Raw genomic sequence first — 1153433 nt, forward strand, 5'->3', positions numbered from 1 at the left:
TGCCACTCCCACTCCATACAACTGAGTGGCTCCCTCTTCTCAGCAGACTAGAGTCTTACTTGCAGAGAACTAGAACCTGAGGAAAAGAAGGTGATTAGAAGAAAGAGTATGTACGGATTGATGAGAACCGAAGTTCCCTTCCCCCACGTAACTTCAAGGTGTTTGCAGCCAAACTCATACCTCCCAGTGTCCTCCTTGGGGAACATAACCACAACAAGAGAACAGACCTAATGATGCTGGCAATTTTGGGCCCTCAAGTGCAGTGGTTAATTCCACTCAATGCATAGTGAAGCCTAAGAATCAATAATCACCCCTCCACAAACACACACACAACTTCTAGTGAAACTTTTTTAGTGTCTCACCCTTAAAGAAGGCAGCCAAGGATCACCAGACATTTGAGGAAACCCCTCCCTCCACATGAAAGACAGAAACTAAAACAAATAAAATAAGGAACTCGGAGGATAGAGTGACAACATAGAAAACAGAATAAAAGTTGTTTGAAAATTATAATTTAAATCTTCATAGTTCCATGATTCAAGGAGAGTGGGTTCATCCTTCATCAGGAGATGATAAAACTCTGATAGAGAAATGAAAAAACTAATAGCAGAGTTGCATAATAAAGTGATGATAAATCTCTCAGAATGAAGAAAAACAACAAAATATGTAATATAGGAGAAAAATAAGAAGAAAATGAAACGGTCATTCCAAGAGGTCCCACAAATAGACATTTCAGAAATGTAGATTAGAGAGAATGTAAGGGAGAAAAGGATCAGACAAATGATTTATCAGAACTGAAAGATAGGAGTATTAAGCTTAAAAGGTTTATTGAGTATTCAACACAGTGTATGAGGGACTTCCGGTCAAGGCGGAGGCATAGGTAGACACACTTTGCCTCCTTGCACAACCATAGAAAGAATTACAACTTGATCTCAAAACAAATAACACTGAGAACTGTCAGAAAATTGAGCAGTGTGGAAGGCTGACAACCAAGGATTTAAAGAAGCCACATTCCTCCAGAAGAGGTAAGGGGGTGGAGTCACGGAGACGGGCAGAGGGCAGTGGCAGCAGCAGAATGGATGGTCCCACATTCATGTACGGTAGATAAAAACTGGGAGGAATTCCTTGGGAATGAGTGATCCCAGCCCCAAGCCAGACCACACAGCCCAGGGTTCCAGTGCCAGAAAGATAAATCCCCATAACTTCCAGCTGTAAAAACCAGTGGGGGTTGGAGCAGCAGAAGAAACTGCTGGATTTTCAGGAGACTCCATTTAAATGACTTGCCTGGACTTAGAACATATGCAAACCCTCCTACTCTGGTGTCACACTGTGTGGCGGCTGTAGGGGCACATGACCGCGGGGGAGCGCAGTGCTCCCTGAAACCTGAGGGAAACTGGCTGGGGCCAGCTGAGGTGGGAGCAGGCTCTGAATTGCACAGAGCCCGTCCCGGGGTTGTGAAGGATGAGGGGGATAAACACAAAACATCGCAAACACTTCTCTGTTTGCCAGGAGAGCAGACGGGAGCACTTCCCTCTTACTGGAAAAGGCTGTGGCACATCCCTCGAGTGGGGAAGGCCCAGTTGTCCTTTGTTCCAAGGCTTTTATTGAAAATCTTATCAGTGGGGTATGTAACAGGAATGCATATGTTATCTCATTACATCAGTATGGTAAATTTCACAGTGAATATATGATGCTTTTAACAAGACAAGTGACAGGAGTACTCTGATTTACATGGGTCCCAGAGGAGACAAGAATCAACAATAGAGACTATAGATAAGGGGAAAGAAGACTTAAAGGCACCTTAAAGATATAGGGTAAAAAGTGTAAATAAAGTAAATGCCTTAACGATACCAGGTAAGGGGTGTAAATAAAGCAAATGTCTTCATAAGGTAAGGGTGTGTAAATAAAGGTCCTTTGCAGCATGAGCTGACCAGAAATCTGAGGGAGGAATAGAGCATACTCTAAAGAATTTACTTTTAGGCCTGATTACCCCAGTACCCGCCAGATCTGATTTAAGGCTGTTTTTCCTGCACTCTTTCAAGCCTGAGCCAGGTGGGGGAGGGAGCCACCAAGGGTTAAGGAGACTGCTTCTCTGCTGCAATGAGGACTCAGGCCATGTCCAAGCCAAGCTGAGAGGTGCAGGGGCCTTTTTGCCCCTTCTCCGTGTTCCCCCATTTCTGGTCTGCTGCCAAAATCGGCCAGTATCTGTCGTAGGTCATATACCTCAGCCCGAGGTAACTTACCCATCATTGGCCATTGACCATCCATGGCAAAGCAGAGAGGCAGAGGCTATGCCCCTGCCAGTGGGAGACAGGCCAAGTCTCCTCAGAAGCCTGTTTCTCCAAGGCCTCTTGATTATATCCAGCCTTGGGGTCCTCCAGCCTGTTGGCAGGGTTACAGCTCCTGAAACCAGGCCGGGCGTGTCCCAACACTCTAGGATTCACCATCAGGGCAACAGCTGTAAGGGTGCCAGTCATACATGGGACGTGGGTGAAGTGACTAGAGATGGGGTGAGTGCTGAGCAAACCTCCAGAAGCCAGGCAGCAGCTCTGTCCCTTATCTGAGCCCTCCCCAACACAGAGCCACAAGGTGGTGACAGAGGTTACCCGTCCCTGGTGATTACCTAAGTCTGTGCCTCACACAACTTACAGATGCTTTTTCCGCAATAGGCCACACTACTAAGACAGGAGATCAAAGCAGCTTTACTTAATATACAGAAACAAACACAGGGAGGCTGCCAGGTTGAGGAGACAAAGAAATATGGCTCAAATGAAAAAACAGAACAAAACTCCAGGAAAGAACTAAACAAAATGGAGATAACCAACCTATCAAATACAGAGTTCAAAACACTGGTGATCAGGATGCTCAAAGAACTGATTCAGCATGGCAACAACATAAAGGAAGAAGGGAAGATTATACCAAATCAAATAAAGAAAAATCTACAGGGAACTAACTGTGGAGGGGAGGAAGCTGGGATTCAAATCAACAATTTAGAACATAAGGAAGAAATAAGCATTCAAACAGAACAGCAAGAAGAAAAAAGAATTAAAACAAAAAAAAACTAAGATAGTATAAGGAACCTCTGGGGCATCTCCAAATATACCAACATCCAAATAATAGGGATGCCAGAAGGAGAAGAGGAAGAGCAAGAAATCGAAAGCTTACTTGAAAAAATAATAAAAGTAAACTTCCATAATTTGGTGAAGGAAATAGACAAACAAGTCCAGGAAGGACAGGGAGTCCCAAAGAAGATGGACTCAAAAAAACCACACTAAGACACATCATAATTAAAATGCCAAAGACTAAAGATGAAGAATCTTAAAAGCAAGAGAAAAGGAGACAGTTACCTATGAAAGAATTCCTGTAAGACTATTGCTGATTCCTCAAAAGAAACTTTGCAGACAAGAAGGGACTGGCAAGAAGTATTCAAAATGATGAAAAGCAAGGATCTATAACTTAAATTATTCGATCCAGAAAAGCTCTCATTTAGAATGGCAGGGCAGATAAAGTGCTTCCCAGACAAGGTAAAGCTAAAGGAGTTCATCATCACTAAGCCATTATTACATGAAATGTTAAAGGGACTTATCTAAGAAAAAGAAGATCAAAACTATGAATATTAAAAAGGCAACACATTCACAACTATCAACAACTCTATCTAAAAAAACAAACTAAGCAAACAATCAGAACAAGAACAGAATCATAGACATGGAGATCGTTTGGAGGGTTATCAGCTGGGAGGGGGAAGGGAGAGAATGGGGGAAAAGTTTCAGGGATTAAGACGAATAATTTGTAGGTACAAAATAGGGGAATGTTAAGAATAATATAGGAAATGGAGAAGCCAAAGAACTTATATGCACGACCCATGGACATGAACTAAGGGGAGGGATTGCTGGAGGGAAGGTGCTTACCAGGTGGAGAGGGGCAAAGTGGAAAAAATTGGGACAACTGAAATAGCTTTATCAATAAAATATATTTAAAATAAAACAGTGTATGGAAAAAGATTCATGTGAGGGCACTTAGCATTAAATTTCAGAACACTAGGAAAAAGAATAGATTCTTAAATCCCCTAAATAAAAAAACAAGCAATAGAGAAAAAAGGATCAGGAATCATAGATGGCAAGAGACTTCTCAACAGCAACACTGGATATTAGAAAAACAATGAAGAATGCCTATTAAATTCATAGGGAAAATAATTCTCAGCCCAGAATTCTATTATCTAGTCAAATTTTTGATAAAACAAATAATGGTAGGAAAAAGATTTTAGATGTGCAAGGTCTCAAATTTTACTCTGCTTGTATTCTCTTCCAGAGAGTTCCTGGAAGAGGTCCTTCATCAAATACGAGAGTGCGCCCAGAGGGGAAGGTGTGGGCTTGCAGGGAGCCCCGCACGGGTAGCACAGGGAAAGGCATGTGATAAGCAGGCACCCTGGTTAGAACAGGACAGGGGGCTCTAAGAGGGAGGTCCTATGAGAAAAGATGAAATTGGTAAGATTATCTGAGGTATTTCAACCTACTGAGAGAGTATATGCATGTGAATGGTAGAGAATTTGAGGGTAAAGGAAAAATAGATACAAAGAAAACTATGAGAGCCACAACAAAATCAAGTGATGAAAGAAGAAAAATTAACGAGGGTACATATATGGCTCAGCTGTGAATAATATTTAATTATCATAAGAATGTAAACCTTCGTGTGTGAGTGCATGTGCAGACATATACATTTATGGGGATTGGGGTGAAGAAGAGCTGTATCTTCATTTTCTGTAGCAGAAACTAATAAGCACTATCTAAAAGCTAAAAGAAAGATCCAGAAATCACAGCATCCACATCTTATTTATAATCATTATGGCAAAGAACGGAAGAAGCAGCTAAAAGAGAGGTTGCCTTCATAGGCATCAGAACTGGCAGTGGAGAAGGCTGGAGAAGGGGACTTTATTATTGTAGTTGTTGTTGTTATAAGCCTTATAAACCATTTGGCTTTTTAAAGTGTTTTATAAACTTTACTCAGAAGGGAGGAGAGGAAGAAAGAAAAGAGGGAGGAGGGAAAGATGTGTAAATTAGTTTATATTAAGATAATTATGCTCTGTAACAGTTTAACACATTACTGTTCCCAAGAGCACTTATATTTTAAAAGGTGACAAGAAAATCTTTTTACACTGTAACCCAAGAAAATGAATCAGGCCCCATAAGGGGTAAGTGGGAGATACATGTGGGAACTGAGTAAACTGAGGAGATTACCCAGCAACTTGTAAACCACACATGGAAGAACAGGCAGAACTTGGAGAGCTAGAGAAAAAGGAGAAGTGATTCCAGAAGTAAGAAAACAAAGGATGCTTTATTGATCTCCACACCTTTACAGCCTGGCATGTAGTGGGTGAATGCTGGGAAGATGGAGCTGTGCCCAAGAGTGGGAAGTTTAGGGAAGTACCTGGCCTGACTGGGGAAGAGGATTGGGGTGTAGACAGGAAAAAGCTGGAACTCTGTTCATTTGCTTGTGTGTGTGTGTGTGTGTGTGTGTGTGTGTGTGTGTGTGTGTGTGTTTGGGCTTGAGGGTAGGTACCTATTATGAAGGGCCTGGGAATTCAAACTCAGGAGCCAGAGATCTTGCTGACGCACCAAAATTAGGATGATGATCATCTGAGGGAAATTCTGAGTCTTTTTCTAATTCATGCGTCTTGTGAAGAAGATATGGGTATGATAAGTATCCTCAGGTATTATTGGTAAAATTGCCAATGGGTATATCATTTTGGAAAATAATACGGTAGTAGAGGTCTATGAAAATGTTAATACCCTTTGATGCAGTCATTTTATTCCTGGGTCTCTACCCTGAAGCAATAACTCTAAATCTAGACAGATTTTGGCACAAAGACCCACCCTGCAGGGTTATTTATAATGCAAGGAATAAGAAATAATCTTGGTTTACATATTTGCTTCTTTTTTTGTGCATTTTTAATAACAATGTAAATGTATGTCTGTGCCTAACTTTTTGTCTATGTTACAGTTGTTGAGCTGCTATTAAAATGATGTTTATAAAGAATTTGGTAACATGGAGATACTGTGTTAAATAACAGTAGGAAATGAAACTATATCTATAATTATCACCACCTATTTAAAAAAAACTCTATGACAAGACAAAAACTAAAAGCAATACAATGAAATATTAATAGCAATGGATATATGAGTAATTTATTTTATTTCTATTTTCATGCTCTTTTTCAAATTTATATAATAAACATGAATTGCTTTATAATTGAAAAAATATAATAAATGCTTGGAAGCAAAGGTCTTATATAGCATTGACAGATTTATACCATTAAAGTGAGGTAATATACCTCACTTATAATAATAAAGAACCTCTTCGAAAATATTCCAAGGTTTGAAGTCCTTTCTAACATATTTAGCTACTTTTGTTTCTGAGCAACTATATCAAATATTGAATTTAAAAATTAATCACAAAATCTATATAATATCTTTCTATCAACGGAATTATTGTGTATGTCAAATTACTCTGCATATTCTCTGCCAGCGAATAGTTTTTCCAAGTGGTTCTAGAAATTACTGTACTATTCCTTTTAAATCATTTGATAAAGATTTTTATCAGATTTTCTCCAGGCTACACAGTGGTCATAATTAGCAAACCCAGCTGTCATTCAAAGTGAAATACATCAGCTCCAAAGGCCACAGAGCATGTTCACAGGCAGTGCTGTGCGTATCTCCCTGAAAGCAAGGTAATGTCAGGCAAGAGGGAGGCCTATAGATAGTGCATTCTAGAGTACCGACATTGACCTACACTGTCTGACAGAAACATTAAAACAGGGAGAGATCTGACACATTCTACTGATATTTCTTCTGGCTTCCTAAAGGTAACCAGGCTCCAGGCCTTGAGAACTGTTGAAAATTCTGAAATGCCTCATATCTATTGTTACGGTTTTCTTGTCACTCAGAAAAGGCAAGATGGCTTTTTCTCCTGGCCTCACCAGTAAATTGGTTGTGTAGGATTGTGGTAGATAGATGAATATGTTATTCCTAAAGCTTTAGAGATTTCCTGGAGCTCAAAGTCTTATCAGCTTTAAACCTGCTGTCCTCTTTACCCGGTTTTACATATTATTCACATTTCCCTACTCAGAAAGGTGCTACAATACAAACACTTACCCAGTGCTATGTGAAGGAATGGTTTTCACTGATTACAAACAAGGATTTGTCCGAGGGTGCATTTTAGCAGTGCTTATACCCTGAGAAAAAGGCTGGGCACCGCGCATTTCTGTGTAACTAATACTGTACAGAACCACAAGGTGGCTCTATAGCTACAGCAAAGGCTTTGTTAAATCCCAGCAAGCTTCCCTGTTAAGAATCTTCAACTTGCGGCAGGCACTCACCAGGCCTCTATGTGGCGCTGTTGATGGTGGCAACTACTCCATCTTGGTCAAGTTCCGTGCTTTTTTCTTTTTATTTAGTGATTTCTTAATTTGTTACTTAGGTGACTTTAATGTTTTTACAAACAAAATACCGAAGCTATATAAAAGCGTATGGGTAAATAGGTATTTTGTACACAGCTATTTCAGTCACCTTTTCCTTGTAAACTTTGTTTAAATGGGGGAAAGATAAGCTGTGCTTAAAAATCACAGAACATTTGTTTGTCCTATAAATCCCCAAGAAGATATTTCTCATTGCAATTTTCAAAATGGGTTGGTTTCTGCTATCAGTAGTCAAGAAACACACTGTTCCTTATAGGCTGACTCAATTGAAAAGCACTTAATTCAAGGTCTCAAAGGCAAACACAATTTATGAGGGCTCAGGTAGCTCTCCACTTCCTCTTATGGAGAACAGAATGCTCCTGAACAAACTAGGTGCGGTGCCGTGGTAACATAAGCAGTCATGTTTGTATGGGTCGCTCTTGGCAAAGTTACCTTTTCTCCAAGACATGATAATGACAGCTAAGACATGTTCACTTGGTCCAGGAGAGTTGCAGGGCATGAAGTATGAACCTTGCAGAATTTCAGACTGAGGGCTAGGTGTTCATCTCTCCAACTAGATGTGACCTGAGAAGTCTTGAGGTGACCCGTCGTACTTCCTCCACCATCCTAGCCTGGCAATGACTCCAGCTAGGGATTCAGAGCCAACTGAGAGAGATGCAAGCTGGGAGCACTTTAGAATCACATCAAGGGATTCTGACATATAGATTTATAGTCTAGGTTAGAGACAGACAGTGATGTTTGACAACCACCACCATGGTGATTTTCAGGTGCAGACAGGTTAAAAAAACCAATGAGTTAGTGACCTAACTGGACAGAGGGTACTGGAGCAGGAGACACAACTGTCACCCCCTTCCCACTTTGCACCCTGCCAGTAATAGAGAGATTGCCCCACAGCACCTTAGACCTTCTGGAAGGCACAGAGAGACAGGATTTGTAATAGCAGCTTGGGGTTATTAGAGACAGGCAAAGTAAGTTCTAGGGGAAGTGTTGGACCCCATCTAGGCCTGAATGTGGGGCAAGGGAGTGACAGAAACAATGCCAACAGTCAGGCTCCTCAGTGTATCAGATGCCGGCATTTGTGTTACTATGTTTAATCTCTTCACTGCTCTGCAAGGTGAGTATCTCCCCATTGACCACAGATGAAGATAAGTGCCACTTGGTGCTTCTTTGTTTTGCCCAGAATCACATAGGAACTAAGTGAAAAGGTGAGGACATCACGGAAAACAAGCCCAGGATGAAAGGAAGAGGAAGCCTGGAGGATAAATATGCGGCGCAACAGAGGCCGGCAACAACCAGCAAAGGGACTTCACGCTCCAGCAACACAAACTTGGAAGCACTTGATCCCTGAGACCAGCGACCCCCACTGTGCCCTGAGCCATGGCCTAGGTCCTGGTATCCTGGTTCCCATTTTACAGATGGGGAGACTGAGCCTCAGAGAGGTTAAGCAACTCTCCCAGGGTGTCACTGGTGAGCAGTTGGGCAGGGTGTGGCCCCAGGCACTGCACTGAGCATCCTTACTCCCTCCCTGCAGGGCTCTCAGCTCCTCTCCCTCTGGAAGTCTTTCTCCTTCACCCTCTGAATCCTTTGTTTTGCAGGCACTCTTAGCACCCTCAGCCTTCACCACTCCACCTGCTGGCAGTCTGAAACTGCACTCTCCCCAGGGCCTCTAAGAGGAGCGCCTACCCACCCTGTACCCTCAGGACCACAGGGCTCAGAGGCGGGGTCAGCATTTGCCTGCTCCCCAAGCTGTTTCTGCAGAATTACCAACTGCCCTCCACTTCAAAAATCTCCGCTCACAGAATCTGCCATTTTTTTTTCACTTGCCTGTACACTTTGTGTGCTGATGCTCCTGCACTCTCTGCCTATCAAATGTCCCACATTCCCTGAGTGAGCTCATTGTCCCCAGTGTCCCTGTGCCCTGAACTCCAGTGACCTCAGTCTTGATTCCACATGAGCCACACACAATATCCTGGACTGTTCTACTACCTGGTTGGCTCCAACTCTGCAGATCTTAAACACCATTGGTCCCTCTCAGATTCTTTAAGCTGGTGGTTCTCAAACTTTAGGGTATATCAGAGTCTCCCAGAGGGCAGTTAAACACAGCTGGCAAGGCCTTACCCACAAAGATTTTTTTTCAGGAGGTCTGGGATGGAGTCTGTGAACTTGCATTTCTGATGCTGATGCTGCTGACACTTGGGAAGCTCTGCTTTGAGCCTTTCCCAGCCCTAATAGCATGTTCGAATCACGCGGGAGCTTCACAAACCAGCTATGCCCAGGCTCCACCCTAGGCTAATTACACCAGAATCTCTAGGGAAGGGGCATTTCTATGCCTTTAAAACTCCCAGGTGATTCCCAGGTACAGTCAGCATGGAGATATACTTCTCCAAGTGTCTCTAGCCACATCTGTTTTCTCAGTCCTTGCCTTGCTTAACAAAACTGTAATCCTAAATCAGTCCAACTTAGTGTTTCTAAACCTGGGATGCTGAACTTGCATGATCACATGGATTCGGACCATTACAAATGTAAAGCTTCTGGTCTCTGCTGGGTACTCAGTGCTGCTCAGCAGTCTTTTGACAGGTCCCTTGTCAGCTCTCTCCCAGTCCCCATGACAACTCTTTCTCCCACTGGATCCTCAGGTCATCTGCCTCAGTAGCAGGACCCCACCAGTAAGAGAACTTCCGAGTCTCAGTTGTACTATTTGTGAGAGGGTGTTCCAGAGGTTAAAGACGATGGTGTAGTGCCAGGCGTACAAGGAACTCTCCCACAGTCTCGTTAGTGCTGGATTATGGTGGTGGTGTTTATTCTCATAAGGGTCCCACCACCAAATGCATAGCTAGCTATGAACCCCTCAATGTCCTATTTGCCTGCCTCAGTATTTTTATGAAAGTGTCAGGGGAAATATAAACTCTTCCTGTCATTTCTGCCTAGGTCTATCAAATATGAAATGTTACCGTTTTGGAAAAATTCAGGAGTAGGGAAGAGGCTTTCTGTCCTTCTCTCCACCGCTTCACTCTCTCCCACAGTGGAGAGTTTGGGAGAAGGAATGAGTCCGGGGGTCCTTTCCATTCCTCTCTCCACAGAGTGGCTGTCCCCAGAAGCCAAATCTCGTCTCCCTGGCCACACCTGGTAAGTAGCTCTCTCTGACACAGGATGCTGTGATCTGCAGCTGGTCCTGTGCCTGGTGTGGGAAGACATAATGCTTATTTCAGTGCCAGAGTCAGGGCAGCGTGTGCAGGGTCAGGTGCAAGGCAGAGTGAGGGGGAAGGTCCAGGGTTCCATGTCTAAACAAAGCTCTCTTAGCACAAGAAATCAGGGTGCTAGGTGCCTGGATCCTGATTTCTCAGCTGGTTCCTTATAGGGAGGGAAGGGACACAGGGCCATAGTGAAGTATTTTCCCCACTCCCCATCAAAAGTTATATTTCCCAGGACCCCACCAATTTAATTTTTCCATCTGTGCCCTGGATCCTATCCCTTCTCCCTTCCTCAGGACAAAGCTCCATCAGTAGTCCCTTCCTCTAAATGCACTTTCATCCTCTCCCTTTCTGCAGGTTCTTTTTCTACAGCATTTATAGCTATATATGACATTCATTTAATGTCATTATATATAACACAAATTTATTAAATATATAAAATTTAATTGTCTATAATTTAACTTATATAATATGCAATTAAAATATTAACTTTAAGTCTTTTCCTCTTAGGAAAAGGAACCCCAGACCAATGTGTTTGCTAGATGTGCCTCTCCTCTGCTCACAGCCTGGCCAGGTGCACATGCCGTCTTTGCTCAGGGGGTTGACCCTGCCCAGCACGGCCTTTTTCATGTGGCTGAGCCTCAGCCTCCCACCATTTCCTCTGTGAAGGCCTTCCAGGGCCCCATCTTGCTGGGTTAGGTAACGCCTTACTGATCCCCCTAACACCAGGCACATGTGCTAGCATACCACTTAAAGCATTGCATTTTAAATTGCTTTTCCTCCTCCCCACCCCATCGCCCATGAAGGCTGTGAGCCCCTTGAGCTCCTTGGGGATTCTGCATCCCCAGGGCCTGACACAGAGCTTAGTACCAGGTAAGTGCTCAACAAACAGCTCTACTCAGGGGGATGGAAGGCTAGATGGGTGTATTGTATAACTGTGGCTCTGCAGCCTAGCAGGGGATTAGCTTTGGTCTTCATTTCTGTATCCATAAAATGGGATGACAATTTTAAATGAGTTAGTGCTTGATGAGTGGTGGTTGGTGGCAGGTACTCAGTAAGTGTTATAATTGATGTGTGTGCAACCTAGATTCTGTGGGGAAAGATCTGTTTACCAGACACCAAGGGAAGGGGGAAATGGTTGTTTTGCTCTATGGGGACAGAAAGAAAGGCAGAGGGAGAGAGCAATATAAGGTGAACTCTGGGAAACATGTGAATAACATATCTTTGTTTAACCAAGAAAAGCAGAAGCTTCTATTTCTTTATCCTAATGCCATATTGGTGTGTGTGTTGTGTGCCCTGGTTGTGTAAATGGTACAGTGTATACTCTGGCTTTTTTATATTGGGAGTTTGAACATGAGACTGTAAAACAATATGACTTGTTATTTAAGTACTTTAAATTTTAGATGCCTTATTTATAAATCAGAGATTATAATGCTTCCTTTATAGAGACACCACAAGAATTAAGTTATGGTTATAAGACTTTTCTTAACCTCTTTTTGAAAGGTGTAACATAAGGATAGAGCATCATAGTCATATTATCATGAGTCAGGCTTATAAACCTCAAACTATGCACCTTTTTGAACTGTTTTCTATTTTTTTAGTATTTTATTTTACTTTATTATTATTTTTTATTGTTTAAATACATTTGTCTCCATTTTCCCACTACCACTTTCCACTGCAACACCCACCCCCACCTCCCACCCTCAGTCCTTCTCCACTTCGGCTTTGTCCGTGGGTCCTTCATGCATGTTCCTTGACTTGACCCTTTGCCTTCTTTTCCCTGCTACCTCCCTCCCTCCTCCCCTCTAGTTACTCTCCATTTGTTTTTTTCTTTCAATGGTGCTGCTTGTATTTTTCTTGCTTGTTTGCTTTGTTGATTAAGTTCCACTTATAGGTGGGATCTTATGGTATTTGTCTTTCATTGTCTGGCTTATTTTGCTTAACATAATGTTCTCCAAATTCATCCGTGCTGTCTTGAATGGTAGGAGTTCCTTCTTTCTTTCTGCTGCATAGTATTCCATTGTGTAAATATATCAGATTTTTGATCCACTCATGTATTAATGGGCACTTAGGTTGCTTAACTTGGCTAGTGTAAATTGTGCTGCTATGAACACTGGGGTGTATAGGTTCTTTTGAATTGGTGTTTTGGGATTCTTAGAATATAATACCAGTGGAATCACTGGGCCAAAAGGCAGTTCCATTTTTAGCTTTTTGAGAAAATTCCAACTGATTTCCACAGTGACTGCACCAGTCTGCATTCCCACCAACAGTGTACTAGGGTTTCCTTTTCTCCACCACCTCTCCAGCACATGTTCTTTGTTGATTTGTTTATGATGACCATTTTGACCGGTGTGAAATGGTTATTCATTGTGGTTTTAAGTTGCATGTCTCTGATGGCTAGTGATGCTGAGCATCCTTTCATATGTCTCTGGGCCCTGTGTATGTCCTCCTTGGAGAAGTGTCTGTTCAGGTCCTTTGCCCATTTTTTAATTGGATTGTTTGTCTTCTCGGAGTGGAGTCATGTGAGTTCTTTATATATTTTGGAGATCAAACCCTTGTCCTAGGTATCATTGGCAAATATATTTTCCCATGCAGTTGGTTCCCTTTTCATTTTGCTGATGTTTTCTTTAGCCATGCAGAAGCTTCTTATTTTGATGAAGTCCCATTTGTTTATTCTTTCCTTTATGTGCCTTGCTTTAGGGGACATATACATGAAAATTTTGCCGCTTTGAATATCTGAGAGTTTGCCACCTGTGTTTTCCTCTAGGACTTTTATGGTTTCTCAACTTATATTTAAGTCGTTTATCCATCTTGAGTTTAATTTTGTGTGTGATTTAAGTTGGTGATCAAATTTCAATTTTTTGCATGTAGCTGTACAGCTCTCCCAACACCATTTGTTAAAGAGGCAATTTTTACTCCATTTTATACTTCTGCCTCCTTTGGCAAATGTTAGTTGACCATAGAGACATGGATTTATTTCTGGGCTCTCTATTCTGTTCCGTTGACCTATATGTCTATTCTTATGCCAGCACCAGACTGTTTTGATTACAGTGGCCTTGTAATATAGTTTGTATTCCTTCCTACTTTGTTCTTCTTTCTCAAAATTGCTGGAGCTATTTGGGGTTGTTTATCATTCTATATAAATTTTTGAAATGTTTGTTCTATATCTGTTAAATATATCATTGGCATTTGATAGGGATTGTGTTGAATCTGTAAATCGCTTTGGGTAGTATGGACATTTTGATGATGTTAATTCTTCCAATCCATGAACATGGTACATGCTTCCATTTGTTTGTGTTTTCCTTAATTTCTTTCTTCAGTGTTGTGTAGTTTTCTGAGTACAGGGATATTACTGTTTAGGTACTTTATTTTTCCTGTTGCTATAGCATATGGAATTTTTTCCCCTGATTTATGATTCTGATATTTCATTGTTGGTATACAAAAATGCTTTCAATTTCTGAATATTTACTTTGTATCCCACTGTTTTGCCAAATTCACTTATTCAGTTGAGTAGTTTTTTGGGGTAGTCTATACGGTTTTCTAGGTACACTATCATGTCATCTGCAAACAATGACAGTTTTACTTCCTCTGTTCCAATTTGGATGCCTTTTATTTCTTTTTCTTGTCTCATCACTGTGGCTAGGACTTCCAATCCTATGTTGAATAGAAACAGTGAAAACAGACAGCTTGTCTTGTTCCTAATCTTAGTGGGAAAGCTTTTGGTTTTTGCCCATTGAATATGATGTTGGCTGTACATTTTTCATATATGGCCTTTATTATGTTGAGGTATGCCCTTTTGTATCCCCATTTTGCTGAATGTTTTTTATCATAAATGGATGCTGTACCATATCAAATGCTTTTTTTTGCATCTATTGATATGATTATGTGATTTTTGTCTTTCCACTTGTTTATGTGATGTATTACATTTATTGATTTCCAAATGTTGAACCATCCTTGCATCCCTGAGATGACTCCCACTTGATCATGGTGGATGATCTTTTTAATGTATTGCTGGATGCAGTTTGCCAAGATTTTGTTGAGGATTTTAGCGTCTACGTTCATCAATGATATTGGCCTGTAGTTTTCTTTCTTTGCTGTGTCTTTTTCTGGTTTTGGGATTAGGATGCTGCTGGCCTCATAAAAAGAGTATGGGAGGCTTCCCTCTTCTTGGGTGTTTTGGAATAGTCTGAGAAGGACAGGGGTTAGTTTTTCTTTAAATGTTTTGTAAAATTCTGTGAAATCATCCAGTCCAGGGTTTTTGTGTGCCAGGAGTTTTTTGATTACTGCTTCAATTTCACCAGCTGTTATTGGTCTGTTCAGGCTTTCTGGTCTCTTTATTCAGTGTTGGAAGGTTATATTTTTCTAGAAATTTGTCCATTTCACCCAGGTTTTCAAATTTCTTGGCATATAATTGTTCATAATAATTTCTTACAATCCTTTGTATTTCTGCAGTTGTAATTTCTTCTCTTTCTTTTCTGATATTATTTATTTGGGTCCTCTCCCTTTTTTTCTTGATGAGTCTGCTTAAAGGCTTGTTGATTTTGTTTGTCTTTTCAAAGAACCAGCTCCTGGATTTGTAGATCCTATGTATTGTTCTTTTAGTCTCTATGTCATTCAATTCTGCTCTGATCTTGATTATTTTATTCCTTCTCCTCATTCTGGGCTTGTTTGTTGTTGTTTCTCTAGTTCTTGAAGATGCAGGGTTAGGTGGTTTATTTGAAATGTTTCTATCTCTTTTAGGTAGGCCTGTATTGCTATGAAATTCCCTCTCAGGACTGCCTTCGCTGTGTCCCATAGGTTTTGGACTATTGTGTGTTCATTTTCATTTGTTTTCAGGAACTTTTTCACTTCTTCTTTGAGCTCATTATCGACCCATTCATTGTTTAATAGCATGCTATTCAGTCTCCATGAGTTTGAATGTTTGTGAGTTTTATCCTTGAAGTAGGTTTCTAGTTGCAAGCCCTTGTGGTCTGAGAAAATACTTGTTATGATTTCAATTTTCTTGAATTTGTTGAGACTAGTTTTGTGTCCTATCATGTGGCCTATCTTTGAAAATTTTCCATGTGCATTGGAAAAGAATGTGTATTTTGCTTCTTTGGGATGAAAGTTTCTATATATGTGATTTAAGTCCATTGACATAATGCGTCATTCAGTTCCACAACATCCTTGTTGATGTTTTGTTTGGAAGATCTATCCATTGTTGACAGTGGGGTGATAAAATCTCCTATTATCAGTGTGTTGCTGTCTATATGTTTCTTGAAGTCCTCCAAGATTTTCCTGATATATTTGGGTAGTCCTATGTTGGGAGCACATAGGTTTACAATGTTTATGTCTTCTTGATGAATTCTTTCTTTGAGTATTATGAATTGTCCTTCTGGGTCTCTTTTAATGGCCTTTGTTTTGAAAATTATTATTTTTTTTCTCTGATATAAGTACTGTTACCCCAACATATTTTTTTCCTGCCCATTTGCTTGGAATATTTTTTTCCATCCCTTCACTTTCAGTCTGTATAGGTCCTTTGTTCTGAGGTGGGTCTTTTGTAGGCAGCATATGTATGGGTCATGTTTTCTTATCCATTCAGCTACCCTATGTCTTTTGATTGAAGCATTTAATCCATTTACTTTTAAAGTTATCATTGATAGGTACTTATTCATTTCTTTCCCTTTGTATCTGTGTTCCTGTCTTTGTCACTGTTTTTCTTCATCTCCTTAAAGCAGTCCTTTTAGTATATCTTGCAGTGCTGGTTTGATGGAGGTATATTCTTTTAGCCTTTTTTTTTGTCTGGGAAACTCCTTATTTCACCTTCCATTTTAATTGAGAGCTTTGCTGGGTGGAACAGTCTTAGTTGCAGGACTTTGTTTTTCGTTACTTGGAATATTTCTTGCCATTCCCCTCTAGCTTGTAGTGTCTCTGTTGCGAAGTCAGCTGCTACCTTTATTGGGACCCACTTTTATGTTATTACCTCTTTCTCCCTTGCTTCCTTTAGGATTCTCTGTTTGTCTTTGATATTTGCCATTTTAATGATGATGCGTCTTGGAGTGGGCCTCATTGGGTTCCTCTTGAATGGGACCCTCTGTGCTTCCTGAACTTGTGTGACTTCTTGACTCTTCAAACTAGGGAAGTTTTCAATCATTAATTTTACAAAACAGGTTCTCTATCCCTTGCTCCTCTTCTTCTCCTTCTGGTATCCCTATTATACGGATACTATTATGTTTCAAGTTGTCTTTCATTTTCCTAAATGCTTCTTCATTCCTTTTTGAGTCTTTTTTCATTTTCTTGATCTTTCTGGGAGGTTTTTGTCTGCCCTGTCTTCCAGCTCACCGATTTGATCCTCTGCTTCATCTAGCCTGCTTCTGATTCCTTCTACTGTGTTATTCTATTCAGAAATTCTATTCTTCATTTCCTCTTACTTCTTGTTGATAGTTTCTCTGTCCTTTTTAATGAGGATATAGTGTGCAGTAAGTTCCTCAGACTTCCCCTTTAGCTTTTGGCAATTATCCCTGAGCTCACTGAGCTCATTGAGCTTCCTTATAACTATTGTATGGAACTCAATATCTGGTAGTTCACTTGCTCTATTTCATTTATTTCTCTCTCTGGGCATTCCTCGTTTCCTTTCAATTGCCGGGAAATTCTTTGTCTTCTATTTGTTTGTGAGACTCTTATTTTCTGCTTCTGCTTCTTAAACTGACCTGTCTTTACTTCCTGACTTTGTGGTGTAAACTTCTGTGGCAGGAGACCTGTGAGATTCAGTGGTGCAGTCTCTTTGATCTCCCGAACTTGGTGCTCTTTGGGTGCTTTTTATGCCATTTATGTTGGCTCTCCGGAAGTAATTGGGTCTTGATTGTTTTGTCATTCTTCGCTATGTCCTTCTCTCCAGCTGGTTGACTGAGGGTCACTCTGTCTATCACGTCTTGTGTATTTTTTTTAGGTGCTTACATAACAGAACCAGAAAGCCCAGGAGACAAACCCACATCCACAAAAATAACTCCTTTCTGCAATTCCACTATCACCAGCAAATTAACCAAAAAATAAGGCTCTAAAAAGACTCATACATTATAAGATAGGAGGGAAAGAAACTATTAGTATAAAATCTAATTAGTTAATATGCACAAAGTTGATAGACCCAAAATGTCTGTTAAAAAGTAATGCAACGAAGAAAATATTGCAAATCATGGAGAAGACCACAGTGAATTTCATCTCGGTAGCCTCTAGTATTTACCGCTGTTTTTTCTTTCTGGATCTGCCTCTGGTGATGTCAGATGTGGACCCCATCTGATCTTAGGTAGTCTGTTTGAGACTTCCAGGAATCTGCTGTCGGAGGCTGTCTCCTTCAATTGTTAATCTAGTCACTCTGCACTCAACATTCAGGCTTAGGTACCACAGGCTAGGGCACAGCTCCTCCTATGGGCAGGGCTACTGTTTCCTCTCAGGCTGCTGCAGCTCAGGGGAGTGGTCTGCCTGAGCAAGATGGCTGCTGCCTCATAGGGGATGACTCAGCACTGGGATCCCACGATATATTCCCTCAGTTTTCTCCCCAAATACTATGTGCCTAGTCTCTCTTCAGGCATCTCTAGCCCACTCTGCCCCCACCATTGCTGGAGCCAAGGGTCTGTGGCCGCAAATAAAAAAATCTATATGTTGGCCCTTTAAATAGCTTTTTGCCACCCATTTAAATGGTCTCTAGCTGCCCATTTCAGGCAGAGAGCAACCCTGCTGCTTTTTTCAGTTGGCTGTTATCTGCATACATTTGGGCTCTGGTGCTGTAGGCTCAGGATCCCAATTTTGGCTTACACCCCAGTCTTCTCAGGGGGATCCAACTGGCTGCTTAATTATCCCTCTGGAACTGCTGCCTATTGGCTCCCAGCCTGCCTTCTCAAGTCTCCACCACACTCCTTGCCAGTCAGGTTGTGCTGAAGTTGATTCTTCTGTCTGTCTGAGGTTGTAAGGCTTCTCTCTCTCTCTCTCTATTGTTCAGTTGTTTGTTCCAGGTGATTTCTCCACAATTTAGTTGTAATTCCAGATTGGTCCTAGGAGGAAGTGAGTGTAACTTCCATTCACTCCTCCGCCATCTTGACTCTCTTTGTTTTCTATTTTTAAAGATTTTATTTATTTATTTTAGAGAGAGGAAAGGGAGAGAGAAAGAGAGGGAGAGAAGCATTGACGTGTGAGAGAAACATTGACTAGTTTCCTCTCGCACACACCCAAATGGGTATCTGGCCCAAAACCCAGACATCTGCCCCAACTGGGAATTGAACCATTGACCTTTTGGTTCACAGGCTTGCACTCATTCCACTGAACCACACCAGCTAGGGCACATCTTGTTGAATTTTTAAAATACATAATTAAATTATATTTTGTTTATTTATTAAAATAATTTTATTTATTTACTTTTAGAGAGAGGAAGGGAGGGATAAAGAGATGGAGATAAACATCAATGTATGGTTGGCTCTTGTACACCCCCAACTGGGAGCTTGGCCCACAACCCAGGCATGTGCCTGACAAGGAATTGAACCGGCAACATTTCAGTTTGTAGGCCTACACTCAATCCACTGAGCCACACCAGCCAGGGCTTTAATGTATTCATTTTAAACTGTGTTTTTCTCACTAGCTTTCATAGATGCCCAGAGAACTCTAAATATAATGAACAATGATAAGAATAAATGGAAACTGAGTCAAATCTCAAATCTTGCAATAAATGGTAAGACATCATTACATATGGTGCTGATATAAAAGTAAGTCAGAGATAACAAGTATATGAAAGTTATTTCATATAATAACCACTTCTTGGATTATATTTCAGATTAAGGACATTCCCAAAACAACAAAAGTTGATCTTTTTTTTTCCTTAGATTTACTAGACCACCTTTCAAAATATCTGATTAGAATTGAGGTGAGTAGTACTGAAATTACCAAAGATGCAATAGACTCTCTTCCTTTTGCTTAATGGGACAATTAGATCAAGACTTATGAAATTCTACTACCTTCTCCATGAGGTCAGACTACAGATTGGGTAATCCCCAGCATTCCCAAGGATGGCTTGTCTTTTCTCACCTAGAGAGGTAGGATTTAAGAAACCAGGTAGCCCATTACCCCCAGTAATCAATCCTGAAGGGTTCTTAAATATGATCAAGTCTTAAACTCTGTCAGCTTCTCTTTTCAATCGCAAATACTAAGAAAAAAAAAGAAAAAAATACTGTTTCTAAATCCTTTTCACTTATGTGTTCATCAGGGGAAACTGATGACTATCTTGCCTTCTTTCTCAGGTCCTCAGTGTCATACTTGCTAATAAGGAAATGGAGATGGCAAGTGAGAGTATATGGAAAAGAGTGACTTAAGCAAATGGCACAAGGATGTGAGGAAATGAGAGAGAAAGGGGCTGAATTACATCCCAGGCTGCTGGTGTGGTTGACTAAAGACAACTGCCCCAACCTGGTATTTGGCCCCCATTGGGCATGTGAGATGAGGAGAGGCTGGGACATCAGAGGGCTTTGCTCTCATTAACAATGGTCATTAACCATGAACTTCCTATCTAGATTTGAGGGTCAGTCCAGAGAGGCACTCACTATCTATTTACTCATTCATCCCATCAGCATTCTCGAGTAGCACATTACAGGAATTATTTAGCAAAGAAAAGTAAAATTCAAACTCACAGGCTGTTTTGGATGAATCTAGATAATCCTCTTTATTTTCCTTGGGCCTTTGGTTTATTGCCCTGCTGCTTTGGCTTTGCTCTCAAAACACTCAACCTGATTTTCTAAGATGATGACAGTGGGGTTGAAGATGCAAATAATCAGAACTAGGCTACCCTAGCTGACTAACTTGCATATTTGAAGATATAATATCACAGCCCTAGTCTCTGATTAGTTTAATGAACCTAGTCTTCTGATGACGGAAGGAAAATGTACCCCTGAGTGCAAAGGAGGGTCAGGTTTTCATTACCTCCTGGAAGCTTGGCATCTGTTGAGGGCTGCATCCAAGGGAAGATTTTACCAATGAAGGAAGGAGGTTTACATGGCTTGACACTGTATTTATTATCAAAGTCTCTAGAAAATAAATCTATGACATAGTCCCATCCTCAAAATAAGTGCCCCCAAACTTACCAGTTCATCCCTGCTCCCTCTTGTAAAGGCCTCAGAACAGTAGGTAACTGTACTAGCCTCTTTCTCTCCTACTTATTCAAGTGCTGACATAGACCTATATGGCCAGATTTGAACAAATTCAAAGTACAAATGTCATCAATTCTCAGATGAAGGCCAGTTTCCTAATTTTCTACAGAATACTATGTAGGTTTTATATCAAGAAAAAAGTAATTTTTAATGTAAAAAACACTGAACAGCGTTTCCTGATATAGCAAAACAGATCAGAACACACCACTGCAATAAACACAAGAGCCTCCTCAAAGAAACTGGAAATGAGCTCCCACCTTTAGTCAACTAGCAGCATCTGACAGAACCATGCTGGGAAGATTCTAAACCAGCATGTCTGGCTGAGTGCAAGACCACAGGGAGGAGGTTGTCAGCTGAGCAGAGACCAGCCCAAGGTTTTGTAAAAGAGCACATTATAGGTCTTTCCTGTTGATCAGTCAGAGCATCAGTAGTCTGAGTTGCCCGAGGTTTCAAAGCATGCAGTGACTCATTTGATCCTTCAGTCCTGCTGATGGGAACTCTCAGGCTGCCAGCCCCAGTCATGGGAATTACCCATGTGGTTTGTTTGGATATGGGAAGATTTCTCAAGCATGGCATATCCTAGAAGATGGCTTGGTTTCACTAAAATAGTGGTGTTTTCCTCTCTGGAGAGAATAGGGTTTTTGAAAATAATTGTGCTCTGAAGCAACTCTCTTTAGACTATGGGAAAAGATGGTCTCTTCATATAATAAATAGATCAGTGGGCTACCATTTATTGAGACCTGCCCATGTGCTGGCCACCATACTATGCACATGACACGCATTTTCCCATTTAAACCTCTCAACACACCTGTGAAACTGGTGTCATTATCTAGATTAACAGATAAGGAAACTAAGGCTTTGTGAAGTCATGTGGCCAAACCAGTAATATGCAGACACAGAAAAATATACAATAAAACAAGGCACCCTGATGTCTAGTCTTTGTGTGGATTTCTATGGAATAATATTCCTTTTTGGCCAGTTTTAAGGTACCAAAAGTTTACCACTGGCTCAAGAACTTGTTCATATTTAACCACCAGTTCCCCCAGGCAGATGGAGCCAGATCCAGCACAGCCCTGGTTGCAGCCCTGAAGGCACTTCTGCATAATCCTTCAGGCCCACCACTCCGTACAGCTCTTTACATAGACAGATGTGGGTTCAATGTAGGCAAGGCCAGTATTTAGAGCAGTTCCCCAGGATGTAGAAATGAAGATTTAGTGATTCACTAATTTATACAGCAAACACATTCTGTTTCTGTACATTCACCTGATATCCAAGGCCAACAGTATTCTCTTTCCTGTGAAAGGATTTTATGTCATATAAGAGAGATAGATTTTACTGCCTCATGGAGGGCACTCTGCAGCCAGTTACAAGGATGCAGGTGGTTGCCAAGCCCAAGGAAACAGAGGAGACCCATCCACAAGCCCTCTCTGTACCCTCTGCCTTTACCACCTTCTACCCTGCCTTCGACGCATGGAGGATTTTCTCCTTCACCCTTTTAGTGTCATCTCCTGGTGTTGAAGACTTATTCCTCCTGCTAATCCCAACTTCCTTGGCAGGATTCAGAGAATCATCCTCTGAGCACCCAGCTCAGCATCTTGCACAAAGCACAGGCTCAAAAATATGGTTTTGGACCCATCAAGATACATGCACTCATTTCAATAGCACACTTCCAATTTTGACAGTGCCCCAGACAGGTTTCATGATGTCCTCAATTTTCCAGCTAAAAAGCATTGTACACAGAAAAACCTCTCTTCATTGTAACTAGGGGCCGATCACAGCACATAGAGATCATCTTGGCCAGATGAGAACTTGGGTCGAGGTGATTTCAGTGTTTGCAAGTCCCGTGCCCAGGCTGGCCGCCCCCCACCCCAGGGCTCAGACGTCCTTCCCTAGGAACTACCCAGCAGGCAATAGTCAGTCCCCAGATTAGAGTCAAAGTGTTCCCTATCGCAAAGCAGGGAGCGGTGTTCTGGAACTTGGTGCAATGAGGACTGTAAAAGCTAGGAGAGAGCAGAGCTCTCTAGATCCTCTGCCAGCTGCTAGATCTAATGAGCTTGGTGTCAAGGTAAGAGACTGCTGTTAAAAAACAAGTGCCTGCAGCTGGTCTCCATAGAGATGATGGCAGGGATTCCACTCCTGGATCAGAAGAGAGGCTGGGAAAAGGGATGCAAACCTTGACATTGACTCAAGCCCCGGAACGCCTTGGTTTCCACAGCAGAGCCCAGGGTGTGTATTGTGGGGCCAATTTGTTTTGTATCTTGTCTTAGAATATCATACTCCTTCTTCTGCTCAGATGACAAGGCTGACCACATTTTGTTCGGGTGTCAGCACCCAGAATGGTAGCCAAAAGTGCGGAGCTGAGAGCACAGAAGTCAAAGGCTTGTTTGTTTACGAGACACTGTGTGATCTGGTGAAGGTCAGTTAAGCCCGCAAACCAAGTAGGCTCTATTGCTGGGTACAAGTGACAGCACTTCCAGGCAGAACCTGGCCTCAGGTCCGGTCATGGCTACTTTCTCCCCGTGTACTTTATTTGGTTCAAAGTAATGTGAGAAAGACAAATGTTGGGTTTGCCATTCACATTGAGTCTTGTGGGAATTCAGCAAATAGAATGGAGAAAGTGGCTTTGGTGGCTCTTCTTTAGGAAAGAGTCAGGGCAAAGCGATTGAGGGCAAAGCAATTTAGGGCAAAGCAGAGCATTTCTTTTCTCCTATTTTCTCTTTTTAATGTCGTCAACCCACCCTGATCCCAAGAGAGAACTAAACTGGGTAAGAAGACATGTCAAATCTAGTACAAAGGGAAACACAGCTGCAATTCCATCATTTATCGTGACCGGGGCCCACTGGCTAGGTTGGTGCCCTGCCTGCCTCTGCCGGGGGAGCTGACAGGGTGCACAGTCCAGCCAGGTGGGTGTTCTCCTCTGGAAGCTTCTAATCATTTCTGGAGAGCTTTCAGTCTGTCTATCAAAACTCTTGTTATTCCACGTTTTTTTTTGTCAGCGTTTGGATCTCACAGAGAAACAAATCATCAGGGATCTTATTTCCAGCTTATTTCATCCCCCCTGCTTTGAAATGAAAAGAGTAAGTTCTGTGAATAACTCATCAGCTCTTCCCACAATCTGGACTCACCTTAACAATGTCAAGAACAGTGCAGACCAGCTACTGTGAGGTGCGTCACTTCTAAGAATAAAATATAACTCTACTCCCTGACTCAGGTTTCTAGGCCTGAAGCTTTGCTGCTGATGCCTGTGAGGGGAAAGCTGGGCACCTCCCACCAGTGACTGTCACTTTCCCTCCCTAGTTCCATGGCACTGTGTTTCTAAACTGCCCTGTTATGGAGAAGAGGCTATTCCAGCGATAATGCTAATATCTAGTGTGCTGGGAGGAACCGTTTAGTCGTTTCCCTGCAGGGTCTCCTTTCACCTGCTGTTCTATTTTACAGTCCACTTACATCCTATTGCAATCGATAGACACATCAGCACGTTCTGCTGCAACCAGGCACATCGGCAATCCGGGAGGTGGGCTCCCACAGGTCCCTGGCAGGCGCATTAGGCAGTGGGCCAGCAGGTTCACATCCGAGAAAGCTCTCCATCTCATTAGTTTCTCCCTGTACAGCAAAAAGCATGGTCATCTAGGTTATAGCAATCAGGGCAGAATTGCTTGCGATTGTGATGGGAGATGCACTAGAATTTAGAGACTTTAGACAATGCTGTTCTGTGAACTGTAGAGTTTTAAAACAGAGCTAATGTGGGGTTGGGAAATGAATTTATCCAGCTCAGAGGTTTTGGTTCTTGCTTCCTTGTTCTGAAGGGGAAGCCGAGAAATGCTTCCAGGTGTCAGCATTCGATCATCAATAATTTCAAGGAAGCTCTTCTCTGGGCTTAACAGCAAAACATAACACATTCCACAGAAAATCAAAAAATGTATTTTGCTCTGCCAAGAATCCTAGCAGGAGCTTTAAAAGTCAAATAGGATCTGGAACTGAGAAATCTTTTTATCTGTGAAGTTAAGCTGGGCCTGAGACTAATGCTGAGATGTCCGTGGTGTCTGGACATATGTGGATGGACAAGGGATGCACTGTTTCACAGGGCTATTGTTGACCCTACCATTCGTCTAATTTTCAGTGGGTCATTCGTTTTTTTTTAACTGAGGAAAGCTAGGGAACTAAATGGGTAGATGGCAGTCAGACTTAACGTTCATGAACACAGTATTTGAGTTCAGTTCAGTTTAACACACTGAGAATCTGCTACATTTCAGTCACTATGCTGGGCCTGAGATTGTTCTTGAAACCTCCTTGTTTATAGGTGGATGATGGGGGCAGGGAGGAGGGTAAAAAAGACACTTAAAAACATAATTTCAATAAAATGAGAAATACGATCATGGTAGGCACAAAGGACTCCATCAGCCTTAATTTGGTCTGGGGCTAGAAAAATCCTCCTGGGTAAAATGAGTCCTAAGCTGAGTCTTGGTCTATATCCACAAAGATTCTGGGTCACGGGCCAGAAGGATGTTTTCTGGTTCGGTCTGGCCTGGCTGGTGTAGTCAGACCTCCTAATGGTAGCAGAGCCCCAGTGCCCTCAAGTGCTTAGCCCAGCTGGGTGGAGCCAGGTGTGTAGGTTTCTGGACCTGGCTGTGAGATCTAGGGTCTGGGGCTGGGTGAGAGAGTTCTGGAGAAATCTGCAGGGAGGAGAGAACTACTGCTAGTTATGGAAAAAATCAACACATCAAGATGAGACACTGTCATGCTACAATGAGTTTGTCTTCTTCCTGATAAGACCTTCCAACCTTGAGGATACAAGTGAAGAGCTTAGAACAGTTTAGCCCCACTCAGAACTTTAGAAGCAGTTTGCTTTTGAGCTTTTGGAAAATATGCAGGACTCTCCGGGCCTCCCTCTTCTGCCTTCCAGGCCCCTGGATGGGCTGAGTGTGGGCTGTGTGGTGGGGTCTGAGAGCCCTCTGTGTGAGGTGGTTGGATGGGGAGGGGGGCAAACTTCCTCTTCTAGGCTGGTCCAGGCTCGGCTTCCTTCTGCCTTCACTCGGGAAGGCTTTCCTGGAGAGACAGCTTCTGGGATGTGAACCTCACTCTAGGAAAACCTAAGGAAGGGGCCTGGGCCATCGAGTGGCAATGCCAAGGATCCAGATCTGACTCACTGCACGGAGCTGCAAAGCTCAGCTGAACTGCCAAGGAGCAGCCAGGACCCTGGAGGCCTGCTTTCTGCCTATTCCTCCCCATCAATCTCCAAACCTGAGTGATCACTGATATCCTACATCCTTCCCTGTACTACTTCTCTGGTCGACTGGGTGGTGGGCAAGCTGGAGCCCATGTGTTCCTTCCCAGAGCATGCCAAGCTCTGCTCAATATTTTGCCCCTCTACCTGGCAGGCCACATGATTCGGGGAAAGCTAGCCTAGTTGACCTAAGGGTCAGTGAATCCCCTTGTCTGACATGAGCCAGGAACTCCACCATGGTCCACGAATGGCCAAAAAGACTCAAGGGAAGTTTCCCGGGGCACTTGAGGGAAAGCATCGTACTTGCTCTTAAGAGGGAGCCTCAGGAAGAACGTTCATTCTCCCTGGAGACTTGGCTCAGGCGCGAGGCCTGAACCTACTGCAGCCTCCAGCTGCCCAGCAGCCCAGCTGAGTGCAGGTCCCAGTGAGGCCACAGGGAGGGTGCAGTCAGGGGAACCTACAGGGCGGGCGAAGCCAGAGTCTCCACAGGTTTCTCTTTCACTGATGTGCGCCAGTAAAATCCAGTCGTTGTTTAGGCTGATTCTAGTGGGTTTTTTGTTTCTTGTCCCCCAAGCATTCTGACAGAAGTCACCTTTTGCTCACTTAGCCTGCCAGAGCCTCATTTAGGTATTGCCGCCTGACTTACGTGAACCAGCCTGGCCTCTCAGGCACCCCTCACACATGGCTGGAGGGAGGCGCCAACATGCACAACTCCCCTGCCCCTCCCATCTCCGCAGTCATCCTTGCCCACCCACAAAAGTGCATGTTGTCCAAGCCTGTTCTCTACTTCCAGCACCACCTGCCAACACCTGGCTTCTCCCAGGAAGGCTGGGGATGAACGCAGGCTGCAGGGTCACCCACCGTCCTCCCTGGGATCCTGTCCACACCCCGCTGCTTGTGGGGTGACTAACGGTGCGGCTCTCCCTGGGCTGAGCACATTGTCTGGGCAAGTGCCTCTCAGTGTTATCAGCCAGGAAGCCCCCGGCTGAACAGGGTGATTTGGTTGCCCTACTCTCTGTCCCTCAGACTCCTAACACAAGGCCAACTCCTGTGTCACCTCTTCCATGTAGCATAGACAGTGGCTGACCAAACATTCAAACACATGTCGTCCTGCTTCCCAAAGCCCTGCTCTTTCTACTGTATCATGCAGCTTCCGAGTAAGTACCTGGCCCAGCTCTGAGGGCAGTAAGCATGAAGGGAGATGCTGGAAGTAAATACAGTGTGTAGAAAGTCTTACACATTGGGAGGTGTGGCTGCGTGTTAATGAAAAATGCTACATGTTACAACTAACAAGAGACCAGTGGAGAGGGTTCTGAAATTTATATAGACAACTCTGCGGTTGGTTGGAAACAGCGGTCTGTCTGTCCTGCAGTCCTCACACCCTCTATCCAGCAGAAAGGCCATGTCACATTAGCAAGTTCTGCTGGCATGCCCCAACGTGGTGCCAATGTGGTGACTGATGTCTGGGTGCAGCTCTATTAAAAAGTACCTAGGCTCTTGGCCAAGAAAATATAAGAACATAAATCACATGTTGCTTTACACAGAAATTGCATGTTAAAAATTTAATAACCACAGAACCCTCCTTACTTCTTTCATTACATTGTGAGAACTCTCCCTCCTCCTGGCGAGCGGCTGCCTGCCTGAAAGGGGACTGGAGATTTGTTTGTCCCATTCTCCCAAAGTGATGTAAAAATAGGAAAGGCCATCAATAGTGATTGATTAATTTCAATAACGTAAATAATGGTTGTAAGTGCAATTGAGAGAGAAATGCTTTCCTCTCTGATTAATCTGACCTGCTGGGCCACCATTAGCACAAGCACATTAAAATGCTAATCAGGAAATAAATAAATGCAGCCTAGCTCTGCTGGTCTTTCCCAACACTGCTCCCTGCTCTCTGTTCCAGTTCCAACCGTTTTGTCTCTTGCACTGTAACCTGGAACATCTCTCTTTCAAAGAGGAAACACACTTTATCTTTGAAGCTGACTCCTCTCTTTGAGCTGTTACCACCAGGGAAGCATCCTGGTTGTTTCGCCTTGAATGTTGCTCTTGATGATTTCAAAACTCTTGTGGCCATCAGCAGGTGGGTGAGTTGGCTAAGTGGCTAGATGGTTACCGCCATTTTATAAATTACTGGGTAGAGATACTGAGAGATAAACGGACACCCCCAAGCAGCCAGCAGGTAGGAGGCAAAGACAGAAGCAAATGTGTCCCTCCACATCCTGCATTCCAGCTGTGTTTCGCCGATAAACTACTGACAGACCTCCAGGGCCACCTCCCCTGCTGGCTGGCCCTGCTGTCCCTTCTGGATCATCCTCAGGGCTCCTGGGCCACTCTGCTTCCCCTCTTTATCTGTCACACAGCCAAGCCTGCAGAGCCGCTGCTTTTGACCAGCCATTTGGAGCTCTTCAAGTCCTTTTATTTTGTTACAATGGGCAGGTCTTAAGGCCTGGGGCAGAGTCCAGGGGACTGACTTAGAGAGCCAGCCCCTGTTCATGGATCCAGATCTGTTCTTCAGGTCTGTGTCACTGGGGAATATGCATTTGTTGCTCCCATCCCCATTAAGCGGGTTCCAGCTGGCAGTGTAGGGAGCTCTCTTTCACAAGAACTGACTCTACCTGGCAAAACTAGCCCCAAACTACCCTTTCCTAGATGCTCACACACAGACTCATGCATTCTGTAAAAGTTCTTGAAATCTAAAATGGACTTTGTGCCCTTTACGTTCATACCCCAAAAGTATAGAGACTATCTCCCATCTCTGCTCATCGTCATTCACTTCTGCTCTGAGTTCCGAGGCTGCAAGATCGACACCCTTTGTCACGCCACGCCACGTGGAGAACCATGGATTCTGCACTGAGCCGGAAAGAGCGCCATCTGATGGAAGGGTTTTCAAAGGCTGAAGTTATATCCAGAGATTTGTATCTAGTATTTGAATTGGTAAATGAAAACTTAAAAACATATATATGTGGTTATTCAAATGTGTTCAATATAACTTAGAGGACAGAGGGATTCTTCTCAAAAACAAAACCAGAAAAAGAGCACTAATTGGGTAATTCTATACTTTCATAAAATGCAGAATTTTCAGTATGTCAGAATGTGCAATTCATCTTAAATTGGAAGTCATTTGAAGTGACTTTCTGTCAAGAAGTGACCACCGTAACCCGTCTTGCCCCTGGGCAGCGTGGCCGCGCCCGTTGCTTCCAGCAGGTAGCCCCGTTTCCCCCTTATAACAGTGCAGACAAAGTGCCATGCGGTTTTCTGCTGCAGAGGCCAAATTCTCACTGAACCACGGGGAAATGAGTATAGCACTGACATTTTTTTGTTACCATCAAGCCAACAAAAGACAATTTTTCAAGATCACACTTATCTATGCCTTAGATTTCATGTGTCAAATTGCAGTAATTTCTTAGGAGAGTGAAAAATATTCACTGCTCAAAAAATAACTTTAGAATGCTTTTTCCTCCCTTTTCGGGCAATCACTAAACTTCAAATAGCCACTGATGAATAGCCTCCCTCCCCATCCTCCTGCCAGATTAAAAGAAAACCCAAAAAAACACCTTCAACTAGCAGGAAATATGACAACATACACTGCATTTAAATTCAAGTAAAGAGAAAATCTAGATTGTATATTTTACCCTGCCCAGGGCTAAGGGAAATAACTTGGCAAATACGTGTCTCCTATAAACAGAGCATTTTTTCTTTCTTTTCCAATAGTCTATCTTCTTGGGACAGTTGGACATTTTATTCAGGGTCTCCTCAGACCTCCCCCTCACACCCTTGGGCAGACTAAGCTAACCCCGGGCCAGTGACCCCCGGGGCCAGACTCACATCTAGACCTGGCCCTGGCCACAGGCAGTGCTTCCCCAACTCACCTCTTACTTGAGGATTTGAGTTCCAGGTGAGCATAAGCTGAGCGTGGATGTGGCCCCACAGCAGGTTGTGCAAGGCTTGGTGAGGGGACAGGCCTTGATTCCAGCCCCCACTTACCTGTTGGCCAGGTGTCCTCATACAGGGTCAATCTGCACAACTCTAAAAGGCAGCCTTGAGGATTAAGCATTCTGAAGATTCCTCACAAAACCTCCTCATTAGATTTGAGAAAGGAAAGGACCCCCTTTTTCCTTCAATGCCAGCAATGTCTCTTTATGCTTCCTTTTCTCTAATCTTTACATTACAACAACTCTCACCTGTGAAGTGGATAGTGCGCTAAGCACTGCAGAGTATAGATTTTCCGTCATCTGCTTTTGGAGGGAGGAAGTTACAGAGACAAACTTCCATTTTAAACACATGTTCATTATCTACCTGCTCTTTTGTCTGAAGCTAGATCTTCAGGCTGACACTGTCTTGGATACCTTTCTGCCCCTCCCTCCTCTCAGCTGTTGCTTGAGTCTTTGGAGCTGGACAAGCCCTTATCTCTCGAGCGAAAGAAGTGCTGTCACAGCATGATGTAAGCAAGTCTCTACTTTGAGCCCGAAAAGAAGGATGAGGATAATGGGATGGGTGTGCTGGCTTAGGGGGAAGAATAGTTGGTGAGGGGAATCTACCTGTCTTGAAGTAACAACTGGACTGTGGAGAAGTTGTGGTACATTAGATCTAATAAATAACAGTCACCTAGGAGAGGAATGCAGCAGCAGCTTTTTCCTGGTGTTAAGGATCATTAGAGATGAACAGAAGTGGCAGTCCATGTTCCAACCTTGCTATTTTCATACCTACATGTGAGAGGCATATTTCTGAGACCCCAAAAACGATCTAACAGTGGTGATGTCTACTTTACTGCTTCTGGTAGCTGAAAATGGTAGAGAAAGTTGTTAAGGTTATTCTTTGTTTTATAATTTAGTTTCTAGATGAATATCCACATTGTTTATCATCATCACCAAAAGTAATATCTTTCCCAGCAACCACATTGGTCTTTGGGACACATCTGAGGGGTGGGGTGGGTGAAGTCTGCAGGACTCCAGTGGGAGGGAAGTAGGGATGAGCGGCTTCCTAGGGGAGCAGACCATTCTCTTTCTCTGAGCCCCTTCCAGTGTGTGCTTTGTTCCAGCTTCCTCCCAAAATGACATCAGACTTCTATGCTGATGATGGTATCAGAAGGCCATGAGGGGCAGAGATCCCCATAAATTTCTTTAACAAGCCCAAATCCCCAAAAGATGCCCAGAGCCATTGCCACTGATGGACAGAATCTAAAAACACAAAATAGAACAAAAAGACACTCCTACTGGGAAGTAGGAGGTGACTGGGTTAATTGTTTTGGCTGCTGCATTGGCAAACTTCAAACAAATAAAAAATATTTGAATAAAATGATTAAAAGTGAACTTTAAGCTCTTTTAGTGGTTGAATCATACCACACCAGGATTTCTGTAGGTGTAGATTTCCTCCATAAACAGATATTCAGTGCAAAGAAAACATCTTGACTGGTAATTATTTTTGTCAAAATGAGTTTTCCTTGTAGTCATGGTGCCCTTTTTTTCAAAATTCTCAACCCAGTCTAGGAAGATGTATCTTGCTTATGTTTCATATATCATCAAGTTTGTGGTTGATAATGATAATTCTTTTGAATCATTATATAATCCTCCCTCCCCAAAGAGTTACATTGAGTATGACACAGAATTATATTAGAGCATAGTAACACAAGCAAGAATAAGAGATGTGTAGATCATCAAGTCATGGAAACTATTGCCATTGATGAGTGCTGATTAGGTTCTGCATGGAGCTATCCGGTGGCCTTATGTGGAAAGCAGAGAGCCATGGTTGGAAGGTCAAGGTGACTACTAGCTCCATCCTGAGAGGTGAGCCCAAATCCATCCATGTCATGGTAGGTCCAGAGACTTCTGGTCTGCAGAAACCCCACAGTGGATCGGCATAGACAAAGGAAAGTGAGAATCATCCCTAATAGGGAGCATTCTATGATGGCAGCAACTACATTATTGCTTTCAATGAGTGGGGGCGAGGGAAGAACTTACGAGGCTCTCCTTGATTCAGAGGACCAGAACTTCATCCCAAATGTGGCCAAATTTCACCTGTGCAATGTAGAAGTCTCAACTACAGAAACACCAAAGGAACTGAGTCATAAGACATCTCAGAGGCAAATAACCATATTAGATGTGACGTATATTTCTATTTTGGCCAAATATCATCCTAAGTCCCAGAAGTCTTATACACAATTACTTTGGATTTTTCAGATACCTAAAGAAGGTCTAGCCCCAGCAGGGTGGCTCAGCTGTTTGAGGCATCGTCCTGTATACCAGAGGATTGTGGGTTCTATTTCTGCTCAGAGCACATATCTAAGTTGCAGGTTCAATCCCTGGCCAGGGTGCATAGAGGAGGAGGCCATTTGATGTTTCTCTTGCACATTGATCTCTCTCTCTCAAGTCAATAAACATATCCTGAGGTGAAGACTGAAAAAAAAAAACCCAACAACCCAGAATTTCTGAAGCATCATGTCACTTTGGAACCCTGGATTAGGACCATTTTTGTCCCTAGGCCAACATCATCCCCTAAAGAAGGAGTCATTGCTCTGGGGTGTCTTTCAGCCTCTAATGGAATCCTTTGTGTGGCTGATACTCTATGCAAGGGTGTCCAATCTGCAGCTCATGGGCTGCATGCATCTCAGCATGGTCATGAATGCAGCCCAAAACAAATTGTAAATTTACTTAAAATATTATCAGGTTTTTTTTTGTGATTAAGTGTCACAATGTATTTAATGTGTAGCCCAAGATGACTCTTCTTCTTCCAATGTGGCCCAGAGACACCAAAAGGTTGGACACCCCTGCAAATCACTCTAGGTATTAACACATTCTTTCTCTTTTTGACTTAATTTGTGCTTCTTGAAAATTCTATTCCTTGTTCCTACTGAATAAACCTGAAATATAGGTCTATTTTGTCCTCTTTTCAACTGTTTTCAAAATCTTTGAGAACAGCAATAATGCTTAAATGTTTTCATTTTCAACCTTAGCACATGTAGTTTTCTCAACTTTTCTTTTCATGGCATGCCTTCTGTTTGTGTTTTTGCATCAAACAGTCTTGAGTTTGAAAACCTTGGGCACATTACCAATCTCTGTGAGCTCAAGTTTTCTGCTTTGTAAAATGGGCAGAGTAATATTGTACTGATTATGCGTTATTGCAAAATGTCATGGGTTAAAAAATATCTATTTAGGCCCATGATTCTTCTGGATGGTCCTTCCAGTTAAGGCTGGGTTAGCTAACGTCAGCTGGGTTTGCACATGTATGTGAGGTTAGCTCACAGGTTGGCTGCATGCTGGCTGGTCCAGGGAGGCAGCCAGAGCCCACAGTGAGATGGGGCCACATGTCTCTCAGGTTGGCCTTGTTCACATGGTGAGAATGTTCTAAGAAGATGCAATATATACATCCTTTTAAAGCATCTGCTTGCATCACATTTGTTACCATTCTGTTACAAATTAAGTGATGTGGTCAGCCAGGTTCAAGGAGTGGAGAAGTGGACTCGTCTTCTTTATAGGAAGGGTGGAGAATTGTGGGTGTCTTCTTTTAAAAAATTTTTTTTCAGTTACAGTTTAGATTCAATATTATATGGTATTAATTTCAGGTGTACAGCGTAGTGCTTAGACAATCATATACTTTACAAAGTGTTCTCCCTGATATTTCCAGTACCCACCTGGCACCATACATAGTTATTATAATATTATTGACTATTCCCTATGCTGTACTTTACATCCCCGTGACTATTTTGTAACTACCAATTTGTACTTCTTAATCTCTTCAGCTTTTTCACCCAGTTCCCCAATCCCCCTGCACTCTGGCAACCATCAAAATGCTCTTTATATCTGTAACTTTGAGCCTGTTTCTGTTTTGTTTGTTCATTTATATTGTTCCTTAGATTTGACTTATAAGTGAAATCATATGGAATTTGTCTTTCACTAACTGACTTATTTCATTTAGCATAGTACCCTGTAGGTCCATCCATGCTGTCAAAATGATAAGATTTTGTTCTTTTTCATGGCTTAGTAATACTTATTGTACATAGGTACTACCACTTGTCTATTGATGGGCACTTTGGTTGCTTCCATAACTTGTCTTTGTAGATAATGCTGCAATGAACACAGGGGTGCATATAATTTTTTAAATTAGTGTTTTGGATTTCTTTGGATATATACCCAAAAGTAGAATCACTGGGTAATAAGGCAGTTACATTTTGAATTTTTTGAGGAAACTCCATATTCTTTTCCATAGTGTTTACACCAATCTGCATTCTCACCAACAGTACTCAAGGGTTCCCTTTTCTCCACGTCCTCACACCAACACTTGTCTGTTGATTTATTAATGATAGCCATTCTGACAGGTGTGAGGTGATATCTCTGTGGTTTTTCCCTGACCAGCTATCTCAGTGGTTAAAGTGATTATGCCCAGGTTGCAGGTTCAATTTCCAGCCAGGACACATACAAGAAGCAATGAATGAATACATAAATCAGTGGAACAACAGATCGATGTTTCTCTCTCTCTAAAAATCAATAAAAAATTAAAAACATATTTTATCTCATTGTGGTTTTAATTTGCATTTTTCTGATGATTTGTGATGTTGAGCACATTTTCTTAGGTCTATTGGCCATCTGTATGTCTTCTTTGGAGAACTGTCTATTTAGGTCCTTTGCCCATTTTTTCAATTGGATTGTTTGGTTTTTCTTAGTATTGTGTTACATGAGTTCTTCTTTTCATGTTTTACTTGTTTAGTTTAATCATGTCAAGTCTTATAAAGATGCTTGAATTAATGTGAACACCTGTTTCTACTATACTTAAGCATAGAGTACAAAACTTGAGTAAAACAAAACAACAACAAAAAAAGAGAACCTATTCAAGAATATTAAGACCAAAAGCAAACTGTTAGGTATTTGGAAGACAGATGTCCAGCGTGTGTTCTGAAGGCATTCTAGCTAGGCAGAATGCCCATCCTAATAAACACCCCCATCACTCCGAATACTCTGCAGCTTACTCTTGTATGGCAATATAACAGCTGGTAAAGGAAGTATGGACAGACTCCCATTCTAGATAAAGTTTCTTGTACAGAAGATCCACAGAAGCAAATGCTGTCAGAAGTATAACAATCTCCCTGACTCCTCTCAATGAGGACCACCAAATTCCTTCACAGGAAGACTTCACAGAATATCAGGGGATTTCTAGGATATACTAAGATCGGGTTGAGAGACTCTGGTTTACCTACTCAATCTGAATGATTTAGGTAGGAAAGACAACTTTTCTCAAGGGTTTAATTGACTTTTGTCTTCAGATATTGACTGTACCTGGCCTACAATGCCATAAATTAACACCTAAGGACTTTTGAGGAGAAAATTCCATTAATTCTTTTCTTTCTTGAGAGCTGTGTTCCCTCCCTCCTTGTTTGGAAGGTTTGGAGTGCTTTGCTTCCATCTGAGCCAGAAGATTGTTCATTTCCTTTTGCCAATCCTTTGTCTGCTCTGAATGAATGACTGAATTTGATTATCAGTTCTAGTAGGGTTTTTTTTGTGTGTGGAATCTTTAGGGTTCTCTATGTACAGTATCATGTCATCTGCAAATAATGACAGTTTTACTTCTTCCTTTCCAATTTGGATGCCTTTCATTCCTTCTTCTTGTCTGATCACTGTGGCCAGGACTTCTACTACTATGTTGAATAAGAGAAGTAAAGTGAAATCTCTGTCTTGTCCTTAATCCTAAGGAAAATGCTTTTAGTTTTTCTCCATTGATAATGACTTTAGCTGTGGATTTGCCATTTATGGCCTTTATTATGCTGAGGTACATTTCCTCTATTCTAACTTTTCTCTTTGCTGAGGGATTTTATGATAAATAGGTGCTGGATTTTGTCAAATGTTTTTTCTGCATCTATTGATATGATCATATGATTTTTATCCTTTTTTTAAATGTGGCATATCACATTAATTGATTGGCAAATTGTACCAAACTTGCATCCCAGGAATAAATCCCACTTGATCATGATGTATGATCTTTTTAAATGTATTGTCAAATTCAATTTGTTAATATTTTGTGGAGGGTTTTTATATCTATGTTCATCAGGGATATTGGCCTATGACTTTCTTTCTTTGTAGTGTCTTTATCTGGTTTTGGAATTAGGATAATTCTGGCCTGTAAAATGAGCTTGGGAGTCTCCCCTTCTCTTGAATTTTTTGGAAAAGTTTGAGAAGGATAGTTGTTAATTCTTGTTGGAATGTTTGGTAAAATTTACCTGTGAAGTCATCCAATTCAAAACTTTTGTTTGCTGGGATTTTTTTGATTACTGCTTTAATTTCATTAGCTGTAATCAATCTGTTCATATTTTCTGTTCTTGATTCAATTCAGAGAGACTGTACGTTTCTAGGAATTTATTCATTAGTGGGTATCTTTACAATCTACCCAAATATCAACCATATAGTGATGGTGCAATGATTAAATGATGGGAAAAAATGCAAAGAGCTGAGCAGAAAGCTTGGCACCTAGTAGGTATGCAGTAAGTCTTGGCATTTTACCCATGGCATTTTATCACCTGGTAAGTGGAGGATACTGCTGACCTCAACTTCACAGTACCTGCCAGTCAGGAATGACGATGGGATTAGATTGAAAAATTGCCTGGTAAAACTCTGTTAGTTTTTTAGAGATATACAGGATATAAATTTAAGGTGTTGTGACATTATTATAGTTTCCCCATTCTGGCTGGGGCTGCAAAATTAAGGCTATCAAATATTATAGGCCTTTCATTGTATTTTTCCTATCAGATTACTGGATAATAAATTTAAATGGGAGAGTCTGAAACTAAGATGACTTGTAACGGTTAAGAATTCAGGTCTAAACCTTGGGAACTTTGTATCATTTTGACCAGGGAAAAATGACTTAGCAGTTTAGATTCATGCATGGGGATTTTTGCAAAGGTGGTAAAAATAGCTTGTGGAGCTGACCCGTTCTTGGGAAATTTTATTGAATGAAATTTAATGGCTACCAGTCTTGGCTGAGCTAGAGTTGTTTTTCCCATCTTTTTCCATTGTGTCTAAGTCTCTGTCTCTCTTTTCCTCATGTATTTTAAAACATGATTTTAAAATATTGAAGTAATATTTCCTTTTCCTTTTAAAGATGCTTGTTCCAAGTGGAGAACCTAAGGTTTTTTTCCACCCAGCATTTAATCTGTAATTTTGTAGGTTATACTCATTTGTAGATTTTAGAAAGTGCCTTTTATTCTTCTCTAAGTGTTAAAGCAATTTAGATTAATGGGCCTTGGACTCTTTGATATTCGTTTTTAAGGCATTTCAAAATGTGTGGAAGACAATACCCTTTCATATGTGAGAAGTAAAAATCTTGGCAGATGAAAGACTTTTTTCTTTTTGTTTTTGCACAAAAGAAATCTTTAGAGTTGCAGGAAAACTGCAAAACAGAAAAAAGACCTTCCTTATTATAATTTCCTCCCTCTGCCCCCTCTTAAGAGCTCAGCTGCTCACAGGAAAGGGAAAGGAGGCAGTGTGAGGCCTGCTAGCTCCCTCTGTGGGGAGCGCACAAGAGGAGGGCTAGGCTGGCATTCACTGCGGGCCATCCCCAAGCTCTGCACCTCGCGCTCATCACTTGTTCCTGAAAAAATATCTTTGCAGAGCCGAGTACTCCACGCATGCTCCTTGCCTCTGTGTGTGACAACTCTAGGAGGACCAATGTTCTTTAATAAAGACCATGGCCCAGGTCCCTGGAGGGTAAGTTGGTTGTTAGAAGGCCTGAGGGGTGCTGACAGATGGAGGTGCAGGGCCTTGACCGTCTGATCTGTGCAGAGCAGAAGAGGTGCCAGCGGTCGTCAGTCACTCCCTTTTGAGTAAGGACTGTCAGGTCCCAGGTGTCCACTGTACTTGAAGTGGGCTTAAGGGAGGCCTAACTGGACTGCTGGCACAGCGTGAGCTTGCTGTGCGTCTGTGTCCTTGCACATGCATTTCTGTCCATGTGTCTGTCTGGTGGAAAGGATAGTTAAGGGTGAAGAGAAAAAGGCAAAGAAATCCCACAGTTGTTTACTGCACTCGTTCAAAGACTCACCCTTTTTATTTTCTTTGATGGAGTAAAATGCCAGAATGTGGTGAGTTACAATTTGGTGACTGGGAGCAGAAACTCCCCAGCCACACCCCAAGGGAGGGCTGTAATCAGCAGAGGCTGGGGCTGCACATTGGGAGGAGAGGGCTTCTTAGGGGCCTCCCTTACTTCCCTTGACTTAGCCCCTGTGACATCCTTCACCAGCTTCACTGGGGTGTGATTAGAGTCTTGGGGTTTCAGGCTCAGAAAAAGCCACACCAGAGGTTCCTGATAGGAAAACCACCAGGGACACAGCTTATTGATTTTCCCTCCCAGAACATCACATTTTGAGAGATATTGTTTATCAGATTGTGCAGAATTAAATTAGAACTGAAGATACTCCCCAGAACCCCCCAATTTGAGATTTATTATAATACACCTCATTTTACTGGTAGATCTTTGAAATTTTAAAAATATTAAGTAAGTCTTTTTCCTTTTATGCTAATGAAAACATATCATTAACTCTCAGTAGCTGAAGCAATGACAGCTGTGTAAGTCTGGATCTCCCAACATATACTCCAAAACTCAATGAAAACAGCAGAAAAAGCCAGTGCAACCACGTGTAGCACCATCTCAGCTGCCCAGGGAGATGGAGAACACTGAACTGAACCCACCAGTGAGCAGAAAAATAAATGCCAAACCTCAGCAGGCTGTTTTTCATGTTCCCACATCAACACTGTGGAAGGAAGGGAAGCCTGGGAAAAACAGGATGAAAGAGAAGCGATAACCTAGTGGTAGGACTAAGATTAACCTAGGATCACTTTGATGAAGATATGCCAGTTGAGGGGGCAGAACTAGAGTGGGCAGTCTTCAGAAAACATCACTTTTGTGGGAGAAACTATAAAGGAAGGAAGAAGCACTCTTTGGAGAATGGGTATACAGAGGAAAGAAGCCAAAGAGAGAAGTTTTAGGGCTCTGCAGGGCAATAGAGAAGCAAAGAACATCACCCACGCTCCTCCCCCACCAAAAAAAAAGTTAGCCGTTAAAGAAACCACACTTCCCTACACTAATGGAAAAGGTGCCCTGCAGGAGGCATCTTTAAGCCTTTCAGTAAAATAAACAGGGAAACCACTAAAAATATACAAAACTACTGTAATGAAGAGAACTTTTAAGCTGATAAAAATCTACTTCCCCCAAACAATCACAAAGCAGAGCTAACTGCAACATAACATTCAAAACTGAATTAAATATTATCAAGCAAGCATTTTAGGTTATAAAATCCCACCTTGACTCAGAAATTCAAAAACTAAACCAGCAACAGACAGGAAGGAGCACGGAGAAAAGGTAGGAAAGTAGCTAAAAAATTTATATAAATTTTATGTATATTTTAATATATATAATATTTTATTTTAATATATAATATTTTATTTTAATATATAATATAAATATGTATATATTTATATTATATATATAAAATATATATAAAATTACTTACATAAAAATATAAGTAATATAAAGAATATAAAGAAAGTAATATAAAGAAGTAAAAATGGCTCAAAGAGAAAGCAATTGAAATGCATGACTGCCCTTTCTCCTCTTCACAGGATGCTTTAAAGGTTCTGCCTTAACAATGTATCACAAATTTATGCAAAACAAACAAACAAAAATGTGTGTTACCTTAAAAAAACTGAAGGGGAAATTTCTTCAATAAAAGGGCTTACATATAATTGTAAATTCATTACCACAATAAGTCAGAACAAGGGTGAAAAAATAATATTTTATATGCTATATGTCATATGTTATGTGTTATATATTCTCATAAAGGAGAAATCAACCAACAGTGGGAGGAGAAGAGAAAAGAAGCAGAATAATCACACTGATTGTTTTATGTGCAATTAATGAGAGACATGTTAAAAGATTAAAATAAAATAGGTGGAGACTAGTGGCAGTTACCGCTAAAAAGGTATGAATATAAAGTTAATCACTGAAATAAACTTTATTCACTTATTTTTATTTAATCTTTATTGTATTTTTTCTACTACCCGTTAGTCCCCTTTTCCCCTGCTTCCACCCAGCAGACACTACACTGTTGTCCATGTCCATGGGTCCCTTTTCCTTTTTGCTCAATCCCTCCTCCCCCTACCCTCCACCCCGCCCCCCCCGCCAGCTGTCAGCCTGCTCTCCATCTGAGTCTGTCCCCATTTCCTTTGTTAGTTCAGTGTGTTCATTAGATTCTACATACGAGTGAAATCATACGGTATTTGTCTTTCTCTGACTGGCTTGTTTCAACTAGCAAAATGTTCTCCAGGTCCATCCATACTGTCATGAAGGGTAAAATTTTCTTCTTTTTAATGGCCGAGTAACATTCCATTGTGTAAATGTCCTGTAGTTGTTTTATCCACTCATCTACTGATGGACACTTGAGCTGCTTCCTTATATTAGCAACTAGAAATAATACTGCAATGAACATAGGGGTGCTTATGTTCTTTGCAAATAGTGTTTTGGGTTCCATTGGATATATTCCCAGAAGTAGGATTGCTGGGTCAAAATGTTGACCCATTATTAATTTTTTGATTTAATTCTATACTGCTTTCCTTAGTCGCTGCACCAATCTGCATTCCCATCAACAGTGCAAAAGGTTCCCCTCTCTCCACATCCTCCTCAGACCTTGTTGATTTATTGTTGATAGCCATTCTGACAGGTGTGAGAGGTATCTCATTGTGGTTTTATTTTGCATTTCTCTGAAGATTAGTTATGTTGAGCATCTTTTCATATGTCTGTCGGCCACCTGTATGTCCTCTTTGGAGAAGTGTCTATAATTTTCATTATAGTTTCATTTATTTTTTAATTGGGCCATTTGTTTTTTGGAGTTCATTTTGTAAGTGCTTTATATAAATTTTGTATATTAACTCCTTATTAGATGTATCAATGAATATGTTCTCTTATTCTGTGGGTTGTCTTTATTTGGTTTCTGATTTCCTTTGCTGTTCAAACACTTTTAAGTTTAATGTAGTCCCATTTATTTATTTTTTTCTTTTTCCCTTGCTTAGGGAGATATATCCAAACAAAAATTGCTATGAGCAAGGTCTAAGATTTTGCTGCTTATGTTTCCTTCCAGGATTTTTATGGTTTTGGACTTAACAGTTAAGTCTTTGATCCTTTTGAACTTATTCTTGTGTGTAGTGTAAAAAGGTGGTCTAATTTCATTTTTCTGCGTGTATCTGTCCAACTTTCTCAACATCGTTTATTGAATAAAATGTCTTTAGCCCATTGAATATGCTTGCTCCCTCTGTCAATTATTAATTGACTATAAAGCTATGGGTTTGTTTCTGGGCTCTCTATTCTGTTCCATTAATCCATGTGTGTGTTTTTATGCCAGTACGATGCTGTTTTGATTACTATGGCCTTATAATATAGTTTCATATTAGGTAGCATGATTCCTTCAACTTTGTTCTTTCTCAGGATCACTGTTGCTATGTGGGGCCTTTTGTGGTTCCATATAAATTTTTGAAATATTTGTTCTAGTTCTGTGAAATATGTCATTGGAATCATGACAGGAATTGTGTGCAATCTATAGATTGCTTTGGGTAGCATAGACATTTTCATGATGTTAAGTGTTCCTATCCATGAACACAACATGCACTTCCATTTATTTATATCTCCTTCAGTTTCTTTCTCCAGTGTTTTATAATTTTCTGAGTACAGGTCTTTTACATCCTTGGTTAGGTTTATTCCTAGGTATTTTGTTGTCTTTGAAGCAATTGTGAATGGGATTGTGTTCTTAATTTCCCTTTCTGTTAGTTAATTTTTGGCATATAAAAATGCAACTGATTTCTGGATATTATTTTTTTCTTGTTTGCTGAATTCATTGATCAGTTCTAGGAGTTTCTTGGTAGAAACTTTGAGGTTCTCTATGTACAAAATCATGTCATCCACAAATAAAGACAGTTTTACTGCATCCTTTCTAATTTAGATGTCTTTTATTTCTTCTTCTTGTTGGATTGCTGTGGCTAGGAATTCCAGTACTATGTTGAATAAGAGAGGTGAAAGCAGACATCCCTGTCTTCTTCCCATTCTTAAGGGGAATGCCTGTAGTTTTTGCCCATTGAGTATGATGCTGGCAGTGGGTTTGTGAGATGTGGCCTTTATCACACTGAGGTATGTTTCCTCTACTCCCACTTTGCTGAGAGTTCTTATCATAAATTGGTGCTGGATTTTATCAAATGCTTCTTCTGCATCTCTTAATATGATCATGTGGTTTTTAGCCTTCCTTTTGTTTATGCAGTGAATCGCATTTACTGGCTTGCCAATGTTGTACCAACCTTGCATTCCCAGAATAAATCCCACTTGATCATGGTGTATGATCTTTTTGATGCATCGATGCATTTGGTTTGCTAACATTTTTTTTGAGGAATTTAGCATCTTTGTCCATCAGGAATATTGGCCTATAATTTTCTTTCTTTGTAGTATCTTTATCTGGTTTTGGAATTAGGATAATGCTGGCCCTATAAAATGAGTTCGGGAGCCTTCCCTCCTCTGGAATTTCATGAAATAGTTTGAGAAGGAGAGGTGTTAGTAATTCTCAGAATGTTTGGTAAAATTCACCTGTGAAGCCATCTGGTCCAGGGCTTTTGTTTCTTGGGAGTTTTTTGATTACAGCTTCAATTTCATTAGGTGCAATCTGTCTATTCAGATTCTCTGATTCTTCCTGATTTAGTTTTGAAAGATTGTGTATTTCCAGGAATTTATCAATTTTGTCCTGGTTTCCAGTTTGTTGGCATAGAGTTAGTTGTTCATAATATTTTCTTACAACATCTTGTATTTCTTTGGTGTCAGTTGTGATTTCTCCTCTTTCATTTATGATTTTTTTTAGTTGGATCCTTTATTTTTTTTTTTCTTGATGAGTCTGGTTAAAGATTTGTCAGTCTTATTTATCTTTTAAAAGAGCCAGCTTTTGGATTCATTGATCTTTTGTATCATTTTTTATGCTCTATTTCATCTATTTCTGCCCTGATCTTTATTATTTCCTTCCTTCTACTCACTTTGGGCTTTATTTGTTTTTCTTTTTCAAGTTCTTTTAAGTGTGAAGTTAGATTTATTTTTGGAGCTTTTTTCTTGTTTTTTCAGATAGGCCTGTAATGCTACGAAGTTCCCTCTTAAGATTGCTTTTCCTGTATCCCACATATTTTGGATTGTTGTGTCCTTATTTTTATTTCTTTCAAGGTATCTTTTGATTTCTTCCTTGGTCTCATTATTGACCCATTCATTATTTAATAACATGTTATTTAGCTTCTAAGACTTTGCATGTTTTTCAGTGTTCCTCCTGGGATTGATTTCTAGTATCAGAGCACTGGGGTCAGAGAAGATGCTTGATATGATTTCAATCTTCTTACATTTATTGGGACTTCTTTTGTGTCCTAACAGGTGGTCTAGCCTAGAAAACATTCCATGTGCCCTTGAAAAGTATGTCTATTCTGCTGCCTTGGGGTGAGATGCTCTGAAGATATCAATTAAATCCATTTAATCTAGTGTGTTATTTAAAGCAGCTATCTCTCTGTTGATTTTCTCCCTGGAAGATCCATCCATGAAGTTAATGGGGTGTTGAAATCCTGCCTATGACTGTAATTCTGTAGATAGCTTCCTTTATGTCCATCAAGATTTCCTTTACAAATTTAGGTGCTCCTATGTTGGGTGCATAAATGTTTATACAGTTATAACCTCTTGTTGTATTGTTCCCTTTATTATTATGTAGTGTCCTTCTTTGTCTCTTACTATAGGTTTGGTTTCAAAGTCAATTTTGTTTAATATAAAAGAAGCTACCCCAGCTTCTTTTTCTTTTCCATTTGCATGAATTATCTTTTTCCAACCCTTTGTTTTTAGTCTGGATATATCTTTTGATTTGAGATGAGCCTCTTGGAGGCAGCTTATATATGGGCCCTGTTTTCTTATCCATTCAGCTACCCTATGTCTTTTTGTTGGAGCATTTAATCCTTTACATTTAAGGTGATTATTGATAGATGCATATGTAGTGCCATTTTGTTGTTAGACTGTTTTCTTCTGTTTTTGTTGTTATTGTTCTTCTTCTTCTTTGAGCAAGCCCTTTAACATTTGTTGCAGTGCTGGTTTGGAGTAACAAACCTCCTTTAGCTTTTTCTTGTCTGGGAAGCTCCTTATTTCTCCTTCCACTTTTAATGATAGACTTGCTGGATAAAGTTGTAGGTCCTTGCTTTTCATCACCTTGAATATTTCAGGCCACTCCCTTCTGGCCTGAAATGTTTCTGTTGATTAGTCAGATGCCAGTCTAATTGGTGCTCTCTGGTAGGTTACTACCTGCTTTTCTCTTGTGGGTTTTAGGATTCTCTCCTTGTCTTTAAACCTTGTCATTTTAATTATGATGTATCTTGGTGTAGGCCTCATTGGATTGAACTTGTTTGGGACTCTCTGAGCTTCCCAGACTTGTGTGTTTTTTTCCTTCACCAGATTAGGGAAGTTTTTGGTGATTATTTTTTTCAAATAGGTTCTTGATCCCTTGCTCACTCTCTTCTCCTTCTGGTACTCCTTCTGGTATTCCCATGATGTGGATGTTGTTACATTTCATGTTGTCCAAAGTGTTTCTTAAGCTATCCTCATTTTTTAAAATTCTTTTCTTTTGGCTGCTTTGCTTGGGTGCTTTTTTCACCTTGACTTCCAAATCACTGCTGTGATCCTTTGCACCATCTAGCTTACTGTTTATTCCTTCCCATGTATTTTTTTATTTCAGTTATTGCATTCTTTATTTCTGACTAGTCCTTAGTTATGGTTTCTGTCTTTTTTTCAGGCTGTTGAGTACCTTTATAATCATTATTCTAAACTCTGTATCTGATAAATTACTTCCCTCTAGTTCATCTAGTTCTTCTTATGTAGAATTCTCTTGTTCTTCTATTTGGAATCTGTTTCTTTGCCTTCCTACTTTGGCTGCTTCTTTGTATGTTCCCCCTTAGCTGATAAAGAAATCTGCTGTTAAACACATCGATTGTTAAACTAATCAATCTGTAATCAGCAGCCTTTCTTAAACTCCACAGGGTGGGGCAGAGTAATTCCCGGGGACAGGACTTTTGCTTCCCCTCAAGCTGATGCCACTTGGAGAGGAGTGTTCTGTCTATGGGGATAGCTTCTGCAGTATGGGGAATGAGTCAGCACATGGATCCTGGTGGCTGTTTATTCAGTTCTCTTCCCAGAGCCACCAGCCCCAGACTCTCCTCAAGCACCTCTAGTCCACTCTGCCCTTTCTCTGCTGAAGCCCAAGGTAAGAGTCTACAAATGAAATTTTATGCCTTTCTCCTTTATGAGGCTCTCTGCATATCCAGCAGTCTCTCTGTAGCTGACAGAACCTGTTACTTTTCACAGCTAGATATTATCTGTGTTCCTTCCTGTATCTGGCTCTGTAGGCTGAGGAGCTCAGCTTGGGGTTTAGACACCACACTTCTCAGGAGAGCCCCACAGCCTTGGAAATATCCATCCACCACTTCAGTTACTCCTTGTGGGAGCCCAGCCCCCACACTCATGTCTCCACATTCCCTAACGGTCACGTTGTGGTGAAGTGATTTCTTCTGTCTCACCATGGTTATAAGGTCTATTTCCAGCTAGTGATCAGTTGATTATTCAGGATGATTTCTCTACAATTTAGTTGTAATTCCAGATTGGTCCTGGGAGGAGGTTAGTGTAGCTTCCACTTCTTCTTCCACCATTTTGGACCCTGATCTTGAATAATCTTTAAACTTTCCTAAATACCAAAGAAAATTAAAAACTAAAAAAACAAAGAAAACACTTTTTAAAAAGTATATTTTATTGATTATGTTATTACAGTTGTCCCATTTTTTCTCCCGTTTATCACCTTCCATCCTGTATCACCCCTCCATTCAGCCATCCCTCCCTCTGTCTATTTCCTTTGACAGATTGGGGAAGTTCTCCTTCATTATTTCTTCAAATAAGTTTTCAGTTCCTTGCTTTTCCTCTTTTCTTTCTTGCACTCCTATCATCTGGATGTTGGAATGTTTAAAGGTGCAAGTTAAGACTCTCCTCATTTTAATTTTGTTTCTATTTGGTCTGTTGAATGTTTACCTTATTGATTTGAGCCCCATTATTTCACTTCGTATAGCCTTCACTTCTTCCTGTATTTTGTGTCCATACTCAATCATTTCTGCGAGAATCCTGATTACAAGTATTTTGAACTCTGCATCTTATAGGGTGGCTATCTCTTCATCACTTAGTTCTTTTCTCTGGAGTTTTGATCTGTGCCTTCATTGGGGCCATATTTCTTTGTCTCAGCATACCTGTTACATTGTAAGAGGCAGAGCCTTAAGTATTCACCTGGGTGAGCAACCTGCTTTGCTGTGTTGTGGTGCTGTATGTGGGGAGGGGATCAGAGAGGGAATAATGCCACTTGCTCAGCTCTTACTCTACTTTCAGTCACTTCCTCCACTACCCACAAGCAAATTGTTCCCTTTTGGATGCTGATTTCCAGGTGAGTGCATTTGTGTACTTTCTAGGACCCTGTGGGTCCCTCCAAAAGACTCTTCTGTGAGACTGGTAATTTCTCCCGCTGCTGCATCCCCCACAGGTTTTTACAGCCAGAGTATTTGAGGCTTTATTTCCTTCTGCTAGAACCCTGGCTTGCGTGGTCTGCCTTGCTCCCCAGTTGTTCCTCACAGTGTATTTGCACTCGAATGTAGGACTACCTCGTCCACCTACCACCACCTCGCCTGTCCAGTCTACCAGCCGTCACCTTGTTGCACATACTCTCCACCCCAGCTGCCTGTCTCCACCTTATCAGTCTGGATAAATGTTTCTTCTTTAATTCCTTGGTTGTCGGACTTCCATGCAGTTCGATTTTCTGGCAGTTCTGTTTTTGTTTGTTTGGGTTTTTTTTAATTGGCTGTTGTCCTTCTTTCGGTTGTGTGAGGAAGCAAAGGATATCTCCCTATGCCTACACTCAGCTGGAAATCCAAAAACACATCTTAACAGACAAAGAAATATAGCACCTTCAACATAATGGGCTAATTTCAATATAAAAGACTCTGAAATGGTTGAGACCAAACATAGACTTCTAGCATCCAGAACAAATGTTATGACATCCCTTGTTTTTGGATAGGACTACTCAGTGAGACAAAGGTGTCAGTTCTTCCTATTTTAATTCACAAATTTAATGCAATCTTAATAAAAATACCAACAAACTTTTAAAACCCAGACAAGGTGATACTAAAATTTATATGGAAAAATAAGAAGGCAGATATTGCAAGGACTTTTTTTTTTTTAAATAAAGAGAACTAACCATCAGACATTAAGACATACTATAAAACCTCTCTAATGAGAGCATTTATACTCATGTATGAAGAGATGAGAAATGCTATGGAGTATGTGAGAAAGATCAGAAATAGACCCAACTACATATGAAATTTTAGTATATGATAAAGATAGCATTATAAATCTCTGGAGCAGAAATGGACTTCTTAGTAAGTAGTGGTTAACCATTTGGGAAAAGATAAAAATTACATCCACATCAATACCATGCAAAGAAAGACTCTGGGTTAGGGGTTCCAAATGTAAAAATATGAAACCACACAATAACAATAAGAAAGCACAGATGAGTTTCTCTATAAGCCATAGCTTGGTTATAGGGAAAAGCTGTATGTCACTCAAAATCTAAATGAAATAAAAGATTGATAAGTTTGACTACACAAAAAATAATTTTGCATATCAAAAGAAAATGAAGATCTGGGAGAAAATATTTCCCAAATGTATATGAGTAACACACACACATAAATATATAAATATATATATAAAAATAAAAAATATATATACACAATAACTTTCAAAAATGTTTCTTAAACATATAAAAAATTCAACATCACTGTTAATAAGAGTAAAGCAAAGTAAAACTAAAATATACTGTTTCTCACCTATCAGATTGGCAAGGTTAAAAAGTATATGATTTGATCTGAATGTGTTTCTCTAAAATCACATGTTGAAACTTAATGTTCAAGGTGATAATCTTGGAGGGGATAGGGGGTTGCTTTGGGATGTGATTAAGTCATGACATCAGAGAACTCTTGGATGGGATTAGTGCCTTTATAAAAAAGACCCAAGAGACCCAAATAAAGAACCTCAGAAATGAAATAAGAGAAGTAACAACTAACACCAAAAAAAAAATGCAAAGGATTGTAAGAAAATATTATGAACAACCATATGCCAAAAAATTGGACAATACTGATAAAATAGATAAGTTCCCAAAAACATACAATCTTCCAGAATTAAATCAGGAAAAATCAGGGAATTTGAATAGACAGATTATACCTAGTGAAACTGAAGCAGTAATAAAAAAAATTCCCAACAAACAAAAGACCTGGACCATATGGTTTCACAGGTGAATTTTACCAAATGTTCCAAGAACTAATGCCTGTCCTTCTCAAACTATTTCAAAAACTTCAAAAGGAAGGAGGACTCCCAAGTTCACTTTATGAGACTAGCACTATTTTAATTCCAAAACCAGATAAAGACACTATAAAGACATAAATTTATAGGTCAATATCTCTGATGGACAAAGATGCTAAAATCCTCAACAAAACATTAGCAAACTGAATCCATCATCACATTAAAGAAATCATATACCGTGATCAAATGGGATTTATTCCTGGGACACAAGGTGGGTACAATATTTGCAATTTAATAGTGTGATGCAACACATAAAAGTGAAAGATAAAAATCACATGATTATATCAATAAATGCAGAAAAAGCATTTGATAAAATCCAGCACTGATTTATGATAAAAATTGTCAACAAAGTGGGAATAGAGGGAACATACTTCAATGTAATAAAGGCTGAACATGACAAACCCATAGCCAACATCATTTTCTTTTCTTTTTTTCACTTTGAAAAATAGTTTAATAGTTTGTAAAAATATTAAACATGAAACTACCATATAACTCATCAATGTCACTTCTATGTTCCCACCCAAGAGAAATAAAAACATATTTCTACGCAAAGACTTGTACTTAGTTGTTTATATCAGCATCATTCATAATAGCCATAAACTGAAAATTACCTAAATTTCTATCAACATGTGAATGGATAGTCAAAATGTGATATTTCTGTACAACATGAAATAAAAATAAAAAGCAATTAAAAGGAAGACAACTGACACACGCTATGACATGGGTGCCCCTTGAAAGCGTATGCTAAGCAAAAGAAGCCAGATATAAAACAACACATATTGTGCAATTTTATTTATATAAAATATAAAGGAAAGGCAAATTAATAGACACATTGCTTGGGGCTGGAAGTGGAAAGCAGAGATTAACAGTAAATGGAATCTTATAAGGAGGATGAAAATGTTCTGAAACTGATTTAGCCAACATCATTTTCAATAGGCAAAAGCTACAAGTGTTCCTCTTAAGATGGTAACAAAACATGATGTCCACTTTACCACTCTTATTCAACATAGTACTGGAAGTCTTAGCCACAGAAATCAGATGAGAAGAAGAAATAAAGGCATCCAAATTAGAAAGAAAGAAGCAAAACTGTCAGTATTTACAGATGTCATGATACTCTATAGAGAACCCTAAAGATTCCACCAAAAAACCAGTAGCACTGATAAATAAATTCAGTAAAATAAGAGGATACAAAATAAATACCCAGAAATCAGTTGCATTTGTATACACCAATAATGGACTATCAGAAAAGGAAACTAAGAAGACAATCCCATTCATAATTGCTTCAAAAAGGATAAAGTACTTTGGGGAAATTTAACCAAGAATGTAAAAGGCCTGTACTCTGTCTTTTTTCTTTCTTTCTGAAGAAAGAAATTGAAAAAGATACAAATAAGAAGTGTATACCATGTTCATGGTATACGGAATAGGAAGAATTAACATCATTAAAATGTCCATACTATGCAAGGCAATCTACAGATTCAACACAATTCCTATCACAATACCAATGGCATATTTCACAGAAGTAGAACAAATATTCCAAAAATTTATATGGAACCACAAAAGACCCCATATAGTGCAATAACAATCTTGAGAAAGAAGAACAAAGTTGGAGGAATCATGCTACTTGATATCAAATTATATTACAAGGCCATAGTAATCAAAACAACAAGGTACTGGCATAAAAACAGACATATATACCAATGGAAGAGAATAGAGAGCCCAGAAATAAGCATATACCTTTATAATCAATTAATATTTGACAAAGGATGCAAAAACATAGTGGGAGAAAGACTATTTATTCAATATATAGTATTTGGAAAACTGGATAGATATGTGCAAAAAAATCAAACTCAACCATTTTCTTATACCACACACAAGAATAAATTCAAAATGGATTAAAAAATTAAATGTTAGAGTAAAAATCATAAAAATCCTAGAAGAAAACATAGACACTAAAATCTCAGATGTTTCTCTTAGCAGTATTTTTTTCTGATATATCTCTATGGGTAAGGAAAACAAAAGTAAAAATAAACAAACAGAACTACATCAAACTAAAAAGTTTTTGCACAGCAAAGGAAACCATCAACAAAATAAAAGACTACCCACTGAATGGCAGACCATATTTGCCAATGTATTTGACAAGGGGTTAATATCCAAAATTTATAAAGAACTTATAAAACAACACCACAAAAAATAAATCCCCAAACAACCCAATTAAAAAATGGGCAAATGATCTGAATAGACATTTTTCTAAAGAGGACATACAGATGACCAATAGACATATCAAAATGTGCTCAATTTCACTGATCATTAGAGACATACAAATCAAAACCACAATGAGATATCACCTCACACCAGTCAGAATGGCTACCATTACTAAATCAACAAACAACAAGCACTGGTGAGGATGTGGAGTAAGGGGAACTCTTGTGCACTGTCAGTGGGAATGCAAATTGGTGCAGCCACTGTGGAAAACAGTATGGAATTAAATAAAAAAATTAAAAGTGGAACTGCCTTATAACCCAGCAATTCTGTCTCTGGGAATTTATCTGAAGAAATGCAAAACGCTAATTTGAAAGAATATACATACCCCTACACTCATTGCAGCATTATTTATAATCTCCAAGATTTTGAAGCAGCCCAAGTGTCCATCAGGAGATGAGTCATGAAAAAGAAGAAAATTTCACCCTTTTTGACAACCTGGATGGACGTGGAAATAAGCCAGTCAGAGAAAGACAAATACCATATGATTGCACTCATATGTGGAATCTAATGAACACACTGAACTAATAAACAAAATAAAGACAGACTCTAGATAGAGAGCAGGATGGAGCCTCTTGGGCAATGCTAGGGGGTGGAGGGATGGAGCAAAAAAGAAAAAAAGAGAAAGAAATCATGAACAACAATATGGTGATTGTAGGGAAGAGTAAGGTGGGTAGAGTGGCATGATAGAGAAAGATTAAATAAATAAATAGATAAATAAATAAATAAATATTTTAAAAATGGCCTGAGAGAGCTCCCTCCCCTTCAACTCTGTAAGGATATGACAAGAAGTCTGTAACCTGAAAGAGGACTCTCACCTAACCAGGCTGGTTCCCTGCTCTCAGACATTCTGCAGAACAGTGAGAAGTAAATTTCTGTTTATAAGTCACCCAGTCCGTGATGTTTTGTTATACACTCTGAATGGACTAAGACAGTGTAACTGCATAGTCTGTTGGCAAGACCATGGGGCTGAAGGATTTGTTTCTTTCATTCACGTGGGTGCTGGCAGGCTTGTGTTTTGATAACCTACTAGACTGAGGTATATGAGATTTCTTTATTCTATTGTTGCAACCTTCCTGTAAGTCTGAAATTATGTCAAAACTGTTTTTTTTTTATTTTAAAAAAGAAACTATTCCAGAACTAAACAAAATCTACCAGAGTACCAGCGAAAGCCTTTGATCCCCATTGATAAGCAGAACTGCCACATGGGCTTGGTGTACACCAGCCCCCTGCCGGCTTACTGCTCCTAAGTCCATGGTTTTCTTACACCATGTTAGGATATTGAGCATTGGCTGATTTCAGGAGAGCCAGGGATCTCAGACTGTGAGCCGTGATTAGTCCCTCTGCTGCGCCGATGAAGACATGGAGGGGGTTTGCTGCTGTCCAAGAGTAAGCTCCCTGAGATGCGGACAGACTGGCTGGGCCCCCTGGGGTGGGAGGAGAGGTCGGCGCAGGGCTGGTGGGCACAGCTTTTATCATCTTCCCAGGAAGAAGGTCCCCCCCCTCCGCACGCCTTCCCCTGCCCAGACCTGTGCCCTCTGTTTTATTGAAATTTACATCTTGAGGGATTAAAATATAAGGTTTATCCTTTTCTGTCCCGTGCTGGTCTCACCTTTACTTGGCCTGATTCCAATATGTACCTTGAGGTCAAGGCTATCAGATACATAGTTTCCTGAATGAAAAAACCAATCGACTGCAGTTGTTCTGTGGAGCCACCTGACAACACTGACATGTCGTCAGGGGGCACACACACATTTCTAGTATCAGTAGTGATGGTCAGTGTTCATGCTCTCATTTGTCACTTCCTCTGAAGTTTCTCTCCTGCCCCCATGGTATTTCACTCATTATCTTCTTTACATTTCCTTCTTTCTCTCTGAACTTTCTGCACAGCAGAGGTGAAAAAAAGAGTTGTTTATATCCACTTACCAAGAAATGGCTCAAAGCTGAATGAATTTGTTTGGATTAATCTCTTGCAAACATAACAGGCATTTGTATATTCAGAATCTGGACATTTCCCAACCCCTGCCTCACCCTTCCACTGCTCCCCACCCCGCCCACCAGGCAGGGAACTTCACAGGTGCTGAAAAGGAGCTTAAAGCTGCCTGGCCTGGTGCCCCTGAGGGCCGCCTGAGATGGGAATGCTCCTGTACTAAGACAATCAATTCTGGAAAATAAGCCAGGGAAACCCAAAGCACCCTTGTCCCCATTTTTAGAGAGCTGGTTCAAATAGTGACATTTTTCCAGCTTGCAGAGATGACTGGGTGTTTGGAGAATGTTCTGGCAAAATGTTTATGAGGCATGTGGCCTCTGGAGCTGATTCCTGGGGCTCAAATCTCAGTTTGCTGGGGAACTTGAGAACTTATACAACTTCAGCTTGTTTATCTGTAAATGGGGCTAATACTCATGTTTGACTCAGAGTGGTGATGAGGATTAAATGAGGTAATAAATTCAGACAGCTCAGGCCGATAATGAAAAGCAAATAAGGTTGCCTCTCCTCTCTTGCAAGGTGTGTTTGGACCAGGCCCAGACAGCCACGTGGTGAGCTGGGCTCCAGGAACCTCCCTGCTGTGCTCTCTTTTTATATGGCCTTTGAGGTGTGAGAACACCAGACCAAGCCAGGACAGCGAGGGACTTTGTGGCAAGGAGGGTGCCCTTGCTGGAAGAGACGTCAGCTGCCTGAGGGAGCTGCCACCTGTGCTGATGGCCTCCAGACACCTTGTGCTTGTGGAAAGTAGAGACCTTGTGCAGCACCTCCCATCTTCTGTGTGGAGAGTGAGACCTCGCTTCCAGGTTAGTCTCCTGCCAGCTGAGGTCAGCAAAATTCTAAAGATGTCCTCCCCAAGATTTCCATCTGTGATTAACCAACTGAACACTAATCTAGATATGGCTCTAATGAGGCTTTGCAGTTGCAATTAAATCAGCTGACTTTAAAACAGAAGGTTATCCTGGATTTTTCAGATAGGTCCAATGTGATCACTTGGGCCCTTAAAAGCAGAGAAATTTCTCCGGCTGGAGTCCACAAGACATGGTGAAACAGGACAGGAGGGGAGATGAGGTTGTTGGGGAGACCAGTGAGATTCCAAGCTTGCGAGAGACTCATTTGCTGTTGCTGGCTTGAAAGGGGTCAGGAACCAGGGAATGCGATGGCCTCTGGAATCTGAGCATCACCCCTGGCTGCAAGGAAATGCCCCATGGCAGCAAGGAAACAGTTCTATGTTACAAGGAATTGAGTTCTGCCAACAGACTACATGACCTTGGAAGTGTGTCCTCTCTTGGCGCCTCTAGGAAAGGATCCCTGCTGGTAAACAACTTGATTTTGGCCTGGCGAGAGCATTGGGGCACCTGCACCATGCTTGGCACATGGTAGACACTCAACGGTCAACCTGAAATGGCCTCACAGCCAGTCCGACTCAGTTCATCTCTATTTTAGGTGGGGAGCCCAGTTCTGGAGCTGGAGATGGAGTTATACGCCCAGCTCAGCCAAGTGGGAGAGTGGGTTGCCCACATGAGGCTTTGCTCACTGAAATACCCAATGAGGCCCCTGCTCCAATCCCACATTCTGTGTTTTCCTTCCATTCCACCCATCACTCCACTATGAGTGAAAAAGCCAGACAAAGTTTGACCAGCCCCTTTGGAAGTAACAGCTCTGGGAGGAAGCATCCAGGTAAGGTCACCAGCAAAGACGAAACAAGTGGAAGGAAAGTCAGTGAGGAACAGCTGTCAATGTCAGAAACGGCAAGAAAAGAATGAGAACAGAATGAGAAGAGAGAAGGAGATGAGGAGATAAAGAAGGGAGAGATGGGAGACCTGACAGGCAGCAAAGACGACCAGTGCTATATGGGGGAAAGGAACAGGGAGAACAGGAGAAACCTGGCGCCCACACGTGGGACTGCGTGTTCTGTCTCTTTAGGAGCTTCCATGAGGCCCAGCCCTGTCCTGCGGGACAGGCCAAGTCTCTTCATTTCTCTTTGTTTCCTAGCTGGCAATGGTCACTTCAGGGAGAACTTGTTGTTGGTCCCAGGCTCTGTCACACCAAGGAGCAAGGATGTCTGTCTGTGCCTGCACTTGGGGAAGCTGAGGCTCTGCTTTCCCTACTGAGGCTGGAAACAGGTTCTGGCCTTATTCCTGGCACCTGGCACCGTGCCTGAAGAAGTATTTTCCTTGCTTCCTTCTTTCTTTTGTGCCATTTAGATTATAATAATGAGAGCAAACGTGTATTGCCAGCCATGGTTCTAAACTTGCTACACATATTAAAGCATTTAACCCTCAGCACAACCCTGTGAGGCAGCATGATGGTCATGTCTGTTCCGCAGAGGGGAATTGGAGGCCCAGCGATTTGAAGCAACTGGTTAAGGTCACTCAGAAAGAGGCAGAGCGAGACTTCAAGCCTGCCACTGCCTCTTGGGCCCAGCCTACTGGTCTCTCTATACTTGGAGACGTGGCACTTTTGGCTCAGTTATTGTTCTGTTTAAATTGTTTTAGCAGCTCATGTATTTCACACCACAATAAATTGTGGCTACTTGAGGAGGGAAGTGGAATTTCTGTGCCTCTGTAGTTTGGGATGTTTACTAGTTCGATTGAGATTTAATGAGTGGAAATAAAAAATGCTTTCAGTGTATGTACATTATCAGGTAATACATATTCAAAGCAGGATATTCAAAAATTAAACATCTGCTAAGACACATTAATTTGTGTGGGAATGTTATTGCCTCATTCTGATATAAATTTCCTGACAAAATCCATCAGTCTGTATTTACAAATTGGCTTTCAAGTTCTGAACAGGAGCCTTCCCCGTGGATGAATGAAGTGTGTTACGTGGCATCAGTAACCTAACATGCCATTAACAACAAGGAAGATAGGATATGCAGCTGAGCCCTCGGTACAATGATAAGTTACGGGCATGTTTTGTGCTTGTCGACGGAAGAATTTATATGCTGGCAACCCGGCCTTCATGGTTGCTCTAGTCAGTCAGGCTCTGGCTGTTGCTAGCTGAACCCCCTCCCCTGCACACTCCCCCTGACCCTGAGGAATTGGATTTCAAGTCACACCAGTGACGTGGTGACAACTGGGGAACAGAGGATACTTCTGTAATTAGTTCATCCAAGCAGGCAATTCCATGACTGTGAAGGGGGCCACCCGTACGTCACCCCAGTACAGCAGGCTGGGCCAGGAGGCGTTGGCTCCTGCCTTGGAATGCACCCTGTACTCTGGCTGGGGTCAGAGCACTGTGCTGCTGCAGCTTGGTTCAGCCTCCAAGCAGGGGCATCAGCAGCCTGTGGGGAGTGAAAAGAGGAAGGTGAGGGCTCTTCAATCCATCTGCCGGGCCAGACGGGGGCAGCTTGGGAAGTAGGCCCTGAACCTTCTGCTCTCTGGTGAGCATGCTTGCCCAGGAAGATGGACTTAAACCCTCCTGTTCTGGAACACCAATGCCAGGTGTCTGCTCAAACAGCAAGGGCACAGGGTGCCCAATTTAGAGTCCGTGAGGAGCCCTGGTGCCCTGGGCTTTTATGGAGGAGCAGAGGACTCCTTATTTCCTACATTTAATTCAGAGGAGAGACACGGTATGGAGTCAATTTTTTAGATTACTATCATATTAGAATTTTGTCTCATTTAATGAGACACAATCAATTATCAAAAAGACGCTGGGTGCTCATTATGTGCCTAGCATCCTGCTGGGCTGTATGGGAAATTAAAAATGAAGTCAATATGCCCCCAACTTTAAGGAGCCCCAAGACACATATGCACACTGAAGAAACAATGCCAGTGATGCACAGGCAACACACAGGGAAATGTGGAAATATCTGCCCAGAGGCAAGTGGTGTAACAGGAGAGGAGCAAGAGGTGATGGCCTGAGTGAGCTGGAGGGCCTGCTAGAAGGGCTGGAACATGCGTGTGTCTTGCCTCGAGAGGTGGTCAGGCTCTGTATTGAGGGGAGATCACCGCACAAGGCCTTTCCTTCCTTCACCCCAATCTCATAGGAAAAGAGTTTGCCTGAGATACTCACTTTGAATGTGGAGATTGGAAGTGTTCTGGCTGGCGGAGTGGAGGCTAAGGGCTATGGGCAAAATCCCAGAGCAGGGCTCAGAGCCTTCCCTGTTGCGACAGAAGATTCACTTTGAGTGACAGACATGTTGCTCCAAAAGAGTTAAGAGGGAGGGAAAAAGAGAGGGATGAGGGCAGGATTTACACAATCTATTTAATGTACAATTTTATATGATCTCATTCACATGATTTTTTAAAAACCCTTGAGTTTATAACAGTAGCTACCACTTATTAAATACTTGTTAGGTACTTTTAATACTAAATCATATACTAAAACATTTTATACTAAATGTTTTTGGTTGTAAATGACAGAAAACACACTTGACATTTTTAAGTAGAAGGAATTCTGTGGGTCACATAACTGAAATAGTACAGCTATCAGACATGGTTTATTTGGGTGCCAGCTCAGTGTCTCTCACCTCTTCCCCCTCTGTCCTATTCCACGGTCGGCCTGCTCTTCAGCCTGGCTTCCTTGGTGGCCAAGGGCTCACATGCCATCAGAACAAAATTTTCCTTCCTCAATTCTTCTAAGTCCCGAGTTTCACTCTGACTGGACCAACTCAGATTCCATGTCCTAGGTCACATGATTAAGATGAAGTCAATCAAGCCCTGACCTGGCCAGTCTCACTCAAACCCCAGGGTCGCCACATTCGGAAAGGATGCGAGGGAGGCAACTCTCACTGAGAGGGTCAACAACATACACAACATTTCATTTAATTCTCCTAACAACCCCATGACAAGGTCATTAGACTTTTATAGATGACGAGGCTAAGGCTGATGACAAAGTAATGTGCAAAACCAGTCCTCTTCTAGTGAGGAGCTTGACTTGAACTCACGTGTGCAACTCCCCAGCTCATGCTTTAATCATTGTATCTCATTGCCTCCCACTTTAGAGATGGTTAAGTGCATGGCTGATTGAAGACAGGCTGTAATTATGCAGAAAAAGGCACTTACAAAGGGAGAAGTGGTAAAAGCAAGAACAAGGGCTTGCGTCTGGACAGGGTCCCTGCAAGGCCCTGCTGAGGAGGGGTGGGGTGAGAAGGGCCTAAGAGCAGGGGCTGACCTTGGGGAATCTCTGTGAACAGAAAAACCCCAGGACAGGGTGCGTGTTGGAGTCCAGATAAGAACCAGGGTATTGAAATCCAGGTGGCTGTGCAATGGGCAAGTCAAACCTGAGAGTTAGGAATTTATCCCTGATAACGAAGTGTCCTATTTCAATGAAATGAAGAAACCATCGATTCTAAGATACACCCATTTTGTGGAACTGCTAATAAAACTGAGTATGCTTTTTTAGCACTACAAAACTCTATATTTTTGAAAGAGCACTTTTGGACTTTATAGACATGCATATTTATCATATGTCACTCTTGTGTTTACTTAAAAATTAAACAAATCAGTGAAATATATCAGGGCATTTAAAAAAACTTCTCCCCATTCAGCATCTACATGAAGCTATTTGGAACCTCTTTGGGCTCAGGGCATAGGCCTGTGTTTCCCATGGTGACTGGGCCATGAAAAGCTGTAGAGATATGACATTTCTTATAAAGGTGTTTCAGGGTTTGGGGGTTTTTTGTCCTCTGATGGCATTTGTAATGGGGACAGGCAGTTCTTCGTCATGTATCATACTTTGAGGGCATCTGCCTCTGTTATGTCACTTGGCTGTTGCTTTGCAAGAAAACATGAAATTACAGCAAGAAATATTTGCTTTGCTAACATCAAATTTATGCCCTGTGGCTTTGTGTCTACCCTCATCCCATAAACAATATTTTTTCATTTTTAAAGCTAAATCATAGTGTAAAATTTTTGAGGATATTTTTAAATAGCAGTTGCTCTGGCTCGGTGGCTCAGTTGGTTGGAGCATCATCCTCTACACTAAAACATTTCGGCTTCAATTCTCGGTTGGGGCATGTACAAGAGGCAACCAATCAAGGTTTCTCTCTCAAATTGATATTTATCTCTCTCTAAAATCCTCGGGTGAGAACTATAAATAAATTAATAAATAAATAAATAAATTACAATTAAACTTACTGGGTATAGCCAATAGTGCCCATAACTGGATCAAAGTGAGGACAATTATACAAAGTACTTTGATGGAGTAAACACATGCAGAGTTAATGACAATCACAGGAGATTGTCATACCTGTCACCTGCCTGGCAGTACTATAAGACATGTCCCTATCTGATTCCTAAAATGTGGGTCTTAGAACCTACTCAGTGTGACAGTTACTTAAGTACACAGTAGCCAAGGCAGGAGAGGGTTCCGTGGAGACGGGAGCGGAAGAGCTGGGCAGTGAGCTTAGCCTGCACACGCAAATCACTGGGGACTTTGAGAATGACCTGTGCTCAGATCACATTTCCAGAGATGTTTGTACATTCATAGGTCTGGAATGGGGGTTCATGTATCAAAATGTCTAGACACTCCCCAGGTGGTTTTAATGTGTCAGTTGGCCATGAGATTCCAAGGTTTCTAGGAGTGGAGGAGAGTGTCTCCTATCAGGGCTGTCCCTGCCGCCTGGGTCCCCAAGAGCTGACTGAGTCTGCGCTCCAGTGCAGCCAAAGCACAGACCCTCAAAGTGTGCACGTGGCTGTGGCCCCTCCAGATGGCCTGGCCTAGGGAGAAGGCCGATCATCCCTTTTTCTCACTCTGTGCCAGGACAAGATGACTTTAGGTTTTGTTTTGTAGCCTTGCCCTCCAGGGGGAACCAGACAGTAGATGTTTTGAGATTCTCATCTGTCCCTCTTCCCATTTCTGTGTTAAGTCCAGTCAGACCTCGTATTTCCTGCTCGGATGTGGCAGACCCTCCCCTCCTCGTTAGACGATGGCACTGGCCGAGCACAGTGCCCTACAGTGAAGCCATGCAAGACCAGCAGCCAGACCACGCACTCACACTGCCCAGCCCCGCTGAAACCCCTGCTGGGGCAGGGAGCACAAGTTTATGTGGAGTTACGTTGGAAACCAGGCTCTCCAGCTCCCTCAGTGATTCCTTGGCCTGAGCAATTGTTAATGCTTAACGTGGTGCACGGTCAACTTGAGGCCAGAGCTTCCTGTGGTCAGAAGGGAAGGAGCTGGTACAGGAAAGAGTGAAGAGCTTCTGCGTCTTGCCCTGGCAAGGTTTCCCCTCCAGCCCTTTCTCCTCTGTTCCTTCTGTCACAATCTCTTCTGCATCTGGGGCTCCTCTGCATCTCAGGTGGGAACTGTGTTCTGCTTCTGACCTCCCAGGTCCTTTGGAGATGCTTTGTTAATGCCCAAGGTCATCTTCCTGTTTCTGTGTTCCATGTTACAGAAGTTCCAATACTGACAGTCAGCGTTATATAATTGTCAAACCAGAGCTTTTACTTGCTTTACTCATGTATTTCAATCATGTTCTGTTTTGAAAACCTTTGATTTACTACTTTTGGGGAAGAAATTAATTATCTAGAGCAGAGATAGACTTAAGGACCAAAGATAGGCTTCAGGGCATCCATGGAAACATAAAGTGTAATGTTTGTGGGAGTGCATGCACTTTTTTAAATGGGAGAGGATTCAAAACTTTTTTAGATTCTCTAATGGATTGGTGGTCTGAAAATGGCTAAGACCCCTTTTGCATTTGGAATTTTATTTCTCACGTTGACGTTAGAACTCATGCTGCTTCAGAAGTTTACCAGAATTTACTGAGGAACCATAATGGAATCCAGTGTCAGTCACAGGGAGGCATAAATTAGAAGTGGAAGAGGAAGAAAAAGGAAAACACAGGGACCGGAACATAAAACGAAACTCCTGAGACCAATACCAGCACTGTTTACAATAGCTGAGAGGTGGAAACAATCCCAGTGTCCATCAATAAATAAGTGAATAAATAAAATGTGGTAAATACATCAATGGAATATTATTAAGCCTTAAAAAGGAAGGAAATTCTGACACATGCCACAGCATGAACCTCAAAGACACAATGCTAAGTGAGATAAGCTAGACACAGAAGGAGAAATACTACATGAGTCCACTTACATGAGGCATCTGAAGTAGTGAGAGTCATAGAGACAGAAAGTAGAATGTGCTCGTCATGAGTGGGGGTAGGGGGTCGGGCCTGGGAAGTTAGTGTTTAATGGATGCAGAGCTTCAGTTTGGGAAGCTGAAAAAGTTCTGCAGATGGATGGTGGTGATGGTTGCCTGACAATGTGAATGTGTTTAGTGCCACTGAAATGCATGCTTAAAATTATAAATTTCATGTTATGCATATTTTACCACAATTATAAAAAATGGAAAAACAATAAAAAGACTTTTGAGGCCAGTATCAAAAAACCAGCATCCTACGTACATGTTACCAGTGGATTACAAATTTGGCTCTAAGCTTTTCTGCAGCCAAGTCTCAAGCATTTTTCCTTGGAGAGTCAGGGGCTTACCTGACTTATGAAGCAAAACACTTTGTTATAATGGCCACTTAAGTACTGACAATTAAAACCAATACCTATTACACGGTCATTTAAACGTGTGACAATTTGCTAATGCTTTTATAAGCTAATGGGATAGGAGAAAGAAGGTAAATTATGTTTAAGCTGATCTATATAATTTAAAATGAGGGTAATATCCGATAAATTGGTGCTTTACAAAATAGATGAAGACACTGAGATAGTGGGAGAAAGAAGGGGAGACTTGGCTGGATGGACACAGACCCCTCACTAGATCAGCAGATTTGCTGGAAACCAAGCCGTGCTGCCCCAGGATGGGAGGGAGAGCCAGCCCTGGGGTCACATACACCCAAAATCCAATAGGTTTCCAGCACCAGGAAAATCTCTTTGACCCAGTGAGGATGTCACTAGCTTCCCACTTTTGTTAACCATCCAGGATCTCATTAGGCTGATATCCAGGATCTAATGATCCTAGGAGCACACAGAAGCCCCAAAGCACAGCCCCCGAATCACACGTTCTGTACCAGCCTGCGGCAGATCCCCAGGAACCCGCAGCTCCCCCTGCTGGCCTGAACTCTCTGTGGCCTGGCTCCAGCCCAGAAGCGTCTGGAGTGGGGTATCCCATGGGAGTTGCTAGTCTTGCTGTCCTGGTCCCTACTGGCATGACCTCTTAGGGGAGTTCTAGTCTGATTTCTCCTGTCACCAGCTCACAATCCTTGGAAGTGGCAAGTGGGCCCTCAAAGCCGTCCTGATGCAGCAGTCACCTGCTCTCCCAGCAGGGCCAGGGTGCTCCCTCATGCCAGCTGCACCCTGGGCCTGGATTGTCAGGAAAGGGCCCCTTGCATCTCCTTCAAGATACCCATCTCTGTGCTGGGCCCACTGGGGTTCACTGCATGCTTGGGGACTGCTCTGTCAAAAAACTCATCTTCAGGTGTTGTGACCGAGGCCAGGGCTGAGATTCCCTGACTCAGAGGCACTCCATTCTGCTGGCCTGTGGGTACTAGGGCCCTTCCCTGGCTTCCTCCTAGGGAGCAGGAGCGCACCCCAATGCATTCACTCAGCGGTGGGGTAGCCGAGGGAGGAGGCCTCGGCCCCAGCACTCCCCACAGGCCCCACTTCTCCATCCTTCCCCCAAGTTATTGGGGCAGAAGGATTTGGGGCTTGTAAGGTGGGAGCAGAGGGCAGTCCAGCCTATGGATACAGGAGCAGAAGTTGCCTCTCAACCTTTCAAGCGCAGGAGGCTGCCGTGTGCTGCAGTGCTGTGTCCTGAGAGGGCAGAGCTGGTGGCCTAGTGAAGCCTAGGGGTCCTGGTCAGAGGCTCAGGGGCATTTGGGGCGCAGTTTTGGGCTTGTCGTGTGTGTCAGGGACTGAGTTGGCCCTGAGAAGCCCACAGCAGACGTTGACTTAGTGTCTACTCCGGGTGCCTCCGAGCCTTTGCATCACAGGGGTGGGTTTCCCACCGGGGAACTCCAGTCCTCTCAGCAGTTTCCATCTGGTCTGTTTTCCAAGGCCACTCAGAGTGATGCTACAGCAAAGCGATTTTCTGGCCTTTCTCATGTGTTCACAGGCTCACTGACTGTCTGTATTTCTCTTCATCCTATGAATTAGCTACAAACCTTCTGTCTTCTGTGTGGAAGTGAGTGAAAGGAGGCTCCTCTGTGGAAGCACCTCGGAGTTAGATTGCCAAGTCCAGACTAGTCAGAAGACAGTCGTTCATTTTCAGATTTTATTCATTCATTCATTCATTCATTCATTCATTCATTCATTCATTCATTTTTTAGAGAAAGGAGAAGGAAGAGAGAAAGAGAGGGAGAGAAACATTGCAGTGCGAGAGGCATCAATCAGTTGCCTTTCACAAGGTCCCACCTGGGGACTTGCCTGCAACCCAGGCATGTGCTTTGACTAGGAATTGAATCAGTGACCTTTTGGTTTGCAGGATGATGCCCAATCCACTGAGCCACACACCAGTCAGGGTTTAAATAGTAGTTTATTTTCAATAATGGAGAAAAAAGAAAGGAAGAAAAGAACCCATGTATTTTCCAGAACTATGCCAGCTGCCAAATCGCACCTGACTGAGTTGTACAGATGCAGAAATTAAAACAGAGATTAGATAAATTGCCCATGATCCAACAGTTAAAGAGCCAGGTAGCTGTGGCTTGAACCCAGAAGGTTGGCTCCAGAGCCCAGACCCTCATACAAGGGCCTGAAGGGCTGTGGGTTCTGAGGTCAAGTTCTGCAGACGCCCCTCGGCACTTGTGCTACCTCAGGGGAGCCACATCCCCACCAACCCTACCCCTCAGTTTCTTTGCCTGAAAAATGGGGCTGATTAAACAGCCTCCTGGGATGTTGTTTTGGGAAAAAATGGAGCAGCTGGGGAAGACAAATGACTCCAAACCATCTTTTCTACACCAGGAAGAAGGGGCAACTGTCAGAATTGTTCTTAATTAAGTTAGCTGTGGTAATTGCATTTTCATTCTATTGTTTATATTAACGTAGAGGGAAAAAGGGGCATCTTAATGTCGCTTTAATGAACCGAGAGACAGCCTCCACGGGCTGCCAAGCTGAGCATCTGTGCCTGGTGGTGGCTTTTGCTTTGTGCAGGGCCCAGCGGGCTGCTCTCCCAGCTGGGAGCCTGGGGGCCCATCTCGTTGGTGAAAACAGCTGGAGGAGCCCAGAGGCCATGCTGGCATCACTGCCCAGACACAGCAGTGAAGAGCAGTTTCTTTCTTTGCTTGCCCATTATAGTTATATACTAATTAAAATATTATTTACCACAACTTTTACTTTATCTATGTCAATCTGTTTTGGTAGATAGGATTCCTTATAGCTGAAGCCCATAGTGGCTGTATTTTACATTTGTGTGGCTCTTTTAATATCCACCACGCCTTTCTATTTCTTTTTGTCTTACCACATCTTTGTGGGAAACAGAGGGGAAGCCAGGTGAGGGGAGGGAGGCAGGGGAGGGGCTGGCCAGGCAGGTCCCCACAGGGCCACAGCTAGTTCTATTTCATTTCTATTGGGCAGGGGCACCAGGGCTTGGGAATGGTCTCTGTTCTGTAATGGGAAGAGAAAGTGGAGCGAATATGTGTCCTGTCCTTTCTCCAAACACACTTGGTGAACATCCAGTGAGGACAGGTTTCTAAGATCACCTGTGACTTCAATGGTGCACTGAGAGTTTTATAACCAGAGAGGGCTGATGGGCTGGACCATCCCTCTTACAGGAAACAATGAGGGGTTAGATGGTTGCGCCCCCCACTCCCATCACTAGCACATGATTAAGCATCCATAATAAAGTAGCTCTGATAAGCTGCATCTTTCTTGAGTGGGTTCCAGCTCAGCACTAGCACAGTAAAAAGAATGGGAAGTTCAATGTTGGGTCAGAGACAGCAATCTGGTCCAGCCCCTTCCTTGCAGAAGCTCCCCCAACCTTCCTAAAGAGAGGAGGCGTAGGACAGACGGCCCCTCAGAGATGGGAAGGGTTTGTCATAAGACCTATTATCCGGTCTATTTTGGGCTGACGCTCACATATGCTGCCTGACGTGGATGTTTCCTGAAGGACGAGATGCCGTTGAGAGAGACACAGTGAGGGCCTGGGGGCTGCGTGTGCTGCAGCGAGTTAGACACATCCAGAGCTGGTCAACGCAGCTTAGGGGTCTGCACAAGTGAATGTTCCAGCATTGTTCTAGGAGTCATCTTCCTGTGTCACTTCATGTCGCCAAGAAAACAATAAACTCTCAGATTCCCACTTGAAATCTCATGAAGGCAAACCTGAAACCCAGAGGAGCTGCATGCAGGGAGAAAATCCAAGGCCAGGGTTTTCTTCCTTTCTTTGGTACTTCCCTCCCTTCCGCTCTCCCTTCCTCCCCCTTCCCTCCCCTCCCTCCCTCCCTTCCTGTCTTTCTCCCTCCCCACCACTCCCCCCACCCCACCCACAGTGTTTTCAAACTGTTTTCCCAGGCACTTAGGCCCCTGCAGAGGCAAAGGCTCAGCCTGGCTCTGGGCTGGAGGACAGTGCAGAGGGTGGGGCTGGGGCCTGTGTGAGAGGCCCCATGTGCAGGTGCAGGCTATGGTGGCTGGAAGGTGTCTTCTTTACGCTGAGATGTCTTCTTCACCTGACGGAGGGAGGAGAGTTTTTTGTTTTGTTTTGTATTATTGTGTTAAAATCTACATGACGGAATTTATCATCTTAACTATTTTTTGTTTGGCTGATTATTTTCTTGGACCTTTGTAAACTCAGATTAAAAAAAAATTTTTTTTAAATTTATTTTCTTTATTTTTTCGAATACATTTGTCTCTGTCTTTCCCCCACCTCCTTCCCCTGCTCCCCCTTCTCTCAATCCTTCCCCTTTGGTTTTGTCCATGAGACCTTGCTACGTGTTCCCCCTGACCCTCCCATTCCCTTCCTTTTCCCCCCGTACTCCCTCCCTCCATCCCTCTTGTCTCTGTTCGTTTCTTTTCTTTCAGTGTTGCTGGTCTTATTTTCCTTGCAACTTTGTATTGTTGGTTAGGTTCCACTTATAGGTGAGATCATATGGTATTTGTCTTTCAGCCCCTGGCTTATTTCACTTAGCATGATGCTCTCTAGTTCCACCCATGCTGTCATGAAGTGTAGTAGTTCTTTTTTTCTTTCTGCTGTATAGTATTCCATTGTGTAAATGTACCATACTTTTTGATCCAATCATCTACTGATGGGCATTTAGGTTGCTTCCAACACTTGGCTACTGTAAATTGTGCTGCTATGAACATTGGGGTGCATAGGTTCTTTCGTATTGGCATTTTGGTATTCTTAGGGTATAGTCCCAGCAGGGGAATCACTGGATCAAAAGGCAGTTCCATTTTCAGCTTTTTGAGGAAATGCCACACTGCTTTCCACAGTGGCTGCACCAGTCTGCATTCCCACCAACAGTGTACTAGGGTTCCCTTTTCTCCACAGCCTCGCCAGTACCTGATGTTTGTGGATCTGTTTATGATGGCCATTCTGACCGGTGTGAGGTGGTACCTCATTGTGGTTTTGATCTGCATTTCTCTGATGGCTAGTGATGCTGAGCATCCTTTCGAATGTCCCTGGGCCCTCTGTATCTCCTCCTTGGAAAATCATCTGCCCAGGTCCTTTGCCCATTTTTTGATTGGATTGTTTGTCTTCTTGGAGTGGAGTTGTGTGTATTCTTTATATATTTTGGAGATCAAACCTCTATCTCATGTGTCATTAGCAAATATATTTTCCCATAGGGTTGGCTCCCTTTTCATTTTGCTGATGTTTTCTTTAGCCGTGCAGAAGCTTCTTATTTTGATGAGGTCCCACTTGTTTATTCTTTCCTTTATGTCCCTTGCTTTAGGAGACATACTGGTAAAAAATTGCTGTGTGGGATATCTGAGAGTTTCCTGCCAATGTTCTCCTCTAGGACTTTTATGGTGTTGCGACTTATATTTAAGTCTTTTATCCATCTTGAGTTTATTTTTGTGTATGGTGTCAGCTGATGATCCAATTTCAATTTTTTGCATGTAGTCATCCAGCTCTCCCAACACCATTTGTTGAAGAGGCTATTATTGCTCCACTTTATGCTTCTGCCCCCTTTGTCTAATATTAGTTGCCATATAGACCTGGGCTTATTTCTGGGCTTTCTATTCTGTTCCACTGGTCTATGGGTCTGTTCTTGTGCCAGTACCAGGTTGTTTTGAGTATAGTGGCTTTGTAGTAGAGTTTGATGTCCGGTATTGTGATCCCTCCTACTTTGTTCTTCTTTCTCAAAATTGCTGCAGCTATTCGGGGTCGTTTATGGTTCCATATAAATTTTTGAAATGCCTGTTCTATTTCTGTGAAATACGCCATTGGTATCTTAATAGGGATTGCATTGAATCTATAAATTGCTTTGGGTAGTATGGACATTTTGATGATATTAATTTTTCCAATGCATGAGCACGGTATATACTTCCATTTATTTGTGTCTTGCTTAATTTCTTTCTTCAATATTGTGTTGTTTTCTGCATACAGGTCTTTTACCTCCTTGGTTAAGTTTATTCCTAGGTACTTGATTTTTCTTGTTGCTATATCGAATGGGATTTTTAAAATTTCTTCTTCTACTTCATTGCTGGTTTACAAAAATGCCTTTGATTTCTGAATATTGACTTTGTATCCTGCTGTTTTGCCAAATTCACTTATTACGTAAAGGAGTTTTTTGGTGGAGTCTACAGGGTTTTCTATGTACACTATCATGTCATCTGCAAACAATGATAACCTTACTTCCTCCTTTCCTATGTGGATGCCTTTTATCTCTTTCTCTTGTCAAACCGCTGTGGCTAGGACTTCCAATACGATGTTGAAAAGAAGCGGTGAAAGCGGACATCCTTGTTGTATTCCCGATCTTAGTGGGAAAGCTTTTAGTTTTTGCCCATTGAGTATGATGTTGGCTGTAGGTTTTTCATACATGGCCTTTATTACGTTGAGGAATGCCCCATTTATTCCCATTTTGCTGAGTGTTTTGATCATAAATGGGAGCTGTACCTTATCGAATGCTTTTTCTGCGTCTATCGAGATGATCATGTGGTTTTTGTTTTTTCTTTTATTTATGTGATGTATTATGTTTATTGACTTGCGTATATTGAATGCTCGCCAGCCCTCGCTGGGCACTCAGTGCGTGTGTGCGCACGCGTGCGCCTGCACTGGAAGGTTTTGGGCTGTCTATTGTGTGCTTTTCAGCTTTTGGCTCTTTGTGGGTGTGGCCTGTCCACGCACAATGGAGACTATGGAAAAGAGAAGGAGTTGGGATTCCCCCATTCCCCTTCTCATTGTTTCCCCAACCCCGCTGTCTCCAGTCTCTCCTCAAGGGTCTCTGGGCAGTTCTGTGACCCCTTTGGCCAGGGATCCTCTATTTCTTCCAGCTTGTTTGCACTTAGCCCCCCAGCTCACACGCGCACAAGCTGTGTGCAAAGCGCACAAAAGGCAGGTTAATTGATTCCCTTATGCCTGAGTGAGATGGTAGCTGCAGAGTGGGAGGTGAGTTATCACCGGGGCTCCGCTGGCCACTGTCTCAGTTCTCTTCACAAAGTTTTCCTAACCAATCTTTGCCCCACTCTGCTGCCGCCTCCACCCAGAGATCAAGGAGGGCGGCTGCCACTGCCAGTTTTTGCGTTGGCCCTTTAAATGTCTCTTTGCATCCCCAGCCACCTGTCTGTGACAGAGAGCACCCCTAAGCTTTTCGGGGTTGCGTTTTGTCTGTGTGTTTTCCTGGTTTTAGCTGCTGTAGTCTAGGGGTCCGTGTTTATGGTCAGACCCTGTTCTTCTCAGGGGGATCCAACTGGCTGTTTCAATGTCCCTCTGGTGCTGGTGCCTGTGGGCGCCCAGCCCACCCTCTCGAGCCTCCTCCACACTTCTCACCCGTTGGGATGTGTGAGAGTTGAATCCACTGTCTGTCCGCGGCTCCAAGGCTCCTCTTCCTCTATCATTCCATTGTTTTCCAGGTGACTTCTCCACTATTTAGTAGCAATTCCAGTTTTGTCTTGGGAGGAGGTCAGCATGACTCCCATTCACTCCTCTGCCATCTTCCTCTCCTCCCCCGCCAAAAATTTTAAATTGACATATAATTGACACATAACATTTTATTAGTCTCAGGTGTACAACATAATGATACGATTTATATATATACTGCTAAACGACTCCCGCAATGAGTCTAGTCAATATTTATCAACACATATAGTTACAAAAACTTTTTTCTTGTGTTAACTTTTATGATCTATTCTCTTAACAACTTTCAAATATGCAATACAGTATAAACTTTAATCACCAGGATGAATTATGTCCTAAGGACTTATTTATTTTATAACTGGAAGTTTGTACCTTTGACCCCCTTCACCCATTTAACCCCTCCCCCACCCATGGTGGTGATGGTTGTACAACAATGTGAATGTAGTTAACCCTACTGAATTACATTTAAAAATGATTAAAATGGTAAATTTTATGTTATGTATATCTTACCACCAAAAAGGAGAAGATTAGCTGATGGACAATATGCACAAGGAAGCGAATCTTGATTTGGGCACAGAGGAGGCAGTTGCAGAAATGGTGAAAGTAAATGAAAGCAGAGCTGTTGTGGAACATGGTCCTCACCTTATGCCTGGGATCCAAGGTAACTCTCTGGAACAATGGTGAGAAACTTCTGAATTAGTCCAACTTCCCCATTTTATAGTTGGTAATATAATTTTTAAGTTAGTAATAAGACTATTCTCATTTCTTCCAAATTCCACTGCCACTTTTAATTCTGATCAACACACTATCATTCTGATTGAGATTCTGCCCTGGTGGCCAAAAGCAGAAAGCAGGTTTGAGGTCTGTTTGGTGAGCCCAGGGCTCTGTGGGGCCAGGCGTCCTTTACACTTGGAGCATTGCTGCCTCCAGCTTCCCACAGCCTCTGCTCTTGGTCACCTTGAGTGAAAGGCCAGGCTACAATGTTCGTCAGGTCATGGCTGAGCTATGCTTCCTGACAGGCACATTGTTAGGGCTGTCCTCCAAAAGATTCACTCATTTGAGCTGTGGTTCTAGGACCTGTGAATGTGGCCTCATTTGGAAATAGGATCATTGCAGTTGTAATTAGTTAAGATGAAGTAATACTGGAGTAGGGTGGGCCTTTAATCTGAGCGGTGCCCTTATAAGAATAGAAGAGACACAAAGACACACAGGCACATTAGAGAAGACAGCCATGTAGTGACATGCACAGAAATTGAAGTCCCACAACAACAAGCCAAAGAGCCCAAAAGATGGCTAGCTACTGCCAGGAGCTGGAAGAGGCTGGATCCTCCCCTGTGGTTCCTGAGAGAGCATGGCCCTGCCAACAACTTTATGTTGTACTTCGAGCTTCCAGTACTGAGGTAATACATTTCTGTTGCTTATAAGCCCACCAATCTGTGGTGCGTTGTTTCAATGGGGCAAGGAACCTAATCTACCTGTGCTTGTTAGGGGGGCCCCACAGGTGGGCAGACCAGTGGGCAAGTTCAGAACTTCACTCATTCACAATCCACACTCAAGATGTTTGTCATATCCTAGTACTATTACATTTTTAAATTGCTTCATTTTTAAATGTTAAATATATTTTCAAAGGAAGCTATATGTCCCTATAGTATATCAAAACTGAAGAGAAAGTCTTGTTGGTCTCTAATACTCTTCTCTAATTAAAAGAAAAAGACAAAATTGAGGATTGAATGCATGTTTTGGAGCAAGGAAAAGAATGTCAGAAATGTGATATAAAGTATAAAATAATGGAGTTATTCAAAGAAAGGATGAATTTAATAGACTTTCCCTCATCCTTGTTATTTATAATAAGAGAAAAGTGTTATATCCATGCTGTCTGTGGACATAATGTCTCTTTGGTAAGCAGTTACAGATATGGACCAACGTAAGCAGGAAGGAGTGACTTGAAACTGGAGAGTCAGCTCAAATAATCTTAGTTAAAAAAAAGAATTGTGCCATGAGCAAGAGCGTAGATGGCAAGTGCAAAATGAAGTAGCCGTTGGTCAGCTTTAGTGATCTCACACAAAAACCAATTAAAGGCCATCAGAACATGTGTTCCTAGATAACAATTAGTCAAATATCCTGAAAAGAAGACAGAGTGAATCCCAGACATACTCCTTCTTTTCTAAAAATGAAACCTTTGAATGACCGCACCAATTATAACGAGATACTAATAAGACATATGTCCATGAGCTTCCAATTATGCTTATAGACTAGACTAACAAACTGTAAATATTGCCCAATAAGTAGAGGCCACATACAAAATTTAGAAACCATTTTATTCCTGGAAAAGTCTCTAAGTCTCAGTCAACGTAGCTAAAGAAGATAAGAACCTAAAAGTCCCATGATACAACAACTGCATCTTCCTTGTAATAAAAAGAAACTCACTCTGATGACCCGTGGCTCAGGTTTGAATCAACTCGGTCTGTCCAACTATGTCTTGACCAAGAATCAATAGATTCCCAAGACCTGTTATCTCCCAGTGGGATCAAGGCAATATTCTCTTACTTTGGAATCTAGTAAAATCTCTTAAATTTTAGGAAGGTGTAAAATGTCAGTTATTTTACACATCTGAAATCCTAGGACCATGTAAAACTTGTGACAAAGGAAACGTGCAAGAATAAGAGCGAAGATCAAAAACAAAAACATGTTAAAGCCATGGTATCATTATCATTGTTACTTCATTTGGTGTAAGGGCATTAATCAATTTTGTAGTTTTTATATTTTTGGTGTGAGCATTTTGAATTTAAAAAATCTTGAAACGTGGAAGGAAATTAATATCTTAGATTTGAAATTTTATTTATTTATTCCAGAGAAGCTCTGTTTTTTTTTAAAATTTATAAATCATGTTTATTCTATTAAAGTTGTCTCAATTTTTTCCCCTTTCCCCCCTCCACTCACTCCACCACCCCCCTCACTCCCACAGTCAATTCCCACTCTGTTGTCCATGTCCATGGGTTATTCATACATGTTCTAGTCCCTTCCCCTTCTTTCCACCATTGTCCTCTTTCCCTCTCCCCTCTGGTCACTTTCAGTCTGCTCCATGTTTCCGTGCCTGTGGTGTATTTTGTTCATTATTTCGTTGAATAGAGTCCACTTATAGGTGAGACATATGGTATTTGTCTTTCATCAACTGGCTTATTTCACTTAGCTTAATATTCTCCAGCTTCATCCATGCTGTCACAAAAGGTAGCAGTTCCATCTCTCTCTCTTTCTTTCTTAAGTGCAGATTGATTTTATTTATTTTTTTAATGTCAAAGTTAATTATATTAAAAAATTTAAAACCATTACAAAGTCTCAGAAATTAAATCAACATGACACCAGCACAGAAATAATCAAGTAGATCAATGAAATATAATGAACATTCTAGAGACAAATGTATATATCTGTCTAACAATATATAATTAAGTTGATATTTCAAGTTAATGGGTAAAATAAGGCTTATTCAACAAATAAGGTGCATAGACCACTATTACTTGAAATAAAACAAATATAGAGCCCAATTTCACACATTATACAAGAAATATTCAGATGAGTTAAAAATCAATATGTAAAATTGAAGGAGTTTTATGAGAAAATACAAAATATTTTTCTTACCCTGAAGTAAAATATTCAAACCTAGAAGCTATAAAGTAAAATATTTACAATATGACTATATTAAATATTTAAGACTGTACAGTAATATACATATAAAAAAGTTAAAGGACAAGTAATAGAATAGGAAACTATTTGCAACACATCTAAAAGAGGGTTAATGGTTTGTTTTGTTTTGTTTTGTTTTTTAGAGAAAAAATTCTACAAACATTTAATCAAAAAATGGATAAAGAATACCAAAAAGTTATGTAAAGCTTTTGAAAAATAATAGAAATAGACAAGAAATATACAAAAACAGGTTTAGAGTCAACAAATAATAAAGTAACAATTAAAATAACACATCATTGTTACAATCAGATTAATATGTATTAAAAAATATTGGTAATATCAAGTATTGGGAACTCTGAAAGGAACTGGGTATTCATTGACACTTTTTCTTCATCTTAAAGCAGTCCCTTTAGCATATTTTGCAGTGCTGGTTTGGTGGAGGTGTATTCTTTCAGCCTTCTCTGTCTGGGAAACTCCTTATTTCACCTTTCACTTTAATTTGAGAGCCTTGCTGGGTAGAGCAGCCTCAGTTACAGTCCTTTGCTTTTCATTCCTTGGAATATTTCTTGCCAGTCCCTTCTGGCTTGCAGTGTTTCTGTTGAGAAGTCACCTGCTAGCCCTACTTGGGCTCCCTTAAATGTTACTACCTCTTTCTCCCTTGCTTCCTTTAGGATTCTGTTTGTCTTTGATATTTGCCATTTTAATGATGATGTGCCTTGGAGTGGGCCTCATTGGGTTCATCTTGAATGGGGCCCTCTGTCCTTCTTGGACTTGCGTGACTTCTTGTCTCCTCAAATTAGGGAAGTTTTCCATCATTATTTTTTCAAATAGGTTCTCTATCCCTTCTTCATCCTCCTCTCCTTCTGGTATCCCTATTAGATGGATATTGTTACGTTTCATGTTGTCCTTCATTTCCCTCAATGCCTCTTCATTCTTTTTGAGTCTTTCTTCATTTGCTTGCTCATTCTGGAAGCTTTTTTCTACCTTGTCCTCCAGCTCGCTGATTCGATCCTCTGCTTCATCTAGCCTGTTTTTGATTACTTCTACTGTGTTCTTCAATTCAGAAATTGTTTTATTCATTTTCTCTTGTCTCTTATTGATAGTTTCTATGTCCCTTTTCATGCTGATACAGTTTGCAGCAAGTTCCTCGTAGTTTCCCTGTAGTTTTTGGTAATTCTCTCTGAGCTCACTGAGCTCATTGAGCTTCCTTAGAACTGTTGTTTGGAACTCAATATCTGATAGTTTATTTGCTTTTATTTCATTCATTTCTCTTTCTGGGGATTCCTCCTTTCCCTTCAAGTACGGGGTAATACTTTGTCTTCCCATTATTTCTGAGACTCTTCTTTTTTGCTTCTACTTCTTAAGTTGATCTGTCTTGACTTCCTGACTTTGTGATGTGAACTTCTATGGTAGGAGACCACTGTTTTTAGTTTCTGGATCTGCCTCTGATGATGTCAGATGTTGTCCCTGTCTGACCTTAGGCAGTTTGTTAGAAACTTCCAGGAATCTACTATTTGTGTCTGTCTCCTTCAGCTGTTAGCCTCAGATTTGAGATTTTAATTAAGTGCCTAAAAGTTGCTGGGACAAGTTTTTAATCTAGGTTTTTAAATTGATTAGTAACATGTTTTGTTAAATACATAATTTTTAATTTATTAGTCATAAGTAATTATAAATATTTAGGGTGACATTCATTGTTCAACATCTAAAAGAATGCTAATTGTCAAATAAACTCCTATTTAGGACACTGGTCAAATTACAATTAGTAGTGAGTATTCCTCTCCATGCACAAATGCCCCTCAGACACTGAAAAAAATCCATCAATATAAAAAGAGGAAAACTAGCACATTTATTTTTTAAAAATAATTTTTAATTTTTAAATTATAGTTGACATAATATTATATTATTTTCAGAAGAAAACCCGAGTGGTTAGACATTATATAATTTACTAAGCAATGATCCCTAAATCTGGTACATCTGACACTATATATATTTATAACAATATTATTGACTATATTCCCCATGCTGTACTTTACATGCCCATGGCTATTCTGTAATTACCAATCTGTACTTCTTATTCCCTTCACCTTTTTTATCCACCCCCCAGCCCTTCCCATCTGGAAATCATCAAAATGTTCTTGATATCTGTGAGTTTCTGTTCTGCTTGTTTATTTTTTTTAAGATTTGATCGTTGATAGATATGTATTTATTGCCATTTTATTACTTGTATTTTTAATCTGTTTTTCTTTTTCTTCTTAAAGGATATCCTTTAACATTTTATGTAATACTGGTTTGGTGGTGATGAACTGTTTCAGCTTTTCCTTGTCTGGGAACCTATTTATATAGCTTTTGATTCTAAATGGTAGCTTTGTTGGGTAGAGTACTCTTGGTTGGAGGTCCTTTTTTTCATCACTTTGGATATTTCTTGCCCACTCCTTCTGGGCTTCAAACTTTCTGTTGAGAAATCAGCTGACAGTCTTATGAAAACTCTCTTATAGGTAACCAAGTACTTTTTTCTTGCTGTTTTTAAGATTCTCTCTTTGCCTTTAACTTTTGGCAGTTTAATGATGACATGTCTTGGTGTGGGCCTCTTTACATTCATCTTGTTTGGGATTGTCTGTGCTTCCCGGACCTGTATGTCTCTTTCCTTCACCAGGTTAGGGAAGTATTTGTCATTATTTTTTCAAATAGGTTTTCAATTTCTTATTCTCACTTCTCTTTTTGGTACCCCCATGAAGCAAATGTTGGTACACTTGAAGTCGTCCCAGAGGCTCCTTATAATACTCTCATTTTTAAATTCTTTTTCTTTTTGCCTCTCTGATTAGGTGTGGTACCAGCTCATTCCATGTCTCCACCCCTCCTACCAGCTACCGTGTGGCTTCTTTATAGCCTTAGTTGTAAGAGTTCTGTTCAGCTAGATTTCAGGCAGTTCTGAATGATGAGTGTTCTGTAGTTTAGTTGTAATTTTGATGTGGTTGTGGATTCCAGTACCACATTTACCTATGCCGTCATTTTGACTGGAAGCCAGCACTTTTCTAATACACAATAAAATAAATTCAGAAATGTTATACAAAATGAATGCTCATCTTTGCACCAGTTACAATAATTATATGAACTGTTGTCTGTGTGTCACACATTGGGAAATTACTCCTGGACAGAAAATTCCAGAACTTGGGGCATAAAAAAGAATTGACCTATACCTTTATTTTATTATTATTATTATTATTTTTATCCTTACTTGAGGACACACATTGATTTTAGAAAGAGAAAAAGGGAGGGAGGAAGAGAAACATCAATTTGAGAGATAAATATTGATTGGTTGCCTCTCATATGTGGCCCATCAGGAATACAACAAGCAACCTAGGTACATGTCCTGGCCAGAAATTGAACCCATGACATTTCAGTTTCTAGGAAGATGCTCCAATCAACTGAAGCATAGTGGCAAGCATTGACTTGTATTTTTAAACTTTTAGGCTTGCCCTGGCCAGTGTGGCTTACTTGGTTGGAGCATTGTCCTGTAACAAAAAGGTTGTGGGTTCGATTCCCAGTCAGGGCACATACCTAGGTTGTGGGTTAGATCCTCCATATGAGTGCATGTGGGAAGCAAACTATTGATGTTTCACTCTCTCCCTTCTTCTCTTCTCCCTTCCTTGTTCTCTCTAAAAACAATGAAAAAATGCCCTTGGGTGAAGATAAAATAAAAATCTCTAGGCTAGAAGTGCCTCTTCCTGGAAGTTCCTATAAGGTACCATAAGTGGAACCTATGTCAGAAATACAGGATTATCTTTGAAACCTAGCAGCTCAAAATAAATGTTTATTATCTCACATTGTTTCCAGGGGTCATGAACCTGGGACCATATTAGGTGGGTAGTTCTAGCTCAGCTTCTGTCATGAAGTCATAGTCAAGGTATAGGCTGTGATTCTCTCACTTGAAGGCCTACTTGGGGCCAGAAAATCCTCTTTCCAGCTGAGCCTAGTGACTATTGGCTGAAGACTCAGTTCCTCACGGGCTGTTGGTTAGAGGTCTCAGATTTTCATCAGTTGGGCCTTTTCAAAGGGGTGTTCATCATGGCATCTGGCTTATTCCCAAATGAATGGTCCATGAGAGAGTGAGGCCCTCATTGTAACTTTTCATGACTTTATATCAGAAGTCAGACACTTTACTTCTCCTTCATCCCATTTGTAAGGGGCAAATCACGAACTCTAACCTCACTCAAGAAGAGAAGAATTGGCCTCCACCTCTTGAAGGGAGACATATCAGAGAATCTCTGGATCTATTTTTAAAACCACTATGGCTTCCTCTAAGCATGAGTGCCAGGGATGAAGGTAGGGTTATTATTGTGAACGTGGAACCCAAAGTTTCCTTTGAGACTTTAGAGTGTGTGTCATGCAGGGCTGAGACCCTCTGAATCAACGTTGCAGAGAGGAAAGAAATGGTGCTTGGGAGAGTGTTGTTTTGGTGGGAGTGGAGAGACAAGAAAGGATCAGAGACATTTTTAGGAGAGTGTCTGAAAATGCTCAGGTGTCCTGATTAAGCAACTGGGGAAATAGGATGTCAAAGGAAGAAGCAATGAGAAGGATATCCAAGGGGAGAGAGAAAGCAAATCCACCTGTTTATCCCCTGATGAGGTCCTGAACCCCAGGCCTCAAGATGGATCCTGCCCTCAGGACCTGTCTCTTGAAGTATAGTTTCTCTGAATTTTGAGAATACGAGGTGAGGATGGGTATGGAGATGAAGGTATGTGAAATGGGAAATAAAACCATTGTTGCAGCATTCATCTCTTGAATGTGGAAAGTCTTGAATTATTTACCAGAAAGAGTTGGAAAGGAAAGGTGCATATCATGAATTTAGTGCAGCAATAATATGCTCATTTGTGTAATTTTTTTTTTCTAGCAGCTCTCAGTAGCTTGGGTGCATAAACAAAAGCAGATAAATAGGTTTCTTTACTTGTTAATGTTCAAAGTAGGTTTCTTGTAAGCAACATATAGTTGGGTTTTACTTTTTTCCAGTCCAACAATTTCTGACTATTAATTGGGGCATTTAGCCCAATTACATTTTAATATGGTTATTGATATAGTTGAGTTTAACTCTACCATCTTGCTCTTTGTTTTCTATTTATCCAATCTGTTCTATTTTTTCTTTTCCTGCCTTCTTTTTAATTAATTGAGTCTTTTTTATTTTTCATTTTTACTTTGTTGGCTTAGTAGCCACAACTCTTTGTTGTGTCATTTTGTGGTAGCTATAGTGGTTTACAGTATACATCTTTAACTTATTACTGTTTACCTTCAAGATTCTACCACTTCATGTATACTAGAAGTCTCCTATAGCAGTATATTTGTGTTTTCCCCCTCTGCATTTGTTATTGTCATCATGTCTTTTCTTTCTACCCACATTATATGAACTTTAAACAGTCAATTGTCTCTTAAAGATATAGAAATATGGAGAGAAAGAGTCCTGTATTAATCCATATAGTTACGCTTTCCAGTATTCTTCATTTCTTTGCATAGATGCAGGTTGCCACCTGGTACATTTCCTTTATTTCTTGTATTCATGGGTCTTCTAGTGATGAATTTTTCCAACTTTTGCTTGCCAAAAAGTGTCTTTATTTTTATTTTGGTAAATATTCTTGGTAGGTATAGAATTCTAGGTTGGCTGTTTCAATTTCATTCAGTACTTTATTTTTATTATTTACTTTTTTTGTTATTTTTATTGGGAATATAATTGACATATAGTATTAGTTAATAATGATTTTATATGTATATATTGGGAAATAATTATCAAAATAAATTTAGTTAATATCCATCCCCACACATCATTAGAATTCTTTTCTTGTGATAAGAACTTTTAGGAACTATTTTCTTAGCATTCAAATATGGAGTACAGTATTGTTAAGTTACTTACCATGCTGTGTATTACATATCTAGGACTTATTAAACTTATAACTGGAAGTTTCTACATTTTGACCACATTTACCAATTTTGTTCATCCCTCCACCCCACCTCTGGCAACCACCAGTCTGTTCTTTGTATCCATGAGGTTTTTTTTTTCCTTTATTGATATAACACACAAATGAGATCATACAGTATTTGTATTTTTAAAAATTTATTTCACTTGGCATAAAACCCTCAAGTTCCATTCATGTTGTCATACATGGCAACATTTCCTTTGTTCATTTTATGGCTAAATAATATTTCATTGCATATGTGCATGTGACATTTTTTTTATCCATTCATCTGCTGATGGACAATTTGTTTATAGGTCTTGACCATTGTAAATATAGTTCTGCAGTGAACATGGGGATGCAGATACCTCTTTGAGATGCTGATTTCATCATTTTCAGGTAAATACTCAGAAGTAGAATTGCTGTATCATATGGTAGCTCTATTTTAAAACTTTTGAGGAATCTCCATACCGATTATGAGACTGAGGGGTTTACAGTATATTTTATTTATTTATTTATTAAAAAAATTTCAATTACAGTTTATTTTCAATATTATTTTGTATTGATTTCAGGTGTATGGCATAATAGTTAGACAATCACATACTTTACAAAGTGTTCCCCCCAATATATTCAATATCCACCTGGCACCATATATAGTTATCACAATATTATTGACTTTATATCCCTGTGACTATTCTGTAACTACCAATTTGTACTTCTTAAACCCTTCACCTCTTTCACACTGTCCCCAGCCTACATCTTTACTGGCAAACATGTTTGCTCTCTGTGCCTATGAGTCTGTTTCGATTTTTTTTGTTCATGTATTTTGTTCTTCAGATTCCATATATAAGTGAAAACATATGGTGTTTGTCTTTCTCTGACTGATTTTATTTCACTTAGTGTAATACCCTTTAGGTCCATCCATGATGTTGCAAATGGTAAGATTTAATTCTTTTTTTTATGGCTAAGTAATGCTCTTTGTATATATGTACCACAATTTTTCTATTAACTCATCTATTGATGGGAACTTGGGCTACTTCCATATCTTGGCTATTGTAAAAAATGCTGCAATGAAAATAAGGGTGCGTGTATTCTTCTGAATTAGTGTTATAGATTTCTTGAGATAAATACCCTGAAAATACTGGGCCATCAGGAAGTTCCATTTTAATTTTTTAGAGAAATCTCCACATTATTTTCCACAGTAGCTGCACCAGTCTGCATTCCCAACAACATAACATGAGGGTTTCCTTTTCTCCACATCCTTGAAAGCACTTCTTTTTTGTTGATTTATTAATAGTAGCCATTATGACAGGTGTGAGATGGTATCTCATTGTGGTTATAATTTACATTTTCTGATGATCAGTGATGTTAAGCATCTTTTCATAATGTTTATTGGCCATCTGTATGTCCTCTTTGGAGAAGTGTCTATTCAGGTCCTCTGCCCCTTTTTTAATTGAATTGTTTGTTGTTTTGTTGTTGAGTAGTATGAGTTCTTTATAAATTTTAGATATTAACACCTGATCAGATGTATCATTGGTGAATATTTTCTCTCATTCAGTAGGTTTTCTCTTCATTTTTTTAAAAATTGAATTTATCAAGATGACATTGTTTAATAAAATTACATAAGTTTTAGGTGTACAATTCTGTAATACATCATCTGTATATTGTATTGCGTGTTCACCACCAGAAGTTAAGTCTCCTTTTATCACCATTTATCTCCTCTTTACCTTTTTCTACCTTCCCCTACACCTCTTCCACTCTAGAAATCACCAAGCTGTTGTCTGAATCTACGAATTTTTCTTTTTTGCTCAATCCCTTTACCTTTTTCACCCAGCCCCACAACCGCTCTCCCCTGTGACAGCTTTCAGTCTGTTCTCTATGAGTCTGTTTTTATTTTGTTTGTTAGTTTATTTTGTTCATTAGATTCCACATATGAATTAAGTCATATGATATTTGTCTTTCTCTGACTAGCACTCTCCTGGGAGCTACACAACCCGGTCTGTCCTCACACTTCACTTAGTATAATACCCTCTAGGTCCATCCATGCTGTTGCGAAGGGTAATATTTCCTTCTTTTTTAAGTCCAGGTAGTACTCCATTGTGTAAATGTACCACTGTTTCTTTCTTTGTTATCCACTCATCTACAGATGGACACTTGGGCTACTTCCAAATCTTGGCCATTGTAAATAATGCTGCAATGAACATAAGGGTGGATATATTCTTCAGATTAGTGTTTTGGATTTCTTCAGATAAATTCCCAGAAGTAAAATTGCTGGGTTTTAAGGCAGTTCTATTTTTAATTTTTTAAGTTAACTCTACACTGCTGTCCACAGTGGCTGCACCAATCTGCATTCCCACCAAGAGTACATGAGGGTTCTTTTTCCTTCACATCCTCTCCAACACTTGTTTGTTGATTATAACCATTCTGACAGATGTGAGGTATTATTTCATTGTAGTTTTAATTTTCATTTCTCTGACAATAAGTGACATCAAGCATCTTTTCATATGTCTATTGGTCATCTGTATGTCCTCTTTGGAGAAGTGTCTACCCAGGTCCTCTGCTCATTTTTTTTTTAATTCAGTTGTTTAGTTGGTGTTGAGTAGTATGAGTTCTTTATAAATTTTGGATATTATTGCCTTACTGGATGTATCATTGGCTAACATGATCTCCCATTCAATAGGTTTTGTTTCTTCCTTTTGTTGATGGTTTTCTTTGCTGTGCCAAAACTTTTTAGTTTGATGTAGTCCATTTTATTTATTTTCTTTTTTGTTTCCCTTGGCCAACAAGATATAAGAGAAGTCAGATTTTACTACCTATATTTTATAAGAGTTTTATGGTTTTAGGTCTTACATTTTTGCTTTAAATTCATTTTGAGTTTATTTTTGTATATTGTGTAAGAAGGTGGTCTAGTTTATTTTTCTTTATGTATCTATCCAATTATCACAACACTGTTTATTGAATAGACTGTCCTTACACTATTGTATGTTCTTGCCATCTTTGTCATATATTATTGATGATATAGGCTTGGGTTTACTTCTGGGATCTCTACACTGTCCTATGTATCTTTTTTTATGCAAGTCCCATGCTGTTTTGATTACTATGGCCTTCTTGAATAGTTTGATATCAGGTAGCGTGATTCTTTCAACTTTGTCTTATTTCTGTGAGATCACCCTGAAGATCTTTTCAAGAAAGTTTAAACCACAGACTTAGGCAGCAGACTCCTCCACAGGGCATGAGCTCAATAATGTGGGTTGACAGGGGGTTGGGAGGGTGGGGCTAATGCAGTCCTACAGGCTGATGCCATTGGAGGAGAGTGCTTGATCTAGAAAAGATGGTGTCTGTGAGTGGTGTGGGAGAAGGACTCAGCACAGGGACCCTGGAGGCTTTCCCTTCTGCACTCTCCTTGGAGCTACACAACCCAGTCTGTCCTCACATGACTCCAGTCCACTCCATTGCATTCCCTCTGCTGTAGCCCAGAGTGAGTGGCTGTGAATGAGATTTTGTGTGCTGGCCTTTTAAAAGGGCACCTGAGTTTCTAGCAGACTTCTATCTCTCCATGGTACAGAGAATCCCACTGATACAGCCAGATGTCATGTGGTCACCTCTTCCCATCTCTGATTCTTTGGCCTGATGAGCCTGTCATGGAGTTGAGACCCCACGTTTCTTAGGGAAGATATTTGCAGCTGGGATATCCCTTTGATTCTTAGCCACCCTTTTTGTGTCTCTGCTCTTTCTACCAGTCTTGAAGTAGCTTCTTTTCCAAATCCGTGGTTATAAGACTTCTGTTCAGCTAGTCTTCAGTTGGTTATTCAGGTGGATTGTTCTATAATTTAGCTGTAATACCCATTTGGACAAGGGAGGAGGTGAGTGTAACTACCATCTACTGTGCTACCATCTTCTTTGAAAATCATTCAGTACTTTAATTTGTTGCTATACTATCTTTTCGCTTGCATTGTGTAAAAAAAGAAGTCGGCTGTAGTTCTTATATTTCTCTGCACATGTGTGCTTTTTCCTCTGGCTTCTTTTAAGATTTCCTATTTCTGGAGAATCAAGATGGCAGAGGAGTGAGTGGAAGTCACACTGACCTCCTCTCAGGACTAATCTGGAATTGCAGCAAAACTGTGGAGAATTCACTTGGAACAAACAACTGAATAATTGTGAGAGAGAAGCCTTATAACATCGGACAGACAGAAGAATCAGCTTTAACACAATCTAACTGGTAAGGACTGTTGTAGAGATTTGGGAAGGCAGGCGGGGTGCTCGGGGGAGGAAGCACCATGAGGATACCGAAACATTCAGTTGGATTCCCCCTGAGAAGAGTGAGGTCTAAACCAGAAGCGGGGGTCTCCAGCCTACAGCACCAGAGCCAAAAAGGACACAGATAACAGCCAGTTGCAAAAAGCCTCAGGGTTGCTCTCTGCCAGAGACAGGCAGCTAGAGATGCAAAGAACCTTTTAAAGGGCCAAAGCATAAATTTTTATTTGCAGCTACTTATCCTGGTCTCCAGAAGAATTGGGGGCAGAGTGGGCTAGAGATGCCTGAGGAGAGACTGGGAAGGAGGCTTTAGGGAGAGAACTCAGAGTGTAGCCCACAGGATCCCAGTGCTGACTTCTCCCCAATATGGCAGCAGCCATCTTGCTCAGGCAGACCACTCCCCTGAGTGGCAGCAGTGTGAGAGGACCCAATAACCCCACCCCGAGGAGGGACTCTGCCTCACCCTGAGGTGTCTAAGCCAGTCTGCTGAGTGCAGAGTGACTAGAATAACAGCTAAAGGAGACAGCCACAGACAGTAGATTCCTGGATGTCTTGAACAGACTTCCTAAGGTCAGAAAGGGTCAACATCTGACATCATCAGAGGCATAGCCAGAAAGAAAAAACAGCAGTCTCCTACCATAGAAGTTCACACCACAAAGTCAGGAAATCAAGACAGATCAATTTAAGAAGCAGAAGCAAAAAAGAAGAGTCTCAGAAATAATGGAAAGAAAAGAATCCCCCCCCCACCCCAAATCGAAGGAAAAGGAGGAATCCCCAGAAAGAGAAATGAATGAAATAGAGGCAAGTAAACTATCAGATATTGGGTTACAAACAACGGTTCTAAGGAAGCTCAATGAGCTCAGTGAGCTCAGAGAGAATTACAAAATCCATAGGGAAACTATGAGGAACCCACTGCAAACTGTATCATATCAGCGTGAAAAAGGACATAGAAACTATCAACAAGAGGCAAGAGGAAATGAAGAATACAATTTCTGAATTGAAGAACACAGTAGAAGGAATCAAAAGCAGGCTAGATGAAGCAGAGGATTGAATCAACAAGCTGGAGGATAAGGTAGAAAAAAACTCCCAGAAAGAGCAAGGAAATGAATAAAGACTCAAAAAGAAAGTAGAGACATTTAGGGAAATGCAGGACAACCTGAAACATAATATTATCTGTATAATAGGGATACCAGAAGGAGAAGAAGAGGAGGAAGGGATAGAGAACCTATTTGAAAAAGTAATGATCGAAAACTTCCTTAATTGGAGGAGAGAAAAAGTCACACAAGTCCAGGAAGCACAGAGGGTTCCATTTAAAAGGAACCCAATGAGGCCCACTCCAAGACACATCATCATTAAAATGGCAAATATCAAGGACAAACAGAGAATCCTAAAGGCATCAAGGGAGAAAGAGGTAATAACCTATAAGGGAACCCCAATAGGGCTAGCATCTGACTTCTCAACAGAAATACTACAAGCCAGAAGGGAATGGCAAGAAATATTCCAAGGAATGAAAAGCAAAAGCCTGAGACCAAGACTGCTCTACCCAGCAAGGCTCTCAAAATGAAAGGTGGAAAAAGGAGTTTCCCAGACAAAAGAAGGCTCAAGGAATACACCTCCACCAAACCAGCACTACAAGATATGCTAAAGGGACTGCTTTAAGAAGATGAAGAAAAAGTGTCTATGAATACCCAGTTCCTTTCACAGTCACCAATACTTGATGTTACCAATATTTTTAATATTTATTAATCTGATTGTGACAATGATGTGTTATTTTGTTACTTTATTACTTGTTGATTGTAAACCTGTTCCTATTTCTTGTCTCTTTCTATTATTTTTCAAAAGCTTTACATAACTTTTTGGTATTCTTTATCCATTTTTTGATTAAATGTTTGTAGAATTTTTTTTCCCTAAAAAAATCCCTATTAATCCTGGATTTGATGTGTTGCAAATACTTTCTTATTCTATTACTTGTCCTTTAAATTTTTTATATGTCTATTACTATATAGGCTTAAAAGTTTAATATAGTCATATAGTCAATATTTTACTTTATAGCTTTGGGTTTGAATATTTTACTTCGGGGTAAGAAAAATAATATTTTGTATTTTCTCCTAAAACTCCTTAGATTTTACATGTCGATTTTTAACTCACCTGAATATTTCTTGTATAATGTGTGGAATAGGGCCCTATATTTGTTTTATTTCAAGTAATAGTGGTCCATGCACCTTATTTGTAGAATAAGGCTTATTTTCCCCATTGATTTGAAATACCAAGTTAATCTTATATTACATCGTTAGACAGATACATGCATTTGTTTCTAGAATGCTCATTTTATTTCATTGATCTACTTGATTATTTTTGTGCTGGTGTCATGTTGTTTTAATTGCTGAGACTTTATAATGGCTTTAAATTTTTAAAATATTTTATAATGGATTTTGACATTTAAAAATATAAAATCAATCTGCATTTAAACTAAAAAAGAAAGAAGGAGCTCCTACCTTTTGTGACAACATGGATGGAACTGGAGAATATTATGCTAAGTTAAATAAGCTAGTTGGCTGAAAACAAATACCATATGATCTCACTTGTAAGTGGACTCTATTCAACCAAATAAACTAATGGACAAAATAAACCACAGACATGGAAACATGCAGCAGACTGAAAGTGACTAGAGTGGATGGGAAACAGGACAATGGTGTAAAAGAGAAGGGACTAGGCAAAAAACACATAAAAATGACCCATGGACATGGACAACAGAGTGGTTATTGACTGTGGGAGAGAGGGGCAGGGTGGGATGGGCAGAGGAGGATAAAGGGGGAAAAATTGAGACAACTGTAATAGAATAAACATGATTTAAAAATTAAAAAGAGATTTCCAATTTCTCATTGGTTTTTAAGCAATTCAGTTATGATGTATCCTGGCATAATTTTCTTCATGGTTTTGGAGGTTGAGGTTTATTTGGCTTCTTGAATCTGTAGATTTATAATTCTATCGGGTTTCAAATAATTTTTCTTTAGGAAGATTCCAACAGTTCATGGATGCTTTGTTCATTTTTATTAAATGTTTTCTCTGTTTTATTTTAAATGATTGCTATTAATGTCTTCAAGTTCACTAATATTTTTCTTCTGCAGTCTAAATCGTTGTTAACCCCCTCTAGTATGCGTGTGTGTGTGTGTGTGTGTGTGTGTGTGTGTGTATGTGTATCAAGCTTTATAGTTTTCATCTGTTGAAGTTCCCTTTGGGTATTTTAAAATATCTTCGATGTCTTTGCTTAAATATGCTAAATCTTTCCTCTAGCTTCTTTATCATTTGGCATACAGTTATAAAATAATTGTTCTAATGTGTTTGTGTTCTGATTCTACCATCCATGTTATTTCAGGGTCAAATTAAATTGATTTATTTTTCTCCTCATTATGTGTCATATTTTCCTGCTTCTTTGTGTGGATTGGATGCCAGACATTGTTAATTTTACTTTTTTTGGTGCTGGATATTTTTGTTATCCCATAAATGTTGAGTTTTGTTCTGTGATGCCCTCAAATTACTTGGAATTGGTTTGATTTTTCAGTTATTGCTTTTTAAGTCCAAACCACAGCTGTGTTTAGTTTAGAGATAATTTTGTCCCACTTACACAGGCAAAATCTTTCTGGTTTCTGAACCCATTGAGAACAGGAACATCTCTGGCCCTAGGTGAACTCCGAGTGTTGTTACCTCTAATCTTTTTAGGTGGTTCTTTGGCCTCAGGTAGTTTCCTTACATGCTTATCCTGATCAGCACTTTGGTGAGGACTTGAGAGGGATACTCTGCAGATCTTCAAAACTCCTCTATGCAGCTTTCTTGCGTCTGCTACTCAACTCTGCAAATTCTAACCATCTTGGCTTTTCAAATTCTCAGTTCAAATAAAGGAACAGTCATTTCAAATCAGGAAGACCACTGGGCTTCACCTGGATTTCCCCTCTCTGCACCCATGGTCTGGGAGTCTCCACAGGCTGTAAAGCTGGGGAAGTCCCAGGGTTTACCTAATTTGTTTCCTGTTTCCTTCATTACTTCGTGTTCAATTTCTTGAAAATTACTTTAAAAATATTTTCCCCAGTTTTTTTTAGTTGAATCAGTTAGGAGGATATATATGGTCTTTGTTAGTCTAGTTTCTCTGGGAGTGTAAGTCACCCAGAGAATGGGCTGGGTGTTTTCATAAATTCAAAGAACAGGGATGGTAGGAATAAGACAGAGAAAACTAGCCATTGAAGAAATTAAAGTCAGAATTTGGTGTCATTTTTAAAAATATTTCAGAGGTGAGGGAGTTCAAGGTGACAGCTATAGGGTGTGACCATCAGTTAGCTCAAGTGGAATAAGAAAGGCACTTGTAACTGAGGAAGTTTTTGGAATGTGAAGGAATGAGTTTTCTCTGCTAGAAAGAATTTCAGAGGCAGTCATTTCCTTGGGTGTGGAGAAAAAGAGCCTCATGTTAATCAAGGCTGTGGGGAAAGTTTATTTATAACTGATAAAGTTTCCTTAGGGCATAGTAAAAATGACTGGGGGTAATCAGCACAGGAAAGGAGTGAGCCTTGATTGACAGGCTGTTTCAGCTCACCCAGGTACCAGCTGGTGTGGGAGGGCTGAAGCAGGGTGGCGGGGGTAGCCAACCTCCCAAATGGCCTCCAGTGATCTTCCCATGTGGGGATTTGTGCCCTCGTGTATTCCCTCACACACTGAATAGGAAAGACTTTTGTAACCAATGAGACATTGTGGAAATGACGGAGTATGACCTCCATGGCTAGATCTTAAAAGAAATGATGGCTTCTGACTTGTTTCTTCTTGAGTCACTGGGAGAACTGGGTCATGATGCTGTGAGGGCACTTGAGCCCCCACGGGCAAGCCCCAGTCAAGCTTTCAGATGACTGTAGCCATGACCTAACATTTTGAGTCATTCTGAGTGACCTTCAAGCCAAAATCAGCTAGCTAAGCCACTCTTGAATTTCTGACCCATAGAAATGACATGAAATGATAAATGTTTATTGGTGCTTTTAGCATTTAAATGTTTGGGCAATTTGTTATTCATCAGTAAATAACAAATGCTGATTTGACACAAGGAACTGGATGTCTCAATAAAACCTAAAAATACGATCATAGATTTGGATCTAGACAGTGAGCAGAAGCTAAAAAGACTCTGAGGAGAGTGCTAGTGGGCAGCTCATGCACATTGTCACTTACCTGCTGGTTCGCCTTGTTGGCATGGGGCAGCTGGGACTGTATCTGCCCACCTTCTGAGTGAGAAAACAATACAGCTGCCGCTTCACTTTCACCCTCCATATTTTGCATAGATGACCTCTGGAGCTCAATTAACTAGAACTAAATATCTATAGAATGGAATTCCAGGGAATGTACCTCAGGGACCCTAAGTTGACATAATGCAAAGCCACCACCGCACCCAAATGGAATGCTGTTAAGAAGTTGTCCTTGAGCAGGGCCATGTCAGAAAGTTGGGGCATGATTATCTGGTTTTCACAGCAGCCACAGACATGGACGTGTCCGGGAAGTTGAGGATGCCACACTGGAGGGGGAACTCAAAATACTGAGAGAATATAGAGAAGGGGCACTTAGCTCAGAGGTTAGCTTCTTTTGTTTGCAAGGGGCAGAGACTTACTCTCTGTATTGAAAGTAATGAGAATCTCAATCATGCTGCAAGGACTCATGTAAAATCCCTAAAAGCCACAAAATGTCTCTTCTCTTCTATTACTCTTTCTTTTAAAAGGTGGAACCAAGTGAAAGAAAGAAAAGAACCCAAGCAATTTAAAAGGCTAGAGGAAACTATTGACTTCAGTGAGAGATGGGGTGGGGTGGGGTGGGGGGCATTGATAATGGAGAGATTGATTAGAAAATGGGTTGCATTGTCAGACTCAAGGCCGTTTCAACAGTGTCTTAAAATGGCTTCTCTTTCACCCCAGCTGAAGGAATGAAGACCAGAGCCATCTATGTGCATGCAGAGGAGAACTGAGGGCCACCACACTTCCCTCACGTCAAGGCCCAGCTGGCATACAATGGGTGTGGCTTTCCATCCTTATTATGAGGTTCACAATAGCAGTTTTTAATCTTTTAGGAGCTTATCAAAGAGAACAGGGTGAGGAGGGCGAGAGGCCATTGTCCTAGAGAAGCCTGAGAAGTGATGCATTTAGCGCAGATTCAGCTCACACCAGCCAACTCTTCCTGAGCATGTGCAGAGTTCCACCCACCTGGGGTTGGGGGTGGGGCAGGGCAGCTGGGAAACTGACATCAGTCAGGGCAGTATGGACTGCATACTGAGTGTAGTGAAGCTGGGCAGGCCTAAGATGCAGATGTCAATTTTAGTCTCTTTGGTGGACAATCTCTGCCCTTGGCATCTCTGCTCTCACCATGACCCCCAGAGCAGGCAGGAATACCACCCTCAGGCCTCCCCACTTTCCAGAGTGGGTGATGAGTCTTGTCTCTGTCACAGTAGGCGTGGGATTTCCTACATCAGGTGCTGTAACAAGGGTGCCTGTGCTCCTTCTACTGTCCCTCTGCCTGCTCGGGCGCTGGAGGCACCTGGCACCAACCAGCTGGGATGACTTTGGACAGGCTGTTTACTCACTACTAACCTGAGTTCCTGCAGCTATGAGATTGCTCCTTAACTGTACCCAGATCATACTGTCCCAGGGGGATCGGCTGCCACTTGGGAAAGCACTCTGCACAGTTTTGGGCACAGAACTGGTGTTTGATAAAGATTTGTCTCTATCATCTAATCTACTGGGCATTACTTAACACAACCTGGAACTCAGTTTCAACTCATGTTGTAAGTCCACAGCGGGGCTTCTTCCTTCTCTTGAGTCAGGGAGGGTGCTTGAGGAGAGCAGAGCGGTGGCCCTGCGGTGACTTCCCTTCCCAGGATCTGTTTAGCTTTGTGTCCTGCTTAAATGCATTCTGATCCTCGAACCCTTTAAAAAGTGCTCTCTCAGCAAGTTTCAGGTTTGAACGAGGCTTGTAGAACACAGATATTGCCCTAGTTAACTGAGCTGAAACAGAGAAAGAGAGGTGGCTCTTGGTCCCAAAGTCACAGCCGTGGTGTCTAGCCCGGTGCCCACCAGGTGAGACTTCACTGCGCAGGCAGACTCTGTGGCTCGTGTTTCCCCAGCACCAGGCGAGGCTCCCAGGATGGGCCTAGGCTTCTCACTGACAGAAGTTCTGTCTCAAAAATTTTAACTCTACCTGCTCCAGGCCAACAGTTCCCAGGTGGTGACCAGGAGAGGCTGGAGCTGCTCCCACTGCCTGGGTGCCAGGACACTAGGAACACACCACGACTGGTCACCTGTCTTTATTTATTGAGTTGAGAATTCATACAAGATAACATCATACAGTAAATCATATCCTGGGCTTAATAAAAATGATTGTCACTCATTGTGCTTCACAAAAATTTCTTTTAATGAATAAATAATTTGATGAAATCAAAAATATTTACAATATAAACAAATGGAAAAGCTTTCGATCCATGAATCTGATCGTTGAGCTTTGCATTTTTGAACTGAATTCCTCCAAGCTTTTCCCTTGGAAACAATACAAATCTGATAGAAACAACAACTCATACAACATATCTTTGTTCATTATATGTTTATCTGTTAGTTTTGGAAAGCTACATAAGCTTATATTATGCAACATGTTAAAATACAAATATTAACTAAAATAATATATTATCATAATGCCAGGTAGCATTCTCCACAGAACAAAAATGTACACTCAGTTGTAACAATAACAAAGGTTCACGGGCCACAAAATAAAACCCCAAAGGTACAAATTCCTTCATAAGAATATAATTGTGCTCTTGAATCGACCAGACGTCGACACTGCTCTAACAAGCCGAGGCCTGGGAGTACAGTATTGGACCACCGTATGCTGCGGTGTTTCTGTCAGGCAGCAGCATTACTGGGAATTGGGCAGTGCAAGCAGTTTTATACATACTTTCTTGGGCTCTTAAAAAGAGCCAATTATGCAAAGCAAAATAAGCATATTGAGAAGTCTTGATCTCATCTACACAAACCCATGGAACATCTTGGCTTTGTGGGATGTGAGGGCTTGTTTGCCGAGCTGTGGTGTTGTCAGCCGGAATTCAAGTATTCCAGGGCCACCTCGTAGCAGAACTTGTACTGATCCTGGAAAACAGAAGGATAAAATATCAGCTCTGTAATATTTAAAGGCTGTTTCTAGTAAAGCAATTACACGCAATTAGGGGTTTAATTGGAAGAAATCAAACAGAGAAGAATTTGAATCAGAGGTAAATGTGAAAGTCATGGTTCTGAACTATAAATGTTCATTGTTTGTAGATGTGCCCCACAAAGCCTGACGAAAGGTACTTTGATATCTAGTCTCACTAGAATTCCTGGGAAATTCCATGCCACTGAAACACACTTACATGTTTGCCCACACACACACGTTTACCTGCAAATCAACATGCTGAGCACAAAGCATGGGAAAACCGTGAGGCGGAAGGGAGGGTGATGAGAGCTGGAGGAAATGCCTTCCTGGCTTGCTCGTAGAAGGTGCTTAGTAAGTACATGTGGCTCCACTCCTGGCCCAGCTTTACCTTTGATGTTGGGTCAGCAGGATTTCCTCCTTTTTGTGAGAATTTTTTAAAGCACCTTTTAAGTACCAAGCTCCTTGACCTGGTCTCTGACTTTGAGAAGTCCATGGTCCAATGAGGAGGATGAAACAAGAGATCCAAGACAACCCATGAGGCAGAGCTAAGCAGGACCCACAAATGACCCTCCAACATGGGTGTGGCGGAGGAGAGAGTGGGGCCTCTTATGGAAGATCTGGAAAGAGGCAGGCAGGTAACAGGAGGGAGAGAAGGAGTGCATGGAGCTGGGGTAGGTGGCAATGTGCCTTGGTTGCCCAGGACAGTGCTGGTGTATGCTCGTCCCGGCATAAGCATTGGCAGCATCCTCTTTAACTCTCAAAGGCATCCCAGTTTGTATGATTGAGTATATGATCATCCTAACTGGCATTAGACAGGCATTCCAGGTAGAGGCAACAGGATAAAGAAAGACACAGGAAATGTTTGATACAAGCTCTTAATCAGGCAGTGACTTCGTTTTCTTTGAGCACAGCTTTCTCAGATCAAGGACTTTGGCCTGATCAAGCTCCATGTGAGGTCCTGGTCTACCCACGTGGGGTCTCAGGTGGCAGGGAGGGCATCCTGCACCTGTGCCCTGTGCTAAAGGATGCTCATGGGTGGGCCTCTGAACCAAGTAGAAGGACCCAGCATTGAGGATGCAGCAGCAGCCCAGGGTCTGGAGTGGAGGGGCTCCAGCTTAGTAAGGGACAAACTTCCAGGGATTGTGCGAGTCAGCACTGCTGTCTCCTCACCCAACACAATGGTCACAACCAAACAACTGGGTCTTTTATTTTTGGGTTTGCCAGATTAATTAAAAATAAATTTCTACTTTTTTTGTTTTTTGGATATGTGCCTCCTAATTAGTCACTGCAGCTTCCTCTTCTTCACCTGTTATCCAATCTCTATATGCTCCACTAGTCTAATCTATTTATTTGAAGACAAGGTCCATAGCTTATCTGTGTATAACACACCAGTCTTTGGCACAAAACCTGACCTAGAGTTGGGAGAGTCAAATGTTGGTTATATATGTAAATGATGACAAAAGGTTTAGCAGCATTTGATTCAGCCCAACCAACACTAAAGGCTAGAGACTGGGGTTTCAAGGTTCAGCCTCAGTCCTCAGGGAGACTACAATCTAGAGGTAAAGACAGAAGGTAAACAGTTCATTTCCATATACTGAAGGTGTCACAAGATCAGACACCAGTAATAGTAACACCTACCAGGATAGCTAAAATAAAAAGAGACAATAACAAGTGTTGATGTGGATGTGGCGAAACCAGAGACTTCATGCACTGCGAGTGGAAGGGTAAATGCTGCAGGCGTTTTGGAAAACAGTCTGGCAGTTCCCCGAGAGGTTAAACACAGATGTACTTTATAGTCCAGCAATTTCATTCCCAGGTATATGCCCAGAAGAACTGAAAATAATGTTTATACAAATACTTTGTAATTCACATTCCAGTATTTTTTTATTTCAGGACTTGATAATTCTGTTTTCAGAATATTTAAAAGAAATCACTTGGGTATCAAAATTCTGATGCTGTCAGATCACTAAGCTGACCTATTGGCTATGAAGTGTTCCAGTAATTTTCCGTTGTTTATTATTATTATTATTATTATTGTGAATCAGAGAGACAAGTTTTTTTTTTTTTAAATGGAAATCTAAGAGATCCAATTCCTTATTGGAGAAACATGATTTTGTACAAATCTAATTGTGCAACTAATTTAAGTGCCTACTATGAGCCCATCCTTTTAACATATGAAGATGTTAAAATTTCTTTTAGTGGAAAATGTGGCTGCTGGCCTCGGGCCATGGCACTGAGAGGAAAAGGGATTTTGGCTTCGCTGTGCTGGTCACTGAGGTTGCCCCGCCACAGGCATGACTGTAACTTTCAAAATGAGTTTTCTCTGAGTTTTCTCTCTCTCATCCTATCCTTCCTGAGCACGCTGTCAATCCTCACAGATTCTGTGATGACTGGATGTTTCTGAATCAGAAAAGGAAAAGGAATGAGAAGAATGATATAAATCGTTGTGTCACCTCCCCTAAGCACCTCAGGGAAATGCCCAAGATCTTCCTGCGTTGGAAACTGATTACACTGGATCACCTCACTCGTCTTTGCACTGAATAATTAAACCACATGAGTTATCCCTGCACTTCATGGAAAAAGCTGCTTTTGTTTTGGTCCTAAGCTCTCCCGACTTGGGCAGCATTAGCTGGCTTTGGGCAGGAGGAAGTGATGTGAGCAGCAGCTCATCCTTGTGCAGGACGATAACCAGGGTGACCGGCGAGTCCTCTCCAAGGCCCGACCCACTTTCACTCCAGGCCACACTTCCATGTTCCACAAAGAGGGAGACAGTGAAATCAGAAAGGGCACCTAAAAGCGAGGCTATGTTTCAGAAGTCCTCGCTCGCTCCGTGAGGGCGGCTTTGGGAGCCCCCAGAGGTCCCCAGCTGTGCTTGTCACCGCAGGCTGCCTGAGTCTGAGGCGCGGGGCCTCCAGGCAGCCTGGCACTTCAAACACCCTGTCTCTGCCTGAGAAGATTCAAAGAGAAGAGTCTGCTGGCTCACCTGCGGCAAAGCTCCCCTCCCTGGTGAACCTACTTTTTGAAGCGAAGACAAGTTTCACAGTTTCAGGTGGACCCTGTGCTGACAGGTCCTTCAGTGTGGGAAGAGTCCTGACCGATGCCCTGGAGAAGGGTGAAGTGGTCCCCATGTTGGGTTCATGGTTCCTGGCCAGGTCAACTGGGTGACCAGAGCTGTGCCAAGGAGACCCCTTGATAAGAGAGCTGTGTGTCTCTGACAAAGAACCCACTGGGTCATTACTCCCACCTATATGTTTAGAGATGCATGGAGAACTTTCTCCCCTCAAAGACCAGTGCAGTCTGTGCCTGGTTCCTGTTCATCCCTGTCAGCTGTAGCCACAGCCTCCCCCCGGTGCCAGAGGGCATCCAGGGGCAGCGCAGGATGGATGTGGGTCTGGGTGCAGAGAGGCAATATCCAGTCGCTGAGTAAATAATCTATCGGGCACCTCCTTGAAGCCAGGAGCCCACTGGTGCTGAGGGGCTTTGCCAACCCCGCCTCAAGGAGATCAGGGTCTGGGCCAGAGAGAGGGCACAGAGCAGTAACAGAGATCACCCCCAAGGCTGCCCTGATATGCAGGAGGAACACCTGCCAGGGGACTTAAGGAGAGTGCATGGCAGTGGCCTGCGAGCCTCAGGGGCCTTAAGGCAGTGGAGATCCCAGGAGAAGTGAGATTCCTCCTTCGACGGCCAGCCACAGCCGGTGGGGGCACAGCTCGGAGACCTGCGAGCACAGCCCTGACTCCCCACTTGAGTCCTATGCCCTCCACACCAACACACATACCCACAGCCACATACACCCACACATATGCCTATACACACCCCACAGCTACACCCACACATACACACCCACAACTACTTCCACCCACAGCTACACCTACATATACACACCCACGCCTACACATACCCACACATATGCCTATTCACACTCCACAGCTATACCGACATACATACCCACATACCCAAACACACCTATACCTACACACATACCCACACCTACACACACAGCCACAGACCCATATCCCCCCACACACATACCCCCACATACCCTCACACACACATCCTGCTGTCTGCACAAAGGGGAGAGCTGTAGCCCTGCAGCACCTGCTGTTTGCACAGCTCATTACGTGTTTAGCACTGAAGGGAAAGTGGGACTCAGTTGGGTTGGCCAGCTCTGCGTTACGCGTGGGGAGATACAGGCAGAGGTTGGCCGGGACAGGAGCCCAGGAGCTGGGACGGTGCGGGGTGGGCTTGGGCAGGCAGCCTGCTTCGTGGGAGAGGGTGACCTGTTGACCCTGCTGAGCCCTGCTTCTTGCCTGCAGCACTTCCGAACCACCAGGCCCAGATTGATGGATCAGAGTCCCTGGGGTGGGCCAAGGGATTGGAATTTTTTAAGGCTCCCATTAAAAAAGCAACAGACCACCAATGCTATAGAAACACAGACTAGAATGGTGGTTGCCAGAGGCTGAGGGCAGGGGGATATGCGGCGATGTTAGTAAAGCACATATATTTCCAGTTTTAAGAAGTTTGAGAATGTAATGTACAGCATGGTGACCACAGTTAATAATAAAGGATTTATACTAGAAAGTTGGTGAGACTAGGTGCATCTTAAGTATTCTCACCACATGTGCACACACACATTAGCTATGTGTTAATTGCTTTGATCTTGGTAACTTTGGCCCAAGTTCCCACCACATCCCAGGGGATAATATGTATCTCCAGGCAAGATCTGTCCCTGAAGGCCATTTCTCTGTTAGAACAGAGCCCTTGAAATGTCAGAAACCAAGTGAGGAGGATCGAGGTGAGAGGGGAGCTGTTTGTCCATGCAGGTGGTCCCCCCCTACCCCCTTGCCCCCAACTATCCCGGTTCCGAACGAGCTCAGGCTCTCAGACAGCGGGTCCCGCCTGCCCCTGGGACAAGGGCTGGAGGCCGGCCGAAGAGATGGGTGACCTGGGAGCTGGGCTAAAACAGGTAAGGAAAAAAATACCCTGCCCCGGCTGGATTAAAAAAATCTAGTTTTGTGTAATAAATTATTTTCCTTCCTAGCAATCAATTGGCTTTTCTCCAGAGCACCCCCCAAAACTAAAAATTTGAAGAAATAAATCTTTTAGGGCTTTTCAGATCTGTCTTGAAAGTGCCACGCTTCAAAGCCGATGGATGGATTTTCAAACTCAGAAGCAATTGAGAAAAATCACAGCCTCAAAGGGAGACAGAGAGGGACCCCTCTCTGCATGTTCATCCCACAGTAGCTGGGAGGGGGCGGGGGTGGACTTTTTGTGTTTTGAATGGAGGGGACCTTTGTGTGATTCAGCCTCTGCACGTAACATGTGGGCAGGCCCAGCGGGGCCCAGGCCAGGGCTCCCCGCTCCTCCCCACCCAGCTCCCTGTGGCCAGCACAGAAGCGCACTCCAGAGCTTTCTGGCACACACTTCACCATTCTGTGAAGATGCAGGAAAGAAGATTCAGCACTTCGCACTTTTCAGCTGCTGGCACATCATCTTGTGCTTAGGAGAAACTCAGGTCTCAGATGGCCTTTTATGCCCAATAGAATTGCACCAGATTTTATCACCCTGACTTGAATTAGTCCCCTTAGCCAATATACACGCAATTGTGTACATGAGTACCAAACTAAACAGAAACTGTACTTCAAGGCAAAAACCAAACAAGTGACAAGAATCCTTATTTAATTCGGGAAGCTTTGAGCCCACTGCAAAGAGCACTGTGACATTTTTTTTTCCTCTGGTCACCAGATATTATCTTGCTAGTATTCACTGTAACAAATTTATCAGATGAATTTATCATGTTTCTCAGGAAATTGCAAAGCTCTCCTACATTTCTCAGCCCCTGACCTTATCCTAAAACTGGGGCTGACTCTCTGAGTTCTGGGCATCCAAGGTCCTGTTTTCTTTAGTCGAATGACACAAAATGACAGAAACCTCTAAGTACTGACCTGCGATCAGAAGCTCCCCTCTGGTGCAACCACCAGGTCTCCACACATTTCACGAATTTCTTGTCCCATTGTTGGCACCACTGATTTGGGAGAAGCTATGTTTCCACCCACAAACGCTTGTGAGAGATGAAAGTTGCAACCAGAGCCACTAGAGGAAAGGTCTGCAAGGGTCTAGCCTAATGTTCCGCTTAATTTAGGCTGTGCTGAGAGGGAACTGACTTTATTTTTGTTTGTTAGTTTTTCTAAATAGCAAGGTCGGCTTTGCTCAGGTACCCACCAGAGTTTGGAAGCTACACACTTGTCTGTGAATCAGGGAAGTTAAACATCTAATGAGGTCACAGAATATTTTAATTTACACACATGCATTTGTTTTCATCCTTTGTCAGCCTTCTTATCAGTCTTAATCGCAGGGCCGCCTGACTGCCTGACCCACCCTTTTTGCAGTTGCTCCCAGCCCAGGAGATGGAGAACTCTTTAAGATTCGTGGTGGGCCCTGCCTCTGGGAGGGGCTGGTCTAGTGACCACAGACACTCTCATCGACCTTTCAGCCCACCCCTGTGAGACTGGTAACACGTGAAAGGCACTTGGAGGGGTGCTGGAATTTGGAGGGGTGCCTGGCCCATACGAAGCATCACGGAACTACTGGCTGCTCCCCGCCGCCGCTGCCGCCTTCTGCCACCCAGCGCTTGCATGTAACTACCTCAGACGAGCGCCCTGTGGACACCTGCACTATCCAGAACCACCTTTCTCACCTTTGCAGTTTCCAAAATACCTTCACATATATCATCACTTGGGGTCACTACAATAAGCCAATACTATCCCCGGTTTACACAACTCAGACCCCCAAGAGAGTGAAGCACCCAGCCCAAGGAGACTTAAGTTGACAAGTTAACTTGTCTGAAGGCACAACTTGAGGTAGCAGCAGAGCTGACACTAGAATTTGGGTTTTCACTGGCTTCCCCCAGGACAGGAGCGAGGGGGTCAGTCTGGAGGGCACCGCCCTTTTCCCACAGACGCTGACGTGGTAACTGCTGACGGCTGCGTGAGTCCGCACCTGGCCAAGCAGGCGCCCCTGTACCAAGCTCCCTGGCCAGCACCATGCTCCTTGGAATAGAACAGCTCATCAAACCCAGGACACACATCTGGGGAAAGCAGGCGCTCCTGAGGAGTGCTCTGAGTGTGGCCAGGAGTCACGTCATGGGTCACTGTCGTCATTCAGCCCCCAGTACTGCTGTAACAGTGACGGGGACCACGGCTGCTTCCTCAGCTTTATCTTATATCTCAACTCTCTCTTTAGGCTCCTTCTGATATTTTAAAGTTTAACCCCACTGCTGCAGTGCTGTGGCTCCCGGGACAGAGGCTCTCCAAACCACCAGCAGCGGACTCTTCCTCGCCCGCGGGCCATTGTCCCCACCTTCGAATTAGTCCCACTGTTTCCTTTCAGACACTTCCTCCTCCGACAGAGAACTACAAAAGCCTAATCCACAAGCTTCCTCCTTTAAGCCATTTGACTATTCTTGAGTCACAGTAGTTGGCATTTCAGCAGCTCCACACACACACAAAAGAGATTTCATGAAACACTAAGAAAATAATTGCACAGAGTCCTTTGTTTCTCAACTCCTCTAATCCTTTCTCAGCTATGGCCACCATAATTAAGTGCAATATTCTGGATGTCAAAGTAAATTCACAGCTTTTATAAATATTAGGTGATTAAGCTATTTATAAGATATGTAATTTGAAAATCTGGCATTTCACGTGCTATGATTATTTCTTCTCCATGAAGACTAAGTGCTTAGCCACGTGGAAAGGAAACTTGTAAGATGTTCACTTGTGAGTTTCACCTATTTCCACATTTCAGATGTGCGGAGACAAAGTCTCCTTGTGACAAAGAAAAGGGGGGAAGGGGGAGAAAAACCCTTGAAAGGGAAGTGATTACATTATGTTTTTGAAAATGAGCCTCCTCTGTGAATCAGTTCTCCTGCTCAACTGTGCCAGGTGGAGCTGCCTGCAACCTGGGACAAAGCCCCATTCACTGGTCAGGGTCGGGGTCGGGGTCAGGGTCGGGGTCGGGGTCAGGGTCGGGGTCGGGGTCGGGGTTGCCTACCAGCAGGTCCACCATGTTGGGCTTGTTGTTCCGCAGCGTCTTCACTGCATGGAAGACGTCCACTGTCCGCTGGTGCCGCAGCATCTCGCACACGATACTGAGAGCGCAGAAGGTACCGCTGCGCCCGCCCCCGTTCCTGCCAGAAGAGGAGTCAGATGGTTGGAGAATGTCTGTCCTTCCACTGCACACAACCTGCGGAGCCCGCCGCCTAAACCCGGACAGCTGTGTCTGGTGAGGCCTCCCAGGCCGGGAGCTTACCACCGGGGCCAGTCCTTCTCATGAAGCGGTTGAGTCCATGAGCCTCAGTGCTGGGCCCGCGGTTCACCTGGTTGGAGGTGTGAACTGGCACATCCTGTTCCCTCAGCTTCGCCCCAGCCCTAGATTATGTCAGTTCATTACAGCATCTTACCAACTTTTAGAGAGCCTGACTCGGAAAACTGTCAATGAACAAACGCCTCATTTAATATCTGCCAGGAAAACTGGTAATGGGCATGGGCTCTATGCAAAGATGGATGGACTTCGCCTCAGATATATCCAAGTTTCGACACAAAGAATTGTTGCAAAAATAGCACAGAGTTCCCTTGCCTACATACCCTCCTTCCCCTGACACGCACACCTTACATAACCATAGACCATCACCAAAACCAGGAAATTAACCCAGCTGCAAAACCGTTACCTACACTGCGGCCTTACTTGAATGCCACTGATGTCTTTTTTCTGGTCCAGGATCCATTCCAGGATCCCACCTTGAATTTAATTGTCATCATCTCCTTAGCCTCCTCCGATTGGTGACAGGTCCTCAGGCTTTCATTGTCTTTTTTGATGTTCGCACTTTTGAAAAGTACCGGTCAGTTATTTTTTTGAATACAAAGTAGAATATAGATGTGGAAAGTAGCCATGATACCTATATATAATTTGAGAAGTCATTACAAAATTCAAGTTGTAGAAGCTCCTTCATGTGGGTTTGTCTGATGGTTTCTCCTGATTGGAAATGGGGTTATACATTTTGGCACGGAAACCACTGAAGGGCTGTTGCATCCTTCAAGGGATTCATGAATTGCCTTATTGCTGGTGACGGTAACCTTGCTCACTAAAACTGAGGATGCCCAGCAGTTTTTTTCTTTGTGTAGATGTTACCTTTCTCTTTGTAGTTAGTAAATACCTTGGGAAAGATAGTTTGGGATTATACAAATACCTTGTTTTTCCTCAAAGTCTCACCTACTGATTCTAGCATACACTGGTGGGTCCCGTGTGCAAGAAGGATCACTGTGATGTTCGCCGAATTGATTTTCCACTTCCCTTTCTCCTTGAGCGTGCTACTTTGAGAGAGTTGTCTCTTCTCCCTCATTTAACATTTTTGCCTATTTATTTTTATATTATTTATATCAGTTTAGACTTATACATATTAATTTTATTTTATGAGCTAAAACCCAGGAGTAGAGATATTTATTTTGTTGCTGGAATTGTTCCAGCTTAGGCCATGAGGCGCTCCATCGGGCTGGTTCCTGTGTGCTTTGGACAAGCCTCCCTCTGCTTTTGACCATGTCCTTACTTTCTGGAAACACAAAATGAACCAGACTCATTCTGTGTTGTTCCTATACCAGCTCTAGAATCAGCCAAGCTAAGGATCTTCTTTTTTAAAACATAGTATCATTACCACACCTAAAATAAAGAAACATTACTGCTTTAGTATTTCTCTAGTCAGTGTTCAAATTTCCCAGGTTGTTTCTTACATTTTCCTATGGTTGTGTATTTTAAATCCATTTCCAAACAAAGCCCACACATGGTATTTAGTTGAAATGTCTTGCAAGTTTGTTTTAATCTGTAAATTCTTCTTTCTGCTCTCTTTTTCCCCCTTTGGCAATTTATTTCTTGAGGAAATGGGGTCATTTTTCCTGTAGAGAGCCCCATACCTGGGTTGTTCTCAATCATTGTATCTCTGAATAATTTAACATGTTGCTCTCTAATCCTGTATTTCCTGAAAATTGGGAGTTAGCTCCAGAGCTTCATTAGAATTTACACAGCAGGCATAGATACTGAATTGTTCCTTTTTTCTTTTTTGTGATTTTAAGATTAATCATTGTGTTCAAATGTCAACTTGATCAGTCCATTATTAAGTTCCAAATCAACTTTTTAAATAACGTATAATATACCTACAATAAAGACCACAATGATAAGTATATATCCCAGTTGTTACAAATGCATATGCCATGTAACTACCATTCAGAAAAGATACAGGTTGCTAGACCTCCTTCCTTGTCAATATCATCAGTACCCCAAAGATAATCTCTGTTCTCACATCTAGCATTGTAAATTTCTTTAGTCTATTTTTCTGTTTTGTATAAGTGGAACCATACTTACTCTTTTGAGTCTTGCTTATTTCACTTAACATTATATGTGTGAGAACTGTCCATGTTGTATCAATAGTTTATTCTTTTATCTTGCTGAAAATAATTCCACTGAATGGCTATACTACTGTATAATTTATTTTTCTAATAGCTGATGAATGTTTGGGCTGTTTCTAGTTTCTGATATTATGAGTAAATCTGCTATAAACATGTCTCATGGTGCATACATGATTCATGTCTGTAGTCATATGCCTAGGAGAAGAGCTCAGGAAATGGGTTTACTTTCAGCTTTAGTAGATGCTGTTAATAGTTCCACAATGGCTGTAGCATATTTACCACCTACCAGCAGTGGATGGGAGTTCCAGTCACTCCACAGCTTCACCAACACTGAATATTATTATCATTTCTTTGTCTTCTAAATTTCAGCCATTCTGGTGAGTATGTACTGGCATCGGATCCTGATTTTAATGTGTATTTTCCTAAAAATTAATGGTACTGAGGACCTTTTCTATGCTCATTAGCTACTTGGATGGATGGAGATATATATATATATATACACACACACACACACACACACACACACACACATATATATATATATATGTGTGTGTGTGTGTGGGTATATATATATATATTAAATGAAGTTCTTGTCAAGTGTTATGCCCAAACATTTGGGTTGTCTATCTTTTTCCAACTGACTTGCAATAGTTCTCAGGTATTCTGGCTACGAGTCCTCTGTCAGATGTATGCATCACAAAGCCCTTCACCAGCTCTGTGTTTTGCTTTTTCATTCTGGTGTCTTTTCATGAACTGAAATATACTTAACTTTAATTAAATTCAATTCATCAATGTTTCCTTCATGGCTAGTGTTCTTTGTCCTGCATAATACGTCTTTGGTTACCTCATGGCCATTAAGATTTTTTCCTAGAAACTTCCTTGTTTTCTTTTTCACATTTTGGTCTACAGTCCATCTGGAATGATTTCTCACGTAGTCTGAGGATGGACACCTGGTATGCAGGCAGTCTCTTCTCGCTGCCCTGCAGTAGGTGTGTGGCTGTGAGATCTTTGTTGTAAGCAGGTGGCCGAGGTGTGGCTGGGCTCCTGGATTTTCTCTTCTGCCCTATCAGTCTATTTTCTGTCTTTGCGCTGACACCACACTGCTTTTCTTCCATTAGCTCTTCACCTAATGCTTTCAGCAGCTGTTGGCAACCATTGTCTACATCCATCATTTTCATCAAGGATTGCAAAATGGTGCTATCTTACATTTATTCTGGTTTTATTGGCTGAAAGATATGCATAAAGAAAACAAATTCCCTATTTGTTTATTGTGAGTATATGTGGCTCAGGGATCCATTCAATTCACAGCACCTGGAGGCACCCTGGGCCAGGACACCCTGCCCACAGCCATTAGGCGGAGCTACGCTATGCTGAATAGATGTCCTTACCGTAGATGACCAGCGGGGAGCTGCTGTGTTCAGAGCATTCCTTGCTGGCCTGTACTGGAGGACACCAATTTAATCTAACTTTGTTTCTCACAATTAAAAATCTTAGATTTAGATTTATAAACCTAAACAACAATAAACATTCTCAGTAGGCCTGGGTCTCATTGCCACCTGGATATTGAGAGACCACGAGGCAGCCCCATAGGAACCACAAAGACTTTATAATGGGAGAGGATGATTCTCAGAGAACATCAATGTTTTCTCACTAGAAAGAGGGGAAGAAACAACAGATGCCCAGCACCATCCACTGCACTTAAATAACAGCTCTCCGAGGTGGCACATTTGGAAAGGTTATATGGTGGTTTAGTTCTAGGGCCGCAGCTGTGTTCTGGAAGATTGTGGTCGGTGGTTGTCTATGAGGTACAGTGATGTGAGGGATCCCTGTACCCTCCGCCGAGGCCTGTCCCGGCGCCTCAACCTTCCCACAGTGACTTAGTCCTTTGGGTTACAGCACTGGCCCTTATAAGGAACCTACTAATCAAATTGGGTACCATACATTAGGCTCCTAGTTCTAGACGCTGGCAGACTCCAGATGAAGAAATGGGTTATCTGAAAACCACTTTGAGTTTCAAAAAGACTTAATAGATATACTACAAACTCTAACTAAAATATCAATTTTCTTTGCCAGGATTTTATCAGCTCTCACCGGTGACCCTCTGATCTTATTCTGATCAGACTTTATACCTGGACTTAAAAGAAGTAAAAATGGGAATTTGAGTTTTTTGGCCTTTTCTTGGTAGAGATGTTTTTAATGAACTCGGTCTAAGAAAAGGTAGGGGAAAGTAGACAAGGGGGAGGGATTTATAAACCATCTTTTCAGGGGACAAAAACTAGGACCCCTGGGGGAGGGTTAAGTCTGAGTAGGTTCATAAGATTCTCCCCAAGGGAGTATAAGAGTCCTGCAGAATGATGCGCCACGCTCGGACTTGTTGAGAGGCAGGGCGGAGGCCGAGGCTGCCAGGAGGGTCTCCGAGGGCCCCAAGTGGGCGTGGCATGGCTGAGATACGGGCACCGAGTGGAGGGTACCCCAGGCCCTTACCCACCTTGTCATTTTAATTAGGGTTAGTGGGCTCAGACTAAAACTTTAATTTTTCCTTCAGTTTGGGAGGGATCTCATTGTATACTTCTAATCACACTCCACTGAAAAGAGCCATAAGCTTAATACTTTAAGTTTCCACAAATTCTCTAAACATCTTCCTTAATTGTCGTGACTTTCTAATTGCCTGCTCCATTAAGCCAATTCCAGCTGGCTGATTAGCTACATATCATCACCAATGAGAAAATGCAGGGGAAAGTGCTTTGAAAAGCACGGAAGTCTCTTTTCAGTGGCTCTTCATCTTGGCTGAACATTGAAACTATCTAAGTTTAAAAAAGCACTGATCAGTGGGCCCTGCCCCCAGCAATTTTGATTTAATGGGGCTTGGGTGTGGCTAGGGCATAGATTTTTTTTTTTTAAACTTTCCAAGTGACTCTCAATGAGCAGCTAAGGTTGGGAGTCACTGCTCTGTAGCAGAGGTTTTCCTGTTTTAGCAGCTGCTATAACGGCTGGTCGGGAGGACACACTTTGGCGACAATGACTCAGACTAAAGCTTCCCGATATATTCATTTCCAGGTCCAAAACAAAAACAAAAACCTTTCTTTAATACCACAAAGTAAAAAGAGATAGTTCCTTTGAAGCTTCAACACGACTCCCAACAGACTCACCCTCTGCGGTGATGGCCCGCTAGCTTTGCTGGCTGGCAGGGAGCCCTGATTTGCAGTGTTTGCTGATTTCTGTGATGTATATACTTTTACTATGGATGGTTTCTCAAGTTACTGACAGTTTAGAAAGTTTAAACAGCTCAGAAAATTGCCCACAAAGTTAATAATTGGCCCTCAAGAGCTGGTAGGAGCCCACTGAGCCCACCCAGGGTTTCCTTTGGGAGGGATGGGGGTCCTAATCACAAGGTCACGGCTTGTTTTTATAGCAGTGACAGTCCATCCAAATACAAAATGTGCCTGTTGTGTTTTCTGCAAAGCAAACCAAACCCTCATCAAGTAGACTGGCCATCTCCTTTCGTTCACACCTAGTTATTTCTTGCCCATTTACAGTGAAATGAGATAGTGAACTAGGAGGTAGTGAGGGTCGGCTGGTCATCTGCGATGCAGAGCTCCCTCACACTTACAAGCAGTGCACAACTGTGCGGCCTTCCCCGCCATTGTATTCCTCCTGCCACTTGTCCACCTGGCGAATGAGCTTCAAGAAGGAGCGCTTGGACACCGGTGTGTCCCTGTACATTGGCCAGCCCAGAAACTGGAACTGCTGCACCATCCGGTATCCATCTTGGGGCTGGAGAGAGTCAGGAGATAATCGGGGAGTGAAAAGAAAACAAGAATTATTTACTTTATTGAATTCCAGTGGGCTGATTCCACCCACTTGGTCCTCTCATCGGAGGAGGGCATTATTAAAGGGGAGGCTTGCCTATAAATAACACAGGGAGCTCCTACTGGCCTGAGAGTTATGAGTTTTAATATTGAGCTGTTATAAAAAACCAGGTGTTTTAAATGACAGATCACACAAATAAAAGTGAAGCTGAAGTCTTATACTTTTGCAAAAGCCAGGTGAAAACACACAGGATGAGCACTGACCACATTGTACAGTAACTAGTAAAATGTCTTTACTTTAATTACAGGTAAATTAAAGGCAAAGAATAAATTATAATCAGGAGATGTTTGTGAGTTTAGGGTGTTATAGATAGTACTGTTGCCTGTAAGGATAATATGGTTTTTCTTATTGGTGTGCATCTAGCTAAGATATCAGTAGTTAATTTATCTTCAGTCATAGTTAAATGGAATTGCAGTATTCAAGAAAGCATTTGAAAAGGCAACAGTTTTAATCCTGCTCTGACTGAATCATTTGCACTGTATCCTCCGAGGGCCTCAGTGGCCTTTGACACAGGTGGCCACCTTTTCTCGCTGACGCACTTTCTTCACCTGGCTGCTCCTTCTCCCTCACCACTCTCCCCGCTCTAGCCTGCCCTCCCCTTCTCCCAGACCGCCTGCTGATGGAAGACCCAGGTTCAGCCTGTGGGGCCCTCTGTCTTTTTATCTCTCACTTGATGATTTCATGGCTTTAAATATTCCAGTAAGTCACCAATTTCTATCTCCAGATCAGACCTCTGTCCTGGATTTCACCCTCACAGATTCAAATGCCAACTTGGTATTTCCACTTAGGTGTCTAATAGTCATCTCAAACCTAGTATGTTTCAAATTGAACTCCTGACCCTCCTTCCATGTGTGATTGCCTCCCACTCCCAACCATCCGTTTGCACCCACAGTCTTACCTAACTCGGTTCAATTCCATCATTCTAGCTCTCAGGACCAAAATCTAGAGAATCACCCTCAGCTCCCTGAGATCTGACCTGACAGCAAGTCCTATTGGTTTTGCTGTCAGAATATAAAAGAATCTTTCCACCTCTTACTACCTCAAACTGCTGCCACTCTTTTCCTGCCATTGTCATCTCTCATTTGGATTGTCATAACACCCTCCTGATGGGCCTCTCTTACAGTCTATTCTCAAAACAGAAGCCAGAGTGCTCCTTTCAAAAGATAAATTATAACGTGTGATTCTTCTACTCAAACATTGTACTGGCTCTGTATTTCCTCTGAGCGTGCAGTAGCCTGCAAGGCCCTGCCTGATCTCTGCCACTCCCCCACCCCAACTCCTCTTTCCCTCTAGGTGACTGTAGCTTACTGTGCTCCAATCCTATCAGCCTCTCTGCTGTTGCAGGGAGCCCACCCCAGGGCCTCTGCCCTGGCCACAACCTCTGCCCGGAGATCTGACTCCACAGAAGGCCGGATGGCTGCTCCCTCCCTTCCGTCAGGTGTTTGCTCACACTGCACACCTACTTAAGTAGAGCCTTGCTCTCCCTCCTGTTCATGCCCTAGCACTTTCTACCTCCCCACTGTTTTTCCTATATTATATATCAGTTTCTAACATATCTCATTACACCTGTCATATCGATTATTTATAGTCTGTCACCTCCCATTAGAATGCAAGTTCCATAAGATGAGGGAGCTTTGTTTTCTTCACTGCTATATTCCATACTCCCAGAGTAGTGACTGACACAGAGTGAGCACACTAACCATTAAATGAATGAGAAAATAATGAAACAACAATCTAAGTGCTATTGGCTGTGATTCTTACTCTGGATGCATTATAAATACGGAATATCCTGCTGATGATGTCTTCTTCCAAATCAGCAGAAACAAATTCCACTTGGATTGGGCCATGTCTGTGAACTCCATTCTCTGGCCAATACTGTGGACACAACTAAATGCAAAACAAAGAAACGCGAGGTTATTTATAAGAATAAATTTACTCTGAACAGTTTGGATACAGTCACTATTGACATTCAGTAATTTTTCATTCTTCCTTAATTCACTTAGTTTTCTTTCTCTCTTTTTCTTCAAGGAAGTATACCTGCGGACTTTCTTGTTGACTGATTCCTCGGCTCCACCTGTTCTCCTAGTATTTTTCCCTTCATTTTCTCAGAAAGCATCGTTAAGCCATGAGCAACTCTGATTTCTGAGGGGGTGACGTGGATGCTGTTTCACACACCTGTTGTAAGATCCCTTTTGCCACTCACAGGAACTCTTACCAGGACCTTGTGGAGATGTCACTAGCTGCCATTACAAGAGTTAAGATACTTAAGATGGCACACGTACTTGCTAACACCCAAGCCTCCATCCTTCCCTGGGCTGGCCTTGGAATCTGTAATCACTTTGGGGAACAGGGCAATTTTGTGACAAGATACTGGCAAGTGTTGCGTTGCATTTTCATGCTCTGGTCCAAATGTTCCCAGATCTGATCTAGAAAACCTGGTGTAATAAGAGTAAATGCTTTATGTGAAGGTGGCTTTAATAAAAAACGCAATTTCCTAGAGCCCCCCACTCCAGGTATTGGTGATACTAGGTAATCTGAACTTTTGCACAAATGTAATGTGAAGCACAACTCAAGTGTACAGCAGGGTATGGCGACCTAAGATACAGGCACTTTCATTTGCACCGCCCCACGGAAGTACTGAATTTGCAGACAGGTGTGACAACACCCAAGATCTTTTCTTCTCACCGATCTATCCTGAGCCCTAAGATACAAAAAGGCATTTAAAGTTGGAAATTAAACTTTTGTTTGGACTTAATATTTCAGTGACACCTTGGGGACTATTGTGCAACTTTTATCTTTCTGATTTACCTGAGGGACAAATAGCTGAGTTGAGGCAAACAGGAACTACTTCATTACTTTGTAACTAGTTTCTGTTTGGCCAGGAGCAGGTGGAAAACATATCACCTAGTTTGAAGCAGAATGAAGAAACACAACAGGAGAGTCCACTAGCTGAATTTCCTTTTTTTGATGACTTTTATTTTTCAAAGGATCTAAAATCTCATTGTCAAAGGTTGATTTATATGCAAGATAGTTTTCAGTTAACAGCATGTCAACCTAAAGAGCAATCTTCTTCTGTTATAAAGAAGTTAGAGATTTGGACTTTATGATCAAGAACCAAAGTATGCTAACTAAGGGTACTTTTTAAAAGTGGTATTTTGGAAATTACATTTATTTACTTATTTAAAAATTATATTAGTTTCAGGTGCATGCCCCAGTGATTAGACATTATATAACATACCAACTGATCATTCTGATAAATCTTGTACCCCTCTGACACCATACATAGTTACTAGGATATTTTTGACTGTATTCCCTATGCTATAATTTACATTCCTGTGACTCTTCTGTAACTACCAATTTGTACTTATTAATCCCTTCACCTTTTTTCAGCCAACCCCACAACCCTTCTTTCATCTGGCAACCATCAAAATATTCTCTGTATCTGTGAGTCTGTTTCTGTTTTGTTTTGTTTATTTTTTTTAGATTCAGTTATTAATATATATGTATTTATTGCCATTCTATTGTTCACATCCCTGATCCTTTTTTTTGTCTTTCTTCTCCTCCTTTTTCCTTTTCTTTGTTCTCTTCTTCAACTTTCTTCTTCTTTCTTAAAAAAGACCCTTAACATTTCATACAATACTGATTTGGTGGTCATAAACTTCTTTAACTTTCTTGTCTGGGGAGCTGTTTATCTCTCCTTTGATTCTAAATGATAGCTTTGCTGGGAAGAGTAATCTTGGTTGTAGGTCCTTGCTGTTCATCACTTTGAATATTTCTTGCCAGTCCCTTCTAGCCTGCAAAGTTTCTGTCGAGAAATCAGCTGACAGTCTTATTAGAGCTCCCTTGTAGGTAATCAACTGCCCTTCTCTTGCTGCTTTTAAGATTCTCTTTGTTTTTAACCTTTGGCATTTTAATTATGATGTATCTTGGAGTGGGCCTCTTTGAATCCATCTTATTTGAGATTCTCTGTGCTTCCTGGACTTGTACATCTATTTTCTTTACCAGGTCAGGGAAGCTTTCTGTCATTATTTTTAAAAATAGGTTTTTAATTTCTTACTGGCTCTCTCCTCCTTCTGGCACCCTCATGATGTGATTTTGGTATATTTAAGGTTGTTCCAAAGTCTCCTTACACTATCCTCATTTTTTGGATTCTTTTTTCTTTCTGCTGTTCTGATTGGGTGTTTTTTGCTTCCTTATATTTCCAAATCACTGTTTTGATTCTCGGCTTCATTTACTCTACTGTTGTCCCTGTAAATTATTCTTTCTTTCAGTTAGTGTATCCTTCATTTATGACTGGTTGTTTTTGTGGTTTCCGTGTTCTTTTCAATGTGGTTGCAGTTCTCTCTTAAGTTCATCTCTTCTTCCCTTAAGTTCCTTGAGCATTCTTATAACCAGTGTTTTGAACTCTGCATCTAGTAGATTGCTTGTTTCCATTTTGTTTAGGTTTTCTTTTCCTGGAGTTTTGTTCTGTTCTTTCACTTGAGACATGAATTTTGTTTTAAGCCTCACCAGAGGACATGCTTATTGATTTTACAGACAGGAGAAGAAAAGGAGAGACACAGGGAGGAAAACATTGATGACAGAGAGAAACATTGATTGGTTGCCTCTCAGAAATGCCTTGACCAGGGACTGAACCCACAACGCAGGCATGTGCACTGACTTGGAATCTAACCTGTGATCTTTTGGTTCACTGGACTACATTCTAACCAACAAAGCCACAACGGGCAGGGCAGGAGACATATTTCTTTGTCTCCTCACTTTAGCTGCCTTCCTGCATTTGTTTCTATGTACTAGGCAGAGCTGCTACGTCTCCTGGGTTTGGAAGAGGGGCCTAACATAATAGGTGTCCTGTAGGGTCCAGCGGCACAGCCTCCCCATGCACCCAAGCTGAACACTCCAGGTGTACATCCTCCTGTTGAGTTGAGCCTTGATTGTTGGCATGTTGATGGGAGGGATTTACCCCCAGGACCACCAGTTGCAAGGACATCTATGACCACTGTGGAGGATCAGCTGTGTAGAGGTCCACCCATGGAGCAGAACTTACTTCAGTGGGGCTCTGGTGCCTACTGAGTCTTCCCCTGAATATGTCTCTTATAGAGGCCATTGGGTGGTGCTTTGATATAGCCCGAAACTGTCCTGCCAGTTTCACTGGCTCAGGGGCTCCCAGGAGGTGCAGACCAAAGTTAGCAACCGCCTGTGTTCTCCCCAGGGCCACCCAGCATGAGCTACAAAGTGATCTGCAGATGGCTACTTGTGCTGGGCTTGGAGTTGCCCAGGAGAGGCGAAGCTGAGAACCAAGGCCAGCTGTAGCTAGTGCCGGGCCTGGGGACACTCAGTGAGAGGTGTGGGGGCATTCTGAGCCCAGATGCTACTTGTTTGAGAGATTTCAGGAAAGTCTGAAGCATGAGCCAAGACAGGCTGTTTTTATGGAAATGCCACTGCAAACAGCTTGGGTGGGCCCACAAGTTGGTGGGACGGGGCATCGTGGAATCACTAGGTCGGATCAAACCATGTGAGCCAGATTGATGGGGTCCCATATACATTGCTTGTCTGCCAATGCTGTTGGGGGAGGGCTCAGAAAAAGAACAATGGCCTCTGCCATGACTTCTGTCTGGGAGAAAGCTGCCTCTCTAGTGCTTGCCCTGATGCTAGACACTTCAGTTCCTCCCTGTATGTCTTTGGTGCTTTTCAAGCTGTTGCCCCAGTCAGTGCTGGAGCCCGCAGTGACTAAGTCTGAGTAAATCCATGCATGATCCTTTAAGAGAATCTGCCTGGGCTCTGGCTGGATTGATCAGTTGCTTAGGGTGTTGTCCTGTATACAAAAAGGTTGTGGATATCGTCCACTGTTGGGGCATATAGGGGCTGCAACTGATATGTGTCTCACTCACATCTATGTTTCTCTCTCTCTCTCTCTCCCCCTTCCTCTCTTGATAAAATCAATAAAAATATATCTTTGAGTGAGGATTAAAGATAAAAAAGAGGAACTTCCTGGGACTCTGCTGGCCTTTGGTCTCATTCAGCCACAAGTCCTGCTGGTATTTACAGCCAGAAGTTATGGGGACTTCTCTTCCCAGCACTGGAACTCTGGGTTGGGTGACCTTGTGTGGGGCCGGGACCACTTGTTCCTCAGAAGGGATTCCTGCAGCCAAGATACCCCTCCCAATTTTTATCTACAACAGGTGGATTTGGGATGAGCCACTTCTGGTGTCTCTGGCCTTCCTACTAGTCTCCATGTGGCTTCTTTATATCCTTAGTTGTTGGTCTTGCGTTAAGGTGGTTGTGAATGATGGTTGTTCTCTAGTTTAGTTGTACTTTTGATGTGGTTGTGGGAGGATTCAAGTACTGTGTTTATCTATGCCACCATCTTGATCAAACATTTATTTGTTTTTAAGTAATACTTTCATGAAATTTTTCCTTCCTCACCAGCACTCGCTAGTGACAAGTTATAAAACTGGCTTATCAAACTATAGCATGCTAATGTTTATTTTCTTTTTGATATCCAAGTGTCCCTACTGTTAAAATTAGTAGGCATTGTGATGGGAAGCTGAGATGATAATAAAAGCCCTAACATGAACATTTGAACTTTTATGCCCATTTTATTCCTGACTGAGCTAACTTTGCCTTTTGCTTCCTTTCTCAGTTCAAGCCCTGATCAAAAGCTTGTCACTTACACCAAAGAAATATGAATGGGCCTGGCTTGTGCTAGCTTTTGGCACAGTGCATTCTGCACTCTGCCCAAGTAAACCATGTAGAAAATGGCTTAAATGGTGCATAACACATCCATGAACTGGACCTATAAATACTTAAAATAGTGGAGTGCTATTCTTGTATAATTGCAAAACCTTTTAGTTCAAATGCTCAGTTTAGTGTTCTCTAAAGGACTCACTCCCAGGAGCCTCTTTTCTCTCACTCTGGAAATCACTCTCACTGCTGAATGGAATTGCAGTTTCTTTGTCTCTCCTACCACTGGCCAGGCAAGGCTTGGTTTGAGTCCAGACAGTTTGGTTTTAGAATGCAGCTTTTGAATTCATAGAGCAGTATTCAAAAACAGCACACAGAAATCACCAATGCCTGGCTCATTAATATGAACAAAAAGAGTATATCACTACATTTCAGATTCATATTAGGAGACAAAGAATGATTCTGAAGAGGGAACAAGTTCCTTATTTTGTAACTGTCTATGACTAGGGAATCTTCAGTTACTGAAATTTAACCCAGGACACTAGAAGTTAGAAAGCCAGGATCCTTGGTTCTATTTCAAGTGGTGTCTTTGAAGCTCACCAAGGTGTGGTATCTGCTTGTCTTTAGGAATGGCTGCAATGTACCCTCTGGAGAGGATCAATGGGGAATACTTCTAAAACATTTAAGCTTCTTAAGGAAAAAATGGGTAGATAAGGACAAGTGTTATCGTTAATATTTCATTAACTTTCAGGCAAAAGCCTTAATAACATAATGTAGTGTGTCAAACATAATTAAAAACATTACAGAATTGAAGTGAATGTCCATGCCATTTATGGTAGATTGATGGCAATAAAGTAGATTTTAGGAAGAAAAAAAATCTTATCCAGTTTGAAAGCTAAAATACTTCAAATTTTTTAAAAAAAGATTTTGTCTCTACTAGATAGGAAATGAATTCAGTTCCAGAACAAGTTTATTCTTAAAGTGTGCTAAGCTCAAACCTAGCATAATTGTTATGATAGCTAAGCCTGTGGCTGGTACAGCCACACCCTAAAGCAATAAACTGAGCTCTTGAAAGGCCACTGTGCTAATGCTTGCCTGTCAAGTCTCTTTAGGAAAATGTTTTTTAACCCCATTACCAATACTGAGTCATTACTGTCCCTTCTATCTCTTTTTATGTTTAAGAAGAGGAGCTATGAAAAAGCCCCATTTATCATTCTGAGCTTATTATCTTCAAGTCTCAGTTTTATTTCTTTTTAATATCTTTATCAAAGAGTTGACAAAACTAATTGCTGTCCCTTAAAATCACCTGTAGGGCTTCACCGACAATCTCCCTGACGGGATCAAGGGCTGGGTTAGATGCCCTTGTCCTTCATCTCTCTGGTTTGCTGGCTCTGACTCTGACTTTGCAATATTCATGTTTTCGTTCAGCTCTGACTCTGCCCACTACCTTGTATCTCCCTCTAATCAGTATTTTCATCCTTTCTGACCCTGTCTTGCACCCTAACTTCCAGAATGTCTTTTTGTTTCAGAAGACTGTTCTGCCTTAATCCCTAATTCCATCTAATTTTTTAAAAAATATTTTATTTATTCATTTTTAGAGAGAGGGGAAGGAAGGGAGAAAGAGAGGGAGAGAAACATAAATGTGTGGTTGCCTCTCATGAGTCCTCTACTGGGGGCCTGGCCTGCAACCCAGGCATGTGCCCTGACTGGGAATCAAACTAATAACCCTTGGTTTGCAGGCTGGCACTCAATCCACTGAGCCACACCAGCAGGGGCCCATCTGATTTTTAACATTCATGCTTCAGCATCCCCAGTTCTCAATCCTTACCTGGCTTTGGTGACCTGGTACGGAAGGCCACACTTCTCAATATGTACACAAACACAGATTTAACCTTGGGCAAGAGCTGTGGCTGTAATAACTCATGAGTCTCACCTGGGCCGGATCCACATCGTTCAGCATAACTACAGACGTGCAGTGGTAATCCAGGACCAGTCTCCAGAAGTCTTTCACTGTGTTTGGCAAAGGATGCTGGGTGACTATAAAAGCGGAAGGCTGTTTATAGCTCTGCAAACATACAAAAAAGATCCAAATATACCAAGAAATGTGAAGGAAAAAAAAGGTTATTCTGTATACATACAAATTTGAGACATAAAACACTGAACACATGTAACAGTTGTTGAATTCTACCACCATTGTCAATGCCAAAATAGACTAAATATAAACTTATCTGCAGAATAGTAATGATAAAATATTTTTACTCTGACACTAAGAAAACAATAGCATATCAATACCATTTTTGCTTTATCTGGTAGAAAAGCAGCACTGGCCTTATACATAATTAGTTTAATAAAGAAAATTTAACTTTAACTTAAAAATATGTATAATTAAAACAGTTCTGCTTTTCCTAACAATCTTCCCTAGTCATTTCTATGTGTGATGGTGTTACTTATTTTTGCTATAAAAGGATACACATGGTTTTTATAGCTCTGGAGAGCTTCAAACACATTTAAGTACCCCTTTACTGATACCCCACCAATAGAATAAAATTTCCATTTGGCACTAAAAATATCCATTCACTTTTCCCATCAGTTGAATAGCAAATGTTCATCCAGTTAGGAGTAAACAGACTGACAGGAAGTAATGAGTTGTGTACTATCTGTAGTGACAGGCAATTTTCCCCCATGTTAATTACTGCTTAAATTAAGAGGAAAGGGAACTAAAATAATGCTGCCAACCATATTACCCCACTTCACTGCCTGGGTGACCTAATAGCTCTCTCTTGCTCTCTGACCAGCAGGTTAAAAATTTAAGTGCTCAGACAGTAAATGGAACATGTTTCATTTATCAATACTTCAGGACTGGTGGTTTCCAAGAGACCAAGAATGTTGGTGCTGACACAAAAACACATGTGGAATATGAAATGCACTTTGTTGAAAAAATAGTTTCTGTCTTAAAAAAACCCCCCAAAACCAAGGGCAAATGAGTCAAAGAAGATCTAGGCCACACTTGGCCATCTTCCCAGTTGCTTCTCCCTTGACAAAAGTCTCCCCGTTTCCTTCTAAGGGAAGGTAAGCAGGCTTACGTCCATGAGGGCAGCATTGATGTAGTTGCTGCTCTCCCCGTCAATGGTGATGAGGAAAGGCAGGCAGCGGTCTGGGGGCAGGACGTCCATGCACCGGTTTTTCTCATGGTTCCGGGGCAGAAGTGCAATGCTGCAGTCTTCCACACGTAGCGTTGGCGTTACCATGTTCAGGGTCTACGTGACAAAACACAGACACACAGGGAAGAGAATGCCGGAGAGCATATTGTCTCAATTCAGGCTTCATATCCAAGTTTCTTGTAGCCTAAGTACAAGATGGTCCCCTCCGGCACCTTCCCCCCGTAGCCCCACTTACACTGTTACATTTTTATTTCTCTTTTGTCTTTAGATTTTGCCTACAGAGAGTGACTAGACACCTGGGCACTTGGGAGAAGGAGGTTGGGCAGAGTTTGGTCTAGAGCCAGGTACATGTAGACCAAATGTGAGTATGAGGAACTCTTGCCAAGCAGCACTCTGAATGTATCTTGCTTGTTTTGGCTGCACCCATGTGGCACTGTGGAACTGCCTGGTGTCTGCTTTTAAAGTGGGGAAATGACGTTGCTAGGGCAGTGGCTCTCAACCAGGTAGCTTTGACCTCATGGGGCACTGGCAATGTCTACACATGTTTTTGGTGGTTATAACTGAAGTGGTGGAGGTCTCCTGGCACACAGCTGGTAGAGGCCAGGGATGCTGCTAACCATCCAACAAGACAGCCCCCATAGCAAAGAATTATCAAGCCCCAAATATCAATATTGCTGATGTTGAGAAACCCCATATTGCATCAATGGTTTAAAATCTGACTTAGATATATTTCTTGAGGGGCAAAGTCACAGCCATTTGCCTCTCCCGTTAGCATGACTTACCCGGAATTCCTCTTTAATCTGGCTTGAATTTGTCTGTGGATCCAGTTTGTTCATGTCATAATACAGAGACCTAACTTGGGATGCAGGGATGGAGGTGTCTCCACAAAGACAGGCTTCTAGGATGGCATCATGAATAAACACGTATTGTTCCTGGGGAAGCAGATGGGATGAGTTAGTCATAGAGAAGCCAGGGTAACTGAGAGATCCAGAGGAGGGAAGACAGCTCCACATGGTCTAGGAGATGGAGCAGTGTTCGGACCCAGAGAAATCAGTTGCGAGGACCTGGCTGCTGGCGGCGGTGCTGCTCCCCACATGGCACAGCCAGTATGTTGCTGAATGGACATGTGTGACAGTTCAACGGAGGAAGAGACAAACGGGCGCAGTCCAAGTATTGTGTAGACTGACTAAAACCAATTGGTCACTGATAAATACCAGAGCAAGTACTGTAACGCTAGAGTAACTGTGGCTGCAATACTTCTGTAATTCTGGTCCCATGAGTTTGAAAGTTAGTATTTTAGATGAGGAAATGAGTTGAATCTTACCTATTTATAATAAAAGGAGAATTTGCCAACCAAATTAATAATGCAAAGCCGGCCCAGGCAAACTTGACATCACTGTGAAAAAACAGTTTTGAGCACTTTGAACTACTTATTTTGAAACATTAATTAATGTGATGATTACAAAAGTCCTTACACGTCCAGAGAAGAGCACTTGTTTGTACACACAGTAAGCCCACAGTTTAAAAATGGGTCCTCTGATTAGGAAATGGCACTGACTTTCCCTAAAATTAATTACTAAAGTTTTATCATAACTTTTAATTATGTGAGATGTAAAAGTCTCACTACTTTTTATTTTAATTTCTATAAATAACCAGGACTCTTCATTCTCAAAAACAGCCCACTGCTATTAAATGTCGCCTCAAAAAAGGGGTTCATGTAAGAAAGTGGATGAGGCAAAATTGGATTAACTGTAAAGTATATTAAAATACATTAATATCATTATTATACTTAAAACAAAGAATCCATATTCAAAAGGAAGAATATCTCATGAACGTAGCATTTATAGTTTCTGCTGTTTTTCTTCATGTTAACTAAAAAAAAAAAAAAAATAGATTTCCCAGTGGGTTGTGTGAACTTTATGCACAATCAAAAAGCAATGGTTCTTTCTGTTCCTCTTTTACTTCAGGAATCCTATTTAAAACAATAAAATATTTGTAAAAATATGAATTTTCTAGGAGCAGGATGTAACGCTTTTCCTCAAAAACTTAAATTCTTGATATACCTGGAATTCTAGTTGATAGAAGTATTATACTAATTGGCACAGAGCGCTCCTACAAAACTGGTAAATTCCCATGATGTCAGGCCACTGGTCAGAACCTTTAGGGACCAGAAGAACACAATGTACAGAGATTAACCTTGGGCCACTTGGCAAATGTATGGCTATTCTCAGGAGATGTCTTGCTCTGGTTACAAGCCAGTCTATAAGACAAAAAGAAATGGTATTGGACACCCGAAGCCTTAACGTAGAGAGTCTACTGGGCTCTTTGACACAGAAACACAGAAGATTTAGGCTCCTGGCTGCAGATTCTGGAGACTTGTGGCCTCTTTGTTTGTATAGGAAAGGAAAACAAAAGGAAGAAGGGAGAAAGGAAAGAGAGTCAGCCAGGAATATCACTTCTTCTTTTAGGTAGTTTCAGAGAGAGAACTGCCAGTGTTCCTTTCCCCCTTGGCTCTGCAGGGTGGGGATGCAGAAGCAGCCCGTGGACCAGCCCAAGAATGGATGGGGACTGATGGGGAGGGAGCACAGTACCTCTGTCTGCACCATGTTCACTCTCCGTGACCGCAGCTCCCTGACACAGTTGTAGATGTCCACCACCCCTTCCCGTTCCGCCATGTCCAACATGATGTCGATAACGATGAAACAGCCGGTCCTTCCGGCACCAGCACTGAATGGAGAGAGATGTCTTTTAGAGGAGGGATAAGGACCCTTGTGCCACAGCTTTTTTTTTTAAAAAAAAATCTTATGATGGTGAAATTCACATCACATAAAGCAAACCATTTCAAGTGTGCAATTCAGTGGTATTTCACACATTCACAGTAATGTGCAACCATCACCTCTATTGGGCTCCTAAGCATTTTTAGCACCCAAAGGAGACCCGCACCCATTGCCCACTGTGCTTCCTTCTAGAGGCTCAGGGTGCGCTACCTACCTGCAGTGCACCACCAATGGGCCTGCGTTGGGCGGGCTCTTGGATTTGACCTGCCGGACGAATCCCAGCAGCCCTGTGGCATGGTAAGGGACCCCATGATCCGGCCAGCCAGTGAAGTGAAACTGTCTGATCTCTCGGATTTCATGGACGCCCCTCTGCCATTATCAGTCAGCACAATGCAGGAAGAGAACAGAGGAAAACACATGATGAGCAACCAGGAAAGCATCAAGTACCCCTCAGCAGTCAGTAAGCCTAGGGTTAGAACCTATGAATTGTTGGGAACAAGGTCATTCTTAGATTTCACACATACTTTGAAAACCTCATTGCAGGCAGGAAGATATTTGCGGGGTGAAGGGGAGGTGATGTTTGGGGAAAATGCTAATTGACAGGTACAATTTCAGCAAATGGATGGATCTCTTTGACTCTTTGAAATTCCTTTCTAAAAAGTAGATTCAGTTAACAGTTTATGTATCCCTTAGATCCTGCTGAGTGAGGTGTGAGCTCAGAGAGAAAGAGGCACAGAACAGGGACCTGAGGAATTAAAGAGTATCTATGTGCTCAAGAGGTCAGCTACTAAAATGCAAGACCCTTGTTCTCTCCCTTCTGTATTCTGGTTCCTTTGTCCCAGGTCCTTGAGGAGGGCACACACTGTGGGTGCACAGAGAATGTCACTAGAAGAACGGATGAGGATTACTTTGCAACTACATACGTCAGAGAGCTAATTTTCATTTGCAACTCATTTTGTTAGATTTATCTTTTTATTTATTTTCATATTTTTACTAGTTCATTTTTATTGTATCTTTTCCATAACCATTTATGCTTGCTATATCCCCTTCCCCCACCCATGCTTTCCTCCCCACAAGCGCCACACTTTTCTGTGTCCATGAGTTCTTTCTCTGTTTCTTTTGTGCTTAATCCGTCTACCCCCCATATCCGCTTCCCCAGAGCTGTCATCCTGCTCTCTATGTATAAGTCTGTCTCTATTTTGCTTGTTAGTTCAGTTTGTTCACTAGATCCCACAAATGAGTGAAATCATATGGTTTTGTGTTTCTCTCACTTGCTTATTTCACTTAGCATAACGCTCTCCACATCCATCCATGTTGTCACAAAGGGTAAAATTTTCTTCTTTTTTTAGGGCCAAGTAGTATTCCATGTAATTGTACCAAAGCTGTTTCATCCACTCATCTACTGATGGACACTTGGGCTGCTTCCAGATCTTTGTTATTGTAAATAATGCTGCAATGAACATAGGGGTGCATACATTCTTTCAAATTAGTGTTTTGGATTTCTTCAGATAAATTCTCAGAATTGGAATTATTAAAATGTCCATACCACCCAAAGCAACCTACAGATTCAACACAATTTCTACCAGGATACCAATGGTGTATTTCACAGAACTAGAATATCTCCAAAATTTATATGGAACCACAAAAGACCCTGAAAAGCCATAGCCAATTTTGAGTAAGAAGAACAATATTGGGGGTATCATGTTACCTGATATCAAACTATACTAAGAGGCCAAAGGAATCAAAATAGCATGGCACTAGCATCAAAACAGACATATAGATCAATGGAACAGGAGAGAAAGCCCAGAAATAAACCAATGCTTTTATAGTCAATTAATATTTGACAGAGGAGTCAAAAATATACTATGGGATAAAGACAGTTTATTCAATAAATGGTGCTGGAAAAATTGGGGAGATACATGTGGAAAAATAGAACTAGACCACTTTCTTATCACACACAAGTATAAATTCAAAATGGATTAAAGATTGAAGTATTAGACTCAAAACCATAAAAATCCTAGAAGAAAACATAGGCGGTGAAATCTCAGACATTGCTTGTAGCAATGTTTTTTTCTGATATATCTCCTCAGGCAATGGAAACAAAAGAAAGAGGAAACAAATGCGGCTACATCAAAGTGAAAAGTTTACACAGCAAAGGAAGCTATCCACAAAACGAAAAAAGACCCACTGAATGGAAGAACATATTGGCCAATGATACATCTGATAAGGCAGCAGTCTCTAACCTTTTTGGCACCAGGGACTGGTTTCATGGAAGACAATTTTCCCACAAACTGGGGTTGAGGGGGTAGGGAGTACTGGAGACAGGAGCACGGAGCTCAGGCGGTAATGCGAGCGAACCTTCACCTGCGCACCCACCACTTACCTGCTACTGTAAAGCCTGGCTGCTAACAGGCCACAGACTGGCACCAGTCCTCAGACCCTGGGGTTGGGGACCCCTGTGATAAGGGGCTAATAACCAAAATTTATAAAGTAATTATAACTCAATACTAAAAAAATCCAGTTAAAAAATGGGCAAAGGGCCTGCACAGACACTTCCCCAGAGGGGAGATACAGATGGCCAGAAGACATAGGGAAAGATGCTCAATGTCACTGATCATCAGAGAAGGGCAAATTAAAACCACAATGTGATAGCACCTCACACTGGTCAGAACGGCTATCATAATAAATCAACAAACAAGTGCTAGCAAGGATGTGGAGTAAGGGGAACGCTTCTGCACTGTTGGTGGGAACACAGATTGGTGCAGCCAATGTGAAAAGCAGTATGGAGTTACCTAAAAAAATTAAAAATAGATTTCTCTTTTTAAATCAGGTAAGTATTTAATCCATTCACTGACCATCTCAGTGAATGTGACGCTTCCTTCAGGTATGATGCTAGGTGCTGGGGCCACAGAGATAGTCAGACAGTGTCTGCCGTCTTCAAGAGGTTGTCCCGGCTGGCTTGTGGGAAACAGGCATGTGAGCAAATACATACCATGGAAATCAGATTTTGCTGGAATTCTATATTGGATCAGTAAGTTGAAGTGGGAGAGATGTCTGCCACTAAAGTGAAGGTCGGGCAGAAGGAAAAAGACTTTAAGGTTTTGCTTTTAAAAAATTTACTGTGTTTGAGAATAATTAAGTTGATTTATAGCCATCATTTTTTTTTTTGGTAGTTATGAGCCTGTCTAATAAGACTGTGTCTTAAAGTCAAAGTCTGTATTGAAAACAAAAATTACTTCCAGAATCAAGGCTGGATATAAATTTGAGATCAAATTAAATTTTCTCCCGTCTCTCATTTGATGACTGTTTACTGAATACCATTTCTGCGCTAGGCCCTGGGTTTGGTTTTATTTATTTTAACATTAAATATCCACTAACCTTATCACATTAACCATCAGTCATTGTTCCCACATATTTAGTGAGCAAAGAAGAAATTCAGAGTTTTATGTGCTTTGAAAGACTGGAAGAAGTCAACAATTATAGATTTTAAGATAAGGCTTGATTGCTGTAAGTATATTAATATGTCTCAATTTAATTACCCACAAATGTTGAAGCTTCATAACTCTTTGAAAATCATGCACTTTTTTTTTTTTTAAATCCTCACCCAAGGACACACCCATTGATTTCAGAGAGAGGGGAAGGGAGGGAGAAAGAGAGGAAGAGAAATATCGTTGTGAGAGAGGAACATCAATCGGTTGCCTTTCGTATTCTGTATGTGGGATGATGCCCAACCAACTGAATCACACCTGCCAGGGCAAAAAAACATGCTATTCTTTAGTGGAGTTTAAGCATTAAGGAATTAAGCCATCAGGTACTCACAAATGAAAGTTAAACTGTTATCTGCTAAATATGCTCTATGACCCCGGATAACATTACAAGGTGGTTAGGAGACCATATTTCTTTTTTCTTTTTTTTTATTGACTATGCTATTAGAATTGTCCTATTTTTTTCTCCCCTATATCTCCCTCCACCCTGCACCCTCCTTCTTCCAGCATTCCCCCCACCCTTAGTTCTTGTTCATGGGTCATACACATAAGTTCTTCTGCTTCCCATTCCCTATGCTGTTCTTAACCTCCTCCTGTCTAGTTAGTATCTGCCGATTATGCTTCTTGTTTCCTGTACCTTCCCCCTTCCCCTTCCCCTTCCTGCTGATATCCTTCCAATGTGATCTCCATTTCTGTGATTCTGTTTCTGTTCTAGTTCTTTGCTTAGGTTGTTTTTGTTTTAGGTTCAGTGACCATGGCCACAACTGGAAAGTCCCAAAATCTCCATCAGAAGGCAAAGGGTTGAACTGGGTCACCCTCTTAACCCCTAGAGAGCTCCCCTGGCTTTATATCTGATGACTGGGCCAGTGGTTTTTCCACACAATGGGGAAGCCTATAATATGTCTTTATTTATTCTGAAGACCACCAGTGGGCATTTCCCTGCCTGCCCTCTGACCATATACCGTTCTTTTTTATTTATTTTTATTTTTTCAGAACCTTCCCTCCTAGCTTTGCTAGATTTCAACTCCAGCATCCTCAAATCCCAAATTCCATCCATCATGAGATGGGTCCCCAACCAATCTCTTTAAGACTCACTTTCCAAGCAAGTTAAATGCCAGATTCTGGGATGTAGAAAACCTTTTCCCAAAATAAACCTTCACCTTCTTATATGTTCAAGATTAGCAAAGAAAATTTCTTCCATGATTAATGATTATAGCACAAATACTTCCCAATTTGATATCATTATTTTTTGTTTATTTTTCATTATAACAAGTATTAATGCAATACAAAAAGTTATATTCACTTCATTTTCCCATGTAATTTAATGGGAAAGAAGAACTCAAGGCATACAATAGTGCCTTGCAAAAAGTGTGTACTTAATAAATATCTGAGGAAAGAATGAATGACTAAGTGCATGCTTTGTTTTTTGAGGCAGCAGGATCATATTCCCACAGCTTTCTCTGAGTCACAAACACCTCCTAGGTAGAGAGAACTCAGCAGCCATTGTCAACTTCCTTTCTGGAAGGATAGAAAGGGATAGATTCATCAGACAGCCTAGATCCATGGAGACTTTTGAGCTGTCTTCTTCCTGACACAATGGGCACTACTATACCTTATTTAATATCTGTTTAGCTTTGAGTCATCAGCTACGTGGGAAAGGAAAGATGAGAATCCTATGCAAAAACAGGACTCATCAGTTTCAAATTGCAACATGCCTTCTTGTTTTGCAGAGTGGAGCCCAAATACATTTTTCACCTTAGGTCCCTTGATACAACATACTCTCAAAACAGAATCAGAACTGCAGGACTCTCAAAGTTTATGCCTGACTGTTTTTTTCCCCTCCTCTAATGAGAAAGTTTTGAATTTACAAGAAGTGCTCCACGGAAGCGCTAATGATTTGTTTTCCTTAAAGATTCCAATTGCCCAGTTAGAAAATCACTAACTTGTCATTTTGATTTCCCCAAATGCCAGAATAAGTTCCTTGTACTTCCCCTTCACTACCTCTTAGCTAGCTGTCTGATGACTAAAATAACTGGATATTTCTAAAACATTTCTGTGCAACTGGGGATGTAGGAGAGTACAAGAAGTTAAAAAAAAAAAGCAAAGAACCAAATAAACCCTTTAGCATCAGAGATGCATTTTCAGCTTATTAGAGAGCTGACTACAATTCACAGAGCTCCTTGTTTAAGTGATGGCTTTGGATGATGTTTTTTTTTAAGAAAAAATATTAAGGGTCTTTTATTGCAATCTGTTTTAATGTAGTTATTCATGAGAGCTCTTGCCAAGAGCCATACAGAAATCTTCCATACTTCTCCCGCCCCAATCCTGCCTAAAAAGAAAAAACAAAAACAAAAACAAAACACAACAAAAAACCCCCCTGACATCAAAGGGTGAGGCTCAGAACTTGAAAAACTGAGGCAGCTAGAACTCCATATTCTTTGAAGTCCCTAAGCCTCCTGCCTGCTTATTAAGAAAGGACAGGCTAAGAAAAAAATTGTATGAGAAACAGATTAAAATAAAGTCTTTTCAGCCTTGTGATTCTATAACAAATATAGATTTGAAACCCAAGATAGGTAACTCAAAACATAAGGGTAAATTAGCCAATAAGAAGATGCATTTTCCTTGATTTCCTAAACTGGCTTTGCATATCGAAAAAGTGCACTTAGATGCAGTGCGAACACAGAGTAGAGAAGAAGGCCAAAAACCAACTGCCCAGCAGCCCACTGCAGCCCACGTCCACAAGGGGACCTGCTACTGTTAAGTGAGCGCAAGCTTTCATTGAACAAATTTGCAACAAAATTGCTATGTCAAGAGTAGTGGTGCAGACTCAGATCTGGAGAATCGGCCCTTAATTGAAGTCTGTAGACCTCAGACATGAAATCATGTGTTCCCTTTGCTGAAGACAAGATGAGGAGGATTGGAAGGCAGAGTTTCGCAGCCATATCATCTCCACTTTCCCCACAGCCTACCTATGACACTTCTCTGGATGGACTGCAGTTTGCTTCACTTCCGGCCCCTCCCTATGTCAGCAGAAAGAGGGGGAATAAGGAAATTCCCTGTTATGCCCTACAGTGCTTCCCAGAGAAGCCCCATCCATGCACATGGGATGAGGCAGAGGAGAGCCAAAGCAGAGCGTTCACGACCCAGCACCAGCAAGTACAAAAGGCTGAAACCAGCATGGGAGTGAGTATGAATGAAGGTGCTGGTTCATGCAAGAGTATCTTATGTTTCCAGGTAAGTCGCTGCTACCTGGAAAATCCACCAGTCTGTATGAAGCCAGAGGCCTGAAAAGCCTCGGAAGTAGAGGGATTCCAGGAGGAGTTAACCTCAGTCTCAATACTGATACTAACTCACTGCTGGGAAACCCATATGGACATACAACATGAAGGCATTTATCAAACTGTCTGTGAACAAAGAGAGAGAGATGGCTGAACAATATCAACCAGGTTAAAAAGAAAAAGGAAATAGACAGATAGGCATTACCTTTTGGTTTAGTTGCAAAATATACTCTTATGAAATGGGAATGATTTGCTTCAAAGATGAAACTGAGCTGTCATAGAATCAGAGAGCGAGATGAAGTCTTGAGAAATTACTAGATAGAGTGTACCTGCATTCAGGTGTGACCATGTATAAATTATCCTAGTAAGTTAATGAGGCTAGTGCCACTGTCTGACCATGGCTTTTCAAAGTACATAGTGTGAAAACTTACCTTTTCAACAGCAAATGTTCTTATCACATATTCTGCCAGTAGTTCTGTTTCTATAAGGGTAACTTTAATGTCTTTATATATCTCTGTGTCGTCTGGCCAGTATTTGCAGCATTTGACCTTTAGAAAACACAAAGGAAATAAAGGGTTTAGGATTTTTTTTCCAGTTTCCCAAATGATAGGTCACAGTATGGTTTATATAATAAAATTTGCACACAAAAATAGAATTTAAGCTGTACGCTACAGAGCAAGGTTTTTTTGTCTTTTTTTAAGATCATGTATGCTTTTCTTCTCTCCGCAGAAAAAAACAAAATTTGAGTTATAGGAGAAGTAAAGCTTAGGAAAATGGTCTAAAGTTAACAAGTTGTATTTATACTGCAAATATCCCAGTTACAGTAACCATTCATTTCCTGTTTATCTCTACTTAGGGAATGGCCTGGAAAAATAAACTATGAAAGGTAGTTTGCAATATTTTAGCTTCTTTGAATTTTAAATTCCTTCTCGTTTTAGGAATCGATTGAACATTTTTGAGGAATGAGCAGGAAATCAAAACCAACAGTAAGGTTAGATTTTTTTTCTGAAAAAGGAAAGAGCCCTGTGGTTTTCCCAAGCTGGAATTACAGATTTATTTTAATCTAAGTAAAGTCAATATACAAAACCTGGTAAAAGAGGAACACAGTCTTTCCATATTACTGGAAGCCTCTAATCTAAGGATTTTTCAGGTGGAAGAAATTTGTTAGACCTGGCCCCTCCAGGTAATTTATTTATTTATTTATTTTTAGAGCAGGAGGAGGCTGGGCGGGGCCATGGAGCTGTCCTCAGGTGCTGTCCTCAGGCTCTGTCCTTAGCCTCTGCTGCTCTGTCTTGAATTTCTGTCACCACTTCTCCATGGATAAACCTCTGGCTGCATTTCTCCAAGTGCTGAATTCGATTCTCACTTCTTTTGTGGGCATCGCCCTTGCAAGGCCTGCTAATTCTTAGTCCCACATCAACTGCTCTCCTTCTAATTCCCAGTGTTAATGACACTACAGTCCTCCCAGCTACCCAGGCACAATATCAGTGATTACATCTCCAAAATCCAACCAACTGCTAAGTGTAAGACATTTCTGAAATATCTCTAATGTGTTTTCCAACTTTTTATTCGCTTTGCCACAATCTTAGTTCAGGCTTTTCATGAATATTCTATGCATGTGAGTACCAGAAAAACCCTTCCAAAGGGTAATGCCAATGGCATTTACTTGCTCTGCTCAATAAGCCTCTATTTCCAACTACTGCTTATGAAATTAAATAGAAATTACATTTGGCCCAGCATCTAAGGATCTTTCTGACTTCACCACAACTACCGTTTTTACCTTGATCTTTTACTATCATTTCTATCCACTTACGTTCAGAAATAAGTGGTTTGCATGATCCCCAAACAGACCTCATGATCTAGGCTCCTAATCATGCCATTCCTTCTGTTTAGAATGTTCTCCTCATACCCATACATAACCTAGCTGAAAAATTTATCCTTTCTTCAAAGTATATCTCAAATGCCACACCCTTTCAAAGTCTTTCCTTAATAGATGTGAGCCCTCTCTTTCTGATCCTTGATGAAATGTGCATGTTCTGCTAGGATGCTTGATACCTGCTTATTACCTGCCAGCATGTACAGGGCATTGTATTGTTTATTTCTGCAAACCCTGCAACATCTACCATTGTGTCCCATACACACTAAATGTACAATAGTTACGTGTAGAACTGAATTTCACAGAGAAAATCATAGGGTCAGTGTAGGAAAGAAGATCGCAGATTGGGAAAGTTCACCAAAAGAAATATGGACTGAGGCCTTTTTCAGGATGCCAAGTACCTTGGTACACTAATGCTTCCAGTGTGGAACTGTCTGGCCATCATCTTGGCCGCGTCTTTATGAATGTTTCTAGCAGCCGATTCAGTGAGGTTTTAGATAAGACCTACAACCTCAACGTGGCAAGATAGATGTAAGTCAGACACACTAGGAGTTGCAGATGCAGTGTGGCATAAGACAAAGATGGTCCCTACCCTCACTAAATTTTTAGTTTCCATTGGGAATCATTTTTTTTTCTCATGAGAATGTTATCTGTAACTTTACAAAGTATAAATACTTACACATATTATAATTTATCCATAATATTTCAAAGATTTTCATCATGGATCTAAAATATTCTGGAATAAAAGAGAGCTATAATTTGTTCAGTTCCTTTCCTGGGTGCTAAGTGAATCTGAGCAGAGCATGCATATTTGTGGAGATGTCTAATTTGATAGCAACCCTGATTTCACTTACAGAATGTCTAATTACTTTCGCCATGCTAATTAACAAGATGCTTTTGTGGTCCTCTGTATTGGGGGACTTGTTTTTACCTTTTTTGTGACTTCAATTATGCAAGCAGAAAATAGTGGATAGGTATAAAAATTACAAATATATATGTGTACTTCTAAAATTAAGCAAATCTCAGTATAATGAATATAAAATTAAAAAACCCATATATTTCTCTGGAAAGTATGAGAACAAAACACACACACACCTGCAACCTATCTCATACTAGGTGTGTCTTATATAATAGAAGTACCTCATCAGGATGCAACTCATATAGGACACATATCACTTTCTATTTTATCTCCATTCCTCTCTGCCCCCAATTTTCAATAAATATATATGTGTTTGTGTGTGTAGGGGTGCTCCAAGTAGTGGAGTCAGGGAAAAGAAAAGCCCCTATAATGTATCTAAGGCTGAGTTCTCTTTGAGGCTGTTCTTCCAATTCCCTTGCGCTAGCGCGTGGGTTCCTTGGGAAACCTGCTCTTACTGTGCCCTCTCCAGCCAGATGCAGCCAGATGACCTCTTGCATCCACAGCTGGAAGCGTCTGTGAGATCCAGAGGTTGCCACAGGGATGGCCACGACCCTGTGGGACAGGCGCCACCGCTCTCTCAGAGAAGTGGATGAACCATGAAAAAAACAAAACAAAACACAACAACCCGGTGTGTTCTGAAACGCTAGGTAAGATGCTAACTCTGCGCCGCCCGGTTGCCTAGAATGAGTGGTAATTAGGAGAAAGGAAGCCTTGGGGTTGCTTCCTTCCAGCACGTAGTTACTGACAGAGCCTTCTCCTGTGCAGAGCACCTGTGTGGGCGGACCCAGAAGAGGCAGCTGAGCCATTTCCAATCCCGCCCTCCCCATCTCAACTCCCAGAACATCCTGAAATGGTCTGCCACATCTGTTTTCAGCCTACTAAAAACCTTTCTAAATTGGGTTCCTTTTAGTATCTTTTTAACTACTTGGATTTGTGTCAAGTTATTATTTTGCTTACAAAGAAAAAAAGGGAAATGAAAAGGAGGAAGAGGAGGAGGAGCGCATGCTTCTTTCTGGATGCAGACGTTTCGTGCCTGGGGAGTTTGGGGCTTGAGTTGCCTCTTGGCGTCTAAGGTCTATGTACAGAGATGTTAAGACCAGTGGTTTTGCGGCACCTTTGATGGCAGTCAGGCTTGGCTGTCCTCTGCAGCCCCGCACTACCTGCACAATGTCTAGGAGAGGCTGTGCCTCCCACACATCCTTATCCTAAGGCAACAGCCTTCAGCCCACAAAGGGAGGCCCTAGTCAAGGTCATTAGCAGGGCGCCCCGGCGCTGGTTCCATCAGGCCATCGCCCCGACACCTGCTACTGTGCCTGTGCGCTGTAACAGTGGAAGGCTGCAGGGTAGCCTGATGTGGCCCCTGCCTCCAAAGGGGGATAAATTCATAAACATGAAACAGTACAGAAAGCAGAATAACTCCAGCATTTCTAACTGCCTGAAAAAAATTCTTTGAGGTGGGTCATTCTGAACGGAGTCAGAGGAGCCCTGGTGGTCTGGGACGGCAGCTCCCAGGCTGGCAGCACGTTACTGTGACCTGCAGGGCATCCCCATATCCCTCGATCTGTGGCTGTCGAACTTCAGCAGGCAGCAGGGCCCCTGCAGGCTTGTTACTACACCCCAGGGCCCCAGAGTTGGCACTTCAACCCAGCTGCCAGGTGATGCTGCTGGTCTGCGGACCACTCTGCAGTAGCAAGGGTTCAGACAACACATGACTGCAGTCTCGGTCTCGTTAAGGCTGCTGTGAGCCTGGGTAAGTGCCTCAAGTTTATTGGAGGTTCTTCATTTGTAAAGAGGGAATGGTTTTAATTCCTATTTCAAAATGATCTAAAATTAAGTTAGGGGTTACCAAATTTGTCCCTTAGAATCATTTTTGGGGGGTGGGGTATTAAGTTCCAAAGCCCAGGACACATTCCAGGCCAATTAAATCATAGTTTCTGGGGTAAGATTGAGGTATTTGTAGTTTTTCGTAGCTGTTCAGGAGATTCCCAAGGACAGATGAGTTTGGGAACCACTGGATTAAGTGATATAATGCAATTAAAATGTCTGCCAGAGTGTGGGCTCATTGTAAGTGCGCACAAAATGGATATTTTTATTTCTACTAAGTGATAATTTTGTGATCTGGACTGGTGACCACAGAAATGTAGAGGACTAGGGGCCCATTCAGGGGGAGGAGAACTGAAGCAGAGATTTCTGGAGAAGGAAGAAGGTGACCTGAGCATTGCCAACTATTCCTTGTTTATGGTGGAGAAAAACATGGGTGAAGACAAAACAAAGGGAAACTCTAGCGCTTCCTTTAAACCTCTTTCCTGCAAACCTTATTCCAAGGACTGAGGAGACTTGAGAGAGTGGTCAGCAGGTCTGCTCTCCCATTAAGGTGGTTTGATGAACACCCAGCAGAAATGAGGAAATGGTGTCTGGGGATTCGGGGGTAGGAGATTCATAGCAAATGAAGCTGTGAGGCATCACAGAGACAGTCAGTTTCCAAACACTCATTTCCAAGATCATTACAACTGCCCTACAAAAGCCTTTCACGCTTGGGTTTTCAACTGTTTGGAATCACTGCCTTCTCACAACTGGGCCTCATTTGGTGGCTTAGGGAGGGCAAGTGACTGGCCTGAGAGAGGAGAGCCAGCTCTGGCAAGGGCTGCCCACCACCCTCTCCACTCCTTCCATTTCCCTGCATTGGCAAAAGAAAAAACAAGACAGGCCCAGGGAGGGCAAGTAACTTGCTTCAGGGAATAAGATAGATGGTGATGAAGGGGAGACTGCAGAGCTAGGTTTGGCTCTAAGCACAGGGCATTTTGAGAGGATGGAATTCAAAGCGTTACCATCCTTTCTTCAATCTTGCCAGGTCTGGCTTCAGGACCAGATGCCAAGTAGGAAGGCTTAAAATGATTTGAGCTTTTTTGCCTTTGTGTGGGTGAGAGACAGCACGTGGGATGGATGGTCAAGAAGAATAGAAGCTCACTTGGAAACCATCACTCATTTTTGCCACTGATCACAAATTGCTGTTTCTGCCGGTGCCTCCCACATCATCAACTCCGCCAGCTGCAGGGAGGAGCTTGGGGCAGAATGTGAAGGTCTGTTTATGTGCAGGGGTCTGAGGACTAAGAAACCCATGATTAAGAAGGACTAAGGAACTGAATCTTAGCTCTTCAGTCAGGGCCACCATGGTGTGATCTAACAAACAGTACTTTAAAGGGATAGAAGGGAGGAGGGGAAAAAGGCACTTTTAGGAGTTTTGATACCTCAAAGGGGTTTCAATAATCTCAATCTCTTTCTCTCTCCTAAGAAGAGACATATAGAAAGAGTGACTGCAGTTCTATTAATAGTTGTGTTCAGGGCCTGCTGAGTACAGCTTTGATGGTGATACTGGATAGCAAGAGCAAAAAGCTGCTTGCTAGGAACTGAAGTTACCAAAAGGAACCCCAGCCAAGAGCAGCTGCCAGAGAGGTTTCCAAGAGGACAGATTTATCGTTTCCATTTTTTTTTTTTTACAGAGGTTTCACAGCAATAAAAACATTCACTCATTTAAATGCCCTGAAAATACAGATTGCTTTAGTCTCTGTGTGATGAAGAAGAGGGAAGTGCATTTGCTATTTTATTTGCTAACTTGTAACTTGTAACATGAGCCTCAGTTTTGTCATGCATGGTGTGGGGTGATAACATTGATTTCTTAGGAAGGTTGAAGAGATTAAGTGAGGTAATATGTATAAAGACTTTGGGTAAGTACCTGGTTTACAATAGGTCTTCCAGCTTGTCCCTTCCAAACCTGTTTCATTTGGCCCTGCCATCTCCCTTGGGCATCATCCTTGAAGCCTATTTCAAAACTGGCACAAAATCAAGAGCTTCTCTTTGGGTTAAAGAACCAGAGTGACATGCAAAACAGTATTTCCAGGTAGTATACAAACACGCACACACACACACACAAGCTTCTGAAGGTCTGGATAGTATGAGTTTGGGAAAATCACTGTATAGCCTGAGTAAATCCAGCTTTCACACCATCAGGTTCCTGCCTGAAGTTCGGGTTTTCTATCCAGTCTTCCAAGTGCATCCATTAATTAATATTATGAATTGATGGACATATAATATTTACAGTATATACAAAGAAACATCCATATCTATAATATTTGTTTTATCAGCTGTAAAGAACCATGTGGCCTGATGCCTCTTGTGGATTTTTTTTAATTTTTAAAAATATGTTTATTGATTTGAGAGAGAGAGAGAGACAGACAGACATTGACTGGTTGCCTCCCATATGCACCCCAACTGGGAACTAGACCTGCAACCTAGGTATGTGCCCTCACTGAGGATCAAACCCACAACCTTTTGGTGTATGGGACAATGCTTCCACCAACTGAGCCAGATAATCCAGTGACATTCTTGGTAGTTAACTCATTTCATTACTATACTCATTATTGGCTATGTGACCAGTTCACTTCTGTAATCTGGCAGCATCATCACAATTTTCAAATCATGTTACCCAAATAACTATTCCTTGATCCTCTCTTTTATAGGATAAGGAATCCATTTACATGACATTTTCCTATCAGGTGTGAAGGAGTTCTTTAATTGGATTTTTCATCAAAGAAGTGTACGAAGCTGCCCCACATTCTCATTGTTAGAAACCTGGTCCCAGAGAAATGGGGCAGTGGCTTAAGCTATAAAATGTTGTCCTACTCTGGTCTTAAACATATGGCAGATGCTTTCAGAGAAGACATTCTGAGGCAGAGAATTCTGTTAGTCTGTTAGCCTACTGAATGAAATTCTTCTTTACTTAAATCCCTTAATTAGTTAAACTAAAGCAGAGATAGTGATGTCTTGCCACTTGGCTAATCAGGAAGGACTCATATGTGGACTACAAGACCACTCACTGGATTATTCTGTCTCTTTGATCCTCTTCTTCTGGGAAGCCCCTAGCATTTTCTCACATATTTGCTTAGCCAGATAATGTCAGGCCTTCAGGGAGAGGTAGTAGATGAAGGTAGCACATTTGGAAAGTAGAGAAGGGAAAACCGAATTCTGAACTCAAGATAGGACATGATTTACTCTTCCAACAAATTATTCAAGAATAGGATATACCTGTAGTGTGCAAAGTGAAGAACCAGCCCCTGCACCCTTTGTTCAAGAACTCATGTGAGCAGAACAAAGGAGAGGGCTACTGCAGCTTTGAGGCCATCCATGTTGCACTCAATTATGCTTGAAGCAACTACAGCTGAATGCTGCCCGAGCAGGCACGAGCGTGACTGGGGCTATGCTGTAAAAACTCTCAGGTTATTGTGCATTTGTCCCAGCTGTGCTTGTCCATCTGCTACACATTCAGGCCCCCTGCCCTCTTAAGTGCTCTAAAGACACTGGGGCAAGTGACTACCTCCATGCATTCCAAAGACAATGCAGTTAAAGTTAGAGGTGACAGAATGAGACAGCCAAGGATCCAAGCCCAGGACACTAAATGGTGAATACACAGAAAGCCCAGACACTGACAACATGAGAATTTTTCCAGGGCCAGACCACTGTGGCAAAGCAGCAAGAGTGTCTGCTGAGGGCAGGCACCGGGGCTTGACAGTAGTGACCACGAGAGTGGGTAACCCAACACAGCCACCTCCATGGGTTCACAAGGGGGATACGTTAAAGAGCTGAGCTGCACGCAGCTTGTGGTTACTGGGGAGCCAGGAGAGTGTGTTCCAAGGAACACCGGTCATTCAGACCTGCAAATTTGCTTTGATTCTGCACCATCCTGCCACTGTGGCAGTATTAAAGATGGCTGATATGAAAGCGTCAGATGACATGTAGCACACAAAGAATTGTCTCCAAAGCCTATTTTATAAGTCATAAATACCTGGTAAAAGTGACAGCTTTTTAAAAAAGGGACCTAATGAATTGCCAAGAATGTAATACAAAAGGGTTAATTAGGTAGGCTAACTATAGAGAGATTCCTGTCACATCAAACAAAGCTGCGGTGAACTTCACTCACATCCATAATAACCATGTTATATTTGCATGTGTGACTTTAGATCTCAGTCTGTTCACCCAGTGTATCAGAAATCAGGAGGAGAGCAGCAAACAGAGATGTCCCTTGTACGTAGTAAGTTATTTTCCATAGCTTATACATTCCTTTCTTATCATCCTCCAACTCTTCAAAGACATTCACTGAATATTCTCTAATACTTTCTATGTGTCCAGTTTTCTGGGACTCACTGATGAAATAACCTAGTCTGTACTCAGAGGTCTGTGGTATGGTCAGGGAGGGCAAAATGGTACCCAAAAATGTTTTGATCCTTCTTGTATACAATTGTATGTCATGCCTGTACATTTGGATTGTAAATATCTTGAAATTAGGGATCCTTGCTTCTGTTTTCTGGCCTTCACCGACAGGAGGCTGAGAGGCCAAATGATAGCTAGATAACTAGTTTCATGTACCAGAAGAGCCGTAAGAGAGAGGAACAGACTCCAAGGGGTTAAGGCTTCTGACACTGACAACAGCAGAGAATCAGGAGGTGTGAGAAAAAGATATGAGACTGACCCTGTCTTCCCCCAGAGGTAATTCATTAATTCCCCGTGACAACTCATGCAGAATTCAGAAAAAGAGAGACAATGGTCTGGACTCAGAAACAATAGCTGTTCCCAAAAAGGCAAAGAACATTTCTAAAACCATGTAAGGATGTGTGAGCAAGGGAGTGTGTGTGTGTCTGTGTGATGCATACATTTGGGAAAAACCTTTTTTTTCAGGTACAGGGAATGTGGAAGTTGAAAGAGATCTAGTCTGGCTACCCATGTAAGTAAGTGTGAGCAAGGAATAGCTGGCCTTAAAACAATGCATGTATGTACACACATGTGCGCACACACTTATCTGCAGGGACAGTGTCAGAATAAAATTTACAGCAGTTGGGATTAGCATTAAAGATATGAAATTTTATATAAGGAGCCTCATTAACTTACACTTTAAAGTGAAGTACATAGTTATAAATTTAAAATACTTAATAAGCCTTCAGTAAGATTGAAGAACAAATTTGTGTGCTTTTCTCCTTGCTTTATTCTGTATTTGTTTTCCTTTAGTCTCACATTTTTCAAAATCAGCACCCAATTCACTAGTCAATGAAGTGTTTCCTAGTTAAATGAATTTGTTTCACAATTGTATCTGTTTTTGCATGTCCTTTTTACCACAGTTTACCTTTCAATTAGATTTGCTATCTAAATTGAATGGATGGACATTAAGTGATGATGAAGACTCTCTATTGATTTTTTGGGAGGTGGTGGTAAAAGAACTATTTCTGTGCATAGCAGATCTTCTTCCAGAAGCAAAAGTCGTACTTGCAGTTACGCAGAACGTGATGGGTGTGTGTAGATGTCTTTATTAAACGAGTGCGAGAGCTCTCCAAGGAGCCACGTTCTCCCCAAGGACCCCGCCCCGCTGCAGCGGGGAAACAGCTGTGGTACTGTTGCTGATCATTGCTTTCAGAAACGGAATGTGCTTGGAAGGTAAGATTGCTTGATTGTGCTAGTTGCTAAACCAGTAAATTGTTATAAGCAATTTTGAGAAACTTTGAAGAGAAGATATTTTCTCAAAATCATAATTTACTGTAGTCAAATTAGCTCATTTTCAAAGGAAGTTCTGTAAATTACCGACTGAGCGTCTTTTACAGTCTGTATAAATTAAATATAGATAGAATGCTGAAAGAATTCATCCCATGGTAACTTACCACACACTGCAATATTCTGCTCTAGATTTTCTACAACATAGCATCAAAGAAATAAGAGTGGACGGCTCTCCGGTAAGGAAGGGGCAAGCATGTCCTTTTACTGACTCATTCCCTTTTAAAAATCCAGACTCCATACATACTCTTTTCCTATGGCTGGTGTTCAGAGCAGACCCAGTGAGAGCCGCGAGGGTATGGAGGCCACGTGCAGGAAGACATGCCTGAGCTGCAGATGCGTCTGTTATTTAAATGGGTCTCTGAGCCAAAATGGAAACAATGAAGAGAAAAATTCTTCATATGAACATGGAATTTGTGTTCATTCAGCCAATTTCGCTTCATTTTGGGAATGTATAACTAAGGCTGAGAGGTGAGAGTTCATTTAGAAATAGCATACTCAGCCCTAGTTGTGGTTACTTGTCCACATCAGAGTCAGTTCTGTGAGGACTATGGCTGCCAGTGGTCGCAGAATTCCCACGCACCTCGGTCCTGCTGCCATCAAATGGGTGTTGCTCAGATCTTTCCCTGTTCTTATCTTCCCTCGGAGAGAGGAGCAGGCCAGCCCCTGCTCCAGGCTAACCGCTTTAGCTGTGTCCCTGACACCTCCCAGACAGAGCCATTTCCTCAAGTCTCTCAGCTGGGACACTGCTTTTATCTTCCCCAGGAAAACAGGTTATCAGGAGAGGGTGCCATTCTACGTTTGTTGTATATGGTTTGGTTATATTTATTTAACTGCATCCTCTTCTGTCTCTGTTCTCCAGGCTCAGGAAAGATGTCCCTCACAAGACTGAGCTGCAGATCTGCAGTCTAGACCCCTTTCCTGCTGCCTCCCTGGGGAAACACACTCCTCAGTGGTCTGCTTTCTAATGTCTTAATCTCTCCCTTTCTCTTGATCCTTTTGATAACACAAAATTTTTGAAGGTCTTCCACCTTTGTAATAGCCCTTGACTGCAAGTACTTCTATGTTTATTTGTTTTTCTTACTTTCTGGGCTAAGCTTCTGACAAGTTTTAACTCAGTCTTTACATCCATATTTTTGACTCTTTCCTTGGCCCTACAGTAAGACTCATCCATATTTTTGACTCTTTCCTTGGCCTTCAGTTCTCACCATTTATAGAGAATACATGTTGTTTTTTGGTCACTCAACATCACTTCATCCATTCATCCTTCCTAACATATCCTTGAATTTTTTTGGGGGAATTACTTTTTCCCCACGGTGTGTGGCTTGTCAGCTGGGGGCCCTGGACAGCAAGGGACGAGCACATGAACCAGGCTGGGGGAGTCAGATGCTCTCTCCTTGTTCTCTGAATCCTAAGCACAGTGAAAAAGGCTTGGCAGTTGTTGGTACTCATCATCTCAGCACCAGCACCATGACCAGGTTGCCTGGCCGAGAGGCCCCTTCACTCACTGGCACTCTGGAGTTGCAGCCTTTTCCCCAGTCTGTTTTCAAGCCTTATTCTTCAGAATAAAGGCATTTCAGCATATTCTGAGCTCCTAATTCCTTTCTACTAAATTTCCCTTTGGCTTAAATTAGCCTGAGTTGATTTCTGTAGCATACAATCAAAGAACCTGGATAGGTCATACCTCTCAAGCTACTCAGGCAAAAGTTTATCAATGGCATTTTCTGTGTAAAATCCAAAGACTAGTAAGATTAGATTATATCTGCCTTTAGATTACGGACCCTCTTGCTGCAGCATCTCCACTCTGTCCCTTGTCCGCGTCACTCCCTCATTTGGTTCTTCAGGGTCTCTCTGCTACCAGACGAAGCCCAATTCCTCACGTGCCTGTCTCTCCCTCTGTGACAAGGCCTCAGTTCTTGCCAGTCTTCCTCCCTCTCCATGTCCATTCTGAATACACCTGTGATTTCCCTCCAGGTCCTGCGGTTGCCTCTGCCTGGAACAAACACCCTTCTCTCCCTTCTTTGCTGATTAACTCCTCTCTGTTACTCCACACTGAGCCCCATGCACCACTTTCTTTAGGATGCATTCATTGACAAACCCCTCCAACCTCAACTCTCTTCTTTTATGAACTCCATAGCACTCTATGAAATCTGATAAATTATATTTATCATACAATTTAATTACCTGATTTGACTCCCCAATCCTGTGGACAGAGATCCACGTATCTTTGTAGCCCCAGACCTTTGTACCTACACTCACTGACTTGTGTATTGACTTCTGCATAGCATATGTTCCTTTTTTTAAAGTTTTTTTGTTGTTCGATTACAGTTGTCCCCGTTTCTCCCCCATTACTCTCCCCTGCCCTACCCACCCCCACCTTCCACTTTCAATCTTCCTCCCCCCACTGTCTTTGTCCCTGGGTCCTTTATACCTGTTCCTTGACTTGCCCCTTCCCCTTCTTTCCCCTGTGATCCCCCTCCTCCCTCCCTTCTGGTCACTGTCAGTTTGTTCTTTATTTTCACGTCTCTGGATCTATTTTGCTTGCTTATTTTGTTGATTAGGTTCCACTTATAGGTGAGATCATATGGTATTTGACTTTCACCCCCTGGCTTATTTCACTTAGCATAATGCTCTCCAGTTCCATCCATGCTGTCCCAAAGGGTAGGAGCTCCTTCTTTCTTTCTGCTGCGTAGCATTCCACGTGGGGGGCATATATGTTCCTTAACTGAAGGAATCTCCTCCTGCCTTAGCTGTATTGCTCTTCTGTCCCCTTTCCCCTCTCTTTTCTGTACTTTCAATCCCTGCTTCCAATTGCATCTTCTTTCAGACTCCCAATTATGCTCATGTCTACCCTAACAACACACACATATATGCATATACGCCAACCTCTACAATCACATTTTTGACCCCGTTTCCTTTCTGCTTCTGCTCCATCTCTCTTCTTTGACTCACTTCTCCAGGGACAAGCTACCCTACTGTCTTTACCACTCACACAGCCACTACTCCATTGCCCTCAGGTCTGTGGTTCTATCGCACCACTGAAATCTAGTATGTACTGAAGTCCTCTTAGTTGTTAATAGGGAGGCATTGTGGAGTTGTGGAGAGAGTATGGGCTTTGGAACTAGAGAGACCCAAGATTTAAATTCTAGCTTTGTGCCCTTGGCTAAACTATTTAACCTCACTGACTGAGCCTTACTTTCTTAATTTTTGAAAATAGGAATCTTTGTATGTATCTTATCAGGTAGCTGTGATAAGAGAAATATGGTTTGCTCAACCATTTATCAAAATACCTGGCACAGAGTAGGTGTGTGGTATATTTTCCCTGCCTTTCTCTCCACAGGCCCATGTACGTAGCCTCCATGCAGCTTTTGTCACACAGCCTGTCTTCTCTTTCTTGTGGAAACTCTATCTCCTCTTCTCGTAATTCTGGTGTCCCACCCTATTTCTCACGCTCTTCTTTTTCAGATTCCATTCCTAGCTGTTCCCTTACCTGCCCATAGATATACTGGGTTGGCCAAAACGTCCATGTGTTTTTTTTTTTCCCCCATAAAATAAAAGACACGTTTCATTTTCACCAAGAAATTAATGATTGCATATTTTGAGCATGTCATCTCTCTCCCACTTGGTATAACAGTGACTGTTCTCAATTACTGTCTCAATTTGCCCATTATCAACTTATACTGGTCTACCCAACCATGGAGCATCATCCAGTGAGAAATCTGAAGCATGAAACTTCATAAAGCACTTTTGGCATATTCGATCAGTCACAGCACCTTCTCCATACACTGCACAAATCTTTTTTCCTTTGCATTTCAGTTGTGTTTTTACCTTTCTTGAAATAATAAAGCATAACATGCTGAAAATGTTGTGTATTTTCTTCCATCTTCAATATTAAAATGACTATACAAGAATTCACCAATTTTGACAAGTTTTTAAAATTCATGCTTATATGACAACTGTCACAATACAATCTAATAAAATTGTTTCAAATGAAGTTAAAGACAAGTAAGCGCTACTATAGCTATTGTACAGAAAAAACCAAATGAACTTTTGGGCTAACCCAGAAGAGATTCTCCAGTGCTCTGTCTCCAATCCTTCTCTCTGCCATGCTCCTACTATTGTAGTTATTACTCGTATTATGCATGTTTTTGTTTGCCTGTCTTTCTATGCCTCAGAATGTGCAGGGTCTTTTCATCTTGCTATCCCCAGTCTAGTCCACAGCCTAGGCGCAGCAGGTGCTCAGTAAACAAAGGGAGAATCTTACATTTCATAGCTTGTTTTTATGTCTTCAGTTCATGTACCCCTCCCAAGCTTTTTGGAAAGTCCAACATTATTGTTCATTCAGCATCTCGTACTCAGCATGTCCAACACGAATCATGTTGCCTTTTTCTGATGCCTGCTCTTCATTTTTGGGGGAGGTGGGGTGTGTGGGAAAGGATACTCATTCTTGGCTAATAGCCTTTACCTCAATCCAAGTCACAGTGGTAGAAACCTTGGTTCATGTTCAAGTTCTTTTCTCTTATCAGTATCTTGCAATAACACCCAAATTATGTAGCCCCATAAACCGCCAGAGTCGCTGTACAAGTCTAGCCCACATCATCTCTCACCTCAAGTCTTGCTTTAACCTAACTTGTTTCTATGCTCTCTGTAACTTTTATAAACCCTTCTTTAGTGTCCACTAGAACAATCTTTCAGCAACACTAATTAGAACATATGATTCACCAGGTCAATGCCTTCTATTAGAAGAAACAAACACACCATCCACTCCCTGCATCTATCTTTGCTTACTCCTAGAAAGGCATTTCAGACTCCCACTGATATGACCTCGACCATCATTCCAGACTCAGAATTCACTATATATCCCCATCAGCTTTCCAACACAGCCATGCCAGGCTGCTCCCTCTTTCCCCATCTTGCCATTTACTCTCCTTGCTCTGTTTTGTTTTTGTCCTAAAGTTATTACTGCCTCATTCTTGCCATTTAAAGCTCTTTCTCTTTTAAAGGCCCAGTTCCTCGCCACATTCTCCAAGAAGTCCTCTGAGAGTCCCTCAAGCAGAGCTGGTCCTTTCACTGTGGCTGTCATCATTCCGGCTGACAAGCATTATAGTTAGCTGTTTAAGTGGTTACCCATTTGCATAATCTGTGTTCTTGAGGGCAAGTGCATTATAAATCTCTACATTTCTTAATGCCAGGTATACAGTAAGTATATCATTAATTGTTGGATACATTGTGCTAAAAAAGGTATTAGAAAGCCTACTTTGAGTTAATTTGTAAACAAGACAAATCAGATTCTTTGGTTGATTGTCTAACTTTTTACAGAGGGAACTGAGATCTTTGGGCAGAGAGAACCTTAAAGGTTGTCTCTTCTGGAAGTGCCTGCTGCCATGGAGGGCGCTGTAGAGGGACCCTCTCCCACCCATGACAGCTCAGTGGGTGCCTTATTTCTTGGGCAAAACGCTGGGGGGAGGTGACCTGAAGTGTGGCTGGGCCTGGGTGGGAGTTATGGAGGGGGTTAAGGCTTGGATCAGCTCCATTAATATGCTTGTTGAAATGGTTGTCAGTAGATTGAAATGGAGAGGAAAGTTTGTTGAACAAGTATAAGTTAATCAAAGTTAGGACTATAATTATCCAGGTCATGAAATACACATCTTAAATATCCAGTTCATTAAAAAAAATCAGGAGAGAAAAATTTCAGCAATATCTATGAAAAGAATTTGTCTCTTCCCTTTCATAGATGGGTTTGATATCTTGGAACAACTTGAGAGATTTTGCAGAAAATATCATTATTATTTTGTACTATAAGGCATTGCCTACATTATTCTTACAATTAAGCAGTATTTCCACATTTTATAAAGGGGCAGCCTTGCTTCTTTCTTGCTTTTTCCATTCATCCTGCATCTGGTGGCTTCTGTAGAAAAGCAGACATTCTTCGGTGTATGTGAAAGGGGCACTTGGAATCTTAATATACTTCCCTTGCATGTGAATTAGAAGGTTAATTCTGATGTCTAGTGTTCAACTTAAACTTTTATTTCATCACTTTTAGTGACAAATGTTGTGAAAGGAATTATAGGTCAACCTCTCTGGGTGGGTAGTAATCTTTAAAGCATCCATTTAGGTGGCTCCCTCCCGTCCTCTGTATTGATAGAGGTTAACCTCTTGGTCCTTATTTCTTTTAGCTCCCAAACACTTTATTCCCTGTTATAAAGACTATTCAGAGCAACTCTACAATAATTTTCCTACATGACTATGAGGTCTCATTTGGATTTTTAATACACAGTGACATTTTAATGAGGTCTTCATAAAACTGAATAAATATGTTTAGATATCATTAGCTTAAATTACCGGTGCAAAATCTCCTTTGGGAGTCCCACTGATTTGGTTATAAGACTTTTGGCAGATGGATTAGTACAACAACAGAACAGAGTTTGCAAATCTCCACACAAACTGTGTAAATGGGAATGCCTGGGAAACAGGCAACTGATGAAAAGGTATATGTCCCTCAGGTGGGTTCATTAAAGAGGGAAAACAATCAACACATTCCAGTGCAATTTAAATGCCAGGTGTGCAGCTGTCGGGCAGGTGCCAGGAAGACTGACAAGGGTCCCTTCCCAGAACACTCAGGCTGAAAGGGGATGCTCGGTGGTGACAAGGAAGTCTTAGATAATGACAGGTCCTGGCAGATGTACCAGGGACCCTGCTGGAGGGAAGTGCAATGCCTGTGTCTTTTGCACCAGGTGCTGCGACAGGGAAGGGCTCCCAGTAGCTCCAGCACTGGCAATTACAGCCGCCCGATGCAGAGTGCTTCAGGGCAAAAATCAGGGGAAAGCAGTTCCCAGCACTGACTTAATGAATCGGCAGCAAGTCTGTGTAAACAAACTGGCATCCAGCTTGCTCATGCCTAATTCATGAAGGATACACCATGTGCAGTAAACATGTAAGTAGATAGTTGTTGCCCTTAAAAACCATGTCATTTTGATTTTTTTGGTGGTTTGTTGTTGCTGTTTTTCAGTATGGAAAATGGGGAAGTCATCTCTAGACAAATGTGCAGCATTAATAATGGGAAACAGCCTGGAATAAGGTCAGCATCTTGTCTTGGAGGGAATGTGACCTCTTGTCAAACCTCCCAAATCATGCCACACATTTCAAGGACAGATGCCATTAAATTCATTACTAATTGAAGACAGGCCATCCAAGGGGCTGATGGTAAGGAGGTGAGGACTCTTCAGAGCTTACTATCATCCCCACAAACCTGGTAAGGATTTAGAAGGATTTTTAAAAAATGCGCTTACCAGACCTAAAATTATTGAGTGACTTAAAGTCTATGGGCTTCCATTCATGGGTAAACCTGAGACCAAGTTCCCCTCTGCCCTTCACTGCATGCTTTTAGCTGGAGATTCCATGGTTATTGTCAGAAAAATAGTTTCCATCAAAAAATCAACGGTGACCACGTTGTATGGGACAGGGCCAAGCGCCTGATGGGAGAAGTACAGCCACCGCTGCATGGTCTTTGTATTTTTTACATTTCTAAAGCCAGGGAACTCAAAATGAAACCTGGCTCTCTGCAAAATGTGCCATGTCCAAGAGACAGTGGGGTTTAGTGTAGGAGGTTTTTATTTTTTATTTGTTTCATTGCACAGTCTTTTTACTTTTTAGCCTAATACTATGCTGTCCTCATCCTTCCTTAAAGAAAAATGATTTATCATATAAAAATAGCTTCCCTCCTAAGACACTGATTCTGGAGATGGTATACTTTGGAATTTCAATTAAGTAACAAATACATGTGTGTGCGTGCGTGCGTGCATGCGCGCGCGCATGTGTGTGTGTTTGAATCCAGTGGTAGTTATTTTAAGTGACTTTTTACTTTTCAAAATGATATATTTTGGGATTATTTTAAGTGAGCTCTTATGCAAATATGTAACATTTTGAGGTGGTGAATAACTTCCAAGGAATACAGTTACTGTGAAAGTACAGTACCAAAGGAGCAGTCTGCAGGCATCTTTTTCTCCTTATCGTTTGTGGGCAGTCAACAAATATTTGTGACACGAATGACAGATTAAGAATTAATCATACATATCAGGGGAAGAAAGCCAAGTACATGGAAACAGATAAAATATTGAGCTTAGCTATTTCATAGTAACCCTAGCTTATGCTCTCTGACACAGACGAATTCTCATTCACTCATTTCCTTGGGCATTTACTGAGTGCCAAGAGGAAGAGACCAAAAATTCATAAGCCTGTCTCTTTTTTAATGGAGCTTGCTATCTGATGGAGTTGATAATTTTTTACCACTTTCATAGCAAAAGAAGGTAGATTTGGAGTGGGGAAAAAAGAACTATAAACACCGGTATAGGGCTTAGGTTTGTTGGTGGGAAGATAAGGGTTACATTAATACCTATATTTATTAAGTTTTCAAAATGGGACAGGAATTTTTATAACCACCTGACATATAGAAACTCATCTAATTTTTGTGAGAACCTTATAAAGCAGGTGCCGAGTTGACAGGTCGATGGTGAAGAGGCTCAGCAACCTCTCTCAGGCTTGCCATGCAGGGAGCGCCTGCTGCCCCAGGCTCTAGGCCAGCCACCCCCTCACTGTCTCCCAGCAGAGAGGGAAGCGGAAGGCATGAGTGATTGTTACACTTTTAGTGCATAAAATATTGCTTTGTATGTTTTTATACTTTACATAATGGTCTCATAGAATCACCTCTCTTGTCACTTTATTTAAATCCTTTATTATAGAGAAAATTTCATATTTTAATCTGGTCAGATTCCTCCATCCTTTTTTTTTCCTTTTTATTAAATTTATTCAGGTGACATTGGTTAATAAGATGATACAGCTTTCAAGTGCATATTAATGTTTTGATATCTTTGATGCATTTTTAAAAAAAATCATAAATATTTTTCCCCCATATTTTTTCTAAAAGCTTTAAAGCTTGGTTATATTTGGTTTTTATCTAGTATTCATTTCTGGGTGTTCTATGGGGATGACTTTTTTTTTTTTCGGTCCACATGGATAACCAAATTGATTGAAAAGCTCATAGTTTACCACCAATTACATATTTTTCCACATATGCTAACAGTCAACATCTGGGCTCTCTATTTTCATCTGTTGTTCTATTTATCTCTCCCCAATTTGTGGTGCCTTTTTTTATGTCCTTGTCTGGTTTTGATATCAAGGTTATTCATGCCTCTTAAAATAAATGGGGGAACAGTCTTTCTTTCTCCTTTTAGAATAATTTTTATAAGATTTGAACTATTCATTCCTTGAATATTTAGTAGAACATACGTATAAATACATTTAGGACTGAATTTTCTATGGATTAATTTTGAACTATAATTCACTTTTAAAACAATTATTGTCTATTCAGAATTTCTGTTTCTTTTTGAGTTAGTTTTAGAAAATCATATTTGTCAAGAAAACTGCCTAATGTGTCTGAATTTTCAAACTTATTGTTAGTTAATCATATTACCCATTATGATAAAAAAAAAAAAACCCTTTACCCTATTCGTAATATTGGTTGTTTTTGGTTTTCTTTCTCTTCTGATTGCCAGATGTTTGTTTATCAGTGTTTCACAAAGCCTTTCTGATTTTGTTGAATTTTATTACTTTTTCTTTGCTTATTATTTAATAATTTATGCTCTTCTGTTTATTTCCTCTTTTCCTTCTTTAGTTGTACTCTGTTCTTCATATGTCTTCTTGAATTAGATGCTTAGTTGTCTAACAACAACATCTAAGAATATATATATATCCTTTTAGGTACCACTTCATTTGTATCTTACAAGTTTATTATATAGTACTTTATGATTCACAGTTCTAAATATTTCATGATTTATGTTAGGGTGTTTTACTTTGACCCATTAGTGGAAGTGCTTTCTCACTCAGATCCTAAGTGAAGACAGTTTGCTTCCTTATTATTTCCTTGTTCTGGTACCTGGCTGCCTTCCTTTTTCCAGACTTCCTCCCTGACCCTGTCTTGTCCTTTTCTCTGAATTTCTACCCTTTGCAGATTGGGGTTTTATGTGGCAGTCTCAGTTCAAATTCTTAGCACTCTACAAGTCCAAGACAGTATTTCCCATTAAACATCAACTCCCCAATCCCTCCTCTTCCCAGCCCTTGGCAACCACTATTGTGTTCTCTGCTTCTATGAATTTGACTACTCTGGTACCTCATAAAAGTGGAATCATGCAGTATTTGTCCTTCTGTGACTGGCTTTTTTCATTTGGTATACTGTCCTCCAGGTTCATCCATTATGTCATAAACAGCACGATTTTCTTCTTTTTTTAAGGCTGATCGAGAATCTTAAGAAACGATACCTTTATGGTTTCTGCCCCAATATGTCAATTCTAAGTTGATCTCTAGGCTGCCTTTGCTGAAGGTAAGTCTTGTAACATCAACTTCTCTAAGAAGTAATGGGTTTTGAGTTGGGCAGAACCATGGAATTGGCCCTACTATAAAACAAAGCAATTGCCCTCTGTGTGTTTTCTCATTGTTAAATTTTACTTCGGAAAAAATCCTACAGCATGCCAGTCCTAGGATAAGAACTACTTATGAGTTTCCTGGTTAAACAAAAATGGCACTCATCGATGGTTAATACCTTGGGGCAGATGTGACCTCCATTTTGCATGCTGGAAAGCGGAGGTACAGGGAAGCAAATTCTAAGCAAGGGGAGATGCTGGAATTCTAACCTAAGGATTGAATCCAGTGCTGCATGCCATTGGTTCTGGGGTCCATTTTCCTGAACTAGAGAATGTAGTTATGTGTAATGCAGCACCCACTGAGTTCTGACACCCAACAACCAGCATTCATGCTTAGACGTGTGTTTATGTGCTCGGTATAGCCAGTTGACAATTGCTTTTAAATCTTGAGTGCCTTTCCTGTCTGTTGCTATCGCAACAAATGAAAGCAATTCAGACTATGTTTACTGATAATTTATAAGCAAGTGCAGCAAGCAGTAGGAGGAGCTGTAGTAATTAATGTTTTCTGGAGTACACAAAATACTATGTCAAAAGCTTGCTCTTGCTTCATATTACCAACTAAGCAAAGAACAAATGGACATGTAGGTGTCTTACTTACCCTCCCCACTTCCACAAGGTTGGTCACCATCACTATGCTTGCCGTATTTTCATGCCATACCATCCTCCAAAAGTCATAGATGGTCTCTTGCATTGGTCCTAGAGCAAAACAGAACAGAGGCTTATTTTTTCCTTTGTAAGCATGCCACTGGAAAATCTCTGGGCTTGCAAATAAATCACATGCTGTTCTCTCCATTTTATAGATGGACTCAGCTCTCCTTTCTACTGTTGATGCAAAAGGGTACTCTTTCTGAAACAGTACCTACAGAAATACTGAATTTTTCACTTATATTTGAATTTCCTCATGTCATCAAACATATCTGCATTTGAGCTCTTTCTACTCCTTTTAAACTACTGCCGCTTAAGGAAGTTATTTTTTTAAAAAGATTTTATTTATTTATATTTAGAGGGGAAGGAAGGGACAAAGAGAGGGAGAGAAACATCGATGAGTGGTTGCCTCTCACATACCCTCAACTGGGGACCTGTCCAGCAACTCAGGCACGTGCCCTGACTGGGAATAGAACCAGCGACCTCTTTGCTTTGAGTGCTAGCTTGCTTTGCAGGCTAGCACTCAATCTACTGAGCCACATCAGCCAGGACAGAAAGGTATTTTTTCATTATTTAGCTATTTATCTCCATAATACTCAAGAGTGAAATTTTAAAACATGGATAACATTACTCTTTCTGCTAACAATTGGCAGATATCCCAGGGAAATGGTAGGAATATAGAATGAAATATGCTTCTATAAGAAAAATGTTCTTTTCTTTTTTCTTAATTTTTTTATTCTGTCAAATTAATCCACTTTTGGGGGGATCTGACTTCCTAAATTGAGGGAGAAGTTAGAGTTTTAAGCAGTTGTACTTCCTGTCACTGAACGTGATCAGCATCTCCTTTGTTAGCGGTTCGGAAATCTGAAAATTAAAAACTCTTTCCAATGGACTAGGATTAAAAAAAGGTGGGAAAATATGCATTATGAAATACCAGTGCTATAGATACTAGAAGGTGGAGAAAGTTGAAATGTAAAATTTCTTTTAATTCAGATTTTAGAAAACACCACAATTCTATTTGATGATCATACATATTTGGGGGCATAAATGTACGAGTATAAATCTTTATAGGACAAGCAGAAATGACAGGAAATGAGAGGAATACAACTTCGAAGGCATGGGGCATCACGTACTATATATGGAATCACACAAATGTTCCCATGCATGCTGGGACCAGGACCCAGTTGTGCTGTATGTAGTATCTTGACATTACAGACTACTGGATTTGGAGGTAAATATTTAAATTTGAGATTTGCCTCTGACTTTTAACTGGCTGTGTGATTTTGGGCAAGTCACTTAGCCACTGTGAACTTCAGTGTCTTCATCTTTACCTACATATTGATTTCAGTAACACTTGTCAGGGTTATTTTTAGAATTCATGGAGTTACTTTACACTCAGACATTTTATAAATAGCAAAGCACTAGAACAAAAACAAGGTGCATTGAAAGTATTTATTAATGGTTATTCCTTGGCTGTGGCTTGGATACTAAGCAATGGTGGCACAGCTGAGGGGCCCCTTCAGTCACCTCCCATTTCTCTTGATCAATTATCAATTGGTTCTTGTGTAATTTATTTCTTCTTCCTCACTGTCAAAGCCTCCTTTCTTTCTATAGTACAAACCTCTACATTCCTCCTTGTGCTTCTGACTATGCACTCTTACCCTCCCCATGAAAACTGATTCCACTCTCTGATAGTGCTGTGTCTAGTCCCTGTATGGAACCTTATTCAACACCTTCCAGGAAGCTGCAACTGCCATTTCTGCCTCTGTCCCTTGGCACGTGTGTGCCATTCTCCTGATGTATAGGCTGAAGATTTTAGTAACTTAAACCTAAGGTCACAGAGGAGACAAGTAAACATTGGATTCACCATCCACTACATTTCTAGTTTGCAGAGAGATACATCCATTGTTTACTTAACAGTTTGTTACTTATTCACAAGATATAAAATAACCTGAGTCCATCTTTGTGCAGATAGTCTTTCCAATGAGATCCATGAAATAAAGGAGCAGCTCAGACACTTTCTGCCTCCTTCATTAGACACACAGGCCTATGCCATCTACTCTGAAACTTCCAGGAATAATTTTATGACAATGACTACAGTGAGTGCATCAGATGTTCCGGCATCATGGACGATGGTGGTGTGCTGGCAGGAAGGAAAGCTATGTCTCCTGTCCATGCCCAACAGGAGTCTTCTCAGAGACATTCTAGGCTATAGGGCCAAGTTCTGAAGTACAGCTGCCTTGCTCTTTCTTAGATTTAGATGCCTTGTGATTACTTTCAAATTCCTCCTGGAGGGGAACATGGCTGTTGTGTTTACTGTAATTTCCTTATGGCATATCTGGCCCAGAGCAGGGGTTCAATGAACAAATAAATGAATAAGTCAGTGTTCATATACATAAACTGTATTATTTTTATTAAAATGTTACACTAAATATATATAAGTATTAAATGATAGAATTAGTATATAATTGCATGGTTCCTTTTCTTGACTTACATTTCAGAGACCACCTGTAGAAGCTTAAAAGCACATTGCCTTTATTCCTCTCCAGCTCATTAAAAGGGGGACGGCATCTTTTGCGAGATCTAAGTTTCCCTGCCCCAAGGCTTTGCCTCCCAACTTAACACAATCCATTCTCCTGGGTCACCAGAGTGCCATCTTAGCCTCCCAGTAACTGTTCTCCACTGGGGGCAGAGGTTCTCAACTCTGGTTGCATATGACAATGATTGTGGAGCTTTTAAGAAATTCTGATGTCCTAATCCAAGAGACTCTGTTTTAATTGGCCAGGGGTGGGGTTTGGGTCTGGGTATGTTTTCAAATCTCCCCTGGTGGAGAACTACAGATCTACAGCATTAGGGCACTTGACTTCACCTTCTGACTTAACTACCTGGTGGTCTCCTATGAGGTGTAATTGTGGAACACCAAGGATTTGTTTGTTTTGAATCTACTGAATAGCCAAACCCTAATACACGGTCTTTGAATCCAGGAATCCCATTTCCTTCTGAATTAGAAGGAACTTCACTCACAAAATGTCATCTAGGAACACAGCTGTACCCCCTTGCCATGGGCTGAGCATCAGGTAAGGTGATACAGGTTTTTTTTTTAATATTTACGAAACTAAATTTGGGTTGTCTTTAAAATAAAGAATGTTTATAAGCATTAGTGGCTCCCATAGGTGATGATGTATATCATAGTCTTGATGATTTTTACTCACTGACCTGGGCTAAAAAAAAAAAAGATTAGGCTAGAAAAATGAATGAATTAGGTAGGTTCTTTTCAATGCTAAAGGTAGGCACAGGTATCCAGAAAGACTGCAGCAGCTCGGGGTTAAAATCTGAAAATGAATTCAAACACAGAGGTTATTATTCTAAGGTGATCCCAGAAAGGCAAAATCAGTGCCAGGAAAGGGGCCCCATCTCCCCTGGAGCAGTTTGGCCTGTCTCTTCCTCGTCTCGCCTCTCCTTCACCTGTGGAGCATGGTGTGCAGCCTGTGAGAGGGCCCCCTTCTCCACACGCAGGGCCTTGCCCTGACTGGCCCCTGTGGCACTTCAACAATAAAACTTCTCAGGCCTGGACCTGATTTTTTTCTCTTGAGATCTGAATAAATTATGACTCAGAGATGCATGTCCTCTGACAACATCAGAAAGCACAATGCAGGTCGGGCAGGTGGATTTCACTGACATCAAGGCTACTCCATTTGATTTTAGCAACTCCCAGTAGGTCTGGGTGACTGGCTGTCATGAGCCAACACTGGGCCTACAGTCGCATGCCTGGCACATGAGGTGGTTCCTGCGTGCACCCATGCCCTCATGGGGCTGAGACTGGGGAGGAAGACCACGAGGGGGCCAGTTCTCCCCTGCCCCCACGCCCATGGCCCAGGGCTGGTGTGGCAGGTGCCCTCACCACTAGGAGAACAATCAATAGATTACCGGGACTGCTCACAGAAAACAGACAACTAAATTCCCAAAACAAGGACTACAAGACAGCAGGCAAAGGACTGAACGATCTCCCTCCCCCAGTGGCGTGAACAGCTGCCATCTGTAGCCCCAGTATTTGATTTCTGCAGTTTCTGGCTGGGTGGGAGCTGCCACAATTGCTATGCCTGTGCATTTACAGATGTTTGCACAGTAGGCAAGAAGGTTATTCTCAGCAGTCATCTCCCTATGGGACTGAAGCATTTGAAAGGTAAGGTCTTAAAATTTCAATAATATCAGGCCAGTAATACATTCCATTTCCCTCACAATAGCTGGCGCACACAGACCTCTGCTGAGAAGGAAATGTGTGCAAGGGCCGTTCTTACCACCACTAAGGCCTCAAAGAACAATAACAAAAAAAGGCAGAAAGAACTAGAGCACAATAAAAAAAAATTAAAAGCAATGAAAAGCATAAGTGAGAAATATTCAAGGACAGACTGTATTGCATAAGATGAATTCTCTAGTTCATGAGAAGTGAGATATATTAAAAATTATAATTTCAAACCTTGAATAGTTGACTTGTACTCCTTCTTTTCACATTCTAATTTCTATGCAGTATGTTTTGTGTGTTAACTAGAGCCTCGGGGAAGTCAAGGTCCTTTAAGCTCACAGTGGCATATTACAGGTTTTATTGAAGGCAAGAAAGATAGTACAAATATGAACCGGTATTCAATCATTAATAAAACAATCTCTAACTCCTTTTGTGCACTTATTATTTCTCAGATGCCATCTGAAGCATTTTACATGTATTAACTCTTTCGATTTAAACACCACAATCCTACGTAACAAGTGCTATTGTTTCCCCCCATTTTACGGAACGGTCAGGTAAGTTATCTGAGGTCACAGGGCTAGTGAGTGCAGAGCAGGGCCCTGAGGCCTGACCCCAGCGTGTCACACTGCCTCCATACTTGACAGGCCTGTGTGTACAGTCATTGTGTTCCCGGAGAGAACAGAAGAGAAGAAAACCCATGTTAATCACTGAAATCAACCTCCTTAAAGGTGTTTTTTTGTTTGTTTGTTTGTTTGTTTTTTAAATCAGGTCTGTTCCTTCCTTTAAACCTCTCAAGGTCCCACAGTTACTGAATAAAATCCATTCCCATGAGCACAGCTAGCTGCCCTGTCCCCCTCTCTGCCCCTCCAGCCCCTCTGCACATCCAGAGCACGGCATGCTGAACTGCCTCCACAGGCCTAGCCCAAGCCACAAAATCTCCTGAATACCAGACGAGCCTCACAACCTACCAGAGCTCATCTCTGAAAAACATCATTTTCCCACTTAGAGATCTTCCAAGGGGTCTCCATTGCATAGAATAAAACCTTTGTTCTTCACAAAGGCAAATGTGGCCCCACACACCCTGTGCCTGGATTGGGTCTCCAATGTCAGCTGTTACTGTCCCATGTGCCACTCCTCCCTGGCCACTTTCCTGAGACCTCCTCCTACTCATGCTTCAGTTCAAGCCCACATGTCCTGCTGGGCTCAGCTTGGCAGACTAAGTATCACTCCCTCAGGCAAGTTTTCCAAGACCCAAGTTGTGACCCCTATTTCTTCATAACATTTCATGTTGTGCTGCCTGTGTGTTTTTAGTGCATGTTATCCTCAGTGGTCTATGAATGTGGATTTGCCCATCCAGTCACAGTTTCTCTGTGACCTCTGGTCTAACCCCTACCTTGGTTTGCTCATTCAAATTCCTTTCCTGGTCCTAGTGGGAATTTGAGTGTGCAGCTGATATTTACAGGTAAGTACTTAGCCTATTTTGGGCCAGGATTCTGTGAAGTATGGGTAAGGGATACAAAAGTGAGTAATAGAAATATAGCCCCTACTTCCAAGAAGCTTGTAGTTTTGTGAATTAGAGATAGGCAAGAACATAATATACTCTCTCAGAAAGTGAAGTAAAGTAAGCCTCCTAGGACACTTGAACTTCAAATTGAGATATGCACACTTCTGGAGACACATGGAGGTTTTCCAAGGAGTATGAGTAGTTTTAAAAGTTTTAATTTCCAGATACGTCTATATAGATTCTGCCAAAATTGACCTCCCTTAGGAGCCCCCATGCACAACGATGTCTCTTGCACTTGACAAAACCCATCTCAAAAATTAAAATGGGGTACTACCCAGGTGAAAAAACCCTACAGTTTTGAAACTAAGACATGGATTGAAATATTGACTCCAGAAACTCGCAGAGCTTCCTGCATTTCCTGTTGAAATATCTTTCTGTTAAGGGTAAAACTTGGTGTTAGAAATGGGGAATTTTGTTTTAGGCTTGGATGCTCTGAACTCAGGAACACTCAAAGTGGTGTAGGCTGGTGATGCTTACGCTTTTAAATGGAGCTGGAATTTTTTGCAGGATGCCAAATTTTATTGGATGAAACCCATGGACATGGTTTCATGTGTTTTATTTCAGGTTTCATATGCTTTAATCTGTAGTTAAAATATATTTATCACACATTATAAAATATTTATTCTAATTATATCAATCCTCATTTTATCTCACAAATATTTCATATAGTCTATCTCCTTTTAACAAATAAACTTATATAAACCTGTGATGAAAATTTTAGATAGCAACTTAAAATGTTCAGTACATAATTTTTTCAAGCTTCTTTTGTGGGTACACAAGCAAAGCCTTTAGAAGACCACTGTCAGTAAGTGATGTTTGAGTTGGGGAGAGACCATGTTTCACTTGTGAGGAGGCAGAAGTAAGAGCATTGTTGAGAATGGGCACGTGCAATGAGCCTCAAAGAGTGCTTATGACTGGCAGGTAGGAACGAGGGTGGAAGGTGGGGTGGCAGGTCCTCCAGGTAGAACGTCCAGTAGGAGTGACTCAATGCCACCTGAGAGGAGAAGGAGACATATGTGGAGCCATCTTGTGAGAAAACCTGACATTTAAAACAAAATGTGGTTTCATATTTTATGAGTAGAAGAAGAAGGATATTAAAAACACAGCTAGGAAGAAATCTTTTAGATTGAAAGCTTGGGCGAGTCAGAGGAAGAAGGCAGAGGAAGAAGCATTTGGTTGTCTGGGCAGGCACTGGGTGGGGGGAGGGCACGCGACCTGCAGAGGACTCCCTCAGAGGGAGCCTGAGCTCTCCTGTAGGGTGCAGACTGATGTCAGCATGCACAGAGGAAGGATCTACTCTAGCCATTGAACAAAAACCCCCAAGAAATAGAAATATGTTGAAAATGACAGTAAAGAGATCATGCTCCATGTTGATTGAGAGGTAAAAATTTTAAATATTTTGCTCCAGATATATTTAAAAATGTTAAAATAGCCTATTCTGAGGATGGCTCCCCAGGCATCCAAATGGCCAGTGGAGGACAGCAGTGAAAATGTCCAGGGCGAGATGTTGGGAATCCCAAGGGCATTGGCCGTGAGGGTCTGGGTACTGGTTCGGTTTGAGAGGGACAGGTACCCTAGGGATTGGGTGCTGGGCAGGGTGACAGGCCCCAGCTGGCCTCCCACAGACGGCACGCCCAAGGCTCCCAGAGTGCAGGGACGAGGCTCAGGTGGGTCATGGACAGGTTTACATTTGAGTCCAACTAGGGAAGGAGCTGCCCTCGGAGGGCAGTTCTGAATGAAATGGAGGATTCTTGCCGTCTCTAGTGCAAGACCGCTGCTTTGTCAGCAAAGGTTCTGGGCTGCAAAGCAGGGGGAACTTCGGAGGGGGGCTGACAAGGATGGTGGACAAATAAGGCACAATGTCAGTCAGTCCCCCGGGCCAGGTGTGTTTTATGTGTACGTACCATTTTACTGTATCATTTATTCACCATTTTAACTGTGCAAGTTTCCATCTTCAGATGAGAAAGGCTTAGGAGACTAAGGAACTTTAATGTTGGGATTCCAACCCAGGTGTCTTTTTTAAATTTCAAAATGACCTGAACAGACTGGGGGCCTTACTTATGCACATTGGTCCTCTAACACCTCATGTGACTAGTATGGGGAGTGGGAGGTGTGGCTGTGTGGTGTGGGGTACACACTGAGTGCTGAAGTGCAGAGGGTAGGGGCCATAACTTTGCAGGCAAAGTAGCTGTGGAAAACCTAGAAGTCCTTGCTTTGGACACTGGCCTGCCTTGGGCTTGGTCAAGTCCTTTGGCATCTAGTTTACTCCATCAGCACTGAAGACGAATGAAGGTGGAATATGGATGTGGAAAAAGATGAGCCTGGGATTTATGCTTTTATTTTAAAGCTCTTGCTCATAAATAAAAATGACCCCATGTATCTGATCCATTATTGTTGCTGTTGCTGCTGGCAATAATCTAGAATGAGTGTTATGAAGTCAGTTACTCAGCATTCAGAGCATTAGATGTCCCTTCGGTGGTTTCTGAATAAGTTTTTATTAAAAAACTTTATGTGATTTATCAATATGATGCTTCCATAACACCTACGTCTATAATTTCACATTAAGTGGCTTTTCATTTTTTGCGGGAGTGAAATCTACAAGGTAAAATAATGCCACCTTGCTTTATGGACTGAATCTGCCTGTGTGTCACAAAAATGAAAATGGTGACACAGAAAACCGCTGGCTTCTGCCTTAATAATCCTTAACAACACTTACTTGATAGGTGCATTTGCTCTCCCCTGAGGCTACTTATGTTAAAATCATGGGATTTTTATGAATAATTTTTGGTTTCAGCTGCAGAAAAAGAAAACCCAAGTTGAGATGACGGGCTACAGAGGATGTGATTTGTTCATTTTCCTGAATTACTAACAATATCGCCCCCACCCTCCAGTTGCCCCATTAAAGAAGCAATAAAAATCAACAAATAAATTAGATGCAAACACTGATTGTTCTACGATGGAAAAAACTTGGGAATACTGTATTTAACCTAAATTCAAAAATATAACTGGCAGCATTTAAAATAGCATTTTCTAAGGATAGCTCTCATGTGAAGCATCCTCCATGTCCAGAATTACTGGGTTAGAAATGTTCACCAGTCCACTGGAATTTTAATTTAGTGACAGTAAAAGAGGAGAGACTAGGCATTGGAGCAGTAATAAAATATACCTTTTTAGAAGCAGTGTCAAAAGCGATGACTTACATAATAATGTTAAAGTGTTTTCAGCTAGTAAATTTCAGTGGTTCCCACTCTGAATGATAAATCTCTTCGTACTCTGGAGTTGGTTTTCCCACCGCATGAACCTTTTGCCTTCACCTGGCTCTCTCTGGTTAGCAGCTACTTGCTGATGACCCTATTTCGTCTAAATTGGCTACAGGTGTGTGCTCTTCCTATCACTTAAAACTAGGTGCACACTTTCTACCCTGTCCATGAATAATATTTCCTCTCAAACACATAATCTGCATGCTGATGTTTACATTTCACTCATATCATTTCCTAATATTTCTCTTTCAGACTGAAATAAAATAAGTATGTCAATGTTAACTGCAAATATTCATGGCTTTCTTGAGGTAATTAGTTTCATGGAATGTTGGTTTCCAGGTGCATTAAAGAATATATGAAATGCTGACTGGATACCAAAAGGGAATGTCAGATTTAGCTAAAAGAAAATTGGAATAAACCAAACACTAATGGATATGCTGCATATAAATTCTAAAATGGCTTGGTGAGGATTTAGAGAAAGCGAAGTCTAGTACACTATTGCTGGGAATGCAGACTGGTGCAGCAACTGTGGAAAACAATATGGAGTTACCTCGAAAAAATTAAAAAATGGAACTGCCTTATGACCCAGTGATTCCACTTCTGGGAATGTGTCAGAAGAAACCTGAAACACTAATTCACTGCAGTGTTATTTACAATAGCCAAGATTTGGAAGCAGTCCAAGTGTTCATTAGTAGATGAGTGGATAAAAAAGTGTGGTACATTTACACAATGGAATACTACTTGGTTGTAAAAAAAGAAGGAAATCTTACCCATTGCGACAACATGGATGGACCTGGAGAGCATTATGCTAAGGGAAATAAGGCAGTCAGACATGTACCATATGATTTCACTATATGTGAAACTGAATGAACAAAATAAAATAACAAACAAAATAGAAACAGGCTCATAGAAAGAGCAGGCTGACAGCTGTCAGAGGAGAGGTGGTTTCGCAGCTGGGTGAGGAAGGTAAAAGGGTTAAGCAAAAAAAAAAAAAACAAACAAACTCAAAACCAAAGAATAAAAAACTCCAAACTCATAGACACAGGCAATAGTATCATGATTACCTGAAGGAAAGAGGAGGCGGGGGAGGTAGAAGAGGGTATAGGGGAACAAATGGTGATGAAAAAACACTTAGGGTGGTGAACACCATATAACATACAGATGCTGTATTACAGAATTGTACACCTGAAACTTGTATAATTTTATTAAGGGATGTCACTCCAATAAATTCAATTAAAAAATAGCTTAGGAAACTGCCTTCTGTAGTATAAGTCATAACTCTTCATTCATTATCTCTTTTTTGGTTAATAATCTGATACTCATCTTATTCACATTAAAATAATTATGAAATGTTTAAAAACAAAAAGAATAAAGAATAATATAGTCGGTATTATTTAATATGTCTTAATAAAGATAAATGTAATCAGTAGCCATTTTCTTCCTAGGAAATACAAGAAACTTAGTATTTTTCAATTCTAATCTTCATTTTTCCAATTTTCATATTTTTAATGTCTAGTATCTTAGTTCCAATGTGAGTCTATCCTACCTTGATTAGTCACTATTATAATTCCTTTCTTTTCTAAGTTTTTATATACCTTCATAATTTTCATTGTGGTTTTTCTTTTTTTAACTATTAATAATTTTTTATTTTTCAGTTGCAGTTGACATACATTATTATGTTAGTTTCAGGTATATAACCCAGTGATTGGACATTACATAACTTACTAAGTGATCATGCTGATAAATCTCGCACCCATCTGATACCATACAGTTACTAGAATATTATTGACTATATTCCTATGCTGTACTTTACATCTCCACTACTATTCTGTAACTACCAATCTGTACTTCTTATCCCTTCACCTTTTTCATCCATCCCCCCCAACCCTTCTCACATCTGGCAAAGTATTCTCTGTATCTACAAGTCTGTTTCCCTCCTGCTTATTCATTTGATTTTTAGACTCAGTTGTTGATAGGTATATATTTATTGCCATTTTGTTATTCATATTTCTGATCTTATTTTCTTCTTCTTTTTTTAAAAAAGATTTTATTTATTTTTAGACAGAGGGGGAGGGAGAAAGAGAGGGAGAGACACATCAATGTGTGGTTGCCTCTCACATGCCCCTTACTGGGAACCTGGCCCGTAACCCAGGCATGTGCCCTGACTGGGAATTGGACCAGTGACCTTTTGGTTTGCAGGCGAGCACTCAGTCCACTGAGCCACACCAGCCAGGGCTCTTCTTCTTAAAGAAGACCCTTTAACATTTCTTATAATACCAGTTTGGTGGTACTGAACTCCTTCAGCTTCTTGCCTGGGAAGCTCTTCATCTGCCCTTTGATTCTAAATACTGGTAATTACACTTTCCTGGGTAGTGTAGTTCTGATTGTAGGTCCTTGCTTTTCATCACTTTTAATATTTGGTGCCAATCCCTTCTGGCCTGTAAAGTTTCTGTTGAGAAATCAGCTTACAGTCTTACCTGTAAGTCACTAAAAGAAAATTGGAATTTAAGATTCTCTCTTTGTCTTTAACCATTGGCATTTTAGTTATGATGTGTCTTGGTATGGGTCTTTCTGCGTTCACCTTGTTTGGGATTCTGTGCTTCCTAAACTTGCATGTTGATTTCCTTCACCAAGTCAGGGGAAGTTTTCTGTCATTTTTCACATAGGTCTTTAATACCTTTTTCTTCTTTCGGCAGCCCCATAGTGTAAATGTTGGTATGCTTGAAGCTGTCCCAGAGGCTCTTTGCACTATTCTCATTTTTTTGTATTATTCTTCCATTTGTTCTGCTTGGGTGTTTTCTGTTTCCTTATCTTCCAAATCTCTAATTTGATCCTTTGCTTCATATACTCTACTGTTGATTCCTTGTAATGTATCCTTCATTTCAGTTAGTGTCTTCTTCATTTCTGACTGGTGCTCTTTTGTTTTCTATCTCTGTTTTTATGTTTCCTATCTCTTTGTTGAAGTTCTAACTAAGTTCATCTACTTTTCCCCTAAGTTTTATAATCATCCTTAAAACCAGTGTTTTGGATTCTGAATTTAAGAAAATTGGTTGTCTCCATTTTGTTTAGCTCTTTTTCTGGAGTTATGTTGTTCTTTCATTTGGAACATATTTCTTTGTCTCCTCATTTTGGCAGCCTCCCTATGTTTGTTTCTATGTATTAGGTAGAGCTGCTACACATTTGGGCTTGGTAAAGTGGCCCTATGTACTAAGTGTCCTGCAGGGTCCAATGGCACAGTCTCCGCAATCACCCAAGCTGCACACTTGACATGCACCCCCATATGGGCTGTGTACATATTCCTCTTGTAGTTGAGCCTTGATTGTTGTTGGAATGTTAATGAGAGGCATTTACCCCCAGGCCAAATAGCTGCAAGGATTGGCTGCAACCACTGTGGAGGATCAGCTATGAAGGGCACAACCCTCCAGAGCAGAACTTACTTCAGCTGGGCTCTGGTGTGTTCTTAGTCTGCCCCTTGCGGGTGTCCCTTGTGGAGGTGATTGGATGTTCTAAGTTTCTTTGATGGGGTCTAAAGCTGTTCACCAAATGCATTGGCTCTGAGGCCTCACGGGAGGTGCAGGCCAAGGTCTGTTGCCATCTGTGCCTTCTCTGGGGACAGCTGGCATGAGCTACAAAGTGATCTGCAGATGGCTGCTACTTGTCCTGGCATTGGAAGTGCCCAGGAGGGGCCAAGCTATGAAGCAAGTCTGGCCGCCACTAGTGCTGGATCTCGGGCCACTTAGTGAGAATTATGCAGCACTCCAAAGTCAAATGTTGCTTGAGAGATTTTAGGAATTCTGAAGCATGATCTTAGACAGGCTGTCTCTATAGAGAAATCACCAGAAATGGTGTGAGTTTGGCCCACAAATTGGGAGGGCCTCAGGGAATCACCAGGGCTGGGAAAACAGTGTTATCCAGGTTGGCAGAGTCTCAAATATGGTGCACGCCTACTGGCTCTGTAGGGGGAGGCTTAGAAAAGAAACAATGGCCTCTGCCAGCACTTTCACCTGGGAGAAAGCTACCCTCCAGCTCTTGCCCTGATGCCAGACCACTCAGTTTCTCGCAGTATGTTGCTGGTTCCCCAGCACTGGAACTCAGGGCAAGTGAGTTATAGTGACTTCTTTTCCTGCCACTGGAACCCTAAGCTTGGGGGCTGGTGTGGGACTGGGACTCCTTGCTCCTCAGTGGGGATGTCTGAAGCCAAGATATTCCTCCTGATTTTTATCGTCCACATGTGGGTGTGGGAATAGCTCATTCCATCTCTACTCCCTCCTACCAGTCTCAATGTGGCTTCTTTATATCCTTGTGTAAGACTTCTGTTCAGCTAGACTTCAGGTGGTTCTGAATAATGGTTGTTCTGCAGTTTGTCATTTTGATGTGGTTGTGGGAGGGTTTACTTATGCTTTGACTGGAATCTTGTGGTTTTTCTTAATTTACCTTTTTTTAGAATTAAGTTCATGCATTTCCACACCACTCTTAACTATGTCTCAAATCACAGCAAAACTGGATAAAGAAGCATATTAAAAAAGTAAACTGAAAATAAAAGGATCCAAGTATTCTGAGTGCTTTCCTCCTTTCTCACACCTGGAATTTTCATCTTTTCCCATACCTGGAATTTTAAGATAGTTAAACAAGGCAATAAATGAAAATGAAAATGGCTTTGAGACATAAGGTTGTCAAAATATTTTTAGGACTTTTCTCTTTTCTTAAACAAAAGCTACATGTTTTAAAATTAATTCAATTAAGCATTTCAAAATAAAAATCTACCCTATCAAAATAAAAGATCATCCTTGAGAGACTTAAAATAAATTATTTATGATACACAAACACATACACACTCCTAACCATTTAGATACATTTGTGTGTTAATAAAATCCCAAATAGTTTTTAGGAAGATGGCGGAGGAGTGAATGGGAGTCACGCTGACCTCCTCCCAAGACCAAACTGGAATTGCGACTAAAGAGTGGAGAAATCACCTGGAAAACAATGGAACGATAGAGGGAGGGGAGCCTTGGAGCCGTGGACAGACAGTGGATTCAACCCTCATATATCCCAACGGGTGAGAAGTGTGGTGGAGGCTCGAGAGGGTGGGCTGGGCACCCACGGGCACCAGCACCAGAGGGACATTGAAACAGCCAGTTGGATCCCCCTGAGAAGAACAGGGTCTGACCATAAACAGGGACCCCTAGACTACAGCAGCTAAAACCAGGAAAACACACAGACAAAACGCAACCCCGAAAAGCTTAGGGGTGCTCTCCATCAGAGACGGGCAGCTGGGGATGCAAAGAGACATTTAAAGGACCAACGCAAAAATTTGCAGTGGCAGCCGCCCTCCTTGATCTCTGAGTAGAGGCGGCAGCAGAGTGCGCTGGTGCCTGGGGAAAGACTGGTAAGGAAGACTCTGTGAAGAGAACTGAGATGGTGGCCTGCGGAGCCCGGGTGACAACTCACCTCCCACTCTGCAGCTACCATCTCGCTCAGGCATAAGGGAATCAATTAACCTGCCTTTTGTGCGCTCCGCGCACAGCTTGTGCACGTGTGAGCTGGGGGGGCTAAGTGCAGACAAGCTGGAAGAAACAGAAGATCCCTGGCCAAAGGGGTCACACAGCTGCATAGAGAGCCTTGAGGAGAGACCGGAAACGGAGGCATTGGGGAAAGAACAGGAGGAGGAACTGGGGAGTCCCGACTCCCTCCCCATTCCGTAGTCTCCATTTTGCACAGGCATGGTGCGCCCCCAAAGAGGCAGAAGCAGGTGCGGGAGCCAGATGGCCTGTGAATACAACACGGTCCGCAGAAATAGTGAATCCCTGGCCGAAGGGCTCACAGAACTGCCCAGAGACCCCTGAGGAGAGAGTGGAAACGGAGGCATTGGGGAAAGCACAGGAGGAGGATCCAGGGAATCCCAACTCCTTCTCCCTTTCCATAGTCTCTGTTGTGCATGGGCAGGCCACACCCCCAAAGAGCCAAAAGCTGAGAAGAACAAGAGACAGCCCAAAACCACCAAGTGCAGGCGCGGGCACATACATGTGCCGAGTGGCCGGCGAGGGTTGGCAAGCATGTGTGTGGACCCATGACCGCCCGGGCTGGCGAGGGCTCCCTCACATTGGTGCCCACTGGACCTGCGAGGGAGTGCACCGATCAGCGAGGGCAGGCGAAAACCGGCACCCACACGGGCCCACAAGTGTAGAGCAGTCTGCAGAAATAGTGGATCCCGGGCCAAAGGGGTCACAGAGCTGCCCAGAGACCCTGGAGGAGAAACTGGAGACAGGATTAACTGGAGAGTCCTGGAACTGACTTCCTCCCAATTCCGTAGTCTCCATTAGGTGCGGGGCAGGCGACGCCCCCAAAGAGACAAAACCGGGGAAAGCACACAATAGAACACCCTAAACTGACCAGTGCCAGGGTGTCTGCCAGGCAGGGGGCCAGACAAGTGCGCAAGGTCGCAAATAAGCGCCTCTGGGCTGGGGCAAGAGTGTGCGAGCCCAGGCTGGTGGGGGATCCTGCCGGCTGGGGAGCGCGCTCAAGGAGCCGGCGTGAGAGTGCAGAGCGATCCACAGAAATAGTGGATCCCTGGCCGAAGGGGTCACAGAGCTGCCCAAAGCAGGAGTCAGACACAGACAGTAGACTCCCGGAAGGCTCAAACAAACAACTCAGGGTCATATAGAGTCAACAACTGACATCATCAGATGCAGGCCCAGAAAGAAAAGTAAAGATTAAATAAATAAATAAATAAATAAATAAATAAATAAATAAATAAAAGACCCGCCTACTACCATAGAAGTTTAATCCACAAAGTCAGGAAATCTAGACGGACCAATTGAAGCAGAAGCAAAAATAAATAAGCAAATTAATTAATTACTTAATAGACTCTCTCAAAAATGGGGAGGAAGAGAAGTTCCCCCAAAATGAGTGGAAAAGGCGACTCCCCACAGAGAGAGCTAAATGAAACAGAGGCACGGGAACTATCAGATATTGAAGTCAAAACGATGGTTCTAAGGAAGCTCAATGAGCTCAGCCAGCTCAAAGAGAACTGTGAGAAACTGCAGAGAAACCATCAGGATCTTACAGCAAACTATATTAACCTGGAAAAGGACATAGAAACTATCAAGAACACACAAGAGGATATGAAGAATACCATTTCTGAATTGAAGAACACAGTATAAAGAATCAAAGGCAGCCTGAATGAAGCCGAGGATTGAATCAGTGAGATGGAGGACAAGGTAGAAAAAAGCTCCCAGAGAACAAGAAATGGAAAAAATACTCAAAAAGAATGAAGAGGCATGTAGGGAAATGCAGAACAACCTGAAACGCAATAATATCCGTATAATAGGGATACCAGAAGGAGAAGAAGAGGAGCAAGGGATAGAGAACCTCCTCGAAAAAGTAATGATGGAAAATTTCCCTAATTTGAGGAGAGAAAAAGTCTCATGGATCCAGGAGGAACAGAGGGCCCCACTCTAGAGGGACCCAAGGAAGTCCACTCCAAGACACATCATCATTAAAATGGCAACTATCGAAGACAAAGAGAGGATCCTCAAGGCAGTGAGGGAGAAGGAGAACGTAATATACAAGGGGGCCCTGATACGCCTAGGAGCTGACTTCTCAACAGAAACATTACAAGCCAGAAGGGAATGGCAACAAATATTCCAAGTCATGAAAAGCAAGGGCCTACAACAAATGCTGCCCTACCCAGCAAGGCTCTCAATTAAAAAAGAAGGGGAAATAAGGAGTTTCCCAGATAAAAGAAGGCTAAAAGAATACATCTCTACCAAACCAGCACTACAAGATATGCTAAAGGGACTGGTTTAAGAAGATGAAGGAAAAGAGTGAGAAAGAGAAAAATACAGGTGTAAAGAGAAAAAATGAATAGGTTTCTATCAGTAATAACTCTCAATGTAAATGGACTAAATGCCCTAATCAAAAGACACAGGATAGCTGAATAGATAAGAAAACATGACCCACACATATGCTGCCTACAAGAGACCCACCTCAGAGCCAAAGACCTACACAGATTGAAAGTGAAGGGATGGAAAAAAATATTCCAAGCAAATGGGCAAGAGAAGAAAGCAGGGGTTGTAATACTTATATCAGACAAAATAGATTTCAAAACAAAGGCCATAAAAAGAGACCCAGAGGGGCACTTTATAATACTTAAAGGAAGAAGGAAGAATGTATCAAGAAGACATGAACATTGTAAACTTATATGCACCCAACATAGGAACACCCAAGTATATAAGGAAAATCGTGGATGACTTCAAAAAAGATATAGACAGCAACACATTGATAGTAGGGGATTTCAACACCCCACTGTCAAAAATGGACAGATCTTCCAAACAAAATATCAATAACGATATTGTGGAGCTGAATGACACACTGAATCAAATGGACTTAACTGACATATATAGAACCTTACATCCCAAAGAAGAAAAATACATATTCTTTTCAAAGGCTCATGGAAGTTTTTCAAAGATAGACCACATGACAGGACACAAAGGAAGCCACAGCAAATTCAGGAAAATTAAAATACCGAACTTTTTCTCAGGCCACAAGGGATTGAAACTGGAAATCAACCTCAAAGAGAAATTTCAAAAACTTGCAAACTCATGGAGACTGAACAGTAGACCATTAAACACTGAATAGGTCAATAATGAGATAAGAGAAGAAATCAAAAAATTTCTGGACACAAATGAAAATAAACATACAATAGTTCAAAACCTATGGGACACAGCAAAGGTGGTCCTGAGAGGGAAGTTCATAGCAATACAGGCTTAACTAAAAAAGACAGAAACATTTCAAATAAAAGACCTAACACTACAACTTCAAGAACTGGTGAAACAACATATAAATCCCAGAGCAAGCAGAAAGAGGGAAATAGTCAAGATTAGAGCAGAACTGAATGACATAGAGACGAAAAGAACAATTCAAAGGATCAACCAATCCAGGAGCTGGTTCTTTGAAAAGATAAATAAAATTGACAAGCCTTTAAGCAGACTCATCAAGAAAGAAAGGGAGAGGACCCAAATTAATAATATCAGAAATGAAAGAGGAGAAATAACAACTGATACCACAGAAATACAAAGGATTGTAAGAAACTACTATGAACAATTATATGCCAAGAAATTTGAAAACCTTGATGAAATGGAAAAATTTCTAGAAAAGTATAATCTTCCCTCACTGAAGGAGGAAGAAACAGAGTTTGAACAGACCGATAACAGCTGGGGATATTGAAGCAGTAATCAAGAAACTCCGGGCACACAACAGCCCAAGGCCAAATGGTTACACAAGAGAATTTAAAGAAGAGCTACCCTCTGTCCTTCTCAGACTATTCCAAAAAATCCAAGAGGAGGGAAGACTCCCAGACTCTTTTTATGAGGCCAGCATCATTCTAATCCCAATACCAGATAAAGACCCTACAAAGAAAGAAAACTACAGGCCAATTTCACTGATGAACATAGATGCTAAAATCCTCAGCAAAATCTTGGCAAATCACATCCAGCAATACATTAAAAAGATTATCCACCACGATCAAGTGGGATTCATCCCAGGCATGCAGGGATGGTTCAAATTATGCAAATCAATAAACATAATACATCACATAAACAAAGGACAAAAACCACATGATCATCTCGATAGATGCAGAAAAAGCATTCGATAAGGTACAGCACCCATTTATGATCAAAACACTCAGCAAATGGGAATAAATGGGGCATTCCTCAATGTAATAAAGGCCATATATGAAAAACCTACAGACAAGGTCATACTCAACGCGCAAAAACTAAAAGCTTTCCCACTAAGATCGGGAACACGACAAGGATGTCCGCTTTCACCGTTTCTTTTCAACATTGTATTGGAAGTCCTAGCCACAGCAGTCAGACAAGAAAAAGAGATAAAAGGCATCCAAATAGGAAAGGAGGAAGTAAAGGTATCATTGTTTGCAGATGACATGAGAGTGTACATAGAGAACCCTGTAGATTCCACCAAAAAACTCCTCAACGTAATAAGTGAATTTGGCAAAACAGTAGGATACAAAGTCAATATTCAGAAATCAAAGGCATTTTTGTATACCAACAGTGAAATAGAAGAAGAAATCAGAAAAAAAATACCATTCGATATAGCAACAAGAAAAATCAAGTACCTAGGAATAAATTTAACCAAGGAGATAAAAGACATGTACAAGAAAAGTATACATCATTGAAGAGAGAAATTAAGCAAGACACAACTAAATGGAAGCATATACCGTGCTCATGCATTGGAAGAATTAGTATCATCAAAATGTCCATACTACCCAAAACAATTTATAGATTCAACACAATCCTTATTAAGATACCAATGACATATTTCACAGAAATAGAACAGACATTTCAAAAATTTATATGGAACCATAAACAACCCCAAATAGCCGCAGCAACTTTGAGAAAGAAGAACAAAGTAGGAGGGATCACAATACCGGACATCAAACTCTACTACAAAGCCACTATACTCTAAACAATCTCGTACTGGCACAAGAACAGACCCATAGACCAGTGGATCAGAATAGAAAGCCCAGAAATAAGCCCAGGTCTCTATGGGTAACTAATATTTGACAAAGGGGGCAGAAGAATAAAATGGGTCCATAATAGCCTCTTCAACAAATGGTGTTGGGAGAGTTGGACGGCTACATGCAAAAAATTGAAATTGGATCATCAGCTGACACCATACACAAAAATAAACTCAAGATGGATAAAAAACTTAAATATAAGTTGCAACACCACAAAAGTCCTAGAGGAGAACATTGGCAGGAAACTCTCAGATATCCCACGCAGCAATTTTTTCACTGATATGTCTCCTAAAGCAAGGGACATAAAAGAAAGAAGAAACAAGTGGGACCTCATCAAAATAAGAAGCTTCTGTATGGCTAAAGAAAACATCAGCAAAATGAAAAGGGAGCCAACCGTATGGGAAAATATATTTGCTAATGACACATGAAATAGAGGTTTGATCTCCAAAATATATAAAGAACTCACTTGATTCCACTCAAGAAGACAAATGATCCAATCAAAAAATGGGCAAAGGACCTGGGCAGATGCTTTTCCAAGGAGGAGATACAGAGGGCCCAGGGACATTCGAAAGGATGCTTGGCATCATTAGCCATCAGAGAAATGCAGATCAAAACCTTAATGAGGTACCACTTCACACTGGTCAGAATGGCCATCATAAACAGATCCACAAACATCAGGTGTTGGCGAGGCTGTGGAGAAAAGGGAACTGTAGTACACTGTTGGTGGGCATGCAGACTGGTGCAGCCATTGTGGAAAGCAGTGTGGAATTTCCTCAAAAACCTGAAAGTGGAACTGCCTTTTGATCCAGCGATTCCCCTGCTGGCGCTATACCCTAAGAATCCCAAAATGCCCATTCAAAAGAACCTATGTACCCCAATGTTCATAGTAGCACAATTTACAATAGCCAAGTGTTGGAAGCAACCTAAATGCCCATCAGTAGATGATTGGATCAAAAAGTATGGTACATTTACACAATGGAATACTATGCAGCAGAAAGAAAAAAAGAACTACTACACTTCGCGACAGCATGGATGGAACTAGAGAGCATTATGCTAAGTGAAATAAGCCAGGGGGCGAAAGACAAATACCATATGATCTCACCTATAAGTGGAACCTAACCAACAATACAAAGATGCAAGGAAAATATGACCAGCAACACTGAAAGGAAAAGAAACCAACAGAGAGAAGAGGGAAGGAAGGAAGCGGGGGTAAAGGAAGGGAAGGGGAAAGTCAAGGAACATACAGCAAGGTCTCATGGACAAAACCAAAGGGGAAGGATTGAGGCGGAGGATGGGGCAAGGGAAGGTGGTGGGGGGTAGGCAGAAACAAATGTATTTGAAAAAATAAATAAAGAAATAAAAAAGATTCAATTTTTATAAGTAGGAAAAAAATAAAATCCCAATTTTTTTAAAAAAAGTAATTTAAAAGATAACTTTGGTTGCTGTCACACCACATATGCCATATGATGACTTAAATCATAATCATGGGTTTTGTTAAGAAAGAACACAACATATTTTTATCTATAAAAACACTGGTGTACAAACTCAAAACTAAGTTTCTTCTAAGTGATGAAAATGTTCTAAGTGTTAAGAAAACAGAAAAAATCTATTGGTGAAATAGAAGTGGAGTAAGATTGGTCTGATTGTGTTGCTAGAAAATTTGTTTTGTAAATTTGTTAATAAATTATTGATGGTAATTCTTTATATCCTTTTTATTTTCCTCTGTGTGAGTAGTGATGGTCTGGGTATGGGTCACCTGAAAGTATTGGATGCCATGGGCATGATTACTCGTAGTGCAGTGTATACATTTTATTACCTGTATGAAAATATTTCACTCGGTATCTATTTTTAAGGACATAATCATGATGCTGTTTTATCACTTTAAAAAGAATGATAATTGTTTAAAAGCATTGTACACCCGTCAGCTATTACCCTGTGGTCCTTTTCCTAAGCTGACATGCAGTGCTTGGGGGACACCTGTATTTTCTGGGATCCCACTGTGTGAACCTGATCTCAGAAGTGGTCTGTGGGAATTTCTTTCAGGTCAGACCCACTCTATCTACTACCTGCTTAATACAAGTCATGAGCAGCAACTTTTAGTTATCTGGTCAACCAAGAGCCCATGCCTGCCTAACCAGCCCCACCCAACACAAATTAGTTGCAGAAACAGGCCAAGAGCACATACCTTTCTCTTTACTTCCTCCTCTGCTCCTGTCATTATTATTGTCTTTCCCATAGAATCATTTCGCAGCCCAATTTAGTTCTCCAGTGGTTTCTTAGCCTTCCAAAGCTCCTCTCTAAAACATCCTTGTGTGATTCTTACACATTGATACAAATTCTGTTGGGAAGACTTGTCTGGTCTATGGAATTAAGCTATTTCCACGTAAGTGTAATCCAACTTTGTGCATCAGGGAAGCTGCAGACATAAGCAAAGGCTGGTGTCCTGTGCTGCTATCAGAGCTGCTCAATTTCTACAAGACTCTAAAAACTGAAGGAAAATATGCTTCTCCCAGCTTATAATATAGCTTCTTGTCTTTGTGACCTATTTCTTTTTTGTGTTGAAAAGTTTAGAACAATGATGATAATCTGCACTTTGGAGGAAGTATGGTGAAGTATGTTGGCGAAAACATAGTGGTTCCCTTTGATACATCCTTCTGGAAGGAAGCATTAACATGTGCAGAATGTATAGCTTTTATGAAAGCTATGAGTATATACTATACTTGGGTTAAAGCCTTAACTGTATATGTGCTATTGAGAGAAGGGCCTTTTGGAACCCATATAATCATAATGATAATAAGAATGTTGCTAATATTTATTGAGAGGATACTTCAGAACTGGTATATGAGCCTAGCCAGTCTAACTCCAGACTCTAACTCTAACTCTAGCCAGTCTAATTAACCATGCTGCTCTTTTGCCTCTTGGAGGGAAAACATTGTAGTTACTGACATAACACATCTGTGTATATGGAAGGAATTTTAGGACCAAGTTTCAAAGAGTTGATTGTGACCCTGTTGTGTAAGCAAAGAAATGTTTGTAAATAAAAATCAATTATGGGGTGACTCTTAGCAGGACCTGAAACTGTAATGTTCCAAAGCATTTCTGGAAACACCATCTATCTACAAGAACCATTATGTGGATTGCATTCTTTTTGGACTATATTCAGCCATCCCTGGCAGTTAATAAACATTTCCAGCTTGCAGTGGTACCATTGTGAATGGAAATGTGAAGGCTGCTATTATGCTTGACATGGAAAGCAGAATAATAAAGGCAGACAAATCAGATTTGAGTGACAGGGTTAAAGATGAGGCCTCTAAAGAGAAATTCTTACACAGAAAACAGTGAAAGGGCTGGTAGGCAATGTGTGGCAATAATCTGCTCTATGATGCAGAGATAGGGACACCACTGCCACAGAGACCTTTGGTACTTGATCCCGGATACAGGTTGTACAGCAACATTGCATGAAGAGCTAGGAAGAGGTGTACACAAAAGTGTTTGTAGCTTCAGAAAGGAGGAACATGGCAGATGTTCACACCACAAGAGCCTCCTGCTGGCTGAATCATAGAGCATTCATCAGGCCCGTCTTCAAAGAAAACCCTTATCAACCCATCCTGAGTATTGCTCATGCTGTAAAGAGGGAAACAGAGAGAAGGCAACCAAAGAGGAAAAAGTGGCAGCCTTCAGAGTGGAGGGGTTTGGTGACCCAAAGGATCTGGCTGCCTTCTGTCAAGGAGAAGGAAAGTGAAGGGAAAAGCCTATATTCACATACTTCGGGGACTACTGCCAGAGAAATAGAAGCTTTCATTAGTCTCCATCTTCTTTAATTAAGGTTTTCACACAACACAAGTGGGATCTCTTTTATTTAAGAAAAGAGAGAATAAATCTAATAAATGAATAAAATAAAGATAAGTTGACTCCCTAGACATAGCTCAGTGCAGCCAATCTCCAACTTTCAATGGCTTTGAGGGGCATTACATCAGGAAACTTTCAGAAGTATCTTTTTGAGTGAGAAGTCAAGAAATGGAAGTAATTGCTTTGAAAACTTGTCTAAAATTCTGTCCTTCTGTGATAAAGGAACCTAGTCTTGAGAGATATGAAGAGTGGTTCTCGGTCTCATCTTTTCACCTGCTAAATGGGGTAGGGATGGGGAGAGAAATAGCCTAAAGTAGTTTCCAAATATGGTGTTGCAGCAAAAGCACAAGTTAATAAGAGCTGGTTGTTTATATAGAGAGCAGTGCTGTGTAATTCCTGAGGTCACTGCTTTATTCCTGACCGTGTACTGAGCCAGTCATTTGGTAGGTGCACAGAAATGATTGATTAATTTTGGATGAACTAGGCCTGAAAAAAATGGCTTGCTTTGTAAGGGTCTATGGTGTCAGAGGCCTGGGGAAGCCAGCACCAGGGAAACTACATGGGTCCTTAGCTACAGTTATAGCCTTTCACAGTACTGAACCTGGAAGAAAGAAAGTTGTGACCTCATATTTCTTTGTCACTCTTGAACAAAAGGCCCCTTAGGAGACCAGATATATGACATTTCTTCCAAGTTGAACATTGCATACACTGTTAAAATACAAATGTTATTCCATACAGTTTGCAAATACTTTTGTGTACATGACTCATTTGAACTTACATGAATGCAGATCACTTTGATCATTGGTGCTTTAAATTTCAACTGTTTCAATTATAAAAGAGTCGGGCTTTAGATTTTAAAGTTTCTACCAGCACAAAAAGATTTTATACTTTTCTACTTCAAATGAGGAACACTTCTAAAATACTTTTAAAGATTTAAAAAGTATTTGTTTTAAGATAGTCTAAAACTAGGTGCCTGCTTAATGCAGGACATTGTTCATCTTCAAATTATTCTGTATTAATTTAGGTCCTATTACTCAACGAATATACATTCCTGCTATGGCACCTATACAAAATGGGTGGATGTTACCTAATATCATCTTTTTTTGTTTGCTTTTATTGTTTAATTTGCAACCTGACTTTACACATTCTCACTGCAAATGAGCAAGTTTATTAAGAGCACAGGGATGAGAGATGCCTATGATACCATGACCTTTTAGCAAATTGGCCAATATCTTTTAAATTTAATTTGGTGAAGAGCAATTGTTCTTTGAAAGGAAGTTTGTAGATTAGCTGTTGATTGCAATTGTTCATTTTTCCTTGGAAAAATAGAGATGGAGAGTGAAGTGCAGGCAGGCCCTGCACGGAGATCTTGGGACCGTGATTTGGAGAACTTAGACCTCATGAGGGTTGCTCTATGCCTGTGTGTAAATCATACACCTTTAGAGCCTCCCTCTGCAAATTTGGACCCTAGAGAACACTCCACCTTACGAGGCAATACTTTTAAATGAATCTCAAATAGGATTGATTAAGTGAATCCAAACATACTCTGCCACTCTTGACAATGTGGGGACAACCTAGCCAGGAACGTCAGCTGATGTAGAATTTGTACTTGTGGAGAGAGCTCCACTGGGGCTTGGAGGAGTAAAAACAAAAGCTGTTTACCGAAGGCGTAACTTTTGATTTTAAAAACTTCTTTTTTTTCAGAGGAATCAAGATGGCGGAGGAGTGAGTGGAAGTCGCACTGACCTCCTCCCAGGACCGACCTGGAATTACAACTAAATTGTGGAGAAATCACCTGGAACAAACAACTGAACAATAGCGAGAAGGGAGCCTTGCAATTTTGGAGACAGAATTGGCTTTAGCGCAATCTAACAGGTAAGGAGTGCAGTAGAGACTTGAGAAGGTGGGTGGGGAGCCCACGGGTGGCAGCACCAGAAGGATATTGAAACAGCCAGTTGGATTCCCCTGAGAAGAGCGAGGTCTAAACCAAAAGCAGGGGTCTCTAGCCCACAGCACTAGAGCCCAAAAAGTACACAAAAAACACCCAGCTACGAGGAGCGGCAGGTTTGCTCTCTGCTAGAGACAGGTGGCTGGAGATGCAGAGAACTGTTTAAAGGGCCAATGCATAAATTTTCATTTGCAGCCACTTACCCTGGTCTCCGGCAAAGGTCGGGGCAGAGTGGGCTAGAGACGCCTGAGGGGAGACTGGGGAAGGAGGCTTTGGGGAGAGAACTCAGAGAGTAGCTGGCAGGATCTCGGTGCTGACTCATCCCTCATGTGGAAGCAGCCATCTTGATCTGGCAGACACCCCTCTCCCTGAGTTGTACCAGTGTCAAAGGACCCAATAGCCCAACCCCCAGGTGGGATTCCACCCCATCCTGTGCTGTCTAAGCTGCCTGCTGAGTGCAATTGGCAGCCACAGACAGTAGATCCCTGGCTAAAGGGGCCACAGAGAGGTCTGGAGTCACTTGAGGAGAGACTGGGGACGGAGGCATTGGGGAGAGAATGGAGAGAGTAGCTGGCAGGATCCCAGAGCGGACTCCTCCCACATATGGCAGCACTGTGAGAGGACCCAATAACCCTGTGCTCAGGAGGAACTCCACCCAACCCTAAGCTGTCTAAGGTGGCCTGCTGAGTGCAGAGTGAATAGATTAACAGCTGAAGGAGAAAGCCACAAACAGTAGATTACTGGAAGTTTCGAACAGACTGCCTAAGGTCAGACAGGGACAACAGCTGACATTATCAGAGGCCGAGATCCAGAAAGTAAATACAATGGTCTCCAACCATAGAAGTTCACACCACAAAGTCAGGAGATCAAGACAGATCAATTTAAGAAGAAGAAGTAAAAGAGAAGAGTCTTACAAATAATGGGAAGACAAATAAATATGCCTCACTCGAAGGGAAAGGAGGAATCCCCACAAAGAGAACTAAATGAAATAGAGACAAGTGAACTATCCGATATTGAATTCCAAACAATGGTTCTAAGGAAGCTCAATGAGCTCAATCAGCTCAGAGAGGATTACCAAAAACTACAGGGAAACAAGAGGAAATGAAGAATACAATTTCTGAATTGAAGAACACAGTAGAATGAATCCAAAGCAGGCTAGATGAAGTTGAAGAGCAAATCAACAAGCTGGAGGACAAGGTAGAAAAAAGCTCCCAGAAAGAGCAAGAAAATGAAGATGGACTCAAAAAGAGTGAAGAGGCATTGAGGGAAATGCAGGACAACTGAAATGTAGTATTATCTGTATAATAGGGATACCAGGAGAAGAGGATGAGGAAGGGATAGAGAGCCTGCTTGAAAAACTAATGATGGAAAACTTCCCTAATTGGAGGAGAGAAAAAGTCACACAAGTCCAGGAAGCACAGAGGGTTCCATTCAAGAGGAACCCAAAGAGGCCCACTCCAAGGCATATCATCATTAAAATGGCAAATATCAAAGACAAACAGAGAATCCTAAAGCAAGCAAGGGAGAAAGAGGTAGTAACATAAAAGGGGGCCCCAATACGGCTAGCAGCTGACTTCTCAACAGAAACCCTACAAGCCAGAAATATTCCAAGTCATGAAAAGCAAAGGCCTGCAACCAAGACTGCTGTACCCAGCAAGGCTCTCAATTAAAACGGAAGGCAAAATAAGGAGTTTCCCAGACAAAAGAAGACTAAAAGAATATACCTCCACCAAACCAGTGTTGCAAAATATGCTGAAGGGAGTGCTTTAAGAAGATGTAGAAAGAGAGTCTATGAATACCCCGTTCTTTTCACAGTCACCAATACTTGATATTACCAATATTTTTAATATTTATTAATCTGATTGTGTCAATGTTATTTTAATTGTTACTTTATTATTTGTTGAAACTAAACATGTTTTAGTATATTTCTTGCCTGTTTCTATTATTTTTTTTAAAAAAGCTTTAAATGACTTTCTGGTATTCTTTATCCATTTATTGATTAAAGGTTTGTAGAACTTTTTTTCCCTAAAAAACAAACAAAAAAGAAAAAATCTATTAACCCTTTTTTAGATGTGTTGCAAATACTTTTCTATTCTATTCCTTGTCTTTTAACTTTTTTTATATGTATATTACTATATAGTTTAATGTTTAATATGGTCATATTGTCAATATTTATAGCTTCTGGGCTTGAATATTTTACTTCAAGTCATGAAAAATATTAGTTCTATTTTCTTCTAAAACTCCTTAGATTCTACATATTGATTTTTAACTCACCTGACTATTTCTTGTATAATGTGTGAAATAGGGTTCCATATTTGTTTTATTTCAAGTAATAGTGGTCCATGTACCTTATTTGTTGAATAAGCCTTATTTTACCCATTAATTTGAAATATCAACTTAATCATGTATTACATTGTCAGACAGATATATACGTTTGTCTCTAGAATGCTCATTGTATTTTAGTGATCTACTTGATTATTTCTGTGCATGTTTCATGTTGGTTTAATTGCTGAGACTTTATAATGGTTTTAAATTTTTTTAATATTTTATAATTACCATTTAAAAAATAAATAAAATAAATCTGCATTTAAGAAAGAAAGAAAGAGAGAGAGATGGAACTCCTACCTTTTGCGACACATGGATGGAACTGGAGAATATTAAGCTAAGTGAAATAAGTCAGTTGATTAAAGACAAATACCATATGATCTCATCTATAAGTGGACTCTATTCAACAAAATAAACTAATGAACAAAATAAACCACAGGCACGGAGACATGGAGCAAACTGAAAGTGACCAGAGGGGATGGGGAAAGAGGACCTTGGTGGAAAGAAGGAGAAGGGACTAGACAAAGAACATGTATGAATGACCCATGGACATGGACAACAGAGTGCGAATTGACTGAGGGAGTAGGGGGTGGGGGTGGGATGGATGGAGGGGGGTAAAGAGGTAAAAACTGAGATGACTGTAATAGAATAAACATGATTTATAATTAAAAAAATTTTAAAAAACTTTTCTTTCAGTTCTACTGGGAAATAATTTCAAGTATTCACCCCATTTGGTTTTAACAACTTTTTTTCTTTCAATTCTACTGAGAAACAATTTCAAGTGTTCACCCCCATTTGGAGACCAGAATGCAGGAGACAAAAGCTTCTTTATAGAGTGCAGAGAACTTGCAGGGGTGCTCTGAAGAGCTGACTACAGGCATGACTTGTTGAAGAAAGTTCTGTCTTATTCTAAGCACTATTATTTACTGCTTCAGAGGCCTGAAGGGAATTCTGTGCTACACAAATATAAACCATATTTATCTTTCCGAAAATTCTCATTAAAAGTGTTCATACCACACAGAGTATGTGGAAGAAGTGTGGAAGAAAAACAGATGAACAGCAAACAGAAGGAAGTCACTATAGCAAAGTTTCAACTATTGTATGGAGTTGAGGTTCTGGAGATATTTCGACTATAAACCTTCACTCCACATTTTTATTACCTTCACATAAAAGTTTGCTCCTAGGTGAAAGTCTCTGGAGGAAATTTCTTTTAGGTTTTTCTTTTTCAGGTTACCAGCAAATTACAATTATGAATACACAGAACTGCTTATATAAGGTGTGAATGGGGTTGGAGTGTATGCACAAAGAGGTTGGTTGGTGTGGAGATAAGCATTTAGTTTAACAAGATGGGAGTATCTTCAAAAATTGTCTTGATTTACTGACTTGCCTAAAGAAAAAGTGTTAGTAAGAGTATGAGCTGACTAGCCCTTAACTTAGAAAAGAAACAGTCACAGGTGCTGGAGATAACAATCCTCAAATACACCCAGGTAAGCAGATGCTTTGTTGGGCCAACATGAGGTATTCTTTTTGCCTAGTTGGAATATTCTACTGCTTAATTTGTGTCTGGCACACAGTAATGCACCATTCATTCATTCATTCACTCTCTAATTCTTGTGTTCTCATTGAGCATCTCCTCCTAGCTAGCTCTCTACCAGGCAGTCAGTAGCCACTTGTTGAATCAATGAATTCACTCTGGTGTTCTTCTGGCGCTAAGTCAAGAGGCAACATGCTGCAGAGGCATCTTCCTCTTTAGCTGGGCTGTGACACAGAATGTCCTTGCTAGGCTGAGGGCAGTTCTGTCTGATGGAGAGTGACATTTCTCATTGTAAGTAACTATCTCATATCTGGTTTTCTATATAGTTCCTGTGCTCTATGCCAGTGTGACTTGAAGTCCTGAAACATGACACTGGGTATCCAGAGGCTCTCAGCATAACAGTTGCAATTTTTACTCTACATTGTTAAAAGCCACGCATTTTACTCTCCTTGAGTATAGGTGCCTTGACATCTACTACATTTTTTTGTCTGAACTGTGCTAACTAGACAGTACTGGCTACTGGACTGGAGTTCTGAGTTCAGCCTTGATCTCGCCATGTAGGGTCTCTTTTGGTCACCATCAGCATTAGCTCTGTGCAGCACTCTTCTGGAGCCCTGGATTAATGCATGTCCACACTGGCGCCCAGATGCCTCAGTAAGAACAAGGAGACCCTGGATGCTTAGTGTCATATTTGAGGACATCTAGCACAATTTTAATTAAGAGGTATTTTCAGATACAACTGTATCATAGAAAATTTTCCTTTTTCAAGGAGTATCATCACTTAGAAGGAAGAGACTGCATCCTAGATTTCATTTTATTAAAGATTAATCATGTGACTTTGAGGGGCATGCTTTGCAAAGCCCACGAAAGAGGTAGCATGCAATACATGGGCAGCAACACAAGCCTGAGCCTCTTCTTTAGGGCAAGAATCACATGTTCTCATGCATTACTAGAGTCCCCGCCCGCACACTGTGGGCACGCAGCTACATGTCACTTCTGTTTTCAACCCTTGCTTCTCTCCTCATGCGTCTCAACTCTTCTACTTATGAAATAAGAGGAATAATACTAAAATAGTCAGAGGATAGAAAATACATTAAATTGGTTATAGCACAAAGCCTAGTACATAATAGGCACAGGATATTTACTGAATGAATAGACAAATAAAAATGCTGAATTTCAGAAAGCAAAGTGTTATATCAACCAAAATTACTCATTATGGAAAGAAAATGTACTTATCATTTTTTATTAAATGAGAAGGAAGCTCACTTAAAATCAACATTTTTGACACTATATTTAATATTAGAAAACATATTTTAGTCATATGCAACCTAGATTATTTAGTAAAATAAAACCTACAAGTGGCCCACTGCTATTATTGTCTGACTTATTCATTTCTACCCTAGATTTTTCTGTATTTACTTTCTATTTGATTTTTTTCCAGTTTTCTGTCCAGGATAATTCCACACTAATTGATCTACTTAAATCACTGTTTTCACCACTATGTGGCTTAGAAACATCCTTTTTCTCTCCCTGCCTTTCATTAAATAACATCCCTTATCAAAGCCTGTCCTCACTTTACCTCTCAGTCCTCTGTTCTTAGCCTCTCTAACACAGGGTATTTTAGCTGGGGTGCACAGTTTTTCAGGCTGGGTCTTAAGCCTGTGAATGCCTGAACATCTATGTAAAAGTGTGTGTACATGTGAATTTCTTGAGAGAAGATCCATTTCAACAAGTGATTAAGAAGACTCAAGATGCCACAGCAGTGAAGACCTTTCCCACCTCACACCCTCTGCAGGAGGGCGTGATCCTCCCCACCTTGTCAGTCCTCCCACTGGCCTGGCCTCTGACCAGGGAGCCCATGCTTCAAGGCTGGCTGAAGACGTGCCCCGCCTTCCTTACCTCCACCTGACCCAATGCCTTCTACTCCTTCTTCCTGGAAATCCCAGTGAAGTGCTGGACCTCCACCATCCAACTGCGATGTGCCCTTCAGATTTCATGGGGCATAGCTGCTCCCCCTGAAGGAACTACAGGCAAGTTCCTCTGGCAGGATCCTCCCATGTTTCTGTGTGTCCAACCCACAGATGAGCTTAGGAGTGAGGAAGAGGGACTCGGTGCTGGGCATCTGTGCCCATCACAGACTTACACAACAACCTTTCCTTCTATAACAAACTTTCACCATGTTTTTTGTGTTCTCTAAACAGTAAGTCAGTTTTAAAGATAAAACTAAATAGTAATAAAAAGAATACTTCTGCAGGGCCCTCTTATTTGCACATCATGTGGCTGGCAGGTGTTCTCCCGAATCATTTTGGATGAGTGGTTCTAAATGAGTGCCTTCAGCTTGAGGCCTGCATGGTCCCTGCGTAGTATCTGGGTACCTTTCCATTGTGAAATATGGTAAGTTCTGGGCAATCCTACCCACCTGCATACTCATTTGCCCATCACTGTGAACCATGCTTTTGAAATCCCAGCTCTCCCCTCGCTCTGAGAGTGGTCATGGAGAACAGACATGTTTTCTCTCCTTTCATCCCTAGCACACCAAATCATAAATCCTGAATGTTACAGTTGTATTAATGGCTGGTTAGGCAGATGTGATGAAGTGAATACTGGGTCATCAATGTATTAGCTGCCAGATGGAAATCAATTAAATGGAGGGGATACAGGAAGAACACACTAAAAAAGCCACAGATCTGGCTTCCATGTGGTACCTTCAATTTGCAGAAACATTACCATTATTATCAAAGGTAAAAGTCAATTCCTGGTAGAAAAATCAATAAAGTTGAGGGAGGGGGAGAGACTGAATAGATAAATTCACGACATGCCCCCTGTATTGAAGGAACTTGGTGAAAATGTGTGTATTTCGAAGTCTTGAGAATAAAAGTGGTCATCAGTAAATTGGACCATTCATGTAGTTTCAAGGGTTTCTGCTGTGAATAGATTTTAAAGAATTATATCAGTGCAAAATAGAGGGGGAGAAAAGCAGAGATTTAAAAACTGAATTTGTTTGTTAGTTTTATCACCCATTTTGTTGGACTCTTAGAATCAGCGTTTGCATTTTTACTTTAATGAAGGTGACCCATGAACATGCTGCACCTGTCCATGTCAATTACTAAAGATGATCAGAAATCTTTACTTCAGGCAATCTGAGACCATCAGTTATATTAGGCTTGTAGCATACTATGCAAGTGTACCTTTTTGTACTGTGCTTTGCAGCCCGGTGTGTTTCTTACAAACTGAAAGTTTGTGGCAATCCTCCATCAACCAAGTCTAGTGGCCTCATTCTTCCAACAGCGTTTGCTCACTTTGTGTCACATTTTGGTAATTCTTGCAACATTTTAAACTTTTTCATTATTATATTTTTTATGGTGAACTATGATCAATGATCTTTGATGTTACTACCATACTTGTTTTGGGGAGTCATTATCATTATCATCATCACATCATCATCATCATCATCAGCATCATCACCAGCATCAGCATCATCATCAGTGGAACCTGAAGATGTGACTGAATTGCTTTAATCTCATGAAGACTTTAGTGAATGAGGGGTTGCTTCTTATGATTAAGCCAAGGAAGTGGTTTTTTTGAGATGGAATCTACCGGTGAACATAAAGACTGTTAAAATGACATTAAAGGATTTAGAATTTTACATAAGTTTAGTTGATAAATCACAGCAGGGTTGTGAGTGATTCCAATTTTGAAAGAAGTTCTACTGTGGGTAAAATGCTATCAGACAGCATTGCATGCTACAGAGAAATTGTTCACGAAAGGAAGAGTCAATCAATATGGCAAACTTAATTGCTGTCTTATTTTAAGAAATTGCCACAACCTCTTCAGCCTTTAGCAACCACCACCCTGATCTGTCAGCAGAAGATGACTTCCTGAAGACTCCAATGTTGGTCCGCATCTTTTAGTACGCATTGGACCAGGATTGGACTAGGCACATGTTTTTGTTGTGTCTCAGGTGTAAGTGCTTGAACCAAAAGCTTGTGATCTGAAGACCTTAGCAACTCATATGAAAGGGCCTGTTTCAAGCTGGGTACTCTGCATGCCACCTTTCTTCTGAGTAGCAAAGCTACCTTGGAAGGAGCCATTACTGACTTCATTTCAGAGGAGGAAACACCTGGAGGTCAAGCAGGTTACCTAGACATAGCTGTACAGTCTGTCAGAGGTGACATGCGACTGTGGACTCTACACTTGGTGTAGAGGGGTGTCCAACCTTCTGGCATCTCTGGGCCACAATGGAAGAAGAAGAGCTGTCTGGGGCCACACATTAAATACACAAACACTAATGAAAACTGACGAGCAAAGAAAAGGTGTAATTTGGGCCGCATTCATAGTCATCCTGGGCCACATGCGGCCCATGGGCTGCAGGTTGGACACCCCCAAAAGACTCTGGACATGGTGCCACGCAGGTTCTGGCTGAGGCTGCCAGGACCGGGAGGATAACACTCAATTACATCCCCATTTTAGCCACACTTGAAGAGTTTTCTGCCTCATAGCTTTGCTGTACATTATCAGTAGGGAATAGCTATATGCAACTATTTAAATCAATATTAAAACTTACAATTCAGTTCCTCATTCATAGTATATACTTTCTGACTATAAGTAGCCACATATAGCTAATGGTTACCATATCGGGCAGCACAGAAAGAGATAATTTCTACCACTGTTGGAAGTTCTACTGGAATTCTGCTCTCTGACTACAACGACCTCTTCTATTTATGACTCTTTAACTGAACCTGGCCTCCTTCCCTCTCCTTGTGGTCTATCCGATACCTCTGACCCCTCTACCATTAAGCCTTGACCTTCCAATGACAATTTTCTTGGCATCCTTGACTCCCTTGTTTCTTGACTTTCTGTGTACAGCTCCCGGCTAATCCCTAACCACCATCCCTAACCAGATCACATCCTTTTGATTTTCCTGCTCCTGTTTCTGGGATATAATACATTACTGGAAACAATGATAAAATAATAAAATGGAGAGAATGTGTGCTTTTTAACCCTAACTGGGTCCTCTCTGCTTCGCAGCACTTCTTTAATTCATCTTATATTGACTCACTAACTCATCCTTTATGATGTTTTGTTCCTGAAAACCTCTGAATTTCCATGATCCTCATTCTCCATAGATGACTTGCCTCATAGTTGGTGGGGAAGATGATACAAAAACCAGGCCATGAACTTCCTCAACACACTCCTATAGATTTATTTTGGTTTCCCTTTAGCCAATGTGGTCCATCATCTGTTTTCTACCGAGGAGTACAAATTTCTTGCATCCAGATCTTTGCTCATGATGTTTCTACCATTTAGAAGTTCTCCCAATTTCACCTCTGCCACAAAGCTGTTTTTGGATCATTTCATGTGATCCAAAATATATTTTCTTCTCCAAGTTCCCCTAACATTTTCTATGTACCTCTCACACAAGTTTTTAATTGGTATCATACATACAATATATAGGTCATCTCACATCTTCCCCGCTAAACCACAACCAGTGTGAGAAGGACAGTTCGCTGGATTCAGCTTGCATCTCTAGGAGCAACTGACACCGGGCTTTGCACAGAGGGTATTTGGTAAGTATTTATTTAATAAATATATATGTATACATTTTTTGCAAATGTTAGATTAATTCCTAAAGCAGACGGATTTGATTCAATAATGAATTGATGAACACAATTCTTCTAATGATCTCAACATGAAGTTCTAGCTAAACCATTGCAGTACCAGAATTTCTGCTGGTAAACCAGGGTGTAAGTATTGGTGACTAGAACTGCAATGAATGGTGCTATCGCAGTATGCAAATATCGTTCTGAGGGAGGGTGAAGTAGGTATGCAATAATAGAGAATGTGCAAATAACCAAAGAAAGACATCAAAGCTGAAATAAACTTACCTTGGGTAGCAATATAATGATTGGGTCGATGATAACCCTAAAAATAAATGAGAAAAAATATGTGACAAACTTAAAATCAATAAGCAGCACAGAAGTCACATGGTAGGTTTGCCAAAATGAATGCACTTACAAATGCTAACAGTTGCATCACTCGAAAGTTAAATGATCAGACCAAGTACTAATGAGTTCCTCTTAATAAGCAAAGGTGCATCAAATATTATACAATTCTGATGCTTGCAGAGGGGTCATGGGTAACTGAATTGTACACTGGCTATGAGATGATAGATGAGCAAAGAACACCAACAACTTATGGATGCTCTGAAATAGCATGACTATGACTCCTATTACAGTACAAACAGGCCGGGAATCTACAATAGAATTTCATTTATGGTTGGGTGTTATTGGCAATGTGCCAAGGTTTTAACACATATTCTGTTATATTGGTATAGATAGTTATATCAATAGTAATACTAAACATCATTCTTAAACACTGCTAATGTCATGACATGATGCTGTAGCAAGGCCAGAAATTTCAAGAGGCAGAAATTCTATAAGACCCCTTATTTTTATCATGACCCTATAAGAAGGGTAAAGATGAAAATTGAAGCCACGTAAAAAGGGAACAATGAACACTGTGGAATCAGTATCTGGGAAAGGTAAAGTCAATTTAAAGAGAATTACACACAGGTAACATAGTATCATCACGGACCTTAGTACTTTCCATTTCTGTCCCCTGAGATGACCCAAAACACTGTGCCCAAAGCCACATGGAAAACAGACTAAGGAAACTTGAAGAGGAAACAAAGAATTTTTAAAGACAATTTAAATGTGTATCTGTTAAACTTTTTTGCTCTTAAAAAATTTGACAATAACGAACAACAAAAGCAAACACATTTTTTAGTATAGCTGACAAGGTCTCAAATATAGAATTGTGACACAGATTAAATAGGATTATTTAGATGATCCCTCATTTCTTGCTACAGCTGATAAGCTCCACAAGGTAAGGCCCTGGTCTGACTCATTCACCTTGTATGTCAGTGCTAGCAAGGTGCTAGGGGGTAGGAGGAACTCATTTGTTAAATTGAAATAATCCACACAGTCCATGAATAACCTATACTGCTAAACACAATGGTCATTTTTCAGTCCCTTCTACTTAACCTATCAGCAACATGAACTCATTAATCCACTTGAAATATTTTCTTCATTGGCTTCCGGGATATTACACTTTCCTGGTCTTCTTCCTGCCTACCTCCCCGGGTGTGCTTGCTCAATCCTTTGTTGGTTCCTTCCCTTCACCTTGATGTTGATGTTGGAGTGCCCAGTTCTTGGACTCTTTCCTCTGTCCACACTTGTTGATCTCCTCCAGTCTTATGGCCTTCAGTACTATTTGCATATTGTGAGTCCTGCATTCTTACTTCCAGTCTGGGTCTTTCCCCTGGAATCTTGAGGTGATATCAGTTGCCTACTCAACACTTGGATGACTAATATTTATTTAAAACTTAACACATCTAAAACTGAACTAATATCCTCCCTTCCTCCTACCTGGATCAGCTCTACCCACAGTCGTCTTCTCAGATAATTGTAACTCCTTCTTGTGAAAACATCCTGACCCCTCTGTTCCTTCGACACTCCATAGCCAATCTGCCAGAAAATCCACTGTCTCTACTTTTAGCATAAATCCAGGGTCCTACCATTTCTCAACCCTCCAGTGCCACCACTCGGCCAACCCACGATCTCCCCTCTCTGATTGCTTCCATAGCCATCTAGCAGGTCTCCTTGCTTCAACTCTTGCCCATCTACAGTTCATTCTCCTCTCAGTTACTAGATCATGTCACTCCTCCATTCAAATCCCTCTTATGACCACCAATCTCAGAGTAAAAACCAAAATCCTTATGACTGATTCCATTACCTGGCCCCACGGCCTCTCTCACCTAATCACCTACGACTCTCTTCCCATTCACACTGCTCCACCAACGCTCTCCAGCTTGTTTTCCTTCACATTTGCCAGGCATCCTCCACGGCTGTTTCTCAGCCTGGAATGCTCTTCTCCCAGATGTCTACATGGCTCAATCCTTCATCTTCTTTGCTCAAATGTACCTTCTTAGTGGAGCTGACTCCAGCCGTTCACTGTTCCCTCTTTATGGCTTTTGTTTTCTGCACAGCTCATACTACCATCGATATACCCTATAGAATTAACTGACTTATTTCATTTATTGTCTCTTTCTCTTGATTGGCTCATCAGCTCCATTTGGTCAAAGTTTTTTGTTTTATTTTGTTTTTGCTACGAACTGTTCACAGTTATAACTCCAGGACTTAGAACAAGTAACTGACATATAATAGATGCTCAATAAAATCTTATTAACTAAGTGAATAAAGGGGCCCTGAATACTGACTCTTTTCTATGTTAAAATTAGAATTAACCTTGTATTTTCATTATCTTCATGTCTTTCTTCCTCTGTATTGCTACCCACCCATTTTTTTAAAGCTTAGTTCAAATTACCTTCACTACAATGCCTAATCTGATCACAGTTACTTCTTCAGTCAGATTCATCAAACACTTCTTAAGTGTTTACAATATTTCGAGCATGTAGTATGTGCAGGAAATACAAAGATGAGTAGGACATTGTCCCTGTGCTCAAAGTCCCAGTAGGAGGTTGTAGGAGCTGAATTTGGAGCATGAAGAGGATTCCCTTGGAATATCCCAAAAGAAGGGGTGCTGTTAAGAAGATGTTTCCTACTTCATCTTCTATATTGTGAGGCCTTGGGGAGAAGGTAACATGTCTTGCACACCTCTGAGTACTCATGTAAAATACTCACTAAACATTTACTGAATAAAAGAATAAGCTCAATGTACTTTACTAAAAAAAAAAATCTAACTTGGGTTGAGTATGTTTTTGGTCATTATCAAAATTGTATAGGGATCTTCACTTCAGAAATGAGATATGAATTATTCTTCAAATAATCTTCAAGGCCCATACTCAAATCTATAATCAAACTGTCAACCCTATCCAAATAACAGTAAAAATTACAATGGTATAGTTATTTTTAGATAAATCTTAAGAGATTGAGATGCTAGGACTTTTAGTGGAATCTGAGTAATACCCAAACAAGAAAATAAAAGAATATATATACACACAAATATGAAACCTGTCCATGAAAGTATCAGTGGACTAGGAAATAGTGTGACAGCCAAGCAGAGAAGAGCTTGAGAAGTGTAAGAAAGCTGAACTCTGTTTAATGTAAACACTTGGGCCATAGAGGTAACAGTAACTTTCCCTTGATTTTTAGTCTACTTTTGATTTCATTCATTCTTTCAACTGAAAACATGCTGTCTCCTAAAGAATTTATTCTAATGTAAGACATTAAGTTAAGATGATGCAGAATGAACAAAGAAGCAGTCTTCAATAATTAAACTGCCTGCATATTTAATGGCATGTCTTGCATGCATTAGAAGTTCTGGTTAACAGCTGCAGACTACTTTGAAGGCAACTTGAAAGTGCAGTGATGACAAGAGATGTCAAATCATTGAATTAGGAATTAGAGAGTTTTGTCTTATTAATATGCAAACAGATTTTTAACACATTGAATAATCAAAGCTGTTGACAAAAAATGGAAATAGCATTTTTGAGACCACATAGAAAGGGATGGCAAAAAAGCACTGAATGTTACAGAGGAGTTACCAGCAAATAAGCTGACTTGAGAAAAGAGTGTCTATATCACCACTCTAAAGTTCTATGGTGTATGGTGCAATGTTAATGTGTTTGCTTCTGGTGCTAGACCAACATGTGCCCACCAGTCTTGTGGCAGATACACCATGTGGTATGTATCAGAACAGTTGGGCTTACTGACAGTTTCAAGGTACATACATCGATATAATTTCCATTGATGTAGTCTGAGTTGGTGTCTCCTTCTATGGTCTGCAGCCTCACACGGGAATGGTCATCTGAAAAAAAAAAAGAAAAACAATTAACAAAAGCAATCTGTTAAGATGTCAGAGCCCCAGAATATAAGCACATTACATAGAGATCATCCACATCTATTCTGCTTTAAAGATAAAGAATTAAATACTATACAGTTTCCATACTTCCTATTTTTCTATTAAGACTGGTAAGAATTTATAATTCTTTGCATTTCACAGTAAAGCTCATTCACTTATCCTTTGATCATTTACAGATGTGTAGAGTTGGCAGCGGTTTGGAACTTCTACATAAGAATCCTGTGAATCACAATGGAATTATTTCTTGGATTGAAAGTTTAGTAACTTCACTAAATCACACACAAGCCCTGAGATTTTGAAGGTTGCCTATGACATCCACCTTGACAAATGATGGTTATAAACCACAGCCCAGCCTTCTGGGAGATGCGGACGTGGTTCTAACCTCAGTCATCATCTCTGATTTCTCTGAGCCCTCCTTCTGCACCTGAGGGCAGAGGCAGGGAGAGCAAGGCTGTCTCCCATCAGTTATGTGAGTACCTGCCAGTCAATTATGCCAGCAGGCCTGAGCAACACATCTGCAGAAGGGAATAACAACACATGCTGTTTTAAGGATGAAATGAAACATAGATTGTTAAAAGCATGTTGTCTGACATGCAGCAAATGCTGTATAGGGTTGTGTTTGTAGTATTAGTTAGCTATATTTAAATTTTTTTCGTAATGAAAAATTTTCTCCACAAATACCATTGAGATACCTCAATTATTTCCTTAAAAATATATATTTTAGGAAGAAAAGTTCAGAAAACCTTACAAGGCAGGGGGTTTCCTGTTTTTCTCATTGCTCTACTTCTGACCTCTAGATTAAGGCCTAGAATATAGTTGGTCCCCTTGCCCCCTAATTTTTTTAAATGAATAAAAAGTGACCCTTTGATTCAATTCTATTGAAAAAAATATGTGATTTAAAAGGTATTTTCCTAAATGAATGCTGTTTTTTAGCAGAGGGGTACTTCCTTCCAATTAAAGTTTACACCTAAATCCATTATTTAGAACAAATAAAAGTCAGCTCCTGTGGAAGGGAAGCACTACGGCTTCTGAGCAGTGGCATACGAGACACAGTCTGCCAATCTTCACTGCCAGTGGTCCTGGGCCAGTGGAAGGGCCTGCCTCTCAGCTGCTAACTCTTTTCAACAATTTACTTGGATTAGCAGTTGAGAAATGACACCCCAGTTGAAGGTATGAGCCAGGAGGTTTGCAAGTGACAGACCATTTTATCCACAACCACTAGAGGAAAGGGTTGATTTGGACCTGTTCCTTGGCTTGGAATACTAATGGGTAAAGGTCAACAATTCATAATGGTACTTCAAGTTCAACCCCTGTGGATGAATGTTCTGTTTGTTTCCAAGGAGGAAATTAGAAGGAAATTATGTCAATTTTCTAACCTTCCTTCATTGATGGGTCTTTTCACTTCAATTTATCTTTGACAGTCATATTATGTCATGTCCGTGCCTAATAATTAGTCAGGGCTCAATAAGTTTACCTGTACTGTGGTGACAAAGTGGGTCAGATAAGGAGAGAAACCTGGAATAAAACATGTCTTCCTGCTCTGCTCAAAGGATAATATGAGGAGTGTTTATGTGTGTGAGCACTGGGGTTGGTGTGCAGGTTAGAACCTCCCGCCTGTGATTCTGCACAAGTTGTTTAATCTCTCTGTCTCTCTGTGCTTTAGTTTCCTTATCTATACAGTGAGGGTGAACAGTGCCTACCTCATGGGATTATTGTGAACATTATAGTAAAACACAGAAAGAGATTAGATTAAAGCCCAACATGTAGTAAGTGATGGATGAAGGTCAGTTGTTGCTATTTTCATGTGCTGCATAAGAGACACAACATTTTTCTTCTCACTATCTTTATACTTGATGCCCAGACAGACAATAGTAACTTAGCAATGGATGCATATGCAGTCAAAATTTTTCTCCTGGTGACCTGCTTTAAGAACTAGTTTCCTAGAAGACATTTTGCTTAAAACCTCAGGTTCCCTGTCCAAAGATTGCTCATGGTATGGGGGAGGTAAGTCACTGAGACACAGGGTATGTGTGGATTGTTATGGCTTTTGTATTTGTTAGGAGAGCCGGTGCACACACACAGCTATTTCAGAGTAGAGCTATAAGCAATTCTTCTGGTAAAGCCACTTGAGCCTCCCGCATGAAGGATGCTACAATAGAACTGAATCATGGCCATTCTATACACATCAGGCTTTTAGTCAGCTCCTCTAGAGGGAGATTAGGTTTAGCTCCCTGTACTCCTTGACTTTCCTTGGGCAGTTTTTTTAAAAGGCAGGCATTGCATTAGAGCCTCCCAATCTTTAGAAGCAGGGCTGTGTTAGGATCTATTGCACCTTCTTGTCCAAATCCCCCATCACAGTTTATTTCTCTTAGACCTTTGGGATAGATGTCACCCATTCCCCATGATTTACCACCCTTGCGCTTCTCAAATTGTTCAGGAATGTTCTCATTAGGGACTTCAATCTCTGACAAGACTGCTCTCTCATCTCCCATAAACAGCGTCTTTGAAATAGTTTCCCCATCATCTCCTACTGTTCATTCAAAAACCCCTCAATTTTTTAAAATTTGGCTGCCACCTCTCCAAATTTAATTGTTCCACTCCCTTGATGTTGGAGCAAGACACATGTACAGCATGTTTCCTGAGCACACTGAGACTTTTTATTTTTCTTTATATGCAGAGCAGTATCTTCTCTTTATTTAAAGTTGATTCTACTAGCTTATAACCTCTGTGGTCAGAGACCACATAGTACCCATCCTCCATTTCCCCAAGAGCACCTTTCACCAGGCCACAGAGCCCAATCCCAGCCCGGCTGGCACTGCCGTTCGCAGCGCTCCTGCCTAACACTCAGTAAGTGAGCACACAGTTCTTAACTCTTCCCACGCTCATGAATAGGACATCCTGACAGTCATGAATCCAGTGTTAGAAGGGGCAAGCAGGGACCAGGTGAGTTTCACTCGGGGTTTCCGAAGTGTTGGCAAGGGTCCTGCTGTGGACTTGGTTATTGGTTTAAGAGTGTTTGTTTTACAACAATCTATTAAACTGTATATGGATGTTATATACCTCTCTCTGTACCGATATTTCACTATCTAAAAATAAAAGAGCTCACACTGAGGCCATTATGCTAAGTAAGCTAGTCATAAAAGGACAAGCACTATAATATCCCTCATCTGAGGTACCTAGAGTAATGAGATTCACAGAGACAGACAGCAGAACACTGGGTGCCAAGGCTGGAAGGAGGGGTAATAGTGAGTTGTTGTTTAATGGGTACAGTCTCAGTTTGGGAAGATGAAAAATTCTGGAGATGGATGGTGGTGTGATGGGGTTACCCTATTCCCACAGAGTCCCCCTGGGTCACCACAGGTAGTGAAAATAAAATAAGTTGTTCCAGACACTTCTCAGTCCGCCAGGAAAAGGGGGTGATGATTCTCTCTAGTGGAGAATGCCCCGAGCCCTTCTCTCGAAGTGGCTTATATTGAGAACAATATGCACAGGGGTATACAGCAAGGATGCAAAGCTCATCCATCAATGTCAAAAGGCTATGTTTACTGAAAACAGATAAAGATCATAGATAACAATCGAAGGAACACAAGAGATTTGCCTCAGGTCAGGGTCTGGTAGACAGGGTGGTGCCCATTTGGCCCTGAAATCTGGGAAACTGATCACATTCTATGCCTGACCCCAAACATCAGTACTCATTAACTTGAGGGCACTCTTAGCAAAGTAAGTTTCATAGGATTTAATGGATTTCTTTTCCAGGCCTAATTGTCCCTGGACCACCTGATCCAGTTTAGGGCTGTACCTGCCTCTTGTATTGTTACAAGCCTGAGCCAGGTGGGTGGAGCAGAGCAGCCAAGAGATAAGGAGACTTCTTTCAGATAGAATGAGGACTTTGGCCATGACAAAGCCAAGGGGTGACGGTCCTTTGCCTCTTCTCTGTGTCCCCCAAGTCCTTCCCTGATGGCCTCTATGTGACTGTGCCTGTCTTAGGTTGTCCCTGCCATTGAGGGGTCTTACCCGTCATTGACTAACCAGCCATCCTCAGGGCCAAGCAGAGTGATGTGAGGGAGGCAGGGGCTGTGCCTCTGCCGGGGGACAGGTTTTGTCTCCTCAGTCGTCTATTTTCCCAAGGCCTTCTTGCTCAGCTCCAGCCTTGGGGCCCTCTTGCCTGTTGGTGAGGCTACAGTCCCTGAAACCAGGTGGGACGGTTCCCAACGGTGGTTATTTGCACAATAGTATGGATGAACTTAATGCTACTGAACTATACACCTAAAAATGCTTACAAGGATAAGTTTTATGTTATATGTATTTTACCACAATGTTTAAAACACTGAGAGTCCAATCTCTCCATCCTTCCATTGTAGAACACCTCTTCGTGTTCCCCACTAGCCCCAGATATCCTTGGAAAAGGCACTTTCAAAGGCCAGAAGGGCCTCTCCTGGACTTGCAGACTGAGGGCACCCCGGAGTTGCTCTGCTGGGCTGGTCCCCTTTCCCTGATGAAATAAAGGCAGACGTGGCAGTGGCTCTGTAGCTTGCTATTAAAGGACAACAGTCCTACATTATTCATGTGTACTTAGTAGATATGTTTAAGAATTATTGAAATGAGGTTTATGGGGTATTTTTTCTTTCAGTGATAAAAATGTGTGGTACATAGTAAGAATTAAATAAAAGTGAGCTGTGACTTGTATTATTACTGCCAATGACTTCATTCAAGACCTGGTAATTTTTCACCTGGACTATTTTAGTCTACCTCTAGACTCCTCCCTCTCTAGTGAATCCATGCTGAGATCTTCTTTTCTAGAACAGGATTTATTCTATCATCATGTAGTTTAAACCATTCAATGATATCAACAGAGAACTGATCATCAGTGGTCTAATAAAACAACGGTATGATAGAGTCATTAAAAAGGGTTAAAAAGAATTACCCTGTATTTACTTGGAAAGAGCCCTGTGATATATTGTAGAGTGAAGTAGAGCAGGTTACAAAGCAGCATGTCTCGTAAGAGTCTGTTTACATGTATTTGTATATGTGTGTATGAGTGCATGGTAGGATAACTGAAAGAATGGGGTTTCTTCTGGGTGGTAAAATTTGGAGTGATGTTTAACTTTCACCTTTGTGATTACGTGTACTACAATTGTCTACACAGTTTATGCTAACTTATTAATCAGAAAGAAAACAAAAGACCTATCTTTATTTAAAAAAAATAAAGCCATCAACTTCAAAGCTTAGAACAAAAAGATGCTTGATGGAAACAGAAAAAAAAGTTAGCAGGGTTTGAATTTGGTTGGTGAGGTTCTGGGCAATTTTTCACAAGTTTTCATTAGTTCACAATTTTTATTTAATGTGCATGAATTGTTTTTATAATTGGGAAAAAAGAAACCTATTTATCCATGGATGAGTAGAATATGATCAAAATCCAACTAAAGTTTATATTATAATCACAACTCAATGTTACCCATGAAGCAAGGTAACAAAAATCTGACATTTTGAGAAATAATATGCATCAAGGCCTTGCTGCCATTCCTCATTTCTTTCTAAAAAGCCTTTACTATATGAAATAGGGCAAAATTATATTTTTGGGGTAAAAAACAGGCACATAAAAACCTGTTGTAAAGCATAACAAACCCCTTCTCACTGCTGAAAAATTATAATCTGTTAGTGCTTTCCCCATGTATGTGTCATGCATGCATGTATTTATGTATGCATGTGTATATTTATGTATAAGTATGCACACATGCACATACTTATGCATGTATACACGTGTATGTATGAGTATGCACGTGTATGCACACATTCATGTTTGTATTCATGTGTGCATGCATGCCTGTATTTTTCTATGTGTGCATGATTGCATGTTTACATTCATACAATAGCAGTGGGGTGATTTGAGATTTAAAACAGGTCTCTATGCTCTAAGCCCCTAAAACATGTTACTTATGTCCTTTTCTTCAAGTAACATTATCTTTGAAGTACTGCTAAATAGCTTCAAATATTTTAAGATTTTCATATTAAACATAACAGATATGGATAACAGGCTTGCTTGCATGTGATTAGCTATTACTACAGCAGCAGAAGTGCAATATGTCATTGATAATCTTTCAGCTCCAACCAATTCACTCTTTCTGCTAAACATAGATGACATATATAAGGTAAATTGGAATCACAGTGATCTAAGTAACATTTGCCTATTGAGACAAGATTCCCAATTAATTTTAATTACAAATAATCTTCAAATAATGGTTTTGCTCTTCCTGCGGTTGCATTCTTGCTGCTATACTGGTTTCATGGTACAAGATGCAGAAAAACCAAGTGACTTCTGGGAGTGCCTGGTGTCTTACCCCTTGTTGACCCCTATTACAGCCTGGTGACCCTGTTTGTGCCCACCTGGTGCTCGGGCCATGCACTTTCTGAGTGTGAAGCAAATAAGGAACCTTTGAGTATGGTGATGAGTAGCTTGTGTTAAGCTTTATTCTTGCTGTTGGTTTTAGGTGTTTCTAATTTAGTCTTACCTTGTTTCCCGTTTTCACTTGACGCTCTGTCAGAGATTCTTACTCATTATTCTTCAGAATCCTGGTAGAACCTCTGATTTAATTTTGCCTGGTTTTTCTAGATTTACTTTTTGCCTTCCTAAACATGGTGTACCAATCTGTTTCTCCCTTACTCTCATCCACCTGAATTTTAATGCCAAAAGCTCTCCCTGACAGTCTATTCTTATGTAACTAAATTCTGCCCCGCCTCCCCGCCTCCCTTCACCTGCCTTTATATCTAAGCTGGGTCATAACAGGGGTAGATTCCTCAAAAGTGACACTGTAGGAATTGCTCAATTACCCGAGAGAAGCACTTTGCTATTAAAACAAATACCTGGAAAAATGTCTTCAGCAGGGGCCATCAAGACTGGGTTATTGGTTAAAAGTCTCAGGTGGGACAGACTGGGGCAGAGCTTTCACTTTCTTCTTAGTCACCTCACAACCAGTTAGGGGAAATGGAATAGGAGGGCATGGATAACCCAATCAAGGTATAAACCAAAGCTCAGAAGGTACCCCCTCTCTTCTTCATAAAGCTGTCTATCCTCACTGTCTTATCTTCACTCACTTGCCTTCTCAATCCTCACCCACTCCCTTCAAAGCAGCTCTTACTAAGTTCATTAATTATCCTCAAGTTGCTACATAATAGTCTTCTCTGGGCTAATCTTCCATCAGGACAGATACACCCTTTGCTCCACGGCACAATGCTCCTTTGTATGTGCTATGCAGTTTTGTCTCAGCATTTCTCATCATTAAAGCTCCTTTCGATTCCTGATGCCCTCTATGTTCCCTGCAAAGATAATCTTACCATGCCAATGGCTTCAACCACACCTAAATGCTCCAAATTCACTAATTTATATTCGGGTCCAGACCTTTCTCTTTCAGGTTCCAGAGCAGCCTATATAACTGCCTATGCAACATCTTATTTGAATGTTTCAAAGGCATCTCATTGTCCTCAGGTTCCCCTCACAAGTCTTCCCTGCTACCACCAACCTCACACCTACCAGTGAGCACCCCTCCAAATCTGGCTCCCTTCCAGGGTTATCTATCTGAGTACACAGTCTGTCTATCCACCCACCCATCTATCCTCCTGCAAGCCAGAAACACAGGAGTCACCTCTGACTCTTGACTTCTCTACCCCACATACGGTCCACTCAGTTTGACCAATCATGTCTCTTGAATCCACCTACTTTTCTTTCTAGTCTGCGTTATCATTGCTTCTCACCTGGGCTACTGAATCTCTTAACCAGTGTCTCTTTCCAATTAGTATTTTTTACTTTACAGCTGGATTAAATTATCCAAAGGCAAATTTAGTTAGCAACCCTCACCTCCTCTTCTCTAAAATCTTTTTAATGAGGTTTTCCTTGTTCTTGTAATAAAGACTAAAATTCTTAATCCTCCCTTGAAGGCCCTGCAGGTCGGACTTGGACTTCCCTCCCTCTCTGGCCAGCTGCCCTGTCCCGCCCCTCCTAGTTCTGGCCACTTAGTTTTCCTTCAGTTCCTCAAACTCAAGGGTTCCCTCATGTGATGTGTCTGTTCACAGTGGACGTGGTCTTCCATTTCATGTCCTCAGGGAAGCCTTGATACCTCCTGAATAAGTCATCCACCATTAGGGGTTTCAGAGTCTCATGTACCTCTCTTTGTGGCCCTTAACTTCACTTCACTTGTTTGTATAATCGTTTAGTTCAATACAATCATTTCATTTTCTCCTCCCACACACAGGGAATGTCAGTTTTCTGAGGGCAGAGACTGTGTTTGGGCTCACTGCGGTTACCCCAGCATCTTCACATTTCCCCCACCTCCCTTCCGTCACACTCACTCTTCCTCAGTGGCATGGCTCCTTGGGACACCCTGCTGAGGCAGGGCCACCCCCTCAGGCTCTCTGCCTGCACCTGGCTCCCTTCCTTACCTGTGTCAGGTACTGCTTGCATCTCATGCTCTCAGGGAGACCCTCCTTGGCCACAATTTTAAAGCTGCAACCTTTGTGCACCATTTTTGTTACACGTCTCACTTTCTAATATACACATTATACAGTTTACTTAGTGCTTGTTTTTCTGTCAGCCCCATGTGCATGTTAAGTGCTATGTGGGCAAAGGATTCTGTGTTGTTTCCTGCTCTTTGACACTTAGGATAGTGCCTGGCATGTAACAGGCACTCAATAAATATCTGTCAAAAGACTTCCTTCAGCTTGGCATGGAGCCTGGCACATGTCAGACCAATATGTCTTTGCTGACTGGATCACAGAAAGGGGAGAGGGAGCCTGGGAAGGGCCTGCACATTCTGGCTGTTATCTCTAATTGCCTGCCCCCAGAGAAGAGGACCCCTGATTTAAGGGGCTGCTGTTAGCTGGGAGATTTGGTGTATGTCTTATGCTCTGAGTTAATTATAATCAGGAACTGCTGAGAGTGTCAGGAGGGCTACATTTGTGTATGTGGTGTGCTAACGGTGGACAGGGTATTAGTTTATATTTGGAAAGGGCTAGCTCAGCAAATTTATAGTATACATAAGAAAAAAGTTTAACTTATTTAAGAGCAAAAGCCAATAAACAGTTCTTAAGCACTACTGAAAGCATTTTATATTCAAACACTGTTGCAAAACAATGAATGTGATCATTACTAGCTCTTCTTATGTTCTCTGAAAAGCACTATGAAGACTCTCTAAGATGTCTGAATCCCCCTATTGCTCATCTTAGATAACGATGTTATTCCCAAGGCCCAGGTGCTGTGGAGCAGGCTTCCCAGTTAGTGAAATCATCTTTCCACAATTACATACATTTTTTAGAGGGCAGGGGAGATGGTAATAGTACTCTTCTTCTCTATGACTTAAAGAAACAGCCAATATGGGTATATACCTAAGCATGATTTAAATAAGTACTTTCATTTTTTTTATTCCTCAAATCCTTCCACAACTCGAACAATACTGAAGATATTTTTTTTCACTGCCATACTAAAGACATACAGACAGTCTCAAATGAACCAGTTCCAAATGATGGTCCTCAGAGTGGTTCCAAGCACCGCAATGGCTTCATCAGACGCACCTGGGAAGCTTGCACCAGGCTGGGGCCACTCCGTAATGAAGTACCACTCGACCCGTGTGGTTTGACGTGAAGACTGGATAAGGGCCGGCACCAGAGAGCTCTGGTATTTAAGCCAACAGTAATGATATTTCTGCAAACCATTTGCGGTATTAAACTTCTAGTTAGCTAAGGTGGATTAACAGTACTATCTAAGGATATGGATACCGTATTTTAAAAGCATGAATAATGGTTTGGCAGGTGGTTTAAGGTGATATTTCAGGATATGCCAGCATAGAGACTATACAGAATCATATTAATAACCACGGGAAGCTCTAAAGGGACTTTAGAAAACAGAAATTAGAAGAAAAGATAACCATTTGCAACAACATGAACAAACCTAGAAGGCCTTATGCTAAGTGAAAGAAGACAGACATAGAAAGGAAAAGTGCACAATCTCACTTACATGTGGAATCTAAAAAAATTAAACATACAGAAGCAGAGAGTAGAATAGTGGTTTTACCAGGGGCTGGGGATATGGGAAATGGGGAGATGTGGGTCAAAGTGTACTAAGTTGCAGTTATGTGGGATGAATAAACATAGAGATCTAATGTGCAGCCTGATGACTATCGTTAATAAACCTGGAAATATGCTAAGAGAGTAGATTTCAGGTGCTCTTATGATACACGCACAAATTGCAACTATGTGCTGAGAAGATATATTAATTAGCTTGACTGCAGTAATCATTTCACAATGTATATGTATATTAAATCATGCAAATATATACAATTTTTATTTTAAAAATATATGGAAAAAGAGAAAGCACATGTGTGCACAGGGAAAGGCTTCAGGATGCTGCAGATGCTGAGAGGTTAGATTAAGAGAATGGATAGAGTAATAGGCAGAAACATCTCTCTCTCTCTCTCTCTCTCTCTCTCTCCCCCTCTCTCTCTCCTTTTTAGGACATGGGCCCCAGAAAGGCATAAAAATACTGTGACCTGATGGAGAAACACTGAATGAGCCCGGGAAGGGCAGAATGGAGAGCAGGTGAAAGCTAGAAAATCAGCCCCAGAGGTCAGGGGGAAAGGCAACAGCTGGCAACGACCCAGAAATGGAGCCTAGAGTCACAGCAACAAGGGATCTGTCCTCCACCTGTGGGCCCAATCCAGCCATTTGCTTGATGTGAAAATAAAGATTTATTGGAATGCAGACAGTCCGTTCATTTATGTATTGTCAATGGTGGCTTTCAGAAGCAGTGCTGAGGAGCTCAGCTGAGAACGGCGGGTCTGCAATGCCTAAAGTATTTATTATTTGGCCCTTTGCAGAAAGAGTTTGCCAACCCCTGCACTTGGATGTATTGATAGGAGGGCAGTACCCAATTATATTTAATCATCTTTCTGTCACAGTGCCTGGCACAGTGCCTGGCAAACAGTAAATGATCAATAACTATTTATGGAAGGAAGGCATGGATTACTGGATTTAACCACATACTCTTGGTCCAGCTGTGAGGAGAAATAAGGTAGAGTAATGAGACTGCACATTTCTGTGGAAAGCAGCTGTGCACCCAGTGCCCAGAAGGTCCAGGTGCAGGAAAGGCGGGCAGGGTGATGGAGGCTGGACGGAGCTTTCCAGGAGAGGACCTGCTTGGAATGCCTGGCTGAGCTGGCAGACTTTTCACAGAAAGGAAGCAGTCCATGTTTGCCTGGAGACGTGACGCCTCTACTTGAGTCTAAAAAACCAAACTTTTCTAAATAATTAAACCAGAAAATCATTTTTTAAGTCACAGAATGACTTCTACCCATTCATGTGATCACAGGCAAGGCACTTCATCTCTCCATGCCTCAACTTGAAAATGAGGACAACACTTAGTAGAATTAAAATGGTTTCTATGTATTTAGAATTTGTGGGTTTTAAATGTCTTCATGAGAAAAAGAGAATACAAATGTTGATTACAATGACGCTGGGAGGTAGGTTAGGCCATGAGTATCTCTCGCTGGGCTCCCCTTTCCACACAGGACTCTGACGTGCTGGCCAGTACCCTCCAGCCCTCCCACAGAACCAGGCCACCGGGATGCCGGCCGCGCTATTGGCGGCCACCTTTCCCACATGCAGGCCATTATTAGATGTCCTCTGACATCCTGTTCCCCTGAGCACCCAATCTGAGGTAGGTGACAGTGAGTGATGATAGGCAAACAATGATTACAAATTAGATGCTGACCTCATTGTCTCTCTTAGACAACAGACATCAAAGGAGAACTTCTGCAGAAGGCAGCTCTCAGATTTCTGTACAGGGGGCCGTGGGAGTCAGTCTGGGGCTAGGGGACTTAGCTCGAGGCTGCCTTTCAACAGTGAGTGCACAGTTTTTACTTAAGTTTGTGTATGTATTTGGGGTGGCCTGGGGAGATGAAGGATGGGAAGGGAGGGAGCTAAAGTCTCCTTAAGTTGTCTCTTATCACTGTCACTAGCCTATGCAGAACACAACAGTGATGGCAAAAACTTCAGGCAATGTGGCAAGCTGGTGGGGACCAACGGCTAGTGGTTCTAAAAGCTTCTCTTGGGTTGAAATCCTGCCTCCATACTGTGTAACCCTTTTACCTTCTGTATGCCTCAATTTCCTTGCCTGTAAAATAGATACACTATCTCCTTCATGGTATTGTTATAGGGAGCAAGTGAGTTAATATGCATAAAGTGCTTAGAGTGGCATCTAGCATATAGTAAATGCTCAGCAAATGCGAGCTTTTATGGTTTTCATTAATCATTCAAAAGTATTTCTCAAATATCTACCAAGTGCAGGCATTAAACTGCCTCCGGAAGGGGCAGACACCAAGCTCTGTTGAACAAGGCCGGCTGGATCTCCGAGTGCACCTCGAATCACTCCCCACTGATGCTATAGCAACTTCAGGACAAAGGCTCATCCACATCCCCCTCCACTTGGTGTGTGTGTGAAGGGGGCCAGGGTGCTACTGTGAATTCCCCATTTTACCTCCATGAATCCCTTTAGAGTTTGCCACAGAGGAGAGGGAGCTGCTGGGAAGCATCCTCTAAGCCATTACATCAAATCTGGATTCTTTCAACAGTGCAAAGCTCAGTGGACTCCCAGAGAATACGAAGGAACTTGGAATATCTATACTGGTTCACTAATTCTTCTCATGACCACTCTCTTGCAAGAAATAACATTTTCCTTCTTTGAGCCTTGATAGCATGGTACACACAGTTCCAACACAGAGCTGTGCTGTCATGTTGAACTAGAGTCACAGTACTCTCACTGCCCAGTCTGCTCTGTCTTGGGAGCAGGGACTTCATCTCCATCACCTTGGAATCCTCAGCGTGGGCCAGTGTCTGGTGCTCCATAGTGTTGACTGAATTCACAGAGGGGCGTTTAAGTCTTAGATCTCAGGGAAGCACCTTTTGCCTAAAAAGGACTCTCATATGACCAGTGAAGCATTCAGTCAACAAACAAACAAACAAAATACTAGAAGCTTTATGAGTAGCCAAAGAGAAAACAGGGCATGCTCATGTTCAACCAGGGTGGTTCACACATATTGTATGTAAACCCTGCTCCCTTTTTTAAAAAAATAAAACACAGATACACTGCAGGTTTTCACTGTCCAATTTGGGAGTCACTAGTCTCATGTGCTATTTAAATGCAAAAATGACTAAAATCAAATACAATTTAAAGCTCAGTTCCTACCTGGGAAAACTAACTATAGAACTACTATATGACTCAGGAATTCCACTCTGGGTATCCATCAAAAAAAAAAATGAAAACAATAATTTGAGAAGATATATGCATTCTTACATTCATTGCAGCATTAGTCACAATAGACAAGATATGAAAGCAACATAGGTGCCATCAATAGACAAACAGATAAAGGAGATGTGATACATATTTGTATATATAAATGTATATACATATATATGCACACACAATGGAATATTACTCAGCCATAAATAGAATGAAAACTTGTCATTTGTGACAACATCATGGACCTAGAGTATATTAAGCCAAGTGAAAAAAGTCAAACAGAAAGACAAGTATCATATGATTTCATTTATCTGTGAAATCTAATAAAACTGAAGAAATAGAACAAAACAAAAAAGAAACAGACTCATAGATACAGAGAACAAAGTGATGGTTGCCAGATGGAAATGTGTATGGGGGATGGGTGAGAAAGGTGAAGGGGAGTAACGGATACAAACTTCCAGTTAGAAAATCACTAAGCCATAGGGATGTAAGGTACAACATAAGGAATATAGTCAGTAGTATAATAATTGTGGAGTGATGGATGATTACTGTTTTTATCAGGGTGATTACTGTTTTTTCATAAGGTAAAATGTTGAATCTCTGTTGTATACCCGAAACACATAATATTGTATGTCAACTGTACTTTAATAAAAAAATAATAAAATCTATGGTACAGCTGTACCAGGAATACTACTCAGTGATAAAAAAGGAATGAATATGTGCAACAACCTGGATAAATCTCTAGAGAATTTTGCTGAGTGAAAAACAGCCAATTCCAGAAGGTTATATAATGACATAATGTATTATTCATATAGCATGCTTAAAATGACAAAATTATAGAAAAGAAGAAATAAATGGTTTCTAGGGGTTAAGGTAAAGCATATGTGGTTATAAAAGAGGAATATCAGGGATTCTTGTGGGGATGGGAATGCACTGTACCTTGACTGTTATCAACATTATACCCCAATTATTAACTGTGTATTTTTTGCTATATATTATAGTTTTACAAGATGTTTTCATTGGGGAAAAGTCAGTAAAGCATATACATTATCTTTGTGTCATTTTTACAATTACATGTAGCTCTGCAGTTATCTCAAAATAAAATGTAATTAAAAATAAAAACCAAAACTCAGTTCCTCAGTTGCACAAGGCACACTCCAAGAGCTCACCCGGTGAGCGGCCACCGTGTCGGAGAGCACGGGCACAGGCCATCCCTAGTCACTGCGTCAGCATTCTGTTCCACCACAGAACCCCCACAGTCCTACTAGAAAATGTTACTCAGGCAAATAAAATTCTATTGCACTTTCACTATCAATAAAGCTAATATATTGCTCCCCTGGACTATCCAAACCTTTTGAGTTTGTTCTTTTGTAAATAATAAGACATGATGAGCTAGATGCTTTCTGTGTCTATTCCCACATTTTTTTGTTTTAATTTACATATATTTAGAAATAGTATTAATTCTGTTAATACCTTGTGAGTACTTGGTGCAGACTGTGTGACTTAGAGCAATTTAAAGCAGGGGATGGATGGCTTCAGCCCTGGGAGAAGGAGGCTCATCAATCTCCCACGTGTCTCAGCATCGTTACGGAACATTAATGAGGTTGGGCTCAATTTAAAAACCGTCCAAGACATTATGGATTGGTAACATTCAGTTCCACAGGAACTGGGAATTTCTGAGATATAATCCTAGCTCTTTTGCTAATGAGTGTTGTGATATGGGGACTATCATTTAACTTCTGAGTTTCAGTTTCCTGTCCTTAAAATGGGGTTATTACTGACCTACCTAACCCAAGTGTCTGGAGGATTAATGAGTTAATGTTTGCGGAGAACTCAGGGCTCCTTGCAGTAAGGCGTGCTGCGCATCATTATTTCTATTCATTCCCATGTAGCAGCTGGGTAATATTAGGACAGTTATGTTTAGTCCTACAATGCATTTTCTTTCTCAGCATTTTAATATTACCTACGTTACCAAAACCTTAAATCTACAAGTAAAACTAGCCCTAAAGCAAGACACATTGACATAGTGAGGGTATTTAGGTAGTTTTTCCTTTCTTTAATATGAACATGACAGCAGCTTTTCCAGCAGGATGAAGGCAGTAATTGCACTGTAAATTCTCACTACATGAGGCTGGTGGTCAGTCTTAGTGGATGAGAAATAAAGTTATACCACAGCAGAATTACACTGTCAATACTTACATGCAATGATATTCCCATATCTGTTCTTCATTCTGTTCTCATCTTTCTTAGCAGAGTCCCATGGTGCAGACTGCCCTTCAAAGAAGCTCTGGGAGAGGGAGAAAAGCGACAAAGAGAATTACAATTTGGTGCAGTAAACACAGATCTTAATGATGGAGGATGGTCTTACAAAATGTACAAGGGTCATGAAGGAAAAAGAATGTTCACAAGAATGATAACAATGGATTTTTCAAGTATTTTGTATTTTAAATATTTCATTTATCTTTTTGTTTACTTTTAGTTAAATGTGATCCCACAATTTATCAGCACAATCTGTTAAAAACAATCCATTAAAAATAGTTGTGTGGTTCATTTCTATCCTACTTTAATATTTAACACAGAAAATTGCATATTTTTTCAATTTCTGAATTATATTACCATTTTTCAATATTCTCCTAAGAGATATAAAAATATCATTTTTCTTCCCAATTGCTAAATGAAAGAAGGTTATTTTTGGTTAAAACTGTGAAAGTAGGTAAGCCAAGACTTTATAACTTCAAGGCTAAAATATTTTAATAAATTCTGCTAGAGTTTTTTCTTCATTTTTAATGGAGCTTACATGCCCATTTATTTAAGGATTTGGCATTATTATACCCAGGGCCTTTAATCTTCATGTTATTAGACAGATATATATTTTTTCTCTCCAAATTATAATGAAAATGTCCCTCTGCTGGGACTTTTATTTCTACTTTAGTCCACAATCCATTTTACCTTCCTGTGGTCAACTATATAACAAGGTAATGAGAAGAAGGATGGTACGAGAAGCATTTATTATAAAACTGATTCCTTGTCTTTGCCACAGCTACTCTTCTACTTCTTGGCATCAACTGGGAAAGAACAGAAGAGGAGGGAGGAGACAAAAAGACACAGCAGATACATGACATTCCAAAATGCTTAAAGGGCCAGGAAATCACCTCCTCAAACATGCCCCACATGGCTTTCCAAATACCCTCTTTAGAAATGCTCTTTTTTACTCCCCTAATCTCCGTTCTACCTATGGTGTTTGGCCATCAAGGTCATATCCACTAATTTCCACTATTTAGTGATTAGTCTGCAGTTATTATTCCATTTTTATGAGTCCAGTGACGCCTTATTAGTTGAACTGCTCTCTAGTGCTGCTGCGGCAGGGAGGACTACCCCTCTCCCAGACCCCGTGGTGAGCATGCCCGCCTGCATGACACACAGGCCTGACCACGCAGTGGATGGTGCTCAGCACGTTATACTGTGCCACACGACTGTGGACTCCCTGAGGACCGGGACTGCGTGTCATCATTTTGTTTGCACAGAGTCCATGCTTCACAGTAGGAACCAATCATTAGTTATTAAAAGTATGAGCAACTTTGGTGTATGGTGACAGTCTGTGTGGCTTTGATCTCTAAATAAAACCTTTCTTCTGTGGCTTAAGTATGAGAGGGGTTTGGATACTTGGATAACCTGCATATGCACAGTTTACAGATTTCATTCTGCCAAAGTTTGTAAAGTCCACTCCTTTTTTGTGATCGCTGTATAATCCTGCTGTCACCCTACAGCTCAGCCCTCATCAGAGACTGGCTGGAAAAGAGCATGGTCCCACTGGCACCAGGACATCCACACAGCAAAACCGCAGGAGAACACACCATTTTATAACAGCAAGAGTGAAAAAGCTAATACCACTCTCAGGTAAACATGAGAGTTAGAATTTTAAACTGTACATCTTGATGTAAGGCTCCTTAGTCATAATCATCATTACCACCTTATTAGAATAACAGTTTTTACATCATGTTTATCATTTACAAAAAGCATGGGGGCAGACCAGGATCCTGTATATTATATATCTACAGCTGTATTAATAGATCCACACTATGCATGGCTAACTGAAGGGTAAAATACTGTACAATACAAGACGAATACAAGTTAAAACATTTTCACATTATTAGTATGTTAAATAAATAGAAATACTAGCACTAAAGTACTAGTTAATTCCATCTAGAACAAGACAATTATATCATCAGGAGATTTATTGAAACATGTAACTTCTATTCTGCTATAAAATATTATTCAAAAATAGCCTTAGAGATTTTAAAATTATACTCTTTTTCTGAATAGTGTCTTTGTTACTCTATGAATGACTATTTTATAGTTGAATAATAACTATTATTTGACTTCCAACAATTTAATTCTACTTTGATTTTGTCATGATGTAATTACCAATTTCATTTCCCTCAGTCTTTTCTATCCACCTAGAAATTTTCAAATTTTGTTTTTTGGTAGAAAGATGAATAAGGTCAGTGAAGTTGAGGGGGCTCTTGACATCTTCCAGTAGATCCATGGACACTAGTTAACAGTATCACAGCATGTGTGTATAGTGGGGAGGAGAGAGGTCAGTGATGCATTCGGGGAAGAGGCACTTACTCACGATTAAAAGAAAACTCTCTTAAGCCACCTGAGGCAAAGTCATATGAGTCCCTTCCCACTCTTGACACACAGATGCTCTCCTGTGGAAGACTGCTCACATCACAGCTGTGTTTCTTTAGCATTTGTGGTAATCATAGGTCTCCTATTAGCCCTGGTTTTTAAAGATAGTTATTTTAGTTTGACTGTTTTCATTTAACTGATGACCAGGAAACAGACACGTATCAACGACATGAAAACCAATCTCCTTACACTTGGGCGCTCCATGTAGTTCCTGGCATGCTTTCATGACGGTGGGCCCAAGCACTGCCGAACTCCCAGCACTAGTTACCTTGAGCATCAATAAATGAAGGCAGAATGAACAAGTCCATTGACCAACTAATCCTCATGAGTAGTCAGGTACAGAGATGCAGACAGACCACAACCAGTTCAAAACAGGCTGACCTGGATCAGACCTCAACATTTTCTGACTCAGTCCACTGCTCTTTTGACACTACCCCTCCCCTGACAAGGACTCTGAAAAGACCAGTGTTAAGCCTTCTTAAATACATGTGGCTAACAATCCCTTTCCAGGCCTTGATCATATATCTCCTTGTTTCTATTCTTTTTAATTTTTAAAAAAGTTTTGTTTATTTACTTTTAGAGAGAGAGGAAGAAAGGAAGAAAGGGAGAGAAACATTGATGTAAGAGATACATCATTGGGTTGCCTCTCGCATGCCCCCAACCAGGGACCTAGGCATGTGCTCTGACTGGGACTTGAACTGGTGACCTTTCTGTTTGCAGGCTGGCACTCAATCCACTGAGCCACATCAGCCAGCTTTTCTCCTTGTTTCTAAATGAAGCTTTACAGCAGGGGAATATAAAAGATTCAAGTAAACTTTAACTGTTGATTACTTTTACAAAATAGGAAAATTTCTTATCTCCTCAGATAATATGATCATTGCAGGGAAGCACCAAACAGTAGGAGAGCTGCAGAAGAAGTTCTTGCGGTGTGCCTCCCCATATTCCTGTCCAGGTATTATGTGAATCACTTTTAGTGGAAAATGTATTTTTTCTTTAACAAAAGCAAAACAAACAAACAAACAAACAAACAGAACTGTTACAAGGAAAAGATCAGATGACTAGTGTCATCCCTAGTCTCCTGACTCTCTACGGATATGCTGGCTGGGACTTCTACTTTCTGGAACAGTTCTGCTTCCAATTATATAGCCAATCTTCCCAGAAATACATTTGCATTATCACGACCATGCGTCTTTATTCTTGGCTTGGAAAATAAGTGATGTGCCTACGGGGAGCTCAGAAGGAGAAAAAATGAACTTTTAGGTTGAGTAACTTGGTCTTTGTTTCCTTTTGATATGGAGATTTAAAAATTTTTTACTTTTTAGGATGGATCCAATTTTAAATGTTATTGATTAATTTCTGTTAGCATATTGTGAAAATATCTGAGGAAGTATTTACTTTAGACGTTAGATTCCCCCTTGTGCCTGAAATAGTAAAAAAGTTAACTGTGTATTTCTACTTAGAGAATATAACTTTATCTGTAGCTCTAGGACCAACAGGCACACAGAGAAGCCGCGACATGACATACGGACCTTTTGCATTACGAGCCCCTGGTTGCTTTCCCGGTTTGGGAATTCTAAGCAAGAATAATAATTAGGCAGGAACGCAGGTCATCAGTGCTATAGAGCACTGCTTCCTGCCTGCTCCACAGTGAGGCCTGGACAGGTGTGCCAGCCAGAGGCTGCTGGGGTACTTCCTCCATTCTTTGTTCTCCAGGGAGACTGAAGAGACTGCGTCTTCTCTAACTACCCTGTGACCCACCTCCTTTTTTCTTTGGCAGAACATGAGATACATAGATAGTCACTAATAAACCCACAAGCAAAATATGCCTGAGGAAAATTAGGTAATTTTGCTAAGCAGTCACACTGCTATGTCCTATTTCATATCCTTTTTAGCTTTTAAATATCTTTTAATTCAACAAATCAACACACATTTATACAATTTTATACTGTGCATTTTTTTCTTTGAAAAAGAAAAAAATGTTCTTTAGCTATTCTTATTCTTTTTTTTTTAAATGGAACTTATTGGTTAGTAAAATTATGTAGGTCTAAGGTATACAATTCTATAATACCTCATCTGTATACGGTATTGTGTGTTCACCACCCCACATCATGTCTCCTTCAATCACCATTCATCTTCCCTTTACCATTTCTTGCCTCCTTCTACTCCCCTTTCCCTCTGTTAATGACCTTGCTGTTGTCTGTCTAAGAGGGTTTTTTTTTTTGCTTAATCCCTTCACATTTTCTACCCAGTCCCCCTACCTCCTTCCTTCTGACAGCTGAGTGTATTTCTATTTTGTTTGTTAGTTTATTTTGTTCATTAGATTCCACATAGAAGTGAAATCATGTGGTTTTTGTTCTTCTCTGACTGGCTTACTTCACTTAGCATAATACTCTTCAGGTCTATCATGGTGTTGCAAAGAGTCAGATTTCCTTCTTTTTTATGGCTGAATAGTATTCCACGGCATAAATGTACCACAGATTTTTTTATCCACTCACCTACTCATGGTCACTTGGGCTGTTTAGCTATTATTTTTATCTTCAAGAAAACCTAAAGTTGTATGTATTCCTTAAAAACTATGTACATTGAATATCTTGATGCTTTTTTTTTTTTAAAAAAGAATTCTCACCCAAGGATACATTCTTATTGATTTCAAAGAGAAAGGAAATGGGGCAGGTAGAGAGAGAGAAACACTGATAGGCCACCTCCCATGTGTGCCCCGACTGGGGCTTTAACCTGCAACCTAGGTGTGCGTTGTGACCCTTCACTGGGAATCAAACCCACAGTCTTTTGGTGTATGGGACAACACTTCAATTAACTAAGCCACCCAGTCAGGGCGAATTTATGAATGCTTTAAGAAGAATTCTGTTCAGAACCAATTTTTTGGGGAAATGTTAATTGTCACATAATTTATGAAGTATCTAGAGAAGAGTTGGTTCTATCACATTTGCTGGAAATTAAGCCAACAAGGTTTTGAATCCCTTTAGTGCAGGGAAGGGGAGAACTCTGTTCCTGAAAGGATTCAGAGGACTGATTCCCAAACATGTGCCAATGACTGGCTGCTGGCCACTGGGGATACTCTGCTCATTTGCTCCTTATAATCCCCTATGCCCAAAACAAACTTTAATGTTCAAATTTAAGATTACTCTTTAACTCCTTAATTTCTCAGTGTTTTGCTTCACCAAAGTATGAGCCGGTTCACCAAAATCAAATTCAACCAACGCACAGGCGTGGCTTTGAAAGAGGCCGCCGAGAGAGCAGAGGTGATGGAGAGACGCCTGGCCAAAATCCCCCCGCAGCAGCTGCAGACTTCCCGTCCTTGAGCCACATAGGGACAAGCTTGGGAGACAGACCATGGTGGTCCATGCTCCCAGTGCATTTTGTATAGGAGGGGTTTTAAACATAATACGCACATTTAGGCAATATTTAGTGTTTAGGGCATATTTTTAATATGTAGATACAATTTAACACACCAACTATGGACTTTTTATTATTAAAAAAGCACTTTCTGTATTTTGGGGATTTGAGTTAATGGTCTCACTGCACCTTCTGCTAGAATTTTCATAAATATACTTATGTTTGATTCTACTTAAAATGTAATTAAAGTGTTTCCTCTCACTACCTTAGCTCATGCATACTGAGAAAAGGCAGCAAACCTGGGAACAACTCTGAAAGAGTAATAAGTCTCTGAAACAATAAAAATGAAACCAGGCAAGCTCCAGTGAATACCAATGACTCCTCCACTTCAGGAAGCTGCACTCTCCATGGGCACAGAGCAGAAGGAAATCGAACATCCTGCACACAGTCATTTTTTTCTGAATAGGAAACATGTTTTTGTGATTCAGTAACCTCCTTCCCCACCCCTCACACCACTGTCACTTCCCACAGCGTATAATTATACATCTCAGGCGCCCACCTCAAGAGGACATTACTCCAAAATGATGCAGTCTGTTTAAAATGCCACAGCTCCCAGATATTAAAAAAGGAGAAAAAATTCTATTCAACAGAAAACTGCCAGGAAGAAAAGGATGCAGGTCAAGCCTGTACATATCGTGCTGTACGCTCTGAGGCAGTGCAGGGTCAAGTTTTTTTAGAAGCTTCTGAAATGGAATTTTTCCTCCCTTTCTCACATGACTAAAACCGTGCACATAAAATGACTAAAATCTTCATTCTAAAAGAAGGAAGATGAACTCACTGGGGCATGCGAAGCCTCTGAACTGTCTTTGTTTTCTGCTCATCCTTCTCTCCTGGTTCTTCCAAGCACTGCATTTTATTATGCCCATATCAACTATTTATTGCTATCATGCTAAAACAACTGAAGACACCTAACCTGGCCTGATGGGCCACAGAGTGGGGTGCCGAAGAGAAGGTGGTCCCGGAAGCTCAGGCTCAGTGGCAGCAGTGGTCACCAGTCACTGTCATTATCCAATATCCTGAAAGGGAGTGGCCAAAGACAGCGTCTGATGATTTAAGGGCAAAAGAAGTGGGGAGTGGGTGAAAACAAGACTCTAGGTATACAAACTGTGTGTTTCTAAAAAAATTAAAATCTAAATGTGAACATTCTGATATATTTATATTTTTTAATTCTCACGCAAGGATATGTTTAGAGAGGGTGGGAGGGAGAAGGGGGTGGGGAGAGAGAGAGAAAAACATCAATTTACTGCCTTCTGTACATACTCCAACCAGGGCTCGAACCCACATCCTAGGTATGTGCCCTGAATGGGAATCAAACTGACAACCCTTTGGTTGATGATGCTTCAACCAACTGAGCAACCCGGCCAGGGAGTGAACATAGTGATATTCTCTAAAAGTTGCCTATCCATCCCAGCACTTCAAATGGGCACATTTTATTATAACTTAATCCAACTCCAAATCGTGTAGCGTTTTTCTGTTTTGCATGATCCAGGTAGGTGATGACCTTGGTAGTTGCTGTCACATTGCCTTTCTTTACCTAACATCTTTTTCTCTTCTGATGACTGAACTGAGGCCTTGCAGCCTAAAAAATTACATGGTATTGTCATGCCCAGAAACTGTCCCCCACTCCTCGATGTTTTGGCTAAGCTTTAGAACATGTTTTTTTTATTCTGTTGATTATTACTGAGAAAGAATATCATATTATTCTTATTGAGTAATATATGCTTATGGGGCTTCAGAGGCCCTATCAAGTCAGGTTTTTTATTCCTATTGCACAGAGAAGGAAACTCAGGATCAAAGGCATGAAGTGGCTTGCCTGAGATCATGCCAGCTATAAGCAGAAGAGCCGAGACCTGGAACGAAGGCTGTCCAGTTCTGAACTTAGTGTTCCTCAAACGTGGCCACAAAGCTGGCCAAGGACACATGGTTTTGTGTTTATTGTATTACATTGTGCACATGGCATTCTGAAGTCACCCTTGCCATGGGTCATAGACACCAATCATCTCTGGTTTCCATGTTTTATAGAATAAGACTGTTTAGTTACTGTCTGCACAGTGATTTTCCAGGGGATGTGAAGCCATGTACACTGCGGAGAGACCCTCAATCCACCAGCTTTTCTTTAAATTTGCCCAATTTCCAAGTCCCCTTTTTTCTGCAGTTATTAAAAATCTATTGCTGCAATAGTAAGCTCCCACTATCCCTTAAGTGTGTCAAAGCAGAAAACATCTGCAAACCACTGATCAAGTGGCCATAGAGAAATACTCTTCAACCAAGTGACAGGAAAAAGTGATGAAGATGGTCACTGAGGAGCATTGGCAGTTGCTGCACTTTCCTTAGACAAGACCAATATTCTGTTGAATTATTGAGACATGTACAGTAAGGCGGTTTTAAAAAGAGGGCTATTTTGATATGATTGGGGTAAGTTCCGGTCAAGCAGAGTAGCTGTTCAGGGATAGCCAACCCTTCCTGGCCTGCGTTCTTATTCTCTCTGTTCCCCAGATAAGAGCTTAATGACAACGGTCCCCCCAGTTCCAGCAGTGCCACTCTTCTTATGTTTAGAATGTCTTCTCAGGGCTGGACACCTCTGTCTCCCTACACATGGTGAAGTTCTCACTTGCTGATGCTACAGATGCAGCTGAGAGTTTTGGGGAGTCCCTGGCTCCCTGGCAATTGACCATGAAGGGTGATTTCAAGGGATCCTCAAAAGAAGGATATTCCTCAGTTTGAAACTCAAAGGCTGCATTTGTAAACTCATTCCTCTAGAAGGTCCTGGTAGAGTCTCTGCTGCTTATTATGCAATGAGTACTGGGGTAGTAAAGGGGCTGGACTACAAGGATCTATGGCAATGTTAATATTCATTATATAAAACTTCATCTAAGTTTATTTTTTGGGCTTGGGCATTGCCCTTCTCATGATCATCGTGTATACTGTGATATTAACTGATTTTGTAAAGATGCTGGAACTTGGACCTGCCCTTTACCATTGCATTATCCTGACAACTCCAAACATGCCACAGCAATCAGACAGAGTGTCAAAATAGTGATGTCAATGAGTCACTTGTCACAAATGGTACCAAAGAGAGAGCTGTTCTGTTTAAAGGGCAGGTGAAAATATCTGACTCAATTACTTTGCTGTTTCTCTAAAATCACTCTGGGTTTGAGTCCTACCTCCAGGATTGCCGCCCACATTTCAGAGAGTAATTTTCATTTCTCCTCAGATACACATATGGCCAGGGTTTGAGATGTTAATACCACTCATGGACTATAATTTCCTCCACCTCTGCACCTCCTTTGAAAGAGTGATTTGTCAAGAACCCCCCCCACCGCCCCCTGCAAAAGGCTTCCCTAAAACACCTCGAGAACAAATGGGTGTTTTTGCAGAAATGTAGCTGCTCCTTTCCTTCTGAGAGCAGCTAGAAAAGTTGAGTTCCTATTTATCATTATTGCAGTAGCTTCCTACCTGGTTGCTTCACCTCCCTCCAGTTTACAAACGTCTCCAGAGTGAGCTTTTAAAAATACACCTGGACCCCTTCCACTTTCCAATTTGAAAACCTGGAAAGTCTCCCTGCTAACGACATGGCTGTCACAAGGACTGGGGGACTCAACTTGTACAACACACCTAGTGCACAGTAAGTGTTCATCAGGACCAGCAATTACTGTTCTTGTTCCAACACTAAAGCTTGAGACTTTGATGACAAGAAGTCCAATTGACTTACTCGCCATTTTTTGTTACTGTTTCTTGATAATAATCCTTTCCAGTTTTTTCCTCAATGGCTCCATACTTTTACTCCACTAATTCTACACAGCATTTAGAAGTGGGGCTATTGTTCTTGTCTCTCTCTTTAAAATCAAATATTATTTCCAAGGAGTTTTTTGGAGATCTGTGAGTTTTAAAATGTCTTTACCTCAGGAATCACAGCTCCATCAAATGTGATTGAAAATCCAAGGATACTTTTTTAGACATGACAGACTTAGATATGAATAAGTGTAGCAGAAAAAGAAATTTCAATGAGAGATTTGTGACTCTCTTTTTGACACTGATTAATTTATAAAACCTCTCAGCATAACTCCTAAGCTTTTTCTACAGAATTAAGTCATGACGATTAAAGATAAACATTTAGAAGGAAGTATTATTTTAGAAATTTGGAAATCAAGGTTAGAAATACCTTTTCAAAATAGTTTAGTGAAGAATAATTGCATCTCAATTTATGGTGTCAGAAAGTTTAATTTCTACCTCAAAAGCAAACATTTTTATTGAAAATTAGAACCCACAATGAAACAGAAGTCACAGTTGCTCTTCTTTACTGACTGATGTTTAGCTGAACATGTTTTATTGAAGGTTTTGGATGCCAGCACTTTAGAGTTCCATGGGCTACTTCTTGTGAGGCAAGTCTTAGCTCTTAGTGTTAGTCTACGTGCATGAGGAGGAGATTCTGAACAAAGTCAAAACCATGAGCCTGTACCAGGCACAGGGCCAAAGCCCTGGCATGGTGGAAGTTTCTAAGAGTTACCCATCACCTCTCCAGAGAGACAGAGCTACTCACAGCCTCCGTGGGGAGTCCTGAAAGAACTAATCCACTTCTTAAAACAGATCAAATGTTATTGGTTAAAATCATCTTACTACAGGCCTCAGGTGGAATGCCTTATTTATCCAAATGTGCTCCCTCTAAACTGATACCACCTTATTAAGATAATTTGAAATCGGGAAATTGCAAGTATGTGAAGGAAGGGATGAAAAAAGAATCCTGAAGGCAAGTGATAAAGACTGAGACCTCAGCAGCCACACACAAGTTCTTCCCAAATTCTATCACTTGGGTACCATCATCACTATTTTCCACAGCCTGTTACCATTTCTCTCTAATTTATCTAAGGGTTTAAATTTAACTATTGTATATAAAATACATTTAATTGGGAGACATTTCATATCCTTATAGTAACTTAAAAGTCAAAACGTTTACCATAGGTAATGGTAATAGGAAAGGTAAATAAAAACCAAAACAAAACACTGGGCTGTACTATTTGGCTGTGTTCTGAGCCCAAGGCCTCTTCTGGGTGAGAGAGCCAAATCATGGCTCACTGATGAATCCAAAGATTGAAAGAACTAGACAGGCAATCACTTTCTTGCCCCCATAATTAAGTACTATTTATTGCTTGAGAGTAGACCTCCTAAAAAAAAATCACTTTGTACATTACCAGTTCTTCGCATAGCACACGTGGGGAGAACTAGGAATTCATCTTCAATCTTGGCTCAGGATGCAGGGTACAGAAGGGGGAAGAAGAGCGCGGGGGTGTTTAGGATCAGAAGACTTGGGTTTCTATCCCAGCTCTGACTGATTCCCAAGTGTGTGGCCACAAGTCAGTTACTGAATTTGTTTTTTAGTTTATACAACAGAAACACTATAATAATTTAAATTACTTAATAGAATTGCCCTCAGTATTAAAACCAATGAATGTCAGAAAAGAACATGTAAGTAGTTTATACATAAGAAGTACCACCCAACTGTCATGTTATCAGTATGATGTACATAACGTATAGAACATCTATGGGAATGCACATGCGTTAGAGCAGGAATGCCTGTCTCCTCCCTGACCACGAGCCCTGCAGGGAAGGAGCCGAGAGCTTCCAGGCCTCCTTTGTTCTGAGCAGCTACCCGCACATAGGAGTGAATAAATTGGTGAAAATTATAAATCGGAAGATCCTTACATCATAAATGTATTTGAATTTTTGAGGTCTGGTTCTTAAAAAGGGTTTTAAAAATTATATAATTGAATGTAGTTTTTAAATAAATTGCAGCCATGATTGAGAGTAATAATAAAAAGGCACATGGAGTGCACTTTACTCATAATTTAAAAAAAATTCTCTAATGTTCTATAGCATAGTTTTTGTTTTTTACAGTCACAATCTGAAGGAAAGGATAACAATTAGTTTAAGTGAACTAAGGTCAGATGCTAAAAAGAAATAGCCAAAAGCTGTATTTAGAATCTGCTGATGCTTTAAAAAATGAAGAGTTGGCCCTAATTCAAGGAATTAGATATTAGATTAAAAACTTGGGGTCACATGGTTCAATTTTTTATTTAGAATTACAAGGTTTGGGAATAAACTAAGATAAGATGCTTCATGCTATTGGAAGTACTATGTTGAAACATTTTAGGCCAGTCAAGAGAGTTGAGAGTAAATTAAAGTAAACTTCAGGGTCAATTTTGAAATGCAAACAACAAAGATCTAATGCCCTTGGAGGACCTGTGTTACCATCTCCATCATAAAACAGAATGAACTTTCACACAATATCCTGAGACTGTTGTTTCAGTAAAGAAAATTCCTGAAAGAAGATTTGAATTTTTGCCAAGAAGTATAATAAGGAAAAAACTGGCTCAAAAGATTTTGATTACGTAAGAAATATTTTTGTGAAATCATGATAAGTTATCAGTTCAGTAGTATTAATAAGAACAGATAATATTAATAATAGATGACATTATTAATAACACAAGATAAGTGCAGCATACTTGCTTTGTTCTAAATATTACTCCAAATACAGATTCCAAATAATATTCTAACTATACTAAATACATATGCTAAGTACTATTATACACTATTGTATAATTGTTATTTATAACATTGATTGCGTTGATGTCTTAACAGACATAAATTCCTCAATTATTTTTTTGTTATACCTATAACTTATGCTCAAGATAAGTGATTCCAGCATATTTATAAGTATAGGTTAACCTTATGATTATTATCATCATCTTACAATCATTTTTACCACAAGTTAAGAAATCATAAATTACCTAGGAATAAATTTAACCAAAGAGGAAAAGACCTGTACGCAGAAAACTATACAACATTGAAGAAAAAAATTAAGGAAGACACAAATAAATGGAAGCATATACCATGCTCATGCATTGGAAAAATTAATATCATCAAAATGTCCATACTACCAAATCAATTTATAGATTCAACACAATCCCTATTAAGATACCAATGACATATTTCACAGAAATAGAACAGACATTTCAAAAATTTATATCGAACCATAAACGACCCCAAATAGCCACCGCGATTTTGAGAAAGAAGAACAAAGTAGGAGGGATCACAATACCGGACATCAAACACTACTACAAAGCCACTATACTCAGAACAATCTGGTACTGGCACAAGAACAGACCCATAGACCAGTGGAACAAAATAGAAAGCCCAGAAATAAGCCCAGGTCTCTATGGGCAACTAATATTTGACAAAGGGGGCAGAAACATAAAATGGAGCAATAATAGTCTCTTCAACAAATGGTGTTCGGAGAGCTGGATGGCTACATGCAAAAAATTGAAATTGGATCATCAGCTGACACCATACACAAAAATAAACTCAAGATGGATAAAAGACTTAAATGTAAGTTGCAACACCATCAAAGTCCTAGAGGAGAACATTGGCAGGAAACTCTCAGATATCCCACGCAGCAATTTTTTCACTGATATGTCTCCTAAAGCAAGGGACATAAAAGAAAGAATAAACAAGTGGGACCTCATCAAAATAAGAAGCTTCTGCACGGCTAAAGAAAAGATCAGCAAAATGAAAAGGGAGCCAACCGTATGGGAAAATATATTTGCTAATGACACATGAGATAGAGGTTTGATCTCCAAAATATATAAAGAATACACACAACTCCACTCCAAGAAGACAAACAATCCAATCAAAAAATGGGCAAAGGACCTGGGCAGATGATTTTCCAAGGAGGAGATACAGAGGGCCCAGGGACATTCGAAAGGATGCTCAGCATCACTAGCCATCAGAGAAATGCAGATCAAAACCACAATGAGGTACCACCTCACACCGGTCAGAATGGCCATCATAAACAGATCCACAAACATCAGGTGCTGGCGAGGCTGTGGAGAAAAGGGAACACTAGTATACTGTTGGTGGGCATGCAGACTGGTGCAGCCACTATGGAAAGCAGTGTGGAATTTCCTCAGAAAGCTGAAAATGGAATTGCCTCTTGATCCAGCGATTCTCCTGCTGGGACTATACCCTAAGAATCCCCAAACGCCAATTCAAAAGAACCTATGTACCCCAATGTTCATAGCAGCACAATTTACAATAGCCAAGTGTTGGAAGCAACCTAAATGCCCATCAGTAGATGATTGGATCAAAAAGTATGGTACATTTACACAATGGAATACTATGCAGCAGAAAGAAAAAAAGAACTACTACACTTCGCGACAGCATGGATGGAACTAGAGAGCATTATGCTAAGTGAAATAAGCCAGGGGGCGAAAGACAAATACCATATGATCTCACCTATAAGTGGAACCTAACCAACAATACAAAGATGCAAGGAAAATAAGACCAGCAACACTGAAAGGAAAAGAAACCAACAGAGACAAGAGGGAAGGAGGGAGGGGGGGCGGGGAAAAGGAAGGGAAGGGGAAAGTCAAAGAACATATAGCAAGGACTCATGGACAAAACCAAAGGGGAAAAGTTGAGGGAGTGAGTGAGGGAGGGAGGGAGGGAGGGGGCAAGGGAAAGTGGTGGGGGGTAGGCAGAGACAAATGTATTTGAAAAAATAAATTAACTAATTTAAAAAAAGAAATCATTATGTTGGTAACCAATACATCTGAAATGAATTTTAAATTATACTGAAGAATAACTTAAAAAAAACTTTTTATTTTGAAGCCTTATAGGTTACAGGACGTTGCAAAAGCAGTACAGAGAGATCCCAAGTACTCCTCAATTTTCCCCAAAAGCTACCAGTGGTTACTACATAATCATAGTACAATATCAAAACCAGGAAATAAAAATTGGTACAAGGTGTTTAAATAGTTCTACACTCTTTTATGGGAGGAGGGGTGGATGCTTTCGTTTCTCTGGCATAAAAACTGTGGAGTGTGATGACTGTATTGCATGGTAAGTGCATGTTTAGTTTTTTAAGAAACTGCCAAACTATTTTCCAAAGTGGTTCTACATTTTACATTCTCACCAGCAATTTATGAGCGATCCAGTGTCTCCACATTCTCACCAGAATTTACTATTGCCCCTTTTTTTTATTTTAGCTGCTCTAATATTACTGTAGTGATATCTCATTGTGATCCTAATTTGCATTTTCTTAATGGTTAATCATGTTGAATATCTTTTCATGAGTTTATTTTCCCTCTCTATACCCTATCCTCTTTGGTGAAGTGTCTTCCATGTCTTCATCCATTTTCTAATTGAATTATATGTATTTTTACTGTTGAGTTTTAAGAGTTCTTATATTTTCTAGATGTAAGCCCCATCCTCTCCACTACTGCCGAGTTGATATGTTGAAGCCTTAACCCCCAGTACCTCAGAATGTGGTCTGGGACTATATTTGGAGGGGGCTGTTGAAGAGGTAATTAAATTAATGAGATTGTATACCTTGGCCCTAATCCAATATGACCGGTGTCCTTTTAAGAGGAGAATTGCATAAAGGGATGACCATATACAGTGGCACCAAGAGGGAAGCCATCTGCAAGCCAAGGAAAGAGTCCTCAGAGGAAACTTACGCTCTGGGAGTATCTTGTCATGGCAGTCCTAGCAAACTAATACACTTAGCACACATAGAAAACAATTTCCAGTCATGAATGCACAAATATTAAACTGAAGTGACTGATATGTAACTTCAGATGCTAATGCACAATTTAAAATGGGGTATTTTCTTTCCAAGTGTCCTCTGTGCCCACAGTGCAGTGTGCAGTGCCACTCCCGGAAAGCTAAGGCGTTATGCTGACGCTCCCGGTGAACACTGGGTTGGAGTAAGCTAAGTGGAATGTTTTGTGGGAGTGAGTCATCTGAGTGTGAAAACAGAAAACTGGGTGCTGGCAGACCCAGTTCTCCTTCTGCGGGCTGATGCTCAGTGCTAGATGTACACATACAATTTGTGCTCCTCTAAACATCTTTTACACAGTGAACATTCATAGCCTTTATTTCTTGAGGTGTTATTATCATTGATTTCTTAGTTAAGCCATAGTTCATGCAAGCAGGGGGACTTTCTGTCTCAATACTATAGTCCTGCGATGTGGTGATAAAAGACTCACTCACAGAGGCAGAAAACCCCCTGCCAAAGCCTTCAAGTCACAGCGTCAGATGAAAGAAAATGTTGTTCACGGGGCTTACCGTGGCCATTAACGCACTCCTCAGGTAGGACTTATTTTGTAATGATTTAGTGTGGGCAACCCCGGCAGCCAGAATTAATTAAGAACTATAAGGGATGCTGAAGCGCCAGCAGCAATCTGCAAGAGTCTTGGCAGTTAATTAAGGGTCAGAAAAGGGTCTTCTGCTTTCTCCCTCTCTGCCTGTTCTGCTGGGCCTCAGAGCTATAAAGTCTTACACACATGCCAATTTCATGCCTTTTCCATTTCACATTCCTAGTGGTAGAAGACAACCTCCCGAGAAGTCATTATTGTATTGTCATCCTTTCCAAATGCTCATATTTAGATCATCCTTGACAGAAGAGAATATTTTCCAGGATATAGGACCTTTGAAAAGGGAATTTCACAAGCATCCTAAAGAGTCCAGGCTTGCTTTTAAAGCAAGTTACAAAACCACTTTGCCTGTAAACCGATCACAAAAACCACTTTGAAAAAAAAGGAAAAAGGTGCATGTTACCTATGTGAATACATACCTGGGTGGAAAACCAGGCCAAGAAAGAGTGAACATTTCAATAGGCAGGAGAGTTTGGGGCTAAGCAACTCATGCAGTTAGATATCAGCAACAATAATGAACCTACTTCTTCCCTCCTACTGTCCTCACATCTGAGGGTGGTATTCAGAGTTCACAAGGATGCCATTTGGCATGTCCCATCTCTTAATTTCAGCAGCTACATGCAATTTTGCACATACCCAAGAACTTCAAGGAAACTTATAGGCAATTACATTTCCACTGAAGTGTATAATGTGATCAGGTCTTTCATTTATTTATTCTTTCATTTTGCCTCTGCTCTCACTTGACTACTGCGGCAATCTCTCAGTCAGAAGTGAAGGTTGAGGTTTAATGACTTTATGTATAATTTAGTCTTCTGCAATATGCCTCTTCACTGTTTTATATAAGCTTAAGAAAGTATGTCAGTTTATCAGATCTACAAGGACACCAAAGATATATTTCAGCTCTACCTTTCTATCTTACAACTTCTTTCTTTAGAACTATGCACTCAAGTTAAATTAGGTGCTGGAAAATATTACAGAAACTCAGACCAGGAGATAGCAGATGCTTTTGCTTTTTGTGTTTCTCCTCAAATGAAATTTTTTAGGAAACTTTGACTGCTATATGAATATTACAAAGTCTTTACAAAGACTATTGGTCTTTAATTTCATTAGCTCCATTATATTCAATACATTGATTTAGGTATTCTTAGATTTTTTATGGGGTATTGGCCAAAAAATAGTCAAACAGTGTGTGCTACCCATTCAGAATACCAAAATAAAAGATTACATATTAAGAAATCAAAATCCTACTATGAAGACATGCTCATGTTTTTCCATACTTTCTTTTTATATCCTACTTTTGTTGTTACTTACATGAAGTAACAGACACACCAAATATATTAGCTTTTCCATTTATATCATTATCTGAAGTCTTTAAGAGCACCTACTCTGCTAGTAACAGAAGAATTTGAAAATGTGTCACTCTTCTGGTAACATACTTATGATAAAGACACAAAGACATGTATACATGCAAACACACAAAGAACAACAAGCTTTTAAAAATCTTCATCATGTTAAGCTTTGTCTTTCCTCTAGAGGATTTTAATTAGTTGGATTCTGAAAGTTTGTATGATTGGGAGATTGACTTTTTGAAATATATTTATTTCTACATATTGAGCATTGACAAATAATTTGTGTCTCTCTTCTGTTGATCATCTACTTGAGCAAATGTACTGCACTTATTGCAAAAAAATTACATGTTTTAAATGCTATGTAGCAGCTCATTGGTGCCAGTGCCAAAGGACGAATGCACTTTGCTCTCTTCCTTCTTTTGCTATACCTCTTCAGAGCTAACCACAGCAAATCCACACTTAAGATTGACTCAGTACTTTCAAATAAAATGACAACTATACACACAAATACATAAAACAAGGTCAGTTTACAAGATTAAAGTTCTCACATCAAAACCATATAATCATGCTGTCCATAAACTTAATTTCCAACATTACTACCATTTCTTATTTTTTTGGAAAATTGTGACATGTCACTTACAGTTAGGAGAGGTTGCCAGGCTTTTTGGGTACATGATATACACTGAATCCCTCTTCTGATCATCTCATCTTTTCTACTCCTTCAGGGTTCACAGGTTCACAAGGGTAATGATGGGAAATATTCTATTTCCTTCTTATACTCAGAAGTTGGCATGGGCCCTGTAGTCAGATGTCCTGGGTTCAAATTTCAGCACCATTCAGAAGCTTCTTGACATATGTAAGAGATTGAACTCTCTAAGCCCCAGTTTCCTCATGACTATAATTCGGTGGGTGCCGTGAGCTTCAGATTAGATAACGCATGGAAGTATTTAGCCCAGTGCCTAGTGTGTGGCTGATGCTCAACCAATGTAAGTGGCTATTTTGATAAAAATACTGATTGTTATTACTACCACCATGAAGGGGCCCCACTGTGTGGTTCTACTAATTTTCAAAACCATGAAATTATAATAATTGGTTGTTGAACTTCAGCATCACTGTCCTTTGCTAACATATCATAACACATCCTGTAAAGAGTTTCTTGCCCCAAATAGTCAACCACCATGCCTGCTAGGTGCTAAGCATAGTGCTGGAAGCTGCGGAGACCATGACAAAAAATAGGAGACCTCCTCCTTGGAGGAGATATAATCCAGTTGATGCACTCACAATACAAGCAGCAAGCAGTAAAGAGCAGTACACAGAAACTAAATGATGTAGCTTGGACTGTCATGCACTATAAAGGTTTGGAGAAAGGAGAGATCAGTGAGGGCTGAATGGGTGAATGGGTGATGGCTTCATGGAGAAAGGACTTGACCTGGCCCTTGAAGAACCAACTAAGAAAACCTGAAAAGGGAGAATGAAACAGAAATGGTCTCCCAGTAGAGGCAAGTGATGCTTGCCACAAAGACAGAGGCATGGAAATGAGGGGAGGGGAGGAGATTATTTGACCTGAATGAAAAATTTTTATGACAAAAGGGGCCACAAGGAAAAGTGAGAGGAAGCTCACCAATTCGCGGGGGGAAGGGGGTCATAATCACCCTGTGCTTTAGACACTGTGTTTGTTAACAGGGGAGTGAATAAGATTCAATGTGACTTGAAAGGGCAAAGCCTGGGGTGGTATAATAACTGATTTGATCAGAGATGTTGGCTTGATGTTTGTCTCTAGCAGTGATCCAAGAATAGAGAGATCGGTTCTATAACAAAGTGAAAAAATCTATTTATATATTTATGCACAGACATAGATGTATACACAGGCTATCAGTCTCACAAAAACCCTATGAGGCAGGCATTAATCCCCTTTTCCTAAAAGACTTGGAGGTTCTGAGAGGCACATCAAAAGGGGCATCCACAGCCAAGTGCGCTCCTATGTCAGGTAGCACAAGGACATGGGAGATATCTAGTTTTAAATGTGTGTGCCTCATATTTAGTAACCACGACAGCAAAGTTGACTGAAAGAGAGACTCAGATTATAAAGGGCCTGAACTGAAGTAACAGGAGTCTCCTTTCAAATGTTTTGAGATTTTAAGACTTTCTGCCCGCATTCATTTCACCTAAACAATAGAATAATTCCTTTACTTTTCTGGTTTTTTATTTGTTTTTCTGCAAATGTCTGAACACAAGAGAGTCTCTTGGAATCACTAAAGTTTTTACTTTTTCATTATCAGACTTCTCATAAATCAAATGGACATTTTTTAAAGAGGATGCTTTGATTTTTATTATCTATTTAATCAGAAATTTAAAATCTTGTACTAATTTTTTATGCAGTCACTTTCTGACGGCACCTACCAGCTGCAGGTTGCATAGGAACATGTTTTCCACAATGACGAGGGGCTGAAGGATAATCACACATGTCCCATAAATTAAGGGGAGATCCTGCCAGTGATCCTTCAACTTGCGATGCTGGAATGGTGTCTGATGTCAATCAAAATCCTAGTGAGCTCTTCTTTGATTAATTATGTATGCAAGCTGTTGACACTGACATTGCAGGAACAGTCCTATACAAATAACTCTGATTCTTATTCACCTTTGTTCAAAATTTCCTTTCCTTAAAAAGGTGCTCTGGCACTCACAGTGGTGAACAGGCTTTGTCCATAAGGCTCAAAATATCCAACAATACTTCTAGGGTCCTTGTGGGAAAAGTGTGTATAGGTCTAATTATTTAACAAACGCTTACAGGGATGGCATTCTGAAAAATGGTCTTCCCAGAGCAATGCTAGCACAGCTCAAGCACTGATTAAATTGTTTTGACATAATTGCCAGTTCACAAGAATCATGACAGCCACAACTCAACATTTTGGAGGCAGAAGTATTAGAAAGAGTCATATGGGAAAAGCCCTGGAAAAGCAATTATGAAGAATCATTTATTTTATGGGAACACTGATGTCACCTATTGGCATTAAAAAAAAAGTATTAAAGTTATCTGACCAATGCAGTAATCATGACTGGAACTCAAACAAATAAATTAAAATTTTTATTTAGGGCAAAATAGATCAAATTCCATGTTTTGCAACCCACCCAATGCTCTTTAAAATGGTTTAGGGGTCAATAATATTAATGAGCTCTGTGCCAAGCTATAAACAAAAAGTTGGACAAGGAAATTGGACATCAAGATCCTAAACAAAGCATTAGCCATGAAGACTCTGTGATGGATTTACTCCCTACCAGCAAAGCATGGAGCAGCGTAACAATGAGCAATGCCAGCCACTCCATCTACCAGTGGCACCTGGTGCTCCAAGCACAGTGACTTGGTTTTGAGTACCCCGGGAGCTGCAGGACTAAAAGGGAAATGTTATAGGACTGCATGCTCATAGTCAAAATTAACATTCAGAGGAATTTTGAAAGGACAGAGGAAAATGGGCTAAATATATGAGGCTTCTCACCAAAGTACTTTTCCAGCAGTTTAAAATTATTTATCCAGTTCCATTTTCTCCTTTCTGTTCGTCAGACTTACAGTACAAGTTGTACTGTTTCTAAATACAGGCAGCCTTGAATTATGAGTACAGCTTATCAAAGACCCACATATACCAACTATTACCATTGTACCTGCTGATTCCCCTAACCACTGACACTGGAGATGGTGTTTCCACTGGGACAATATTGTTTAAAAATTATAGCTTTTAGACAAAGATTTACAGGCTCACCAGTGGAAGGAAGACAAGAAGAAATGGGAGCTGCGATGAGAGATGTTTGGGCCTAGCTGAAGTCCAGGTTTCAGAGCAGTGACAAGACCGAGGAAAATGACTGATGAGCCCAGGGAATAACAAAAGAAGAGGGAAATGAGCACTGGAATATAGAATTCACTTTTTCAAAACCATTACAATTCACTGAGGAAAATAAAATTAGCGAGGGGCTCACGCAAGTCATCAAGACTAGAGAGATCCATGTAGTATGGGAAATTGGAAAGGGGTGTCCATTCCATTTTATATGTACACCTTATATGGAAATGCAAAAAAGCAAAACACTGGAGGGTAAAGACAGAAGTGAGCAGCCTGCTATTGGATGAGAGAAATGCAGTAACTGGCTACTGCAGAAAACATCTCCAATAACGGGAGAACGGTGACTGAGCATGACAACTGTGATGGGTATCAACAGTAAAGGGCAGCAGAGGTCCCTATCACGCCATTGGAACTTTGTGACAATCAGATTGAAAACACGGTTTTAGGATACAGGAAACATGCAGATTTTGGCAGGTTCCTAATTACTCTTGAAGGAGAAAATGAATAGAGGTGATCTTAAGGACAGAAACCAAGATTTATTCATCTTTTAAGTCCTAGGGCCCATCATTGAGAGTCCTCAGTAAATGTCTGCTGAATGCATGAATGAGCAAATGAAAGAAATACTACCTTGTCGATGCTGTAAATTCTAGGAAAACTTTGTTATAAGGTAATCTCGTATCATGAAGTATTTAGAGAGGAAAAAGAGGAAAAAAGATATTTATGCAAAGAAGGTTATGCAATTAAATTCCTTCTAGATTTTAACATATTCATGCTAATATTTCTATATTGACTAGCAAAACAAGAGTGTCTAATTTCCAAATTAGTAGAGGAAAAAATAGAATGAGACAGATAAAAATTCAATTAATTAAAAATAGGCAACAAAAGGTGGGTTTGGGAAAGTGTGTAAGAAAAAGTGAAACAACTCATAAAATAAGATGATATAAGTGAATTCAAATATATCAGTAATAAAAACAAATTAAAAATATATTTAGTAGCAGATTAGTAGAATTTAAAGGTAAAAGCTGTAAGACTTGACAGAAATAATAAAATCCAGCTATATGCTCATTTATAAGAGACATAATTAAAATGAGAGGTTGAAAATATACCTCAGGAAAACACTAATAATTAGAAGGAATCTGGCATAGATATATTTAAAATTAGACAAAATAAACTGTAAAGCAAAAATATCACTAACGACAATAGTATCACTCCCTAATGATAAAATGTTCAACCCACTTGGGAGTGATGATAATTCTAAACTTGTATTGACTTAGCTTAACTTCAAAATATATGACTTCTTTTAACATATCTCTTTCAGCAAGTGATAGACAAAAAGCTAGTAAGTATACAGAAAATCTGAACAACGAATTTTTTAAAAGGTTGATATAAAGAATACAAAGAACAGTTCACTTGACAAGGTTGTTAAGAACATGTAAGTATTTAAGAAAACTGACCATATGTAGCACTCTGAATAGTGTTCACAAATTTTAGTGAATTTTCTCTGATCACAATGCAATTAAGTTAGAAATAATTAATAAAAAGCCAACAAAAAATTTCCCCATTCACTGATAGATAAAACCAACACTCGTGCCATCATGTGCTCTAAAGAGCTTATGGGTCAAAGAAGAAATTGTAGAAAAAATTTAAAAATAATATTCAATGATAGTAGTATACAACTGTTAGAGGCAAAATTAATAGTTTTAAATAAATATTTATATTATAAAAAGGAAAGATTAAAAATTAATGTGTTTAACATCTACTTAAGAATTAGAACACAGAGAAAGTAAAAAGAAATTAATAGAGAACAGAAATAGAACAAAATTTTAAATGCAATGTGAAAGATAAAGAGAGCCAAAGTTATTTTGTTGAAACAACTAATAAAACCAACAAACTGCTGGCAAGAATACTCAAGAAAAAAGAAAGCAGGCACAAATAAACAATATTAATGATGATAAAGGAAAAAAAGAATATGAGTACAAATTAAAAAGATAGTGTGCTTCCAAATTAAAAAAAATTCCTATGACTATATTAACTAAAATTAACTTAAGAAAAACTGGAAGTCCAGAATAGTTCTGTATCTATTAAAAATTAGTAATTAAAAATTTTGCAAGGGAACAGTTCAACCTAGCCAGTTTTACAGGCAAGTTCCAAAGATAATTTGAATTGTAAATGAACTCTTTTGAGAGGTTAGAAAAAATACAGAATGTTATCTTATTCATTTTAAAAATTAGATATACTTTTCATTCTAAAATGAGAAAATGGAAATATGAAGGTAATTAAGATACTAGTCATTCATGCACATAGGTGCAAAAAATCATTAGTGAGCAGTGTCCAGCAACATTTGATGTATCATATCCAAGTTAGGCTCATCTCAGGAATGAAGGGTTGGTTCAATATTAGAATACTGATAACATTAACTCACCATACTAACATATTAAGAAGAGAAATCACATCATTAATGCTGCAAGTCACTCTATCAAATTTAATACCTACCCATAGTAAATAATATTAATAAACCAGGAACGAAAGAGAATATCCTTAACCTAATCACAAGTAATTGTTACTCATTAAAAGCCTTTTTCTAAAAATCAGGACCAAAACAATGATGCTTGCCACCCTAAGTTTTATTCAATGTTGTCTTGAAGGTCCTAGTCAGCTTTATACACAAGAAAGAATAAATAAATTGCATAAGGATTAAAAAGAAACAAAAGAGTCATTAATGAGAATTGACATGATTGCTCCTTAACAAACTCCAGAAAAATCTACAGAGAAATGATTGAAATAAAGCCTGCTAAAAAATGGTTCTGGACAAAGGGGCAATACATAAAAAATAATAGCGAGTATGTGTGTATACATATTCTATATACCTGCAATAAAAATAAAATATAACTTTAAAAGATACTATTGTCATAACAAAAAAGTATACATAACTAAAAGATGTACAAGATTTTATGAAGAACATTTTGAAACGTTATTGAAAAATATAAAAGAAGATCCAATAAATGGGAGCAGAAACCATGAACAAATGGGGAGATCCCATATTACCAAGAAGAAATTCTCCCAAGTTTTATAAATGGATCCCATGCAACTCCAAACAAAATTATAATTTTTCATGAAGCTGACTGTATCGAATGTACACACTTTCCATATAAAAGGTGATTCTAAAATTATGGAAGCATAAAGCCTAAGGACAGTCAACATATTTCTAAAGAAAAGCAAGGCAGGCCATAGAAGAGGTCATTAACAACTAGTTTAAGGAAAAAAGAAGCAGAGCACATGAACAATTCAGAAAAGAAAATTTTCCCATGGTCAGTAAACATATGAAAACATGTCTAGTTTCAAATGGAACAATAATGACCTATTTAAACTAGCAAAGAATAAAAAAAAATGCTGATTTTAGTACCAGTGTGTTGAGGTAGGCATTCTTGGGGAGAAAGTTGATGGTGAATGTGAATTGGTATTTTTCTGGAAAGCAAGTGGTCAATATGCATTAAAAACCTTAAGCATTTTATACATTTTGAACCAGTAATTCCACCTCTTGAAATCCATCCATAGAAAATAATGAATGTAAATTCAGAGAATTATTCTTAGCAGTGTCCATAGCAAAGACATAGAAAAAAACTGAGATATAATATTATAGAGGTTCTAATCCATTAAAATATTGGATGCAAACTTACTAAAAACTGATAACAAGTTTATGAGTGATTGTATCTCCCTTTATACTTTGCTTAAAATTTTCAAATTTCTTTAAAAAATTATGTGTTGCTTTTAAAGAAAAAAAAGAATAAATCAGGACTTTCAAACCTTAAAAAGAATATTTTGTTATTTTCTATCCTTACAATGGTTTCTCATTTTTAAAATAGAGAAAAAAACAAAAGCAAGCATTCTCTTTAGGCAGATAAATTATGTTAATTGGATTTATAGTATATTCTCTTCATGTTTTAAGAAGTAAGTTTAAAATATACTTAGTAATGAGCCAAGTAAAATATTTAGGCCATAAAATTGGCAAGGAACTCAAATGCATAATTACCTCAAGCTCATAAATACAATACATATAAAAATATATGCTATGTATTTATAATTAACAATGAATACATTATAATTATTCAATATGTCTTATATAATTTCCCTGAAGTAAACAGATAAAAGGTTTTCCATGTGTCCCTAAAGGGCAACAATAGAAGATAAAGGGGATGAAGAAGTTTTTTAAATTTATAAGATATTGAATAATATAGATGAATTCCACTATGGATATAAAACTACTTTTATTTCAGAAGATTCAATAGAAGAAATTGAAAAAGTCAGCATATTCTCTTTCTTTTCAGTGATATGACAGGTCAAAAAGATTATGGGCTCTGATTCAATATTATTTGGGTCTGAATAATACATGTGACAATAATGTGAAGTTATACACTCTAAAATATTAAATAAATTAAGTAATTTGAAACATTTAATCCATATATTTCCTTATTATTCATGATCCTTAAAAACTGGGACAGTGGGGATTAGAGATGTAAGGGAACTATTATCATAAACACATTTCAGACACTTGAGGGCTTGATACAAATATGTATTAATTTCATTACCATATCCTCTCAACTCAGAGTTCCTAGTGTTTGGGGATGGGGTGGGGGTTAGAAGGGAGAAAGGGAACGGGTTGAAATGCAGAAGAGAGAGCAGGAAAAGGTAAAAAGGACAGAAATCACCTCATTGAGAAATGCCAAACAAACTCAAAACTGCAGGAGGAAGCCAGATAACTGCCTCTGGATACTAAATGATGGTCTCTACACAGCAGTGATCACCACTTACTGGAAAGCATCCCATCCATGGACACATGCCAGCCAAACAGGGAAGTTGGCATCACTGAGGTGATGGCACTACTAGTATCAGAGACATTTAGTGAGCACTTGGTCTGCATGACTGATTGGGTTGCTTCAGTGAAGTTGAGTGATTTGCTCAAGGGTCCAGTGTTAGGGTCTCAGCAGAGACTCTTCAGTGACAAGACAGGGCAAAGCTTGGGATCTAAGTCTTCTCATTAATCTATTGTACTTTTTACTATACAACACTATTGTTTGGGGAAAATAATTGAACTTTCAACTGGATATTTTTTTGTATCAGTTATTCAGAGTTTAAAGGTATTACCTTGGCTCTACCGGGTGGTCAGAAATCCAGATAATGGGATACAATTAACAGAGGGGATCCTGTTATCATAGGTAACAGAGATCCAGGTAACATAACAGTCACCATTACAGAGTGATCTTTTAGAACACCTTGGCTTTCACCCACTACTCAGATTTACACATTCTTCTCCCCTCTCCTCCTTTTCTCACTCTACTAGGTTGGTTGGCAGTAATAATCCAGGGAGGTGGCATATTCAATCTATGCTCTCAAGAGCTGTAGCTTGATTTTAACTTATAACCAGTCCTGGTGGGTTTCAATGAGCCAGGCTGGCAGAAATCTGCAGAATGATTTTCCTTCATCTCTTGACAATGCAAAACCAGAGCAGGAGAGCAGCAATGTCGGAATGACCTCAGTTTCAGAGCTGGGGACTGAGTGAGGTTAATGGCAGCATCTGCTGCTGCTGAGATGTTAAAACACACCAGAGCTGGCACTGTCAGTGGGGCCACGCGGGCTGGGTGGGTCTTCTGCCAAAGGACAGAACAATTCAAAGCACACAAAAGCACACAGAGGAAAAAAATAACACTCTGGCCATGAAATCACAAGTCAAATAAATAAAACACAAAATTAATTTCCATAGGTCTAATACCCTGTGGTATTGTATAGGAAGTGATGAGTATTGGAAAGAACATGGACTTTAGAGTCAATAGATTATGAAATAAATTCTATTACTCCATAACGGGATGACCTTAGACAAGTTACTTAAATTCTGAGTCATTTCCTCATCTGTAAAATGGGTATTATAATAATATAAAATAGCCTGTGGTTAGAAATACATATCTATGTGTGTGTCTGTGTGTACTCTTGTACAGTGCTGACACATTAAGTGTTAAACGAAGGTTGTTAACATCAACATCATCATCAAAATTCTAGGAGCCAAGCAAGACTATGAAAAGTCTATTCCTCAACACCTTGCTTCCCATTAAAATATGTCCGTAATAACACATATTACCTTTATGAGCTTTGAAAGTATATATGCTGATATATAGTTTCTCTGTTGGAATAGTCATGTTATGAAATGCACTGTTTCACCTAAATTCTCTATTATTTTTATTAGCAGTTACATAAAAAACTTAAAGCAAACATGGACTACAAATATTTATGCTAAAATTTTTCAACATATGGTTGGCATTCAATGGATAGAATAATCAGACAGAACCATATCTATTCTTATTATTTTTAAATGATCAGTATCAGTAAGGTTCAAGTTGGTCAGCACAGTTTTTTTTCTGCTTAGGTGTCACTAATTCACTTGAACCTTCCTGATCATTTGTATCATTCTGAAGATATATGTTTTTAATAGTTCTATCTATCTTTAATTTCATTTCCATTTCTAGGGGTATATGTGTTTAAATACACAGAAATCAATTCAGCAAATATAAAGTAATTTAACAGTGTTTGTCAAGAGGATAAAGATGGCGGAGGAGTGTGTGGAAGTCACACTGACCTCCTCCCAGGACCAACCTGGAATCACAACTAAATTGTGGAGAAATCACCTGGAACAAACAACTGAACAATAGTGAGAGAGGAGCCTTGTAACCTTGGAGACAGAATTACCAGCTTTAGCTCAATCTAACTGGTAAGGAGTGCGGTAGAGACTCAAGAAGGTAGGCAGGGCACCTACGGGCAGCAGCACGAGAAGGATATTTAAATGGCCAGCTGGATCCTCCTGAGAAGAGCGGGGTCTGAACCAAAAGTGGGGATCTCTAGCCTATAGCAACAGAGCCTAAAAAGTACACAAAAAACAGCCAGCTGTGAAAAGCAGCAGGGTTGCTCTCTGCCAGAGACAGGCGGCTGGACATGCAAAGAACTGTTTGAAGGGCCAATGGATAAATTTTTATTTGCAGCCACTTACTCTGGTCTCTGGCAAAGGTGGGGGCAGAGTGGGCTAGATACACCTGAGGAGAGACTGGGGAAGGAGGCTTTGGGGAAAGAACTGAGAGAGTATCTGGCTGGATGGCAGGGCTGACTCATCCCTCATGCAGAAATAGCCATCTTGTTCAGGCAGAGACCACTCTCCTGAGCAGCACCAACATCAGAGGACCCAATAGCCCTGCTCCCAGGTGGGATTCCACCCTGCCTTGTGCTGTCTAAGCTGCCTGCTGAGTGCAATTGACAGCCACAGACAGTAGATCCCTGGCTAAAGGGCGGGGGGCAGAGATGTCTGGAGTCACTTGAGGAGAGACTGGGGACAGAGGCTTTGGGGAGAGAATGGAGAGGGTAGCCGGTGGGATCCCAGTGCTGACTCCTCCCCCACATGGCAGCAGTGTGAGAGGACCCAATAACCCGCCTCCAGGAGGGACTCTGCCCCGTCCTGAGCTGTCTTAGGCGGCCTGCTGAGTGCAGAGTGAATAGATTAACAGCTGAAGGAGACAGCCACAGACAGTAGATTCCTGAAAGTCTCAAACAGAGTGCCTGAGGTTGGATAGCCACGACATCTGACATCATCAGAGGCAGATCCAGAAAGTAAAAACAATGGTCTCCTACCATAGAAGTTTATACCACAAAGTCAGGAAGTCAAGACAGATCAACTTAAGAAGTAGAAGCAAAACAGAAGAGTCTCAGAAATAATGGGAAGACAAAGAAATACGCCCCACTTGAAGGGAAAGGAAGAATCCCCAGAAAGAGAACTAAATGAAATAGAGGCAAGTGAACTATCAGATATTGAGTTCCAAACAACAGTTCTAAGGAAGCTCAATGTGCTCAGTGAGCTCAGAGAGAATTGCAAAAAACTACAGGGAAACTACGAGAAACTTACTGCACACTATATCAGCATGAAAAAGGACATTGAAACTATCAATAAGAGACAAGAGGAAATGAAGAATACAATTTTTGAATTGAAGAACACATTAGAAGGAATCCAAAGCAGGCTAGATGAAGCCAAGGATTGAATAAGTGAGCTGGAGGACAAGGTAGAAAAAAGCTCCCAGAATGATCAAGAAAATGAAGAAAGACTCAAAAAGAAGAGCCATTTAGGAATATGCAGAATAACCTGAAACTTAATAATATTTGTATAATAGGGATACCAGAAGGAGAAGAGGACGAGGAAGGAATACAGAACCTGTTTGAAAAAGTAATGATGGAAAACTTCTCTAATTTGAGGAGAGAAAAAAAGTCACACAAGTCCAGGAAGCACAGAGGGTCCCATTCAAGAGGAACCCAATGAGGCCCACTCCAAGACACATCATCATTAAAATGTCATATATCAAAGACAAACAGAGAATCCTAAAGGAAGCAAGGGAGAAAGAGGTAGTAACATACAAAGGAGCCCCAATATGGCTAGCAGCTGACTCCTCAATAGAAAGACTGCAAGCCAGAAGGGAACAGCAAGAAATATTTCAAGTCATGAAAAGCACAGACCTGCAACCAAGACTGCTCTACCCAGCAAGGCTCTCAAAATCAAAATGGAAGGCAAAATGAGGAGTTTCTCAGACAAAAGAATGCTGAAAGAATACACCTCCACCAATCCAGCACTGCAAAATATGCTAATGGGACTTCTTTAAGATGAAGGAAAAGAGTCTATGAATACCCAGTTCCTTTCAGAGTTGCCAATACTTGATATTATCAATATTTTTTAATATGTATTAATCTGATTGTGACAATGATGTGTTATGTCAATTGTTCCTTTATTATTTGTTGAAACTAAACCTGTTTTTGTATATTTCTTGCCTATTTCTATAATTTTTAAAAAGCTTTAAATGACTTTTTGGTATTCTTTATCCATTTTTTTATTAAATATTTGTAGAATTGTTTCCTTAAAAGAAAAACAACAACATCAAACCATTAACCATGTTTTAGATGTGTTGCAAATATTTTCCTATTCTATTGCTTGTCCTTCAACTTTTTTTATAGGTATTTTACTGTACGATCTTTAATGTTTAATACAGTCATACTGTCAATATTTTACTTTATAGCTTCTGAGTTTGAATATTTTACTTCAGGGTAAGAAAAATATTATTTTGCATTTTCTCCTAAGACTCCCTAGATTCTACATATTGATTTTTAACTCACCTGAGTATTTCTTGTAAAATGTGTGAACTAGGGCTATATTTGTTTTATTTCAAGTAATAGTAGTCCATGCACCTTATTTGTTGAATAAGCCTTATTTTCCCCATTGATTTGAAATATCAACTTAATCATGTATTACATTGTTAGATATATACGTTTGTCTCTAGGATGCTCATTATATTTCATTGATCTACCCGATTATTTCTGTGGTGGTGTCATGTTTTAATTGCTGAGATGTTATAATTGTTTTAAATTTTTTAATATTTTATAATTAACTTTGACATTAAATAAATAAAATCAATCTGCATTTAAGAATGAAAGAAAGAAAGAAAGAAAAAGAAAGAAAGAAAGAAAGGAAGAAAGAGCGAGATGGAACTCCTACCTTTTGCAACAACAGGGATGGAACTGGAGAATATTAAGCTAAGTGAAATAATCCAGCTGATGAACAACAAATACCATATGATCTCACCTATAAGTGGAATCTATTCAACAAAATAAACTAATGAACAAAATAAACTAATGAACAAAATAAACCACAGGCATGGAAACATGGAGCAGAATGAAAGTGACTAGAGGGGATGGAGAAAGAGGACAATGATAGAAAGAAGGCAAAGGGATTAAACAAAGAACACGTATGAATGAACCATGGACATGGACAACAGAGTGGGAATTGACTGTGGGAGCAGGGGGTGGGGGTGGGATGGGTGGAGGGTGGTAAAGGGGGAAAATTGAGACAACTGTAATAGAATAAACATGATTTATAAATTTTTTAAAAAGTGTTTGTCAAATATCTATTACATTAGCTAATCAATATATATGGCCTACCATATTATCAGTTAATATACTGCCTAATATATTATAAATTAATACATTGTGATTGTATTGTCAATTATATATTGTCTACTATATTATCAATTAATATATTGTCCACTGTATTATCAATTAATATATTTATTGTCCATTGCATTGTTAATTACTATGTTGCCTCCTATGTTATTCAAACATAAAGCTATGAAACTGTGAAGGAAATGTAATTTCTAATTGGGAGATCAGGGAAAGCTTCAGGAGGAGGTGATATGTGAGTTGGATCTGAATGGACTTGGCAAATAAAGAAGGAGTCAGAAGTCACCCTAGGCAGAGCCATAACATGAAGCATGGCTCATAGACAAGAAGGTGTTTGGAGTGTGAGAGACAGAGAGTAATTTAGAAGAGCTAGACCACAAGGCGCATGGTGGAAAGTAGCTGTGATTAAAATGAAAACCCTGAAACATAGGCTGAGCTCACGTCATGGAGGGCTGAGTATGCCATGCATAAGAGTTTCTTATTTTTGGAAGGATCCACAGCAGATATTTGAACATTAGTCAAATATGATAATGTCCAAGCTTTACAAAGAAAATTGGTTGCAGAGTGGAGGAAAGATCTGAAGAGGGAGACTAAATGTCGAGAGATCAGTTAGGGGACTCTTACAATGGTGCAGGCCAGAGATGAAGGCCAGGTGAGTGGGATCTGAGAGGAAGGGATGGAACTAAAAATGGAGGATAGAGAAAGTAGTTAGGACTTATGACCTCCTGATGTGGAGGTGAGGGAGAGGGAGGGGGCAATGACAATTCTGCTGAAACTCGGTAGATCATGTTAGTGGGATATGACCCCATCCAAGTGATCCCAGCAGGTGCTAGGATACTGGCGCATTTACGGCCCCTTCTGGGCCAGGTCCTATGGCTAAAGGCACCTAATCCTTGAAAGCACATTAACAAATGGGAAAAGTGCTTAACTCTCCCAGCATAGGAAAAAATTCTAATAACCAACTTCAAAATAAAAACAAACAGTTGACTAGAAGTGTCTTGAACAAACTGGAAAATGTCTACCTCATCAGAACTATCTATCATCATGAACCATCATCATGAGGATGGACAGTCATAGGAAATAACAATTTTTTATAAAATTTTCTGAAGTTTGAGCTTATACATGATATTATCAGGGACATGGGCAAAGGAAATTGGATTTATAAAAATCAGTTAACATGTAAGAGGCCCTGAAAGCCACCATAACAAAATGGAGCATGCAACAAATTAAACATACACCTGTATCTGTAGTTTATACCAAGTATTCACGGTATAATCAACCCTCTCTATTGCACTGTTTAAGGACATGCCAAAACTTTTATCTACAAGGAAGTATCCATAAACACATACACTTGACTTGCCCCCAAAAGCTTGAAGGAACCTCAAAATTTCGGAAGTTTTTATCATTTTGTTATGAACCTGGCTCTGCATCACCGTAATAATTACAGCAAAAAACGTCAAAACTCACTTGGCTGCTACAGCCATTGAAGCCACAGCTGTTGTGATTCTTAATGCATTTACAGTGCTTGCCAATGCTCCCCCCAATTCCCCATCTTTAGCTTTCAATGGTTTTGTTTTGTATCCTGTGAGATAGAAAATAACCTGCACTGATTGTGGCAATTGATTGACTCAGCTGGTGCCTGAGAATATGAAATGGGAACTGAAAAGCACATCTGAAAACTGTGTAGGCTGCAGGTGAGTTGACAGGGGTACATGCACCCGGGCTGTGTCAGGCAATGGTTCTATCAGGTACATAACACAAAGTAACTTTTATTCTACCTGCCCTGCCTCTTTTTGCAAAACTCAACAAAGGGCTGAGGTGCTCTGCTTTTAAAACTTTTCCAAAAGTACATGCAATTCTCCCTCTGCCAACTAACCTCCCACAGGGAGAGACAGGCACCTGGGTCCTCTGCTCTGTACTCTGCTGCCAGCCCAATTAAGACTGGGTCCTGTCTTCCCAGCCAAGGCCTGTCCTGTCTAAGGGCATCTGAAAGGGGAATTGTTAACTGCAACTTCCACAGAGAAGTGGTTTTCAGGGAGTAGTTTTTTTTTTTCCTGAAGGTTTCATTGGCTTCCTTGGAGTGGGAGGCAAGCAAATAAAAACCAGATTTTGGAGGGCAAGTGAGATGTTTTAATGATAATTTCTTCTTAACTTGACACAACTTTGTCAAATATATAGGAGTCCCTCCCTTATCCGCAGTTTACTTTCCACAGTTTCAGTTACCTGTAGTCAACCAGGGTCCAAAAATATTAAATGGAAAATCTCATAAATAAACAATCCATAAGTTTTAAGTTGCATGCTGTTCTAAGGAGTGTGCTGAAATCATGCGCATTCCCACTCCGTCCTGCTCGGGCATGAATCATCCCTTCATGGAGCCCCGGCATTTTTGTGCCCCTGAGAGTTACTGATTATTAGCTAATGAACAGTTATATCTGTGTTTTTCCAGATCTCTATCTGGGAGTAGTTTTTAAATTGCTGTCCTTCTTTTATCTTAATTTTACAATGATAGCAAAATGTATTCTTTCAGAATCACATGACTTTCTGTACTGTCTTTCTGCTTGGATCCCTGGAGATGTAGGATGAATTAAAAAAACAACAACAAAAGAACCAAAAACTGAGGACCAAAGAAGGCCTTTGGGGGACTAGGGAGGGGGAGAAACTCACTGTCCAGCCCGGCAGGGCCACCAGGGAGGTGGGGCCCCGTCCTGTCTCACTGCCCATGGCAGTGTGGGGCATGTCCAGCTCCAGTGCTGCAGGAGCAGTGAGAAATGGTGGTTTCAGGACACCCAGGACAGGCTCTGGGCAGCTGGTTCAGGGCAGAGCTCTAGTGTCATGACCAACCTCCCTTTTTGATTCTCTCTGTTGATTCTCCCTTTTTGATATAGGTCCAGAAGTCTGTAGGGCAGGATGACTCAGTTGTACACACCCTTGAGTGCAGCTACCTCCTTTCTTCATGTTTGGTGAACCCACAGATTTTCCCCTAAGGGTTAGTTAGCACAGACAGCTCTGCCTGTTGGGAAAAAGAACCAGCTCCTCTTTTGCAGCAAAGTAAATAAACTTGCCCTTTCCACTTGGTCTTTCTCCAGAGATCCCTGATGCACTCTCCACAGACGATATGCCATTTTCTATTCAATTCAGCATGTTTACTTTTTTATTGTGATTCATGTCTGAGTTTCTTTTGAATCAAATTATTGCATTTCCCTAGTGAGATATGCCATATGACAATCTTGTTAGAACAAAATCAAATACAAAATTTGCACTGAGTGCTGCTCTGTCTCATCCCCACCACATGTTTCCCTTTTGTTTGGACACACTTCTGTCATCTCCTTGAGCGGTAATAAATCCTCCCAGTGTTTAAGCCAATTTTCAGACATTTTGTCTTGGAAACGATAAAGATGAATTGGTTGAAACGCTGTCAACAGAGAAAAAGTCACTGTTTCAAAACTATTTTACAACTAGATGGCTGGTTTTTCCAATATACCTGGATTGAAAAAAACCAGAGAGACCCACTGGATGATTACACTGAGTCACAGTAGCAACTGGAGACTTTTGTGACATGTATCCCCAGAGAAGTTTCAGTCTTCAACAAGCGTCTAAGCCAAGCGTGCCATAGCATTTTTGAACAAGGACAGAGCAATGCAGTTCAGAGTATACTTCCTCAGTAATACATTTTCTCTCTGCCCCGTTCTTTTTTGGGTATTGATTATTTTCCTTTAATCAATTAATTCCTATGTGTCTCGTACAAATAATGTTTACAACTAAGCAGTTTGTACTAAACAGATCTCCATCCAAGTACAAGTAGGAGACTCATGTTATCTGTGTCTTTCCTCCCTTCCCATGGCTTCCAGAATGACATCAAAGCTCTTTGGTAGGACACATAGGGCGCTTCGTGATGGAGCCCTGATATCCTCACCTGCCCGCCCCTCTTAGGATTCAGGTCGATCTCCTGTGCACTCTGTTCTCTTTTGTATCTACCTGAAATCTACCCTCTTTCACCTTCTCTTGGTCAACTCTGACTCATCCTCCACGGAAAAAGTCATCCTTGCCCAGTACTGTACCCCAGGGCGGCTAACATGCCCCCACTTAGGAGCACCACTGCCAAGCTCCCTGGTGGGGTTTAACCCGTGTCAGGTGCTAAGCGGCTGCTTCCTCCCTCAGGGTGAGCTTTCTGAGAGCAGGGCACCCAGGGGTGTCAGGTGCACAGCATGTGTTTAATGGTCTCTGGTGTATTAAGTACAGCTTATTGAATTAAGCTTTCCCCTAAAGTCTGTCTTGCTGAAAACACCAGTAGAAGCTTTTCTTAAAAGAGTGTTGTGTGGTCTTCAGTTACACCATTCTTTAGGACTTTCCTAACAGATATGAAAATAGTATTAGCAATCAAAGGTGATAGCATGTATTTAAAAATACTTATTTTCTAAGATCTCAAACTTTATCCATAGAATCAAACCTATCTACTTATGTAAGTTACTTTTTAATGGGAACTTTTGATGATATATGACACACAGTACGGAAATTACCTAGCCCTGTAGCTAACGTAAAAATGTACTGAGCCCTTTCCTCAGAATGCTGATCCCAAGAGGTGACAGAAGTACTGAACCGCAATATGACAGTTTCCCTATAAAGGACACCCTGTGAACTTCTGTTCTTGGGTCTTATACAGGTTGGGGCAAAAGTAGCTTTACAACTGAGTACATGAAACAGTTTATTCTTGTATTATTATTTATTAATTATTGTATCATTTTCCATACAAACAACTGTAAACCTACTTTTGCCCTAGTCTGTATTAGTACTTTTACTAGCTAACACTTCAACTGAATGTCAGATACAACTTTAGCACTCATTATGTATTAAATGGATTAATCCTTCAGAGGTTGATACCATATTTATAACACTTTACAGATGAGGAGACTGAGTCTCAGAGAGGTTAGACAACTCGCTCATGGTCACATAGCTGGCAGAAGGAAGCAGAGTTGAGTTGCAGTACAGGCAGTCTGGTGCCTGAGCCTATGTGCCGCACCACGGCCTCTCAGTATTCGCCCTGAAAGATTCACACTGTGCCTGACTCTTGGTGCAGGTTAGAGGGAAAGATGCATACCTCACGATTCAAAGAAGTACCTTTGGGTAGAGTTCTAAAAGCCAAATAAACATAAAAAAATAACTGCGTTATGAGTTTTCGGATTCACGCTAGAATTAATATCCCCTGGCATTAGAGAATGTAGAGCAAAGTAAATACAGCCTGGGACCTTTCACCGTTTCTTTAATTCCCACCAGCTTGCTGTGCCTCTAGAAAAGATCTGGGCATGTAGTTCAGAGACATAGGCAGGCAGGGGTGGCAAAGGTAGGGTCCAGGCTTGAGGTGAGACACAGCTTAACAGGCAGTCCCCTTCTCCCTGCGGCCACTGCACGGTTTACCTCTGCACCAGCATCACTTCTCAGGTCCCATCTACTGGGTCCCGCCATGGTCCCCCTGCCAACATCAGCACCCTGCCCCCGGGGAGGGGTATTTCATAATCTGAAAATTATTCAGTGCTAGGATTATTCCTAACGGAATTTTCTATTTCACATTTATCCCAATAGCACTTTATTTGTTTCTACTTTCCTCTCTAGTATACATTCTTTTTTTCATTTTTCCTTTTTTTACTTTTTTTAAAGCTGATAATGGCTTGGTGTTTAAAAATATTAACTTTCCCCCCAGCTTTATGGAGATATAACTGGTATATAACATTATGTAAGTTTAAGGTATATAATGTGATGATTTGATACACTAACATCTATATATTCCTTTTAAGCAGTCCTCTCTAGTCCACTGAGCTGCTAGGTGAGAAAAAGAGTATTTTGAAATGTGACTGAGTAACATTTTACTTCAAAGTATAACAACTCAATGATCATAAATTATAATATGCTTAAAGTGAGTATAAATTGTTTCATTTTGCAACTACAAATCATATTTCTGCAGGATAGCATGAATAGGAAATATTTTTATGCATACTTTCAAATATGTATCATCTGGAATGTGTTACAGGAAGTGCCAAGGTAGGTATTTTTAAATAATCCATGGAAAATTAGAATCAGGTTATTTTATGAATTGTTATTTAAGCCTATAACTAATCTTTTTTGACATTAATATCTTTAATGAACATTTGAGCAATATCTGAATCAGAATATTGGAGAGAACTCAGACATCACCTCTATTCATTAGGTTTATATTTTCTCAGTAACCTAATTTTGTCTTTCATGAGATATTAATGCTTTTCAAAGTCTTACTCTTAATCCTATTACTTCCTATGCTAGCTTTTAAAAGTACATGAGAAAATATGCAAAGGCAGTCAATTTAAGTGAATTATAAATTGCTAAAGGTAAATCTAAAATAACTGCTACATAAGAATTTCAGGGTTGCTAAAATGCAGAACTTCATCTGAAAATATTTTCCGGACTTAAATCAAACCCTTGGGGGGGGTGGTGTGAGTTAGTTTTGTTGGCTTTGCAGTTTTCTGAAGAGAGGCCCATTGGAAACATACGAGGAAGCACATGTCAGCAAAGTGTGTCTATTTGTTTGTGTTGAACCAAATACCTAGTCTTAGAAGACAACTAGCCATTGCGGTGCATGTCTCTCACTGCTGTAATGAAGCTGGCCATTAAGCTCGGAAATGGAGCTAAACCTAAGACAACACAGCATCTGGGACCTAAAATGAAATATCATGAGTATTCCCTAGGAGGAGAAAGAAGTGGTTTGAAACTTATAGGCTATGTAGATGGTAGGAACTGATTTAAAAAATACTCTCATTACAGACAAGATGTTTTCCAACTGTGAGCTAGTCAGGTGGATACATGACCTGTAACACATTTTAAGATTTAAAAAACTATGTATCTATATAATCCTACTTTTACTATAAGCAGGCTACTTTATCTTTACCAATGACTGTGAAATAATTTTAATAAGGTAAAAAGAGAAATCTACTCTTCCTATTCATACACTCAATCATGTGAGCTTCTTTGAATCAGACTTCTTCAAATCAATTTATTCTTTTCAGTTCTCCAATGACTTTCCAAAAGAATTAGCTAATGGCAGGCAGGCAAAGAGATGAGCCCTACATTTTGCAGAGGGTAAGAGAATATCACTCTTCCTGGAAATGCCCCGAAGTCTGTCCACATGAGATCCCATGATGATGATATACTCTCTGTTTGGCAGGACAGCTGTTACAACTATGACACTAGCCAGTCCTTCTGATTTCCACCACGTGACGTTGCTGGTTAGTCTATAATTGTTTTAAGTAGATAGTTTCTTCCTCAGATAACTACTACAAAATGATTAGGATTTAACATCATACTTGATTACAGGAGAAGCCAACAAAATGATCAACAATGAGGAAGAAAGCCTGGTAGGCCTCTGTTTTCATTGCATATGATGCAGAATAAGGGAAAAGGTGAAGTGGCTCTCCTTTTCCATTTAACATATGTTAGAGCTTCCTAGTAATAAATCTTACCACCAGAATAAAATGGAGCCATGGCTGAAATGCCTGGTCTCCTTCCGGCAGCCCTCATGGGGCTCCAATGGCTGGCAGGGTGAGTTGTGAGCATAGTCCCTGGCATGATGTGCAGGAAGGCTGAGGGGGTGCCTGGCACCGAGCGCGTGCTCACCTCGTATTCCTCCTTGAAGCCATAGCCCTCGGCGCACTTCATCTGGGTGATGTGTTGAAGCAGGTCTGCTACCCGGATGGCGGGGTGAAGCTGCCCTGTCTGGTAGGGCACATCGGCCGGCTCGCGCTTCTTGTATGTGTGGGACTGCACCAAGCTGCTGGTGTCGCTGGCCATCGTGTGGGTTTCGTCTAGGAAAAGAAAGCATGGAGAAAGTGAGGGTCAACCAGCAGGCTGTGTTGAAGTCACTGAGAATGCTAAGACGTTGCTGCTGAAATCCCCTCAATCTACAGCTGCGATAATCCCTATGATGGTTCAGTGAAAAAGAAAGTTAAATGTTTAGAAATTTACATGTGATTGGCAATACTGATAAGAATGAGGCAGGAATCTTGGTTTTTACAAAGCAGTCCAAACGATATATTGCTTTTGCAAAGCTGGTTGATAAGAATCCTTTAGCCTTTGTGTGCTAAAGTTTATAGAAGTTTCCCTCTGAAACTTCATCAAGGCCTGGTAGGAAACCAGTCTTGTATTTCTTCCAAAGATTCGTTAACTAGTTTGTATGATGAAGTAAATAAACTCTGTACAAATGTTCTGTGAGCAAAACAAAAGTGCACAAAATGGCTTATAAAGCTAGCAATGAGAATGTGGACTTGATACATGAAATCCAAGAAAAGTGGAAAAAGAAAAGGGAACTTGGTCTGATGAGTCACTTTGCATGCTCCAGTATCAGAAAGCTCGACAAAATATTGTGGGCCAACACATCACACATGGAATGTTCTACAGGAGCTAACATGCAGGCCAGCACACAGCAGAGCCAGCTGGCTTCGTCGGGATCTACAGATGAGACACACACTCCCACTCCCTCCACACCTTCTCCATGGGGCCAGGGGGGAACTTACCATTTATTGGCACTTTTAAGAAGATACATTTCAGGAGAAAAGAGGAGAAAAAGGAAACAGGGCATAAGCAATAATACTGTGTGAATAATTACAGGTAGTTTTTATTTTGTGCTTTAATTTTACGTTTAAGTTTTCCATACAAAGGTGGTCAGAGGGCAAAGCCTCAGTTTTCCCATCAGGTTAGGATGGAGGTGTTTGAGTGCTCTATAACAAAAAGGAGGTTAAAATAGTATCATAACTGTTTTTCACTCCCCAAGAACCAAGTAATGACTAAATAAGTCTTATTTGTGTTCCACACATCTTATTCGAATTTCTCGAACAAGTCAACCAAATTGTACTACAAAATTAATGTTAAAATTTGGTTCAATAAGCCTAAAGAGGCTGTATTTTAATGGAAGACTACTAGTAAATTAGATTAATGAACTGCAGAAATTGTAGCTATTAAAAATGTCTTATGTAGCAAAGTGCTATTAGATTAAGAGCTCCACATTCTACAGCTTAACTCATTATAATGCTGAATCCCTTTAGTTGTTTTATGATTGGGGATGTGTCTCATCAAAATATAATGCAAAGTCACTTAAAATGAGGATATTAAATCAAAATTGAATTCAGGTATAAAGAATTAAAACATAAAAGGAAGGATTTGTTCAATTTTTTTAAAAAAATTACCAGATTGTTTATCAACAGAAGACTGAGCTATGGAGTTTGTTATTAAACTAAGAAGTTCAGGTCAAAAGGAAATTTAGTTCAAGGGCGCTTGGTTAGCTGTGCCTGGCTTTGAAACCTCACTTTTATCTACATCGCAAAGCACCTGGGGATGCATGGTATGAAAGGTGGTACGCAAGTGTGTAGCTATGTTGCTGTTGCTGAAATGGCACCTGGATCACTACAAGGTGGCTAAAGACACAAAGACAAAATAAAAAGGGTGGTAAGTTGATTTCATGATTTTTTTTTCATTTGGAATTGCTTTGAAATTTAGAAATCCATATGCTCCCATTTTATTAGAACAGTCACAAGTAAACTGGGAAATTTTCACATCAGATTTGCTTGCTGGCAAAGGCCAAGCTCATAAAGTGGGATACAGGATCGCCACTGAAGAACTGAATCCGGTGAGCTTGTAGCTACTCTAGTAGGAAGTTCTGTTCTTTATACTAAAATAAATGGAACATTAATTAGTTTGCCCCCTGTGCCTCTCTCATTCCCTTAGATTTGTTCCATTTGGGATGAGCATAATTAAATGCCCTCCACTGTGGACTGACCTTCTAAACTTCCCCTAAATGAACCATCTGGGCCTGTTACATGGGTACACTGGCAACGCAGCAGTGCTTTGATCCAGGGCTAGGCATTCCTAGGCATTCCTGGAAGTCTGAACTGCACGGAAGCTGCAACTACTATCTTCACTGTATGTATCATCTTCTGCTGCATTGTGATATCTCGGCCTCATTACTAGTGTGGACATGTCCTAAAGCATTTAAATACTACTGAGATTAAGAGTACTATTATCCAGTTCTTAGATATCAAAGAGGGAAGAGAAAGTTTCTTGTGCAGTATCTGTTATGAAATTGGGTCATTTTATTAGTAGAAATTCTTGATTCCACCTAAATTAGTAATTAATTAGTTCCCTCTGATTTCTTAAAAAAGAATTATTACTGATAAAACATATATTGTCATTAATTTCCTATATTTGTTAAAAATTACCCACCAACATTTTTTTGAATTAAAAATTATGCATAAGAGGAAATCAGAAATAATGTTTCTCACTAACAGTTCTGATGGTTTTCTAAGAACTGTCAATGAATTCTACCTATATTCTTTAATAAGCTATCTTGAATTTTCAACAAGCCAGCTAAAAAATCTTGGCTTGAAATAAATGCGATGTTTTTGAGGCTGGGGAGGATCCATCCATCCATCACCTATCCATCCATATATTTTTTTTTGCGAGAATATAATATAAAGGCATACTACTAAAGCTCTGTACACTAGGGCAGTGCACCTTAGCCTGTGAGAATAAAAGGTGGAGGAACTAGAGGATTTAATTGTGCCAAGTTCTGAGTCACAACAAACATTTCTTCTTGTCTTAAATTATAATAGTACTATTCTCAAAAAGTGCCAGAGTAGGTATACTGCTTATTTTCTTTCCAGGTTCAAGTAATAACCTCACTAATCCTTAGTATATAATATATAGATTCACATTTGGACCAAATAATGTGGAAGGAACATTCTCCAGGCACCACAATTTGCTACGTTGGTACACATATAAACTTGACATGATAACAGTTATTTGTTTACCTGGCTGACTTATTTTTCACAATGTACATCACTTTTGCTCCTTGAATTGTCCATTCGAATGATTCTTTATTGGTAAAGAAGCCTAACCAACTTTAAAAGATGTCATTAGTGCTCAAAATAACAAAGCAGCAACTTTAAAGATGGTATTTGTTTAATAAGCTTATCTAAATCCTGCTGTGAAACCTGAACATTTCCTTCCCTCTGACAATGTGCACCTCAGCCCTCTCCACTCACAGCTCCCCAAGGTCAGAACGTCTACTAGAGGAACCAGGGAATGAATGCCACCGCACACAAAGAAATTGCAAATCTTTGCCTAGCAAAAGATTCTGCAAATGTCATCTGCATGTAGATTGCATTGTTCAGGAGCCTGAGATTAGTCTGAGACCCTCATTTATGAAAAGAATAAAAATGCAGCTTTTTCTTCTTATAGTTAATATTAAAAGGCAAGAGCTTTTAGTGGGTTTTGTTAGCCACCAAAATGATGCAAATTCAAAAATTTTGATTTATGTCCATTCTTAAACTTCCAAGTTCATTTTTCCCTCAGGCAATGAATTTGCTTAAGCTCAGAAAACAGTATAAGAAAAAAATCACCCTCTACAAAAATTGTAACAACTTAGAGAAAAGAGAAGCACAGGGGGAAAAATTATGTTGTAAAGATATAAACCCTTGTAAAGAGAATTAGGAGGCAGAAGTCACACAGCTGAGGATGGAGTGCTGGCTACAATGAATTGCTAAAGACCTGTGTTGGGCTCCTTGCTGGTAAGGTTAGTGGTAGAAAGAGAACATAGCTGTGCCACACTCAGGTTACATGTGCATCTCAAATGCAAAAGCAGCTCATGCTTGTTTGGTAATGCCATTTCATAGCCAGGTAATGCCATTTCTCCTCACCCTTCTTATACTGGACAAACAGGGTTTTTTTTTTCCCCCTTTAACTCTCCATTGGGAACATTTTATACTTTCAATGCATTCTGCTGCACGTTTTATTTCTAACTTTTTATTTCATTTCTAGTGACATCTGACACATAATACACTATGTTATTATAGTGCCATCTTGTCATTGTGCTGTTGGGAACATCAGCTCCTTTGAAATTTTCCTGTGTCAACAGACATTTTGGAATGCAGGGGTGCCCTGAGTGTCTCTGAGGAGGAGTAGGGAGCAAAAACTCCATTGTAATCACTTTTCTGCATAACATTGGGCATAATTAGAAAAATGCTATTTTCGAAAGTAAAGTTTTCAGTGCTTAGCAGTAAGTGAAAATAACAAGCTATTTTCACTTTTATGACTGACACATTGGACAGAATTCACCTCTTGGAAGTACACAGCTGAGTGACTACATACTGTGTTTTTTCCAGGAATCAGACCTGACTTTAAATTTGGAACATAGAAAGGGAGAATACTGGAGCTGAGGTCGTTCATTGGAAGCTTTTGATGTCATTCCCAACATGTATGAGGCGAATCCTTCTTACGAATGGAGACTGTTTGGAGAAAGTCTTTTTATTATCTGTGCCCTCAAACCCCAATCCCTGCCCCAGGCCACCCACTCTCCCGCCATGTTCTGCTTGCAATCACTGCATCATACAAAATTAAAACCTCAGTCTCCTACAGAGTGGCTAGTGACTCTCTAAATTACTCCTGCAATAAACTGTGATAAAGGGAAATGTTCTCACCTAAAATTGCAGTTGGCACAAATGGGTCTGTCATACATCATAAGCAGGTCAGTGCAGAGAAAGTAAAAAGAGAAAGAACAGTAAATGATTGATGAAAGCCCCCCAGTATTCCCATAGAAAGCCATTGAAAGCATTGGGTTATCAGACTTCAAACACATTAAGCTCCTAAAGCATCATGGACAGCAAAGTGAGCACTGATTGAATCTGATTGCTAAGGCTTATGAAAAGGTGAAACAATGGAACAATTTGTTACCTGGGTAATAGGAATTAGGAACCGACGTACTCAGTGTATTTGTTTTCATTGTAAAGGATGATGGTGAAGACACGGCTGCAAATGAGAGAAAGGCTAGTCAGTGGTTGCAGAGAGGCAGTAACACCTGAAAGCGTGGCACTCTGAGATTACTCCCAGGGACCCCATGCTGGGGCAGACCTGACTGAAGAAACATCAGAGGTTTACTGAAGTCTACACGGTAAACAGTACCATTCCCGCCGTCTCTGGGGAGCTACTGGCCCTTTCCGGAACAAGCACCTCTTTATCACTTAATAGATTTCCTTATCCCACAAATGAAAAAAGAAAACAATAACCACAGCTGCCATTTTGAATCAAAAGATCCATTAGACTATGTTTTGACTTCTGGACTTTACTTGTAAATTCTAGTCATTCGAAACCAAGCTGAACTGATTTTTCACAACTAAGATTAGGAGAATGTGTCTATATGTAGTTTTTACAGTTTGCAAAATCCTCTCCTTCCTCATATTTTGGATATTCAGAGAACTTTCCACAATGCTATGATCTGGTTTATGAAAAATAAAAGTGATGTTTCATGTGTGCTATATTTAAGATAAAATCTGCATGCTCACATACTGTTCTATTGCCTTTTCAATCCTTATCAAATGCTTATTTTTATTTGAAATATTCCTCTGAAACACTCAAGATTTAACTATCACATCTTCTCTTCCTCCGTTATTAAGAAGAAAGTCAATCCCATCCAATTTATCTAATTCCATTGGAAGTGGGTATTTTCAATTTTTAAAGTCGTTTGTTAACTCTCTTCAATGTCTTAATTGATTAGTGCTTTAAAAACATTTTAATTTCATTAAAGTGTATGAATAAATTATTTGAATGTGCTCAAGCAGGTTTAATGGAAGTCTACATTTTAACTCCTCTGATGCAGGTACATGATTTATTAGAAGCTGAGTTTCTGACCCAGTTATATCACTGTATCATGGGAACCACTACCAAATCCCAATGGATGTTGTATGTTATCTTTATTCTGATGACATGTTAATATACTTAGCTCTCCTGGAAAAGTTCCTTTAGGACAGTGTTTCACCTGTGTTTATGTTTTTAGAGAGTAGAGTTAGTGAGTAACAGAGCAAGAAACAGAAACCAGGCTGCCTATTATTTATAAGGTATTTTTCTAAAATACAAAAGTATCCCATTTATAATACATATTTATGGTAAACTGCCAGGAGAAAAGAGAGCAATTGATGAAAATAAGAACAAAAAAACCTGAGTACCTATAAAATATGCCAAGATCAGCAAGAATAATGCCTATTACCTGCAGACATTTTTATGTGGTTGGTAAAAATGTGGAAAGCAGATACAAAATAAATGTTTATTTTCACCTTTTAAAAAAGATATTTTAAATACTTTTTTTAGTATAAAAATTAAACCCATTCCCACTATAGATATCTATTTTCCTCCTTTTTAAGTACAATTCCCATTTGCTTTGACGAAGAGATTATATGTGCTTGTGCTTATGTTTAAATTCTTCAATCTCATTTTTCACTTTCTCATTTTTAAAAGCTACTCACCTCCCAACTGCTAGCACTTTCTTCCAACCCTAAAAGATCTCAAACATTCTCAGATTTGTAATAGGTTTGGGGCTGGAAGCTTGGTGGTTTAATGAACACTTTTCCTCCCTCAGGAGCTGTTCTCTTATTTTAAAGGCATTAAGAAAGCATCATGATAAAGTTTACCACTGCGGTCACCCCTGATAGATGGAATTTGATGAGACGTACTCATTGTTCAAAGAGTGGGGAGAAAATGGAATGCTTAGAGTTTCCTCTGTTGGCTGCACTGAAGGAAGGCAAAAAGTAATGTCTAATAGCAGATGAGCCAGCTCGGAGCTGACACAGCTTCTGCAGCAGTCCTTCTTGCATGAGTATTACTGGATTTCCGTAGATATGTTCACTTTTTAAAACGTAACTGTCAAATTAAATTTCCTGTCCAGAGGCAAATATCTCCCTGTTCTTCAAACTTCAAAAGCTTAGATACTACTAATGTAGGTCTCTGCTCTGTGGGCAGGTAATTCCAAGCAAATTTATTCGTGAGGAATTTCACCATGAAATAGAAAATTTGGAACATTAATGGCTATCCTGGAAAGTGAGAACATATAACTGCATGGTCCCTTACATACTGCCATTCCGGAAATAACTGCAACTACAAAAATTTTAACTTTGTCTGTGGTGGGAAGGACTTCTCCCATCCCAGCCAACCACAAATGCATCAGTTTGTGGTGTCCTGAGGCACCACAGAATCTGCCACCTACACTGAAAATGACAGGAAAGGGCTAAGAACAATGACCAAGGATGATGAGTGCTGGGCTTCCCACTGGAGTTAAAGCTGTGTCTGCTGATCTCTTGCTCCACTCGGCTGGTAATGCATGTAGAATAAATGCATGTAGCACTTCTAAGTAGGAACAGGTGGACAACTGTAGACTCTACAATCAGAAAGAAGTAGACAACTGACCTCTGTGAAGCTTTGTAGAATGTAGGAGAAAGGCAAGGAGTGGGAGAAGGCATGTGTGGTGACCATGTGGTGACTGGAGAGAGGAGGAGTAGATGAGGAGAGCTGCAGAATCAGAACAGGCCAAATGGGTGGTCAGGACATAAGCACACACTGTCCACACTGGTATCTGCCCTCTTTCCACAAAGACCAGATTCCTGTACTTCTCAGCCATGAGTTCCCTAACCTTTACCCTTTTTCTTAATCCTCACTTGAGGATATGTTTATTGATTTTAGAGAGAGAGGAAAGGATAAATACAGAGAGAAACATTTATATGAGAGAGGAACATTGATCAGTTGCCTCCTGTACATGCCCCAACTGGGAAGTGAACCTCCAACCTAGGTATGTGCCCTGACTGGGAATTGAACCCAAGACTTTTTGGTGTACAGGATGATGCTCTGGCGAGGGGCATACAAAAATTTTATTAGTAGCAGAGAGTGAACTTTTATTCCATACCCATGCTACCTTACATCCTGATTATGCAGCCAGGGTGGGCAGCAGTCTGTGGCATGGATTTCACATGATAAAGAAACCTCTGACCTTGAATTCAGCTGGGCTGTGAACCACAGAGTCAGGTATACAGCATGGGATTTACTTCTGGTCTCTGAGAAGATCATCAGGGACACAATAACTGCTCTTTTTGTCTTTCATATGATCAGTGTAATTGTTGGCTTCCTAAAATTATGCCTTGTACCTGAATCACAGGTGGTAGTATGGGAACATATCAGCTGAGCTCGGTTTACCCACCTGGTGTGAAATATAAGACTTGTGAGGTGGAAGTACAGTTTAGCTTATTAATTGCCACTGATAGCCCTGTAATAAAGGCAGAACCTGTCAGCCTAACAAGTAAACAATTAACCTGTTACTGCCACTTAGTGAACTGTTTTATAATAGGCTTCCCTTGTGTAATTCCACACCTGGTTAGCTTACAAATAGGATCTACACAACAAAAAGGATGATGAGAGGCAGGTGTCTTCTTGGAGAGGCAAGAAGTCTTTGTGTCATTGCTAAATGTTACAGAAATGTAGCTGTGACTTCCTGTCCTCTCTGATCTGGTCCTATCTCCTTTATAATATCATCTTACCTAAACAACCTGTGGCACATGGAGAAGTTTCCAGAACTGTTTGAAGGGACTGGAGAAACCAATAAGATGTAAGAATTCTTTAGGCAGTATTTTTGGTTTTAATCCCTCAGTACTATCTGGAATTCTGGAAAACCAGAGAGATGTATTAGAATCCAAGAAAACATCCACTTACATCTCCCATTCAGATTGTGTGTGTCCATGAACGAGAAGGCTTCATCGCAGTTTGTGCCTTGCTCGGCATAGCTCTTGTCCATGGAGTTCACCATCACAGTCATCTCCTGCCGGGTACTGCTCATTGTCTCCTTCCGCTTCTTGGCAAGTTTCCTTGGGACAAAGAGTTCATTAGGTAGGCATGCGTATGAATAGAAAATGGGTCATTGACATGTGTACTGACAAACCATCAGGAATAACTTCTAATGAATTAATCGTATTCATCCATAACTTTGATTTATTGTGCCTTCTAGATACCAGGTTCTCTGCCAGCTGCAGAGATGAAAATCATTCACTGCTTGTCCTTAGATAAATCCACAGTGATATTAGGAATGCACAGCCTAAAACATTAGTTTCTGTTCTTGATACTATAAGCTAAATTAAAAAGGGCAATGATCTTTTTAACTGAACAATCATTTTCTATTTACTGATATGCTTCTAGTTACTAACTTTTTACTAAATTATTTTTTACATCTCCATAATCAGTGCCAAAGAGTAAACACCCTTGGTGCTTACCAAACAAAACTCTCATAATCTAAGGAATTATGATACTTGCCAAACAAAACTCTCATAATCTAAGGAAGAATTTGAGGCCCATGGTAGAACTAAAGAGCAAAGTGAGGCAAGGAGTTCATGAAGGGAGCAGGCTGTGAAACGGAGCCTACACCAGACAGGGCATCTCTGGCCTCAGGAGCATTGGAGGGGCATGTACTGAATTCTCAGATGGCTATGATGCGGAACCAAATACCAAATGAACCCAGATTACTTCCCCATCAAAGTTTGTTCACAGAGCAGAAGGTGAAAAAAAAAAACAACGACAAACCTCAAGCCATTGGCTACCCTGGAAAGTTCAGCAGAGGAGTAGGTCCCCTGTTGCCCCACTCAGTGGAAGAGGATGTGAAAGGCTGAGAAAGGCAAAAGATTTCCAATTCTTTTGAAGACATAGTTTAACATTGGCATCTATATCCTTCTCATTGACCATCAAAAGCTCATAACCCGAGGTTATAGATGCCTGGGCAAAAGCCATAAACCTAAGGGAAACTGACATTCAAATAAATAGATAAAACACATTTTTTATAGCTGCTGCAACCAGAGGTAGTTTTATGCACCCAAGACAGACAAGAATAGAATTAGAGATGTTTAAGGAGAAGGTATAAAGTGAGAAAGTTTAAGAGAATCATGACACCATAATACCTAAAATATTATGTCTTAAAATATTATAATTCTGCCTCTGCATCTAGCAATATTTACAAAAGAAAATGGCAGCTATTTCAAGTAAATCATCTTGTCTCAGATTGACTAGGACACAGCAGAATTTAAAATAAGCCACATAATCAAAATCACCCCCATATTAGTTGACTGCTAATATAATAGAAGGTATTGACCATATTAGACCATATGGATAATCATTATCATTTTCAAATGGCACATAATCCAAATGCTTTCTTGCCTGTAGTTATAATAATCTTTTAATATCATACTTTGAAGGCAGAACTACTTTATTAATAAGTTGCCCTTTTTATTGCTTAAAGTTCCTGGAAAAAAAGATACATTTTTAAACAGAAAAATAAAAAGCACCTATAACTCCTATGGCAGTGTTAAAGTTGTAAAGATTTTGAAAAGTAAGCCAGTGTTACTTCTCTGGGTGCTGGCATTCCTCTCTCTCCAGCGTGCAGACCAAGGCTGTCTTCTCCGGAGCCCCATCTCATCTTGCCAGCCACGCTAACCTGAGAGGCTGAGACGCTCTCAGTAGGTGTTCTGATGGAAGCAGCACCAGGCTCAAGCGTCACAGCTGTGGTTACAATAATACATCCTCTCTCCACTTCTGAATCTGCCAGCTCATTGGAAAAGCATTCTGAGGCCAGGTCTCCCCAGGAACACAGAAGGACTGAGATAATTAGCTCCATAATTCAGGCAAAATATCCTCAGTTGGCTGGAATTTCTTTGATTTGCTTTGGACTGATTTATGCTGATAACTGCCTCAATATTTTGTTTTGTTCTGTTGATGAAGAAAGGCATAGCCAAGTTCATCTGACTTCCCTTTTTGCTTGTATTCCTCTGATCCTTCCAGATTAGCAAATGACAGAGAATATACTTCTGGTGGTGATGGTGGTGGGAGGTGGGGGTGTTGGTGGTGGGAGGCAGGGGTGGATGGGGGGATGTATGCACCAATAAAAGCTAAGCCTGCACTGGTAAAGCTCATTTTCCTTTCACATCCTCCATGTGTGTGAACGAATTTCAGTGATACCACACTATACACTTCATTGGTGATCCTCTTTGTACAAAAGGAGCCTCTTAAGGACTCAAGGAAACCCGTTCAAATCAGCAGAGGCCCAGTCAGAGACCTACAGCTTTAAGCTTATGTCCCTTAGGCACATGCTCTATGTCCACAAACCTTCTTCAAAACCCAGCTCACAATGTGCTTAGCAAGGCTTCCAGCCTTAATCTTACCGTTTTACCACATTTGTATTTGTAGCAGATGTCACAAACAGAGATATCTCATTAGGGCCTGGCAGGTCACATAAGTGAGTGAAGTACGCGTAAGACAATAAAGAGTCGTGGGAACTGGAGAAATGGGAAGGGGAGGCAGACACTCAGCTCTGAAAGACCGATGCCCCCCCCGGAGGTCCCATACATTGGGAGTTTCAGGAGAAACCAGAAATCCAGATTTTATAGGAACTTTAAAAAGTTTTAAGTGTTGTCAAATAAATTAAATTAAAAAAAATACCGTGTAGTCCAAACACAGATGTTTGTGGGCACTTCTGCTCTCTATTACAATGGCAGTTAGAAAATTGTATTGGAATGGAAGGTAGTGGAAACTAACCCATAGTACACAACGACTGTATGATAGTACCCAATGAGTGTTAACTCATTTAATCCTAGTAACCGTATAAGAGCTATTCTTAACTCCCTGTTTACAGATGAAGGAACTGAGTCTCAGAGAATTAGGTAACTTGTTCAGATGTTGGAGCTGGTATTGCACCCTAGGCCTCTTCAACCTCAAAGTATTCATTCTAGAACAATGTGCTCTATCTCTCGTAAAGTACTTCATTTCCTTACAAGTTACATATAATTATCACCAAATTGCTTTCAAGTACAAATACTCTATCACTCCGTAACTAAATATTAGGTTTTGAAAGGTATGATTAATTTACTAGCACCTAGCCAATGCTTTACACGAAGCAGGTGGTATCCAACATGTTTGTTAACTGAAGTAAGCATTGTCATACCAAACCATTGGTAAGGAGATTTGTTCTATTACCTACTTATCAAAAGTACCTTGCTTGGTTATAAAGGTTTTAAGTTGTTGCTTGGGATTTTTGTATGTTCTTATGTGGTAGTCCATACTTACAGGTGGTTGCGGATGGTTAGATTGGGAATTGAGGTATGGGAATGACTGTGGATACATTGGACTTTTTCTCTTTTGCTCTGTTTCTCATAGGGGCTTTGTGTTTCAGATCTGTGAAAATTTTTCATGTGAAAACTTTGAAAATTGTTGGGAAAACTTTGTGAACTTAGCGAAATAAAGTATTCTGTGCAGGGAAACTCATAAAATGGAAGCAGTTTTCTTTGCAATCTTATATAAAGACAAATAAATTTATTTTCCATTTGATTTTTGCCAAATGGATTGACTGAAATATTTTAACCTCAGATCTTCAAACTTCAAGTGCATGAATCTCAAAGGCCCTTAGTAACAATAAAAAAGTTCCTATCAATATTAAAAACAAATCATAAAGAATGAGAGAGAGACCTTTTGGTTTATAGTCAAGCAAGCAAGAAGCTTGGAAGTCATCACTCTGTCTTCACAACAAGTAAAAAGCTGAACTAAAAATCAACAACTACTGTGAGAAGATTCATCAGATAATTGAGGTCGCAAAACAAACCACTGCCTTCTAATTTACAGAGACAAACAGGTGGATCCACAGAATCATAACTCAACCAGTGCAGAAATCCATGAGCAGAAATCTCTGTGAGAACCAGCAATGGGGTAGGAAACCTAAACTGTACTTGACAAATTTCTGGAGGTTCAGTGTGGAGAAGTCTGAGACTTATCAACTCAAGGGGGTTCCATTCTTAGGGGTCCCCCATTCTTTTGTCAGTCTTACCTCTGGGAGTCCTAACAGATCCTCACAGTACAGACTGACAAAAAATATCGTCTAGGAATTCTGGCAGAAGGAGTAGGAAAACATCCATTTTGAAATACAGGACAGTGGAAGATAGATTATGCTAACATTAATCAAAAGAAATCAGGAGTACCTATATTATTTTCAGATGGAGCAGATGTCAGAACAAGAAACTTATCAGGGCAAAGAAAGGCATTCCATAATTATAAAGGGGTCAATTCTTCAAGAAGACTTAACAATCTTAAATGTGTATGTGTATAACAATACAGCATCAAACTATTCCATATGTGAGGCAAAAGCTGATAGCACTGCAAGGAGAAACAGATTTGAGTCCAGTAAAATAGTTGGAGACTTCAAAACTCCTCTATCAGTAACAGACAGACCCATAAGGCAGAAAAAGCAGTAAGAACACAGTTGAACTCAACAGCATCATTGATCAATTTGATATAACTGACATCTATAGAACACTTTATCTAACAATACTAGAATACATATTTTTCTCAAGTTCACAGAGAATATTCACAAAAGCATGCCACCTTCTGGGTCACAAAACACATTTTAAAATAAAAATAAAAATAGAAATCATGCAATATTATGTTCTCAGACAACAATGGAATTAAACTACAAATTAGTAAGAAAAAGATAGCAGGAAAACACCTCAGTATTTGGAAGTTAAACCACATATTTCTTAAAATATGAGTCAAAAATAAATCTCAGGAGAAACTTAAAAAATATTTTAAACTACTGGTACATGAAAATAAAAATAAAACTTATTAAAATTGGAGAAATGCAGTAAAAACAGTGCTTAGATGGAAATTTATAGCATTGAATGCAAATATTAAAAAGGAATACATATCTAAAATGAATAATCTAGTTTCACATTAGGTAGCATGATTCCTCCAACTTTGTTAGTAATCAAAACAGCCTAGTAATGGCATAAAAACAAACACATAGATAAATGGAAAAGAATAGAAATCCCAGAAATAAATCCAAACATTTACAGTCAGTTAGTATTTGACAGAGGAGGCAAGCACATACAATGGGCTAAAGACAGTTTATTCAATAAATGGTGTTGGGAAAACTGGACAGATACGTGCAGAAAAATAAAACTAAACCATCTTCTTATACTACACACAAGAATATGTTCAAGCCCTGGCTGGTACTGCTCACTGAATGCTGGATTGAAAGCTGGTCTGAAAACCAAAGAGTTGCCAGTTTGATTCCCAGTCAGGGAACATGCCTGGGTTGCAGGCCAGGTCCCCAATGAGGGGTACACGAGAGGCAAGCACACATTGATGTTTCTTTCTCTCTCTTCCCTCCCTTCTCCTCTCTCTAAAAATAAAAATATTTAAAAAAATACATTCAAAATGGATCAAAGACTTAAATGTTAGACCAGAAACCATTAAAAATCCTTGCAGGAAACACAGGCAGCAAAATCTCAGACATTGCCCATAGCAATATTTTATTGGGTGTATCTTCCCAAGCAAGGGAAACAAATGAAAAAATAAACAGATGGGACCACATTAAACTAATACCTTTCTGTACAACAACAACAACAAAAAGCCATCAGCAAAATAAAAAAACAACCCATAGAACTGGAGGACATATTTGCTAATATACCTGATAAGGGGTTAATATCCAAAATTTATAAAGAACTTACAAAACTCAACACCAAAAAAACAAACAATCCAATTAAAAAATGGGCAAAGGACCTGAATAGACACTTCTCCAAAGAGGACATTCAGATGGCCAATAGACATATGAAAAGAAGCTCAATGTCATTAATCATCAGAGAAATGTGAATGAAAACTACAATGAGATATCTCACACCTGTCAGAAATGCTATTATTAATAAATCAAAAAACAGTTAGTTCTGGCGAGGATGTGGGAACACTTTTGCACTATTGGTGGGAAAGCAGATTGCTGCAACCAAAACTGTGGAAAGCAGTATGGAGATGCCTCAAAAAATTAAAAATGAACCTGCATTTTGACCTGGCACTCCACTTCTAGTAATATATCCAAAGGAACCCAAAACACTAATTTGAAAGAACATAAGCACCCCTATGTTCATTGCAGTGTTATTTACAGTCTCCAAGATAGGGAAGGAGCCAAGTGTCCATCAGTAGATGAGTGGATAAAACAACTATAGGATATTTCCAAAATTGAATACTACTCTGCTATAAAAAAGAAGAAAATGTTACCCTTTGTGACAGTATGGAAGGACCTGGAGAACACTGTGCTAAGTGAAATAGGCCAATCAGAGGAAAACAAATATTATGTGATTTCACTCATATGTGGAATCTAATGAACAAATTAAATTAACAAGGAAAATGGGGACAGACTCATAGATAGAGAACAGGATGACAGCTAGTGGAAGAGTTAGGGGGTGGAGGGAAAAAAGACGCACAGACATGGACAATGGTGTGGTGATTGCTGGGGGCTGTAAGGGGACTAAATGGTAATGGAAAAAATACAATAAAGATTAAGTTAAAAACATAAATTCAATAACCTAAGCATCCATCTAATAAAAAAGAGCAAATTAGATCTAAAGGACACAGAATAAAAGAAATAAAAATTAGAACAGAGATCAATGAAATTAAAAACAGGAAATCAACAAAGAAAATCAATGAAACCAAAAGCCTTTTCTTTAAAAAGATCAATAAAATTGATAAGCCTCTAGCCAGCCTGAGAAAAAAGGAGAGAAGACACAATTACTAAAATTAGAAATGAGAAAGAGGATATCAGTACAGACCCCATGGGCATTAAAAGAATAATAAAGAAATGTTACACTAGAAGTCCTATCACAGCAATCAGACAAGAAGGAGAAATAAAATGCATCTAAATTGGAAAGGAGGAAGTAAAACTGTCAGTATTTGCAGATGACATGATACTGTTTTCTTCTTGTCAAAAATTTTTTTTAAAAATTTCTAAATCATGTTTATTCTATTACAGTTGTCTCAATTTTCCCCCTTTGCCCTCATCCACCCATCCCACCCTGCCCCCCTCTCCCACAGTCAATTCCCACTCTGTTGTCCATGTCCAGGGGTCATTCATACATGTTCTTTGTTTAGTCCCTTCCCCTTCTTTCCACCATTGTCCTCCTTCCCCATCCCCTCTGGTCACTTTTGGTCTGCTCCATGTTTCCATGCCTGTGGTTTATTTTGTTCATTAGTTTATTTTGTGGAATATATTTCACTTATAGGTGAGATTGTATGGTATTTGTCTTTCACTGACTGGGTTATTTCACTTAGCGTAATATTCTCCAGTTCCATCCATGTTATGGCAAAAAAGTAGGAGATCCTTCTTTCTTTTTTCTTTTTTAATGCAGATTTTATTTATTTACTTATTTAAATGTCAAAATCCATTATACAATATTAAAAAATTTAAATCCATTATAAAGTCTTGACAAACATGATACTGTTTTTAGGGAATCCTTAAAGATTTCACCAAAAAACTACTAGGACTGATAAATGAATTCAGCAAAGTAGCAGGATACAAAATAAATATCCAGAAATCAGTTGCATTTTTATATATCAATAATGAACTATCAGAAAAGGAAACTAAGAAAACAATCCCATTCACAATTGCTTCAAAAAGAATCAACTACCCAAGAATAAATTTAACTAAGAGTGTAAAAGACTCGTTCTCAGAAAATTATAAGACACTGAAGAAAGAAACTGAAAAAGGTACCAATAAGTGGATACATATGCTGTGTTCATTGATAGGAAGAATTAACATCATTAAGATGTCAATGCTACTCAAAGGAATCCACAGATTCAACACACTTACACTCAAGATACCAGTGGTACATTTCACAGGACTGGAACAAATATTTCAAAAATTTGTATGGAACCACAGAAGACCCCAAATATCAACAGCAATCTTGAGAAAGAAGAACAAAGTTGGAGGAATCATGTTACCTAATATTAAACTATACTGCATGGTCATAGTAATTAAAACATCATGGTACTGACATAAAAACAGACATATAGATCAATGGAACAGAATAGAGAGGCAGGAAATAAACCCTCACCTTTATAGTCAATTCATATTTGACAAGGGAGACAAAAACATACTATGGGTTAAAGATTGTCTATTCAGTAAATTGTGCTAGGAAAATTGGACAGGTAAGTGGAAAAAAAAGGAACTAGACCATCTTCTTACACCACAGACCAGAGTAAATTCAAAATGCATTAAAGACAAATATTAGTCTCTAAAACATAAAAATCCTAGAAGAAAAGTTAGGCAGTAAAATCTCAGACATTTCTCTTAGCAACATTTTTTCTGATATATCTACTTGGGCAAGTGAAATAAATGATAAATTAAACATATGAGACAAGGCAAAGATGTCTCCTCTCACTATTTCTTTTCAAGGAAGTCTTAGCTAATACAATAAGAAAAGAAAATGAAATAAAAGGTATACTATTTTGGGAGAAATAAAATCTGTTTTCATAGATGACACGATTATCTATTAGTAGAATATGAAAGAATCGACAAAAAAGCTCCTCAAATTGACAAATGATTAAAGCAAGGTGGCATAATTAAGAGTGCATAAAGGTCAATCATTTTCCTACATACAAGCAATGACATATAGGAGGGGAATTTTAAATACCATTTACATTAGCACCACAAAAAGAACTGCTTCAGTATAAATTTAAATACAGGAGTGGGGCAAAAGTAGGTTTACAGTTGTGAGTATGCAAAACAGAGTTTATTCTTGTATTATTACTTATTATTTTCCATACGAACAACTGTAAACCTACTATGCCGCTCCCTGTATATACAGATCAACATGAGGAAAACTACAAAATTCTGATGAAGGAAATCAAAGGAGAACTAAATAAATGGAAAGATAATCAGTATACATGGATTGGAAGCCAATGCTGTCAAGATGTTAGTTCTTCCCAACTTGATTTATGGATTCAATGCAATCTCAATAAAAACTACAGCAAGTTATTTTGTGCACATCAACAAACTTACTCCAAAGTTTATATGCAGAGACAAAGGACCCAGGGTAGCCAACACAATGTTGATGGAGGAAAATATGGTTGGAGGATTGATGGTATATACTTCAAGACTTATGTAATACTGGTGAGAAAACAGTCAAATAGATCAACGAGACAGAAAAGAGAGTTCAGAAAGAGACATAGAAGATTTTTGACAAAGCAAAGGTAATACAATGAAGAAAAGATAGTCTTTTCAACAAAGGTGCTGAAACAACTATACAACAATATGCAAAAAAGTGAATCTAGCCACGAGACCTTTATAAAAAAAACTCAAAATGAATAATATACTAAATGTAAATCATGTTAAGTAGAAGATAACAAAGAAGAAAATCTAGATGACCTCATATTTGGCAATGACTAATTAGATAAAACATCAATGGCATGACCCATAAATAAAATAATTAATGTTATATTTTATTAAAATTTAAAAAGTTCTGTTCTGTGAAAGACACAAGATAATGAGAAGACAAGTCACAGACTGAGTAAAAATACTGGCAAAAGACATACCTGGTAAAGATTTGCTATCCAAAATAAAAAAATACCCTTAAAGCTTTAACAACAAAACAACCTGATTCAAAAATGGGCAAAAGACCTTAATAGATAACCTTACCAAAGAAGACATATAGATGGCAAATAAGCCGGTGAAAAGGTGCTCCATATTGTATGTCATTAGGGGAATGTAATTAAAATAATAAGATACTATTATGCACTTATTTAAATGGCCTAAAACCAGATTGCCGACAATACCAAATGTTCATGAGGATGTGAAGCAACAGAACTGTCATTCATTGCTGGCAGGAAAGAAAAGCGGTATAGCCACTCTGGAAGACAGTATGGCAGTTTCTTACAAAACTAAACATACTCTTACTATACAATCTAACAATCATGCTCATTTACCCAAAAGAGTTGAAAACTTATATTCACACAAAAACCTGCACACAAATGTTTACAGCAGTGTTATTTATAATTACCAAAGCTTGGAAGCAACTAAGATGACCTTTAGTAGGTGAATGGATAATCTGTGCTATATCCAGACAATAGAATATTATTCAGCACTAAACAAAGAGCTATCGAGCCATGAAAACACATGGAAGTAACTTAAATGCTTATTACTAAGCAAGAGATGCCAATCTGAAAAGGCAACATTCTGCATGATTCCAACTCTATGACATTCTGGAAAAGGCCAAACTATGGACAAAGCAAAAGGATCACTGTTTACCAGGGAGGGAAGAGGGATGACTAGGCAGAGCACAGAGGATTTTTATGGCAGTTAAACTATTCTGTATTATACTATAATGGTGGATACCTGTCATTATACAGTTGTTAAAAACGTATTATGTAAAACAGCAAGAGTGAATCCTAATGTAAACTATGAAATTTAAATGGTAATGATGTGTCAGTGTAGGTTCATCTGTGTAGGTAACAAATGTTCCATTCTGATGAGGATGTTGACAATAGTGAGAGCTGTCTTTGTGGCAGGGGGGAGGTATACGGGAACTCTGTTCTCTTGCTGTACTTCCTGCTCAAATTTTCTGTAAACCTAAAACTTCTCTAAAAAATAAAGCCCACTAAAAAAGTCTGCCATACTGTCTGGAGAAAAAATTAAGAGGGAGAAAAAAGTTATAGCTTTAAATTTCCAAACTAGAATAAAAGTGGGAAAGGACAGAAATGTGGAATAAATTTAAAGTATGGTCCTTCATGCCTATTACACTCAAGTATTTCTCTTATATTTCTTTGCTAGCCTAAAAATTAAAAAAAAAAACCCCAGAAATTTGGATGAGAAAAATGCAAGAAAGTTTTCTTTGTTATCTAAGTGACAGATATGAATCAGAACTGGTCAAGAAATAACGGTGAAGAAGAAACTCTTCAGGAATGTGTCTTATAGAAGAGCTTCATGACAAATGGCTGCCATTTGAGTACAACATTGTTGGAAGGAAAATGAAAATAACTCCTCTCCCATTTTCCTCTCTGAAACTAAAGTGAGTGGCAATTTTGAGAGGATCAGGATAAAAGGGCATGTTTGCTATGGGTAAGGGGAAGGGATCCAAGGGTCAACCTCAGCATGGATCCCAGTCTCAACTCCTAGAATGAATGTGCTTGTTAAGGACTCCTGGTGGCTAACTGGGCTCAAATTTATAAACAAGAGTTTAGTAGTCATTGTTAAACTTCTCATGCTTTCAGAGCTTTATGGTAAAACTGCACTGAACTAGCTGCATATTGCACTGTGTTCCTGCTGTCTGATCTGACTCTTACAAAGGAGCTGCTAAGTGGTCTGGCTAATGTGGCTCAGTTGGTTGGAGCACTGTCCCATAAACTGAAAGGTCATAGGTTAGATTCCCAGTGAGGGCACATGCCTAGGCTGCATGTTTTGTCCCCAGTTGGGGTGCGTACAAAGGACAATAGATTGATATTTCTCTCCTCTTTTTCCCTCCATTCCCCTTTCTCTAACATCAATAAGCATGTCCTCAGGTGAATATTGAAAAAAAAAAAAAAAGGAACAGCCAGGCTCATAAATCAACCAATGGGCTGAAGACTTGCTAGGGCCAACAGGCGTAGCACACCTATATCTTCATTTGCACCTTCACCAACCAATTAGAGCGGTTCCATTCTAACCAATTAGGATGATGCTACTTGGACCAACTGAACTGTGAGAATTTGGAGCCCTCATTTGTATAGAAATGGACAAATCACTGGCTGGGGGATCAGGGACAGGTACTCTTCTCTATATAAGACAGCTTCATTTCTTTCTCCATGGAGTGTACTTTTAGTTTCCATTGAAGACTGAGTTTTCCCTGCTGGACCTGTAACACTTGAACTGAGCTGCCTTGCCCCAGCCATTTCAACGGAGCTGTATCACAGTTGAGCTGTTCCACAGCCAAGCAGCTCCACAGTTGAGCTGTATCACAATTGAGCTGTTTTCAGCCTAGCTGTTCCACAGCTGAACAGTCTGACAACTGTGCTGTTTCCACGGAAGTCTGTTCCCACTTCACTACACCCCAAATTGGTTACTCCTGTTGGTGTTGAATTTGCGATGATGACCTTTGATGGACACTAATCACATTCCTGATTTATTGCAACTCAGGGTTTATAGAACATGGTTCACCAAAAAGCATTACTGACCCCTCACTCTTATCAGAGACCTTGCCACATTTGGTATGTCAACAAAAGTTGTGTCTGAAAAATGACTTACTTGCACTGAACTAAAGGTTGTTGTTGATTTTAGAAAAGGTGTATTCATTTTTAAGTTAATTTAAAATGTACAGATATGGTAATACCTGAGGATTTGCAAATCATATGTGGGCATAAGCATAAAAAGGTAAATGGCTTTCTGGTCTTGGGTTCTAAAAGTAAGTGTTTGTTTAGGCTTAATTAAGGACTGGGGCAGATGCTGGAACCAAGAAAAGAAGTACTTAATTTTTCTCACAGTAGGGATAAAATAGATATTGGTTGTGTCAAAGAATTCATATATTATACCACATTGCCAAGATCCAGCTGAATAAACCTAAATGAATAAGGAAAGAACTGTTGCCTTAAAGATGGATCTGTGAGAATTACCAGGTAATGTTTTTTTTAAAGGTGGAATTTTAAAGAAAAAAATCTCCCAGTAGTCTGACATTTAATTATTTCAACTCAAAAGAACTATCACTATGACAGTTGATAGAAAAACAATGAGAACAGTAATTACAAAAACTTACATAGGACTTCAGATTAGCCAGGCATCTTATATTCATGAATTCTCTTAATTCTTACAACAGCCCAGTGAGGAAATTACTATTATTTACCCTATCTTACAGAGTGAGAAACTGAGGCACAGTGGCATTAAGTTGCCTAAGGCCACGTGGCTAGAGAACTCTTGACATCTGGCATTGTTTTCCTATGTTGAGATAATGTCACCTGCATGAAATGGTCATTGGCTTAACTGACCAAACTTTGATTGCTTAAGTCTGGACACTGAAAATAAAGGCTCATTTACTTTTTGGCTGGGACTTTATAGCTGCTGACAGAGGTAAGAATGTTCTTCTAACTTTGCTGATAATTGTATCACCACTTCAATAATCAATTCAACTTGCCTCATATAGACATAGCACTACAGAGCATACTCATTACCTACCCAGTTGCTTTCTGGTTTTCAATGATTAGTAAACACTGATTAGTAAACTTGGCATGTGTTTATCACAAAGAATATAGTTTCATGTTAAGACAAGTAAGGATTTTGATCTTTGTTGGGTTTGATCTTTCTTGACCACGTGATGAGATAAAATGATAGGCTGATGTGGCTAAAGGAAGACTGGGAGGAGGACAACTGAGAAGTGGGGACAGATTTTATTAACATATAACTTTAGACTACAGCTTTATATTGGGCCACCTCGTGGCAGAGATGCCCTAGAATATGCTTCATTGGCAACTCAGTGTGTCTGCAAATGAACACACACTGTGGCAGAAGAAGCAGAGAACCATGTGGACCTCTTAGGCAGTTAGTTGTTAAGCTCTCTCTTTGTACACATGGACCCAAATACATATGACCATGTGCATGTCATGTTGAAAAGGCTGAAATAACCGTTATATTATACAAATTTAATAAAAAATAGTCTTTCTCACTCCATGTCCCGGTTATAAAAATACTTGATGGGCATCACTGTGTGTGAGACAGAGAGACAGTGACTCTGATGCACATCTAATGACTCCGAAGGTCGCTGAAACAGTGCTTGGAGATGACGTACCCTTCTCACAGCTTAATCCCATGGCACACATTTTTCAATTTATGGAAAGAATAAAAAAGATCCTGGAAGTTGAAGACACAACCTGTTCACAGATATAGATATTCTGTCTTTGGATTTTTCTAAGTGATGAAGAGGAATTAAAAAAAACACAACTTTTTTTTTGTTGTTGTTGTTGTTATTGTAACTTGAATTTAACATCACTCATGTAACAGCCTTGGAGGAAAAGCTTTTGGCTCAATCCTGAAATGCATTTAATTATATCACGCTCCTTCATTTCTACCTATGTGCTTACGCACCTTCCCCACTTCCTTGGGTTATCTTTCCTACCACGAAGAAGTTCCTTGTGACTCTCCCTTTTCCCATTTCCCCCTCATTCTACATTTTGTCATGTGCCTCAAGGGTGGGAGCTATGTCTTAAACTGTTTTAAGTTGGTCTCCTTTGAACACATGCTGCAGAAAGAACCAAGAAATGCCCACACAGCCTGCTCTCCAAGATCCACCTGCAGACTGAGCCGTCCTGACAAACACATCCTCCACTTGGGAATAACTCACAGCTCACATTACCACCTTGAGGTAATTTCCCAAACCAGCCAAAGATTTTTAAACACTAAAAAAAGTCAGCAGTAAAAATAATAGATGCAATGTATGTCATCCTTAGTAATATTTTGTTTAGTTTTATTTCTCACATCAGGGCAGTATGAACCCAGAGGGACTGGAACCAGTGATGGCACAAAAAATATGAAACAGATATAATCCACAACAGAGCAAAATGGGAATAAAGTGACATTAGTGATAGTGGTTCTCTGCTCACAGTCAACTTATGTTGCTGAATGCCGTGTGTGCACATTATCTTGAAATTTAATGGATTCAAAAATGTCACTCTGCAGCAAGACTAAGTCGGTATACTGTTGATCCTCTATCAGACTATAAATACAAGTGAGAAACAGAGGACTTTTTAATGCATGTCATATTGAAATAATGTCTCCAGTTTCCTCTTGAAGGAGTTTGTTAAGATCACTTAAAAATTGGACTTCCTCTGCCTAATAAAAACCCACTGATGTCAGCACAAAAGGAAACTGGAGCCTAATAAACAAGAAAATAGCATGTTCTGTATCCTAGGTTAAGCAGTGACATTATCATAAAATCCAGGTGACCCTTTAAATATGCAGAGCTGACTATCCAAAAATCTCATAAACATATAATATGAAGGTTAAAAAAATCATTCTGTTCCAAGCTTAAAATATAGCTGCTGATTAATTTATTTAGGAACGAATACAACCCATTTCTTTAGAGGCTCTAGCAACCTGCATGGAGCAACAAAAAGAGATTGCTCTCGAAGCACTGGCTTTATCCCAGGAAGTGATGCCCCTCTGTGTTTGGATCCAGATCTCATTCACTAGGCAGAATGGTCCATTGATGATGCCTGCCTCCTAATCTCAGAAACTGTGAATATATGTTAGGTAACATGGCAGAGGGAATTATAGCTACAAATGGAATTGATACTCTAATCGGCTGATCTTAAAATTCGGAGATCATCCTAAATTATCAGGGTGGTCCAATGTAATCACAGGACATCTTAAATGGTAAAAGGGTAGGTCAGAAAGACGTGGTGTGAGAAGGACTCCATCCACTCTGACTGGCTTTGAAGATGGAGGAAGGAGCCACATGCCAAAGATGTAGGGAAGCTTCTAGAAGCCCAAAAAGGCAAGAAACAGATTCTCCACCAAACTCTTAATGGAACATAGCCCTGCTGACACCTTACTTTGAGCCCAGTGAGACCTGTGTTGGACTTCTAACTTAATAGGCTGCAAGAAAATAACTTGTATTATTTTAGCCACTAAACTTATAGAAATTGTTACAGCAGCAATAGGAAACTAATACAACTGCATTTAATCAGTGTCCAGAATTTTAATATTATAGCACTTAACAGGCATTCTTAAGGTAAGTTGGCTGATCTTTCTAAAACACCTATGTATCTATCAACCATTCTCCCCAACACAGGACTACATTTTCTTATTAACTTATCCTAAATGTTTGTTACTTCATTGTCAAAAATACCATTTTCTCTGTGGAAAAATATAAAAATCATATTTTAAAAGTTTTGACCTCTGATTTTGAATTTGTAAGTTTCTTTTTTTTTTTTACAAGTAAAGATATCGAAGAAAATTAGATTTATTTTAGTTCTTTGGTAAATTGGCAGTGAAAGCTTCTTACTTTTTAATAAAAATGTGAAAAGCAAATAATTTGGCCTTTACATACTATTTATTTGTTATATATGTATGTATGAGGGAGGATGGTGGAAAACAAGGATTTTTTTTCAAAAATACAGTGAAATCTCAAAAGTATCACCAAAGTTGTACTAAGCTAGCATATTTAACAAGTTGTGTTTTCCCACACTCTCACCAACACTTGAGACCAGTTACAGAAATGTTCATCAATCTGATGGGTGAAAGATGGCATCGCACATTGTGTTGATTTGCATATACCTGATTAGGTGTGAGGATGAATACTTTTTAAAATGTTACTTAGCCATACATTGTTATCATATAAATTCCTTACACATATTTTATATAAATTTTTTTGATTTAGGTTATTTATCTTGTTGTCCAGATAATTTTTATATTTAGGCCACTAATACTTTGACATGTAAGTATTAGAAATATTTTATCCTAATCTACAGTTTGTTTTAAAATTATCTTTATGGTGTCTTTAGGTATACTGAAGTTTATAATTTTGAAATATTCAAATTTATCAGTTATGTCTATTAAGATTTTAGGGAGTTCTCTACTTCGAGATCATAAAGATACTCCCTTATATTGTATATTATTATTGTATATCAATGGCCTTTCTCTTCCCAGTGACAGAGTCAAAGGGGATGAGTTAGAGCTGGCTCGTCAGAAATGGCAGGAAGATAATAAGCAGACAACGATAGTGGTGGAAGAAGATGAGGTAGGTCCAAACGCAGTGGCTCTCCTGGTTCAGTGATAATCCTTGCAGCCAGAATGTGGTCTCTAAATGCCATTTCCCACTAAAACAACCAGCGTTTCTTAGAGAAATGGTTAATTCTAGTCAAAGGAAAGATGGTGCACAAGCTGAGTTAAGACATCTTGTTGTATAAAAAAATGGAAGAAATTCTCAGAGTCCTGGAGTCAAAAGAACATAAGAGAAAACACGAAGGGGTTCCTGTCAGCCAAAGATGAGATACTGTGAAAATCCAAACATTAATTACTGTGAAGTGTTCAAACATATCAAATACATTAAAATCCTAAATCCACAATGGCACTACTGGTCATCGCATAAAGTCATTATAGCACCAATTCATTCTGAAACTGTAAAACAAAGAAATAAAAATAAAAATAAAGTGAACAGTCCAAACATTTATCTCTAGTTTAAAATTATTTTAGGGTAACTGAACAGTTGAAAAGAAAACGGCACTTACTAAATACAGAAGAATGATAGAATTAGGATGTCACCACTTTGAAACCCCCAATAAAATAACAAGTCTAGGCTATCATCATTAGTAGCATTAAAAAACCATTAAAGTGACAGGCTGATGTGGAACATTATAATGGATGGCTCGGGTTGGCAAAACCACCACCCACTGTTCAGTATGAGCATCATGTGCTTCCTGACACAGTGTAACAGGGAATACAAAGCACCACCTATGAACAATTCTCACCAAAGAAAATAAACTTAAGTTTCTAGTTCTTGCCTTAGTCCACAGGAAACACAGATAATGAAGGACACAGTAAATAATATTATAATGCATCCCCCAAGTGTAGAATGTGGGAAATGCTGTAGGATAAATGGTTTATTCAATAAATAAATGAGGTATGGATAGAATTCATTATTCCATGTTACGAATGAGTAATCATCTATAAAAGGTTAGGTAACTTGTCACAGAATGAGAACAAATATCCAGGTTTCCATGACTTTAACTCATTTTTTCCAGGACATTTTGACCCAAAACTCTAGTTTGACAAGCTGATAGTGAGAACTAACTTTCATACAGGCAATTTGGTTTTCCATGTTCCAATGGAAACTTCATAGAAAAATGAACTGAGATGCACATTGCCCTATAAAGCCATTAAAAAGACTGTTCTAAATGCATAGCTCAAAAGCAACAATAGGGCAGATTTTTGAAAATCAAAAAACTAACTTTCTTTTTAATAAAGCGTTTCATACTGAAAAGGGTTTCTTTTCTTCATTGACTGCTTACCCTTTTCATGACAAAAGAGTCACGTGATTTAATTTTTTATTTATTGACTGATTTTAGAGAAAGAGGGAAAGGGAAAGAGAGGGAGGGAGGGAGGGAGAGAGGAAGGGAGAGAGAAAAAGAGAGATTGACTTGTTGTTCCACTTATTTATGCATTCATTGGTTGATTCGTGCATGTGACCTGACCAGGGGAGTTGCAACCTTGGTGTATCAGGATGATTTAACTAGCTGAGTACTCTGTCAAGCCAAAGAGTCACAGGATTTATACAAAAAGAGAGAAACTGAGTCTACTCAGGTGATAGTTCTGTGATTCTTAGGAGCAAATAACAAAGACATGAAAAGACATTTCCTGCAATGTATGACAGATTTAAAAATTATCTTTCTCAAACTAATTAGCATTTTAGAAAAATTGGTTTAATCATTAAAGAAGCCATCTGCTTATCTGGGAGCTGTCTTGTGAACAGTGCTGGCAAATTTCAGGGGATAGGTACCCAGCAGGTACTGCATTTTCTTTTGATTTCTGAAGCAAAAAGAAAGACTCTACTAACCCCCTGCATACACAAACTAATTCAAACAAAATGGCCCTTTTGTATCATACTACGGCGTCCTTCACTCACATCAAAGAGTTAAGGGGGAACAGACACTGGGTAGAAGGTATTTGAAAGCTCCTCATATGCTACATAGAGTCATTCCTTAGTAACCAAGGAGGGTGTTTCAAGAATGCTCATGAATACTGAAATCCTCGGGTGCTCAGGTCCCTCATATAAAATGAGGTAGTGTTTGCATGTAACCTATGCACATCTTTCTGTATACTTTAAATCATCTCTAGTTTACTTTTAATACCTAATACAATGTAAATGCTACATAAATAGTTGATACACTATATTGTTTAAGAAATGATATCAAAGATTTCTTTACATGTTTAGTACAGACAGCCAGTATCGCTCTAACTACACAGTACATGTCAGCAACAGCGTAACATTTTTTTCTGAATGTTTTTTATCTGAGGTTGCTTGAAACTGTGATGTGGATCCCATGGATATGAAAGGACTGTGTATACAGAGAAGAGATTTATGGCTTTGTTTAATTTATCCTCCATATTAAATAGTATGATAGAAGACATACATTGATGTTCAACATAAATCACAATTCCTAGATTGTGTGAGGTGTTGTATTGAGCAGTTTAAACAGTTAAGACTCCTGGGAGTGAAGGGAGCAGCAAAAATGGGCCCAAGTCATCCTCAATAACATGGAGTTGTTTTTTTTCTTTCAATTCTGTAACTTTAGGTTACTTTGGTGGCTGTGCAAGGGGATGTTCTACTGTGAAGGGTCTGTTCCCTGGATCACAAGGAGAATGCTCAGCACGTCATTCTACTAATGATGATTATAATTAAAAAAATTGCATAAGAAGTATGCAATATCTGAGACTGTCTTATATTAAGATTAATAGAGTTGAAAGTCTTTCATTAAACTATGCATTGGAAAATAGGTTGACTTTCTATCCACCCACTCTAGGCCACTGACTTGAAGTTCCTTTAACATTTCATTCTGACTAGGTACAATAATCAATTCTTACCATGACTGTTATATGGCTATGCACTTCAGAGTTTGTTTACAATTAGTTAACCAACTTTTAGAAAAGCAAATAAGGTATGAGCTGCCTATAGGGAAGCCCTGGTGTCATTGTGTGGAAGGCTTTGGAGGTGAAGCTGAGAAGTTGGGATGTAATGCTTAGATAAGAAGAGTTATAGTGAGCAGTAAATAATATGATAGGGATTACATTTTAGGAAAACAAACTTTCCATTTCTCTTATCTTGTTATACTTCCATCAGCCCCTCCCTCTCACTCTTCTGTTAGATAAATATTTCTTAGTTCACTGAGTAAAGAGCAGCAAGCAAAGAGTTCCTCCTACCCCGGTGGGGTTCTGGCTTACATATGAAAGACACAGAAACTCTCTTAAGTCTTTGTTTTGCTATATGTATAACGGGGAGAACAAATCACCCACTTCATTCGGATGATAATGAGGATTAAATGAGAATACAGGTAAAGCACACTTCCTGATACTTGATAGGACTCAGGTAGTAGGGAATAGTGAGACAGAACCGTTCTCTAACAGCTGAATGTTGCTTTAAATAGTGCTGTTTAAACAGTACTTGGGCATCCATAAAAATGTCTTTCACTCTTGTTCAGCATGCATTCCTTTCAGCATTTCCTAAGTGCCCTCTGTGAGCCCAGCAATGTGCTAGAAGCTGGGGATACAGGATGAAGATGACCTCCCTTGCTTCTGAGAAACTCACAGCTACTAGGATAGATGGGTGTGTAAAAAAACTACAGCAGTAACAACAAAGCATGTCATTACACAGGATCTATAAAGTACAAAGGAACACAGGCAAATGAGAAAATAAACTCGATTACCATTTGGATAATAGACCATTCATGTCTATTTCTATCCTACTCCTCTAATTGCAGTTTTCAAAATAAACACCCTCTTAAATCAGCTGGGGGAGGGGGATAAACAGAAAAAAAAGAGTTCATGTTCAAGTTAAGCAAACTGCTGCTATTTTTCAAGGGCAATCAACTTGACTATTATTTCACCTGATTACTGTCACTTTGTTCATTGGGATCTTATCTCCTAATGATTTTATGAAGTATTTAATGAGTAAATTGCCCTCACTCCATGGTTCTCATTAATAATTATAAAGGAGATGTTGTGTTTAATAACATCCATCAGAATATAAAGGCTTACATTTAGTCCAAAGTAAAATTAGGTATTAAAAAAAAATCAGTGATCTTTGTATAGGTAATTCAAGGGATGGGTAAAGAAAACACTCCTGTTATAAAGTCAATCAACAATTATAGTCACAGGTGTTAAAAGAGATAACCAAAAGCTATATTAAAACTTGGCTCTTTTCCCTAAAGAGTCTTATTAAGAAGAAAATATAGTTTTCTTAACTCAAAAAGATAACATAGATTTAGTGGACCCACCCAGTAAACGTTGTGTTTTTCCCTGATTCTCCCTTGACTATTTCTTCTACTAAGAGGTCAACACAGGGAATGGTCCAGCCTGGCCAATGAGAGCATTGAGCATAAATTTCTTAGCTTTTGAGAGAGAGAGAGAGAGAGAGAGAGAGAGAGAGAGAGAGAGAGAGAGAGAGGAGAATCACTGTGTGTATGCGTGTGTGGTGTGTAATGAAAAGCAGTATGCAGTATTTTATGATTGTTTGGTGCTACCTAAAGGGATTCTGATAAATGGCTTGCATTATATAATGTCTGCATGCTCCCAAAAAGCAAGTTGGTATGCATATTTGAAGGACATAGTTCTAAACCAGAATAAATACTTCAAAGTTTCAAAAATCGTCACTCACAATTTCTATTTTCTTGGTCTTATTTTTCCCTGCCTCTCTTAAGTTTTATCTCCCGCTTCTTTAATTCTGACTATTTCTTTAATAATTTCATATTAAATTTAGCAGTTCTTCTTGATAATAATCTAGTCATCTTTCTATGTAATGCTTTCTCAATGCAGTACAGGTTGCATTAGGAGAGTAGAATTTGCATAAAAACTGAAATGAAAAACAATGCCTTCAAACTTCCTGTGAGGTCAGTATTGCTGTGAATGAGGGAAGAACTGCCATTGCTCAGGACCCTTCCCACACTCTCAACAGAGGAAACCCTGGCTTTGACCATTTATGGAAAATTTTTCTCTTCTTGAATCTTAAGAACCAAAAGCCAATGCTCTTCCCAGGGACAGATTCACAGCAACCTGAACCCTACTTACATGTAGAGTAGCATACCACTATTCCGTGCAAGAACAGCCAGGAGAAATGCCAGAGTGTGTGCCACTCCTCAATGTTTTGTTTAGACTCACAGAAGGCTGATAACCATTACTGTTTCTTCAAGTACAAAATGTGAAAGTGGAAGAAAGAGAGAAAGGAGAATCAGAAAAATTTTCTTTCCACTGAGTGGCACACTACTCCATTGTCATGGGCTCCCTAAGTCCCCCACCAAAGTACAACAGTTAATCTGCTGTTTATTCAAAACCACCTACAGAAGATAATAGACAGTTATAAACTAATTTAGTGTGGCTGTGATGGAGACTCCTCATTTATCTTGCTTATCCAATTTAACTCCCTTAGTCTTCCATAAAGCACAGTGTTCCTGCTGCTCAATCAAAACAGTTGCTTGCTACAAGAAAGGCCGTGGAACAACAGGAAACTAATAGTTTAACTGTTCCTCTAAATTTGTTTGACAAAACTGACATTTAGTGCATTATGTCACGTTGTCAGTAATCTGCAATTTACCCCTGGGCGTGCAGTGGATGTTCATTTTATTTACCTCTCATAGTTAAAAGCGTAATTAATATTCCACTCTGTAACAAAGATTAGGGATTTGACAAACATTGTAATTTAAATTCTCCATTATAGCAAACATTAAAATCAAACATCTTCCACACGCCCCATTGCATAAAGGACACGTGAAGCTGTAATTTAACTTTTTAGTTTTTAAAACCACAAACTAATTTCTTCTGTCAGTTTAATGAGCTGGAAAACACAAATCTTGCTGCTCTCTGTGTGGGCATGGTCTGTAAGAGAGGAACCAAAGGGAGAGAAAGCACTGATTTTTTTCAAAACATATTTCTGAATGCACCAAACAAACTGTATATGTGTAATCTGGTAAACGCAACATGATACTACAGATCCCTGAAACCAGTTTACAGCTTTAAATACATAGCTGTAAAAATAAAACACTTCAAGAGAGAAAAAAAATTACTGTGGTATTTTTTGAGGTAATGATGTGTATGTATAAGGAATATGTGAAATTCTGTGCAGATACTGACCACAAGCAAAACCAACCAACAATAAAACTACATTCCTGCATATTGAGCCGAGCAAGGGGCTTCCAGAACACAAAAGGAAGAACAAGGTGGCCAGGATCACTGAAAGAGTTCTCAAAGAAGCATTACCACTATTTTAATACATGCTAATTTTCACTAGAATCTCAGGTTCATAAATTTTATGTGACTGATTAAAATTACTATATGTAGAATACCTTCAGGCAGCTAAAATGGCTCATTAAACAAGGAAGCTAGCTGGGAATTATCAGTAATGTAACAAATTTGTATACTAAGAATGTGATGTCTTTAAAACGAACATAGGAGGAATATTTAAATCTCCCTCCCCCACTGGAACTGGGCTCAGGAGGGTTGGGAAGAAAACGTCTTGATCTCAGAGCTGCTGGCTACTTCCGCTCTGCTCTTCCTGATGCACAGAAATCTACTGACTGGTCCACTTCTGCATGAGGCTTCATTAGTCACTGTCAACTTCAATCTGTTTCAGTTATTTTACATTCATATCCCAGGAGGAAATGTACTCTCTGTTGCAATTTTGGGTTAAACTAAAGATAAACTGATTCACTTTAGAAAACGACAAAGCAGCAAGTAACAACTTATGCTAATATCACACAACACAGAGAAAAGTGTGTGTAAATATCATTAACCTTGCCACAGAATGAAATGAAAGAGAGATGTATATATTACCAAGGCAGAGGTTTCCAAATGGCCCAAGAGTCAAACACTCTACACAAAGCTATTTCCATAAGCAATACAACTCTCGAGTTAAGCACATCTATCTCCTTTCACGTGGGTATACTAAGAGCCCTTCAAGATCCATTTTCCAGAGAAAGGTCAGTTATTCTCCCAAGCATCCCATCTCAGCAGCACAGGAGGAGTTACCTGATGATCCTTGATGAACATCAATACTAAGTTGGTTTCTAGCATTTATTTATTTTTAAAATTTAATCTTGTATTTTTTTCCATTACCATTTAGTCCCCTTATACTGCCCTCCCCAGCAATCACCACACTGTTGACCATGTCAATGAGTCCTTTTTACTTTTTCCTCAAACCCTCCCCTAACCTCCCACACCCCCACTAGCTGTCATCTGCTCTCCATCTATCAGTCTGTCTGTTTTGCTAGTTAGTTCAGTTTGTTCATTAGGTTCCACATATGAGTGAAATCATATGATATTTGTTTTTCTCTGACTGGCTTATTTCACTTAGCACAGTGTTCTCCAGGTCCATCCATACTGTCACAAAGGGTAACATTTTCTTCTTTTTCTTTATGGCAGAGGTGAATTCCATTGTGTAAATGTCCCATAGTTTCTTTATCCACTTTTATCCACTCATCTACTGATGGACACTTGGCTACTTCCATATCTAAGTAATTTTAAATATGCTGCAATAAACATAGAGGTGCTTATGTTCTTTTGAATTACTTTTGGGTTCCTTCAGATGTATTTCCAGAAGTGGGGTTGCTGAATCAAAGGCAGATTCATTTTTAATTTTTTGAGCTATCTCCATAGTGCTCTCCACAATGTCTGCACTAGTCTGCATTCCCACCAACAGTGGAAAAGTATTCCCTTTTCTCCACATCCTAGCCAGCACTTGTTTGTTGATTTATTGATGATAGCATTTCTGACAGGTGTGAGATGGTATCTCATTGTGGTTTTTTTTTCCATTTCTCTGGTGATTAGTGACGCTGAGCATCTTTTCATGTCTATTGGCCATCTGAATGTCCTCTTTGGAGAAGTGTCTATTCGGGTCCTTTGCTCATTTTTTAATTGGGTTGTTTCTTTGGTGTTGTGATTTGTAAGTTCTTTGTAAATTCTGGGTATTAACCCCTTATGAGATGTATTAGCAAATATGTTCTCCCATTCTGTGGGTTTTTTAAAGTTTTGTTGATGGTTTCCTTTGATGTGCAAAAACTTTTCAGTTCAATGTGGTCCCATTTGTTTATTTTTTTCCTTTTGTTTCCTTGCCCGGGGAGATATAGCCGGTAAAAAATTTCCATGAGCAATGTCCAAGATTTTGCTTTTTATGTTTTCTTTAAGGATTTTTATGGTTTCAAGTCTAACATTTAAGTCTTTGATCCATTTTGAATTTATTCTAGTTTGTGGTGTAAGAAGGTGGTCTAGCTTCATTTTTCTGCATGCACCTGTCCAATTTTTCCAACATCATTTATTGAATAAACTCTCTTAAGCCCATAGTATGTGTTTGCTTCCTCTGTCAAATATTAATTGATGATAGCTGTGGTCTTATTTCTGGGCTCTCTATTTTGTTTCATTGATCTATGTGTCTGTTTTTATGCCAGTACCAGGCTATTTTGATTACTATGGCCTGGTATTATAGTTTGATATTAGGTAGCATGATTCTTCCAACTTTGTTCTTCTTCCTCAGGATTGCTGTTTTAATGTGGGGCCTTTTGTGATTCCATATATATTTTTGGAATATTTGCTCTACTTCTGTGAAATAAGCCATTGGTATCTTGATAGGAATTGTGTTGAATCTGTAGATTGCTTTGGGTAGTATGGACATTTTAATGATGTTAATTCTTCCTATCTATGAACGCAAAATGTGCTTCCACTTATTTGTTTCTTCTTCAATTTCTTTCTTCAGCGTCTTATAATTATCCAAGTACAGGTCTTTCACATCCTTGGTTGGGTTCATTCCCAGGTATTTTTTCTCTTTTTGAAGCAATTGTGAATGGAATTGTTTTCTTAATTTCCATTTCTGTTCATTCATTATTGGGCATTTAAGAATGCAACTGACTTCTGGATATTAATTTTGTACCTGCTACTTTGCTGAATTCATTTATCAGTTCTATTAGTCTCTTGGAATCTTTGGGGTTCTCTATGCACAGTATCATGTCACCTGAAAATAAGGACAGTTTTACTTCCTCTTTTCCAATTTGGATGCTTTTTATTTCTCTTGTGATTGCTATGGCTATGACTTTCAGTACTACACTGAGTAAGAGAGGTGAAAGTAGACATCCTTGTCTTGTCCCTGATTTTAAGGGGTATGCCTGTAGTTATTGCCCTTTGAGTATGATGCTGACAAAAGGTTTGTCATATATGGCTTTATTATGTTTAAGTATGTTCTTGCTATTCCCATTTTGCTGAGAGTTTTTATAATAAATTGATGATGGATTTTTATCAAAAACTTTTTCTGCTTCTGTTAATATGATCATTTGGTTTTTATCCTTTATTTTGTTTATGTGGTGAATCATATTTATTGATTTGTGAATGTTTTACCAACCTTCCAATCCCAGAATAAATCCCACTTAATCATGGTATATGATCTTTTTGATGCATGGACGTGTTTGGTTTAGTATTTTTTTGAGGATTTTAGAATTTTTGTTCATCAGGTATATTAACCCATAATTTTCTTTCTTGTAGTGTCTTCATATAGTTTTAGAAATAGGATAACGCTAGCCTCATAAAATGAGTTTGGGAATCTTACCTTCTTTTGAATTTTATGAAATAGTTTGAGAAGGAGCAGTGTTAATTCTTCTTGGAATGTTTGCTAAAATTCACCTGTGAAGCCGTCTGGTCCAGGGCTTTTTTTTGTTGGGAGTTTTTTGGTTACTGCTTCAATTTCAATAGATGAAACCTTTCTATTCAGATTCTCTAATTCTTCCTGATATGTTTTTGGAAGACTGTATGTTTCTAGGAATTTATCCATTTTGTCCGGGTTTCCAGTTTGTTGGCATATAATTTGTTCATAATATTCTCCTACTGTCCTTTGTATTTCATTGGTGTCCATTGTTATTTCCCCTCTTTCATTTTTGATTTATTTAATGGGGCCTTTCTCTTTTTTTCTTGATGAGTCTGGTTAAAGGTTTGTCAATCTTTTTTATCATTTTGAAGAACTAGCTCTTGGATTCATTGATCTTTTGTATCGTGTTTTAGGCTCTACTTCATTTATTATTGCTCTGATCTTTATTACTTATTTCCTTCTACTCATTTTGGGCTTTGTTTGTTGTTCTGTTTCAAGTTCCTTTAAGTGCGAAGTTAGATTGTTTATTTGAGCTTCTTCTTGTTTCTTGAGATAGGCTTGTATGTCATGAATTTTCCGTTTAGGATTGTTTTTCCAGTGTCCCGTAAGTTTTGGCTTGATCTCGTTGTTGACCCATTAATTGTTTAATAGCATGTTATTTAGTTTCCATGTCTTTGTGTGTTTTTCATGTTCTTCTTGTGATTGGTTTCTAGCTTCATAGCATTATGGTCAAAGAGATGCTTGATATGATTTCAATCTTCTTAAATTTATCAAGACTTGTTTTCTGTCCTAACATGTGGTCTATCCTAGGAAATGTTCCACATGCACTTGAAAGGTATGTATATTCTGCTGCTTTGGGGGGAAATGCTCGGAAGATACCAATTAAATTCATTTGATCTAGCATGTAGTTTAAGACTGCTGTTTCCTTGTTGATTTTAGGCCTGGAAGATCTATCCATTTAAGTCAACGGTGTGTTAAAATCCCTGATTATGACTGCATTTCTGTTTATCTCTCCCTTTCTGTCCATCAAGATTTGCTTTATATATTTAGGTGCTCCTATGTTGGGTGTATAAATGTTTACAAGGGTTATATCCTCTTGTTGTATTGTTCCCTTTATCATTATGTAGTGTCCTTCTTTGTCTCTTACTATAGTCTACTGGTTATTAAGTCTATTTTGTCAGATGTTAAGTTCTGCTATGCCTGCTTTTTTTTTCCCTTTCCATTTGCATTAAGTATCTTTTTCCAACCCTTTACTTCTAGTCTGTGTGTATCTTTTGATCAGAGATGGGTCTCTTGGAGGCAGCAAATATATGGGTCTTGTTTTATTATCCATTCGGCTACCCAATGTCTTTTTGTTGGAGTATTTAAACCATTTACATTTAAAGTGATTACTGATGCATATGTAGTGCCATTTTATTGTTAAGACTCTTTTCCTCTGTCATTGTCTCCTCCCCACCATCCCCCTCCCTCTTCTCCCTCTTCCAAGCCCTTTAACATTTGTTGCAGTACTGGATTGGTGTTAACAGACTTTTTTAGCCTTTTCTTATATGGGAAATTTCTTATTTCTCCTTCCATTTTAAATGATAGCCTTGCTGGGTAAAGTAACTTTAGTTGTAGGTCCTTGCTTTTCATCACCTTGAATATTTCCCTTCTGGCCTGAAATGTTTCTTTTGAGTAATCAGATGCCAGTTTAATTAGTGCTCCTTTGTAGGTTACTACCTGCTTTTCTCTTGAAGCTTCTAGCATTCTCTCCTTGTCTTTAAGCCTTGTCATTTTAATTGTGATGTGTCCAACTTGTTTGGGACTCTCTAAGCTTCCTGGGCATGTGTGACTTTTTCCTTCACCAGATTAGGGAAGTTTTCAGTCATTATTTCTTCAAATAGGTTCTTGATCCCTTGCTCTCTCTCTTTTCCTTTGGTAGTACAATGATACAGATGTTGTTACATGTTATATTGTCCCAAGTGTTTCTTAAGCTCTCCTCATTTTTTAAAATTCTTTTTTCTTTTTGCTGCTCTGCCTGGGTGTTTTTTTCTACCTTGTTTTCCAAAACACTGATTTGATCCTCTGCTTCTTCTAACATACTGTTTATTCCTTCCAGTGTATTATTTATCTCAGATAAGGCATTCTTTATTTTTGACTGGTCCTTTTTTATGATTCCTCTGTCTTTTTTCATGCTGTTGAGTACCCTGATAACCATTACTCTTAACTCTCTATCTGATATATAGCTTGCCTCCATTTCATCTAGTTCTTCTAGAGAATTCTCTTGTTCTTTCATTTATGGTCTGTTTCCTTTTCTTCCCATTTTGGCTGCTTTGTATTTTGGCTGCTTTCTATTTTCTGACTAGCCGCTAAACTAATCAGTCATTGAATTGATCAGCTGTTAATTTAATCATGCTATGATTAGCAGTCTAGCTTAAACACCAGAAGGTGGGGCAAAGTAATTCCTGTGAGTGTGGTTCTTCCTTCCCCTCAGGCTGATGCCACTTGGAGAGTTCTCTGCCAGAGAGATGGGTTCTGCAGTATGAGAAATAACTCAGCACAGGGACTCTGGTAGCTGGTCTTCAGTTCTCTCCCCAGAGCCACCAACCCCAGACTCATCTCAAGAATCTCTCGTCCACTCTGTGCTCCCTCTGACAGAGCCTAGGGTAAGTGACTGCATATGAAATTTTGTGCATTGGCCCTTTAAGAGGTTGTCTGCATCTCCAGCCATTTCTCCCTGACAGACAGAGACTCTGCTGCTTTTCACAGCTGAATGTTATCTGGGTTCCTTTCCAGCTCTGATGCTCCAGGCTGGGGAGCCCAGCTTGAGGCTTAGATCCCACACTTCTCAGGGGGAAAACCCAAGCTGCTGAAATATCCCTCTGGAAACTTCAGCTGCCACCCATGGGAGCCAGGCAGCCCTTTCATGCCACCGTTGCACTGCCTACCAGACTTGTTGTGGTGAAGTGGTTTCTTCTGTCTGTCCATGGCTATCAGGCTTCTCTCGAGCTAGTGTTCAGTTGGTTATTCAGGATGATTTCTCTACAATTTAGTTGTAAGTCCAGACTGGTCCTGGGAGGAGATTTGTGTAGCTTCCACTTACTCCTCTGTCATCTTGGACCTCCCAGTTTCTAGCATTTAAAATAAAAATATTCACTGGCTCTTTGTAGAGAAGAGCATCCATTTCTTATGAAATGCCTGTAATTTTCCACAAAATACTAAGGCATATGCCACAGAAACTGTATGTCACCATGTGACTGAGAAATGGTTTGTTGGGCAGAAACTAGTTGGGAAAAAGATAAATCAAAACATACCTGGAATTAAAAAAATTTTTGGAATTTTTTTCCAAATTCCAAAATTTGGAAATGAGAGACTTGGCCTTTCAAAAAACATCCTCTCAACCTGCCTCCCCTAAAAACAACAGGAAAACTTATAATGGGCATTAGTAACAGGCTTTAGAAATCTGAACTGTTATTACTATAATTAGGATATAACTGTCTGCGGCCCTAGAAATAGCTTATTTATATTTTGAAATCAGTTGAAACAGTATACAATGATTTCTTTTAATCACCAATTCTGTTTATTCAAAATTTTAGTGTATATGAATTTATATCTCCAAATATTTGAAGTCATCAGGAGAATTTCAGATACAGGAGATATGAATAACAAACAATTCTACTGGGAATGAGTGAAAAGACAGAGACCTGGGGTCTGAAAACCAAAAGTTAAAAATGAAGCAGAAAAAGAGGTTTTTCAATAACACCGATCAACAGGAAGGAACAGCAGGGCCATAGAAATGCATTCTTATGTGCGGAGGCCTCTAGGCATATGCTTCAGCTGAGGCTAAGTAAGTGGCTATTGGGAGAGGAAAAGAGGTTATGTGAAATAAGTCATGTTGGCCAAATAAAGGTAACTTCAAGGCTTTTTTATTCCAATCATCCAAGTCACTCTGTATCTCAGAGAACTAGATAAGCAGGAGGAAAGCTTAAGGAAAATATTAAAGTAAGAAGAGAATAATTGAACCTTAAAATCTGAAAGACCTTGAAGAATTGTATATAATGCTAGGCACATGGGAAAATGGCTCTTAATATGTCTATGTCCAAGAAAAAGGGAAAATACTTTGACAAGTACAAGTTATCTTCCTGAAATTTGGGGAATGGCAGATCTTGAAAAGTTTCTGCCAAGTAAGAGATGGAAATGACAATTATTGTATAATAATGGTTACTATTATTTTAAAACATGTTTATGCAATTGATGGGCCCATTTGTGTGGTGCTTCATCTTTACTGTATTATAGAATGGAGTTATAACTATTTTAGGGATGCTATAGTTCTTCTCTTTCCATTGCTTCCCAATCTGTTCCTCAACCATGAATTTTCCTAAAACATGGTTTTTCAGAAACTCAGTTCTTGAGGTAGGGAAGTTATTTTTAAGGAGTGTAACTTTCAAATTTCATCCTATTACCTGTGTTTAATGAGGTGGTCAAAATGGTGCTAGTCAAAGAAAATCAAGCTTGGTCTCACTGAGAATGTATCTTTGTCATTAACATGGATGTTCTGAATTTTATATGAAAAACACAAACCAACCACTGAAAACCCAATTAAAGTCTGGATTTAAAACAGAAAGAGACAGAGTGACTGCAGTTATCAATACATCCACAGATAAAGAAAACAGAATGCTAAAAAATACAAAATTATCACTTAATGCGGTCTCCATTTTGTTTGCCATTGTGGGTAATAACCAAACTTCTTAACAACAATTTAATAAATGAGATTGGAAAAAATCATTGCTCAAACTTTAAAAGCTGTGGTTCAGAAACTGCTACCTAATATTGTTGCTGATAATGTCAGTGCCATTACAAATATACCACCTAACAGAATCACAACCTTCGTTATAGGTACCAGGGGTCATAATTTCATCTAGTGACATAGTAAGACTTACTGTCTGCATTTCTGAGAATTTCGGTATGCCTTTCATGAAGCTGTGTTAATAGGATCCTGGCTCTTGTTGTACCAATTGTCACTATCCAAAGCCCTCTCTTGGTGGGGCTGGTATTACAAATGTGGGAGAATCGCAGTGGCTTTGGGAATTGTCTCAGTCTCCAATATTTTTTTGGGTCTGAACTTATAGTGTGATATGAGTAATCTCTTCCTCAAAGTTTAGCCCAATTAAAAGTAACATCATTTTGGGTGAAAAAATATCTGAATCTTAGAACTCTTTTGTTGATGACCTCTACCATTCATGAAGTATCAAAAGAATGATGAAAGGAATCCATTTTATGAAACATGGTGCCAAAGGCCTGCCATAGAATGTGTGCTTAATGAATGGTAGGTGAATGTGAAACTGACTATCTTGAATATTTCATGTTGAACACAGCCTCATAGATATTAAGGTTTTTTTGAGGTCACAAGTAATCAAACATTCTCTATCCCATTAAAAATTTCTGAATAGCATACAACTACCTAATATTTCTTTTATGCACTGATTTCTTTTAAGTTGTCTTCCCTTCATAGAATGCAAGTGTTCTATCTTGTTTGCTACTATAGTCCTAGTCACTATAGCAATGGAGGCATTCAATAAGTAGTAGTTGAACAAATGAATGAATGAGAAAGGTGTCACTTTGACAACCCTCTCCCTGTGTTTTCTAGTCATCATATCCTTTACTACCGTCTTATCAACAGATTCCTTCACACAACAGTTGCAAACATGGCACTACCAGAGGAGGTGCTCCAGTAGAGTGCTTGCTCTCTTTGCTACCTTTCCCCCAAAATATGCTTCTTCCCCAGTAAGGTGTGTGTTTTCAGTCCCCAGTTCCAATAAACCTACTGTGGTCCATAGGATTTTGGTAAGTGGAGTTTTTTTAGGTTGGTAATTAGTGAGGACAACTGCTCATCAGGTACGGTGTTCTTTTCCTGTGTTGGTTATGAGCTTTCAGAGCACTGTAACCAGCATGCTGTGGGGTGTGGAAAAGGCACTGGTGTTTAATTACATTCTATGGCTGGTTGAGTTTTACCATGCTGAGGTGTCACCATGTTAAGTCATGCTATTACTGCTTAAGCATTCAAGAAAACATTTATGTGTTTGAACTATCCTCACAGAATATACTTGGCATAAGTGACCTCTGTTATCCTTGTGATTAAACAATCTAAAACAAAGAACTTTAAGCCCCAGTTGAAATGTTCTTGATTCACAGCCAAGGATATCAAGTCCTTTTAAGCTCTGTTATATTTATTGTTAATATTGGTGTGTGTTATTTGCTGGGAACCAAAGCAAAACATACTAGAGCCTGAGTTTTATATTTCAAGTTGGCCTTCTGGAATATCAACAGAGTAGCGTGAAGACTAAAAAATGGACTGGCCTAAAAGCAACTAGGGAGAATGTTCAGGACAGAGAAAGGGATTTAGAATAAAGGTGGCTGGTTAGCAGAAGCGGAAGTGAAACAAGGTGTTTTGTCTTCTATTTCACTACCTACATGTTAGTTAAAAATCTTATATGTAATAAATTTTCATGTTGTATATAAATTATATATACACACATGAGTATACACATGCATATTGGTGAGTGACAAAGAAGCATTAAGTTTATAATTAAGAAATTATTTACAAATAATTACTATTAATAATCATAGATAGTGAAGATGTAGTTTTTAGGTCTGTTAATAAAGACATCAATTGCAGACCACACATTCATTGTCATCCCTGAGGTTCACATTTTCATTTGATGTTCTCTCTTTTCTTTGTGTCTGCCCATTCCTTACCTGCCCATCTGTCTAGTTTCCATTCTTTCTTTAGGACTTTCTCTCTGAAATCTCCTTCCCTGGATAGGCGACACTTTCCTCTCAGGAATCCTCCTGCTGTCTCATCTGTAGTCCTCTGTTCTAGCCCTGATCATTTTGATTTTATGACTCTTTTCTTTGCTATACTGTGAACTGTGAATTGTTTCAGATGGTAGTTTCTTTCTTTTTTAAAATCTTTTCCCATTCATTCAATAACATCTTTGTATCTTCTCATGTCCTCACTTTCCTTCCTATTGAGCACCCATCCATGGCCAGTCTTGACAATCACTTCTTGAAACGATCAACTCCTCAGCTCCTCCTTCACACCACAAAAACCTGCACTGAGTCCATTCACCACCTCTCTGGTTTGCATCTACACTGGTGGACATGACCCAAAAAACATTCACAGCGATTCTGATGAGTTTGGGATTGCTAACCTCCAGTGAGCCCTTAAGGCCACCTGCCACTCACAATGTGTTACCCTGGACTGTTTGCCTTCTCTCTCTCTGCTACAAAACAATTTCTACCTCCACCTTTCTCCTTGAATCTTCATCTTTCCATCTTCATTCTCAGCTGATGACTTCGCTTCCTATTTCGCTGAGAACAGTGAGGCAATCAAAAGAAACCTCTTCCTTTAATTTCTGCTTTCCATTCTGTTAAGAGGGATAAAATGTGCCTCTGAGGTGAACCCTCCCCCTTGTGCATCATGTCCCATCCTTCCCTATTACTCAAGGACATTGCTCTAGCAATTCTCCCCTCTTCTCCTGCATTCCCAATTTTCCTTCTGTTATTTATCCCATCTTTACTCTGCATGCCCCTCCAGCTGCATCACATTGCTCCACCTCTTTTTATAGCAAAATTGCTCTAAAGCGCTGTTTATACTGTCTCTAATTTCTCTCCATTTTTTTCTTGAATCCTTTACAGTAAGGATTTTGCTCCTACCTGAAATCATTAGTCAATATTCTTGTGAGCACCATGTTTCTAAATCTAACGTTTGTTTTTTTTTGGGGGGGGGGTCCTCATCTTATGTAACCTGTCATCAGTATTTGATCAAGATGATCAGTCTTTTCCCCTTGTTTACTCGGGAACTAACTTTCTCTGGTTTTCCTCCAAAAATATATAGAAAACACTTCCTATACATAGAAATCAGAATGTCACTCCTTTTCTCAAAATTAATAAAAGCTAAAGTCCCTACAACAGCTGCTGTACACCACAGGATTTCTTTAGCTTTCCCTTGACTCTCAGACCTTGCTTCCCAATATTCACCCTCTTGCTCATTCTGTTCCAGGCACACGGGATCCTTGCTGTTCCTTCACACACTAAGAATGTTTTCCTGCAAGTTCTACATTTGCTGTTCCCTCTGCCTGAACTCTCTTCCCCCTGCCAGGGGGAGGAAGAGATTACTCACGTCCTCTCCTCCTTTGACTGATCATGAACTCAAAATTAAGGTCTTCTCTGCCCACTCTATCTACAAATCAAACTTCTTCCAACTTCTCTCCCCTCTACTCCATTTCCTATTTAATTTCCCAGCTTTACTTTTTTCTTGATAGTACAAACATATTCTTAATTTCTTTATGGTGTATATCTTCCCATCAGAAAGCAGGCTCCACAGGAAAAGAAATTTTGTTATTTTTGCTCTCTCTGGAGATAAAAATGTTCTCTGGAGCTCAAAACACTGCCTGGCTCCTAACAGCTGCTCATTTGGTATTTTTTTAAATGAATGAAGAAACATACTCAGCATCTCTATATGTTCTAGCTTATGTGAGGGTGCTTATTATAGGATTAAAATAACTCACCATTGTAAATGTAGTGTAGAAATACATATGAATGAAGAGGCTGTACAATGGGTGCACATTAGGTCTAGACCAGCATGAGTTTGAACAGCCCTTTGCCTGTGATTATGGTTGTTGACAGTGCCTGTCATTTGTTCTTCCTCTAGGTTTTACCTCTGCTCATTTCCTCTGAATTTGGTACCTCCTATTTTTCTTCTCGTAAGTACTGCTTATGGTTTTTAGACAGAATATCTAATTTCTGAGTGTTTGTTGGTCAAATATATTTCTCTCAAATTGCCAAATATTTTTAAAAGGTTATTATATTCTTTATTATGAATTTCCTTATTTATTGTGAAAGCTAGTAAACCAAACAAACAATGGTACAAATATTAGAATTCCATTCTGCTATTCATTATCATTTTATTACTTATAAATATTTGCTAGAGCAAAATGATAAGTTTTATCCTAAAGTTATTACTTGTCTTTAGCATTTATTTATCTGAAAGTTTTAAATTGTGTTTATATAGTTGAAATTTACAGTAATTATTAATTAAGATCATTTTTTCCTCCTTTATTATAAACATATAGTATTTAAAGTAACTGGTAGAATTTCAAACAAAAAACCCCCCAAAGAGATTTTCACTCATCTAGGATTTTGCTGATTTTGATAATGACTATTTAGAAATAACCAATCTATCTGAAATATAGGCACAAATCTCTTCACTAGTTAGTGATGCTATCACACTAATGAGAAGTGATGATGACATGCTGATGTTTGGGCAGGTCAGATCAAGTGTGGGGAGGCCAAAACAGCTCTGAAAAGCACATTTAGTTCTTAGGATTTAGATTTATTTGAACATATTTTGTTTCTTAGAATAATTCCTACCCTTACTACACAAAATAGGCACCATTATACACCTTGCTATTCTATATTATGTTTTACTTATTTTAAACAATGCTGGTTCTTGCTAATCTTGTACATTGATCCCCACCCTATTCTGACCCCACCCCCCCACTAACATTGTTAGCCCAGGTGTATCAAGGTGCCTCTTTTCTTAACTGGTAGAATTTCAAACAAAAATTTTAACTGGTAGAATTTCAAACAAAAATTTTGCCCTAGCCTATGGATGAGACCCAGGCTTTTCTCAACATATACCCCATTCAAACATGTTTTTTAGCCTTGTAACATAGCAGTGTGTGTGCACGCACGTGCACGTGCACATGCCTTTAATTAAGAAACTTCATTTCATTAGCTCATCTAGGAAAAACACTGGCATTTATTGATTTATAAAATCCTCTCTTTGAGACTTTAACCTATCTTATTTGTCTTATTTCAATAAATTTTGTTAAAATAAATAAAAAGTTAATATATTTCTTAAAAAAGAACTTATTTTCACTAAAGAAAATCTAGAAAATAGAGATTTTTAAAAAAAACTACTCATAATTTTACCATTCAGAATAATAATTGCTAACAGTTCACAATGTTTTAATCCAGTCTTCTTTAAACAAATACATATTTTAGATAACATTTGGATTTTATGGTACCACTTATTTCTGACTTCCACATGTCACTAAAATTTTATGAAAACATAGGTTTTAATGACTAAGCAATACTTAATCAAATGATTATAAAATTTATTTAATTGTCACTCTTGGAAATTCGGGTTACTTCCTAATTTTTTGCTGTGATATGTAATCTTGTGATGACCATCCTTATCCAAAAATCTGAAAATTCCCTTAGAAGACATTCTAAGCAGTATTGGGTTCACTGACATGTCCATTTAAAATAGTAGCGATGTCCTGGCTCAATTGGTTGGAGCATCGTCGTGTACGCCAAAAGTATGCGGGTTTTAGTTCCTGGTCAGGGCACATTATGGGAGGCAATGGACAGATGTTTCTCTCTCACATTGATCTTACTATCTCTCTCACCGATGTTTCTCTCTCTCTCTCTCCCTCCCTTTGTGTCTAAAATCAATAAACATAACCTCAAGTGAAGACTGAAAAAAAGGAGGGAGCAGTTTAAATATAAGAAGACTAAATATAAAAACAAATTTAAATAAATATTAAAGAGAGTTAAACCAATGCCGAACTGAAAAGAATGTAAAAACTAAACAAAAGATAAAATAGTAGCTATACAAACTATAAGCTGCTTTTATTTATTTTTTTAGTTATCTTATTTATTTAATTTTTTTGCTAAGTGAAATAAGGCAGTCACAGAAAGGCAAATACCATATGATTTCACTCATATGTGGAATCTAATGAACAAATTGAACTAACAAGCAAAACAGAGACAGACTCATAGAGAGCAGGCTGACAGCTCTGAGAGGAGAGGCTGGGAGGGTGCAGGGATTGAGCAAAAAAGAAAAAAGAGAGAAAGTACTCATGGACATGAACAACAGTGTGGTGATTGCAAGGGGAAGGGGCCTGGGTGGAGGTGGAAGAGGGTATAGGGGGCATAAATGATGAAGGAAAAAACTAAAAATAAATGGGCAAAATTAATAAGTTCCTAGAAACATACAATCTTCCACAGCTAAATTAGGAAGAATCAGACAATCTGAGTAGACAGATTATAACTAGTGAAATTGAAGCAGTAATCAAGAAACTCCAACAAACAAAATCCCTGGACCTGATAGCTTCACAAGTGAATTTTACCAAACATTCAGAGAAGAACTAGTACCTATCCATCTCAAATTATACCAAAAAGTTCAAGAGGAGGGAAGGCTCCCAAGATTATTTTATGAGGCCAACATTATCCTAATTCCAAAACCAGATAAAAACACTACAAAGATAGAAAACTATTGGCTTATATCCCTGATGAACTTAAGCGCTAAAATCCTCAAAAAAATATTAGCAAACTGAATCTAGTAATACATTAAAGAGATCATATACCATGATCAAGTGGTATTTATTCTGGGGATGAAAGTTGGTACAATATCTGTAAGTCAATAAATGTGATACACCACATGAACAAAATGAAGGATAAAAACCATAATATCATATCAAAAGGTGCAGAAAAAGCATTTGACAAAATCCAATACCCATTTATGATTAAAAAAAAAAAACAACTTCTCAGCAAAGTGGGAGTAGAGAGAACATACCTCAACATAGTAAAGGCCATATATGATAAACCCACAGCCAATATCATACTCAATAGGCAGAGAACTAAAAGCATTCCCCTTAAACTGGGAACAAGGTGGGAATATCCACTTCCACCATTCTTGTTCAACATAGTACCAGGAATCCTAGCTATAGCACTCAGACAAGAAGAAGCTATAAAGGGCATCTAATTGGAAAGGAAGAAGTACAGCTGTCATTCTTTGCAGATGACATGGTACTGTATATAGAGATCCCTAAAGATTCCACCAAAAAGCTACTAGAACTGATTGATAAGTTAAGTATGGTAGCATGATACAAAATAAGTACCCAGAAATCAGTTGCGTTTTTATAGGCTTATAAACTGCTTTTAAAAATTTTGTTATCAATTTCTACTCTCATCAGAAAATGCATGAGGATACCCTTTTCATTATAGCCTAATGAGTTTTAAAAATAGTTGTTAATTTGATGTGAAAAATTAAGGGTATTTTACTTTCTAAATTTGCATTTCATGGCTTATTAATGAGGTTGAACAGCTTTTAAAACATATTGATCATTTACATTTCCCCTTCTGTAAATCAAATGGTCATATCCTTGGTTCTTTTTTCTACTGAAATCTTAGTGTGTCACTCATGTATTTGAATGGATTACATTAAATTTATAAGTATAACATTTGTTACAAAATGTTGAACTTGGATATAAGTTTCTTGTTGCCACCACTGTTCTCTCTCCCTTATCTTGCCTTTGCTCTTTTTTTTTTTTTCCCCACCACAACTACATCTTTCCCATCCTTCAAAGTCAGTTCCTTCCTATATCCAATGTTTTGGTCAATGGTGACCCCACTTTTCTCTGTGCTCCAAAGCAATCATTATCCTCACCTCATCCTGTCTTATTTCATTATCCCTCAATATTTATAATGTCTTATGAGATCCAGGAGGTAATAAATCATTTCTCACACTTTCTAGACTTAGCACGTTGCCACAAAACAAGAGTGATCCTGATCACAGCGTACTCCAAATATACTGTAATGCCAAAAAATAAAAAACAAAACAATTACCACAAAATTTTTAAAATGTTTGCAATTTTCTTCTCATTGAAATATATTTTGTAGAAGAAAAAAAATCATGAAATATAAACAGTTCTTAGATAACAGGAATTCATTATGTACCTAGATGAGGCTATTTTATATTACATCGTACAAGCTGACATTATGTCCTAAGATGAACAAGTGAGTAATTATGTGTGAAAACCAGTAGTGTTCAAATGGAAGTATTTTTGGCAGACATGATATCCACTGAACATAGGGAATGTGTCAAATTATTTTTATGACTCAAGCATAATATATTCCAAATATAACTGTATCTGAATCACAGCAACACAACATATTGCTGTATTCTAAAATGCCAAAATATTGGAAGTTATAGAGTACATGACAAATTAAACATATAATAAAAAATAAAGAAAACAAATCCAAACAACTTACTAGAGTCTATTCTTAGTGATGGAAACCATATGGATGTTTGCTAAACATTCCTAAAACTGATATCACATAAATATAACCTAAGGCCACACATGCATGTAGGAATAATAGGGGTGTTTGAAGAACACACACGGTGGCCAATTGGAAATTTTTTTATTACCAAATGATTGAACTTGATATGCAGGGTGAGGCAAAGCAGGTTTACAATTGAGAGTGTATGAAATCCAGAATTTATTAGTGTACTATTAGTTATTAATCATGGTATTGTTTTCTATATGAACAAATGTAAAACTGCTTTTGCCCCTCCCTGTATTTTCCTTTTATAAATAAAATCAGTGAGAAATGATGGTTTCTTTGCATATTAAGTGCATTGTTCTAAAAGCTATCTACTACTTAAATGGTACAACACATCCCCTTTGAACTTTAGATCACATACTTAATTTTTGTTTGATGAACATATTTTTTTTCCCAACGCTAGAATGGTTATCTAATTGTCAAGGAAATCAGATAAATTGAAATCATTTAGTCATACACTATTTTGGCTAATAACAATGTAAGAGCAACTTTGTAAAAAAAAAAAATCTAAGCACTTAGAAACGTATAGCAAAATAATCATTTTATGTTGCAAATGCATATAAAACAAATACAATATGATACATGCTGATAACGCAAACTTTTTACATACTCTGCCCAGAAGAATCACAAATCCAATACATTTGAAAAAATAATTAAAAAAAAATTCTGGTTTTATAACAGGAACTATTTGGTGTTGATTTCTTGTCTTGTTTTGTTTTTAGTTCCCACAGGAGGGTACTCGTGAAGAATTGTTCTCAATCCTGTCATTTTCTGTATCAAGTCTAAACGCAGCTTTGGACAACTGTCAAGCAAAGCAAAGTATAGGCAAAGTGGTGACACTACTCTCATGCTGGCGCATTAATGCTGCCCAGCCATGGAGGCTGTGGGACACTTCCCTCATTTCTTCCCCAAAGCTCTAACTGCCATCAAGGCATACGTTTCATATTTTTTCCTTTCCTTTTTTTTTTGGTATTTTCTACAATGGCATTGTGCTTCCAAAACTAATCTTCCTTCTATTTATGTATCAATTAAAAAAAAAACAACCCTTTTGAAGTATTTCATTAATTACTACAGAAATTTAAAAAGAAAACAAGCATATTTTATTTCAAAGTGTCAAGACTCAATTCACGTCCCCATGCAATTCAACACACATAGAGGGTCAAATACATCCCTCAACCCCCATCCCCACAAAGTGATGACAAATAAAAAGTGTTACATTTGGGGTCAGGGGATGTGCTTTTGCTGAAAGTGAAAGAAGTGAACAATGACTGCCACTTACCCCTCCCCCATTCTATTCCTCTTGCAAGAAATCACATGCAAAAGTCAGTAACCCTTTTGAGCTCATTTGACATCAAGTGATTTAAATTTCTTAGGTCCATTCTTTCAAGAAATCGACAAGAAAACCTCCTGCAGTTGGCATGTAGTTTTGTTTAATCCTGCACATAGGTACAAACGACTGTGGAGAACACTATAGGACGTATCTTCCACCCCACACCTTGAGAGAAAAGGTCTCAGGTGTTCTGGCCTCTCCCACTGCCCACACTCTTCAGTTTGCATCATAGAGTATGAAAGAAAAATCTGTAGTTACCAGTAGGAAAGTTAATTTCGAAGGCTATCTTTTGTTCACTTAGAAGAAATAAGGAATGGTAGGAATGAATCTTTGCAACCTACATTTCTCTCTCTGTGTAAAGGTATGTGTGTGAACCACTTTGCTGAACCATTTGGAAGTTTGTTGACGACATTAAACAATTTGTCCCTTAGCATGTATCACCTAAGAACAAGGAACTCTATATAACTCAATAATATTATAGTTACTATTAATTTACTTAAGGAATCTAATAATACAAAAGTATTATCTAATACACATATATGCACATTCAAGTCTTCCTGTTCCAATAATGTTCTTCATAGGGTTTTGTTTTGTGGAATAATCAATCAAGGGTTATACACTACATTTACTTGTCAGGTTTCTTTAGTCTTTCTAATGTAGAACAGCCCTCTGAATTTTTTCCTTTCATGATATGGATCTTTTTGAAGAATACAGGTCAATTGTTTCATACAAACTTCCTGAAATCTATATGGGTTTTATGACTATGACATATACTGAGGAATTCGCTTCACAGTTGTTTGTACCATGCTTCTCTAAGTCCCAGTTATTTTAAAGCACATGGGAACTCTATAAATGTTAACATATATAATATCAGTTACATCACATTACCTTCAAAATCTAAAATGGTGCAATACTAGGAATTGTACCAAGTAAGTGAATCAGATAGGAGTCCTGCCCCACATTTCCCAAGAAGAGTCTGAACTAAGAGCAATTACATAGATGCACATTTAGTTTAATTCATTGTATATAAATACATTTATTTCCTATTTGCAAATTAAAGCGCAAACTCACTTTTAGGGGTGATGCACGGGGAAATTATCCTAACTGCACTCTGTCTGAGCTGAGGAGACCAGGTCCGTCACCCAGGAAGAGGAGGCCTGCAGCAGACTTGTGTCCAGGGGAGAATGTAAGCTGCTGAGCTAGACTGGGAAGCTTTTTAGTACAGAGGAAGGCCTACTGGAAGTATGTGCTGCCTTAATTTTATTTTCGTAAGGTAAGGTGATTGCCTAGAAGAAGGGGGAGGAGAACGACAACTGAGACAGAGTCAAGGAGAAAAGTACTTAACATAATAGGAGGATGACCTTGATCTGTGAGAAGTAAAAAGCTGTTACTGGGTAAGGGAGTGATACAGTAGGCATGGTTACATGAATTAACCAGCAGCAAGCTACAGGCAGGGAGCTCGGTGAAAGGCTGCCAATTTCTTATCATTTCCAAAAAATTATGAGGAGAACTAATGAAAGATGAAAGGAAGAATTATAAATTGACTGCAACTAGATACAGATATCCTAAAGGGCAGGGTTATTCTAGATATATACAAATACGTGGGTTTTGTTTTTTGCTTTTTTTTTTTTTTTTTTGCATAGAGACAAATTCTAGATACAAGCCAAAAGGAAGGCCAAAGAGTGGAGAAAGGAGAGGTGTTTAGTCACTAAAGGCACATGATTCAGTCCTCTTTGGGATCAAATAGAATACAGAAGAAAACAGAATATGATAAATATAATATAGCATAGGGAGACACCTCCTCTTTCTAGTATCACTTCAAAATATGGCTATTTATTATAAAACTTGTTTGTATAATATTTTAAAATAGGACCACTAGGTTTTGCCATGGGGGGATGGGGAAAATGAAATTACTCTTATTATTATATGAAAAATCAAAAGAGAATAGAGGTGGGTGGGGGGGAAGATGAGGTGGCTGGGCCTGGGGCAGGCGGATTTGATCTTTTCCTTGAAGCAGCCATACATCTGAAGAGGGTGGGGCTAGCGTCCTGCTCTCCAGGTAGGCTCAGGAGCATGTGCCTTAGATCCTCTTCTGCTGTCATCTACACATCTCAACAGAATCGGTGATTTGGACAAGTCAATTCAGCAAGCCCAGTCAAATATATCATTTTAATGACCTGGAATCCAGCATTTTTAGGGAATGTCAGCATTTCAGCCCATCTTACTGGGCAGATTTATGTTCAACAAAGACTACGAGCAGCCTGTCTAAGCGGTTACAGCCACGAGAGCCAGGTGGAAAACTCTCCTTTCAGTATCCAGGACAACAGGTGTAACCCTTTGGAGTAATCTATATTTAAATTGTTCCTCTCACCACTACTAAACCAGAAATGAGCAGAGTGCCCAGCAAAAGTTGTTTGTTTAGTAAATATTTGTTGAATGAATGATTATTGCAGCTGATTTGTTATATATCTGGGGGCATGTCTTTAAGAAGACATGACTGCAGTTTAAAATTATAATGGAATTTCTAACAATCAACGGCAAAATTTTACTTTAGTGAAATGAATGAACCTATCTGACAAATTCAATCTAGCCAAAGGAACTGATCTCCCAAGAGATAACAAGTTTTAACAAATTCCATAAGCAGAGGGTACACAAAGGAAAATGTGGCCAAAGATCAGGGATAACCTGTTTCTACCCATTACATTTGGAATGTTCTCATTCTACCAGGCTTCTTAGTGATTCCTTAGGGGCTGGAATTCTTGGAATGAGCTTCTAGCAATTGGTGAAGTTCTGTATGAAGTTTCAATGAGAATGTGTTTGGCAGCCAAATGCCTTGGCTCCTCTATTTTCCCATTGTACAGTTAAAGAACATTATCTTGTTCACCAACCATAACAGAAAAGCTAAACTTCATCTTTAATTATGTCTGAGCATTTGCCTGTTAGGACAGCTTACATACTGCTCTGTAAGGCTTTTTGTGTGTGGGGTGGAAGAGAAAATGCTGATGTAACTGAGAACTGTATTAGTGAAACCACAGGACAGCATGTGGCCTGATTAATCTTATGAACTCAGCATTAACATATTGCTGGAACATAATGCAGATTATAAATTTATGAATGTACAATACCAACTCCCAATAAACAGAAAAGCTTACTCCTAAGCAACTTCTTAATTTTATTTCTCTTACCCTTGTCCTGAGAACGGATACTGAAGTGCCAAAGTAGCGCCTCGTGAAATGCCACAAAGTGATAAAAAGTAGCATTTTGTAGTTTTCCCATCCTTTCATTGGAAATACGTCTTTTCAACAATTTAAGTATTGATGAGCACATTAAAATTTATATGTAACAGTCAACTGAGTGATTATCAATGATGCTCCATACATGGTTGCTTAGTGATATAGCATCTATCATTTTTTCCTTGAAAATATACACTGAGTGATAGAAACATTATTACCTAAAATAATACATGATAAGAACCTGGAAGGATTTGCTGCCTTACGTAGATCAGTGGCCTAAAGTTCATAAAGAACACCATGAGTGCAACATTATTTAATGCCTTGAAATTTACTCAAATATTCAACAGTTTTGAGCACTTGCTATGTGTACAAACTATTCTAGTTTCTCAAACCAGAACCAAATATTGTCCTTACCTCAAAGTGAAGTATTTATTTCACTTTCTACATAATACACTGCTAATTAACTACTTAGAGATGATCAAAATTTAGAGTTATTAATTACCCTCCAGTTTGCCTTTTTCCATACTTTCAAGTCAGATATTCGATCCAGATACGCTGACTATTTTTGTCCCACCACATACGTCATGCAATTCTGAATTTGTGAGCATCCAGAGAATTCCCTGAGGGTTCCTTTAGTGACATCATGGTTCAGAAGGACAGTGGCTTCTAACCTAAACTCCTAACAGGGAAGGCCAGGACCAGTACGGGAACATGGCAACATGGCACACCAGTTAGGAACATCAATGCTGGAGTCCCTGCAACTGACAAATGTTTCTCCAACCTTCTTTTTGATGTTAATCTAAGGTCTTTTTTTAACATAGTTTCTGTCAAATGTGAAAAATAATATGAAAGCCAAGTACAGTGAGAACTTTCCTGTCAGCCCCCATACTGGGCACTAATCTTAGATAATGGAACAATGGAGGCCAATGCTGCACGCTCACAAGGTAGTTTCTGAGGACTGCAGAAGCAGGTGCTCGTGCATCGTCTATCTGCAAAACTTTCCCCGTATCAACCCAGCATGCAACAGAACTAAGGAACAGAGATACAAGACTTTACCCCAAAAAAAAGAGATAGTATCTGATAACTTTTGTTACATTCGTGGTAAAAACCTTGACTGATCTGCAGGCTCGCTTACTTGTATACTCTGGTAAAGACTGACAGGGAAGGCCCAAACCAGAGTTCTTGAGACATCAATGCAAAATAATCCTATCGGCTTCCCTGACCACCAGTTATATTCAACCCCAATTATGGCTCAAATTCTAGAAGACAGCAATTGGAAGCAGAGGCTCTGTAACTCTAGCTCTTGAAAACCTTCCTAAATTCTGCCACCAGCTGGTCAAGCTGCTTAACTGAAAGGGCATACTAGTCAGTAACAAGATAATTATTCAAATCTAGGTAAGGATTCAAATGAAACCGTTTATTTTTGTCTTCTGTAATGTTTCAGGTAGATTTAATATTTCTTTTTCACTGTCCCTTTGCCCACTCAAAGTAGACAGACTAGCCCTGACCAGTGTGAATCTGAAGGATCAAGGGTTTGATTCCTAGTCAGGGCACAAGCTTGGGTTGTGGGTTCAGACTCTAGGCAAGGTGCGTCTGAGAGGCAACTGGTCAATGTTTCTCTCCCCCTCTCTCTAAAATCAGTAAGTATGTCTTCAGGTGAGCATTAAAAAAAAAAAGGATAGTCTAGTGTGGTACTGGCAGTTATAACAAGCACTGAGCTTTGTTAAAAGGCACTTATCACTTGACAACCTTGTGCTGATTTCATGTGTGTTGGAACCACAAGCAAATACATATCGAACCAGAGATCAGGATCTGCTAGTGGAGTCCATGTGAAAGGATCCTGCTTTGGCTTTTCCAGAACAGACACAAAGTAAATTCAAAGAGTTCAGAATTTGACTCATTTCCACCTGGCAATATCTCAGTACCCTTGGCAAATGTGTGTGTATGAATCCTGAAGCTTTTGAGAGGTTTTTGTGCAGAAATGTCAGTCAAGATGGAATATGTTCATAGGCTGAGTCCTGCCCTGGAACAGCTGGCGTCTCAGGTGCCTGAAGGGCAGGTCCCAGGAGATCTTTGACTCCCAGAGGAAGGCTCTGTATGCCTGATACTCCTGGTAATAAAAAGGGCTCTTGCAGCTCTGATCTAACAAACCAGAGAAAGCAACCCACATCTTGGGCTGACTGACAGACACTATTTCACTCTAAGTACGTGGCATTCCCAAACAGGAGTGTCCAGAACAATACACTATTTCAAAAGTAAGAAAAATAAAAAAGCAGCACAAAAATGCCATTGAGAAGTGGGTTTCTATATTTACTTCGAACAGACAGGCTGTGTTGGATGAATGAGGCTGTGGCTGCACTGTCTCCTGCATGCATCGTTTCCAGAGGCCTGCGCCACAATCACTCTGGTGCTGCAATCAAATAGTAGGTAAGGACTAGTGAAGGCACACCCAGTTCTACCACAGAGGAGTCCATTAAGGGGCTGCTTTCTTTCCAACCTGGAGGCCAGTTGCTCTGCTATTGCTCATACAGGGCCATGAGTGCAGTGTTCCTCTATGGATCTATCCACAGACAGAACTTTCTAGAGACAGGTAGAACCTTGTTTTAATTTTTCTTATTTTTCACCTTATCTCTTTGTTTTGAAAAACTTTCCCATACTTCTCTCATTCATCTCAAAATTCTGCAGCTAAAACAACCTGCACACTTGGTTACCATAGGTTGTCACATGGACAATGCAACTGTTATGGATGCAACAAGCTTTTAAATCATAGAAACAAATGTCTGGAAATATATGCTTTTGTTGGGTTTCAAAAATGGCCTTTCATAATAAGGAGGATTTTTATAGGACTGTGGCATTACAGAGAGTCATTAAGAGAAAATATTTAATGTTACTACAAACCATTTGTTCCAGATCAATATGACCTGATGCTTTTCTTAATATGGCATTCATCTACAATAATTCACAATTTAAGACCTGCTGTGTTTGAAACAACTTTAAAAACTTGCAGCACTTTCATAAGGTACAGAGAGTGGGCCACAGGCCAAAAGCCTTGTCCTTATGGCTAGTGATCTTGGAAGAGAAACAGCTGAGTGCTCTCCCACTAAACCTTGGTGCACAGTCCTAGTCTTTGACCTCCCTGCCATTCTGCATCTTAATCAAAGCAGAGGTGCTGCTCTCTGCCTCCCAGCTCCCCTCATGCTGAGCCGTAATGACAAGAACACCCTGAGTCTGCACAAGAGGATGCTCAAGGGAGGGCACCTAGCCACAGGCTACAGGACGGTGGCCTGGGCCGCTTACACTGCATACAGCTGATCGTAACTGACTGGGGGAAGGAAACCCTTATCCTGTCATCTGATCATATTTTTTTAAAGGACTTTGGGAGTTACACACATTTTGTTGATGTAACTTTTATACTAGAAAGGATAAAACTGGAAGGAAGAGTAAAAATAACATGAAATCAATTTATAAGTGTCTGGAAGAGAAAATGCAGCTGTGTTGCTGTACTACTTGTTAGCTTTCTTCCCCATAACTTTTTTATCTTAGACTTCTCAAGTATGCAGTAAAGGCAAAAGAACAGAACAATATACATCCAAATACCCCTCACTTAGATGCAGCAATTGTGAGCATTTGCTTTCTCTTGCTCTCTTTCTTAATGTCTATATATGTCTATATTGCATGTTTTTCCCCCAGAAGTATTTGATAGTAAGTTTTAGGTATTATTTTTATCCCAAAATACTACATCAGCATGCATCTCCGACACTACCATTATTACAACTGAGAAATATGATAATTCTACAATGTCACTGGGTATGCAGTGTGCATTCACTCGATATTGCCAATATCCCCAACTGTTTGTTGTTTGTTTGTTTGTTTCCTTCACTCTGCGTTCAGGTTCAAACCTTGCTTTTGGTTATGTCTTTTTAGTCTCTTATAATCTACAATAGTCTATCTGCTTCCTTTTTTTTAAACATTGACGTTTTGAAGCACCCAAGTTAGTGGTATTGCAGAATGTCTCACATGCTAGGTAGATATTTCTGATTGTTCCAGATTAAACACTTATGTCACAACTACCACAGGCTGATTCTGTACCCTTCTAATTGGTCACATTAGGAGGCACATAGTGTTAACTTATGCACTATTGGCTTTGCTAAATTTGAGGAGTAAGGCTTTGACCACAAGATTCCTCCATTGTAAAGTCTCAGTGTGGGGTGGCAATTTAAGATTGAAAGACTATTCTGACTCCCAGACTCTCTCTCAACCTATCTTTTAACAAACGTGGATGATTCTTATCTAAGTCAATTATTATATTGGGTTTTGCAAAATGGTGATTTTTCTAATCCTCTCATTTCTACATTTACTCATTGGTATTATTCTGTAAGGAAAAAAATATCCCTTGTCCCCTTCTATTTCTTTTGAATTTTTGGTTTTTAAAAGTTTACCACAGATGCATAAATTTAAAAAAATTCAATGTGTTATAATCAATTACTGCCATTACTATTTTGGATAATCATATTGTTCCAAATTTGCCCCCTAACAGCCCTTTTAGGCTGGTCCCTTTGACATTATCCCAGTAGATTCTGATAACAACCTTGATTTCTGGCATAAGATGCCACAGGACCACCTGGGTTTTTTTCTCCTGACTTGAACATGGAGTTAGTTATTTCTTTAAGAAGTTGCTAGTCTTTTTTTTTTTTTTTTTTTAAATTGGGGAATTGGGGAATAGCATTTGGAAATATAAATCTTGGTGTTACGTATCTTACTGCAACTAGAGTTTCATTATTTCTATCTAGCTCATTCAAGTAAATGGAGCTTAGGAAATTTTATATGTATGATATATTATACAGTGATGGGCAAAAGTAGGTTTACAGTTGGTTGTATGGAAAATAGTACAATAACTAATAAATAATACAAGAATAAACTTTGTATTTTGCAAACTCACAACTATAAGACTACTTTTGCCTGCACCTGTATATACTTCCTTTATAAGGACCTGTATATATACATACTGATAGCTCCATTTCAAATTTAATATTACAAAGATTTTCCTTTTTAAAAAGTTATTTGCATTTAGTCACTCAGAGTGAAAATTTTGGTCCCTAATTACATGAATATATTGGCTAATTTGCTTTATCCTACTATATATTATAAAAAATAAATATAATTATATGTATAATTACAGAACACCAATGTTACTATGAAAAATAAATCTACTAAAAAAATTTAAGCTTTCATTTTAGTTCTTTTTGTCCTTAGAATATCTTCCACTAAGAATATATAGTCAGGGACTTGTGTTCAAAAGTTACTTGAATTATTATTTTTTCTCTAGGTGGCAAAATTTTAATTTGATATATACTTAGATTAATTTGTTTTCATCTGTATTCAATATCAGGGTTAGCTTGCTTCATATTTTTAATTAATTTAATTTTTTAATATGCAAACATTTACAGGACCCCCCGCCCCCGAAAAGAAAGAAACAAAAAACAAAAAACAGGATTACCTTCTGGAGGGTGGGTCCCTTGTTACTACAGGCTTCCCCAGCTAGGTGAGTGTTCTAGGAACCCATCAGTATGAGTGTACCAGCTGGCATTCTTGTTAGAGGATACATTAGGCTTCAGTGAATTTTTTTTGTTTAAGACTCTTTCAACATGTTTGCCCATTTCATGACGGGTGATTTATGAGTGCACCTGCCCACACCACACTGAGTTTTCAGCATTTTTTGACCAAAAAACAGCATGATCCCTGTGTCCCACCCTTCCTATTCACCCAATCTCACCCCAAGTGACATTTTTTGGTTTGTTTGTTTCCCTGAATGAAAGAAGTCTTCAAAGGGAACCATGTTGTCAATGTAGAAGAGGTGAAACAAAAAAAAGGCAGAAGCACTAAAAGGCATCAAAATCGGCAAGTTCAAAAACTGTTTTGAGCAGTGGAAAAATGTCTCCATAGGTGTATTGCACCAAATGGAGAGTACTCTGAAGGTGACTGAAGTTTAAACATGCAAGAATAAAAACACAGTTTTTTATTAAAACATTCTGTTATTTTTGGGTTACCCTTGTATATGAGTTACAAAAATTATACTCAGAGAAGTCTCTTGCTTGTCATCTTTTATTTTTTCTACCCCATTCCCACTTACCAATCTACATAGGTAACCATTTTCAGGTATTTTGGACCTACCCTTCCTGGGTTCCTTTGTAAAAATGTGTGTGTGTGTGTGTGTGTGTGTGTGTATTAACACACATACACATATATTTACTTAGATCCAATTCTATCTTACTCAAAAGTCATCACTACATTTATAATTATTTGCATATTTTACTGGCCTTTTCAAAATGTTGGCATTCCAATCCTACCATTCCATGGTTATCACCTAGTATTCTTCCCTAAAGAAGAGATTTTCTTCTGACTGTCTCTTTCTTTGGAAACCACTTTACTGTTCAGAGGTGTCTTTTCCACCTATTTTATAGCTGTGTAGTGCTCTAGTATGTGTTCCATAGTTTCTCATGGCTTTTCAATGAAATGGGCCATTCAGACATGTCTCCTATATTCTACCAACCTCTACCTTAACTCAACCTCCAGACCCACTGGTTAAAATATCAAGTGACACAGCCTACATTAACAGTAACAACCTGAATAGCACCCTACTAAAGCTGAGACCACAGATGAACTCCAGGTGGCTACCTTGGCTGGCCCAGCAAAGCTATAAACAGGCTGAGTCTGACTGTGGCCTCTCTCACCAATCCTGCAACTTCCCCCGTAATTCCTTCCACAACAAATTCAGGCTTCTCCAGAGGCCTGCCGAGCTTCCCACTTGTGCTCTTAGTAGGTTTCCACCTAATAAAATACGAAGTTATCTTTGCTATGCCAACTTTTAACAGTTAAGGTATGACCCTTCCCATGTAATATCGCCCCTAGCACAATTACTTTCATTAAGAGGAAATTTAGTCAAGTTACATTGTCAGAAAAAAATCTGTCATGACTAAGTAGTTTCCACACCTTCCAAATATATTCTCTGGAATTACACCTATCTGCACTTAATAAAGCAATCACCTTCTCTATTACTTTTAACTCCTGTGTATTTGAAAACTAATTTATTTATCATATTAGCTTTATATGAAATTACTACATTTTAACAGTAGAACATGAATTTATTATTTTCAAATAGGGTGGACTAAAATATAACATATTCAAATAAAATTTATTTAGTTACTGATTCTTAAACACAACTATATTATCTTTGTCTTATTGAAAGTCAAAGAACTAGGACAATCACTAGAAAAAGTACGTTAACAGCTGTAACCTTGCAACTGTGCATTTATTTAAAAAAAATGATATAAAATAAACCCAGTCTTACAGAGTTTCCTGTGTGTTCAAAATATGGCATTATAAACTTTAATTTTTAAGTAAATAATTAACAGTAAAAAAGCGTCTTCAAAGATGGACATATTCCTAACAATTTATAACACAACCAATTTATATGCCAATAAAATAAACCAAACTAACGATATCTTATTGCATCTTAAAAAGTAATTCTTTAAAGTATCAGGGTGATGGGCCACACCCTGGTCACTCTGGGGTCAGGTCTCCTGGATGGTAGTTTCCCCTTCACATGCCAGGCCAGCTGAGGAGGTGTCCTGCCGGCTGCGGAAAGACCAAACTCCTCATGCGCTGGGTTACCTGCCCCTCCGCTGCACACCAAGGAAGACACAAGTGAAGACCTTACTTATTAACTCTGAAGGATACCAATCTCAGGCAGGTAAGTAGTTGTCCAAAATTTTGTTGTCATTATCTCCTTTTGGGCTGAGGATACAATAAGAAAATCAGCTTACTTAGTAGCAGCAATGCTTTAGTGTTTATAAGGAGGACTGGGCTGACAAGATACTGTCCAGAGTGATACCCTGCAGAGTAGGGTCAGTGTGTCCTTGCCTTGGCCACTTAGAAATCACAGTAACTTCCCTGGGCTGATCTCTCTCCAAAACGGGGAATGCTTTCTCCATTTACCTTTCAACCCTGAGACCTCTGAATGAATGAAACAAAAATAATTTATACCTAGCAATCTTCAGAAAGGCATTTTCTAAAAAACTGCTTGAATGTGGCATCTACTCTTATCTTATTAATCCAATGGCTTTTAGCTGGAAGTAGTGTAAATTTTCTTTTTTAAATGTTATATATTTTTAAAGCAAACGTGTTTGTACCTCATCACTGGAGATACTTAGTAGGTTTGAGGTGAAGTCTGAATCTCTATATTAAAAATAAAAACACTCTCCAGGTCTTCTGATAGAAACTTCTACATTTTAAGAAAATTATGTTTTGTCTTTTAAATTAGTTATAGTGAAACTAAGAAAAATTTCATGGTAAAGACAATCAACTAAATGATCTTAAGTAAATGATGTTAAGTCATTTGTTGCTTACCAAATTTAAACAAATAGAGCATTACTTATTGTCCTTAAAGGGCTGAATGTGAACAATATGTGCAAATCATGATGGCCAGAGAATCCTTAAGACAGACACTTTCTTTAACATTATGGTAATGCACTGTCTGTTACAGGCAGCGAGCACTTGGCACTCACTTCATTAAAGAATGGCATTATTTACTTAAATCTTTCCTACAGTTTGCTTCAAAATTATGAGTTGTTTCAGTGTTATAGTATGCAGGAAAATGTTGGCTGCTGCTACAATGAAGGGCTGTAAGAATTCCAGCTGTGCACATCCTTTGTATAAAGCACAGGTGGAACCTTCCTCTGACTACATAGTATTCAAATTTTATGCACAACCGTGGCTAGCTTCATGCTGAACTGCATGTCTTTGGGACTTATTTTTGTTTTGTTTTACCTTTTAAAAATGAGACACTCTGCTCAACATTTCCTTTCTACCTCTCCATCAATATCTGAGAAATAATTAATGTTAGCAAGTTCCATTTACTTTTTGGATTTAAGAACTTACATTTTCTGATAGAGTTTCTTATATTAATGAAATGGAATATATTTTTAGCTAATGGAATGAAAAGCTTGTATGCTTCTAAGAATGGATGAAAACAAACGAAAAATATAACCTTAAATATAAGTATCTAAAATGGCTATCTGCATATAAATCTCCAAAAGGCAGATGGAGTATAGCATGTTGTACTGTTGAATACACACAGGAGAGCTGCTCTTCAATGTAAAGTAGCTCTCAGAGAAACATGTGAATCTTAGGACAGCCAACCTGAGCCCACATGCTCTGCAGATGGGCGCAGATTCCACACCTGGTGTTCCACTTTGCTGCTGTGTTTCGGCCAACTTGGTGAAAAGCACCAGCACATCTCCTGCACATCTGCCTTGTCTTAACCTCCTAATAGCCAAGTCTTGTTAATTTCACCTCCTAAATCTGTCTACTTTTCTCCATCTTCTTATTGCCAACTGGTCTAAGCTTCCATTTTCTCTTGCAATTGCCTCCCTGCAGGTCTCTAGAAGCCACACTGGCCCCATTCCAATCTGCTCTCCACATCTCCATCGCATCATGCTCTTACTTAAAACACAATAGTGCTTTCTAGTTCTCTTCCAATGAGATTAAAACTCTTTCCCTGACCTAGATGACGCCCTGTGGTCTGGTCTCCAGCCTCCTTGCCTGTCAGGCTCTGCCTCCCGGCCTTTTCCTAGTCACTCATAGGGACTAGATTCCCTCCTGCCGCAGGGCCCACTGCAGCTGTTGCTTCCACCACTTTGCATACTCTACCTTCAACTTCATCTCATTAACTCCTTTCAACTTGTAGACTGCCCTTAAGTCTCCCCTGAAGGGAAGCCTTCTTGGACCATGCTGAGTCACTCTCCTGTTATGGGCTTGTAGGCACAATACCTTGTGCCCCACCTTCTGATACACCTGTCACACGGCATTTGCATAGTCATCTTGTGATTATTTTATTAGTACCTGTGAAGGGCCCCAGAGAGCAAGAAAGAGGCTGCTTCAGGGTGTTACTTTATTTCACCTAGTGCTGTGCTTGGCCCATTAAGTGTAATATGGTTGCTAAACAAACATTCTCGTTTAGTTTCAGTTCCAATCTCAGCACCATCATTTGTTAAGTGTGTGACTTTGGCAAGTTATTTAACCTCCTTGCACCTAAGTTTCTCCATTTATGAAGTGGAAAAACAAGAGTTGTTTGAGGATTAAATGAAATAATTGCACAGAGAATGTAGAACGGTTCCTGGTCCATAGTCTCATGTGTTCGTTATTACTGCCACTACCAGCACTACTCTTCTACAGTTATTATTGTTAAAGGCACTATAAATATTGAAAGAATAAATGATTTTTTAGGGAATTCTAAAAGACTGCAGAATATGCTTTGGTCCATATTCCTGAAGAGAGGGTCAAACATCACTGCCATGGAAGTGGAAGGCAGAGTTGTCCACAGAGAGCAGACTGAGGGCAGCTGTTGCTGTGCAAGCAAAAAGAAAGCAAAAGAACATTCCAGAAATTGCCTGCATTTCCACTTATAAAGGAATGTTAACACATTGAGCAATGGTTTAAAAGAATAATGTAGATCAATATAACCTGCTTGATATGAAGAGCCCTAAGACATATTAAACTAAATAAGAAGTCATACACTATAAGCGTGGGATGATTCAGTTTACAAGTATAAAATAGTATACTATATTTTTCATATTTAGGAACCAGATTCCCTCTCTGGGTAATGGGTCTGTGTAGGGAGGGGCAAAAAGTAACCTGAGGAGATGATTTATATTTTTTTTACTTTATGCCTGTACTGGCTGATTAATTTAATTAAAATTGATTTAAATTATATTATTATCTTATGAGCAAGCCCATATTTACATAGTAGATGCAACTGTCAGATATTTAGCTGTTTTTTCATGTTAGTGTGATCCCAAGTAATTTTGTGCCTCATTTTCCTCAACTAAGGAAAACAAAATGAAACAAAACGCTAACAATCATTCAACTTCTTTAAAATAAATGAGATAAATTAAGTTCTTTAATATATTTACCAACTATAAATATATTCACACCCTTGTTCAATTCTGCCCTACAGTAAACAGTGTGAGGAATTTCCTTTGATGGTGTAATCATGGCACATAAAAATAATTAAATTAGAATAAGAACTTAAAATATCAAAGGTGACTCCAAAGGTGAGCCACAGACCCAGTATAGTTAAAGACCCCAAACTAATGCTATTCATCTTTATCCTAAAATTGAACCAAACAATTAAAGGCACAGGCTCCCTTTGATGTCCGGCATTTCTCAGATGTATTAAAAGGTTGAACTACTTTTAGGATGACCAGCAAAAGAGGAATTGCCAGCAGTGATGAGGGAAAATGGGTTCTGAATTATTACTCTGGGGAAAGCCTAATGCAGGTTCGCATTCCCTGAGAGGTCCTCAGTTTGTCTGATTCAACTGGATGTCGGGGGAAGCAGCCAATGGAGATATTTCATAATAGAATTTTAGTCTTCGAAGATGAACAGCAGCAGCAAAGAGCATTAAGTCAGGCAGAATCCCAGCTGCCCAACGCAGTCACCTTCTCGTATTAGGCTATTTGCCTTCTCCACTTAGCCAAGTTCAGCCTCATTTCCTTTCACTGCCTCAGTACAGGCTTTCATGCACTTGGGAAGGACAAACATGTTCCAATGGACAGCTCCTACCCTCTGCGGGGCCCCACATGTCTCTGAGGCTCCAGGTTGCACTGTACCTATGTCCCTGTCCACAGAGACTGCTGCCTTCCTGCGTGCGCTGTGGGGGAGGAGGGGCAGCACTGCCAGGAGGACCTGCTGCTCGTTGCTTCCCCCCATTCCTGGGCCCCTTCCCAGCCCTGCAGAAGCTCTGATACATCTTCACCTCTAGCAACTGCCATGTCTTTCATGGGCTAGTTTTAGCAGACTGGCCATTTATTCAACATTAACCAAAACAAAGAATGGGGTACACTAGGCCAAAGGCCCTAAAGAGAGCATGCCAGTTCTTACTTTTCCTCCTTGATTACTTCTCATAGAGTAAAAGTGCTGAGGTAATTTTTGAATCTCCAGAAAGGTCAAGATTTGTTTATTTTGTTCATTTCTGTATTCACAATGTCTAGAACAGGGTCTGGCACGTGAGAGGGCCTCAAAAATTTGTTGCATAAATATATAAATAAAGAAGCATAGGAAACTTTATAAAGAATTACTAAAGAAACTACTTATTTTGTTCGGTGGATGATAAGTTGAGAAAGTATGCACTGTGTAAGTCTAAGAAAAGGCCTCTCATATTTTTAAAAAGGTAAAAGGAAACAAAGCAAAACACTTAAAGTCATTAGGTTCTTCCAAAGGCTCTCAGTATTTTAATGAGTAGTAACAAAACACATATCCTTGGGAAGGCAGGAGAAAATAGAGTTGATAGAAAAATGTAAAAAGAAGGAAGTGAAAAATAATTAAGAAATGAATGCACATTCAAACAGAAGGCAAAAGAGGGGGAGGGGAGAGGAAGGGCAAAAGAAGAGAAAAGAAACAAATGCACTTCTGTTCAACCTGATCCACGAATAATTAGAAATGAAACAGTCAACAGGGCTGTCATGTCACCATGAAGGATATTATTAATCAATTCTGCCTGGGTTCGGAGTGCTGACAGAGAGTGGCAGCCTTTGTTTATTATCGAGGCTGACTTCCCTTTCAGAAGGTTACTGGCCTTGATCTTTTCTCCCTGACTGGCTGTGGTGTCTTGCTAATCAGAGCAAAACCCATCTTGAGTAACAACTGGGCATGTTTGGAGCTAATCTTCAGATGACCTTTGTCTCAGCCTTTCATGCAACAGTCATTTGGATGTTCAAAAGGCATCATAAATTACCATCCTGTTGGTGATGATGTACACTTTGGTGCCCTTTATTAACAGAGATAGTGCATTGGGGTTAAGCTGAATAATTGACAGCAATGTTCTGTAATGGGAGTGCTGAGCTCTAGTTTTTTCTTTTTTCCACAATGAAAATTAGAGTAAAGAAAATCACGTCTGTATTTTTATTTGTGTGAATAATTATGGGAATTATAAAAGTAGAAGGGATTTAAGAAGTCACCAGCTCCAACTCCCTGCCTCCAGGCACATCACTCTGAAATCTCTGAAGATAGATGGTCATCAGGACTATTTTTAGAGACTGCAGTGGATAGAGATTACACAGTCTCCCTTGTTAGCTAGTTTCCAAAAAGAACTTCTAGATCATGTCTAACTGTACTCTTTCTCTCTATTATACTTCCATACAACAAGCAATTCATTACTAGCTCAAATAACTGGATGAATTTTCCCTCAGGAAACTATTAACAAAACAAGCTCATAAATTTTTAAATTTCCCAACTTGACCCTGGATGGACTAAATCTTTAATTTTTAATACTTTGTGAATATTGCTTCTCTTAATTGACATGCAAAGCCCTTAACTCTTAAAAATGCTGCTTCCCTCCTTTTTAGTCATAAGAAGAACACATGCTTGTCCCTTAGCATCACAGAAATGAGAAACAAGAAGACTCGGAGCAATAAAGGATGGACAGCCCACAAATAAATCTGTGTGTGTTCTTTTTTTCAGTGAGAAAATGTAATTCTCTGCCTGTGAAACAATCTTCGTGCTAAAACATTTCAAAGTAGAAATCCTTGCAACTGTAATTCTAAACTATGTGCAATCAACAAAATTATCTTAAAGATACCTAATTGGCTCAGCATGCCTGGCCAGGCCACCCTGGCTTAAGGCTATTTTCTTCACAGAAACTGAATATATATATATATAATATATATATAACCAGTCACAGTACAGTTCACTGGTTTTCAACATTTGTCCTAAGGTATTAATAGGTGCAGACCTTAAAACAAGAAAATTACATACTGTCTAATTAAACTCCCAGTTGCAAATGATGCAAGTTATGGGAAATGGGTATTTATAGATTGCTAGTGTGGTTATACTCTTACAGTGGCACAGTAAAAAAACAGCACCTTCTGCAAAGAGAACAAAAATAAAAACAAAGGAAACAGACATTAAAGCTTTTATAGGGTGTTAAAGCCTTTTTTTGTCTAAAAATTCAAATATACAGCTTTTATCTCTAATTTCCTCATGGGGATACTTATTAACTCCAGTGTAGAAATCTTTCTTGAGCACAAACGATTTCTTCCTTACATTAAATTTCTGCAAGTCATTGGAATGTTAAAAAATATTATAAATTAATTTATCTTCACTCTGGTATAAAAAACAAAATTAACACAAATCCTTTTGCTCCATTTGCATGTGCTGAATTTTCCTTAATTACCCCATAGGCTAATTATGAAGCTCCTTCCAGAGAAGAACTCACAAAAGCCAGGGCAGCAGAGAGCAGAAGACCGCTCCGTCCACCTCATGGATTTACGGCTTTGGAATCTTAGAGCAGACCAGCTGGAACAGACTCCATTTGTGAGGGCATTAACATGTAAACAGCGTCAGAGAGAAGACGCATGGCACCAACTGGCCATGCTAATGGAAGGTGATATTGAGTTTACTAATTCAGATAAGGGCACACAGATTGCCTTTTCTCCAAAGCACAGGGGCTGTCAGAGAAACAAATGCGTGGTCCATGTTGCAATTAATTTGATTCTTGTTCTTTTAAGGCTCTACTTGTAGATTTAATTAAAGCTTTCACACACTGGGCACATTCAGGAAGTACTTTGAGTTTAAGGCTTCTTTTGCATGAAAGCAGCCGTGGAAGTAATGACTCAAACAGTAGCAGGCAATCATAAGATATTTTAATGAGACAGTCTGCTCATTTTTACTCATGTAGCAATTCATTTTTTATTTTAATAAGAGACAGCAAATTGTACTTTCTCCATAGGTATTTTTCCCTTGTTTCTTACTGCTCTACTGTTTCTGAGCTAAATACTTCTCTGGACTCCATCAGTATTAGACTTCTACATTAGGTTGATAACTTGTTTAATTAATCAAATTAACTATAAAATATTACCAATCTTTATGTTGTGAAACCTCAAACCCAGCTGTTTTTGCTTTGATCTTTAAGACTACTTCCAAAATCGCATTTATTTTACTTGCTTTGTAAACATGCCAATATCCTTTGTTGGAAAGCAGTCTTTTTCTGAGCTGATCTGTTTCTGTCACTCAGGACATACTTACACATAGTAAGTAAGAAATAAGTAAGCTAGGTGCTCTGTTAGAGCAAATGCCATGAAATATTATGAAAATAATAATTATCGATAATGATGATACTTCCTTCAACAGCACATATACCACCTGTTTTACATTTTTTGTATTTGGAAATTTCAACATAATTGCCACCTCCTCCTTGAAATTTCCTGATTCCTCTAGCTGAAAGCAAGTTTTGCCTCTCAACTTGCACAGCCTTTTACCCACACATCCTATGGTATTTTATCATTTTCAACTGAATACTGTCTTAAGGTGTATGGCTTTTGATTCCTACCAGACTAAAATGCTCTTGAGATCCTGGAATTAGTCTACTATGTGGTATCCCATGACACCTAGCTAAGTTCCTTGAATAAGCAGGCACTCAAGTAGTCACTGAATGCATCGATGTGTGCATCCAGTGCCACTCCTAACCCTTGAACTGAGCACAGTCTTTTACTAAGAGTGATGACGTAAATACATCGTAAATTAAGGAAAAAGTATGTGTTTGTATGTATACAAACATACATGTACACACACACACACACAGAGCTTTGCTTTATCTACCATTACACTACGGGAGCCATTCAAGGCTAGTCAATGACATACCCAAAGGTGCTGGCTATAGAATGGTCAGTCACACAGTACCAGCAGAATTAGGACCATCGAATGTGGTTCCCTTGAAATGTCCCTTTGTTCCACTGGGTCATCCTGAGGTTAAGCATCTGGTTCTTGTGGTAATTAAGCCACCATCTAAGGTTGAGAACGTTCCTCACAATTAGGGTCCTGTCATATACAGAGGATGTCAGCAGCTGGCCCAACTCTACAGCAGTGGTTCTGAATGTTACTAAGGATCACTCTATCACCTAAAAACTTGTTATACACATTCTCCCACCACCACTATGCCTGGGGGTATGACTCAGAAGTATTCACTATCATAAGCACCCCAGGTGATTCTGAGATAGCAGGTCTGTGGACAAAACACTGAGGAACACATTTCTGTGTCTTGAAACAGCTCTGACTGCACAATACTAAATGGCCCAGCGAGCTGAAGACCTAACGACTACTTGGCTATACATAGCAGCAAGACCGTAAAACAAAGCTGAGGTGACCCTGCATGTGTTGCAGGGAGTGGGTTAGTCTATAAAGAAAGAAAGAGTCAAACTTGAAATGTTACATAGGAACAGCCAGGTTTATTTGTACCACTTGCATCTTTTGTCCAACATATAAATCTGAGTGACATGAGGGAAAATGTTTGAAAATATAGTTGTAATCATTTTTTTTTATTAGTTCATGTTTCCCCTTAAGCCAATGAAGTGATGTGTGTGATGCTGGGCAATAGTAAGTCCTTAAATGGAGTAGCTGAGGATAAGATACTGCGTAGGGGAGAATATAATTAATGTTTCAATTTTATTTGTAGTCATTACATGGAATAAATAAACAGGAAACAAGTTTCCCTATTCATTTAAGGCTACAGATCTGACAGAGTAGAGTGACTGTCATAGAAATAAATAAATTCAGTAATTGGACAAGAGTTTCACAGAAGCAATCTGGTTTTTGGTTTATCCAATTTGTTTCTTTGTTGTAAAGCTCAGACTGGTAATATCAGAATCAGATATAAGTAGTGTTAAGAAACCTTAAGCATTATCTGGCAGTCCTTGAAAAGATCAAACAAGTGAGGCCTAGAGAGGTCCCCAGACTTGCCCAAGGTCACAGACGGACTTAGTAGCCCTGTTGGGGCTATTTTACAGGTCCCTCGACACAGCCAATGCCTCCTCTTCCAAACCAGAATGAGCTTAATCTTTTTCAGAATCATCTAAACATTTTTACTCCACTAGGATTCCCTTGAATGGACTGCAGGAAGTTACTACTGTACTATAAAATGGATACAAATCAATATGTATAGCGCAGTTACCATGGTTTTTATAGGGAACTGGACAAGAAGAGGTATCTTCTTTCCTTTAGCTTTCAACCTCTTTTCTAGGATCAGCAACTAAGGACTGGCCTAGGACCAGATAGAATTACATAAGCAAGGTTTCCAACTAAGTGGTCCACTTCTACCCTAAACTATTTACAGAAAACTGATGATGTTCGGGTACACTGTTAAAAGCTAATCCAGGTTACATCAGACATTTAGTTATTTAGTCAGAGAATGTCCCCATGGATATGAATCTTTATGGACTTGACTATCTTTAAATCCACATTTTTTTTCTTTAATTAGCAAGTACATTTGCACGTTAGATACAGAACCATGCAGAATTCTTCTTATCACATGAAACCCTCTGCTGAGTGCTCTTAGGCACGGGTTTAGGCTGGGCCATGCAGAAACCAGAGGCTCTCTAAAGAAAGACAACTAGAGGTACATTTTTAAATGCCATCTTTCAAAATCTTAAGCAAAATAAACAAGATGGTGCTCAAAAAATGTGTTCAAAGTTGAAATAACTACTTACAGAGAAAATATCTCTCAAATAGTACTTGTCTTTCTTAAAGATAAAAGTCAAACTCTGAACTCACAAATTGAATACTTTTTTTTTTTTTTTGGAAGAATGACCTCTTGTCCTGAGGTTGGTAATGAAAAAGGGGAATAGTTCTAAAATGTTAGGGAAAGAATTTAATTGCCGGGGCTCTCGAAATGACACACAAGAATTTCATTCTGAAGAGGCTGTTTTCTTTGCAAAAAAATCTTCTAGTTCAGTCCTGATGTCAGTAATCTAATAATACTGTCAAAAATGGGAATACAGCAAAAGTGTGTCTGGTGAAATTATAGGGATGTTTAGAGTATTAACACAGGATGACAATAATGACACAGAAAAACCTCTGTCCCATTACCTACCTCCAAATTTAGACAATTTTGCTGATAATCAAAAGGACCCCAGGCTAGACAGAATCTCTTACTCTAAATGAGCACAGGACATCGATGCAAACACATTTAAAAGAAACCTGCCAATGTTTCCTCTTGGCTGTGATTCTCTGTCACTAAAGCCCCACTGCTTTCCCTTCACAGAGGTCTGAGCTGTTTACTAAGCAACGTTTCCTCATTTCTCACAGTCCCACATCCATGCAGACCGGTGGCATCTGGTTCAATATTTCATTAAATCCTCCTGAAAACTAACAGTTCAATCTATTAGAAACCTACAGTCCCTAAGCAACATAAATTACCTGGCTGGCTGTGGCCACAGTACACCACACAGCCCATTTGCTGCAGAGACACTTACAGCCACGGACTTTCTACACATTCTAGATGCAAGAGGCATAACCTTTCTATGCCTCCCTCAGACAGTAAACACTGAAACTTAAAAAAAAAAAAGTTTTTAGCAAGAAAAGTCTATCTTGGTCTAGAATGAATGATTTTTGTGTTTTGCCTTAATTATCCAGGAATGTAACGTGCAATCTTTTCTTGGGAATATGGCTTTTTTTTTTTTTTTTTTTTTTTTTTGCCACTTCTGTAGCATGAGGATTTTCCATTCCTCTCGTCACCCTTAGCAAATGACTGGAGAGCATTCACACGACAGCCCCATTGGCAGGCTCTGCTTAACAGAAAATTTAGAGCTAATTTATTTTGGCTGCAGGGCATCTGCAAGTTACGTGAGTCAGAAGTTAGTATGGATGAATAGTTTCATTCTGGACTAGTTTTGACAAACAGTGGTCAGTCTACACAAGCTTCAAATGCAGTTGTCACTTTAAAAGCAGCAGAAGTTTGGACACCTCTGATGGCTATCAGCAGGGATGGAAAGGTCTTTTTCTTCAGTTAGAATAATAATGCCAGGGGAGACAGAAAGTGCCTGGACTGGTCCAGAGATCGATTCTTCAGGAAAGTTCTTGTAATGTGCTCCTTTAATGAGTTTCTTCTTCTACCCCAGGCCTTGAGTCTAAACTTTTATTTGTAATAATCAACAGAAAGGCAGATGAATCTTTCTACATTACTTCTAAGCTACCTGCCGCCCCCCGCCCCCTCCGCCGAAAGGCTAGTTATAGACCAAAGACTGCCTATATGTAATTTTGGGGACTGCTTGTTTTCACTTGAGTTTAATGCTAAATGTTTGTTGCATAGAGAAAACCCTAAAATGAAGTTTTAATAACAACAAATGCTCAGCTCATTTACAAATTTACTGCTTGGTAGTTGGAGGGGGCAAAGACTGTAACTGACTGTAATTGTATGGCTGGCAGAGCAATCAATCACACCACACTGGGGCCTTTTCTGGGCTGAGCACTTTTTCCAAGCATCTGGGGACTGTCACAGATTAAGACTTCTTGCTTAGTGGAGCTCACCTAGCTGTAGTAGAAAAATACAGACATTCTCAAATTAATCATATGGCTCTTACATTGTCAATGACATGTTATAAAATTAGAATAGCTGACATCATTCAGTTAAGCAGCCACCAGAAAAGTCACATTAAAGCAATCTGTGCAGAAATCGCAAATTGGGATTTGCAGCTGTGGGTTCCTCCTCCCCCCATCAAAGCATCTAACTTATCTGGGCTTCTGGTTTTTTATCTATAAAAGGAGAGGTTAGGATTAGATGAACTCCAAGGCTCCTTGCAGTTCTTGACATTCTATGCATCATTTAGTCTGAACAAACTTATGCATTAAATTCATTCCAAATGATAGGGGTGTAAAGTGAATACTTGCATACTAAAGCATCTTTCCAGACTGTTGTTTCAGGAAAAGTATCTGCAGAAGATACACAAAAAGTGGACCCAACTGAAAAACAATTAAACTTCAGGCCTAGATGAATATTAAATTAAATTAAATTCAGCCTATATGAATATATATGTTTTGCAGAATAAAAAAATACATTAGTAATTCACATGTGATTCTTCAAGACTAAATAGAAGTACACACATATACCACAGTAAATTCCTGCTTTGGGTAAAATGCTTACTAATCCTATAAATCATATGGAATATCATGATAGTTTTAGATTAGACAGTTTTTTCTTTTTGGTTGTTGATAATGTTTTTATGTCTAAATCACAGCTAGCTGAAAGTTGCAATGAGGTAGGTACACTTTACAAAGTGTTCAGACAATGCACTCAGCAGTGGGAGGAGTAGTTTTAAATAAATCTATTATTTTCACCCTTCCTTTACTCTCCCCAAAAAACAAAGCAAAAAGCTTTTGGCTTATTAATTTGATTAACAATATTTGCACATGATATATTTGGAGATGCAGCTTCTGGGGCAGCCATTGCTAACATATGTCTGTCATAAACTGCAATAGGACTTTCTAAATTAATTTTTCTGCAGGAATGGGAAAGAAAATGACGAATGTACAATGTTAAGAGAAAATGAGCATCTTGTTTTGTCTTGTGTTTCTCACTGTGGCATGTCAGTGACATTTATCCTTTTCAGTCATTTTCCTTCCATATACTCAGTGTAGTTATACAAGGAAATGATTTCTAATGGGGTTGATATGATATTTATAAAGAAATTTAATTCAAAAGTCAAACAGTGATGAAATATACTTTATTTAATTTCTTCCACTGAGTCTAGGTAGAACTTCCATGTACATTAGAGTGAATCTGAATGATGGCGGAGCAAATGTTCCTGTTTGTAACCAGTCTGTGGTGACAGGGGTCTGTGCTATAGAGCAGTTGTACACAAAACCATAGAGACCTACTCAGGGGAATGCCAATGCCATGACATTCATCATTACGTAGATTTACACTGGTTAAATTCTGCTCCAAGAAAGTTAGTAAGGAGTAAGTAGTCTCGGAATCACTTTTGTTCAACAAGTCAGCACTTTCCCCTAAATAAACATTGTGTGATTACCTGTTGTTTTCTCTGGATCTTTCTTCTCTTCTATTAATACAAATAATAGATTGTTGATTCTACTTATAAAGGGAATTTTAGAAAACAGTTATGTTTCTCACTAGTAAAGAAAAAAATTTTGCAAATTACACAATTTTGCCAAATTGCTAGTGAGAGAGAGGAAAAAAATTGAAACAAGAGTATGGTAGGCATTAAATGTAGTCTATCCATTATTTCTGCTAAGTTTAATTTAATATATTTATGATGATTTTTATTTTGTAAGGATTACAAAAGATGTTATGAAAACTTTACCACAGTTTCCTCTGACTTAGTCTTAGCCATAAAGTGGTCTGGGGCTGTCAGGTTTAATGTAAAAACCAAACAGTTTGGCATAAAATTGAGATTAGATGTGATCAGAAATGAATATATGTCTTCATTAAATTCATTTGAAAATATTTAATGGTTCTCAGGAACTGCCTTCCAGATTAAGATAAAAGATTAATACTGTAAAATAATGTTAAAATGGATGAAAATAGCATACAGATGCCAGTAAGTATTTTTAACTGAGTGCTAGAAAACATACTCAGTGCTGTCCACAGCTGAGAAGCTGAGATCATTTCTGTATAGAAGAGGGTAGTATGAATGGGAAATGCTTACAACTGGGGGTAAGCCAGGAAGGGTGGAAAGCTGGAATGAAAAGCAGTCTACAGGCCTAATGACAGCCAAAATGGCAAGGTCTAAATCACTTTATGTATTATTTATTTGTTTTTTATTTATTTGTTTTTAGAGAGAGGGAAGGGGGAGAGAGAGAAACATCAATTTGTTGTTTCATTTATTTGTGCATTCACTGGTTGATTCTCTGATCAGGGATTAAACCCACAAGCCTGGCAGATGTGGGTGATGATCTAAACAACTGAGCTACCAGGCCAGGGCCTATATATCACTTTCAAGGCTTAATGTCAATTTCCCTATATCACTAAAAGGTAATGTTTACCTCAGTATCAGATACCACACTATGTTAGCAGAGACAAAAAAAAAAAAAAAAATTAGAGCTTCTGTACCACATTTCTCTCACTCCAGTCTTCCACACATCACAACTACATGCTAACCCTGTGTGTTTCTGAAAGAAGGGTTTGCAGGTCCCCCCACTGAGAGCCCGTATCTTGTTGCTGAAGTTCAAACCACACGCTCCATGGCATCTTTTCACTCCAGGCACTAGACTTCTCGCCTTTGAACCACACATGCTCCCACTAAAACAAGCAATCTACACCTCCTCATTAGTCCCACAAAGGCACAGCAATGGTGAAACGTAGAGCGTATGTTCCATGCAAAGATGGTTAGCCTCAGATTCTGACAAGTGAGTGTGTAAGAAATGAGAACACAGCTGGAGTTTCAAGCTCCAGTCTTTTCTGTTGGTTGGAAACAGTGTATTAATTATGGACTTTTCAGTCACAAAGGTGAGCCCAGCTGATCAGGGCAATGTTGAGAAGCAGCAAGCCTGGCTTTGAAACAACAGGCTTTGTTTGTTGGAGTCTTGGGCCTAATGCCATATGGTTCTAGGAGAGGAATGGAAATCAAGTATTCATTGCATTTTGCATGAGAGAGGCTGCCAAACTAACTTGGATTTTTACAATGCATGTACCATAGGGCTTGAAAATTACTTATGCATAAAGTTGGCCATTAATTTGAGATGCTTGATTTGTCAGACTTCTAAAGGAGCCATTAACCACGTGCCCTCTCTGCTTCCTGCCTTAAGGGAGCAGAGTGGATGACCTGCAGCAGTTTTCAGACTGCCTGTGTGGCTTGGCAGGGTCCTTCTTTCACATGGGAAACACTTTTTCTTCTTTCATAAAATGTGTGAGGTGAAGTCTATGGGAACGCTGGTTACAATATAGGTCATGGGATTTTCTCATCGCTTCTTTCCAGCTCAACGGGTAGGTATTGTGTCCATCTTTTTTCTATTTCTATTACATTTCAACTAAAGAACCGTTATGGTTCCGAATGAAGGTAAGCTGGCTCACCTTGGTTCTGCCGCTTACTGACTGTGTTTTTTAAACAGTTTACTTTTTTCTGTCTCAGCTTCCTTGACTATAGAAACAGGCTCTCGGTACATATGTCATAAAGTTGTTACAGGGCCTAACTGTGATAATACTTGTAAAAAAAAACTTAGAGCAGTGCCTAGTATGAGACAAATGCTTATATATAGGTTATCATCATCATCATCATCATCATTGCTATTAAAAAATAAACAATACAAATGGAAAGACCATTTAGAGGACTCAATTCACATTCATTCATGGATGTTTTATTAGCCATTTAGATTATTCAAAGTAAATCTTACTTTTATTATTTTTTGAGTCATTATCACCTCTTTTGTTTAATAAACTTGTTTGGAAGAAAGATGGCTTCTTACAGATGCTATCATAATATATATAAACACCTAGTGCCTCAAATAGGATAGTGCAGCGAACTTCTGTTCATAGGATACTGTCGTCCAAATGGTGACTCCAACTACAAGAAGAAGCTGCAGTTCAGGCAAATACGTTTTCCAAGAGGAGAAGGAGGCAAAAGCAGGACTTAGCCCTTGCTTCAGTAATGACATGAAGCAACTAGTGTGGGGTCAGCCAAGCCTCTTTCAGCAGCTAAGGGGAAGAGTACAGGGGCTTGCATGTGGTAAGACAGGCCATTTACTCACTTATTTACTCAGTGATCCACAAACAACTATCTTTGCATTAGAAATGTGAGGGACAAAGATGATTAAGCCATGGTTCCTGCCCCCAAAGAGTTCTAGTCAACTCAGCCACCAAGTCTGCTCTGCATAGAAAGGACACTTAGGAACAAAAAACCCAGAGAATAATTTAGAATCCAATAACTGAAACTTCTATGAACATGAGAGTAACCCCAGCCCCGAGTTTTAGGGAGCATGCACTGAATTCATTTTTTATTAAAAAATCAAACCTATAAAACTGAAACTGCATACACTCTGAGGCCTGCATGTAGATTTCATTCAGCTTGCAGAATGCTGGATACATTTATATTCTGTTTGTAGATGATCTGTGCCACAGTTAACTGTTACTGGTAGAGAAAATAAGAAATTGACAGCTGGGAAAGCCACTGGCTTCACACTACCTATATTTCACTCACTGATGTCTAAAAATAATGCAGCAGAACACATTGTTTTCTTCACTTATGACTGCAGTAAGTACATCGCCAGTAACTGTGAACACATGTGTTTCACTGGTTCTGGGTACATGGCCATCCTGCCTTGTTTGTACTATGGTAACAACTAAGGAGGTGCTTTTTAGAGTCAGTTCGGTTTTTGCACTGTCCCCACGGTCTGTCACAATGCTGGAATCCTTCAGACTGCAAGCTTCAAATGTGGCCTGATATATGGGTTGGCCAAAAAGTTAGTTTGGTCTTTAAGTAAAAATAAAAGACATTTTTCACTTTCACCAATAATTTTATTGAACAACATATACAGCGTTTTGTTACACTACCTTCTGCCACCTTTCAGGCAACTTCATAATTCCGTCTTCCCAAAGCTTTTTATCTTTCTGAACAAAGAACTGTTCCAGGTGCCTTTTACAGTTTCTAGGGAATTGAATTTTTTTTCCATTAAGAGAATTTTGTAAGGACTGAAATAAATGGCAATCTGTAGGTGCAATGTCTGGTGAATATGACAGCTGAATCAGAACTTCCCAGCCAAGCTGTGACAGTATTTGCCTGGTCACCAAAGAAACATGCAGTTTTGCATTATCCTGATGAAAGATTATGCATTTTCTGTTGACTAATTCCACACATTTTGCATCAAGTCCTGTTTTCAGTTGGTCTAATTGGGAGCAGTACTTATTGGAATTAATCATTTGGTTTTCCAGAAGGTGCTCATGACAGAAGACTCCCTTCCAATTGTACCATATACACAACATCACCTTTGGATGAAGACTAGCATTTGGTGAAGTTGGTGGTGGTTCATTTCACTTTCCCCATGACCTCTTTCATGCCACCCACTTTTTATCACCTATCATAATTTGTTTTTAATAACACAGTGTTTTCATCATGTTTTAAGTAGAGAAGTGCATGCAGAATATGGTCAAGAAGGTTTTTTTCGCTTAACTTATGTGGAACCCAGACACCAAGGTGATTAACATAACCAAGCTGGTACAAATTATTTTCAATTCCTGATTTGGATATTTTGAGTATATCAGCTACTCCTGTATGGTATAACATTGATTGTTATCAATTAATGTCTCAATGTGATTGCTGTCAACTTCAAGAGGTCTGCCTGACCATGGAGCATCATCCAGCACAAAACTTTGAAAACCACTTTTGACATGTTTGATCATTCACAGAACTTTCTCCATGACTGTACAATTCGTTGGGATTTTTTTTTTGGGTTTTAGTTGCATTTTGACTTATCTTGAAATAATAAAGCATAATATGCCAAAATGTTGCTAATTTTTTCCATCTTCAATATTAAAATGGCTACACAAAAATTCACCAATTTTGGTAAGTCTTAAAAAATGCACACTTATATGACAGCTGTCACAATACAATCTAACAAAGTTGTTTCAAATGAAATTACAGACAACTAAACACTACTAGAGCCATGTTAGAGACAAAATCAACTGAACTTTTAGGTCAACCCATATTTCTGTGGCCCTCACAGTCTCAGGTAAACATGTCCCAATTTTATCAGTGTTCCCTTGCTGTGAGCTGGACAAAGTAACTTTCCTAGCCAGCACAGCCCTAACAGCTCAAAAGACAGACACTCCATTACAAGGCAAGTCTACAATGACCATAGGCTGGTTTAATGCTCTGATGCTGACCACTGATTAGAATGATGAGGGCAGAAATGAACATTTAAGACCTGTCTAAACATTCTGTCCACCAATATTAACACATTTTTAAAAACTGTAAAATATACATAACAAAATTTACTAACTTAAGCATTTTTAGGTGTACAGTTCAGTGGCAATGATCACCACAATCCATCTCCAGAATTTTTCATGTTTCCAAACTCTACTCATATTAAAAACTCCCCAGTGTCTGGTGTTTACCATTCTACTTTCTGTATCTACGAATTTGACTACTCTAGGTGTCATATATACAGTGTTTGTCCTTTGATTGGCTTATTTCCCATAGTATCATGGCCTCAAGGTTTATCCCTATTGTAGCATGTGCCAGAATTTCCTTCATTTTTAAGGCTGAAGAGTAAGTATTCCATTGCATGTATAGACCCAATTTTGTTTATCTATTTTGTTGCTCCCACCTCTTGGTTATGGTGAGTAATGCTGCTATGAACAATGGTATACAAAATCTCTCTCCAAGACCCTGCTTTCAGTTCATTTGGGTAGATACTGAGAAAGACATTTATGTAAATAAAGACAATAATGCTGCATTTCTGGGTCCCAGTTTAGTATGTTTTTCACTTCATGAACACCTAAAGAAAGTACTGCATGTTGCCAGAGAAATAAGTTTAACATATTGTGTTTGTCAGATCACAAAAATTAACTAAGTAGGAGACTTCTTGACTAACAAAGCCTCCTCCAGTGGGCTCCTGAAGACATCATAATAAACATTTTAAAAACCAAAACCCCACTTTAATTAGTTTTTTCTATCTTCTACTTAGTTTCTCTCTTAATTTACAGATCTTTCATATGGTTATTTCAATTACCTTAGCTTAGCTTGATCTGTAATTTGTTCAGAGCTCCAGTTTAATTGTTGTAAGTTCTTTACTTATTATCACTGAAATTAGCAGTGTAACATCTGAAAGAGAAATGATTGCTGAGTGCCCTCATTTTGAACTAAAAAACTGTAAAGCTAATGCAGTGGTCAGGATGGTAATTAAAAGATATTTTGAGGATTCAAAATTTTATAAGTCATAGAACACAGAGTGTTAAAATAATTGTTGGTACTGTCCTTTAACTTCCTGTGTTAGGACAAGGACCTGAACATCCATGAAGAATGCTGCATTATACATAATCAGATCTATAATTTTGACCTTTGAAACTGTAAATTTGTTAATGATGCTCATTAATCAAACACATTCTTCCTAGAGTTGGTTTCTCCCTTCACATAATCACTTATCATTTTACTTAATGACTTTTTAACTTCGGTTCAATTGTGCTGTTTTTCTTTACATCAGTGTCAATCATAAAAGTAATTGACTCCTTATCAGATGTATTGGCAAATATGTTCTCCCATTCTGTGGGTTGTCTTTTTATTCTGTTGATGGTTTCCTTTGCGGTGCAAAATATTTTTAGTTTGATGTAGTTTCATTTATTTATTTTGTTTTTACATTCATATTTTATTGATTATGCTATTACAGTTGTCCCACCTTTTTCCACCCCTTTATTCTCCTCCGCCCTGCAACGCCCCGCCACCAGCATTTCCCCAACCCTTAGTTCACGTTCATGGGTCGTACACAGAAGTTCTTTGGCTTCTCCATTTCCTATACTATTCTTAAGCTCGCCCTGCCTATTTTGTACCTACTATTTATGCTTCTTATTCCCTGTACCTTTTCCTCCATTCTTGCCCCACCTCCTTCCTCCTGACCTCCATTTCTGTGAATTCTGTTCCTGTTCTAGTTGTTTGCTTAGTTTGTTTTCATTTTTGTTTTTGTTTTAGGTTCAGTTGTTGATAGTTGTGAGTTTGCTGTCATTTTACTGTTTATAGTTTTTGTTATTCTTTTCTTTCTTAGATGAGTCCCTTTAACATTTCATATAACAAGGGCTTAGTGATGATGAACTCCTTTAACTTGACCTTATCTGGGAAGCACTTTAACTGCCTTTCCATTCTAAAGGAGAGCTTTGCTGGATAGAGTAATCTTGGATGTAGGTCCTCACTTTTCATGACTTTGAATACTTCTTGCCAGCCCCTTCTTGTTTGCAAGGTTTCTTTTGAGAAATCAGCTGACAGTCTTACAAGCACTCCTTTGTAGGTAACTGTCTCTTTTTCTCTTGCTGCTTTTAAGGTACTCTCCTTATCTTTAATCTTGGGTAATGTAATTATGATGTGCCTTGGTGTGTGCTTCCTTGGGTCCAACTTCTTTGGGACTCTCTCAGCTTCCTGGATCTCCCGCAAGTCTATTTCCTTGGCCAGACTGGGGAAGTTCTCCTTCACTGTTTGTTCAAGTAAGTTTTCAATTTCTTGCTCTTCCTCTTCTCCTTCTGGCACCTCTATGATTTGGATGTTAGAACGTTTAAAGTTGTCCCAGAAGTTCCTAAGCCTCTCCTCACTTTTTTGAATTCTTGTTTCTTCATTCCGTTTTGGTTGAATGTTTATTTCTTCCTTCTGCTCCAAATTGTTTTCAGTCGTTTTCTTCCCTTTACTGTTGGTTCCATGTATATTTTTCTTTATTTCACTTTGCATAGCCTTCACTTTTTCCTCCATTTGGTGACCATACTCAACCATTTCTGTGAGCATCCTGATTACCAGTGTTTTGAACTCTGCATCTGGTAGGTTGGCTATCCCTTCATCACTTAGTTCTATTTTTGGAGCTTTGATCTGTTCTTTCATTTGGGCCATATTTCTTGGTCTCAGATGCCTGTTATGTTGGAAGGGGCAGAGCCTAAGGTATTCACCAAAATGGGGCAATCCAGGCATTATGATGTTGTATGTGAGGGAGGGGTCCAAGAGGGAACAATGCTGCTTGCTTGCTCTCTGCTGGCTTTCAGTCACTTCCTCTGCTACCCACCAGCAAACTGGGCCCTTTCTGGTGCTAATTCCCCGGTGCGTGGGTTTGTGTACATTCTAGGACCCTGTGGGTCTCTCCAATGATCTCTCCTGTGAGGCTGGGAGTTTCTCCTGTTGCCACAACTCCCACAGGTTTTACCTCAGAGGTTTTGAGGCTTTCTTTTCCTGCACTGGAACCCTGTGTTACATGGTCTGTCTCATTCCCCAGCTGTTCTTCCTGGTTTACATGCATGCAAATGTGGGACTACCCAGTCTGCCAGCTGCTACCTTGCTGTGCATCTTTTCCTCCCTGGCTGCCCATCTCTGTCCCTCCTACCAGTCTGGATGAATGTTTCTTCTTTAACTCCTTGGTTGCTGGAGTTCCATACAGATTGATTTTTCTGGTTACTTTTTGTTTTTAAATTTGTTGTCCTTTTGGTTGTGCGAGGAGGCAAAGTATATCTATCTACACCTCCATCTTGGTCCTACTATCCTGCTTTTTGGAATCTGTTTATTTTTCTTTTGTTTCCCTTGCTTGAGGAGATATATCAAAATACTGCTACAAGCAATTTCCGAGATTTTACGACCTATGTTTTCTTCAAGGATTCCTACGGTTTTCAGATCTAACATATAAATCTTTAATCCATTTTGAATTTATTCTTGTGTGTAGAATAAATAGGTGGTATAATTTCACTTTTCTGCATATGTCCATCCAATTTTCCCAGACCCATTTATTGAATGAATTGTCTTTAGCTCGTTGTATGTGCTTGCTTCCTTTGTAGAATATTAATTGACTATAAATGTGTGGGTTTATTTCTGGGCTCTCTATTCTCTTCCACTGATTTATGTGTATTTTTATGCCAGTGCCATGCTGTTTTGATTACTATGGCCTTATAGTATAGTTTCATGTTAGGTAGCATGACGCCTCCAACTTTGTTCTTCTTTCTCAGTATTGCTATTGCTATGTAGAGGCTTTTGTGGTTCCATACAAGTTTTTGAAATATTTGTTCTGGCTCTGTGAAATGTCATTGGTATCTTGATAGGAATTGCATTCAACCTATAGATTGCTTTTGGTAACATGGATATTTTAATGATGTTAATTATTCCTATCCATGAACACAGTATATGCATCCACTTATTTGTATAATTTGTATCTTCCTCAATATCTTTCTTCAGTGTGTTATAATTTTCTTAGTACAGATCTTTTACATCCTTGGTTCCTAGGTATTTTATTCTTTTTGTAGCAATTGTGAATGGGACTGTTTTCCTAATTTCTCTTTCTGATACTTCATGATTGGCATATAAAAATGCAACTGATTTCTAGATATTAATTTTGTATCCTGCTACGTTGCTGAATTCATTTATCAGTTCTAGTAGTTTCTGGGTGGAATCTTTAGGGATCTCTATATACAGTATTATGCCACCTGAAAATAAACACAATTTTACTTCTTCCTTTCCAATTTTGATGCCTTTTATTTCTTCTTCTTTGTCTGACTGCTGTGGCTAGGATTTCCAGTACTATGTTGACTAAGAGAGGTGAAAACAGGCACCCTTGTCTTGCTTCCAATCTTAAGGGATAAAGAACTTATGAAGCTCAACACTTAAAAAACAAACAACTCAATTAAAAAATGGGCAAAGGACCTGAAGACACTTTTCCAAAGAGGACATACAGATTACCAACTGACATATGAAAAGATGCTCAACATAACTAATCATCAGAGAAATGTAGATGAAAACCACAATGAGATATCACCTCACACAAGTCAGAATAGCTATCATCGATAAACCAATGAACAACAATGCTGATGAGGATGTGGAGAAAGGGGTACCCTTTTGCACTGTTGGTGAGAATGCAGATTGGTGCAGCCACTGTGGAGAGCAGTATGGGAATACCTGAAAAAATTAAAAATGGATCTGCCTTAACCCAGAAGTCCTATTTCTAGGAATATGCCCGAAGAAACCAAAAACACTGATTTGAAAGAATATAAGCACCCCTATGTTCATTGCAGCATTATTTACAATCCCCAAAATATGGAAGCAGCACAAATGTCCATCAGTAGATGACTGGATAAAACAACTGTGGGGCATTTATACAATGGACTACAACTAGGCTATAAAAAGAAAAATAAAAATTTAAAGATTTTATTTGTTTATTTTAAAGAGAGGGGAAGGGAAGGAGAAAGAGAAGGAGAGAAACATCAATGTCTGGTTGCCTCTCATGCACCTCCCTCAACTGGGGACCTGGCCCGCATCCCAGACTGGGAATTGAACCAGCGACCCTTTACTTCAGAGTCTGGCACTCAATCCACTGAGCCACACCAGCCAGGGCAAAAGAAGAAACTTTACCTTTCACAACAGCATGGATGGACCTGCAGAACATTACGCTAAGTGAAATAAGCCAGTTAGGGAAAGACAAATATCATATGATTTTACTCATATGTAGAATCTGATGAACAAACTGAACAAGCAAACTAGAGGTAGACTCATAGAGCAGGATGACAGCTATGGGGAGTTGGTATGGGATAGATGGATTGAGCAAAAAGGAAAAAGTACTCATGGACATGGACAACAGTGAGGTAAAATGGGGATAAATGGCAGTGGAAAAAAAATACAATTAAAAAAAGTAAAAAGGTACACAGAATACTAATCATTTAATCAAGTTCTGTTCCTGAGCTCTATGTTTGGCAGATTTCCCTTGGAAGTAATCACTAACACCCTGAGTATCAGCTCTGGACAGAAGAGTGACACTCAGACTAATTATGGAGTGTTAGCACCTAGACCTCACTATTGCAACACTGACATGTATGTAGCTACTTGAGGGAACATTCACTATGCCAGACTAACTCTAGAGTTAGGCAAGGCTTATAAAATCAGGCTAGCACCTCAAGGTTCCAGGTTATAAATAAATCCCACAATTTTAGAATTTAGGGAGAAGTTTTGGGACAAGAGTTAGAAGCTATTTGGAGATCTGAATGGGTGGGTCATTTAAGCCCAGGCACCAGCACAGCAACTAGGACAGCAGAAAATTAAATTGCTCTTGAAGGGAAGCCTGTGGAGCTCATGTACCTGAGCAATTTCCTGCCAAGGAATGAAAGTAGGTTGGCCTGGCCCTGGGGAGTGGGCTGCGGAGAGGCTGGGCAGTGGTTTCTGGGCTTTTGTGGGCTCCTTAGAGGATGCTAGATGCCGCTGAGGAGAGGGTGGCAGGGCTGTGGTGTCTGGTCTGTTAGATGTGCTGATAGGGTCCAGTATTCACTGCAGCCAAAGCAGCAGAACACTTTCATAACTGCAGCCGATGTCAAGACTCAGTCATTTCACCAGGCCATGCATTAGACCCTGGGGCACTTAAGGCGATCATTTAAATTTGAATTCTCATAAAGGGTGTGTGTGCATGCGGGCGCGTGCCTGTCAGGGTGGAGGCTAAAGGATCTATAGGGAAATATACTATGTGTTTATTCTCAGATTACAGCAGATTGATAAAAAATCGTACTCCTTCTCAAAGCCAGCATACAGAAATCAACAGCCATTGTGTTAGCAAAGAGACTATTTTCACACAACCTCCAGTTTTCCTGGTTTTGTGTCCTGTGCTGGACTAAGCAGCAGGAGAACCCATGGCACTCAGGGCTCTGACTTGGTCAGCAAGGCACCATCCATCAGCAAGTCAGCTCAGGAAGGCTGGCTGCACTGGTGTGGGCCAGCGTCCACCTAGAACCCACCCACAAAGATGAACATTGCCAGGAGCTGCCCAGTGCTCTCTTCTGCAGTGGAGGAACTGTCTTAAAAGAACAGAAATATGATTCATGTAAGCAGAATTTTAAAAATTCAATGTTAATCTTATAAGGAAAGTACTCTCATAGATGTTAGTTACCATCTGGAATCCAGAGATCCCAACTTGGATTAGAGAGAGATTCAGGGGTCAATAGCAATTGTTAGTGTAAAGCATGGATGGGCTCTACTTATGGACTGGAGGAACACATAACCACCTGGCAACAATACCAATTATGTGAAGCTTAGGTTATCATGTATTTCCAAGTAGGAATTACCTATTTTTAAAATAACTTGCAGGCTAGTTTTGCTATCTGATAGCATCATAAATACCAATGAGCACCTGAGTAGGAAGGAAGACTGGGCAAAGAAAGTCTATCTGCTTTCTGGTATCGTGCTTTCTGCTTATCGTGCTTTCTAGTAAAAGACAATATTTATAGCCAGAAACATGCAGGTGATAAAAGAATTTTAAAATGTCATCATTTACATGTCTCCTGCTTGGTTTATCTTAAACTAGCATTAGGAATCAGAAATTGGTCACTAGATACCCATTTTGTGTGGTCAACACACCATTTAAAAACATTAATTGTTAGTGATAAAAAACATAGAATTTAATAAAATAAATAAAGATTCACTGCTTTCCTATGTGGGTGGGAACAGGAACATCAGTGATATTGGAGTATACTTGTCTGAACTTGAACAGATGCCTTCTCAAGACAGACTCTTCACCAGGGCTTCACTTTACTTGGCTGGATAATCTTTACTGGCCCCATAGACAGTTCTGATTATGGCTCTTAAGATGGCTTTTAGGGCCAGAATTTTGAGTCAACTCTAGCTTGACAAATTAGAAAAGAAAAATCTTGACTATTGGGGCAACGAAACTAAACAATCATCAGACATAATTACAATAAGGCAATTCTCAGTAAGATACCCTCAGGCATTTTCAAGTGTCCCCTAAAGTGAGCAATACCATTCCCAGATGACAACCATTGATTCAAGAATTTCAGTTAACTCTATGTCACTACTTCATTTTTAAGATTGTGGCATATTTCTGAGACCCTCCCCCCACCTTTGGTAAAGGGTAAGACCTTTTTCTTGCCTAAGAATGAGGCACAAAGAGCTGACCACTGTCTTTGAGGAATGGCCAGTTTCTTCAAAGACTGACTGCTGACTCTAAACCCACAACCCACAGGCTTTTAGACAAAGCAAGTAAAAAGATAAAGAATATTTTGAGAGCTCCCAATAATACACTTACACTAAACTGTTCAGCATATGGTTTTTCCTGATTTTGTTTCTATTAATGTTTTCTTTCTGACAAAAGAACAATGACCTAACGTTTATCATAAATTCTTATCAAATACACACACTCAAAGGAACAATTTCACGCAAGGATGCAGGGAGAGACCTATTAGTGGTCTGGCCTAGAAACGAGAAGACCTGGATGAATTACAAAGAGCCCTGGCACAGCTAGACGTCAGCCTGAAGAATTCCATTGTAAATCCACTGAATGCAAGAGCTGAAAAACTGGATATTTTAATTTATTTAGGACCAATGCTCACAGCATAAAGAAAAATTCATCCTGAGGCTGTTTATTCATTTTTTGACTATAACAATTTTTATCTAAATTGATGTTGCTTGTGAAAAACACACAACAGGGTACATAAAAAACTCAAAGGAGTTTTAAAAATAAATGATACTTTAAGTTAATGATAGTTATAAGCATATTTTTCTTTTAACTAAGCCGTATCTGAATTTAAATATATCTCTATTCATTTAAAGTATGCTAATACTTCAAATTAAAAATCTAAGGAACTCATACTTTAAAAAATTATACTATTTGAAATAGGGAATCTGTCCACCAGAATTTGTGCACTTCAGAAAAATTAATAAAATATCTTACGATATTATAAAATTTACATTCCTCTAAATAAACAGCCAAGCAATTTGAAATCTAGTGTTGCACTGAGGGGCTCATAAATAAATAGCCAAAGCAATTTGAAGTCTAGTGTTGCACTGAAGGGCTTGTAAGTATCTTTTGTCTTTTTTTTTTTTTTTGAGATTTTGTTTATTTTATTTTTAGACAGAGTGGAAGGTAGAGAAAGAGAGGCAGAGAAACATTAATGTGTGGTGGTTCCCACTAGCGTGCCCCCTACTGGAGACCTGGCCTGCAACCCAGGCATGTGCCCTGACTGGGAATCGAACTGATGACCCTTTGGTTCACAGGCCGGTGCTCAGTCCACTGAGCCACACCAGCCAGAGTGTCTTTTGTCTTTAATTACTAAATATACTACACATCTATGGGCAAAGCACTGTATTAGGTGTAGGAAGTTGGGAGTGATAGATGATTAAAAAGGATCACATTGCAGCCCTTAACATGCTATAATTTAACAGAAAATACAGGTGGTAGCCAGATAAATCAAAAGCCTGCATGCAAGGAGAGTGTGATGTGAATGCTATCATGGGTGTGGTGGGGGGGCGGTAAGTAAGGAAAGTACCAAATTTTTGGGTCCAAACTGGAATTCTGCTATTCAGGCAGGTGCTGCTTCATGCCATCTTAAGAACATAATTAATTTTACAAAATTGTATTCATACCTATGCATGTGCAGGAGAGAGAAAATGGGCCATTCTTAAATAGGACAACCTGGGCTACATTTTTGCCCATTTTTTTGTTTTGTGTTGTTTTTACAAATAAAAGTATGTTGAACTTAATAAATGAGTCAATTTTTACTTGTTTTAGTAAAACCCATAAAAATAGCTTTATTTTAGTTCCACCACAGCAGTGCCAATGAGGAAAGAGTATAGATGAAAATAACAAAAATTACATCCAGTAGATCTAGTGAAGCATTATTCACTTTCAAAGTATGTCCTGGGAAGAGACTGGGAAAAAATATGCCTTTGTTGTTCAAATCGATATATTATTTAATACAGTATTGCATCCTGTAATGCTGAGATCTGTCGAAACAAAGTATTCCTCCTTTGATTAACACAGTAGCTCCTGTCCATTCTATTTGAAAGTTAATTTTATGTGATTTTCTATAAGTAAACCTGAGTTAAGGATTCCAGATGCAATTCCTTTTCTTGTTAAAAAGAAATGTAGATTTGTTAGTAGAAGATGGATAATGAACCTTGTCCCAAAGAAATCAGGTAGAAATTTGCATATACAGGGTCTGGCACAAATAATGTCCCTTTTTTATTACAAAATCATAAGCATGTAATTCTGTAACATAACAATATCACACTCAAGCACACAATATGACATTTAAGGTGAAATGTTCAAATTAAAACTATAAATAATTACACCCACACTATAATCCTACCAACGACATTCATGCAGGCATTACTTCTGCCAGACTCTATAGCTATATTTTTTCCACTATTATCTAAGTAATTTTCATTAACGTTTTACTGATGATACAAAGCAAAGTAGTAAGAATTGAAGAAATTATATTGTTACATTTGAATTCTTGGATTCACTAAATAAGATGACAGATTTAGACAATGATCCCATGTAAAATATCAACGTCATTAGTTTTCAGGCCCTGAGTATTTCCCACTCTACAAACTCTGCGTGGGGCAAAAGTAGGTTAACAGTTGTTTAGATGGAAAATAATACAATAATTAATAAATAATAAGGCAAGAATAAACTGTTTGTGTATTCACAACTGTAAACCTACAGCAAGTGAAGCCATGTCAATGTGAATGGAGATATACACCCTTTAGAGAATAGGAACAGCCTAAATGTCAAAACACACCATCTGCAGACATCAAGTGTGGAGAACCACTGATTTTAGTGGTAAATGTGCAACCCTCTCTGAACACCTTTGTACGTATTGTCAGACTCAAACTTCAGAGGTGAGAAACACTGAAAGAACATTTTGATAAGCTATGTTAACAGATACAGGATAAAAATAAGCTGTGTTGGAAAGTTAGAGGGCATTAAAAATAGAAATCAGTAGGACAGTTGTACCCTGAGATGGCCAGTGACAGGCCAGCATGTTCAGGGATGGTGCCTGGTCAAATGGCAAAAGGGTCCATACTCCAGAGGCTCTGGAGGCCTATCCTGACCTCTTGGAGTTGGGATATTTGGCTGAGCAGGATCTAAAACAGTCTCAGGGAGCCCATATAAATGCATGGGACTCCTAAGCCCTCTGAAGAGAGTAATGCTGTCCTTTTATTTTGACCCCAGGAGTCAGACCACTTGGCCTCTTACTGGGCCTGGGTCTGACGGGTTTTGATGAAACAAAGTATGTTTGAGTTGAATGCCAAAGCCATGCCTGCTCAGAAAAATGGGGGCATAGAGGAAGTCCCCATGAATGGTAGAGGACTTTGTTTTTTTTCTCTGCAGAAAATATTTTTCCACTCTCCAGCCATCCCCTGGCCTGAGCAGGAGCTTCTGCATCAGGAGCACTGTGGGGTGAGCGCGGCCAAAGAGCAGTTCTCTTTCATGCTTTCATCTGTAGCACCTTCCCAAAGCCTGACCACAAGTGATGGGGACAGTGAACTGTCTCACTCCAGGCAGCTGTGTTCCTAGCTATTCTCATAATTATAGACCTTGGGTCTCCATGGGCAAGGAGAGCTGTACTCACTCTAGTGAAGCCACAGCTTGTCCTTGCTCTTCTGAGTAGGGAAACAAAGACAGTGAGGCATGCAGTCAATGGTCATTGAAACTGGAGTCAGCTACAGACCATATATTAAAGTAATATATTATGGATATTAATAATAGAGTTAATATTTATTAGGGGCAGCACTTAAATGGTAATAACTTGTTTTCATCTCCTAACACTCTTATAGGGTAAATACTATTATTATGCCTAGTACACTTGGGGAAAACGAGGGACACAAAACTAAGTATGTTACCCAAGGTCTCAGAGCTAGTAAGCCACAGAGCCAAGGTGTGCATGCCAGCATTTGTCTCCAGGGCCCCCTCTCTCACCTCCATGGCTCCCAGACTCTAGCGTTTGTCTCTGAGGAGGAAGCAGAAGAGCAAAGGTTCCCTTGATTCACAGCTCACTAGAAAATTTCATAAAGTTCTCTCATTCATTAAACCAGAGAAGGATACAGTATCTTCACCATTATGAATTATCAGAAATAAACTTACGATTCAAATACACAAAATACACATATCTGAAAGAGTTTTAAAAGAGCTTTTGTAAAGAAGGAAGTGGAAAAAATTGTATTTTGCTAATTCTCCAATGAAAGCCCAAAAAAGAAGATTAATACATGCTGGCAGAGTTTCAAGTATTTGTAGACCTATAACAATAGTAAACTGAAACAAGCTGATCTAACTATGCGTTGTTACCTGCTAATGATACAGAGCATTTGCATGTTTTGGAGCAAGAAGTATCTCTGGGTTTTAAGGTGTGACTCGTGTAGCAAGGTGGTTAACAATCAGATGTACTTGGATTTATCCTGGATTCTGCACGTACTACCTGTGTCACCTTGAACTGCACAACCCTCAAAAATAGCCCTGAAGCTATTATTTATCAAGTGCCAACTATGTATACGAGTTACCTCATTTAATTTTCATGCTTCCCTCAGGAAGTAGACATTATCATCACATTTCACATTTGCAAACTGAGTTCAGAGAGGTTAAGTAACTCATCTAAAGGAGAAGCTGGCATTCTAACCTGGTTTGTAAGATCCCAAAGCTCAAGTGGCTGCCCCTTATCATTCTCTAACATTTTTCTCCTAAAAAATGAAAAAAATTGGTGCCTATATTCCTCACACTCATTTTTTTAAATAAAATCTTTCTCATAAAGAGTTCCTAAAGAACCCTTTGTAAAACATAATTAACCCATTACATTGAATCCAGAAATAGTGGCTCATATAGGAGCTAATAGGGCAATCGTATGAAGTTAGAGGAGGCCTTAAAAAGGTCAGTTTGTTTAACTTACCTCTGTACAACAAGCCCATCCTATCATCATCTAGAAAACTGAAGGGCATGAGCTTGCTGATAGATTAGGATGACATGTCCACGTGCATTTGTGTGCACATATTTTGTGTCATATATGTCAAAGCCTGAGCTAGACTAGAAAAGTCTCAGCATCTGGCTATTATGGATGCATATTAAGTATACATATTCTAAATAACAATAACAAAGAAATGTCTACTTTTCTTTCTTTTTTTGTTTTGTAAATATTTTATTTATTTTTTTAATTTAATTTTAATTTATTTTTTCAAATACATTTGTCTCTGCCTACCCCCTACCACTTTCCCTTGTCCCCGCCCTCCTTCCCTCCCTCAGCTCTTCCCCTTTGGTTTTGTCCATGAGTCCTTGCTATATGTTCCTTGACTTTCCCCTTCCCTTCCTTTTCCCCGCCCCCCTCCGTCCTTCCCTCTTGTCTCTGCTGATTTCTTTTCCTTTCAATGTCTACTTTTCTTAATGCAGTTTCTGAAAATGTGACTTTGGAACAGGACTTTCAATAAAGCTTCCAGACTTAAAAGGTTTTCCACATACAGCTCACATTTAGCTCTAGTGGAAAAGAAATTCCTATCTCATGGGTGAAAAGGTATACTGGGAAAACTACAGTGAATGTCAACTTGCCTCCAGCCGCATGCTGCAGGCCATCTCTTTGAAAAGAGTAATTTCATCAAATTTTCTCTTTTATCCTTTTTGTTTCATGATGTCTTCAGAAATACTTCCTATTTTCATTGAGATATTTTTCTTGGAGGTACTAATATTGTTTAAATGTAATAGAATATTTAATGACATATGCTGCACTTGCGTTCAATGACAAATGTACATCTGTTAAAATATGTTATAGAAGGGAGATAGAAGTGTAGTACTTCAGGACTGCAATAGTTATATTTACCTATAACAAGTGTCCATGCATTTGAATAGCTAACATTTTCTATTTTGATCAAGACTGCATATTTCTTTAATTACTTCCATATAGATAGAACTTCTGTAATTCTATTTAGCACAATAGCTGAGATGGGAATTTTGCTGTAATTAATATAAATTTTCTCAAATTTCTAAAAGATCTATAGCAGTTTTAGGAACAATAGTAAATATAATTAATCAGGATAAAAATTGATGGTGCTTGCATGCTAAATTCTGTCAAACATGTTATGGAGATAAATTATTCCTTATGAAAAATGTTGAAAATGCAGGTTATTTTAATTTATACAATATATTTAATGTTGTATACAATATGTTATTATTTATACATGGATGAAACATGATAAATAGGTATCTCCTATTCAACTTATTTAACATTAATGTGGGGCTATTTTGTCATGTACGGAACTTCTATTTTATAGTTGTTTTATCCCCTTTCTTAATACTTGTGGCATCAAAACACTGCACCCTCCAAAGAATGCATGTTATTAGGAAAGAGAAAAATAATAAGAAATTGCTTTAGTTAGGGAATAAAAAAAATTAATGTAAAGGTTTATAACAGTTTTTAGGGAAAAGAAGATTTCAAATTAGCCCAGACAAGGCTCAAATGGATTAATATTCATAAGTAAATTAACAACTAGTCATTAATTTGTGAGAGGTTTATAAAACATTCTAGCTAAATATAACTGATGGTCATTTCAGTTTTTAGTCATTATCGCCTAGATGTAAAAGAATTCTATGAGTTAGTTTGAACTGAACATATTTGCCATGTTCCATTTGAGGCCTATGTTCAGCAACTATTTTTTACAGAAGACAACACGATCTTAGTTAAACTAATAATTGAAAATGCCTCCCAATAAAATTTGCTCTTCCTTCTCCCAAGGTCTCACGTGTGCCTGGCCTGCTGCCAAACACAGACAGTGACTACTGACTTTTCCTCAGCAGACGGACTTCCAATTGTATTTCAAGAAATATTAATGCACTTGTTTCACCCACACTCTCTCTTGGGCCCAGTCTGTCTTTACGACCAATGGCATATATTTGTGTTGGCTGACTCAGTGCTGTGGGTAGAAGAAACTAGCCCTTATAGAACAGGAATCCAAAGCTCGGTTAGCATTAGGTTCTAACCAGCAAAATGACTAATACTATACTGAAATCCACACCTGACATAAGTCTTTCCCTCCCCTCTCTCTCCCTCCCTTTTTTCATTTCCCCATTGCTCCCTACTTTTAAATAAGTACCTGCTATGTGGCAATGGGAATCGTGGCTAAAAGATAAACCACTCATTAACTAACATTCTAGACTTGAATTGACTGAACAAAGAGAGCCTTTGGAAGAAACACTGGGTATGTTTAAATAAAGAAATGTAGTAATGAGCCACCCACTGTACTTCTAGAATAGCAAATGTGTAGTACTGTCACTATTGGGAGTGACTTCAGAGATCATCTGGTGCAAATTTCTGTTTACAAATAAGGAAAATGAGGTCCAGAGAAATTCAGAATCACAAAATACAGATCTAGGAATTCCCAGACTGAATTCAGTGTTCTACTGCGGGGTGAGGGGGAGGCTAAAATGGGTGAAGGAGGTCAAAAGGTATAATCTTCCACCTATAAAATAAGTAAGTCATGGGGATGTTATATATAGCATGGTGACTTAGGTTAATAATACTGCATTGCATATCTGAAAATTGCTAAGAGAGTAGACTTTAAAAGTCCTCATGACCATAAAAAATATTTTTGTAATTATGTAATTGGTAACAGATGTTAACTGGACAATCATTTCCCAATATATGCATTACACTTGAAACTATAAAATGTTACATGTCAGTTATACCTCAAAAAATATATATATATATATATTCAGTGTTCCCTGTAACCAAACAACATAGCTTATTATACATGAAAAACACTCCAGCAACTTATCCATGATTAATAGCATGTTTTAACTATTCTGTTTAAAAATAAATCTTTAAAATATAGATTTAAATTTTGGGGAAAAACTCTGAACAATCATAAGTTTTAAGAATTTCTGTTAAATATGACAGTTCATTGCACATTACTGTTCAGATTTAAATCACAAAAGTATTGTATTTATAGGCATAGTATATTGGTAAATTTGCCTCACAGGGAGCATATTCTATATTCTGAAAAAAGTAAATACAGAAGTAGCACATGCTGTGATATTATTACCTAGTAAATAATCATGTACATTTTATATGAGTTATCAGTATTTAGTCTAAAGTTGTATCAAGGCCATATGTTACCATAGGCAGTATCTTCAAATGCATAATTTATCACATAACCTCCATGACTACCTGAGAAGCCCCGGTAGAACAATGAATTAATCCAGTAGGAAGACCCCTGGAGGCTGAGTTAATGTTCAGCTAAGGTCACAGGGTAACTGCTTGCCGGTTAATACAAAACTCCACATATTCCCACAACTTTCTGTCTCCAAACAAAATGTCTCCAAAATGTTTAGTTTTAGTGTGCAGGCATGGAAAGGCCTAGTGTTGCTTAGAATTTACACAGAATCATACTGAAGAAAAAAACAAAACAAAACACCTCAACAGTACAGACCACTGGTACCAAAGATAAGATATCTACATAAACATCAAGGTGGAAAGAGATGAAGTACATCCAGGAGAAAAATCTATGAGAGGTGAGACAGAAGTACAATAGAAAATGAAAAACAAAGATATATGGAGGAAGAAAGAAATAGAGATAAATAGCTAAAAAAGAAGAAAAAAGGGTAAAAAAAAGAGGTACAGAGAAGTGAAATAAAAAGGAAAAAAATTAAAAACAAGAATAGCAATCAAATGATGAGCAATAAAAAGAGAAAGGAATAGAGGATGTTTGACAAGTGGAAAGGAAGAGCTAAAATGATGACACCCATTAGTGATATATTCAACTGAGACAGAGCAATACTTTGTCCTGAGGCCTGACTACAACAACAAACATCAACAAAAATAGAAAAGAAAAATATATATGTATATATATTTGGATACTAACTTACCCCTTACATATCGCTGTTACCCAACATTTTAACTTCACCTTTGACTTCCTTCTCACTCTACACTGACTTTGAGTGACCTCATCCAAACCCATGGCTTCCACTCCAGGATATGTTGAAGACATTGACTATGGAAAGTATTATTCCTAGTCCACACAGCATGTCCAACTGCCTAGTGGGTATCTCCACTTAACCATACAGGGATAGTGAACATAAGGAGTGCAAAACTGAATTCTACATTTTCACTCCCCAAATATGTTCTACTTTCTATATTTCACATTTTGGTCAATGAGAGTGTCTCCACTAAGTTGTCTAAGCCAGTAACTAGATTCTTTCTGTACTGATCCATCTCCCTCAGCTTCTGCCTCCAAATGGCTACTAACACCTACCTCCTCCTAACTTTTCTAAAGTTGCTCCCTCTCTTCCTTCAACTGCTATTTATGACTCTAGTTCTTTTTCCTCCACTCTGTGCTCAACCCTAACATCAGAGTGATCTTAAAGGCCACCAGCAGGATTTAGGGCCAAGTCTAACCTCCTTCGATGACCAGGCAAAGCTTTCCAGACTCCACTTTCCCCGTCTCTCTGCCCTCACCTCTGACTCGCCATGACTTTATTCCCACTCTATAATTCTTTTAAAACTATAGAGAAAACAAACATGGTCTTAGTATTACCTGTTTGGGAAAATTTATCCTATTACTTCTTTACTGTCTACATTTTTATGTTGCTAATTTTTGTATAAATGGAACATTGTATTGTACTATTAGGCAAGTTTTTGCTTATTTTCACAAAACAGAAGACACTGTATATTTTTCAAGTATCAGAGGTAAGGATTTCTTACTATAGCCATATCTGTTTTCCTCCTCCCTAGACCATCTGTTGGATAGACAATGCAATCTTATAACACACAATGTGCTCTAGTTCTTGTCCTTAACCACGTCCATACTCTGTGTTTCTGTCTGGCTGTTCTTTGAAAGCCTCTTTCTCATGGGGTGTTGTGCTGATTAACTTCTTAGCATGGTGCCTGCACATAACATGGGCTCAATACTGTCATCTTCATTCTAATGAGAAAGAAGGCTTTTTTCTCATATCCCCAAGAATATCAAATGTGTTAATATGTCAGTAATAAGTACTAGAAATTTCCTGGTGAATAAACAACTTTAGAGATTCTGCAGATCTGTACACACTGGCTTGCAGTAAAACACACAATTTTTGTTATCTTGGATGATTTGCTCTGCATATTCACACAAAGTAACAACCATTTACTCTAAATTTTGTCCCATAACCTTGAGTGCTATACGATGAAAAATATCAACAATTAGAGTCACAGAAGTGTCTTGATCGTCAAAGCCAATTCGATAACTGAATATTTTTACGCACATGAAGCAACCTGGCAACAATGGGAAAGAACCACATCTTTGGCAATAGTGAGGGGCTCACCTTTTCTTCATTACCAACACAACTCCAAGAAATATAATAACGAACAGCAAGATGCCAGCAAGGACTCCAGCAATTTTAACTGTATGGTCTGTTTGTTTCTCAGGTTCTGGGACAGGTTTTGGAGTAGCAGCTCCTAAAGATGAAAGGAAATGAAAAAGAAAATGGGTAAGTAAGAGAGAATAAAGATGTTACATTAAAAATGTTTTTTGCTGCATGTAAGAGTAATAAGACTTATCAGAGCCTGCAAAGAGACAAACTTTGATTTTTTCTACAGTTTTCATATGCACTGAAAGGAGTGTAATTGTTCACATTGTTCTTCAATATTTTAGTAAATTATAACAAGAGTTGGACAGCACAGCCATAACTGACCCTTTTATAAGGGACTCTTCTCAAACACAGTTTTTTGTATTTTTATTATCTCTATTGGCTCCCTGCTCTTTCTACCATTTTCAAACTTGCTAACACAATAACTATCCTAAGCCTTTATCCAAATTTGATTTGCTGGAACATTTTCCTCAATTATTTTTCTTAAATGAAGCAGTAATTCCATAACATATTAACCCAAACACCTGAAAAAGTGAGATAAGCTCATTTACCATGCATTTAACCAGCAACTGTTTTTTTTGTTTTTTTTTTAACACAATAGAGATTTTTTTCCCCCCTGCCTTTGGAAATCTAAATCTAGGTCACATCTGGTAGGCAAAAGACTCCTTGTAAGCAATTTATACAAAGTAGGAAGCAGCTGATGATCACACTACTGGCACCACATTTAATATCTGTTTAAATGAGATAACCAGAGCCTTACAGGGGCAGCTATCTTAGCTCTCTGGCTTTCCCATTTCCAAAACACTGTTTGTCCTGTTTATGGTATAGTGTGATGGAATGTCACATCAACGTCTGATGAAATATCTATTTCCTCTGCTAAATGAGCTCAAGATGAAAAATATTAGGAAGATAATGTTCAATTCACTAAACAGAATCATTTTTTTTAAAGGGCTTCTACCTTTTTAATCAGAATGAGAGAGTGCTCAGCATCTGAGCTACCACATCACCTGAAAGGAAGAAAATGGTATGTTCAAATTTCTCACCTTAAAATTTTCCTCTTTTTTTGTTGGCAAAAATGTAATTAAAATGTAATGTTGGTACCATCCTTTTCTAACCTTTCACTGGGTTTTTCATTCATGCTTCATCTGGTTCTTGAAAAACGTAATCATCATTGGGTCTAGACTGGGTTTATTCTAAGACGAGCCATCTCAGAGAAACAGGGACAGTCAAGCTCTAACTTTTCATCTGTTTCCACTGGTAATAAACTAACATTATTTCTTTCAAAAGGCATTCATATTAAGATGGTACAGGTGACTCTGCAGCCTGGACATAGCTGTAGGCATCACACTGGAGAAGCTGGTCACACACAGGGCCCTGATCTCGTGCATTTCTCCTCCGTGTGTACGTTCCAATCAAAGTGACAATCACAATGGAGGTGATGATGTAAAAATCACACCTTATTAAATATAAACCCTTCTGGATAACTGTTCATAGGTCATTTTTATTTCTGATAACTTTAGGAGGATGTCCTGCTATTTTATTTGAATGAATATGCCTCAGACCAGTTGTCCAGATAAAACTTGAAAATATTAATGTTTACTACTTTTATTGTAATTACATCTTAAGTATACTACTCCAGTATGACACTGGAACATACAACCAAATGGTAGATTTGGAGGACATTGTTACCTTAGATAAATTGCTAGGAAAAATTTAAAGATAAAATGTGTATGTTATTAAAAAAATGAATGAAAAGTTAAAAAAAGAGCAATCCATGTAAAAATAACATATTTCAAATTCACAAAACTGAAAAAAGTTCCGATGTGTCTAATTTTGATTTTTCTACCTAATTAAAAAAAATCTTAACTTAAAAAAATAAAATAAAATTGGTTTTATTGTTCTAAATGTTGGTATATAGGGAGCAATTCCATGTATTTCACAAGTTATAGGTTGTAAATTCTCCAAATACATTAATGATTCATTAAGTTTTTTCATAACTAAATTATACCTGTAAATACAACACTTGGGAAAAAACATTTTTAGAAAATCTTAGTTTAGCTTAAAAAACTTGAATATAAAAGAATAACAAGGCTGGAACCCATACATTACAAACACTCAGTAGGAGCCTGTCCTGATCATGGTCATGAATTTGCTTCTGTTAATCAGGCAGCTAGTGATGTGTTCCTTCAGCCTTTTACGTGTGCCATGTGAGAACTGGCGAGTGACTCTGTACCTCTCTGGGTTAGGAAAAGAGATCACCTTAGGAAGCAGGCAAGCACATTGCTATGCAGCCAGTGTAACATCAGTGTTATCATTCTTTAGCGCTTTCTTTTAACTCATTTCCCATTGCAGGTCAAGAAAATGAAATATTCTATCTCTGCAAGACACAGTTGCAATGTAATTTGGGGAGCAATCATACAAGATTGGGGGGGACTCAAAACAGGTGAGAAGGGCTGCCTGGTGCTGTCTGTGAGCCACCCCATACTTTGCCTGCAACAGGGCACAGCCACTAGATCACCGTGGTGTGCCTGAATGAAGGGAATGATTCAGATGTCTGGGTTTAGCACTACTCTGGGGAAGCATGAACACAGATACAAGTGGGATGAAACAAATCACGGCCCTGAGATAACCGCATGGAGGTGTGTGTCATGTATTCCAGGTTCACTCCAGATAAATGTCACTCCTGTTCTCTGCCTGCTCTGCTCTCCAGCCCTTCCTGACATGGGTATCTTCATGTTCTCCTTCCACAGGATGCTCTTTTCTCCACTTTGTTTCTTTGGAACATGTGCTTGGGAGCTGTCCATCAGCCTCGGACAGAGGACAATTTAGTGACAGAATGTAGTTGTGAATGATAGCTTTTTCCCTCCCCCACCAAAAAAATCTAAATTTCACAGTGTAACTTACAAATTGCTTGGCAAGAGTTGTTTTCATAATATTTCCCTCTTTTTATTTTCTTGCCAGGTTTCTAATGGCATAAACTTTAATTCTTTTGGGGGGGATTATTTATTGTAATTATTTATGGAAAGGCATTTTTTTTTCCTCTTCTGCCATGCATTCTGTTTAGAGTTAACTGCATATTTAGGTCCATTCAAAGAGAATAATTTCAAATGTATAAATTAACAGCAGGCATTATTTAGGCTTAAACATATTTATTAAAGTGATGAATAAGCTTAATATCTCCACAAGATTGAGGGTGAGAGGCTGCTAAAATCATGGAACATAATTTTCACAGATACACACTCTACTGACTTAGTACAGCTCTGGGTTTTTTGTTTTGCTTTGATACTAATGAAATAAAAAAGGGTGGTATTCCAATGACCTTGCATTACTTAAGGTTTCAGACATAATGTCTAATGTGAAAAATCTCAAAAAAAGAACTGATTATCCCATAAGTATTTGGTTGGTTTTCAACTTGGCAGGAAACAGTCAGTCTTGGCCCTTTGCTTAATGTTAAATTAAATAACAGTAGCATGCCAGGCTGAGAACATGAGGTACTCAGCCACTGGCTTAAGGTTTGAGTCCAATTTTGATTACTGAACTGTCTGCACAAAATTTCCCAGAATTCTGATTCAAGCCCAGAAGGCCATGAAGCCATCAGTGCACCCTGGAGCTAGTAGCCCTCTGCCCATAGTATCAGTGTCTCACCCTGAGGAAACGGGAAGCTTTCCTAAAGGGAAGAGAGAATAAGATGAGGAAGCACCAAGGGGACAGCTTGGGTGCACAGAATCTCTGCTTAAGGGTGACTAGTGCAAGGCTATCCTTGAATATAGCAGAAAATTAGCAATATTCTTCATTTATTCAACAAGTGTTTATTGAGTATCCAAGTATGTACCATGAACTCTTTTAGAAATATAGCAGTGAATTCATGGGTAAAACAAAACCCTCTGTCCTCACAGAAGTTACATTTTTGTGGGGAAAGACAGACTCAGATGTAAACAAATACCTGATACAGGATGCAAATGGGTGGTGGATGCTACAGGGAAACAATGCAATGAGGTGGAGACTGTAAGGGCAGGCAGTTGCTACTAAGATCTGAGGTGTGGGGTTATTGAGAAAATAGCACTTGAGCAGAGGCCTGAAATAGGAATGTGAGTGAAACATACTGATATTCAGGAAGGAGCACTCTAGGCATCAGGAAGAAAAAGTCAAAAGGTACAAGATGAAACTGTGGAGTACTGAGGTGTGACTAGAACTGAGTAAGCTGGGGAAGGTGGTAGAGAAGTGTCAGAGTTGGGGGCACCTCCATGATCACTAGATTTTTCTCTGTAGGAGATGGGAGCTATCAGAGGATTCTAAGTGAAGTGTGTGATCTGGCTTACATTTTAACAGGACGGCACTGGCAACAGTGTTTAGAATAGACTGAGTGTGGGGGCCAATAGTAGGAACAGGAATACCAGCTATGAGTCTACTGCAATCATCCATGCAAGAGATGAGGATGTTTTGGGATAAGATGGTAGCAGTGGAGGTGATAAGACATGGCCAAACCTGAGATATATTTGCCCATGAACTGGATGTAGGTATAATATCTCTGTTTCTGGCATGAGTAATTGGAAAGATGGAGTTGCCATTTACTGAAATGCAGAGAACTGAGAGGAGCAAGTAGGTGGGGAAATCAGGAATTTCATTTGGGACAAGTTACTTTTGAGATATTAGACATCCACAGGAGACAGCAAGTAGGCAGTTGGAAATAAAAAGGAGATATTGAAGTTTGTAGCATGTGTTTTGGGGCTGTCAGCAAAAAAATGATATTTAAAGCCATAAGACTGCATGAGGGTCCTTTGGAAGTAAAGAGAGAGAGAAAGACAGAGAGACAGAGACAGGGACAGACGGAGAGACCTTTGTGAGGAGAAGCCAGTAGAGGAAAGGAGATACCAAATGAGGGAGGAGGAAAATCAGTGAGGAGGAAGTCAGTATGAATACAGACAGAGGGGGCATCAGTATGGAGGCTCCAGAGAGGAATGTGGGGATGAAAGGAATTTCCCCTCCCTCTCCCCGCTCTCCCTCCCTCCCTCCCTTCCAATGGAAGAAATTAGGGCACGTTTGAAAGCTACTGCTTATGATTCAATATAGAGGGGAAAGTTGACTATGTAAGAAAGGAGGTAACTACTGGAGCAATGTTCTTGAAAGGGCAGACAGGAATGGGCCGCAGCACAAAAGGATGGGGCTGCCTTTCGTCACAGGGCAGATATTTTACCCAGAGGAACAGGAAAGACAACAAACTCATGGGCACAAAGGCTTGAGGGTGAGTAAATGCGGTGGTTTGGCAGAGGAACATTTGAATGATCTCTTCTGATTGTTCCATTTTCCAAGTGATAAAGCGAGCAAGATGATCAGGTGTGACTGTGGATGAGGGAGGAAGTGTGGGAAATTTAGAGATCTACCCACTGCCCTTGCTCCATCGTTTCTTTGAGCATTAATTACCATCATCCCACTCCCCACCCCCCCAAACTGCACCAAGCATGAGAGACACATTGCATGGTGCCTAGTGAGCTATGGTTCTGCTTAGACTCAGGTTCTGACTTTTGCTTTTGTAAGGGGTCTCAGATATATTATATACTGTTCTCCAGAATACAGCACACTCTCTGTTGGCCCATGCAAGGCCTCTCCTTTTGTTATTTCTTTTCACTTTAATTTTTTTCCCTTTGCTCTTCAATCCTGCTGCCTGTACTCTTCCCTCTCCCCATTCCTTGTCCTGGGCCAGCACTCTAAATTGGATATAGGTCCTCAAACATATATGCATGCAGCCTTGTAAAATAAGTTTTGTATGCTTGTGTTTTTTAAAGTACATAAATGACATGCTATAATAAAAAAAAGGAGGAGAAATTTTGAAATAGCTGCCTAGGACAGTTGGAAAGTGAATCGATGAGGCTGCTGATCAATGGGATTTGCTGGTGACTGATCTTGAGTCCCAGAGGACATAGAAGAAGAGTTCTGAGAGGTGGAGAGAGGAAAGAGATAGGGCTGTACAGGGTCGTAGGGGGTAAAGGTCTAGAGGAAGAAGGACGAGCTAGACATCTGGGCTTCTTGAGAAAAAGGGTACAATGAGATGAATCCTAATGATCTTAAAACAGATAGTGGTGGTTAGATGTGAAGGATGGGTAGGTTTATCTGCCGTAGGTTTATCCAGGAGCACAGAGCTCTAGGGCCCTGTCTTCACTCCTCACAACTAAGTTGAAGAAGGAGGACAGGAAGAGGAAAAGGCATAAGGTGATACTACTCAGAGTTACAGACTAAAGGTGAGTAGGGAGTGATCAGTGGTCAAATTGATGGTGGAGGCATTCATGGAAAAGATGTCTGCTCCAGAACTCCTATTCTTATGACACAAGTCGTCTTGGTTTTCAGCAGTCTTCAAATTAATGGCTTGTTATTGAGTACATTTTATGCTCAGGGCACTGTAAATAGATTCCCCAGGAAAATTCAAGATGAGTGAGAAGACTTGACACCTTATCCTTCAATACACAATACAAGAAGCCACATGAAGTGCCATGGGTGAGCTACAGAACCCAACTGGTGAAGAGGAGAGAGTAAGATTAGGAAAGGCTCCTTTTAAGAGGTCACAACACAAATGGGCTTGACGGATGGTGAGGACTCCAATGAATGGGTAGGAAGGATGCTTCATGAGTCAAGACAGGTGGTGGGAATCACAAAGAGATCTTTGTGATAATATTCTTGTTTAGCTTGGCTGAACCTGGTGCAAGTAGTAGAGAGAGCTTGGGAAACTGAAGCTTTATGGGGTAATGGGCATTGCTTACCAGTTAGAACAGCTTGTAGTAGATTTAAGAAATGAGATGCCACAGAGGATAATGGAGCTGTGCCTTGAGAATAACTGGGAATACAATCCAGGCTCACTGAAGAAAGGAATGAAGGGGTATTCAGAGAGCCATGGGAAGGCTACTGCCTCACCTAGGCCAGGAACCTTCAATGTCTCATCTAAAGGAGTGACAGGAACTGAAAGGACATAAAGGACTCACAGAAGGCACCCCACTGGCTGCACAAAGGTCTGTTCACATCTCAGTGTGAGAGACTGGGTGGATGTTGGTGCCATTTGTGGGAATACATGGCTGGCTTCCTGCTGGGGCAAATGTATTTTGGTTCAATGCTTGAACTGAATCCAAGCAACGAAATACTTCATCTGCCTATGTGCAAAACATTTCAATAGCAAAACAAAGACCAAAATATCATTCCTGGCACATGGGAGGAAAGAGAGAAAAAAGCTGGGGACAGCAACCCCAGGTATTGCTGAAAAGAGAAACTGGGGAGTTTGAGAAAATGAAATGAGACATGAGAGGAAAGTAGAAAATAAAATAGAAGCTGTGGAAACACATAAAGACATTGTGCTTCCAAGTGTGCCTCAAAGAGCACTGTTCCCAAAAGATACTGTAAAATTTCATTTAAGGAAGCCTGAGGCACAGTGTAACTCTTAATGCAGTTGTGGGTCAAGAGGTGACTCTGAGGGTGAGGAAGGGGAAGCCAGGGACATAGAGGACAGGGGAAAAAAAAAGAAGCCTTAGACATTCTGTAATAGCATTCTTATGACTTAAGAGAATAGAGTATTATCATAGGTTTTTATTTTTTACCTTCTCCAGAGGAAGATTTTTCTTTTTCTTAAAAATAGTAACACCCTGGTTTTAAAGACTATTGTCTTGAGACAGTTCATTCATGTCTTGATGCTCAGAGAATTTGAGTTCTTGCAGCCTGTGTTTAGGTTTTTCAGTTGGACCTTAACATTATACATACTTTTGAAATATCTCCATGATTTTTCATTTAAATTATATATCATTGTTTTTCTTCCTGAGAATGCAAACTCAATCACTACTGCCAGAATAATCTACATTTACACTTTATGTATTATTTGTAACCTGATTATGCTTTTGAATTTGTAACTTTTCCTTTGTCTCTAATTTCCACTGTAGGACATGCAGAACATGTATTACTCACAAGTAATAATCAGAAACATAATTTTTTCACATAAAATTGAGATACTGGATTGTTTGATATATGCCATCTCTAAAAAAATTAATCTACTTTTTAATTTTTGTTCTATTTTCATGAGTTACTGCTCTCCTTTGCTGATGCGGCCAACACCCTGTGGGTAAGGTAACCTCTCCAACCCTTATCACTTACTATCTGGGCACTAAGAGTTTCAAGAGAATTACTAGTGCTGTTTCTATTATGATAAAATAGCTTTATTTTTTCCATTTGCATTTCTTAAATAATAGTCAGTAATAAAATGAAGAAACACCTTGTCAATAATAAAGTATCAACTGTGGTCTCCTCTCATAGAAAGTGGATAATCCAGAAAGGGAATGGGAGTGGATATTTTTGAACATGGCCCAGTTAAGAGTGAACATTTCTAACACCGTGTATGAAACTAAGTTTGAAGGCATCAAAATAAAAACTATTGCCCCTCAAATTTTCTCCCAGATTTTGTGCCTTTGGGTCATGGTATAGCTTATGCTTAGCTCTTAAAAATCATTCCTGTGGGGAAAGAATCACCATAGCTTCCTGAACAAAGTAGTAGCTATTTGAAAATAACCCTGATAGCTTTGTCTGCTGCCTGAAATTTGTCATTCACTATCTCATCAAAAAGTAAGTATATATACCTAAAAAATTTTGTGCTTCCTAGAAGAATGAGTATTTCTGAGGTTCAAGAAAAGTGTACTGTAGTCTAGCAAAGTGCATGTAGAAGTGTGACGTGTCTCCCAGGCCAAAAAGCTACATGCATAAAAGGTGGCCCTTAGAAATGTGTGGAGGATTCCTGGGGTCTTGGGAGAGAGAGGGGCCATATACCCCACCTCTCATTTAGTAAACATACAATTTTCCCCTCAAACAATGAAATTCTTTAATAAATAAGGCTTATATTTATTGTGTCATTTTGTTCAGCATATTCTACAGCAGAGGTTCTCCAATGAAAGAGACTTTACGAATCATTTGGAGAGTTTCTGAAATAAGCAGATAGCTGGGTTTCCCACTGACTCCAGATCCAGGGCCTGAGGTAAGACCCAGTAATCTATGTGTAACACCTTAGGTGATTCCCTACACATCACAAAGAAAAATCCAACTCAAGAACCATTGCTCACATCAAAATTACAACTAAGCTACAGAACAACCATCATTCAGAACTGCCTGAAATCCAGCTGAATGGGAAGTCCTACAATTAGGAAATTAAAAAAGAAGCCACACTGAGCACTGGCTGAGTGGCTCAGTTGGTTAGAGTATCATCCCATTTATGAAAAAGTCGGTGTGTTCTATATCCAGTCAGGACACATACCTAGGTTATGTGTTTGATCCCTAGTTGAAGCACATACAGGAGGCAACCAATTGATGTTTCTCTCTCACATAAATGTTTCTATCTTTCTCCCCCTTCCTCTCTCTCTAAAATACATTAAAAACATAAAATAAATAAAAAAGAAGCCACGTTGAGACTGGTAGAGGTTGAAGGTGCTGAACAGGCTGCCCCCACATCTCATGTGGTGGACAAAGATTGGGAAGGATATCTCAGCTACAGAGGTCCCCCCTGAGGAGAGAACCCACACCAGGACCCCCATCTCAGGGTTTCAGTGCCAGGAAGAGAAGTCCCCATAAATTCTGGCTGTAAAAACCAGCAGGGATTGTGGCTGATTGAGGCCTGGGGCTTCTGGAGACCCAGGCAGTTCCTCTTACAGGGCCTGGGCACTGACTTACTCAGACTCACTCCCTCTGAGCCTCAGCACCAGGACAACAGCTTGAAAGGAACTAGAGACATACATGGAAAAACTGAATCATCTGTCATTAAGGCAAGAGCGAGGGGTGGGGCAGCTTTCTCCCAGACAGAAGTGTTGGCGGAGGCCATTGTTTCTTTGATGAGTCCTCACCCAAAAGCCAGAGCTGGCAGGCAGGCACCATATCTGAGACTCCCTCAATCTAGCTCACACTGTTTGCCCTGCCCTCGTGATTCTCTGATGCTCTGCCCCCATTCAACCTTTGGGCTCATCCAAGGTATGTTCAGTGGCTTTTCCATACCAATGGCCTGTCTTGGATCATGCCTTGTACTCTCCTAAAATCTCTCACACAAGTAGTACCTGGCTTCAGCGTGCCCTGTACCTCCCACTAAGTTGCCTGAGGCTAAGCACTAGCAGCAGCTGGCCTTGGTTCACAGCTTGGCCTTGCCTGGGCACCTTTAAGCCCAGCACAAGTAGCAGCCATCTGCAGATCACTTTGTAATTCATGCTATGTGGCCCTGGGCCGAGCACAGGTTGGGACTGGCCTTGGCCTACACCTCTACCAACCCTGTGTGACATAGAACTCTACCTAATATATAGTAACAAACGCAGGGAGGTTGCCAAAAGGTGAAGACAAAGAAACATGGCCTGAATGAAAGAACAGAATAAATCCAAAAAAAGAACTAAATACAATGGAGAGAAGCAATCTACTAGATGGAGAGTTCAAAACTCTGATTATAAGGATGTTCAGTGAACTTAGTAAGAACCTCAACAGCATAAAAAAGGACCAGTCAGAAATGAAGGATACACTAACTGAAATTAAGAATGATTTCTATGGAATCAACAGTAGATGAAGCTGAGAATCAAATCAGTGATTTGGAATACATGGAAGCAAAAACACTCAATCAAAACAGCAAAAATAATAAAGAATCCCAAAACATGAAGATAGTATAAGGAGACACTGGGACAACTTCAAGTGTACCAATATTTGTATAATGGGGCTGTGGGAAGGAGAAGAGAGAGAGCAAGAAATTGAAAACCTATTTGAAAAAATAGTGACAGAAAAATTCCTTAACTTGGTGAAGAAAACAGGCATACAAGTCCAGGAAGCAGAGTCCCAAACAAGATAAACCTAACAAGGCCCACACTGAGACACTTCATAATTAAAATGCCAAAGGTTAAAGACAGAGAATTGTAAAAGTAGCAAGAGAAAAGCAGTTAGTTAACTACAAGGGAGCTGTCAGCTGACTTCTCAATAGAAACTTTGCAAGCTAGAAGGGATTGGCAAAAAATATTCAAAGTGATGAAAAGCAAGGACCTACAATCAAGATTACAGATAAAGAGAGTCCCAGACAAGGAAAAGCTAAAGGAGTTCATCACGACCAAACCAATATTGTATGGAAAGTTAAAGGGTCTTCTTTAACAAGAAGAAGAAGATAAAGAATATCACCAATAAAATGGCAATAAATACATATCTATCAACAATTGAACCTAAAAAACAAAATAAATGAACAAGCAGAACAGAAACAGACTCATAGATACAAAGAATGTTTTGATGGTTGCCAGATGGAAGGGGGGGTTATGAGAACGGGTGAAAAAGGTGAGGGGATTAAGAAGTACCAATTGGTTGTTATAGAAGAGTCCTGGGGATGTAAATTACAGAATAGGGAATATAGCCAATAACATTCCAATAACGATGTATGGTGTCAGATGGGTATGAGATTTATTAGGGTAATCATTTAGTAAGTTATAAAATGTCTATAATCATTGGGGTGTACACCTGAAACTAATATAATAATATATGCCAACTGTAATTGAAAATTTAAAATGATTAAAGAAAAAGAACCATTGGTCCTAAAAATCTGTGAGGATTTTTTTTCCAGACTATGGAAAATGGAAAAAAAAATTTTTAATTAGGTTCTTGTTTTAAAAACACTTTCTAATATATTATTACTTAGCCAATTTCTTTCACTGCACTATTTTAAAATGTCCTTTTACACAATTAAGAGGCAAACCTGGTACAATAAAACCCTAGTTTTATACTTACCCACAATATGTAAAGATTGGAAGAATTATTTAATTGTAAAGGAATTTAATGTGTATTGACCAATTGCCTAGATACTACCAAGTTATATAAGAAGAAGGCTGACACTTTGGAAGACCTACTCTATAAATGAAGTATCTTACACAACTTTTATTTAATACCATTTACAAATGAGGAAACTGAGGCAGCAGAAGCAGTCAGGATAAGTAGATGCCTTCAGTCAATGAGAAGGAAAGTGAGGGGCTACAGTCTGGATCTAGGTGTGTTTGTGAAACCCACTCTTGTTTCTCTGTATCACACAACTTTTTCCAGTAATTCAGTAAACTTGGGTGATTACTGTTAACAGTTTGGAAGACAAGACTCAAGTTTAAAATCATCTTGATCAGTTGTAAAGAGGAGAGCCTAATACCAGAAAACAAAACCAATCAACAAAACAAACAGAAGTACAGAACAATGCAATGAGGAAATTAAAATCTCGAAAGAAAAATAAGATAGACATATGAGGACAAAGGACTTCCTGGGCCTAAGTGTAGAAAAGGGCTGGTAATATAGTCAACGTGATTCTGAAATGCACTAGAGGGGTGACATGCACATAATAATCCTTCCAGGGTACAAAAGGCTGCCCAAAGTAGAAATGCTAAAAGGAATCAAAGAAAAGAAATGTGAATGATCTACAGGGCAGAAAAAAAAGGACTATGGAAAAAAAGAAAAAGAAATTGAGGTCATTTATCTAACCAAGGAAAAGGCCAGCAGGGGCCCTGTTGCTGTCTTCCACTGGAGCTTTTCAAGAGTAAGGACTATTTCTTGTCCACCTTTGACTTCCTGCAATTAACACAATGCTTTGACAGAGTGGTCACTTGGTAAATCTTTACTGAATGAATGTCTTAAGACATGTAGGAGGCATTTATAAAGAGAACAATTATCACAAGTGATCTGTGTATGAATGTGGCATATTTTCTGAACATACATACAGAGGCTTAAATGAATAGGAGTTCAAGTTTTTACAGAGAAAATCTGCATCTTTTCCCCCCTGTATGTCTCCTTAGTGCTTAGAATACATTAGGTATGCAGTAAGAGTCAGATCAAGTAAATAAATTTTGCTTGTACATAAAGAACATTTTGACCCACAGCACATAAAAATGAAATATACTACAAAGGAGATTTACTCCTTTGTAGAATATTTCATTCCTTGGGTTAAAGAGTAGTAACCTGACATTAGACAGGTCAGTTCTCACCTCTCCGCCCAATCTCTAAAAAGTCAAAAAATGTGATTCTTTCTTAATTCCTTTTCCATTCCCACTGCCACAAATCTGTTTATTCCTCTTCAGGACTTTTGTACTTGACTCTCAAGTAGACATCCTATCCAGCCTCTTTTACATACTACAGCCATACTGATCTTCTTAAAGAATAGCTCTAATCAGGTCACTCTTTCATTTAAAAACCAACCAACAAACAAACAAACAAAAACCAAAACAACAAGAGTTTTCTAACGCTTATTTCAAAAGGCAGTCAAGGTCTTCCATGAGCTGGCTCCATCCCCTTTCCTAGCTTTATGATTATTCTCTTTCTACTTTCCTTCATCCACCTAAGTTTCAACTACATGGAAATGTTCAATTCTCCTCATACATCCAATGTTTCCCCTTCTCAGGGCCTTTGCTCCCACTGCTCCTTCTGCATAGAAGCATCCCCTACTCACTTTTTGTAGGTTTAAATACCACCCATTCTTCAAAGGGAACCAAGTTCAGATACTCTTCTTTACTGTTTTGTAGAAAGTACTCTCTTCCCTACCGGAATGCTATAGCACCTTGCTTCATCCCTCTTGCATGGAACTTACTATTTTCAGTCTTGAGTTCAGTTATTTTGGTAAATCCCTTATATCATATACTGACATAAGTCCCTTGGAAAAAGGCTGGTTTTTACCTTTTGGCCCTCACATGACTTGGCTTAGTATCTTATAATGTGTCTACAGTACATGGAGAAACATGTTTGCTGAATCAAAGATTTCTCACAATAAATCTCACACAAATTTTTTCTGTCTTTCTCATTTGCATGCGTTTTATAGCCTAACTATTCATTTTCCATTTATGTTAAAGTTCTCAGACATAGGGAAATGGATATAAAAGGAAAGAAAAAGGAGAAGTGAAAAGTAAAGACAACAGGTTCTATTTTGTGATCTTTCCTCAACTGATCCCCAATATTTAGTAAGGGGATTATTAAGAAGAGAGGCATCTGCAGCTATTTTTGAATGACCCTACATGGGCATCAAGACAATATGCTGAGAAAGAAGGAAGATGTCTGAACACTGGCTCCACCCAACATGCCAAGAAACAGTGCACAGAGGAATGGTTTTTCTCAGTATGCTGATGACACATAAAAGTCTTTACCAATAAATTTACTGACCAAACTTTCATCAATGATAAAATGAGATTAATAGAAAGAAAGAACATGGAAATAAATACTGGTGGTGAAATGTTATATTTTCAGCACCAGATCAGTGCAATATATATCTATCAATGATGAGAAAGTTAGCTGGGTACCTATCAGAGAGACAGGAAATGAGTATCCATCAAGAATAAAGTGTTATGAACTCAATACTTGTAATGATTAAGTGGCTATAGACAATTTTTCATGATCACATATGGAATTTGTTTTAGAAGTCTTTAAGCTAACTAAAGTTTTTGCTGCAGAGTAATTACAATGATCTGAAGCTTTTTTAGAAGGCAAAAAGGAGAAACTTCTAATAAGAATGCTAATATGATTAAAATTATTTAGAATAATTTCACTTAAGGAAATAATTACATCATTTCCAGTACCCTACTTTGAAATTATTTTCTAACTTCCTTGTTACTCATAGAAGAAATAAGGTAGAAATCTGAAAAAGGCCTTTGTTAAGCCCCTAAACTAGCTAAAAAGGACATGTATCTCATTCTGATGTAATCTCCTCCTGCGTGCATGCACATTTGTATGTAAATATACACCATTACGTAAAGAAAGTTTTCAAAAACATAGAAGAACCCACCAAATTGGTTAATAATCTTGAGTAAATAAGACAGCACCTAGGGAAATTCGCAGGCAAAACTTGGTCTGCTGAAATGTGTTTTGACTAGAGATCCAACATGAAGAATAAATTGTTATAATAATAAACCATAATTAATAATTGCATCATTAGCAATACCAATAAGTAAATTATACATATTAAACTGAACATCAATTACACTGCTGAAGTGATGTATTGCTTGGATATTTACTAGAGTAAATGGGAAAGCTCATCAGAGATACTGATAGATGGGCTGAGCAGATGCCATTTATTAGGCCCGGCAGGTGTCAGGCTCATTTTCAAAGATTGTTTCTCAGAGATAGTTTTTACTCTTCCAAGTGAAAACAACATGTTGAAGGAAACATGTGATGCTTCTCATTCCCTTACAAACCACTCTGCATTTTTCAACTTCATAGCCAGTGTCTGAAAAAGTTATTTAATGAGATAATTTATAATCTTTCTTAACACAGTTCTATTAAAGTCCCCTTCGGTTCCCTTGAGAACTGATGTTACTGAAGGACAAACACAAAGAATAGTGTCCACATTTAAAGCAAGGACAGCGAGGAACAAAGAAACCCCAAACAGCCAGGACAACAAAGGGAGCCAGGCCTTTTATTCCATGTCCTGTGCTACAGGAAGTACAGAACAGGTTATATGCTGCTTCAATAAAGTTGTCTTTGAAAATGCAGTAACTTTTTTCATCATTGTCATCATCACCATCACTACCAGTAGCAAGTAATAACCTGGGTCATGCTGCTGCTGTTTATATCCCAAAGACTGGGAAATTGTAAATATTATCTGTGGGGGACTCATTACAAGTTTTGATATACGATAGAATAATAATATTCCTCAAGTGGTCCTGCGCTCCTGGAGACCATGCCATCCACATTGTGTTCCTTTAAATAACACCCTCCGTGGCATCAAGAAATGCATTGCTTTTCTCAGAAGTTCAACACTGCACCTCACTGAAGGGCTGTGGCATTCAAACTTGGGACTGGTGGTGGCCCAGTATGAAATTATCCTCCATTAGAATACTAACAATAAAACGACAAAAAAAGTTACCAGCAACTGCCATTTCCAATTTCTGCCTTTTCCTTGGGCTAGTTCTGTGTGAATTCTTTTATATATGTATATTACTGTATTCATTCTCCCACTGCCCACTATGAAGTTAAGAAATAGTATTTTCCCTGTTTTACTGATATGGAAACTGAACTTGAGAGTTTAAGACATTTCCCCAAGAGTCTGCACTTGAACACATTACCTTCAAATCTAAAGCAAATGCTTTCTAAATTATGTGCACTGGAATCTAGCATCCATGTAAACCACCCTATTAAAATTTGGTGCACAGAATCCTTAGGCTTGATTCCTGTATGACATATTTGAAAACTGCCCTAGGAAGTGTGCCATGTGGTTCAGAAAATAATCTGCAGTCTAAACTTTGCTGTTGCTGAGAGCTGGTCATTTGTCCCCCTGAGGGTAGAAGAGAGACCACAAGTATCAGCACCAACCTGAGGTTTATCCCAAGTGGCCTGCCATCTCATTGAAATTTCTTTGAAGTCTTTTGTTTGAGCTCTTTAAATAAAGCAGACAAATAAATGCTGCGTTTTATTCCATGATATATTGATTTTTAATGAAAATAATGTTTTAAATGATTTTCATCAAGGAAAGTGATCCTTCCTGCTTGAAGGCTTGGATTCCAGTCTGACAAGCTTCAGGGGATGGGAGAGCAGGCAGGTAAGCACTACAGTTGCACAAAGAAGAGCCACGTCTCTTCTCCTTGCCCTTAGGACAGCCATCCCAGGGACACAACGGTCCTTTGACTGAGCATACATGGTTACTAAGCTACAAGAGCGATGGCTTGTGAACAAATCAGACATTAAAAGCCAAATCCCAGATCCTCTCACATTAAAGACAATAATAACTCTAAAAGTAGTATGTCTATGCGGTATCAGGGTGGCGAGGAGAGAGGTGTATGTAATTTGAACATGCTAGAATTTTAGAAGTCAATCCTTTAAAAATCTTTGGGCCTCCCTCTCAGCACACTGGAGACACTGGTGAAAAAGTCTGAACTCTGATACTGTCAAAGGGCAAATAAAATGGGATGCTTCCATTGAAAAGACTGTTTTTTTCTCTTTTCACTTACTGGTCCTGACCTTCCCTTAACTCTCTTACAAGGTCAGTAAAGTATTTAAGATAAGAATTCTTTTTTTTTTTTCCCCAAAAGGAATTTTGTTTATTCTAGATCTATTCTTAATAATTTCTTGATCTGTTCCTTTTCAACATCCAGCTAAGTTAAGATAATGAATAAAATTCTGATTTCCTTTCCATTTTGATTAAGTAGATCATACCCATAAATACTTAAAAATAATTCTCAAAATTACTAAGTAGATTATAGTATTCTAAAAATACTTATTTACAAGAGACCTCTTAAAACTCAATCAAATATCACACAGTACAACATGGCCCTTTGCTTACAAATACACCTTATGTCCTAAATTGTAGTAATAGTTTTCTACAGTTAACAGCAAGTAAAGAGATAAAAATTAAAATACCATAATTGGTATCTGTTAACAGTAGGATGGAGTTTCAAGCTAGCCATTGGGGTAAAGAGAAAGACCTAGTGAAATGATATTGTCACTCAGTTTTGATAAATATTTTAAAAATATCCATGTATTTTATATGCTTATTAATATTGAAAATGCATAAATTTAACTTCATTGTAAAATTGAAATAACATATTTCCCTATATAAAAGTCAAAATGATTAAACTCATTAATATAAATTCTTTCATGCAAAAATCTTAAGCTATTTTTTAGACTACAGGCACTTCCTTTTCCCAGTATTTTTCATCTTCTACTGAAATCTTGGTCTCTTTTGAGCTCAAAACTTTAGTTTCAGCATTATTTTGGGATATGCACCAGATTATTAACAAAAAGGGTAGATTTACTAAAATACAAAATGTCAATTTATGCTTTGCAAGCCAAAAAGTTCTATGCTTAAACACATGGTTTCATTTTCCTTTACCACACTGCTGATAGAAAGAGAAAACACAAAGGAATATTGAAAAATAAAATTGTCTTATATTGGAAAATTTTTACATAGAAATCCTAAAGTTTATGTAGTAAAAATGGAAAACAATACTATTTCAGTGCAGCACACATCTTTTAATATACATTATTTCTGAAACCAAATGCTTGACATTTGACTTGGTATTTCCTTCCAAAAAATGACAACGAAAAAGGGACAGAATCTCCCATGGCAGTCCTGTATCCTCTCAACATTTTCTTGTAACTATACTGTTTTATAGATGAAACTGCCATAGCAAAATGACAAATATAACACATAAAAGAACAAAAAAGGGCAATAAATCACCAGTGACACTACAACCCATTAAAATGCATTCAGCTGGTGTTGCAGGAATAATAAAAATTTCCCCTCACTTTACATTCTTTCTAGCTAAGAAGGAAATTTTAGAATCCTCAAGCAACCTTTATAAGAAATTAAACCAAATTCTCCTCACACTGACTTTCTATGCTGGCCTACATGACCAAAATGCATAGCACTGATATCCTGTTCACTGTTTAATAAGAAATGTCCATGTTGTGGCACATGAATAGTTAATTATCAGTCTATCTATAATATTGCATTTGAAAAAACCAGGATACGTAGTTGGAAAATGGTAGTTCCAATTCAGCCACTACTTCCAATAAACTGATTATCAGCTTAAATGAAGAGTTTGGCCATTATTACTTATAACATTATAACTTCAAACATTATTACTTATAAGGAAGACTAAAGGAGGGATTTTCATCCCTTATTTTTTAAATAAAATTCTCTCAAAAAATCAAATAAAAGTTGCTGACACTGAAAATGACTTTGGTATCATATAGATATGACATTTTAGAGTACAACTACATTTCTGTTAACTTCATTATGCACTTATTACAAATAGTTTAAGATATTGGTAGATTTGTTGAAGTGGAATATTTATTGAACTGTTTGTGTTGGTCTTAACAGAGATGATAAATATAAGTTCCTTGAGAGCAAAGAGCACAAGTTATACTTCTTTGAATTCTCATCTCGTAACACAGCAAATAATTACATATAAAGGTCTACAAGGATACGAGAAGCTCTTCAAATACAGGATGACTGAGTGAACCGTGAACACTTCCCTCCTAGAGCAGGGACAATGAATCCTCTTGGAGCACTGCAGAGCACAGCTCCCACAGCTAAATATTTCAAAGATTGAATGATAACTTGTATTTCTATCAGAACTTGTATTTCGACTTCCCACCTCAGGACCTCTGCATTTGCTGTTCCTGTCACTAAACTCTATGCACTCCCTAAAGGTGGCCGATGGGTGGCTGACCATCAGAGATTGTGACACTTGGTCATGCTGAACCTCCTGCAGTCCTACATTTCCTGAAGGCTGTCACAGTTGGAAGCTCCTGTGCGTTGTTATTTTAAAAAAGTGGTATGGAAATTAGTCCTCACCTTTAAGGAAATTTTATTTTTTTTTACAAATGAATCCATTCTATTGGAACATTATAGCTGGCTTCTGAGTACCTTTCAAGTGCTAAGGGCTGAAATGGCAGGTTGTGTAAAATATAAAGACATGTAAAATATGTCCTCTGTAGTAGTATATAAAATATTTCTCCACATATTTCATAGAAGGCACAATAAACAATTTCTAATGCAAAACTTTATGGGTCTAATCACTGAACTACTGAAAGGAAAAAATATAACTTCATGTAAAGTAGAGAGATTTTATCTCATTGTCCATATATTTAAACAATATGGCTAAGTTTTATCATTTGTGTTTTTTGTCAGTTTTTGATTTATATGTCCACCCCAGTAAATAGCTCTCAAAATAAATGAAGTAGATATCTTAGGCAAGAGGTTGAATGAAGCCATTCCATTTCTAAGGTACTCAAAGCATCCTTTGATATGCTGAACCTGTACCTTAAATTCCCTATCATGTGCTCTTCCATGCTGATTACAGATTATCTACAGCTAAGGGCCAGTACTTCAACTGTATTAATTTCATGGCATTCAGCTCTTCCATTCTTACCCACTTACTCTGGGGGACCATCCTCCATTTTATTTTGACAACTTTTTGAGTGTAAAAATATAGTCCCCCTTTCACAGATGAGCAGATTGAGGTATGGAGATGCAGAAGAACTTGCCTAAAGTCATTCTGCTGGTGAGTGGCACAGCTAGGATTTGAATGAAAAATAACTTCTGAGGCTTTTCCATGGAACCCACAAAGCACTGTTTAATGAGAATCACTGGATCAGTCACTTTATAGGATTTCCACTTCTGGTGGTCTATGTAGTACAGCAACTGATGAATGACCATTTGTGGAGTGGAGGATTAGGAATTCTTGCCTTCCCACATATTACCACCTCCTGCCCCACAGGGCTGAAACAGTAACTGAAACAGTAACAGTTGCATATCCCCCACCCCAGTAGAATGAATCTGCCTGTTTCTGCCATTTTCCCAGCAATGCCTGGAAGTATGGCAACAGGAACCAAAAATGCAGGCGATGGGGTTTTCTTAGGGCTGAGGATCAGCATGATGTCTGGTGGAGGGCAAGGTGGCAGGAATCAAGGGGTCCAGGTGTTAGTGAGAACTCAACTGAAAGGGCTGCATATGGTGTCAGCATTGGGTGGGCCTAGACAGCCCAGGAAGAGGGAGGAGACACTGAGGGCAAAAAGGGGGGTGGATGTTCAGACAGACACTGAGGTCGAGGGACCCCAGGACTCGAGACGCAAAGCCTGGCATCAAATATATATTCCCTCACTTAACTGAATATCAAATGTCTGGGCCTGTGGAGGTGTCGTTCGTTTTCTCAGCTGAAGTGTTTCTCTCAGGTGGTTGACATGAAGAGTTTGTGAGAGAATGCATGTGGAGATCTCTAGCACAGCATCTAGAACATGGAGGCTTCTACAGATACTGTAGTTGCTTTTCTTCCTCAGTGGGGTCTAGTGCAGTGACTTCATGTTTTATATTTTACACTAAAAAGCTCTATATTTGCTGTAAGGGCCACATTGAGGAGAAAAAGACATTCCTTGGGATTTTTTTTTTCCCCGTAACAGCTTCGCCTACATACTGACAAAGTTTCTCTTTGTGATCAAACTAGTCAGGCTCTTCTGAGCCCTTTTTGACACAAAAGAAAATTTGTGTCCTGAGGAAAATACACAGAAGTTGATCAACTAACCTTACTTCCTTTTTCAAATTTCATCAGTCCAATAACTCACTGGTCTTCATAAGGGAAGGAATGAGAAGTAACAAAAATTCTCTCCTTGACTAAACTCTAGTTAGGCTCTTCTGAGCCCTTTCTCCACTAGGCCTCAACCTTGATAAAGACTGGAAAAAACATTAACATAGTTTCTAACAGCTCAATGTCACATAACCTTGGTGACCCTAGTCTCCCTTTTAAGTGCCTGCCTGAGAAAAGTCCTTCCTGCCCACAGAACTGTTTGTTCCAGTGAATAGGTCCCCTGTCTCCCAGCCCCTGTGGGATGCAGGAGTCTGTATCCATAAGTGCCAGTTAGCAAACTGATAGATTTTACACACACCAATACACCCTTCCACCTTTCTTTAATATTTCACTTCCCTGACTCTATAAAGTCCCTGTTTGCCATGCTCCCTTCTCCTTCATTCTCTAGTGAAAATGCTCAGTCACCTCTATAAAACTTGGAATGAAGCTCAGCTCCATCACCTACTGTCAGCAATTTTTGAATAAAATCTCTTTTCATCACTTTAACATCCAGCTGTGTTTATCTCTGACAATACACACATATGCTACTTGTATATTTTTTTCAAAACTTGAAACATTATGTGGGAATAAATTTTGGCTAGTTATTTTTTTAAAGTACTAATTATATCTACCAAGTAATTCTACATGCTTTGATATATCTGATTTGTACTTGAATCCCAGGAGTCACTTTGTTTATAAATACTCTGGGATATAGACTTTATCATATTAGATGTATGGGTTAACCAAAACAGATGGTAATCTTGTTTAAAGAAATCATTCTGCACAGCATCTCAGAGCTGGCTAGGTTATCAAATCATAAATAGAAATATCTTAATATAAAATAAATAGTCTAGACCATATTTATAAAATTAACTGGAAAATCCTTAAGAGAAATTTCTAGCATGTACAGCTTTTAATTTCTTCCAATGCTATTCTATATTATATGCTATTAATTATAAAATAAAAGGAATGAAGTAGAAACCAGAAGCATTTCCAGTTTCTAGAATTTTCTCTGTGTGCACCTGAGAGTGACATTTTTGAGGTAGACAGGACTTTTATTCTAGTTATATATTCTGTTCCTCTGCATCATCTCCTAAATATAGTAGTTTAGTAAGGCATTTTTTAAAAACTGTGGGTTTAAACACATTAGTGGGGAATGAATCAATTTAGTTCATTGCTAGAATTTTTAAAGAAATTAAAATAAGATGTAACAAAACAGAACAAATTGGAGTGCATCTATTCAGTGAGTAGCTAGTATAGTGTCTAAAGATTTTTCTTCAGTTAAATTTATGTATGTGGGTGAATTGGGTGATGATGTATTCTTACCATTGACTGAAGACAAAATAGTTTAAGAAACACTCCCCAATGCAATGACAAGACTGCTTACCAATCAAACTAGCATTCTGCAGTCTGAGCTGCATTCATTCAGTGAATTCAGCCAATATTTATGAACACTTTTTGTTGTATCCAGCACTGTCCTGTGCTGAGGTCAGCTTACTAGGGTGCTTGTTTTTGTTTTGGGTTTTTTTCCCTTTTTTGGTGTTAGACAAGAAAGGGAGGTCTCATTTATACCAAGGCAAACCTAACCAGCATGTACTACATTGTGAGACAAAAGAATTACAGAGGATTTGCTATCTTATACATGTTTCTTAGTGTAAATAAGTATAACCTCAAATAGCATTTCTCAGAGAGTGATATCAGCACAGTTTAAAAAAATAAACAGCCCTGGCTGGTCTGGCTCAGTATATTGAGCACAGGCTTGTGAACCCAAAGGTTACCAGTTTGATTCCCAGTCAGGGCACATGACTGGGTTGCGGGCCAGGTCCCCAGCTAGGGGAACTCAAGAGGCAACCACACATGTTTATCTCCCTCTCTACCTCCCTTCCTTTCTTTCTGAAAATAAATAAATAAAATCTGAAAAAAAAACCCTCAATATTGCCAAAGTCACTTCTGAATGTATCCCTCATGTATCTCCTGTATTCTTCTGGAAGGGACCCAACTGTTCAATGGGTTATAGGTGTCCACTATTGAGACCTGTCCACTGACCATTTTTACGCTGCTTAACACAATATTAAAGGTTTTGAAATATGTACTTTTCCCCATTAGCTGCATAACTGCTGTCTTTTCTTAATTGCTAAATGACAAGTGTTATAATAATTTTCCATTCATAAGAGCACGTGTATGTGTAGGTTTTGATGTTACTGACACAAATATGCTTGATGGCAAGAGTGTGGGCAACCACAAAATAAAACTCTTCATAAGAGTTAGAAGACCTATACCTGGCACACAGAAGGTGCTCAATAAATGCCAAATCAGTGATTGAATGAATGAAGTCTTAAGCTTGCAGTATGACTCATAAATAAATCTATTAAAAAAGACAGTGTTACTGCTATCAAAGTTGATGGCTGATGCAAATAGAAAAGCAAAAGAAGTATTACTTGAGTTTGAATTTATATGGGTAAGATTAACCATCATTAACACCAGCAGTAAATACTGAAAAAAGAACAAAAGTAGTTTTTCACTAGTTTTTGAGGCTTTTTCTGACACTCTATCATTTTAATTCCTAATAAACCAAAGTAAATGATGGGGCTCATCTGCAGCCTTTAAAGGAATGACAGCCATATACTTCAGCTATGTGTCCTTCACAGACTAGTTCCAAAATCATAACACACACTGAATCTGAAAGCCTTATACAGGAGGCTGATTTATGATTATCTTCCTAATCATGCAAGTTTTAGAGAGCAAGCTATATTCAGAAGTTTTACTTACTTCATTTCTCATAAACAGCATGCTTAATCTGAAGGTAACAGATTAGAGGTAAGGCCTGAGAAAGGGGTTATTTAACTATATTTCCTGTAAGTACTCATTTTATGATAGCGATGGCAACACATTTTTTAATGATTGGCTGGCAAAACTGGTGCCAGCTCAGACCTAATGGGCTCAGACTTGCTGAAGGATCCCAGATTACCTTCAAGGTCAACACCTAAATCTACACAGAGTGTCATGGGCCTGTCCTGAAATGCAAAGGTTTTAAAGGGGAGGATTTATGTAAGAAAGACACTATCCCTTAAGTACCTCTGTAGGGGGAAACATTTCAGAAGTTCAGGATAAGAAAGAACTTGTAACAAGCAGAACTTCAATCAGTAAAAGAAATATGCTTAAAAGAAACCTGAAAGCAAGGGAAGCAAAACTGTTAATAATATGTTTACAGCTTATGGGCCTAAAACAGAGGACTGAAAATATGTAGAGAATTCCAGCAGAGAAAGAAGTGGAATTAGCCTACATTTTTTTACCTTATAAAGATTAGCCTATAATTTTTCTGAGTATCAGTTGTGTTATTTCCCAAAATAAGCTCATGGAACAACCTAAACACTTATGAAATTTTGCCATGAGTTAAGCTTTACTTTTTCCCCTAAATGTCAGGGTGTAATCCTTAGTTTCAAACATAAAAATCAATTGGAGTAGAAATTTTATGGAAAGCAGCTCTGTGTTTATTACTCAGCTTTAATCATGCCTATACTACATGCAACAAAACTATGACATTAATGATCCTTGGGAAACCTGAATTTAAGTCATGCACTTGTAATTATATTAGAAATCTTGACAATGGCTTGCTACTGTTGCAGGACAAAAGTTTGTCTCTTGGGGTTTCCTGACCACTCACCTTTGATCTGGAGTGATTTACTGGACTTTTTTCCTATATGAGTTTATATAGATGGCCTTCAAAGGGAGTATGAAAGGATAAGCTAATTTCTCTTGGTATAAAGAAGCACACAGTTCAACTCCATAACTCTAGGCCATTTGGTTTTTTAAAAACTTCCCTAAATTATTCAATACATTTGACTTGCAGATGTGCCACTGCTTTATATAAATACTTTGCTTTGAAACAAGGATCTAAAAGGAATGCAATCAGCTCTGCTCCAGTTGTATGTACATGAAAAGCTATTCGAACAGCATCACCCCAAACTGTTGAGTGGTTTCAATTCATAACATTGGGAGACAAGCTCGTGTATTGCTGTGTGCGAACTAGATCCTACAAGGTGAAAAATAAGCCTCTCTCACCCTCAAATCACAACACCTTTTTAGCTTAATTTCGATTACTGTAAATCCATCCTTACGGATTTTGTTTGAAATCCTGTTTGATGTCATTGCCATTGCAAATCCAGCAAATTTCATTTCTATATAACATTAGGCTAGAAAGGAATACACCAACAGACAAACACACAATGGAAACATGCAGTGGAATTGTGCTTATGCATGGATATAAATGTGCACAGAGAAGAGGCCAAGCACATCACTTCATTTAATACGGGCACAGGTCTGTACCAAGAGTCTAAAACATTGTAAACAAGTCTTAAGCAAAGGAGGAAATGTAGAGGGGAAACGAAGCTGAGAAAAAATGAGCAGGAAATGGGCAAGATGACTCATCTATACTTGAACATCTGACCTGTCAGTTGGTCGTCGCCTGCAGCAGGGGCGATGCGAATGTAAGGTGTTGTAAGCTGAGTCACGATTATCGCAGCTATGGCAAAGGAAGATTCCCAGGTCAGCATGCATGAGGGAAGAAAAAGCCAGACTGAAGCTAGGCTAGCAAGGAGAATCTCGATCAGTATATCACATTGTCTCAACTTTGTTCCAACAACAACAAAAAGAGAAGGAAAAAAAAAAAACCCATAGCAAGGTGTTGAATTTTCTGAATTCTTTTCCCTTAAACAAGCTTTAGTCAGGCAGTTAGACTTCTAACTATGACACAGTTGTAAGCTTTAGCTGAGATTCTCACTAGATCAACTGAAGAAAAAAGTGAAAACAAACACGTTAGTCCTAAATAAGGCTCTAGACGGAACAGTGTTTCCAACAGCTAATAAGTATGACGTATAAAGATTCATTGCTAATTCTGATTATCTAAACTGTAGGTTTTAAAATTTATTAGGTTAGTTAAAATTCTGCTGCTCAAGGCACAATATTTTCTCTTCTTGCTAAAATCATCTTTGTGAAGAACATTATCTTTTTTCAGTAATTTTTTTTTTTATGTAGAGAAACCTCTCTGATAACTAAACTTCATGTAGAACATTTCTATTAGGAACCTCATTTTGTCACATTAAGGGAAAGAAAAAAATGCATCTCAAAGCATTGGTGAGAAAAATAAAAACCAATCACTGCCTTTGCTGTAGTTGTCATGGTTAACATGTGACCAAAGAAATACTTTAGATTATTGAAGTGGACCAGGTGGGCTTCTTCTGGTTTGCCTATAGAGCTCAGTAGTTGTGTTTAAATGGTCAACATTTATGACACACAGATATTTCAAAAAAATAGAAAACTAAAACATCAGTTCTAACATGATACAGCTGGAAAATGATGCAAAGAAAAAATACTGAAAAATTAAGGACAGGCTTACATGAAAGATTACTAATTTACATGGAACAGCCTGGGTGCTATTAGAAATGTGGCAGCGAGCAAGGAGAATAGATCATCTACCATCTGCAGACAATTAAACCCAAAACTGCTGCTGCATAATATTTTGAAATATCCCTCTGCACCGTTCAAACAGTGCTGCTCCTTGTAACTAGACAACTGCAACAACTGGGTTTAAAAGTGGTGTAATCATCTTTCACACATTATTAATGAAAACTTTCTAGTCTGGCTAAGTGAGATGAATAAACCAACAGTTTGGTCAGAAAACAGAGAACTCCTGGGGTATTACAAAGATAATTTTCTTGATATGATATGGTATGCAATTTTGCATATTGATATAATATATTGTGAACAGTGAAATGCTATTTCTCATTACGAAGTTGGTACCAATTTCAAATTTATACATACATACAATATTTGCTTGGTCAGACTACTGTTATTCAACCAACATTCCTATATATTTTTTGTTTTAGGAGAATTGTACCTGTCCTACTTTTGAAAAAATTATGTTGCCTTATACAAAAAAACAGCAATACACAATATTGAAAAATGTAAAACAATATGAACAAAACATTACTTGGGAATAGCTGTGATGGGCAGACATGTATTCACAACAAAAAGCAAGGCTAACTGTAATGTGAGGCTCAAAATTCCCCTGAAAAAAGCACATACAGGTATCAGGAAGGGTTTTTATATGATGTTTATATTCTGCATTGTAAAGTGTTCAACTGTGATTATTTGTAGTTATAAGGAAAAAATTTGATTATGTTATAAATTATTTAAAAATAGTGGTCAGCTAGCCTACGGCCTGCTTTTGCAAATAAAGTTTTATTGGAAGAGCTATACCTGTTTGTTTATACACTATCAATGGCTGCTCTTCACAGCAATGACAGAGCTGAGTAGCTGTGAAAGAAGCCATCTGGCTCAAAAGCCTAAAACACTTACAATATTTACAATGTGCCTTTTATATAAAAATTACTTGCTGCCCTCAGTCTTAAAATACTACTAGGAATGCATTAAAAAGAAAATCACTAAATTTAGTAAAATAAAGTCAGAAATTCCAGTCCTATGCTTCATAAATTTAGAGTCTTCCTTAGGTACAAAGGTATGTATGAAAGAATAAAAAATGCATTCAGTGTATCAGACTTCCAAAGTGCCATTTCGGTTGCATGTAGTGGGATCTTCTGGAATTTGATGAACCAGTATTTGTTCAACTGTGTTTTACATAACTCTAGTGTACCTTTAAAAATGAGTTTGGGTCAAGTAAATTTGGGCAATATGTAGGGCTGAAAAAGCTAAAAAGTTTTTTTTTTCCTTAGGAGCTTCCCAGGGGCCCTAATGTATCCATGACGTACATTATGAAGACTATTTCAGATCAAGAAAAGAAAATATTGTCACTATAAAATGCTGAATGACAAATCTATATCATATTTATGTTCCTGTTTCTAAATCCATAGCTCAATGATAGCAGATTAGCATATGTGAGTGGTCTCTCTATAAAATTTGTTTTCTTCTGCATCGAACATGATAAATTAAAAGGAATCTTAATTAGTTTTACATCGAGACACTCTTTTCAGTTATTTTGTCAGAGTACTTTCATTCTGTAGTACTGTAGCCTAGAAAGGATGTTATTTCTTTAAATAAAACGGTAAACAGAAAAAAACTTAGAGAAACTTCTCATAGAGCATGGTGATTAAAAAAAGAAACACTCAAATTTCTGAATATAGTTAGAAATTGTATCAGAGCAATGGAAATCCTTTGAAGTTTCCTGAAGGTCTTCCAGCAAAGCATATGCACATTCGAGTACAAGTGTAAGTTAAATAAAATACTACACTTAAAAATGGTGAAAGTTTGTATAGAGAATTCACCTTAAAATATGGTATTAGAATAATGATTTGTTTTCTTTTTGTTTTAGGTTTATGGTCTAACTACTATAATATTTTTGAGAAGAATTCAGCGTATGTTCTTATGCAGTTTTTATTTTGATTTCTAGCTACAATGAAAATAGCCAAATCTTAGCAAGGAAAGGAACAATTAACATACATGACTCTAATCCCCATACACTAAATGCAAACAACAAAAAATCCTCAAAACATTTATGAACTAAAAACCTCCAGCTGTAAAAGGTGATAGATATATTTATGTGTTTATACTTGAAAATCTTACAGATTACACTGTGCCTAAGATTAGTTTTTAAAATAAATGTATAATAAGGAAACTCCCGAATGGCTATTTGTCAAAGAGAAAGGCAGCTGGTACCATGGTATGGAAAATATTAAAATTGATGAAAATTATACGTTTTAAATGGATTGTTATATTAATTAGAATGAATATATCTCATTTAATAAACAAGATGGATTTTTAAATGGACCCTTTGAGTTTAGAATTGATCACCAACAAAGTCCTCCGAAAGTAGCGTAAAAAGCACTTCACCCCTACCAGTTACCATAAGGCAGCCAAAAGATAAGTAAGAGTTAAAGAAAACACATGTACTAATTGCCAAGACATAGTTAAACTAAACGGTCTTGAAAAGAATCAACTATAAAAATGTGAATCTGATTAAAAATAAAAAAAAATTAGGAGAACCTAAGAATAGCTAAAAGCTACTATTTAATCTGCTGTAGAGATAAAAAAGAATCCTATAATTGGAAGGGTAATAGCCAAACATCATGTCTATTATCATTGTATGGTGTCTTCATCTTTTAACTCAAGAGATGGAATACTGTCATGAGTTTGCCTACAGTAAACAATAAAAATACTATAACATACATCTATGAGGAAACTAGATGTATAAATTAAAGGAGGATACATAAAAATATAGGCAATCCCCTACACATATGAAGATATGGAATAACATACCTTGGGTATTTTCCTGTGTCTATTTTTGTGAGGTTTTATATTTGAGATAATTAGTGTCAAAAATATACCCTTGGAATATGGTTAAAATAAGCAAAACTTTAAATTTATAAATAATATGAAAAATATCTTTAAGAGACATATCTGTACTTGGAATTACAAATTAATTCCTTGTGAAAAAAATACCCACCTCCAAATATTTTATATAAAGATACTTGTCCATAGTTGTTTCATAACACTGAAATCTTTATAAATTCAAAACATTGCTTAGGAAAATGGTTCAGTATCTGAAAATTCAATTAAGCCACCACACTGTCAGCAATATGTGGCAAAATAGTCAGGATGTTTGAACTCTTTTAAATTTCAAACATCTTTACTATATGGTACCAGTAAAGTTATTAGACCTGACTATTTCTCTGTTATGACTAAGCAGTCAAGATGGAAATGCTTCCCACACTGCAAAAAAGAATTTTTAGTATGAATAAGGAAAAATGCTGTGATTATAATGGTGGTAAACCATTAAAATATGCTGTAAAGGAAGCTTTCTGCACCTGTACATGTAGAAATTAATAAAATAAAGTAGTATTAAACAGTGTAGTTTCCTCCTCTATTATGATTTTCTGAATAGAAATTACTACGCTATATAATGAATATTAAGATTTGTTCCCCTCTTACCCCTAAAGAGGCTATTTGGATAGAGTTTGTTGCTGTGTAAATGTTTGCAAATGACTCAGAAAATATGAGTGGGGAATAGTCAATCAGGTCATCTGATTGCCTAATCATCCTTTGGTGAATTAAAAAACAAATTACAACATTGATTAAATCTAGCTGATGGCAGAAAATGATCCAAATCACTATTTAATTCAATCTATTGTGAAAACAGCAAACGTCAGATTTCCATATTTACTAGTGTGTTATTTATATTGTATAATTATTTGAGTAGGTAAATGAACATGATGACAGATATTTCATTGTTTTCATAGTAAACTGGGCAGTGACTTAATTCAAATAAAGAGGAAAACAGATACTTATACAATGCAATACTATAACTGAAGAGAGGCTCTGCTGGGCAATAGCCATGAATTATAAACATGGGGTAGGAATCTGAATACTTGTGATCAAGCTTAGACCTGCTGATTATTGGCTGAGGGACCTTGGTAAGTCACTTTGTCTCCCAAAATATGCATTTTCTTCATCTCAAAAATAACAATAGCAATACCTGTCTCCTTTCTCACAGTAATGTTAAAGAAATAAGTGAGAACACATGTACAAAAGTGATTTTTTGGCTGTGAGGTTAAACATAAGGCATTATAAATTAGGCACTCAGAACTGGATTTACTTCAATGATACGTAAAATTCAGTAAAGCAATCTAAGCATGGGCAATGACCTGGAGGTCCAAGAACATCAATATCTCATTCAAGGGCCTCATAATACTGTAATAATTAATAATTAATAGTGTATTACAGTTTATAAAACTCATCAATATCTTTAATTTCATTTATTATTAATTTATTCTTATAAATAAAGGCATTAATCAGGTATAATATGTGAAAATTGAGTGTTTTAAAATCAATATAAATTGATTCTTGGAAATAAAATTATGAGCCCATGAGGACAAAATACAAATGAGGTGAGTACCTTACACAATGCCTCGCACATAATATGAAACGAAGAAATACTTGCCAAGCAATCTGAATACAAAGGTCATATATCTTCATAAATAAGAATTCAATGAGAATTTTGAAAATGCAGATGGTCATCCATGATATATTCACATTCTGTTGCCCGACAATTAAACAATGAAAACAAGATATTTTTATCCAACGGATCTTGTGTCTACTACCTATGGCCTGATTAAATCTAGTGCCATAGACCCAATGATGCCTTTTTACCATCACATCTAAATTAAATCACACAGAACTTGCTCAGTGTACACACATGGTTATTCTCATGTCTGAAGAAGTGTATTTAACTACAAGTGTTAATTTATAATGCCTCATTTTAATGCAGCAGTTTACATTTCTCAAACCTTTTTCTCATACACGTCCACGTGCGAGGGTTAAGGTCACACCGCGAGGTTGACAGGATGACAGGGCAGCTCGGGCTCACACACAACCGTGCTTTCTTTTTTGGGAGGTGCTGTGTGGTGAGCCTCGGGTGGTTTGCCTAGCCATTTCTACACTTCACTTTTGACTACCTATTTTCAGGATTCAAACCAGGCCTGGGAAACAGGTTCCACAATAACATCATCTGATTACTGGGTTCAAAGAGACGCACACATCATCAGTTTAAAAAAAAAAAAAAAAGGCCCATGTAGACTCTACAGAAATACTATAACAAGATAATTCCTTAAAAAGCCAGTATTTTACAACTTTATATGTGAACATTCACTAGATATAGTAGCACTATGTGTGGCACTATGGTTTAAAATGGGTACTGAGATCATATATAATTTTATTTTAAAAGAATTTTTAAAAACATAAGCATTGAAAACTGTTTGGAACAGAGCAATATGACATTTTAAAAAGCATTTCAATGTTAATGTTAACTGCCATTGGATCCCAAAGCATACATACATGCACACACACATATACACATATCAATGAAGTCGATATTTCAAGAAGTTTTAAATACCCTCTAAAATCTTAAAGGACATAAATTAGGAGAGCATCCCACAATTTCAACCTACCTTTTGTGGCCACTCGAACACAGTCTATTTTGGTTTCCTGTGTCAAATAAAGAGGGGGAAAATCACTATTCATGTTTAATTTAAAACAAAAGTATCTGCACTTCTGTTTAAATACTGATAAGGGAAGGTCTCCTTGCTCCAAGTGCGACATTAATCACATGATGGCTCCTCCCTGAACTAAGCTCAGATACACCTTCTGGCTCTTGTGACAGTGGTGGTGGGCATTTCTGGAGCAGATAAGGATCGAGGAACTAAACACAAAATTGTCTGCCTGGTGGCCTCTGGCCTCCCCTCCCGACCCTTCCTTGCTCCCTGTGCAAACAGTACTGGAGAAGAACTCTGTGTCCCAGATTTCCCCCTTTTACACTGTTAAAAGTCAAGTCAATGATGACACCCAGCCACAGGCTGTGAAGGAGGCAAACCACTGCTGTATCTGGAAAACCAGCCCTTCTTTCTAAGGAGACTATACTATCTTATCAGAATTCTGGGTTGGTCTGAACAGAAAAGGGAAAAAGAATTCAGGAATGACTTGATAGTTTTTATTTTGTTAACATCTCGTCTTTCTAAAACCGCTTTTTCTTTGAAAAAAAAAAAGATACCTAATTTAGTCACAGTTATAGGAAGCATAAACTCTTGTGGAAAAAAAAGAAACGAGAGAGAATATGCTGAAAAGATAGATGTTGTGATCTCACAACATTTTAAATGAGATAGATGTATGTGTTGTAGCTATACTATTTTCCTGGAAAACAGTAAGCTAAGCAGAATTACTAGCCAACTTTTGGTAATGAGTAAAAACTGAAAATAAAAACCATCATGTTGACAATATATTCTTTCTACCAAATCTTATATGAATATATCCATTTCTTTCCATAAATTTCTCTAGGTGAACATAATTTTAAAAAGAGGGGAAAAAAACCCTACTTGTTTCACGTAAAAAACACACAAAAGCATGATTGTTTCTTAGTTTCTTATTTAGTCTATGTTCCCATTAATAACCCTAAATAGCCTAAGTAAACAGCCACCTATAAAACTTACCCCATTGGCTCTACTAGCAGCTTGAAAATAAATTCTGTAGCTTTTATGAGGGAGAAGGGGAGTGTTCCAGTATCCACTGTAAGTCTTGTTATCACCAATAGTAAAAGGCTGAGCAGCTTGCAGGCTGTTTGCTGGGAATTCAGCAGCAAAGTAGTACTGTGAGTTCAGGATGGAAGCATTCTGGAAGTGAATTGGCACTGGGTAGCACTTTAAGATTTCTGTTGTCTTTTTTGTTCTTCGAGGACGTTCTTCTTCAACAACTATTTGGTAGACGCTAGAAAAAAAAAAGAATCATCAGTGATATTTTATGATAACTGAGCTGATGCCCCTTGCCTCCAATTGCATGGATACACAGAATATCCAAAATAAAGAATACACTTGATATAGTCAATAAGTGCTTAGTACATAATACACACTCATCCTACACTTCCTCGATGAGAGAGAAAAAGTGCTGAATCTTTCACAGAGCTCTCTAGTCACCAAAAATATAATTTTCTGAGGGAAATTAAATTCATATAATTACAAAAGTTTTATATATCAATCTCTGCTGTTTATGGGAGCAGGATGCTAAAATAATTTTTTCTCAGATGAAATTGAAGATTAATTTGTAGACAATGAATCCAGTTTACCTAATAAATAAAATATTAACTCTAAGTTTATTTTAAAAAGGCAATGTATTATTTTTCTTCAATGACATTTGCATGAATGCATGTAAAGTTTTAACTAGTCACAAAGTAATGAGTAATGACTCATGTTAACTAAGATTTGACTTCAATATTTTCTTTTTATGATATAATGGATTTTATGTTTATTATTGTTTATGCTGTTACAGTTGTCCCAGTTTTGTTCTCTCCCCTTGCCTCCTTCAACCTAACATCCTCCTCTTCCATAGTCAGTCCCCACGCCATTGTCCATGTCTCCTTCATATATGTTCTTTGATTACTGTCTGCACTTTCTGTCAAACAGTTCTCAACTTCCTCCTCCCCTCTAACCACTTTCAGTCTGTTCCATGATTCTACGTCTCTTGTTCTATTTTGTCTATTAGTTTATTTTGTTCATTAGATTCCTCTTGTAAGTGAGATCATACAGTATTTGTCTTTGACTGGCTGATTTCACATAGCGTAATAGTCTCCAGTTCCATCCATGCTGTTGCAAAAGGTAGGAATTCCTTCTATTTTCCTGCTGTGTAGTATTCCATTGTGTAAATGTACCACAGTTTTTTAATCCACTAATTTACTGATGGGCACTTAGGCTGTTTCCAACTTTTGGCTATTGTAAATAGTTTTGCTATAAACACAGGGGAGCATAAGTTCTTTTGAATTGGTGTTTTGGGATTCTTAGGGTATATTCGCAGCAGTGGAATTGCTGGGTCAAAAAGTAGTTCCATTTTTAAATTTTTGAGGAAATTCCATACTGTTTTCCACAGTGGCTATACCAGTCTGCATTCTTACCAATGGTGCATTTGGATTCACTTCTCTTTTTTCCATATCCTTGCCAGCACTTGTTTGTTGATTTACTAATGATAGCCATTTTGGCAGGTGTGAGGTGATATCTCATTGTGGTTTGCATTTGCATCTTTTTGATGGCTAGTGATACTGAGCATTTTTTCATATGCCTCTGGGCCATCTGTAGGTCCTTAAGAGAATGTTTATTCAGGTCCTTTACCCATTTTATAACAGGATTGTTTGTCTTCCTGGTCTTGAGTTGTTTGAGTTCTTTATATGTTTTAGAGATCAAACCCTTGTCCGATGTATAATTGCCAAATATGTTCTCCCATACTGTCAGTTCCCTTTTCATCTTGATGATGGTTTCTTTAGCTGTGCAGATGCTTTTTAATTTGATGTCATTCCATTTGTTTATTTTTGCCTGTATTTTCCTCACCCCAGGAGATATATCCACAAAAATACTGCTATGTGGGATATCTGAAATTTTACTGCCTATGTTTTCCTCTAACACTTTTATGGTATCATGACTTATATTTAAGTCTTTTATCTACTTTGAATGTATTCTCGTATGGTATAAGTTGGTGGTCTACTTTAATTTTTGTTTTGCATGTATGTGGCCAGCTCTCCCAAAACCATTTATTGAAGGGCTATCTTTACTCCATTGTATGCTTGTGCCCCCCTGTGTCAAATATTAACTGACCTTAGAGACATGAGTTTATTTCTCGGCTCTCTATTCTGTTCCATTGATCTATGTGTCTGTTTTTATGCCAGTACCAGGCTATTTTGATTACAGTGGCCTTGTAATATAGTTTGATGCCAGGTATTGTGATCCCTCCAACCTCGTTCTTCTTTCTCAAGACTGATGAGGTTATTTGGGGTCTTTTACGGTTCCATATAAATTTTTGGAGTATTTGTTCGAGATCTGTGAAATATACCATTAGTATTTTAATAGGAATTGCATTTAATCTGTAGATTGCTTTGAGTAGTATGGGCATTTTAATGATATTAATTCTTTTAATCCATGAACATGGTATATTTGATATTCTTATACTCCTTTCCCCTTCACCATATTCAGTCAGTGGAAAGAGATGGCATAAGAAAAGAAGCCCTGGCTTGGGTGGCTCAGTGGATTGAGTGCCGGCCTGTGAACCAAAGGGTCGCTGGTTCGATTACCCATCAGGGCACATGTCTAGGTTGCAGATCAGGTCCCCAGTAGGGGGCATGCAAGAGACAACCACACACTGATGTTCCTTTCCCTCCCTTTCTCCATCCCGTTCCCCTCGCTATAAATAAATAAGTAAAAATTTTTATAAAAAAAGAAAAACAGAGAAACGGTTGGAATTTTAAAAGCCAAGGCCTTGGAGTTATAAGAAGTTTCTAAGAGTAAGTCCTGAACAAGTCTATTTAAATTATATATAAAGATATGATGGAAATGATCATCCTTCGAAGATGCCTGCAAGGACAGATGTCTCCATGGAGTGGATCTCCCACCTTTCCCTCCTCACCCCTCCAATGTCTTTGGATTTTGAAGTAACCTGAGAAGAATAAAAGAAACCTTGAAGGGACAGACTTTTTTTTATTGAGATATACATTTACTAGAATGGTGACTGTGCAGTTTTGTTGAAAAAATAGTTTTTAATACAGAAAAAAACTAAACCTTGATGATAGCTTTCAAATAATGAATCCAGATTAGATTAAAAGTCCTGGCAAGGAGATGTCTCTTTTTCTTACCATATCAAAAAAAGCACTGTTTATCCACCGAACAATGCTGTAATTCTAGAGTTGCTTAGTATTGGGTACTCATTAATACCTACCACACCCGTGGGCCTAGGGAAGGCCTGGAGGTCCCTTTTAGGGCTCTTGTCTGTGTGTACTCTGAATTTGCACTCAGTGAAATCAACTATTTCTAGGACTACAACCACTTAGCACATTAGTATAATGTAATCCAGCTGCTGTTCAGTTTGTGTTGATAATTCTGTCTAAACAAAAATCAATTGTTGTAGAACATTGAAATGATTGCACAGTAGACAGGTAGTACAGCAGGTTTACAGCGTAACAATAAAGTGAATTCTGAGCAGTGATGTGAACTTAAAAAAAAAAAAAGAAGAAATACAACTCTTACTTCCTAACATCAGAGATTTTTGGCCATATAAGAGGCTCTACCAAATCTGGTAGAATTCTCACTGTATGACAGAACCAATGTGAAAAGATCATGATGGCAGTAATGTGGACTTTGATTTCTAGCCCACTTCTTCCTGACTTCTTACAGCTATAGTCAGATGTAGCTACTTTAAAATATATCTGCAAAATTCTTTGCAATTTCTCCACTCAAAAATGGGGTTGGCCTAGCTTACTGGCTACATTCAGCCAACAAAATGTAACAGAGGAACAATGTGCAAATTTCAAGGGTTTGGTCAGAGAAGGCCATGCTTCTTCAGCCTGGTTCCCCCAGGAAGCTAGCCAGGGAAAAAAGCCTGAACCTGCCATGCTAGAGAGGCCACAGGCAGGCATTCTTCTTGGCAATCCCGAATAGCTCCCAGCCGACAGTCAGCATCATTGACAGGTGTGTACGCATGCCATCCTGGAAGGCTACACAGCTGAGCCTTCAGATGATGAAAGCCCATTAAAGACCCCAGGCAGAAACTTCCCAGCCAATCTTTGCTGGCCCAAGAAATCATGGAAAAATGGAAAGGTTTTTTTTTAAGCTACTATGTTTTGGATATGCAGCAAATATTAACAAGAGTATTGGGCCATAGAATAGCATGAGTACTGGGTCAAGGTCAAAGCAAAAGACCATAGCACCACCACAGATGAGAGATGACCCATGAAGAAGTTTAATTGGTATGTCAATGAATACAGACAACACTGAGGAGGTGTGACTTTTTTCTTGAAATGCTTTTAATAGGAGTGGGAGACAGTAGGCATGTGCATGAATCTAGGCTCTAATCCTAATTTGTCCAAAAACAAAGGTTTTCCATATTTTTTCCTATTTTTTCCTTTGAAATGAGAGAATTAGATGGATCTCCATAGTATATTTTATGTGTTTTTATTCATACTTTTATTTAGCATACAAGAACTACTATCACCAAAGGGATACAGCAAAGGAATAAGTTGCCTTGCAAAGGGATTCTCCATTAAATGAAATAATTTTTAACCTTAGCTTCCTCTTTCCGGTCAGAATTTCCAATTTATTTGCTATATGACATGATTTTCAAAATTTCACCTTAAAACTAACTTCTGAAAACTCCATATACTAGACAAAGTGGAAATATGAAGATATATGGGAAAAAATTGCGGGAATTACTCTATATAGGAAGGCTAGGCCAGGTGCCTTGCACACACAGGTTTTATTTTTCCATTTTACTGATGAGAAAACTGAGCTTCAGAGGTGAAATGCTCATTCTATCTGGGGCACAAAGCTAATTAAGGAGCAGATGTCACCTCTTGACCATCAGCAACACAGTACTAGCATCACCTGTTAAAAATTCCAGGTTAAGGCACTCATGTGAAATGTCTGCACCACAGGTATCTTCACTTGCTCATGCAAACACAACCAAAACACAAACTAGTCTCCATCTACTTCCCCACAATCAATTTATTTTGAATATTGTTTAGAGATTCTTTCTTATTTATCAGATCAAGAAAGCTACAGATGTTAATTATACCTTTGACCTAATTTCCTTCTCCCATCTGTATTCATGTGACATTAATGATTTCCAGGTAGGCTGCTCCTGGATTCTGCAGTGACATTAGCAACTGGCTCGTGCCCTCTCCAACTCCTGATCCCTCCCAGAAGCCTCCTTATCTATGGCATGGAGGACAGTGATCACCCACTTCTCAACCTGGAAGAAGTTCCCTTCTGACTCTAACTCTGCTGGATAAAAGATTAGCATGGCCACTTCTGGGCTGTCCAAATGCCAAGATCTTGAATTATCTTACTACATGCATCTTTTCCTTTACCCCTTCACCCTGGCCCGGACCCGAGCTTGTAACTTAAATGCTGTTCTCTCCGACACACCAAAAGCTTTTGTCACTCTCAGCAGATGTCCTTGCCTCATAAAAAAGACTGAGACTCTCTCTCAGGGGCTTACGATCTGTTCCCCCGTTTTGATGTACTCCTGCTTTGCTCCAAACTCACAAAAATATGCTTTTTGTAAAGAGGAGGACTATGATTTAGTCATTTCTTATGTCATGACACTTAGAATGAAGTGGCCATGAAGTACATATTTTTGAAAGCATAATATAATCCAGAAGTAATTTCTATTCTCTACATATTATATGTAATGGTAGGGAGGAAATACACTGGTATTCACAAATATGCTTTGCTTCACTAAAATTTAACACTAAGTTTATTTTGTATTCATTTCCTGAATACCCAAGAACTCATAGAAGAGGAAATTACCATGAAAAAGGTTTTGTGATAAGGGGATGCTGGCATGACTGAAAATTTATCCTGGATAATCCACAATTAAATAATGAACGCTGAGCTCATCAAAGCTGTGGACCTGCTTTCTCTGCCCTCTTCTCTCACCTCCATCTCTTACTTTCCATCCATCTTTTCCTCAGCTTTGCTATTATGTGTGTTGTACTATGTGTCTGTTTATTAATTTATTAACAAAGTATTTTTTGAGCACCTGCTGTGTGCCAGGCACTACCCTACTTTAACTAGAACAAGATATTTGACATTCTCTAATGCAAGAAAATTTTGTTTTGTAATTTAAATACCATTTGACTATGGATGAAAAAATTAATTTTTCCAAACACCAATTTCATGAGGATTAGATGGAAATTTGAGAATTAAAAAATCCTGCAGTGGGCCTCCACTTTAGCTAGCTGGTATGTTATACTATATATTCTATTCCAGATACATTATTTTTTAAATGGCTACCATCTACTCATCTTCAGATATATTAAGGGAAAAGCTAAGTTGACCAGAGCAATTTCAAACTCAAAATGTCTTTTCATCCTTGCTCCACAGGACAAATTAGATTTGCAAGCATCTAGACCTCAAATCTATTTGCTCTTTAATAATTTAAGCACTGAAAGGTCAAGCAGCTCTTTTCTATTCCCCTTTATCAAAGTCCAAGTGCTAATGAAAAATAGCTAAATTCTATCTGCTGACCAACTGCCACACATTTCTGTCTCCTTGATGGAAATTAACAATTATTGGCACCTAAGTTAATGGTAAACTTAGCAGAACTTCATGACAGACATTTTTTATTCGTTCATATAACATCATTTCACTAATGAATTTCACATTATCTCCCCAACCACAACTGTAATCTCAAAAGTAGCTTTGAAAATCTCACTGTTTGAATACTTTTTCTTAAAAATGATTTTATAAAATCCTCAAGAATGGAAGACCAAGCAGAAGTATCTAGCTTAGTGAGCTGAATTAAAATTCTATTATATTTTTAATGTTATGTATTCTCCCATTGTTTATCAAAGTCACACCATTCCTAGCCTTGTTCCACCATTCTGGAATTTAGAGTAACATAAAATCTTCCTATGGCATTTGCAATAAGAAGGCGCACTCCACAGTGAGGACGAATCTGCCAAAAATGTGACATCACTATATCATGACTTTCTTATGGAATGAAATTTAATTTAAAGTTTAATTTATGCCATGCTTTTCTCTAACAAAACTCTCAGGCTTTTTACAAGGAGAAAAAGAAGCCTGCATTTATATAGAATAGCACATGAAGTATAACCTAGAAAAGAACATCTTTCATGTACTTTGTTAAACTTGAAAGTTCAAATGTGATAAAATGCTTTTGGTCTTTTCAAACTTTGAAGACTTTGAGGTAAAGCCTGTGGCTGATTTGAGGTTGACTTTAAAGTTTTCATCCTAGTTCATTTCCAGATTAAACCCTTAGTTGTACATCCCTTTTTCTTATCTATTTATTCTACTTCTTATCAGCATCAACTACTGGAGGGTTATCCAACTGGATGACAGAATAAGGAAAGGAGTGAGGGAGAAGAGTAATGATCATTTCATTGTTGCTTTCAGTAATCGTTTAAACTTGGCACTTCTGATTATTTCAAGTATTTAGAATATGGTTCATTTCATGGTGCCTAATAGTGACCTTTATCTTGATTTGCAATTTTTGGTAAAAACCATCTATTCTAAATGTATAAAAAACAGAGATTACTGTCAATATCTTCCTTCTGGGAGATAAATATTTGGGGACAATAGAAAATTAAAGTATAAATTATATGGAAAGCATGTAAAAGATATATACAATTAAAGTTTATTGCCATGTAACAACATAGAATTTATTTTCCTCTTGTTCTTTGTTCAGTCATACCCTTTTCCTAAACCTGTCAGCATTTACTGAAATTACACCCTATGAACACATAAAACCTGGTACAACTGAACTAATTTTTGAAAGTTTTGCCACCAGTTTATAATTAGAAAAACAGCAGTGTGGTGACCGTGTGGGAAGGATGGGGAAGGGGTATAAGGGGACTAAATGGTAAGAGAACAAATACAATAAAATTTTTTTAAAAGGTTAGTTCAATATATTCAATATGCTTGTCATCACAACCAGGATTCCTTAGAGTCCTTCATGTAACACTGGCACTGAGAGTTGCTGACCTAACACAGTCCTGTTCATTGAATCATAAACGAGGACTGATAACTAGTTTTACACAGACAATGGGCACTGCACAGCATAAACGACATAAATAGATCTGTGGGATAGAATATTCTATGTTTCCAACTGCAATTTCTCTTTGTCCTGCTTTGTTCTAGATAAGATTAGCCATAAATTACTGTGGAATATTTGCAGGGCATCAGAAATATATTTTATGTTCTCTCAGCCATAATGCATCACAAGGAGCTTGCCTAGCATCTGTAAATTACTATTGTTCTGTGTGCATGTGCTCATGTGTGTGTACATGTGATACATGGCTGAGAATGCAGGCCAATATCTTGCTGCTTGGCTAGTTAGTGTTAAAATCTGATACAATAAAGTATTAATTACAGCTGAAAGGTTGGGTGAGAAACATGAACTCAATTACAGCTCTATATTGTGAACAAAGGGCAGGAAGAAACAATCATTTAGTTATGGAGGTTTGTGATAATAAAAGAACAACTAGGACACTAGATGCAAGCTGAGAAAAACACTGTAAAAGTCCACCTGCTATTAATCTTCACAACAGGAACCAAATTTCTAGTACATTAGTCCTAGATGGAATATCTTGAAGAGAGATTTCTTCCCTTTTCAACAAATGAAGACATTTTTCTTTGAATATTTTACTTCACTCATTTATCATAATTTAATCACCACAATTTCATAACAAATATGACTATAAAAAGTGTAATTCAAGGTCAGCTACTATTATTAAACCATTTTCTCTTAAATAGCTCTAGTGATTTGAATAAAAAGAGAAATTGAATACTATGAAAGCCACATTAAATATCTTAATTGTTAGATGTCTGTATTATACTCAATCGAGAATCTTTCAATTCCTACAGGTAGTGGTACTGCAGACCAGGTGACTTAAATGCAAATGCCACCATCAAAAAGGTAGGTGCACCAAAGCAGGTGCTGTGGAGAGAATGCTGAACCAGGAGTCACATACCACAGGCAACTGGTTCCAGCTTTGCCACTAAATCATCAACTGACCTCTAAGGTCCTTTTCAGGTCTAATATTTTATAACTCCTGGTATGAGATTAGGCAAGTTGTAAGGTCAACAAATTAATATTATGTCATTCATGTTTCCTCCATCATTCCATTCTACAGTAAGTATTTACCAGGTATCAAGCCTTGTGCCAGTTACAGGGGAACAATAAAAAGAAGAATTAGGCACAGATTAACTTCATCCTGGAGAGGCCCAGCAGCCTAAGAATGTTAGAAACAGGTCACTCAAACAAAGAAATACTATGACAAGGATCTGATAAGGGATTGTACAAAATGTAAGGGGACACAGGGGACGATTGTCAGTGCCTACTCAAAATCTCTTGTAGCATCTGCTTCATTGAGGAGATCAGTCCTGAACTTAGTGCCCAAACATTCCTACTGCAACATCTGAGGGCCACTCCTGCACTACCTACAGCCACCAACTGTCTTCCCAAATTAAAGATGTTTTTAGATTCCCAATGCAGCCTCCATGACTCCAACCACTATGCAAACAAAACCCCACCCAAGTTCCCACAAGGTTTTCCCATAACTTGTAGGAACTTGGATGGGGTCCCATGAGGATGCCTTACCAATAGAGAAGACTGAAGGTCATGGGTGAGGTCTCAGCTAGGTACCTGAGAAAGTCCTGGCTGGCATGCCCAAGAGTCCCCTGTGTGACTCTAAGAGGAATCCCAGACTGGCAATTCCCATACTCCCTGCAATTTTCATACTGTCCAGTGCCTGGCATAACTACAAGGTAAAGCATGACAACTAGGGTGGGTTGTTTTGACGCCCACTGCTGCCTGTGAGCCTGAGGTGAGGGGCAATAACAGAGGCCTCGATGCAGAGTCCTGGTCTCTGTCCTCCCCTACCCTCGCCAAATTTGTCAGGTAAATTGAGAGCTATTCTTTCTACCTTTTGTGATCGCTCCTTCATACAAAAATCTATAATTTCTGAATTGTAGCATTACATTTGATATCCATTGTAATTATTAAAGTCAAATAAAAATATTTCAGATGTATTTTGTTATTTTTTTGAAAGTGGTGGTGGTGGTAGAATTTGGCCATTTCCTGCCTCCCCCGCCCACGGGCAGCCTCGCTGCTCAGCTTTCTCCACAGAAGGCCCGGCCGGCATCCTGAGTAGGGGGGCCTGTGCTCTCTGTGAACCTGCCATGGAGGCCCCGGGAATGAGACTGACACTCTGCCCTTTCACATAGAATCCTTTAGAAGACACTATGTTGAAAATTATTTTTTTTTTATAATCAAGGAAGAAAAGCTATGCACATATTTTGATGCACAAAAGCAAGTTTGAAATGGAGTTTGAGGAATAGTTAAATTAAGTTTCATTGTATAAAAGCTCAAATACATCTACTCTATTATTATTATCTTTCCCTGCCATTTGTAAAGCTTCTTTTGAAGGGTCTTGAAGAACAAACTTAGTTCCCAAAATGAAATTTCAAAAGGATGACTGACATTATCATCCTAGAAGCAACATTAATAAAAATGATCTTTGTTTCCTGGCAGTAAAGGAATCAGAGTATTATTTTTTAATGCAATAAAATTCACCTAAAATCAAGTAGGGGAAGGGAGGTAGTGGTGGTGATAAGAAATTCAGCACCATTTGTTAATATACATTGCAGCAATTCAGCTACAATATGTAATAAAAAGCCCAAGTCAATGTAATAATATAAAACTGAAGTTTCACCACTGAATGACATTTTGGTTTTTGTGATTATGTGTACCCCAATAAAAAATGAAAAATTTTAGGTTGGAAGTCAGATATTTAGAATTCTTTTCCTTAAACAATTTTAGCCATGGATAGAACCTTTCCAAATGGTTAAAGAACTGTGACAAAGGAATATTTCGCCCAAAAGATTTAAGAGGGTTCCTATAGTTTGCATTTCTTCAATAAGTAAGAGGAGACAATTAAAAAGCCACTAATAAGCATTTAAAAACAACTGGTTTTATCTTTTTTGACTCTCTGGAGACTATTAGAAAGGGTGAAACAAAAGGGAACATACATGTCAACAACAAAAATATGTCAACAACAAAAAACCCTGATTTGATTAAAACAATTCAATATACTAAAACAACTTTGTTTAATCCAAGTCCTTCAAGTACTCAAAATTTCACTCCTAAACATTAAGCAGATTCTGTGATGGAGCTGGATGACCAAAAAAAGTCTTAGTTCAAAAATATTAATGAAGATATAAGAAATAAATGACAAAAACAAAACCTGCTATAACTTCTAAGAATTAAGTAATAGGAATAAATCCCAATATTCTAAAAACAAAGGTGTAAACTGTTTTCTCAACACTAGAAGAAGCAATAAAGAAAGTCACCTATAAGCGGAACCTAACCAACAATGCAAAGAAGCAAGGCAAATATGACCAGCAACACTGAAAGGAAAAGAAATCAACAGAGACAAGAGGGAAGGGGGGGGGGCAGGGAAAGGGAAGGGAAGGGGAAAGTCAAGGAACATATAGCAAGGACTCATGGACAAAACCAAAGGGGAAGAGCTGAGGGAGGGAAGGTGGGAGGGGGCAAGGGAAAGAGGGGGGGAAGGCAGAGACAAATGTATTTAAAAAGTAAATAAATTAATTAAAAAAAAAAAAAAGAAAGAAAGGATATTAATTTTCAAAATATCTGCAAAGGAAGGTGTAACTACCTTGGTTCCAAAGAGAGTCTACAGCAAAGATGTCTCTGGGCTATAGGAAGGGACATTAGGGTGGCTCTTAGGAGAGGACCAGTTCCTGCCAGCTGATATGTTGTCCCAGACCACCTAGTGTTGCATAGAGAGATCACAGCTGTGGGGTCAGAGCAGGTGTATCTGTTAAATTTCCAGACCTCAGTTCATTCATCTGTGCATAGGGATGCTGGCACCTGACTAGGGAGTCTACTCTGTATGACTACGAATGATTTCATAGAAAACCAAGCATGGGTCTGGCACATTATAGTTACTCAATCCAAGAAACAATGATTACTTATTAATTTTATTATCATAGTCATTATTCCTCTACATAAACTGCTCAGAAGATCACAACTGAGGTTCAGAAATATTGTACTAGAACTTGGAAAATTTCCCCAGATGGAAGAAAAGAGGACACCATGATATTACACATTACTGTCATCATTACTGGTCAGAATAGCATCAATGATAAATAAGAAAAGCTTTCCTACACTGAGCAGATCACATCTGTGTTGGATGCTGTCCTGAGAGAGGGCTTTGCTTACATGTCATTAATTCTCCTGGCTACCCTTGAGGTAGATATTACTATTACTCACATCTAATTGATGAGGAGAATGAGACATGAAAAGTTACAAAACTTGCCCAAAGTTACAGAGCAAGTAAGGGCCAGGATTTAAACCCAAGACTGCTAAATTCGACACTGTGGTTGGTTGCATTTTTTATGGTTTTAACATCTCTGTACCTTCCTTTCCAGAACAGAGCTATTATTTGTAATTACCCCAATCAACAATGCCTTCTCATCCCCATGCCTTTTGGATGGAACAAAAGATCTTCTAAAACTCTGATGATTTTACAGAATGAATATACAATATTAACACCAAACATACCTTTCTTTCAGCTTCCATAAAATTATTGTCAAACTATGAGCTACTATTTACATGATGATCACAGTGTATTGGCATAAGTTAAAGGGCAAAAATGATTAGACATTTTAAGCATATAACAAAAAGCAAGGAATAAAGAGAATAAAGGATGAATAGCAATCTAGTCAATGTGTTTTGTTAAGCAATCCTTTTTAAACATTTTAGTTAACAAAGAACTTTCACTTGTATTAATCTTCAAGAAAACACCATGAGGTACATGGACTGCATACTGAACTCCAATTACAGAAATGAAGACAGACTCAGTCCAGAGGACAGCCCAATATCACACAATAGTAAACAACACAGCCCAGGTGCCAACCCAAGGCTTCTGTTCCATGCTACATGTTCTTTTAATTTGTGACACCACAAAAGATGATGTCTTGTGAATTATTTACATCAGAGAGGTAAGATTTCACTCATTGGAAGTAAAGTTTCAGTCATTTGGAGAGAACTCAGAGAGAGGACCATAGAACTACCCGCCAGCCTCTTCCCCACCAGGACCCCTGCGTTTCTGTGGGCCACAGCCTCAGAGTCCCCACCTAAAATGACCCATTAACTTTCCATCTGGAAGCCACATGGGACCATTCACTTATTTCTTGTCCCTGCCCCAATGACTGACCTAAGATAAAAATCCAATCATATCTTTGTCCCATTAAAATGAGACAAAATTATTTCTTTAAAAACGAAGCAAATCATGAATCTATGGCTGTGACCAGCATGGAACCAAGGTTGGAAATATAGATGTTAAATCACAGAGGGAAGTCCTTGACCTAAGGGGGCTTGCAGTTTAGCAGGATGAGCAGTCACCACACAGAGAGGTGAGTAAGTCTGAGGTAGGCCAGAGGAGCAGCAAGGCCAGAAAAGGCTTCCCAAGGAAGTAGACATCTGGGCTATACCTCAGAGGGTGACAGTAAGTGAGAGAGGGAGTGTGTGTATGTGTGTGAGTGTGCATGTGTTAGGTGTGTTGGTGTAGGAGGAAGAAAAGAGAAGGCTGCGTTTTAAGGAAACATCAAATGCAATCAGGCATATTCTCAGTCCTGAGTACATATTTACATGATTACAGCTGACAGATGGCTTGATGGGGGGCTGACCGAGGAAGTGACTAGATGGTGGACGCCTTCCATTATAGAGGAAGCAGTCTGGATTGTCCCCAAGGGCAATAATAAAACTGATAACTTACTAAGTAGAATGAAAGATTCCTGCAGCCCCAGTGTGAAGCATGGACTGGAGAGCTGGAAAGGCAAAGGCATGAACGAAGGCAGCAGCAGAGGTGATGAAAAGGAGAAAAGGGTGGTGTGGTTAGTGACCCAGAGAAGTGAGGTAGGTCTTCAAAGGAGTCAATACAGGTGTGCAAGGTTCCAGTCACCTTCCTGATGGAATCTGAATTTGTAGCAATGGCTTATTTGAAGAACTTTTTTTGAATTTATCTTCTCATTTAATGAAACACGGATTGATTCAACAAAGACAAAGGCAGGGTATTCTTTCAAGCACATGTGTTATGTGGAAGGGTTAATGTATTTAACTTTTATTTAGGGATGAATATATAAATTAAAAATCCTTCTTGTTCCTGATACTCTGACTAGTTAAAAGGCACTTTTAGACCTTTAGTTTCTCATCTGTGAAAGTTTCAGTGATAATTACTTCTGCTAAGAAAACAAATAGGCTCAATTCAATAAACATTGATTGCACAGTTAATTAGGTTTGAGGTACTGAATGATAGTCAAAGACTAAATTATGAAAACAGTTTTGCATTTCCTATTATATTTACATACACTTTACAAAATTATTAACCCAGGAAAATCTTCACTTTCAGCATTAAATGCATAAATCTAATTAATATTCCTGACGGCTGGTCAAAATTCATTATGTAGGTTTTTTAATTGTATTTACTACATGGATTTACTACAGGATGACCACTGTTTACTTCTTTACTTTCTCTTATCCTAGGCTTTTCTGTACATTGCTCCTCTCCTTGGTGGACTTATCCCTGTCTTCCAGCTTCTGACTGGCTACTTTCTACTTCTCCTGTGGACTTCAGCTTAAATAACACACCTTGATTCTCTTGTTGAGATTTTACCCTTAAGTTATATTCTATTAGAGTACTCTGGACTCTTCTATGCAGCATTGATCACCATTGTAACACAGTGACTAGAATAGAAAAGTCTTCAATAGATATTAGGTGAATGAATGAAGAATGAATGAATAAATAGCCAAATGTCAACCCTAAAATTTCCTGTAACACACTTCAGTATTATAAAGGAAAAAAATTTAATGAAATACTCGTAACTGCATAGAGCTCTTACCACTTCACATTAAGCAGAAAAACACTGATTGGAGAGGAAAACACTTTTAGGTAAAAGTGGAAAGGTAAAAGAACTGGGACAACAGAGAACAACTCAAAGGGATACGGTTATATGGAAAAAAGCTAACATCACTTCTTTTTTAAAAAAATATTTTTTATTGTTCAAATACATTTGTCTCCATTTTCCCCCCACCACTTTCCCCTGCCCCTCCCACCCTCAATCCTTTCCCACTTTGGCTTTGTCCATGGGTCCTTTATACATGTTCCCTGATGACCCTTCCCCTTCTTTTCCTCGTTGCCCGCCTCCTTCCTTCCCTCTCGTTACTGTTGGCTTCTTTTTTCTTTCAATGTTGCTGGTTATATTTTTTGTCCTTGTTTGTTTTGTTGATTAGGTTCCACTTATAGGTGAGAACATACGGTATTTGTTTTTCACCCCCTGGCTTATTTCACTTAGCATAATGCTCTCCAGTTCCATCCATGCTGTCATGAGGGGCAGTAGCTCTTTCTTTCTTTCTGCTGCATAGTATTCCATTTTGTAAATATACCAGTTTTTCGATGCACTCATTTACTGATGGGCACTTAAGTTGCTTTTAGCACGTGGCTATTGTAAATAGCTGCTATCAACATTGGGGTGCACAGGTTCTTCTGAATTGGTGTTTCAGGATTCTTAGGGTATAATCCCAGCAGTGGAATCGCTGGATCAAAAGGCAGTTCTATTTTTAGCTTTCTGAGGAAATTCTGAACTGTTTTCCACAGTGGCTGCATTCCCACCAACAGTGTACAACGGTTCCCTTTTCTCCACAACTTTGCCAGTGCTTGTTTGCTGATTTGTTCATGATGGCCATTCTGGCCGGTGTGAAGTAGTATCTCACATTGGCTTTAATTTGCCTCTCTCATGGTTAGTGATGTTGAACATCCTTTCATCTGTCTCTGGGCCCTGTGTATGTCTTCCTTGGAGAAATATCTGTTCAGGTCCTTTGCCCATTTTTTTTTTAACTGGATTGTTTGTCTTCCTGGAGTGGAGTCTAGTGAGTTCTTTATATGTTTTGGAGCTAAAACCCTTGTCCAAGGTACCACTGGCAAATATCTTTTCCCATATGGTTGGCTCCCTTTTCATTTTGCTGATGTTTTCTTTAGCTGTGTGGAAGCTTTTTATTTTGATGAAGTTCCATTTGTTTATCCTTTACATTATGTCCACTGCTCTAGGGGACATATCAGTGAAAATACTGTTGTATGGAGTATCTGAGAGTTTCCTGCCTATATTCTCCTCTAGGACTGTTATGGTGTTGTGACTTACATTTGTCTTTTATCCATGTTGAGTTTATTTTTGTGTATGGTGTAAGTTGGTGGATGAATTTCATTTTTTTGCATGTAGCTGTCCAGCTCTCCCAATACCATTTATTGAAGAGGCTATTTTTACTCCATATTATGCTTCTGTCCCTTTTGATGAATATTAATTGACCAGAGAGACACGGGTTTATTTCTGGGCTCTCTATTCTGTTCTATGTGATCTATATGTCTGTTCTTATGACAGTAAGACTATTTTGATTACAGTGGCCTCGTAATATAGTTTGATTTCAGGTGTTGTGATCCCTCCTACATTTTCTTTCTCAAAATTGCTGCAGCTATATGGGGTCATTTATGTTTCCATATAAATTTTTGAAATATTTGTTCTATATCTGTGAAATACATCATTGGTATGCTAACATCTGTTCCTAATCTGTTTTCTATGTACAGGTTGAAAGAGTATGAATTTAATTAAACTGAAAACTAAATACAGGTAACCATCACATGGGTAATATAATAATATAATAATCTATATTTATATATTTTATAATATAAACACAAAATATATAACACTTTCTATGAAACAGAAAGCAAATCAGAGTTTTTGTGTTCCCACAGCAAATAATTACATTGTACGGAGCTTGTCCGGAAAAAGTCCAGCCATTGTTAATATAATGAGAGCACTTTGTGTGACATCAGTGTAACCTGGAAGCCAAGGAGAGTGGACTGGGTTGTGTATGTGTGAACAATGACGACTTCACTGTATTAGTCAGTGGGTGAGTAGAGTGCAGTAGACACCATTGAGTGAACATGTGTACTTTGTGGTCCTTGCATTCGAAATGACTGAGTGAATAGAGCAACGAATCTGCATCAAATTTTGCAGTAACTTGCACATTCCTCCACCGAAACTATTCGCGGATGATTCAGAAGGCCGCAGCTTTGGGCAAGTGCTGATTGGCAGCTTCATCATGACAATGTGCCCACTCATGCATCATGTTTCATGCAAAGACTGTTGGTGAAACGTTAAATCACCCAGGTGACTCAGTCCCCTCACAGCCCATCTTTGGCATCCCGCGACTTCTGACTTTTCCTAAAACTAAAAATCACTTTTGAAAGGGGAGAAAATCAGACAGTTGATGAGATTCAGGAAAATATGACAGGGCAGCTGATGGCAACTGGGAGATTTGTGTGAGGTCCTAAGGCATCTATTTTGAAGGGGACTGAGGCATCATTGTCCTATGTATAATGTTCCTTGTATCTTCTTCAATAAATGTCTATTTTTCATATTACATGGCTGGATACCTTCTGGACAGACCTTGACTGTATTTATAAGTGCTGGTTGAGAAAATATTCTGCTGAAGAGAATGACATAAAACAGAGTTCATTGCATGACTGTGCCCTCCCCCTTAAATAGGATCAAGAAGCAGGGTAACCTGAGGCAAGTGGTCAGATTATCTCTGTGTTATTCCTTGGTTCTAAAAAGCAGTGCCTTTAAGCAGCACAGTGGGTTAGCTTTCACTAATTTCCCCATAAGTGACTTCATCAGCCTCTTAGAATTTGTAATCCTTTCTCATGTATATATGTGATATTAACAACTTAAAAAAGTGAAATGAGACACCTATATTGTCAAATCACTTAGTCTTTGTCAAAATTTCCGAGATCCTCTTTCCCAAAGGCTATCAGTCTTAGCTTGGAACACCTCTAGAAATTTATCCCTTGAAGTTCCTGGAATCGGTAATTGTTATTAGGAAGACCTAGCAGTTCCTGAGAGAAAATAGAATAGAAAGTTTGAGAGTCATAAGGTAATATGTTGTCCAGTTCAAGGCATTTGCAACTTTTTGGTGCTCTGGGTTTAAAATGGAAACTACTTTGAAATTATTCCACTGTTAACATTTATAGAGATGGGGGGTTAGGGAAGAGACAGCCTGTCACTTCCTCTGTTGTCAATGGAAAAATGAAATCAACTCATATGCCCACCTCCCACCCTGATGGATGGTGTCTGGGCTGCTGGTCAATGTGATGAGGGGAATGCACAGCACTGCCTGCTTGACCTCTCAGGGGGGCAGCTGTGTACAATGCATGGCCGCTACTACAATTGACACTCAAGGGTGTTCATATAACCCTAGTTCCAATTTCAGACATTTATCTTTTCAGCAACAAGCATGGGTTCCTTTGGGCATGGTGGGAATGAGAAATAGTATGACCCAAAACTTGCTTCTTCCTTGTTCCCAGTCAAGAATTAGCCACAATAATCCACTGAGTGAACTGGTGGCATTCCTTAAGGAGATGAGAGAAGCATTTGCAGTCCGGCTTTCAGTAAGTAAACACTCTGCCACATCCACTCAAAAGGCATTGCATACATACCCTAACACATGTGATAATCACGACAAAAGTGACTAGCACAGGATCAAGGCAAAATGGTTAGAGTAATGCAGTAAAAGAAGATAAAAACAAGAAGGTAAGACAAAAAGAGAGAGATCCAGATGGTTCTTTTCAGCAAGAGGGACTAATAATGCCATATGTTTACTGCTTATGAAAATTTGGGTTTAAAAATATTCATACAATTTGTGATTTCAAATAAATTATCAGAACAATTGATAATTAGATTTCCAATTTCTAGTGTTCTAGTATTCACTTTAACAGTACTTTAAACAGTTAATAACTCCAATCCCTTTGATTTGTGAATACATTCTATTTTTTTCTTCTAAGAAGAAGTGAATGTTTTTGATTTCTCTAAATACTGCCTCTAATGAAAATTAGCATTTGGAATTTACAAGACCCCTTTCCTTCAAGCCCTAAGAGTTACCTGTATCTTCACTGGACCCAACGGAAAGAAAAGGAAGGAAGGAAACCTGCAGACTGTGCCTCCATCACCCCCACCTGTGCTGTGCCCTCTCTGAGCCACCCTGCACTGCTGCTACTCTGCTGACTTTCCTTACATTTTTTCCTTACCTAAATCCTTGGAATGGCTTATTCACTGCCATAACAAGCTCTCCTGCATCCCCAGTGCTCAGAACAGTGCTCAGACCCTATTGAGTATCTAGTAAATGTTATCCCAGCAGCTCCATGACATAGGTATTATCCCTACTTTGGAAAGATGAGGACTCCAAGGCTCAGAGACATTAGGAAATCTGAATTGGTCACAGAGTGATTGAGAAAGCTGGAATTTGAAGCAAAGTTTAACTCCAAAGAGAATGTCCCATCCCTATACCAATGGCTCATTTTAAAGTTAGGTCTGTGGGAGAGTCTGGATAAAAGAAGATGAAGAGGTTAGCTAAAGAACCTATATGCATGGCCCATGGACACAGACAACAGTGTGGTGCTGGGTGGGGGTGGGAAAAGAGGAGGAAAATGGGGAACATCTGTACTAGTGTCAAGAATAAAATAAAAAATAAAATTAATTTAAAAATAAATTTATGTCCAAAAATTATTTTACTTATTTGAATATTAGAATAGTTTCCTCATTAGAATACGCCAAAGAAGGAATGAATGATTCTGCCTGTCTAAAAGGCTACACGTGACACCTGACAATATCTCTTAATTTAGGCCATAATGATCTTGGTTTAATTATTGACAGATTCAGGAAGTTCTAATTAATTTAGAGCAGAGTACTTTTTAGATCTGGAAATTATACATCAATTCTAATTTCTTTCATTTGGGACCTGTTTCTTTGTCTCCGCATTTTGGCTGCTTTCCTATGCTTGTTTCTATGTATTTGATTAGAGCTGCTATAGCTCCCAGACTTGGTAGAGTGGTTTTGTGTAGTAGGTGTCTTATAACTGGGTGAGGCCCAATGGTACAGCCTCACCAGTGACCTGAGCTGGGTGCTCCAGGTATAGCCATCTGTGGGTGGTGTGCGTTGTTCTATTGTTGTTGAGCCTTGACTGCTGTTGGTGTTACCAGAACAGATTACCCCCAAACCAATTAGCTGGGGGGACCAGCTACAACTGCAGTGGAGGAGTTGCTGTACTGGACTTGACCCTATGGAGCAGGACTTGCTTCACTAGTGCTTTGGTGCTTACTGAGCCTGCCCCTTGAGTGTGTGGCTCATGGTGACAGTAGGGTTGTAATCCAGTGTGGTCTGAAGTTGTTCACCAGGTGCACTAGCCTGGGGCTTCTCTGGAGGTACAAGGTCAGCTACTGCCTATGTTCTGCCTGGGGCTACCTGGCACCAGCTACAGAGAGATCTGCAGATGGCTGCTACATGTGCTGGGCTTGAAGGTGCCCAGGAGAGGACAAGCTGCGAAGCAAGGACGGCTGCCACTAGTGCCAGGCCTGGGCCACTTAGCAAGAGGTATGGGTTATGCAGAAGCCAGATGCTGCTTGTTTGAACGATTTTAGAGATTTTAGAAAAGTCTGCAGCATGAGCCAAGACAGGCCTTTATTAAGGAAATGCCACCGGAAACACCTAGGGTGGGCCTGCAAGTTTGGTGGGGAAGTGAACAGTGACAGCCATGTTGATGGAGACTCTGATAATGGTGCCTGCCTGCTGTGGGGGGAGGGCTCATCAAAAGAACAAAGGACTCTGCCAGCACTTCTGCCTAGGAGAAAGCTGCCTTCCTAGCTCTTGCCTATGCCAGATAATTCAATTCTTCCATGTGTGTCCCTGGTGCCTTTAGAACTGCCATCTCAGTACTGGAGCTCAGAGGAAGTAAATCAGAGTAAGTCTGTGTGTGGGCCCTGTACGAGGAACTGCCTGGGACTACAGAAGCCCTCCATCTCACTCATCTTTAATTCCCACTAGTTTTTTTTAGCCAGAAGTTATGGGGACTTTTCTTCCTAGCACTGGAACACTGGACATGGGGACCCAGTGAAGGGCTGAGAGCCCTTGATCCTTAGTGGGGACCTCTGCAGCTAGGATACCCGTCCTGATTTTCATCTGACACCCACAGGTGTGAGACCAGCCCATTCTGTGTCTCTGCCCTTCCTACCAGTGTCAATGTGGCTTCATATTTATTATTGTAATTTCCTAGTTGTAGGACTTTCATTCAGCCAGATTTCGGGCAATTCTGAATGATAGTTGTTCTGTAGTTTAGCTGTAATTTTGATAAGGTTATGGGAGGATGCAAGTACCATGTTTACCTATACTGCCATCTTGACCAGAAGTCTGCAACTAACCTTTTCAAAAAGCTGTTTTATAGAATTGAGGCCTGGAGAAAGTTCATTACCTATTTATAATACCAGTTGCTAAAAACTTGGAAATGCATAAGTAAAAGTACCTAGATGAAATAAAAATTTAAAATGTACTGAAGATATCAGCATTTACAGGAATTCTATTTATGATTTTATTAATAGAAACAATTTTTTAATCCTTACTTTATTTTTCATGTAAAATTAGATTTTTCATGATATCAGATTTGAATAAAATAATAAAATGAGACACACAGAGGAAAAGTTAGAAGACTAGAGCTGGCCCTTTGAAAAGAAACAATATAAACACCTACTGACATGGTCTGAAGAATGCTACACAAGAAAAACCACTTACATAATATTTGATATGTGTGAAGTGTCATTTGAAGTGTTTTTTAAAATATTACCTAATATAATTTCACAAGAACCCTATAATGTTAATATGCACAAAGGCTCCTTGCACGAAACAGAAGAGAATGGGATGTCCAAGAAAGTGGTGTTAATGGAGTGAACACGTTTTTCCTTGAACTTACATGTGGTAGACAATATAAAAGAATGCTGCTGATTTAAGAAAAAAAATCGGTCCATTACTTCATAATATCAAACTTCCAAAACCCAATCATATGCCAACAATTATAATTCCTAGTATATGAAATTTCTCAAACCAAAATGTATGATTACCTGTACCTTTCATTAACAATAATGATCTCTTTCCTTACTTTTATTGCAAAAGATTTGTTTCACTGTCCTATGTGAGGTGCAACATTTCACTGACACCCTGATTCCCCAGTCTCATGCTGAGTCCTTTTAACAAGAACTGTTGTATGATAAACAGCTAGGTACATGAGTGCAGGCTGATGGCCCACAAGGAGAATAAATTCCACTTCCCATGTAGCTCCAGGATCAAATCAAACATTTTTAGGAAGTGTAACAAATTGCCTTAAAGTAAATACAATTGCTTTACCATCTATTTATCCTCAATGGAATGAAAACTTGTCCTTTACCTTGCTCTAAGAACACAGCATGGAGTTTTCAAAGGACAAAGAGCCTGATAATGAGAAAAAAATAGTATCCTTTAATACATTTCTAATTTTCCATCTAATTTGTTACAAAAAAAATCTGATTAGTAGTTTGAGTAAATTAGGTATTAGAAGTTAACAATGAGGCTTTAATATGTACTTACATTTTCCTAGTTAACTATACAAGAAGTAGAATAAGGAAAAAAATGATAGAGAGGAATAAATGAAAATAGCAGACAGTTGCAAAGTCTATCACAATAATGAATTCAAGGCAAAATTCATTTGATAAAAATCTGGCCATTTTATATAAAAACAATTCTTGCTTTATATATGAAACTGAAGTCATGATAGGAGACAAGTCTTTTTAAAAATCAGAAGTGTTTTAGATGAACAAAATATTTTTGCTCGACATAATAGGAAATATTTCCTATCTCATTTGAAATCTTCCTTAACTAAAACACAACCTTACAGAAGACAAATATTTCTCCCACTCCTAGTGCCCTCATTTCTTCCCTGTTCATAAAGTAGCAAGGTTCCTATTTGCTGTTCTGATTCTCAGCTACAAAAACTATTCACAAATTGCTTTTTAAATATAACCATTGAGGAAGCAAGCATTTGTTTGCAAGGACAACCATAGTGCAGTAAGTTACCATTGACAATATAAGCACAACATTAAAATAATTTGGGCTACCTTTATTAGAAAAACAATGAAGTGGCTACCATAAATTAAAGTTACATTCACATGTTTAGGCACTGGTTTTAATGTTTGGGTTGTTGTTGTGATTACTGCTCACCTTCTACCCCCACAACTATAATAGATGCTTTCCCCATTTAATAATATCTCCTAAATGAATAAATAAAAAAGTAAGAACTTAATCTTTTAACATTTCACTGAAATAAATATCAGAATGTTTAATTAATCAACATATTCAAGCACTGAGTTTTAATTAAGAAGACATGTAGCTCCAAAACATTTATGAAGAAATTGAAGCAACAATGTTGGTAGATCTAACATGAAAGTCATTTGAAAACACCATCACCTAAAGCTCAAAAATGTGATTAAGTCTCAAGCTTATAGACCATTAGAAAGTATAATACATTATTAATGAGAAATATTGCAGACAGTAGAACGTGTACATACACACACACACACACACACACCCAAGAATAAATTCACACAGAATTTTTGTTGAATAAAGTTTGTGTAAAACTCATTCTTTATTTAAAGCTGCTCTTTTACTGGCAAATTACAAGGGTATTCATTGCTGTGTTGTGTCTGCATGTAATGAATACTGAAAGGAGGTGATTCTAAATGAGTAAAATAAAATTAAGCTTTATCTGTCTTATTAAAGAAAAAATTGATCCTATGAACATATATTAAAATTCTGTCCTAGGTGTTAACCAGCTGGAATGATGAAATTCGTGTTCTCCCTGGCCACCTCAGAATTTGAATAATTTTATGTGACATAGCTGATGTGTTGATCAATAAAAAGACAACAATCATTAACAGTGTGAGTTTAGTGCAATTTCAAGAGTCTGCATTAACTAAGCTGAGTGCTTGTAGTGGAATCAATACACAACCACCTTACTTAGTGAAGTGCGTAAATGAAGTATGACTGCATTTTCAACACCGATGAATATGTATTAAAGAAAAATCAAGTCATTTGAAAGGATGGGTTTTAGACATCATTTGACAGTATTTTTGAACACACAAAAAAAACTGTGAAAATCATCCAAGAAAATGAACAGATGTTCACTTCCATCTCTACTCTTTCTTCTAGCATTTATCTTACCATTTGGGAAAAGCTTTCTTGTATTGCAGTTTGATTACATATGCATTTTGCACATTTCCAGATGTATTCAGCTGCTTTAAAATACATTATGGTTTTATATTTTAGGTCTCTATTATTCCCTAATCAGTGTTCTTATTTCTCTAAACAACAAATAAAATGGAGCATTTTCATATACCTTATTTAGTTTGAGAGTATTATGGACATTTTTTTCCAAACTAGCCTTTCTAAATGTATTGCTCTTCCATGTACTCAACAGATAATAAGTCCTATTATGTTGTACTATAATAATTAATTCCTTGAAGTGAATATAGGTGTGGCAGAAGTAGGTTTACAGATGTGAGTACGGGGAACACAGAGTTACTAAAGTTACTGTAATAATCATAATCTGTATGTCTTTTTCCACACAAACAAATGTAAACCTACTTTTTGCCCTGTCCTGTATTTACATTTATGCAAAAAAATCTTTTGATATATGAGACTGAAATAATTTACTCTCTCAAATTTGTGCAATAAAATTTACCCATTTAAGACAAGCATCCTTTCAGTAAAGGTAGTGTTTGTAGTGCTGAGTAGTATCCCAAAAGAAATGAAATTGATTCTAGCATTATGGGTTCAAATAATGAATATTAATAGTAAATTTATTAATTTCAAGATGCTAATTTTGTGGGTGAAAGTATAAAAGACGCAGATGCAAAGTGACCCTGTCAAATTCAAGGAATGTTTAGCTTATAACAAGATGATGTTTAATAAAAGCCGACCAGTGCTGAACTTGGAACATAGGGCATTATGACAATTGTGAAAGAAGTTGTGACAACCTAAACTGAAATCTTAGTGGAGGTACAGAGTTGGGCCTGATGAAATGATAAGACCTACGGTGAAAGCTATGTATTTTGGACATTCTGACAAGCATCTAAATCTGTATTTTTATAGACAGAAGAAGAAGTCTGAGGATATCTATGATTAACAAACTAGTAAGGCTTCAAAGTCACTGAAAACAACTAGAAAAGTTTAAATAAAAACAACAATCAATTCATGCTTTAGCAACACCAGTGACAGAAAATATGAACAGTAGTTTGAAATGCAAATGACCGTTTAAGAAGATAAGGGAAAGGGAATTGGGAAGAGGGCTAACATGGATTGCCCAAAGGAATCTTATTTGAAAACTTAGACTTGGAAAGATCTAAACAAAGATGTGGATGGAAATCTGATGGAAAAACTTTGAAGGAACAATGCAAGAAGAAGAGAAAAAATATGTAAAATGATTTAATATAATAAAGGAGAGTAGGGAATAATTGGCTACTTGGAGAAATGGTTAGGATTTCAGCTTCTGTCAGTTTGGAGGCACTGAATGTGAGTGACCTCTATCCTTTCATTCATCATGGTGCTTCTACTGTAGAACACCAACTCCTATCCTAATGGCCCATTATTCCTGAGTCTGGGCAACTCTTAAATTGGTCAGAAAAAAAATGATGTTCCCACGGCCATGGTCAGAGTTTCATTTAATAATAATTAAGCCTCCTGGAGTGAAAAAAGAATGACCCATAGCTAGGTACACTTGGGTCTTGAACAGCCATCTAATGAGTGTCATTCAGATTAGTGCAACCACTCAGCACCACACAAAAATCAACTCAAAGGTTCTGGGTAGTGTTAGTAGCATGACTTTTCTAACAGGAATAATATCTGAAATTTTGAAAAGAGCTTTTACATATTTCATTGTGTTTTCACAAACTGCACTTATGAATGGCAATCCTAAATCCTTTATATGAGCTATCATGTTGAGGAGTCAACAGAGTAAATTAAAAATTGTTTCATATGATTTTGTAGATTTTTCAAGTACAAATTTCTGTGATTCCACCCTAATTTGACTTCACTGTCAACTAAATGCTATTTTGTTTTCACTCTTGACTTTGTGGACCAAAATTTGTATATATCTTATCAGAGATAAAGAAGTCCAACTGAGGGCTGCATGAAACTATAGTGAAAACATGACCAAAAAGAGCCAGGGTTCAAAAGGTTAATAAATAAAACTCCACAACAGAAACATGGAAACAAACCCTATATAGCCTTAATTGTGAATGTAAATGTTTCCTTTGAGTATGTTATTGAAAGTAATATATTATTTTGAAGGGAATCAATTCTGATAGCACAGAATATCTAAATCCCTCTGAATCAAGTAGACATTTCATTTATATAGATTAATGAGCTTATGACAAGTTCATATTCAAGAGTTATTCAGGCATTCCTTTGCTCGTTCCTAGGAAGAATAAATTTATTTTATTCATTCACTGTAAAAGTTACACTTTGTAATTTCTTAGCTATATAAATCATCATGGAATGAGAAATGAGACCTACATGTTGGTGATAAACTTAAATCTGTTCAAATAAAGACTTCACAATGCTCTTTCCAATCACATATTGCAGCAATTTTCAACTTTTTCATCTCATGACACACACAAATTAATTACTAAAATTCTGCGGCACACCAAGAAATTATATATTTTTGCCAATCTGACAAGAAATAGGTATAATTTTGATTCATTCACACTAGGATGGCTACTGTTGTATTGGCTGTTGTCATTTTTTTTATTTGACAATCTAAAGGAAAAGAGGTCAGTGCCCCTGAGTAATTAGTCAGATATTGCATGTTTTAAAAATTTCTGTGGCAGGCAAGTTGAAAATCTTTATTTAGTCTATTTCTTTTTAAAAAAAATATGTATGACATATTCAACTGAGAAATTAGGCAATTTATGAAAGTTAACCAAACTTAAACCCAAGGTACACAAATAAATAAACAAAAGGTCCACTTATAAAACAGAGCTTGGGATAAAAATGTCAGGTACCCTTGGGCAACTTGCTTATCTTCAAAGAATGACCCACTTGTATTCAGAATCAAACTCTACATAATATTCAATCACCCCACATCAAAGCACTTTCCTTTTCCTCAATCATTTGTTTTAATTAGAACTAATAAAGATATGGATTCACAGGCAGACTGATTTGTGAATCGAATCCCTAGAAAACATATTCAAGAAATTAATCAATTTGATTTTAGTTTTCATCTCTCTAGAGCGAGCCCACCCCTCTGCCCAGTACCTGACAGGTGCGCCTCTGCTGTGTGCAGGCTTCAGCATGACTGTCACTGTATTGTCAGTTTGATTCAAAGGAGTCTCCAGTTCATAAGTCGGCATAGAGGGTGCTGGGGAAAAATGCATAAGATTAGACACTCATTACTTCTGGTTTATCATTTCAGTTTTCTTTCTACATTCTTTTATAAAGAACATTAGGAACACAGTGCACTTAGATTAAATTGCAGTTATCAACTGACCATGAGCAGCCTTTATCTATATATACCCTACACAATATACCAGGGACAATCCCTAAGGCCAGTATATGTTGATTTCTTTGATCTTAGAGATCAAATTTGGGAGACAGCATGATCAAGTCTTGTGAGGTGTTAGTAATATTCTGTTTTTCAAGTTTCTGTTTGGATTCTTGCTAAATGGATGCAGTGAGCTTGTGAAAATCTATTGAGTTGTAACTTATACTTTATGTTCTTTTCTTCAAAAATATACTTTAAAGGCATATTTAAGAAATAATTACTAGGATCATAAAACTGAACTTTATAGTTCTTCCATCTAAGTCTATGTTCTTTTTTTGTGTGTGTACCAAAGATCCATGGTGGGATTTGAAGAGGATGATAGGAGCCAGAGTTTTGTTGAAATTAGTGACCATTGATGGGCTGTCACATAAAGGACGGAGTGGAAAAGATACGGCAATTGAAGTAAGGAAGTCGTGGGTTTGACTTTTTGTTGTGCTTTGTTTTAGTCAGCATAAGAGCTTTAGCACAATGTCTGAGGAGCTTTACTCATTTTTCAAAGTAGGAGAAATTATCCTCTAGGGTTATTACAAAAATTCAAAGCAATATAGATAAGGAGAGCCCAGCAAATATAATTCTATAAATGTTAGTTTTCTTCCCAATGTGAATCCTATTTCCAAGAACAGTTCCTGGCATTATTTGCTTCTAGATTGTTAACTCTTGTTATAAGAAGATAACAACAGAGCTCTTTAGCAATTCTGTCACCACCATGGATAAGAGAAATTATTTAATAATGGCTGGGAGGTGAGAAGGCACATGGTCTTTTTATGACCCACAGGTTATAGGTACCTGATGAGAACACTAGAGATCATTTTTTACAGTTTTTAAAATCTCTTATATATAAAAAGCTTTTATGTAAAAGACATGGGTTATATCTCAGTTCCATTTATTGGATTTTCTTGGCATTAAAAATTAACTCTAATTCTATTAAAAATTACCTCGAATTCATAATACAGAATTACATTTTGTATAGAGAGTAGTTGTCTATATGAGGTCCATGAACATAGAAAATAGGGGCCCATAAATTGTCATTTTTGAACTATAAAAATTACACATTTATTCTTGATGAGCCTGCGTAGGCTAATTAAAATGTCAACTATCTTTGCTTTTGGATAGAATTGTATAAACTTGGTAGGCTAAAATTGCTCAGACCTATATCAACCAGAATTTTTATTTAATCAAAATGGTAAAAATGAATTATTTTTCTAAAAGAATACATCCTTTAAGATAATAATCTTTTGAAATATGGTAATCATAGGGGAAAATTACAAAAAAAAGGGGGGCTTGGAGGTATAGACACTGGGACACATTTCCTCTTTAAATCTACATGATAAATCCTTGCACCAGATCCTATCATCTTAATATATAAATGGGAGTAAATGCACATGATCAAAATCAGAGAGGAAGTACACAGGAAAATTATAACTAGAACCCATACTTTCAGATTACTAATCCAGTAGTCTTTCTAATCACTCATCTACAACCTATGTCATTTTTCTAACCTCCCAAGGCCTTCTTTCTCTTTTCCAACTTTCTGTTTCATTCTTATGACCGAATGCTTTATATTAAGTATCATGTGTTAATTAAACTTCAAGTCAAGTTTATGCTTATGAATCAAATCTTACACAAAGAAAAAATTTCCTTTAAGTTACAATTAAGAACAAAATTCTAAGCCTTCCTCCCTCAAAACCTAGTAGAACACTTACAGTACTGTAGTTTTATTTCTTTTCCTTCATTTACAAACAAAACTTGTAAAAGTAGGGATGAGGGGCAATATATATAAAATCAGGCTAAATATTACATAGCTACCCCTGACTAAGTTACCTCCCTCACCCGCCTTCTGCTCATCTCCTCACAACCAAAACAATTAAGTCCAAACTCAAATACTTCCCCTACTCATACCCAAGGGGGAAAAAATGGAAAGAGAAAATGTCCATGGAATGTGTTTAGTGCTGTTACATATCCCATACCAGATGGCAACTCTATTTCCTCTAGTCTAAAGCACAAAGAAATTTTCTGCACAGTTGCATATACCCAGAAATATTTCTCAAATTATATCTTTTGTTGGATGGTGTAATTGAGTCTGTATAAGCAAAAAGCTAGAGGCTGTAAGTGCCTGGTGCAACTATTCTGTAGTCGCATTTCTCTTTGGAACGTGAAACTACTATTGGTGAAAGTCCCAAAGAGGCTGGCTGATCCTTCTGGCACTGAACTCTATAGAATGCTTCTTTCTGCTGAGCACTCAATCATTTATGATTCATTACAGAGATTTTTTCCCACACTGCTGCTCTGCTAATTGGGGACTGTGAAATGGCTAAGAATGAGCAGAACAGAACCTTCTGCTCATGTCCAAGTTCTCTAATGCAAACTGTTGAAACAGTGGCTACTTCTTAATGTAGAAGGGCTTTAAGGTCCCAAATTATAAATATTTGTAATATTTCACTTAATTCCATAGTTCTGATATTTAGACATTCAAAAGTATTCATCTGAATATAATGTGTAAATTTGGGTGAGCTCTGCATACTCAACAATGGGAATCAAAAAGTACAAAATGCCACTTCTGATAAAAGACATAATTCTGATAAAATACCTGATATTTTGGTGGTGAACTGATTTGTTGCTGGAGGTCCAAACCCCTTAGCTGTGCTAGCTCGGATGGTAAAGGAGTACGTTGTCCCCGGATACAGTCCAAAAAACAGAAAATGGGTTTCATTTCCCAGTTTTGAAACTCTTCCACTTTGATTAGATAAGTCTATTTCTGGGTCAAAGGAACTGACTGCTTTGTAGGTGATCTGCAAGAGAATAAGAAGATGATTAAATATCTGGAGAAGATAGTTCAAGACTGCATCTTTATCCAATAAACCCTTCTGATGTATGCACTGTTAGACACTTCATGATAAACTCTCATATTCACTCAGACTCTTCAAATCCTAGATCCAGTGAAGGGGCTCAGGAACTCAGCCAAAACTGTTATGAGTTATTACTTTTACAGACAGAGGAACTTAAAGACAGTAGATTAGAACATAAAGGATGAGTTCAGGTTTAAGCTAATACCTTGAAGTTGTTTGTTTTCAAAATGTCATTTTGGAAAACAACATTACACTTGGTTTAAAACAAAATAATAAAATATAACAAGCTCAAACAGATAAGAACCTGACAAGGGTAAGTCCTCATCTCTCATGTGGTAGCCTCAGTGTGATTTAGCACTGAATAGAATTATTATCTCCTGGAAATGAGGACACTTTTAAGTGTTTTCACCAATGTGGGCAAAGATCTCTGCTCCAAAAATAAATCCTAGACAAGTGTCGGTAGTTCCTGATGCTATAACTAGTCCCTGTGATGGGTATATTTATATCTTTTCTTTATAGCTGTCCAATAGAACTTGCTGTCATGATGGATGTGTTCTGTTGTGCACTGTTGAATTTGGTAGCCACCAGCCATAAGTGGCTTTGGTGCACTCGATATGTGGCGAGTGAGACTGAGGAACTTACATGTAATTTAATTTAATTTAAATTGACTAAAATTTAAATTACCACCTGTGACTAGGAGCTGCCATTTTGAACACTGAAACTCTAGAGGCTTTCCTGATATTTGCCATAGAACAGGTGTTCAAAGCATGTTGGGGGAGTCTGGAATGTGTGAACATAAATATGACATAGGTACCTTTAAATTTTGTCCTTTGAAATGAATTTTAAAAGAATTTCACTATAAGTAGTTCATCAACATTTCAAGAACATATTTTTTAGTGGTGATTACTAACTTTTACCAATTGTAATGACATAATTTTTCAATGTGGAATATTCAAAAGTTTTAAATTACAAAACTGAGCACTTTCCTTGCTTTTAAATAGGCAAACTTACTTATAATTTACATGCATGAACACTAACACTGTTATTATATGAAGTGATAATTGACATTCTTTCTTCTTTTTTTATACCATGTCATTATAATTAAGGAGACCTCTCTGAAAGAATATTTAGATTGAGTCAACTAAGCTTTGGCAAGGAAACGTTTCCTGTATATATTAATCACTGCGATGACTGGCACTCTGAGAGTCAGGCAGTTTGTCTGTTGTTAATCCTCTAGCATATTTCCCTCACAGGGTTACTCTGAGTCAAGAAACAAGACCATGTCTACCACCCAGCTGCTGTGGCAGGGACTTGAGCACTATCACTGTTGTATGCTCAGTTCATTTATTCATTCATTAACTGCATGCCTCCTATGTACCAGGCACTGTGCTCTGAGCTGGGGTCTCATATGGCGATTTAGACATGATACCTGCCCTGGAGGAGGTAACAGTCTGGTGGGGAAGGAGAGAAGCTATTCAACAATTATGATACAGAAAGTTAAAATAAGGACTAGCACTGCCCACCGGGGCTAGGTTAATCTTGGTCATGTTAAGCCTTGTTAAACACTTTAAAGGGATATAAATGTATTCATATTTCAAAGTCCAAACTCCCTAACTTTGCATTTAAGACCTGCCTACATCTATTAACTAGAGGGCAAGATGGAGGAGGAATGAATTCAAGTCACACTGACCTCCTCCAAGGACCAATCTAGAATTATAGAAATTGTGGAGAAATCACATGGAACAAACAACTGAACAATAGTGAGAAAGAAACCTCAAAACCTCGGACAGACAGAAGAATCAGCTTTAGCACAATCTAACTGGTAAGGGGTATGGTGGAGACTCAAGAAGGTGGGCTGGGTGCCCATAAGAGACAGCGCCAGAGGGATATTTAAATGGCCAGTTGGATCCCCCTGAGAAGAGTGGGGTCTAAACCATAAGTGGTGATCCCCAGCCTGGAGTACCGTGGCCCAAAAAGGGCACAGATAACAGCCAGCTGTGAAAAGCAGAAGGGTTACTCTCTGACAGAGATGGGTGACTGGAGATGCAAAGAGCTGTTCAAAGGGCCAACACATAAGTTTTCATTTCCAGCCACTTACCCTGGGCTCTGGCAAAGGCGGGGGAAGAGTCGGCCGGAGATGCCTGAGGAGAGATTGTGGAAGGAGGCTTTGGGGAGAGAACTGAGAGAGTACCCTCTGGGATCCCAGTTCTGAGTCATCCCCCATGCAGCAGCAGCCAACATGCTGAGGCAGACCACTCCCCTCTGAGCAGCTGTCTGAGGGGAAATAATAGCCGTGCCCCCAGGAGGGACTTTGCCCCGCCCCATGATGCTTAAGCCGGACTGTTGAGTGCTTAATGACTAGATTAACAACCGAAAGAGACTGCCAGACAGTAGATCCCTGGAAGTCTTGAACAGACTGCCTAAGGTCAGACGGGGTCAATATCTGATATCACCAGAGGTAGATCCAGAAAAACAAAACAGCAGTAAATACTAGAGGCTACTGAAGTGAAATTCTCTATGGTCTTCTCTATGATTTGCGATACTTTCTTTACCATATAACTTATTAAGGTTCATTTCTTATCTATGAAGTTTGTGCATATTAAGTAACTAGATTTTTTACTATAGTTTATTTCTCTCCTTTATTATAATAGTCTTAATCTCTTTACAGCCTTATTAATACTGGTTCATTTGCTGGTGATAGTGGGACTGCAGGGGGTATTTATTTTTTGCAGATGTGTGTTTGTTTCCAGTGCTTTGTGGTTGTGTTCTGGCAGCACCTGAACAAAAACACACAAGAGTGAGTAGAAGGAAGGAAATAAATCAAAGAAGAAATCAAAAAGTTTCTGGAAACAAATGGTAATGAACACACAACAGTCCAAAATCTATGGGACACAATGAAGGCAGTACTGAGAGGGAAGTTCATAGCAATACAGGCCTACCAAAAAAAGAGATAAGCATTTCAAATAAACAACTTAACCCTATATCTACAAGAACTGGAGAAACAATAACAAACAAAGCCCAGAGCAAGTAGAAGGAAGGAAATAATCTAGATCAGAACAGAATTGAATGACACAGAGACTAAAACAACAATTCAGAGGATTAATAAATCTAGGAGCCAGTTCCCTGAAAAGATAAACAAAATCGACAAGACTTTAAGCAGACTCATTAAGAAAAAAAGGGAGAGGACCCAAAAAAGTAATACTAGAAATGACAGATGAGAAATTACAACTGACCCCACAGAAATACAAAGGATTGTAAGAAAACTGAACAACTGTATGCCAAGAAATTTGAAAACCTGGGTGAAAAGGACAAATTTCTACAGAAATGTAATCTTCAAAACTGAATAAAGAAGAAATAGAAAGCCTGAACAGACCAATAACAGCTGGTGACATTGAAGTAGTAATTAAAAAAAAAAAATCCCAGCACACAAAAGCCCTGAACCGGACAGTTTCACAGGAGAAATTTAGGAAACGTTTAATGAAGGGCTAACCCCTGTCATTCTTAGACTATTCCAAAACATCCAAGAAGATAGAAGACTCCCAAACTCTTTTCGTGAGACTAGCATCATCCTAATTCCAAAACCAGATAAAGAAAACAAAGAAAGAAAACCACAGGACAATATCGCTGATGAACATAGACGCTAAAATCCTCAACAAAATATTGCCAAACCACATCCAGCAATACCTTAAAATGGTCATCCACCATAATCAGGTGAGATTCATCCCAGGGATGCAAGGATGGTGCAGGTGATTCACAAATTAATAAATGTAATACACCACATAAAAAAAGGAAAGACAAAAATCACCTGATGATATCAATAGATGTGGAAAAAGCATTTGATAAGGTACAGTACTCATTTTTGATAAAAACACTCAGAAAAATGGGAGTAAAGGGGACATACCTCAATATAATAAAGGCCATATATTAAAAACCAATAGCCAACATTATACTCTTCAGGCAAAACAAAATGCTTTCCCACTAAGATTGTGAACAAGATAAGGATGTCCACTTTCACCTCTTCTATTCACGATAGTATTGGAAGTCCTAGACACAGCGATCAGACAAGAAAAAGAAATAGAAGGCATCCAAACTGGAAAAGAGGAACTAAAATTGTCAATGTTTGCAGATGACATGGTAGTATACGTAGAAAACCCTAGAGACTCCACCAAAAACCTACTCGACCTAATAAGTGAATTTGGCAAAACAGCGGGATACAAAGTCAATGGAAGGGTCAAGTCAAGGAACATATAGCAAGGACTCATGGACAAAGCCAAAGTGGGGAAGGATTGAGGGAGGGAGATGGGGGTGGGGGGGGCAGGGGAAAGTGGTTGGGGGAAGGCTGGGATAAATGTATTTGAACAAAAAATAAATTAAAAAAAAGAAATTGAAGGCATTTTTGTATACCAACAACGGAATATCAGAATCAGAAATCAGGAAAAAAATCCCATTGCTATACTTGAGGTAACTAAATATTATTAAATGAGGCCCTAATACATTTTTATAATCTTATTTATTCTTCCATTACCCTAAATTTAAAATTTAAACTAAAAATAGAGGAAAAGTGTTCTTTTTTTTTTCATTTGTAACGACTTCTTTTTTTTTTCTTTTTCTTTATTTATTTTTAAATACATTTGTCTCTGCCTCCCCCCCACCACTTTCCCTTGCCCCCTCCCTCTTTCCCTCCCTCAGCTCTTCCCCTTTGGTTTTGTCCATGAGTTCTTGCTATATGTTCCTTGACTTTCCCTTTCCCTTCCCTTTCCCTGCCCGCCCCTCCCTCCTTCCCTCTTGTCTCTGTTGATCAATTGTCATAAAATTTATAAAAAAAGGAAACAGAACATTGTTCCAGCCATGGGAAGCACAATGATTATGTGATTAAAAAATAATAAACCATCAACTAGAGTGTATCATCTAGTGAGTTCATTGTTTGTGATCACAGTACCCATATTGGGCATGAGTGTTATTTGCACAAATTTGATTGAATTTGTTCCAACCTAGTCGTTGACACTAATAGCACTCCTCTTACTCCCCTTGTTTTTTAATTAAATTGATTGGAATGGAACTTGACATTTAAAGACAGATATCTTGAAAAAAGAAAAAGTATATTTAAATTTTTCTGTAACAGAGGATATTGAGTAGTTCCACTCAAGAATATCTAAATAAAATTTAGTACTTGTTAGTAAAAAAAAAAAAAAATCCCATTGCTATAGGAACAAGAAAAATAAAATACCTAGGAATAAACCTAACCAAGTAGGTAAAAGACCTGTACTCAGAAAACACTGAAGAAAGAAATTAAGGAAGACACAAATAATTGGAAGCATATACTGTATTTATGGACTGGAAGAATTAACATTATCAAAATATCCATCCTACCAAAGCAATTTATAAATTCAATGCCATCCCTATTAAAATACCAATGACCTATTTCACATAAACATTTCAAAAATTTATATGGAACCATGAATGACCCTGAATAGGTGCAGTAATTTTGAGAAAGAAGAAAAAAGTATGAGGGATCATAATACCTGATATTGAACTATATTACAAGTCGACTGTAATAAAAACAGTCTGGTACTGGCATAAAAACAGACACATAGATCACATAGAACAGAATAGAGAGCCCTGAGGTAAAACGATGTCTCTATGGTCAATTAATATTTGACAAAGGGGGCAGGAGAATAAAATGGAGTAAAAGTAGCCTCTTCAGCAAATGGTATTGGGAGATTTGGACAGCTACATGCAAAAAAAATGAAGTTTGACTACCAACTTACACCATATACAAAAATAAACTCAACATGGATAAAAGACTTAAATGTAAGTGGCAGCACCATAAAAGTCCTAGAGGAGAACACAGGCAGGGAATCCTCAGATATTCACACAACAATATTTTCACAGATATGTCCCCTAGAGCAAGGAAATAAAGGAAAGTATAAACAAATGGGACTTCATCAAAATAAAAAGCTTCTGCATGGCTAAAGAAAACATCAGCAAAATGAAAAGGGAACCAACTGTATGGGAAAATATATTTGCTAATGATACCTTGGACAAGGGTTTGATCTCCAAAATGTATAAAGAACTCACAGGACTCTACTCCAGGAAGACAAGCAATCCATTTAAAAAATGGGTAAAGGACCTGAACAGACACTTCTCCAAGGAGGACATACACAGGGCCCAGAGACAGATGAAAGGATGCTCAACATCACTAGCCATGAGACAGGCAAATTAAAACCATAGTGAGATACCACTTCACTCAGAATGGGCATCATAAACAAATCAACACACAAGCACTGGCAAGGCTGTGGACAAAGGGAACCCTCGTACATTGTTGGTGGGAATGCAGACTGGTGCAGTCACTGTGGAAAGCAGTTTGGAATTTCCTCAAAAAGCTAAAATTGGAACTGCCTTTTGACCCAGCGATTCCACTGCTGAGATTATACCCTAAGAATCCTGAAACACCAGTTCAAAAGAACCTGTGTGCATCAATGTTCATGGCAGCACAATTTACAATAGCCATGTATTGGAGCAACCTAAATGCCCATCAGTAAAAGAGTGGATCAAAAAACTATGGTACATTTACACAACGGAATACTACACAACAGAAAGAAAGAAAGAGCTCCTACCCTTTGGGACAGCATGGATGGAACTGGAGAGCATTATGCTAAGTGAAATAAGCCAGGCGGTGAAAGACAAACACTGTATGTTCTTACCTATAAGTGGAACCTAATCAACAAAACAAACAAGGACGAAAAATATAACTAGCAACATTGAAATAAAAAAGAAACCGACAGTAATAAGAGGGGGAAAGGAGGGTGGAACGGCGGGGGTTGGGGGAGAAGGGGAAGGGTCATCAGGGAACATGTATAAAGGACCCATGGACCAAGCCAAAGTGGGGAAGGATTGAGTGTGGGAGGTGGGGGTGGGTGGGGCAGGGGAAATTGATGGCAGGAAAATGGAGACAAGTGTACTTGGACAAGAATAAAAAAAAACAAACAAACCTGACTACATCTTCCCCAAACTTATTTCTGAATACTTCAGTGATGACATTATATTACCTTCTGTCCTGGTTACTCTGCTACAAACAGTTACTGGGCATTTCTGACTGCCTTTGCTCACTTTCACCTGCCTGGAATATCATAGGGTTAATTTCTGTCCTGTTTTCTCTACTTACTCAGATTCATTCACTCCATTCAAATGCTGACTAACTTAACAAACACTTTGTGAGCACTGTGGTCAGCAGGTGAAAACAGACCCTACCATCAGGTAACTAAGAATCTGGACTGGGGTGGGTGGAGATGGGTAGAAAAATAGTAAGTAAATTAATAATTTTTAAAATTCTAAGTTCTATAGAAGAAACAGGATGCTAAGATAAAGAATATTGGGGAGAATAAGAGAGGGGTTTTCTTTCTGCAGTTTCATTACTGAGGGTCAACCATAGTCTGAAAATATTAAATGGAAAAATCCAGAAATAAACAATTCATAAGTTTTAAATTGCATGCTGTTCTAAGGAGCATGACGAAATATAAATCATCCTGCTTCATCCTGCCTGGGGACATGAATCATCCCTTTGTGCAGGGTCTCCATGCTGTCTGCAGTCCCTACGTGTTATTCACTTAGCCATCTCGGTTATCAGATCAACTGTTGTGGTACTGCAGTGCTTCTGTTCAAGTGGCCCTTACTTTACTTAAAGTGCAAGAATAGCAATACTGGCAATTCAGATATGCCAAAGAGAAGCCGTAAAGTGCTTCCTTTATGTGAAAAGATGAGTATGTATAGGAGCTAACATAGTTTATATAGGGTTTGGTACTGCCCATGTTTTCAGGCATCCACTGTGGAGGAGTCTTGAAATGTATTCCTTGCAGATAACAGGGGACTACTGTATAAATAAAAGCAGGATGGGGTGATAATTCAAAAGATTTTTGGAGGAAAAAAATCCCAAATACATGCTTATTAAATTCCAGGAGAAAAATAATGAGAGTTGTAGTAATAAATATAAATTGGGATTAGATCATGGAAGGCCTTGAATATTACAATGAAACTTCTTAATATGGACCCTAAATTCTATTTCTTTCTACACTATTACCTATCTCAGTCAATAGTGCTTAACTAGGCCCAGTTATCCATGCTCTGGATCTTGAAGTGCCTTTCTTCAACTCTTGATCCATCAATGCCCCACGCAGCTAACAAGTCCAGACAGACCATTCCACTTTGTGCCCAAGCAACGCTCCAATCTATACTCTGTGCACATGTTAAACTGATTTGCATTTGGTACTAATTTCATTCTCTCTATGGTTAGTTGCTGTTAGAACTGTTACTTCTAGTAGAAAAGGGCAGTGCTTTTTATACATTTGTCTTCTTCAAACATCTTCCACATACTTACAAACACAAAAAATTAAAAAACAAACAAACTAGTTGATGTATTACTCTCATGATCAGGACTCTGGAGTTTTCTCACTAGTCAACTGAGAGCTATGCAAATTTAGCAAATTATCATTAAAACACTTATATGTATATCCTTGTACATTTGGGAGTATTACTGACTGGCAAACTTCTAGAAATAGGCTTGATATGAATATTTAAATTTTGATAAGATACTATATAAGAGGTTGCAAAATGTTATGTTCCCATCAACAGTTTACACAGACATACATTTCCCCAAGTCACTGCTTAATACTTGATGTTTACAACTTAAACTTTTGGTAGCATTTGTTTTATTTTGTTTCTCAATAATTAGTAAGGTTGGGTAGGTACCTCTTCATATGCTTACATGCCATTTGGATTTTTTCTATGAGTTTCCTCCTCTTACTCTATTTTCTCTAATGAAGTGTTTTGTCTATTTTTCTTTTTTTAGTAATCTACATCAAGTCCATATATTATAGCCACCAACCTACTGACTGCTATAAATGTTGGAAATAATTTCCCCAAGTCTTCTGTTTGTTTTTAGACTTTCTTCATGCTATCTTTCATTATTAAGAAGTTTAAATTCTTATATAAACAAATCTGCCAAACTTTTAAAATGACTTAATGGTTTTTATGTCAAACTTACGAAGATAAACAGTTGACCCTTGAACATAATGGGTTTGAACTGCGAGTTCTCTTATATGTGGATTTTTGTCAATAAATATATAGTTGGCTCTCTGTATACCCGAGTTCTTCATCCATGGATTCAGTCAACCAAAGATTAAAAACAGTATTTTTGACCTGAGGTAGGTTGTGAATCTACAGATGTAGGGGGCATGCATTTTAAATATGAGACTTGATTTTATACATCATTTTATATAAGAGAGTTGAGCATCTGGGGATTTTGGAATATGCAGGGGTCCTGGAACCAATCTTCTGTGGATACAAAGGGAAGACTGTTAAGTTTGGGAAAGTTGAAATTTACATGTGGATTTCTGACTGTGTGGGGGTTAGCACCTCAATGCCTGTGTTATTCAAGGTTCAACTGTATGATAAAAATGTCATCCCTATTTTCCTCATGGTTTCTTACAGTTTATTTTTTGTGTTTAGATCATGAATCTATATGGTATTTATTTTTGTATGATGTGATGTGGGATCTTAATGGCATATCATTCTTCTAATGAAAAGCTGGTTTGCTAACATTCATTACATTTTATCCATTTGGATTACACAAATGAAAACTTGCACCATACTTTCTACCTTGTATAATTTTGCAAAAGCATGCTCTAGTTGTTAACAGTGGTTACCTCTGAAAAATGAAATTGGGAAGCAAGGATATTTTATTTTGAATATCCTTTCAGAGAGCAATATTACAATTGTAATTTCATAAAAAATACAATTTTGATAAGTATTGAGGAAGAACGTAATTATCAATCTAGGTTTTAGAAAGATGACTGATAATATTAAGTGTCTGATCAAGATGTAGGCATGAGAGGGGCTGGAGGTAGAAGAGAGGCAAGAGAAGGGAAAGGAAAACCTAGCTCGAGGAGCTGAAGATGGATGTCAGAGAAATAAAAAGGAGCAAATAAAGAATAAGACCAGAAGAATGCTTTAATGCTGTTAATTGCCGTAACTCCTGGTAAAAATGACAATGTTAGCATTTTCCACTCATTAATGGGTGGTAAGTAAAGAGAGAACTTGAGAGTAACCTAAATTTATAGTGCATTCATTTATTACATCTATACCATTTCAATGTTTTTCTTCTCTCCTTCAAGCACTAAGTGTGCTCCCTGCCAAAGAAACACCTGTATCATTTATTGCAAAGTTTTTTTTCCAACTATGACCATTTAGCTCTCTTTCTATGTGTTTCTATGACATAATACACCATTCTTAAGGTCCTTGCTTCCCTTTGGGCAACCATTCTATTTCCTTAACATGATGTCTGTTGCAGGAGACTGTAGCCCTCCAGAGAGGGGACTGAGGCTGGTTCAACATCAGTCCTTGGCTCCAGGAGGAAGCTCTATCGGTGAATCACAGTAGGCAGTGCTTCTTAGCTAAAGGAGAGCTCCCTCCTGAGACCCCAGCGAAGACCTCCCATGAGAAACTTGGAACTCCCACCTTCCTACTTCTAAAAGGCATGGAGAAAAGAAAGGGGAAAGTTTGGTGGTCAGAAATCATAGTTAATTACTTAAGTCTGGTACACACGTTTGACATTTTCTCTTTTGTATCTAGAAAAATGAAACAACCTGCTTTACTTGCCTACATCTGATTTTGAAAACTGATTTATGACACATTCACACATGCCCGCTGCAGTAGCATTTAGATCTGTGTTCAACTGGGAGATCCTGGCTGCTGAAGCCAGAGAGATTAATGGGTTCCTCTTTTGAATTATTATTCCTATTGCTTCCACATTAAAGTTACTTTATTACAAAAGATATATGTTCAGTGGGATCAGAAAGGAAGAATCTGGATATTATTTTGTCTGTCTAGATACCAACACGTGGCCCTTGGAGAGGTGAATTTATTTCTTGGAACTTTAGTTGATTTCAAAGACTGTATCTTTTCTAGTAAAAAATTTGTTTTTCTTGATTGCAAAAATCCCCAAAACTGAGACCTAAAAATGGTCATGGGCCAAAAATGTTAACTAAAAGAATCTGTTCACTGAGAAAAAAAGTACGAACTTGTCTGATTTAATTATAAAACTTAGTTCTATATAGCTATATAATACTAGATTCTTTTACAATGAAAGAGCCAATGAACAGCATCCATTACTTAACATGACAGTCACTTTCTTTTATCTTTTAATTTACTTTGTTTATCTTTCAATTAATTTTTTTTTTTGCATTTCAATACCAATTCTCAAAAGATATAAGGCAACATCAATGTGAAGCTAGTTGGGTCAGGAGAGGGGATTAGCAGTGATTACTGCCTGACAGATAATATGCTCAGGCTTTTGTTAGTAGTTCTGAAAGGTATTCAAGCAGAGATTCCATAGAAGTAACTGTCGTGATTTTTAGAAACCTAACAACATATAATTTTGTCAAATTTGCATTCAGATAAATGCTTGCTTAAAAAAATGCACCTGCTTGTTTCTATGACAATAGGCATTGTAAAATGATGCTCACACAGATATGATGACGACTGTCGCCACATTATTGCTATTATTTTCTTTCTCGAACAATTAATCAAATTCTCTGTTACCTACCATTCAACCATTTGATATGCTTCAGTAGACAAACCAGGTCATACATGTCTAACGTATGTTTTGCTAATACTTAGAAATCAAGACATTATTCTATTGTTACTTCTGTGACAGCATCTCTTGACTTTGCTAATTGAATAATCAGCATTCTTCTGTAATTCAGTAGTAAAATATTTTATAGACAGCAAGAAAAGGATTCTGTGGTTGCCTCCTAATCAATGAACACTGCAAAATACTTGTTGTTTTTAATATAGTTGATTCAAAAATATATTATCTTGTATCTTTACATATAATATAAAATATGGGAATATCTATATCATTATAAATATTTAAATAATTACTCATTTAATAATTAAAAACTCATTTTTTATTTTTTCTCCTTTACAGTAACCATAACTGTTCAAAGCATTAAAATTCTTAAAAGACACGATGCCATTATGCATTTTTAACACTAGATAATCTAGCTGTCAAAGAAATAATAAAAATTAAATTACTAAGAAATGTATATACTACCTCATATAAAGTGATGACACCATATGTTTGAACTGGTTCTCGCCACTGAAGAAATATCTTCTCTTCAAAGGTACTTCCTTGAATGGATTCAGTTGGAACAGCACCTGGCACTAGAAGGGGAAAAAAAAAAAAATCAATCAATGTTTAAGTAACAAACCCTTAAAAAAGATATTGGTAGGTTTGGGAGGTTTTTAACTCTTTATTGAAGCATAAGATTTTAATAATCCACAGATATACTCAATTTTCTTTTAAAAATCTAAAAGTCAAAACCATTTTGACTATACTTTCCCTATAAAGAAATAAGATTCTCTCATTTTTTTCTTTAAAGTTTGACTCAATTAGATGAAACTCAGTAATCAACTTTTAAATAAACTTTTTCATTCTTTAAAAACAAATAAAATAAGCTATAGAGCAATGAAAATTTCCACACATTGCTTGTGAAAGTACAGCCATTTTAGAAAATGATGATTGTATTTACATAAAGTTAAGGAAGCATGTATCACAGGATCCAATGACCCAACCTCCAGGTACATTTTCTATTAATATTCTTGTACGTATGTTCCAGGAGACATATACTAGGATGTCAACACTGCAGCATTTTAAAATAAAACTATTAAATTTGATATAAACCAAATAATTTAATAATTATTTTATGTTCACACAATAAAATACAAAAATGATTGAAAATAGATGACAACTATAACAATGAGTGACAAAAGCATGTCAAAGAATATGCATGACTGTATTAATATTTAATTTACCTATTAAAATACACACTAAATAGAAGTTTTATATAGATTTAGTATATATGTTTCTAAAAATTATTTCATTTATTTATTTATTTATTTATTTATTTATAATGTAAGAGATATGGGAAAGTTTGATGCCATTTTTTTAAAAACTAAAAGTATAACACCTTTTGATTATTTTGTAAGAAAATCTAATAGACATAAGGAAAGAGAAATTTACTTGCCAATTTTCTAAAAAATAATATTTAATATTGTTTTAAGAATATTGTTTATCTCACCTTCATTTAAACTCAGTTTTAAGTATGCTTTATATTATACACAATTCAGTGTATTAGTTTGTCTGTACTATTTATAAGCCAGGATAAAAATACTACTTACAATGTACGTATATTTGGGGCTCATGATCAAAATTGTTTGTGATGGTATGAGTAATCAAAAAGTGCTTGGGGAAGGCTCACACTACGGAATTTCAAAAGTTACTATAAAGCTACAGTATCAAGACGTTGTGTTATCAGCCTAAGTAAGGACTGACATATAGATCAGTAGAAGAGAAATGAAGATGCAGAAATAAAACCCCACGTTTGCATTCAATTCAATTGATTTTTATCAAACGTGCCAGGAAATTCAATGGGGAGAGAATAAGCTTTTCAACAAGTGGTGCTTAACAATTGGATATTCCAATGCAGAAGCATGAAATTGGATTCTTATTTCACGCTATATATAAAAATCATACCAAAACAAATTAAAAAGCTAAATGTAAGAGTTAATAATATACAAAACTCTTAGAAGAAAACATAGGTATAAATCTTCATGATCTTGGATTAGGCAATGGTTCTTAGGGAGAATATGGTACCTCACAGGAACTTAGGTCTAGTACCTGTTTTGGAAGTTCTAGGGATTCAGGATTTGGGATATATAGTCTTAAGATGAAAGTTTGTGGAACTGAGCCTTTTTCTGTATAGTGATACCCTAAACAGTAATAAAAATAAATTTATTACACACACTTTCTCATAAAAAAATACTATTTTAATAAAAATACTATATTATAATAAAACTCACAATGTTGGTAGGTAAGTAGTGACCCCACCATTCTTTTCTCTTCAAATACAGTATCACTGGACAATTATTCTATTCATGTCTTTCTTTTCCCTGCATTTTTTGAAGTATTTTTGTTGTGGTGATTAGGAAATATAATTTGAAAAAAAGTTATTCTAATTAACTGGATGTTAATGTGCTATAAAAATAATATATCTGTATTTGGCAATAATATATAGCCCACCTTCAGGGACTAGCAAGATCATTTAAACAAACAAAAAATAAGTCATTCTATTTCTAGCTCATGTCTTTTCTCAATTTGAAACCCAAACTTATTGAGTGGTTTCATGCTTCACAAAGATATATCTGCTTGCCTCTAGAAATGACTGCATATATATTCCTCTCTCATTGAGTAAATCATTACTCTTGATTAAAACAATTTAAATGATTATCAACAAACTTTATTGTTTTATTTAAAGACTAATAAAATATTTTTGGGTGTTTGTTACCTTCTCAATGTTATGCTTATTGCTATAAAAGAAAAACAGATGGCTTCTTCTCTCAAGTAGTTTATAGTTAAGAGAGAAATATTATATATAACAAAGAGAGAACAAGGAAGGGACACAATTTGTTGCTTTGAATTGTTACAATAGTCATGCTCACCTACTAATGAACCCTCTCTGGCAGCTACAAATAGCAGTCTAGGTAAATTTCTTCTAACATGCCTGATTGTTGTAGTTATTCTCAATCTTCCAGAAGAGGAAATTAGGGCTCAGAGATTTAAAGATTGAATCAAAAGCAAGTAAGGTCTGAAGGATGAGAGGAAAGTCGGGCTGGAAGAGCTGGAGACAACTTTATGAAGGACTTGACACTTGAGCACTTCGGAGGGTTGTTGGGGGGATGGTATTGAGAGGCAGCCAGGTAGAAAGGCAGGTGGTGGATGAAAACAGGAGATGAGGAAGAGCCAGCGACATAAGAAACGTGGCATAAAGGACAGATGCTGAAGTGACATTTTTGCAGAATGAGCTGCAATGGGAAAGTTATTAGTTTTAGAGTGTAAGTCAAGAACACAGAAGATCTTGAAAGTCAAGACTCAGAGTCATTGCGGAGAGAGTGACATGATGAAAATATATTTCAATGATTAGTTTAGTGAGTGAGTACAGGGATATTAAAATGGGGAAAAGCTGGAACCACAAGGAAAGGGTAAGAATTATTACAGAAATTTCAGTATAAAATAATGAATATTTGCATATAGGTTGTAGAAGTTGAGAGAAAAGATCAATCTAATATCACAGAAGTAGATATAAGAGGAGTCAGAATTAAATTGAACATGGAAATGCAGGGGAGAAAGCGTCGAGAGATAACCTGTTGACAATGCTGACACCTTCATTCTTATTTCCTGGGAGAGGAGGAAGAGTTGGAAGAAATAGAAATCGGATTTCCAGTCTCAGCCTGACTAACTACTATAAAACTAATGCTGCTAACAAAAACAGTTGTAATAAAACAACTGTTTGACAGCAATCAACTATTTTAAGTATGGAAGGACTTTAAGGGGCTACAAAAAAAGGAGAGAAGGATGTGGGGTGAGCTCCTTATTTACTTTGGCTATTTACATGTTTTTCTTCTACAGCAATATGCATGGTATTGTATAGGCAATACAACAAGTAATTAAAATACTTTGTTAGCTCTTTAAATGAAATAATAAAGTGTTATAAATATTTAATTTGTTATTCTCAAAGATCAAATATCATAATCAGCTATGTGAAGACACAAAAAATTAAACATGTATTTTTCCCCGAGAATAAGTATATTTATTTAATAAGTTTTCCAAATTCTTTTGAGACTTACTCTTATGCCTGACAGATGAATTTTAGGTCAAACATATGGTATACTACCACTGCATTTTACACACTGTATGAACACATGACTGTACATCAGAGTCCGCTGTATAATCCGTGTGAAGGCACTCATATCCACATTCTCAGATTTGAGACGTAAGTTTACTATTTTAAATTATTTTAGATATTAATTGCAATTGTGCATTTATTTTTTGATAAATTACTGGTAACATGTATAGTTTATTTGTTAAATTCTTGTTTATTAAGGTAATGCCCAATTACAACACTATTCCTATGGGAAAATATGATCTATTTCATGACTGCTATCCTAATGAGGTCATTTCTCAGCACTGCACTGAAAAGCAAGGGCAGCCTCTATTTTCGGCTGAATTTTTATCTGAACTATGGCAAATGTTTCAGAATTCCCTTCAAATATATTTAAATAAACATTTCATATAAATGCCATAGTACCCAAAATAACAAGTCTTCAGTCCAACATGATAAAACTTGAACAAAGAACTATTTAGAGCAATATAGCATTATTATACACAGAAACATGACTATATGACTCATAAAGAATTCAAATAAACTACCATATCTTTATTCTCAATACCCTTTTGTGTCAGTGTATACAGAAGCACAGATACACATTTTTATTTTATTATTCAACATATTAAGTAGTTCTTTCCATTTTCATTATAGAGATCTCAATTTTTTTAAAAGCTGCTTTTTTGAAAGGATATAGATTTCACATAAACATAATTTTTGGGGGAGAGGGCACAAGGGAGTTAAATGGTAATGGAAAAAATACAATAAAATTTTTTAAAAAAGAAATATGAAAAGAACTTAAAAAGAAAGTACTCACGATCTTCATCAGTCTGTACTATGAGTTCTTGACTTTCCTTCCTCCCCTCGGGATTCATGAGGATGAGTTTCACACTAACATTGGTATATGGAGAGAGGTTCGTGATCGTATGTTGAGGGTGTGAATTGTCTGTATCCCAGCTTACTTCTTCGCGCACCTGCTCCTGTCCTCCAACTTGGTAACAGTAGTGGACTGTGAGATTGTAACTATGGCAACGAGTCACATTATATCCAAACGGCTCCCAGCGGATAGTGATTTGTCGAGATTTGACTTCTACTACTTCCAGTTTTCTTGGCCCTCGCATGGGATCTATTTAGAAAAGAAGAAAAAAGGAAACTTAAGAGAAAAGAATTTTAAAAGCTCTGGTGAAGCCCAGATATCACAAAGAGTCCTACTTGTTCCTCTTATCTGGTCTTCTTATCTTCTGGAATGATAAAACCTGTAATTCTTATCGGGGCATAAGGTCATCCAGAATAAAGGCTAAATAAAATTTCCAGCCTCTTCTGCAGTGAGATGTGGCCATGTGCCTATGTTCTAGTGAAGGACAGAAAAGATGAGAAGTCAGGAACAGTGTCTGGGTGGAGCCCCTGGGAAGAAGGGGCTCAGCATATTTGTTCTGTCATCCTTCCTGTTAGCTAAATTGAGGATAGGATATTTGTTGTTCATGCAGCCATGATGAAATATGAGTCTCTTAAATATTAAGATTTCAAGGCAAAAATGAAGAACAAGCTACAGTTCCTGATATCTGAGTCACCATACCAATTTTGAACTGCCTACTTCCAAATTTTTCATTAGAGAGAAATAAAATGCTCTTATTTAAGCTGCTTTTCCTCTGGGCCTCTGATATAAGAAACCAATCTTCTTTAAAAAATTAAATGTATTGGGGTGACATTGGTTAATAAAATAATACAGGTTTCAAGTGTACAATTCTCTCATATGGCATCTGTGCATTGCATTGTGTGCCCACCACTCAGTGCATATATTTGACCCCTTTTACCCTTTATCATCCTCCATTCCCCTCCCCTCTGGTAACCTCCATACTGTTATGTGTCTATAAATTTTTGTTTGTTTCTTTTCCTTGTTTGTTTATTTGTTGTTTTCAGCTTTATATCCCACATATGAATGAAAAAAACGATCTTAATGACAAGGTATATATCTTTTAAAATTAATTTATAATTATATAGTTGGAAAACATAAAGAGTAAAAGCTTGAGAATCCACCATGAAATAATAAAGTGATGAAAGAGCATAAACTTCTGGGCAGAACTCCAAATCTTTTATGTTTTGATTTGTATACAATTCCATACAATCAATGCTAAAATATTTCTTTCCCATCCTTCATGATGTCTTAGTATTATCATTAAGCCTTAGCCTGAATTCCAGATACAGAGTTTCAAGCTTAGAAACCTAGATAATATTAGAAAAATATAAACATTTTGAATAGTTTAAAAGAATGCATACAGAAAAAGCTTAAGCTTGTTTATGAAATCATGATGAAAATACAATAATGTTGAATACATAATATTTAATGATCGCTATATGCTATAGACTTTTCTAAAAAGTTTACTTTCCCTAGGTTTTGGGAGAACCTTATCTAAAATGATCTGCTTTGGTATATTCATAACTACATTTGATCCATATATTTCGGTGTTTCTTTTCCTGAATTGTGATCATCATATATGAATTTAAAGTGATCCGCAACTGGTAAGAGAAAATAAGCATGAAAACTTGGGAAATAATAACTACCATTTACTGTATGTGCACTTACAAAGTGTGAGACCCTTTATGTATATTCTCTATTCTGCAGAACAATCCTGTGGATTAAGTACTAGTTTTCTCATTATACAGATGAAAATAGTTGTGGTTGACATATTCAATAGTTTGACAGGATCAAGATTTGACTGTGGCACTTGAATTCATATCTAACCAATGATTAAACACAACTGCTTCAATTCTACTGCATAGTCTCTACCAAAGATGAAGAAAAGAAGATTAAAAAAATTAGGACGTTACAGATACCTAAAACATGATCAAAGAATGTAAAATATTACATTATAAACATCCTATGTATTTACTATTGGAACAAAAATTCTGGAAAGTATCCTTCTCCCTTCTCCTACTCCCAGAGAAGAGGGGACCCAAGACATGTTACCCAGCTCACCTTCCTAGACAACTCCACCTATCTACACTTTCTGGTGCCTGGAAATTTGTCTGGACATTTATTGAAGTTCATTTCTTGATCTGCATTTGTGTAATATACATTCCTTATTATCTCTTCATTTAGGACCTTCAGAGAACCTAGAACCATCCACTTTCCCTGCAACCTCCAAAAAATGGAAACATTCAAAGTCAAATAACGTTTTGGTTATATATATATGCTAGTTGGGATTAACTGGCCAGATATTTGCTAAAACCATAAAATGCAGTTAATAATGATTATTCATGCTACTCCATCCTGTAATAATTCTAGAAACCAAGGAAGAGAAAGATGAAAACATCCTCAGAGAAACTTAAATGGCATTCTCATGAAATAGTCCTTTTTACAAAATTAATTTTTTATACTTAAGTTACTAGTGTTAGGGAAAATATCATAAATAAGTTATTTAGAAATGACATTTAAAGTATTTTTCCCCCAGCCTAGAGACTTTTCACACTGTAAAGGAAATGTCTAATTTTATATAATGCTTCATTAGTTTATAAAAACTTTTAATAAGCTCCAGATCCCTTATACATAAACAGATTAGCATGCATCTCTTTGGCCCTTTCCTTATTAATCACAAGTCTCTCTCCACAAGGGCTCTTCTTAAGTATTTTGCCAAGCTCTTCATCAGTTTTACTTACTAATAAAATGACTAAGTGCTTCAAATATTAGTTTAAACAAGCAATGCAGTTCTAACTTAATTTCAATAGAAAACTACTTTTCACTGTATAGGTAAGCCTATATCATTTCAGTATTCGTTAGCCAAGAGAATACACACATAAATTAAGTCCCAGGATTAAAAAACAAACAAACAAACAAACAAACACAACCAAAAGTTCTATCTGTCTCCTTATTGTTTTCTTGAAAAGCATACTCCCTTCCTCTCTGTTATTACCTGTTGAAACATGGCAAAATTATGTTTCAAATGTCCCATAAATTTGCCAAGTGTAACAGCTAAACCTAGAAGGAAACCACCATCTCTGTGACCAAGGCTCCAGAGTCCTTATTGTCATGAGTGGTAATTAACAGATTTGAGAAAGAGGCTGGTGTGTGAGTTCTACTTCTCAGATGGAAAGAGGCTTGTGCTCACTGGTTTGCATCTTCAGGTTCCCAGTTAATCCAAATAAACCATCTTACAGAAGCTTTTCCAAACAGAGCATTTCCTTGTGCCTTTAATGGGCCTTTGTCTACAATATAGTTCTATTGTATCTCCTAATACATGAATATCAACATGGCAGGGTCATGTCAATGAGGAAAGCAGTAAATTCTACTTTGACTCAGATTCCTAAATTCTTTTCCCATTAGTCAAAAGCTTAAGAGAGAACTAAGTACCTGTGATAACATCTTCCTTTGATGATAGCACTGATGTGTTAAGTCAAATGACTAAGGGAATGTGACAATTCTTTCAACTCATCCTTAGCAAACTGCTTGATTTCATTGCTTCTTTTTTCTTTTCTTCTGCCATTCCACAAAACTGAGCTCTGATCCAGCAGTGGTTTATACTGGTTACATCCTAAGTTAGTGTTTTACAGTAGTTGTATCTTTAGTTTTTTTTCCAGAACAATTTCTATTAGTGTGCCGCTAAATGTGAATGAGGCACTCCACAAGGACATTTACTGTAGTGAGTTGTACTGATGATCACTGATGACTTTGAGGGGCATCGTTGTAAAAATATATTGTACTGTAGGAAATGGATAGTAACTTCATAATCAGAAATGTGTAATTTCAGTAGGCTGATTATAACTCATACTGCATTTCTGGGAGCAGAAAACATACTGCAAAAAAAAAAAAAGAAAAAACAAAACGAAACAACAACAAAAAACCTTGGTGTACTGTTACTACTATTTTGTATGTGGAAAATAAATCTTTTTGAGTTAGGTAACATGGTAATAAATTATATTCACAGGACCACTACTTGTAGAATATTTGCTTTTCTTTCCTCACAATACTAAAAATGTTAAAAGAACGTGAGTCAATTCCAAGGCCACGTCTCTTCACACTCACACTCTGGCCCCACACTGGAATGGGCATAGTGACAGGCCCCACCTGCTGGGCCTACTGACTCAGGATAAGAGACCAGAACATCCTTTCAAAGGAGTACAATGGCTGTCCAACTGGAAGCTTAGTCAGGGCGTTCCTACTGATTCCCTTGCTGGCCGGTAGCATTTTCATTCTGTTTTTGTGCCAGTTTGAGCCAGATTTCAAGCAGAGAAATCTGACAGTTGCAGTCCTGACCTGAATGACCAGCAAGCCCAGTTCTAGCCTCTGGCACTTTAGCATCCCTTTTAATCAGTGATCCTGGCTCCTTCTACATTCACTCCTGTTTTTCTATGAATCAGAGAAGAAACTGACTGATAGGATCAATTTCCACTGCAGGTTCAATTCACAGCTCATTTCTCTGGAACTCTACACTTTTACCTTCTATTACTACTAGAGTGCTTTTTCAGAAACTCAATTTTAGAACCTATGAGAGATATTTGGATGTAATTTTAGGATCCTGTCATTGATAATCAAAAACACAGATTACAACCAATGCTCCTTCTAAGAGTTTTCTCTTTTCTCCCTCTTCATGAATTATCTGGAGGTCTATTACAATAATAGGAATAACCTCCAGAATGGTGAACCATCTTTGGCAACTGCAGCTACTATATTTCTGCTTTGCCAGTTACACAAAAGAAGGTGACAGAATAATGAAGTAATAGTTTTGTTTACTTTACTGTTCAGTTAAATCAAAGCAAAGACCTGATTAACTAATGTTATATTAGTTTACCCAATAATTCTATATTCCTAAGCATCAAGGAATTAAATTCCAGGTACCTGATGGCGCTATTTTTAAGCAAAAAAGCTATAGTTTTTGAGTTAGTCAATTTTTTTCCAGGGTTTAAAAAGTGCCCTTTGTTAGTGAGGTTGAAAATTCTGAAATATATCAGTCCTTAATTTATGCAACTCTATAGGCATCTATATACATAAGATATAATTAAATAAATTAAAACATATCATAAAAATTATATGAATTTGAATAGTCCCTTCCACCAAAATACTTTTCACAGATATTGCATTAACAGTTATTATATTGTCTCATAAACAGAATCAAGAAATATACTTGAAAAATCTGCTTTCTCTTAACTATATCACACAATCTTATATCAAAGAATAATTTCTTTCTAAACAACAAACTGAATTTGAAAAATAGTACTAATTTTAAAGATGAAAAAGCAGTCTTACTGAATAAGTGAATGAAACTATAGCAATGCCAAGCCTTACAGAGAATCAAACTTTCTACATTATTTTTTTGATTTAGGATAGACATATTCTTCACAGTATCTTTTATGTTTTCCAAGAACTGGTTTGAAGTTGGTATAAGTTCAACGTGGTGTAGTAGATAAGTAACCTACTACCTTATGTTGCTGAGAAATGGACTATCCACATGTCAATTATATTGACCATTTTAATTTTGATCACAGTAAAAAGATAGATTTCCTATTCACATTTTATGGGAAATGTAAAGGATCACCTTACATAACAAAGTGTCTAAGACACACACTATGGTGAGAACACAGACTCTCAGGCCAGAGGCTAAGGTTGCATGTGCACTCTGAACAGGAGCAGCCACTGCCGCCCTGCAGGAAGCATTCTCTAGTGGTGTAAGGTGGCCCTGCAACAGCAGCGTGCACAAAAGCTTTGTTTACTTTGGTCTGTACATTTAAAAAATAAAATAAAAGAATACATTTTAGACCTCAGGGTAGCCATCTAAGATGTCTGGTTTCAGGATAATTTCACCAAGTCTTTCAGGATAGTTTTCTAGTTAAACATTCTTACACAAGGAGTTCATGGAATAGCAGTTGGAAGGAGGCAGTAAACATTTTACTACTGACACCTTCTGAAGTAAAGAAGTACAGCACTGATAAGGTAATAAATAGCAATAACATTTGTCACATTGTATCCAGCCCGAATTGATTAATTGTAAAAAGTAAGGCTAGGACTGACATAATAGTTGGAAGATATTATTCTGTTAAACATGGAGTATTCTTTTCTGTTGGTTTTAATTTATGGTTTTTGAAATTTCAAGTAACTAAACTTTAAAACACATTGAAAGTACGAAAAAAATCAACCATTGTTGTACCTACTAATAACAAATGTTAACAGTTTGTGTTTTGCTTCAGATCACTTTATATTAAAGAAATAAAATATTACTGATATAAACCCTCCCAACATTCCTGCAGGCTATTCAAGGTTACTATGTATCATTCCCAGACATGTTTTTGTACTTTCATTACATATATCTGAGATGCTTAAAAATTTAGGTAAATGCTACCATTCTTTGCAACTTGAGGTTTCATTTGACATTATTCAGGCTGACTCATATAGATCTGGTTTAGATCTACAGATAGATCATATCATTTTAACTGGTGTATAGAATGCCATTAATACATGACCATAATTTACTTATTCATTCCAATATTGAGAAACAAACAGGGCGAGTCTACTTTTTCTCTTTTACAAGTAGTGTACAATGAGCATCCTTATATACATACTGTTGGCTACAGTTTCCCTTGGGTAAGCACAAAAAGCAAGATTTCTGGCTTTTACCATTTGCACATCTTTGAGTGCTCTAGATATTAGATTGCTCTCCAAAAGGAAAACAATGTTCAGAAGTTCCTTTTGCCCCAAAGAGATTTTATTTTGAGACTCTAAGCTAAAACCAGTTTTTGAGGGCAGATCTCAAATTTTGGTACTGGTGTCAGTAAAATGTAAATAAATAAAGTCTAACATGGTACCATTTTATGAACTGCATCATTTGACATAACTTTTGAAATAAAAATGTACTAATACAGAACTCTCTCTTTCCTCAGCTACAGCAACTCTGCTTAACAAGTGTTTACATTAAGAATCTCTGCCAATAATCACTCATCATAACACATCATTATGTGTCACTATCAAAGCAAAATAAAATATAAAATTCACTTATCAAAAAGAATGAAATGAATTAAGAAATTGATGGTTAATATATCTCTAAAATAATCATTAAGATTTCTGATTACAACAACATAGCATACATACAATTTACTATGGAGGACTGACTCTCCACTTCAAAAGAACTAGATCTTGAATACAATAATTATTTTATTGCACAAGATGGGATATCTTCCCAGTGGTAACTTACATATTAGTCCTTGTCAAAAACAAAGTATAGGCTCAAATGACATCTCTCCAATCTAAAGACTAAACCTTGGGCCAGGGACAGCATTGGAAAGCTAAACCTCATGTTGCAAGGTTAATACCAGATATTGTACTTCAGGTGTCTAAGTACCCATACTCAGTACTGTCCTTTCTCCATGATTTCAGAAGATACAAACACAAATCTCTGGAAAAAATCATTCCTAAAATAGGAGCATTTCTTTCAAAAATAAAGACCAACAAAATATAAATTCATTAGCAGAGATCACCAAAAACACCACAATACAAACTACCATGAGTGAGAGTCAGCAGATACATGAAACAACAGATTTAGAGACCCAAATCATCAAAAAAAAAAATCAAGATGGTGGAGGAGTGAATGGAAGTCACACTGGCCTCCTCCAAGGACCAATCTAGACTTACAACTAAATTGTGGAAAAATCATCTGGAACAAAAAGCTGAACATTAGTGAGAGAGGAGTCTTATAACCTCAGACAGACAGAAGAATCAGCTTTAGCACAATCCAACTGGTAAGGGATGTGGTGGAGACTTGAGAAGGCAGGCTGGGTGCTCACAGGAAGCAGCACGAGATGGATATTGAAATGGCCAGTTGGATCCCCCTGAGAAGACTGGGGTCTAAACCATAAGCGGGGATCCCCAGCCTATAGGACCAGAGCCCAAAAAGGACATAGATAACAGCCAGCTGTGAAAAGTGGCAGGGTTGCTCTCTGCCAGAGATAGGCAGCTAGAGAGGCAAAGAGCTGTTTAAAGGGCCAACGCATAAATTTTTATTTGTACCCATTTATCCTGGTCTCCAGCAAAGGTGGAGGCAAAGTGGGCCAGAAATGCAGAGGTGAAACTGGGGAAGGAGGGTTTGGGAAGAGAACCAAGAGATAGCCAGTGGGATCCCAGTGCTGGCTCATTTCCCATACAGCAGCAGCCATCATGCTCACGCAGACCACCCCCCTGGGTGGCAACAGCATGAGAGGACACAATAGCCCCACCCCCAGGAGGGACTCCGCCCTGGCCCAGTAGTGCTAAAGCCTGACTGCTAAGAACAGAGTGGCACCCACAGAGAGTAGATCCCTGACTAAAGGGGGCACAGAGTGGTCTGGAGACACTTGAGGGGAGACTGAAGATGGAGGCTTTGGGGAGAGAGGGGAGAGAGTAGCCGGCAGGATCCCAGTGCTGACTTCTCCCTTCCATGGCAGCAGCCATCTGGCTAAAGCAGACCATTCCCCTGAGCAGCAGCAGCATGAGAGGCCCCACTAACCCCACCCCCAGGAGGGACTCTGCCCCACCCTGTGGTGTCTAAGCTGGACTGCTGAATGCAGAGTGACTAAATTAAAAATTGAAGGAGACAGCAAGAGACAGTAGATTCCTGGAAGTCTCTAAGAGATTGCCTAAATTCAGACAGGGTCAACATCTGACATCATGAGAGGCAGATCCAGAAAGAAAAAACAGCAGTCTCCTACCATAGAATTTCACACCGCAAAGTCAGGAAGTCAAGTCAAATTAATTTAAGAAGCAGAAGCAAATATGAAGAGTCTCACAAATAATGGGAAGACGAGACAATCCCCAGTCGAAGGGAAAGGAGGAATCCCAAGGAAAAGAACTAAATGAAATAGAGGCAAGCAAAATATCAGATAAATGAGTTCCAAGCAATGGTTCATAGGAAGCTCAATGAGTTTAGTGAGCTCAGAAAGAATTACAAAGAAATAAAGGAAAACTATGAGGAACTTACTGCAAACTATATCAGCATGAAAAAGAACACAGAAGTTATCAATAAGAGGCAAGAGGAAATGAAGAATACAATTTCTGAGTTGAAGAACACAGTAGAAGGAATCAAAAGCAGGCTAGATGAAGCCGAGGATGAAATAAGTGAGCTGGAGGACAATGTAGAAAAAAAGCTCCCGGGAAGAGCAAGAAAATGAAAAAAGACTCATAAAGAATAAAGAGGCATTTAGGGAAATGCAGGACAACATGAAATGTAATAGTATCCATATAATAGGGATACTGGAAAGAGAAGAAGAGGAGCAAGGGATAGAGAATCTGTTTGAAAAAGCACTGATGGAAAACTTCCCTAATTTGAGGACAGAAAAAGACACAGAAATCCAGGAAGCACAGAGGGTTTTATTAAAGAAGAACCCAGTGAGGCCCACTCCAAGACAAATCATCATTAAAATGGCAAATATCAAAGACAAATAGAGAATCTAAAGGCAGCAAGGGAGAAACAGGCAGTAATATACAAGGGAGCCCAGATATGGCTAGCAGCTGACTTCTCAACAGAAACTCTACAAGCCAGAAGGGAATGGCAAGAAATATTCCCAGTAATGAAAAGCAAAGGCCTGCAACCAAGACTGCTCTACCCAGCAAGGCTCTCAATTAAAATGGAAGGTGAAATAAGGAGTTTCTCAGAGAAAAGAAAGCTAAAAGAATACACTTTCACAAAACCAGCACTGCAAGATATGCTAAAGGGACTGCTTTAAGAAGATGAAGAAAAAGAATATATGAATACCCAGTTCCTTCCACTGTCACCAATACTCGATATTATCAATATTTTTATTTTATTTTTTAAATATTATTTATTTATTTATTTATTTTTTAGAGAGGGGGAGGGGAAGGAGAAAGAGAGGGAAACACAATATGTGGTTGGCTTGCATGTGCCTTCTGCTAGGGACCTGGTCCACAACCCAGTCATTTGCTCTGACTGGGAAGTGAACTGGCAACCCTTTGGTTCACAAGCAAGTGCTCAACCCACTGAACCACACCAGCCAGGGTGATATTACCAATATTTTTAATTCTTATTAATCTGATTGTGACAATGATGTGTTATTTTAATTGTTACTTTATTATATGTTGAAATTAAACCCGTTTTCGTATATTTTGCCTATTTATATTATTTTAAAAAAACTTTAAATGACATTTTGATATTCTTTATCCATTTTTTGATTAAATGTTTGTAGAATTTTTTTCCCTAAAAAAACCCTGAAAAAGCTATTAACCATTTTTTAGATGTTGCAAATGTTTTCCTATTCTATTACTTGTCCTGTACTTTTTTATATGTATATTACTATGTAGTCTTAATGTTTAATATAGTCATATTGTCAATATTTTACTTTATAGCTTCAGGGTTTGAATATTTTACTTCAGGGTAAGAAAAATATTATTTTGTATTTTCTCCTAAAACTCCTTAGATTTTACATATTGATTTTTAACTCACCTGAATATATTTTGTACAGTGTGTGAAATAGGGCTCTATATTTTTTTATTTCAAGTAATAGTGGTCCATGCACTCTATTTGTTGAATAAGCCTTATTTTCCCTATTGATTTGAAATATCAATTTAATCATATATAACATCATTAGATATATACATTTGTTTCTAGAATGCTCATTTTAGTTCATTGATCTACTTGAGTATTTCTGTGCTGGTGTCGTGTTGTTTTAATTGCTGAGACTTTATAATGGATTTAAATTTTTTAATATTTTCTAATGGATTTTGACATTTAAAAAAATAAATAAAATCAATTTGCATTTAAAAAAAAAGAAAGAAGGAACTTCTACCTTTTGTGACAATGTGGATGGAAATGGAGAATGTGGAAAATATTATGCTAAGTGAAATAAGCCAGTCGGTGAAAGACAAATACCTAATGATCTCACCTATAAGTGGAATCTATTCAACAAAATATACTAACAAACAAAATAAACCACAGGCATGGATACATGGAACCAACTGAAGTGACCAGAGAGAATGAAGGAGGACAATGGTGGAAAGAAGGGCAAGGGACTAGACAAAGAACATATATGAATGACCTATGGACATGGACAACAGAGTGGGAATAGACCGTGGGGTAAAGGGGCAGGGTGGCATGGGTGGAGGAGGGCAAAAGGGGAAAAATTGAGACAACTGTAATAGAATAAACATGATGAAAAATAATAAAGAAAATAAAGAAAAATCATTTAAAAACTTTTTCCAAAGCATGTAGGGGATTATATTTCTGATTTTAGGTTAAGGACTTATTTTAAAATAAGAAACAAAAAACACCAAGTATCAATGAAAAACTTGATGATTTATACTACGTTAAAATTATGAACATACATTTATTAAGTTGTACTAGAGAGTGAAAAGCTAAGACATAAGTTTATTTTTGGAAGGAAAAGCAAAGCAACCAAATAGAATAAGGATAAAAGATATAAATTGACATGTATTGAAAAGTAAAAAGGCAAGTAACAGGGCACGAGACACTAGCAACCATTTAACAAAGGAGAGGTATCTAGAATATACAAGAGGGCTGTCTTGAAAAAGTCCAGCCATTGTTAATATAATAAGAAATATAATAAGATTGGTTTTTACGACATTGATGTAAATTGGCAGCCGAGGTGAGTGGAGTGAAATGTGCATGTGTGAACAATGACTTCACTGTACTATTCAGTGGGGGCAGCAGACACCACTGGGTACGCATGTGTACTGTGTGGCCCTCGGATTCAAAATGACTGAGTGAGAAGAGCAATGAATCTGCATCAAATGCTGCATTAAGCTTGAACATTCCTTTGTGGAACTATTTGAATGATTCAGAAGGCTGCATCTATGGGCAACTGGTGATTGGCAGCTTTGTCAGGACAGTGTGTCTGCTAATGCATCATGACTTGTGCAGAGATTTTTGGTGAAACATCAAATCACCCAGGTGACTCAGCCGCCTTAAGTCCAGAGTTGGTGCACTACAACTTCTGGCTTTTCCAAACCTAAAAATCTCTTCACCTTTGAAAGGGAAGTGATTTTTGGACCATCGACGGGATTTTAGGAAAATACGATAGGGCAGCTGATGGCAACTGGTAGAACTGCATGAGGTCCCAAGTTGCCTACTTTGAAGAGACTGAAGTGTCATTGTCCTATGTACCATGTTTCTTGTATGTTGTATCTTCTTCAGTAAATGTCTCTCTTTTTCGTATTACATGGCTGGATGCCTTCTGGATAGACCTCATATACACATTGTCTACAAATCACAACAAAAAGACAATTCAAAAGAAAAATGGGTGAAATCTAAGAACAAGAATTTAACAGAAGAGGAAAAATAGACACTAAACATATGAAAATATACTCATAGTTAACGTAAATGTGGGAAATGCAACTTGAGATCACAATGAGGCTCCATTTTATATGAATCAAATTAGCAAAAGTTAAGAAGTCTGATATACTATCTGTTGGCAAGATATAGGTGAATGCAAAGTGTTACATGTACACTTCTCTAATGAGAGTGTGAACTGGTACGGCCACAATAGGAAATATTTTGGTAACATCTTGTGAGGTAAACATTTGAACACTCTACAACCCAGAAGTTATATATACCCTGGAACAGTACTTTCAAACTTTAATGATAAGAATAATATTGAATACTTTTTAAATATTAAGCTTCCTGGACCTTTTCCAAAGACATTCTGATTTGTTGGTCTTATAATGAGGCCACATAAGTTGCATTTTTTAACAAGCAACCTAAGTGATTCTTATCACCAGAGAAGATTGGGAAACAAAGCCTAAAGCCTGCTACTTAGAGCAAGATTCTCTCAGGAAGCTCATTAGATAATGCAGATTTCCAGGCTCCACCTCTGACCTCCTTAAGCAGAAACTGTATCTGCACATTACAGTTTGAGACAATGACTCAGAGGAGTGTTTTTTTTTTTCCTCTGAGTGCAGGTTGTGTCTTACACTAGCATCGTTTCAAAGAAAAAAATAGAAAAGGAAACATTAGAATGCAAATTTAGGTCAAAATATGAGAATTATATTGTGTAATTTTTGTTTTAGGACACATAAATACTCATATCACAATATAAAATATATTTCCTGCTGCAGTATAAGAGTTTGAAAAACACCTTCCTAGAGAAATTCTTTCCTGGAGGCACAAGGACATACGTAAGTGTTGTTGAAAGCATTGTTGACAAAAGAATAAGGAAGAAATGTGTGGAACCCAAATATCTGCTGACCAGAAAATACAGTATAAAAATTATGCTATGGTAAAAATGAATAAAGCAAAAATGAATCTTAGAATCACAGAATTAAATGAAAAACTCAAGTCAAATAAGACTACTATGACACAATTTTAAAAACTGTGAACCAAGTAAAAGGAAATTATTTAAGAATATATGCATATGTGATATAAGTATTTTAACAACAAGCTGAGAGAAAAGCAAAAGCAAAATTCTGATGAAAGCTCAAGGCACTGGTTACCTTGGTCCTAGAGGGAGAGTGAATTTAGATGCAAAAGTTCTAAAGATGTTCTATTTTTAAGCTGAGGAGTCAATTACTGTTATGTTGCACACTTTGTATATGTTATATATATATATATTCTTCTGTTTAAAGCAAATATTACATAATAAGTACAAAAAATATTATTACAGGAAAGGCATGAATATCCCAGAAACACTGTGCTCTTTGCAATTTCCTTCCTGAAGAACAGTCTATCTTCAGTTGTTCTGAGAGAAAGGCTATGCTTAATACCAGCCAGACTTCAGGAAAGCAAAAAAATATCTCATTAAAGATTTAATTGCCTGGATATACACCCATAGATGGGACCTCTGATTTTAAAAAGCATCAGAAAGCTCGCTTCTCACAAAGTGTAATAGGCTTTACACCAGTAATGTTCTCACCCAAGAAACTAGATGTTTGGATCCTGGGGGTTGAGTCAGGGCCTGGTGTTCAGCCTGGCTCTGACACTTTGATACAGTTATTACTCCCCCACCACAGCCCAAACTTCTGAACCTCACTTTCTTTCATTTGTGCATACCTACAGCAAGGTCCAAAATGGAACTCAGGATGGTCATGCCAGGAGAGGAAGGGCACAAGGAAGGTAATTGTCCAAGGGTATGGCTGTCCATGTGGTGCCTTTATGTACATTAGAAAGAATGCCCCTTACCATCTTCCGGAAAAATGTCACAACACAAGTGAAAATCTATGAGGCTTATGCTATAAATTGGCACTGTGTGTTTCTGCAATGCATGATCCAGGGATATCAGGTAGAAAGCATATCTTATACACACGGATATACACATATTTAACAGGTATATATATGGGGGGTGGGGAGAGACACAAAAAAACTCCGGAATTTATTTACAAAAACTTATGTATTCATTCTTACATGTTTAAAGTTCAGTCACCTTCAAAGCACTTCCTACTCGATGCAATACACCTATTGAGACTTTTTTTTCTGTGCTCAAAACAGTTTTTGAACTCATTGATTTTGATGCCTTTTAGTGCTTCTGCCTTTTTTTGTTTCACCTTTTCCACATTGGCAAAAATCTCCCCTTTGAGGATTTTATTTTTCATCTGGAGAATCAAAAAAAAGTTGTTGGGGGTGAGACTGGGTGAATGGGGGGTCATGCCATTTTTGGTCAAAAACTACTGAACACTCAGTGTGATGTGGGCAGGTGCACTTGTAAATCCCCCTGTCATGAAATAGGCAAATGTGTTGAAAGAGTCTTCCAAAAAAATTTGCTGAAGCTGAATGCAGCCTCTCACAACAATGCCAGCTGGTGCACTGATACAGATGGATTCCTAGAATACTCACCTAGTGGGAGAAGCTGTACTATAAGGTGCCCACCCTCCAGAAGATAATTCTGGTTTTCTGGGTTCTGCTCTTGTAAAATGTAACAGGCAAAAAGATATATATATATATGTAAAAGAGGCAGAAAGCTATATGTATAGCTATATATAAATAAAACGTTATACATAAATTATATGTATATTATCTATGTATACATATATACACATATATGTACATGTGTATATGCATACATATGTACATGTGTGTATATATGTATGTGTATATGTGTGTGTATTATGTGAAAGCTATATATATTACACACACTAAAAATTCTTAGAGAAGACATTTTTAATGAACAATTCAAAACTTAGGATAAACCAGTTCAGAAGTAAATGTGCTGTAAGGTAAGCATGTTGACAGAGGTAGATGGATTTTTTTTAGCAACCTAATGCCATTAACTCATTTACCAGATTTCAATATTCATACATACATGTAAAGTACTTAAATTGCATTTTCATGAAAGTGCCAATTCTAGCTACTCCTCCGTAATCTTATGTTGCTCATAATCTTATGCTCCCTCATGCTGCTGCCAGAATCTCTTTCTTATGTGACGTTCATCTGAATCAAAGGACTTTTAACTGTTGCCTCCTTATCATACAAACCAAATAAAAAATATTTCCATCAGTAAATCACAGCTATCAAGCAGATCACATTACCATTCTTACTGTCCACCTTAAGCAGGCGACTCTATCTGCTGTATTCCCAAATACAGTTCTCCCTCCAAAATTAATACCTCTGTTCTCACTGATCCATACGCATGAAGAAGTAGTCACCTTTCATCTGCCAAAAAGAAGCCTTTAATTTCTTTTCATATTGGTTCAACCTTAAAATACTTTTTAAATACATTCTCGCTCCCCCCCCCCCCCCCTCCCCCACTCTTCCCCTGGTTGTCCAGAGTCCTTGCTATATGTTCCTTGACTTTCCCCTTCCCTTCCCTTTCCCTGCCCCCCCCTTCCCTCTTGTCTCTGTTGAAAATCAATCTCTTTTATGACTGTTTCTTCTTAGTTAAAATAAAAACTCAGGCTTTCATAGATCAGCATGATCAAAATCATAATGCTCATATGTGGATTATGTTTCTGTATGTTTTATTGTGTTCTGTAGCAATCAAGTTCATTGCATAGTGTTACCATGCCTAACATGAATGCTTTAGAAGACATCTATCTCTGCTAATCAACACATTTAATAAAAGGATAGTAACACAGAATAATAAATATCAAGCATTTAGCTCAACTCCTTTATTCTCCTAAGTTAATTTAGGAAACATTACATTTTCTCTAGTATTTACCAATTTTCTCTGGAAAGCACTTACAAATTCTGTGTTGTGGCTTGCCTTTCTATTTTACTTATCTCTTTAAAGAAGTCATACTATAAATGTGGCTTCCACTAGCCATTGGAATGGTGCATTTTTGCCTGAGTTCCTTGGTGCCATTTCCAGAGTGTAAAGATCATCACTGTAGAAGGAACACTACTGCTATACAGCAAAATTAGAATCTTCAATTGTTTCGATGCACTGGGATGAACAAATTGCAATTCATCCTATAGATGAACTTTACAAGAAAACTGTTGTATGAAATAAAAATGAGTCTGCAGTAAAAGACTTCTTTGGTATTTATCTCAGACTATATAAAATAGGAGGAGGCAAAATGATTTCTGTGGAGTTGTTCAGAAGTGTCAGAAATTGGATTGGAATGGGTTTTGACCTTTTCTAACCCTCATAAAGCTGTGATACCCACAAAAATCTTGGAAGTTGCGACCTGATATTTTATCCAGAGCCAAAGAGTATTCAAACCATTCACTCTTTGTTAGAGAAATCATGTGATTAGTGTTGGATAAAAGCAAATCAAATATAATTCAGCTTTACCTATAGCAACCATTCTCTTTAGTCACTACATAGATCTTATTTAAATTTTTTTTACCTGTTTAGAACCTCCTATTTTGGTATGTATAACCATTTTATTATTGCAGTTTCCTGTTTTAAGTAAACTATGAGTCTGGGCAAATGGTTCCACGAAAGACCACACTCAACTATGTTAGATTGATCTCTATACTATAATTCTGTGTTTTCATCAACAATTTTTTTTTTAAAAAGAGCTTTTTTAAATTTAAAATTGCATATGTTTGATATGTTTATATTTTAAAATCCAAATTTCCCATCTTTCATTAACTTCCAGGAAAGTGGAAGAATGAAAGGGCAGGAAATGCAGTTCTAGAGGGACGGGCAGCACGCTGCTCGCATCCCACAGAGAATTTTAATATCAGGACACTAATGGGTATTATAAACCAGTTTCTTTTATTTTAAAAAGGTAAGGAAAAGAAAAACTAAGGTTTTAACTTGACATTTTTTGTTTGCCCAAACAATAAATGATTCTTTTTTTTAAAAAAAAGCTTGCTCTTTTTGTCAAGAGCAGTTTACCTGTCTACTGAATCTTCAGATTTTGCTATTAAACTAGCACTGGTTTAGAGTCAATTTACCTTAAAAGTAGTTTTGTGTGGGATTAACTCCATTTTCCCATCTTTCTGACTTTACTATGTTACTTTTCTAACCCTCTCAAATATTAAGCCTAAGGTAATATGAGAAAGTTCAATATTTCTGATTAAAAAATAAATAGAAAGGCAATGTCATTTTTTTTGGTGTTTTCCTAGATTCCAGAAAATCAATAAATTATTTATTGAAGATGTTCTGATTCACAGTAATTTTTATTCCAACACTCTTGGAGGCCTGTCATCTGTCTGCTCCATATCCCTTGAAGAGTAGTTTATTACATTTATTTATGAATAACTATCCCAATCTTCTCTTTCAAGTGAACTTTTGTTTCCAGATTTCATAACACTCAATTGGAAAAGTTCTAGGCATCCTCATCTCTACAGACATGTGGAGGGGGTGGGGTCACAAGCCCCCCAGGGAGTCCTTGCCATTTCATGTACTGACCTCACTGTTCCCACCTTCCTGGATCTTGACATTCAGCTATCTGCGGGGAGGGTAGTGGTAGGGGTTAGGAATCTGGGTAAAGCGGAGTTTTATAAATCTCCCCAAGTCATGTGGAGAGAACCCTCCTACAACCTGGTAAAGAATCCCTGAATTATAAAGAATCCCTGTATGTACCTATACATATACATGTACAGGCCTACTTGTACACAAATAGGCTATTAATTTACCACCTGGAAAAGTACACTGTATGTATAATACAGCACACTTTTGTTCTTAGGTTGTTTGGTATTATCTTTTCTTTTTATTTAATTTTCTGTATTTTCCAGGTATCACTTTCTTGAATAAAATAAGAGGACTATCACAGATAAGGATTATTGTAACAGCTCACTCCTTACTCAACTTGTTAAAATAAATTGCAGTTCATCGATATGCATTTCTTTCATTTTTAATTGTTTATTTGCTATAGGAACTTAAAAAAATTACCAACAAGTATGCTTCTTTGAATGTTGTTTAGAAGTGGCTTAAAAACTATGGAATATATTGAATAACCTTAATAAGGTATGTAATATCCTTCATTTGCCATCTAGTGTTCAGTTTGGTTTAAAATACTCGTAATTTATATATTTTGAAAATTAACTAGACATTTTCATGAGGATCCATAGGTAATTCTAATAAACAGGAAAATATAGTTTTATCATCCTTTCTGAAGATAAATTCTTAGTGGAGAATTAAGTCTTTCAAAATTAAAAACAATTTTTCTTTGATCTAGTGCTCATTTTCCTGCATTTCCAGACACTTTAAGAACACATGGTGGGTTTGATGTATCTGGCTGGGATGAAGTGTAGGTGATATTTAGCTTTGATGTGGTGGCCCAGGAATGTAGATTTTGAGCAGAGCTGTTTAATATTATCATATCAATGCTGTGAATGTAACAACTTGACAAAATCAATTGACCACACTGGGAATACAGGGAAATCTGGGTCCTGAAACTAGATATCTTTGTGGGATAGATGAAAAAACATACAATAAATGGTACATATGGAAAAAACATAGATTCAAGTAAGGAAACCACATCACAGAGGACCAACATTGCACAGATTAGGGGTCTTGGAGAGGGGTGATAATAAATAATCCCACTTCCCAACTGCTTCCCTCACACTAAGTTTGGAACCAAATTAAAAAAAAAGAGTCTAGATACAAAGTGGATACAATAGAAAATATAGGTGCAAGACAGAGACAAGAATGAGATAAGGTATGAATAAGGTATTCTCAGCCATCTATGAATTTGTTGAGGTTTTGGAAGGCCAATACCTAATAGTCTGCCTTCCTTTTCAGGTTTTCAAATGAGACATAGACACCAGACAAGTAAGGATCATACTGTCAGGTTTATTACTGATAATAGTGATTGAAGAAGAAGACTTATATCTGTGGCCAAAATAAGCTTTCAATTACATTGATTTTTTACTATTCCTTATGTAAGCTTTATTTTCAACATCCTTTTTTTAGCTCTAATTCACATCACAAAATTTACCCATTTAAATTATGCAGTTCAGTGTTTTTAGTATATTTGCAGAGTTGTACAACCACAATCTAAATTTAAAAGATTTCCATTGCCCCTAAAAGAGACTCCACAGGCTTCAGTAGTTACTTCCCATTTCCCATTGATACCACCACCTCTAGCCCTGGGTGGCCATTAATCTTTGCCTGTCTCTATTGATTTGCCTATTCTGAACATTTCACATAACTGGAAATATATAACATGTGGTCTTTTAAAAATATTTATTTATTTTTAAAGAGGGGAAGGGAGGGAGAGAAAGCGGGAGAGAAACAATGATCCGTTGCCTCTTGCACGTGCTTTGACCAGGGGGACTGAACACACAACACAGACATGTGCTCTGACTGGGAATCTACTGATGACTCTTTGCTTCACAGAACAATGCCTAACCAACTGAACCACACTGGTCAGGGCAAATAAGTGGTCTTTTTTAACTGGCTTCTTTTTACTTAGCATGATGTTTCCAAAGTTCATCCAGGTTGTAGTATATATCAGTACTTTACTTTTTATTGCCAAATAATATTCCATGGTATAGCTATATCACCTTTTTAAAGAAACCTGTTCATTAATTGACAGGAACTGTAGGTTGTTTCCACTTTTTGGCTATTGTGAATAAGCCTTCTCTGAACACTCATGCACGAGTTTTTGCGTGGCCATATGCTCTCATATGTCCCAGGTATTTTCTTTTTTTTCTTTTTTCTTTTCTTTTCTTCCTTCCTTTTATCTATCTATCTATCTATCTATCTATCTATCTATCTATCTATCTATCTAGTGAGGGGAAGGGAGGGAGAAACACAGGGAGAGAAACATCAATGTGAGAGAGAAATATCAATTGGTTGCCTCTCATATGCACTCTGACCTAGGACTGAACTCACAATCTACATATGTGCCCTGACTGGGAATTGAACTAGGGACCTTTTGCTTTGCAGGATGATATCGAACCAACTATTAAATTTTTTGCAAATTATTTAATAGGAAAGGTGTGCAACTTTATTCTCTTGCATGTGGATGTCCAGTTGGCCAGTGAGCCACACTGGTCAGGGTTGTTCTACGTATTTTCTTGGGTATAAAGCTAGAAGGGGGATTACTGGATCATTTAGCAACTCTATGTCTAACCATTTAAGGAGCTGGAGACTGTCCCATTGTGCCTACACCATTTTACATTCCCACTAGCAATATAGGGTGGGGCAAAATAGGTTTATAGTTGTGAGTATGTGAAAGGCAAAATTTATTTTTGTATTATTTATTATTACATTATTTTTCCATATGAACAACTGTAAACCTACTTTTCCCCACCATGTATATTAGGGATCCAATTTCTCCACATCCATCACAACACTTGTTAACTTCTTTGGGTTTTTAAATTTTTTTATTTTATCTTTTTGTTACAGCAATCCTAGTGGATATGAAGTAGTATCACACTGTGGTTTTGGGTTTTCCGTTTTCAATAGCTAATGATGTTAAGTAACTTTTCTTGTGCTTATTATTCATTTGTATATCTGCTTCAGAGAAAGATTTACTCAAATCCTTTGCCCATTTTTAACTGGGTTATTTGTCTTTTCATTATTAATTTGTAAGTGTTCTTTATATATTCTAGATGCCGGTCCTTTATTAGATATATGATTTGAAAAACTTTCTCCAATTCTGTGCATTGTGTTTTCATTTTCTTAATGGTGTTCTTTGAAGCACAAGTGCTTTAAATTTAGTTATGTTCAGTTTGCCTATTGTTTTCACTTGTACTTTCAGTGTCAATCTAAAAACATCACTGCCTAATCCAAAGTCACAAAGATTTATACCTATGTTTTCTTCTGAAAGCTTTATAATTTTAGCTCTTGCATTTAGGTATATGGTCCACTTTGAAGTAATTTTTTGCAAATGATTTAATAGGAAAGGTGTGCAACTTTATTCTCTTGCATGTGGATGTCCAGTTGCCCCAGCACCATATGTTGAAAATAGTATTATTTCCCCATTGAATTGTTTTGGCACTCTTTTTTAAACATCAACTGACCATAAATATAATAAAGATTTATTTCTAAACTTTCAGTTCTATTCCATTGATGTGCCTATCCTCATGCCAATACCAAACCATCTTGACTAGTGCAGTTGCGTAGTGAATTTCGTCTTTGAAAATTAAATTTGTACTTCATCCTTCTTTCACTGTGAGATCCAAGCACTCTCCAGCCTCAGGTAGGAGAGGTCAACTTATTTGTGGTTGTAGAAAAGAATATTCATGTCCTGAGGACAATGGCAAGAAGTTGATCAAATATCCTCACTTCCTTTTTCAAATGTCATCAGTACAATAACTTCACAAGGGAAGGAGTGAGAAGTGACAAAAACTCTCTCCTTGATCAAACTCTATCCAGGCTCCTCTGAGCCCCTTCGCAACCTTGATCAATAAAGACTTGAACAAACATTAACATAGTTTCTAACAGCTTAATGTCGCGTCCCTAGGTGACCTTAGTCTCCCTTAAAGTGCCTGCCAAAGGAAAGTCCAGGCTGCCCAAAGAACTGACTGTTCCAGCAAATAGCACCCTTGCCTCACAGTCTCTGTGGGAGGGCAGGCACCTAAATTTGACCAGCCCCAGTTGGCAAACTTAGGTGGGTTTCACTTGGACCAACACAGCCTTCCAGCTTTCTGTAATTTTTCACTTTCCTGACTCTCCTGAGCCCCCTACTTGCCTGTTCCTTACTCCCTTATTATCTCTTTAAAATTCCCAGTCACCTCTACACAAATTAAAGTTGAGTTCAGTTCACACTGAACTCCTTTCCCTATTGCAATGATTATTACTGATTAAAATCTGTCCTTACCACTCTAACTAGTGTCTGGCTTTGTTTATCTTTGATAGAGGACAACAGATGGTGGGGCTAGGGAGAAGGTCCTTTACTAGTCATGGAAGCAAAAAGGGACAAGCAGCATTCCCCCAGTACAAATGATGTAAATAAAACAAAAAAAATTTAAATATATAATAAAAAATCAAAATAGCTTATTTCTAATGTAAACAATAATAGTGTAAGTATATATTATAAAAAATATTACCATGGAACCAAATAATAGAGAGATAGGAGAGATATTCCAGGAAGAGTGCACCAAATCAATGAGGTCACAATGTCAGGCAATCACATAGCATATCTATTCAGCAGACTAAAACAGGAGTGTCAGGTTAGCATTAGTAAATGCTACCAGCAACAAGCAAGGTCCCACGCATCGAAAGGCACAATATTAGGCATATTAATAAGGAAGAAGGTCAGGTATTACAACAGATAGGCGTCTAGTTGCCTATCATGGGATATAAGTTGGCATTTAATCCTCTCAGTTATCACTGGGTTAAACAAAATTATAAGGCAGCCAGAAGCAAAGTGACTAAGTGCTGAGCCTCATGCCTTCCTCTTCAAATCTCCCGTGCATGAGGTCAGTGACGGTGTTGGAAACAGTATAGGATTAGGCGTCCATATGGGCTCAAGTGGCCCCAGCAATGTGACGAGGAGGTCTGATGAGTTGGTGAAGCAGACATGGGTGACCAGCCTGTGAGCAACAGAGGGACAGACGTGAGAGGAGAAAGCCTGGAGGAAAAGTCTCAGAGCTGGAGGTTCTTACAGGATGACTATATGGGCAATGGTAAACTCAGCCTGTACCAGGAAAATGGCAACATGAGAAATATCTTAGAAACGCAAATAATGGGATGTGGTTGATTAGATGGTCAGGGTGGGACAGTGGAGGGTAGAGAAAAGGACAGGAAAAGGATGAAAAAATGACTCAAACTGAAGACAGTCCTGCTAAGACAGAGCAGCACAAAGGGAGAAGAGCCTGGATTGAGATGTATTGTACTGTATGCTGCTTGTGCAATATCCATAAAAGGATACCCGGCATACGACTTAAAATAAATCTGAAGCTCAAGGTCAGCGTGGAAGACATGGAAGTTACGTGACTGTTCAAGCCAGTGGTGTAGATGGTGGTTTCAAAGCAAAGCATTTTAAAAGAAGAGAGGAATAATGAAAAAGATCACACTAACTGAACTTCATTTTACTTTACTTTTATGTGTTTTTTTAAAAGATTCTTTAAGGCATCTGCCCTCCCATATGAAACTGACAGTAATAAGATATTAAGAGTTATAATTTTCAAGCCATTCATTCTTTGATATATGCCATTTCAACACATTATTTTATAATAGGTTTTCCTTGAATTTTAAAAGAAGATAAATAAGTTTTTAGTCAAGTGAAGAATTTTCAGCTGTGAACAAGAGCCAACTGGTATTTGGATTTTTATATTTGATACATATTAATAGTTATACATTTTAGAGAATGCCTCATTTAAATTCTAATGTATTTTAATAAGGAATGAAAGAAAATATCATCCAGCATATTTTTTTTCTTAAATTACCCCTAGTGCTTGATTACTCCTCCACAATCAAAATCATGTCTTAAATATGAGTGATACAAAACAAGACTACAGCCTGAATGTCTAGGAGAGAGTTTTTAGCTGCTTGTTTAAAATGACATACCTAGCTATTCAGTAATCACTTTATAATAACCCCTTTCATTTCCAAGTCTACTTTGCCATCAGGCAGCAGTGAGGAAAAGCTGGCAGCAGTTTTTACAACTGCACATTAGTTTTACATTTCATGACAAGCTAATTCTAGAGAGTTCTAAAGAGAGACAAGCATGGGTTCTTGTGATTTTCTTTCCTTTGCATGAAGGAAACATGTATCGTGCTGCTAAGTGAAAGATAAAAGAGTACAGACATATATTTTTCACTTCATCCTTATGTCAGTGACAATTTGCCCCAAATGCACCCCAGGTGCTATATTACATATCCAAGTTGACAAAAAGTAACTAGGCTGACAATACTCTTCAACCCAAGCCAAAGAGCTGTAATGCAGAGGTTCAGAATCCCAACCACAACTGGACTTAAAGATAGTATGATGATGGGATTCTCATAGGAGGTCTTGGGTTCAAGTGCTATGTAAACATAATGCAGAACTTCAGCTTACGCATTCTATAAGGCAGAAATATAACCACATGGCAAATATGCTTGGCTATGTTGATTTGTTCACACAAAGGGCACTGTGATGCAGACAAACTCAAGGTCATGACTTACAATGCCTGTTATTAAATTAAAAACCCTACCAAGTGTCAAATGTGTCTCTAACTAGCACCAAATAGCTGACAGAGTATACTGATTTTCAAGGCATTATTTAAGCCAATCCATGGTCCATACCTTAGCAATACTTTTAATCTCTTAGTTTAAATTTTTAAGGTTGCCATGAAAATCAACTGGTAAGAGATAAACCATGGTATAAACCTTCTCAGATTTTATCATCTCTATCCTTTCCAGGAAAGCACAGGCATACATGTTGTTTATATGCTTTACAAAAATAAATGGGGTCTGCTATTTCATACATCAGTCTAAAGAAGATGTAGCAGTCTATTGCTGCTGACAAACTGCATTAATTCTAAGTCATTATCCTCCAAAATATTAGCTAAATCAAGAATTTAAGACAGGACTGAACCAAAGTGACAAGACTGTGTGGCCATATAAATCTATGCTAAAGAAATGCTATTAATTAATGCTACATGGCTATACAGTAGAGTTATTTTTTCAAAATGGATACAGTCTGATATGTGTAATCAACTTGAACTAAGGAATGTGGAATGAAATCAACTTTGGCAAATTAACTCTCAAATGCAAGAACTGATAAATGAACAATATTCTCCACATCAACTGGTGAAACAGACTTTGAACTGCTCAGTGCATTCTAGCCCAGAATAAACAGAAATAGCTCTCCCACCAAGTAATTATGCATTAACTGTTTTAAATACATAGCAACAAGACAGAATAGAGGATGGATGTGAAAACAGAGAAACTTGAGATTAAAGGGTAACAAATGAAACTTTTTAATTTTTGGCTGAATCATATTATTTCTATATTTCCATATACAGATAATACATATCATTGTTTTCAAAAAGCCTGTGATTCTTCTATATCCTATCACTACCAATTACCTTGGACTATATAACTTATTCCTTCAACTCCAGGTCAGCCTTTGGTTGACTTGCTACTTTAATAATAGCACACATACTGCTAGTCCAATGCAACTGTATACTTAATTGTACCCAACTATAATACAATGTTCAGGAGTAGTTGCCTCTGGAACCATGGAATCACCCAAGTACAAAAATAATTCTGAATGGGAATGTTATTTGGGTAAGAATGAGGATAGCAAGGTGCTGTCAGAGAAAGCATACCAGCCAAGACCTGCCCACTTTTCATAAGCTGAAATACAATGCCCTGAGTTATTGCTGAAATCTGGAAGCTTGAGATGGGTCATTCATGAGGCTGAAATGAAAAGAAATGACAGTTTTTGGCAGAAGTGAGTAGCGAAGACAACACATCATCACTCATTAGGGCTCTGAGGGCAAGAGAACGTTGAATTGTGTTGGGGAGATGCGAGAGGTATCAGAGCCTGAGAAAGCTGTACGTTGGGGGAATGAATGGTCAAGCTGGGAGGGTGTATCCACAACGCATGCATCCAACTCTCAGCTTACGGGGAAATAACCCACCAAAGGTTTCATTGCTTTCATCTCATGAAAATTTTTACTTCTTCAATAAAGCTATGAATGAAAAAGATTTAAATTACTAACCCTAATGTTCTATCAATTTGTAAAATATTCACTTTGAAATATACCCAAGGAGTATTTTTTTTTAAATTGAGGCCTTCAATTATTATTTTTGACTAGAGTATGGGTATCAATGTTACAGAAAAAAGTCCTTCCAATAATCTCAAAACCTTCTTTAGCTTTATCTCAATTGCCTGCTATCTCTGAATATCTTTTATCCTGGAAAAAAATAAATATGGATCTAACCATATATCAAATATCACATTTTAAATAATAACAGTAAAGATGATAGCTTCCATTTTTCATACTTATGTTACAAGTAGTATCCTAAGTAAGTATACATATATATTAGCAAAATTATTAACTAAATATATAAGGAATGATTATAAAATCACACTTAAAACTTTGTGGAACTAGAAGATTAAGATTAGTTGCCCTTTAATTTAAATAAGGAAGCAGCATTAAATAAGTATCAAATTATTGTGGAGAGAAATATTGTAACCTGAAAAGTTCCCAGAACTTCTTAGGAGGCTTCAGTTCCTTATGATAGTTTATATGCATACAAAATAATACACAAGATTTAATGGGTATTTTCAACACTGACAACTGCATTTTATTAACTTCAAAGGCTGGCTTCTAGACAATAAATCTGGTGTGTTCTAATAATGTAGGGATTAAAAATATGCTACTTACAGAGTTATGAATTTTGTAATTACTTCTGAGTTGCATGAAATCATAAAATGTATCAGGCCTTCTCTAACATAATTCTGGTAAAAAATAAACTTAAAAAAGTAGTTCCAGGGATTTATTAATATTAAGACTTCCTTAAGACATTATAAAGACATGTTTTTAATCAGGGATTATGTTCCTAGAAATAATTCTAGCAAATGGCCTAATTATGGCTATGTGCTTAGCTTTAATCACTTTGCAGCCTCTCAGAACTCAGGTGAGGGAGGAAGACTTGTCTGATAAAAATCAGGTGGCTGACTGAATGGCTAGTGAAAATACCACCAATACTATAACAACATTATGATTAGAAATATGGTTACCTACTAGACATTCAAGAAGCTTACTGCACATGGGGAAAGAAAAACAGAAAGCTAGTGTCTATTTTCGCAATTCTTCAGGCTCCTTGCTTCCTTCTATCCACACAGCTTTTTCCCTCCTGCTAAAACCAATGAAAATTTGATTAATGTGACAATTAAACTTATTTTAAATTCCAGAGATGTTATCAGAGCCTGGTGGGAGACAGAGGTAGACACACCTCTCATTCTATTCCAAAGATTCCCAAGAGGTATTTGGGGAACATCTTCAGTCATTCAATGAATGGGGAATGAGCATGTACTGCATCATTGAGCTATGAGGAAGACAAGGAGCTCAGAGTCTATGACATCAGTTGGAACAGAGTAAGAACTTCAAAAGTAGAATTATGCTCTTTCAATGGAGATACATAACAGGGGAAAAGAAAACCAAAAGTATAAACAGGCAAATGTCAGTAACCTCAAGCCAACAATGCAGCTCTGGCATCAAGATCATCCCAGACACTTCTGGGGGCGTCTCTATTCCAGGCTCCCTCTTCCTCAGATTAGAAGGGCACCACTGTCCACTTCACATTCTGCTATTAAAAAGCCCTCCCCAGAATGGACTAAAGAAGATATAACCTATTTTAAAGCTTTATAAATCTGAATTGGAGTGAGAAAAAAAGTAATTAGAGAAATTAGAACCTAAAAATATTTGTGAAACTATTATATTAGAGATGGTGTACTTACAAGGGCAGAGGAGTCAAACTGCTTTTTTTTACACATACATTTAAGTCATTTCTCAAATGAGAAATTTAATACCTCAAGGGAATGGATATTTTTCAATAACTGCAGTTAACTAAATATAGGCTTCTCACAATGTTGAATCATCAGTAGAAAAATGACCGTATGCTGCTTCAGTAATTAAACAGTAAAAGCATATCTAAAAAGTAAAGAAGAAATTTTCAAACATCTAAAGAAGCCATTATCTGAGGCACAAAACATTTTTCCTCATAAGTACCTCCTGAGAGCCTGGAAAATTAGTAAAGATGTAAGAAATTTATCTTCTGTTAAGTAGATGAGATAGTAATGTGGTAATTCTAACTAATGAAGGTACTAAGTGTGGGAAAGGTACAAAGCTACTGTGCACAAAAGCACACCAACTTTGAAAAATCCTTTATTCTGAGAAGACAGCTCTAAAAATGGGACTTTTCACTTATTCTAGGGGTTTTATTCAATTTCTTTTTTTTTTTTTTTACTTATATACAATGACTATTTTTTTTTCAGATCACTTATCTGGCTGGAAGTCTCACTCTCTTTTGAAGGTATGTGTTCTTTACTAAAACAAGGAGTTGACAATGCCAGTTCAGAGAAGGATGATCAAGTACAAACCCCAGCATTGATGAACACCCCAGAAAGGGCAGCTTCCTCTGCATTACGGAGTTACAGCACTGTGGACACGAGGAGGACCACATTTACATTACCAGTTACAAATATGGCAATCTTGGAAACGGGATAGTGCATATTCAATTTAGATATACCCATGTGAGATGGGCACTCTGGTAAGCCACCCAAGTATCTCTTCAGTGTTATGGAAGCTCAGGGAACAGTGGAAGAATAAACAAAGGTCAGGCAATGCTTGAAAGAAGTGCCTAGTTCTTACATGTGAACTGGTCACAGTTAATAATAACTCTGAGAAAGTGTAACTTTAATTTCTGTATATCTGAGTGCCAACAAACTACATATATTCTGTCCACAAACATTAACTGCATTAGGCACTCAGAATAATAAAGTCACTTTGAAACTGTTTTCCATTTACCATTTTCACACCTTAGCTAAGTCCCTCCATCCTATAGGCAAGTATAAAAGTAGAGAAACTAGTTACAAAAGAAGTCCTCCACTGACAGCCTGGCTTCCCCCATTTTAGCATTGAAAAAGAATTAGGGAAAGTTCCGTACAACTTCCTACTCAATGCATGAATATTCCTTAAAAATCTTTAAAGGTTATTTTGCGTTCTGTCTCAGCATACATCGTCTCAAGGCAGCCAGTTTGTTTAGGACAAATGTTAAGTATAGAATATTTTTTTTCCATTGTGTCAGACAGCCTCCTTGAATCAACCCATTTTTTTCCTTTGAAGTCAATGGAAATAATTTTTATCCTTCTGCCAACCTAGAAGTTTCCTGCTATATATGAAGCGCTATGATGTCCTGCAAGTCTTATTTTTAAAATTTGAATGGGTTGAAACTTTTGAGGATGTTGGACTAAGCCAAATGTATTTTGCACCTGGGATGGGTGTTAATGTTCTGGGGCCAGGTGGTGGGCTGTGTTAGATTGAGCGTAAGACCTAAAATATATGTCTATGTCCCCAAACCTGTGAATATGACCTAATTTCGAAAAAGGGTCTTTATGGATTAATTAAAATTTTAAAACTGAAGAGATCACCCTGGATTTGTGAGTCTACCCTAAATCGAATAATCAGTGTCTATATGGTAGATAACAACAAAGATTTGACAAACGTATCTGACGGACACTTTTTATAGTCCCTTTGATGGCGAGGCTACCTATTATTCTTTTGCCTATATTTTCTCTTTGTATTGGGAACTATAGCGCTGCAAATATGGCTCCATTTCAACTGCACTACACTGTCTTTCTGTAATGCATTCACTTTAGATGCAAGAGGAAGACACATTTTTTGCCCTGACTTTTTTTGCAGAACTGGCTTGCTGTCTAGACTGTTTTGTTTCTGGCATTTTCATTAATTCCACGCATATTGCGTCTGACAGAATTACTGCTATGTTTGTTGACAGAACCCTCTGGCCTCCAAACATCAAACGCATGATGTTCCTATCAAACTTGACACCTGTTTTTCATTCCCAGGAATTGATTTTCCACTCACAGGCCAACATATTTCATAGAAAAAACTGTTAGCACTATCTGCAAAGTATTGATTGAAGTAACACTGAAACCCCTACCTGAAAATTTACAGCCTTAATTTCTAGTAGGTTATATCAGTTATCTTCAAGTGGGTGAAAATTTACGAATGTGATCTGCATGTGTTAACTAAAATGTTAACTACTGAACAGAAATGTTAACAACTTGCAACTTATGAGAAAATTTTGAGAAACAAATATTAATTGCTTGATTAAGTTTCTCAAAGATAAGATGAAATGGTCCCTGTTTTCCAAGGGAAGAATCCAAAGTAAAATCCAAAGGAGAAAGTAACTGCAAGTATTCAATGTTGCAATTTAGGAACAAAAGACGGGGTAGTTTGTAGGTCATTTATTCAAAGCTCAAGAATAAAGTCTGTTGCAAAATGTTATGACACAGAATTTATCACTTTATATATAAAACATATAGAGTTCTATATAGATTTAATGATCTCATTTATCATTCAACAACAATATATTGAGGAATTATGTGCTAGTTACTATATTAAGAATTTAACTTGCATTGCCTCATATTGTCCTTACATTTTTCGTACGGTTCTATTCTCCTTACTTTTTGAGAAGGAAGACCTCATGTTGAAATTGCCTCTGTTCTATACAGAAAAGACGCAGAAAAAGTTTGAGGTAATGGAAAGGAAAAATATAGTATTTCAAAATTTATTCTATTAAAATATAATAAAATAAAGCTTTAAGAGAACTCCAAGGTGAGCATGCTAACCTATAAGAATTTGCAATACAGAAATACCACTAACATGTATAAAGTTATTCTACACATGTGGTTTTGAGTGAATTTTCACTTTAAGGCAATAAGACAAGGTAAGAATTATTGGGTACTTGCTCAGAAATGACTTTGGGAAGCTAGTTTATCCCCAAATCACTTTCCACTCTATTTTCCTATGGAAACAATTACTTGTTATTCAAACAATTAAGCCCAATACTGTATTCAGTATTGCTGGGAATAAAGAACAATAAGGTATAACACTTATACTCAGAAAGTTTGTTATTTTTGTGGTGGCTATCAATCTAATGAAGATGGCACATAATGGCCACACTGTATTGTACAAAGCGGATACAATTTCTTCTTTGAGCTTCTGACAAGAAACATAACACAGGCTGATATTGGTTATATAGTTTATGAAGACAGTGGTACCTGGGCTCTTACTTAAAGCAAGAGATTGGCCTGAATTGTTTATTAAGTGGGGAGAAAGAAGAACAGCATCGAGGCAAGGAGATGACACCATTAGCAAAAGCTTGATGTGGAATGAATGTATCTGGATCAAGGACCAAGGCCATATGGACAGGCTAGCTCAATCCTAGGTGAGACAAGATCACCCAAGACTGCAGGTAGAGTTTGAACCTCATCCCTTGGACATCAGGAAGACACAAAAAGGAAAGTGCTCAGTTCAACAAGTATCTACTGAGGATTTAGTGTGTGCCAGGCATTATGTTGATGCTGGGAACACAAACTGAAGGAGAAATAATCCTTACACTCAAGAAGCTTACATTCAGTAGTGAAGGCTGACATAGAAACATGAGAATTATAAAGGAGTATATCAGGACAATAATAAAATATATTCAAGGTATGAGAGAACATAGGGAAGAAGTGAATAACTTCTTAATTCAGGCATGAGGAGATAGTGGTAGGGGGTCAGTGCAAGGAAGGCTTCCCAAAGGAGGTGGTGGTTACATTGGAACTAGACAGATGAAAAAGAGTAGACAGATGATGGCCAGACAGGCAAGGCTGAAATGGGCCCTCCAAACAGGGCAAACATGTCAGGAAGGCAGAGGTGGACTTGAAGTGAAGGACACTATATGAATGAAACCAATTAAGAAGGTACGTCACACTCCATTTAGGAAACACAGGCATAATCCACTAAATAATGAAGGCCCGACCCAGGGCAGTGGGGAAAATAAGAAAACAGGATTTTGCTTTCATTTCCTGGAGGATTTAGCTGTATTACAACAATGTTGTACAACTAAAAATTAGAGATCATGGATTAAAACGTATTGACTTTGACAGCATTTGAGATGTAATTGCCAAATTATTAAAAGATGTAATGCTGAAGGGGGCTCATTTTCAGACTACATTCATGATCTCTTTTGCACATTTTGTGCTCCTCTATCATAACCTCTTGGAAAATTTTACCGCCATTTAACCAGTTGTATATGTTAGAAATGAAGAAGTCATCTTTGATACCTTATTTGTGCCCCTCCTGTCTTCCCCTTGTACACAATATCTCATCAAGTTCTGTGTGTTTTATCTCCTAAATATCTTTTGAATTAATCAATTTTTCACCATGCCCATTTCCAACACCACAGACCAAGCTATCATCTTTTGCCTACATTATTTCAATGATTCTTAACTCCAGTATTTGATGTAGTAAGTACTTAATAAATATTAGTTTAATTCAAGAAAGTGATTAAGGGAACTGCTAAGTAGGGCTGTAGGAGGTAGCATGGACAAAATAGTGTATGTATGGTTTTTAGGGACAAGTTCTGGATAGTAAGTCATAGTGATCATGCCTATGAATTAGAAACAGGTTGAGGTACTAGTTATAAATATAAAAATGCACATGTTGCAGCTATATTTATTTAATAAATTTTCCTGTAGTGATACTAAGGGCCAAGCATTATGCTAGGATCTACTTGGTCCTCTTTAAGAAGAAAAAATAGGTTAACAGATTAGGGATCTACCCATCTAAGAATGGTAGTCAGGATGGATAATCAGATTGGAAGGTGTTTTTCTAGAAAGAGTGAATGGCCTTGTCAAGCAGCATAAAGACAACCAACTAGGGGACAGTGGTGAAAAATCAGAGGAGGGGGTGGGGTGAAAAGGGAAAAAGGAGAGACAATGGGGCTTGAGGCAAAGGAAGTGGTAAATGGGGGAAAGGAACCCAAAGATAAATTCCATTTTTTTATTTGCAATTTCTAAAAATATAAGACTTGTGCTCATTTCAGCAGCACATATACTAAAATTAGAACGATGCAGAGAGGATTAGCAGGGCCCCTGCACAAGGATGCCACGCGAACTTGTGAAACGTCCCGTATTCTTAAGTGGTGGTGGGTAAATGGAGACAAATGTATTTGAACAATAAAAAAAGAAAAAAAATAGGACTTGTTTTTGTGTCTAGCCAATAGTTCTAAAACTGGAGCAAACCTATCACTTTATCCTTGGTTCTACTTTGTTGATTCTTCTATACTAATTCAAAATTATGTAACCCTTTTAAAATCAAACTTTCATAGGTTAAGCTTCTTCCTAATATTTAGGTTGCTTTCATTTTGTTGTTGTTTTGTTTTATTTTGCTACATGGGAAATCTCTTTAATGTTTGACTAATAAATAGATATTTTATATACATATATATTTGGCTGTGAAATGTTAGCAGAAATGTGAAGAATCTGATTAAATAGAAATTTCAAAATGATTTACAAAGGTTATTACCTTACAAGTGTACACATTTCCATACAGAATATATTCCAGAGGAATGTAAAATCCTAATAACTCTAATATGTCAGAGCTGTAGTGACTTCCATTTTCTTATGAGATAAATTTTCTCACTCTAGAATCTAAGAGAATTAATTATCATGCCATCTCTCAAGTAAAAATTGATGTAACTAGGAATACAATATAATTGTCTAATTTATATTAAGATAATAAAAAGATTGAATTATGTGTCAGTCAAATATTTAAAGACTAATGCTTAAATGCGTAGATCAAAACTTAATCAACTTTAATAAATTTTATAGTGGTTTGTTAGAAGTAAATTTTTTTGATGTAGAAATGAGTATTAGCAAACTCATGCAAAGGCTTTTTATTTCCTACACATATTACAGGCGGCTATAAATTGATACCAATGATATCTATTTCTGTACTAATAACCACAAATAATTTGGGGCATTTGGTACTTATAGTTTAAGGAGTTTCTTTGACAAGGGAAATAGTCTGTTTAAGAATATATTACGAGCCCCAGGAGTTAGTGCTTTATTATATAAGACAATCAACAAAGACTATAGGTTATATTTTTAAATGACATGCTTTGACTTTAAAGTATGCTCAAATTTAGAAATTTGAAATACTAGTTAAATATACTCCATATATTAGGAAGTTAGCATGAAATTAAGTAAACATTATTACTATTATTGTTCCTTTTACTTCTCTTGAGACTCAATGTGTGAATTTGTATGCTGTTTTCTTGTACTTAATATATTTATATATCATTATACTATACTCACAAAAGTTATTTTAATTCATACATACCATCCAGTTTAGAGTTTTGACACAAGTCAAGTACTGGGAAAGGATTTGAGGCCTTGGATATGGCTAAGCATTAAATGGAACAAAAGCTGGTGTTGGATAGCATCTGCACTCCTTTCTCTCTTTCCCTTCCACGATGGCCACACCATCCTCAGACTGTACCCACCATCCAAAGGGGCTAAAGCATTGTATGAATTTGTAACTCAGAGATGAGATGAAATACCCTGCCTCTTCAATGCCAAAGGAATTGTCCTCAACCCTGTGCTTTAGCTGAGGGTGCCCTGTGTCTGTGGTTACCAGTGTCTCTAAGGATTCTTGAGGGGGGAGTAATGTATTTTTCTCTTCCTTTTGGCTCTGAGCTCTTGGTAAATTCCTTCTGTTGACGAATCTTGTGACTGTTTCCAAGTGGACTAGTGGTGTACAGCCACTCACTGAACAACACTTTTCTCCTTGCACTCCCTTGAAAATCTCTCTCACAAAGGCAAACTACATGTGCAACAGCGCTTACCGAAGTTCTCAGGAAGTGAACAGGAAAGATTTTAGAACAGATCCATGTAGTAGATAACTAAAGATTAAAAGGATAGTCTTTGGCCCTTTTTTACCCTGAAGTTTATCCATACCTCCTCTTACTCCTCTCACCTTCAAATCCCTGTTTTTATTTGGAATGGTTTAGCTATCTTTGTTTCCTTGGTACCTGAAAACCCATGGTCTTAGGTTCTATGTCATACCAAGAATTTTACCAAGGCATTCTCCCAAACGAGGCGCCTTTCCTAAACTAGTACCAACTCGTAAAATAAGTCACTGTGTTATGTTTATGTTATTGTAAAGTACATCATATTATATGAAATACCAACATAGCAAATAAAAACAAAATGTTTGTTAAATGAATATCTGTCTTTAGTGAGTGCATTTGCCTTATATTATGGAAGCTTAAAGGAGATGGTAATGATTAATACAAAACCAAAGAAACCTGGAACTTCTACCCCATAGTTTTGTAAAGTAGAATATAGATTTCCTGGTTTGACAAGTGCAAATGGTTTGCTGAAACATAGACAATTAAAGACTTTGCACAGAAAGATTATTATCTATAAGTAGAGTGCTCACATATCTTGGTTTATAATGGGTACTAAGCCTGTTCTGGAATAATTATTATTAGCCAAACATACTGGGGTTTGATGACAAAGTAGATGATTACTTTGCCTCTCAGCCATGAAACTGCCACCATATTCTAGACTCACAGTCATCTTCGGCAGAAATGTCCACAGCCATGGGACAATTAGAGTGACAGCCAAAGCTGTGAACAATCAGATCAGGCCCCAACAGAAACTAATCAATGGAGTTCAGCCAAAAGGTAAGACTGTCAGACATTTGACATTTAAATATTTACCTGAAATGAAAGGAATAAGCAATGCTCAAATTGATGAATAAGATCACTAATGCTAAAAAGCAGAATAAGAACAAAGAAATAAACAGAAAAAGAGCTCATCTCATACTAGATATGAAAAATAATTTCTTCCCTTAAAATACATGGGACTGACATGAGATTTCCTAAGGGCAAAATACAGCCTCTTCCACATTATTTTTTAACATGGGTCCACAGTGCCAACATAAAGACAAGCATCTAGCCCAGCAATTTTCAACCATTTTCATTTCATGGCCAGCATAAACCAACTACTAAAAATCTGCAGCATTTTGATTCATTTACACCAGACAGCTATTGTTGTGTTGGCTGTTGTCATTTTTTAAAATTTGACAATGTAAGGGAAATGGTCAGTGCCTCTGACTAAATAGTCAGGTATTGCATATTTTAACAATTCTTACAGCATACCAGTGTGCGCTTTGTGGGTTGAAAATCACTAATCCAGCTCATTTATCAATAAACATGTAATAAGCTGAAGCAGTCATATTGATTACTGACTTGGCTCTCATTCTATTGATGAAAAAAGTCAGAAAAAAAGTTCACTTGTAGATGTATACATTTGTGCATATGGGTGTGTGTATTCTGATAATTTACCATTATAAATTGGTAAATATTTATCAATTATTCACATTATTCATTATCCATTACAGTTTTTTAAATGCAGTACCAATGACTAGGGGCAGGGCTGCCGGCTTGACTCCTTCTCTGGGTGGGTCAGACTTAGGATATATTTCACGACTGTTTTGTACATTGGCTGGGGATCTAAATCAGGCAGCACTGAGTGACCTGGCCACATAAGGCCACCAACTCACCATTGCAGGTGGGTGTAACCACTGGCTGGGATCTCTGCTCAGGTGCCACTGTAAGCAGGAATACAGTCTGCCAAGAACTGACTGCTGGTTGCTATTAGTCCAGCTCCCTTTCTCCACGTCTATCTGATACTCAGGGTCAGGCTCCGCTGACTGCCCCAATGATCTTTGTGAGGTGACCCAGTGGGTCTCCCAGAAAGCATCCCATCATACTGGATGTCCACCCCACTTCTGTTTATCCTACTGTAGAAGCTGTAGCGCAGGGAGGGCCCTCCGGGTATGGCTGGTGCTGGCCTGGGGGAGGGGTGTTGCAGCCCCCTCAGCCTTCTGATGCAGTCCTCTGGGTCTCTCTTGCCCAGAGTGTGCCTCAGCCTCACCACTGGGGTTCTGGGATTTTCACAGAGATGTCTTGTCTATGGATAGTTGCTAGTTGGTCTTTTTTTGTGAGGGGCACTGAACTTGGGAATGACCTATGTCCCCATCTTGATGATGTTAACTTCCCTTGAGTTTCTCATTTAATTTAATAAAATTCTCCTCACATCACTTAGTTCAATTCTGAGAAAAACCAGAATGCTCTAAAACTACTCATTTATATACCAATTTACTGCAATGAACTAAAAAAAATTCAGTAGTTTCTTAGAATAAAATCCTTTGTGTCAAATTATGAATGCAAACTTATACACCAGCTTTCCTTAAAATAAAACTACACCTATTATTATCTTTAGTTAAATATAGATAATAATACAGTCTTTCTTGTAACCAATCATGAGATACTATATGTCTTTTACATTAGTGCATGATTTCAGCAATTCATGCTCCTGATTATATATAAGTACTTTATTATTATCTGAAATTAATGTCCCTTCCAAATTCAATTTGATAGAATCTTCAGTTTCTTCAATTTATCCATTTCTCCCAGGCCATCTATCCCTCTCCTTTCTCACTTTTCCTTCGTTCAGTCCTCAGCTGGCGTGTCCTGCCTCATCCCCTCAACATCTCACTTTCATAGACACCTTGCCTCTAGTCTTTCCATTACCTTACAGAGCAGACCCTACGTTCTTGTGTTAGGCTTTCATAGTCTGACTCTTGCTCCTATGCCAAGGACTTTGTAAGTTGCTGGCTAACTCTGAATAAGAGGATGGTTCTGTATGAGATTAAAGATGTCCAGTCTTCCTGGGACTGAGATGTTACTGGAAAGCTTCCACTCATCTTCTATCATCTCCCACTCCCCCAGGAACTTGTCAGTTTCTTTTCTGAATGTCTGCCAAACATTTTAGATCCAAAGCACTTACACAATACCCAGTAAACTATAGGTATTTAAATACCTTTAAGTGAACAACAGCAACGTCTTACATATTAAGGGATTGGAAGGTCACTCATATAACTGAAGGGCATGACTGATTTCATACTGCCCCAGAGAGAAAATGCAGGCCTTGGGAGGAAAAGCTACAGAGAAATGGACTTAGAAAGAGCTGCCTATGAGGCCCAGGCCAGGTGTCTCAGTCGGTTGAAGCATCATCCCATACATCAAAAGGCTGTAAGTTTAATTCCCAGTCAGGGCACATACCTAGGTTGCAGGTTTGGTCCCTGGTCAGGGTGTGTATATGGGAGGCAACTATCAATGTTTCTCTCTCTCTCTCTCTCTCTCACTCCCACTGTCTCCCTTTCCCCTTTCCTTTCTCTAAAGTCAACAAACATATCCTCGGGTGGGGATTAAAAAAAAAAACCATAGAAAAAGAGTTGTCCAAGCGTTGCTGACTTCATAAGGTATGAACTTCTTACTCATACATACATGTCCTTTAGTAGTGGTGGGTGGACACCTGTTATGGGTTTTGGCAGGTGGCTGAGATGAGATGATCTTTAATGGTCCCTTCAAAATTCAGATTCAAGAGCTGTGCCATGAGCTGTGAAATGATAAGGATTATGTATGGAGAGCAATGAGCAAAAGTTAGTATAACAGAAAAGAATTCTATGCTTTCTCTGAATTGTTGCCCCAAATAGCTCAGTACTCATTCCTGCTTATGTTTAGTGGAAGCAGGGTAGAAGAATGAGAAATATCAGAAGCAACATATCACCATATGAGGCTGGCTGTAGGGGTTTTTGCCCAGGTCACAGTTAGTCTTTTTAACTGGTCCTTTCATGCACAGAGGTAAGTCCCAGAAGTAATTTTACTTAAAACATCCCTGTCCCTGGGGACACAGCTTGGGAGCTCTGGATAGCCTTTTAATCTTTCACCAGAACTACAGAGGAGGAGATGATGGCCTTTAGAGAGAGAGGAGGAAAAAATGGAGAGAGGAAGAGTATAAATGCAAGGCTGAGAGTACTGGTTTACATTTCAGACAGGGTTACAGTCCTCTTTACCATGTCTGTAGGAATTCCTGGAGTCTTACCATCTATATCTTTTATGCTTAAACATGTATCACTTTGTTTCTGTCACTTGGAAAAAAGACAGCTTAACTATGATACCACAGCTCTGCTTGAAGCAGCCTCCTCACATCAACCAAGGCCTAGCTCAGAAATGCTTAATTGTTGCCATGTACAGAAAGTGTTTCTCATTGGCCAATGCAATTTTCCAACATAGCACATAGCAGGATGGTCACTAGGTATTGCTTCTCAGAAGACTGCCAGCCTTGCCTTGAAGACCTACTGACAGGTGGTTCTGGCCAGGATCTCCAGAATGTATCTAACTACAACCAGGCCCCATTATTGCACTGGAAATAAAAGGCTCGGAGAATGCCACTGGAACTGTGCCCAGGAGGCTTTGGGGGGTCACAATTGCCAGAGCTTTAAAAAAAAATCAGAGTCCTATATAGAAGTATTCCAAATAATACTTCGTTGAGCACATTCAGATTCTGAGCTTATCTGCTGCTCAGAAACAATATGCAAAGCAAGTGTTTACTGTGTTGGCTGACTGTCATCTTTTTCTTTTAATACCATCAATACGCAAAAAAGTCCACCAAGAGTGGAAGAAAAAACCCTGACAGAATAGTGTGCAGCACAGTATAAATATACCGTAACGGGGCTGTCAACACACCACATACTAGGAGACCAAGAGTTCAGCTGATTAGTCAAGGACACCCAAAACTCTATGTAGCACAGAGAATGCTCCATGTTCTAAAATACTTTTAAAAATTAGCATGGGATCTATAAATATTTTTGAAAGTTATTTTCATCTTGCTAAAATGCCAGTTTTTAATAAAGAGCATAATGTGGAGCAGAGCCTAAGTCTTAGGCTTCCCCCTCCTCAAATTTTGAATATTCATGGGACTGGGAAAATTCTTTTTAATCACATGCATTATCCTTGAGACACACAGTTTATAAGAATACTGAAAAGACTATCTCCTTTTTCATTCCATAAAGATGTGTGAACCTACAAACAATGAGAATCCCACTAGTGTGATTCAAATGAAATGAGTGGTTATTGGGACCACTCATTTGACCCAATAATCCAAATGAGGGGATTGCGATGAGTTTGCCACGGTGCAGTGGGGTTTTATTTACTGGAGAGTAATGAGCACAGATACATCAAGTACTTTTTGCCGCAGATACTTCAATAAAAATAGCTAATGAGGATCAGTGTCAACATATATATTAAAACTTATCTTCAAGATTCTTTCTTGATTAGGTTTTTTAAGGTATTAATTCTTGTTACCCTAGATTATTGAAACAGGGAATACTGCCTCCTAATAAAATAATTATCAGGTTTCTTAGGAGGATATTTTCTTCAATTACTCCGAGTTTCCGGGATTTAACTCATGAGAACAATTTCAATGGCTCAACATTTAGATATAAAATGAATTTTAGGTCTATTTTACAAAAGTAAGATATGATCTCTAATCCTCATTTAATTTCATTGATGGTCAACAAGGGATAAGAAATAGAAGGTGGAATAAAAGGTGTTTTCTTTTCCACTGTTGAATAGTTTAAAAATATTGACTGACTAGAGAGATGGTGAAATTATTAGAAATAATGACTAAATTAGAAATATGACCAAAGCATCCTATCAGCTACTGTACCATTTTCTCAACCATGTAGGGTAGTAATGCTTTTTATGTATTTTTCCACATGGGCCAAAACTTAAGAGAGAAATTTAGACAGACTTTTCTGATTGTGAATGCTACTAAACAGTATAATAAATCAACTCATTTAATTCTTACAAGTCTGAATAATGTATGATATCTCTAATTATAGAGCATGAAACACACTCAGTCAAATTAAGTAACTTGTCCAAAGCCACACAAATAATGAGTAGCAAAATCAATCCACTTTGACTTCCACTGCACTTCCTCCTTCACTAACCCATCTTTGCAAATGGGATTTACACGGTATAGTAGGATTTAAGTGTGCTCCTCCTAAGAAGAATGAAGAGAATTAATGCCATGCTCTCTAGAAGGCTTTTCTGTTGTGTTTTTATTCACTACTTTTCTAAGAAGCCTAAAGCCTGTCATAGATATTACCTTATTCATCTTTACCATTTATCTGGGTACATTAGTTTTTGATGTTATTACTACTGTTATTACAGATGGGAAAATTAAAGTGAGCACTGGTGAGCAGGAATGTCAGCAAGTGAGTGGCAGTTGGGAGTAGAAGTCTTGCCACCTAATACATAATCCAGAGACCTAGCCACTAAAGCTTGCTTTTTGTGATATGGTAAAACATACAAGGCCATGCTGCTATCAATCTTTAATGAAACCAAATGTCAACTATACTATTCTGAATCATCATTCAGTTTCTAGCCTAATATTCAGTATATATGCAATCATAAGACCACACATTCATATATAAAGGTTGAAAGGAAATTCAATTTCTTTATATAATTACACAAATTATTTTTAACATGTCACAACAATTTTACATGAGAAAAAAATGAATTTCTCCATCAATTTACACTCAAACGTTTGTGTTCTCTTTAAGGAGTCGATCCCATATTAATGTAGGTTAATTATTTTTTCCTTAAAGAAGTCTTTAAAAAAAGCCATTCTGATAAATGTTTCCTTTCCTGTTCATCAGTAGCAGATGTCTACTTCTGCCTAGAGGACAAGTCTAATGCTCTGTGACAATAGGAGAGCATAACAAAACCATAAAACAAACTGTGTCTCTGCTCAAACTGGGTTCAAAATGCTATTTCTTCCTTTTACAAATGCATAGCAAATACAAAAACTGCCATTTAAAAAGGCACCGATAGATTCCCCAATAATCCCTAATATTATTAATTAAAAGGCTCCTATTTTAGTATTTTAATCAAAAAGTTATTTTTAAACTGGTCTCTTAGCAAAAATAAAAATGATTTCAGAAACACACACACACACACACACACACAAAGGTCAGGATGTAAACTCTCAACATATGACACATCCATTTCACTTAATGAATTCACCTGGGTAGTTCAAAATTAAAATAGAATTTAAAAAGTATGTTAACCCCTCTGTGTCTCCATGAATGCTCTTCCTTAAGCCTCCACAGTCTCCTGCTTTTCTTCTCTATCAAGATCAATCTTAGTTCTCCTTTACGGCTTGACAGATGTTTACCTCCTAAGGTCTGCTTTGCTGGCACACTTTGGGCTAGAACACGGTCTCCTCTTGGGTTATATAACATTTTGGTGCTTCCTTTATTAATCAAACATTTCCAATTTGCTACCTACAAGCTGATATGCCCACTCTTTCTAAGGTTGTGAACTCCTTGGGAGGTGGACCAGGCTTGTTTTAGCTCTGTACTTTCTCTGTATGTTTCCCTATTTATTTCTCAAATAGCTGAGCCATGAATTTTTGGCAAATGTAGTGGAGAAACCCCTTGGGCTACAAAATGTTTGGGTCTAGATTTGAAAAGGTGATACCACCAACTTCAGGTACTTCACTATAAAATGGATCAATAACCCCTGTGTCTGGGAACCTGTTTTCCCTGCCCTGGAGCATAATTCAAAATATGCTTTGTAAATTGTGTCTTGCTATGTAAGTATAAAGTAGCATATCTACATGTGCATGTACTTTTGTAAGATTAAATGGCATATACTGTGTAAAACATTTGAAATAATGAATCATTGTCAATCTGATAACATACACAGTCTGTCCAGAAGTGTCCAGCCTTGTAATATGAGAAATAGAGACATTTATTGAAGATAAAAGGTACAAGAAACATTGCACTTAGGACAGTGATGCCTCAGTTCCCTTCAAAGTTAAGGCCTTCTTGAGGAAACCAGTTTGAATTGCATTATTAGCAACTGCAGTATGATGTTCCTTCTTCTCTGGTATCAGAAGCTGTGGAACAAATTTTGTCATGACATGTTTTGGGCCAAGATCCTGTGTCAAAACCTCAGACAGTAGTTTTTGGAATCCCCGGATCAGCGTCTAGTTCTTGCACTGTCAGTCATCAATCTTTGTTCATTGCAGCCCATACAAGTTCAATATTCTCAGGTGTTGCAGGCCTTCCAGAACATGGGTTACTTTCAACAGATTCTTGACCATCTTTGTAGCCACTATTTATGCTTCACTCATTGACTGCATCATCCCTGAAAGCCTTCTGAATCATCTGAATAGTTTCCACAGAGGAGCGAATGTTCAAGCTTAATGCAAAATCTCATACAGATTTGTTGCTCTACTTGCTCATTTTGAATGTGATGGCCACACAGTATGCATGCTCGCTAAACAGTGTCTACCACCCCCACTGACTAGTAAAGTGAATTTGTCATTGTTCACACATGCACATTTCAGTCCACTCTCCTTGACTGCCAAGTTACATGGATATTGTGCAAACCATTCTCATTGTATTAATAATGGCTGGACTTTTCCCAGACAGACTTCAGAATTTGATTCATCTCAATTAAAAACATACTTAAAGAGAAGACTCCACAAATAAGTAGGAAATAGAGCTACCCAACTGGTATCTAACTTATAGATGAATGTAGCAAAAAAAAAATCTGTATATATAGTTTATGCAATGAACATCCAATCACTTTGCCACAACTTCTATGGTGACTACCCAAATGTGGGGAACAGAAAGTATCCATATCTACAAATTCATGAATACTGTCCAGCAACATAGGAGACAATGAAGAGAGGCAGAATCATTATTTACGGCTCTCACATACACTCTGTTTAAAATGTGTAATCTTCAGGTTATTTATATGGACAGAAATATTCTTTTAAAAATGAGTGTATATTTCCAGTGATCAAATACTATGAACAGCTACATTAATTATATGCTATTTGTCTAAGTAACACTGTTGTCGATTCTCTTCTTGTTCCCTAGCTTCTGTGAACACATCCTTAGTTTCTGTTTTACCCTATGCTCCCACCAAATGCAGAAATCAGTACCTTCTCGATGCACGAGAAATAATTTGCTTACAGAAGGAACGATTTTCTTTCATCCATCAGTATAGTTCTAGTTTCTTTTCCTGTCTTTTCATCCCCACCCACAATTATTTCTTTTCCTAGTAAGAGTGTCTCAGGACCATCTCAAGTTTACTTTGGAATCTCATTTCAATGTTTATTTTACACAAAAAAGGGATCTCAGTTAATAGGCTGTATTTCTTAGATGACATTCCAGTTATCATCTTAAGTTACTTGATTATACTTTGAGGTCTCATCCACCTCAACAGATTTTCCAACTAACTTTAGCATTCATTCCAATATTAATTCTAGCAAATTCAAAATTTTTCCTATCTCTATGCTCCTAAAAAATTGTGAGGTTTTTTTTTAGGGGGAGGGATTGCATTTTCTATTATAATTCCAATTTAAGAGGCTTAAAATCATAAATGCCCATTTCTATACTTATCTTTAAAATAATAAATAATAATCGTTTCAAAGCTTAGAGACATCTATATAATTTCCTTCTCTGTCACTTAAGCAATTAAGCCTTCTTATGACAGATCCCATGGGAAAGTTTTGTTTTAAATTAATTTTAGAACTATCATACTAAATGAAGTAAACTACCAAATTAAGCTAGGTTGTCTATTACCGTGGTCAGAGGGCCAGAGATTCAAGTCCTACTGTGTTACTCAAAAGGTTAGAAGGACATTTGTCTGTTGAATTTGAAGCTATGTTTCATATTTTGAATTGAGTATGAACAACTTTAAATGAGAAGAGGACTTCCTTAAAAAAATTCAGAGGTTTTGGAAGCACATTTGTTCTCTGTCATCTTCAAAATAAAATGAAATAAATAACCTAACTACAGAACTGCTACACAAGCAACTTTTTCATTTTGTCTTATATTTGTTCTTTGGAGAGAGTCTTTGTGTTAGGGCAGAAACCGGGGTCAGTGTTGGACAATCTGTACCCCTTGTACTTGTCATGTAGAATTGTGATGCACTTTCTTGCTAAGATTGAGTCAGTGATAGGCTACCTCAACTACATGTATAAGTGTAGATTCATTGCAAAGGACAATTTCTGAAATTTAGGGAGTTTATTAAGAATATGTTGAGCTGATGAGCCCCAACAACACTCTCAGACATCAAATTGAGGGGCAGAGGTGAGTAAAGATCTCTTTCTGAGGCACCATATAAATACTAGGGCAAGAAAAATAAATTCTGTAATTGACAAACCTCCTCTGGATTCTTAGTGATACATTACTAGAATGCAACTGAAAAGAGGAGCTATTACAAAGAATAAATCCCTATTTTTCATCACGAATTTGTGACACTATGTATAGACTTGTTTCAGTGTGCTGGGTGTGTATATGATAAGTCTATGTTTCTGTATGTGGTGTACATACACTTAACTGCCCCTCTCACACTGAGGTGTATATGTAGGTGTATGTGTATATATTTTCCTTATTTTATTCTTCATGTAGACCTATCTACAACTTTCAGATAAAACATAATTTCCCTTGTATTTAGATCTATTTTGTGCATTATTCTTCAGTCTAATACACAGTTTTACATTTCATTTAGCAGTAAACAACTGAGGAATAATGTACCCATAAAAGACGATTACCCTAACAATTCTAATTATCCTTTACCGCTTGCTCTTTTTTCCTTAAGTGTGTGAATACACAAGTGTTTGCTGTCTTTAAGAAAGAAAAAAAAAACCCACAAAAAGATATTCTTTTTAACAATTCACAAATCCAGGAGAATGTCACATTTCTAGGGAAAGAAAAGTCTTTGCTATGACAAAATATGAAAATTAAAATTTCTAGTCAAAAGATTAATTACTATATATAACTGAATGCTTGGACTTTCATATATTTTTAAAAAGTTTGTCTAAATTCCTCATGCCAGGTAAGTTATTTTTAATTCAAAAAAATTGGCTCAATACTAATTTCTTGTATTCTAATGGTCAGGAAAAACATTACCCAATGTCCTTAAAATCTAATTAAATAACCTACACCAAAATAAAATCTTGTTCTTACATTGCCTATGTTAAAGGAGAAAAACTGGAAGTGATACTAAAAGCCTTAGTGGGTATTTTTTTTTTCATTTTAACTTGAATTTGTTTATGATGAAATCTTGAATTTTAGCATGACATGTTTAGATATAATTTTCACTAATGGATGTAAAAGAACTTTTAAGCCTAAAACATATATTTGTACTCTTTTCTAAAAAGGCCTAAATTTTTAAAGCTAAGAAGTATAATCTCTGTAAATGGAGTGATATAACTCCCACAGTTAGATATATTTGAAACTGTAGAAAAACTATTAGAATCCCAAATGCACTTTCTCCTTCAAATGAACACATACCCATTTCATTTCATCTGTTATTCCTAACCTAACATTACTTGTGTATCAGAGGGGCTAACAAAGAGAGGTGCCATAGGGGATAGACAGTATTTTCTAAATTAACAGGGACTGAAATCTAGGATTCTGGTTGCTACAAACTAAAGCATTCTATTATTTAATACTATTTTAATACTGTCTTCTAAAGGTGTTCATGCTGTTGAAAACTGAACCAGTGCTTAGAAACATAAATGCAGTAAGAATAGAGTTTATACCTTTACCCTCCCCACCCCTAAGGAGAAGCTGGAGGAATCTGCTAATCACCCTTGAGTGGCCCAGCTCTTTTGTGCATTTCCTGCTCACCCACACTCTGGGTAAAACACAAACAAACAAAAAAAAATACTTTATTCGAGAGACACAACATTCAATGAATCATGATTCCCTTTGTTAACGGAGAGCATTTCCAAATATAACAGAGGTGCTCTTGCAAAGAACAAAGATGTAATTGGAAGGCTGTGGAACGCCAGAGGGACAACTAGTAGGAGCAAAGTAGCCATTCTAGAGAAATTCTCCACAACTAGTCAATCTATCACAGAAACAGATATCCTTTAGAGTTTCAGGAAACAAACAAAAAAAAAGTATTTATAAAATAACTCAAGCTTGAAATAAAAGCAGATGCACTATTTCCCAGATTTGTATGAAATCAATAAAGAAAATTATACGTCTAAACAAATTAACTACCCGAGATCTAATTACCATTTTGAAAGAGGTGAGAATTCACTACAATGCTGTAAATTGCACAGATTAATGTTACCTCACAGTCACCTCTCCTCACCCAGGGCAACTACGATCACACACAGACTGATCCACTAGGGATTAGCAGAAATACAGAAAAGGAAACCAGAGCAACAATAAATCTTGATTTTCTTCTCCAAGGAAGGGAGGACTGAAATATGAGAAAGAAAAATGTACCAGAAAATACTACATTTTATACCAATTCCTATACTTATAATTTGGTCATTTTTCTATAAAAACCTTTAAGTACTGATAACTGTCTATTTTTAATTTTAAAAGTGAAGGAGGTATCCCTTTGAAAACCAAGAGTTAATGTTAAATTGTTAGTTGTGTTACAATATGGTACTTTAAATTTATAACTAATATTCCAGTTGAGATCATTAGCCACCAAAAACCCTATCACCTATAATAATTTTTCTAATAGTTAAGTTTTCCTTTGAATTTGAAAGTTAAGATGGAAGAAGAATAGCAAGCAGTTGTCCAAAGAAGTTTCACATTTCTGCAAAAGTCCCTACCAGGTTACACCTGTTTGCCTTGGGCAAAGAGTGATTCTGAGCAAAGAATTAGTAGCAGAACTCAGCACAAATGTGCAAATGATCAAATTTTTAAATGAGTCTAAAAATGCGTAAAAGAAATTTACTGGGAGGAAGTAAAACCATACAGGAGATTTTTAGTGGGGCTATAGGCTACCAATGGTTGGCTATGAAGGACTGATCATCAGAAAATGTCCCGGTCAGCCTCTCCCTTATTAGAGAAGAACTGCCTGCTTCCCATCACCCTGGCACCAAGAAGGTCCAGTTCCAGAGGTGTAGTTTTCCATTGCTGTCAATTATCTCCAATCTACCTTCCAGTCTGAGCATACATAATCTGATCTATGATCTACTCCCTTCTATCTCTCCTTGTACAATTTCAACCCAAATCAAGCCTGGTCCTGTGCTACAGGCCCCAACATCCCCCTCATCCTTTCTGGAAAGCCAGTTCTATTGGGGGCAGACACTCCTTTTATTTAGATCTGGATGTTCCTAAATCAAAATACTTTCTTCCTTCTAATATTCTGAAATATTGGAAAGGATCTCTGGTTGTGGGCTCTTCAAAGCCTCTTCTGGCGTTTTTGTTGTTGTTTGTTTTGTTTTTGTTTTTTTAACACCATTTAACTAATTAGAGGTACCATGGCCAAATTATCTCCATGGCATCCAAACATCTTCCCACAGCCTCACCTTTAGCTCACAGCTTTCTCCTGTCCTTCATCTCCTATAGTCTATAATACACATATTTGTATCTATACAAGCCACATTAGAAGATAACCTGGCTCTAAGAATTCCAAGCCCCTTCCTGCCCCTTCTTTTTGGCCTTCCATTTCAGGGACAATTTCAGCCTTAAAGTATGTAATCAACAATATCTTCACTTTAGATTTTATCCTCTCCGTTCTGAGGCTCTCTTTTTAGGAGCTGTCCTGCCTGGTTTCAGGGGCTGTAGCCTCGCCAACAGATGAGAGGGTCCCAAGGCTGGAGTTGAATGAGGAGGCCTTGGGGAAAATAGGCCACTGAGGAGACAAAACCTGTCCCCCTGGCATGAGCACAGCCCCTGTCTCCCTCACATCACCCTGTTTGGCCCTAGAGGATGGCTGGTTAGTCAATGATGGGTAAGACCCCTCAATGGCAGGTACAACCTAAGACAGGTACAGTCGCATGGGGACCATAAGGGAAGGGCTTGGGGGACATGGAGAAGGGGCAAAAGACCCTCACCCCTTGGCTTTGTAATGGCCAGAGTCCTCATTCTCTCTTGGCTGCTTTGTGCGCCACTGCCTGACCAGGTCAGTGAAAATATACTAAAGGCAGGTACAGCACTAAACTGGATCAAGCAGTTCCCAGGGATCAATTAGGCCTGGAAAAGGAATGCATTAAATCCTATGAAAATTACTTTGCTAAGAATGCCCTCAAATTAATGAGTACTGATGTTTGGGGTCAAGCATAGAATGCGATCAGTTTCCCAGGTTTCAGGGCTGTATGGGTGCCATCCTCTCTACCAGCCCTGACCTGAGGCAAATCTTGGTGTTCCTTCAATCGTAGCCTTTTGACATTGATTGATGAGCTTTGCATGCATGCTGTATACCCCTGCGCATATCGTTCTCAATAAAAGCCACCTCAAGAGAAGAGCTCAGGGCATTCTCCACTAGAGGGAATTGGTCCCCCATTTTCCTGGCAGACCAAGAAGTGCCTGGAATGACTTATTTTATTTCCTCCATCCGAGGAGACCCAGGAAGACTCTGAGGGGAACGGGATACTCTCCTCACTCTCTGTCTTCAATGACTCTTCAATTTCTCTGAGTCTCCGTGTTTGTCTGCCCTGTTCACATGCTGCCACCCAACCTAGAAGGCTCATAATATAAACATGTTAACATGTCTCTTCAGATCCTGCTCTTCTTACCACGGTGAATTTTCTTTCTTGAGCTGAGTCTTTTGTAATGGAGAGAATTTGGCTAGGCCATGAGATTGCTGACAATAAAACCAGAATGGTATGAAAAAATGGGGCATATTTGAGATCTGTGAGTTAATTACGCCAGTAGTAACAGAAATTCTATAAAGGAAAATAGTAAAAGATAATGCTGAAAACAAAGGTGAACCCAGACTTAGCCTGGACAAAAGTCACTAAAGGCTTTTGAGCAGGAAATAACTTGACCAAAGAAAACTGATTTGGTAATGGGCTCAAAAAAAGACAAACAGTAGGAATCATGAATTAAATAATGAAGTAACTCTAAAAAGTCACAGGATAGAATGTCCTCCTGTCTTTGCATAACATGTTATTACAGGCATGACATCTGCCATAAAAATAGACATTTTCTGATTCCCTACTTGGTTGGGACAGATACTTACATATAAGAAACACCAAGCCAACTCTAATCTACCTGTTCTTAAAATTTAATTCCCAAATAACTTAGTATTTTATTATTAGTAGGAAGGTAAAGTAAAATAGTTTAAGTGAAAAATATAAATCAGAAAAAGAACTGACAAAATAGTTTAATTCTATTATCTTCTGTCCCAGTTGCCCTTGCTTTATTATAGCAAAGTAAGTTCACCATATTTTAAAGTGAAAGTCACAGTACATATCATTTATTTCAACTGATATACTTTACACAGAAGAAAAGTGATGCTTTAAGCATTATTTAAACTACTTTGCAAAAAAGTCAGGATTCTAACTAGAGCAGGAACTGATTCAGGCTCCAGGAATTAAAAATAAAAAAAGGCAATACAATTGTTTTATTCATTACCTCCTAATACCTCATCTTTTACCCACCATTCTTCAAAGCAAGAGTTAATATTTATTGTACACATTTCACCATGAAATCTCATCTAGTGCACAAGATCAGTTTATAAATAAGGAAGGCTATTGTAGACATTCCTTGTATGAAATATCCTTGCTTCCTCCCATCCATTTACCTTGCCCGTACCTCTCCAAGTACTGCCTGCCTTTCCCAATTCAGCCTAAGTTCCAAACCCTTTAGGAAGTCTTCTCCTGCAGCCATGGCCAACCTAAGCACATCCTCTGAAGGGCTGGTGCCCAAACCTGTGTGTGGAACACTACCATTCATCCACTGAAGCCTCCTTCCATTCTTATTAAGCATTTAATTTTTACTCTTTGCTTTTTCCCTCTAGACTCTAAAGTCTGAGTGGGCAGGATTTAGCTCTTTTATTTTCTTATATTCCCAGTACCTGCTGAATAATATAAGCACAGAAACTATGACTAGGGAAGGGGGTGATGTCAGTGCAGATATCCAAGCATTGTGTTCCTTTCCATGGAGTTGAGCACAAAGAAGTGGCTTCTAGCAACAACATTTCTTTATTTTTTTAATTCAATTATTTATTTATTTATACTAGATATACTTGTTTTTCTTTTTTGTATTATAAAGGAATTTTAGCATTATTTTTGAACATATTATGGTACAAGAAATTTTATGTACCAAATAATTACAAAACATAAGAACAGATACAATGTATTTCAGGTACTACCCATGTATAATATGCATCCTTATTTTTCCTTCAAAAATTTGGGCAAAAAAGCCTCCAAAACTTCAGAGGAAAGAAAAAACAACATTCACAAACAAAGCTTTGTGGAGTCAAAGAAAAAAAAAATCCATTAGTTTTTTTCTCTGTCAGTCAACCATGTTATTAAACCTTAAAACACCCAAAATGCAAAGAAGTAACATTTACTAGTTATTTAAGTTTTGAACCAAGGTATTCAAGTGCTAGGATAGAAAAGACTTTCTTCTCTGACTCTTTAATGATCTATTCCTAAAAACAATATGTAAAGGTGTTTTATTTAAAAAATATAAAACAAAAAGGGGGCTTTTAAGATTTTTAAGCTGAAAGAGCTAATCTTTCACCAACCTTCTTCGTCAGCCTTTAATTTTCCCATAGTTTTGTCAGCTTCTATTTATTGATTTTTCAGAAATTTATTCTCTGTAGTACAGACCTGAACTGCCAGTCTCCCACTGTACACATCTGATACTCTCCTGTTTCACAGGGAGGGGGTAAGGGCCTGAGGTTGGCTGGTAGCAGGGCAGCTGCATTAGCATGTGACTAAGCAGGCATTGTGCCTATCACAATGCCACTTCAGTTGATTTTCCATTCTTCAAACAACAGTCCAACTGCAAGTACTTCATATGTAGCTCAGGGATAATCCATCAAAATATTTCTTAGGTATTAAATGGGCCCTAAAGAATAGGCAAAAATGTTCTGTCATTTTAAAAGTGAGGACAGCCACACAAGAAGAAGGCATGTGGCATCCCAGGCATTGAAGGTAGTTACCCAGAGGAATGCAAATGAATAGAAAGGATCAGGATCAATTATTCTCCTGACACCTTTAACCAATAGAGAAGAACATACCATCAGAAATAATCACAATGTATAAAATAATTTAATATAACAGTTTTCCACTGAATGTTAACATTTCAATTTTTAGAATTAAGACTGTTGGTGGCCAAGGCAGATTTACTATTGAATCTGAAACGTTGGGTCCACACCACTATTTTATTCTGTTAGTTTGTTTCATCCTCCACAATAGCAGACCTCAACCATAGGGTCTCAAATAATTGACCAGTTGCAATTTTGATCCTAACTGTTAAATCAAGAAATCCTCTTTGGAAACTGTTCCTACCTGATGGCTTGCTGGGGGTACCCATAAGCAAGTTACTCAAATTTGCTGTGTTTCAATATCACTTGAAAAGGAGGTAGACTCCTGTATTTTGTCATGTAGAATGAGCACCCACATTGTGACCAAACTTTCAAAAATAAAATCTTTCATTTTTTTAATTCAATTATTTATTTATTTATACTAAATATACTTGTTTTTCTTTTTTGTATTATAAAGGAATTTTAGCATTATTTTTGAACATATTATGGTACAGGAAATTTTATGTACCAAATAATTACAAAACATAAGAACAGATACAAGGTATTTCAGGTACTACCCATGTATAATATGCATCCTTATTTTTCCCTCAAAAATTTGGGCAAAAAGCGTGCATGGTATGTGGCAAAATATGGTAATTATTTGATTATTCAAGAATATTCCAGTGTTAGAGACAAGTGCTATGAGAGGCAGAAGTTAGTAGGTAAAATTAAAGGTATTATTTATGTAACAAATGTTTGTTCCAGAAACAAGTTCCATTATCCAAACTTGCCTCATCATAAGACTCACTTCCTCTTGTGATCATGCAAAGTCCTATATTTCACCCCTGAGATTTAGAACAAGCAAGTCAGAATCTGACTAGGGTAATTATAAAGGGGATAGAAGGACAAATACATTTTTGTTCAGTTTCTTGGGTCTCATGGAATATATAGTCATTCATTTGGAGTGGTATTGCTTAACTGGGAGATGGAGAGGTTAGGATCTAGTTTTCATTTATGTAAACCTGAAAAGTACCCAATAGAGAACTAAAATGGAAATTAAACTCTTCAGGCATTTTGAGAACAAAATTATATAGATATATTTATACATATAATTGACAATTTATGTAACATGTATTTATATATATTTATATATAATACTTAAATATTTATATATTTAAATATATACTTAAAAGACCTATACTTAAAATAATGTTTTTGATACAAGGACTTTACAAAATACTTTTTGTAATTAATCAAGTATAGGAAGGCCAGAGACAGGAAGCCTCATAATGTAATATGCAAATATTTCCTGTTAAATAGTCTTTATGCCAACAGGACCATGGCAACTCATGTGCATTTCACTCATACGATCACTGATCCTGGCTATCAGTTTCTTTTTTTTTCTTTTTCTGCATGACTTGTACACCTATTGTCCTTAAGATAAAGTTTTATAAGTACGTTTAAACTTCCCTGACATCTCTTCAAAGTATTTATGAATGTTTGCTTGAGACAAATGACATCAGCTAGTAATTCACAGAGCAGTAGCTATTAGCCATGTAAAACAAGCTTTTTCTAATTGGTAATCAAAACACACATAAACCCGTGCTGGTTGGCAGCAGGCCTAGCAGGAGCTAGTGTGGATGGTCTTGAGGTCATCTGCTCCAACAAGCCGTCAGCTGGGCCTTCAGCAGCCGCAGGCAACCATCGGAAGGGGATCATGAATCCTTTTACTTCACATTCCTCTTAGTCACCCTAAAACCAAGTATATTAGGTAAAACTCCACAGATTCAGAGTGACTCCGGGGACTCAGAAGGATATCCCATCTCCAATACAGGCTTATCCCCTGTTGCTCGTAAAATAACTGGTACATTTATACCATGGAATACTACGCAGCAGAAAGAAAAAAAGAACTACTAAACTTCGCAACAGCATGGATGGAACTGGAGAGCATTATGCTAAGCGAAATAAGCCAGGCGGTGAAAGACAGATACCATATGATCTCACCTATAAGCAGAACCTAACCAACAATACGAAGATGCAAGGAAAATAAGACCAGCAACACTGAAAGGAAAAGAAACCAACAGAGACAAGAGGGAAGGAGGGGGAAGGCGTGGGGGGAAAGGAAGGGAAAGGGCAAGTCAAGGAACATATAGCAAGGACTCATGGACAAAACCAAAGGGGAAGGGTTGGGGAAGGGAGGGGTGGGGGAGGGGGCAAGGGAAAGTGGTGGCAGAAGGGAAAGGCAGAGACAAATGTATTTGAAAAAATAAATTAATTAATTAAAAAAAAAGAAAAAAGCCACTTATTCCATAATTAGAACTTAAAAGGCTTAAAATACAAAAGACTGATCGAAGTAGTATTTAAGTATGAATGAGTTTCAGCTGTATAATAGCAATAACAATAATATAATAATAATAAAAATTACTAGGAACTGTAATTAGAGGGGAGAAAGGAAGAGAACACCATAGGAAATACCAGTCTCCTGAAAAGTGAGAGGCAACCAGAGGTGACAAAACGGTACCTGTCTACAAAGACAAATGCCACTGGAGGAGGGGGCAGGAGTCTTAGATACAAATATGTCTCCTGTTCACTTGATATGAAATTCCAGTAAAATCTTAAATTTGCTGAACCATAGTTTCCCCATCTATAAAATGGAAATGATGTAACCTCAACCAATTCTCTGGCATTAGAATGGGATTACTTATGCAAAAGCATTTTAACATACATAGCCATGTATCAAAGTAAAGTCATATTTGTGCATCAGAAGCCTAAGGCCAGGAAAGAAAAACCTCCCAGAGACATGACTTTGTCCAAAGTAAAGCTGTTTGCTTTTTTAACGGGATAAAGACAAAGAGACACAGTATGTAAAGCTGTCCTGGTAACGCAGCTATGAAATCAGGTAGTTCTACTGGAGAGGATTTCTGAATCATTTGGATTGTTTTTTAACACAATTGACTTGATTATCAATGGGGATTCCTTGGTTGAGATATACCTTTTCCACAGCTGTGTTTCCCTGCCTTTAGGTATTATATTTCCATGCAACAATTCACCAGTCATACCCAAAGGACCATTCCTTAAACAAGCTCAGAAATAAATTTAACACTCAGCTATACAAGCTACAAAAACACTTTTGGAAAATACACTATAGTGTATGCTTATCATTTACATAACCAGACAGCTGGAGTTTACAGAAATGCAAATTTTGTCATCACTTAAATGCACTGAAAAATATTCTTCACCGAAATGCAAGGATGAGTGGGAACCATTTGAGAAAAAAGAGATAACAAATCTAAACCTTAAGTAAATAAAAAACAAATTCAAGTTTTCTATAAAAGTAGAATGGGGACTGATTTTCTTTATATGTTTCTGTTTATTCTGACTTAGGCTGTGAGCTGTGAGCTTTCCTTATGGTTCCTTCCAGTTTTGTAAGGTCCGTAGTAATTAGCAGTCAGAGTGTCTTTCCTTTTCCTGGTGCTATAGGCTTTTGCTCATTATAACTTTCCTCTGTCATGCCAGAGGTCAGCCATTTTCCGAACTCAATTGTCAGGGGCTGCAAAGGCTGCTAACTCAGGCCCACGCCCATTTTATCTTTGCATCACTTAGTTCCAAGCCTGTTAAATATCTTTTTTTCCCCTTTTTAAGAAAAAGTCCACTAGATAGGTAGGCAAACAGCCAGTCAAAACATGCTAACTAGTGCCAAATGTTATCAATATGAATGCCTAAGCAATTTTCCTATCCAATTCCCTACAAGATAGACCACTCAGATCGCAGGAGCACACACACACACACACACACACACACAATTTACATAAAAACAGAAAAAATCCATGAACTGCAAATGTATTACAGAGATTCTATGGATTTCTTTCATTATTTTCAAATAAGGGACTAATCCAACATTCAACTTCTCAACCCTCACTCAAAATGAGTGGCTGCTTTCAATTTAAAGCCCAAATCACTATTAGCCTCCAAATCAATCCTCAATTCACCCTCAAAGCTGAGAAAATGACTTGGGTTAGAGAAATTTGGTGCACAGCTGAGATTCCCCCTCTGTCACTATCTCTCCAGGTCACATGAGTTTACGGAGGCTAACAGGTCAGTCCAGAAGAAAGAATTTCCATTTCTTTCAAGAAGTCTGCACCTTCTGTACTGGCAACACCCAGCCATCAGGAAAGTTAAAACAAGTGCTTTTTGAGGCTGGAAGGATTCACCCAGCTGCCATTTGCCAGGGTATTACTGTATTCTTGGAGTGTCTTGCAGGAAATGAGTAACTGGATGTGGTGCTCCTATAGAATAGAAAAGGAAAGGGAGTATTTCTCTTCCTTCTTCTCTAAGTTTTCTTAAATAGAATGGTCCCAGGCAGAAGGCCAGAGGCAGCACAGGAGAACCTAATTAAGAAATGCCACTTCCTATGTATTATTGAATGAAGCTGTTAAACTAATAGGGTTTTTATATAAAACAAAGAAATACACAATCTCTTAAAATCCATAATGTATATAATGTAACTAATTTCCAGAGATTCAGTTTAGGACTTTGAGCCACAGCTATGACTGTTTTGCAAAAGTTAAAATCTTGCTTTGTCTCTGCATCTTCAAGGTGGCAGGGAAGGGGCTGACCCTTTCTTCATTCAGCAGATGTAAGAAGGCTTTGAAAACACCTTCTGCTAGTGTGGAAACCATGTGCTCTGAGCAACATTCTCTCTTTGTAATCTGCAGAACAATGTTCTGTCATCTACACATGAAATCGGACACTCATTTTGCCAACTCTCTCTCCCAACCATGGCAAAGTGAAAAGCACTCTGGGTAATATAGCACCAAAGCAAACATCAGACTGTTCTGTATATTTCATTTTATTTTTGGTCCTAAGAGAAGATATTTAGAGGATTTTTTAATATTTCAGTTTTTAATAGAAGAGAAAAATTTGGAATTTTAAAATAACTACTTTCCAAAACTCTTAGTCTCTTGAGTTGCATGTCATGTTGGTGAGCAGAAACGGATCAGCATTTCTTACCCCATCTCAGCCTGAGGAATGTGACCATGGGAAGACCGAAGAGAAATTCACTTTATGTCTGTTGGGATATGATTAATTATTTGTTCTCAAACTTTAAAACATCAGAATCACCTTAATGGCATGCTACAACGTGATTGTTGGGCACCACTACCCAGAGTTTCTCATTCAATACATTGGAGCTGGGGCCTGAGAATCTGTATTTCCAGCAAGTTCTAACACATTGCTGACGCTGCTGGTCTAGAGATCACACTTTGAGAACCCCTGACATACAGCTGGTCCTTACAAGCACTGAGAAACAAGTATGCCCAGCTTCTCCCAGACTCACTGATCTTTCTTAACAGCATTTCCCACCCCACACCAGGCATCCAATAACGATGTTGTGTCTTTTCTGCCAGTGGCTCTGACTTCTTAATCAGTAGTGGGTGCTCATAGCTGCTGATGAGTTAGCATATGTTTAGGTCAAATCATAACTGGTAAGGAATTACTCAATGTGCTACATAAATGTATCATCCTGAGAGCAGGATATTAATTGCTTTCTGAATATCTGCTTTTCAATGTTACCAAGGTTTTTAGAAACTAAACTCAAATAAGATGACAGAAACTCTGTGTGAGTGTGTGTGTGTATGTGTGTGTGTGTGTGTGTACTCAGCATCCAGACACCTAAATGTGTATTAGCACCTATTTCATGCATGTGGTTTTTCTGCTTTGGGACAGGGCTTCATAAATCTAATGCAGTTTGAATGTGAGTAAATAGATTAGCCTGAAATTCTTCTACTGTCTCATCCCATGTGGTCTATTGATGATCAAAATAATCAGAAGCAGTGTCAACATTTAACAATAACTGTTTAAATTCTGAATTTTAATGACATTAGCTGATGCAGAACTGCTCAAGGAAACCAAAGGAAAGCATCAATTACAACGCACAGGAGATGCTAACAGTAAACTTTGTGCTAAAGAGACATAAATATGTGTTAACATCAACAGAATATTATTTGATGAGTAAGGGCAGTCTTAAAGCCTCCTGCCTTCAGGTTTTCCAAATGCCTCACATTAGTCAACCTCATCAGATCAACCTGCTGCTGGAGTTCAGCAAAGAAGGGCAATCAACAAGGATACTGCCTACTTTTCACTGAAAAAGATCAGTGCACAAAATGGTTTTTTTTTTTAAAAAAAACAACATATAAAGCATGATTTACTTAAATGTTTTTTAATTACAGTTTACATTCAATATTTTCTTGTACTAGTGTTAGGTGTACAGCATAGTGCTTAGACAATCATATACTTTACAAAGTGCCCCCACCCCGATATTTCCAGTACCCACCTGGCACCATACATAATTATTACAGTTTTATTGACTATATTCCCTATGCTGTGCTTTAAATCCCTAGGACTATTTTGTAACTACCAATCTGTACTTTTCAATCCTGTAGGGCACGTGAGGCGGTCTGGCTCCCTCACCTAGATGTGTGGGTAACGGAGGGAGTAGCTCCTCACAACCTTGAAGGAGTCTGATAAAGCAGTGTTCCAAAGGCCTTGAGCCCGGGTGCGATAAACTGCCCTGTAGCATTGAGTAGGCTCGCATGTGCAGCTCATGATACTTACTTCACCTTCTGGCCTGTGGTCTGCTTTGTTTAGGGCTAGTATTTAAGGGATAGGAGCTTTGGACAAGGTGGGGAGTTGGGGCACCGACTTAGACATGGGCTTGTGGCCTGTGTGACTCCCTCCACATGGGCTTGTGGTCTGTGTGTGGCGTGAACACAGGCTTTGTGGCCTGTGTGATTTCCCTGGACCCAGGCTTGTGCCTGTGTGACTCTCCCGAATAAAGGCATGTCAAGAATCCCCAAGGCTCCACGCATCTTTTTCCATCTATCTGAGCCCTGAGTGGACCTGCCCAGCCTAGAAAGGCTGCAACACAAATCCCTTCACCTTTTTCATTGAGTCCTGCAAACCCTTTGCCTTCTGGCAATCTTAAGTCTGTTCTCTGTATCTATGAGTCTGTTTCTGTTTTGTTCATTTATATTATTCTTTAGATTCCACATGTAAGTGGAATCATATGGTATTTGTCTTTTTCTAACTGACTTATTCAACTTAATATAACACTCTCCAGGTCCAGAATGGGTCATAAGGTTTATGTGCAATGAGGACTTGACTACTGGATTCTTGGAATCATTCTATAATTATTCATAATCTTAGAATATATACTTGAAGATAGTCCTCTGAAGTAAAAAGAGGTCAAGCGTGTATGAAAACTGGTAGAGGGGCAAATCAAAAACCACACCTTTCATCCAGACTTCTCACCAGAAAACTTTTAGCCTGAGTCCAATCAGTCAGTAGCTTTTGTTAATTTCCAGCAGAACTTCCTGTAAACCTTTCAGGACACACACACACACACACACACACACACACACACACACACACACACTCACACACACACACACACAATTTCACTATGGTTTTTGGTCAATGATGAGGACAACTCAAAACTGAGAAGGTGGTAGTAATTATTCAAGCAGTTTCAGCAGCAAAGGCACCATCACCTGGGGCATAAGCAGAATTCCATGCTCAGGATTCTGAGAGGTCTCCAACTGTATCCCCTATTAGAGGACACAGGATGAAAATTGCCAGTGCTGCTCAACAGAGAGTTTTGATGATGTGTTCACACATCAATCCTGTCAAAGGTAGTGAGCGATGGATGTAGCTGTCTAGCCAATTATTTCAAGCACATGCTGGATCAAGTACATTAGTCTGCACTCCTTCAAAGCTTCAGCTGCTCACATTTCTGCTTCAGAACAGACATTTTCAGTTTGCTCTAAAATGCCATTTTTCACTAAACATTTTGGAAATGCTCTTCTTTTTCCTAGGTGCCCACAATGTTTCACCAATTTATCCTAACCAGCGGAAAATGTTTCAAGATATTTTTCATATGTCTTGAAATTGTTTGCTGTGTTCTAACTTGAATAGTTTATTCAAGTGCCTGCCACAACTGGAGAAGGTGAGTAAGTCTTTGGAAAAGCACAAAGAAACATTAACAATTTTGAAAGCCAACTCTTTCGTTGACTTCCTACGTGGGAACATTTAGCTTATACTGCCATCCCAAACTGGTTGTTTTCTTCTCTTTTCTTGTGACTTCTCAGTTCATGGATTGCAATGGGTAAGACCGCCTTTATGTTTCTATCAGACTTGGTCTAAGATCCCACTATAGACTGATGTCCATAAACACGAGCATTCATTCCTAAGGGTCCTATTTCCAGCTCAATTATAAAGAGTGACCATCTCTTTGCTTAAAAAAGTTTTGTACATTTTTGCATTAAAATGTGAAATGAGGTGAGGATCTCCCTAGAAATGAGAATTCTGTTACTTGTCAAATGTACTTGTAAAACTCTAATTGTTTTTTTCTTAATGATACATAGCAAGACCATAATAAACCAATGGCAGTGGTATAAACAAATGAATTAATAACATACATATGTCACTTTAATAAATATATTTGCTAGTAGTTTATTTTATGGACTTTTGCCTAAACAGCACATTTTTTGGCTATCTACAAATTAAATTTAAAATTTCTGGCATTCACAATTGTGATGTATAATTTTTTAAATTCTTACCTGAGGATATGTTTATTGATTTCAGAGAGAGAGAGAGAGAGAGAGAGAGAGAGAGACAAGAGAGAGATACGAGAGAGAAACATCGATTGGTTGCTGTCCTTATGTGCCCAGACCAGAGATTAAACTTGCAACATTTTGGTGTATGGGATGATGCTCCAACCAACTAATCCATCCAGCCAGGGCTTGTGATGGCTAATTTTTGTCTCAACTTGACTGGGCCATGGGATGACCAGACCTTTGGCCAAACATTATACTTAGAAAAAGGAGATTATTATGCTAAGCAAAATAAGCCAGTCAGAGAAAAACAAATACCATATTATCTCACATGTGGAATCTAATGGACAAAATAAACTGATGAACAAAACAGAACCAGAGGTACGGACACATGGAACAGACTGGCAGATCTCAAAGGAAAGGGGCTGGGTTGGAGGGGGGACCTGATAAAAGAAGGTGAAGAGATTAGCCAAAGGACAAGTATGCAGAGCCCATGGACACAAACAATAGTTTGGTGCTAGTCTGGGGGATGGTGCTGGGATGGCAGCTGGGTGAAGGTGGGCAAAGAGGGGGAAAATGGGGGACATCTAGGAAGGAAGGAAGGAAGGAAGGAAGGAAGGAAGGAAGGAAGGAAGGAAGGAAGGGAGGAAGGAAGGAAGGGAGGAAGGGAGGAAGGAAGGAAGGAAGGAAGGGTCACTGATCTTGAGACTCTAAAACATCACCCATATATCCCATAGTGGGTTCTTTCCTATAAATTCCTACAAGTTATGAACTTCCTCCACACATTCTTTATGTTATGAGCTTTTATAACATTCACCACTCACATTTTTCTGGGAATCAGGAACCACATGGGCTATTAGGAAAAGCTTTAGTGACAAAACAGTTAACAGAAATAAGCTCTCTTAAATCAGGCATCTGATATTTTACTAGTTTAAAACTGAACCAAACCAAAGATGTTTCATATAAAGTTGCTAGAATGGGTTGCTGCTAAAAAATATAAATCTGCCTGGTACAACTGCATTTCTTTCCTGTAAGGAAAATAATTTGCCGCAAAGATGTTAATGAAATTAAGGCCCTGGGATTCTATTATGTGCTGTTGCCTTGAAAACAAATATTTCTGTTTTCCTTTAATAATTATTTCTGCTGTTTGCCTTAGATTTGCCTCTGTCCCTTTCCTCTGTTGCTTCCTCCCAACCTCCCTCCCACTCATGGGCCATTTTCCAGTCACAAAGAATAGTTATCCCATCAACATTACTGCTAATGTCACCACAATCCTCAAGTGGTTAAAAGCACCATGTTACTAGAATAAAACCTACATCCTCTATTTTACTTCCTCACTTAAGAATGGTGATCACTGAACATGGTGTTTAACTCTTGTGGGGAGGGTGAGAAGAGGTTCTGAAGAGGATTTTTAAAAAAATTCCCCAGTGCTTTCATGATATTCTCCCTGAGGTCAGGGCACAAGTAGAAAAGCAAATTAGGAGCCTCATTCATTCATTTATTTCATTCACGAAAAACATATCGATATTAACTGTAAGAATATAAATTCACTGATTCCACTAAATTACACTCAATTATACTGGGCCTGTAAGCTTCAAGCAAAGCAGAAGCTTAATCTTAATCATTTCCACAAGGCCTCCATTAGCTACAACCATCATTCACGTAAGGAACCATTAAACACACTCTGTCACCTGTAAAATGCAGCACACTGAGACAAGCTTCCTGCAATCTACCCATCCCTCTGCCCCCAAGGTCCCACCATCATTTATATACATGGAACTGGGCTGACATGAACACAGAGGATATTCTTGAGGGGATAAACAACTTATAAAGAGGCAGTGTGAAGGGAGAAGGCACTCCCCTGTCTGGGTGATCAGTGTAGTCTGTCTGCATGGAGCCTCCTGTGTTTCTTCTTCAAGGACAGCAGGTTAACATTTCATATCTGTGAATCAGTGCAAGTCAGCATTGTCAACCCTCTAGAAGAATTACTGAATCCTAAAAATAAATAACCCAACTGAAACTTTTAACTCTAAAATATTTTGGATGTATATTGAATAATTTTATATTAATATTTTTAATGATTATAAGTAGTTTATCACAAAAATACCATAACTGAAACCATTTACCAGACAGCAATCTATATGTGACATTATTGAAAGAAAGTCAGTATGCCCCCTCCTTATTAGGAGACTATAATCTCAATTAAGGTGGCTGTAAATAAATAGATCTAAGAAAAATATCAACAAAACACATGTACTATACATAGAATCACACACATACACAATACTTCACACTGTTAAAATGCAAAGGCACTGGTTCATTTGGAATGATGGTCAGTGTTAGAATAAGTGTGAAAGGTATATATTCAGAAAAGGTAAGATCAGAAGAAAATATTATCTTGAAAATTAGAGACTTCAAAGAGCTGCATGAAGGAAGAGAGAGTAGTGAGGCCTGTGGGAGGAAAAATGAGGATTAAGAGAGTGGTATGTACATAACATAGAAATGTAGCTTACATATTCTGGGCATAAACTATAACCTTATAGAAAGGTGAAAGTGAATGAATTCAAAATTAAAATTGCAGACCAACATACAAATTGGCCAACAGATACGTGAAAAGGTGTTTAACATTACTAATCATCAGGGAAATGCAAATTGAAGCCACAGTGAGGTATCATCTTACATGTGTTAGAATAGCCATTATCAAAAAAGATAAGAGACAAGTGTTGGCATTATTGGTAGAAATGTAAATTGATGCAGCACTATGAAAAAACAGTATGGAATTTCCTCAAAAATTAAAAATAGAACTACCATATGATTCAGCAATTCCACTTCAGGGTATATATCCAAAAGAAATGCACACAGGATATCCAAAAGATATCTACACTTTTATATGTACTGCAGCATCATTCACAACAGTCAAGGTATGGAAACAACCTAAGCATGCATCAACAAATGATTAGATAAACAAGACGTGGTGTGTATATACACAATTAAATGTAATTATGCCATTAGAAAGAAAGGCATTCTTCCATGCAACACTATGAGTGGGATTGGAGGGAATTATGCTAAGTGAAGTAAGCCAGATGAAGAAAGACAAATACTGCATGGTATCACTTACATGTGGATCTTAAAAAAGAAAAAGTAAAACTCATAGAAACAGAGAGTAGAAAAATGGTTTCCATGGGGTGGGGGATGGGGAAATTAGGGAGAAGGGTACAAAATTTCAGTTCTAAGAGGATTCAGATCTGAGGATCTAATGTAAAACATGGTGGCTATAGTTGATAACACTGCATTGAATAACTGAAATTTGTTAACAGTAAAATTTAAATGTTCAAACTGGGAAAAAAAGGTAAAGTCGTAAGGTAATGGATGTGTTAACTAGATGGGGTAATCTTTTCACAATATATACGTACAGCTAGTTGTCACAATGTATACTTTAAATACCTTACAATTTTACATGTCAATTATAACTCAACAGAGCTAAAATTTAAAGAAATGCTGAACAAGAAGAATTGAATGGGTATGGTAGAAAGGTTGAAGTCAACAAGATAACAGGAGATGATCCAGTAGGATGCAGTGAAGGGACATACATGCATAATGGGTAGAGAGAAAGCCTGCACCTTCTCACAGGAGGTAAGAAGATAAAGAAGTGCTTCTTAGTGCTTGAAGTCAGGCATGAGGAGAGTCATGGTTAAACTTTAAGAAGTGAAAATTGATATGTACTGTAAAAGTAAGATGGATCAAGAGGGATTAGTTTAGGGAGAAGAGTAATTAGTAAGCAAGATGAGTACAGATTTCAGCTGAGCCCACTGGCCTGTGGCATACTGCTCATAGTCCAGTACAATAATGCTGTTTACTAGAGACATTCATTTCTTTTTTCCTATTACTTTGCTTGCAATTAGGATAAGTTAGCTACATCAATTACATTAATCTTTCAGGTCTGTGTTAATAGTTATAACAATAAACTCAAAAACCACCAAAAAAATTCCTCTTATGGGTAGTTTTGTGTCTGCTATGATCCAGACTATACCAGGTGCTCTACATTCACTATCTTATCAGGCTTTGCAGGATCCCAAGGAGAAATTATTCTTAATTCCATTTGATGGATTAGGAAACTAAAGCCTACAGTGGTTTAACAACTTGTTCAAGATCAAGGCTTGGAAAACGTTTTCTGCATAAGGCCAATGAGTAAATATTTTAGGCTGTGCAGGCTAGACTCCATCAAAAAAACTTTGCAAATGCAAAAACAGATAGACAATAAGTAAAGGAATGAGTGGGACTATGTTCTAAAAAAATTTCGCATATGAGAACTGAAGTTGATTTTATATAATTCCATGTGTCACAAAATATCATTTCCCTTTTGAAATTTTTTAACCATTATATGCTTCTCAGGCCTTACAGAATGAGGAGATAGCCTAGCGTTGGCCCCCAAAATCATCATTTACTGACCCTTGCTCAAGGTTATCCACTAAGGTGAGTGGCACAGCCAGAGCTCAAAGCAGGTTTCTCGGTATTCAGAAATTGTGCCACCTCCTTTACGCTTAAACATTTACTCCATTTGGTCTATGAGACCAATTACTTTACAAAATTGGGTATCCCAAACATTAACTACTATTAAAATATATAACAATCACTGATAAACAATAGAAAGTGAATTTTCAACTTATTTAAATCTAAAAATTTTTACTGAACATATATTAATATAATAGGTGAGGTATATATAAACATCTAAGAAAAGGTGCCATTTTCCCTAACCTTTAGGTGTTAATGGTAGTTATTTACTCTGTGGTTGATTTTCTCCATGGTTCCAATCTAAAATTTTGTGGGAATTAAATCCAACTTGTATTAAAATCCCTTAGAATTTTAATGGATATTATTATATGACTGTTCATAACAGCTTTGGAAACAGCTCAGACACCCATTGACAAATGAATGAGTAACCAAATATGGTCCATATATACAATGAAATATTATTGAACCATAAAAATTAATGAAATTTTGACATATACTATCATGGATGGATTTTTAAACATTATGCTTAGTGAAATAAGTCGGACACAAAATGGCAAATTGTATGGTTCCACTTATATGAAGTACCTAGAAGAGGCAAATTCACAGAGACAGAAAAATATAGGGTCTGGCAAAAACAACACCCTTTTTTTACTACAAACTCTTTTATTACAAAATCATATGCATGTAATTCTGTAACATAACAATATCACACTCAAGCACACCATATGACATCTTAGGTGGGTGAAATGTTCAAATTAAAACTACAAATTATTACACCCATATTATTACCCTACCAACCACACTCAAGCAGGTCCTGTAGAATAGAGGTTACCAGGGGCTGGGGTAGAAGGGAGTTATTGTTTAATAGGTACAGAATTTTATTTGGGGAATGATGAAAATGTTTTCAGCATAGAGAGTGGAGATGTTTCTACAACGTTGTGAGTATATATAATGACCCCAAATTGTATACTTATGAAAGGTTCAAATAACTGTTGTTATGCATATTTAATATTTTAAAAATTAGTTAGCATGATATTAATGAGAGCTTTAAATGTATTCACTTTTCATAGATTTTTATAAGCCAGGTAAGACAGAAATGAAAACATCCCCTCCATCTGAACACCAACCCTTACTGTGTCCTGGGTCCTGTGGTCCCCACCACTGCTCATCCTCATTCCTCAGAGAGTCACTGACAGCTTTTGGCTGTTGGTCTGTCCTCCACCCGCTGCGAATAAGTTGTTACAGACCACTCCCGCAATCACTGATTCTGACATATATTATTCAGTACGTATTTTGATGTGAGAGACTATGCTGTTAATAATTTAACAACAATTAGAGATGATAAGATTTCTCTACTTGTTCCTTTACCAATGGCTTAGCCAGCTTCAACTTACATAAACTCAACTGAGTTAGCCTGCTTCTAATATAATGTAAAAATAATCCCTATAAAATCATATTTAAACACAACCTAACAAGTGTTAACATATATTTTAACCCATATTTCTCAAGAAATATACTGTGGGGAATAGGGCAATAAAGATAGGTTTTGGGGTACAGTCATAGCTTGAAACAGCTGTGTTTAGCTGTCAGCTGTATGTTGGCGTTAACAACTGTTGTGTTAGTTATTTAGGGCTGCCGCAGCAAAGTGCCACAGACTGGGTGGCCTAAATGACAGAAATTTAGTTTATCACAGCCCAGGAGGCGGTTAAGTCTAAGATTAAGGGTAACACCAGAGTTGTTCCTTCTGAGGTCTCGCCCCTTGACCTGCAGATGGCCGTCTTCCTGTGGGGCCTCACATCATCTTCTCTCCATTTGTGTCCTCATCTCCAATTTTTACAGGGACATAAGTCATATTGGATCAAGTCTCAACCTACTGGACTCATTTTACCTTAATTACTTCTTTCAAGACCCTATTTTCCAAATACAGTCATTTCTGAGTACTAGTAGTTAGAATTTCAATATATGAATTCTGGGAGAACACAATTATATCCATAACACCAATTCAGAACACCACTATAAATTACTGTGTTTAAAGATATTTTCCAAGGTTAAAATGTTTGCTCAATTTGGACCATCTCAGTATCTGCTGGACTGCTGTTGCTTACTCATGCTGAGTTAACGCCTGCCCTTTCCTGATGCTGTATCCCTAACAAATCACAGCACCTTCATGCGGGGATCTTGGCTGAGGGTGTGTGTCCATTGTTTCCAGTGTTGGGCCTGAACTTCTCATCTCCCCTGTAACAATGCTCACTCTTTCTGGCACCAGGAGGTGACGTGAAACACTGCTCGGGGGATGACTGGCCAATCACCGATTTGAATAAGTGCTACTGTGTTTCTCTGTGTTGCTCTAAGAGTGGACCTGAACCACAGAATAGAAAATACTTCTCGGCGAGCAGGTACACATAAAAGTAAGAAATCTGTTTTTTATCTTTCCTGAGAAAACGAAAACACACTTCAAAACCCTGCAAAAGTCTTTGATTTGTGTGTTTATACCCTGTTACACAGAACTGAAGACTTGAACTGTAGGGGATCTGTTATCACATTCATTTCAAATTCTGTTAAGCTCTCTAGAATTTTTTTAAAATGTTTTTGGTCCATCTATTTGAGCACTAAGCCTTGGACAGCTTTCCTTTTATCTTTTAAGTTCAAAATATAATTTTGAAATAAAGGTTTTCTTTCTTGTGAATTCTCAAAGTTTTATACTGTCAGGAACAATGAGTCTAAGGCTTTAGACATGTATCCCCCACTCTGAAGGAACTTTCATTTGCTTTCCATATCTTCCCCTTTAGATAGTGGTCAGGACTGCAACTACTCTTGAGCTCACCCAGCCCCTGGACACATCACAAATTTACTCTTTGATTAGTAATTATGATGGTAGATTTTCTAAATATATTCTACATTTGTATCAATTTGAATTGGAACAAAAGCTGTACTAGTGTCAGTTGCCTAGCAACAAAGTAACACACCACAACAGAAGGAACAGGATTCAGAATCAGATACACTTGGAATTGCACCTCAGTTCTGTGTGACCTTTGAATATCCCTTAACATCTCAGAACCTCACCTTCCTGATTTGGAAAATGAGGATACTGTTATCTATCTCCCAAACATTTTGGGGATTAGATAAGAAAATGGATGTGGGAATACCTTGTAAATTATATGTACTAATGATGGTATCGCTGGGGGCATTTTTCACTTTTCTTGATTCTTCAGTGACTGACTGCTGATGAGCAGTCACCACTGCCCTTTCTTTCTTTAAGAACTCTAGGTGGCCCTGTGGCATAGGGCTACTTCACATTCGGACTTTATTTGGGGACCATTCCATATGGAACACTGAAACACACTGCTTTTTAGACTACCCTGTGTTCTAACAATTTAATTTTTATTCATCAAGTTAATAATATTTCAAGGCAAACTGATTATCTACCAACCTTGATAATGTCAATTTACTATTATGGATGAAAATCTGAAATGTCTTTTGCTCTTTAGCATTAAATATTGAGTGCAAGTGGAACTTTTATTGATAGTTTTATTACTTTATTTTACTATCATACGTTTTTATGTGACAGTAAAGCAGCTAAACACATATTAAATAAGTGCTGAGATAACTTGCTAATGACCTTCCACAGATTATTTTCTCCGAGAAGGCTGGTGGCAAAGATGACCGGAAAGTATGTTAAAAGGAGAAAGTAGCCTGACCCAGACAGAAATAAGAGCAATTCTTTAAATGTCTGAAACGTATCTGAGCCTTTAGCATGTACCTGGTACATGAAACACAAAGTATGCATGTTTTTGTTTCTTTATAGACTAATGATGGAGCCAGAGGCAGAAACCATATTTAGAGTATATGAGACAAATGCCATTAAAAAGACTGTTCAAAGTGACAGCAGCATAAGAGACAGGGCATTAATTTTGTGTGGTGAATAAGACAAAGCCTCACAGTTCCTTTACACACAGGAGATATTAAGTGTTTGACAAACAGAAAAAAGGAGGAAAGAAGATTTTGAGAAAGGGAACAACATGTGAAAAGGCATGGAGGTATGACAGAGAATGCCAGAAAAATGTGCTCAGGAAAATGGAGGCGATCTCATGTGACAGAAATATAAACTGGTGGAGGAGGAACTGGCCAGGAGTGTTGAGCCCTAAATAAGAAGACCCTAACAGGCCTTGCTAAAGCCCCGATTCGAACGACTCCCAGAGAACTACCTATATACTTAATACTTGTTTGTACTTTAGTACTGCACCATGGCATTGCTCAGGAGTGTGCCTGGAAGGCTGAGGCTTCCAGCTGGCCTATCAGGTGGGTGAGTCAAGGATTCTGGGAGGTGCACATTAGACTGACTATATCACACTGGCTCCTTTGAGGAAAAAACAAAACAAAACATTCATTGGCCATTGGACTCTAATATAGACTCTGAATGACATGGTTTCATTCACTAAATATTTGTCAAGAGCCCATATTGAGCAGACTCTCATGTACATCTATGAATGAGACAGACATTATTCCTGAAGACTTGAGGCTTTCAGTGTAGCAGAGAGATCTGATATTTAAAAAAAAATAAATCTGCATTTAAGAAAGAAAAAGAGAGAGAGATGGAACTCCTACCTTTTGCAACAACATCGATGGAAGTGGAAAATAAAGCTAAGTGAAATAAGCCAGTTGATGAAAGACAATTACTATATGATCTCACCTATAAGTGGACTCTATTCAACAAAATAAACTAACGAACAAAATAGACCACAGGCACAGAAACATGGAGCAGACTGAAAGTGACCTGAGGGGAGGGGGAAGGAGGATAATGGGGGAAAGAAGGGGAAGGGACGAGACAAAGAGCATGTATGAATGACCCCTGGACATGGACAACAGAGTGGGAATGGACTGTGGGAGTGGGGGGGGGATGTGTGGAGGGGGGCAAAGGGATAAAAAGTGAGACAACTGTAATAGAATAAACATCATTTATAAATTAATAAATAAAAACACATATGCAAAAACCAAACAAACAAAAAACTACATGGTTCTCTTGCTTTGAGGTAGTTTAGGGAAACCTCCATGAGGAAGGGATATTTCAGCATGGATCTAGAGAGAGAGAAGGCATGCAGGGGCAAGAATGGGAGAGTGCTGGTGGCAGGGAGACACAACAACCTTCAAGGTGTTTCTTATTCAAGAAGCAGCCGCTCGGGCTGAGGAAAGTGAAAGAAATGCAATAAAGCTGAAGCTGAGACAGCAAAGGTGCCCGTGTGGAAAGCTGATGGGGAGGGAGGCCTTCCATGGCCCTGGCACTGCAAACAAGACAAGCAAAAGCTCTGCCCTCCTGCAACTTATGTTCTACCAGAGGGAGATAGATGAACATGCCAAATCCACAGCTGGTATGTCAGACTGAGAACAGTGGTGCAGGAACGGGAAGCAGAGAGGGGGACAACGAACGCTGTCAGCACCTGCACAGGAAGGAATCTGTATTTTGTGGTCTTTTTGCTCGATTTGCATTTTAAAAAGATCTCTGTCTGTAGGACAGAGAAACTCTGGAAGGAAGCGAGAGGAATTTGGGGTGATGAGCTAGAAGGATGCACAGTGAGCCATGGTGAGCGGCAGAGGCCAGTGCATGGCATTGCAGGTACGCTCATTAAACACTGAAGTACCTGAGAAATGGAATGGGTAGGATTCAGTGATTGATTCAGTGGGGAGTGGAGTAGTGGAAAGAGTCAAGGGTAAGTCACAGGTTTCTGGTTGCAAGGAGTGGGAAGTTTGTGGAAATATTTATTTAGCTAAGGGACACTAGAAGACAAATGCTTTTCTTGGGGGCATGGGGCAGGGAAGCTGTGAGGGGAAGATGCTCAGTTGCATTTTAGGGGTGAAGAGTTAGAGATACGCAAGTACTCTAAGTAAAGATGTCCAGTAGACAGCATGCCTGAGGCAGCACTAGGTCTAGGGGACAGCACCAGGAGCTCCCTCTGAGCTGGGCTGAGGGTAGGGATGGGGAAAATAAAGGCATACACCCTGGGAGTAGTCAGATCCAGGATGTGGTTGAGCCTGCTGCTTACCCCACAGTCCTCTTCAGTCAGAATGAGGAAATGGGTCCAAAGCTGCTTTAGTTGAAATCCCTGCGCGGCCCATCACAGCCTCTCCTGTGTGCCCTCCACAATGTCAGTACACTTCAAGGTGACAAGGGGACATTAACCACAACACCAAGACACCAGAGCTTATGGTTTCCCATTCTGATTTCTTAATTTATTTTTCAATTCTGCTATTAAGTATTCAAAAATACATCATTTTCTGAGCATAAACTTCTGGGTAAAGAAAAGTAATGCAAATATATTATGTGCTCTATGCTCTCTTTAGGAAAAGAAAGCTTAACTTAAATATTTTTCATGTGGACTAATACATACAACACATAACATGTTAACCATTTGTCTCAACTGAAACATTTCAGATTTATAATTTGTCAAAAGGAATAACTTCCCTGTCCACCTCTAAACCTATTATTACAATGTTTCCAAAGGTGCCCAACTGCTGAACTTGTCAGGAGGAATTACACATTGCTAACTTGGAATTTCTGCTCCCTAAATCCTCAATACTTTTATACACAGACTAACCTACATTGCTGCTTTCTTTAAAAATCATCCTTAGAAACTCCAGTATTCTGCCCTAGGATGGGATGCTTGTGTATTTTATTTACTCAGACAGAGTTAGATAAAGGTGGCCTGAAAAGGAACCTGCAGTGGCAGGTCAATGGTTTCCTCTGATGGCTGGATACAGATCATCTGTAGAAATTGTTTCTCTGCCCTCACTTCCATTTTCACTTTGGCTATAGTGAGGGCTTCAATAGCCACAATGAAATTAAAGACCCAGCTTATAGATAGGTCACCCAGGTAACATTCAATTTTCTTTGACATGGGAGTATGGCTGAGTGAAAACGCAGGTGTGGAGCAATAGCCAAGTTCTGTTAGCTTCTATGCCAAAGCATTATTTTTCAAAAGTCACTATTGGCAAGTCCAAGGGTGAAAAGATGTGTCTTTGTTTAAAAAAAAAATGAAATAGTATTGGAATTGATATGAGAGAATGCTCTATTACCTGCTCACAAACCTTTTGTACATTAATATCCTGATTACTATTATGATATAAACCTTTTTAATAATTAAGGCTGATATGTGATCAGTATGCTGTATATGGGCCACATATAATATTGATAAAATATAGAACAAGAGTTATGATTTCACATGGTCAAGATAGAGGCATAGCTGCAGCAAAAATTACAACTAGACTACAAAACAATGTCACCCAGATTCATCAGAAAATTGAGCTGTATGGAGATCCAACAACCAAGGATTTAAAGAAGCTGCATTCATTCAGATGGGTAGGAGGGGCAGAGATGCAGAGACACACGGAGAGGCACAAAGAGGTGGTGGGGTGGTCCCACATTCATGTGTGGTGGGTAAAAATCAGGAGGGATACCTCAGGAGTAAGTGATCCCAGCCCCAGACGAGACCACCCAGTCCAGGAAGATATGTCCCCGTAACTTCTGGCTATAAAAACCAGTGGTGGTTGGGGTGGCAGAAGAAACTGTGGACTTCTCAAAAGACTCCTCTTAAAGGGTCTGCAAGGGACTTAGGTCTCAGGCAGACCCACACTCTCTACGATAGAGCTCTAGGGCAACAGCTGGAAGGCCACAAGTGGCATATGGGGAGAAAGTGAGGTGACTGGCAACAGGGCAAGTTCCAGGAGACAGCTTCCTCCTGGGCAATCTACGGAAGCCAGGCAGCATCATTGTCCCCTCTCTGAGCCCTCCCTGACAGAGCCACAAAGCAGTGAAATGGGTTGCCCTGCATGGGTGACTACCTAAGGCTCTGCCCCACACAATTTACAGGTGCCTTTTTTACGATAGGCCATGCTACTAAGACAGGAATTCAAAGCAGCTCTACCTAATACACAGAAACACAGCGAGGCTGCCAAATTGAGGAGACAAAGAAATATGGCCGAAATAAAAGAACTGAACAAAATTCCAGGAAAAACAATAAAAGAAATGGAGACATCCTGGTTTTCAGGATGCTCAAAGCAATCATTGCTTACTGCAACAGTGTAAAAAAGACCCAGGAAGAAATGAAATGAAATAAAGTAAAATCTACAGGGAACCAACAAGGAAGATAAAAGCATTCAATCAGAACAGCAAGAAGAAAAAAGAATTTAAAAAAACAATAGAATAAAGAGCCTCTGAGACATTTCTAAATGTACCAACATCTGGATCACAGGGGAGCCAGAAGAAGAGGAAGGGCAAAAAATTGAAAACTTATTTGAGAAAACAATGAAAGGAAAACTTCTCTAATTTGGTGAAGGAAGTAGATATACAAGTCCAGGAAGACAGAGAGTCCCAAATAAGTTGGACCCAAAGAGGACCACACCAAGATACATCATAATTAAAATGCCAAAGATTAAAGATAAAGAATCTTAAAAGCAGCAAGAGAAAAGCAGAGAGTTACTTACATAGGAGTTTTCATTAGACTGTCAGCTGATTTCTCCAAAGATCCTTTGCAGGCTAGAAGGGGACTGGCAAGAAGTATTCAAAGTCAGGAAAGGCAAGGACCTACAACTTAAATCACTGTATCCAGCAAAACTATCATTTAGAATTGAAGGGCAGATATAGTGCTTCCCAGACAAGGTAAAGCTAAAGAAGTTCATCAACACCAAGCCATTATTATAAGAAATGTTAAACACAACTATATAAGAAAAAGAAGATCAAAACTATGAACATTAAAATGGTAACAAATTCATAACTATCAACAACTGAATCTAAAAAACAAACTAAGTGAACAAACAGAACAGGAACAGAGTCATAGACACGGGGATCATTTGGAGGGTTATCAGTTGGGAGGGGGAAGGAGGAGAATGAGGGAAAAGGTGCAGGAATTAAGAAATACAAATCGGTAGGTACAAAATAAGACAGGGGGCTGCTAAGAACAGTACAGGGAATGGAGAAGTCAAAGAATTTATTTGCATGACCCAGGGACATGGACTAAAGGAGGGGATCACTGGAGGGAAGGGGGTTACTGGGTGGAAAGAGCAAAGAGGGAAAAATCAGGAAAACTGTAATAGGATAATTAATAAAATATATGTTTTAAAAAGTCAGTAGCATTAAAAAAGTTATGATTTCACAGTAATAAAAATTATTTTCAAAGATAAAAAGATATATGCTAATGTGTCAAAACAAGAAAGTGTTACCGACATACATCTAGTAAGTGAGCTGGATGGACTTGAAAATATAAGAGCAAACTGAAAGCAAAACAGTTAATGTGACAACTTTACTAAGTCTGCATACATATCCTTTTATCTAGAGGCATATTAATATGTGGTGGTCAAGTAGAGTTCCGCTTTATGATTTAAAATAAATTGACACTTAGTCTCAGAACTGGAGCAACAAGCAACCACAGAAATCTAGAAATAAGAGAGAAGGTCAACTAATCGCACATTGTACTTAGTGAAGCTACAAATGACTCTGGCAGATAATAATCTCTTACTCTTCCAAGTATTTCTTCGGGCTGATATAACCTCATCAGGTTGAACCTATATGCTATATAAAACCAACTACCCCTCTCAATTTATGACAATTTTATTTGGTTTTATCTTAAAATAAGAACTTCTTATTGTCTAACCACATCCTTAAATCAACTCTAAATCATGGCTATAGGCTTTTCTTATAGAGCCAATTTTGATAGTGAAGCAAAAGCCAAAGTACCCTGAGAATGTGCCGGCTCTGAGAGCTGCTTCTGCAGCAACAGACTCACTGTGCACTTGTGTACACATGGACTTGCTGTGCTCTCATACAAACAGACTCACAGGGCACTTGTACAAATACTCCATGCACTTGTGCAAACAGACTGGGTGTGCACTTGTGAAAATACCTGCTGTATATTTGTGTAAATAGACTGGCTTTGCACTTGTGCAAACAGACTCCTTGTGCACCTGCTGTGCAAACAGACTATCTATGCACATGTACAAAAAGACTATCTGTGTACTATGTAAAAGACTGGCAGTGCACTTGTACAAACAGATTAGCACTGTGTGACTCATTTCAGTTATCCAGGTCTCAACTGAGTCTCAGTCAACAAAATGTAGGAGTCAGATGAAATTATAAAGGACTTTTTTTTTTCCTTCTTAGTATATTCTGTCAAGAGCTATAAATGGTCTGAGATTTTACCCAGCTTTCAAATTAACAAGTTACCTGTTCTAGCTTCATGGATATTGGCAGGAGATGTGAGACTCATAGGTCAAAGACAAAGGACTTCAATACTAACAACAGAGCAAGTAGGATGAGCTTCAGTTGCTGTTTGTTCCCTTTGCCCCTAAATCCCATGGGAGCAACATATAGGGTCCAAGTCATGCTGCACATGCAGTAGGTTTGTGTTACCTAAGAGGAACCATGAGTTTAGGAAATCCAAATCTTTTATTATGGGTGTAAGCAAACCGGTCTGCCTTTTGCTCCAGAGAGAGATATTATCTTTATTATATTACACCAAACACTAAGGCAGCTTGTCCTCAGCTCCAGTGGGCAGGACCATCCCTGTTTCCCAAGGCTGTTCACTCTATCAGCAGTCTTGAAAAGATAACCTAGAACAAAGGCCATCAGTGCCTCTGCTGGTAAGATGTGCTGAAGTATGAGAGGGCCATGGAGAACTACATCCCAATATTCTCTAACAATTTCGGTATTATATTTTTCTCTCATTAAACCGGATTCAAGGTTAGATCCATGCTGAATATGAAGAATGGAATTTCAATTAATCCCTATAGTAAATTTTTCTAGTATCTCTACTGAAATCAAGGTTTTTAAAAATAAAAACTAAAGTTTTCTATATCTCAATTCTGATACATAGTATATAAGTAGTTAATCTTAAACACATTTACTCAAAATTAGAAAAAGACTTTATTCAATTTCTCAATAGTAATTTGACTACAAGTACTTCATTTAACTCATATCAACAATATGGGAAACTGTCAATTCTTATCCAGCATTCATTATCTTCTTTCCCAGTAGCTCCTAAATCCCTGATTTCATTAAGCTATTTAGTTCTCCATACCATGTAAGTCAGAGGCAGCTGATCCCATCCATAGAAAAGGGTACACTGTTTTTTAAAGAGCAAGTTTAGGTTCACAGCAATATTGAGCAGAAAGTTCAGAAATTTCCTTTATACTCCTCTCCCCTCAAAAAAATCTCCCCCATTATCGACATTCCCCACCAGAGTGGTACATTTGTTATAATTGATGAACCTACATTGACACATCATCATCACCCAGAGTTCACAGTTTACATTAGGGTTCACTCATGGTGTTGTACATTCTATGGGTTTGGTCAAATGTATAATGACATGTATCTGTCATTATACCATACAGAGTATTTTCACTGCCCTAAAAATCTTCTATGTTCTGCTTATTCATCCTTCCTTACCTCTCCTCTAGCAACCACTGATTTTTTCAGTCTGTGTAGTTTTGCCTTTTTCAGACTCTCATTCTGTTGGAATTATACATACTTAGCCATTTCAGATTGACTTCTTTCACTTTGTAATATGCCAAGCTGTCTTGGTAAGTGAATGTACTGTTTTGCATGACTGTTGGCAATGAACAAGAGTTCCTGTGATACACATACTCACCAGCAAGTGGTGTTACTAGTGTTCTGGATTTTGGCCATTTTAGGTTTGTGGTGCAAGGCTGCATCTTCATTACTCCAAATCATGAATTCTTAACCAGAAATATCAGCATCATTTGGAAATTTTTTAGAAATATAAATTCCTGAGCTAAACCCCAAACCTATTAAATCATGAAGTCTGGGATGGGACCCAGAAATCTATCACTTAACAAGCTTCACAGGTGATTCTGATATAAAATAACATCACTGAAATATAGTGAAGTTTGAGAATAAGGACACTAAGTCAATCAGTTCATAAAAATTCCCAAGTTATTACTACTGGTACTTAATTGGCCTAACAAATTGAAAAAAAAAAGGAGGTATATTCTAGGATTGAGGAAATGTTTTTCTCTTCCTTCTGTCAGGTTTGAACAACATATGTTTTTCTAGTTGCTTCTAAAGGCCACCTTATGACTCTGAAGAGGATCAGCCTTGGGTTAAAGCCAATGCAAGAGAGGTTTAGAAAGAACTCATGTCTGTGATAATATTATGGAGCCAATAAAATGGATCAACAAACTGTAAATTGTGACTTATCTGTGAACTTCCTGTTATTGCAAGTAAACAAATTTTCTTATTGTTTAGTCTGTATGAACTGTTTTTATGTCGCTCACAGTCTAAAACATCCTGATTAAAACAATTTATTTGTAAAGGCTGCCCTAATGTTTATGCTTATTTTTAAAATGTTCTCCCTACACTCTTTTACAAAATTCTTCAAGCTTTGCTTCATGTAAGTAGGTACCTACATTGAAAAGCAATGGAGAAATATACACTAGAAAGCCATGTCTACAAGGCCAGGGTATTCATTTGTTTCACCCACTACTGTATTCCCTAAGCCTAGAAGAGGAACCCTCAAATAATAGTCTCAATAAATATTTGTTGAATAGATTAATACATGAATAAATAAATGAAGCAAACCAAAATTAGGTGTGGGGGTATTTTAATTCAGTTAAGTCTAATCCGCTTTTATATCGAGGCCTTTTTAAATGGCTTCCCTGGTCACTTGATGTCTGCTGCATTCCTGGACACCACATCATGTAACACCCCATAACAAAGGTGAGAAAGGGCCATTTTTCCTTGTTCATCATTAAACAATGAACAGAACCTTTCCCAGAGAGCTTCCCAGCACTGTACATTTCTCGATAAGATTTTTGACCAGAATTTCACTGACTAAAGACCTAAGGGGAAAAAATAACTCTTTAAAAATATTCAAAGAAAATGTTGAAAAATACCTTTGAAAACAAGACTGGAAAGTGAGAAACCACAAGGAAGAACAACAGCTTAATTAGGAAATGCTCCAGCATATCTGACTGTCTACCTAGAATAGAATGATTTAAACTCTAACGAAGCTTTTATTTTATATTAATATATATGGGTAGCCCTAAAGGCTATGATTGATAGATTTAACTATATGTATTGTAAACATTTCTTCTTAACAAGATGTACCATAAATAAAATCAAAAGACAAGTGGTAAATTGAGGGAAAATATTTATAAAACATATGATAGACAAATAACCCTACTATTATAAACCACTCCTACAAATTGAAAAGGAAAATAATTAAAAAGGCATCTTAAGGATAAAAACATATAATGTGATGGTGAAAAAATATGAAAAGTCAATAAACACATGAAAAAAGTAAAATGCAAATTAAAATAGTAACATAGCATTTCTAAACCAATAAACTGGCAACAATTTTAAACAAGGGTTAATATTCAACGCTCAAAAACATGTTTGGAAACTAATGTTATCATAACCTTGCTGATGAAATTTAACTTACTAGCCTTCTGGAAAGTAATGTGACATCTACTAAAATCTTAAATGTAGCCCTGGCCAGGTAGCTAAGTTGGTTAGAGTGTAGTCCCAATATGCCAAGGCTGCAGGTTTGATCTCTGGTCAAGGCATATGTAAGAATGAACTTATGTATGTGGAAGTGAAACAACCAAACCATGTTTCTGTTTCTCTCTCTCTCTCTCCCCCTTTCCCTCTTTCCTTCTCTCCCTCCCTTATCTCTCTCTCTAAAATCAATCAATTAAAATTTTTTTAAATTAAAAAAATAACATTAAATGCACTACTTTTTGGCTCACCAATTCTACCTCAAAACTTACTTACAAAAAAAGCTATTTTAATATAAGGAGATATATTTATTGCTACATTACTTTCAATAGAAAATAACAAGAACCTATCCATCAAAAAAAAGTAGGACTGAATAATTAGGGCATAGATACTCCAGAATAATAAATAGTTACTACTAAGAATGAGTTAAATCTGTATATTTTGCACTAGGCTGTAGCTATTAAAGAGATGTTCAGAGAATATCAACAGATGTAAAGTAAATTTGCAGACTAGTATATACAACATGACCTCATTTTGTTATAGGAACAGATCTTGGACATATACTGACAGTTACATGTCTAAATGGGCATAGAGAGAGATGCAGAAGTATAAATGCCTATGTATTATCCCTAGGAAAGAAGCTGAAAGAGAATCTTCTAATAACCACTTCATCATATATTTCTGTATATTTTGCCTCATACAGCATCTATGATTTCAGTGATTAAAATGGATCATTAACAAGATATAAACATTAACAAATCAAATGTTATTTATGATAAATTCATGATTCAAATTAAGAGCAGTAAAGCCTATCTAAAGAATAGTGAAATAACAATATATAATATGCAATGGAAATATATTTTAACATCTGTATCTTCTTTGCTGATTATTCTACTAGAAAGGGTTTTCAATGACCATTACATGTGCTTACTGTCTCTTGTGTAGATCTCTGTGATAGAAATATTGCTATTTGGTCAATAGAAATATTTCCCTGCATATTTATATTATTTATACTACCCATTTTACAAGGGTAATAACATTGATGGAAGGTCAGCAATTTTTATATCAAACAGTGCTATTATCTTTGTTATTTTAATAATAGGTGTAACCATACTTTGAAATAAAATTTCTTGTATTTGTAGTTTTAAGTTCATTCATATGCATGATTTATTTTTAAAGCTTCCTATTCACTTGAAATTTATTCTAATAGATAATATAATTACCAGTTCTTTATATTCTTAAAATTAATTTATAAAATATATTACACAAACAAAGAACATGGTTAACCTTCATAAAGTAAAATTTTGACATAATAAGCTTTTATAATCTGTTGTTACTGTTGTGGATGTTTCAGTTCTCATCTATTTTACTTCTTATAAATTTAGTTTTAAGAACATGAGCAGCAAGTTCTATTTGGAGGCCAGCTGTCACTACATGTGTTCTGATGACTTAACTGTCCACATAATGGGGACAAATAAGCTGAGAGAAGTTTTGATAAGAGAATAAATCTAAGCATGCTTATGGAACAATGGAGAGAAGCATACAGGATGTGTGAGGTCAAAGACAGAAATCCATCTACTTCCCAATTCATAAAATTGTTTTGGACATGCTGCATTTAAGATTCCAGGCACAAACAAAGAGCATACCTGGTTGATTAAGAGTGAGTGAACTTTTCCTAAAATGTTCTGAAGACAAAGGTCATTCAGAAGTTAGTTCTTTTGCTCTTCGGTCAGAGGCACAGAATATAAGCTTGCCTCAGAAGCAGCCCTCATAGTGGAAGATTTTACCTATGTATTTCAGTTCCTTAGGTCTATGGCATCATGACCTCATTACCTACATCATGCAATAAGAGTCCTCCACCTTCTTGAGGTTGTAGATAAATGTGCAAAGGGAAAAATGTGCCCCCAAGACATCCTGGTCTTACCCTTTAGGCTGCCTTGCTGCTCAAATCAAACTATGGTTGTCAAACTTTGTGTGTTCTGGACAGACTTAGAGGCAGTAGGGTCTGAGGCAGTACTCTTCACTCTTCAAAGTGTTAAACTGTCAAATGTATTCCCCAAGTTGCTAATAATTGTTAATATGTCCTCTGCCACAGAATAACAAGGTCTTACAGGTGAATAAAACATCCACATTCTGTTTTTTTTGCCACCTACTCTAGGTCACTATGTTGTTTTCTATCCTGGCAACACTTGAAAGAGTAAAAATGTTCTCCCAGGTTTTAAACTTGCAATCATTTTTTGGACATTAGCTTGAAAAGATACGTATTATTTTTTATTTAATGACTTAGGACAAACTGCAACTTGATGTGTGTGTGTCAAACAAATCCTAATAGTCTTGTTGGGAGATTTTGCCATATTAGCAGGTATTCTCAGTTTTAACAAGTTTATTAATTTTACAAATGAATCAGAATTTGGTAGCAAGCCTATTTAGAACTCAGGGTGCATCAGGTGAACAAAGTAGCCTATTAGCCATTTTTCATGGCTTAGCACATTTAATTTTCCCAGCCGTGCTGTAAAGAAGGTACTAGTATTGGTAGAAAACTGATTAGAATTATTAGAAAACTCAGATTCAGGACATTTAAGTAATTTGTTGGGGTATTTTCTAGATATCAGTGTCAGAGCACTCAACCCAAGAGAATCAGACTTTAAAGCGAAGGAAGTTAACCATCTATCTTTTCTACATATGTCCAGAATATTCACAAAGGCAGCAATAAAATTACAAACCTCTGTAATAATTTAGAATGGTCACTCATACTTCAAGTTTCATCAAAAGACATAAGTATGCAGTACATATTGATTATACAGGGGATCCCAGTGTATGATAAGTGCTTACATAGAGACCATAAAACACAACTCTACATTTGATAAGGAACTAGGGAATTTGATCTAATAAAAATTAATAACTTTATTAACAATACTTTTTTTCACTAAATGGGAAAAATTTAGATGACCCAGGGTCTCTTTAAAAACTGCAAGGAAGATTTAGTATGTGTTGTCCTTTTTTCTAAAAGATGCTGCTTTGGGAGGCAGGGACATCCCTAAGCATTCCAGTGGCCTCAGGACCGTGCTAAACATACTGTAGTTGGTACTCAGTAAGGAACTAATATTGATAAGAGTTAGGTTTCCCTGTGATAGAAAACCCCCCTGTGACAGACAGAATCACAGCACTAAAGCAAGGAATCTGCCCAAGCTCCCAACTGGTAGACATACAAGGTGGGGCAAAAGTAGGTTTACAGTTGTGAGTACATGAAACACGGAGTTTATTCTTGTATTAGTTATTAATTATTGTATTATTTTCCATATGAGCAACTGTGAACCTACTTTTGCCTCATCCTGTATAAAATGTGGTCCACAATAGTTTTGTGATTTTTTTTTTCAGCATTAAATGGCCGATCAGAGGCATAGTTGAGCGAGGCTCCAGATCTTTCTCTTAATTTTCTCAAACTCCTCAGCTTATTCAAAGTTACACAGAAAGCTGCTACAAGGCTTCAAAATCAGGTATTTAAGTACTGTTAGTATGCTTATTCTTCAAAGCCAAGGACTCTGCTTGGCACCTTTGTGAGAACCATCTCGGCACTCTAAGAATCAATGGGTGACTCTAAAAGCAACCATGTCCATTTCTCTGGTCTTTTTAATTTTAGGTTCTTTATGTTTTATTGAATTTATTGGGCTGACACTGGTTCAAGCACTTCTAAGCCTCTCACACAGGATTTCTCTGTGTGACCTACAGGTTCAGACAGCGGAAGGTGCTGACCCAACGTTTAAAGGCAGCTGGATTTGAGGTTCAAGTATTACAAAGCCTCTGCGGCATGAGGAACAGAATATATTATACTGAAAAAGGAGCCACATTGCTACTATGTCCTTGTCCTCTGCCCAAATGCAATGCTACTCAATGGGATGTCTTAACCTCTGCAGCATAATAGGGAAGATATTTTCTATGCCCTTCTAATGTTTATAATTTAAAAAGGTTCTTAATGGTTTAATGTGTTGGAAATGTTTTGAAAACATACTCTCTTTGGCAGTTATTTTAGAATTAGAATGCTTTAATTTTTTTACCTGGTAAATTAACATATTAAATATAAATTACCCCACATTTTGCCATGTATAATGCACACATTTTTGTCCAAATTTTTGAGGGAAAAATAAGCATGCACATTATACACAGGTAGGGGCAAAAATATGTTGTATGGGTTCTTCTGTTTTGTAATTATTTGTTACATAAAATTTCTTGTAACGTAGTATGTTCAAAAACAAATGCTAAAATTCCTTTATAATACAAAAAACAAATATCCAAATATAAGTAAATAAAAAATTGAATTAAAATATTAAAACAAAATATTTTTTCTTGAAAGTTTGGGCCAAAAATGTTGGTATGCATTATACATGGCAAAATACAGTATGTTCCATTCAATGAGATCCTTGGCCTGTATTCATTCTGAATAATAGCCATTGTTAGGTCTTAGACCAGTTCCCAACTACCCAAATGAATATGGGCTGGCCTTGTAAGTCCAAATGCATACTGTATTGCTAGTAGCTGTTTTGTACAGAAAAGATATATCTATCTGATTTAGGAAGAAAACAAATCTGGTTTTGGTATTGATTAATTTCATATCATCCCCATTCCAACCACACTGTTTCTTTTTCTCCCACAAGAGGAACTAAAAATAATAAATAAACACAGGCCGGCCTTCAGTGGAATGCAGGCATCATGCAGTTTGGGCTCTGTGTAAGGCACCCTTGCCAAGAAACCTACTCATTACTCATTTCCCATATGTAACTCACATTCAGGCATATTTAAAACGAGTCACTCCAGTGTTCCCATTTAGCAAACAGGGTGAGTTAAAATTTAAAAGCCAGCGTTGAACTAAATCTATGAGATTTAAACTGGACCTGGTAGGAAAGAGTATGCTACTACATAAACCATACTAAGAGATGTTCTCAGGGCATGTGATAAGACAACACAGACCTTTAACCTTATAGTTAGTAGAAATTTCCCACAGACAAGGATGCTGGGCCTCTGCCCTGAAGGACTGCTGATCCCTTGCTGATGTACATATGTGTTCATCAAAGTGCATGGCAAGGATGTAAGAGGGCTATGCAGATACGTCTGTTCTAGTTCAACAGTACAACTACCATGTTAGGTACAAGAACTGATGATACATGAAAATATACACAATAGTTTGGCACAAACTCAGCCTCTCTCAGACCAAGGAACATTGGAAGGTGGAGTGATTAGAAGTAGATGAAAAATACATCCCACCTCTTTTGTCACTGAAAGTACTACAGATAAAATGTCTATAACTGCATGTTGCCAAAGCAACTGAGAACAAAAATGAACTTTTATGTAACACACATTTGAAGTTTTTATTACACTTATGTAAAAGGTTCTAACTAGGCATATATAAAAGAATACATACCTCTGCAAGTAGGTATTAAATTCACTCATCCTTACTAATTTAAAAGACTGGTGTATTATTTACAAAATCCTCTAATTTCTTATATCGCTCTTTATTTCTGATGACTAGAGGGTGGACTGTTGGTGGAAAGGCTATGCACTCAGACACAGTACTTCTGGGTATGTTCCTGTACTTTGACTCTCTGGCAAAACAGCAGTACTGCCTGCTTTAGAAGGCAAGACTTCCATAAGTCAGAAAGGTAAAGAATTTTTAAACTTTGAGAATTATTAATTTAATTGAAAGCCAAAGTTGGTGCTTAAAACCTCAAAATAGTTTACAAAGAATCTCAAATGCTAAGTATATATAACACGATTTTAAAAGTAATTAAAAAGGTACAATTGCATATGCTATAATACGAATGAACCTTGAGGACGTAATGCTAACTAGAACATGCCTGACACAAAAGGACAACTTCTGTATGATTCCACTTATATATGTACATAGAGCAGTTAAACTTATAGACACAGAAAATAGAGTGGTGGGTAACAGAGCCTGGGGAGGGGATCTGGGGAGTTAATATGAGTACAGAGTTTCAGTTTTGAAAGATAAAAAAAGTTCTAGAGCTCAGTTGAATGTATTTAACATTATTGAACTGCACACTTAGAAATAGTTATGACAGTACATTTTATTGTATTACCATTAAAATGTTTAAAATAATCTTTAAAAAGTCTCCTGCCTGCTCACTCTCTCTCTATTTTTCTTCATAGCATTGGTCATATAATATATCCATGTGTATGTTTTTATTCATTGCCTGTACATTTCCTCCCTCTAATACTCCCAAATTAATCAGTTCTGAATGCAGGATCTTGTCTTCTTGTTGTGCCCTTAGGACCTGGGAAGGTACCTTGCAAATATGGGTGTTTCATAAATATTTTATGAATAAATTTTTAAAAGGTGCAATCATTTTTTTTCAAAGATTTTTAGTTAGAGTAGGTCCAAAGAACACATTTCAGTTTAGCTTTTCTTCACTCTCACCAGTCTTAATCGTTTAGTCATTAGTTTATCATCATCCCTCTTTAACTCCTGGGGCCAATTATTAGCAAGCCACTTAACCACAGTTAAACAATAACTGGGATACATAAAAAGCAATATCCCAAAATAAAACACATAAAAAGTCCACTGTGAAAATTAATCTAACTGCACCTCCCGTTTCTCTTTTTCAAGTAGCTACCACTTAATGGCTTGTGATACACAGGTTGCACATAATTATAAGAATATAAGATATAATAGAAAACACAAACTAAATTGCATTTTGCTTAAGTGAATACTGAGGTAAGTCCAACTCTCTGAGATTACCCAACTATAGCTGAACTGCAAAGTAGGAAAATAACTGGATATGTTTTTAACTCTTGAAACTAGTTCCTGACTATAAATCATTAAAAAAATACCCCATATAGTCAGAGCACTTTTATAATTTGTAAAATACCTTTACAGATAATATCTAACCTGATCTTCAAAAACACTCTGACAGGGCAGTTGTCGCTCTCCTTACTTAAAAATGAGGAGGTAGAACCAGAAAAGTTAAGTGATTTGATCAAGGTCTAATGGGGAGAGCTTGTGCATATATTTGAAAATAATTTTCAGATGCATAAGAAGCAAGAACTGAGATGCTACAATAAAATTCTTGAAAGAAGTTAGAGCAGGTAATGAGACTGCGTCTACTAGTCACACATGAAAATCAATCCCACTGTACAGAGAAGAACAATAAATTGTGATTTTGCCATTTTAATGCAAAAAGTGAAATAAATTTTCATAGGTATCACCAAAAACATGATAGGACAGATCTCATTGGTTCAGCACAGAAATGAAAAGAAAGCTTGTACAAAAGAAACAGATTTAATTAAAAAAAAAACCTCCACAAGAGAATAAAGTCTGTCATGAATGCAATGCTCAGTTGCAGGAAATTCTATGAGCCCATATTGTAAAACAGTGGTCTTCATATTTTCCGACAAGTAATATATTTAAATCATCTAGGGCAATGAAATCAGGTTGACAACATCTAATTCTTTTGATTGAAAATGTTAAAGAATTTTTAAAATTTTTAAATGGATTAACTTTTATTGACCACTTGCTATATGTAAGGTTCTCTTCTACAAACCTTATTTCCATCAACTTATTAAGGTGTTGTGACCACACTCTAAGACACATATTATTATTATCACCCCTGTTTTATAGATAAGGCAACAGAGGTCCAGGAAAGGTATGCAGTTGTCCCAGGTCACATATGCAGCTCCAGCTGGGCCAGAGCTCAGTCCGGAAAGCCTGGTCTCAGAGCCTATGTTCTCACCTGCTGGCTCTGGTTCTAGTACTCTAACATCGTCATTTCATAAAAGGTATATTTTCACACAAATCCCAGGCAGGATATCTCAGGATAAAAGTCACTCCTTAAAATGTAATGTATTTAGCAGTATTAAAAACTTACCACTTTTCCCCATTTGTTCAGATGTTTGTAAATCTCCACTGGCCTGCCAAGCAGGAATTGATAAGCACAATTTTGAAGGACTTGGACAAGGAAAACATAAAGTGAAACTCAGACTATCAGGGTGGAAACATACGATGGATCATCGCATTAGAAAGAGAACAACACATTAATCATAGAATCTTCATGCTGAGATTCTTCAGGTTCAACCAGCTCAATCCTCTTCCGAGTATAGAAATCCCCTTCTACACTGTCAGGCTCTGCTGGAATGAATAAGCCATTGGAAACTCACTATCCATGATTCAGCTCTTGACAAATTTGCACAGACACTGCTCTTCTCCATTACCTTTCTCATTTCTTTCCATCACTGATCACTGGTTGATCAAAGTTCCAGAACCTTTGCTATTCTGGGAGCTATTCCCTTGAGTACAGTCTATTTTGTACTCTCTCTCTTAAAATGCGGGAATAGAAATAAATGCAATAGTTACAGGAAGGCTAAGTAGCACTCATAGAATAAAACTATCACCTTCTTCAACATGGGCATTTTGCTTTTTTAGTGCAACCTAGGGTTATATTACATTGCAGGGGGGTGGATGAGACAATAGCATTACAGAGTAATTAGTACAGTATGAATCATATTATAGATCCATATGCATTTAAGCCAAAGCCTCTATCAGTTTTTTTACGTATGTTGTTGCTAAAATTTATTACTCTAATTCCATACTCGCACTCTTGGCTTTTTAACAATACCAGATGGATGTGGAATTTTTCCTTCTACATATCACCCTAATAGATTCATCCATTAGTTCAAGCCTGGCCAAAGACATTTTCCATCAACTTTGCAAGAATGCTTAGAGTCCCTCCCAGCTTATGAAACCCAGGAGTTGCTCTTTATGAACACTAGGTGCTCACAAATCATCCGAGTAATAATCTGGGATCACTACCCAATTTTTCATTCCATACTTTGCAGAAACTGTCTTCTTCCTTGTAACTAAGTCTGCTCTCCACAGTGTCCCACTGCTCACCAACAGCTGTCACATGTCTTATCTTCAGATTTTCTCAAAAGCCTCAGGTCAAGAGAGGGTGAAACTATATTTCTTCCGACAGTAAAAAGTCTATTTGACTTCACTTTCCTCACCCACGTACTATGCCTCCCCCTCTTATTTCTTGCTTTGATTCTCTTACCTAACATTTCCTAAGACTGACTTGTTCAACTACGGTGATTTCAAACGCATTTAATGCCAGTGCATGGCACACTAGGAATAGTGTCAAAGGCAGGTTGCAAATGGTAAGAGGAAGGGAGTGCTTTTGCTTAAGTGAGGCTTAATACTTTAAGACATAGTGTTGGTGTGCAAATATCAATTCAAAATTAGTTTCAATATTTAAAAAAAAAGGACTATCAATCTATTATAAAGGCTTACTGTCTCTTTGAGATTTATATGTTTACACACAATGCAGCAAAAACAAAGAGGATTCCAGAAAACAAGAAGTACATTCACTGTATCCAGGGGAAATGTATAGAGTAATTGTATCAATAACTGAAATGTACAGGCAACAAAGGGAAAAGAAAAAATATATTAAAAAGAAAACAGAACTAGAAACATAAAGTAGGAGGGGTTGTTAGTGACTAAAATGAAACACTAGCTCTCTCCAGTCTAGAAAATGGAATTCTAACCTTCTTTTGGAGAATGAGAGAGCCTATATATTGGTAGGCCCCAAACAGGATTCCTCCAGATACTACTGAAATAAAATAACACTAAATGTGTTGCTTACAAAGCATGCTCAGAGAAGGACAGAGATCATACAGGTTTCCATCCCACTGTAATAAGGGAGTCTCAATATCTGCCCTGGATACTTCACAAGGCAGTTATAAAATAAATTACAGATTTGAAAGCAATCCCTAGATTGTAAAATGATGTGTGGTATTACTAATACCTATTGTTTGCATTACAACAGATGATAACATAAGAAATTATTGCACCAAAAGGAAGAGAAATTCATTCAACTAAAGAGATTGAGGAAATGACAAGGCTTACAGAAGTGAGGAAGAGAAAGGGTTATCAAACTCCTTCCTCCCTGGAACTGCCAGTCAGGATTATGAGGACCACCAGTCCAAACAGCAGTTAACTACATCTCTGCCCTTTAAATATTACATTCACCTTGGAAATGTGTAAAATTACTCTGATTTGTGTATGTGTTATCTAAAGTAATATATATTTTACTAATAATGTTAATAATGAATAATACATTTGTAACCATACCTCTTTGAGATGAATATATTCTAAAGGTTAAACTAAATTAAAATTTCAAGCTTATAACAGGTGTTTTAAGTCAATCACAGGGATATATGGGAATAAGAGAGGAAAATTATACTTTCCATATTAAAAAGAAATCATGAATAAGTAAAAAAAAAAAAAGAAAGAAAAAGAAAAAACGAACAGCAGTTTTCATCCAGAGACCCTGCACTAGGAGTGATCTGTGCAAGCCGGTGTGGATGTGGGTAACCGATGCAGGGCTAACTGCAACAGGCCCATCGTGCAGCCCCAGGAGAAAAAGCTGCTGTTCCCCTTTCAAACAAAACCTTTAAAAAAACAAACGGAACATATTTTTTCCCCCATGAGTTTTGAACTTGTGCCTCCAAATCATGAAGAAAAAAATGAAACATCTCCAACTATTGCTATTCAATCCTTTCCCTACCTGCCAGGGTCAGGCTGCACTCAGTACTTTAAAAACTTAAGAAATGAAACATATTGATGTCTATCTTATTAAGTAATGCTATCTCAAGAATCAATTAACTCCATACAAATTATGGAATTTCTTCATCTGAACCCATAATTCAATAAAATATTCTTCATTTAAATGATAAAAGAACACTTTAGTATCCCAATATACTATTTCTTTCTACTTTTGGCCATAAAGTAGCCATAGAGAAACAACGCTATACCCTCTAGTGGGAGCTATCTTTAGGTTTTAATTTTTACGAGACTCACCACTTCTCTCCCTCCTTTTATTTGAGCTGCAGAGTGGGTTCAGCACAGTCAATTAGAACTATATAATCTAAACTTAAAGACTGCATGCAGTCTACAAATCACCCTTGCTTATTTTACAAATGGGCTCCATGTCATTGGCAAGCAGCCCTCCATTAAATATCCATCAATAAAAATACAGCTTTAAAGCTATCTCTTAGATGAAATCTATTATTCCAAAGCTCCTCCAGGCTATAAGCACATTGACTGTGAACATAAAACAAAGGGACCAGGATGAAAGGCTCTGACCTATGAACAGACATCATTAAAGCAGATCGTTCTGTCACCTTTCAGGATAATTCCTACTTGAACTCCGTGATACTCGAGGGAAGGTGTAAATAAAAAATAGGGAGAAAAAGGGTGGGTGGGAGCTGCTTGAGAGATTCCAAGCCTTGAGGCCCCAAAGTACACAGGCTGCGGGGCTACTGTTCGCAGGCGAAGGGAATTAATTGCTCCTGTATAGGATGCTGCCAGAGCTGGGGGAGCGTGTCAGCCACCTTATGAACACCAATGCTGCAGGTCAACGCCTAGAAAGACAATGACAACTAGTCCCAAGTTTCCCATACTCACCAGCACACTTTGTTCTTGTTCTGAGTGCTGGCCCAGGAGATCCAGTGCCACCCTCCCCCGGCCTGGTGAGGAGCACACTGATCTCATACTCTGTATCTGGGTCGAGGTGCCCAATCTTATAACTTGTGGAATCCACTGGCTGCCGGTCATTCCAGCTCCCACTTGCTGTGCAGTATTCCACCTCTCGGGCAACAATGGGTCCGTCCCCATTGATGGAGTTGGCATTGAGTTGTATCCACAGATAGGTCGCCCCCACTGAGGCCAGCTGAGGTGGGGCAATTGGTACAGGTGGTTCTGAAAAGCAAACCCAAGAACTATCTTTCAGACACTCTGGTCTCCAGTTTTCAAAGAGCTAAATGCAAATCAATTATTAAAATATTGAAGGCATTAACATTTCTGGAATAAATTGATGAGAATGGTTTTGTTTAGGTTAATAAAAACATACTGATATAGGTGTTCACAATGTTCAAATGTGTGAAATAAACCATTTTAAAAACCTAAGCTTACTCAAATAGGTATACATCCAATTTGTTTTAGAGTACCACTCATTTTTCTCAGACAGCTACACAGACTTCAAGGGACTTTTTTTCACTAAAAGTAACTTTTTAAAACTCCCTGAAGTGGTAGTATTTAAGCTCTAGGACGCATTCTATCATCAACCTACTTATTGAAAATGTCTGAAATCATCAAAGGTGCTAGATATCTATATCATTAAATTCAGTTTCCTTATATTTATATTCCAAAGGTATCATCACTTTAAAGACATGGCCAAAATTATAGTTTATCTTATTACAAATGCATACCCAGGAAGATTTGTTTCCCCCAAAATTGTCACAATGGACTCATTTAGCTTCAGGAAAAGCAAAGTCTGGATAATCAAGTCCACCATCACTGCTGTTCAGGAAACTTCCATTAACAAGTCTTATTAAATCAGTGAATAGAAAGAAAGGCTCTGAAGCAAAGCACAGGCTATGCCCAGCTTAATAAAACTCTAAATAATCAATAGCAAACACTCATTACAACCCAAGAAAGTCTCTCATTGTTTAAAACCTGAGACCAACTCTTTTTCCAGATCATTGTCTGAGAAGAAAAGAGAAAGATAATCTTGTTTTAAATAGTATTCCTAATATACTTTTGAGGAGGTAGTTGAATGGCCTTCAACACCAAAGAAGGTATTTCATATGCCAACGTCACTGTGAGTGGTACAATACATGATATTAGGAAAGGAGATAAGTGTATAAAATAGCATGTGTCTATTTTAATGAATCGCCATCTGAAGAAAAAAAAGTAAGATCCCATGTTTTGTTTTGTTTTTTTTCCCCCAAGAATATTTCTGCAGGTGGTTTGTGCCTATTTGTTGTTTATTTTTTTTAAGCTCCTCATTTGGCTCATAAGAATGCATGGAAAAGAGAGCCTGCTACGTTCTATCATGCTTACACTGGCTTACATGATACAATTTCTCTCTGTTCAGGGGCACATACAGCTAATTGGCAATGGTCACGTTTCCTGCTGAACAGGACCCTCAGGGCAGCTAGTACCATCTGACGCCGGCCCCTGTGATGATACCAAGTAATCCCCAGGCTGGCTAAAATGCCAGCAACATCAGTTCCCTTTGGTGGGATGGTGTGTCTTTGTTCTTGTTTCTATTCAAGGTAAGATAAGTCGTACTGACTTTCTAAAACAGCTGGGGAATCAAAATAAGACACTAAAGGATTAATTTTATTTTGGGGAATATAAATTTAGTGTAATTTACTCAAATACTGTTCCTATTGTCTACAAACTACAACTTTGTGCCGACTGTTCATTTTTAAAATAGTTCTGACTCAACTCAATAATGATTCAACATCAGTTTATTTAATTAGGGTGATCCCTTGAACCAGGACATGAAATGGGCCTTTTATGGTACATCCTAAGGCATTCATGCAGCTAGACTGAAAGAACAATTAATTACACAGAAGCTGCAAAATGCTAGCAAGGATTGCTGAACTGCCATTCAAAATACAAGTCAGAGGGAAGGGCACAAAGGTTAGTAAGGACACCAGTTCATTTAGGATATTATTATCCATATCCTAAAATAGACATATCTTTAGTGCTTGTTTGTCCTGAGAATTAATTCCCTAATAAGAAAAGTATCATATATGTTAAATTAAGTGAGAGGTTCAACTAGAACCTGGAAATAATTGAGACAGATATTCAAAAGGAACTGTGGGATGCTGGAAGCCATCAGTACAAAAATAAGTCAATATTTAAATTTTGAATACATTTCCCCAAAGGGGAAGAAGGAAGGAAGAGAGAAAAATCTCTACTAAGTGATAAAAGGCAATTTAAAATATTTAATTCAAGTGAAAATAAAAGCACATGATAAAAGTAATTCTAAATCAAACCAACAAGAATTTGTATGCATACAGATACATACACATATTTCAAATTGATATTCATATGTGAACTCCTAATATGTATCTCAGTTAATTAAATATGATATTGATACACATGCATATATACCTGCAGTTTGGAAATTATATAGAATATTTTTGTTGTTGATTACCAAGAGGGAAAGGGGGTAGGGGGAGGTTAAAAAGGGTATCGGGGGATAAATGGCGATGGAAGGAGACTTGACTTGGGGTGGTGAACACACAATACAGTGTATAGATGATGTATTATAGAATTATACACCTGAAACCTATATAATTTTATTAACCAATGTCACCTCAATAAATTCAATAAAAAAAGAAGGAAAAAAAGTAATAGTAGACATCAATATGATAAAAGTAATAGTAAAAAAAATTACTTGGGTTTCATTTGGAAAGTTGGCACCAAATCAGTGTGTGGCTATAAGAAAATTATAAGCTTTATGGACTTTAGTTTTTCCCACTGAAAAATTAGAACTCTAAATAATATATGCATGTAACAAACTGTAAAAATATATATAGGTGGCCTAAAAATGCCATTGTACATTTTAAAGTAATCGTCTCAAGGTAGTTCTTAATTGAACTAATAGAATCCAACATGTTATCTCATTTTAAAAGTAAAACATATGCAAGATATGGCTATAAAATTGTAAATGGAGAAAGTCAAGTTTCATATTTGAGCTGTGACTTCAAGCCAGTTTCACTGGCTTTGGCAGTGTGCAGGGAAGGAAAGAAGAGCCTAGATATTTTTATCACAATGAGCCAAGGTACCTCTACGTTGTCATAAGAAAGTAAAACATGTTGCATGAAGGTTAATAAGAACTCACTCATTCTTGTGTTTATGTTTGTTCTGTCACACAAGACATTTCTAATTCACTTATAACTCTCCCAAAATTAACTTTTCCACAGAGGCAATTTTTAGAGAAGTGACTTGATTTACATCATATTGATCATGAAGCACAATGCCTCAAGAACACAGGCACTGGCTGGTTACGGCGAAGCTAATGTAGCAGATATAAATCAGGAAAATCGCAAAGAACTAAACCGAGATGAAGATTATATAATAACAATGATAATAAAGAACTCAGCCATGGGAACACTGAGGCTGCTGTACTGCATTCAATTGTAAATGATGTCCATTTTCTACAGGGACATTTCTTTCTTTCCAGAGAGCTTCAGCAGCTTCGGCTGAGCAAACCTATGAAGAATTTCAGGTTCTTTATAGACATCAAACCTAAACTCAAACACTAGCTAGACAAGCTAAAGATTCACTAGAAAAATTCATATGGATCGATATGGCAAATAGATTTTCTAGCAGATAGTTCAACGTGCACTTTCTGACACATAACACCCTTGCTGCAGATTACTGCTTGAGGAAGGCTCACCGATAAACGTTTTTTCTTTTTTTTTTAATTTATTTTTTCAAATACATTTGTCTCTGCCTCCCCCCCACCACTTTCCCTTCCCCCCTCCCTCCCTCCCTCCCTCCCCCAACTCTTCCCCTTTGGTTTTGTCCATGAGTCCTTGCTGCATGTTCCTTGACTTTCCCCTTCCCTTCCTTTTCCCTTGCCCTCCTCCCTCCTTCCCTCTTGTCTCTGTTGGTTTCTTTCATAAGCCAAACATGACTGATATTGGCAGCAGTGACCCCACAAAAGAAGTACATCTCTGATTTACTGGTAGATCTGAAAACAGACTGTGTTCTCCAAGCTTCTGATTCAATATGGGTTTGGTTGGGGAGGGGAAACTAGGTGCCCAGGCATTTACATTTTTTAAAATTTGGAAAGGTCATGCTGACTTGCATTTCCAAATGAAGATCACTAATGTACTGGAGCAAAGAGCAGGAACCACCCTGCCCTCCCCTTCCTCCCCATCACAGCATGAACAGGTGCTGGCTGCTTACTAGGTATAGCATTTAATGTGCTGTTCATACATTTTTTGCATTTGATCCTCCTGATAGACCTGTAGGATAGGCATTATTATTTCTATCTTATACCTGGGGAAACAGAAGCACAGAGAAGGTAAGCTACTGGCCCACACCCACACAGCTAGTGCTGGGGTTTGAACCCTGCAGTCTTTAAAACTGCCTACATAGAGAAATTTGCTGACAAAAGAAACAGCTCATCCAAAAGAGATCACTTTTATGTCCCATGTTTAGCAAATGCAGGAGAAAAAAGTTAAAAAACAAAACAAAACAAAACTGGCATCATTCTGTTCTGCTAGGACAAAACAGCAGTGGTCTGCCACAAATTGTCTAAAAATGCCTCATGGTACATCTAAAAGTACAAATAATTTTGTCTGGGTCCAAGACTTGCTTTAGCAATTTAATACTATAAACTCCTCAGCTCACACAAAAAAGCAATAAAACAGGAAAAGAAAACTTATTTTCCCCTCTTTTTTTTCCTTATCTCCAACCTTCCTGAATACAATGTCTCAGTTTTTCAGTCATGCCAAATCTGGTAATAGAACCTAACCGCAACATTATAAATATTAACTCAGAATTATCAATATGGCTTGAGTGATATGACTGAGCATTTTTATACTGACAGTGCTTCATTTTATTAACCACCCTGCTATCATAAACACCCTAGCTGGTGAATGTTTGCATTTTAAGTGACTTTCTCTCAGTAAAAAATTTTCATTCCTTAAAAAAATTTATAGGTTATAATCTCTTAATACAGAGTTGGAAGGAGAACTTGCTAATGGCACATTCATTGCCTTGTATGCAACTAAACCAACATAAATCAAATAAATTTTTCAAAAATAATGCGCACATACAAAATTTGTACATAAAACGCAATCAATCAATATAGCCTGTTACCAAACTGCTGTTCAGAAACATACAAAGGTAAGTTTGAAATTTAAACAAATAATGAACTCATAATCGTGTAACATATATATTTTAATAGATTATTTTGGGGTATAAAATACATTAAATACCTTTAACTACCAATTCTGCATAGTTTGATATTCCAACACCTCCTTCTGTGCGAATCATGCAGCGGTATTTCCCAGCATCTCGTTTTGTCGTATTTACAACATTAAATGAAGCTATGAATCGCCGGGAACTAGTCACCTTTATTTCCTTCAGAGGAGCATCTCGTACATCAATACCCTGTATAAATTGGGGTAGGGAAGACAAAAGAAAAACAGTATAAACCGTCATACTGAAAGAATAAGACACCTGACAACATATCACCTGTGTTATTTCCGTGTAGATCTCTGTTCAGTTTATTACACATGGGCAGTTGTTTCAGGAGAACAGCTGCCCAGGAAACTGAAATTCTGCTGTAATTAACAATCTCAAGATTGAGGGATGCAAAATTAAGTGTGCAGAAATGTCTTCTTTTTTCCCCTTCAAGATATTAATTATGTCACATTAGCTCAACAGGAGAAGAGAAAAGCATATGGAAAAATTATTTTGCTCCCAAACTATCAACATTTGATCTTTTCATAATACTCTATCCTTGTTTTCATGCTTGACTAGGAAATAAAATTAACTCACATACTACCCTATTGCTGACTTTATTTTATATATGAACAAATAAACAATATATCAAGAATTATATTAAAAACATAAGTAGGCATTAGTGTATTCCCTATTGACTAGGTTTGAAGGACAAGTCCAAGCCTTATGATATTCCCCCTGAATATACAAGTTACAAATCCAAGCAGAATATATGCTTAGCATTACATGATACTGAAATGAGACAAGATCTCTACATCCTGTAGTCCCAGGCCCACATAAAGCAGGTTCCACACCTGGGGCACCTGTGTCTTATCCCTGATACGTTAAGTAAGTAGTTTGCACACCTGGAAACTGATTCTATGTTTCCTATAGTTTAAAGTCAAAAAGAAGCTTACAGATTTGAGTTCTACATTTTTTTTTTCTACAAATATCAGGAAAGAGGCCATCTTTAAAATGTCCTTTGCAAGTATTAAATAGAAAACAATGAGCAAAGACCTTAAGGCTAATGCAGGATGCCAAGCACAATATCCATTTACTCACCTAGCAACCATTTGGGGGTGCCAACCCCCATGCTATCATTGTGTTAAGACACTAGGCTCACAACAGTGAACAACATAAAAGCGATTGATGTGCTCATGGGGCTTCAGTTAGTGAGAAGTACAGGCCACAAACAATGGCTAGAGTGGTGAAGGGACAGATCAGGTGGGTAGCAGAAACCACAATGTGGACCAACTTTAGAGATGGTGGCAATGTGAGGTCAGTTAGAGAAGTGACACTGGAAGCGAGATCTGAAGAGTAAGCAGAAGCTAACCAGGTAAAGGGGGAGAGTGGGAAAGGAGCATTCTAGTCAGAGGAAACAGTACAGGAAGCCCAAGTATTAGAAAGAGCTGAAGGCCTTGGATACTTAAGGCAGCTGGTGGAAGTGGGAGAGGCAAGCACCTGTGCATTCAGGGACTCACAGGCTATATTACAATGCTTTTATTTGCAGTTATTTAAGTACTAGTCTACAAAACAATACATCTCATCCGTATTTTTTTACATGGTGATTTATATCATGCAAAGACCCTTAAAAGTTTTTATATATGATATTTTCTTTGACAGTATGTCCTAATGGACATGAGTTTATTAGGAGAAAGAATGACCAGGGTGTCAAACCTAACTTCAAAGTAATTTGCCTTCCTAGAGCTTCCTTTTGCTCATCTATAATGAGAAAATGATAAAACTCCCTTTCAGGGTTGTTGTGAGAACTTAAAGGTGTATGCAAAGACACTGGCATAATGAATAGCACCACACATGAGTTCACGGAGAAAGGCAGACAAACTGTCAAAATACTACCTTTTTACTGAGGCTGCAGAATATGGCTGATGTGCAGTAACAATGGTTGGCTAGTTCTGAAGCACAGAATTAAAAAGACTCACCCACACAGCCAAAGGCCGCACTAGAAAATCACTAGGCCTCCTGCATGTTGGGAGCTGCTGTAAAACTCACAGGATGGAGGAACAGGGTTCATATAGGGAGTTAGCTCCCAAAGAAGGTGTTGGGCAGTGCATTCTCAGAGCTTCCTTCCCAGGCAGCTCCCTCTGCTTGGCAGAGAAAATGCATCAGGAGTGCTGCACTAGTACTGTTCCTGCCACATGGAAGGAAACGTCAGAAGTGGAGAAGAAGAGTTCCACTGACATCATCTTTAGGATTACCTGTCAAAACAGCTTTGTTAGTAGCTTAAAAAGTCATAAATCAGAATGCAAAATTATAGATATGCCTTATATATCTCATGGCTATCCCCTAAATTTGGTCTGAAGAGGGCACCAAGAAGTTAGAAAAACAAAACAAAATCAATCTAGCATTATTAGTTACATCATTCCTCTCTCTATTCTACACATTCAGTCCCCCATCCTCTCCCCCAAATAAATAAATAATCTAATTCTACCAGTAGTGTAACAGAGAGGCCTGGCCAGATCACTGAGCACAGGGGAGGGACACCCTAGAGGAGTTGGGAAGTCCTGAAGGAGACAGATGAAATCACAACCTAAATTGTCTGACAGGCTTCCAAACCCCAGGGAAGGGTAAGCTCATGACACAGCTTGCACAGAGCCTGTGTGGGCTGAAAAAGTCACAATACACATGTATTGTAAAGGCGAGCATAGTGATGCCCTGCACCAGGCAGAGACACTGTGTCCCTTACTGGCTTCTGGATCATGGCAGCCAGAGAGGGGACAAAGACGCCCAGCAGGTTGACACCTGTGGTCAACACCGGCTGAGATTGGCCGGGAATTTGGACACTTCTGCCTCACGTGGGATTTGGGGGTGAAAGATTTAAAATGTAAGGTACACAGGATCTTGACCCTTTTTGCAATCCCCTCACCCCACTCAGCCGGGGGAGACAGAGCCTTCTAAGGACCAAGCAGGTGCAGGCCATGTGTGCAGCTCATCTTGCCCTTTTTGCATGGTCCAGAGCAAACTTGCATGGGACATGCATCCCACCTGTGGCAGCCCTCAGCACACTGAGGCCCCACGTTGCAGACCACACAGATCCTGGACCGCTCCCATTCTCTCACTTTGAGAGCAGCACATAGACACATGGGCTAGGAAAGTTTGCTTACCCTGGGGACACAAGTGGTATGGACACCGGAGCCCCATTAACAGAGCCCCTACCATGACGGGCTGCAGTGACCCCGCAGTGTGCCCTGGCCCCATCGGGGAGGAAGCTGCAGCAGGGCAAGGGAGATGCTGGTCCCACAAGTGCACACTCCCGAGATAGAGAGAGCCTGGGGCTGGAGAGATGGATACCAGTTTGTGCAGCAGCCTTGGACTCCAAAAGGTCAGGTAAGAATGGAGGGGTGATCTCTAGGTATGGATTTGAATTTCAGTCTTTCTGGGAACAAGGGGATTTCTGTGTTTTGCAGAAGAGAATGGCTTGGATCTGGATAGTCCTTACTTCCCCAAAATGGGCACCCTGTTAATGTAAACCTTTTGCCTTCCCCACCAGTTAAGGTGCTGTGCTCGTGTTTGGTGGCAAGCGGCTTAATTCCACTTTGTTCAGTAACAGTAGCAGTAATATTAGACCTCCTACTAAAAAAATTAAATTTGTCTCTTTTCAAACTGGAAAAAAATGTAATCTCCAGTTTTGAGGAAAAAAACTGAGCCCTAAAGAAAAGCAGATTTCACATTTGTATTTTTTGTTTATTAATGACAACAACAATAACAGAAAGGGCTATCTAATTATTTATTTTACTTACTGGTGGCATGAATCTTGTAAGAATATACTTCTATAGTAATCCTGTAATTTTTTTTATAATAGAATAAGCCTACCTCAAAAGAATGCTTATTCAAAAAAAATTTAAATTATGTACTTATTAATCCCTTACAAATATTCCAGGCTTTAGTGAGGGCATTCGAGTTTAAGAAAACCTCCATTTTGAATTTATACATATGTTTCAAGGAGTATTATTTCATAGTTTTTATATTTATGCCACAGGTTTCTTCTTTAAAATTAAAAAAAACCTTCAAACTAAAAACTCTACACAATACTAATAAGTCACATGAACTCTCAGGAATAAGCTTTAAAAAAAAACCCATGTATTTAATCACAGAGAAAGTAAGATTCAGCTTCTTAAAGAGAAATTAGTACACAAGAAGGAGAAACCAAGTGCTAACTAGCAATAATTTTAATTTAGGATCCATACCAATGCGTAAATCCTGCTCAAGCCTGCAGGTCATTGTCTAGTAAATCATTCAGATGTACATGGATCCAAGCATTCATTCAACACTTAGTAAAAATATTTTAAGAGGCACACAATTGGTTAATAAACAGTGAGTGTGGAGTGAAAGAACAATCCCTTACCTAACTGAATTTAGGGTCTTGTCAGAAAAACAGACAAGTAAGGCAATAGTTACAGCACACAGCAATGAACTGCATAACATAGTAAATCCTGGAAAAGGGTGCCTTGCGAAAGGGGTGTGAGGGTTGGCTTTGCAGAAAAGCTACTTGAGGCCAGGCTTGAGGATAAACAGGAGGTTCTCAGGCACTGACAGAGAAGAAATGAAGCCCCATGAGTGAGAAAAGCTCTGCAACAGTCAAGACTCAGGACAGCAAGGAACTATCGGGAAAGTAAAATCTATTGCACATGGCTAGAACAAAAGTATTTCTCGAAATGGCAGATGATGAGGCTAGAAAGATAAGCACAATATAGACCACACCAAAGAATATGACATGTTGATCATTATCATTTATTTTGATGCCAGGAAAGGAAGAATTTTAGGCAAAAGAGTGACATGAACACATCTATGGGTATGGTAATGGACTGAAGGAAAGAGTGTGAGAGCCCAACTGATATCAAGGGACACTGATTATCTATTTTTCAGAAATCACAGTAACAAATGACCAAAAGAGAAATGAGACAGGAGAAGGAAAGAATTCTAAAGATATTTACAAGATAAAATCAATAAAAAAATCACCATCTCCCTCTTCTAGCAGACTATAATGTCCATAAGTCGAGAAACAGAACTTGCTCATTGCATGGGTACACAAGAAATAGAAGCCAATAATTATTTGCTGAATCTAGGAATAATAGCCCCAGTGTAAAAAAAAAATGTTCCGTAGGTAGAATAGAAATATGAGGTTGTTAAATTAACAGAATAATACAATAACAGAATTTGGGGAAATGGCTGAACTTTTCTTTTTCTTTTTAATTTATTTTTTCAAATACTTTTGTCTCTGCCTACCCCCCACCACTTTCCCTTGCTCCTTCCCTCTCTCCCTCCCTCAACTCTTCCTCTTTGGTTTTGTCCATGAGTCCTTGCTATATGTTCCTTGACTTTCCCCTTACCTTCCTTTTCCCCAGCCGCCCCCCTTCCCTCTTGTCTCTATTGGTTTATTTTCCTTTCAGTGTTGCTGGTCTTATTTTCCTTGGATCTTTGCATTGTTGGTTAGGTTCCACTTATAGGTTAGATTATATGGTATTTGTCTTTCGCCCGCTGGCTTATTTCGCTTAGCATAATGCTCTCTAGTTCCATCCATGCTGTCGCGAAGTTTAGCACTTCCTTTTTCCTTTCTCCTGCGTAGTATTCCATTGTGTAAATGTACCATGATTTTTTGATACAATCATCTACTGATGGGCATTTAGGTTGCTTCGAACACCTGGCTATTGTAAACTGTGCTGCTATGAACACTGGGGTACATAGCTTCTTTTGAATTGGCGTTTTGGGTTTCTTACGGTATAGTCCCAGCAGGGGAATCACTGGATCAAAAGGCAGTTCCATTTTCAGCTTTTTGAGGAAATTTCACACTGCTTTCCACAATGGCTGCACCAGTCTGCATTCCCACTAACAGTGTACTAGTGTTCCCTTTTCTCCACAGACTCGCCAGCACCTGTTGTTTGTGGATCTGTTTATGATGGCCATTCTGACCGGTGTGAGGTGGTACCTCATGGTGGGGTTTTTGTTTTTTTTCCATTTTTTAAAAAAAATTTTATTTTAATTTATTTTTTCAAATACATTTGTCTCTGCCAACCCCCCACCACTTTCCCTTGCCCCCTCCCTCCTCCCTCCCTCAGCTCTTCCCCTTTGGATTTGTCCATGAGTCCTTGCTATATATTCCTTGATTTTCCCCTTCCCTTCCTTGTCCCTGCCCCCCTCCCTCCTTCCCTCTTGTCTCGGTTGATTTCTTTTCCATTCAGTGTTGCTGGTCTTATTTTCCTTGCATCTTTGTATTGTTGGTTAGGTTCCGCTTATAGGTGATCTGAATTTCTCTGATGGCTAGTGATGCTGAGCATCCTTTCGAATGTCCCTGGGCCCTCTATAACTCTTCCTTGGAAAAGCGTCTGCCCAGGTCCTTTGCCCATTTTTTGATTGGATCGTTTGTCTTCTTGGAGTGGAGTGGAGTGAGTTCTTTATTTATCTTGGAGATCAAACCTCTATCTCACGTATCATTAGTGAATATATTTTCCCATATGGTTGGCTCCCTTTTCATTTTGCTGATGTTTTCCTTAGCCGTGCAGAAGCTTCTTATTTTGATGAGGTCTCACTTGTTTATTCTTTCCTTTATGTCCCTTGCTTTAGGAGACATATCAGTGAAAAAATTGCTGCGTGGGATAAATGAGAGTTTCCTGCCAATGTTCTCTTCTAGGACTTTGATGGTGTTGCAACTTATATTTAAGTCTCTCATCCATCTTGAGTTTATTTTTGTGTATGGTGTCAGCTGATGATCCAATTTCAATTTTTTGCATGTAGCTGTCCAGCTCTCCCAACACCATTTGTTGAAGAGGCTATTATTGCTCCATGTGATGCTTCTGCCCCCTTTGTCAAATATTAGATGCCCATAGAGACCTGGGCTTATTTCTGGGCTTTCTATTCTGTTCCACTGGTCGATGGATCTGTTCTTGTGCCAGTACCAGATTGTTTTGGGTATAGTGGCTTTGTAGTATAGTTCGATGTCTGATATTGTGATCCCTCCTACTTTGTGTTTCTTTCTCAGAATTGCTGTGGCTATTCGGGGTCGTTTATGGTTCCATATAAGTATTTGAAATGTCTGTTCTATTTCTGTGAAATATGTCATTGGTATCTTAATAGGGATTGCGTTGAATCTGTAAATTGCTTTGGGCAGTATGGACATTTTGAGGATATTAATTCTTCCAATCCATGAGCACGGTATATGCTTCCATTTATTTGTGTCTTCCTTAATTTCTTTCTTCAAAGTTGTATAGTTTTCTGAGTACAGGTCTTTTACCTCTTTGGTTAAATTTATTCCTAGATACTTTATTTTTCTTGTTGCTATATTGAATGGTATTTTTTTTCTGATTTCTTGTTCTTCTATTTCATTGCTGGTGTACAAAAATGCCTTTGATTTCTGAATATTGACTTTGTATCCTGCTGTTTTGGCAAATTCATTGATTAGGTTGAGGAGTTTTTTGGTAGAGTCTACAGGGTTTTCTATGTACACTATCATGTCATCTGCAAACAATGATAGTTTTACTTCCTCCTTTCCTATTTGGATGCCTTTTATCTCTTTCTCTTGTCTGACTGCTGTGGCTAGGGCTTCCAATACGATGTTGAAAAGAAGTGGTGAAAGCGTACATCCTTGTTGTGTTCCCGATCTTAGTGGGAAAGCTTTTAGTTTTTGCCCTTTGAGTATGATGTTGGCTGTAAGTGTTTCATATATGGCCTTTATTACATTGAGGAATGCCCCATTTATTCCCATTTAGCTGAGTGTTTTGATCATAAATGGGTGATGTACCTTATCGAATGCTTTTTCTGCATCTATCGAGATAATCATGTGGTTTTTGTCTTTTCTTTTATTTACGTGATGTATTACATTTATTGACTTGAGTATATTGAACTATCCCTGCATCCCTGGGATGAATCCCACTTGATTATGTTGGATAATCTTTCGAATGTATTGCTGAATGCAGTTTGCCAATATTTTGTGGAGGATTTTAGCATCTATGTTCATCAGTGAAATTGGCCTGTAGTTTTCTTTCTTTGAAGGGTCTTTATCTGGTTTTGGGATTAGGGTGATGCTGGCCTCATAAACGGAGTCTGGGAGTCTTCCCTCCTCTTGGAATTTTTGGAATAGTCTGAGAAGGACAGGGGTTAGCTCTTCCTTAAATGTTTTGTAAAATTCTCCTGGGAAACCATCTGGCCCAAGACTTTTGTGTGCCGGGAGTTTCTTGATCACTGCTTCAATTTCCCCAGCTGTTATTGGTCTGTTCAAGCTTTCTGTTTCTTCCTCCTTCAGTGTTGGAAGATTATCCTTTTCTAAAAATTTGTCCATTTCATCAAGGTTTTCAAATTTCTTGGCATATAATTGTTCATAGTAGTTTCTGACAGTCCTTTGTATTTCTGTGGTTATCAGTTGTTATTTCTCCTCTTTCACTTCTGATATTATTAATTTGGGTCCTCTCCCTTTTTTTCTTGATTTGTCTGCTTAAAGCCTTGTCAATTTTATTTATCTTTTCAAAGAACCAGCTCCTGGGTTGGTTGATCCTTTGAATTGATCTTTTCGTCTCTATGTCCATCAATTCTGCTCTGGTCTTGATTATTTCCTTCCTTCTACTTGCTCTGGGATTTATTTGTTGTTGTTTCTCCAGTTCTTGAAGTTGTAGTGTTAGTAGTGTAGTCTTGTAGTTGTAGGTCTTTTATTTGAAATGTTTCTATCTTTTTTAGGTAAGTCTGTATTGGTATGAACTTCCCTCTCAGGACTGCTTTTGCAGTGTCCCATAGGTTTTGGTCTGTTGTCTGTTCATTTCATTTGTTTCCAGAAATTTTTTGATTTCTTCTCTTATCTCATTATTGACCCATTCACTGATTAATGGTATACTGTTCAATCTCATGAGTTTGCAAGTTTGAGGTTTCTCTTTGAGGTTGATTCCAGTTTCAAGCCCTTGTGGTCCAAGAAGAAGTTTGGTATTATTTCAATTTTCCTGAATTTGCCGAGGTTTGCTTTGTGTCCTATCATGTGGTCGATCTTTGAAAAACTTCCATGAGCATTTGAAAAGAATGTGTATTTTTCTTCTTTGGGATGTAAGGTTCTACATATGTCAGTTAAGTCTATTTGATTCAGTGTGTCATTCAGCTGCACAATATCTTTATTAATGTTTTGTTTGGAAGATCTGTCCATTTTTGACAGTGGGGTGTTGAAATCCCCTACTATCAATGTGTTGCTGTCTATATCTTTTTTGAAATCATCCAACAATTTCCTTATATACTTGGGGGCTCCTATATGGGAGCATATAAGTTTACAATGTTTGTCTTCTTGATAGATTCTTCCTTTAAGTGTTATAAAGTGCACCTCTGGGTCTCTCTTTATAGCCTTTGTTTTGAAATCTACTTTGTCTGATACAAGTATGGCAATCCCAGCCTTTGTCTCTTGCCCATTTGCTTGGAATATTTTTTTCCATCCCTTTACTTTCAATCTGTGTAGGTCTTTTCCTCTAAGGTGGGTCTCTTGTAGGCAGCATATGTGTGGGTCATGTTTTCTTATCCATTCAGCTATCCTGTGTCTTTTGATTTGGGCATTTAGTCCATTTACATCGAGAGTTATTACTGATAGAAACTTATTCATTTTTTCTCTTTGTACCTGTGTTTTTCTCTTTCTCACTCTTTTATTCCGTCTTCTTAAACCGGTCCCTTTAGCATATCTTGGAGTGCTGGTTTGGTAGAGATGTATTCTTTTAGCCTTCTTTTGTCTGGGAAACTCCTTATTTCCCCTTCTATTTTAATTGAGAGCCTTGCTGGGTAGATCAGCCTTGGTTGTAGGCCCTTGCTTTTCATGACTTGGAATATGCCTTACCATTCCCTTCTGGCTTGTAGTGTTTCTGTTGAGAAGTCAGCTCTTAGCCGTATCAGGGCCCCCTTGTATGTTACTTTCTCCTTGTCCCTTGCCGCCTTGAGGATTCTCTCTTTGTCTTTGATAGTTGCCATTTTAATGATGAGGTGTCTTGGAGTGGACCTCCTTGGGTCCCTCTTGAGTGGGGTCCTCTGTTCCTCCTGGACCCATGAGACCCTTTCTCTCCTCAAATTAGAGAAATTTTCCATCATTACTTTTTCGAGGATGTTGTCTATCCCTTGCTCTTCTTCTCCTTCTGGTATTCCTATTATATGGATATTATTGCATTTCAGGTTGTCCTGCATTTCCCTAAATGCCTCTTCATTCTTTTTGTCTTTTTTCCATTTCTTGTTCTTTCTGGGATCTTTGTTCTACCTTATCCTCCATCTCACTGATTCGATCTTCGGCTTCATCCAGACTGCTTTGGATTCCTTCTACTCTGTTCTTCAATTCAGAAATGGTATTCTTCATATCCTCTTGTGTCTTCTTGATAGTTTCTATGTCCTTTTCCAGGTTGATATAGTTTGCTGTAAGATCCTGATAGTTTCTCTGCAGTTTCTCAGTTATCTTTGAGCTGGCTGAGGTCATTGAGCTTCCTTAGAACCATTGTTTTGAATTCAATATCTGATAGTTCCCTTGCCTCTATTTCATTTACCTCTCTCTGTGGGGAGTCCCCTTTTCCACTCATTTGAGGGGAACTTCTTTTTCTTCCCATTTTTGTGAGAGTCTATGAGGTAATTTATTTATTTATTTTTGCTTCTGCTTCAATTGGGCCGTCTACATTTCCTGACTTTTTGGACCCTATATGGCCTTGGGTTGTTTCTTTGAGCCTTCCAGGAGTCTACTGTCTGTGTCTGACTCCTGGTTTGGGCAGCTCTGTGATCCCTTCGGCCAGGGATCGACTATTTCTGTGGATTGCTCTGCACTCTCACCACGGTTCCTTGATTGCGTTTCCCGGCCTGGCAGAATCCCCCACCCGCCTGGGCTCACGCGAGTTCTTGCCCCGGCCCAGGGGGCTTCTTCGCGATCTCGCGTACTGGTCTGGCCCACCAGGCTGGCAGGCACCCTGGCACTGGTCAGTGTAGGGTCTTCTATTGTGTGCTTTCCCCGCTTTTGGCTCTTTGGATGCGTTGCCTGCCCTCGCCAAATGGAGACTATGGAAATAGGAGGAAGTCAGCTCTAGGACTCTCCAGGTAATCTTGTCTCCAGTCTTTCCTCAGGGGTCTCTGGGCAGCTCTGTGACCCCTTCGGCCAAGGATCCACTATTTGTGCGGACGGCGTTGCAATCGTGGGCAGTCTGGTTCATGTGTACCTGGCTTCTCCCTCTTTGGGGGCGTGCCCTGCCTGCCCAGAATGGAGACTACGGAATGGGGCGGGAGTCTGGACTCCCCAGTTCCTCCTCCCGTTCTTTCCCCAACGCCTCCGTCTCCAGTCTCTCTTCAAGGCTCTCTATGCATCTGTGTGACTCCTTTGGCCAGGGATCCTCTATTTCTTCCAGCCAGTCTGCACTCAGTCTCCCAGCTCACATGCACAAGCTGTGTGTGGAGTGCACAAAAGGCAGGTTAATTGATTCCCTTCTGCCTGAGTGAGATGGTAGCTGCAGAGTCGGAGTTGCGTTATCACCGGGGCTCCACCTGCCGCTGTGCCAGTTCTCTTCACAGTTTTCCTCACCAGTCTTTTCCCAGGCACCAGCCCACCCTGCTGCCGCCTCTACCCAGAGATCAAGGAGGGTGGCTTCCACTGCAATTTTTGCGTTGGCCCTTTAAATGTCTCTTTGCATCCCCAGCCACCTGTCTCTGGCAGAGAGCGCCCCTAAGCTTTTTGGGGTTGCGTTTTGTCTGTATTTTCCTGGTTTTAGCTGCTGTAGTGTAGATGTCCCTGTTTATGACTCAGACCCCGTTCTTCTTGGAGGGAGCTAACTGGCCGTTTCAATGTCCCTCTGGTGCTAGTGCCCGTGGGCACCCAGCTCACCCTCTCGAGCTTCCACCACACTTCTCACCAGTTGGGATGTGTGAGAGTTGAATCCACTGTCTGTCCGCGGCTCCAAGGCTCCTCTCCCACTATTGTTCCATTGTTTTCCAGGTGATTACTCCACTATTTAGTCACAATTTCAGTTTGGTCTTGGGAAGAGGAGGTCAGCATGACTCCCATTCACTCCTCTGCCATCTTTCCTCTGGTTTCTCTTTCCTTTCATTCTATTTTTTTATGTTTATATTTTTAATTACATTTTATTGATTGTACTATTTTAGTTGTTCTAATTTTCCCCTCTTTGTTCCCCTCCACCCAGCACCCCCTAATCCTTCAGGCAATCTCCCCACCATTGTTCATGTCCATGGATCATGCATATAAATTCTTTGGCTACTCCACTGCCTTACTGTACTTCACATCCCCATGGCTATTCTGTAACTACCTATTTGTACTTAATCCTCTCACCTCTTCGCTGGGTCTCCCCCTCCCCCCTCCCTTCTGGCAACCTTCCAGTAACTCCTTTTCTCTTGCTTTTAAGAGTCTCTCTTTATCTTTAACCTTTGGCCTTTTAATAATGGTGTGTCTTGGAATGCATCTCTTTCCATCCATCATAATTGGGACTCTCTGTACTTCCTGGAATTGCAGATCTATTTCCTTCACCAAATTAGGGAAGTTTTCTTTCACTATTTTTCAGATAGATTTCCAATTTCTTTCTCTTTCTCTTCTCCTGGCACCCTTATGATGCTGTTAAAGTTGTCCCTGAGGATATTTCTACTATTCTCATTTTTTTGTATTCTTTTAATTTCTTGTTGTTCTGTACAGTTGTTTTTTGGTTCCTTATGTTCCAAATAATTGATTTGATTCTTGTATTCATCCCTTCTACTGTTCTTTCCCTGTAAATTGTTTCTTTTTTTGTCAGTTAAAAATAATTTTACTTTTGTTCAACTACAGTTGTAACCATTTTTCCTTCATTACTCTCCTCTGCCCTATCCAATGCAAATTGTTCTTCATTTCAATTAGTATATCCTTTATTTCTAACTGGGTGTTTTTTAATACTGCTGAGGTCCTCACTAAGTTCTTTGAGCATCCTTATAAACAGTGTTTTGAACTCTGTATCTGATGGACTGCTTATCTCAATTTCGTTTAGCTCTTTTTCTGGAGTTTTTATCTGTTCTTTCATTTAGGCCACGTTTCTAGGTCTCCTTGTTTGGGCAGCCTCCCTGTGTTTGTTTCGATCTATTAAGTAGAGCTGCTCTGACTCTGTGTCTTGGTAGGGTGGCTTAATATAGTAGGTGTCTTGTAGGTTCCAGTGGCAAAGCCTCCCTTATCACCCAAGCTGGGTACTCAAGGTATGCTCTTTGTGTGAGCTGAGTATACCTTTCTCTTGTAGCTGAGCATTGGTTGCTGTTGGCAGATCAGTGGGAGGGATTTACTCAGGCCATCCAGCTTCAAGGACTGGCTGTGACCACAGACCACCACTCTGCCTTCCATGGAGGATCAGCTGTGCAGTGGCAGGACAGTGGTGCTCCGAGATGGTCTGTGGCTCCACTGGTGTTGGCCCTGGCATTTCCCAGGTGGTGCAGGCTAAATTCAGACCTAAAAGGATATTTTCGAAGTTCTGTGTGTCCCTCAATAAGCAACACTGCCTACTCACAGTGATTGTGGTAGCACAGTGATCTGTGCTGCTCAGGGGAGTGGTCTGCCTAAGTCAGATGGCTGCTGCTGTATGGGCAATGAGTCAGCATAGGAATCCCACTAGCTACTCTGTCAGTTCTCTCCCCAAAGCCTCCTTCCCCAGTATCTCCCCAGGTGTCTCCAGCGCACTCTGCCCCGTCTTTGTTGAAAACCAGGGTACATGGCAGTTAGGTCATGCTAAAACTGATTCTTCTGTCTGTCTGAAGTTGTTCAATTTGGTCAAAAATGAACTGCATATAATACAGTGGTTCCATGAAATTATCATGGAGCTGAAAAATTTCTATCACTTAGTGATATCATAACCGTCATAACATTGTGGCACAACACATTATTTGTATGTTTGTGGGGGTGCTGGTATAAATAAACCTTCTGTTCTGCCAGTCTTTAAAAGTATAGCACATACAATTATGTACAGTATACATTTGATAATGACAATAAATGACTTTGTTACTGGTTTACATATTTACTATTCTATACTTTTAATGACTATTTTAAAGTGTACTCTTCCTACTAATAAAAAAAGTTTGAGGTAAAATGGTATGTGGTGTCTTCTCTCACTATTGTTCAGTTCTTTGTTCCAGGTAGTTTCTCCACAATTTAGTTGTAATTACAGATTGGTCCTGGGAGGAGGTCAGTGTGACTTTCACTCACTCCTCTGCCATATTGATTTTCCAAAGGTCTGTGGAAATTATACTTTCGCTCATCAACTTTTCCATAGAAGACTGAGGGCATAATAATCCACAATATATGAAGAAAATATGAATGGAGATGCTGCTGTTTGTGGTTTATTTAGAACTTCATTGCATGTCACCACGAGGGCATATTTTCTGCATAAGAGAGAAATATTAAGCCCTGGCAGGATAGCTCAGTTTGTTAAAGCATCTTCCCAACACACCAAAATCAAAAGTTTAATCCTGGTTCAGGGCACATAGAAGAAGCAACAATGAATGCACAAACAAGTAGAACAACAAATCAGTGTTTCTCTCTCTCCTCTCCTTCCTCTCTGCCTCTGTAAAATCAATCAATAATTTTTTTTTTTAAAAGAAAATGTTTTGAGCAGTGGAAAAAAATGTCTCGATAGGTGTATCGCATTAAATGGAGAGTACTTTGAGGGTGGCTAAAGTTTAAAACTGTAAGAATAAATACACATTTTTTATAAATACATTCCTGGTTTTTGATCCCCCATCCATCCATAGAGTACACTCACACAAACCTAGATGATATAGCCTACTACACACCTAGGCTATATTATTGTACAGCCTATTGCTCCTAGATATAAGCCTGAATAGCAAGCTACTGTTAGGAATACTGTAGGTCATTGTAACACAATGGTAATATTTGTATATGTAAGTATAGAAAAGGCACAGTAAAAACACGGTATAGAAGTTAAAAAAAAATTATGCACCTATATAGGGCAGTTTCCCTGAATGGAGCTTGCAGGACTAGAAGTTGCTCTCGGTCAGTCACTGAGAGACTAATGAGTGAATGTGAAGACCTGCGACATTACTGTATACTACTGTGGACTCTATAAACACTTTACACTTAGGCTACACTAAATTCATAAAACATGAGATTAAATTGAGCATAAAGGAGACTGATGCAATCAATTCTCTTTTAGGAAACTCATGATGTATGAGGCTGCTGTTGGTGTAACACCACATACCATTTTACCTCAAACTTTTTTTATTAGTAGGAAGAGTACACTTTAAAATAGTCATTAAAAGTATAGAATAGTAAATATGTAAACCAGTAACAAAGTCATTTATTGTCATTATCAAATGTATACTGTACATAATTGTATGTGCTATACTTTTAAAGACTGGCAGAACAGAAGGTTTATTTATACCAGCACCCCCACAAACATACAAATAATGTGTTGTGCCACAATGTTATGACGGTTATGATATCACTAAGTGATAGAAATTTTTCAGCTCCATGATAATTTCATGGAACCACTGTATTATATGCAGTTCATTTTTGACCAAAATGTCTTTTTGCAGTGTTATAGTCATGTATCCTGATTTATCAGACCTATATATTTAAAGCCAGGGTAGGTCTTATGGGTTAGCAAGAGTTTGATTCAAAAGCTATTATTGTGGCCAAAATGAAAGTTGGAAGACTCACTTCTCAATTTAAAAACTTACTACAAAGCTACGGTAAACAACCAGCATGCTACTGGTATAAGGACAGACAAAAACCAATGAACAGAATAAAAACCCAGAAAGAGCCCCCCTGACATATGGTCAGTGGACTTTCAACAAGGAAACCATGGTCTTTTCAACAAGTGGTGGCAGGAAAACTGGATATCCACCTGCAAAAGAATGAAGATGGACCTTTATCTTTCACTGCATACAAAAAGTAACTCAAAATTGATCAAATGCATAAAATTAAAGTCTAAAACAATAAATTTCTTAGAAGAAACCATAGAGGGGGAATCTTTATGACCTTGAATTTGTAATTGATTTCTTAAGTATAATGCCAAAATCATAGGCAACAAAAGAAAAAATAAACTAGACTTATCCAAATTAAAAAAACAAACAACTATCGTGCATCAAAGGATACTATTCAGAGAGTGAGGACAACAGAGTAGAATACTTACAAATCATGTATCTGACAAAGGATTACTATCTTGAATACAGAAACAAGTCCTACAACTTGAATAATAACAATAAAAACAAACAAAACCCCCAAGTATTCCAATTTTAAAATGGGCAAATGACTTAAATAGACATTTCCCTAAAGAAGATAACAAAGGACCAATAGGCACGTGAAAAGATGCTCAACATCCTTAATTAACAGGGAAATGCAAATTAAAATCAGAATAAGATACCACTTCATATCCAATAGGATGGCTATTATAAAAAAAAATGAAAGAAAGAAAGAAAAGTAAAATAAGTGTTGGCAAGGATGTACAGCAAGGAACCCTGTGTGTCCCTGGTGGAGATGTAAAATGATAGTTACTGTAGAAATGTTTAGCAATTTCTCAAAAAGTTAAACATAGAATTATCATATTTTTCAGTAAGTCTACTCCTAGATGTGACCCAAAAGAATTAAAAGCAGAGACTCAAACAGATTTGCCAATATTCACAGCAGAATTACTCACAATAGCCAAAAGGTAGTCAACACCTCACGTGTCCAAGGATGAATCAATGGATAAACAGAATGTGGTTTATACATAAATGGAATATCATTTAGCCTTAAAAACGAAGGGTATCCTGACACAGACTACAATATGGACGAGCCCTGACAACATTAAATGAAATAAACCAGTCACAAAAAGACAAATATGGTATGATTCCACTTGTATGAGGTATCTCGAATTGGCAAATTCACAGAAAGTAGAATGGAGGTTACCAGGGCCCAGGGGAGATAAGGAAGGGGAGTTATTTCTTGATGGTTTCTATTTCATGTGATGAAAAAGTTTCTTACATAATAATGACAACAGTTATACAACTTTGTGAATGTACTTAATGCCACTGAGTTATACATTTAAAAATGGTCAAAATAGTAAATTTCATGTTATGTATATTAAAACAGTTCAACACTAAAAACTCCAGCTTTTGCACCTACATTTGAAAACTGCCCTAAAATATACTGGAGTACAGGAGAAATTTTTGGAAAAGAAGAGGTAAAATGTACTTGGTGAGTTGAATGGAAAATAGCATGAAAGACACAAAGCAGATGTCATATGTAGAAGCAGGCACAAAGGAGAAATGCAAGTGAGAAAGGCTCCATTCAGCCAGGTGAGTAGAACAAATACAGAATCCAGATGGTAGAGTGTTACAGACATCTACGAGATAAGAGGTATAACTCACACAGTGAAAACATGCACAAAGTATGTTCTTCAGGAAAATAAAAAAAGGAGTGATTTTTAAATTTAAATATTTACTATATTTTTTAAACACAGAAAATAAAAATGTGGACATGTAAATAAAACTGTATATAATCTCATCACTCAGAAATATATAATTTAAGGCATTTTAGTTTGTTTTTTTCTGTTACACATTATTTTAATTTAAATAGAACTTGAAACAGTCCCCCCAAAATATTCATGAGGTTTTAACTCCTTGTTTAAATTTCCTGTGATATTTTTAGAATTTTCCATAGCATTAAATAGTTTCAAAAACATGCTTTTTAATGTTTCTCACTTTAGGGCTATAGCATTATTCATGTAACTATTTCCCTATGGTTATATATTTAAATTATTTATATTTTCACTATTATAAATGATTTTAGAACAATCCCTACTTCCTAAAATTATTAAGCCAAAGAGAATAAGTATGTTTAAAGTTTTTTGATGAATAATATAAGAGGCGCTACAGTGAGTTAGTAGCTATTTACAGGAATTGTTTTTTAACAAGAGTTCAAATAGCTCCTAAAATCAATTTATTTTCCAAATTTTTTAAAATACTACAAACAGATCAAACAAGACAGAAAATTGGCCTAAATCGCTGACCTTTTCTTACTAATATTTCCAAAGCAGTATACAATAGGAAAAAAAAGAAACCTTATCCTGGATAAATGATCAAACATTCAGAAGAATTTTTCTTTTTTGGTGGTACTGCATGGTTTCTACAGTATAAAGGTCAGCTATTCTCTTATTATATCACATTTTACAATTAAATGAACCCCATTTTTAAAAAAAGATCTTATTTATTTTATTTTTAGAGAGGGGAAGCAGGGAGAAAGAGAGGGAGAGAAACATCAATGTGTGGTTGCCTCTCGAGCACCCCCTACTGGTGATCTGGCCTGCAACCAAGGCATGTGTCCTGACCGGGAATCGAACTAGTGATCCTTTGGTTTGCAGGACGATGCTCAATCCTCTGAGCCACACTAGCCAGGTTTGAACCTCACTTTTAACATTTTTAAGAATGATACATTTCTTATAATATTCTGAGATGCAGTCTACACTGACCTCTTTACACAGGACAAGGATATTCCTTGAAATTCACATCTTTAATATCCATAAGTGAGTAGTTCTAAAAATGGAATATACAAACCGAACTAAGATTAAGTGTGCTTAAGACAATTCAACTGAAAACCATATAGCACCACTAAATGTATACTTAGAAATAGGAACACATGACAATACTTAAATATCTGTAAGTTTAATCACTCTGATGCATATCATTTAAATTTGTGTCATTACCAGCAATTTCAAACAAGTAGAGAATCCCACTTTGAAAATGAGATCTAGCATAGCTGTAGAAAGACTGGCAACCACTGAGGCCTCATGTAAGATGAATGAAAAGAGCAGAGAAGAAACTATGAAAGTATAAAGGAGGCAGAGGAGCAGCAGGAGAACAGCTGGAAGACTGAAAGAATAAAAGGAAAAAGGAGGAAAGAGTGAAACACACAAAGTAGAAAAGGGGGAAAACAGTGCAAAGACAAAGTCACAAAGGAATGGAGATGTACTGGGCAAGCCATAGGAGAAAGAGGGACCAGGGCAGAGTCAAGGCTTGAAGACAGAAGGGCCAGAGGTGGGGAGAAGCACAGGAATGGGAGCAGATCAACAGCCCAAACACTAGAGTAAGACCTAAGTCACACAAGGAAAGCCCCTCATTGAACAATATTTATTCTTTTCCTTTGAAATCCTGACATTCTTACTTTCAAAATAGTCCCCTTACTTCTTGATGCTGAGAAATGTGTCAGGTCCAAAAGTAATTTTGGGTTCTATATTAGTTCAAACGTCATATCAGATAACATGCATAACAAAGCAATCCATAGGTGGGTTAATGGAGGAGAAATGAGAGAATGTCCTCAGAGCCCTGGTTGGGGAGAGGGATCTCACCCTTCACTTGTTTAGTGTCAAATCCTATTTCTTGGGCATTTAGGAAAGGAGGAAGACATAGCATTTAGGACCATTGGCAAGGCATCAGTCAGATCACCTATGATACCTCTGTGGACAAGAGGAGAGCAATATGGGACAAATACCAGGCAAGTCGGGTTCACCAGAAGAAACTTGTGAACCACCTGAGCACATGGCTGTTTGTCAGTGTGGGCGGCGGGGGTGGGAGGGTATGTTTCTGGAGCTTAGGCACAGGTTACTTCCTTGATTCCTCCAACATATCTATCAGTGCCTTTGACAAAGTCTTTGATGTGTTTGTGAAATGTACAGGTGACAGTGATCCAGCCGATTAATGAATAAAATGGAATTAAAAAAAAAAAAGACTTCAACAAGGCCTAACAATGATCTGAAATTAACAAGATAACCATCATTCTAAATAAATGTAAATCAATCCTGTATCTCCTTCTTATAAAATCAAGTTTTACAAGTAGGTAACTGGAAAGGTGACTTAGGAGTACCTTTATCACTTAAAGGTGTATGAAGATTGGAAAGTGGATTTTTAAAAACCTAATTCAACTTTCAGTTTTATTAATAGCAATAGATTATTTAGAGAGGCGGTGCTAGGAGACACCCCCAGAAGACGGCAATATATTCCTGGCACCCCGCTTTCTAAGGAGCATACAAGAAGTAGGCCTGCTCAGAGGAATGCAGACAGGACATTGAAGCACTCATCTTCTCTACAGGTGAAGAGATGCTAAGTGCCTAGAAAGAGATGATTCAAGAGGGAGAGGGTAGCTGTCTTCCGACATTAAAAGACCAGGAGTGTAAAATGAGAACTTTACTTGAATGTCATGGTCATGGGGCCCTACCACTTATCTGAAACTCTTCGGGTAAAATGTGGCTCAGAATTCAGATATGTCCTTAATTTTTAAAAGTCTATATACTGTATATTATGTGGTTCCCTTGGAAGAGCCTGCGTCAGCACCCTATTACGAGACATACTAATATTTCTGCATCAAAAGATATGAATATTGACTATAAGGAGGAAAAAAATCAAAGGTCATCAATAGCTTCACATCAGTTCAAATCATGATTTGTTACCAAATAAATTATTAAAATGGCCAGGTTTTGCTATAAAATATATATAAAAATTTCCAGTTTTTAAATTTGGGAATAAAAAAGTGACCTCCAAGAATGTACACAACCAGTCTTACCCACTGACACACACCATCACTGTTTCCCCGCCACACACACACTAACATCACTCTGCCATCATCTCCCACCACTCTACTCCTTACCTCAGCTCCAGCCGTACCTGGCTCCTCTGTCTCTTTACTACCCAGGCACACTTTTCCTCAGGGGCTCTGCCTTCTTCTTCCTCCTCCTTGAGAGTTCTTTGCTAACTTCTCCCCACAGTTAACTCCTTCATCTCCTTCTAGTCACTGAGGCCTACCCATACCCCAGATTTAAAACTGAAACCTGCTCCTTCGTGGCACTGCTTATCCCCTGTCTCCTGACTCGCTTCTCCTAAATGCAGCTGATCACTTGTATTCCAGTAGGGGGAAATAAGCAATGACCATAACATTGAATGCTATTTGTTTATTTGTTATGGTCATTGCTTATTTCTTCCTACTGGAATACAAGTCCCACAAAGGCAGGGATTGTCACCAGGTTTTTTTATTGCTGTTTCTATAGCATGAAAACCATGACTGGTGCACCCTAGGGAGGGCTGGTGTTAATATTAAAGGAGATTTAGGCACTGAATGGATGACCGAACAAGATGATTTTTAAGCAGCCGTTTGGTCCCCAGATAGACTTTCTCAGGTCAGAATTCAATAGGGAAGTGTGGGTGATAGTGTCCAGACAGTTTCCTCTAATGCAAGGACATATGAAAAGACACATGGATCCCTTTCCCCATGTGTCTTTCCACATGACAGCGATTACCAGATAAGACAATGTGCTCAGAACCTCCAGTACTCCTAAGCATCTAGGAGCCGACAGGGAAATGTTTTGTTATTCTTGCAGAACAAAATGAGGAAAATGCACACTTGGGTAGAGAAAGCAAATTTGTCAACCAGTTTTCTCTCAATTTTTACAGAGTTAGAAAAAACAGTCCTGCCAAGGACTGAAGCTCTATGTTCTTAATACCATTACAGCAGGATAATTACCAAGGAGGCGCATTCCTATTGTTCTTCACAATCTTAAGAGTTCACTGGAAGAGAGAGCCTAGGACTACCCAATTGTCAAGGGGGAAAAAGAAACAAACAAAACCATGCTCAGTGAAGAGCATGGCACCTGAATGTCCAGGGTTGTTAAAAATAACTACTGACCCATCCTTTGTTAACTTAATAAAATCACCGTAATGGCTACTTCTGAGAGAAAATGACCTTGGTGGGTTAAATACAGCTTTTTATAAAACAACAGTATCTTTAAACATGCATGTATTTCAATTTGAGCAAGCTAGAAAAAATACTTAACATTATTTAATTTAGGATCTTCTTTATGCAGTGGACTAATTCTAGGACTTCTAAATGAACAGTAATTTACTAGCAAAAAGATACATATTAAGTCTTTCAGAAATAGTTTCACAATAATCAGAGCAATGATTGAAAAAGGATTGAGGTCTAGGAAGTTAGCAGCACTTGGAGCAAATTAATCAATTCCAGGCATTTTGTAGCCCCTCCGAGTGTACAAGCTTGGAGGAGATATGGGCCAGTCACCCTTCCTCAGAAGTACAGATGGAGATTAAACTGCACTCTCATTTATTCAATAGGGAAAATAGTCTCTATTATCCCACTTTCAAATGTGCTCATTTGTAAGATACTGATTGAAATTCTTAACACTGGGGTCACTTATAATATCAGCAAGGCCTGGAATAATTTTGTTTAAAACATTTTATGTTATCTAAATCCAATAATTATTGAATACCTCAACAAATCTACTTTCTGGAACCCATATATGTGATAGTGCCAACCTTTGATTCCTAGGCCAAAACCAACCTAACCCAAATATTTATCAACTTGGAATACTAGAACAAGAGGTTCTTACTTATATTATCATATGATATAAATTTACAGGGTCTGGCACAAATAATGTCTCTTTTTTTATTATAAAATCTTTTACTACAAAATCATAAGCATGTAATTCTGTAGCATAACAATATCGCACTCAAGCACACTGTATGACATTTTAGGTGAAAGTTCAAATTAAAAACTATAAATTATTACACCCATAATATTATTGTACCAACCACACTCAAGTAGGCATTACTTCTGCCAGCACCTGTATATTCACAAGTATACTTTAATTTGCTAATGGATATACAGATAGCCAAGTAAAATGCACCTACCCAAAGTTATAAATTATTTGAATATATAATAGTCTTATAGACATATGAGTAAAAATTTTTTATTATAGAAATTTAGAGTCTCATTCTGATATTTAGACATAATTCATTTAATTATATGTTTATAAAATTTGAATATTATTTAAGCAACTTATGTTTCAGTTTTATTTAGCAGGTCATCCAAAAATATAGGATATATAAAATAAATGCAGTCATTATAAATACCAATGAAATTAGAAGTTCTTTAATCTTAAAATCAAATATCCAACTGTTGACTGAATTAACCCAGGCACATCAAACTGAAGAGCCTAATACTGACTGACTTTTCCTTTTGGGCTAAAGGTCTGGGTGTGGAAGGCATAGACTTGACTCTATTTATTTCAAAACTTTCATAATGGCACTCTAATATGAAGAAGACGGTAGTGCCTGTGTAATCATTCATGATCTAAAAGAGCAGGCTAATCATAAACATGGCAGCTAAGAATATCACTTTTTCCCAAACACTATGTCTTAAAATATACAACTCTTTCTGAAAACATAGTTGAAAAAAGATAAAGATGCAAGATAATGTAGACTAAAAGCCCTGTAGTTCTGAATTTGTATTGTAATTGTCAGAATGATCACAGGACATATATTTTATTTTTAAACCTACGTACATGTGCATGTGTATATATCCTAGCTGTGTCTCATGGGAAGATCCAGAAACACTAAATAGCAGTAATGTGTACCTCTATGGTCAGACTGTAATTCCTGATTACCAGTTCCCACTGAAAAACAACCAGGACTCCTTGAAGAAACGGCTGATTCTAGGTCACCAAGATGGAAAAGCTAAAAATATAAGCCTGGAGTATACTGTCACAGCAGAAAGCAAGAAAGCCATCTAAGCCCAGAGCGGAAGTCACCCACCCTGAGTAAGCACCACTTTTATTGCTGCACCACTGAGTGAGCAGCAATAAAGATCATATGTATGATGGATCAAAACATATCAAATGTGTTTAAATCTTCAAGCTGATGATAGTGACAATAAAAACAATGACACTTATACGTGATGTTAGTGAACTATCTCATTATTTTGGAAACTTGCTAAAAAAGAGCTCTGAAGTATCAAGTATTTATACTATCCTCTCTTTATGATTTATATGTCAGGGTATGACACAGTTGATATGAAAGAGCTCTTCCTTTTTAGAAGTTCTGTAGCTGCTAAACAAAGAGGGACTGACATAATTGAGCTGTTTTGCAACCCAATCCTTAATGAAGTAATAAACTAGGAATAATCATCAATGGTTGCTAAGATCAGAGAAAGAAACATAATTTGCTAGAAACACAATACTAGTCAGAAGAACATATTAAATGATGCTACTAGAAGGTAATATGCAAAACTCAAGATATGGGAACCTGAACAGGATAAACACAATTTCAAAAATAACAATCCCCATAAATAGGGGGAAATGGATGGAGGCACTAAGATTGAAAGGACTTAGGGGACCAGCATCCAGTTGCAAAGTATAAACTTACTGCCCTCATAATTCAAACAATCTGCTAAAATAAATAAAGTTGTAAGACAGTCAAGTAAATGTGCATACTGATTTTTTTTAGGGCTTACATAGTGATTATTACTATTATTTTAAGGGCTCTTATTTTTTCATAGCAGGGATCTGAGGCTAAATCTACCCCCTACTCCTGTCTTGTCCAGCTCACAAGCTAGGAACAATTTTTGCATTTTTTAAGTAGTAGAAAAAACAAAAGAATGCTAATATTTTGTGACAATGAAACTTATATGAAATTTGGATTTCAGTGTCCATTCATAAAGCTGCATTGAACACAGTCACACTCATTCTTTATATGTTGCCTGTGGCTTCTTTCCTGCTACATAAAAGAATTGAATAGCTGAGACCAAGTCCGCTGGCCTGCAACATTTGCTGTCAGGCCCTCTACAGAGAAAGTGTGCCAACCCATGTTTTACAGAAACATTTACAAGTTAAAAGATAAGAAGACTGAGACTGCTCCAAAATAATCAGAGGGGAAGCAGGTGGAAATATCAACGAAGCAATTGTCCCCATAGTGTTAGTTGGTGAAGTTGCATGTTTAATATGTTAAGTTCATTATATTATTCTTCTACCTTAGAATGAATCTACAACTTCTATAATAAAAGTAAAATGAAACTTTTCTTCAAAGAAGCAATTAGAAAGTTATATCCCACACTGGTATTTTTAAATGACTATTTTAACCATGATTATTTCTCTAAGAAAAAAGATGGTTTTGCTGCTGGCTTATATAGACTCCAATGCTATATGAATCAAAGAACCATTTTGTCAAGGTATTCACTTCCTGCAGAAGAATCAAGCCATTTATATGGTAAAGGTACCACTGTAGTAGAAGAGAAAATGCAGTTTGACAAAGGCGGCCATATCCTAGGGGCAGCAATTTTATTCTGTAGCAACATTTTTATAAATAAATAACAATCACATACCCAGCATATAGAATGTGTATTTATATACATTTCTTAAATGAAAGTAATTATTGGCTTTCAGATCTTAAGAATAAACAAAAACAACATAAATTTGTCACTTTTCCTTTGTGCTTAGTGGACACCACTTCATATAGCAGAGACAAACATAATTTTATTACACTTGGACGATAGCCAATTTCCTTTCCTTTGAATGAAGGGAATGAAGGATGGCATCTTTATAAACAGGAGAGATGCAGAAGACAATAATGATCTGCTTTAGGATTTCAAAGTTAATCCACTGTGGAAACTTCCTGGCTGTCAGCATGTGCCACTCAGAGATGTTTGTGGCCTGTTTCAAACTGGGTCACACTAGGACTAAAGGGAGCACTATCTGTTCTCTATGCTACTTGTACAGTCCTAAAGAAATTTTTGAAGTTACAAAGATGCAAGAAAAATAAGACCAGCAACACTGAAAGGAAAAGAAACCAACAGAGACAAGAGGGAAGGATCAGGGGGGTGGGGGAGAAGGAAGGGAAGGGGAAAGTCAAGGAACATATAGCAAGGACTCATGGACAAAACCAAAGGGGAAGAGTTGAGGGAGGGAGGGGGCCAGGGAAAGTGGTGGGGGGTAGGCAGAGACAAATGTATTTGAAAAAATAAATTAATTTTTAAAAAAAGACTAAAAAAAAAATGAAAAATTCTAAGTAGCAAAATGATCAAAGTGAAACAGGAATTAAAACATTTTATGGCTCTCAATATATATTGCTAATTTTCTTTAACAAAAAAAGTTGTAATACTATGGCCACAAAAAGTGTATTGGTCTTACCCCATCCCTGTTAGCATTAGATGTTAATTTTTTTCAACTATTTTGGCAAAAGAATAATCACACCGTTCTTGAATAAATTATAAAATTGGACAAAAAGAAAGAAATTTTTGAAATTAAAACCCATCAAAATTTGTCAAACTTGCTTTCCATATCAAGGAAAACCTAAGTAAACTTTCCTCACTGTATTCTTGGTACATAATTCCAGATTAGCACGAGAATGAAAATCTTCTAGGACATTCTAACTCACCTAAGGTAGATACATAAACCTCCTGGCTAAAACACTTTGTATTTTCTCTCCTATTCCAAAAAGAAGAGACAGAGAGGAAAAACCCAGAGATCCTAACAGTGTCCAAACTCTCCCCGACCCTTTCTTCAAGGCCTAGGGTACGAAAAGGAGATAGAACAGGGAGAGTGTTAGCCTCCTCAGCCCTCAGTACGGACTTCTGAAGCATGGCTGATTCCATCTTCCCTTCTCAGGATAGAGCTGGGGATTCTTGGAAGCAAGAGAAACAAGTGAATCTTTTGTGGTTCTTGGGTCCAACAAAAGTAGTCAGTACAATTAGTACTTGATACTTTTCTTCCCTCCAAACTGAACCATCCTGACCTGTGATTTTCAAAGTTTAATTTCATACCCTGGCCTGAAGACCTTCAGATTCCTGTGGGGGAGAAATCCCACTGCTGCTCCATCTTTACCTAGGGCATCCTACTCAAAACACCAGCTGCTTATATCTCTTTTGACTAAATTAGGTAATATCATAAAGTAAAATCTATTAATTATTTTCTCCCAGAGTTTCCCTAGGCATGTCATACTGTTTCATCAATGTAAAATAAGTCTGTACCTTTAAATTTAGGTAATCAAAATCATACCAAATTAAAATACATAATATATGCTTCAAAGAATTTTGATGGTGTTAGTATGAATGTTCAAAATTGTATTTTATATATTTATGGATATTTAATTGACTAAAATAATAAATGATGTGATTTCAACAACTCAATTTAAAGGAGCAAATCGTTCCTATAGCAACTATAGACAGTTCTTTTTATGCATTCCTTGTATTTTCTGTGATGGTAAGTGATGTTAAATTTATGCTTTAATATATATATGGTATAAAATACCCAAGTTAAGCTTGCCCAGGGAACCATAATTTTACTCCTTTCTAAATCATTCTGTTGCTTTTATATATAATAGCAAAATTTTTCTCATAGACACTTGTGAGTTTTTCCCCTCATTATCTATAAATGAAACTAAAAGCCACCAAGAAAGGTTGACTAAATGTACATATTCCTTAGCACAAAGCCAAGCAAAAATTCCACAAGTGTGAATATAACTTTAATTTTAAATTCCGATAAAAATTATCACTTAACCAATATATGATGTTTAAGAATCCACGAGGAAATATCTGTGTCTTTGTACTGTGCAAGAAGTGGTGTGGTTAAGAATGTAGATTCTGTTACATGGCCTGGTTCAAACCCCAACTCTTGTTACTAGCAATGGGCCACTGGAAAAAAAAATCACTGAAACCTTCTGAGCCTCAACTTTGACTACAAATGGCATATAAGAAATAGAGTTCTCCTAAGGATCAGATTATGAAAAAAAAAACACCCGGGCTAGTGTGGCTCAGTGGACTGAGTGCCAGCCTGCAAACCAAAGGGTTGCCTGTTTGATTCCCAGTCTAGGGCGTATGTCTGGGTTGTAGGCCAGGCCCCCCGTAGCAAGCACACAGAGGCAACCACATTTTGATGTTTCTCTTCCTCTCTCCCTCCTTTCCTCTCTCTCTAAAAATAAATAAATAAAATCCTAAAAAAAAAAGCCTGAACATAACATAGTCTAGTATAGTACCTAGCACACAGTAGTGCCCAGCAAATGGAGTTGTAATTATTTTATTTCAAACACATCTGTTGAAGTCAGTAATGTAAATGACATTAATAAAAGTTATAATTTATTCATTTATGTGCAATATTCTATAGGTCAGAGGACTTTTTCTTATGAAAATCATTTTAAGTAACAAAAATATCAAAATTTTCTCTTTTCTCTCAAAAAACAGCTCTAAGATTATCTGAGCCCAGAAAAGGAATGTGAGAAATTTATTAGGCTGGTAAAAAATACTTTTTTCACAATTGGGTAGCTCAACCCCAATAAGTAGAATTATATAGCAAACTCTCAAAAGAAAAAAAAAATCTCTGGACCAACAATTAAAAACTTCTGATTCAAAGTGAATATTATGTTTTTAAAATGAAGCTTCCCAAAGTAAGAGCTCATGTTGAATTACATGTCATACAAACAAAATGAGTGGGGTAGGTTTTATTCATTAATTATTGTGCCATAGGTCTGTTGTCATGGTGAGAACTCAATGGATTATCCTTAATAGAGGTGTATTAACTGAGGTCCTATGGCAGGAAATTTTTTTTAAAGGGGAGATGAGAAAACAAAATTTTACGACAGAGAATGAAAATGACTAGGAAAAGGCTACAGGAAAAGGAGGCCTTGGAAAGACAATATGCTGATTGCATCTGCTTCTAAAATTACCCTAACTTTGAGTGGTATTTGCTTAATGTTCTGAAATACAGGAGGTACCACTAGGTTCTCTATGTCCCTCTTCTTGTCAAAGACCATTCCTTTGAAAATGAACCTAAAACATGCATCCCAGAAAGACAGAGTTTGTGCCTATTTTCCTGGTCTAAATGTTGGGCTTTGAGATTCACATGAAGGAGACACATGACTTTTTTAAGTCAGTTGGTAAGCCAAGTGCCATGAACAGATATTTACTGAGTATTTGTTATGTGATAGGTACTATTCTAGATGCTGTGTTGCAACCATTGTTTTTAATGAGTACTTCACAGTAATGCCATCTGATTCCTTTTCTAGTTCTACAAATTGATACATGTTATGAAATCAACTCTGCTGCCTTACTTGTAGTAAATACCAAGCTGCCTGCTAAAAGAGTAAAACTCAAATATATTGTATTATGATGATTCTAAAGTTATCACATATTTTCACAGTAAATCTGAGAATATTTGGTCCAAAGGCAAATTTTACTGGAAATACAACGTTAATCAGTGAAGAAAACTGTCCAAGTGACAAAATTTACTAATTTGTAAATAAGCAAAAATATTCATAGTTATAATCTATGTTCACTAGCAAATAAATATCATGATGAATACATAATATATGACTGTGTAAAAGTTCCCTATTTTTTCTGGGCTTCTGTCTTCTCATTAATAAAATGAATAATTTAAAGACTGCTCCAAACTCAGATGTTACATAATTTTGTGATTCTAAAAAGTAAGTCATTTAATAACAATAGGACTTCTAATATGTGTCAAGAGAAGATGATTATTTTCTAGGTTTCCTTCACTAGCTGCTATTCACCCAACATGCACATGTAAATCCCTGATTTGACCAAAGATGCCATTCATCTACCGCTAAAAAGGCATTTCCCCCTCCATTGCCACCTTGCTTTCTGCCATTTGTCCTAGACGCTGAACCACTTGCATTTCTCCCCCACTTCTGAGTTTGATGTTATAGCTGAGGGCTACAGATCAAATATTAGTGTTCCCCCCAAAATTCATATGATGATGAACCCCAATCCCCAGTATGATGGCATTGGAGGTTGGGTATTTGGGAGATAATTAGGTTTAGATTAGAGTGGGGCCCTCCCATGAAGGGATTAGAACACTTACATGGCATGACAAGTCCTGATCTTTCTCTTTCTCCCTCCCACTCCTCTCTCTGGATACAGCAAGTATAAGGCTGTCTGCCAACCGGGGAGTGGCCCTCACCAGGAATCCTATCATGCCTGCTGGCACCTTGATCTTGCACTTCCAATCTCCAAAACTGAGAAAGAAATGTCTGTTGTTTAAGCCACCCAGTCTACGGTACTTTGTTATAGCAGCCTAAGATGACTGAGACACTACGAGTAAGAAATGCAGGAGCCTCTGCAATATATCAAAAATGAATTAAATGACAGAAGTTTAAAAAATGCCCACAAGGTGCCTGCAATCCCTGGAAAAGAATGTGCACAAGCCTTCTTCTAATTTACAAACATCAACACTGTTTTTGCACATAATCTCTATTTATTGAAAGGCTGAAATAGATATTGTAAATATTAATTATCAAGAAAAAAAGTATGCAGTGATCTGTACAGTAAGTATCCAGCCATGTACTATAAAACATAGAGACATTTGTTGAAGAATACAAGATACAAGAAACATTGTACACAGGACAATGATGCCCCTTCAAAGTAAGCACCTTGGGACCTCACACAATTCTCCCAATTGCCATTAGCTGCTGCTGCACTGTATTTTCCTGAATCTCATCGATGGTCTGAAATCTTTGCCCTTTCAAAGGTGATTTTAGTTTTGGGAAAAGTCAGAAGTCACAGGATGCCAAATCTGGGCTGTCGGGGGGGGGGGGGGCTGTGTCACCTGGGTGATTTGATGTTTCACCAAAAAACTCTGCATGAGACTTGATACATGAGTGGGTGTGTTGTCATGATGAAGCTGCCAATCACCAGTTGCCCATAACTATGGCCATTTTTATCCTGCTACATCTCTCAACGAAGGAAGAACATTCAGGTAGTACTCATTAATTGTTTGGCCTGAATGAGCATACTTGTGATGGACAACACCTTCCCAATTAAAAAAAAACACAGTTAACATGGTCTTGATCTTCATTCAACTTTGCTGCACCTTCTTCAGGCATGGAGAATCAGGTGGCTTCCATTGGGATGACTGGATCATATGTTTCTAGATCATAGCTGTAGACCCACCATGCACCTCCAGTTATGATCTTCCTGAGTTAATCTGGTTCACTGGTAGCAGTTTGAATCAAGTCATTAGCAACTGCAGCACAGTGTTCTTTTTGCTCTGGTAGCAGAAGGTGCAGAATGAATTTTGCCATGACACACTTCATGCCAAGATCCTGCATCAAAACCTCAGACACAGTTTTTGAAATCCCTAGATCACCTTCTAGTTCTTGCACTGTCTGACGCCAACCTCTGTTGATTGTAGCCCATACACGTTCAACATTCTCAGGAGTTCTGCTTGTTGTAGGCCTTCCAGAATGTGGATCACTTTCAACAGATTTTTGACCACCTTTGAAGTATTTGTGCCACACTTTTATTTGTGCTGCACTCATTGCATTGTTTGCAAAAGCCTTCTGAATCATCCAAATAGTTTCTGCAGCGGAATGTTCAAGCTTAATGCAAAATTTGATGCATTAGTTGCTCTACTTGTGTAGTCATTTTGAATGTGATGACCACACAGTACACATGCTCACTCAGCACCATCTACCACCTTCACTGACTAGACTAGTACAGTGAAGTCATCATCGTTCATGCATACACATTCCAGTCCACTCTCCCTAGCTGTCAAGTTACACTGATGTCATGCAAACCATTCTGGTTATATTAACAATGGCTGGACTTTTGCTGGACAGACTCGTATGTAGGGAAATGAAATTTAAATACTCTGTGAAAACATCACCTGCTGCAAATCTTCATTGCTAGTGGAAGTCATTCTTTATAGACAGGTTAATAGAAACCAGTATTGCAAGTGAAAGACTAGTCTTATTTCATCTTAAATTCTATTTTCTCTTCTCAGTACATGCATACATATACTACATACACACACATATTCTAAAATATTTTCAAAATGTAAGCTCCACAAGTGATAGAAAGTTGATATAACAAAAAAAATATGTCATGTTTTGGGTGCTTGAATGAGTTTACAAATATATCTCATCTGACTACCTCCCATGCTTATGCCAATGTTGTATGCAGACTGCCATATCTGCTAGCAAATAGCAAGTATCTTCCACAAATGCATTGCGTATCAGTTTTGTACAATAAAAGGTAGTTTTATAGATGCTGTCTTTCTACTGTACATTGTCTGCAAGGTGTTTTAAGTATTTTACAGCTATAGTAATAGATGTTCATGAATTATGTTTTATTTTGTTGTTTAGAAGAACTGATTCTGCATTGGCAATAACCTGTATGGCCACAGATGCAATGAAGAAAATGTAAGCAGATGGGACACATCTGTTAATCATAAACATTTCTTCATTAGTGTCATCATCAGATTTATTTGTGTTATGTTTTTGTGGAAGACTCAGACAGTGATCATATTTAATCTATATTTTAAAACACTCAAACCAGGCCCTGGACAGTTAGCTCAGTTGGTTAGAATGCTGTTCCGACATGCCAAGGTTGCATCACATACAGGAATCAACAAATGAATGCGTAAGTAAGTGAAACAACACATTGATGTTTCTCCCTCTAATGAATAAATTAAAAAATCAAACCATTGGCCATTTTTCTTAGATGGATCAATATGTAGATGAGATACATGTGGACTTTTTAATTTTATTCAGGACAGCTCCTTGGTGTTAATCGTGCAATGTCGGTCACATCCAAATTCTTGTAACAAAGTGACAAGTGCATATTACCTACTCACTTAGCACTGGGATATGAGAAGACAGCAAAGTAGAATGGAATTAATCAGTAGTAAAGAAAAAGTGAAGATACAGAGGTGTACCATTACCAGCTATGCTATTTACCTTTGTGACCTTGGACAATGCTGCCTCTCAACCTCCTCATCTGCAGAAGAATTATAAGAGCTTGCAATATACACATGAAACTCAATACAAAATACCTGTGGTAGAATTCAAAAGATGGTGACACAAGTAACACAAATTATTGCAAGTGATGATGCTCCAAAACATTGATGTTCCCCAAATGAAGACATATTACTAATTTCTAAATCTTGACTTACTACTGGGAAGATTCAAATATAGAAAAACCTAAAAAAAATTTAAAATTCAATTTTCTGCCTGGATCTCAGAATTATTTTGAGGCTCCAAATGAGTTTATATGAGGGAAAGCATTTTTGAAACTGTTATAGCATTAATGTAATAAGGAAGAAATGTCCATAGTTATACCTCTACACTAGACAGGTAAAACTGGACCATGATTCCAGGTTTGCTTCTCTCTACAACATATAAAGGATCACCTGATGCAAAGGACTGGGGCACAGCACAAGGGGGCAGGAGGGCTCTGTGAAACCATCACCTGCGGCAACTCTTCATTACTACTAGAAGTCACTCCTCACATACAGGCTAACAGAAACTATTAGTGCAAGTAAAGGACACTAGTCTTATATCATCAGCTACTAAATAAAATCTCTCTACAAAATGACTATCCAACCACAGGAAAGAAAACGTTTAAGAGTAAAATTATTTTAATATCACAAAGATTCACAAACCAAATAGCATAATGAGTCCAGCACAAACCAAGTTTTACTTAGAATTTCAAAGTCACAGCAGTTCTATCATTGTCATCTCCTTTTGGACTAAAACATGTGGAAATTTGCACTATGTACTCCATGATGATTAAAAAAAAGGATTGGGCAATAGACAAAGAATGACATTAACGGATTGACTGTAAAAACAATTTACCAGTCCTGGCTGGTGTGGCTCAGTTGGTCAGAGCATCATCCCATACACCGAAAGGTCACGGGTTCCATTCCCAGTCAGGGTGCGTCCCTGGGTTGTAGGTTTGGTACCAGATCAGGACATGTAAAAGGGGGGCAACCAATCAATATTTCTCTTACACATTGATTTTTTTTTCTCTCGCTCCTCTCCCTCTCCCTCCCTTCATCCTCTCTAAAATCAGTAAGCATGTCCTCGGGTAAAGATAAAAAAAAATTACCAACACAGTAATCAAATTTAATAGAACACAGGCAAGAGAGAAATGAATTTCTCATGAATATATTTCAGAAGGAAGCTACTGAATACAGGTACCATTATAACTTATGTCTGCCTTTTACTTTCCTCACTAGGAACATGTGTTGCACTTTGCCTCATGCTAATGATTGTCAACCCCGAGCACACACTGGAATCACCTGGGAAGAAATTAACAAAATATTGAAGGCAGGGCCCTACCCCAGACTAATTAAATCAGAATCCTCGTGTAGACCAGACATTTAAAAACAAACAAAATTTTCCATGTGGAGTAGTGGAGTCAGGAGTTCTCAATCCTTAGGCCCTGCCTTTTTTTTTTTTTCCCAAAGTGGTAGCTTTCTCCCTACAACATGAGAGATTCTCTTTAAAACAATCTCCCACTTTGTAAGGCGAGGTGAAGATCTCCAACACCCAAGGAAATGCTCAAGTTTAATCATGAGCATCCCAAGTCCAAGATATCTGCAAAAACATAAAGAACAAATTGAATCCTCATCTTGCCTATAAATTCTTGGGACTATCTAAGACTTGAGGAGAAAGCTTGGACTTTATATTGTATTTTCTCAAGTAACATTAATATAAATATCAGGAACAAAAAATTTTTCCATGAAAAATTAAGATTTCTAGAGATAAATCAAAGGTGACAAGGATAGTCTAGTTTTTAAAAGGTCATTAATGTATTGTGAAAAATACCAATTAAAAATGTCTCATCAATTACCATAGATAGCCAATCTTGATATAATTTAATACCAAACAACCACTAAGAAAATAATTCTCAATCACTAACATCAAGAATCTAAAATAATTGGAAAGTGGGATAAAAAGAAAAAAATCAAATACTAAAGAATAGGGTCATGCACAGTTTTCACACACTGTAAGAGCTTTTAAAGTAGCAATTATACAACTTTTAGAAAAAAAGGAACAGTAAAGATGAATTTGGTAGATACAATTTCAGTCCTCTACATACATACATTCCTCCTTCCTGGCTAGGGGACACACATGGGCGGTCAGACATGAGAAAAGAGTGTGACATCAAGGTAGACGGGCGAGGAATTGTGCAGAGGGTCCAACTGTATTCAACAAACCTCCTCTGGAATGTATTCCCCATATGTCAACACATTATTGACTAATATTGTATAGCACATTTGGCTGTCTTCCTTTTTCTCCAGAAATGGGAGGATTAAAAATGGCCATTTGTTTCAGTTGCAATGACTAAAAGAGATAAGGGATTTAAAAATTATAGAGTGTCACATCAATGTGACACCTCACAATCATTATTATACCACAGAAGAAGAGGTATAATAGAAGGTAGAGAGGTGATATGTACAAAGGAAAAGTTAACATGCAGGAAGTGGAAATAAGATAAAATAGAAAAGATACACAGAAGGGTTAAAACATGAAGCAGCTCAGTGGCAAACACAGTAAGTAAACAATTAGCCCAAACAAAATAAACCAACTATAAGATCTGTAAGGAAAGAGCGGGGGGGGGGGGGGGGCGGGGGGGGGGGGAATCAACAATATTCAAGGTGAAGAATGAGCAGCCTGCAGATCAGTGCTTGAAACGAAGAAGCAAGAATGAAGTTGAAGAATTCTGTAGGAGAGGAAATGAAACGTAGAGCCTAAAGAACTGAGTAGCCCTCTGGTTAGAGGGGGAAGTTCACTCATACTGTCAGAATTATTGAGACCATGGATCTCTGAAACTGTTTGTCATGCAAAATACATGTGGAGATATTTGAAAGACTGTAAAACAACACACAAATTATGATTACCCTAAAGAAGTCTACTTAAAATTCTCAAAGATAAAAGATGCATTATTAATGTTTCTAAGTTTAGGCTTATTGCTGTGTAAATTCAAATCACAGAAAGGCCTATAATCATGTGTGGGGGGGATGTGGGGGGGAGAGAGAGAACCTTTAGATTTTTTTCTCTTAAAAAAGAGTACAGAGCCCTAGCTGGGTGGCTCAGTGGATTGAGTTGCTGGCCTGCAAATCAAAGGGTCACTTGTTCAATTCCCAGTCAGGGCACATGCCTGGGTTGCGGGCCAAGTCCCCAGTAGGGGGCGCTTGAAAGGCAACCACACATTGATGTTTCCCTCCCTATCTCCCTCCCTTTCCCTCTTAAAAATAAAAAATAAATAAAGTCTTACAAAAAAAGAGTAGGGAAAGGGTAATATTTTGTACTTTAATATATTGCTCTTAAAGTAATTTAACAATCAGCTCTTCAAAGCAAAATGGCTAAGCAGAAGTAAAGGGGAAAAAAAACAAATTCAAAACAAGGTCTGTGATGAACAATAATTAGCTTATCCAGAGCTCTTAGTAATCTGGCCACTTAGTAAATAAGGAAAGGAACCAGGAAAACTGCCCACAGCACCTACCTTCCTCTGACCCATTTCCCTGGGCCCCTCCCCAGGAGGCATGTATTCTTCCCACTGTCCAGTGACTTCAATGAACTGATGGACTTCTAATGAAAATGAGTTACTGTACCTGTAACCAGAGCCTGTCCCCTGCCATGGTCCTGCCAATAGCACTGCACTGGAAGGTGGCAAACTGGCCGGCATTCACTTCCACATTCTGAATTCGCAGGAAGTGGGGAGTCCTTGCTACATGGAGAAAAACAAATAAAGATATTAAAAGTGGAGACCTATACACAATATGAGTCTTTCTGACTCTATCTGTAATTTTGGGTCTTTCCATTTTGTTTACCTTTGAAGAAAATAATGCTTTTGTTTATCAGAGCTTTAAAGATTTCATTATGACTGTAAAAGAGATCATGGAAGGCTTTGGTGTTCCCTATAAAGGAATAATAAAAAAACCAAGTGTTCTGGGATAGAACCAAAGAGAAAGAAGATATTTTATTGTTCCTGCTGTGCAAATTATCACAGCTCAGCAGTCTTCTTGTAATAACAGATCTGTATTAATAAAGATTATACTGAAGCCTAATTGATGTTTTGAACAAAAACATATTAGATATTTATACTAGCAACATGAAAAGAACAGTAAGAAGTTAAATGATGTTGTCAAGGAAACTTTTTAATCCAAGTACAGAGCTGTGCAAAATATATATTTTAATACAACTAATTGGTATGCAGCATTACTGGTATAATATTTCCCAGCTACCAAAAATACTATCCCTATAGACAGACTCTGAAATTGTGCTGGGACTGCCATACGATGGCAGTTTTTGCTGATTCTTATTTCCAATTCAAGAAGAAAGAATGATTCTAAATGCTAAACAGCATTAAGTCTCATAACATACATTGTCCATGCGGACAGCTGTTTAAATAAAGGTTAATTCTGAGAAGTACAGACCAATTTATGAATCACACTGAAATCATGTGTCAAGAAACTAGAATGATAGGTCAGGAATTAAATTTTTGGTAACTTCTACTTTTAGGAAGAAAACTCTCTTATCACAAGAGTGAAGGAGTAGGGAAAAGAGTAAGGGGTGGGGAAAAGTAAAGGAGTACAGAAGGAAGACAACAGGATGATAGTGTTTTCTGGGAAGTGTGAATAAAGCTGGACAATAACTAGAATAAATTTTTTTTTGTCACGCCAGCTTTCCCTCACAGCCAACATGTCTTTAGGTCATGTCTAGACACTTTCAAAGAATGGTGCCCAATTACTGGGTGCCCAAAGATGATAAACTAGCACTACTATCACCTGTGAAGAACAAAATTAAGAATGGAAGTGGGTTACTAACCAAGAACAAAGAAAAAACTAATTTTAATATGAACAACACACAGAAAATCCCCATTACTAATTTGGAGATCACTAATAATTCAGACAACGTATTCTTGATGCTTAGCATGCAAAATACCCCAAAGAACTGCTTTAAAAAGCAGCATTACTATGGGTTACTGTTTGTAATACTAATTTATTAATTTAAAACCTTCTGAACTATTTTTCACTAACTTAATCAAGTTACCCTTGGGCAAGAATAACATGATTTGATGGTTTTTATAGATTTCTGTAAAAAGTCCCCAAATAAAATTTCTTTTTATTCCCTATTCCCAAAAGCTGAAAGACCAATTGTTTTTAGAAAATATGAACATTTATTTTTTTAAATATTTTATTGTATATGCTATTATAGTTTTCTTATTTCCTCCCTTTCCCCCTCTCCACTCAACTCACCCCCGGTTCCATAATCAGTGCCCTTGCCATTGTCCATGTCCATGGGTCCTTCATATATGTTCTTTGCCTGACCCCTTCCTCTTCTTTCAGTCAGTCCCCACCTTCCCTCTCCCCTCTGCCAGCTGTCAGTCTGTTCCATGGTTCTATGTCTCTGGTTCTATTTTGCTCATTAGTTTATTTTATTCATTAGATTCTTCTTACAAGTGAGATCATATGGTATTTGTCTTTCACCAAATAGCTTATTTCACTTAGCATAATAGTATCCAGTTCCATCTATGCTGTCACAAAAGGGAGGAACTCCTTCTTTCTTTCTGCTGCATAGTAGTCCATTGTGTAGATGTACCAGAGCTTTTTCATCCACTCATCTACTGATGGGCACTTAGGTTGTTTCCAAATGCTGGCTATTTTAAGTAGCACTGCTATGAACATGGGGGCACATAAATTCTTTTGAATTGGTGCTTTAGGATTCTTTTTTCTTTTTTTTCTGGCACGCCAAAACATTTATTTTTTTCCTTTTTTTTCATGTTTCTTTTTTTCTTTTTTTCCATGTTTTAATAAGAAAATATTATTCTTTTTTAAATTAATTAATTAATTTTTTCAAATACATTTGTCTCTGCCTACCCCCCACCACTTTCCCTTGCCCCCTCCCTCCCTCCCTCAACTCTTCCCCTTTGGTTTTGTCCATGAGTCCTTGCTATATGTTCTTTGACTTTCCTCTTCCCTTCCTTTTCCCCCGCCGCCGCCCCCCCCCGTCCTTTCCTCTTGTCTCTGTTGGTTTCTTCTCCTTTCAGTGTTGCTGGTCTTATTTTCCTTGCATCTTTGTATTGTTGGTTAGGTTCCACTTATAGGTGAGAGTGGATCCCAGCAGTGGAATTGCAGCAATGGAATCACTGGATAAAAAGGCAGTATAGACACTTCTCTAAGGAGGACATAAGAGGGCCCCTAGACACATGAAAAAATGTTCAACATCACTAGCCATCAGAGAAATACAAACTAAAACCACAATGAAATACCACCTCACACTGCCAAAATGGCTATCATTAATAAATCAACAAAGAGCAAGTACTGGTGAGAATGTGGAAAAAAGGAACCCTAGTCCACTGTTGGTGGGAATGCAGACTGGTGCAGCCACTGTGGAAAACAATTGGAATTTCCCCCAAAACTAAACTGGGACATTTTTGAGCATTTCTGTGCCCGAAACTTTTCCACTGAATAAGCACAAATGTCCTGTGAGGTAGGTATTTTTTTGATTTTACAGATGGGGACAGGGAACTTGTACGTACTTGGCTAGTAAGTGTCAGAAACAGAGTGGGCCAGTTCCAGAGCCCACGCACGGCCCCCAGAGCCACCCTGCCTCAGCAAGCCTCACTACCCTGGGCCTGCCATTCCCATGCCCTTTCAGCCCACTGGCAGTGACTCCCTGTCTGATGGCTGGGATTTTAGCTTCTTTCAAGGCCCTTCACAAATGATATTCCTTTACGAAGCCTTCCTGGATTCTCTTATCTTGTTGTTAGACCTCTCCAGTATCACATATCCTCTGTCTTATACACAGTAGTTCCCCCTTATCCATGGAGGGTACATTCCTAGACACTCAGTGGATTACTGATACCGTAGATACTACTGAATGGTATGTATCCTATGTTTTGCTTACACACACTTGCCTAGGGAAAATGTTCAATTTATAAATTAGGATAGTAAAAGATTAAGAACAATTATAATGATATAGAACAATTATAATAATATACTCTAATAAATAAGGTTTGTTAATCTCTCTCAAAATACCTGATAACCAAGATGGCTGCTAAGTGACTAAAATGCAATAGCATGTGCAGTGTGGTTGCAATGAACAACGATATGATTCATACCCCAGGTGGGATAGAGTGGGATTGTGAGAGATTCTCTTGCACTACTCAGAATGATGCACTATTTAAAGCTTATGAATTGTTTACTTCTGAAATTTTCCATTTAATATTTTTGGACCACAGTTGACCACAGGTAACTGAAACTGCAGAAAATAAAACTGTGTATAAGGGGGGGCTACTGTATTACAGTTATTGGGATGACATTCCATCACGTTGGGATAATTGGCGTGACACTCACTGTTGTCTTAATCACTTGTATGTGCAATAAATAGCACTTGATATTAATGCCTCTATATAGCAGATGCTCAATATCATAATTAAATTGAATTCATATTATTTAAAATTAATAAACTCACACACATATCCTTGGAAACTGTTTACAGTTGACCCCTGAAAACAGGTTTAAGGGTGTTGGCCCCTCAGTTGAAAATCCACAGTTTTTAAAAAAATTGTTAAATTTATTGGGGTGATATTGGTTAAAGATTCACTATAGCTTTTTAAAAAAATTATTTATTTATTTTTAGAGAGAGGGGAAGGGAAGGAGAAAGAGAAGGAGAGAAACACTGACGTGAGAGAGAAACATTGATCAGCTGCCTCTCTCACATGCCTCGTCTGGGGACTGAAGCCACAACCCAGGCATGTGCTCTGACTGGGACTCGATGCCCAACCAAGTCACAATGGTCAGGGCCACATATAGTTTTTGATTCCCCCAAGACTTAATTACTAATAGCCTACTGATGATCAGAAACCTTACCAATAATGTAAAGTGGATTAACACATATTTCGTATGTTACATGTATTATATACTATACCCTTACAATAAAGCTAGGAAAAAGAAAATACTGAGAAATCATAAGAAAGAGAAAATACATTAATAATATTTATTGCATAAAGAGGACCTGTGCAGTTCAAACCCCTGTGGTTCAAGGGTGAACTGCACTTGTGGTTTCAATTTCTATAAAATGATACTCTCCTACACCACCTCTGATACAAATGAGCTTTACTACAAAAAAATTTGTGACAATTACTATTTTAGATTCCCCTACATCACAGACCCCCAACATTGATAGAAATCATTAAGAATTAGAGATTTGACTAAGTTACTAGGACTGCATTAGAAGGGGACAGGGGAAGGGCAGAGCTGATTGGTAGGGCAGGGGCAATGGCAGCTGACTTCCGATTTGTGAGATGGACACAGCCTGCAGAAACTGTGGACAGGCATGGTCCCCTAGAGGCACAAAAGGGTTTTCTAACACTTAGACTGGCAGACACGATATGAGTTGGCTAGTGAGGGAGCCATTTATGGAGGTGGAATTTACAGTTGGTTAGACAGGAAGGTTGGTAGCCTGGACATCGCATTTGTGACTGGCATTCTGTTGACTGTTGCCAGCTCTCAGCAAGTTCATGCAAGTCTATTTAAATTAAGCCCTTGTCACCTCCTCTCCCAGGGGCTCTGCCTGTTGCAATGGGGTCCTTGTTTCCTTTCTCCTTGGCTAACTTTGGGTATGGGGGTTGCATCTTCTGTACCCTCTTCAGTTGTTTGAGTCACATTTGGAGTGATCATACTCTCTGAAGTCAGGATTAGAATTCCAGGCTTCTTTGCTTGGAAGATGCCTCGAGGGCTAGAAGTTCTTCTCCTTGGTTTTGGTTTAAAAGTTTCTCTGCCTTCCTTACCTGATCCTCTTCCTCTCCTGAGAACTGCTCAGTCAATTAATTGAAATCGCCCCTTCTCAAACCCCTGCTGACTGTGCTCCACCAGTATGTAGCTAACTGGCTGCTTCCTTCCTTGTGGCCCTGACTTTACTAATGATAATTTAGAACTTCGATGCCTCCTTTAAGAAAACTTAGATCTCCCAAGCTGGCTGCTATATACATTGACCACCCCTGCCCCACTTCCACATTCCTGTGACTTGTTAACAACTTAGATTATCCCGCACACTCAGATAGCACATCATCTCACTCATGTTGCCCTCTCTTGTCCATTTTGCAGTCTCCTAAATCTGCTCACTTCTTGCTGTAGGTGAAGTTGCATCTCTAACACAGTATTTGGGTGTATAGCCATTTTCATTATAATTTGGCTTCAAGGGATGTCACATCTGAGGCTTCATCCCCACTTGGCTAAGCCCAGCTTAAGCCTGTGGTGAAGGGTTGTTGAGTATTTTCAGCATCTCCCCTAGTATATTCCTCAGAGTTAAGTTACTAAAAATTAAAAGTCTCTCCTAAAAAGCAATTGCAAAATCTCCATGTGCTGTTCATGTACATGTTAGGCATTGACTTCTTACCCTGAACCCCATCTATGACTCCTTCTTCCTCCTTTCACCTCCAACCTAATTTTCAGGCTGCCAAAATTCTCAAAATTCCTCTTGCTTTTCATACGCATTACAAATAAGTTCTCTGAACTTCTCTCCTCCAGAAGGACCATCAAGGTTTTGTGGAAACAACAGAACTCTGCAACCACCTCTTTTCCTATAGATGTTGACATGCAAGAAATGTTTTCTTTCCTATTGTTACCCTTTCCTTCTTGCTAGTTCAGATTTCCATCCCTTGAAAACCTTCCACACTTTCTGAGGGGCACAGGGGGAAAGCTAAAATACACTTAATTTGTAACATTAAGGGTAAGTTTCCCATGGACTAAAATCATTGAAAGAAAATTAATTCATTTCTTAAAAATTTTAAGTTCATTCCTTATCAAGTATGTCAGGAAAGTTATTCTGGAAGAGCAAAACTGGGCTACCCATATAGTTTCTTTTCCTTTTTTAAAAAATAATATACAATGTTTCTGAACTCTCTAAGAAATAATTTACTTTCCCCAAAATCTGAATGACTTCCTGAAACAACTTACCTAGACCATTCTCATTTATATATTCCTCCTACTGATAGGACTAATATATTAAAAGCTGTCCAAGATATTTCAAATCAATTTAGTTCTTTTTCCTAAGATTTGCGATTTAAGTAATGTTTTCTCTTTTACGTATTTTCAATAAACATTAAAAATAGACAAGTATTTAATTTTTTAAAATCTTCATTGAGGATATGTTTATTGATTTTAGAGAGAGGGAAAGAGAGAGATAGAAAGAGAGGGAGAAAGAAGGAAACATTATCAGCTGCCTTCCATATGTGCCTTGACCAGGCACTGAACCTGCACCTTAGGTATGCTCCTGCCTGCTAGGAATCAAACCCACAACGTTTGGGTGTATGGAATAATGCTCCAACTAACTGAGCCACCAGGACAGGGTGACAAGTTCTTAATTTTTAATTCATATACAAATTTATTTCTAAGAAGCAACTTACAAAATATGCATGTATTTCTGCACACTTAATTAGTTTTTAATGGAAAGCATCTTAAACCTGTTAACCAGGTGAGAAGACACAGAGCATGTTGACCTAAAGCTTGGGCCTCTTGACAGAGGTTGGGAAATTAAAATGTGATTCACCTAGGCTCAGAGCGAATTCAGGAATGTCCATACATTTTATTTATTTGCATTATATGAGGGGGCAGATAAAAAGCCAAATTCTGAGAACAGCTGAAAATAGGGTGGGGATAGGGGGAGGGGTGTACATTAAAAAATTCCTAAATTCAAATTGGAACCAAAACAGGAAAGCTTCCAGCACCCGGTAGAATCCTCTTATGTGGACATGTGAGTGGTTGTGTTATTCACGACTGCTCTGAGAGATCTGATGGGAGTACCTGACTTTGCAGAGAACCATCAGAGCAATCCTTTGCCATTAAAAGAACTTTACATCCTCTAAATTGGCCTATTAATATCTTTTTACGTTTTTGTGGCAACTATGCATGTTTTAAAAAGGTTTAATGAGATAGCATTTTCCCTTATTAAATATTCATTTATAACTGTTTTGAAAATCTACCTAATGTACATCAACAGTTCTCAATCAGAGGCAAAGCCGCCCCCCAGGGGACATGTGGCAATGTCTGGAGACATTTTTGGTTGTCACAAGGGTGGGGAAGGTAGGGGTTCCACTGATATCTAGTGGCCAGAGGCCAGGGATGGTGTTAAACATCCTACAAAGTACAAGACAGCACCCCCAAAAAAGAATTACTAGGTTCAAAATGTCAGTAGTGTCAAGGTTGAGAAATCCTGATCTACATTATAAGGACACAGAACAGTTTACTGAAACACTCCCCACTATTGAACATTGAGTTTCTTATACATAATGGCAAGATAAAAGTTTTCATAACCAAATTGTCATGTAGGCTTTTTGTTTTTCCCTTAGGATAAAATTTTAGAAATCAAATTACTAAGACTAAAAATATGCATTTTTAAAGGACTTTTGACACAAATTGCCAAACTGCTTTCCATAAAGCATATAACAATTCGCATTTCCACCAGCAGGGTATATAATAGGGCTCTTCTCACCACCCGCTCAAAAATGTAATGAATCAATTTCTGTAACTGTTTTATTTTTATTTTTGTGATGGGAGGACAAAATTGAGCCCCTGGCCCTAGTTCTCTTTTTCCTGAGTGTGGCCGAAAGAGGCCGTAACCTTTTTTGATGAACTTATAAAATATAAGAACTCTATCAGCTAAGTTAATAATAGTAAATAATTTGAATTTCAGGATTGTCACTGGTTCCGCTATCAGTCTGTTCATGCACTGAAAGTATGCCCTGGAATGACTGCTTCCCAAGGGCCCTGTTTCTAACAATGGCTACCTGAACCACAAGAGAAAGGCACAACAAAATTCATTTATCAATAAAATCTCCTAATACTTACTGTCTTCAGGGAGGTGGTCTGTTAGGATATAACTTGCATTTTTAATTTAGAGGACAAAGATATGATTGTGTTATAGTCTTTCTTTATTCACCCCATTCTTAATAAAGATGTTGCACAGAATGAAACTTACCACTTTTCCTTTAGAATTGTTTTGATCTCTAATATGGCTTTCTCAAAAAATGCAAATGCATATTGCTTGCACAGTGAGAGTCAGAGCCTGAGGAATTTATATCTGTGTTCCAACTGTATTTTGGGGAGGGCCTTTCTTTGCGCATGACTAACTGTTTTGACTTGGGAAATAGTGTTGCTTGGTTGAGAAAAAACTGCTGGAAAAAAATTACCTGGCTAAAAAAGCTCCACCTCAAATGGAAACAAGATAAAAGCATACAAACATATTAAATGTAAACACTTATATAATCGAATTTTCCTTTTCAAATGAAAAAGTATCATCTGACCTGAATAGAAGCTGGTAACTCATCCACCAGGATGAATAAAAAAAGGGGGGGCTGTAGGATTCTATTTTCCAGATCAGTTTACTTCAAGAATATGAAAGTCAGATTTTCTACTAATGAAATTTGTACATTTTTTTCAACAGATATTAAAGGCCTATATAATCTTTCCAGTTTTAGAATGCCTGGATCCTCCCTGTCCAGTGTGGTAAATCCTATAACTGTTTTCAGTTGGGAAGAATTTTAAGACTGACGATATTTCAAATTCGGATTTTAGCATGTGTGTATTCAAGTATCAATACTTCGGCCCCTTACTATCTCTGAATAAAAGCCAAAGTTCCTCAACCCATGCCTTAGTGGATTTTCTAAAATTTGTAAAAGAGGAATTCAAAAAGTACCTATATCAAAGAGTTGGGATAAAGATTACATGAGATGATATAGGGAAAGCATACAGCATGCCTGGTACTTACCCTAAAAAATAGTCATTACTATTTAAAAGAATTGATTTATCACTGGAAACTGGAAAAGATCCCAAGAAAAAGAGCTCTACAGCCAGAAAAGTTTCAATCCCATGCTGAGCTGTATGCTCTGAACCTTGCCAAACTACCTTAATTGTAACACCAGGTAGAGCACTGTTAAGAGTAGAAAATTTCTATCTATCCCGTATTCAAAAAGAAAAATTCTCTCTCTAAATTTATAGGCCCATTTGCCTCCTGGATACCCTTTCAAAATGCTATGACAGCTTTCTTCTAAAATCTGCAGGAGTTCTAAAAACTATCTGCCATGAATTTCAAACAGATTTTAGTATACTTCTCCTACTTTTTCTTTTCTGACATATTTTGTTGCTTGTCACTAAGAAAACAGTTTTTCAAACAATGGACATTTTGAGGTATTAAGCGATCTTAAATTAGTCTCTGATCCCAAAGTCAGGAATGATCACTGACCAAAATGCAAATCCTTTTCCTAAATGTTTCATATTATTGATTCTTTACAGCCTGCATCAAAATACTAACAACAAAAGTCTGTGCCTTGGCTGAGTAGCTCAGTTAGTTAAAGTCATCCACATACGCCAACTTTGTGGTTTTGATCCCCAGTCGGCGCACATACAAGAAACAACCAATGAAGGCATAAATAAGTGGAACAACAAATCTCTCTAAGTCTCTCTCAATCTCTCTCCCCCCACCCCTTTCTCTCTTCCCTTCTTCTCTCTTTAAAATCAATTAAAAAATCAGAGAACAGTAATTTGTGAGATCAAAGTGCAAACTTAAGTAAAACAAAAGAGGACTATGTGTTTAAAACAGAAGAGGACTATGTGTTAACTCCTTTTTATTTTCATTTACATTTTGATGCAATGGCATAAGTTGAAATGAACTGGAGGAATGCCCAAATGCTAAAATAAGCAATGTTTCTATTTGTGTAGCATATCACCAAAAACAAGAAAATCAACTGCTACCAAAAAGAACATTTTTTTTTTCAAATTTTAAAACGGACACTGATAAACTACTCCATTTAATAAATCATTCAATTTAGATACTTATGGTTACAATCTACAGCTAACTCATTCTAGTGGGCCTGTCAAGATGTAGAGCCTAATAATAACAACAATAATAATAATAAGTACAATTTATTGAGCTTTTAGAATGTATTAAGCACTGATCTAATTTCTTTATTGTACATTAATTCATTTAATCCCTACATTTACCCTGTGAGGAAAATGTTATTATTATTATCCCAATTATGTGAATAAGGTTATGGAACCAAAGAAGTACAGAAGATTTAAGTTTTGCTGTTAACATGTTTCAGGACAAAAAAAAATTATGTTTTCCTTCAAATTTAAAATGGATCTTAATGGAATAATTTTTCAAGATGAAAAATAGATTCAACATTCTTATCACTGAAAAATAAGTTAGCCACTATATACAAATATGTTTAATCAGTCATAGTTTAATGGAGAATGATATTTCTTTGGAGAAAAATTCAAGTTACTACACTTTTAAAATGAAGTGTCAATTCTGGGTCCTATGCATCTCTCAACCAAAGCACATGGATCTATATTTCTTCAGCAGAACATAATTCATAAAACATTTCTAATTTTTTGTCACTGTTATTCTTATTTTAGTCACACTGTTTAATGTCTTTATAACATAATCTAAATTTGGAAGTAGGCAAGAAGTGTTTGGGCATGCAAATAAATAAATGAATAAAAAATTAATTTTGTTTTATAAAATAAGAATTATTTTGAACCACATTTTGAACTCAGCATTTCTTAAGTTTTAATGAAACTGCTGATGTTTCATATTGCAAACTAGCAATACAGAAAGTCTTGCATTTTGTATTCACTTTATACAATATATGGCACAAAGATTTTTTTCAATCTTTTTTATTATGTTTTTTAAAATTTTTATTAAATTTATTGTGGTAACATTGGTTAACAAAATTATATAGTTTTCACATGTGTAATTCTATAATGCATCATCTGTATATTGTATTGTGTATTCACCACCCCAAGTCTCCTTTCACCACCATTTTATATTATTATGTTTTTAAATTGGCAGAAAAATAGTGAAGCATTATTCTGTGTAATCTTTAGGTTTTATAATTCAAGGTATCATATATGCAAATAACATTTTATTTAATGTATTACATTACAACATATAAAAATGATTATACATTATAACCAAGTGGGATTTATCCAAGGAATATTGGGTTGATTAAACATCCCAAAATCAATGAGTAAAATACACCCCACCAATAGAATAAAAGACAAAACCACATAATAATCTAATAGATGATGGAATTCAGGACACACTACCCAAAAATACGACACCTTAGCATACTGAATATTTTAAGCTGAAAGTATTTAAAAAAAATAGAAGAAGCAAGGTCACTCTGACCTTCCCCTACTCCTCTCCTGAAACAAGCCATAAAACTCTCAGTTGGAAAGGTGTTCTCCCTTATCTCCAAAGACAAAAGGACTCAGAGAAGAATCTAAACAAGCGAGGCTGACCAAGTTTCCTTCAGTTTACTACACTTACCTCACAGTTTTTAACCTATCATATTCCTCCATGACTTTCCACTCTTTATCTAACCTAGCATAAAAATACTCAGGTGTAATTGTTTCCTCAGTTCTTCATTCCCTAGTAAGGTTTGAGAATCATGAAAATGGTATATTAAATAAATTTGCATGTTTATCTTCTGTTAACCTGTCCTTGTCAATTTAATTTTCATCCCTAGCCAGGGACCCTAAGAGGGTTTAGGAAAAGTTTTTCCACCCCCACATATCCAGTTCTGTGGGTACAAGTTGTGTGCTTTTTCTTCTTAAAAAAAAGACATTTGCTAAAATCTTACACTTTCTCATGATAAACAAAACAAAATAATAACAACAAAAACACTCAACAACATAAGGAAAAAAGGGAATGTCCTTCTTGATAATCAGCATCTACAAATAATCCAAACCCACAGCTAACAACACACTTCATAATAAAAGACTGAAAGGTTTCCTCCTAAGATCAGGAACAAGAGAAGGATTATTTGTTCTTTCCACTTCTACTTATGATTGTACTAGTGATTCTAGCCATAGCAATTAGGCAAGAAAAAGAGTAAAAGACACCAGGATTAAAAAAATAGAAGGTAGGTTTACTGGACGCGATGCTGCCCAATTTATGAATCTCTGAATAAAGCCAATAATATATTTTTTAAAATATTTTATTTATTTATTTTTAGAGGATGGGGAAGAAAGATAGGGAGAGAAACATTGATTGGTTCCCTCCCACATGAACCCTGACGGCTGACTGAACCCTTAACCCAGGCATATGTGTGGATAGGGAATTGAACTGATGACCTTTTCTTTCTTCAGGATGCCATCCAAACAACTAAGCCATACTGCTCAAACATATTTGTGTGAGAAGCCATCATAAATAAACTCTTCTTTCTGTATATGGGGAGCCAGAAATGACCATTGAAAGATTCATCCTGCAGCAACAAATCAAGTGGTTTCACCAGAGGTGTTTCATAGCACCTGTTTTAAATATCAAGAACCTACTGAAAAGCAACTCTCCTTACCACAGAAACAAGTGATTTCAAGAGAACCTCTGCCAGTAACCCACCAGCTAGAGCATGGAAGGAACTGCCATACTGAGGCTTGCAAGGAGCTCCTTTGAACCCCTCTAGAACATTCCCCGGAATTAAAGCTCAAACCAGGGTGGGCAAGAAGGCAAAGGAATGAATGGAAGTCACACTGACCTCCTCCCAGGACCAATCTGGAGTACAACTAAATTGCGGAGAAATCACCTGGAACAAACAACTGAACTTTAGCAAGAGAGGAACCCTGTAACCTCAGACAGAGAACTCAGCTTTGGCACAACCTAACTGGTATGAAGTGCAGTAGAAACTTGAGAAGATACAGCACCAGAGCCCAAAAGGTACACAGGAAATAGCCAGTTGTGAAAAGCAGAAGGGTTGCTTTCTGCCAGAGACAGATGGCTAGAGACACAAAGAGCCTTTTAAAGGGCTAATACAATAAATTTTTATTTGCAGCCACTTATCCTGGACTCTGGCAAAGGTGGGGGCAGAGTGGGCTAGAGACGACTGAGGAATGGCTAGGGAAGGAGGCTTTGGGGAGAGAATTGAAGGCAAGATCCCAGTTCTGACTCGTCCCCGCATATGGCAGCAACCATTTTGCTCAGGCAGACCACTGCCCTGAGAGGCAGCAGCCTGAGAGGACACAATAACCCCACCCACAGTAGGGTCTCTGCCTCATCTTGCGGGGTCTGAGCCTGACTGCAGAGAGTAGAGTGACTAGATTAAAAACAGAAGGAAACAGCCACAGACAGTAGATTCCTGGAAGTCCTGATCACACTGCTGAAGGTCAGACAGGGTCAACATCTGACATCATCAGAGGCCAATCCAGAAAGAAAAAACAGTGGTTCCGACCATAGAAGTTCACACCACAAAGTCAGGAAATCAAGACAGATCAGTTTAAGGGCTGAGGCAAAGAAAGAAGAGTCCAAAAATAATGGGAAGGCAAAGAAACACCCCTTTAATCAAAGAAGAAGGAGGAATCCACAGAAAGAGAACTAAATGAAACAGAGGCTAGTAAACTATCAGATACTGAGTTCATAACAATGGTTCTAAGGAAGCACAATGAGTTCAGTGAACTCAGAGAGAATTACAAAAAACTACAGAAAAACTATGAGGAACTTAACTGCAAATCATATCAGCATGAAAAAAGGACATAGAAACTATCAATAAGAGGCAAGAGGAAATAAAGAATACAATTTCAGAATTGAAGAACACAATGGAAGGAATCAAAAGCAGAGTAGATGAAGCAAAGGATTGAATCAGTGAGTTGGAGGACAAGGTAGAAAAAAGCTCCCAGAAAAAGCAAGAAATGGCAAAAAGACTCAAAAAGAATGAAGAGGCCATTAGGGAAATGCAGGACAACCTGAAATGTAATAATATCCAGATAACAGGCATACCAGAAGGAGATGAAGAGGTACAAGGAATAGGGAACCAGTCTGAAAAAGTAATGATGGAAAATTTCCTTAATTAAAGGACAGAAAAAGACACAGAAGTCCAAGTGCACAGAGGGTCTAATGGAACCCAAGGAGTCCCACTCCAAGACACATCATAAAATGGCAAATATCAAAGACAAACAAAGAATCCTAAAGGCAGCAAGAAAGAAACATGTAGTGACATACAAGGGAACCACGATACAGCTAGCAGGTGACTTCTCAACAGAAACACTGCAAGAAGGGAGTGGCAAGAAACATTCCAAGTCATGAAAAGCAAAAGCCTGCAACCAAGACTGCTCTTTCCAGCACGGCTCTCAATTAAAATGGAAGGTGAAAGAGGGAGTTTCCCATACAAAAGCAAGCTAAAAGGATACACCTCCACCAAACCAGCTCTGTAAGATTTGCTAAAGGGATTGCTTTGAGAAGATGAAGAAAAAGACTGAGAAAGAGAGAAACTCAGGTAAAAAGGGAAAAAATGAGTAAGTGTCTATCAATAATCACTTTAAATGTAAATGGATTAAATGCTTCAATCAAAAGACATAGGGTAGCTGAATGGATAAGAAAGCACGACCCACACATATGCTGCTGACAAGATTTCCACCTGAGAACAAAGGACCTACACAGACAGAAAGTAAAGGGATAGAAAAAAAATATTCCAAGCAAATGGACAGGAAAAAAAGCAGGGGTAGCAATACTTATATCAGATATAATACATTTTAAAACAAAGGCCATAAAAAGAGACCCAGAAGGACACTTCACAATACTCAAAGGAAGAATCCATCAAGAAGACATAAACATTGTAAACCGATATGCGTCCAACATAGGAGCATCCATATATATAAGGAAAATCCTGGAGCACTTCAATAAACATATAGACAGCAACATACTGATAGTACGGGATTTTAACAACCCACTGTCAATAATGGATAGATCTTCCATACAAAACATCAACAAGGATGTTGTGGAACTGAACAACACATTATATCAAATGGATTTAGCTGTGACATATAGAACCTTTCATCCAAAAGAAGAAAAATATACATTCTTTTCAAATGTACAAGAAACATTTTCAAAGACAGACCACATGATAGGACACAAAACAAGCCTCAACAAATTCAGGAATATTCAAATCATACAAAGCATTTTATTGGACCACAATGGCTTGAACTAGAGATCAACCTCAAGGAACAAACTCGAAAACATTCAAACTCATGGAGACTGAAAAGCATGTTATTAAACAATGAATGGGCCAATAATGAGATCAAAAAAGAAATAAAAAATTTCTGGAAACAAATGAAAATGAACACACAACAGTCCAAAACCTATGGGACAGAGAGAAGGCAGCCCTGAGAGGGAAGTTCATAGCAATACAGGCCTACCTCAAAAAGATAGGAACATTTCAAATAAACAACCTAACCCTACATCTTCAAGAACTGGAGAAACAACAACAAAGCCCAGAGCAAGTAAAAGACAGGAAATAAGGTCAGAGCAGAATTGAATGACATAGAGATCAAAAGAACAATTCAAAGGATCAACAAATCCAGGAGCTGGTTCTTTGAAAAGATAAATAAAATCAACAAGCCTTTAAGACAAGTTATCAAAAAAAAAAAAAAAAAAAAAAGGCGGGGGGAGAGGGCCGAAATAAATAATATCAGAAATGAAAGAGGAGAAATTACAACTGATACCACAGAAATACAAAGGACTGTAAGAAATTACTATGAGCAATTATATGCCAAGAAATTTGAAAACCTTGATTAAAGGGACAAAGTTCTAGAAATACATAATCTTCCAACAATGAATGAAGAAAGAGAAAGCCTGAACAGACCAGTAACAGCTGGTGACATTGAAGCATTAATCTAAAAACTCCAGGCACACAAAAGCTCTGTACAGGATGGTTTCACAGGAGAATTTTACAAAACATTTAAGGAAGAGCTAACCCCTGTCCCTCTCAGAGTATTCCAAAAAAACCAAGAAGAGGAAAGACTCTCAAACTCTTTTTATGAGGCCAGCATCATCCTCATCCCAAAACCAGATAAAGACACAACCAAGAAAGAAAACTACAGGCCAATGTCTCTGATGAATATAGACACTAAAATCCTCAAAAAAAAAATATTGGCAAACCACATCCAGCAACACATTAAAAAGATCATCCACCATGATCAACTGGGATTCATACCAGGGATGCAAGGATGGTTCAATATTCACAAATTAATAAATGTAATACATCACATAAACAAAAAGAAAGACAAAAATCACTTGATCATATCAATAGAAGTGGAAAAAGCATTTGATAAGGTACACCATCCATTTATGATAAAAACAATCATCAAAGTGGGAGTAAAGCAGGTATACCTCAACATAATAAATGCCATATATGAAAAACCTACAGCCAATATCATACTCAATGGGCAAAAACTAAACGTCTTCCCACTAAGATCAGGAACAAGACAAGGTTGTCCGCTTTCACCACTTCTATTCAACATAGTATTGGAAGTCCTAGCCACAGCAATGAGACAAGAAAAAGAAATAAAAGGCATTCAAATTGAAAGGAGGAAGTAAAACTGTTATTGTTTGCAGATAACATTATAGTGTATGTAGAAAACACCATAGACTCTACCAAAAAAATACTCAACCTAACAAATGAATCTGGCAAAACAGTGGGATATAAAGTCAATATTCATAAGTCAAAGGCATTTTTATACACCAACAATGAAATATCAGAATCGGAAACCAGGAAAAAATCCCATTTACTATAGCAACAAGAAAAATGAAGTACATAGGAATAAACTTAACCAAGGAGGTAAAAGACCCATGTGCAAAAAACTATACAACTCTGAAGAAAGAAATTAAGGAAGACACAAATGAACAGAAATATATAATGTGTTCACAGATTGGAAGAATTAACATCATTAAAATGTCCATACTGTCCAAAGCAATTTGTAGACTCAATGCAATCCCTATTAAAATACCAATGACGCATTTCACAGGTGTAGAACAACCATTTCAAAAATTTATATGGAACCATAAAGGACCCCAAATAGCTGAAGCAATTTTGAGAAAGAAGAACAAAGTACAAGGGATCACAATATCTGACATCAAATTTTATTACAAGGCCACTGTAACTGAAACAGTCTGGTACTGGCATGAGAACAAACACATTGATCAATGGAACAGAATAGAGAGCCCAGAAATAAACCCATGATTCTATGATCAATTAATAGTCAACAAGGGGGGCAGAAACATAAAATGGAATAAAAATAGTCTCTTCAACAAATGGTTTTGGGAGAGCTGGACACCTACATGCAAAAAATTGAAATTCAACCACCAACTTACACCACACAGAAAAACAAACTCAAGATGGATAAAAGATTTAAATATAAGTTGTGACACCACTAAATTTCTAGAGAACATAGACAGGAAACTCTCAGATAGTCCATGCAGCAAGATTTTCACCACTATGTCCCCTACAGCAAGGGACATAAAGTAAAGAATAAACAAATGGACTTTGCCAAAATAAAAAGTTTCTGCCTGGCTCAAGAAAACATCAGCAAAATGAAAAGGAAACCAACCGTATGGGAAAATATATTTGCCAATGATATTTCAGACAAGGGTTTGGTTTCCAAAATATATAAAGAACTCACACCACTCCACTCCAGGAAGATAAACAATCCAACTAAAAAATAGACAAAGGACGTGAATAGACACTTTTCCAAGAAGGACATACACAGGGCCCTGAGACATATGAAAAGATGTTCAGCATCACTAGCCATCAGAGAAATACAAATTAAAACCACAATGAGATACCACCTCACACCGGTCAGAATGGCCATCATAAACAGATCAACAAACAACAGGTGCTGGGGAGGGTGTGGAGGAAAGGGAACCCTCATCTACTGTTGGTGGGAATGCAGACTGGTTCAGCCACTGTGGAAAACAGTGTGGAATTTCCTCAAAAATCTAAAAATGGAACTGCCTTTGACCCAGTGATTCCACTGCTAGGATTTTACCCTAAGAATCCCAAAACACCAGTTCAAAAGAACCTATGCACCTCAATGTTCATAGCAGCACAGTTTACAGTATCTAAGTGCTGGAAGCAACCTAAGAGCCCACCAGTAAATGAGTAGATCAAAAAACTGGTACATTTATAGAATGGAATACTATGCAAAAGAAAAGGAAGGAAGGGAGGGACGTAGGGAGGGAGGGAGATCATAGAGTATTTGTCTTTTTCTCATTGGCTCTTTTGGCTTAGCATAATAATCTCCAATTATGCATATATACATAGCTCATGGACACAGACAACAACGTGATAAAGGCCAGGGTGGTGGGGGCTAGGTGGAAGGTGACAAAAGGGATGAAATGGGGGAGATCTGTAATAGTGTCTATAGTAAAAAATAATTAAATAAATAAAGAGACCTTAAAGTATTTTATAAAATGTTCCTAGGTAATCCAATAATTCTATTCCTAAGTATACTAAAGAGAACTAAAAACAAATGTCACACAAAAGTCTGCATATAAATATTTGAAGCAGCACTATTTACAATAGCCAAAAGTTGGAAACAACATGAATGACAATTAAATCATAAATGAATAAATAAAAGGTGGTATATCATAAAATCGAATAAAGCCCAGCTTTAAGAAAGAATGAGGTATTGTTACACTCTATAGCATGGGTGAAACATGAAATGTTATGCTAAGTGAAAGAAGACAGACAAAGGGACCACATATGATATGACTGCACTTAAATGAAAGATGAAAACAGGAAGTAGATTGGTGGTTGCCTAGGGCTGGGGGTGGGGCCAGAGAAAATGGAGAATAACTGTTAATGGGTACAGGGTTTCTTTTTGGGTGATGAAAATGTTCTAAAATTGATTGTAGTTACACAATTCTGCAAATATACTAAAAAGCATTAAATAGATTACTTTAAATTGGTGAATTGTATGATACGTGAATTATATCTCAATAAACTTGTTAAAATGCTGAATGGCTTTTAAGACACAAAAATATATATCAGCACCACAAGGTAACAATAGAAATATCCATTTATTTATAGTTTATAACCTACTTAAAAATGGGGAACAGCATTATGAAGCTGATAAAATGCTTCCTCAGTTTCTCCTACTAGGATTATCAAACAAAATTCAAAGTATATTTTTACTGAGCACACCAAACACAAAAATTATCTATGTTCATTAGAAGTGGCCTTAAGCCAGACAGCTACTGTCTGCACAGTCATGTCTTCATTTCCAAGCCAATTCTGCATCTGATTGTCACTACACTAAAATCTATTTAATGAGCAAAATACTCATAAAAGAATAGCTACTTTTTAAAAAAATGTTGTAATGTTTACTCATGAACCTGTATGAATCCAAAGAGTTCTTAGACTGAAATAAATGAAGTTCAACAGTTTGTATCTTCTGAAAAGCAAAGTTTTGTATATGAAAAAAGGATTATTATTTATAAGTCTTGTAGGAAACCTCTTAAAATATTACTGTAAAGCATTCCATTTAATGGCCAAACTATTGCCTTCTTTAAAATCTTCATTTGCACGTTTTCCCCATGAACTTAGAGATTTGTATACAAAAACAAAAACAAAACGTAACTACAGAAGGGCTATCACCATTTAGGTAACTACAGAAGGGCTAAGACCATTTACAGCTTACCATTCATAGAAAGGCACCCAAACGGGGGAGATGACTTGGCAATAGAAGTTACCTGTCCCATATATTTTTTTCCCGCTGCAGAGCCTGGAACCCCAGGTGCTTTACCTGGGACCCTGATCCTAGGTGAAGCTCCTACAGCCCCCACCCTCTAGGTGGACACTGCTCCCTGACCCCCACCTGCTGGCTAGGACCTCACTTGTTCTTGGGAATTATGCAAGGATTTGTGGGGAGCTATGAGGTTACCACAAATGGTCTGCTGGGCAGCATGTCCTGTATCTGTGGCTCAGCCCATCACCAAGGACTGGTGCAAGTGCAAGACTGAATCAGACAGGAGATTACTATGCTATGCTACTATAAACCAGAGGTCCTTTGATAGGGTCAAATTCTACTATTAGCCTAGTTCCTGCAGGAGTGGGTGTTGAACAGGTCTAATGCCTGAGCCTGCAGAAAAATGCTCCTAGTAAACAGAGCCCTGTCCCAGAGTTCACTCAGGATTAACTGTTTTTGCATTGGTTATTGGTCCTCAGTGAGCAGACTGGCAGGTAGTCAGAGGGTCCTGGACAGTCAGGAAGAAAAGGGGATCTAAGAAGCTGCACTTCTGTCCATAAGCCTGTCCAGTTATGGTGTGTGTGTGTGGCAGCAAGTTGTGTGACTAACTCCATGAATATCTATATCCTTTATCATTAAATGAGCTTTATATTTTCAAATAAAATAAAATGAATAAAGCTTACAGTTCAAAATGCTATCATACCATACCTTTGTACATAGCCTCTTTTGCAATTCTGAGTCTCCTAATAGCAGTGTGCAAAGCCAATTAGGTATTAGCACCAGTATTCGCCAAAGGAGAGACCATAAACACCTTTATATGATCATAGGCAGCTGGGCTTGGAAGGAATGAAGAAAACTGCAGGAGACATATTTCAGGGGGGCTCTGATAAAAGGGCAAGCATTACATCTCTTTATATGACGGAAGGGAAAGATTCAAACACTATGGAGTGGGAGGGGCTACACTTAGGAGTTATTTTGTTGGCCAGCGGCCAGATGTAGAATGAACCCAGGATATACTGTAAGAAAGATTTGTGCAAACTTGGCCTTGACCACTGTATCTGCACCCAGGGCAGCAATAACATCTGCCTTGTGGCTAGATTTGCTCTGAGAAACAGGGAGCACTCAGCACGTAGTAGGCATTCAATATTACTGCCTTGGAATTTTACTTTTGGTAAGAGGTGAGTCAGAGGCAACATTTATGCACACTAGAAGACTTCATGTGTATTCTTTAAGCCTGAGGCTATTACTCCAAGGATTTGTCCAAGTTCCAACTCAGGTAATTATGAGCAACTAAATTTGCCCTGGTGTTTCAATTTGGTACAGCATTGTTCATTTTTCTACCTTTTTTAAAAAAAGCAGGGGGATTTGTCTTAAACTCACTGGTCTTGCTGACACAAGAAAAGGCAAATGCAATGTGCTACAAAAGTAATGCCTGCCATAGTGACTAACAAGATGATTGCTTCACTTGAGCTTCAGTGTTGTAACCAGGTAACGGTCTCAGAGAGAGCCAAAACCGCTCTGGATGGAATCAAATGACTATCATGACACCCACATTAGATGACAACCACACAGGGCTTCTCTGTAACTAGTACAAGGAGTAATCACATGATCTAGTCAATCCATGCAATAAAAGCAGTGTTTATATTTCTAATACCGTTTAGATATTATATTTCTTTTGTGATTTTGGGTTGGACCATCATCAGAGATGAATGAACTAGTCAGTTTCTCTTTAATGCCAGGGACCCTAAAAATAAAGCAAGTCAAAGATTTAAAGCAGGTCAAAGATTTAAAGTCTGACAATATCAATTTTGGGCAAGGATACTAGGAAAATAAAGCTTCCATTCATTGCTGGTGGGACTATAACTGGCTCATACACTTTTCATAGAAATTTTACAGCATCTAGTAAAACTGTAACTGTTTCTACCCTACATCCCAGCATTCTGCTTTTAAGAACATACCGTGCTCTCTCACACACGGCATCGAGAGATGCACACATGGATGTTCACTGCAGCAATGTTTGCCATGAAGAAAATCTGGGGGGAACTAAATGTAGAAGAGTAAAAATATAAAATGTAGTATATTCATTTGATAGAATATCATAGATTGACCTAAAAAATGTAATTCCAAATGGAGGAAAGAGAATATAGAATACTTTGTACAGTTGCATACCATTTATTAGAATTTACAAAAGGTAAACAGGATTTTCTTTCCTTTTATGAATACATAGTGATTATGAGAAACACAGTGTGAATGCATGCATGCATACACATGCACACATGCAGCTTTCTGGTTGCTCAGCTCTCAAACCTTTTTCCTATGATTGGGAAATTCCCCCCTCTCTACTCCTTGAAAATCTTAGGCATGGCTCCCATGATAGAAGCTATAAAAGCCATAGCTTCCTTTTCTATAACACCATATGGCTAGCAGGAGAATGAGTTCATGATTTAGCTCGTCCACTCTGACAATCTCACTCAGGGTTTTGTGCCAAAGACTGAGGGTGCAAAGGCATAGAAACAGCAACAGGAGTTCAGGCAGGTAGCAAGGGTCACTCTCCAAGGGTCAGAGAGCCAAAAGAGCAGGCTGCAGCACCCTGTCCTTGTGGGGGACTATCTGGCATAACAGTCACTGTGGTTGTACCTCCCTTCAGTTCTTGCCCATTATCTGAGTGTAGATCTCCAATGTTCCCAGTGATGTATTTTCCATCCAATTCCCTGTCAATACAAGCTTTTCTGCTAAAATCAGCTACATCTGTTTCTGCTGCTTGCTGACTAGAAACCTTCCAGATGGAGAGGGGCAGCAGCAAGCTCACCACTGTGGTAGCCCCTGGGGACGTGAGGGAGTAATGGGACTGGCAAGCTGCAATATTTTATTGATTTAAGGACAGAGGTCAGGTGCAAATATGACAAACTATTAATAGTTGTTCGTTCATACAGGGTTGTAAAAACAACAGTGTATGGTATCATTCACTGGAGTTTTCTAAAAAAGAACTAATTTATAAAAGATGAAGAGCAGTCCATTTTGGGGGTTCCCAGGTGGTTTAGATAGATTTATTATATTCACCAGATCCCAGGCCTGTTTGGGGATATATTGTTTGAAACTGTACAAGAATCATACTAGAATTAGGACAAAAATGCACAGATTCTCAATGTTTAACTTGTGCTGCTATTGAAAAGGGAAATCCAAAAATCTTTGCGAGGATGTTTGAGCATACCAAAGTTTTCTAGTAGCCTGAATTCCTGATTTTCATTTTAAAGACGCTGATATACATTTGAGGACAATACATATAGAATATACATTTTTGGATTTCTGGGCTGGCAAAGCAAAACCTAGAAACTTGTCAGGGAACTCTCTCAGCAGGACAACTGCTCCCCAGGTTTTTATGCCTTCTCTTCATCTGTAATGTAAGTATCCCCCCAACAATGTACCAGAATGTTTAAAAGTTGAGACAACTTACTACATGGATGTCCTAACACCTTCACTTCATCAATAGCAAGGTAGCCTTGATGTCCAGAAGTTATTACTTCAAAAATCACCTGTAAAATTAACAAAAAATTTATATTATTCTCTCATTTTGTCAAACTTTTACCAAACATCTCCTATAGAGAGATAGGTAGTTTCACTCATTCATTCATTCATGTTCATGACAAACATTAAAGGAGCATCTAATATCTTCCAGACAATGTTCTAGGTTCTAAGATTACCAAGATAAATAAGACCCACACCCAGTTTTCAGGGAGGTTAATGTGAATGGGTGGGTCAGATAGCCCCCTATCTCAAAAAAACTCACCCAGTAAGGAGGGAATAGCATGGTTTAGAGCTGATAATTGGAAGACAAAGGCTCAAAGTCATTACTGGAGTCTTTGAGTTAACATACTTTCTGGTCATCTGCTTTGAGTGGATTTTATGACCAGACTGATCCAGGTAAAACCTTAGGTTTTAAACAGGTAAAATTTAAAAACTACCATAAGTGCTATGAAAGAAAAGTACAGTATACTGTAAGAACATATACCAGGAGGCCCTCTCATGAGGATGTGGCATTTGAGCTGAAGGTGGATGACTGCCCAGTGTAAAGGGACTAAGGTAGGCTCCTTCCAGGGCATATGCAGAAATCCGAGGTGAACATGACCATGGCCATGAAGAGGAGAATTTGGACCTACAGCTACAAAGGTATGCTCTCTCCAGGTTACAGGGGCTCTACTCACAGGGAAGATTCCAGAAAAGATGGCATATTAATACTATAAAGGATATACTAACTAAAGTTTAGATGGCAGAGGAACATGATATAAAAATCTCCACAGTAGTGAAATCAGCTGGGCATTAGCAACTGCTTGATTGTGGGAGAAGTTGGGCAAGAGGAGGGGGCAACATGCTGTGGGGATCCTAGAATGAATGGCGTTTTTGAGACGGTGGAGCCACTTCAGAGAAATCAAGGCTAAAGGAGAAAAAAGAAGGTTATCAGTTTTCTCAACAAGATTATCTAAATGTGTCTATTGTCAGGAAATTAATAAAAAAGGCCCATATGACATTATTTTAACCTCCATTCACACATGGCAGAAAACCATATCACTGGGAAGACCACGGCCCATGTGATATGAAGGTGATAAGTCTTAAAATACAATCCAGCAATTGTATTCCTGGACAAATGAAATTTTCATTCATATAAACCTGCATACAGATGTTTACAGAAGTTTTATTCATAACAGTCCCAAACTGGAAACAGCCCAGATATCATCCAAATTCTAAATGATTAAACAGATTGTGGTACATCCATAGCATGGGATACTACTCAGCAATGAAAGGAACTAACTACTGATATACCCAGAACTCAGATGAATCTCCAGAGAAGTGTGCTGAGTGAAAAACTCAATCACAATGGATTACATACTATATGATGCCATTTATGTAACATCATGTAATGTCAAAATTTTAGAAAGGAAGGACAGATGAGTGATTGCTAGAGTGACAGATAGAGGAGAAAGTACAAGAAGGAGAGGGCTGTGGTTACAAAAGAAAAAAACAATCTTCATGATGATGGAACCATTAAGATCTTCACTATGGCAGTGGTTACACAAACCCACCCAGTAATAAAAGTGTACAGTTCATAGCAGCATGATTAACAGTAGATAAAACATGGGAACAACCCAAGTATCCATTGAAGGATGAATAAGGAAAATTTGGTATATACTGACAATGGAATAGTATTCAGTCTTAAAATAGAAGGAAATTCTGACACACGCTACCACATGAATGAATATTGAGGACATTATGATAAGTGGAATAAGCCAGTCACAGAAGGGCAATTACTATATGATCCAATTTATATGAGAGCACCTAGGTCATAAAGACAAAAAGTAGAACGGTGGTTGCCAGGAACTAAGGGAAAGAGACAGTAGGACATTACAGTTTTATGGGGAACAGAGTTTCAGTTTATAAGATGAAAAGGGTTTTGGAGACGGATGGTGGTGACGGTTGCACAACATTATGTGTGAATGTATTTAATACAACTTAAAATAATTAAGATAATATATTTTATGTTCTTTGTATTTTACCACAATAAAAAAGTGAAAATATTGTATAAAACTAAATACACACACATGTGCATGCATAAGTATAGGTTAAACTGGAAAAATTTGAATAAGTTCTATAGATAGCAACAATGTCAATATTTCTGGATGTGATATTATAGACATTAAGTTAGCGAAATGTTACCATCAGAGGAAACTGGGCTAAAGTATACACAAGAATCTGTACCACTGTACCTGACTCCACAATTATCTCCATAAAAATTGCAATTTAAAAAGTAACTATAAGTTACTATTTATATAATATGTTATATACACCAGGCAGATATCACACCATTATTTTATTTATTAGTTTATGCAAAAATCCTTCAGGAAGTAACCATTTCAAGGACAAAGAGATTTAAATCCAAAGTAATTAATTGTTCAAGAACTTGCAATGAGTGTATTGTAGATATAACTTTAAAACCTAATCTTTCTGATTCCAAATATCATGATGTTTTTGCTAGTGCACACTGCCTGAACAAACAGTTCAATCCTAGCACTATTTGTTTGTGCAAGAGATGAAAAGTTAGAGAAAGCAATCATCAGAGCCACAAATGGAAAAGCTCCAGTCACCTCCTAAATAAGAAGTCACTGCAGATACCTGTTAGACTAGATGACACTGTGCGTGCCACAATGTATCCACGCTGAAATACAAAACACACTGGGAAGAGGACCAATGGTAGGACAGAAATAAAATAAAACTTTGTCTTGTTAATAAATTTAATATTTTTTTCCGCTGATGATACTCAGAAAGACAGATATGCAGGGATATTCCTAAATTTGAGATATTCCTGAAAATTTCTCTCTACTTTTAGTCTATTAAGAGGACCATTTTGGGGACATATAGCTGATGAACACTGAGAGCAAGTATAGAAAAAAGACTTCCTGGAAACAGAGCCCTTTGTTAGCAGCCACAGCCTGCCTGGTGGGACAGCAACAGTAGGCAGTGCAGGAACAGGCCAGCTGTTATGCTCAGAATGGCCACTTCATAGACTGATGTCCATGACCACCAGCTACCCAAGAATAGCATCACTGTGGTCATGAAAAAGTTATTTTGAAAGCTGAACCCAGAAACATGTATCCATCATTCCTTCCTCTCATCTGTCCTCCCTTCATTCTTCCCACCCTCCCTCCCATTCATTCATTCCTTCAATTCATATGATGGCTCCATTGAGTGTCGCCTCCATTCCAGGGACTGAGACAAATGCTTGGAATACATCATAAACATAAGAGAGAGATGAAAACCCCTTTCCTCATTAAAGTTGTCCTTCTTATAGAAAATTATATTTTTACTTTATCAACTATAAGGGCTGAAACTTCTTATAAAAATGGAATATCTTCATAGTGTACATATAACACATGCTCATGTGTATCTGTTTTTGAACCTGGTATGTGTACATTTAATGCACAATATTTTATTTAAACCAGCACAGGGCTATGGCCCTACCAAAGAAAAGGGGAGAGGAAGGAAGGAGGGGAAGAAATTAGAGACCAAGAAAAGCCACCTTAAAATCTCTAAATCTATTTTCTCATTCATCACTAAATGCTAAAAGATTCTGAGTCTTATTATCCAAAAATTTATAGAATATTTACTACATGCTCTAGGGGGATTCAAAATATTAGACAATTTTATTAAATTTAAGCTTTAGTAGGTAGAAAAATAAGGAACATTTTAGTTGGTGAAAAAAATGAAAGAACAGAAGAAGAAAACAATAGCCAAATGACAGATGGGAACAATAAAAAAACACACATGACTATGCTCCCTCTCCACCACAGGACTCTGCTCTCCTTCTTACCAAACCAACCAGGAAGCCTATGATACAGCCAATACAGCCTTCAACCCAGTTTCCCAACCTGGTAGCATACACTCATACATGCCCAAGCAAGGACTTAACCAGTGCCCCCTACTACAGTAGAGAGAGAGACTTTGCAACAAGCACTCCAAATTTCACAAGATGGCTCACCAATGAGGCCTCCTTGAAAGAACTAAACACATGTTTATCTCTGAAACTGTTTTAGCTCCCCTTAGTCCTCCAACAGAAATACCAAGAAGCAAAGAAAGATAGCATCTGGTTATAAATACACTAAGAGAAAAACAGACTGCCCTTTTTAGTTCATTAAATCTTTCAAAAGTAAACTTCTGCAACTTGAGTTGCTAGCATTAATTAATAGCTAACTGTAGAAACAATAATAGGAAAACAATCTTTATAGACATGGTTATGTGTGTGTCTACACATAAACACATATGTATGTACTTATATATAATATAAACTTTTATATGACACATTTAGGTGTTTTTACATAAGAAGGTTACAAGTTTGAAGCAATAACTTCAATGTTTCCTTCAAAAAATTAAAGCAAAGTTTTCAAAAGACCATTTCCCAGCTCACAGTAATTTCAATTAGGGACTTATTAGTACAAATTTTATTAATTGCTTCATCAAGTTAACAATGTAGTATATAAATGTTTTAAACACATACCACAAAAAGTATCATTTGTACCAAAAAGTTTGTTATTTTGATATAAAGATGATTAAATGAAGAGATTTGAGTTTAGGTGCTATAGAACAATATTAGATTGACTACTAACCTGATTTTACATTTGGCCATTAAGAAATTTACTTCGTTGTTTCCAACAAACAAGAGGGTTAAAACATGCAGCTCAAAAGATGAGGCCTACCTGAGATAGGTTTCTTAAAAGCAGATTTTAGCACCCCATAAAAAGGTTTCCTTGTCGTGAACTCTTGTTATATGGCAAGTTTTCTATTTTGTACTTTTTTTCTAGCCAACGCAGTTGCCAAGAAAGCTTCAAAAGCAAAAATATTTTTGGCTTTTGTAAATTAAGAGACTACTTTATTCAAAGTACAGGTATTGCCCTAGTGAAATATAACAAGTGTATACAGAGCCCAGTGGGAGTCCTTGGAATGTCTGAAAAATGCCAGCATCTAGGGCCAAAAAGACTGAGGTCAGAGGAAACAACACTAGAACACTGATGGAATAAGAAAAGTTTAACAAACTGATGTGGGATGTGGTCATGCTTATCAAACAGAACAGAATACACTGAAAATCTGTATTAGAAGTGAGGCTTGGGTCTCCTGAAGGTGCCACACAAAGTATTTTCTTTTGAAAAAATTTAATTCGAAAACCATTTATATATTGTATACATCCATATCCCAAATGTCTTTTGTATATATTATCAGTCAGCCATATGAGGCAGGTAATATTAATTCCCTTTTAGGGAGGAGTAGGCTGATTCAGAAAGGTGAAGTAATTTTTCAGAGATCACGTAACTAGCACTTTCAGTCAGGGTGTAATTCTAGGCCTATTGTACTTCCAAAAGAAGTACAATAATGTTACCCAAGAGTCTTAACTAGGAGGTATAAGAGAATCTAGATATATAGGATTCATGTACATATATACCACACACATATATATATATATATATATGAAATACACAACCATGCATATACTCAAATATATACATTCTTTAATGCATAAATATGTGTGTATGTGCACATATATTCTACATTTTTTACTTTCATATTTTAGTAAGAAATGCAGTAGCCATCTGTATGACCTAGAAATGTAGATGCAAGTAACAGTTTTGTTCTTTTTTAATTTTTTTAAATTTATTTTTTTATTCTTGTTCAAGTACAATCATTTCCATTTTTCCACCACTACTTTTAAATGACATAGTTTTAACAACATAAATTTTAACACAAGGATCAGCAAACTATAGCCAATGGGCCAAATTTGCCCCAACTTTAGTTTTTATTCCCACAAACTAAAAATGGATTTTATAGTTTTCAGTTGGTAGTATATAAAAAAAAGAATTGTACTTTGTGATACATGTGAATTTTATGAATGCCCATAAATAAAGTTTTATTGGAACACAACCACGCTCATTCATTTACTTATTGTCTGCAATGATTCTCACACAACAGCAAATTTGAGTAGTTTCCACAGAGATCATGTGGCCCTCAAAGCCTGAAATATTTACTATTCAGGCTTCTGCTTTAAGAGAAAACTTTCCTCTTGGCTCACCAACAAAGTGCCATTACTCTGGATAACAAGAAAGTATTTATCAATAGCAATAGTCTGTCACAGCCAAATAAAATATGCCTGTCACTTTGTGTAAGAATCATGTATTCCAGCATTGGCAGGGAGAAGATAGCCTTGCTTGCATGACTTGTTTCAACTATGTTACACAGGTGGTATTTTAAATGCCCACTTAAGTGTGTAGTATCAATTTTTTAAAAAGCATAATTGCAATATACCAAAACAAAACCACAGGAACAAATTATTGTATAAACCACTAAACACTGTGTAAAATAAATTAAATTAAAAAAACCCCAATTCATTTAGCAGTTAAATCTTCTGTAAAAAACCTGAACTACTAAAAATTTATAACACTTGACTATTGAAACTTGACCCTTAGATGTCATCTACAAAATATTCTCTGGCATTATCGAGATTTCAGCTAAATGGTTTTGTTTGTTTTTACTAAAATACAAAAACTTTTGGAGAAAATGTCTTTGCTCTCTAGCCCAACCTAACTTGTGATTGCAGGAGCCCTCCTGTCCCCTGCCAGGGGATATATTCCAAGATCCCCAGTGAATGCCTGAAACTGTGGATGATTCTGAACCTTATATATACCTTTTCTCCTATATATACACATCTATAATAAAGTTCAATTTATAAATTAGGCACAATAAGTGATTAACAATAAATAGGATAAGAAAGTTAAATGTGGTCTCTCTCTCTCTTATAACTCATCTTAATAACTAAGATGGCTAGTAAGTGGCTAGCAGGGAGCACCTTCCGTGTGGATACACGGGACAAAGGGATGATTCATGTCCCAAGTGTGACTGAGTGGCAAGTTTTTGGATTTCATCATGCTACTTTGAACTGTACATTATTTAAAACTTATAAGTTGTTTGGTTCTAGAATATTCCACCTAATATTTTCAGAACACAGTTCACAATGGGTAACTGAAGTCTTAGAAAGTGAAACTGCAGATAAGGAGGAACTAACTACTATGTTTGCAAAGTTGAAAACTAAAGTAGTGGCTCAGTATGACAGAATCACAAAGCCATCCTAGCTTATTCTGGAATAATTTTGCCACAACACAATATTTAATCTTACAAAAACTTTTTCTGCATCTGGCTTGATGGGAAATATATTAATCCTCATTATTTGTAGATTTTGTATTTGTGAATTTGCCTACTCACTAATATATTTGAAACGCCTAAATCAGTACTTATAAAGCTTTCATGATCATTTGTGAATGTGTACAGAGTGGCAAAAATTCAAGCTGTCCAACACACTCCTCCCAGCTGAGGTTGAACAAAGCAGTGCTCGACCTCCTTGTTTCAGCTCTTGTAAACAAGTGTCCTTATTCCTTTATGCAATGCCACATTGTTCATATTTTCTGCCTTTTATTAGTGACGTTGCTGTTTACAATGACCCCAAGTGCAGTGTTGAAGTGCTGTTCAGTGTTCCTAAGTGAAAGAATACTGTAATGTGCTTTATGGAGAAAATATATTAGATAAGCTTCATTCAGGCATGAGCCACAGTGCTGTTGGCTGAATTTAATGATAAGAATCAACTATATATATTAATTAAATAATCTTTAAGAGATCTTTAAGAGAATCACACATAAAATAAGGTTATGTATTGATTGGTTGATGAAAATGTTTTGACCAGAGGTTTGCAGAATTATTCCCATTTTCCCACAGAAGCAACGATTTAGTATTCATTAGTTCAGTGGTTGCTGTGATACGGAACCTAACAACTGAGGGTATGAGAACCTATTGTATAAATTTGCTTTGGTTCACTGAGTCCCTGTTTCTATCAAAGTACTTGAACATAGGAAGGACTCAAGGAAGGACTCAATACCCATTTTTGCTGGTGGTTCCCAGATAGAGTTTGCAGCCATGGGATGTAAAGAAATGTGGAATTGAGAGGATCAACTTCATTCAATCACTCAACAAATATCATTTTAGGAGACAAGATGCCGTATCCACATGGCCTTTGGGAAAAGCCATTTGCTCTCAGGTAGGAAATGTGAATGAAAATGGGGCTATGTAATAAACCCAACAAGTTTAGAGCGGGGCGGAGGGGAAGACATGGCAGGCCTGACAAGTTCAGTGAACAAAAGCAAACACACAGGATGGTCTGATCACAAATTCCTAACTGGACAGCCACCTCAGGCCTACAGTTTCCTTAGCAATGTCAGTTTTTACCTTCAGTGAGCCTTGCCCACTATTCCTATGCATCTAAAAAAACATACCTTTGAAATATCACAATACTTTTCTTTCCTCAAAGACACAACCAAAGGCACCTGGGCACAAGACCACAGAACCCCTTCTAAGTTTGTTTGCCTGCATATCACCTCTATGTGCTATAAATGTAAATTACTAACTGTCCTGTACCCACCAAAGTAAAAGTATGCATTTCTCCATTTTCCTTTTTATTCAGTCCTTGAGATTTCCCGCTTTACTTTCTCGCACCTCCTTAATCTACCACCAATGGACTTCATGTACCTTCCTTACATTTTCTCCTTTGATTCTAAATACATGAAGGGAATTGCAAAACTGTCATTCTCCAAAGCACCTTCTTAATCCATTGAGATCTTGTTTCCAGGCATATCCTTAAAAATTTGGCTCAAATAAAACTCTTATAAAACTTTCTAAATGTTTGGACATTCTTTTGTCTACAGAAACAACCAATTAACCACCAACTCTCCCAGCGCTCAGGAAAAGCCATCCTGGATGTTGGCTCATGAGAGATTTGACATGAGGTGATCCTCAGACGCCTGCCCACCAGGAGACAGAAACTGTTTAAGACTGCAGCATCCCCAATCCTCCCTGCTTCAGTGAAGAGCAAAATTAGCTTTCCATGCTGCCACTTCTCCTTGCTTTGTGTGAGCAAAGATGTCTGCTTACCAGTACAATGACTCACCATGAAAAATGTGCTGGTGGAAGTCTTTTGTCAATTCCTTAGAACAAAGCGTTATTAAATGGTATATGCCTGTTCTCTCATAAATAACCTAATATGTCCTTTATAGTTTTGATTTAAATAAATAGCTAAAGTAGAACATACCCATCTGCAAAAACGATTGCTTTTATTTCCAAACGAGTTAAATAAAAACCAAAAATATATACAGTAAAAGAAATGTTTCTCTGACAAACAGCCAAACCAAAACCATAAACTGTGTGAGCTTAAAAAATCAGGAATAAAATATTGAAATATTGGTTTATATGTATATGTGATCAAAATAAAGTAAAAATCGACCACTTTCCCAAAGGTAAAGGCATTCTTCAATGATTTCACCTGCTTTTTTTTTTCTTTTTGACCAATAAACATGACTTCCTCACTCTTCTTTCTTGTTTTCCAATTGAATTTTGAAAAATACTAATGTTCTTTTCAAATCTTTCCAATCATAGCTTACGCATTCTATAAATTGGAATATGGAATAAAATTAAGGTAGAGTGAAAAACAAAAAATATAGCAAAAGTGCTGATAAACAAGAAGTAACAGACCACAAAGAAATATGAGATGTTAACCCAGACGGCATACTTATCCTTGATCGTCAAGGGAGTATACACTGAGAATAACACTTAGAGATGAGTTTAAATTTTAAATACATACATATTTAAAATTATTATCTTTGAATATGAAAAACCATTACATGAATCATTCTACTTTCTAAATGCAGCTCTGGGTCCATACTAACAGACAGCCTGGTGTGTCCCCACTGATTTTTTAAAACATACTGTTTATGTTTTTTAAGCACAAAAATGCACAGTGCAGGGGCAACTGCTTAGAATAGCTTTCCTGCTTGAGACAGAGTTATATTTCACTGCCACATCTAATTCCCCATGTCAGCCTCGAGGATGGAGGCAATTCAATTGTCTTGCACTTGGAATAAGGGCCATAAGCTAAAGAAATTTATGGAGTCAGAGAATGTTCTATTTTTTCATTTGTACATATCAGTATTTCCCAAGTGTACTCCAGGGAACACTAGACTCAAGAGATGCTCTATAAAAGCCTAAATTGATGCCCCAAACTGTACCTGGGCACCTGTACTTGCCATTTGTCCCTCCTGGAGATTTGGAAACACACCCTGGCTCCAAAATGGCTTGCAGTACAGAATATGTTCAACTTTGTTGAAATCAGTGCTTCTTTCCATTTTGTCAACTAACATGCTTCAACATTCCTTGGATTTGTGGAACACAATTTGGAAAACACTAATCTATTCAGATCTAAAACAGTCTCTGGGCAGCAAATGTGTGAGGAGCTGCTTTCTGTCAGTGTGGCTTTAGTGACATTTGGTAAAATAAGTGAGCTACAGGCCAACGCAGCAAAGAAACCAGGTGGCTATTCAGGGGGTAAAGTTTGGAGCTAAATGTGAAGGGATGGGTAAGATCAAGTCATTCCTATTCACTCAACCCCTCATTTACCAGGAAAGATGTCAGACTGATAAAGGGAGTCTGGGTTTAGCCTCCCTCAAAGAACATGTTCTCCCTGCATAGCGAATTTCGAGCAGGGCTCAGCTGGAATCCACTCCTCATCTTCTCCCAGGACCTTTAGTACATCTTAGGAATTTGTTTTAACAGGGAGGCTCTAGAGAAATAGGAAAACTCCCATCATTCCATGACTTCATCCTCACAATCCCTCTTCTCACTGCGCATTCACTCACAGCCCAGCCCCTTTACTGAGAGATATGTGGGAGGAGATTTCAAAGCCACCTATGCATTTTTCTCTTTGCAGAGCAACCATTTATATTAAGGATCACTGCCTTCCTGGCTTGAGTAGATTCAGAATAACCATATTCCAAAGCAGAGAAACAGTGATGGTGGGATTCCAGCAGCCTCTCCAGGTGCCTTCAGGAGTAGGAACCCAGGAAAGTTGATGGTTGGCTGGCATCTGGAAACTTGTGGGGCCCAGAGTAAAGAAGAGAAGAAGCAGCACAAGCCTTTCTTAAACAAACAAACAAACAAAAATGTGCACAGTAAAGTAAGAGGGCGCTTGTGAGAGTAAAATACTATTGTTAAAATGGTATGAAGTCGATGTCTAAATAAAAGGAAGCAGGTGCCACAGCCCAGGTGCCCTGATGAAAGCAGGTAGCAGGTACTTCTCATTTCCCACTGCTGCCACCCAACAGGGGCAGGTTGTAAGTAGCAATAATTCGGATAAACATTAATTAAGAAATTAAATGTGTGTTAATCACCAAGTAGTTGACAATTTATGTTTTAATGAATAGTAATTAACCTGCAATTAGTTGTATTTTGTGCAGGTTACCATTGTGATTTGTACCTGTAGAATACTCTCCTATTAGTAAGAAAAGCTACATAAAATGACGACTATGGCAAGAACACTTTAAGAAATGTTTTGAAACTGTAAATGCATAATAAAAATAGCCTTGGGGGAAAGACTACAAAATTAAGAGTTGTCCAAAGCATCCTACTATGATTATCACAAGTACCTAGGGAGGCTGTATCTAGTTTTATTGAAAATATTCCCAAATCAAACAACTACAAAGCTCAGATTCTGACCAAGATTAAAAAAAAATAACAAACCAAAAACCTCAGTATTTTACAGACAAAACTGAGGGAGAAATGGATATTTTTGACAAAAGCACAGGCAGGTAAGGGACAGCAGACAGGGAAGAACCCACAATAGAAATTCCCGTGTTTCCCAGAGCACTTGCTCCCCAAGGTGAAGTCAGAGTCCAGATGATGCCATGAACCCTCAGAAACCGCACCTCATATTTTTGCATGACAGCACTTCTGGAATGTTATGGTGGAAAGGAACTTGGTTTACCTAACCCCACTCAGTGGTTCACTAAAGGATTTGTTCCTGCAACTCTTTTGCATGGAACACCTTTTGCCATTCCATAAAACACACTTAAGTGGTAACAGAGCATAAACCACTCAACTATTAGCTGATTCCTTTTTACTGTCTTCCACAAATCTTAATCTCAATAAATGACCACCATTTATTGAGAGGCTACCTTTTTCTTTCACCTTTATGCCCTGCAAAACATTTATATTTAGTCCCATAGTTACAGAAGTAAGTACCAGTAAGTTTATATCGGATGCCTGAGTTTATAAGCGAACAGGGCTGATATTCAAATCCAGGACTGTCTGACCTAAAGCATATGTTCTTTTACTACACTATGATGCTGCCCATTTTCAAACAATATGAAATCCCTTTAAAAGAATTAATCCCTCAATCTTATATCAAAAGTACTTTTAAAAAGTACAAAACATATGTTTTAGAAATAAAATTCTATATGAATATAAATTAACATACTAGTATTTCAAGTATCTGTTCGCTTTATATTAATATTTTAGATCTTTATAATGTATCTTGTAGCCTAAATATTAATGTAGGGTTGATGTCTGGGTGAAGCTGAGTCCCTGTGCAATAGGACTGGGTTTCTCAAGGGTAATGCCTCCTTGAGATGCCTTGTCCTCAGATGTTGTGCTCAGAAACAGCCTATTTGTGTACTAAGATTATGCCATTTGGATATCGACTTTTGTGAACTTTGTTCATGAGGGAAGATGTCATACACAAGGATGCACATATGATATCAGAAAAATATTTTTTTATATTTTGCAATGAAAAATATGATAGTCACATAAAATAGACTCAACTTCCTCAGGCTAGTGCAGAACTCCTTAGAGAAAAATCTATATGGGAAATTAATTCAAAAGTAGACAGATTCATGCATGTTCATATTTTTAAGAGGATCAGGGTATGACAGTCTGTATCCTCAGTAAGGGTGCTCCAGCCTCACAGGCCGAGGACCAAGGGGTACAGCAGGGGAGCCCTTCCTCAGGGCAATGCTGCCTAAACACAGACAACTTACATTTCTGACTTTTCTTCTAACCTTTTCCTGTTTGGGTGATTTGTTAGGCCAGGGTTTAAAAATAGGATTTGGTAGGTGTTTTTCTTCTTCACCTCTGTTTTTACAGCTTATCTTTCTCATCCCAACTGGGAAACATCATTCAGGTCTTACATGGTGATTAAAAGACCTATTGCTCAGACTTTTTAAGTTTCCTGCTGACATCTCTCTTTTATCATCTGGAGTGCCATTTACCTAACAGCTGATGTTACTATTAGGGTAATGACTTCAGTATGTTTACTACTCAGCAGATAAAGGGAAAATACAAGAGAAGTACTACCTTAACTATGCCTTTAAAACTTTAAAGGCTGATGCTTAGTTGGAGTGCTCAGGAATTAAATTAACAAGCGCATTTCTAGTGGATCCAGAACTTTTACAAATGTTGATCACAAGGTTCTTCAACACTTACCAACACTATATTAATGAGTCTCTACAAATCCACCTTTATATTCAAAGTTAGAAGCTATTACTAATGAATCACCCGGTGAAACAAAAATCTAGAATGAGAATTAAGTACCAGTTCAATACGGTAAATCATGGACTGCTCAGTAATGTGAGAGAAGTCAGAAGAAAAAGGAAGGGCTTGGGGGATAGGGTCTGAGGTTCACAATTAGGAAGGCAGAGTATTTTATTAAAAAAGAGATCAATAATCTTTCATCCCAAAGAAGCAAAATACACAGGGAACATTGTCAAAGATAGACCACATGATAGAACACAAAACAAGCCTCAACAAATTCAAGAAAATTGAAATCATATCAAGCATTTTCATGAACTACAAGGGCTTGAAACTAGAAACCGACCTCAAGGGAAAAACTCAAAAACATTTAAACTTATGGAGACTGAATAGCATACTATTAAACAATGAATGGATTAATAATGAGATGAGAAGAAATCAAAAGTTTCTGGAAACAAATGGAAATAAACACACAACAGTCCAAAACCTATAGGACACAGCAAAGGCAGCCCTGAGAGGGAAGTTTATAGTGATACAGGCCTCCTAAAAAAGATAGAAACATTTCAAATAAACGACCTAACCCTACACTACAGGAACTGGAGGAACAACAACAAACAATGCCCAGAGCAAGTAGGAGAAAGGAAATAATCAGGATCAGGACAGAATTAAATGGCAAAGAGACTAAAAGAACAATTCAAAGGATCAATAAATCCAGGAGCCAGTTCTTTGAAAAGATAAACAAATCTACATATCTTAAAGCAGACTCATTGAGAAAAAAAAAAGGGAGAAGACCCAATTAAATAAAATCAGACATGAAAGAGCAGAAATTACAACTGATACCACAGAAACACAAAAGATTTTAAGAAATTACTATGAACGACTATATAAAAAGAAATTTGAAAACCTCTATGAAATGGAAAATTTCCAGAAACATGTAATCTTCCAAAACTGAATCAAGAAGAAGCAGAAAGCCTGAACAGACTGATAACGGCTAGTGAAATTGAAGGAGTAATAAAAATAAATATTTTTTTTTTTAAAAAAAAACCTCCTAACACACAAAAGCCCTGGACTGGACAGTTTCACAGGAGAATTTTACAAAACATTTAAAGAAGAGCCAATGCTTGTCCTTCTCATACTATTCCAAAAAATCCAAGAAGATAGAAGAATCCCAAACTCTTTTTATGAGGCCAACATCAACCTAATCCTAAAACCAGATAAAGACACAACAAAGAAAGAAAACTACAGGCTAATACTGCTGATGAACAAAGATAACATTTTCAACAAAATGTTCATAGACTAAAATCCTCAGCAAAATACTGGCAAACTGCATCCAGCAACACATTTAAGGTCATATACCATGATCAAGTGGGATTTATCCCAGGGATGCAAGGATGGTATAATATTTGCAAATCAATAAACATAATACATCACATACATAAAAGAAAGGTAAAAAATCACATGATTATATCAACAGATGTGGAAATAGCATTTGCTAAGGTACAGCGCTCATTTATGATGAAAACACTCAGCAAAGTGGGAGTAGAGGGAGCACATCACAACATAAAAAAGGTCATATACGAGAAACCTACAGGCAATATCACACTCAATAGGCGAAAACTAATGCTTTCACACTAAGATCAGGAACAAGACAAGGGTGACTGTTTTCACCACACTTCTATTCAACATAGTATTGGAAGTCCTAGCCACTGTGATAAGACAAGAAAAAGAAATAAAAGGCATCCAAATTAGAAAGGAGGAGGTAAAACTGTTATTGTTTGCAGATGACCTGACAGTGTATATAGAAAACCCTATACACTCCACCAAAAAAACTACTTAATCTAATAAGTGAATTTGGCAAAAACAGTGGGATACAAAGTCAATATTTAGAAATCAAAGGCATTTTTGTATACCAACAATGAAATATCAGAATCAGAAATCAGAGGAAAATGTCCCACTGCTATAGGAAAAAGAAAAATAAAGTACCTAGGAATAAACCTAACCAAGGAGGTAAAAGACCTGTACTCAGAAAATTACACGACACTGAAGAAAGAAATTAAGACACAAATAAATAGAAGCTTATACTGTGCACATGGATTAGAAGAATTAATATCATCGAAATGTCCATACTACCCAAAGCAATTTATAGATTCAATGCAATCCCTATTAAGATACCAATGATATATTTCAGAGATATAGAACAGACATTTAAACAATTTATATGGAACCATGAACAACCCTGAATAGCCTCAGCAATTCTGAGAAGGAAGAACAAAGTATGAGAGATCACAATACTGGGCATCAAACTATATTACAAGGCCACTGTCATCAAAACAGTCTGGTACTGGCATAAGAACAAACACATAGATCAATGGAACAGAATAGAGCGCCCAGAAATAAACCCATGACTCTATGGTCAATTAATATTCAACAAAGGGGGCAGGAGCATAAAATGTAGTAAAAAGATCCTCTTCAACAAATGGTGTTGGTAGAGCTGGACAGCTACATGCAATAAAATGAAACTCAACTACCAACTTACACCATACACAAAAATAAACCAAAGATGGATAAAAAACTTAAATGTATGTCGCATCACCATAAAAGTCATAGAGAAGAATATAGACAGGAAAATCTCAGATATCGCATAGAGCAATAATTTCACTGATATGTTCCCTAGAGCAAGGGACATAAAGGAAAGAACAAATAAATGGGACTACATCAAGTTAAAAAGCTTCTGCATGGCTAAAGAAAACATCAGTATAATGAAAAGGGAACTAACTATATGGGAAAATATATTTGCCAATGATACCCAGGACAAGGTTTTGATCTCCAAAATATACAAAGAACTCACTCCTGGAAGACAAACAATCAAATTAAAAAATGGGCGAAGGACCTGAACAGACATTTCTCCAAGGAAAACATAGAGAGTCCAGGAATATATGAAAGGACGCTCAGCATCACTAGCTATCAGAAAGGTACAGATTAAAACTACTATGAGATACAACTTCACATGTCATCAAAAAATCAACAAAGGACAAGTGCTGGCACAGTTGCTGAGAAAAGGGAACCTTAGTACACTATTAGTAAGAATGAAGACTGGTGCAGCCACTGTGGAAAACAGTTTGGAATTTCCTCAAAAAAACTACAAATGGAACTGCCTTTTCACCCAGCAATTCCACTGCTGGGACTATATCCTAAGAATCCCAAAACACCAATTCAAAAGAACCTATGTACCTCAATGTTCATAGCAGTGTTATTTACCACAGCCAAGTGCTAGAAACATCCTGAGTGCCCATTGGTAAATGAATGGATGAAAAAACTATGGTACATTTATACAATGGAACACTACAGAGGAGAGAAAAAAAAGGAGCTCCTACCCTTCACAATGGCATGGATGGAACTGGAGAGTATTATGCTATGTGAAATAAGCCAGGTGGTGAAAGACAAATACCATATGATCTCACCTCTAAGTAGAACCTAATAAACAAAATGAAAAAGTGAGCAAAACAGAACCAGAGACATGGAAGTAAGAATAAACTGACAGTGATGAGAGGGGCAGAGAGAGGGAGATTATGGGGAAAGGAATGGGCAGGGTGAAGTCAAGGAACATGTATAAAGGACCTATGGACAAAGCCAAAGGGTGGGAGGATAGAATTTGGGAGGTGGGGGGTGGGTAGGGCAGGGAAGAGTAATGGGGGAAAAATGGGGACAACTGTAATTGAACAATAAAAAAAGAGATCAATAAAAAAGAATTCATTGAAAATAACAATGGTTTGCTAAACATTACCACTTTTCTTTTAGTATAGTTGATAATTCCCTTTGAAAGGCCAATCTAAGACTTCATAAGTTAAATCAGTCCCTTAATTTTTACAGTCTTAGCTAGGTGTGTTAAAGGCTGCTATGAACTAAATGTGGTAATTCCCTCCCCAAATTTATAAGTTAAAGCCATGACCCCTAATGTGATGGTATTTTGAGACTGAACCTTAGGAGGTAATTAAGTTTAAATGAGGTCATGACAAGGAGCCCTCACAATGAGATTAGTGTATGTATAGTAAGAGGAGGAGAGACCAGGGCACACTCTCTTTCCACAAGCAGAGGAAAGACCATATGAGCACACAGGAGATGTGGAAGCAGCCCTCTATAAGCCAGGAAGACTATAAGAAGTATAGAGTAATTTACTCTTTTTTGTTTTATAAGTGCATATTGGTAAAATTTTAGAATATGACAGATGACAGAAAGAAAATAATCAAATCACCGGCCAGGGAGATACCATTTTTAAATATATTTATTTAAGCATATATTGTAGAATATATACATATTTAATTTAAAGAATGGGATATAACATATTGCTTTATACAGATTTTTTTCCATTTAACAATATAAGCTTAAATTAATCATTAAATGGTTCTCCACAAAATTATTCGTAACAGTTGTAAAATAAATTTCTTTATTGAGGTAGCATATATTAACAAATCACCTACTGCTAGAAATAACACTTTCTAATTTTTCAATTATTATAAACAAACTGCCATGAATATCCTTATAGTTAATTACTTGCAACCATTCTTCATTATTTCCAGAGGATGGGTTCCTAACAGTAGATTGCTAAACTTAGACATCTAAAATTTAACACCTTTAAAATATACTGCCAAAGTAAACTCTATTAAATAAAGATTTTTAACAATTTATATATGAATTACAGCTTCACTACCCACTTCATTTCCACTTAAGAAACATTTATCATTCACTAGATACCAGACGTTGTTATAGGTATGAGGGTACAAAAATAAATAGAGCAAGGAATTTGCAGCCCCTTTACACCCATTATCAAATCCAGGGATAGAGGAATTTATGCATCTTCTTGAATAAATATCAAACCTGTAGGATGGATTCCTGGGTGCCTTTCATACCATTCGGAGGACAAGCAGTCCTAAAGCAGACCCACTTTTCCCTTTCCTCAGTCTAGCTGAGCATGTCAATTAAACACGAGAGATGAGATTATCTTGGTTTGAAACGTGTTCCATTTGGTTCCTGCGTGAGCCAAAGGAATTAAGAGAAAAACAAACTATCACAGTTCTCTTAATTCATCCTCTTAGCTAGAAATTGAGTTATTTTTAAAAATAAAGTTATTTAAAGTGCTGTGGACAAAAGGAGAAAGAGCACCAAATGCCATTGTCACTAATTTCCCACCTTTGACCCCAAGTCAGAAGAATGCTTTTGTGTTACAGGAACTCTCCAACAATCAGGATGTGGCACAAAGATTTCTTTTGTACCATTTCTTAACTTCTCTTGGATATCCTCCTTTGTTAACTTTAAATGAGAACTCAATGGGCAATGTGGGTCTCAAGAGAACATTCCCAAAGAGAGCAGCAAGGACAGCAGCCCTCGCATGACGAGGAATTGGCCTACACATGGTATTTTCTTCCCGTTGCTTATGGGGTGGGAACTGACTCCCGAGGGCTCACTTCTTAACAATTCATTTACTCCTGAGATCCACTGATGGAAGAAGGGGCTACTTCTTTTAGAATCAAGTGCTACGTCTCCTCGGGTCAGATATGGCTTACTTAACAGTAAAATATCCTTGCAGATAGCACTTCCTGCCCTGCGGGAAGGTTACTGCTCTTATTTTCATAAAACAATATATATGCAAACAAGTTTGAATTGTGTCTTTTACTCTTTTCTCAAGGTAATGCTACAAACAAAGCCTAACTATACTCGCTATCAAATAGCATAAACTTCCCTCACATTGGTATAAAAAAAAAAAACCAAACACTTCTTATACATTCTCTGTTTATATAACAGAAAACTAGATTTTTAGAAGTTAGAGGAGGAATCGTAACAAGAGATGAAAACAAACAGCATACCTGATAAAAGTTGGGCCAGAAAGTACTAATGGCCAGTTCTGCCCTGTTCCATGTACGTGTTGGGTCTCCAGATACATTCCAGATAGGATTCCCCAAAGGCCCATTATTGACCTTCACATAGACATTGAGTAACCCAGGAGCAGAATTACTCTTGCTGGATACAAAATAGTGAAAATCAATGCAGTGAGTATCATTTTCTTTAAGTTGAGGTAAGAGGAGTTGGGCTCTCTGTCCCTCAGATCTCCCAGATGTGTTCACCAACATGAAAGAACCTGTGAAAAGAAAATCAAGGAAGAGTCAGTGTGAAACACAGCTTTCTGGTCACTTGTGAAAAGATACCATCATTATATGGGTTGACCTTGAAATTCCACAAATATTTCAGCTTTGAAAATCCCATCTCTTTCATACACTTTCATCCCAAAAGTATTCTCAAGAGCAGTGAATGGGAAATCCTTTAATTTCACTGCAATTAGCCTCCTAAGTAACAGAAATATATAAAATTTACAGGCATACACTGAACAATGTGGTAGTCACAAGCCAAAGGTGGCTATTTAAATTAAAACTAATTAAAATTCAATAACACTAGAAGTTTAGTTCCTCAGTCACACTAAACACATTTCAAGTATTCAATAGCCACATGTGGCTAGTTGTCTCATATTAGGCAGCAGAACTATCTAAGCTTTCCATCATCTCAGAAAGTTCTACTAAAGAGCACTACGCTATAAAGGGACCACCATTTGGTAATCAGGCCCATTTTCAGATTCTTACATAACCTAAAGAAAAATAACAGACTGGTCTGATTTGTGGAATCTTAGAAAACTTTATTAGCTCTATGATGTTCCTTAGAGTCGATATGATAAAATTCTTGCAGTTCAGCCCCACTGCCCCTCCCCCATTGCTGTAACAGCTGACTTCTTGGTAATAGGGGTGTTTCAGGACTGGGCATACTGAGGCAACTCTTCTCCAACTGGAGGAGGTCATTTTCAGAAGTTTCCTTGAGTTTTTTTCTGCCTTTATGTCCATGGCACTAATGCACCCACGGAAGTGTTTCCACATGGAATCAAGCTTACCAGATACTCTCACATCAGCTGCGCCCCTTGGGTCATCCCCAAGTTTAAGATAAGCAGAAATGGCAACTAAAATAATTACATGAGTTTTATATACCATGTAAAGAAGGATAAAAGCAAAAATGTTCTAAAATGAAAGGAGAAATAAGTCATCATAAGTCATCTTTTGCAGACAGAAAAATGTACTGACACTCTGAGAAGGAATAGCTAAACTTGGCATATAAAGATGACAAATAAAATACTATTCAAATGTGATTGAACTCATGATTTCTACTAGGTGAGGAGACTATTACCCTTGAGTGTTCCTTTTAAAACTCTCCTTCTTGTGAACCATAATTTTCAAGGAGGTGTGTGTGTATGTATATTTGTGTGTATATGTATATTTTAGTATATACCACTCATATGTATAAACATACATGTACACTACTAGAGAAAGTGTGGAATTTTTATCTTGTATACAAACTGTAATTTCCTAAACAGCAAAATGAGAAGACTACCAGAGAATTATCAGGACTAAATAAGAAAACAAATGTAGGTAATTTCTTTATAAATTAATAGGCTATTGTAAAGAGAGCAGTATTAGAAAATGTTTGCTCATGGCTGTTACCCTAGCAGTGTCCCTATATAAGATGAGCTAGTGTTAGCACCATTTAAGATAAATAGGAATTGTCTCACAGAGCAATTAGGAAGCAGCTTATCCAGATTTTAGGATGACTTAGTGGCCAAACCAGAACTTTGGGCCTCTGAGTTTCAGCCCAGTACACATCCTGCCACACTCCAACAACCTCGTGTTCCTTTGTGTGCTGTCTGAGCATATTTGAAAACAAAACAAAACAAAACAAAACCCTTCACAACAGTAGAGGGAAACTACAGCAGTTATTTGAAAATGGAGCAGTTTTTCAAGAGATGTTATGCACCTATAAATATGAAAGCCAAGCCACAACAGAAGGGTTATCTATGGAACATATATTCCAGTAATAAGGAAAAACTGAAACATGATTTAAGAAAGAGGTGGGGACAAAGAAAGGGAACAAGTGGCAAGAGAATGCCATTGAAATGATTTGGGTTAACTATATACTACAAAATGTAAAAAAAAATCTTTGAGATACACAGGGTTGACCAACTCCGTAAGAAATTGAAAGCAGGCTTTTGGTATTTATAACATTAGTTAAAACTGTACTTTTTTGCTCTTGGTAAAATATAAGCAGATTTCCCCCCCCATATTTAGAGTTCTGTTACCTGCAATATAGCTACCATGTACACCGAGGCATGACTTGGCCTTGAGGCCAACTCTGAATCACCGAAACCTTTAGTATTGCCCCACTGGCAATATAATTTATTGCAATGTTTCCATCAATTAAACTTGAGCAACCATGGATGGCAAACATAACAATATGTGAAGGACAGCAAAAGCCTGTGTTTACCAAAACCTGTGAAGTCTAGTTTGGATGCTTGGGTGATGCTGAAACAGAGGAGTCCCTTTTCACAGGTTGGTATAAACTTGGTAACTTCCTACCATCCTGTTCAGGAAATCTCCAGGATTCCCTAAAACACTGTTTACGTATCCTCTAATACTTCATTGCTCCATCCCAGCACAAAATGCTCTGGCAGCTTTTTGAGCTGTTGAAAATATACAGAATTCTTTATGTTAAGGTCAAAGAGACATTCTAAGTTACATATGCAAATGATTCCAATTTTTATACTCCATTTTCCTCTCTGAGACAGTATCCAGTCTGTTTTGTTACAAGGCGCGCTTCTGTAATCAGATCAGCTCAAACAGGTTTAGCAAAAAGGGGAGTGACAGTCAGGTAACACAGAAGCCCTTTTGGCTTATGTGTGATTTTATTTTTTAAGACATTAAGTTTTAGAGTGATGGGGCAAATTTTTTTCTTAAATAAGAGGCTATGTGATAACTTTTAAACAAAGCTGAAGATCCTGCAGAAATGCCTTTGCTTAGTCTAAGACGTGGCAAGACGTTGTTTATGGTTTCCAGAGCCAGTCCTGTCTCCTCTCCCCTTTTAAGCTGTCTGGGAAGCTGTAAGAACAGATAAAGGAACTGTGGAGCCTCTTCTCCCCTCCTGAGTATAAAAGGAAAGAACACGGACTGATGAAGACAAACTCTGGATCATGTTTTTAAGTTGGCAGAGAAAGTGGTCTCTATTAGAAGGGAATGACTTCGAGAACCTGTTAGTGAGAAGGAGGAGGCTGGGGACCTAGGGTACAGGGCTACGGATGGATTCCCTGGGATTTTAAATGCCAGGTGGGAGTTAATGGAGCCAGTGTTTTGATTAGGGTTGCTACTGGTTTTATTGGTTCTCTGACTATGGAACTGCATAGATTGTGATTGGTCTGTTCCAACCCCATTTCTCTCACGAAACCTACCATTGTGTATGATTTAGTGAAATTAGAGATGTTCCAATTACACATGTGTAGTATTGGTGGACACATCTGCTCTACCTACACTGTCTCCCTCCTTCACTTGTTCTGGCCCTGAAAAAGCAACTCCGTCTGGACTGTCTCCAGAGTCACGGGCATGTTACCCCTCCTCCCACTGTCCAGAAATCAACTGAGCATCACTCTGATGTCCACACACACAACTTTTTAGAGGAAAAGTCTCTCTTCACTGTAAAGCTGTTTCCTGGGACATTCCCCTGAGAGGAACCCTTTCTTTATTCCTCCAGAGTCTTCCAATTGGTATTTCTATGCAGTCCCCACAGTCAGTGCATATAAAGGCACTGACTTTGCTCAGTGTTTACCATACAGCAAAAGCTTAAAAACTGTTTGTAATTATTATTATGATTATTTTGTTTCCTCATATCTCCTACATGCATAATTTCTTTAAAATTTCTGCAATTCTTTACAAGTTAGCTCTATAGATTGCCACCTGTCCACTTCACAACCTCCCTGATCCTATCCTATTTACCTAAGTGATAATTTTAAGTTTCCTTTCTTGATAAGAGGAGGACCATTAGTATTAAAGTATTACACAACTCAACGAATTGAGCATTGATCTCAATCCTGGCCCTAACATTAAAGCTTTGGGAAGAGGGGCTTTATTCCTGTGTAACCATGAGAATTTACTTCGTGGTTTCAAAGTATAGGATAAGACGTTTCAGCCAGCATAGTATTTCCTGGCAGTAGGGCGCTATTGTCTTATAGTGAGTTTACAAAATAAAGTATGAACTTTCATGGTTAGCATAGTCTAGCAACCCCAAATCCTCAGGTAACTTCATAGCTGTGCATAAAGAAAGGGAAGTGGGAAGGAAGAGATGTCTTTTAATTGTTTGAATTTATCACCTATTTGCTATGAAAGTAAAGTCAACTCACCAGCCGGATGTTTAAAAAATTCAAAACATTTATATTCAATTTTAGACTAAGTCTGTTTTTTAAAATATCCCCATATGGTTGACTGTTTAAATTTTACCTTCTACTTCAATGTTTTGACTGTGAGGAAATGAATTCTCAAAGAGTAATTGGGCCTCCCTTGGTAAGTATTTTCTTACCTCAACTTTTTCCCCTACAAAAAACATTCCAACTGGGCAAAAAAATAAAAGAAATCAGAATTCAAATTAGCATAGAAAATCTGTTTGTGCTTAGATAACAATTCTCTTAAATCACTAGTATGGAAGAAGAGAATATAACATCACGAGAAAATGAAAAAAGCTCCACGTAATACAGTCAGCTTCAAAAGGGACAGTCTTTCCATGAAAACTTGGAAGGTTGTTAAGAATAATTACTTTCATCTTTTTGAAAAGGAAAACTCTGCTATGAGAACATGCAATGTTCGCATTCTTGAATCTTTGGGTGAATTAAATTTAGCTTAATCATATCCACTGGCAAGTGGTTTTGATTAGACTATCTTCTGTCATTGTTTGTGACAGCAGCAATAACTACATATAATTAGTTATTCCCTTCTACCAAATCATTAACATTTGCATTGGTGTGGTAGAGACTCTAGATTTTTAAAGGCTGAGGAAACTGTATGAATTCTCTTCCTAAATCTGAGAAACTTTGTGCACAATTAAGAACAAAAAAAGGGACCATTTTCCATCTTCTATCTAGTAGGAAGAGAGGATTATGTGTGGTGTTACTTTGGCTGACAGAGAAGGATTTTATGAAATTTACAGCCATTATAAGATTTACCTTTCAAGCCTCTTAGTTTTAATAAAAGCATACAGATCATTTCATTCTCTTTGGTTGTTTCATCTTCATTTGTTTCTCCATGACCATGCCTTCAGATTTATGAAGTTAAGATCAAAAAGTCACACACAGAGTTTACAAGTTCCATCTTTGCAAGCATATACCCTGACTCTAGTTCACATGGCCATTTGTTCTTCTTTTTTTTATCAAGAAATATTTATTTGAGCACCTTCTTCTGACCTAATGAAGTACACCACTTTTATCTACAGCAGTGCTCCTCAAACAATCTATGATAAAGGAGCAGTTTTTAAACGTTCTGATGCATCTCACACCAAGCTTATATAAAGCATAGAAAACATGGATTTTTAGAAAAAGGAAATAAAACACATGCAAAATGCTAGAACAAATTTGTTATTAGAGGAAATAAACAAAATTACTCTGCCAAATTTCTCTAAAAATTTCTAAAGACTTGCTCTCGATTTCTGTACTGCTCAAGGACCACCTCTTATCTGCAGATCACAGTGTATAGAAGTACAGCATTCTTGGGACTCAAAACATATTGTTTTCTTAACAGTGTATGAGGAACACTGAGACAGGTCAACTGAAAGGAAGGAATGAAAAAAAAAATTCTCTGCTTTCTTAACCCAACATTAATGGCTATAAAGCCAGGCACTTTGGCTATGATAGAAAGTGGTAGAAGAAAACAAAGATGAAGTATAGGAAGCAAGGAGACAAACAAAGAAGAGGCAAACTCGATCACAGTGAATGAGTGGAAAGGCAGCACTGAGACGCTGAATTCAGAGAAGAACTGGCTTCCAAGCAAGGAGAAGAGGCAGAGACCTCAGTAGGCCAGGGCGCACAGGATCACTGCGTAGCCTGGCTGTTTTTAAGGAGTAGGGGAAAACACAGGAGAGTAAACTGTTCCACCCAGTGCCTAGGCCAGGTGCTCCATATACTCCATCTTCTTAACTCTCCTCAACAAGAATGACTTGAAGAAATACAGAGAAAAATTAACTCACCAAAGGGTCCCAATAAAAGAATCTGATAGAGCAAAGGGAATTTGAATTTTTTACATTTAAGCTCCAAAGGCAATTCTCTAAAACCAGTATTTTTCAAACATTTTGTCTGTAACTCATATAGTACCAAATATATTATATACTGCAATTCAGTATACATTTATGATGTTACATGTGTATACTTACATATGTACACACATATTCAGACACTAATTTTCATGAAAAAAATGTGTTACTATACTTCTTACCACATGCACCTACATGATATTCGTATTTCCTATTCTATCCTACTTCATTCTGCAACATTAATAAGTAAATGAATGCTGGGTGCGACTCCCAGTTGAATCCACAGCCCACGAGTGCTTTAAAGGTCATACTGCAACTCCTTCCCAACAATCAAAACCAACAAGATCTGTCTAAAGTGTGCTCTGCCTCCTTAGTAAGAAAGCTTTTCATTTTTATTTTGTAATTGCAAACTGATCTCATCTCTCCAATAACAAGATACAAAGTTTCATCCCTCCTCCTGCTCCCTCAGCCAGTACTAACAAAGGTCGTAAAAAGATGTCTCTTCTGATGAAAGACTTCATGAAACAGGGAAGATGAAACCTGTGGAGAAATAAATGAACTCAGGGACCAAAGCTCAAAGGGAACAAAGTCTCTGCGGGGAGGTGCCACTATCACTTTAAAAATACTTATTAGCACGCGTTTCAGCCTGAACAAACAGCGGTCTCCATAGCCACATTTACGGTCAGCAGACCAGATGCCATACATCCTTCTTAAGCTACTGATTCTTCTGTGCCCCTTTCAAAAATTTCACCCTAGTATAAATAATACTTATTTTTACAATCACTAGAGAATAAAACTCTAATAAAAATTTTGTCTCTTCACTTAAATGTCCTATGTCCATTTCTATATTGCTCTATGGCTTCTTGCCTTACTTATGTATTCTCAATAATTACCGGGCAAGACCATTTGTTAGTTGCACCAATTTTTGCCTTGTTCCTAATATGCTCATGAAAATACAGTAGGAGGCCAAAGAAGTAACACCATTCTCTACCACCTCACTCCTAAAGAGTCCAGTTGATGCTCTCACTGGGAGAGAGTTGATGGGCTCATCTGACATAGGACTTCTTACAAGTCATACCAGTTAGTGTATGTACTCTGTTCCTGAGGGAATTCTATATCAATCTAAGTGCTATAAAATTATTAATAAGCATAGTTCATATACCTGAAATGGTAATAAAATACTTGCTTTAAGATAGTTACATTAAATAACCACTGTCAATTTAGTGATTCACAGCATAACTGAATGGTTATTTTCATTATTTATTATTCATAAAAATACTGAGCTGACCAAAATACATTCATCCGCCCTAACTAGTCACTTTTAGCCATGACAGGGCTCATCTGAGCACCTGTATGTGCTGGGCATTTTGAAAACAACAAAGAGTAAAAACTTGGACCAATTCCTCCAGCAAGAATCTCACTAATTAGCTGTATTATCTATTTTAAATATTTGGTATTCAGCACAGATAGAAAAAAACCCCCACAAAATTAACAAATGAGATCCATTAAACTTGGCAACATTTATATAACTACAACTTGAAGTGCCTATAAAATTTGTGATTTTTAGAACTGTCAACTAATAACTCTTCAGAAAAACAGTTTCACAAACACAGTTTCATAAGACTAAGAAGAAATGAAGAGATTCATGGAAAACTGAAGAAACCTTGGGTGTTCCATTGAGAAAAGTGATGTGCTCTCCCTTCCATAATAGAAGTGAAGCTTTAATGAGAACTAACTATATTACAGTGCATCATCTCAACAAATAGCTTCAGTGACTTAGCTAAAGAATATTAGGTGCATGTTTTGTAATTTATAAGTAAAGAATAAACAGTAAAGCAAACAACCTTTTAACTATCTGATGACATTAATAACTATCTCAGGAAATGTTCAAGTACAACAATAGAGAGTGACAGGTATAATGTTTAACACATTCTTAAGAGACTGATTAATTTCTTATGTCAGGATTTTTATTGCTTGACATCTTTAGAAATGAGTTCGTTTTTGTTCTAAATCTCAGAATTACACAAGTCATCACAACATGAGCTTCCAGTTATTTTTTTCCTAAATTAATGTTGATTTAGAGATTATTTCTTTTTCACATATATAACTGATGATAGTCTACCAGTTAAATTATATCTTTCTTTGAAAAATTATACAGTTAGCTTTTATACAAAGTATAAATCAAACAAACATTTTAATAGTGTATCATTTGGTCTTTTTTTTTTCAGCTTAGTAAAAAGCATAGCAGTGGTGCTCTGTCATAAAAATAATTCTCCTAAAAACTCTAAGGGTTCTGTTAATGTCCCTAATTGTGAGCTCCCCATATTCCTGAGGAGGAAACCACAAATTTTGCTTAAGAGTTTTCATTAGCCTGGCTGGGGTCAGAAGCCAGAGCCATATAGAGGTTGCATTGCTGGGTCAAAATGCAGAAAGAAGGAATTATCAAAACTTAACTAGATTATTTTGTTAATTCCTCTTTCTGATAGTTTGTTATTGGTACATAAAAATGCACCAATTTCTGAGTATTAATTTTGTATCCTGCTACTTTACTGAATTCATTTATCAGTTCTCAAAGTTTTTTTTGGTGGACTCCTCAGGGTTCTCTATATGTAGTATCATGCCTTTCCAATTTGGATGCCTTTTATTTCATTTTCTTGTCTGATTGTTGCAGCTAGGACTTCTAATTCTATGCTGAATAAAAGTAGTGGAAGTAGATATCCTTGTCTTGTTTCTGATCTTAAGGAAAACACTTTTTAGCTTTTCACCGTTGAATATGGTTTTAGCTATGGGTTTGTCACATATGGCCTTATCATGTTGAAGTATGTTCCCTCTAGTCCCACTTTTCTGAGAGTTGTAATAATAAATGATTGCTTATCAATATTTTTAGATGTCTCCTTGAGCAAGGAAAACAAAGAAAAATATGTAAGTGGGACTAAAAACCTAAGAAGTGTTTGTAAAGAAAAGAAAACCATCAACAAAACAAAAATACAATCTATGGAATAGGAGAAGATATTTGCTAATAACATATCCAATAAGGGGTTAATATTTAAAATATGTAAGAAACTCACAAATTTAACACAAAAAGACAAACAATCTGATTAAATAATTGTCAGAAGACCTGAATAGACACTTCTCCAAAGAAGATATACAGATGGCCAACAGACATAGGAAAAGATGCTCAATGTCACTAACATCAGAGAAATACAAATTAAAACCACAATGAGATATCAGTTCACACCTGTCAGAATGGCTATGATCAATAAATCAACAAACAACAAGTGTTGACAAGGATGTGGAGAAAAGGGAACCCTAGCGCACTGTTGGAGGCAATGCAGACTGGTGCAGCCACTGTGAAAAACAGTATGGAGTTTCCTCAAAATATTAAAAATAAAACTGCTATATGACTTAGCAATCCCAGTTTGGGGTCTTTATTTGAAGAAATTGAAAACACTAATTTGAAGATATATACGTATCCCCATGTTCATTGCAGTATTATTTACAATAGCCAAGACATAGAAGTAACCAAAGTACCCATCAATAGATGAGATGATAAAAAAGAAAACTGTAACACATATCTACAGTGGAATATAACTTGGCCATAAAAAAGAATGGAATCTTACTATTGGCGACAACATGGATGGATCTAGAGAATATTATGCTAAGTAAAATAAGTCAGGCAGAGAAAATAATACTATATAATTTCACTTATATGTGAAATCTAAAAAGCAACAAGAAAAGAACAACAACAACAAAAAACAGAAACAGACTCATGGAAAGCAAACGGCTGGTTGCCAGGTGAGAGAGAGGTCGGGAGCTGGGTGAAAAGGTGAACAGGTGAAGAATTACAAATTGGTACTCACAAAATACTCATGGGCAGTAAAGTACAGCATAGAAATATAATCAATAATATTGAAATAATAATTATATACGGTGTCGGCAGGGGCACTAGAGTTATTGGGATCACTTCATAAGTTATATAAATGTCTAACTACTATGCTGCATACCTGAAACTAACATAATATTGAGTGTCAACTGTAATAAAAAAATAAAATAAAATGACCAAGTTTTTATTTTATATAAAAAAAACACTTAACAAGGTTAATCAGTAGGAGAAACTAAACTGATCCCCACATTAAACTAATGATATAATACAATATCAAATTTATTAATGTTCAAAACAGTCTGGAATTTAAGGAATCTATTGGATTAATGAATCAGAGAATGAATTAAGATACAAATAAATAATTAGCAAATGGTCTGAAAAGGCAATTTGTGTTAACAAACACACAATTAGTAAAGAGATGCTTGGGAAAATATTCATTTTCACCACTAAATCAAGTAATTTAAATTAGAGCAAACATCAGGTACAGTTTTAAACATGAGTGCATTTCTTAAATATGTAAAAATTTCAAAACCAAACGTTTGTGAGGTTCTGGTGAAATTCCTTCACGTATTCAGGAGGGAAGCATGGCAATTTATTACAGCATTTAATAGTAAAGACCATAAAGAGAATCACGCTCTTTGCCACTCTACAGCAGGCTGGGAGGGAAACCTCACCTAGAGAAATTACTTAGGACCTGATGAAGATCACTCTAAACCTTATTGATTCATCTCTAAAGTAATAAAAGAAGAATGCCTGCTTTGAAAGATGTTCTAAGGGCTACATGGACTAGAGTGGGAATCAATATCCTGGGGTGAGGCAGGACACAGGCTCCCAGAGCTGGCATGAAGAGCTGGGGCTCTGCAGCCAGGCAGCTTGCTTTTGTATCTTGACACAGATATCTATTAGAAGTGGGTATAAAATTGTACCCATCTCAAAGAGGCTATTGCAGAACGCTTCTTAGAAGACTGCCTGGTACATTGTGACCATGTGTCAAAATTAAGCCTTAGCCCTGGTTGTTATCCAAATGTATTTGGCCTTAGCTTAAGAAAATGAAATAGTTGGATGTCCACATCTAGGTAATTTCTGGCATCCCCATAGTTATGTGTATCAATAATAATGTGATTATATAGGTTAGATACCTGTTCAGCATAACAAGGTCAGTAATCCAAACCAGGTATGTCATTTGGATTTATTTAAATATATAAAGATTAATTTTCAGATACTATACATAATCATTTTAGATTCAACTAAGGGTGAAAAATCTAATGTAATTCAATGTTAAAAATTTACCAAGTCTACTGAATTATGAATGTACTTTTTTATTGTAAGAGTAAAATGTTACAATAATTAATGGTGACTGTGAGAGCTGTTAATTGTAGTTACAAAATTATTTAAAACTTTCAAGTAGTTTAATAGGTAAATATATTACTAGTAATATGAGAAATAACAATAGCTAACATATATATAATATTTAATATGTACCAGACATTTTTCTAAGTGACATTCTTTTAATTGTTACAGAGGATGAGAAAGCTGTGTAACAGAGAGGTTAAGTTACTTTTCAAGGTCATTCAGCTAGTAAGTGGTCAAGATGAGATATGATTCCCTTGCAGACTGGCTCAGAGTCTGTGCTCTTAAGCATGACACCATGCTTCTTCTCAGTTTATGAGGCAGCGTATCAGTAAGACAACTTAAGAACATTATATCCTTTTAAGTGGATACACACGTGCGCATGCGTGTGCACGCACACACACACACACAAAGATGTATAGAAATACATAAAATTTAATTCTGATAAATAAACCTAAGGCTGCCAGAAGAAAGAGTAAAACTTGCTTACTACCAGGTAAACAAGTCCTTACTAGCCTTCTGGGGGATGGTGGACCTGTGAAGCAACGATAAGCTTTCCCACCTGATCCTACAGCTGACTGGTGGTCTATGAAGGAGCCTTAGGCAAGCAGAGCCACACTTGGGCTACATCAGCAGAACCATGCTATTAAGCCCAGCCCAAACTGTTGACACACAGAATTGTCAGCTATGGGTATTATTTCAAGACACCGAGTTTGGGGACAGTGTGTTATGCAGCAAAAGCTAACAATACTTGGTTGAATCTAAGTAATAAGAACACAAAAGTATGCTCTTTACCCTTCCGGACTTGAACATTTACATAATTAAACTTTTAAATAATAAAATTTTTGAAAACTAACAGTATCTAAATGGGCTGAATTTTGGTTCATGTTATCGCACTGAAAATGCATTACAGAAAATTAACATCTTTCCAGAAGAATATCCTTTAAAAAAAGGATAAAAGATTTGAAAGTTTAATTTGACCTAAACTAACTTTTTAAAAATCAACTATCAATATAAACTTTGTGAATTATACACATTCACATATATGCACATATATTTACATTTATACGCATATATAGACATATACATACATGTAGAGGAAGAGAGAGAGAGAATTGATTTTACAAACAAATTTACTGAAAAAACAAGTAAGGATGATAAAGCTCAGGTCTTTGATGAAAATGATGCATGTTACCAAAAATGTTCCGTAAGTATCAGTAATATCCTTAGATATACCATAATATATTGAACAGATTATCCACTGTTAGATATTTCAATTATTATTCATGAAGAATTTATGAGTGAAGCTTTTGATTTTCTCTTTTTCTTACTATTTTTAACCTGTACGAGTTATAGTTTAATTAAAAAAGTACAATTCAATACATCTTGTTGCTTGTCATATTTTCCTTGCATCTTTAAATTGTTGGTTAGGTTCCGCTTATAGGTGAGATCATATGGTATTTGTCTTTCGCCCCCTGGCTTATTTCGCTTAGCATGATGCTCTCCAGTTTCATCCATGCTGTCGCGAAGTTTAGTAGTTCTCTTTTCCTTTCTGCTGCGTACTATTCCATTGTGTATATGTACCATCATTTTTTGATCCAATCATCTACTGATGGACACTTAGGTTGCTTCCAACACTTGGCTATTGTAAATTGTGCTGCTATGAACATTGCGGTGCATAGGTTCTTTTGTATTGGCGTTTTGGTGTTCTTAGGGTATAGTCCCAGCAGGGGAATCGCTGGATCAAAAGGCAGTTCCATTTTCAGCTTTTTGAGGAAATTCCACACTGTTTTCCACAATGGCTGCACCAGTCTGCATTCCCACCAACAGGGTACTAGGGTTCCCTTTTCTCCACAGCCTCGCCAGCACCTGTTGTTTGTGGATCTGTTGATGATGGCCATTCTGACCGGTGTGAGGTGGTACCTCATGGTGGTTTTGATCTGCATTCCTCTGATGGCTAGTGATGCTGAGCATCCTTTCAAATGCCTCTGGGCCCTCTGTATCTCCTCCTTAGAAAAGCACCTGCCCAGGTCCTTTGCCCATTTTTTGATTGGATCGTTTGTCTTCTTGGAGTAGAGTCGAGTGAGTTCTTTATATATCTTGGAGATCAAACCTCTATCTGATGTATCATTAGTGAATATATTTTCCCATATGGTTGGCTCCCTTTTCATTTTGCTGATGTTTTCTTTAGCCGTGCAGAAGCTTCTTATTTTTATGAGGTCCCACTTGTTTATTCTTTCCTTTATGTCCCTTGTTTTAGGAGACATATCAGTGAAAAAATTGCTGCGTGGGATATCTGAGAGTTTCCTGACAATGTTCTCCTCTAGGACTTTGATGGTGTTGCAACTTATATTTAAGTCTTTCATCCATCTTGAGTTTATTTTTGTGTATGGTGTCAGCTGATGATCCAATTTCAATTTTTTGCATGTAGCCGTCCAGCTCTCCCAACACCATTTGTTGAAGAGGCTGTTATTGCTCCATTTTATGCTTCTGCCCCCTTTGTCAAATATTAGATGCCCATAGAGATCTGGGCTTATTTCTGGGCTTTCTATTCTGTTCCACTGGTCTATGGGTCTGTTCTTGTGCCAGTACCAAATTGTTTTGAGTATGGTGGCTTTGTAGTAGAGTTTGATGTCCGGTATTGTGATCCCTCCTACTTTGTGTTTCTTTCTCAAAATTGCTGCGGCTATTCGGGGTCGTTTATGGTTCCATATAAATTTTTGAAATGTCTGTTCTATTTCTGTGAAATATGTCATTGGTATCTTAATAGGGATTGCGTTGAATCTATAAATTGCTTTGGGTAGTATGGAAATTTTGAGGATATTAATTCTTCCAATCCATGAGCACGGTATATGCTACCATTTATTTGTGTCTTCCTTAATTTCTTTTTTCAATGTTGTATAGTTTTCTGCATACAGGTCTTTTACGTCTTTGGTTAAATTTATGCCTAGGTACTTAATCTTTTTTCTTGCTATCTCGAATGGTATTTTTTTTCTGATTTCTTCTTCTTCTATAGCATTGCTGGTGTACAAAAACGCCTTTGATTTCTGAATGTTGACTTTGTATCCTGCTATTTTGCCAAATTCACTTATTAGGTTGAGGAGTTTTTTGGTATAGGCTACAGGGTTCTCTACGTACACTCTCATGTCATCTGCAAACAATGATAGTTTTACTTCCTTCTTTCCTATTTGGATGCCTTTTATCTCTTTCTCTTGTCTGACCGCTGTGGCTAGGACTTCCAATACGATGTTGAAAAGAAGCGGTGAGAGCGGACATCCTTGTCGTGTTCCCAATCTTAGTGGGAAAGCTTTCAGTTTTTGCCCGTTGAGTATGATATTAGCTGTAGGTTTTTCATATATGGCCTTTATTACGTTGAGGAATGCCCCATTTATTCCCATTTTGCTGAGTGTTTTGATCATAAATGGGTGCTGTACCTTATCAAATGCGTTTTCTGCATCTATCGAGATGATCATGTGGTTCTTGTCTTTTATTTATGTGATGTATCACGTTTACTGATTTGCGTATATTGAACCATCCCTGCGTCCCTGGGATGAATCCCACTTGATCGTGGTGAATAATCTTCTTGATGTATTGCTGGATGCGGTTTGCCAATATTTTTTGAGGATTTTAACATCTATGTTCATCAGCGAAATTGGCCTGTAGTTTTCTTTCTTGGTAGGGTCTTTATCCAGCTTTGGGATCAGGGTGATGCTGGCCTCATAGAAACAGTCTGGGAGTCTTCCCTCCTCTTGGATTTTTTGGAATAGTCTGAGAAGGACAGGGGTTAGCTCTTCCTTAAATGTTTTGTAAAATTCTCCTGGGAAACCATCTGGCCCTGGGCTTTTGTGTGCTGGGAGTTTCTTGATGACTGCTTCAATTTCCCCAGCTGTTATCAGTCTGTTCAAGCTTTCTGTTTCTTCCTCCTTCAGTGTTGGAAGATTATACTTTTCTAAATATTTGTCCATTTCATCAAGATTTTCAAATTTCTTGGCATCTAATTGTTCATAATAATTTCTGATGATCATTTGTATTTCTGTGGTATCAGTTGTTATTTCTCCTCTTTCATTTCTGATATTATTAATTTGGGTCCTCTCCCTTTTATTCTTGATGAGTCTGCTTAAAGGCTTGTCAATTTTATTTATCTTTTCAAAGAACCAGCTTCTGGATGGGTGATCCTCTGAATTGTTCTTTTTGTCTCTATGTCATCAATTCAATACATCTTGATTTAGCCTATTAGGTAGGTCTAGAAACATGCACATATATTATCCTATCACTCTATCTCTAAGCTTGGTTGAGTAGAAAATTACTTTCACAGAAGTTCCACTATGTATTTTATAGCTGTTTTTTTTCCCTTCAGAATATAGTATATATTCTTACATTTTTATAAGACCTAAGGTTTAAAAAAATCTCTCTCATTGTTAATAAAATTCTGAAAAGGTTTGTATTTTCCTGGTCTCTAGTATGTTTATTTTCCCTTTTAAGTCAACTCCACATAGCTTAAGTTTTAAGCAATTTAAATGACTGAATTTTGTTAAGCTTTTCTCAAAATGTCCTCACTTGATGATGACTTGATCTGCTTACAAGGAAAATAACTGTACTTAGAGAAATTCCAGGGAAAATTCTATATATTAGCTTTTATAACAGCAAAGAACTAAATAACCAAATTTTAAACATCCTTGCAGGCTTTTCCCTTTTACACATAGGCCCAATTCTTTCTTTCTCTGCACTTTAACTTTTTCCTTTACTTTTTAAAAATAATATATTCCACAATGAAAAATAAAAAAAAAAGGTTTCAAAGGAAAAATTAACCCCTTCTTCTCCATTCTCAAACACCCACAAACTTATCCCACTGAGATAATAGTGTATTTCCTTCAAAACCCTTCTTTATGCACATGCAAACATATATTCACATATATGAAGTATTTTTTAGCCATTTCCCATGTTTTTCGAAGAATAACAATCTAACATGTTCCTCTGTGGTTTTGCCCCTTAACTAATATTATAACATGGACAACTCTTTCAGCCAAAATAGACAGATGAACCCAGTTCAACACTCTAATATGTGCTACTACACAAGTATACTCAATAAACATCCATGTGAACGCACTGATATTTTTATTTCTGCAGAATAAAGTCTTACAAGTCAGGTTGTTTAACAAACACTATATGTATTTTTAATTGTCCAGTGTTTTTGAGTCACTGGATATAAGTACTAAAAACTGCTTCAGATATGAAAATAGTAATTTTTTATTTATTAATGATAAATAGTCAGTGGTTTACACAAAGTGGGCCTGTAACTTCAGAGAATAGCAGATTGGTTAGCTGAAAGTGGGCTGGGGCTCGGAGGAAGCTATTGTCAAGCCCTCTCTGTTTTAAGCATGGACAATCATCATGACTTCCTATTCATGTTACTCCTGCTATTGTCACTGCGTATTTAGCGACTATTTGCTATGTGCTACTCTCCATTAAGTGCTTTATATCTCTTATTTGTTCCCCTCAAGAACCCATTGAAACATGTATTATGATCATTTCAAAGAAGGGTTAAAGTTAAAAATCTTCCCCAAAGCCACACAGAAAACTAGAGCTATAATCCAATCAGTCTCATTCTAGGGTTAATGTTTTAACCCAACATATAATCAAGATTTCATAACACATCACAAAGGCAGATAATCAAATATTTGTGGCATATGCTCTCTGGAGAACTTTAAAAATAGAGGAACAAAAAATATACTAGAAGCTTTTAGGGTCATCTTCAGCTTTGAATGACAACTTCTTAAAAAAATTAGTTTATTCTCAATCACAGAGCTAGTCTCTTACTTAAGATAAAAAAATTAAAACCCACTATGCTTAAGTCAAAAATGTGGAGCCAAAATTAATTTTATTATTTTTCTCAAGTAAACAAAATAATGACAATGTACAAAGGAGATGAGAATAAACCTATTTAAAAACTACCAAGGTCACTGAAAAACATGCATTTTAAATGAGACATTTAATATAGTATAAACAATTAGATCAACCCCTGGATCTCTTCAGAAGCCCAGAGGATACTGTTTATTTTTGATGTTTCCTAATGCAGTAAAATGATGTAACAACACTTGTACTTTTTGTTAAAAAATAAAATTTAAGGTCAAATTATTAAAAAGCAGATGTCCTATTTTCTTAGCTTATACAACCCTAGAGAAGACAACATTATCCTCTAAGTGCTAATGTAACCTGGGGGTTAGAAACATTTGTGATGAATTACAGAGGTGCTCGATGATGTGGAGTACCCTGCGTTTTCTTCCTCAACAAGGGGTCCTCTTTTCACATATCTTTATCAAGAGTCACCACAAGAATCATTCATTACTGTACAATTAAAACATTCATGGCTTCCAGTAATGAAATGGGGAAAAATGCAGAAAAGAAAAATACTGATTATTGCAGATATTTTTAATAAAGGCTGATTTCTCTTTCATTTAACCAACATTTTTGTAAGTAATTCATACTAGGCATTGCTCTCAATCCACATGGAGAAAAAGACCATGTAGACAAAAACACACCGAATAGAATAACAAAGCAACATAAGTACGAATGCACAATCATATAATTTTTATGTTAACACACAGGGGGAATATTAGGACTAGTAGACCGATCAAGGGCAGCAATATTGGAGAAGAGAGGAAGGACAAAAGGGCCATGTCGAATTAAAATTGAAGAATTTTATGTCTAGATATTAAGAGGCTACGAAGGTGATGGTGTCCAATATGATTTTTAGCCCAAATGATGCAGAAGGACAGTGATTCCAAATTATTCTGGCAATTGAATTTTACTGACAAAAAAGCAACACAGTAAATACTGTGCCTCTATATCCCCAACCTTGCTTGCTACTTGGCATATGTCAGGCACTCACACAGTTGCTGAATAAAGTACCGGAGTTCATTAGAAACAAGAAGTGGTAATGAATGTATTTTAAAATCACTTTATATATCTTACTGGTAGGGGTATTTTTTCATTAATTCTTCTTTATCATTTATGTAATTAACACACTAGGAAGAAAGAACAAACTTTATGTATTGTGCAAGTACCTCCAAGGTTCATTCCAAATTTCTGAGCAAGGCATTCAAGGTCTTACCAACCTATAATTACAACCTTATCTTCTTTCACACCTTCAATCTATAAACATGTGTGGAGTAACTACTATGTGCATGGACTGCTGCAGGCACCACTGATTCAAACTGCAGTAAGACTCAAGACCCATTCTTAATTCTAGTGAGGGAGGCCAATAACTATATTCCAATTGTGTGAGCAGTAATGGAGCTATTCCAGCAGACACTTAGGGCATAGAGGAAGGGGGCATTAAGGCTAACTCAGGGAGATGGATGTTAGTGATGACTTTAGAGGAAGTGATCTCTAAGCTGATTCTCCCAGAATGAGTAATTAGCCAGGCCAGCAGTGGAAGGAAAACTGATTATGGGTTTATCATTTTTTTCATTCACAAAACATTTATGAGGTAAAAAGACACTTATATTGGTCATGAGGAAGACAGGTCATGGCCCTTCAGATGCTTCAAGTCTAACAGGGTAGGCACCATAAAATAAAAAAAAATTAGAATGCAAAGTTACAAGTGTGTGTCAGATACCTACAGAAGCATTAAGAGAAGTACTGCAGAAAAGAGAGGCTAATGCAATGTTAGCATTATTGTCAGGGTAAATTAAGAACTCAACTGGTCCATCACTGAGAATTTTAAAGCCCCATACAAATACAAGGAGGGAGGAATACTTGTGCTTCACTTTATTCACTGCGCAAACTTTAGAATGATTAACCAGTGTTAACAACTGAAATCAAGATGTGATTTGACTGCACAAAGAGCAGCATTTCCACAGCTGCTTTAGGAATCACAGTATGTCTTTCCAAGGAAAGCACTGAGTTCTTCCAGAAGTATTAAAATGCTTTATACTTTACAGCGTGATGATTTGCTTTTATAAAACTTATTTCAAGAGCTGCATTGCTGCCATAAGTGATCTTCCAGGGCGTTGAACTCCCACTTGGAACACAAACAGGTCAGATACATTAAAACTAACCATTACTGTGAGGGGTCTGAAAGCTGCTTTACCCCCATGAGAGTTAACTGCCTGAGAGAGGCAGTTCTTTCAGAGAACATTTTAGAGGCTATCTTTAAACCTTTTCATTAGGCAGAATTACTTCCATACCTAGAGGAGAAAACTGAACTAGAAACAAAGAATACTTAAACATTGTTCAGAAAAAACTTAATAATTTTTGTAATATTTTTACATAAAAATAACTCAGTTTGTTTAATGCTTAGAGCTATCTATCAGACTTTATATCTGCTGGTAGGCAGTGAAAGAGAGAGACAAGAGGATGGAGTACTATCTATTCAGAATTTAGTTATTTATCAGCAACATGAAAAGGTAAGTCCTAGATAATAAGTACACAAGAAAAAACTCAAATAAATCAAAATCAAACCAAAACAAACAAACAAAAAATCCTGAACAGCCAAATAGAATTCCTCAAGTCCATTCATTTATTCAGATGACTCAGAGTTTGAACTTCACATATACACAAAAACTAAGTTACCTGGTTTCTGAATCTTAAAAAATTTGCAAGAAGGGAAGAGACTGCTAAAAGCAGACAACAGTGAGGAAACTGAGCTGCCAAAAGGTAAGATGCTATAAAATATAGACAGTTAAGACAAGTTCAAGTATTGAAGTTGTTGGTATATGTAAGCTACTAATCTACAGGAGTACTATGAGAAAACCTTCGCGATTCTTCATGAGGACATTCACTTACCAGCAACACCACATCAGTTTATGCTCAGCAAAGCAGAAAAGTTCAGAACAATTGTCATCTAATAGAGTTCAGAATATTTTCATCTAAAAGTGGTTAAGTAATTCCTGGTAGTAAAGGAGGTCCATTGTCAGCCATCTAGAAAATTCAGCTCTCCAGACAACTTCATAGTAAGGACACCATGCTGTGTTGTAATTTAAACTTCAGTTTCACTTTTAATTTCAGAACATTAGCTTTAATGATGACATGGCAAAGATTAACCTTCACATGTCTCAATCTCTAGTCTATGGGAAGACACTAGACCCTTAGCTTTTAGAATATTCCTGATGTTAGTTGTTGCTAGAGCTTATAGAACAACCACATATGGTCAGACACCAAGTCAGCTGATACTCATGGGCCCACAGGTCCTTCTGCTGCCTATGAGTCTTCTCAGTTCTTGGCCTCATCCAAGCAAACAACCTCACAAAGGTGTCCAGAAAATTTTCCACTGAAAATTAACTTACTTAATAGAATGTGGAGTATTAACTAGTTCCATCATGCTTTGAATAGCTCCAGCCAAAAGACTCAAAGTAAAAGGTTATTCTCCTTTCTAGACTGCTACAAGTCATCTGGTCCCAAAAGGTGTTTATAACTGCTCCATTACTGATACCAAAAGGCTAGAGTTTCCTGAAACCTGACATTCAAAAAACAGTTCTAGGTGCAGGGTGAAAACTTTTGGTGCAAAGCAACTTCCTGCCATCAAATTAAAGAATTCCTGACAGGGTGACTGCTTTATTCTTTAAGGAGATAAAGTCATAAATACAATTTTAAACTGGATTTAGAGCATATATCACTTTCATTAAAAAAGAATGGCAAGAAATAGCATTTGCTTTTTCCATCATAACCTTCAACTGGAAAAGTTTTATTGAAAGACTTTGAACATCTCATTTTGGAGTAATCTGCTGACCAATAATATATAAAATGTTAATATTTTGTTGGCAAATGCACAGACCATCTTTACACTGAGCATATAGACTGTTACTGAATGGCACCTACAGTTCATCACTAGTATGATAAAAATAATATATCTGGTCTCTGCCCTAGCTTCAAAAACTCTTGAAATTTTCTGAATGACAGGAGTGCATTTGTGATATTAATGAGGGACCCCAAGATAGCCTCTAGATGGAGGCTGGTCACCAGAAAGATAAACCACCTGATTAAAGGATTGACATTTTCAGAGGGATTAGCAATTGAATTCAATTTCACGGCCAATGGTTTAATCAGTCATTCTTATGTAACAAAACTTCAATTAGAAGTCTGGACACATCCTATGAGAAGAGGGCATGGAAGCTCTTTGTGCCCTTCCACACTGCTCCCAAACGTTGCCCTATCACTTTTTCCATTTTGCTGTTCCTGAGTTGTATCCTTCACAATAAAACTAATTGTAAGAAGAGAGAGAGAGAGAGAGAGAGAGAGAGAGAGAGAGAGAGAGTGTGTTTTCTGTGAGTCATTCTAGGAATTATTGGACCTGAAATGGGATCATGGGAACCCTCAAATTTGTAGCCAAGTTGAACACAAGTATGGCTGACCTGGGGACCCTACTTACAACTAGGACCTGAGGTAAAGGCAATTTTTTGTGATGTGGGCTTGTTCTTTTACTTGTGGGATGTGATGTTAACTGTGCACAGTTAGTGTCAGAATCAAAGGGTTTTGCCCCTAATTTGTGAGTCTGTGCTAACTCTGGGGAGTGAGAGCCAGTGTGAACGTTATTGCAGGACACACAGCTGGTGCTAGAGAGGTGGTGTTAGTATGTAATCAGCAGGTCCTCCCTTCCTAGCTTCTATTTTTCTGTGGCCATCCACTCTTCCCAAGTTACAATACAGACCACTACAGTATCCCCCAAGTGTCCTGCTCACACACGTCTATGAGATTTTGCACATATCATTCTGGAACATTCTCCGTTTTACATGATGTAAACTCTTTTGCTTCAAAACTCAGCAGAAGGGCCATAACATATATTTCCACTTTATACAGATAGAAAAGTTATTTATGCTTGAGACACATGAACAAAGAAAAAATCATCTCTTGTACAATATTCTACTTTCCCAACCCAGCTTGAGCTTCTGCTAGTCCTCCTTTAAATGTTATGTTCCACCAACAAAAATTATTTATCATTGCCTAACATACTACACGTCCAAGGCCACGTACATCTTGTTTCTTCCTTTTATCTCTACCCCAATCTTCCTGAAGAACTCCTATTCTTTTCCCATAGCACCCTCTGGATGAGTCTCATGGAGTCTCATAATTCATCTGCTCTTCCCACCTGGTGCCACACAGTTCCCACAACAGCCCCTACAAGCACTTACCAGCTTGCACTGCTTGTCAGTATGCCTCAAGAGCAGAGGTCTTGTCTTTCACCCTCTATTTCTATTACATTGGCCACAGTGCCAAGAATGTAGTACAGGTGGAATAATCATTGGATGAATAACATCCGATTCTCTTAGCTTGTTCCCTAGCAGTGGGTAGTGCTAAAAGCATAATTTGGCTGAAATATTCAGTCTTCCGTTCCAGGCCCACCTTGTCACAAAATTATTATACAACCCTGAACAAATCTGGGCATGGGTATCAGGATATTAATAATCTGAAGTCTTCCTTAAGTGTGTATATGTAGAAATCCACAACTAGTAGAGAGGAAGGCAAATAATTATGACATGAGTAAATCAAGAGTTAGAAACAATTTCTTTTAAGTACCAGTAAGATTTTAACTAGAAGTGTTCATAAATCCACAGCCATAAAAGGTTACCAGTTGTAGGAAAACAAAAATATCAGCTATACTTAAACCATAAAAATCATCCAATAAATATTTGCATTAGAACACGCTTAGAGAAGTCAGAACTCCTAAAACAGCCATTGATTTAATAATTGTCCCTAACTAGCTCTTTTAGGAAAGGTAATTTCTTACTTAGGGTAGCTTAAAAATTTAAAAAGTGTAAAACCTCATCACATGTCTATCCATATGAAACCATCTCAAACCCACACACACTTACATAAAAGGGTGGTGAAATTCTGATGCCTTATGCTATTGCCAAACTTTTCCCCAGTACTAACCAAAAGACAAAAAGATAAGTATGACTATAGTAGGAAGGTGAACAGAGTTTCCACAGAAATATGCCTGAACAAGTACATATGTGCATGATTCATTTTTTCTGGCCAGTTTTTACTTTGGTGACTTTTGATAACCTAATATACTTAGAGAGGTTGTAGGCCTCCCTAATCCCCAGGTAATTTATCCAAGCCTGTTGTACACCAAGGCCTCGGGCTACACATATCATGATTCTATATTTAATGAAAGAGGAATTTTTTCTTATTGTAGTCAAATGAATGTGAAATTATTCAGAGACTAAGTCACATTCAGTGAGTAAGTACACTTAGCCTGTTCAATACCATAAGGACAGCATTAATAATCTCAGCAGATCTAGGCTCAGCGCAAGTGTCAAGTTCATCACATACCCACACACATGCACACCAAACAGTCTCCATCTATCCTATCACCTCTTCTGTGGAAGAAGGTTACACAGGGTTGTAAGTAAAAGATAGAAGACCTTTATGTGTAGATTCTCTGTCCATCAGAGCAGAGGACCCCAATCTCTGGGCCACGGATTGGTACTGGTCCAGGCCTATTAGGAACTGGGGCACACAGCAGGAGGTGAGCTTGCGTGAAATGTGCTTGAATCATCCTGAAACCATAAACCCCAACCCCAATCTGTGGAAAAATTGTTTTCCATGAAACAGGTCCCTGGTGCCAAAAAGGCTGGGGACAGCTGCACCAGAGGGTCTAGGTGTGTATGCCTCATTGTGTCTTGACCTCACCAAAATGGACCACATCCTCAGAAGGAGAATCCAGCCTCACTTCAACATATGAGTTAGTTTAGCAGAAGCTCTCAAAGTGTGATGGTTTTAGATTTGTTTTATGGATGTTTTGTAGAGTTTTTAACCTCATTTCAATTTATACAAAATAAGCTGCAGAAAACTTTATTAGGTGCAAGTATAAATATTTTAAAATATTACACTGTCACTTGCAAGCTCTGCTGCAATAAGCCAGATTGCATTCAAATATTAAAGACATGAAAATTCTTGGTGAATAATTGTTAATCTTACTAAATTTTCATATTACTATATACTACGTTTCATTTTAGTCATTATTCTACTTACTTTATAAGCAGAGACTTAATAGCACAAAGCATACATTTTTTAGGAGATTTACACAACTGCAAACCTCCAGTTAAAAAAATAACTCAGAGATGGCTGAAAGGCTGAGGTTATATTCATATTCATATTCAATCACTCAGAATGCATTTCTTAATGGTCCAGGCATGGAGCTAGGGACCTGGGCCTGAGTTTCATCCTGTCAGGGAATGCAGATGTGTTTAAGGTATAACTAAGAAACCAGTGTGAATGTAGAAGGCATAGGGGAAGCACATAGGAGGGAGTAATTAAGGAGGGATGGAATTGGAAGGTCAGATCAGAAATGGCTTCTTTCTCAGAGGAGGTATTAGTAAAGGATGTGTTTGCCACCTGAGCCAGAGATTAATAAGAAAAAAAGATTCAAGCAGAATACAATTGAGAGCACTGGTCAGCTTAATTCTTTTGAAATATCAAGGCCAGAAACCAGAGATAGCTTGTAAAATAAAGGGTGACCATTAAGATAAAAAGTGGGCCTCTAATATGTTTAAGTGCATCACAATCCGTGGGCAAATCTGATACAAATCACAGATCCTTATGTGTCAAATACAATTATTCCTCTATAGAATATATCTTAGGTAATGTCCCTGAATTTTGGGTAAACTATGTTTCTGCTAAAATACAAGTATTCCAGAAGGACAAAATGGACAACTATAAAAGATGGGGAAAGAGGCTGAGCAGGTGATACCGGTTTGGACAGGTTCACAAGCTCTATGACTTTAGCAGCAGGGTTTCCTAAGTCGCATCTACCAGGGACTTTGCCTAGAATCTGAGACTGAGTGAGACAGATACCTCTTCTGTCCTCACTGAGCACTTAAAATCACCTTTTCATCTGAAGCTGCTTTATCTCTTCCAAACTAAAAGAATAAAACTTAAGATATATGATAGAAATGCACACAGTTCAAAAAGAATGAGAAAACTCCAAATATCTCAAAGGTGAACCTCAACTCCACTAGTTCTCCACCTCCAGTTTATGCAGGGTTCCCTCAAAAACAGGGCCTTAGAAAAAGGCTTCCTGGCTTCCATGTGAAGGGTAGTGAGAAGGCAGGCATGAGGGGGAAGCAGGAGAGTGAGAGTGAAGAGAAGGAAGCTGTTACTGACCTGGAAAGAGTTCTCACAAGCAAGTATATTGAGTAGCAGAGTCTGCCATGGACGAAGAATTTATTCACTAGTTCTCATCTACACCAATGGGCAAGGTTTCCCTCATGGGCACCCCCTGTACTTCTGACCAGTCCTTGGCCAAGTCCCGACACAGGAGTGGCCAGGATCAAGGGAACGGAGTGTCGGGGGGTCCCAGAGAGCACTGACTCTCAGTGACACCGGCAAGCCCTGGTGTGTGACATAAGAGAGCTGGTTCATGATCACAAACGATATCAGAGTGTGGACAGGCATACAGCAGGCCTAGCTGGCCCAGCACAGTCACCATAGTGACATGGCTGCCACCTAGAAGAATCAAAATGGAAACCTGTTCTCCACATCTACAGACTGCAGCAGGCATGAAGCAAAGCATAAAACTATGTATGGCCAGGAAGTTCCTGGAAGACCCATCAACTACTGGGCCCAGCACACTCTGCATATTAATGTATGTATCACATATATCTATGCATATGTATAGACCTAACAGACATTAAACACTTGGCTTCACCTTTATACAGAATTCATTTTCAAGGTTTACACAACAAGAAACACAGTGGAGGTGCTCTGTCTTGACTAGTGTCATTAGAGTTGTAAACTAAATGAAACTGCTCAAATCTCATTTACATGCCTGGATTTCACATTTCCTGCAGTTTGGGGCAAGACTCAGAATTCACTAGCCGCTCAGGGACTCCATTCTGTAAACAAAGGATGCAGTATTTTCAAGCAGTCATATGATTAAACAAGTAAATTCAATCATGAATTGTTTCTCTGTTGATTAAGGATTGATTGGCCAACTGTCCACTGGGATGTCAGCTCCAGGAGGACTTGTTCACAGATATCATCATCATCCTAACACACCCTCTAGCACCTAATAGGTGTGCTCAGAAACAATGTTACATTCTTTATCTAGTGAATGGCACACATGGAGCTGACCTACAAGAATCATGTGATTCCCCATTATAATAGCTGTAGTTCTTATTTTTACTTCAAGATTTCTTTCCAAAAGATCTCCAGGCATTGTGCTAAGTATTTTACACAGATATTACATTGGTAACTCCCATCGCAATAAAAATAGATTTTTCTGTCAGAATTTAATTCTGCAGTTTCTAAGTGCTGCATTTCAAATTAGCATTGGTAAAGGAATCCTGTACTTTTTTCAAAATGCGACCTACCCTTATACATCACCTTTATTTAACCTATTTGATAAGAAAAGTAAAATTCACATCAAGATTTAAATTCTTTATATGATCTAAGATGACGTTAAGCTGAATTGGCTTTGTATTAATTGCTGGAATACTCAGGGCCAAACATGAGGAGATTTATAACCCGATAAGTTGAAAAAATTCAAAAGGAAGATTCATCTGCTCTTCCTTTTCTAGTAGCAGTTAAGAGTTCCTTATGAGGGTCTCATCATTTGCTTCTCCATGTCTGTCTGTAGCTCTAGCAATCTTAGATTTATTCCTGTCCACTCCTCCAATGACTATATTGCAGGGCACTGTTCTAGTAGTAGACTGGAACAGAAAAGCTAATTAACTGCAGCAAGAGCTACAAATAAGCCAAATATCATTCCTACTACTGAAGAGATAATGTAATGGATGAACAACCCAGAGGAGGGCAGGCAAGGAAGGTGAGACAGGGCTTTGCTGTCAAAAGCCCCTTTTTCTAGCCACAGAAACCCCAACCTGAAATGGAAACACAGGTAGAGTCTCATTTCTCTTTTAGTAAATTAACCATGTATTTGTTGTAATCATTCTTTCCTATAGTATTCAACTGCTGCAGGAAGATTTGCTCCAGGCAAGATTCTTGAAGCTGGTGTCCCAGTTGTAAGAGTGCCTGTTAGTACGATTATTAGGTCACAGTGCCAAGCAGATCCAGGCTGCTATTTTAACACAATTTAAAAAAATTCAATTTGGTTCCCTTTTTTGAGGTCTAAAAATCTAGTTTCCCAGTTACTTACAGGATGGAGTCCGGTGTCTTAGGCATGACACAGAAGACCCTTCGAACTGGGCTCAGCCTGCCTATTAAGTGTTAGCATCTGTCAACCGTCTGCCTTAGGCCTCTACACTACTCCTCAACACAGAGACCTTCACTGATCTCCCACAGTGGATAGAGGCCAGCAACTAATTTCCTCAGCAGGAAGCAAGAAGGATTTCCCATAACAAGATGGCACCTGAGCTTCAAAGATGAGAAAGAAAGTACAGAGAGGAACTGTGAAAGCGATCTGACTCCACAGGTTCTCCAAAAAACAGTTTTAAGAGCAAAGGCAAAAAAAGTCTGGCTGGAGATAATGCTCCTATCTGTGAGTTATTTATAAGACAAATGTATCTGAGGTGAGTATTGCCTCTGTATAAACACAGAGAATATAGATACTGCCCTGTTGACCCCTGAAAATGTACCAATATGCTTCTGTTTAGACATATAAATAACATTCTGATGCCCTCTTTAATTGGTCTAGTACCTATGAGCATTACTTAAAATAGTTTGTTGAAATCCATTTTTAGAATCCCCACTGTAGTTACTTTTCATGTCTTTGACAATGTATATATAACATGCATAAACCTTTTCTGTAAATCTTTGCTACCAGGACAATTGAATATTGTTTTCAAGGACAGCATGACATAAATTGGTATAAATAAGAACAGAGCAGACACCTAAAAACTTTTCCATTCCTATGGAAAGTTGAAAGGAGTCAAGACTATTGGATGACGTTAATGACAAGAATCACATATCCACTATGGCTCAATATTTAGGAGAAATGAGGGTGCCTAGCCCCTGTAGGGTTTTATACACACTGAATGATTAATAATTGAATTAAACCAATGGACAGTAATATACCTGTTTTGCAGACTCTGAGTAATAGTGAGTAACTTACTCTTAGTCACCAAAGCCAATAGTATCCAAACCCAGGTACATCTAATTTCCAAGTCTGTACTCTTTCTACTGTGACCTACTCACCGTGGAAATGCTACTTCTGGCCACATTCCTGGGCAACTTTGAACATTTGAATTATGTCACTAATTCTCCTTACTTTGATTTGTGTTCCTAAATTACATAAATGTCTCTTCCAGTAGTTAATCTGTTAGCCAGACAAACCTCATATTCTGATTGATGGTTATATTTTTTCATTGCAAAATACTAAATTGGAAATTTAACTTTACATAAGTCTTTTGTGAGCTTGGTTACTAGGAAGCTGATCCATTCTCGCTTTACTAACAAAAACTCGCTTACTCACAAGAAACTTCAAGGTGAGTTCAGTATTATTATTTCCATTTTATAAATGATACAGTGAGGAATTATGTTGCCCCAAGTTATTTGGCTACAAAACGGGGGAAATGGGATAAAAAAGAAAGCCGGTTTCCGAGTCTCTGTGACCGGGACCACATCATGGCCACCTTCCTTCCTTGTGTGGGTCTCACCTCACCCCCTAATATGAAGGACACAAAAGAAAAGGAGCAAGGGGACCTTTGTGGGTAGGGAGCAATCCCATAAGACAGAGGGGTTCTAGGTGGAGATGTAGATGAGGCAGCATTTCCCAGGCCACAAGGTCTGAGCCCCAAGCCTGCAGTGCTACAGAAGACCATGTCTCACTATTTATCGTTTGCCACGCACGTGACATAGTGTCTAGGACATTGCTCAGTGCAGTTGAACTTTAAATAAAAACCCAAATACACAGCATTCTAACACTTTAAAAGGCTATGTACACAGAGACAAGTAATCAGATCTTCTCCTTCTCCATTAAGGGGAGAAGGGGAACAAAATGGCTTATGTTATAGCACAAGAACACTCAAGAATATCCTCATAGTAGGTAACACTATAAATTCTCCCCTGAAAACTTTTCAGTATAAAATGCTCATCTGCCTAGGGCAGTTGGTGGGTATATTTGTACTTGAAGGCAAGGGATATTGCTATGTCACTTCTAAGGACATGCATGTAAAATGGTTACTTGTTAAAAATTACTTCCTTAGAAAGAAATCTGTCAAACAAAGGTCAAAAGTCTGGTCTGCTAAATGAAGCAATAAAAAACAAAGCTTTTCTTCCATGCTCCTTATTTAATAACATAATGTTTACAAAGAAAACTTCTAGGTCATTAAAAATCCCTTCTTAAAAATTACATATCAGTATAAAGAGTTCTAACATTTCCAACGTTTAAAGAGTAAAAATGAAAAGTCTCCCACTCTTGCAAACCTTTAGTTCCATGCCTCAGAGGTAATCAAAGGCTAACAATATCATAAGTGCACTCCCAGATATTAGATTCATCTTTAAATGGTATTTTAAGGTTAGGAAGTCAATCAAAGATTATCTCTGTTCTGATACCTGCTTTTTCAAGGAGTTACCAGAATCTTCAACCACTAACTTTTATTCTATAGTGCAGTCTCAAGTAAAATGAAATTAGGCTCCATTAAATTTTTCACACTAAATTTTTTTGACAAGACCTGTCAAGATATTACATGGAAAATTCACTTGATTTTTACAAAAGTTAAGAAGAACCTTTGCAGAAGTATAAAGGGGTAACATACTAGAGCCTCGTTATTTCTACTTTAGCCAAGAGAGGAAAAAGGAAGCATGAGACCAGAACTGAAGTTCATAGAATTCTTTTCCCTAATATGCTCTTATTTCTCCTATATTTCAGCAATAAAAACCAGAGGTCACATAGTAAAAGAAGAATGACAATTACTAAAAAATGGTAGACAACCATTTCTTTAAATGCAACTGCATCTATCACTTTCTTTAGCCAAAGGAATTATTTTCCTTCATTATTTCATGGCACATAAAAACTAATATTGCTGTTTATATTTTCTGTTTTGCAGAATGTCAGGGGGAAATCCTGAAATGCATCCCAACAAATGGCCAATTCAGCAGTCTAGGTCCAACAGATAGGCAGAGATAATTTTATGGCTCATTTTCTCTCCAGCACCTGCTCTCATTAGCTACACTTCTTTGAATGAAAAGACAACCAGACTGAGAACATAATCCCACTGACTAACAATTTACGAAATCAGTTCTTATTGACGTTCAAAGCTGTAAACCTGATTAGAAAAAAACTGCTCCCTGATTGAAGCTGTTTATCTCGGTGGCCAACAGTAGTTCTAATGAGAATCATCTTGGTAAAGAATATTGTTTTAATCTCTTTTAAGAATACTTATTTTTCAAGTTCTGTATTTCCCTTCCAAAGGTACATACGTGTCACCATCATGTCTAGTCAGTGAAAATGTTTCATTAGGCAATGAATAACTGGAATATGGGAAACTAAGCGAAGTAAAGATTCAGAAACCCAGTGCTATTTTCTTGACAGTCACATTTTTGATTCACTGTGTGAAATATCAAAGAAAGAAGGAAGGTGGGATTCTCACTCACCTTGGATGCTTTAGCTTTTTACTTCTAGACTCAATGTACTTCTGGTAAGAGTTCCACTAAAGGCACAAAAGCCAACAGCCTTACTACTAATTATTGACTTTTCCTGACTCTCCCAGGTGTGTCTCACCCCAGCACTGACTTCAACCCCTGGGAAAGACAGACCAAGTCCGTTCTTTCCCACCTCACACGAAGCCCTGTGTTCCATTTCCTCAACTGCTCAAGTGAAGTGACAGAAAACATCACTCTCCTTTGAAAGGGACTGTGGAAAAAAATGACACAGCCATAGGCTGAATTTGAATGCTGTATATAGATGGAGTCAGTATCAGTATCTTCCCAATACCATGACAGCTATCTATTCTGCTTTTGGCAAATTTTATTCTTATCAGTCAAACCACCAGAATATTAGGTAATATGCTGTCTTTTATAAATTTTGAAGTTATGCTTTTAGGTAGGTAACATTTAGAAGGGTACTATTTTCCACTCATATGGAATCATTTAGCAGTATAAAGTTCCCTATTGGTACTAACACTTCTTGCTTTGACTTTTTTTAATTTCAGTTTAATATGGCTGTCTTTCTTTGATTTAGGGGCAACAAACTTTTATCTTCACACTTTCTTTAAGATTCACAGCACCCAATAGGCTTTCCCCTCCCTGTCCTTTTTATCCAATCTGGCAATCTTTGTACTGGAAATGAAGGAGCACTTTGTGTATATTTAGTATAATTATAGCTACATCTGGGCTTAAACTTTCTATCAAGACACCTGTTCTTTGTTTCCTTTTCTCCCCCTTATTGTCCCCTTCTGGACTGAGTATTTTTATTATTTGAATTTTCATGCTAGTAGCTTGTTGTTTACATATTCTTTCTGTATTCTTTTCATGATTACCACAGAGATTACGATATGGCTCCCTGAACTACTGAAGTTCAAGATGAATTTGTACTTACACCACTTCCTAAAAACTGAAGAAACTTAAAACACTTTTAACTCCTGATTTATGTGCTTCTGTCATGCATGTTAAATTTCTAGGGGAGACCCCAACAGCTACTACTATTTTTTGTTTTGTACAGTTTTTATTTAGATTTATCTTTGCCATTAACCTTCATTGCTTCTTGCTTCTTCATGCTTTATCTAGGATCATTTTTCCTTTGCATAAAGTACTCCCTTTAGCATTCCTTGAGTGTAATTGTGCTGGTAATTAATTTCCTCAGCCACTTTTGGAAAAAGTAACTTTATTTTATCATCACTGTAAGTTGGTAAATATTTTCCATACTTTGAAGATGTCAATCTACTGACTTTTAGCCTCTGTCATTTTTTAAATATTTTTTTTATTTTTTATTTTTTAAAAATTTTATTCTATTTTTTTAAATTTTATTTTAATTTATTTTTTCAAATACATTTCTCTCTGCCTCCCCCTCACCACCTTCCCTTGCCCCCTCCCTCCTTCCCTCCCTCAGCTCTTCCCCTTTGGTTATGTCCATGAGTTCTTGCTACATGTTCCTTGACTTTCCCCTTCCCTTCCCTTTCCCTGCCCGTCCCTCCCTCCTTCCCTCTTGTCTCTGTTGATTTCTTTTCCTTTCAGTGTTGCTGGTCATATTTTCCTTGCATCCTTGTATTGTTGGTTAGATTCCGCTTATAGGTGAGATCATATAGTATTTGTCTTTCACCCCCTAGCTTATTTCGCTTAGCATGATGCTCTCCAGTTCCATCCATGCTGTCGCGAAGTTTAGTAGTTCTTTTTTCCTTTCTCCTGCGTACTATTCCATTGTGTATATGTACCATCATTTTTTGATCCAATCATCTACTGATGGACACTTAGGTTGCTTCCAACACTTGGCTATTGTAAATTGTGCTGCTATGAACATTGCGGTGCATAGGTTCTTTTGTATTGGCGTTTTGGTGTTCTCAGGGTATAGTCCCAGCAGGGGAATCACTGGATCAAAAGGCAGTTCCATTTTCAGCTTTTTGAGGAAATTCCACACCGCCTTCCACAGTGGCTGTACCAGTCTGCATTCCCACCAACCGTGTACTAGGGTTCCTTTTTGTCCACAGACTCACCAGCACCTATTGTTTGTGGATCTGTTTATGATGGCCATTATGACTGGTGTGAGGTGGTACCTCATGGTGGTTTTGATCTGCATTCCTCTGATGGCTAGTGATGCTGAGCATCCTTTCAAATGCCTCTGGGCCCTCTGTATCTCCTCCTTGGAAAAGCATCTGCCCAGGTCCTTTGCCCATTTTTGGATTGGATCGTTTGTCTTCTTGGAGTGGAGTCGAGTGAGTTCTTTATATATCTTGGAGATCAAACCTCTATCTGATGTATCATTAGCGAATATATTTTCCCATATGGTTGGCTCCCTTTTCATTTTGCTGATGTTTTCTTTAGCCATGCAGAAGCTTCTTATTTTTATGAGGTCCCACTTGTTTATTCTTTCCTTTATGTCCCTTGCTTTAGGAGACATATCAGTGAAAAAATTGCTGCGTGGGATATCTGAGAGTTTCCTGACAATGTTCTCCTCTAGGACTTTGATGGTGTTGCGACTTATATTTAAGTCTTTCATCCATCTTGAGTTTATTTTTGTGTATGGTGTCAGCTGATGATCCAATTTCAATTTTTTGCATGTAGCCGTCCAGCTCTCCCAACACCATTTGTTGAAGGGACTATTATTGCTCCATTTTATGCTTCTGCCCCCTTTGTCAAATATTAGATGCCCATAGAGACCTGGGCTTATTTCTGGGCTTTCTATTCTGTTCCACTGGTCTATGGGTCTGTTCTTGTGCCAGTACCAAATTGTTTTGAGTATGGTGGCTTTGTAGTAGAGTTTGATGTCCGGTATTGTGATCCCTCCTACTTTGTGTTTCTTTCTCAAAATTGCTGCGGCTATTCGGGGTCGTTTATGGTTCCATATAAATTTTTGAAATGTCTGTTCTATTTCTGTGAAATATGTCATTGGTATCTTAATAGGGATTGCGTTGAATCTATAAATTGCTTTGGGTAGTATGGAAATTTTGAGGATATTAATTCTTCCAATTCATGAGCACGGTATATGCTTCCATTTATTTGTGTCTTCCTTAATTTCTTTTTTCAATGTTATATAGTTTTCTGCATACAGGTCTTTTACGTCTTTAGTTAAATTTATGCCTAGGTACTTTATTTTTCTTCTTGCTATATCGAATGGTATTATTTCTCTGATTTCTTCTTCTTCTATAGCATTGCTGGTGTACAAAAATGCCTTTGATTTCTGAATATTGACTTTGTATCCTGCTATTTTGCCAAATTCACTTATAAGGTTGAGGAGTTTTTTGGTAGAGTCTACGGGGTTCTCTATGTACACTATCATGTCATCTGCAAACAGTGATAGCTTTACTTCCTCCTTTCCTATTTGGATGCCTTTTATCTCTTTCTCTTGTCAAAGCGCTGTGTCTAGGACTTCCAATACGATGTTGAAAACAAGTGGTGAGAGCGGACATCCTTGGCGTGTTCCCAATCTTAGTGGGAAAGCTTTCAGTTTTTGCCCGTTGAGTATGATATTAGCTGTAGGTTTTTCATATATGGCCTTTATTATGTTGAGCAATGCCCCATTTATTCCCATTTAGCTGAGTGTTTTGATCATAAATGGGTGCTGTACCTTATCAAATGCTTTTTCTGCATCTATCGAGATGATCATGTGGTTTTTGTCTTGTCTTTTATTTATGTGATATATCACGTTTACTGATTTGCGTATATTGAACCATCCCTGCATCCCTGGGATGAATCCCACTTGATCATGGTGGATAATCTTTTGTAATGTATTGCTGGATGCAGTTTGCCAATATTTTGTTGAGGACTTTAGCATCTATGTTCATCAGCAAAATTGGCCTGTAGTTTTCTTTCTTGGTAGGGTCTTTATCTGGTTTTGGGATTAGGGTGATGCTGGCCTCATAGAAACAGTCTGGGAGGCTTCCCTCTTCTTGTTTTTTTTGGAATAGTTTGAGAAGGACAGGGGTTAGCTCTTCCTTAAATGTTTTGTAAAATTCTCCTGGGAAACCGTCTGGCCCTGGGCTTTTGTGTGCTGGGAGTTTCTTGATGACTACTTCAATTTCCCCAGCTGTTATCAGTCGTTCAAGCTTTCTGCTTCTTCCTCCTTCAGTGTTGGAAGATTATATTTTTCTAAAAATTTGTCCATTTCATCAAGATTTTCAAATTTCTTGGCATATAATTGTTCATCATAGTTTCTGATGATCATTTGTATTTCTGTGGTATCAGTTGTTATTTCTCTTCTTTCAATCTGATATTATTAAATTGGGTCCCCTCCCTTTTTGTCTTGATGAGTCTGCTTAAAGGCTTGTCAACTTTATTTATCTTTTCAAAGAACCAGCTTCTGGATTGGTTGATTCTCTGAATTGTTCTTTTCGTCTCCATGTCATTCAGTTCTGCTCTAATCTTGACTATTTCCTTCCTTCTCCTTGCTCTGGGATTTATTTGTTGTTGTTTCTCCAGTTCTTGAAGTTGTAGTGTTAGGTCTTTTATTCGAAATGTTTCTATCTTTTTGGTAAGCCTGTATTGCTATGAACTTCCCTTTCAGGGCTGCCTTTGCTGTGTCCCATAGGTTTTGGACTGTTGTATGTTCATTTTCATTTGTTCCCTAAAATTGTTTGATTTCTTCTCTTATCTCATTATTGACCCATTCATTGTTTAATAGTCTACTGTTCAGTCTCCATGAGTTTGCAAGTTTTTGAAGTTTCTCTTGGAGGTTGATTTCCAGTTTCAAGGCCTTGTGGTCCGAGAAAAAGTTGGGTATTATTTCAATTTTCCTGAATTTGCTGAGGCTTGCTTTGTGTCCTATCATGTGGTCTATCTTTGAAAAACTGCCATGAGCATTTGAAAAGAATATGTATTTTTCTTCTTTGGGATATAAGGTTCTATATATGTCAGTTAAGTCTCTTTGATTCAGTGTGTCATTCAGCTGCACAATATCTTTATTAATGTTTTGTTTGGAAGATCTGTCCATTTTTGACAGTGGGGTGTTGTAATCCCCTACTATCAGTGTGTTGCTGTCTATATCTTTTTTGAAGTCATCCAACAATTTCCTTATAAACTTGGGGGCTCCTATATTGGGAGCATATAAGTTTACAATGTTGATGTCTTCTTGATAGATTCTTCCTTTATGTATTATAAAGGTCCCTTCTGGGTCTCTCTTTATGGCCTTTGTTTTGAAATCTACTTTGTCTGATACAAGTATGGCAACCCCGGCCTTTTTCTCTTGCCCATTTGCTTCGAATATTTTCTTCCATCCCTTTACTTTCAATCTGTGTAGGTCTCTTGCTCTGAGGTGGGTCTCTTGTAGGCAGCATATGTGTGGGTCATGTTTTCTCATCCATTCAGCTACCCTGTGTCTTTTGATTGGGGCATGTAGTCCATTCACACTGAGAGATATTTCTGATAGAAACTTACTCATCTTTTTCTCTTTGTACCTGTGTTCCTCTCTCTCTCATTCTTTTCCTTCATCTGCTTAAACCAGTCCCCTTAGCATATCTTGGAGTGCTAGTTTGGTAGAGATGTATTCTTTTGTTCTTCTCTTGTCTGGAAAACTCTGTGTTTCCCCTTCTATTTTAATGGAGAGCCTAGCTGGGTAGAGCAGCCTTGGCTGTAGGCCCTTGCTTTTCATGGCTTGGAATATTTGTTGCCATTCCCTTCTGGCTTGTAGTGTTTCTGTTGAGAAGTCAGCTCCTAGGCGTATCGCAAAGCCCAGAATCTTAAGTTCCCATTTCATTTTCTCCCAAATTACATATAATTTTAAATGTACCTTGGGGCAATTATTATAAACATGCATATATAATGAAAGTTTTTATTCAAGATGACCCAAGTGTAGGTGAACGGTCCACATATTAAGATTAACTCGGTTCACATCTCAGCTGGTAGACCTTAGAAAGTAACTCAACCTAAGCATCCATTTCATTATTTGTCAAATGGGGATAATTTTACTACTTATGCCATAGGTAGCTGTGAGGATATACATAAAATACATGAAAGTACAATATTTAGAAGAGTACATTCTATATGTAGTAAAACCTCAAGAAGCTTTAGCAAACTATTATGATTATTATTAAAATGAATATTAATGTTAGTAGTATTTTGCATATCATGTACTCCTAAAGACAGGTCCATGGTTTACACTGGAAATTTCTCTCTTGAGTCTGTTCCTTCTCCTGTTCACATTTTTCTGTCGATCTTTGCCAAGTAAAGACATGTTTCAATGATGATTTCTGAAGCATGGCCAATCTGTTCTTTTAAGCTATTGCACCACAGTTTTCACTGGCATTTCATTATTTTAAGGTGTTTTGAAAAAGTCTACATATCACAGCCACAAAGAAATACAGTAAAAGACAACCCAATTCAATTCATTTCATTTACACGCAAAAACCACCTTGTAGCTGGTACCAGCATATCTAGAAGAATGAATCAGACAGCATTGACTTTTATTTACTATTTAAGGATGGGAACTAGAGTATATTTATACTGGATCTGAATATTTCAACTACTTAAAACAGACAAATCTAGGATTTATTCTTTTTGCTTAATAAAGACTGCAAGGGCAGAAAGTGAGCACTGGAGTACATGAGGGAGGCAGGGAGAGAATTTCATCAAAACACACCAGACTTATCTGTGAGAAAAGCACTTTTTTGATAACCTGAAACACTCAGTATCCTTACTGAAATCTATGAGACTTTCTTGTCTGCAATCATAGACTTATGGTTTTCACCCAAAAGGAAATGAGCAAACCATAACAACTGGCCACTGGAGGAAAATTCAGTTCACAGGAAAAAAAAAGGGGGGGCAGTCAAAATCATTCTGGGTGTACTATTTCCATAAAAATGTATATATTAATGAGGCAGATGCCATCTCAGATCAAGCAAAGCAACCACAGTCTCCCCTATGACACTCAAGAATAAAAGAACTTTCACATTTGTGAACCAGAATCAAGATTGAATCATACTTGATAATTTATTTATTTATTGAATGTAGGGAAATTACCACACTTACAATTAAAGTTATTTAACTTCCAGGAGTTAATGTGCTACTTCATACAATAAATCACCAGTTTTCAAAGAAAATGAAAATATTTCATTTTATAAACGGTGGATTTATTGTTATGGTATAAGATAGGAAGACTCTAAAGCTAATTTTATTCTAAGCAATCCCTTGTAATTCAGAACTTAATGAAAAAAAGACAGTAAGCTGCATCTTTTTTTCAATGTGCAATATGATGGTTTGTCTATTATTGCATGAGTAAGGTTTATCAATAGCGAGATAACCTGGATAGTTAAACTAAATAAACATTTTCATACTGTTTCATCTGACTACAGAAAGACACAATCTCTCAGAGATGCCTGGCCAAACATACTCTGAAATATTCTACTTATTTAAGTAGGGATGCAAATAAAAGCTTTGATACTCTGGCTCCAATTTACTCCAGCAGACCATCATGTAATGCCTCCTGTAGGCTATGTTGCCAATCAGGGAGGGAATGGAAGGAGACCAATTCACATAAAATATAAATACAATATGACTATGAAACAACCCTGTGTGTATATATTTTGAAAGTTAATGTATTTTGGGTATAAATTCTGACTCATTAAGTCATTTATCTTATATACCTATTATGTGAAGCTTCTATTTTTTCTTTCTTTCCATTCATTTCTTTCTTGAACTATCTTTCTACACTTGAGTAGCCAGTCTACCTCTTCAAACACAAGGCACTTGTGTTGCCCAGTGTCCCCTCCCTTGAGAGGACTCTCCACCTGCACAGAGTCTGCGTCAGTCTGTCAATCAAGATGAGCAGATGTCTCAGCCTGGCAGATGAGAATTCCTCATCCTCTAATGGTAATTAATGGTGAATGCATCATTTAGATTTGGGTACATGGTCCTTCCAATGAAATGTATAATATGGATGCTGAAAGGAAGAAAGGAGGTCCCTTGTCCTTTTCAATCTTGAGTTGTAGAGAGCTAAACTTGAGGTTGTCATTAGTCATTTCTCATGCTCTAGGGAGCCTCTTGCCTGAGAATGAAGCCACAGCACAGGGAGAAGTAAGTTGAGGTACCGAAAGGCAGACAAAGCCTGGCTGGCAGACCCTGGTCCAGCTGTCATTCTCTATCAACTATTCAAGCCAGTAAATTATCTTTTATGATTAAGCTAGATTTGAGTTTTGGAAACTACAACCAAACTAGTAGACTAGAACACCCTTTTATGTCCCACCCTAAATAGCACTCTGTCAATTAAGAAGCATCTACTGGATAGCCAGCTACAAATTAAATTCTAAGGGGCCTTCCAAAGACTCATAGTTTAGACCTGCTTTATTGCTCTGTCCTAGAAAATAAAATGATACCCTGAAATAGGTAGAGAGATCGAATGGATGACAGGTTATTCAGAAAGTCCCAGAGGTCAGATAAAATATGGTAGAAATAAGGGAAAACAAAAGCATTTGGCAGAGGGACCAACATCAGATAAAAGTCCATAAAGCCCAGTAAGATTAGGGATTAGATTTAGGAGAGGACAACAACTACTCAAAATAGCTGAGTGGAGTTCCAAAAACAAGAAGAAAGATAAAACTTTATCACAGGGAACAACAGGCAGGAGTCAGTCACTAAGCATTTAGTATCTAGCACTTTGCTAGGCAAATAAAACAGGATACATAAAACATGGTCCCAGCTTTCCAGTCCATTGTGGGAAAAGGGCATAAAGACCAACAGCTACCTATAAGAATAACAATGATAGTGTATACAGGTCACTGCTGCAGACTACAGATGCGTGGGTGAGGCCCACAATCTCAGACTGAAGCACAAGGGCACAACAAAGGGCACTGGTTGCTACAAATGGGATCTTCACATCCTTCGTAGAGAAAAACAGTTTTCATTAGTTTTGGAAAATATAGAAAAATGGTCAAAAGCCAGTTATATATGATTCTTGTGGAAAAGTCATTGTTTTATTCACCACATGATGATATAAAATAATTATTCCTTGATTTATTAATGTAAACAAGTTATTTGCTTGATAACAACGGTACTGAACACCTAACCTATGTAAAGCACATAGGTCTGGGTATTTTTCACGTTTTCATAAAGTTCTCAACTGTTGCACATCTACCTGAGACTTATCCAATGCAAGCTCATTAAATACATTTTGAACATGATTGATCATATTCTAATCATTGTTTTAGAAAAAGTAATTTCAGAAGCTCCATATTTTTTTTTTCATTTTACTCTAAGATATACAGTAACAACTACCCAGAAAACAATTTTTGGCAATGAAAAGAAGGGTACACTTTAAGATCCTCTAATAAAATCCCAGAAGGACATAAGCCAGTGCCTCAGAGAACTGTGCCATCAGACAAAACCCTAAGGATCTTAAGGACATGCCTTATAGATCCTGTCTCTAAATATCTTAAGGGTGATATCCCTCAGTAGAAGCTCAAAGACTTATCTCAAGGAGGTAGGTATGACTATTGTCTAAAGGTGTAGACGTCAGTTAGATTCAGGTGAAAGCTGCCGGGTTTTTCAGAAAGCTAGGCTGATGGGAACACTGCCAGCTCTGACTAAAATGGACAGGCAGCTTTAATGAGAGGAGACCTTTGAATGTCCAAACTACTACAAGAAGAAAACATGCTGGGAAAACTGCTCAATGAAATTGTCCATTTCTTATGAAGAGAAAGAATTAGACAGAATGAAGCCCAGAATGATGGAGAGTCATTTCTAGGCAGTAAGACTGAGTGCTAATCGAGTAGCTGCATATCACATGCAAGGCGTGTGTCAGAATTTCTATGCACCAGTGAGTGACTCCTGCATGCCTCCCATTTCAGCTATTTCTGACTAGGAGGTTCAGTGTTACAGTTCTCCTATGCCTGTCCCACTACTGTATGGTGGGTAGGGGTGGAGAGGTAGATAATTTGTCTCTTTAGTTCACAGGTTTTCAATCTGTACTTAAGCAGCTGTACAAAACCACATGAGAGGTGTCACTTCTGCACCTGAACCTTATGGAGATGGTCAAATCCTACACTCTGAGCTGATGCTTTTATGAGATGAGACTTACAGTTCTTGTAGGAAGGGGTGAGTGTATTTTGCATGTGGGAGGAATTTGATGTGAATTATCATCAGAGGATGCTAAGCAGACTGTATTTTCCAATGATAGCCACACCAATATATACTGTTTCACATGCTCTTCCTAAAAAGTGATGTTGACATGCCTTCACTGAAAGATGGGGTCTATGTCCCTCTACTTGAACTTGGGGGGACCTCTGCAACTGCAGTGGAAATCATGCTGTGTGACATTGCCACTCAGTCATAAAATGCAATGCAGCACCCAGCTCTCCCCTCCAGGATGCTTGTCTTGGAACCTGGTCACCATGCTATGAGAAATCCCAGGCCACGTGAAGACACCATACATGGGTCCCCACCAGCAGCCCCCTCAAAGGTCCCATATCACAGCCAATATCAACTGCTAGACATTCGAGGGAAAAAACCTTCAGATGATTCCAAACTCTGACATTTGGGACTTCCAACTGAAGCACCAGATATCATGGAGCAGAGAGAAGCTATTCTCCTTACTCTGTTCAAATTCATGACATATAGAAACTGATGGCGATAATAATGATTGTTTTTTTGAGCCTTGTATATTTCTGCGCTTCAAAATATTAATTTTTATCACAAACTATACCCAGAAATTTACCTCTCAGTGTAATGTAAAAATGAGAGTTTAAATGTTTCTTATGCCTCATACCATATCAAGTTCAGAAAGTTACCTATTCCAGCAGGTTTGGGAAACACTGGTTCGTACAGCATGTCCAAATCAGTGCTAACTAAAGATGACACTAACAATCTATTCATAGGCTTGGAGTAGGTCTTCCCCTGAGACACCTATAATAAATTCTAAAAATGCACAGGAATATTTATTTATATGTCCTAAAGAAAATTTGTATAAGGGCAATCAAAGAATGCATGGTTTCAACGAGAACTGCCTGTGACCCACTATAATGCCAATCATCACAAAGTCTTTTGCTGAGCTCAATAATAGCAGAAACTGTCAGCAACAATGAAGAGACTTCAAAAGAGAGAAAGTCAGTTGAGACAAAAATTACATTAGGGTTTTTAATAACTGAAGGTGTTATTTGTTTTTCATTTATTTTTATTGTATTTTTTTTCTATTGCCATTGTTTAAGAGGCAAGAATGCTTAATAGTAAAAAGCTTGAATCCTAGAATCTAAAAATCTAGATTCCAATCTCATGTTTTCCATTTATGAACTATGTGATTGTATGAGTCAGAGTTCTCCAGAGAAGCAAAACCAGCACTGTATATTGGTTTTATAATAGTATATTTTGGAGAGAGATTTTAAGGAATTGTCTCATGCAACTGTCGGGACTGGCAAGTCCAAATTCCGCAGGGCAACAGGCTGGAAATCCAGGCAGGGTTTCGTGTTGCAGTCCTGAGGAGAATTCCTTATTCAGGACAGCTCAGTTTTTTTTAAGGCCATCAATTGGTTAAACGAGGTCCACTGTATTATGGAAAGCACTTTGTTTAACTCAAAGTCTACTGATTTAAATGATAATCTTTATTCAAAGTTCCCTGATTTAAATGTTAACCACTTCCAAAAATATCTTCACAGCAGAATCTAGACTGGTGCTTACCAAACAACTGGGCACTATCATCTCCCCCAAGTTGACATTAACCATCACAGGGGTAAAAAATAATACCCAGTATCAGGTCGTTCTGTGTCTTAAGTGGAATAATACCCATAAGTGCTTAGCACAATGGTGGACTAAGAGCTCCATATACGCTAATTATTAAGTGTTAAACACTTATTATAGAAAGCTTAAGTAGTATACACTTTGGTAGCACCAGAAACAGTTTAAATTAACCTAGGGTAGTAAAAGGGGGAAAAAAAACAGTGCAAATGTCATCCTTCTATATCCAAAGGATAGGAATTTCAAAGTGTAAGTGTAATAGTTTTCATGTTCTATGTTCTAGTCTTTTCCCAATTCCCACTCTTAAGTCAATGGATTCATCTTACAAACTTTCTGAACCTACAGTTCAATTTGGCATCCTACAGAATTCTCAAATCACCCAGCAAAAGCCATTCATAGCACCAACAGCATTAAGTCACTTCCCTTTCTAGGCAGCTGGCTATTTTCATGATTATACTAATGCCAGAGTATTTTAAGCAACTCTGGTGCTAGACAATCTACAAATTGCTCTCTGAATAATCAAGTGCTGACCATGCCTTTCATTAGACAATGATTTGAGCCCCAAGTGCCCTACTCTGTCTGACCTAAAGTTAGAAATACACCCATTTTGTTCTTGTAATGAAGCATTAAACAGAATAGAAGCTCAGGAATAGCTACTATATCTCTTCTGAATTACATAATTTTGGTTACATTATGACCATTTACTATTTGCTAGTAGCTTCAGTGTTGACAGAAATTCCTTCTCTATGGAATAGTTTGGCTCAAGGAACTTAATAATGTCACATGACTATAAAATAATGAGCCCAACTTCTGCATGTAGTTTCTCCAATTACTTTCATTGTGATACATTACAAATTACATCCTCTCCTCTCATCTCAGATCAATTTGAACTGTAAAAAAGAAGTGAAAGACTGTCTTATATAATAAAAGTCCCAATAAAATTTATATTAAGTTTAATACCTCAAACTCATTAACCAAAGCATCTTGGATTTTTAAGAACATGTCAAAGCAAAAGAGTAGCAGCTTCTGGAATTCCAACAAAACAAACAAATTCTGTGGCCAACTGTTGCGCCATATGTTTCTAATGGCTTTCCGACCACATAAAGCCAATTTATTGTTTAAACAAAACATAACAGCACAGAGGCATGTCACTAAAGGCACATTTCTGACCATTTGTCAATTTTTTGCCACAGCAAGGTCTGAAGTTTGAACAGGAAGCTAAATCCTGCCTGAAAATAATAGATACATTGCCAATGGCTTTTCCAGCACAGAGCCTGACAGACAGTAGTCTGGATTACTTTCCTTGTGAACTTCCAGAGAAAGCCCTACAGAGTGATTCTCACTGCCCTCAGGCATCTTCCCCAAGAGTTTCAAGATTTGAAACCATCAAAGGAAGAATTTGACTAACGACAATATGTGGATGCGTGTCTTCTAATAAGAAATTTAATTTATTTCTTAACAATCACATGTATATTTTTTCCTTGCAAATTATTTAGAATAAAATTTAAAACTCAGGAAGCTTTTCTCTGTTAGTCAGGGTTCCTGCCTGGACTGTTAATTAAAATGTTCAGAAAACAATTTTTTGTGTGTGTTGGTATAAAACTGACATGATAAGGAAAGCAGATTTGCTCCTCAAGGGTTTTTTTTTTCCAAAGTAAAATATAAATAAACTTTGACAATAATTAAGAGCATTGTTCACTTTCCAGTATAGATAATCAATTGGTGACAATTACAATCCAGCCCTTGTTGAAAAATAAAGGAGTATGCATTTTCCTCAAAACAAAGTGCAGTAACATTGAAGACTGTGATTGTCCAGAACTTTCAAGCAACTTCAATTCTCCCCACCTTATATAACAAGTCTACCTAAATGCTGTTCTAGAACTTAATATATTCAAGCAAATTCCTTATAATTCCTATATTTTACTTAAATTTTTAAAATAATGAGATGAGAGATTCAAAACTATCTCATAAACAAATTTCAGAATCTATTCTGTTTCATAGTGGAAAAAAAAAAAAAACCTTAATCAAAGTAGGTTAATCCAAAAGGGAAATATATTGGCTCATATAACTAACAGATAGATCCAGGATAAAAATCCTCTCTGGCGCAGAGTGAAAGAAGGCCTCAAACAATGCCTTGACTCAAATCTCCATCCATCAGCACTGCCTTCCAAGGGCTGCCTTTGTCTCATCCAGGATAACTGGCAGCAACAATGGGCCTGTATCCTCCTATTTCAAGGCCCATGGGAAGCAGAGCATAACTCTTCCTAGCAACTATGACATAAGTCATGATTCACTCTTGCTGGATGAATTCTGTCTCTAAATACGTAACAACGGCCAGGGAGATGGAGCCACATGGACGTGCAGTATCAAATTTAGGTTCCCGCCTCTGAATCAGTCTTTATGGCTGGGGGAAAGTGAGGCTCCGAGAAGCCCAGTGTGACATGTCCTACTCCATTCGTTAGAATGAAGCCCCACCTGAAATAAATGATCTGCAGTAAGAAAAGTGGGGCCCAAAGGAAATGTGCATTTTATTACTGAAAACAAGAGGAATGGACACGGGGGAGCAAAACACAACATTTGCCACATTCTATTTAATTTAATGAAACAATGAAGTGTTTAGAACTATATTTGTGAGGTTTAACTCACAACAGTCAAAAGAAAGGAGGTGGTCCACGTCCAAGTTAATCAGAACGTTTATTCTATAAAGTATAATAAATACAATATTTGTTAAATAATTTAATTACCACCTGAACATAAAAAAATGAAGATAATCAATACTCAAGTATTAAAGTCATCAACACCAATATAAAGATAAAAAGTGAAGAGGTAAATAAATAAATATATAGACAGGGAAGAAGAGAAATGCAACTTTTCACGGGGGAAAGGACCCTGGTTAGACAGTCATTTCCCAAGAAGGTACAGCCTAGTTTCCATTACACATAGACAAATTTTAGAAGTACCACATGGAAGTCTTTATCCTTCTTTTCTATAACCAAATGAAAGAATTTCACTTCATGAGATATAATTCACAGTTATATCTACTAAAGGGCCCTGCAAATGATCTTACAAATCCTTTCTCATACTCTGAGATTTATATGTCATATTCACTTAAGATATCTTTAAGAGTGATCTCACAGCCACAATTTTAAATTTCAATAACATAACACAAACACACATTTTGGTTACATATACATGTAATTTTTCAATTGATATTCCACATATCTACAAACCTATGACATGAAAATGCCACTTTACATTGGCAGTCTAGTTTCAGCCACCTATCTCTGGAATACATATTTCAGTTAGCTAAAGGAAGAATATACTGGTGTTTTTCTGGAAATAAAATATGTACCTATTGTTATCTTGAATGTGAAAAGAGTGTCATCTTGAATTTTAAAGCAGGCAAATATATAATTATTATGTACTCAGGCTTTCAGATTTCCTGAAAATATTATGCACAAAAATAAATGTCTCTAACATTTATATATATTATTTTGTTTGTTCCTTTAAGCATAGAAGTGATTTGAACCATACACATTGTCACAAAGATATCACTATTATTATCATCTATATTCAGGTTTTCATTATTTATGATAAAAATGGTACAGATAATCCAAATGGCAGACAATCTGAAAATCATTTCATTTTGATTTCAAAATATAATTTGGTCTTTACAGTCATTGCACATCTTTGAGATTGTGGGATTCAGCAGCACTGCAAGAGAACTGCTGGGACTTACTAGAGGGCAGACAAAAAAAGATGAAAAGTGGTTCTTTATTGCAATACTTAGAGAATGCCATCATTCATTTGTGTAACAGTTTTTTCTTTTACAATTTTTTATACCTATTACTTCATTTATCCTTTGAAGAACACTGTGTAGAATTAGCACACATGTTATATCAACTGTAGTATCAGCAGGGCTGGTTCCACAATCCAGTTTTCCTATAGGGCTTTCAAAACAGTTTCTCCATTATATTGGAATAATTCCTTTCACTGCAGTCTTTCCAATTCCTTATTCAATCTAGAAAAACAGCATCCTTGCCAACAGATGTGTGGCACAGAGCACATCTATCACCATCAGCCCGGTCCAACAGCATTCATGAACAAAGTGCCGTTCCAGAGCAAGAATCATAGGACCTAAACCAGATCTTGTACGTAGTGGGAGGGTAAGACTTGGCCCTGCTTTAAAGCCTTTACAGTTCTGTTGCTTTCAGGTTTCAATATCCCTTCTGACAAACTTTTCTTGGTGTTAAGAATTCTAACTCAGTAGTTGTAAACCTGGTTTATTGTCTTAAAAGCGAGAAGCTTTTAAAACTCCAGATACCTACACTCATTTGATTTTAATAAGTATGAGGTGGGACCAAGTGTACACATTATACATATGTGCACATATTTACATGCAGAATATTTTTAAAAATTCCCAAATGATTCAGATCTTCTTGCAGAAGTGTCAGCCACTGTCATCCTGTTCTGCATTATAAACTGCTTGTGGTCATAGGTTCTATCTGGCTTCTCTCTAAAACTCCTGAGGCATCTGGTAAAGCACCCTGTACAATACAAGCAGATATATCTACTGAGTTTTTGACAGGTAATTTGTAATGTGCATGATCAGGAGAAAACCATGCTTTCCTGACAATCTCGGGACACATGAGTCCATTAGGGACATGTGCACACTGGTGTGGGCACGGGTTCATGGGGAAAATGAGGACTGTGCCAGTACAACCATGCAGAGGGGCCCTGATAAAGAGGCAGGCAGATTCCCCAAATGCCCTGTGGGGCGAGGGAAGGATTCCCCTTTATTTCTTGTTAAAGTTTAGGTGATCCTTGGTGCTCAGAGACTATGCCTGACCCAAATTACTGATGCCCTGGAGCAAGGTTCTAGCAAGAAGGAGATGTAAACATGTATTGATCACTTACTACTTTCCATGGGTAAAAAGATGGATAGACCACAGTCCCTAGCCTCTAAGAATCTTTTTGCAGAGGAGAGAGACCTGCAAACCAGAACACAGCTGCAGGGAGTGCCACAGCAGAGGGGTAAAAATGCAACACATTTTCTTTTGCCTCTTTCATTAGGTGAGTTGTAATAAAAAATTGAGAAGGGCTACAAGACACAGCTATCTTTAATAAAATCAATCCCACAGCTGTGAGAAGAAAAACAAGGGGAATGTATGGTTGAGGGGGAGTAATGGGTTTGTTTGCTTTTGAGATTAGACAGATAATAATTTGCCTTTCTTTATACCTCTATTAATAGGTATCATTGGTTTATTCTACTTTGCACTGAACTGTAACCACAATGCCGTGCACACAGGCAATGAACAACACAGTTTTGCTAAAGAATTGGAAGCATATTTCTGCCCAGAGAAAGACTGAAAGAAAATATGCCAAAAAGCACAGAGCCGTTTCCTTTGGATAATACGGTCGAATTTACTTTTATTTTGTTATATAATTTTCTGTGTTTTCCATGATCTGTAAGTATGACTTTCTTTATTGGGAAAGAGAATAACAATATAAACTTTTTTTTTAATCAAATGGAAATTTCACTTGATATAACTACCAACTATTCAACATCTTTAATTTCATGAGTTTCTATTGACTTCTGCTTCGCAAGGAAACAACTGAGCCAAGCAACAACTGGAGAGAGACCATTTGATATGTCCAGTTTATATTTCTGAAATCACAGCAGTTGACTTCAGTGGACAGCACAACTTGCACGTAAGCCCCTCTTCATTCTAATCAGAAAACAGCTTGTGTGGCACTGCCATTTTTAATCCACCTCAGCATGTTGTATTTACAAGTCCTAGAAAGGCACATTAATAGGGGTCACACCCATAGAAAGGCTTAACATTTTGCTAATGTAGTTTCCATTAAGTCTGAATTATAAATCTTATGCATGGAGATGAGGATACATTCAGACAATGTAAAGTACATGGTTTGCTGTGGGGTGATAGAGAACAGGCTCACATCACCCTATCAAAGCATCACACAGTGAAACATGTGTCCAGATCAATGGAGCCATGTTTTATCTAGGTTCTAAATGTTACTCTTATGCCTGATTGATATCAAGTTGATGAGGATCTAGTGAGTAGGAACAGCAAGGTAGTCTGAGAGTCACCATTGTGTCAGATACATATAGAGAACAATAACAATTATACTGGATTTTCAAAATGGTGGAGGAGTAAGTGGAAGTCACACTGATCTCCTTCCAGGACCAACCTGGAATTACAACTAAACTGTGGAGAAAGCACCACAATCACCTGGAACAAACAACTGAACAATACCGAGAGAAGAGCCTTGTAACCTCAGAGACAGAAGAATTGGCTTTAGTACAATCTAACCAATAAGGAGTGCGGTACAGATCTGAGAAGGCGGGCGGGGAGCCCATGAGCAGCAGCACCAGAAAGATACTGAAATGCCCAATTGGATCCTCCTGAGAAGAGCAGGGTCTAAACCAAAAGCAGGGATCTCTAGCACACAACACGAAAGCCCAAAAGTACACAGAAAACAGCCAGCTACGAAAAGCAGTAAGGTTGCTCTCTGCCAGGGACAGGTGGCTGGAGACACAGAGAACTCTTTAAAGGACCAACGCATAAATTTTTATGTGCAGCCACTTACTGTGGTCTCCAGCAAAGGTTGGGGGGAGAGTGGGCTAGAGACCCTGAGGAGAATCTGGGGAAGGAGGCTTTGGGGAGAGAACTGAGAGAGTAGCTGGTGGGATCCCAGTGCAGATTCCTCCCCCATACAGCAGCAGCTGGAGAGGACCCATTAACCCCACCCCTAGGAGGGACTCCAACCTGCTCTGAGCTGTCTTAAGGCACCCTGCTGAGTGCAGAGTGACTAGATTAACAGCTGAAGGAGACAGCCACAGACAGTAGATTCCCGGAAGTCTCCAACAGACTGTCTTAGGTCAGACAGGGAGGACATCTGATATCATCAGAGGCAGATCCAGAAAGTAAAAACAGTGGTCTCCTACTATAGAAGTTCACACCACAAAGTTAGGAGATTATGACAGATCAACTTAGGAATCAGAAGCAAAAGAGAAGAGTCTCACAAATAATGCAAAGACAGAGAAATACACCCCAGTCGAAGAGAAAGGAGGAATCTCCACAAAGAGAACTAAATGAAATGCAGGCAAGTAAACGATCAGATAGTGAGTTCCAAATAATGGTTCTAAGAAAGTTCAATGAGCCAGTGAGATCACAGATAATTACCAAAAACTACAGAGAAACTACAATGATCTTACTGCAAACTATATCAGCATGAAAAAGGACATAGAAACTATCAAGAAGAGGCAAGAGGAAATGACGAATACAATTTCTGAATTGAAGAACATAGTAGAAGGAATCAAAAACAGGCTAGATGAAGCTGAGGACTGAATCAGTGAGCTGGAGGACAAGGTAGAAAAAAGCTCCCAGAAAGAGCAAGAAAATGAAAAAAGACTCAAAAAGAATCAAGAGGCATTGAGGGAAATGCAGGAAAACATGAAACCTAATATCCATAAAATAGGGATACCAGAAGGAGAAGAGAAGCAAGGGACATAGAACCTGTTTGAAAAAGTAATGATGGAAAATTTCCCTAACTGGAGGAGAGAAAAAAGTCACACAAGTCCAGGAAGCACAGAGGGTTCCATTCAAGAGGAAGCCAATGAGGCCCACTCCAAGACACATTATCATTAAAATGCCAAAATCAAAGACAAACAGAGAATCCTAAAGGGAGTAAGTGAGAAACAGGTAGTAACATATAAGGGAGCCCCAATACGGCTAGCAGCTGACTTCTCAACAGAAACACTGCAGCGAGAAGGGAATGGCAAGAAATATTCCAAGTATTGAAAAACAAAGGTCTGCAACCAAGACTGCTCTACCCAGCAAGGCTCTCAATTAAAATGGAAGGCGAAATAAGGAGTTTCCCAGACAAAAGAAGGCTAAAAGAATACATCTCTATCAAACCAGCACTGCAAGATATCCTAAAGGGACTGCTTTAAGATGAATAAAAAGTTTCTATAAATACCCACTTCCTTTCAGTGGATATTTATACCCACTTTCAGAGTTGCCAATACTTGATATTACCAATATTTTTAATATTAATTAATATGATTGTGACAACTGTTATTTAATTGTTCCTTTACTATTTGTTGAAACTAAACCTGTTTTTGTATATTTTTGCCTATTTCTATTACTTTTAAAACAGCTTTAAATGACTTTTTGGTATTCTTTATCCATTTATTGATTAAAGGTTTGTAGAATTTCCCTCTCCCCCAAAAAACAAGAAAAAAAAAACCCTATTAACCATGTTTGAGATGTGTTGCAAACACTTTCCTATTCTATTACTTGTCCTTTAACTTTTTATATGTATATTACTATATAGTCTTAAATATTTAATATAGTCATATTGTCAATATTTACTTTATAGCTTCTGGTGTTGAATATTTTACTTCAGGTCATGAAAAATGTTAGTTCTATTTTCTTCTAAAACTCCTTAGATTCTACATATTGATTCTTAACTCACCTGAATATTTCTTGTACAATGTGTGAAACAGGGCTCTATATTTGTTTTATTTCAAGTAATAGTGGTCCATGCACCTTATTTGTTGAATAAGCCTTATTTTCCCCATTGATTTAAAATGCCAACTTAATCATATATTATATCGTTAGATATATGTTTGTCTCTAGAATGCTCATTATATTTCATTGATCTACCTGATTATTTCTGTGCTGCAGTCATGTTGGTTTAATTATTGAGACTTTATAATGGTTTTAACTTTTTTAATATTTTATAAATAACTTTGACATTTAAAAAAATAAATAAAATCAGTCTGCATTAAAGAAAGAAAGAAATAATGAATGAAAGAAAGAGAGCTGGAACTCCTACCTTTTGCAACAACATGAATGGAACTGGAGAATATTAAGCTAAGTGAAATAAGCCAATTGGTGAAAGACAAATACCATATGATCTCACCTATATGTGGACTCTATTCAACAAAATAAACTAATGAACAAAATAAACCACAGGCATGGAAACATGGAACAGACTGAAAGTGACCAGAGGGGATGGGGAAAGAGGACAATGATGGAAAAGAGGGGAAGGGACTAGAAAAATAATGTGTATAAATGACCCATGGACCTGGACAACAGAGTGGGAATTGACTGTGGGAGAGGAGGGCCGGGTGGGATGGGTGGAGGGGGATAAAGGGGTAAAAATTTATACATCTGTAATAAAATAAACATGACTTGTAAATTTAAAAAATAAAAATTAAAAAATGTAAAAAAAACCAATTATACTTATGGAAGAAGTTTTGTGAGAATTAAATGAGTTAATAAAAGCAGAACTTTTAGAATCTGGCACATAGTAAGTACCAACTATAACCTACTTGATATTATTCCAGAAAAATCTAAGCTTCAAGACATAAGGAACTTCCCTCCATCTGGTCCACTGCTATATCCCCAGCTCCTACATGTAGGTGGTGTCCAATACATATTTAGTGAGTGAATAAATATTGGAGTAAGCATAAAAGAGGCAAAATGCTTCATGGGTTAGGTTTAGGGTGCTGATGACTAGGAGGGGATGGGACAACAGGGCTTACATATCAGATAAAATTCAAGGAGTCTCCCATTCAGAGTGCTGTAGAGATCAGCAACTAATAGCAAACCTTGGAGTCTTTTAAATTAGAGTCATTTTGGACTAATTACCCAACTCCCAAATCTGCATTTTCTTATCTTTTCTTACCTTCTTTACTACCACTCCTCTATCCTCACAAATATCTCGCTCTAAAACACCTTAAAGAGCAGAAGCTCCCAAGCCCTCTCTGGTCATGGTACCCTTAGTATTTCATCTCTCCCATCCCCTATGGTAGCCCCAGGCCAAAAGAATATGTAACTGTCCTGTTTAGTAAATAGTTAAGTCTAGACAACTTAGTAGTAGTTGTTTGCATGGTATTCAGCTGCTTTCACTGTGTTTCCTTTGAAAATATAAACATCCCACTACACCCCTATAAGTCAGCTTCAGGGTGCTTTGACACACAGTTTTGGAACCAAGCCTTCGACTTTTAGCCTCTATTCTCCTCAGGATAAATACAACTAAACTAGGAATGCCATTTAATGAAGCATCCTGACTCCCAGCCAATTTCCTCCTTTACTAGCTGGGCAAAGACTCTAGTCCCAGCAGTACTAACAGCCACTGCATGTGCTATCACAGCAAGCCTCATACCAAAGGAAGCAAAAGAAGACCAATATCATCAAATCTTAAAAACAAAAAGAAAGACACTTTCACTAAAGTCTGGTAAGCACAGTAGCAACCATGTTTCGCCCAGGAGACCCAGTAAGCAGCCGGAGCATCTGGGGCAGCCCAGCCCTCCCTGTGTGCTTCTGTGGGGTCAGGCTCCACTTCCCTGGCAGCAGAGGCCTCCCGTGCTCTGTCAGCTCGGACAAAGCATGCTGGGCAATGAGGTCCTTATTCTTTCACCACATCCCAAGAAGGGGAGAGTATTACAGGTTAAGTTTTGTTTTATTATAAATGGCAAGGCAAAGCTTTTAACCTTAGCAATTGTATAGAAAAATAAAAAGTGTAACTATATTTAAAACTGTATCTTGATGATAGGACTATTTTACCAGTTACAGAAAGAAAAAGACAAGATAAAAAAGGACGGAAAGGGTGAAGAGAAAAAGAAGAAAGCCCTGAAAGTTATAGGGGGGAAAAATGAGCAATAAAAGTGATTAAAAAGAAAACATTAAAGGATGTCATCTCTCAAAGAAAGAGAATGTTATTCAGCAAAATCACAAAAATATGACAGCTTCCAAATGTTCTTGGACTGTTGCTGATGACCACTAAATCACTGTGAGGTTGCTCATATGCCTCCACCATGACTGGGAAGCAGTTCACCAAACGCCATTGCCCTGTGGAACAGTCAGAATCCTGCTTCTTCTATCAGGGGTGTGTGACCTTTTGGTGTCTCTGGGACACACTGGAAAAATAATAGTTATCTTGGGCCACACATTAAATACATTGCAACATATAATCACAAAAAAAAACTCACTATTTTAAGTAAATTTACAATTTTGTGTTGGGTCACATTCATAGCCATCTTGGGCCGCATGCTGGACACCCCTGCAAGAGCTTATCCTAACAACTGACAGTAGACACACAAGTGCTCACAGGAAAGTGGGGCAGACCCTCCGTAGGGTCTCAGTAATGCTCAAAGAAGAACAACCATGGCCTGGTCTCAGGGAAACAGAATGAGGAACCACATGAGGCCTGCATGGCAGATGGGAATTTGTCTAAGAAGTAAAGTGGAAGTGGCCCAGGATTGGGGGCAGAGGTTGTCAGAGAGGGAAGGACTTTATTGCTGTAGTTCTGGAGTGGCCCAGTGCAAGAGGCAATACAAACTAGTCCAGCTAGCAGCCTGGACCGGAGGGTCAGGGATTATAGCCCCTTTGGTCTAGGCTTGAATTTACAATGGTCTGTTGGGTACCACCCCACAGAAATCTGTCTTAGGCTGCTATAACAGAAATACCACAGACTGGATAGCTTAACCAAAAGCATTTATTTTTCACAGTTCTGGAGGCTCTGAAATCCAAGATCAAGGTGCCAGCCAATTCAGTTCCTGGTGAGGCTCTCTTCCTGGTTTGCAGAGGGACCAAATGCATCTTGCTGTATCCTCACATGGCAGAAAAAGGGAGGGAGAGAGGCACAAGGGAAAGAGAGGGAGGGAGACAGAGGGAAGGGGACAGGGGGAGGGAGGAGGGGGGGAGAGAGAGAGAGAGAGAGAGAGAGAGAGAGAGAGAGATCCTGAGCAAATTCTTTTCATTTCATCTTATAAAGGCCCTAATCCCATCATAGGTGCTCCAATTGAGAAACTCATCCAAACCTAATTACCTTCCAGAGGTCTCACCTTCAAATACAATCAGATTGGCACTCGGGCTTCAAAATATGAATTTTGGGAGAACATTCAGTCCAAGTGCCAGTCTGCTGGTATTTGAAGGTGGGACCTGTGCAGCTACGTGATTCCTGCACTGCTCTTCCCTCCACTGCAGCTGAACCTCTGGCAAAGGCAGGTTGTAAATGGGTCTCTGTGCTGCCAAAAATCAGTGAGAAGAGCCTGACTGACACTTGAGACCAAGGAGCCAAAAGGAAAGTACCTGCCCTTCCCCACAGGCCATGGTGGCACTCGCAGCAGAAGTCACTGATGGTGGCTGAGCCCAAAGAACTAGCAGCTTGGCAACATGAGATGTCTGGAGCCTTTGGAGGGGAAGCTTCTGCACAGAGGTGGCAGAGCTCCCCAGAGAAGGAACTCTTGGACCTGGGGGATGCCTTGAAGAAGCCAGTTTCCACCAGGAAACCTTGGGACTCTGTCATCATAATTTCTTCTACATTCAATATTGGTGTCTGTTGCAGAAAGTTTCTAAGTGTTCTTAGAAATCACTAAAGAATCACACAAAAATAAAAACAAACCATATTTAACTATGTCAAGTAAGTACCTTTTGGGTTACTTTCTGAAGAAGTAGAGAGGCTGAATTCCAAGATAACTACCTTTGATTTAGTTGGTGATCCTACTAGCAGGAGTGAGCTGGCACAGCTTAAACCCAGCTATTTCATTACCAACCATGCAGGCCTGCCTCAGACAGTCTCTGGCAGCAGTGCAGAGAGCTAACCAGAGAGAAACAGCAGTAGGGACACAGAGGGACACCTGGAGACACAATGCCTGCCACAGAGCTCCCAGAGGTCGTCCCAGAGGAGAATGATTCCTGCTATCATGCAGCACAGCAACTGGATGACCATGGATGTGGCTAACTTTGTGGGTTTAGGGGGGCATGCAAACATACCAGAGGATCCTATAGAAGACCCACCAGTTCTCTTGCAGAAAGATCCTGCACAGTCTCACCCTAATTTAAGGTACAGTGGTAAGTATAAATTGGCAATGCACTTCATCAACAGAGATGGGGACTTATCTGCTATTTGTTTTCATGAATTAACATTTGACCATGACCCTCTACTTTATAGAACCCTTCAGGGACCAGAGCCACCACCTTTTGTGCAGGGGCATCCCTCACTAACTCCCTCCTCCAGAATTTGCAACCTCTGTCCCCTCCTCAATGTTACACCTCTGAAGCACTAAAACACTTGAAATCCTTCAAATGTACTATCTATATTTACCCTACTGACTGTCTAGAAATGTTTGGTATTCTTTCCTCAAATATCTGCCCAGGACTTCTCTCTTCTGAGACATTTCCTCAATCCTGACCTTAAAATAAATCAAACCTTTCACACCTGAGTCTTCCTGGATTCCTAATAGAAATTTTCACCCTGCTGTACTTTTGCCATGAGTTTCCATGTGTCATTCTACTAGAACATGACTTCCTCGTGGGCAGGAGGTCTGCTTACTCCGCTCATATTCTAGCAGAGATGACAGTAACTATACTTGTGGACTCCTGTAGTCACTCCACCCCAAAGAGTAACAATGGCAGTTAATGTTAAGCATTCATGGGTACGGGCACCAAGTAAGCACTTCCAAGACATTTAATTTGGCCCACAATTCCGTGTGTAGAGTTTACTATTATTTCTATTTGGGGGTATGGAAACTTGGATCAGAGAGGCAGATAACTGTCTGCAAGATGCTATAGCTATTAAGAATAAGGAAGGTTTCAGATGAGCTTAGAACAACTCTTTATTCTCTCCCAGAAAGCACTGTGTGCCAGGTTCTGGGGTAGATACAAACAGAATCCAGAGGCCAGTGGGCGAAGACAAGATATGTAATGGTTCAATTAAGTGTCCTAGGGAGTAGGAGAGTGAACCCAATCCCTGGGCCATGGACTGGTACTGTAGCGTTTTAGGAACTGGGTTGCACAGCAGGAGCTGAGTGGTGTGTGGGCAAGCAAGCGAAGCATCACTCGCCTTACTGCTTGAGCTCTGCCTCATGTCTCTCCTCACCCATCCCCTGTCCATGGAAAAACCATCTTCCAAGAAACTGGCCCATATTGCCAAAAAAGCTGGGGGCTGCTGGACTAGGATGCCATTCTGTGCTGGAAGGATAAGACACAAAAAACTTGATCTTAGGATGGACTGAAAACTGCTCTTGAATAAAAACTGATCTTGAATGATTCAATCAAATAGAGGAAGTGAAGGTGCTTACGTGAATTTTAAAGCTTTCATCTGGAAGCAATAATACCCAGATCTAGCAAATTGATAAAGCTTTCTTTACTCTTTCCACTACTTTTCACCCCAAGTCTCTTAAAAAATATCTAAGTTAGTAGAAACAGAGATGTACGAAATCATATTCCCTAGAAATTAAGTTACATCTTTCCCTGACACCTTTAGTTAAAAGTTCCCTCCAAAGACAGTATTGGCCAAGATAAAAGCAAACAAACCTTCCTCCAGGGGAAGGAGTGAATAACTTGTAAAATCCCTGAGCCAATTTGACTGGGCAGTGGGAGGTTAAGGACAGACACCATTTTCTACATATAGCATCTGCCTGGTGGAGCATTCCTTTCTGGCATGAAAAGTCTTTTTCATCCTTAAAGTACTTAGATCTGCAGTCTCAGTCCCTACTGGCTTCCTGGCAACTCACTCCAAGTAAAAACCAGCAGTGTGATTAACACTGCTCAGAGGAGCGCATGATAGGCCACCCTGGACCTGAGCCCAAATTCCACGCCTTCTGAGAATCACATAGCGCAAGGACTAGTTCAATTTTACAATGACCCCAATTATCCTACCAGGGATGTTTCTATCCATCATCCTGTTACAGGACAACAGGATAGACAAGAGTGCATCCTTATGCAGGTATTTATTGTTTCACAGAGTAGATGTGAAAAACAGCAGAGAAATCATTTTATAAATTGAATCAATTAAAATCCTTCATAAATCCAGGAATATGTTTGTTATAATAAAAACCTTGTCTATATTTTACCCACTGTACAAGTTTAGGCTCATATAGTGGTCAACTGACAATTTTTAAAAATGAGCAGAGGGAGTACAAAAACAGTCCAAACTGGTACCTAATGCTCTGTTGTCTATCCATCCCATGCAAAAAGTGCAGTTGCCTCTGAAATTCATAAAACTTCAGATAAATTAAGTACAGAAGTCAGATGTCATTATATTTCTATAAACTTATTTCACATAATGTATAACTATTTTAGGCATTAACCACTGAGTATTTCCTTAATGTCAAATTTACTTTGGATTATCATTATGATCTATTCATCTGGTCTTATTCTAGCAATAAATTATCATCACCCACAGGTAAATAGACTAATGAGAAAAAATAAAATACCCTTTCTTCCCAAAGAAATGTATTTCAAATATGGTATCATTACACTGAAACATTATTTATCAGTCCTTTATATATTTATGTTGTTTGGATCAGCCATGTTCTACTGAAAACTACAATGCTAACTCAATCCAAAGAATTTCATTTTAAAATATAAGAAATATTTTCAAGTATTAATTCAATTTATATTTTTATTTTTGATGTACATAAATGTGTCAAAGAAGCAAACACATGACATTAGAAATAAATTCAGTGAGGAAAGTGGAATTAAAATGTGACACTAAGGGCAGAATCAAGATGGGAGAGGAGTGAGTGGAAGTCACACTGACCTCCTCACAGGACCAACCTGGAATTACAACTAAATTGTGAAGAAATCACCTGGAATAAAAAACTAAACAATAGTGAGAGAGGAGCCTTACAACCTCAGACAGACAGAAGAATCAGCTTTAGCACAACCTAACTGATAAGGAGTGTGATAGAGACTCAAGAAGGAAGGCCGGGAGCCATGGGTGGTGGCACCAGAAGGATATTGAAACGGCCAGTTGGATCCCCCTGAGAAGACTGGGGCCTAAACCGTAAGCGGGGATCTCCAGCCTACAGCACCAGAGCCCAAAAAGTACACAGATAACAGCCAGCTACAAAAAGTGGTAGGGTTGCTCTCTGCCAGAGACAGGAGGCTGGATATGCAGAGAGCCTTATGCAGAACTAACACATAAATTTTTATTAGCAGCCACTGACCCTAGGCTTCAGCAAAGGTGGGGGCAGAGTGGGCTAGAGACACCTGAGGAGAGACTGGGGAAGGAGGATTTGGGAAGAGAACTGAGAGAGTGGCCAGCAGGATGCTGGTGCTGGATCATCCACCATGCGGCAGCAGCCATATTGCTCAGGCAAACCACTCCCCTGAGTGTCAACTGCAGGAGAGGACACAGTAGCCCTGACCCCAGAAGGGACATGGCACTGGCCCAGAAGTGCTAAACCCTGACTGCTGAGTACAGAGTGGCAGCAACAGATAATACGCTGCTAGCTAAAGGGGGCACAGAGTGTTCTAGAGACACTTGAGGAGAGACTGGAGATGGAGGTGTTGGGGAGAGAAAAGAGAAAGTAGCAGGCGGGATCCCGGTGCTGACTCCTCCCCAATATGGCAGCAGCCATCTGGCTCAGGCAGACCACTCACTTGAGTGGCAGCAGCGGGAGAGGACCCAATAACCTGGCCCCCAGAAGGGACTCTGCCCCACCCTGTGGTGTGTCTAAGCTGGTGTGCTCAGTGCAGAGTGACTAGATTAACGGCTGAAGAGACAGCTGTAAAGAGTAGATTCCTGGAAGTCTCAAACAGACTGTCTAAGGTCAGACAGAGTCAACATCTGACATCATCAAAGGCAGATCCAGAAAGAAAAAAACAGTGGTCTCCTACTATAGAAGTTCACACCACAAAGTCAGGAAATCAAACAGGTCAATTTAAGAAGCATAAGCAGAAAAGAAGACTCTCACAAATAATGGGAAGTCAAAGAAATATGCCACACTAGAAGGGAAAGGACAAATCCCCACAAAGAGAAATAAATAAAATAGAGGCAAGTAAATTATCAGATATTGAGTTTAAAACAATGGTTCTAAGGAAGCTCAATGAGCTTAGTGAGATCACAGAGAATTACCAAAAACTACAGAGAAACTACAATGATCTTACTGCAAACTATATCGGCATGAAAAAGGACATAGAAACTATCAACAAGAGGCAAGAGGAAATGACGAATACAATTTCTGAATTGAAGAACACAGTAGAAGGATTCAAAAGCAGGCTAGATGAAGCAGAGGACTGAATCAGTGAGCTGGAGGACAAGGTAGAAAAAAGCTCCCAGAAAGAGCAAGAAAAGGAAAAAGACTCAAAAAGAATCAAGAGGCATTGAGGAAAATGCAGGAAAACATGAAACCTAATAATATCCATATAATAGGGATACCAGAAGGAGAAGAGGAGAAGCAAGGGACATAGAACTTGTTTGAAAAAGTAATGATGGAAAATTTCCCTAACTGGAGGAGAGAAAAAGTCACACAAGTCCAGGAAGCACAGAGGGTCCCATTCAAGAGGAAGCCAATGAGGCCCACTCCAAGACACATCATCATGAAAATGGCAAATATCAAAGAAAAACAGAATCCTAAAGGGAGCAAGGGAGAGAAACAGTAACAGATGAGGGAGCCCCAATACAGCTAGCAGCTGACTTCTCAACAGAAACAGTACAAGCCAGGTGGAAGTGGCAAGAAATATCCCCAGTACGGAAAAGCAAAGACCTGCAACCAAGACTGCTCTACCCATCAGGGCTCTCAATTAAAATGGGAAGCAAAATAAGGAGTTTCCTAGACAAAAGAAGGCTAAAAGAATACACCTCCACCAACCATAGTTGTAAAACAACTAAAGGACTGCTTTAAGAAGATGAAAAAAAGTCTATGAATATCGAGTTTTTTTCCACAGTAACCAATACTTGATATTACCAATATTTTTAATACTTATTCATCTGACTGTGACAATCATGTGTTATTTTGTTACTTTATTATTTGATGAAACTAAACCTGTTTTTGTATATTTTTGCCTATTTCTATTATTTTTTAAAAAGCTTTAAATGACTTTTTGGTATTCTTCATCCATTTTTTGATTATTTGTAGAATTTTTTTCCTTAAAAAAAAACAAAAAGACTATTAACCCTTTTTTGTATGTGTTGCAAATACTTTCCTATTCTATTACTTGCCCTTTAACTTTTTTTGTATGCATATTACTATATAGTCTTAAATGTTTAATATAGTTATATTGTCAATATTTTACTTTATAGCTTCTGGGTTTGAATATTTTACTTAAGGTTAAGAAAAATAGTATTTTGTATTTTCTCTTAAAACTCCTTAGATTTTACATATTGATTTTTAACTCAACTGGGAATTTGTTGTACAATGTGTGAAATAGGGCTCTATATTTGTTTTATTTCAAGTAATAGTGGTCTATGCACTTTATTTGTTGAATAAGACTTATTTTCCCCATTGATTTGAAGTATCGATCTAATCATATATTACACTGTTAGATATATACACTTGTTTCTAGAATGCTCATTTTATTTAATTGATCTACATGATTATTTCTGTGCAGTGTCATGTTTTAATTGCTGAGACTTCATAATGGATTTAAATTTTTAAATATTTTATAATGGATCTTGACATTTAAAAAATAAATAAAATCAATCTGCATTTAAAAAATAAAAGGAAAGAAAAAAGGAACTCCTACCTTTTGTGACATCATGGATGGAAATGGAGAATGATTATGCTAAATGACATAAACCAGTGGTGAAACACAAATACCATATGCTCTCACCTATAATTGGAATCTATTCAACAAAATAAACTAATGAACAAAATAAACCACAGGCATGGAAACATGGAGTAGGCTGAAAGTGACCAGAGGGGATGGGGAAGGAGGACAATGGTAGAAAGAAGAAGTGACTAAACAAAGAACAGGTATGAATGACCCATGGACATGGACAACAGAGTGGGAACTGACTGTGGGAGAGGGGTATGGGGTGGAATGGGTGGAGGGGAGTAAAGGAGGAAAAATTCAGAGAACTGTAATAGAATAAGCATGATTAAGAGAAAACAACTTAATGAGATGTAATTTATGTCAAATGAATCGCTAAGCTGAACATAAAAAACAACAACAAAAAAAAAACACCACTTCAAGAGAAGGGCTTGTTGCATTCTCCACTGGAGGGTATTGCCACCCCCACTCCTGACAGGCAAATAGTGTCTGGTAAAGTTTCTTTCTTCAATGTGGCAGCCAACGGAACTCTGCGGGATGGAACTCCCCTCTCAGCTGACCCCTGACTTCCAAATTATAGGTATCAGAAAGTTGGTAATTTAATGTATTATAAATTTTTGTGCCTATTTGAGTAAATTATATGTTAAAAATATTTAAATCATGTTGACATATTCTCCCTCTACTCTCACTTTACTGAGTGCTTTTATCATAAACGGGTGCTGTACCTTTTCAAATGCTTTTTCCACATCTATTGATATGGTCATGTGATTTCTGTCTTTCCTTTTGTTTCTGTGATATATTATATTTATTGATTTATGTATATTGTACCATCCTTGCAAAACTGTAACAATTCCTACTTGATCATGGTGTATGATATTTCTAATGTATTGCTGGATGTTGTTTGTCAATATTTAGCATCTATGTTTATCAGTGATATTGACCTATAGTTTTCTTTCTTTCTTGTATCTTTATCTGATTTTGGGATTAGGATGATGCTGGCCTCGTCAAAAGAGTTTGGGAGTCTTCCCTCTTTTTGTATTTTTTTGGAATAGTCTGAGAAGGATAGGGGTTAGCTCTTCCTTAAATGTTTTGTAAAATTCTCCTGTGAAACCATCCTGTACAGAGCTTTTGTGTGCCTGGAGTTTTTTGATTATTGCTTCAATGTCACCAGCTGTTATAGGCCTGTTCAGGCTTTCTGTTTCTCCTTGATTCAGATATGGAAGATTATATTTTTCTAGAAATTTGTCCACGCAGGATTTCAAATTTCCTGGCACATAGTTGTTTATAGTAATTTCTTGCTATCCTTTGTATTTCTATGGTATCAGTTGTAATTTCTCCTCTTTCATTTCTGATTTTATTTATTTGGGTCCTCCCCCTTTTTTTCTTGGTGAGTCTGGTTAAAGGTTTGTCAATTTTGTTTATCTTTTCAAAGAATCAGCTCCCGGATATACTGATCCTTTGAATTGTCTAAGGGAGCATATCTCAACGTAATAAAGGCCATAATATGAAAAACCTACAGCCAACATCATACTCAGTTGACAAAATCTAAAAGCATTCCCACTAAGATCAGGAATAAGACAAGGATGTCTGCTTTTACCACTTCTATTCAATATAGTATTGGAAGTTCTAGCCACAGTGATCAGACAAGAAAAAGAAATGCAAGGCATCTAAACTGGAAAAGACATCAACAGAGACAAGAGGGAAGGGCGGGGCAGGGAAAGGGAAGGGAAAGGGAAAGTCAAGGAACATATAGCAAGGACTCATGGACAAAACCAAAGGGGAAGAGCTGAGGGAGGGAAGGTGGGAGGGGGCAAGGGAAAGAGGTGGGGGGAAGGCAGAGACAAATGTATTTAAAAAGTAAATAAATTAATTAAAAATAAAAATTACAAAAAAGAATGCTAGTATAACAAACAATTCACAATAGTTTACTTCTTAATTTTCACTAGGAATAAAGGTTTCTAATGGGTAAGAATTCTAATTAACATATGTAATTAAAGCTACTAAAAATAATAAGAGAAACAGCTCTGAATGTAAGAAAAGTAAGATATATTTTCAGGTAAGAAAAGTTATGAGATATGAAAATGCATTTTTGTTATGGGAAAAGAAAGTAATTTTGTCCCAAAGTCAAAAACTGGTGATATCAATAATGGGAAAGAGGAGAATAAAAAACAAATTTAATAGAAGTTGAAAAATGGGAGAGAAAATCTTATCTTGTATGGTCAAAGTGGCTAAAAGTAAGTGAATTTGTTATAATGGTTAGAAAAATAAGCTTTAAAATCAGTAGAGTACCTATGTAAAACTAAAACCTGAATTTCTTCCATCTACCAAAAGGACAAAATTTTTGGACAGTTAGTCTGCTCCTTATGGGAGATTGTGGAAGAATTTCCTTACCGTTTAAGTAATCTCCCTCAAATGTAAAGATTTTGTGTTTTGTTAAAATAACTGTGCTTTATGTTGTCTTATTCAGGTCTTTGATTACTTAAAAAAACTGGATCTTCTCAATATTAAAAAAGAAAACTAAGCTTTCCTCACAAAAAAATAAATAAATAAATAAATAAATAAACTGGAAAAGACATAAAACTGTCATTGTTTGCAGATGACATGACAGTGTACATAGAAAACCCCACTGACTCGACCAAAAAACTACTCAACCTAGTAAGTGATTTGGCAAAGCAGCAGGATATGAAGTCAATATTAAAAAATCGAAGGCATTTTTGTACACCAACAATGAAATATCAGAAACAGAAATCAGGAAAAAGAATCCCATTTGCTACAGCAACCAGAAAAATAAAGTACCTAAGAATAAACCTAACTAAGAAGGTAAAAGGCCTGTACTCAGAAAACTACACAACACTGAAGAAAGAAATTAAGACACACACAAATATATGGAAGCATAATCCATGTTCATGGATTAGAAGAATTAACATCATCAAAATGTCCATACTACCCAAAGCAATTCATAGATTCAACTCAATCTCTATTAAAATGCCAAGGACGTATTTCACAGATCTAGAAGAAATATTTCAAAACTGTATATGGAGCCATAAATGACCCTGAATGCTTTGGCAATTTTGATAAAGAAGAACAAAGTAGGAGGGATCACAATACCTGAAACCAAACTATATTACAAGACCAGTGTAATCAAAACAGTCTGGTACCGGCATAAGAACAGACACATAGATCAATGGAACAGAACAGAGAGCATAGAAATAAACCCATGTCTCTATGGTTAATTAATATTTGACTAAGGGGGTAGAAGCATAAAGTAGAGTAAAAATAACCTCTTCATTAACAGTGTTGGGAGATCTGGACAGCTACATGCCAAAAAATGAAAAAAAAAGAAAGAAAACAAGGACACCTTTCAGAGCTAACACCCACAATGTGTGAGATGAAAACTATACTGGACTAGAATAATTACAATATACATTACATTAATAATTACAATATAATTACATTACTGAATAAAAGATCAGTGAACTTGAAAACATAATAATAGACATTTTCCAAATTAAAACATAGCCAGAAAAAAGATTAAAAAATAAAGAGCATGAATGATATGTGAAACAAATTCAAGAGGCATGTATATATATACCTGGGGTCCCCAAGGAAGAAGAGGAGGGGCAGCTAGAAAATTTATTTCAAAAAAATAATGGCAAAAGTTTTCAAATTTGATAAAAACTCACATACCTAAGTAAACTCATGAACCTCAAGCACTAGAAATCTGAAAAAAAAGAAAAGAAATACAATCTATACTAAGGTACATCATAATCAAGCTGCATAAGTGGTTAGCAGGAAAAATCTTACAAGCAGCCAGAGGAAAAAGTCAGATAATGCTTATAGTGGACTAAAGATAAAGATGAAAGCTGATTTCCCATCAAATACACTACAAGAGAGAAGACACTAGAGTAACATATTGAAAATACTAAAAAAAAATAAAATAAAATAAAAAGGTCAAACTAGAATTCCACATTCAGCAAAAATAGTTTTCAAAAATGATGAAAGTAAAATAAACATTTTCAGACATACAAAAGCTGAAAGTACTCATAACCCACAAATATGAACTATGAAAAATAAAATACTTTTGGCAGGAAAAAAAAATACCAGATGGAAAAATGAATCTACACATAGGACTGCATAGCACCAGAAACAGTAACTATAAGAGTAAATATTTAAGATTTTTTCCTATTATTTAAATCTCTGTAAAAGAAAATTGTATAATACAAGTAATAACAATGTACTCTGGAGTTTACAAAAGATGTAAAAACTATATGTATGATAACCATAAAAGGCTGAGGGTAGGGAAATCCAAGTTCACTACTGAAGGTTCTATTTATGTACTTAAATTGTATATCCCTAGAAGGTAGCCTATATTAAGTTAATTATAGATATCAATACTATTAGAGTTATAGCTAATTAGACCAAAGAAGCATCATTAAAAAACATCAATATAATAAAAGGCAAAAACAGAAGAAAGTCAACAAAAAATAGAGGGAACAAACAGAAATCAAACAAGATGATAAATTTAAATCTAACCATATCAATAATTACATTAAATGTTAATGGTCTACATAAATCCATTAAGAAAAAGACAATACAAGATTAGATTTTTTTAAAAAAGCAATTCCCAACTACACGTTGCCTGCAAGAAACATACTTAAAATATAAAGATAGAAGTAAGTTGAAATAAAGGGTGAAAAATATATAACTACTATTAATCAAAAGAAAGCTAGAGTGACTATAAAACAGATTTCAGAGTATGAAAAATTATTAGCAGGGATAAAGGAAGTTATTTCATAATGATAAAATGGCCAGCTCATCAAGAGAATATAGCAACGTGAAACATTTTTGCACCCCATAATAGCGCTTCCAAATATATAAAGCATAAACTGGTAGACCTGAAAGGAGAAATAAACAAATCCATATTAGTAATCATAATTTCAATAACTAACAGAACAAGTAGTCAGAAAATCAGTACTAATAAATAAGATTTTTAAAAACATTATTAACCAACTTGACCTAATTGGCATTTATAGGACACTATACCCAGTAACATCAAAATATATGTTCTTTCCAAGTACACATTTGGAACATTTGCCAAAATAGCACATATTCCAGTTTATAAATAAACCTAAATGAATTTAAAGAGGACTCAAAAATACCAAAATGTTTTCTGACCACCATATAGTTAAATTTCCAGTCAACAATATAAAGATACCTGAAAAATAATTAATTATATGTACGTTTCTAATGCATTAATACACTTCAAAATAACCTAGTGTTAAAGAAAAACCAAAAGGGAAACTATAAAGTGTTTTAAATTGGTCAAAAATCAAAATACACATCAAAATTTGCCTGATGCTACTAAATTAGCAGTTCTTTGGGTGCGGGAAGAGCACTGTATATATTCAGATTAATTAACTTTGGAAAATCCTAGAGTAAAGAAAACTGTCAAACTATTTTGTCACAAAATGCTGGTTTTTATGAAGCTATTAAATCTTGCAGAACATAACATGGAACCCAAAAGTGCATACCACTCACTGTGCACTAGTCAGTGTTAATGAAGTTTTCATTCAGGCATGTCTTACATCCCCTGTTAAATTAGAATTCCTTTAAAAGAAGAGAACCTATCATACATTGACATCTTTCAAACAGTATAGCACAATTCACAATGCAGGTGCTCCCCTCTAGGAGTTTCCTTGGTCTTGTACAAAAACTTCATTTTATCTCTCTATTCATTTTTTCCTCCAAACATTAGGTACGTTCCCACATTTTAAACTATAATCTCTTCTATACATACTACCTTCGCTCTTAAGTTTTTCTCAAATACTAGGCCACTATTTCTAACCACACACTGGTCATCACTATAAAGAAAACTTACTATCAATAAGGTAGAAACATGACCCCAACAAAATGTATTACTTTATCCCACAATCTCTTTTCCTGTTCACAGAACAAATGTATAATTTAGTAACTATTTTATTAATGACTTAGAGAAGCATGGTAGAAATGGAAATAGAGAAAACTGAATAGATGTGAAATACATTTAGGAAGAAGAAAGTATAGGAACTTCCATCTGCTTGGATGAGAGGAAAGAAGCTGGGACTACTTGCTCATTTCTGGCTTGAGTGATTAGATAAATGGTGGTATAGCGTATGAAGTGAAAAAGCTTCTCTGTGCTTGACACATATCTCAACTGATTTCATCATCATCATCATCATTATTATTATTATTACTATTATGACCTCTCTCAAGCAGACTAGATGATGCAGGTTTCGCTTCTGTCCATTAGTCACCTCCACTTAAATTGCACTCTCTCATCACCCATTTTTCAAGGTCTATTTCAGAATCCCCCAAAAGGAGTTCCCTCAGTTTGATGTAACATAAAACCATAATTTTAATGTGGTACTTATTTTATTAGGAGGTACATTCAAGGATGTAAAACCTACCAGGTATTAGCAAATTTGCCATAGGAAGCTGCCTATACCCTGGAGGAACAGGCACCTGCACAGCAGCTACCAAACACCCTCCCCCGTACCTATCCGTATAATCTCTGGAGAAAAGTAGCTGAAAACAAATATAGCTGTATTAATTGGGTAGTATCAAACTTCAAGTATAGAGATACACAGAAACCCACAAATTATCAAACATTTGAAGAAAACGAACTCCAAGAAAGAGCACTAAACGTAACAAAGAAGTAGCACTAAAAAAGTGATTTTGAAGATATTTAAACAAGTATTTTTTAAATAAAAAACACAATATTTGGTCTAAACAGAAAACAGGGATACAGCTAAAGAATATATTAGTAATCTAGCAGACAGGACCAAAGAATTATCCTACAAGGTACTGCATTGTGCCATATGTAATGTGCTCCCATGTTTATTGCACACCCATATTTCTGGCCCAAACTTTCAGGAAAAAAATCTTTCATTTTAATTTAATTCAATTTTTATTTATTTATATTTAGAAGAAAAACAGATTATCATATTCCAGGGTATTATTTTGCATATGGATATCATTACTGCTTTCCAGAGTTACACTGTTAATGCATAATCATAAATAAAATAATTAAAAACATTTATATAGATACAGAATTAGTACTAACCATGTCTAATGTGCATCCTTACTTTTCCCTCAAAAGCTTGGGCAAAAAAGCACACATTATGCAGTAAAATACAGTAACTCCCTCTCATTAGAGAGGGAAGGAGGGAAAAATGGAGGGAGGGAGGGAGGAAGAAAATTTAAAAATGATAGAAAAGTTATGATAAGCAAGAAATTTTAAAATAAGTCTAATATAAACTTTGAAAGAAGAAAATAAAAGACCAAAGAAATAATAGAAGAAAAATGTCCACAGTTGAAGGCTCCTGTCTTTAGTCAATGGGGCTGAGTGCCCAAGCCAAATGGAGGGAAAAATGGCCCATATCTGGATAAAAAGCTTCTTGGAGCTAGGTCTCCTTTCTTCAACATTTGACTATTTCTTTTGTGGCTACCAGAAATGTTGCATTTAAAGGATTTTCATGCCCATAAATGAATGACTAATTCTGGCTACTGAAACCAAGATTTTGATCTTGGTTAAGTTTTTGATGCAACATTCCAATTCAAGATCATAACCCACTAATGTGTGCCTATTGTATCCTTAGATATTCTTACATTCACTTTCATTCTCATTCTCATTCTCTCCTCTCTCTCCTTTCTCTCTCAGCCCTCCTCCCATTCCTTACTTCCTGCCACTTTCATGCCCATGCAAAACGGTGGGAACCTGGTCTTGGCATGTGATTGCTTTATGGGGAAGTTGAGCAAGAGACCCTCTTACATGGAAGTCTCACCAAAATAGGCACAATCTACAATCACATGAAAGTCACAGGGGTTGTTAATTCATCAGTACAATGTCTCATAGAAAGAGGTGGCTAAAACATTTTAGCTGCACTCTACATGAACAGCACAAATAAGCTCCATCAAGCTTTAGAAACACCCTTCTCTCTGCTTTAGTACACCTCTGGCTGCCAAGTTTTACCATGCACCTTGGTGCTCCTGCTGCGCTTTATCATTTCACACCCCATTCACACTCCATGCAGTGATACTTAAACTTACTCTTCAAAGAGCTAGGCCATCTAGACCCAATTTCTCGTTTATAAGCAAGTGTACTTTGAACAAGTATCACTGTAAAAGAAAATAAAAAACTTTTCAAGTCTCAGTTTTGAACATTCAGTAGTAAGTTGATAACTGGGTATTTCAAATTCTGGACAGATTACACAGCTCTCCCATACTACTTTGCAGAGTTTTAGTATCATACAGTGCCATGACAATCCATCATATTCTGTCCCTAAAGGGAAGAGAAAGAGTCCACCATTTTATAAATAGCTGCAGGAGATTCCTGGGGCAGATCATGCTTGTCTTGAATTAAACCCATGGAGTATAAGATCTAGGAGGCTCACTTCCCACTGCAAATGATCATTCTTCATCTTTGGTCCCACAAATCTTAATGGGGCACCTCTAGATACCTTAACTGGAAAGAGAAAAAGTGGCTGATAAGAAATGCTCTTGCTTATGGAGAAGGAGAGGTAAAAGAAAGAGGAGCAGCAGCACACAATGGTCTGAACAGAACCTACAACCTCCTTAAAATAATTTTTAAAAAGGTTAAAAGTCACTAGAAAAGCTGAAATAAGAAAAAAGCCAGCCTTCAGGAAAGTAAAAGATAACCACAGAGGAGCTAGGATTGAAGAAATTTCAGTCACTCAATAGTGCCTCATTTACCTCATAATGTTATCACAAAGATAGGACTGCTAATGAAAATATATTAAATTGAATCTGGATTTAATTAATTTTTTTTCTTGTTTAGGAATCAGTGAGCAAGGGCCTAGATGGACATAAATAATCATACAAAAGCTTTCAGAACAAGAGCTGACATTTACCCAAATGACTTATGCTGGCTTTATTTTATAAAAAATAATCCCATATATTAATCTATCTGGGGTCTCTCATAAAACAGAGGCTGCCATGCTTGTGCAAATATCACCCCAAAGCCCTGGTTATAGGCATTCTTTCAAGTGTTCAAAATGCAGACTATAAATGATGGACAGTACTTACCACATGAAGTTCCACAATATTCCTGGCTGGTGTAATAATAGCACCACAGAGAAGCCAGCCCCTGTGCCTGTGCTTTTGGTTCTGAGCCCACATTTTACAGAGGTGACCTGACAAAGGCAGCCAGGGCACAGACAACGTGACTTCTGAGTCTTCCCTGCATCCTCTGCAAAGCTGATGCAAAGCCCCTCTCTGAGGATGTACAGTCAGGGCCAATCACTCCCGCTGCAGGAGGATGGGATGCCAGGGAGACATTTCCTGTGCTGTGAAAGAGGGAGGCTTTGATGGATACGACTTCACAGCTTGCTATCACAAGTGGTGGATACTTTATCAAGTTACACTTGCCTCTCCTCTGCTCCTCCCAAACATTGTTCCAGGAAACCTCACTGATGTCTGCATACTTTATTTTCCTGATGATTGTTACAGGACACACACTGGTTGCCTATGCTGCAACATGACTTGTGGCAATTGGCTCAATACTGACTGGAAAAAAAAATCACTGCACAAAATATACACTAGAGCAAGTAAGTATTCAATTCTTCAAGAAAAAAAATATAAACCACAGATAACTGTTGATTATATGAATTAAAAATGAAATTAAATTAATAATCTTAACTCAAACAGCAGAAAGTATTATAGGTATTGAAAAAATGAGTGTGCTTTGGTAAAAAAACTATACATTTTAAATTGGAAAAAAAATTTGCTAAAGAAAATAAGCCCTCTAATTGAAGCCTGTTTCATATAAGATAGGCTTGACAAATACAATGCATTTTATTAAGGTGCAGACTTTAGCAATTTTGCTAGTCAGTCTACAAATTTAATGCCTTCTACCAAACTCCAGAAATAGTACCTTCCAAAGTCTGTCCAAATCACAATCTCTCCCTCACGCTCTGTTTCTCTCTCGCTTTCTTTCACCCTTGCACACGCACACGCTACTAAATGGATGTCTTTCAGACTAATAAGTCACTTAATTCATGCGGTTTCCATTGTACCTATAATGTTTTTTGAATCAAGTGCAACAAACTAGCTTTGCTTAATTCATTTATAAGGAGGCTATCTAGAAATCATAATGAATGTTCTTATGGAAACTATGTACTTCAAGTAATTTGCACCCCCAGGCCATTCTTAATGAGTCAACATGGCACAGTGCATGTCCCATGGTTAGTACCATAACAAGCATATCACTGAACCTAACTACTACAATAGATTATGATTCCACCAGGGGAAATGTAGTTTGTCTTACATTTTGGGGTCCTATCCATACCTCTACTCCAACTTTCCAAAAGGCAGTTTTTGAGGCCCAAAGGAATAGGGACCAGAGCCAAGGAAAGGCAAGATAGGGTAAGAAAGGGGGTAAGTATATGGTGGGGCCCTTGGCTCCTGTAGATCCTGAAGAATAGATTATTTCTGATTCCAGGTGGTTGTCCAGTTACTTTAGACTCCATTTGTCTCCTATTATTCCAAAGGCAAGAGGTCCAAAGCTCAGGACTACTGACTTTCTCTGAAAAACTTGCTGCCAAATATGTCCTGTCATAGTTCTGCACCTGAAGCCAGCCCACAGTCTTGAGATTTTCCTGGGAAATGCATGGCTAGTATCCTTAGGTTGCTTCCCTCTCCTGTCCTAACCCTCATCCTTCCCTCCCCACTGCACCACTCTCCCCCTCCCATCCTGAACCCTAAGGGAAAGACAAAAGTCCTACAAAGGGCTCTAGTAAAACATATCTTCATTGCAAAACTAACATGTATTCATGTTTTCCGGAGTATTTAGTCACAAAAGGGATGGTTTGTGGTGGGAAGTATGACAGGGATGATGAAGAAGGCAAGATTTAGGACCTGAGCCAAGGCACTGTGGACTCTGGGCACAAGGACATGCGTGTGGTAACAACAGAAGTAAAGTGGCTGCATCTAGAATAGAGGAGTTGCAAAGTCACCCCCTTTCATGCATCCTGCCCCCTGCTTGACCCAGGAGTGGTGTCAGTGGCTCCAAGAGCCAGTGGGTGATAGCAGTTAGCCAACAAGAGAGTGTTTTCTAGGTGCCTGGTTACCCTCTACAGTTCACATTGACTCACTGAACCCTAATTAAGAAGTGCGTACTATTATTTTAGAGATGGGAAGTGAGCACAGAGAAGCTTAGTAACATGCCCAAGCACCAGAGCAGAAACTTGAATCCAGGCCTACTTGGGAGGGAATCTGCTCTCTCACTCTCCCCCATCTCACAGGTACCCCAGAGAATACAGATGATTCCAGGAGGCCGAACTCAGAAAAAGTCAGAAGCCTTGTCATGTTTGCCTGCTCTGTGGACTGAAGACTATTCCTTACCTTGAAAGTCTCAGTTTCCTAGACTGTCCATTAGTAGTCCATTAACTGGGTAATTATTACTAAGAAGTAGATGCAAGGGGAAAACTTAACACCAGTCAGACTTAAAGCAGATACCCATAATTGGCAGTTGTTTATTATTATTATTATTAAAATCTGGGAGTCTCAGTATTGTTTCTATTTCTTCCAATTAGGAAAATACTACAGATCAGAAGTGAATATCTGTATACTCAGTTTATATTCACCTTTAATATTATAGAATATTAGAGATTTACATTTTGAAGAAAACTTAGGAGAGTGTTACAACATAATACTAACAAAGCTAATAAAATATTCTGTATTAAAAAAAATCCCTCCTTTCTCATATTTTGAGTTTAATTGTATCTCCAACTGATTGAAAACATTAAGATTAGATGGAATCTTCCGATACTATACATGTAATTTCAATAATTCAGTCCTTTGTAAAACAGTAAGATTGAGCAGAGCGGGGGAAGAATCTGAAGTATGTCACCAAATTCAGGCTCACCTTCTACTGTATGAATCCAAAGAAACCTCATAAAAGTAGAGTTTCCTTGAGAGATACAGGCTATATTTTCTACATTTGGTTAGATTTCTGTGCAGGAATCACTGCTCAGAATCTCCCAATGATTAAGATGTATTTCATCACTGGTACTGTTAATGTAGATAGTTAGTTAATTTTTAATAAGGAGGGAGGCAAAGGGATTTGGACATTATTGAGCACAATCAACCAGGGAGCATGGTTTTGTTTGTTTCACTAGACAGCTACAGCTTCATACACTCCAGGGGACCACAGCATTGCCCTGCCCTGTCAAGGATTAATCCCCCTTCCACTCCCCCCACTGGTAATGGATTATTGCGGGGAGAGGTAAGCACATGTGCAACAAAAGCCAAAATGGTGTGGGCCAGGTGTTTGATCATAAAGGATGGTCAGTCTAACTAGGGAGTGGACACATCAGGAGCCTGCAAAAGCTTGGGAAGTTGATTGGTTATTCTGAACAAGCTCCTGGTCCTTGGTCCTTCCCAAGATAATATAATCCCAGGGAATAAAGAAGCTCTCTCTCTTGCTCTGTGACCTGCGGGAGCCCCTTGTACTCACCTCTTGCGCTCATGCATTTTCTCTCTATAACCACATGGCCCTAGTGCACTCCAAATGCTGGCTCCAGGTGGGAGCCTGGATACTGCAGTACAACAACATAATTCAGTCTTGAATGCAAGCTAAGCTACTTTAATGGGGACTGAGACCACTCAGCAGCTGTCTGTGGGCTCCAAAGAACTAAACTTTAATGTAACACAGAAACTCTGAACACTAGCCTTTGTTTTGGCTTTGCTGAAGACATGGCTGGACATTTTCCATGGAGGGACAAATGTAGACAGGACACAGGAGCAGCCTTTAATCCAAATAAACCTTACTTTAAGACCATGCTTCCCATATGTGTCCCTGGAATGCTTTCCTTGCGATCCCATGAAAGAGCTCCACTTCCATTGGAAGTGGTACCAAATCCCTTTTTGTGGTCAAGGATGGTGGCCTCTCAGGCCAGCACACCTACTCTATGCTTCTCCTCTCTGCCTTCTGTCATCTGCTTTTGAACTACTTCAGCACACATTTCTAATTCTTTCAGGGAGTGTGAAAAGGCATAATAAAGGAAAATTAAATTCCACTCTGTCAATTTTGTTTCTAGTTCACAGATTTAATGAAATAGAAATGAGGGAAGAAATACTAGCAAATTCAAAGCTTTGGAAATGCCTTTACTCAAGCCCCTCCCAAGCCTTATGAGAGACAGACTTGAGTATGTTATGAATACGCTTAAGATGCTGGGACACAGGATGATACATCTTTTCCCGGGATAGCTGTATATATATACTACTTCAATCTTTAAACCTACAAAAAATGTTAGAAATCTGAGATTTAAAAAAAAAAGTCCATGCTGGTACCTCCAGTGTAATTATGGAAGACAAAACCTCCACTACCCATCTAACAAATAGTAAAATTGCATTGACACCACCACACTGAGTCAAATGTAAAAATTAAGTATAAAATTACATACACTGAAATATTTATACCTATTTCCTTAAACACATAAAACCACAGGAGATCAATGTTCAGAATCTTAGCAGGTCATGCTGTTTGTTTTCATCTCTCAATGTAGTGGTACACTTTTTGTTTACTTGGGGTGTTTCCTGTCTATTAAAATTACAAAAATAACTAGAATTATAATAAAAAAATGCAACCAACTACTTTGCAGGCACATGTCTTTTATCCAGGTGCCATCTTTATATATAAATAATAACTTTAATCAGAATCAAGGAATTTTGGATGGTGGGATGAATAAAATGTATGGGGAGAATAGACAGGTGGATATGCGGGCGGGTAGCAAACAAGCACTTAAAAGCCTACAGGGTATCAGGCTGATTTTTTTTTGTTGTTCATTTAAAGTTAAGGTAAGAAAGTATTAAAGGACTGTCTAATATCCTGTGCTTTATTAAACTTTAGTTAACTTACAAAAGTTTGATTTTTCTGTTTCTCATTTTTGCTGCCAATGTTCTTTAAGCTGTGTAAAAGGAAACAGTCATTCCTAAAAAGACATGTCAGCAGATATTTTTTAGAAAATCTACTCTGTTAGCACTGCATGAAAAATAATGACATCATCAACAATTTCTAGTTTGAAAATTGGAAACTGGGAGGAGACAAACATGGAGTAGACTCGGGTTTACCAAAGGAGAAAAAGCTGAGACTACTGGAAGAAAATTTTTATCTCATAATAGGCATGCTAGTACTTCCAGTATAATAATGGAAGGCAAAATGTACACTACTCATCTAACAAATTGTAAAATTGCATAGACACCACCACACTAAGTCAAATGTAAAAACTGTTTATCTCACGACCCCAAATAACCGCAGCAATTTTGAGAAAGAAACACAAAGTAGGAGGGCTCACAATACCGGACATCAAACTATACTACAAAGCCACTATACTCAAAACAATCTGGTACTGGCACAAGAACAGACCCATAGACCAGTGGAACAGAATAGAAAGCCCAGAAATAAGCCCAGGTCTCTATGGGCATCTAATATTTGACAAAGGGGGCAGAAGCATAAAATGGAGCAATAACAGCCTCTTCAACAAATGGTGTTGGGAGAGCTGGACGGCTACATGCAAAAAATGGAAATTGGATCATCAGCTGACACCATACACAAAAATAAACTCAAGATGGATGAAAGACTTAAATATAAGTCGCAACACCATCAAAGTCCTAGAGGAGAACATTGTCAGGAAACTCTCAGATATCCCACGCAGCAATTTTTTCACTGATATGTCTCCTAAAGCAAGGGACATAAAGGAAAAAATAAACAAGTGGGACCTCATCAATATAAGAAGCTTCTGCATGGCAAAAGAAAACATCAGCAAAATGAAAAGGGAGCCAACCCTATGGGAAAATATATTCACTAATGATACATGAGATAGAAGTTGGATCTCCAAGATATATAAAGAACTCACTTGAATCCACTCCAAGAAGACAAACGATCCAATCCAAAAATGGGCAAAGGACCTGGGCAGATGCTTTTCCAAGGAGGAGATACAGAGGGTCCAGAGGCATTTGAAAGGATGCTCAGCATCACTAGCCATCAGAGAAATGCAGATCAAAACCACCATGAGGTACTACCTCACACCAGTCAGAATGGTCATCATAAACAGATCCACAAACAACAGGTGCTGGCGAGGCTGTGGAGAAAAGGGAACCCTAGTCCACTGTTGGTGGGAATGCAGACTGGTGCAGCCACTGTCGAAAGCAGTGTGGATTTTCCTCAAAAAGCTGAAAATGGAACTGCCTTTTGATCCAGCGATTCCCCTGCTGGGACTATACCCTGAGAACACCAAAACGCCAATACAAAAGAACCTATGCACCCCAATGTTCATAGCAGCACAATTTACAATAGCCAAGTGTTGGAAGCAACCTAAATGCCCATCAGTAGATGATTGGATCAAAAAGTATGGTACATTTACACAATGGAATACTATGCAGCAGAAAGAAAAAAAGAACTACTAAACTTCGTGGCAGCATAGATGGAACTGGAGAGCATTATGCTAAGTGAAATAAGCCAGGGGGCGAAAGACAAATACCATATGATCTCACCTATAAGCGGAACCTAACCAACAATACAAAGATGCAAGGAAAATATGACCAGCAACACTGAAAGGAAAAGAAATCAATAGAGACAAGGGAAGGAGGGAGAGGGGCAGGGAAAGGGAAAGGAAAGGGAAAGTCAAGGAACATACAGCAAGGACTCAGGGACAAAACCAAAGGGGAAGAGCTGAGGGAGGGAAGGAGGGAGGGGGCAAGGGAAAGTGTTGGGGGGGAGGCAGAGACAAATGTATTTAAAAATAAATAAATAAATAAATAAATAGATAGATAAATAAATAAAGGAATTTTAACATGTAAGAAAAAAATAAAAATAAAAGCTGTTTATCTCATGATGGGCAGTACCAAAAAGAGTACTGGCTAGATACCTAATATGAAGTAGATACTACCTGTAGCCGCCTCAAATGAAGGAGGGAAAGACTTGTAAGGGCAGTAAACACCTGGCAGAGAACACTGCAGTCAGGGAAAAAGAAAGAAAAAGGAAAAGAAAATAATGTTCAGTCCTCCAGAAAGCTACCTTGTTTTCTATCTCATCCCTCCATCACTGGAACAATTTTGGGTGCCATATCATCTTAACGACATGGTAGCCCTTATGCCTTATGAACAAGCTTTAAAACTTCACCTCCATATCTACAGGAAATAAACATAATGCCATCTACATTTAAAGGAAAAGGGGTAAAAAACTCCATCTGAATCTTGCCTATCCAATAAACATCTTAGATCCACGGAAAAGGGGGCGAGTAAGTGAAGAATGTCTATGCCCAAGCATCACCTTTTATCTCCTGTTCATCTCCAGTCTCTGGGCACAGCCCAGTTCTGCACAGACCAACACTAACGTGGCCTCAAATCCATCTTGAGATACATCAATCCTCTCTTTGCTGTGTTTGGTCTGCTCTTGAACCAAAATGTTAAATACTTTAAAAATTTTAATGGCTTTATTTTTGTTTCTAGATTCTCCTTCCCCAAATTAATCCGTAATTTATCTTTAGTGCCCTTACTGTTATTTGCATATTGTATTCTTTACTTTTAATTATCTATAATTGATTAGTTTGATCTTGTTCGTTGTCTCTGCTGATATACCTCATGACAGTGGGTTTTCAGATGTGTTCATAATATTCATCTGAGAGCTCATAATTATTCAAAATCTGTTTTTCCCTTGGAGATCACATGAGTGTCTTGGGCGTATTGGAGGCACTCCTAATGATGTCCTTGGGTACACTAACTGGCAGACCAAAGTTTCCAATCTTGAGGCTTCTGCACAATGAAATTTTGCTCATCAAACATGCAGAGGCAAGTTGGAGGCCCAATTTCCAATATGGACTGAGTTAACAATTTTTCCAGAGGGACTTCCCTACTCAAGTCTAAGCCCATTTCCAGTGTGGCAGCAGGCATGCAGCCTGCGGCACACAGTTTAAACTCTAGACCTTAAACCACATATCAACTCAAACCATCCCCTGGGTTTTCTCTTCATTTGTGGCAAATCTTCGTTTGAAGATTTCACTTTCCTCATTTGAAGATTTTGGTTCTGAGACTGAGTATGTATTTTAAAAATACATTTAATATTAAAGTTTTGACATTTTTCTAGAATTTCCTTTGATTCAGGAGTGAAGAGGGCTACTGGTTCTGTCATCTTGAAGAAAAGATAAATTTCTCACCTAACCTCAAAACTCTTTTATCATCCTCATACTAAATTTACTGAGCATCTACCTTTTATAAAGATTAGCACTCGGTTCTGTACATACTTTGTACAGTAAACTTAAGCCACGCTTTCTTCCAAACAATAACTTTTAGTCCACACTGAAAGAAAGAGTTGCTTAAGAGAAGAAAGTGGTCTAAAAACAAAGAATGATTTTTACTTAATTTTGATGTGAAGTCTAATTAAATATTTCCATTTTCAAAGTCAGGCAAATGATATCAATTACCAAAAGCCTTTATGCTTATTTTAAATGATAATTTTGCAGAACACAGACATGTACATTCTAAGATTGCACATCTGGATCCATCCATAGACAGCAATCATAGATTAGCAATAATACGACAGAGTTCAAATCCACACAAATAACATATAACAAAGAAATTTAGACAATGCATCCCATCTGAGCAGTTTGAACTGAAATTTGGTTACAAAGCTCAGCCCAACTCTCATAACAAACTATTACTTTCTGAAGCAAGCTTTCTAAATATCATTTCCTAAATATCAAATTAAACAACTATTACTCTGGCCTGTCCAATTCATACATCACATGTCTTTGGCCACAATGATTGTTTCAGGAATGAAAATGGGACTCAATGGGACTCAATCCTAGAACTTCTACTTGAACTCCTGGCCCCTTTGGTGCTGGGGTGACCCATCTGGTAGGTTTACAGCCAAGAGTTCTAGTTGGACATATTGTCTTCACGATAAGGGAAGCCTGCTTTGACAGATGATGAAGCCAATATCGAGAGACACAGGGATGCCATTATTTGAATCCCTGGCCCCAGCTATTTCTGAAGGATTACCCTTGGAATTTTCATGTACATAAACCAAAAAATCCTCCTGCTCAGTTTGGGTCTACCTGTGATAGGTACTCACAAGATGGGAGAGTCCTAATTTAAATATTGATCAATATTTCTAATAGCTTGTCATGAAATTTTTTCAGAATTACATTTTGATGCTCTGCCTACATGTAAGAATATTCATTTTTTCTTAATATTTTATAGTTCAAATTAAGTTCTGATAATTCTAAATTTATGAACTTCAACTTAAAGTTAATGAAGTACACTTGGTGTTTTCAGTTAAGAGTTCCAAATGCAGGTAGAAGAAATTTTCAATAACTCAAATCTAATTATTTCATTTGTAATGGTGCCTCCGTTTCCTTATGATGAAATTCAATTACATTTTAATGTCTTCCCTCTTCAGTCCCTTATCTTTTATTGTTCCTCCATGTGCTATGCTTTTAGCCATTCTGAATTTTAGTTCTTCAAATATGCTATGTTCTTTTTCTGTGGTAGGCAGAATAATGCCCTCCCTCATCCCCCAATTATGTTCATGTCCTAGACCCAAGAACCCCTAATCCCTAGACTGTGTGAATATGTTAAATTACATGGAAAAAGAGAATTAAGGTTGCAGACCGAATTAAGGTTGATAAACTGACCTTGACACAGAAGATTATCCCGGATTATCGAGTGGACCCAATGCTCTCATAAGAGCCCTTACAAGTGGCAGAGGAGGCAGGAGGTCAGAGTCAGAGATGTGAAGATGACAGTCTACTAGTTTTGAAGATGGAGGAAGGAGCCACAAGCCAAAGAAAGCAATCTGTCTCTAGAAGATAGGAAAAGCAAAGAAATGGATTCTCCTCCAGAGCCTCCATAATTTACGCAGCCCTGCTGACACTGACTTTACCCCAATGAAGTTCATTTTGGGATTTCTGACCTCCACAACTGTAAGATAAGTTTTCTTATTTTAAGCCACTAAATCTGTAGTAATGTACTACAGCAACAACAGTAAACTAATATATCTGTCTAGAATATTTTTCCTCCCCCCATCCTCTCACCATGAATCCTTACCATCCTTCAGATCTCAGATTAGATACCATTTCCTCTCCTAAGCATTGTATGAGTACCCTATATTAGGTATCCTTCACAACACCCTCCACTCCTGGCATTCATTTTCCATAATTCTAACTGCTATTACACATTTGGAATTACCTCTATACTTGTCTATAAATTGTAACTTCCTTGAGGGTTTGTTTATCTTGAATATGTATTACCTAGCAGAGTGCCTGATACATTAACAGTTTGTCAATAATTATTTGAGTAAATGAATGCCATAATCAATGAGTGAATCAATGAATCATAAAGAGATATAGTACTTTCTGTAGAACTCAAACAGACTAGCTTTCTTGATAGGCAGAACTCAATTTACAAAGTACTTGGGTTCAGAAGTGACATCAATGGCAATCAAGTACTCAGATTAGTCTACAGTCTTTACAAATTGAAATAAGTACTAAATATTCCACATCTGTATTAATATCATTGGGTTGTCACACAGATGTCAGAAATAAGCAGAAATGTAAAATGGGTAGCCAGGTTAGGCTGTCCATGGTGAGAGTCCTCAGGAGACAGGGGCCAGCAAATAACAGGCCCATAGACAGGTGGCTAGTGACTACTGCATTCAACAGCACAGAGAGAAAACATTTCCACCATCACAGAAGGTTCTATTGGGCAGCAGCGTAATAGGTTTGGTATATGCTTTTAGGCTAGTCTACCTATTGAATGTAACTCCTAGAAATTAGGGATGGGCGAATTTAATGTTTTAAATACTGGATTTAAACATTTTATCATCATATTAATAATATGCACTATTTATTTTAAGAGTTTGGGGTAATTGAGACAACTTTATTGATTAGAATCTAGTTAGACTCATATTTGTAAAATGCCAAAACCAAATATGCTGCACACTTACAATTTAGAGCAGGGTGGTCTTATCTCATGTTCACAGATACTGCCATGGCCTGTTTCCTCATCACAGGTGAGGAGATCTCATGAACACTATTGACTTCAACAATGATTAATGAAGATATGTTGCAATCTTCCATTTTAAAATCAGAAGCAAGATAAGGATACTATGAGTATAGAATCTATTTTCTAAAACTACAGGAAAACTTTTAGAATTAATAAGCAAATTTAATAAGGTAAGTGATACAAGGTCAATATATGAAAGAGGAATATATTTCTATGTCAGAGAACTAAAAAGTGAATTTTTAAAATATAACATTTATAACAGCATCAAAAATATCAAGTACCAAGAAGCAAAGATGTTGAAGGCTTGCTTCTCCAAGGTATACTATAAAACTTTACTTAGCAAAAATAGACAAGATGTAAATAAGTGGAGATATTATACAGTATTCAATGATTAAAATACATGATATATTTAAGATTCTGAATCTTTCTCAAACTGATCTACAGATTTAAAACAATCCTAATCAAAATCTCAACAGGTATTTTTGTAGAACTTGACAATCTGGTTTAAAAAATATGAATGGGCCCTGGCTGGTGTGGCTCAGTGGACTGAGTGCCAGCCTGTGAACCAAAGGGTCTCTGTCTGGTTTGACTCCCAGTCAGGGTACGTGTCTGGGTTGTGGGCTAGGCCTCCAGTAGTGGGTGCGTGAGAAGCAACCACACTTGATGTTTCTCTCCCTTCCTCTTTCCCTCCCTTCCCCTCTCTCTAAAAATAAAAAAATTAAAATTTTTAAAAAATATGAATGGAAGTGCCAATAATATCTAAGGTACTCTTTAAGTACTTGAAAAAGGACAAGGTGGGACTTGTAGCAAATGTAAAAATTAACACACAATTGTAATAGTCAAGACTGTAGTTACTGGGATGGACAAGCTGACCAATAAACACAGTAGAGAGCTTGGATACATAATTACATATGTGCATATAGTTATGTACTCATGTTGATTTATGGCAAAGGCAGTACTGCAGAACAGAGGAAAAAGAATGGTCTTTTAAATAACATGGCATACGAAGTAAGCAGGAAGGAAAGAAGGAAAAGAGAAAGGAGAGAGGAAGAAAGGGGGGGGGGGGAAACCCTTAACTCATACCAAGCACAAAAATGAAGTGTTAAATAAACTAAAACAAAATTGAGAGAAAAATATATAAAGGTTCTATAAGGTAAAATATCTATCAGACCTTGGTACATAGAAGGGTTTCTTAAATAATATACAAAATATCTTAACCATAAGAGAAAAAATTAATACTTGATGGAGGTAAGACTTCTAATCATTAATAGACACCATGAAGAGAGTGAAAAACAAGTTACAGAATGGCAATTTACACACAACTAGCAAAGACTTATGGAAAATACTTAAAGAACTAGTATAAGCCAGTGAGAAAAGGGAATCATAAAGAAGGAACTAGAAATGGCTGTAAGCCTCAAATTGTTTTCAACTTAATTGGTAATAAAGGAAATGCAAATTTCAACCACAATGAAATTCTATGGCACACCTATTATTTTGGTAATTTATGTTGACAATTTAAATTGACAATACCCAGAATTAAAAAGATGAGGCACTAGAGCAACTCTCATACATTGTTATTGGGGACATAAATTAGTATAACCATCTTTGAAAACATTTGTTAGTAACAATATAAGGTGGCAGTCACACATACTCATTTCCAATCTTTACAATATATGTTCATGAGGATACATACATAAGAATATTCATAAGCAGCATTGTTCCATGGCAAAATATAAACAAATAATCTGAATGTCCAGCAAGAGTAAATGGATAAACAAAATGAAGTATATTCATACAGAAATATCACTAAGCAATGTAAATTAACTACAGTTACATACAATATTCTTGAAACTTAAACTATATTGAGAAAAAGAGTTAAGATACAAACTAATATAGGATGCTGATTCCTATAAAGTTCAAAAGTAGGCAAAACTAAAATTGTGTGTAGTATATGCATAGATGTTAAATTATTTTTACAACAGCAATAAAGTTATTAATGTAAAAGTCAAAATACTGGTTACCTCTGGAGAGAGGAAGCCAGTTATGATTTGAAAAGGATGGCTGGGGTTTCTTCAATATGGGCAATGTTCTGTTTCTTGACCTGGATGATGGCTAAACAGAGATTAGCATCACAATTATTTAACCTGTATATTGATACTTTACTCACCTTATCCTAAGTATACCTCACAGTATAAATGCCTTACAAAACCAAAACTTCAGTGAATGACACAAATATGAAGGCCCTGTTCATGAGATCCTACACCAAGGAACCTTGGATAGTGTATACTTCTTTTTTCCAAATATCCCTAGAAATTTAAAATAGTTAAAACATGCATAAAATATTAATGAGTGATCATCATGTGTGATAATGGCTAGCACATGGCTAAGAAGTAGCTGATGTGCAGGTCTCAGAAGGCAAACCAGAGGCACGGAATATGAAGATATGGAAAACATGAAATATATCTGATCTTATTATCCATTGCCAAATATTATATGATGAAAATAATTCATATTAGAATGCAGCACATTATCAATTTAAATTAGCCTAAGACAGGTATGGTTAGTATTTATTTAATACCAAGATTGTCATACATCTGAGAATATATAATAAGCATAAAGACAGATAATGAACATAAGAAATTCCATACTAAAATAGATTTTTCATCTTAAATACATCTCTGAAAATATGTTGCATTTGCATATGGCAACATAAAGGGATCACTTAATAGCTTTGTAGACTAGTTTTTCTTTTAATTTAATCATTTTTTCCAGGTTTATGAACTATGGTATAAGGCACACATTAGATGCCTTTTTTTAAGTCACAAAAAATAGGTAATATAAGCGTTAAAATTACCATGTCACATCACTGCAGAATTAAAGACGTTTAAATATCTAATCCAACTCCCCTATTTTACTGCTTGGTTGAGTTGTCTGTCCTTTTCTAAGAATTGCATTTTTCAAGTTAATCTATACATTAATTTTAAAAACATTTCTAAAAATTCAAATACTGGTTTTGCCCCCACTGCATTCTGTGAGGAGAGACTGAGGTGGTTCAATACTAATGCACTTGCCCTATTTTCAATCTCAATCTTGTATGGGCAATGAAGTTTTGTCTAAAATCATTAATTAAAAGAACATTAATAGACTTTGTTAGATTTGTAAAATACCATGAAGTCTTATATTAATCATTTTAGTGATGATTAAGGCAAGAGATAAGTCTTTATTTCCCATTTACAAATGTTTTCTCAAATCAGAAAAGAGGGATCTAAAAAAAATCGTAAGAGAACTCAACTACCTTAACTGTTTTTCTAGATACTGTCTATGCTCCTGTATTTTTGAAGAACACAATTATGCCATGTATTTTTGCAATCTCATTTTGTAATCTGACCTTTCCCTTAGTTAATATTATAAATAGTTTTTTACTTGATAATTATAAAGGATCTGATATTAAAAATATTATAGTTTAAATATCAATAAAAAGCCCATTTAATGGCTTTAGAGTCTTCTAAAATACAGAGTATAACTAACTCTAGGTTGCTGGACATTAAGATTTTATAAAAATATCACAACCACAAAAAATTCACAACAGGTTTAACTGCATAAAGACTAAATTTTGTTCCAAAAGCACTATTACTTATTTGTATGAAATGTCCATAATAGGAAAATCCATACACATAGAAAGGAGCTGAGGGGAAGGGTAGAGAAGGGAAGAAGTGACTGCTTAATAAGAACAGAGTTTCTGTTTGGGGTGATAAGAATGTTCTAGAACTACAGAGTGGTGGCGATTGCACAACACTGTTTATATAGTTTGTCCAATAAAAGAGTAATACTAGAATTTAAGCACAAGAAAAAAGTTATTTATCTTTTCAAAGAACCATCTGAATTGTTCTTTTCGTCTCTGTCATTCAGTTCTGCTCTAATCTTGACTATTTCCTTCCTTCTACTTGCTCTGGGATTTATTTGTTGTTGTTTCTCCAGTCTTGAAGTTGTAGTGTTAGGTCTTTTATTTGAAATGTTTCTATCTTTTTTAGGTAAGCCTGTATTGCTATGAACTTCCCTCTCAGGACCGCCTTTGCTGTGTCCCATAGGTTTTGGACTGTTGTCTGTTCATTTTCATTTGTTCCCAAAAATTGTTTGATTTCTTCTCTTATCTCATTATTGACCCATTCATTGTTTAATAGTCTACTGTTCAGTCTCCATGAGTTTGCAAGTTTTTGAAGTTTCTCTTGGAGGTTGATTTCCAGTTTCAATCCCTTGTGGTCTGAGAAAAAGTTTGGTATTATTTCAATTTTCCTGAATTTGCTGAGGCTTGCTTTGTGTCCTATCATGTGGTCTATCTTTGAAAAACTGCCATGAGCATTTGAAAGGGAAAGAAATCAACAGAGACAAGAAGGAAGGAGGGAGGAGGAGCAGGGAAAAGGAAGGGAAGGGGAAAGTCAAGGAACATATAGCAAGGACTCATGGACAAAACCAAAGGGGAAGAGCTGAGGGAGGGAAGGAAGGAGGGAGGGGGCAAGGGAAAGTGGTCGGGGGGAGGCAGAGACAAATGTATTTGAAAAAATAAATTAAAATAAAATTTAAAAAAAGTTATTTAAAAAAAACACAAGAAAATATTGCCAAATGCTCTTATCCTCATTCTTCTAATTTCATAAATTGAAACAAAAAAGGACTATTTGAAGTATTAAGTTTTAACTAGTTTGCTGTCCTGAGCCATAGGTGTTTTTGGTTAGCTTACTAGAGACTGGCAAAATCAAGACATGAACTTAAGTGCAATACTGAACATTTTGAGTTTTGAGTATCTGTCTAGTTGGCTGCTAACCATACAAGTTGATAGCAGAAGGAAATATTCGTATAGTCTATATACTTATAAGTGAAAACCAGAAGCTTACTGGTGGTAAAAGAAAAATAAAGAATATTTATGAAATATTATATTATCTATTATATTATCTCATAAATTCTTACTAATAAAATATCAACATTATCATGAGAAAATGGTATAAAAATGAACTTTTAAAATGCATACCGATTGACCGGTTTTGGTGAAGCATCTTTTAGCCTACTGAGATGATTAATAAATATGTTTCTGAATCTTAATTCATCACTAACCATGAGAAGCCTAGAAGAGACTTTGAGGAGATTTTTTTTAACTTGTTTGTTTTGTTTATTATCTTGGAGAAATCATGGAGTCAAGAAATAGATTTTTAAATGCGTGAGGCTATCAAATGTGTTTAAACATTGATGGGTTAGGTGAGTACACAGAAAGATGCAGGAAAGAGAGGGTATTAAAGTACTGTCACCAGGAGATAAGATTCTAAAATAAAATGGTTTTAAAAAGTTAGTGATATTCCTTGGAAATGGCTTCTATTACTCTGTCATATTTTGTTGTTGGTTTTTTTAAATTAATAAATTAAAACCATGAAATTTATCATCTTAACCATTTTGAAGTGTACAGTCCAGTGGTGTTAAATATATCAAAATTGTTGTTCAATCAACCTCCATGATTTTTTAAACTACCAACCTTCATGGGTATTTTATTCCACTTTGTATGCTAAGATAGCATATCACAAACTCACGCATTTCTGTCATTCAGGAAAGAGAGTCCTAACTCTAGGGTAAATATAACCAGCAGACAGCCTTTTCAGGACTCTAACTGGAGTCCTAAATTGAATGGGGGAGTCCACACCTGCTTCAGTGAAAGTAGCATCAGGCATCTGCAGGTAAGGCAGACAGCAATGTCAAAATCAAGCCCTTGTGGCAATGCTAAGATTACTCAGTCAGAGGGAGTTCTTGTCAGTGGCACTATTGACAGCTGTGGTGACAACAGCTGTTGAACCTGTATCTGGAATTAGCCACTTCCAAGACTGTGGTTAACTAACCCACTGGGCTGCCCAGAATATTGCAGGTGCCACTAGGCCCTTGCCAGGAAAAAGGCAGGATTCTAGGGCCTTAAGACCCAGGGATTCTGCTGCACCTGAGATTGCATGCATTCACCTTGGTGGTGCTCCCTCAGATCTGGAGGCCAAAGGAAGAGGGGGTTATGCTCAATTAAGTACTTCCCAAGGCACCAGGCAAGAGCCTAAAAACCTATCATAGTTTACACATGTCTAAGTAGCTGGTGAGGCACTGCAGATGATCTGCATAATTAACTCTTCTCAAAGCTGTCATCTTCAATTACAGAGGACCACTGTGTGTTAAACAAACAATCCTAAAGGCCAAAGATGAGGTTTCTCTGAGTGGAAGGGCACCCAGGGTCTTAGGTAAAGACCACTTAGACAACATCTAAGTGGGAACATCACAGACAACAAAGAAAGAAAGACAGCACCATAGATATCTCTGGAGGAAGCAGCAGGAGCACAGAGCACACAAAGAAAACATCTAGAGGCATCAGAAGAGGAGAGGAGACTTCACAGGAGAGGTGTCTTGAGTAGCAAAGGAAACAAGCCAGGCCAGGTATCTGCAAGCACTTTAGGACAGTCAGGAGAGGTAGGAGGAAGCCACCTGCAGTGATTAAAGCCCAGCCCTGGACACTGAATGCAAGTATGAGGCATTCTACTTTCTTTTTAGAGAATCTTAAACCCAGTGACTCAGGTCAGAAAAAGGTCAGGGAGATGAGTGATAGCACTTCTGTCCTTGACGATTGGCCTCATGAAGCATTGAACTCTATCTGGAGATCCACAGTGAGTGACACACCAAAGTGACTGATGGGTGATGTGTCAATAGCAGAGGAAAGGGGCTGAAGCCATTTTATTTACATACATTTCACATATTTGAAATAGAAGAATGATGTTGTTTATAGTTATCCTGCTAGGACACTAATAACTGTTGGGCTCCCGAAAGTAATATATGCGCTATGTAAGTACACCAGAGGGGGGTATCCTCAGGATCAATAACAACAATCCCTCGAGACCGTCACCAGATGGGAAACCGTGGCTGCTGCTTTATGGTAATACTGATGTGGGTATGGATTTGGATACTCTGATTAGACTAGAGGTTGACAACAGCATCCAGAGATGTCTGGACATGCTGAAATAACAACATTATACCTGTTAGCTCCATGAAAGGCAGTGGTCTTTGGTTTGATCCCCTCTCCTGTGAATGGTCCAGGGCATCAGAAAAATTCCAATTGGTGGGTGACACCACTGTCGCTGATTGGACTTCTGTTAAGAAGTGAAGTGAGTTCTGACTTCCCTTCACCTAGACTACTCAGCTCCCACCCACCCTTTATGAACTGGGTGGTCAAAGTACACATAGGCATAGATGAGTCTACTTAATCGGAAGTGTTATGCACGTGTATGCTGTTCCTCCCTCTATACTTGAAGGGACATGTAATGTAATCTGCAGTCTTGTCTGAGACTTGAATGACCATCCCATGTACCGGCCACCCGCAAGCACTTAGCCAGATCATCTCTGCCAAGTTCAGTGAAGTCTGCAGTTCACACTGGTTAATGGGCAATTACAGTATCATGATGCTACTAATCACATCTGTTAAATCTATCATCTTTGTTACTACTGAATGATACTTTAGCTCAAATTTGCAATAACCATACCCAGGTTTCAAAAGTGTATATTAGAACAAAAAGTAGTGACACAAATAGTAACAAAATTTATAGTTCAAAATAGTAATATCTTGGTGCACAAAACTATGATGCAAATGTACAATGTAAGTTCGTATGTGCTGATACAAGAGCATCTAAAAGAGTAATGGTTTTATACAATTTGTCAAAACAGATTAAACACATATAAGAAGAAAGATGATGAGTATCTGAAAGTCAGGTTTGACTTGTCCTGTGTGCAATGCACTTACCTTTAGTTCTCATTAGGTGAACCATCATTAAACTTTAGAAGTAGCACAACAAAAAGTTTGCAAAATTTTCAAAGTAACATCTTTGAGCAATCCAATAGGGATTTTCCAGAACAAGTACATTGTTTCATCCATAAACCTAAAAAATGTTGTCATGAAAGAAAAAGAGGGCCCTCAATCACAGAGGCATCATTCAAAATTGTTCTTCAAGGAAAAGAGAATGTACAAATCATATTTTGAGATTCTTCTGAGGCCAGCAGCAAGCTTGATGAACCATATTATGCACAGAGAGAAAGAAGAAGATTCTTCTCGAAGAATTCCTACATCAATGACACTCTGGCCATCAATCAAATACCAAAACAATGTCAATGGAAAACTGAACCTATAATTTTATCAACCAATGTCAACCCAATAAATTCAATAAAAATAAAATAAATAAAAAGAAAAAAGAAAATCAAAGTCATGTGATGGGGAATGAAATTTGTTCTCCACAATACCTGCCAGATAACCACTGAATGTAATCTGTGAATCAGCTCTTAGAATAGGTGGTGTTAGAAGGGAGAATTGCCCTACAGCTTTTTGGTGTTTTGACAGGAACAGAGAATTTTCCTTAATGCTTGTTGAAAAGGCACGGTGTAGATGTGGAAAAGTGCTCTGAGGTCATCTTACTGGAGTCCTGGCCAGACTTCCATCAAAGGCATTCAGTGTTGCACCTGGCTACCACCCACTCCCTGATTTAGTCATGGGCAACAGTTGGCACAGAGCACCTCAGGATCAAATAGTTCAATGCCAGTGCTATTTTTGAGATCTCTGGCACATTAAAAAATGCAGAGAAGCCAATATATAATTTTTAAATGGTGTTATATTGCATGTTTAACATATGAATACTTTAAACATCAAAAATATTATAATGCATTGTAGTTATGTTATTCATAAGATAACAAAATAGATTAAATACACTAATTTCTGGTATATGATAAGCAGTGTGATCCAGCAACGAGACATAAATTTGGCCATATGATGAACACTTTCTAGTTTCAATATTGTTCCGGTGCCTCTATGCCCTAAAGTTGTTTGTTGTTGTTTTTTTAAGATTATATTGAGAGTCTAAGTGTGAGGTTTCGGCCCATTGCCCCATAGTCCCTCTACCCTCACCCCATCCATGATATACCAGGGAGATTCAACAGCATAAACACCCTGATCTTGATTCACTATCAAATAAAATAGTGATGATGGGGAAATTACCAAATTCTAGTTAAATTTTCAGCACACTGTGCACGTAGAAAGAGAACAGCTTGCTATCATGAAATATTCTGGCTGGTCAGTGATAATGCCAGTAAAGACACTCTATGACTTCACGAGGCCAATTCAACTCATGTTTCAGCAATATACTCAGTAGGTTGAACTACTTACTTGTCATTCTATAACTGGAAGATAAAAATAAACCCACAAAGGTGCCATGATAATTCAATGGGAAAAAGGTGGTATGTTAGTTTGCTAAAACTGCCATTAAAAATATCATAGACTGGGAGGCTTCAACAAGGGAAAAATAATTTCTTAATAGTTCGAGTTTGGAAGACTGAGATGAAGGTGCTGGCAGGGCTGCTTTATTGTGAGTTCTTTCTCTTTGGCTTACAGATGGTCCTCTTCTCACCATGTCTTCATATGGCCTTGCCTCTGTGCATGCACACTTCTGGCATCTCTTCCTCTTCTTTTGAAGACACCAGTCACACTGGATAACAACCCACCCTAAGGACCTCATTTTAACTTACGCACCTTTTTAAACACCTAATCTCCAAATACAGTTGCAATTGGGGGTCCAGAGTTTAACATATGGATTTGTGGGTGGTGGTAAATAATTCAGTGCACAATAGATGGTCTTTTCAACAAAGGGGACTAGGACTTTTGGATATAAACATGCAAAGTGATAATAATAATAAACTTAGACCCTTACCTCACACCATACCTAACAGTTAACTTGAATGGATCCTGAACCTAAATGTCAGACATTTAAGATGAGAGCAACTGTAAAAACTTTTTAGGAGAAAAACATTTGAAAAATCTTTCTAATCCTGAAATCCAACACCAAAAGTATGGCCCAGTAAAGGAGATAGTAATTAACTGAACTGTGCACCAGACATTGTTATAAGCTCTGTACACATTCTCTCTAATTCTGACAACATCATGACATGAATAAAGTTCTCAACACTTTACAAATGAAGACATTGAGGATCAGAGGAGTCAACAAACTTGAACAAGGTCACATAGGCAAAAGGTGCTGAAGTCAGGGATCTCTTAATGAGTATGCCAACAGCTACTTTCCTATTGGACATATTACAGAGCATACTTAGAACTCATACCCTAATACTTCACTAGAATAAATAAGTGTTTTCTAAAGCTAAAGAATGCAACCAAATTTTGGTTTGGGAATCTATTTAACACTATCTCCAAGCTGAAATAAACAAACTTCCAGCTTTGATATGTGAGGTGTTCCTTGATGTGGTCCTTGCACAGTATGCAGGAAGAAATCTCAAGGACCAACTACATAGAGAACTTGAAAAAAATTTTTTTTAAAATTCTTTCACGGTAAAGAAACCATTTTTATTTTTTGTCTATTTTAAAAACAACCTTTCAAATTTTATTTTAAAATTTGTGACTGACCTTTTAAAAAATGTATCATGTATCAGTCATATAATCAGTGGGTACCAACAGTCTGAGAAATACAAGCCCATAGTATGAGAGGTAGGGGCCCCAGGGAGTTGAGCACAGATGTTGTCAGAGGGATGGTAGACAGAGAGCAGTAAAAGTTAAAAGTACTGAAGAGAAAAAAGAGAAGGGAAGAAAACAGAAGTGTCATGGGCTCAAGCACCCTCTGGAGTTTTGCTCTACAGAAAAAGAAGCCAAAACGGTCTTTACTTACCTCTACAACAAGTCACTTCTACCAGGCCCAAGGTTAAAACTGAAGTTGATATATCACATCAGACCACTATGAAGAATCTTCTACAAAAATTATGATGAAGTCATCTGTAAATACCTACTGATATCAATAGCTTTAACTCATGGGCTGGCATACTGGTTTATCAGGAAGCTCCCTCAGTTGTATTAAAGATATGTTTACTCTCAGTATTGATTTTTTGATAAATATATTATCCAGAGAGGTTATATGCAGTGATTTCCCTGGAAAAGCTGACATTTATTCAATGATGTTTACTTTACTAAATTCAGTAGAAATATATATTCATATATCTCTGCTATATCTGGGAAATTATCTTCTCAGAGTTAAGGTAAGAGACTATCTGTTTTATAGAAATATTAGGGCATAGTTTAATAATATAAAGCTTAGGAAAGGCTCTAGGTGTGTAAGATTTACCAGCTATGGATTAATTCTTCACTGACTTTTATATCAAAATATTAGAAAGTTAAAGTTAACTCTCAAAACTTATTTTAGTCAATTAACTGGACTTTTTAAATATGGCACTATTTTAAAGACAAAAATGTCACCATTGTATTCAATTTCAAGTATCCTTCTCTTACAATGATTTACCAGGACTATGATCTAATCTTAAATAATCCTCTAAAGCCAAGTGCGGCAGACGCTACATGACAGTCATTAAATGTTCTTTTTTTATTCCTCCTGTGGATTCAAGTAAACTACCCAGCTGATCTTGCAGGTTGCAGGGATCACATGACTTTGTTCTCTCAATGTGCAAATCTGACAGAAGCCTCGCACACAATTCTCCACACATTTTCTCCTTTACCATCTAGATGTCCAATGAGGACAATCTTGGAGAATGCATGCTAAAGATGGCAGAGCTCTTTCCAAACTGGATGTCCATGTGGAATGGGGTACCAACCCCAAAACCTCCAACCCCTCTGGACTACTATAAGAATAAAAAGAAAATGTCTACTGTTGGGAACCACCCTGTCTGGTTTCAGGAACTGCAGCTTTGCTGACAGGCAAGAGGGCCCCAAGGTGGAGCTAAGCAAGAAGGCCTTGGTAAAATAGGCCACTGAGGAGACAAAACCTGTCTCTCTTGCAGGGACACAGCCCCTGCCTCCCTCACATCACCCTGCTTGGCCCCAGAGGATGGCTGGTTAGTCAATGACAGGTAAGATCCCTTGATGACAGGGGCAACCTAAGACAGGCACAGTCACATAGGGGCCATCAGGGAAGGACTTGGGGGACACCAAGAAAGAGCAAAACACCCACATCCCTCGGTTTTGTCATGGCCCAAGTCCTCATTCTATCTGAAAGAAGTCTCCTTATCTCTTGGCTGCTCTGGTCGGCCCGCCTGGCTCAGGCTTGAAACAATACTAGAGACAGCCCTAAACTGGATTGGGTGGTTCCCTGGGGAAAATCAGGCCTAGAAGTAAATTCCTTGAAGCATGCTTTGCTTTTCCCTCAAAGCTGTGATGGCCGGCTCATGCTGGGAAGAAAATTTTCATTATTCACACACTCTGACCTAAATCATTTTATACTCTTATGTTTACTTGTCTCGTTTCAGACCCATGTAAATTGGTGTGTTTATGCCATTTGTTTTCTTCAAAACATCATCTATTCTCTGTAAACATTAACACACTGAAGTAATGAAATCATCTGTACATTCCTACTACCTAGCCCCCACTGATAACGCTTTCAATAAAAGCCACTGAACACAGGAACTCAGGGCATTCTCCATTAGGGGGAATCACCACCCCCTTCTCCTGGCAGACAGAGAAATGTCTGGAGTGGCTTATTTTTTTTTTCCCCATCCATGGTGACCCAGAATGGCTCTGCAGCTAGAGTCCAACTCTGCCGCAGTCCACAGTGTTAAAACACTGAAATTTTGGGATTTGTCACAGTATTTAGTACATATTTGTATTTTATAAATTCTTAGCAAAAGATGAAGAGCTTCATTTCCTTTAGAAAGGTCTATAATCATAAACAAAGATCTAGATCCCAGGACCTATTGAATTTGGATGTACCCTATTCTCAAAATTCATTCAACAATTCAACAGACACTTGTGGAATAATCATTTCATTTGCTCTTACAAAGACTTACAAAGTAAGTGAAAATGCCTCTCATGAATAGTTAATTATTACAAAACAACCTTTAAGATTTTATTTATTTATTTATTTATTATTTATTTAGACACAAGGGAAGGGAGGGAGAAAGAGAGGGAGAGAAACATCAATGTGTGGTTGCTTTTTGTGTGCCCGCTACTGGGGACCTGGCCTGCAACCCTGGCATGTGCCCTGACTGAAAATCGAACCAGCTACCGGTTGGTTTGCAAGCTGGCCCTCAATCCACTGAGCCACACCAGCCAGAGCAAAACAACCTATTTTTATGTTGCATCTTTAAATAACAGAGAAAACTTGATAAAAAAAAATTATGATAAACTATCTTTGGTCACAATTATTTAAATAATGTTTATTGTATTTTTTCCATTACCATTTAGTTCCCTTATACCCCACACTGTTGTCCATGTCCATGAATCCTTCTTCCTTTTTGATGACTCCCTCCACTCCCCAGTTAGCTGTCATCCTGCTCTCTTTTCTGAGTCTGTCTTTATTTTGCTTGTTAGTTCAGTTGGGCCATTATATTCTACATATGAGTGAATTCATATGGTATTTGTCTTTTTCTCACTGGTTTATTTCACTTAGCAATATGTTCTCCAGGTTCATCCATGCTGTTGTAAAGGGTAAAACTTTCTTCCTTTTTACAGCTGAGTAGTATTTTATTGTGTAAATGTCCCATAGTTATTTTTATGTATTTGTTTGGTTAGTGAGTTGCATTCTGTGTTTATTTTTGTTAACAAATTTTCATTTCCAATTCTTAAGTATTAGCAGCTACTCCCATGAATTACCTCAGGGAATTATCTTTCTTTTGTTTTTAATATATTAGGAAAAAAAGCTCATCAGCTTAGAAAGCACTGGGTTTAAAATTTTGAAAATCAATAATTTCCCTCCACTCATTAGTAGAAATAGCAAGAAAGGTAAGCAATACAAATGGCATGCCTCTAAAAGGTTTCACAACAATTAATATTTTGAAAATTTTTGTTGAATTTTTCAAGGATGACATCTTAGAGATCTCTTCTTTCACTCACTTGAACTGAATAGTTTAAGTTAACCAAGGAAGATATAAAAATCACCTGTATCAGAAGACATGTTGAAACTAAAACTGTTTTAAAATTCCCCTGTATGGTTCATAGGAAAAATTAACATACTAAAATGTCCATACTACTCACAGAAATCTACAGATTCAACACAATTCCTATCAAGATACTGATGGCTTATTTCACAGAAATAGAACACTCCAAAAATTTTTATGGAACCACAAAAGACCCCAAATAGCCATAGCAATCTTGATAAATAAGGACAAAGAGGAGGATCACACTATCTGATATCAAACTATACTACAAGACGTACTAATCAAAACAGCATGGTACTGGCTTAAAAACAGGCATATAGATCATTGGACCAGAGGAGAGAACCCAGAAATAAACCCACATCTTTATGGTCAACTAAAAAATATTTGACAAAGGAAGCAAGAATATACAATAGGGTAAAGGTAGCCTATTCAATAAATGGTGCTGGAAAAATTGGACAAACACCTGCAAAAAATAAATTACACCACTTTCTTGCACCATCTACAAGAATAAACTGAAGATGGATTAAAGACTTAAATGTTAGACTCAAAATCATAAAAATCCTAGAAGAAGAAAAAAACATAGGCAGTAAAATCTCAGAAATTTTTCATAGCAATGTTTTTTTCTGATATAGTTACTCAGGCAAAGAAAAGAAAAAATAAACAAATGGGACTATATCAAACTAAAAAGTTTTTGCACAGCAAAGGAAACCATCAACAAAATGAAAAGACAACCCACTGAATGGGAGAAGATATTTGCCAATGATACATCTGATAAGGGGTTATTATACAAAATTTATAAAGAATGTATGTAACTCAACTCCAGAAGAAACAAACAATCCAATTGAAAAATGGACAAAGGACCTGAATAGACACTTGTCCAAAGAGGATATACAGATGGCCAACAGATCTATGAAAACATGCTCAATGTCACTAATGATCAGAGAGATGCAAATTAAAATCACAATGAGATATTACCTCATACTTGTCAGAATGGCTATCATCAACAAATCAACAAAAACAACTGCTGGCAAGGATGTGGAGAAAAGAGAACCCTCGTGTACTGTTGGTGGGAATGCAGACTGTACAGCCACTATGGAAAGCAGAATGCAGTTATCTAAAAAATTAAAAATGGAACTGCCTTATGACCCAGCAGACTCCACTTCTGGAAATATATCCAAAGAAATCCGAAACACTAAATTGAAAGAATGTATGCACCCCTATGTTCATTGCAGCATTATTTAGAATAGCCAGGCTATGGAAGCAACTCAAGTTCTCAACAGTTGATGAGTGCATAAAAAAAATCTGTGGTATATTTATTAATATAATGGAATACTACTCAGCCATAAAAATGAAGAGGGGAATAAGGAAATCTTACGCTTTGCAACAGCATGGATGGACCAGGAAAGTATCATACTAAGTGAAATAAGCCAGTCAGAAAAAGACAAATACCATATGATGTCACTCATATGTGGAATCTAATGAACAAAATAAACCAACAAAATAGAAACAGACTCATAGATACAGAGAACACACTGGCAGGTGTCACATAGAAGGGGAGTGGGGTGAAAAAAAAGGTGAAGGAATTAAGCAAAATAAAAAACCTCATAGACACAAACAACAGTATGGTGATTACCAGAAGGAAGGAGAGGTGGGGGAAGGTAGAAGAAGGTAAAGAGGGGATAAATGGTGGTGGCAGGAGTTGTGAACACACAATGCAATGTACAGATGATGTATTATAGAACAGTATATCTGAAACCTGTATAATTTTATTAGCCAATGTTACGCTGGTAAATTAAGATAATGAAAAGAATAAGAAAATAAAATTTCTTTCTTTGTGTGAGTCAGCATGTAAACAGGCAAATGAGGATAGATGGCCTCTCTCCACTCCTTCCACTGATCTCAGAAAATCTGTGGCTGAAAAAGATCTGACCTCTGGGATTTACTCAGAATCAAAACACGGACAGGTTGTGGCCTGTGAAATGAACACATTGGATTGAAATCTCCCTTTGGAGCTCATGAGGTTCTCTGTTCTTTGCTTTGTAGTGGATATGTCATTAAAGAAAATATTGCTCTAATCTACTAGGGAAAGTCACTAATGATAATGACCTCATGAAATGCAAGAATAAATAAGAACCCTTATATGGCCACAGGAGAGGAGGAGAAGAGTGTAGAGGGCATAATTATTAGATCATCTGCAAAACCTGACATTGCATCTTAACTAAAGTAGAGCAATGTCATCTGGGGCAAGAAGCCCACCATGCAATAAAAAAGCAAAACTGGGGGACTGAAGGAATTACACAAATTAGAATTTTGGCTTGATGCTTGTTAAAAATAATATTAAAGATAAATTAAATAAGAAAAGAAAATAATACCTCATTTAAAGGAAATTTGACTGGCTATTCCAGTCACAACTATATCCTTTTGTTACTTAAAAGCTGAAATGAACCAAATTATATGCCATTTCTCTTTTCAGGGTCAGTGTAAAAATGTATGAACCAAGTATAGGTGTTTTATAAAGACATACTCTAAATGGTAATGTAAAGGAACATGTACAAAGGACCCATAGACAAAGCCAAAGTGGGGAAGGACTGAGGGTGGGAGGCAGGAGTGGGTGGGGCAAGGGAAAGTGGTGGCAGGAAAATGGAAATAAATATATTTGAACAATAAAATTTTTTTAAATAAAAAATACATGGTAATGGAAAAAAAAGATTAAATCAAGTTAAAAAAGAAAAAACATTCTCTCTCACTCAGTGAAGGCAGCCCTTCATTCCATACAATTCCACTTGAGAAAGGAGAAGAATGTATCTTCAGCCTCTTGGGGGAAGCTGCAGATGCCAGCTACGGCAAATGGGCACATAGCTACTTCAGACTCTTGATTACATCTATCATATCTTCTTAGGAAGCTGAAGTGTTTTCAGCCAGTGGGGGTCTCCAAATACAAGGACTTTCTAGAATGAGCCCCAGGTTTCAAAAGCTACCATAATGGGTAGGCAATTAGAAGATAAAATTAAGCCTTAGTGAATCCTTGTCACTCCATGAATTTCATTTTCTTTCCTTCCTTTCAGTGAATTATTCTATTTTAATGCTTGTTCTATCAAGTAATGCATCACCTCTTTGTACTTAGGTCGTCTGTGATGTTCTTTATCTCTTACGATAAAACATTGTGCCTGCCCACAGCAGGTACTTCGTAAGTATTTGCTGAAAAAGGAGAAAAGTTCCTAGCCCTAGAAGGAGCTAGAAAGGTCACATACTTCTTTCTTCTTCCTCAAGCTTAGGTATTAACTAGGTATAGCTAGACAAATTTATAAAGATTGTCAGATTTCTCTGGTAACTCTCTCCATGGCTATAATAACATCAAACTCAGAAAATATCTAGCATGCCTTTCAAATACTAGCAAATTCTGTTAGAACTCATATCTTTGAAAATAAATGTATCTTACATAATGGGGCTATTGAAGGAAGGTAATGTGAATGGTGAATTCACCTACAGGATTTGTTATCAATTCATACACAATTTCTATCAAGCACGATTTCCAAGTCTCCCTGAATAAGGTTCAGTCATCTTTATGTCATTGTGTCACTATACACTTCATAATAAAAGGGTTTGAAATTATTTTATCATGACAATATATATGACAATTCCACAGTTAAAATTCTCAGAAGCAACACTAGTGAATGAATTTATACAGTCTCAACCATATATGAATAAGTTTAGATAATTTACTGTATCTAAACCTCTGCTGTCCAAAAGCCTACACCCAAACGATTTCCCATAAATAAATATTAATCCTACTTTCAATTTTTTACTGAGCATGAGATTTCATAAACCCAACCCCCACAGAGTAAGCAATAGTCATAGTTATATGACTTTATATTAATAATTTTATGCATATTTCATTTAAAATAAGTGCTTATTACTATAAAAAAGAAATAGCTTTCAACAATAGGAATGCAATATTTACATTGTCTTTATGCAAAAATAAAAGTGAATTGTAACACTCAAACATATCCTTTTTGTAATATTTCCAAAATCTTTATTCCCTTCTTTATTTTTTTCTTGACTCCTCCAAGCCTTTTATTGTAAATCATCAAGGTAGACAGATCATTTAAGAGGGTCTAGATTAGTGGTTTTCAAAGTGTCTTCTAAGAATCCCTGAAATCCCCAAGACCTTTCACGGAGTCTACAAGATCATAACTATTTTCATGGTAACAATACGGCATGATTTGACTTTATTATTCCCATTTCACTCTCAATTACTAACGGGTATACATCATTGCTCTGACAACTAATGAAATGTATGCTTATGTTCTCTGTTCTCAAAATTTCTCAGTTTAAATTTCTAATCCAGAATATATAAATAGATATTACCCACATGAACAAAAGCCTTTAGGATGTTTCAAAATATTGTTTCAGGAGTGTAATGGAGTCCTAAAACCAAAATGTTTGAGAACCATTCATGAAACAAACCCCCACCCCAAATATGGCATAACAGATAGAGGTTTCTCTCTCACTTTTTCAGGCACATATATGGCCCTGCAGTCAGCTGGGGGTGCATGCATGTAGGGGGGCAGGGTCTACATAAGTAAGTTTAGGTAATTAGTCTAAATCAAAGCACCTCAATGCTTCCACAATTACCAAGGCAGAGAAAAGAGAACATGGGGAATCTGGCTATAAAGCTTCTTACTGACAATGACATATGCCGTTTCTACTCCCATTTCACCAGCAAGTCAGGAATGGCCACATCTACATGAAAAGAGACAGAGACACATGATCCTCCCATGTTTCTAGAAGGTGAAAGCTTAGAGCAGTTTTTCACCACCACCAACTACCACAAGAGCTATCTCCTTGGTCAACTCAGCTAATCTCTTCCCAGCATCTTTTCTGAAAGTTACTCACCCTCATGACAATGTATTCACGGGGCCACACGAAGCAAATCTTTTGGAAACATGGAGAGACAGTATTTACATGTGACACATACGAATTCACATATTTAAATTTGTTTCAAAACAATTAAGACTCATCAAATCTGAACAGAATATATTATGGTAAACCTTGCCAAAGCTAGTATATAGCACTATTGTTTAAAATGGGTTTGACTGATGTGTAGAACCATTTCTAAAAATTTAAATTAACAAATGTCCTACACATTTTTTAAGAGCAAGAACCAGATCAATTCAAATAAATTAACATTCCTGTCAGAACTGAGTTATCCAGCCCAAGTAACAAATTCACGTGTCAATGGTGGGCTGACCCCAATGACCTATCTGCTAAAAAATACAAACTGTATCATTTTGTTTTCCAAATAACAAGCATTGATTGCAGTGTTAGAAAGGTCACTTGTCATCAGCTCAGTATTTGACCTGCTTGCAAATTGCAGCCTGTCACTCCACAGAGGGCCAGGACCATCAGGAGGAACTAAGGCACGCTGTATTTATAGAATACGATTAGGGAGGTGACACCCTTTTCACAAGACATGTTTATCAGGACAGGTGTTACATTCAACAGAGATGAAAAGAGGAAGCACCATGAAAAGGAATGACTAAAGAGAAATTTCATAATTTCCCAAATGACTACCGGAAGCCTCATGATTTATATTTGCTTTAAACTGCGATAGATCAAACCTTGCCTCCAAGTCTTTATGCCAGGGATTTCAATATTTAATACATTTTCTATGGATAATAGAATAAATACAAATGACATCTCAGATTCCCTAAAAGGAATCAGAAAAATGAAATTAAAAAATAACCCAGTATTAGACGACCTAATGCATACAAATAAGATCGGGTTACTTGAAAAACAAATTTTCAGTGATGTCCTCTCTAAGAGTACCACTACATTCACATGCTGCCCGGCACATCTGATTCAGACACTTACTGCGACATAATCAGTTGTCTCAATTTGTCTGCCCACCACAGAGAGGCATTATGATTGTCCAGCTGACAATTAATCAAATAGACATATTTATTTCTCTTTCAACACTTAAACTTTTAAATATCACTTTGAGATATAATTTATCACAAATCTTCTAGAATAAAATATCAGTCTATGCATTAAAGACCAGCTATTTAAAGTAACAATCTGTACAATAATTTCATGAGTTTGACAAGAAATTTTATATGATTTTTTTCATACATTCAGGCTGTATACAAATGAATTCAAGCATGGATCCAAAAATAAAATTTAATAATTCCATAGCATCTTCTTAGAAAGTTTCAGTTAGTCACCAAAATATCTACCAATAAATAAAAATCTTTATACTTGATACACCCACTGAGGCATAAGGCCACAGCATGAAGCATTTGTCCTATTTTAGAAAGTCCTAAAAGTATATCCCTGAAGTTAGTCATCGTAAATCGGTCCATTAGCTCCACTAAAGCTTTCCAGTAAAGACCAAGGAATCCCTGCAATGTGCTCAGAAAGGGAAGACATGGGTCCGCCCAGGTTTTGAAATACAAATATTTTCAAATAAAAATTTGACAGGATGGCATTTTGCCTAAAATGCATCCACAAATAAGAATCACAGAGGCATGGCATTAAGCTGGTGCATTCGGTCATGTGTCTTTTGTTTTCCTACACTTATAGCAAATTTGCTTCATTTCAAAACTATAGAAAAGTGAAAAACTAGTATAATAAATACTATATATATATAGCATTTATATATACATATATATATAATCTAGACTTAACAATTGTTAACATCACATTTGTACACACATACTCTCTCTCAACACACACACACACACACACACACACACACACACACACACACACATTTTCTTCTGTACAAACTTCCAGGCATTGACCACTAAATAATTTAGCATGAATCTCCTAAGAACAAGGGTATTCTCCTACATATTTATATGCTTTCTATATTTTTCCTAACCAAATTTCCTTATTATGACTTTTCCTGATACCCTTTTATGAGAAACTTTGAATTTTCCTTTATGCATACATGGTCAAATAATTTCTTTTTTCCCTCCCCTTGCCAGAAATGAACAGTCAAATTACCTCCTGGCTTCACATCCTTCATCAGGTCCACAGAGCCCAGGGGAGAGTCTCTTCTCCAGCTTGTCTCTTTACCTCAAGCCCTCCCCAGTTTGCGATGTTTGTTGTCCCTGATCTCATTAGCTTCCTGGGCAGCCTTGCCAGTGCATGTACTCTACCACTCTCCCCTCACTGTCTCAGGACACAGGATGCTCCTTCCTTCTGCCTGGCCTGCCCACCTGCTCTGGCTCCATCCTCACACTCTCACAGGCTTTCTCAGAGGCTGCCTCCTCCAAGAGGCCTTCCACTTGCCTTCACTCACTAGTTTCTGCCTAGGCAGCGGCCTGGCTCCATGAGAGCAATGGCCACACCACCTGTATGTCTCCTGGAAGACTGAATGCTGTTCACCACCACATTGCCAGTGCCTGGAACACACGTCTCCAGTGTCTCACACAGCTGGTGCTCCCAAAAAGGACTTTGAGTTCTTCCTGGTCTTAAGGTGAAAAAATAATCCAGAATTAACCATTTATTATTTCAATTTACTCAGTTCTTCCATTTATTGGGCCATGGAAAGTCCCAAAGGTGCTTAAAGCGGGGCCTGGGCCTGCGGTGATTTGGCCTGACTCAGGCAGGAGGAGAATGGAGGAAGAGGAGCCTGGGGCCACACGAAATTTCCAAGGCCTTCCCCATGTGAGTGCCTGTACAAGTGCAACTTTAATGCCACCATTAACCTGCCCATGGCCGTGCAAGCTGGCTTATGAATGGTCACCCCAAAATCATCTGACCCAGGGACCCTGCCCTCCAGGCTGCTACTGGGCAGCCCCAGACCCAAGTGGCATGGCAAGTCTCCTTCAGCCTTAGGCTCTTTGGTCTTTAAACAAATTGTTCTCAAATTATCCCACCCCATCCCTTCTGCAGTCCAATGAGGAATTTGTGTTTAGAAGACTGCAAGACTATTTCCAAGGTTTACATCAAAACACTCTGTCCCTTCTCTTGACTTTTATTGCCAAAGGGGGTTCTCCATTCCAACAACTTGACCAAGACCATCCAGCCTGAGGTGCCTTGCACTAGGGGACAGATGCACAGAATACAGCATATATGAGTGCTTCTCCAGCTCACTATAATAATCACCACATTATCCAATTGCCCTGGACCTTGCCTCTTGCACCTCTCACTCCCTCCTCAACTCAGATTCTGAGAGACTTAAAATGCTGTCATGATTGACCTGCCTGTGTATTCCATTACTGGACCTCCCATAACTCTATGATACCATCTTGTACAATTTTATGGGAAATTAAGTAAGAAATAAACCCATTTTAAAAACATATTTATATATACAGGCTCATTTGTATACTTTTTAGCAAATATTTAAAAATAGCTTAGCCACTGTTTTTACTTTTTGAAACAGTTTTCAATCAGTCAAGACAGGAAATAAGAACAAATTGAAGAGAGTATTTGTTGGACACTAAATATAAACTTTTGAAAGAAGTGGTCATGCATAACACACTGGCCCCATTGAAACACTTAACCATTGAAAATCGAGATGCTTTAAAAAAAAAGCCCTGATCTTGAAAGTGTTTGCATCTAAAAACTGAAACACTGAAAACATGCCAAGTGAAATAAACCATATACAGAAGAACAAACTGTATAAATCCACTTACATGGGGTACCTAGAGTAGTCGAATTCATACAGACAGAAAGTAGAGTGGCGGTTACCGGAGGATGGTGTAACAGGGTAGGTCAGAGCACGGGTCCATGGAAAGCAGGGGAACCTCACCACCTCTCTCAAATTCTGCAGAAAGGCAGAGAGGGGCAGGGAAGGGTGCCCACAGAGCCTGAAGCAGTGTTTGAGGTGGCACACTGCCTAACAAAGGAAGATTAACCACTGTGCCTTCCTGAAAGGAGGAGCTGAGAAAGGAGGCCACTGCCTGGAGCAAAATGTGTTATGTGACTGAGAAAGTGCTCTGGCAGAGTGACTCATGACAGAGCCTGGGGGAAGCTCATATAGCACCTTGCATGAGCTTGGGGTCTGGATGCCCACCCTGGATGCCTGCACATGCCTGGGAACTCGTACTTTGACTCAAGATGGCAGTAGAAAGAGGGCCAAAGACACTGGGGAGCTGGCAAAAAAGGCAGACACTGATGAGCTGACAAAAATGGCAGACACTGATGAGCCACAGGAAGAGCTGGATGTTTGGCCATGCAGGAAGTTCTGAGACAAGCCTTTAAAATTCGAGTGCACCAAGAAACAGAGGTCTGTCTGTGAGTCTGTCTGTAGGGCTAGAGGTCTGGAGACCTGTGGGAAACATCCTCACAACCCCTCCTGCACAGAGCTGGCGGTGCTGTGGAGGACCTGTCGGGCCAAGCACACAGGCACGATGGTGAGCGGATGGTTGGAATAAAGGCAGCTCTGGAGGAGAGAAACTGATTCTTCAAGGACTCAGGCTGGTGAACACAAAGTTGTGAGAGAATCTCGGAGCTGCACTGTGACCAGGAATGCTGAATGGCAGACTTCTACATTTCCAAAGGACATCGCTTCCTTGGTACAGGGGCTCTTAGTACAGGACTTTCGAGCTTGGTGCAAGCTCTCTTCCTCTGGGCTTTTGACATTTGGATGTTCTGGGACTCTGGCCCTGCTTCCTGCATGAACAGGAGTACTTGTCGGGCCAGGAGATGCAGGGCCCACCAGGGGCTTAGAACCCTCAGAGGATGGAAGCCTGCTCCTTGAGGCAGAGGCCCACACAGGGGCGTGTGCCTCCCTGGGTTCCAGCATCTGGGGCACCATGATCCAGTATCACATGCCACATGGTTCCTGGGCCACTACATGGAGAAGCTGGTACGGGTGCACCCCAGATCCTGAAAGAGAGAGCTGCTGTGAGAAGAATGGTGACTCTGAAACCTGCAAGAGCTCCTTCCAGAAAGGATGGAGATCTGTTTGCGTGAGAGGCTTAAGGACAGATAAGGAAATGGGGAACTCTTGGGCATGGTTTTGGCTTGTCACCTTTTGGGAGAAGGGAAGTTCTGGGTCTCATAGGAGAGAAAGGCTCTGAGCAGGAGTTCTCTCTGCTCCCCCAAGGTCGTAACTCTGTTAATAGAAACCTGTTGCCTTCAACACAAATAGTTGAGTTATATATAAGAGTGCCAAGTGGCCAAAATCCAGTTTGCACAGTTAGAATGGGAAAAATGGGGAATGGGTAATTAGTATTTAATGGGTGCAGAGTTTCAGTTTGGGAAGATAAAACTGGAGATGGATGGTAGAGAAGGTGGCACAACAATATGAGTGTACTGAATATCACTGAACTGTACATTTAAAAACGGTTAAAGATAGTACATTTTGTTATGTTTTTTACCTTTGAGTCGAGCAAATTGTTTTCACTCATGTTAAAATGAGGCCATCCAGAGCCATGTGCTATTTAATTAAGACCTACCCTGATCCAAAATGAATCTTTCATAATCATCCATAGTTATTTTTCTAAATTTTGTTAACACAGAAATTGCTGACAGAATGCAATTCCAGTTTGATTTCTTTTTTTTTACAGTGTCTCATCATTCGCTGTTTAAAAGCTAACTGGAAACCCACTCTAAGCTTTACCAAAGTCACATGAGTGAGATAGAGTGAGGGAGAGTGTCCATCAATGACTGTCTTACAGCTGCATGTCAGATAGCACCTCATTGAGAGACACCTGAATGAGATACTCAAAGACAATTAAACTGTTTCCCATTCCCGATTTCAGTGACTGGAAATATTGAAAATCAACTAAAATAATGCCAAATTCAATGACCCCCCCCCCCAAAAATTTTTAAGTGTTAGTTTTTATTATAAAGTTGTACTTGATCATAAAAATATTTAAAATAAAAATGATCAGACAATGATCCCAAATCTTACCATGATGACAAAAATTGTTGGTATCTTAATGTACTTCTTTCAGCTTGCTTTTTTAATTCACCGAAATATTATATAAAGATCTATATGTTCTGTTTCTTATTTGGTATTGTTTAAAAGGAAAAATAGGAACACCTCACGGAGAGTCCAAATGAAGCTAAAAGATGAATTCATATGAAATTACTATGAAAATCACTCAGTAATAAAAGGAAGGCATTTCTTGAACACGGGCCAGGTCCAAGGCTAAATTCCTAAAATGGATTCTTTTGTCTCACCTGGTCACAACCCTATGAGGCAGGTTCTGACACCTTTCTACAGCTTTCACTGACCACCCAGCTCCCTCAGCAGAGCTCACCCTTGCCTCAGTCTTTGCTCCTGATCTTCCCTCTACCCCGATAACTCAGCTTCCATGGCCAACTTGTTCCTAACTGGATTCCAGTCTCTGCTCAGAGAGGCTATTACTGTCTACCCCTCCCATCACTCGCTAGCTAAGCCCTTATCCTGATTCAGGCTTTCCTCACAGCCCTTAACCTGTCCCACAATTGCATTACATATCTCTCTGCTTATTACCTGACTGCCTGCCTCCTCTACAGCACAGAATTGGCCGACAGGCAGAGACTACTACTATAGCTCCATCATTCCATAAACATGTGTTACTAACATTACATACATTAATGGTTTATGGATGAGGAGCCTGAGAAAGTGAGAGGTTCAGAACTTGCCCAAGGACAATAGCTATGAAGCAAGGGAGCCAGCATCTGACCCACACAGGGCCAGCAGCCCCCACTAGCCTTCCTGTGCATTTCAAGATCCAAAGAGTTGCCACCTGGGATGGAGACGAACCCCCTTCACCAGATAATGTGATCACGTGGGAAGATCACTCAATGACACTCAGAAGAGCAACAAATGGGGGCTGTTTCTCTCACCTAGAAGCCTGGGGCAAGTTCAATCCCTCTAAACTTCAGTCTCCAAAGGTATAAAATAGAGGTAATGTAACTTAGTCACCCCCTAGGCAACCTAGACAACAATAAACAGTTGTCATGAGGATCAAATGATATACAGCAAAAAAACAAATTTTTTCAGGTGCTAAGAGTCATTTATGTGTACAAGATTACTTTGTTTTATAAGGGAACATGATCAGAAGGTACTACACTGCACAATCTAGATTTTTTTTCTCTTTTTTTTAAAGGACAAAACAGAAAAGCTGAATTTGATGTTACAATCTGCTGAGTCTGATGAACTAAATTTTGTATTATTTTTAAGTATTCATTTCCAGAAAGTCATTAATAATCGATGGAAAACACAGTCTAAAAGGATATAATTTTTTGGCAATCCAAGAACAATCTTACCATACTGAGCATATGCAGTGCACCAGGGAGGGGATCCTATTTGGTTCACTCAGTGATGAATCCTAAGAATCTCCAACAGTGTCTATCACATAGCAGGTGTTTAATAAATATTTGTTGAATGTTGACAAAATTCAAAGAACGAATGAGATAATTAGACAACTGTCTGAATATTCTGTGCCAAAAATATCATTCACTAGATACACACTGAAATTTAAGGAGGAAAACTATCTTTGCAAGCCTTTTTAAAAGTCTTTTCTTCAGTCACTAAGCCCTGTATAAGCCCTGAAGTGTAAATAAGTAGGGAAGTCTTTCCTAACAGGAGGAAAATTCGCAAGATGAATTCACCCAATGAGTAAACATCAATTCCTCGGCCTGTCAATCCATCATTTCCCCAAACGTGAAACTGACTCTACACAAATAGAGTCATTTTTTCTATTTTCTGGGTCATCACACTAAGAATGCTCTTCTGTCCCAGCGCGTCCCTCTCTCTGCCTTTCATATGGGCTCCCAGAGAGATGATCCAATCCTTAGTCATAGCATTTCCATAAAGATCAGAAACAACACCATTCCCAATTTGCAATATGTAAAGCTCAGATATGGGAGGCTAAGTGAGCTTCCCTTCTACACATGCTATGTGCTATGCAGAAAAGCACTAAGTGTAATGTTTCATTTTCCTAGCACTAGGACCCAAATTCACTTAATAATAGCCCTTTTAGAGGCATGATATGTTGAGGGAACCATGTAGACAGAAATAAATGTCAATTTTATAAGGTTCAAAAGCCTCTGGCTATAAGCTATCTTTATATTTTTATATTATAAATGAACTTGTTTATTTTTTAAAATATAAAACAGGGTCACATATCCATATACATAAGCCATGGAATTTGTAAAATACCCATTTTATAGAACTGAAGCACTCAGTTACACAATATAGTTTAATAAAATATAAAAACATCAACCATATCACAACAAATAAGCACAAATTTATTTCCATAGAAGTCTGAAATGGGTCGCACTAGGCTAACATCCATCTTTCCATTTAGGCCATAAGCTCCCTGGAGGCAGGACCTGTGCACTTTCTGTTCTCAATCTGGAAACACATTCTGAAATCCTGCAAAATTCTAAAAATTGTGCTGTGTGTTGAGGATACAAAGATGTCCCTAGGAAACTTATAGTCAGGAACAAAATCAGATATCAGAACCTCTTAGTAAATGAGCATTGATTAAGTTATGTCAAATGTTCAGGAATGTCAATACAACAGTAAAGTTTAGAATAACATAATTTTGAATTCTGCCTTCTTTTCCATAGATCATGAAGAGTAAGGTGACAAACATTATTATAGAAAAAACTGTATTGATTTTATTACATTAGGTTTTGAATTTGGAAGTGTCTATAATTTTGTACAATAAAAATCATTTAACTGATGTAGATAAAGGACTTGAGAACATTAAAAAAAAAACCAACCGCTGTCAAACTGTATAGGTGTTTTTGTATCATAAAACCCTTGTTAATCAATACTTCTTAATCTAATCTGATAATACAAGTATTACGGTATATAAAGTGACAGCATGAACCGTTGCTAACAAAATGTACCTGGTTATTAATTGGTTACTAAATCAGGAGTTCTTGCACTCAAAGTGGTGATCATTATGACAAAGTTTAAGAAAGTTCTCTGTATGGGAAAATATATTTGCTAATGATACAACAGATAGAGGTTTGATCTCCAAAATATATAAAGAACTCACATGACTCCACTCCAAGAAGACAAATAATCCAATCAAAAAATGGGCAAAGGACCTGGGCATATGCTTTTCCAAGGAGGAGATACAGAGGGCCCAGAGACATTTGAAAGGATGCTCAGCATCACTAGCCATCAGAGAAATGCAGATCAAAACCACCATGAGGTACCACCTCACACCGATCAGAATGGCCGTCATAAACAGATGAACAAACAACAGGTGCTGGCGAGGCTGTGGGGAAAAGGACACACTAGTACACTGTTGGTGGGAATGCAGACTGGTGCAGCCATTGTGGAAAGCAGTGTGGATTTTCCTCAAAAAGCTGAAAATGGAACTGACTTTTGATCCAGTGATTCCCCTGCTGGGACTATACCCTAAGAACACCAAAACGCCTATTCAAAAGAACCTATGCACCCCAATGTTCATAGCAGCACAATTTACAATAGCCAAGTATTGGAAGCAACCTAAATGTCCATCAGTAGATGATTGGATAAACAAATTGATACATTTACTATGTATGGAATACTATGCAGCAGAAAGAAAAAAAGAACTACTACCCTTTGCAACAGCATGGATGGAACCCAAGAGCATTATGCTAAGCGAAATAAGCCAGGGGCGAAATACAAGTGCCATATGATCTCACCTATAAGCGGAACCTAACCAACAAAACAAAGATTCAAGGAAAATAAGACCAGCAACACTGAAAGAAAAAAAAAAATCAACACAGACCAGAGGGAAGGAGGAAAGGGGGCAGGGGAAAAGGAAGGGAAGGGGCAAGTCAAGGAACATATAGCAAGGACTCATGGACAAAGCCCAAGTGGGGAAGGATTGAGGGCGCGAGAGGGGGAGGGCAGCAGGGGAAAGTGGTGGGGGGAAGGCAGAGACAAATGTATTTGGAAAAATAAATTAATCAATTTAAAAAAAAAGAAAAAAATTACAAAGAAAGTTCTCCACTGCTGACAGAGATCAACTGATAGGAAATTAACCATGTGTGGCAGTTTCACCATTAGAAAAACTGTGATTCAAAGCTAGCTGCAAAAGTATAACTTATTATAACATAAATGGTGGCTTCAAATACAAAAATGTAAATGATTTGGTATTTATATGCCCTGTATATGCATTTCCAGAGCCAATGTCACAGCCTCAGAGTAGTTATCTAGTCAGCTTGTATAAAGCCCCAGACTGTATTTCAAAATTTTAAATGTGACTAAAAATAACTTCACATGTGAAGGTAAAAACAAACCCTACACACTGGAGCACGTATTTCAAAGAACACAGTAAAGATAAAATTTTAATTAGAGAAAATTTAAAAATTAGTATAAAAATTTTAGTCTCTTACCATCATGATTTTTAAATTTATCTTGATAGGTTATTTGATTCTTAGAATTACAATAGTTTCACAAGAATTTTGTTACTAAAGCAATAAAGAAAATCCAATGTTTTTAATAGCAATATATGCAAAAGAGAAAATCCTAATCATCATGTTTTTTCTTACTAATTTTAATAGCCCAATGTTTGCAAAACATACAATCTGAAAGCAAAGTAAAATGTAAAATAATGTTTGTGTGTTAATAATCATAATGTAAGTACAGAAAACAGTAATAGTACAAATGGGAAGTGACCAAAGCCACATATATGCTGGTGCCAAAATGGTTTAAGACAGGGGTTGTCAGAGTTTTTCTGTAAAGAGCCAGACAGAAAATACCCAGGCTTTGTGGACATTACCGCATCTGCTGTAGCTACACACCCTGTTGTGGTAGCTTAAAACCAGCCACAGACAATATTTAAGAAATGGGCATTGTGTGCTGATAAAAATGGGTTTATGGACACTGAAATCTAAATTTATTGTGTCATAAAATATTATCATTATTTTGATTTGCCAACCATTTAAAAATATAAATACTATGCTTAGTTTTCAAGCCACACAAAAACTGGCAGGAGGTTGGATTTACTGTTCAGGATCCAGTTTGACAATCTTAGTCTAGCCAGCCTACACATGTGAGACCAAATACAAATACACGTTCAAGAATAAATCCAGTAATATTTTACATAAAGGTTTAAAATATTAACCTCAAAGAGCTATGGTGATATCTGATTTTGCCATCTGTTTATCCTGAGAAATTCATAAAACTAGTTTCTGTTTTAGTGTAAGAAGACCACTTTTGGAATGAGTTTTGGACAAGAATAAATTATATTATATATATTCATATATTAATGGAAAAGGAGGAGGAAGAAGAGAGGAAAAAAAGAAGAAAACCCTTGAATCTAAATAGTATTTAAAATTCAAGACTATATATGTATTTTGAAAACTCAGCTTAAAACTCATACCTTAGGATACCATATGCTAATTTATAAGATATTTACTTACTTCTAACAATGATATTTCACTGAGAATTTAACTTCTCATTTTAGGTTGATACGTCATTGGGCACGAGTCCATAGCCTTTATTACATATTGGGCTTACAGTAAGAAAACTGCTCTTAGAACGCTTTCAGCTATACACACACACACACACACACACACACACACACACACACACACAATTATATATCATTTCAGATTGTTCACTAATTGTATTTTTGTGATTTTCTTTCCCAATAAGTTCTGAGAGAAAGAATAATTTCTTATAACCTTTAATCTTCCACAGTAATCAGCATCATGATTACCATATACTAGGTCTCAAAGAAAGAATTTTAATGTCTAAATTTTGTTTAATTCATAATAGAAAAAAATTTATCTAGTACTGGACTAGATAAATTTTATAGAACTAGTACTGGAAGTTCTATATTAAGGCAAAAAATTTATCTGATGGAATAATTATCAATGGAACAAATACCACATTTCAACTGAAATGTGTTTTATCTGGGCCATGCCCATAGGAATAGAGAGGTAGAGAAACTGGACTGCTTGTCTTTCCCCATCTTCCTTCTGAGATCCAAACTACCCACATGTCTCAACAATGACTTATAACCTGTTTGTGAGTGGGGTTTGAGGGCACACCATTGGTAACTATCAGGAATCATATGGAACTGAGAAAGTTTTAGAATATGTAACATTCAGAGATATTAAGCTACAAAAGCCTAATATTCATCAGCAAGTATTCTATTAGTCAACATAATGAGAGTAAATTCAAGCAGAACATCTAAACACCCTTCATTCTTCCAAAAGCTGGAGAGCCTTCAAAAATCAGATATTTGCAAAGTTCCTTCCCCTCTATTCCCTCAATTACCCAATTGACTGTTCCAGAATACAACTGGCTTTTGATCTTTAATACCATTTTTGTAATGGTCTCTACTAGGATCCCATCTTTTCTCTTTAAAAACTTGGACAACTTGGTCTGAGATGGCACTATGGGACACAACAAAGAAGAAAAGGAGTTGATGACAAGAAGCAATTCTTCCCCTTCCTTTGTAAGGGGAATTTTGTAATCATATAACAAAAATAGAACCAGTGGAAGCTGAAGAAGATATTGCAATAGTGGGGGTACTGTGTAAAAGTCCATTTTTCCAAGTCAGGATGCAATCTAGAGGACCACAATAATAAAATCAACTACCTAATGTGGAAAATTACAAATTGTTCACCAAGTTAAAAGATAATAAAGGAAGCCTGAGTGAACTCTTGTGAAGAAATCTATGAGGACTAAATCTGAGTACCCTTCTCAGTAGCACATCCTCATCCATTTCCAGCCTCTCTGGGCACAGGCTGGATTCTCAAGAGAAAACAGGTGACAAGGATCAAAAGGCCGTCAGGATGAGAAGCCTGTTTGGAAAAGGAGAGCTCCACATGGGAGCACTGTTCTCTTCTTTTTCCATTTCCCCACAGCTGACAAGAACAAAAGCAGGAACTGGAAATTGACAAAAAAACAACTGAGCTACTACTGATTCAAACACAAGTCATATTCAAAAAGTACACATATGCACAAGAAAAAAAGAGAGACAGAAAAGGAGCCACAGGTAAATAACCAAGAGCTAGAAAGGTTTTGAAGTTCAGTAAAGCCATAGTGCTAAGGAGCTCAATGTCCCCTTCTTTGAAGTTACAAGGAGCTAAATATGGGAAAGAAATGGCAAGAATATGGGGGTCATCATAACTGTTAAAGCTTAGTCAAGAACAACAGTGGACGGTACTTCATATTTAAAGCAACCTTCACAAGATTACCAAATGTAATTATTGCTACATTTAGGTGAATTAATAAAGAACTTGATCGTCACTAAAAGGTACAAAAAATGTTTTTCCTGAAATCTAAATCAGAATAACATGCTTTACAGTCTAAATCCAGAATGGGGCATATTCTTCACCCCACTTATAAAATGAATCTGCAAATCTAAAATTTTAAAAATGTCCAACACCACAGCCTGAAAAGGGTGTCCATTAAAATGATCAAGCTCCAACGTGATTAGAGTTCACTAATCATCATTCTCCTATTCTTCCTCCTGAATATAAGGTAGAATTCTTGCTGGTGTTCAGTGGAACAAATGTCTTTTGTTCATCGGAAAATTTACTAAGCACCATAGGAGTAAGAGTATCCACATGTGTGTATCACTATTTTATCTGCAGGATTCTTTCAAGATCACTGGCATCCTCCCAGATCGCCCAGGTGCCAGGTGAGCACAGCCCCTCAGGACAGTTTAATTTACCTCCCAAGGTCTCCAATTCTGACTGAGATCTTGTAATTTCAATTCCCCAGCTAGAGTGTCATTCACTAGACACACCTGCCAGAAGAGGCATCGATCTATTTCCCATATCTGTTGTTTAGGAAAGGATTACTTGGGAAATACCCACTAACCTAGATCAGGTGTATCCAAAGGTAAAAGAAGTAAACTTTAATTACACTTTAAAGAAAGAGAGGCAAAGGTGAACTATTTGTAACCAGTCCCCTTAATTGTAGTAGCATTTTCATTAGTTGGCCCTTGACTGCCACACTCAAAGATCAACATTCTTACCCATTCAACCAATACCTCAGTGAATATTTACTGTAGTTAAGACTCTTGTGACCTTTGATTAAAAACAACAACAACAACAACAACAACAACAACAAAACCTTAGAACTAAATGCAAACCTGATGGCATCCATGGATCAGAAGTTGGTTTGGTCAAGGTGTTCACCTGCTCCCAATTGAAGTCATCATCTTCAGCTTGATTATATCCACACATGCTATATGGCTCATCAAAGAGGCAGCCTCCTAAAATGTAACAGAATGAAAAGCAATGTAAATAACACCAGACCTCTGGGAAAAGCTATGATGATTACAGGTAACCATAACCTTACTTGATGCTAACTAAATCTGATTTGACCTTTCTTCTGGAAATGTGGATCTTGACCCTACTGCACCCTTGCTAAGAGTTAGCTGAGTATTAACTATGTCTTAACAGTGCTGCTATATTATATTGTTCCCCCCAAAGAACCAATATTTGTAAAATCCAATTCAAATTAAGACCTAAGCATATTTATGATACATATTTTCCAGATTCACAGGAATTTGAAATAATTGATTTTGTGTTCAAAACTCTAATAGAACAACCCAAAATATTCAATGTATTTTCAATGAAAAACCCATTAGAACTTGTCCCAAAAAAACTAAATTAGAAATGTTTTCACCACAATACTGGCAAAATTTAAGGGGAACAAAATGCAATAGAAACCATGGACATAAGTTGCAAAATATTTTTCTAAGGATTATTCTAAATCTAACTTAGAAACTGGTTTTACATTGATACTTTAGATACGTGAGATCTCAAAATTAAAAGAGATTATAAATTTGCTTATAGTCTACACTTTTTAAAAGCAGGAATAAATTAAAAATTAAACATGTGGTAAATATCTGTTAAATTTTGGTGCTAGAAATAAGGCTACTTAATTTTTTTTAAGAATAAAGCATAATACAATATATACAAATATATTCAGCTGCTTTGGCATCCTGGGGCACAATGATGACTTTGAGTCCCAACCTACATCCTTAAATGTCTCCTATTACTTTTTTTAATTTATAAATCATGTTTATTCTATTACAGTTGTCTCAATTTTTACCCCTTTCCCCCCTCCACCCATCCCACCACACCCCCTGCTCCCACAATCAATTCCCACTCTGCTGTCCATCTCCATGGGTCATTCATACATGTTCTTTGTCTAGTCCCTTGACCTTCTTTCCATCATTGTCATCTTTCCCCATTCCCTCTGGTCACTTTCAGTCTGCTCCATGTTTCCGTGTCTGTGGTTTATTTTGTTCATTAGTTTATTTTGTTGAATACAGTCCACTTATAGGTGGGATCATATGGTATGTCTTTCATGAACTGCTTATTTCACTTAGCTTAATATTCTCCAGTTCCATTCATGTTGTCGCAAAAGGTAGGAGTTCCATCTCTCTCTCTCTCTCTCTTTCTCTCTCTCTTTCTTTCTTTCTTAAATGCAGATTTTATTTTTTTAAATATCAAATTATAAAATATTAAAAAATTTAAAACCATTATAAAGTCTCAGCAATTAAATCAACATAACACCAGCACAGAAATAATCAAGTAGATCAGTGAAATATAATGAACATTTTAGAGACAAACGTATATATCTATCTAACAATGTAATATATGATTAAGTTGATATTTCAAACCAATGAGTAAAATAAGGCTTATTCAACAAATAAGGTGCATGGTCCACTATTACTTGAAATAAAACAAATATAGAGTCCTATTTCACATATTGTACAAGAAATATTCAGGTCAGATAAAAATCAATATGCAGAATCTAAGGAGTTTTAGGAGAAAATACAAACTAATATTTTTCTTACCCTGAAATATTCAAACCCAGAAGCTATAAAGTAAAATGCTGACAATATGACTATATTAAACATTTAAGATTGTACAGTAATATACATATAAAAAAGTTAAAGGGCAAGTAATAGAATAGGAAAGTATTTGCAACACATCTAAAAAAGGGTAATGGTTTGTTTTTGTTCTTGTTTTTTTAAGGAAAAAATTCTATAAACATTTAAAGCTTTTTAAAAATAATAGAATTAGGCAAGAAGTATACAAAAACAGGTTTAGTTTCAACAAATAATAAAAGAACAATTAAAAGAACACATCATTGTCACAATCAGACTAATATGTATTAAAAATATTGGTAATATCAAGTATTGGCAACTCTGAAAGGAAGTAGGTATTCATAGACTTTTTTCCTTCATCTTAAAGCAGTCCCTTTAGCGTATTTTGCAGTGCTGGTTTGGTGGAGGTGTATTCTTTCAGCCTTCTTTTGTCTGGGAAATTCCTTATTTTGCCTTTCATTTTAAATGAGAGCCTTGCTGGGTACAGCAGTCTCAGTTGCAGGCCTTTGGTTTTCATTACTTGGAATATTTCTTGCCACTCCCTTCTGGCTTTGGCTACTCTCTCAGTTCTCTCCCCAAAGCCTCCTTCCCAGTCTCTCCTCAGGTGTCTCTAGCCCACTCTGCCCCCACCTTTGCCAGAGATAAGGGTAAGTGGCTGCAAATAAAAATTTATCCCTTGGCACTTTAAACAGTTCTTTGTGTCATCTTTCCCCATTCCCTCTGGTCACAGCTACCTGTCTATGGCAGAGAGCAACCCTGCTGCTTTTCGCAGCTGGCTGATTTCTGTGTACTTTTTGGGCTCTGGTGCTGTAGGCTAGATTTCCCCACCTTTGGTTTAGACCCCGCTCTTCTCAGGGGGATCCAACTGGCCATTTCAATATCCTTCTGGTGCTGTTGCCCGTGGGTGCCCCGCCTGCTTTCTCGAGTCTCTACCTCACTCCTTACCATTTAGATTGTGGTAAAGCTGATTCTTCTGCTGTTACCTTGAATCACTATATAGTATCAAATCTTTCCTCCAATGCTTCACATTTCAAAAATAAATGATTAAACTGATCATATCAATTACAGTGTATTATGAGAGTTCTGCTATCCATTATGTAATGCTATAAATTATAATGATGAAAATATTAATTATAATTACTTGCCAATCATAAAAATTAGGGTTTTGATAAAGAAAACACAAAAAAATATGAGTATTATTACAGTGTATCTGCAATGTATGCCCTGGTAGCATGAATATAAGTAAAAGAGCAAATGTACAACCTCAGAGGTAAAAACAGATGTTAGAGGTCATTTGGTCCAAATGCTTATGTCAATTCTACCACCTTCTAGATGAACAGACAGCTTATGAACAGGTGAGGCACTCAGAATTTTATAACACATCCTTACCAAGTAGAATCATCCCCCTTTATAATAAAGGCCCAAACTCTGCTCTTTGAAATGTCTACTCATTTATCTTAGCTCTACCCTCTGAAGAAATGGTGGGGGGAAAAAAAGAAAAACACCCCACAACTCAGCTCTTACACAGGAAAGTTGATTATTTAAAAAGCGCTGTCATGTTCTAAGTCTTCACTTCTCCAGGCAAAATGTGCTTTGCTTTCCTCAGTTCTTCCTACTAGAAGATGGGAATATTTTCACCATCTGGGCAGGTGTTCTCTGAATACTCCCAGGTTTATCAGCACTTTTCCAAAAGAAGGACTCCCAGAACTAAATTCACCTACTTCCCTGGACCTCATGTTCTTTCAGCAGTCTTCACAGAGTGCTGGTCCATTCTGAGCTTCTAGGAGCCTGAAATCCCATACAAGCCTAAAATTCCTATCACTGCCATTGAGCCACTTCTCCTCTCCTGTGTCAGTAAGTGACTTTCTCAATGCAAACACAGGACATGCATTTATCTTCACTAAACCCCATTTCCTTGTTTTCTGTGCATGAATCCATCCTCCTGAGAGCTTTTGGGATCCTGATTTTGTCATTTGGGTATTAGCCATCCTACCTAGGACTTGGGTTATCCGCCAATTTGATAAGCATGCTTTCTATATCTGCCTCCAAATCCCTGATAAAAAATGTTAAACAGGGCACAGTCAAGGGACCTCAAATCTTTTTAAAAGGCCTCTTGCAGCTTTCTAACTTTCTCTTAGTTCTTAGCTCCAGGCATGATGGTGAAATTAGCAGCCTTGGATACTGTCTTCTGTAACACGTTTAACAGAACTAGTCAATTAAACAATCCACTGGGAACAGAAACACACTACAGAAATACAGCATCAACTCAATATTTCAGCTTGACAGCAAGTGGTAATTTATACTTCCCTCTCACTCAGTTTTAACACGTTCAAAGAAACATAGTGGATTTGTTTAAAGCACATAATACTAACAACTTTCCAATTTTGGGTAAGAAATGTTAGAAGACTACATAAACATGTATGAAAATCATTTTCCCTTGGTTGCAAACCCTAAATTTGATGTAGAAAATAGCTTCTGTACTGTAGCAATAAGTCTAAACACCAGGTAGCACAAATAATGTTCAAAAAAATAACCATGAATTTTGACAGAGAAGAAGCTCCCCCAATGAAAACAGAGATAGCACATTGATAAAAGTCCTGTAGCGCAATCTTAAACAGTGATAAATAGCTATAGGCATCCACAAAACAACTCAAGGCTGGTTAAAGATCTGGTTTATGAAGCAACTGCTGGCACTGCAGATATAATCAAATATAAAGGGAAGAGAATGCACAGCTGACAGCAACTCCAAAGACTAATGCAATGCTGGTGCAAGGATATAATTTTCCAATTACATAAAGCTATTTTTATCACTTGAAAGGAAACATAAAAAGTATGATATTGTTCTTCCTGGACCCGTATATGATTATCAAACCACTGGAAAATGGGATAGGCTATGAATTTCCTATTGCCATAAGATATATCCCCCTGTATAACAATTTTCAGATCTACTGGCATTCATCCAACAGATGAGAGACCCTAAAATAGCAAAGGTGGTTTACTAAGCTAAAATGAGATGATATTAAAGTATAAAACACCAGAATTGGAATAACCAATTTGAGAGTGAGCAAATTAAACTTTTTGTTTTTAAGGCAGCTCTGTGTGTTTAGTGGTAGAAATGAATGGGTTCCAGGGTCAAATGTCTGGCACGTCCCCATCCTTTAACTCCTAAGTTTGTGATTTCAGACAAATCACTTGGCACTCTGAACTCAGATTTCTCTACCTTTAAAATGAAAATAACATGTGCCTCATGTGGTATTTTTAATCATTCAATTACGCAGCAAATGCAAAGTTAGTGCAACAGTGTCAGGCATATTCAATCATATCAGTTATTATTAGTTCTTAAATCCTTCTTACCATATATACCTCATGCAAAAATTACTCTCATGAGTTCATTTCATTGCAAATAGTTAGAATATATAATTGGAAATTGCAAAGTGTATTTCATAAGAAGGTAAAGAGTTCTGAGCATTCCTGCAAGCACACTCCTGTGGGCTCTTCTATGGAGCATGTGGGAGCAAAGAACAGAGTGCTGGCTAGGTTTCGATAAATGCTGTGGGCCAGTGAAGAATATGATAAAGAAGCAAAGTCTGCTGAAGCTCAGTGAAATGCATGAGCATTTCCAAAAGTTAGTCTCCCTGGTTTTCAGAATAATACAGACAGTTTGCCATCATATATAGGAATTTGGTCAGCAGCAGGCTTGACAAGGTTTGTACTGAATTGTCTTACTTGGACTGATGCCCAACAGCTCATGGCTGGACTGTATTCCTCCATCAAATCAAAGTAAATTATTGTTCTTTTGTGGAGGGAAATCAAGCCAAAACCAAGTCATATACAAGGTGGGGAAAGGATGATGAAAGATGGGTGGGGCAGTGGCTGCATCATTCATTCTCTCTCTCTCTCTCTCTCTATCTCTCTCTCTCTCTCACACACACACACACACACACACACACACACTCACTCACTTACTCACACATGTGTATGTTCCCACATGCCTCCATCAGACCTTGAGAAAGAAAGGCTTTTCCTTAGCAAAATGTGAATGCAACACACTACACAACTACATTAGCTGAATGAATATTAAATTGTTATGCAAAAGGAAGAGTCAATGGATGTCAAATACTCAGGTAGTTGACAACAATGATGAGTTCTTTACAGGAATGATGACTGCATGGCCTATTCCAGGACGTTCTCCGCTTTCAATGACATAAAAATTAAATTAACAACAACAAAAAATGTTGAAGTTAAAAGCAAGAAAGATGAGCAAAGAAAAAAATAAGAATGGCATTATATGAGTAACATAGTGAGGACTCAACCACAACCACCAAGTAATAAAAAATGTCACCAGGTTCATTTACTGGAAGATAGCCACAAATTTCACTTTGAGTTTGGGGTAGCCAGTACAAAGAGAAAAATATGATTCATTGCATAATTCAAAGTATCTCTAAGATAATAATATTAATGTTAAAACTATTAATAGGGCTAATATTTACAGAGGACTTTTTTAATCCTGATGTCAACTATGCAAGGTAGATACTATGATCTTCATTTTATAGATACAGAAACTCAGGCACATATGATGGAGTAAAAACAGTCTCCTCAATGAATGGTGTTGGAAAAATTGGACAGATACATGCAAAAAAATGAAACTAAACCTCCAACATACACAATACACAAGAATAAACTCAAAACGGATAAAAGATTTAAATGTAATTTGCAAAGCCATAAAAATCCTTCAAGTGCCCTGGCTGGTGTGGCTCAGTGGGTTGAGTGCCGGCCTGTGAATCAAAGGGTTGCTGGTTTGATTCCAAGTCAGGGCATATGTCTGGGTTGAGGGCCAGGTCATCAGTAGGGGGCACATGACAGACAACCACACGTTGATGTTTCTCTCCTTCTCCCTCCCTCCCCCTCTCTAAAAATAAACAAATAAAATCTTTAAATATTTTTTAAAAAATCCTATGAGAAAACATAGACAGTAAAACTTTAGGCAGTAAAATCTCAGACATCTCTTGTAGAAATATTTTTGCTGATTTATCCCTTCAAGCGAGGGAAACAAAAGAAAAAAATAAACAAATTGGACTACATTAAACTAGGAAGCTTATGCACAGCAAAGGAAACTGTCAACAAAATGAAAAGATAACCCACTAAATGAAGAACATATTTGCCAATGATATACCTGATAAGGGATTAATCTCCAAAATATATGAAGAACTTATACAACTCAACACCAAAAAGACAAACAATCCAGTTAAGAAATGGGCAAAGGACCTGAATAGACACTTTTCCAAAGAGAACACACAGATGGCCAATAGACATATGAAAAGATGCTTAACCTTACTACTCATCAGAGAGATGCAAATTAAAACCACAATGAAATATCACCTCCCACCTGCCAAAATGGCTATCATCAATAAATCAATAAACCACAAGTGATGGTGAGGATGTGGAAAAAAACGGAACCCTCATGAACTGTTGTGGGAATGTAGATTGGTGCAGCCACTGTGGAAAATAGTATGGAGTTTACTCAAAAAATTAAAAAAGGTTGGCTGCCTTATGACCCAGCAATCCCACTTCTAGGAATATATCCTAAGAATGCTAAAACACTAACTCAGAAGAATGTATACGCCCCTATGTTCATTGCAGGATTATTTACAACAGCCAAAATTTGTTGGCTATTGTAGATGAGTGGATAAAAAAAGTGGAATAACTGTTTTAATTTACACAATGGAATAACTTGGCAATAAAAAAAGAAGGAAATCTTACCCTTTCCAACAGCATGGATGGAACTGGAGATTATTATGCTAAGCGAAATAAGCCAGTCAGAGAAAGACAAATACCGTCTGATCTCACGTATACGTGGAAAATAACAAACAAAATAAACTGATGAAAAAAATAGAAACAGAGGCATGAATACTTGGAACAGACCGACAGCTTTCAGAGGAGAGGAGGGAGGGGGGAATGGATAAAAGAAAGTCAATGTATTAGCCCCCCCCAAAAAACCCCCAAAACATATATACATAACATAACGCATACACACAGACAACAGTGTGGTAATAGCCAGAGGGAAAGAGGATGGGGTAGGTGGAGGTGGGAAAATGGTGATGGAAAGCAACTTTGCTTGGGGCAGTGGGCACCTAATGTAGTGTGCATGTGATGTTTTAATGAGTTATACACTTGAAACCTATGTGGTTTTGCAAACCAATATCACCCCAATAAATTCAATCAATTAAAAAAACAATAGAATAGATGATGAAGACAGATTAAAAGAAGAAAAGAAAAAAGAAGGGGAGAAACTCATTTGCAACAAAACATGACAACAATTCTGCATGTCTTATAATAAAGATGCCTATTTCCTCTTGGGATTAAGGGTCCTCTTATTTAGGAAAGTGTCTTGATGGACCAGGCCTAAGCCCAAGAAATTTCGCTAGAATAACAAGACCTGGGGTTTTACTCTTGGCGGGTAAAGGAGTCAGGAGTTCTAGGGGCACTAATACATTTAAAAGAACAAAACCTAGAATCAAAAGGTTATTTGATAATAATCACAAGTATTTAACAAACACTATTTGAAGCAAAAAAAAAGAAAAAAAAGTAAAGAAAGAAACAAAACTAAGGCACAGATGTACACAGCTTACACAGTGTCTCAAAGCTAGAAGATAACATGCAGAAATTTGAACCCAGGCATCCTGTTTTGAGAGCCCATCTTCTTAATAACTATATGATAGTATGTTCCAAGCTGAAAGTCCAAGAGACACAACTGCCCTAGCTGGTGTAGCTCAGTTCATTGGAGCATCACCCCATAACCAAAATGTTGGGGTTTCGACTCAGGTCAGGGCACATATCTAGGTTATGGGTTGATCCCCAGTCCAGGTGTGCATGATCCCTGGTTGGGGCACATGCGGAGGCCAATTGATGTTTCTCTCTCACATCGATGTCTCTCTCTCTTCCTTTCTCTCTCTATGAAAGCAATGAAAGAAAAAATGTCCTTGAGTAAGGAATAGGAAGGAAGAAAGGAAAGGAGGGACAGAGGGAGGGAGGAAGAAAAGAAACATAACTACTCTTAATCCAGAGAGAATTATCTTCCCAGGACCTTAGTAAGAAGCAATCAGCATAAGTTACTGAACAGAGCCCTCAACAGCATCCACCCAGACAGAGTAGTATGTTTTAGGGTCTATTTAGTAACATGGTATGATAGCATGCCATCTAAGTTTGATTCAATAAACTTCATTTTGTGAGAGCTTAGTGCATTCTAAGATTAAGACTTTAATATCCCTCAAAATGGCATTTATGAATATTGTTTCCCTCAACAAAGTCTTAGTGGGCTGCTATAGTTAGTGTATTTACTCCCCAACGAAAAACGCAGCTAGTCTGTGCTATTACTGAAGCATAGAGTCATGTGATTTTGAAAACAGATGAAATGGTGGTACGCCAGATATTTTTTCATGAAAACTGAAGAATTTCAAAAGAACAGGTATATGTAAGCCTATAGGCAGGGTAGGAATTCTGCTCAAAAACAACTTTGATTATAACTGTATCTTAGTCATCTTGGTATTCCCTAGAATTGGTACATGATAGGTCCCCAATGAATGTTTTTTAGAAAAATGGGTAATGAATTCCCCAAAATTTTATGCAGAATTTGGCTGCAATAATTTGGCCTAAAAGTTGTTCAAAGTTTAATGTAATACCCATCTAACAATGAAAACAATTTTAATATAGCCTCACAAAACATCCAACCCTGCCCTGGTGTATTCCAATATGCATCAGCTACATATGTGACTAAATCACTGAACATGTTAATTTTTTCTTATGATTGAAAAATATAAGCCAGTTAAATATTAATGAAGTCCCCACAAATTATAGCTTTTGCTTCAGAAAATTTGAACTTTTTTTCTGGCAATAATTAGATAGCAAGGCTAGTTGTCTATAAAGGTCATTCTTGATTTATGAAAATACAATATTGTCATTTGCATATTGGAGAGAATTTATCTTTCTTCTTGCTTTAGAATAGCAGAGAATTATGCAGTAGATTCAAGAATAGTATGACATAATTAACATGGAAGCTATAAAGGAGAGGATAGTTTACACTTCCCCAAAGAAAACCTTTAAGATCTTTCTTATGACAATTTTATATCCTACTGAAGTCCCAGGCATGGAGAAAAGATAAAGAAAAATAAATAGACAAGATTAGAGACCACTATTTAGAGCAATACTTTAAAAACTTTTGGTTATGACCCACTGTCTTGACCTGGGGTCGGGGGGGTGTGTGGGTGTGTGTGGGGAGCTGTGTGTGTGTATTTTTTATAAACCAAATTTCTCTCTAATGGCATAGCAACACTGATTTTTTTCCATTTCTGTCCAATTGATGTGTATAAAAGGAGAGTCTAGATCTACTCAACTGACTTCACAATCCTTCAAATAGTGTTAACTGTGGTCTTTAATTTAATCTGTGGTTAGATCCATTACCTGGGACTATTTATTCAGCTTGAAGTTATCAATCAACACTCTGTGAGAGCCCTACTAAGGAAGTCAGAGTGCAGCCTGTGATCTACAAGTTCTCTGGCATTAACAGCTACCATTTCATGAACATCTGTCATGTGCCAGTCAGATTCTGATTAAGGCAATATATAGTAATCATTTCACTTATTACTCACAACCAGTATGTCTGATTTAAAGAATGTGTTACATAACAAGAACCACACAAATGTTTACATTATTATTTAATCTTAAAAACCTTAAAGGCAAGAATCAATATTCTTTGCACCAGTTATCAACATATTCCCTCCGCTCTAAATTCACGTTTCATTGCTTGCTCTGCAAAAATGTATCCAGGCCCTCTAACCAATTTTCCAGTCCCAGTCCTTAAGATGTTAGGCTTTGACAGTAGACAGTTATGGAGAGGCACTGCAGGTGGAACGAGTGGGCTTTCAGGTCTCCCTTAAAGGCTCCTCAGCACTGGAGGCTTCTCCAGCACAAGGCTCGCAATGCAGGGGTCTTCCCAGTGCCCTGCTTGTCTGGTGTGTGGTAGCCAGCAGGGAGCAGCTCCAGCACCCACTCAGCGGATGCTGTAGCACCTCCAAAAAGACACCCTCCGCGAACAGCCTTCCCAGCCACCCTAGAGGACACATTTCTTCCATACTGTATCAGTGTGTCCTCGCAGTGACTTCTGTGTCACCCACTGAGGCACAGTCATGCCTGGGATCTCAGCTCTAGAAGGATCTCCACCTTTGAGCTCTATTTCTGTCCTGGAGCAGTAGCTGCTCCTCACATCTGCTACTCCTTTATTCTTTAGAGCCCAAGTCACTTCATATTAACTAATTTCTTTTATTCTAATCCACTATTAATTATTCTTTATAATAAACTTTCCCTGTTCAAATTACTGTGTGGCTTCTGTCTCCTAATTGGACCTTGATTGATACATCCCTGTTTTTATAAATGGCCATTTGGAGTGGTCAAATATCTTGCCCAAAGTCACACAGAATTCAGTGTAGTATGGGTCCAAAGTTCATACTTTTTCCAGCCTGTACAGTACCACCTTTAACCCCTCTTTATATAGTAAGTAAACAACATGTACTATTTATGTACTTTTTATATGTTGTTATATGAAATGCATTACAAATAAGCTCCTGATTCTAAAAAGCCAATGGAGGACAATCAAATGTTAGTTTCACAAACTTATTTATAAGATACATACACATTTTGAAGTCTGACTTTAACAGGTTAAACTGACTTACTCTAGCAGTGGTTCTTCTTGTTATAATTATAGGCCATTTAAGGCTATTTTATAAAGACTGTAATACTCCTTGAGGAGATTTCTGGAACATATTTCTCATTTGTTCTAAATACAGAATGACCCCATTTAAGACAGCCTTTATCAAATGCATGAAGTATTAAATGTGTCTCTCTACTGAGAGGACAGATCAAAAACTGGTGCTAAAGAAGCCCCCAAAAGAATTGATGTTATTATATGTTCCATTTTCCTAAAATACATGTAATCTCAGGTGGTCCTATCCATTTATTTCACGTTTAAAACAGTGAGATAAAAGGCAATAATCTACACATTTCAAAGGGTAAACAGAAAGTGAGCTATAATATACATAATTATTTTAAGAGTTTAAAAAACAACACACCAGCACCAATATAGCAAAGCCACTACTTTCTTCTCATAAATCAATTCCAGTGACATCTACATTTAATTGCCTGCCGAACAATGAAAGTATATAATGCCTCTTAAGCTTTGAGTACCCCAGTGATGGTTAGTGAATCAGACACTAAGGATTACAGAAATGCTCTTCTACGTAATTTAATCTAGCAAGCAGTTTTTACACACTGCATGTGCATTTAAATAGCTAATAGTATGCACTATTGTAAAAGTGCTATTTGCCAATAGGTATATTTTATATAATTCAAAGGAAACAAGTTGTCTTGTTCTTAAAGTTTCTGTGGCTTTTATACTTGCTGTATACTTCATTTTATATCAATCTATTGACTCCTAATTTTAAAAAAGACCTGATTGTCACAAATAACCATATTTTTATTGACTTAAATAAAATCTCTGTTTTTTAAAAATGGATAATAGTGTTACTTCTATTCCTAAATAGTGTATGGATACAATAAAATCATTAGGGACCTGGCTGTCTCAGTTTTCCACATACAAATAAGTACCTCATAGTTGCTACAGGATTGGTTTAAACCACTCATATTTATGCCTTATAAATTGGAATCTGTCTGAATGGAACACCCGTGCTCTTACCCTCCACACCAGTATTGAAAACTATAGTGTGAAAAACGGCCATTTGCCTCGATCATAGCAACAGGAGTAAAAACAGAAAACAAAATGACAGAATATCTGCAAGAACTGTCTAGGAGAGGAGATGATCAAATCTAGATTAGTATTTATCAACTGATCTCAGAAAGAGGCCTGTGTCCTGACTTTCACAATGGACCAATGGCTCTCAAAGTGAACCAGCAGCATCACCTGGGAAGATGCTAGAAATGCAAATTCTCGGGTCTCATCCCTGAACTACTGAATCAGAAACTCTGGGATGCTATGGTATTTGTCTTTCGCCCCCTGGCTTATTTCGCTTAGCATAATGCTCTCCAGTTCCATATGATCTTACCTATAAGCGGAACCTACCAACAGTACAAAGATGCAAGGAAAATAAGACCAGCAACACTGAAAGCAAAAGAAATCAACAGAGACAAGAGGGAAGGAGGGAGGCGGGGCGGGGAAAAGGAAGGGAAGGGGAAAGTCAAGGAACATATAGCAAGGACTCATGGACAAAACCAAAGGGGAAGAGCTGAGGGAGGGAAGGAGGAAGGGGGCAAGGGAAAGTGGTGGGGGGTAGGCAGAGACAAATGTATTTGAAAAAACAAATTAAAATAAAATTTTAAAAAAAGAGAGAGAAAAAAAAAAGAAACTCTGGGATGCAGTTCAACAATCTGAGTTTTGACAACCCAGACCTCCAGGTGATTCTGAAATACATACTAATGTTTGATAATTACTGTTCTAGACCGACCCACTTAACCAGAATCTTCTGGGAGAAGCCCCAGGAATCTGTGGCTTTAAAACAGTTCCCAGAATAATCTAATCACTGACCTATTTTTAATAGTACTCTAGATTGGCAATTCAAACATTTTTAAAAAAGAATCAGGTTTTTAAAAATGTACGACCATACTATGTTCAATTATTTATAAATTATATAATGTAGTACTCTACATATGCAGATTATTACAGATACATGTAAAATCAACCTTTATAAGGACAAACTAGAAAATAAATATGAATTGATGATCATATGTTTTTTCCATACATCAAGGGGTTGTATTATACTCCTAAAAGGGTGTGGAAAAAGCATTTGAAGATCACCGATCTAAACTAGGGGTCCTCAACGTTTAGGCTGCAGACTGTACAGTTCCAGGCCTCTTAGGAACCTGGCCTCACAGCAGAAGGTGAGTTTGAATGTAAAGCGTTTGAATCTTCCCAAAATCATCCCCAACTCCCTGGTCAATGGAAAACCTGTCTTCCATGAAGCCAGGCCCTGGTGTCAAAAAGGTTGGGGGCCATTGCTCTAAATAACTCTTTTTAGACATAAATATCTCTCAGGTGAATAAGGGCACCAGAATAATATTGCTTGATCAAAGTGTTCCATGATGTAATATCATGCTAAGAAACTCCCAAACTGTAATTTTTATCCAAGTGGACCTACTGAACAAGAAGAGATACCCTAGGTAGAAAATGATCCTGGTTGTTAGCCAGGATACCCAAAAATTAATTAAAAAAAACAAATTTCATTTTATGCCCAATAGCACACCCGCCTGCTTGGTATGATTTATAAAAATCCACCTATTGATGATTTTATTAGCATAAAACCATATCTGGGCTATTTGACAAAATAAACTCCTGAACCAACCAATATGCAATAGAACCAACATGCTATTCAGCTTATAATAACCAGCCAATTGTTTATTTTCATTGGATGCTGATTAACCTAAACTCAACTACATGCATTTCCCTCAATGAACAATTTTTCTACACATCACATTCACCAATAGAATCAAATTATAAAGAAAATTAAATACAATTTTCTATATCCTCTTGGTAAAACATTCAAACTTCCTATCATCAGGACTACTTATTCAGATAACTTGTAAGGCTGACTCTGCTTAATTGGAATCTGAGACCTGGATACATTAAGTCCTAGATTTTTCAGCTAACTCTTCTATCTTGGACAAGTCGTAGATTGTGTGTCTTGCTCACTGTATGAAAAGGGAATAAGCATACATCATATTAGAAGTACAATTAATATACATGGTTTCAACAATGACAATGGAGGGATATGATAGGGAAGTCTTTCATTTAGTCCAGAAGCCTAACAGCCATTGCCCCAATGAGCTGCAACTGCGAAATCCCAGAGACGAACTGGAGCCTCCCACTCCCACCTGTCAGTTGCTGTTCCTTCTTCCTTCATGCCTCTCTCAGTGGGCACATCTCATTGGGTTCAGCACGCTTCTCAAGTTTAAAGACATGAATATTTTTGAGAAATAGTACACTGGTCTTTAACCCAGTAGTTCCCTAAAGGATTTTCAGGTGGCAATTTTGAACAAAAGCAAATACCTGAGGATTAATGTCCTACAGAAGACATGACCCTTTTGTAATTCTTGTTGCCTATTTCCCAGATGGATGGTAATGGCTGAACTTGGTGCTGAATGTGAAAGTGCACTCACTGTTTCAAGATGATGAACTTCAGATAGAGCCACAACTGTGCCTGGTGCATACTATGTGACATAGGAAATGAAAACAATAGGCATCTCTTTATCAATGTTGCCTGAATTGGTTGACAGCACCACAAACCAGAGGCTCAAGCTAAAAACCTGGAAGTTCACCACCTCTCCATTCAACACCTTACTCCCCCTGCCAACAACTTCCTTAATGGTTTTCCTGTTGATTTCCTATTCCTACCATACCACAGTTTGAGTTTCATCTCATGTCCTCATTGAACTTGACATATTCCCTCACTCTAGTCTGCCCTCTCTGATATATCCTACACACTAACAGAAAACTGACATTTTCTAAAACACACAGCTGAAAATAGTTCCTCCCTACTTAAGACTATTCCTCAGCTCCTCATTGCCCATGGGATAAGGTTCAAATATTATCATGTGACATGAAATTTCCCTGATTTGATCCCTGCCTACTGCTTTAATTTCCTGGCATCACTTCCCTCTTTTAGTATATGTCAGTACTTCTTCACCATCTGTAGATTCACCCAATCACCACGTCCCTGCACCCTCACCCCAGAGTCTGGCTGGCCGACTCCTGTTCACTATTCAAACACCAGCTCACGTGCCACCTCTTCTGTGTACCTGTTGCTGATTCCTTTTCACAGGAAAAGTCAATCTTCCTTTGTACCATCACTGCAAAATACATAGGGCTTCTAGATGCCCTTATCACCTCACACCTCACACCTCACTGTGAGTGTGGGCATGTTTGTCTTTTCTCCTGCACTGTGAACTCCTGGAACCTGGACAATGTTCCTTTCTCCTATCCATCCCCAAGCCTAGAAAGGTGCTGCTGCTCATGAAATACCTACTGTAAAGTGTTTTGTAACAAAGATAATAATGACAACCATTTACTAATCTTTGTTAGAAAAAAGCATGGAATAAAAAGGACTAATGAACTCTATTCATTAACCCCTCTGACTACACCAAGGGAAGAAGAAATTCTGATTCTAGAGTAAATCTTGCCTGTTTCATCACAGGCATCTCCTTTCCTCCCTTCCTCTCACTTAGTGCCAGGCACTATGTCTGGCACTGAGGAGAAAGGGGGGGGAGGTTTAGAGGAGGCACAGAGGGTAAAAAGGAGAAATTAAAAAGAAGAAATATGAAAAATTATGTAGGGGCCAAGAAGAAAAATAAATCCTGAAGATCTGTCCCTAAATATGGTCCAGATTAAAAACAAAACAAACAAAAACCCAGAGCATCAGCAACTAGAGGCAAGAATCTAAGATATCCATGGCCTGTTATTCTAAGAATCTGCATAATAGGTCTGTTATTTGGCAGATCTCAGTGAAAGTCAACAAAAAGCATACAGATTTTCTGTGTAACATACTAGAACTGTGTTTTAATTTCTCAGTTGTTTATGTTTGATTTTATGTTCCAAATGTGAAAAGAATGTTAATGATTACATATTATATCTTTCAAATTTATAAAACATAAAAATAGTGAATACTTATCAATATCAAACTTCAATTCTCAGGTCATAAAGTAAACTTTGAGGAAGAATAATTTATTATTACAATATTTTGAATTAGGAAGCTGGGTTTCATGCAAAATTCTCCAAGCTAAGAGCAATACTTACATAGCACAAAAAATATTATAAATTGACTTTTCTTCCAATCATCTTACATGACCAATTAGTTGTTAAAAAATAGAGAGCTAAGAATATTAACCCTTCTCAAGGTCAATACAGCTGGAGTGTCCTTCCTTTTCTAATTGAGTGTTTTCTCAGTTTTTTAGAAGGTACTATATTGTCACTGACTACAGAGAATATGTGGTCTGAGGGAACCCTGGGCCAGGAAGCAGACGGCCTGCGTCCCAGTCCTGCCCTACCCCGTGTGTGGTGCAGAGCAAGGCAGTCAGCTGAAATTGTGAAGATATGAAGGAAGGAATGTAGATTTGTCACCCAAAAGACCTACGGTGAGCCCCAACTTAGAAGCTTTCCTCATCTATTTATCTATAAAACTATCTACCTTCTAGAATATTATAGAATATTATAAGGATTAAAGACTTGGTATATGTGTATATTGATACATAGACATATATTAAATATTAATATATTATACTGCCCACCTATCTACCTACCAACCACCTATCTATCTAGTAAATAGGTAAATGTTGGCACCTTTTTCTTTCTGGTCTTCAGTGTCCTGATTTATACAAAATAGCATGAATGAATTGGATCATTGGTTTTTCAAACTCAGATGTTCAGAGTGATCCCTAGGACCCTCAGATACCTACAGATTGCAAAGGTGAGCCCCCCTGTAGGCTTTCCTAAAACACTATTGCAGTCTGAAGTATTCAACCCTCATTTATTTTAAATGTTGGGGTTCCTTGGGCAACTCTCATTTACTTTAAATGTTAGGGTTCCTTAGGGTACCACAAAAAGTTATTATTTAACAATATTTAACAACTTCAGGTACAGATGTCCTCTAAGGTAATATTTCCATTCTAAGATTCTACATTGTTATTTTTTTCCTTCTTAAATTCAGTACTTGTTTATAAAAAACGCAGTAAAGGTTAAAATGTATTGAGCATATCAGATACATGGTTGATGGGAGGCTGATTATAATGTAAAGCAAATAAATTAATGTTAAAACAAGCAAAAAAAGATGGTTGAGCTCAATGTTAAAGAGAAAAGAGAAGGTTTAGGAAGACGTAATAAGGAAGTAGAAGAAACCCTATTGATAGGAACATTGGTACAAAGACTCCTGGCCTGGGAGGAGCAGACAGCACAAAACCACAAGACCAGGTACCCACTATTCTCAATCCTATGTAATTTGGGGCTGATTTGGGGCATTCAGACCTAAGTCAATACAATGTCACTTCAAATTTTCCAGAAGACTCTTTTGAGAGCATCTAATGTAATTTCAGAACTCTTCTCAAACTCACCACCCTCCTTAGCACCTACTTACTAGTATCAACAATTATTTGAATCAGTTTATGTTTTTTAGTCTACAACAAAAAGCATCAAAATTTAAAACTCAAAGAAAACCTCTATATTAATATGGATTCATACAATCAGTCCTCTGGCCACTTCCACTCTGAAACATTTATTTAGACCTATCCTGTACAGACCCATGTGAGCTATCCACAGGTGCGAAAAACAAGATATGAGATAGTTCTTATTTTTATAAAGATAACTTAAGGAGAGCAGGCATAGGAAAGTTTGATGGGAAAAAGGTTCAAAACAAGGAAATACCAAATTCAATTGATTCCATAATATGCGAGGTATGAGCCCTATTTGCGTCAGAAAGTATTCATTGAGATATTTTAAATATAAAGCCAGGAGAATGGAGAGCAGTGCTTCTCGTGAAGCTTTTTGCCCTGGCATGGCTGACTTGTTATAACAAGTTGCAGTTACAGGGATTAATCAAAGTATTACTATAAAGTTCTTTTAATCATCTGAGTGTATAATTGTACACTTGATTATACAAGGCCTGGATCTCTCTTTCTTAAAGAATGGTACTTCCATGAGCTTATTGTTGGCCCTGAGCCATACTGGATACTTACTTTTAACAGTATCTAACCTAGCGCTGAGTATCTGTAAATTGAGAATAAACTCTTGTGGATCAATGTAATATTGACTGGGCTTAAGAAATAGTAACACTTCCTGGGACCAGAAATTTGCCTAGAGGAAACTTCACAAACCAGGTTAATTCTGTAATGTTTAAGCCAAAAAACAAATGTGGAACTCTGGGAGCCGAACCCCACTGCTGAACAAGCCAGGGTTCCCAGAGGGTTGCTCCGCCTCAGTCATGCTGGGAAACACATCTCTGATCAGCGCCCTCCTCCAGAACTACTACATCCCATTTGTGGTACTGACTTGGCCAGTATAAAAAATATGCCCACTTTTCCCTGGGTTGAAGGGAAAAAGAGGGAGCAGGCACTACTTTTCAGCAGTTTACTTGACTTACATGAAAGTTCTTTAGCTGGGAATAAAAACCAAGTTGCATCAATATTGTTCTTTTCCTCCATAAATTTCATAAAATGTCTATCACAGAAATGCAGACATGGCCTTAACCACAGGAGAGGAAAATGTGGCACCATTACTGATAATTCTCAATATAGATGCTCATTATATTGAATTTCTATATTCAACTTCAAAATTAAAAAATGAAACCCAGGGGAAATCAGAAGATTTAATTAGGTCAGGGGGGGGAAAAACTTGTTTAAAAAGAAAACTACAGTAGATAAATTGTTAAATCTCTAGATCCACCAGAAATTAAACTATCTCCTTCAAACCCTGAGATATTAACACAAACATACATCCTTATTTATAAACTGAGTGGCAAGACTTCACTTTTCTAATGTGTTTACAGTAGGGCTCCTGAAAACACCAACTTTCCTTACATCACCAAAAGAATTTTAAAGATGACTGTTCTCCAGTATTTCTGCAATAGAAATAAATAAATAAATAGAAAAAAACAGAATTCTCATTCTGTTTTACATACTTTTCTTCTAGCTCAGTGATTTATAAACTTTTGAGAATTTAACGATCCTTTTGAGACTCTGAATAGAGTATCCATGATCTGTCTCCCCAGGACAAATGGATAGCATACACATTTTATAATTGCTTGGGTTTACAAAACTCCTAGAGGCAATTCAGCATTTATTAAAAGGGAACTTCACTGACCACCTGCATCAGAATCACCCAGATGATTGCTGAAAACATGTATAAACCATGTCATGAACCCTACTCTATACATATGGAATCAGAATTGTTGGAAATGGAGCTGTGGTTCTAAATTTTAGATTGCTTCCTGGTGTTCCTACTGCTGGGCTGGTAAGATCCTCCACGATGGCCATATTCCTGTCCTCTCATGGCATCAGCTAGTTCTGAAACAGATGCTTCTCTGGCACCCACTCCCTTCTCTCCTGAGGAACCCACATGCTCTCCAAGGTCACTTCCACATGATCAGAGGGCATCTCCACCTGCATTCTCACCTGCTCTGCATATGGGGTTCCAAACATCACAACCACTCTGGGCTCCAATGCACAGCAGGCTCTTGGACTCCTCCCTGCATTAACTGTATGCGTTTCCCACTCAACTCCCCAGCAAATTCTGGCTCGCTCATCCATTAAGACCCATTTTCACAGAATGTACTCACTCTCCTCTTTATTCCTGGGTTATTAGGTCTTCCCTGAATGCCCGTAATTCTCACATGAGTGAGATTATTCCTCTTCTCCCTTTGGACAGTGTGCGTTGGTACACTGGACTTCCTAACTACATGGTGAGAACTCAGGTTTTATTACAGAAGCATTGCTTGCCCAGGATGATCACTCTTTTACTGTTTCTAATAAGACTGAATGATGCCCAATTTGCATTTGTACATAGAAACAGAGATCACCCAAAGTAGCATGCAAGTTAAAAAACTGAGGCTGGGGCATCTGCCTGATTTATCAAAGGCATGCCAGTCAGCATCCAATAATTCCAGGCCTTTTCAAGAGTAGCATTATCACAGATGCCAAAATATAGGATCTTAATCTAGTTAGCAATATAGGACACATATGTGACCAATTATAATTCAGCCTTGTGATGACAAGGTGATATAGCATCAGAGATAACTAAGAGGCTACTGCATATTAGAAGGAACAAGGGAGAATTCCTAGGGGAGGAGTTTAAAGGTGTGACTGGGGACTCAAGTCAAGCTTAAGGGGTAGATACAGAGATTCCAGAGACCAGAAACACAGAAGGGAGAGTGCACATTGTGAGAAAGCTGCTACATGTGCACAGAATCAAAGTTCACTGCAGTTAGGAATGATCTAAAGGAGGGCTGGAGATCAGGATGCAAAGGCAAAACAGAGCAGTATAATGCCAGGCTGGAGTCCACCCTGGGCAACAGTGGGATTGCCACACTACCACACTCATAATTCCATACGGCCATCCAAAACAGTCTGGTGAAAAAGTAGGGCAAAAATTTTATTCCATCTTACAGACAAGGAGAACAGCCATAAAACTGGTCACAATTGCTTACAGTACAGAGGCAGATGACAGCAGAGGTGGAACTTGTGGGTTTCCTAACCGCTAGAAAGCATGTTTTCCTTACAGTATAATTGTTATACATAATTATAGTAAGATGAGTATTCTGTGGGTACCACTTCCATTTCTACTACTTAAGTGAACTGCATCTTTATTAATATGGGCAGGTGAGATGTCATACTTGAATTTTATCCCCAAACAGCATTAACATATTAACCCTACTGTGTAGAAAAGAATAATAAAGATTTGATGACAAAAAAATAAGTTAATTTTAAAAAGGCGTGAATGAGATTTATTTTCTCAAATAGATACCAGAGAAAATTCACTCCTAGAATCAACTACCAATAATGCTGCCGAACAAATCAATCCTTTACAAACGAAGCATGGTAAGCAAGAGTGCTAGAGAGGTAATACTGTGGTAGGCCTATTTGCAGGAAAATACGAGGATGCACTGAATTAACTGCTTGTTTGCTTTTCTATTTGCAGCAGAAACCTGACCTTACACTGAAAGCAGCCACAATGAATCATCAAGAAAACACAGACACTGTGGCAGGGTGCTGAGAGATCAAATTTCCTTTCAAAATTGAAAAGAAATGCTAATGCACTTCAGATCAGAACCACTGTACTAGAAAGGAAATTAATATCTAAGCTGGAACAGCATCTACTGTTCCACCCAGTAAGATGAAAACAATGGTGTTTGGCCAAATAGTATATGGAAATACAGGGGTCCGATAGGAACAGAGGAAATGAAGACAACTCTTACAAAGAATCCAAAATGAACAAAATCCTCCAAGTGAAATTTGAGAGGGAGAGCAAGGTTTGCATTGAACAGAATGTGACTGCAGCAGCCTCAGAGTTTAAAACTCAGTACTCTTTAAACTCTTACCTCAGTTTCCCACACAGAGGGTGGCAGTAATTGATAAGAAACCAGTGCGGCCCTAGCTGGTGTGGCTCAGTGCAGACTGTGAAGCAAACAGTCACTGGTTCGATTCCCAGTGTAGGGCACATGGCTGGGTGGCAGGCCAGGTCCCCAGCAGGGGGCGCATGAGATGCAACCACACATTAATGTTTCTCTCCCTTTCTTTCTCCCTCCCTTCTCGTCTCTGAAAATAAATAGATAAATCTTAAAAAAAGAAAGAAACCAGTGCAAAATTTTAAAAAATGTGTAGAAGAGCACAAATATAATTAATTGTATCCTATCTATTTTTGAAAGCAGGATTTCTATATAGAAGGCTTGGTCACACACTGGGCCAACAATATTCAAGAAAAGAAACAAGGAGATGGGGACAGATTATTTTCATCACATTTTATTTTGAGTTGGTTGAAAAACCAAATGACACACACCGCACAGAATAAAATTCTTGCACTGTCTTCAAATCCTATTTTTGCTTTGGACCCAAATTCAATCAGCTACTTAGCATTTCAATTACTCCTCTGTGTGGGCCATACATGCTCTTCACAGCAGTAGCAGGAAGACTATCTTAACTATACTCTAAAAGGACATGCTGCTGTTTTCCTCTTCCTCTTCCTCTTCCTCTTCCCACTTCTGGTCCACCTTCTCACTAGGAAAAAAGCCATGCTGATTTCACAGATCACAACATCCAAATCCTCAAAGGAAAAACAAAGCTTGTTCTCTTCTTTGTATGTCTTCTAACTTCTGGCCCTAACCTTCCACTCTCACATCTAGTAGATATACCTTGGCTCTTCCTGGTTGGTCTTTTGTTCCAGGCCAATCTCTCGTAAGTCTTTTTTTCACTGATAATTCTCTCCCTTCCCTGCTACTAGTTGTTTGATTTGTCTGATTATTATTATCTTTAGATTTCTGGCTCCAAATATCACAGAGTCTGTGGTGGTAAATTTCCACAGAAGAGCAATTCATCATCAGGAGGGTAGCTAGTAAGTGGTAGACAAGAGAACCGTGCTCTGGCAGTGACCTAGAGAGGACAGACACAGACAGGGTGAGGCAGAGGAGCAGTCTGCTTAAGAACACTGGATGCGCATGTCACCCTGCCCTCTGCCAACACCACACAGTGAATTATCTCCAACCCCGCTGGTTATTCCCTCAAAGTTCACATTTCCGGCATTAAGCTTCTAGCTCTGGCTACTTGTAGTCACAGATCCACATTGCAGCTGCCAGGAAGACCTCTTTGGCCTTCTTTGGCCTTCACAGAGAGAAGGAGATCTTCTGTCTCCCACTTGTCTTAAGATTCCCTGAACCATGTGCTATCCACTCCTGCTGCCTTATTTCTCAAGAGAACAGACTGTGGAGAGAGTAAAGCGACACTGCTGTGAAATTGTTATCAAAGGTAGTGCAATGGCCAGTCCAATTAAATAACTTGTTGCCTCAGTTTCAAGTGGCACAACTGCCTAGCAATTATTTCAGGCAAGGTAGAAAGGAGCCTGACATTTCAACACTTAAAGAAAATAAAACAGTAAAGGGAGGTAACATCTTGAGAGCCAAAAGTCTAGTCTATGGTAAAGGATGGCTAAGTAGCTGATTGAATTTGGGTCCAAAGCAAAAATAGGATTTGAATAGGATATGTCTATTAGTTACTACTTATACTCTCTCATTCAATATTTGCCTGGACTATGTGTCCATGTTTTAGATTCAAGCACCTAGAAATGGTAAGTTGTATTCTATAAAATTGTGCCTGAAATATGTACACAGAATGTGGTGAGTGGGGAGGGGGTGATTGCAGAGGGTCTCTTTAAAAGAATCCATGCAAGATCCAACACAGTGCTTTTACAAATTAGGATACTTAATAATCATTCATTGATCACAAAAACTAAAAAAAGAGTATGATGAAAAGGATAAAGAAGAAATAGAAAAACTAAAACACAACTACAAAGCCCTGGTTAAGATTTAAAATGTTAACTTATATATATCCAACAAGTTCTAAGGCATTTTCATATATTTGAAATACAAGCTTGTAATTTTGAAAAATAAAAAAAGCATACTGCACCATGAAAGACATAGTGAGTAGATTTATAGCACACACATTAAGTTATGTTAGTGATGCCCAAATGAAATAGGAGGAGGTGGGCCAAAGAGAAGGGAAAAAAAGGTTATTAAAGTAAAAAATCCAGCAGTATAATGGGTCTCAAAATGAAACAGCAGGCATATAGCCAAAAAGAAAATAGAATTATAAATGAAGTTAATAGAAAATGGTATGATTCCACCAAAAACATTAGCAAACAGAGTCAAAACAAAATATCATGAATATGATAAAAATGGAATTTTTATTTTTTTGAATTTTATTTTGTTTATGCTCTTACAGTCGTCCCAGTTTGTCCCCATTTGCCCCCTCTCCACTACTTGAAGCAATCCCCACACCCTGTCCATGTCCATGGGTCATGCATATATATTCTTTGGCTACTCAACTCCCTATGCTGTATTGCTGCATTTTACATCCTCATGACTATTCTCTAACTACCAATTTGTACTTCCTAATCCCTTCACCTTTTTTGCCCACTCCCCACCCCACCACCAGTCTGGCAACCATCAAAACTTTATATCTATGATTCTGTTTCTGTTCTGTTTGTTTTTTAGAATCAACTGTTGATTGATACGTATTTATCGACATTTTATTCTTCATATTTTAGATATTTTTCCTCTTAAAGACCTTCTAACATTTCCTATAATACAGGCTTGGTGGTGATAAACTCCTTTAGCTTTTTCTTTTTGGGGAAGCTATCTGTCCTTTGATTCTAAATGATAGCTTTGCTGGGTAAAATAATTTTGGTTATAGGTCCTTGCTTTTCATCACTTTGAATATTTTTTGCCAATCTTTTCTAGCTTGCAAAGTTTCTTTCGAGAAATCAGCTGACAGTCTTGTGGGGGCTCCCTTGTAGGTAACTAACTGCTTTTCTCTTGCTGCTTTTAAGATTCTCTATTTGTATTTAACCTTTGGCATTTTAATCATCACATGTGTTGGTGTGGGCCTCTCTGGGTTCATCTTGTTTGGGACTCTGCACTTTCTGGACTTGTAAGTATTTCCTTCATCAAGTTAGGGAAGTTTTCTGTCATTATTTTTTCAAATTGGTTTCCAATTTCTTGCTTTCTCTCTTCTCTTTCTGGCACCCCAATGATGTAAATGTTGGTATGTTTGAAGTTGGCCCAGAGATTCCTTACAATATCCTTATTTTTTTGGATTCTTTTTTCTTCTCACTGTTCTGATTGGTTGTTTTTTCTTCCTTATAATCCAAATTGCTGATTTCATTTTCAGCTTTATCTATCTACTATTGATTCCCTGTACACTTTTATTTCAATTAGTGTATCCTTTGTTTCTAGCTGTATTTTCTTTATGCTTTGAAGTTCTCACTAAATTCACTGAGCATCCTTATAACCAGTGTTTTGAACTCTGCATCTATTAGATTGCTTGTCTCTATTTTGTTTAGTTCTTCTTTTGAAGTTTTGTTCTGTTCTTTCATTTGGGCCATGCTTCCTCATTTTGGCAGCCTCCCTCCCTGTGTTTATTTCTATGTATTGTGTAGAGCTGCTACATCCCCTAGGCTTGGTAGAGTGACCTAATGTAGTAGCTGTCCTGTAGGGTCCTATGGCACAGCCTCCCCTATTACCCAAGATGGCTACTCAAGGTGCACTCACCATGTGCACTGTGTACACCCTCCTCTGTACTTGAGCCTTGATTGCTATTGACACATCCAAAGTCAGACACTGACTGTGTTCTTTCCAGGGTCACACAACATAAGCCATTAAGCAATCTGCAGGTGGTTGCTACTTGTGCTGGGCTTGGAGGCATCCAGGCAAGGCCAAACTGCAAACCAAGACTGGCTGCTCCTAGTGCCAGGCCTGGGGCAACTCTGCAAGAGGTATGGGGCTCACTGAAGCCAGATGCTGCTTGTTTGAGAGAATTCAGGAAAATGTGAAGCATGGGCCAAGATAAGCCATTTGTATGGAAAAGCTACTGGAAACAAGTAAGGTAGGCCCCAAAATTGGGTGGGGCAGAGCCTCAGGGAATCATCAGGGTAGGGCAAATAGTGTGATCCAGGCTGATAGAGTCTCATATGTGGTACCACCCTGCCTGCTCTGTGGCTCTGTGTGGGGAGGGCTTAGGAAAAAAACAGTGGCCTCTGCCAGCACTTCTGTCTGGGAGAAGGCTGACCCCAGCTCTCACCCGGATGCTGGACAATTCAATCCCTCCCAATATGTCTTTGCATTCTTTCAATCTGCTGCCCCACACTGGAGCTCAGAGGGAGTATGTCTGAGTAAGTCTGTGCATGGGCCCTTTAATAGAAGCTGCCTGAGACTCCAGTGGTTTCTGTCTTCTACAGCCTCAATCCCTGCTGGTTTCTACAGACAGAGTTATGGGAATTTATCTTCCTGGCTCTGGAAACCCGGGCTGGGGAGCCTAATGTGAGGCTGAGGCTCCTGAAATATCCCTCCTGGTTTCTATCTGATACACGCAGGTGTGAGACTAGCCCATTCCGTGTATCAGCCCCTCCTACCAGTCTCGATGTGGTTTCTTCTTTAATTCCATAGTTGTAGGACTTCCATTTACCTCAATTTCTGACAGTTTTGAATGATGATTGTTCTGTAGTTTAGTTGTAATTTTGATGTGGTGTGCAAAGAGGCAAGCCATGTTTACCTATGCCACTATCTTGACCAAAAGTCCCCCAAAACAGCATTTTTAAAGAGAAGCAAATTTAAATTTGAATCTTCTCAAAGGCAGCATGGCAAATACGAACTAACCCACTTTGTTGATTTAAACACTGGTTACATTGCTTATAGGGGGTGAGAAGGGAATTTGATTCTTTATAATCATCAGCTATGTGGCAGTTACCTAACGTACCTCACTTAATACTTATACACAAAACGTGACTATGTAGGAAGTACTTTGCTTATTTAACTGATGAGAAAACTAATGCCTGCAGAGATAAGTTTCTCAAGATTATAGAAGCAAGTTAGTAACAGTAACTATCACTCAAATTCAGAGGTGCCTGCTTTCAAAACATATCCACCTCAATAGTTTTTTCCTTTCACAAATAATGGATGAGATACAAAGATCATTGTCTACGTCTTAATGGATGTTTTACAAAATTACTAATTTTGCCAAACATGCTCAATCACATTTATACAGCTACAAGATCTGTATCCCCTTCCAAATAGGCTTCAATAATCCACTAAACCAAAGACTGTAAGACTGCTCCTCAATGTCTTGTCCATCTTAATATTTCCAGAATGTACCCTTTCCAAGTAAACTCTTAAATGACTTTTTACTTTAAAAGAGGGGTTAGACAAGAGTACATACAAAAAATAAACAATAGATTATAAACAAAGAACATCAATCAAAGTAACTAATAAAATTATAAAACAAATTATTTGTCAAGTTACCACAACTAAGAAGCCAAAGGACATCTGAGTGGAGTAGTTTTCACTGAGTATCTTTTCCATGGCTCACAAATGCATGTCCAGCATGAATAAAACCTAAAATTAACTTTTACTGTCATGTTCTTACTCACAGAAATCACAGAAATATTTAAAAAGAAAGTAGTCAAGTAATATGTACTTTTCTAGAATGTCATACAGTCTAAGCATAAATTGTCAGAATTCCAGCACAGATTATAAGGCCCAGGAAAAACACAGAAATGTATTCAGCATAATTAACCTTGGTTTCCTAATTTAGACAGGGAACCTGGCCAATCCTTACAGGATTAGATGTTCATTTAGAGTTGAAAAAAAAAGAAAACATTTAATTCATTTGGTTATAAATGTGTATGTGTGAAGGTTGAAGGGGGAGCAAGAAGGAGGAGAGTAATTTTTAAACGGGCTATCAGGCTTGGTAAATGCTAAGTAGGAAAGTCATTCATTCAACAAATATGCATGAGCACCGAGTGTGTGTGGTCTGTGTACTGAGTGTTGGGACATGGTGGTAAACACAGCATCTGCCATCATGGTGCTCAATGGTTAGTATCAAGAATCTACACCTAGTTGACAGGACTGGACTTCTCTCTAAATGTTGGAAATGAAGCACACTTCATCAGTCTCTATTTGAGAGGTTTATAATCTTGTGAAGAAACAAGATATGACAGAGATGTGGTGCTCTGGCCAAAGGATAATGTAGGACAAATGAATTCAAAAAAGTGAGAGAACACCACCACTTTTGCAGACAGCTGTACTTGGCTGTGATTCAAACTGTCAGCCTCACTGGATCACAGGGTGCCCAGATATTTGGCTAACCACCCTTCTGGAGGCAACTATACTTGGCTGTGATGGTTAATTTAATGTGTTACTCTCACTGGATCACAGGGTGCCCAGATATTTGGCCAAACATTACCTATGGCTGTATCTGTGAGTGTGTTTCTGGAAGAGACTAGCATTTGAATCAGTAGACCGCATAGAACAGATGTGAGTGGGCATCATCCAATCCACTGAGGATCTGAATAGGACAACATAGTGGAGGAACAAATAATTTGCTGCCTGTGCCTAACTTTGGGCTAGAACTTCAACCTTTTCCTGCCTTCGGGATGGGACTTACACATTTGACCCTCTGATTTTCAGAAAAATACCACCAGTTTTCCTAGGTCACTGGCTTGCAGATGGCAGGTCATAGAGCTTGCCAAACTCCATAATTATGTGGGGTAATTCCTTATAATAAATCGATCGATAGATAGACAGACAGACAGACAGGCAGGCAGGCTGGAGAACCCTGACTAATACAGTGGCTTTTTGCTGTCCTGACCTACATTACAAGTGTTATTCCAGTGGTTTGCACATTCCTTTGCACATCCCTCCTCCTGGAATACTCTTAAAAGCATCTTACCACATATCAAACTCCTCCAACCCTAAGGTCTCAGCTCAAAATTCACCTCTTCAGTGATGGCTTCCCTGATCAGCCCATCCCACCCCAACCAAATAAGTTTCCACTACAATCCCACAGATCCTACACTTCACATTGGTAGCACACAATAAACTTGTGATTATTTATTCAGTGTAAAAGAACTATGAAAAATTTAAGTAAAGATGTCTATTAGCTGCAGAGGGAGTTGTGAGGAAGTTCTTCATAGAGAAAGAATCATGGACTAGAGTGTGAAATGACCAGGTTAGAGGCTTTTATGATAGTTCATGTATCTACCAAATGTACCCTTGGTATCTGGCACTGTGCAACTTACACTGCAAAGACAGAAATCATTTCATGCTCACAGCAACTCTGTCAGGAAAAAGTATATATGTACTTCACAAATGAAGAAACTTTGGTTTGATACAAATACGTTTTCTACCCAAAGAACTTATAAATAAAAAGTTGTCCCTTCAGACACTTGTTTGATTGCAAAATTACATGTGAAAAAAACCTCATTCCTGCTTCCCTTTATTTTTAGATGAGAAAATCCAAGACACTAAGCCATGAAATCACTCACCTGGAGTGGCAGAGCCAATAAGGCCAGGTCATGGCAGTGACAATATATAGAAAGGAACAGAAGTGAGTATCAATGGGAATGAAAACCCAACCATGTTAAATCTAGGGCTGGAGGCATAATTAAAAGTCCAATGTGACTCTAACATTTCAGGCTATTTGTAAGACTAAATTATTTAGGAGAGGTGCTCGTGGAAAAAGACGTTAGATACATCCAGCACACAATTAGCAATGTCAGATCCACCTCAGAAGTGTGAGGATGAGTGTAAACCAAGGAGCACAGACTTTCTTGGAGTGAGCAGATCAATTTGGAAAGGTAAGCTGAAAACCAACTGATATCAGCCTTGAGTGCTGGGCACCTAGCCTTCCTCACTTCACTTCACAGAACATACAGAAAATAAATATATGTACATGTGACTGGAGTCAAGGGTAACAAGCCCTGTCTCTTCCCTCCCGTGGTGGTAGAGTAACACCTGAAACCCATTTGAGGCACACAGGCTGACAAGTTCTGCTTCACCACAGCCACCAAGAAAAAACTATCTTTGTCCCTATCCAGAGGAGACTTGTTTCCATCTTATCATTTCAGGCCTTGGATGCTCAACCCTGGATGTTTGAAGTCTCAGAGATGCCAGGAGTTCAGTTTTGCTGGGGAAACAGGCTTAGAGGAGGCAATTCTAGGTAGATATACAATTGTCTATAGATGAAGAAATCAGATGAAATAAACTGGTCATGAGATGGCACACATATTATCTGGATTTGTGGGGAAAAGACCTGTGTGGAGGTGACCAAGTGGGTAGGATAAAGTGGGATGTGGCACAGGAGAGATAGGAATATCAGGCATTAGAGTGTCCGAGGGTCTAAAATGTCAAACAGAAAAGTTTTATTTGCTACAATGGCCAATAAAGGGCCACTCTGGCGCAAAGAATAGTATTAAATTTGCAGTTGCACCATATGAACTAGAAGAAGAAAAAGACTAGCTATCATGAATGATCACATAGGAAGCTTCAAAATCAGGACAAAGGGTTAAATGTACAAAGTATTTTTGAGGAAAACTGGCAATATAAAAGATGTTATGTTTAAAAATAGCTTGTAACAAGCAGGCTTAGAAATCATTTCAATGTTAAATAAATAAACAAACAAATCAGAATGTAAAAGTGAACAAAGGATACATTTAAATTTAGCTTCATCAGAACAAAACTTATCCCCATTGCATTTCCTTTTACAGTTATTACAATGATAATGGAGGAAAAAATCCTGTAGTCACAAAACTATTCTGTGATTCCAATTTTCTTAGCATAACCTAGAAAGATATTAGGTATTTGGGAATTTATATGGAAACCCTTATCAAGTAGAATACCAGGACTTAAAACCCAAAGTGGATAAGGAATCTTGTTTAAGAAGTCAAAAAAGCAACAGCTAACCAACATTAACTGTCACTTTAACACTAGATACCAGGCTTCTTAAGCCATCTGCAAACACGGGCTTTTATCCAACTTGCTTTAAATGAATTTTTTAAATGCTTGACAAAGCAAAGAATATCTGGCCTTGCAAAGCAAACAATTTCACTTAAAAACAAAAGTGTTTCACCCTGGGGATTTCTGCAAAGATTTTTTAAAAAATATCCCTAACATGGGGATTGAGAATATATATCCATGCTTTATAAATCACAAAGTGCTTGATTCAGGTAAATCATCGTTAAAGTTAGTGAATCTCCCAGCAAGCCCATCTTTCTGCCTGTGACCCTGTAAGCACAAACCATATGCAGCCTCATTAGGAGGGCTCAGGCTATTATGAGCAAACGGGGTCAGACTGTAATTACACTTAATAGGGCTCCAAGTCCAACTGCAGTTATGCATTTTTCCCACATGGTCCCAAAGAAGTTTTGGGGTTTTTTTCTTTAATTTTTTTTGTATTTAACACACCCATAATCTCAGTAAAAAATAAAAATATATTGGTTTACATCTCTGGATATTCCAAAGTACACAAGGAGACCAGGCAGGTTTTGGGTTGTAGGGAGAAATGCAATTAATGAGCAATTACTATTTAAAGACCAAATCCCTGTCAAAACAGCTTGACAAAAAAAATGGTGGTATTTAGCACACACAGCTTGCAATAGTGCTGCCGACAGAAACAGTAGGTGGTAACTCTGCCAGCTAAAACAGCGCTGCAGTGAGGGTAGGGTGAGGAGAACCACCCTGCCCCTCCCACGGACTCCCTTTCCAAAGGGACTCACCACATCCCAGTCCTATACCTGCAGAGTTCCCTGGTTCTTACCAAGGCAGTGAGTAACCCCAAAGGCAAATACTAGAATGGCTAGCAGAACTTCAAAGCATGTCACACTAAGTGAAATTGCTCCTCAAATGCAAAATGGTGTCATCCTAAGAAACTTACACCAACTGAGGAATTCTAAAATTAACCCAGAAAGAAACACTGGCAAATTGCCTCTGGACTTTTTACTGAAAAGAAATTTCCAGGACATCTCATCAGTGCTGAAGGTTGCTTCCAAAGGAGGATGGAGAAAAAGGGCTTCCTTCATGGCACTGTCTCCAATCACTGGACTAGGAGGCAGGGGCTCCCTAAATCAAGAACTCTCCCCCTGTTTGCAAAGTGGTTCACTTTAATGATGACAGCAAGGATTTTGGATGCTGATAAGTATTAATGTATAATCATTACTAATGATGCTGGCAAATTATATTTGGCTTTTTCCTCCTGTATTAATTAGGATTAAATTAGTTAAAACGTACAGGAAAACCCAAATATCAGCGGGTTACACAAGTCACAGGAGTATCTCTTTCCCGAATAGATGAAGTCTGTGTAAGCAAATCCCACAGTCCAAAGTGGTAACCTTGATCCTCACTGTCGATATGGGTCTCCTTCCAGCATATCCAAATTCCATACAGAAGAAGGGGGGAGCGAGGTGACTGTCCCTCCTCTGAACATGCTTGGTGAAAGTTGTGCACAGTGCTTACACACACAGCACATTGTCTAGATCCAGGCTGTTCAACTCAGCACGACTAGCCACATGTGGCTATGTCAACTGAAGGCTCATGTCTGCCTGTAAGAGACCCTGGAGCCATCGAGGTCTTCTCTCTCCCTCGAATATACATATACAGCCCCTGGTGCCTTTCTACCTCCTTCAGACCTCACTCGCTACAGCATGGAAATGGAAACAGTCCAATCATTCACCATAAAGCTGGTAAAAGAAATGTGGAAAGCGGGGGGGTTCCATCCTACTGCCAAGGTTATAATGGGGTGAAAAGGCAGGGGAAAGAGATGTTTTAGGTATACCAAATTGGAACTCTGAGCACATAAGTTGACAGAAAGATCACTGTACAAAGTGGTCAGGTTCTACTGACTTAAAATATGGTTCTTTGGGTATTCTGTTAAGGGCTCGAAAAAATGTAGTGGGTTAATAAAACTGCAAACGTTTGAATATAACTGAATTATGTCTTCACAATCCTCACTGGATGTAGAATTCAAAATTGGCAGAATTCTTGTAGAACTTCAAAATACTATGTAACTGTCTTCTGGATGCCATTGATTTCTGTTGAGAAATCAATTCAAAAACTTAATGCTGCTTCTTTGGGTATCATATTCTTTTTTTTCCTCTGGCTGCTTTTAGCATTTTCTCTTTGTTCTTGATTTTCAGCAATTTGACCATGATGTACCTAGGCACAGTATCCTTTGTGTTTATCTTGTTGAGATTTGTAATTTTTCCAAACCTTTGCTTTATATCTTTTATCAATTTTGGAAATTCTCAGGCACCATCTCTTCAGACATTGCTTTTATCCCATTCTTTTCTCTGCTTTTTCCCAAGCCTCTAGATTCATGTTAATTTATGTGTACTCACTGTTACTACATTTCTTCTTCTTTTTCATTCTTTTTATTGTTGTTTGAGCACAGTTGTCTCCATTTTCCCACCACCACTTTCCCCCACCCCACCCATTTCTCTTAGGCTCTTCTCCGTATTTTTCATCTTTTTTCTATCTTAGTATTAGTCTAGATATTTTACAGTTTTTTTCATTTTCTAAGTTTCTTTTCATATGTTTAAATCATCAATTGAGTTTTTAGTTTTAGCTATTGTACTGTTAAGCTTTAGAATTTCTAATAACAGATCTCAAAACTATCAAACTTGTCTTTTAGTTCCTCTATTAATCATAGTTATTTTTAAACACATACATCTCAATCCCTTTCTCAAGATAATCTCGTAGATAATTTTACTGTCCATATTTCCCTTGGTTTTTGGTCATAGTTTTGCCATCTCTCCGTAAGCCTGGTTATTTCTGATGGACTTATGACAAGCAGATGGTTTTGGGATACTGGCAATTCCAGACTGCCTTAATCTAATCAGAGACTGAGGTGACCTAAGCTGGCCTACTTCCTATTCACCCTAACACCTAAGACGTAGCCATTGTGGTTCCAAAGCCCAGGGTATTTACTTTTTCTTTCATAGGCCCAGAGATCCAATCTAGTTACCCTACCTCCAGCCCTTTGAGCTTATTGGAAGTTCTACTCTTTGACATGTACTGCTAATTACTAAAGCACAGGCTGGGGGCTGAGACAGCCTCACAGCTCTGGGCTTTCTGGATCATGCAACTACTCTTTAGCAGGATTCTGATAATTTCAAATAGTTTTCTAATTGTTCTCAGCAAAAGGGTTGGCCTAAAACAACTCAGTCCTATTGTCATTGACTGATGAACTAACTAGTAAATTTTATTTAAATCCAATAATGCTAAGAAATACAACTTTTTTAAAAAATGTTTTATTTATTTTTTTAGAGAGGGGAAGAGAGGAAGAAAGAGGAGGAGAGAAACATCAATGTGTGGTTGCATTTCAAGCACCCCCTGTTGGGCACCTGGCCTGCAATGGCGACCCTCTGGTTCTCAAGCCGGTGCTCAACCCACTGAGCCACATCAGCTAGGGCAGAAATAAACTTATTAATGACAAAGTATAGCAGAGAAGATGGAAATTTAGAGAGTTTTGATAATTTATTTAGGTTCATCAGCTACCAAAATACTAAGTCTGGATTTGAGACCAGTTTAATAGAATTTCAGAGTTGAGTCTCTTAATCACTATTGATGATACTTTCTCTGATTTGATCTTAATACAACCTAAGTGATAGAAAGACTCAAAAAATTGCATGCTAGCATTCAGAGCTAGTACCCTCACTTCAAAATTCCATCTTTCCAATGGTCTTTCTACTGGAATTTGGAATCAAAATACACTCAGCTTTTGTTTGTTTTTTTTTCCTATGTAAAAATAAATAAATTTGAACTTCAAACAAATGACATTTGGAGATGCATTAACACCTCAATTAAAAATAATGTCTCTGATCATAATTATCCTCTGGGAAAATGTTGGGGGAGGGGGTGTCTAATATAGTACTCATTTTTTAATAAAAAAACTAAAGACCACAAAGATAAAGACCCTGATTTTTGGTTCATTGACTCATTCAAGAAATATTTATCTATTACCTACTACATGCCAGGCACTGTTCTAAGCACTTGAAATATATTTTAATAAGTGAAAGAGAATATAAATATAAACATCATAAATAAGCCAGGTACATAGGCCTAAGTTTTATGGAGGAAAATAGAACTGTAACAGGGTATGGAGATTAACCCCCAAAATCCTTAATTGGGGGAAGGGAAGAGTGGATGATGCAGTGTTTAAGATACATTGAACAACGGCAAGTTAATAGCCATGCCTTCCTGAAGGGAAGAGGGCTGCTGCCCAGGGCAAATTGTGTACCTGACTGACAATGTTCAGTGGCTCATGACATAGTCATGGGGGAGAATACGCACCCTGGGTGCCCATGTATCACTGAGAATTTTTGCCTTGACTAAAGATGGCAATTAAAAGCAGGTAAAAAATACTGGGGGACTGGCAAAAATGGTGGACACTAACACGCCATAGGAAGGGTTGGATGTGAGGTCACACAGGAAGTTCCAGACTGAGCATTTAAATTATGGCACACTAAAAGAGCCATGAGGTCTGGAGTGAGAAAGGGGGTCCATCAGAAGGTCTGAAAGCCAGAGAGAGAGCCACAAGTTCTGCAGTGAGAGAGGAGGTCAGCCTGGAGAAGATGGTGGTAGAACTGACAGAGGTGCAAGGACCTGCTTGGCCACCCAAATTCATGAAAGATGCTTGAAGTTGAACTCTGCTTGGGAGTGCTCAGTGGAAGACTTCTGCTTCTCTGAAGGACATGGAAGAGCCACTCTCTTGGGATACTTGCCTCCCCGGACTCCACCATGATCCAATGTAACAAAACACATATTTTCCTGAATCACTACAAGGAAGCTGAGAACTGCACACCCCAGATCCTGAAGGAGAGAGCTGCTGTGAGAGGACGGGCACATTCCAGACAGAATAGAGATCTCTTTGTGTGACTGGCTGATGGACAGATAAGGAGATGGGGGACTTCTGGACATGGTTTTGGCTTGTAGCCTTTTGGGGAGCAAGCGAAGCTTAGGGTCTCACAGAAGAGTTGGAGAGGAGGGCTCTGAGCAAGAGTGCTCTCAGCACTCCCCTCCCAAGGTTGGAACTCTATTAATAAAAACCTGTTTCCTTCAACACTGATTGTTGGGTCATACGTAAAGGCACCAGGTGGCCAAGCCCCAGTTTGCTTGGTAACAGAACTGTGTAAAACCACTGGGAGGACAGGACAGGGGGTAAAGGGCAGGATGCAAGATTTTACTTTTATATGAGATTTTCTAAAATATGTTTGATATTGACTCCACCTCACACCTACTCTATTCGTCATAAAGACATGCTTCTTTACAGAATAACTGAACCTTTTTTTCTTTCACGTGCCAGTTCATTTTTTTATCACCCTTAATTGCCCTAGGACAAAAACCTTAGCATGCACTATTCATTCGGAGTAACTATTATGTTTTTATGACTTATAAGAAAACAAATACACTGATTGCTCTTTTTCAACAGAATCTGGTATTCTCCACACTATGCCTTTTTGAACCCAATATCTACAATCAAATGGGGTCTGATCTTTTCAAACCTGATTTTACTTATTTTTCATAAGACCTTTCAAAGAGGCTCTATTGAGTAATTCTTCAAAGCAGATAGTCTGCTTAGGCTTTAAAAAGGATTTTCCCAGTCAATCTAAATAACATAAATCCAAGAGTGATGCTTTCCCACTAATTGCTGAAAAATCTAAGTCAGAAGCCTGATTTCATGGTAATCATTGCCATTTGTCTAACGAGTTCTACAGTTATTTCAAAATAGTCATGAAGCCTCTCAGATAAGAACATACTAAGCCCAGAATAAGAGCTACTGAATAATGTATTCCTGCTTTTATATAAACAAAAGTATTATTAATTTTGATAGCTTCTATGGATATTCTTAATCTACAATTTAAATGAAGAACATGAGTTTCTTTATAAAACAACTCGCAAATCAAAACACACGTAAGGGATAACTTATATTATATATATATTCCCCTTTTTTGTTTTAAATCCAAAATATTTTTCTTGGGCAGAGGATTTTTTTGGCAAAACATCAAATTACTCAGGTAACTGAGCCCCCCTACAGCTCAGATTTGGTGCCCTGCAACTTCTGGCCTTTCCCAAAACTAAAATTACTTTGAAAGGGAAGAGATTTCATGCCCTCAAAGGGATTCAGGAAAAATATGACGGTGCACACAATGGCAGTTGGGAGAATTGTGTGAGGTCCCAAGGTGTCTAATTTGAAGGGGACAGAGGTGTCATTGTCCTATGTACAATGTTTCTTATATCTTGTATCTTGTTTAATGAATGTCTCTATTTTTCATATTACATGGCTGGATACCTCCCGGACAGAGCTTGTATTGACCCCTCTCTTTGTTCATCAGTCCAATGGGAATATGATCACTGGTTTTTTAACAGGGTACAGAGCAAGGTCCCCTGAAAATAGAGATTATTTTCCACAAACCTGGACTGGGGAAAGGGAGAAGGGGATGATCCAGCATTTAAGGTATTTTGCATAACCATGGCAAGTTAATAGCTGTGCTGCTGCCCTGGACAAAAGGTGTGCATGACTTTAAGGGTGTATCGTAACTCATGACATAGCCAGGGGAGGTGGATGCCCACCCTGGATGCCCCGGAGTCATGGGAACTCTTTCCCTGACTAAAAATGGCAGCTAAAAGAAGGTAAAAGATATAGGGGAACTGGCAAAAGTAGCACATCACAGGAGGGACTGTATATGAGGTCACACAGGAAGTTCCGGGTCAAACATTTAAAGTGAGGGCAAGCTGAGAGAGAAGAGGATTCTGCCAGGTGGCCTGGGGTAGTAAGAAGAATCCCATCATGAGGTCTGAAACAGAGAAGGAAGAAGCTGTGAAGGAGGAAAGGGTGTAATGAGTGAGCTGATGGAACTATGCAGGGACCTGCCTAACCAAGCACGTATTCATGAGAGGCTTGGAGCTCAACTGAACTGTGACCGAGAATACTGACTTCTGCTTCTCTGAAGGACACATGGAGAGGTCATTCTCTTAGGACATATGCTTTCCTGGACTCCACAATGATCCAGTGTAACACAGCACATGTTTTCCTGAACCACTACATAGAGGCTGAGGACAACGTACTCCAGATCCTGAAGCCTAAAGGAGAGAGCTGCTGTGAAAGGAGAGTGACTCTGAAACCCACAAAAGCACCTTCTGGAGGGGATGGAGACCTGTTTGCACAGCTGGTTTAAGAACAGATAAGGATATGAGGAACTTGTGGGCATGGTTTTCGCTTATAGCCTGGTGGGGAGCAAGGGATGTGCTGGGTCTCATAGGAGAACAGGTCTGTGAGCAGGAGTGTTCTCAACTCCTCACCCCACGCTGGAATCCTGTAAATAAAACCCTGTTTCCTTCAACACTAATTGTTGGTTCATGCGTCAAGGAGCCAAGTAGATGAGTCCCAGTTTGCTTGGTTACAGTTTCACCTCTTTTGTATCAGAATTAAATCAGGAGAAACACACAAAACCATTGTGACTAGTGCCCACGTAATGGGCAAATATTCTTCTATATAAAGCAATGCAGTTTAATTTCTAATTTTCAAGTTAAATTTCAAAATTCAGTAGAAATTAACAATTTTATAAATTTAAGCTTATTACAACCTGCTTCTGGCTACTTCCCACAACTCATAAAATTCAAGTATTCTTCAGAGTCTTGTTAAATGCCTGAACTGTGACCTGCTAGAGAGAATCCCAGGGTCTCCTTCAAGCCAAAAAGTTCTTTATAAAGACAGAATTACATTTCTCAAATATACTAGTACATCTTCTTATTCATTCAATTTCTTAATACAGTATCTTAAGTAAAAATGATGGACAGTTGGAATAGATGAACTTATAAATGGAAAGATGTATCACTGGATAGGAAAAATACAGTGACTCAACCATTTTCCACAATCTGACTAAGAAAACTGCAGAAGCCTATGTACCATATAAGAAAAGGAATTAAAAGTCCAGTTCTGCATCCATATATCCAAAATTCTGCATGGGATTTTTTTTTTCTTAAGGTTGCCGAAAATAGCCAACGTATTTTTCACTCACTGTAACTGAAAATAAATTCTGCCTTAAATGTCCACAGTGCCTTAAAAATGAGAAAATGAAAATCATATGAAGGATTTCCTTAGTTTAGATATTTAAAGATATCTATTCATTGCTTTCAAACTCTAGGAAACTTCAGCAGGGAACAATGTGTTAATGACATAGGTAATTAGGTTCTAAAAGATGTCATGATTTTTATAGAACTAGGAGGCAAAGAAGGTGGTGCATCAGAATAACAATTGCTCTTGATAAATGGGTGCACAGTCATTCCTGTAAACAGGAACTTCCCTCCAGGAAAACTTCCTCCCCTGGGATTTATAGTTTGACTGTTGCCTAAGAGAACTGAGGAAAGCAATTACAGTACAAAAATGCTGATTTCCCCTGCATCTGTAGAGGCTAAGCCAGAGATAAGTTTTCATTAGACTGAAGGAATTCTTGGTTACTTTCAGAATAAAACCCTGAAAGATGAAACCAATCTCATCAGAGTCACAGGCAACTTATGAGATGAAAGCCCTCACGATTTAGTTTCCTCGGATTTAAAGGTCAAGCCACTTATTAAGAATTATAACAGTTTTGTCAAAAATGCCCACCTTCAGTGCTTCACAGAGGCCGTATGGGAAACACAAAGCTATTCCTGTGCATTTTCATTAACTGAAAATATTAGTGACTGATAAATATAACATTTCATTAAAAATCACAAGGGACATTGGGCACAAGAAAATTAATTTCTTGCTGTCATTGTTTTAAAATGCTCCAGTCCGGGAGCCCTTTCTCAGTGGCAACAAAAATGTCGGCTACACATACCTGAAGTCAGGTATGGCAGCTGTAGAATGCCATTCCCCACTGAAACTGAGTGTCACCCTTGGGCTACAGACCCAGGTGGCTGCCTGTCTTCTTGTGCCAGCCTGAGTACAACCAAGGTAGGGAGGTGCGCTCTTTCAGAAGTTATGGCCACTGAACACCTAGAACATGCAAAGAACATTCACTAAACATCCAGTGTATGGCCACTAATATGCTATGAACTTTTCATGAAACATCTTATTTTATACTCTGAATACTGCAGTGCATTTTATACACACGCACACACACACAAAACGCACATACATACATACACACGTGTGCAGTGTATGTATTTATATATATTCATATATATATATATAAATTCCCATTTATTAATGAATAACTGAGCCTAATAAAGATTGGTACTTTGCTCCAGCTCACAAGGCCTGGCAACTAGACACGTAATTCTACCCCATCTTCTGCAATCCTACTAAATATAGGGATGGCCACAGACATGATACTTCATGCTTGGAGCTTAGGACAGGGTGGAGAAACCAACTGAAGCCTTCACAGACCTAAGAGCAGTCCTATTTTATAGAACCTTCTCCAATGATGTAAATGTTCAGAGTTGTCTAATACTGTACCAACCGGTCCCATGGGGTTATTGAACATAAGAAATGTGTCTGGTGTGACTGAGAAACTAAATTTTTAATTTTACTTAATTTTTATTTGTTTAAACTTGAATAGCCAAATGTTATTAACAGTTACTATATCAGAAAGTACAGCCTGAGAGTTTAAGAGAGAAAATACTTTTTCTCATGTTTGTCAGGACAGGACAGGCAACATAAAGTGGAAAATTCTTTGAAAGACATTCAGATGGAGCCTCTTCCTTTAAAAATTCAAGAAAGAAGGCTTTACCCCTGGTTAGAGAAAATCAATGTTGATCTGACCAGAGCAGCATAGGCGGTGGAAGCAGGAAGGACTTGCTAAGCAGAGGAGGCAGCAAAGCTCCCAGGACTCTGCAGGCAAGGATGGGAGCACTGTCACAAGCGTCCTGTGGCTGGACTGTAAAGCATGGTAAGATCACAATGGGGAGGACATGGCAAATTAACATAGGAGACAAACGAGGGAAATCCAGTTAGTTGTTGAGACACTGATTTGTACATGCTCCACTAATTAGTAAGGATGAAGAGTGAGAAAGCAAAAGGAAAATGATCTACTAATCAACAGAAAGGCATCATTAATGCAAAGCAACAAAAAGTAGAATTATGAGTCCATGGAAAAGGATTACATTAAGGAAAGGGCAAAATACAGGGTCTGGCAGAAGTAACGCCTGCTTGAATATGGTTGGTAGGGCAATAATATGGATGTAATAATTTATAGTTTTGACTATTTCACCTAAAATTTCATATGCTGTGCTTGAGTGTGATATTATTATGTTACAGCATTACATGTTTATGATTTTGTAATAAAAAGGGGGCATTATTTGTGCCAGACCCTATATATTGAGAGCAATTTTTAGAAGCATGTATTGAAGAAAGCAGAGTGGACCCCAAAATATTTTATGCACATGGTCACTGAGGACACTATAGAACCTACAACTGGCCATGCAAGGGTCACACTAACATATGCCAATGGCGTGCCACAGCCATCATCTTGGTTTGGGGGAGCAGAAGGCCTATTGGACACTAGATATCTGCCTTTCGATATATCTGACCATCCCACTGGGAAAGCCATGTCCCTCCCTGTCAAGGTCTGGATCCAATTTAACCAAAAGGGTACTTGGGATGGGGACAGGGCGGAGGAGCTGCATTGGACAGGCTGGCAGAAAAGGGACTGGCACAGGTCCTGGCGTCAATCACACACAAGTCCCCCAGGAACTCCAGCACCAGGCAGTGGCTGCTTATCAACATATCCACAGGTGCATTAACATTTTAAAAATCAGGTGTATACTGGTTGAATATGACGTCTAGAGTCTGGTCTAATCTGTGGGGTCAGACTAAACTTCATAGCACAAGGCAGGGAAACAGCAAACAGGGGGCCTAAAGGCCACATTCAAGTTTCACTTTACTCACATAGTGTTGAACACCCAATGATCTGTATTTTATTTCATTTGAATTATTAGCACCATAAAGAGACTGGAAAACTTCTATTTAAAACTTCTGGGACTTGGGGCTTTTATGAAAACTCAGAAGATCTGGTAAAACTGGGGCCACATTCCCACCTGAGCAGCAGCAGCCCCTCTTATACACAGCCTGCTTCACTCGCTAATGTTACCTGCCCCTCACCCAGGAAATCATCTGAGTTTGTGGCCCTTGCCATGAAACAATATGTGTCTATGCTATAAAGTGATGCTGCAGCTCAGATAGCCTAAGATGAAACAAAAATAAATACCCAGAGGAGATAGGTAATTTCTGCCCTAACAGATTTGGAACCATCACACTTCAGAGAATTTTTTTCCCAAGGGTGTTAATGGGATTACCACAGACTAATTTCAATTGAACTTGAACCATGTCTTAATACCTCCTAGAACACTAATGCCAATAAGGCTTTTTCGAGCAATAGTAAAATTCCATACCATCTCCTCTCTTTTTCTAATTAATGCATTTGATAGTAGATTTGATAGTAGATTTGTCTGTAGTCCACATCACTTAAGAAAACTACAATTCCAATAACTTTCAAATATCAACTCTACTAGAATCCATATTTGCCTGCCCTTCCCCCCAAATTTTTATGTTCACAGGATTACAATGATACTCTTGACTTAGTACTTAGAACACTAGTAGTGACTTACAAAATTAAACTCTTAAGTATACATAAAATCACACAATTATATAAACACATCACAGATTTATTAGGTAAGCCAACACCTAATTAAAGCTGAAATGTCACACAACATGAGCAAAGGCACTATACTTATACTGCAACCTTATTTGCACACCCTGTTCCTACTTTTCCTATGGAAACCTTTCCAATCCCTTCTCCTAACCACACCACCCCCAACACAACTGATTCAGGGGCACCTGGCCTCTGTCCTTCATGGTACTTGAAATTAACACTAATCATTCATCCTCTGGGCCCACTCCCACGGATGTCTCAGCAAAGACTTCGGTAGGATTAATACAAAGCTGTATTGGGCCTCATTTGGCTTTGGATGTTGGTATGGGGCATACAACTGGGAGTCTTGAGCCCTCCAGAGGTATGAACTGCTTAGTGTAGATAGCTTTTTTCTTTTTGTGGGGAGGGGGTTATCTCTAACCCCTGTATTATAGTGCAAAGATTCCTAAATGCTGAAGGAAACTGGCTGCCTAAGAAGCCCTGAAAAAGCTTGTTAGAAACCAGCGTACAGGATTTATACACAGAGATTCTGATTCAGTGGTTCAGGTGTGAGACACAAGAATCCGCACTGTGAATATGTTCCCAGGAGTTCCCAAAGATTAGGCAGATTAAAGAAGCAATGTTCCTTATTGGTTTGAGCTGCTCTGAACCTCCTCTGTCAAGAATGCAGCAGAGTTAAGGCTACCACAGAGGCCAGAAGTATATTTGAAAGGCCATGTGTGAATAGAGAGGAAGAGGAACCAAGAGTCTGGGGAGAAGAGAAGCCTGACGATACACTTCATAACAAATGAAAGCCTCAAAGAGATTCTTCCTCTATTCTACTAATAGCCCTGTATCTTGTATTCATAAGTCTATTTAGTAATGGACTACTAGAGAGCATAGTCCTAGAAATCCTCCCCAGAGTGACTTCTCACTGAATTCTACCATTCATTTCAAATGAGACATCAAAGACAAGTGAAAAATGCAGGTGCTCAAAAAAATTAATATAAATAAATACTTTTTTGCATAATCCCTTTAAAAAATGAATGAGCCTCTGATAGAAAATAAAAATAAAATAAAATAAGTAAAATTTGAATGTAAAAAAAAAAAACATGCCCTTGATAGAAGGTTCTAGGGGCATTTGCAAAGTACTTTTCATTCTTAAGGCTCATAAGAAAAAAATGAATGGTCCAGGAAGAATGCATTGATTACAAACATGGACTTTAGAGAGAGAATGAGAGATGGAGAGGATGGTTAACAGTTAGATTTTTAATGGACCTACTGGACACAAATGGCAATGTCTCCACAGGGCAGTCCAAGCTTATGCCAATGTAAGAAGTGACACACCTATGTAATTTTTACCAATGTCACCACAGTAAATTCAATTCAAAATTTTTAAAAACTCCAAATGTTAAATAACAAACGAAGAAGTGCTACATCTATAAAAGTCAGTTTCATGAGGGCTTAGGTGTATATTTGTGTTATGTTTTAACTAAAACATAATTATTTAATTACTGTTAATTATTAAGCCATCAGCTAGGTCTAGGATAAAGCTTCTACTAATTATAAATATTCTGGATACCACATATTTCTCTATATACAAGGGGGACCCCCCAAAAATGGAATTATCTTCTGGAGGGCGGGCCTCTTATAGTGCAGGCTTCCCCTACTAGGTGAGTATTCTATGAACCTATCTGTATCAGCGTACCTGCTGGCGTTGTTCTGAGAAGCTGTGTTAGGTTTCAGTGAATTTTTTCTGAAGACCCTTTCAATGCATTTGAAATGCATCATTTCATGATGGGTGATTTACAAACATACCTGACCACTCCCTGAGTGTTCAGCAGTTTTTAACCAAAAATGGCATGACCCCTGTGCCCCACCCTCTCTATTCACCCAGCCTTGCCTTAGTGACTTTTTTGTTCCCACAGATGAAAAAACTTCTCAAAGGGAAATGCTTGTATAGAAGAGTTGAAAACAAAAATGGCAGAAGCACTAAAAGGCATCAAAATCAACAAGTTCAAAAACTGTTTTGAGCAGTAGAAAAAAATCTCGATAGATGTATTGCATCAAATGGAGAGCACTTTAAAGGTGTCTGAAATTTAAACATGTAAGAATAAATATGCCTTTTTATAAGTAAATACTGGAGTTTTGTGGACCCCCCCCCCATTCATCATTTCAAATTTAACAGTCTCTCTCTTATCCTAATTTGCTTACCAATTTTAATTGTCACACTATAATCATAGATATGTCTTTGGGGAGATTTTATGGGCCACCTTAGATAAATAAATGTATTTCAACCTAAAAAAATGGCTGACTAAACCTTCAATTTCAAATACTGTAATTTATCAAAATCAAATATAGCATTGCAGTCTCAATTTAGCTGAACAATTTGACACCCAGAATATAAACTACACTTTCCAAAATCAGTATACATTTTCTAGTCTTCCTTGCAGCAAGAAGTATTCTCATAACTAAATATTGACCAATGAAAATGAAATGTAAGTGGAAGTATTATGTGGTTACTTCTTGAAAATACCTTATATGCCAGACCAAACAAGACATTTTTCCCTCTCCCTGCTGCTCTTCGTCACTTACTCCTTTGCGCCAGCTGAAATTAGAATGTGAAGGCTGGATTTTGAGCACTCATATTTAACCCTGAGTTACCACAGTAGAGCAATAGAGAAAAGAAAGAAAAAGAAAAGAACCTGCCACATAAGTTGTGGTCTACTTATTTCTTCAATCATTTACATGAGAGGAAAAAAATTCTATTTGCTTATATTCATTCTTATTTTGTGTTTTCTATCACTGTGGGCTGGAACCAATCATAACTAATACATAACATTTTCTAATAACAATTTCCATGAAGATGTTATAAAGTGTTTTCTTACTGAATTTTCTTGTTCTTCATAAAAAAAGCTTAAGAATTTAGTCTTTGCCTATGCAGATTTAGAAATTGCCCAACATGGCAAAGCATAGCTACTCTATTAGCAAAATTCATGGACGAATTTTTCATCAGCTTGTAAGTACTAAGAAAACTAGAGAGAAGGAAGAGAGTAATCTCTTTTCCCTTACTTTACCCTACATACTTCATCCCAACTCAAAATTGATGATATCAAGTTCTAAGAGTCAGTTATATTATTTCTCTCAACATAATCATCCTTCCCATTGACCTTAAATCCCCCCAAATACTGACAAGACTTGAGGTTCCAGAATCCAGTCTATGTAGAATCAACACATGAATATGTACCACGGGGGTAAAAAGAAAAGCTGTTTCTGGGAGTGAGGGAACCTGCATTCTTATACTAGCATTGCAATAGTTACCTGCTTATCCCCAGGAGATATGGTTCAAGAACACAGTGGATGCCTGAAACAGCATATAAGTACCAAATTTTATATAATCTTTGTTTTTTTCTGAATACATGCATACTTATGATGAAGTTTAATTTCTAAATTAGGCATGGAGAATAACAACAATAATAAATACAATAGTATAACAATATAATGTAATAAACGTTAAATAGATATGGTCTCTCTCTCAAAATATCTTACAGTAACCCTCCCTTACCTGCAATAAATGGCTTCATTTCACCTATGTCAGAGGATACTTTGCTTAAGTCTTCCTACAGGCTCAGTACTTCCTGGCATAACACAGTGCCCTCAATAAAAACATATTTTCTGTTCATGTCTTTCACCTACAAATTTAATGCCTTTTCCATCCTGACTAAACACTTATCAAGCACTGTTGCTGTAACTTTCACAGTTTGAAGTACAACAGCAAAACTAGTAAAAAAAATATATTTTTTTCTTTTTCACAATTGCACAGATAGAAGATTCATTCTTACCTTAGGTCTTAGCAGTCTCAGCATATTATTAATTTTCTTTCCATATTAAGCTGAGAACTTCACCTTTTCACTTAAATGTAGCACTTCACAGGTTCTACTCGGCATATCCAAATCACAAGCAATCACTACTCTTGTGCTTTGGGACTATTGTAATTATTATTATTATTAGGGACTATTGTAATTATTATCATCCTCATCATCATCAACTTATTTTTATCTTCATCCAAGGATATTTCTACTGATTTTAGAGAGAGATGAAGGGTCGGGCGAGAGAGAGAAACATCAACATGAAAGAGAAGCATCACTCAGTTGCCTTCCATAGGCACCCCCACCAAGGATTGAACTCGCAATCTTTTGGTGCATGGAATGACACTCCAAGCAACCTAAGCCACTAGACCAAGGTACTTTGGAGCCATTATTAATTAAAATATGGATTACTTGAATGCGAGCACTGAGATATTTGATAACACAGGGCGACTGAGTGAGTAAGGGGCCAGCAGTGTGTCATTGTAGAGACACTGGACAAACAGGTGATTCATGCCCTTGGAGGGACGGGGCCCTGGCACGGAGTTCATCATGCTACTCAGAATACAAGTGAAGTTTACGAATTGTTTATTTCTGGAATTTTTCTTTTACTTTTGTGAACCGAGGTAAATTACAGAAAGTGAAACTGCAAATAAGGGGTAACTACTGTACTAAAGAAAATCCAAATGACCTTTCTGTGACAGTCAATTATCTCTTAGGACCCAGTTTTCTTAGTTTACAACTGTAAACTTTAGTGGTTTTTCTAACTCTAGGATTCAATAGTCCTAAAATGTTATCACATAAACTTCTCTAAAAGGCTCCAAATTAATACTTTCGATGCCAACCAGGTTTATTTTGATTCAGAAAATTTAAATTAAAAAATAAGCTACTATTTTTATACCATTGGGTCATAGGAATACATTTTCATTGCTATTCTACTGAGTTGATATACATTGTTATTGTTAAAAAATTGGAGGGGAAATTAAGGGTCATAAAGACTTTGAAAAGAATTTATTAAATATCGAATTGTTTTGGAACAAACTTCAAAATCTGAAATTGATAAACTGAAAGCAAAATCTTGATGAAAAAAATGTTGTTACTCCATTTTAGAGTGTAAATCTTGTAAGAGTCATTAAATATAATTTAATCCACTCTGGAGTAGAGTAAAATGGATATGATAGATGGCAAGCTGTCTTAATCTTTTCCACTCGTTAAATTATGATAGATGAATGATGTTCACTGCTGAATTTCCAGGCAGAGCATGTGTCTGAACTCCTTGTCTTTATCAAGAGCTTCCAATTGCAACTGGTCTAAATCTGTCTCCATCAGGCCAAAGTGACACTCCACAATTATGATAAAGGGGAAGGCCAGAAACCTTACAGAGCAAGTCCCTCTGTATTGTGTAGAGCATGAAATGCAATCAACATGTCAGTGAAGTGAAACTGTCTCAACAAATTTGTATTATTTGGGACTTTAAATAAGCTCTCTAAGCAACCCTCTCCCCACTCCAAGAAATTAAGTGCTTCTGGATCTATAATCATTTGTCTGTATGGAAAGAATTTATTTACTATGAGGCACTGATACAATAATTTTACACACCCTGTTTCCTGAGTCACACAATCACAGATAATAAACAACTTTTAAGTAACTGGTCAAAAAGTGAATGAAGAGTGATACAAAACAGCTAAACTGTAGGTAATCCAAAAATAATCATTTGGATTTTAGGTAGCAATAAAGATTTTTGTTTACTCTTGTTTGTGTTTATGTTTCTAATTATGTGTATAGTTCAAGATAATATAGGCACCTGTTTGCCACTCCATAAAAATACAAATGTATAACTTAGGAGGTAATGTAGTAACTAACACAGAAATAACTGGCAGTTAAATACTCAAATAGCTAAGAAAATAATTTATGCATCACATAAATAGGTTTTAAATGCTCAAAAGAAAACAAGTGAAAAAACTATTTTTTTTGGTGGTTTTTAATGAAACTTTAAGATTGATTTTGCTGTTACAAGGCATCTAAGATCTGAATAGGTGGAAAGATTTGTCTAAGGGGTGAAACTGGGAAGTGAATGTGTGATTCTGCATCTGCATGATGGTCAGGTATCCATTCGGTGGAGACCATAAATTGTTAGATGAAAATTATCTCAATGATCATTTATTAATCATTCACCATATGCTAGACACTGTGCCTTGCGTTTTTATGACAACTTTTAAGTTTTACAATACGTCATCTAATATCACAAATTTCCCCAAGGTTGTTGGCTAAAAAAATGAGAGTGCTGAAACTCTTGGATTGTTTCATGCAAAACTCACCCCCTTTCTGCTATAACACTCTGTCTTATTTTTTTTCCCAGTGAGTTACAACTTCTTTATTGTTTTTAAATTATACTTTTAGAATCAGAAGTTTCTGCTGAAAATTACAATGACTTATACAAAAGCTCCAGAATTTGACTCTGTGTGTTTGGTTGTATGACAGGACTTTTTTTTATCTGTCATTGTATTCTGCCAGAGGCCTGGCAGAGAACACCTTCAATAGTTCTGACAGAAAAGACCTTTAACAGTTGCACTAATCTTAGATACCAAGAGCAGCAACAAACCCTCTGAACATTTATTTTTTTCTTTTTCTTAAATTTTATTTTAATTTATTTTTTCAAATATATTTGTCTCTGCCTACCCCCCACCACTTTCCCGTGCCCCCTCTCTCCTTCCCTCCCTCAGCTCTTCCACTTTGGTTTTGTCCATGAGTCCTTGCTATATGTTCCTTGACTTTCCCCTTCCCTTCCTTTTCCCCGCACCCCCTCCTTCCTTCCCTCTTGTCTCTGTTGATTTCTTTTCCTTTCAGTGTTGCTGGTCTTATTTTCCTTGCATCTTTGTATTGTTGGTTAGGTTCCACTTATAGGTGAGATCATATGGTATTTGTCTTTTGCCCCCTGGCTTATTTCACTTAGCATATGCTCTCCAGTTCCATCCATGCTGTCACGAAGTTTAGTAGTTCTTTTTTTCTTTCTGCTGCATAGTATTCCACTGTGTATATGTCCCATAACTTTTTGATCCAATCATCTACTGATGGGCATTTAGGTTGCTTCCAACACTTGACTATTGTAAATTGTGCTGCTATGAACATTGGGGTGCATAGGTTCTTTTGTGTTGGCGTTTTGGTATTCTGAGGGTATAGTCCCAGCAGGGGAATCACTGGATCAAAAGGCAGTTCCATTGAAAAAACTATTTTTAATTGCTTTAACTTCAGCGAATGCTACAATTTCCTTCTGACATAAACTCTGTCTTTTGACTGTCTTTTACATTTATTTTTTAAGATTTTATTTACTTATTTTTAGAGAGAGGGGAAGGGAGGGAGAAAGAGAGAGAGAGAAACATTGATGCAAGAGAGAAACATCAATCAGTTGCCTCTTGCTCCAACTAGGGACGAAACCCAAAACTCAGGTATGTGCCCTGACTGGGAATCAAACCAAGAATCTTTTGCTTTGGGGATGACACTCAACCAACTGAGTCACACTGGTCAGGGATACCTTTGTTTTTCTTTTAGACTTACTATGAAATAAGTGCTGCTTTTAAATACAACAGAAGTTCTGCTTGGAGCAGAAAATTAAAATATATGGGGAAAACAGGGAAAGAGATGATACTCCACCCAGGCACTAGCCTCAAGCATGATTCTACATTCTATTCTGATGATCATCACTTCATTCCTCATTCCATTGCCCTAGGGATACACTAACATCCTTGCAAAATCCTCTGAAAACAAAAATTAAGCCATAAGTGGGGAACATTTCTCAATTTCTCTGATGTACAACAAAGGTTAAGGCATTTCATTCAGGAATACCTCATTGAGAGAGTTGGAGGTAAAGCAATTTTCAAAATGATTAAAAGTTTCTTGGTGATCCTTTAGTTTTCATTATTCTATGAATATGTATTTAAATTCAGGTGGGATTCACAAATAGTGCAGGACTGAGGTCAATTATTCCTGTTTTTATCAACTAAAATACAGAAGTGCTGCTATGTTAGACTTCAGACAGCCATGAAAACCCACAATAATTAAACATACTAAAATACTGTAATACGAGTTGGAAGTAATATTCTTGAATATCAAAATACCTGAATGTTAAATAGCATTCACATTATGGTACAAAATAATAGAAACTAAAAGAACTTGGAGACGCCTTAAAAGAAAAGGTCTCAGGCTAAAGACAAGATTTGAGTTCTAATGCCAAATTTGTGATCCCCACTTAACTAATGCTTCTCCTTTGACCAAAATAACCTAAACTCTGATGCCCCTGGTTTTAGTGCCTACAAGGTGGAAATGATTGCAATACCTACAGTGCTATTTGGGGGATTATGTAACATTTATAAAACACCTGGTACACAAAAGATGATCCTAAGCAATAGGTGTTTTTCAACCACTTAACGTAATTCTTTGGGGTTAAATTTCTCACATTTGGGTTTGCTGCAAAATTGCAAATGTTTAACACAGCACACAGGTAAACCTACTTATCCATTCTCAAGTTATCTAGAAGTAAAAGCCAAATACATACTTTCTTATATCCAAATTGGGGAGAAATGGTAATTTGGCTGTTTATTTGGACTTCTATGACTGCAAAACAGCTTTCTAACATAAACTCAAATATGACATGCAATAGGCTTACAAAAAAAAAATAGAACAGCTACTTGGCTGTCTCTCAAAAGACTTTACTAAATACAGCTGTGAAACTTAATGACAAAAGAGTGAGAATACACAACTAAGCAAAAATGTATCTGATTATACTCAAATCATTAAAGATTAATATTAAAGGCAGCATATTTTCCTTATACAACACAATCATTAAGAATAAAAGCACTCTTTTAAAGTTAGAAGTATTTGATTAAAAAAACTAAATTTATGATCTCAGAATGCATGCAAACATAGAAAAACTGAAGTTTCTCCTAAGTATCTTTGGCATATAATAGAATTAGAGCAGAAAGAGGCTGATCTTAAGATTTACTCGGTCCTTTGCAGTTGACAGTCCCTTCTATCACTTCCCAGTGTTCATCAAGCCTGTACTTATAACTATCAACAATAAGGAAGTTAGTACTTTACAAATCACCCATTCCATTGTTTCACCTCTCCAAATGATGGGAAGCTCTCCATTAAAAATAAAACCACCAAACAGATGCATGACCCATGGATATGAACTAAGGTGTGGGGATTGCCTAAGGAGGGGAGGGGAAGGTGGGGCCTGGGTGGAGGTGGGCAAAAGGGGAGAAGGGGGCAACAACTGAAATAATGTAAACAATAAAAATAAATAAAATAAAAACTACCAAGAAACCCCAAACAACAGAATCAAAACAAAATTAAAAAAAAAAACCACTTTATCCTACTCATAAATTATATATAATGAGGCAACTGAAAAGCCTTGGTCTTTTAATAAGAACTGTAGTCAAGACTGATTTCCTCTGCTCTTCACTTGTGTATAGATTCTCCTTAAACTAAAGGCACAATTATGTGTTGCCTTGATATGTTATTCTAAGATAGAATATTATAGTTCACTCATTTTAAAACAGTAACAGAGTTGTTTTAAAGAGTCATGAAACCTTCAGCTGAGCAAATAGAAAAGTAGTGTCAAGTTAAAGGAGGTAATGGCCCCAGTGTGCCCACATCCATGATGTTGCATTAGATCCAGTTTAGAGGATCACTCTTCAGTAGGGCACAATGGCAAATCAGCAGACTTCCTGAGAAATGCCATCCTCACTCTTAGTGAGAGATTAACAGATGGCAGAATATAAAACTCAGCTGAGAAACAAGGTATACTGACTATGATTGGCAGGCTGAGAATGAAGGTGAAGACACATAATCCATCTACTTATAAACTTCTACTGTAGACCTTCTAGGTACCAGGCAAGTACCAGTAGCTTCTAGACCTGTGCAAGTCATATAAGTAATCCTTAAATATTTGGGCTATGTGGGCTAAAAAATTAAAATCATATGATACTGTCAACAACCCACAGAATAAAAGTATTTTCTTTTTTTACATATATATTTTATTGATTATGTTATTACAGTTGTCCCATTTTTTTCCTCCCTTTTATTCCCCTGTGCCCTGCACCACCCCAACCAGCTTTCCCCAACCTTAGTTCATGTCCATGGGTCATATATATATAAGTTCTTTGGCTTCTCCATTTCCTAAACTATTCTTAACCTCCCCCTGCCTATTTTGAACCTACTATTTATGTTTCTTATTCCCTGTATCTCTTCCCACATTCACTCCCTTCCCCTCCCCTCTGATCTCCATTTATGTGATTCTGTTCCTGTTCTAGTTTGTTTTTGTTTTTATTTTTTTATGTTCAGTTGTTGAAAGTTGTATGTTGTCATTTTAATGTTCATAGTTTTTAATTTTTTTCTTTCTTTCTTTCTTTATTTTTAAATACATTTGTCTCTGCCTCCCCCCCACCTCTTTCCCTTGCCCCCTCCCTCCTTCCCTCCCTCAGCTCTTCCTCTTTGGTTTTGTCCATGAGTTCTTGCTATATGTTAGTTGACTTTCCCCTTCCCTTCCCTTTCCCTGCCCGCCCCTCCCTCCTTCCCTCTTGTCTCTGTTGATTTCTTTTCCTTTCAGTGTTGCTGGTCATATTTTCCTTGCATCTCTGTATTGTTGGTTATGTTCTGCTTATACGTGGCATTTGGTATCATACGGTATTTGTCTTTCGCCCCCTGGCTTATTTCGCTTAGCATAATGCTCTCCAGTTCCATCCATGCTGTCGCGAAGTTTAGTAGTTCTTTTTTCCTTTCTGCTGCGTAGTATTCCATTGTGTATATGTACCATACTTTTTGATCCAATCATCTACTGATGGACACTTAGGTTGCTTCCAACACTTGGCTACTGTGAATTGTGCTGTTATGAACATTGGGGTGCATAGGTTCTTTTGTATTGGTGTTTTGGTATTCTTAGGGTATAGTCCCAGCAGGAGAATCACTGGATCAAAAGGCAGTTCCATTTTCAGCTTTTTGAGGAAACTCCACACCGCCTTCCACAGTGGCTGTACCAGTCTGCATTCCCACCAACAGTGTACTAGGGTTCCCTTTTCTCCACAGCCTCGCCAGCACCTGTTGTTTGTGGATCTGTTTATGATGGCCATTCTGACCGGTGTGAGGTGGTACCTCATGGTGGTTTTGATCTGCATTTCTCTGATGGCTAGTGATGCTGAGCATCCTTTCAAATGCCTCTGGGCCCTCTGTATCTCCTCCGTGGAAAAGCATCTGCCCAGGTCCTTTGCCCATTTTTTGATTGGATCGTTTGTCTTCTTGGAGTGGAGTCGAGTGAGTTCTTTATATATCTTGGAGTTCATAGTTTTTGATCTTCTTAGATAAGTCCCTTTAACATTTCATATAAGGGTTTAGTGATGAACTCCTTTCACTTGATCTTATCTGGGAAGCACTTTACCTGCCCTTCCATTCTAAATGAGAGCTTTGCTGCATAGAGTAATCTTGGATGTAGGTCCTCACTTTTCATGACTTTGAATATTTCTTGCCAGCCCCTTCTTGTCTGCAAGGTTTCTTTTGAGAAATCAGCTGACAGTCTTATAAGTACTCCTTTGTAGATAACTGTCTCCTTTTCTCTTGTTGCTTTTAAAATTCTCTCCTTATCTTTACTCTTGGGTAATTTAATTATGATGTGCCTTGGTGTGCGCTTCCTTGGGTCTACCTTCTTTGGGACTTTATGATTTTCCTCGATCTCCTGGAAATCTATTTCCTCTGCCTGATTGGGGTAGTTCTCCTTCATTATTTGTTCAAATAAGTTTTCAATTTCTTGCTCTTCCTTTTCTCCTTCCGGTACCCCTATGATTCATATGTTGGAATGTTTAAAGTTGTCCCAGAGGTTCCTAAGCCTCTTCTCACTTTTTTGATTTCTTGTTTCCTCATTCCGTTCTGGCTGAATGTTTATTTCTTCCTTCTGCTCCCAATCATTGATTTGAGTCCCAGTTTCCTTCCCTTTACTGTTGGTTCCCTGCACATTTTTCTTTATTTCACTTTGCATAGCCTTCACTTTCTCCTCCATTTTGTGGCCAAATTCAACCATTTCTGTGAGCATCTTGATTACTAGTGTTTTGAACTGTGCATCTGATAGGTTGGCTATCTCTTCATCGCTTATTTCCATTTTTGGAGCTTTGATCTCTTCTTTCATTTGGGCCATATTTCTTTGTCTCAGCAGCCTGTTGTGTTGGGAGGGGTGGAACCTTATGTATTCACTAGGACAGCGAAATCCAGGTGGCTGAGTTGTGATGCTATATGTGGGGGAGGGGTCCTAGAGGGAACAATGCCATTTGCTCGGCTCTCGGCCGGCTTGCAGTCACTTCCCCCACTACCCACAAGCAAATTGGGCACTTCTAGTGCTGATTCCTGGATGGGAGGGTTTGTGTACATTCTAGGATACAGTAGTTCTCTCCAGCAAAGACTCCTGTGAGGCTGGGAGTTTCTCCCTCTGTCATATCCCCCACAGACTTTTTCAGCCAGAGGTTTTGAGGCTTTCTTTTCCCTCACTGGAACTCTGGGTGGCACAGTCTGTCTCACCCTCCAACTATTCCTCCCAGTTTATCTGCACGCAAATGTGGAACCAGCTGGTCTACCAGCTTCCACCTCTGCTGCCCAGTCCTCCAGCCACCATCTTGCCACGTGTCCTCTCTACCACAGCTGCCCATTTCTGTCCCTCCTACCAGTCTAGATGAATGTTTATTTTTTAACTCATTGGTTGTTGGACTTCCATACAGTTCAATTTTCTGGCAGTTCTGGTTATTTTTTGTTTTTAAATTTGTCATCCTTCTGGTTGTGCGAGGAGGCAAAGTGTATCTTACCTATGCCTCCACGTTGGCCAGAAGTCAGTAGTTTCATTCTGATGAGAGACTTATAAACATAATATACAAAGAACTCTTAAAACTCAGCAAGAAATAACTCAATATGAGCAAAGGATAAAGAAACAATCCTTAGAAGATTTCAAATGGCCAAACAACATGTAAGATACTCAACATCATTAGTCATTAGGGATATACAACTCAAATCCATAGTAAGTATCCCGTCACACCCATTAGGATGGACAATAACAAGAACTGAACAAGGAAAACAAGGATTTGAAGAAAGTGGAAGCAAGGATGCTAGTGAAAATGACATAGCTTATTTGGGAAGTTCTGGCAGTTCAAAAACTTAAACACAGAGCTACCACATGACTTAGGAATTCAACTCCTACGTATATTGCTAAGAGAAATAAGAACATACATCCACACAAAAGCTTGTACACAAATTTTCGTAAAATTATTTATAAATAGCACAAATGTGGGAACCCACATTTCCATTAACTGGTGAACAGATATATAAAATGTGGTATATTTACACAAAGCACTATTATAAAGCTATAAAAAGGACTGAAGTACTGACATGCTATAACATAGATAAACCTTGAAAACATATGCCAAGTGAAAAAGAAATCCAGTCACGATAGACTCTGTGATTCCATTCATATAAACTTTCCAGAATAAGCAAATCAAAAGAGAATGAATAGAGATTAGTAATTGCCTAGGGTTAGAGTTAGTGGGTAAAAATGAGGATTGCTTGCTCATGAGTTCAGAATGGGTAATGAAAATACTTAAAATTAGATTGCAGTAATGGTTTTACAATGCTGGATATACAAAAACCACTGAATTGTACATTGTAAGCCAGTAAATTGTTTTGTGTGTGATTTAAATATCAATTAAGTTGTTTAAAAAAAATAAAAAATTGACACTATCATTTCAGAAGGCAGACCTAAACATCAATGCTTAAAAGAATGAGAGAGTTAAATTTGTGGGTAGAATAAACTGTGCCAATCCATCACTTAGATGGAGCCAATAACCAGAATGAGCTATCTCACTGCTGAAGACTGCAAGTTCAGGGAGAAGCTGAATAAGCTTCTGAACTAGCTACTGTAGATGGAATGCCTACAGTAGAGATAAATCTTTGGAGCTTCTGAAATCCAGGGTCAAATCCAACTCTAAAATACTACCAGTCTATGTAACTGATAATTGTATGAAGAATAAGAACCTACACATTTTAATTCAATACTTATTCTTTAATAGCAATACTATAATTATCAATAATTTAAAATAAAGATTACATTAATCTTACATTACATTACATTAGTGCTTTCTATTTTTTACTCTCTATATATTTTTAATTATTGTGCAAGTACAGTTGTCTCCATTTTCCTGCCACCACTTTCCCCTGCCCCACCTACCCCTACCTCCCACCCTCAGTCCTACCCCACTTTGGTATTGTCCATGGGTCCTTTATATTACGTTCTTAGTTTTTGCTGATCTTCCTGTTTTGAATTGAATGCTAAGCTGCTTTCAGTTTCACTATTAAGTTTATCTGAGTGTGTGTCTGACCACTAGGAATTTTATGCACCCTATGTACCCATGGTGAAGTTAAAGAAATAATAAAAGTTCACAGCTAGATTCTGAAAAATCTTTGCAGTGAAGGTCCGGTAATTGATCCTTGCAGAAAACCATGTTGCAGGAAAAATACAGTGCAGGTCTACAGGTGCGATGATGGCATGGATCAGTCTTCTTTTTATGATAGTCACTACTTGTGTAGGGCCAGGTCTCTTATAAATCAGGTGTTACTGGGTCAATGTTGCTTTCAATTTTCTATTTTAAAATTAGAAGTGGGAATAATAGTTAAAGTCACTTTTCCAACAACAGAAACCATCATGGCTGTCTTTTTATCAGCAATTCCTAACATCATGATTGATTAAAACAGAAAATATATAAGAAGAAAACTTTGTACATATCACAATAGTGTACAGAAGAATAAAGTAATAAAAAGCAGTGTTACTGCTTTCCATTCAGCAAAAATGTACTGAGTAACAGCTATGTGCAAAACCCAATACCAGATCCTTGAAGGGTCACACTTTCTGTCTTTCAGAAATTTATACCACCCATTAAAAAAAAGAAATTACTAGGGTATAATAAATAGAGGATACATTGGAGTTTCACAAAAATAAATAGGCAATCAATAAAAATTTTTTACTGATTTTATTCAAAATAAATAGGAAATATACAGGTAAATCAATAGGAATTAAGAAACAGCTCACTTGGAGGTGGGAGTAGAGACTTTAGGCACAGAACACTAATTTCAATCTCAATCACTAGAAGGTATATGTAAGGAAGCTCTAATGTACACTGCTTTAGACAATCCAAAATTTCTCAATATTTTCATGTTATGCATTGAATCAATAACCTCAGAGTAGCTTTCTAACATACCAGGATCTACCCATTCCACATTTTTATCTCCCCTATCCTAATGTGACAACCCTGGTTGTCAACAACATCAATATATGTACTCATTTACTCTATCCAATAGCACACAAGTATAATTCAGAATGTCTACATAAATGCCACAAAGGAGAGTTCAAGATTCCTTCGCAGTTGTGTGGCGTATGGAGCCAAAAAATTACCAGAATTAGCCTTTTCTTCTGTGTATTTGTCATCATCAGGTTCATTTCCTTGACTTCAATTTTCTGATTTTCTTTTCCCATTCCTCTTAATTTAACTTTAAATTTAAATATTTAAAACATCAAAAATCAAAACTGTATAAACATTCCCAGAAGCCTTCTGTTCTGGGAAGAGTTAAGTTACATGGACAAAGTTTGATCCTTTCAGATTTTGCTTGAATGATTTGTTAGATGGGTCTGAAATCCAGATCAGTCTAGGGTTAATGATACCTCACTTCTGAGTCTTGAAAGTTTCTCGGTCTGGTTGATGGAAGTGGTCCATTCTGTGCACTTCAGGCACTGTTCCCTCCAATGCTTCCTGCTGGTCCTTCCTCAGGCTAGTTTCCTCTCCTGCATGTGCTCAACTGCTACATATCCCAGGGCACCTTGTGCGCCTCTAGGGTCCTCCTCCTAGGCAGCTCTCTCCTCTCCAGTGTTCTGTGCTAGAAACTCTAGCCACCTAAGTGCCCTCAGACTCTGCCTCTTAACTCTGGATCTCGACTGTGTTCCACCTAGGCTGCCTTCTTGCACTGTAGTCTGAAAATTCTCCCCAGGAAGTAGCAGAAGCAATCACAGGGCTCGCCACCCTTGTTCGTTCTCTCCCACAGAGATCACTGTCCTTTGTTGCTGTATGTCCATGTCTTGAAATTGTTGTTCCATTTAGTCATTTTTTGGTATTTTTGTATTATTTTTCTTGCACTTTTGTATTTTGTCTTTTTAGGGGGGTGGCAGGTGTTTCAAGTAGAAGGGTGAATCCAGTCCCTGTTATTCCATCTTGTCCAGGAGCAGAAGATGTACTAGGAGAAATCTCATCCCCACCCTGATTCTTTCTACCTACCTGCCAAAGTAATCATGTGTAATAATGAATGGTTTATCCTTTCAGTGTTTATATAAAAATAAGCAGATAGATGTATATTTTCTCTTCCTTTGTCTTCCTTGCATAAAAGTAGAATATATACATTCTCTTTAAAAACTTTATCTGTTCTCTTATCACTATAACCTGGAAACCACTCCACAGCATTCCAAAGAGACCTTTAGATTTACTTCTAACACCTATAGAATATTGTTTTGTAGATACACCATGATTTACTCAGCCAGTTTTCTAGGGTTGGACATTTAATTTGATCCCATTTTTTTGTTACAAATAATGCTACAATGAGTAATCTTGAGTATATTTTGTTTCTTTCTGGAGAGATGCATTTTCAGGGTAGACTTTAAACCCATGTGGCATGATCTTAGTTTGGTTTCTTCAGAAGGAGATCTTGTGACCAGGAAGCAATGGCAAGTGTCTATTTAAGAAATGCAGGGAGCACTTGTGACATAGGGAGAAAATCCAGCCAAGAAAGGATGCTATATCCAGCCTGCTGCCCTAGTGGAAACAGGAGGTTAAGGCTGAGGGCTAATGCTAAGAAATAGTGCAAAGAACAAGCCTCAAAATTATTCCATTTGAGGAATCCTGTCAATGCTCAAGAGTCATTGGTTGAGAGCTTCACTCAAATAATGTTAATTCCCAGTCATTTCCAGCCTGCCATGATGGTGGGCAGAGGAAGCTTCCAAGGTTCCAGGGAGGAAACCCCAGAGTACCCTGAAAGATCAGAGGGAAGCGAAGGGTATGGACAGAGCCAGCTACAGTGATTCTCTTAAACTTTGCCAAGTCTCTCTCTACAAGGTGGGGGTCATCTTGCACCCACCCACACCAGCAATGCAAATGAGGGCCTGCTTTGCCTCAGCTCTGCCAACAATATGTGTCAAGATTTTGAATTTTCACCAATCTATTGGGTGATAAATGGTACTGTGATATAGGTGCCATTTTAATTTGCATTACTCTTACTCAAGAACATGTTCAATACATAGGTCTAAGAGCCATTTCTGTAACCACTTAAATAAACTCTTCATTCACGTATTTTATCCATTTTTCTTCTGAATTCTTGCTCTTTAAGTTTTAAGAATTCTTTAATATTCGGAAGCTCATACTTTTATTAGGTCATTTTTCCCAGTGTGTCATTTCTCTTTTGATTTTGCTTATGGTATTTTTTGCCATGCAAATTTCTTTTTTTTAATTTTTTTTGTATGTTTAAGACAAATCAGTCTATTGTTTCTTTTATTCCATCTGGATTTTAAGTCAAAGAAAGCCTTTTTTATAGATGTTGGTAAGTGAATTCACCCATGTTCTATTTTGCTTTTTTCCTGGCTTCATTTTTTTCCTTGATGTTTCTTCCCTACCCCCCGCCCCATGCCAAACTTAGCTCTCTGATGCTATTGAAGTTTTTTCTGATAATGGCATGAGGTATGAATCCTATTTTGTATTGTATATATGATTATCCAACTGTAACACACCATGTATTAAAAATTACCTCATCCAATATAAAAAAAAATGAACTATCAGCCACCCCCCAAAAGACCTGGAAAACCTTAAATGCTTACTAAGTGAAACGAACCACTTTGAAAAGGCTACCTGCTATATGCTTCCAACTATATGACATTCTATAGTTGACATTGTATAGTTTCCAACTATATTCTATGTCATATAGTTGGAAAAGGCAAAACCATGGAAACAATAAAAAAATATCAGTGGGTGCCAAAAGTTTAGAGGCAAGGGGGAAAGGGAGGGATAAGTAAACAGAGCACAAGAGAATTTTAGGGAACTAAATAAGGAAACTATTTTTCTATATGATACCATAATGGTGGGTACATCTTATATATTTGTCAAAACCAACAGAATATATAACATAAAAAGTGAATCCTAATGTAAACTATAAATTTATGTTAATAGTAACTGATCAACATTTGCTCATTAATTGTAATGTGCACCACACAAATGCAAGATGTTAAAAAACAGGGGAAATGGGACACAGAAAGGTATATGGAAACTTTTCCTATGTTTTACTTAATATTTTCTATAAATTTAAAACTACTCAAAAAATAAGTTAAATTAGGGTCACTGCTTCAATTTCCAGTTAGGGCACATGCCTGGGTTGCAGGCCAGGTCCCCAGTAGGAGGCGCACGAGAGGCAACCACATGTTGATTTTTCTCTCCCTTTCTCCCTCCCTTCCCTGCTCTCTAAAAATAAATAAATAAATAAAACCTTTTAAAAAGTAATTTAAAACAATGCAGAACTGGCATAAAGACAGATTTTGGGGATAGAATAAACAACCCAGAAATAAACTCACATATATCATCAAGTAATTTTTCACAATAGTGTCAAGACCATTCAATGGGGGAAAGGAGTCTTTTCAACAAAAACTATTAGAAAAATCATACAGCCACATGCAAAAGTGAATGAAATTGGACCCTTGCCTCACACCATATACACAAACTACCTCAAAATGTATTAAACATAATACATAAGAGCTAAACATAAGAGCTAAATTATAAAACTCTTAAAAGAAAACACAGAGGGAAGATTCATAATATTATATTTGGTCATTTCTTGGTTAGGACTTCAAAATCATGAGAGAAAAGAAAAAATAGATGAACTAGACTACTTCAAGATTTAAAATTGCTGTGGATCATGACACAGTCAATAGAATGAAAAATCAACCCACAAAATAAAAAAACATATTTTCAAATCATAACTCTAATAAGGGGTTAATATATAGACTACATGAAGAATACCTAAAACAATAAAAAAAACTTGAATAGACATTTCACCAAAGAAAATATACCAATTGGCCAATAAACACATGAAAAAATGCTAAACATCTCTAATCACTAGGGAAATATAAGTCAAAATCACAATGAGATACCAGCTTATGCTATTAGGATGCCTACTCTTAAAAATGTAGCAAGTATTAGTGATGAGAGATTTTGATTAGAGAAATCAAAACATTTGTCCATTCTTGGTAGAAATGTGAAATGGCATGGCTGCTGTGGAAAACAGTATGGTGGATTCTAAAAAAAAAAACATAGAATTTACTACATGAGTCAGCAATTCTATTTCTAGGTTACTCCCCAAAATTGATATCAAGGACTCAAAGAGATATTTTTTCCCATTCATGTTCACTACAGCATTATTCACAATAGCCAATAAGTGGAAACGACCCAAGTAATGGATAAATAGATAAACAAAATGTGGCATATACATACAATAGAATGTTATTCAGCCTTAAAAAGGAAGGAAATACTGATCCACTACATGAATGAACCTTGAGCACCTTATGTCAAGTGAAATAAGCCAGACACAAAAGAACAAATACTGCGTGATTCCATTTATATGAAGTAACTAGACTGGTCAAATTCATGGAGACAGAAAGTTGAATGGTTGGTGCCACGGGCTGGGGGAAGGCTGGGAGGAGCTGGGCGTTAGTGTTTAATGGTTACAGATTTCAGTTCTGTAAGATTAAAAGAATTCTAGAGATTGGTTGTTCAACAATGTGAAAGTACTCAATACTATTGAACCATATACCTAAAAATGGTTAAAATAGTAAAATTTGTTATACATATTTTACCAGTATTAACAATAAAACAAATAAAGTCAACTAATTTTTTTAAAGTCTATCTTTCCCCACTGATTTGAAAGTCCACTTTCATTACACTGAATTTCCATTTGTGCTTGGGTCTATTTCTGGATGTTTTCCCCTTGGGACGACTGGTGTATTAGTTAGCATCACATTATGGCACCACTGAGGTTCTAGAGTGTGAACCTCAGAAAAATCAAGTACCCTATGATGCTTCTCATTCCAGGTTTTCCTAGACATTCTTGCATGTTTATTTTCTATGTGATCATTAGAATCAAACTGTCAAGCTCAAAGTAAAAACTTGTCACTTTTACTGGTACATTTACTGGTTTATTAACTTGAAGATAAATGAGATCTTTATGATGCTGAGTCATCCTATCCAAGAGCAGCCTATGACTATCCATTTGTTCAAGTCTACTTTTGGATTTTCCAGGAAAGGTTTAGAATTTTTCTTATACAGATTTGGTACACACACACACGCACGCACGCACGCACGCGCGCGCGCGTATATATGCTTAATTTTACTCCCAAATATTTTATTTTCTTGTTGTTCTTGTTGTTGCTTCCATAAATAGGCTTTCCCATTGTTTGATTTTTGTTGTTGTTGTTGCTTTTTATCCACTGATAACTTTATTTACAGGGAAACTAACTCATTCTGGAGTTTAGATGCAGAGGTATTTCTCATTTACTTATTTCTCAAAACAACAAATAAGAATGCTTACATAGTTGAAGACCTATGTAAATTCTTTGTCTTTTTTTTTCTTTTTTTAAATTTATTTTTTCAAATACCTTTGTCTCTGCCTACCCCCCACCACTTTCCCTTGCCCCCTCTCTCCTTCCCTCCCTCAGCTCTTCCCCTTTGGTTTTGTCCATGAGTCCTTGCTATATGTTCCTTGACTTTCCCCTTCCCTTCCTTTTCTCCGCCCCACCTCCCTCCTTCTAAGTTAATTTTATATCCTAGTGCTGTACTGAATTCTTTTATCATTTTAGTTTTCTCAGTGATTCTTTGGATTTTCCAGGTATCACCTGCAAAGAGATTGTTTTATTTCCTCTTGTACAATTCTTATGTTTCTAATTATCTTTCTGTGTGTGATATCTTTGATGCATATCTCCAATATAAAGTTAAACAGAAGTGAGGATGCTGTCATCCCTGCCTCATCTGGGATCTAGTGGGAATGCTTCTCATATTTCAGCATTAGGTAAAATGCTGACCTTATTTCTGCAGTCTAAATATTTCAGCTAATGTTAAAGAATTGTTCACCTAATCCTGTTTTATTGGGTGTTTTCTTTTTAAGTCAGGAATGGGTGCTGAATTTTGTTAAAAGTCTTCTCAGCATCTATAAAGAGAATTACAATAAATGTCCGGATCATAATTCCATACACTCCATGAAGGCTGGAACCTTGACTGCATTTTTCAACAGTCTATCTACAGAATGTTAATACATAAAATTTAGTATTATTTTTGATAAATTAATAAATGAGAAATTTTAAGTTGCTAATTCTTCTATATAACAATGTTATTATAGTTTTCTAGTATTTATAATACATAAGGGACATAAAAATGCAAATTTTACTTGCTCATCTAGTAAGTGCTCCCAGCAAATAAAGAAAAACTAGCAATGAAAGACTACAGACTTCACCTGTACAATTTAGCTTTAATGTATTTGGTAAAAATTTCATCTCTGTACTAAGGATCTTGTTTCTTTTTTCTCCTTGGAGGTTAAAGCATCAATAGAGAGCTAATCTGAGTCTATTTTAAATAATCTATACAAATTTCAACATTCATTATGCTCTCATTATAAAAATGTTCAGGTGAAAAGCTCAGGGTAGCTAACAGCATGTTGAAAGCTTTAATTCAGTAGGAGAAGGGGTCACTGTAAGCCAATAATAGAAAAGCCTTTTTTTAACAAAGGATGTTATTCTCTTAAAGTAGTAATCTATAGCAAATTACACAGAAAGAACTTGATTATAGTTTTCAGTCTTTTAGAAAAGGATAATTTAATATGAAGTTAAAAGCTGATTCATTTTTGCAAGGGTTTTACTGGTTGTCAATTGTACTGCTTATGAATCGTCCACTGAGTTGATGTATAGTTAAATACAGACTAGAAAATATTATTTGGTTATAATTAAGGCTCTCAATATGATATTGTAGAAATTGGATATACTACCAAATATCTGCATGCTTGATCCACTGTTTAATTTATATTTCCTTAGTCCAGATATTTACTGTATGTAAAAACCTTACTGCACAAGTATGCTTTCTGAAAGCCAACTCAAGAGCTGAATAAAGCAGCTGGGTATAAATAATCAAAAACACTCTTAAATAGCATATTCTACAATATTTTAGTGCTAACGTAATTCTTGATAGAATACTGGAAAAGTCAATAGATAGGGTATTAACTTTAGGGATCACTGTTTTCTGAACACTCAAATAGAATATCGTAGTAGCAAGGACTTTGAAGTTCACCTAATGATAAATTCAATCCTCTCCCATAACAGATAAGAAAATTGAATCCAAGCTACATGTCCAGCTATTGCTAAAGACAGAAGTAGTTGTAGGTTTTCCAATAAAATATGAACTCTACTTTTTCTGTTTTTCTCTCTAAAGAAGAGTTAACACAGAGAATATGGGACACATAAAGCACTGCACAGTATATTTCTATGTAGAAGTAGAAGCAGGAAAGACAGAACATGAACATATTTTCCACCAAAGTTCTAAGGTTGACTTCTAAACATCAATAAAGCAGGATATTCAGACAATTCAAAAATCCCTGTTTTATTCTCAACCATGCCAGGCAACCTCTTGCTGGAGCCACCTCATGTAACGAGTTACTTATGACTACAAGGGATACACCAAGTAAGTAGTTCTTTTGTAAGGAATCCTAATGTTCTTCCTTTTATTAAAATCAAGGCAGCCATGCAGAAAATGGGTAAAAGACATTAAAAATAAGAAATACAAGTAAATAAAAGGTTGGATGATGTTCAAACTCACTGTTAGTACAAAAGAAAAGCAAATAAACCCTCTTCCACAAACGTACTCCAAGAATAAACATTCAGTGGTAGATACAGTCTGATTTGGTGTTCTGGGGTCACTGGATACATTCCTACATTCCACATTTATTGATCTGCATGTCCACAAGTAGCCAATAAGTGAGCCTCCTGAAGTCTTCCTGGAAGTAACATTGCTTCTGGTCAGACTTGACTGCTTACCCAGAGTCCTCTCAGCTATCATCTTACTAGGCATCAACAAACAACATGTGGGATGGAGCAGATCACTGGCAGGGATAAGCAGAGGAGAGAGAAGGAGATAAGGGGTGAAGAGAAAGGAAAGAGCAGGAAGCAAGAAAGGAAGGCAGAAAAGATGCCCCTTGTTGGGTATTGCAAAATGCCCACAACTTCTTATACACCAATTACCACAGGCTTTAAGTCTTGACTTAGTTTCCTTTAATTGTGCACTTCTGTTTTCAGGGTGACACCTGAAGTCAGATGATCTTAGCAAACTTCTCCTGCTGCAGAGTTACATACAATTCAAAAGCATGACAATCTTTATGTATGCTTTTACTGACTATGAACTCATACACACACACACACACACATATAATATACTCATGTGAATGTATGTGCATGGAAACCACTAAGGCATTGGTGATCGATGCATTCTAAAAGAGCAAAATAGAAATTCAGAAATAAAAATGTCTGGAAATCAAATATCCAAGCCAAATATCCAAGAATGGGTAAAAAACTTCAAATCATCACTGTTACATAGCATGTATTTAAAATAAAGACTTGCAATTTTGCAGGGACACAACAGTGGCAAATCTCCCTCCAGGGATAATCCATGGTCCACTTTTTAATCTACTGGAAGGAAGCCTATTCCGCTAAAACACCTTTTTAAAAGTGAGAGATCTTACTAAATTTGTCTTATGGTGAATGCATATTCATCATTGACAAATATTACTCCTCCTTCCAGGGCAAGTTCAATCAGCACCTCAACCATGCATTTACTCTGCAAACACTGGCTATACACCTACAACATGTGAAGCAAATCCCTATTCTGAAGTTCACAGAATACCATGGGAGAGAGAAAGTACTAGGCTCTAAATGAGGGAAATCTGTCACCTAGAAGCTAAAATGTGAAGCCCTGGTCTTCACTTTGAAGGCTAACAACAAATTCACCAGACAAAGGGGAAGGGCCCTCCAGTTGAATGAAAGGCAGAGGGCAAGTCATAGAAGCATGAACATCAATGGCCTGTTGTGAGAATGTGAAAGGAATGGCAGAAGGTGAAGGGGTCTTCCCAAGAAGTACCCCTGTAAGGGGTAATACGTGCACTGCACACATGACAGTAATATGGCAGACAGCCTGGAACAAAGGCAGACTGAAAGCAAAAGACCAGCTAGAGCTGACTTCAAAGGCCCAGGTAGATAGGGGGCTGCCCTGACCTACAGCTGGAAGAGAGAGGCCGTGAGGAAATGAAAACAGAGAGGCAGCAGGACTCCTGCGAGAAGTGGGACTTGTTCTCAGTTCTGGTTTTGTAAAGGGAGTATCTGCACGGGCTGACGGAACAACAGGTCACCTGAGGGGTTTGGGAGAGAGTTTGCTGTCCTTGTTTCAAGGGGAAGTGATGGAGTTTTTGTGGTAGACAACTTAAATTTGTCCAAAAAACACATTAAATCACATGTCTTGTCCACAGTGTTCCCACTGTACCTGCATGTACCTCTACCGCAGACCTTATGAACCATTTGCAAATATTATTTATTAACACAATCAGTCACCCAGATTACAACAGAACTAAAGGACAGCAATGTTCTTACTTATTTTGTCTTTAGCACCTGGCAGTGACTGGCACAGAGGAGAAACCAGATGCATTTCTGGAGACTACTTTTTCTCCATTCCATCCAAAACTATCCAAGTAAAATTTTTGAAAATCTATGTCTTCGTCCTTTGTTCCCAGGTACTCTGCCTAAGGAGGACAACATGCCAGGGTGGGGTAGCTGTGTAGATTATGATTTAAATAAGATAAATTGCAACCTTATTAGAACTATATTATTCCTAAGAATAGGAACTCGGATTTTGATGAGGACGAATCTTCTGAGTTAATACCATCTATTCAACTGCAGAGCTGTCTGCTAAGGTAAATTAATTATGAAATTATAAAATTCAGTACTTTTTGAAGAAATTTGAAAATTGTACCATAGCGTTCTTTTATCTCCCCACTGGACATGATCCCTATTAAACTCCTCATTTGTGTGTACCAAGCTTTCAACGAGATTGAACACATAGTAGGTCCTCAATATCTATTAATCTTTTTATTTGTTAATAATAATTATTTGGTAATAAATCATTATTTCTAGGATTTGGAGAACATTTTTTTAAAAAAAGAAAAACTCAGCAGAAATGTAATGAAGGGTACATTTTAATTCTGACAAGACCAAATAGCCAGGTACCTTTCTATTTAGAAACCCTCCAGATGGGTGAGTTCATGATCTTGAAAATCTATAGCAAACTGCTCCGTCGAGCTACACAAAAACCAGCTCCAGAAAGATAATGTGTCAGTGGTGATCCTTTGCTGGATTGTACTCATTTCCCTTCATACTAATACACCCTGACATTCAATAATGATAAAACAGTACATATGGATAATGCTGTTTGGTATATGCTAACAATCTTGGCAGAATTCCCTTTAATAAACCACTCCAGATGTTAGTCTCAGTAATTATGTCTGCCATCACTCAGCTTTAGGAATGAAATACTGATGCTACAATTCCTTGTTTGTGTTACTATGGATCATCTGCAAACATAAAGCCTGCTCAGTTAAGACAGCCCACGAACAGTCACTGCATAGAAATGTGCATAAACAGAGACCCAGCAAGAAGATGACCAGCATGAACTGGTAACTATGAAAACAGAGATGCTATTAGAACTTTTCAAATAATTCTTACACGGTGCATTTGCACCTCTACTGTTAATGAAACATTTACACATTCCTCTGCATTACTATTTCAAAACATGCCAGAAAAATGACAGATCTGATTCAAACAACTATCTGTGGTACAGATACAACAGACTCCTGTGTATGAAAAGAAATCTATTCTGAAAACCTCTTCCTAGGAAAATTATAAATGAGATGTTGTGTGCTAAACATTTAACAGTGTTAGAATCAGAAAAAAACATGTGAATGTTTTCACTTTCCAAAGCCCTAATTTGCAAAAATACTTTTGTGTGATCCCAATATGAAATGAAGTAAGTTATAATAGATCTGTCACTGTCAGAACAAGTTATGACAATTTGATCTTAAGAAAAACCCCTGAAAAGGGTTACCTAATGATACAAATAATGCAATTTTCTTGACATTAAAATGAATCTGTTTGGTGAGGAATAATCAACCCAATCTTTTGGTATATTTTAATGATCATGCTAAAAAGCCAACATTAACCAGTAAAATGCTTAAACTGATAGCAAATGATTGCTGACATTAGAATATTGAAAGTATGAGTAATGCTGTCAGTGTCATCGAGGCACTGAGAAAGGAACTTTGATAAGAACTAATTTTATATTAAGGAGCATAGGCAATATATTTACCTGCTTATCTTCAAACCATCATGACAGCAATGTCAATATTCCTGTCAAACCCATTTGCTTCACTGAAGGGATAAAGTGAAGACTGCACTTTGATGGGAGGCTGGCCACAAATTGTGCGTCACGCAATCTGAACTGCCATAATAAGCAGCATGGCACTAACCCCACTATTCTATTAACTTTCCAGAAACTACCTGTCAGAGTGGCTAATTCTACATAAAAGTCCTCTGAGATAGATGAAATCTAACCAAAGAATACCAGGTATATCAAAAATAAACAATTGTATGTCAAAGACAGGCAAGGGCTTAAAATTGCATGGCAATGCACAGAAAGATCAAGTAAATTGCTGTACACTTACTGAATAGCATGCACTGCTGAATGCACTCCATGTTCAGAAATGACTGCAAGGCAGTGTAGCCGCCCCAACAGTGCACATCCTACCTAGGCATGAAGAGCCACTGACTGGCACGTGTTGCAGTATCACGAAGGACTGAGTGGCAGCCCACCTCTATGGGCTGAAGGGAATCCACGCCACATTCTTCCTTGCACTCATGTACACAGAAACCCACCTGACACTAAAATTACATTTTTATATCAAGAATAACCAAAAAGACCCGTGACTCCTTTTTGGTTTGTTTGTCCTGCTAATGTGTTTTACTGGTGTGATGAGCTCTGATTCCCCATTGATATAAGTGGAGGTTAAACAGAGAAGCGGCCTCTGGAATGAGGCTGACCTGGGTGCAAACTTCCACTCTGCCACCTGGTAGCAGTTACTTTGTGAAGTAGCTGCTAGTGAAGTCGCTCAAACAACCTAAGCCTCTGTCTCCTCCTCTGCAAAACAGGGTAACGACCACCTCTCCAACTCAGGGCTACTGTCAGGATTAAATGAGATGATACTAAGGAAAAACTTAGCACAAAGGTTGCTCTCAGTAAGCCTTTAATAAAGCTTTGTTGCTGTTTCCTTTCTTTAAGGGTTTATTTTTTAACCTCAATTTTAAAAATACTGTTGTAAACTTATTTACCCTGACCTTTATAAACTTATCACATTCTGTAAAATAACTATAACCTTTCATAAATGCATTCTTATATCCTATTCCTTCTCTTTATATTTAATATTATTGTCTTGATAGAAAGGAGTTTCCTGTGCTTGCTACTATTAACTGTCCATACCTGATCAGATTGGAAGTGTTTTCTAAAGTATCCTTTTTTATAAGGAAGAATCATCATTACATACCATCAATAATTCCTCACAACATTTTACAGAATGGAAAATGATTTCAGAAATATGAGATACGTGAAATTTATTAAAAATAGAACGCACATCCCCGCATTCTCTGGGGCAGACAAGTGCTTGCATTTTAGAGAAGCTGGCAATACGAAGGACATTACAAGCCCTGGGAAGACCACACACCCAGAATGCAAACTACCACACTTCTGTAACCACTCGTGCTGTGCTTGACCACTGGACTGGTGCGGCAGAAACCAGTCAAGCCTAAAACAACTTAACCCCAAGGCTGTCTTTGGCACCCCACTGCCTACCAAACTAATGCTTTCAAAGACCTCGCCCCATCAAATCTCTCTCTATAACACATTATAATTCAAACTACACTTCTCAGTTTTAAAACACTGATTCCATTTCTCCCTTTCCCTATATGTATTCATACTTGTCCCATCCCCTTAAGCCCAATCCCCATCCCCACCCCCCACCTGGAGGCTGCATCTCTGATAACCATCTGGTCATCCAGAGCCCAGTACAAATGCCACTTACTCTACAACACCTTCCTACATGGTCCTTAGGCACAGTTACTATCTTCTTTACAAAGCACCTACTTTCCAGGTTGAATTAAGAGTTCACTACTGATACTCTAGATTGCCTCTATTATCCCCTACTCAATCCCTGAGCAAAAAGCCTTGTGTGGGACTCGTCCTCACATTTTCCATGAAGCATTTAACATGGTAGATAGTCAATATATCTTTTTGGCAGGAATGAACTTAGTTAAACACTGTCAAATTTTAAACCTATATGTTTCTGTTTATTGGCTTTTTACTATTTCTAGAACAGAAGAGCACTATAAAATAGTTTGAAGGTTAGCTTTTTGGGTTTTCGATCTTATTTCTGCCCCATATTAACTAGGAGTCTGTGGACAAGTTACTACCAACAAATGGGACATATATAATAGTGGATGGTAACAGCTCCCACCTTCACAGGGTCCATGGGAGTGGAACAAGATCATACACATGGAATGTGCCCCTCCAATGTTAGCTATTAAAACTTTTATAACAACACATTCATGCAGGGCACTAGTTTTCCTCACATAAAAATAAAATAAGCAATGTCAAAGCAAGCTAGTCTGCAGTCCATCCCAGCCTGCCGGCACAGTTCTCCTAGCCTGCCTTCAGGGTGAGCACTCAAAGGATTCACACTAGTTCCAGAATTTACACTAGGCAATGCTTATCTGACAAGATGTTGGTACAAACTCAGTACTCCAGAAAAACTACTCCCAAAATATAAGCAAACTAATTTCAGGAAATCTTATTTCTTCAGATTCTTCTATAACTTTCAAGATTTTGTTCTGCAACTCTTTCTTCTTGGCAAATCAATTGAGGAAGGATAACTATATCTCTTCCCACCCAAATCTCTCATGTATGAATACTATACATAATGACATTCCTAGAGAGTCACCACATTTCTTTCAATCATCCAGTGACGTGTGTTTTTCGGTGGGCACAGTGAGGGCCTGTTCCTAATATCATCAGAAAACCAAGATGGTTTGGTTTTAATCAGCAAAAATAGAGGAAGATAGAGAGCTGATATAACTAACTGCATTCGTCCAGGAACCCATGCATGAAACACAAGTGCAGTTGACTTCACAAATCATTTAAAAGTTTCCAATTACCCAACTGTCTCCACATTATCATTCAAAATGAAAATGTGGGTGGTTTTCAAACTAGACCACCTTCTTATACCACACACAAGCATAAATTCAAAATGGATCAAACACTTAAATGTTTGACCCGAAACCACAAAAACTGTAGAAGAACACATAGGTAGCAAAATCTTGGACACTGCTCATAGAAACTTTTTAATGGATATATCTCCCCAGGCAAGGGAAATAAAAGAAAAAATTAAAAAATGGGATTACATCAAACTAAAAAGTTTTTGCACAGTAAAGGAAATCATCAACAAAATAAAAAGACAACCCACAGAATGGGAGAACGTATTCTCCAATACATCTGATAAGGGGTAAATATCCAAAATTTACAAAGTACCTACAAAATTCAACACCCAACAAACAATTAAAAAATAGGCAAAGGACCTGAATAGACACTTCTCCAAAAAAGGCATTTAGATGGCCAATATACATATAAAAAGATGCTCAATGTCACTAATCATCAGAGATATGCAAATTAAAACCAATAGTTTTAAATTAACAATGAGATACCATCTCACACTTGTCAGAATGGCTATCATCAATAAATCAACAAACAACAAGTGCTGAGGAGGATATAGAGAAAGGGGAACCCTTTTGCACTGCTGGTGAGAATGCAGATTGGTGCAGCCACTGTGGAGAGCAGTATGGAGATACCTCAAAAAATTAAGAATGGATCTGCCTTTTGACCCAGCAATCCCACATCTGGGAATATATCCAACGTTACCCAAAACACTAATTTGGAAGAACATAAGCACCCCTATGTTCATTGCAATATTATTTACAAATATCAAGATATGGAAGCAGCCCAAATGTCCATCAAAAGATGAGTGGATAAAACACATATGGGACAAATAGTAAACAACTATTTACACAGTGGAATTCTACTTGGCCATAAAAAAGAAAATTTTACCCTTTGCAACAGTATGGATGTACCTGAAGAATATTATGCTAAGTGAAATAAGGCAGTCAGAGGAAGACAAGTAACATGTGATTTCACTCATATGTGAAATCTAATGAATGAACTGAACTAACAAGCAAAACAGATACAGGCTCATAGATGGAGAGCAGATGACAGCTAGTGAGTAGGAAAGGTTAGGGGGTAGAGGAATTGAGCAAAAAGGAAAAAAGACTCATGGACACGGACAACAGTGTGGTGATTGCTGGGGGTGGGAGTATAAGGGGGCTAAATGGTAATGGAAAAATATATATTAAAAAACAAGAAAAAAATAAAGTGGTAAGTGACATACAAAAATAAATATAAATAAATAAAATGCTATTAGAGCAACAGATTTTCTGCTCCTATTAAAATGTTCACCTATCAACACTGATTTTTAAAAACTATTTAATACTCTTCAGGCTTAATCAAAGGTACTATGATAGATTTTAATATAGGCATACTTTATTTTACTGCATTTTGCATTATTGTGTTCCACAGACACTGTGTTTTTTTGTTCTTTTTTTAACAAATTGAAGGTAAGATCCTCTACCACCAAAGGATTATAACTTGCTGAAGGCTCAGATGATAGCTAGCATTTTTTAGCAATGAAAAAATTCACTTAGTGAGTATATATAATGTCAGTGGGGTGTACACCTAAAACTAATATATTGTATGTCAACTGTAATTAAAAAATAACAATTTATTAAAAATAATATAAAGATATGCACATTGTTTTTTTAGACCTAATTTCATCTCACTTATTAAACTATAATGTAAACATAACTTTTTTATGTACTAGGAAACCAAAAAATATGTGTGACTCACTTTATCGCAATATTCACTTTATTATTGTTGTGGTACAAAACGGAACCCTGGCATGTGTAACATGCCTGAATCAATTTTTCATAATTCATTCATGCCACAAGCATCAGTAGCTTCAATTATTGTACGTGCAAGGCCCAGTGAAAGTCAGATGGGTGTTAAAAAAAATTAAGACATAGTGTCTCCTTAAGGGGCTTGCAGTGCAGTCAGAAAGGGGTCCAGTCTAACAGAGACTCAAATCTCTAAATATAAACATAAAATCTGTTTCAAGTTTTTACTTACAGCACTGCTCAAAAAGGTTCATGTTGTTACCATATGTTTTAGAACTTTTGCTTCCAGTATGTCCAAACATAAAGTGCTCTGATTTGTATATTTCCCCTATATGGAAATTGGTGAAGTAATTAGAGGTCTTAAAAATATAAAAACATATAATTAAAACATTTGCTGAACAATTCTCTTTTTAAAATTAATCAACTGAGATGTGGCATCTAATATTTATTTCCAAAGTGAAAAAGTGTAAATGTTTTTCTGGGTCATAGGACTAGACTTTCGAGAGCCACTATAATTGCATTATTCACATTCCATTAAAATTCTAGAAAACAAAGGACTCAACAAATAATCATAATTCAATTTCCCTTTGGATTAGAAAAGAATTATAGACTTGAAGAAGGCCTGTCCTGAGTCTAGTACAAACACTTTATTTGTGATCACTATTCAGCTGAAGAAGTGGAAGGCTTTTCCTAAAGGGTTTACAGAGGCCAGCAGAATTAATGAAGTTTAGGTAAGAAACATAATTTTAAAATTCTGAGCTACATTGCTTGTAGACATTCTTAAATTTACTTATTCCAAGAGTATTTCCTGACATTCAGACTTGGAATTGTCACTAGATTTCTCTCATGAAAGCACTTAGACATGGAGCTCCCCAGAACCAATTGAAGGTTATACTTTCATTCAAAAAACAAAACAAAACAAAACAAAACAAAACAAAACAAAACAAAACCACCTCATAATAAATCATATGAGCCCAAATAGGCTGGAGTACTTTCAAAGATACACCATTCTTGTTAATCTGGAACTATAAGCCCAGTAAGCAACACCAACAAATAAAAGCAGGTATAATGTGATGCACAAAATATAGTGATATAATAACATAGAAGACAGAGCAATGGAAGAACATGCAGTGATTTAATATGCACTTTGGGAGCTGGCCTCCGAGCCAAACCACAGTTTAAAACAGGATTTTTCTACAGAAGCCATTATAGACAACTAACAAACAAATTATTTACAAAAATGCAGTCTTCCGCTTCACATTGAGGGCCACCTGTGACCAGAGGCCATTTAAATCTATGTGGAATTTTATGTGCTTTTCCAGACAGGAACACAGAGAGGTCTATCCTCCAGTAGCTTCTGTCATATACAGCCCATTTATCACAATTCAGGGTTTGCTTACTGAATGACATTTATTTCTATAGCTATTAATAAAAGATCTTTACCCATTTGGCACATGACTCTCTCACTTTCATTTCTGCTGATACTTGACCGACAAAGTGTCAATAAAATAGTCTCTTCATACAATGTATACCCCTACATACCTGACTATTAAAGATAATGTAAATGAAACTGACAATTATTTAATAGGGCTCTTTGCAGCATAATGATTTATCACCTTCAAAGTGAAAAAAAAAAAAACAAACCCATTTTAGGAAGGCACATTTTTCAATAAAAATGCTGACTGAGTGTACACCATCAATATGAACTAAAAAATTAGTGAAAAAATTAAAAGATTCTTACTACTAATTAAAACTTCAATGAGTGCAATAAATAAGAATGAAGCCAGGGATGTCAACTGATGAAAGCCAATTCACGCAGCAGGAATCACAGGTTGTTTGTGTTCTGATATTGGTTTCATAAAGTTCCCAGTAGATCATTAAGATAAATTTAAATTTCATGTTTGTATGGCTCACTCAATTCCTCCAAGGGAAAATAGTGCACATCAGCATTGCTGGTCTGTGTCAGTCCCCTTTGCTGTTTGCCACAAGGAAACAACATGCAGAGTACATTCCCAGGGTTCATGGAGAGGCACTAAGCTATGTGCTTGCTGTTAGTGTGGGGTGCAGAGTGGGACCATCTGGGTCAAGTTCAGACTTGTTCAGACTTCCTATACTTTTTAACCCAGGGCAAATTGTTTCCTTACCTATAAAATATTGGGAACCATCCCATCTGGTTTCAGGAATTACAGCATCACCAACAGGCGAGAGGGCCCCAAGGCTGGAGCTGAACAAGGAGGTCTTGGGAAAATAGGCCACTGAGGAGATAAAACCTGTCCCCTGCCGCTGCCTCCCTCCTTATCACCCTGCTTGGCCCCGAAGGATGGCTGGTTAGTCAATGACGGGTAAGACCCCTTGATGGCAGGGGCAACCTAGGACAGGCATAGTTGCAAGGGGCCATTATGGGAAGGACTTGAGGGACACAGAGGAAGGGCAAAAGACCTTCACCCCTCAGCTTTGATATGGCCAGAGTCCCCATTCTAGCTGAAAGAGGTCTCCTTATCTCTTGGTGGCTCTGCTCCCCCCTCACCTGGCTCAGGCTTGAAACAATACTGGAGACAGCCCTAAATTGGATCAGGTGGTTCCCGGGGGTTATCAGGTCTAGAATTAAATTCCTTGAAGCATGCTTTGTTTTTCCCTCAAAAGCTATGATAACTAGCTCATGCTGGGAAGGAAATTTACATTATTCACAGACCCTGACCCTAAACACTTTGGTGCTCTTATGTTTACTCTCGGATCCATGTAAATAGGTGTGTTTTCTTCAAAACATCACCTATTCTCTGTAAACATTAAGGTATTGATGTAATGAGATCACCTGTACATTCTTACTACCTATCCCCACCAATAACCCTTTCAATAAAAGCCATCAAGCACAGGGGCTTGGGGCATTCTCCACTACAGGGAATTGCCACCCCTTTCCCTGGCAGACTGAGAAAAGAGTCTGGGACAGCTTATTTTTATTTTCCCATCCATGACAACCCTGAGCAGCCTCTGCAGTACTAGAGTCCACCTTCCGCCTCAATAAAATATGGACTGTTATGAAGATTAGGTAAGTAAATATGCCATTTGCTCAGCTTAAAGCCTGGTGCTCAGAAATGCAATAAAATGTGCTTGTATTTCACTGTTTCTGCTTCATAAGTTCTCTGTCATGACCTCTCAGGTTCTTGGACTATAAAATATATTAGTTTCATGTGTACATCCCAGTAATTAGACATTACATAACTTACTAAGTGATCATCCCAATAAATTTTTTATCCATCTGACACCATACATAGTTGTTAGAATATTGATTGTATTTCCTATGCTGTACTTTACATCATGACATGACTCTACACCATGACTATTCTTTACCAACCAATTTGTACTTTTTAATCCCTTCACCATTTTCACTTATCCCCTCAGACTCTTGCACTTTGTACAACTGCTGCTTCATCACTTAGTAATAAGAAAAGATGGAAACTGGTCAGTGTCTAGTCTGCAAATGTAAGTACTTTCTGAATCCCACTGAAAGTTGAACTGAATTCAATCATGTTGGGTCCATCAGTTGAATGAATAGGAGAAACAAATTTTCTCCCTCTAAAAATTAAATTAATTTACTTTTAATTTGTTTGCTGTTCTCTTTTTGGCATCTATTATTTCTCCATGAGCAGTACTCCCAGAAACTCAACATATACAGCAAAATTTGAATAAAATGAGACACAGAGATTAATTTACTAACACATTGGCTCACTGAAGCCTGATTCATGTAAATGTATTAGGTTGGCCAAAAGTTCATTCTTTCTTTTCCCCCCATAAGATCGTTTATAGAAGCACTTAGTTGTCTTTAACTTCATTTGAAACAATTTTCTTAGACTGTATTGTGACAGCTGTCATATCAGTGTGCATTTTTAAAAACACCAAAACTGGTGAGCTTTTGTGTAACAATTTTAACATTGGAAATGGAAGAAAATACACATTTTTGGCATATTATGATTTATTATTTCAAGAAAAGTATAAATGCAACTGAACCACATGCACACAAAAATATTTGTGCAGTGTATCGAGAAGGTGCTGTGACTGATCAAACATGCCAAAAGTGGTTTGAGAAATTTCATGCTGGAGATTTCTCACTGGACAATGCTCCATGGTCAGGTAGACCAGTTGAAGTTGATAACGATCAAACTGAGACATTGAGAACAATCAACATTATGCCACACAGGCATATATTGATGCAAATTTTTTAAAAAGTGCCTTTTATTTTATGGGAAAAACTAAACAAATTTTTTAGCCAACCTAATAGTTACATAAGAATCTATATCATGTAAATTACTTATCTTTAAACAGGAAAGGTACTGTGATCATTTTATTTCATTCACTTAGAATTATAAAATAGTACTTTAGGCTTACAGAAGATGACAGCATAAACAATTAAAAGAGGGAGTTTGGTGTCATATTTTTCTCTGGAAATGTCTTCCTGTTTTACGATCTGCACTGTATGAATTAGATGACCATGACCCTCAGTGCACTTAACGTGTGCCCTCCATTTACCAGGACCTTCCAAGGAGAGTAAAATGAGCCCAAGATAATACGAGACCCCTTCTATGTTTGCATTTTTAGATTTATCAAGAAGATTGTACAAAAAGCAGTAAACATATAAGCACTATTATTGAACTTGCTTTGACTTTAGATGGAAGTCAGAAAACACTCCTAGGAAATCACATTGGGCTTACTATGTTAGAATATACACATGCACAAAGAATTTTTTAAATAATTATTTACCAACTTATCTAACAAGTATGGCACAAGTTTGTGCCCATTAATATATTTTATATACTTTTTTCAGCAAAGGAAGATTAATAGATCTCAAATGTCTTACACACCTTACTTTTTTACTAAGTCTACATAATGCAACAATTATTTCAGCTCCAAATTATCGATATTTAAGAAGCTGAACAGCATATGTTTTCTTTTTTAAAATTTCTCTACTTAAATACCTGATGAGTACATACATTTTATTTAAATTTAATTGAAAGCATATTTTATAACATTTTCTTTTTAGGATAAAGGTGACAAGTGGCTGCCTTCCTTGTAATGGTCTTCCTTACCCCTAAAACAAAGTGATTATTTTCATCATATCTTCTTGGAATCAGCATTTGTTGGATCCAATCCACTTTGAAGTTTAAGGCTTTTCTCCATGATTCATCACTAGCTTTATTTCCTTTATAATACATTATAAGGGTCATATTTTTATCATCATGTGTTTAAAAGACAAATTATTAAGGAATTATTCTGAATAACCAAAATGTTCTTATAGAACCTTAATACCATTCTATCATGTCCTCAGATGTTTCTAGAATACTTAACTAACAACATTTCTCTCGTGTTATATTGGATATATTTTACATCTTGTTTCTTAAATTAAAAATGGTTTACTGCAGCAGCTCTGAAATTTTAAGTAACCCATAATATTCTACAAATAGCCTAAAACTCTAAGTTAAAAGTGTACCCATAAATACTAGAGGTGCAGACGGGGGAAAAATCATATTATAACTATTATGAACAATATGAGTAGACAAACTGAGTCACTACACACAGAGTGAAGTTATAATCATCGTAAGCTTGGGGTCTGTATCTCTCTCTCTCTCTCCATCTTAAGGGCTTCAGTTCTCCATTCGAATGCTCCATGTTGTGGTCCTACTTTGTTTACAAGATCCCTTTGCATTTTAAAGTTTACCATGGCAAGTTTCTAGTAACTTCACACCTTTTGAAAGTACAATACAATGCTAAAAAGGGATGAAGAAAAGTTATCATAGCTCAGTGTCTCCATAGCTAGTTCATCCAGTAACCTTTCCTTTTCCCTACACAAAAGGCTGTCAACAGACTCCCACTCTTGTGTTGGATTTTGTACGTGGTCAGTATCCATACCTCTCTCAAAGGGCTTTGGAGTGTCAGGAAAAACATCAGATGATAAATTCCTCTGATTACCTAGCTAGCCACATGGGAAAAAAATGAGAGACAAGATTAGGGTTTTATAAACTAAATATTATCTGTAAACTTCATGTACAATTCATCACGCTTTAAACTATTCATCACAACATGGAATGATATGTAAATTTGTACACCTCAAACTTTTATATGAAGTCTGTGTTCAATATTCTCCCCTGGCTACTACAGATCTGCTCTTCAACTTTCTCCATGACAGGAAGGCCAAATTACAGGACTCTGCTTCTGAATGAGTTCCATCAACAGGGGGCACCAGTGGGAAGTGAGAAGGCTCAAGAAAGGAGGGGTCTGGCATTTTAATCCACAGCTTCTGTGCCTATCCCTAGAGGCTAATTTGGCACCAGCTAAATTCAACTACAAAAGTCAAGTTCCTGTGAGTGGCTCCCTTCACCAGCTGTTGCCAGTTCTAATGGGGGCTACACCATCCCCTGTTAGGGTCTCTTCACCCTGGCTCCATCTTTGTAATTAGTGACTAATAAATCTTCAATCACCCATTTAAGGGTACTCTTGTTTCCTCCAGAAAATCTGGTTGTTGTTATGTTTTCCAATTCACCTCAACCAGAAAACAGCTCTTTTTCGTATGAATTCTACTGACTTTATATTTTATTTACACTAACATTTATCCTCAAGTTACCTAAAAATTTTTTTTTTTCATATAACTATGATGTATTTGAGAACAATGACATGTCTTACTCCTGGTTTTGAATCTTGTTTATACTATGTGTACACAACAAATATTTAACAAAAAAATCTCCTGAAATTACTTTATGCTGAAAGGTTGAGTAGTAAGCTGGTTTGCATTTAGTCACTGAGACTTCCCTCATGGTCACCAGAACTGAGGGGTTCTTCCTATACGGGACGAGCATGAAATGCCATGGGCCTGCTAGGAGCACCATCCCCTTCTGCAGGATTTCTGCCTCAGGAGTTCTATCTGCATACGTTTGCTCTGATCTACAAAGTCAAGTTTCCAGAATAAACATTCCTTACCAACTTGGCCTCAATAAACTGGACTAGGTGCTTCAACAAAAGTAAAAAGAACAGGGTTAGGGATAGCTGAGGGACAACTATTATCACCCTAAAGCAAATCCCCATGACCTGGAAGTACCTGTGTTCTTCCTAATATCATGAAACACCTACTGTTGATACCTCAGGAAAGAAGTCCTATCAACCTTCCTACACAGCTCCTATGGCTCATCACATGATGACCTTGGGATTCCCCTGAATGCCATCAACTGGGATATAGTTTTCCTCAACACCTATACCTTGTCCTCAACACTTGCAAGGATAGAGGAAGAAGCTTCTGTTCTGCATGATTAGCAGAGGATACTCAAAGTATCCGCAGAAGCCTGGGGTAACGTCATCCCCAGAGCCTTCTAGAAGGATTACCTATGTATTTCTATCTCCATCTTTCCTTTGAAGATTTTCCATCATTTCCTCTCCTTTTTTCTAGTGAGGGTACACCTGAGGATTTCTCTGGCATTTCCTCCCTATGGAATAAAGCTTGTTGCAGGAAACCACAGTCATAGGTAGGAGAGGGCCTATCTCTCATGTGTGGGGCACAGATTCAGAAACATGACATCGTAGATTCTGTGGGAAAAAAAAAAACAATCCTGTCCATCTTCCCAGGAAAAAGCCAATCGTAGATCCTCAAGTGATACCATGCTGGAAAGTAGCTCAAACTGGAGTATATGCAAGAAACAAAATATGATGTCAGTCTCAGTTTGCCCCCATGAAGAAACCTCTAGGCAATATATTTATGTTTTAAATTCTTATATCTCCTTCTTTATACTACACACAAACACAGAGGTACATGTAGCCAAAGTAATTTCAGTCCATCTTCATTACCATAAAATATGAAACATAGTTTTGATGTCCATTAAGGAAATTATCATGCTACGTGAACATAAACACCTTCTGTTGCCAATACACCATTTTATCATGTTTAGATGTGCATTTTAAATGGAAAGGTAAATTATTCTAGGGAATAAAATTATCGCTAAGAAAATTTCCTAAAGCAATTGCAGCAAATTTTTAAATTATCATCTAACAGGCTGCTGATATCAAATAAATCATAGTAAATCAAAATAAGATTAAATGTGTAAATAATGTTTTGCTTCAATTCCACTATAGATGTAAGTCATTACATGGAAATGTTTTTCTTTAAAATGGAGAACAGTCACCAAAAGTATTATTATTTTTTATTTTCCCTGGTAGTTGTATGCCATTATTTTATTTCTTTGCCAAAATACAATTAAATCTTAGATTTTATCTAACTCATTCACACACCCCCTTTTGCCTATTTATCCATTAAGAAGTCTCGTGTTTTAATAAAAATTCTATGCTATCAGAAGTAATGATTTGCTCTTGTCAAAATTATATCATCAATATTTAAGACATTTTTTAAATCTAATTATAAAACTGGTGTTATTTCCAATGCACACATCAAATTTTACTTTAAATATATATTACAAGATTAGTTGAGGTTAAAAACTACCAAAAAAGTCATTTTGAATAAATCAGAAGCAATAACCTTATTTTATATCAATTCTTTCTAGAGTAGTTTATATTTGTTTTATAAAAATGGTCAAAATCTTTTTGAAACTATTACTTCTTTCAAGAGCTTTCTCTTTGATGTCATTAACTTTGGCCTCTTTTTTTTTTTTCCTTCAATCTTAAATTAGTTTCCAGGGAAGCATGTAGTTTGTTGGCTGGTTGGAGGGATTAAATATAGGGGTTTATAAAGAAAAGCAGCTTTTGATACAATGCTATTACAACATGATCACTTACCCATAGTCTGATAGAGAGGGTTTTATATGTTAGACACAAATGTTTGTTTTAAAAGCTATTATAGTGCAACAAATAAAATGGGGATTATTTCTGCAATTTGTATTCATTTTATAAATAATCAGTTAGCATGACTATAGGACAACAAACAATGCTTTTTACTTCTCTGTTATTTGCTGGCAGATTTTTTTTTTTTTTTGGCCACAGGTTTTCTTTGTGATATGCTAATGGGCCCTTCTTATCCAACTAGTCAAAAGATTTCTTGATATTATGCTAATAAGGGGATATGCCCGAAATATCCCAATTTAACACTCACATCTGGGGACTACTGGATTTCTATGATTTGAGCAACTGTGTAACATAAAAGACTATTTTGTTTAAGGCAGAAGTATGTTTTGTAAATCATCACCCAATATATTTCTTTAGAATAGTTTTTGAGACAGCATTTTAAGCGAACAGATTCTAGGGTGAAGGTTTTAAGGTCTTCCTCAGCACAAACTCCCTCCTTGCTTCGTTAACTGCACCCTGAGTCCCTTGAAGGTACGTATGTATTCTTCTGTCAGTGGGTACAAATTCGGGGTCCCTGTCTTTCTGGAGAAAGGTCCATGAGATGGTGTCTTCTGGGCTTTGAGTCTTGATTAGTGGTGTCAGAAAGAGAAAATTTTGATTCTGCCTTGTCCCTGCAGCATGTCCTGAAAAGACGGGCAGTAGTTGGGTAATAAATCTTGCTCTCTGAAAGTATGCTAGCTCTCTCCTGATCTCCCTTGTGAGCCCAGCTTTCTGGCCTGCCACGGATTCTGTGTGCTTTCTGATGTCTTTACAATAAATTCCATTTCTGCTTTAAATTAACTGTATTCCAATTTTATTGCTTGCATCCAAAGAACTCTTATACAAGTGCCCTTTTGTGAGATTATCTCTATGATAAAGTAATGAATATCAGGTGCTCTTCCCAGAAATGAATAATTACCTGACCTTGTCTGGTGGCCCTGAGGAATCCCTAGCAGGTAAACTTAAAAAAAAATCAATAGCCTGAGGAGAAGTAGTTTTGGTTTTGATGTTGCTATGTCTACCTAGGACTTGGTAACTGATCATCATAATAATGCTACATTTGTCCATTAATATAATGAACCTCTTAATTTATGACCTATAATCTCAGTAATATTTGTAGAAACCCCAAGTGACCCAATTTCACATACTCATTCCCACAATAAAATGAGCAGTAAGACACATTAAGAGTCTAGATAAAAACAATTCTAAAAACCTTGAACAATACTTTCTTCTTCTCTAATATGTTTACTATCATCTTTAGGAACCTCTAACACCCTTTGAGGCATCAAGCTATGATGGTCATACTACAGCTAAAATTTCTACTCACCAATTTCTTAAGATCAAATGAAATTAGCCTTCCCTACTAATATAAGAGGTCTGCCAGGCCACTGAATAATGGTACAGGCTTGAGCTTGTCTAGTAGGGTTGAGATGGAGCCAGGGATGCTTGGAGGCATTCTGGGATATCCTTTATGGTTGGTGGAATTCTAAAAATGTATCACTCCTGTAATTATGTTCATTATTATGCTGATCATTATACGCTTAATAATGATTATGATAGAATGATTTTGCTATGTTATTATATGGCAGAGTTGACCTTAAGAGGGGGGCATTCTAATCTCTGGATCTGATATGTCTTGAGCTCTCAAAAGTAGACAGCAGTCTCAGGCTGGTGGCAGAAAGGGAAGTCAGGGCAATTTGAATGAATGAGCCATTGCTGGCTCTGACGATGGATGACCTGGAAGGAGGAATGCAGGTCACCTAAGAGAAGCCGAGTAGGACCCCCTGTAGAATGCCAGCAAGGATATGGGGACCTCAGGGGACAGACACAAACAACTGGGTTCCGCAAGCAACCAGAATGAGCCTGGGAGTGAATTCTTCCCCAGAGCCTCCATACCAGCCAAGGAACACCTTGATTTTGGCCTTGTGATCTTATCCCTGAGAGTAACAAGTCAGCCCAGCCTTCTAACTTAGAGAACTCTGAGTGTTGTCTTAACCTGCTAAATATGTGGTGACCTCTTAGGCAACAACAAAAGGCAAATACATCCCTCACTCAAGAAACTTAGCTAAAATTACTCCTCACACCTAAGAAATCTAGGCCTCTTCCAATGGAAAAGAGGGTGTCTTCGGGACATTTTTCTCAAAGTTCCACTACCAACCTCACCTGCCCAATAGGATCCTCTAGTTGTCACTGAAGGGGAAGAAAGATGAAAGGAAAGAAGAGAAACAATTAATGAAGATTCAGCACCAGGGATGCCACCAGGGTTTTCATTTAACATGCCAACAATCCTGGCGACAATGTGTGCATCCTCATTTCAGAGAAGAAATGAAGTCCCACAGACATCAGGATGCAAAGAAGCTCAAAGTTACACAGCAGTAAGCGAAAGCAAATGAGGAACAAGTAGTTGTTTAAACTGGGCTTTCACTGTTAAATTTACTCCAAATTACACATAGCCAAAAAATCCTGCACAGGACACTAAACCCCAAGGATGCTAAAGAAATCCAGAGTATATTTCAGTCCCAGGACACTCTGACCAATGGAGTGCACACCTCACAATGCCTGAGAGAGAAGAAAAAGATAACTCGTAGTGCCATTTACAATGAAAGATCCTAAACAACTTCACCAAAGCCCCTTAAGCAAGTTATTTGTGAACCATAAAAATTTGTGATTTCTCATAAATAAATAAATGTCTAATTTTTATGCTACATTTTAAAACTAACTTGAAGAGGTCTATATTTCATTTACCCTACAATTACACCACAATGGGTCTTGTTGTTTTGGCATCTCTAGCAAATAGAGCTGTTGCAATGCTTTCTACCATCAAGTCCAAACCAAGTAGACACTGTGTCAATCACATAACAATTGCCCATTAATCCTGAGAAAGCTAGACTAAATCGGGTATAGGCTAATAAAAGTCAGGGAGCAGAAGTGAGTGAGATTTAAGATGTCACACGCTATTCTTTTTTATTTCTTTTTTTTCCAAGAACACTTATAATCTTTATGACATATAACCCATAGCCAAATGATTCTAAATAAAATTGCCAGTTAGTATGTTTTTTAATGCTAGTTTCTCAATCAAGATGTTTCATATTCCTTCTCAGACATTCCCTAGAAATAGCACTAGCTGAGACACCCTCCAGAATATTTAAATACACGTGAACCGGAATAAGGTTAAAATCTAACCTACAGATTACAAACTGGGACTCAAGAATCTGACTAACTGAATTGGAACCCCATCTCTGTCACTTATGAGCTACCTGACCTTGAGAACCATACATAGTATCTCAGCTTCCTCTTCTGGAAAATGCAGATCATAATACTAGCAACAACCTGGGGTGGCAGAGGTGAAATGAATTAAGACACATAACACGTTTCCATAGTACTAATGAGGTGCCAGGCACAGTTAATCTAAGTACCAGCTCTAACAAATGTTTTGCTCTGTTATATTCACAAACTCTCCTGTGCTTCCATTATCAATGTATATGGAACAAACAGAAAGTTTCTGGGAACTTATCTTCTAGGTCCCCCATCCCTACACATCTGCCCAGTTAAACCACAAGTATACTCATCTCCAGCCATAGATATGAGAGGACCACTTTTATAGTGCACAAATAGAAAATTTAGAATTACATAAAATAAATGTAAAATCTTCAGAATTGTTATTAAATGAAAAGTACCGGTAGTTAAGAATCAAGAAAGTAATGTGGCTAGTAATGTGGCTGCAACTATCTAGAAGGCAGTGCAAATTAGTTACATTTAGTAGTTAAACCAGCAGAACACAAATAAGGATTCTTCTTAGGAATGTAACAGTATTTTAATTCCAAAACACAGGGAGTGAGAGAGTAGTGGGCAGAGATACGCATCATCAAACTAATCCTAAAAACAAAATTATAAGGAGAGAACTTAATGGCATATGCCAATGGATTCCATGCGCCCATTAACCAGCAATTACAAATTCGCTCATTAAGAGAAACTGCTTTTAGCAAAGTCCTATAAATGTAGGCAGACAGACCCTCTACTTTCTAGCTATGCTTAACCTTGGCCAGCTATTTTGAACACACTAAATCTCAATTTCTTCAACAAAAAGGATAATATCAGTACCTTCTCATATGTATCTATCTGATGATTAAATGAGATAATGTTTAACAGTTGATAAGAAAAGCTCTTTAAGTCTGTTCATTATTATTATTCAGACCATTCTGAGATTCATCTTAAAAAAAAAAACAAACCTAAGTCACAAAAGTGTGAAGAGTAAAAACCCCACAAGCTAAATTACATTTTTTTCTACATATTAACTTCAAGAAAGTTAATGGGTTTCTAAAGCACATGGTTCAATCATTGATTGCTCTGAGCTCAAAGATGAACTCTGCACTCTGTTCACACACTTTCCCATTTGACTCCATCAAGCCTTCCATGGTAGATTCCAGGACCCAAACATGTGTGCACCCGTTAGACAACAGGGGAAACAGTTACCTCCCCAGGGGCCAGATTCTGTATGGACTGAGCCACATGCTGAGCCAGCCCCCGAGGGCAAGACTTGAAATCAAGAGTGGCTATTCTTAGGATGTAGAGGATAAAAGAGTGATGCCCTGCAGTACCCAGTTAGCTGAGGTCATGGCAAGTGTAGGGTGAGTGAAGACCAAAGGGAAAGATACATTTCCTTATTTTCAGATAGTACTTACACTATCAAGTTGTAAAAGAAATGGTATATTCAGTATTCGCTATGCAAGCGAAAATGGTAATTTCCCAGGTAAAGCAGTACAGAAACATTTCCCCTATGCATTAGTCGCTTGTCTATGCACATTTGGATAAAGTACACAACAGTTGTAACATATGGGAACAATTTTTCCTACCTACACTTGAAAATGTCATCTCTCACAAGCATGTAGTTCACTAACGGCAATTCTCTCTATCACTATCAGACAACAATGTATTTTTATTTTGTGCTGCAACATATTGAGTGTCAATGAATAAAGTTTCACAACACACTAAGACCTGTGGAGGGGAAAGCCTGCCACCATCAATATAGCACATTGCTGTAAGCAAGTTGCTACGTACATAGCTGCCTTTGGCTTAAGGGACAAAAATGCCACTGTCACAGCACAGAATAATACATGGCCATGGTGCACCACTGCTCATTAATATGCCTCTCCATCACATTTGCTCTGTTTGGAGTTGAAGTATTTAGAATTTATAGCTTCCCCTAAATTATACTTCAACAATGGGTAAATAAAGTCTATTTCCAAAGTTAACTACTAACTTAAAAATTACATGACAAATCAATGGATCATAGTCTTCCATATTGTTGTGTTTTTTAATCAAAGATTTAAATTTTTTTAGAGAAGCTTTAGGTTTACAGCAAAATGAGAACAAGGCACAGAGATTGCCCATATATTCCCTGCCCTCACCCACTCATAGCCTGTCCACCTCTAATATCCCCTGCCCAAGTGGTACCTGTGTTAAAATTTATGAACCTACATTGACACATCATCATCACCCAAAGTCCACAGTTTACATTAGGGTTCAGTCTTGGTGTTGTACATTCTGTGGGTTTGAACAAAAGTACAATAACCTATATCCATCATTGTATCATTCAGAATAGTTTCACTGCCCTAAAAAGCCTCTGTGCTCTGCCTATTCATCTCTCCCTCCACCCACCCGGAAACCACTATGATTATTTCACTGACTTCATAGTTTTGCCTTTACCAAAGTGTCATATAGTTGAAATCATACGGTATGTAGCTTTTTAATATTGGCTTCTTTCATTAAATAATATAAATTTAAGTTTCCTCCATGTCTCTTCATGGCTTGAAAACTTATTTAAGTTCTGAATAACAGCCCAGGTTCTGGATGTACGAATACCAGAGTTTATACATTCACCTACTGTTCACCTACTGAAGGATATCTTTGTTGCTTCCAAGTGTTGGCAATTACAAGTAGAGCTGCTATAAATATACAGGTATTTTATGTGAACATAAGTTTTAAACTCCTTTGAGTATATACAAAGGAGTGTGACTGCTAGATCATATGGTAAGAGTATGTTTAGTTTTGTAAGAAACCATACCATTTTGCTTTCCCATTACCAATGAATGAAGAGTTGCTGTTGCTCCACATATTCACCAGCACTTGGTCTTATCAGTGTTTTGGATTCTGGCCATTCCAACAGGTGTACAGTGGCAGTTCACTGTTTTTTAAATTTGCATTTCCCTCGTGGCATATGATGTTAAAAGTATTTTCATATGCTTATTTGTCATCTTTGTATCTTCTTTAGTGAGATGTCTACTATGGTCTTTGATCCTTTCACATCATTTTTAGGCACACAAAATCTCCTAGACAGTTATAATTTGCCATAAACCTTTGAGTGCTAAAATTTTACACACAGACCTCTGAAAAAATGAAAATATTTGTAATTATGAACGCTGATCTGAAATTTCCTTATTAACCATAATTAGAAATCAAACTTGGAAGTATATAAAAATACCTTGCATATGAAATAAATGACACAAAATAGCATAGAAAGGTAAAATAGATTTTTGACAAATTTGAACAGTATATGTTTCTAATTGTCTGAATTTTATTTTATGAATACCAGTAGTTAGTAAATGCTACATATTTTGGGGGGTGTTGACTACAAGAAATAAATGATAAAACATATACTCAAAAATAAAGGGCAAAAGTATAAGTAACCTCTATTATTTACCTAAACAATTAGAAAAAATTTTAAATTTTGAGCATTCACTGCTAGCAAAGGTATGAGGAGACAGACATATCCTGTATTACCATAGGGAGGTGAACTGTATGTCCTTTGGGGAAAGAATCTGGTGATGACAGTTAAAGTTTAAAATGCACATTCCCTTTGATTCAGGAATCACGTTCTCAGGAGTCTATTCCTTGGGAGGGGGAGGGAGTGCATCAGCATTTACGGGTAGATGCATACAAATAATTTTTGTTTAAAAAGTATTTGTAATAGTAAAAAAATGAGAATAGCCTGGAAGTACTATGGGGGACGTAGCTGAATAAATGATGATATATTCATCTATAGACTATTACTCTGCAATTAAAAAGAATGAAGGAGAACAATATGTATTGAGCAGCAAAGATGTTTTGAAGTGCTAAGTGAAAAAGAGTGGTAATTATTGGGTACAACATAATGCCATATCTGTAAAATAAAACTAAAGAGGTAGAGTTTATATATATATATATATATATATATATATATATATATATATATATATATATATATACCTATTTATATACCTTTGCAAAACCTTAGAAAATACATAGAAAGACATAAATCTCAAGAAGGCTAGGTTAAGAAGAAAAGAAGTTTTAATTCTTCTAACTGCAAACTTAAATTATTTTTGTAATAAAAATAAGAAGAGTTGAAATTTATAGGATAAAGTTTAGATTGCCTTAATACATTTATTACACATGAGTACACACAGATATAATTTTTAGTTAAATATCATTAACTGCTGCCTGTAAAAAGTATGGCCCATTTGATATTCTTTTTAAATACCTACCTGATATGAACTGCTCCCCAAACTCAGGGGGGTGAACTCTATACTTCTTGTCATACAGTTACTTCAAGTCATACTTCAAGATATACTTCAAGTCTTATCTTGTTAGTTTCTTCATTTAGTGACATAGCTTCCTATCAGCAAGCCCACTATTGCCACCACTAAATTATTCTAGACCCCCAGCGCTAAAGCTGGCCAGAGCAGAGGCTTGCAGCATGGAGTGAAGGGAGGGAGTTGGTAGTGGGGATGGGCTTCCACAGGCCATGTAGACAGACTATAATCTCCTCAGATCATTATCTTTCTTGACTTACTATTGAGTCCACTTCAACAGAGCTTGACAGACAATGCAATAGCATTAGCTGCTCTAGAACTGTACACACTCAATGGTTCTTTGAAAGACTATCCCACTCCCCTAGAGCCATGTCCAGTAAAGCATGCAACATGCTTGTGCCTCCAAAATTGAAAAGTTTACGTTAGTGCTTCCCACTTTCAGGTCTCATACAGATAATTGTATCACTGAATGCACTCAAACCTCTTAAGCAGGATGACCATATGTTCTTGCATATTTTATCATCCAACCAGGGAAAATTCTGAAAATGAAAGAGGATGCTACTAAATACTAGGCTGTGGGAAAAAAAGGTATATGCCAAGAGTATCTCAATGAAAACAGATACAGAGTCACCCTACCCATGAGCATTGAGCCATGACTGGCTAACCATCCCCTTTCCTCATGGTGGCCCCTGTTTAGGAATGAGTATCTTCCTTTATCCACTATAATCACCACCTACTTTCTAAGGGACAGTGCTTTCGTCCATTCCACATGTAGACTCCATAAGTGCCACATCCTCCCTAGGGCATCTCACAAATATATCTGAGTACTTCTGCTCCTTCATTTACTCCTTCAGCTCCTAAGCAAGTGCCTGCCACACACCCAGGCACCAGGGATGTAACAGCGAGGCACAGAGACCCTTTGTGGAGGTCACATTCTGCTTGGGATGAACAGAAAACAAAAATAAATAAATAGATAGATAGATATGTAATGGGTTGAGTGATAAGTCCCACTGAGAAAAAAAGAAAGACAGGTTAAGGTCATAAACGTGAAGTGATGCATGGAAGGAGATTTCTAGGAATAAGAAGCAGAGCATTTAGGGCAGGAGAAATGGCAGGAAAGGACTCCCAAGGGAGAACATGGTCCTCAAGGAGTGAGCACAAGGGAAGCAATACGCCTTATCATCCTGGGGAGAACTTTGGGTTTACATCAAGAAATGAGCCAAGTAACACTTGCCAAGAACTCTACCGCATGGTGAGCAGAAACGAAGCAGCCTCTGTCTTAATGGAATTGGTGTATAAGGGGCATAGTAAGGTATTAATCAACCAGAGAAATAAAGGCCTTCTTGGGAAGGCAGCTCTCATCAACTCACTTTGAAATTGTGGTCCATCTGCTTCTCTTGCTAAAGATAAGAGTGAAAAAGACAAGTTCTGATGGATTGCCATCCTTACATGCAGATATTGAAATTTATTGTTTGGTTATAGCTGCTAAAACATACTGGTAATCACCGGTCATTATTGGTTGCAAATATCCAATGTTACTGCTGAAAAAGTAAAGTAGTTCCCTTACATAATTCATTTACTAATTTCTAAACAGTTCTAAAAGCTCATGTTCAGAGAAGTATCTGGTATGTTTTTATAAACTATAAGGAATGTGTAATCACTGGCTGCCTCAAAGCAATTCTAGAACTAACATTCAGGTTTTACACAACTGCTTTATCAGATTGGAAACAATATGATCTTAAGAGAAATAAAGAAGGGTATTTGGAATTAAAAGGATGTTAAACATAATCTGTCTAGAAAGTGTCAGCTATAATAAAATTATGAGAAAATGCCACTCCTTAAATCCCAAATTGAATTCCCAAATATTTTATATGGCTAGCCTAGACCTGGCTTATTAGTGACTTTATAGGCAAACTGTACGAATCACAGAAAATTAGTATTCGTTCAAAGACTTGTATATATCTCTCAAAGAACTAAAAAAGTACTTTTTAAAAATTATTTTCATAGTCTCAGGACTTAACAAAAATCATCTATTTTATACTGTTCTAGCTTTTAACTAATCTGCCACATTCAAATCAGTAAATCAAGAGTCAGTAAGATTTGCACAGTCAGATCATGAGATTTCAGTGGTCTCTCAACATTAATCCTTCACACACTCCAGGCTAGAGTAATCAACTTCCAGCTGATGGAAAACTTCCCCAGACAAGACACCAACCAACCATTTTGGGACATGAAATTTTAGTGACGGGGGAATGACAGCTTAGTTATAAAAATAAATAATAATGATTTTGGCTACATATTAATCCTTTACAGCTGACCTTTGTAAGCTCGATGCAGAGTAAGTAAAGCTAAAGGACAAGGATGAGGTAGGAAGTTCAAGCTCAGCAAAGCATTAGAAACAGAGGCAACTACTTCACCACAGTTGAAACTGACCAGCAGTCAGCAAACTTTTTTTCCTTAATGCCAGGGCTCCAAGGTGACCAAGAGGTTATCAGTCGACTCAACTGTCACCGAAGAAGCTAATCAGGTGACTAAAGAATTTTTCCAATTACAACACTAATTTCTGTTTTCTTTTTTAATAGACAAGAATGCTAGAGAAATACTGAAAATGTCAAGAAAAGTATCTGCCTCCCTGGGCTTCTAAAATCATAGAAAATACCTCTTGAGAAGAAGAACCAAGTCTGAATTATGCCTTTATCCCTTGATGCCTAGCACAGTGCCACATGAATAGCAGTATCACATTAAAAATATGTTGGATGAAATAGTAAACAATACTTCTCCCATCAACTGCCAAGTTTCACACACCACTGACTATCTGCAAAGGTCGAACACAGGGTAGTGGTGTCAGTAACTCTTCACCAAATAAAAAGGGAATCAGGAAACGGTTCTGAAAACATGTCCAAGCAGTCAGTGTTTATCCTGTCCTCACCAATGGAATGAAAGGAACTTGTGGCATTAGTAAACTTCCAGAGATGATCTATACTGCACACTTAGGATTTAATTTTTATGTACAGTTTTGTTTTCTCAATGGGCTCTTCTGAATTCAGGCCCTGGTGTTCCTCCAGAGCGCCCTCTGGGTGAGGGCCTTCACACACTGTTCAGGTTCTCTGTGAAACATCACAATGCATTCAGCATCAGTTTCGGCTTCCAGCAAGTTATGTGAGATGACTTAAAACACAAACTATCTGCACAACCGAAATAAGGTTTTTAAAACACTAAAAGAATAAAGGCCCTAAATTGTAACAAAAACCTCTAATCCAAGGACTTCCCAATAACACCCAAAAAGAAGAAACTTCTATTTGCAGTATTTACAGTGAAATTATTTTATTAAAACGGACTTAGTTTATCTTTTCCTCCAAGTTGATTAAAATTGTGTTTCAAGACACAATTTGAGAACGCACACTGTTTCACCACTTAATTATAACCATGCCAACACACAACTCCCTTTACTGCAAATCCACACCAGATCTAGAACAAATGCTTCACTTTAGGACAGTGATTTTCAACTGGTTTGTGCTACAAGAGGCACACTGGTGCACCACAAGAATTTTTTTAAAATTCAGTACCTGATTATTTAGGCAGGGGCACTGACCTCTTTTCCCTTAGACTAACATATAAAAAAATGACAAGAGCCAACAGAACAATAGCCATCCAGTGTGAACGAATCAAAAGTCTACCTGTTTTTTGTCAGATAAGCAAAAAAATATATTTTTGGAGTCCTGAAGAATTTTAGTAATTAGTTTATATGTGCCATGAGATGAAAACAGTTGAAAAAAGCTGCTTTAGGGAAACAGCCTAAGGGTTTCAGCACTTCCTACTTGTGTTCATAACTACTAAGACTAAAAGTCCTTTCTTTTCCACTTAACTGAGAAAAATAACCACATTTGGCTTCATTCCTCCATCTCCACAAAAAAACAGAATGAAGAATCTACCAAGCAGATGTAGATAGAATTTAATCTAATGCATTATTTTTATTTACTTACTTTATTTCTACCAGTATCTGATTCTCTATGATGTGTACAAGAACTTCCCAAGTAAGTAACTTCTCCACTTTTGCTAGAAAACTTCCTATTCCCCTCTCATCTATACCTAGTAAGAAAAAGAACTGCCTCTCTAAAATTAGGATCTCAAACTTCAGCCCTCTCAACACTGCCTAGCCATCCTTTTGTTTTCTCCTTAGTGTTCTCTCTCATTCTGCGTAAAGAATGCCACACATTTGCTCCTCTCCTCTCTGTGCCTTCCCATCTTCCTCCCAAACTGCCCAATACTTTCCCACCTCCCACCCCTTCACAGGAGAAACAGAAACCATAGCAGGGAATCCTTCAGCTGCCATCTTCAAATGTATGCCTTTCTGTGAAAATGCTTCTACCAATTCCTCTAGCTTGGGGTGATCCCTCTACCTATGCTTAGCATCAGATTCCTTCCCATCTTCTTGGGACTTTGTTTCAACTTTTCTGTGATGCATGACAGACTTGAGACAGAAAGTCACTGTAATTTTAGTGAAGCCATTTAATTTCCATAGGCCTGACCACCTGAGAAAGCTGTACCCACCCCAATTTTGAGCACTGTGCACACTGTCAGCATCTTCTCTCCTTTAGTGCAAAGATAACATTTGGCAGATATTCCTTACAGTTTGAAGTTTGAGGATGTAACTCTTTAACAGAAGACAGTACTTTCTTCTTTGCTTTTCATTCTTTTTATTTTTTTGTGGGGGCTTCAGAGCAGAAAAACTGAATGAAAATGCCTTTACTCCACCATCTTTAACTAGGTATTTGTTTAATTTTTAAAGAGTTTAAACTAAGGCCCATAAACATTGTTTTTCTGTAAAGGTCAAATACTAAGTACCTCACAAGTATTACTAAGTTGATTAAACTATGAAAAAAAACTGCTTACCCTTCAAGTTACTATTCTGAATATATTCAGAGACTGGACTCATTTATAAGAGACAAATTATTACTTTTTCTATGTTTCACTGTTGCCTTATGCAAAAATCACAAGTATATATTTTGCTTTCTACTTATTAACAATCCCTATAAGGAAGCAGTTTACCCATTTCAGTAACCATGGAATCCAACATTCATTAAGCTTGTGAACTACAATTTAAAAAATAGGTTCTTGAAAGACATACCTTAAAAAATATATGGTTCTTACCAATGCCAAGGATTAATGTTCATTTAACTTAATCCTGAATAAATTCAGGTTGAGTGCATTAAGGAGAGAGGTTTTTCCCTGAGAAATTACATTTAAAAACTAACAATGTTTATCATAGATGGCCACCTTCCTCTCTTAACTTTGCTAAGTATGAATGAAGTTTTTATAAACTCCACCACTTGTGTACTTTGAAACACAAGCCAAAAAAGAGGTTACTGTATAAAATTCTAATCTTGTCTCCATTTATGTTTTAAGTACTTCATTTGCTTATTTCCTTTTCAAATCAAGAAAAAAGAATTAAAACTGAGGCAAGTATATTAGCTTTTAAAAGACTGTTAAAAGCCCTGGTCAGTGTGGCTCAGGTGGTTGAGCATCATCCCATGAACCAGGAGTCACGTGTTCGGTTTCCAGTCATTGCACATGCCTAGATTGCGGGTTCAGTCCCCAATCAGGGCACATGTGAGAGGCAACTGATCGATGTTTCTCTCCCCCTCTTTCTCTGTCTCTACCCCACCTCTAAAATCAATAAGCACGTCCTCTGGTGAGGATTAAAAAATATTAAGACTTTTAAAAAGTCTAGCTTTCTCTTCCACCCTCATTATCTCCCCACTGCCCAGCTACTACAACCTCAAGATCCAAGATCAACTGCGAAGGCCAATTACACAGTTCTGTGACACAAATGACAAATGATCACTGATTTTCTCCAATTTCATTTACTCTCTTTTGGGAGAATACTTTAGAAATAATAATAGTTTTGTATTCCATATTATTATACATTCATCTTGCCTTTATTTTATAATGTATTTTCTTCATAAAAAGACAGTTGTCTGGGAATAAAACAAATACAAATTTTATTTTACTATTATATATTTTTCCTGAGAGTGGCAAAATGAAGAACTGGAAGACTGTCAGCCCCCCAGAGCTGGAGGCAGTAGTCAGGAGGAAGGAGGAGAGTAGAAGCAGGGCAAAGCATCTCTCAGGACCACGGCACATGTCCTGCCAACACAGGCAAGGCAGGAAATGCAACCTGACAAGTTGTCAGAGACTGGAGCAATGTTCCGTCAAGTATTTTTAAATTCAGTTCCACACAAGTCAACTCAGTTTGACCTGAGATTTTGCCAGGCATTTAACTGGTGTGTATATAATTACTTGTCTCCCTGAATTGGGATGGGTGAGTGGGGGAGGTAGAAAACAACATAAGGAAGGGCAAAGTGTTTAGAAAAGAGAATGAACTAAAAGAACTGATGTGAAAGAGAGCTGAGCCTAGGGGATTCATTATAACATAAAAAGTTTTCATTTTATTGTAACATCTTTAAGCAACATTTTTGTTTTAAATCTAAAGGTTGTCACCTTTGTTTTGCTCAGGAGTTTAGTAAAAAAAAATGTTACTTATTTCTGAGTTGAAGAGCTACTGTCTTCATCTTATTTATCACTTCTAGTGATTTTTCATAGTCAATCAACTTACTTGCCATATCACAAGTATCCTTAGAATATTCAGAATTTATTTGGGGAGTTCAGTAGTTAAAATTCCTTGGAAGAGGTCCAAGATATAACTACTTTATATATGAACCTTAGCTCAGTTCTGAAAAAAAAATATTGTGACATACAAAAGAGCAACAATACATAAATTTTTAAGCCAGACCAAGTCTCATGTAGCCAAAGCATCAATGTAAGAAATGTCCAAACCAGCAGAGAATTTTTATGTTTAATTGAGTCAAACTGATGACAATTGCTGGGAAGCAAAATCTCAATAGATTGAGAAAATGCACCAGAACATGGCAGTTTTGCAGTGTATTTTTATACACTGGAGTCAAAGGAGTAGGCATAAGGAACATTGAATGAAATCCATTGGTGGTAGATTAAGGAGGCAGGAGGAAAGCAAAGAGGGGAAATATCTGAGACTGTATAAAAAGTAAAACAGACACATACTTCTCTTACATTACTGGGTACAAGATAGTTAATTTATATTTAAAGCACATAAGAGCTATTATTTGGGGGGGCAAGACAACAATGAGGGATTTTGTGGTCTAGGGTTCTGGTGCGATGGGCATGCCCTGAGGGGGTCTGGAAAAAGAGATTACTCTGACATTTTGAAGGTATATATGGAGTCAAATGGGTATGAGATTTATCAGGATGATCACTTAGTAAGTTACATAATGTCTAATCATTAGGTTGTATGCCTGAAACTAATATAATATTATATACCAGCTGTACTTGAAAAATTAAAAGTTATTTAAAGTCAAAAATAAATAAATAAAATGGTTTTGGAAAAAAAAAAGTTATGTTGTGTTAGATGCAAAAAGACAATAGAAAGACTTATCAGTTGACTTGGATAAAGAATGGTCTTTGTCAAGGAAGCCACAGGCCTAGGACATGACTACTCACCATGACCTGCTTTTAGTTAACCATTTTTATGTTCAGATCATGCATCCTATGTGGTTGCTTTAGGTCTTTCAGTTTGTAAGGCCCACCATGCAGGTCTCCCTGAGCTTGTCAGGTTTAGTATGTGGCTCCCTTTTTATCCACAATGGAAACTATCAGACGGCTACATGAATGTTTATGTAAATCCCAGTTCTTTTCTTCTATTGGCTATAACTTTACTACTTGATTCACCCATATTTCCCCAAAATAATTATTCCCCAAAATAATATTATGGGGAAATATTATTGCCATAACTAAAACTATGTTCATGATCATCTTAGAGTAATGCACACTTTGTGTTCCACAGTCTGACTTTATAACAACCATGCTACAAGATAATTCATAGACTAAAAATATACTTGAATCAAAGTTAATTTTAACAGAGAGGCAAGGAGGGAGGGATGGAAGGATGGATGGAGAAAACCGATACATAGTAAGCTTTTTATCACAAACTTTTTTTAATATACTTTATATTTATTTTTAATATATAAATTATGTTTATTCTATTACAGTTGTCTCACTTTTTACCCCTTTACCCGCCTCCCCCATCCCACCCCCACCCCCCACTCCCACAATTCCCACTCTGTTATCCATGTCCATGGGTCATTCATACATGTTCTTTGTCTAGTCCCTTCCCCTTCTTTCCACCATTGTCCTCCTTCCCCATCCCCTCTGGTCACTTTCAGTCTGCTCTATGTTTCCATGCCTGTGGTTTATTTTGTTCATTAGTTCATTTTGCTGAACAGATTCCACTTATAGGTGAGATCATATAGTATTTGTCTTTCACCAACTGGCTTATTTCCCTACACGTAATATTCTTCAATTCCATCCATGTTGTTGCAAAAGGTAAGAGTTCCATCTCTCTCTCTCTTTCTTTCTTTCTCTCCTTCTTTCTTTCTTAAATGCAGATTTATTTTATTTATTTTTAAATGTTAGTTAATTATAAAATATTAAAAAATTAAAACCATTATAAAGTCACAGCAATTAAACCAACATGACACCAGCACAGAAATAATCAAGTAGATCAATGAAATATAATGAACATTCTAGAGAGAAACATATATATCTGTCTAACAATATATGATTAAGTTGATATTTCAAATCAATGGGTAAAATAAGGCTTATTCAACAAATAAGGTGCATGGACCACTATTACTTGAAATAAAAGAAATATAGAGCCCTACTTCACACACTATATGAGAAATATTCAGGTCAGTTAAAAATCAATATGTAGAATCTAAGGAGTTTTAGAAAAAAATAGAACTAATATTTTTCATGACCTGAAGTAGAATATTCAAACCCAGAAGCTATAAAGTAAATATTAACAATATGACTATATTAAACATTTAATTATATAGTAATATACATATAAAAAAGTTAAAGAACAAAGAATAGAGTAGAAAAGTATTTACAACACATCTAAAACACAGTTAATAGGTTTTTTTGGGGGGAGTGGATTTCTACAAACCTTTAATCAATAAATGGATAAAGAATACCAAAAAGTCATTTAAAGCTTTTTTTAAAACAAATAATAGAAACAGGCAAGAAATATACAAAAACAGGTTTAGTTTCAACAAATAATAAAGGAACAATTAAAAGAACATCATTGTCACAATCAGATTAATGAGTATTAAAAATATTGGTAATATCAAGTATTGGCAACTCTGAAAGGAACTGGGTATTCATAGACACTTTTTCTTCATCTTAAAGCAGTCCCTTTAGTATATTTTGCAGTACTGGTTTGGTGGAGGTGTATTCTTTCAGCGTTCTTTTGTCTGGGAAACTCCTTATTTCGCCTTCCATTTTAATTGAGAGCCTTGCTGGGCTCTTGCAATCTTGGTTGCAGGCCTTTGCTTTTCAATACTTGGAATATTTCTTACCATTCCCTTCTGGCTTGCAGGGTTTCCATTGAGAAGTCAGATGATAGCCGTACCAGGACTCCCTTATATGTTATTACCTCTTTCTCCCTTGCTGTCTTTGGGATTCTCTGTTTGTCTTTGATATTTGCCATTTTCATGATGATGTGTCTTGGAGTGGGCCTCATTGGCTTCCTCTTGAATGGGACCCTCTGGGCTTCCTGGACTTGCGTGACTTCTTGTCTCCTCAAATTAGGGAAGTTTTCCATCATTACTTTTTCAAACAGGTTCTCTATCCCTTCCTTATCCTCTTCTCCTTCAGGTATCCCTATTATATGCATATTATTACGTTTCATATTGTCCTGCATTTCCCTAAATGCCTCTTCATTCTTTTTGAGTCTTTTTTTATTTTCTTGCTCTTTCTGGGAGCTTTTTTCCTACCGTGTCCTCCAGCTCGCTGATTCAGTCCTCAGCTTCATCTAGCCTGCTTTTGATTCCTTCTACTGTGTTCTTCAATTCAGAAATTGTATTCTTCATTTCCTCTCGTCTCTTATTTTGCAGTACTGGTTTGGTGGAGGTGTTTCCTCCTCCATAGTTTCTATGTCCTTTTTCGTGGTGATACAGTTTGCAGTAAGTTCCTTGTAGTTTCGCTATAGTTTTTTGTAATTCTCTCTGAGCTCACTGAGCTCATTGAGCTTCCTTAGAACCATTGTTTAGAACTCAATATCTGATAGTTTACTTGCCTCTATTTCCTTTAGTTCTCTTTCGGGGGATTCCTCCTTTCCCTTCGAGTGGGGGGTATTTATTTGTCTTCCCATTATTTGTCTTATCACAAAATTTTTATAAAATAGCTGTACTGTCCAATGCAGAAGCCACCATGCACATATGGCTACTGAGCAATTGAAAGGTGGCTATTCCAAACTGAGATGTAAGTGAAAAATACACAACAAATTTTGAAAGCATAGTTTTAAAAAAACAATGTAAAATATCTCATCAATAGATTTTATATTGAAGACCAGTTGAAATAATACTATTTTAGATATTTAGGTTAAATAAAATATATTAAAATATATAATTAAACTATATTAAACTTTTTTACTTTTAAAATGTGATTTCTTGAAAATGTTAAATTATAATTATGGTTCTCATTATATTTCTTTTGGACAGTGTGGTGTTATAGACTACTCAATACCCAAACCACATGTGTGCTCTGATCCTGTTATCACTACCACTGGACAGAAGAATGGTCACCACTAAGGGGTTGGGGAATGGTTTTGGCCACCATGCTTAATTCCAGCCCTAAACTTACTAAAGCTCCCCATCGCTTCAATTCCTTTGCATCTTCCTGCCCTTGCTTCCCTAGATTTCTATGATAATTGGAAACTCCTGTTGGTCATTGAACATTCATAACAATCTCTAATATACCTTGGGGGAAGCAGACATAACATTTTTACAGTTTCGGGATGTACATACATTCATTCATCCATTCAACAAATATTTACAGAGTTCCTACTATCCCAGGTGTTGTCATAAGGATTTGGCACACATCACTAAACAAAAAAAAAAAAACCATAAACAAAGATGATCCCCTATTCAAGCAGGTAGACAAACAGACAATAACAAGGAACATAACAGAAAGGTGTATTACACAGTGTTCTCAAAGGTGGCAAGTGTTGAGCAAAGAAAAGCAGAGCCAGGGAAGGGAAAGGAAGGCCTGGGACTGGGGGTGCCCAGAGCACGTAGTTATATGGAGCCCTCAGGGTGAGCCTCACTGAGAAGGTGAGGAGACCTTCCAGAATGAGGAAGTGGGCAGACCAGCACCTGGTAGCAGGACTGTGGTAGTAATGGCCTAAGTGGGGAGCATGGCTGGATGAGGGGTAAACTGACAAGAGGGCACAGAGGCAAAAAGGCCAGACCAGGCAGGACTCCAAGGCCATTGTGAAGACTTCAGTTTTTACTCTGAGATGAGAACCTCCTGGAAGATTTTAAGCAGAGGAATGATTTGCTCTGACATCTATTTTGAAAGAATCACCCTACCTCTTGTTGTGGATACTGTGGGGGTCAAGGGTAGAAACAAACTATTTAACTAAAATGTGTTAAAAACTGTTGTGACTGAAAACAAAACACTAACAATGAAATCAAAAAAAAAAATAGGAATCATGGGTTCTTATCTGGAGTGAGGGAGAGGCTACAGCAGTAAAATGGAAGAAGAGGGGAAAACCACATTGCCAGGACACAAAAAGTTGTCTAACTGTTCACTCAAGACCAGTATTATAATAATAATAAATAATAATAATAATACAGTTAAAGTAGGTTTAACATTAAAAAAGAAAATAAGTAAGCATTTAACTTAAATCTACATCTAAGAAAACAATTAAAAAATTTAATAAAATTAAAATCTGTAATAAAAAAGAAAAGACCAGGTGTGGAAGAAATTCCACTTTTGCACACACACTTGCAGTGAATTCCTTACTGCTCTTGTCCTTTGAAAAAGGACTGCTTTCACAAGAGTTTGGTTTTCCTTTTTATATGAAACACTTTCTCTAAAAGCAAACAAATTACAACAGAGAAAAGAATACAAATGACAAAATTGACCCTGAGAATTCCAACCTGATTCAACATTTTGTATGGATTGCCTTTAGGTTACCTCTGAGCAGGAAAATGTGAGCACGTAAAGGAAAAAAATTAACAGTATAAATAAACATTAATACAGAACTAATTTTCTTAGTTCTCATTTCACTGAATAATTATACCTCTGGGCTACTATGAATAATTTATTAAGTAGCATCCAGTTTATACGTAGTCCTGCAACTTTGGACTCATTATTCAATTATTTGATATCATTCCAGGGCAAACCATGGCTAAAAATGGACCTCCATGGAAATGCCCTTCCTATTAGTCTGCGGATAGTTAACCAAATGTCTCTTAGGTTAACTAGAGCTATCAAAAATGCTATGTAAAAATCTGTCTGAAATACGTTCAATAATTCATTAAAGTTCTAAAACGCCAAACTTTCTTTTATTTTTAGATTATACATACTGACCCTTAACTCGAGCTTTTAAGGCATATAAAACCATATGTTGGCTTCCTGATTTCTTCAGTTATCAAAAGTTGTGTATACTTCAACTAGAATCACTGTTACAGTATTACCCTCTTAATACAATTCAGTTTTGGTGGTTTTGGACTAAAGGCTGTAGAAAAGTTCTACTTCACATTAAAATTGTCTTCCGTTTTAGCTGTTACACTAAACCAATACACAGAAAAGCACCAATACTTAATCCTTAGAGGTGACCTGTTTTGGTAAGTCTCACATACTGAAGAAACCTGATTACACGAGCGAAAGTGGTCCTCCTCATTTTCCTTGCTGCTTCATGTTCTCTGCTACATTGCAGATCATTAGAAAATGGCAATCTAATTACAACTATTTACTGTGCTTGTGATTAATTTGAAGTACCTGACAATATGTAAATGGTGAGAGACAACACATAGTTTTAATGAATCCTAACACCTGAAACTGTTTGGCATCATTATCAGTCAAGTAACTGTTCTTAATTTCCTCTCAGCTAAGCATATTAATAGAGTTGGTCCCCAGTATTATTTACTAAAAACGTCTTCAATATGAAGCAATTAGTATGCACTTGAACTTATAGCCTTGCACTGCAAACTGGATTCCCCTATCAGCCTGCCAGGCCAATCCTAATATAAAACCATTAGTCCCTGCATTTGACTTCCCTTTAATACATTCTTATCCACCCTGCCCAACACCCCATTTCCCTCAAAAAGTCTGCTGATTGCATTGGAACCTCCAAATATAAAAAGGTTTACAAGCCTTTTGTGTACTGTTCTGCAAATTGTTTATATTGGAAATAGTGGGAAAAAGTTTGATTGGGGGGATAAATAAAACAAGCATGCTTAGCCAAAAACACCAGGGTCCTCATCAGAAGGCTGTGCTCCGGAGAAATAGGACTGAGGAGTGGTGAGACAAGGACAAAACAACCTGCTGCGTTTCAGAAGACGCAGCCTACAACTACAGGGGTTGGAATCAGATTTATATGATGGCCCGAGTACGGGAGCAAAGTTTTGCGAAGATTCATTGGGCTTTGGAGTCTTTCCCTTCATTAAACTAAAACAGAACTGACAACCAAAGCTTAAGGCTGCCCAGTGTCTATCCTACACAAAGCACCTCGGTAATTCAGCTCTCTTCAGGTTCAGTTCTGGTGAAAATTGAGAGTAACGCAGATGTGAGTGTTATTATTGATCTAACTTGGGTTTTCCTTTCCATTTACCTTTCAATTTCCCCCTTGCAAGCAAGAATCCAGGTCTTTGTTCTGGGAAGGGAAGGGAAGAGAAGGTAGAGTGGAAGGATAAGAGGAATAAATGGGGAGATAATGCATATGTAATAGGGGATTAAAGGAAAAGAGGAGAAGGGAGGGAAGAAATGATAAACCCAGGAATAAATGGTTTTTTGAACCAAAATTTTCATTAACAGCTTTACCCCTGAAGTTTTTTCTTAATTAAAACATTATTTCACAAAGTGTAATTTAATAATATGTCTTTAAAATATTTTGTGGCATGTTTTTCTCCTAAGATCAAAATACATCCTGTCATTTTGCTATAAATCAATATATCTCATTGTTTAAATCTAATAGAATATTTACCACCTATGAGCCACAGAACATTAAAAAATTTAAATACATCTATTCTATAAAACCCTGATTCAAGTATTGTAGGGTAAGCATACTGATCCCAAGGAAATAGCTCAAAATATCCTAATCTAGGTGCTCTTTTAAATCATGATACTTAAAAAAAAGAAAAAGAAAAAAGCAGAACACTGGAAGGCAGCATAGGAATAATTTGGTGTCCTGGTATTGAAAGTAGAGTGGAGTTCTATCATGACATGCCTGAACAAATGTACAATAAATATAATACATATAAAATATCCATTTAAATAAAAATTTGAACATCTTAAAAATACAGATAAGCTAAAATAAACCATAAATTACACAATATCTCAAAAATAGATCATGTCTGAGATTTCTAGAAAGCAATACATACACATATGCCCCTTTAAAGGAAAATTGGTTGGCTGAGTGAATGTTATTTCTAACAAAAATACAGGCTGAGAAAATGTGATAATAATACCTACTTAATTGTCAGTCTGAATGTAAAAGGTATATTCACCTTCAATGTCAAATTAACTGTATGCATGTGGTGACTCCTACCAGTAAATATATTCACTCTCTTATGAAAGTCTTGGTGACAACTTCAAAATTTTTTATCTTCGAGCTAGACCTCTTCCACAGCCACCAGCCTATACATTCAATTTCAACCTTAAGGTCTCAATTTAGGTATCTTTGACACCTCAAACTTAACCTGTCCAAGACAAACTTGAAATTCCTCATCACACCCCATCTCCCAAACCCGTTCCTCCCACAGTCTTCGACACCTCCATTAGTGTCAACATCATCAATCCAGCTATTCAGGCCAAAAACTTTACTGTAGTCAGTCATGACCTGTCCCCTCTTAACTCAAATGTAACTTGTTACCAAATCCTACCATTTCTATCTTTAAAAATATATCCAGAGACTGATCGTTCCTTATCACCTACACTGTTGCCACCAGGTCCAAGCCAACTATAACTCTTACACTGATTATTTCAGTAACTTCCCAATGGGTCACCCTGGTACAATGTAATCCATAAAAATGCAGTTGGAGTCATCTTTTAAAAAAGTGAGTCAGACCATACAACACTATGGCTCAAAAACTTTCAATGGCTTCCCATAGTCAAGTTAAAGCCTTGCAGTATCCTACTAAACTTGAGCCCTGTTCCTTTTCCTAACCCCTCTCCTACAGCTCCCCTTCACTCTTGCTTTGCTTCTGCATCTCTGCTTTTGCAATTCACTCTAGATAGGCTCACTCTTCTGCCTGGAACACTCTTTCCCCAGCTATCTACATGGCTCCATTTCTAACTTCCTTCAAATGTCAGGAGGCATGACCTGATCACAGTATTTCACATCTGAAGCCATTTCATCCTCACCAATGTTCCTTCTCTGTCTTTTTATGCTTTATTTTTTCCATTGTACTTATCCTCATCTCTATACTAACTTATGGTGGCAGATTATGTTTTCTAAAAATGCAGCTCCAGCAATATGTCCAGACCCACATGTTCCTCTAAAACCTTGCCTCTCCCAAAACAAGAGGGGGAGTTTTGCTCTCCCCTTGAACCTGGGTGGGCCTTTGTGATTGTTTTCACTAATAAAGTATGGTGGAAGTGACTCTCAGGGATCGCCAAACCATAAAATGCAATGGAGCTTCCACCTGGCTTTTCAGGGACACTAATTCTTAGAATCAAGTCTCTATGCTACAGGGAAAGCTGGGCCACATGAAGAGGCCTTTAGAGAGAAATACCAATTCTCTCTCCACCTGTCTCAGCCTGGACTGAGCTCCCAGCCCAGAGCCAGCACCAACCTGCTTGCAACAGGAGTGAGTCACCTCGAAGCACCTCCTCCATCACAGGGCCGTGTATGTGGGTTCAGTACAGCCACATAGGGCCCTGTCCTCACCAGGCCTTTATTTGGGGTTTAGGGCTCTGTGGTCACAGCCTTGAAATTCCTAACAATTTTACCTTTGAAGTTGTATTCTGTACCTGAAGTCTGATGAAACAATGGAACAGGCACCAGGGACTTGGAACCTTGGTTCCTGCATAGTCCCACATGCCCAATGTCTGGCTCCCCTGCCCACCCTCATTCAGTGACTGCTGCCTCCTCTGTCCCAGGCAGTGGCCTGGGTGCAAACACAAGGAGGGAGTCCTGTGATGTTTTAGGGTACAATGTTGTTTTCCCCATTCTGAGCTGGCAGCAACAGCACATGTGACAAGTGACTCGATGTGGGTGAGCCCTCATCCACCCCAAATCCAGGTACCAAGCACATCTAGCATGAAGGCTGCTCTCCCTTGAGCATTTTCAGTCTACTGCGAGTTGGGGTGGCAGGCCCAAAAGCACCCCTGCCCAGGGCACAGGGTGTCTATCTTGGGGCTGACAGCTGGTGAGCTGCTTGTGCTGAGTTACAAGACGGGACCCTCCAGGTGCCAGTTATGGTCTGTACTGCCCAGCAAGTATCTCCAAGTCCAAGGGAAACCATCATAACAAAGCAAATAAAAACACATGACATGTTGAGAAAGAGATCACAGAAGGAAGGGAAGGTGTTCTGTATTTTAACACCTTCAACAGCACTTTTTTCTACTTTTCAGACAAGGGCCTCTTATTTTCACGGAGCATTGGGCATGCTCCAGCCTTCACATGAACTGCCCCGGTGATGCCACACGAAGCCAAGACGAGCCTTTCCCAGTGAGCCCTGCTCTAACTGCAGATTCCTGAGCAAAAGCAATAGTTGTTATGCTTTTAATTCACTCAGTTTGGGGGTGGCTAGTTGTTCAGCATAAGATAACTAACACACTTACCGAGCTGTTTACCTTCTGACTCCTCCCCTCACCACATACCCACATAAGAGCACACACATGTAAAGACAGTGATTTTGAGGGTGTTTTTCTCATTGCTGTATCCCCAGTACCTGGAATAGTGTCTCACACATAATAGTTGTCCAATAAATACTGACTCAATGAATTGAAAAGTCCCATTCTTTAGATGGGGCTACAAATAAGTAGTCACCAGTATAAGAAAATTTTACTAGTTTAAATCCTGAGGGGTAGCCCTGGTTGGTGTGGCTCATCTGGTTGGGCATTGTGCTGCAAACTGAAAGGTCGCAGGTCTGTTTCCTGGTCATGGCACCTGCCTGGGCTGCAGGTTCTGTGCTCTGCCCCTGTTGGGGTGCTTGCAGAAGGCAGAAGGCAGTCAGTCGATGTTTCTCTCTTCCCTCCCTTCCCCCTCTCTAAAACACAATAGAAAATTAAAAATAATAACAATAAAAAATTCTGAGGAGCAAATAGTTGGAAAGTGTGTAATGCATGCCTGCTGGTGGCCAGTGTGCTCTGGAAGGGTAGGGTTTTCCCCCACGGCCATTAGTGGTCTGGTCATTCTGGAAAGATAGCACCATGCAGAAGGATTGCCCTCCCTACCATGACCAGCCAATTCCCCTCAGAAAACAATGTCCTGGCCCGTGACCACCATGCTTGCCATGTAGGCCTGCCATGAGAAGCACAGGGCATAATGCACTTACTTTGCAAACATGAACATAATATCTACTACATGCAAAGATGTATTACAAGTCATTAAAAGAGGTGCAAACATGAACAAGACATGGTCCTTGACATTAATATTTTATTAAGATTAAATATATGAATGTGTTTGGCAAACTACCTTGCCACTTGCATAGAAAACCATTCACAGTAGTAATGATTATTATTCAGGCTCTTTCCACAGCTCAGATGTTACTCTGTACTTACTCAATCAAGACAAAGAAGGTACAAACCAGGAGTCTAAAAGAAGTACCGTATACTGGCAGTGTAAGTGGTTTTCCATGTAGTAGAGGCTACAATTCTGCAATAGAAACACACTCACTTTTCTGCAGGATTACTGGATCTTTCTGAACAACCCAGCTTGTTTTTATCTATCACTTTATTTTCATGAATAGTTGGGTGAAAGGTATGCTTCTGACCAAGTATGGATTATGTTTCCATTCACTAGCCTGGAAATTGGCTAGAGACAGATTTCTTCTTTTCTTGGCACATTCATTGTCACTGCCTTCCCAAAGACTCTTCCCAATTTTCTCCTACTGAGGACTCAGTCAGGGCCAAGATCCTTAAAGCAGCAAACTCACTGGCAAAAATCCCACATGAGCAGGGTAAATGGCTCACAGATGCAGCTGATGCAAGAGACAGAACCAATTGCCGATCTCAGGTCTTTTTTTCTCTTTGTAGAATTCAGAAACCAAACCACATCTGTAATGGGAGCTTCTGAAAGCCGCATCGGTGCTGCATTAGCTGGTATTACGAATAATCTGAATGTCAGAAAACTAAGTGAAGATGGATGTTAAACGTCATTTCTCATGAAAAGAAAAATAGCTTTTATAAAATAAAATGTTGTTGCCAATGCATCAATGCTTTCTTAGAGATCTTTCACTCTGCCCGTCCATCCCTCTGCCCTGTGCAAAGACTTTTGTTCCCCCATACAAACTCCTCCTGTTGCCCAGACATTCATCCTGCCAGCAAGCTGACTGAAGCATGTTACAAAGTGTGTCTTATGGTGGTCTCAGAAAACAACGGTCACTCCTTGAGGGGAGGACAGAGCTGAGGCTCTCCTCAAGTCCTGTCTCTGGTGAGGACAGATCTCCACATGTTTGGGGAAGCTGATCTAAATGTTGTGCTTAGGAATGCTGCCTGTCCATGTACAACCCTGCTGTTTACTGAGCACCTACATGACAGGTATTGTTGTAGGTTCTGGAATGTCAGTTAAGTAAGGTGAATAAAGCCTCTCCTCAGTTGGAGCTTTCTTTTCACTTGGCGAAAGGAGACAGGTGATAATGAAGGAAACAAATAAATGAACAAGACGACATCAGATTGTACTGAAGGGTTTATGCATAAAATGAATAGGGGTGGTGAGGGTTACACTATGGATAGGGCGTCAGGGATGGCCACCATACATTCACTTATTCAATAAATAATTATTAATTTCCCGAACTTTCATGCATTACTGTAGACACCAGGAATACAGAAGTGAATTCAGAGAAGGGAATACACATCAAAGACATTTATGAATTCATGAATTTATATTCTAGGAGGAGACAGACAAACAAACAAAAAATTTAGTAAGATCAAGTAGATTTTGTAGAAAAAAGTAAAGCAGAGGGATAGGAAGTGCAAAGACCTTGAGGCAGAAACAAGACTAGAAATGTCACCAGTGTGACTTAAGCATAAAGAATAAGGAGAAGCAGGGAAGGAGATGAGGCCAGAGAGGTGACCAACACAAAAGCACTCCTGGAAGCCACAGCAGGGCAGCCAATAGAGAAAGAAGACTCGGCTTCTCCTAATATTCACCATTCAGCCTATTTAACAGGAAAACTTCATGTGACATAAACAGCAATTCCCATGCCCTCAGCTGTTTACTAAATCAACTGAATATTAAACTGAGCACCTACTATAAGACATTGTGCACTGCCATATGTCTTTCTCTGTAAGCCATGCCATACTTCATGTCTCAATTCCTACCAACAAAAACATTTCATAAGAAGCAAAAAGCAAGCACTCAAAATAGAATAAACAGCCTAAGCACGCAATTCCTAATGTAGCTGGAGATTACAAATGTGGAAATAGGAAGTAAAGAAGCCAGCTGATTCAATCTAAGTCTGAACGTGAAATCCTTCAATAATGTCTGTATCAATCACTGAACATTCTGCTACCCTCTGCACTTAATTTGTTCACTTACGTACATATACAGGGTGAGGAAAAAGTTGGTCTACAGTTGTTCTTAAGGAAAATAATACAAGAACAAACTATGTTTCACATACTCACAACTTTAAACCTACTTTTGCCCCGCCCTTTCTTTATGAAAGGAAGCTATCTTTTTTTAAGGAGGACTCAAAATTTTAAATAGGGTCTCAGGCCTCCTACGGATGGTTCTAGAGATAAAGAGGCAAATTCTATGTGGCTACTTTTGAGTTGCCTCACAGCCCAGAACAGCATTCGACAATGAACAACAAATATCAGGGTATTCTTCCCAAAGGAAGGGGACTAAAAATCCTCATTTTTCTTTTCTAGGAAAGAGGCTTCCTCATAAACAAGGCAAGACCAAGCCAGCATGAGTAGATCATTAATGATATACCTTTCATTTGCCACTGCTTTTGAGTAGCAACTCCATGAAAACTTCAGTCCATCTCGAACAATGCCCTGCACAAAGCCCGTGCACAATTAAAATCTTAATGCCCCTCTCCTGGTTCACCATGTGTAAAACCCACTGTGTAATCTAACTAGAATAGAGCCTCTGAAATGAATAATGGAACTTGTACGTGTAGTCTGTCATTTTGTATTACTGTGGTGTAGAGAAAAAAAGATGCAAACAGTTAGTGATGAGCGAGGTGAAGGAGGGAAATGAAAATGTCAGGAGCGCAAGGAAACTGTTAAATGGCACCAAATGCCTGAACAGGGAGTTTGTCTGCCCATGTGCTGCTTGTCTCCCTCAATCTATCATCAGAAAGGACACGCTACCTCAGGAGGAATGAATGTCCTAAGTCAGGAGGAGGGAGAGGCCTGCAGTCCCTGACTGCCTACGGCAATAGCAAGCCTGCCCTAAACTGTCAGTTTATGGGCTTCACTGTAAGCTGGTGGCTGTCACTAGGAGATCCAGAAATAGCAGCACACAGGGGCTCCTGGCCTCCAAACCCTGCTCACACTTTGGCAAATGCTAAAATCAGAGGGGAAGTATGGTGATTTTAAGCCACTTTTAAAGGAAAAGTAGATAGAAAGGGACATAGCTATCTCCTCTGAATCATTTGTTCAATTAAGAATCCAAATTTTAGCAAAAGGAGTCACCCCATTTCTGAAAATAGGTGGCTAATAAGAAGCAGAGGGATTCCAAAGAAAAATGGAAGAAAAATTGAGTTATCTCTCCTTCCTACAGTCCACACTCACCTTAGAGTGGTGAAAGTTGGGAAAAGTCAATGAAAATAAGCTCAAAACGCTCTACAAGATAAAGTTGTTGCTATTACAAGCCGACTACACCCCTTAGGAGAATAAGTTTTAAGGTTTCAGAGAAGAGAAAACTATTAGCACAAATGAATCCCCTCCATGAACAAAGAAACAGGAAAATTTAAAAAAAAAAGTTTTCCTAATTCACTCAGAAGAAAAGGAACTACAGAAGTGCCATCAATCACCCCTGGAAAAAAAAGGCAGGTAAGCCAATGGGACTCCCCCAAACAAACCTACCTGCGAAAAGGTTTTTAATATATATTCACCGATATATGTCCAACAATATATGTCCCTGTTTAACACTTCAGCTAAAAACAAGGCCTTTGTGTCCTCTTTCCAGTGTGACACTGAATTCTTTCACAGGCTTGTATGTGGTAGTGGGGAAGGCAGGAAGGGGAAGGCGAAGAGAGAATATTTAATAAGTATTAATGATTCAGTTACCCCAGGTAGTTGATATTAGTGATACTACTTACAGCCCAGTTGAAATACTGGGTTCTTTAGCCCCTTATGTGTTTTCAGTGTTTTTATTTGTTTGTTTGTACTAATAGACTTTATTTTTTAGTGCACGTAGAAGTCTATAGAAAAACTGGCCCTGGCTGGTGTGGCTCAGTGGATTGAGCACTGGTCTGTAAAGCAAAGGGTCACTAGCTCAATTCCCAGTCAGGACACAAGCCTGGATTGCAGGCCAGGTCCCCAGTAGAGGACGCCTGAGAATCAACCACATATTGATGTTTCCTTCTCTTTCTCCCTTCCTTTCCCTCTCTCTAAAAATAAATAAATATTTAAAAAAAGAAGAGAACAAAGAAAAACCGAGCACAGAGTACAAAGTTGCCACTGATTTCCTCTCCCTTCCTCCAAACTCAGTTTCCCTTATTATCAACATCTTGCATTGTATAACACATTTGTTACAACTGGTGAACTAATACCAATACTTTATTATAAACTAAGTCTATCGTTTACAATGAGGTTCACCTTTGTGTTGTACAGTTCTACAGGTTTTTTCAAATGTGTAATGCCATAAATTTGCCATTAGGCAGTTTCAGTGCCCTAAATATCCTCTAAGCTCCATCTATTCATCTCCCACATCCCCAACCCCTAGGAACAACTGATCTTTTTTCCTCTTTCTTTAAATTCTTGTCAAATATATGTAACATAAAACTTAAAATCTTAACTATTTTATGTGTACAGTTCTGTAGTGTTAAGTACATTCACACTATTATGCAACCAATCTCCAGGATTTGTTTCATCTTTCAAAACCAAAATTCTATACCCATTAAACACTAACTCCCCATTCCTCCCATCCTCCCCACAACCTCTGGCATCCACTATTTTGTGTCTTGATAAAAATGACTACTTCGGGTACCTCATATAAGTGGGATCATATAGCATTTATTTTTCTGGATCTGGCTTATTTCACTTAGTATAATGTTTTCAAGGTTCACTCACATTGTAGCACATTTAGAATTTCCTTCATTATATACACACACACACATACATACATACACACACATACACAACATATACATACCTATACCACATTTTTGTTTATCCATTCATCTGGCTATTATAAATAATGTTGCTATAAAAACGGGAGACAATTATCTTTTTAAGACCCTGATTTTCCCTGGCTGGTGTGGCTCACTGGACTGAGTGCCGGCCTGCGAACAAAAGGTTGCTGGTTCGATTCCCAGTCTAGGGCACATGACTGGGTTGTGGGACAGGTCCCCATTAGGGGGCACATGAGAGGCAACCACACATTGATGTTTCTCTCCCTCTCTTTCTCCCTCCCTTCACCTCTCTAAAAGTAAATAAAATCTTTTTTATAAAAGATCCTGATTTCTTTTTCTTTTATTAAATCATTTTTATTACAATTCTATTACAGTTGTTCCAATTTTTCCCTCATTGCCCTGCTCTACCCATCCCACCCCTTGCTCCCATAGTCAATTCCCACAGTTATACATGTCCATAGGTCATTCATACATGTTCTTTGCCTAGTCCCTTCCCCTTTTTTCCACCATTATACCCGTCTACCTTCTCCTCTGATCACTTTCAGTCTGTTCCATGTCTCCATGCCTGTGGTTCTATTTTATTAGTTTATTTTGTTCATTAAATTCCTCTTATAGGTGAGATCATATGGTATTTGTCTTTTACCGCCTAGCTTATTTCACTTAACATAATATTCTCCAATTCTATCCATGCTGTCACAATAGGTAGGAGTCCCTTCCTTCTTTCTGCTGTATAGTCTTCCATTGTGTAAAAGTACCACAGTTTTTTGATCCACTCATTTACTGATGGACACGTAGGCTATTTCCAGCACTTGGCTATTGTAAATAGCTCCACTCTAAACATAGGGGTGCAGAAGTTCTTTTGAATTGGTGGTTCTGGATATTCCCAAAAGCAGAATCACTGGATCAAAAGGCAGTCCCACTTATAGTTTTTTAAGGAAATTCCATACTGTTTTCCACAGTGGCTGCACCAGTCTGCATTTCCACCAGTAGTTCCCTTTTTTCCACATCCTCACCAGCACTTGTTTGTTGATTTATTAATGATGGCCATTCTAACAGGTGTGAGGTGGTATTTCATTATGGTATTTCATTATGGCTAGTGATGTTGAGCATCTTTTCATATGTCTATGGGTCACCTGTATGTCCTCCTTGGAGAAGTATCTATTCAGATACTTTGCTCATGTTTTTATTAGATTGTTTGCCTTCCTGGCATTGAGTCATACCGAGTTCTTTACAAATTTTGGAGCTCAAACCCATGTCTAATGTGTCATTGGCAAATATGTTTTCCCATACAGTTGGTTCCCTTTTGATTTTGATGATGGTTTCTTTAGCTGTGCAGAAGCTTTTTAGTTTGATATATAATTCCATTTGTTTATTTTATTTTACTTCCCTTGCCCTAGGAGATATATCAGCAAAAATATTGCTACGTGGGATATCTGAAATTTTCCTGCCTATGTTTTCCTCTAGGACTTTTATGGTGTCATGACTTACATTTAACTCCTTTATCCATTTTGAGTTTATTCTAGTGTATGGTGTAAATTGATGTTCTAGTTTTATTTTTTGCATCTACCAGTCCTGTCCTCCCAAGACCATTTATTGAAGAGGCCATCCTTATTCCATTGTATGCTCATGGCCCCTTTGTCAAATATTAATTGATCATAGAGACTTGGATTTATTTCTGGATTCTCTATTCCATTCCATTCATCTATGTGTCTATTCTTATTCCAGTACCAGACTGTTTTGATTACACTGGTCTTGTAGTATAGTTTGATATCAGGTATTGTGATCCCTCCTACTTTGTTCTTCTTTTTCAAGATTGCTGAGGCTATTCAGTGTCTTTTTTGGTTCCAAATAAATTTTTGAAATATTTGTTCTAGATCTATAAAATATTTCATTAGTATGGCATTCTACCTTTATGGGGTGGGGGGAGCCCTTCACTGGGTACCCTCTATCCTTAAAACAGAATGGTAAGATCTGGGGCTGGCTTTTTTCTACCCTGGAGTTATTCTTCCCTCATCGCCCTCCAGAGCATGTCAGAAAATGTGAAGAACTTAAAGAGACTAGGATCACAGTCAAATTTTCTTTGAAAGTAGCCATAATGAACACTTGTTTTTTTCCCCCCAAAGGCCAAGTTAGTTAATATGTGTATTAAATTTTTAAAAGGCAACATCATTAAGAAAGAAGTTTCCAAACATAAGGGGAAGAAAAAGCTTTTCATTCTCCTTTTTGAGTGAAAGGACAATTTCAGAATTAGGACAGAATCCTGTACCATGCAAAGGGTAATTCCTCCTATGTTAATTTTCTCAGGAAGTTTCCCTTTTATAAAAAGAGAAAGTCCTAAGTGAACCATTATCATTATGTGCATCTGAACAAATACACTCATGTACAGGAAAATCCACTGACTCTTCCTTCTACCAGTGCAGTGATGGTTTCAAGTATTTGGTGAAATCCAGAGGCAAATGAGTAGTAACTTCACTGCAAAGTCTTTTGTTTAGTTGATTTAAATCTTCATTCAAAATGAATCCCCTTGCAAAACTTTATCCCTTGGCGGGGTGGGGCTTGAAGTTTCAACAGGAAGGCTGAACGTCATTGCTGCAATGCTGTAAGCCTCAAAAAGTTCTACAGAAGATCTTCAGTTCAACTCTGGTTTGAGTTCTTCAGAGCCTTACAGAGGGGCTCTGGTGATGATTTCAGCTGTAGATCTCTGCACTGTGGGATGGAAATGTCACCGTAATACATGCAGTACCCAAAAGCCAGTGTTCTGAGCATTACAGTATTCAGGTTCATCCAGCTCAGGAAGAAATATTCCATTCACCTGAGATTCACTGTCAAGCAACAGATCTGTTTTGGGAAAAGTATGCATTAACATTCTGTTATTTACTAATATGCCAATGCTTGACTTTGGAAGAACATGAAGAGCAAGAACACAGAGGCGCTTGATGAAGGCAAGGGCTTGCTGCTGAAAAACTTGCTTTCTGCTCTTAGTTAGTATGACATCAAGGCACTGGAACACAATCTCAACCCCTTCATTGGTAGCACCTGCATGTAACTTGAACAATGTTTTTTAAACATGTCTATAGAATTTCACTGGATCAATATTCAGAACATCACCTTACCCAGAAAGAATATGAAAGCTGTTTGGACACAATGAAGACTTTCTTGATAGCTTCGGTTACCAGACTCAATGAGGTTATGTAGAGCTACTAATAAATCATTAAGAAAACACTTAGAAGGTGAGAAAACTTAGCAAGATCTTCCAGAACTGCTGGCAGGAGAGGGGACCTCTGGGCCTTCTTCAATATTCTGAAGTGAGTTACAAACACAATATTCAAAGTCTCCTTGTGCAATATAAGTTTTTTCTCAGTACTTCCTGCAGCTTCTGCCTCCCAAAGCTCTCACTCTAATTGCTTTTCTGCTTTTTTCACTTTCTTTACATTCTTGATAGACATTTTCTCTTTTCCTTGAAAGTCATAAACTTTTTTCATTTATTAATGTCATCTGAATCTTTTTTCACTTCTACTTCCTTGATTCTTAGACACAAGAATGTTTTTAACATCTCTGGCCTAATGCCCTAACTTCAGCCCTTCACAAATCCAGAAATCACTTTAATTATTCCAAGGGATGCTTGGCCTAATTTATCTTGTTTAAAAAGTTTCTTTACTGCCTCACAGCACATTTCAGATATCAATTTTGACACATATTCATGAGAGGGACAATGAATACATTGATGCTGTTGTGAAAGCTGAAATGAGGTAGTACCACCAACAGCTCACACAGGCTCTTCACAGCCACTTCTGCCAACCCTTTGTATGCCTTTCAGGAAACTACATTACTTTTCTTTCACTTCCAGTCTTTAACCATCTGCTCCAAATTTCCAAATAAAATGTATGTTGGCTAACAAGACTTTCTAATTCTCTTAACTGTTGGGTTTCTTTGTGGATCCTGATAAATTTTTTGGCTTCTGTTAGGGGATGGATTTTATACAAAAGTGTAATGTCTCTAAATAACTCCATAAGACAAACTATCACCAGGTTTCAAACAGTAACAGCCATATCAGGATCCTGTTCCATCAGCATTGAACATAATCCTCTCAATTTTTTAAACATTATTTTCTGGATCTAATAATATGGTAGACGCCAAAGCAGCAATATGCAGTTTCTTCTCCTGTAGTTTCTTCTCTCTCTCAATTAAGTGTTCTTCTATGGTCAGCTCTCAAACATGATCTTCAATAATCTCTTCCTCAGCTTCCATCTCTTTTTGAGCCTCTTCATGTTGGTTGGTGTCAGTAACTGGCTTTTCCGTGGTTTGTGGGATTACACCACTTTTATTTTTGATAGGAAGCAAGTGAATCTACTCCTTCTCTGGTGCAGTTTACAGACACCTTGGTATTTTTTCATATTTATCTATAATGTGCTCATGCTTTCATTTTTTTACATGAATAGGCTCACTGGAAGAAAGATCTCTCATTAGAAAAGATGCTCTATCCTAAACCTTCATTAACTGTAAATCATCTTCATCCATCATATCTAAAAGAAGGGCTTCCTCTACTTCCTCTTCTTCCCTCTCAATACTTTTACCTGGTTGTTTTTTCTTTGGGTCCTCCAGTAGAATGGGTTTCTTAGACACACTATCTTTCACAGCTTTCCTTAGTTTCCTCTATTCTTTTGGATAGTTCTTGAGATTGCTTTGTTGTTTAAATTGTTTCTTTTTAGCTTGTTTTCAAGTTTGACTTTACTAGTTTTAAGCAAGTTAAGTATTTGAAACTTTGTTGTTTTCTAAAGCTTGGGACCTGTGTTTTACTTCTTCTCACCTTCATCCTTAAATCTGAAAGAAGCTCTGGCGCCACAAATTCACCAGGGGTAGGAATAATTCATGAATCCCAGTGGGAAGACACACATGTTGCAGCTGCAACACTACCGAGACCCTGATTTTAATTCTTTTTAGTATATAACCAGAAGTGAGATTGCTGCATTATATGGTAATTCTATTTTTAGCCTTTTGAGGAACCAAATACTATTTCCCATAATGGCTACATCATTTATACTTCCACTAACAGTGCACAAGGGTTCCAATTTCCTTGCATCCTCACCAACACATTTTTTTTTTTAATTTGGATACTAATTGTCTCAAAGGGTGTGAGGCACTATAGATTTTTATTGTCTCTATAAGGTTTGCCTTTTCCAGAATGTCATTAGTTGAAATCACATAGTACATAGACTTTACAGACTGCATTCTTTTAGTTAGTAATATGCATTTAAGACTCCTCCATGTCTTTTTTGTGGCTGAAAAGCTCATTTCTTTATACTGTTGAATAATATTTCACAGCACAAATGTGTAACAGTTTGTTTATCCATTCATCTATTGCAGGCCATCTTGGTTGCTTGCAATTTGGAATTGCAAATAAAGCTGCAATTTGGAATTATAAATAAAGCTGCTATAAACAGTCATGTGCAAGGTTTGTATAAACAAAAGTTTTCTCATACCAAGGAGCACAATTGGTGAACCATTTGATAAAAATATATTCAGCCCTGAAGAAAACTGCCAGGCTGTCTTCCACAGTGGTTGTACCACTGTGCATTCCTATCAGCAATATATGAGAGTTCCAGTTGCTCCATATCTTTGACAGCCTTTGGTGTTGTCAGTGCTTTGGATTTTAGCCATTTTGATAGGTGTATGATGGTATCTTTGCTGTTTAATTTTCCATTCCCAAATTACATATTATATTGCTCAAACATCTTTTCATATGCTTTTTTACCATCAGAATATCTTCCATGGTGAGGCATCTACTCAGATGTTTTACCAACTTTCTAATAAGACAGTTTGTTTTCATATCGAATTTTAAAAGTTCTTTGTATATTCTGGATATTAGTCCTTTAACAGATATGTGTTTTGCAAAAATTTTCCCCTAGTCTGTTCCTTGTATTTTCATTCTCTTAAGAATTTTTTGGAGAAGTTTTTAATTTTAGTTTAGTCTAACCTATCATTTTTTTTCTTTCATGGATCATGCTTTTTGTATTGTATGTGAAAAGGTATCTCCAAACCGAAGGTCACCTAAATTTTATCCTGTGGTATTTTCTGGGATTTTTATAGTTTTGCAATTTACATTTAGGTATATGATCCATTTTCAGTTATTTTTTGAAAGGTATAAAGTTTGTGTCTACATTCATTTTTTGGCATGTGGATGTCCATTTGTTCCAGTACCATTGGTTGAATACACCCATGTGGTTTTTTTAAAAATAATATTCCTTCAACTTTTTCTGCTTCAAATGGTGAATGAATAAACAGGATGCTGTAAGGTGTTTCAGCTCAGTCTGGACCATTAATCTCTATAATAGTGTGGTACTATATAGAAAGAGACTTCTTTCTAGTAATAAGAACATATTGGCCAGTCACAGATATGGGTAAACTACTGTTACCCATCTCAGATAAACTTTATTTCAAGAATTAATATTCTTAAACTAAGATATCTGAGTTTCCTATTAATTTCTAAGTCTTCTTGCCAAAAAAACAAGAAAAATTATTGCTTGGGGGAATTTGAAACTTCTATGCTGTATCAGTAAGGTCCAGAATACACAAACAAGAAGTTTTTTCATTAAGAATTTCATCAGGCAACATAATCGTTGGTTTTTGACATAGTGGATGATTTGGTTTAAGTACTTTTTATCCTTTTATCCATTAAAACATATAGGGCTAATTTAAGGAGATTAAAATCCATCTTTTCTTCCTAGAATATCATAGAAAATTGGTTTATAAAAATTTCAACACACCTATCTATACCAAAGGTTATCCACAGACCAATGAAATCAGTATCTTCTGAGACTCATTAGAAATGCAAATTATTAGGCATCACCCTAACTTTGGAGATGGGGCCCAGCAATCTGTGTTTTTTACAAGCTCTCCAATCATTCTGATGCACTTTAAAGTTTGAGAATGACTGATCTATATGACCACTCAGCCACCCTTTGAAGTCAATGAAGCATGTGGTTTTATACCACGTGCCAGATTCCAATTAGAAACAGGCTCAAAGAGACGTGTCTAGAGGCATGGCCAGGATACACAAGGCAGACTTACAAATCAAAGGCACTTCTGACTACATTATATGTGCTTATAAAGCTGAAATTAAAATGGAACCAAATTTTTAATATCATGTAGAAGACTGTATCTTCAGGGTTTCAGAGGCTCTCTAATTGTCTATGAAATACATCCTTTATACAGAATGAACTTTTACCTGACCTGTTGTCTGTGGGTACTGATATCTTACCTAACAATTTGCTTACCCTAACTTTTATAAAAAGTAAGGGAGAAGCCCAGAACTATCAGCATACTAGTGAGAGATAAAATGGTTAAAAATCTAACTCAAAACTTTTATATCAGATTTTATTTTGACACATCAGAGAAATAATCTAAATTTACCCTGTAATATTGTTTTCAATGCCATTCTTGCATGTGAGAGTAAACTGCTGGTTCACATTTCTCTTCTTAAAAATATTTTATTTATTTATTTTTAGAGAGAGAGGAAGGGGAGAAGAAAGGGAGGGAAACGTTGATATACAAGAAACACATCAATTGATTGCCTCCCGCACACTCCCAACTGAGGACCTAACTTACACCCTAGGCACATGCCCTGACTGGGAACTGAACCAGCGATCTTTCAGTTCACAGACCAGCATTCAATCCACTGAGCCATACCAGCCAAGGCTACTGATTCACATTTCATCAGAGTTTTGCTTGCCTGCTTTATGGATAACTCTGTACCCTAAAAGTGCACCTTAAAATAACTTCTCATTTAAAATTATTCCTCTTAATATATAAGAATATGGTACCCTAAATTTATTTTATCCATCTGTGGTATTACTTGTCTCCTGACCAAGTTGCTTAAGATTAAAATGTGGACAACTATAACTGAACAACAGTAGAAAAATTGTTTCAAATAGAAAAGATCATTAAAAAAAAAAGGCTTGCAGTGGTCCAGAAAGTGTTCATGATACAATATAAAAGATAGTGAAGAACAAAAATTCTAGCAAAAACATCTTAAATGATGAACAGAAGCTTATTCTTCTTCCATCTGTGTCATTTTCCCCTTCCAGGACGTCCTCACTAATCCTAAGAACATGCAAACAAAGAACTCCCCAAAACATTAGAGAAAGCAAGGAAAAAGAAAACATAAGTCCACTAAGAAGGGCTCTCAATTCACCAAAAACATGCAAATAACTGCCACAGTATAATGAAGAGGCCAGTGCCACCCTAGAATCACCAACCACGCACTCTTAGCACACCACAGGAAAAGCTGCTAGTCCTGCTCAGGTGTGACAGAGGCTTGGGGGCTGCCACCTGAAGGAAAAGTAAAGACTTCAGCACAGGGAAGGCAGAGGAAGGCACTCAGCAGAGAGGTGGGTGTAATGAAACACAAAACCAGGTAACGAAAAACAAACATGCTGAAGTTTCCAGCCTCCTCTGGGAAGGGAAAGTCATGTAGGGTGTGAGGGACAAGTGCCCTGCCTGGAAGATAAGCCAGAACCACAGCAAAGTGGCATGACTAAAAGAACCTTGAAAAGAGAAGAAAATTTACATTTATCCCCAAAAATGCAGTGGACTTGTTTTTTACACATTATGTTGTATGAGCTTTAAAACGACCCTAGAAAAATTTGGAACTTCCCGTTTTACAGATTAGAAAACTAATGTTAATAAGCAGAAGTGCTAGCAAATAACAATAAGTATGTTTAAATCCATGTAAATGTTAAATACCACCTTTGGAAGGCTTCTAGTCAAAGAAAACGTGCCTTGATTTTCCGAGCAGTAAGGAGCCAGTGGCATCTATAAATGAAGCAATACTTAATCAGTTCTCTGTTTCAAGAGAGAGACTGGGATACGAGGAGGGTACCACAATTAGCAAGGAGAGGATGAAGGTGAGAGGACGTAACCCTGCCAGTAGAGAAGGGAAGCCTGAGAACTGGGAGGCGTGACAAATGAGGGTGCCGCCTGACACAGTTCAACACAATGGATCACAAAGATAAAGTAATCTTTGAAAGAAATTCATCAAAGGAAAAACCAGGTCAATCCACTATTGTTACCTTGTCATCCATGGAGAGCCTCAAGGTAAACCCCCAAAATGCCTATCAACGCCAGAGGACAAGGGTGATACCCCAGTCCCCACTTGTAAATGGCCTATAAGGGAACACAGGTGTGTCCTACTCAGGCAATGGATGCATAAGGCCATTCTAACAAGGATTCCAGATGCAACCAAAGCCATGCTTCCCCATCCAACAAGATTTTACAGTGGATTGACAAGGTAGGCCATCCAAAGTCTACTTGCATAAAAAAATGATTCCACAGGGAAGTTGAAGAATGAAGAAATGGCAACGGCACCTCCATCATCGAAAGAAAGAAGTGGTTCTCACTGCTATGACGTAACAGCTGAGACGTGCCACCTGGTTCAATCCCCCACTTACTCACAGCCAAATTCTATGCAGATAACGTTCAAACCTGAAAACAAAGATCACGTCACTGATGACTCTGGCCACCAACGTGTCCAATTTGGACCCCCTCTAATGAAAGGGGGTTATTAGAAGGACAACAGCCCTCAGCTTGGCACGTGGACAGCCACTGAGAAAGTGGAGCACCAAGCAGGCAAGGCAGGGCACAGGGATGTCCAGGTAGGCAATGGACCCTCCCTTGCCTCTCCAGCCCTGCCCATTCTCCCCTCCCTCACTTCACTCTCAGCACTGGCCTTCCCTCATTCCCAGAAATCTGCTCCTCCTCACCTCAGGGCCCCTACACACAGGGTTTCTCTCCCTGCCCTGCTCTTTTCCCCTCATTTTATATGAGTAACCCCAAGCTTTCTTCTGGTCTCCAATGGATGTTAAGTCCTCAAGGACCCCAGACCTGGTTTGATCCCCTATCTCATGCTTGTACAGAGCCTTAGCATGCACTTAAGATGCCTCCTCTCTAGACTTTAAGCTCTATAAGGACAGGACTGGTGTTTGCAGCACCGATCACTATGTACAGGACACAGGCAGGGACAGGAAGGCATCTGTTAATGTTATCATGGCCCAAGTTTAAAACCTGGGCTTGTTTTTACAAAAGATACTGAAATCTTCCAGTATAATCCATTCCTGCTTCCAGGCCTACCAAAAGCCAAAAGTGTCATTATAATGGGTTCCTCAAGATTTTGCCAACAATGAAAAGCAATTCTGGTTAAAGGTTGCAGGCACTCATTTCTTTGAAGTCTACCTTATTTTCTCATTATAAATAAAATACCAATATGATTCTCATTTGGGAGACACCCAATCCTTGTAAACTGACAAAATCTGGCTTCTGCTTCTTCAAACCTAAAGCCAGACTCTGGATCTAGCAAATTCATGAAGGAGACACTACCCCCTTAGAATTATCTGGGTAGCTAAACAGTCTATTCCTCTACAATGTCAATCACTAGATGGAGTTGTCTTTCAATTTCCACAGGTGTTATAAATTCACAAGTGAATAGCACCATGCATTGGCCATTATCTGTGTTTTACAGTGAATTTTTATTGGTCTGACAGCCTAACTAAGCAGCATTTCATAGTGGCAGAGAAGATAGCTCAAGCAATCAGTGCCTTTGAGACTACGTGGTTTATATTAGCATTTATGCACTATAATGCTTTGTAACAATGAAGAGGCATTTCAGTATTCCACCACTAAAAATGGCTTTAAGTTTTATTTCTACATGCTTTCTCAAAATGCCTTTTATTTTTTCCATGATTAGAAATGACCCAAACAAAAGAAAACCAAAGCTGACCATTTTGATAAAACAGGTAGGTCATGAGTCAATTCCATTTCTAAACAGGGTTTTCCTGAAATTGTTAAAATGGTTACACAGGTAGAACTGCAACATGGTTAAATCACAGGCATACAAATGCACCTGATACTGAACTGTTCTTCTAGTAAATATCGTCAAATAGGTGGGCTTTTAAAAATTAGGTTTTCCATAATTAAGTTAAAAACTAGTTTTTCTGCTGCATAGTATTCCATTGTGTATATGTACCATAATTTTTTGATCCAGTCATCTACTGATGGGCATTTAGGTTGCTTCCAACACTTGGCTATTGTAAATTGTGCTGCTATGAACATTGGGGTGCATAGGTTCTTTTGTATTGGCATTTTGGTGTTCTCAGGGTATAGTCCCTACGCAGCAGAAAGAAAAAAAGAAGTACTAAACTTTGCGACAGCATGGATGGAACTGGAGAGCATCATGCTAAGCGAAATAAGCCAGGGGGCGAAAGACAAATACCATATGATCTCACCTATAAGCGGAACCTAACCAACAATGCAAAGAAGCAAGGAAAATATGACCAGCAACACTGAAAGGAAAAGAAATCAACAGAGACAAGAGGGAAGGGGGGGCAGGGAAAGGGAAGGGAAGGGGAAAGTCAAGGAACATATAGCAAGGACTCATGGACAAAACCAAAGGGGAAGAGCTGAGGGAGGGAAGGTGGGAGGGGGCAAGGGAAAGAGGTGGGGGGAAGGCAGAGACAAATGTATTTAAAAAGTAAATAAATTAATTAAAAAATAAATTTTAAAAAACTAGTTTTTATTTCAATTAAGTATTTGATGTTTAATTAAATACTCATTGAGTTTCACCTAAAAACATATCATTTCTGCACAACGACTCCAAAGTTTAATTCCATAAGTATTTAAAGAGTTTTAGGGAAAAACAAATCCATTTTCTATTTACTTTCACATGACAGAAGATACATATCTGTTTGCAATAGCTGGCAAAAGTTTTGCGTAGACGTACACTATATAAATTGAAATCTATGAGGCAAACATATTGAATATTTAATAATAATAACTAGAGTAGGCAGCTCCATTCAACCTTATGGAATAGTTTTCTGATTAATTGAAAAGAAGTTTCAAAATGAGATTTAAAGAAAAATAAATGAATGAAATAATTTATTTTGAATGTAAATGATATACATGTGCATCATTCTCTAATCTAATGTCTGGCCAAAGTCTTTCTCAGAGTAACAGGTCTGCTGATTAGAGCTGTCACTCTTCTGTCTTGAATAAACCTCAACCATTTATGCTTTTTCTCAGCTTCACAGTTTAAGGTTTCCTCTAATTCTTTTCTAATTTTTTTTTAGCTGGCTTGCTTACCTTAGCACAATAACATTTTCCCCCCAAAGCAGCTCACCTTTAGTCTTTCCAAAAGATTCATCCAAGTTTTTATAGGACAACTCTTTCTATCCCCTACTCACTCTCATTAATTTTCTTATAGGATAATTTTGTAAATTAATTAAATTACAAATAAAATCAGCATAACCGATTGAAAACATATACAACTGAGTCTTCTAGACATACAATTCTACTGTGTTTAGCATGGAGTAGATATTAATTAGCATGTTTTACAGAAGAAATGAAGAGCATTAGTGATCAACTGTCAGTTAAAAATGTTTCCAACATTTAATAAAGATTGTCTGATTTGAAAATAAAATAAATGCAAATGTCCTTCACTCTAGGAAATAACAATACAGTATACAACGAATAAATTTACAAACATAAAGAACAGTGCTTATTTTTAAAACTCACTCATTTTGCAAAAGAATATCAGAACATCTTTAGTAAGTGGAAACCCTCAAAGTATTATGAAATATTACATTTATGGCATTTCAATTAATATGCCTCTTTTAAGAGAAAAATATTCATATTATAATACTAGTATATATGAAATTTATTTAAAAACAAATTACAACAGAAGTATTATGTTTCAGTATGTGCTGCCTGATTATTACAAGTGTTCTTGCCTTTTAAATTTTAATTGATTTCACTGGTATTAAGTTGTTTTAATAGAATGATATTTTAAAATTAATCAATGGATTATCCATTTAAGAATTGTATTTATAAGTACCAATGCAATAAAAGAAAATAAAAGATAATTGAGTAAAAATTAGCAACTTTTCTTTGTGCTCCTTTAAAAAAAAAGGTTATTTTAAATTGCATATTTGCTTTACTATTTAAAGAATGTAATTTCTATTTCACAGTCCAATGACATATCCTAAAAAACATGGATTCACACTAAAAATAAAGAAATATACCTTTGAGCCTTATTAAGAAGCAGGTTTCCAATAATGGCTTTTATTTCATGCCAGTAATACAAATATTACAAATACAGTATATAAAATTTTATTTTATAAAAAATTATACTAGCAAAGACAAAGCACAAGTAACTGAAAGTGAGCACCCAGCCAATACTCATGAAAAACATGTGTTTTCTGTCATGAGCATGGCCATCTCATAATTGCACAAAGGAATCGTATGTCTTTGCTCTTGTAACATAGCATAAAGAATGCCTACTTAAAAAACTACTAAATCTAAATTTTATAAAATGCTATACTATATTCCTAAATATTGTGAAAGAATATGTTTTATAAAACCAGCAAGTTAAGTTCATTCTCTAAATGCTATCAAGTTCCCAAATAGGGAAAATTTATTATGGTATCAGTATTAAAAGGTAACACAAGGATTATAATTTTTTAAAGTAATAAAATACTGAGAGGCTGTTACTGAAATCTCAAGCTCCTTTACCTCCTAAATGTTTTCAGGTTGATGTGGCCTCAGGTAATTAAGCCAGAAGGGTAAAATCCACAATTTTTGTGATAAATGTTCAAACAAACATACCAGATGACAACGTAAACATTATCACAGCTTCTCACAAAGAGAGTCAACATTTAAACTTTCTGTATCCTAGAAATGATTCAACTGAAAAAAGAAAAAACAAGAACATAATAGGGGCTCACTGCAATCTTTTATTTCCCACACTGCAGAAAGAATTTTTTCCACCCCCAAGATGATCTGAGTTGACAAATTGGTTCTTCTGGTTATGTAGCTTCCTAACCCTGAAAGTCCACTTTCTAACTCCTGTCTAATCCAGCTATGGATAGGCTAATGCCACCAAAATGTAATAAAATATCTGAGAGGTTTAGGATTAGGGTAGGAAATTATGACAGAAGAATTAGATGTGAAGTCCACCAATGTTTAAGACCAGATCTCCAAAGAACAAATAGTTCTCTAAAAGGGGGTTAATATATATTCCATTCTTCCCAGGGAAAATGCTGCAGAGCATTTTGTAGGGAAAATTTAAAAAAAAAATGGAAATCCTCCTTGCATAAAACATTTCTCAGGAGTCAATAAAATTAAAGGGTACTCTCTATTTTGGTTCAATTTTTCTCAGAAACGAGTGTTCAGCTTTCTTCACAGAACCATGAGTCAATAGCCTAGCGTAGCTATGATACCCTTTCTTTATCTGTGGGGATATATTCCAAGACTCCCATTGAATAACTGAAACCACAAATAGTACCAAACCCTGTACATACTATGTTTTTCCCTATACATACATACATACATACATACATACATACATACATACATTCCTTTTCACTTAAAGAAAGCACTTTACAGCTTCTATTTGGCATATCTGAATTGCCAGCATCATTATTTTTCAAAGGCTCAGTTTCCCCATCGACAAAGTAGATTATTTACAATAGTATTCATTTCATGGATGGAAGTGAAGATTAATAATAATGTACATAAAGAACAGTGTTGGATCCAGAGTAAGTAGTCAATAAAATTTTCACCTATTCTTTACTGCCCTATTCTCTGATTCTAACAAATTACTGCCTATAAATAAAAGTCTTTCATTTTAAAATCACCTTTGATTAACCCCTGTGTTCACACTATCATATCAAATCCTATAAGCAAGGTTACTGATTGCAGTTATCCATCAGATTACAGAAATACAGCTTTGTAATTACCCTCTTCTCAGGATTCATGTTCTCCCTCTGTGTTTATATACAGGGTATGATGAAAGTATATACATTTGTGTTGTTAGTATCTGGAAGATGTGTGTATGTTACTAAATTTTTTTATTTATTGATTTCAGAGAGAGAGAGAGAGAGAGAGAGAGAAACATCAGTTAGTTATTCCAGGTATTTATGCATTCATTGGTTATTTCCTGTATGTGCCCTGATGGGAAGGGAAATCAAACCTGCAACCTTGGCATATTGTGGATCACACTCTAACGCACTAAGCTATCCAGCCAGGGACGTGTACCTGTTATTAATTGAGAGAACTTAAATATTCTCTTGTTAATGTGACAGCAATCATATCTTGGTATATTTGTGCAGAGTTTTTGGATTAACTAAGCCTTTTCTTGTTTCTTTCTTTCTTTCTTGATACTATGGGATTTTTTTATAAACATTTATAACAAGTTACCAAGGATAATTAGTAAAAATCAAATGCTAAACTTAAATACACACTTATATATACATACACATACTAGTTTAGTAATTAGACAAATTAAATGTACTGAGACGAAACTCACACTTCAGGCAACCTCTCTCCTTCATTAATACATACTTCATTGTGGGTTAATAGTATAGGCATTTTGATATGATGAAGGAAATGAAGATCTACTTAAATGTAATTGAGCCTACTGTAAGCCTTTGAATGCAAAATATGCTTCTGAGAGCAAATCAAATAAAAAAACAATATTTATAGAAACTCCTAGTATATATACTCAGCACCTTACTTGAAAAAAATGAGGAATACAGAAAAACTGAAGATGGGCCCTGCTCTCAAGGAACTTAAAATCTAGTGCAGGAAATGGGAGCATCTGCTGAAATGAACAAAAGTGGTTCAGAAGACATCAAATAGTTCCTGGGAAGGAAAGCAAGATGAGCTGGAGTATGTGGGGACATGTCCCATGGAAGGGCCAGAACTGGCAGCCCCATGTAGGGTGCACAGGGCCAGGGCCAGCTCTGGGGCAGGGAGGAAAATGCTGAAGGGAAATGCATGTTGAACAGAGCACAATATACATGCTCTCAGGAGGTATTTCTACTCTTATTTAAACACACACACACACACACACACACACACACACACACACAACTTCTAAATTTTTTTTATCAGGTTCATGCTTTATTCTGGTCTATGTTTATTACATCTCCAATATCAATTCTGTTTTATAGAAGTCCCGATCTTCAAAGGACTTATAAGCTTTTACTGGCTTCACATCAAGGCTTTGTTACCCAAATTTCTGGGCACCTTAAAGTGAGAATAATGTTCTCAACTAAAAGTAAGGCATCCTTCTAATCAATCTATCTCAGAATGTATTAAGATTCTGATGAAAATGACATTAGCTTAGAAGTCTAAGACAAGACTCTACTGGCTATTCAACCAATGTGTTAGGAGAGCTTGCTTCCTTTTTCAGAGACTTGCTTCTCTGGTTCCAGGTGGTCTTCCTGGAGATGCCATCACATGCTCAGAAATGAGAACTTGGCCTAAAATTGATACCCAACTCCTAGCCACAGCAATTGCTGGGAGATCTGCACATGACCCACAATACAAAAATCAAGTTATTTCCTGATTTCAAATACAACTATAATATACAGGAGAAAGCAGACTCTTTCTTAATGGGATCACTAATCTGGAATAGGCTCAACTGCCATTATTAATAAAATTCATAACTTCCTCAGGGTCTTCTTGGTGTAGGAAACGCAGAGAAGATGCACAATTGTTGTGTAATTTTCTTTTGAGCAAACACTGTAAAAGATGGAGAAACATGTCCCAGCAATACTTCAATACCTATTTGTTTCTTTCTTAGGTTTGCTTCAGCTAGTCTTTTTATCTCTACATTTTTAAAAAAATTTTTTCAACTAGTTTCAATTGGGGATTCTTTCACTTGCAACTGAAAGCATCCTGATTCATACACAATGACCTGTAAAATGGAATATTCCTTGCACCTCAACTTCCTCATTATCATAAAATTCCTCCTAATAAGATACTCTCTAAAGCTCCTTCCAGATAATTATTTGTCTCAAATTATGTAACTGTCAGATAATTTGGAATGCCATAATACTTTCTGCGGTGAGTTCTATTTTCCAAATTGTACTGGTGCAGAAGAGAGACCCCAAATGTTAACCATCAATATAAAAGTATATAATATAAAGTATATATTTTTCTTAACTTTCTAAGACATAGAAAACACAGTGTTAAGTAGCATTCTCATTTTTTTAGGTCAATATCTGTCCCTGCCAATTATTCTTCCAGTCCACCATTCATCTTTAACTACAGTCTACCCATACCACCACTATTCCCACCAAATGAATTACCTGGAAAAGACTAGTTATTCATTTTCTTTGAATGATTTAGGAACTTGTATCTGGTTACAAGTAAAATAAAGCATAAAACATAATCTGTTTCCTATGTTACTAATGTACTTATTAAGATATGGCAGCATCCTTTGGGTAATTTTCAAGCAGAGATATAGCCTAACTGGAAAAGAAAACTAAGGTAAAGACATTCTATTTGTTCATAGAAAAAGAGTCAATGAAACAGCAAGAAACTGCATGCTCTACAACACAGGGACAATATCTGCTTCCTCAACATGTATAAGAAATAAAAAGCATTTAAAGCAATACAAGCTGATCAAATCAGAAAAAATGTTTTAAAAGTAAAAATGAGATACCTAATTTAAATGTATTACCTAAAAACCAAGAAAACTTATAAGGTTAAATACTGCAGGTTTAGATAAACAAACATGGTTAAGTTTATTTAAGAAGACCAACTTTTCCACTGAGAGAAAAGAATTTATAATGATTACTGCCTAAGGAATAATTTAATATTTAATTAAATTTGAAAGTCTATTAATGAAATGTCTTGTACCAAGTGATTAAATCAAGAGAAAGTCATTTTCTAAAAGACCATCAGAAATACATCTGCATTTTGAACTATAAAAATTAATGCTGAATCAAGAAAAATAATTGGCAGACTCCAGCATGTCTCTTAATAAATCTAAAATTAACATAAGAATCAACCTAATAATACTCAAGTAACAAATGCATTAAAACTGCAGTTCTAATTTATGTAACTTAACACTGTAATGTAATGTGTACTTCACGTTTTTGCCTCAGAAGATAGCCTACATAACAATCTCAACAAGTAAAAATGAACTTAAAATCATTAAAAGAGTGAAGTAGACACAAAAGGTGGATGCTTGGAAGAGCCTGTAGTTAGATCAATGTTTAAAAAACATTATAAGGCATAATGAAGTTTATACAATGCAGGGAAGGTAGAAACACTGGTAGTACTTTTTATAACAGAATGTAAAATTTTAATTATACTCTTACACTGTCTTTCTCCATTTCCAAACACTGGAGCTCCAGACCACAATATTAAGAAGCATATATTTATGAAACAAATTAGATTGCTCACATAAAGTCAAAATTATTTACCTTCAACTTCTGTAAGCCAAAAGACTTTTCTCATAGATATAATGCTCTTCGTCAGACATTTTATTTTGAATCTCTTTCTATTAACCTGGCTTTGCGGGATCACTCCAGGAAATGTGATTAATTGGATTTGGGGGATAGGGTGGAGAGGCTGCATACACTGTGAGGCTTTAACTAATTAATTGTTAGTTCCTGTTTGGTTGATAGAATAGATTTTGGCTCACCTTCAAATTAGAGAAAACTGAAATGAGCTAAAGAAATTTTAGTATTAATAAATGTATAAGGAACTTTAAATATGTATTCTCCTGGCAAAAGCCAAGAAAAGTATTTCATACTTAAATTACTACTGAAACCCAATTAGATGATAAGGTCAGTCAAAATGCAAAATAAGACTTTTGAACACTGATCTGATTCATCTTTGGAATTATCTGTTAAATTAGTGCAGGACACCAGTAAATTTTCAAAAGTAATAAACAGTAAACACAAGCTGTTCTAATGAAGCACTGTTTTACATTTGTGCTCAAGTCCAAAGCTGTAACGGCATTTCGAAAATGTTCATCTTGATCATTAACACCCTAATTCTCTTCTGAGATTTTTCAATCTGCACTCATTTGATGATTATTAAGAACTTACTATATCCTTTTTTTCTTTCTGCTGCGAAGGATACCTAACCAACAATACAAAGATGCAAGGAAAATAAGACCAGCAACACTGAAAGGAAAAGAAATCAACAGATACAAGAGGGAAGGGGGGGGGGGGGCGGGGAAAAGGAAGGGAAGGGGAAAGTCAAGGAACATATAGCAAGGACTCATGGACAAAACCAAAGGGGAAGAGCTGAGGGAAGGAAGGAGGGAGGGGGCAAGGGAAAGTGGTGGGGAGGAGGCAGAGACAAATGTATTTGAAAAAATAAATTTAAATAAAATTTAAATAAATAAATAAATAAATGCAATCTTAAAAAAAAAGAAAAAACTTACTATATCCCCCAAAGAAACTTTTAATACAGGGGGAGAAATAAAAAGAATATAAAACATACCATAAGTCATACAAGCACAACTTAAATACACTAAACAGTGCCTGGCACATAGCAGGTGCCTAATAAATACTGTTGAGTGAGTGAGTGAGGGGGTTCCAATGTCAGTGGGAAAGAGGCAGCATGTTATCATTACTGAGTAAACTTCACCTTCCCTATTTCCACCAGCAATGCTGTTCAATAAAACTTCAAAGGAGAGTACAACATGCAATTATGTTTTTTAAATTTTGATTATAAAGCATCCCACTACTTAAATAAAACAATAAAAGAAAAAAAAATGAACACAACAAAACTATTCTGAAATGTCACGTATCAGAGGGAGATAAAAGAAAAAAAAATATCAGACTTCCAGTCAAGGTGTAAGTGGAAGTAGACATGCTTTGCATCCTCACACAACCACAAAAAGGAATTACAACTAATCTCAAAACAAATAACACCCAGTACTGTCAGAAAATCAAACAGTATGGAAGTCCAACAACCAAGGATTTAAAGAAGCCACATTCATCCGGACAGGTAGGAGGGGCAGAGTCACAGACAGGAAGAGAGGCAAGGAGACAAAGTGTGGTGCAGAGAGGCAGCAGAGGAGGAACAGGCACAGGCAGTCCCACATTCACGTGTGGTGGATAAAAATTGCGAGGAACAGCTTGGGAGCAAGTGTTCCCATCTCCAGGCCAGGCTGCACAGTCTGGGGTTCCAGTGCTGGGAAAATAAACCTCCATAATTTCTGGCTGTAAAAATCAGTGGGGGTTGCTGCAGTGAAAGAAACTGACAGATTTTCAGAAACCTTCCCTTAAAGGGCCCACATAGTCTTAGAACTTACACAAACCCACTCACTCTGAAATTCAACACCAGGGCAACAGATGGAAGGATACCAGTCTCATACAGGGAGTAGGTGAAGTGACTGGAAGTGAAGTGAGTGCCAGGCAAACCCCTAGAAGCCAGAAAGTGGCAGAGACCCCTTTCTGAGCCCTCCCCTCATACACAGCCACAAAGCACTGAAACAGGTTGCCCTGCCCTGGTGATTACCTAAGACTTTTACAGGGAGGTAAAGCAGCTCTACCTAATACACAGAAACAAACATGAGGAGGCTGCCAAATTGAGAAGACAAAGAAATATGGCACAAATGAAGAAATAGAAAAAGAAAAACAGAAAAAAACTAAACAAAATAGAGATAGCCAACGTATCAGATGCAGAGTTTAAAACACTAGTGATCAGGATGCTCAAAGAACTCACTGAGTAAAGCAACAACATAAAGGAAGAAATGAAGGTTGTACTAAGTGAAATAAAAACAACTCTACAGGTAACGGGAAGGAAGCCAGGATTCAAATCAATGATTTGGAACATAAGGAAGAAATAAACATTCAACCAGAACAGAAAGAAACAACAATTCAAAAAAATGAGGATAGTATAAGAAGACTTTAGGACATCTCCAAATATGCCAACATCCCAATCACAGAGATGCCAGGAGGAGAAGAGGAAGAGCAAGAAATTGAAAACTTATTTGGAAAAATAATAAAAGAAAACTTCCCCAATCTGGCAAAAGAAATAGATATACAAGTCCAGGAAGCACAGAGAATCCCAAACAAGTTGGGCCCAAAGAAGACCATACCAAGACATATCACAATTAAAATGCCAAAGGTTAAAGATAAAGAGAGAATCTTAAAAGTGGTAAGAGAAAAGCAGAGAGTTACCTACGAAGAAATACCCATAAGACTATTGCTGATTTCTCAAAAGAAACTTTTCATACAAGAAGGGACTGGAATGAAGTATTCAAGTGATGAAAAGCCTACATTGCTCTATCGAGCAAAGCTATCATTTTAGAATGTAAGGAAAGATAAAGTGCTTCCCAGACAAGCTAAAACTAAAGGAGTTTGCCATCATCAAGCCATTATTACATGAAACGCTAAAGGGACTTATTTAAGAATAAGATCAAAACCATGAACATTAACAAGGCAACAAATTCACAACTATCAACAACTGAATCTAAAACAAACAAAGAAAGCAAACAACGAGAACAGGAACAGAATCATAGGTATGGAGATCATTTGGAGGGTTAGCAGCTGGGTGGGGGAAGAAGGAGAATGGGGGGAAAGGTGCAGGGATTAAGAAGCATAATTGGTAGGTACACAATAGGCAGGGGGATGTTAAGAATAGTATAGGAAATGGAGAAACCCAAGAATTTACACGCATGAACCATAAAAATGAATCTAGGGGAGATGACTGCAGGGAAGCGGGGTACAGGCTGGAGGGGTCTAAGAGGGGAAGGTGGGATAACTGTAATAACATTATAAAATATATGAAAAAAGAAAAATCAAATTTAGCTTAAATTTGACAAAATGCGTTTTACTTAGATACATACACATGTACGAATAAATTAAACTTTTACTTGCCATAACTTCATTGAAATGGCCACGCAATTACTAATTACCATGCCTGCTATTTTCTCTTACTATAACGTCCTCACTAAATCCCCCACTAATCCATTTCTCTAAATCCAAAGTAGTCTTCAAAGCCTTGTTCAAATGCAACTTCTCTGAAGTCCTTTGGATTTCTCCAGCTATACATAAAACTTCCTTTCTCTTAAGTCTCTCAGCAAATGACAGGCCTTCTGTCCTGTGCTGACCGACGTGAGCAGGTCTCAGTTCCTGTAATACTACAAGCACCTCCAGAAGATGCATGCATCTTGTCTACATGTTAGCTTCACTACTGCCTGGTAGAGTGATTTACAATTCTAAGATACAAGGTCTATCCAGAAAGTATCCAGCCATGTGCAATGGAAAGTAGAGACATTTACTGAAGATGATAGAAGATACAAGAAACTGTACATAGGACAATGATGCCTCAGTTCCCTTCAAAATAGGTACCTTGGGACCTCACACAGTTCCCCAATCATCATCAGCTGCCCCATTGTGTTTTCCTAAATCTCATTGACAGTCTGAAATCTCTTCCCTTTCAAAGGTGATTTTAGTTTTGGGAAAAGCCAGAAGTCACAGGGCACCAAATCTGGGCCATAGGGGAGCTGAGTCACCTCAATGATTTGATGTTTTTCCAAAACCTCTCCACAAGATGTGATGCATGAGTGGGTGCGTTGTCATGATGAAGGTGCTAATCACCAGTTGCCCATAGCTGTGGCCTTCTGAATCATCCCAATAGTTTCCATGGAGGAATGTTCAAGCTTAACGCAAAATCTGATGCAGGTTTGTTGCTCTACTCACTCAGTCATTTTGAATGTGACAGTCACACAATACATGTGCTCACTCAACAGCGTGTACTGCCCCCACTGACTAGTACAGTGAAGTCATTAATGTTCATACATACACATTCTAGTCTATTCTCTTTGGCTGCGAGGTTACATCAATGTCATGCAAATTGTTCTCATTATATTAACAATGGTTGGACTTTTTCTGGATAGACTTCACAAATAGTATTTTAAATTTTAAAAATTAAGAAAATATGATCACAGCAGGGACTACTGTAAATGGAATAATACAATGATGTTGTAATATTGATTCCATTCATTGATATGAAAAATTATTTAATGTCAGGCAAACACAGAGCTTTCAGAGAACCAAATGAGGCTTAGAAATGCATTATCTCCAATGATTTGAGTTATCTCCTCTACTTGGAATACTGTTGCCTTCAGTTTGTCATCTAGCCCTCCAAGCATTCCTTGAGTAACTGCCATATTCCAGGTACTTCAATGGTTAATGGGTATACAAAAAAAGAACATGTTACAGGTAAGGACCCAGCTTTCAAAGATCAACTCTAATTTTAAATGTGAGGCACCCAAACAAATGCTTTTAGAGAGGATTTCTTTCATGTGACTGTAGTCAGAAAACAGAAGCAGTTGTCTGCTATGCAGTCTGACATTCTCTCCATTGCTTTCCTACCTATCTCTAATGAATGGAAGCCAAATGAGTCATTAACCATAAATAAACTGAGTAACTAATCTTAACCAAATGGGTAACTCCATCAAATTTAGTTGAAGTGGGCATTCTGTGGGTTTTACAGTACCTTAGAGGTCTCTGAATGCTGTAATATATCCCCTGTTAATTTAGTCAAACTGCCTTACCCAGGAAGCTGTAGACAGGCAATGTGACTTCTGGTTAGTTAGTCCCCAGGGGCTCCTGCTGTCTCCAGTGGCTTTTCTGGGATCATTTAGGCATTAACTTGTCTGTGCTCAAGCGTTTCCACTATGTTTGGGCTCAGTGTTATGGAACATCAAATAATCAAAGCTACGTAAATTTTAAAGGAATGTTCACAAGTTCATTATTTATTCTGTGCATAAATAATTTATTAATCCCATGAAATGTACAAAATTTTATATAATCTTAAAATATAGTGAGCTACGAAAGACATAAAAATAAGTATAACATAAGACAATACATGATGAGTGGTAAGTCAAGGAGTATAAAAAGTGAAAGTCAATTTCTTATGAATAATAAAAGTTAATATTTATTGAGTATTTACTATGTATTAAGCAGCGTACTGCACTAAGCACTTTACACAAAATAGTGTACATTAAATCATGAAGTACTACTAATCTGATGGGAGGATAAATAAGAAGAAAATGAAATTTGAGCCCTGGATTATAAAATTGCCTTAGCCATTAAAATCAGAAGAACTTTAAAACTGGCAATAGAAAATAAATTTTGATTTAAAAATGATCAGAAGTCCAATTTTACTCTGTTTCTATGCTTTTGTAAAAATATTTAAAATCCTAACATGCATGAAATACTCATTCCAAATACATTTGGAGCATATGTTTCAAATACACGGCAAAATATTAGAAGACTCAATGCAAACTTTAGGTTTTTTCCTTTTTAGCCAGTAATTTCTTTTTAAGTAAAAACATTCATTTCCCTTGAAATCCTAAAAACAATCTATTGAGATCAATTTAGTAACCAATTTATAAAACAAAAAGTGAAATAAGATGCATGCCTGTTGCTACATTAATAATTCATTCATTATTATCTTAGGGACATTTAATATTAAAATAACATTCTGATTTATTATATGCATGTTATTTCTTGTTCATGTAAATAATTCATACAATTTCCACACTAATTAAGATCATTTGAAATACGAACATAAAGCTGTTTCTATCAGTAAGTTGGGTAAACTCAGTGTTCAAGGTGATAACTAAGGATACAACAATCAAAAATAAAATGAAAATAAATCCATCATCGAGGAGTTTTTAAGGAAAAAGTTATTTACAAATAACTTACATGAGGCCAAATGTAACTGATGGTAAATACATGGTGACAAATTCAGAGGACAGAAGGATACATTTTTACTTGGAGGAATTTAAGACATTTTTCTGTGGGTGGCAATTGAGTTGGGCATTAAAAATAAGGAACAGGCCTCCAATCAGTAAAATGAGGAGAATTTTTTTCATGTGCTCTCTTCACAGCCATGGTAACAAAGACAGAGCCAAGGCAAACCAGGGGTCAAATAAACACTTGGTGTAGCTAGGGTACTAATTGCAATGGCATACGCTATGGAGAAGATCAGATGTTATGGTAAGATGTTTGAACTTTATTTCATAGGTATGCATTTCTCAAATTGCAGATAGGAGATAGGGAGAAGGGAAGAAGGAGATGGATGTAGCAGTGAATAAAATGGAAATAAAATTCTTCTGTATTTTATGGAGTGAACATTCTTGTGTGGATATAGATAACTAAAAATTAAACTAAAAATTAAAGTTATCTATATCCACACAAGAATGTTCACTCCATAAAATACAGAAGAATTTTATTTCCATTTTATTCACTGCTACATCCATCTCCTTCCCTTCTCCCTATCTCCTATAAGCGGAACCTAACCAACAATACAAAGATGCAAGGAAAATATGACCAGCAACACTGAAAGGAAAAGAAATCAACAGAGACAAAAGGGAAGGAGGGAAATCAACAGAGACAAGAGGGAAGGGGGGGATAAGGGAAAGGGAAGGGAAGGGGAAAGTCAAGGAACATATAGCAAGGACTCATGGACAAAACTAAAGGGGAAGAGCTGAGGGAGGGAAGGAGGGAGGAGGCAAGGGAAAGTGGTGGGGGGGAGGCAGAGACAAATGTATTAAAAAACAAAAACTAAAAAAAATAAAATAAAAGAGAGCTGGAGAAGTGAAAAAAATAAAAATTAAAATATAAAAAAATTAAAATATGGTATTTTAATGTATAGTATAAAGGTAGGTATTTATATTTGGCATGACATCTGACCTGAAAGAATTGAGGAGCCATAAGGGATATCAGGGCTGTGTATTCCAGGCATAGGAAGCAGCAAGAACAAAACTTCAAGGAAGAAGAGTGCAATGAGTGTGAAGTACAGTAGGGCGATGTAATGGGTAAAAGGATTAAGGTGAGAGCAGTAGAAGATGAAATCAGAGAGGTGTTAGAAGCAGATCATACAGGACCCGGAGGCTTTGACAAGGATCCTATATTTTGCCAAGTGAAATGGTGAACCACAGAAGGTTCCATAATCTGTTCATATGTTGAAAGTATCTGACTGGATCATCATGGAGCAATATGGAAGCAGGAAAGCCAAATCATAATGCTATCAAAGACCCACATAAAGGCAGGGAAGGTGATGGTAAATATTCTGAAGGTATAATTAACAGGATATTCTAACAGGTTGACAGTGGGCATGAGAGAAACAGAGAAAGCAAGGATGACACTATGTTGTTTAGCCTAAGAACTAGACAAAAGGCATTGTCCTTTACTGAGATGGGAAAGACACAGGAGGAGCATTTGCAAAGAATGATGGGAGGATCAAGCACTCCCGGTGAGTGGTGCCTGGTCACTCTGCCAGGGTAATATACAGAGCAGGTCAGATTTGAAACGGGATCTATCAAACTCAACGCCTACACACTCCCCTCCAGCTTGGATAACGGCGAGATGCAGGAACAAATGGGTGACAACATGAGAAACTCTGAGTGGAGTGAAGAGAAGGTGGGAGAGTTGATAAGAATGGGAAAGTAAATAGAAGGCAGAACGCCAGGAACAGAGGGAGGTGAAAGCATTTGGGGACTTGAAGTCACCAGAAAAGATGTGAAATATTTACTGTGTTATTCTGATACAGAATCAACAAAAGATGAATTAATGGAAGAGCAAGAACATGGAGACCTCTGCTCAGATTAGGTGACATGGTCACGGAATATGTGAAGGGAAGCCCATTTCAGCAAGCAATGCTTGCACAATCCTAACCCTCTGAATTTAGCAGCAATATTCTTCTTTCAAGGAGGCACTTGGAATGTCCTATTTTTACAACAGCGTCTTATTAATCCAACAACTACAAGACTCACTTACCCCCAAGGAGTATAAGAAGCCATGATACAGACCACTGCTTAGTAATGTGCCCATGTCATGTAGCACACTGAACTAAATGAAGAAAAGGGACACACTGCCACTTTCAGAGCATTACTACTCTAGCATTTTCTGCTTCTGTGTGCAATCTCAACACCACTGCCGTAATGACATACTGTAGTGTGATGCATGGGTGGCTAATCCTGAGGATTCTCTATTATCTCCTGCTTTAGGATGTGCAGCATCAGAAATCCGATGGATTAATGAAAGACTGTTAATGCTAATTGCTGACATAAGACTATTAAGGGCACTGAGGCAATTGCTGAATTTTTTTTAGAGGTTTTCACAGCTTTCCAGAGCACTACACTAATCAGTCATGCTAATTCCAACAGTAAACAGAGCATAGCTTTGGTAAGAGACCATTAAAACTCCCCTTCATTTCATCTCTACAACTCCTTCCCAAATACCATCCGTAAATCCAGATAATTTGCCTGAGATCATTTATCAGCTGCAACATTCACTCTACCAGACTCCAGGCACAGTGGATAACTAGAATTTTACACAACCTTGATTAGATGAGACATAGCCCTCAGTGGAAGCCAGGGAAGGGAGCCTTTCCCAGCCAAGTGAACCAAATGCTCTGCCCATGGAAAGGCCATCTAGTGCTGCCACACTGAGGCTCCTTGCAGATGATTTGTACCACTGAAGACCTGTGAACCACCAAATCTTAACAGCACAGCACAGCAAGTAGAAACAAAGCTTTTGGAATTAAACATGAGCTCCAATTCTAATTCTTACCTTTATTATTTGTGCAACTTTTAGGCCAGTTACACAACCTCTCTGAGCCTCACTTTCTTCCTCTACAGGATGAGGATACCACTTCATGTCATTGCTTATAAAATGCATACTAGAGCACAGCTAGGAAAATGGCACAGTCACTGATTCAGAAAATGTTATAGTCTTGTTCTTGCCATAGGTTTGTTGCTACAGTGGGCATAGATATGCTAGTCCAACAATTTGATAGCAACTGGCCATTGACACCACCCCTTGTGCTAATTCCACAAGCAGCTAACTTACGAACTTGGCTTCCCCTTAGATTGTTTAGATCTGGGTACAATATGTCACATTCTCAATGTGAACTTAAAAACTAGCACTTGCCACATGTGTCATTTTACATCTATACCTTGTTGAGATTTTGTTGAACTTGAGTAAAATCGGCACAGAGTATGCTGACAATCAAATCTCATTCACTTCTAGAACCCAGAGGACATTATGCTGAGTACAATAAGCCAGCCACAAAAAGACAAATATTCCATGATCTCACTTATATATGGAATCTAAAAAAAAAGTCAAACTCATAGAAGCAGAAAGCAGAACAGTGTTTTCTGGGGGCTGCGGGCGGGGGAGATGGGGAGATGTTGGTAAAGGGTACTAAGTTTCAGTTATACAGGAAGAAGGTCTAAATGCACAGCATGATGACTATAGTTATTAATACTCAATTGTATACTTGAAATTTGCTGAGAGTAAATCTTAAGTGTTTTCACCACAAAAAAAGTAACTATATGAAATGATGGATTATGGTAATCATGTTACAGTGTATACATATATTAAATGCACATACATACTTGTATATATACATACCTTAAATATATATACAGTTTTTATTTGTCAATTATATCTCAATATATCCTGAAAGATATTTATTAAAACTCATAGCTAGTGTTATTGCCTCATATGTTGCACTAAAACAACTGAAAGGAAAAGCCCAGGCTCAGGAGTAAGGGGCCATATTAGGGAACCACTCATCTACACAGAAAACAGTTCTGTATCTCTGAGCCATTATCTAACTCCCAAAATGGATTCTGCAATCTTCAGGAGTACCCCAATGAATCCCCTGGTCTGTTACGAAAAGACAAAGTCAGACTTGCATTAGTTAACTCCCTCTCATTTTGAATACAAATATGTTATTACAGCCAAGTAAACAGGAATAAGTATATCTTATCACAGTTACCAAAGCTGAGAATCACTGCTGTAGAAAATCAAGTTTATTGATTATCTGAAAAAGGAAGGGTAAAAACAAAGAAGGAAATTAACAAGGGTTTTGATGAGATTGGGTAATATTTTCTCAGTGGGATTCAGTTTCAATTTAAAGCTGAAAGGACTCTTTGAGCTTAACAATATCAGGGGGTTTGGTTAAAATTCCAGAGGACTAGATTCAAGATTACTTTGTAATCTCATGACTTTAAAACCTTCTTAATTAAAGACTTACATTTGTTCTAAATGAAACAGGACATAGATTTGAAGACCAAAAAAGCAAATCAGTATAAGAAAAAATGGTTCTGAACAGTAGTCCCCAAGACTCCTGAATTTAATGTGATACTCAATTAAAGAGGAAAATCAGATCCTGGATGCAGGCTATCACATTCACGTGGCATGTAAAGTGAGCTGACCTCAGGCTCCCAGAACAAAACCACTGGCTCATATTAATACTACAATATCCATCTGGAACCATCCTCCCCTTCTTAAGTAACAAGGCAAAACATAGTATTAATAGTGTGTTTTCTTATCTCAAGGACAGAAAAGCAAAGCTTTGGTCTCCCTTTACAAAGCCTTCCTTCTGTCAAGACATTGGCCATGGAAATCCATCATCAAAGCAAAGATTTCCTCAAGTTCTTGACAAAAAAAAAAAAAAATTTTAAATACGAAACTTTGAAAGCATTAGTCCAATTTTTTTTCTTTATTTCTCTCACAAGCTAGTCTAAAATAAATCAGCAAATAGGTTAAAAGTCTATTCCATTTTTAAAAAATGTTTCAAAACCTTCCCTCTACCTTTTTTTGGAACAACTGTCCTACTTCTCTGCTCCTCTTCATAACCCAGTTTCTCAGAAGCGCTATTTGTAATTGCTCTCCCAGCCCCTCCCCATTACAAGTAACATGCTCCCGCTAAGTCCCAGGGATCTCTACGCCAGGAAATCAAAGGGTAGTCTTCTCAGGCTTCTCTTTTCTCCTGTCTTGACAACTTCACCATCTTGAAATACTCTCTCCCCCAGATTTCCATGACGCCACCACTCTGGTTGTCCTCATCCACCAGGCACGCAATGTCAGTGGCCTCTGCACTCATCCATGGTCTTCTTCTAACACTTTCCTTGCTTCCCAACAATGTCATCTACCCCCTCAGCTCCCACTGCCTGACTTCTCTTTGTGAGTTCCCATTAGCATCTTCAGAGAGGCTGTCTCAGAGCCCCCTTTTCCCTCAATAAGCAAATGGCATCATCCTGCACCCCTTCCCTCACTCATATTACCCAATCTATCATCAAACCCTACTCACGTTAGCTCCCAAATGCCTCATTTCCCACTGTCATTCACCTTCAGTATTTCAATAGTTTGTGAACCACCTACCACTACCTGCCTTGCCCCTCTCCATCCACACTTTAAATCCATTCTCTTCACAGCCTGAGTGATCCAGAAAAATATTTTCTGTGTGTGTACTATACATACACTGACACACACATATATAATCTTGTTCTCTGAGTTGCTCTAGGCTACAACTATTTCCAATGGCACTTCGGATCCTTCACATGGTTCGGCAAACTCTCACATTTCTGGTCCCCATCTATATCTTTGCATTTTTTTCTAATACAACTCTCCTTTAACTGTCTGTGTACAGTTTTGAGAACATTCCATATACTCTTCTCATAAAAAGGGGAGGGCTTTTGTATATCTGTGGTCTCTGCTACATCACCATCACTGCTACTCTGCAGGTGGGTCCCCTCTTATGGTAACTAAATATTTGGGAGTATCCTCAAAATATTAAAAATAGATTAATATCCAGCAATTCCACTTCCAAGAATATATCTAAAGGAAACAAAACCACTAATTTAAATAACTGATTATTTACAACAGCCTAAACATGGAAACATTGTCCATCAAGTGTCCATTAGTGAATAAATAGATAAATAAGTTGTGATACACACACACACACACACACACACACACACACACACACACACAAGAACATGTATTATTCAGCCATAAAAAAAGAAGAAATTCTTCCATTTGCAACAATATAGAGGGACCTTAAAGGTATTATTCTAAGTGAAGTAAGTCAGACAAAAACAAAAACTGTATGATCTCACTTATACCTGTATGTGGAATAAAAATAAAATTAAAGTTAAAAAACCCTCATTGAAAAACAACTCAGACTTGTCAGACTTGTGGTAATCAGGGGTGAGGGGAATTTGGAAGAATGTGGGCAAAAAGTACAAACTTCAAGTTATAGAATAAATAAGTACTAGGGATGAAATGTATAACATGATGACTATAATTAAGACTGTTGTATGATATATATATACATATGAAAATTGTTGAGAGTAGCAGTTCTCATCACAAGGATAATTGTTTTCCTTTTTTTCCTTCTTTTCCTGTTATTGTATTTACATAAAATGGATTTTAACTAAGCCTATGATGTTAATCATTTTACAATATATATAAGTCAAACCATCATGTTGTATGCCTTAAACTTATTCAGTAATGCATGTCAATTATTTTTCAAAAAATGGAATAAATCTATATGATCACTGATAAATACAATGGAATGTTATTCACCCATTAAAAAAAGGAAATACTGCCATTTGTAACAAGAAGGATAGACCTCAAGGGCATTATGCTAAATTAAATAAGACAGAGAAAGACAAATAACGTATGATCTATCTTGTATGTGGAATCTTAAAAAAAAAGAAAAGCTCATTGATGTAGAGAAGATTGGCAATTGCCAGAGGCAGGTGTTGGGGGATGAGAGGAATGGGTTAAGGAGGTCAAAAAATAAAAATAATAAAAGAAAGTAACACCAAAAAATTACATGCTCAGTCTCTACCCTAATTAAACCTGATGTAAATAAAAACATCTCAGGGTAGCAGAACATCCTCACAAAAAGTATACATCCTCACAAAAAGAAGACACGTGGACACTTCAGATGAGCAGGTTTGGAGACCTGATATAAACAATCATCCATCTAAACACTTGAATCCTAACCCTCTTGACCACATGTAAAAGCCGATGATCTGCAGTCACCGCTCATCACTAATACGGCAATCCATTCCTCCTGTGGACAGGATGGAACGCTCTTCCTTATATTGACCTGGAACCTGCCTCACAGAACCTTGTACCCTGATCCTAGCTCAGTAATCCCTTTAAATCTTCCTCATAGGACATGGTTTACATACCCACCACCTGAGCCTGCTTTTATATTTCTGCACCAATTTTTAAAAAGACTTTCATTTTTTCAGGGCAGTTTTAGGTTTATAGCAAAATTAAGAGGAAGGTAGAAAGATTTCCCATATACCCCAGCCTCCAAACATGGATAGCCTCCCCTTATCAACATTTACCACCAGAAGATACATTTGTTACAACAAGTGAATCTATATTGACACATCATTATTACCCAGAGTCCTTAGTCTGCCACCATTTTTATTAAGCAAAGTCCCTAATGTCAAACTTAAATGGTTCTAGGCCAATTTCTCATTAAAGCTAATTCAATGGTTCAAAAGGACTCTTAGAACTGCACAGTGGTCATGAAGCCAGCAGTTGGGTAAATGGAGCTCGGCTGGAAACCTAGGCAGTCACTTATGATGCTTCAGATTGCAAACCACACTGAAGCCTCAGCTTCCTCATTTTTTAAATTTAGATAATAATGCCTTCTTACTTGGGCTGATATAAAAATTAAAATAATTCATGCATGGAAAGCTCACAGCCTGGCGCCTCACTGCATAGAAGTACACAGAAATAAAATGGGAGCTCCCTGAAGACATGAATGGCTTCATGTCAATTTTGTTTAGCGCTGCTAGCATTTGGATCAGTGCCTGACAACAGAGTGGCATTTCAATTATTTGCTAAGTGACTGAATTATTAACAGCCCTGGAAAAAACTAGAATTTAAAATAAGAAAGTTTTTTATTTTGAATATATTTAAAAAACAGGAGTAAGATGGAAATAAATTCTAATTTAGTTTTCTTTTTGGTTCAAATTAAAATATATTCTTTAAGTGACTCTTAAAATCCCAACACTAATGGTTTTGACATCATACAGTGATTTAAGTGTTTCATTCTTTTAAGAAAATGGAATAAAAATGCCTGATCTGGAATTAAGTTTTGTACAATATTTGCAATATATAGAAAGCAGTATTATCATTTTCAACTCTCATTCCAAAGATAATAACTATCATGTAACAATAGTACAGTAGGGAATAACAGAAATACATTAATTTTAAGTAGAATCATTAAACTACATAACATGATTTGTTTCTAAATTATTTTGATATTTTGATATTAAAGTGGAAAACAGTGAATGCTTCAGACAAAAAATCCAGTCTGGTATACAACCTAATTAGTGGTTCATTGAATTTGTACCCTGACATAAATATATATTGCTATGGAAATATATACTAAATATATTTAGCATACCTGTCATAAGACCATTTGGAAATTCTTAAAATTCTTTTACAAAGAAATAAGATGACTGTTTTTAGTTTTTAAATAGAGATCCAAGGAGAGCTACACACAGCAGAATGTCCATTTCCTCAGGGCCTCTTATTTGGCATAAATGGAACTCTGCTCACTTTAGCATCCCAGAAACAACCTATGCCCTAACTAACCTGTATTGTTGGTTTCCTTACTGCTCCTTTTAGAGGGAAAATACTGGGGTTAAAGTTCAGTTCTATTCCCTACCACAAAAAACTCCTCATCTGAAATGTTTAAGATGGTATTTAATATAAGCATTGCCCAAGTACTCAGTATCCAGCCTCTTTATACTCCCTTAGAATTCAGCATGGAGCCCCTGCCAGGGAGCAGGTACTTCCTAAATACTTGATGAAATAAACTGAACACTGCCCCAGCCCCTTGGGCATTCTGTATGTCAAAGACACCCTTCTACGGTACCCCAAGACCTGGAATCCAGTCTTCAAACACTTGAACAAAGACCTTCACCCACTGGGAGAGACAGGATCTCACTCCCAGGGGCCAGGAGGCCAACAAAAGGATGCAGAACCCAATAATTAAAGAGTAAACTGTTTCCCTGACTGTATTCTGGACTTAATCAGGCTCTCAAGGGAGGGAGCTATCACCCAAGGGAAATGCCTGAGGCTGAAAAGGACTGTGATATTTGGTGGCCAAAAATTAAAAAGGAAAGAAAAATGACCTGCTCAAATGAGGGTAGAAAGTCTGATTGTGCAAGTCAGTACAGTCAGGAGGAACAGTGTGGGATGGGGTGATAACTTCCAGAAGGAATCCTAATTCCATCAATATTTTAGTGCAAGTCATAAGGAGATTTGAGAAGCAGAGGAGACCAGAGGAAGAATACAAAGCCACCTGCACAGGGTGATAAGGCCTGGGGCCTGGTGTCTAAGTGAAGGGCAGCCAAGTACAATTAATTCTATTGGGGGATATACTCAGAGCAGAAGAGTATGTCAAATAACTCACAATTATAACCCAAGCAACTCCTTACCTGGAGTAACAAAGGTTAGGCTTAGACACTGAGCAAGGGTGCTGGGATGGTACACATTACAACTTCATGACAAGCAGGCCTTTAATGTCCAAGAACGCACTAGCTTAATCACAGGGCTGGGGTGGAATGGGAAGCTATACTAATAGAAGTTATCAGTATGCTCCCTTTCATTCTACACACAAGTTTTATTCTCCCCGCTCCCACATGTTCTAGTCATTTACCAACAGGCTGACAGCTGAAGTGCCTAGGAGCAGTTTGTATTCCCTGTGTATGAAACTGCAGAATAAAAAAAATGTTTTCTCTGCTTTGACTCTGCATATCAGGCATATACTAAGTGAACCCAGCTGAAGTCCAGATTGTTAAGCCATTTGAAGTGTGGATGGGAACAATAATCCTTTACAAAGTGGAGCGCTGTGTCTTATCACTTGATGGGATCGTGTATGAAAATAAACTAGTTTAAAAATAAACCTAAAGCAGAGTCCTGGATTGAAGAACTAAGTTCTGATGATCCATCTCCTTTCTCTAGTGAACATCATCATCATTGGAGGAAAAGGTGTGAAATCACCAGAGCCTTGCATTAGAGGCTTTTTTCACAAATGTTAAGTCATTCAATGCTCACAGAAAGAACTATTATCTCTATTCTACAGAAAAATGGAGCTGGGAGACATGGGTGTGATCTGTTCTGGGTTATTCAGCTGTACACTGTGGACCTGGGTTTCAAATCCATGCCTGTGACTGCCAATAGCACATGCTGACCACTATTACTAGTCTTTCTATGACTTCAGTGGTGACTGACAAAGGCGGAATAAGTGCATCTTGATGACACTCCCTTCCCCTCTCCACCCTGGCTTTCTCACAGTGTTTTCATGCAAGAAGGTGTGGAGGAGTTCTAATGAAAGCTTCACTTTCTAGTCTCCTACCTCGCAATATAAGTTCACCATAGGGCAAGAATTAGGCCATATTCCTTCTTCATATTTAAGCCAAAAATAGCAAACTAATTCACATAGTGTGGGAAACAAGACTTTTAAAACAGGTATTTGCACTCAATGTGATGGGAGCTGAAAAATTAATAGTAGGTGAAACCAGATCAGGAAATCTCTGACTTACTGATATGCTATTAGGTTGTGCTGTTTCAGTTTTTTTCCAAAAACTTTCATATCAGAAACAGAGGAAACACATTTGGAATGACATTCTAAATGCCTATATAAAAAGATATTTGAACTTGGAGTTCTCCTAGCCTTCTAAAGGTTTTCTTCTCAACCACTTTTACCTTATTACTTTTCTTAAATATATACTCAATGACAGCTATAGGTGTATTTCAAGCACTTACAGAATTTCTATAAATTTTGTAAGAGACAAAACATGAATCCTTTAAGGTCCCTGAAATTCTTAGCTGAAGGAAGGAATTGGTGAAGGTATCGTGGCTGGTTCCTCAAACAGCAGCCACACACACACAGTACTCACTACACACCAAGCACTGCTCTCCGAGCCTTGCACAGCGTATGCTCACTCCTGTCATCTTCACAACAACCCCATGTCGCAGGTATTGTTGTTTTCTCCATTTTACAAAAGAAGAAAGTGAGGAACAAAGAAGTTAATTAACTTGCCCAGGCCACACATATAAGAAAAGGCAGAGCTGGGGTTCAACTCTAGCCAGTATACAGCACCGCCATCCTTGTACCTCAGGAGAGACTGACTGACTTCCAACCATGTAACTTGAGAAGAATCCTCTTTACAGATGTAATTAGGACCTCCTGTGGAGTCCAGTACAATGGAAGGGAAGAACACAGAAAATCAGCTCCTGTAGGGGTTATGGTCCCACTCCCAGCTATGAATAGTTGTGTGCCCTTAGAAAAATCACTCTAGACTTTTCTTTTTTTATTTTAAAATGTCAGAAACTGGGAAAAGGGTTTGAATGGCAGTTTCCAATGTATTCATGCCTGCTCTGGTTTCATATCCCACCAGTATTAGCAGGTTTCGTTTAAACATAAGAACTTCTTCCCATACAATTTTCAATAATCCTCTCATAATTTGGTCTCAGCGTTCTCCACGTGTGACCAAGCCAGAGGGTGGAGCAGTGAGAGCTGGGGCTTGATCCAGAAAGTCCTTGGTTCACATGCCAACTCCATGGCCTACCAGCTGCAGGCATCAGACTGGTTTGTCTCTTTCTTTAGGGGGAATAATGCCAGTCACCTCACATGTTTGTTTTCAGGGTACATAAAGGGTCCAGTGCCTGTCATATGGAAGGAGCTTATGAATAGGAGTTATTTTTATTACTTTAGACCAGCAATTTTCAACTGGTGTGCCGCAAGAATTTTTAATACATGCAATACGTGACTATTTAGTCAGGGACACTGACCTCTTTCCCTTAGATTGTCAAATAAAAAATGACAGCGTCCAACACAACAATAGCTATCCAGTGTGAATGAATCAAAATTATACCCTTTTTTCTGTCAGATCAGCAAAAATGTAGCTTTTGGTGTACCACAGAACTTTCGTAATTAGTTTATGTGTGCCATGAGATGAAAAAGGTTGAAAATTGCTGCACTAGACCTTAATCATTTCTCACCTAAACTATTACACCTCATAAAAACATGGAAACAAAGACACTCAATGTGGCACTATTAATAGTAAAAGACTGCTACAACCTAAATGCTCAACACGGCAAAAATATATATAAAAATTATATATTAGCATTAAATCATATGCAGCTATTAAAAATATTTCCCAAGATTATTTCTCAGCATGGAGGAATAATGATCTGATCACTGAAAAAGGCAGGCTGTAAAAATTGCATACATAGCAAATTCACTACCATACACAGAAGTACACATGCATAATGCATATACATACGTGGAAATCTGGAAAAAATACAAACTGTTAACAGTGCTTCTTGGAGCGATTAGATTATTTTTGATTTTGATATTTTCTGGCTATCTGGTTTTTCCTACAATGATGATACAGGACCCATATAATCAGAAAAGGGATTAAAAACAAAGTAACTTTTGACAAAGAACAAATATATTTTTTCAAATAAAGATTTACACTAAAAGTGAAACCTTTTTTATGTAACTAAATTGTAAAATATTTCTCCAACCTTTCATCAAAAAGAAAAATAGAAAAATAATATTTTCCAGAAATTCAAATTGCATTAAAATAAGCAAGGTTAACATACTGAGGATTTAAAAATAAAAAAGATATAATAAAATCTTTACACAAGTGCCTGCCTAGAATCACAGAAAAATCAGAAATGGAAAGTCTTAGAAAATGATTTTTCCTCTTCTGCCTGGAAAAAAAATCTTGGAAGAATTACAGTTTCAGCAGAGAACTTGGCCAAACTTTGGCTTGTTTCAAAAACCCCATTTTTTTTGTTCTCTTTCTCCCTCAACACAGATACATACACAAAGCCAGGCCTCATCAAGTATTTAACTGGGTTCTCAAATTAAAAAAGTTAAGTTCCCGCTCCGACAATAGCCTTACCTGGAGCAGGGGAGCTTTCTGTCCTCCTCAACACTGAGGGTGACATAGGTGGCCTGTTCTTTGCACCTGTCCCCACCTCACTGACCATCTCCCAAACCGTCCAGAGGGCTGCAGGCCCATCCTGGGGCATGCCTCTGGGTAACCACCCTATTAATCTAGAGCCTTGCCAGGGCTCAGCCTACAGGGACCTGTCATCCGGCCTGTCTCTGCTACATTTACGCTCCTTAAGGATCCACGCAACAGCACCTTTGGGAGACCAACGAATCTCAGGCACAGTCCCCAGACAGTTCACTAGGTATTTTCCTCTAATTGTTTTCATCCTACAAAAAATATCCACATTTTTTGACAGCTTGTTTTAAAAGGACAAAACCAATAAACCAGGGAACCCGGCAGAGACCATAGGGAGTCTGTATCAGTCCCTCTCACGACAGTCCTGACCCCTACCATGTGGGTGCCAGTGGTGGCTGGGAGCTTAAAAGATAAAGTAATAATGCCTCTATAGCCTGAGTATTTCAGAAAATACAGGTCAAAACTTATTTATAAAAATCCAACTCAGGAGTACTTTTCTTCACCCTTTGCTGGTGTTGCTCAGTGGACTGTGCACCAGCCTACGAAGTAAAAGGTCAACAGTTCAATTCCTGGTCAGGGCACATGCCTGGGTTGTGGGCCAGGTCCCAGAGGCAGCTACTTGATGTTTCTCTCCCTCTCTTTCTCTTCCCTTCTTTCTAAAAATAAATAAAATATTTTTAAGAAGGGATACTTTTCTTCATTTTACAATAAAATGTAGTTATTTAGAGCAAGGATTCTAGAACCTGGGTTCAAATTCCAGTTTACCAGTTTTTAGCTGTGTGACCTTGGGTAAGTTTCACAATCTCTCTATTTGAAGCATTTGAACAGTGCACCATATAGTAAACACTATGTAAGTTTTAGCTGCTATTATTATTTTATTATTACATTATTATTTTAATTATCTATTAAAACTGGCTTTAAAACTATAAAAATATAAAACTAGTTTTATTTCTAACTCTTTAAACTATGTCTATTTAATTATACTCAAAAGCCATGTGATAATACAGTATAAAGAAGGTCTGTTTTGAAATCAGGATATTTTGAAGTTGGTTCAACTATGTAATGGTCAAATGGATATCTAAGTATATTAACACCTCCTCTGAGCCTCAACTTCCCATCTCATAAAATGCATAACATATCACCAAGCTTCCAGAATTTGTGAAAAATGAAGAACTTTTGTTGAAAAGCAGATTTCTCATAAAGCACTAAGATGTACCCAAACAAAAACAGGTCTAGAATGTCACTCTGCCAACAGCTCTGGCTCTGGCTTTTTATGTGAAAGCACATAAATCTCACCACTAGGCAATTATGGAGATTATTTTCATCAACCCTGAGACACAGTTTTTCCTTGTCTGTGGCAGATAAGAAGGTGTTAGGACCCCATTGATCACGGTCAGATATCTAGAAGAGAGCAATCACTTTCCACTTCAGGGTTGACATAGAATTGAGAATTCCTGCCAAGAAACCATCCAAATGAAAAAAACAAAGAGAGACTTAGTTGAAGGAGGGAAAAACAGAAAAACAGTGTTAGAGGCAACCTATGAGAGAAAAAGAAAAGAAACTAAAGAGAGAGGCTAATCCCCCACTGAAACTGTGTTAGATTAGAAGCCATGGGTTGTCCACCCCTCACTTAACCACTCAGCACATCAGCACAGGAACTGCTCCACTCAGCCTTTGGTAAGGAAATACCAATGCACCTCCTGAACACAGTTTTTTCCTCAACAAGAATCTAGTACCTTATTGGTGTTATCAGTCAGGGTATGCCATTATGCTGCAGTAACAATCACAAAGTATCAGGAAATAGGTAATTTCTCATTCATACTGCATGCCTACTGCAGGAAGCTGAGGCTCCTTTCCAAGTCGTCCTCACCTGGGAGCCAAATTATGGCAAGTGGCCATGGCAGGGGGCACAGAATGTAGTGATACACACACTGGCTCTGAATGCTTCTGCCCAGAATTGACACGTAATTGGCTAAAGATGTCATATGGTCACATGTGTTCACATAAAGAAAAGAAGTACAGTCCTAATCTATGCTAAGAAAGAGTCAGAAGTTTTGTGAATATTCATGCATGGGAGGCTACCTAGACCTGTTTTCCCACCTGCTCATTAGAGAATATTTGGCAACTACCTCCACCATGATTCAAACATACTGACTACAGTGTGTGAAGCAGAAGCTTCAACAAGCTACCATCAGACTGCTTCTCTCCCACCTCATCAACAAGTGTTTTCCTAAAGCCTAACTATTTAATAGCACAGACCTTTAATGGTTAAGAAATCATTATCCTGTATTTTAAACATACACACACAAGCATACATATACAAGCAGTAATTGCCAACCGTCTGTACTAAAAATAAAATATTATTTTTTTAAGATGAATAACACTTTTCCAGGATTGAAGTCTGGCGTGAAACGTTGTTTCAAAAAGCTGAGTTAATCCCAAGTGAAAATTCTTTCTTTCATAGAAAACGTCACTCTGTAAAAATGTTCCCTGGGGCCACGCTCAAGAAGGCGCTCCAGAGTTTCCCCCAGAACTAAACCTGCTGCGAATCAAGCTTTTAGATAGTCTCCACACGTCTGGCATCCAGACATTTGTACAACCCTGAATTATTTATTCACCTGTCTTTGCACAACTTCCTAAACACCAATAGAGACCAGGATGGTTTCAGCTATTTGATGTTACATCTTCTCAAGTGGCTAAAGAGGCTATAAAGCACCCCATTGCTTAAGCCCGCCATCTCAGTTCCATTAGCTGTAAAGACCTCTCTATTCAAACTGCTAAGTAAATCCTCCTGAGAGCCCAGGGACTGTTTCATGCTTGAAAGCAACTGTTAAGAATTTGACAACAACCAAACTGTTCCTATTTAATCCTTCTCCCAAGGTAAAAAGAATTATAGGTAAACATATGCCTTCATTATTTGCTTTGCTGCATTTCAATACCCAATCCCACACAAAATTGCCAGCCAAGGATTTAATGCAATCACTTCTGTATTTCAGAGCTACTGCTTTTGCAAAATGGAAAAAGCTTAACAAGGGCTATGAAGCTGGTTAGCCAGCTACTGTATTTTGTGTAGCATACATCTTAAATGTCACAGAGGTGAAATCTGATCATAGTGAGGCTTTTCACAAGTTGTTTTTTTTTTTTTTTTTTTTGAGGTGATTCAAAATAACAGTCCCAGGTGTTTTCTTTTCTTTTTTTTTTTTTGAGCTGTAACCAAACATTTAAGTTTTGAACTCAAATTAAAGGCTACACCAAAATATGAAAAGAATGAACAGAAACTCTTCTTATTTGGTTTTGAAAGACAGTAGACACGGGGTCCTTTTGGATTTATTTTTGGATTTTTTTCTTTCAAGTTGTTTTGTTTTGTATTGTTTATAGCCTTTAGTAATTTATATGCTTGTAAAATTTCTGAGAAGCAACCAGGGTTAGGCAGGCCATTTTCTCCAGAAGAGGACTCTTTAGAAAACCAGTGCATTAAAGCAATTTTTCCAAGTGCTCTATGATCTCCAATACTTCCCCCACCATAACCATGACCCACCAATACACGTGCAAAGAGTCAAGATACTAATTTCTTCAGAGAATACCATGGAGCAGGATTATCAAGTGAGCCACCAGTAATGACTATCCCAAGTTATGTTCCTACATTTTATAATATGACCTTGCTTCACACACCTGCTAACCAAGCTCTTCTCTAACTCCTGAAGAGGCTATCTAGCTAGGTATCACACTCCATAAAAGCAGTTTCTGCTGTCAATCACTTTGAGGAAATGCTTCTATATTACTTCTATTGTGAAGTAAGAGTTGGTACTTACTGGGATCTTGACTTAAAAGCCAATGATGACACACTGTCTATTTTAATAATACCTTCTCCTGTACAAATGTCCCTAAATTAAAGTCATTGTATTTCCTATGACACTGGGACATTATTTTCCCTAAATGTACACCCTCTATTCTATACTTGTATTTTAAAAGTGGGTTAGAAATTAAGGCACACTCTAGAGACCAACCACCAGGTGAAGGACATCCTTTCTAAGTCCATATGGATCAATTTGAAAAAAGCATTTTCAGATCATGTTACAATTATTTTTGCATCTTTTACTTCTAGGTATTCTGTAGGTGAACAATCAAATATACATTACAATTTCCTTTTTCTTTTACAGCATTTCACATTAGGTTTGCTTCTAATAATATAATATTTTATTATAGAAAGGCACTTTCTAGCTTTGTTATTATGGGCAGGGAAAATATGACATTGAATGCTTATGATACCTGACCAGAAGATTCAGAAGCACTGTAGTAAATATCTTTAGATTTCCTCAATAATATCCAAACTATAAAGACTTCATATTTGATGAGGTCACCTCATTATTCAAGATATATATTTTTAATCCTAACCTGTTTTTTCCTGCTAATTTAACACATTTAGGGACTCTTCACTTATTCATCCATTTTAATTTGGCAAACTAATTCAAACAGTTGACCAAACTGAAATAATTAAGAAGGTAAGCAAATTTCTAATGTTTAAGAGCCTTCTCTCACCTAACGAGTCCCATCCTGTGCACTCTTTGCGGTCCAACATGCCACACAGAAGACAAAAGGTGAAGGTCTGGGCACGGGCTTGGTGCAGTGCACAGGCGCCAGTAAAGAGGGTTTGTTTTCAGGTATAAGATCCTGAGAAGCATAATCAAAAGCAAAAACAACACCTACTCTTTAGGCATCATACTTAGCCAATTTGTTTGCTCAATATACCTCTTACATCCTAGGTTTATGACTCCTATTAAAGCTAATTTTATTAATAAATCAAACAGAAGTTCCAAAAGGTGTTAAATCAAAGTGAGAGGGAAAATACACTTTGAATAATGTATTATTCACTTAGAATAAAAAACCAATAAATCAGAAAAAGGAGAGTAGCAGTAATGAAAAGAAGGAAAGGTAGAGGCATGAAACCTTACTGGACTATGATACCTTTGTGTATTTAAGCTTGTTAGCTCACCTCATTTCCCTCAGAGACAGAAAGACAACATTTTCTTTATTGTAGTGTTTTAGTCGACTGTCTATGAAATATGCACTACTTAATAATCACTTCCAGAAAAGCTTCTGTGGGTATTTTTTTGGGGGGGTAAGGGAGGTGGGGTGGGGTTGTTTTGTTTCAGGATTTCACAAGTTGTGTGTGAGAATTAAATATTTTTATCAACAGTGGAAGAATATTTCCAATATGGGGCTTGTCATCAGCAAGTCAGACACAAAGCACATCTTAGAGAACAGATCCCAGCCCATTCACTTCTCATGCTCTCAGGCCCTGAAGCGCGTAATTCCAACAGCTACTTCTAGCATTCCTCCTCCTCAGAGCCAACAGTCCAGGGCAGTGCTTCAGGTATTTCAGACGAAGAGTAGGTAAACCAAATTAAAACCAGAAATGTTCACAATTTATTCAACAATGTAGCATTCCTGAACCTCCCACTTCCAGACATTCCACTGCACTAACTCATGTGGTTAACAATTATTGTCTCTGAAAGACTTAGAGTAAAAATATATATATACACACGTGTGTATACACACATATGTACATGTTATGCATATGTACATGTATGTGTGTATATACACACCTCCATACATACAGGAGTAGGCAAAAGTAGGATTATAGTTGTGAATACACAGAACACAGAGTTTATTCTTGTATTATTAATTTATTAATTATTGTATTACTTTTTGAGCATGGTATCCAAGTGCACTTAGTCATTATATGACATTCTTTTGAGATACTAAAGCTATTGTAATAATCATGACCTATATGTCTTTAAATTTTTTAATTAAAGCTTACTTTTTTTCAGTTAAGCAAATAACTTCTAAATTCACTCAGGAAAACTACACTTTTACCTCAAACAGAAAAAGAAATACTATCTTATATATTTTAATTCAATTTAATAAATCTTTATTGAGTATGTAATTTTGCTCCAAGGAAACAAACTAAAAAGAGAGGTTATGCCTTCAGAGAGCTTACATATTAATAGATGAGAAAATCATTTTGTAATTGGGCAGGAACTTCATTTCTTTAATATAATTTTCTCTTTAATTCAAGCTAGCCTTGCCCAGTGTAACACCACCATGACTCACTTGCCTCCTTTCAATCACATCCTTCCACCTTTGCACATATTGCATGTCCACTCCCTTAGTCCTTAAGCACATAAGACATTGCGTCTGGTCAGACTGTATTAACTGTCTGGTGTGGCTCAGTGGACTGAGTATGGGTCTGAAAGGTTGCTGGTTCAGTTCTGGTCAGGGCACAGGCCTGGGTTGTGGGGCGAGGTCCCCAGTTAGGGGTGCACAAGAGGCAACCAATAGATGTTTCTCTCACATATCGATGTTTCTCTCCCTCTTCTCCCTCCCTTCCCCTGTCTCTAAAAATAAAGAAATAAAATCTCTTTTAAACAACTGTCTTAAGAATAAAGCCTCCAGTTCACTGACCATGAGAACCCAGTTTTTGCTAAACTAAAAATAACATCTTGACCTCACTTATGTTTCAGCCCCAGACTCATGAAACCAAATGACCCTAGCTACCACATCCTCATGAACCCAGGCAGGACGACACCACAGCTGACATCAAGGCCTGATGCAATGATTAACTACCGCCTGCTCCAGCTCGGACCAATCAGTAGAGCCATGACCCCAGCTCCTTTTGCTACCATGTTTAACGACTTTTTTCATGATATAATCTATCATCTAGAGGCCATCAGGAAGCCAGGTTTTAGAGCACTAGCTCACCTGTGTCTCTGGACTTGGCACCAATTCCTTAAATAAAACATTACTTTCTTTGCTGCAAGCTTCTGTTTGCCTCTTACTGGGTTTTGATGCATGTGGGCAAACAAACCCCTTAATTTGTTAACAAATAACAGTAATTTCTACAATGTACAATGGTTACATATTCAGGGAACTAGAAAAACATCAAATGGTGATATTAGTTCTAATCTAGAAGAACCTGGGGAGGCTTGAGAAAATAGGTGACAATGAGGCAAGGAGTTGAAAGCTGAGGAGGATTTTGATGACCCAACCTACAAAAAAAAATGCCTGTCCTATCACTTCAGGTTCCCCAAGTTTCCTTTTCTAAACTCATCTTAAAACTATAAAATCCCCTTAGGAAGTCCTGTTGTCAGAATTATGATGTCCACATATCCACAGGCAGGCTTGGGTGCCCCTGATACATGCCATACCATGATGTGATACAAAGCCCTAGATATTTTGTACTGGAAAGAATCTCATTTAGCTGTGAACTCTATATTTTTAAGGCATCTACTCAAATATATTATTTTAACTTCCCTTCTGCTTTTAGTGAATGCAGAACACCTTCCTCTCTGCACTTCTTTTGATCAAAGAGATAGTAATGGTGAGAACAATGTCAAATGACCCGACAGAGACCAGCCACTTACATGTGAAAACACTAAGAAACCCACATCTTAGACATGGGCCAGGAAAGCAAATGAGACAAATGAGAGACACCAGGATCAACCTGGCCTTGTGAGTGGTGCAGACAGGCAGGTCTCCTTAGGCCTCCAGTAAACCCTCACTCCAGAGACACCAGCAGCTCTGCTGTCCTGGGAGGGCAGGCAAGGGAAACAGGAGGAAACTATGACTGCCATGTACTTTCAAGCACAAACTGGCTGTCAGCCCTAAAGAAGTCCTCTAGGAAGCCAGCCCTGGGACAAGAGAAAAGGGAAAAGGAGGCCCAAAGAGGGAGGGAGGCACTGGAGCTGGCCACTCTTCCACCGCCTGGGCTGGAATCTGGTGAATGGATGCAAAACTTTGCAGAGCCACTCAGAGCCTTTCTGAGAACCAGAGCCAAAGCAGCTAAATTCAGCTTAAGAGTCTCAATAGCCAAAAGAAATCAGCAAGTCATTCACAGGGCTTTGGAGCTGCTTCTTTGAGACAAGTAGCAGGCCCTGCTATCTGCACAGCAATCCAGGTTTCTTAAGTCCTTTGAAAGGAGAGGGGAAGGCTTCCTCAAGAGCACCTCAGGGAAGAGAATTGGCACCTCCTCCTTCATCCTCCTGCTGTTCCAGACACAAAATGGCAGGCAGAGGCCTTCTGCACTCTTTCCTGTCACCTCTGATGTGACACAGACGGCTCCTCAGTCAAATGGGGCCTATACTTCTGACAAGGCTCCCCTTCACTGAGGTGGTAAGACACAATACCAATGACATGACTTCTGGCCGTGCTCTAAAACTTTGCTATTTTTGATTACATAAAATCTTCCTTTGTCTCCCTGTGTCATCAAAGCACACACCTGACTTTAGAAAGGGCCCTAGGCTCATCCCCTCTAGGCACACAACACAAGGGCACAAGAGCCTGCCAGTGGTAGCACCTACCACTCTCCTGAGTGTGTCCCAAAGGGCCGCAGCCACTCAAGCGGCTCCATAGGTGAGTACTTTTAGGATATTCTACAAACCATTACAATCTTGGCATTTAATAAAGAAACATATTTAGCTCTGTTAAACTCAAGTTCCAAACACATCTTTAATAGTAACAATCAATGGTTTTCTCATATAAAATCCATTACAATATCCCAGTTAAGATATTAGGGAAACAAGCCCATTCCACTGATGGAACATACTGCAAGAAAATTCCTTGCAGAAAATTCTTAAGGACAGAGACTTTTCTGGTATATTTATGTCAAGTCTTCCATGAACTGTATTTTTATAATACTAATGAAATAAAGGGATGAGGGTTTAAGAATAAAGGTCGACTCTAAGAAAACCAGATCATCTCAAATTACATCATACTCCGAAAATAAGCAACATGTGGAGAGTTTATTTATCAGGAAAGTACAGAGGTCTTTCAAAGGGAGGTCCCTATATTTTGGGGGAGGGGAGCAATCAAAGCCTTTTCGGGAAAGTGCTCAGCTGCAGCTGTGTTGTTCCTGGCTGGTCTGCCTAAAGACACATCTGTCCTTGGTCTGCAGTGCTCCACCCTCTTCCCACCACCGTGTGCACCTTCTCTCACCACCATTCCAACCCCATCCCAAAGAGACTCATAGGCATCCCTCATCTTACAGTGGGCATGTCTCCTCAGAGCCCCCAACCCCGGCTGTCAGCAGTGGGACTTCACTGGAGCACAAAGGACAGAGAAGCTTAGAGAAAGACACAGGGAGCAGAAAATTCCTAACAGAGCCCCACACCTCCTTAGAATGCAAACGTGAAAGGGCTGCCAGCGAGACACCTAATAACACATATGTATGATTTGGAAAACGATGTCAGATCTTTTCTGAAAAAAATTAAGCCTTAGTTGACTACTCAGTTTGATGGGAAGGCCTGGCTATGCCCAATAGGTTATGCAGCTCCAAAGTTTTCACAGAAATCATATGTGCAGTAAATATTAATACACAGTTAACTTTTTAGACATACAGTGCAAAACCTTACAAGTTGAAGATTATTTTATGCAAACAGAAATTTCTGAAGAGCATTAACATGAGATATACAATCTTTCAGAGCATCTGATACACAGAGTGATGGTATCTTATGTGAGGGCCAACCATCCCCAGTGGTCCTGCACTGTTACATCCTCAACTTTCAACATTAGAGGAAGAGGCTCTCTTCCCCAACAGTCAGATCCTGACCCTAAACACCAAGACAGTCATCCCTGTGCAATGTGTAAAGGAATAGTCACAGATAATCCATAAGGCCAGAGTCATCTCTCTGCACTTGACATCCAGCTGATGAGTGTTTTATAGCTACAATAAAAACTAATAAACCGAGAAAGCAAAATATATAAAATAAAGCACGCTCCAAAAAAAAATATGGAAATTGACAAATGATGGCAGTGATTTTATTTGTGATAAGATCATGAGTAATTTTCCCCCTTAGAGTTCCCATTTAATGTTAAAATTTTCTCTATTTTAACATTAAAATTATAATTTAAAATAATTGTATTTAAATCAGGAAGCTTTTGTTTTGTTTTAAGCAGAATCAAACAAGCTGCCTCCCCAAACTGAAAAATTATCAGAGTAAGCAACAAGGAATATTCAAGATAATCTTCCTTAAAATTCTCAATGTTAACTTAAACTCCTACAACATCAACTTAAAATTTTTAAAAAGTGAAACAAGCTACTTGTTGAATCTTTATATTCTGTTGTATGTGTTTGTGAGGGGAGGGACAAGCAGGGTCACAGTTAAATTTTCAACTGCAGTCTCATACTGATATGTAAAACAATTAAAAATGGATCACCCACTGAAAAATTTGATGACACTTCTAAAAACAGTTTTTTTTTATTTATTTTCTTAATTTTTCAAATACATTTGTCTCTGCCTTCCCCCTACCACCATCCCCTGCCCCCTTCCCCCCTCCCTCCCTCAATCCTTCCCCTTTGGTTTGGTCCATGAGACCTTGCTACACGTTCCCCGACCCTCTCATTCCCTTCCTTTTCCCCCCGTCCCCCCCTTCCTCCATCCCTCTTTTCTCTGTTCAGTTTTAGAATGAAGTTTATTTATATGTCCCCTGGTGTAGAACACAACTCTTTAAGCCTATGCTTTAAGAAGCCACTTTACAGATAAACACATGTCTGTGCTCAAGACTGACGGCAATATTGATCCTGCGTCAAATTTGTTATCTGTTTGTCAACAGGAGCTGACAATTTCCTAATGACAAATGAGAGGCATTCTGAGCCAGTATTTCACATTATGCAGGGAAAGCAAGAAAAATTCATCCATATAATTTGGTTAGAACTGATAAAAAATCAGATTATTAACTGGATCAATTTTCTGTAAGTGATTCAATTTTTTCTAAAGAAAAAGACATCCCTTCAGAGTAAGAGCAAACTATTTTGTTCTTTTTTGCATCACTTACTATTCACTCCCTAATTCTAAGCTTACAAGAAGCTCTAAGCACCTAAAACACAAACAAACATTTAATATTCCTTTGGTTTCTTAGCTTCAAAATGATTTTTGATCACACAAAATCAAACTTCTAGCCTCTTTTCTTTTGTTTCTGAAACCAGCATTTCAGATGGACTCTAACTACAACTTAAACATACCACAGGCTCACAGCCTGTTTGTACTTTACTACTATGGCAACACCAGTTCTTCCTCCTGTTTGTTCCATTCTTTGCTGAGTTAGTAGTTTAAGTAAATTTCCACAATAACCCTTAAGTCATTTGTATAATTAGTAGGTTTGATTTGCATTCTACTTAACACATGTCCTCTGGTTCTGCCTCTTACCCTGTGGAGAAAAACTTAACACAGTGATGCATTCACCACCAGCACACCCAATCACCTGAAGAAGCCAAGTCTATCAATCTCTCAGTAAAGCATCCATGTGTTGTCTTCTTCTTTCCAATAACTATCTGGCAGCCCAAATAAAGTTATCATTGTTACCAGGGAAAATTCAGATTCCTACTCAATGGGGGTCCATCTAAGCAACATTACCACTTACCTGGTCCAAATGAAAAAAATTATATGACTAGCCCTGTTGGAGCTACCAAAAATAATCTGCTGATCCTAGGAAACTAATCAAACAGTCACCTACAATCAACCAAGCATGTATGTCCTGATCAATAACTGCACCGGCAACATGGTACCCACACTTAGGGGAATTTCATTTTCTTGAAAGAGACAAGGTAGATGGGTCAATATCAGCTGCCATCATGACTGAGGCAATATATACTAAAGAGTTAAATTGTGTTTAACATTTAAAATAAGGGTTTATCTTAACTTAAAGATTATCATAGGGAATTGTCATAGGGTCCCAAATTTGAGAACCCCGTAATTGTCCTTAGAGTAGGCCATCAGCAAGGCTATCTTCTTATGAATACAAGTTGATGAGGACTCCCCAAAAAGGATAAATATGACAGTGGGAAAAACGGTAAAGTCACGTACAGGACACCGGTTTCCTTAGCCAGGTAGGAATGTAATGTCTGTCACTCTCTTGGCCCTGTTCTCTTGAGGAGAGATATGGAGGCAGGCTGAGAGCCTGAGCAGAAAACACACTTAAGGGGAACCCTCCCATTGGCACTGAGTAAATTCTACTTTGTTAACCCAGTTATTTAGTTGCATGCTATTTAAAGAAGCCTTGTTGAGGTGGTCTAGTCTCATCTATACCATGTTAAAAGAATTAAGGTTCCCTGTGGTCAAAATGGAAGGGGCAATGGAAACGGGTGAGAAGTCTAAGTGAGGGTTCATATCAGTATCTCCTCCTCACCTACCCAATTTTGGAGAACTGTGTTAGAACTTACAATTTCATTATAGCTTCACTCCCATTCACTGAAGAACTATGATGTGGTACAAACATTAAGGTATAACTGGGATTTAGATGGATGGAAGAGGAGACATTTTAAATAAAGGGTTTAATATGAACCAAGATTCTAAGGCAGACAGAATCAAGGTGAATCTGTGTACAATATCTGACAAGCATGTTTCCCAAAGATGCTGGGAAAGTGGAAAGTGAAAAGGACAAATCAGTCTAAGAAAAGCCCAGAACACAGACATAAAATATCTGATGCAGCTAAAAGGGAATCAGTAAAGATTCTCCAAGCAAAATAAGAGTCACTTTTCCTTAAAGGTACCTGTAATGTGACCAGCACTTCCACAATAGAATGGAAATACATTTTAGATATTTACTCAGAAGAGAGAACAAAAGTAAATTATAGCATGGTAACAGGAGACTACTCTATGCCACACACATGTACACAATTTTCAAATTAGTTTACTTTTCCTCTCTTCTAAAAAAAAAAAAAGGAGACAAAGAAAAAAAATGTTATTCCAATAGATGTAAAAACAAATCCATGTAATCTGTGGTTGTAGTTATTACCTAATATCTCTCTCTATGTCAGTGTTTCTCAAATTTGAATAAGGTTCAGAAACCTTTTGAAGAAAAAGAATTATCAAGGGTGAGGCAAAGAAGGCCTTAATAAAGGGTCTGGGAAACGGCTTGAGATACACTGACTTAAAACTAGAAAAATTTCTTTAAAGACTTTATAAGTGATAAAATACATCAAGCTAAAGTTTATAATTTATGTAGAACATAGGCCAACTAAGAATTATTACAGGAACTCATGTTGGATAACTCCATTTAGAACTACTGTGCAAAGCCCAGTGATTTCTACTAAACAAGCTGTTCTTGTCAGCCTGCCCTAATTTCAAGGTTAGCACAAAAAATTTCCCAGTTTGGGGAGTCCTTAAGAAATATTTCTGAAATGACTATTCATCTTATCAAATTTTCAAACTTCCCAATAGAGTTTGCCTTGTGTCTCTTGCATCCTCGTTTAACTAGCCAATGGGTCACCCTATTGATGTCTGTAATATAATTACTCTTTTGTTAAAATGTCTCCCAATCCCCAATACTAACAATTTAAGTCATTTGTGTAGAGCCGCCCCAGGGAAACAAAGCTGGCCTCTCATCACCAAAAACGTGGGAAACATCACTCATTAGTAGTTTGTCATTAGTAAAATTCTTACCATCTGGTAATGCCAGTTCCCCCTCAACCATTAGAAATCCACTGGAACTGCCTGTTCACCTCTGAGGAAATATTTCACTAACTTAAGGCTAATAGCCACAAACGGACAGTAATCAGAAACCCCAGAGATGACAGGGCTTGGGGGATTTTCTAATTCCAGTAGATGAAAAACTGATTTTTTTCCACATTGGTGGTTGTGCCCACAAGGGGCCACAAAAGCAACTAAGGGGGAGGTAAAGTGGGGTGGTGGTCAGTTCCATGATCTAAACTGAGCTTCCACATAACACTGCTTGAAGACAGGACTTCCCTGGTGATGAAAAAGGGGCAGGGAAGTTTTGAGAATGCCATGCTATTCTATGATCTCATTCTATGTCAGATGATTCTGAGTCTCCTTAAGGTGAGAGGATGTCCCAAGGCAACAGGCATCAGTGGAAAGAGCTGGGAAAGAACTACTAGGCCTGTCCCCAAGCCAACCCTCCACTCCAGGACCTACCTGTGCACCTATCCTTACACAGGTCATGGCTCCTTAATGAACTGACAACTCAATCTCATCATCATGAACATCCCATCATTTATAGAAATGCAAAAAAAAAAAGTGGGCAAATTTATTATGATTTTAAATGACAAATATCTCAGAAGAAGAAAGAAAGAGAGCTAGACAGAAAAATCTCAGGAACTCTAAGGAGTACAAAAATTTTTTAGTTTTAAATATTAGCTAGAAGTATACACTAAGAATGAATGAACTAGTATTGGTAATCATTTAATAATAGCATGAATGCATCCTGGGGGAGAAAACAAGAGTTATGGAAAGCATCCCAAACAGCTAACCTTGACATCTGCCTTCCTAGTCTCTGATCACTGGACCTTCTGGGACGTACAGGGACTCTGCACTTCCAGAGTTTTCCAGATGTTCCTGCAGTTGCTCTCTTCCTTTTCATCTGTTCTCAGACTGTCTTCACCCTCACACCCCAATTCCAGTTCCCAAGAGAATTCTTCTGAACGCTCTCTAACCTGTTTCAGAGCTTATAACACTACTACAATTTTTGAACCTCCAGTTCACCCCCAGATCTGCAGGGCTTGAGAGTGGGACCCAAGAATGGAAATACCCCTACAAGGAAAAATTCAGTGCCCTTATCCCAAGGCTCAAGGGGTTCAATGAAAAAATCCAAGGAAAATCACGACTCTGCAGATACCTACACACCAACTTCAGTCACCTTCTCGGAGATGAAAAGGAACCAAGTCCTTCTCATTCTCATTTTAGAGACCTCAAAAGCCCACCAACATTGATTCCAGAGATCAATGTGGTGCTTCACAGGGAAAAAAAAGTCAGAAAACCAATGTAGTAGTTTCTTAATTTAATTCCACAAATCAACAGGAATGTCTTTTACCTGGAACTCTGAGATTTGTTTTCATTAAAATGGAATATAAAAATATTAGTAGGAACTTATCTTGGCCAAGCTGTATTTAAGTTGGTGTGATGTCAGGAGCATGCTAGCCTGAAATAAAACCTGAATCAGAAAAAATTATTTTTCTCCCCAGACTATGTTCACCTCCCTTTCCATTTAATCTCAATATTCTCATAGCATGTCTATCCTGTCATCTCTAAAGGAGCCTGCTCAGAGCAAAGGGAATATTTTTCCTTTGATGTGAGTCCCAGTTTGATGTGAGGCCTCTCCCAGGAGCTCTGACCCTTACAGACACTTCTCTAACTAGGGAGTGGAAGGCTTCATGGTTTCACTCATTACTGAAACAGGTGGGAGAGAGATCCTGCAGCACAGCTCTAAAAGGCCAACATGGGCAGCTGGTAAGGCTAGAATGGCAATAAGCCAGCTATGAGTTTCTCCCCATCCCTTAGCCCCATGGCATTTGGGATTAAATATCAGACAATGGAGCAGAAGAAAATCACTTTTGAAGGTGCGAGTGGGGCTGAAGGGCCCACAGGACTTTGATATATGTAGAGAGGAAGATCAGTTCTCTGAGGACAGCAGAGAGAAATGAGTAGCTTACCTATGGCATCCAGGATTCTTATTTTAGAAAAGTGACATCTTAGCATTCACCAGGCAGTCTGCAACTTGAAACTTAACAGCCTAGAGCCTAACCCTATCCTCAAATGGTTAAGCTGGCTCATGCAACATGAATCTTTGCTCATTTTCTGTTTCTTTTTTAAAAAAAAAAAACTATTAGAATAATACTCAGATGGGGACAGTGAAACACAGAGGTGCAGTAATTTGCCCAAGGTCACACAAGTTGTGAAGATTTCCAGAGCCAGAAATCTGGCTCAAGAATGTAAGCTCTGGCCTAAACCCTATGTTAGGCTGCCTCACTCAGGTGAGAGATGCATGCAGAAGTGAGAACTCAGGACAGCCAAGCTTATCACTCTGATCAGGATTCACCTACAGGCTTCTCCATATGCAATGAGTGAACAAAGCAGCATCAACTGGTTGCAGTGAGAAATTCCATAGTAAATATATGTAAGATATCTCCATTCCTTGCAGCTCTGAATCTCAGTTTCTGCATCATTTAAATGGTGAGAATGGCAGCATCGCCCTTTAGGAGCAGGTGTGAACATTTAATGAAGTAACGCCTGCACAACACTGTACCCAGGACATGGCATATGCCCAGCTCCTTTCTCTACCTTTCAGAAGACATTTGTAAAGTCTGAAAAGAAGACTTCAAGTGTGGGTTAGAAACCCCCAAGGCAAGATGTAAACAATAGAAATGAAAGTCGGTGATAGAGCAGGCTGTATGAGCTGCGGGGTCAGGGGCCTTCTGTAGAGCAGTTTCAATCAAAATAGGTTAGGGGAAGTGCACAGAGAAACCAAGGTCAAGAAAGTCAGGAAAAACTGCTTCTGAGGGAATCCAGGGACCTGAAACCATAACGAGATCTTCCCCCAGGATCCGTAAGGTAGACTAAAACTAGCAAAGGACACTTCTTCCCTCCCATTCAACCAAAGCCAGGGTGTGTATCTGCAGAAAAATTTTAGGAACTACGAAGGTAATCAAAGGCAGCAGAACCCAAACAGCCCCTTCACGCTTCAAGCCAATATAAACTAGACAAATAATACAGCACTACATTGCTCAACTCCACAAAGCAGAAACTGTAAAATACCATCACACTCTGCTAGTACATGGCATGTATGACTATGCACATAGGACATGCATAGGAATTGTAACCCTTGGGTCAATTCAACCATTTAAAGTCAGCCATGAAAAAAAATCACATCAAAAATGATCTTTACATTTTCTGAAGTTGATGTGTTCTTCAGAGAAAAAGGCTGATGGGCACCAGAAGCAACCAGAGTTGTTTCTGGAGTTGTACATATTCAAGGGGCCTCCTAAAGCACCTGTGCCCAGGGAGCTCGGGTGGTAATCATTTAATTCTCCAGCTTCAACATCATTGGCCAGAAGGGCCACCAGGTCCCTAGGAGTTTTAAAGCTGGTCTCAGTCTTCATTTCAGAAATAGGGCAGCTAGCAAGGCACAGGGGAGCCACCTGCACTTCAGTGGTGGCAAGAGCTAAAGACCCTCCCCTCCCCGCCCTGCTCTACCCAAAGGACAGGCGAAGGGAATGGCTGCTCTGAGGGGGCCAGAAGAGCTTCTTGTTTTCCCCATTAGGTCCTGCTCATGCCCAGACACATTTCCTAGGTCCAAACTCTAACCTCTCTCGATCTATTCTGCTCTGCAAAGGCTTATCCCAGGATTTGAACCAGACCCCCCCATACACACCACCTAAGCCCATATTATCTATCTGTACCCAGGCAGGCCCTAGAAAGCTGGACTGTGCAGGCTGAGTTGGCAACACAGCAGACTCCTCCCCAATTCACAACCACAGGCCTCAGGTGGTCTTTAACTCACAACCTAAATAAAACTGAAGTTGTCTAGAAATGGTAACATCAGAATAAGCTGTGCATGGTTAGCCTCAGCTCACTTCATACAATCCATCTCTACAAAGTAATCACAAACAATCCTTAAAAATAACCTAGATCTGGCCTGATCCACTGCAAGGTCTTGGAAAGACAAGGTGATTTTCACCTTGCCTTCCTTATATTTCTATTAGAGAAAAGAATGTTGATATACTAGGTAGGAATAAGAATATTTTTTCATTCCTAAACTTTCTGGTATGAAGTATGCTATCAAAAAAAATGGGGGGGAGGGGTGTTTGTGACATCTTTATTTCTAAAAAAATAAAAAATAAAAAATAAGGTGATAAATGCAGCTAATTTCTAAGACTTTAACACTGAAATTTAATATAAGCACAGCCTTTTTGCTACACAATAGTTATTAATATTCAAGTGAGTAAAAGTGACTTAGTCGATCACATTAAAAATTCATCTGTGTTACAATGGAAGTTTTTCTCAGTATTTCAAATTGTACTAAAGTGTCAAGACCAAAAGAGAAAAGACAAAACCTGATTTTGGAGGCCTATGACAGCTTTAATGTAACTTAAATTGAAAATTACTGGGCAATACCACTGAGAAATACAAGAGTATTAGAACTGATTCATCATTCCATCTGAAAGTAAACTGGAAGAAGTAGTTCTCCTCTGACCATAGCTGATGGAATCCTTGACTGGCTGCTGTGCTCTCTCCAGCATTTCCATGAAAATGAATGTGGAACTAGGTGAACAGGACACTTCCCTGGCATCTTTCAGGAACCAAACTTTCTATGCTTTTATCTTTGTTTACAGTTAATGGTAGATCATGCATTTCACAGACAGTAATGTCAAAATAAAATTTTAAATTCCTTATAATGCCTTCTCCTGAGTCCCCACATTCCTCCAATGTTCATACATTTGGCATCTCCATCAACACTTAACATTCCCAAAGCAAACACCACTTGCAAACTTCAACCAGCAGCTCCTCCAGGGCCTACTTCAGACTAATTTGAATCGCAGTTACAATTTCCAGGTGCCACCACTAATGCCGGGAACTCCACACGAGATTCCTCACACCAGAGAATCTTGGTTTTCCAGATTTTTAGCACATATTCCACACGAATCAGGTTGGCTTTTTTTGTTTTGCTCTGTTGTTCTGTTCTAACGGGGCAGCAGTTATGTCCAAATCCCGTCATGAACCTCCAGCATTACCTCCTGGCATGTGGCATGTGGCCAGGCAGCCACCGTGTCTCACTCTTAACTCTCCAGACCCTAACACTGTCTCCTGAAGTACCAAATTTAGCACAGAGATTTGCTTGGCATGAAAAGAATTGGAACAATTCATTCAAAATATGGATCACTTTTCGGTCTCCAAAGAAGGGAGACAATTTTAGTAAATCTCAAATAAAGGAATAAATGGATCAGACTCAATTTTCAGCAACTTTACCAATCAATACATCAACTGAAAATAACTTCTTGTAGGAGGGGGAAAAAATCAGCACATTTGATGTAATCTGGTAATTTCATAAATGACCATGCGTGCATCAAAAGCCTGTAAGGTGGCAGATCACCATTTTCTAAAAGATGGAGATGAAGGGGAAGCATGCCCCTGATTTAACTATAGCAAAAGCCAATGTGTCACATCTAAACACCCACTGTAATATGTTCTGAACTGGAGCTCACGCTGAGCTGCAGAAGCCTGGGTGCTGCTCAGCCACAAGGATCAATGCTCCATTGTGGGCTCACAGGCTTAACAGAAACTCAACAGACTACTGTGTGTTTCACGGCAAGATCCCTGAAAGCATAAAAATCACTAATTCTGAGCCAGGGGAACAGGAGGTTTGTCCATTTTTAAGCCAAGTCTATCAACTGGCAGTAGAAAGAAATGAAGGTGGAGCAAAAAGGTAACAGGAAGGCCTCAAACAGAGAGTCCTGCAGCAAAACAGAGGCGGAGAGGGAAATGGGAGGTCCTGTCACCCTCAGGACCTATCCGCCAGACTGCTTGTGGCAGGCATTTGGCCTCACACTGATTTCACAGACCCTGCGTCTTGGTTAGGAGAAAAAGAGGTGCCAGACAGGTAAAAGCCTGGCAGATGTTAACAGGCATGATCCCTAATTAAAAGGTAGCTTAACATCCAAACCAAACCCAACCAGAAAGATTCAAAATAACTCTCCTAAAATGGAGTTCCAAGAAGGTAGTTCTGGAGTTTTGTAATGAAATCTCAATAAAACAAATTCTATACAGTTAAGGAGAAATCCAATTATTTCTTTATCATAAAGTTAAAGGATAGCATGAACAAAAATTATGAAAATGGTTCTAAAAATTATTCTTAGATGCTTTCATAATATTGTTTCAGTATTAAAAGCATTTTTTTAAAAATCCCTAGCAGGTTTATTTTTAAGGTACCACGGTCATATAGTACAAGGGGAAATGGGAATAACTGAGTAACAGTATCATTTAACATTTGTATAGTACCTAACAGTTTACCAAGTGCTTTTTATAGAATCACTGTAGTAATTAAATTCCCCCAAATAACCCAAACATCTAATGTTAAATTCAACCTAAGCCAACCTAACCTTTGTCTAAAGCTTCTCATTGGCTTTCTTTTGATTTTTCCCTCCGTATTAAATTCCTATTCATAGTTCTTTTTACTGGGTAAGACTGAAAATCAAGTTCATAGAGGTGGACTAACTTGCCAGTGACCTTACCACCATGTTAATGGAACCTAGAACATCAACACCCCAGCCCCGTCCTGAGTTGCAGCCACCTCTCTGCAGCCCTGAGTCTTTAAGAGCACAGACTCCACCGGGGCCCCCCCGGAATGCATTGCTGACTGCCACCAACCCATCAAGCAGACCTTGGCAAGTTACTGAAATGCTCCATGCCTCTCAGTCACCTCATCAGGAAAATGGGGATAATGGTAGCATTATTTTTCCCAGGGAAAGTGTGAGCTGGTGTACACTACAGTATTTGGCACATACTAAGAGCTCAAAAAATTGTTTCGGTAGTTATCATTCTCTTTCCCTCAAATATGGAAAATTCCAGGCAGAAACCAGATTACAAAAGTTATCTTACACAACCAATTTATGAAATTGGTATGCTGACACAATATATGATCATGTAAATTCTTATCACCCATATATAGTAGGCTGAATAATGGCCATGCAAAAATATCAAATCCTAATCCCTGGAAAGTTGTAAATGTTACCATATTTAAGAAAAGGGTCATTTCAAATACAATTAAAGATCTTGAGATGAGGAGATAATCCTGGATTATCCAGGTGGGCCCAAAATCCAATAATAAGGATCTTTAAAAGGAACACTCAGAGAAGAAACACAAAGAAGGAGGCCAAGTGAAAATTAAGGCACAGACTAGAGTGATGTGGCTACAAACCAAGGCTGCTGCTGCCACTATGAACTAGGGGACTGTCCCCGAGAACCTCTGGAGGAAGCGTGGCCCTGCCAGAAGTCCTCCACAACTCAAAGAATAAATTTCTGTTGTTTTAAGTCACCAAGTATGTGGTACTTACTTTTGGCAGCCCTGGGAAACTAATATACCACAGAAAACAAACATAGTGATTTGCCAAGCAAGAAATAAAAGGGAGAAGAGAAAATTCCACAGCTGGGATTGTACTTCTTACAGAAACTGCTAAGGGGGAGAAAAATCTGAGCTTTGTTTTGTTTTGTTTTTATAGTTCAACTTGGACTTAAGATCTGTGAAAGTGTTTAGAAACTGTACAATCTGGAAAAATGATGACCTGGATACTTTGGTCAATTTTCTGTCTTCTAAGAGGTAAGAATGTGGACATTCATCCCCATGCAGGCCAGAGCCATATAACCTGGGAGCAGTGACTCTTTGAATACACAGGTGTGCTTCACAGGCTCGCTGCCTTTGACAGACTGCTGTCTTTTCCAAATGCAACATCAGGCTCTATGCTCTTCTGAGAGGAGCTTGTTCCCAGGCAAGCAGCACCCACTGTAAATGAAGGGAGCAGTTTCCTCTGAGGCAGCACAAGGAAGTCCAGAGAAACCCACTGCAGCTCATGGAAGCTACAGGCACTTTCGGGGGGATCAGGAGGGACATCCTGGTGCAGATGTCGGCAGCCCACAGTACACACAGCAAACACCACCAACGGCACCACAGGTACTCCTTCCTGCAGCTTATGAGTACCCAGAGGAAGGGTGGGACCAATCATGGAGACTGCTTTAGGAGCAAGGGAAGTATAGTAGTCTCCCCTTATCTGTGGGGTATACTGCCCAAGACCCCCAGTAGATGCCTGAACCCACAGGTAGTACTGACCGCTATGTATGTTTTTTCCTATATACACATACCTGCAATAAAGTTTAATTTTAAATAAGACACAGTAACAGATGAACAATGATAATTAAATAGAACAATTTTACTGTAATAAAAGTTACACTATGGTCTCTATCTCCTCCCAAATATTTTATTGTACTGTACTCTTTTCATTTAAAGGAAGCACTTTACGGCTTTGCTTTGACATACCCAAATTGCCAGCAACACTATTCTTGCACTTTGGGTCCATTATTAAGTAAAATAAGGGTTACTTGAATACAAGCACTGCAATACCACCTCAGCTGATCTGATAACCTATAGGGCTACTAAGTGACTAACGGGTGTGGAGATGCTGGACAAAGGGATATCCAGAGTGGGACGGAGCCAGACGGCTCCAGATTTCACCATGCTATTCAGAAAAGCATGCAATTTAAAACGTATAAATTATTTATTTCTGAAGTTTTCCATTTAATATTTTCTGACTGTGGATTTGACTATGGGTAACTGGAAGCGCAGAAAGGAAAACTGCAGATAAGGAGGGGCTACTGAATGTCTTTAGGGGAGGTTCTGAGGCAAGCAATGTAGAGATGTGTTCTACAGCCACATACTGGTGTGAGGTCTGGCAATATCCAAGTTAGCAAACATATTTGGAAGTAAAGTCAATTCAATTCAATCAACACTCTGCAGGACACTCCAGTGTGTAAGTGGTGTGCTGGGTGTTGGAAATGGAAGGCGAGACGCAATTCCTATACTCCAGGTTTCTAGACATGAGGGGTAGGAAAATGATGAAAATGACAATATTAGAGACAATAAAGACAAGGGCTGACCTACACTGCATGCTTACTACTTCACAGTCACTATATATTTATTGTATCATTTCATTTGGTCTTTGCAACAGTGAGGTAGTCACTATTCTCCTTGGAATATGAGGAATCTGAGGCCCATTGAGGTTTAGTAACTTATCCTTCATCAAACAGCTAGAAAGGAGGAACCATGTTTCAAATCCAATCAGCTGAGCTCCAGATTCCTACTCTTAACAATTGTAATAAGTGTGAAAAGGGATAAAAGGTTTGAGAAAAGCATAATGAGAACATAGATAAGAGAGCACCTGACTTTACACCTAAGTAGGATATGTTGTAGGAAAAAGTACAGTGAAGAAGTGACATGAAATTAGACTATGAAAGGTGAGAATATTGCTGCAAGGAAGGTAAAGGTGGGCCTACTGGAACCTGGGCAAGAGAATAAGGGTGAGAGATGAAAGATAACCCTGCTTCAGGAGCAGAATCCCCATTGCTAGGGATTCCCCATGAAATGGACCAAATACAACAGAAAGGGAGGCCAAGAGCAGCTTCTGACCACAAAAAGACATTTAGTTTCTACCAAGGGGACTTTAAAATCACCCAAGTTGCTTTTTAAATTGCAAATTCTCCTAGGCCCCATTCTGACCTATTGAATCAAAATTACTCTGCCTGGTCCAGGCTAAATAACATGCTTTAGCAAGCACCCCAGATGATGGTATGAACCCCAAGCTGGAGAAGTTCTGACGCAGTGAATGGGACCATTGTAGCAATGGTCCAGGCAAAAGATGGGTCCTGATTAGACAGTGAAATTTTCATACAGCACTTCTCATTAAACTTGAAATTGTACAAATTGAAAAATCATTTGAAACTAATTAGGTCTTCATTTAATTCTCACAATACAATTCATATGCTAACTTTAGTAGTTCAGTTCTTAATTACAAATTCAATATGTCTAGGAGTAGACATTTTTGATTCAAGTTTGAACACTGCCCTATAGCAATTAAAATATGTATTTTAGCTATATCTAAAAAAAAGCACAATGAGTACATATTTTCTAATCAAGACTTCAAATTTCTTTCTTCTTTAACAGCATTTAACAATAATATACTTACAAAGGCTTAGCAGTGACTGAAAAATGACCTCTTCTCCACAATAGCTGAGTTAAACTCCTCTAAACCAGGTTGCAGCCAAGAAATTCTAAACATTTGATTAAACTACTCAAGCCACAGAAGGCCTCTGTGTGTTGGAATGGCAAAAATTAGAATGATACAGAATATTTTTATTTGGTCTAAAACTTGATAATAATGCTTTAATATGTACAGAGGTCCAACAACTCAAGTGTCATTAATGGTGTTTATGTCCTTTAGGAATGAGACTTTCCTGCTAGTAAATGGGTATAAATAATCTTAAACTGGCCACTGTACCAAGAAATACGCAGTTGTTTGATTATTCTGTGTTACTATAAAAAAAAAAAAAGAAAAGGTTCAAAACTGAATTCTTAGACCAAAGAACCAGGGGGCGAGGGTGGGGAAATGCTAACAGAAATGTTTAGATGTTTAGCAGAAAAAAAAAAAATCTAACATGAGGCAAAAGTTGAATAAGCAAAAAAAAGAAACTCTTCTTCCAAGAAAATGCTGACATCAACAATGCTATTAATAGAGCAAAACTCAACTATGGTTGGGAACCCTGTTATAAAAAGATGCCGGATTAGCACTATTTTGTATTTGCCTAAAAGATAATGGTACTTAATTCTGGAAAATTCTCTCAAAGTACCCAGCTTCCTCCCCTTCATCCCAAAGAACTAACCACTGAATTAAGCATACAACAGATTATCAATAAACACATGTAGACCTATCGATAGAGTTTAATAAATACTAAGCAGGTTGATCTTAACCTCAGAATTATGTTTGTGTTTACTTATATAAAAGTATGTATAACTTTAAATACAATCATAAACACTTAACTCAGATTTCAGTATCATAATTTTAAACCACACTGTTTACCAGAAGATATTACTTGGCTATTGGCAATAAACATTTTGAGTTTTGGGAAACCAAAGATTCTCTTAGTAACTCTGAGCTCAGAAACAAGAATATCAACCTATACACATTTTAATTAAGATTTTTAAATTTCATTTTGTTTTTGTATTATATAAGCATATTTTTTTAAATCAGGTCTTTGTTTTAATTCAAGAACCTGTCCTAATATTATACCTAAAACTTCTTATTAATTTCCAAAGGGCTCTTTCTATACAGGCCACTTTTGAAAATGCAAAATATCCCACTTTGGAAATGCATTGCTTCACATTTGAACATTTCAGTGTTCATCATGCTAATATGGGTTAACCATAAATATTCTGACACTTCATCCTGAACTGCCCAGGTATGGAGAGTTTTAGGCAAGACTCTTTTCACATATCAGTTATGTTTCTATTCTTTGCAAATTTGCATTCTCTTTCAAATAGCATGGTCTCTGAAATCTGAACAGAAAGTCTAATGCTTTTATACATCTAAATTAGCATTCTACATAAAATCTGCAATACAGGTTACTAATGAATACTTTAATTCCACATCATCCATGTACACTGGAGGTACCATAGTCCACTCTGATTCTCCTCTTCTTCCTGCCTGACCAGCGTGGTATATCAAAAAAAAGAAAGAAAGACAGAGAAAGGAGGGAGGGAGGGAGGGAGGGAGGGAGGGAGGGAGGGAGGGAGGGAGGGGAGAGGGAGAAAAGGAAGGAAGAGAGGGAGGGAAGGAAGGAAGGAAGGGAGGGAGGGAGGGAGGGAGGATGGATGGATGGATGGATGGATTCTGGGAGAAAGGCAGAAACTTCAGTACAAAAAAAATTTTTTTAAGATTTTATTCATTTATTTTTAGAGAGGAAAAGGGAAGGAGAAAGAGAGGAAGAGGAACATTAATGTGTGGGTGCCTCTGGTCCACCCTCTACTGGGGACCTGGCCCACAACCCAGGCATGTGCCCTGACTGGGAATCGAACCTGCAACCCTTTGGTTTGCAGGCCAGCACTCAACCCACTGAGCCACACCAGCCAGGGCACAAAAAAACTTTTTTAAAAACCTCAGCTGACTACAGGATTATTCCAGAGGCTAACCACCTGTATCTAATTTCACTCTACTTGTATTTTCCCACTAAAAAACAGAAATTCCCATACAAAAGATAGTAACAAATAACTAGAGTAAACCAATAACCTGCCCTTTAGGGGCAATAATTACCTCTAATTACAATATTGATAGAATGAGTAAAGAAATGATTAGCATCCTAATCTAAGACAGAGAAAATGGACAGAAAAGGAAAGAGCTGCTCCCAGCTCACTTAGCATCTGTCCATCAGTGACTCAAGCCCTCTACTTCAGGTCTGAAAAAGTCGCATGTGTACATACATCTGCACACACACAGTTAAGTTTCTGTATGTTAAGAAAATGCTATTAATTAAAAATAAATGAAGCAATATCCAGCCTAAGGGACAGCTGTGGAAAAAACCTGTGCTTCTGTAGCGAGCAGTATTATGCAGCCAAGAAAATCATGCTCTCCTATGGCTTCCTAAATTTTAAGAATATATGAAAAAATAATTTAATATTACTTAAGATTAATTTCATTTAAGGTCACAATTTCAGGATAAGCTTAAAAGAGAAAATATAAAATTACATATGTATGATTCTAATTTTTAAAAACACACATAAATTGTAAACTTGAACTATAGTAATGACAATGAGTAGCAGCAATATTAACTTTTTTTCTTCTTTGTATTTTTACTATTTTCCAAACTTGCTCTATGGAAAAATTATTTTTAACAAAAAAAATTAAAAGGGAAACTGTATAATGTATAAAAAAGTAAATGAATTAACTATAAAGAAATGTTTCTACTAAAATATTTCCAATTTGAATTTAAAATATATGTTCAAAACTAGTTTTACAAGGTTGTTTACATAATGGAATTTCTGCTAGAGATGTTTTAGAGTAAAAGGCAAACTACACAAGGCAATAATTTATGAAACTCATTCACTTATTGAAAAAAGTGAGTGTGATATGTGCCTCACACTATTCTAGGCCTAGGAACACTGAGAGATCAATTTCAATTAAAAATAATTTAATTATCTGTGGTAAGAATCTTCAATGGGATGGTTGAGGAGCACCTCCTACTTATTTGGGGAGAAGGCATAACACTTTGGAAAAAGTATATGGATAGAAAGAAATAAAAGACTAATCTAGTTGTTCCAAAATAAGAATGAAAAGTCATTTTCTAAAATTGGCAAAGGTGGGAGGAGGTTTAACTGAGCAAACTTTATCAGGTTTTTTTTGTTGTTGTTTTTTTCTTATTGTTTTAAACAAACTCACCCACCTTAAAACAAGTTTATATATTTAGTCCCAGTCTGGGGTAAAATATTTAGTGGAAAGTATTCAATAATTAGAAATGAAGAGAGAAAATACAATAAGTTATTTTTGAAAGTGATTCTGAAAATAATTCATTACATTTCAATATTCTTCGATTACTTTTGGTTCTCCATTTCAATGTCCTTAATCTTTTGAAAGTAAAATAGCTGAATTTGACATTTTAATATGCAAGTATTTATTTTCCTAGTCTCTATCAAGAATACATATGGGGGAAATTTTTTCGTAATTTTTTTCATATATTTTTCTTGTGACAACAAGAATGAGTGGCTCAGAAGTTACTTCTCCAAGGAAGCCTTCTCAGATTAGCTCAAGTCTTCCCTGCTTCCATATGCTCCCAGTTCATGATGTGCCCTGTCCACTAAAATGCAAGCCCCATGAAGGCAAGGGCTAAGCCTGTTTGTTTATCCCTCAATCCCTAAAACCTAGCTCAGTGTTAGCATTCACATAAGTAAAAGCCCCCATGTTTTTAGTGCACGAAGACTCAGATATAGGTAATTAAAACATAAAGATGATTAGTTCTCAAGTTTTTTCATGAGCTTGATTAACTTCGATTAAAGCAAAACATGTTCCTCTGCTCCATCCAGGCAAGCTGGGGAAAGGACATTAAAAAATCACATACTCTATTCCATTGTGGGGGGAGGGGACACTGTGGGGCCATGGGATAAATATCTAGCATGAACCCTGATGGTTAATGCGCACATCCTAGGCACTGCTAGTTACTAGCCAAGCCAGGCCTAAGTATATTTCCCTATTTCTAAAACGTGAGTGCTATTACCAATGTCATGGAATTATTTTTTAAGACAAAATAAATTTTTTGAGAAAGAACAAAATAAAAACTGCAAAACTATGTAAATTTTATGTTTTATTATCTTGATAAGTGAAAACTACTGCTTTAGCCTCAATGGCCTCACTCAGCACAGATGTGCACCAAATTCAACTATTTCCAAATAAATAGTAGCAAAACAGGGAGGGCAGAGACCCAAGAATGAGACCAAAACTATTCATTATACAGGGGAAGGGCAAAATACAGATGTTTGCAGGGAAAATAATACAATTAATGAATAATAATATGAGAATAAATTCTGTGTTTCACATACAACTGTAAACCTACTTTTGCCATACCCTGTATAATCAACAGGAGGATCTTCATCTATTACTGACAATAAACATATTAAAAATGCAGATAGAGTAACATTATCCACTTTCTTCTTTGAATGCAATGACCTGAGAGACTTCACAGCAGGATAAAATATATCTGACATGTTGAGCCTTCCTTGCAATTCTGCATCTCCTAGGATGACACTAGTATGAATCAGTATTACCAAATAACCTCCACATAATTACTGTCCCCACAAAAAGTGGATGAACATTAACTATGTCAGAACAAAAATCACCATGTGATAGACATTCTCATTTATGCTTCAGTAAAAAAAAAAGCCATTGCATATTCAGGTCAACCTGTTTCATTCCTACAGGGGCTTTTTTTGCAACCAATTCCTCCTCAAAGGCACATCCAGATGGCACCAATGTTGCTTAGGTTTTGATACTTCATGGGTGTCTTCCAGAAGTTTTTCCTAGAGCCATGGTTTCCTGGGTACTAGTGGCTCCAGAATACTCCAGGCTAAACCATCTAAACCATCATCACTGGTAGGGAGCTCTGGGATCACTACCAAGCCCAGTCTGACCCTGAAGAGTATTCTGGCTCCTGCTCACATCCAGCCTGGATGACATCCTTGAATGAGCCATTCAGAGAGACCTCAACTCTAATGTACTGAGAGAGTACTGCCGAGGTCGCAACTGTCAAAACACTGCACAGAAGTAGACATTGAGGATGATAACTTAAGAAACAAATTATGGTACATATACACAATGGAATACTACGTAGCAGAAAGAAAAAAAGAAGTACTAAACTTCGCAACAGCATGGATGGAACTGGAGAGCATCATGCTAAGCGAAATAAGCCAGGGGGTGAAAGACAAATACCATATGATCTCACCTATAAGCGGAACCTAACCAACAATGCAAAGAAGCAAGGCAAATATGGCCAGCAACACTGAAAGGAAAAGAAATCAACAGAGACAAGAGGGAACGGGGGGGCAGGGAAAGGGAAGGGAAGGGGAAAGTCAAGGAACATATAGCAAGGACTCATGGACAAAACCAAAGGGGAAGAGCTGAGGGAGGGAAGGTGGGAGGGGGCAAGGGAAAGGGGGGGGGAAGGCAGAGACAAATGTATTTAAAAAGTAAATAAAAAAAAATAAAAATAAAAATAAAAAAATAAAAAAATAAATAAATAAATATATACATATTATGTTTTTAAAAAAAAAAAAAAAAAGAAACAAGCCATATTTTACTCAGCTAGGCACACTGATTTCTGTCTCTAAATCAAATCAGCTATACATAATCTTTGCCTCCCATAGAGTTGCCTGAACTGTTTTCAAACTATTCCTTCAATTTGGAGGTCATGTTTAAAAAAATTAGCTATTTGCATTCTGTTGCTACAATGACACCAAAACTGTTCATGAGAAGAACATCCCTCATTGCATCACTCAACCTGCTATCTAAGAGCACTTAATAGAAACAGCAACCAGGAAAAACTATTTGTCTCTCAGAGGAGGATTTCCTGCATTTCCCTTTTCCCAGTACTGTCAGGGAGCTTAAAACCAATTTAATCTACTCCTTTATATTTCACTCTCATGTTAATAATTTTCTTATTCCTCTATGGCTCACTTCAAATAAATTAAATATAACTGACTACTATTTCTTCTATAAATTTGATTTCTTTTTTCTTTTGCAAAACAAAAATGTCTATTGCTTCCCTAACATCCACAAGACCAGACTGGGGAAGATGAGCAGGGTGGGTGTATACAGGGAAAAAGTTAAACCTTAATTCTGTCCTCAAAAAGCTCCTAAGAAAAAACATTTAGGAAAATGATGATTTCAGCTGACTGAAGAGTTCTGGGTTCAAATCCCGGCTCCACCACTTAGATACCATGAAACCTTAGATAAACCACACAGGTTTTCTAAACCTGAGTCTACACATTTGTGATCTGTGGGTATATGGCCTTCCTCGCCAAGCTGTTGAGATTCACAACTGGTAAAGGAGGTACAGGCAAGTTATAATCTGTAAAGCATTATATCTAAGTAAGCTCTTTATGTTGTAAATACAGAGGTTCAAGGTTAAAGGCTTGAAAAGTAAAATTCCTGCAATGCTATTTCCTCTAGCTGGGAACTAGCAGGTAGAAAATGGACTTAAGTGATTGCTAATGCATTAATGACTGACATGTGGCCGTGACAATGAGACACACAGATGCAATTTGACATTAATGGAGAGATTTGCCTGTGGTCATGTACATGGTGGGGTGGGGGACACACTCACTGCCTCTTGCCTTTAACTTGGGCATGAAATCAAACGTCAGCCAAGATTAATTAGAAGCCTGGAGTTTCATTCTCTGCTGTTGATAGGAAAAGTACATTTCCATAATGTAAGGAAACGTTTATGTGGGACAAAAATCTGGCTGACATTGAGGGAAGGGCTGCTTCATTGTGAATGCTGCCTGTGCAGCGCTTGTCAGGGCAATTACTTTCCACTCAAGTGGCTTGCTTTTTAACATTTTATTATCTTAACAACAAAAAAACGCTGGAAGCAATAATTATTTATTATGTTAATTCTTTAGCTTTCTTCCTGAAATTTCAGTAAGACCATTAAAAACTAGCTGTGCCCTTGAAGCAAACCATGAGTTTATTAATACTCAACCAATTAAGAGGAAAAAAGCAAAGTAACAGAATGCTCTACACCAGCAATTATTAACTAAGCGGTCAGTGTGCACACTTTCCTTGCCACAGATTTTATTACAGAAAGCATCCTATATATTTAACTGACTGGGGTACAATGTGAAATGTGTTTACATCATTACAAGGACTTAGAAAATCTCAAGGGAATGGAAGAAGCCTGCTTTACGCATCTAGAAAATGTTCAAATCCACATTATAACAGAAACCCTATTCCTTTTCCACCTCTCACAAAAATGGAAAGAACCTCTAGAGCCTTTTTTCAACCCACTATGAAGGCCTCCAAAGCAAAGGGCAATTTTATCTTCTCAGTTCAGTTCCCTTTCCCAGCATGCAAGTGCACACGCAGGCACACACTTACCACTTTTGTATTTATTAAACCTAGCAATGTATCTTTTTATGGAACTCTTTATCAACACCACCTCTTTTTCATCACACACTCCCTCTTTCAACTCCCCAATTCTAGGACCCCACTGACTGTAAAGGCCAAGCCGATTCACTAAGAGCTCCAAAACAGGGCCACTTAAAAAGCCACTCAATGCCACTGAGACAGCACAGGAAGCTGGGAGTAGTAACTGCGCATCTGCTCCCCTCTTCAGGTGGGCAGCAGCCCACCAGCTCAAGAGCAGGGAAAGTCCAAAGCATGTGGGTCACAACAGCCCACAAGGCCAAGAGATTGATCTATGCTTACGGCAGTAAGATACAGGGCCACCCTGTGACACTAAAGGCAGAAGACCCTGTCAGGTAGAGGAGAGGAAAGCTTTGGGGAACGCCCTTGGGACATCCCATAGCTTTCCTGACCCGGCAGGTACAACACATGATGAGCTGGAGCTCCCAGAGACCTGAGAAGGCAACATCACTGACTCCTCTCCTTACTGTTGTTCTACCTGCCTTGCTTTTACCTTCCAAGTCCGTGCCACCTGGACAAGCACAACTATGTAAAACCTCAAAAGTTAATTATAGCCTTTATTTTTTGGTTTTCCAGGTGACTTTTAAAACCTATGGTACCATTCAATTTAAAACAATGACAACAAGAAAAGCACTTTTAGTAAGATAAAGTGGAACTATTAAGAAAGTAAAAATTCTGACTGCTTCTGGTTTTAAGTCAGTTTTCATCCTCAATGGTACCTGCGGCACTTGCCAAGTATTTCTTGCCAAGTAAGAAATACTTGGCAAGTGCTACGATACGTAATACAAATAATCAATAACTTTAAATCAAACAACCGGCTGCTGAAAATCTGTACGTATAAGCAACAGGACACGTGGTCAGAATGCCCAGAGGTCAGTGTTCATGCTTCCTCATCCATTCTCCCCCTCCCCACTTCTCCAAGGCGTGGTAGACATTCTCGGGGACTGAATTCATCTCCCTTACTTACAGAAAGCAGCTGCCAGCCATGGTTTTAAAATATCAGTTATTTCAGGCTATTATCTTTAGTTTTCAAAATAGACATGGTTCAGTTATATTTTCTGAAATTGTTCCTCTCTTTAAGCACAGAATACTTTTCCTGTCGTCTGGCATCTAAATATAAACACAGGCGACCAGAATTAAAAAATCAACCACTTGAGATTTTGTTAATCCTTGTTCATTTCTCCCAAATAAAAGTAAATCCTAACAGATCTAAATAAAAAGAACAAACTGGCTCTTATTCATATTCTCTCTACCTCTCTCTGTAATGGTGTTTAAATATACAACAAGGAAGCTGTTTCATGTCCTTTAGAATACTTCTGAATTTTCAGCAATAGCACTTTCCGTCTGGTTTGTTTTATGTTGGGGGGACTCAATTAGAGCACAGACTTACTTGTTAGCCTCATTCATCCTCCCTCGCTTGCTACTACCGTCCACTGGCACGCTGCTCCCCTAAGCTCTCTGATCTAATTCTGCACAAAAGCTTAATAAGGTAGTAGAGATTTAAGACAATTAGGAGTGTTGCTCACAAATTAACCAATCCATTAACACTCTAGCAAAGAAACAATTCCAGAGGAAAAGCAGCCAAATGAGGATTAGAAGACAACTGGCTATGGGTACAATCTCTTTTTTAAAAAATCACATTGCGAAGCATTTTCACTCCCACATTTATATGTTTTGCGCTTACACATTTCAGAGCAAAGAAAAATGGAAGTGAATTGTGTCACCTGAGAATTTTCTTCTTTCAACTGCCTAGTTTCTAAAAGTGGGGGATGATCATTAGTCTTTTCCAATCCATACAAAATCATCACAGCTCTTTATTAAATTAAATACTCATGGAGTCAGCTCTTACGCAGTCACTGTTTTAAATATTGTTTCTCATAAGATGGATATATAAATGCACAGAAGCTAATCTGGTAAGCACAGAAAAGTAAAAGAAAGCAAAAATATCAATAAATCCACTCTCCTGAAGTAACCACTATTAATATTTTGGCTTGCATTTCATACATTTCCACAGTTTTTTAAACATTTTTTTCCAGCCACCACTTTCTCCTACCTCTATAAACATTTTAAATTAAATTGGCATTATTCTATAAACATGATTCTGTCATTAGTTTTTGTCCCACATCACTCTATTGTGCTCACACCCTTAAATATTCTTCTCTGTCATTATTCTCAGTGGCTGCATGGTATTCTATATATGAATATACCATGCCTTAATGTACTCAACTTAATTGTTGAGTATTTATGTTTCCCCAATTCTTCACTAACCTAAATAATGTTTTAGTGAATACACTTTCAGGTTATTCTCTAAATATTTCCAATCTTATTTCCTTGTCATGAACTTATCATATGGGGATAAAGTCCCACTCTTTTTGCATCTCAATGCACCATCTTTCTAGGCTCTAATTGTGTACACTCCCCTTTATAGAACTGAGCTTTTGATGGTCCCTCACCCTGGAAACAACCACTGGCCATGGATTGACTTCAGGTAACATACCACCTTGCCATCTTTTTCAGTACCTCTCAAAGCACACTGTAAATATCAGTATGAAAATTACTAAAATTCTTACTAGATGCTAGTGTTGTATTTTCTGAAAGAAATTTAAAAGAGAAATTTGACTTAATATTAATAAAGGGGTAATGTGCCTCATCATCCTCCTAAGTAGTATGTTACAAAAGATTTGCTGCCTCCTTAAGAGGAATTCACACAAAACCTCGAGCTCTGGCCTTCTCTAGAGCCTTAACAAACCATTTAACCTTTGTTTCCAGATCCATGTAATAATTCCCACCCACTTCCCATAAAGAAATGTTGGAAAGACTACAGGAACTAAACGAGGAAATCTCAATTAATAAAATGTGTTGGTGATGCATAGCCCATGTTATTCATTCCTTTGGCTCTCTGTGCTTCTTGCTCCCTCAAAGTTCTGCTTCCCGGAAGGAGATGAGAATTCAACTGGACACTGTCAATTACCCAAAAGTTTTAGTTGCATATCCAGAAACTAATTTTTTACAAGATTCTTTCAGGTCAGGTCAAATGAGAAATTTACACCATTGTTCAGTTTTTGTATAACTGATGATGATGCATAAGCTAAACTTCTAACATCAAAATTATTTTTACGTCATAATGACATGTTTTGGTTTCTGTAGGAGTATGTGAGACAGAAAATATTTTCTAAGGTCACAGAGTAAGTCAAGATCAGAAATTAATTGACTTCACCCACCTCTTCTTACTGGGAGAGACGGAAATTGAACAGGCTGAGCAAAGAGGATTTTTAAGGCAATGAAAATACTCTGTATGATCATGTAATAGAGGATACATGTCTTTATACTTTTGTGCAAATCCATACACTGTGCAACAAGGAGAGCGTGCTCTAATTCAAACTGTGGACTTTGGGTGATAATGTGTCAATGTAGGTTCAGTCATTGTAACAAATACACCTTCTCTAATGGGGGAAGGCTATGCATGTGTGGAGGCAGGAGGTACATGGGAAATCTCCTTACCTTTGCTGTGAACCTAAAACTTGTCCAAAAATTAAATCTTTTTTATATAACTTAAAGTCTCTATCTGGAAAAATAAAGGCTACAGACCCCCGGCCATAGGGCCCTGCTCCATCACTTCAGGTGTCAGTGTGAAAATCCGAACAAAACCACAGAACAGGGGACCTCTGCCCCTAGAGGAAAATTAAGAGGAACACAGCACTGAAAGGGGAAAGGCCATCAATTTCCATTCGTGCATCAGGTACGTTCTCCTTTCCTGTCTGCCCTTCTCAACAGACCTCACACCCTACAAAAGAAGCCATACCTCTCAAGTACAAAAACACCTGTGGCATCAAAGAAACACAGTGAGTTACTGCTCTCAAGAAAGCCTTCTTTAATGATTAATCAACTACCAGGCACTCACTGTAGGGTTTCATGTCTTTCCCTGCCATATCCATATGTCATTTAAGGGTAAAACAATGTTCTAGACATGGAATATTTTAGCCCTGTGGAATGTTATAAAATCAGATATATTGTACAATTTAATGACCATACATCATCATTCCCTTGGCCATAAGGAATGCATTTCATAGAGTAAGAATTGGTGAAATTTTTTAAAAATCACATTAATATTAATTGCAAAAATTACTTTTAAATGCAATGGAATGCACTGATTACTTTTAGCATATGTACTCACACTCAAACATGACATTAGCTAAAAAGGACCTTCAAATAACTAAAAGTGTAGATGCTCCTGACACTGATCCTTTTAACTGCAATGCTCTCCAAATTTTTCAAATTATGCAGGAAAAAAATCACAAATAAAACATATGAGATTTAGTTTTGATTGTGTGCATTTTACAGTAAGGTAGTTAAAATCCACTTTATCGAACATTTATTTACAATGTAATTTCTTCCAATGAAAGTTAATCCTCACCCTGTAAAATTTTTAATGTATTCTACCTCTTGACAAAAATATGTCACGCCGATCTGCTGCTATGTCCATTTATTTTGAGTAGCATATACCTCTCTTTTATTGAATGCATAGGGAAATTTGAATACCGATATCTTCAGAAATTGACACAGTTACTTCTGAAAGTATGCCCATGATTTTGAAATTATTCCCAGAAGTCAAACACCAGAGTTCAGTACATACAGTCACACATATTTACCAGAAAAACAGTATGCTTTTTTATTGTAATTCTCACTTTGTAATTCCTCATAATGTAGGTGCCCATTATATTATATTCCTATAAACTGATGAAAGACAGAATGGATTTGCTATGATTTTATAACTTACTACAAAAATATAATTCATTCTATTAAATATACATCATTTTACACCTGACTAAACTTCATTTAATAGTATCATTTCTCTTTACTTGTTAAAAATTTTTTCTTCAAAATACAAATTAACATTTATTTGAAATTAAAAACTAATATAGAGGTTTGATCTCCAAGATATATAAAGAACTCACTCGACTCTACTCCAAGAAGACAAACGATCCAATCAAAAAATGGGCAAAGGACCTGGGCAGATGCTTTTCCAAGGAGGAGATACAGAGGGCCCAGAGACATTTGAAAGGATACTCAGCATCACTAGCCATCAGAGAAATGCAGATCAAAACCACAATGAGGTACCACCTCACACCGGTCAGAATGGCCATCATAAACAGATCCACAAACAACAGGTACTGGCGAAGCTGTGGAGAAAAGGGAACCCTAGTCCACTGTTGGTGGGAATGCAGACTGGTGCAGCCACTGTGGAAAGCAGTGTGGAATTTCCTCAGAAAGCTGAAAATGGAACTGCCTTTTGATCCAGCGATTCCCCTGCTGGGACTATACCCTGAGAACACCAAAACGCCAATACAAAAGAACCTATGCACCCCAATGTTCATAGCAGCACAATTTACAATAGCCAAGTGTTGGAAGCAACCTAAATGCCCATCAGTAGATGACTGGATCAAAAAATTATGGTACATATACACAATGGAATACTACGCAGCAGAAAGAAAAAAAGAAGTACTAAACTTCGCAACAGCATGGATGGAACTGGAGAGCATCATGCTAAGCGAAATAAGCCAGGGGGCCAAAGACAAATACCATATGATCTCACCTATAAGCGGAACCTAACCAACAATGCAAAGAAGCAAGGCAAATATGACCAGCAACACTGAAAGGAAAAGAAATCAACAGAGACAAGAGGGAAGGGGCGGCAGGGAAAGGGAAGGGAAGGGGAAAGTCAAGGAACATATAGCAAGGACTCATGGACAAAACCAAAGGGGAAGAGCTGAGGGAGGGAAGGTGGGAGGGGGCAAGGGAAAGAGGTGGGGGGAAGGCAGAGACAAATGTATTTAAAAAGTAAATAAATTAATTTAAAAAAAAAAAAAAAAAAAAAAAAAAAAGAACTACTAAACTTTGCGACAGCATGGATGGAACTGGAGAGCATCATGCTAAGCGAAATAAGCCAGGGGGTGAAAGACAAATACCATATGACCTCACCTATAAGTGGAACCTAACCAACAATGCAAAGATGCAAGGAAAATATGACCAGCAACACTGAAAGGAAAGAAATCAACAGAGACAAGAGGAAAGGGGGGGCAGGGAAAGGGAAGGGAAGGGGAAAGTCAAGGAACATAGAGCAAGGACTCATGGACAAAACCAAAGGGGAAGAGCTGAGGGAGGGAAGGTGGGAGGGGGTAAGGGAAAGAGGTCAGGGGGAGGCAGAGACAAATGTATTTAAAAAGTAAATAAATTTAAAAAAATAAAAAAATAAAAAATAAATAAAAAATAAAAACTAAGGCTTTTTCTAATAGAAAGTATAACCGATTTGACTGACAACTTTGATATAAACTGCTGTGCTAACCAGATCATATGATAGTTTTCATTCACTGATTAGCCTAAACCTCTATCTGTAAGGTTTGACAGAAATGGGGGGGGGGAGAGAGAGAGAGAGAGAGAGAGGGAGAGTGAGAGTGTGTGTGTGTGTGTGTGTATGAACAGTACAGAGTATAGATATTATGAACTGGCTAAAGTATATTAAAATTAATATTATTTTTCTTTTCTCAGCCATCTCTAGGATAAACAAGCACCTTTAAGTTAAAAAATTACAAGTGTAATTAACAATTATTGATGAAGCTTGGTTTACTTGGTCTACTTGATTTATTTCCCAACAAATGAGAAAGTGCATGACTGGACAAGAAATCTTTAGAGATTATTTGGTTTTCAATTTTTGACTTGAAGAATTTTGAAAATAAAACTAATGAAACTCTCAACTTATAGCCATTAAAAATAATTTCCGATGCTATATCTCGATGTAAATCTTGGCATATAACTTGAAAACAACTCAAAGTTGCACTGCTGTAACAAAACTCCTCTACTCCTGCTTGTTTTTATGAACAAGTTTCTCATCATATATTTATGAAAATGAAAACAGAATTAGTTTTACCTGTTTAGCAGTAAGTTATTTCTATCCATAGATACATGCATTAATTTTTTAAAGCCCAGTTGATTTCTGAACTACTTTCCCAATAAATTTTAACAATGATTCAATCATATACTAATAATTTTAGTGAGAATTCAATTAGATAAAATTTAGCACTTAGAGCTTTCTAGTCCCATAAAGTTAAAGATGGAATTAAAATTTCAATTTATACATATTTTTTGCACAGAAGTTGGATAAGTAATCAGTGAAAAACTTTCAAGCTTAAATATGTTGTAATAAGATAAGATCCCATGGGAAAATAAAATGTAAATACCATTGAAGGAGAGAAAATTTCTCTCAACTGAATAAAACCTTCTTCATGTAATTTTAAATGGACAAAGAAGGGTATCAAATCCCTCTGACATCTGAATTGTTTCTGATGAATGCCTTTAAAATAATTTTATAAAAGTTTTATTTTAGCCCTGACTGGTGTGGCTCAGTGGGTTGGGTGTCAACCCACTGAGCCAAAAGGTCACCAGTTCAGTTCCTGGCCAGGATGCATGCCCACAGTGCTGGCCAGGTCCGTGGTTGGTGTCTTGCAAGAGGCAACCAATGTTTCTCTCTCACATCAATGTTTCTCTTCCCTCCCTTCTCCTCTCTCTAAAAATAAATAAATAAATAGTCTTTTCTCTTTTTTTTTTTTTTTAAGTTTTATTTTAAAATGTCAACATTTACCATAGGACATACATTTCCTTCTCAACCACATAAATGTAGGTTACAATATTTCAGATGAAAACATTAATATGCAAAGGAAGTGTCTAGTTTTTAAAAATTCTTTAACTAGATACACAAACATAAAAGTTGACTATCCAGGGTCAATGCCTGAAAGACCTTGGAACTTATCAGCGTCAGCTCCTTGCTCAGGGAGACCAATTCACTACACTAGGGCAAGATCTATCCTTTGTTTTGTTCTTCATCGTAACAGTCTTGATGGTCATGTTACAATATAGTCTCCAGGATAAGTAAACTCATCTGCTGACTGTTTTGAAAATCATCCTCCAAAGTAAAAACACTAGCCTGATGAGTGTCCTGAGAGTCAGTGTTCTCCTCCATTCCTTCATCTTGTTATTGCGGGGTCAATGCCCTTTACAACTGAACCATCTGTACAACCCTGCCTGGACTCCTAGCAACCCGTCAAAAGGATACATACACAAAGGTCCAGAGTCTTGAAACAGAAGCAGGTTAAGTTCATGGTGTGTGTGGAGTGAGTCTAACTGTGTCTGATATAGACAAAGAACTGGCAGGAATGATGTGTTAGTGGCATCAGATTCAGGCTGCTCAAGTTCAAATCTTTCCCCTTACAATTTACCTGAGCTTGTCACTTTGCTTATTAGCCTGTCAGCTTATTTCCAAGCATGTAAAATGGGAAGAATTTAGGTGGTTACTAGTATTAAATAAGGGAATGCATATTAAAAAAGCACTTAGACTAATGCCCAGATATTTTAAATATCCAAAAAGCACTAGTGGTCCTTTGGTTATATTATAATACTTAGACCCTTAAGTAGTCTGTGCTGATTAGAAATAAGGCAGATAAAGCACCAGCTAGTGCCTGACACAGACATGGTAGTGGTTACACTTCACTTAGCATTTCTCTCCATTTGGACCAACACTCACTGTCCTGTCCACACTGTTCAGAAGAGAAGCAGGATGCCAAGTAGCCTGTCCAACTGGTAATTACATTGGGAGAGGAAGGTGATGGTCCAGCAGGATACAAAAACCTGTTTGGTTTCACCACCTTCTTTTAAAGCCTACTTATTGCTCAAGATGAAAATGCAGGAAGGGAAAGAATAAGAGGAAAAAGAAAGTTCAAGACCATGAAAGAAGTCATGGGAATAAAAGAAGCCAAGATTTTGATTCCTGAATCTTCCCTGATGCCCCACATTTTTCCAGCGTCTGCCCATATTCCCCTTTGGCACAGTCATCCATAAATACAGCAGCAAAAACAAGCCACTGCAAAGATACAGAAGGCAAACAAGCCAAGTCGCTAACATGATCTTCCAATTAAAAGAACAAAGAACTATTAAAAGTTTGTTCCTCTCTTCAATTTCCCAGGCCTTTTGCATCCACTCTAAGTAGATGACACTACCTTCAAAATCTAGCTCACTTAGGAGGCATTCCATTTTGAGGGGGGAAAAACATTCAAAGAAAATATTATTTGGAGGTCACTTCTCTCCCTCCCCTCTCAATAGCACCCAGATACTCTCCACATGCCTCATGGCAGCTCCTAATTTCCACTGGCACACTGCAGCCCCACACCCTGCCACTGGGAGCCAACCCCTGGAGAGTCCTGCCTCAGGATCTTCATTCCTGCAGACTCAGCTTCAAGCTCTCTTGCCAGGCCAGCCCTCAGCGTACCTGTGTGCCCCTCGAGATTTTCTGTAGGCTCTTGCGAGCAAACCCTCAGGTCCTAAGTAGCCAACCCAGCCTGGCCCCCATGGCCGCAACACTCAGTTCATCCAGGAGTCCTCCCCCACAGAAGGTGCAGCCATTTCCTGAGGCAGGAAGACTCCGTGCTGCCTCATTTCACTCCGTCCTACATAATTATTTGTTTGCAAAAGACTATCCCTTGCAGCAAACAACACGACCATTCTCCCAACCACTGAGGATCCCTCACCCCTGTGTTCAATTTTAGTCTATGAAACTGAGGCACGAAAGAATCATTCTTGGTAGGAGGGGTGACTCAGAATAGAAAAAAACAGTATGCATCAGAAAGCATCCCAAGAGTAAAGAAAATGCCAACATAATTCCCATTTATAAAGAGATACAGAATAACCACCTGGTGGCTAGCAGCTTTGTTGTTTTCACTAAAAGCAGGCCTAGGAGGAGCACAGTTTAGCTCCACAGCATGTCCTGCTCTGGGTAACACCACTAAGAGAGGGTGTGTGACAGCAACAGAGATCACATGTGGTGAGGACTTCATAGCTAAGAAAGCAATGTTTGGATTATTTAATCTGATACTCATACTCATTTTAGGTACTCAAAGTAGAATAACATCCATTTTATTCTTCAGGGACTTGAGTCACAATCAGAAGACCTGACCCAAACGTCATGCAAGATGGGAACAGAACCAAACATTAGAACCTAGGGTCCAGCCCTGGGATCCTCCTCATCCTTAACAACAAACAAACCACCTCATCTTATCTCCAGTTGCTCAGGAATCTTTCCAAAATAAATTTTTATATATAAACTTGCATCTATTAAACGATCATCATTTCATAAATTATTTTGGCAAAAGAATCTAAATCCATGTTTTAAAAATTACTCTGAAAGATGCTAATGTTCTGTTCATATTCATTTATTCTACTCTCATTAATTCACAGTTTATTTTGGGATTAGGCTCCCCAATAACATTGCAAAAATGTTATTTAAGTAACAAAGTATATAACCTATGTACTGTAGACTGTTATATACCAAATAATTGTTTTCCATTGTGATTACAGTTAGACCAGACTCATTGGATTGTTTTAAATCCTCCAAATAATGGATTTAAATGCTTTCTTTGCCTTTGCCCAACCTCAAAATAAAAAGAAATTTGTTCCAAAGAAGGTGATTAATATCAATCTCTAAAGGCCTGCCTACTTCCACCTGAAGTGAGTCTTATCTGACCTTAGTGGCATTTTCCCCCTGAGATCACTAAGGCCCAAAGATAGGAAACCTACAAAGGATTTTACACTTTTCACCTCAATCAGATATCCAGATGCTGAGCACAAAAACTTATAAAAACAATTCCATCTAGAGGCTTTGAAGTAAATTCTTCTGCTCATGAAAAATATGGATAATGTCTCTAATCAATTAATTTCAATCAAGATACTGAGAAGCCAAGTGCTTTTCCTTTTAATTTACTATTTCAAAGGGCTGTGAAACTGCAGTAGTTACACTGCACTTCAGGGATTCACCAAATTTACCATGTTTTTAAAGTCAAAATGAGAAATAGTACCAAATACTGAAGCACACTTGAAAATTATGATGTGTGCTTTGGGCCCAACAAGCAGAGGCAAGGCACAGGCTTTGGTCCCAAGAAGCACTGGAGGAAAGGAACACTTTGTGGTTCATAAAGAGCTGTACCCACTATCTGTGTGACCTGTGTCACATCCAAAAATGTGTTGAGACCTCAGTTCCATAAACCATAAAATGACAGTGCCACCAATTTTCACATTGTAAAATTGCTTTTGTAGTAAACAATAAATAGGTAAAGGACCCAACCCCTAGGTAGCATACGATATTCATATTTCCTCTTCCCTTGCTTCTCGAAAACCAGAGGAAATAGAGGTAAGTTTACCAATCAGATCACAAATGGAAGAAAACCTGGGGCTGGGGAACCATATCCTATGCAGTTTGAAGACATAAAACACACAAGGCAATGGCTCAAGGTTATTCCGTGGTCAAAGGGTTTTAACAATAACAGCAGCTGTCATAGACCAGGCACTGTGTTTTCCATTGGATAACCAAGGAGATGAACATCATCCCCTTTTCACCGATGAAGAAACTGGCCTCAGAGAGGCAATCTGACTTTCATGGCTGACAAATGACAAGCTAGGAGAAAAACCCAGTTAAATCAGACTGTAATCACCTTCAGAATACACGTAGAAACACACAAGTTTATAAAACTTATTGATTGATTGGTTGGTTGGTTTTCAGTTATCTACATGACCTCTGAAGCAAACCCATCAATTGGAATGCCACTGAATGACCCTATTTACAGATTAGGAACTGAGTTCACTGAAGTTAAACAACTTCCCTGTCAGATGACAGCAAGTGGGAGGGTAAACCCCTGAATGCAGTTCTTTCAATCCTAAATTCCATTTTGTCACGCTGCCAGTGATTTTTCAACTGTGTTCTGCAAAACAGAGGCATCTCAAAGCACGGGCACTGGCACTGGGTTCTGGCAGACCCTTGTATGGGACCCAATTCCCCACCTCTCCTTGTATCCTTTACAATGTGGCCCTGCAGCCCCACGTAGAAAAGAGTGAGATCTATTTCTCCATCGTGATTTTCGGCTGGCCTTCTGTCTGGCTTTGACCAGAAGAATAAGGTGGAACTGACAATGTGCCCTTCCCTTGTGTAAGCCAAGAAACCTTGGCGCACTGTGCCCTCTCTCTCTGGAAACTCTGCCTGCTGGATAATGAAGCACCACATGGAGGAGAGCCCAGATGTCCCAGGTGAGGCCATCCTAGACCAACCTATAGCCAGCCAACCCCAAAATGTCAAGAGCCCAGTCAACATCCACAAACCACCCATGTGACTTTAAAATAGGAAGTGGTTGTTGTTTTAAGACACTAAGTTTTGCAAGGTTTGTTTCATAGCAATAGCTAACCATTATACATTGTTCCCCAATTTAGAGTGTCAGTTTTTAAATCTGCCCACAAAAATTTTGTTTAACCAAAAGGTTTTTATACTTTCTTACCTATATAAAATTTTGCTTAACCAAAAGGTTTTGAGGCTTTAAAAAATAACTGGAGAATGACTGAACTAGGCTATAATTGCCTCTCTACGCTCTTCCCACTCCTGTGAATGTGTTCCATGGTGTCACTAGGAAGTAAAAGAAATGCACACATACAAAAGTTACATTTAGAACACTGATTCAGATGGTAAGATTGGAAACTCATTTATTTTCTGCTACCACCACCCAGTTCTAAAAATATTTAGCACATTTATAACGATATATAAAATACAGCAAGGTAAATTAGAATGAGGTGAGAAAAGTGAAGGGGAGACTCAGAGTCAAGCCAGGAAAAGAAACCAGAAAGGAGGTTCTATTGCAGAGACTATCGCTCTGGGTGTTTTGTGCTTTTTGCCTGGCCAGCATCTACTCTCTTCACCTGGTAACAGGACCCACTTGTCTGTGCAGAAATCTCCATTTCTCCACTCTTATTCCATGTGGTTTGGTGTGCTAACCACACCCCTGGCCCAGTGAATGGGCCAAGCAGAGGGTGAGGTTAAAGCAAAAGCAGGTGATGTGAACTGACTCAGTGAGCCCAACAGTAGGAGTGGTTTGTACTGTTGCGGGAGAGGATCTCTCTTTCTGCTGGTCTTAGAGCTGGAGGATTCAGCTGAAAACTACTTACCAACATCAGAGAGAGGGAAGGGTGCTTACAGGAGTAGACTCAGAACGCTGATGATTGAGCTGAGCCCCTGGGACAGTCATGTCCACCCACACCCTTTTCTGTTACTTACAGGAACCAACAACTTTCCCTGTTTTCATGAAGGCCGGCTTTGAGTTTTTTCTGTTCTATTCAGAACACACATTTGAATCTCGCTTTCTAACAGCTAACATACAGAGGAAAATTTGATGGGTTATGCAATTCACTTTGTCCACAAGAAGAAACTAACTGCACAGGAGAATCACACCTTTTCCTAGAACTGAGACCCAGAAGGAAATCTTCTTCCCAGAAGGTCATTATAAAGATTCAATTTTGCATAATATAACACTTCAACATCTTTCCAACAGACACAATACTCCATCTGAAATGCTTTCACATAGGGCACACCTCAACACAGGTGGGTGGCATCAAATGAAAGCACAAATCAGTAAAAGGTAACTCTTCATCTGTGTGTATAGGGAAGGCAGATACAACACAGTATGCCCAGCCCACACTCAGAGGACCTGGCTGTGTTAGGAAGGGAGACAGCTTCACCTCCCAAAGCTTCCATCAATTCTCTCAGCCAAGCTTGTATTAGCTTCTGGGCAGCAGTAAGTTTGAGAACATCATATCCTCTCAGTACAGTACCCAGCACATAATTAGTGCTCAACATAAGATTTTCACTTACAACTATCAATTCTAAGCTCCTGAAATAAGGTTTTTATCTATATTGCCAATATTAAAGTAGAAAATCACAGCCTCAACAGTCTAGTTGCTGCTAAGCCTTTGGCGGCACCTATGAATGGCAACTACATCCCCAAGTACAGAGAAAAAGAGTGAGTTTCCTTTGTGCATATCTTCCTTTGTGCAGAGGCAGCCGATGGGAAGTGTGGGAAGCATCTAAAATGCTTCAGACATCCCTTCAACACCCACTACCTTTTAACAAGCAACTTCATGCTGTATCAGGCGTGCTCTCAGATCGGACCCAATGTTCTAGACATTTCTCCTATCCTCATCTATCAAAAATGACCCATTGATCCAGGTCTCGTTCTCTTACACCATGCTATCTGACAAACTAATGTGAGCTAGGATATAGTAGATGACAAGTCTTATGCTTTTTAAGTGACTGGAGAGACCTCATAGATCCTTGAACCAAATGTCTTTATTTCACAAATGGAAATCTGACATCTAAGGATGTCAACTAACTGAGGTGACAGCTACTTGAGGATGTCATATTTAAGATGACTTAATAAGCCACCTCTCCCAGAGATGACATTTCAACAAGTACCTTTCTTTCTTGGTCAGAATGATGAACTAGCAGAAATTTCAAGTGCTTTAACAGACTGGTACGCCCATTTTTAGGTTTGTGAGTATTTGCAGCATTACTACAATTAAAATGTCAAGTTTTGGGCCCATGCTTATGCGGTCCCTGAGGACAAGAATTCTACAGTGTCCCTATGTTTCAATGACTATGAGATAAAGGAATATAAGTGCTAGAAAATAATCTTCCTAATATTATCTTGTCTCATATTCTTCTTTGAATGAGACATCTCAAAACGCAGCTCATATCTATAAATTCAAAGATTTAACACTGGCTGGTGTGGCTTAGTTGTCTGGAGTATCATCTCGTAAACAAAAAAGTTGCAGGTTCAATCCCAGGTCAGAACACACACCTATGTTGCAGTTTCAGTCCCTAGTACAGGTACATACAAGAGGCAATCGATCAATGTTTCTCTCTCACATCCATGTTTCTCTCCGTCTTTCTCTCCCTCCCTGCCCTTTCTCTAAAATTGACAAGTATGTCCTTAGGTAATAAGGGTTAAAAAAAGACCTAAAATAATCTGTGTTATTATTATTCCAAAATATCTTTATTCTTTCACTATAATATACTAAAAAATCCAGACTAATATCACATTTACTAGAGGCCACCAAGCTGGGTATGCAGCAGAGAAGTTCTTATAAAATACTTTGTTCCCAATTCACATTCTCTTCTGATACCAGGAAGCCTCTGCTTCATAAAAGAAATACTCTCAACTAAATTATAGGTTGGTATGTAAAATATCATGTAATGATAATCAGACGCTTTCTTAACAGTAGTCCGAGAAACCAAAAAAAATTCTCCAAAGGCAGGGTCTAAGTCATTGTTAATTTCAGTAGTCTTTCAACTTTAATGAGCATCAAATTCATCTGAGGTGCTTCTTTACCAGTTTCTATCACCTGGCTCCAGAAATTTTTGACTCAGAAGGTCTATGGTGCCAGGAATACGCATTTTTTAACAAGAGCCTCAAGTGACTCCAATGCAGGTGCCCAACACAGCTTTCCATGGCACTGACTAGTGTTGGCCTCTCAAGGTGTCAATTCTGAGGTGACCGTTTCATTATTTTCAGTTATTTTTTCTCTTAAAACATAATATTGACCATATATTAATGACAGATATGTGTATATAACTGCATCTACGTACACATTACCTATAAGGCCTAGAGGTACAGGATCAAAGCCTTGGACCACTAAACAGGATCTCTTAAGTTTAAATCACATGAAATTGCCAAAATTCAACCCTTCTGACTTATACAAACACCAAATGCATATGCTTAAACATACAATGGACATGGATGATGGCAGAACAGACTGATCTCTTTTCCTCACTATTGAACTGAGATAATACTGTCACCTCAAGAGGCCTCCTAACATTATGGCACTGCTTCTCTTGTTTAGTCTTTACAATGATCCAACAAGGTATTTTTCCAGAAAAGAAAACTGAGCTTCAGAAATTTTAAATAACATGCCCAAGTCCACATGGTATTCAGTGGTAAAAACAGAAATCAAAATCTGGAATACCTGATCTGCCCCAGGAGGTGAAAGGAAGGATGAGAGGGACCTCTGACCTTCTTTCTACACCCCAGGGTCCCCACAGCTGACACCAGGGCCTTAACACTCTCCACTTTCCCAAGTCCCTCTGTGACTATGCAGGTCCCAACTCCAAACCTTCCAAGAGTCAGTAACACAGAGCTGTCAACAAGCTGCCCACAGTGGCTCCATGCCCACTGAGTAGCCCTGGAAAGAACAGGAGGGGCTTTCTGAAAAGCCACACAAACCACAAACAGGATGAAGATGGTAAATGACAAACTGAGAATATTGAGCAAGAATTCCCATAACATACACATAGGACATAATGCCATTAGGTTACAATTGTGAAGATTTATACCACATGCAGTGGTCCACATATGAAAAGTCCAGGAAGTGAAGACCACAGTTCTTGCTATTGTTGTCAAAGTAGCCTCTTCTTACTATGTTTCATCACCAGAGAGTGTATCTCACTGGATGAAAACGGAACAAGACCATGCCTGCTGTACTACAGGTGAGCCAATGCTAACATGAAGTAGTCTGAGTTCGGTGTAGGTATAATTAATTTCATTCTATATCAGATATGAAAACTGCAGAGATAATACCTATTATCTCTGTTAAAGCACCTTCTTACCAGTGAACCATGGTTCTTTTATTATACCAGTGACTAAATCAAATCCCCTCCAAGGGTCATGATAAATCCACCTAATAAGGTTCTTTTTCTAGTGATCAGTTTAATATCAACATTCTACTTTCTGGCAATGACTGAATTATAAATTTTTATTATATATGATAAAATTACAGATTTACTGTTACATGTTTAATTAACAAAAGGTAACACTTTTTCTCTTGAATTTAGCAACTGAATCTCTACAGGTTTATAAATTGCTAAGGATATGAAGCATAAAACCCACCACCTGAACCTATTGTTAAGGTTATAAATGCTTTAAAAAGTCAAACTCAATAGAAAGAAAAGAAAGAAACAGCAATAAGCATAAGTAATTTGATATTTTTTTCCATAATGAAACTTCATTCAGTCATTTATTCATTCATTCATTCAACAAATATTTACTAAGTGATTATTACAGGTTAAACATACAGTAATTTCATTTATACTGGCATTTATTTATAATCAGCATTTATTTTAAAAGGAATGCTTTAGACTGCTTTATACTTTTGTATCTAGAGAGAAACCAATGAGTCAGTTTCAAGCATGTGGTTATGACATGATTTAAAGTACTCAAATTATTCCAACTGAGAAGAGAAATCAACATAGGATCCATCAAAACTGGACTGTAAAACAGGCGTGGTCCAGTGAGTTCCCTTTCGCTAGCTGTCAAAAGCCCATATTCGAACCTGTTCTGATTTTATCTCTGGGAGCAGGGAAGAAGTAATGGAGCCTCAGTAACCCAAACTAAAACATACTCTTTTCATTGTATGCAATAAATCTGCTTTCTGCATATTGAATAGGAAGGAGAGATTAAAATGAATATTCACCCATCTGAAAACAAACTGATGCTCTGTAAGCTTTTACGTCTTGCAGCCCATAAAAAGTAAATGCTTTGCTTTCTGCTTAGGCTGCTATATTTTCAAATAAATCATTCTGTTAAACAATGGCCTTTTCCTGCAAGGGGGATTCTAAAATCTTATCCATTTTAACAAGTCTCCAACAACTCTAGCTCTCATTCACTCCCTCCTGTATACCCTGTAATCACTGCTCTTCAGCCTCCCCCATTTTCCCCAGTTCTTAAGGTAAGTGCCAGTCTTCTTCTAGCACATCCTCCATCCTCTTCTTGCTTTCAACTCGGGGCCCAGTTCTTGTGTTTCATATAGAAAATTTTTAATGACTCATTAGTCTTCTGAGTTGTAAAGAGGCAAACTTACTGAATCAGATTTCCATGTAAATTTTAATGGCTTCATGATTATACACACACACACATCCCCCCCCAACCTACAGTGTTGTAGAAGTAATCTTTTGCAGTTGTAAGCACAGAACACAAGCCACTTCATATGAATGTTACGCACTCACACATGACTATTCACTCCTGTCTTTTCTAGTCTACTACTAAAAGGTCTGATGGAGAAGGCCCCAAAGGTTAACGTGAGCTCTTAGTTAGTTGGCAGATGTATACTACTTCTTCTAATTTCACACCCATATATAGTATAGCAGCAACATATCTTAAAGCAAAAAAAAATGAGGATTTTATCACAGATGAGGCTAAAATTATCTTGGTATAGGTATCTGAACAACAGCAAACTAAACTACTATTAGTGGAACTACAACTTCCACTAAAGAATTTAATTTTACAATAAAGAATCAGAGACACACATACAGGCAAATGAAGATCCACTAAATAGCATGCCTTCCTTCAGCTGTGAGTCCAGGAAGCCTGCCACAGGGAAGGCTGGGCCTTCTGGCTCAGGCAGGTGGGGTTAGGGATGCAGCTACACCTAGTGATCAGCTGTGGATCACAGCAGCAGGAGCAGGAAGAAGGAGGCTACACTGCTGTGTGAAAAGCACTCTATGACAGATTCTCCCAAAGTCTGGTGACATTTTCAAGATAAATCTATTAAATGACATCACAATCATCCTTATTTGCCTGGAGTGTTAAATTACAGAGATGCAATGATTGTCTTTTGTGGATAACAGGAAAACAAGGTCTGATTTTAGGATACATGCTCTCAGTACTTTAAAGAGATGTATAATGAAAACCTTTATTTTCTTCTTTAAAGTTGAATTTGTTTCCAAAAGCAAAGGTACACATTTCCACAATACAATTCCCAAGTCTTTGTGTATTAACTCCCAGTTCTCTATTAAGGAAGTCCTTGCTTCTCTCCATTCCAGAGGATTTTGAAACTTTTAATAGATGGACAACTTCTCAAAGTATGGTAAGTATATCTTTCTTACCTTATCTTTGCTCATTTCCACCCTAATGCTCCCCCACCAGAAATAGGCCTACAACCACTAAGTGTTCAATAAATATTTACTTGAATTAAAGGCATTATTTTAATAGGCACATTGGCTCTGTGCTTATTTACAACAAGCAAATATCTTCTATACATGATATCACCCCAGAAAAATTTCCAATGGCCCATCTTCACTGCAAAATTTAATTAAAACTTTATATTGTGGTAAGTAAAATTACAGACAACTTTTTTTGCAACTGGCTGGATCCAATATCTTCCCCAGATCAGGCTATTATTTGAAATGTCACACTGGCAGTTTCACCTAACAATCACATCAGCCTGTTTATAATTTTGGCAGTGTTAATCAAGACACTAATAAGTACATGAATGTAAATTATACTTTCACCCCCAGTTCTCTTTCAGCTCTTGTCAAGAGAGGTTCAAAACGCAGAATGAGGATCTCAGCGCTTTTAGACCAGTAGTTGTCACACTTCAGCAAGTATCAGAATCCCCTGGAGGGCTTGTTTCAACAGACTACTGCCTGCCGTCCAGAGGTTCTGATTCAGTAGGTCTGGACGTAGCCCCAGAATCTGCATGTTTAACAAGTTCCCAGATGCTGATGCTGCTGGTCCAAGGATAAAACTTTAAGAACTATTCTCTTAGAACAATGTTTCTCAAAATGTGGCCACAAACTAGGATCACCTGGAGACGCAGTGGGACACTCTAGGACCCTTCCATTTCAGAATCGCTATGGCTCACTATAAAAATCAATGTTGGGAAGGGCCACTCCAGGTGATCCAGGGCACACCAAGTTTTGAGAAGCATAGATCACTCTCTACACAGGCTCAACACTCCCAGGCCCTCCCCAAGGCCACAGAAGCTGCTGAGGTATAGGATGTCCTCTTAATCTACCTGCACATTTTGTCACTCTTCTGATTAACCTCCCTTAACTTTCCGTATGTTCCACCCTTAAACAGCAAAAAGAATGTAAGGACAGCGACCATTCCTTGCTAGGATCTCCAGAACTAATGTTGCTTACACCTGAGCACACAACCCTTTCCTTCTCATGCCTGTTTCCTTGAATTTTTTCTCAAATAGTCCCACCCTTAATTATGTCCTGGCCTTGCCAGCCGCCCCAAGGATGAGGGGGTTGGGGGGGGAAGTACAGACTACCAAGGTTTATGACTAAGGCTTTCCTACTCCCCACCCAACACCAGACTTACTTATTTTTCTCTCTTTAGTTTTTTTTGGAGCTACAGTGTATACTCAGGCTTTCTAGACTAAATGAAAACCACAGCAGTATTTTAGGAACCTGAGAAGCTAAATCTTCCTATCATAGGAAGTTTCTATTACTTTGTATCTTTTTAAAATTTTTCATTAGTGAATATGAAAAACTTTAATAATTAAACTTTCTCTTACTTACAAAATAAGCTTATCAATAGTCTCAACTTTTATAGAACTATCAGAGAAATACATATTAAAACTTTTCTCTAAAGATTATGCTTGATTCACATAGGATTTATATAATCTGAATACACAGTACAAATTACTTGTTTATTAAGTTCATTTACAACTATTTTAGCCTGGTTTTATATATATTCACTTATCCACGTATCACTATATGTAAGTAATTTCTTTTCTAAAAACCTGTAAAATAACCCTTTGACAACATGAGAGACTAAATCCTTTAATTTTTCAGGTCAGAACAATTTATTGCACTCAAGAAATACTTCTTTACATACACATAACACTAAAGATGTTATATTTATTTCCTGTTAACTGATTTCAATTGGAAGTATCTTCCTCATATCAATTATCAATCTAGTTAAAGCCCGATAAAAAATGTAAAATGTCATGACTCTAGTGATCCAAAAAAGAAAAGGTCAAACTGCTAAACAAATCTATCCCCATTCTTTGTAAATTTAAATACCTTAAGTTTTTGTTATTTTGAATTTTAGACTTACAGAAAAGTTGTAAAAACCAATACAAAGATTTCAAGTACATACTTCACCTGCTTTCCCCAAATGTTTACATCCAACCAAAACTAAGAAATCAAACACTGGTACAATACTACTAACTAAATTTGACTCTTTCCCCACATTTGTCCTTAAAAGAGCATTTTGAAAAATGAATTTCTCAGCAAGAGTCCCAAATTCACAAAGTTAGGCTAAGGTTTGATCTATTCCAAATACTGTAGTGAAACAAAGGGCCCCATCTGTTTCTATTTCTATTTCTGCAGACCAAAAGCTTGCTTAACAGAACGTAACACTTATCAGTCCATTATAATGTAAAACTAAACACTTTGTTGTATCGTATATATTACACCTAGGCTTTTTGAGAAACTGGGTCAAAGAGGAATTACTTGACATCTGTTTGGCTTCTCACTATGGAAAAAAATTTCAAGCAAAAATAAAATGATTTAACTTTCTTCCTCTCAGCTTACTTTTTATAGCTTTTTACAAAAAAATATTTTTAATGATCATTAAAAGCCTAGAAGGCAGAAAGCGTACCTCCAGTATTTTGCCTAACAAATTAAATATAAAATGGATAGTAATTTTTAAAATGGAATATTTATAGTAAATAAAGTCCTCATGGATCAAAAATATACTTCTTTTACTTTTCTTTTTTTCTTACAGTAACTACAGCAGTCTCTTTCTGATGTCTGGCATTCCGATTACATGTAGTACACTTCCAGCAATGATTAATTAACAATCATATAAATTCCAAACCCATTCCAAAAGAGGATATGCGAAAGAGGAGTACTGCATAAGAGGAACAGCAAAGTGCCTTGTGTGTAAATCTTAGTTACATAGAAAATACCTCCACTGATTACATACAACCTCATGATTTAGTCCACTGGGTGGCCTAAAGAGAACTCCTGAAGAAAATGTTCATTTCAAATGAAGGGAAAATGCAAGCCAATTCTAATTTCTAAAAATCACTTCTCTCCCTCCCTTTTGTGTCTGTCAATTCACAGTTTGAATGGTTGCAAATGACTGGGATTCACATTAGTAATTTTTTCAACAATTAATGAATGCCTGTTAGGTCTAAAGCTCTATGCTAGGTGTTTTATGGAGAATGAAGAGGGAAAAAATTGACTTTGCCCTCAAGAAGCTTAGAGTCTAGTTTCTCTATCTTTAAAATTGATTCTCATGTCAGGTGAACAGTAGACAATTAATACAATTTCCAAAAGAATCATTTAAAAAAATGTGTCAGTGCCACTCATATCATAATTAACTTTTTCAACATACAAAAAAACCCTGACTTTTCCAACACATTAATTGTCTCATATCTGTACTACTTAAAATGCACAGTTGGGGGAGGGGGAGGCAGGCTGTAACACAGCTGATCCTTGCACACACAAAATTTTCCAATTTCAGATTCTTTCAATTTCACCATTTCTAGGCAATCTCTCAGATACTGCATTTCATTTCCCCTTTGCCCACAAATATACTAAGATACCTCTGGCTTTCCAAATAAAAAGAAAGCACATCTCAAGTGATGGTGTGGTAACTCAAACAGAATGATGTATTTCCTCTGAGAAAAAAATCCGGCTAAATTTTAGTAAAGGTCTCTTTTGATTTAAAACTGATCATTTAAATCAGCCTTAACAAAGACACAGGTCATTACTACCCAGGCTAAAATACTTTTTAATGATGAAGGACCAATTGTGTAAATAAGCTATATAAATATTTGTTTCCACCCTCTTGCACACGACTTCAAAATCCATCCAAATGCTATTTGACACAGCTTAACTTCAAACAAATCCTAGGCAGAGAGTTATGGTTCTGAAATCCTCCCACTTGCCTTCTAATACTAGTTGAGTTATAAAGCTCTGAAACTGGCAAGACTACTCTATTCCATACTTCACTAATAAAGAAGAATGCAGGCCAAAATCTCCTATCAATTTTATATCAGACAGAAGTGTATCATTTTGTTAAATCCTCTACAGCAAGTTCAATTACCAGACAGTCAAGAAAATATTAAAGTTAGGGAAAGGGCATTTCTCTATAGAAGTTGATGGTTTGGGTTTCACAGCACTGAACCAATCAGCCAACTAACTACAAGCTCAACTACTTCCCTGCCTCCAACTGTGGTCAAGGGATCTGCCGCTCAGGAACACCGGAGACACAGTCTTTTGTGCCTATATGAACCTCGGACTCCAAGAAGTAAAAATGTATTTCTTCACAGGCCTGAGGGCCAAATGTCTTCAATGTTTAATATATGCGTTTACTGCCAGTGAAAGTCTTCATCAAATTACCAAAAGAAAAAAAGAAAGAAAAAGAAAAAAAGAAACACAACGTATTCCTCCAGAAGGGAAATTTACAACCCAAGTTTAAGGCAAAAAAGCGGGCTTTCTAGTAAAAGAAAAACAAGAAGCCCAGTGCCACCACTGTATCTGGACCTTAACAAAACTAATACACACCAGAAAGAAAGTGTGCAAATATGCAAGCGTTTGTTGTTTATCCACGCGTATGCTTCAGGTACTACCGGCAATATAGAGGTAACCACTGTAAATCCGTGCGGGGGTCGGGAGCTCGACCCCTCGCCTGACCCCGGCCTCTACAGGTCCTCTCCGCCAGGGGCTCCTCCGGGCTAAGAACGTCCCTCGCGCGCAAGCTGGCATGCGGGCTCCTACCACACACACACACATACACACCACACAAACACACACTCTCGCACACACTGCCAGTACTTTCCTGCCCAGCTGGGACCCCCGGGAAGGCGCGGATGGGCTAACAAAGTTGCCACTGACCAGCGGCGCTCCGCTGGGGGTCGAGGGTGGAAAAGTGGACTTCGGCGGGCGCAGGGCCACCGCAGTGCGAGTCCTGGGGTTCAGGCTACTCCTTCTCGAGCCGCCGTGTCCTCCCCTTGAGACTAACGAGGAACGCCCGCCTTGGCTTTCCGGAGCTGCCACGCGACCGCCGGGATGAGCCCAGGTCACCGGCGACGATCGGCCAGAGGCCGCGGCAGGAAGGGCAGGGTGCAGGGCGACCGTCGCAGTCGCTGAAGCTGCTGCCGGATCGGGGCGATCGCCGCGGCCACAGCTACGCACCGGAGATCCCTCCCGGCCGCGGCTCGGGGTCCGAAGGACAGCGCAGCGCCCACGCCAGGCGGCCGGGTGGCTGCAGCTCCGAACTTCAGGCAAAGTTTTCTGCTGTTCCTCTTGGAACGAGCCAGGGTCTTAGAGTGGTGGCCGTCCGCCCCGAGCAGGAGCCCAGGCCGCAGAGGAGCGGGGGCCAAGATGGGGGCCTTGGCTCCTAGACTAGTGCTCAAGGCTCGTTTGCTCCGCCAGCTCGAATTCTAGGTGCCCGCCTTCCCCACCAGCCCTTCACCCAGCGCCGGCAAACAGGCAGGCGCGGTGTCCGGCCCGCCGCGCCCCCTCTCCGGACGGGCCGCCGGCCTTAGACTCTCCCACCCCGGGAGTTGCCAGCGTCCCGGGCTCCCGCTCCGGCTCGCGTGCCCCCAGGCGACGGCAAAAGTGGCCCCGCTTACCTGAAAACGCCTCCCCTGCTGCAGTTAGCAAAAGTCCGACGAAAGTCGCCAGCCAAGTCCCAAGTCTCCTCATGTTGCAGAGAGCGCGCCTAGCCGCTCCCCGGCGGCGGTGGGTGGGCGCGCGAGGGCGGAGGGCGGACGGGAGCTTTGGGTTAAAGGCAGCCAGCTAGAAAAGAAGGGTAAACAGCCAAAAACAGAACCAGTCCTTCAAAGTGCCAACAGTTGCAGAAGTCCGAACTCCAGCGGCTCCCGGGGCCAGGGGAGAGGGTCCTGGGTCCTCTTCCCCGGCCGCTGACCCCACTCGGCGTCTGGCGCTGCTGAGAGAGGGAGCGGAGGGCGCGTCAGCAGAGCCAAAATCCTCCCTCCGTTCCGGCGGCTGCTCCCGCCGCCTCTCACCTTCCCCTGCCCGGGACCCGAGTCGCACGTCCTGCCCGCTGCCTGTCCGCCGGCAGCCCCGAGCCCAACCCCCGAGAGGCGGCGCGCCAGTGGCCGAGCCCGCGCCGGCTCCGCGCGGGGCTCTTACTCCCCGACTGACTGGCGGTGTGCCCCGCAGGCCGGCTGAAGGGAGAGCCCACGTCACGGCCGCCAGGCGCCGCCGCGGTCCGCTAGAGGGCGTGAGCGCCCAGCCCCGCGGGCTCGCGTCCCGGAGCTGGGCTGCAGAGCGGCGCCTCCGGGAGGGAGCTCGGCTGGGGCTGCCACCGCCGCCACCGCCGCCGATGCGGCGTCACCCGAGCGTAGAGGAATGGCGAGACGGCTTTCCACCTCGTCCTCTTCCTAGCCCGAGACACATCTCCTGTTTTGTGGCTGAACCGACGAGGAGCTGCGCCTCAACTAGAAGTTTGTCCCGGGTCAGGAGCTGCTAGTAGTTAGTGAGAGCGGCGAGCGGGACTAGGGGCCTGCGGCCCCCCGAGAGCGGCGAGGCAGCTCCGTTCCCGGCTCCAGACTCCAGTGTTACCGAGCGGGGCCAGCTTCAGGCCAAAGTCGCAAGACGGCTGTCCCCGGAGGTTGCGGGAAAGGCGGGTCAGGAGGTCAGGGAGGCTTCGAAGGGCCCCGGGCAGAACGAAGTTGGCGGGCGCCCGAGGAAGGAGCGGGAGCCGTGAGCGTCACGACCCTGCAGTGTTCGAGCTGGCCCCGCGGACTGACATGTCCCTGTCCCCGACCCCCAGAACCGGCGAGAAAGGACGCGCTCTGCTGCTCCATTGTGCCTCCTCCGTCCCGAGTGGGCCGAAGCGGCTGTAGGCAGTGCATGCACGAAAAGCGGCTTCGCACCGAAACGAGGGTTTTTGACAGAACTAGTGATTTCTGTATCTGGTGCGAAGTGTTGGGGAAGGAGGAGGTGTGGGAAATGATTCAAATAATGCCTTGAAATTTACCATTTGGGGTATGGGATGACTGTTTTAACAAGTGAGTAAAAAAGCTTCACATGTTTCAGAAAAGAGGTCCACTTTGTGAAATTACCAAAAACAAACAACCTCAAAACTCTCCCTGGGGATATGCGTAATGAGCCAGCACCAAACAGCTAAGGACGCCAGCCTTAGCTAACCGAACACAATAGCTGGCCTGGGAAGAGGTTAAGTTACACACCAAAGTAACTAATCATGAGTAACACGGTGTTCTAGCGCAGGGAATGGCATGGAAAAGGAAGCAAATCCCTGATACAGGTGTGCCCTGTCGCTCCTCTGCACTGCTTTCGACTAGTGCTTATAAAGTTCCTTAAAGTACGTTCATCCCACTCTCGCCTTGTCCGTGTCTCCAGTGGACTCCACATTTAGCTACTAGACACCTTTGCCTCTGGCGTCCCGATCAGCATGCTCCACCTTTCTTCAGGAATTTCACTTACTAGATTCTTTTCAGAAGTACTCTTTAAAAGACTCTATGTTAATCACTTCTTAATATGACCTTATACCATCCTGACCTTACTTCTCCCAAATATGTACTCTTAAGCCTTATCTTTAACTAGAAAATGTACATTTGAAGTATCACGAAGCAGAGTCGTAGGCCTGTATAGGATCAGCAAGTAAGGGTGGTCCGATCTGCTACCTGGGTTTTCATTTTGTTGATGTTTTGTGTGCACTATGATGGAGCCCAAATTTACTTTTTTTGAGTGGTAATATGCTTTTCAGTGGAACTTTTATTCTAGTATATGTGTGGAGGATTCAGAGAAGGAGAGAGAAGTCAACCTGGTCACTTCTGAGTAACTTCTTTACATTGCATTAAGAAGTTAATATTAGGACAGGATTTCATTTGCAAAGTATGTTCACTCTTTTATCCAATATCTATTAAGGCTATACTCTGTGCTAGGCACTGTGCTAGGTGTTTGAGGTTGTCTTAGACTGTGCTCCCCAGAAACAAACCTGAAAGTAAAGATTTAAGGACAAGTGGGTTTTAGTGGGGAAATAATGCCAGAAAGCAGTACAAGAGAAATGGGAAAGTGAGACCAAAAAAAAAAAAAAAAAAGAAGAAGAAGTCAATATAAGGTGTATTAATGAGCAAGTTACCACAGTGGACAACTGGGACTCAACTCCCTTGTGACCTCAGTGAAAAAGTGTGGAAAAGCCTTAGAACTGAAGCACTCAGGGCCCCCGAAAGTTATCAGGTAGCTTGGTGGTGGGGTGGGAACTGGCTGTACTTGCAGCGTGTTCCTGTATCAGTGGAGAGAAAGCTCAGCAGGGACTCCAACTGCTGCTACCCTGGTAACCTGAAGATACCCTGTCCCTTCCATTACTTAAAGCTTAGTGGGAGGGAATGAATTTCCATCATCTCTGCTCTTTAACATTACAATGTTAAGCTGACTCTACCCTTATTAACCTGCAATCCACATTGCAAACAGGTGGGGTTTTGCCAGCAGCTCCTCCCCTTGCAGTTCATGACAACTACTGGTTCATTACTCCCTCTTAGAGCTAACTGGCCAAGGCAGTATAAGCCCAAATGGAAGGCCTCTATTGAAAATAAATCGATTGGCCTTACTCTAAATGAAAATGAATGTATTGGAATTCCTGTTGGAATCCTTTTAGTGGGACATTTGCTTTAACTTTTTTTCTGGGGTAGGGTGGGGGAGAGGTAAATTTTAGTACAACCATATGACACTCCTGTCTCTTTAAGGACAAGAGTGACATTAGCAGAGTGGCGGGTCACAACTGGGGTGCTGTCAGTCCAACCTAGCCTAACACCGGTGGGTTTTGCCTAAGACTACAAATGAAGATCCATCATATGTCTAAATATTACATAGTTATTCAGCTAGCAAGCTATTATATCTTCCTACCTTGACAAATGTAACAAAAATATTGAAAGGTAAGAAAACCTGTAGTTTCATGTGACAAAAGTCAGCAATATATCAAAGACAACTGAATATATCATCATGAGTATCTGGATTTCCTATTGGTACTCTGTATGGATAAATAATAAAATAAAGACATACATAATTCATTCGTTATATATTTATTCCATAAAATTGATTTCTCCCTTTATTTCACTAAAATTACTATAATGAAGATTGTCACATAATTTGTGTTCCAGTGACAGCTGTGATCTGAAGCTATGTTATTCTGTGTGGCATACCTAGCCACATTTCAGTTTTGTTTCTCAGCGGCCTTAGCTATATTACAAATGCTCAGTAGCCACATGTAGCTCATACCCACTGTATTAGATACCATATATATAGAATATTCCCATTATCATAGGAAGTTCTATTGGACAAAACTGATAAAGGATTTGTGTATTCAAATATTTTCATCAAAACTGTAAGTTAAAATTTTAAAATCAGAAAATGTAAATTACTTTCCAATAGTGGTTGAAAGTTAATTTCTTCCAAATGATTCAGTTATCTCTTAGAATTAAAATGTAAACTACAAATTATGATTATGACTATCAACATTTAAACAATTACTCATAAAAAGCTTAAAATTTGTATTATATGAAAATGAAAAAATAATTTCCCTTAATTTTTAATAAAACAGAAACCCATTGGCAAATCTAGCATTCAAAGTTTCTCTGGTTGTCAATGCAAATAATCAGTATCATGTTTCACATATGTTAAAACTCCTACCTATTATTTTAACAGTAATATTAATTATTTAATTTTGCAAAACATTCCTCAATCACCATTTTCAACTACATGTAAATACTATACTAATGTGTTATTTCCAGCAGAACCACAGATTGGAACATGAAGAGAAGCAAGAAAATTGACAGTTGGCACTACTAAAATACTAATCATTTTTTAAGACTTTAATTAATGTTCTTGCTATCTGAAAGGATTTGATTTTTATATAATTTATTTTTTAAAAATTTCTTCTGCCATTACACTATTCACACACCTAGGAGTGCTCCTGTGCCCTGTCAGCAGCACACCCCAATAACATTCTTGGGGCTGTTTCAAGGACAAAATTATGGTGAAGCATTTTTCTGGAGCCTGAACAGAGTCAGTCTTAAGAGCAGGTGTTTTGGGTTATGTGTTATGCACTCTCAGCACTGAGCACCATGTGTCCCTTAATACATTTATTTTTATATATTTGTGGTACTCAGGTCCCTATAAGGCACAGGCCTAGGGCAGGAGCCCACCTTGCCCCCTGTGTGGGCAGACTGTCCATGGGCAGTGATGATATCTTTGGCAGCGGTAACTATGAAAAGAAGAAAACTGGTCGAACCATAGCCCATTCCTACGTATCTGAAATATTATTTTGAATTTGGAGGTTAACCACATGCAGAAAGTTCCTAATTCATCCACAGTATTACCACACCTGCCAGAAAGCACAGATAAGAAGACTATTTAAACACCCCCCAAGACTGCTTCATTGGGACTTTAATGATGCAGCAGAAAAGATTGTCATTACTTTGTTGCTCATATTTTCTTCTCTAGGCCTTGCTGCAAAAATTGTGCCATTTTTAGAGGTACATTGAGATCATGAAAGTGTATTTCGAGATAACAAATGGAAAATGTAAATAAGCACTCTTGTATAGGTTTCCATAATGATGTATTCTCTTGAGATGATCAAAGATAGTAGGCCCTTGAAAAGGAAGGAAGAAAGGGAGGAAATGTGGCAAGAGGGAGAAAGAGGGAGTTAGAGACAGAGCTAGCTAGGAATTTGGAGTCCAACTTGACTGAGTCTTAACTGTGTAAATTACATTAGTTAATTTCCATTTCCTGGCTTATAGAAATAGTATTACATATGAGTTCTGTGTGAAGTTGGAGGCACTGAGCAAACCTGATTATATATCCTATTACATTGATCTGGGATTAAGCAAAGCTTTAAGGGAACACTGCATTATTTTCTTTACCTCAGAGAACTCTGTGAGTCCCCAGCAGCAGTGGGGAACTTGGACACAATAGTATGCAGATTGATGCACTGCACACATACTCACCATTGGGAGTCTACTGTACTTAGATGCAGACATGAGAACTTTTCACCCAGGACTTTAGTTCACAGCTTCGCTCAGTTTTTGAAGGTGTATACATCAAACCGGATGAATGAGATGAAAATGAAAAACTCATCATTAGTTGTTAACAAGGGCCAGAAGAAACCAGGTCATTTTAAACTTTTACCAGTGAAGCCCTGTTCTCACAGGAAGAGAAGAAAGAATTCAGGACAGGTGCTCTTTTCTGTAGCTTTTCATATCTTATCTAAGGTCAGAACCTGTCACTGACAAAAGGCAAAGCTCACCCAGGCATAGTTCAAAGCTGCTTTTATATAAAGGCTTAAATCACTGGGATACATTTTTAGGTACCCTAGGAATTCCTTCTCATGGTATAATTAAAAGGTTAGAGGTAATAGGTTTTAGGGGTTTTTTTTCCCCTTTGCTCACATTACCTTCAGAATATTAATTTGACTCCTAATATGTTAATAATAGGGTAGTACATTTGTATATTCTTTTTTAAAAGTCTTAACCCTAACACCCAAACACTGTTAGTCTGTATGACATTGGCAAGTCACTTAATCTCTCTGTTCTTCAGTTTCCTTCTCTGTAAAATGAAGGTAATAATTGTACCTACCTTACAAAAGTATTGTGATGATTAAATGAGATAATGTAAAGTTTTTAGAACAGTTTCTGGTACAAATTACATATCATATAATATCTAAATTGTTGTTATTAACCACTGATTTGAAAATCAAATACTAATGGGTCTACTTCTACACACAAAGTTCTATGCTTAGGTTCTATAGAGGTGGAAATGGGATAGAAATATCTAATTAGGTCCTGCGACCATTTAGATGGGAAGACCTTCAACAGACGTTTCTGTCCTTTCTTATGAGACTTTTCCTTCAGTTGCCAGACCCAATACCAGATGATATCCAGTAAAACCACATAATTTATCATGGCAGGCCCTCCTTGTTTGCTCATCTGCAAAATAAGAATAATAACTTTTGTCCTGTTTACACCATTACATTGTAAAAAGAATAAATGACAGTGTACCTGAAATTTCTTTATAATAGACCTGCACTAGACGTTGAGTTCATTATGTATCTCTTCTATTCTACCAGATAGGAATAAAAGTTCACAATTTGCTAATAGGTAATATTTTAATTAAAAAAATTTTTGATTGGAATTTGTAGCTTTTTGCTATTTTAGGTAAAATCTTTAGGGAGATAGATGCTCCAGAAAAAAAAAAAATCTGTATTTAGTCACGGGGTAAATAGCAAGGCAGATCCTACATGGTGATCTCAATATACTAGAAAATCTCATTATTACTGCTATGTGTGAACCTGTGTCTCCAGGAACAGTAATTATAGAAAGTGACCTGCTGGTGAGTCCTCAGCAATAGTCTGATCTCCAGAATGTCTGTCTCCTCTGTGGGTTGTTATGTATGCTCTGCATAGAAGGATACAGATCTTTGGGCGTCTTCCCTGCCCTGTGTTGGCAGGACACCAGGGTTGCTTCACACCCAGGGCCCTCTGGGGGCACAGGTGATGCTGTACCCTTTCCTTCCGCTCTTGCATCCTGGACTAGGGGAAGCAACTGCCTACACAAAGCACTCCTCTGACCAGAATAGCCTAGCTGCCCTGCTCCCCTGGGATGGGAGGGCTAGCAGCCGGCTTTCTCCTGTATGAAAGCAGAGCTCCATCTACATGACCAGCGGATGTGGCAACATTGTAGACAGTTACCACCCTCCCACGCACACATCAGTGGCAGTTTTCAGGCTGTTTCACTGAATATGAAAAACAACAAAGAAAAATAACTGATTTATGAAGATTTTATCAGAGCCCTCTGGCGGTCAGTCACTTTACAGTCACTCCTCTTCTTTTGTTTAAGTCACCAAGAAGTCCTAGCAGAGAATTCTTTCTGCAACTCTTAGGAGCAGGGAAGTTTTAGAGATCTGCTGGCTCATTCATGGAAAGTGTGAAAATGACACTTCACTGTCTGAATCACTGTCAGTTCAAAGGCACAGGCACCAGCTTACCAGCAGCAGCTACTTTCCACCTGGGGGTTCATTAAAGGAGAGAGTAACTGTCTTTGTGGTCCTTTCTTTTTCCCCAGATGCTTTGAACTAACCTTTTATATTAGTTCTTGTGCCTTTGTATTAGACAACTGTTTTTCTCAGAACACAGTTTGCAGGTTAGTCATATTTCCCAAAACTCGGGGTGGAAATCATGGCACTATATCATGTTCCCATGGATACTTATTTCCTTTTTATTCTACTTAAAAAAAAAAACCCACATCCTTTGAAGTCAATAGGTGTGTTCCTTAAAGCTCTGCTTAGTACTCTTAAGAAATGTTATGCTTACAGTGTCAGTGCTACCTCAGATTAAATTATTGCAACAGTGGTGTCCTAGGTCCTGTGATCTATAATAAGGCCAGGTTTCCACTAGAATATGAAAAATAATATTTTGCTGCTAAGATCAAAGAAAAGGTCGCCTTTACTTTCTCTTCATATTTGATATGTTAAAGTTTCCAGACATAGCATTTTGAATTGAAGATTCCTAGACAATCATTACTGTCAACATGAGATAAGCATAGAAGAAAACATTCAAACTTATCTCAGCATGTTTTTTGGAAAAACATTTACTGAAGTCTTACTATGAACAAAGCATTTTGCTGGCACATAAAACTCTGAGAGATGTGAATCGTTATTATGCCCATTTGAGAGCTGAGGAAAATGAGGCTTAAAGATAAAATGATTTAAATCTTACAAAATCTGGCAGTATGTTAAACCATGGCCCCTCATCTAGTAGTGACCCTGGCAGAGCTGTGATTTATAGGCAAATATTCTGATTTCCATAGCTCCTTTTCCTGATAACTGATATATTTTTTATCTTTGTCTCATTTCTTACCATAAATTTGTCAAATTGTTGTCTAACTTGCCATCTTCTGTCCAAACATTGCACTAATCTTTGTTTATACGATAATCTAAAAGCTCTTATTTAAATTTTATTCACCCCTCAAGGATGTACTAGTTAGGATGGCAATCATCTGTGGGTAACAGAAAACCCAACCAACACTGGCATTTAGAACAATGGTTAAGGGCACAGATCAGGTAGCAGGCTACCTGTGTTCAAAATCCAGCTTCCCTACTTACTAGCCGAGTAACTGGGGCATATTATTCAGCCACTTCATGCCTCAGCTTCCTTATCTAAAAATTGGATAATAGTGGTACTCACTTTTTAAAAATCTTATGAGGATTAACTATGAATTCAAATAAACTGTCTAGAAAGTGCTAAAAAATAAGTTACCATTACAGTTTCCCACTTGGAAGTAGGCAGCCACATTACCATGCACTGAGGACCCAGGGTGCTCCTGCTTCACTGCTCATTCCCAGCCATGCAAAACTGAACTACCACCTTCTATATTCCAAGCAGAACAAAAGAGGAAAGGCAAGGACATGATGGCTTCTTGTGGACTTTTGCCTTGTAGTTGGGAAGGGAAGGCCCCCCTAATGGGCTTGCTCCTACATCTCAACACAAAAATGGTGTCACATGGCCAGGCCTCACTTCTTTGGTCACTGGAAATTTTCATCCTCTGTTTTCCAGCCTCTGTAGTGGAGGAAGGAAGGGGAAATGTGATTGGGAAAGAGTTGAGTGAACCAACTTCTAGTACCACCCAAAAGACCTGCTCATATGACACCTGTTTGTCTTTTCTAATTACCAAACTAAAGGATATGAACTACACTATTTCTTTGGAAGTAATTTATGGTTCTCTCTGTCTGGGATACATACTTTTGCATGCTTTTTTTCTCCTTCAGGTTCCAGTTAGTTTCTTCTCCTTGGAAAAAAATCTCTACCCACCCCAATGAATACAGGACTGTCCTCTTATTCTCTGTGTTAGCACTGCATTTATTTCCTTCATAGGACCTAATGTAATTGGCAAGGTGAAGAGGGACAATATATTTTATATTCCCAATAAGCAAGGTTTTATTTCTGCTCTCATTACACCACTATCTCCCTACCAAGAGAAGACAGAATGCTGTCACCTTAGGAAGAGGGAAGATGTATTGTTGAAGTTTATATATCCTCAGAGAGAACAGGAGACGGACTGCTATCCCCTACATGCTGTAGTGGAACACTAGCAAAAAATAAAAATTAAAAAAAAAGTGAAAGCAGACTTAAGAGGCCAGATATCAAGGCAGAGTTGGCCAAGAACGTTGGAGTCAAAGGCCTAATTTCAGAGAATAGTCTAAAAGATGACATACCTCTAATAGAAATCCCAGGTTGAACATGGCACTCATCTAGCCATGTCAACCACAATCACTCAGTGGCTACACAGGAAAGTAAGCTAGATTTTTTGAGTGAATGAATGAATGAATGAATGAATGATTTTAAATAATGTATTTTGACAGGATGTGAATATCCCATAATTTGATAGATCTGAGATCTTGACTTCACTAAATTATGGCTATAACATGATGGTTTGTCTCCTGAAAAGACGAAGATTTTTCAGGGGCAGGGATTGCCTTTTCCTTCTTTGCACCTTCTTCAGATCCTCCTGTCAAAGTTCTCCATGTGTACTTGTTAATTAATTAAATAAGGGGCTGAAGATAAAAATGACAGAATTAGGAAGAAACAAATGATTTTGAGTCCCAAGGTTACCTGTATTTTTCTTCAGAATGGGCCTTATAACTCAGCAGAAAAGATGGAATGACAGGCACTGCTCACTTCTGTGTTTCAGGCTGCTTTAATTTAGAAGATTGGCCAGGAAGGTAATAACATTCCCAGAAGACATCTGAGATAAGGAAATCAGTGTTTAACCTTAAGAAATAGGGCTTTGCGCTTAGATAATGACTTGTGTCATACACATCCTTACCTAGGAATCTAATTTGATGTCTTGAAATCTTGATTGAATTTCAAGGTTTCATTGTGCTTTCCTAACCGTAAATGTACCTCATTTTTTTTTAACTGTTTGGTTCTTAGAAACTGGGATCTTTTATTCCCTCTTAATACTTTCATTTTTTCAAATTATGTAGACATTCAATCAGCTTCCAGAATCAACTCTAGTACTTTCTTTTTCTCCTTGTCCTATGTTTGTTTAAATAGCTCCCTTAGGCCACATGAACACAAAAGGGCTTCAGTTACAGTTCTACCCCTTGCTGGCAGACTGACCTCTGGGCACATGAACCTCTGTGATCCTCAGTTTCCACTTAGAAAACTAACAATATCTGCCCTGACTGACTTATAAAAATATCAGGAGGATGAAATGAGACCTGTGTGAAACACTTTGTAAAGTATAAAAGTGATATACAGATGAAAGTCATATTTTATAAATGGTATCAGAGCCTAAATTTCATTCTCTGTTATAGGTATACACACTGATAGCAGAAAGGCCAACAAATTTATCAGTATTTTGGGTTAAAACACTTTTGCCTTTGCCTCTGCCTCCTCCTCCTGAAATCCTAAAATAATAATAACAAAGAAATATGGCATAAAAAATGGAATTAAGCCACAAAGACAATAAATAAAAGAGAATGCAACAACAACAAATTTTGAAAGTGGAAAAGCAGAAAGAAGAGTGGCAATTTGCCCAGCAGAACAAGAAAAAACAAATCCTACACTGGTTTGTGAGAAACCCGAGAAGTACTCAACCTGTACCACTGAAGTCCCAAAGGCTTCTGGGAGTGGGGGATCTAAGTGGGTTGCAAACAGAAGACTTGGTTAAAACATTTTTTTAAACGTAGTTAACAACCCCCCAGCTAAGTCATTCTTTTTCCGCCTAGCCAAGGTGACTGCCTATCATTTGCTCTTGCTAAAGAATAGAGGTTAACTGTCTGGCAAAGCCATGACAATCAGTTTTGGCACTGCTTGGGGACATCAAGCACAACTGAGGCTGAGAATAGCATGCTGGAGATAGAGTTTAAGTGACAGTATAAGTAATGAGTTTTGAAACGCCTCTACCCTCTTTTCCCACTCAACTTCCAGAACATTAACAACTAGGCTTTCGGCCTTGAAATATTATAAGATTGGAAGATTCTTCTCTGAGGAATAGGACCAGCCCAAGAGATAAGACATAGATTCTAACATTGGGATGCCGGAGGCAATGGATTGATGTTGTGCATGCTCTCTCTCTCTCTCTCTCTCTCTCTCTCTCTCTCTCTTTCACATGCCTGACCCACATGCTTGGAATTTACCATCAGCTTCATAATTCCCCATTTTTTGCTTTTATCTGTTTGGAGCTCTACTGAGATATAATTTATAACCATAAAATAATGCCCCCATTTTAAATATGAATAGAGAACCAGACACCACCAAAAAGCTGAAGAAAATCTTTCATGTGAAATATATAAATAATAAAAAGAAAAGAACAATACCAGATATTGGACAGGAATATAAAAACTTTTTAAAACTATCAATAATATTAGAGCAATGAGATAGAGGCTTTTTAAAATAAGAACAGGATGCTGTAAGAAATAATATTCAGAGGACAAAAATGAATTCTTAGAGATTAAAAGTATATATATATTTTTTTTTAGAATAGAAAGTTAATGTTTAATGGGTACAGTGTTTCAGCTGGAGAAAATGAAAAAGTTGTGCAGACAGAGAGTAAGGATGGATGCACAATAACGTGAAAGTACTCACTTATGCTGATGAATCATACACTTAAAATGGTTAAAATAGTAAAAATGATGTTATTATTATTCACCATAATAAAACATAAGGAAATAAATATATAGGCAATGAGAACTGACACTTCCAATTTGGAAAACAATTTGTCATGTCATAAATGATGAAAATATTTATCCCAATAAATGTACCCCTCTTCTTATACCTTAAATATATTCTTAGAATAATATTCTCAAGATCCATCCATGTTTTCACAAAATAGTAGCAGTTCATCTTTTCTTATGGCTGAGTAGTATCCCATTGTATGCATGTACCATATCTTCTTGATATGATCATCTATCAAGAACACGTGGGTTGTTTCTATGTCTTGGCCACCATGAATAATGCTGCAATGAACATAGGTGTACACATATCTTTATATATAATTGTTTTCAAATTTTTGGAGTAGATACCTAGAAGAAGGTTTGATGGGTCATATGGTTACTGTAGTCTTAAGTTTTTTGAGGAACCACCCTACTGTTTTCCATTGTGGTTGTACTAACATACAGTTCCACCAGCAGTGAATGACGGTTTTTTCTCCCCACATCTTCTCTGACACTTGTTATTACTCGTCTTGCTGATAATAGCCATTCTAACAGGTGTAAAGTGGTATCTCATTATAGTTTTGATTTGCATTTCCCTAATAGCTAGTGAAGTTAAGCATGTTTTCATATATCTGTTGGCCATTCTTAAGTCTTTTTGGGAAAAGTGTCTATTCAGGTCCTCTGCTCATTCTTTTTAGGTTAGATTGTTTGTTTTTCTGTTGTTATTGTTGTTGAGTTGTATGAGTTCTTTATATATTTTGGATATTAACTTCTTATTGGAAGCGTTGTTTGTAAATATATTCTCCCATTCCATGGGTTATCTTTTTGTTTTGCTGTCAGTTTCTTTTGCTGGGTGGAAGCTTTTTAATTTGATACAGTCCAGTTCATTTACTTTTGTTTTTACTTCCCTTGTCTTTGAGGTCAAATTCATAAAATCCTCTGTAAGACCAAGGTTCCTAAGTTCAGTACCTATGTTTTCTTCTATGTAATTTATCATTTCAGGTCTTATATTTAGATCTTTGATCCATTTTAACTTTTGTGTATGATGAAAAATATCAGTCTAGCATGTGGCTATACAATTTCCACAGCACCATTCATTAACAATTCTTTCATGTCTTCATTGTATATTTTTGTCTCTGTTGTCAAAAATTATTTGCCCATATACATGTGGATTTATTTCTGTGCTCTCAATTCTGTTCCATTGGTCTCTGTCTGTTTTTCTGCCAATTCCATGCTGTTTTGATTATTGCCACCTTGTAGGACCATATGATTTCACTCGTGTGGGATATAAAACTTATCTTTGTCTTCCAAAGAGATTAAAGATTAAATTGTAAAAGATGGAAAATAAAATTGATTAATTTTATTCATTAAAGTAGAATGACTTTAATTTTGCTTAAAGTTGAACAAAAAGACAAGAAGATAAAGCACAAGGGAGGAAAAAAAAAAGTGAGAATATCAGATTAGACCAGGACCATTTACATCCAGAAAATAAAGTCCAGTGGGAAAGGGAAAAAGAAAACAGTGGGAAAGAAATAATCAGGAAATAAACCAAGAAAATTTCCCAGAAATGAAGGACACGGGTCTCTAGTTTGAAAGGGCCCTTTGAGTGATCAGCACAATAGATGGAAATGGACCCAGACTGTAGCATATCATTGTCAAATTTAGAACAGTTGCACACACACACACACAAAAAAAGACACAAATGTCCAGAGAGAAAAAAATGGTTTCAGAAAATGGATTGTGAAAGCAGAATGACTTTAGATTTCTCAACAGCACCCAGAAGGCTGGAAAACAATAGAGCAAAGCCTCGACATTCTAAAAGAAAACTTTTTTTAACTGGAATTGTATTCTCAGCCATACTATAATAAAATGTGAAGGTGAAATAAAAACTTGTTCAAATATACAGAGTTAGAGAAAAAATTAACTCTTTTTAAGTAAACTACTGACAAATACACTACAGTCAAATGAGAGAGGAAACTAATCATTTAAAACGTGGGATGTATGTTTCAACACAGGAAAGACAGAATTCTTAGGATTGTAGCATAGAGGTTGTTTTATACAATGAAGCCATGCAGGGGACCCAGAGAAGACTGGGTTGAATCAGAATATCCATGACAGATATCTTCAAGAAGAGGAAATTAATAGAATACTTAATGTGTTTATACATACTGAAAGGAGAATTTATATACTTGTAGTCAGAGTTTGGGATGAATTTGTGATAGAATTAGGTAAAATGAAGATAGAAATTAAACTAAAATTAGATAGAAATTAAGCCAGCAAAACAAAATTTAATATTAACTCCAAAAAGTTGTAAAGGAAAGAAAACATGGTCATAGGATACAATATGTCTCAGCTGTGAACAGCATTTGGTTGCTATAATAAAGTTAACAATGAATATTTATTTGATCAAAATTGTGATATAACTGTATTGAGAAGATGGAAGCATAGAAGGGTCGTGCTTCTGCTTTATGAGGGTAGACAGGTAGTGGTGGTGAGGAGTGCTGGTAAACAGAGAGCAGAATCTTCATCTTCCAGAGTACAGACTCAGTAGCAATATCTTACACTGGCAGTATGTAAACATGATGTTAAGATATGTGAAGGTAAGTATCAAAAGAAAGGGCCAACAGATTTGATAGTGATTGTCCCTAAGAATAGGAAATGTGTATGTGTGTGTGTTTGGGTTGTTATAATGTGCTCATTATGACAGATTTTGTACATATGTAACTGTAACACAACTATTAAATAAATTTCTCAAAAAGTCAGACAATTTGACAAACTATATTTTTGGCACAGGGGACAAAATTATAGTTGCTCATACCTAATTTTTTCTTTGTTCATTGGATTATACAACTTGCTTCATTTGTAAGCACTTGAGACACTGAAATTACAAATGGAAAATGGCCAGACCAAATATAAAAATAGAACTCTGACCTGCAATCTACAGCAACTAGCCCAAGAGACCAACCCATTATCCATAATAATGGATATCATGCTAGATATCAAAGTTGTAAGAAATCAGACCATAACCCCTTGTATCAGTCTGCCCCCAAATGGCCAGAATTTGGTTAATAACTGACAGCATCCCTAATCTTTATCCTTGCTTCCAACTTAGAACCAACCAATGAAGACCAAATATGCATCCTTAACCAATCATGTAAGATGCACCTGCTCTAGTCAGCTTGCTTACACCTCGCTCTCCTCTCCCTGCCTTTGAATCATGGCTAAATACGTAATGGTGCCTCACTCCCTTTCTACAGCAAGCTCTTCATTAATACCCTTTGCTTCTTCCCATTTGATTGGTCTTCATTTATTTACACCAGCTATTTTTTTTATTTAGATATTTTATTTGATGAAATAATTATTTTTTTTACATTTTAGATACTTTTCTTATTTCTTTTTTTTTCATTTTTTAAATTTATTTACTTTTTAAATACATTTGTCTCTGCCTCCCCCCACATCTTTACACCAACTATTTTGAAGCATTGCAAATTTTCAAAGATAGAAAACCATTTGATTGGTAAAGAATTAATATTAGCTAAATCAACAATCCAAGTTCAAGAGACAATAATGTCTTGACAAGCCCTTACATTTATTTACTCACATATTGTACTCTATTTCCACATGCCAAGTACTACACTCGGTGTTATGGAAGATATAAAGATAAATTCAATAAATTGATTATTTCATGTAATTGGATTTAATAATTTTAGAGTTTCTTAAGTTCAGATGTTTAAACTTATCTTAAGTTTAGGTAACAATTAAAGCTGTATTCATACTTTTAAGAAAATGAACATAGTTTTAAAAAGCAAGCTTCCAAAAAGAAAGATCAAGTTTGTGTCATACTTTTATACTTTTTTAAAATTTTATATTTTCTCTTAAATTGCCCAATTTAAATTTTCTTTCTTAGCTATTTTGGCATATGTCTAAAATATGCTTTTTTTTGTTACCCCCTTGAAATCTTCTCTTATATTTACTACTGCAAATATAAATGTTAAATATATATTTTATTTATGCACATTTTGCTCTTTGTGCTTAGAACTGAATTACAGATGTCCTATGAAGGGTCACATATGTGATTATGGAAAATTGTTCTATTGAAAATAAGAGTAGTTTTTATAATGATGGAAATCCAAGAAAGAAATCGAGGTTGGCAAAACAGATGTATTCATAAAAAAACTACTGTGTGCATGTGATGAACTAGTTTTCAGTAAGATTCAAATAATGCAATCAGTGGGAATTTAACTAGTCCATGCAGTTGTCAAAGGCATGTGGGATGCACGAATAATAGCTGGAAATTTGTTGTGGACACGAGGCTATTAAGCTTGTCTCCTGCTGCATTCAATATGGTAGTAAAAACTATTATTAAATAACTGATTTTATAGCAACTGTTAAAATTATTAGGCCAAAGTATAAATTAAAGTTTATGATTGATGCAAATGTATGCCTTTAAATGTATAATACTAATTTAGGTTCCTTTCCCACTTAAAAATAAAGACTCAGACGAAAGAATAGCGATTACCAGAATAACAGCAAATTAATAAGGCTGCAAGGAAGGCTTCACAAAATATAGAACATTAAGTGTGACTTTGCTTTTCAAACCCAGAATCTCACAATTATCAGTGATCTCTTCCGTAGCTGAGTACATATAGTTGACGTGAGCAGTAATGGGGGTGACACATATGAAATCCTGAGGACAGATTAAAGAGAACCAGTGATGAATCTGATCGCCAGGAGCCTTCTGTGTTACAGGCAGATGTGGGGAGGGTTAGCCAACACCCACCACATTTGGAATTTGTTTCTACCTATATGGCTTCTTCACTAGCAGTCCCTAAAATAAAACTTACCAATTTATAAAAGGCAAATTTTTTTAGCAAATTAAGTATTTTATTCAATGTATCATTGAAGCTTTTTAGAAATGGAAGTTCCCTAGTCTCCACCCTGTATTTATGGTCTCTGAGGCCAGGTTTTGGGATGTGTTATTTCCCAAAGCTCCTCATGTGATTGGGAGCTGGGTGGCTGGGCAAGGTTTGAGAAATAGTAGCACTACAATGTAATATTTAACTCAATATTTAACGCAGAGTGAATATCTAAGACATATTTGAGGGCAGATCAATCTTTTAAAATATTTTAAAATAATGTATAATTTGGAAAGCAAAAAATCTTAGAAGCATAAAATAAGTTGAAAGCTCCTCTAGAAGTCATTTAATACAAATTTTAAAAATTAATCTGTCTAACCATAACCGGGAGAGCTTTGTAAAACCTCCTAATGTCTGCTGCCTAACTATTGAATCTAAATTTCTAAAAACGTGGCCTGGGACTCTGCATGGTTTGAAATTTTGAAAACACATTTATGACTTAGGAAATATAATTTTTCCCACTAATCATCCTTGTTCTTTTAGTACTTCCTCAGATTGCATGGTGTCCTGCCACGCAACATCTGATCACTGCTCTTTGGACCAAACTCAGTTTCCCTGTTTCTCATGGAAAGTATATTGACTGATACAGAACTGAGAGGCATCATCTTTCACCCAGTTCTGGATTCTATTGATCGGCCAGAGAACCAAAATTCAGTTAACATATTTTTGGCTCCTGTTGATCTAGCAGTTAACAAAATAAAACAAAACATTTTTCAAAAGTGCTGTTAAGCCATAGGTCCCCCATCTTAGGTTTGGGATGTTGAATATTAACCTAATATAAAGGCCACTTATATTTGGTCTCCATAGAGTCAGTTCAAGATCCAGCTTGTCACATTAGTTTTGGATACTATCGTTCACTATATTAATTTCTGTCCCTCCCAGCTCATGTCATGCTTGAATTTGATAAACATGCCATTTGTGGGCCTGATTAGAGTTATTAATAAACACATCAAATGAAAGAGAGCCATTGGCAGATCTTCTAAAGACCTTCCTCTCAAAAAACATTGGCCATCACCCCCTTCAATCTAGTTTTCACCTGGTCACACACCTGCTACATGCCTAACAATTAAGTTTTGGTTTCCCCATCTTGTTAATTACAAACACCATAAGAAACTTAGAAAAACTTCTTTCTTGATAAATCTTGAAAGCTACATTGTTTCACATTACCTCAATTCTCTACATCTGAAACATATATTTTACTTCATATGCCCAGAATATTTCATATCAAAAACTTTGTCAATAAAAGCAGTGCCCATTTTACAAGTTAACTTTTTAAAAAATTTCTCTTCACAGGAGGAACTTTACCAATATGAAATTTCTTATGATTTTTTTTCTAAACTTCCAGCACTGTATCCTCTCACAAGATTCTAGCTGGTCCAAAGCTTATGGTGTCTGACAGCAATTCACTGAGCTACCACATTTCAATTGCTTTGGCACATTTCATTTAGGAGACCTTTGAAGTGAGAAAGAAAAAGAAATAGAGCAGGAGTCAGGTGATGAGAAAAGAAAACAGTATGAAAGAAGAGGATAAGAAATATCTCTGGACAATGGAGTGGGGGGACCTACCAGGAATTCTCAGGAAAAACTTGATTTTCCCTTTGACTCAAAGTAAGATTCAGAAAATGTACACAGAAATGTTCCAAATTATTAGGTTTGAGTAGAAAATTTCCAAATCCCTAACATTATGAAATGGGCTTAATTTGAGATTCTTATTGGAATATATACTCTAATAGTAGAGATACCTAACCTTTTTGTAAACAAAAAAGAAAAAAAAATCTGGCTTAAAAAAAGGGGGAAATTCACTGGTTTAAATAATTTGTAATCCAGAGATGGCCCAATTTTGAGTCTGGCTGAATCGTAAAAAGATGTCATCAGGACACCATCTCTCCCTGGGTTCTGCTGGTCCCATTCTCAGGCAGGTGTTCTCTTGGTGGCAAAATATCTGCAGGCTCACACACTCAAAGCCCAAGTCCAGACAAAAGTGATCATGTTTCCTCTCATTAATTCCACCCAGGTGTAGTAGGCTGAATAATGGCTACCCAAAGATATAAGATTCTAATCCCTGGAACCAGGAAATATTATAAGGAAAAAAAGTGCCTTTGAAGATATGATTGCATTAAGAATCTTGACATGGGGATAGTAGCCTGGATTTTCCAGGTGAAACTCATGTGCAATCACAATATCTTTTTTTTAATTGAATGTAATAAGATTATCTAAGTTTCAAGTGTACAATTCTATGATACACCATCAATCAACCTTCTTCCATCACCATGCACTTGACCCTCTTTATCCTTACAACTTCCTACCCCTTTCCCTCTGATAATCACCATGCTGTTGTGTCTATGTGTTTTTGTTTGCTTTTCTTGTTTGTTCATGTGTTGCTTTCTGTTTTATATCCCACATATGAGTGAGATTATATAGTTCTTAACTTTTTCTGTCTGATTTATTTCACTTACAGTGGTAGTCTCCAGATCCATACACATTGTCACAAATGGCAGTATTTCATCTTTTATTATGGATGAGTAGTTTTCCATTGTATATACGTACCACATCTCCTTTATCCAATCATCTATTAAAGGACACTTGGGTTGTTTCCATGTCTTGGCTACCATGAATAATGTGACAGTGGACATAAGGGTGCATGTATATTTGCAAATAAATGTTTTCAAAAATTTCAGGTAGATACCCAGAAGAGCGACTGCTGGGTTATATATATATATATGGTAACTCTATTTTTAATTTTTTGAGGCACCTCCATACAGTTTTGCATAGTGGCTATACTAGTTTATATTGCTACCCTCAGTAAATGAGAGTTTCTTTTTCTCTACAACCTCTCCTATACTTGTTATTACTTGTCTTATTTATATTAGCCATTCTAACAGGTGTGAAAGGGGTATCTCATTATAGTTTTGATTTTCATTTCCCTAATGGCTAGTGAAGTTGAGCATTTTTTCAGATATCTGTTGGCCATTTGTATGTCTTCTTGGGAGAAGTGTCTATTCAGGTCCTCTGTCCATCTTTGTCCCCATATACAAAAATTAACTCAAAATGGGTCAGATGAACCTGAAATAATAAGTTACATAGAAGAAAACATACATACTAAACTTATGGACCTTGGTCTTAGGGTTTTATGAGTTTGACCCCAAAAGTAAGGGAACTAAAAGGCAAAAAGAAATGAATGAGGCTACATCAAACTAAAAAGCTTCTGCATAGCAAAGCAAACCACCAATGACACAAAAAGGCAACCAATCGAATCAGAGAACATATTTTCCAAAAACAACTCTGACAAAGGGTTAGTATCCAAAATATAAAAAGAACTCATGCAACTCAACACCAAACAAACAATCCAACTAAAAAGGAGCAGAGGACCTGAACAGAATCAGTGTCCTTGTAACAAGGCAGAGGGTGACTCCACACACACAGAAAAGAGGAGGAAGTGATGTGACCACAGAGGCAGAGATGGTGTTACCAAACCAAAGTGGGAACACCTGCCTGCCACCACCAAAAGGCAAACTCTAGAGGAAGAGACAAGTGATAAAGGAAAGAGATTCTTATTCAAATTCTGAACAATCTGGGAGAATGGGGGACTCCCCATCTCCAAGATCATCTCTTCCACAAAACCCAAACAAAATGCAGCCATCCCCAGAAAGAACAGAACAAAAGCCAGTGCCCAGAATTCCTGCTCCATTTTAAAGTACCTTCCTTTGGAGCTCAAGGCAGCTGCTGTGCAGTCATCCAGGGAGCTTAGCTTGTTCTCAGTTGCTGCCTTGCTTCAGGCTCCCTCCTAGAGGCTGCCTGTGGAGCTGGCACTGCCATTGGCCTTGTGGCTTCCAGTGCCTCAAGGTTGTGGGCTCCTAGACAGTGTAGCCAGTGAATGCCCCAGCAGATGCTACACCAGGTCAGGAGAGAGAGAGAGAAAGAGACTCCCTCCTGGAGGCCATGGGCCACATGACTGATCTTAGCAGGGGCTACAAAACTCACAATCTGAGCACAGGTCCTGAGCAGTGAATGATGGGCAAGAGAGAGTTTCATCATTTCTCTGGGTTTATATTAGTTTCAGGTGTGGGATAGACCCAGTACTTCCTCTGAATGACCAATTAACTTCCCAAACTTCTTAACACTCTGGGTGGGTCCACCACCTTATTAATCCCTTTTTTTCCCCAGGCTTGACTCACAGGCCTCTTTGGTCCAGCACTTCCCTCTACCACCATTCTGGTGACCTCTATGTTGCATGTGCCTACCTTCCCTCAGTCCTCCCCCTAATCTGTTACCAAAAGGTGGTAGGAGGGCTTTTCCCCCATCCAATTATCTGCTAGCCTTGCACATGCTCAGTGGAAGATTCTTCCCCTGCCACTATCTTGCATGGGGGTAGGGGAGATTCCTGTGGTACTCTGTTACCTCTATGCTCCCCACACCGTAGTTCCCGCATGCAGTGAGTTGCCCATACTCAGAGCCCACTGACAGAGTAAAGGAACCCTGGAAAACCTGCCTGGCCTCTCAGGCAGCACCAAGGGTAGCCTCAGTTGGAGAGTCAGGGGACTGGCAGCCAGGAGCAGGACACTGCATCGGGCAAAGCATCTGCAAGGCACAAGCTCAGTTCAATGAAGCCTCACAGTCTTGCAGAAGTACTGCAAAACTCAATGTCCTTGCCATGGCCCTCGGCGATTCCTGAAGGTATTGTCTGGCTTCACATCATGCCCTCAGTGCCCTGAGGAGCGTGACTCAGTGCAGAAGAGGCTCCCAGTTTCAATCCCATGGCCTAGCTCCATCTCCCCCAGCAGCCCCTCCTTTCCTTGCCCTCAGCCTGCTCCCAGCAGTCCAGACAGGCATCTTTTGGTATCAATGGCAGTGACATGGATATGAGTCTAGGAATGCAGGCAAATCTGGAAGAGGTAAGGAACAGATTATCTTCTAGAGCCTCCATAGGGTACAAAGCCCTGCTGACACCTTGATTTGACCCAGTGAAACAGATTTCAGACTCTGGCCTCCAGAACACTTGAGAGAATATGGTTCTGTTATTTCAAGTCACCAGGTTGGTGGTCATTTGTTACAGTAACCATTGGAAACTAATACACAGGCAATGTGGTTCACTCTGATTTGACCACCCTGAGTCACATGACCAAATCTGAACCAATTAAAGAGCAAGGCCAAGCTGGCTTGAGTTACTTGTTTTATTCTTGGAACATGAACAAACCTTTCATGAGGTAAACAAACTCCAAGTACAGGAAAGGGAGGTGCCCAAAAGCAAAGCTTAACTGGAAATAGAAGCCAGTTGGGGAGAAGAAGCAAAAAACAGCAGATACCCCTTTCATGTTTGAAAGGAGGACACCAAGTTAACATTTATATGCCAAACTACTACACCATTAGTGCACTTGAACCTGCTTTGTTGCTGTGGTGATGCTGTTAAGCACCATATTATCAGGGATATGCTGAGTTGAACAGACACCACTTGCTAAGAATGTATTTGCTTTTATTGCTGATCACAGCATCTTCTCCATCTCTGACACATCTCCTTTCCAAAAAGTTATACATTAAGATCACATGTATTATTCCAAATAGAAACATATTATGACATTAGGATAGAAAATTTTTCTCTATGTATTTTCTAATATCTTTCTGATTATGTCTAAAATATTGTACTTACAATGTATAGTAAGAGCTTGTGCCAATCTGCAGTGCAATGTCTATCGTGATTTCCCTGTGTCTTCTTGAATTATAACTACTAACTAACCTGGAAAGACCGTTCAAGGATGCTCTAGCTCTGGCTTTTATAAATCGTTGCATTTTGGGTAAGTTACTAACACCTTCCTGATATCAGTATCCTTATATGTAAAATGAAGATACATATTTTCACAGGATTTGTTTTAAGGATTATCTAAAAAATTTGTGTGAAAGATTATAGCAGGGTGCATAGCACAAAGACACCAATAACACTCCATGATGAACCTGTAATCCAATAAGCACAATCAAACCATTATTCCTATAATTATTCCTATAAATCATTTTCTTTACCCATGAAGGAACTCTTCTAATGACAAATTTCACCTTCGAAAGATCTACATGTGGATTCCATTTGGTTTAGCATGTCAGTTCTCAGGAGAGCCTGATGTCAAGTGCACATTCTCCCCCTTTTTTAAACTTTTTAAAATTTAAAATAAGATCAGTTTCAGTGCTGAAGCATGCAGAGCTGTACCTGCTTATTTATTTCTAAACTATTTTTGATGCTAACACAGTTCCTTTGGTGGAAAAGAATATCATAGCCTGATTCTCCAAACTGAGAAGGCTCGTTTGCCTTTGTTTTGAAACTGTCAGATTTTATTTTGAAGTTTTAAATTAATTGGTTCTATTAGTTTCCCCTTAACTTTTTCATTATTTACTCTCAAAAACTCTAGTAGATAAGTCAGGCATAATTTCCCTTTATGTACATTTTGCTAGAGGGAAGAAAAAGCTGGCGCTGTTTGATCAGAGGGAAGAGAAGTCCCCCAATTACGGCACAGATTAGCCCCTGAGTTCCCATGTCTCTCCTAGTGAGTAATGCCACAGCAGCTCTGAGTTCCTGGGGGCATTTGAGAAACCTATGCCCAGGCTGAATAGGTTTTGGGGGTTTGTATTACTCCATCTTTGCCCAGGAAGTTTTAGAACACAGTTGCAGGACCCTCATATGTATTTGGTTGACAGCCTGTGTTATTTCATGAACATCTCCTTACACTCAGGATAGCTGTCATTCCAAACAAGCCATGTCTAACAAAACTACATTTTACTAGGCCTCAGGGTCTCAGAGAGAGACATAGAGATGAAATACAAAGAGATTATTTTTATAAATATAATTTAAGTGTTTGATAAAATTTAAATAATGCAAACTTACTATTTACTGGTGAGGAATTTTATCTACCTATATTTATAATTTATATCTTGTGGGTATCACAAAATTTCACCTGTGAATACCATGCATTCTATATGAAATATTTTGATTAATATTTTTAAAGTAACTTTTTATTTTTAATTAAATGGGGTAGATTGGTTAATAAGATTATATACATTTCAAGTGTACAATTCTATGATACATCATCTAATATTGCACTGTATACCCACCAAAGTCAAATCTTCTTCTATCACCATACATTTGACACCCTTAACCCTTTACTATCCTCCAGCCTCTTTTCCTCTGGTAACCAGCATACTGTTGTCTGTGTCTATGAGTTTTTGTTTGTTCTTTTCTGTTTGTTCATGTGTTGCTTTCAGTTTTATATCCCACATGAGAGAAATCATATGGTTCTTATCTCTTTCTGTCTGACATATTTCACTTAGCATGAGATTTGGTACATATATGCAATGGAATACTACTCAGCCATTTGCAACTACATGGATGGATCTTAAGAATGAACTTTTAAGAGAAACAACATTATGAATATCCATGACAGTTTTAGTTTTATAAATTAAAGCTTTAAATATACCCAAATAACAGAAGTTAATTAAGTTTCATACTTATATAGTAGAATGCAATCATTTCTTACTTAACAAACATTTGATTACATTTGGGGGCTATGTAGGGAACATGAATTTAAACATTTATATCCATTTCCCCGGTTATCTATTTTTTCACTATTTGGCCAACAAGTCATCCCCTCTGACCCAATTCCAGTCTTCACCAAAAATCATTGTATTCTAGCACCCAGATGGAAGGTTTATATCAGGGAGAAGCAAGAGAGGCAAGAATTAAAATAAATTAATTTTATTTAATTAAAAGAACACTGATTTACATTTTTACTTGGCTCTTCTGAGAGTCTGACTTACTGCTAGTGGCCAACTCAAGATTGAGATGAAAGGGTCCTTTAAATGGTAAGGAATTGATATCATGGGCATAGGGACATTTAGAATATAGATGAAAGTATCTGAATTTCACAAATTAATGTAAATATGAGGGTAGACTATTCATAAGTATTTTATCTCTAAGGTTGGACAATAAAAATATGGTTCAAATTAAGAAAAACTCCCTCAGGGTGAAAAGTAGTTGTATAAAGCATTGTGAATGATTGTAAAATATGGGAACTCAGAATTCAGTGAAGCAGTTCCAATGGATAAGTGCACCTCTAGTGAATGAGAGTACACTGATGTGGTTTCCAAGTAAGCAACCCAATTAGAAGGAAAGTATCATTTTCATGCAGGGGGTCTCCTTGCATTGTTGCCCTCTTAACTGGGTAGATGAATCCCTGGTCCTAGAAAAAAAGACATGTGGTATTTTCCAACTGTCATTTGGTATCATCCAACACCATGACTAGAGGGACAGGATCAGCCAGTTGCAAGGCACAGATAAGGACCTATCTACAGTAATTAAAGTTAACAAATAATACAGGCTTTGTCACTTGAAGGCAGACTAGACCAAACTGACAAATGTTTACATTCTAGTTCTCTAAATTCTTCAAATACTATGCATAAAAAGTGAGCAGAACCAAAAATTTTCTGAGTCATGGAGACTCAGACAGAGTGGAATATTTGTTTTCTATTTAGCCTAAATGATAAAAATAAATTTATGTTAACTGTACTGATGGTGTAGTAGGCAGTAGACAGGCATGAGCAAAGTAAGAACAGTAAGCCAGTGTGGAATGACACCAGGGAGGAAAGCCTTGGTGCCTAGCAATAGACAATTGTAGCATGGGACTTCACCCTCAGGGTGAGCTTTCCTCCCCTAGCACATTGCTAGTCATGCAGTTTAGACTCCCTGACCTTTCATATCTCTGGTAATATGGTTCAAACTCTCCGCTGACCTTTCCTCCCCTGGTATGTTGCAGTCATGTGGTAAACCCCCTTAGAGGAGGAACAAGGGGGCTGGAGAGTAGCCTCATACAACACCCATACAAGCCCTCACATGACCATTCCCTTAAGCATTAAGCCTTAGAGATAACATCTGGGCCTTTGTTGTGTTTCAGCAACTGGCCCAGAAAAGCAGCAAGGCCAGTGGGGGTGGTGCCATGACTAACATCAGGACCACTTGCAGTAACTAATGATCCCCCTGCCCTGGCACTGAACAATTAGTAGAGACCTTGACCCTGAAAAGACACATTTGGAAGGCTATTGAGATACTCCATTGAACTAAACACCCTCAACACAAAGGACTCACTGTCTCTCCTCCCCTCTCCTCTCCCACTGTCTCTCCTTTCCCTCCCCTCTCCCTCTCCCCTCCCTCTCCCTCTCCTCAGCCTTCCTTGTCCTCTGCCTTCCATCTCCCTCTCCCTCCCCCCTGCCTCCCCTCCCCCTCCCTCTCCCTCCCCTCTGCTTCTCCTTCTCCCTCCCCTCCCCCTCTTCCTCCCCTTCCCTCCCCCTCCCTCCTCTCTCCCCCTCTCCCTCTCCTTCTCCTTCTCCCTCTCCTCATCCTCTCCTCTCCCTCTCCCTCTCCCTCTCTCTGGAGCACACCTGAGCCTTTTCCCCTCTCCTTTCCCTAGGTGCTTACGTCCTTGCTTTTTTTCCCTCCTAAACTCAAAGAGCCCTTCTTTTGCCTCTGTAACTTTTTTTCCTAAGCCCATGCAGCCCAGCTGGCTTACTTATTCCATGGCTCACTTCTTTGACCTCCGAGACTTTCTAAATAAACTTTTGCTTGTATTTGAGTTATGTCTCTAAATTCTTTCTTAGCCATAATTCAAGTACTGAGGCTGCTGAGTGGAGGAAACATTCTGGTGCCATTTCACCACTAACAATGGCAGTCAAAATTTAATGATTATAAACTTTACTTTGCCTTGGTATAAGTATTTTAAAATTTTTTTCCCACATTTTATCCCATTTTTATGCCAAGAAGTTAAAGAAAATATATACATATTTATGCCACTATTTCATTAGGTTACATGTATGAAGAAAGATCACAATTAAATACATCATGCTCTATATTCTTGTTTTTTCTTATAATAATTATATTTTATTCATGGGAGATGTGTTCCAAGACACCCAGTGGATGTCTGAAACCAAAGATAGTAATATGTGTATATATATACACACACACACACACACACACACACACACAATGTTTTCACTATGTTTTTTCCTGTATATATGTAACTATAATAGAGCTTAATTTATAAATTGGGCACAAAAGATTAATCACAATAACTAATAATAAAATGGAACAACTATAACAATGTACTATAATAAAGTTGTGTGAATGGCATTGAGATCATTATTAAGGAAAATAAGAGTTACTTGAACACAAGCACTTTGATGTCATAGCAAAGGACCTGATAACCAAGAAGGATACCGACTGAGGTGGGGGTAGTGTATACAATGTAGATACATTGGACAGAGGGATGATTCATGTCTCGGGTGAAGCAGAGGGAGGTGGTGTAAGATTTCATCAGAATGGCATGTAAATTAAAACTTATGAACAGTCTATTTCTGAAATTTTCATTTAATATTTTCATACCATAGTTAACCATGGCTATCTGAAGCTGTGGCAAGCAAAACCACAAATAAGGTGTGGAGGGCTACTATATACGTCCCGAACTGAAAAATCTAATCAGTGATCTATGTAACCAAAACCAAGTCTTATCATTCACCCAAAGGGATAAGGGCCACATGTTGGAAATTCAGTGTAGTTAATACTTCTTGTTTTATCAGTTTACTCCCTTAAGCCAGCAAGCACCTTAGGAAACGTTATAAGTAATTCCTTCTCTGTGATCTTTTTAATCAAAACTAAAAACACCAGGCTTAAAGAGAATGGCATAGAATTTTTAATCCACTCTGGCTATTTTTTACATTATTCTTTCAACCTTTATACCTTAGCTCAGAATCCATTCCTTTCTACTTAATCAAAGCTGCAAACCAGTAGAATTTGTATGTGATATAAGACTCCATTGGAGCACAGGAGAAAAATTTCCAAGTGTAGTATGTTTCCAAAGAGAAGCTTTTATTTACTTTAAACATTAGAAGAGATTAAACGTGGCTCCTACATGTACCACATCTATAAAAGACACACTTCCATGTTAAGTAAACTTTTGCAATTGCAAGTGATATTCTTCATTCCTGAGATAGGCTCAGACTTAAAGAATCAATCCTAGAGTGGGGATTGGTGGAGGTCTTTGTTTCTTCCTAGGAGCTGAGTCTGGAACCATGGATTTGCTTTCAGCTACAGAATGATGTCTCCTTCAGAACAAGTACATTTTCAAAGCCTGTTTCAGGCATGGGTAACAGAAGACCACAAAGCCACCACTTCATGTATCTACTTACTCATCCTTCTAGTTTTTCTCTAGTCTGCGGCCACAGTTCTTTATCATTGCCTCTTTCTCCTCTTCCAAGTGGCTCTGGAGAAGTAGAAACTTCTCCAGAGTACAAATAACAAGACTCAGGCCTTATTTCCAGGAGTGTTTACAATCAGCTCTACTACTGAATGCTCTTTTTTTTTTAATCATATGATTTCTTCAGAGAGACAGACTTTTATCTTTTTAAAACTTTGGAATCACCAAAAGAACTACAAGATAAAGTCAGAGAGGCCACTTCTTACTTTATAATTGAATGTTATTACTTTGTGAAGGTGATCATGTCCATTTGATTCTTACTTTTTAGTTTCTACTACATATATGTGTAAATACTGGGCTTTCACATAAAAATTAACATTCTAGTAAAAGACACATATGAAGATACAAATAGTTGTAATTCAGGAAAGTGATATAAAGAGGCATGAGCAAGCATTATTACACAAAAAGAGGGAAAAATTAAAACTAGTGGAGAGAGGACAGAATTGATTAAAAATTAAATGGTGGCAATCGAGAAAGGCCTTAAGGAAAGGCTAACAATAGTTAAATAACTATATATCTTTGCATTTGTCTAATGTCAAAATTGTATATAAATGCTATATATATGAATGTCTGTGAAAGGATATAAGTGGTCACATTTTAAATATAAAAACTGAACTGTTCTGTTTTTTTCTTCCTCTTTTCTTGCAACAGCTGAAGAATGAAATAGAAAATGTTCCCCTCATGTCCTATCAGATTAAAACTTTTCTGTCCTTAAAAATGGGTAAATTGTTTTAAAAATTGCCAATGATTCAGGACAATTTAAGACACGAAATATTTTGAGACAGCTCACCTGGGAAGGTAGGGTTAGAGGGAAGTGCCTGTGCTCTAGAGAGGGAAGGTGGGGTATACCCTAGAGTATCCATAAGAAGCAAATAGGACTTGCTTCTTACCCCCTGGTGACCCTCCTGAGGATGTAACAGGATCCCAGAGGAGCTATGTGATACATCTTGGGAGGGATGACCATAGACTTTTATTCCTCAGTAGTGATATGGAAACTAGAGAGAGTGTATTAACCATATCTTTTTGTTCTGTATTTTAATACTTATACATTGTGGAACACTGTTGACCCTGCAGGAACTGTCCCTCCCAGGGCTGACCAAGTCCTAGAGACAGTAAACACTTACCTGGGAGCACATGTTTCATACACAAATCAACAAACCAGAGCCCATACCCCAGCCACCTCCTTTATCAGGTTTTTACATTTTATGCCATTATTTTCTTGCCTTATTCCTTATTTCCCAGAGTCCTGAAATTATTCAAACTAAACCAGCTTACGCTCCCTCCCTTGTTCTTTCCAGGGAAGCCATAATAAAGACGCTTGATCATGCCTTTCCCTCACTCTGTTTGCATCCTAACCAATCCTGGTTCTTCTCATGAGGCCCTGCATGGCATGCCATGCCTCCTGCTTCTAGGGGACTGTAAGTATAAACTTCTTGCTTGTATGTCTTACCAAACCTGATTAAAGCAAATCTCAGGTACCCTTAAAAAAAAAAGCCACAGGATCCAACGGGACCATGGGGAGGGGACTTCTGGAATGGTAGAGTGAGGTCCTCCACATATCCACTCCTACATTAAAGTAATACATACAAGGGCAAAACTTGTTAAAATCAACTTTTTCAGAGTGCTAGAAGTTCACCAATGGCTTGCAATTATCTGAAGCTTGTTTTTAAAAGTAAATTTGCAGAACTAGGTTAAGAACAGAAGATTGGTGGCTTTTAAATTTGACCTACTCTCATTCATCTCTAAACTCTACAGTAACCTTGAAAACTAGCTGCCTTGCAGCCCCAAGGGGAAGCAGACAGGGTTAGAAGTCTCTCATAAAATCTCATTCCCTTACTTTGCCACTGTTTGACTTGTCTCAGCTCTCTAGAAAAGCCCCATTTACAGGCTGTTGTCATTATTTGACCTAAATCAGGACCCAGAGAGCATTTTCCAAAAATAAAAAGTAGCAATTGTTTAATATTGCCTCTACTTGATGTTGTGACATCAGTTGGGGCAAACAAGAGGCAACCAAAAAGTTAAAAGGGAAACGAGATGTTCACAAGGGGCTTTGACAAGCTTTGTTATGTTCCTACAGATCATTAAGGCCACACACATGGGCAGGGCTGTTGTATGTCCAGAAAGGATCTGAGAGAGCTCTAATCTTTGATCTCCAGCTGATATTGATGCCCTGAACAAGCAGAAGATGATATTTAAGGTGGAATTTTAAACTGCTTGAGTGTTGAAGCTGTTCCCCAATACACATACAGAGCCTCTCATGAAAACATGAAAAATTCATTAGTTCAAACTATTTAAGAAAGCATATGACCGACATTAGCTGAGCACTAAACTAACCAAGCACAAACTTCCGTGGCTGTACCCTATGGGGAATAAAGACTTTACAGAATCTGTCCAGGAAAGTCGCTAAACAAACGATGCAAAACACAACAACATACAACAGCAACCCAGGAGTTGCAATAAACCCTTGTGCTATCTTTCTTCCAGAGTTATTATATTATCTAAAATGTCCAGTTTTGAAAAAAATTATGACATGATAAAAAACAGGAAAGTGTGACCACACAGGAAATGAATCAGTCAATAAAACTGTCCCTGAGGGGTCCTAGATTTTGGTTTTACTAGACAAAGAATTAAATCAAGTATGTTGGTAAGTATGTTCAAAGAACTAAAGAACACAACATCTAAAGAATTAAAAGTATGACAACTATGTGTGAATATATAGAGAGTATCAAAAAAGAGGCAGAAGTTATTTTTAAAAATTAAATAGAAGTGCTAGAATTGGAAAATACACTAAACAGTGAAAAGTTTACTTTTCAATAGCAAATTTAAACTGTCAAAAGAAAGAATAAGAAAACTTTAAGATGAGTCAATTGAGACTGTACATTCTGAGAAACAGAAAGAAAAAAGAATAAAGAAAAATAAACAGTAACACAGAGACATGTGACATAGCAAGAACTTGGCCAAAAATGCATATTGAGAATTCCAGAAGAAGAAGAACAATAAAAAGGGCAGAAAGAATATTTGAAGATGTAATGGCTGAAAACTTCCTTAATTTGATTTAAAAATTAATCATCACATCCATGAAACTCAATGTATTTCACCTAGATAAATTTAACAATATTCACACATAAACACATTATAATCAAATTGTTGAAATAAAATCATCTTGAAGGTAGTAAAAGAAAAGTGACTCATGATATACAAAGGATCCTCAATGAGATTACAGCTGCCTTCTCATCAGAAAAATACAATAATTTTAATAAAGTAAAATAAAGTTTTAAGTGCTGAAAGAAAAAGCCTAATAATCATTAGGTCTATATCCTTCAAAAATATCCATCAAAAATAAAGGAGAAATTAAGACATCCTCAGACAATAGAAAACTGATAATTTGTTGCCAGCAGACAAATTCCTACTTTTCAAAAAATATTAAAGGAAATTGTTCAGGCTGAAATGAGAGGGCACTAGGCAGTTATTTGAATATACATAAAGAAATGGAATATCAGTAAATATAACTTCATAGATATATATAAAAGACAATATAAATGTATTTTTTGTAACTCTTTTCTTCTATCTGATTCAAGAGAAAACTGTATAAACAAAACTAAGGTGCTAAATTTATAATGTATAGAGATGTAAGTTATATGGCAGTTACAGCACAAAGGAGGGGAAAGGAATGTAGATACATTGGAGCAAGTGTCTATATTCTACTGAAATTGAGTTAGTATTAAACCATTCTAGGTTGTTTTCAAATAGGGTGCTAATTGTAGTCCCCTAAGCAACCACTATGAAAATAATTTAAAAAATGTATTGTAAAAGAAACAGAAATGGAATAAAAATTGTACACTAAAAAAATATATGTTTAACACAAGAGGCATGGTGGTTGTGGTGATAGTTTCATTGGTATATGCGTATGTCCAAACTTATCAAATTATATACATAAAATATATACAGTCTTTTGCACATCATATACCTCAATAAAGCTGTTTTTAAAAAACATAGTGATGAGAAAAGGAATAAGAGAACAAAGACTTAAGAAACAATGATAAAGCATTCCACTCAACTACAGTAAGCTACATATTCTTCTCCAGTGCACATGTAATGTTCTCCAAGATAGATGATATAGTAGGTTGTAAAATAAGCATCATTAAAGTTTAAAATGTTGAACTCATACAAAATATGTTCTCCAATAACAGTAGAATTATATCCAAAATTAATAACAGAAGGAAAACTTAAATATTTAAATACATGAAAACTAAATAATATGTTTCTCCAAATAAGAAGTGAGTAAAAGAAGAAATTACATAGAAAATTAGAAAATATTTTTAGATGGCAAAAATTAAATCACAACAACCAAAATTTATGGCATGCAGTTAAAACAGTGTTTAAAGGGAAATTTATAGCAATAAACACCTATACTTAAAACAAAAAAAAAATTCAAATCAATAAGCTAAACTTCCACCTTAAAAAACTAGAAAAAGAAGAGAAAACTAAATCCAAAATGAGTGCATGAAAGAAGATAATAAACATTAGGGCAGAAATGAATGCACTAGAGAAAATCAACAAAGCCAAAATAGAAAAATCAACAAAATTGACAAAAAAACTCAAATTACTAACATTAGGATGACAATAGAGGACATTACGATTATTCTTACAGAAATAAAAAGGATTGTAAGGAAATACTATGAAGAATTGTATGCCAAAGGGACCATGGGGTAAGTAATGATAGATGACCCTGTAGGAACTGATGTAAACAAACAATTGGTAGTAAAAGGGACCCTCCTCTCCCCACACACCACACACAGAATAAGAATCAGAAGCTTGATTAAATGCAAGAGGGTACTCAGGAGTAACTGAGGTAGAATTAATATCTTTTGGACATAGCTGGTAATTAGAGTGTTAATTAGACTTGGTAACAGAAATTAAATAATTGGAATAATTCTACCACATTTAAGACACATAACTACTATACCCTGACTGGTGAGGCTCGGTGAGCATTGCCCTACAAATGAAAAGGTCGGTGGTTCAGTTCTCGGTTAGGGCACAAGCCTAGGTTGCAGGCCGAGTCCCCAGATGGGGGCATGCGAGAGGCAACCAATTGATGTTATCTTACATTTCGATGTCTCTCTCCCTCTTTTTCTCCCTCTATTCCCCTCTCTCTAAATAAATAAATACATACATAAATAAAATTTTTTTTTAAAAAGACACATACTCCATTATTTTAACAAATGGAAATTAAAGAAAATCTCAAGGAATAAAGCTAAGATTACTCATAATGGTTAACACCTAGAAGCATAGCTATTATTACAATTATGAAGTACCTACTTCCAATCTTTGTTCATGTTATGTGTAAAGATCTCTGATATGTAAAAAATGTAATGTTATTTTCCATAATTCACCAAAACCTTTATTTCTTATTCTCAGTGTACTCATAGCAAAAACTCATCTCTGTCAGTTCATGATTTCCCCTGCCCTGCTGTTATTTCTAAAAGTTCCAGGGAGTTTGCATAAATTTGCATTCCTACGTGCCAGGTTCTCAGTCACTGGTCCATACAGGAGTCTAGACCACTTGGTCTCTCCAGGTTTGGCTCTCTCTCAGGAATTTTGGGCAGGTTGCCTGTGTTCTTCTGAAGTTATGGAAAATTCTTATACTCTAGGGTCCTTCTCCATAACTATGTTGCAGCCAGGGACAGAGGAAATTAAGATCCCAGCTCCATGCTGGGACTTGGCCTGGAGTCACCATCGAGTTGTTCCTTCTGTTCCTGCATTTATTAGGCATGGAAAAATCGGAGCCCTTTCTAGCTTTCCCAGGCCCTGTCTTGGGGATACGGATCTCCTTTCAGGTAGATCTCCAAGTCTGTCTAGGAGTTTTATCATAAAATATTATTTCATGGTATTAAAGAAGTAGAATTTATTTAACCATATTCTTGTTGTATATTCAGATTACATTAATCCTTTATTACCATATGTCATGCTGTATTAAATATATTTGCAGTGAAATCTTTATCCAAATCCATTATTATGTCTTTAAAAGAAATTCCTAGAAAGGCAATTTGTGTATCAAAGAATACTCACATTTTAAGACTATTTCTATATGTTGCCAAATCACAATCCAGAAATTTACCTCTCAGCAGCAGTGTATGAGAATTTTCAGTTCCCTACATAAAAGAAGATTTAGCAGTAAGTTATAGAGGTCATATCCTTGCTGTTTATTTGTGTTCAGCTTCTGTATGCTTTCATGATTCTGCAATTTTTAAAAATACAGTTTGATGATTTGTAAAGTAACTCGTAGAGAACCACTAGTATAGTTAACATGGGAAATGGGTTCTTTTTTAAGGCTAAAAAATTAAGTTATTCATGAAACATGTGACTAAGAGATCACTTCTTGGCAGGGCTTCAACAAGATTAGTGGCCAGCTTTTTTTTTTTTTTTATATTTCTATTTACTAAGTACAGAATTTAATGAAAATTAAAAGTTTGTAATAGCAATAATTATAGTTGGCTGTAGTACAGAGTGGCCCACTGAAGAAGTTCATGCCAAGAAACCCGGATCCTGTAAATGTGTTACATTACATGGCAAAAAGGACTTTGCAGATACAATGAAATTTATGGACCTTAAGAAAGTGTGGTCCTTGTCCTGAATTATCTTGATGAAAGGAAGCCAGATTCCAAGTATAAAACATATTAATGCCCCATTGTTAGCTCTTACATGTAGAAGTTCACATGCAAGGACCAGAGAGAGGCCTTTAAGAGCTAAGGGCAGCCCCCAGCTGGCAGCCAAAAAGGAAATGAGGACCTCATACGATTATCTCTAAGGAACTGGATTCTGCCAAGAACCCAAATGGGCTTACAAGTGGATGTGTTTCTGAGCTTCTAAATAAAAGTCATGCTGACAGATACACTGATTTTCAACTGTATCTCTGATTTGCGTAACTGTAAAATAATATTTTTATTGCATTAAGCTGCTAAATTTGTTGTGTTGGTTAGCATAGAGATAGAAAACCAATATGTTAGCTGAATAAATAAATAACGAATGAATGAATGGAAGAATCAAATGTGGTTTAAGAGTGAAAATTGTTATATATACACTTCCTAAAAAGTTGAAGAATCGCAGGTCCATTTTACTTTCAAGGTTCTTTGAAGCTTTCCTTTCACTTTGCTGATCCACATCAAAGCTTGTTCCATTTACAGCTCCAAGAGGACATAATTACAGGCTGAACCACCATCTCTGCCCGGCAGTGATAAGATTTATTATCATTTTTAGTGTGTAGTAACTATTTTGTGCTTGTGATTCCTCAAAATTATTGCTTGAAGACTGGGGAACATTTTCCATCCAGCACGCGAACTATTACTCTTCTTACCCAGTGAATTTAAGTTTAGGTAACTGTATACATTTATTTATTTTTTTCCAACAGGTATTTACTACACTTATGTTCTGAGTACAGTTTTCTGCTAGGCTATGAAACTATTACAAAAAAATACAGTTAGTTTCCAAATTAAAAACTGATTTATGTTCTAGAAGTTTATGTTTAAGTTAGGGCTTTGTCACTCAGAATTCATTTTCACGTGAAACAATATTAAAACATTGACTCTGTATCTAAACCAGCTCACGAAAGCCCATTTAACTCAAAAATTATTTGAACTAATCTTTAAAAAATTTAACTGAGTTTAAACACTATTTTTTCTATGAAAAAATTCAGTTCTCCGACTTCTAATGTTAAAAGTTCAACTAACTACCTAGAATAATTGGCTCCTTCAGCAGTACTATTGGGATCAAAGGCTCCACTGAGTAATGGAGCATATAGTTCTGAATTTGAGAATTTTTTTTTGGTACATTCTTGAACCATCTTATTTTGTATCAGAAACACCAGTTACCCTTATGTTGAATTATCTTGTTCTCTCTTTCATGTCTACTATCTTCTCTCTAGTTGATTTTATTATATCCAGATTCTTTAGTAACCATTAACTCTAATCATCTGTACATCTGTCACCTTATATATTTCATTTCCTAGAAACACTAAATAAATGGCAATTAGATTCAGAGAGGAGTTGATGCTCAGATCTACAATCTATTTCCTTAACTTTCCATATACTACCATTAATAATATTGGTGCTATTCAGTAAAAAATTATCTGTGTTCTTCAAGACATGCCACTCACACCCAGATAACATTTTTCTATTTGAAGGCAAGGCATATACATGAACCATTCCAATAAGTAGATTGATAGATAACTGATATAAAGTAGTATATACAGAGAGATAATATGGTGTAAATATAGATATCAGTTACATACAAAAGAAAGTGGTAGAGACAACAAATAATTTAGGAGCTAAGAAAATGAACTCAATTTATGCTTGATTCAACCATTTAGCATCCCCCCAAACATATTGGGTAATTTCCTTGCTCATAGTTTTATCTCTTGTAGAGTCATTCTCTAGTGTCTTCTCCATATCTGTGTATCTAAATCTTAATGGCCTACAATGGGTGTGCACTTTTGATGAAGCCTTCCCTGACAGCCCCATCTGAGGTAATCAGCCTTTCTTCTCATTTCCCATGTCAACTCATCACTGTTTTTCTTATGACATAGTGGAATAAAAATGGATAGATGTATTTTAAAAACTACAAGCATGGACTTTATAAAAACAATTTGTTAAGCAAATGACAATGTAAGTTGAGATTTATATAAGAGAATGAAAAGAAGCAGGGAGAAAGAACACTTCAGATATGGTGAAGGTGACTAGAGAAGTTGATGAACAAAGGCATAGAAGCTGGAAGTCAGAAGGATGGCTCTTTAGAAACAAAGAATTCCTACTGAAAATGGCAGAAGGTAAATGTTCAAAAGTAGCTGGGAAGCAGATGGTGTAGGGCCTTGGACAATGCTTCAGGGATGAAGAATTTGGACTTCATCCTGAAAGCAACAGGATGCCATCAAATGCACTGTTAAAGTAGGTATTTAGGAAGATTAATTTGGCAGCAGTACGTAAGATAAATGCAGGAAGTTTATTAAAATGTATATTTTAGTAAGAAGAGTAGCAGGTACAAATTTTAAAGGTCCTAGTCAAGTGTGTAACAACATTAACAAAACCCATAACTGTTATTTTCTATAATGCACTTCAATTTCTGGCACTAAGTCTCTATTCTACCTGCTGAAGAAAATTTATTCTAGTCACTCCCAGGTAAAATAAGTCCAATTCTGTGTTTTCTCATTAAACCTCCATCATTTCAGGAGAGGTTGGAAGGCATGAGGAGGTGGATATGAAAGATATTCATTTAAACTTCTCCTCAGTATGTTGGAGTCTATTCCCAATGTCATTAATCTCACCTGTCATCTAAGACAAAGAGTAGATGGTCATTGGGAGCTCAGATCGTCCACACAGTGTCCTCTTTATGAGAAGTTCCCTCACTCTGACTGTGAAACTCCTTGCAGACTCCTCTCTTATGTAACTAAAGTCTCCAGAATTGGAGGGCCACAAGAGAGCATTCAAATGCTCTCCACACCACTCCAGCCCATAGGGTACTAAGTGAATTGTCTCCAGCTGTTATCCACGTGTGGTTCTCACCACCCGATTGACCTTGCAGCTTCTTCCCCATGATGGCAAGACAGTGGGGTAGGAAAAGATTTCTCTCCCACGTATGCTGTCTGCTGTCTCTTGGCCCCACTCTTTTGAAAGAGCTGTCTATCCATTGGATCCCCCTACTTAACTAAGAGGATATATTATGTCCTCTGTCAGGATACATCACACTCATGTTTAACCTATTTCTTTTTCTCTGCCAGCCTCTCAACCTCATTTCCTTCTTTTTCAGCTTGAGTTTTGTTCATATGTTTGTGTTTTAATTTTTTTTTCTTTTAGTCTATGTAGGAGAGTTGTATACACAAAGCTGAGTCTTTCAGTATTACCTCAAGACCAAACAGTTTTGAACTTAAGAATCAAGCATTTTCTGTCTTTGCTGTCTTTTGTTTTTTTCCTGGTTCTTTGGTGAGTTCCACAGTGACAACTGGTGTCTCTCGTCTAACTCTGATCTAGAAGGGGGCTCTTAGGGAACAAATGAATGACAGGTGGGATTGGGACGGTAGGATGGGCATGGATCATCACATCAATTAGTACTTAAAAAATTTTGCCACCACCCAATTATGATGTCCTCAAGGCCCAAGCTGAGATGGAAAAAAGTATAGGAAAGAAAAATTAATTGGATATATTTATTGTTAAAATATGAGGTAGATTAAGAATTTGTTTTAAAGTTTTAAGATTTTTGAGCCTCGGTGAATGGAAAATTAAGGAAGTTGAGGGAATTTAAAAAAAGAATGACAGAGACAAACTAGTTGTTTATGCCCCATGTTTTGACATAACTGAACCTGAATGTTATAGGATACACATTAATTTTATTAGTGATCTAAGATAAGCGTACTTCTAGAGTATCAACTCCCTTGATCCAACTCACTAAGAGTGGTTTGGAAGTGAACGTATCATTCATTTATATACCTTGGGAATTACATCTAATAATGTGATTATTATTGGTCATTTGCACATGATTACTGGAGCACCGAGGTGGGAGTTGGTGCTTGGTCATCAGCTGGATTAGCAGGTGATTAGTAAACATAGAATAAGAATAGATAGATCCAGTAACAATTAGGGGCTCTCCAACTGCTGAACAAGACCAATAGCTCCTGTTGGTTCTAGGACTATTTCTGTCTGAAATAACCCCCAGTAACCTTGGTAGCACTGCGTTTCCTTCCCTAGAAGTTGTGAGGACACACTGACAAATTCTACTATACTACTCATTTTCTATATTCCTTATCTGTCATTTAAAACCTCTATCATTTCCTTATGACAGTTTGCAATTTTTTAAATTACTGCTAATCTATCAGTTACATTTTAAATTGGTGACTTCCCTTTTAGGGAAGCATGCTAGACCCCTGGTGTGACTTGGAAAGCGCCCTCCAATTGCTAGCTATATGTTCATGAATCATCTTTTGGGTGACTTGTTTCCTGCAGATGTCTAATTTTATCCATTTTATTTTGATTCCTGTTAGAGCTAACCTCTAAGCACTATAATATCTGACTTTGTCCTAATTTTAGCTTATGCTTTCTGTTTGTTATCCTTTATTCTTCCTTTTGAAATTTCCATATTTCTTGCATTTGTCAACATTTGTGAAGGAAAATGGTCAGGGAGGACTGACTTTTGTTTGAGTATATTGAGAATTCGACATATATTCCACATTGAGCTAATTAGAATAAGAATATATTAATTGTAGAGGTTTGAGTAGGTCAATACTTAATGATTTTCTCTATCCTTCCCAAACAAAGCGTTAAGACCCAGGAATTGGGCAGACAGAATTAGAAGTAATAGCTTTATTACTTTTACCCTGGTGCTAAGAAGAGTGACTGGTACATATAGAGACTCATTAAGTATTTGGACAAATGAATAAAAACAAGATTGAAAAATATAGAGCTTAATGTACAACTACATTGGTTTCCTAATACATTTCTGGATTGAAGTAACTCATCCATTTCCAGGAAGATCTGGACAACCCAAAGCCTGTGCTGTGAGGATGGAAAGGCTCCCTTCAGTGGCAGTCTCCTCCATGCAGGCAGTTTGAACACAGCAGATGAGAGCTTGCCTAGTAGGACAAGACACTATCCTCTCAAGGAAAGGAAGCAGTGAGAAAGTGGAGAGAGGTCAGAATACTATTCTCAGGGGAAATCCTCTCTTAGAACAAAAGACCATTAGATGAAATCTGTTTTATAACATTTCCAGATTATAGCTCCTTAAAGTTACTAAAATTAACAGTTAAATGTAGACAAAACCTGTCTAGCCCTGGGGAACAGAGGCATAGGAATAAGATTTTTTTCTAATTTTTTTTATTGTGGTAAAATACAGATAACATAAAATTTACCACATTAACCATTGTTAAGTATGTAGTTCAGTAGTGTTAAGTAAGTAAGTACATTCATTTTGTTGTGTAATCATCACCATCGTCCATCTCCAGAACCCATTTCATCTTGCAAACCTGAAACTATATACCTCTTAAGTAATAACTCCATAACCTTCCATCCCCCTAGGCCCTAATAAACAGCATTCTACTCTCTGTCTCAAAGAATTTGACTATGGGAGGAGATTTTTAAAAAATCAGCATTAGTGCAAATAAATGCTGGATTGGAAGATGACGCTTAGATTTGTGGTCACAATAAGCTTCCTATTTAGAGGAAAGCCAAAGCTAGGAAAAGTTGGGAGGACAACAGCCATTAGTTGGAATTATATCACCCTATCATCAATACATGTTTATCCATCTAAAATTAAAAGCAAAAGAAGCTTCCCTGGCAGGATAGCTCAGTTGGGTAGAGCATTGTCCCTATGCCAGGGTTGTGGGGTTCCATCCCCAGTCAGGGCACAAACAAGACTCAGCCAATGAATGCATGAATAGGCAGAACAAAAAATTCATGTTTCTCTCTGTCTCTGTCTCTGTCTCTCTTTTTCTCCCCCAACCCTCTCTAAAAGAATCGATAAATTAAAAAATTAAAAGTAAAAGAAACTGACTATCTCAGAAGCTTATTAGTGATGTTGTTCATATATATGTTTGTTTCTGTTTATTTTTTTTTTGCATTACAAAAAGAGTAACAATTCTGCGATCACAGACTAAGATTGTTATCCTCAGGAGATCATTTTTTTCTACCCAAAGTGAATCAGTGGCCTATGTCAGCTACTGTCTAGATAGGCTATGTTAAATCATTTGCAGAAAAAAATAACTGGAAGAGAGAGAGGAAATGAGCCAAGCAGGTTTCTCTTTCACTATTAGAGTTTGCGGGCATTCCTTGCCCAGCAAGAATGGCTCCTGTCTTGTCTCAGAGTAATGGATACCTGAAATGGTTCCTAGCACACCCTTTCTCTCAAAGTTATTCAAAATTGTGGCTGAAGCTGAAGCCAACAAAAGGTGCCTAGTAAAGGGCACTCTGTGTGGGCTCTAATGAAGCAGGCCTTTGCACCGCAAGAAGCATTGTCCCTTTGCTTTCGAAAAAACTCTGATTGCTTCTGTTACCAATACACTGAGAAGAGCAGAAGAGCAGATGACCCAGACATTTGGGTTTTGGTTCATTTAACTGGCAGTGACATTTTTTTTCTGAAGGCTTTCAGGGTCTTAAAGATTTTTTTATCCTTGCATAAGTTGGAATTGGGGGAGAGTCTAAAGTCGGAAATCTGACAAGCCAGCAGTTGAAAGACTTACTTTCCTGGGAAAATGCCAAATGACCTTAAATCTCTCAGGCAATTCTTGTACAGGTATTTAATCAGCTCTCCTGAGGTTTTTTTCTCCCCTCTTCTCAGAATATTATATTACATTAGGCATTCTAAGAATCTTAAGAATAGGTAACTTGCTGAGACAATGATGTAAAAAAAAAAAAAACTTTGCATACAAGGAAAGTTGCTCCCATGAAATCTGCTCTTGCAGTCCACCCAAGGTGTCAAAAAAAGATTTGTCTCACTGGTGGCCTGTAAATAAAGTTCTTATACTCTTCTATAGAGAGACATGATATTTAAACCGAAAGCAATGCTTTATACCTTGAACACTAACTAACCTGGGACAATAGTAAGAGTTCTTGCCCAAGACCTACTTTAGGAAGGCTCAAGTGGAATTTGCACTTTCTCTGCTCTTAGATGCAGGTTCTAGTCTCTTCCTGGAAGGTGATGCTCTGGTCTGCCTTTTTGTTTTTCCTCAGGATGAGGAGGATGGCAAGAGCATAATAAGACAATGCAGGTCCCTCTGGGTTAGCTTCCTTCTGCCCATTATCCCCTTTTTCTTTCCCAGTCTTTGGATCTGCTTATTGTTCTCTGAGTTGTTCTTAGGAAAACTCTAGAAAGCTTCAAGGGAGCTGACTTGGTAGATCCTGCCAACAGATGTGCATTGCCAGAATTTCAGAAATCTCTGAAGGCAAATTTTCTTAAGCATTTTATTTTCTATAAAAGTACTGACACATTTTGTACAATTGTCCTTTTAAAGTAGAATCAGCGACACTGAAAGGAAAAGAAACCAACAGAGACAAGAGGGAAGGAGGGCGGGGAGGGGGAAAAGGAAGGGAAGGGGAAAGTCAAGGAACATGTAGCAGGGACTCATGAACAAAACCAAAGGGGAAGAATTGAGGAAGGGAGGGAGGGAGGGGGCAAGGGAAAGTGGTGGGGGGTAGGCAGAGACAAATGTATTTGAAAAAATAAATAAAAATAAATAAATAAATCAAATTATTAAAAAAAGGTTATTTCACTTTTAATGGACTTTTTAAGTTGATCTGCAATTCAGCTAAATAAATAAGCGGTGATAGAATGCAAGCTCAAAACACACTACTCTTGAATTAAATTAATACATTGAAAAATCTGGCTTATAGGAGGGTAATCCTTGCATTTATGTGGTCTAAGCTAAGACCAAAAATCATAAATAAATTGAAGCAATGCATTAATAATATTGTTTCAACTGCAAAAGTACTTTCTAGACTTGGAGCTGCTTTCCTTTTGCATGTAGTTAAAAGTCTCCATTTAATACGAGTATTACACTCAAAGTATCTGGGTAGGTGTCAATTATTTTATGCTGACTTTCATGGAGGGATCTGACCTTTAGTTCTGGTGAGGTGGCGTAAGCATGGGATTTTCAGTAAAAGGAATGGCTTTAAAATTTTGCCAGTTTACATTATTTTGTTGAATATCCGTCTCTTTATTTCTAAAGTGAGATAAGTAGTATCTTCATCTCAGCAGGTGTTTCAAGAATTAAATGGTACAATACATGGAAAAACAGTTAGTTTACTACCTAATCAAATCTAACAAATATTATATCTGACAGTGATTTGGGAGGAAGTTTTTCTGGTCTAGTGCCAGCTATGCCACTTCCTCCCAGCATAACCCTGGAATAGCTACTTAGAACTGTTAAGCCTCAGTGTTCTCATCTGCAAAATGGGAACATAGAAATGAGATATTATTATATAAAATGTTCTGTGTTAAGCTCATGATAACTTTTTATCTAAAACCAACTTTATTGGAATATAATTCATATACCATACAATTCACTCATTCAGGTATAAAATTCAGTGGTTTCCAGTGGAGATATTTGCAGATATGTGCAACTATCAGAACAGTCAATTTTAGAACATTTCCATCACCTGAAAGACAAACCCTGTGTCCTTTAGTTATCACCGCTCTGTTTCCCTTTCACTAATTCCCAGTTCTAAGCAGCCCACAAACTACTTTGTGTCTCTCTAGATTTTCCTGTTCTGGACATTTCATATAAGTAGAATCATATATTATGTGGTTATTTGTATCTGTTCTTCATTTTCTCTGATTACTGCTTCATAGTAATATATTATAGAACACATAATAACATAATGTATTATGTGTTTTTCATTTCACATAATTTTATCAAGGTTCATCCATGTTATAGCATACATAAGTACTTTAGTCTTTTTGTCTGGATGAATAATATTCCGTTGTCTGGATATAGCACATTTGTTTATCCATTCTTGGTGTATCCATTCAAATGTTGGTTGACATTTGGGTTGTTTCCACCTTAGGCTATGAGGAATAATACTACTATAAACATTCATGTAAAAGTTTTTGTGTGAACGTGTTTTTATTTCTCTTGGGTATATATGTAGAAGTGGGAGGATGATAACTCTATGTTTAATAGGTAAAATAACTGTCAGAATGTTTTCTTAAGAGGCCGCATCACTTTGCATTCTCAATGACAATATTCAAGGCTTCCAATTTCTCCACATCTTGGCCATTAATTGCTATCTGACTCTATGATTTTAGCCATGCTAGTGGGTGTAGTGTGATATCTCATTTTGTACTCTTAATTTGCATTTTCCTGATGATTAATGATGTTGAGCATTGTTTCAAGTGCTTATTGGCCATTCTTCCCTAAAGAAACTATCTATTCAGATATTTTGTCCATTTAAAAAATTTGGTTATTTGTTTTATTGTTATTGAATTTTAAGAGTTCTTTATATATTCTGGATACAAATCTTTTAACAGATATATATTTTGTAAATATTTTCTTTCACTATGTTTGTTATCTTTTTGCTTTCTTGGTACTGATCTTTGAAGCACAAAAGGTTTTAATTTTGATAAAACCCTGTTAACCTATTTTTTTCTTTCGTTGTTCATGTTTTTGGTATCACATGTAAGAATGCTATAAATTTTCTTCTAAGAGGTTTATATTTTTAGATGTTACACTTAGGCCTTTTGTGCATTTTTATTTAATTTTTGTATATGGTGTAATGCAAAGGTCCAACTTTATTTTTTTAATGTGATTTGCTGATTTTTCTAGCACTATTGTTGAAAAGACTATGCTTTATTCATTGGCTGATCTTGTCACTCTTGTTAAAAATCAATTGACAATAGATGTATGAGTTTATTTCTAGACACTCATTTCTACTCTATTAATCTACATGTACTCTTGTGTTACTACCACACTGGTTCAATTATGTTGCTTTATAGTAAGTTTTGAAATTGTGAAGCATGAGTACTTCTACTTTATTTTTTTTAAGATGTTTTTGAGATTCTGGGTCCCTTATAATTCTATACAAATTTCAGAATCAACGTGTCAATTTCTACAAAGATGTAAATTGGGATTCTGATTTGAATTGTATTTGATCTCTAGATCAGTTTTTTTTTAAAGATTTTATTTATTTATTTTTAGAGAGAGGGGAAGGGAAGGAGAAAGAAGAGAGAAACATCAATGTGCAGTTGCCTCCCATGTGCCCTGTTGGGAACCTGGCCCACAACCCAGGCATGTGCCCTGTCTGGGAATCAAACTGGTAACCCTTTGGTTCATAGCCCCACACTGAAACCATTGAGTCACACCAGCCAGAGTAAGGATCTTTAGATCAGTTTGAAGAATATTATCATCTTAACAATATTAAGTCTTCCAATCCATAAACACAAAATGTTCTTCCAATTATTTATCTTTAATTTCTTTCCACAACATTTTGTAGTTTTTACCATATAACTTTTGCACATCTTTCATTAATTTTATTTTTATGATGTTATTAAAAATAGAATTGTTTTCTTAATTTAATTTTCAGATAGTGTATTTCAGGTGTACAAAAATACAATTGATGTTTATAATAGATCTCATATCCTGAAACCTGCAGGCCAGTTTAGTAGTTTATTTTTAATAGATTCCATAGGATTTTATATATAAAAGATCATGTCAAATGTGAATATAGATTGATGTACTTCTGCCTTTCGAATATAAATTTTTTTAAATTTTTTTTCTTGCCTAATTGCCCTGGTAAAAGCCTCAAGTAAAATGCTGAATAAAAGTGGTGAGAGTAGACATCCTGGTCTTACTCCTGACATGGGCAGAAAATAACTGGTCTTTCACCATCAAGTATGACGTTAGCTATGGATTTTTTATATGTGGTCTTTCTTATGTTAAGAAAGCTTCTTGTTATTTCCACTTTATCAAGTTGTTTTGTTTTTTGTTGGTGTTGTTGTTGTTGTTTTTACCATGAAAGGTTGTTAGATTTTGTCAAATATTTTTTCTGCATCTGTTGAGGTGAACATGTGCTTTTAAAATTTCTATTGATATAATGTATCGTGCCAATTAATTTTCAGATATTGAACCAACTTCACATTCTTGAGTTAAATCCCACTTGCTCATGGTGTATTACTCTTTTCATATGCCACTGTATTCAGTTTGCTAGTATTTCGTTGAGGATACCTGTGTCCATATTCATAAGGTATATCAGTCTTTAGTTTTCTTTTCTTGTGATTTATTTGTCTGGTTTTGGTATCAGGGTAATACTGACCTCATAAAATGAATTGGAAAGTTTCCTCCTCTACTTTTTGGAAGAGTTTGTGGATAATTGGTATTCATTCTTTTTTTTTTAATTTTATTTTAATTTATTTTTTCAAATACATTTGTCTCTGCCTACCCTTTCCCTTGCCCCCTCCCTCCTTCCCTCCCTCAGCTCTTCCCCTTTAGTTTTGTCCATGAGTCCTTGCTATATGTTCCTTGACTTTCCTCTTCCCTTCCTTTTCCCCGCCCCCCCTTCCCTCTTGTCTCTGTTGATTTCTTTTCTTTAAATGTGTGTCTGAGTTCAGTAGTGGGCCTATCTGGGTCTGAGATTTTGATTGTTCGTTGTTTTCAATTACCAATTCAATCCTTTCATTTTTGTAGATTTATTCAGATTGTCTATTTTTTGGCAGTTTTAGTAGTTTGTATTTTTCAAGGATATTGTCCATTTCTCTTAGTTTATCTAAGTTGTTGATGTACAACTGTTTGTAGTGTTGCTTTATGATTTTCTAAAAAACTTCTGTAAAGTAAGTAATAATGTCCTCTATTTTACTTCTGATTCTAGTAATTTGGATCTTTTCTCTATTTCCCTTGATTTATCTATCTAAAGTTTTGTCAATTATGATGACCTTTTCAAATAACCAGCTTTGGTTTCACTAATTTTCTCTATTATTTTTCTATTCTCTATTTTGTTAATTTATGTTTTAGTCTTTAGTATTTCTTGCTTGCTTTAGATTTTATTTGATCTCCTTTTTCCAGTGTCTTAAAGTAAGAGTTAAGGTTCTTGATTTATTTTTTTAATATGTGCATTTATAACTGTACATTTCTCACTAAGCTCTGCTTTAGCTTTTGTCTTTATTTTCATTCATCTCAAAGTGTTTTCTGTTTTTCCTTCTGATTTTTTTCTTTGACCTTTTGGTTATTTAGCACTGTGTTGTTTAATTTCCACATATTTATAAGTTTATCCAATTTTTTCTGCAATTGCTTTCTAATTTTATTTCATTATGCTTACAAAACATACTTTGTATTATTTTTATCCTTTAAAATTTAGTACGTCTGTTTTATGGCCTAACATAAAGTTTATCTTGGAGAATGTCCCATGTATACTTGAGAAGAATATATATTGGGTGAAGTTTTCTATAATTGTCCATTAAGTATAGCTAGTGTTGTTCAAGTCTTCTCTTTCCTTGTTGATCTTCTGCCTAGCTGTTCTATCCATTATTGAAAGTGAGATATTAATGTCTCCAGCTATTGTTGTATTTCTATTTCTTCCTTCAATTATGTCGAGTTTTGCTTCATGTATTTTGGGTCTTTGTTTAAGATATATGAGTGAGGTCTGTCCAGAAGATATCCAGCCATGTACTATGAAAAATAGGGACATTTATAGAAGAAGACACAAGATACAAGAAACATTGTGCACAGGACAATGACTCCTCAGTTCCCTTCATAGTAGGCATTTTGGGACCTCACACGGTTTTCCCAATTGCCATCAGCTTCTCCATTATGTTTTCCAGAATCTCATTGACAGTCTGAAATCTCTTCCCTTTCAAAGGTGATTTTAGTTTTGGGAAAAGCCAGAAGTTGCAGAGCACCAAATCTGGGCTATAAGGGGGCTGAGTCACCAGGGTGATTTAACGTTTCACCAAAAAACTCTTCATGTGATGTGTGAATGCACACATTGTTGTGATGAAGCTGCTATTCACTAGTTGCCCATAGCTGTGGCCTTCTGAATAATCCAAATAGTTTACACGGAGGAATGTTCAAGCTTAACACAAAATCTGATGCAGATTCATTGCTCTACTTGCTCAGTCATTTTGAATGTGATGCCACACAGTATTCATGCATGCACATTCAAGCCCACTATTCTTGGCTGCTGGGTTATGTCGATGTCACATCAATAGTTCTTGCCATATCAACAATAGCTGGACTTTAACTGGACAGACCTCGTGCGTGCGGTGTGCGCGTGCACGTGTGTGTGTGTGTGTGTGTGTGTGTGTGTGTGTGTGATTGATGTATCTTCCTGATATACATAGGGCTCTATTTCTTTCTTTCTTTGACAACACCCAGTTGTTAAATTCTATTAATTGATGATTTATTGCTCTAGTATTTTCAACAATGTTCTGAGGCATAATAATTTAGCTAGTATTGAAACTCCTCTTACTTGCCTTTGATCATAGTCTCTAGTGTTCTTAAGAGTTCTTTAGGTTTAAATTTATCCAGGCTTTCTTGTGTGTGATTGAAGGTAATACATTTGGCAAGGGATTGAGAGCTATGGGTTTTACAACTGCTTCTTCCCCCAGGCTAAATTTCTAAGCCAAGGTTCTGGAACTGGAAGTGGGGATAAAGGCAAACTTCTCTCTGACATGGTTGCTCTAGGAGCTGAATGTTTGGTAGACTGTGAGGTGTGGGAAGGGAAAGCAGCCTGAGGTTCTCTTGGCTTATTTCTCCAAGCATAAAACCATGAAGTGGGGAAAGGGTTATCATGGCCCCAGTATTCTCAGTGAGTTGTGCCCAAAACAGAGCCTCCATCCCATGAGTCAGACCTGCGAAGAGGAAGAGAGCCTCCACTTTTCCACCACAGGGGCAGGCAGGATCAGAAACACTGAGGTCCTATTTTTTGGGGAAGACATCCTTTCTATTGGGAGCTGGGGGAAATAGAGCAGATTCTCAACTTTCTTACCAAATTTTCATAGCTTTTATTGAAGGATTTTTAAAAAATTTGCTCTTTGCACTTAAGACCATTTGAAGAGGCTTTAAGTGGTTGTATTTTTAAGGTGTTTAATAAATATCAGTTAGCCTTCTTTTTACCTATTTCCTCACAAAAGACCCCCAAAATCTTGAAAGCCTGTTCTAGCCAATAATTTTTATTTTAGTGTTTTGTAATCATTAATTGCCTTTAACACTTCTTAAATCACACCTTATTTTTTGTGATGCAATGAGAGATCAGCTTTTTAGATACCAGGTAGAATCACAAGACACTATAACACATGAGGAAAGGGATAATTTAATACCATCTCTTTCCCATGGTAAAGAGTCTTCACTATCTTCTTAGCTTTTATATTTTACCCAGTTCCTGAGGTTATTTCTAAATAAATAATAACTCAGTATTGCTCCTGGTTCCTCTCAAGAGCAATGCTAATAAGTTATGTATTCATACCTGCATATTTTCAAGAATCTTTGTGAACTTAATAACATTCCATAGGCACCTTTTGCTTATTCCACTATCAGATTTTTCCCCAACATTATAATTAGTACACTGCCTTCCCCATCATTCAGGAACTCCGTTAACATTATAGCAACATTATCAGAGTTTATACTTTGGTGTATTCAAGTTCCTGATACAATTTTCCTGCTCTTGGCTCAGTGGTTTTGAGTCCTTGTATCTGTTTTCTGCATAAGCACAGGAACCTAGTGTTATAGGATCAAGCCATAATGCTTAGCAACAGTGTAGCTCATACAAAATCACGTCAGTGGCATCCTGTATGGAAGGCTTCTTCTGGTGCCTCCAAGCACATTAAAGTCTAGAGGAGCTTAAACTGGGCTATTGTGATTATCACCTTTCTCACTTCCATATCTGTGTTACTTCAGAATATCATGAAGACTGACTGGTTTATGGACTTGTAAAACTTATTTCCCATAAGGTTACAATTCAAGGTCCATTATGACTGAAAGTGGAGAAAAACGTAGAACTAGAATTATGTAACACCCATAGAGATGCAGTCTCAGAAAACAAATGTAACTCAGAGAATAAAAATGAGAAAGAAAAGTTGTGACGGAAGAGAAAAAGAAAATACTACATCAGCTAAAGAGTTAAAATTAAAAACAAAAACCTCCAAAATTTTATAATTAATTTTAAAATATTCCAAAGCAATACTTCTAGCCTGATCAAAGTAAAATCCTTTATGATACTGAAGATAGCAGAGAAATAAGTGGAAGCTACACTGATCTCCTCCCAGAACTAGTCTGGAATTACAACTAAATTGTAGAGAAATCATCCTGAATAACCAACTGAGGACCAGCTGGAGACAAGCCTTATAACCATGGACAGACGGAAGAAGACACATCACCACAATGTGACTGGTAGGGAGTGCAGAGGAGGCACGAGAGGGCTGAAGTACGAGAGAGATATTTCAGTGGCTTGGGGGTACGCCCTGAGAAATGTCGGGTCTAAACCTCAAGCTGGACTTCCCAGCCTGCAGCACCAGAGCCAGGAAGGAACACAAATAACATACAGCTATGAAAAGCAGCAGGGTTTCTGTCCACCAGGAAGAGATGGCTGGAAATGCAGAAAGTCTCTTAAAGGGCCAAAACACAAAGTTTGATTTGCAGCCATTCACCCTGCGCTATAACAGATGGAGGGAGGAGTAAACTAGAGATGCTTTAGAAGAGTCTGGAGTTGGTCACTCTGGAGAGAGAACTGAAGTAAAAGACACTAGGATATCTGTGCTGAGTTACCTTTCATACTGCAGAAGCCATCTTTCTCAGACACAGCATTCCCCTCCAAGTGGCATCAGCCTGAAGGGAAGCAATAGACCTACCGAAAGGAATTACTCTGCCCCACCCTGTGGAACTTAAGCAGAGCTGCTGAGTACAACTTGAAGTTATATCACTGATTAGGTCAACAATTAAGGCAGATTTCGGAGAGCTATGAGAGTTCAGCTGACCCTCCCCCGTGCCTGGTGCTGATAAAAGCCAGCCTTGGTGTGCAGCCTGGTTCTTTCCACACACAAACAGGCCTAGTAGAGGGAGTCACAAGCTATGGGTCACTGATAGCTCCAAACAGATAGCTCCAGACAGACCAGAGCCAGTCACTAGCAGCATCTGACAAAGGCCTACACCAGAGTCTTTGCAGATCTACCTAATACATAGAAACAAATACAAAGAAGAAGCCAAGACGAGAAGACAAAGAAACAGACCCCAAATGAAAGAACAAGAGAATTTTCCAGAATAAGAACTAGATGAAATGGAGGCAAGCAATGTATCAGATAGTTTAGAGTAATGATTATAAAGATACTCAATAGCATGAAAAAAGACATTGAAACCATAAAAAAGGAACAGTCAGAAATAAAGAATGCAATATCTGAAATAAATAATACACTGGAGAGAATAGACCATAGGTTAGATGAAGCAGAGAACTGAATCAGTGATTTGGGAGACCAGGTAGGAAAAAACCAAAACACCCAAGCAGAGTATCAAAAAGAAAAAAGAATTTTAGAAAAATGAGGAGAGTTAAAGAAACATCTTGTATTACATGAAGTATAACAACATCCACATCATGGGATTGCCAGAAGGAGAAGAGAGTGAGCAAGGGATAGAGAATCTATTTGAAGAAATAATGACCAAAAACTTCCCTAATCAGGTGAAGGAAAAAGACATACAAATCAAGGAAGCCCAGAGAATCCCAAACAAGTTGGATTCTAAGAGGCCTATACTGAGACTCATCATAATTAAAAGGTCAAGGCTTAAAGACAAGGAGAGAATCTTAAAAGCTGCAAGACAAAAGCAGGTAATTACCTACATGGGAGCATCAAATAGACTGTCTTCTGATTTCTGAACAGAAACATTTCAGGCCAGAAGTGAGTGGCATGAAATATTCAAGGTGATAAAAAAAATAAGGACCCAAAACCAAGGCTACTTTACTCAGCAATGCTGTTTTAAAAAACGATGGAGAAATCAGGAACGTCCCCCAACAAGAAAAAGCTAAAGGAGTTTGTTAACACCAAACCAGTACTGCAACAAATGTTAAAGGGCTTGCTGTAAGAAGAAAAAAAATAGAAAGAAAAAGAGGAAAATAGTCTAATAATAAAAGGACACTACATACACATCTATCAATAATCACCTTAGATGTGAATAGTTTAAATGCTCTGACAAAAAGGCATAAGGTAGCTGAATGGATAAGGAAACAAGACCTATACATATACTGCATCCAAGAGACCCATTCCAGATCAAAAGGAACATACAGACTATAAATAAAGGGATGGAAAAAGATATTTCATGCAAATGGAAAGGGAAAAAGAAAGCTGGGGTAGCAGTACTTACATACAACAAGATAGACTTTAAAACCAAGGTAAGAGACAAAGAAGGACACTACTTAATGATAAAGGGAACAATCCAACAAGAGAATATAATCCTAGTAAACATTTAAGCATCCAATACAGGAGCACCTAAATATGTAAAGCAAATCTTGATGGACATAAAGGGAGAAATTGACAGAAATACAATCATAGTCAGAGATTTTAACACCACATTGACCACATTGGATAGATCATCCAGGCAGAAGATCAACAAGTAGGCAGTGGCCTTAAAGGACACACTAAATCAAATGGATTTAATTAGTATCTTCAGAACATTTCACCCCAAAGCAGCAGAATAGACATACTTTTCAGTGCACATGGAATATTTTCTAGAATAGATCACACGTTAAGACACAAAACAAGTCTCTAATTGAAGAAGATTGAGATCATATCATAATAAAATCTCTTGTAATATATACTTTATGATTACTGATCTTTGTTAATGACATTTATCTTTATGAATCGATTGAGTTCAATAGGGAGAAAGGCTAAAATAGTATTACCATTATCTTGTTTTTCTTCATGAAGAGAAATGTCAGTTTCAAAATAAAGATGAGGTATCTTTTATAGACTTATAACCTTTTTATATTATATTATGAAATCATGTATTTTTGAAGTCTTTAAAAAGATTTTATTTATTTATTTTTTTAGAGAGAGAGAAAGGGAGGGAAAAAGAGAGGGATACATCAGTGTGTGAGAGAAACATTGATCACTTGCCTCTCACATGCACCCAACCAGGGACATGGCCTACAACCTAGGCATGTGCCCTCACTGGGAATCAAACTGATGAACTTTTGGTTCACAGGCTGGCACTCAATCTACTGAGCTGCACCAGCCAGAGATGAAATAATATATATTTTTAAAGATCAGCCTAGTTTTTTTAAATGTCTTGATTAATAAAAGCATGAGAAGGAATATATTCATTTTTATTGAAAGATATTAAAAATTACTTCTATTTGTCTTTGGAAAATAAATTTTGGACTCCAATATGAATTTGGGTATGTTTATTATTTGAGGAATCCATAGAAAGTGAAATACTGAGGCCACACTGTGCAATCCATTCAGGAGGAATTAATATCTCCATATTTTACCTCTAGTTCTCTGATCAGCTCCAGTCTTCAATTCCATAACTGCAGCAGTTGCTATCATCTTTCAGGCTTGGGCAAAGCATATTTGCCTTTCTAAATTTGCTTGTCTGTCAAGCTCTCAGCTTTCCGTGGGGTTGGAAGAGATAAATAATTTTGGGTTTTTTTTTTTTTTGAAAATACTTTTTCTCATAGTTGGAAGCAAGTACCTGAAATATCTTTCCTTCCAGGTTCTGCAGGCTGCATATGTAATCAGGAAAGGCGACAGGCCGATAAAAGAGTTCAAAAGAGAACAGAGGACCCCTGGGAGAGAGCTTAATGCTTTTCTAAGAATAAATAGTAGATCATTATAGCCCACACCAGTTTGCAACATTTGTTTAGCTGCTATTATATGTTGACTCGAATCCACATTTCTGGTTATATGTCCATTTCTATTTATCCCATCTATGTTATAGATGCTCCTCATAACAGTGAGAGAAAGAAATAGATGGATATAGACACAATGACCTGCATAGAATAGCAGGATCTTTCACCTTAGGGCCAACTTTCTAGAGGTTATGTGGCTAAAGTACCATTCTGACTTGAGGGAGCTAAATCTCTCATGGTTTGTTAATGACCAAAAGATATGACGAAATATATTTTCCATTGTATGAGGAACACTCAAAATTAATGCATAAATCCAAAATTATTGTATCAAGGACACATTCTATTGTTCTGGGAGAGCTAAATATTGTTATGATATCTAAACAATGAGAATACCATTAATAACTTTGATTTTCCTACTTTGATGGATAACTTATCAGGTTTTTTCAGGCTATTTTTCACAAGTGTATGTTTTTCATTTGCATCAGTAGTTCGCTCATTAAGATGATCATGCCCAGCGTTTGCTCCAGCCGGTGTTGAACAACAGACCCACTGACTAACTGCATGAATAAGGTTTCACTCAGGCAGAAAGATAGTTTCCTTTATTTTATTTTATTTTATTTATTTTTTGCTTTTGTGGCTTAAAGAGGGATACAGTGATATACAACTTATGTTCATGGTGATTTGAAACTGAAGCACATAACACGGAGAGAAGCTGAGTATGAGAACAGAGACAAATGGTCTATAAAACATAAAAGGATCAAAGGAAAATGTCAGCACGAAGTAGATTGAGAATAAAGAATAAAAGAGACAAATGGGAAGAAGAAGAAGCTGTGAAGAAGAGAGAAAGCAACTTGCCTTTAGCAGTGAAGGGCAAAAATGGAGGGGGCAGCAGGTAGTACAGATGGGAGGGAAGATAAGGATTTAGAACAATTAGATAGAGGCTTGGGGCAACAGGCCATTCCTCTATTTTAATAGCCCGCTGAGCAAATAGTTCATTGAATTAGACTTGCAAAATGAATGCCATATATCATATTATAATAAGGAAGAAAATGTTAAAACTAAGATCGGATTATGAGAGGAAGGGGGAAGTATTTGGGATTGTAAAGCTCTAGATAGCTCAGAGAGACACAACAGGAATCAGTGTTTCCTGGCTTTATCACTTTCAGAACTTGTGCACATGAAGTTAAGATGGTAAATGTGTTATTTAATAACAAATGCAGGGAAGTGATTTACCATCTTCAGTTCCTGAGAACAGATGGTCATAGGTCATACAGCAGGCATTATGGAAACATTAAGTAAGAGGTATCTGCATAGGACAGTCTGAGGAAACTAATGGCCACCTCATTTCAAAATATCAAATTACTTGAAGTCATTCCATTCTCAATGTTTTGCTACTCTGGTACATGCTGTATTTTCCTTTGCTGTTATCAGGAATTAAGGGACAGTCTATTAGAATAAAGTCCTAAGTAGCAAGGAAGGGGAGGGAAGAGAAAAAAGGAGGAAGCCACTTACAAAAGTGCATGAAGTTTCCTAGGACTTAGGAAGGGTACCAGGTGTTAAATATTTTCCTTCTTTTCTTGACCTGAATTAGATCATTGCCACTGTCTTTTTCTTAATTTATATTTTATTGGAAAACCTAGGAAGTTATTCCTCGAGTGTCTCAACCAAGATTATCTCCTGCGCCCACTAAGCAATATTTGGCAATCTCTGAAAACATTTTTGGGTGTCTCACTCAGATAGTGGTGCTACTAGCTTCTATTGGGCAGAGGTCAGGGAAGAGGCTAAACATCCAAAAATGCACAGGACAGTCCCTACCACAAAGAATTATCTAGACCAAAATGTCAGAAGTACCAAGGTTGAGAAATAAAGTCATAAAAATTTATACATCAGCAAACATTCAGTGAGTGTGTTCAAGGCAGTGTGCCAGTTGCTAGGATGTAAAGATGAGAAGCTCACAATCCTTTCGTTTAGGGATTCACCACTTTCAACAAGAATGACATCACATATGATATAAACATTTAGAGCAAAGAGAGATTATTCCCAGGGGTGCCATCAGAAGAGGCTTTGGGAAATGTCAGTATTTAAATGAACTGGTGGCAGACATGCGAGGAGGAGGAGGATGTGCTCTCTGAAGGAAAGAAAGGAGCAACAGGGCAGAACAGGAAGGAAACCAGTGACAGGAACAGAAATAATTGAAGTGGAAAAAGGGAAAGAGTGTTGGAAGGACAGTTGGGGCCAGACCACATACACTGAGGCTGAGAAGATTTTGCTGCTGCTTGTTCCTCTATTTGTTATTACTGCAGCTTATAGAAAATTGAATCCATTATAGTTTTTTGAACAGGAATGTGCCATAATCAGAGGCCTAAAGTTGAAAGATTTTCCTAGCAGAAGTGTATGAGTGTTGACCTTTAAAAGCCACCATGTCTTCACTGCTCCCTGCACCAGTCTGCTACCTAGTGAAAGAACTGAGTGCATGCTCTGCTCACAGCCTTGAATCTGTCAGTCCTCCTTAACCTGTTCTGTAAACTTCAGCCCAGACAGTGATCTTGCTGCTTATCTTCCATTTCCTTCCTCTCTTCACTCTTAGCATTTCATTTGATTACTATTTTTTGAGCCATGCTCTTAGGTCCCTCCTTAAAATGTTGTTTCAGGACCCCAGTGGTTCTCATGAATTAACATCAGACTCACTTGGGTATGGTAGGGGTGGGGAGACAGGAGGGAGGGATTACAAAGGGGTGATGAATATGTTGACTGTGGTGATAGTTTTATCCTGTATGCTTGTGTCAGAACTTACCACATTGTACATTTCAAATAGATGCAATTTACTGTATGTCCATTATATTTCAACAAAACTGTTTTAAAAAAGAATCAGCTGGAGGGCTTGAGATTTTGTATTTCTAGCATTCTGAGAGCAGCACTGCTTTATGCCAACCTTGGATAAACCAATTTCCTTTGTCTTTCTGAATGATTTCTATTTTTTTTTTTTTTTGTCAGGATCCCTCTTGAAGGGCTATTGGGCACATGCTGAACTTACTTCATCAACTTCTACTTACCATTGCAGCCTGGCTTCTGCCTTCTACTGCTCCAACAAAATTGCTCCTTCGAGGATCATAGATGATAATGATAATCAGCATTTATATAGTTCTTATCTGCCAGTTTTGTTCTAGATACTTTACATGTATATTAACTCATGAATCCTCAGAACAAGCCAATGAGATAGATAGTATTGTATTTTTCACCTAAGTTGAGAAAACTAAAACACAGGGAGGTTAACCAACGGGCCCAGGTCACATAACTAGTTAGCGATGAAGTCAGGACTTGAATCTAGGCAGACTGGTTCCAGAGTCATGTTCGTAGCCACCACTTGTCTTAATTACACTATCAAGGCCTCTTTTAACTTACCACTGAGAAAGAAAAATGAGCAGGCCCTTACATTCTGAATGAAGCTGGCCTGGGCCTCATGGCTGGGTCCTGTTGTTCTATTAAACATAAACAGCTTCAGAGAACAACAACCATTGCTACCCTTAGATTGTGGTAAATGAGCCAAAATAAGGCCACTTCATAATTTTATCTAAGAATAGACAAAAGCATGGTCTCTGTGTTACCAAACAGAAGCGGGGTCCGGCTGCCCGCCATCAAACACAGGCATAAAACAAAGGTTGGTGGGGAAGGAAAAAGAACTTATTAAAGTGTTGCACAATTTGGAGGATGGGACACTCCCCAGCTCCAGATTCCTTTCTTCTGAAAAATACAGACAAAACCTATTTGTTCCCAGAAAGACTGAAACCCAAAACCAAACCCAGAAGTCTCCCTCCATTCTTACCCGTCCTTCAGAGCACAAGGCTGCTTAGCAGACTGCTCTCTGCTTCAGGTTCTCTCATGGAAGTGCACATTTGTGGGGCCAGCCCTGCCATTGCCACACCACAGCTGCTTCCCACTCTGGGGGCCCAAGGCTGCTGCCAACTGCTTCAGCAGGTTGTGCAGGGACTCCATCTGTGGGGCCTGGTGTCCAAGGCTGCCCCAGATCCCACTGGGGCTGACAGCTGTTCCGGCCTGTGTGTCAGTGGGCTGATCGCAGAGGAAGAGATGGGGTGTGGTCTGGGACCACCTGTGCAGTGCAGAATTGCAGCATCCCACAGGTCGCTGCCAGGGCACATATGCCAGGGGAGTGGCCCAGTGCATGGGACTTGGCCTCCGTGTGAATACCCCCTTGACTGGGCAAACAGGAAGGAGAAAGGCTGAATCCCTGCCCTCCCGCCATTTAAAAATCTGGGTCCAAAATTCCATGCACTCTGGAAACATCCAGCTTCTCTAGCCCATTGGTTGTTTTATCAGGCTATACTGGCAAGTCTGCACCTTCCCCTGCTGCCATGTTCTGGAAGGGAGTAGAAGGGGTTTTCCTCCATCAATCACTCTCACCACCCTTTTGCAGACTCCAGGCAAAGGCTCCTCCTGCTGCGTCTCCACCTGGGGTGAGAAATCTGCCATCATGCATCTTGCTTACTTGGTTGTCAGGGCGATATGATGCTGCCATACCAGCTTGTCTACCTTTTACCTGGGGGAAGAGAAATCTATCATGCCAGGGTCTGCACCTTCAGTCCCACCACCTCTGGTGTTTCCTGTGACCCCTCCCTCACCCCAGGGAAGCAGTCTCTCCCATACTGCCTCGGGGCACCTCCCCTATTCCCAGCAGCCCACTCGAGAAATGCCTGTATCACCTGTGCCATCACAAAACATCAAGTACCTCCTTTCTTAGCCAAAATGAGTAACTGCTTCTTCTTTACCAATTACAACTTTATTCCTTTTCTAATTCTTCCTCCCTGTAGATAAGATTCATCGAGATACCCAACCATAGAACTGTCCCTGCTCCCTGGCAGCAACCACTTTACAATGAACCTCTGCTTCTTTAGACTCCCCCTCAAATCACTCAACCAAAGCCCAAATCTTATTGTGGGTTCTAACGCCATCTTACTAGGCACCTTGAGGTTCGCTGTGGTGTGTGCCTTCACACCTGCAACAAGTAATATGCCCAACTTGTTCAACTACTAGTAGGTTCCTGGCAAGCTTTGGCTGAAGTGCATTGACATCTCTGTGGCATGGATGACTTTCCACTCCTTGAACCCTTCTTCTTCCTTAGCTTCTAGATGCTATTCATTGTCTCCTGATTCCCCTCCTTTTTTTTTTTTTTTTTTTTTAATGACTTCCAGTGATTTCCTCCTCTTGGTATTCATGTCCTTGTGAAATCTTTTTGAGTGTGAGCCGGCCCTGAGAACTTCCTTCAAATGAATAAAATACACCAAAAACAATAGGATGTCCCCTATGAGATTAGGTTACAGAAATGCTAGCTTTTATCTTGTTGGCCTTCTATTGCTCTATCATTTGCTTACTCTGACGGAGCCAGTTGCCATATTGTGAGCTGCTCTATAGAGAAGACCACAGAAAATGGGCATTGCATGGAGAAACCCAAAGAAGACTGTCAAAGAACTTAGGTAGGCTTGGAAGCAATATCCAGTGAGGAACTGAGTCCTGCCAGCAACCACTTGAGTTACTTAGGAACTGGATCTTTGCCTTGTCAGCCTTGAGAGTACTGCCATCCTAGCTGACTCCTTGATTGCAGCCTCAAGGAGACTTTGAAGAGAGATATCTAGTTAAGTCATGCTGGATTCCTCACCCACAGAAACTATAAAGTAGTAAATTTTTATTGTCTTTAAATTTTGGGATAATTTGTTATACAGTCATACATAACTATTATAGACTCCCGTAATACAAAGATTAATTATTCTACAGCACAGAACTTATGTCACTGGCATAGACATTTTTATGGTTGACCATTACCTCTAGGATAAAGGTTCCAGGTCCAGCCCAAGCTTTCACATATCCTTTGCTTTAGCCACAATAAATTCCTTATTGGTCCCAGGATACACCCAGTGACTTTGTACTGTTTCGTTTCCCTAAAGTGTTAGATGTTCTGTGAACTCTTAAGAACACCCATATTAATATCAATTTTTCTTCCTCAGGAGTTTCAGAGTCCAGAGAAACAGGTAAAAATGAAGGCAGGAAGAGTAGAGAAAGCACATAGAAATGAGGAAGTAAAGAACAGTAAATATCATAACACAGAAAACAGCAGTTGGAAGAATGTAACAGAAATTCGCTGGCTCCAAAGAGAGTGGACTGTGCACTGCAGCAAAATGCAGAATTGCTCACGATGGAAGACTTTCCTTGTAAATGAATCAGTCTGATTCTTAGGTTGGGAGTTTCATTTGTAGCTACGGGGAATGATGGTAAAAGTGGTTAAGTAAAAGCTTGCTGTTGCTATTTTTGGCCAATCAACATAAGCAGCCTGAGGCATAAGCAGATGCCTAGGGCCGCGCTGCTGTGGGTGCCCATCATGCAATAGCCTCCGGGTACATTTACAAATATTATTTTTAGGTGTCATTTCTGGCTCTCAGAACTTTTGGTTATCAGAGTTACTTCACTCTCCACCCTTAAATTAGGTTTCTTCCCTGTGGAATGTCAGGGATTCTATGATGAAACGAGATCACCTTGGCTCGGAATTGCTATTAAATCTTTTGAGAATCTTGTTTTTATTTTTCCTGTTAGCGGTAGCCATTTGGTCTAAGAAAGTTTATAAGGAAAAATGTTTTCTAAAGGCAGCAAAGCTGAGAAATATTTAACAGTGTGCATACCTGGTAGGCAGCTTTTAGACTAAAAGAAAAGGGAGGTGGATTGTCCTACTCTTATGGAAAGGAGATGTATTAAAATGCAGTTATTAACTGGTGGAGTGTTCTAGAATTGGCAATTACCTACCAGGAATTTGGGTTAAGTTTCTCTGGGGGAATAACAAAATTTTACATTCTTATGGTAAGCCAGAAAAGAGGAGGATTTGAAGTAGTGGTGCATGGATCTTAGCAGAGTAGAGCCGAGATGGGAGAAGAAATGCCTTCCCCTTTTTTATTCTGCTGGAAGGTGGGAGAGGGTGCTTGTGGCTGAGACAGGTAGACGTTGTTAACTGTGGGAAAGCAGTCCTGCCAGGGCTAGCCAGTGGCTGCATGATACTAGAGTTTCAGCATGAGTTAAAAGTAAGAAAATTTAAAAGAAGCACCCTAATCACTGCTGAGAACTGTAGGTTGTTGATTAGAAGGAGGATAAATTGAAGGAGATTAAAATACACAACGTAGTTTGCTGTCACTGAACAGTGGAGTTCTTAGGACCCGGTAGAGGACTCAGCACTGATAATAAGATTTCTTACTTTGATTGTCTAAGGTCATAAAAAGACTTTTTAATATGAAAGGCATGCTAATATTTTATCTGGTCTATGATTTTTCTAGAACTAATATATGTAACCCAGAGCTGTCATTTTAACTCTTATTCATATAGCTTGTCTGTTTGCCTTTCCCTTTCTCTCTCCTTCTTTCCTCCCCTTCCTTTATATTCCAGGGATTTCTTCAGGAATCAGGAAGTATCTGTATTCATGGAGTTGCCCAAGGCCAGGTGCTGGCAAGCCTAGTCCCCTGAGATCTTCATTGCTGAATGTCCCCCTGCATTAGCCAAGGGCAAACCGAACTTCCAAGGTCTTCAGTTGCTGTAAGCTCCTCCAGCTACCTCAGCACTTCCACCCACGTGGAGCTTCCCCAGCCTAGAGGGTCCAACCCATTAAGCTCCTCACTACCCAGGCTGCCTGAGTCACCATTAGAAGTCTAAGTCTCAAGATCACCATCATTTGCCAGGTTGTCCCACATACGCCCTAATCTGACCTCATCATCCACCCTTCTCCACCCTCCCAAATCATTCTGAAAGGTCCCTTTGAAATTCCTAGATCATTATCAGCAAAGTCCCAAGGTATCTTTAACCTCTTGTCTGAATATTCCATTCCCCCTCTTGCTGTAAATCAGGAGTTGGCAAATATTTTGTGTGTGGGGAGAAAACATATTTTAGGCATGGTGGGTCATCTAGTCTTAGTTTGAGCTACTTTACTTTGCCACACTAGCACAAAAGCAGTCACAGAAAGTATATAAACAAGGGAGTATGACTAGTTCAAGTAAAACTTTATTCACATCATCAGGAGCCAGGCTTGGGCCAGGGGTGGTAGTTTTCTGATAGCTGCTGTTATAGAAAGCTGGCTACCCCTATGAGAATTCACTTTCCTCAGGTTTCAGGTGAAGGCTGTTTATTCCCTCTTCAACCTTCCAGGTCAGGGCTGTTGATCGCCAGTCTCTCTGTTATGTTATACCAATCTCTCCTTATTCTTTGATGACTTGGAGACTTGACACCCTTCACTCTCAATGCTGTCATCATTCTTGGAGACTTCAGAATTTAATAAATGGTCCTTCCAATACTCTGGCCTCTCAGTTTCTTAATTTTTTAGAGCCAATGATCTCTTATTCCACCTCACCTCAGCCACCCATTCACAAAGCCATACCCAAAACCTTGTTATCTCCAAGCACAATTTCAAGATCTCAGCTTCAAATATCTCCTCTGCAATCTCTTATTCCCATCAATAGTACACATGAGTTCCTTTTTCTCTACATCCTCACCAACCCTAGTTTTTGGTAATAGCCAATCTAACAGATGTGAGGTGGTAACTTGCAGTTTTCATGTCCATTGTGTTCCCTGATGATTAATGATGTTGAGCATCTTTTCATGTACCTATTGACCATTTGTATGTTGCCTTTGGAAAAATGTTTAACTCCTCTTCTCATTTTAAAATTGAATTGTTTTTTATTTATTATTGAGTTATATTCTTTATACATTTTGAATATTAACTTCTTATGAGATATTTGCAAATATTTTCTTCCATTTAGTAGGTTGCCTCTTCATTTTGTTTATGGTTCCTTTGCTGTGTCTTTTTGTTTTATGTACCCATGCTTGTTTAGTTTTACTTTTGTTGTCTCTGTTTCTGGTGTCAAATCCAAAAAAATTATTGCCAAGTGTAATGTCAAGGATATTACTTCCTATGTTTTCTTCTAAGAATTTTATGGTTTTAGGTCTTCTATTCAAGTCTTTAATACATTTTGAGTTCATTCTTGTGTATGGTATAAGATGGTCTATTTTCATTCCTTTGCATGTGGCTATCCAGTTTTCCCAACACCACTTATTGAAGAGACTGTTATTTCCCCCATTGTATATGCTCGGCATTTCTGTCCTAAATTAATTAACCAGCTTCCCATTTTTTTTGGTAGGGCTGAGCCTCAGGTGTCCTGAGCAGTAACCAACTCAGTAATGCACATATAGTCACTTTTACCCCTCCCATCACTCCAGCATCCCCTCCTTCGTTTCTATTTCTGACGGTCATCTCTAAATTAAACTGTTGTGCCCAAATCCAGTTTAAGACACTAGCCCCTACCAGAACCCTACCAGCAGCGTGCTGTCCAACTGATCTCTGTGATGAGGAGCCTGTGCTATATAAACCTGCACTAAAGGAGGGAGGCCTGCAGCACCCGGGACTGTAAAGACAGGTCAGACAGGTCAGGCAAGTACCTCAAGGGCAAACCTCGGGCCTCTGTGAGTGACAGAGCACAGGTCTTTGGCCTTCACTAAGTTCTAGTCATGTCCTTGTTTCTAAGAAAAACCAACGATGACTCTTATTCTCAGGCGGTCATTTCCAATTTCACTGCTTGTGTTAGGCACACAGTTAGGAAAAATTGTGTATTGATTAGAAAGAGTTTAAAACTTCTCCCTCTTCTACCATATGGTCTCACTCATATGTGGAATCTAATGAACAAAATAATCTGATGAACAAAATAGAACTAGAGGCACATGGAACAGATTGAGAGATCTCAGAGGGGAAGGGGTGGGGGGACTGGAAGAGATTAGCCAAATAACATATATGCATATTTGCATAGCCCATGGACACAGATAACAATGTGGTGAAGGCGGGGGAGGGTCGGGGTTTGGGTGGAGAGGGACAAAGGGGGGGATATGGGGGACATCTGTAATAGCGTTAACAATAAAATAAAACCTTCCCCTTCCTGACTAGAATTGAAGTTGTGTCACCAGCCTCCCTAGTCCTATCCCAGATAGACTCTTTTTCATAATCCCTATCTTTAAATAATTTTGACTTGAATTTGATGTATATAAGACACTGCATATTCATGCATTGGTTTTTTGCTTCCATGCTGAAGTTCCTGTTTCATTTATATGATTTCAACTTCAAATGGGAAGCTCCTGAAAGACAGGATAAGATTGTATAAGTATCTTTGATATGCAGTTAGGTGCCAAATTTTATATATATCCAGAAGTCGCAGGGGGCAACACCTCAGCTGTAGGGGTGCAGAGTCACCTATGTGATTTTGTGTTTCACCAAAAACTCTTCACGAGACATGATGCATGAGCCAGCACGTTGTTGTGATAAAGCTACCAGTTGCACATTGCTGCGGCCTTCTGAATCATCCCAATAGTTTCCATGGAGGAATGTTCAAGCTTAGTGCAAAATTTGATGCAGATTTGTTGCTCTACTTGCTCAGTCATTTTGAATGTGCCAGCCACACAGTACACATTCTCACTCAATGACGTCTACCACCCCCACTGACTAGGACAGTGAAGTTGTCATTGTTCACATATGTGCATTCTAGTCCATGATCCTTGGCTGCCAGGTTACGTTGATGTCATGCAAACTGTTCTTGTTATATTAATAATGGCTGGATTTTTCCGGACAAATATTTTTTTGTTAATGGGGAAAGCGTTTCTTTCCTCACTTGAGGATAAATATTCTCCTTCTGCTCTTTCAGTTATGACTATGCTTAGATATATCACACATAGAAAACAAATATTTTGAAATTACATGTACTTTTTCTTACCTAAATCAGTTCAGAACTATCATTTGGACAAATGTCCTAAAGTATTAACAGACCTAATTTTCCAGAGGCCAACATGTGATGAAAAGAAGAATGACATGGGGGACGTTTGGTCAGTGGCTTTCCAGGAGTGAGTGGGAAAATGGAGCACGTCATACACAGTGATGCCAAAGAGGTACCCGTCTTTCTATACTTCATCTTAGCTCACGTACCATAAAAAATGCCAACTTTTATTAGATTTCCAATGGATTGTTATTAGTTAAAGTAAGGGGGTATCCCTTCTCATGATCTTTCTTTCAAAGAGAACATTTATTGTCTTCCTATGTGATTGTGCTTCCTTGTAAGAATGAAAGCAGTGGTTCACAGAGCAAGGTATCTCCTGACCAAATGAAATCAATAAAGAATCAGAAGAATCTCCTAGGCATTCCAATAGCCTCCCCAACTAAAATAACCCCCTCGGATAACTGACAATGGTTGTATAAATTATAAGCAGAAGTCTCTATTCTCATTCTGAGCTTTTATTTCTTTGAGATATCATGCTGAGTTGTGAGAATAGCACCGGGTATCATACCCAGACAATCCTTTTGTCTACCTACACACCCTGATTCTCTGACCTAAAAATGCTATGCAACGAACAGAAATGTGTTTTCCTTATTATGTAGCACCCTGATTGGGATAATTAAAAGACTATGAAAAGTACTGTTTCTGTGTCATCCTTTTTTTGTGTGTGTCTAATTTAATGATACAGATTTATTACTTAGCAGCCATATATGTATAATAAATATTAGGTTCATTTATTAGTCATATAAGAATGTGCTCTTGGGCTTTGCTTAGCTTTAGGTGCAACTTATATTTTAAAAACACCAAAGATTAAGTCAATAAAAAAGTACTGCATTTTATTATTATAAATGTCAGGGTAAACTAATGAAGTGAGTTTTTCTGACTGCATAGTGAGGAAAATCTTATTAGAGATGAGGGGCTCTGTAACCTTGCAGAGGTTAGGTCATATTTGCACTGGATAGAAGTTTTCTTATGTCGAGCTGGGGTCTAGGAAAATAATGAGATTTCCATAGTAAGTGTTTGAATGGATGGATGGATGAATGAATGAGGAAGGGGCGAATGCATGAGAGGGACTGAGAAATGGGCGACATAGCTTTATAGTGATATGGCCAATTTCAGAGACTTTCTTGAGTTACACTGGGAATAAATGCCTTAGAGGGCTTTGTGCTTTGAGGCCATTGGCAATTAAGAAGATATTATACAACAGATGGCTTATTGTCTTATTATTGTGTTAAAGGAACCCTGCATTTAGTATGCTGTTAAAATGAAATCTAAGTAATCATTAACAGAAACAGACTGATTAATTTTTTTGCAATTTGGAACATACAGATTATATGAACAATATTCTTCCTATTGTATTTCTCATTATTTTAAAAAGGATGAAATAAAGTTCAAAAAACCAAGAGTTCAGACTATAGCACTAACTTTCTCCCAAGCCATCACGGCACACTGGAAGATATTCAATATGTGGCCCTATCATTCTATTACTTGCAGTTTTAGTAAAGTTGGCTCATGAATTCAAAGTGTCTATTTTTGGGGAATCCATCGGTCTAAAAGTTCAGTCTTTTAAAGATTAGTTCCCGGGGGCGAAAAGATGGCGGAGAAGTGAATTGGAGTCACGCTGACCTCCTCCCAAGACCAAACTGGAATTGCGACTATAGAGTAGACAAATCACCTGGAAAACAATGGAACGGACTGTATTAAAATGCAGTTATGCATTAAATACAGAAGGAAAGAAGCCTTGGAGCCGCGGACAGACAATGGATTCAACTCTCACAAATACCAACGGGTGAGAAGTGCGGTGGAGGCTTGAGAGGGTGGGCTGGACCCCCACAGGCACCAGCACCAGAGGGACATTGAAACAGCCAGTTAGATCCCCCTGAGAAGCACAGGGTCTGAACCATAAACAGGGACCCCTAGACTACAGCAGCTGAAATTAGGAAAACGCACAGACAAAACGCAATGCCCAAAAGCTTAGGGGGGCTCTCTGCCAGAGACAGGTGGCTGGAGATGCAAAGAGACATTTAAAGGACCAACACAAAAATCTGCACTGGCGGCCACCTTCCTAGACACGGTATAATACTTAAAGGAAGAATCTATCAAGAAGATATAAACATTGTAAACTTATACACACCCAACATAAGGGCACCCAAATATATAAGGAAAATCGTGGATGACTTCAAAAAAGATATAGATAGCAACACACTAATAGTAGGGGAATTTAACACCCCACTGTCAAAAATGGATAGATCTTCCAAACAAAAGATTAACAAGGATATTGTGGAGCTGAACGATGCACTGAATCAAATAGACTTAACTGACATGTATAGAACCTTACAACCCAAAGAAGCAAAATACACATACGTTTCAGATGTACATGGAAGTTTTTTTCAAAGATAGACCACATGATAGGACACAAAGCAAGCCTCAGCAAATTCAGGAAAATTGAAATAATACCCAACTTTTTCTTGGACCACAAGGGCTTGAAACTGGAGATCAACCTCAAAGAGAAACTTCAAAAACTTGCAAACTCATGGAGACTGAACAGTACACTATTAGACAATGAATCAGTCAATAATGAGATAAGAGAAGAAATCAAAAAATTTCTGGAAACAAATGAAAATGAACATATAACAGTCCAAAACCTATGGGACACAGCAAAGGCAGTCCTGAGAGGGAAGTTCATAGCAATACAGGCTTACCTTAAAAAGATAGAAACATTTCAAATAAAAGACCTAACATTACAACTTCAAGAACTGGAGAAACAACAACAAATAAATCCCAGAGCAAGTAGAAGGAAGGAAATATAAGGAAGGAAGTCAAGATTAGAGCAGAACTGAATGACATTGAGATGAAAAGAACAATTCAAAGGATCAACCAATCCAGAAGCTGGTTCTTTGAAAAGATAAATAAAATCGACAAGCCTTTAAGCAGAATCATCAAGATAAAAAGAGAGAGGATGCAAATAAATAATATCAGCACTGAAACAGGAGAAATAACAACTGATACCACAAAAATACAAAGGATTGTCAGAAACTACTATGAACAATTATATGCCAAGAAATTTGAAAATCTTGATGAAATGGACAAATTTCTAGAAAAGTATAATCTTCCAACACTGAAGGAGAAAGAAACAGAAAGCTTGAAGAGACTGATAACAGCTGGGGAAATTGAAGCAGTAATCAAGAAACTCCCAGCACACAAAAGCCCAGGGCCAGACGGTTTCATAGGAGAATTTTACAAAACATTTAAGGAAGAGCTAACCCCTGTCCTTCTCAGACTATTCCAAAAAATCCAAGAGGAGGGAAGACTCCCAGACTCTTTCTATGAGGCCAGCATCACCCTGATCCCAAAACCAGATAAAGACCCTACCAAGAAAGAAAACTACAGGCCAATTTCGCTGATGAACATAGATGCTAAAATCCTCAACAAAATATTGGCAAACCGCATCCAGCAATACATTCAAAAGATTATCCACTATGATCATGTGGGATTCATCCCAGGGATGCAGGAATGGTTCAATATATGCAAGTCAATAAACGTAATACATCACATAAATAAAAGACAAGACAAAAGACACATGATCATCTCGATAGACACAGAAAAAGCATTTGATAAGGTAGAGCACCCATTTATGATCAAAACACTCAGAAAAATGGGAATAAATGGGGCATTCCTCAACATAATAAAGGCCATATATGAAAAACCTACAGCCAACATCATTCTTAATGGGCAAAAACTGAAAACTTTCCCACTAAGATCGGAACACGACAAGGATGTCTGCTTTCACTGCTTCTTTGCAACATCATATTGGAAGTCTTAGCCACAGCGATCAGAAAAGAAAAAGAAATAAAAGGCATTCAAATAGGAAATGAAGAAGTTAAACTATCATTGTTTTCTGATGACATGAGAGTTTACATAGAAAACCCTGTAGACTCCACCAAAAAACTACTCAACCTAGTAAGGGAATTTGGCAAAACAGTGGGATACAAAGTCAATATTCAGAAATCAAAGGCATTTTTGTACACCAGCAATGAAATAGAAGAAGAAGAAATCAGAAAAAAAAAAATACCATTCGATATAGCAACAAGAAAAATAAAGTACCTAGGAATAAATTTAACCAAGGTGATAAAAGACCTGTATGCCAAAAACTATACAACATTGAAGAAAGAAATTCAGGAAGACACAAATAAATGGAAGCATATACCGTGCTCACAGATTGGAAGAATTAATGTCATCAAAATGTCCATACTACCCAAAGCAATTTATAGATTCAACCCAATCCCTATTAAGATACCAATGACGTATTTCACAGAAATAGAACAGACATTTCAAAAATTTATATGGAACCATAAACGACCCCGAATAGCCTCAGCAATTTTGAGAAAGAAACACAAAGTAGGAGGGATCACAATACTGGACATCAAACTGTACTACAAAGCCACTATACTCAAAACAATCTGGTATTGACACAAGAACAGACCCATAGACCAGTGGAACAGAATAGAAAGCCCAGAAATAAGCCCAGGTCTATATGGGCAACTAATATTTGACAAAGGGGGCAGAAGCATAAAGTGGAGCAATAACAGCCTCTTCTACAAATGGTGCTGGGAGAGCTGGACGGCTACATGCAAAAAATTGAAATTGGATCATCAGCTGACACCATACACAAAAATAAACTCAAGATAGATAAAAGACTTAAGTATAAGTCGCAACACCATCAAAGTCCTAGAGGAGAACATTGGCAGGAAACTCTCAGATATCCCACACAGCAATTTTTTCACTGATATGTCTCCTAAACAAGAGACATAAAGGAAAGAATAAACAAATGGGACCTCATCAAAATAAGAAGCTTCTGCACAGAGAAAGAAAACATCAGCAAAATGAAAAAGGAACCAACTGTATGGGAAAATATATTTGCTAATGTTACGTCAGATAGAGGTTTGATCTCCAAGATATATAAAGAACTCTCTCGACTGCACTCCAAGAAAACAATTGATCCAATCAAAAAATAGGCAGAGGACCTGGGCAGACACTTTTCCAAGGAAGAGATGCAGAGGGCCCATAGACGTTTGAAAGGATGCTCAGCATCACTAGCCATCAGAGAAATGCAGATCAAAACCATCATGAGGTACCACCTCACACCGGTCAGAATGGCCATCTTAAACAGATCAATGAACAACAGGTGCTGGCGAGGCTGTGGAGAAAAGGGAACACTAGTACACTGTTGGTGGGAATGCAGACTGGTGCAGCCATTGTAGAAAGCAGTGTGGAATTTCCTCAAAAAGCTGAAAATGGAATTGCCTCTTGATCCAGTGATTCCCCTGCTGGGACTATACCCTAAGAATACCAAAACAGCAATTCAAAAGAACCTATGCACCCCAATGTTCATAGCAGCACAATTTACAATAGCCAAGTGTTGGAAGCAACCTAAATGCCCATCAGTAGATGATTGGATCAAAAAATTACGGTACATTTACACAATGGAATACTACACAGCAGAAAGAAAAAAAGAACTGCTATACTTCACGACAGCATGGATGGAACTCGAGAGCATTATGCTAAGCAAAATAAGCCAGGGGGTGAAAGACAAATACCATATGATCTCACCTATAAGTGGAACCTAACCAACAATACAAAGATGCAAGGAAAATAAGACCAGCAACACTGAAAGGAAAAGAAACCAACAGAGACAAGAGGGAAAGAGGGAGGGGTGGCCGGGGGGTGGGGGGTGGAAGGAAGAGAAGGGGAAAGCCAAGGAACATAAAACAAAGACTCATGGACAAAACCAAAGGGGAAGGATTGAAGGAGGGAGAGGGGGGAAGGGGAAAGGGAATATGGTAGGGGGAAGGCAGAGACAAATGTATTGGGGAAAAAAATAATAAATTAATTAATTTAAAAAACAAATTTAGAAAAGGTACTTTATAAAATAGGGAAAACATATATATAAATAATAGTAGCATTCCAAAGAAATTTTGGATCACTACAAGCTGCATTAAAACAATTTCTTCAGTTAGGGTCAGCGAATTTTGGGCTGTCTAAAATAAAGTTATTACTTTAGCAAAAATTTTGGAAAATAAGGTATATGTATACGTTTAAGCAATAATGGTTGCTATAGTATGAATGTTTGTATGTCCCCCTCTGCCCTTCAAAATTCGTCTGTTGAAATCCTAATTCCCAATGTGATAGTATTAGGAGATATAGCCTCTGGAAGTTGATTAGGTCACAAGGATGAAGCCCTCATGAATGAGATCAATGCCCTTATAAAGTAGGCCCAAAAGAGCAAACCTGACACCTTCCACCATATAAGGAATACAATAAGGAGTATGTGAGCCTGAAAAGGGTCATCACCTGATCGTGCAGGTACCCTGATCTCAGACTTCCAGCCCCCAGAACTGTAAAAAATTTCTGCTGTTTATAAGCTATTCAGTCTATTGTATTTTGTTATAGCAAACCAGATGAACTAAAACAAGAGTTTAGCTATAAAATCGAATTATTATTGAATGCCTTCATTAAATTTGTATTTTGCTCAAAAAAAAAAATTAGTTCCCAATCTCAAATTCAAATTCCTATGCTCTCCTTTCTTGCTCTCCAAATTTATTAGTGAAATAAATTTGGCTTAAAGTGCATACATCCTTCAAATTATGTCAACATTTAAAAAGTTATTTTATTAAAGATGAGAAAAATATTTTCACTAAGTAAATATTAAAGGAAATATTTACATAGTGGTTATTAATAATAACTTCTGGATTTTTGTTTGTAAGAGATGATATGAATTTTTAACTAAGTCTTGGTCTCCTTAATCTCTGGTTCTGGTTCCATTACCTTCAGCACTCCTGATTAAAACATTAAGAGTTTAAAAGTTATTTATAAACATTTATAGTGAATCTTACATATTTTGAGGTTTGGTTATTTGGGGAGGAGTATTAAATATTCATATTATTATGATTAAAACTCATCCTGAAAGACAGCCCCTTACCATATTATTCCTCATGCCATCGAGTCTCCCTGAGCTTCAGCCCTCACGTTCGCTGTGCCTCGGGGAGCTGCCGACTGTGGTCCACCGTCCAAGGCTGGCCCACAGTCTGTTTCTGTATGCCATGTGAGCTAAGGGCAATTTTTACATTTTTAAATGGTTAAAAAAATCCAAAGAATAATAGTTTGTGATGCATAAAAATCATATAAAATTCAAATTTCAGTGTCCACAAATAAAGTTTTATTAGAACATAGCCATGTTCATGCATTCATTTTAAATATATTGTCTATGGCTGCTTTCACATTTCAAGAGCCAAGTTAAGTAATTGCAACAGAGACTATATGACCCACAAAGCCTGAAATATTTATTATCTGGCCCTTTCCAAAAGAAATTTGACCACTTTTGCTCTATTCTGTTTACTTGTTTCACGTAGATAACCCTGTCCGCTTCATTTCCCTTCATAGTTTCCTTCATTTGCTAGCTCCTAGCATTAGTTACCTTTGAGCCTGACCTGACTCTTAACATTTTGTGAACTTTGTGTTCATATTAAAAGTCCACACCAAGTTTTTATTTCCTTAACAACAAAAACAATCATCCTGAAACAGATGGACTAAAACATGGGTCTTGTAGTAGCCAGCCCTTAAAGATGGTCCCAGGGATCCTGGCTTTCACGACACTCTGTGATCTCCTTTCATAATGTACTAGGGCTGATGTGTGTGACCAGAAGAACATGGTGGAGGTGATTTATTACCATTTCTGAGCTTTCATCCTTATGGATATTGTGTCATTTTGATCTTTCTTGCCTTCTCACTGTCAGATCACTTGGCTTGGGAAAATCATATTATGAGAGACTCTATGGAGAAGCCAAAGTGGAGAGAAAGCCTCCAGCCATTGCCTTGTAAGTGAACTTGGAAGTGGATCCACCAGCCCCATTCAAAAATTCAGAAACTGTAGCCTCAGCCAACAGCTTGATTGCAACCTCACAAGAGACCCTGAGCCAGACCACCCAGCTAAGCCATTCCCATCTTCCTGACCTTCAGTAATTGTGTTAGAAAACAAATGCTTGTTGTTTTAAGCAGCTAACTTTGGAGTAATTTGTTATTCAGCAACAGATAACCAATATGAAACTCAGAAAGCTTTATATTGTCCACCATGGCACTATTTTCTCCTGACTCTTATATTTACACTATTTATGGTCTTTTTTGAAATGTGATTCTCTTTCTCCTTTTATGGCTGTGCCTCATTGCTGGAACTTGATTTAAAAAAATTTTTTTTCTTGACTTTGAACTTTTGCTTCTCTCCTCAAAACTGGAATTCAGTCTCTCTCCTTGGCTGTTTCCCTCCTAGGAACTACAAAGTCCCTATTCCTTGGTTCCCTCTAATTGCTGAATAGGAATCATTTCTCAGCTGTTAATATCAAAGTCTCTCAGACAATATTTTCAATAGGAAAATAAGGAGAAAGAATCCCCAGTGAAAACTACTTCCTAAGTCTTTTTGAATATTTTTGCTAAGATCATCATCTTAATTTTAACCTCTCATTTGAAGAAAATAAAAGAATTTAGAAGCAGAGAAAAAATTTAGAAATGGCATAATCTGACTTCCTGATTCGTATGTGATAAAATGAGGCCCCTGAGGTTACGTGATGTTCCCAAGGTCACTCAGCTAATTACAGGTCCTTTAATGCCATGAAAGACCATTTAAAGGTAATAGGTCTGTGAAGGGTAATTGAAGCTAAATTGGGCTTCTGTGGGGAGGAGGGGTTGCTGAGGAAATATGTCAAGTTCTCGCCTGAGTGAGTCCTGGTTAAATTATCAGAGGCTGGACACTGAATACAATGTTCCATTGGTGTGACTCAAGGTGGCTGAGTAAAAAAGCAGCTACTAGATCTGAGTATCCAGCTTATAGAAGAAGACACAAGAATCTTTTTTTTCTACTGATTATTGATGTATTTTGATTCAGTTGATCTGTACTTCTTCTATTATATAAACAGAGAAAATAAGCTCCAATTGAGTATTGGGGGAAAATGAAAAGAGGCTGACAGAATGCTTCGGAACTGGACTGAAAATGCAGACAGTAAAAAGTTGGACATGAAATTCATGGAGAGGTGAGAGAAAGTGCTAGTGTTTTACTTTCTATACTTCCATGTTTTGAATCTTCTAATCTTTGAATAGAAATGTATTTGGCATTTCTTATATAATTTTCACAAGGTTTTACAAATTTTTACCAAAAAAAATGTAACCTCATTGGTCATAACTATTTTAGAAATTGAGTTTAAAAGTAGAATTTGAGATTGTGTTATGTGTGCAAAACTTAAACAGTTGTTTGCCCCTGTCAAACAACTAAGCACAAGGGGATTCTAGGCAAGACAAAGCCAGAACAGCCTAGAAATAAAGACATATGCCTTGATAGAAGTGAAAGTCACAGGCAATAGATTCAAACACAATTGATCCCATGAGAAGAAATGGGGTTAAGTTAGAGCTTTAGAGATTCGAATTAACTGAAATGAAGAGGGTCTTTATGATAGAGCTATTCAGAGCAGGAAGGAAATTTAATAACAGATTATTCATGCAAACTGGGAGTCTTTTCCCTTGGATATTTCACAAATTTAATCAAAAAGCACTTGTTTCTGACTAGTTAGGTATAGTTCAGCTTGTCAATTGAATTAGTAGTCATCTCTGTTTGGTTAGTAGAGAAAAAACTCATAGCAACTTTCATAGTTGCAGTCAACATGCAATAATTTCTAAAAAAATAAAGGTAGGTGATAAATCTGAGTGTTCTAAGTACCCAACTAAATCTCAGAAAATCAACTCAAGTCTAATTTTAATATTTCTTATAAGTATCTTCACTATTATTCATTTATGGTTCAAGATCAGACCTTCAAATTTTTTAACTATCTTAGGACTTAGATACATTTTCTATTTTTTGTATAATGGACACATTTGTATGTAATTGAAAATATATAAAAACTACAAAGAAAACAAGCAAATTCCTGGGAAACATTACAGTAAAATCCCACTATTTTGGACTTGCTATAAGAAAAGAAGTATTTTATTTTAAATGATTTTTAGTAAATTAAGATCAATAGTATGCATGATAAAAATAGTTTTTTAATGAATAAGAGTATCTGACTCCAACAAATATGTAAGGTAAACTTGTTATTACAAATATTTTAAACATTGTGTCTTGATTAAGTTATTAACTTATACTAGCAGTAAGAGGAAACTGGCTTGTTTGGAAAATCAGCTCCTGTCTACATTTAATCACAATTTTCAAATAGAATCTGTGTAGTTTGGTTGGTGGCAAAAAAGGCACCATGTGTTAGATTGGTGGAATCATATAGGACCTTGGTCCACCTCGGTACTTGAGTTCTGGCTAAAAAAAAAAAATTCAGAGCCAGGACTCAAACTACAAGAGAAAATTTATTTAGAAAATCATAAAAATAGAAGTGAGCCATAGAAGAAATGGGTTCGGGAAATAAGTTACAGAGGCAAAAGGAGGGCTCTTGGAGCTTAGAAAGAGGAAAGGAAATATGCACCTTTGGGGAGGGGTGGGGAAAGGTACAGGGGTGCTCCCTATTGAGAGCCACGCTGGGTTGTCTGTCCTCAGGGTATTTACCTGGATGTCTCAGGGGAGGATCTCAATAGAATTTTATCATTTTTCCAGGTGTGTCCTTTCAGTGTCATGGTCTCTACTGATTGGCTGGTGCCAGGACAGGAGGTCAGTAGTCAATGCAGCTGGTCTTGATGTCAGCCATGGCCTGCCTTGCAGTTCCCCCACCCACTTGTCTGGCTTGCTGCTTTCTGGGCCTGGAGTTTGAAACACAAATGAGGCCTAGGTGTATTTGATGCAGATCAGAACCTCATTGCCTTGGGAAGGCAATGCTTATGGGTTATTCTCTGGTCCCCATGCTCATTCCCCCTCTAAGGAGATCTAACTCACATGACTAGCAACATGCCAGGGGCAGAAAGACCACCTGAGGGTTTAAACCATATGACCAGCAATACAAAAGGTCAGGGCATCTAAACTATATGGCCAGAAATATGCTCCTGATGAAAATGTTACCCTGGGGGTGAGGTCCTTGTTTTCCCAGTTTTGCCTATTTGTAGGCACCCAGGGCTTTCTGCCCTGTGACCTTCCTCTATACCCGGGCCATCGTCCTTGCTCTGTTCATATCTGTCTAGCTGCCTACTACAGTTTTAGTTCTCTGTCCTCTTTCTCTCTGTGAAGTGACAATCTTAGTTTCAGATTGCTAAATGAAAAGAGATCAACACAAATAAAGGAACCAAGAGCAAACACTATGCATAACTTCTGGAAATGAAAGCAGTGAACCAAAATGCAAGCAATTAAATATCAAGACTAGTTTTTACACATGATAAATTATTTGGCATAACTGATTTGCTTTAAAATTTATCCCTTAAGGAGTGTATTTATCACTCTCAAATGCTTATATCTTGGTCAAGAAAAGGTAGAGCGTAAAGGAGACTTAAGTTAATCCAAATATCATATCAAAATCCTGCTTATTAATAAATGTTAGAAATTCTTAAAATAATGACTATTTTCATTAGAGACATTTTCAACCCCCTTTTTTGTATTGTAATTTCTAAATGTGATAATAACTGTCTTATTTAATTTTCTTTCATTTATTTCCAATTATTAACTCAGTAGCCATTTTAATATTTAAGGATTAAATAATTGCATAGATCACAGAATTACAAATATTTAAAAATTTATTTCTGTCTTTCATACTTTTATATGTTATCTGCCTTTTTATACTAATGAGCATGTATTACTTTTACAATAAGAAAGACACTCCATGTTATGGGTTAGTAAACAAACAATTAATTCAGAACCTTGTATCTTTCAGGGGAGGGAGTTACTAGCTGTACCACTCTGAAATCCTGTCTGGACAGAGACTTGGAGGAGATCACCCCAAAGTCACAAGACCCTGGGTTGGAGTGAAACTCCACCTCTTTTAAGGGTATGCCTGGGAAAGTCAGAGACCAGCCTGCATTTCTCAAAGACTCCATGAGCCAGGAAGAGGAAAGAGCTGGTTAGATATAGTTTTCCCCTCCCTTACCTTTTCCTTTCCTCTTCTCCTCCTCTTCTTTTTTAATGAGGAAATGAATATAATTAAAAATTTTTTTCATTAGGAAAGTATTGTAAGCAAAAAGTCGTGTATATGTGCATTCGTTCATTCATTCATTTATTCACATTGATTGTTTCTGGGGAGGGGAACTTGGTGGTGGCTGGGGAGAAGAGATACTTACTTTCCAGTGTATACCCTTTGGTACCTCTTGACTTTTTGTTCGTGTATATGTAATACCTATTCAAAAAAGTAATTATCAAAGGAAAATTAGGTAGCCTATATATTCTCTTTCCTAAATGCTACTCCCAAGATATTCACATGGTATGTTTCCCTACTTTATGCAGATTACGCTCAATTGCAACCTTGTCAGTGAAGCTTTCTGCCCATTTCAGCAACCTTGGTCTTTCATTATCTCCATACCTAGTCCTTTTTTCTTTGCCTGACATAACCTCTGGTACCTATTTGTTTATTGTTTGTCTCTCCTACCCAGTAGTCAAATTCCATGAAAACAGAGACTTTGTTTTGTTTGCTGCTGGATTCCAGGAGCTAGGATAGTGTCTGGCATGTGCTGGGTACATAATATGTATTTGCTGCTGAATGAATGAATGAATGAATGACCTGATATTCATCTCTCTCCTTTGCTTTCTGAATCTTACTCAACCACTAATACCTGTAATTCTCCATAATGCCTTTCATGCTTTTCCTTTCCGTTCCTTTCCCAGCACTTTAATGAATCTTCTGTCTGCAGACAGATCTCCCAACTTCTACTCAGCCTTCTCCTCATATCTACCCTGAACACTGATGTCAGTTATTATTCCTAAAACCACTTCACTTACAGCTGACATAAGAGAATGGTTAGATTTACTTGGTGTGTGTGTATATATGTACACACATATCAAATATATATACACATATATACTATATGTATATATAGGACATACTATATGTATATATAGGACACACTATATATACACATATCAAATATATATAATACTGACTATATAAAAACTAATATATGTATATTCAGTATTATATATAATTACTGAATATATAAAAATACATATTCAGTATTTATATAACACACATTATGAATTATTATAATTAATAATATAGTATATTGTTAATTATAGTTAATAATATATAGTATAAATATATAAATAAGTATTAATTATTATATTGAATAATATATATTCAGTATTAAATATATAAAAATATATATATTCAGGCTAATATTAGAAAATCCAGGTTACTCTCTATTGCCTTTAATATATCAATAACTACAAAATCCTTAGATTGATTTTTCAGTGGACTTCACATCATGGTATTAAAATATTTTGAACTTTTATTTCCAATTATTCTAAATGAATCTCTCTTTTCACTCTCTTTGGACTATTCAGGGTCCATTCTTAATTATAGTTCCTTACATTCTTGCTCCAGCCTCTTTGAATCTGGCTTACATTGCAAAGATTCTGTTAACCTTTATTTCTTTTCGGCAGTCCAGATACCCCTGCTGAATTTGGAGCACTTGCTCTCTGTATCACTTACTTTTCACCTAATTATATTATATATCCCTAAGAAATTTTTCTTCTGTATTTTTAAATTGTTGCCTAACTTTCCAATGCCAGTTATGTTTATAATTTTTTGTACTTTTCTTCCCAGGATATGATGAATTAGGTTAATTAAGTCATTCAATATGAATATTAGTCAGTATAGATCAGGTTATGCTGCAGTAACCAAGTAGACCTCATATTTCAACGGTTTAGTAGAGCAGAGGTTTCTTTCTCATCCATGCAACTTACTCAGTGCAAGTCAGTGGGGAGCTTCTCTTTCAGATGCTCTTAGAGACCCCAGCTGACAGACATAGCAACACCTCACAGATAAGCTCTATGGTTATTACAGTGTGGGAGTTGAGAGGATGGGGAACTTACCCCAGGTCTAAATTTCCTAAGGTCAAATGTGATACTAATCATTGCCACTCACAACTTCCTAACCAGAGAAACTGTCATGACTTCACCTAATTGCAAGAGAGTTGCAAAATGTGGGAGGACACATTGATATTGAAGCAAAATATCTATACCATGAATGAGTAACTCACAGATAGTTACACAAATTGGTTGACTTTACCTAGGATGGACCAGAGAGCAGGTAAGTTTTAAGAGAATAGCTTTTTCATACTGCTCAGAGATGTCATATAATTTATTTGCATAATGAGAATATGTATCTTATCACTGAATTTAATTTAACCTGAAAGTTCAACTCAGTACCAATCCATGATGAGCTTTATTTTATGCCTTGGAGTCAAGAATCAGTTGGTGTTGAGTCTTGTGTACACAAATCCACTATTTTTAAAACCTATTTGCAAAGTCTTGCAGGGGTCCAACCCATGGCCGGTGGGCCACATGTGACCCAAGATGACTATGAATAAGACCCAACATAAAATTGTAAATGTACTTAAAACCTTATTTTTGCTCATCAGTTTTCATTAGTGTTTGTGTATTTAATGTGTGGTCCAAGACAACTCTTCTTCTTCCAGTGTGGCTCAGAGACACCAAAAGATCGGACATCCCTGTAGGATTTTCTTATATCGCTGGATGGCTTTGGAAATCATTTCTTTCTTTAATATGTGGTTGATGTCTGGTTAGAAAAAGAAATGTCACTTTCTTAGCATCTCTCACTAGCAATTGGATAGGGAATTGTTACATTTGGTATTTCAACCTGTACTGAAGGATTTTCAGGTCATAAATGCACTTCTCAGTTTCCCTACTGAACCGACAAGATCTATAATCAGTTAATGAAATGTTTTCATGAATCATGACTAGGGTATTACATTCAAATGTAACTGAAATAACACAGCATATTCTGTCTTGAAAAGATAAAGCAATGTGCAATCTTATTATGCAATCAAGAATAGCTTCATGTTCATTACTTTCAAATCACGCTTGTGAGACTTGCATTTGGATAAGTCAAAGCCTGAGTAATGACTGGGTTACTTTTTAAGATGTAGATTTGTGGGATATAAGGCAGGTTTTTGGTAGGCACCACTGAATTCCTAACAGTTATTCCTTACTCTATATCAAATGATATTCCTATTGCTTTTTAAAGCGAGATTTTCTAATTGCAACTTTGAAAATACTTGTTCTCATCATGTGAAATAAGATATTTAAAAGAATCTTTATCATTTGCATGTGTAGCAGATACGTGTAGTATCCAGCACTCTTTTTCTTCCATTTTCCCTCCTTCCTTCTCTTCTCACCCTCCCCTTTCTCTCTTTTTTCTTTTTTGCCTTGGGTGCAGAGGGCTGACTTCAGCATTCATTAAGCATTAATGTTCATAGACATTATTATCATTGGTCTATATAGGGCTTTTCTCTTATTTGCTACTGAGGGAGTTAGTTTGGTTGTTTTTACATTTGGTCTCTTTTATCAGCATACCTTACTACCCTTTCTGTCTGTTTGTCACAGGCAAATATGTAAATTTAATATGCATCTTTGTATTTGCATGCCTTCTTGCAAAATATATGTTGTTTTTGGTATCTTTAGTTTATATGGATAACATTTTAAACCTCATTCTAGTTATTAGCATGTTTCTTGGGTCCATATAGGTTGATGTGTGAACTTTCATTGTCTTAATAGTTTCATGGTAAACCATAGTGTGTGGTATGCATCTGCCACAAGTCACCTAACCAGTGATGGGAGCCACATCACCTGTAAGCCCCTGTTACCACAAACAGTGCTCTGGCGAACATCCTCATGCATGTCCTCTGATGGGCATGCATCAGAATTTCCATGCATTTACACCAGAATTAAAAGGTTGGGTAATATAAGACTTAGCCATGTCATATTACTCTCTGAAATGGGTACCCAGCACTGTACTGTGAACTCACTTCCCCATTGTCCTGAATGCCGAGGTAGTCATCATATAAGCACCATTAGACCATGCCTTCTGTTGGTTTGACCTGGGGTCAATACTGACTTTATGTTGGGTCAATGAGTTCAATCCCAGGGTGTTGAAGCTTAGTTGAAAAAGGATTGATTCAGGGAAAGAAGGAATTTAAGTGCAAGTCAGGGCATTAAGACAAAAACCCAGCTATCTTCAGAGGATAATCTTGTTGAAAATGCCAGGGAAGCTGAAATGTGATGGATGTGAGGGTACCTAGGGCTCCGTGCATTCTTAGCTTAGGGGGCTGCAGACAGGCCGCCCCATTTAGAATCCCCTTGTGCCTCAGCAGTTGGTGCCACAGTCATGTGGTGAGCAATGATCCAGTTTCAGCAAAACATCATCATCTCTCACATTAAATTAATGATGTTAATTTGAAAGTTATTGCTTTTGTAGGTCTGCTTATAATTAATTTGTAAATTTGTTTTGGTTTTATAACTGTAAATGAGCCCTGATCATAAGGAGTTTATACTTAATTTTATGTTTCTTTATATTTGAGTAGCAATGTGATAAAATAAAAATTAAAATCAACCCTGAGGGGGTCTTTTTGTTTTTTAAAAGTGTCTCTATTTTCCAATTCAGACTGGAGAAGTGTTGCTCAAGTCTGATCTTGTGGACTTAGCTCTTGGGCCCCTCTTTAGGCACACACACACCCCCGATACACACACATCCCTGTTTGACCTTATCCTATTAGGTTCCAATCCTGACGATCTTTTTTACCTCAGTTCTTTCATCCAATAGATTGTCTCCCTGCCAGTTTCATGCCTTGGTAGATTTGAAAGGCAAGCCACCAGTCAACGATCTTAGTTGTAAGCGACAACATCACAACCTGGGGAAAGGAGTATGGCTCGTAAGTCCTGGGGAAAGGCTACAGATCCATGGGCTGAGGCAAGGAAAGGGCAGTCTGAGCTGCAGAAAAGACACCATTGCAATGCAGTCTACAAATCTTGAACGTGGAAGATGTCATTGCCCCTTGTGCCTGGATGGCACAGCCTAGCAGAGCTCTAGCCCTGGACCACAGACACAGGCCCCGCAGTGTGCCAGCACTGCCCAGAAACCCAGAGCTACTGCCTTAGCCCATCTCCTACCACCAGAAGGATTTGCTCCAGTCACTTCTCTGAGCCCCCATCCTCTGGGTCAAAGTTGGAGGTGTGTAAGCCTGAGTGGCCAGGCCAAGGTCACCTACCCACACCTTAGCTGCAAGGAAGACTGGAAATGGATCTAGTGGTGGAGGTGAGCCCTTCCTCCCATCATGGCTTGTTATGTCAGCAATTCTTTAAACATAAAGAGAAGGCTCAGGTGCTAGCCAGGGGGACAAAAAAGACAAATCCTTCACATCCATGACTTTTGTATATATCTTTATCCAAGTCATTGTCAAAGGTGTAAAATAAGACAAGGAAGAGGATAGCTGGGTGTTGGGAACCGTCCTGTCTGGTTTCAGGGACTGTAGCCCCACTGACAGGCAAGAGGGCCCCAAGGCTGGAGATAATCAAGGAGGTCTTGGGAAAACAGGCCACTGAGGAAGCAAAAACCTGTCCCTCTGTTAGGGGCTGAGCCCCTGCCTCCCTCATATCACCCTGCTTGGCACTGTGATGGTTGGTTAGTCAAAGACGAGTAAGATCTCTCACAAGGAAGGACAACCTAAGCCAGACATGGCCAGTATGGGCAGCAGACAAGGACTTGCGGGGACACGGAGAAAGGGCAAAAAGGCCCACACTCCTCAGCTTGGCTTGGACTGGCCAGAGTCCTCATTCTATCTGAAAAAAGTCTCCTTATCTCTTGGTGGCTCTGCCCCGCCCGCCTGGCTCAGGCTTGAAACAATACCAAAGGCAGGTACAGCCCTAAACTGGATCTGGCGGTTCCCAGGGACAATCAGGCTTAGAAGTGAGTTCCTCCCAGCATGCTTTGTTCTTCCCTCAAAGCTATGATAACTGGCTCATACTGGGAAGGAGATTTATTTACATCATTCATAGACCCTGACCTGAGGCAGCTCTCTTGTGTTCCTCCAATTGTTATCTATGATCTCTATTTGTTTTCTGTAAACATAGAATTTTGACATTGATTGATGATCTTTACTGTATACCTCCGTGCATATGATTCTCAATAAAAACCTTTGGACACGGGGGCTCAGGGCCTCCCCCACTATAGGGAAGAGCCATGTCCCCTCTCCTGGCAGACAGAGAAGTGTTCGCGATGACTCGTGTTTATTCCCCCATCCGTGACAACCCTGGGATGGGCTCTGCGGGATTCAGAGCCCACTCTCCCACCTGAGTTAGCCCCTGACAGTGACCCTCAGATCCAGAAGCCCCATGCTGCTGGCAACATGTGGCCCCTTGCGACAGCTAGGTTTGGTAAGAGGCCTTCCTGCCACTCAAGCTGAGATCCTCTAGTTCCCAAGTGTGAAAGTAAGAGAACAGTTCTGCCCCGCCTCTTTCCACCCCAACAGTTCTACTCAACCTGGAAAGGAGAATGAGTCAACATGTGTTCATGGATAAACTAAGATAATTTCTAAGATGAAATTAACCAAAATCTTTAGAGAGATGTTTTAGCAGTTGTTAGTATTTAATTATTTGTGAATGTTAAAATGTTAGCCCTAAAATAAGATTTTTTAATTATTTTATATAGAAACTGTATCTGGATTAGGCTTTTTAATGTTAATAGAAGCTTCGTTGGAAAATGCCTGGCCTTGTAAGATGGATATAAAGGCAGCTCGGCATTCATTTGTTACATTCATCATCAAATAGTAAGGTTCTTTGATAAGAAAGCTTTTTATCCATTCTGTTTAATGGAATTGGAAGCAGAGAGATAGGAGAGATGAGCTCACTCAGGGTCACAACTGTCTGGTATCCGAAAACTTGGATAATTAGAATGATTATTATTAAACACACTATAGGCAAATTAATCATGTGTAAGTGAAAATGCATTTGTTATCTCTTCAGGGAGAAGCAAAATGAAAAACCTTGACATTAGATGATAAGAAGCGAAGCCAGAATCTTTTCTCCTAGTTATTTGGGCAGTCATCTGTCCTGAGTCTCTGTGTGTACCTTTTGATCATGCTCCTTCATTCTAGGGAGTGGAGATGGAGCTCAGAAGGACCTCCCAGTACAGGGTTGGTGAGGCCTGGGTCTCCCCCCTCCTGGGGATTTTCCTGAACTTTGCCGTGGGCTCGCAGTCAGGTCATTTTTCCTCTGAAGAGGACTTTTGGTGTCCTGCCTAAGCAGCAGTCTCAGATTGGAGCCCTGTTTATGACTGAGTGACCCTGGAGAAGTTAGCTTCCAAGTTTTCCATTATATTATGAGAACAGAAACTGTACCTACCCCATGGTATGTTAATAAAATAATCCATTTAGAACACTGCTCAGAGTGTGGTACATACCAAATTCTTAATAAATATCATTTATTGTTATTTAAATAATCCTCCTTATTGTGCCCTTTACTTGGCAAAATGATTGAGAAGATATAAGTATATTAATAATCACTCATTTATGTTACACATATGAACAGAAGAGACTCTCAGATGTTTGATAAAAGGAATATTCAATGATTTTTTTTAATGTCTCAGTATAAGGATGAATAGCATATTCTTCTTGAAAGCAATACATGTTTTATGTTCACTACAGAGCATGTATTCAGGATAGAACTCTAGCTGTGTTGCTTAGGAGACTCTTTTGGGGCTCTTACCTCAACTAAGCCCAAATTCAGTAATTTCCAGATAATTCTTATGTACTATATCTGGGTACACTCTAGTCTAGAGCTTCAAATTTTGATTTCAAAACATTTATCTTTCCTTTTTTATTAAGTCTGGTACCATGATGTTGTAATTCTGAGTGGAAAGTTTTCTTATTTATAGTTTTCTAGAACACTTTTATTTTATTTGATAAATATCCTTTTACCACAAAAGTACATTTTTGACCATGATCAAAACAAAGAAAATAAGAATGAAAGTATTATAAGGGGTAAAATGCTTTTACTTCTACTAATTTATCCCTCAATTTAGAGGTCATTTTCAATTATAAAGATCATACTTAAGGTGGAAATGCTGAGAACTCAGTCAATGTGGTTGGTTTTAGGAACTTGCAAAGCTTTTTTATAAGGATCACAACAACAACAGAACACTCTGCTTAAAAACAAAGTGATGTGTTCTCATTTTTCAGTCATTAGAACATTTGAGTCTATAACTTCAGACACACTAATTTCTTTTAGTCTTTTACTGTACTCCAGATGTATGTGTCTACCAAATTTCCAAATCTAAGGTCAAGTTTGTTTAGCATAGATCTTTGCAAGGATATCTTCCCAACAGATGGATTCTCTTAGCATAGATTTTAAGTTATGCATTTTCATGATGTATTCAAAGAGTTGAGGGTTCTGAGCATGTATTTCAAATAATTAATAAAATAATTTATTCCAATTTCAATTCATTCCCCCAAAGTATTTTTGATGACTTCAAAAAGCTTTTATTAGACATGCAATTAGGAAAGAGAAATAAATACTGTAAGATCCAGTCTAACAGCTTCTAATGCTATTGGTCTGAGCCTCCTTGCAATGGAAACAAAGGGGAAAAAAATTAGTTACAACATTCACATTGGTTTAAAACCTAAATTCCCACAATATGTTTATGAGGAGCACATTTTGTCCTGGCCCTGAGGTCTGAGTGAAATTTCTCCCATTGAGTCACATAAACAGAAAACTATAATATAACTTTTTTAATATTAAAAAAAATTCCCTAAAATAAAAACAATATTGGCTTTTATTTAATTGTCCTTGCATAAGCAGAAGGTATGATGCAAAATCACTATTCAATAAAAACAATTCTATAAAAGGCCAAAGTAGGGATGAGTAATCTAAGACCCATGGGCCATGTGAGGCCTGTCCTTCTTCCACTTTAGACCAAAATCTAATTCTGCAAAGCCCTCACAAATAAGAGGATAACTTATCCCAAGCCATAGCAGGTTGGCACCAAAGTTAGAATAAGATAGAGCTTTCTTCCATTCAAAATGGCCTAGTGGAACTCCTTGCCCAGACACATCAGCTGCAGGAAATGTGACACTTTCTAGAGCAGCGTTGGCCAGAGAACTTTCTGCAGTGACAAAGACCTTCTGTGCTCTGTATTGTCCAATATTGTAGCCATTAGTGACATGAGACTACTGAGTGTGTGAAATAGTGAAACTGAGGAATGTAGTTTTAAATCGCATTTACACTTAATTACTTTAAATTTGAAAAGCGGAAGTGACTAGTGGCTGCTTTATCAGGCAATGTGACTCTAAAGTACTGTGTGGTGAGCACCAAACTCAACTTATCCCTGCTCTGACTCTGGGCCTCTAGCTAGAGTGTTTCTGTTAGTCAGGTCTGGCAAAGAGAGGAAGATGCAAATACTGAATTTGTCTGGAGGGTGGTTCTGAGCACAACTTGATAATTGCCTCAGACGGGGATGATGGGGAACAAGAGATGTCAGGGCATGAGGGTAAGATGCCCTAACTCGCCCAAATGCCTGTAGTGGCATTGGCTGCTAGAACACTCATAGCTCTCAAAGAATAGCTGAGTACTCCTGCTGTACCCACCTTGATGGCTGCACCTCGGGGGAAGTGATATGGATACTGGTCTGGGATTGAGGGGCCTGATCAGAGCCAGTTTAGGGTAAAAAATAATGGCTTTGGTGACTAGTTCAGGCCCAGCTGTGCGTCTATGTCCCTGTATCCTTCTCAGGCAGCTGAGAGGCCATGGTACCAATGAGTAATAGTATCTTAACTCATTTCAGTTATGCTGCTTATAATACAATTCATAAGCTTAAAATATATATAGACTAAAATGGTAAGAAGTAATAAGAAGCAAACTTTATTTCACAAGTCCATTTAAGAAAAGTAAAAATAAACAGGATCCCATAGTGTCTTACTCAACAACAAAATGTGTTTAAAGGGCAACATTATGACAATTTGCTCCAGTACATTACAGTACTTTCTGACTTTTAACATACAAAACGCTGCTCTTTGGTGATACAGAAATAATGAGATAATATTTTGGAACAAAAGAGATGTTGAATTCATTATTTGAAAATATATGAATTTAAAATAATAAAAGAATAAGTCTTGTACCATTTTAATATTTTCTTCAAATTTTTTTCTTGTGCAGGAAAAATTAAGACCTCCAAAATGGACTGGGGTAATGCAGTTTAAGTAGAGTTTCTTATCCACTGGCTTAAACCAGGTTTTTCCCCAAATCTTATTATGTGTTTTTGCATAGTGATCATAAATATTAAGGTATATGAAAACCATTACTCTCTCTTTTGTACTAATATATTGTGTTAGCTATATAAAGTGATTTCAGATTCAAGTCTAATTACTTCTCTTTCATTTCTGCCATTTTTCTATTCTCTTTATTGTTTTGTTGTCTGAGCTTTCAACGATTTAAAAGATACAATATTTCTTTATCAAGTAGCAACAGAAATAATTCCTTAAAATTAAATGAAACCAGTTATAAGAGTAGTGTGAAACAAATTATTGCTCTGTTCTAACAGCAAGTTTATGGGGTAAATAAAAAGATCTGTTAAATGATAAGATTTACACTCAGGCCTTTCTTACTTTAAGTCCTACTACTGATGATTGTCTTCTCACAAGGAAAAAATATTTTTAGGGCACTAGATTCCTCAAAGTATCCAAGCAGTTTGAGTCCATTTATATTTCTTACCACTCTCACTTTCGGGATAAGAGTTGTACAGGTTTATCGTAGAGTATAAAGAACACTTTCTCTTATTTTTTTCTAATATCAAGTATAATTGATATATTACATTATGTAAGGTTAAGGTGTGCAACATGTTGCTTAGATACATGTATATATTACAATACGATTACCACCATAACATTAGCTAACACTTCTATCACATCACTTAATTATCATTTCTTTCTTGTGATGGGAACAATTAAGGTCTCATCTCTTAGCAACTTTGAAGTTTCTAATAGCATATTGTTGTCTATAATCACTATACTGTATGTTGGCTCTCCAGGGCTTATTTATCGACCAGTTCCAAGTTTGTACACTTAACATCTTCCCAATTCCCTCATCCTCCTATCCTCAGCCTCTAATAACAACCAATCTACTTGATCCATGGCACTCCCCATATTAAAGTTAATATTTATTAAGTCCTTTATCATATTTTCTTTTCCAGATGGAAGGTCCTAATCTTTTTTGTATTAATTTGGGAGAACACTTTGCTTTCTGATATTTCTTGAGTGGTTGGAACATCAAAGAAATAAAGGTTTGGAAATTATTTTTGCATGATGGAGGTCTCGGGTCTAAGAGAAGGCCAGTAGGTACTGTTCGTCCAGTAATTTGATAGATCCTAGGTTAATATTTGTAAAGCCATGTAGTGCAAGCCTTGCTTCTGGGCAGGCTTGGATTTGAATTCTGGTTCTGTCACTGTATACTCTAGGGAGTAGCTTAACTTTGCCCTTCTTCTGATTTCACATGTATAAAACGGGGCTATCAATCTCTTACGTGGAAGTACGAGGTTTTCACTGGGTAGGACATGAAAAGCTCTGGCCCATAGTGATTGATCACTCACTAAATAACAGCCCTGTGGTCCTGGGCTGAAGTGATGTTGTGACCACTCTAGGGGAACAGAGTGGGCACACAGCAAACAATGTGGCTTCTCCTTACTAAGTGCAGTTCTGAGCAGATTAGTTCAGAAAGCAATGGTTGGACAGCTCTGGTCTCTTGACTTTTTGCCTTGTTGAGAAAGTCTATTGCCTTTATACATGAAGAACAACTTGGCTTCTTATACAATACTGGTTTCATGCTTTCTCCTTCAGAATGCCTCAGGCATCACCCACTGTAGTCTGGCACTGAGGGCAGAGGACAAGTCAATGCTAGCCTGGTTTCTTCTCCTCCCCTTCCCCATGTAATATATTTTCTTCTTCTGTCTGGATTCCCATAGGATTCTTTAGCTGAAATTGAGGTCTGTATATTTACCCAAGTGTGTCTTGGTGTTGATCGTTCTCTACCACACAGATGTGTTAAATGAGCTCATTCACAGCAAATACGGGAAGGGGACCCATAAAATTATCTTCTGGAGGGTGGGCCCCTTGTAGTACAGGCTTCCCCCACTAGGTTAGTGTTTTAGGAACCCATCTGTATTAGTGCACCAGCTGGCATTGTTGTGAGATGCTGTGTTCAACTTAAGCAAAGTTTTCTTGAAGACTCAGCACGTTTGCTCATTTCATGATGGGTGATTTATGAGTGCGCTTGCCCACACTGTGCTGAGTGTTGACCAAAAATGCCATGACCCCTGTGCCTTACCCTCCCTATTCATCCAATTTCACCCAGAATGACTTTTTTGTTTGTTTGTTTCCCCTGATGAAAAAAGTCCGCAAAGCGAAACATTTTGCTGATGTGGAAGAGGTGAAACAAAAAATGGCAGAAGCACTAAAAGGCATAAAAATCGACAAGTTCACAAACTGTCTTGAGCAGTGGAAAAAAAGTCTTGATAAGTGTACTGAATTAAATGGAGAGTACTTTGAAAGTGACTGAAGTTTAAACATAAAAGAATAAACACACATTTTTTATTAATAGATTCTATCTTGGGGGGTGCCCCCTTGAATGTGTTAAGTACCTACCATGTATCAGACAGATTCTGTATGCTGTGAATGTCAGTGAACAAAATGAACAAAACCTTGCCCTTATAGACATCATATTCTCATGGAGGAAGAGGATCAGTAAACAATATAAAGAATAAGTTATAAAATGCTTTGAGAGATAGCCAGTGTTCTGGAAGGGGTTAGAGCACCTGTAGAATAGAGGTGGGTATAATTTTCTTTCTTTTCCTTTCTAGTTTTAATCCTCACCTGAGGACATGCTTATTGATTTTAGAGAGAGGGGCAGGGAGGAAGAGAGAAATGGAGAGAAACATCAATCAGCTGTCTCTCATATGCTCCCTCACTAGGGGCAAAACCAGCAACCTAGGTATGCACCCTGACCCCTGACCAGAATTGAGCCTGCAACCCTTTGGTTTAAAGGACGACCCTCCAACTGACTGAGCCACACCAGCTAGGGCAGAATTTTAAATAGGTTGGTTTGGGTAGGTCTGAATTGGAAGCAATGTTGAGCAGAGTTGAGGAGCAGGGAGAGCTGAGGAGAAACACAAGGAGGTGGGTCTGTGGGGACCTGCAGAGTAAGAGGGGAAGGAGGAGGAAAGGGACATTGGAGAAGGCTGGAAACTGGGTCCTGCAGGACCCTGGAACCACTGGGGACCTTTGTCTTTCTCTCTGAGCAACATGGGAGTCACTACAGTGTTCTGAGCGGAGGAGAGCTGATTTGACTTATACTGTAAAAGAAACATTCTGGCAGCTATACTAAGAATAGACTAGGGTAGGGGAAAGCTCCATATTTTTTTTTCAGAAACACTTTAAGAATAAATAAATAAGTCTATTGTATCTTTGGTTGTTTTTGTTCAATTTACCCTACTGCTTTCTTCAGACATAAGAATTACATATATCTTGGGCCTCTTGGTCAGTACCTCACATGTTTCGTCTATCACTTTGACAGATCTCTCCTTCCCCATCACTTTGGTAAGATTTCCTCAAATGTGTTCCCTGTTTCTTCATTCATTCAACAGATAGTTATTAAGTGTTTTTGAGTGTGTCAATCACTGCTCCACAGGTTAAGGTACAGAGGTGAGCACATGGGGAGGCCCCAGCTTTATAAAGACTTACATACTAGTGGAGGAGACAGACAACAGACCAAGTACACCAATAAATGCACAGGATGATTTCGTATAGCAATAGTGCTATAAAGAATATAAAATGGGTCTGTTCTACAAAGGGATGGGGGAGGAGCACTAGATACTTGGGTCAAAGGAGGTCTCCCTGAAGTGACCTCTGCACTGAGACCTAAGTGATGAAAAGAAACCAGTCATGTTCCTGGTCAGGCAGAGATCCATGTAGAATGCAGGAAGTGCCAAGCCCTGAGAGATGAGAATGGACGGGGCATGTTTGAGGAACCGAGAAAAGGGAGCGTCGAGTGAGCCAGGGAGTGACGTGGGCAGCACAGGCAGGGAAGATGGCTAGGAAGGAAATCGGATTTCATATTCAGGGCAGAGATGGTCATTGGGGGATTTTGAGCAGGACATGGATGTGGTCTGACTCACATTGCTGAAAGAACAGGGTAGGGCAGGATACCTTAAACAAGATATAAAAAGCAATCATAAAGGAGATTTATATATCTTGCATTGAAATTATAAATTCTATTATCATAAAACATGATTTAAAGAATAAAGTTACAAACAATCATAAAACCAACCAATTGTTGGTATCCAGAAGATATATATTTTTTCCTACAAATTGATAGGAAGGAAAAAATGTCAATAAAGAAATGAATTGTAGATACGAATAGAAAAATAGAAGTCACACATGTAAAAGATGCTCACTATGACTGGTATTCAAATTTAAAAAGTTACCAGATATTATTTCACATCCATCAGGTTGGTAAAAATTATTAGTCTTACAATATAAAGTGTTGGAAAGTATGTAGAGCAATAGGAGCTCACACATTGCTGTGGAATGGTAAAGTGGTAAAAATAGTTTGGTGAATGGTTTGTTAATATCAGGAAAAGTTAAAGATGCTCACTGTCTTCACCAGAAATTCCACCACACACAACACACCTTAGACAAATTCTTCCACATGTACGCAAATAAATTTCTCTAAAACATTCATAGTAGTCGTCTTAGTCTGTTCGGCCTGCTATCACCAAGTACCATAGACTACGTGGTTTGTAAAGAACAGACATTATTTTCTTACAATTCTGGAGCCTAGAAAGTCAGAGATCAGTGTGCCCCCGTGGTCATATTCTAATTATAACCCTGTTCCAGGTTGCAGTCTGCTAACTTGTTGCTGTATCTTCACATAGCAGAAGGGCCAGGGGAGCTATCTGGGATCTTATTTATAAGAACATTAATCACATTCATGAAAGCTCGATCCTCATGATTTAATCATGTCCCAAAGGCTCCACCTCCAAATACCATCACATTGGGGATTAAGTTTCAAAATATGAGTTTTATGAGGACATAAACACTCAGTCAATTGGAGTAAGTAGCACTGCTTGTAATAACAAAAAGAAAAAAACTAAATGTTGACAGGAAAATGAATACATTTTATACATTTGGAATATCATGCAGCAGTAAAAATGAAGGAGTCAGAGTCATAGGTATCAAAATGCATTAATCTCACAAACATAGTGTGGACTATGAGAAAATGTACATAATATGATATTCATAAATAAATTTCAAAAAACATACAAAACTAATATTGTTTAGAAAATTGAACAAAAGGATAAAATATATAGAAATACATGCTAAGGACAAACAAAAATTAAATGTAATGCTTACCTTTGATGAGGAAGAAAGAAGACATAATGAGGAAAGACTATCCAAAGGCTTTATATAGTTAATAATATTTTATTTCTTAAACTGTATTGTGGGTACATAAGTATAGATTTGGGTATTTTGAGTCGCTGTCATTTTTACCTTACAAAATGTTATTATAAAATATTTAAGATGTAGAAAGAAGCAGGCATAAAGAAAAAGGATCCCTTAATATGCCTAGAAAATTACAAAAATGAAAGCAGATATCTCCAGTAGAGGGTTGACTAATGCATTAATCCAAATGAGAAATGGTGGAGGTGGGGAAAAGTCATGGTGGTATCAATAAGACTGAGTGAAGAATTAATGGAGCAAGCTGAAGAGAGGAATCAAGTATGACTCCTAGAATATTGGCTTGAGGAGTATAATGGATATAGGATCACTGATGAGATGGGATAGATGTGTTTGGGGGTAAGAGGGGGATCATTAAATTCAGTTCAGAATATATTACATTTGAGATGCTTAGTAAACATTTAAGGCAAGACATCAAGTTGATAGTTAGATATGAGTAATTGCTCTAGGAAAGAGATGTGAATTTAGAAGTCAATACCATGTGAATGGCATAAGAATACCTGGCAAGGGAAGGTGGGTAAAATAGACAAAGACCAGGAATGACTGATGGGCATTCTACTATTAGCTGAGGAGGAGCTAAGACAGAAACCTCAAAAGGAGTCAAGTGACAGAGTAATATCAAGAAGAAGGGAGGGTTTAATCCTGCTGAAGTCAAGTAAAATGTGGACAGAAGAGTATCAATACATAAGTTGTTGGATATCATGACAAGAAATGTTTTAGTGTTACATTCAGGGCAAAATACAGATTGGATTGAGCTCAAGGGTAAATGGGTGGATATAGGAATGAATTAATGAACCTATACAAATAGACATAATATAAATACAGTTGAGGTCCTTTAAAAAGAGATTTTATTTATTTTATTTTTAGAAAGAGGGGAAGGGAGGGAGAAAGAGAAACATTGATGTTGGGAGAGAAGGCTTGATTGGTTACCTCTTCCACATGCCCCAACAGGGGACCCAGCCAGCGACCCAGGTCCATATGTACCTACCCTGACTGGCAACTTTTCACTTTGTGGGATGATGCCCAACCAAGTGAGCCAACTGGCCAGGGTGAGGCCCTTTTTTATGCCACCAACCTTTTTCATTTCCCTCCCATCTCATAGTGAATCACAGTTTTGATACTGGTGATATCCTTTCTACCACATTTATATTTCCACTACATATGCATATTTGCTTAATTAAATGATTTATGTTTTTAAAGTTGGTACAAATGTTATTATATTTGATATGTGAATGGTTTTGGAATGACACAGAACAAGAGATCAGAGGCAGAGACGAACAGAAACCATGGGACGCATAGTGGTTCATCTTCAAGAAAGAGAGGCAGAAAAGTCAATGGCATCAGGCAGATCTGGGGAGGGAGCAGACCCTGCTACTTCTGGGGCTCAGGAAAGATTTAGAGACCCCAGGCCTTGGAAATGGAGGTGGAAAATAAGCTGGAGCTCCAGAACTCAGAGGAGCTGAGGCAGCTTACCAGAATCCCGATTCTAAGTTTAAGAGTAAGAGGCCCAGGGAGATCCTTGGGATCTGGGCCAAGCTGGACCTCAGTATTAGAGCCAGAGCAGCCCAGCAGCAGTGTGATGTGTGTGTATCCCCAAAAGACTGACTTGCAACTTTTGGGATTTGGACTGATCATAGGGAGATGAGGATGACCTTTCCTGCAGGTGGGAATCAGCAGGACGCAGCGGTGCCCAGGAAGGGATGCTGTGGCTGACATGAGCCAAGTGGTACAATAGAGAATGACCCAGCTCTGGGCCTCCCCGCTCTACACCCTAATCCTCTATCCTGATCATGAAGGAATTTTTGGAGTTGAGAGAAGCAGTAAAAGGAGAAAGGTATGAGTAACAAGAGCAAATATGTTGGTAAATATGATTAAAGGTAGCTAAGTAGAAAATAAGGCAAATTATTTTTTTAAAAAAGTTTGCAATGTTTATATATGCTGCCACATCTTGTGGTTGTTTTCCAAATATTGTCTTTTGACCAATGTAAATCTAAGTATGAATCATATGTTGAACCTCTTAAATATAAAAAGAGGGACATTGTGTAGATCTGTTGACAATTGCACAAGTGTGGTGAAATATTGACAGGTTCTTTGTTCATGTCAGCACACTGTGCTGCCTTGCATAGTCATTTCAAGAATTTAATTGACCTGAGAGCAAACCAAATTGAGAGCACTTAAAAGAAAAAAAGCTTACTAAAGAAATAATGTCTATGGGTTGTATCAGCCATAGACTTATTAGAGATTCTGGCAGCTTCTTTTACCAGCACCCCCTAAAGGGTGGAATAGATGCCATATCAAACAGGGAAGTGTTTGCTGGGTATTATAGGGCTTTGGGCATGTATGAGCTCCTTTGCTTCTTCGGGCAACTCAGGCATTTCAGTGACTTTAAATAATAATAGTAATTATAGTCTATGTCTAGACAGCAACTTTTCCCCTTTGTGTGATAATAGTTATGAAAGTCTTTTGGCTCAAAAGTTTTCCAGAAATAAGAGGAATTATCAGTTGCCATGCAGAGGCTCTCATGTCCTTGGGGAGGGGGGGCAGAGAGCGGCTCGCCTCTCTGACTGGACAACTGTGTTGAGGTGTTGAAGCTCTGTACCAGTGATATAGGTGTTGTCCCTTTGCCAACACACTTCTTTGCATTTACAAATTTGATGTATTTTATTAAATCTAAGATGCCCTCAATTGTATAATGCACTATTATGTTATGAACAACTAACTTAAAAAATTGCTGTCAGTTTTAATTGTAAAAAACTACTGATGTTAAGGCATACCCTACTTTCAGAGGTGTGACCATGTGAAAATGGGAAGAAGTGGAAATGCAACTGAGGGCAGATGAAAAATAGTGCTTATGTTATTCTGTCAAGCCTCCTGGAAGAAAATGGGCAAGGGACCTTAGCACAGCTTGAGCAATAAAAAAAAAAGTGTTGGAAAATGTGCATTTCTGTATAAGCACATAGAAATCCTAAGGAAGAACTTTCCAGGTGGGATGAAGGAGTCTGGTGAAGTGCCCTAAGAAGGCTTGAGGGTCAGTGCAGGGGCCTGGTGCCTCCCAGTGCACATGGGGCAGATAAACCTGTGTGAACTGAAAGGGATGCAGTCCTGGGGCTGTGGGTCATGCCCAGAGTGCCATCGGTCTCTCTCGTTGACGTGGAAGAGTAGCCTTCGAGAGACTGGGTAAGACAGAAGCTCGACCATATGCCTAGGCTGGTGGCACAGTTTGCCATTTCCTGGGCAGGGGTGGGAGGCCACATGTTTGAGAAACTGGGATTAATTTAGCTAGTGTTAGTCCTGACTGGGATTTTTGCTGGAGGCAGATTTAGACTTGGTCATTTGAGTGCACATATTAAACCAGCCTCATCTATGCTTACATGAGGTGAGGATAAAACTGACTGGTCACATTCTGATAAAGGAGGGGCCATATAAATGTTAGAATAAACCTAAGTGCATAAACAATGATTTATCAGTAACAGATTTGGCCAGAAGCAACAGTCTACCAGGACTCCATTTGCTGAGAGGGACAATGGGATATCACCCAAGCTACAGGCAGAGTTCATTAGGTAAGGGGGAGTCTTCTTATACAGGGATAGTATTATTGCACTCAAGGGTTGCCTAGCTTCCCTCTGTGGTTTTCTCTAGAGTCTAGAATCTTGGTTAGCTGTAACTAGCTGTAAATTCACTTGCACTCATGCTGATGTGGGGAAAGCAGAAATTTATAGACCTGACAATAATGACTAGTGGTTAGCATTGGGGCAGTGATGACTAGTGATCACTATTGCAATCTCTGGGTAGAGTTCAAGAGATACTAAGGGGCGAGGAAGAAGTCTGGAATACTTCTCAGTGGAATTCCAGAAGGAGTTAATGGAGAAAATGGGGGAAAGGAAATATATGAAAAATCAATGATAGAAAGTTTTTCAAAAGTAATAAAACTAAGTAAAAATTAGAACGTATAATCTCCAAACTAATAGAAAAACTAAAATGAGAGGGAGGGGAGAATACTCTTAAACAATGAAAAAAGAGGTCAGAAAGGGAAAAAAGCAATCTAGAAAGTTGAGACAAACAGAATGTACAAAATGAAATGGTAGCAATGCATTAAAATATATAAGCATTCACCATTAATGTGAGTGTACTAAATTTCTACCAGACTGAATTTTTAAAAGTCCCCAGCTACAGCTTACTTAAAAGTCCATACATGTAAGACAAGCCTTGAGAAAGATTAAACAAACCAGGGTGGTCAAAGTATGCTAGGTGTGCCAGTTTATATTGAGTTAGCTTCATTATGTTGGAATAGTTTACTAGAAGACATTTTTTACCCTATGGCTTCAAATTTTTAGATACCCTTTTTTTCTGTAGTCTTGTGTTAATTTTCTCCACTAACTTAAATCAGTAGCTGAGCAGTATGAAATCTCAGATTTCTAATTTCTAGACAGCATTGTGTTCTGAGATTTTTGCTCCCCAGGAAGGACCCGGGCAAGCAAGCCCTGCCGCCCGCCCCCTGCCTCCAAAGAGGGAAGGAAAAGATGTGCAACTTTCCCAAGGCCAAGCAGGAGTTTAAGGCACATAGTTAGCACACATATTTCCTTTGAGCTTTCAGCCCAGGAGAGTGGTGCCCAATGGTCAAGGGCTACTTGATGCCGCTTATATCACTGACAATGTTGTTCTGGAAGTCTCTCTGCCAGTTTCGTCTGTCTGGTTCAGCTACTCATCTCCACATGCAACTCATACAGCTATTGTCCTAGCTTTCTTCTTTTATTTACTCACTCTTGTCCCCTCTCTCAAGTTTGGGAAGATGTGATCTGGTTAAGGGGGTAAACTCCAAATACATCATAATTTTCCTAAAGGAGACATTTCTCCAACTTTTAGAAAAGGACAATTCAAGAAATTTTCATTGAAAATCCACTGTGTACAAAACACCATACCAGGTGTTGATGACTGAAAAATGAATGAGACATTCTAGCCTCTGTTATTGAGGCCCTGGAGCCTAGTGGGTGATATAAAGAAGTAAACAGAGAATTTCACTGTTACCCTTTCATTCTAATAGTAAAGCAGACTCAGGCATCCCCTAACTCAGCAGGGGTCAGGGAAGGTTTATAGAAGAAATGCTCCTGAGAATGATACTGAAGGATGAGTGGGAATTAGATGGAGATGAAGGGCATTTCACACAGATCTGAACAAAATACAGATGAGGAGAACAATGTGCATGGTTTGGGGAAGTGCATGCCCTTCGGTAGCACCTTACATGAAATACAAAAGAGGTATCTGAGAACTGTTTTATCAGCCTTTGAACTTTACCCTCTTCAGAGTGTGAAAAATTTGGAGTAAAAATAACCAAGAGACAGGAGGTGAAGATTGAGTCTCTTTTGATGATGTTGAGGTGTCCTGAATCCTTAACACCCTCTTCAAAATGACATGAGGTCCTTGTTGCTCACTTCAAACCCAGACTGCAATGCTTACTGAAATCCTCTAGAGCACTTGTGAATGATGGCAGAACTTGGGCATTTGGTCCATTGGTGTCTGACTCAGGCCTGAAAAACCTAAAGGATGAGAGGCTTAGGCTGGCCAGTTGCCATGATAGCAGAGCCAGGTGGGGTGAATGCACTGCATATGTCCCCGTGTGGCTGTAGGTCCAGGGTTTGTCAGGGTTGGGGGTACATGAGAGTTTTCCTTGGATTACATGTGGAAGGAGAGAGAGACTGAGATAGAGAGAGAGAGAGAGAGGATACAGAGAGCTAAACTAAGTTTGTCGGTTTCAGATCATGTCCAGAGTGCTTCCTGGAGAGGTGACGTCAGCCCAGTAGAGAAACTGAAGATGGCCGGAGAGCCTTGTTGCTGAGAGATTCCCCAGCAATGCTGGAGGGGCAAGTTCTCTCTAAAGAACCATGAAAATGCCCCATGAAAGAGAGTCAAGCCAGAATAACAAGGATACTGGCTCATCCTAGTAGTCCTCTTCAGTCTTCTTACTTCTTTCTCCCTCCCCCTACTGTCTAATTTTAGAAGGGGAGCTGTGAACAAATTGTGGTCAGCCACTGGGGCAGGGGATGGAAGTACCGGGCAGGAAAGAGAGAAAAAGCCCACCAAGGCCCACTTCTTACTATAGGGGAGCAGCCTGCAGCAAGCAGGTCCAAGTTGGCAATAGTGAGAAACTCCCACAGATGCAGGTCCAGAGCATTTGAATTTCTGACACACATTGCTTTCGGTGTGTGACTACAAATAAGTGAAGAATACTCACACTATAAGAATGAGCAGAGAAGTCCCAGAACTTGATCTGGATATTATCCCTCTTGCAAGAAGAAACCCTTGCTATTACCAAAGAGACTAGAATGGGCAATGGGGATAAAGGCTATTGTTTTTGATCATGTTAAAGGTTATATTTGCATCTTACTACTAAAATTGCCTTATCTTAGCACTGTGTTAGGATATGGGGTCTCAAGTTGGATTCTATTTTATTATTTCTTGCACATACGATGTAATCTTTGGTAGGTTACTCAATTCCTCTAAACACAATTTTATACATAAATTAAGATAAAATGAAGTTTTGTTTGTAAAAGGCTCACATCTGTGCTTCCAATACAGTAGCCCTTAGCCACACGTGGCTACTGAGCATTTGAACTGTGACTAAGCTGAACTGACATGTGCTATGAGCATAAAATACATGTCCAATTTCAAAAACAGTATGCTGCAGTGATAATATAGTAGATATAGTGGGTTAAATAGAATATATTATTACAATTAATTTCATCTATTTCCTTTTCTTCAATATGTCTATTAGAAAACTAAAATTACATATGTGTCTTATATTTCAGCAGTAGACAGGAATGGTTTAGTAGACAATGCTTGACTCTTAAATGCTCGGGAAATGTTGAATCTGGTTATGTTTTAAGAAATTTCATGAAGGCAAGGAATGCATATTGTCTAGCATTGTATCTTGAGTAACTAAGAATGGTGCACAGGAGGAGCTCAATAAATTGGTTGGCTGGTCAAATACAGAACTGATGGTAGGTAGCCAGTCTTCACAGGACAATTGTACTGCTTGTTTCTGGCCAGTGTGTGCTCTGTTCTCTTGGCTGGGCCTATGTTGTACAGGTTCTTAAATATCCCCAATCTTACTCTTAGCTGATTGATTCTTTCTGGTCTAACTCATGTCATGCATCACTCTCTCCAGGAACCTATACCCAGTCCCTACTCCTTAGTATCTCTTCAATCAGAAACCATCTCTCCCTCTAATAAATTCATACATTTTTGAAAAATATTTTGAAAAATTACTTCTGACAGCCTTTGGCTGCTTACAGGTCTTATCTCTTTTGATATATTAATGTCAGATCCTTAGGAGCTTGTTCACTCTGAGGTATCTCTGTCTTCGTTGCTTTGCGCAGAGCAGGGACTCAATATGGGTTGGCTGAATTGAATTCATGTTTTCTTTGTGTCCTTCTTATATCCTGCTTTACCAAGCATCAGTTTGGCCATTAAAGAGTCCAATGAATGAATACATCACCAGGACTGACCTGCATAGAGAAGGAATGGGGAAACCTCTCTCAGTGTCAAGGGCATTTTAATGGTAGCCTTGGAGATCTTCCTTCCCCATGGTCAGAGTCACTGGTGCTTCTGGTCAAGGCCAGGAAGAAAAACAAGGCAGGTCTCTGCAGACTAGTGGGAAAGGTAGGGCTATTCCAGGTTTCTAATCTCACCCCTAGGGAACCCACCAACTTTCAGATCCCGTGTTTGTGCTCAAGCAATGAACCCTGTTGATGTCCTCCCCAACCCCTGTGATAAACCTCACATGCAAAAAGTCATCTTAGCAGGTAACCTTCTTCAAGAGCTTTTTAGAATAGAGGCCATGTTCTCTCATCTAGCACTAAGCCCTGGGCAAGGCAATGGCTTACTACAAAACCAAGGTAAAAATAAACATCGAAACTCCAAAAACAAATCCCTCATCCCAAAATGAAAATCCTTGGCCTCTGTCTCCATGGGGAAAGAACTATCGGAGTTCTTTCTCAAGGAGATGGTGCTCTGAGCCTGGCAAATAGCTGTGTGACCTCCTGGGAAAAGAGTGAAAAAGGACCATAGCCTACAGAGAACCAGGCAGGGTCCCAGTAGTTCAAGCACTGGTTTTAGAGTCAGAAGTCTTGGCTTTAGATCTGAACTCTGCTACCTCCTGCCTGAGCAGTCCTTGGCAAGTTACTTTAATCTCTCTGAATCTGCTTCCCCTTACTGTAGTGATAATACTAGATAACCTATTCTGAGAGCTGACTGTGGCCAGGTCCTAAGCTACAAGGTAAATATCAATATTATCATCGCCCTCATTTTACAGAGGAAGAAGTGAGGCACAGAGAGAGTCAGTAAGTATCCAAGCCACACTGCCTTTGGTCTGTGTTTTGGATGGTTATAACATTCACCACGTGAAATGGTATTAAAATACCTGGCTCCCAGCAGGTACCTGAGAGAGGGTGGCTATGCCCCCATACCTAAATCTGTCCCCACTCCGACCAGTGGCCGGTCCCTTCTTTTGACTCATGGTGGTGTTTGAGGGAAATAAGGAGCTATGAATCTGCTAGCGCTGATAATCAGAAGTTTCCTCTTGATTATCTGTAATGAATCAAAGGTGTCACTGATTTATAGCATGCAGTTTAGATTCCATTTACACTGCTGAAAAACTAAGCATTGTGAAGCTGTTCATAGTCACATTCTCTCTTGTATGGATAAAAAGTTATTAATTTCCTAATTCTGTCTGGTACTTCAAACACTGGATGTAGCTACTTTGGCCATATAGAAAGCAACTTTGGGAGACAGGTACTTCCTTCTTCTGATTTAAGATGACACTCTATTTTGTCTTTAAAGATGATCTTCCTGGTGAGTCGCTCTTACGAGTGTAATGTAAAATGAAGCTAGGTAGCAGCGAGACTGGCAGCCCAGATATCTGTGGAGAATTAACTTGTCAAAACATAATCCAATTATTAGACACACTCTTTTTGTTTTCCTCTTTTGCCTTTAAACCATTCCAAATTTAGACCAGATCAGAATGAAAAGGAGATGAGGAGTGATATGAAGTCAGTAAATGAAAGTCTATCCTTTCTGTTGATGAACATTTAAAGCTCTTTTTTGTTTGTTATTTGTTTTTTTTACTAAATCATTAAAATAAAACAGTCACTTTTATTTTGGGTGTATGTTCTGTCACATGTGTAAGAACAAAACAAAATAATACAGGTACATAGAAAGCACATGACATTCAACTATATAGTGGTATTCGTTCTTTGGGTTGTTTTGACAACACACAAAGGGATATTTCCTGAATTTTAAAAATTATAACAGACTATGTTAATATGATTTTTATCTTCAAACTGTGACATTAAGAACTTTTTTCATCAACTTTCAGATTTTCATTCCTGTAAGTCAAACATCTCTTACTCTTTACATATTCCTATCAATATATTCTGTTAAAATTTTTTATTGAGGTATAATTGACATATAATGAAACTCTTTATCTCTTGCTGCAAACTGTACATCGGCCCAGTCTGAGCCCCTGCCTCCAGCCACCAGACGGAGGCTCAGCGCTATGCAAGCCGAGCTGCCGCCCGTGCTCCGCCGTGAGTGCTCGTTTTGGGGCTCGGAGTGGGGCCCAGCTCACTGCCTGGGCCCCCGTTAAATGCACTGTGCTCAACCACATCACCACCAGATGTGAATGACTGTGATTTCCCAAGCTAGAAATGGTGCATTTTTTTTAAAAATCCTCACTTTGAAGATACACTTATTGATTGACTGATTGACTGAGAGAGAGAGAAGCATCAACAGGTTGCCTTTAGTACGCACCTTGACCAGTGATCAAATCCGCAACTATTTTTTTTTAGTGTAGGGGGCAACGTTGCAACCCACTGGGAAACCCAGCCAGGAGGAAACGATGCATTTTACTCAATTGCCTAGAGAAAACCACAATTATTTAGCCATGTCTTTCATTGGACAAAGTATGTATCACCAATTTCAGCTAATTACTTAAATGTTAATCTTTTGTTGAATCAGAAAAATTTAAAAACAGTACTAAAAATACCATTTTCCAATGCATTTATTATTAATATTATATATAGAAAAAGAAAAAAATGGAATGTGTTGCAATTACGGAGATCATCACAACCACACAGTTTTAGATATTGTGTTTGGGGTGTTTTGTTTTTGTATTCAAACCCTTTGTCTAAAATTCAAGTCTCTGCTCTACTTCCTGGAGGCATGGACATGTATTTCCTCAGTGCTGCTTCCTCAGGAGCATGAAAACTAGTCAGCATCCAAACAAAATATAAACTAGTAAGGATTTCAGATCAAAAAATAAGCTGGGTCAGCCTGGTTGTATGTTAAAGAAGATAACCTCAAAGTCATTAACAGGAGGCAAAACGCACTGGAGAGCCCCTCGCCCTTTGTAAAGATGACTGCAAAAACCTTTGCTTCTCAGTCCCCCCAAAAAACAAGTAAAAATTATTTTGCATTGCAAGGCTGACAAGTGAGCTCCAGAGAAGGCTTCCTCCTGTGATCCAGTTTTTGCTTACCCTTCCTCCCCAACCATAGAATAGGAAACAATGTTTCGGCACACACCTCCCTAGGAAGGGCATTCTCCTTCTTTCCCTCCCCAGCACATTCCCCTGAGTATCACCTCCTTTTATCATAGCCTGTTTGGATAAAATGTGTTTTGTTTCCATGTGTGAGAGATTTTCCACTCATGCTGCAGATGAGCACCAGAGATTTCTTTGAGCACATAGGTTCTCTCAAAGGAGACAGAGATAGGAGCCTTGTACAGATTTGGGAGAACCAGCCCCTTTTGTTCACATGGGAGATTGATGGCCTGTTTACAACTGAAATTCGTGTGGAGCATTTTTCATTATGGAACAAGCAGCTGACGTTATGCTGCTGGTGTCTGCACAGTGAAATAAGAAGGTAACAAAGAGATTGTCACATCAGATAGAAGATACAACCTTGCTCTCACTTTTTTCTCGGGGAAATGTACACATTCTTTAAGCACAGCAAAGTGCTGCTAAAAACCCTCTCCATGCTGTCTTCGAAACTCTGAATAATGCTATAGCTGGGAATTTTGGTACCATTTTCTATAGTTGAATCCCGTTTGTATTATCTTTCAATCCATTCAAAATACAAGTCAAACCTGACTTCGTAAAGATCCAACTTTAACTTCTGCAAAGTGCTCCAAAACTTGTATTTATTTCTCTCATTTCTAAAGCACGGTTTGAATGTTTTTGTAGGAGCTTTAGTATTTGGGGTCTGGCTGAACCAAAATGAAATTGCATCATGCTGGCTAGAGTTCAGCATTTAACATTTTAGAAAAAGTCTTTAGAGTGAGCGCAGCTGAAATAGACAGGCATCTACAGTCATAAGGCTATCAAAGGAACCGAGCAAAGGAACCAAGCGAACCCTGGCTGGTAGGGCCCCCGTGTGCTGCGGCAGGCCTCAGAAGAAATACTGGTGATCCACAGGAATATTGGCAGACGCCAGGAAAGAGAAAAGCTTTCTCAGAGCTACTGTTTCAGAATTTTTCACGGGTGTATAAAGGGACATGAAAAGCTAATCACCAAGAGGGACGTTGCTACGTCAAACCCAGCTTCAGGAGACTGCTGCTCCCTGTGGCCGGATTTACATGCAGTGCGGTGGGAGGGGAGCGTGGAGATGGCTCCTGCCCAGACCCGGCCTTGCAGGGCTGAAGCACAACAAGCAGTAGACGTCTAGGGTCTCAGGAAGGAAAACTGTGCCTATGAGGTCTATGCCAGTGAAACGGCAGGATGGCTTGGCACAGGTAAGAGAGTAGCGAAACAGCGAAGGGGACTCACTCTACCCAGGGGCTGCAGCTGCAGCAGGTTGCGAGGAGGTCCGTTCAACCTGTTGCCTGTCTGGGAAAGGTCAGGGGGCGAGCTCAGCAGCTCTGAGAAGGCCGAGGAGGAGTGAACCTCCCTGCAGCTGTGCTTTCTCAGGTCTTTCCAGGCTTTCTGCTCTACGCTGAAGAAGGGTGTGGAGGCTGCAGGCTGATTACATGGGGAACTTTCAGCTCTCACACACGAGTGGAGGGAGCCAGGTGAGGCCAAAGCAAACACAGGAGCCTGCCGAAGAGTGAAGCACAGGGGGGCTGTGGGCTGCCGCGGACGGGAGGGGCCCCATCCCCCTGGGGATGACACAGAGCAGTCGCCTCCCCGCAGTAGATGAGGACATTTTTACTGATGTGCTCAAAGAAGAGATTTGACCATTCTTGGCAAGTAACTAAATATTAAAGTGGATTTAAATATCAATGATTTTAAAAGGTAAAATTAGCTGACCTTAAAAATGAATTGAAATAGGAAGATGCCTACCTATTTAGAGAATTTGCTGGAGAAGATTTCAAAGAGTTATTGTTGTGTTTTTGTTTCTGGTAATAACAGCTCTAGCAGAAGCAATGTAGACCATGAATAGAAGTAATCATCATATGCAGTAATCCAGTTACAAGGGGAATGTTGAAAGCTCATAGTCCCATTTTTTTTTTTTATGCAATTTTAGATTTTCCTATAAAAGCAAAATAACAGGGATTGTGGTAAAAACTTTTTTCTCTCTTTTTAAAAACATTTACTCCATAATTAAAATTTTTGATCCATGTTAATGAAGTGATATAGATGCAGGGATATTTGAAATTCATAGCTAATTCATAAATACTATCTTGTCAAGAATTTCAGCCTCTCCCCGAGTAAGCCTTTCTATATAGAGCACTGAACGTAAGCAACCCATTATGGGTTTGGTGATTTAGCTTTTCGGTGTCTAATTTTGGGTGAACTGACACAGAGACAAATTCAGCAGGGTCATAGCTGGAGGCAAGCCCAGTTAGGGACTGTTCAGGGTGTCAAAGACTTTGGTGGGCATTACTACAAGCTGAGGCCTTGTGGCAGCTGCTGGGAGTATGGAGCTGTAATCAGGTCCGGGGGGGTTGGCAAAATTCTAATTCTATCTAGTAAACACCTATTTCTAAAGGAGGTTGTAGTCAAAGGGGAAAAGGAGCAGTGCCCTTAAGAGTTCTGAGGAAAGGCTCAGTGTGGACAGGTATATTGACTATCTTTTCTTTTCTCTATTCTTTATGCTCTGGCATTTGGGGCTTTGCTCCTGGAGGGGCTGCCTTTCCCTGGGCTGACCCATTTTTTAGAGATAGCAAACAACTTCCTGGCAAGCACACCTTTGCTTTTTAAACTAACTAATCCAGAGCCTGCATCCCCAACTGTCTTTTTTTTTTTTTCTATCAAACTCTCACCAGTACAATACATCAAGCCAGTATCCCAATTCCCTAAATCACCCCACAGACCAGTACAACGTGGGACCACAGGATAGCTCAGGACCCACCAAAATTATTTATACTATTCAGACTTCAATTCACTCCACGTACCTACCCAGTTTTGCCTCTTTCTCCTAAGAAAACCCCAATACAGGCTCTGAGCCATGTTCTTTACTTCTCCTCTCCTGTCTCCTGATGGACTCTGGTGCTTCCCCATGTGGCCCTGGTGGCTTGATGTGTTTCCTGATTTTAGGAAATCTGTGAGTATAAATATCTTTTTTTCCCCATGACAATCATTTCTATGTCAACTGTCTTACTATACTTGATTAAAACAAATCCTAGTATATTTTTCACATAACAGGGTTACTGACCATGTGAGACCGAGTTCATGATTTTCCTATTCCTGAGCAGTGTTTGTGGAGAGGGTTAGGTATGCAGACCATTGAGCTGCAGCTCCAGGAATGGGGGTGGGGCAAGCAGGAACCTACATGTCATTCTGCTCCAGGGGGTCTGGTATCAGAGCCGACAAACACAGGACTAGGGAAGTCTAGCCATGGGAAGCAGAACTGGTAGAACCAGGGTAAGAAGAGGGTTCTCACTCTAAAATGCACTTTTTGATGCAGCAACTCCAATTCTGGAAATTTGTAATCAGAAAATAACAAGATATTCACAAGTATCCTTGGAAATCTTTTTATATTGCACATTATTTATAATAAAAAAAAGAAATCACTCTAAGTAGGAGCATTATAAGATTTAAGTATGTAATGCATCACTTAGCAGGCATGCCATGTAAAATAATAAGATAATATTTAAAAGTTAGTTAACAAAACAGCATTATGATATAAATAAAGTAGACATAGACATGCACATAAGAGATTAAAAACAGGTTATCCCTTGGTCATGCCATCATACTTGTTTTGTGTGCGTGCATTTTTCTCTGCATTTTCCAAATTCTGTACAGTGAATGTGTATTAATCACTTAACTTGGTTCTAAGGCACACAGTCTGGTTGCTCCTAGAGCAGGACAGAGAAATCCTGAGTAACCAAGGGATTCCTGGTGAAAGAATGTGGACAATGAGTTACGCCTCCCCCAAAGACTGGAGAAGTTCTACACTGAAGGCTTTGTAAACACTGAGGGTTCAATAGGCCCCAGGCAGTTTGGCCCTAGGACAAAGCATGGTAGAAGTTTATTTCCAAGCCCCAACTGCTAGTGCATCAGAGGTCTTGATACTGAGCTCCCAGGCTCCTAGAGGAAGCATGGTGGCTCCAGGTGACAGGAGGTTCCCTAGCCACAGGGGTGTTATTAGACCTGGGCAGGGACAGGTGATGTTGTGGTGATGCTCCAGTTGGTGTAGAGAACTCATAATTAGCAACAGCAGGGTTACAAAGCAAGGAGCCCAAAAGAGAGAGAAGGGAGGAGAAATAACCTACCAGCAAAGGGCAAGAATAATTTACTTATGAGATCATCAATCCCTTAATAACCAAGAGATGGTAGTAATTACTTTAAATACTGTATCCCATAAAAAGGGATACAAAGACTATGATAATAATACAATAATGTGCAAAAAGGGTAAAATAAGAGCCTACGTAGTTAATCCATCTACAGGGAAAGAAAATCAATATTGATCAATTCATTTCAAGATCTCTGGTTTTATTAGGAAACCGTTATTTCTCAAATTTAAGGATGAGCGTAGCAGCACCTGTCACTTTCCAACCTCTCAGCTATGCTCAGAGGCAAAACCTGGGAAGCTCACATGCATTTGAAAGGAGTGCTCAGAAAATACGTGTTGCATATAATTGAAATCATATAGTATTTTTATAATTACAAAGAATTATTAAAATGTATGTATCTCAAATTTTAAGCCTGCAATATTCACAAAGCAGCCTCTTCCTGACAAATAACCTGTGACAATTTCATAATACAGGGTTCAGAAACCTCATTAGACCACACGCGTGGTGCAGCTGAAGCACTCAATAGTTTCCAAGGGTTTGTCAAAATGTAATTAGGCAAACCACAGGCAGCTGCAAATGTGGCACTTTTGCTCCAGACGGGTGGAATCTCAGGGTGCCCTAGAGCTTTCACGGGGACAATTTACTCTCAGTGTCAGTGACTTGAACGCACACCTAAGATGATCTTTTTTGGTCTTGCAGGAGAAAGTGTTGCCAAATGCATGTATTAAATGATGTATAACTTCCAATTTGGTTATATCCTATGTGTGCTACCAAATGTTGATGGGAGATGGGGCACTTTTTGAGCTACAGAATGGGTGCGTGGTCCCGGTCACTATATCTCACAATGGCTCAGGACCATGCACCCATTTTGTAACTCAAAAACATATGTCCATAGAATTGGCTGCAGGTCTTCAGCAGAAAATACCACCTGTTCATCATAGTGCCAATTCCTCCTGCTCCACCCTGTGCATCTCCTCCCTGGAAGCAGTGAGTTCGCCACTCTGGCAGCATCAGTAGCGAGCCCTTCAGTGGGTGTTAGATCTGAAAGATGGTGGAGCAAATGGTAATGGGAAGAAGCAGGTGAGATCTGAACAGTATTTCTGGAAGGAGAATGTCCCATCAAGAAAACCGTTGGAATGTGCTATGGTAGAAAAAACAGGCTTTGGGATCTGGCAGATCGGACCCTGGGCTTTGGATATCCCATCTCTACCTTGTAATGTTTATTTAACATGCTATTTATCATTAGTATCTCAGTTTTCTCTTCTGAAAAATTGGGGTAATAATATTTTCTTCATGGGGTTTTATTGAGAATTAAATAATATATGGAAAGATTATTTTTAGAAGTAGTAATTAATGTGTTCTCTCTCACACACACCCCCTTAACTTTGTCCATTCTTTATATGATGTTACCATTGGGGTCTCTGAGCCTTACGTGAAAATTGAACCAGAAGAAAATTATAAATTAAAATCTTGGCTTTCAATGAAAACAGAACCGTCGTTGAAGGAGTAAGACAGAGAACTTTGGGAACTCGTCCTGTCAGACCTGCTTCCCTCTCAGTCCTGGCCCTGGGCCTGCCTGAACAGCAGACTGAGGAATTAGAGAAGGCTTAGGGGCTTTCAGAAACTAAAGACGGTCCACTGGTCTACTAGGAACCTAGCCCAGGGGGCAAATTTCCCTTTCCTGAGGCCCAGAGGCTGGACAATAAATATAAGATTACCTGCCCCTTTATTATCAATAGTTATTGTGAATAATGCTGATATAAACATGGGTGTACAAATATCTCCGCAAGACCCTGCTTTCGATTCTTTTGAGTAGATACCTGGAAGCGGATTTGCTGATTTGTATAGTAATTCTGTTAAACTTTTGGAGGCACCGCCATATTGTTTCCCACAGCAGCTGTACCGTTCTTACCAATGTTCTTACCAATGATACACAAGGGTTCCAACTGCTCCGCATCATTGCCAACACTCCTTTTTTTTTTCAGTAGTAACCATCCTTATGAGCATTTTATAAGTTTTTGAAAGCTTCCCAGTTCATTCTACTATTCAGTCAAGGCGGAGAGCCTCCGGCTGAGGCTCTGCCAGGCCTGTCAGAGAGCTAGCTGAGTAGACTCTGCTGGCCATCTTGGTGTGGGGAAGGAGCCTAAAGCCTGCAGGAGAATTCACTTCAGCTGGAGGGAGGTCAAATGTCAGCAAATATCCAGATCACCTCCCAGGCTGGGGGAGAAGTGGGAGAACCATAGCACCCTTTGCGCAATGATAAAGGTCCACTAGAAAGGACATTTGTGATACCTTTTTACAAGTGTTAATGGATTCATTTCCCTAACATGTACTTCCTATTAAAAACATTGAATCTCACATATTTCATTAATTCAGGCCCCAGAATATGAGGTCTCCAGTGTCCTAGGACAGTATGGCACTAGAGAACAACAAAGTCGAATTCTTAGCTTTTAAGTTAAAAAACAAATAATTATCATGGGATAAAGACAGTTTTTAGAAAATTACTACAATACCTTCTCCCTTCACCAGGTAAAACTCCTCTGAAGTGAAGTGTGTGTATGTGGAGGGTGGAGGGGGACAAGTGTCAGGAAGAAAACAAGAAGATTAGATTTGGGGGATACATTGGTGGAACCGCTGATATAACATGGGGAGTGATAGGAATGGCAGAGCCTAAGGTTGCGGCTCTATGGGCAGAGGGACCTTGGGCTCCTAGTTTGGATGGTGCTGGAGAAAGCAATCAAGGTCCTAGTCCTCTCCACACCCTCCCTGCATGGGTGTGCATGTGAGGCACCTGTGGAGGTTACATTGTGTCAGGGCAGTTGGGGAAGCAGAGGACCCAGGACAGGCTCCTGAGTCTTCTGTGTCCTAAGAAACAGAAATGCTGTGTAGAAAGTGGTGGGTGCTCAGAAGGACATACCAAAGAGCATTTCAAGAAGGAGAGATGTTTTTGGCCACATGCCACTCCAGAGGGAAAGGCAGACCAGGAGGAAATTTTATGTCTGAGATGATGGAGAAAAGCTGTTAACTGCCTAAGACTACATTTTCTGCCATAGGCAGAATGGGGCTAGTTCCTTTTTAGTTGAGTTCTAGAAAAACGAAACATGTTATTAATATCTTGCATAAATGAATAAATGGCCAGAAGATGCAAACCTTCCACATCTTCAGAGTGGATGGTTCTTAGTAGAGCCTTAATAAATTGTGGCTCCCATTGAAATGCAACCCAAATTACTATGGCACCAGCCCTATCAGTCTGATTATTAAAAATTAGCTTCTCAGTGTTCCACAGGGGCGTGAGGGGTCCCTGGGACATGGATCAATAACTGCCACTGACCTTCTGTGTCCACTGGCACTCTGTACGTTGTGGTCAGCAGGGGTACCACTGTCTCATAGGAGCCCTGCTTCAGCCCAAGCCTTTTCCTCTTCAGCTTCTCTCTGCCAACCATGGGGCGGGGCCCTCCTCCTTTGTTCTGCACAGCACAACAAATGCAAATGGATATAAGTCTCATAGTCACAAAGTCAAATGTGTAAAACAAACGTTATTTCTCTATAAATGAACTTAGTTGAGCTCCCATTTCTGCCGGAGACAAAGAACTTGTTATTGCCAATTTAATTATAAACTATGTGACTATTTCTTGCTCTATTTTGGATGTTTTCCTTTCCCCTCTCATTACCTCTCCCCATGGGTAATCTAAGAATCAACTAGGCATCAGTGGAAGGGAGCATCTAATTTTTCTTTATCTGGCTCAGCTCAATGTTGTATCTACTGCCAATTTTCACTGAATACAACCTCCTTTGTTTACTGCTTAATGTCCCACGTTCGTGCTGTGTTTTGGTCTTCAGGTCTACTGAGGTCACTGTGCGTCCTCTTAGCCCTTTCTATAACCACAGGGCCTTTTCAAGTTCCCCTGCCTATCAGTTCTTCCCTGACCTTCTTGGGGGCTTGGAATGCTTTTGGATGGGCATTCTCTAATGACATTTGAGAACCTCTCCCCATAAATCTCAATGGCTTACAATAATATAGGTTTAATCTCGCATTACACATCAGCTGTGGTTTTGTTCAGTGTTCTTATATTATTGGGATCCAGACAGAAGCAGAAGCTTCCACGAGAACAAATATTTTGAACAATTAATATAATCTACTGTACTTGCCATTCAGGAGTTGGAAGAGACTTGAAGCAGAGAAGAAGTAGATGTTTCGTTCCTCTCTGCTGAAAGCACCCTACTCCCATTTCTACAAGCTACCACACTTTCTTGGCAGGCTGGTAGGTGGGTGGCTCTTAAGTTCCATACCAGCTGCCTTCTCAGGCTCTACCTCTGTGCTCCCCCTCACCCCCTTAGGGAGGAGGGTCATTCTCTCTTTTCCTGGAGCTTAACCCAGAGGTTTCAGTGAGTAGGGACCTTTCTTGGGCTCTCACAACCATAAGTGCTCTGGTCATGCTTTCTCTAGAGCTTTTCTCCCCATCATCTCCTTGAAATTTTTTTTCTTTTGGGAGAGAACACCACTGAGATGTCATCATGCATTTTGTCCCACTTGTCCCAACCTTTGGGGCTCAACAATGCTTTTCTACCTCAAAAAGCCTAACTCTTGCACTAGAACTCATCAGCTTTCAGCATCTCATTTTACAGTTTAAAAAACTATATTTGAACATTCAATTGACACCTTTCACTTTGGTGTGTCTGCCCTTCCCCAAAGCAGTGGATGTCACTGATGTAATGGATAGAGGGTGAATTCAACGGAAGACAATGTGGGGAAAATGAGTTATTGTTTTCTCAGAATGCTATCCTGCCACCCTTTTGATCAGGCTTTATTGAAGTTTCAAAAACAACAGAAGAGAATGAAATGGAGAGAGTAGCTTTACACCGGACTCCCACTTCCTCTGCCCTTACTTCCCGGTCTTAACCCTCTGGCTTGTCTCCACCACCAGAAGTGTCTCACGCTTTACCTCACTTTATCGCAACATCCGGTCACTCCTGGCTCCATAGGGATGAAAAGTTTTATCTTTTCCTTCTAGTCCTGTGTTTACTTCTCCAGTCTGCATTTTTTGCCCTGGGACCGGATAGGCCCCCTTTCAGGGTGAATGACAGCAAGGCCATCAGCTGCTTCTCCATGCCATCCTTTCTCTTCCACCCTGGGTTTATTCTCCCCTGTTCAACACATGCACACTAATCTGATAGAAGGAACTGCATCAAAGTCTGGGTTGTTGCCTTAAGTAAATAGCAACATATGAGAGACATCCACAGCCCAGCTGACTTTGGCTGCACAAAGCTCATACTAGTTCCTTTTGGTTTTTCTCCATCAGCATTTCAATAAGCCTCAACATCTAGCCTCACCTTGAGATGTTTTGTTATTTCAATAAGCTTCAAAGCCATCTCTGGACCAAGTCCACCTACTGTCATTTATCATCCCTCATCCAAAAGATCTTGTCTTTTTAAAAATTGTATTGTAGGGGTGGTGGTGTTTTGACTGATTTCAGAGTGTGGTGTGATGACCCCTTTTCAAGTGCTCTAGGCCTATGAACTCTGCTCTCTTGTAAAGGCCCATAACCATTCTTCATAAAACCCTGGTCAAAAACACTTTTACTCTTCTGAGGAAAAAAATTAACTTAGAAATAATTAGTAAAAAATTAGCCAAGCAAGTGACCTCTGGGGCTGAGCATAATCTTTCTGGCCTTATGAGCTCCCAACTGTAATTGAATAAGAATTATCCTAATTATCATTCTGGAGAGGCCATAGCCCTTGGATGAGGAATCAGAAGATGACATCTGATGGCTGGACTACTGCTTCTGCCCTATGTGCCACTTACTTCCTACAAGCTAACAGTGGACGTGATTGCTTCTGACTTCCGCCCAAGGGTTTCCTGCGGAATAACCAGTTACCTTTATAATGGGGTAACTGTCACTGACTTGCTCAGCCACAAGTGGTTCATCCTCAACTACCGGTTTCTCTTCCCTTACACCCATTTTACAGAGTTATGTGGATCTTCATTTTTTTAATCACAGCTAAGATGTAACTCATTCTTTACAGATTCACGTCAGAGCATTTTTATTTTCCTCAAACAGTATCATTGTTTTACCAAAAATCCAATGAAGGTGTTGGAAAGGGGCAAAAAATGGTCTATACTGCTACTGTTAGCTTATTTTTTTTCTTCTTAGAGTGACTTCTTTTTGGAACACAGAATGACTGGTTTTGAATATGCCAGCTCTACTGGACTGTATAAAAGAAATTAATGTCAAGTATGACAGCCAGTCTCTGGGCCATTTCAGGCTTTAATATTCTACAAGTGTAATCATTTTTCAAGATTCTATTCATAAAAAAGATTTTTGAGTGCTGATGTCCGTGTAACTCTTATAGACTAATGGATAGTTTTCAGTTTAATAGTACCTTACATTTACACTGATGTGGGTAGTCTTTAAAGTGTCACTCAGCAGTCTCTCATCTATTCATATAGCTTCCTGTGAAACAGGTAGAGGTAATATTCCTGTCACACAGCTGAGACACACACAGCTGACTTGCAGACAGTTTAAGGTCTAATGAAGGGCCAGAACCCCAACTAGAACTCAGGTGTTCAAATTATAGTCCAATTTATCACACTTGCTGGAAAGAGCATTGGATTTGGTGTCAGTTTGGCTTTATATCTGGATTTCCACATGTGGCTGCTTATTTCACTGGGTGGTTGTGCCACTAAGTGAGCGCAAGAATGTAATAATGTTGCATTAATGTGGACACTTCCTGTTCAACTTAAGAGTCTAGACAGTCTGATCACATGGAGGGCATGAAAAAAACCTCCTTCCACGTGGGAGATGATTTCATAAAGTTCCACTGTGGTGTCTCTAACCCAGTGGTTCCCAAATGGGAGAGGCAATGTCTGGAGGCACTCTGGTTGTCACAAATGGATAGGGGAAGAGCTACTAGCATCTAGGCTGAGATGCTGCCTAACATCCTGCCATTCACAGGACAGCTCCACAACAAAGAGTTCTCCAGTGCCTAGGTCAGTGGTGTCAATGTTGAGAACTTCTGTTCTAGAGTAGGGCTACTTAACCTGATGTTCATGGACTCACAGATAAGCTGTGAGGATCCAGGAACCACCCTGGTCTATGTGGGGCAAGTGTGCATATTTCTGGGAAGGGTTCATGGCTATCAGTCAATAGATGCTCATAGAGGTCTGTAGTTTCAGTGTGGCTATGATCTTTGCTCTTGCTGCACCTTAATACATAGTGAAACTGCTGCTTACACAAAGTTTGAGTCTTCAAATCCTTTTGGGGAGCATAAATAAATAAAATGTAATGTTTTATTGATCTCAAATGAATCATGAGTGCGACAAAGAAAGATGCACTGGAAGATCTAGTAGAGGATGAGCCATGGAAGCACCAGGTGGAGCGTGGGCAGTGCTGGGGGGAGAACAGCGTTCCCACTCTGAGCTTCTTTGCACTTTGTCCAGGGACAGTCAGATGAGACTGTGAGGTATCTCTGAGAGTGAACTGCTTATCAGATAAGGGAAATAAACCTTTTTTAGGGCAACAAAAGGCTACTTTTCAATACTCTTTTGTTTTCAGTGTGCTTCACAATACTCCCCAAAATTTACTTATGTTGCCTCATTTGAGATTATTTTATGCCCACAGTATAGCTTATTCACCTCAGATCAAGATCTGAGCCTCTTCCTAGAAGAAGTTGGAAGCTCTACTGGAATCTAAATATCACATTCAGATATCCTGGCTAATTGGCCACCGGACAGATGTTGTCATAGTGTGAAGCACTTTGCTAGAGCAATGATTCATGAATGAATACATTATAACTGTTGATGTGAGCCTGTTGAAGCTATGAACCCTCTCCATAGAAAAGTACTCATGTGCCTCAAACATACCTGATACTGACTTTTTAAAGTGGCAAGGGTTCTTATTCCCTCTGATATACAAATGATTACTACATCTTGATTAGAGCTCACAAATACTTCTTTGTCCCTGTATCCTATAATAATTATTTCATAACGTCTTGAATCAGCTTTAGTCCTCCTCTAGCTTAACTTTTTAAATTACCCTCCTCGATTTTTTGGCAGTTGTGGGAAATGAGATAGAAAAGGCTAGTTCAGGCTGACTTTCAGACAGAATACTTTATTTTAATGGCTATGAACTGCCAAATTGTAATACATTTTCCTACTATAATCTTTATTCATTGAACATGTCCAAAATACAAATAGTTATTACTGGTGTTATTGCCCAGTTCATATTATTTCCAGTGGGCATGAATTCTGTGGTGAAAATAACCTGTTCGTCTTTCTCTATATCTTGGCTATGACTCAGAAAAGTTCTGGAGGTAGATTATAATCCTTACCTTCCATTTCATTCTGGATTATTTTGTTCTAAATTCAAACCTCATTTCCAAAACTTAAATGAAGTTTACTGCAAATCAGTTATAAAACTTTTTAAAAAGACAATCTTAATGTGAAGGTAATCTTTTAAGAAAAAATAAAATAGTTAATCATATTCTCAGATGGAAAATGGATAAAATCAAGAAACATTAATGGTTATAGTATTTATCACCTGTGGGTCACATGGTCCAATCCTATCATAGCTGAAAGTAATCACATTGCTTTATCACCATTCTGCTGCCTTTATTGTCTCAACCCAGCTCCTAATTCAAGTGCCCATGTTATAAAGGCTATTATGAGCTGCTGTTGGCTCAGGAGGGAGCCATCACAGAAGCTGAGCTACTCTACTTTTCTCTGAGTGAGCACTTCAGGGTAGGGTTTTGGCTCATTAGTTGTAACAGAGTATGGCTCATGCCATGCAGTTCCCTTGTAAGCATAAACTGAAGAAACTTGTTTCTCCAGAGGTGTTAATACAACATCTATCTTTGGGGCCAAATTCATTCACAGGCTTGGAAAAAAAGCAAGCCATCTTTCATTAGTATGAGTTGGTAATCCAGGCCCATGCTGGTTCCCCACAGCATGAAAAATATGACATAACCTAAAATCTATTGTCAGTTGCCTTTTAGAGGCTAACTTCTTCAGATCAATCAGTTCAGACTTTGCTGGACACTCCAAGATGGTTAAAGGAGCAGACAGAGAGGAACTGCCATTCTGAAAGGTAGTATTTCTGAAAGGTCAGAGCATTTACAGTAAACATTCTAGAAGCAGAGAAACCAGTCTGGTCAGGAACCGTGTGGAACAGAATAAGGTTTGTTATGTTTTACTGCAAAATGAATATGAAATGTAGACTTTCTGAGGTGAGAGACAATGTGCATATGCTTAAGTGTACATACTCTGCAACCAGACCACTAGGGTTTGAATTCTGAGTCTTTCACCTCTAGATGTGTGATCTAGAGCAAATTACTTAACTTCTCTATGACTAAGGTTCTCATCTGTACTCTGGTTTGTGCTCAGTATCTGTGTTGAAATTTAAGTGAAATAATACAAGGTTCAAAGAAGAAAGGCCTGCTTGAGTGTGATTGGTAGGGCAATAATATGGGTGTAATAATTTATAGTTTTAATTTGAACATTTCACCTAAAATGTCAGGTGGTGTGCTTGAATGCAATATTGTTATGTTACAGAATTATATGCTTATGATTTTGCAATAAAAATTTGTAATAAAAAAGGAGCATTATTTGTGCCAAACCATATATATATATATATATATATATATATATATATACATATACATATATAAAATACCATATATAATACTGTATATATATAGTATTAGAACCTATGAAGGGTGTTTGAAACAATCAACAAATATTTACTGAGTATGGATTATGGGCCAGGTGCTGTTTTTGGCACTTGTCAAATAGCAATGGTACAAAGAGATAAAAATTACACACACATGCACATACACACACACCCCCACCCAAACTCATGGAGGTCACATTTTATAGCAAATACTTCATAATTAGTTAGTGCTGTGAAAATTCTAATGGATTGTTTTCATCATAAATGGAACATGCATTTCAGGAAGCCCAAATCCTGTTTATCCAGACACATTGATCAGAGGATGTGGCCACCTCAGGAGAATTTCCTTAGTTTTCTAATGAACTCCTTGCCCTCCTTGACATTTGTAATATTGCTTAAAGTATGGCCTCACCCATAGCCAAGCAACTGAGGTTGTGCCTAGAGCTTCTCAGCTGTCCCTCTCAGCACAGAGCCTGTTTCTCTGGGGCAGGGAGGCCCTGCCAGCATTGCAATCTGCCCTGATCGCTGTAGTTGTAGCAGGTACAAGTTTGGCTTCAGTGTGACACTTGAGCCTGTCTGTGTTGATAGCCACAGCCCCCGTTGACCTTTAGCATGCCTTCACCCCCTACTTAGTGTGTGGAAGTCATGAATAAAGGCATTGTTGGTGCTTCTGTTTGTCTGACTTGGAGCATGCTGGCGAGTACAGGCTCAGCCCATTGTCTGTCTCCAACAAATCACAGAGGTAAGAGGTGTTAAGGAGACCTGCCACCTGAGACATTGCCATCCCTTGTCCCCTGGGTAATGCACTGACCAAAGTTGCTGACCTCTCTTTCAGTACATTCCAATTCACTGTTGTTAATCTTTTTTATATTTAAGATTGCATGCACAACTATGCAAATCAGCAGAGGCTTATAAGCTCAGGATCTGAAAGAAACTGAGCTGGTTTAAAAGGAATTGATGGACAAGTAATAACATAACTAAAAATTTAAAACACTCCAGAGCCCTGGAGGAATAGTACTGCCTACCATCAGATAAAGAACCAATAAGCAAAAACAGATAGATACCTAGATACATACAAACATATGAGTACATACATACATCGATACAGATGTATCTATTAGTATAAAAGATAGTTTTTAAAAAGATTTTTATTTATTTATTTTAAGAGAGAGGGGAAAGGAGGGAGAAAGAGAGAGAGAGAAATATCAATGTAGAGTTGCCTCTTATATGCCCCCTACTGAGGACCTGGCCCACAACCCAGGCATGTGCCCTGACCGGGAATCAAACCAGTGACCCTTTAGTTTGCAGGCCGACGCTCAATCCACTGAACCACACAAGCCAGGGTAAAAGATAGTTGTACGCTACCTGTAAAATATAGCAAAATTACATTATATATGTGCATGTACATAGATATATATATAATGTATATGAGTATATACAGATATAATGTAATACAAAATATAAAAACTATATTATAATATATTATAAAATATCAGTTGGTTGGAGTGTTGTCCAGCACACTAAAAGGTTACAGGTTCCATCCCCAGCCTGGGCACATACCTAGGTAGATGGTTTAATCCCTGGTTAGAGTACATACAGGAGGCAACTGACTGATGTTTCTCTCTCTCTCTCTCTCTCTCTCTGTCTCTCTCTCTCTTTCTCCCCCCTACTCCACTTTCTCTCTCTCTAAAAAAATCACTAAATATATCCTTAGGTGAGAATTTTTTTTTAAAGTAGATGTTACCTTAGTTAAACTTCAATTATAACTCAACTTGAAATAGTACTACAATTGCCTGTATGAGTAATCTGTTTGGAATAAAATATTCAGAGAAGGCTCAGATTTCTTTCTGCTTGTTTCTAGTTGCTACAGTAAGTGTTAGAAAATTATAATGGTTGTATTAATTTATTTCAAAAGCCTTTTTAAATAAAAGTGACCCAGAAGCTGATTTAAAATATTGCAGTTTTTAAAAAAAAAAGTAAACATAATTCTTCCTCCAGGAAAATACTATTTTTCTGCTAAGTACAGAGACATTGATGTTGTTTACCTTTTATGTATTTTCTTTATTCTAGAGATCACATGATAGAATAATTAAAATGAAGGTTAAAAACAGCGAAGAAAGACAACTGAACTAATGCTTGTGCCATACAATTAAGGTTAAAGGGTCATTTCTGTATGAGATATGGAGTGTTATGAAATATTTCTTTTACATATTTTTGGCTCTCGATTTTCATTCCAATTGCCTCACTTGATTTATAACAACCCAGAGTTATTTGTTTATGGTTCAACATGGATTTGCAGACCTTGAAGAGTCTTTAGAGATCAGTTAGTCCTGCCTTCTCACTTTACTGGAGAAATGAGAGAAACTGGGAAAAGCAGAATCACTTATCTGAAACCACACAGGTAGAAAACACCTGATTCAGCCCCATGTTCTCCCCCTCCCGCCCAGTACACACATTTACATTAACACTTTGGCTATCAAATGTGCATTGTCCAATGTACAAGAAAGGAGAGAGAGCATGTACCTGGGCTTCCCATTGCACCTCTTTGCTCAAATGCTCAGTGCTATACACTTAACTTCAGCCCTATCCGTCCCCATCTGGCATTAGGAAAATGAAAAGACAAAGTATAACTTTTGTGAATTAGTACTTGTAAATGACATAGATACGCAAAGGTCTTTCAAAAAAAGCCCCCAAAGTTATTTAACCCTATGGCCATCTTTTACTCATCACCAGAAGAGGAAACAATCAAATTTCTGGCTTAAAAAATTGTGGGGAGAACAGGTGAATAAGTCACTTATGGCTGAGTGAAGAGGGAGGGATGGACTACAGGCAGGGTGAGACTTTTGAGGGTGATAGAAATGCTCTGTATCTTAGTTGTGGTGGTGGTTTCTCAGGTGTACATAACTGTCAAAGCTCATAGAATTGCACGTTTTAAGTGGATTCAGTTTTTGTACATAAATAATTTTTTCATAAAGTTGCGTTTAAGAAAACTGTGTCAGGAATCCTTGGATAAAAATGTCTAAATTATTGTTTCTCTTGATATCTAAGAAATAAAATAGACTCTATTGTTGTTTTATAAGATTATAATAAGGTAATATGAAGAAAGCAAAACTACCTGCCTATATAACATGGGAAATCAAAGATTTCTAAGTATTGACACAATTTAAAATATAAGACTTGTAAGAAAAGTGACTTTCATCCAAGATTCTTCCCTTTCCTACCCAGGAAAGAACTGGAAACTGATCTCCTTGGATGTGAGAAGGAAGAAGCCCTATCTTTAAACCCTATCTTTTTTTTTTACCTCCTTGCTGACCAGAGTGTCCACCTCAGTTTACAGGCAAAGAAGAAATACCTTTTAAAAGCTTACTGCTTTCCTTTACTTATTTTCCATTTGACCTGATATCTAAAAATATACAGGTATGCAATAGGTTCCCTTTCTCCATCACAGCAGATAATTAATCTACAATTCTGGTCAACTATCTTAAGTCTGTCAATTAACTTCTGTCTTTAAGCATGCCATTTCACATTGCCTTCCCCAGAGTCTCCAGGGAAAATGTCTAAATGTGGTGCCCTATTTTCATGCAACCTAATGCTCTTAAACCTGATACTATCTCTTGGATCTTGAATTAGGGTTGGTGTAGAAGGCACAGAGTTAAAGCAGCTGAAAAGGCCTAAATACTTTCTTGTAATGCCATGGGAAGTGTATGGTGCTATCTCTGCTCCTGTGATACAAAATGAAAGAATTAGAGGTTTAATGCATTAACTGGATGAAATTTTAAACGATGTATAGAAAGACAAATTAGGCACTTTGCCAATGCTGTTGTGTCTTTAAATAACAGAAGAGAATGCTCTCTGGGGAAGATATTGTCTATATGCAGAAATAACCCTGAAATGGGCAAGGAAGAGGGTTTCAGTCCCCTGACACGCACTGACCAGAGTACCCATCCCTTACGCACTGGCTTCTTCAGCTCTTCTGTTGGCCAGAGAGGCCTTTCCTTCCATCCTTGCTCACTTTTATTTTCCTGCAGACACTCACCTATTTATACAATAAATGTGACTCATGAGAATTCAGGATGCTAAGTAATTTAATGATTAGAAATTAGGAAAACAAGCTAGATATTTCTGTCTTTTAAGCCCTTTCCCTAATATTATTTATTTTTTTGTATAGTGGTTTTATTTTTACCTTCGATTTTGTAGGTTTCCAATGGAGCTTGGAGGAAACAGCATGGCTTTTGAGTCAAAAGACCTGTTTATGGGGAAATGCAGCACTGTATTGTGGGATGGCAATAGAAAAGACATTTTCTGTTTTGTGTTTAATGATAAGATTATATGTTGTTAACCCTTCTGATATAAAAACAGAATTTTGATGCACAGGCTTGGTTTTTAAGAAACCACTAAGGCCAAACTGAACAATAACAGCTGTTTACAATTCAGTGACATCAGTTGACAACAAATTAGAATTACAAATTATTTATGTACAATCTAAATGTGGAAAGATGAAAATGTCATAGGAGGAACATCAGAAATTTAACCTGGAGGAAAAGAAAAGAAGTGGGAAAATGCACACCACTGAAAAGGAAAAGGAACCACGCATGAGACATTTGTAATAAAAGGCTGGGTTTCAGTGAACCAGGATTCTGCAAAGGAAAAATAAAGGTGTGTGGCTGACGCAGGGCAGCGGTGAAGCTGGAGTGCTGGGCACAAGGATGCTACTTGTAAAATTCATGAATGGGCAACGAATTGGCTGAGTGTTTAGGATTTAAATTTTGGCTTTATGATTGAAGACCTAAATCCAACAATATTTTGTGGTTGTAAATAGTAGGTCCCAGAGGACATGAAACAGATGAACAATTGAGAGATATGGTGGAAAAACTCAGAAAACAGCCACTCAGGCTAACGAGCGCAATTTTCCTCAGTAAGCCTTTGTGTTCAACGTTGTAGTTTTATATTAACTGCATATAATATAGTCACATTTTCTGGTACGGGGATTATAGTAGTTAACACATATGGAATGCTTACTATGTGCCCAGCACTAGGCTGAGTACTTTCCATGCAAACCTCATTTAATCCTCACAAGCATCCAAAGATACACATCAAGTTTGATTCCTCAGAGTAAGGCCTTGAATGACTCAGTGGTTAGCCAAAATGCACGAGTCACATACCTAGCAGGTATTTGGGGTGTGAGCCCGTGCATCTCACTCCAAGGGCTGGGCTTTCATTTCTCTCTACCCACCTCCTCATATCCAAACGGGGGATTGTAATACCAGTCTCCTCTAACTCACAAGAGTGTTTTGGCAGAAGTAAAAAGAGATTTGGAAAAATGCGATGTAAAACAGACTCCCTGACCAAAGTGTATCACAAGCTGGCTTCTGCTAATTATACGCTAGCGGAAAACAATTTAAAACCTTCTTGGGGATTCGAACACATTATCATTTTAAACTGTCAATTAAAACATTTTAATATATTCGTATGAGCCTAAGGTAGCTTATTTAAATCAAACAAATAATTAACATTGATAAAGTGTGAACATTTACCGATGTGGATAGATCTCATATAATGATGAGGGGAAAAAATGAGTTGTGTAATGCTGTGTACTATTTTTTAACCATGTGTTTAAATTCTTGAAATATAAAATGGTACCATATATTATATATAGATAAATATTCTTTTGGTAAAAATTATAAAGTTAGGGTCATATTGAAAATCATATAACACCAGCTGCTCTAACACATAAGCCCTGATGTTTAATGACTTTAATGCAACAAATGCTTTTTTATTCTCATTTACATCACAGTCTAATGTCAGTTCCTGGTTTCACATGGCCACTCAAGGAACCTGGCTATTTCCATTGTGTGGTCTTTTGTCCCTCTCTCTTCAGGTGGCAGATGGAGAGAAGGACCACGTGCAAGACATATCTTCAAGTCACTACCTGAGCATAGAAGTGACAGGGTCACGTGCACCCATGTTCTAGTGGCCAGTATTCAGTCACATGCCCATACCTAAATGCATGGAATCTGGGATGTGCAGTTTTACCTCAGGTCCAAGAAGAAAGAGAACTGATTTTGGTGAATGGCCACTGGTGGGAAGGGTGCACAGTAACTCCTGGAGAGTTGCTATATGTAGTCAGGAAAAGAGGAAAACTAAACTAAATGTGCAAAATTTAATATTTTTATAGCCAGGTGAAAGGTACATGACTATCTTATCACTCTACTTGTGTTTCTTTATGTTTAAATGTTTTACAGTTTTAAAAAAGGACAAAAGTGGTACAAATGGGAAACTATTAATGCTACATATTAAACTGCCTGTAATCTTTAACCAAAACTAAGGCCCACAAGCTAAATTTTCATATTTTTTTCAAGAAATGTAAAATAAAATAAGGAAAAGCATGTATAACAGAGACTGTGTATGGCCCAAAAAGTCCAAATTATTTACTATCTGGCCTGCTGCAAAAACAAAAAGAGGTGGTCAACTCCTGCGTTAGCACAAAAGAAAATACAATGTACTGTCTTAAAAACATAAGTTAAAACTCACATATGCCAAGCACTGTGCTCACACAAGAATTTTTAAATAAAAAAAATTTATAACAGGGCTATTAGTAGGTAAATGGGACTTGAGGTACAGGGAGGTGAAGTAACCAGCAAAAAGCCACACAGCTACTAAATGAAATCTTGTGGAATTGAAATCCTGGCAGCCTGACTTCAGAGCCAGTGTGCTTCCCTCCTATACCATTCTGTCTTCCTAATTTACATTTCTATCTCATATTTAAAAGTATTTTCTTTATCTTAATAATAAAATGATGAAATTACACTTTAAAGTCATATGTTTACATTTCAATTTTATTAGACATTAACATATACATACACATGTAAACATACACGAGGGGAAACAAAAAACACCCTGGGATTTATTTATAAAAAATTGTGTATTAATTCTTACATGTTTAAACTTCAGTCACCTTCAAAGTACTTTTCATTTAATGCAATACACCTATCGAGACATTTTTTCCCACTGCTCAAAACAGTTTTTGAACTCATCAATTTTGATGCCTTTTAGTGTTTCTGATGTTTTTTGTTTCACCTCTTCCGTATAGACAAAATGTTTCCCTTTGAGGACTTTTTTTCATCAGAGGATACAAAAAAGTCACTCAGGGTGGGATCGGGTGAATAGGGAGGTTGGGGCACTGGGATCATGCCGTTTTTGGTCAAAAAGTGCTGAACACAGTGCAGTGTGGACAGGTGCACTCATAAATTGCCCATCATGTAATGGGCAAGCATGTTGAGTCTTCAGAAACATTCACTGAAGCTGAACACAGCCTCTCTCAACAACGCCAACTGGTACACTGATACAGATGGATTCCTAGAACACTCACCTAGCAGGGGAAGCCTGTGCTATAAGCGCCCCACCCTCCAGAAGAAAGTTCTGGTTTATTTTGGGTACCCACTTGTATAGTTACATTTTTCAGCAAATGAGAGTTACGGAAGGCAGTACTATTGTTCTGCTTCAGGATAGTAATGAGAGCATTATGAAATACTTGCTGTGAATGGGGTATCCATCTGCTGGTTTGGGAACCACTACTGTGGCGTGGGATAGAAAAGAACTGAGTTTGCCACTCCAGGAAACACTACGAATGAAAGGATGGGAAACAGAAGGAGAATGTAGTGACAAGGAGATCAAGGGAGCAGAGGTTTGCAAGGCACAGGGTATCTCAATTGGTTCCCTAGAAACAGCCTGAGATGGAGATTCTTGAGCAAATGACTTATTGAGAAAGTGCTCTTAGGAAAAGCCTATTAAGATGTGAGGGGCAAAGGATTGAAATGGGGAAGAAGCTAAGTGAAGATATGGTTTTAGTTGGCATCAGGCCTCAGTCTGACCCCACAGGACACTCTGGAGCACAACCAGCACTGAGGTACCCTCATCAGCCAGGTCACCTGTGGGTGCCAATTAGCTGAGGGGTGTTCTCTGAGGAGAGGTTGTGTTTCAGCCTTTAGTAGTCAACTCTTGAAGACCTAGAAGACGAGTGGATGATCTGATGGAAGGGGTCTCGGAGGGGCATGAACAAGATTACTATGGCTTCTGCTGCAGCCCCAGCAAGTGGTAAGGTAGAGACTGCACTGTTCACTGGAGTAATCAAACACAAGTCCATGCTGAGAATGAGTACAGCCAGAGCAGGTTCTCTAGAGGTCTGATTGAACTGGATTGAAAGATGGAGGTGGGAGCAACAAGTTTAGACCACTCTTTTGAAAAACTTAAATTGAAAAGAGAGTCTGAAGAATAGAGTATCAGCTAGAGGCAAATGTGAAGATAAATTTATTAAATTCTAAATACCACCTCCAAATAGCCTCCTCCTAAATACCACCTCCTAAATACCAACCAAAGCCACAGCCTCTTCTGAGCTGTTCCTTACCTGTAAGTCACTATATCCTGTCCCAGCTCTGACCACACATGATTGGATCTGAAATGAGTTGGTGTCTATCCTATACAAGCTGTCAATAGCCTGGCAAAAGAGTTTTGCTGATGGCAAGGTGAAGAATGGCCAAACCAATCTGATCTTTTCTTTTTTGGAGCTTGAATGTGAGGCCGACTTTGCAGAAGCCGAGATGGAACAATTGAGTCCTGAGCTGGCACCAGAGTTGCTCCTGGGCCATCAGTGTTGTATTGAATTATTAGAGCTCCTTCTGTTCACCAATGAGCCACAACCTTCTAGTTCTGCTGGCAGGGCACTGCTGAGACCATTTCCTCTCTTGTCTGCAACAGCTTAGACTAAATCTTGATTAACTACCATATCCAAAGTGATCCTATCTTTCCGACAATCTCAAAGAGCCTACCCCAAGGCAGGTGGTTTGGTTGGGGGTGGGAGAGGGACAAAGATAGGCTTTGCCTGGCATTGTGTCCGATCTAAGATGTCACCAGATGTAAGACACACACCACATTATGTGCCAAGAGAGAAGAGAGAAGCTTTCAGTAGAATTGTAAAGGGCCTTCATTGTAAGACATCCTGTTTTTAGAGATATCAAATGTGAGAAATGTAAGTCTTAGAATTGATGAAATACAGTGTATTCAGGAAGTGAGAGTTGGAGGTGTTTATAAATTGAGTGGAGGGAACTATTCAGCAGACAGAAGATGAAGATGCATCAGGGGGGAGCGGGGGATGATAATGGAGCAAGGTCCTGGCAAAGGCAGGAGGAACCAGCTCAAGGACAAGGAGGAAAGCTTCATTCTCATGAAATGAAGAGTGGACCACTCTCATGCAGATAGAAATGCATATGTTGGTGAGAAAGGAGATGTTTAGAAAGATCAGGCCTTGGGCCTCACTTTTCTCAGTTATTAGGTGGCAATTTTTCATTTCATTTTGGAATTATTTCAGGACATTTTAAAATGAATTCTTTTGCAAGCTCAGATTTGTGTTTCTGCATATCAACTGCATATTACCAAAGATTTTAAGAGATGGCTGAGAACATAAGGAAGTAAAATTCAGTGTTTAATAAAAGGACAAACAAGAGTGCTGCTTCTGTGATCACGCTGTACTTCAGCAGGATTGCAGACAATAAATTTCTTATGATATTATCAAAAGATGTAATCTCAGATTATGATGTTTATTGAAAATATTGCCAGCCTGAAAGTACAATGCTATGAAAGCCTGAGCATAGGGAAGGTGTTTATTGAACAAATGCCCATGTTGATCTACAAAAGCCTGAAAGTTCAGGTGACATTCCTTGCCCAGAGTCACACACAGTGTATGCAACCAGGACTTGAGAGCTTCTCCACAAGAACAAGGGCTAATCCATACCACTCCATCACTCACTTGGCAGTTTTATAAATCCTATCTCCAGATTAAATATTTTCATTCATTTTTGACCAAAGTTATGTGTGTTCACAGTTTGCTTTCCACAAAGACAGCCATTTTACTAACATTCAACTCAAGATGAAGCAACCCTTGCGTTTGGGATTGGGCGTTCAGTGCCATGCTGATTGATATATGATTTTAAGTTATTCTCCATAGACATAAACTCATCAAGGGCAGAGGTGGTTCTATGCAGCTCTTTACTGTGTTCTGTGTAGGGTCTTAACTCAGGACCCCATCTGTACTGAGAACTCAACTTAGTGCTACTTCACACATGGCTGAACATTAAATGTACCCCACCATCTCAGATGTGACCAGCCTTCCCAGCCCAGCTTTGGAGGACCTCTGAATTGGACTGGGATGGAGCTTCCAGCTACATTCCCCACTGGCTGTACTGCCTGCTCAGGTTACTCTGATGGTGTGCTGTTACATGGCTCTCTCTGTCTTTGTTCATGCTAAACTCTCAAGAAGGAAGCATTTTTACCTCTCAATATTTTCAAATGCATCTCCAGCCACAGAACCTCACAGTACTTAGTGCCTGCAGTGTGCAGCTGCTGGGCCAGGGGCCTTTGTCTCCAGTGGTACCCCAAAGTGACCTGGTCTCCACTGTCATAGGTTTCATAGTCCAGTGGGAGAGAAGTACGCCAGACACAACACACAGACATGCATACATCATCACAAACAATAGAAACTGATGCTATGAGATTGAATAGGAAGAGAACTGACTTTAAATGGCTTGGTGGCCTGGAAAGGCTCTTTTCAGGAAGCAGCTCTCAGGAGGAAAGGTGAAAACACTTTAAGCTCCAGCACCATTAATACATTCCCCATTCTCAGAAAATACTGTGCTGTTTCCTGCAGGGTCCTTCTGCTTGTGGTGTTTCCTAAATCTAGGACATCCTTATTCACCCATGCTACCCACTTCTAGTGTTTCCTCTCTCCCTTGACCTGCTCCTGCTATATACTCCAACGTTCAGTTCAGATGTTACCTCCTGAGAACAATGCCATGAGGCTTCTTCTCTCATCAGTTGGGTGTGATGCCTCCTTCTGTGACTGAGGGCACCTTGTGGAAACCACTACCACAGTATCTGTTACGTTGTGTTGACATCATCAGCCCAGCCACCATCTTTCCAGCTATGTTCTTCAAGGTAGGGACTAAATTGTCTTTGTAAGCCAAGACTCTGGAACAGTATGTGGTACAGAGTAGGTCCTTTGCAAGTTCCATAATTTATTATCCAAGTGTCTGGAGTGTACTGGAAAGTTACGGTTCTCATTTGTTAAAAATTACAACTATATGCCCTGGCTGGTGTAGTTCAGTGGATTGAGCATCAGCCTGTGAATCAGAGGGTTGCTTTTTTGATTCCCAGTCAGGGCATCTGCCTAGGTTGCAGACCAGATCCTGATTAGGGGGTGCACAAGAGGCAACTACACATTGATGTTTCTCTCCCTCTCTTTCTCCTTCCTTCCCCTCTGTCAAAATAAATAAAATCTTTTAAAAATTACAACTGTAGGAGAACATATATTGTAGGTGGAAGATAGCTTTGATATCATATTTGTTTTAACCAATGTTCACTTATCTATGTTAAAGATTTCAAGACACTGAAAATATTTCTAAACTTGGGAAATCAGACTGTGAACGAGGAAGCAAATGGTGTAGGAAGAAGGTCACTACTGTGTGGTAACACAGTCTCAGCTAAATGTCTAGATCCTGTCCTTTCCAGCTATGGCCTCTGCAAGTAACTCCACTCCTCAGTGCCTCACAATCAGTGTCTGTGACATAGGAAATATATTAATACCTTCCTTATCCAGCTGTTTGAGGATTAGAGGAGACAGCATAGGCAGTAGTTGTTTATCATGGATATTAATTAGACATAGAAGTAATATTACAAAGACTGAAAATAAGTTTTCTCAAAAGCCATGAGCACTCAGAATCTTTTTGTTTTACTGCCAAGATACAAAGACTAAAAAGTATTTTGTTTTTATCATCTGGCTTGATTTTTGATAGCCATTATGCAAATAAGCAGGTGCATCAATTGAGCCTAGCTTATATGTTTATGGGAAAACATTAGAGGGGAAAGGGTTATGCCATTCACTTAGAAGTTGTTCCTTTTGGACTAGGAGAATCCAAGATAGCAGAGGAGTGAGTGGAAGTCACACTGACCTCCTCCCAGGATCAACCTGGAATTACAACTAAGTTGTGGAGAAATCACCTGGAACAAACAACTGAACAGTAGCAAGAGAGGAGCCTTGTAACCTCAGAGACAGAAGAATCAGCTTTTGCGCAATCTAACTGGTAAGTAGTGCAGTACAGACCTGAGAAAGTGGGCGGGATGCCCACAGGCGGCAGCACCAGAAGGATATTGAATTGACGAGTTCAATTGAGAAGAGCGGGGTCTAAACCAAAAGTGTGGATCTCTAGCCCACAGCACCAGAACCCAAAAAGTACACAGAAAACAGCCAGCTGTGAAAAGCAGCAGGGTTGCTCTGTGCCAGAGACAGGCAGCTGGAGATGCAAAGAGCCTTCTATAGGGCCAACGCAAAATTTTTATTTGCAGCCACTTACCCTGGTCTCCGGCAAAGGCGGGGCAGAGAGGGCTAGAGATGCCTGAGGAGAAACTGTGGAAGGAGGCTTTGGGGAGAGAACTGGGACAGTAGCTGGTGGGATCTCAGTGCTGACTCATCCCCATGCTGCAGCAGCCATTTTGCTCAGGAAGAGACCACTCCCCTTGAGCAGCAGCAGCGTCAAAGGAACCCATAGCCCTGCCCCTAGGTGGGATTCCACCCTGCCCTGTGCTGTCTAAGCTGCCTGCTGAGTGCAGAATGGCAGGCACAGACAGTAGATCCCTGGCTAAAGGGGACACAGAGAGGTCTGGCAACACGTGAGGAGAGACTGGGGATGGAGGCTTTGGGGAGAGAGTAGAGAGAGTAGCCGGCAGGATCCCAGAGCTGACTCCTCCCCCATTTGGCAGCAGCATGAAAGGACCCAATAACCCTGCCCCCAGGAGGGACTCTGCCCCACCCTGAGCTGTCTAAGGCACCCTGCTGAGTGCAGAATGAATAGATTAACAGCTGAAGGAGACAGCCACAGACAGCAGATTCCTGGAAGTCTCGAACAGACTTCCTAAGGTCAGACAGGGACAACATCTGACATCATCAGAGGCAGATCCAGAAAATAAAAACAGTGGTCTCCTACCATAGAAGTTCTCACCACAAAGTCAGGAAATCAAGACAGATCAACTTAAGCATCAGAAGCAAAAGAGAAGAGTCTCACAAATAATGGGAAGACAAAGAAATATGCCCCACTCGAAGGGAAAGGAGGAATCCCCAGAAAGAGAAATAAATGAAATAGAGACACGTAAACTATCAGATATTGAGTTCCAAACAACGGTTCTAAGGAGGCTCAATGAGCTCAGTGAGCCCAGAGAGAATTACAAAAAACTACAGGGAAACTATGAGGAACTTACTGCAAACTATATCAGCATGAAAAGGGACATAGAAACTCTCAATAAGAGACAAGAGGAAGTGAAGAATACAATTTCTGAATTGAAGAATATAGTAGAAGAAATCAAAAGCAGGCTAGATGAAGCTGAGGATAGAATCAGCAAGCTGGAGGACAAGGTAGAAAAAAGCTCCCAGAAAGAGCAAGAAAATGAAAAAAGACTCAAAAAGGCATTAAGGGAAATGCAGGACAACCTGAAACATAATAATATCCGTATAATAGTGATACCAGAAGGAGAAGAGGATGAGGAAAGGATAGAGAACCTGTTTGAAAAAGTAATGATGGAAAATTTCCCTAACTGGACAGAGAAAAAGTCACACAAGTCCAGGAAAACCAGATGGTCTCATTCAAGAGGAACCCAATGAGGCCCACTCCAAGACACATCATCATTAAAATGGTAAATATCAAAGACAAACAGAGAATCCTAAAGGAAGCAAGAGAGAAAGAGGTAGTAACATATAAGGGAGCCCCAATATGGCTAGCAACTGACTTCTCAACAGAAACACTGCAAGCCAGAAAGGAATGGCAAGAAATATTCCAAGTCATGAAAAGTAAAGGCCTGCAACCAAGATGCTCTACCCAGCAAGGCTCTCAATTAAAATAGAAGGGGAAATTAGGAGTTTTCCAGACAAAAGAAGGCTAAAAGAATACACCTCCACCAAACCAGCACTGCAAAATATGCTAAAGGGACTGCTTTAAGATGAAGAAAAAGTTTCTATGAATACCCAATTCCTTTCAGAGTTGCCAATACTTGATATTACCAATATTTTAATACTCATTAATCTGATTGTGACAATGATGTTATTTTAATTGTTCCTTTACTATTTGTTGAAACTAAACCCGTTTTAGTGTATTTCTTGCCTATTTCTATTATTTTTTTTAAAAAAGCTTTAAATGACTTTTTAGTATTCTTTACCCATTTATTGATTAAAGGTTTGTAGAACGTTTTTCCCTAAAAAAAAAAAACAAGAAACAAAGAACCTATTAACCATGTTTTAGATGTGTTGCAAATACTTTTCTATTCTATTCCTTTTCCTTTAACTTTTTTAATATGTATATTACTATATGGTTAAATGTCTAATATAGTCATATTGTCAATATTTACTTTATAGCTTCTAGGGTTGAATATTTTACTTCAGGTCATGAAAAATACTAGTTCTGTTTTCTTCTAAAACTCTGTAGATTCTACATATTGATTTTTAACTCACCTGAATATTTCTTGTATAATGTGTGAAATAGGGCTCTATATTTGTTTTATTTCAAGTACTAGTGATCCATGCACCTTATTTGTGGAATAAGCCTTATTTTCCCCATTAATTTGAATATCAACTTAATCATACATATATTAATCAGATATATATGTTTGTCTCTAGAATGTTCATTATATTTCATTGATCTACTTGATTATTTCTGTGCTGGTGTCATGTTGGTTTAATTGCTGAGACTTTATAATGGTTTTAAATTTTTAAAAATATTTTATAATTACCTTTGACTTTTAAAAAATAAATAAATAAAATCAATCTACATTTAAGAAAGAAAGAGAGAGAGAGAGAGAGAACTCTTACCTTTTGTGACAACATGGATGGAACTGGAGAATATTAAGCTAAGTGAAATAAGCCAGTTGATGAAAGACAATTACCATATCATCTCACCTATAAATGGACTCTATTCAATAAAATAAACTAATGAACAAAATAAACCATAGGCACGGAAACATGGAACAGACTGAAAGTGACCAGAGGGGAGGAGGAAAGAGGACTATGGTGGAAAGAAGGGGAAGGGACTAGACAAAGAGCATGTATGAATCACCCATGGACATGAACAACAGAGTAGGAATTGACTGTGGGATGGAGTGGGATGGGTGGATTGGGGGAAAGGGGGAAGAATTGAGGCAACTGTAATAGAATTAACATGATTTATAAATAAATAATAATAATAAAAAATTAAAAGAACAAAAAGAAGCTGTTTCTTTTAAAATGTTAACATATTTAAGAACTGTGTTTAATAACCAGAAAGTACTGTTTGAATTTTTCACAATGCAGGGACAGTTAGAAGGAACACTAGAGAGGACACACTGAGGGGATTTCAACCTGGTTCCTTATAGCCACGGTTCTGTGGCCATGACTCAGGGGCCGTGGGGCCTGGGGATTTTGGTGTCATGGCTGTGGTCCCAACTAAGCTCTTCCATTTTTCTGGGTGCACAAGCACCTCAGGCCCCATAATAGACTAACTTGGGACTGGCTTCTTTCTTGTCTTATAGCCCTCCTGATTTATGTATGCCTATGCATTTTCTTGACATTCCAATTAATTTATTCCGGGGTCTGGCTTGAATATGCACTGCAGAATGTTGATTGCTTACTTAACTTATTAACCTCATCTATATTGTCAGACTCTGCCTGGCCCTCTCCAGCCAGGGCCCTCTGTGCCCACATTGTAGGCATAGCGGTCTCAGGTGGATCAACATTCTGGAGGTTTGGAAGACTTTTGGAACCCCACTTTGTAAAAATACCATTCCTGAACCGGAGTCAAAGCTGAACATGACCAGGGCATGGGTGCGGGGCATCTACCGCGGTGACTTGGTATGGGGTGGGCCCCGTTAAACTACATCATACCCAGTCTCAGGGAGGCCACAGGGAGATTTTGACCATTATTTCATCCACATAGTAAAAATTCGGCTACACTTATTTTTCTAAAATTAATACAGCTGGGTTGAGAGTTTTAGTAAATGTTAAGTATGCGTAATTAATGGCAAATATTTTGCTCAGAGACTCTCAATAGATCATTTGCAATTAATCAGTTGATTCTGAAGGTTAATCAAATAAAAGAGTTAGCCAAATTTTCCTAAACTATACTCTCAACACACACACACACACGCGCGCGCGCGCACTCACACACGCTGGCATTTCACATATCATACTCCGAAGAGAATAATTGCTTCCCAACTTTGCTACTTCAAATGTTTCTTGATTTCATAGTTTATTTCCACGTTCTCCATTCCCTCTTACCAAATTCCCATTTTCTACTCTTATCAAACCTCAACTATAAATACATTTAAAATTGTTGTTTTATATTAGAAGTAGCTTTTACTTACAACTTGCACATTCCCATCACTATGTGTCAGATCTCAATGCAGAGATGTCTTTGGCCATGGCACGTGGTGCTCTTGTCTAGGTTAAAAGCAGGTTATGTGGTGGTCAAGAGGATAAAAAGCACTAACTGAACACAAGTATTTGGATGATTAAAATAATAGGATCCATTTTAAGCCAATTTATTTGCTGACCCATGGATATATCTATAAACTCACAACCCTGAAATTATTTTACAAATACATTAGACTCAGAAAGAAAAAGGACTAAACTGGTGTTTTAACTTTAATTTTCCATGCTTAGGAAAGTTCATAAAAGTCCTTTATAATAAGTAGCCTCATAAATTTTAGCAAGTGTGTCCTCTCCTATTGTAGAACACCTATGAAATAAAAAAAGTGGGGGCAAAACCTGAGCCTGCCTCGGACCTTAGAGAGAGCCTCAGAGCTCTGGCCCTGGGGGTTGGCAGATTTGGGAAGGGCTGTCTCACAGCAGCAGAGTGGTAAACTCTGCTTCCTCTTACCTTCCACTTCCAGCCTGGTCCCTAACACAGCTCCTCCAAGTCATGCACTACTTACAAACTGAGTGCTCTCAGACATCCAATTGTCTTTAAAGTTTCTGTAAAACTCCTTAAATTTTGTGGATGATTTCAAAAAGTGGACTTTTAAAATAGGCAGAAAATAATTTTCTTTGAAGCTTTTAAATAGCTTTGAAATCAAACAAATTCTTGGCTTTGAACTTAAATATCTATGACAAAAATGACAACTACAAAGCTCTCCTTCTTTATCTAATTGTCCTGGAAAATTTTTGAAGCATTGTCAAGCTTTTTTACCTTATATAATATTCTTTCAGTATAATTTAGCCCCTTTTAATATTGAAGCCAAAATAAAAATTCGAATAGCAATAAAAATACATGGCTTCATGGTTAAAAGTAGCCTTTTAAACCCATTGAATAGTTGTCTACCTAACTTATGGATTCTTTACAAGGATTCAATATGATAGTAAAGAGACAAATACTAGTGATTTATGAAATAGTACATAAATGTAAGGGACTAATTTCATTATAGTTATTTTCTTATTATCATGGCTAAGAGCTTGTATCATGACCTGTAATCAGTGAGAGAAACTTATAAAAAATATTTTTTTAACTTTTCAATGCCGTTGACATATAGTATTATATTAGTTTTAGGTGTATAACATAGTGATTAGACATTTATATAAGTTACAAGGTGATCACCCCAATAAGTCTAGAAATCATCTGTCTAGAAATGTCTAGAAATGATTTTGTACACCATACAAAATCATTACAATATTATTGATTATATTCTTTATGCTGTACTTTACATCCCCATGACTGATAATTTGCACATAGTAATCCCTTCTTTTGTGACCCCCTCCCATCTGTCAACCATCAAAATGTTCTTTGTATCTAGGAGTTTGTTTCTTTTTTGTTTGTTCACTTATTTTTATTTTTTTAGATTCCACATATAAGTTAAATCATATGGTATTTGTTTTTCTCTGCCTGCCTTATTTCACTTAGCATAATACCCTGTATGTCCATCCATGTTGTCACAAATTTCATCCTTGTTAAACTTCTTGGCTTAAAGAAGAGAACTTTATTTCCCTGAAATTGTAGAGGCCGGAAGTCCAAGATCAAGGTGACAGCAAGGTTGGCTTCTCCTGAATCCTGTCATTGGTTTGTAGATGGTCTTCACATGGTCACCCTCAGTGTATGCGCACTACTGGTGTCTCTCTGTGTGTTTTCATCTCCTTTCTGTATAAGGACCGCAGTCAGAATGGATTAGGATCCACACTAACAGGCTCATTTCACTTAATTACTTTTTAATTTTTTTCCTTTTTATTGAATTAACAAAATTATATAGGTTTCAGGTGCACAATTCTACAACACATCATCTGTACACTATATTGTGTGTTCACCACCCAAAATCAAGTCTCCATCCAACACCATTTATCCCCATAACCTCCTCCAGGTTCCTGATACTCATTCTTCACACTGCTGTGAGTGCCAATGAGTTTTTTTCTTTTATTTTTTCATTTTAGTCTATTCCTCCCAACACTCCACCCAGCTCCACATCAATAGCTGTCAGCCTGCTCTCTGTCTATGATTATGTCTCTATTTTGCTTGTTAGTGCATTTTGTTCATTAGATTCTACATATAAGTGAAACCATATGGTACTTGTCTTTCTCTGACTGGTTTATTTCACTTAGCATAATGTTCTAATGGTCCATCCATGCTGTCACTAAGGATAACATTTCCTTCTTTTTTATGGCTAGGAAGTATTCCATTGTGTAAATGTACCACAGCTTTTTATCCACTCATCTACTGATGGACACATGAGCTGCTTCCAAATCTTTGCTATTGTAAATAATGCTTCAATGAACAAAGGGTCGCATATAGTCTTTCAAATTAGTGTTTCAGAATTCTTCAGAAAAATCCCAGAAATGGAATCTCTGATTCATAAGGCAATTTAATTTTTATTATATTGAACACACTTGTATTTCAGGACTGTAGGAGTGAATCCCATTTGGTTAATTATTAGTTTTAAAACATAATTAATATATTTTAATTAATGCCATGTCACTCAACAAATCATTGGATCACTACATGATTTTAGTCTTGCTTCCAGTGCTTCCTGTTAGATTAATTATGAAAACTAACCTCAGATAAAATGTAAAGAAGGATGTTCATAATATCATGAGCTAAGTTTAATTTTATACTTTGGATAATTCTGAAGACATAGTTACAACTGGCAGAAAACAGTTAATAATTTCAATTTTACAATATAATGAAGTTATATTGTAAATGAAAATGAAAAATTAAATGTAAATTAAATGAAAAAAACCGAAATCTACTTTGGGCTTTAGATGTAGTAGCAAATAATTGCAAAATTCCTGGTAAGATGATGGGAAAAAAGGCATGTTTCACCCTAATTCCACATTGGAAAAGGCCAATAACCAGGAGCCTCTTGACATGCCTTCCCTTTTCAAGAACACATTTAATCAGAAAATTCAACATACAAAATAGTGAGTTGTTTGGCATTATATTGCTTTATCTTTCAATCTTCAAGAAAAAAAATCTCCTGGAGACATACTTTTGTAGGGAGCAAACCAAATAAAACTTACTCATTGTGTGATTAATGATATCAACTTTCAGACTCCAGTTATGATTTTAAAAAAGAAAGGTTGGGAGTGAGAGGTGAATAGGTGGGATTTTTTGGGCAATGTAAATACACTATATTATACCTTATTGATGGTTACAGATCAATATGCATTTGTAGAAACCCATAGAATGTATAATGCCAACATGGAACTCTAATGTAAACTGTGGCCTCTGGTGATAATAATATGTCAATGAAGATTCGTTGATTGTAACAAATGTACTACTCTGGTAGAGATGTTGATAACAGGAGAGGCTGTGCACCAGGGGGCAGAGAGTATAAGGAAAATCTTTTTTTTGCTCTAAATCTAAAATTGCTCTTTTAAAAAGTCTTAATAAAACAAACAAAATGGGCAAAGGTGATATAAAGTACATCTCCTTCCAGCCTGTTTTATTCTGACTTCTCCAGCCTCACTCTCAGCTTCCTTTGGCCCCAAGTTCTCCTTTAGTGTCTCAAAGCAGCATGCTCAGGTTTCCATCCTAACCTTGTAAAATTCTTTAAACTTTAAACCCACCTCCCTTTTTCTAGAAGCTCTTTGTGTGTGTGTGTGTGTGCGCGCGTGCGTGCGCGCGCGCGCGCGCGCTCACTTGTGTAACCTCTTCAGAACTTTCTGATCTTCATAGAAGAAGCCAGGGACAGTACTTAACGTAGAAACACACATTCCAGTTGGAGAGGAGTAAGTGGGAAAGGAGCTCTCAGAGTCTGCTAAAAACTGCATCTTAATATTTGTAAGGCCAGAAAATGAATGCAAATTTTCAACCCTGAGTCTTACAAACTGATCAAGAAAAAGCATAAAAGTGGCACTCGCTCTCTCAAGGCCTGCTTCTCATGCACGTACGCAGGCCTACAGTTTGTGGCAGGCCTTCCTGGAAAGTGGGCTATCCCATGATCAAAGTGCAAAAACAAATTAATTTTACCAGACACTATAAAATTATTTCCCCTCAGAATATGTATTTGTTTATCATCTAATTCTAAATAATCTTTGTGAAGGCTCTTCATGAGGATTTCCTCAGCACTTTTTCATGTACAGTAAATCACTTCATCTCTATGCTGCCTGACATTTTCTAATAAGAACTTCCTTTAGGCTTCAAGATGACTCTCCTGGTGAGAAGTCAAGATGCTTCCACTCATCTGTCTTCCCAGAGTCTCAGAGACACCAGGTTTGCCGTAAAGGGGTGCATGTCTTGTACTTCTCTCTCAACCAAAAATTATATGATGAAAGGACTTGGAAATGCCATGAGCACAATATTAGTAGCTGCATCTCTGAGAGTTTACATGGTAAAAGAGACAAACCTCTTGCAGCCTGTGGCCTCAGATGGGGAGTGTTTCCACAGTGGACATATAAAAAAGATGCTTTGTATATAGTTTGGGTGATGCTGTGATTCCCTGGGCACTCTTTCTAGGGGTAGATACTTTATTTTCTTTATTCTCCCTTGCTCTCCCCTTCTCTGCTCCCTCCCTCATGGCCATTCACCTCACTCAACCTTCTTTCTCTTTCTTGGTCTTTTCACCAGATGCTGCCAGAGTGCCTGCCATGTGCCAGTCACCGTGCTTGCCCATTAGATGCAATGGTGAGTAAAACATCAAAATGAAAACTTCTGTGCAGTGAAAAACTTTGTTAACAGGATAAAAATACAAGTTATAGACCTGAGAAAAACATTCGGAAACCACTATCTGGCAAAGGACTCATAGACAAAATACATAAAGAACACTCAAAATAAAAAGCAAGCAATCCAGTTAGAAAATAGGCAAAAGATATGAACATACGCTTAACCGAAGAGAATATCTAGATGGTAGAAAAGCACATGAAAATACGTTCAACATCATTAATCATTAAGGAAATGCAAATTAAAGCCAAAGTGAGATCCCTATACCTATTAGAACAGCTAAAATAAAAATAGTGAGAATCCCAAATGCTGGTGAGAATGCAGAGAAACTCGTTCTCCCATGCCTTGCTGGTGGGAATGTAAACTACTCATGCCAAACTGAAAAGTAGTTTGGCATTTATTTAAAAACTAAACATCCAATATGAACCAGAAATCAAATTTTGGAGACTTTATCCAAGAAAAATGAAAATATGTGTCCACAAAAAATATGTCCTCAAATATTCTCAGTATCTTTATTTGCAATAAAGGCTACAGATTTGGAAGTAACACACATGCCCTTCAATGGGTGAGTGGCAAAACAAACTGTGGCACGGCCATACCAATGGAATGCCTCTCAGCAATAAAAGGAACAATTTGTAAACACAATTTGAATGGAACTCAAGGGAATTATGCTAAGTGAAAAAAAAAAAACAGTCTCAAAGGCTATATGCTATTATTCCATGTATATAACATTCTTGAAATGATCACATTACAGAGATAGAAATAGAGAACTGATTTAGTGGTTACCAGGGGTTGGGGACAAGGCTGGGGTGGCGACTATCAAAATAGAATATGAGAGATCTTTGTGGTGAAGAAATCGTACTATATCTTAATTTTTGTAGTGATTGTACAAATCTACACATAGAACTTTGTAAACCACACACAGACTTGAGTAAGTGCATGTAAAATTAGAGAACTCTGAATAAGGTCTGTGAGTTGTACTGATGTTAATTTTCTGGTTTTGATATCATATTATAATTATGTTATTATTGATATTACCATTGGAGGAATGGTGTAAAGTATACACAGGACCTTTCTCTACTATTTTTTGCAACTTCTTGTAAATCTAGAATTATTTCAAAACAAAAAGTTAAAAAATACTAAGAAGCAAACAAATAAAAGTATCTTACTCCCCGATACACTACTCTCAATATAATTTTGTTTTTTATTTAATTATCTTGTGTGTGCATGTGTGTGTGTGTGTGTGTGTGTAAAATTAGTATATTTGCAAAAAGGGCTTATAATGTTTATAAAGATATGTCACAAACAGGTTTCCGTGTTTTAATTTTTTCTGTAATATTCTTTAATGTCTTATTGGTATTAAGTTGATGAAAATAACCCAGTATTTTTGTGAACTCCTTTAAATAGCAGAATGCTTCTTTCTTAAAACCTGGGGTTACAGAGAAATAAACATGGAGCTGCTCCTTTTAGAGTGCAGAGCAGGAGGCTCAGTAATGTTTTGCGTGGCCTGCTGCATTGTTGGCTGTACTGTAATGATCCCTGACACATCTGTAGCAGATCTTAAGGCTCTGCAGGTGGAAAATTGTGTCTATAAAAGACAGTGACAAAAATGCTATATCAAAAATGTTCAATGCTAAATTTCTAATTGTACTCAACTCTGTCCCTACAGAGTTATCAGATATGGTAATTACCTCAACTTCATATTTCGACTTTATAAGGAAATGAAAAATGTAACTATTTGAGAGGGTCATCTTGGTGATAAACAGAGTGAAGGGAATGGGCTACTTGACCTTTTCCATGTCTTCCAGAACTTTTCATTTAAAATTTCTACTTTCCTCAGTAGTGTCACTATAGACCCAAATGATCCATATTGACAGTTGATATATCTATATTTTATACAGTCATATATCTTCATCTATATGAATTAGTTATTGGCATAACACTCCTAGCAATGCGGAGTTTTTCTTACTGAAACTGAAAATATTTCAAGACCTCCAACACACATCTAGCAGTAATTAACCTAAGCATATCCTGTATGGTTTTTGCTAGTATGATAATTCATAACTATGGCACAATGTCTTTAAAAGTTTAAGCATTTAATAAATAGTCAGCTACAATATATAGATTCGGCTACATAAAATGCCTCTTACGAAAGAACATGTAAAGTTATATTTACACTGCAGTTTCCTAAGAAGACAATTAATGCTCCATATCAAGTAGCACATACTTCTGCTAAAATTGAATGAAAAGTAATATTATCTCAGTAAGACACGCCTTTGGCAATTCATCCCATTTGTAGAAGTCTCTGGTGCCAAATTTGCTGCTAATCAGGTTTTCTATCTCAGCCTCCAGTCCTGGTAGAGTGCTGTGCTTTTATTTTCTTGTGCTATTTAATATTATGATTCAGAACCTTAGAGAAAGTGGGGTTGTCCCAGTCCCGGTGTACAATGTAAAAGGACCAGGTTTTTGATGTCCCCCGTTATCTGGGGAAAACAGTTATTGATACAAATCTTAATCTCAGAGGACTGTAACAATCAGGAACATTTTAGGATAATCACAGCAACCATCATCCTCCCTACATGAACTTATCAGAGCCCATAGACATTGTGAGAAGCTCGATTACTTTGCTCCCTGCACTAAAATGCAGTTCCTTGGGGGTCCCAGAGTTCCAGGATGGATGCAAAGGCATTTCAACCTCATTAATGTTTCTTGTGAATTTCCATTAATCATGTGCCATTTCAAGGGCTATCACTAATGCTTTCTGAAAAGCAGCTCAGTGAAGCGATTAACAAAACTGAAGCTTTTACTCAATATATTTCTGTGAGATCTTGATTAGTGAAAACAAGTGAACTAGGAAAGGAGACTGAATGAAGAGAATAACGTCCATGTGGCTGGGCTTTGCTAGACTTGCAGTTGACCTTGTTGCTTCTCAATGAAAATGATGTGTGTGTGCGTGCGTGCGTACGTGCGTGCGTGCGTGTGTGTGTGTGTGTGTGTGTGTATGCTGGAAAACGATACTGTACCTTTCTCTGTGGAGTCAAAGTTTACTCATATAGGGTTGGAAGTTTACATCTTAATGTATAGGGACTTACATTTCCCCATAAGGCAGGTAGTGGAGCAAATTTTCATTTGTGAGATAAGGGTTCCTGGTGCATAGTTTGATTCATAAACAAGACTCATGACAGAGTGGAAGAAGGTCTGTGTATTCTTAGTGAAATCAAGAAATGGATGTAGATGTCTTGCTGGGTAATCTGGATTACACTAAAATGCCTTGGCCACCAAGCTGGGAATTGCTCGTTGAGGTCAGGCCATATTGCATGAATTTGATTCATATTATTGCCTCCTTCTTCTGAGTTCCCCATGATCTAAAACATATGGTTATCAACTTACAACCAGCACATCCTGTATTCTGAGCAGTTCACACTGGCTACAACGCAAAGCACATACTTATTAGTGACATAAATCGAGTTGCTGTGCCTGAATGAAGAGTATTCTGTAATCCACATCAGAAAAAAATGTGAATTGGGAAGCAGTGCTGGCTATCCCTATGGTAAACATTAATAACTCCCTTGCCTGAACACTGGTCATGGAGTGTGGATTCTGTTTCCATGGCAAGAAAGGGCAAACAGAAAAGTTGGCTGGGTTTAAATCAGGGCCTCAGAAGACTCTAGATGAGGGTGTTTTTTCTTTAACTATGATATATTTTCATAATGGAGAAAGAGGCCTGAGAAAAATTGCTGTGAAGTGCATAAAAGATAACATGGGGGCCTCCTCTACAAATAAAACCCTTCTGTCTGCCAGATAGTTTCTGTTGCTAGGACTAACTATGATTGGTCTCTGCAAGAGATAGGCATGACCCAGGTGAGAAAGTTTGGCTTGAAAAGGGCTTCCTCCTGGGTAGTCAATGGGTTAATTAGAAGTTAAATGGCTTTTAAGGCCCAAGTGAGTCCATTAGGATTTGGTTACCAAATGTTCACTCAGCAGAGGTGATAAATGCTCATAGGGCATCAGAAAAGCATATAGGCTCTTGGAAGTGGTGGGGAGTTCATTCAATGAGGGAAGTCGTTGCCCATGTTACTGCGTGTAGACCCTACGTTGGGTGAACTTTGGGTGAGCTGAAGCCCTCTGATGATGAGTCCCAGCCCCTCAGGAGATCTCCAGGAGAATCTGCCAGCAGTGCTGTGGTTTACGATGCCCAGGGCCTGCTTTTGGCCGCGGTTGAGCACTGGGCAGGCAACCCATAGAGACGATATTTACCTGCCGTGGAAGCACATTATGACTTCTCATCAGGCTCAGAATCCCATCATGTCTGGTAGGTCTACACCACCCACTTTGCAGACTAAGTTAGGAACATGAAAAATAAAATAGGTATACTGCAACACTGCTTGACAGCTGATGAGAAAATTGTCTTTATTTATAAGAGACAAGCAGGGGACATACCATTGTGACTGGCACATAAGAATTGCAAGGTCAAAAGAATAATCTGCCTGAAAAAAAGGCGTTGCAGCCCCAGCAGTGTAATTCTCAAGATAGCAATCTGTCAGAGATTGGAGAGGATAAGCGTGTTAAGTGTAGAGGGTGTGTATGCAAGCACATATCTTCCTCCTCAACCACTTGCTTAAGGAACTCCCTTAGAGGCTATTAAACCTTTCTCAATGTAGTCAAGTGCTGAATCCACAGCTTTCCCCACCTTCCTCTTTTACCTTTAGAATACTCTGGGAAGTAACTAACATTTTGCTTATTGGAAGAAGCATTAAAATGTTTACTGTTGTCATATTCAGTTCTTTCCCTTCCCACATACATTTGTTCACAAGATGGAATAAGCCGTTTAATCAGGATCATACTCTCCTAGTTTATGTCTCTATATTAATAGATTTACATTTCTTTCTTCAAAGGAAATGAGGTAGTCTCTTTCATTTCATATGAGTCAGATGTTGTCTTCCATCCAGTTAAATGCATAAAATCAACATCAGCTAAAAGAAAGTTTCAGGCTGATCACTATTGTACTGAGGAAACAGAAGGTGATGGGAGCGCTCCACCTGCTCCCACCAGGTATTCACATGTGCACCCATGCACTCCTCCTGCCCCATTACAACTGTGAATGGCCCAGTAGCCTGTCTACAACTAGACTTTCCTCTTGGGCCTATCTTGTTTTCTCACAGGCATGTCTCCAGGTTTTTCCTTCTTCTGTTCCTTTTTTTTTTTTTTTAGGTTTTTAAAAATTTAATTAATTTATTTTTTCAAATACATTTGTCTCCACAGTCCCCCGACCACTTTCCCCTGCCCCCCACCCCCCTCTTCCTTCCTCAATCTTTCCCCACTTTGGCTTTGTCCATGAGTCCTTGCTATATGTTCCTTGACTTGCCCCTTCCCCTTCCCTTCCTTTCCTCCACCCACCCCTCCCTCCTTCCCTCTTGTCTCTGTTGGTTTCTTTTTTCTTTCAGTGTTGCTGGTCTTATTTTCCTTACATCTTTGTTTTGTTGGTTAGTTTCCTTTGATTACACACTAAAAATTTTTCCTCCATCTCAGAAAAAAAAAAGAATCTCTATTTGAGACAAGATAGAAAGAAATTAGGGAAAGCTCCCAAAAAGTGGAATGAGGATCAAACATCACAGGCCGATAAGCCATGAAGTCCCTCACCAGAGCACCCACCTCCGTGAATGATCCAATGGAAACAGTTTATGGCAGGAAATTCCTGTGGTGGTCACAGAAGTCAATAATGAGAACTGGCTAAAACCAGATCAATCCAAGATGGAAGAAAATTTAGCTGAAAAAAGACCCCAAAGCTCATTATACCATCATTATAATGAAAATTGACACCACAAGTAGAAAGGGAGTTCGGGGAGATGAATTCCATGACACTTCCAGAACAGACAATATTAGGAATGAGATGTCCTCCCAAACAAAAGGCAGAGATGGAATTTGGCACCACAAAGCCCAGGAACAAGCCACCCTTGGAAACAAACAAAATCCCAAGAACTGACTGACTGTGGTGTACAACTCACTGGCATTCACTTGCACCCACCGGAACATGTACTTTCACTTCTTTCACAGCGTTGTCCCGTGAGACTTGCCACCAGGGGAGCGGTGAGTGGCAGCTCACGCATACTCACCCCTGATCCTGTCTCTAGGAACCCACGCCCTGGCCTCTTTTTCTCTACCTAAATAAAACTTGCTTTTGCTCTCATTCAGATTTGTTCTTGTGTATTCTTCCCTGTGTGAAATCAAGAACCTGGCAGTCCCAGAGCACAGTGAAAACTCAGCTAGTTCAGCCACCTTTAACCTATTCACCCCACTCCAAGTTCACCTTCATCTCCATGCTCCCTTTACAGCAAAACACCTCAAAGGAGTGTCTGCTACTTTTTCCTACTTCTTCCCTCCTATTCTCTCTTAAATCTCATTCATTTGAACTTTGGTCCCTAACACTATACCAAAAATTACTCTTGCAAAGATCACCAATGACCCAAATGTTGTTTACTTGGCCTGTCAAGTAGCATCTGGCACAGTTTCCGTCCTTCTGGAAATTATTCACTTCACTTTTTGGGTAACACATTCTACCAGTTTGCCTTCAAATTCTTGGCTGGCTTTTTTTTCCCTTTTAGCACTTTTCTTTGCTGGATCCTTTCCATCTTGCTGACCTCTTGCCTAAAGTGCCCAGGGCTCCAACCCTTTGTGATTTCATCTGTGCTCATGATTTTAAATACTTTTGTAATAACTATGTCTTTTATTTTCTGCATGCTCCTGCTTTGACATTTGGGGCCTTGCTCACCCTGGAGGGACTGCCCCTGCCAGGGCTAGATAATTCCTAGAGACAGTAAACAATTTGCCTGCAGGTGAGCATGCCTTTCAAATGCAAACTAACCTCTCCAGAGCCAATATGCTCCTGCCCTCATCATCCCTAATCTGCTTGGTACCAGCTAAATGGATACAACCCCTGGACCCCAGAGCTCGTTAAAATTATTTGAATTAGTCAGCCCTTCAACTAGCCTGTTTACCCTGCCTTGCCCATCTCTTGCTATGGAAACCACAATAAAGGCTCTTGCCCACAATTTCCCTCTCTGTGTGCTTGCCCATCTCACCTTGGCACTTCCATATGTGGCCCTACACGCCACGACTCTTCTTTCCAGGGACTGTGACTATGATAAAATTCTTTCTTCATGATAGCCATTTCCATGTCAATGTGTCTTCTCATCTCTAATTAAAGCAAATCTCAGTTACCCTTAAAACAACTATAATCACATCACATATGCACACTCCAAATTTCATGTATTTACTCCAGACTTGTCTGTAAACTCTTGACTCACGTACTCATATGCCTTCTGAATATCTCAATGAGATGTCAAATAATACCTCACACTTAATATATACAGACCCTAATCTTCTACTATTCCTCTCAAGCATGCCCCTCCCACAGTCTTCCCCATATCAATGACAATTCAATCCTTCCTTTTACTCAGGCCAAAAACTATAATGTCATTGTTTACTCCTCTTTTACTCTTGAATTTCCTATCTAATCCATCAGCAATTTCTTTTGACATTGTCTTCAGGCGATATCTAGAACCTATTCCTCTTTTACAATCATGCAAAAATAAAACCCACTGTGACTACATCAGCCTTCAGCTCATAAAAAGTACCTGAAGCACAGTATATGTTCAATAAATGTGCTGAATGGCTGTCACAGTAAATGAATTATACTTATTTTATGATCTGATTAATTGATAAGTAATGTATACCTTACATTGTTACAAATGGGATAATATAACACTTTATTTCAATGTTTTTAAACCCAAGGAAAGATTAAAATATATTGCCCCAATGTAGGTTGAATCCTTGAGATCAAGATGAGATTGCTTCAAGTCCAGTTTCATTCTCTGTAGAAGTTCAAACCCTTTGCAAAGGTTTCCATGGTTGTCCAAGGAACCTGAATCTCATGATCATCTATGACTCTGGCTTCCCTGGAAATGGATACATTTATGGATTGTCTTCCATCATATACCTTTGACTCTCCAACAATGTAGAAATTGACACCTGACTTATTTTCTACTTTCACAAATCATTTTGAGTATAGCACAATTTACTGTATAATTGTGTCTCACAAAAGAGGAAATTATATCTCAGAAACACAGCAATTTTAGATTGAACAACATGAGGCACTGGTCACTTAACACTGGGGATTTTTTAATAGCTAGTTCATTCCATACAGTTCTCAGTATCACACTTTTTCTCTCCCTGTCTCCTCCGTCTTATTCCTCCTAGATTGTTATTCCACCCCTCCCTCCTTTAAAATTCTTCTCATTCTTTCCAAGAGCAGAAAGCATCAGCCTTCCACATCACAAGATCTTCCTCCTAATATGATAGTTGTAGGATTGTTTGTTTTTATCCTGAATTACTTTTTACTATGAGATATTTTAGACATATAAAACATAAAGAATAGGACAGTGACCATCCATGTATCACACTATCCAGATATAATAATTGTTAGTATTTTGTCTTACTTGCTTAATTTATATTTTTTGCTGAACCATTATAAAGTAATTTACAGATATTATGGCACTTTATACCTTTAGCATGATCTGCAAAAATGAGGACATTCTCATACATAACCACAAGGTATTATCACTCTAACATATTAACAATATCCTTTAATAGGATATGAAATGCCTAGTTCATTTTCAGATTTCTCCACTTGCTCCCAAACAGTTGTGTTTTGAAAGAGCAATTTTATATATTTAATTATTTGCTCAGGCAAATCTGTATTTAAAACAGCATTCAATAGTTACGAAATATTTTAATACTGTTACATGCTTTTCTGAACACTTCTCTTTGTATGAAGTAGAGACAAATACCAGTAGCCAAATGCTTTTTATTAAATTACCTGTTAGAGTGAACCCATACCATTAAAATGGGGTCTCCATTTTATATAGCTGGTTAATGGCAGAAGATGTATGAACTCATTTGTTAAATTGGGATCTGTAAACAAAAACAAATGGGAGGAAGAGCAACAGAGACAATGAGTAATGAAAACAGTTTCCAGACCGCAGAATCTGGGGCTTCAATAGAAAATATGTGCAGCCAAAGGAAAGACTTTCTGGAGTCCCTTTGTCTGTTACCTAGCAACAAGACCATCACATGGGGCACACCAGAGTCCAGCTAACAGAGCTCTCAGGTAGAGCATGTGGGTAAGAAAACCAAATTTCTTCTTTAATACTATGTTAATAACTCAGGTCTACAGCAGTCTCTAACAGGGGTGAGTGCCTAAAGAAATCATCCCTGTATAATGTTTCCCCCATGTTAAATCCCTAAAGGAAGAAAGTGGCTTTAGCTTAATTTACTGTGCACATGTCATTACTTATTTGTCCATATATCCATCAGATCAGAGTTAAACATACTATACGAAAAAGAAAATCACCCAAATTCAAATTATTTTTGACTCATAGTATAATGGTCCACGACCCAGCCAAATTCATTCGTAATAGCAAATGAAGCCTGTGTCACAGATTCACTGTTATTTTCATGATTTTTTGCTTTTAAGTAAATGACTGCATTTTTCAGGTTTGCCCTTTCTTGTATTAGGGTGTTAACATGAGCTGACAGGAGAGCTTCTCTATCATCTCTTTTTGCCTCAAATTTGCCAGGGAAAGTGTTTGTTTCATAGTACAGTGTTTTAATAATATAATCATGCCAATAGTCATTAATAACAATATCATCCTCTTTAAAAAAATGCCCATAGCACTGATTCCCATTTATCTTTTAGGTAAATGAAGCTAAGATATACACTAACCAAAGTTAGGACAGAAACCCAATCTGCTGATCACTGATGTAGCTTTATACCAATTAAACTGTTTTTTAAAATTTTATATATGTGTGTTTTTAAGTTTTTAAATTATAGTAAAATATACATAATATAATACATGCCACCATCTTAAGTGTACAATTCAATAGTGTTTTGTACATTCATATTATTGTACAACCAATGTCTGGAATTTTTTCATATTCCCAAACTGAAACTCTGTACCCATTAAAAAACAACTCCCTATTCCCTCCTTCTTCTCATCCTACCCTCTGGTAACCATCATTTTACTTTCTGACTCTATGAATTTGACTACTTTAGGTAACTCATATAAGTGTAATGACACAGTATTCACCTTTTTCTAGTTGGCTTATTTCACTTAGCATAATGTCCTCCAGTTTTATTTATGTTGTAGCATATGTAGCCTTTTTAAGGCTGGGTAACATTCCATTGTATGCATATACCACATTTTGTTTATTCATTCACTAACCAATGGACACTTGGGTTGTTTCCACCTCTTAAGTACTATGAATTATGCAATGAACATATGTGTATAAATATCTCTTCAAGACTGGTTTCAATTTTTTTGAGTATATACTCAAAAGTGAAATTGCTGTATCATATGATAGTTCTAATTTTTTAGGAACCACACTACCGTTTTCTGTAGTGGCTATGCCATTTCACATTCCCACTAGCAGTGCACAAGGGTTTCAATTTCTCCACATCCTTGCCAGCACTTGCTATTTTCTGTTTTTTATTTGTTTGTTTGTTTGTTTATCATACCCCTCTAATGTGTATAAGGTGACATCTCATGGTGGTTTTGATTTGTATTTCCTTAATGATTAGTGATGTTGAACATCTTTTCATGTACTTTTTGGTCATATGTATATCTTCTTTGGAGAAATGTCTATTCAAGTTATTTGCCTGTTTTTGAATCAGGTTGTTTATCTTTGTTATTGGATGTAGGAGTTCTTTATATATTCTGGATATGATTCACAAATATTTTCTCCCAGTCTGTGGATTGCCTTTTCACTCTGTTTATTGTTTCCCTTGATGGCCCAAGTTTCTAATTTTGATTAAGTCTGATTATCTTTATAGTTTGGCTGAACTACTTTTGGTGTCATATCCAAGATACCATTGAGAAATACAATGTCATAAAACTTTTCTCCGACCTGGAAACAATGGAACAATAGAGGGAGAGGAGCCTTGGAGCCGCAGGCAGACAGTGGATTCAACTCTCACACATCCCAATGGGTGAGAAGAGCTGTGGAGGCTCGAGAGGGTGGGCTGGGCGCACACGGGCACCAGCACCAGAGGGACATTGAAATGGCCAGTTGGATCCCCCTGAGAAGAACAGGGTCTGAAACATAAACAGGGACTCCTAGACTATAGCAGCTAAAACCAGGAAAACACACAAACAAAACACAACCCCGAAAAGCTTAGGGGAGCTCTCTGCCAGAGACAGGCAGCTGGGGATGCAAAGAGACATTTAAAGGGCCAACGCAAAATTTTCAGTGGCAGCCACCCTCCTTGATCTCTGGGTAAAGGCTGCAGCAGGGTGGGCTGATGGCTGGGAAAAGACTGGTGAGGAAAACTTCGTGAAGAGAACTGAGATGGTGGCCTGTGGAGCCCCGGTGATAACTCACCTCCCACTCTGTAGCTATTATCTTGCTCAGGCATAAGGGAATCAATTAACCTGCCTTTTGTGTGCTCCACACACAGCTTGTGCATGTGTGAGCTGGGGGGCTAAGTGCAGACAAGCTGGAAGAAATAGAGGATCCCTGGCCAAAGGGGTCACAGAGCTGCCCAGAGTCCCTGGAGGAGAGACTGGAGACAGGATTAACTGGAGAGTCCTGGAGCTGACTTCCTCCCATTTCTGTAGTCTCCATTTCACGAGGGCAGACGATGCCCTCAAAGAGCCAAAAGCAGGGAAAGCACACAATAGAAGACCCTAAACTGACCAGTCCCATGGTGCCCACAGGGCGTGGGTGCCAGACGAGTCCACGAGGTTGGGTGAATAAGTGTCCAGGCGGGCTGGAGATCCTGTCGGGCTGGGGCCTTGCTCAAGGAGCCGGCATGAGAGTGCAAAGTGATCCACAGAAATAGTGGATCCCTGGCTGAAGGGGTCACAGAACTGCCCAAAGCAGAAGTAAGACACATACAATAGACTCCTGGAAAACTCAAACAAATGACCTAAGGTCATATAGGGTCAACAACTGACATCATCAGAGGCAGGCCCAGAAAGAAAGCTAAAGAAAGAGAGGGGAAAAAATAAAATAAATAAATGAATAAAAAGACCTGCCTACTATCATAGAAGTTTAATTCACAAAATTAGGAAATCTAGATGGCCCAATTGAAGCAGAAGCAAAAATAAATAAATAACTTAACAGACTCTCACAAATATGGGAAGAAAAAGAAGTTCCCCCCAAATTAGTGGAAAAGGGGAATCCCCACAGAGAGAGCTAAATGAAATAGAGGCAAAGGAACTATCAGGTATTGAATTCGAAACAATGGTTCTAAGGAAGCTCAATGAGCTCAGCCAGCTCAGAGATAACTATGAGAAACTGCAGAGAAACCTCAGGATCTTACAGCAAACTATATCAACCTGGAAAAGGACATAGAAACTATCAAGAAGACACAAGAGGATATGAAGAATACCATTTCTGAATTGAAGAACACAGTAGAAGGAATCCAAAACAGGCTGGATGAAGCCAAGGATCGAATCAGTGAGATGGAGGATAAGGTAGAAAAAAGCTTCCAGAAAGAACAAGAAATGGAAAAATGACTCAAAAAGGATAAGGTGGCATTTAGGGAAATGCAGGACAACCTGAAATGCAATAATATCTGCATAATAGGGATACCAGAAGGAGAAGAAGAGGAGCAAGGGATAGAGAACCTCCTAGAAAAAGTAATGATGGAAAATTTCCCCAATTTGAGAAGACAAAAGATCTCATGGATCCAGGAGGCACAGAGGGCCCCACTCACGAGGGACCCAAAGAGGTCCACTCCAAGACACATCATCATTAAAATGGCAACTATCTAAGACAAAGAGAGAATCCTCAAAGCAGCAAGGGAGAAGGTTAAAGTAACATACAAGGGGGCCCCAATACGCCTAGGAGCTGACTTCTCAACAAAAACACTACAACCTAGAAGGGAATGGCAACAAATATTCCAAGTCATGAAAAGCAAGGGCCTACAACCAAGGCTGCTCTATCCAGCAAGGCTCTCAATTAAAATAGAAGGGGAAATAAAGAGTTTCCCAGACAAAAGAAGGCTAAAAGAATACATCTCTACCAAACCAGCACTCCAAGATATGCTAAAGGGACTGGTTTAAGAAGATGAAGGAAAAAGAGTGAGAAAGAGAAAAACACAGGTACAAAGAGAAAAAATGAATAGGTTTCTATCAGTAATAACTCTCAACATAAATGGACTAAATGCCCCAATCAAAAGACACAGGGTAGCTGAATGGATAAGAAAACATGACCCACACATATGCTGCCTACAAGAGACCAACCTTAGAGGAAAAGACCTACACATTGAAAGTAAAGGGATGGAAAAAAATATTCCAGGCAAATCGGCAAGAGAAAAAAGCAGGTGTTGCAATACTTATATCAGACCTAATAGATTTCAAAATAAAGGCCATTAAAAGAGACACAGACGTGCACTTTATAATACTTAAAGGAAGTATCTATCAAGAAAACATAAACATTGTAAACTTATATGCCTCCAATAAACGAGTACCCAAGTATATAAGGAAAATCTTGGATGACTTTAAAAAAGATATAGACAGCAACACACTAATAGCAGGGGATTTCGACACCCCACTGTAAAAAATAGATAGATCTTCCAAACAAAACATTCATAAGTATACCGTGGAGCTGAATGACGCACTGAATCAAATAGACTTAACTGACATATATAAAAACTTACATCCCAAAGAAGCAAAATACACATTCTTTTCAAAGGCTCCTGGAAGTTTTTCAAAGATAGACCACATGATAGGACACAAAGCAAGCCTCAGTAAATTCAGGAAAATTGAAATAATACCCAACTTTTTCTTGGACCACAAGGGCTTGAAACTGGAGATCAACCTCAAAGAGAAACTTCAAAAACTTGCAAACTCATGGAGATTGAACAGAAGACTATTAAACAATGAATGGGTCAATATTGAGGTAAGGGAAGAAATCAAAACATTTCTGGAAACAAATGAAAATGAACAGACAACAGTCCAAAACCTATGGGACACAGCAAAGGTGGTCCTGACAGGGAAGTTCATAGCAATACAGGCTTACCTAAAAAAGATAGAAACATTTCAAATAAAAGACCTAATGCTACAACTTCAAGGACTGGAGAAACAACAACAAATAAATCCCAGAGCAAGGAGAAGGAAGGAAATAGTCAAGATCAGAGCAGAACTGAATGACATAGAGACGAAAAGAACAATTCAAAGGATCAACAAAGCCAGAAGCTGGTTCTTTGAAAAGATAAATAAAATTGACAAGCCTTTAAGCAGACTCATCAAGGAAAAAAGGGAGAGGACCCAAATTAATAATATCAGAAATGAAAGAGGAGAAATAACAACTGATACCACAGAAATACAACGGATTGTCACAAACTACTATGAACAATCATATGCCAAGAAATTTGAAAAACAGAATGAAATAGACAAATTTCTAGAAAAGTATAATCTTCCAACACTGAAGGAGAAAGAAACAGAAAGCTTGAACAGACTGATAACAGCTGGGGAAATTGAAGCAGTAATCAAGAAACTCCCAGTACACAAAAGCCCAGGGCCCGACAGTTTCATAGGAGAATTTTACAAAACACTTAAGGAAGAGCTAACCCCTGTCCTTCTCAGACTATTCCAAAAAATCCAAGAGGAGGGAAGACTCCCAGACTGTTTCTATGAGGCCAGCATCACCCTGATCCCAAAACCAGATAAAGACCCTACCAAGAAAGAAAACTACAGGCCAATTTCGCTGATGAACATAGATGCTAAAATCCTCAACAAAATATTGGCAAACCACATCCAGCAATACATTAAAAAGATTATCCACCATGATCATGTGGGATTCATCCCAGGGATGCAGGAATGGTTCAATATATGCAAGTCAATAAACGTAATACATCACAGAAATAAAAGAAAAGATAAAAGCCACATGATCATCTCGATAGATGCAGAAAAAGCATTCGATAAGGTTGAGCACCCATTTATGAATAAAACACTCAGCAAAATGGGAATAAATGGGGCATTCCTTAATGTAATAAATGCCATATATGAAAAACCTACAGCCAATATCATACTCAACGGGCAAAAACTGAAAGCTTTCCCACTAAGATCGGGAACACGACAAGGATGTCCGCTTTCACCACTTCTTTTCAACATGGTATTGGAAGTTCTAGCCACAGTGGTCAGGTAAGAAAAAGAAATAAAAGGCATCCAAATAGGAAAGGAGGAATTAAACTATCATTGTTTGCAGATGACATGGTAGTGTGCATAGAAAACCCTATAGACTCTACCAAAAAACTCCTCAACCTAGTAAGTGAATTTGGCAAAACAGCAAGACACAAAGTCAATATTCAGTAATTAAAGGCATTTTTGTACACCAGCAATGAAACAGAAGACGAAATCAGAAAAAAAAATACCATTCGATATAGCAAGAAGAAAAATAAAATACCTAGGAATATATTTAACCAAGGAGGTAAAAGACCTGTACGCAGAAAACTATACAACATTGAAGAAAGAAGTTAAGGAAGATACAAATAATGCAAGCATATACCATGCCCATGGATTGGAAGAATTAATATCATGAAAATGTCCAAACTACCTAAAGCAATTTATAGATTCAATACAATTTCTATTAATATACCAATGACGTATTTCACAGAAATAGAACAAACATTTCAAAAATTTATATGGAACCATAAATGACCCTGAATAGCCGCAGAAATTTTGAGAAAGAAAACAAAGTAGGAGGGATCACAATACCAGATTTCAAATTATACTACAAAGCCAGTATACTCAAAACAATCTGGTGCTGACACAAGAACAGACCCATAGACAAGAGGAACAGAATAGAAAGCCCATAAATAAGCCCAGGTCTATATGGGCATCTAATATTTGACAAAGGGGGAAGAAGCATAAAGTGGAGCCATAATAGCCTCTTCAACAAATGGTGTTGGGAGAGTTGGACGGCTACATGCAAAAAATTGAAATTGGATCATCAACTGACACCATACACAAAAATAAACTCAAGATAGATAAAAGACTTAAATATAAGTCGCAACACCATCAAAGTCCTAGAGGAGAACACTGGCAGGAAACTCTCAGATATCCTATACAGCAATTTTTTCACCGATATGTCTCCTAAAGCACGGGACATAAAGGAAAGAATAAACAAGTGGGACCTCATCAAAATAAGAAGCTTCTGCACAGAGAAAGAAAACATCAGCAAAATGAAAAAGGAACCAACTGTATGGGAAAATGTATTTACTAATGTTATGTCAGATAGAGGTTTGATCTCCAAGATACATAAAGAACTCTCTTGACTGCACTCCAAGAAGACAATTGATCCAATCAAAAAATGGGCAAAGGACCTGGGCAGACACTTTTCCAAGGAAGAGATGCAGAGGGCCCAGAGACATTTGAAAGGATGCTCAGCATCACCAGCCATCAGAGAAATGCAGATCAAAACCACAATGAAGTACTACCTCACACCGGTCAGAATGGCCATCTTAAACAGATCAACAAACAACAGGTGTTGGCGAGGCTGTGGAGAAAAGGGAACAGTAGTACACTGTTGGTGGGAATGAAGACTGGTGCAGCCATTGTAGAAAGCAGTGTGGAATTTCCTCAAAAAGCTGAAAATGGAATTGCCTCTTGATTCAGGGATTCCCCTGCTGGGACTGTACTCTAAGAATCCTAAAACGCCAATTCAAAAGAACCTATGCACCCCAATGTTCATAGCAGCACAATTGACAATAGCCAAGTGTTGGAAGCAACCTAAGTGCCCATCAGTATATGATTGGATAAAAAAACTATGGTACATTTACACAACAGAATCCTATGCAGCATAAAGAAAAAAGTAACTACTATACTTCACGACAGCATGGATGGAACTCGAGAGCATATGCTAAGCGAAATAAGCCAGGGGGCGAAAGACAAACACCTAATGATCTCACCTATAAGCAGAACCTAACCAACAATACAAAGATGCAAGGAAAATAAGACCAGTAACACTGAAAGGAAAGGAAACGAGCAGAGACAAGAGGGAAGGAGGTGGGGCAGAGGAAAAGGAACAGAAAGGGCAAGTCAAGGAACATATAGCAAGGACTCATGGACAAAACCAAAGGGTAAGGGTTAAGGGAGGGAGGGGGCAAGGGAAAGTGGTGGGGGGAAGGCAGAGAGAAATGTATTTGAAAAAAAATAATTAATTAATTAAAAAAATCTTTTCTCCTACATTTTTTCAAGTGATTTATAGTCTTAGCTCTTTGATTTATTTTGATATGTTATCTGTATATGTTATAAGGAAAGAGTTCAGCTTTATTCTTTTACATGTGGATATCTAGCTCTCCCAGCATTAGTTATTGAAAAGACTGTCATTTCTCTATCTGACCATGTACATGAGAGTTTATTTCTGGGCTTTGTAGTTCATTGGTCTCTTTGTCTTTATGCCAGTACCACATTGTTTTGATTGCTGTAGCTTTATAAGATGTTTTAAAATTGAGAAATGTGAGACCAACTTTGTTCTTCTTGAAGATTTTTTTTTAGCTATTCAAGTTCATTAAAATTTCATATAAATCTTAGATAAATTTCTTTTTTAAAGTATATTTTATGGATTATGCTATTAGAGTTATCCCAATTTTTCTCCTTTTGCCCTCCTCTACCCAGTACCCAACATTCCCTCTGGCAATCACCCCTGCTCATGTCTATGGGTCGTGCATATAAGTTCTTTGACTACTCCATTTCCTACACTGTTCTTAACATCCCCCTGCCTATTCTGTACCTACCAATTCGTACTTAATCCATGTATCTTTTCCTTCATTCTCCCTCTTTCCCCTCCCAACTGGTAACCATCCAAATGAGCTTTACATCTATGATTCTGTTTCTGTTCTGCTTGTTTGCTTAGTTTGTTTTTTAGATTCAGTTGTTGATAGTTGTGAATTTATTGCCATGTTAATGTTCATAGTTTTGATTGTCTTCTTTTTCTTAAATAAGTTCCTTTAATATTTTATGTAATAATAGCTTGGTGATGATAAACTCCGTTAGCTTTATCTTGTCTGAGAGACAATTTATCTGCCCTTACATTCTAAATGATAGCTTTGGTGGATAAGAGTAATCTAGGCTGTAATATACTTGTATATCTATTTCCTTTACCAAATTAGTGAAGTTTTCTTTCATTATTTTTTCAAATAAATTTTCAAGCTTCTGCTTTTTCTGTTCTCTTTCCAGCACCTCTATAATGTGAATGTTGGTATATTTGAAGTTGTACCAGAGGCTCCTTACTTTATCATTTTTTTGGATTCTTTTTTCTTCTTACTATTCTGATTGATTTTTCCTTCCTTGTATTTCAAATCATTGATTTAATTATTGGCTTGATCCACTCCACTGTTAATTCCCTATAAACTTATCTTTATTTCACTTAGCATAAACTTTATTTCTGCCTACGTCTTTTTTATACTGTTGAAATACCCAAAGAGTTCCCTGAGCATGTTAATAACCAGCTATTTGAACTCTGCATCTGACAGATTGTTTATCTGCATTTTGTTTAGTTCTCTTTCTGGAGTTTTGTTCTGTTCTTTCATCTGGGCCATATTTCTTTGTCTCCTCATTTTGTCAGCTTCTCTGTGTTTATTTCTATGTATTTGGTAGAGCTGCTTCAACTCCCTCTCTTAGTAGTGTGGCCTAATGTAGAAAAGTGCACCTGTAAGTTGAATGGGGCAGAGCCTTAGTAATCACCACAGTGGTGCAGCATGTATGAACTATATTGATAGAGTTTCAGATATGGTGCAGTCGCTCTGTGGCTCTGTGCGGGGGAAGGCTCAGAAAAGAGACAATGCCTATTCCCTTTGCTCTGGAGTTTTGTACAGGAGGAAGCTGTCCCCCACCATTTGCCCTAATGCCAAACACTTCAGTTTTTCCTTATACTGAAGGAAGGAGATTGTTTTTCCTTAAACAATCTGTCAGATGCAGAGTTCAAATAGCTGGTTATTAAGCCACTGGTTCCCTTTGAGCTGCTACCCCAGTGCTAGAGCCTAGAGGGAGGGAGTCTATGTAAATCCCAAGTCCATTGCAGGCCCTTTAAGAGGAGACACCTAAGCATCATGAAGTTTCTTCCACTGCCCCAGCCTCCACTGGTTTTTACAGCCAGAGGTTATGGGGACTTACTTTCCTGGCAGTCAAACCCTGGGCTGCGTGGTCTGGTGTTGGGTTGGGATCCCTCACTCCCCAGATATCCCTCCCAGTTTTTACCCTCCACACATGGGTGTGGAACTGGCCACTCATGTCTCCGTATCTCTGTGTCTTGCCCATTGTACCCACCTGAATGAATGCAATTTTTTAATTCCTTGGTTGTTGGACTTCCATATAGCTTGATTTTCTGATGATTCTGGGTGCTAGTTACTTTATAGTTTAGTTGTTATTTTTGCTGTGGTGTGTGAGGAGGTGAGCCATATTCACCTACGCCGGCCTCCATCTTGACCAGAAGTCAGGATAAATTTTCCTATTTCTGCAAAAATCATCATTTGAATTTTGGTAGTGATTTCATTTTTAAAAACTTTTGAGGTTGTAGAAACTCATTTGCATAGCATTATGCTTTGAAATCTCAAAGTTCTGTAGACAATAAACATGAGACTTAGAATTTACTTAAAAGGCAATGGCCACAATTGTCATATTTTTATTTTGGGGAAAAATAATTCTCCTTGATGAGACTCTGAGATTTTATGATAACAATAAACGTTTATATAAGGCTTACTAGTCTCTAGGTACTGCTTTAAATGCTTTAGCTTTCAATTCATTAAGTCATTTAGCCCTCACAACAGCCCTATAGAATAGATAGTATTATTAATCTCATTTTATAGATGAAGGAACCAATGCAGAAAATGTTTAGATAACTTGCTCCAAGTCACAAAACTAGTAGAGGACAGAGTTGGAATTTGAACCCAAGGGACGTAACTTCCAAGTCTATGCTCTCAGCAATTATACAATTCTGTCCCTTTATTCTGGTTATTCATTCATTCATTCATTCATTAATCCAATAAAACTTGTTACAAGACCCTGGAGTTTCAATGATGAGCAAGGTAGATGTTGTCCCTGCACTCATAGGCTTGTCCTCATGACTGCTAGATATAATATACAAATATTTATGGTTGCTTCTGTCCAATTTCACTCTGGTTATACTGAATTATCATAAACCTCCAGGTAAGTCACTGCCAAGTTGTCAAAGACCAAGCTTCTTGCTACAGAAATATGACTCATCATTCTTTAATTGATTCACTTATCCAACATTTATTGAGTACACTTACTACATGTGAAATGCTGGGTCAAGGTATGTAAAGAAAACAGGGATGCATTAGAAGATGCCAGTATGCTAAAGACCAACATTTATTAAAAAACAAAAAGTGCTCATGGTATTTGGGGAACATAGAGAATAGTCCAACTGGTGGTTTATGGAGGAGGGCTGCTCTCAGGAAAGACCCCTGATTCTCCTCTGCTTCTCTGCCTATGTAGGAATGTATATGCAATTGGTATATGTCATTTTATTTTCCTGCAGAACCAATAGGAATACTTTTACTCAAAGTCCCTCTCAGTTGAGAGTCCCTTCTCCATGGAACACTCAGCTACTAAATCTTTTGAATACTTAGTACTCCCCAACTACAAAAGTCCAGGCCACCATTTGCAATCATTGCTAAGCACAGAGCCATGAGACTCTAAATTTCATTGAATATGTGTTTTTCTTTTTTAATGAATTTATTGGAGTGACATTGGTAACAAATTACACAGGTTTCACGTGCACAATTCCACAACACATTATCTGTACCCTCTATTGTGCGTTCAACACCAAAGTCAAGTCTCCTTCCATCACTGTTTATCTCCCCTACACCACCCTCACCTGCTCCCCACCCTCCCTCCCCCTGGTAATCACCATACTGTTGTCCAAGTCCATGAGTATTTTTCCTTTTCTTTCTTTTTTGCTCAATCTCTCCACACACACCACCCAGCCCCCCAGCCCCCCTCCCCACAGCTGTCAGCATGCTCTTTTCTGTAATGTAGAAATTGGAAGCCATGAGGGGCCAGCACAGGCCGTGGCAGGGCTGTCAGCACCCTCCATTTCTTGTTTCCTGAAGGCTGTCACTAGCCTTGAACTGAACTTTGTTGGCCCACGATAGAAGTCAATGTGCCATGGGATCCACAGCAGGATGGAGGTCCAGGCATCTATCATGGAAACTACCTTGCCTTTTCTTGGCTGCCATTCCTTTTCTTTCTTGCTCGCTGTCCTGTAGGTGCTTCCGAGATATCATTCTTAGTAAATGAATTGCACTTGAATCTTTGTTCTGAAGATTTTTTTCTGTTGTGCCCAAACTAAGACAGGGTACAGTTTGAACTCTTTTCCTAGAGGTTGGTCTGGGTTCTGGCACCATTCCCATCAGGCTCTACTCATCCACAGGAGCATTGTGGTGAACGGTTTTCATGCAGAAGGCATCATGTCTTCCTTTAAGCAGGGACCAAGGACTTCAAATGGGTGTACATTTACCTTTAAGATGCTTTCATTCTGAATTACTCTTGCCAGAACTTGGCCCTCTTATTTATTTGTTAACTCATTTCTCTATGGCTGCATTATCTTTAGAGTCCAGAATATGCTGATCAGGAAAGTGCCCAGTGGATCTGCTTTCAGTGTCTTTGGTCTTCAGGCAATAACAACTTGGGATGCAAGGCCACTCATTGTTTCATTAATTTGTGATTTTATCATAGATGAAACCTGTGCTTGCAAGTTACTTTCTTGGAGGTGCCAGTCATCTGCAGATGCCTTTCACCCTACATGTCCCCATATCTTGTCCTCCTAGGTTTACGGGGGTGACATCATAATATTCCAACCCACATTGAAATATGTTTTTAGCTAGAAAAGCCTCAGTTTAGAGAAGAACTGAGATGCATTGTGTTTGTAATTGAGGAAAAAGGCAAGCAGCTGAATATAGAAATGATTGGAAGGCTATGAGAGAGGCAAAGTTTATAGAGAGTAAAAGGGAAATTGGCAAAAGGGAGGAAGGAGAAAGACAAGCAGGCATGAGTCCAAAAAAAAAAAAAAAAGATACAAGCAAGATTTCTGTCTGCTTTGCTGCTCTACATTTGACCTCTCTGCTTGGAAAGCAAAAGAGGAAGAGGAAAAAAATATAGACACTCAAATAGCTCTAATGCCATGGTAGTTGGCAGTCCAAGTCCCCTCACAGGGCCTTCAGAATCATTTCTGCAGCACTTTGAGTCTTCCAAAATTTACTGCTTAATAATTACACTCCAATTTTTGTTTCTCATCACATTTCACACAGATTGACAGTCTTAAAATCAGAGTGTGTCTTAAACTGTGGGTTTACTAAATGGCTTCTTGAGGAAATGGGAGGTGGCCAAGGCCAGCATTTCAGCTTTATCTTATAATTGCATTATTTTCTATATTTTGCTACTGCCCCTTTCTCCACCCCAACCCCCAGTCCCCAGGCTGAAAGATGACAAAAATGAGTTTTATCCCCCTATCTCTTTGAATATTATTTAACCAAAAAGTGAATTGCGGCAAAGCAAAATGCTTTCATGTTTGCAGATTTGTAGGTATCCTACAATCAAGGGAAGTTAATTTCATCAGCTTAATAGGAAAACAGAGTCCTTTTAAAATGGAATTATCCCTTCTGAAACCAAAGTTCTGCTGAAGCGTATTACAAATGGCGCTGACACTGGACTCAACGTGAGGGTCCTGTCTCATGTTTCTGCTGCTCCTGGTTGACACACGCAAACCACATACCGCTTGATCTGCTTCTCATCCGAGTCTCTTCAGGGATGGGAGAGTAACAGCCAGAAACACAAATAATGTGCAGCCCCTGCGAATCTGTGAGAGGAGCATCCAGCCCAGGGACTGGAATAAACCTTGCTCTGTGGAAATTGCCCTAGGTTATTAAAAGTCCACAAAGAGCAGATGGGAGATCTGTTTCTTAGAGGTCCTGTTCCACAGGCCCCTCCACTCACAGAGGCTGGGGATTAGTCCCGGCTCCGCTGAAGGAGAGAGGCTGAGTTGATGTGGCTTCTGTTCCAGTCTGAGGTTTTGGCTCTGATTCTAAGGCAGAAGGAGCCAAGCAGCCTGGGTGGAGAAAAGGTCCTATTCATAGCTCTCCTGCTGGGTGGGCAGCTCTTGTCATGTGATGGACCCCTCTCCCCATCTGTAAAATGGGGCGAGGAGACCGACCTCTAATGAATGTTTGAGATTTATGTGGGTGGGGCTTTGAAATCAAGAACAATTTGAACATAAAGCATTGCTATTATTTCTCCCCCTCTCTGCCAGACCTCTGTTGTTCCTCTTAAGACGCTGTTGCTGCTTATTGGAAAACACCCACACCACCAAGCCTCTGGCTACCCTTCCAGCAGGGGACAGCCTTGTTAGTAGCTGACATTTTTGCTTATCAATTACATACAAACTTTAAAGTACACACAAAGATGATGATTTCTCATAAACAGTGGGAAACTTTCTCCTTTAAATGAAAACAAAAGACCTCTTTCACCTTCTGTCCCAACACAATGTATGCACACTGATCTTTTCATGTTTCTTTAAGGAACCCAAGCTGTGGAGGAGCAGGAGGTGCTTGGAGTTTACGAGGATGGAAGGTTGCCAGTTACTCAGGACCACAGAGCTCAGGGATTGATGAGGGGATGGGAATCTATTATTACCTCTCATGCATTGCCTCCTTGAATATTTTCTTTTTATTATTATTTTCGCTGTTCTTAGATTTAGTTTGTGAGTACAGTTAATGCTATATCTGAATGTTAAGGGAATTGCTGTCCTTGCTAAAATTCTGGCCACTTGGGGAAATTTTCTTTGGATTTTTCCCCCAACGTGATAAACACATCTGGTGGATGGCAAGGGGTGTATTTTTTTCTGGACTCCCTGGTGTGTGTTAGGTGGGAGTGTTTTAAGTCCCAAAGAGAGCATTCCCGCAACCATTTAACATGCTTTAGTGTTGGCTGAGGAAGGTGATCATCCTGTCCGTAGTTACAGGGGAAAGTACAAGAGCACAGCCACAGCAGCCAGGCTGCGTCTGCATGTTCATCCACCAAGATGAATGAAGGAGCAGTAAAGATAAGCCAATAGAGGACCAATCATTGGGGTGTACCCACTGTCACAGTACATCAGCTGCTGAGCTCTAGCTGTGTCCCCATCCTGTCCTTGAGGGGTGGGTCTCTGTTTGGAAGGATGGCTAGCTGTGGGGTGAGAGATTACTAACTGTGGACACTCTGTCAGCATGTGGGGTAAGGTGTGGGGATCAAAAACTGGATTCCTGAGGCTGGTCCAATCCTTTGGACTGTTAACCACCTTGAAAAGGTGCTTTGGAAGGAAGAGGTATTTACTCAGAATCAAAATCCAAACTGACTGCTCTTAGTGCCCTTGATAACAATATTTCATAGAGTCATGTGAGCAGAGCCACATACGCACATGTGTGTAATTTCTCAGCCAGAACTCTTTTCTGCACTTCTGAACCATATATCTAATAGCCTACAGTTCATCTCTACTTGGATGCTCATAAGCACCTTTAGTGTAACATCTTCAAAGTCAATCCCATATTGTTTCCCTCCAAAACCATTCTTTGTCTCTCCTTATTTAAGAAAACCATCTGCTCATCTGCCCAAACCAGAAACATTGATGTTCACCTTACCTCCTTTCTTTTCCTTTGCCCCAGGTCAGATCCATTCAATTGCCCAATCATTTTGAATCTGACTTATAAATATTTTTTCAAATCCCTCTGCTGTTTTCTATTCCAGTTGTCGTTACCCTATCTCAGGTGACCATTCTCTGCTAATCTGGATTACTTCAACAAGCCTCCAGTCTGGCCCCATTCAACCCGTTTTCCCAGTGCAATAAAGAATGGCATTAAATCACCTCCAAGTAAGGGCCAGGCTGCATAACATAGCTCAGAAGGACTTTCGTGGTCTGATTCTTCTCACTGTCCCCTGGCAGCTCCAATGCCCTGGCCATATTAAATTACTGGCAGTCCCCCAAACCACACTTGTCTCTCAGTGGGCCTTTGTGTATTTTTCTTCCTACCCAGAGCAATCTTTCTCTCTTCACACCTAATTCTAATTTTGCCTTCAATTCTTCGTTTGGATGTTACTTCTTTTGAGATGCTCTTTCTGTTCAAAGATTGGGCCAAATACCCTTGCAATATATTGCACATATAATGCTCATATAGCACTCCTGAACCAGAGATAAAGCCGATCTGAAAAATAATGGATAGAGGGCAAAACCTCCTACAAGTGAAGACTTTTCTAAAACCCATCTTACCACAGCCAACGCCCTCATCTTGAAAGAACCTGAGACGATCTGTTTGCACACTAGCACCTCATACTTTTCACCGCGTGACAGTATTGCTGTATTGTGTTGTACTGGAATGGGCTGTTCAGCCCTGAGTCCCCTAGACAAGGCGATTAGCTCCCCATTTTATTAATTGTTTTTATTCCCAGCATCAAGTTTAGTTTCAAGCACCTATTCAGTATTTACATATTTGTTCTATAAAAAGAATTCTTTCTACACCCAGTTAATGGTTTTCAACTATATTATGGTTTCCTTTCCTTAGTTTTTTCTATTTTAAACTTTACATTTGGCTGTCCAAGTCAATCCATCTACACAGACCCACAGTTTTATACTCCATGCCAAACTACGGTTCATCTTACCCAGTTAGAAAATAGGTTGCCGAAGCAGTTGGAGCTGTAGCAGTAAAAACACTTATTGAACATTTGCTATATGTTGGGCACCGTCCTGAGCTCACAGTTCTTACTTTACTTAATTATCACTGGAACCCTATGGAGGGGTACTAACAATGTCCTCATTCCAAAGATAACGTAACCAAGGTATAGAGGAATAAATTTTACTTAATCATTTAAAAAAGTGGTAGACTCAGGATACAAACCCAGGCAGCAGATTTAAAATTCAGTCTTTGAATCAGTAAGCTATGCACTATAGAGTTGAAACTGAGTTAAAATGTGATATTGTGATTGTTTAGGCCTTGGAGTTTTTAGCAGCAAGAATTAAATAGTCCCACTGGATTTATATTATTAATAATATATAGGAGTGACTGAATTTTAAGGAGTCCTTCCTTTTAGGGAAATTTTCACTTTCCTCTGATGATCTGGAACTGGAGAGGCAGTTGTGTCTTATGAGCAAAGACTTCTCGGGTCCTTTTTGGATGAGGGGTCAGCATGGTGGGAAGGACAAAAGAGAAGTCCTCATTTATAGGAGACCCCTCATTCTTTCCAAAAATTATCTCTGGAGTGCTGTGCATTATAAGTATAGACTATTGAGTGAAGATTAGAAGCACCTTAGAAAACTTTACCTGTTTACTACCAAACATGTTGGCAGAGAAAGACACTAGCTCATAAAGTTAAGCATAAGTTGGTGCCCGAGACAGTGCTCAGAGCCAACTGCCTGTAACCCTCAGGACTGGGTACAGAGAAGATGGATGGAGTGTCCTTGTGGGAAGAAGGAGAAAGCATAACATTAATACAGTCTTCTGCCTGCCATTGTCATCAAAATCATATCCATTTGTGTATATGGAGTCTTCGAGAAGGCCGCTCCACGGTGGAGCTGCTCCAGTATGGCTTCCATCCAGGGACTGATGAATACTGCTTGCTGTTTGCCCTTTTTCTTATGGGCTGAAGCCTTACTCAGAGATGTCTTGCCTCCTATCACAATTCCTTCCTTCACCAGTTTCAAGCCATCTGGTAGCTAAGGAGCCACTTCTCTCTCTTCTCCCCTCTTTCTACTTTTCCTTAGTTCTCAGAGACAAAAGATGTGAAGAAAAGGAGAAGCAATATGGTTTATTAAAGAAGCCACAATCTTCGGTCTGCACTCAGGATTCAGTTCTATCGACTAGGGAACAATGTCAACTGCTATGAAGGAAAGATTAAAAGCCTTGACTAGAGCATCAAGATTTTTACCAGTAGGTAAGACTCAAACATAAATTAATAGGCTGATTTCTGGTCCTTTAAATGCCAAAATGTTGAGCCAACAATTCTACTATAAAAAGATGGTTTCCAGATGAGGCATTTAAGCTCCCATGAGCATATGTGTTTACTGTGTCTGGATAAGTCAACATGTTTACTAGGCACCTACCCTGTGCCCAGAACTGGACTGAATCAACTCTGTGTTTGGCAGCAGCAACGCACACATTTGCCTTTAGTGAGGACAGAATGACAGAAGGGAAGAGAAGGCAGTCATCTTAAGAAGTGTGAGTTCTGAAAATTTCTTCCAGTGTGTACATTTACCTCACTCATTGGTAAAGTTTCTTCCTTCAGTAAATTTTTAGTTGAAAATCCTATTTCTGCCTCCTCCATTGATTAGCCAGATGAACCTAACAGAACAATGCAAATGAGTAACACGAAGCCTGGGATGACAGAAAGTCTAAAGGAGGCAGTCCCCGGACATGTGGCTGGCAGAAATTTACTTATTTTTCAGTCACAACACACATGATTCTTATTATGTGTCCAGTCCCTGTTAAACAGTTAACATACTGATATAGCCCATAACAGCCCTGTGAAATGGGGACATCAAATGTCCACATTTGATGGATAAGAAAATGGGGACATAGAGAGGTAAAGCAACTGCTCAAGTTTACACAGATGTGGATTTTATTAGTCTAACAACATGGGCCAAGTTCATTTTTCAACATTTAAAAATTGGGAGGCGTTGCACAAAAATATCCAGATCTTTGGTGTTTCTTTCTAAAATGGAAGATCTGATGACACTGGGCCCTACTGAATGCAGAATTAAGCTATAAAATATCAACATTTATTAGAAATATACATAAAATGTCACATCTGTCTTGTAAATGCTGAGCAGTCCCCGCTCCTGTCTCTGCAGGTAATCTAAAAACGATGTTTCTGAAAGAGTCCCTCTGAGACAAAAATGAGACAATGTCCTGATAGAAGATGCAACTCCCTCCCCCTAGTGAGATTAGACAATATTGTTATTCAATAAATTATGAGACAAAAGACCAGAGTTCCAGACCAGAGATGCCTCTCCCAAGATATTGGGCTTATAAGATTCTCAAACCCCATTCATGCAAGAATGGAAGTGTATGAATAAAGTGTACTCATTATACCTATAAGAAATTATTTCTGAGTGAACCCTTATGATCAGCATAACTATATAATCTACCATCTAAACTAGGACGCTTGTAAGTATAAAGGAGGTTGTTCCATTTCTCAGTTTATTGCATCTCATCTCCAAAACTATCCTTCATTGCCTGCTCAGCTATGATACAGATGAATCCATGAATATTTTGCCTTAGCCAGGTGGAATGTGGTGATGCTTTGTCGGCACAGAACACTGGAGGGACATTGCAGGAGGTGGGGTTTCCCTTCCTGATTCTGGTAGGCTCCTCTCCAGGTTTCTCCAGCACTTGGGTCTGGCAGCACATGGTGGCCAGCAGTGCCAAGTAGCCAGCAGCTTCCCCTAGAACAGCTTCCCCTCTTGCAGATCTTTGCAGCCCAGTGCCACCAGAGAGACACTTCTTTTTGCATGGCTTCCCTGGAATTGCCTCATGACTTTGTAGCAAAGTTCTGAAGCACACCACCTCCTAGAGTACAGCTTCCCCCAGTGCTCTAGAAGGCAGAATTATGGTAAGGTCCACCTGCGTGGCAATGTAATGATTGATTTCCCTAGTGAACCACAACCATGTCCTTTCCAAGGAGGCCTGGAACTCAAGCCTCGCAGGTGAGGGAATATGTCATTTCCATGGGTTTTATATTCTAGCCTTAGGGACAAGGTTGTCCCTTATATCTGTAATTCTATAATTCTTTAGAATTCTCTTTAACTCTCACAAGTCAGTTTCCTATATCCCAATCTCCTGTGATAAATCCTTTATACTAAACTTTCCCTGTAAAAGTTGCTATTTGTTTCCTGTTTTCTGATTAGATGCATAGAGTATCCAATTGTTACATAGAGTGGTCCCATGAGATAGACCTGAAAAAGATGCATTTGGGGATTGGTTTGGTGCTGCCTCTGGTTTGAGCACAATGCTGAGATCAATAACAATAGGAGATGGGATCTAGTATGCCATGGCACAAGTAACATCACAACTAGTCAAGTTATAGTAATAACCTGTGTGGATTGTAATGAAGTGCCTTGGGAATCCAAGTGACTGGTACGCTTGGCCATCATTATAATTACTAAAAGTCTGTGGTGTGGAATGGGTCCTTTTGCATGAACCTGAGCATGTACAGAAAGAAAATTATAAGCTCAGGCCTTTTTACTCTCTGTTTAAGTCATGGTTTGAGAACCAACAGCTTCCATGACACTCCTAAAAAATTTTCTTATATCTTGTTGCCATAGGATTCACATTGCTGAAAACTGAACACAAAATTGTATTTTTTTTATTATAATGGATTCACAATCTCACCAAGTTTACCATGTAAAAACCAGCGCACTGATTGGAGAAAGGTGGACTCCTGAAACTTAAAATGGGAACATCTGGTTGGATGGATTGTCACCTAAAATTGAAATCCGAGATTCACCTACCAGAAGTGTCTTGCTGTCCTGATACTGGGGAGACTAGACGTCCTTGCTTGAAAACCCTGTGATAACCTCACCCCATTGGGCAAATGCCCTTTGTCTTCAACACCATTCAGAACTACCCCATGGTATCACTAACCCATAACTTGGCTCAAATCTCAGTATGCTCGAGGGGTACAGGCACACTATGGCCCGGGGAGAAATAGACTACATGCCAAAAGGATGCAAAGCTTTCCAAACATATATCCATAGAAACCTTGGGACCACATGTAGAGGTTGTATTCTAAGGGTGAGAGACTAGGGAGAGAGCAATACAATAGTTGATACAATCAAATTTCTTGATATCAATGTATTTACTCGTTTTTGGATTTTGTGTGTCAGCTCCTGCCATTGGAGGTGGCTGTAACAATAAACTTGTTTGGTTAACTGAGACTGTGACTCAACAGTGGCCTACATATAATGACGCTGAGATGCCAGAGTATCTCTGGCATAATGTAGAGGAGGAAATCAAAGACTTAGGAAGAAAGAAATTTGAAACAGCGTTCATCATGTGTGACCTATACAGCCATCGACCTCCATGATTACCACCCGAGGCACTGAAAAATATATTAATGAGGGGGCACTGGCATCCCTGAAAAGCTCTGCAGTCACTTTCTTTTGTAGGCCACATATGACTACAGGGAACTGGTCATTCAAATGGGTTCCCTGATTTCAGTGAAGCTGATGGGATCCTGGAGTGGCAGAGGGCAAGGGGCTCATACTGTATGAGATTATGCTTGAAGAGCAGGTATAAACCAGTGGCACCAGGATAGTCACCCTTCTTAGGAGTATTTATGAACCATTCAGTGCAGATTTAGATAGCAATATTTGAAGTGTTTGCGTCTGAAACATAGACCTTTGATTAAGGTCTTTGAAATAGTAACTAACCACCCCCAGAGTGTGGATTTCTAATTTGGAGGGTACTTCAACTGTTCACTGCATCTAGGGCATAGATTAAAATTAAATGGTGTACACCAATGTATAAAACTGAATGTGCTGGAGTATTTTTAAATGAATTATAGGCAATATAATCAACAGAGTTTCTCACGTGATAATAATCAGCTTCAGCTCAGCACCAGCCACTCGTGGATGGGGCATGCGTGCTCCAGTTTTCAAAGTCTCTACTACTCCCTAGAATCTCCCTGTGGTAATATGAGCTCCTGTTAGTCATCGGGTCTGCACTGTCATTTTTTTCGTATATGTGTTAAAGGAAATTAGAATTTTTATTGTACTATGTTTCTACCAAAAGAAGGGAAATAGGAAATAGACCTGGGAGGATTGTATATGTCAAGAAAAATAGGAGAGCTTATAGGTACTATTTATAAAGAGTATATCTATATGTAATTAATGTGCAAAGTAAATACATTTGGAAATAATGTTTTTCCAAAGATGGCTGTGGCATTTTCTCCCATCTCATACACTTTTCTGTAATGTGACTGGCCACCCTTCAACAACAGCTAAGATTGGCCGATGAGGAAACACAGGTGCAATGTCTTGCTCTGAGTGTGTGTCCAGTACAGCCAGGTCCCAGGTCCACTTTTTCTGATTTCCAGTACAGTGCTCATGGAAAAGTAAATGTTAGTTGAGTAACAGGGAGTCCTGGAAATTGGCTCTGTTTTTAAAATGAGGTGACTGCTGGGTGAATGCAAATTTGGAGAGAAAGGGAGAGAGAGTTGGAGATAAAAAGCACAAGGTCAGATGAAAGAACGTGTACATGAATCTGGGCTCACAGTGATTTTCTTGACCGATAAAATGTGAAATAACTTACTAGGACCTCTGAAGCTTGTCCCCCTATAGAAACACAAACAATAATAATAAACTGTGTTTTAGCCTTTAAGTATGGGCCCGGTTTCATAACCCAAATAGATGCCTTATGAAATAACCTTGTTTTGTGCTTAAACTTTCCTGCCTGGACCCTGTAGGCAGGTAAGTTAAGAGCTTCCATTTTCGAGTTTTGTCATTGTTGGAGGCTGATGTCAAACACCTGTATCAACTAGCATTTATCCATCATGAATATTTATGGTACATAAACACATATTCAGCTGACTTCAGTTGAACGAATGTTCTCCCCACCCCCCAGGGTGAAAGAAGGAGAATCTCCAGCTCTTCCTAATAATGTCCTGCCTCAGAGATAGGTTCCTGTTCTTGGGCTCTATAGATGCCCCTCACATGGGTATACAACTCACACTTAGGAATGGTAGTTAATTTGTTTTTCACGTTAACAACTAGGTTTGTTCCGCTTCTCCAAAAGACTTAAAAAGAAGTTCAATGATGCTATTTTGTGGTAAGGTATAGTGGCCTTGCCATGGCCACACTGTAGAGGAGTAGAATCTAAACCTTAACACTGTGAACTTGAGTGACCCCCTATGAATCTATCATGCTGCTAGAACTGTCTTTCAGCCCTGGACCCTCTCTGATGTCCCCTGGCTTTGTTCTTTACTCTCCGTATTCTTGCATTTGACCTTCTTGTCCTTTCCTTCAACCTGCTCTCTTTAATTTGACCATCAATTCAGTCTCTTTCTCTCCCCCGACCTTCCTTCTCTCTAAGATTCTCTTCACCCACCAGGCAACTCCCTGAGAAAATAGTCAGTCTCCAGAAGCCCCTGTTGCTCATCCTAGTTTTCCATGAGCACTGTCCTGGGAGTCAGAAGAATTAGGCCTGGGACCTTGTTATGGCTGAATAAACTGTTTGGTCTCCAAGCAAAAAACATCACCTGTTTCATCTGGAAAAAATGAAGGAGTGAGCTCCTTCTAGCTCCACATTCTTATTTTCATATTCAAATTCCTGGTCAACTTTTGGCCTTCCTGAAGAGGCAAAGTGTTTCTCTTTCAAACACTTGCAGGCTATTTGAGCACTTCCTTAAGTATAAGAATGGGGTGTGACCACTAGTATATTTTATCCCTCTTTCTTTATTATATTATTTTGCACTTTGCCCTTAACAGTTTCAGAAATCCCAGTGAATATCTGCAAGATTAAATCCAAGCTTATTGTGATTTTTGTATTTCAGAAAAGCAATTGCATCATCCATCATTTAGCTCAGCTACACAATAATCAGATCGAGATCACATAATAACCTTTTTCATAATGCAACAGAACAGTTGAGTTCAAATAACGCCTTTACCAAGACCCTAATCTATTGTTCCAAACAATTAAACAGAATTCCTATCAGAGAGGCCATCTTTTTCCTGCCCAGGCCAGTGGCCCTACTTTGGGAAAGATACACACAGACAGGAAACCACTCCTCTTCCTCTTCCTCCACCTGGCCTCAGTGCCAGGACCTGGCTCCAGAATAGGCCTTGGTGGTCCCAGCTGCTCTGGCCCTTCCATTCAGAAGGACCTTGGGGCTATCCAAAGCTGCGGGTGTCATCTGAGGTCTGGCCTGTGCACAGAGACCGGTCACTGAAAGGGGCCCCCCACTCAGGCATTTATCTCATTCTGTTTCCTGAGACCCAGCACGGCTCACAAATGCTATCAGCATTCTGCTCCTTCCCCTGCAGATATGCTTGGGAATAGCTTCTGAATATAAAGATGTTAAACAATGAGCAGCATTTTAGATAGAATTAGGGCTAAGTTCTGAGCAAACAGCTGGATGAAATATGTCTTTATCTGTGACTGTCTCTAATTTAAACAACCCATAAGATGTTTGTTCAAAACACTGGCCAGATCTGGCTGTGTTGCCTTTATGAATTCCATCCTCCACTCTCCCTCCCCTTCAACTTCTGGGAGAAAATGACATCTTTTCCTGAAAGTTGATTACTTTTCCCTTCTCTCAGGATGCACTCCCACCAGAGTCAGCACTGGCTTGGTTTTCTAAGGGCGGTTGTGTGCCTTGCTCAAGGGTGCCCTGGCAGCTGATCCCAGGACGGGCTGGCATTCAAAGGACAGCACGTTTGGGGTGGCACGGTGTGGGGCATGCTGCTTTCCCCCACTCAGGAGTATTTGACATTCAGCTGTCTGTTTGCCCAGGCCTTTCTGGTCCCCAGTTCAGTTTTTATTGAATCCTTTGCAGAATGTGCAAGGGAACAAACAAATTACATGAAGAAAGCCCTCATTGTGAAATGTACTTGTCATTAAGAAGGTGAGTGAGGGATGCCAGTGAAAGCCGTAGAAGGAGGGGCAGAGAGGAGGGTGGCACTGTTGCACAGACAAGGGCTGGGGAGCAGCCCAGGGCAGGTATGAACCTGACCCTCGGGTTTACAGCTGCTGTGGGTTCCACACATCCCAGAGGAGGGTGATAGTTCTTTGATGGCATGATTCCTATTGATGCCTCCCCTTTTTGTCTCACCTTACCCTCAGTATCAGAAGATTCTCAGAGCTCTCTGATCAACCTTCATTTCCTTGCATGTCCCAAATAAAGGGACGAGCTGCATTTATGGGTCATCCTGTGTGTACCTGTCACCCTCATGGCCTCCCTTTAGGCACCCAGGTCCATGTGTCACTCGAAAGGTGTGCTCACAGCCGTTGTCCACACTGCCTGGCCCTAGTGGAATCCACTCCTGATGACTGTTCTGTAAACTCCACCACAGGGACCAAATAAGAAAAAATGCTGACGAGCCCTTCAAGCCAGGGGTGACTCAGGCAAGTTAGGGATGACTGGCAGGCATCCTTTCCACTGATTCCAGTAATCTTGTTCTCGCATCCCACCTTCTTTAGGGCTAGTGTGTATGGAGTCCTGACTTGGACACCCCCCTAGCCTCCTCACACTGGGAGGTAAGAAGAGTGAACATTTTTCTGGGGCTTTCTTGCACCAGAAAAGGACCCAGCTGTGCTCCAACTTCTTCTCCATGCCCCACCCCCCAGCTTCCAAAATATTTTAGGGAAATGGATTTTGCCAGGTGGCACAGAATAACAAGCACATAAATCAAAGGGACCTAAGATAGGGTGTTAGAAATACGCCAAGTTTCCTTTCATACCATGACTTACAGGCCTTCCTGCCTGCCTGTCATAGTAACTCCACTACACTTTATGAGCAAGCTGTGCAGGACACCTCTTTTGCTTTCCTAATAGGAATAGGTGCTTGATTCTCTACAAATGGCTGTAATTATCAGGTGCTGGGTCACAATATAGCAGTGCAGCACACATATTCATGTTCCATTCGCAGCACCCTGAAAATCGTCACATTGCTAACTATAAATGTGGCTGCCAAGACCCCAGCTTCCTTCTATTCTTCTTACATCCTGCAGATGGCCAAACTTAGGAACTAATCATCAGAGTCCCCTGGAATGGCAGCTGGTGGCTTGATAAGGCAGTGTTTGGGGTTTAAGCTGTGGCAGAATCTGGGAGAGGCTACGCCTCTATCACAGCATGGGATCCATCTCTAAGCTGTCAGGACCTCATAAGAGCATGGCCCTGTGCCTGGCTGGGAGCCCACACTGGAGCACTCCAGCTGGGTGCACAGGCCGCCTTCTTGATCCTTGGACAATCATAGCTCAGCTATAGTTTTGTCCAAAGGACCTACCTTTCTTTAAGGGTGACTTTCCAGAGTTGGGAGGGTGGTGTGGAAAGTGTATCACTTCATCAGCCCCGAGGCAAGGTTCCATATAACATGTACACTTGCTCTACAAGTCTTTGATAAAAGTAGAGCTTGGGATTACCTTTCAAGAAATATAGTGTTTGCCTCCATCTACTGCACGCAGGGACAACTCAGCCTCTCCCCTCCTCGCTGGGTACAGAGCATTGTCATTGTGTCCTTCTAGTCCTGAAGCTCATAGGTGGTTAATGACTCTGGGTTTTTCCTTCATCATTATTTTTAATATGGATGAAATCTGCTTGGCTGTGTGTATCCAGCAGAATCAACATGAGGAAATGTGCAGTGCTACCAGTCCTGGTTTCTGAGAGCAGTGGAGAAATCAAGGGGCTTGGAGTCAAAGTCCTGGATTAGAAGTGCCTCAGCCCCTCCCTGGCTGTGTGACCTTGGGAAGATCACTTAATCTCTCTGGGCTCCAGCTCTTTATTCCTGTAAACTGAAAGATCTACTACGAGCTTCTCCAATCACTGATACCAAATATTAAACCATTCAACAGCTATTGGTCGTTCCCTTTTGCCAGGCAATGTGCTGGCTGTTGGAGACCAATTCTCTGCCCTTGAGAGGCTCTCCCTGCACACTGGGGTACAGATAAGACCAGAACAAGCAGCGCCATCTCACAGTGTGGCAGACCCAGAGGCTGCTGCCAGGTCTCCACTTAGAGAAGTACTTGCTGCCCAGTGACAGAGAGCCTTGAGTCCAAGGTCATGCCCTTCCTGGGCAGCCACATCCGGTGATGCAGAGAGGCCAGAGGCTGAAGGTCCAATACAGGACAACTTAGTGCTGTGTTTGTTCCATGGGCCGAGGCTTTGTAGGACCTGAGTTGCATTTAACTTCTTGTTCCTGGTCCTGCTTTGCCTTTCCTTTCGCAGGTGCCCATCTCTAATCTACATCTTGTCCTCCAAACTCCATCTCAGCATCAACTTCTGGAGAACAGTCTGCAGTATATCTAGAAGGTGGTTCAGGGCTGAGATGATTGAGAGGGTGGAGGATCTCAGGGAGAGATGCAGAGCCCATTCTTGTTGTTTTCCCCTTGCTGTCATTGCCATGAGAGGGTTGCACCCTGAATACCTCATTTCTTTAGTTGGTTTCCCCAAAATTAGAGCCTGAGACAAAGCTTTGGGTCCATAGGACGGTGAGGTGACACCAGGAAGCAGAAGTAAAACATGAGGAACGTAAGGTGGAGGATGAGGAAAACCCACATGGTGGGCACTTCCTCCATGCATAACCCCAAGGGAAATTGGGCTCAGTTTTTCCGGGGACTCTCTAAGGAACATGTAAAATATGCCTCAGAATTTCCTTCTATTCACTGACTTTCAGTCTTGTTGGTTGAGGGCTGTCTGTCCTTCCACACCCTCCTCTGACCTGCCAGGCTGTCTTGTCCTTGGACTGAACGGGTTCTGAGGGCTTTGGACAAAGATCTGAGGTTGAATAAACAAGAGGTGGCCAAGGGGGTGGCATGGGGCCCTGAGGTCATCACAACCTATTCACTGGGCTCCTATACTGTGTGCCACTGCTGCCACTCCTTCCCTGAGGACCACCCTAATCTTCCCATGGGCTACAAATGGGAGGCCATGTGGGGCCATAAACAGATTGTTTGGACATGGCATAGGGAGCGGCAGCAGTGCCGGGCCCTCAGTGCCTGGGTCTCACAGCACAGAGCTGAGGGCCTGTGCTTGGGCTCGGGAGTCAGATGACATAGGCTTTGTCACTTAGGAGCTGTGAGAGTTTATGTAAGCTCAGTACTGTTTCCTCCTCATCTGTGAGGTGGGATCATCAAAGTGCATGCCCCAGAGGGTGGTCATGAGGCTCACATACACAGGGCCCAGCCTGGAGACTAAGGTCAATACTTATTAGTGGTCAGTGTTATTAGATTTTTAACTGAGTGTCTTTCTTGCAATGGGAGTCTGAACACCGCTTTCTCAACCCAAGGTACAGCTGTGGGATATTACTCTATTGTCCATTATAACAACCCCCACAATTCTAAGCACAAGAATGCAGACGCATTTCCCCAGTCATGTGAGAAGTAGCCCAGAAGTATTTCCTTCTCTTCTAGTGTGCAAATGAGCAAAACAAGGCATTGTTGACATAAAGAATAGACTTCACTTCTTCCCCACCTCAAGCTTCTTGGCCAAGGTCTGTTGCTAACACAAAGCTTCTCTGAGGGTCACTTACATCTGTAATTGCTTCAGGATAGCTGTTTTAATGCTTGCACTCAAATCACCCTCTATGCTTCATGAAACAAACTGCTTTAAAGTCATTTTTTCAGCAGCTTTGTTTTGTGTTTACTAAATTGTTTATTCTGCAATAAGCCTGATGAGATGCATGGTTCATTATTCTTGAGTTCTACCCCAGCAGAAATATAATAATCATGGATTCAAGTGCTTCTGGGTTGCTTGTGTTCCATTCATTCTTTAATTCCTTCCCTCCCTTTCAGCATCTTATGGATGCTGGCACACCTCTCCTGCTGGGACCAGGGTCAGTTTATGAAAAGTAGAGCCTCCCTGGTCTTGAGGGCTTTTATCATTCCTCAGAAGGATATAAAATCAGGACAATAGAGGAGCAAATAGTAGCACAAGGACTCTGAACTATGGCTAAGGTTCCAGAACTGACTCTGCCACTTGGGAATGAATTTCTTTGGAGTTAATAATATCAACCCAACCATGTAAAACGCTCAGCACAACGCTTGGCACGTAGAAAGCTGAACACAAGTCCTCTTTGTACCATAGAACAGTATACTGGAACTAACAAAGGTTTTGAATTTGGATGCATATGGTTGAAATCCTGGATGGAACATAACTAGCATGCCTTAGGTTTGAATTTCAAAACCCTAATTAAAGCTTTTAAACTTTTCTTCACAACAAATATGTTTTCCTTGGGGCATTTAAAGGTAAATCTGGAACATGATCAAAGGCCTCTTAAAATATTTTTAAATATTTATTATTATAATTATTCATTACTGCATCCAGACACAACAAGGAAAAGAAAGAGAGAAATGGTATATTGCATTAGAGGTGGGGGTTTGGGATGAAGGAAGGGCCCACAGGCTCTCTGCTGGCCATGGCTCAGTGTGATCATGGAAAGAACCTCCCCCAGGAGAAAGGACACTCTGGACAGTCCTCTGAGACCAGACCAGGTGCACAGAGATGCTCCTCACAAACAAAGCAAAACACTCAAGCAAAAAACAAGTTTGGAAGTAGTTTGTGAAGAGGCTTCATCTTAGAATGGCTTGCTCAAAGTGGGCATTCACTCAGTTGTGCTTAATCATTATCAGTTAAGCAAATTCCAGAAGTGTGGAATATTGACCCTGGGTGTCAGTCCCTAGGCCTCAATGGTGGCTCCCCATTTAGTCATGGACCTTCCTGGCCTACCTTCTCTGTATGTGGGATCTGCTGCCTTGCCATAATTCTTACTTGGCATATTATTTAGGGTAGACAAGGCTGTGCTGTGTTGGTCAGGTGATTTTTAAGAACAGCAATCCTCCAAGCTTCTCCTTAAATGTAACTTAGGAATTGGATTCCTGTCATTGTATGCTCCATAATTATTGAGTCCTTTGCTCTTAGCCTCACAAATGGGAAAGAGAAGGAAAAGCAAGGAAGATCATGTGGATATTTTATGACTAGCCTAGAAGGTGAGGATATCATTCTGCCCATATCCCCTCAGCCTTCTGCAGGCATTCTGGGAAATACAGGGTTTTTTGAGTGCCAGGACATGTAAATGGTACCAGTGAGCATCTAGCCAGTCTCTGATGTCATAGACACTATTTCAGGCCATCACTTCTGCTAATAGTTAGCTAATGCTCTTCTCTGCAATGATCTTATATAGTTTGCAAAAATGAATTATGGCTCAGAGGAGTTAAATGAAAAGTCTAAGTTCAGAGTGCATTGAAATGGTAAAATTACCTAGTTGTTCAACACCCAATTGTATTAGTTGGAATAGGTTAGGCAATCCTGCAGTAACAACTTCCAAATCTCAATGGCTTGAGACCCAAAGTTCACTCCAAATCCCATTGTGATCTGAAAAACCATCAGGGTACTACCCTTCCTGCAATGGCCTCTCTTTATAGCCCACTGAAATCTCTGGCTCCTTCTTTTCCGCATAAGAATTCCTTCATGATTATGACCACAAGGGAGGAAATTGTGGCAAGTTGTGCAGTGACTATTACATGCTACTACTTGTAAGTTACCCACATTAATTCTGCTTCCATTTCATTGCTCAAAACAAACCACATGGCCACAGCTCATTCATAGCTTCCCAGAGTCTAGGAAAGCAGAACAAGGAAACTCTTGAGCACTAATAATGTCTTCTATCCCTGTAGATATGAGAAAGGGCTCACGAATGCTTGTTGGGCTTGATTTCAGATGGTCACTCATAGTACTTCTTATTTCTATCACTATCAGAATGTAGAACTTTGGAATTATCTTGGACACTAGGGCATCTGATGCTTTTCACCCACCCAACACCCTTCTTTCTCTTCTAGATCCCCCTCTATCTCGACCCCAGTAATTCTGGTGATATTATCTGTCATGTGATCTTGCATTTGTGTTAAAATGCAACACCCCTTTAGATTCTAAGGCAGGGCAGCCTTTCATTTCTATAGGATTATGAACTAAAAGGAAAAGGTCTTAAGCTGACAGGAGCCCCTTTCCTTGTTCCTGTCTGTGCCAGAAAAGAATGAAAACAATAGGAAAAGGAGAGCAAAGTTAAATTAGATAGATATACACACACACACACACAAGGTGGGTAGGGGTGATGTGCTCTGATGATGTGTTTGGGACCCAGGATCCAACCACATCTAACCCAGCTTACCCTTGGCCTTCAGAGAGTTACAATTAGAAAAGAAAGGAAATGAGACAACTCACAGATTTTTTTAGTATTTATTCTCTCTTGGTGCTTCTTCTCCATATGTAATATGTTTAATCCTATATAATCCTGAGAAGTTTACTTTTTAAATGAGGATGTACAGGCTGAGAGAGGGTGAGCAATTTGCATTGTCTCAGAGACAACATGTAGCAAAACTGGGTTTGGAGCAGGCTCTCTCTCATTCCAGCAGCCACATACTTCCAGGGACCAGCGTTGCCAGGGAAGACACCCCCACCCCTCTAACCTCTACTCCCATTTGCAGATGCCTGAAGTTCTGTGATAGAAACTCAAACACTAAAGGCTTTCATTTGTGATAAAAAGCAAAACTCCATTAACTTTTGAATGAAAGGAAGAGCCCAAAAATCAGGAAGGCTTGCATTTCAGGTGACATGTTTCCTCCATTTCATAACTTTGTGGCTGATGGCAGCAAGTCATGAGGTCAAGGGCCACGTATCAGTAGGAGTAAAGTAGGAACCAGCCCAGGAACTCTGTAGCCCTTCTGGTAGGTCAATGATGAACTGTATACAAATGAGGGAAACTGATAAGAGTCAGGGCTTCCAGAAAAAAGTTTCCATTTCATTTCTACTTCAATGTATAAAATTATAGAAAATGAAGAAGGGAGAACAGCAGAAAAAGCAAAAGAGTAATATAATAGCAAGAAAACTAACAAGCACTGAACAATATTTTGCCAAGTTAACATTGGAGGAGGTATTTCCTCTCTTGACATACTCTGGAATTATGGTGGTGGAAATGCGTGGGAGATGCTGAACAATTACTGGCTTGTGGAAAATAAATGTGAGAGATGAATTTCAAGGGATGGGAAGTCATGAAATGGGATACTATACAGCAGTGAAAATACACCAGCTAGAGCAACAAGTAGCCTCATGGATAAATATCAAAAACATAATGCTGAGTAAATGTTACATGTTGTATTGTATTGTTTATATAAACTTAAAAAACATGCAAAGCAGTTAGTTCCATATATTGTTTAAAAGTACATGCACATCTAAGTAAATATAGTCATGAATGGGACTGATAAATAACAAACCCAAGATGGCAGTTTCTCTGAGTGGGGAGGGCAGAGGATATTTGGGATAAAAAACAACATAGGGAGTGCCCATTGTTTTGTAATCTTCACTAGTTAAGTTGAGTAGAGACAAATTAATATCTGATAAATTAGTTTCTACGTCTTTGATGTGTGAAATATGTCTTAATAAGTAAGAGAAAGGCAGGTGACAAAGATGAATTTAGCACAGGTCAAATCAAGGAACATGTATAAAGGATCCTTGGACAAAGCCAAAGTGGGGAAGAATTGAGGGTGGGAGGCGGAGGTGCATGGGGCAGGGGAAAGTGGTGGTGGGAAAATGGAGACAAATGTATTTGAATAATAAAAAAATTACATTAATAAGAAATAAATAAAATAAAAATTAAAAAATAAAGGGCAAGAGGGCCATATGGCTGGGGAAGATTCTAAGATCCCTTCAGAATGGTTTGAACAAATGTAGTGTCCTATTGTATTGCATATTTGGCTAACTGTAAAAGACAGCTTAAATATGACATTTGGAAATTGTTTTTGCTTATGAATCAAACACTTCATATGTCCTAACCTATCACATTATGCAAATATAATGCCAGTTACACAGTAGAAAAATCTCTTGTGGGAGTTTCATTATAGGAAACTGATATGTTTTTTCCCCTAGCTTTATCTTGGCAAATTTTAAATATTTTAAATGTCAAAAATGAGAAAGAACAATGCCATGTGCTGTCCTTTGGAGTGAGATAGCTAATTCAACAATAGAAGACAGCATTCAGGATGAAAAGAGGTATTTCATTCAGTTGTAGCCAATCCCCACCCTTGGATTTTACAAAATCAGAATTTATAAAATCAGAAACTTGTATTATTATACAATAAAAAAATGAAACCTCTTTCATTTATATCTTTGGACTTTTGTTGATTAAATATCAAAATAACATTTACCATACAAAGAGCTTTTGTAAATCCAAGGAAGGCCAACACTCTTTAAGAAAAGGAATATGAAAAGGCAACTTATTGAAATAAATATAGATGACCAAAGATATATAAAATTTTTCTGTTCTGTTACAACTCAAAAATAAACAAGGTAAAATACTGAGGTTTCATTTCCATTTTTAATGTATTAAATTGAAAAATATTAGAAAAATTGAAAATACCACATTCTTATTATTAGTTTGGTTCAGTGGCATGATATGGATATTGTGTGATGATACACACACACACACACACACACACACACACTCATGCACACACACACACACACACACACACACACACTATATATAATATGCAACAAGACTTCCCAACCCTGCCAGTTCCCTGACTTCTGACAAGGGCCTGGAAGCAGGTACTTAACATGACCAGGTGCCTTGGGTGTAGATGAGCTTGATTTGAAAGTAATCTTGGCTTACACAGTTGTGGATTGTAGACTTAGGGGTGAGAGGGAAGACCTAATTAAGAACTGGGACCATGAAGGAAAAGAACTGCAGAGAGAAGAGAGGCTAAATCCTCCAAAATAATGAATCTTGGTAGGTATGAAAGATGGGGAGCAAGAAACTAAGAAAATGGAGAAAAAGATGGGCCAACCAAAGCATCCTCTTGTTCCTGCTGACTAGGCATTGAAATGCATCTTAGAAAGCCTACCACATGTTTACAGTCAAGCCTGGGCTCAGATGCCTTCCTGTATTAGGGCAAGCCAAAACCAGGCCCTGCTGACCCCACATTCTCCTTATCTGCTCTCTTAGCCAGCTTTTCTTCAGCTTTAGGCAAAGCCAAATATAGAATTAAGCATGTAAATAAATGAAAGCATATACAGTTTATGAGAATGTCATGAAGTTGAACTACAACACATGAGTGGTAATATGTCCTGCTGGAGGAGCAGGAGAAGGGTTTATAGCAGTGAGGGAGGTAGTCAAGAAGACAGCAAGTTCCTACAGAAACACCCAAATTCTATTTCAAACACAAAGCTATGATAAGCAAAAATATCTTTAAATATACATTTACTTACTTTCAAAAGACTCAATTAAAATACTCAGTACTCAAGAAGCAATGTGATCATCTACGTGGACCAGAAATAAAATGGGAACACATATAGGGAACAGGAACCAAGTCTCAGGCCTGCTGAAAACCAGAGATAGACTGGGGTGGTCAGGAGTTTTAGTCCAAAGAAAACAAAGGGATAAAAAACTTCTGCATAACTAGGTGGGATAATCTGAGGCTCCCTAAAAAGGAACATTGGCTGAAAAGAGTTATAACTACTAACTAGAGCTGTGGAAGAAAGTTAGCTTCCCTCGAACTATATAAATAACCCTTGAATATAAAATTAGGCCTAACTCTAAAGTTACAAAAAATTGGGTTTTTATGTAAGGACTCCTGCTGTCCACATAAAACTTGATTATGACTAAGGATGGTATAAAGCTGGGGGGTAGCAACCTCAAAAAGAAAAGACATGAAAAGTTGAACATGAGGAGAGGTGATGAAATACAAAGAACTCACACTCAAAATTTCAAAACACATGAGAAAATTTAAAGTCATAAGAGGTAGCCAAAACACTCAACAACTGGAGAATTCATTCCTGAAGAAATGAAAATAATAATCTCCAATTGAGTAAAAAAAGGAAAAACTTTATTAAAAATACAAAGACTGGCGGATATTAAACACCAACAGGTGGATATAAAATGAAAGTATGTTAGGAGCTTGGAAATGAAAATCATAGATATTGAAATTAAAAAAAAACCCTCAACAGATATAATCAAATCTATATATGAGGTCTGTCTAGAAAAAGTCCAGCCATTGTTAATGTAACGAGAACAGCTTTCATGACATCAGTGTGACCTGGCAGCCAAGGAGAGTGGACTGAAATGCATGTGCGTGAACAATGACAACTTCACTGTACTTGTCAGTGGGGGTGGTAGATATCATTGAGTGAGAATGTTTGTTGTGTGACTGTTGCATTCAAAATGACTGAGTGAATAGAGCACTGAATCTGCATCAAATTTTGAGTTAAGCTTGAACATTCCTCCATGAAAACTATTGGGATGATTCAGAAGGCTGCAGCTATGGGCAACTGGTGATTGGCAGTTTCATCATGACAATGCCCTCATTCATGCATCATGTGTTATGCAGAGTTTTTTAGTGAAATATCAAATCTCCGAGGTGAATCAGCCCTCATAAAGACCAGATTTGGCACCCTAGGACTTCTGGTTTTTCCCAAAACTAAAATCACCCTTGAAAGGTAAGAGATTTCAGACCATCAATGAGATTTCGGAAAATATGACAGGGCAGCTGATGGCGATTGAGAGAACTGTGTGATGTCCCAAGGTATGTACTCTGAAGAAGACTGAGGTGTCATTGTCCTGTGTACAATGTTTCTTGTATCTTATATGTTCTTCAATAAATGTCTATTTTTCATAGCATATGGCTGGGTACTTTCTGGACAGACCTTGTAGGCATAGCCAAAGAGAAGACACTGCACTAAGTATTGAGGAATTCACTCAGAACACAACCCAGGAGACAAAAGATAAAAGAGAAGTGAATAACATTGTAATATGTTAAAGAGAGAGGCATCACCATACATCTATTAGTATTCCAGAACGAGAGGAAATGATGGTGAAGAAATATTCACAGGGATAATGGCTGAGAATTTTCAGGACAAATAAATAGAGACGTCTTCAGATTGAAAGAACACAAAGTTGAAAAAACAAAGATTAACTCCAGATCATCAAGGAAAAGAGAATTTGCTCTGGTTGGTGTGGCTCTGTGGATTGAGTGCAGGCCTGTGAACCAAAGGGTTACCGGTTTGATCCCCAGTCTAGGGCACATGCCTGGATTGTGGGCCAGGTCCCCAGTAGGGAGCACATAAGAGGCAACCATACATTGAGGTTTCTCTCCCTCTCTTTCTCCCTCCCTTCCCCTCTCTAAAAATGAATAAACAAAATCTTTAAAAACAAACAAAAAATATAAGTTAAGATACCAGAAAGGGTAAAATTCCTAAACCCGGATTATCCACAAAAGATAGCAATTGGCATAATACTCTCTAGTTCCATCAACAAAACAAACAAGCAAACAAAATATAACCAGAGACATCGAAATAAATAACAAACTGACAGTAACCAGAGGAAAGGGGAGAGAGGGATAGCAGAGGAAATAAGGGGGAAGGATCATCAAGGAACATGTATAAAGGACCCATGGACAAAGCCAAAGGGGGGTAGTATTGAGGGCAGAAGGTAGGGGTGGGTAGGGTGGGAGAAAGTGGTGGTGGGGAAAAATGGAGACAACTGTATTTGAACAACAATTAAAAAAAAAAAAAGATAACAATTCTATTGAGAGCATGCTGTCATCAGGAGTTCTAGGGATTAGAAGACTATGGAGAAATATCATCCATGGGCTGAAGGAAAACACTGTCAACTCAGAATTCCTCAGAGAGCTAAATTATCATTCAAGAATGAGGGCACAATAATTTCAAAGCTACAAAGACAAAGAATGTACATCCTCAAAAATATAAGTAAATCCATAAGGAAGCAGTAAGATGCACTAAGCAATGGTCACTATAAATAATGCAACAAAGACCAAACTCTGACATTGACAATGCCAACATGCCAGGAAATCACTCAACGTGTGACACAGCCCTCTGGGATTACATTAGACGTTAGAAACATGGGAATTAAAAGCAAAAACCTACTTCTAATTAAGGAAACTTAATTTCTCTCTAAGGAATGAAGGCAAGCAGAAAGAGATACGGAGAAGGAAATAAAAAGGCTGGGAGTAAGGAAGAAAGGGAGGAAGTTTGTCTTCCCCTTTCTAAATTTTTCAAGGAGGAGAAATGTGATGCTTCTCAAGAGATGTAATTGGAAATGTCAGCAGAAGGGAGTTTAAGCCTGTTGAGTTAGGCTTTACCCTTGGGGTATTGGGGGATGGGGGTTGGAGGCACATAGAAAGTGTGAGCCCAAGCTTTCCTGACCAGTGGACAAGTGTTCACTCCCTTTGATAAAACTCTACCCAGAGAGAATGACAGGCAGTAGGGCTTTGTGGAAAGGGCAATCTGGAGTGCAGGGCAGCACCCGCCAGGTTAAAGGTCAGGCAGAGATTTCCCAGAATAGAGAGAGAGCATAAAAGTCACAAGCTCCTGTTCTGTGTCAAGCCTGGCTGCATAAAGGGTATCCCTCAGGCTTAGTGAGAAGTTCAAATGCAGCTCTTTGTCCCCACCACATCTCTGTTAGGAACTTGAGAAGCCAACTGAGGCAGTTGCTGGGTTATAATCAGTGGGGCTCTGGGGAGATACAGGGTAAAGAAGATTTTTAACAACTTAGCTCAACTTTATGAATGAAATTCCTTCTTGATCCCTTTTGAAAATGTATTAAGATTTTTAAATTGCTTTTAATTACTTCTTCTGACTGGTGTTTCTTTTATGTGATGCTATACTGAAAACTTAGAGGTTCTGCTTGATTTGGGTTACATACATCAAAAGTAACTTCTATCCCTTTGGTGGATGAGAAATAGCCAGCCTTTCTTCTTGCCTCTTGGTTGTGATCTGCCCATGGAAAGGCTAAAAGTCACCTAGCATGATTGGGTTTAGAGAGTCAGGTGCTGGACCAACCCTGACCAGAGAACTTTTACAGTGAATCAAACTTTCACGTATTCTAGAGTTTGTCCCCAACAGGTCCAGCACAGCCTTTGCTGCACATGGGCCTTTCCTCTGTGGGACCACATCCCTCAGTGGGCAAGATTACAGGATGCTGACAAATTAGATCAGAGGCTTTGCCTTATCTGTCATATGGCACTAAAAGTTGTTTCCCATGCCTGGAATCATGTTTAAATATTTATTGAATGAAACAATGTTTATGAGGGGTATCCCTTGATATGACCAGCTTTCTCATGGGCTCTTTTTTTTTTAAAGATTTTATATATTTATTTTTAGATAAAGGGGAAGGGAGGAAGAAAGAGAGGGAGAGAAACATCAATGTGTGGTTACTTCTTGAACACCCCCTACTGGGGACCTGCCCGCTATGGGAATTGAATGTGCCCTGACTGGGAATCAAACCAGTAACCTTTTGGTTTACAGGCCAGCACTCAATCCACTAAGCTACACCAGCCAGGGTAACATGGGCTCTTCTATAAGTACCTTTAAGAATGTGCATTGCATCATAATAGAGACCAAGCAAAAGTTGGTGTTGCATATCATGTAGGATCAAATAGGCCAGGCAAACATGGTTTAGAGAATAGACAAATTCCTGAGTGCATTGTAAGTGGAGGGAAAAAGAAATCTACACTGTCTGCTGCCTAAGAGATTTAGTCTAAGAAATATTGCCATGCTATGAAATTAATTACTATCAAAGCAGAAAGCCTCCAGTGATTTAAAATTATATTGCACATATCTATGTACTATATTAGAGTACATTAAATAAGTTAAAGTAAATTAAAAGCCCTAAAACAATCCACATATTATTTCAAGATCCCAGTGGCATATTAATTATGCCTTCTGTTCTATTCACTTTGTCTCTTTTGTAAATATAGGCAGTCTCAGTATTAAACCACTTGACTAATAAAAGGCCCTTGCATAGAAACATCCACTGATCCTCTGTCCTCTTATAATTTCACAGAGGCTGTAGCCACCAAAGTTCCTGGCTACCACAGATCCAAACAACGCCCTAGAGCTATTGCTCATGGAGGTCCCAGTGATAGTTCCCAATTCCAACTTCCCTTTATGTTTTAAGGCTTCCTGTACTCTGTTCTTTTTTTTTTTCTTTAGGAGTGACAATATTCTTTTTTATTATTTATTTATTTTTATTATTTCTATTGTTATTCTATTAGTGTTGTCACAATATTTCCCCTGTTGCTCTCCCCTACTCTGCCCACTCTTCACTCCTGCTCCCATAGACAGTCCTCACCCTGTTGTCCATGTCATTTTGAAGTACCCTGAGTAGTATTCCAACTGTGCTTATTCCAACTGTGATGAATTGGGTTTTGGGGGGCTAGCCTGAGGCTCTGCCCACCACACCACACAACATTTGGGTCAATTGTGAGTCCTTATAAAATAATTATCAAGAACGCAGTTCTGGAGACAGGAACAACATCTGACATTATCAGAGGCAGATCCAGAAAGTAAAAACAGTGGCCTCCTACCATAGAAGTTCACACCACAAAGTCAGGAAATCAAGACAGATCAATTTAAGAAGCTGAAGCAAAAAAGAAGAGTCTCACAAACAATGAGAAGACAAAGAAATATGCCCCACTCAAAGGGAAAGGAGGAATCTCCACAAAGACAACTAAATGAAATAGAGGCAAGTAAACTATCAGATATTGAGCTCCAAACAATGGTTCTAAGGAAGCTCAATGAGCTCAATCAGCTCAGAGAGAATTACCAAAAACTACAGGGAAACTACGAGGAACTTACTGCAAACTATATCAGCATGAAAAGGGACATAGAAACTCTCAATAAGAGACAAGAGGAAGTGAAGAATACAATTTCTGAATTGAAGAATATAGTAGAAGGAATCAAAAGCAGGCTAGATGAAGCTGAGGATAGAATCAGCAAGCTGGAGGACAAGGTAGAAAAAAGCTCCCAGAAAGAGCAAGAAAATGAAAAAAGACTCAAAAAGAATCAAAAGACATTTATGGAAATGCAGGATAACCTGAAATGTAATAATATCTATATAACAGCAATACCAGAAGGAGAAGAGGATGAGGAAGGGATAGAGAACCTGTTTGAAAAAGTAATGATGGAAAACTTCCTTAATTGGAAGAGAGAAAAAGTCACATAAATCCAAGAAGCACAAAGGGTCCCATTCAGGAGGAACACAATGAGGCCCATTCTAAGACATATCATCATGAAAATGGCAAATATCAAAGACAGAGAATCCTAAAGACAGCAAGAAAGAAAGAGGTAGTAACATATAAGGGAGCCCCGCTATGTCTATCATCTGACTTCTCAACAGAAACGCTGCAAGCCAGAAGGGAGTGGCAAGAAATATTCTGAGTCATGAAAAGTAAAAGCCTGCAACCAAGACTTCTCTACCCAGCAAGGCTCTCAATTAAAATGGAAGGTGAAATAAGGAGTTTCCCAGACAAAAAAAGGCTAAAAGAATATACCTCCACCAATCCAGCACTGCAAAATATGCTAAAGGTACTGCTTTAAGATAAAGAAAAAGAGTCTATGAATACTCAGTTCCTTTCACAGTTGCCAATACATATTACCAATATTTTTCGTATGTATTAATCTGATTGTGATAATGATGTGTTATTTCAATTGTTCCTTTATTATTTGTTGAAACTAAACTTGTTTTTGTATATTTCTTGCCTATTTCTATTATTTAAAAAAAAGCTTAAATGACTTTTTAGTATTTTTTTATCCATTTATTGATTAAAGGTTTGTAGAATTTTTTTTCCCTAAAAAAAACAAAACCAAACAAACTATTAACCCTTTTTTAGATGTGTGGCAAATACTTTCCCATTCTATTACTTGTCCTTTATTTTTTATATGTATATTACTATACAGTCTTAAATGTTTAATATAGTCATATTGTCAATATTTTACTTTATAGCTTTTGGGTTTGAATATTTTACTTCAGGGTAAGAAAAATATTAGTTTATGTTTTCTCCTAAAACTCCTTAGATTCTACATATTGATTTTTAACTGAGCTGAATATTTCTTGTATAACATGGGAAATAGGGCTCTATATTTGTATTATTTCAAGTAATAGTGGTCCATGTACCTTATTTGTTGAATAAGCCTTATTTTCTCTGTGGATTTAAAATATCAATTTAATCATATATTACATTGTTAGACAGATATATATGTTAGTTTCTAGAATGCTCATTATATTTCATTGATCTACTTGATTATTTTTGTGCTGGTGTTTTAATGCTATTAAATTAATTAATTAATAAAATTAATTAATGTTTAATCATGCTATTTTAATTGCCAAGACCTTATAATGGTTTTAAATTTTTTAATATTTTATAATTGACTTTGACATTTAAAAAAATAAATAAAGTCAATCTGCATTTAAGAAAGAAAGAAAGAAAGAAAAATGGAACTCCTACCTTTTGCGACAACATGGATGGAACTGGAGAATATTATGTTAAGGAAATGAGCCAGTTGGTGAAAGACAAATACCATATGATCTCACCTATAAGTGGAATCTGTTCAGCAAAATAAACTAATGAACACAATAAACCACAGGCATGGAAACATGGAGCAAACTGAAAGTGATCAGAGGGGATGGGGAAGGAGGACAATGGCAGAGAAAAGAGGAAGGGACTAGACAAAGAACATGTATGAATGACCCATAGACATGGACAACAGAGTGGGAATAGACTGTGGGAGCAGGTTGTGGAGGGGGGTAAAGGGGGAAAATTGAGACAACTGTGATATAATAAACATGATTTTAAAATCTTAAAAAAATAAAGTGTAATTAAAATTAAAAAGAAATAAAATTAATTAATACAAAAAAAAAAAAGGAATGCAGTTCTGGAGAGTTTGGACCTCTTGTTTTAGTTTCCAGGCTCTAATGTTTGTTGAAGATTGAACCTTGGACAGTTCAGCTGCTCTTTGCCTTGTTTTTCTCATTCATAAAATGGGAAACTGAACTTATAGGTACTTTTATAAGCTGAATGTGACTGTATTTGGAAATAGAGGCTTTAATAGGATAATTGAGTCAAAATGAGATCCCATAGGTGAGCCCTATTTCAGTATGATTAGTGTCTTTACAAGAAGAGGGCATTAGGACACAGAAACACACAGAGGGAAGACCATGCGAAGACACAGGGAGAAGACAGCCATCTGCAAGCCAATGAGACAGACTTCAGAAGAAAATAATCCTGCTGTTACCTTGATCTTGGAGTTCTAGCCCCTAGAATTGTGTGAAATAAATGCCTGTTATTTAAGCCATCCAGGCTGTGGTACACCTGGCAAACTAATACAGTTACTTTTGAGGATTCCAAGGGACAATGCATGAATGAAATGCTTAGAAAAGTGCCTAGCATAGTAGGCATGTAATAAATGTCAGCTATCATTATTCTGTAGGCAAACATGTTGCTAATTCTAAATTACTTTCTTAAGAATTAAGATTTACATCACAACCTGTAAATACTGTGAATATTATTACATATTAAGGTTACCTTGAAAATTGTCTTTTCTTACATTGAACATTCATTTGTTCATTTGGTCATAAAATAAACATGTACTCACTCCAGTTTTGGTTCAGGAACTATGTTTGTTGTCAGGAGTGCAAGATGGATAGGACACAGCTCATGACCCTTCCTTGAGGAGCTTATGGCATCTGGAAATGGTCCAACATGGTGCTTGGCATCATTAGAGTGATGGAGTGGTGGCTGGAGGCCAGTAAGGTTGAACATAGCAATAAAGGAGAACAATTGCCTGTCTGCAGGGCAGGCCAGAGACGGGGTCTCTGGACCAGTTGAAAACCAACCCAGCTCTTATAATGCTGTGGGTTTTCTCGGGAAGTTCTGCAGTCACCTGGTGCTGACCTGCCACATCCAGAAGAAAATGGCTCACTGTGAGTGAAATTTTCATGCTGGGCTGGAGGTTAAAAGGTTGCAAACAACGGCCAGCTCTGCTGGTGCAACTGTAGTCAGGACAAGAGGGCTTAGCGGGTGCATAATCTAATGGGCAAAAAATGCTGAAGCCGCCCCCTCTACCTGCCACACATTCTAGCAGAGAAAGACTGGAATAACTTATGTATTTCTTAGGGAGGCTGCTGACATAGCCAGATCAGATTTCTTTGAAACTATAATGTCACTAATGAGTTTCACCATTTGTTTATCTTAAACCACTTTTTTTTTCAGGAATAACTGACACACGATAAAATGCATATATTTAAATTGTAATATTTGATGTTTTGACATATGGCTACGCCCATGAAAAATTTGCCATGATCAAGATAGTAAACATATCCATCATCTCCCAAAGTCTCCTCCTGCCCCTTAGTAACCCTGCCAGCTCACTCCACCCTTCCCCCTGCCTGCAGGCAACCACTGATATGCTTTCTTCAGTATAAATTAGTTGGTATTTTCATAATACTATTTAAATAGAACCAGAGAGTCTATACTCTTTTTTTTATGTTTTTTATCACCCCACACAATTATTTTGATATTTTCCAGTGTTGTTGGTATGTACCAGTAGTTTCTTTTTTGTTGCTAAGTAGTATTCCATTGTTAGAATATGCTGCATTTTTTTTATTTATTTTTTTATTAAATTAATTTATTTACTTTTTAAATACATTTGTCTCTGCCTTCCCCCCACCTCTTTCCCTTGCCCCCTCCCACCTTCCCTCCCTCAGCTCTTCCCCTTTGGTTTTGTCCATGAGTCCTTGCTATATGTTCCTTGACTTTCCCCTTCCCTTCCCTTTCCCTGCCCCCCCCCTTCCCTCTTGTCTCTGTTGATTTCTTTTCCTTTCAGTGTTGTTGGTCATATTTTCCTTGCTTCTTTGCATTGTTGGTTAGGTTCCGCTTATAGGTGAGATCATAAGGTATTTGTCTTTCGCCCCCTGGCTTATTTCGCTTAGCATGATGCTCTTCAGTTCCATCCATGCTGTCGCAAAGTTTAGTACTTCTTTTTTTCTTTCTGCTGCGTAGTATTCCATTGTGTATATGTACCATCATTTTTTGATCCAATCATCTACTGATGGGCATTTAGGTTGCCTCCAACACTTGGCTATTGTCAATTGTGCTGCTATGAACATTGGGGTGCATAGGTTCTTTTGTATTGGCGTTTTGGTGTTCTCAGGGTATAGTCCCAGCAGGGGAATCACTGGATCAAAAGGCAGTTCCATTTTCAGCTTTCTGAGGAAATTCCACACTGCTTTCCATAGTGGCTGCACCAGTCTGCATTCCCACCAACAGTGTACTAAGGTTCCCTTTTCTCCACAGCCTCGCCAGCACCTGTTGTTTGTGGATCTGTTTATGATGGCCATTCTGACCGGTGTGAGGTGGTACCTCATGGTGGTTTTGATCTGCATTTCTCTGATGGCTAGTGATGCAGAGCATCCTTTCAAATGCCTCTGGGCCCTTTGTATCTCCTCCTTAGAAAAGCATCTGCCCAGGTCCTTTGCCCATTTTTTGATTGGATCGTTTGTCTTCTTGGAGTAAAGTCGAGTGAGTTCTTTGTATATCTTGGAGATCAAACCTCTATCTGATGTATCATTAGCAAATATATTTTCCCAAATGGTTGGCTCCCTTTTCATTTTGCTGATGTTTTCTTTCACCGTGCAGAAGCTTCTTATTTTGATGAGGTCCCACTTGTTTATTCTTTCCTTTATGTCCCTTGCTTTAGGAGACATATCAGTGAAAAAATTGCTGCGTGGGATATCTGAGAGTTTCCTGCCAATGTTCTCCTCGAGGACTTTGATGGTGTTGTGACTTATATTTAAGTCTTTTATCCATCTTGAGTTTATTTTTGTGTATGGTGTCAGCTGATGATCCAATTTCAATTTTTTGCATGTAGCCATCCAGCTCTCCCAACACCATTTGTTGAAGAGGCTGTTATTGCCCCATTTTATGCTTCTGCCCCCTTTGTCGAATATTAGATGTCCATAGAGACCTGGGCTTATTTCTGGGCTTTCTATTGTGTTCCACTGGTCTATGGGTCTGTTCTTGTGCCAGTACCAGATTGTTTTGAGTATAGTGGCTTTGTAGTAGAGTTTGATGTCCGGTATTGTGATCCCTCCTACTTTGTGTTTCTTTCTTAAAATTGCTGCGGCTATTCGAGGTCGTTTAAGGTTCCATATAAATTTTTGAAATGTCTGTTCTATTTCTGTGAAATACGTCATTGGTATCTTAATAGGGATTGCGTTGAATCTATAAATTGCTTTGGTAGTATGGACATTTTGAGGATATTAATTCTTCCAATCCATGTGCACGGTATATGCTTCCATTTATTTGTGTCTTCCTTAATTTCTTTTTTCAATGTTGTATAGTTTTCTGCATACAGGTCTTTTGTGTCTTTGGTTAAATTTATCCCTAGGTACTTTATCTTTTTTCGTGCTATATCGAATGGTATATTTTTTCTGATTTCTTCTTCTTCTATTGCATTGCTGGTGTACAAAAACGCCTTTGATTTCTGAATGTTGACTTTGTATCCTGCTGTTTTGCCAAATTCACTTATTAGGTTGAGGAGTTTTTTGGTAGAGTCTACAGGGTTCTCTATGTACACTATCATGTCACCTGCAAACAATGATAGCTTTACTTCCTCCTTTCCTATTTGGATGCCTTTTATCTCTTTCTCTTGTTGACCGCTGTGGCTAGGACTTCCAATACGATGTTGAAAAGAAGCGGTGAGAGCAGACATCCTTGTCGTGTTCCCGATCTTAGTGGGAGAGCTTTCAGTTTTTGCCCGTTGAGTATGATATTGGCTGTAGGTTTTTCATATATGGCCTTTATTACGTTGAGGAATGCCCCATTTATTCCCATTTTGCTGAGTGTTTTGATCATAAATGGGTGGTGTACCTTGTCAAATGCTTTTTCTGCATCTATCGAGATGATCATGTGGTTTTTGTCTTTTCTTTGATTTATGTGGTGTATCACTTTTACTGATTTGCGTATATTGAACCATCCCTGCATCCCTGGGAAGAATCCCATTTGATCATGGTGGATAATCTTTTGAATGTATTGCTGGATGCGGTTTGCCAATATTTTGTTGAGGATTTTAGCATCTATGTTCATCAGCGAAATTGGCCTGTAGTTTTCTTTCTTTGTTGGGTCTTTATCTGGTTTTGGGATCAGGGTGATGCTGGCCTCATAGAAGGAGTCTGGGAGTCTTCCCTCCTCTTGGATTTTTTGGAATAGTCTGAGAAGGACAGGGGTTAGCTCTTCCTTAAATGTTTTGTAAAATTCTCCTGGGAAACCGTCTGGCCCTGGGCTTTTGTGTGCTGGGAGTTTCTTGATTACTGCTTCAATTTCCCCAGCTGTTATCAGTCTGTTCAAGCTTTCTGTTTCTTCCTCCTTCAGTGTTGGAAGATTATACTTTTCTAAAAATTTGTCCATTTTATCAAGATTTTCAAATTTCTTGGCATATAATTGTTCATAATAGTTTCTGACGATCCTTTCTATCTCTGTGGTATCAGTTGTTATTTCTCCTCTTTCATTTCTGATATTATTAATTTGGGTCCTCTCCCTTTTTTTCTTGATGAGTCTGCTTAAAGGCTTGTCAATTTTATTTATCTTTTCCAAGAACCAGCTTCTGGATTGGTTGATCCTCTGAATTGTTCTTTTTGTCTCTATGTCATTCAGTTCTGATCTAATCTTGACTCTTTCCTTCCTTCTACTTGCTCTGGGATTTATTTGTTGTTGTTTCTCCAGTTCTTGACGTTGCAGTGTTAGGTCTTTTATTTGAAATGTTTCTATCTTTTTAAGGTAAGCCTGTATTGCTATGAACTTCCCTCTCAGGACCGCCTTTGCTGTGTCCCATAGGTTTTGGACTGTTGTGTGTTCATTTTCATTTGTTTCCAGAAATGTTTTGATTTCTTCTCTTATCTCATTATTGACCCATTCATTGTTTAATAGTCTACTGTTCAGTCTCCATGAGTTTGCAAGTTTTTGAAGTGTCTCTTTGAGTTTGATTTCGAGTTTCAAGGCCTTGTGGTCTGAGAAAAAGTTTGGTATTATTTCAATTTTCCTGAATTTACTGAGGCTTGCTTTGTGTCCTATCATGTGGTCTATCTTTGAAAAACTGCCATGAGCATTTGAAAAGAATGTGTATTTTTCTTCTTTGGGATGTAAGGTTCTATATATGTCAGTTAAGTCTCTTTGACTCAGTGTGTCATTCAGTGCCACGATATGTTTATTAATGTTTTGTTTGGAAGATCTGTCCACTTTTGACAGTGGGGTGTTGAAATCCCCTACTATCAGCGTGTTGCTGTCTATATCTTTTTTGAAGTCATCCAACAATTTCCTTATAAACTTGGGGGCTCCTATATTGGGAGCATATAAGTTTACAATGTTGATGTCTTCTTGATAGATTCTTCCGTTAAGTATGATAAAGTGCCCCTCTGGGTCTCTCTTTATGGCCTTTGTTTGGAAATCTACTTTGTCTGATACAAGAATGGCAATGCCAGCCTTTTTCTCATGTCCATTTGCTTGGAATATTATTTTCCATCCCTTTACTTTCAATCTGTGTAGGTCTTTTGCTCTGAGGTGGGTCTCTTGTAGGCAGCATATGTGTGGGTCATGTTTTCTTATCCATTCAGCTACCCTGTGTCTTTTGATAGGGGCATTTAGTCCATTCACATTGAGAGATATTACTGATAGAAACTTACTCATCTGTTTTCTTTGTACTTGTGTTCCTCTCTGTCTCATTCTTGTCCTTCATCTGCTTAAACCAGTCCCCTTAGCATATCTTGGAGTGCTGGTTTGGTAGAGATGTATTCTTTTAGCTTTCTTTTGTCTGGGAAACTCTGTATTCCTCCTTCTATTTTAATGGAGAGCCTAGCTGGGTAGAGCAGCCTTGGCTGTAGGCCCTTGCTTTTCATGGCTTGGAATATTTGGTGCCATTCCCTTCTGGCTTGGAGTGTTTCTGTTGAGAAGTCAGCTCCTAGGTGTATCGGGGCCCCCTTGTATGTTACTTTCTCCTTCTCCCTTTCTGCTTTGAGGATTCTCTCTTTGTCTTTGCCATTTGCCATTTTAATGATGAGGTGTCTTGGAGTGGACCTCCTTGGGTCCTTCATGAGTGGGGTCCTCTGTGCCTCCTGGATCCATGAGACCCTTTCTCTCCTCAAATTAGGGAAATTTTCCATCATTACTTTTTTGAGGAGGTTCTCTATTCCTTGCTCCTCTTCTTCTACTTCTGGTATCCCTATTATACGGATATTATTGCGTTTCAGGTTGTCCTGCATTTCCCTAAATGCTTCTTCATTCTTTTTGAGCCGTTTTTCCATTTCTTGTTCTTTCTGGGAACTTTTTTCTACCTTGTCCTCCATCTCACTGATTCGATCCTTGGCTTCATCCAGCCTGCTTTGGATTCCTTCTACTGTGTTCTTCAATTCAGAAATGGTATTCTTCATATCCTCTTGTGTCTTCTTGATAGTTTCTATGTCCTTTTCCAGGCTGATATAGTTTGCTGTAAGATCCTGATAGTTTCTCTGCAGTTTCTCATAGTTATCTTTGAGCTGGCTGAGCTCATTGAGCTTCCTTAGAACCATTGTTTTGAATTCCATATCTGATAGTTCCCTTGCCTCTATTTCATTTAGCTCTCTCTGTGGGGAGTCCCCTTTTCCACTAATTTGGGGGGAACTTCTTTTTCTTCCCATTTTTGTGAGAGTCTGTTAAGTATTTTTGTCCTTTACTTTTCTTTCTGGGCTTGCCTCTGATGATGTCAGTTGTTGACCCTATAGGGCCTTGGGTTGTTTGTTTGAGCCTTTCAGGAGTCTAATGCCTGTGTCTGACTCCTGCTTGGAGCAGCTCTGTGACCCCTTCGGTCAGGGCTGGGCTATTTTTTGGGATCTCTCTGCACTCCCACGTGGGCTCCTTGAGCGCGTTCCCAGCGCGGCAGGGTCCCCCACCTGCCTGGGCTCGCATGTGTTTGCCCCAGACCAGGGGGCTTATTCGCGACCTCCCATACTCAGCTGGTCTCCCTGGCATGCGAGCTTCGCGGCACTGGTCAGTTTAGGGTCTTCTATTGTGTGTTTTCCCCGCTTTTGGCTCTTTGGGTGCGTTGCTTGCCCTCGCCAAATGGGGAATACGGAAATGGGAGGAAATCAGCTCTAGGACTCTCTGGTTAATCCTGTTTCTGGTCTCTCCTCCAGGGACTCTGGGCAGCTCTACTTATTTTGTGGGCCGCTCCGCAATCGCGGCGGGTAGGTCAATTTACGCCTGCCCTTGCCCCTCTGTGCACTCCCTCGCAGGCCGTATGGGTGCCAGTCTGTGTGAGTCCTTGCCGGCAGGTGCAAGCGTTCGCCAGCCCGCGTGGGTCACACACACGCTCGCCAACCCTCGCCAGTCACTCGGCGCAAGTGTGTGCGCCTGCTCTGGGTGTTTTGGGGGTGTCTATGTGTGCTTTTCGGCTTTTGGCTCTTTGGGGGTGTGACCTCTTCCCGCGCAATGGAGACTTCGGCAAGGAGAAGGAGTCGGGACTCCCCGGTTCCTCCTCCCGTTCTTTCCCCAATGCCTCTGTTTCTAGTCTCCCCTCAGGGGCCTCTGGGCAGTTCTGTGACCCCTTCGGCCAAGGATCCAACCCTTGTGCGGACTGCGTTTCAATCGCAGGCAGTCTGGTTCATGCGCGCCCCGCTTCTGCCTCTTTGGGGTCGCGCCTTTCCAGCCCACAATGGAGACTACCGAACGGGGAGGGAGTCGGGACTCCCCGGTTCCTCCTCCTGTTCTTTCCCCAATGCCTCTGTCTCCAGTCTCTCCTCAAGGCTCTCCCAGCCAGTCTGCACTCAGCCCCGTAGCTCACACGCGTACAAGCTGTGTGCGGAGCGCACAAAAGGCAGGTTAATAGATTCCCTTATGCCTGAGCGAGATGGTAGCTGCAGAGTGGGAGGTGCGTTATCACCCGGGCTCCACCGGCCGCTGTGTCAGTTCTCTTCACAAAGTTTTCCTCACCAGTCTTTTCCCAGGCACCAGCCCACCCTGCTGCCGCCTCTACCCAGCGATCAAGGAGGGTGGCTGCCGCTGCAACTTTTGCGTTTGCCCTTTAAATGTCTTTTTGCATCCCCAGCCACCTGTCTCTGGCAGAGAGCGCCCCTAAGCTTTTTGGGGTTGCGTTTTGTCTGTATTTTCTCGGCTTTAGCGGCTGTAGTTTAGGGGTTCCTGTTTATGATTCAGACCCCGTTCTTCTCGGGGGGACGCTAACTGGCCGTTTCAATGTCCCTCTGGTGCCAGTGCCCGTGCGCACCCAGCCCACCCTCTCGAGCCTCCACCGCACTTCTCACCCGTTGGGATGTGTGAGAGTAGAATCCACTGTCCGCGGCACCAAGGCTCCTCTCCTACTATCGCTCCACTGCTTTCCAGGTGATTACTCCATTGTTAGGTGCAATTCCAGTTTGGTTTTGGGAGGAGGTCAGCGTGACTCCCTTTCACTCCTCCGCCATCTTTCCCCCCTCAGTTATTTAAATTGTGTTCTTTGTAAGCAGCATACAGCTGTGTTGCTTCTTTATACAATATGACAATTTTAGTCTTTTTATTGAAATGTTTAGACCATTAATATTCACTATGAAAATATTTATGTTCAGGTTTATATCTCCCATATTACTGTTTATTTTATACTTTATTCAATTTTTCTTCTTGTTCTTCCCCTTTTTCTGATCTAATTAAAATATTTTATTATTCCACTTTATCTCCATTGTTGGCTTATTAGCTCTAACTGCTCATTTTGTTATTTGACTTGTTCTTTTAAGGTTTATAGCAAACATCGATAACTTATCCTAGTTGACCTTCAAGAGATATTATATTACTTCACATTTTGTCTTAGGTGGTTTGTGCTACTATAACTGAATACCATAGGTTGAAAGGCTGAAACAGCACACATTAAGTTCTCACAGTTCTGGAGGCTTTGAAGTCCAAGATCAAGGTGCTGGCAAATTCAGTGCCTGATGAAGACCCATTTCCTTATTTGTAGATGGCCTTCATGTTGTGTTCCCATATGGTAGACAGGAGAGACCAAGAACAAGCTCTCCTGTCTCTTCTTATAAAAGCATTAATTCCATTCATAAGGAAAAACCTCATTACCTAATTACCTCTCAAAGGTCTTATCTCTAAATACAACATATGAATTTCAGGGAAGATGCAACATTCAGTCCATAAAATATGTAAAAGTCATACAACAGTATATTTCATTTATTCACTCCAGCCTGTGTGCTGTTTTCATATATTTTACTTCTATATGTTATAAAACCTATGTTACCTTGTTATTATGTCTGAATAAACAATTATCTTTTAAACATATTTAAATAATAAGAAAAATCAATAATTTAGTTAATCATTTGTTATAATTTATAGTGTTCCTCATTTCTGTGTGGATCCAGATTTTCATTTGGCATCATTTTCCATCTACCTGAAGGACTTCTTTTTAACATTTCTTACAGCGTGGGTCTCCTAAGGCGATGAATTTGTTCAGCTTTGTATATCTAAAAATATCTTTATTTCACCTTCATTTTTGAAAGATATTTTGCTCAGCACAGAATTTAAATTGACTTTTTTCTTCTTTAAAAATGTTTGTCTCTTACATTGTTTTCTCTCTTACATTGCCCCCAAAAAGAAATCTGCTGTCATCCTATCTGCCTCTGTATATATGTCTTTTTCCTCTGGCTTATTTTAAAATACTCTTTATCACTGGTTTTGAACTTTTTAGTTTGATTTGCCTTGGTGTAGTTTTATTCATGTTTATTGTGCTTGGAGTTCATTGAACTTCTTGGGATTATAGGTTTATAGTTTCCATCAATTTTGAAAAATTGCTGAACATTCTTTATATTTTATTAAATCATTTTTGTTATTATTCTATTACAGTTGTCCCAATTTTCCCCCTTTGCCCTCCTCCGCCCATTCCAACCACCTCTCCCACAGTCAATTCCCACACTGTTGTCCATTTCCATGGGTCATTCATACATGTTCTTTGTCTAGCCCCTTCCCCCTCTTTCCACCATTACCCTCCCTCCTCCTCCCCTCTGGTCACTTTTGCTCTGTTCCATGTTTCCATGCCTGTGGTTCTATTTTGTTTATTAGTTTATTTTGGAACCAGAGAATATTATGTTAAGTGAAATAAGTCAGACAGTGAAAGATAAATACCATACAATCTCACTTATAAGAGGAATCTAATGAAAAAATAAATGCACATTCATTCTTTAAATATTTTTTCTCCCCTGCTCTTTCTCTTTTGGAAACTCCAATATCTTCTATATTAAGGTGCTTAAAGTTGTCTCACATTTTAGTGATGCTTTTTTCAGTAAAACAAAACAAAACAAAACAAAAAACAAACAAAAAAGACCTTGTTTCTGTGCTTGTGTGGATAGTTTTTATGTTATGTCTTCAAGTTCACTGATATTTTCTTGTGCAATAGCTATCCTGTCACTAACCCCATTCAATGTATTTTCATCACAGACATTTTAGGAATCATCTCTAGAAGTTATATTTAGTCATGTTTATATCTTGTAAGTTTCTGCTTAACTTTTTGAATTTAGGAAATATATTTAACAATAACTGATTGTTCTTGTCTGCTAATTCTAACACTCGTTTCAATTTGGGTCAGTTTTGATTGATTGTTTTTTATACCCATTATAAGTCATATCTCCTTGCTTTTTTGCATGCTTCATTGGATGCCAGAAATTGTGGATTTTGTTTTGGGGGTATTGGATAGTTTTGTATTCCTATCAGTATTTTCTTGAGCTTTGTTCTGGTATATAATTAAGTTACTTGGAAATACTTTGGTCCTTTCAGGTCTTGTGCTTAAGATTTGTTGTATGGGACAAGAGCAAGGCCAATTATCATTCACAAGATCCTTCTGAATGCTTTACACAGTGCTCTGTGATTTAAAAAGTTTTCCAATCTGACTGCTTGTAGCAGGCACTGTTCCTGGCTCTGTGTGAGTGTTGAGTGCTATTCTTTTTTATCTTTTAATATAAGAGAATATGGTTCTTTTGCTGTCCTTTGTTTTTTTTCCTCACCTACATGTACTGATTAGTTCTCAGCTGAACAACTCAAGGGTGGCCTTCTGTAGATTTCTGGAGTTCTCTCTCCTCTCTAACATTCTGTACTGCAAACTCCAACCACCTTCTTCTCCTTACATTTTCAGCTCTCTGTCCTCAGCACAGTGAGTCTGCTCCTTCTTGTCTCCCCCTTCTTGTGCTGTGCCCTGGAAACTCTCTTAAGGCAATCAAATCAGAATGTCATAGTGCTCACATCATTAGCTTCCCACCTTTCAGCAATTACTGCCCTCTATAGCTGATGCCCAATATGTTGAAAACCAAGGTGTTATATGTTTTAGCCACAGAAAGAACAAGGTCTATGACTGAGCACAGAACCTACAGTTCATCATTTCTACCATACCTTACTGGTTAGAGGAAGTATCCCTCTCCAATATGCGTGTGTTGGGGATAGGTGGAAGGAGAGACCACTCAGAGCATGCATATCTGGAGTTAAGGATCACTGGAGGCTGCCCACAGACAGAGAATACACCAACTTGGGGAGTGGGAAAACTAACTTGGATGAGCAGAGTGGAGCCAGATGATAGTACATCAAAAATAGTTTATATCCATCAGAAAGGGTCTTGACAGAAATAATTCCTTTCTACTCTTTATTCTATAAATATCAGTCTCAACTGAGCTTTCATCACACTGTTTCACTGTTATTTAAGTACCTGTCTCCTCTATTAAATTGAGAATTCCTAGAAGGCAGTGATTATCTCATTCATATCAGATCCCCAAGATTGTAGTGTTATGCCCAGATTATAATAGGAGCTCAAGTATGGTTCCTTAAATGGAACCAAATTGAATGGACTGGGACAATAAATTTCCCAATGCCTATTATATGGCTATAAACTTTGAGATATGCTAAGCTGGAAAGTAGCATGATGAAAATGATCCTTTAGAGAAGGATCATTTTAGAACCAAGAGGTTAGAGACAGAGGCCAAGAAGGTCTATTCCAAGGCTGATGTGGCAATTGAGGCATAAAACAGTAAGATTTGGAATAGGTAAAAGTAAGAAGTAGCAATAAAGTAGAAGGCTTGAACCCCAGGGTCAAATTAAGAAAATAATAGATAAGATTTCCTGACAGTTGAGTTGAAGTGAAGAAAGGGCCAAGATGATTCTAGGGTGTCAAGGTAAGGACACATGAAAATTGTGATGTCTCTAACAAATTGAGACATGCTCAGACTGGATGCAGTGCTCCCCTTTCCAAAATTGATTTTTCCTTTATTTCCTATCTGAGTGACCCAACCTAGAAATCTTGGAATTGTTCTTGACTTTTCCCCTTCTCTTATCTATGAATCAAGTTGCAGCTTGAGTTCCCTAGGAAGCAGACTCAGATGGAGTTCAGTGTGCAGGATGTTTATGAGAGTGGACTCCTGTGATCAGCCTGTGGAAGGGAGAAGAAAAAAGCAGGAGTAGACAGAGGAAGATGTCCAGTGGCACACAGCTTTGTGTCCTTCCACAGGGAGCAGTGGAGCTAGATAAACCCTTCGGGGTGGCCTCAAATTAGACCAAGTTGGCTAAGCCTTCATGCCTTCACATCATTCAGTCGTTGGACCACACTGAGAGGGGAAGTAACCTCAGGTGAAGAACTCTATGCAGCAGAAATCCCTGGAGGGGTTGGCAGCTGAATACAGCCTCCTCACTGCATTCCCAGTAAGTTGGGCAGCAAGTGTATTATGGATGGGGAATTTAGGTGGCACATCACAGTGTCCAGATCATTACCACCCCAAGTCTTCATCCCCATCCTTGCAAGTTAGTTAATTAGTTGGCTATTATTTAGTTACTTTTTTCCTGAATTGCTGTAACAGGATCCTAGTTTATCTCTCTGCTTATTTTCTTCACCTCTCTCCAGCCCATTTTCCACACAGACATAATCATGCTATTCTTCATCCTAAAACCATTCATTGGCTTCTCATCACTTGTACCTCTGGCCAAATGGCACTCAAGCCCTGACAACGCTTTTATGTGTCTTCTGGTTCTTTCTTTCCCAGATACCTTCTTTCTCTGACCTGATTTTTTGCTTAGCTAACTCCTGCCCTGTCCTTCAAGACTCACCTACTTTATGTACACTCCACGGTTTTGTGAGCCTTCGTTCAACAGCATTTTAGTATGTTGTTATATACCTCATTATTCACCTTTTGTAGCATTTATTACACGATACTCCAACTGTTTATTATTATATTTTTATCTCATGGAGAGCACAGACAGACAGCTTGCTCTTTTAAACGCAGCACCTAGCACATGGCATGGCACACAGGAGGTTTTCAAGTGTTTGAATAAGTGAATTAATCAAAGAATATATTTAAGAGTACACTTATTTTCCTGATTATCAACCACCCTCTTTTGGACATCTGGGACAGTTTTCAAAGGCAGGAATCAGTCTATAAACTGAGACTTATTATTGATAAGCTCTGAACTTCCCAGTAAAAACACTATAGTCTATGAAATTTTTAGCCAAGGGGATAGTTCATCCCATTATTAAAAATATTCCCTGTGGCTCTTGAGTAAGTTATTACAGGAAAGAAAATTGCTAACTGCTCTAATCCCACTCTCTAACTTTCCCTCTCCTCTCTTCTTCTCATACCTCATTGAGTAAACCCAGGAACAGGAAAGGAGGGAGGGTGTCCCTCCCCTCTCCAGGGGATGCAGACTGTGTCAATGCCTTCTTTTATCACTAGTTTCTTGGTTCCAGGCTTCTAGGCTGGAAGAAACAAGGTGGTGACTCTTGAAGAATCCCTCCTGCCCCCCTCCCCAGCCCAGTGTTGTCCAGACTCCACCCTCTCACTTCTATCCTTTCTTGGGGTAAGAGGAAGTCCTGAATCCTCCAAGCCACTCATTGTTATCTGGATAACATAGCCAACAGGCATCTGTTACTTACACATCACTGAGATTTACACTGTTGAGATTTACACTGTTAAACAGAGGCAATCCTGCTCTCATAGAACCTTTTAGTTTTCCCAAGAGACCTACATGCAGGAGCTTAAAGATGGTTTTATGGATGACAGTGATGTTTCAATAAATTCTCATACCTTATTCATTTGTATTATTTTAAAATTATTTCTAAAAGAAACTTTAAACAGAATCCCATGTTTTTTTTCAGATAACATTGTTTTTTTGGGGAATCACAGAGACACTTTGGGAAACTTTAATTTATTTTACAAAGCCATGCCCTGTCTTGGGAGGTTTTCATGTTGAATTCTATTAACAGCTTTTGTCTTTTTTTATAGTGCATATATTAGCAATTAAAAACATTTAAAGTAATTGATTCCATTCACTAAAGCCAACAAATTAATTAACTGATGCATAATTAATCAGAGCAGCAAGGCATCCCTTCTTAAGGGTCCAGATAGGGAAGCTGTGATCTGAGTGTTCATGAATAAAGTAGATAACAGTCAGCTGTGCTCTTGAACCAGATACTGACACAATCAGGGTCATAATTTAAGAGCTGATGGCTGTTCAGACCACTGGAGGAGCGCTTGGCCTTGGCTGCTCTGCTCAGCATGAAGTGATACTCTATGCTTAGGCTGGGTCTTAAGATAGACACAGGACCTTGGATGTCAAAGCAGGGAGCATCCTTGTATATTGCTCAACACATGCAGTACATTCAAACTGCATTCTGAGGAAAGTAGCTCATATGCAATTTGTTTTAGGTCCATGAGATGAGTCCACAAATTGAGAGTAAGCATTTAGGAATTGGACAGTCACTGTATGTCTGCGGAATCTAAATTTTAATTTTGGGATTAAATTTTTATGTTTTTATAACCTAGTTTTCTAATAATTTATTTTATTGTATTTAAAATAAATATCAGTATCTAATAGATTATAAATTATAAAAAACAAAGCAAAACAAAAACCCAAACTGGTCCTTTAACACAAATATTTCTAGAACCACTGCCTTGGATCATTTCAGTGATCCTTAAACCCAAACCTTGCAAAATACTGTTTGGCCTAAAAATGTTCTAGAGAAGATAACTTTAGGTCTAATATTCCTTTGCAACTGAGTTGAAAAACCGGATTTGAGATGCTTGCGTTTGTCTCTCTGGAGGGGCTTCTGTTCTCGCCAGAGATATAGATGGACAAAGATGAATCAAAGCCATGGAAGCTGTAAATAATACAGCTGCGCTGATATTCATTTTGAACATGTGCCTACTGAGAGGGTCACGAGTTAACTGTGAGGAGTAACATTACTGTACAATCACCAGCCACAGATGAGCATTAGCATACATCACAGTGAATTAATGGTCCCACCTCCCACAACAAGGGTGCTGAGAACTAAGGGACTACCTCACGGTGCTTTTAGTAAGTAAATAATAGAAAAGAAACTGAAGAGTTGTCCTTTGAGATGGTGGGATTTAAATGAACTGGTTAGAAGAGAGATAGTTAGCTGTTCCCAGACTTTACTAATAAGAGTAAAATGAGTATAGCCACTTACTGAAGTGGAGTGGACTTCTTCTGGGGCTTAACTCTAAGTTGCCCTTGGGTTTAGTAATGAGAACACCTTCTAGAAAGCTTGCCTAAAGCCTGTGTGTGTGTGTGTGTGTGTGTGTGTGTGTGTGTGTGTGTGCGCGCGCGCGCACACACACATATTGAAGTAGCTCTAATAGCTTTTGTAGCCCCTTCGATAGGATTCAAGATGGGCCTGTCTTTTTTGTACATGCACATACTGAGCACAAGGGATGACTCCAAACAAACCTATGTGTCAATCACTTTTCTTGAACTCCTACCATAAACAAAAGTCCTGCCCTGGAAATGAAGAAGGCTTATAGTTTGGTTTATGTGATTAAGTCATCTTGGAAATGTGACCTCAAGATTAAAAAAAATGAAATTGCTATTCTGAAAATAAGAGTTATTTTTGTAAAACAGCTACCATATAACATTATTTAATAGAAAGTCTCTCACCTGAGATTATACATGCAATACATTTATTCATATGAATGGGAATAAATATAATGTACTGAGTCAGGAACATTATACTTCCAAAACCAGTGATGCATTCAATGTAATGTACCTCATACTTTTGGTGTCATCTAAATAGCAATGGAGAATACCAGTAGTGAAGAAAGTGAGATTGATCTGGATTTAAATCCTAACTTCTCCACTTGCTAGATATAAAATTTTGAACACTTTACTTCACCTCTCTGAGCCTTGGTTTCCAAATTTGTAAAAGGGAGATAGTAAAACCTACCTGAAATGCTGACACTTATATAACACTTGCATGCTAGTTTCTGTACAAAGTAGTCACATATATGTTTTCACGTATCCTCATAGGAAATCTTTAAAATCACATGCTATGATAACCTAATACCCAAATCCAAACATTCAAAGATTACAGCTTCAGAAGTAAAGCATATAAAGGACTGAGCATAGTGCCTCACATATAGTAGGTACTGAATAAATAGTCATTAGTCTGTTATTATTGCGGCAACTGTCCAGAAGACAAAGGCAACATGGGCAATGAAAATGTGATTGCTATAAATTCTCCCCTCCCGTCTGCTTTAATGGTGCTGGGAGCTGGCCAGGTTCCAGGTTTCTCAGGCCCCAGCCACATCAGTAAGGAAAGCAGGTTAACCTCTGGGCAAGCATTAGGCAGAACATAATTATAGGGACAACCAGAAGGATCCATAATCTTCCAAGTCCCTCTGTAAGGCCTGGATGCAGCCTAAAACTCACTTCAGGGAAGTTACGCCATTCATTCTTCTGGAATACCAAGAAAGCTTAAATATGTAAGTTCCCAGGAGAGGTTACACAAAAGTGTGAATAAATTTCTGGCAAAGAGTATAAAATGACATCAGGTCTTAATAGCTGTGACAGAAGAAAATGCAGAAAAGCAATCGTCAGCTGGCATGGGTTAGAAAGAGAGGTTACAGGGAAAAAAGGGAGGTCAGAAACAACTTTGGGAGTATCTCAGTTTTATATCTGGCTGGCCCTGCTTATCCTCGTTTGAGTGCAAACTGCATATCATGAACAAAGGGAAGAAGCTTGTGGAAGAAGTGTATCTGCACCTTAATGCACCTCTCTGAGGAAACTATGCTGGCCACGTTGCCCTGTGGGTGTGTGGTCACAAAGCTTCCCCTACACTCCTCTCCTCCTCAAGTTTTTACTGCATATGGCTTACTGGTTATTAAAATTAGGTTGCTTGAATTCAAATCCCAACTCCATACTTACCTGACTTTAGACAAGTACACTTAATCTCCATGAACAGGTAGGTCACGAAGGTGTGTGAGGATAAAATGAGGCACTGAGCTGAAGTGCTCTGTTCTGGGTTTTGTATGTGTTAAGAAACTCTCCTGTCCCAGTTTGTGACCCACAGGAAGTGGGCAAGTAAGTCAGGCAAGTGCCAGGCCACCCAGTCTTCTCAGACCAACTATGCCATTGGCAGCTGCACACAATTTGCTACATGAGAAAGTTATTCAATTACAGAAATTATAGTTTCAAAATGTTTCCTTTCTGCATCACAAGGCACAAACCAGTGACTGATCTCTTCCAAATGAATGTAAACCTTTAAAGATACAACTGTCTAGGGCAGGAGATAAGAGCTCTGACTATCAAGTATTTTCTGTGTCACTGGTGGGAGGGATGGGAAAGGCTTCCCCTGAGTGGGTGGCTGAGACAACTCTCAGCAATAACTCTATCTGGATGTTGATCAGGACTTCTTTGTAAAGCCATATTATATTTCCTGAGCCTCAGTTTTCCTATCTGCAAATCCAAACTGCCACTGTCTGTGACAGTTTACTTAATATAAATATTTTTTAAATTTTTATTTATTTATGAGAGAGAGAGAGAGAGAGAAAGAGAGAGAGAAGCATCAATCTGTTATATACTCATTTAATCATCCATTGGTTTTTTCTTGTATGTACCCTGACCAGGGATAGAAGCTACAACCTTGGCATGTTGGAATAACTCTAACCAACTAAGCATCCGGTCAGGAAAATTAATGAGCTTCAAATTTTCTTCCCAGCTCTCTCTAAACATTCTTCATACCATGTTCCTCCCCCACTCCCAACATACACACACACACAAAATGAGAGGTTTAGCTAGCTTCTGAGCACTGCACATTGGATAAAGCCATCTAATGACAAAACCAGCAGGGAAATTCATTAATATACTTTCAAATGTAGTTAGTAACAAATATTCAAAAGAAGTGTCACAAGGTGCCTCCTCCTAGAACCAAACTGGAAATAAGACTAAGTAGGGGAACAGTCACCTGGAATTACCAGCCTAGGCTACCTAAAGAGGAGACTTGACCAAGAATGGTCAAGAATGGTCAAGAATGGTCAAGAATAGTCTCGAGAGACTACCTCGAGACCAGTAGGAAGGGCAAGGTTGTTAGAGTCTGACCCTGTTTCCATGGGCAGCAGGCCAAAGTTATGGAGGGATAGCATGGCTGTGGGAGCTTCTCTCTGAGGGGAGTGAAGCCTGAACCCCAGCCTGGGCTCTGCAGCACATTTGCCAGAGCTGGCATCAGCTGTCCATGTAGCATCCAGTGATAAAAAGCAGCAAGATTTTTGTCTGCTGGGTTGAGGCAGAGCTCACTGGAGACAAAGTCATTTTCTTTTAAGGGGCCAAAGCACAAGGTTTTCTTTTGCAGCCAGTCACCTGGAGCTCCCAGAAAGGAAAGACGGCAAAGACTGGAGTTGCCTGAGAGAGTCTGGAGTGGGAGTCACTGGGGAGAAACACGGGGGAGCAGCTGTCATGATCCCTGTGCAGGGTCATTCCTTGCTGTCTCAGCAGCCATCTTTCTTGTGAAGAGAAAGCGCCCCCCACTAGGGGAATCAGCCTGGGGATAAACAACCTTGCCCCACCCTCTGCAATCTTCCTTATCCAACCCTGTATGCTTTTTTCTTCCCTGTGCATCTTAACCCCTGCTGAGGAGAGAGCAACACAGGTAGACTCAGCAGGTATCAGAGACTGGTTTTGAGAACTGAACTGGTACTTCCTCAACATGGGAGAGCTGATAGAAACACCCAATAGAAACACCCTCCTGATTTCCAGCAGACCCAAACTCTGGGTGCCAGAGGCCTCACCTGCCTGCCTGCCTATTAGGGGCTCTGCCTTGCTGAGCTCAGGGCAGTAATCTGGGACAGACTCAGACATATGGCTCTAGGGTGAGAGAACACACTCACCATCTTCCCTGAAGTCTGAATGGCACCTCTCCCTCACAGGAGATTCAGAGATCCCATCCTCCTGATTCCACCAGAAGCCCTTTCAGAAATAGTTAGTTCAGTGTCGGAGGTTGGCAGCAGTCTGGCAGGCAGAGCAGATGGGGGCAGATCTTGTGACACGTTGGTACATTTGCTGATTCAGCCCTGGGTCTTGTGCTGGTAAAAGCTGGCCTTGCAGTGCAGCTTGGCCCTTCCCGTGCACAGCCAAGCCTGGTGGAAGCAGCCACAAAGTGTGGATCATTTGTAACATGAAACAGGCTGCTGAGAGACAGACATGGACAATATCTGACATTGGCTTACACCAGCTTCAGACAACATTGGAATGGTACTGTAAGGGAGATCCCAGCAGGCAAGCACTAAACACTGCTGAGAGGAATTCCACTTTGTTCTTTTTCATTGATTTTGTTATTTTTTCTTTTTCATAGCCTTTTTATTATTTTTTCTTCTATTTTCTTTTTTCTCTATTTTTTTCTTTCATAACTCTTATTTTAATCTTTCCTTTACTTATTTTTTATTCTTTCCCCTAGCTTGGTTTTTTTCACCATGATTCTCTATTTCTTATTTTTATTTTCCTCTTCCTTCTCCCCTCTTCATAAGCTTTTTATTTTTGTCTTAACTTATTCTTTGTTTTCATATGCTATCTTTTTTCTCTTTTCTTATACTTTATGTTTTGTTGTTGTTTTGCTGTTGTTGGATTTTTTGCTTTTTCTCTGTTTTGTTTTCTGTGTTTTGTTTTGTTCTGTCAGCACCTGTACAACAGCTTGCAAGATGTGGTTGGGGTTGAGCCTCTCAGTCAGCCAGCCAGAGTGGAGATCTCACCAACAAATGGGTCAACAGCAATCAAGATCCAATTACAGCAGGAGAGACCACATAACCCACACAAGGGACATTCCTAGAGCATCCAGCCCAGGAGATCAAAAAGACTGTACCACTGGGTCCCACAGGGTGCCTACCACATAAGGCCAGACCACAAAGACTGGGAGTCAAAGTAGGTCTACCTAATACATAGAAACAATCACAAAGAGACAACTAAAATGGTTGACAAAGAAACAACTCCCAAATGAAAGAAAAGGAGCTATCTCAAGAAAAAGAGTTAAATGAAATCAAGGCAAGCAATTGATCAGACATAGAATTCGAAGTAATGGTTATAAAGATGCTTAAGGAACTTAGTGAGAAATACAAGAAATATTATGGGAATTTTATAAACAATAGTAACTACATCAGCATGAAATAGAACATAGAAACTATGAATAAGAATCAGTAAGAAATGAATAATGCACTAGAAGGAATTAAAATCAGGCTAGATGAAGCAGAGGACTGAATCAGTGATTTGGAAAACAAGGTAGAAAAAATACCAAATCAGACCACCAAAAAGAAAAAAAAATACTTAAAAAGAATGAGGATAGTTTTAGAGAGCTAAGGGACAACATGAAACATAACAATACCCACACCATAGGAACACCAGGAGGAGAAGAGAGTGAGAAAAGGATAGAAATCTATTTGGAGAAATAATGACAGAAAATTTCCCTAACCTCGTGAAGAAAAAAGTCACATAAATTCAGTAAGCAGAGTCCCAATTAAGATGAACCCAAAGAGACCCACACCAAGATGCATCATAATTAAAATAGCAAAGTTTAAAGACAAAAAGAGAATCTTAAAAGCACCAAGAAAGAAACAGTTACTTACAGGAGAGCTCCCATAAGAATCATAGCTGGTTTCTCAAAAGAAACACTTCAGGCCAGAAGAGATTGGCAGGATGTACTCAAAATAATGAAAAACAAGGACCTGCAGCCAAAACTATTCTATCCAGCAAGAGTATCATTTAAAATTAAAGGCAAAATAAAGAACTCCCCAGACCAAGAAAAGGCTAAAGGAGTACATTTCCACCAAAATAGTATTGCAAGAGATATTAAAGGGGCTACTTTAAGAAGAAGAAATATAGAGAGGAACATATATATAAAGAAAAAAAAGACAATGAATAAGTACCTATCAATAATACCTTTAAACATAAATGGATTAATGTTCCAAACAAAAGATAGAGGTAGCTGAATGGATAAGAAAACATGACCCAGATATATGTTATCTACAAGAGACCCACCTCAGAACAAAAGATTTATACAAGCTAAGAGTGAAGGGATGAAAAAATTATTCCATACAAATAGTTACAAAAATAAAAAAGTTGGGGTGGCAATACTTATATCTAAGAAAGTAGACTTCAAAACAAAGACCATAGCAAGAGACAAGTAAGGTCACTACATAATAATAAAGGAATAAACCCAAAAAGAGGTTATAAACCTTGTCCACATATATGAACCCAATATAGGAGCACCTAAATATATAAAGAAAATCTTGGTGGAATTTATGGAAGAAATCAACAGCAATACAGTCATTGGAGGGGATTTTAACACCCCACTGTCACCAATGAACAGATCATCCAGAAAAAAAATCAACAAGGAAACAGCACCTTAAATGACACTCTAGATCAAATGCACTTAATTGATATTTACAGAACATTTCATCCCAAAGCAACAGAGTACAAATTCTTTTCAAGTGCACATAGATCATTCTCAAAGATAAACCACATGGAAGGACACAAAATATGTCTTAAATTCAAGAAGAACTTAAGTCATATCAAGCATATTCTGCAACCACAATGGCATAAAATTAGAAATCAGCCTGAAATAAAATTTAAAAACTCAAGAGAGGGCAAGATGGCAGAGGAGTGAATGGAGGTCACACTGACCTACTCCCAGAACCAATCTGGAATTACAACTAAACTATGAAGAAATCACCTGGAACAAACAACTAAACAATAACAAGAGAGGAACCTTGTATCCTCAAACAGACAGAAGAATCAGCATTAGCACAACCTGACTGGTAAGAAGTGCAGTAGAGACTCAAGAAGACAGGCTGGGTGTCCACAGGCAGCAGTGCCAGTGGGCTTTTTAAATGGCTAGTTGGATTCCCCTGAGAAGAGTGGGGTCTAAATCATAAGCAGGGATCCCCAGCTTACAGCACCAAAGCCCAAAAAGTACATTGAAAATAGCCAGCTGCAAAAAGTGGCAGCATTGTTTTCTGCCAGGGATGGACAGTGGGAGATGAAAAGAGCCATTTAAAGAGCCAACACATAAATTTTTATTTGCAGCCACTTACCCTGGGCTCCGGCAAAGGCAGGGGCAGAGTGGGCTGGAGACGCCTGAGGAGAGACAGGGGAAGGAAGCTATGGAGAGACAAGTGAGGGAATACCAAGAAAAATCCTGGTGCTGACTTATCCCAATATGGCAACAGCCGTCTTGATTAGGAAGACCACTCCCTGAATCAGAAGCAGAATGAAAGGACACAATAGCCCCGCCCCCAGGAGGCTCTGCCCTGGCCCAGTAGTACTCAAACCTGACTGCTAAGTACAGAGTGGCAGTCACAGATAGTAGATCCTGGGCTAAAGGGCATGCAGAGTGGTCTAGAGACACTTGAGGAGAGGCTGGACACAAAGAATTTGGGGAGAAAACTAAGAGAGTAGATGGTGGGATCCCAGTGCTGACTACTCCCCCATATGGCAGCAGCCATCTGGCTCAGGCAGACCACTCCCCTGAGTGGCAGCACCTTGAGATGACACAATAGCCCTGCTCCCAGGGTGGACTCTGCCCCGCCCAGTGTTTCCTAAACTTGACTGCTCAGTGCAGCGTGATTAGATAAACAACTGCAGGAGACACCCACAGACTGCAGATTCCTGGAAGTCTCAAACAGACTGCCTGAGGTCAGACAGGGTCAACATCTGATATCTTCAGAGGCAGATCCAGAAGGAAGAAAAACAGCAGTTTCCTACCATAGAAGTTCACACCACAAAGTCAGGAAATCAAGACAGATCAATTTAAGAAGCTGAAGCAAAAAAGAAGAGTCTCACAAACAATGGGAAGACAAAGAAATATGCCTCACTCAAAGGGAAAGGAGGAATCTCCACAAAGACAACTAAATGAAATAGAGGCAAGTAAACTATCAGATATTGAATTCAAAACATTGATTCTAAGGAAACTCAATGAGCTCAGTGATATTAGAGAGAATTACAAAAAACTACAGGGAAACTACAAGGAATTCACTGCGACGTATATCCGCATGAAAAAGGACATAGAAACTATCAACAAGAGGCAAAAGGAAATGGAGAATACAATTTCTGAATTGAAGAACACAGTAGAAAGAATCAAAAGCAGGCTAGATGAGGCTGAGGATAGAATCAGTGAGTTGGAGGATAAGGTATAGGAAAGCTCCCAGAAAGAGCACGAAAATGAAAAAAGACTCAAAAAGAATCAAAAGGCATTTAGGGAAATGCAGGATAACCTGAAACATAATAATATCCATATAATAGGGATAGCAGAAGAGGAGGAGCAAAGGATAGACCCTGTTTGAAAAAGTAATGATGGAAAACTTTCCTCATTTGAGGAGAAAAAAAAGACACACAAGTCCAGGAAGCCCAGAGGGTCCCATTCAAGAGGAACCCCAATGAGGTCTACTCCAAGACATCTTCATGAAAATGGCAAATATCAAAGACAGAGAATCCTAAAGGCAGCAAGGGAGAAACAGGGAGTAACATACAAGGAAGCCCTAATACGGCTAGCAACTTCTCAACAGAAACACTATAAGCCAGAAGGAAATGGCAAGAAATATTCTGAGTCATGAAAAGCAAAAACCTGCAACCAAGATTGCTCTACCCAGCAAAGCTCTCAATTAAAATGGAAGGTGAAATAAGGAGTTTCCCAGACAAAAGAAGGCTAAAAGAATAAACCTCCACCAAACCAGCACTGCAAGATATGCTAAAGGGGTTGCTTTAAGAAGATGAAGAAAAAGAGTGAGAAAGACAGTATCACAGGTACAAAGGGAGAAAATGAGTAAGTACCTATCAATAATAACTTTAAATGTGAGTGGATTAAATGCTTCAATCAAAAGACATAGGGTCACTGAATGGATTAGAAAACATGACCCACACATATGTTGCCTACAAGAGACCCGCCACAAAACAAAGGACCAACACAGGCTGAAAATTAAAGGATGGAAAAAATATCCCAAGAAAATGGACAAAAAAAAAAAAAAAAAAAAAGCTGGGATAGCAATACTTATATCAGACAAAATAGATTTCAAAACAGAGACAATAAAAAGAGACCCAAAAGAATGCTTCATAATCCTCAAAGGAAGAATCCATCAAGAAGATATAAACATCCTATATGCACCCAATATAGGAGCACCCAAATATATAAGGAAAATCTTGGAGGAATTCAAGAAAGATATAGACAGCCACGCATTTACATTAGGGGATTTTAACACCCCACCATCAACAATGGATAGGTCTACCAAACACAGATCAACAAGGATATTGTGGAACTGAATGATGTGTTAGATCAAATGGACTTAACTGACATATATAGAGCCCTTCATCCTAAAGAAGCAAAATACACATTCTTTTCAAATGCACATGGAACATTTTCAAAGATAGAACACAGGAGAGGACACAAAACAAGTCTCAAGAAATTCAAGAAAATTGAAATCATAATAAGTGTTTTCTTGGACCACAAGTGCTTACAACTAGAAATCAGCCTTAAGGAAAAAACTCAAAAACATTCAAACTCATGGAGACTGATTAGCATGCTATTGAAAATGAGTGGGCCAGTAATGAGATCTAAGAAGAAATCAAAAAGTGTCTGGAAACAAATGACAAAGAACAAACAGTCCCAAACCTATGGGGCACAGCAAAGTCCTGAGAGGGAAGTTCATAGCAATACAGGCCTACCTAAAAAAGATAGAAATATTTCAAATAAACAACCTAACCCTACAGCTTCAAGAACTGGAGAAACAAAAACAAGCAAAGCTCAGAGAGAGTAGAAGGAAGGAAATAATCAAGATCAGAGCAGAACTGAATATCAGAGAGACTAAAAGAACAATTCAAAGGATCAACCAATCCAGAAGGTGGTTCTTTGAAAAGATAAACAAAATCGATCTTTAAGCCAACTCATCAAGAAAAAAAGGGAGAGGACCCAAATAAATAATATCTAAATGAAAGGGAGAAATTACAACTGCTACCAGAGATATACAAAGGATTGAGTGAAATTACTATGAACAATTATATGCCAAGAAATTTGAAGACCTCGATGAAATGGAAAAATTTCTGGAAAAATATAACCTTTCAAAACTGAATGAAGAAGAACCAGAAAATGTGAATAGACCAATAGCAGATGGTGAATCTGAAGCAGTAATCCAAAAACTCCCAGCATACAAAAGCCCTGGACTGCACGGTCTCAGGGAAGAATTTTACAAAACATTTAAGGAAGAGCTAAACCCTGTCCTTCTCAGACTACTCCAAAATATCCAAGGAGAAGGAAGATTCCCAAACTCTTTTTATGAGGCCAGCATCATCCTAATCCCAAAATCAGATAAATATACAACAAAGAAAACTGCAGACCAATATCGCTGATGAACATAGATGCTGAAATCCTCAACAAAATATTGTCAAACCACATGCAGAAATACATTAAAAAGATCATCCACTATAATCAAGTGGGATTCATCCCAGGGATGGAAGGATGAATCAATATTCACAAATCAATTAACGTAATACATCACATAAACAAAAGGAAAGACAAAAATCATATGATTATATCAATAGCTGCATAAAAAGCATTTGATAAAGTATAGCATCCGTTTATGATAGAAACACTTAGCCAAGTGGGAATAAAGGGGGCATACCTCAACATAATAAAGGCCATATATGAAAAACCTATAGCCAACATCATACTCAAAGGGCAAAAACTGAAAGCTTTCCCACTAAGATTGGGAACAAGACAAGGTTGTCTGCTTTCATTACTTCTATTCAACATAGTATTCTTAGCCATAGCAATCAGACAAGAAAAAGAAATAAAAGGCATTCAAATTGAAAAAGGAGGAAATAAAACTGTCATTGTTTGCAGATGACTTGATAGTGTACATAGAAAACCCCATAGGCTCCACAAAAAACTACTCAACCTAATAAGTGAGTTTGGCCAAGCAAAGTGGGATACCAAGTCAATATTCAGAAATTGAAGGCATTTTTGTACACCAACAATGAAATATCAGAATCAGAAATCAGGAAAAAAATCCCATTTTTTATAGTAACAAGAAAAATAAAGTACCTAGGAATAAACTTAACCAAGGAGGAAAAAAGACCTGTACTCAGAAATCTACACAGCACTGAAGAAAGAAATTAAGGAGACACACATAAATGGAAGCACGAACTGTGTTTTTGGACTGGAAGAATTAACATCATCAAAATGTTCATAATACCCAAAGCAATTTATAGATTCAACTCAATTCCTATTAAAATACCAATGACGTATTTCACAGATATAGAATAAACATTTCAAAAATTTATATCGAACCATAAACAATGCTGAATAACTGTAGCAATTTCAGAAAGAAGAACAAAGTAGGAGGGATCACAATACTTCAGATCAAACTATATTACAAGGCCACTGTAATCAAAACAGTCCAGTACTGGCATAAGAACAGACACATAGATCAATGGAACAGAACAGAGATCCCAGAATCTCTATGGTCAATTAATATTAGATAAAGGGGGCAGAAGCTTAAAATGGAGTAAAAATTGCCTCTTCAACAAATGGTGCTGGGAGAGCTGGACAGCTACATGCAAAAAAATGAAATTCGACCACCAACTTACATCATGCACAAAAATAAATTCAAGATGGATAAAAGGTTTAAATATATGTCATGACACCATAAAAGTCCTAGAGGAGAACAAAGGCAGGAAACTCTCAGATATTCCATGCAGCAGTATTTTCACCGATATGTCCCCTAGAGCAAAGGACATAAATAAAAAGATAAACAAGTGGGATTTCATCAAAATAAGAAGCTTCTGTATGACTAAAGAAAACATCAGCAAAATGAAAAGGGAACCAACAAAGTGGGAAAACATATTTGCCAATGATACCTCGGACAAGGGTTTGATCGCCAAAGTATATAAAGAACTCACACAACTCCACTACAGGAAGACAAGCAATTCAATTAAAAAATGGGCAAAGGACCTGAACAGACACTTCTCCAGGGAGGACATACACAGGGCCTAGAGACATATGAAAAGATGCTCAGCATCACTAGCCATAAGAGAAATGCAAATTAAAACCACAATGAGATACCACTTCACACTGGTCAGAATGGCCATCATAAGCAAATCAACAATCAAGTGCTGGCAAGGTTGTGGAGAAAAGGGAACCCTAGTACACTGTTGGTGAGAATGCAGACTGATGCAGCCACTGTGGAAAACAGTTTTAAATTTCCTCAAAAAGCTGAAAATGGACCTGCCTTTTGACCCAGTGACTCCACTCTTAGGATTATACCCTAAGAATCTCAAAACATCAATTCAAAAGAATCTTTGCACCCCAATGTTCATAGCAGCGCAATTTACAATAATCAAGTGCTGGAAGAAACCTAAATGCCCATCAATAAATAAATCGGTCAAAAAAACTACAGTACATTTACACAATGGAATACTATGCAGCAAAAAGAAAGAGCTACTAACCTTCATAACAGCATGGTTGGAACTGGAGAGCATTATGCCAAGCAAAATAAGCCAGGGGGCCAAAGAGAAATACCGTATGATCTTACATATATGTGGAACATAATCAACAAAACAAACAAGCAAAAAAAAAATATATAACCAACAACATCGAACAAAAAAACAAACCGACAGTAATGAGAGGGAAGTAGGGAGGGGCGTAACAGGGAAAAGAAGGAGAAGGGTCAAATTAAGGAACATGTATCAAGGACCCATGGACAAAGCCAAAGTGGGGAAGGATTGAGGGTGGGAGGTGCGGATGGGTGGGGCAGGGGAAAGTGGTGGCGGGAAAATGGAGACTAATGTATTTGAACAATAAAATAATTATAAAAATACAAAACATTCAAATACCTGGAGGCTAAATAGCATGTTATTAAATAATAGATGGATTATCAATGAGATCAAGGAAGAAATCAAAAAGTACCTGGAAACAAATGAAAATAAATGCACAACAACCTAAAACCTATGGGACACAGCAAAAAAACAGTCCTGAGAAGGAAGTTCAATGCATTACAGGCCAACCTCAAGACACAAGAACATTCTCAATTATGCATTCTAACCTTACATGTGAAAGAACTAGCAAACAACAACAGATTAAGCCCAGAGGAAGTAGAAGGTAGGAAATAATCAAGATCAGAGTAGAAATAAATGCCACAGAGACTAAAAATACAATTTAAAACTTCTATGAATCCAGGAGCTGGCTCTTTAAAAAGATAAATAAAATAACAAATTTTTAATCAGACTCATCAAGAAAAAAGGAGAGAGGACCCAAATAAATAATATCACAAATGAAAGAGAAGAAATAACTGATATTATAGAAATATTAATACAAAGGATTGTAAGAAAATACTATGAACAACTACATGCCAAGAAATTGGACAGTCTGGTGAAGTGGAGAAATTTCTAGAACATGCAATCTTCTAAAACTGAATCAGGAAGAAGCAGAAAACCTGAATAGACCAATAGCAACTAATGAAATTGAAGCAGTAATGAACAAACCACCCAGCAAACAAAAGTCCTGGACCAGATAACTTCATAGGCAAATTTTACCAATCACTCAAAGAAGAACTAACATCTACCCTTCTCAAACTATCCAAAGATGTTCAAAAGGAGGGAAGACTCCCGAGCTGTTTTTTGTAAGGCCAATATTAACCTAATTCTAAAACCAGATAAAGACTCTACATCATAAATACCAAAAAATCCAATTACAAAATGGGGAAAAGACCTAAATAGGCACATCTCCAAGGAGAACAATAGGTAGATGCTATAGCTATGTGAAAAAATAATCAACATCACTAGTCATCAGAGAGATGCCAAACAAAACCACAATGAGATACCACCTCACACCTGCCAAAATGGCTATCATTAATAAATCAATAAACAAGTGCTGGCCAGGATGTGGGGAAAAGGGAACCCTAGTGTACTTCTGGTGAGAATGCAGACTGGTGCGGCCACTGTGGAAAACAGTGTGGAATTTCCTCAAAAAGCTAAAAATAGCACTGCCTTTGAACCCATCAATTCCACTATTGGGAATATATCCCAAGAATCCCAAAACATTAGTTCAAGAGAATATATGCACCTCCATGTTCATACCAGCATTATTTACAATAGCCAAGATCTGAAAATAACATAAGTGTCCATTAGTATATGAGTGCATAAAGAAATTGTGATACAGTTACACAACGGAATACCATGCAGCAGTAAAAAAGAAGGAATGCTTAACTTTTGCAACAGCATGAATGGAACTGGAGACTATTATTCTAAGTGAAATAAGCGAGTCAATGAAAGACAAATAACATACGATCTCACTTATATGTGGAATCTAATGAACAAAATATACTAATGAGCAAAATAGAATCAGAGGCATAGAAACAGGGAACAGACTGACAGCTGTAAGAGGGGAGGGGAGAGGGGCGATTGGCTGAAAGAAGGGGAAGGGATTAACCAAAGAACATTTAGGTATCACCCATGGACATGGACAAAGGTATGGGGGTTGCCTGAGGGAGTGGTGGGGCTGGGTGGAGGAGGGTAAAGGGGGAAAAATAAGGACAAATGTAATAATATAAGCAATAAAATATAATTTAAAAGTAAAATAAATAAAAGGCAAAAAAATATTTAAAAGAGCCTATGGAAGTGTCACAGTCAACAAATATCTACTGAGCATCTACCAAGGGCTAAAACTTAAGTTCCTTGGATAAATTATTGAATTCACATCCTTGTTCTGAAGAAATTTATAGTATGTTATGGGATAATAAATGCATGAATCCAAGTAACTAATTTTAGGTTGGAGAGGATAAGTGCCATAAGAGACATGCAAATTAAATATGATATGAGTTCAAGGGAGGAAATGTTATGGTTAGGAAATCAGGCCCTGTTACACTCTAAATGCTTATAAGAAGGGTTTGTGGAGAGAGTCAGGGAGATGAACTCTGAGGGTAAGTAGGGTATGGAACTATGAGGGCATGATGGGGATAGGAGTTCTTGAAGAAAGGAGGGAAAAGAACATTCCAGAGCAAAGGCATGGAACAGAAAGAGTAAGTCCAGGATGGATCTGTGGGCAGTGAATGGTGCATTCAGTTGACCTAATTCTGATCAATGAATGTTATAAATGTTGTCTGAGAGCCTAGAAAGCCTAGAACTTTTGATAAATAATCTATGCCCTATTCCCTATCTTATTAGGAAACTGAAAGTTTTGCAGCAGGGGAAGATATGTAGGTAAAACAGAAGGGAAAAGGTAGAGGAGAGGGAGTTCTGCAAGGAGAATATGGTACTGTTCCAAATTAGAGGTGGTGGTGGTCAGATGAGAGCCTGCCTCACTAGCGATACGAAGAGAAGAGGTTTAAAGGCAGAAGGACCACACATCTCTCCAGTTTGCCAGGCACTGTTGTGGCTTCAGTGTGCTCTGGTGTAATGATTATTACTCTTCTCTTTTCAAGTACAACAGTTTGGACAATAAATTATATAATCACCTTAGTTAAAAATGATGTTGAGTAATTAGAAGGGTGACAGTGAAAAGGATACAGATTTCAGAGGAAGGTGAGAGTGGTTGTGAATGTAAGTTAGAGGGATTGTTTGGGCTTCTCAGTGAAAAATATAACAATAATAATAGCCAACATTTCTTGACTGCTGATTTCTATGTCAAGCAGAGTATTACCTCATTTATTCTTCCAGATAACTTTGTGACATAGATATTACTTTATCCTCATTTTACAGGAGATGAAACTAGACACAGAGAGCCATATGACTAATGAACATGTGAAAAATTCAGGCCATGACCTCAGGAGAGAATTCAGAATAGAGACAAGAATCTGGTAGAAAAGGCCAAGAGGTCCAGGTGAGTAGCCAAAATAGAGATTGAAGAAAAATATGAGAGGAAAAAACAAAAATGGAAATAGCAGGAGGAAGAGAAGGTCAGGAAAACCCAGAAGGAGAAATCTGTTAGAGAGGTAGAGAAGCCAAAATGACATCCTCACAAAAACTATGGCAAAAATAGAGTGACCAGCCCATTAGTGCAGAATTCTATAGAGAAATGGAGAAGAGGAGGAATGGGAAAGTATGTTGGATTGGTGACTTTTGGCCCAACAACAAGCATACTAATTTCTTCATTGTCAAAAATATTTCACATGTACTAGACCATTGTGCAAATATCTAATGACAGATGTCAAGTTCCTCCTCATGTTCTGTAGGGTGTGGAGATTACCTCATGTTCTTGGGGGCAGGAAGCCCATTTGGAAGCCACTGTAGTCTTTGGGAGGCAAAGGATGGCGGAAGCAAGGAATGAGAGAGACTGGGTGTGAGTGTCAAAGGTCATTTTTGCCTGAAGCCACCATTAAAACAGGCTATTTAAGAGAAAAGCGGTGAAGCATTTCCCTCAAAACAGGAGCAGTATATAAAAGTAGAGGAGAAAAAGCTATAAGGCTTGTACCACCTTTGACTATTGAAGGAAGCTCACTAACCTCCAAGGATAGAATTTCACTAATTTGTAAGTCTAACTTGGCCAGAATCTCACCAAACTTTGTGTGGGAGTTGTTAGTTATGCATGCCAGGTGGTGATGAAATAAAATCTTAGTGTTTTTCTTTTGTGTTGTGTGGCTGTTAGTATTCTGAGTGTTTGCTTTGTGTTCTATTGGAAGTAAGATGCAATTAGCTTGACGTTCTTTTTTTCTGGGTGTTAGATAACATAAATTACCATACTGAAACTACTGGTACTACAAAATCTGTAGTAGGCTAGAATTTATTTTCTCCCTGTTTCAATTTATATTCTTTCTCCATCTGTACCACCTTCCTTCCTGAGGAATTTGGTCCTTTTATGATGAACATATCTTTTGATTCAGGAGAGAAATTTAAGGTTTCTTAACCTCAGTATAATTAACATTAGGGGCTGAAAAATTGTTTGTTGCAGAGGTCTGATCTGTGCATTGTATGTTGTTCAACAGCCTTCCTGGGCTCTTCCCACTAGGTGCCAGTGGCTACCAACTCCTCTCCCCAAGCTGTGGTGGTCAAAAATTTTTCCAGACATTGCCAAATGTCCCCCAGGAACAAAATCTTTTACTTTTGAGAGCCACTGTGAGAAGCTCACTCATATTAAGATGTTAGTGATTTAAGATGTTATTTCTCCAATGACATCCTTTCTATTTTGTAAGTGGCTGCAAGGAGCAGCAACGCAGTTGAGTACCAATGTCAGTTTCTCTATTTTTCTGTATCCCAACTAATCTCTAATTTAAGCTTCACGATGGCAGAAATATAATTCATGTATTGGATAGACTTGTTCATCTTCAGGATTGGATTCACACAGTTTAATTCAGGGTTTTTCACTCAGTCCTGAGGTGTTTATACAGCACTGCAATGCCCCTCAGGAGAATCTACATTAGAGGCTGAGGCTTGGCCTGCCTCGTGCTGGCACTCGTGGCATTGCACAAGCGTCCTCTCGGATCCCCGTGTGGAATCGGTCCTGTTGCTGGTGCTGGCGTTCTACCAGCACTTCAAATGGGCTATCTCTACCTTGTGTCCTCCTTGTCCTGACCACAGGCTCCTCTAGGACTCAGGAAACTCGAGAAAGCTCTCTGTGACTTCTTTGAAACTGAGGCAGACTCTCCCTGCCCTGGACCCACCTTGCTATATTCCTTTCTTTTTGCTATCAATGCATGCTGGTATGATTTCCTTTCGCCATTCAGTCCTCAGTCATCTGGGCTTCTACTGCTTTTTACCGCCCCTAATACAGCTAGAGGTGGGGGCAGTCACCAGTGTCCACTTCTCATGTTTCGGGGAAGGAGGGAGAAAAGAAAAGTCTCTTGAACTTAAAAGCCAAGAATTTATTACCTCTCTTTGATTCTGCAAAGGTGACTTCCCCCTAAGACAGTGATGAATCATTGCTAGCTGCCAGAGCTGGAGAGAAGTCCCTGGGGCCTGCGGAGAAATTGACTGGAAAGAGAACACATGGCTTAATATCCTCCCTACCCTCCTCACTTGGCAATCCTCCGTCTATAGGCACTATAGCTGGAGGTACATACAAGGCAGCGTTTTCCAGGCATGTCTTCTATATACTGCATGACATGGCACAGAGAAACTTAATTTGTCTAATTCCACCAGGCTTTTTGATGGAATGGAGGTATGAACCCATTTCTCATCTTTATGTATCAAAACTACATTAAAGTACACATTATAATGTAGTGTCTCCTCAACACTTCATAGACCTGAGGATTACAATGGGAAATCTGAGAGGATGTCAATAGTAAGACATATATTACTAAGTGTGTGCATTCAACAAATAGAAAATAATAATAACTTTTATACTGGGGACACATTAGACACACCGAAAAGTAGCATTGTCTTCCCACATTTATAGTTAGGAATAAACAACATCAAGAATTTATCCAGAACTGAAAAACATCCCATGTGGTCTTACAACTAACCTACCATGACAACTATCTTACCCATTCCTTTTCTTTAAGTTCCATGACTTCTTGTCCTAGCCTTACTCTCACTGATTTACTTGCTTCTGATTTCACTGAAGAAATAGGAGCAGAGGGAAGGTAACTTGCTCATTCTCCATCCTCCTGCACTAGGTCCATGTTTTCTCTCTCCCTCTTGTCCCTCTGGGCAAGGCCAACTCCTCCACTTCTCCCTAGACCCCATCCTCCCTCCTTCCTAAGAATTCCTTTATGCAGTTAATTCTCCTGGATTTTTTCTGTCTTGCTAAAGCATACTTTTCTACTCTTTTATTTCTGGGTATGTATCCAAAATATGTGAAAATACTTATTCATAAAGATATATGTACCCCTATCTTCTTTGCAACATTCTTCACAGTAGCCAAGACATGAAAACAAGACATCTGTCTTTCAATGGATGACTGAGTAAAGAAGGTGTGGTATATATGTACAACGGGATACTACTCAGCCAAAAAATATGAAATATAGCAATTTGTGGTGACATGGGTGGATCTGGACAGAATCATGGTAAGTGAAATAAGTAAGATGGAAAAGGACAAAAACATATAATTTCACTCATATGAGGGATATAAAACAAAAATCAGCAAATGAGCAAATAAAACAAGCATATAAACATAAAAAACAAATTCACAGGCACAGGCAACTGAATTATAGTTACCAGAGGAGAAGGTGTTGAGGGGAGGACAGAGAGGGTAAAGGAGGTCAAACACATGGTAATGGAAGGAGACCAGACTTCAGCTGGTGGGCAGACAATGGTGTACACATATGTTGTCTTATAAGTTGTATACCTGAAATTTACATAATATTATTAACCAGTTGTACCCCAATACATTTAATAACAATTAAAAAACAAGAATAAAAATCCTTTATCCCCTTCTCTAGCAAAGGAAAATACTAAAGTAAAAATGCTCTCTGAACTTGCTCTTCCTCCACTAACACTTGATGTCTCTGCTTCCCATTACAGCAAACTCAACAGAATTGTCCGTTCTCATCTCCTCCATTCTTTCACCAGTTAACTCCAGTAAACCTTCTGTCACCCATCCACAGGAACTGCTGTGATCAAAGGTACCACTAACCTCCAGCTGTAAATTCAGTATTCAGTACTCACTGCTCAAGATTGTCTATCACTTTTCCTTTTTAACATGTTTTCTTTACTTGGAATCCAGGACCCCACATTTCTTCTCTTTCTCCTATTCCTTCTCAGCTTCCTCTGGCCTTTCCTCTTCTCTTCTAGTTCTTGATGTTGTAGCATCTTTGGATGTGCCTTTTCCTTAACCACACTCATTCCCTAGAGCCCTCAGTCAGTTGCATGACTTTAAATGCCCCTGTAAGCTGATGACACCCCAATGGTACATCTACATTCTGATTCCCTCTCTTGGACTTCAAACTTATATGCACATCTACCTACTTGAAATCTCTGCCTGAACACCTAGACACCTAAAACTGGTCATATTCAAAACTGAGCTCCTGATCTCCTCACCTCAAGCCTGCTCCTCCAGTCTTCCTTCAGCGAACACTTCTGTCCTTCTGGTGGATCAGATCAAAACCAAGGAGTAATTCTTAATTCTTTCCCTCAATTCAGTAATTGGTCAGTTTTACCTTCAAAATATTTCCAGAATCGAAGCACTTCTCAGCACCTGCACTGCCACCACCCTCGTCAGCCCACTGTCCTGTCATCGATATTGAGTCTCCACTGAACACATCAGGCCTCATCAAACCTTTGTTAGACCAGCGGTATTCACACATTTGGTCTCAGAACACTTTGTACTCTTAGAAGAGGTTGAGGACCACCAAAAACTTTTGCTATGTGGGTTAAAAACTATTGATATATCCTATATTATAAATTAAACTAAAAGTTTAAAAATAATTAATTTATTCAAAATAATAACAAACCTATTGCATATTAACAAATGAAATAACTTCATGAAAAAGACCTTATTTTCTAGAACAAAACAATGAACTAAAAAAAGTAGCAGTGTCCATTTTGTAAAGTATGTAGGGTGGGCAAACGTAGGTTTGCAATTCTTTGTATGGAAAAAGACATGCAAGTTATGATTATTGCAATAGCTTTATTAACTGTTTCACATTCTCACAACTATAAACCTTTTTTGCCCACCCCTGTATGTTAGAATCTTTTTAGTGTCTTGCTTAATAGAATACAGATGAATACTCCTATCTGCTTCTGCTTTCAATTTGTTAAGCATTGTGTTGTGTAACCTCTAGAAATGCCACTGTATACTCATAAGCAGATGAAAATGAAAGGGCACATTATATCATATATTCCTATAAAGATATTTTGACTCTATGAAGTGTCTCCAGACCATGCTTTGAAAAATGTTGAGTTAAATTATATCATGCCTTCGCTCAGAACCTGTCAATGGCTTCTGGACACAGGGCAAATAGAAACAAAGTACTTATGACATGAACTGTTTCTGTTACCTGTCTGGCCTTAGCTCCCTCACCTATGCTGTTCCTGCCATACTGGTGTCCTTTCTAAACCATTCTAGGCATGGTCCTGCCTCAGGACCTTTGCACTTCCTGTCTTCCTGGCCCCGAATACTCTTCCTCCTCATGTCTTCATGGCTCATTGCCTCATCTCTTTTAGGATTTCACGCAGGTATCATCTTTTTTGTGGTAGCTGCCTCTCTAAAACTGCAAAACTGCCCCCTCTCTCTCTGCTCCTCTGATACTCCCTATCACCATTTCCCACTTTACTTTTTCTTTAGCATTCATATCTATTTCAATTGCCACTTATTTTACCATTTATTGTTTAATTCCTCTCCTCTTCCACTAACCACACTCTATAATTGTTTATGACCATAAAAATAGAAAATATTTTAAATATATAATAATGAAGTATAAGATAAATAAGTGATGTTACATCTGATCTATGCATCCTCACTTAAATGCAGGCAGGGATTTTGGTTGTTTCATTCATCACTGTATTCTCAGAAACTATGACAGTCTATAGTAAACACTCAATAGGATTTGAAGAATGAATGAAATAAATGAGGAAATAAATGAATGAATAACCCTATAATGTAGGCATTATTACATCTAGTTGCAGTTGAGGAAGCAGAAATTTATTGAGGATGAGATTTTCTCTGAGTCACAGACTTAGTGAGTAATGAGTAATGAGCCTTGAATAATACAGATTGGCTGACTGTAAAGCTTATGCTCTTTCAACCACACAACCCCAAACACTGGCACAGGTGTGCATACATGATCACAAAGTCAGGTTCATGTCAATCTGGAGGTCAGGGATGTTCTGTTTTAACTGTGCCTTCTTCACTGGAATAGTGGAGTCCAAAGCCCTCATTGCAGAGGTGAGGGCAATAGGTCCAGAGATGTGACCTTGCCTGGTGTCTTAGGCCCCTGAGCAGGAATTAGAACCTGTATGGTGCTCCACCAAGGAAATGCAAGTCATGGATGACTCAGTTTCATCACCTATAGTTTGGTTAAACAAGGTACATTTGGAGTAATTCATAGCTAACTTCCCCACTTGTCTTGGATTGATGATGTCAAAGTTATAGTTTACTGTCTGGTATGGTTCTGTGATAGATATACGCAATAAAGTATTTATTTTTATGCCGTGGTGACACGTCAGGACACATACTAGTGCTGCAGAGCCACCTTCCTTAAAGTCAAGGCTTGGCTGCTGGACTCAGGTGCCTGAAGTCTCTGCTTGGCCTGCTTTCTTAAGTGCAGGAGATGAATATGGACCATGTGCTTTCCCCTCTGTGCCAGACACTGTATTTTGGTGTTCTGCACACATTCATGATCTCATTTACTTCCCAGTACAGGCTTATGAGCTGGTTAGTATTGTTATTCCAACTCTAGGGCTCAGAAAGACTGAGTAACTTGATTAAATTCTGAAAGCCAATGACTGAGGAAAGCAAGAGAAGAACATATATTTTTCTGACTCTACAATTCATGCTACTGGTATCTTATAAAATAGGTGTACCATAAGCCTGACACTCTAACTTCAAAGGAAAAGCAGGGAGATGGGGTGTGGCCTCCCCTGAAACCTGCCCAATCCAGGGACCCTTAGAGAGGCTGGGGTGAGGCAGAGGAGAGGAAGTAAGTCTTATTTGGTAGCCTTCTTTACACTTTTCCTGTCCCATAGAAAGAATATAGAAAGTGTCAGATTTGTTTTTAAAATATTCTAGGAAAAAAAGTGTGTGTGTGTGTGTGTGTGTGTGTGTGTGTGTGTGTTGGGGAGGGGAGATAAATAAAAGAAGATTTGCAAAATATTGATAATTTTGACGCTCAGTAATAGACATGATGGATTCCATTACCCTATTGTCTTTATTTTGTGTGTGTTTGAAATTTTCAATAATAAAACAGGAAAAGATTCAGCTAAAAGAATACTCCTAATAGTTTTTGATGTTAAAATACAGGAAATATTCTAAATAACAATGATGCATTAAATGAATGATATTACATCTGGTCTACACATCTACAATGATGTAGACGTAATTTGTTTACGTGGGAGATATCTATAATGTGCTAAATGAAAACAAAAAATAACTTCCAGGAAACAATGTGTATTAAATTTTTATTTTGATTTTTTACTGTGTATTTATATTTTAATGTTTGTGTTTATATCTGTATTGAAAAGAATTTAGAAATACTCTTTGAAGGCTTAACTTTGCATACTTAGGTAATATATGAACTTTCAAAGTAAAGAGGAAGCACCATGGCAATTAAAGTCTTTCACAGTTTTGAAAAGCAGGTCATAAAACAACATGTACAATATCACCATATTTTCATTAAAAGGAAAAAAAGGAAGGGAAAAGGAAAGACTCAGAAGCAGAACTTAGATGTAGAACACAGACTATATATCAAAATTACGGTACCAGAGCTAAGCAGCTGGAGGGTGCATTTGGGAGAAAATCATGGAACAGACACATTGACGGTGGCACGGAACATAAACACTCTCACACCCCAAGTGCCCAGTGCAATACAGGGTTCAGCCAATACTTGCTAAATTTCAAAAACTCCTCTTTGCTCTGCTCTGCTCTGGGAATGTGCTTTCCCTGAACGGAGAGGGAGAATTGAGTTCATTATTCTTTAGATTGGAAAATTCTGATGAAAGAAAGTCTCCTTTGAAGAGAGAAGTCAGCAATGAACAGAATAGCAGGGGAAGATGCTCCTCAGAGTATTGTTGGCATCTGTCTGGTGACAGCTCTGCCAACAGATGAGGTGCAGCACCTTCCAGGGGCAAGGGAGTGGGCACTGCGGTGTGAACTCCAAGGAAAATCCAGAGAATAAAGTAAACATTTGAATGCTGCAGGTGCTCAGAAGGGCTGTAATTGTAGCAGCAGATTCACATTGTCCAGCTAAATGGAAAATCTGTAATTCAGATCATGCATTAGGCAGCTGGTTTTAGTGCTTTAGATAACATAAATCTAAGGTCAGAAATCTTACCCTGGATGTGGTACAGGGCGAGGTGCTCATCCGTATCCTTTAGCCATTGAGTATAAAGATAAGCTAATATGTCAATGCAATACTAATGGGACCCCATGGATTCTATTACTCAAGTATCTCCAATCAATTAGAGGTTTTAACTTAGTCATCCCAACATAAATAACCTTTAATGCCAATTAAATCCACTGTTCATCATCACAATGGCTTTATCATGGCACGTGGGGTGTTTTCATTTTCTTTCTTTCTTTCTTTCTTTCTTTCTTTCTTTCTTTCTTTCTTTCTTTCTTTCTTTCTTTCTTCCTTCCTTCCTTCCTTTCTTTCTTTCTTTCTTTCTTTCTTTCTTTCTTTCTTTCTTTCTTTCTTTCTTTCTTCCTTTCTTTCTTCTTTCCTTCTTTGCTGAAATTTTAACAGGGAAGAAGACAAGAAACTCAGGACTGAGTAGATTTCCTAGCCCCATGACCCACACTGGTGTCAGGGAATAAAGTTGACACCTGTATGATAGGTGTTCCATATTCAAGTGCTCCTTGAGCTCAGGGGAGGTCAGGCATTCAATGAAACAAATATTTTTCAACAGTGCATATTCAGTGAGAAACTCTGTTAAAGACTTTTCTTGTCACACTGGGTAAATAAATACATTGAAGCTCCTCATCTTCTAATAAGGTTTTCAAAGTTAAACAACATCAATCGATATCTAAAGGCTAAAGAAATGTTAATTGGTATTAAATATTACCACCTCTGGTTTAGGATTGAATTGCATTTATGGCAAAAAGAAAAAAAAAATTCTATAATAACTTTCACATTGTTTCTACTGCCACACTCCTTTCTTGTCTTCCCCATATAAAAATCTATTGGAACTTTTTGGTTCCAATTGCCCTCCCATGGCATAATCTTGTTACATGAACCATTATAATGAATAAAATGATCTGGAGAATAAAATGCTTTTAAGAATCTTGAATTGCATTATATCATAAAACTTCTTTAAAAATTTCCCCCAATTTTTAACCTTAACATTTTAGGGGTGTGTTGTTTGTAACTTTAGGAGGTTCTCAGAATGCTTGACACCCATGCAAGGACCCCACACTGAAGTAAGTATGAGCAAGCACTGTCGATCCTTCCATTCCTCTACCCAACCACCTACTTGTTCATATTTTAAATTTATGTTTACCCATCTTAAGAAGAGAAGACTGTCGTGAGACGGAAGAACCATTGGCAAATCACAGCTGACATCATATATGTACTTAAATGTTTACTAATACTCATTCAGAAGTTATATACAACTCAGATGCTATATAGAAATATTCAGATCAATACTTTCCATACATTCATATTGTACATCTCTCCACAACAAATTTTAAGTATTCTCAATATATTCATATATATTCCACATATTTACATGTATCATTGTGCAAATGTATTATGTGCATTATAAAGTACACATAAAATATAAATTTAAAAAGCTGACATTAAATTAAATATAAGTTCTGATATTTTCTTCCCTCACTCAGCGAATACCCTGTATGCTTGTGTGTATATATATTCCATCTTAGAGGCACTGGGATAGAAGTTACTTAGCATTGCCTGCTTGCATGAGTGGCAAATCCCATATTCCATCTATACATTTCAGATATAAAAATAAACACTGGCAGTCCTATTTTCTCATGGAATCTTTTTAAGAGGGAGTAAGGTTTCCTTTGTCCTTTCTTATAAGCCAAAAGATTTCTTAAAATGTATGGGCATGGTCTACCTCTTTTTCTTCATATGTTTAGTTTAATAGGCACTGGGGCTACCACAATCAACAAGACACTCTCCTGCATCCATGGGCTCAGAGTCTTGTCCCAAGGCAGACATAGAACTGGGTCACTACTGCTGTGTGTTCTGGGGCACAGAGGAAGGTGTAACGGGCCTGCCACCACTTTCCTTCCCCAAGATCGCTGACAAGATACAAGGCCACCCTAGATGTTCAGTCAACATGCCTCTATGAACTGTTGTTACTTCATAAACCTCAGTTAAGTCACTTGGTAGGCTTCAACACCAGAACTCCCATGTTGTGTTCTTTGATCGTCATGAAGGAAAAACAGGCATAAACACAGAATGACATACCCACTGAGCTATATCCCTACACGTCTTCTGTGTATTCATTGTGTTTTCACCATTATTAGTGTTACAATCAACAATGTACCTCTTTACACCATGGATTGTGGCAGCTCTATACCATTGTACCAATCAAACAAAATGAGGAATAAAAGGAATAAAGGAATAAAGACCACTGGTGATTTGTGACAGAGCAAGCAGTGTGGGAGACCTTTGTTATCCCTGGGGAGATAAGCTTCATTCATTTTATTTCACCTCACCTAGCACAGTACCTGGCACATAACAGAATTTGTACAAATGTTGAATGAAGGCACATAGTCATTGGTAGATCTCCTGATGTAAATTAGCTTGTAGGACACTAGTGAAAAATTTGGTTGGGGACATCTAGAGACTGTGATACAGCTTGGCATGCAATAATTCTGAATAAAGTCCTGGAAATGAAGGTAAAATTTTGAAATCAAAATAGGAAATAATGAAAATTGTTTTTGAGAAAGATAATAATGGTAATGTTATTACCTACCTCTACTGAATGTTTGCCATGCCCCAAGCACTGTCTAAAGGCTTCATCTTGGGCACTCATCCCTCTGACCACTGCTGGTCTGGCTCTCCTGCACTTGCATCCTCTCTACCAGCTGAGACCAAGTGTCCCAGAGCCACATGGGAGCTGGCACTGTGGCTGCTCACATGGGGTGCACTGCTGTGGCTGGCGGCCAGGGCCTGGAAACTCATCTTCCTGCACACCAATGATGTGCACAGTTGGATGGAGCAGATCAGTGAGGACTCAAGCAAATGCGGAAACACCAGCTGCTAAGTGGGTGGCATGGCCAGACTGTACCTCATATGCTGCTGCTCCATTACCTCTGGTTCACCCTGTACCATAGAACTGAGGTGGTGCACCTCATGAAAGCTCTGAGCAACAATGCCATGGCACTAGGAAATTATGAATTTTATAATGGTACAGAAGTTTGATCCACTCCTCAAATATTTTTCCAAACCTGAGTGCAAACATTAAAGCAATGAGGCCACAATCATCTCAACTAGCAATCTTAACTAACCATATAAAAACCTTTCTGTTGGTGATGAAATTGTGGGAATTGTTGGATATACCTGGAAAGAATCTCCTATTCTCTCAAATCAAGGGAAACTAGGATCTAGTAGAAAACAAGGTTTTCATTAATAATTAACTATACTCACACCTGTCAGAATAGCTATAATCAATAAATCAACAAATAATAAGTGCTGGTGAGGATGTGGAGAGAGGTGAACCCTCATGAACTGTTGGTAAGAATGCAGATTGGTTCAGCCACTGTGGAAAGCAGTATGGGGCTACCTCATATAATTAAAAATGGAACTGTCTTATGACCCAGCAATTCCACTTCTGCAAACATATCCGAAGAAGCCCAAAACTAATTTGAAAGAATATATGCACCCCTATGTTCATTGCAGCATTATTTACAGTCTCCAAGATTTAGAAGCAGCCCAAGTACCCATCAATAGATGGGTGGATAAAAAAGCTCTGGTACATTTTACACAATGGGATACTACTCAGCTGTGAAAAAAGAAGGAAAGCTTACCTTTTACAATGGCATGGATGGACTGTATCCAAGTGAAATAAACCTGTCAGAGATAGACAAGTACCATATGATTTCTCCTATATGTGGAATCTAATGAACAAAATAAACTAACAACATAGAAGCAGATACAGAGAACAGAATGACAGCTGTCAGAAGGGAGGGGAGTTGGGAGGGTGGGTGAAAAAGATGAAGGGATTAAGCAAAATTGTTTTAAAAACTCATAGACACAGACAACAGTACAGTGATTACCAGAGAGAAGAGCTGGGTTAGGGGAAGGTTGAAAAGGGTAAAGTGGGGATAAATGGTGATGAAAGGAGACTTGACTTGGGGTGGTAAGCACGCACTATAATATATGGATGATGTATTATAGAATTGTACACCTTAAATCTATATAATTTTATTCACTAATGTTAGCCCAATAAATTTAATAAAAATAAAATTTAAAAAGGGAAAGGCTTCATCCTGATTAGCGCAATACATCTTCACAGCAGCCTTGTTAAGTGGGTATTTCATTTTCATTACTTTACAGATGGGAAAACCAAGGCGCAAAGAGGATGAGTAACTTGGGCACTAATATAGAGCAGTGCACTCTTCTGAGCCAAAACCTGCCTGTCACATTAACTATCATATCTGGGATGGAGAAAGTCAGGTAAGCGTTAAAGTTTAAGGAAATTTCAAGCAAACATGAGGGAGAGCCATGAGCTCCTAAGTCATTATGATGCCAAGGATTAGAGAATGCTGGGAGGGCAGTGGTGAGAAAACTACATGAGAGACAAATAATTTCTGTTTCTTCCCAAGACCGTCTTTGCTGTCTACTTAAGCAGACTTGTGCAGATTTTCCTGGATTCCCTGCACATCACCAGGAAGTGAAGATGACATAAACACACAGCGAATTCCCCTCCACTCAGCATGCTTACCAAGTACACCTGCATATCCAGGCCCATTGCATTTCCACACAATGCTTCAGCCACAGGAGAGAGAGCAATGTTTCTTCTAAAGCTATTTCAAATACAAAATGATCTGTACGTACCTGAATATGTTTTATCCAGTTCGACCTTTGCAATGTTCAATGGTAGAAACATCTGTGGCTGTTAAAAGACAGACCAATCAGCCTACTTAGAGGGCAAGCCAATCATTTCTTCTCTCAGACTTTATTCTCCTTCAGTTTTTCTGGAGTGGATCAACATGGATTTTATAGCTGCTGATGGATTGATTTGTAACAGCTTTTGAATGTCACTTTAAACACAAGTGGTGACTTTTTTATTTTTGAGAAAATGAAAACAACCTAAATCTGTTTGCTTCCTTTCATAGGCTCCTAGTTCTGAAACCAAGATTCTTTTTGTTTTATCTCTTTACTTCATGTTCCTGGGATATGATACCAAGTGACCATCTCAGACAGCTGAGTTTTGTCATCCACCTTTGGGTGAAGGTGCTCGCCGTACCCAGAAACCATCAAGACTAGGGCCAACATAGCACTTCATCGTCTCTCTCAAGTCCACGGAAGCCCCGATTCACACTGCTTGAAGAAAGTCTTGGCAGGCACCTTGAAAGAACCAAGCATGTCTAGCCTCCTCTTGTAGTCTGTGTCACCTGAGATCCTGGGTGCTTGTAGTCTTCTTTCCCACAATTGTTCCCCATCCTCATCCCCCGTCTCCCCTCCAATGTGTCTCAGATCATTTTATTCACCAGTTCTCCAGGACAGGGTAATTTTCCTGCAGAACAAATGTGATTTGGTGGGACAGAGGGAGACATTGGGGGTTATGGCCGAAGAGTCAGAACACCACACTGTTGAAAGCAGGGGTTGTGGGCGAAGACTATACCAGGGTGGGACCTTGGACAAGTAACCTCTCTGAACTTCAGTGTCTTCATCTGTAAAATCAGAGTCATACTAACTCTGTGAAGTAGTTGGGTCCATTTATGTTGTAAGGGACAGAGACTCATTCAAATTTGCTTAAGCAGCAATGGGGTATTGGCTCACACACTAGAGGACAGAGATGTAGCTGAGGACACATGGACTCTGGTTTGAATCCTTGTCCTTTCTGTCCTCTCTTCATGATCTTCTTCTCTCTGGTGGGGCCTTGCACACTACAGGGCCAAGGCCATCGAGAGCTCCATATCCTACCAGGTCTGGGCCTGGGCAGCAGAATGTTCTTCTGCCAGTACCAGACACAAGTGCCTATAGCAAAGATCTCTGATGAGTTGTCTTGGTCCCCAGGTGCACCCCTGGACCAAGCACTGATTAGGGCTGTGACATAATCTGATGGCCCCAGTCTCCACCATGAGCCTCCTGCTTTGGTCAGGGGGCCAATGGGAAGAAGGTATGCTGGGTCGGCAGTAGCCAAGAGCCACCATATTACTTCACCAGGTTCTGGTGATGAAGATGTGCAGAAAGCACTGGGCGTGTTATCTGGAACAGAGTAATCACTCGGGGTTGGTCATTGTGATTAAAGGGGAAGGTGCAGGCCTAAGGCTGCTGCTGCTGGGGAGTGGTGGGAGACAGGAGAGAGGATTTTCAGTTGGTGGGAGTGGGCATGGGCCAATAGGATATTGCTTGGAAATGGCTTAGGCAAGCTGGTGAAGCTCTGCCTGAGGCTTTCCAGACCTGTATTAAAATCCTATCTGACCCCGTGCTGTGAGAGCACACACTCACACACACACACACGCTGGCTCACAGACATTCACACACACACACACACACACACACACACACACACACGGTCACACATGCTCACACACTCACATCCAGGGCTTCCTGTCCCTGCACTGGGTTGCTGGGAAAGGGAAGGTATCTTCTGGGAGCTGGGACCATCCTCCTGAAGGCAACCCAGAATATAGGTGAGTACCTGTCAGCATTTTGCCAGGAAAGTGGCAACACACTCTGAAGGCCCAACAGGACTTTTCATGATTGGATGATTTACAATGGTGGGACCCAGTTTAGGGAAACCAGAGAGAGGTGCTGGAGCACCAGAGATAGTAACAGCAGAGCAGAGGCCACTCTGAATACGAAGAACACAGGAGGGTTTAGGTCCCCTGTCTTCAGGAATGGGCTGGTGGATAGGAAGTGCATCTTTAGTAAAAAATAAAATAAAATAAAATAAATCAAGAAATAAGGCCCCCTTTTTCTCACTTTCCTTTCACCCCTGATCTGCTGCCACTGCCACCCAGTGGTCCAAACCATTTGGCAGCCAGTTTAGGTGGCCCCAACATCAGCCCCAGAGCTCAGAGCAGATGGGGAAAGTGGTGAAGGATCCCAAGGAAGAGGGGACCGTAGCCAGCCCCAGGCCCACAGGGAGTGCTTCAGGGATGGAGCTTTGCCCTACAGTCCCCCAGATCAGAGGGACATCCAACTGGATGCCACAGCCATCAAATTCTCAAGACCCCAGATGTGTGGCTCACTCAGGAGACTGCCCACCCTCATCACTCTGAAGCTGGGTCAGGGGCCTGGGCATGTCCTTTCTCTACCATCTGGAAGGCAGCAGTTCAGGCTTAGAGACTTGAGACTGACTGTGCTGGGATCCTCCTTTTTTGGTGTGCCTTTGAGAAAGCCAAATAACCTGAAGGAGCCTCATTTTCTTCTCCATGCAATGGGATGCCCTACCTCACAGGAGTATTGTAAAGATTTAGACAACAAGGTAAGGCTCTTATGACAGTGCTGGTAGATGCGCACCATACTGTAGTCATTATTATTAGGTTTAAAAGGAAGAATTATTTGGCTGGTAAAACCCAGCTGAACATTTTTATAATTTCGAAAGTGCACAGGGAACCTTCCTCTGTAGCATAATGTGCATGAGTTTTCACTTAACATGTTGACTAGAGAGTTAGTGCCTTGGGGCACTAACTTTTCCTTGTACCTAACAGGGAAACTACCCAGCTAACTTTACTGCCTTCTACTTCCACCATAGGCACAAAACTCTTTGGTGCTCTTGTGTTCCAACATGGAGCACTAACTGGTAATTCATCCCAAATATAATAATATAAATATTTCTACCTCCATAGAGAACCACATAGTCATAGAATTGAGAGCTGGAAGGAATGCTAGATATCATTGTATGTCTTCCAATTTGTGAAGGATAAATAGGCTGATAAAAATTAAAGGGGAGTACAGAGAGTGCAGTGGGGCTCTGTGTCCTCTCCAGCCCTCCACACTAATCATCTCCCCTGCTAGACCTCCTCTTGGCCACAGCTCCTCTGAAATGACCCTCATCCATAACTGACTGACCACTGGGATCACCATTGGGATCACCTTGTTAAGTGAGGATCCCTGAGCCTACCTGTGAAGACCCAGATTCTCTAGGTCTTGGATCCAGCCTAGGAAGCTGGATTTTGGACAATCACCCTGTGTGTTTCTAAGGTGGTTGTGACCACCAAAACATAATGATGCACATTTAGGACGTAGAAGGACTATGTCAATGTGGAATAATGGAATGGATACTCATATTCTCATTGATTTAGAGCAGAGGGACTCACTGGTATTTCAGATGGCTTTATGTTTTATCATTTTTTCCTGCTCCAAACTGAGGGCATTTTGGTTCATGCTCTTGTGTACATGACATCACCTCCCAGCATTCTTTGGTTTGACTATTGGCCTTTTCTAGAATGGTGTCCTAGGCCAGTTGACCATGAAGAATTATTTTGGTGACATGACTGACATTAAGCTGGAGGTTAAGTTAGTCTGAATCATAGCCTTAGGCTATCATTAAAGATTACTTAAATTAGGTAATTACTTAACTTAGGAAATTATGTTATCACCCTTAAACTCAGTAGTTCTACTCTCTTTGGAGAAGTTGGGAGGTTCCCCCCTATTTGTGGTATATGTTAAATCCACTCTTTTCCTTGCACCTAACAGGGAAATGTCACATGTGGCTCTAATTCTGGTCTCTACTTTCTCCTTGGCTTCCAGGCTCCTCTTCTGATGCACCTTCAGGAGTGAACATTGAGTAACCATTTTTTAAAGTGAAAACTAGATTCTATGGCTCCACTGCCTACACCCTGGGACATCTTTCCCTACAGGTTTCTATGTAATTTGCCCTGTAAATTTACCACCCTTACACTGCCCCCTCACACGTTGGGCCCCCTTCAACTCCTTGAACTTGCCGAGCGTGCTCCTGCCTAGAGCGGAGAGTTCATAGATTCACCAACATCCATTTCTAAGGGATTATTCCAGAACATTAACAGTATATCTTTTCCTGTAGTCAGACATTAACGCAGGAATGGACAAGCTAAATCAAATTTGGCTAATGAGAAGGGAGGGGAATTCAGCGGGGGAGCATCCTCACTACTAGGAGCTGGGGTGAGATGGGCATTGATAAAGCTATGGCAGCACTTGTAAGGTCTTGTAGGATGGCAGGCTTGGGAGAAAATGGCCAAGTAGAGAGAAACGACTTTTTCATATTGTTGAACTAATGAATCAACCAACCCTAACTTGGGTTATGTCTCTGGACTTCTTATTGTGTGAGAAGATGAACTTCCTTATTATTTAAGGCTTCTCTTTTTCTGGGTAGAGATTTTCGCTTATAACGAAAAGCATCCTAAGTGTTTGATGCTGTTCTCTCCACCTTGGATCTTCCTATCATTCATTTATTATCATGATCCAAACTCTGTTTTTCAGACAGCTCATCTCCACTGACATTTAAAACAGCAGCTCCCACCTGACACAGGAGTTACTCTGTGACATCTCCTTATGCCCTTCAGGGCACCTATCACCATCTTAAATTACACTATTTATTGTTTACTCAGGGTTTGTCTCACCCAGGTATAAACTCCATAAAGATTGATACATTCTTCTGTGTACCACTAAAACAGTGACTGGCACATACTAGGGCTCAATAAATATTTGTTGGTTCCTTTGAAAATAAACAGCATTCTGCCCAGTGCTCCACTGTAGGCCAGGGCAAGAAGAAATTCAGAAAAGTATAGGAGGTATTTCTTTTCAATTTTGGAGGGTATTCAGAAGATTGTATATTTAATAAATATTTGTTAAAAAGAAATAAAAATCTAGAGCAGTGCATTATAAAATGTTGTCAATGTATGTATTAATAGTGTTTCTAAAACTTTAACATCATGCTTCCTTTAATTAACATACAAATCTCCAAATCTCCCAGCACTACCGACTCTGGGGAGCACCTGGCATGCACATGCCCCTGGGGTAGGGATGTTGGGAAGGGTTGTCAGGTGTTTGGGCCCTTCCTGGGAATCTCTGTCTCCTGCACATTCAACCAGGAGGCAAGAAGAGTTAGTTGAGGTTTGCTTTTGCTTGTTTGTATTCTGAATTTAATAGAGGTCCCCCACTCTCTCTTTCCTTCCCCTGCTCTAGATACATAACGGGAGAATCACTATTTTTCAATGAAGCCAAGACTTGGGTGCATTTTAAGGACAACACGGTTTTCCATTTTGGATTAGGACCAAGACTGCCTTTGCTTCACAGGAAACAGTGTCATCAGGTGCTAGAATGACAAGGATCCTTTGGGGATAGTTTACAAAGTTCTTGGCTCTGTAGCTGCTTGATCCAATTTCACCCTTTTATTAATCAAATGAGATAGCTAGTAATATTCGAGATGTCAGGCTTAGACAGATGCTAACTAAATTAGCCAAGGCCAGGCCTGCCCCAGTCCTGAACCCACACTCAGCCATTTCTCTGTTGCTCAGCAGAGCCCATGTGGCCTCAGTGTCCACTGGGGCAGAGCAGAAGCGCTCCCTGGAGGGGTGGGGGTGACCGAGGCGTCTGCTCTCCATCTCACACCTGACACAGGGCCCATCTCAGGGGGAAGACTCCAGCGAGCCTCCTGCAGGCCCACTTTGAGAGTGACAGCAGTGTTGTTGAGATAAGAAATAATGCAATTCTCCAGGAGAACTACAGTCTTCCAGCCTATATAAATGATTCCTTTAGTAATTTTGCCAAGGATTATGTGTTATGTGTGCTTGGGGAACCAAACACAGCCTGAGAATCCGTCAATATTTCTAGAGAAGGGTGTGTGTAATCAGTCAGGCATTCTGGAAAAAATGTAGTTGATTTTAAATAGGAAGTGGTTTTGAATGAAAAGATTCAACTATAGTTTTTAATTTTGTTTTCTTTTTCCCCAAGAATCACCCTGAGCAATTTCTTAAAGAATTAAAATGAAATGTTTCTGGGGTAACAAATCATTCAGTCTCATGGCTTGGAGCTTTACTACTCGCCAGCTAATGGGTCCAAAGAGAGATTTCAGAAGATTCTCAGTCTGCTGTAGAGTCCTTGCAGCCAGAAGCGAACACAGGGAGCTGCTGCCAGGACGTAATTATCTGCAGTACCTCTTCCTAATGCCCTGGGAACAACAAGGAGAAGGGCCTGCAGGGGAAGGCGCAGTCTAGTCAGAGTGGGGCACCAGGATGGAGGCCCCCAAGGGGCTCCATGAGTAGGGGCTAGTGTGGAGGGCACTCAGTTCAGGTTATTCACTAATCCCTCCCTTAGTTACACATCTAGATCTGGTTTGGTTTATATAATGGCTGTCTTAGTATAGGGCCATTTGTCATTCTGTGAAGAACCAAAAGTGGATATCAGTCCTGGAAGTGACATTTTCTTTGGAGAAGTGGGTATAATGATTTATATATAACCAGGTTACGTATTGCAGAGACTGGCTCAAATTTGCGGTCCTGCAAGAAATATTACTGACAGGTAGAGCCTTACCAGTTTCTGAAAAGTATCCATTAACACCATTGCAAAGGGAATTATCTTCGAGGGGAAAAGAAGGGTAACCAAAGTCTAAGAATGGGGCCAAATGACAACCTCTGGGGCTGAGATGAAGTTGTTACAAACCCACCAAGTGTTCAAAGGAAAGGATAGACGGCTCTGATCTTAACTGAACCCTTTTTGGCATCCCTGAGAAAGTAACCCACTGTGATCCCTGCTGGGAGGGGCTTCTGGCTTCCACAGCTTCTCAGTAACTGTGTCTGTTCTCCATTTATCCTGAAACCAGTGGACAGGTCCAAGTTCCTGTCCTCCCACACCATCTGGGCCTCCATACACTAAACGTGCCGACTTCTCTGTGTCATTGGTCCACCACTCCCCCAGCTTTCTGGCTCTCTCTGGGCCTTTCCTCCTTCCCTCTCCAGCCTAGACTACATGGCCGATTTTACAACTACTTTCTCGTCCTTAGAACCATGCCCCTTGCATCCCTGCTCCCGTAGTAAGTACCCTGTCCTACAGAGCTCCAATCCTGGCACAGCCCCACAATCTGTTTTCTCTCCTGCATCAGTTGAGATTGTATTTGGTTGTATGTGATAAAACCTGACATTGATGGCTTAATCAAATAGAGGTCTTACCCCCACCCCCATTAAAAAAAAAATCTACAGGGCTGTGTGTACATGTAAAATATTCACAACAGGCCCTTTCTTTCTTCTCATTCAATCATGTCAGCACGTGGCTTTTGTCCTCGTGTTTACTGTCTTATGGTCCCAAAATGGCTGCTCAACATCTAGCATTGTGTCTGAATTCCAGGAAGCAAAAGGGTCAAAGGGTAAAGGACACGTGCCAGCTGAACCTTTCCACAAACAATTAATTACAAAATAAGAAACAAAAACAAACAAAACAAAACAAAACCTTCCTGAAAAGAAGGACTGTTGAACCTTCCTCAAAGGACTCCCTGCAAACTTTGGCTTTTATCTCATTGACCACTGACAGGCCACCCCTGGATACAAGGGGGGCCGATAGATGTATTTTCACTGTCACATTGTCCTTCTAAACAGAATAGGGCCCTGTTAGTAAGGGAAGTGGGCAGTGAATCCGGGCTCTACAACCAGCTTTCTCTGTGGTCCTCCACCCCCATGCCTCAAACACATGGTCTCCTGCTCAGTGTGTCCCTCTGCCCTCAGAGCCTGTCCCACACCTCCCTACTGTCCTCAGTCCCTCTGCCCAACCCCACCCAACTCATTGTCCTCTTTTCACATGGACATGTCATCCGTCAGGCAAGGCCTCATAAAGCGTAAGAACATTGACATCTTTCTTAAGTCTCAGCAGGTGAGTTGCCCTTGTCACCCCCTCTATCTGTGCTTCTATGTTCTACCTCCTTGTTGACTTTGCCCCATTCATGATCCACTGGCTCTCAGATCTTCAACTTTTTCTCAGTCTCTCAACATGATAATATATTCTATACATTCTTGACAGGACCATGTGAGTTATATGCATGAAGCACTTGGCGTGGTGGCTGACCTATAGAAATAGCTCTATTTCTATTAAAATTAGCTGTTATGATGATTATTCTAAAAAAAAACAGGAAAAACAATACAAACACCCTTTTACTCATTATATACTCATCTGCTTATGGAACCCACTTACTTGTGTACCCCAGATAGACCAGCTTCAACATGTTCTAAACAAAGATCACTTTTCTCCTCAGACTTCTTCACTGTCTCAGTGAATGAGACAAATTTCCAGTCACTCAACCAGAACCCAGAGGGAATCTTTAGTTCTCTCCTCTCCCACTTTCTCTCAATCCCAGAAATCATGAAAGGAGTCAAGCCAACCTCCCAAACATTTCTGCTCCTCTCTCTCTATCCTACGCTCATAGCCTAGGTCAACCAGCAGTGTCCTAACTAATCTCCCAGGGCTTGGGCCACAGTCCCCTCAAAGCTTTCCTCCCTATCACCCCCTGTGCGCCACATAAATGCAAAGCAGTGCTGACAGCTCAGAGTAGCAGGGCTCATGAGCATTTTTTATAAAATCTTATTTTCACGCAGTTAAGAAAAATTTAAGTAAGAATTTTGTTTTTAAATACTGCTTTTATTCATGGAAACAATAAAAGTAGAACACACCTCCCATGTATTCTAAGGGCTGAATCTAGTTCTAGAATGTCTAGTCTGATTGGGTAAGAGATGGTATTTGCCTGGGACATCAATTCTATGTTCATTTCCCTTCTCTCTTCTTTTCTACCACTTGCCATAATTGGCCTGTCCCTCATCTGGACTAAAGTCATGATGATAATAAGCATTCCTTCCTCTTTGGATTGTCAGCACAGAGCTACAGAGTCCAGAGCTGCAGCTCATGATATGTAAAAATCTTTGTTAAGTAATAAATGATCCTTGTAGGAATGATGAGAGACTCTTGACTTTAAATGGGAATGTTTTGACAAAGAGTTTAAAGTGTTCCATCCCAAATCACTTTTCTAACGTTTGTACTAGGTCAGAAAGGAGCCAAGATCATCACAGCCATCTTACTGACAAGAGCAGGAGCTGAAATAACAGAGGAAAGTTAGCAGTAAGTGTTCACAGTGGTGGATGAGCCGGATTTGAGACAGATTTGATCACCACACAATGTTCTCTTCACAGCTCACACTTCTCAGGTAAAATGCAGTTTATCATAAATCTGTAGGTTTTGGTGTTGGAGAGTGAAGAGTGAGAGTAGAGAGGTCATGCTATCAAATTAAGAAGGTTTTAGAACTAGCAGGGTAAAAATGAAAGAAGTCAGCTTATTGAAATAATATAAACTCTCTCTCAAACACTGATGACTCCCTATCTGTTTTTTGTTGTTGTTGTTTTGGTTCTTGTTTATTTATTTTTAGAGAGAGAGAAGGACAAGAAAGGTAGAGAGAAATGTAAAAGAGAAAAATCAATTGGTTACCTCCCATATGCGCCCCTACGAGGGATTGAGCCCACAATCTAGGTATGTGCTCTGACCAGGGATCGAACACGCAAGCTTTTGGTTTAGGTGATGATGCTCCAACCAACTGAACCATCTGGCCAGGGTCCAATCTTTCTGTTTTCAAATCACATTTTTTTCTATCAACATACCTAATATAACGTCTTTATGTTTACCCCCAAGAAAGCACACACTGGTTTCAGACAGAAATGGCATTCTGAGCCAAGGGCTAAACATTATATTCCTTTAGTGGTCGGCACAAGGCTGTGTGGCCCAGGCCTATATGGTGCTCCCTTGACCCTGGGGAGGCAGAAAGAGAGAATAGGTGGCAAGTTGTGGTGCACAAATCTCAGGAACTGGGGAGCAGTCAGGCAGCTGAAGACATGTAACTAACAAAAGGAATAATTATTTTAGAACCACAATTTTTCCCCATTATGATATAAAATACTGAATTTTAAAAGTAAGGGGGAACTAACTTGGATATAAGGCCTCTTGTAATTTGGTCACTGCCTAAATTCTCATTCTCATTCTCATCTTTCTAATTCTTTCCCAAGGGAAACCTTTGTTTTCACCACACCAAGCTACCCTTTATGGACCATACTTTCTTATGCTTCTGGCCTCTATGCTATCCCAGTTCCTGGAACGCTCTTCAACTGCCTTCTCTATATACTTGACTTTTACTTGCATTGAAAGATTCTATTTTTCAAGACAGTGGAGTAAAACTTTTGTAAATCCATTCCTCTATAAAAGCAATGAGAACACTAGCAAATTCTGAAAGCTGTCAAATTCAACTTTATCAGAATTCTGGAAATTAAGTAGAGGCTTGCAATAGTCTGAAGAGAGTTTATTAAAGAAAACTGAATCTCGGTAAGAACAACAAAGCTTGTACCATTTTTACATGCTCTAATCCCATTCCCCTCTCATCAGCTCCATGATAATCTTGAAAACCAAGAGCCTCCCAGTCATAGCTAAAAAACCAGCACCCCAACATCCATTGAAGGAGACAGAATGGATTTGGAGCTCCCCTAAACCCCATCTTTAGGGAAGTATTATTATTTTATCTGTCTGGTAAGTCACTGAAAAGTTGCATTTTTAGGACTTGACTTTATTTCATCTGACTCAAAATTCCACCTGCATGCACTACAATGTTTAACAAGTGCTGGAAACAATCAGCAGCATTTATTTAACATTATAGTTTCCTGTGACAGTGTTAGCAGTTGGGGCTAGTAAGTAGCTGGCAAAATATTTAAAAACAAAACTGGGTATGGGAGGACTGTTACAGGCTTTGAAAAGTTCCCTCATAATCCTGGGACTCTAAAAGGCAATGTACATGTGCAGGGCTGGGTGCCTGCTCTTAAATGTAGAAGACCCTAAACTCTCACCTCTGGTTCACCTTGCAGCTTTACACAAGCAGGAAATAAAGGCTAAGACATAGTTGTAGATACCATATCATTGAAGGCATGACTCAACATTCACACAAAGTTCCTCAGCAAAAACCATGGGAACATATTGGTTCAAGGTACTTAAGGAAGCCTCTCTTCAATAAGCTGAACAGTAAGATAACCAAGGAGAATTCAGTGGCCACACTTAACGAAGAGTACAAACTTTAGAGAATTAGTCAAAAAAAAAAAAAAAAAAAAAACACCAAGCAAACAAATAGCAACCGCAACAATACCTAG

The 1153433-nt window shown here is 38.5% G+C and overlaps 1 protein-coding gene and 1 non-coding gene across 3 annotated transcripts; one reads left to right on the plus strand and one right to left on the minus strand.

Moving 5' to 3' along the window:
- Positions 1-89915: 89915 nt before the first annotated feature.
- PTPRM (protein tyrosine phosphatase receptor type M) lies at positions 89916-910797 on the minus strand. 2 transcript variants are annotated; one of them, XM_054587386.1, is made up of 33 exons: positions 910230-910797; positions 704678-704800; positions 590402-590673; positions 571063-571141; positions 547698-547813; positions 511554-511728; positions 506209-506502; positions 416270-416578; positions 411783-411892; positions 399415-399616; positions 396542-396644; positions 369236-369509; positions 368201-368237; positions 361690-361764; positions 336154-336286; positions 248429-248580; positions 244634-244708; positions 244381-244407; positions 239528-239715; positions 200564-200651; positions 184952-185028; positions 181086-181122; positions 145897-145994; positions 124867-124983; positions 117887-118041; positions 117487-117622; positions 115678-115827; positions 114818-114991; positions 113668-113799; positions 106815-106940; positions 104794-104957; positions 98779-98914; positions 89916-90686 (listed from the first exon to the last, which is right to left on the minus strand). In XM_054587386.1, exons 1-33 carry the CDS (start codon positions 910300-910302, stop codon positions 90633-90635), a joined length of 4461 nt encoding a protein of 1486 aa, XP_054443361.1. In that variant the 5' UTR covers positions 910303-910797; the 3' UTR covers positions 89916-90632. The 2 variants fall into 2 exon arrangements, with proteins under 2 accessions (XP_054443361.1, XP_054443360.1); XM_054587385.1 differs by lacking the exons at positions 244381-244407; positions 361690-361764.
- LOC129081825 (U6 spliceosomal RNA) lies at positions 449252-449358 on the plus strand. Its single transcript, XR_008530343.1, has one exon. It is a non-coding gene; the product is annotated as a U6 spliceosomal RNA (small nuclear RNA).
- Positions 910798-1153433: the final 242636 nt, after the last annotated feature.

This window comes from Pteronotus mesoamericanus, unplaced genomic scaffold (genome assembly GCF_021234165.1).
Source record: "Pteronotus mesoamericanus isolate MK-2021 breed Mesoamerican mustached bat unplaced genomic scaffold, CSHL_Meso_final scaffold_118, whole genome shotgun sequence".
NCBI lineage: Eukaryota > Metazoa > Chordata > Mammalia > Chiroptera > Mormoopidae > Pteronotus > Pteronotus mesoamericanus.

Excerpts from the sequence above, each read along its gene's own strand:
- PTPRM (XM_054587386.1), bottom strand. The coding sequence starts at position 910,302 with ATGAGGAGACTTGGGACTTGGCTGGCGACTTTCGTCGGACTTTTGCTA. Across the intron at positions 704,801-910,229 it reads AGCAGGGGAGGCGTTTTCAG|GAGGCTGCCTCTTTGATGAG; the intron begins GTAAGCGGGGCC and ends GTTACATTTTAG. Across the intron at positions 571,142-590,401 it reads TCTGGCCCAACTTTTATCAG|GTGATTTTTGAAGTAATAAC; the intron begins GTATGCTGTTTG and ends TTAATTTTACAG.